The following is a 1,153,433-nucleotide window of genomic DNA, read 5'->3' as shown; positions in this document are numbered from 1 at the left end:
AAAGCACATTAAAGGACCATATTTGGCATGTCGTGATCGGTTATGAGACACACAAGAACTGATGACGTCTGTCTTCATTGTCATCAAACCTGGCATGACATGTCTTGACATGCCATATTTGAATATGCAAACATGAATGAGATTTGAAAAGTCCAATGGAGGAGAAGATTGCAATTCTATTTTATGCTTTAAGAAGACTTAACATAGCTCACTTGACAGGAGCTTGACAGCCCCTGGTTACCATTCATTTTCATTGTATGGAAAACAGCAGCATCAACATTCTGCTAAACTTCTCCTTTTGCATTTCAGACTGATCACACTGTGAATTTGGTGACAGGAGGTGGAAAGTTCTGCAGATGACATAAGTCTGTGCTTACATAAATTTGAAACCACTGCCCCTAGTCGCGGAAGCTGGAAGCGTTGTTGAGGTGAAATGTCCACAGGGTTGCACCCATAGCAAGTTCTATTTTTAGTTGTAAATAATGTAAAATATTACTCAAGAATGCAGATTGTATTAACCCTACACCCTAACCCAAGCCCCAACCCTAGACCTAAACGTCAGTGGAGTAAAATTTTTATTTTAGAGCGAAAAGAGCACCACTCACCCTTAATTATCTGATCATGATTACTTCCTGGTTTCCACCAGACCAGATCCCATGTCTCAGAGTGAATGCGATTACTTCCTGGTTTCAATGAGATTATGCTGCGTTCCATTCAAGTCAGATGTGGGGTATTCCTACTTGACATATCCAATCTCCAACAATAAAGGCATTCCATTGCCAGATGCTCGGAAGATGACGTGTAAGGAAACAAAACTGTAACACTCCCATTAGCTTATCAGGGGTTTGACTGTCACCAGAGACATCCCCAAGCAACCCCAATTGATAAACGTTGTTTTGAATTTAAACACTTGTCTCTGCAAACGTTTGTTAAACAAGCTTTAATATCATTTAATGTTAGAACTTTTATTTAATGTAAGACTCAATTATCGATATTATTTAATAAAAGTGAATGTTTATCACTTACTTTGTATATCTCCCAGGGTACCTACATGTTTGTGTGACATCCTGGACCTGCATCACGGTGAAATTTAGAGTTGAAAATTTCTTGGATTGGATTTCCGACTTTAAGTGGCATTCCACTGCACTTTTCCTAGTAGGCAGTTAGAAAATTTGACTTTCCAAGTTGAATGAAATGCATTATTAGAACCCATGTCTCATAGATTGTGTGTGCAATGCACTATCCGTAACGCCACAGGGAAAAGTACACTTGAATTGATGTAAAAAAAATACCTGATGGGGGATGGCGCTTGTCAGAAATTTGGCAGTATGTGGTCGATTTCAGGGTACATCAACATTCGAAAGCAGCATGTTGATTTTCCGTGTGATCATGTTGCATGTTCCACGAAGGAGAGTCATGCAGGTTTGGAACAACATTAGGGTGAGTAAATGATGACAGAATTTTCTTTTTCATTTTTTAACAAGGGAAAAATTAATAATCCAGTTCAGCATTGTTATTACATTTTTGGTGTTTAAATTAGCATAAATTCATTTATAATGCTAGAGAGAATAATTCCCCTGCACTGAAGTAAAAATTGTGTAACCAGTGAACACTACGTGCTAGGGATGTGGACATTGGGTTCTGCTGAGCTGGTAATTTTCAGAAAGCCTTTGTTATTGTGTTCAGTTATGCATCACTGTTGGTCTAGAGAATGTCTAACTGCAAGGATGAATAGGGAATTCCTATCAACTGTATCAGACAAATCCATGAGGACAAAAATGCCAACACAAGCAAGTTATGCACTGAGGTCTTGAGTTTTTGTTTGCTTATCAAATCAGGCTCAGGCCAGTAAGAGGCCCATCGAGACTACTGATGATGGCGGATAAAGGACAGGGAGAGATATATTGGATGCTTGATGTGTTTATTGTAGCCCAAGTCAACAAACAAAAGGCCCCTCTATGGGGTCCCAGCATAATGAGCACTGGTTCAGTTGTAAATATGTTTTTTTTCTCCATCCAGTCATTCCATCTCAATGCAGAACAAAAGAGACCAACCCATCCAAATCAGGTCACCCCTGAATTTGGCGATGTAGCTCACTGAGCTAAATCATTTGTGTGACAGTTGCTGTCTCAAGAGGATGCCAACCCACAAAGAGAATGGTGATAAAAATGGATGTATTTTGCAATGTAAATCTCTGTTATGTGTTTGTACTGTTTCTGTATGCAACTTTGGGTTCTGTGTCTTTCCATAATGGACCCCACTTCAAGATGGTCATTGAGTGCTTTTCAAGTGTGCGCTTGTGGTTGTATAATTGCCTGAGAGAGAGACAAAGAAAGAGGGATAAAGGGGCTGGATTTAGCTTGAGTAGCTTGGAGAATGTTCAAGTATTGTACAACTACATTGAAAAGCATGGCAGCACTCTATTTATCCCTGTCTTGGATGTGGGCAATAGTTTTGAATGAGAGTTTTCAAAAATAATTTCTCAATGTGCACTGTTGACATGTCGACAGTTTTCTGTTACATTTAGATACAAATGAGGGGGGAAAAAAAGAGTGAAAAGAGAAGCCTTTTCCACCCTAAATGCATTAGTCTCTAGGCAATGTGACATTTTAAATTAACAGTGAGAGTAAATAGCTGACAGAATGCAGCACAATTTGCCAAAGTGGGGTCCAAAGAAATCACAAAATTTCTATGTTCTCTTTCCAGCAATCTAGAATTATATGTTCAAGCATGAAGGGCTGGCGAATTTCACAACAAATCAGCAGTTTATGTTGAACTCGAGACATGCACGAAGTTTACATTAAAAATTTAATTGTGTGCATCCTCAACGTTTTACCGCCATAGACTGCCACAGATCCTGACAAATTTGTGTGGAAAAGAAGACTGATGCCTTGTGGATGGGGGACAGGAAAAAAAAATTACAATTCTATCAGGCACCTCATTCAGACTGTTTGAAAGATTCAGTGGTGTGTCTATGATGTTGACCACACAAACAGAGACATGTGGAGAAATGACGCAAAACTTCTGGAATTTGCAAGAGACAGACCTCACACACAGCTGAAATTTCCAGCTCGAGAGAAAGGATATTTTGTAAATCTTAACTGTTGATATGAGGAAATGTATTGGTGGGGAACACTGTGGCATAAGAGCATATTGGTTTTTGTCATGACTCCACAGATGAGCCACACAGGCAAACATACAGTTTGAGGCAGTTTAATTACGTGTAACTTGTAGTAGAGTGTGGTGGACTTTTTGGTTTTTCTTTGTCCAGTATAAATTCATGTCCCATTTACATTTGCTTACACAGTTTTCAGGTTAAAGGAATGTTCTGGATTCAATTGACAGCATCTGTGGCATAATATTGATTACCACAAAACTAATTTCGGAAAAATGAAAAATAAAAATGTCAGTGAGGCATTTAAAGGAATATTCCGGATTCAATTCAAGTTAAGCTCAATCTACAGTAATTGGAGCATTTAAAGGCAGAAATGTGAAGCTTATCATTTTATTAAAGCACTGATATTAATTATTCTGTTAAAACTCATGTATTATTTGAGCTGTAAAGTTTTTTAAATCATAATTTTTACAGTCATTTTAGGCTTTCAGGGGTTGTTGACATTACATCGTCATGGAAACAAAGCTGTAAAATTGACTATAACAGAAAGGTTAGTGAGCAATTTTATCACACAATTTTTGCCTCTTTATTTATATATATATATATATATAAATGAGGGATGAGTTGAAATTATTACTATAAGGCAGAGGCTGTTTACACTAAGTGCAAATAGAGATTGATGCTATTTGCACCCCGGTGCAAATTGTGGCAGATACTATTTAAACCCCTAGTTTATACTAAAATACAGTATCACTGCATTGTGTTTATTTTGTTTAATAAGAGTCCCACAGACATCTACACCCACCCCTACCCCTAAGCCTAATCCTAACCTTCCCTTACAAAAATTAACCATGGTTTTGGCGTAGTGGTGGTGTAGTGGACTAAAGCACTGAACTGGTAAGCAGAAGGTTGTTGGTTTAATCCCCACAGCCACCACCATTGTGTCCTTGAGCAAGGCAGGTTGCTCCAGGGGGATTGTCCCTGTAATAAGGGCACTGTAAGTCACTTTGGATAAAAAAGTCTGCCAAATGTGTAAATGTTTAACATAAATAACAATAGTATCACCATGGTATTTTGTGATAAAATCATAGTAATTACAAAATTAAATATTGTTACTGTATAAACACCATATTAGTGTAATAGCATGGTTAAATGCATTAAAAGTATGGCTTCTGCCAAAAAACATAGTTACCACAATATTTCTATAGTAAAACCATAGTTAATTTTACCTGGACCTTTACCTTGACCAAATCCCTGCAAGAAAATCAGCCTTTATATTCATTTTTATTTATTATTATAAGTAGTATTAAATTAAATATTAAGAATGGAGGTAGGAAACAGGATGGGAAAAAGTGGGACAAATGGTAGAATCAAACCTGGGTTGTCCCCACGTAAAAAAGCACATAATGTACATACCGTTGTTTTACCCCATGCCACTGCAATGACACTGAGGGTGGCAGTTTGTCATCAGTTTTTGTTTCAACTAGACTTTTGGAGTGTAAATAGCCACTCTATGTGGCAGGTGCTATTTACACCAAGAACAAAAACTCACTCTGTTATTTTATTATGTTTGTATTGAACCTGGAACATTCCTCTACAGGCTTATGGAACACCATTTACAATCAACTAATGCTATACTATTTTTGTATATTTATTTTAACATACTTTATATTAAACCAAGTTACATCAAAGTTTGTGCAGTTAAAAAAACATTTTTTTTTTATTTTCATCAGTATTTTCAGAAATGATAACTACAAATTGAGGGTGTATTGCAAACATAGAATTTCTTACAGTAACTCTGTTAAAAGTGGCATATTTCTCTTTAAACTCTCACTGCAGTAGCAGTGATAAAGCATTATAATGAGGTGTTGATTTAGTTAAGATGGCTAGAGGAAGACACATCCAGTGTCTATATGACAACAGAGATAGTATACATTCATCCAACATGAATGATTGCAAGCTAATACAGGAATAAAAACAATAACAACAGCAAAACCCATTCATATTTTTCATGTCCGTAATCAATGCTTGAAACTGTCATTTTTGGCTCGGTTGTAATTGGTTTTGGCTTTCGTAGCCTGAGTGACTCATGGGAGAAAGTCTGTGAAACACAGATGGAGCATTTCCTAAGCTCAGGAGAAGAGGACAAATCTCCTATTCAGCATCTGCAGTGATGGGGAACTGTGGCAGTCTCTCCTGCCTGCAATCTCACACTACTAAGGAAAAATGCCCTTCACACTATATGCTATGGGACGACATAATGTGCCTGGAGCTCAGAATTGCAACACTGTGGCCTATTGTAAGAAAGTCATCTAAGGGCATTAATTGCTCAGGAAAAGTCTCTTAGAATGAGCATGATGTGTCTCCATTTGAACATTATACTTCAGAAAAAGTTTTACATGAAAAACTTAATGATGAAGATTTTTGAAATATGAGAGACCGAGCCTAGTTATCATATGGGGAAGTTGTTACAAAGGCTATATATATCAATAACTACGTATATGGTTTTGAGTCAAATATGTGTTTTCTCTAGCACTGGTTTTGTATGTTGGTTTCAAATCTCTATTACAAAACCCTCTTAAAAAGATTCATCATTTCCTCACCCTCATGTTGATACAAACCCATATGACTTTTGTTTTCCTGTGAATAGCTAAGTACATGTCTTTGACATTCATGTTACGTGTACTGTAAACAGGAGTTGCTTATCAGCCATGTTTGCGCTTATAACTTCACAGAAATATCCATATATTAAAAAATATAACATACCATTACTTAGAGGAGGGTATTCCTGTTAAAACGAGCCCACAAACAACATAATCATATGCATAGATCATTAGATAATCCACACAAAGTACAATGTGCACACAGCACATAATGTGCTATCAGGCTTTCCTGGATCAGATGACTTCATCGGAAATTATGTAATACGTTGTTCAGCATCATGGTATGCTAAACCAATCGTATAAGAATTCAGGTTGCTGCAACCAGAGGTGAAAGTCATCCAAATATGGCCAGAGAGGATCGTTCACTCTATTTACATATGACCACATGGAGATGGTGCAAAGTACATGACACAGATTCAAAGATGGCTCAGATGACACAGAATGGAATTCAGTAAGTTCTCATTACTCATGCTTGCATGCTTTGGAGAGAGAGTATACTTTTAGTCTTTGTTGTATTTACATGTGTAATTAGTTCTTATGTACAATTATTATGTTTAAATTTTTTTGGTGAGGCTTTTGGACACTTGCAGATGTTTTTGGACACTAGGATAAATAATTTTTGTAATGCTATAAATTTTGATTGCTTTGTCGTATCAACACAAAATTGTAATCAGTTACAGGTGACATGATTGGGAACATAACAAAAGCAGCTACATTATTTGCACCCTGAGATATATAATGTTAAATCAGAATTTATTTTAACTTTTTGTCACAGTCCTGTCACTCTGTCAGTATGGGTTTTTGTCTGATAGGACCATGGCATCATGGTCCCATGTCTGTCCTGTGTTTCGTCATCTATCTTTGTGTGAGCGCACAGTTTCGGTTGTATTCCATGCCGTGTGCTCTTTGGTCTGTCTTGTTTCATGTGTGGAGCATGGTGTCTGGATCCTGACTTGCTGTCTGGTTCGGTTTCGGTCTGTGTCGGGATCCAGACACTCATGTCTGTTATTGACATGGGTGCATTGCGCTTATGTCATCTTGGCAGCATGCACTCGCTTCAATAGTTTATGTCTATCTCTCATGAACACGGGTGCGGCTCGCATTGCACTCGCGTTGCGCTGCATGCCCGGGTCACGGGCTGTCTTGTTTTTGTCACTTTTTGCATGCATCACATGACGCTTGCTTCACGATGAAAGCTCAGGTTTCATTTAGTGTGAGAATGCATGGCATCGCTTTGTTTGGTGTTGCTACGCATTCTCTCGTCTTGTTTGTCGGTTGGTATGGGCGTATATTGCCTTATTGTCTTGGCGATGTGCGCTCATGCCATTCGGGTGTTTTGTTGTCTTGTGAGAGCACGTGGCTTTGTTTTGTTTCTGTATTGCCACATGTCTCTCTGTCTTACTTCATACCCCACCTCCTTAGTTTATTAGTCACACCTGCCCTGTCTTGTTAACCTGTTGATTTCTCTCCCTGTTTTAGTCTCCTCGTGTGTGCTGTCCAGTGCCAGTTTGTCTTGTGTGTCTTGTGTGTTTCAGTCGGTCTAGTTGGTTGGTCACATTCCATGTTGGTTCTGTTCCCCTGCCCTTTTCTGTTTCGATCTGGTTGGTCCTGTCTCCAGTTTCCCTTGCCCCAGCCTGGATTATTTACTTTGTGTTTTTCCCCTTCGGGGTAGTTTGTTTATTGTTTCTTCCCCCTTGTGGGAGTTTTATATTGTATTTTGTGTTTTATTTTTTGTATTAAATAAACCATTATTTTGAGTACGTTGACGCCATGCGAAGAGCAGACATGTGAGAGACAGCTCTGCGCACTTTGCTAATTGTTTTAATTATTTTCATGATATAATCTGGTGAAATTCAATACACCCAGTTACACATTTACTGTTTGAGGTAAACTTGACAAAGAAGTCAAAATCCTCGGTCTCTGGAGACATTAAAAGACACATACGGGTTCAAGATGAAAGCCCAGACAGGCCTGTGTACCGGGGACTCAATTCGGATGGCGCGGCAGGAGAAGGAATCCAGCGTCAACTGTCCAACATGTCGGTGATGTTGACGAAGGTACTTGCGGACTTGGAGGAACTCGCTGTAATACGTTGATCGATTACAGCGATGGGAAAAAATTATCTGAGCTAGTCACAAGAGTGACAGATGTTGAAAAAAAAATCGATTATTTGGAGTCATCAGAGAGGGAATTAGCCGCTAATCCGCCCGTGACCAAAGTATATTTGGAACGTGTTCTTGAAAAGCTTGAAGATCTTGAGAATAGAAGCCACAGGAATTTCACAGGAACATTCGAATTGTTGGAATTCCTGAGCATGAGGAGGACAGGATATGGTGAAATTCCTAGAGGAGCTTTTCCCGAGTCTGCTCGACATAACAGGCCACAAGCTGGAAATCAAGCGAGCTCACAGAGTCCCAGCTCACAGATCTGCTGAGGGAGGAAGGCCCCGATTGATTCTGGACAAATTTTTGAAATCATCCGATAAAGATCTCGTGTTGCGCCAGGTGAGGAGCAAAGGGAAGCTTTCTTGGAAGAATTACAATATTTTCTTGTTCCCAGACTTTGCGAACTCGACAAGAGAGAAACGCGATCAGTTTAAAGAATGCAAGAAACTCTTACATCAGCGGAAGATCAGTTTTGCTCTGATGTTTCCAGCCAGACTGAGAATAAACACCAAGGATGGCAGCAAAGTATTTACATGTCCCAATCAGGCCTATTGAAACAATGGGTGAGTAACATTGGGTGTTTTTCTTGGGATTGACTCACTGTACATACTCTGGCTTTCGGAGGAAGCTGGGCGCCATTTTTGTTTCCTTTTGCATTGGCTCCGCCGAGTGGTTGGAGTTTGTTTTGTGGATTAACACTTTTTCTTAAAGAAACTTTTGCATTGACGGAAGATCACTTTTACAATGAATGGATGACCACAAAATATCTACATGCCCACACAAAGGATGTCTTTTATAAAGTTGGCGGTCTGCGTAAATCATGGGATAAACTTTTATGCGGCCTCCGAGTGAATTGACTCTTGACCATCCGAGGACCGGGATGCATGTTTCGTTTCCTTTTGTGCTGGTTCCGCCTAGCGGTTGGAGCTTGTTTTGTTACATAACATTACTTCGGGACAGTTATGGATGAATCTGTCAGTTCCTTGTGCTTCTGCCTCCTGTTGGCTGGAGTATGATTTGTGGAGTATTTTCGTGGGTCATTGGAATGATTATGTCATCTGCTGCACTCATCAGCTGGCTCACTGAAGAGTTGTTTGTCTGTCCGAGGAAACTGAACGGCTTTATATTGGTTGGAATTTGTTTTGTGAAGGAACACACCTTTGAGACAGTTCTGTGAATGAGTCTACACGTTCTTTGTGTTCATTCTTCCTATTGGCTGGGGTTTGTTTTACAAAATATTTGATGTTATGTAATTTTGCCTTACAAATTTGTGAGGCAAATTTGAGCAATCTGATGGCAAAATTGTCACGGGGGCTCTCGTAGGCGTATATGGACTCTTTGAGTTTAAAGGGATTGATGCCGGTTGGCGCTGTCATGCGTGGGGTTAATGCGCACGTGTTTCTTTTTTCTGTTTTTTTTTTTCGGGGGGAAGTTTGGGATTTTATTGATGCATTAATGTTGAAATATGTCATAATTTTGTTTTTGACACAATTTATTTTTTCAAAATGTCAAATGTTAATATGAGTATATTATCTCTCTCCATGTGGAATGTGAATGGGTTGGGGCACCCCATAGAAAGAAGGAAGGTTATTACTTTTCTTAAACGTAAGAAATATGATATAGTGTTTCTTCAAGAAACACATCTTTCCCCGCAGGAAGCTGAAAAATTTGGGAAGATATGGGGTGGACATGTTTTCTTTAGTGTTGGCTCAAGTAAGAGCAAGGGAGTCATTATATTGGTAAATAAACATTTACAATTGAAATCTCTCAAACAGATTAAAGATAAATTAGGGAGAATCATTATTGTTTTAGCAGAAATTCAGGGGCAAAGTCTGATTTTGGCTAATATTTACACACCTAACGCTGATGATCAGGGCTTTTTTATAGATCTTGAAGGGATGTTGCAAGTCGCTGGCACCACTCATGATATAATTTTGGGAGGAGACTTGAATCTATTGTTGGACTCAGTGTGTAAGCCCCCTAGAGCAACACTGACACTTCACAGGATGTGTACAAATCTTGATCTTACAGATATTTGGAGACTTTTGAACCCATCTGGTAGAGACTATAAATTTTTTTCATCAGTCCATAAGATTTATTCTAGAATAGATTTTTTTTTTATATCCAAATCCCTCATTTCATCTGTTGTTGATTGCTCAATTGGAAACATCTTAGTCTCAGATCATGCCCTGGTGAGTTTAGAGGTGTTGCCATATACAGAGAAAAAGAAATCATATAGTTGGCGCCTTAATGTATCCCTTTTGCAAAATCTTGATTTCCAACCAATGTTAAAGACTGAAATCAATGTTTATATGGAGACCAACTGGTCCTCGGTATCCTCTGTGGGCGTGGCTTGGGAGGCACTTAAGGCGGTTCTTAGGGGTCAGATCATACAGTATGCCTCATTCACCAAAAAATCCAAAGCACAAGAACTCGTGGAGTTGAAAGGAAATATTAAAAGTGCAGCAGCAGAGCTGAAGCGCTGTATGTCATCTGATGGCCTTAGAGAATTGACCTGATTGAAATATAGATATAATACTATTTTGTCGCAGAAAGTGGAGTTTTGGTTATTCAGGGCAAGACAGTCATACTTTGAGTCGAGGGACAAAGCAGGGAAGCTTTTGGCTAGATATATAAGCAGAGAGAGTCTTTTTCTACCATTCCCTCAGTGAAATCTGCTGGTGGTGAAATTTTTACCTCAGCCATTGATATTAATAATGCCTTTAAAGAATTCTATCTTGATCTTTATAGTTCCACGTCTTCGTCTACTAATGAAAATATTAGAAACTTTGTGGAACCATTAGATCTTCCTAAACTGACGATTGAGCAATAAAACTCTCTTGATTCTGAGATAACCTTGGAGGAGATTGACGAGGTAATTAAGTCCCTACCTACTGGCAAGGCTCTGGGGCCAGATGGTTTTGCCTCCGAATTTTTTAGATCCTATGCTACAGAACTGGCTCCAATTTTGTTAGAAGTTTATACTGAATCATGAAAGAATGGAAAGCTTCCTCCAACCATGACACAATGCTGGATCAGTTTGATTCTTAAAAATGACAAAGATCCAAGCGAGTGTAAAAGTTATCGTCCAATCTCCCTGATCCAACTAGATGTAAAAATTTTGTCAAACATATTGGCTAACCGATTAAGTAAGGTTATGATATCTCTTATACATATAGATCAGGTGGGGTTTATTCGGGGCTGCAGCTCTTCTGATAACATCAGGCTTTTCATCAATATCATGTGGTCAGTAGTGAATGATCAGTCTCCCGTTGCTGCCATCTCACTTGATGCCAAAAAGGCATTTGATAAGGTAGAATGGGTTTATCTTTTTAAGATTTTGGAAATGTATGGGTTCAGGAGTACATTTATTGGTTGGATTAAGTTACTTTATAAACACACTGTAGAAGCGGTATAAACAAATGGATTAATTTCAGATTATTTTACTCTGAATAGGGGCACTCGGCAGGGTTGCCCTCTTTCCCCATTATTGTTCTGTCTTGCCCTGGAACCATTAGACGCCATGATAAGAAAGGAGGATGATTTTCCAGGGGTGATTGTGGGAGGTGTGGCGCATAAGCTTCTGCTTTACGCAGGTTATATTTTATTATTCATCTCCAACCCCACTAGATCTATGCCTTGCCTCCACCGAATTATTAATTCCTTTTCCAAGTTCTCAGGATACAAAGTCAATTGGTCTAAATCCGAAGCTTTGGCTTTGACAGCGTACTGTCCAGTAACGGCCTTCCAGCCGGGTGCTTCCAGTGGCCCAAATAGGGCATTAAGTATTTGGGCATTTTATTCCCAGCAAATTTGTCTGATTTGGTTAGTGTTAATTTTGACCCTTTAATAAAAAGATTCTCGAGCAATGTGGGCAGGTGGGCTTCATTACATTTATCGATGATTGGGAAGGTTAATGTAATTAAAATGAATTGTATTCCAAAATTCAACTACCTGTTACAATCTCTCCCTATAGATGTACCCCTCTCTTATTTCAAGCAATTTGATAGCATAGCGAAGTCCTTCATTTGGAATGGTAAGCGTGCCAGGTTAAATTTCAATAAGTTACATAGGCCAATTGACAAAGGTGGGTTAGGCATACCCAAGATTTTATTTTATTATTATGCGTTCAGTCTCAGACATTTGGCTCATTGGTCGCTTCCACCTGAGAGAGCCCCTCCCTGGTTTTGTATTGAAAAGGAAGCTCTTGCCCCTATCTCACCTCTGCATAGCCTTTCGATCAAATTAATCGGAGAAGTTAAGTCACACCCTGTTATTTTGCATTTACACTCGATATACTGATAGATAGACTGATCCGGGCTTGTGTCATGGTTGGAGGAAGCTTTCCATTCTTTCATGATTCAGTATAAACTTCTAACAAAAGTGGAGCCAGTTCTGTAGCACAGGATCTAAAAAATTCGGAGGCAAAACCATCTGTCCCCGGAGCCTTGCCAGTAGGTAGGGACTTAATTACCTCGTCAATCTCCTCCAAGGTTATCTCAGAATCAAGAGAGTTTTATTGCTCAATCGTCAGTTTAGGAAGATCTAATGGTTCCACAAAGTTTCTAATATCTTCATCAGGAGACGAAGACGTGGAACTATAAAGATCAAGATAGAACTCTTTAAAGGCATTATTAATATCAATGGCTGAGGTAAAAATTTCACCACCAGCAGATTTCACTGAGGGAATGATAGAAAGAGACTCTCTCTGCTTTATATATCTAGCCAAAAGCTTCCCTGCTTTGTCACCCGAATCAAAGTTTGACTGTCTTGCCCTGAATAACCAAAACTCCACTTTCTGCGACAAAATAATATTATATCTATATTTCAATCGGGTCAATTCTCTGAGGCCATCAGCTGACATGCATGCCTCTGCACTTTTAATATTCTCTTCCAACTCCACGAGTTCTTGTGCTTTGGATTTTTTGATGAATGAGGCATACTGTATGATTCGACCCCTAAGAACCGCTTTAAGTGCCTCCCAAGCCACGCCCACGGAGGATACTGAGGACCAGATGGTCTCCATATAAACACTGATTTCAGTCTTTAACATTTGTTGGAAATCAGGATTTTGCAAAAGGGACACATTAAGGCGCCAACTACAGTATATGATTTCTTTTTCTCTGTATATGGCAACACCTCTAAACTCATGGGCATGATCTGAGACTAAGATATTTCCAATTGAGCAATCAACAACAGATGAAATGAGGGATTTGGATAAAAAAAAAAATCTATTCTAGAATAAATCTTATGGACTGATGAAAAAAATGTATAGTCCCTACCAGATGGGTTCAAAACTCTCCAAATATCCATAAGACCAAGATTTTTACACATCCTGTGTGCTCTAGGGGGCTTACACACTTTTGCTTCACTGTGATCAAGGACTGAGTCCATCAAAAGATTAAAGTCTCCTCCCAATATTATATCATGAGGGGTGCCAGCAGTTTGCAGCATCCCTTCAAGATCTATAAAAAAGCCCTGATCATCAGCGTTAGGTGCGTAAATATTAGCCAAAATCAACCTTTGTCCTTGAATTTCAGCTAAAACAATAATGACTCTCCCTAATTTATCTTTAGTCTGTTTGAGACATTTGAATTGTAAATGTTTATTAATCAAAATAATGACTCCCTTGCTCTTACAAAAAAAAAAAAACATGTCCACCCCATATCTTCCCAAATTTTTCAGCTTCCTGCGGGGAAAGATGTGTTTCTTGAAGAAACACTATATCATATTTCTTACGTTTAAGAAAAGTAATAACCTTCCTTCTTTTTATGGGGTGCCCCAGCCCATTTACATTCCATGTGGAGAGAGACAATCCACTCATATTAACATTTGACATTTTGAAATAGTAGAAAAAATTAATTGTGTGTCAAAAACAAAATTATACAGACCACATTCCACATTAGTGGAACAATCAAACCCCGAACTTCCCCCCGAACAAAACAAACAGAAAAAAGAAAAACGTGCGCACGAAAGCGCCAACTGGCGACAATCCCTCTAAACTCAAAAGGTCCATGAACGCCCACGAGCCCCCACGACAACTTTGCCATCGGATTGCTCAATTTTGCCTCACAAATTTGTGAGGCAAAATTACATAACAGAAAATACTTTGTAAAATAAACCCCAGCCAATAGGAAGAATGAACGCAGAGAATGTGTAGATTCATTCACAGAACTGTCTCAAAGGTGTGATCTTCCGCAAAACAAATTCCAGCTGATATAAAATCGTTCAGATTCCTCGGACAGACAAACGATTGTTCAGTGAGCCGGCTGTTATGAGTTCAGTGGATGACGTAATCATTCCAATGTCCCAAAAAAAAAATACTCAACAAAAAAAACTCCAGCCAGCAGGAGGAATAAGTACGAAGAACGAACAGATTAATCCACAGCTGTTCCAAAGGAGTGTTATTCAATAGAACAAGCTCCAGCCGCTAGGCGGAACCAATACAAAAAAGAAACAAAACCGGCATCCCAGTTCCTCGGATGGTCAAGTCAATTCACTCGGAGGCCGAATAAAAGTATATACCATGACTTACACAATCCGTCAACTTTATAAAAGACATCCTTTGTGTGAGCAGCATGTAGATATTTTGCGGTCATCCGTAGTGTCCACTCTCAAACTGGCCAGGAACTTCAATGCAAAAGTAATCTTTCGTCAGTGCAAAAGTTTCTTTAAGGAAAAGTGTTATTCACAAAACAAACTCCAGCCGCTCGGCAGAGCCAACGCAAAAAGAAAAAAGAAAACAAAATGACGCCCAGCTTCCTCAAAAGCCAGAGTAAGTACAGCGAGTTGACCCACTCACATGAGAAACACCCAATGGTTTACTCACCCATTGATTCAATAAAAGACATTGCTTGATTGGGACATATAAATACTTTGCGACAGTCCTTCGTTTCTATTCTCAGTTTGGCCGGAAACATCAGAGCAAAAGTGATCTTTCACTGATGTAAGAGTTTCTTACATTTCTTGAACCAATCGCGTTTCTCTCGTCGAACTCGCAAAGTCCGCGAACAAGAAAATATTATGGTTCTTCCAAGAAAGCTTCCCTTTGCTCCTCGCCTGGCGCAACACAAGATCTTTATCGGGTGATCTCAGAAATCTGGCCAGAATCGATCGGGGCCTATCTCCCTCAGCAAATCTATGAGCTGGGACTCTGTGAGCTCGCTCGATTTCCAGCTTGTGGCCTGTTATGTTGAGCAGACTCGGGAAAAGCTAGTCTAGGAATTTCACCATATCTCTGCCCTCCTCATGCTCAGGAATTCCAACAATTCGAACATTATTCCTGTGGCTTCTATTCTCAAGATCTTCAAGCTTTTCAAGGAGATGTTCCAAATCAACTTTGGTCGTGGGCGGATTAGAGGTTAATTCCCTCTCCGAAGATTCCAGACAATCGATTCGTCTATCAACATCAGTCACTCTTGTAACTAAATCAGAGAATTTTATTTCCATCGCCATAATCGGTCGACATATTACAGCGAGATCCTCCAAGTCAGCAAGAACCTTCATCAACATCACCGACATGTTGGACAACTGACGCTGGATCACCTCTCCCACCGCGGCATCCAAATCGAGTCCCCGGTCTGTAGGCCTGTCGAGGCTTTCATCCTGAACACGTAAGTGTCTTTTAATGTCTCCAGAGCCCGAGGATTTTGACTTCTTTGACATGTTTTGCCTCAGAGAGCAAATGTGTAACTGGGTGTATCAAATTTCACCAGATTGTAACATGAAAATAATAAAACATTTAGCAAAGTGTGCAGAGCTCGTCGCTCACACGTCTACTTCTTGCATGGCATCACGTGACCTCGTATTGAGACCTTTTGAAAATTTGGTTCAAAATTTTGGGATTCCCAGATCTCAATTTTATAAGTATTTACAGCTGCGCCACCTACTCTGCACTGTTTTTGGGAGTGACACGCACCCCCCTAGTGCGGCAGATACTCTGGGAGTGGTGATTACTGCTTTTAGAAAAGGTCATGAGGCATCAGTGTATTACTCCCTGCTAATTCAGAGTCTGGGGGACGGAGCTTTAAATTCCCTCAAAAGATTATGGGTGGAAGATTTAAATTTGGTTTTGGAGGAGGGAGTGTGGGCTAGGATTCTTAAAAACGTCAAGTCTGCATCTAGAGATGCAAGGGTGCACCTTATGCAATTTAAGATTCTACATAGATTTTATTGGACCCCTTCTAAATTGTATAGGCTTGGACTTAAGGACACACCCACCTGCTGGCGATGCCATTTAGAAGATGAGACACCACCCATGTTTTTTGGGGGTGTCGTAAGATACAGGAGTTCTGGTTGAGGGTCAAGAATTTTATGGCTGACATACTGGGTACTCGGATCTCCTTTTGCCCCAGGCTCTGCATTTTGGGTGACGGGGCGGTCATTGTTGTAGGAGATAAGTACATGAAGAATTGGATCCTGGCCGGTGTTATGGTGGGCAGACAGGTTATCCTTAGAGGATGGAAGTCAGCTGGAGCCCCCTCGTTTCGTGAGTGGTGCGAGGAGATGGGCAGGGTGGCAGCTTGGGAAGAGTTGTCATATAGAAGGCTAGGCAACATGGATATGTTCATCAGGAGGTGAGGCAGCTATTTGGCCTTTTTGGAGGGCTCTCAGAGAGGGGCAGTGGAGGGAGACGTGTTGTTTTAAATGTGTATGTTGTAGCCTTTTTGTTTTTTAACATATACTTTTTTTAAATGTATTTCTAAATATTTTCTTCTGTTTTATTGTTTGTTTGTGTGTCTTTGTCAATTGTATTTGACCACTGGGGTATCTGTTTGTGTTGGGTGGTGGGGTGGGGTGGTTAATGTTTGGGAGGAAGGGTTATAAATAATATAATGTGATTCCATATATTCTGTTATTTTATATATATATATATATATATATATATATATATATATATATATATATATATATATATATATATATATATATTATATGGAATCAATAAACTTTTAATAACAAATAAATAAATAAATAAATAAACCATTATTTTTCACTCTATTTTTGGGTCCTGAGCCTCTCAATCCGTGACAATTTTGTTTTTTTTGTGATTTTTCAGAGACTTTTCAGAGGTTTCTTAGGCTGAGAGTCTCATAACTTATCATAACCTATATCATTAAAAAAATTAAAAAGTTTTATTTAAAATGGTACCAAACAATTGACCCTCTTTGATTTTTTTTGGACATGACACTGAAACAGGAAATCTTTAAAAACACCTTCAGAGCTTAAAGGGTTAATATCTATTGGCCCATATTTACTAGTCAAAACAATGGTTTGATATTTTTGCATATATTAGCCTAGTGTAACAGTTAAAGGTGGGCAAGGAGGAGGCGGGAACCGGCTGAACAGTCATCGTAAAGTTTAATGATATAAATGAACTTAAAACAACATAAAATATAAGGACACACAGACACACATGCAGTGCGGCCGCGTGCGTCTCTCTCTCTCTCGAACTGGCATCTCTGGACCCCCTTTATTTCGCTCTCCCGCTGATTATCTGATTCAGCGCCGGCAGTGCACCCTCACATGCAAGTGTGTGTGTTTGTTTATGTTTGTTTTATGTTAAGTTTTACATTAAACTTTATGTTGACTGTTCATATGGTTCCCGCCTCCTCCTTGCCCATCCTTTACCTGTTACAGTGGTGCCGAAACCCGGGAGGGAGGAGGGATGTGCTGTCGCAGAGTCCTCGCCGCTGCCGTCCGCCAGAGGAGCAGCCGTGGCCATTTGCCTGGGGATGGAAGGGTCGCTGCCGGCCTCCGAGGCCAGAGGAACTGCTGCTGTCCGCCGAGAAGGGGGAGGAGCGAGCTGTCATCCGCCAGAGGGCGGAGGAGTTGTTGAGGATCAGGCGACACTGTGTCTGGGAACTGGCGAGCAAGTTTTTCTCTCTCTCTCCTCTCTCTCTCTCTCTCTCTCTCTCTCTCTCTCTCTCTCTCTGTGTCTCCCGCTCGCCCTTTCCCTCTCCCCTCGTCTCTCCCCCAGGTTCTCAGGAGGTGGGGTGGACCACCGGCTGACAGAATGGCCAGAAGGGCAGGGTCTCCCCTCCAGAGATGGGGAGGAGTGTGACGAGGAGGAGGGCGTGGCCGGGCCATGAGGGTACATGGCCAACGCTGAATCAGATGATCAGCAGGAGAGCGAGATAAAGGGGGGCCGGAGACGCCAGTTCGAGAGAGAGAGAGAGAGAGAGAGAAATGCGACCCCTGGTGGACAGAACTGTTCCTCCCCTTCTCGGTGGACGGCAGAGGTTCCTCCGGCTCTCGTTGGCTGGCAGCGACCCCTCCGTCCCTTGGCATCCCTCCTCCTTCCTGGGTTTCGGCACCAGTGTAACAGTAAAAGGTGGGCAAGGAGGAGGTGGGAACTGGCTGAACAGTCAACGTTAAGTTTAATGATATAAAGGAACTTTAAACAACATAAAACATAAGGACACACAGCGTGGCCGAATGCGTCTCTCTCTCTCTCGAACTGCTATCTCTGGACCCCCTTTATCTTGCTCTCCCACTGATCATCTGATTCAGCATCGGCCATACACCCTCACGGCCCAGCCTTCATAAGACTTCTGTATTTGTCTATATAGAAATTGACTTTCATAAATGAGAAATATTCAATACAGTATTCAATCTGATAGACTGTAACGGGGTTCATTTGTGGAGACAAGGAGGAAATGGGAAGTGTAACTTCAACTCAAACAGGTAATCTTTTATTTCCTTAACTCAAAAACATTCATTTAAATGGAACACAGTCAGGGCATGTGTGTGCTAGCTCTCTCTCTCTCAGTCTCTAGCATGGTTCCTCCTTATATAGCTCTCCCCATTGCTCACTGCAATCAGAAACAGGTGTTAGACATATTGTACTCAGGTGTGTGCACCCTTACCGCTTCTCTATCTCTGGACGAACGCTCCACCATGCCCCATATCTCCACATAGACATAATAAAGTGTGACTGCTAGCCCACGCCGCCCTTATTTGTGTTTGAAACAATTAAGAGGGTCTATGTGAATGAAAAAAATAAGGAAACAGATTGTCATTATTGTTATGCAAGCAAAAGATGACCTATATTGAAGTAATTTCAGGAGTTTTAAAGTCCCCAAAGGATGGAGCCGGGGATGGCCGGTGCTGTCTGCTCAGCCTCTGCTATGGTAGACTGCAAGAAAAAAATGGAACTTTCTGTTTTTGCTCTCTCAACACTGGGAATTTATAGGGCAGCTGCTGCAGATGTTCATATAAAGAAGCCCAAACAGTCATGACAGACAGTTTACATAGCACTGAGCACTGACAGAACCACATTGGTCCATTTTGCCCTCTATGAATAAAGGGCTGCCCAAGATGGGTGGTAATGGTGAGGTCAGTCAGAATGAATGTGTTATAGAGATATGGACCACCCATGCACTCAACAACCATTAACCTCTTTCTTTGACCTTAGGTAGCAGATTTGGTGGTTTCTCAGAAAAAAGGCTCACAATCTTGTAAGTTAGGAGCATGTCGAATTAATGACAGCAACTTTTCCAGTCATAGCCCATACTGTAGCTCCCAATGCAGGTCATGTTTTTGCTGTGGATGAAGTGCTAATTTGCACTGGTCTGGTCTTGCAACCAGATGCTAGGTTTAATTACAATTGAAAATATTTTCATTTGAAGATTTGGCTGTCACCATATGATTGATCAGGTGCTTAGGCATAACATGGATAGAACAATGCAGTCTCATTCCGCAAACTTTCATTCAACTTTTCTCATAACTTAACATACAGGCTTATTTCAACTTTTTTTTTCTGCCATGTAATCTACAAGAGCACCTTTTCAAGCAGAAAAATTATAAAACATTTAAATAATTTAAATAATCAACACAAACAGCACAAATATTAATTTGGTGATATGATCATAGTTCACTCATTTACTTTTTGTTAAACAATTAATAATAATAATATGTTCATTATACATTTTAATAATATACTATTCATATATTATTATATTCTAACTAAATATCAATTAGTTTGATTTTATAGTTCGCTAATAATTTTTTTGTCTTTAAAGTGTTAATTATATTATCTATCTATCTATCTATCTATCTATCTATCTATCTATATAAACTCAGCAAAAAAAGAAACATTTTTATATTATTATATATTCATTTTATATATTAAATACAAGTTTAATACAAGTTAAGATCAATCAACAGCATTTGTGGCATAATGTTGATTACCACAAAAAATCATTTCAACTCATCCCTTCTTTTCTTTAAAAAAGCAATAATCGAGGTTACAGTGAGGCACTTACAATGGAGGTGAATGGGCCAATTTTTTGAGGATTTAAAGGCAGAAATGTGAAGCTTATCATTTTATAAAAGCACTTACATTAATTCTTCTGTTAAAACTCCTGTATTATTTGAGCTGTAAAGTTAAATTCATCATTTTTATAGTCATTTAATGTTGGCATTACAGTGTCATGACAATGAAGTTGTAAAATTGGATATAACTTTACACAGAAAAGGTTTTTTATCGCACTAAAATCATGTTAACACGCATATTGTTTATGTCTTGTGGCTATCCTTTTGAAACAGTGAGTATTTGAACGTTTATGGATTGGCCCCATTCACTTCCATTGTAAATGCCTCACTGGAACCCAGGAGGGTAAAGTCAAATCAGTATTAATCTACAAATGCTGTCGACTGAGCTCAACTTGTATTGAACCCAGAATATTCCTTCAAACTAAATATCATAATTTTTAACTAAACAATAAATTATAGTAATGTCAATATCAACACATTTTCTTAATTAAATATCGATATTTTATTTTATTTTATTTTATTTTAACCTTCACATATTTCACTCTCTCTCCGGATGTATGGATTGTATGAAAAGTGCTGTTCTCACAACACAGATAGGTATATAAACGTGCTCCTCTGGAAGTGGGGGAAATGCCTTTAGATATCAGAAGACTCCAACTGAAAATGGTTTATTGGACATCGATAAAAGGTCATCATAATACTCATCCGGTAAAGAATGTTTTGAAAGAGTGCTGGGAGTATGAATATAAACAATTAAATAGCTTTGGATGGGAAACAAATAATCAGGCTCAAGACAGAGAAATATCAAATGTTGATATTAGCCCAACAGTGGCTGTACATGTAACACCCCCATGGCTCTTTCCTATGCCATTAGCTGACTTCCAGCTGCTGGATAAAATCAATGATAAACATAGGAGTGTTCCTAAAGATGTAGTTGATCATCAGTATTTGGATCAGAAATATTATTCAATTATGCAAATATACACAGACGGTTCGAAAGATACTGTTACTGGACGTACTCCTGATAATCTGCCCTCAAAGTAGCTACAGGTGCATCTCAATAAATTAGAATGTCGTGGAAAAGTTCATTTATTTCAGTAAATCAACTCAAATTGTGAAACTCGTGTATTAAATAAATTCAATGCACACAGACTGAAGTAGTTTAAGTCTTTGGTTCTTTTAATTGTGATGATTTTGGCTCACATTTAACAAAAACCCACCAATTCACTATCTCAAAAAATTAGAATATGGTGACATGCCAATCAGCTAATCAACTCAAAACACCTGCAAAGGTTTCCTGAGCCTTCAAAATGGTCTCTCAGTTTGGTTCACTAGGCTATACAATCATGGGGAAGACTGCTGATCTGACAGTTGTCCAGAAGACAATCACTGGCACCCTTCACAAGGAGGGTAAGCCACAAACATTCATTGCCAAAATAGCTGGCTGTTCACAGAGTGCTGTATCCAAGCATGTTAACAGAAAGTTGAGTGGAAGGAAAAAGTGTGGAAGAAAAAGATGCACAACCAACCGAGAGAACTGCAGCCTTATGATTGTCAAGCAAAATCGATTCAAGAATTTGGGTGAACTTCACAAGGAATGGACTGAGGCTGGGGTCAAGGCATCAAGAGCGACCACACACAGACATGTCAAGGAATTTGGCTACAGTTGTCGTATTCCTCTTGTTAAGCCACTCCTGAACCACAGACAACGTCAGAGGCGTCTTACCTGGGCTAAGGAGAAGAAGAACTGGACTGTTGTAACCAGTGGTCCAAAGTCCTCTTTTCAGATGAGAGCAAGTTTTGTATTTCATTTGGAAACCAAGGTCCTAGAGTCTGGAGGAAGGGTGGAGAAGCTCATAGCCCAAGTTGCTTGAAGTCCAGTGTTAAGTTTCCACAGTCCGTGATGATTTGGGGTGCAATGTCATCTGCTGGGGTTGGTCCATTGTGTTTTTTGAAAACCAAAGTCACTGCACCCGGTTACCAAGAAATTTGAGCAGTTCATGCTTCCTTCTGCTGACCAGCTTTTTAAAGTTGCTGATTTCATTTTCCAGCAGGATTTGGCACCTGCCCACACTGCCAAAAGCACCAAAAGTTGGTTAAATGACCATGGTGTTGGTGTGCTTGACTGGCCAGCAAACTCACCAGACCTGAACCCCATAGAGAATCTATGGGGTATTGTCAAGAGGAAAATGAGTAACAAGAGACCAAAAAATGCAGATGAGCTGAAGGCCACTGTCAAAGAAACCTGGGCTTCCATACCACCTCAGCAGTGCCACAAACTGATCACCTCCATGCCACGCCGAATTGAGGCAGTAATTAAAGCAATAGGAGCCCCTACCAAGTATTGAGTACATATACAGTAAATGAACATACTTTCCAGAAGGCCAACAATTCACTAAAAATGTTTTTTTTATTGGTCTTATGATGTATTCTAATTTTTTGAGATAGTGAATTGGTGGGTTTTTGTTAAATGTGAGCCAAAATCATCACAATTAAAAGAACCAAAGACTTCAACTACTTCAGTCTGTGTGCATTGAATTTATTTAATACCCGAGTTTCACAATTTGAGTTGAATTACTGAAATAAATGAACTTTTCCACAACATTCTAATTTATTGAGATGCACCTGTACAGTGCTAACAAGTTCAATAAGTGGGAAGTCCTCATCTAGGCAAGATATTCTATTTAAAATTCTTCAGGGTCTGTTTAGGATACGTCAGTCACAAATAATAGTTTCTTTCTTGTGGGTACCAGCTCATGTGAGTGTGGAGGGTAATGAGGAGGTGGATGGTATGGCTAAGCAGGCTCTGAAACATTCTAGAATAGAGGTTAATGTCCCATTGAGTAAGTCAGAAGTTAAAGGAGTGGTAAAAGGGATGTGGCAAGAGAAATGGAATAAGGAAGTTAAGGGACGACATCTGTACACTATTCAAAGTCAAGTTGGATATGAGAGGATTATATATGGAAATAGAAGAGATGACACATTATTAACAAGAATCTGAATTGGACACTTTGCTCTCAATCAATCATTGTATTACACTGGTAAACTTGAATCTGATTGCTGCAATAAATGTGGTTTTTCTGAAACAGTTGAACATGTGCTGTTAAATGTTGACAGAGAAAGATTTCAGCTAAGAGAAGAATTAAAGTAAATGGGTATTAAATGTGAGTCTGTTCAGAATCTGCTATATAAATCTTCAAAAGTGTATAATGCTCTTTTAATTTATCTTACAGTTTTTCTCAATTGCATTGGCTGATTTTTTTTTTAAACAGTCTTAACATTCTCTAAACTGTAAGTGCAATTGTCACAACTGATTTATGGGACATCACAACTCTATTGCATGTCTGAAAAATGTAGTAACTCACCCAAAACATTTAATTCATGCTTCAAAATGTTATTGTGTCAGTAAATTGGCCAATGCCACCAAAATGAAAAGTTGTTTTGTCATCGTGTGAGCCGTACTGGTGAAAATGTTTAGATGTTTTTTCCCCATGGCAGTCAACCCTGGAAATGTTTATTATATACAAATTTCATTTCTGTTCTACTTTTTTGATGACACTGACTGCTTACTGTACTATACAAGAATGTCAGTTTTGTCTAGCTGAATGCTGTTGTGTATCACACTGAGCTTTTTAGATACCGATTTCAACAGTAGGTAAAAGTTTACTGTTCTCAATACAGTACAATACTGCAGTACACAGAAAAAGGATATGCACATCTGTATGTATGCAGTAAATTTATATTTGTAGCAATGTGTTACATGTAAACAGAAAATTCACACTTGCATGTCCATTTTTACACATTTCTTACATGTAAAATCATATATAGTGAACAGAAAATTGCCACAAAATGATATCCATGCAAAAAAAAAAAAAAAAAAAAAAAAAAAACACAACAATGAAAAAACCTGCGGTAGTTCTGTAAAACTCCTCACAGTACGTAAAACTATAAGTTCCCATCTTCATGGTGGACATCCTGTCGCTCTTGTTGGTCTGGCCAGAGATTTAGCAGACATCACAAACATTCCATGTCATAGATATTTATGGAATATACATGTATGTCTGACATATTTTGATAATTGAATGAATCATTTTGCATGTGTTGGATCACACGATGAAAGATTGTTTAGAATTTGTGAAGAGTATGACAATTTCAGAGATCAGTTTTGATGATGAGTGCATTTAGTTATTGTGCAAATTGTAGACAATTGTACTTACTCTTTTGCACACATGTGCCAAAACACGTGCAGTTTGCTTAATTGAATAAGAAATTCAAATCTGGTGTGAACAAGAAACTAATTGTTCGCAGATTTGAACTTATTGTTTTGAAAATAATAATAATAATAATTCTCATTCGAGAAATGAGCCAAAGCGATTGAGAAAAACCTTAAGAAAACTAATTTGTATGGTAGGATTTAGTCGACAGGGTGTTTTTTACCCTTACAGCAATGCTCCACACTCCAACCCAGTAGGTGGCGGAAATGCACCAAAAGATGGTTTGCCAACCGCCATAAAATAATAATAAGAAGAAACTCTCTTCTGCGAAGAATAGCTGCATACAGCATGTAGCTAAGTTAATGTAAATAAAGTCAGATATATCAATAATGCAGAGAAATAAATATCTGTTTATTCCGCAGTCCAACAGACGACTCCGTAAGTTACATTAGAGCAATCAGAAATCCTCGATTACCCCAGAAACTGCATCAAGACAGAAATAACATGGTAATGGTAAGACAAAACTGACTTGCCAATGTGTAACTAACGCTTAAACTCGGGAAAAGCAGTTTCATATGATCGCAACAAGCAACATTTACGGTTGTTTTAAAATACTTCACGTTATACCTGTTTAAGGAACTTGTTGGTTTGATTCTGTGAGAGGAAACATTTGTTTTAATAGACAGTTAACTACTCTTCGAACAACCACACAGTGAGTTACATCCACTATCAGTAATAGATAATGAACTTTAGCATTTTGCTGAAATGTTACCTCTGTTATGCAAAAGTCTTGTAAGATTTAAAGGAACACTGAGGACTTCAGTCTAATTCAGTGATCAGAGGAAGTTTTGCCTGTGTTCAGAATTCCCTCAACCATGCTCTCCATGTCAAACTATTAAGATTTAAATCAAATTGATTTTGTCATCCCCTTTTTGCAGGTCTGACTTATAACTGCTCCCACTATGGCTACAAAAATGACTTATTCTTTTGTGCTGCTCCAAATGGGACTCCTGTCACAACTAAACAAGCCATTATTTCGATAGCCCCCTGTATTATCCCACTTGTGTTGGTGGAGATGGAAGAGGATGCAAGAACTTCTGTTCCCCAGTTTGAGGACGAAAGGCCTTTGTTTCACAGTAATCAGAGACCCCCGGGTCCCTCAGAGCCATTTGTGCTGTCAGGAAGTGATGTGAGGGTTCCATACACTATCAATCGATATTTGCGAGACTACCAGCGACAAGGCATTCAATTCATCTATCATAACTATGCTAAATCCAGAGGATGCATTTTGGGGGATGATATGGGCCTTGGAAAGACCATTCAGGTAAATGCACACAGATCATTGCATTATAGTGCATAGTGCAAACTCAGCTAAAAGTTAGGACCATTCATATTGTTCTCTGTTAGGTCATTGGCTTCCTGGCTGCAGTTTTGCGGAAAACAGGTACATGGAATGATGTAGAGAACAATAGGCCACAGTTTCTGCTGTCACAAAAATCATCAGAACAGTCCAAAATTCAGAAGGTATTCAACATTTTTGTTTTATTTGATATTGCATGTGAGGGCTGTTATTTTACTATTGCATGACTTCCTCATTCATAAGACTACATTAAAAGCTTTTTAATAGTGTTTTGTCCTTTAATAGGTTTTCCTCATTGTGGCTCCACTATCTGTCCTATACAACTGGAAAGATGAGTTGGATACCTGGGGTTATTTCAGAGTGGTGGTTGTGCACGGTGTGAGGAAGGATGAAGAACTGGCACGTGTGCAGAGAGGAAGATGTGAGGTTGCTCTTACCACTTATGAGACCATCAGAATCTGTCTTGAGCAGTTCAACAGGTACACTACTACAGAGTTTGCTATATAATGTTAAAGCAATGTTTACTGCCTGGTCATTAATTTGGCATTTTGAAATGATTAATTAAGACATATATGAACCATACTGAATTGGTCTAGACTAGAGTGTTCATCTGCAGTGGTTATGAAAATTGTATCCAGCTTTTCCTATTGTTATTTAGCAACATATAGCTTACTGTATATCATTATTTCACTTTTAATGTGTGGTATTTTTAAACCGAAACCATATATTAAAATAGTTGTTTCTGTTCATACTGTACATAAATATCCATAATATGAAGAACATGGTTGGTGTTGTTTTGGGGGGAATGTTTTCTTTTTCAACCTTACATTGGGATTGAATGCAGTTAAAGGGATAGTTCACCCTAAAATGAAAATTCTCTCATCATTTACTCACCCTCATGCCATTCCAGATGTGTATGACTTTCTTTCTTCTGCAGAACGCAAAGGTTTTTAGAAGAATATTTCAGCTCTGTAGGTCCTTACAATGCAAGTGAATGAGTAAAATTTGGAAGCCCCAAAAAGCACATAAAGACAGCATAAAAGTAATCCATAAGACTTCAGTGGTTTAGTTCGGTGTGGGTGAGAAACAGATCAATATTTAAGTAATTTTTTACTATCAATCAACACTTTCACATTCTTCTTTTGTTTTTGGCGATTTGCATTCTTCGTGCATATCGCCACCTAATGGGCAGGGAGGAGAATTTATGATAAAAACTTAAATATTAATCTGTTTCTTACCCACACTTATCATATCGCTTCTGAAGATATAGATTAAGGCGTTTAGAAGTACATTTAAATATGAGGATGCTCAGAAAACCTAAACAAATGTGACATTAAAATGTGTTATCAATGACCTTCTATTCCTCATTCTATGAGTAGAATTCAGTAAAAATCAGTAAAAGAAGTTGTCTTAACCACTCGATGATGAATTAATGTAATAAATATGCAGTAGAAAATGTTTCATTTGTCTTGATTACATTCTGAATTCATGACGTTAATGTGCTAACTAGTGGTCAACCGATATGGGTATTTTAATGGCTGATGCCGCTATCCAGAGAAAGGGTGGCTGATAGGCTGATACAGTGCCGATATATCAAAAAATTTAATGTAGTAAATAACATAAACATAAAATTGCTAAAAAATGTATAAGCTCTTATTTAGCACTATATTTACTGAATTTCACACAAAACTTTAACTTTGTAAAAAAGAATCTAAAAAACTAAATATTGTATTTTAAATGGTAGATAGCAGTTTCCTCAGATTTCTGTTTAGTCATCAAATTTTAGTAATTTATTTGCACAGGAAGAAATTGTTAATATATTAGGAAGAAGGAAATAACAGTACACACAGTAGTCCAGCAACCATGGATGGCATGTCCACGTTAAAAAAAATCGAATCAAACCAATTGCACATACGGTACACAGTGAATAAGACATTTACTCCTAGCACACGTGAAGCACTTTTACTTTGAAGTTGCACCCCCAGCGCATTGAACAAGCACTACATGGACGACTTTAACGGTTGCACACAGTCACCATGTCAACAAACACATCTCCCGCTGAAAACGTTTAAATGCGCTCCTCCCGTAGGGCCCCATGGGAGTTTTAGGCCCCTGGGCTTCAGCTCATAAAAGCCAGTGCGTTAATGCGCCCCTGGGTTTATGATAGTAGTTTTATTGATATTTGCCTTTTTATCATTAGACAAGACAGTTAAAAGTTACAGGGAACTGTTGAGGAGAGACTGTTAGAATACGTGCTTCAGAGGAAGATTTATGAGCGTTCCACAGGATGCTGGATCTGCTGAAGTTGTGTGAGGTTGGTTTATTACATCTGTTAAAACAAGATATGTGCATATTTGCAGACAGTATATGATATTAGTTTTATTGATATTTGCCTTTTTATCATTAGAATAGACAGTTAAAAGTTACAGAGAACTGTTGAGGAGAGAGAGGGAGAATGAAACAGGAGAGCACTTTAACATTATGAGCTCAAATGCGTCTGCCGCGGCTCTGATATGCGGATCATTTAAATGACACTGTGTTACACGTGGGCCTATTATTGTAGTAACATGATGGCATGTAACAACAAAACGAATCGTGGCTGGTCGTTTACATGTCTCAGTCGCTTCACATGCAAGCAGGCAATTCTTAGCACCCTCAAGAAACAAATTGGCCAAAGGGGAAAATGTATCGGCCAATGGGGATATATCGGTTGACCACTAGTGCTAACATGCTATACTCGGCCATAAAATGTGCCGGTTACACTGTTATTGTAATTTATGATGAATCTGATACTGTTGCAAAGATGAGTGTATAAAAGTGTTGATGTGCAGAATAAAGACAGTAGAATGATGATAAGAGAGGCATATCTTTGGGTAGTTGTGTGAATGGCTTTCGCTGCAGATGGCACATGAGTGAATGGGCACTTGAGAGTATCCGAGTAGATTTGATTCCTTTTGTAGACTAGTTAAACAACAAAAAAAATCATATAACATGGTCTTGGAAAATGTCTTTAAGTGAACGATCGTACAGATGCAGGTACATTTTTCACCAGCTCGCTAATAACTCTGCATGCTGGTATGTTCATGTTGGCTGAACTTGACTGACTGAACAATGTAGACAAAATTAGCTGTCGTCATTGGCCTCAAGGTAGGTGGAGCTCCAGGTCACACCTACTGATGACGTGGACCAATGGAAGTAAGAAGGTGTTTAGCAGCTGGTAAGAATTTTTCATCAAAGTTTTCCCAGACGAGCTGTTACAAGCCACCGAAGCGAATGCAAAAACGCCTTCTTTTTGGCCAGATTTTGTTCTAAATGATGTCATACCCATTCGTTCTTCGATTTCTCATGAAGTATACCGGGGCCTTAAGGCTACAATATCATTTTGTGTTCCACGGTGGAAAGAAAGTCATAGAGGTATGAAATGAGACTGGGTACATGATGACAGAATTTTTTTGGGGGGGGGGGGGGTCTGTCACTTTAAAGAGCACCCATCTAAATTCTTTCTTTTGTCATTGATTTGTACAGTATTGATTGGGATGCTGTCATTGTGGACGAAGCTCACAAAATAAAGAACCACAGGTCCCAGATCACTCAGGCCATGAAGGAAATGAGATGTAAAGTAAGGGTCGGGCTTACAGGAACTGTTCTTCAGAACAACCTGGAGGAGTTGTGGTGTGTTATGGACTGGTGAGACTTTTTTTGATTCTACACACACAGAGAGCACCCTTGATTTAAACCGTGAAGTGTATATAGTTCCCCTATTACATGACAAATATATATTTTTGCACAGACTTGACTATGCATCATGCATTCTGCATTGTGTCTCCATTCATTTGTTTGAAAAGCACATTTTCTGTTCATAGGGCCATTCCCAGATGTCTGGGGTCTCTGGCGAGTTTTAAAAACAGGTATTCAGACCCAATTGAGCACGGGCAGAAACACAGTGTTACAAAAAGAACTCTGGCAGAAGGTCGTAAGGCAGTTCAGGATCTGGCCAAAAGACTTTCACGCTGGTTCCTCAGGAGAACAAAGGCCATCATTAGTGACCAGCTACCTAAGAAAGATGACAGAGTGAGTTATCTGCTGGTTTAGTTGTGTTCTATTAATTTTAAAAGTGATTTCACAACTGATATCCCATATATACATGCTCTGATCTGAGCTCCTGTTGGTCCTGCCCTTCTGCAGGTGGTGTATTGCTCTCTCACAGACTTCCAGCAGACAGTGTACCGTGCTGTGCTGGACACAGATGATGTGACCCTGCTGTTGCAGAGCTCAAGAAATTGTCACTGTAGCAGTGGACGTCCACGGAAGAAGTGCTGCTACAAACTCAACGCAGATGGTGTGCCTGTCAGACACCTGTACTTCAGCTATCTAGCCATACTGAGGAAAGTGGCCAATCATGTTGCACTACTGCAGACCAAAGAAGGATCCAGCAAAAAACAGGTAAATGGACTTAAATGAGAAATAATGGATAGTGTATTACAATTCATTCAGTATTGCCAATGCAATTGGTCCTTTGTGTAAAATACATTTGATGTTGGACATTTTGTGTGTGGACTCAGACCATCAAATTTGAGGTTGTCTTTTTGTTCATTTTGTAATAAATTTTTATTAACCACAGGAGAAATATGTAACAGCCATTTGTGAGCAAGTTTTCAAGAAATTTCCAGACTTCACAGAGAGGTGCAAACAGGCAGCATTTGAAGCAATGTCAGACCCAATGTACAGTGGAAAAATGAAGGTGAGACATTTTTCCTCCTTATCAAGAACAAGAAATCAGGATATGTGTGATGCTCTCTAAGGGAAGCATCACTGGTACTTTTGCTCATACTTGGGGTAAGAGATTTTATCAAACCTCTAACCCAAAGTAATAAACCTATGTATCTCATCTTGTATCATTTGTGCTACAGAAATGAATGATTCCTGAAAACGTGCAGATTGTAGAAAAGAGGTGTGCTATTACATTTTTAAGTGATCATTTCGTGGGGTGGGAATCCCATAAACTTTGAATGAGGGACTCAAGCCATATCTAGGGACTGGAATATTATCAGCCCATTACCCACTTACAGTCCTGGTACTTTACACTTCGTAACTTCCTCGATGATAACTCTTAAGAGGAACTGCACACCTGAGGAGACTTTTCCCCTCTTGCATTCGCACGCAGAAAAGTAACCCCGTAGTGGCATCATCTAGTGTCGAACATTTTTCTTCTTACGTTGTTTGCACGTGCTATTCAATAGCAACAACAAAATCAGTAACATTGACGGAGGATGCCAGGATCGGAGCTACTCTTTTGTTAGGGCTGTTTTACACTGTGGCTGCATCCGAAAATGTAGGCTGCTGCCTAATCAGTTAATGGTTTAAATAACAGCGTTTTTTAATTAGTGGAATTCTTAAGGAAACTGGTCTCAGAACAATTTGAAAAGCACCTTATTTTCATCCTACCTCTTGATACAGCCTCCGAAGGCAGCATTTTCCAGTTATCATACGCTACCTTTGTCTTCAGGTTTTTACACTGGGAGCATGAGCCCTGAAGCCGGAGTGAGAGGACAGATGAGACGCTCTTTAACCACTCAGCGGAAAACATGTTGAAAATGCGGGGTCTGTGTAGCTCAGCGAGTATTGACGCTGACTACCACCCCTGGAGTCGCGAGTTCGAATCCAGTGCATGCTGAGTGACTTCAGCCAGGTCTCCTAAGCAACCAAATTGGCCCGGTTGTTAGGAAGGGTAGAGTCACATGGGGTAACGTCCTCGTGGTCGCTAAAAAGTGTGGTTCTCGCTCTCAGTGGGGCGTGTGGTGAGCTGTGCATGGATACCGCGGAGAATAGCGTGGGCCTCCACATTTGCTATGCCTCCGCGCTCAACAAGCCACGTGATAAGATGCAAGGATTGACTGTCTCAGACGCGGAGGCAACTGAGATTCGTCCTCCGCCACCTGGATTTATGTGAGTCACTATGCCACCACGAGGACTTAGAGCGCATTGGGCATTCCAGATTAAAAAAAAAAAAACACATTGAAAATGCACTATAAACCTATTTATCAACACGGTATTTTTAACAGTAAAGACTTTCTGATACAAGTTAACCACGCTGTTACAGGCACGCAGCACTTCCCTCATGTAAATTAGATTTCATGATGATTAAGTTTATGATAGATTTCATTTACCCACTCTTGTTAAACACCTTATTTTTTATGTACGTTATCCCAGGAAAAAACTCTGCTCACCCCTCGCACACACATAATATGTGAAACAGGTGATACTCTTTGGATACTTTGGTTTTATGTTATTTCTGTTAAGAAGATTGAAAAAATAATTAGCATATTTCTAAATAGCAGGCCAGCAGCTACAAGTTTGCTTACAAATGGTGGCTGCCGGGGGCCCGGGTAGCTCAGCGAGTAAAGGCGCTGACTACCACCCCTGGAGTCACGAGTTCGAATCCAGGGCATCCTGAGTGACTCTAGCCAGGTCTCCTAAGCAACCAAATTGGCCCTTTTGCTAGGGAGGGTAGAGTCACATGGGGTAACCTCCTCATGGTCGCTATAATGTGGTTCTCGGTGGGGTGCATGGTGAGTTGTGCGTGGATGCCGCGGAGAATAGCGCGAAGCCTCCAGATTGAGGCGAGTCACTACGCCACCACGAGGACTTAGAGCGCATTGAGAAATGGGCATTCCAAATTGGGGAGAAAAAAAAAAAAAGGTGGCTGCCAGCACCTTGCGTTTCTCATTGCTTTGTACGTCATACATTTTTGACCAATCAAAGGCTGCAGCACCTCCCACAGTCAGTCTTCTAGAGTAGAAGTACCTACCCCGGAGTAGGAGCTAAAATGTCCGTCTTAAGTCCCTCTAAACGGCTAAGAGGTACTATAGTTTCTCATGTGTGAAAACAACAAAAAGTACTAGTTCCTGGTAAAAGTACCTAAAACTGGCTTTAGTTCCTGCAGTGGGAAAGGGCCTATGGAGACTTGGGGGTAGGGCTGCAAATAATTATTATTTTGATAATTGACTAATCTAACGATTATAAGACCGATTATTTGACTATTCACAATTATTGCAACGATTAATCATTAGCTCTTAACTGATTATTCAGCTTGTGCCAGACTTAAAAGGTTGTATTAAACATGCTTGCTATCAATAAAGAGGACAAAATCATCTTTTAAAAATACCTCTAAATGACATTCACTGAATTAAAGGAAAAAAAAAAACTTTATTACGTTTAATTCAGTAAAAATTTCACTGCAAAAAATCCTATTGTTATCAAGTGTTTTTGTCTTGTTTTCCATTTAAAATTGTCTAAAAATCCTTAAAACAAGATACATTTACTTGAGAAGCAACTTGTGAAATTGTGAAATTTTGGCATTGATTTTGAAAATATGACTGATCATGACTGATATGACTGTCTTTTATTTAATGATAGTGATCACATAAAGCCATGTATTATCACATAGTTTTTTGGCTCCTTTTTAAATCATAAGATAACAGAAATCACCCAAATGGCCCTGATCAAAAGATTACATACCCTTGAATGTTTGGCCTTGTTACAGACACACAAGGTGACACACACAGGTTTAAATGGCAATTAAAGGTTAATTTCCCCACACCTATGGCTTTTTAAATTGCAATTAGTGTCTGTGTATAGCTAGACGCTGAGCCATGGGGAGCAGAAAAGAACTGTCAAAAGACCTGCGCAACAAGGTAATAGAACTTTATAAAGAAGGAAAAGGATATAAAAGATATCCAAAGCCTTGAAAATGCCAGCCAGTACTGTTCAATCACTTATTAAGAAGTGGAAAATTCAAGCCAAGGTCAGGTAGACCAAGAAAGATTTCAGCTACAACTGCCAGAAGAGTTGTTCAGGATACAAAGAAAAACCCACAGGTAACCTCAGGAGAAATACAGGCTGCTCTGGAAAAAGATGGTGAGGTTGTTTCAAGGAGCACAATACGACAATACTTGAACAAAAATGAGCTGCATGTTCGAGTTGCCAGAAAGAAGCCTTTACTGTGCCAATGCCACAAAAAAGCCCGGTTGCAATATGCCCGACAACACCTTGACACACCTCACAGCTTCTGGCACTCTGTAATTTGGAGTGACGAGACCAAAATAGAGCTTTATGGTCACAACCATAAACGCTATGTTTGGAGAGGGGTCAACAAGGCCTATAGTGAAAAGAATACCATCCCCACTGTGAAGCATGGTGGTGGCTCACTGATGTTTTGGGGGTGTGTGAGCTCTAAAGGCCCGGGGAATCTTGTGAAAATTGATGGCAAGGTGAATGCAGCATGTTATCAGAAAATACTGGCAGACAATTTGCTTTCTTCTGCACGAAAGCTGCGCATGGGACGCTCTTGGACTTTCCAGCACGACAATGACCCTAAGCACAAGGCCAAGTTGACCCTCCAGTGGTTACAGCAGAAAAAGGTGAAGGTTCTGGAGTGGCCATCACAGTGTCCTGACCTTAATATCATTGAGCCACTCTGGGGAGATCTCAAACGTGCGGTTCATGCGGGACGACCAAAGACTTTGTATGACCTGGAGGCATTTTGACAAGACAAATGGGCAGCTAAACCACCTGCAAGAATTTGGGGCCTCATAGACAACTATTACAAAAGACTGCACACTCTCATTGATGCTAAAGGGGGCAATACACAGTATTAAGAACTAAGGGTATGCAGACTTTTGAACAGGGGTCATTTCATTTTTTTCTTTGTTGCCATGTTTTGTATTATGATTGTGCCATTCTGTTATAACCTACAGTTGAATATGAATCCCATAAGAAATAAAAGAAATGTGTTTTGCTTGCTCACTCATGTTTTCTTTAAAAATGGTACATATATTACCAATTCTCCAAGGGTATGCAAACTTTTGCGCACAACTGTAAGTGTATTTTGTATATAAGTGTATTTTCTCACTTAGTTATACTTCTGCGAGTACAGTAAAGACTAAATATACTTATAGTCAAAATCTATTCTCTAAAAGCAAGTCTAAATATCTTATAAGCTGCTTAGGTGAATGCATTTTTTTTTTTTTTAAGGATTTTTAGATATTTTAAAATATTTGTATTTTTTATATTAAATTCAACATTCTCAGATAACTATTTTTTATTCTGCAGTATAGCTGCTAAAGAAAATGTACGTTGTTTTAAAGGAGTTTTAGATATTTATATTGGAAAACAAGCCAAAACAAAAACATATCAAAAACGTATTTTGTTGCAGTGTATAATAGGGTGAAGACTACCCTCTCTCACCTTTCTGTTCACTTCAATCCATCTTTAACTCACAAAAAAACAAACTCTGTCATTAATAAAGCTGCATATTGCCAATTTTCTTCACGATAAGAAATGCACAGTGATGTATATTATGATTCAATAAGTCGCAAACAATCACGTTATAATCTAGCTGCATTAAGCGTGTGCACTCGAGGGACGAGCATCCCCGTGACAGAGTGTGCCTCAGCTGGGTGCAGTTTCAATTTCTTCCCCTTAGATCGAGACACTTCGCACAACTCATAGAAGAGGCGCTGACTGCACAGAGAAATTACTGTTTCGGAGTTTGTAGTTATTTACCTGATCTGCTTCCATATTATTTGAACTTTAATAAAGCTGTAACGCATTAAATATAACTGCATTAAAGATGTAACGCTGGGGTGTTTCCTTTAAAGTTGCTTGACATGCAAGTTTTGCTTCAGCGGAGTGGCAGCTCTGCTTATTTCACAACGAGAGTGCTTCTGTATTTACTTATTTGGCATTTTTGCATTATAATTCCCTCATACTTTGTGATCTACATCACCTGAAGCTGTTTGGAAAGTTTAGAGTGCATCTGGACTGTGAGCTGTGTAATTTTTCCTCTCCTCAGTCAGGCGCGAACTGCAGTGCTGCTCTCGCATCATCATTAGAGTTTTACATTAAATGAGATCAAACAACTATTCGACAACGAAAATTGTTGTTGATAACGTTGACTAATCCTTTCAGCCCTACTGGGGGGGTTGGCTCTTTTTACTTAGGTCAGTAAGCAACCACCTAACAATAACCTAGAACACCCTAACAAACCCATGGCAACGGCATAACAATGCCCTGGCAACCAAGCACAACACCTTAGCATTGCTGTGGTAAGTTTTGCATGGGCAAGCACTAGAAAAAGTAAAAATCTAGTTTTGTACTTAAATTCTGGTATTCACGACAGTGTAACATTATGTTTAGTTACATGCCGAAGTTATTGAAATAAGCAAGTCCACATCATCAACAAACATGCAGTACAGCATAGAGTTGTTGCTCCTCTGAGATATCAGTTTGTTCACTCCGTATTTTTCCCTGGCAATATGGATGAATAAACCCTCCTGTGGCCAGCACTGGCCCTGAGCTGTCTTGCCCTGAAAACTGTGGATACACTTCCTTTGGAAGTAACAAGGACAGTATTTAAGATTTCTTCAAGCCTTCCTTTCAAAGGTTTTCAACCCTCCCGTTAGCTGGAGCATCTTGACGGTGCTGTTATTGGCAGATGCTGAGTTACTGGCGCTCTCACAAGAATGGATGCTGGTTTCTGAAACATCAGCAAAGAAAGAAAAGACACTGCCCGCTCTGTTTATCTCACCCCAGTGTCGACTGGTGCTGGGCTATTTAGCTATAATAAAAATTTCTTCTGCCTTTTGATGTAATGCAATTTATTTCTATATTTACTGTACATTTGCTCAGAAATGGCTTTAAAGGATGATTTTAATTTTTTTTAAATGAGGAACCATTATTTCAACTAAATAGCCTATTTAGCCAATTAGATTTAAAATGTTTAAAGCAAGAAGTAAAATTCAGTAAAATTCTAGGCATGATGCTTTCCACAATGTTTTCCACAAAATGAACAAAGGAAAGAATATTTCATATTTTTTTACTCATGTACACCAATACAATAATATGACATGTACTGTTAAACATTTAATAAATGCCACACTTTAACATTGTGAATTTTTTTTGAGTGCTGCAGACAAATTCTGGTCATGCCACACAGCTCCTTGTTCAGCCTCTTGTCAAATCTAGACTGGACTACTGTAATGCTCTTTTAGCTGGCTATCCAGTATGTACAATTAGGCCTCTGCAAATGTTCCAGAATGCAGCAGCACGGCTGGTCTTTAACCAAAGAGAGCACATGCTACACCCCTCCTTGTCTCTCTACACTGGCTGCCGGTTTCTGCACGTATCAAGTTTAAGGCTCTGAAATTCATCTTGTGGTACCAACATAAAGGAACCGTTTCCACCTGGTATTACGATGCGTCTCGGGTGATCGGATCACATCTGGTCATGTTAGACACATGGCTGTTTACACCTGGTCACTTAAATGCATCTCCTGTGACCACTTGTGTTCGGATTTTGGAGGATCTCTGTTTCATGATGACATATATCAACCACTATGTCAGTGTGTTACTGCATGATATTAAAATGCATCAAAGACAGAAAAGACATAAAAGGCGAGAAAAAAAAAAAAATGGCACACTGTTTCTCCCAGATACGGTTGAAATTTAATCTAAGCACAAATGCAACATGTCAAGCAGAATTATCCATTATTTTATTGGATTAACTGGATTAAAGGAGCTTCAGGTGTTCGTGCTTGTCATCTGTTTTGATATCAGACACACTGAAGAAGATCCGTGAAGCTCTCGTGATTGTCTATGTATCCGATTGTGTATGTAAAATTTTCTGATCGGATGGTTATTTCCTTTTAAAGCCACTCGTAACCGGCAAAGTTTAAACTCTTGTTTTAATGCAGCAGTTGATTGACAGGTGAGGGGTGGCACTTTACTGCTCCGGGGACGCACTGAGGACGGATTCGCGTTTACACCTCAAATGCAATGTGGTCACATGTGTTTTTGACCACATTCTCATTTGTTTTGTTTTTTTATCCGATCACAAAATGTTTTAGACCCCGTTTAGACCTGTATTTAGGGCTTGACCACATGTGATCGGAAACGCATTTTAATATCAGATGGTAACAGGTCCAAGAGGCACCAAATCATGTTCCTGTAATTTCGGCTACACCGTACCTCAATGCTGGAAAGACCTTCTCAATCCATGAAGCAGACTCCCTCTCTATCTTCTAAAAACCTTTAAAGACACAACTTTTTCATGAGCACTTGACCATATAAAAATAAATCTTTTTGCACTTTAATCTTGGCTAATACTTTTCTAATACAGTTAAATCTTTGTAGCACTTTTCGTATTACTGCCCCCTTAAGATGAATCGCTTATGTTATATCCTTCCTCATTTGGGTAAAGCTGTCTGCTAAATGAATAAATGTAAATTGTTGAATCAGAGTTTTGAATCAATTCATTCAAACTGACAGTTTGAAAGAATCCATGGAAATGAAGCAAACTTATGAACTATATAATTATAATGATTGTAATTATAATGGTATTTATTTATCACACATTATACATTTTGCACATATATAGTGAAATTCTTTTTTTCCACATATACCAGCTAAGCTGGGGTCAGAGTGCAGGGTCAGCTATGATAAAGCGCCCCTGGAGCGGATAGGGTCAAGGGCCTTGCTCAAGGGCCCAACAGTGGCATCTTGGCAATGCTGGGGCTTGAACCCCCAACCTTCTGATCAGTAACCCAGAGCATTAACCGCTGAGACACCACTGCCCCAAATTTGCTATGATATGAAAGATTGTTTCTGCTTTAAACATAATTTTGTGAGGCATGTCCTGTTTTTGTTTCTCTTTCAGGTTCTGCAAAAGCTTCTAAATCACTTTATCATAAAGAGAGACAAAGTTCTACTTTTCTCCCTCTCCACCAAGGTGAGGTGGTAATGCAAGCTTATATGTATTTTATAGCATGCCAAGTTAACGTGGTAGTTCATTCTGACTGGAAACCTTCATGCAGATTTGTAAAATCTTAATAGTCTTTTAAATCTAGTTTTAATAGTCTTTTTTTATTATTAAAATGAAGTAGATTGACATCTTTCTATACTGGATATTCTTTCACAGCTGCTAGATGTTCTGGAGAGCTATTGTAAGGCAGAGGGTCTGGAGTTCCACAGACTGGATGGAAACACCAAGTCTAAGGACAGAGTTAAGATAGTTAAAGAGTTCAACAGCTCTCGGGACATAAACCTGTGTCTGGTGTCTACCCTGTAAGTAGGGCTCAAAAAAGTTGTTTTGATTTACCATGTCTACATAAATTCATGACAGCATAAAAGTCTGATTCGCTAAAGCAAAGTGACTGACTTTGCTTTTCATGGTGGTTTAATCTGTAGGGCTGGTGGACTTGGTCTCAACTTCATAGGAGCGAATGTGGTTGTGTTATTTGATCCAACATGGAACCCTGCCAATGACCTTCAGGCTATTGACAGGTGAGCCTACATAGTTGAGGGAGGAAATATATTTACTAAAGGATTTAAAACAGCATGGTTAGGCTCACAAAGAGATGGAATGCTAAGTATTGAATATTGACAAATATTTTCAAAAGTCGTGGCGCTGAATTATTTGTTTGCAAGTTTTAAGGAATTGATCTTGCTTCCATTAAGGCATCTGTATAGTTGCTTCACTGTTAGTTGTTTATAACCTTTCTTTTTTCATTCACAGGGCATATCGTATAGGCCAATGCAGGGATGTGACAGTATTTAGACTCATCTCTCTGGGAACAGTAGAGGAGATTATATACCTGCGCCAGATTTACAAACAGGTACATTTATTGTAAAGGGACATAATGCAGTTCTTTTCTGCAAAAGTTTATGAAAATGGCATAATACCATGCCTGTAAATTTGACACTTTAACAGTTATTTGCTTTTGTATACATATAAATATGTAATACACACTTATAACAATGTAATTATCCATTAATGCAGTTCCTTTCAGCAAAAGTGTATGAATTTACATACTGTACCTATACAATTAGCACCTTAACATTTATTTGCAGTTTTGTGCATATAAATATGTAATACACATTTATAACAATGTAATTAACTAGTTATTTGATGTTCTTGTAGTAGGATCCACATACATTAGCGGCTTTAGCTTCCTTATCCTTACATTTAAATGTGTATTAATATGCTAATGCACTTGAAAATCTATTGAGACCTATTTGGTTTACCTGATTGTTTTGTACAGCAACTTCAGTTGTCAGTTATAGGCCAGGAGAATGCACGACGGTATTTTGAGGCTGTTCAGGGTACCGATGGCCAGGCAGGGGAGCTGTTTGGCATCCACAACCTATTCCGCCTGCAAACTGATGGCACCTGCCTAACCCACCGCATCCTGGAGGTCAGAAGGAAATTTAACTCTCAAACTCAGTGTTCCAGTCCTCCATATCCTGCTCTCTGTCATTAGTATTTTCACGTCAGTTGTCATTATCTAGTAATGCAGTTTTCTAGTAAACAACAGTAGGTCTGGAGTGGTTTGACTTAAAAGTTTTCTCTTGTATATCAGTGTGGATTTTTTGCACACATTGCTGGACTACTAGCAACACTAACCAAACAGAGAATGATTTCATGCTAGATTCATTACTGAAATCGAAATTATTTGGATTTGTAATTCTGTGGTTCTGACGGGCATACAGATGATACCTAAATGGGTCTAATGTCTGTAAAGTCATAGCAGATCTTACATGTCTCTAATGACATGCTTTTAATGGACTGTTTATATCAAATGAATTCCTTCTCATTAACATGATGGGAATCGCGTGTTTGGCCCATAGAGGGAGGGCAGAGTGGAGATGGGGAACATGATGGCCAGAACACAAGCTGTGGACGAGAGGATGCATGAGCCAGTGAGTATCCACCCTTTCTCAGACCTGTGTCTGAAACGGTTCTCTTTCCCACCCCTCTTCTTTCCCATAATCCATCTTTTCCCACGGTATGACGGCGAACACATGGTCATAATCAGCCCCTCTCAAGCCCAGTGGTGAAGACCACACAGAAACGTACTATCTATACCACATTTATTTACTCAGCAGAGGCCTTATCTAATTGTTCCTCTGGAAGGAACCTCACACATACCGTATGTTTTTCTGAAGAGGATGGGCACAGACTGCAATGTAGCAATCTGTTAAATTCAATATTTTGATGGATGCTGGACTAGGGATGGGCACGAGTACTCGGGTACTCGGACATGGCAGCAATGATCGATCATGAAAAAGATGATCGATAGTGATCACACATGATGTGACTTTTCACTTAATTCGAAATCCAGTGACAATTACCTGACAACTAAACAAACAAAGAGGGAGCTTATTTTTAATTTTGAGATTGATTACGTTGTGGTTTTGAGGGGTACATTGATTGCCAGAAACATCTCATAGCAACCAAACTGATACAACACTGCAATGCTATCGTTACAATAATCAAAAGAGAGTGTAATTAACCGTGTTTTGAACACCTGTCTCTGCAAAACGTTTGCTAAACACGTTTCAATGTCATTTCATGTAAGAACTTTGACTCGTTAACGGATATTATTTAATGAAAGTAAATGTTTGTCACTGACCGTAAACCTCCCTGCCCTGCGTGAAGTAACACGCACCTGCATCTCGACGAAATGAGAGTTGAATATTTCCACATGAGTTTCCAAGTTAGATGTCTGATATAAAGTGTCATTCCGTTGTACTTTCCCCAGTTGAAAGGTGGAAATTCAGAGTCTCTGAGTTGAATGGAACACTTCATGAATCACAGCAACAACAATACAGAGCATTGCGGCTTTCCTCATAAGAGCGAACATTTGGGGATATACACACACACACACACACACACACCAGGCGTGTGGCAGTGGACTCAGCGCGCTGAAGCAACGCATATACAGCAGGCGAGTGTTTCAAAGAGCTAGACAGAGCGCAGCTAAATGGAACACAATGCAGCATCTTCAAACTGAACTTCAGTTTAACACGCATATTAAAAATGCAATGGTTATGGCATCTCCTGTTATTTGAAAATAGACGGTTCAGACAGTCACTAATAAAACTGGTGCGTGCTTACTAAGATTACTACGGTAACCTGAAGGAAGAATAGACAGACATGCGTTGGGCACATTCTTTCATATTTGGACAGCGAATCTTCACATAATGATAAAGAATGATGCATTATATTTTGAATCTTTTGTACATTTTGTAACATTTTATAACAGCCTATAATACTGAATAGATGATACACTGGAACAACAAGACACAATGCAGCAGTCATAGATGTTTGTCAGACATGTTATTATATATACAGTTATGAACATGTCATTGCCCTTCGAGTACTCGAGTAATTAGTCCGAGTACTTGAGTAGTCAAAATGACCAAAATGCCTATCCCTATGCTGGATGTCATTTTTTATTGGATTTTGGTATTGAAATAATAGCTCCAGTCTTCAAATTACAAGCTAATTATTTTCTGTGTAAATTATTTACGGTTTAAATGGCTCTGTTTACAGAAATATTTCATTCAAAATTAGAATTCTGGTATCATTGGTGTCTCCATGTGCCTCATTTAAAAACCTATGACTTTCTCCTGGAGAAGACAAAGAGGATATTTTGAAGAAAACCCTGGCCACTCTTTTCCATAAAATGAAAGTGAATGGAAACTGGTACTGTCAAGATCCAAAATGAACAAAAATAAATAAATAAATGCACCATATAACTATAATAAAAGAGGTCCATATTGTATGCTATATTCCATGTCTTCTGAAGCTATAAGATAGCTTTATGATAAACAGATTGGGATTGAAGTCGCTATTCACCTATAAATAAAGCAACACTAGTTGTATGGACTATATTTATGTTTCTTTTTTTATTTTAGAGCTTGATAGCACCTTATATGAATATGCTGCACAGTGTTGATAGTTCACAAAATTGAGGTATACAACTAATCCATCTCGGTTTGCCACAGGATCCTCTGTCAGCAGATGCTTTTACTGCGCGAGCAGGTGGGTCAGCAGTCACTGGATTCAAACCTGCTGGAGTTTTGGATTTCAGTAGTGCAAGTGAGGATGAAGATCCCTGCTGCTCTAGGCCGCGGACCTCAGAACCACACACAGCAGAGGAAATGGGACCTGGTGCTTCCTGTATTGAAAATTCAAGCCTTTACAGTCTGCTCCAGAAACATATAGCTCAGAGAATACAGCAGGGAACAGACAGCAGTGAAGAAGAGTCAAGTAACCAGAGTCAGGATGAGGAGAACTGGGAAAAGCCCACCGAGATTAAGGGCGAAAGATCTAAGACAGGCTGGGATCTGTCCAGTAAATTACAGGAGATGATGGAGGGAGACTCTGCCTGTAAACCTCATGGATCCCGAGCACAGACAAAATCAGATCTCACTGTGAATCTAGTTAAACAAACACATATGGAAGAGTCTGCAGACCTTGTGGTTCTTCCACAAAGAGCTCATGAACATGGCAATGACTGGATAAATGGTGGCAAGAATCATTTTCACAAGTTTGCAGAAAAAAGGTCTGAAAATGATATTGAAAGTTTTTCTTCTTCTGAAGATGAAGTGCCCCAGGAAAGAGTAAAATTTGTGAAGGGTCCTTCTTTTCCACAGGAGAATAAACCATTCCACAAACTGCCTTTTGGGAGGGATAACACTGCCCAAAGATCTGTTAGGTTTACAGGCTTAAATAGCCGAAATACACTGCAAACACCTGGATCTGACAAGACCCAGTCCAGAAAAGGACACATTGGAACCATAGACTCATTATTAGGTACAGAATTTAATATCCATTTACTTATTGAAGGTGTGGACATTTTAAAATGTTTGTGCTAGTTTTTGTACACTGTGAAAAATTGTTTTGTTGAGCACAGTAAAAAAATCAAGGCAACATGATGAAGTACGATTTTTGAGTTCTCTTAACAACTGTCTTAATTTCCCTCAATAACATTGCTTTGTTTAGTCAATTTGAATTTGTTTGTTCACTAAATGCAAAAATTATTGTTGAGAAAACTACTAGTATCTTGTTCAGCCAAACTATCAATTCGCAATACTCAATGAAACGAAGACGCACACACATACAGTATCATCCTGCACTGATGCGCACATCACCGGAAACCCATAAAAATGCTGAAAGACGTCCATCTAATGCATGTTTACTAACAATTAAAAATAGCACAGTGGGGTGCAAGAATGTGTCCAGGATGCGTTTGTGCTCAAAACAGCAAGACCCAGAGGAGCTGAATGAAACAGAATGGGGTCTCCTTTTCAGAGTTGTAACTTCACACCGCATCTTTTAAAAGCGGCGCAAGATACATGACAATGGTCAAAGACATCTGTCTAGTGCATGTTTATATACAAACATGTGTTAATTCAAAATAGTCCATATGGTTCCCCTTTGGTGTTCAGGAATAGTTAGGCCACACTTGGCCTGTTTGTCCTGCTCTCTCTCTCTGTCGGCCAGTTGGCGGGGCCAAGGGTGTGATGATTTAAAGTAGGCGTTGATGTTGTTGCTGTAGAGGCGGTCAAGAATTAATGAGCCCCCTAGTGATGTAGGAAAGTCGCAGAAGTAGAGAACGAGGCTATTTACAGCTTGGTTTCAATAAATGCTTTTATTGCACTGGCGATTAAGTTTTGAGTTCTGAAATTTACAGTGTGTTTTTATAGTGAATGAGCTTGTATATCTCAAAATTTCAAGGAAAATGTGATTCCTCATGACATGACCCATATAAGATGATCTTTTTACATCACTCGCAAATCAGCAACTATCGTTCAATATGAAATTGTTAATTCAGGCAACTCTTTTAGGCTAGTTGGGACAACATTTGGGTGAATATTGTTGGTCTATGTGTGTTTATGTAGATGCAAAATAATCCAAATTTCGTAGTATCTGTGACTCAAAAAAAAAAACATAAGCTGGATAAAATATAATTTCATTTTTTACAGTGTAGTGATCAAAATATATTTCTTGGTCTTAAGTATGTTTCAGTGTTCTTGCATATCATTCAACATTTTTTGACTTCTCTGACAGGTGAACTTCAGCATGTGAGCTACACCCACTCTAATCAGAAGGTAGTGGGCTCAAGCAGAGCAGAAGACCACCTGAGCCGTGCTGCCGTAAGAGATGTGTTTGAACTCAACATGCACTCACAACTTCCAGCAAACCAGCTTCTGGATTTATCAGAGGTTTCTGCATTCATTATTATTTATTGCACAATGTATGTTTTAAGTCAGTCTTTAAAAATTATTGGTGCTTGCTAAGGCAAGCATCACTATTACTGTTGCTCATGTCTAGGGTTAAGTGAGCCGCGCACCGGATGAATCATTTGGATGATATAACCGCGTCTTAAAATTTGAAACAGTAGTTTTCTATGAATGTACGCACATTGCCGCCACCTTTGTGGCTGGCGAAAGAGCCCAGCTATGTCTTCGGGAGCTGCTCAAAATTCTGGTGTGCCACTTACATAGTTTTCCATTCAATTCTATAACATTCATTATCATTATCGTCGTTAATTTTTCTCAAGGGACATACATTATTGACTTTAGCCTACGACTTGTGCATAAATGTGAATAAATCCCATAGACTCCACATCAAGGGGCCAGGTTATTCAGAGACTTGGGGTTGAGCTCTTTTTACTTGTGCCAGTGAGCAGTCACCCAGAAAATCCTAGAAACGGCATTGCAAGGTTGTAAAAACTACTCCGAACACTTTTGCAACCTCATAGAAGCAATTTGGCAACAACCTTCAACATCCTAGCATTGTAGCGGCAAGTTTTACGCAGCCAAGCACCACCCACATTTTCCCCCAAAAAAGTGAACATCTAGTTTGGTATAATAATAATATTTTTTTTATTTTATTTTATTTTTATGTTCAATAGAACGATGATTAACAATGCTGAATCTTATTCTAGGACTGTGTATGTGTTTGTGTTATAGACTCCCACCCAGTTATCTGAGCCTATACTCGCAGATCACAGCCATGGAGGTCAGACACCACTGGCATATGACAGACCCCACATGGAGCATCCGGTCACACACTTCATCAAAACCTCTTACCGCCAGAAAAATGCGACTTTCATTGTAGGCGAGACACCCAGTAGTATCCGCAGGTAAAAATTATTGCACTGCAGAAAACTGAATGGATATTGTTTTATACTGTTCATTCTACTTTTCTCCCCTCGTGAGAATCTGAATCACCATCATCTTTACATTATAGCAAAAATTAGTGTCAATTAAGCAGATGAACAGCAAGTCAGTGAAAGGAAATTCCTGGTAGCGAAGGGCCGTGTGCCAGTTCTACCCACAGCTATGGTGTGCTGCCCCCGCCTGGCCCCTGGGCCTGCAAGAGTGAGGGAAGAGGGGAGACCACCCCAGAGCCCTCTCACCCACCCATTTCCCAAGCCTGGCCAAAGTCATGATCAAAACACCCTCTTTATACTACTTTTCTTCTCAGTGAAATATCCCAGATTGTACTGTTTGCTCATTTTATGGCGAAAACACACACACACACACACAAGTTTATATTCCCTTTCCCTTGATGAACTCGCAGTAACATAATTCAGCTCCACACAGACACTTACTTGAGGATCTTGCTTCGTACATACTCTAGTTTTTCCCTTTGAAACCACAAAGGGTGGCAACCTCTGTTAGAAGTTACACCACAAGCAACTTTTGAGGTATTTCAGTTTCAAGTTACTAAATGATTTTCCTTGAACACCCCGTTCACTGAATTTTCTGTGTTATTTTATGTTTTCAAATGGGGCTTCTTATACGTGTAATTTGGGAATTTCTTGTTGAATTCAGATCAAGAGTGCATATGGTTGTTTCATGTCACGTGTTTTATAGCTTTCAATATTAAGTGAAGCTTCTGGTTCTCATTATGTAGTAACTTATGGGTTGTGGTCTTATGAGATAATATACAGACTGCCATAAACTCCTTGCCTCTATTTTGCAATGCAAGGAGTATAAAAAGGTCCCATAGAAGAGTACAATGCACTCAGTTAGTCTCTATGTAAGTTTATATGTATACTAGCATAATAATTTATGAACCACAGATTATGGACTGCAGAAGTTTATTATTTAGTCAAATCGGTGCATTTATAAACTTGACTAAATCAGACCAGATTCAGTTTGAGTTCAGTTTTTTAATCAAAAATGGATTTTAATTATTATAGATTTTATTACATTTTAACCTGGTTTCCTCCAATGTTATTTCTTTCAGTTTTTTGTTTTAGTCATAGTTTTAGTCTTTTGATGAAAATTTCCTTTAAAATTAGTCAATATTTCGTCATCTCATATTCATTCGTTTTATTCAGTTTTAGTCTTGACGAAAATGACATGATTTTAGTCAACGAAAATAAAACCTTTTAGTTGACGTCTATGTGTAAAATGGACAAAAAAAGTGTGTCAAACTGTAACAGTCCAAACTTTAATCAAATATTCAAACATTTAGGTAATTTTTTTTTAAACATTTTCTAATTTAAAAATGTATCAAACATAATTATACATAGCCTACTGTCCTTGTGAAAAAAAATCTGAGCTCCTAAAATAATAATGAATAGACTGAAGTATTAGCTGCTTTTTAGAAGTTAGCCTACTGCACTCTGAATTCTTCATGCTTTAGAGACTTATTAATTTTCCATGAAAAGATATTACATTGCGTGTACAGTGTTTCTTACGGAAACAGTGTATTCACAATGCAAGTTACACATTCTAACTAGCGTGTCATTTAGTTCACGTTCATTCGCTTCACTGTGCAGATGTAAGTTGTTATATTACATATATGTTGTGGATATAGGCTACTGTAGTGATTATAATCATGTATAAATAGGATGCGTTTGAATGAAGCGTTTCATTTTGCTCAACTCACGCAGCTCAAGCAGAGAAATCCCTAATTATTAATGGGTTAGAAGAATATATATTTAATATCTTCTATATAAAGATTCTATAGATGTTTCTGTTTATATCTTGCACCGTTAATATCTTGCAGTATCGTTTTAATCTCGTCATATTTTCGTCAACAGTGCGCTTTAAAAAAAAAAGTTTAATTGACGAAATCAAAAAACCCTTCATCGACGAACGTTTTTGGCAGTGATTTTGTTGATGAGATTAACACTGGTTTCTGCCATGGAAGTTGACATGGCATTACAAACAAACATTTATAAACTTGAACAATGTTTCGTAGTTATTTGTACCACAATGTTCTGTAAAATTAGAAGACACAGAAGATATTTGTCGGCTCTTGCAGGCAGCAGCTGGAGGAGATGGCTCGGTTCTTTGGAGCTGACTCCGTGCAGGACTTCGCAGAAGAGATTCTGAAGAGTGATTCTGAGCAGAGACTTAACCGATTACGGAGCTTCTATGGCCAGAAGAGCCCTGAAATCAAGGACATCATCAAAAAGACTTTTTCTAAACCCAACGCTGAGCCAAAGCCACCCACATCACCGGCACCCGCTAAGTCCAGTCCAGCCAGACAAAGACATACTTCAAAAAGAGCCCACCCAAGCTCGCCTCTTAAACCTCAGGTTGAGATACCAACCACTAAAGTTAAGGATCAGAAAAGAACATTAAAGAAAAAGAGAATGTGTGGTACAAAAACCCCTGAGGTTCACCATCATTGCAGTACAGACCTCACAAACAACAAAATTAAGACCTTGTCCTCCACAAATGACTCAGACCAGAGTGTAAACAGAGTCTTTCTTTTCCAGTCAACAAGTTCTGGACATCTTCCTCAAAGGAGCCGTGCACCAACAGGAGAAAGTAAAATCAACAATGGAAGTTCCTCACCAGTCAGACAACCTTTTGAGGACCAGGAATACCCTTCAGGGTCATCTCCTTTCCCAAAAATGTATTGCGCACCATCAAGCTCAACCAAGAACAACAGTTCCCTCATCAGTGACCTTATTGGTGATACATCCATTCTGAATGACTTGTTCAAACCAAAGAAGAAGAGGGTAGGGCAGCCGAGAGAAGCAACAACATCCACATGTACAGAGAGAGCAAAGAGTAGAGGAAAGGACTTTTGGGATATTTTGAATGAAGGAAATGAGGAGAGCATTAATAAACTCACAGATCTGTCTGAGGTGGAGAAGATCTGTAAGAGTGTTAGTGTCTCTGCTAAGTCTAGGAATAATGAGAAAACTAAAGGCTCTCAACTCTGGAAGAAAAATGAGAAATTTCTCTGGAAACTCTAAAGAGTTCCTCCATTATTTTTATTTTATTGAAAATAAACTATGTTTTACTATGTTAAGTTTTATATCAAGGGTAGACATTTTTAAGTGCATTTTCATTCATTTATTTATTTTGATTTTGGAGGGTTCAGTTTGAATAATTAAAAGTGTACGCTATATTTGACTAGCAATATATGTAAAGTATTAGTGTCTTTTTCATTGATATGATTTTGAGTTCATGTTTTAATGAGGGCACAAGAGTTTCATTTTTATTGTCTCTTAAAAGGAAAATTCAGATCTCATTACTGACACTTCATTAAAACATTAAAAACACTTCAAATGAGTGAATATTACAATAAATCAACATTAACAAAGATGTGGGTTCATTGGTTCATTCAGCAGTACAGATTTTGGAAGAAGTGCTATTCTTGGAAAAACTGAGAATTTAATGTGTCGTAATTTGTATTTGATAATCTATGAGATAATGGAATATCCTTTTCAGTAAGGGCATGTGGGGTAGATGAATGTTGAAAGTGATTTGGCAATATTTACTAGGATACATATAAATTGGAAACAGCAATTTATTCACTGTTTTGTTTTACTTGAAACAACAAAAATCATCCCCCACATATCAGTGCTTTGTATTTGGTTTCAGGCAAGCTAAATGACTTAATAGTTGGTGGTCTTGAGGCTTCAGACCAGTAAGTGGCGTAAATAGTTTTGTAGTGGTGTAACTGCTTTGACGAAGTGGCGTGAATCTCTTTCTTTCTTGCCGCAGTCACTTTTCATGGAAACTTGAGACCACTGCTGCTCTTTTCATCTCAACGCCTATGACCCTGTGGCTGTCTCTCTCGGTGCTGCTGCATTTTCAGTCTTCAGTGCCTAAGTGGCACTATAAGAGCAATGATATGTGTGACCCGCAGCTGTTGTTTGACATTTCTCAGCTATTGTGCTGATGTAAACAGAGGGTCTTTAGAGGGATGGGTAGGATTTTCACCCTTACCCCCATCTTAAATGCTGCAATCAGGTTGTGCTGAAATGTGCCAATACACAGGAAGACAAGTTGGTGCTACAACAGGACACGTGAGACTTGCTCTGAATCCCACAGCTTGTGAGATCTCACCAAACTTAAAATACTCACAGTTTCAAAAGTATAGCCACAAGACATAAACAATATGCGTGTTAACATGATTTTACTGTGATAAAATCACTTACTAACCTTTTCTGTGTAAAGTTATATACAATTTTACAACTTCGTTGCCATCATGATGTAATGTCAACAAACCCTTAAACCCTAAAACAAATGTAAAAATTACAATTTAAACAACTTTAAAGCTCAAATAATACATGATTTTTAACAGAAGATTTAGTGTAAGTGCTTTTATAAAATTATAAGCTTCACATTTCTGCATTTAAACCCTCCAAATATTGGCCCCAATCACTTTCATTGTAAGTTCGATTTTTGCTTCTTTTATTTTTTTAAGAAAAGTAAAACAATTTTTTGTGGTAATCAACATTATGCCACAAATGATGTTGATTGAGCTGAACTTGTATTGAATCCAGAATATTGTTTTAATGTTTGCTGAGAACTGATTTTATGTTCAGATTTAAAGGGATAGTTCACCCAAAAATGAAAAGTATGTGATCCTTTTTTCACTTACATTGTTTTAAACCAATATGACTAACTTTTTTCCATGGAACACAAAAAGGAGATTTTAGGCAAAAGGACAGCTTCAGTCACTAATACTATTGACTTTAATTGAATAACAAAAAGGTGCAATGAAAGTGAATGGTGCCTGAGGCTAACATTCCGCCTAACATCTTTTGTGTTCTATGGAGGAAAGAAAGTAATTCAGTTTGGGACAACATGAGGGTGAGTAAATGATGACTGATGATTTGTCCCTATAACATTTTAGCTGTTCCACAGAAATCTACCACTTCATTTTATTAGGAAATTATAGCTGTGGTTATGAAAAAGACTTGTTTACCACCATTAAGGTGAGCCTGCATGCTTCAGCAACACTGATTTTTCTCCCATTAAGTGTAACATGAGTAACATCTTTAATACGACACTTCACAAAATTATTGGAAAATGCAGTATATCAAACTCTCACTTAAAACTGACTCACATAAATCTGACCCAAAACTGAGGTTTTGACCCCAAATGATTTCCCACATATTCAGATGTAACTCCTCCTTTCCTTGACCTAATTTGAAGTGTTTAACATGTACTAATGTGAGTGATTAAACACGGCTAATCCCACTTCCCAGAATCCATTTATTGATGGGTGTTTTCGTCTTTCAGTGTGTATTTTTCTCTGTTTTTCAGTTTTGCACAGTAAACAACTTATTTGACAAAAAAGGTAAATTACACAAATAGTCACCAAGAGGCTCTATTTGATTCCAAATTGCACATACTATGCCTTTGTCCCCAATCATGAGTGGAACTTCTTGATATATTAGGCTAAATATTTACTCATGGGGGAGCGAGGCAGATTCTTTGTTTGAATGCCAAAGTTCAGTGTTATTTGATCCATTATTTAGAGAATTGAGAGCTTGGTAAATAATCAATCCGCCTACATCTGCCTGCTATTTATGTAAGGACTCGAACCCCTTGAAGCTGAGCCATACAAGCAAAGCTTTTTGAGATTGCAGTGTGGTGACAAAGCAGTCTTCTCTTGCTTTCATGTTCTAATGCCTATTATAAACATGAAGCATTTCCCTCTTTAATTTCAGAAGAAATTAGAAAAAATAAAAGAAAATAAAACTGGAATTGTTTGCTTGTGGCTAAATGCAGCTAAAGTTAAAAAGTAGTAAACAAAATTTTGAAAAAATTAGAACATTAAATATTGCATAATAGAGGTTCCTCTTAAATTTTATTTATATTCCTCATTCCTTTTCTGCATTGTCCCAAAGGTACCTGTCTCACTTTTTTGAGTGGGCATAGTGTTGCATGTTCAGCTTGTTTCTGACAGACCCTATGCAGACAAGCCAAGTCAACTTTTAATAAGCAAAAGGTGAACTCAATAAAGTTTAACTGAGCCAACATAATTTAGTTGGATTAGATCAAATTAATGTAGGGTACAACGAGGCAAAAGTCTCCTTTGATTTAATTTTCTCCCAAAACAATAAATGGGGGGGAAATGAGAAGAAGAAGAAAAAAAACAGTACTTTCCTAAACACCCATTTGTCACTATGAATGGCATTTTTTCCTCTTTTATAAGATTGTAGAGCCGAGGAGGGCGGGGCCGGGCTGGAATGACGCACGCCCGGTCCCCAATCAGCTTGATGGGGCACGCGAGGGATAAAGGCGGCCGGGGACGACAGTTCGAGAGAGAGAGAATTACAGGCAGCTACCCTGTGTGTGTTTATGGTTGTGTGTTTTTGGTTAAGTTGTTCATTAAATTATTATTTAAGTTGTCAAGCCGGTTCTCGCCGCTTCCTTTCCCTCGAACTCCCCCTTACACTGGTGCCGAAACCCAGGAGGGAGGAGGGATTCCCTTCGCAGAGTGTTGAGGACTCTGCGACGCGGATCGCAGAGCGTCCCCCGGAAACGTGGAGGGGTTGAGAGAAGACCGCCGTCCACGGGGGGAGGAGGGAAGCAACTCCCCGACTGCCTGGAGTGGTAGGGCCGCTGCCAGGGGCGGAGGAGTGTCCCCATGGGATGCCGGGAACACGGTGGGGCGTTCTGTCTGCTGGGGGTCGGAGGTCTGACTCTGGTCCGCCCGGAGAGGAGCGGCTGCCGTCCGCCTGAGAGGGTGGAGGAGTGATCGAGGACCACGCGACGGCGCATCAGAGAACCGGTGAGTTTCTTTTTCTCTCTCTCCTCTCTCTCTCTCTGTCGGTCAGTGTTGGCCTTTCCCTTGCCTATTTTGTTTTTGTTGTTGTTTTTCCCCTCCTGTCTCCTCCCACGTCGAGGAAGGAGATCACTTCATGCAATGTCCAAAGGTTGATTTTGAGGCAATTTGATCTAATATTTACAGTCAGTATCTGGTGTGGCCACCAGCTGCATTAAGTACTGCAGTGCATCTCTTCCTCATGGACTGCACCAGATTTGCCAGTTCTTGCTGTGAGATGTTTCCCCACTCTTCCACCAAAGCACTTGCAAGTTCCTGGACATTTCTGGGGGGGAATGGCCCTAGCCCTCACCCTCCGATCCAACAGGTCCCAGACGTGCTCAATGGGATTGAGATCCGGGCTCTTTGCTGGCCATGGCAGGACACTGACATTCCTGTCTTGCAGGAAATCACGCACAGAACGAGCAGTATGGCTGGTGGCATTCTCATGCTGGAGGGTCATGTCAGGATGAGCCTGCAGGAAGGGTACCACATGAGGGAGGAGGATGTCTTCCCTGTAATGCACAGCATTGATATTGCCTGCAATGACAAAAAGCTCAGTCCGATGATGCTGTGACACACCGCCCCAGACCATGATGGACCCTCCACCTCCAAATTGATCCCTCTCCAGAGTACAGGCCTCGGTGTAACGCTCATTCCTTCAACGATAAACGCGAGTCTGACCATCACCTCTGGTGAGACTGTCTGTAAGTTGTTAGTGTCTTAACGACCGTTCCACAGGTGCATGTTCATTAATTGTTTATGGTTCATTGAACAAGCATGGAAAACATTGTTTAAACCCTTTACAATAAAGATCTGTAAAGTAATTTGTATTTTTACAAAATTATCTTTAAAATACAGTGTCCTGAAAAAGGGACGTTTCTTTTCGAGTTTAGTTTTATCTCGATTTACTAAGGTTTATTTAATACATTTTCATATGTTGGACCAACTTAATTTATTTTATTAATCATTAGTTTATGCCAGCAAGTGTAAAGATAGTGAGACTGTTGCACTTTCAATTTAATAGGAAGTGCTTACAAAGCTAAACAGCACTTAAATCAAGTATCACTAACAATGAACAATATTACTTGACAATACATGGACGTTTAGTTCTACAATATAAATTACACACAGTCATACCTCAAACATGAATTTTGAAGCAGTATTGAATTACATATTTTTTAAAAAACAGCTTCAAAATTCACATTTAATGTATGAAAGTGTTTAATTTATGCTGTAGAACAAAACGTCCATGTATCGTCAAGTAATGTTCACCACAGACCTTATTTTACTCATAAGTTCAAAAACCCCATTATAAAAACCCATAGGAAAATCCAGAGGGAACCCATGGCGAATTAGACTTCCGGTTTCACCTACGAATTGACGTCACAAATGCAATCAAAAATAATTGATTGCGATTATAATTTAAAATCTAGTCGGGTTGTGTGCGTTCATATGCGGTTTCGTCAGATATTATCTTGTAAGTTATTGAATACATCTTTAGAGTGCGCACCAGTGTGTCTCGTGCCACGTTTCTGCACCGCAGCAACAACAAACCCAGCGTGAGAGAGTCGTGAACAAATGACTCTTTTGAACCAGGTCTTTTTCATGAATTACCCGAAAAGAACTGAAGCCCCATTCACACCACCAGCGACAACATCCCATTCATTTTCAATGAGAGCACAGCGACTTCCGGCGACAAGAGCTGTGGAGAGCAAAAAGACAAGTTGAGAAAATTTCAACTTTATGCAAATGACGAGCGACATTCGCGAGCGACTACCAATGAGAGTGAAGACAGTGTAGCTCACGTCATTCTTCTCCAGGCAGGATGAGTGTGTGCACTATTTTTTTTTCTTCTGGTAATTATTGATTGGGATTGGAGTAGCACAATAAACTACATCTGGGATTTCATTCAATTTGCACTCTTGTAGTCTCTGTGTCTGGTCCATCGGTATCAGTAAAGAAGGACTAAGGCAATATTTTAAAACTATATATATATATATATATATATATATATATATATATATATATATACACACACACACACACACACACAGACATATATATATATATACAGGGTTTGGGAGTAACGGAATATATGTAACAGGATTACGTATTTAAAATACAAAATATAAGTAACTGTATTCCACTACAGTTACAATTTAAATAATTGGTATTTAGAATACAGTTACATTCAAAAAGTATTTTGATTACTGAAGAGATTACTTTGCATTTTATTGTCATTTGTTTCATTTAATATTTAGTCCTTTCAGATGGAAAAAATGTATACATATAAATGATGCGATCCAAAGTACATTTGAACAGCAGTGAAACACTTTCTTATGATGTGTTACATTCATACGAGCAGACAGAGAAGTAAGTTTGAAGTAAGTTTGGAGCAGAAGAAATAGAAATAAACCTTGTGTAAATTGTCAGCTTTACGCTAAGCTAAAATGTTATTTCAAGCCATTTTACATGCACATGTTACCAGGCACGATCATATTTTTTTATCAAGAAAATTCACGTTGGATCATAATTTATTTTTCTAGTAAGACCTTTGATATTAGGGCAAAAATTGTATTCTTGATAATAATTTTTGTATTGTTTTCAGGTAAAAATATCTAAAAATCCTTAAAACAAGATTATATGTATATATAAAACGGTATATTCCTTTAAAGAATGTCTTGTTTTGAAATAAACATTAAAGGCTTAGTTCAGCCAAAAAAAATTATCATTTACTCACCCTTATGTCATATGACCAAACTCATGTCACTTTTTTCTTCCCTTGACAACAAAATGGAGAAATTTTGAAGAATGTTGCAGCTGGTTTTTTTTAAGTGAATAGTGACTGAGGCTGTAATTCTGTCTACCATATTCCATGGATCAAAGAAAGTCATATGGATTTGGAACAACACGAGGGTGAGTGAATAATGATTTTTAGGTGAACTATCCTTTAAACACTTATTTTTAGAAATCACTGATATAAACATTCTTTTATTGAAAGCAAGCGTAGCTTACCTAGCTGGACAGTGAGATTATAAAACATAAAAATTTTACATTTCCCTGTTACATTTTAATCACTGCCTTAGTCTTATACCACATAATTCTCTTTTCTGTAAAGTTACAAGCAGTAGTATTATAAAATAACAGTGGGAATTCCCTGTAGTTAAAACACAAACCTCTTTGAATATGATTTGAAAACTGATAGTTATCGTCAACTGCATTTCAATCAAGCAATCTCGCTCAAGGGTGAACTGCTTCATTAAAAACTTCATCTTCAGTGGAAATCCCCTATCATAGTACACTTGTTTGTGATCTATACCAGTTCAGAATCTTTCAGAGATCTTTGAAATCAAACTCTACGCAGAGATTCATTACAGGAGAACTGTCTTTAGAGTTCTGGTTCTTTAATGTTACAGTTTAAAAATTCTGCCCTCTGGTGGCAGAATGTCATAATCAGGAACAAAACTAGCAGAAGTCAAGATTAAGAAATTCTGCACTTTGTACAACAGACCTTTTTAGGTAAATGAGATTAAATGTAATTAGTGCAATTACTTTGGTAGAGGGACTTTACACAAACATTTAAACATGTTCATAGTTTGAAGGAAACACAAAAAACAATGCAAAAACTTAACCTTTTAAATTATAAAAAGGGAAATTGTGCAAAAACAATTCCAACTTGGAAAATTGCCTCATGTGGAAGTTACATTTAACCACTGTGTGGCGCTAAATATTTGTTGAAATATTTTGTAGATCGGTTGCTGATGAAAACATGATTTTAAAATGTTTTTTTAAATAAGACCAAACATGTTCTAATCTGATAAAAAAATTTGAAATACAAGGTCACATATTTCTCTTTCTACATCTCTGTCATTTGACCTTTGGGAGACAGTCTGTCTGTTAATTTTATCAAGGTCTCTCCCAGTGTCTCTCCTGTCTACTGATATGATTATGATTATGATTATGAGACGACCTTATTAATGATAATAACATTCCATTATCAACTCTGATAATGTGTATTTTGAAGGACCATGAACAAACATAGGTATGTCTTCTTTTTTCTTTCTCTCCCTGTCATAATTAGTGCAAACCAACATGATCATTAATACACAAATTTAGGTATGTTTAAGCCTTGCAAATATATACATGAGAGAATGAAAACTCAGCTTCCGATCCTCTCCTTCACATATTCCTTAAAGTGATGCTGAAATGCTTCACTCTGTAGGATCCAGGTGGGAATGCCCTGCACAATCCAACCCTAAAGGTGAACAGGGTCATAGTCATTCAGCCACATTGCTGTAGCACAATACATACATTGCTGTGTCATTTAAACATTTCTGGTTATGTACAATTATTAAAAAATGTGTCATAACAATGTATAACTTTAGAGGTCTTTACCAGTATGGTATGAGTGGCGCTGCCATATGTTTGATCACCAGCCTTCAGATACATTAGTGAGCTCCTCACAAACTCCTCAGTTGTGAATGTGACCATGTCTGGCTTCTGGTATCCTGTCATTGATGTCGAAACCCCAAATGGAGCCACTGTCTGAGAAAAAAGTAATCCTGACTGAGGACATTGATATTTTACTATGTCCATTGAATTCGCTGCATGAAAAACCATCTCATGATTGAAAAGTTGTGTGTGGTTAGTTTGTGTCTTGTGAAGAACAAAACAACAAGCATTAATAAACATTACAGTATGGCACTGTACCTGAATGATTATTCCCTTGGATTTATATTCAGCTTGAAGACCCTCTGAAAATCTTTCGACAAAAACCTGTATGTGAAAAGACCAAAGAATCTGTTTTTATTCAGTCATGCATTTGTGCTCCATTTGTGCCCCCATGGCTTATTATTATAATTAACAGAATACTGAATGTAGTCACATTGTTAGATAGATTTAACTGTTTAGTGTGTAATGCAGAAAATAAAATAAATAACATTGAATTATTTCAGTTTTAAATGTTTGTTTTTCATCGAAATATCTGCCAATTTTCATTTATCATTTCCACCATTACATTTTAATGGAATATGTAGAATAATAAAAATAAAACAATCCAACACAACCTATTCTATTCTTCTTCTTCTTCTTTTTTTTTTTTTTCTTAAATGCTTAATGCATTTTCTGTGAAAACGCAGAATTGGCTTAGTCCCTCACTTTCTATTCAGCACTGGTATTCTGTGACATGAGGGAACATCCACTTATGGTGGTTCTTCAGTGTCTATTGTGATTATTGCTCTGGTACTTTGGGCCTGAGGTGGGAAAATATAATTTCTTAAAAATTCAGCAACAACCTCAGTCACAAATGGCACAGTTTTCTGAGAAAAACCTCTGGTTTTGATTTCTGTTGACAAAAGGCCATCAATAAAAAGACCATCAATATGATATACACTCACAGACCACTTTATTATGCAGTGGGCACAGGCTCACCAAAACTGGACAGTTAAAGACTGGAAAAACATAGTCTGGTCTGATGAATCTCAATTTCTGCTGAAGTACACAGATGGTAGGCCCACTGCAGCCTCAGCTTTCTGTTCTTGGCTGACAGAAGTGAAACCCGACGTGGTCTTGGGCTGTTGTAGCCCATCCGCCTCCAGGTTTGATGAGTTGTGCATTCTGAGATGCTATTCTGCTCTCTACAATTGTACAGAGTGGTTATCTGAGTTACTGTAGCCTTTCTGTCAGCTTGAACCAGTCTGGCCATTCTCCGTTGACCTCTCTCATCAACAAGGCGTTTCCGTCCACAAAACTGCCACTCACTGGATGTTTTTTGTTTTTGGCACCATTCTGAGTAAATTCTAGAGACTGTTGTACATGAGAATCCCAGGTGATCAGCAGCTACAGAAATACTCAAACCAGCCCGTCTGGCACCAAAAATCATGCCACAGTCCAAATCACTGAGATCACATTTTTTCCCCATTCTGATGGTTGATGTGAACATTAACTCAAGCTCCTGACCTGTACATGCATGATTTTATGCACTGCACTGCTGCCACACGATTGGCTGATTAGATAATCGCATGGATGATTTTTGGTGCCAGCTGGGCTGGTTTGAGTATTTCTGTAACTGCTGATCTCCTGGGATTTCCACACACAACAGTCTCTAGAATTTACTCAGAATGGTGCCAAAAACAAAAAAAAACATCCAGTGAGCAGCAGTTCTGTGGACAGAAATGCCTTGCTCTATACAATTGTGGTGAGAAGTGCATTGGCGCTGCTTTGGCGACACGAGGGGGACCTACACAATATTAGGCAGGTGGTTTTAATGTTGTGGCTGATCAGTGTGTGTGATATATATATATATATATATATATATATATATATATATATATATATATATATATATACACACACAGTTGAAGTCAGAAGTTTACATACACTTAGGTTGAAGTCATTAAAACAAATTTTTTAACCACTCCACAGATTTCATATCAGCAAACTATAGTTTTGGCAAGTCGTTTAGGACATCTACTTTGTGCATGACACAAGTAATTTTTCCAACAATTGTTTACAGACAGATTGTTTCACTTTTAATTGACTATATCACAATTCCAGTGGGTAAGAAGTTTACATACACTAAGTTAACTGTGCCTTTAAGCGGTTTGGAAAATCAAGTCAAGCCTTTAGACAAATGACGTCAAGCCTTTAGACAATTAGCCAATTAGCCTCTGATAGGCTAATTGGAGTCAATTGGAGGTGTACCTGTGGATGTATTTTAAGGTTTACCTTCAAACTCAGTGCCTCTTTGCTTGACATCATGGCAAAATCAAAAGAAATCAGCCAAGACCTCAGAAAAAAAAAATTGTGGACCTGGTTCATCTTTGGGAGCAATTTCCAAATGCCTGAAGGTACCATGTTCATCTGTACAAACAATAGTATGCAAGTATAAACATCATGGGACCACACAGCCATCATACCACTCAGGAAGGAGATGCATTCTGTCTCCTAGAGATGAACGTAGTTTGATGCAAAAAGTGCAAATCAATCCCAGATCAACATCAAAGGACCTTGTGAAGACAAGTATCTATATCCACAGTAAAATGAGTCCTATATCGACATAACCAGAAAGGCTGCTCAGCAAGGAAGAAGCCAATATCCAAAACCACCATAAAAAGCCAGACTACAGTTTGCAAGTGCACATGGGGACAAAAATCTTTTGGAGAAATGTCCTCTGGTCTGATCAAACAAAAACTGAACTGTTTGGCCATAATGACCATTGTTATGTTTGGAGGAAAAAGGGTGTGGCTTGCAAGCCAAAGAACACCATAACAACCGTAAAGCATGGGGGTGGCAGCATCATGTTGTGGGGGTGCTTTGCTGCTGGAGGGACTGGTGCACTTCACAAAATAGATGGCATCATCAGAAATTATGTGGATATACTGAAGCAACATCTGAAGACATCAGCCAGGAAGTTAAAGCTTGGTCACAAATGGGTCTTCCAAATGAACAATGACCCCAAGCATACCTCCAAAGTTTTGGCAAAATGGCTTAAGGACAACAAAGTCAAGATATTGGAGTGACCATCACAAAGCCCTGACCTCAATCCGATAGACAATTTGTGGGCAGAACTGAAAAGCATGTGTGATCAAGGAGGCCTACAAACCTGACTCATTTACACCAGTTCTGTCTGGAGGAATGGGCCAAAATTCCAGCAACTTATTGTGAGAAGCTTGTGGAAGGCTACCTAAAATATTTGACCCAAGTTAAACAATTTAAAGACAATGCTACCAAATACTAACAAAGTGTATGTAAACTTCTGACCCACTGGGAATGTGATGAAAGAAATAAAAACTGAAATAAATAATTCTCTCTACTATTATTCTGACATTTCACATTCTTAAAATAAAGTAGTGATCCTAACTGACCTAAGACAGGGAATGTTTTCCACGATTAAATGTCAGGAATTGTGAAAAACTGAGTTTAAATGTATTTGGCTAAGGTGTATGTAAACTACTGACTTCAACTGTATATATATATATATATATATGATTTTTTTTCAGTTGATGAACATTTCTTCATCCTGTGTTAATGTAATGAAACGAGTGTGTATCCCATCAACAGCATCAAAACACCCATTAAAACAGCATTCTTAGCCCCATGATCCAGGGGTGAATTATGACTAGCAAGGGCCCCGGGGCCAATTTTCTTTTAGGCCAGGACAGGTTTGTTCCTGTGGCTGTCAAATTCCACAGCGGCACAAGAGCGCCCTCAACTGACAAACCAAGGACACATATTTGTTTGCTCTTTATAAAGTCTACAGCTATCACAGAGACCTGTGAGATATCTCATAACACTTATTTCATTACTATCTTTAAGGGAGTAGGAACTTTTTTTGCATACTTTTTCCATAACAATATCGCTTACAGCACTTTAAATCGCTTAAACTGCTTTAAGATGCTCTCTTCTTTCTTTCTTTCTTTCTTTCTTTCTTACTTACTGTTAAACCTGTAAAAATGTCTAACTTCAAACATTTTAAACTTTCAGACAAGATTTTGTCAGACCAACATTATAGTTTGTCTCAACAAACTTTACGTATCTAGTTTAATCAATGCTTTTGAAACACACAAAGTAAAATATCAATATTATCTTTTTCCCAACCACCTAAGCCAAGTTATTTTTTGTAATGTAGGGCAAACATGCAGTTGTAGCAAAGAATAGAATAATGAAGTTTTTTTTTTTGTTCAACAGCCTTTTATACAAAGAATAAAGCTTAACCATATAAACCTAATGAAATAACAGTCAGAAAAATATATATTTTTAAACCTATTTTTCTATAAAATAATGAAATTTAAAGCACATGTTGCTTGAAATATAACAATATAAACATTTTTGTTAATTTTACTTTATCAAAATTAGCAAAGATTTCACATAAAAAAAGATGAGTGCATCAAAATATGAAGGTAGCTATTTTGGAAATTATTTGACAAGGTCTTCTACTTCTAGAAAAGCATGGAAACTTTCACCAGGTGGCATTATATGATTAAAGAGTGGCTCAAAAAATGTAATTAGAAACAGGAAGGCAAAAGGGTCCTATAAGAGGGCTGGGGGCCCTCATAGTCACAGGGCCCTGTTGAGGGGGCCTTGTATAAGCTGTAGAGCCCACATATTTAAGCATATACAAACATTTATTTTCAAATTGCAGCCCAAAATGGTTGGTCAAGATTACGATTACAGAACATATTTCAAATCAGCAATAAAATCTGACAACACTGGTATCATCAGTTGTGATACTTTACCTCAGATTACGCTAAAAAACAAAATTTTCCTGGCTTGTATAGCTTATGCGCATGCATGTTTTAGAGGTGATTGACAGATGATGTCTGTATCTAAAAGGTGATTGGCTCTTTTAACTGTAAGGCGGGACTTCCTTTCTACATCCTTTGACTGTTGGGCGAACAGAGCTCCTTGGTTGACCGTTCCAGTTTCTCCTATTAATTTGAATAGAAGTGGCCCATCTCTGCTAAATCATCTCTGTTTAGAAGTCCTCAGGATGACTTCTAAGCAGTCATGGGTTTAGGAGCTTCTTTTAGCATTAAAATGCTTCAGTAATTATCTGATGAAAAATTTACAAGTCCTAAATTTAGGAATGCTCCTAAATTTCCACTTTAGGAGCTACTTTTAGCCTTAAGATTTTTTGTGAATATGAGCTCAGATCTGTATATTGTGATGGAATGTGATAGAGAAAAAAATAATTTTTTTCTAGTGCTGGCTGCCATCTATGGAATTAAATAAGATGTTTCAAAGTCAGATAGAGTGAACAGAACCAGAATTACATGCTTACAAAGTTAGGACAACAACAAAAAAATATATTTTTTGTAACTTTCTATTTATCATAAGATTATAAACACATACAATATTATTTATGAATAATTGGAGTCTCTTTTAATTTGGGAATTTCTGAATTTTTTTGATTTTTTTGCAAATTGTTGAATTATGTACCACATGATATACAGAAGCCTTCCACAGGGACGCTTATTGCATGCTGTGTAGTCTATCAGACAACATTACCTTTTATTACTGGCAATGGAAACAAGACACAGAGCTATGCACGCAGATCTCAACAACTGGTGCACAAAACACGATGATGGCAACAATCAACAGATCATTTTTTTTTTATCATGAATGGTTAATTTTGAGTAGAACAAAACAAGAAATTATCAAATGTAACAACAAAAGCAACAATAAAAACAGTAAAACCATGCAAGCTCAACCATTCAAGCCTGGTGCATGCTGTGAACAACAGCTTCAGAAAGTTAAGTCAAATTTACTTATTTTATTTACCAGTGAAACTCAAATTATCGAATAAATATGACATGGTTTTCTACTTTAGGACTGATACATGATGACGCATTGTAAAGGTAACAATCGTAAATAATACTTACTTATAAGCCAGAACATTCATTTTTACATGCTTGAGGACAAATGTAGAATTTACTTAATTTCAAGTTCACGCTTAAACTAACTTATTCAATGTAGAATGTACTTAAATATTTTCTGCTATATTTTCTCCACCACAAAATCTTTTTTTGTTTTTCAGTGTAGTGATGTTAGCTGGTTACCAAATGTCTCCTGAAAGATAAAGTGATGGGGGATATTATGGCTCTTAAATAGCTATTTTAGTCACATTACAAGATCCATATACTGATATGTTTAAAAAAAAATGTTTATTTAGATAGTTACCAGATCTTGTAAACATACAGAAGTTGTGGAAGCTGTTTGCTTTTTATGAATATCTTTCTTATTATGACATTTTATGAAGTAAAGCAGATACGAACACCAGCAACATTGAGCAGGTATAATATAAGACTAATACAATTAAGGCACACTAATGTAATAATGACAGATAGAACTTTTGAACTCTCAACAAGATGACTAGTTCTTAACTAAATTTACCTTTGATGCTGCATACAAGGTATAAATGGGACAAGGTATTTTGGCTATACCAGAGGACACATTCAGAATGACTCCCCTTCTTCTAAAGAAATACATATAGTCAGTCATATTTAACAAACATTTATGTTCAAATTGATGTGGTCTTGAAGTTGTAGAAAACTATTAATAGAACATTTAGAGCAAACAATACAATAGAAAGAGCCAAACCTTTCCTGCATTCCTGGAAGCACAATTCTGCACATCTAAATAAGAAAGAAAAACACTATGTGCAATTAATGGAAACCTTTGGGATGTAGTTATTCAGATACCGTGAGGTATGGGCCTATTTTCTGTGGTTGTTTTCATGCTTTTACTCACCTTAACCATGGCTTTGACATTGCAGTTGATAACAGCATGTATTCTCTATGAGAGGCAACCACATGAAAAACATATAAATGACAATATTGGATAAACACTCCAAAATATCACATCTATAACTCTTGCTGGGTATAATTCAGAACTTATTAGTGACTTATAATAATAATTCATTACAATGTCTCTCCATGTAGATTTATGTTATTATTGGGTTTTTCTATCACTGAAAATGAGCATTGTAAAGGTTGTAAGAGCTTTACCCAGCCATCTGGGGAATGTATTGCATATCTAAAACATTCAAAGATTATTACATTACAATATACTGTAGTAATATAATGGGGTCTGGTAGAGGCATACAGTATTTACAATGATGCTTATATTAACAATGACATCAGGTGATCTCACCTCTTCCAAATCGGCTGTTTCAAGCAGCTTGCAGGGTATTTGATTGGGCAGAATCCCAACATTGTTCACTGTGTTTAAAGATAAGTAACATTAAGCAGCAATGCCAAACAGGTTAGAACTTAAAGTTAAGATAAACAGCTCTGAAATGTGTTCATCTTTTTCCAATTTGTTCATAGACTAGTTAACAATATTGCTGTTTGTAATTTGATACATTGAAAAATGCATCTGATGCCTACTGACCTAAAATACCAATATCCAAACCCTCAATGTTTTTCTTAATGTTTCCATATAAATCATCTTTGGTGAAGTCAGCAGCTATAACTTTGACTTCCCCTCCTGTATTGAGCTCTGTTAGACCAAAGAAGATAAAGCTGTTTAAACTGAGCCCAAAGACTACAGACATATTGAGAAATTGATTCCAACATAAAATGCTTTACCAATCTTCCTGGCTGCTCTGTCAAGCTTCTCTTGATTTCTGCTGATTATGACCACATTCATGCCATGTTTTGAAAACTGCAAAGAAAGACAGAACATACAAAGATGATCATTCTAGGTAGGGCCATTGACTGAATTAATGGGGCCTGGGACAAAATGACAAATTTAAGGTGGCTCTGATGCAGCATTTTGTTTACAGGTCCTTTTGACAGGTTTTTAAAAAGTCTGAAACAGAAGAAAATATTGAGCACACTTTTTTGCCGTTTTACCTACTAGTCAGAGCAGAAAACACAAAAAGATGTCCTCAGCAAGACAGCTGTTTTGAGAGATTTTGATAAGATAACAACAGAGGACTCCTCAAAACAATGGTATAATGGACTGACCAATAAAGTTTTTTGTTTTTAATTTATTCATTTGGAATATTTTTTAAAGGAATATTCTGGGTTCAATACAAATTAAGGTCAATCGACAGCATTTGTGGCATAATATTGATTACCACAAAAATATATTTTGACATTTTCATTAAAAAAAGCAAAAATCGAGGTTACAGTGAGACACTTACAATGAAAGTGAATGGTGCCAATTTTTGGAGGGTTTAAATGCAGAAATGTGAAACTTATAATTTTATAAAAGCACTTACATTAAATATTCTGTTAAAACTCATGTATTATTTGAGCTGTAAAGTTGTTTAAATCGTCATTTCTACAGTCATTTTAGGGTTTGTTGACATTACATGGTCATGGCAAAGAGGTTGTAAGATTGGCTATAACTTTACACAGAAAAGGTTCATAAGTGATTTTATCACAGTAAAATCATGTTAACACGCATATTGTTTATGTCTTGTGGCTTTACTTTTGAAACAGTGAGTATTTTAACATTAAAAAAGTGGCCCCATTCACTTCCATTGTAAGTGTCTCACTGTAATCCAGATTTAATTTAATTTTTTAAAGAAAAGGAGGGATGGGTCGAAATTCATTTTTGTGGTAATCAGTATTATGCCACAAATGCTGTCAATTGAGCTTAACTTGTAGAATATTTCTTATGGACAGAATTTAAAATCTTATCATTCTTGCTGATTGTTGAACTAATCTAATTCCAATATTGTCATTGACCATGGATGAAATTTACTTGTCATTTAAAGGAATATTCCGGGTTAAATACAAGTTAAGCTCAATCAGCAGCTTTTGTGGCATAATGTTAATTACCACAAAAAATAAATTTCGACTTTCGGTTACAGTGTGGCACTTACAATGGAAGTGAATGAGAGCCAATCCATAATATGCATGTTAACATTATTTTAGTGTAAACAAATCTAATAAAATCTACAAACCATTTCTGCCTTTAAACTCTCCAAAAATGGGCCCCATTGACTTCTATTGTAAGTGCCTCACTGTAACCTCGATTATTGCTTTTTTTTAAAGAAAAGATGGGACGAGTCTAAATTAATTTTTGTGCTAATCAACATTATGCACAAATGCTGTCAATTGATCTTAACTTGTATTGAACCCGGAATATTCCTTTAAGTGGTAGGTTTGTTACCTCTTGTGCGTATGCTCTGCCTATTCCATCTGAACCTCCAGTGACGACTGAAACGGAGGAAATTTTCATGATTATTCTTTACATCATAAAGGGGAATTTTTGAATAATAATATGATATTCAGCAGGTATATGTGAACAAATACAGAAAAAACAACAATAACTTAGGCCTAACAAGGCTGCATGGCTTGACAATTTTTTGTCTTGTGTAGATTTTTGAATCGTCAAATCTGAAAAGAATTAATTTGACTTAGCGTTATTGACAATGCTCTTCTAGATTAATCAGATACTATCTAAACAAACTCTTGTTAGTTTTTGTTATAAATTCCATGTATTCTATCTAAATAACTATTTATTGTAAATAATTTACCTCTTCTATTTCAGAAAATAAACTCAAAAAATCCATATCCAGAACATGACAGTCTCCTATCACCACTCCCTCTGATAATCTCACACACTTGTTTGGTTTGTTTTAACAGCATGTACTTGGACAGACTGTGTGTACTCAGTAATTCAATAAACAAACAGGGAGCAAGCCATGGGTGGTGCATTTGTGTGAAAAGTCATCTTCTCTGAGGCTGTTAGATCTGAATGGCTGGGCCTGTATCTTTTCTCCACTGCAAAGAACTATTACTCCATCTGAGAAGATCACACTGAAGGTGGTACAAGGGCGTGGGAGGAAAAAGGGGTCTGGAAAGACACTTGGTTGGCCAATGTAGGAATAATATCAAGGAAATGATGTAATATGTAATCACTGCTTATATTGCTTTTACAGACTACAAAGGCCAAAGATTTGAAGTAATGTCCGTGCTGTCTCCTGTGTGGGAAATTGGCTTTTTTTTTGTGTGTCTTTCCTTCTCATTTCCCATGCTTTCGTTCTTTCTTTGTGCCAATGTTCTTGATGCACAAGAAGTACATGTAGTACCCTGCTTTACAATCTAAAGCTCGGGGAAATCTCAGGATGAGGTATATATTTGGATCGTGTCTGGAACTCCATTTTCAGTTGGCTTGACGAAGAATGTTTACGTAATGACAAAAATTGGATAAATGTGACTTAATTATTCACCCTCATGTTGTTTCAAACCCATATGACTCTTTCTTCCATGGATCACAAAAGATGATGTTAGGCAGAATGTTAGTCTCAGTCACCATTCACTTTCATTGCAGTGAATGGTGACTGTGGCTGTCATTTGACCTAACATCATGGAAGAAAGAAAGTCATACAGGTTTGGAACAACATAAAATGAGTAAATGATGAAAGAATATTAATTTTCAGTTGAACTATCCCTTTAAGCATTCAGTCATGTCTGAACCTACTGTGATATTCTAGAATGTGCAAAGCATCCTACAAGACTCTCATGATTATTTATTCGAAGTGAAAGGAAAAACAGATGTACTATGTCTAAACATGCTAAAAAAACACCCCTTGGAAATACACACACACACAAACATACACATTGGTTTAGCTATCCTTATGTGGACCCTCCATAGACATAATGATTTTTATACTGTACAAACTATAGATTCTATCCCCTAACCCTAACCCTACCCCTAAACCTAACCCTCACAGAAACCTTTTTGCATTTTTACATTTTCAAAAAAACATCGTTTAATATGTTATTTCCCTTGTGAGGTCTGCTGGCTGGTCCTCACAACGTAGGTGATCTCAGGTTTTACTATCCACACACTCACACACACACACACGCACACACACACACACACACACACACACAAAAAAGGGCTTTTCAAAGCCTTAAAGTGAAAGAACACTTGCAGAATAAGAAAAAGTCATTTAGATTTTCAAATGAGCAGGAACCACTATTCAGACTCAGGAGAAATGAAAGGAGTAATAACATGTCCTGGAACATACTGTTCTAATTGCCTTTGTTCTCTGTCACTCTCTGTGCCGGAAAGAAATGGATGGAAAGCTTGGGAAAAAGTGGCTGGAATTGTTGTTGTTGGAAAAGTTGTACACCACAGTTTGATTTCAAGAAAGACACAAGAGAAGGGTCTCTTTTGCAAATAATAAAAGCTATTTAGGGAAGCAAAACACTTTGTGTGACTGAAATTTACAAAGCGAGATGAAAACTTGCGTGTTGCTATGTGTATATTGGGAGGCAAACAGTGGAACAGCAACAACATAGTGCTTATTGGTGGACGAGTGACATGAGTGGCTTTGTAAATGTAGGTCTGAACAGAATAGAATATGTATTGCCACATTGCAGGGCCAGTGGAAAATGTTGTAGGTAAAGCTATGCAATATACTGTATATGGGACATGGGACAGTGTGTGAATGAATTCATATATCAGTCAGAATCTGAATGAAATAGTCAACAAATTATAATATAGTTTATGAATTGCTTCGTTATTTTTGCATTAGAGGAAAGCATCTGCATCTTGTACCTTCTCTTTCTTTATCTTTCTTTCTTTCTTTCTTCCTTCCTTTTTTGTGTACTTTATTGTAAATCTGCGCAAGAGTTTCAACTGACAGACTGTGCCAAATCTGAAACTTTAAACTTGACAGCTAGTTTATCAAATTTCCATGACTGATACAAAAATACAGGAATTAAGTTTATGGCAAATGTCATGACAAATGAAAATTATTAAGAAGTGTTTTGTATCTCACCTGCCCATTTCCCCAGAGAGGTGAAAAAAGAGTTGGGAAGAGGATAGCAGAGCTTCGGTGTGAGTGTCATAAAAAGACATACTAGTTTCCCTCCAAAAAACAGGACAGCGCAAGTCCCGGTCAAGATAAAGATAATCTCAGTGAGAGTCATGGCAAAGTCTGAGGGCTGTTCTCAAGTTAGTCTTTCCTGCTATTCAAGTCCCTCTTTTCACTGCCACAGTTCTCCTATTCTCTCATCTAATCTTACCACAAGCTTCAAAACCAAATGCTGACAGCCCCCTCAGCCAATCAGAATCTTCTCTGCCCTGTGTGTTGTGGGACTTAGTATGAGTAAACTCACCTATTGTCATCCAAATCTCTTTTTAAGGGATATTTAAAGGGATAGTTCACCCAAAAATGAAAATTCCCTGATCATTTACTCACCCTCATGACATCCCAAATGTGTATGACTTTCTTTCTTTTGCAGAACACAAATGAAGATCTCAACTCTTTTGGTCCATACAATGCAAGTGAATGGTGACAAGACCTTTGAAGCTCAAAAAAATCACATAAAGGCAGCATAAAAATAAACTATTTGACTCCAGTGGTTAAATTCATATCTTCAAAAGCGATATGCTAGGTGTGGGTGAGAACAGATTAAAAAACCAATCCTTTTTACCATGAATCTCCACTTTTACTTTCGGATTACTTTTATGCAGAGGTGGAAAGTAATGAATTACAGCTACTCTCATTACAGAACTTGAGTACAGGTTTCAAATTTTTCTACTTTTTTTAAGTATAAATAAATAATAGTACTTTTACTTGAGTTGATTAAAAATGAAGTATTCAACTTTGCTACAGTTATTTTTCACCACAATTACAAAGTACAAAAAAATACATAATATTTCAGAATTTTTGGGAAGTAAATCGGCAAGCTATAAGCGCTAAATCTGTTTATAAATTAAAACCGTGCTGTGCGCAGCACGACGGAAGCTCGCACAGCATCATGAGCACAGCAGCTTGCATAAACTGCCATCGGTGTCCTCTCTTCTCTAGCTTTTTCAAAACTTTCTGCCCTGTCACTATACAACAACTGTAATACTGTGATTTTCTGCATATTTCATATTATTCTGGAAAGGAGCCATTCATTCAGGTACGAGAGTACCGTCTGAACACGTTTAACCACAGATCAACCTTCACTTGTTTTAGGCAATGTTTTAACTGTGTCAAACATTAACACAATGTAGTTTGACATATATGTGGGGATATCTTGTTTACTTACTAGTATATGTTTAAAACAAACTTTTAAATACCACAGAAAGATGCAATGCCAATAATGGCAGAAATTAATGGGTACTCGGAGCAAAAATGCCACTGGAATTGACAAAAATATCCCCAAAATTCAAAATATGGGGGCAAAAAATGCCTATGCAACGAGTTCCCATGCTTTATTAATAATATCTGATATAGTTACAATTACATACATTGCAAACTTCTTTTGACTTTTCACAGAAATAAATTTTCCCAGTCGTCTGGTTCCTCACACCATCGTGCGTACAGATGAGCTCTACGCTTCTATGAATCCACATCAGTTCGGTATTGTACGCATTAAATTCCATAACTGTTCACCCCTCTTGTTCAAAATAAACTGTCCTAGCAGGTAACACTCTCGCTCACAGTGCTGTCCTGTACTTCCCTGCCCTGTGCTGCTGTTTATCTGTCTGAAAAGCCTCACCCGTTAAAGGCCAAAAGTGCACAAGGGATGATGTTATATAAAGAAGGTATGAGAAATCATAAAACATAATGTAACCAAATGCTACAATTTACTTAATAATAATATCTCAATATGTTAAATAACGATGTTAATTAAGACTATATTATTACAACTGTAATACAAAAATACATATACAGAACAACCACTTTTAGCGTTTGAATCAATCATATCTCTCACAAAACACTGTGTGAAATTTTTATTTTTGCCTTATTTTATTCAGTTGGCATGTAGGAGTTGATAACAGTTTGCTTAATAATCTCATTCCATATCTGGATAATTGCTGCAGTACCATAGAGGATAAATCTCCTCCTCTATGATATTGCATTATATTAGTTTTGTACAGAATGTTAACTTAATAGCCAACTTGGACATCCGTGAATGAGAATAAACCTGAAATAGGAATGTTTCAGTCACAATGCACATTATGTAGTTTAGAGACGATTTAGAGACATTTAGAATGTTACAAATGGCTATTTCTATTTAAATAAATGTATTCTTAAAACTTTCTGTTTGTCTATGAATCCTCTTGCAGCAATGCAGGTCTTTGGCATTTAGGAGCTGCAAGTTTAGGACCAGTGAGGAGTCTGTTTCTCAGACTGTGATTTATCTTTTTGTTGTGCATCTGGCCATCCACTTCCCTCTCTATCCTGATTAGAGATTATTTTTTCAAAACAATAATGCATGAAATAGCCTTCATTTCTCTAAAACAATAGACTTTAGTAGAAAATAGAATTTCAGGAGAAACGTGTTTCTTTTTGCCTATTTTTAAAACCAAAATTTGACTCGTAAGTTTAAAGCAACTTGTAAGAACTCAATACTTCAGCAAATGAGGAAAAAACACACTGTACTGTGATTTCCGCATGGTAGCGCAACCATTTTCAATTATTCTAATAATAAGAACATTTTTTGAGTACCAGATTAGCACTTTAGAATGCTTTTGTAAGGAATATGTGACACAGTATATGTTTACCATCACGGGTAAAGAAACAATTTAATAAATACCACTTAAAACAATTATTTCAAACTGTAATAATAATTTGCAGTTAATGATTTTGACAGAACTTTTGATCAGTTGAATGCATCTTTGGTGAAAGGAAGCATCAATTTCTTTCAAGAACTAAAGTGTCTTTGTGTTCTAAAAATGGAAATGTATATACTATATATAATATAATTTTCATAAAGTAACTTGTAAAATAATTACTTGAGTAGTTTTTCGGCAAACTACTTATTTACTCTTACTTGAGTCATAATACTTCTCAGTACTTCTACTTGTACTCAAGTAAATTATTTCTTCAGTAGCAGTACTTTTACTTAAAAAAAAGTCTGCTTCGGGGGTCATGTGACGCCTTGCAAGAAGCAGACGTGTGAGCGACAAGCTCTGCACACTTTGCTAATTTTTAATTATTCTCATGTTATAATCTGGTGAAATTCGATACACCCAGTTACACATTTGCTCTTTGAGGTAAAACATGGCAAAGAAGTCAAAAGTCCTCGGGCTCTGGAGACATTAAAAGACACTTACGTGTTCAGGATGAAAGCCCCGACAGGCCTACAGACCGGGGACTTGGTTTAGATGGTGCGGCGGGAGAGGAGATCCAGCGTCAGTTGTCCAACATGTCGGTGATGCTGACGAAGGTTCTTGCTGACTTGGAGGATCTCGCTGTAATACGTCGATCGATTACGGCGATGGAAATAAGTTACAAGAGTGACTGATGTTGAGAGACGAATCGATTTGGAGTCTTCGGAGAGGGAATCATCCGCTAATCCGCCCGCGACCAAAGATGATTTGGAACGGGTTCTTGAAAAGCTTGAAGATCTTGAGAATAGAAGCCACAGGAATAATGTTCGAATAGTTGGAATTCCTGAGCATGAGGAGGGCAGAGATATGGTGAAATTCCTGGACGAGCTCTTCCCGAATCTGCTCGACATAACAGGCCACAAGCTGGAAATTGAGTGAGCTCACAGAGTCCCTGGTCGCAGATCTGCTGAGGGAGATCAGGCCCCGATCAATCCTGGTCAGACTTCTGAGATCATCCGATAAAGATCTTGTGTTGCGCCAGGCGAGGAGCAAAGGAAAGCTTTCTTGGAAGAATTTATAATATTTTCTTGTTCCCGGACTTTGCGAGTTCGACAAGAGAGAAACGCGATTGGTTCAGGGAATGCAAGAAACTCTTGCATCAACGTAAGATCACATTTGCATTGATGTTTCCGGCCAAGCTGAGAATAGAAGCGAAGGACGGTCGCAAAGTATTTACATGTCCCAATCAGGCAATGTCTTTTATAGAATCAATGGGTAAATGAGTAAATGAGTAAACCATCAGATGTTTCTCATGTGAGTGGGTCGACTCGCTGTACTTACTCTGGCTTTTGAGGAAGCTGGGTGTCATTTTGGTTTCTTTCTACGTTGGCTCTGCCTAGCGGCTGGAGTTTGTTTTGTGAATAACACTTTTCCTTAAAGAAACTTTTGCATTGACGGAAGATTACTTTTACATTGAAGTTCCCGGCCAGTTTGAGAGTGGACACTACGGATGACCGCAAAATATCTACATGCTGCTCACACAAAGGATGTCTTTTATAAAGTTGACGGATTGAGTAAGTCATGGTATATACTTTTATGCGGCCTCCGAGTGAATTGACTTGATCATCCGGGGAACCGGGATGCCGGATTTGTTTCTTTTTGCATTGGTTCCGCCTAGCGGCTGGAGTATGTTCTGTTGAATAACATTCCTTTGGAACAGCTGGGGATTAATCTTTCGTTCTTCATGCTTATGCCTCCTGCTGGCTGGGGTTTGTTTTGTTGAGTATTTTTACGGGACACTGGAATGATTACGTCATCTGCTGAACTCATAATAGCTGGCTCACTGATCATTCGTTTGTCTGTCCGAGGAATCTGAACAGTTTTATACCGGCTGGAATTTGTTTTGTGGAGGACCACACCTTTGAGACAGTTCTGTGAATGAATCTACATGTTCTTTGTGTTCATTCTGCCTATTGGCTGGGGTTTATTTTAAAAAGTATTTTATGTTATGTAATTTTGCCTCACAAATTTGTGAGGCAAAATTGTGCATTCTGATGGCAAAGTTTGACCTTTTCAGTTTAGAGGGATCGTCGCCGGTTGACGCTGTTGTGCGCGGGGTTAATGCGCACGTTTTTCTTTTTTCTGTTTGTTTTGTTCGGGGGGAAGTTCGGGGTTTTATTGTTTCACTAATGTGGTCTGTATTGTTTTATTTTTGACACAATTTATTTTTTCTACTATATCAAAATGCCCAATTGGAAACATCTTAGTCTCAGATCATGCCCTAGTGAGTTTAGAGGTGTTGCCACATATAGAGAAAAAGAAATCTTATAGTTGGCACTTTAATGTATCCCTTTTGCAAAATCCTGATTTCCAATAAATGTTAAAGACTGAAATCAGTGTTTATATGGAGACCAACTGGTCCTCAGTATCCTCTGTGGGCATGGCTTGGGAGGCACTTAAGGCGGTCCTTAGGGGTCGGATCATACAGTATGTCTCATTCATCAAAAAAATCCAAAGCAAGAGAATTCGTGGAGTTGGAAGGAAATATTAAAAGTGCAGAGGCAGAGCTGAAGCGCCGTATGCCATCTGATGGCCTCAGAGAATTGACCCGATTGAAATATAGATATAATACTATTTTGTCATGGAAAGTGGAGTTTTGGTTATTCAGGGCAAGACAGTCATACTTTGAGTCAGGGGACAAAACAGGAAAACTTTTGGCTAGATATATAAAGCAGAGAGAGTCTTTTTCTACCATTCCCTCAGTGAAATCTACTGGTGGTGAAATATTAACCTCAGCCATTGATATTAATAATGCTTTTAAAGAATTCTACCTTGATCTCTATAGTTCCACGTCTTTGTCTACTGATGACGATATTAGAAACTTTGTGGAACCGTTAGAACTCCCTAAATTAACGACTGAGCAAAAAAAATTATCTTGATTCTGAGATAACCTTGGAGGAGCTTGACGAGGTAATTAAGGCCCTGCAAGGCTCCAGGGCCTGACGGCTTTGCCGCTGAGTTTTTCAAATCTTATGCCACAGAACTGGCTCCACTTTTGTTAGAAGTTTATACGGAATCATTAAAGAATGGAAAGCTCCTGCCGACCATGACACAAGCCGGATCAGTCTGATTCTTAAAAAGGACAAAGATCCAAGCGAGTGTAAAAGTTACCGTCCAATTTCAATAAGCAGGAGGTTCGTTTAGTGATTATGACAGCGCTTTAGGGGATTTGTCTTTAATTAATATCTAATAATTTGTTTGGAAGAGGTCAAACGAGTCAGATCCTTTTAGTAGTCGAGACAGACTGCAGTGATTTGGGAGAGGTTATACACACATGAGTTCTGTAAGTAAAACGCTTATATTTACTATAAACTCTTTTTACACGACCCACAATGGTGAAAGCATGTGTGAAATCACTGTGCCTAGACTCCCAATCCCTGTGTATTGACATCGAATGTTAAATTTAAGGGGTTTATTACAGTAGTATTATTATTAATACTATATTCTAATCAAGAGCAGATTGTAAGAGAAGAATCAGGACAATAGGACTCTGTGACAAGGAATTATTTATTTATTCAAATTGAGTTCAAATACAATTGAAATGCAATGCAAGGCTTTTATGCTCCAGTCAGCCAATCATGTGGCAGTAGTGCAATACATAAAGTCATGCTGATACGGGTCAGGAGCTTCAGTTAATGTTCACATCAACCATCAGAATGGAGAAAAATGTGATTTCAGTGATTTTGACCATGGCATGATTGATGGTGCCAGACGGGCTGGTTTGAGTATTTCTGTAACTGCTGATCTCCTGGGATTTTCACGCACAACAGTCTCTAGAGTTTACTCAGAATGGTGCCAAAAACAAAAAACATTCAGTGAGTGGCAGTTCTGTGGACGGAAATGCCTTGTTGATGAGAGAGGTCAACGGACAATGGCCAGACTGGTTCGAGCTGACAGAAATGCTACGGTAACTCAGATAACTCTGTACAATTGTAGTGAGCAGAATACCATCTCAGAATGCACATCATGTCGAACCTTGAGGCGAATGGGCTACACCAGCAGAAGACCACATCTGGCACTTTATTAGGACCATTGTGTAAATTTTGCATAAAGAAAATGAAGCCTAGATTTAGGAGCATCAGTGTGTTTTGCATAATTGTAACCATATTTTCATGGCACTTACGCACATTTTACCCCCCAATTCTGATTACTGCATTGCAGTTACCGTCCAATTTCCCTGATCCAGTTAAATGTAAAAATGTGTCAAAAATTCTGGCTAACCGATTAAGTAAAGTTATGACATCACTTATACATATAGATCAGGTGGGGTTTATTCGGGGCCGTAACTCTTCTGATAACATTAGGCGTTTCATAAATATCATGTGGTCAGTAACGAATGATCAATCTCCGGTCGCTGCCATCTCACTTGACGCCGAAAAGGCATTTGATAAGGTAGAATGGGTTTATCTTTTTAAGATTTTGGAAATGTATGGGTTTGGGAGTACTTTTATTGGTTGGATTAAGTTACTTTATAGACACCCTGTAGCAGCGGTACTAACAAATGGACTAATTTCAGATTATTTTACTCTGAATAGGGGCACCCGGCAGGGTTGCCCTCTTTCCCCATTATTGTTCTGTCTTGCCCTGGAACCATTAGCAGCCGCGATAAGAAAGGAGGATAATTTTCCAGGGGTGACTGCGGGAGGTGTGGCGCATAAGCTTCTGCTTTACGCAGATGATATTTTATTATTTGTCTCTGACCCCACTAGATCTATACCTTGCCTCCACAGAATTATTAATTCCTTTTCCAAGTTCTCAGGATACAAAGTCAATTGGTCTAAATCCGAAGCTTTGGCTTTGACAGCATACTGTCCAGTAACGGCCTTCCAGCCGGGCGCCTTCCAGTGGCCCAGACAGGGCATTAAGTATTTGGGAATTTTATTCCCAGCAAATTTGTCTGATTTAGTCAGAGCTAATTTTGATCCCTTAATAAAAAGGTTTTCGAATGATGTGGACAGGTGGGCTTCGTTACACTTATCGATGATTGGGAAGGTTAATGTTATTAAAATGAATTGTATTCCAAAATTCAACTACCTGTTACAATCTCTCCCTGATAGATGTCCCCCTCTCTTATTTCAGGCAATTTGATAGCATAGCGAATTCCTTCATTTGGAATGGTAAGCGTGCCAGGTTAAATTTTAATAAATTACATAGGCTGATTGACAAAGGTGGGCTAGGCCTACCCAAGATTCTGTTTTATTATTATGCATTCGGTCTCAGACATTTGGCTCATTGGTCGCTTCCTCCCTGGTTTTGCATTGAACAAGAACTTCTTGCCCCTATTTTGCCATTGCAAAGCCTTTCCATCAATCTAACCAGAGAAGTTAAATCACACCCCGTTATTTCACATTTGCACAGTATGGACAAAAGTGTCCAGAGTGTTTAATTCAGATATTTATCTAAATGTTGCCTTGAGCCTATGGCTAAACACCAAACTATGCATTAATAAGTCCCCTTTTGTTGGTCTGAGTGGATTGCGAGGGGGGTTAATACACTCTGTGATCTTTATGAGAGTGGTGTGATGAGATCCTTTGAAAATTTGGTTCAATATTTTAGGATCCCCAGATCTATTTTTTAGGTATCTTCAGCTACGACACTTGCTCTGTACTATTTTTGGGAATAGCATACACCCCCCTAGAGTGGCAGATACTCTGGGAGAGGTGATTTCTGCTTTTGGAAAAGGCCATGAGGCATCAGTGTATTACTCCTTATTAATTCAGAGTCTGGGGGATGGAGTCTCAACCACTCTCAAAAGATTATGGGAGAGGGATTTAGACCTGGAATTGGAGGAGGGAGAATGGGCTAGGATTTTAAAAGACAGAGATGCAAGGGTGCACCTTATACAATTCAAGATTTTACATCGGTTCTATTGGACCCCCTCTAAATTGTATAGGCTTGGTCTTAAAGACTGCTGGAGATGCCAATCAGAGTATGCAGATTTAACCCATGTCTTTTGGGGGGGTGTTGAAATTCAAAAGTTTTGGTTAAAGGTGCAGAGTCTGGTATGCGAGGTGTTAGGTATTCAGGTATTATTCTGCCCCAGACTCTGTATCTGGGGTGATGGGGCGGTCATTGACATTGTAAGTAGACACCTAAAGAATTCGGTCTTAACCAGTGTCATGATCGCCAGGCAGTTCATTTTGAGGGGCTGGAGGTTGGCTGGAGCACCCTCTTTTCAGGAGTGGTGCTCGGAGATGGGAAGGGTGGCGGCCTTTGAGGAAGTTACATTCAGAGGAATGGGGAGGTATAAAGTGTTTGTGGAGAAATGGGGCAGGTATTTGTCATTTGTGGATGTGTGATTATTGTTGTTGTGTTTTTTTTTTTATGTATTTTTTTTTAATGTGTGTCACTATGGTCACAAGCCGTGGAACTCGAGCACTTGACTCACTTAGTATTTTTAAACAAATATCACAAAGAACACTTGCTTACTACAGATTTTTTTATGTGCAGATTTTTTTATTTAATTCTCTTCTCTTTTTACTTTGTTTTACCTTACATACAGTATATCCTACATACAGTATTTCCTTTGTAATGTACTTTGTAAACACAGTTAATCATAATATTTTTTTATTTATACAGCACCTTTAAAGGACCTAAGGATGCTTCACATAGCATAGGCAAAAGAAAACAATCACAAGTTAGGAAAAATATGGTTAACAGAGCAAAAGCATATAGACAGTATGATCAAGACACACACACACACACACACACACACACACACACACACACAAAGGGGAAAAGAAAGAAAATACAACATTACAGGAATCAGTAAAAAAAAAAATAATTAAAAAAAAATACTGCAAATAAGTGTTTTTAAAGACCTGGAGAAATGTCATTTCATACATACTTATGTAATTTTATATAACTGTACATATACAAATTATATACAGGTGCATCTCAATAAATTAGAATGTCGTGGAAAAGTTCATTTATTTCAGTAATTCAACTCAAATTGTGAAACTCGTGTATTAAATAAATTCAATGCATACAGACTGAAGTAGTTTAAGTCTTTGGTTCTTTTAATTGTGATGATTTTGGCTCACATTTAACAAAAACCCACCAATTCACTATCTCAAAAAATTAGAATACATCATAAGACCAATAAAAAAAACATTTTTAGTGAATTGTTGGCCTTCTGGAAAGTATGTTCATTTACTGTATATGTACTCAATACTTGGTAGGGGCTCCTTTTGCTTTAATTACTGCCTCAATTCGGCGTGGCATGGAGGTGATCAGTTTGTGGCACTGCTGAGGTGGTATGGAAGCCCAGGTTTCTTTGACAGTGGCCTTCAGCTCATCTGCATTTTTTGGTCTCTTGTTTCTCATTTTCCTCTTGACAATACCCCATAGATTCTCTATGGGGTTCAGGTCTGATGAGTTTGCTGGCCAGTCAAGCACACCAACACCATGGTCATTTAACCAACTTTTGGTGCTTTTGGCCATGTGGGCAGGTGCCAAATCCTGCTGGAAAATGAAATCAGCATCTTTAAAAAGCTGGTCAGCAGAAGGAAGCCTGAAGTGCTCCAAAATTTCTTGGTAAACAGGTGCAGTGACTTTGGTTTTCAAAAAACACAATGGACCAACACCAGCAGATGACATTGCACCCCAAATCATCACAGACTGTGGAAACTTAACACTGGACTTCAAGCAACTTGGGCTATGAGCTTCTCCACCCTTCCTCCAGACTCTAGGACCTTGGTTTCCAAATGAAATACAAAACTTGCTCTCATCTGAAAAGAGGACTTTGGAACACTGGGCAACAGTCCAGTTCTTCTTCTCCTTAGCCCAGGTAAGACGCCTCTGACGTTGTCTGTGGTTCAGGAGTGGCTTGACAAGAGGAATACGACAACTGTAGCCAAATTCCTTGACATGTCTGTGTGTGGTGGCTCTTGATGCCTTGACCCCAGCATCAGTCCATTCCTTGTGAAGTTCACCCAAATTCTTGAATCGATTTTGCTTGACAATCATAAGGCTGCGGTTCTCTCGGTTGGTTGTGCATCTTTTTCTTCCACACTTTTTCCTTCCACTCAACTTTCTGTTAACATGCTTGGATACAGCACTCTGTGAACAGCCAGCTTCTTTGGCAATGAATGTTTGTGGCTTACCCTCCTTGTGAAGGGTGTCAATGATTGTCTTCTGGACAACTGTCAGATCAGCAGTCTTCCCCATGATTGTGTAGCCTAGTGAACCAAACTGAGAGACCATTTTGAAGGCTCAGGAAACCTTTGCAGGTGTTTTGAGTTGATTAGCTGACTGGCATGTCACCATATTCTAATTTTTTGAGATAGTGAATTGGTGGGTTTTTGTTAAATGTGAGCCAAAATCATCACAATTAAAAGAACCAAAGACTTAAACTACTTCAGTCTGTGTGCATTGAATTTATTTAATACACGAGTTTCACAATTTGAGTTGAATTACTGAAATAAATGAACTTTTCCACGACATTCTAATTTATTGAGATGCACCTGTATGTAAAGTTAATTATTAGAAATGTTCAATCGAAATGCATATTGTAAATTGAAAATAAATCACAAATTAGTTGTTTTGGTTAACATTTAATCTGATGAGTAAGTAAAGAATCTATGGAAGCCAAGTGTTCTGTACAAAGAATGGGAAGACCAGTTTACATATAAATCCCATTTGAGAACACACTTTGCTTTTACAGTAAATATCAATAAAGCCTAAATAGAAATGTTGCATTTTAGCAAGGACTGTCACTAAATAAGTCTTCATTTGTTCTAATTGCTGCATAACACTGCTGAGCCTAGACCTGACCAATTGAAGCAACCCCAGATCATAACCATTATTTAAATCCAAATGGCAACTTTTTTTTTTTTTTTTTTTTTTTTGTCCAGGCAGTGTATCATAACTGACCTTATGGTGAGATTAAACATAATTAAATATAAATGTGCCACAGCTGATTTGCTTTTGCCTCCGTTCAACAGATGCTATTTATCTTAGTGACATTGTCGTGTACTGGATTGAACAGTCTGTCAACCATGTATTTGTGACTGGTGTGGACGTGCCACAGTGAGAAAACAGATGAGATTACTTTAATGTTTTTGCAAAAATACATGATGGTGTATTGTGTATCATATAGTCATTTTATTATAAGATACAGCCATTCCAGATGTTTTTTTGTGGTTCAGTACTAACTTGTATTGAACCACTTAATCAAAAACCACAAATGCTTAATCGACAGCATTTGTGGCATAATTCTGATAACCATAAAAATTTAGTTTAATTGTCCCTCCTTTTCTTAAAATAAAAAAACTAAAATCGAGGTTCCAGTGAGGCACTTACAATGGAAGTGAATGGGGCCAATTTGTAAACAGTTAAAATACTCACTGTTTCAAAAGTATAGCCACAAGACATAAACAATGTGTGTTAACATGATTTTACTGTGAAACAATTGCTTGCTAACCTTTTCTGTGTAAAGTTATATTCAATTTAAAAACTTTGTTGCAATGACGACCTAACCATGTAAACCCTAAAATTACCATAAAAACGCTGATTTAAACTAATTTACAGCTCACATAATACATGAGTTTTAACAGAAGAATTAATGTAAGTGCTTTTATAAAATTATAAGCTTCACATTTCTGCCTTTAAACCCTCCAAAAATTGGCCCCATTCACCTCCATTGTAAGTGCCTTATTGTAACTTAAATGTTTTTCTTTCTTTAAAGGAGAGACGAGTCAAAATTATTTTTGTGGTAATCAACATTATGCCACAAATGCTGTCAATTGAGCTGAACTTGTACTGAACCTGGAACATTCCTTTAATGTAACTAAAACTTGCTCACATTGATATTATATCAGTAATAATACACACACTCACTTTAACCATGGTAGCAGGACTGAAATAAAAAGGAGGCCTGTTTGACTAACAGCTTTTGTAACTTCATTTACCTTAAATGTGCACTGTCACCTCTATCCGTTTGACATTTTGCTATCACAACTTTTGATCATTACAGTCTCCCACAGTTTCAGTCATACTGACTGTCGTTTTCTTGCTCTCAGCGAGCCCTGTCTCTAGTGAACTTTTATGACATGAAACACGCCTATAGGTCCCACTTACTCCAGTAGGTTATTCACAGCAATATACAGAACGTGTCTATTATCCACTCCAAATTTCTATTTATTGCCAGGATACTCAGTGCTAATTGAAACAAGTAAACAAAACGTATTGCAGTGTTTACTAAAGAATGCCCAGCATTTATACAAGTCTCAGAGTTGTTTGGCTCTGCCAGCCACTGCCCACTCAAAAATGTCCTGAACCGAATGGTAACCAGTTTATTTTATGACTCAAGAGAGATGTTGCTGGAGAGATTTGTAAGCTTCACTGTGATGACCCCCCCTTATTTGCCCAAACATTCACGAGTTCTAGTTTCACTAAAGCAATATTTGCATGATCATGATCAAACAGTAGAGGGCGCTGTTTACCCATTTTGGCATTTGGGACACTTTGCCAAATAAAACTCAAACCAAGAATAATTAAATTACATTTACTAGCTATTTTAGACTTTGTGCACACGGCTCCAAAGATTAATTCAGTTTTTTTTTATTTATTTTTTTATACACCGTTAAAAAACGTATACATCGTAAATAATATCACATACGTTTACATTGCGGCGCTTAACCCTTTAAAGAAATTCTTCATTCGGACTGATACACCGTCCCTTGAACGGGAAAGCTTTAAAGAAACACCGTTCTAAACGTTCCGATGCTATAAAATAATGTAATATTAAACAATTTCGAGGATGATCTCGATGCCCTAGTATGTGTTCATCTCCTGCACGTGTCTCGTGTCGCGCGCATGTGGTGATAGAGCGCGCGACCGCGGTTACGTAACACTACGTATAATGAAAACGACCTGCTCACTTTTTGAAACGTACACAATAAAAGTAATAACCAAACAGTATTTTGAAATCCCAAGCATACCTATCATTATCGGGCTTAATCGCTGATGAAAACACAATCAGTCATGTAATGATAAACCTCGACGGAGGACTTCTTTAGAAAAGCAATGAGCTTGTGCTGCCAGCTGGATACATTTAAAACACAATTCCATAACGGTCACATCTGAAATAGCACAAAAGAAGCCTGCCGATTTACACATCTACTGCCATCTGACTGACACTTGAGGTGAATGCGGACAGGACATTACATCGAGCCGACGAGTTTGTCTTTGTCTCTAATGGTTTATTCCCTTGTTTCCCTCCCGTACACGCATAGCTCCTGCCCCCCTGATGACTCAAGCGCCCGGATGAACACTAGCAACAGTCAGCCAGTCAGGACAAACATGGTCGCCGGAGCTGAATGAGCGTTTAGGAATCTCAGCGCTGAATATTCGCTTAAAGAAACGAGGACTTTTTGACTCAACGCCTGAAGCACGTAAAGTCTCCACGGAGGACTGGATTCTCATCTTGGTGAGTAAGAGCTGTGCCACTGACTCCTGTCAAGTCGTCGATAATTCGTCTATTGATTAGATCCACGCGATCGGAAATATTGTCTGTAAGCACCATGTGCTCAAGTATGAAAAAAAGGCCCACTGTTTAGTGTTACTACTCGAGCGTGCATCATCTGATGGGGCATTTGGGACGCGAGGAGGACATTGTGTAAAGTGGTTGTATGTTGAGGAGGGATAACGTGATTTTTCTCAGGATCAGATTGGTATATGATGTTATTAACCGCTTTTCAATAAGCAGGAGGTTCGTTTAGTGATTATGACAGCGCTTTAGGGGATTTGTCTTTAATTAATATCTAATTATTTGTTTGGAAGAAGTCACACGAGTCAGATCCTTTAAGTAGTTGAGACAGACAGTAATGGACAGGCTGCAGTGAGATTTGGGAGAGGTTATACACACGTGAGTACTGTAAGTAAAACGCTTATATTTACTATAAACTCTTTTTACACGACCCACGATGGTGAAAGCATGTGTGAAATCACTGTGCATAGACTCTTAATCCCTGTGTATTGACAAATGTTAAATTTAAGTGGTTTATTACAATAGTATTATTATTAATACTATATTCTAATCAAGAGCAGATTGTAAGAGAAGAATCAGGACAATAGGACTCTGTGACAAGGAATTATTTATTTATTCAAATTGAGTTCAAATACAATTTACATGCAATGGAAGGCTTTTATGCTCCAGTCAGCCAATCATGTGGCAGTAGTACAATACATAAAGTCATGCTGATAGGAGCTTCAGTTAATGTTCACATCAACCATCAGAATGGAGAAAAATGTGATTTCAGTAATTTCGACCATGGCATGATTGATGGTGCCAGACGGGCTGGTTTGAGTATTTCTGTAACTGCTGATCTCCTGGGATTTTCACGCACAACAGTCTCTAGAGTTTACTCAGAATGGTGCCAAAAACAAAAAGCATTCAGTGAGTGGCAGTTCTGTGGACGGAAATGCCTTGTTGATGAGAGAGGTCAACTGAGAATGGCCAGACTGGTTCGAGCTGACAGAAATGCTACGGTAACTCAGATAACTCTGTACAATTGTAGTGAGCAGAATACCATCTCAGAATGCACATCACATCGAACCTTGAGGCGAATGGGCTACACCAGCAGAAGACCACATCTGGCACTTTATTAGGACCATTGTGTAAATTTTGCATAAAGAAAATGAAACCTAGATTTAGGAACATCAATGTGTTTTGCATAATTGTAACCATATTTTCATGGCACTTACGCACATTTTACCCTCCAATTCTAATTACTGCATTGCATCTGTCTCTGGATGTTTTACTTTTAATATTGTTTTCAGTGATGGTTCTCATTACCGTAACAGTAAAAAAAAAAAAAAAAATCAAACATTTTAATCGTGTAAATGAAAGGCAGTACTAAGGGAATACTGCTGTGCTGTTTACTTTACAATTTAGATTTTAAAAAATCATGTTCATAGGCTTCATTTTCCATATGCAACATTTGAGTTTGGAGTAAAATAGGACCAGGATATTTTCTTGACAGGTTTCGTGTTAATCACACTTTTATAGGCCTAAATAGGCAATGCACAAACACACTTAACCTTCTTGAGTTCACACATTTTCCCACAGACTTGAATGGGCAAAATGATATCACTGAATAATAGACCTTTCTCTGAATACCTAAAGTTCAGTTATTAGAATCTTTTGTTAAACGCATCAAACACTTTCTGTGCAAGCATGAGCATGATTCACTTCATTTACATGCATGAAAAGATGACATAGAAGAGTTGACATAAAATCCAGTATTTTAACATGGAGCAACATGTGCAGCAGCAAGTGTTGTGTGTGCATATTGTGATAGAATCAGACAGCAACAGCGTCTTAGTGTTTATGTAGCAGGGCTTACATCAGATAGGTGTTTGCTGAGATTTGCACTTGCTAAAAAAAGAAATGGTCAGGTTGAAATGAATTCGGCCATTTTTGGGTCTCAGGAATTGATTCAAAATGTATTCCATTTATTAACAAAACTTAAGTAAAAGAGCTAGCTCACCCAAAAAGGTCTATAAGGACATTTACTATCCCTCATGCCTTCAGTGGAACCCAAGAGGAGAAATTGCGAAAATTTTTTGATGCTGCTCTCCCTCAGTTTTAATTTTGTAGCTTTCTTACACATACACTGTTGATTATTGTGAACCTAACAAAGCTTCAAGTTAGGGCTGGGCGATAAAACGATAACAATAATTATCACAATATAATTTTCCTCTAGAATTATAACAAAAGTTCGATAAATGTTCGATATAATGTTTATGCATTGCGCATGATATGTGCATGTGCAAATAATGCTGCGCATGCGTGTTGCAGACCGGGTAGCTAACAAGGTATTGTTTACTGACACAGTGGCTGACAGGCTTGTAGTTGGAGTGGAATAAGAGAAATGAGCGACACTGAAGAAAATGCAGTGCCCATGACCAGCTCGAAGGACGAAGACATCGTCGACAAGAAAGGTCACTCAATTTCAGTAGTTTGGAGATATTTTGGCTATTTACAATCTGACAAAAAAACAGAGCAGGGTGCACTGCAAACTGTGACGAAGATACGTGCCAACAAAGGCAGGCAACACCACAAACCTGTTTCATCATTTAAAACAATATCACACGTTAGAATATACTGAATGTAAGAAATTACAGTCCAAAACGAATGTTGTTAGTGGACGTGGACCATCTACAAGCGCCAGGCCAGTACTCCGTGCGACTGCCCAGCAGCAAACTATCGTATCATTATTTTCCAGCACCGTGACTTACGACAAAAAGACACGAAGACATCACAAATGCAGTTGCACTTTGCATTGCAAAAGACGTGCTTCCCATTAGCACTGTTGACAATTAGGGATTCAAGAAACTTATCCGAGTCCTTGACCCCAGATACGAGCTACCTGGGAGGAAACATTTTTCACTGACTGCACTTCCCCGGCTGTATGCGGAGTGTAGGGAGATGGTAATAATGATAATAAAAATAAAATAATTTTAAAAGAATCAAATCAATTACTTTCTTTATTGTATTAGTCCTTTGTGATTAAAGGTTAGTGATTACAAGTATGATGAACCAATATTTGAAACTGAAATATATGCTGATTTAAATATTTAATATGATAGTTCATATGTCTGTTCAGATTCACATTGCAGTACTTAATTTTTCTATTAAGATATTAATTTTGTTGAGGAAAAAAGACTGAAAAATGATTTTACTTAATTTTACTCATATTGATGTAGAAAAAATATTTGATCATTATTAATGTTTTGAATATTCTACCTCAGATTTGTGAAATGTTCCGCTGTTTGGCAAGTGTTTGTCACGTTCTGACAATAAAGAGTATTTTAAAACCACAATTAACAGTCTGGTTTCTTCACTTTCACTCAGGAGCAAAAGTCTGCCTTTAAACTTGAAAGAAATAATGATTTGACATTTATCGTGATAATTATCGATATTGACTTATATGAAAATGTTTGTTGTGATAATGTTTTTGGCCATATCGCCCAGCCCTACTTCAAGTAAAAGACACAGTGCATCTAAGTTTAGTAATCTTTTGCTGGAATGGGTGTAGCCGAACTATTGTCGTCAGAGCTATGAACGGAGAACAGAGGCTTACTCTTGGTTGGACATTACCGGAGGTATTAGAGAGTTAGTGAGCAAGTTAGCCATGGACTACCGTGGATAGCAGCCGTAACATTACAGCTTGTAATTATGTAATTACATAAGACTCTTGAGATCGACCATTTTGTTACACAGTTTTAGGTAAAAGCCGGCCCACAGCTGAATAGTAAACCCTTACCAAAACAATAACGTTACATAGCAAGTTAGCCGAGCACTAGTGTGGATTGCAGTAAAAATAATTTTATAAAAATAAATCCATCTCCACTCTTGATCACTATTCATGATAGTAAGAATGACAAACAATCTGCATAATTCTACACAATTGTAGGTAAAAGTGAGCCCGCAGCTGATTAGCAAAACTATTTCAACACAATAACATTAGCTAGCAGGTTAGCAGAGGCCTACAGCTGTGCACTGGGTGTACACCGTAGCTACAACACAAAACTCCGCATTTGAACTCTCAGTAGCAGATAAATCCACAAATAATCAAGCATACTTACAGGTTGTGATCCTGAAGCACCAGATTGTCCTAACAAAGTGGGAACTGCCCCATCTTTCAGGAGTAACCATCTTGAAAATCCGTCATTTGTTGTGGTTGTACTGCTAAATAATTAAAATAAATTTTAACCACTGATTCTTCAATTTGTCTGGCTTTGGAAGTCCAAACAAAGAGGTTTTGCTTTCGCAGTGAAGAAAACAGTGTCTCCTCGACATGGCGACAACACTAACCCAACTCATCCTGGTGGGCGGGCAAAAGTAGCCCTTAGGCGGGCATTATACAAATGTTTAACATAGTGACGTAGATACTTTACGGAAGAAATGGCTGGACTACAATTCAGCCATTTCTTGTAGTTCTTGAGCTGTGTTGTCTGTGGGAGAGTATAGCTTCCTTTTGCTTGGACTTTGTGCTTTGTAACTTTGCAGACCTTTTACATGCACAAATAGCTATGTTACAAACTAAAGGAAAGGTAAAATACCAAAAAGCATAATAGAGCCTCTTTAAATATTTCCTCAAAAAAAAACCCCCCAAAAAAACAGCAGTTAAAACTGTAGGCTACCTTGCCGTTATGTAACCGTTCGGCTCTCAGGTTAGTGGAAAAGCATGGCTCCAGATTGCAATTAAGATAATATTGACTAATAATAACAATGTTACGGTAATGAGCATTGGGGAGTAAATGTGCTTGAGTGTCCTAAAAAAATATCACAATGCAAAAAATCATAATGCTCCTAAATGTAGGCTTTATTTTCTTTATGCCAAATTGTACACATGAACATTCATAAATGACCAGGTTATTTTTTTTTTACCTAGGTTTTGCTTTCTGCCATACCACTCTTTTTATTTCTAAGGGCGGTAAGGAAACTCCAAGGTTGGTACTGTACAGTAGTGAGTTATACGTTTAATTAAGGATGAGGCAGAGTTTTCCTCAATATGTGGAGTGAATTACCCATCTTCCATGCTCCCTGTTGGTGTTCTCACAATGCTTTCCATACGCTCCCTCTGAGCTGTGAATGGCTGTAAATACAACACAGCCTTGTGTGTATCCCTGACAACATTTGGCTCTCCGGTTGGCATTCTCAAAGGAAGGCAAGTTGCCCATTTGCCAAGCCCATTGCAGCACTAAAGTAACAATAAGTCATTGATATATCTGAGGAACTGCAGGGAGGTGCTCTTTTAAACACAATGGGTAATTCTTCTTTGTAAAGGGACAAGACGGTGTTTATGGAGATGTATGAACAGGTTATGGTACTGCTTGTAACAGAATGTTGTGGCTGTATTACACCCAATGGGGGATTAAAACAAACTGCGTCCTTTGTGACCCACCTCAAAAAACATTTACTGTAATGAAATGACATAACCAGGAGGAGAGGAGGTGACCGCATTACTTCTCCGTATAAAACAAGTTCTAAAATAGTTTCCAAACAAAAAAGTAGGATAATGTGACTTTTGCGTGCTAGAACAGGCTGAACTAACATTTTGCTTCTCGAAATGAAGTCTCTATCTCCAGTTAGCTATCATCAAGTTTAATAGGTTTTTAAATGAAATGCAGTGACAATTTATAACCAGGTTAAGTGGCACTAAGAGTTAGATTGTTTTTACAACAGCGTAAAATGAAATGCCTAGTCGCCTCTTGTTTAGATTTGAACTCTAATTACACACCCAAATAAATTTGGTGGTGGAATCCACAGGGCCTCAATCTGAACTGTTGTTTACCTAAGGGAACTGGAAGAAGAGCAGAACTTTGTGTTAAACACCCTTTGCATTCCCTTCTTGACATCAAACTAGGTTAGAGGGTTTGTTTTCGCTTTTGTCACGTGGAAATACATGTCTGCTTGTGGCTGTCTGGCTGTCAGGCTGACACTCCTCTGCAAATGGCACCAGTCCTGGATGACATTGTAACACTGCTCACACACACTAGGATTGTGGACAGAAATTTGACCCATCAGTAAATAGTCACAGGTCTATTGTGTATATCATCACTGAATCTGTCATCCACTTAATCTAAAGATTCCACACAATTTTAAATAAAAAAAAAAGTTGACTTTGCCACACTGGAAAAATTTTAGGTCTGTAACCAAAGATGACTTGCTTGTAGGGCTGTACGATTACGATTATTATCAGAATTGTCGATTATAGAGCTGTTCAGCTGTGACGTTAATTTGTAGGTGAAACCGGAAGTCTTAATTCGCCATGGGTTCCCTCTGGATTTTCCTATGGGTTTTTATAATAGGGTTTTGAACTTATGAATAAAATAAGGCCTGTGGTAAACATTACTTGACCATACGTGGACGTTTTGTTCTGCAACATAAATTACACATAGCCATACCTCAAATGTAAATTTTGAAGCCGCCGTACATTTAAAAAAAAGTATGTAATTCAGTACGGTTTCAAAATTCACGTTTGAGGTATGACTGTGTGTAATTTATGTTATAGAACAAAATGTCCACGTATCGTTTACCACTCACCTTATTTTCTCATAAGTTCAAAAACCCCATTATAAAAACCCATAGTAAAATCCAGAGGGAACCCATAGCAAATTCTTTTCTGGGTTTTTGGACTACAAGCTAAACAGCTCTGTTGCCTTTGATATTGTAATTGCGATTATTCATGTTGTTTAAAAGATTAAATTACTGTGATGTCACAAAGTAGGCATTCGTGTGGTTTTTCAGAGTAGCAGATTTTAATGGTGGATTTGAGCTGCGCTCCAGTTTTTTAAAGCATCTTTTAAGCAATAAATATTGTAATAATGTTTGTTAATGCTAGGCCTAATAAAAGTTATTTTAAAGGGATATCTATGGTATAGAAGAAATATATGTATGTTTTTTCTGAAGTATTGACAACCAGTTTTTACTTGATTCAAAATGCCTGTGTGACATGTAACAGGTTGATAAATACACATACTCAAACATTTAAAACACCTCTAAAGCCTGAGAAAGGTGGCATACAATCAAAAACGTCCATCAGACATGCAATATGTGTCTTTACAGCTTAAATAATTGGTCCACTTACAGTAAATAAAAGGACATATTGAATATTCAAATTTATTAAGAGCCCATTTAGTTTGACCATGTTAGTTACTACCTAAGTGCTGTGGTGGAGAGGCTGCCCATTCATCCCATTAGATCTTCAGTGGTGATCTTGTTCATGTAAGATCATCGTTAGATCATATTTGGCCTCAGTGATTGTTAAACACAGCAATTTGTGATTAAGTTTACCAATAGCAGCTGAGGGGAAAATGGGTCTGATTAGAGCAGATGCGGTAATAATGATGGTGATTAGTGTCAAGCTGAATTACTTTATTGCTATTTTATACAAATCAAATTCACATTGGCCTACTTGTTAACATGACAAAACGAAACTGTTATAAATGTTTTTATAAATTGTAGAAATCGAGCAACGAGATGAACTCTCCCATTACAATGACTAAAGCTGTCCCTCACTGTAGGTTTATACTGTTTGAGCCCTGCAGTTCATTGTGAGCTCAATGATTCTCCAAAAAGAGCTCAGTACTGTCGAATGGTCTCAACAAAGCTGATAGGATGAAGGACTAATTTAAGTGTCTCTGATTGGCTATTGCTGTTTCATTGCTCAATGGACATGTCTGTAATTGGTTAGAATACTCAACTGCTGCAAAAACACATAAATAGAAACCATTGATGCAACAGGAGCAGACTTAAACGAAAGGCTTTAATCATCACGATTACATAATCGTGGCAGCCGTAATCGTAATCACTAGTAGTTTTCGATTAATTGTGCAGCCCTACTTGCTTGTAATTCTTTTTTCTGCTGGCATGTTAGGATAATGTGTAAGGACATGTCAGAGAGCCACATGCCTCTAGTGCACAAGATGATGCTATAGGCAGGCTGCCACAAGACTGTTAAAACATAATTTTGCCAAACATGTCTTTAACAAAGGTTCGGGTTGGGCAGATAAAGGAGGAAGCGGGAACTTGTTTCCACAGTTCACGTGAGTCAGTTTTATTCACAAATAACAAGCAATCACTGTACAGCTTCACTCAAAACATAAGACGGCTTTTCAGCGTCACTCAAATAAACAGTCCACCTTTCAGCTTCACTCAAATTAACAGTCCGCTTTTCAGCTTCACACAACACAAGATTCTCTCTCAAGGGACAGACACGAAGACTCTGGTCTGTCTGTCTCTCTCCTCTCTCTGTGAACTGGCCGTCTTTTTATCTCCCCCGACTCTCACTGTGAACATAGAGATGGTAATTAGTCACAATTCATCTCAGATGGATGTCCTTACCGCTTTCTCCCTACCCAGACGGGAGCTCGACCACGCCCTCAACTCCACAATGTCAAAATATCACCAAAATAACCAACAGACTTGCAGAAGTTTTCAAAGGAAAACAAGCAAGCATGATACATAAGAAATAAAGCTCAAGCCAGAAGGAGCTGAAATAAGTCAAGGAAGAAGAAAAGCAGCTAAAGGAAATTTTATGGAATTAAAAGCACCATGAAATCAAAATGTAAGTTCTATGGCTTTTCATCTATCTGTTAGCTTTGATTCTGTCTATATGCTTATGTGCTCCAAAAATCTGATAGAATCACATTTAGTCTTCCTCTTCTGGGAAAACTGACCAAAGATAGCAATGAGTCATCTTGTATGCAGGGGCATATACACATTCACACAACCCTTCAATATGTCCCACCACTACTTCTGAATCAGTAGGAACTACTTCAGCACAAGGGGGAAAAATTGTGCTGTCAAGTAGTTTAATGAGTTCTTTAATGACAGAGTAGTTGGCAAATTAGTAGCACGAGGCCTCTTCGTTGGCTTTTCCCAACTATTTACAGGTCTTATTTGAACATTTATCCTGCTGCGAGCTGGGTGGTGCATTGACATTTAACAGTGTAACACCTAAGCTTTCCAAAGGTGTCAAGCTGGAAAACATGAACGGGAGCCTCTAAAAGAAAAATTTCCATAAACCATCCACCAAAACACTCATTACTCATGCTGACACCACACACACAGCAAAGTGCCCATCTAAAAATATGAAATTACTGCTTGGCACTAGAGCAGGAGTCACACTTTAACACAGGAGGGTGTCTGTGTACGATTGTTCTTGTTCGTATTCCTGTAAGTGTTTTGTATGTATTACAGTTGATGAGAGAATATGTACGTGGACAAGCTGGTTGCTCTCTTCTCTGTTTGGCCTCACGTGTTACGACTATTTCCAGCACCCTAGGGTCAAGCTACTGCTTAGAAAGTGAGCACCCTGCTATCAGTCCAAAAAGAGATATTAGCCGACATCTGAAACCATCAATGTCTATGCAGGTGATATAGTGGAAGTATAATATTGTGGAACTTCATTGTGGGTTTTGGGCTATTCATTATCACAGAAACATATACTTGGAATACAACAAAGAGTGCAAGACAAACAACAATCTGTAGACAACAAAGAGTGCAACACAAACACAGTCTGTATGTGAATGACCAGAGATGGGAGGGTTACTTTCAAAAACATATTCTAGTAAATTACTAACTACTTAGTAAAAAAATGTATCAGTATCCTAATCCAAACATCATAGCATGAAAGTAACATTATCAATCAATGAGCAACACAAACACTATATATATTTAGCTGTACCGTTTATACCCTGGTAGATATGTTTGCATGACTACTGGACAGGACTGCATTACATTATTTACATGTAAGAGTGGCGAAGAAACATGGAGTAATATGAAAGTACAGAGTTGGACGTGTCAAACAAGTCGAGACGAGGAGGATGTTTTTATAATGGGGTGTAGGCACAACGTGAAGTTAACATTGTTGACAGTTTCCAAGCAATGTTGCAACTTTACACATTAATATAGCCTAGATGTTATAAACTGATGTTTGCTCACAGATGTACTGTATGTATATCAGCTATACTTTACAACGTATTTGAATGTGGCTTCAGATAAGAATTTGGAGTCGAACCTAACCCTTCTCTAATATTAGATTTATCATTGTTTATTGCTGAATTTTGTGCTGTTTTTACTCTTCGAGTCTTTTGTTTTTAACTCAGGTGTTACATATTGTGAAGCTGTTTTGCATTGATGCCAGACTTATCATTCACTTGGTTTGTGTCAATCAAGTTTCAAGTACTCAAATAAAATAAAATACTAAAATTTAGGGAGTTTTGTATGGTTAGATTACCGGTTTTACAATTATTTGCACATTTTCTTATGCAACATCACTGAGGCAAAAAAAGTCATATCAAATCACAATTGAATGTGTTAGTGGAAGCATTTTTTTTAGGGATATATGGACGCTAAGCAAAGCCATACAATAGGAAAACTGATAAATACAACAAATGTGGTAAAAATGAGGTATATAATAAGAGACGCTCCGTTTTTTCTTCAATGTAACCAGAGTGCTTAGAGTGGCAGGGCGATCCTCGCTCTGCATTCAAAAGACATATTCAGAAAAGTTTTTTTCCATTGTCTGTCAGACACCCCACCATAAAAAATACATTAAAACACTGTACTTTAATCTGTCCACAATAGGGTTGCTCCGATACCAAAATTTTGGCTTCGGTATGATACCAGCCCTAGTACCTCGGTATTGGAACTAAATCGATACTTAAATCAACAAATAAAAAACCTCCAATTTTTTATGAAATTACACAGAAAATGACTTGATTAAAATAATTGCATAAAGTCTTACAGATGCAAATTATGCGTTTTCCGTTTAAATGTTTCTGGATTCCATGATAAATGTTTTAATTAAATGTTATGATCAAATTGATACATACAGTTTTAATAAAATATATATATATTTTTTTTTACAAAAAATGTCTTTTTTTTTTTTTTGGTAAAATAAAATACTGCACAACAGAGCTTCACAGTATTAATGAAAACATTAATGGAAAAAAAATCTGATTACCTGTGGCACAAGGCTGCTTGCGTTTGTGATATTGCTTACAGATAATAATAATAATAATGCAAAACTGCATAATTAAAACTGCATAATCGTTATTATGAGTATTATTGCTACTTTTTGAATATTCAATTTTTAAACAGTCTTAATATTTTTCTGTCTTCATTTTCACGCACCCATTTGAATGGAGCTATCATGTTAGCAGGACTTTTATTTTGACAGATCTTTGAGTTAGTTATATCAAGCTTTCCATTAATGCTGGGATACTCCCGTCAGGACTCTCGAGCTGAAATCTCCGAGCTGCACCCGAGGAGTTCATTTAAGTGTTAACACCCATTTATACTCTAAACACACTGCATGAAAATGAAGCACCAGCAGTGTGTGTTGAGTTTGTGTGAGTGTGTACGCATTAGGGATGCACCGATCCGATACCTGGATCGGTATCGTCTCCGATACTGATGTTTTTAGACGGATCGGGTATCGGACCGACATGCCGATCCAAATCCGATACTGTGTGTTAGTCATGTTCGTTACTGTCAAGCTCAAAAAATGACATAAAAGAACCATAAAAACACAATTTAAGTAGTTTATATTACTCGTGCATTTTATTCAAAGCCACTTGAAGACGTGCAGTAGCTCTGTGAATCACAAAAGGCTGTGTTTAACAAGTAAATATATAAAATGCACGCGCAACTTCAGCACATCAGTGAATGGCGCTACTCTATTTACACACGCTTGCGGCTATTTTTACCTTCACGCGGTGCGCAATATTTGACTCACGAACAACATCTCAGATGTAGATGCTCAATAGTTCGGTTCACTTATAATATGCATTTAGAACGGCACTGAAGGTGCTTTTTTTTTTTTTTTTTTTTTTTTTTTAACCAGAATTTGAATAAGAAATGAATTAAACTACTGTGAACTTGCCTACAAACAGACACACTTACAGGACTTCCTGGAGAGTTTAGAATGTCAAAATAAAAGCGTGAGGGTTTAAAAGTTAAAGGTGCACGATTGAGATATATTACTATTATAATATTATTATTATTATTATTATCATTTGTTTACAAATGATAATAATATTTAAGTTGAATGGGTTCCAAAAATAACTGTGTGAATGAAAAATTAGCTGATATCTTACAACTAAATTTAACAAAAAAGAGATACAAGTTGAATTTTTTTTGAAAAAATTGACTTCTGATGACATACTGGAATTACTGTTAATTTTGCTACTACATTATTCAGTATACTAGTTAACAATAAAGTTTTTCTTAATAAGCTATACATTTATATTGAAATAATGTGTATTTAGAAGTGTGTGTTTTTTTTACATATTAAAGAGCACACCCAATTAGTTCCACACAATAATGTAAAGATATTCTAAACTGATTATGCAAAAAAACAACACTGGTATCGGATCAGGATCGGTATCGGCCGATACTGAGATTTTCGATATCGGAATCGGATCGGAAGAGAAAAAGTGGTATCGGTGCATCCCTAGCACGCATGCGTGCGCCCGTGTGTCTGAGTGTGTGAATCATATGATCAGCAGAGTGGCACCTCTTGTTCATTCTGTTGCGTGCAGCGCATGTGACTGTATATTATTTCATTAAATTACATCCTTATGCTGTTTAATGATCACACTTGGCCATATCCAGAGGTTTTTTATTTTATTTTCAAATGGTCTTTGATTTCATCTCAAATTTGTCACATCTCATATAATTTTGCTAATGACAGCATACTGTAATATGATACTGAAATTAGCAACAAGATGATATTGTACCGTTTTAAGTTTTTTGGTGTTGCGATACTTCGTTAGTACCAGTAAACTGCGCAACCCTAGTCCACAACACCTCACAAATAAACCTGTGGACTATGCATATTAATGGGAACATTGCTTACAGTAGGCGATTTAAAGTCCTATAATGACTCAAATTAAAATGTATTGTTGAATATGGTGAATTTGTACACAAGCAATGCTTTAAATAAAGAGGATAAATTGAAACACAACTTCTCGAAGTTTGCCACGCTGATTGTAACTACACGCAAAATCACAGTGTACTGTCAGCGTGAGTATGGTAGTTTGAATTCCTCTGTTATATTTTGACGTTTGTGTGTAGCCCCAGTTTCACGTGGAATGAAAGTACAAGTTAAGTCCGTGATACCTGGCCAAGCATCACGTGGACACTGTCCACTGCACTAACCAGCCAGGCACAAGAGATTTTCACATTTAGGTTTACACCAAAAAACTCTCTTATTTTAAATATTTATATATTGTATATAAAGCCTGTCATGGCCAGCCCAATCTCCATACCTGAACCCCATTGAAAACATCTGGAATGTGATCAAGAGGAAGATGGATGGTCACAAGCCGTCAAACAAAGCCGAGCTGCTTGAATTTTTTGCGCCAGGAGTGGAATAATGTCACCCAACAGCAATGTGAAAGACTGGTGGAGAGCATGCAAGACACATGAAAGCTGTGATTGAAAATCAGGGTTACTCCACCAAATATTGATTTCTGAACTCTACATTAGTATTGTGTTGTTTAAAATTGTATATGAACTAGTTTTCTTTGCATTATTAGAGGTCTGAATACACTGCATCTTTTTTTGTTATATTTCTGCAAATAAATGCTCTAAATGACAATATTTTTATTTGGGTTTTGGGAGGAATGTTGTCAGTAGTTTATAGAATAAAACAAAAATGTTCATTTTACTCAAACACATACCTATAAATAGTAAATCCAGAGAAACTGATCATTTTGCAGTGGTCTTTTAATTTTTTCCAGAGCTGTATAATATTTTGCCACATGTAAATGAAGCATGTCACAATTTTTTTCACTGTAGATTCTAAATTCTTACAGTTAAATTAACCGTGACATTTTTAATTGCGGTTAATTGTGAAACATCCGTATTCAAATGCAATTGCAAAGTATTTTCACTGGATTACCCTAAAAAAGGCATTATATGGTTATTTGATATTGATATATAACCCCTTTTTTCATTTAATTTACAAGAAAAATAGCAGTATTGTGATATACACTCACTGGGCACATTATTAGGAACACTATGATCCTAATAAAATGCCCGATGTGGTCTTCTGCTGATGTAGCCAATCCGCCTCAAGGTTCAATGTGTTCTCTCTCATCAACAAGGCATTTCTGTCCACAGAACTGCCGCTCACTGGATGTTTTTTGTTTTTAGCACTCTTCTGAGTAAACTCTAGAGACTGTTGTGCATGAAAATCCAGGAGATCAGCAGTTACAGAAATACTCAAACCAGCCCATCTGGCACCAATAATCATGCTATGGTCCAAATCACTGAAATCACATTTTTTTCCTATTCTGATGGTTGATGTGAACATTAACTGAAGCTCCTGACCCGTATCTGATTGATATTATGCACTGCACTGCTGCCACACGATTGGCTGATTAGATAATCGCATTAATACATAGTTGTACAGGTTTTCCTAAAAAAGTGCTCAGTGAGTGTTTTATTGCGATATAGATGACAGAATATAGAGACATGTTACCGTGATTTTGGTCATACCACCTACTTTCTAAGAAAAATCAAACAGGCTACTCATTTGTAATCTCATCTTGAGAAGTTCTAAACAGACAGACAGTGGAGACTGTAAAACTTGTAAACACAATGCCTACAATGCAATTTATTGTGTGGTTTTTGTGTGGTATCTTCCTACACTGCTACATAAAAGTAGTCAGAGAAGTTAAATAGCATCCTTTGTGCTCTGTTTGTTTGTGTTTGTGGATTTATATTCACAACCACCCATATATTATCTCCCATGATGCCTGAGACCACACAGACTTGTTTTCAGTATCTTGGTGCCACAGGACGAGTTAATAAAAACGTTGAAACAGCGCATGACGTGCTGCTGGTAGTGCGTTTAGTCTGTGAGTCATGGCTGTGTAGATGTGAGCGAGATGAGTCCCAGAATTGCTTATGACACTTTCTGACAGGCTGTCATCCCCCTCTGAAAGCTCTTGTTGGGGAGTGTGTTACAATAACTGCAGCCATCACCTATAGCTACAGCCTCAGCAGTGGATGAATGATTGTTCCTGGAGGTTTGGCTATTTTAGACTGGAGAGATGTGTGACCTGAGGGTTGTTCGGTCAGCTGGGGGACCACAGACGTCCTTCAAGTGTCAGAGGTGTTGGGTAGGCTGTGATGTGCTGGAGAGGGTTAGTCACTCTTCATGTTTGAACTGTTGTTTTTTTGTTCGGAGAGGTGGACTGTGAAGGAGGGGGCACATGATAGTGATATCATCATGCTGAAAGCATTGATTGTTCCAAAAACTGAAAGAAAAAAGAGAAGAATGAAATAGAGGCACAGAAACAGAGAAAATGTGTATTACTGTAATGAGATTATGAAGTCAGATGCAATTTTATGGTTCTCTGTAGAGGAGATTAGTGTCAGGATACTAGTGTCAGATAGATTCATTCTTTAATGTTAATGTGATGCATTATTTTTTGGTTTGCTTTTATTTTGTTGGGTAATTACATTTCTTTTGTATTTTTTTTTATTGGCCGTTTTAAGTGTCCCTAAATGTGATTGGCCAAAATGTGGCTGATTAACAGGAATAGTTATTTTGCCCTGAGGTTAGAGTGGGCAAAGAAACACATACAGAGTGTTATGGATCTTAACCCCATTGAGGTTTTGTGGGATCAGCTAGACTGTAAGGTGCGTGAGAAGTGCCCGACAAGACAGCCGCATCTATGACAAGTGCTACAGGAAGTGTGGGGTGAAATGTCACCTGAGTATCTGGACAAACTGACAGCTAGAATGCCAAGGATCTGCAAAGCTGTCATTGGAGGATTTTTTTATGAGAACTTTTTGAAGTAGTTTAAGAAGTAAAAACAAAAATTGTAATAGTCATTTTTCACATTATTAATGTCCTAACTATACATCGTGATCAGTTGAATGCCACTTTGGTGAATAAAAGTACCAATTTCTTTCCATAAGAGCAAAATCTGTACATTATTCCAAACTTTTAGTGTTTGTGTGTGTGTATGTATGTATGTATGTATGTATGTATGTGTGTATATATATATATATATATATATATATATATATATATATATATATATATATATATATATATATATATATAGAGCCTGACAGATATTGGATTTTTTTATACAGATTTTAGAGAGGGAAAATTCACAGATTACCGATATGGTGACCGATATAGCAAATTTTTGAGCTGGAATGAAAACAGACCATTTTATATGTGGATTTTTCACTGATTTTGCACCGATATGACTATGCAAAGGTATTCAGAAGGCTGCTTTCTTAAACAGATATTTTTATCAAAGAACATTTGACATTATTATTATCATTGTCAACAAATTCTAGAAATGAACACTGAGAAAATAAAGAATAAATACAAATACAATAAATAGGTTAATAAACATCAGTACTGTTAGTATAAGTCAATTGCTGACCACTTAAAGAATAAATAAATAAAATAAAAATCAGTACTGTATGTTTAGTATCAGTCAATTGCTGACCACTTAAAGAATAAATACATAAAATAAAAATCAGTACTGTATGTTTAGTATCAGTCAATTGCTGACCATTTAAATAAAGAATAAATAAAATAAAAATCAGTACTGTATGTTTAGTTTCAGTCAGTAGTCCACCATTTAAATAAAGAATAAATTCAAATAAAATAAATAGCTAAATAAATATCAGGGGCCGGTTGCACCAGCTATACGTACGTTACAACTTAGCCTAGTTGTGGCGTAAATGGGCACTAAGTCACAATTTATGCTCTACTAAATATTTGACCAATGCACCATCAAACTTAGGTAGAACGTAACCCTACACCCTAAATATATACGGCAGCCTTCGACCAGGAGTAACTGATGGAATAAAAAAGCAGACTCATTTAATTACATCAATGAGCTCATGTTTTGGTTGACAGGCATCAGTCCGTTCAACATATATGATGTTGTTGGCATTTACACTCGTTTACATTTACGAGAGAGAAAAAAACGTACATTTAAGCGGCTCTTCTGCATGACACCGATCTAACGGTGCAGTTTTTAGGGTACGTCGCCCAGTGTCAAGTTTCAACACATTCAAAATATATATATAGGATATTAAAATGAATAAATGTCTATTTTTCCAGCCTGTTGAATTATTTATCACCCCTTATTTATTTTAGATACAGATCCAATATATTATTATTTACACAGGGCAAATATACTATTTATTAAATCTACTTTTATTAGGAATCCTATTTTAATGTCTGGAAAACCAGACTTTTAAATATTACATTTTGTAAATGCAACGACTGGAATTGTTCGGTTGAAGGGGTACCAAACTGTGAATCCTGAACAGAACAGTTTGGTGAATACGTTTACACATTAACTTCCACTCAGCTGACAAGGTATAAAAGTAGCTGTGTGGTTAGCTAGTTAGCTGTAAGCTCGTTGCTACGGAGAGTAAAAGATGGACTTTATTTACTTTCCAGCATTGTGTCTCACCAACTAGGTAAAAACGTAGTGTGAAATCAACACTCAGCAGACACAATCCACCACCGCACCGTTGTCTGCTGAGCTGCAAAAAGATGCTCTGATGTTTACCTTTCAACCTGCTACATTACTGACTGCACTGACAAAATATAGCTGGCTAACAGCAAACAGGTGTGATAAACATGAGTGACATGGTTGTCAGGGACAGGGTTAACATTATATTAGTTATCTAAAATTATGAGGTCATTTTTTATTAACATTCCAATATGTATTTCACAAACTAGATAGCAATTTAACGAGAAGAGATCTCCTCACATCCACACCGTTTAACTCCGCCCTCTCTGCAGAGCCACCGTCAGCTCAGCTCTGTAAACAATGGAGTCGGATCGCGCTCTGCTGGACAAACTGCGCTATGACTCGGCCAACCGATATATTGGTCGAGCACTAATATATATATATATATATATATATATATATAATATCTGCCATCTGCATTGGTCGGCCACTAATAAGAAGTTAAAATTTATGTTTTTCTGGCTTTGTTGATGTTATTTGCCAATAGAAATACCTGTATACCATTGATATCCTGTTTTCTTTTGTGCCATGGGAGTTTGCACATCCAATAATATTTGTGTTTTATGATTTATTGTATTTTCCTATTCCACTTGGAGGAGAAATTATTCTAATTTTCTGAGGTGCTTATTTGTTTTTCTTTCACACTAAATTCCTTCAGACATAATGCAGATATATTGGTGTCAGCAGTGTATTCACCATTGAATGTCCTTGGTGTGACTGCATGCCTTTTCCTGACTGTTAAGAGTGGAGTCACCCATCCTCCAGCCTTGTTCCTCGCTCTGATTGGCTTGGTCCCCTTCGTCACTCCTTCTTCCCATGCAGCGTTAGCCAATCGGAGCTACTGCTCCCATTCAGAGTGTGCATGATTAGCTGGCTCAGCCTGTGATGCTGCTGCCTCTCTCTAAGAAGAAATCTAGACTGCAGTGACAAGTTTTTCAATGAGAATTGAGCTGATGTCCTGCAACGCGCCTGACTCTCCATCTGACAATTCTTTCTACTTTCAGAATATCTTTTGCACAACGATCTCTTTTTTCCCCCATTAATTTTCATTGAGCAGTTTCATTGTCTTTGTGTCACAGTCATAAGTCAGCATATCAGTGTGTTTTCCCATCCTTTCATTCATGATTCCCTACATTTAATCTGTCCATCTCTCATTTTTCAAACCATTTTCCAACACCGTTTTCAAAAAAAAAGAAAAAAAGGGGATAAATTTGACCACTGCATAGCCCGAAGGTGAGTACTCTTCAAGTTTAGAGTGCTGCAGTCATTAACGTTGCATTTTTACTGCACTCTCTCCTTTTTTCTTGTGTCATGTCTCCTACCTAATGCAACAGGTTTTGTATGTACCTCATATATTGGACAGGGCATGTCAGTGTCAAGGGGATTGCATTATAAAAACTAGCCAGAATTTATTATGGGCTATCTATATTAAAAATGCACCTCTTTAACTTGGTTTGGAGGGTTCATGCCCCATATGTGGAATATATCTGTTGGAATTTAGGACTGTGTATATGTTTTTGTGTCTGCATATGTGTGACTTGTAGCTTACAGTTGAAGTCAGAAGTTTACATACACTTAGGTTGAAGTCATTAAAACACATTTTTTAACCACTTCACAGATTTCATATAAGTCGTTTAGGACATCTCCTTTGTGCATGACACAAGTAATTTTTCCAACAATTGTTTACAGACAGATTGTTTCACTTTGAATTGACTATATCACAATTCCAGTGGATCAGAATTTACATACCCCAAGTTAACTGTGCCTTTAAGCAGCTTGGAAAATTCCAGAAAATGATGTCAAGCCTTTGGACAGTTAGCCAATAAGCTTCTGATAGGAGGTGTACTGAATTGGAGGTGTACCTGTGGATGTATTTTAAGGCCTACCTTCAACCTCAGTGCCTCTTTGTTTGACATAATGGGAAGATCAAAAGAAATCAGCTAAGACCTCAGAAAAACAATTCTGGACCTCCACAAGTCTGGTTCATCCTTGGGAGCAATTTACAAATGCTTGAAGGTACCACGTTCATCTGTACAAACAATAGTACACAAGTATAAACACCATGGGACCACGCAGCCATCATACTGCTCAGGAAAGAGACACATTCTGTCTCCTAGAGATGAACGTAGTTTGGTGCGAAAAGTGCAAATCAATCCCATAACAACAGCAAAGGACCTTGTGAAGATGCTGGAGGAAACAGGTAGACAAGTATCTATATCCACAGTAAAACAAGTCCTATATTGACATAACTGAAACGCTGCTCAGCAAGGACGATTCTACTGCTCCAAAACCACCATAAAAAAGCCAGACTACAGTTTGCAAGTGCATATGGCGACAAAGACCTTACTTTTTCGAGAAATGTCCTCTGGTCTGATCAATCAAAAATTTAACTGTTTGGCCAAAATGACCATCGTTATGTTTGGAGGAAAAAGGGTGAGGCTTGCAAGCCGAAGAACACCATCCCAACTGTGAAGCATGGGGGTGGCAGTATCATGTTGTGGGGGTGCTTTGCTGCTGGAGGGACTGGTGCACTTCACAAAATAGATGGCATCATGAGAAAGGAAAATTATGTGGATATATTGAAGCAACATCTCAAGACATCAGCCAGGAAGTTAAAGCTCAGTCGAAAATGGGTCTTCCAAATGGACAGTGACCCCAAGCATACCTTCAAAGTTGTGGCAAAATGGCTTAAGGACAACAAAGTCAAGGCCATCACAAAGCCCTGACCTCAATGTGATAGAAAATTTGGGGGCAGAACTGAAAATTGGTGTGTGAGCAAGGAGGCCTACAAACCTGACTCAGACCAGTTCTGTCTGGAGGAACGGGCCAAAATTCCAGCAACTTATTGTAAGGAAGGAAGGCTACCCAAAACGTTTGACCCAAGTTAAACAATTTAAAGGCAATGCTACCTAATACTAACAAAGTGTATGTAAACTTCTGACACACTGGGAATGTGATGAAAGAAATAAAAGTTATTATTCTTAAAATAGAGTAGTGATCCTAACTGACCTAAGACAGGGAATGTTTTCTATGATTAAATGTCAGGAATTGTGAAAAACTGAGTGTAAATGTATTTAGCTAAGGTGTATGTAAACTTCTAACTTCAACTGTATGTATGCTAATTGTTGCCTTTGCTACACATAATAGGATATATCATCCAAAAAATTAAAACTCATCATTTGTTCAACCTCATGGTGTTCCAAACCTATGTGACTTTCTGTCTTCTGTGGAACACAAAAGAAGATTTTTGCCAGAATGTTAGTCTTGGGCAGAAGAATGTAATACTGGTTTGGAACAACATTATTAAGGGTGAGTAAATGATGGTAGAATTTTTTTTTTTCTTTTTTTTTTTTGCCCCCCTTTGGTGAATTAACCAAATTGCATTTAATTGCATATAATTGCATTTCTTACATTTTATACAAGTTCAAACATATACAAATGAATCTGTAAATAATATATGATTATTGTTAGAAGCTCATTAAATAAGGTTGATGTCTTCTCAATACGAAGCATTTCGTTAATATGTATGAAAATAGGCTTTGACAGGAGCTGTCAGTGGATGAATTGGCAATGCTGTTACCCAGATTGCAAGAGAGCTTAAGGGCCAAAAACCAGTTGACCTCATATTTCCAAGAAGGTAGAAGCATTCAGTTTCATCCAAATTATGTTGGCTTATCACCCTGTCCTGCCGTCACATCAGTGTTTTGGCTTTGCATCAATTTTTGGAAAATGTGAAGTAACGGTTATACCAGGCTATGCAAATTCAGTCTGTACTAAATACAGACCTGCTATTTAGTATACATGAGGCATTTATATTTCAAGTGGGCTTAAAATACCTGACATACATTGCATGGGTTTGTTTTTAAAATATTTCTATTGTCCCTCATTCTGTCTTGTTTTGGATGCATACTAAAAACCACAAAAGCACCTGAATAATAAGTAAGCTATTATATTTGTGTATGAGTGCATGTTTCGTTATTTGAGCATACAGTCTTTGCTGCTGCAGATTGATGAGCTGTCCTGAGGCTTTACGATGTACATGTCTCGCTCCTGACATTCAGGAACATCTAATGTTCTTTTCATTTAACTTTTGTGTTGACTATGCCCAAGGGTTACTTATACCTAATATACAGACCAACCTTTATGTCAGAAAGACAACAGTCATGTGATGTTGATACATGAGGTGTTGCTGAAAGCGAGACTCTTGAACACAATCAATAAATACCCTGAGAATGTATTAGTCTGGCTTTCCCACTGTTAACATTTAATTCCCTTTAAACCAAAGGCTTAGTGCTGTGGGAGAATGTACCGTTTTCCCCTCTTCGAGTTGACTGTGGTATCAGGTTTGAGAAGTGATATTATTCTTCTTTTTTTTTTTTTTTTTTTTTAAATATACAGTACTGCATTATAATGCAGTAATGCTCTGTGGTGAGGACGATCTGGTCGTCTTCAGCCCAAATATACATTGGTTTTGACATGAACACAAGCTTGTCAAAGGATGCGTAATTTTACTGTGCACGCATACACAGGTGGTTGGCGTATGTGTGCTACTATTGCTATGAGATACTGCGCAGTTTCTTCTTAGGAGTTTAGACACAAAAAGATGTCTTTATATTCTTCGGACTAGAGCTGTGCAAATGCAGCTCTCTCCAGACCTCCTCACACATGTGCTCTTAACTTTCACATCCACTGTTGTTGTTTCAGCATTCGTTTCCTGTTGTTTATCGGTGATTATATCTTCTAGTGCTTCTTCCTGACCGCAGCAGTTGAAATGGGAGTGTTGCCACCTTGTGGACCTACTAATTTGTGCAAATAATTCCATGCGCATTCTGTGCTTTCAAAGACTGTTGGTTAGAAAAATCGGTCTGCACGCCCAGTGCTCGAGCACTCTGCTGATGACTAGATTTGCGTCATGCGTCCTCAGTCTGATCGGAGTATACTTTTGGGCTTTACAGTTGATGCACTTAACCAGAAATGTCATGCCAAGCCTATATAAGCCTTAAAAAAAAAAATGATATCTTTTATAATAAGTTGCACTATTATTGTAGGTAAAAGTGTTTGTATATAAACCTGTGTCAGAAATCATGGATGCACATATCTAAATTTGGTTGGTCAGATCAAATCACACATTCCGCAGATCATCAAAAAGTCATAATAGGTTTTTGCTGGCTAGGTAAGATTGCTTATCGAACTACTAAGTATAAAAAAAATATATATATATATATTTTTTCAGCCTGATCTAATGAAAATTGTGACTGTGGTGAAATTTTTGCTTAATGTTATTACTTGATTCATTACACATCTTTACACATTTTCGCTGCATTTCCATGGTGAAAGTCTACTGTGCACCACTTAAAGTGAGTTAAATGTCCTCCTAAACAAAACCTACCTCCCCTAAACCTTAAATCTAAATCTAACCGATAATGTTATTGAAAGCAATAATGCAGTTGCTAAAGTAAGTCGGTTATTGTCCAAATAAGGGAATGAATGGTGTACTGAGTGCAACTCCTAAAGAGGGCATGGAGATTAACCACTTCTGAACAGGACTTGAAGTGCGGAGGTTCGCGCAAAACTCCCGCGAATATAGGCAATGAAGTAGAATTTTAGTGAATGCAAAGCGCTCTGGTTTCACATTGATTTAACGATCATGTAATGACAAATGTTATTTGTCGTTGTGGGTTCATACATGCAGTGTAAATGACATGCAGTGACACAGAGGAGCCCTAGACTGTGTCATGCCTGAGATGATAGAATGAAGAAACACAGAATCTCAAAACCAAAATGAGAACAGGTATTTTAAATAATTAGAAATACATTTTGATAATTAAAATATTATTTTTAATGTCATTCTTTTTTTTTGGGGTGGGGGGGGGGGGACGAACCTAGTGACTGGGTGGTGGAGGACGAATCTCAGTTGCCTCCGCGTTTGAGACAGTCAGTCTTATCACGTGACTTGTTGAGCACGTTACAGCGGAGACCTAGCGCATGTGGAGGCTTCGCTATTCTCCGCGGCATCCACGCACAACTCACCACGCACCCCACCGAGAGCGAACATGCGACTCCAGGTGTGGTAGTTTGTCATTCTTAAGTTTTTAAAGCCTTAAAGGAAATCATGTAAAAGTTAAATATGAATAAATGACTTCTTAATGTTTATGAAGCACACATACACCTAGGCCTGTTGCAATTATTAAATAACCGCTGACCGCGGTTGTTTGATCTAACCACGGTTATTTGAGAAAACCACAATTATTGGGCATTCCAATTCCAATCACATTTTAATGCCCAAATAAAGGAATTTAAGCTAATATACTGTATAAATACCATGAACAGTGCATTTGTGTCATTCAGTTGAACTCCGAGTCCGAGCGTCACTGATCCGCACTGCGGACGTCAACCAACTCCTGTCTGGAAGAGCTCTGGTTAGGGTTGCACCAGTTTTCCGTAAGCTCTCACATAAGTTGGGACTTAAAGTTCAACCTAAGGGCTTAGTAATTAGTCAGTGCCTAATTTGGTTGCACCACCTATTCTTAAGGCAAGACTTAGCCAGTAGGTCGTAAGCTCTCGTAAAGTGATGCGTAGTCGCATAAAATGTCGTTTACCTGTATTGATCCAATAAGCAGCCTTCAAATTTGTACACAGAAGTGTTAAAAATTCATGAATTTCAGTTTGATCTTGTTACGGTTGATGTTCAAACCTTGTTTGCTCACATAACTGTCAGCTGTAATAAATTATATTTCCATTGAAATATGGCACACAATAAAAGTAGATCTAATAAATAGTATATTTAACCTATGTAAATAACTATTCAGGAACTGTGTCTAAAATTAATAAGGGCAATAAATAAATAATACAACAGGCTGGAAAAATTGACATTTATTCATTTTAATATCATATACATTAGGGCTGCAACTAATGATTATTTTGATAATCGATTAATCTAACGATTATTAGAATGATTATTTGACTATTCGGCGAATATTGCAACGATTAATCATTAGCTCTTAACCAATTATTCAGCTTGTGCCCTACTTAAAAAGTTGTATTAAACGTGCTTACTAACAACAAAGAGGACAAAATCATCTTTTAAAAATACCTCTAAATGACATTCACTGAATTAAAGGGAAAAAAATACTTTTTATTAAGTTTAATTCAGTAAAGAAATTCACTGCCAAAATATCCTATTGTTATCAAGTGTTTTTGTCTTGTTTTCCATTTAAAATTGTCTATAAATCCTTAAAATAAGATACATTTACTTTAGAAGCAACATATAAGATATTTAGACTTGCTTCAAGAGAATGTATCTTAAATGTAAGTGTATTTTGTATATAAGTGTATTTTTTCACTTTGTTATACATCTGCGAGTGCAGTAAAGACTAAATATACTTATAGTCAAGTTTTATATTCAAGTTGTTATATCTATTCTCTAAAAGCAAGTTTAAATATCTTATATGCTGCTTCTCAGGTGAATGCATCTTTTTTATTAAGGAATTTTAGATATTTTAAAATATTTGTATTTTTAACATTATATTCAACATTCTCAGATAACAATTTTTTCTTCTGCAGTATAGCTGCTAAAGAAAATGTACGTTGTTTTAAAGGAGTTTTAGATATTTATACTGGAAAACAAGCCAAAACAAAAACAAATCAAAAACGTATTTTGTTGCAGTGTATAATGGGGTGAAGACTACCCTCTCTCACCTTTCTGTTCACTTCAGTCCATCTTTAACTCACAAAAAAACAAACTTTGTCATTAATAAAGCTGCATATTGCCAGTTTTCTTCACAGTATGAAATGCACAGTGACACATACAGTATATTATGATTCAATAAGTCGCAAACAATCATGTTATAATCTAGCTGCATTAAGCGTGCACGCTCGAGGGACAAGCGTCCCCGCGACAGTGTGTGCATCAGCCAGGTGCAGTTTCAATCTCTTCCCCCTTAGATCGGGACACTTCGCGCAACTCATAGAAGAGGCACTGACTGCACAGAGAAATGACTGTTTCGGAGTTTGTAGTTATTTACATGATCTGCTTCCATATTATTTGAACTTTAATAAAGCTATAACGCATTAAATATAACTGCATTAAAGATGTAACGCTGGGGTGTTTCCTTTAAAGACGCTTGATGTGCAAGTTTTGCTTCAGCGGAGTGGCAGCTCTGCTTATTTCACAATGAGAATGCTTCTGTATTTACTTATTTTGTATTTTTGCATTATAATTCCCTCATACTTTGCGATCTACATCACCTGAAGCTGTTTGGAAAGTTTAGAGCGCATCTGGACTGTAAGCTGTGTTTTCTTCCTCTCCTCAGTCAGGCGTGAACTGCAGTGCTGCTCTCGCATCATCATTAGAGTTTAATGTGATCTCATGTTACGTTAAATGAGATCAAATGACTATTCGACATTAACATTTTTGTCGACAATTTTTTATTGTCGACGTTGTCGATAATGTAAACAAGTGTAAATATCAACATCATATGTTTAAAGGATTATAGTCTGTCACGCAAAACAGAGTCTTCTGTAAATATTTAGTTCATACGTAGGGTTACGTCCTACCTAAGTTTAATGGTGCAACGCTCAAATATTTAGTAGTGTGTAAATTGTGACTTAGTGCCCATTTACGCCACAACTAGGCTAAGTGGTAACTTTCGTATGGCTGGTGCAACCGGCCCCTGATGTGCACGCTGTCGGCAGAGGCTCGCGCCAAACACCCATGAAAATGTAAACGTATAAACTGTGACAGTGAACACAAAGTGCTCCTGTTTCACTTTAAACTATCGTGTAATGGCAAATGTTCCTGGTTCATACATGCAGTGACACAGAGGAGGAAACGCACACTTCTGTGGAGTGATGAAATGATGAAATTAAATTTCAGAGGTTTTGCTTCATGTCAAATAAGGCCTTGTGGGCTTAATCAGAGCATTAAAATAACGTACGAAAGTGAAGAAATTAGGACAGAAATATTTGACTATTGCATAATATAATAAAATATTATATAAATATAATAAAATATATATAAAAATGATTTTTTTTATATAAAATGTAAAATATGAGTTCAAAAAAAAAGTGTAAATGTAAAATTGACCAAAACTAAAGATGACCACAAAAAAAGACATAAGTACATTCATAAGTTTTTAAAGCCTTAAAAGGAAATCACATATCCCTGTTTTATTATTTGATTTATATATTTCAAGTTAAATGTGTAAAAATGACTTCTTAAGGTGTATGAAGCACACGTGCAGAAAACAACACCATAAGAGATATGACAATTAAACGTGAAAGTCCTTAAAAAGACAATTAATCGTCATAGCCCTAAAACTGACAATTAATCATCATAATCGCAGTTATTTGTTTGATTATTAATCGTCAGCCAAATTTCATAATTGTGACAGCTCTACATACACCTTTGACAAAAGCATGACGATTTCTATGACAGTTAATCATCATAATCGTGAAAGCCCTTAAACGGACAATTAATCGTCTTAATTGCGAGAGCTCTAAACCCGACAATTAATTGTCATAATCGCAATTATTTGTTTGACAATTAATCATCAGCCAATTTCATAATCGTGACAGCTAGTGAATAAAAGTCATTATTGTTGAAGCCCCTCTAGTGTTTATTTCACCAGGAAAGTGGCGCAATATATAATTAGCATGTAAAAATTATATTGCAAAATGTAGATATAGTATCGTGATTCTATAAGACCAACAATATGTCCCAAATGACGGACTATACACTGTGCACTTACAATATACTACATGTACTCAGCTATGTAGTATTAGAATTTTTAAGAATAGCATCATCATTAAACCAAAGATGCTGGTGCCCCCTCAAGAAATAAAAAAAAAGGTATATGACGCACCTGCTTTTGATGTTGCTATGTGATTGTTTACTGTATCTTCATAACTCATTTATATCCATTCAGTCATCAGCAGTTGACTGATGCTCTAAATACCATCCTGTCCCCCCGTGGTGTGAGAACAGTTGTTCCGATAAACAGGACTGATCAGATTTCAGCAAGCACATAGTGGCCCATTTACAGACCTCCTGTTTTCCAACGAATTTGACCCACTAAGAATCTTAGACTGGGGCAAGTAGGAAGCAAGGAGGCTGTAAGTAGGTATTAGTGACTGTGACTCTGCAGTATTACACAGTGCAGTTGGAGCACAACTTGGTGTACTGCCTCATTTCGATAAGGGACTTGAAACTGAAATGAAGCCAAGAGGAGGTGTCAAGCAGGAGCGATTGTTTTCCAGTGCTGACCGGGCTGTTAGATTCTGATGTGGATGTACACTGTGTCCTGATCACACCTGAATGCATCAACTTTGCAGTTGTAGTTTCCTAACTGTAGGGGGGTCAGTTTCTTGTAAGAGTTTGAGTGATTTTGCACTCAAAAAAATAATTTTAAGGTTTATGCATTTCAATTTCATAAAAAAGTCCATCAAATTGAATTGAGTAATCTTTAATAAAAATGAAATAAAAACTATATATTTTAAGGTTTATTAAGTTAATTTTGTTAAACATTTCACAATTCAATTTGATCAAATTTGAGTGTGTGCCTGATTTATGTAATGCTATGTTTTAGAGATCTACAATGTTTTTTTTATGACTGTTATGATACTGATTATTTTTAATTTGTGTATATTATTTCGATAACACTAACATAGTTAATGCATTAGGGATCAGTGAACTAACAATGAACAATATCTATACTAAAGAACTGATGATCGGTTAAATGGAAAAGTGTTAATCTTTATAATAAATATTGGTTAAAATATCTCTACTGTTTAGTATATAATTTCAAACCGTAATAATAATAATTATTTTCTTGTCCTATCTCACATTTTCCTTTACCACCTGTCTATCCAGCTTTCATTTCCCATGGTTTTTTCAACTGCATTATGCAGTCTATAAGAGAACGTGCGAATACTGTGTAATTATTCCCTTGTCTCTCTTGTTTTGACAGCTGAAGGCTTCTCTGTGAACAGGACACTAAGAGGGCCAAACAATGGAATGCTCTCTCCTGCCTACACTGCTCAGCACTCCAGAGACTGAGGTTAAACAGCTTAGTTAGCAGTGTGCCTCTCCCCCAAGAACTCTTTTAGCCTGGGGAAGTTGGGAGAAAAAAAAAACAAGCAAAGGAAAATTTCCTGCATAGTACAGCACCTTACTTCGGTTCTTTGTAGTTTGTTTGGGATTCATTTGGAAGCTTTGCGTGAAGAAACGGCAAGATGGATTTGGAACCGTACCTATGGATGGTCGTGATCGGCTTCATTATAGCTTTCATCCTGGCATTTTCGGTTGGGGCCAATGATGTGGCAAACTCTTTTGGCACGGCGGTCGGGTCAGGAGTGGTGACACTGCGCCAGGCCTGTATCCTGGCTTCCATATTTGAGACCCTGGGTTCCATCCTTCTCGGTGCCAAGGTCGGGGAAACCATACGGACGGGAATTATAGATGTCCATCTGTACAATGAAACAGTGCCTGTGCTGATGGCAGGAGAGGTCAGCGCCATGGTTGGTAAGTAATGTATAATTTAAAGTTGAAACCTCAACCTATCATTGTGAAGGTGAATAATTGAAGCTTAGCAAGGCATTTGTTTATTCACTGTAGGCGGCCAGATTCTGGGAGTCTTGATCACATGTTGGTTTTGTAATAGAGTTGTAATAGATTATCTGAGTTGATGCCTGATTTTTGACATTTCAATTTAACTTAAGTTGCATTTAGGCTGAAGATTCAAAGTTAGAACATTGAATGAATGGTTGGAGAAAAGATCTATGATCAGACCAATCCTATTGTGGCCCAAAAAAGTATTTGCATAGTTCAAACACACTTTTTAAGCAAAACATTTAGAAAAAAAGATGTTTGTTTGGTTTAAAATGATAAAACAATAGATATACTTCTCAAAATGAAGACAAAGTATTTGGACACTTTCTGGAAATTGTCCATAGTTAATGTACTGAACTACACCTGTGGTTACTCTACTAGGACACCTGTGTTAACTTGAGGGAAATTGACTTCATAAATCCACTAAAGATTATCTTTGGATCAGTTAAATAGTAATTTAACAGTTAAAAAGTCAGTTAAAAATTCATTGCAAAATGGCTCTGAAATTGTTTGTGAATGCCACTTGGTTCGATAATTTGATATGTAATGCAATAAAATTCATACATACATGTGGCTTAAAAATTAAAATGATGTAATGATTTACTCACCCTCATGTTGTTTCAAACTTCAGTCACCATTCACTTACTTTGTAGGACAAAAAGATGTAACAAAAGTGAAAGGTGACTGAGATTAGCATAATGTCTTAATGTCATTCGTGTTTTGCGAGAAAAAAAAAAGAACTTTGGAACAACATGAGGGTGATTAAATGTTCACAGAATTTGCATTTTTGGGTGATTTATCCCTTAAAGTGTCCATATACTTTTTGGAGGAACACTATTTTTAAATGTTCATAGCTACGTTGAAATGCTTTTTGAATATTATCCAGTCCAAATAATAAAATGAAGACAGAAGTAAAAAGAACATGGTTGAAAGCCTTATTGTGTTGCTCCTCATCCCACTTATATTGCCTTCTCTTTCAGGGTCTGCGGTTTGGCAGCTCATTGCCTCTTTTCTGAGGTTACCCATTTCTGGAACTCATTGCATTGTGGGATCTACGATTGGCTTTTCCATGGTTGCTATTGGCACTAAGGGAGTGCAGTGGATGCAGTTGGTCAAAATTGGTAAAAGTTCCATTATGCAATGCATTACAAATCATAATGTGATATTTATTTGCATGCCAGAGAACAGGAAAACTAAACAGCCTTGTTTTGAATGCTTTGATGCAGTTGAGTGCCTAATATAACCCTTATATTGTTTGTTACTTTGGATTGATTCATCCGTCTCTTTATTGTTTAGTGGCAAGTTTTATTCTTAAAGGGTTAGTTCACCCAAAAAGGAAAATTTTCTCATCATTTACTCACCCTCATGCCATTCCAGATGTGTATGACTTTCTTCTGCAGAACACAAATGAAGATTTTTAGAAGAATATCTCAGCTCTGTAGGTCCAAATAATGCAAGTGAATGCTGATCAGGCCTTTGAAGCTCCAAAAAGTAGATAAAGTCAGCATAAAAGTAATCCATATGACTCCAGTGGTTTAATCAATGGTTGAGCACAGACCAAAATGTAACTCCTTTTTCACTGTACATCTTGACAGCAGTCTCTTTGGCGATCATGATTTCAAGCTCAATTACATTTCCTATAGTGCCATCTAGGGCTCTGCGCATGCGTCAACCACTAGGAAGTTGAACTAGTGAAATGTCCAGCAGGGGGCACCAAAAGCAAGTGAAATGATGTTGTAATCAGACGAGGTTTGAAAGGTACATTTTAGATGGATTTTTTTAATGAGTAAAACGTACCCCCAAACCTAAAACTTTAACCTCAACCTAACCAATAGTTTCTTAAAAGATGAATGAGAGGTGAACAAAACATACATCCTTACCCTTAACCAATGTTTAAACCTAACCGATAGTGTTGTAAAAGCAAAGTCGACATAAAAATTAGTGATGTACCGATACTGGTATCGGAATCGGGTCCGATACCACACTCATGTACTTGTGCTTGTAAAAATGACCCGATACCACATGACGTATGAATGTCATTACGTAAACATTCAGCACACAAATTAAAATCACGTCATGTCCTAGTGAGATTATTTAACAGCAAAAGCTGCGATTTAATGAGATAAATATATAGTTTGCATATGCTGCGCGCTTTAAATGTCAGTGCTTGTGAATGTGTGGAACCGGTGATGTGCTGACATAAAGAGACAAATTGCTCATACCTTTTAGAGCTCCTTGTCTCATACACGGAAAACACCATCATGAGCATCGCATGCTCTGTTTGTAGCAGATGACATCAAGCAGAGCACTAATTCACTTTTTAGCACAAGGCACATACAGACTACATATTTTTATTTAAGAAGCAGCCTTTTATGGTTTAATAATCACTTTGAGTCACGTAGCAACCGGCTTTTCCAGAGTGGGAAGCTATCGTCATAACGTCAGAGCTCCTTGGTCATAACAACACAAAATAAAAGCTCTGCCAAAATAAAAGCTCTATTTAATTAAGGGAAAAAAGACAGAAATAGTACTGTACTATAATACTACTGTATAGTTACACAACAAATTATAATAATAATTATAAATCAATAGTAATTTTATTATGTTTAAGCAATATCTCACATCTGTGATCTGTTATGCAGCACTTTATTTTACAAAAATATCTCCAGTTGTATTATGGATTGTGCTGTGAGGTTTTTGGGAATACTTTTGTGCCAATTGTGTCGAACGTGACTTCAAGAAATGAATAAAAATATAAACTGAGAATGAATAAAAACAATATGAAACTGAAAAAAATCAATTCAAAGGCAAAATGTATGCTTAGGCTTCAAATAAACTGCATACTTTGTTAACGAAATTCCCTGCTTGCGTTCGCTGATCAGGACTTACGAATGTGCTTCTCGCATTTTCAGTCATGCTTCCAAAGTTTTCTTTTATGCTCCTGGAGTTTTCATTCGCAGTTCTGGCACAATACTCTCGTGTGGACAGGGCAAACAAAGAGGAGTTCTCTTTGGCTTGTGAGATTTTGAGTTCTTTGACCTGGAAGTAGAGTTAACCTGGAAGGGGCCCTAGTTCAGGTTTTGCGTGTAAAAGTGCAAGAATCTGTTAGCAGCTTCATAATTAATTTGTGTGTAATGATATATTTTGGCTTTGGACAAATGCCTTAATCGTCATCAGTAGGACAATCGAGGCAGCCTGAGGTAAGTCAGTATACAGTTGTGCTCAAAAGTTTGCATACCCTGGCAGAAATTGTGAAATTTTGGCATTGATTTTAAAAATATGACTGGTCATGCAGAAAAAACGGTCTTTTATTTAAGGTTAGTGATCATATGAAGCCATTTATTATCACATAGTTGTTTGGCTCCCTAATGATAACAGAAATCACCCAAATGGCCCTGATCAAAAGTTGACATACCCTTGAATATTTGGCCTTGTTACAGACACACAAGGTGTCACACACAGGTTTAAACGGCAATTAAACGTTAATTTCCCACACCTGTGGCTTTTAAAATTGCAATTAGTGTCTGTGTATAAATAGTCAATGAGTTTGTTAGCGCTCATGTAGATGCACTGAGCAGTCTAGATACTGAGCCGTGGGGAGCAGAAAAGAACTGTCAAAAGACCTGCTTAACAAGGTAATGGAACTTTATAAAGATGGAAATGGATATAAAAAGATATCCAAAGCCTTGAAAATGCCAGTCAGTACTGTTCAGTCACTTATTAAGAAGTGGAAAATTCGGGGATCTCTTGAGACCAAGCCAAGGTCAGGTAGACCAAGAAAGATTTCAGCCAGAACTGCCAGAAGAATTGTTCGGGATACAAAGAAAAACCCACAGGTAACCTCAGGAGAAATACAGGCTGCTCTAGAAAAAGACGGTGTGGTTGTTTCAAGGAGCACAGTATGACGATACTTGAACAAAAATGAGCTGCATGGTCGAGTTGCCAGAAAGAAGCCTCTACTTTGCCAATGCCACAAATGACAACACCTTGACACGCCCTGTAATTTGGAGTGACGAGACCAAAATAGAGCTTTATGGTCACAACCATAAGTGCTATGTTTGGAGAGGGGTCAACAAGGCCTATAGTGAAAAGAATACCATCCCCACTGTGAAGCATGGTGGTGGCTCACTGATGTTTTGAGGGTGTGTGAGCTCTAAAGGCACGGAGAATCTTGTGAAAATTGATGGCAAGATGAATGCAGCATGTTATCAGAAAATACTGGCAGACAATTTGCATTCTTCTGCAAGAAAGCTGCGCATGGGACGTTCTTGGACTTTCCAGCACGACAATGACCCTAAGCACAAGACCAAGTTGACCCTCCAGTGGTTACAGCAGAAAAAGGTGAAGGTTGTGGAGTGGCCATCACAGTCTCCTGACCTTAATATCATCGAGCCACTCTGGGGAGATCTCAAACGTGCGGTTCATGCAACACGACCAAAGACTTTGCATGACCTGGAGGCGTTTTGCCAAGACGAATGGGCAGCTAAACCACCTGCAATAGACAACTATTACAAAAGACTGCACGCTGTCATTGATGCTAAAGGGGGCAATACACAGTATTAAGAACTAATATACGTATATATATATGTGTGTGTGTGTGTGTGTGTGTGTGTATGTGTGTATATATATATATATATATTATAAATTACTGATGATTGAGGTTAAGACATTTCAAATGATATATGGTTAGTCCCAATTAATTAAATTGTACTAAACAGTGAAATATACAGTACAGGAACAATGAATAAATGTTATTCTCCACGGCATCCATGCACAACTCACCGCGTGCCCCATCGAGAGCAAGAACCACATTATGGCGACCACGAGGAGGATAACCCAACGTGACTCTATCCACCCTAGCAACCAGGCCAATTGGTTGCTTAGGAAGCCTGACTGGAGTCACTCAGCATGCCCTGGATTTGAACTGGTCAGCGTCTTTTAGTCCCCCATACTTTCATTTGATTAAAGTTTTTAAGGAATTTGTCTAATGAGGGCAGTGGTAGCTCAGCGGTTAAGGCTCTGGGTTACTGATCAGAAGGTCAGGGGTTCAAGCCCCAGCACCGCCAAGATGCCACTGTTGGGCCCTTGAGCAAGGCCCTTGACCCTATCTGCTCCAGGGGCGCCGTATCATGGCTGACCCTGCACTCTGACCCCAGCCTAGCTGGGATATGTGAAAAAGAAGAATTTCACTGTATATGTGCAAACGTATAATGTGTGATAAATAAAGAAAATTTTATTAATTATATTAATAAACACCATTTTGATGATTAACTTGAAATAAATTGTTGATATGGAATTCAGAAAAAATAAAACGAAAAAACAAGTATTGGACTCAGTATCGGCGAGTACCAAAACGAAAGTATCGGTACTCTCGTTCTCAAAAAATTGTATCGGGACATCCCTACATAAAAAGCACATGTACTGAAGAAATCACGTCATTTCGCATTGCTGCTATGGCACTTTCGCTTCACTGTCGTTTTGAGCATCATTGGCTGCGCTCGAGCCTCAGCCTCCGAGTCCAAAGTCCAACAATCAATCAGGTGAGCTACCACGCAAGCTGATCATGTTGGAATAAGTGTGCAAATGTAGGTGGGTCTGTAATACAAGCATTAAAATGTATCGTTTTTCAAATGATTATTTAGAGTAAAAGTGTTCTGATATAATAACAGAGGTTTGTGAGTAGTTGTTGTAGCACCTCTAGTGTTAATTTTACCAGGAAACTGCAGTAAAACTCAGTTTGCAAAAATGTAGTCATAGTAACTTTCATTCTATGAGACTAGGTTGCATATTACTTTCTTCCATGGAACACATGAAGATGATAAACAGAATGTTAGCCTCAGTCCCCATTCACTTTTATTGCATCTTTTTTTCTTCCATACAATGGCAGTGAATGGCGAGGCCAACATTCTGCCTAACATCCTTTTTTGTGTTCCATGGAAGACAGAAAGTCATACGAGTTTGGAACAGCACGAGGGTGTGTAAATGATAACAGATCATTTTTATTATTATTTATTTTTTTATTTTTTGGGTTAACTATCCCTTTAATGCAATTTTTTTTATATGTAATTTCTCTGGGGTGACATTATCCCATTTTTGTTGTAAATTCCCTTGAAACTGATGTGTAATTTATTTAATATTTTATGATGGCCTTTTTGCCTCTAGCTACATAATGTGTCATCTATATTGGCACACTATTGATTTAGTAATTGCTGTTTATTTGATATAGTTGCCTCGTGGTTCATCTCCCCTCTGCTGTCTGGTCTCATGTCTGGTCTGCTGTTCTTCTTCATCAGATATTTTATTCTTAACAAGGTGAGTTCAGAGTCATCAACATGTATTACACCTGTCTTGCTTCACTGTACTTTAATGATAAGTAGTGTTGCTTTGAGAAATGTTGACATAAAAATTATTGAAGTGCTCAGACAGGCTTTAAGTGTTTTGTTCTTGTGGTTTATATATGTAATATAAACATTTTAAAAGTGCTTTAGAGGCTTTGCCCAGTCTTCACATTTATAGACTGGTCCATCACCAGTGAATGTAAGACCTCATATGTTTTTATTTAATTTAACATGCATTCAGCTATTTCCAAATAACTGTGCCTGTGTCTGTTTAGTTTGCTGTGACAGTAACTCTACAGCAGCATCTGTTATGGCACAGTGAATGTGTCTTGGTGTGACACTAGTTCAGTAAACACTTAAATGTTTAAGCCTTTTAGAGTAAGGAGCCTGGAAGTGAATTCTTGCCTGTGGCCACAGAAGCATTGTGATTTAAAGGAACATTTAAATGTATAGCATTCAAAAATGATTGCAAAGCACTGAACTGTTCTTGTAAATGCAAAATGTTCTGACCTTAAAATAACTTTCAAAGAATAGTTCACCCAAGAATGAAAATTCTGTAATCATTCACTCATGTATTTCCAAAACTATGAAAATTGTGAAAAAAGAGAATATTTGAAGAATGGACTGGTGTACAATGAATGTGGACTGGAGCTTTCAAGCTTCAAAAAGGATGCAAAAGTGCCATAAAAGCTCTCTCGCTCTCTTTAGCACATTCTTGAGAAATCATAAGAGAAGTAGCGACACCTGATGAAAAACTCCAGTCTCCATTCATTGTAATTGCATGGTCAAACATTCTTCCAACACTTAAAAAAAAAAAAAAAAAAAAAATTTCAAAGAAAGAAAGTCCTACAGGTTTGGAATGACATAAGGGTGAGTAAATGGTGCCAGAATTGTAATTTTTGGGTAAACTATTCCTTTTTAATGGACAAACAAGAGAAATAAAGGTAAAATTGGAAATGTTTCATCTTTATCTGTTAAATCTGTATGGTTTGTTTGGAGCTGAAGCTCTCTGTGCTCTGTCTATTAAAGGATGACCCTGTTCCCAATGGTCTCCGTGCTTTGCCCCTCTTCTATGCCTCAACCATTGGAATCAACACCTTCTCCATCATGTTCACGGGAGCTCCATGTAAGCCATTTCACTCTTAAAGTGATAGCACATTCCCCACAGAGACGTCCTTGAACTGACAAGTTTTTGTTTGTTGTTATTGAATGTGTCATTAAATCTCACCATAAGTATGCTACATCTATTACATTGATTTTATTAGAGCTTTTTTTATGAAATATTTATCTTTCTTTATTTTGTAGTACTGGGCTTGGAGATGCTCCCTATCTGGGCCATTGCCCTCATTACCTTGGCTGGTGCACTGGTATGTGCCGGTCTGGTCTGGATTTTTGTTTGCCCCTGGATGAGAAGGAAAATAGCAAGTACGTATTGTCCTCTTCTCTCCCGTGGACTCACGGCTTGAGTTGTTGTTGATGTCTGTGTTAGATGTCTTCACTATTGTCCTAAATTTTACTCTCTTTTCCTGAATTTTTTATTTTATTTTATTTTTTTTATTTTTTTTTGACTAATCGGAATCAATTCTGAGCATAATTATACAGGGTTTCCACACTCATAGAAAACCTGGAAATATCATGGAATTTTTAGGCCTGGACAAGTCATGCAAATTAATAAAATAAAATTACTAATAATTACAGAATAAAATTACTAATAATTATGTAATTACTAATTAATTACATATACCTGTTGTGTAATTATTTGGTAACACTTTGTTTTACTATGTCCTTGTTACAGTGTTATTACAAATGTAAGTACTGAGTAATATTAATTAACAACATGTACTTACTATAGTATTAGTGTTAGGGTTTGGTTTAGGGTTAGTTGCTTGTAATTATGCATAATTTACTGTTAATACTACAGTCAATACATGTAATATTTATAACAAGGACCCTGTAAAATAGTGTTACCAATTATTTTATGGAGCTGCTTGTGCTCATATATTATTACTATAGTGATTAATAATAGTAACATGTAATATGTGTAATTAGGACACAGTGTTTCCAAAATGTCTTTACTAAATATATTTTTTTCTAGTTATGCTCAGCAAAAATATTTAATTACCGTGAATATAGCTTTTTGTGAGTGCAATCTCTATAAAATGAGTTTTAAAAATCCTTATACAGTAATAAAAAATGCTTGGAAAAGTCATCGGGATTCATTGGTTAAAACGTGCTGGATCCCTGATTGTAATTAGTGACTTAATGTGCAGAGTCACTTTTTGTTTTTTTTGTTTTTTTCGTTTAGTGACAGCTGGCCATTAAATTAGGTGTTATTTCTAATCTAGCTTTGGAAAAAGTAAGAGATGTGACTCAGCATGAGGTATCTGCACCAGTTCAGGAGGGGAAGGATTTGTCTAACATCTGCTGCTCTGCTGGGGTTCTCTGCAATGAAAAGATAATCTTTTGCTGGCTCTGGCTTGCAGGCCCATGTTGAGTTTAACTGACGTTGAGAGAAACGAAAAGCAAATAAACTGAAGCTGTTTATTTGAGAACATCACTGTTTTAAAACGAGTCACAGTGACCTTGTACAGTCTCTGTACTTTTTTCAATGCAATATTGGTTGCACAAATGTTTTGGTTTGTTAAAAACAGCCAAATGAGGTGAAAATCTCGAATGTAATGAAAAGTTAAAGCAGTGCTTTCACACACAGATCATCATTTTCTTTATTGATATATGCACAAGGCCACTGCAAGCCTTATCATATTTGTCTTAATATTGAAGGCTTATTTATTAGTATGGTTTAGCTATCTAAGAGACATTAAATTGTGGAAATCTGTAAAATTGGTGATTTATACTCCTTAGATTTTGAGAAGAATCAATTCTTTGAGTGAAGTTCAAACTACCTCTAAAATATGAGAGGCACTAATTTAAAATGCTTGTGGTTGTTTGTTTTCTTGTATTTTATAGTCTCTGCTTGATTTAAAAGGTCTAGTTGTAATCTTCAGGATTCCCAAATTCATGAAAAACCTGGAAATATCAAGGAATTTTAAAATCTCGAAGCCATAGAAATGAAAATGTCTATAGTGAATATATATTTTTCTAGTAATGCTTAGCTCTAAAATATCTCATCAGCTAGAAACTGCTTTTTGTAAGGACAATCTCTATGAAGAATTTTTTAAAATCCTTATGCTGTAATCACGAATGGCTGAAAAAGTCTTGGAAATTCATCAGTCAAGAAAATCTGAATCTTATTTATGTCACAGTTTTTCATGCATGGATTAGCCATGTGATTATGGTTGTTTGATATTCTCATTGTAATGTACAGAAACCCTTGCTGATGTTTATTTTTTCACTTTGCACCACTTTCACAAAGTGTATGTCCTCTTCCTTATCTGCTCAGCAAATAACATCGCTTTTATTGATGCCCAAAATATGTCGTCCAGTGTTCTTTTTAATGATTCTCTGCCTTTGTTTTCCTCAAACAGGTCAGCTGAAGAAAGAGCATGCTCTGTCCCGCATCTCAGATGAGAGTTTAGATAAAATCCCTGAGGAGGAAGAGGAAGCCCCTGTGTTTAAAGAGCTTCCAGGTGCGAAAAGCATTAATGATGCTGTGCTGCCCCTGACAGAGGAGTCCACAGGAGAGCTCAACAGTCTGGCTAATGGAGGCACTGTCCTGCCCAACGGCAGGGTGTATGGTGAGTTAAAAGACATGATTTTCAATGTTAGTTTAAATGAAGTTTAATGGTTACCTTGGTACTGGATGACAAAAATGGTCATCTTTATCCTGCTTTCACCTTATGTACAGTGGTGACTCACAAGATGCTCTGTGAAACATTCTCAAATCATGCTGATATAATATGAATCATTAGGTTTTGCACAAAAACCTAATGATTCATTGCCTGGGGAGTCCACTTCCATCTCAAGTAGATGCCGTCATTAAGCCAAAGGGGGGCATATTAAATACTAAGAAATACTGAAAGACATGTACATTTTTTCAGTTAAAATGTTCACTCAAATTGTTATGCAGATAATATAATTTTTAAATTAGAAAAATGCAAGTGGACTCAACAGAACATTTTGTTGTGGATCAATTTTTCTGTCAGGTCGCACCAACTCCATGACCAATGGCTGCCTCAAGTCGCCTGTGTCTAATGGGGGCTTCAGCTTTGACGGGCATATGCGCAGTAATGGTCAGGTCTACCACACTGTTCACAAGGACTCGGGTCTCTACAAAGACCTCCTACACAAGATCCACTTGGGCCGACTGGAGGACGAGCGCAGTGCCTCGCGTCAGGACAACAACTACCGGCACCTCCGTCGCAACAACAGCTACACGTGCTACACAGCAGCCATCTGTGGCATTCCAGTCCAGCCCGTGATGCGTTCGGAGTCCAGCGCCCCTCCGCCAGAGGACAGCGAGAAGCTAGTGGGCGACAGTGTGTTTTATTCGAAGAAGCGGCTGCGCTACGACAGCTACTCCAGCTACTGTAACGCAGTGGCAGAGGCAGAGATCGAGGCAGAGGAAGGTGATGTGGATGTGAAGTTGGCGACAGATAAAATGGACCCCTTGGCCCCTGCAGAGGGTGTGCTGGAGGACTGCCCTGATGAAGATAAGGAGGAGAAGGACAAGCCTCAAGTCTTCCAGCTCTTCCACTTCCTGCAGATCCTCACCGCATGTTTCGGATCATTCGCACATGGTGGGAATGATGTCAGGTATGCCACTCAACATATTTTTTTATTATTATTAATGGATAGACCTTGTCTTGGATGCTTTGACACTAGGGCTGGATATTGATACAGATTTCCTGATTCGATTTCGATTCACAAGCTCTCGGTTCGATTCCGATCTCGATTTGCTATTTGGTAAATTTCTATTATAATGTCCATTTTGCTTACATATAAAAGAAATGATCTCTCAGCTAATGCTCTTAATTATAAACAAACCTTCTAGGCAACCCTTCTAGGTACAATTAGAAAATTGTACTTTTACAAATTTTATCATTCATTTTTAATCAAATTGGTCACATTTTAGCTTTTGAAAATGTAAAAAATTCAGTCTTTTCCATCAATTATTGTCTTGAAAATGCATATATTGTTGCATATCTATTTTTCTTACATTTTTATTGTTTACTTGCATAATTTGTACTGTTTACAAGTATTTATATTTGATATGCAGAACACGCGCTTAATCGGTACTGTCTCTTTATGACTAGTGGCATTCAGCCAGTAAGCGCATATAACAAGAGAAGACATGCGTAATTTTTATCAACAACTGACTGTAAAAAAAAATAGAAAAGGTATTAAAAGAGACATTATTCAATGACATATGAATCCATGGATCTAGTCTTTGGACACACAGAACGAGTTAAACCAAATTTTTACTCTCAACACGCAGTGAAAGCACCTCTGTGCTAATAACTTCACTATACTACTCAATCACTGGTGAGTAAAATCTGAACATTTACTTGCCAGTGGCTAATCATAGATATTTTGAGTCACAAAGCGTGAGATTTGGTTGCACATGCGAGTGATTTACTTGGATTATAGAGGGTTGCCACATAGAGTGAAAGATTGATTTTGGGATTTAAGAATTGATATAGAGATCGTTCAAACGAAGATTTCGATGCATCGGAAAATAGTTATTTTTACCCAGCCCTATTTGACACAAAGCACCTGTTTGCTATCGCAAATCGTTGTCTTGTCATCTACTCACCCTCATGTTGTTCCAAACTTGTATGACTTGGAACACAAAGGCAATGTTAGGCAGAATGTTAGCCTCAGTCACCATTCTCTTTCATTGCATCTTTTTATCTTACAGTGAAAGTGAATGGTGACTGAGGCGTTACGTTTCCTATTATCTGTCTCTTGTACCTTATTGTTTAAGAATAGATTGCATTCTATATCCTAAGACATGTTTTTCTTGTGAAATTTTCATGTCTTTTGCTTTCCTCTAAAACCTGTCTGTGTTGTAGTATGCTTTTGAGAAACAGCTTTGTGATTAGCTAGTTCAGAATAAGACCTAAAATGTCTTTACTGTAGGAGCAAAGAAAGGGCATATTTTCTTCACATTCTTTGGCATTAGTGAGTCCAAGGTTCTGTGCCTCAGATTTGGTTCATGGCTGATTTGGCTCATAACCAGCTGTTAAGAACAAGTCATACCTGGTCATTAGTTTAGGCTAATACACCATTGTCTTTCGTGGCAATCTGCACTACACATTATTCTTACATAATAAAATTATTTAATCTCACATCAGTATTTCGTAAGCATTTATGTATTTCTTTGGTAACCGTGTAATAAGCATGATCCGCTCTGCATTGTTTCATAATCATGGTTTAATTAAAAACAGCTAACTATACAATTCCTTAAATATAAAAAAATCACAGACAGAAACAGTAGTACTCACCGGCATTACTGTTGTGTCCAGTATAGTTGCCACTGCTCCATCTTTAAATACGTTTATTTGAAAAGTCTTATTCATAATAATTCTCAAAAGAATCCTTAGAGAAATGTGCCAAACAAAACATATAAGCCCACATTGATGCGTTCAGAAACTTAGTTTAAATAAGCCACTCATTCCTAACTTTGGGATCCTTCAGAAGGTAATGCAGAGATGCAGTTTTTCACCAACCAGGAACACAACGTCTGTGGACCTTTCTTGATATCTTTTCGTTGGTTAAAAGCAAACAACAGTAACAATAGTACCAGAGTGGAAGTACCTCAGCCGCACTATCTGTTCACCGCGACGATTACGTATGTTGAGGTGGGTCTGTTCAAATGACACTGCACTGTGACATCACAATGTAGCCAGTAGAATCCGTTGAAACAATGAATGCCCTTTTCGAACTGGAGAGGACGTTTTGAGTTCTTAAACTTACAGTATATTTTTATAGGACAATGACCTCTTATATGTCAAAATATCAAGGAAAGCTTGATTCCTCATGGCATAACCCCTTTAAATTCTGTATTATAGTGTTTAGACCACTAGAGGGCTGCGCTTGCTCACACAGCGCTGAATGCAGACTAGGTCTAGTAAGCGTGCAAGGCCGTATTGCGATTTCAATCTTAATTCAATCAATCATGCAGCATTAATGGATATCATACCGATGTCTCAGAAGTCAAAGTACGCTGGTTTCAAAGCATTTTGGATGGTTTTCCTCATCATGTAGCCTATAGGTAAGTGCTGCTTTCACAACTGTCACGTCCGTTATGGAGGTCCTCATGAACGTGAGAACGAATAAAAATGTAATATTACATGTTATTAGGAGTACCAACCCATCTACATGTTGTGGCTATTATTATTTCTGTATTGTGCATTTGAATTCAGAGTTTTCAAAGTGTGTTACTAATTAATTATAAAACACTTATCAATTTTTCATCTAAACATTTTCATGCTTATAACCAATATGCATATGATTTTAATTTGGTCAATAATTGGCCTATAAATACTGGCATCCGATACATCGGTGCATCCCTAGTTTGTATCCTAACTTTGGTGGGCTGGATGTTCACTCCCAATATTAATCATCTCAGTAGTCACTTTCCTGTGAATGATGTGCTTGATTTGTCTTTTCTTCAGTAATGCCATTGGTCCTTTGGTGGCCCTGTGGATGATCTACGAGCAGGGTGGGGTGATGATGGACGCAGCCACACCGGTCTGGCTGCTGTTCTATGGTGGAGTGGGTATCTGCACTGGATTATGGGTTTGGGGACGACGTGTCATTCAGACAATGGGCAAAGACCTCACTCCTATCACTCCCTCCAGGTGAGATCAGCATGTGGGCAGAATGCATGACTCATCTGTGCATGGGGATTGTAACGTGTGCTCCTGTTGCATGCAGATGTGCTGATCAATCTAACAGTGTTACAAGATAAATAGATAAATAGTTACATACTCAGTGGATCTCGTGTGTGGGAAATTGGGGTGCATTAGCAGCCAGACAATCAACACTATACAGTACACAGATTGTACCACAAAAAAAATCAACATGAAACAAAATACACAATTTACACAATATACACCATACAGGTATATATATTAGTGGTCGACCTTTATGGTTTTTCAGCAGTCGATACTGGTTTCAATATTTTGAAAACAGTGCAGCCGACGACCGATATAATGCACATATAAACATAATACAATGACAGTTAGGCGTAGGCAGAATTGCTTAAATTAACTTTTATTTCATATTTTACATAATATATACTCAAGTCCACAAAAAAGTTTTTAAAAGCTGTCTGTACATTTTGAACTTCTATAAGATTAAACAACCAAATCTGTTAACTGGCCATTTGCCAGGAGCTATTTGCCTATGTCGATAATCTAAAAATGACCCAATATATATATGCTAATTTATCGGTCTATCACTAATATACATAACTATAAATAGGCAAAATAAAAATTAAAAACAAACATTATAGACAAGAGTATGCCTTACACAACTAATTCTATAGGCTTTACACAATATGCACAGTATGAACCTATTGCACAGTGAATATTGTGAAATAAGAAATAATAGCAAAATTCTTTATATGTGAATGACCTCCTATGGTAAACCCATGTCGAAAACATACTATTTTTCCATGTTTTATTTCATAAACACAAAAGCCATCTTTCTGTTCTTTAGCATGTGGTAAAATAGCATAGTTAAAGGTTCAGATCTTGGTCATTTACTGTACAAGTAAAAAAATCAGAGAACTGAGACCAGACTGTCCTGACAGTGTAATAGTAGACTTCAGAAATGGAGCATGTGCTTTTGCCTACAGGGTCACAAAAGTTTATCTGCTATTGAAATCTTGCCTAGATTAGTTCTGGATTGAATTGGCTTTTCTCCTCTCATGTTTGAGTGCTTGCCCTCAATCCATCTTTTTTTTTTTTTTGGCACCACAAATTGGATTAAATATCACAGCAAAATGACCGTAATTTAAACTTTTAAGACATTTTAGAATAAAGGCAACCGGCAACTCTTTTGCACGCTCAACCCAGAACTGCCGGGGTATGCTAAATTTAGCAAGACACTTGTGTACATGGCCTTTTTTAACATTATGTTCTCTTAGTAACAAGACAAACCATCAAAAACAAATGAGCATGAGTTGATAGTTAGAACAGAAGCTTTCCATTTGCTTTATAAACAGATGTCTTGTAATAGCATTGCTCTGTGGAAGCAAAAGTAAATGATTTTAGGTACCTTATATTGTCTTTTTAGAGTATTGATTAGTGGTGGTTGCCAAGGCGTGCATCACTATTACTATTGCTCGTACTTAGTATAAGTCATGTATAAAATATGCTGTAAGCGATGTTTTTTTATTTTATTTTTTTTGAGGGGGAGGGGGTTTCTCCTCGTGGTGGCGTAGTGACTCGCCTCAATCCGGGTGGTGAAGGATGAATCTCAGCTGCCTCCGCATCTGAGACCGTCAACCCGCGCATCTTATCACGTGGCTCGTTGAGCGCGTTACCACGGAGACATAGCGCGTGTGGAGTCCCACACCATCCACCGCGGCATCCACGCACAACTCAACGCGCCCCACCGAGAGCGAACCACATTGTAGCAGTCACGAGAAGGTTACCCCATGTGACTCTACCCTCCCTAGCAACCTGGCCAATTTGATTGCTTAGGAGACCTGGCTGGAGTCACTCTGCATGCCCTAGGATTCGAACTCGCGAACTCCAGGGGTGGTAGCCAGCGTCTTTACCACTGAGCTACCCAGGCCCCGCTGTAAGCGATTTTAGCCATTCTGGAACTTCCATGAAACTGAGCTGTTAAATTAGACAAGCCCCCTCTTTCCAAAATACCGCCCTTCAAAGATAGCAATAAGACCAAACTGTAGAGCAGTTAATCTTCTCATGATTGTCAAACACAACAGTTGCAAAATAACACACCTTGGCTGACAACTGTTATGAATCTAACTATGACATTAAACTTGAACCGCTTGTTCCGCTTCAACTACTACACTATGAGAACGTGATTGACAGACAGAAAGCACATCAAAGTCTTCTAATTGGCTGATCAAAGAAGTGTAATTCGTCCCCTACCGTTTATGCTACAGACATGCATGATACCTAAAATCATCAGATTGTAAAATAGGCTTATAATCCCATAGACCAAGATTGAGGGAGGGGCCGAGCCATATTTAAGAACCGGAATATCATAGAGACATGGGCATGAGCTGGATTTTCACTTGGGCCAGTAAGCAACTATTTAGCAATCAACCATAATACCCTAGCAACTGCATAGCAACTGCATAGCAACATGCTAACATCCACCCAGAACACCTAAGCAACCACATAGCAACACCCTGACAATCACCCACACCAGCACCCTAGCATTGTGCACCACTTGCATGTTCTTCAGAAAATCTGAAACTCTTAATGTTTTTTTTAAGAGTTTCAACTCTTTAATGTATTTTTTTAAGAAAAAAAGTATTCACAAAAGTTACGGAGAATATAAAAAGCCCATTTGTAAACTGTAAAATTGGTTTTCGATCTGTCTAATTTATGTGAAAATATTCAGTTCTTCCAAATGTGTGTGTAACAGACATTGCTTTACCAGAGACGGGCACTCCAAAATCCAGCATGTTCTGACAAGCCTTTCCAAAGTAAAGCAGCATAGAGCTGGGGATCAGGTGGTCATGTTCACAGCTCCCTGCCCCCCACATAGTACACAAAAATAACAATTGTCATGACCTCAGCATCTGACAGGCTTTGATGTCTGTTGACAGGAAGGAGTGTTTTTTGTAACCCAAGGATAATTTAGAGAAATAGTGAACTTCACGTATTTGTTTAATTTCAAAAGTGCTGTTTAGTAGGGGTGTAACGATTTACTCATCTCACAGTTCGTTTTGGTTCACCATTCTTTAAACTAAGCCTGAATCAAGAAACGTTCAGATTAAAGTAAGAATAATAAAAACAAACTTTCAAAGACATATGCAAAACAGTTCATTTCCTTTAATATTTAGCTAAATGTACTGCTCTTAAAAACGCTAAGTGATTCATCAGAGATGTACTAAAAATCAGCCCAGAACAGGGCAATGGTATCACTAAATGGAAATATTAGCTAATAATTCTGATTACTGAAAATATGAAATTATATTAGATACAAATACTGCATACACACTGTCACTGATTACATATATTTAAGATATTTTAAATTAAAATGGTATTTTTCTAATAATAATGTTGCCTCTGATTACATCTAAATATTCAATAGAAGTGCATGTTTATTCAGTTAAATAATAATAATTTACTGATGAAATCAAATCAGACATGACATGTGACATCAGGATTAGATTCCCCCATAGCATTATTATACATAATATTCAGCATTATATAGAGTAGGGCTGTCAAAATGGCTGAAAAACTAAATTTGAATTTCTTACTTAATAGTAATATTCGAATTATATTCAAATTCTAAATACTACTTTATGTTAGAGGAAAAAAAGTACTGTATTGTCTCCTAAGCCCACAAGAGGGCGCAAGCGAGCGCAATGAGCAAATATAAACCAAATCAAGCATCGCATTTTTTATTGAAATGAAATGATATGACTTTGTTTAAAGTGCATAAGGTTTTAAACAATCGTTCATAAATCAAATATAATTTCCTAAATGTGCACGTAAGGAAATTGAGGTAACAAAAGTGCATATAAGTGGAAGTGCACTCTCATTAAACCTCTGTAATTTTCTCTCATGCAGTCAGTGCAGATTACTCTGGCGCTTCAAACGGACATTCGAGTTCTCTCCCGCTGTTGGTTTCGCTTTAAGTTTTCGCAGTTTTAGTCGAACACATTGAACTACGCCTGTGTGCAATCATATTTTAGAGCTCCTTGTGTGCAATAAAGAGATTTACATTTGTATCCTCTGTAGGTGTAGGATGTTGCGCATATTGGATAGAACAGACACAAAAAAACCTTCCCATCAATGTGCATCGTTACATTTTTGAACCGCGATGTATCGTGGAAAAGTCGGCACACTTGCTCTCAAATAAACTTAAATTTTAATCTCACGACAAACGATTCAAGTGGAAAGCACAGTATTAAATGAACTCCAGACTGCATACTGAAGAAGTTCTGTGAAGTGTGTATATATGTATATGGACTTTTCCAAATTCAGACCGGACAGATATTTTCTTTTAAAGCCGCACATAACTGGCAAATTTTAAAGCCCTTGTTTTAGTGCAATGGATAGTGAAATGTGCCCAATTTTCGCCCATATTTAGCACTGTCCACTTGTGAACAGATCGTCCCAAACAGTTATTAATACCACAGAGTTTATCAGTATCAGAAATTCAGCACAGCCATAATCCGCCACTGTTTCCACCTGCATGCATGCACACGTTTCTATTGCGATTACCTTCTCACTTCCAAAGTACAGACACACACATGTATTATAGGCAAAAATGTACAAAAAACCTGTCAACCCTGTTTTCCTGTCACTGAATCATCTGGATCTCCTCATGGAGTTTTTGCATGTTCAAACATTGCCTCCTCCAGACCTGCATGCTGTGGCCTCTCTCGACGGCATGCATTGTCATTACTGGTTTAACTGCAGGTGTATAAATTTGTTTTGTTGCCCTCCGCAGTGGATTCACTATTGAACTGGCCTCAGCGCTCACTGTTGTTTTGGCGTCCAATATTGGACTTCCAGTCAGTACCACACACTGCAAGGTAAAGATCGTGTCTGACACCAGCTGGCCCCCTTTAGGTTACTGTGTGCACGCCACTGGAGAGAGGAGGGAGTTGTCTGTTTTTATAGGGACTGAGAGGTGCTATCCATTTCAGCTTTTAGCATATGATAGAATTGCTCTTGACATAATGACATGGATATAGAGTAGTGGTCGACTGATATGGGTTTTTCAATGGCCGATATCGATATCTAGAGAGCAGATAAACATAATACAATTTAACAACAGCAAATTAGATGTACACACAAAATAATAATAATAATAATAATTTTATGCCACAATTACTCAAATTTGCATTAACTTGAAAAGAAAAAACCTTAAAAACAGAAAGTGTTGACCATCCATTGACTAATCTATTGGTAGATTTTGGAAATGACACAAGGGAATATTAACACTTCTGTCAATCGGCCAAGCAAACAGTTATTAGCCAATGTCGATAATCGCAAAATGGCCAAATATCGTCCGATTAATCGGCCTGGCCCGATATATATCAGTCTATCACTAATGTAGAGCAACACTTGACACTTTCCACAAACAGGGTACAATTTGTTGTTTTATATCTTTTTTTTTTTTTAAAGCAAAAAATGATGCTCTTCAGAGAGAGAAATATTACATAAAGTATTATCTAACATTAAATGATTGCATGAAAAGTAGCTATTTAAACACATCAAATTTCTGTATCCTCCTTAAAATGGTGATTTTGGCTCCTCCCATTTCAGTGGACTGTATCCAACAATTAAAATCATACAACACTGTCATACTTGTGACATATATTGAATTCATATTCAATTCACTGTTGAAACTTATTTTTATTACCAAAAATAATATCATTCATGAAATAAAAAATAATCTCTGTTTGTAGTGTTGACTGTGTTCGTCCAGCTCGACCATTCAACTCTCTTATCAAAGTTATTGTAACAAAATGGATTAAACAAATATATATTATCTTTAATTTATTGGAAATGTACGTTTATCAGTAACTAAAAACAAACAATTGATTCCTAACTAGCAAGCCCCTACTAGAAAATATCTTCATTTAGGCTAAATCTTCAACCCTGTTACTTGCCACCATTTTATTTTTAAAATTTTGTTTAATTGATTTAATGTTTATTGCTAAAAGCATAAACATATCACAAATTAGGGTTTTAAAATGACTTGTCTGTTCAGACTTTTCCCAAATGGTTATAAAATAAATGGAAAATAAATGGCTCATATAAAATGTAGTTTGAACTTTCGAAGGTTAGCTGACATTTAGTTAAAATTTGTAAAGTTTCAGGTGTATTTTGTACCCTATTTGTGAGAATTGTCTGGAAGGCACTCTGATCTCAGCCATCCACTGACTGATGTCATTGGCTCGGACTCTGACCGTTATAAATCAACTTTATTGCACACTGATGTCAAAGCTAGGACAATGATACCTCTCTTTAAGGTCAACACAGCCTTTCAAACCCTGTAAAAATGAAGACAAGTTTCCCTCCTCTTCTCTAAGACTTGAAAGATCGCAGTCTTCTCTTCACAGATATGTGTTTCAAGTGGTGCTTCACTACATCGTCTCTTTGTCCCCCTCCTCATCTCTCTCTCATGGCATGTTGCACTGTATTTGTCCATGTTTGCCCGGGTCACTGGTGTCTTGCTGCATGCTGTGTCTCATGTTTATCTGTTGTGTTTGTGTCTTGTCATTTGTTGTCTTTTCTACAGTGGATTTTGCATTGAAGTAATGAGTGCTCTAAGTGTGCTTATTGCCTCAAATGTGGGCATTCCTATAAGCTCCACCCACTGCAAGGTATTGGTATTGTAATGAAGCATTTGGTAGTGCTAAGCTCCACCCTCATGGCTTCACTAGAATAATCACAGTTCAACCAATCAGCTCATCTCTGCAAAAATGTGACTCCATGATTGCAGCTTTGATTCATTTGAATTTGATTCATTCTTTTTTTCAAGTGATTAGCTTTAACTAAAAGGCTAAAGAACATGCATTTACTGAAACAAAGTCTGTATATTTTTGGAAGGTACTGCATAGTACATACATTGTACAGGGTTTCCACAGGCCTGGAAAAGTAAAAAAAAAAAAAAAAAAGTTTTTTTTTTTTTTTTTTTTTAGTTATTCTTAGGTCTAAAATATTTAATTGGCTAGAAATTACTCTTTGTATGTGCAATATCTTTAAAATTATTTTAAAAATCCTTATTCAGTAATCACAGATGACTTGAAATGTTCTGGTCAAAAAGTGTGGGAACCCTGATTGTAGTCCAAATGCTGAACATGTTTTAACCACACCATGTAACTTGCAGTGATGCTATTAAAAGTCGTTCATTTCTCCTCATTACCATAGGTCAACAGCTTTGTTAATTTTTGTTAAATGGTTTGCATTAACATTTGACATGTGCAAATGTGAAATGAGATTAATTTAGACCATCAGTCTCTCCAAAAGTCACACAATCAATATAAAAGCCTAATTAATTTTTGTGGCCACAAATCTTGCTTCAGTGTATTCTCTGTTCTCCTGCTAGTGTTTTGTAATTGTTTTGTAGGGGTCTTGGGATGCTCTGGAGTACAAAGCCAATCAAGGGAATTAAAGCATGTCTGATACCTCATTCCACTCCACTCCACGACCTCTATTCTGTTTTATAAGTGCTTTTATTACATATTTACAGTATGTCATCAATATACCTTTATGATGCTTTAAAGTCTAGATTGAGGCTGAGAGGAGAGAGAATGAGGTTCAGTCTGGACGTTCATGTGTCATGCTTTTGTGCTGATAACATCCAAAATATGAATTCCAAATATGTGATTGAGAAGCAGTTCATGTCCAGATCAGCATTATCCAGATTTGTCACCTACAGTGCCCCCAAAAAGACACTTAAGTCACACTTTAAAATGTCTGAATGTCGTTGCATTAGATACAAAATATCAAACCAAGTGGCATCTGCAAACAAATGATGCCAGACTTTTCTCAGAACTAACTTCACTTTTCTTTGCCATTTTCAGTTACTGTTAACCTACTGGTGCTAAGATCATTTTTAGTGGATGTATGAAGTCAGTTCACACCTGGTTCTAGCAGAGTATCCACAGGTGTTCTCAAAATTTGACAGCCGAAAAGTGTTAATCTTTTTAAATTAATTTCGATCAATATACAGTAGGCTATTTATTGCTTAATTATTTTAAACAAATGTCATCTAGTGAAGTGCATTAATGTGCTTAAAGTGCATTTGTGCTATATTCCTTTCAAATAAATGCCACTTGGTTTGAAGTTTTGTTACAGTGCCAAGGCCTTCAAACAGTTTTAAGCGTGGCTTAAGTGTCCAAATACATTTGGGGCGTGTATTGCATTATTCTGAAACTAGAACAAAGATATTGCAGCAGTGGAGGAATCACATATCTGTCATGCTTCTGTTGATCACATTCTCATTAGTTCTATCTTCTGTGCTGAGCAAGTGATACCACTAAATTCATATAAAGGTCATCATGATGCTAGCCTGGAACACATGCGTTGGGCATGTGGCTTATAGGTCAACCATCTTACCTAAAGTCAAAAAGTATAAATCAAGGGGTTTCAATCTTGATGAAAATCAAGGGAGACTTTAAAGGTACAAAGTCTTTAATAGAGCAATTCTCTTCTCTGTTGTTGACTTTGGGTTGACTTTTGCTCCAAATTTAGCCCCCCCGTGATGAAGTCTTCGGTTACACTGACCGTATAAGAAGAGCCAGATCACTCTTGTATCTAGCACAACACCTGTCACCAGAACCCCTGAGTCACACAGCATGTATGGAAATGTTATTCCTCCCGCTGCCCTGTGTTATGCAGGACATGACTTTGCCTTTCAGGCACGATAGGAAAATGACTAATGCAGGGGAGTATAATGGCTCTGTTAAAAGTACTGGACACTGGGTCTTAAAGCTGAAGTATGTCATTTCTGCAACACTAGCGCCACCGAATGGAATTGAAATTAAAAAAAATTCAAAACGACTTAGAGAATACGTTTCTCGTCTACTGTCGTCCAAACCCCAACTCATGGCATTGGTTAAGTAACGTTGTTGGGGCGGGTCGTTGTCTCTGCATATTAAGCAGGGATAGGAGAAAGTATTTTAACACTGAAAAAGCTGCATACTTTAGCTTTGATTCTAAATGCCACTTATGTTGACATACTGTAACTTGGCAGAAAATGACGACCAACCCAACAAAGTAGGTTTCCTTCTGTTTACTGATTTCAGACCTTGTGGTACTCTTGTGTTCTAATTATTATCCAGGAATTTGCACAACTAATCAAATCCATGTATTTTGTTATTCTAAGGGAAAGAACAGATATTATGGCTATGTTCAGAATGGAATACTACCGTACTGCACACGGTGCACAGTATGAACTATATATTACCTACTATTTTTATTTGTATAATTTTTTTGTTGCAATTTTGCAAATGCAAATGAACTTTTGGCAGTCGGATAAAGTAATGGAACAAGATGTTAAACGTTTCCACTATCGAGCCATATGAGGGCATGCCAGGGCCAGTTGCGTTCCCACTGTCACTTCCTGGTATTCGTCATGCCTCATCTGGGCTTTCTCGGGGCCAGTGGCCAATGGCCTTTAACCCACCGATTACCCTTGGGCCAAAGAAGGCCAGCTGGGGATTGAGGCGGGGTCAGTATCAATGGCGGAGTTTCACAGAGTCAGATCAGAGGTTTCATGCACCAAGATACTCATTTCCCAATTTTCATTTCTAGCTACCAGCTTACCTCAGTAGATCAACGGAGAATGGAGAATCGTCAGTACTGGTCAGTAGATGAAATCAGGGCTCTTCTGAATATTTGGGCTGATGAAAATCTACAACGTCAGATCGACGGCGTCTGCCGAACAAAAACGTGATGAAGTGTATTGTTGCCGAACTTGCCAAATTGTGTATCCAGCGCACAAAGGTACAGGTTCGGAAAAAAGGAAGTACAAATCCGTGTTTATTTTGAGGGGTAGCCAGTCTTCTCCAAAGTCTGATACCTCAGCTTGAGTTTCCCTCTTGCTTGTGAAATGATGGGGTGTGTGACGTTGGCACCAGGGTGGCCCTAAATTTTTGTCTCTTGGCTCGAGGTCCGATTCTATTGGCCCTGGCTAACCAGTTGATAGCCCTGTCTCGCAATGGCCCGATGGTGGAAAAGTGGCTATTGTGAAGGATATTACTTTCATTCATTCGTCACACTTAAAGTAAGGTCAGTTGAGCGCACTGCATTGTGTGATATAATACAGATGATACTATTAATGGAGTAGTGGTAGGATACTATTCTGAACATAGCTTAAGTGTTTAAAGGTCTTTATTAGCATTAACATTGCCACTTTAACATATGGAATAAAAAAAATACAGTCCTACAAAACCTCTTTGCCCAAGAGCATCACAGGATATTTGAAAATGAACACTATAGTTATCAAATACATGTTATATTTTTTTAATAAACAGTGGCTTCAAAAGTATTTGGACCCTTAGAATTATATGAATGTCTTTGCATTATATATAAAAAATACCAAACCAAGTGGCATTTATTTTAAAGAAATTTAGCACAAAGAAGTTTAAGTTTCAAATGATGAAATAATACCTATTGTTCATAATGAAGATACAATGTGGAGGGGTATTTGGTCACCTTGATACCTGTTGGTAATTAAAAGTAATTCCAGAAATTGGTTGTGAAAAGAGAAGTTAGTTCTGAGAAAAGCTCATCAGTAGCATTTACATTTGTTTGCAGATGCCACTTGGTTCCAAATGTTTTGTCTAGTGCAATGACATTCAGACATTTATGTGAATTAATTGTCCAAAAGTGTCCAAATACTTTATGGGTCCAAACGTATTTTGCTGCTGCTGCTGATTTGCCCTTTTCCATGGGTGCAGGTGGGCTCAGTGGTGGCAGTTGGCTGGATCCGCTCCAAGAAGGCTGTAGACTGGCGGCTCTTCCGGAACATCTTCCTGGCCTGGTTCGTCACTGTCCCTGTAGCAGGCCTCTTTAGCGCCGCTGTTATGGCCCTGTTTGTCTACGGCATACTGCCTTACGTTTGAGATGAAGAATGGGGAAGACAGGGAGGTATAGGATGGTAATGAAGAAAAAAAAAGAGAGAGAGAAGGACCGAAAAAAAATAAAATATCAAGATATAAGGGGACAGCCATAGGGAGAGGGAGTGTCTTCAAATGCTGCCTGGAAAAGCATCCAGAATCCTTTTACTTAAATATCCTTAATCTTGTCAAAAGTATTTATTTCCGTTTCATTTTTCTTTTGTTTTGTTGAAATGTTACCATAAACATTAAGATCTTTTGCGCTCAGTGATATGAAGTGGTACATTTCAAAGTTCCATAAATGGTTCTCATTTATCTGTGGTCCTACAAGTACAGTTTGCACGTTTAAGAGAGTAAACGGATGGAGAACTGGATGGATGTGCACATACAAGTACACACATCAAATATATCAATGCATTCTTGCCCGTCTCGCACAAAGAATGGGATTAGAGAATCAGTTTGAAGGCACAATTTATATTGGCACAAAGTAGTTATCCAACTACTTTTTGGATCGCTAAATGTTTAAACCACTATTTGTTTTCAAATATGCTGCACCTTGACTCCCATTCACAAAAAGGTCAAACTGTAAATGTCAAAAGTAAAACTGTAAATAATTTGTTCGCAATGACACTGAAAACATCCTGCTGTTACGTTAAGTACTTTAGCACTGCATCGCTAAAATCAGCTCAGCTGGTAACATACCTCAGCCAACCGTCTATGCCACATAAAGACAAGCTAAGTAACAAAATAGAACTGTGCTATCTCATGATACATAAAATATTATACGATTTTTGTAGCGGGTAATGTGTAAGAATTCCCTATTCTTTAATTATCATATTTATTTTTTAGATATGTTACCATTCAAACCTTTTAAAAACAACAGGTGTGAAGAAAGACAAAATCATATTTTGAATTATGTATGCTACTATAATTTCTACTGTGTATATATATATATATTCCACTTATATTATTTTTGTTTATTTTTTTCCTTATTTCAAGGTTTTATACTGTTACAATTAAGGAGATTTTAGACCAGTTTTGGTAGTTGCGGGAAATATATGCTCTACCAAGCATATAAAAATGATCAAATATTCAAAAATGATTTCACTATGACAAGACACTACATCCATAATCATGTCAAGGTATATCATGTATGTTATATATAAAAAAAAAAGTCATTTTCAAAAATATCTTTCATGCTCCCATTTGTTTATCCTGAAAAATCAGTGAATAAATTAGGATTTCAATCTTTTACATCTTTTTATGAGGGGAAATGGGAGCAGATTTGTATCATAAACGGCACTGTATCCTAAATAAGTAATATCTAAAGTATTGAATTTTGAGCCCTCTTTCAGTAATTTTTTTTTATTTTTATTATTCATACATATCCATAGATGATTTAGACCCGTTTAATTTTTTTCTCTTTTTGTAAAATTAATAGCCAAAGATTCTGATTATCTTCAAGTTTAATTGCAATATTCTTTGACAGTGTTCACTAATTACATTATGTAACAGAATATGCCAGTCTCTTCAGTCGAGTCATAGACGTAAGTAGAGCTCTATGGATGATGCCAATAATAATAACTTTATGTGCCAGAACAGCCAAAATCCCCAAATGGGCACACATAAAAACACAAACATAGACTAACCAACTTCGCCCACATTCACATACATGATCTCTGGAGAGGCAGTGTTGGAAGCCCTATGATGGGCCTGGATTTTGGTGAATCTCATATCAGAATCCAGCTACTTGATTCAGCCTCACTGATAAAGCCGAGGCATATCGGAAGAAAAATATGTTTTATTATCAGAATATCAGGTCAATATATGATTCAGTGGCACAATTGTGCTATATAGAGAGAGGTGAACATGTAAGGATGATATTTTTTTGGTCCCCGAACTGTAAAGAAGCCAAAAAGAGTTTCATGACTTTAGTTCAAAATATGGCCAGGCTCACATAAAATGATATTACTAGGCCTAGAATGAAAGTGGTTTGACAGATACCTAAATTTGCCTGATTTGGAAACTGTATACAAATGTGTGGCTTTGAACCAATGCAAAGTGTTGCTGTTTCTTTTTTCGTGTATTCCTGTTTTTATTTTTTATCAAGAACAAATCTATGCTTAAATGACCATTTGCCTTGTAATGTTGTGCTTTACTGTTTGTTGGATACAGTAACTTCAGTACTGTGGTGTTTACATAGTAATCATATTGTAGAATAACTCATTGCAGTTGCCTAAAAATGCCAATCAAAGACTAACTATTAATCACAAATTAAATATGAAATAACCAGGCATAGTGGAAGGTGTTTCATGTCATTTTGTGTTACGGCAGTGTAAATCGTCATGATACTGTTACCTTACACTGCTACATGTAGTACACAACTTTACATGGTGGATATGATTAAAATAATAATACAAATAATAGATATATAAATTTCATTAAACTATATTTTTCTACATATATGAGTTCTACCTGGGTTGTGACTTCTCAAATGGAGAGTGAACTGGGCTTAAAACAGTCCTGAGCAACGAATATGCTGTAAAAGTCATTATTACAAGAATGCTCAGTGCTAAATGCCACCAACCATTTTCTTGAGGATGATGATTTTATTGTAAAAAAAAAAAAAAAAAAAAGACATTATGTAAGAACAGTTCAGGCAGGGGTTGGTTCCATATATCCACTGTTATTTCTTGCCCAGGGATGTCTCTCTCTTGTGTTAGAGTGAGAGTGGTTGTGAGTTGTTCAGTTTCAACAACTTTTCATGATTATGTTTGAAAAGGATAAATAACTTTGTAATTTAGTTTCCCTGAAATGCAATATTGAGCTGTGGTCAATCAGACCTGCACCAGCAATGGAGATACCAATTTTTAGACAGATAGGGGCACAGCTAGAATCAATAAAGGTTTTTACTAACCGGCATCTAGTGTTTTGCATCAAGCTGGCAATTATAATCTGCCTTCCTGCAATGACTTCGTTTGTTTTATGGCAGCGCATCACTAAGTATATAGCGAAATCCTTCACATATGCAGTATAACATTGGGCTGCAGTAGTTTGGCCGCAGGGTTAGTAATGAGCTAAACGTATTCAAAAGAATGGCTAATTGACTGCTAATGTGCTGTATATATGAAAAAAGTGGCAAATGTGCCATGTTATGTCTGTTTTTGACAGACATGTGAGAAAAAGATGATTCAAAAAATCCAAATTGAATAAAACACGTCACTATGTAAGATTTGGAAACGTGAAAGCATCCATTATAGCTTGTTGTGTTGATAAGAGGTTTCGTAACTGTTCTTGGCAACCTTGTTACATTCTCCCGTAGTGTACTAATATCATTTCTGAGATGTTCTTATCTGCTCTCGAAAATAGAATGTAGCCCAATCCTTTGCTGGCCTGCTGATTGCCTGCTGTGTGTTGTCTCTATTGCCATGATGTGAATGCTATGTTGTTAACTGTCTGGTACCATCTTTAAAGACAGGGCTTTAGACCTAACAAACCCCCTTTATCTGCATATGTACTGTAGTGCTGTTTTCTCTCTGTTTGGAACGTCGTCTTTTTTTTATTTTTTTTAAAAGTTGTCTGCATTAAATTATGGGAATTAAAATTACAAAGAATAACAACCTGCCTATCTCCTGTTTAAATTTTTGATTGTTGTTTTAAATGTGTGCCTACTCATTTCTGGTTTGTTTTGCTGGCTTCAGCAATGGTTTTAAACTTACACTTGCACCTATCTGCATAAATGCAACTTTATTAGGTTAGTCAAACTCAATATTTAATTTAATACATTTTCTTATGTTGGTCCAACTTATTTGATTTATCATTAGGATATGCCAGGTGAGCAAGGGAATGTTCAGTGAAACTGTTGCACTGTTAAGTTGATAACAACTGCTTCTGGAACTAAACAGCTCTCAAATCAAACATCACTTGAAAGTGAAAGTCCATCCTCAACATAAGTGCCAATCTTCACTACAAAGGTAACCCCCAAATCTCCAGCCTAACAGACACTTTTAAAATACCAATATAACAGAACATTAAACATTAACAAATCACCTCCTATTCTCATTTTGTTCAAAAATACATTAAATAACACACAATTCTAACATTTGTTCACTCAATCCAGTCCCTTGCAACACATGCTGGGAAGTGGACATCCCCTACTCAGTTTCATCAATGCTACAAGTATTTATGTAGTCCCAACTCAAATGGATTAAGTCAACTTAATTTTAACAAATTAAACAAAAAGAAAGTTATGACAGTGTTTTAGAATTGTTGCTTTAGTTCATTTTAATTAAAAGGATAGTTCACCCAAAAAGAGTAATTGTTTACTCATCCCTGTGTTGTTATAACCCTATATGACTGTCTATTTCTTAACACAAATGGAGAAAATGGCAGTATATGGTGACTACCTCTTCAAGCTTCTAAAGAACACAAAATTATAATTCAGAAGTCTAAGAAATTATTCCATGAGTCTCATGATTGTTATGAAAGCATACAATAAGGTTTGGTGAGAAACAAACCAAAATCTAATGTATTATTTAGTGAAACTGTTAACCGACTGTTGATCTCGTGTGTGTGTTCATGATAGGGCACAGCAAAAGTGACAAAAGAACACAACACAGCTGCAGAAATGTTTTTAAGAACATGTCTGAATAGTTTGTATTCAAAGAATTGATGCATTTCTATGCCAAGCCTTATTATTTTTTTTTAAACTGAGTCCTCAATCAAACAGAAAAATAGATGAGGCTACTGGCAGCCACACTGCCACAGTCACAACATGACCTAACCTGACAGCAAATGACACATGATATAAGGTATCTTTCCTATGTTAATCAGAGGTTTTATCCTAACCAGCTGTGATGAGCGACGGTACATTCTATGTTTAGTTTGTTCTGTTCTCTGGTTTTTGTGCAGCTGTGTTGTGTTCTTTTGTCACGATCGCTGTGGTGGACCAGTTTTTAGATAAATCGAACTAATTTTTGCTTGAACGCTCCCTGCGTGAACTGTTGCTCTCGTGCCCTTTCATGAACGTGTGTGCACAGGAGATCAACGGTCGCTCCAGTTTCACTAAATAATACATTCGATTTTGTTTTGTTTCTCACCAAACATTATCGTATGCTTTCAAAAAATCTCATGGAATAATTTTTTAGACTTCTGAATTATACTTTTGCATTCTTTTAAATCTTGAAGAGTTAGTCACCATAAACTACCATTGTATGACATCATTGAGCACAAGTTTTTTCACAATTTGTCCCTTTGTGTTAAGAAAAAGTAAGTAAGTCATATAGGGTTATAACAACACAAGGGTGAGTAAACAATGACTGAATTTTCATTTTTGGGTGAACTAATCCTATAAGTAAACTGAACAACCTGCAAAAAAAGTGCAGTTCACAGATGCATTTGTCACTCATGATCAATAAATTCCTCAACCAAAAGATTCCAATAATAATGAGATTACTGAAATGAAGTGGGTCATATTTGGCTGGTCTCTACTGATATCAATATGTTGGTCACTTTAAGGAGAACCACCCTTATGTCAAATAACATGGCTTTGTCTAAGCTAATGATATGACTTTATTCTCAAAATATTGCTACTTTAATTTTTTTTCTTTTTTTTTTTCTTTTTTTTTGCACTAAAATGCCATCGTAATGACTGGAATCTCATGTGTGTACATCATTTTAAACATTTGTCAAAAGTCCTTAAACTTTCTTTAGATGTAAAACGTTATGTGGGAAAAAAAAAAAAAACTAACACCTTTACACACCTCTAAATTATTTAATGAATTCTTACTTGAAAAGTTACACAGACTAAAGTTTGTGCTAAAAAGAATAAATGTATTACACAACATTGATTTAAAACATCTGAAATCACCACCAAACAGACAAAGCCTCTCTGGTGTTGCACAAGAAACACAATTTCATAAAATACTTTAAGAAACATTCAATAAAACAGCCGCTTAATTACATTATTTGCTTCAAAATCTGAAATCTCAGATGTCTTTCCCAGGTAATCCTCATTCTAGAGTCACATCAGAAATATGGAATTTATACTTCCAATAGAATACAGAATTTCAGATTTGGGTGATAAAACATTCTCAAAGCTCTCTGGTCCTCAAAAATAGTCACATTTATTCATGCCACTTTAAATAAGCTACTTTTCCACCATGTGGCCGATGGGAAACATGCCGTTCCGTACCAATCCTAGCTTGTCTGTTCTCTTACGGTATCTTTTTTCATTGTGGTGCTGTGAAATCAGGATTAGAATGGACTGACTAAGCAACTGGCCAATCGCAAGTCACCACATCACTAAACCCGTTCCACAAGCACAGTTCTCTCTTGAATTTGGTTAGCTAACCATGCTGAGAAATCTGGGGCTGGGATCAGTTTGTAATCATACCGTTTCGAACCATGTTCGAGTGAAAATGCTATGGGAACCGTTGCTCCCCATGCTCGGAACTGTTCAGCCAGATGGTGGAAAAGTGCTTAAAGATGCAGATTCATTCAAAACCAGTGCTTGTTATGACACCCTTGAGCTTTAACCATCTCAGGGGTTGGAGTTTGTGTTCTGGACGCTCTGTTGTCTGAGATGTTATGAATGTGGCTTTTATTGCTCTGTTTGGGAACATCAGAGTTCTCACCCAGTACCTCACTCTGACTACAAATTCTAAGAGCTTGAGAGATGAAGACATCCAGGTCAAAATGTTCATGTTCCTTTCTAGAGGGGCCCGTCTGTGAAGGCTCCTCATCATTTTTACAACAAACAGAGGAAGACGGACAATCGGATGAACCGTGATGAGGAGAGGAAGGGGAGGAGGGCAAAAGAGTTGGAGGAGAGGAGAAGAAAGGGATAGGACTTCTGCTGTCCTCATGTAGATGGTCTGGGGTGGACAGTAGTAAAGGTGCTTGGATTTGCATGTGAGGATGAGGCAGCATTGTAGGGGAGAGGGGTTGAGGAGGAGAACATGGTGAGGTAAGAGAGTCATGAGGAGAACCAGGAGAGTAGAGCCCTGACTGTGTGCTCTCCACCCAACGGGAGATCTCCTGGAATAAATCTGCAGGCTTAGTGACAAGCTTTTCCATACTTCCCCTTCTTGGAGCCGACATGGTGTTATGTCTCCAGTGTGACAAGTCCAGTATTAGCTTCGGTTCAGAGTAGTGCTGTGGCTTCCCCTCCCGCCATGCGATCTTATCCAAGTAGGAGGGAGAGCCCACCTTGTAATCGCAGGAACGACCACAGTCTAGCTCCGTGAAGTTACCGCAGACCCGGTCCAGAGAGGAGTGGGACTGCTCCAGGAAGCGCTCGGCGGAGCTGCTGTGGGAGTATTTGCGAGGGTCTACCTGGGCCTCCTCGATGATTGACACAGAGCCACTTGCGCGTGGATCTCTTTGAACCTCATTCTCTTCTGCCTCTCCAAGCTCTGAGATGCTTTGCATGCACCCACACTGCTCCTGTGGCTGCCAACACATGTCTGATGAAACACTCCCATCAAACCTGGAAAAAGTGTATAGAAAAGTTTTAAAATACACAAGATCATTGGTACAGCAAAAGGTATAAAACAGTGCATATTAACATTTAGCCACTGTGTTATAAAAAAAAAAAAAGAATGTTCCATGTTCAATAATATATTCTATAGAGTGCAACAGTCGTGTTCCGGAAGTACAAAATCCCATACATTTTTTTTCCTTAGGCGAATACTTTTTTAACGATATCTTTTAAACCTTTAAAGATGGACCTACAGTGAGATCCGAGGTTGTTAATCGATGTTATATGCCTCTTCTGATGCCATCGCTCTGCTTTATTTCAACTTAATTTATTAGAAATAGTGTATAATAGTGGAATTTCTGGTTAAGAAATTACTACCCATGATCCTGAAGAGAAACACTTTACCAATCAGAGAACTGCGGTGAACAAAGCGTGCCAAACAAGTGCAAAAGCAACAGCCCACTCCCATGACGAACTGAGAAAAACGCAATCGAGTCGGTCTCCCTACACTCACAAACTACTATATATATTTGTAGATATCTGAATATTTTGCAATACCATTAAAATATATTGCTTCTGTACTTATAAACAACTTTAAATAAATAGTTTTATTTTTTTCCGTTGTGTCATTCACAATGCATTATGAGATTGCAGTTCATGCCCTCATGAAAGGCGTTAAAGGGATAGTTCACCCAAAAATGAAAATTCTCTCATCATTTACTCATACTCATGCCATCCCAGATGTGTATGACTTTCTTTCTTCTGCTGAACACAAACGAAGATTTTTAGAAGAATATCTCAGCTTTGTTGGTCCTTACAATTCAAGTGAATGGTGAGAGAATTTTCATTTTTGGGTGAACTATCCCTTTAAGCACAGTCTTGAACCTTTGTCTTTTTATCAGATTTTCAAATAATTTTTTGTTTCAAATGTAAGTTTTTTTTAATGGTATAATTTACCTCGGAGCTGGTTGGTTCTCTTATGAAATATTTTATAAAATCCCTATGGAAGACATTAATAGGAAAAATACTTCTGGAACCAAGATGGCTGAAAAGTGGACGGGCACTGTTGGCAGCATCTGTGACATAATGTTGATTACCACAGACAGTAATTTAGACTCATCCCTCAGTTTGCAAAAACAAGTAAACATTTACTGTAATGCACTAACAATGGAAGTCTATGGGTCAAGGCATTGCATCGGGATAAACATTAAAATACACTGTTTCGACTGTGAAAAAGCGCTTACTAACCTTGTCTATGCAAAGTTATATCCAACTTCTGTTATGACTATGTAAGACGGAAGACCCGGTTACCTTGTCTATACTGGATGCATAGAAGTGAACATTCTAAGATTTTGTGTATGGACAATCAGCTGCAATGACGCATCCAATGTAGACAGCATCATTAATTAAAATGGGAGCAATTTTCTTTTCACGTGACGTGTCCTGCAGCTCGTTTCCAGTGTGGACAGGGTGTCAAACTTTCTCATGATATGCACAAGGATCCCAGAAAGGGACTGTTAACATAGAAAAATTCACCCACAGGATTTACATTGGAGCTTCTGCATAGAAGCTCATCTGCCTAGAATAGCAGTCCAACTGCAAAAACAGCAACTGCTCAAATAATACACATTTTAGTTTGGAAAAATCAATATAGGCTAAGTGCTTAGTAAAATAAAATAAGAGCTTTACATGACTGCTTTTAAATCCTCCAGAATGCCCCACTGACGTCCAATGTAAAATAATTACTATAGATCTGTTGTTTGTTTTACAAATTGAGGGATGGGTCAAAATTACTGTCGAACAAAAAATTGAGTGTGTTGTGTCAAAAACCATTTTTTAACCTTTAAAATGTCATTCATCAGTTTCTCTAGTCTTGAGCTAAAAGGCTAGTTCACCTCCCATTGCTTGTTCTGATCAGAAAAGGAAGACCTGTCAGATCTGCCATATGGCCACACAGAGGACAACAGTGACATTCTTATTAAATTGTCAAAGTGTCAACAGATTTTATTATGCAGGGATTTAATAAGTTTCTATATTTAAGCAGCATTCTACATCATTAGTAGGCCCTCAGACATTTCAGTTTCTGTCTGTGTAAATAGACTTTTGTGTTTCATTTTCCCAGAGTGCATATACCCACAAACTTTGAATGATCAAACTTTCATTGTTACAGATCCTACTAAGAATATCAAAAACAAATAGCGATCAATTATATATATTAAAAAAAGGCTTTCATTTAGTCCCCATAAATTTAAATTCTCTCATTCTAGTGATCACAAATAATGCATTTTATTGGGTCCACGAAACCCCGCTCAAATTACAATATTCCAATTCTGAGGGTCAAAAAGAGTAATTGGTATTTGACATATGACTGTTGTACCTGTCCCAGTGGGAGCTGAGCACATGAGTGTGCTCAGTGACCAGACTGTCCTCTAGCTCATCCTCTATGTGGAATGGCTGCAGTGAGACGGGCTCGTCCTGAGGGCACGAGTATCTCTGCAGGTATAGATGAGACAGAGCCGCTTCTGCCGTCAGCCGGTCCATAGGATTAAAAGTGAGGATACACTCCAGGAAATCAATGCCTGAAATTTTGATTTAAAGGGATAGTTCACCCAAAAATGAAAATTCTCTCATCATTTACTCACCCTCATGCTAACCCAGATGTGTATGGATTTCTGTCTTCTGCAGAACACAAACGAAGATTTTTAGAAGAATATCTCAGCTCTGTCCTTTCAATGCAAGTGAATGGTGATCAGATCTGTCAAGCTCCAAAGGTAGCATAAAAGTCATCCATATAACTCCTGTGGTTTAATACATGTCTTCAGAAGCGATATGATAAGTGTATTATATTTTAGTCCTTTTTTACTTTTCATAGTAAAAAGGATTGAAATATTGATCTGTTTCTCACACAAAGTGATTGCATTGCTTCAGAAGAAATATATTGGAGCTTGAAAGGTCTTGTCGCCATTCACTTGCATTATAAGGACCATCAGAGCTGAGATATTCTTCAGAAAATCTTGGTTTGTGATCTGCAGAAGAAAAAAAGTCATGCACATCTGAGATGGTATGAAAGTGATTAAATGATGAGAGAATTTTCATTTTTGGGTGAACTATTTCTTTAACGAATGGCACCAAGACATTTCAGTGTCATAGATGTAAAAGTGTCATATTGATGTATCAGCACACACTTAAATTAACAATACATTTTTTTAACAATTAGTGTCTTGTCACTCCAGTATTTCACAGTCTGCACCAAACCACACTTGTAAAAGCTATTTCAAATTCTAGTGTATAAACTTTAGTCTGCCTCTCTGTCATCTCACCTTTCTCCTCCACCTCTGGCAGCAGATCTCTGAGTGACCTCCTGACCTCCCAGCCTTGGCCGACAAAAGAGGGCATGACTCGTAGCAGTTCATGTCTGTCTTCCTCCCTAGTCACAGGTACAGTGTCCAAAATCAGCTGCATCTGCTCCAGCTCATGGGTACCTTTAAGAAAACAAAGAGAGAAGTGTTAGGTACCAAAAGAAAAAAAAGATGCTAAAAATAAAAACATATGCTTAGAAAAACGTGCTTAGGAAAAGCTTTTTTGTTTGATAATAAAAAGGAGAAAATAAAGCATAACAGAGAGTCTAATACAAGAGGAGTAAGGTAGTGAGATTTTAAGGTCTAATTTTTACATTGCAGAGCAGAGCCACAAGAGGACACTCTAGGACTGTGGCTTGATAATGAAGACTGACATTGATGCACAAAATCTATATGAAACCAAATGAGCAAAAGGACTCAATTGACAGTCCCTTGCTCAATAGGAGTGTTTTTTCTAAAGTTACCTGCGAACAGCAGGCGTCCTGTGAGCATCTCAGCCAGAATGCAGCCTGCAGCCCACATGTCAATTGCTTTTGTGTAGTTATTTGGAGAGAGCAACAGTCGTGGAGAACGATACCATTTAGTTACCATTCCCTCTGACAGGTATCCCTGTGCAGAAAAAGATAAAACTTAAACATTACATACACACAACTAACAACTCATATATGCAACAATTAAATTAATGAAATAAAAAATAAAAGGAAACCTGTTCATTTATAAACAGTCGTATTTTTTTCAATTCTGTTTGGTGATGCTAGTGGCACAGAAATTACACACTTAAAGATATATAGTGGTGAATATAGTGACAGTTTATACAGTGGTGAAACACTTTCTTAAGATGTGTTACATTCATACGAGCAGACAGAGTAAGTGTGAAGTTTGGAGCAGCAGAAATAGAAATAAACCTTGTGTAAATTGTCATGAGAACATGTAGCTTTATGCTAAGCTAAAATTCTATTTCTAGCCATTTTATATGAACCTGTTACTTGGCACGATCATATTTTATTACCAAGAAAATCAGCGTTGTAACTATAACTATATACTTTATATAACAGGTAAAAACTACAATTTTACAAAACAATCTGTAACTACCCAAGTAATTACCTAACCTCACTTTCCTTCTCAACTTTTTCCAGAGACAAGTGACCCAGCATCAGTGTAATGGCTGATGAGAAATAGCTGATGAAATCCTATGGCTTCCAATACCCCCTTCCTGCGTTCTTCATTTCATCCTTCCTGCCTCCCTTCATCCTCTCCTCTTCTTAAGTTCTTATTCACCTCCTACTCTCCCCCTGAGCCCAGGTGATGAATTATGTGTGTGCTTTTAGCAGACTGCCTCAGTAGGGCGGATCTGAAGAGTGATAGTGATACAAACACAAACTGTATTTATATATCCTGCTTACATGGTGTGCCTTTGTGTTCATACTGGAGCTGATTCACTCAGGCCTTTGAAACTGCTCACAAAAAAGTGGGACCCACAAAGACTGAGAATGAGTAAAGCCAAAATTACAAAACAAATTATGGCATGAATAAGGTATCTTGACCTATCAGTGGCTGTGATGCTGGTTTTGCACTGTCAAGGACTATTAGTGCAACCTACATGCTGGGACAAATTTAACCTTAAAAGGAATATTCTGGGTTCTATACAAGTTAAGCTCAATCAACTTTGTGGCATAATGTTGATTACCACAAAAATAAATAAATAAATAAATAATAATAAAAAAAAGCAACAATATATATATATATATATATATATATATATATATATATATATATTATATATATATATATATATATATATATATATATATATATATATATATATATATATATATATATATATATATTGTTGCTTTTTTTAAAGAAAAGGCAGTCTAAATTAATTTTTGTGCTAATCAATATTATGCCATATATGCTGTCTATTGAGCTTAATTTGTATATAACCTAGATATTCCTTTAAGGGATTAAAAGTGATAGTTCACCCAAAAATTAAAATTCTCTCATCATTTACTCACCCTCATGCCATCTCAGATGTGTATGACTTTCTTTCTTCTGCTGAACACAAGCAAAACATTTTAGAAGAATATTTCAGCTCTGAAGGGCCTCACAATGCAAGTGAATGGTGACCAAACTTTTAAAGCTCCAAAAGGACATAAAGGCAGCAGAAATAATCAATTCGACTCCAGTGGTATGATAGTGATATGATAGGTGTGGGTGAGAAACAGATACATATTTAAGTCCCTTTTTACTATCAATCTCCACTTACATATTTCTTCTTTTGTTTTTGGCGACTTGCATTCTTCGTGCATACTGGCCACTTACAGACAGGGAGGAGATTTTATAGTAAAAAAAGGACTCAAATTTGTATGTTTCCCACTCACACCTATTATATCACTTCTTAAGACATGGAAGAAACCACTGGAGTCTTATGGATTACTTTTATGCTGCCTTTATGTGAATTTTGAAGCTTCAAAATTTTGGTACCCATTCACTTGCATTGTATGGACCTACAGAGCTGAAATATTCTTCTAAAAATCTTCGTTTGAGTTCTGCTGAAGAAAGAAAATCATACACATCTGGGATGGCATGAGGATGAGTAAATGAGAGAATTTTCATTTGTGGGTGAACTAATTCTTTAAAGGAGCTTAGAGTACAATCTTGAGCAGTAATTCCCAACCAGGGGTACACGTACCCCAGAGGGTTATTCACCAGGTTCCAGGGGGTACTTGGAAAGATTTACATTTTGCTTTGTTAAACCTATAAAACAGAATTTACAACTTAATTTTTTTTTTGAGTAACTTAACCCTGAAACACATTTTGAGTTGAAAGCCTAAGCTTTCAAATCATATACTTATGTTTTAACTCTAAACCATTGCCAAGCTATAATCATTTTAATGTTGGCTAATATAATCGAATATACACTCACTGAGCACTTTATTAGGAACACCTGTACACCTACGTATTCATGTGATTATCTAATCAGCCATTTGTGTGGCAGCAGTGCAATGCATACAATCATGCAGATAGGGGTCAGGAGCTTCAGTTAATGTTCATATCAACCATCAGAATGGGGAAAATGTGATTTCGACCGTGATATGATTGCCAGCTAACAAAGGACAATGCATCTATGTAAACTTCTACAGTTAATCCAGAATGGACATCAAAGACATTAGTCATTAATATTAAAGTTCATTAAAAATATATATATATTTTTTTATTTTTAAAACACTGGACCTTAATGCTTACTTAATTTACAAATTTAAAACCATGACTTGCACTGCACACAAATAACTAATATTGGCATTATAGTCATGCTGTTTAGCCAGAGGGGTTCTGGCACCCACAGTGAGCCTGGTTTCTCCCAAGGATATTTTTCTCCATTAACCAACATCTTATGGAATTTTGTGTTCCTTGCTACAGCTGCCTTCAGCTTGCATCACAGGGGTTCTAAATACAATTATTATTTATTTAATTTCTATACACAATTTACATTCATATTTAATCAAACTACACAATGATCACTCTAAGACTTTATAGATATTACAGTTTCATTTTTTTATTTTGTTAATGCATGATTTCCTGTAAAGCTGCTTTGAAATGATGTGTTTTGTGAAAAGCGCTATACAAATAAAAATTACTTGACTTGACTTGACTTGACATGATTGTTGGTGCCAGACGGGCTGGTATGAGTAGTTCTGTAACTGCTGATCTCCTGGGATTTTCACGCACAACAGTCTCTAGAGTTTACTCAGAATGGTGTTAAAACAAAAATACATCCAGTGATCAGGAGTTCTGCGGACGGAAATGCCTTGTTGATAAGAGAGAGTAACGGAGAATGGCCAGACTGGTTTGAGCTGACAGAATGGCTACGGTAACTCAGATAGTGCTCATAATAAAGTGCTAAGTGAGTGTATAATAATATAATTGCTTTTTACATTAGTGCATAAAACTCAAAATGTGTCTCTGGATGGGGCCTGGGTAGCTCAGTAAGTGTTGACACTGACTACCACCCCTGGAGTCGCGAGTTCTTGTGCTGAGTGACTCCAGCCAGGTCTCCTAAGCAACCAAATTGGCCCAGTTGCAAGGGAGGGTAGAGTCACAAGGGGTAACCTCCTCATGGTCGTGATTAAGTGGTTCTCGCTCTCAGTGGGGCACGTGGTAAGTTGTACATGGATCGCGGAGAGTAGCATTACCCTCCACATGCTGTGAGTCTCTGCGGTGTCATACACAACGAGCCACGTGATAAGATGCGCGGATTGACGGTCTTAGAAGCGAGGCAACTGAGACTTGTCCTCCACCACCCGGATTGAGGTGAGTAACCGCGCTACCACAAGGACCTAGTAAGTAGTAAGAATTTGGCATTCCAAAATTGGGGAGAAAAGGGGAGAAAAAATAATAAAAATAATAATAATAAAAAAAAAAATTGTGTCTCTGGGACAAAGTGGCTCAAAATTATGGAGCAGGTCACAAATGTGCAACTTGGCGAGTTTGGATTTGACACCCACATTTTTGATTGTTGTTTGTTTAAAAGATATTTTAACAATGTTTATGATAACATCAAATGATATCCAGTATAATATGAGTTAATATAAACACATTGTTGGCTTGGTGTTGATGAAAGTGTACTTGAACCTTACTGATGGGCCTGTGAGGGTACTTGAGACACAAAAAGGTTGGGAAACACTGATATATATTGTATCTCTTTTAAATTGCTGCTTACAATGTAGAGCTATTATAAATTAGTTAGAGAACAGGTGAATAGGCACATAGCTTCCTTATTAAATTATAGATGAGGTTCAGTGTCCACATCATCCTTATTATATAGAGTCCTTATTCTTCATGTCAGATTGAAGCAGTAGTATCTGGAGCCTTCTCAGCCTTCTGCCTGTGTAACTAGCATATTTGGATCCAGATGCTACTGTGAATCCATAGTCCACTTATCAGTGTTCCTCTAGATTTGGGAACTGAATGTTCCCTCCATGCTGAGAGGGGAACAAACGCTCCCTGCAGTAGCAGAGTTGCAGGCACTTGCTTAGTGAATGTGTCAAAGGAACTACTGCTCTTAATTTACTGAAGCAAATGCACCGACTACTGCAATACACAATTACAGACAGAAAATACAATGAGGTCTGAGACCATATTCAAAATCTGGGAACTTTATTTTTTTTTTTTCATTTAAACTTGGAAATAAGCAGAATGTTTTAGAAAAAAATGAAAAACAAAGAACATTTTCTTTAAGATTATGCACTTTTTTTTTTTTTTTTTAGGTCCTAATAAAATGAAAGCAAATTTGTGACATTGACCTTTGGAAAAAAAAAAAAAAAAAAAATCTCTTTAGAATATTTTCAAATCATGCTGGGATAACATGGATCATCAAATTTTGTCAATGCCAATTTGACTTTATGCTGACATTAGGCCAAAAGTGAGACTGAAATTCATATATATTTTTTTAATTTAACTACTTATTTTCTTATGCTGAAAATAGACTTTTGTAAAAAAAAGAAAATTAAGCAAAACAGATGCATTTCCACATGGTCTCAGACTAGTGGGCCCAGCTGTGAGAGCACAGAAATATTGTTCTTACAGAGTCAGCAATCTCAGTTTTATTTTCTGTGCATGGCATTTTAAACAACAAGATTTCTTCTTATTTAATTTCTTGGGTAAGACTGTTTTTTGTCGAGCTGTTCCTTCCAATTCCAAACTGTGTCATCCCCCTCTTCTCTAATCATTCACTCCACCTTGTCCTGTTCCACACAATACTCTCCATTCATGTTGTCCTCACAGAGTGCTAGTGTTACACAGTGTGCTCTACTAAATAATAGACAAGTACAATGAGACAGTTAAGTTCCACATTAATCTTTTAGATCCTATAACATTAAGATAATTGTTCATAATTATTACATAACTCTGCAGGCCATATTGTCCAAGTTATAAGACTTCTACATGCAATCCATGGAAAATTGAGGTATGGGCACAGATTATAATTGTTATTTTATTAGTTGGGTTAATGTAGGGTCACCTGGATCAAACAGGCCTTAATACTTGTACAGTTTAGAAAATGCTTTACTAAACTCTTCTGACTCCAAACAAACTATATAATAGGTTTGAATGCAGCATTTTATGTAAAAACAGAACTTGCAAATTAGCTGGACTTTCAAGTATTGAGAGAATATTTTATGCTGAGACTGCAGGGCAGAAAGAAAACAAACAGTACAGTGCAACAGTAATAGGCCAGCCAACAAAGTATTCTCTAAAAAATGAACCATATGCCTTTTGCACAATGTGAAATAGTATAAAGAATTTTGACCAACCATTTTAAGACTTGCTTAATTATAATAATAATTTACATTTAGTTTATTTAATTTAGTAAAAAAAAAAGAAAAGAAAAAAGCTAATAACAATGAGAAATATTGAGGCCAAAAAGATGGACTGAAAGCAGAAAATCATATATACTAACTAGGTTATGTTGATAAGGAACAGTAAACTGAAATATAAAAATGTCATTAACTGTCATTAACAGCCTGCAGCACTTGCTAATTGACAGAAAATGCTTCTCTACTAATCAAGGCCAGACTGTTACTGCAGGGTGAACCACAACGAAAGCTTGTAATTACAGTAAGGCAGTACATACTAACATCTAATAGTTCCCAGAAATTAACCAACCAGTTCTTCCCAGTTTTATTCAGAATGAACCACACTCCTAAAAAAAGTATAGATCGAGCGATCATCAATCCATCCATCCATCCATCCATCCATCCATCCAGCTATTACTCTTTCTGTCCTTTCTATCTATCACCATGGAACCATGTCCAAAAACCTTGGTCTCCATACTTGTTCACCAATACTTTTCCATGACCTTTCTATTCGTTTGTGAGTCATTCATAAACTAATAATTCAGATGATATGTGAACTGACTTGACCTATTTAGCAGTTTCAAATGATTGATTTACTCTCAAATCAAACATCACAGCTCTCTAGCAAGTTCTACTCTACACACAAGAGCAATATTAAGCTGATAGTCAATATTTAGCAGAGCATAACTACAATGACCTTTTATTATAGCAATTTCTGTGACTTTTCCAAGTCACAATTTTAAAATTCCATGATATTTCCAGGTTTTCCATGACTGTGAGAACACTGAAAAACATGTAGTGTAATCTAATGGAGTATTCACAATAGGTAAACCTCTTTTAAATAAATAAATAACAAATTATTTATGGGCTTTGTTAGGAACCATTTTATCTACTAACAAAGACCTACATCTAGATAAGCATTTTCAAACCTGGTCCCAACACTACACAAATTGGAGATCTCCCCAATCTCACACACCTGATTCAACCTATCAGAAATAAGGGAAATAAACATCCAAAATATGCAGTGTTGGGGTACTTCACAACCAGGATTCACACCCTAATAAATTAGCAGATCTTAGAAAATTTTAGTCGATCAGTACATTCATTTTTTTTTTTTTATTTTATTTTTTTTTATTGAATAAACTCTGAAGTTTAAGTTAATAGAACTTTCAGATTTTGATTTTGTGCAACACATTGTTAATTGCTCTTAACTTGAAATACTGAGTGAGCTAACATACATTTTGATGGCACTTAAATAATTAAAACTCTGGCTAAACTTAAAATTACCATGTAAGCTCAACTTGAATACTTCAAGTAGAGGGAACCTACCTAGCTTGTACTAGCTAGATCTAGCTAACAGTGAATGCTAGCTTGATGAATACACGCTAATTGGTAATGCTATGCTTTGATTAGCATAACAATTGATCAATGAGTAAAGCAATGCACTGTTGTTGAATCTAAAATTATACCTGTCCTTAACCTAAGCACAAGCTCCACTATTCTTAATACTCATCAAGGTTAATTTATTGCTATTCTTTCCAATAAGTGAAACAACATGTAAAGTAGTCAATTCTGCCATGTTGCAAAGACCCCTACCTTGTGTGAGTAATGTGGGTCGACAATGCGAGCTAGGCCGAAGTCTCCGATCTTCAGCAGCAGTTGCTCAGTGTTGATGAAGATGTTCGCTGGCTTCAGATCACGGTGCAGCACATTGGCCGAGTGGATGAACTTGATCCCGCGAAGAAGCTGATAAAAGAGCAGCGTGGCGTGTTCGGCTGGCAGCGGCCCTTGCTCTAGTAACTGCGCCAAGTCGGTTTCCATACACTCTTGCACAATGTATATTGCTGGCACATGGGTGAGGTCATGCGGTAAGGGGTGACCTGACGGCCCCAACACATCATATACTCTGACCACATTCTCATGCTGGAGGCGGCGGGTGATCTTCACCTCCCTCAGAGCATGTTTTACACTCACTGCATCTCGTACGACCAGCTTCTTCACCGCCACACGCAGGCCGCTGCGCCTGTCTACCGCAGAGAGGACGAGGCCGGATGCACCTGTGCCCAGAGGACGGAGATCCTGGTAATGTCCTTCCAGGTCAAAGCCGTATCTGAACGGGGAAGTGTTCTGCCAGGCCATTGCTTACAGCGGAGTGACTGGGCATTGCCTGTGAGAGGCTGCAGAGAGTGAAGAGAGTGACAAATAACGTAATAATGTACTGATCAGTGATGTAATGTTCTATTAAAGAGCTATAAATAAACTTATTTTGGAAAAAGTACTAGATAATTCCCAATTAACATCATCTAAAATAACAGACAGAGACATCTTAAAGGGATTGTTCACTCAAAAATAAACATTCTGTCATCATTTAATCATTCTCATGTTGTTCCAAACCTGGATGACTTTCTTCCATGGAACTCAAAAAGAGATGTTTGGCAGAATGTTTGCCTCAGTCACCATTCACGTTCATTGCATCTTTTCTCATACAATGAAAGTGAATGGTGACTGAGGCAAACATTCTGCCTAACATCTTAGGTGTTCCACAAAGAAAATCATATGGGTTTGAAACAACATGAGGGTGAGTGAATGATGATAAGATTTGAGGTGAACCCATGTCCATCAAATTTCTTCATGAAAAGAGATCTTAAATTACAGTTGAATATACTGTATAGCCTATCAAAGCAATGGGGGCACAGCACTTGGTGGAATACAGCTCAACACCCAAGTACAGGGCAAGTGTTTCCATAGCAACATCCCAGTCAGCCAGTGCCTGCTTCACAGACAGTAGATAAAACACAGTCTTCCATCTCTGCCCCCAAAACACTGCACCTTATATTCACATTGAATTATACTCCAAAGGGCTAGACTGGACTTGGCTGTGTTCTGTAGTGTTTGATTTTTACATTAGTACTAAAAAAGTTACTGCAAATGTGGGTGTGCTTCTTCTACGGTATAATCTAAGAGCTTCCACTTGCCATCTCCAGCTCCAGGCTGTCCTGTACCCTCCATGTTCCTGACACAGTTATCTGTCATGCTCCTTATGCATTCCTTCCAGCAGAGAAAGAAAAGCGAAAGAACGAGAGCAAGAGAGAGAGAGAGAGAGAGAGAGAGAGAAATATAATTAGATAAGCACATCCACAATAAAGCTATATGGGAAAGGCAATGCATGAAAACAAATATACATACATTATATATTAGAAATACTGCAAAATTGAGATTTTCGCAAACTCAAATTAGTTTTCAGAATGCTTTCTATATTATTTTATACAACAGTTAGTTCCATTTCTCTAATCTGATTGGCAAGCTGTGTTGCACTCAAACAATTAAGTCATTACCCTTACTTTATTGAATTTAAGAACGTTTTTTCAAGCAATTAAATTCTGTTACTTCAGATTAAGTCATTTTCATTAAGCCAACATAATTTAAATTAGGTCAAATCAATGTACTATAGTAGTTTTAACTCAACTTCATTAGGTTAATCAAACTCAATTGAATCATTTTCAATTTAATTAAATTTCTTATGTTGATCCAACTATATTTATTTTATTTATCATTAGTATTTGCCAGGTGAGCAAGTGTAAGGACAGTGAAACTGTTGCACTGTCAATCTGAGGAAAACTGCTTATAGAGTTAAGCAGCACTCGAATCAAACATCACTTGAAAGTGAAAGTGCCAATCTTCACCACAATGGTAAAAGACACTCTTTTAAAATACCAATATAACAGAACATAAAACATTAAAAAATTTCCTCCTATTCTCAACTTGCTAAAAAAAATTATAAAATAACACATCATTTCAACATTTGTTCACCCCATCCAGACCCATGCAAAGCATGCTGGGAAATGGAAATCCCCTGCCCAGTTTCATCAATGCTACAAGTTTTATGTAGTCCCAACTCAAATGGATTAAGTAAACTTAAATTTTTAAAATGTCATTGGATAGAACCCAGTTAAATCAAGTTGTGACAAAATGTTGTGTACAGTTGTGCTGCTTTCATTTTAATTAAGTAAACGGAACAACCTGCAAAAATACTTTTTTTTAGTGTGTATTACTCCACTTCTTGGTGTTCGTGACTTTCCAAATCATTAATTTTGATTTCATTCACTGATTCGTTCAGTCACCATTTCTGGAGATTGCATATTTACTCCTGTAGGTAGCGACAAATGGCCGTCTTTTTTATTTTATTTTTTTTATTTTTTTTATGAGCAATCACTGACTCAACTGATTCATTTAACAACACAGAGTCGTTCACCAACAAAACAATGTAAGTGAACGAGAACTATTTGTTCACTTAAAAGATTTGTTCAAAAACACTTTGTTTTAAAGTAGTGTGGTGTTTTGTTCTTAAAACAGAGTATTGAGAGCAGTGCAGAGAGCAGAGCTGTGCTTGATGCTTTGGGCTATTTTGGAGCTATTTTCTCTGGTGGAGAAGAAATGCACAAACTAACTGGCACATTTTTATCTGAAACGCAAGTATAAAATTCAGTGTTATACTTGTTTAATTTTCTCGCAAACTCTAAACACAGAGTCTCTGTGGTGCTATAAAAATTCCTTTGTTTTTTTCAGCAGCCTGACTAGCCCGACACAACAACATTGACTCAACCAATGGCGTGAGTTGGGGGCGGGATTATCTATTTGTTCGATCAACAGCAAAGGGGTGGCGTATTTGGAAAGTTGTTTAATTTTACTTAAAAACGATATTTATTTTTGCAATTCCGTATGGTGGCGTAGAAATGACAAACTTCATCTCTGAATACCAATTGAGCAAGAGTGCATCTGTCATTTTAAGACTGAATACAGTCTTACATAAAATCCCATAACTAAAGTGCCGTTTCAAGGTTTCCACTTCGCTTAGAGAGTTTACTTGTACATCAAGCCATTATCGTTTTATTATCTAAAACTTTTCATCTTTTCCAACTCAGGTATGGGCATTACACTTCCAGCTTTCAAAATCACAATGGGTTTCTATCAAGCGCGAGAATCTAGTCTTAAACCCATGGACCACCAGTGGGTGAGCCAAACTTTATAAATAATGCATGCGACTATGGCGCTGACCGTGCAAGATGATGCAATTTACCGCTGAACGATCCTGCAAAATATAGCTTAAGGGGTTTATGTACATAGATCCGTTACGCTGATTGATTATATATAATATATAATATTTACGCACAAGCAAATAAGCTGTTTGGTAACGTGATAATTAAATATAATAAAAATTGGAGAACTTGTTAATCATGCGAATGAAGGTAAAGAAAGCACACATAAGGCTGTCGGTCCAGTCGCAAACACACACAAAAGGCAGCAGCGATGCATTCATTCGCCTTTGTGTGGCAACACGGCACGTCTGTATTTGATCCTCCTGACGCTGAACGGATAGAGATATAAACCTGTGAGCAGTATTTATAGAATAAGAACAGTTTTACTCGCAAGTATATTCAGAAGTGACACAAGTGTCTGGAAAGGCCATGAAATTGAGTATAAAATCAGATTCTGAGAACACTCTTCTTATCTTCCGGCCCATCCGCGGAAAGAACTACAAAGGCAGCGATGCTCCTGGAGCTCTAACCGTCGGCTTTCATTGTCAGCTGCTCCACTGGTTTTCTATGTTTGGGGGACAAAAAAAGAGATGAGCGTATAGTTTTCATAGTTCAGAGTTTGTTATTAAACCCTAGACTGATGTAGACCGTTTAACGGAGATTATACTGTATCAGTTTGCTGCTGCTGCGCGGTGAAGATTTTTCCGGATAGCGCATCTTATCATAGAATAATATTATAGATCTTACCCGCGATAGTGTCACTGGGAAACACCGCCGAGAAGACCTTCACATGATGTTCAGCGTTCAACAGAATTCATTTTGTACGTCTTCTCCACTGTGGACCTCCACTTTTCTTTGGCAAAACTCGTTGGTGCCCCCTCTATGACGTCACGCCCGTGCCCGTCAATCAAACGGTGATCCTGACACCTGCGCGCGCCTGTGCTCAGATGAATGGACCGTGGCATCGGGTTTGCTGGTGGTCGTGAGGGCATAAAGTGCTTCTTAAAGTGGATATATCTGGCAACAACAAATAATCTGAGAGAAAGCTGTAGGCCTATTATTTACAGTGTACTACTTGCTATTTTACTAAGCTGATTTTATTGGTTATAAAAAAAATAAAAATAAAAAAATAATAATTAAATGCAGACAGGTTATTTTTGTGGTGATAATACATAGCCTATGTACATATAAGTTTGTCCTTTTTCCTTTTTATTTATTAAAACATTTGTAGAAAATCAATACAGCTGATTGAAAGAAAGGTTTGTATTGTATTCATTCATATTCACATAAGTATGAATTCACATAGCCTTATAATTTCAATAGATTACTGAGTAAATTCTGTTATCACTCTGTTTTGGTGTGCCTTGTATAAATCACAAATTATAATATAAAATATATTTGATACAAAAAATATTGTATAGAGCACTCTACCCTGTACATTCAAAAATGTTTTAGGGTTGAATGTTACGGGGTTGATATTCAGTACAAAAATGGCTAATGATATTTTCCTTAACTAGGAAATATCACTGCACCACACCACATTAATCATCCTTAGTCATTTTGTTATTTGTGCTGGAAAAAAAGTTGTTAAAAAAACCAAAAAACACATATTCCCCCATCACGAAACATTTGACAAGGCAAATATATGTAAACATGGCAACAGACTGTAAAATAAACTTTTTTTCAGTATGAACCATCTGGTCAGAAAGACTTTGTCTGTGCAGTGAGGCACTTACAATGGAGGTTAATGGGGCCAATATTTGAAAGGTTTAAAGGCAGTTGTTTTTATAGTTGTTTTCAGGTATACAGCGTTATGTTGTCATGGCAACAAGGTTGTAAAATTGGATATGAATGGGTTTTTTTATCACTAATTTCATGTTAACTTTACTTTTGAAACAGTAAGTATTTTAACATTTACAGATTGGCCCCATTTACTTCCATTGTAAGCGCCTCACTCTAACCCAGATATTTGCTTTTTTTGTTTTTTTTTCCTCCCCTTTTCTCCCCAATCTGGAATGCCCAATTTCCAATGCACTCTAAATCCTCGTGGTGGCGTAGTGACCTCAATCTGGATGGCGGAGGACGAATCTCAGTTGCCTCCGCATCTGAGACCGTCAGTCCGCGCATCTTATCACGTGGCTTGTTGAGCTTCATGCTATTCTCCACGGCATCCACGCACAACTCACCATGTGCCCCACCGAGAGCGAACCACATTATAGTGACCACGAGGAGGTTACCCCATGTGACACTACCATCCCTAGCAACTGGGCCAATTTGATTGCTTAGGAGACCTGGCTGGAGTCACTCAGCACACCCTGGATTCAAACTCACGACTCCAGGGGTGGTAGTCGCTGAGCTACCCAGATTTTTGCTGGGGAAAGTCGAAGCAAATTTTTGTCAATATTATGTTGCAAATGCTATTGATTGAACTTAACTTGCACTGAACCTGGAATATTCCTTTCAATCAAGTGTAGAAATGTAAAAGTTTAACAGGGTTGAAACAGAAGTGAGAAACAAAGACAAATTCTGCGTTTTCTCATAAAATGGCAAAACAATTTAAAACCTTCATAGTGAAAGCATATTATCATTTTAATAAATACAAAATTTAGGTTGAATTATGTAAATGTATTTAGAATTTAGGTAGAATTTTTTTGTATTCTTTATAAACTATTAAAATAAAATGGTGATGATTGGGGACATGCAAGTTGTCTACAATGAAAAACAAATGATTTAAAAAAATCTTTACACACTAATCAGCGTTAAATAGATAAAATAATGTGATTAAAGGGATGGTTCACCCAAAAAAATTATAATTCTCTCAAACTCGTATATGTTTCGTTCTTCTGCAGAACACAAAGATACTTTGTTCATGTGTCAGTAGGGAGGCATGTGTGAATGAGCTTCTCTCATGAACGTGCCATGGAGACTGCAGATGTCAAAACTTCTAGTGAAAAATTTTTTCATTTTGGTCTGATTCTCACACAAAACTGATCATATCCCTCACTGATTCTTGAGATAAGGGACAAAACATGCTTTAAATTTAAAGAGTTTTTATTTTTTTTAATAATAAATTAATTTTAAATCGATATATTTGTAGAAAAATGTTTCAGCTAACAAACCATGTAAGGGAACAGGTTTCTATAAAATGCTTTTTTTCTGAAAATTGACATTTATTAGCTTTATGACTGACATCTTACTGTAATTTCTGTCAACTCTGTCAGACACACTAAAAGCATGCTATTTTAATTTGATCCATCCAACAAGAGTGTCAAGTCTTTAATTATCTAATAATGCTGTTCAGTGAAGGAGTTAAGTGATAAAATACATTCTATATCTACATTTTTTCACTTTCCATTTTAATATCCCAAAAACATTAATGAATAAATCAACCTATTTATGTAATAATTTATCAAACACACAGCAAGTGTAGTTCATTTTATTTATACAAAATATACATTTACAAATCCATAAAACTCTTTAGAGTAAACGTTTTTCTGCAATACATACAGCTCAAAGTCAGAAGTTTACATACATCTTAGCCAAATACATTTCACAATTCCTGACATTTAATCGTAGAAAACATTCCCTGTCTTAGGTCAGTTAGGATCACTACTTTATTTTAAGAATGTGAAATGTCAGAATAATAGTAGAGAGAATGCTTTAGTTCAGCTTTTATTTCTTTCATCACATCCCCAGTCGGTCAGAAGTTTACATACACGTTGTTAGTATTTGGTAGCATTGCCTTTAAATTGTTTAACTTGGGTCAAACGTTTTGGGTAGCCTTCCACAAGCTTCTCGCAATAAGTTCCTGGAATTTTGGCCCATTCCTCCAGACAGAACTGGTGTAACTGAGTCAGGTTTGTAGGCCTCCTTGCTCACACACGCTTTTTCAGTTCTGCCCACACATTTTCTATTGGACTGAGGTCAGGGCTTTGTGATGGCCACTCCAATACCTTGACCAATACCCCCATGCTTCACAGTTGGGATGGTGTTCTTCAGCTTGCAAGCCTCACCCTTTTTCCTCCAAACATAACGATGGTCATTATGGTCAGACAGTTCAATATTTGTTTCATCAGACCAAAGGACATTTCTCCAAAAAGTAAGATCTTTGTCCCCATGTGCACTTGCAAAATGTATTCTAGCTTTATGGTGGTTTTGGAGCAGTGGAATCTTCCTTGCTGAGCAGCCTTTCAGGTTATGTCGATATAGGACTTGTTTTTCTGTGGCTATAGATACTTGTCTACCTGTTTCCTTCAGCATCTTCACAAGGTAGTTTGCTGTTGTTCTGGGATTGATTTGCACTTTTCGCACCAAACTACGTTCATCTCTAAGAGACAGAATGCGTCTCCTTCCTGAGTGGTATGATGGCTGTGTGGTCCCATGGTGTTTATACTCGCATACTATTGTTTGTACGGATGAACGTGGTACCTTCAGGCATTTGGAAATTGCTCCCAAGGATGAACCAGACCACAATTGTTTTTCTGAGGTCTTGGCTGATTTCTTTTGATTTTCCCCATGAATGTCAAACAAAGAGGCACTGAGTTTGAAGATAGGCCTTAAAATACATCCACAGGTACACCTCAATTGACTCCAATTAGCCTATCAGAAGCTAATTGCCTAAAGGCTTGGCATAATTTTCTGGAATTTTCCAAGCTGCTTATAGGCACAGTTAACTTAGTGTATGTAAACTTCTGACCCACTGAAATTGTGATATAGTCAATTAAACGTGAAAGAATCTGTCTGTAAACAATTGTTGGAAAAATTACTCATGTCATGCACAAAGTAGATGTCCTAAACGACTTGCCAAAACTAAACTATAGTTTGCTAATATTAAATCTGTGGAGTGGTTAAAAAATGAGTTTTAATAACTTCAACCTAAGTGTATGTAAACTTCTGACTTCAACTGTAAATCTTAAGTCTACTGTAAACAGCCAAATCACACTGGTGCAATCACAGATGAATGTACTGTATATAAATAAACAAATAACATGCTAATTTAACAAGTCTCAAAGTTACAGATTTAAAGACACCATAACCACAAGATTAACCATGGTTACTACAATATTACTAAATTAAAACCATGGTCAATTTATTGCAAGGAAAAGGAAAACGTATTGCAAGGGCATGCAAAACTATTTTAGAAAGGGCTCCATAGGAAGAACATAAATGTGAGAAGATGACAGGAATTTTTAATTATCCCTCACACAGTAAGCACTTTATAATATTACTCTTGACAATAGAGGACCGGAAAAAACTATGGATAAATTATTTCCCTTTGCAATTAACAATTATTTCTGAAGGCAAGTTCTTTGCTCTTATGATATTCAGTTCTTTATGTCCCTGAGTTATATTTTGCATACATCTATTTCTAAAGAGATCTTCCTTGTAGACAGCCATCCATATAAAAGCAAAGAGAAGTTTGGTGTGGTGTTGGTAGGACTGGAGTAGACGTCTATCCAGGTTGACACAGGTTAAGGCCAACATTTGTTAGTTCTCTGTGTCTTCAGCTGGGGCTCACAGCAAACCTGCAATAAAAACAATACAATTCAAACATAGCCACGCTCATTTCAAAGTATCAAACCATATCTGGTCACAGGAGTATTCCAATAACTGTAACAACTCCTCTGATACCTTTAATATCCCAACAATGCTTTTTTTATCCTGGGGACACAAGCATTTAAGACGCTGGGGAGAAGAGCATTGAGTAAGTTGGCCAAATTTCTGTAAAAATTATTGAAAATGGAGACCCTGCAAATACTGAGGCCACGTGACTTTGTATTAAAACTCTGGCATCAATTCACAATCTTAATTTGAAAGAAACATGGCAGCATTGTTTAAGGGTTAGTTCACCCCCAAATGAAAATCCTCTCATGATTTACTTACCTTTAAGCCTTCCCAGATGTGCAGACCTGAAATGAAGATTTTTATAAGCAGATTTCAGCTCAGTTTATCCATTCAGTGCATGTAAATTGGTGCCATCAGGCTGCTGGCTGTTTGATGGTCCAAAAGGCATATTTAGGCAGCATACAAGTAATCCACAAGACTTCAGTTGATCAGTTAATATCTTCTAAAGCAAATTGATAATTAAAACATTATTAACTTACGTTCTGATTAGCTTCCTGCCAGCAGTCGACGCATCAGTGACATAAGCACAATAGTTTGTTTTTGTTTTGCTTTGTTTACAACAGAGGAACAAACGTCACGTGAGAGTTAGGTCATTTTCAACAGAAATACAGCGCTGGCCGGAAGCAAAGGCTTAAAGTTAAAAACATTTTATCGATTTATTTCTTACACCAACCTATCGATTTGCTTCAGAAGACATTAATTGATCGACTGGAATTGTGTGGATTACTTGTATGCTGCCTAAATATGCCTTTTGGACCATCAAACAGCCAGCAGACTGATGGCACCCCTTAACATGCACTGTATGGATAAACTAAGCTGAAATCTGCTTATAAAAATCTTCATTTTGGTTCTGCTGTAGAAGGAAAGTCATACACATCTGGAATGGCTTAAATGTAAGTAAATCATGAGAGAATTTTAATTTTTGGGTGAACTATTCCTTTAAGCCAAAAGTATACTTCGGTCAGACGCGGACACTCACAGGACACCAGGCAAATCTCTTTGAATGCGCATGGGCCTGGAATTATTTGCATGAATTAGTGGATCCACAAGGTGGCAATACTCACATTTGAGTTGTTACTGTCATGAAGAAAGACTAGAAGATGTAATCACTGGTAAATAACAGGTAACCTGTGTATGTGTGAACCATCAAATGGAGCATACTATGACAATCTCGCATTCGACTGTATGCAGACGCTGAGAGTTCGTGTTAAAATCAAAGTATACTTTGGGCTTTAGAAGTCCACTGACCTTGTGGTCAATGTTCCTACCTTTTACATGTTTTGTTCATGAAAGATACATGCTGTAAAATTGACAATAAAATCAGTATTTGAAGAACAAATACATGTTTTTTATAAATTAATTTAGGCATTGAGGTATTTTATGTTCATGTCCTTTTAAAGGAATATTCCAGGTTCACTATAAATTAAGCTCAATCCACAGCGTTTGTGGCATAATGTTGATTACCACAAAAAATTATTTTGAATCATCCCTTTTCTACAAAAAAAAAAAAAAAAAGCAAAAATCTGGGTTACAGTGAGGCACTTACAGTGGAAGTGAATAGGGGCCAATTTTTTTGGTTAAAATACTCACTGTTTCAAAAGTATAGTCACAAGACCGATATGGGTTTTTTAATGGCCGATGCCGATATCCAGAGAGCAGGGTGGCCGATAGAATGCTGATATATCAAACAATTTAAAATAGTAAATAACAGAAACATAAAAAACAAAAATCTCTTTATTTAGCACTATATTTACTGAATTTCACACAAAACTTTAACTTTGTAAAAAAGAATCTAATAAAATAACATTGTATTTTAAATGGTAGATAGCAGTTTCTTCTGATTTCTGTTTATTCATCAAATTTTAGTAATTTTTTAAGCATGAAGAAATTGTTAATATATTAGGAAAAAAGAAATAACAGCAACCATGGATGGCATGTCCACGTTAGCAATCACATTTACTCAAAAAATACAGAATCAAACCAACTGTACATACAATGCATAGTGAATAAGACATTTACTTAAGCACACGTGAAGCGCTTTTACTTTGAAGCTGCACCAGAGATAATTTAGCAGAGACGGGCCACTTCTATTAAAATGAATGGGAGAAATTAGAATGCCCAACTGCAGCCAACAGCTGACAGTGGACTGACTTGCTAGAAAGACTTTGGCTGCACTCGTGCGGATCCAGCGAGCAGCAGCAATCTCGAGAATTTAAACAGCCTGGATCGCCTGCATGGATTGTCACGGACTGACCATCATGATTTGTGAATCAGAGGAACTTTTGATCCTAATCCTGAAGTTTTGATTCTGTCTGAAAGAATATGTGCTTCAGAGGAGGGTTGGCCTTAACCCTAACCCTAACCTAACTCAAGAAAATCAAAATTTATAGGCCGATTCCGATAATTAAAAAACTCAGAATATTGGCCGATATATCAGCCTCTGCGATATATCGGTCGACCACTACACAAGACAGAAAGGATATGCGTGTAAACTTGATTTTAGTTTGATAAAATAGCTTACTAACCTTTTCTGTGTAAAGTTATGGCCAATTTTACAACTTGGTTACCATGACAAAGTAGTCAACAAACCCTAAAACCCTATAATGACTGTAAAAGTAATGATCTAAACAACTTTACAGCTCGTGCTCACACACGCACTGGAACCAATTATCTAATGTTAACGATATTACCAGTGGCTCTGACAACATAACTATTTTCAGCATCTGAGGAGCAAGTTCAACACAGGTAACCACTTTTGCCTCATTTTATTTATGACTCAAAGGGCTCGACATTAACACTTGTCTGCTTGTCCGGGGGATTTTTGAAGGGGCAAGTGAAAGAGAATTTTACTTGCCCAACCAGACAAGCAGACTGATTAAAACATGACATCAATAACAAAAAAATAACCAGCTATATTAGTGATAGCCTAGGCCTGTGTCACTTATTAGAAAGTTCATATTCTGCTGTTGAAAGTAATCCAGAGCATGTAATTTTATAATTCGCTAGTGATCTAGTAACAGCTGTGCCCTGTTTAACTGATAGGTGGTGTATGTGTGTGTGTGCTGAACATGCACGTGTTCTGAAAATGCCTGAACGGTCAAATACATTTCAAAATTACGCCAAAATGCCCGTCTTGGTAAGGCATTCATGTAAACACAGAGAGTGATGTCTAAAGTGAACGTAAACGGTGGAGAAAAAGAGGATTTGTATTAAAATGTCAGACTTGTAAGTATAAATGTAATAGACCTGCTGCTGTCTAGGGTGTCATTATAATAATCAAACAATCATAACAAGAAAACGAGAAAACACTCACTTCTCTTGACTGAGTAACTTTAGTAGCTTTAAAATTTTAATAAATTATAAGTATTTAATACATATTAATGTATTATAAGCAGGATTTTATTTTATTTATAGTGTTGAACTTTTAACTTTAAAAGGCACTTTAACTTTTAAATACACCGGGGACTCTAATTTTGAAATGTTTGCGCTTCACTATTTCCAGCTGCTCATTCAAACAAATAAGGGATATAAAACGTGCATTCCTACAATAATCTACGTATTACAATATAAACAATTAAAAGTAAACATTATCATATTTCATCAACACTACATCATCATCAACAGTTGATCTTTAGTGATAGCTTGTCATAAATTTCCAATACGATTGCAAACTGCTCTGCAACAGCTGGAAACACTCACAAGCCTCCGCATGCTTGGACAAAATACAACAGTGCCGCGTTTTCACTTTGAAGGACACAGCACTTGCACTTATACATATAATAAATCGTATTCTTTTGAAGTTTGATACTCACATTAGGTCATATCACGATTCCTGTCTTTCCGCCCCAAAATTTAAGACCTCTTTAAATAAAAATTAAGACTTTTGTTGAATCATTTAAGATATTTAAGAGTTTTTATGACCTTAAATTTTGGAAAACTGAATTTAAGACATTTTAAGGATCCATGGGAACCCTTAAGTAAATATACGTAAGGCGTTGTAGATATTTATAATGGAAAACAAACCAAAAAAGACAAATCTAAAACCAATTTTTTTGCATTGTATAATGGGCTAAGGGTACACTCTCTCACCTTTTTGGTCACTTCAATTAATCTTTAACTCTAAACAAAAAAACTAAACTCTCTTAATAGAGCTTGAATCACCAATTTTCTTCACGATAAGTTACACACCGTGACACATACATTATGACTCACTACGTTGCGAGCCATCACGTTATAATCTAGATGCAGCAAGAGCACGCCAGTGATGAGTGTCTCCGCGTGAGACAGTGTATTAGCCGGGAGAAGTTTGAAACTCTCTTGCGCTGTTTTTCACGTGACTCATACAAGCGGCTCTGACCGCAAAGGGAAATGCCAGTTTTGTAGTTTGTGCTTATTTATTAAACCTGCTTCCTTAGTATTTGAACTTTAATACAGGATGCATTAAAGATATAATGCCGGGGTGTTTCCTTTTTAGACGCTCTGACAGGCAAGTTTTGCTCAAGTGGAACGTCAGGTATGGCTCGGTTTTATTTCACGATGACACTGCTTTTGTATTTAATTATTTTGTATTTTTGTATTTTATGTTTACCTCATACTTTGCGATCTGCATCACCTTAATCTGTTTGGAAAGTTGGGAGGGCGCCTGGACTGTAAGCGGTTTTCTTCCTCTCCTCAATCAAGCGCGAGCTGAAGTGCTGCTCTCCCGCGTCATCTAGCATTTCAAATGATCTCATGTTGCATTAAATTAAATCAAATGACTATTCGTCAATGAAAATTTTTGTAGACAATTTTTTATTGTCGACATTGTTGATAACGTCGACTAATCGTTTCAGCCCTACTACTAATTATCAAGATAATACAGTTGTGGCCAAAAACATTGGTACCCTTGGTAAATATGAGCAAAGAAGGCTGTGAAAAATATGCCTTTGTTTATCCTTTTGATCTTTCATTCAAAATATTCACAAAAATATAACCTTTAATTGAAGTAAAGTAATTGAAAGTTGGGAAAAATCTATTGTCAGATAAAACAAAAATAAAGCTTTTTGGCAGTAAACACCAGAAATGAATTTGGCACACACAGAGAGGTAGCCATATGGAAAAGTACCTCATGCCCACGGTTAAATTTGGAGGTGGATCTTTAATGTTGTGGGGCTGTTTTTATGCCAGAGGTCCTGAAAATCTTGTTCGGATACATGGCATCATGGACTCTATCAAATACTAACTGATAAAAAATCAAAACCTGATTGCCTCTGCCATAAAGCTTAAAATGGGCTGTGGTTGGATCTTCCAGCAGGGCAATGATCCAAAACACACATAAAAATCAACACAAAAATAGTTCACTGACCATAAAATCAAGGTTCTGCCATGGCCATCCTAGTCCCCTGGTCTGAACCCCATAGAAAACCTGTGGGGTGAACTGAAGAGGAGAGACCACCAGTTTTGACCTCTGAATTTGAAGGATCTAGAGAAATTCTGTATGGAGGAGTGGTCTCAGATCACTTGCCATGTGTTCTCCAACCTCATTAGGCATTATAGGGTGGTTTCACATATAGTACGTTTTAAGTGAACCAAACCCAGTTTGGTTAGTGAACCAGCCGCAAATGACCTCAGTGCTTTTGGTGTTCACAATGAAAGTGGACTTAAAAGAGGACCCAGTTTCTTTTTTGGTCCTCTTCACATTATTGTGGTCTCAGACCCCTTGTTGTTCACACCACTGCTCTTTAAGAACTAAGACCCCATTGCAGCTAGGGCTGTCATGATTATGAAATTTGGCTGACAATAATTTTTCATAAATAATTGTGATTATTAAGATAAGCAATTGTCATACAAATTGTCATTCTTCTTAAGGTGTACGTATGCTTATGACAGATAGGCCTACACCTTAAGTAGTAATTTATTAATATTTAACTTGAAATCATATAATAAAATGGGGCTATATGATTACTTTTAAGGCTTTAAACAATATTGAATTTTTCATAAAAATGTATTGCACAGCGATAGAATTACATAAAAAGTCATATTTTATATGTTATATCATTTATGAAACCCAGACAACACTGCCAATCATATTACATTATGCAATAGTAATAATGTATACTGCATTTCTGTCCTAAATTCTTCACTCTCTCACGTTATGTTAAGGCTCTCCGATAAAACCAGGCAAGACTTTTTATTTTTCTGCCTCAGGTTCTGAACACAGTCTGTTCACGTAGATTCAAACACTCAATCAGATAACAAAAGAAAATATTTTTTAAACACACAGTTCATGGAAACACTCAGCAAACGTCGAGTTCATGCTCTCTCTCTCTCTCTACTGGTGAGCTGGTGAGGCTTTTGAGTCTCCCTCCGTCATTACTACAACAAGAGACAGGTGTTAGAGATAATTACAACCCAGGTGAAGAGCCTTACCGCTCTCTCTCTCCCACAGACAGACACACAACCACGCCCCCATTCCACATATCCTCACTGCCCACTCAGTCCAGGGCAACATCCGGCCTGCCAACTCCCCGCCTATTTCTGGAGAGGAAGTCAGCCACAGCCATCTGCGCTCCTGGTCTGTGGATCACCTCAAATTTGAACGGCTGAAGTGCCAGGTACCAACGGGTGATCCGCGCGTTGGTATCTTTCATGCGGTGGAGCCATTGGAGTGGGGTGTGATCTGAACAGAGGGTGAAGGCCCACCCTAGTAGGTAGTAGCAGAGAGTGAGGATGGCCCACTTGATCGCCAGACACTCCTTTTCCACGGTGCTGTACTTAGTCTCTCTCAGCGAGAACTTACAACTAATGTACAGCACTGGTCGCTCCTCCTCCTCCTGTGAGAGCATGGATGCATCCGTTTGCAAAATAAAGGGGCGAGAGAAATTGGGAGCATATAAAAGACTTTTTAGAAAAGTCTGTTGGCACGACTCCGTCCAATGGACCGAATCGGGGGCCCCCTTTCTAGTAAGATCAGTCAGCAGGCTAGTGATGTCAGAGTAACTAGGCACAAACCTTCAGTAGTAGCCAGCCAGCCCAAGAAACTGTCTCACATCCTTTTTGGTCTTGAGCTTTGGACAGGCCACAATCGCTGCCGTTTTGTAAACCTGGGAACGCACCTGCCCTAGGCCCAAGTGGAGCCCCAGATACCAAACTTCTTCGGGTTGGCCATGAGCCCTGCCCATCGCAGCGATCTCAGGACAGCTCTCAGATGTTGCATATGCCACTGCCAGTCATTACTATATATAATAATATCATCTAAATATGCAGCGGCATATGCTGTATGGGGTCTGAGGATTTTTTCCATGAGACGCTGAAACGTGGCTGGGGCCCCGAACAAACCAAATGGAAGGGTCACGAATTGGTGTAAGCGTAACGGTGTGAAAAAGCAGTTTTTTCTCGGGAGATTGGAGTTAAAGGGATCTGCAAATAACCCTTTGTTAAATCCAGTGTCGAATAAAATTTAGCCGCACCCAACCGATCGAGCAATTCGACAATCCGAGGCATTGGATACGCGTCAAATTTGGACACCACGTTCACTTTGCGATAGTTTACACAGAACCAGACCGACCCGTCGTTCTTAGGCACCAGAACCACCGGGCTGGCCCAATCGCTGTGCGACTCTTCTATTATGCCCATATCAAGCATAGCCTCTAATTCTTCCTTAACAACCTTTTTTTTTGTGTTCAGGAAGGCGATAGGGGCGGCTACGAATCACCACCCCCGGGGTGGTCTCGATATGGTGTTCTATGAGGTTTGTGTGACCGGGGAGAGGCAAGAACACATCTGCAAATTCTGTTTGAAACTTGGCCACATCTGTGAGCTGCGACGGTGAGAGGTGGTCTCCACAAGGGACTGGGGTGAATGAATTTGGTTGGAGAGTCACCTCTGGCTCGAGCTCCGCCCTCTCGGGGACTACCGTCACTAGAGCCACAGGGACCGCCTCCCTCCATGCTTTTATGAGGTTGAGATGGTAAACTTGACGTGCCCCGCCCCTATCCGTTCGCTTAACCTCATAATCGAGATCTCCAACTCGCCGTGTGACCTCAAAGGGCCCTTGCCACTTGGCAAGTAATTTAGAGCTTGAGGTGGGCAGTAATACAAGCACTTTATCTCCCAGTGAGAATTCCCGTTCAAGTGCCCCTGTCATACAGTCAGCTTTGACATCCCTGAGCTCAGAGTATATTCTCCTGTGTTAATCGACCCAAGGTGTGGAGCTTTGTTCTAAGATCAAGAACGTACTGAATTTCATTTTTACTGTTTGAAGTTCCCTCCTCCCAAGCTTCTTGTATGACATCGAGCACGCCGCACGGCCGATGCCCATACAGTAGCTCGAATGGGGAAAACCCTGTGGAGGCTTGCGGGACCTCTCGCACTGCAAATAACAGGGGATCGAGCCACTTATCCCAATTTCTAGCATCCTCGTGTACGAATTTGCGAATCATATTTTTTTAAGGTTTTATTAAATCGTTCCACCAACCCATCTGTTTGTCGGTGGTAAACACTGGTGCGAATCGATTTAATACCTAACAATTTGTATAGTTCGTGTAGTGTTCATGACATAAAGGTAGTGCCTTGATCAGTGAGGATTTTTTTTTGGAATCCCCACTCAGGAGATTACTCTGAAGAGTGCCTCCGCAACACTACGTGCTGAGATGTTGCACAGGGGCACTGCTTTTGGATATCGCATTGCATAGTCTACCAGAACTAATGCAAAGCGATGCCCGCATGCGGTCCATTCTAATGGCCCGATGAGGTCAATGGCAATTCTTTCGAAGGGGACCTCGATTAGCAGTAGAAGGCGCAATGGCGCTTTTGGGGGGCTGGTGGACACCACTTGTGAATGTCCCAGTGAATGCCCGGCCAAAAAACGGGCCATTATTCGGTTAAGTCGCAGCGCCAGCCCCCTCTTTGTCGATTAGGCTCCGGAACACCTGCCGGTCCTCCGCTTGGGCCTGGAGCAAAAGTTGGAACCGCTGTTCGTGCTCCAAGTGTAACTCTAGGAGGGCTTGATTCAGGGTTTGCTGGATGGTGGCGAGGGATTTGATGACTTCACCCAGTGGTGAAGATTCCATGATGGCGTCATCCTCCCAGGTTTTGGCACCAGTGTAACAAGTTCTGTTCTCCTGGTCAATGGAGGAGTCAGGAGGCAACGAAACAGTGCAGGCAAGACTTTTTATTTTTCTGCCTCAGGTTCTGAACACAGTCTGTTCACATAGATTCAAATACTCAATCAGATAACAAAAGAAAATATTTTTAAACACTCAGTCAGTTCATGTAAACACTCAGTAAATGTCGAGTTCGTGCGCTTTCTCTCTCTCTCCCTCTACTGGTGAGCTGATGCAGCTTTTGAGTCTCCCTCCTTCATTACTACAACAAGAGACAGGTGTTAAAGATAATTACAACCTAGGTGACGAGTTACCACTCTCTCTCCTGCAGACAGACAAATGACCAGTTTTTTGATAAAACTTGTGTTGTGTTTGGAATCGTTTGATATCTATTTGAGGATAGATTTTTGTGAATAATTTCTTTGAATGAAAGACCAAAAGGATAAACAATAAGGAGATATTTTTCACAGCCTTCTTTTCACATATTTAACAAGGCTGCCAATATTTTTGGCCACAACTGTATTTAAGCATTTAGATAAAACACAAAAGACACTGTTTCTCAGCACAATTTATAGGTACAACAGATGACAATGTATTTTAATGCATGTTATATTGTTGTGAGACATACAATTGTAATATTAAAATGATAACTTTAGACTTCTACCTTTGCCATTCTCATTTGGTCCTCTATAAACATTAGAGCAGAAAATGCCACAGGGTTTGCCCCTGAATTTAAAACACGTCTTTTTGAGAAAGTAATGACAGTTTTAACAGTAAGTTCTCACGTAAAGCCGGGTTCACACATCCTCCGTAAGCGTGGCGTAAGCGGGGTGGTCGCGTTGGACATTCACATTGGACGCGTCTCTTCCGTGAGAAACAGCAGCACCTCTGTGCAGGAAATAAAGTTATCTATGGGGTCCTATGCCAATTTTTTTCTTTAATAAGGTCATAATAAGCTGAGGTTATTGCTGCTTCAAAGACAACAGCAGGCAGTCACTTGCATTTCATATTTATCAGCACACTTGGTTGTGATTGGTTAATGTTGTGTCTAAAGTGTACACCTATATACACAGAATGGCAAAAGGTTCGGCAGTTTATTAATTCTTTATTTATTTAATTGAGTTTACTTGCATGCAGACAAATAAATTGTAGTATACTATAGTTTGGTTTGAATAATTTAATTTGCTTTTGTGTCTTTTCAATAATCTCCTGATTATTTTAGTGTTGTACTGCACCCAGATCCACTGAGCTCAAATAGGCTCAACGCCGAAACTATCCACTCACTGCCGCATCTGGGACGCTTCACCTCATGACTCACGCTCTTGCAGTGTAAATGGTGTCATCTGTTAATATGGGCGCCAAAACAAAAATGCGCCACTCAAGGAGGATATGTGAACCCGGCATAAGTTGGGAAGTAAAGTTCACACTTAAGCCGCCTTTTCACTGTCTGTGATATTCGCATTCGACTTTCATAATTCTCCCCCTGGTGGCAATCGTGATGAACTGTCAGTTTGCTCGCAATGGATTTTGTTAATTGAAGAACTACCAAAGGTTTACCTCAGAATGACATTTCTGTGTGTGATTTTGTTGAGCAGATGAATGAATTCAATAACATTCAGGATTAATATTCACTCAGTATTTGTTATTAATAGTATCATTTATCCTTATTACTGTTTTTATAGTTAATATTATGATAAATAACAGCAACAACAATCCTAATTCAGCAAATATGAATCAGAAATTCATAGATGTGATTTTAAATAAGTAGGTTTTGTGTGTGCAGAAATAAATGACACATGTACACATTTAATCACATGTTTCCTGTAATTCCAAAAGCTTTTTGTGATATTTTCAATGTAAACAATCATTTCTGACTTCTACATTATTAACTGTCCAAAATACAGAAGTAGCAGGCGTTTAGAAAAAAGTTTAGGAAAAAAAATCTATTGATATTTCCCACTTTTTTATTGATATTTCTCACTTTGGGTTGATAGTTTTGCATGAATACATTACTTCCGTTCAGGCGGTCACATATGGTCTAGTCGCACAAGTTTAAATATTTTAACACAGCAGAGGCTCAAATCGGATCCGAAAATGTCGCATCCGGAGACGGCCGGAACCTCACGCAGCCCCTGTGTGACTCTCCATTGGAAATGAATGACTTCTGATCTGTCTGATGCAGTGAAAAGGGCTTAATGCTGCCTTCATGTGCTATCAGAATTATCATAAATACGAGTTTCCCACTCGGAAGTTGCACATGAATGACCCCTCAAGTCGTAATTACGACTGGTAAACTCAGAGATAATTTTAATACCCGAGTTTCTGAGATGGGAGCAGTCCTAAACTTCCAACATGGTGAAGGAGAGTACATTTTCTGTTGTGAGTTTTCTGTTGTTCATTTTTCTAAATGCAGCTAATTGTTAATGCTTGCCGTTTTGGTCAAATTCATTTATGTACATCAGCAACCATTCTATGAATGTTGTACATTTTTACACTGTGAAAATAGCTTGTATTTAACCAAAATTCCATTATCGTCAGCAAGCTAACAGTGATATGTATTATGGTGTCAAAATAAAAGTTCCTCAAGAAATATGTATGAATGAACCTGCCGTCGTTCATGTTTCCTGTTCTTTCCGACAACAAAGCACATGAACACGACATACTCGTAATTACCACTTCAGAAGTGGGAAGTAGGATAATTCCGATAGAACATGAAGGCAGCACAAGGGCTTAGTAACTAGTTAGTTTGTAACTAAGTGCTTAATATAGTTGCATCACCAAATCTGGTTGTTCTTAAGATAAGACTTAACTAGTAGGTCATAAGCTCTCCATAAAGTAATGTATAGTTGCATAATATGACGTTTATTTTGATTCAATAAGCAGCCTTCAAATTTGTACACAGAACTGTTAAAAAGCCGTCAATTTCAGTTTGATCTTGTTACAGTTGATGTTCAAACCTTGTTTGCTCACGTAACTGTCAGCTGTAATAAATTATATCCCCATTAAAATACGATATGTAATAAAAGTAGATTTGATAAATAGTATGTAAATAACAATATATAGGAACTGTATCTAAAATAAATAAGGGGTGATAAATACTAATACAACAGGCTGGAAAAATAGACATATATTCATTTTAAAATCGTATATATATTTGAATGTGTTGAAACATGATACTGGGTGACGCACCCTGAAAACGGCACCGTTAGATCGGTTTCATGCTGAAGAGCTGCTTAAACGTTTTTTTTTTCTCTCTCTCGTAAATGTAAACAAGTGTAAATGTCAACATCATACTATATGTCGAAAGGATTGAAGCCTGTCACGCAAAACATGAGCTCATTGATGACATAAAATATCAGTCTGCATTTTATTTCAACCGTTACTCCTGGTCGGAGTCTTCCTTAATTATTTAGGGTATGTTTACACGATAATGATCCTTTGCGTTTTTGAAAAGTTTCACGTACAGACAACAACGCTGTCAAAACGATCCCCGTTCACACAGATCCGCGAAAACGACTAAAAACGCTGTATTATGCATGCCAGGCCAGTAGTTGGCGATGTCACTTTGTAAAGAAACACTATGCGCTTGCGCACATAAGCATTCTTCCACAGAGCAGTGAATACAAACAATGAAGATGGCGAAAGCATCGAGCAATTTTGTCTGGACGGACGATGAGGTTGCATTATTACTACAATTATTTTGCTGGAGAAGTGTCAATAAACTCAAAATCTTGAGCAGCACAAACACAGTCCTGTAGTCCGCCATTGTACTTTTCAATATCTCGCGTGTTGTTTTGAAGTACTCGCGCACATGCCTATAGACTGAACACGTAATACGTGTGCACATGACCTCATCGTTTTCACAAATTCGCATTTTTGTATGTTTACACGGAGACGATAATGGCAGCATTTTCAAAAACTTGCACTTTGAAAGTTTGCGTTTTCAGGCTCCAAAACGCCGTTGTTATGTATACGAACAGCCAAAATGCATAAAAAGTTTTCCGTTTTTAGTTGAAAACGTTGCTGTGTAAACGACCCCTTAGTTCATACGTAGGGTTACGTTCTACCTAAGTTTAATGGTGCAACACTCAAATATTTTGTAGTGCGTAAATTCTGACTTAGTGCCCATTTACGCCACAACTAGGCTAAGTTGTAACTTACGTATAGCTGGTGCATCCGGCCCCTTTTGTGTTATTGACTCACTATGCAGGCTTGCCAGGGGTGGCTGGGGGGGCTGGGGAGGGGGGATTAGGGACCCCCCATTAGAGGTCAAAAATAGACTTCCTAAATATATGTATTTTATTAAAGATAATAATGGCAAATACCATTTCATTTACACAGTTAAGATACTGTAAATTTCGTGAATTATTTACAATAATCAGGGCTCTACAGTGCGAGTGTTTTATTCGCAATTGCGAGTGAAAATTACTGCTTGTAAATGCAAAAAATTATTTGGACGCACCGGCCCGAGTAACAGCTGATCTACGCCCAAAGTTATGAACTTATTATTGCAGTCACGGACAGTGTTTTGAATAATGACGGATTAATCTCGTACTCACGCAAGATTCTGAGAGAAAAAAATTCAAATTCAAATAGTCAAATTAAAATGTGCGAATCCACAATATACACAATAACAGTAAACGGCATGTCAGCGTCTTCGTCTAACTCAATGTGATAAGCAAAATCTCAAACATATATTTATTTTTTTTTAAATCATGAAATGTCACTACCAATAACAGCCTCTTTGCACAACTGCGTGAGGATGACGCACACCAAAGTATTACAGTATACAGTATTCTGCTTCTAACGCAGGTGCGCTGGCTGTCGCGTGGACAAGTGCTTGTGGGTTTCTTTTTCTTGGATCTTCAATGGTCATGAAAATTCTATAACATCATAACCACGCACTGCAAGATTGTAAAAACCTCTTAAAATGGCATAACTTGTTGATGCTTTATAACGAGACCATCAAGCAGCTGCATGGCTTTGCTTCAGTGTGTAATAGACCAGTAGAAATGTCAACCACTACAAATGTATCAAGTATCATGTCTATTGCGGTTATGCAAAATCTGTGGCAATGCACATTCCCAAAAATCATTGTATTATAATCATAATTTTGCATTTCTCACGGCCATCGATGATTGTGCTCTCTCGCACGCACACATGAGCAAACACTTAGCATAGCATCCATGGCAGTGAAATACTGTATGTGTAGACTTATACATAAGTAGAGGGGGCTTCAAGGTATAAATGTTGGAAAACACTGGTCTGGCGCATATTTTCATCGAAAAACAAGCATTTTCAGATGCAGAATTGCTTCTTTGTGGTAGTTTATGTTATATAAAATATATTAACATTGTATAACTTTTATGAATAACCCATTAAAGGTGCTCCAAGTTATTTTTTTCTCATTAAAAAAGACAGTCATATCAGTAACCTTATAAAAGCTGTTTTATTCTACATGGAGAGGGTCCGCACATGGGGCCTGCCATGTTAAATTTGCATGAGTAGCCAAATACTACTTGCTTAATCTCAGTAACCATCCTGTTATTAGACACTTTCACTCATTGATTAAAGTAATCATGGCTGACTGTGAATTGTGAATTTTGACATTGGCATCAGTAACTGAAAACTATTGCGTTTGAATGATGCTGCATCCAGGCCACTAGGTGTCAGTATAAGTCTAAGATGACATGAACAAGAACTTGGTGCACCTTTAAGCATTATTGCATTATACAACACTTAATAGACCTTTTTCACACTCCAGGTTTTGGAACGCGCAAGTAAACAATTGCAGGGTAAACTTCGACAGCGGTGAATGAGAGACCACAGAAAATATTATTTTCACTTACCCATTTGCTCCAAGAACAAAAGAAAAAATCCACTATTACATTTAAATGACTTTCCAGAAGAAGAAAAAAAATAGAGAGCGGTAGATTAAGACAGTCAGATGGAAGAAGATGACAAATTTACTGTCTTTCTCTCAGCAGCTGTAATAGAAACCCACGCGCAGCTGTGGTAATTAATTTTTTTAAACCACTGTATTTCCAAGGTAATATAACATTAAGCATAATGTTATAAACCTACACTCAATATTTAAAAAAATTATCATATAACATTTTTTGCTAGATTTACGCTGCTAAATAAGGCAAAAACACGTCATCACAGTCTGTGAATAGGTCTATAGACAGGTAAAATTGAAAAAATATATTAATGTAGTTATGAGTGTCATGAAAGTTTGATTTAATAGATTTAAATGTTGATGAACTAGCTACTAATTTGTTAAGTATTAGGCCTACCTTCAGTATATGTTTGTAAATGGCAAATGGAAGTATCCAACTTTTTCCTATGTCCCGTGATTCTTAGCGAGAAATATGGGCATTACTTCCGTTGTCAAGTTCTCATCTTTGGGTATGTAATCGCTTTTTCAAGTTTTCCGATCAGACAGTTATTTACTTTTAAATCCACACGCAAGTTTAAACATTTGTTCAGCGGGTGATTGACAGGTGAGAGGTGGTGCTTTGCTGCTGTCCAGGACATCAGGGTGCCGTTTTAAACCTGAAATGCGATGTGGTTTTTGACTACCCCTGTATGTGTTTTTTGTGATCCAATCACAAAACACTTTGCAACCCGTTTACAACTATATTTAGCGCTGACCATTTGTGATCGGATCATCCGAAACTCGTCTTATTTCCAGCTGTAAACAGGGCCTGCAATAATTGCAGCCAGAGCTAGGGAATGCTATAGAACTACTTCCGGTGGAAGTCCCACCCACATTCGTTTCCCCAGTAAGACCCCCAGGAAAAAGGTAGTTTATTAGTGGCTTAAGGATATCTGTCAGGACTGATGTAGTTTGGTGCTGCCTGTAAGGTTCATTTAAGAAATAATCATTTGAAAAAGGTTTATCAGAGACGGTGTGCTTTGTCATTTATGAAGAATCTTTTGTTAATCAATTCTGTATTCATTTTTAATGCATACATGCTCTGTTGTGATGCATTACCAGTTGTATCAACCTGAACACCAACTGTTTAGATGTTAATGTTTAGAAAACATGAAAATTCTAAGTGTGAAACTGATCATGTTGACATTGCCAATCTCTAGTAACTGAAATGAGTCCAACATGGTGAATTATCAATTATAAATTTACCTCAGTAACCTGCTACCTCACAGAAGACGGAAGCTGTGCGCAAACAGGCCATTAAAAATTACAAAATGTCAAAGCAGGAATGTTTTTAAAACACTGAGGGATAAAACATTTAAACTATAAAATGATACTCAATGATATATGTACAAACCATTAATACGTGTCGACTGACAGTTGAGCGGAGATTTTGAAGGAGCACTGAAGGGAGGGGTGTGTTTGTTTGGCTGTTGTGGTTAAATATCAGAAGTCTTTTATTATTTTCTAGTTCTGAGCCAGAAATTCTTGCTGGTATTGATGGTTGTGATGAAACATCAGAGCTGTTTTCCATTGATTCTGATTGCTGATTAATTTCAGTTTATTTTGCAGTGAAGTTAACAGCAATATCAACCTGTGATTAGATATCCCACAGCTTTGCTTCTCTCTCTGTCTTGTTCTTGCATGTTTGCACACTCACTTCGCTCACCCTCATTCTGTTTAGGTGCTTCAACTCCAAGCTGATAATGTTCAATGACCTAACCACCTCAAACAGAAAGTACAGCAGTTCCTGGAAATAAAATGAGCTCTTCTGTTCCAACAGTGCTATGATGCATAGATGCAGTATCTTTGGATTCCCCAGCAGACGAGGCAGTGAGCTTGGCTGCCCTCCAAATGCTTCATCCTTACTGGAGTCAGTGGCAAAAGGAGGAAATTAAATAAATGAAGAGCTGAGATACATTTCTGAGTCAGCTCTTAGTGGGAGAGGCCTGTCAAGAGTTTAAATGTTAAGACTGCAGAAAAAGCAGGAAGAATGAACAGAATCCATATTATTTTCTCTCATACACATATATTTGTATTCATTTCCGTGTTATGTACAGTAGATATTTAAAATTAATGAACATTTCTCTCTTTCTCTCTAGTACGTTTCTAAAAATCAGTTACTAAAGAAGTGTCTTTGGTCGCTGCAAGACTCAACCCAAGACACCAAGATAGATGTACAGAATGTGCAGATGATTTTAAACAGTAATACTTATTATTGATAATGTAGATCCCAGATTGTTCTGATCCTTTAATGCCAGGTGATGCAGGGAGATGATAGTAAACTCTACTTGTCGACTTAAAAATGTAAGTTTAGGCTTGTAGCGACATCTAGTGGATAAAACTGCAATGGCGTATAGTCAAACTGAGAAATAACAAGAGGACTAAATAACGAGAGGATTTAGTATGAGTCTTGAATTTAAAATGATTTACATAAAGCATGGCTTTAAAAAAACCATATTGATTGTGGCAGAAGTAAAATCTTCCTTTAATAATCACAATTAACACTCATAATACAGAACTTTGATTTCTTTAATAGTTTTCAATAGAATGTTCAAAACACTACAAAACCTTGCTTGGTTCCTCTGTATATCAACTGAAGTAAACCTGACAACGAGGATGAAGTTTACATTGAAACTAGTGCTTTAATTTAGATATTTGGTTTTAACTGAATACTTCCATCTATTTACATATTCTCCTAGAATATTTCATGTTAGGGTAAATATTTCATTGGGTTCTAAAGTTCAATATGTAAATGTTTTTTGACTACATTCAACAAAGTCTTGATGAATATTTGAAAGCACACTGTAATTCAAGTGGACATTACTGATACTAATCAGTGAAGGGCAGTTAATACATCTAATTTATCCAATGATTTGAGTTCTCTTGAAACATTTCAGAACATTTTATGTGTTGAATGCATTAAAAGGTGAGGCAATAGGACATTTCTGATAATGACAGTCCACACCACACTTTCATAAATGATATCTTCACAGATAACTAAAGTCAACACCTACACAAATTAACTAAATTCAAATGTATTTCCTCAGAAAGTAACGTACTGAAATGGTGTTGATAAACAACAGTCACTTGAGGAATTCTAACATGCATTTTTGTAATCTTCAAAAATGGTATCAGAAATACACTCACCAGACACAATATAATTCCATAATTTAATATTCCTCTGTTGAAGTAAGTAATTTTAATGGGTATAACAAACATACATGATTGCATCACAGATGACAGTTTAACATTTAAAGTAAATAGCAATAAAGAATTTGAAAGGCAGAAAAAAGAAAAACACTGAACGTAACATGGTGTACATACTAAAGCACAGAGAAACAACAAAATCCTTAAGTGATGTGCATTTATCAACTTTTAATTTTGACCTAAAGAAGATTCCAACACATTTGGTAAAGCTCTGTTGTGCTAATCTTTACTTAAACTTTGTGGGGTTGGGTAGATTGGGGGTATACAGTATTTGTTAGGGGTATTATCGACCTATTTGGCACGAAAACATTAACCATCAAAATTATGGAGGAAATATGAGATGCACTTAAGTGTGCAAAATGGATTTTAGACCCTCCTTAATTTGAAAAAGATAGATAAAAATAAAAATTCTTGACAACATGCCTCTGTGGTTTTCTGTCAGCATTTCTTGATGCTTACCAGTTGAACAACAACTTTGCAAACAAAACCAAAGGCATTCAAATATGTGGAATATTGGCATACTTCCAAAATATGCATTTTGAAAACCTATTTTCTTCATGGTGCTAATGAGGCTGTCTTTAGCTGCACAGTAAAGAGAGTGTAGAGACAGTTCCACGAGGGGATTGAGGAGACTTCATTTTACTGTCATGCATACAGAGGTTGGTAATCATTCTTTTTGCTTCTGCAGGTGATGACACAGATGCTGAGCATCCCAAACAGCTGAGAAAGGGAGAGAAACACAAAACAATTAGTTTAAAATTCATTGTCTGATAAATAAGGCAAACCTTAATAATGACTATGTTGGAATGAACATGCAAAACAGAAGATGAGGTGAAAAATTAAAAGTAGATATACCTTTATGATGGCAAATCCCAGGATGACCAACATTGCATAACTAAGAACATCCTGCAGCATCTGCTCCAGTTCAGATTCACATCCCTGTTGGAAGAGTACAGTGAACGTTTATCCATAAAGAAAATGTGCTTTAAAAAAAGATATATATATAAATTATTATTATTATTTTTACATAATAAAAAAAAAAATGTTGAACCTACTAGCATGGATGCAGCATCATGCAAAAGCATTAGTTTTTCGTTACTGACGCCAATGTAAAAATGCGCTATTCACAGTAAGCCATCATTACTTTATTCCGTGAGTAAAAGTGTATGATAATAGGTGGGTTACAGTGATTATGTGATCTCAACAAATCGGCGCCCATGAGGTGACCCGCTCCATGTAAAATAAAATAGCTTTAGGCCTATCGATATGACTGGAGTCTTAATTTCATGTGAGTGTACATGATTTTACTATTCATTTCATAAGGAGTTAAACTTTTTGTTTAATTAGGAAAAAGTTATTGAGTGCACTTTTAAAGACAGTTGCTTTGGTGATGCTGATCTGAATAACGTCATTCACAGAAACAGAAATTGGAGAGTGTTGTTACTCATACCTGTGTGTTCAGAAGTTCTGGTTGGTTGAATAGCCCACTGCATTGTGTAGTGTTGGCTTTACAGCAGGAGTGTGGCACGGAGTTGTTATGTTGGCCATACCATGGTGTTGCTGTCCAGTCGGTGTAGTTCTGCACCCCACAGCACTGCAACTTGAAATGCAAAAGTGGAAAGCAATGTAAAAAGATACAACAGTGGAAGAATAAAGAGAATGAGAAGCCATTTGCAGAAATCTTTCTAGCCTTACCTGAGATTGCAAGTAATCCACTGCATGGGATTCAGTGTTGAGACCATCATACTTCTGGAAGACATCACTCATTGACTTTTCTAAGTCACCCTTAATCTGTAAACATAAAGAAGAATGGATTTCTTCCTACAGACAAAAATTTTATGATAGTTAATCATCAACTAAATGGACTACAAAAAAAAAAGAACTTACTCTGCCCCTGTAGATGAATCCAAACACAAAGGCAGTCACCTCAGCAGCGAAGATTACCATGATGATAAGAAGGAACTAAATGCAAATTTAGAAAATATGATGAATGTGGGAAGCATTTAAAACATCAAAACTGAAAACATTTTCAAAAGTACAGAATGCAGAATCCAGTAAAACCCCAGAGAAAAAAAATGGAAACTACCATGAGCCCTTCATTCCATTTGCTAAAATACACTGAAACAAAGGCATTGCTATAAAATGTTGGAAGATACATTCCAGAGATGTATAGTAACAAAGTACAAATACTTTGTTACTGTACTTAAGTACAGTTTTTTTAAAATAACTTTTACTTTACTCAAGAATAAATAATTGTAATAACTCACTTTTACTACACTACATTTTGAAGAAAAATGCAACGCTTTAACTGCGATACATTTCTCTAGACCCTTTCGTCACTTTTGCGACTGAACACCACAAAAACACACATCTGCAAATGCAAACTGCAAGCAGATCGGTGATCATGATGTCTGATTTGCAAACTAATCGTTTGACTTTAATATTTTGACCGATTTGATTTGTTTGAACCAGTCAAATTGATTCAAAAAGCTTTCAACAACAATTTGTGTAGCGAATCGATTCACAAATCTGAATGAAAATTTGTATAGGAACCCCTGGTCATAATGACCATTGTTATGTTTGGAGGAAAAAGGGTGAGGCTTGCAAGCCGAAGAACACCACCCAACCGTGAAGCATGGAGGTAGCAGCATCATGTTGTGGGGGTGCTTTGATGCAGGAGGGACTGGTGCACTTCACAAAATAGATGGCATCATGAGGAAGGAAAATTATGTGGATATATTGAAGCAGCATCTCAAGACATCAGCCAGGAAGCAAATGGGTCTTCCAAATGGACAATGACCCCAAGCATACCTCCAAAGTTGTGGCAAAATGGCTTAAGGACAACAAAGTCAAGGTATTGGAGTGGCCATCACAAAGCCTTGACTTCAATCCGTTAGAACATTTGTGGGCAGAACTGAAAAAGTGTGTGCGAGCAAGGAGGCCTACAAACCTGACTCAGTTACACCAGTTCTGTCTGGAGGAATGGGCCAAAATTCCAGCAACTTGTGAGAAGTTTGTGGAAGGCTACTCAAAACATTTGACCCAAGTTAAACAATTTAAAGGCAATGCTACCAAATACTAACAGTGTATGTAAACTTCTGACCCACTGGGAATGTGATGAAAGAAATAAAAGCTGAAATAAATCACTCTCTCTACTATTATTCTGACATTTCAAATTCTTAAAATAAAGTAGTGATACTAACTGACCTAAGATGGAATATTTTCTACGATTAAATGTCAGGAATTGTGAAAAGTTTAAATGTATTTGGCTAAGGTGTATGTAAACTTCTGACTTCAGCGGTAAGTTTTAATCAGTGTTTTTGGCTATAAATTAATTTGACATGTTTTTGGCTTAAACATTAAGAACGTTGTGAAATACTGATACAGGATTGGGGAGTAACGGAATACATGTAACAGGATTACATATTTAAAATACAAAATATTAGTAACTGTATTCCACTACAGTTACAATTTACAGTGCATCTGGAAAGTATTCACAGCGCTTCACTTTTTCCACATTTTGTTATGTTACAGCCTTATTCCAGAATGACTTAAATTCATTATTTTCCTCAAAATTCTACAAACAATACCCCATAATGACAATGTGCAAGAAGTTTGTTTGAAATCTTTGCAAATTTATTACAAATAAAAAACGAAAAAAAAAAAAAAAAATCACAATGTACATAAGTATTCACAGCCTTTGCTCAATACTTTGTTGAAGCACCTTTGGCACCAATTACAGCCTCAGGTCTTTTTGAGTATGACGCTATAAGCTTGGCACACCCATTTTTGGGCAGTTTCTCCCATTCTTCTTTGCAGGACCTCTCAAGCTCCATCAGGTTGTATGGGGAGCGTCGGTGCCCAGCCATTTTCAGATCTCTCCAGAGATGTTCAATCGGGTTCAAGTCTGGGCTCTGTCCCGGAGCCACTCCTTTGTTATCTTGGCTGTGTGCTTAGGGTCGTTGTCCTGTTGGAAGATGAACCTTCGCCCCAATCTGCGGTCCAGAGCGCTCTGGAGCAGGTTTTCATCAAGGATGTCTCTGTACATTGCTGCATTCATCTTTCCCTCGATCCTGACTAGTCTCCCAGTTCCTGCCGCTAAAAAACATCCCCACAGCATGATGCTGCCACCACCATGCTTCACTGTAGGGATGGTATTGGCCAGGTGATGAGCGGTGCCTGGTTTCCTCCAGACATGACGCTTGCCATTCAGGCCAAAGAGTTCAATCTTTGTTTCTCATGGTCTGAGAGTCCTTCAGGTGCCTTTTGGCAAACTCTAGGTGGGCTGTCATGTGCCTTTTACTGAGGAGTGGCTTCCGTCTGGCCACTCAACCATACAGGCCTGATTGGTGGAGTGCTGCAGAGATGGTTGTTCTTCTGGAAGGTTCTCCTCTCTCCACAGAGAAATGCTGGCGCTCTGTCAGAGTGACCATCGGGTTCTTGGTCACCTCCCTGACTAAGGCCCTTCTCCCCCGATCGCTCAGTTTGGCCAGGTGGCCAGCTCTAGGAAGAGTGCTGGTGGTTCCAAACTTCTTCCATTTACGGATGATGGAGGCCACTGTGCTCATTGGGATCTTCAATGCTGCAGAAATTTTTCTGTACCCTTCCCCAGATCTGTGCCTCGATACAATCCTGTCTCAGAGGTCTACAGACAATTCCTTGGACTTCATGGCTTGGTTTGTGCTCTGACATGTGCTGATTACTGTGGGACCTTATATAGACAGGTGTGTGCCTTTCCAAATCATGTCCAATCAACTGAATTTACCACAGGTGGACTCCAATCAAGTTGTAGAAACATCTCAAGGATGATCAGTGGAAACAGGATGCACCTGAGCTCAATTTTAAGTGTCATGGCAAAGGCTGTGAATACTTATGTACATGTGATTTTTTTCATTTTTTATTTTTAATAAATTTGCAAAGATTTCAAACAAACTTCTTTCACATTGACATTATGGGGTATTGTTTGTAGAATTTTGAGGAAAATAATGAATTTAATCCATTTTGGAATAAGGCTGTAACTTAACAAAATGTGGAAAAAGTGAAGCGTTGTGAATACTTTCTGGATGCACTGTATATAGTTAATCAGAATAGTCAGTATCAAATTATTTTGATTACTGAAGGGATTACTTTGCAGTTTACTGTCATTTGTTTCATTTAATATTTAGTCTTTTCAGTTGGAAAAAATGTATCTACATTAATAATACCATCCAAAGAGTGTTTGAACAGCCGTGAAACAGGGGCGTGTCCAGGATTTTGGGGGTGGGGTGGAGGGGGGTTTGTCTACTGAGGCGGAACGCTGTGTCCTTCCAGACACGAGCGGAACGTTGTTATGGACCATACGCCACATGGACGGGTTAAGCTGTTGCGCACTGTCTCCGGGACATGAGCGGGGTCCAAGTTGGGGTGGCAAAGCTCATTTTTAGGGTATTGTTTTCCTTTAAAAATATCAAAAAATCATTAAAACAAGATTTGCTTTATCTTGTTTTAAAAGCAACACTGCATAGTACATTTAGGTTTTTCAGAGAGTGTATTTTTAACATGTATTTTGTCTTACAGAAATGACAGATGTTTTTAGTCAAAACAAGTGAAAAACCTACCAATGCTGAAGCAATCCAATGTATTTAGATTACTTTACTGATCTTGAGTAATCTAACAGAATACATTACAAATTAAGAGTATGTATTCTGTACTCTGTAGTGGAATACATTTTAAAATGAACCCACCCAACCCTGTACTGATGAAGCTATGAGTGATAAGATTTGTTTAAGTCTCCGTTATATTTAGCTAGTTATAAGTCAATAAAATGCATTTACTATTTACATTCAACCAAGGTACAATGTGTATGAATCAACAATGACTCGATGCGTTCATGAAAATCATAACATTTGCAAAACTCATACAACCTGAAATAATTAAATTAATTAACGTTAGGCCCATACTTACAAAGCCTAAACCAACTTTGGACTCCCTCAGAGTTGCACAGCAGCCAACAGTCCCGATGACAAACATGACCACAGCCACTCCGATTATAATGGCTGCAGGGACGAGGGAGTACTTATCGGCCACAAAGTCTTCAAAGTTGTTGTAGCTTCTGATCACATAAGAACCAACATAGGCAATGGCCACTCCAGCAGCCTAGAAAAAACCACAAAACATTAGGATAGACTACTTATACCAAACTGAACTGTTGAACTGAGATAGTGATATTAAACTCCCCTGTATTTACATAGTTCTGTTCCATAATAAAAATATTTTTTATCTCCTACATGATGACATAAGGTGGTATTTTATAACAAGAATGCATTGGACTTCTGGGTTCAGTCTAACTCGCTAAATCAGTTTTAGCTCAGTATCACATGATCTGCTTTTTCAGCCATCAGTCACAATGTACAGTCACGAGACCATTAGAACCTTCCCCTGCTCCCTAATCTTTCCTGGAACTCTGGTCTTGTGCCTCAGCTTGAGTAGAAGCAATAGAGAAAAACAGAAACCCTTGAGGTATGAAAGTGCACATGATAATCGTTATTAATAAGCTTTTTGAAAGGCAATGTTTGAGAGAGAGGCGATGCTGCAATAAGAGCTTTCAATACCCACATTTTAAAGTTGTATTATTTTTTACATTTTCACAGTTTTATGTTTGCTTATGCCATGGTCTGTATGAGTACTCAATGCTGATTGGCTGGAATGCATGCAGTTCAAACCGTTGAATGCACAGGTATTTCCAGTCAGTTTTAATCACCATTCTATATTAAAGCGCCTACTCTGCTGTCCTCCGTAATGAGACATTGCAAGAGTTTTATGCCTCGGTTCAAACAACCTCCAGACACGAATATAGTCTCAGAGCTGGGATTAACCATCACATCAAAAAAACAAAATCAAGCCATGCATTGTAGTCTTAAATTCAACTGTGAAGTGCTACAGGAAACACGGAAAAGTCAATAGTGTTCATCGATCAGCCCTGTATTTATCACCCATAGTGCTTGTGAGGAAAGTATGGTTTGACATTCAGCTGTTTTGCACAGAGAAGAGAAGGTAACCAGGATCCATCAAATGCGTCTTTCATTGTCCAGCAAGACGATTTATATATTAATATGAAAACATAATCTGCACTGCTCAACATGTGTTGATAGAGCTAACAGCTAGAGGGTGCCCCGCTACCACCCATCGCTTCCTGAAGCACTGAATGGATGGAAACTTTTTCATAACACAGTGTAGTAATAGTGCAAGGCCACATGGCTATTTCATTCATTCAATCAATTTTGCAGCCTTAATATATACCATATAGACATCTCAGAGCTCAAAGTCTACAGTTTTGGAGCATTTTTGATTATTTTTCTCCTCATCATGAACAGTAAGTGCTACTTTTACAACCGTCATGTCAGCAATGCTGTTTTTTCCTCAATTAAAAAATAGGAATGAAATATAACATGTTCTGAGGAGTGCCAATCCTTCTACATTATGTAGCTATTATTATTTCTGGATTGAGTATTGAAATTCAGTTTTTAAATAGTGTTTGGTCTCCAAAAAAACTGTAAAATTATTGCACTAGGCTACTTTATCTCTGTGTCTGATTTAGAACAGGCAGAACTCTAGATCTAATGACCTGTAGATCAAGTTAACCATTATTGTTATTCTTGCAGTCAAAATCTGCACTGTAAAAATGCACAGCTGTAACTAATCAATGCAGTAATGTGACCATGGTATAAGAGGGATAATCCACGGCTAGGTGTGCATTAAACGATTTTAAATGCACGACGTGGCCTCGTGTCGGGTGGAAATGCATTTAAAATTGTTTAACACACACCTAGCCATGGATTATCCCTTACTTGACAAAGCCGACATTATGTTAATCTATGGACATAAAAAAAAAAAAAAACTAAAAAACTAAAAACAAGACCAACATTTATGACTGTAACTTGTAGAGCTTTCAAGCTACATCCACCAAACTTGAGACAGACCTTCAGGCTATTCTGACTGGGTTTCCTATGATTTTTGTAACTGATCAGACAGTTTTCACACAGCTGGCAATCAAAAATCCACAAAGCCCCATAAACTTACATTAATGGTATGTTCAAATGGACAAAGACTGTTCAAACTACAACTTTCAAAAAATTCAAATGTAAACAAGGCATTTAATCTGCTTTAAATCTCTCTCTTTCTTGCTTTGTTTTTTTTTTTTCTATCTGTACTCTATCTGTATTTGTTTATTTTTTATTAGTGTTCAACTTTTAGACAAGGCTTTGTCAAGACAACGCCAAAGTTTGTCTGGACAAACTCTAACTAACTAACTAACTAACTAACTAACTACCTCTCTCTCTCTCTCTCTCTCTCTCTATATATATATATTTTTATATATTATCCATAGGTGCACCATATGCAGGAAGAAGTGGTTTTCTACAGAACTCCCCATTGTGCCCACTGAACCCAGAAATGAGCAAGAGGCAGTAAGCCATATCAGATGATGACTAGGCTTAAGGCACAGACAATGTAGGCATCAACAGTCTTTGATTCAATTACATTTATGAGTTCTAACAACTGCATCTAGCCTAGCTGTGTTACTAAAAATGTTAGTGTACACTGCTACTAAGTGCTTGGCATGGATTTTGAGGCTGCACTGAAAAAGACACTGAAGGCCTTTCATGTGTTTTTCTTAAGCATGTAAACAAAGAGCAAACAAATTTCTCATGCTAAATTAAATTACATTCTGGATGAGATAATCTCTCAAAGGCAACTAACACAGCCTAAACATTCACTTGGTGTCTGGAGGGGAGAGAAAGAATGTCTGGCTGAATACAATCTAGTTTTATCTTGTTTTACTAAAGCTCCTCCTTTCTACAAATATAGTCGTCTAAAATCAACATTTAAAGACTCATGGCAAGATAGATGTGTGACATGATAGAAAAATAATAAAGTTTAATAATTAAAAATATTAATGTTCAATCACACCACTTTCCAGCTGATAGTGGGGGCTACACTTATGCAACAAGAAAAACAACAGACTACGTTTAAAGTTGATAAAAAATAAAATAAAATAAAATAAGAACAAACTCACCCAAAATATTAAACTGAGAAGTAAAAGGACGGTTTTCGATGTTATGATTCCACAATCCATGTCTGCGGCGTAGAGATGTGAGAGTTGAGCCTTTGGATATTTCTAGCAATCTGTGACGTTCACTTTCCTCGTGTTCTTTCAAGGGGATCAGTTCAGTCAGACAGCTGACTAAACATCACATGCTTGCGAAGTTCAACAGCTGAAACCCCAGGCCCTAACGCCGTCCAACTGTAAAGATTCCCCGCAGGTGTTCATTGGTTCATTGAGGAAATTCGTCGTTTAGTTACAAAGACGTGACGTATGATTAACATGTTTTGCGTTTACAATGTAACTGTTTCGCAAAGCTGTCAAGCATTTCTGCTAAGTTTTTTTCTTCTTCTTTTTTGTCTTTTTTATTGCAAAAATTCAAATAATACAACAAACAAGGCACCAAAACATTATGACATACATTTTAACTAAGCTGAGTAGACATCAGCATAATAACAAGGATGAGAGGGGAAATAAATCAATAAATAGTAAAATAAGTAAATAAAATACATAATTTGTAAACCAAAGTTAGGTCATTCCAAGGCTTTCTACTAAATTAAATAATTTAATGGCATTCTTCTTTTTCATGCATCTCAATGAACTGAAAAACAACATTTTTTAATTTAGCTTTGTGAATAAAACATTTAGCTAGTATAATTATGCAATGAATAATATACTCCTTATCTTTATTAAATATGATGATCCCAAACAGTTTTATTCGAGTACAGGCATCTCCATATAATTCTTGACCCACTCCAAAACACTCTTTATAAAATCCTGAACATTTGGACATGAAAAAATATGATCTGTTGTTTCAGTGTCATTAGTACAGAAAAAAACATCTGTTTTGCTCAAAATTAAAACGTAGACGTAGAAAATCAGCAGATGGGTAAATGTCAGTTATAATCTTAAAATGAATTTCTTTTGCTTTTGGTGTAATTGGATACTATAGATATTCTGTTCTCAATTTGTTGACTTCACTTTTCTTATATATATATATCTTCTATGAATATGCAGGGTATAAAGTTCTAGAGTTAAGGTGTTTCTTATATAACGGTTGTTACATTTGGTTGAAATGGTTGTGGATGTTTGGTTGAAAAATCAAATGTTTCTCATTCACAATTAACTGTAAAAGGAGGGTTTACTGGTGAATACATACTGGTGAAATGTCTTCAATTTGCCAGTTGAAGAAACTGAACTGTAGTGGCTTTAATTAGGGAACTGTATTCCCTTCTATTACAATGAAGATCCATAAGATTAAAGGCAGACCATGTGTCTTTATCAAACCACTCCTTGTAGAAAAAAGATCTGTTACAGGGGAATTATGGGGAGTACAATTATGCTTGTAAATCAATTTCCAATAGAGAAGTACTTGTTTGTGAACATTTGAAAGCTTCACCGGCAGTTTATTATATCACATTTTATGACAAATTCAATGCCACCAATTTTAATGAACATTAAGCGGGGGAATATAAACCAAATCGTATTTTTATTTAGAATAAAGGATTTTAAGTATTTTAGTTTAAGAGTCCCATTCATGCAGTCAAAGTCAGTTGTTTTAAAACCACCATCAGCATAATCCTTAACAGTACTTGCTCTTGCAATATAATGTGTTATATGTTTTCCAAATGAAATGAAAATTATTTGATTTGTTGTTTTTATATTATGGGGAGAAACTGGAATGGAATAGGCAGGATGTTATACATCGTGATAAGGATTCTGTTTTAGTTAAAAGATTTCGATCAAAAATAGACAGATCTCTTTGTAACCACATATTCAATTTGTTCTACAAAACCCTAAGCTATTTGAAAAGTTCAACATTTCTCATTCTTTCCAATCTTTTGTAATATGTAGACCAAAATTTGACTGTAGTCTTAACTGGGATGTCACAAATACTCTGCAGCTGTGAATCATGAATTGGTAAATGTTCACACTTATTTCAATTTAGATGCAACCCTGATGTTTTTGAAAAGACTTTTTTTATGGTAGTTATTGGAACTTCATTGCTAAAAAGAGTTTCGAGTCATCAGCAAACTGGCTAATAATGATCTGCTCTTCTATTATACCCAGTCCACCCAAACTGTCACAATTTTTAATCAAGATGGCTAACATCTCTGCCGCCATAATAAAAAGCGATGGACTGAGAGGACAGTCTTGTCTTATTCCTCTTTGATATGACGAAAGGTAATGAAACTGAACTATTGATACCATCATATATCATCTTTACCACATTCCTGAAGTTTTCTCCAAATCCAAAGTTTCACAAAGTCTCAGAAATAAAAGTGATTCGATTCGAGTGTATCAAATGCTTTCTTGAAATACAAAAATAAAACCAAACCTTCAATTTCAATTAATTCATTATAATCCAAAATATCCAGTACTAATCTAATGTTATTATGAACAACCCTTCCCTTCATAAATTCATGAACAATTAGTTTACAATCATTGTTTGATAATGTAGCAGGCTCATTTCTTCTAAGTGTAAGAAATGCTGAAGACACTTTAAATTATTGGCTGCAGAATGTGTTCACAGGTGAATTGAGAGTTAAATTTAATTATGGATTTGACATATTTTGTATTTGATTGCTTTTGTAATTTAATATTGGAAATGAAACTCTTATTTTCACAACTCACGCTTTTTTGTCGATTTAGTCCGATTTCGGTTCGATTTTATTAAGTTCAGTCTACTGATATTTTATTTTTATTTTTTATTTTTATTTATTTATTTATTTATTTATTTATTTTTTGGAAGATGTTTTTCAATGTTTCGTCAGCGGACCTATCAACAGCTATTTAAACAACAATATAGCCAATAAAAAAAACTATCCAGTTTAAATCCCTCACAGCCTCGTTTTCATTCATAAAATTAAATATGGCGCTACTGTGAATGATCCCACAACACTAAGCGGCAACAAAAACTGCCACAGTACTTTCCTAATTTAATGTAATATTTAATCATATTTAAAATGTTGCAAATGTATGTAGCTAATGCGAATCCCTGAAATGATCACACTTATTTTTAGACAAAATACTAATTTATAATTTTCAGTTTTGTTCAAGGTGATTAAAATCACGTTTTTTAAAATAACTGTCCAATAAGTGAAAGGATAGTATTTGGGGTAAAAAGCCCCCCTGTTGCAGTGGCTTAATGCCCACATAAAACACACTGTTTTTCTTGGGGCAAATAGATTTTTGAAAAATGTTCAAAGTGGACCCACATTGACGGATCCAATCACAATGGAGATTATTCTGTTCAGTACTTGAGAAGTTATAAAATGCCAAATGTGATTGAAGATTACAGAAAACGGTTAACCCTTCTCTGAAGTGGTTATTTTGAATAAGCTGCTTAGCCTAAACCTTTTTTTTTTTTTTTTTTTTAAATGGCCAGATCTTTGGAAAACATGTCATTTTATCATCTTTCAGCAAAGTGACGTGGCATCAAAGATAAGGTTTTAGCGGTCTGGAAGCCATCGTTCAAGTCCTGACAAAATGAGGTGTAAATGTTATTTTATGAATTAAACAAATGTGATTTTTAGGACGATTACTTTTTTTTTTTACTTGTCCACCACATAATCGCTGTGGATGTAATGGATGACTAGCCCACCATCTCCGACTCCGACTTTGACACATTTGAAAGTGTTCTAGTAGCAACTAAAAAAAAAAAAAAAAAAAAAAAAAAAAAAAAGATGTTACATATAAATGTTACAAATCATAGTAATTGCAATTTTATTAACATATGCAATGTGTCACTGTTATTTGCGGGGATATAATTTAATAAACCTGAGAAAAAAATAAATGTGTTTTAGTACACTGAAAATGCCATTATTTGTTTAAAAGTTCTGTGAGATATTCTATTTTTTATTCCTGATAATATTACATATGATCCAGTAAGTAAATAATCGTTTTAAAAGAATGTTATTATAAATTACTCATAAAACAGCATGCCCCCCCCCCCCCCCATTTCAGCTTGTAAAACTGCGCTGAAATCATGAATGCATGAGTCTACACGGTTCTCATAATGACTATGTTTGCATGCGTCAGCCCGCTGTACTCACTCTGTCAGACAACTTCTTTCAGCTGATCGTCCAGAGCAAATACTAAATTCTCATTCATGTCCACAGGCGTCACATCAGTATCATCTTCTGCTACTAAAACGCCAAGGCGAAAGTCCAAGGCCAAGAAGTCAGGACCCACCGTCTCTGATTTGATCCTCAAGGTTTTGTCAGACTTCAAGGAGCGCGGTGGTGTTTCTCTGGTTGCTTTAAAGAAAGCACTTGCTGCTAGTGGTTATGATGCTGCAAAAAACATCCCTCGCATCAAACTGGCTGTGAAGCGGTTGTTGGCCAAAGGTGGCCTGACTCAGACCAAAGGCACTGGCGCGTCTGGATCATTTAAGATCAGCACGATAGCTGTAACAAAATCAAAGAAGCCGAAGGCGAAAAAGGCAAAGAGGAAGACTACTAAGAAACCTGCAGGGACGAAGAAAACAACAAAGAAGAGCAGGAAAAGTTGAAAAGGTTTTGAAAAAGCCAGCGAGACAACTGCGGACAAGAGCCAAACGTAGAGCTGCCAAAACAAACAAAGCAAAAACGGCGAAGAAATAAGATGACTGTTATTCCTACTCTTTTTAATGGATTCTCAACTTTGATGTTTTGTAAAAATGAAATAAAAATAGCTAAACGAATTAAAATGTATATTGTAGTCTTTTGTTTTATCGATCTCAGATGATGTTTTGATTATTTCAGTTAATATATTATTATTATTATTATTATTATTATTAAGATTTATTTTTCTTTGACCAAAATGCTTTGTATAGTTACCTTAGTACCAGTACCTCTATAGAGCAACCTGAGGTTAAGTGGCTAATGATCTCATGGTAATGTTGTAGGCTATTGTCATTTTTGCATGTGGTCCAATATTTCTCTTTTAAATAATAATAACAATAGTATATATATATATATATATATATATATATATATATATATATATACACACACACACACACAGAGAGAGAGAGAGAGAGATTTTGAATATAAAAGGGCAAATAATAACAACGGACTGGTGTTAAATTATTGAAATGTCCGTATAGTGCCTAACGTAACTGATTGTAACTGACAACTGGAAACGTTTTAGGCTAGCTACATTTGATTTACATGCGCTGAAAAGAAAATTCACGCACTGGATTTCTTTCTGTAGGCAGAGAACACCGCCTAGTGGAGTAACGTGTATAAAGCTCGTGTTTTTGTTGTGTGTACTTTACAACACTGCACCCACTTCGCCGGAGAAGCATTTTGCCTGGGCAATAAGAGTGGGAATGTTCTGTATCTTTTTTTGTAGCCAAGATTTTAAACAAAGTGCCTATGCTGTACAGAGTAAAAAGGTAAAAGAAAAATATCCCATTCCTCCCCTGTATATGAACATTTCACTGGGTGTTTTTGGTCTCAAAAGCGTGACAGGAAATAAAAAAAAGTTGGTGTAGGTGTTGGTTCTTTTGCAGTTCAGTAACTCACTGGTGCACACAACACCATACTTTCTCATACTTTCTCAACTTATGATTAAACAAAATGTGGTTAAAAAAGTTTAAGATTTTTTTCATCTTGGAGAGGATTTGAAAGTGTCTGATGGGACACCATAGGTTTCTAAAACAAGAAGCAGCAAAGAATCTCATTTCCTCTTATCAGAAACAAATGGAAAACATACACTCACCTACATCATAGAAAAAAATAGAGGAAATAATGATGTGCCACAAAAATATAGAGGAACCACATGTAAAAGATCCTAAAAATAATAATAAAAATAAAAATAAAAATTGGCCACAACCCAAGATATCAATCATCAATATCAGATTTGTTTTCTTCCAGTCCTTAAAATCACCCTTCCAATTAACTTTTTAAAAACATGTCAAATTTTTTGGGGGTTTGTCTGTATCTCCAAGGTATGCTCACTATAAAGAGGAACTAGGTTATGGTCTCATGACTGGTGGATGGATGTGAAATTGAAAAATGGTCTCATTGAGGAACTTACTAAATTACAGATATCATTTTTTGAAGGTCATACATTCTGTGCTGAAGCAAAAGGAGAACACTTAGTGAGAAGCACACAGCTGGCAATCATGGAGTCAAGAACATTCTGTCTGCTGATGCTCTGCTGGTTTATTAATGTCTGCAATCTTCATCCAATAATCCGTCCCAGTAATGGACTTCGTGAGTGTCGCAGAAACTCAAGTTTAACAGCTCTGGAGGTGCTACCAGGTGGAGGCTGGGATAACCTGCGCAACTTAGACATGGGACGGGTGATGAACCTGAGCTATTCTCAGTGCCAGACCACAGAGGATGGTGTTTATCTCATTCCAGATGAAATCTTTGTCATTCCACAGAAAGTGAGTGGAGTAGAAACAAACTCTGAGATCATCATGTCATGGTTGGAACAGAAAAGCTCCACTTCAAGCTCCATTAACGCTGATGCTTCCTTCTTTTCCACGGTCAATGCAAAATTCTCCACAGAAAACCAACGTATGAAAACCCACCAAGTGAAAGAGAATTCGGTAACAGCAAGGGTTCAAGTGAGTAAAAAGTAAAAAACTTGTTTCAATATGAGAGTTAAAATGAGCGTATGAGTTTGTATGGACTGTGTGCAGAAATAGCATGCACATGCAATATATTTTCAAGTCATTTTTAAGTAGGATAAATCATAAGGTTAATTTAAGTAATAAAAAAGTAGGCCATTACAAAATACTACTGTTACTGTTACACAAACTGATAAAAATGTTTACCCTAAATGCACTGTAAGTCACTTTGGATAAGAGTGTCTGCCAAATGCATTACATGTAAATGTAAACATTTGTCCTACAACCTTTTGTTTATCAGACTTTGAGTATATTTAAGGCTCTTTTCAATATCTATATAAAAAAATGAATAAGCACTACCTTATTTATTTAATTGAAGAACTGTTATCCAATTGAAGGAACGTTGTACATTGCAGTCCTTTCAGTCCTTGACTCAATGTCTCGCATGATCTTTTTTCAGGTACGTAACCATCTGTACACAGTAAAGGCATATCCTGATTTCACACTGGACTCCCGCTTTGCTCGCCAGGCAGAGGAAATTGCAGATGCTATTGAGAATAATCAAACTCGTCAAGCAACTTATCTGTCAGAGAAACTCATACTTGATTATGGTACCCATGTCATCACAAGTGTTGATGCTGGTGCCACTTTGGTGCAGGAGGACTATATAAAAATGTCTTTTGTCTCTAACAGTCAGTCAGACACGTCTTCGGTATCTGCATCAGCAGGTGCTAACTTTTTTGACAAAGTTAAATTTGATATTAGTGGCAAAGAATCCAAAGGAACCTCTGAAACCAGCACTTATCAGGGTAACATCACATATTCTATGATTTTGAGCCACGGAGGGGCTCTATTCTACCCAGGCATCACACTGCAGAAGTGGCAAGAGAGCACGCTCAATAATCTGGTGGCTATTGACCGCTCTGGGCTGCCACTGCACTATTTTCTTAATCCATCAATATTTCCAGACCTACCAGTACCAACAGTACGTAAATTGGGTTTATCAGTCCGTCAGGCAGCAGAGCGTTACTACAAAGTAAATATCATTCCAGGGTGTGTAAATCCAGATTCCAAAAATTTTAATTTCCAGGCAAATGTGGATGATGCATCCTGTGAGGGTCCAGTCACCAATCTTAGCTTTGGTGGCATTTACCAAAAATGTGATGCGTTGACATTAGATGGAAATGCCATCTGTGACGAGTTAGCAAAGAAAAATCCAGACACTGGTGATTATTCATGCCGTCAGCCATACATTGCCACTCTGTTACGTTCTGAGACAGTAGAAAGAGGTTACAATCATTATGAGTGCCACAGACACTGTCATTCATGTGGTTTCTTATGGTTGTCTACTTGTTGTGACCAAACGTGCGGTGATGCTTACCGTGTCCGTCGTGCAAAAATGGATACTTACTGGTGTTCCACAACAGAGAAATCCTCTGAATACTCTGGGTATCTTTTTGGAGGTTTATTTGGATCATCTTTGCAAAACCCATTGACCAAATCTCATGGTTGTCCTCCAAATTTCTTTGCCCAAATGTTTTTGTCTAATGGTATGATGGTTTGTTTGAGCAATGATTATGAGACAGGAACAAGATTCTCTGTGCCATTTGGGGGTTTCTTTAGCTGTCAATCTGGAAACCCTCTCGCAAAGGGCCAATCTCGCTGTCCACCTCAATTCAGCCAACATCTTGCTGCCATTAGCGACGGCTGTCAGGTATTATACTGTGTCCAGTCAGGTGTGTTCACTGGTGGTCAGTTAACACCTGTCCGCCTACCACCATTCACAAAACCAGCACTGGTCAGCATGATTGCGACAAACACTGTAGCTGTAATGACTGAAGGCGATCACTCCTGGGTGAGAGTTGGAGAAACTAAAATGTGGCGACTGGCAAAGCCTGGTGAGATTAGTCAAATGGTATTATTGTTTGACAGCACTTCTTCTCAGATGTCTGGAGGAGAAAAGACTGGTGTAGCTGTTGGTGTAATTGTTTTGATTGCGCTTGTGGTGGCTGGAACAGTGTTGGTAGTGAAAAGAAGGAGATTTTCTGCCATCAAGATAAACAGGGGGTATGAAGAGCTTCAGATTGACGGCCAAATTGAAAGTGTTGTAGAGATTCAGAGAGAACAACAGAAAGAGAATACAAATGAAAACCCCTCTCAACCTCTTTTAGCATAATAATCTCTTTACTATTCAGGGATTTACAGTTAAGATGCATTTTAATAGTACAATAATTATGATAAATAGTAGTAGCAACAGTAGCAATTACAATAGTTACAGTATATAGTGACCTCTTTCAGTAAATATTCTCTAAAGAAAAATAATCACATTTGTTTTACAAAAATCTAAGCATCTGAATAATAATTATAAAAAAATCAAGCTGTTGCAATGTAATAAATTAGGGGTACTGGCGTTATATTTTAGTGTTTTATGTTAGATTAGGAGATTGTACGTTATAGCATTTGTTATTGTTCTCAAGTGTGAATGTTTCAAGCAAGTGTTTTATTTTTATATAGAGATTATTGTAGAAAAGGAATGCTGATTGTAAATTAGTATTAGAAACAGGAATGCTTGATTATGAATTTTAAATGTTTTGATAAAGGCTCTTTGTGTATGCTGTATATTTGTGTGTCTATGTCTGTATGGAAGTGTGGTTTTAAAGAAGTGCCAGGTACATAGTTTTGAATAACCTGCAATGTAAAAGCAGTAGCATTTAGATTAAACCTAAAAAAGGTTGAGTGTGTTTATCAGTTAGGCTAGTTGGAACAGTATCTTCTCTGTGCTATATAAGGATAAAGAACAAGTGTTAGATTGAATGATATAAAAGGATCTCAAAGGTCTTAATTCCTCAGATGAGTCTGCTGATTTTCCAAGCACTTTGTTTTCAAAGTAAAACTGCTACAAAGCCTCATGTCTCCCAAGTCTCACTTTATTTAACCCACACACCACAATCATCAAATCCAGCATTCTAAACAAACATGTATAGGAAAGGAAGCAGGAAATTTCGTCAATGTAATTTATACCTTGTGTGTTACTGATATTTCAGCAATCATGTGTGTCCAGAAGCTTGGGTATTTCTGTCGGCTGTCAGAAATTTATATATTTATTTCACAGCTCTATGGAATACTCTATTCTGATTGGTCAATGACACCATCTAGTGGTCTGATATGTTTGAGAACAACTGCACATCCGGCGATTAAGTCATATCAGACCGGTCATCCGGGTATTGTGAGTCATCTTTCCTTCTTCTCTTATCACTCTGCGATCACTACAAGTAATCTAATAAAATAATTTAAACTCATAATAATGTTTCATGCCCATTTATTTATTTATTTGGCAAGTAGTCTTGTAATAAGATGGATAATGAGCAGTCAGATGGATTTTTTTTCACAAAATAAACACTAACAGAATTCCAGAGGTGGAATTCAGATGTTCAGCTATTTCTTTCTTCTCACAAAATAACATAATATCAACACAAATCAATATTTCATGTGCATTTATTCATTTATTTGGTTAGTAACTGTGTAATAAGTGGATAATGTACAGTCAGCCTGTTGTTTTAGCAAAATAAGCCACTTCAGGGTGATACAAGATATATTTATATATAATATATTGCGAAAACAACCGGCTGACTGTACATTATCCCTTACATACAAAAGTCTGGGTTTCTCGTTAGAGGTAGTGATGTTTCATTCATAAATGAATTGGTCTTTTTGAACGAATCTTTAAGTAAATAAATCATTCTCATTCACCTCCATACACTGACTCATATTTCTCTATATCACTAACATCTCTCCCTTTCGAAGCCAATGAGCTCTAATGCTTTTCATACCTATAAAGACTGACTATAGCATGAGCCAACAGCATTCAAGTGAGGGCTGTGAAGCAACATATTATTGGTTTCACCCGCTGAATGAATACGCCCCTGTACTGAACAAGTCGAGCCGCTCATCGGGGTCTGAGCAAGATGAGACGTCTCGCTCATGAACGAACCGAATATTCTTGAAAGTCGACAACGAACAAAATAAATGGCTCAGTCATCTCGTTCGTGAACACGATCTGCTGAACGACTGAATGAGAGGAGGCACATCGTTCGTTCAGTTCAGCATGAGTCAGTTGTGTTCAACAAGGAGAGAAAGTGATGAAATGCAAGAGAAAGACATGTTTATGGATATTCACAAAACATAACCCCCAATTTATGAATGTGTAAAAATAACTAAAGGGAATACAGTTAAAAGGACATGAATTACAAATGTAAATGTTGTGGTTTGGTGCACAGTGTCATTTATTTTGGGTTTTCTCGAACTTTTTCTGTCTTAGTCAAAGTTAAAGAAATAGTTCACCCAAATATGAAAATTCTCTCATCTTTTACTTACCCTTATGCCATCCCAGATGTGTATGACTTTCTTTCTTCAGCAGAACACAAATTAAGATTTTTAGAAGATTTTCTCAGCTCTTCTGGTCCATACAATGCAAGTGAATGGGTGCCAATATTTTAAAGCTCCAAAAATCACATAGTAGGTCAGCATAAAAGTAATCCATATGACTCCAGTGGTTAAATCAATGTCTTCAGAAGCGATTTGATAGGTGTGGTTGAGAAACAGATCAAAATTTAACTTGGAAAGTCTCCAATTTAACTTTCACTTTCACATTCTTCTTCTTGTGTTTTTGGTGATTCCCATTCTTTATGCATATGCCCCCTACTGCGCAGGGAGAAGAATTTCTAGCAAAAATGGATTTAAATATTGATATCTCTCTCATCCACACCTATCATATCACTTCTGAAGATATGGATTTAACCACTGGAGTCTTATGGATTACATTTATGCTGACTTTATGTGCTTTTTGCATTGCATTGTATGGACCTACAGAGCTGAAATATTCTTCTAAAAATCTAAATTTGTGTTCCGCAGAAGAAAGAAAGTCATGCACATCTGGAATGATGAGAATTGTCATTTTTGGGTGAACTATCCCTTTAAGCCCATCATTTGACATAACATAGGAAAATAAGACCTGCCATTTATGTGAAAATGGTTATTGTTTCTTCAAACTCAAAATGTGTTTCTTTGTACATTTGTAGACATGCAAATTCCATTTGTGTTGCTTTTAAAGACTGACTTAAGCGCAAGCCAATAGTATTTGCGTACTGGCCATGAAGGAGCATGTCATTGGTTTGACCCACTGAACGAATACACCCCTGAACCAGTCGGTCATCTTGTTCATGAATGAACTGAATGTACTGGTGCACTCGTTCGCGAACGAGATGAATGAATCGGTCATCATGATCGAGGATCTGCTGAGCTGCATGTCGTTCGTTCAGTTCATCAATCTCATTCAACTAGAGAAGGGGCCAGATGAATTATGAATAAAAGTGGGTGATGACCACACATTACAATGACATACGGACATTATTGAAACTCATAATTATTTTGTAGCTTAGTATTGTTGTCTTTTTTGTATAGCTTGATAAAAAGATGTGCTCAGCTGTACACAGTATGATATATATGCTTTGTTGTCATATGTGGGGAAACACTTATGATGCTTAAACACCCTGCAGTGCTAAAGTCTGTTAGTGGAATTGTAGAAACACAAATTTTATTCAAGGATAATTAGTGTTCTGGTCGTGAATGACTGCTTTTGGTTAAATGCAATTACTTAAAGACGGTCATATGGTACCATCTACAGGCGCAAAGGCGTCACTTGCAGAAATGGTCAAGAATGAATCTAAATGAATCTTTTGGTGAATGGAATAAAAAAATTAATAAAAAAATAAAAAATCGAGCCACTGAAATTAATCAAAATCACCACCACTAGTTAGAGGCCTATATGTACCCCCCCCCCCCCCCACACACACACACACACTTTTTTAAAAATTTGTTTAAAAATTAATGGTTTATTATTTGCAATTATTATAAAACAGATAATTCTGGCTTGTTGGAAGAATTGTTTATTCTGATTATTTTTTTGTTATTAACATTTTGTATTGATTCCATTCATAAGACAAACAAACACAACATAAAATACAGAATCAATTATATACATTAAACCCCTCCCCCTAAACACCCCCCCCCCCCCCCCAACACAAACACGCACTACAGTGGTCTCCAACAATTAGAACACAAATAAATAAATAAATAAATAAATTAATTAATTAAAAAAAGGATACTTTCAAAAAACAACAAGAAAGCACATACACATCTAAACTAGAAATCCCTCTCCACTGCCTCTCCCCGAGAACCCCTCAAAAAAGCCAAATACCCACCCCACTTCCTATCGAACAAATCCCATTTTCCCAGCCTTCTAAAAATCACCTCCTAGAATGACACCACTGAGACTCACAGCAAGGGAGGCTCATGCTACTCTCTGGGATCCACGCACAACTTACCACGTGCCCCATTGAGAGCGAGAACCCCTAATCGCGATCACAAAGAGGTTACCCCATATGACTCTACCCCCCAGCAACCGGGCCAATTTGGTTGCTAAGGAGACCTGGCTGGAGTCACTCAGCACGCCCTGGATTCGACCTCGCGACTCCAGGGGTGGTAGTCAACGTCAATACTCGCTGAGCTACCCAGGCCTCCCCAAAATTCTTGGATCTTAACACATCCCCAAAAAACATGACTTGTGTCCCCGTCTTCTGATTGGCATCACCAGCAGGTGGGTGTGTCTTTAAGACCAAGCCTATACAATCTAGAGGGGGTCCAATAGACTCAATGTAAAATCTTAAATTGCATCAGACGCACCCTTGCATCTCGAGATGTAGACTTTATGTTTTTTAGAATCCTAGCCCACACTCCCTCCTCCTATACAAAGTTTAAATCTTTCTCCCATAATCTCATTAGAGAAGTTGAAGCTCCGTCCCCCAGACTCTGAACAGGGAGTAAATACACTGATGCCTCATGACCTTTTTCAAAAGCAGTAATCAACACTTCCAGAGTATCTGCCACTTTAAGGGGGTGTAAACTACTCCCAAAAATAGTACAGAGCAGGTGGTGCAGCTGTAAATACCTAAAGAACTGAGATCTGGGAATCTGAAAATGCTAAACCATATTTTCAAAGGATCTCAACACTCCACTCTCATATAGGTCACAGAGTGTCTTAACCTTCCTCACAATCCACTCTGAGCAGCAGAAAGGGGACTTATTAATTCATAATTTTAGGTTCAGCCATATGCTCAAGGTATCATTTAAATAAATGTCAGAATTAAACATTTTGGACACTTTTGTCCATACTGTGTGCAAATGCAAGATAACGGAGTGTAACTTAACTTCTCTGGTTAGTTTAATAGAAAGGTTTTGCAATGGCAAAAAATAGGGGCAAGAACTTCCTGTTCAATACAAAACCGGGGTGGGGGGGTTGGACTCTCTCAGGTGGAAGCGACCAATGAGCCAAATGTCTGAGACTGAATGCATAATAATAAAACAAAATCTTGGGTAGGCCTAGCCCACCTATGTCAATCGGCCTATGTAACTTATTGAAATGTAATCTGGGACGCTTACCATTCCAAATTAAGGACTTTGCTATGCTATCAAATAGCTTGAAATAAGAGAGGGGGACATCTACAGGGAGAGATTGTAGCAGGTAGTTGAATTTTGGAATACAATTCATTTTAATAACATTAACCTTCCCAATCATAGATAAATGTAATGAAGCCCACCTGCCCACATCACTTGAAAATCTTTTTATTAAGGGGTCAAAAGTAGCTCTAACTAAATCACACAAATTTGCTGGGAATAAAATGCCCAAATACTTAATGCCCTGTTTGGGCCACTGGAAGGTGCCCAGCTGAAAAGCCATTACTGGGCAGTACGCTGTCAGAGCCAAAGCTTCGGATTTACACCAATTCACTCTGTATCCTGAGAACTTAGAAAAGGAATGAATAATTCTGTAGAGGCAAGACATAGATCTAGTAGGGTCGGAGACGAATAATAAAATATCATCTACGTAAAAGCTTATGCACCATACCTCCCGCCACCACCCCTGGAAAATCATCTTCCTTTCTTATCGCAGCTGCTAATGGTTCCAGGGCAAGATAGAGGAGACTTGCCTGTAGGCAAGGCCTTAATTACCTCGCCAAGCTCCTCCAAGGTTTTCAAGAGAATTTGTTTGCTCAGTCTTCAGTTTAGGGATTTGTAATGATTCCACAAATTTTCTAATATCTTCATCAGTAGACGAAGATGTGGAACTATAGAGATCAAGATAGAATTCTTTAAAAGCATTATTAATATCAATGGCTGTGGTAAATATTTCACTTAAAATATTTGACTCCCGACTCAAAGTATGACTGTCTTGCCCTGAATAGCCAAAACTCCACCTTCCGCGACAAAATAGTATTATATCTGTATTTCAATTGGGTCAATTCTCTGAGGCCATCAGACGACATTCGGCACTTCAGCTCTGCCTCGGCACTTTTAATATTCCCTTCCAACTCCACGAGTTCTCGTGCTTTGGATTTTTTGATGAATGAGGCATAACTGTATGATCCGACCCCTAAGAACTGCCTTAAGTGCTTCCCAAGCCACACCCACAGAGGATAATGAGGACCAGTTGGTCTCCATATAAACACTGATTTCAGCCTTTAACATTTGTTGGAATTCAGGATTTTGCAAAAGGGATACATTAAAGTGCCATCAATATGATTTCTTTTTCTCCATATGTGGCAACACCTCTAAACTCACCAGGGCGTGATCTGAGACTAGGATGTTTCCAATTGAGCAATCAACAACAGATGAAATGAGGGACTTTATATATATATATATAAATCTATTCTAGAATAAATCTTATGGACTGATGAAAAAAATTATAATCCCTACTGGATGGGTTCAAAAGTCTCCAAATATCTGTAAGATTTTTACACATCCTGTGAAGCATCAATATTGCTCTAGGGGGCTTACACACTTTTGCTTCACTATGATCAAGGACTGAGTCCATCAATAGATGAATGTCTCCTCCCAATATTATATCATGAGGGGTTCCAACGGCTTGCAACATCCCTTCAAGATCTATAAAAAAGCCCTGATCATCAGCGGTAGGTGCATAAATATTAGCCAAAATCAAACTGCCACTGAATTTCTGTTAAAACAATTACTCTTCCTAATTTATCTTTAATCTGTTTGAGACATTTGAATTGTAAATGCTTACTTATCATTGTAATGACTCCCCTGCTCACTTGAGCCAGCACTAAAGAAAACATGTCCACCCCATATCTTCCCACATTTTTCAGCTTCCTGTGGGGAAAGATGCGTTTCTTGATGAAACACTATATCATATTACTTACGTTTAAGAAGAGAAATAACTTTCCTTCTTTTTATGGGGTGCCCCAACCCATTCATATTCCATGGGGAGAGAGACAATCCACTCATACAAACATTTGATATTTTGACCTATTAGAAAAAATAGATTGTGTGTCAAAAATAAAATTATAAAAGACCACATTCCACATTAGTGCAACAATCAAACCCTGAACTAAACAAACAGAAAAAGAAAAACATGCGCATTAACCCTGCGCACGACAGTGCCAACCGGCGTCCATCCCTCTAAACTCAAACAGTCCATGTACGCCTACGAGAGCCCCTGTGACAACTTTGCCATCGGATTGCTCAAGTCAGGTTTTTCTATACAAATTTTGTATAGAATTGACAGAATTACACAACAGAAGATAATCTATAAAACAAACTCCAGCCAATAGGCGGAATAAACACAAAGAATGTGCAGATTCATCCACATCACTGTCCTGATGGTGTATTCCTCCACAAAACAAACTCCAGTCTCTAGCGGAACCAGCACAAAAAAAAAAAAAAAGTCTGTTCAGTTTCCTCAGACAGTCAAACGAATGTTCAGTGAGCCGGCCCTTTCAACTGCTACATGCATGCAACAAATGACCCAATCACTCCATTGTCCTGCAAGAAATACTCCACAAAACAAACTCCAACCAATAGAAGGCATAAGCACAAAGAATGTGCAGATTAATCCATAACACTGTCCCAAAGGAGTGCTGCTACACAAAACAAACTCCAGCCGCTAGGCAGAACCAGCATAAAAAGAAACAAAAAAGGCGCTCAGCTTCCTTGGACGATCAAGTGGATTTTCAGTGAGTCGGTTCACTTGGCTGCAACATGAGAACCACAAAATAACTTCCTCAGTCCACTGACTTTATGGAGGACATTGCTTACTGGGGACATGTAAATACTTTACGGCCATCCTTAGTATTGATTCTCAATTTGGCCGGGAACATCAGTGCAAAAGCGACCTTCAGTTGATGTAAGAGTTTCTTGCATTCCTTGAAACGATCACGTTTCTCTCGTCGAATTCACAGAGTCTGGGAACAAGAAAATGCTGTGGTTCTTCCAAGAAAGCCTTCTTTTACTCCTTGCCCTGCGTAACAAGAGATCTTTATCAGATAATCTCAGAAATTTGGCCAGAATTGATCGGGGCCTGTCTCCCTCAGTGGATCGCCAAGCCGGGACCCTGTGTGCTCGCTCAAAGCTTATGGCATTATGTCGAGCAGACTCGGAAAGAGCCCGTCCAGGAATTTCAACATATCCTGACCTTTTTCGTCCACAGGAATTCCAACAATTCTGACATTATTCCACCAGTTACGATTCTCCAAACCCTCCAACTTCTCCCAGATGCGCTCCAAATCCACCTTGGTCACTGGCGGATTAGCAGCTAATTCCCTCTACGATGACTCCAGATAATCTATCCGTTTCTTGACATCCCCCACTCTTGTAACCACCTCAGTGAATTTCATCTCCATGGCCGTAATCGATCTACGTATTGCAAGATCCTCCAAGTCAGCAACGACCTTTGTCAGCATTGCTGAAACGTTCAACAATTCTCGCCGAATTTCCTTCACTTCTCCGACCAAATTGACACCCTGGCTCGAGGCTTGAGGCTTGAGCAAGTGTCTTGTAATGTCTCCAGAGCACGATGATTTTTAATTCTTTGACATATTTTCTCCCTAGAACAGTTATGGATCAGGATGTATCGAATCTCACTGGTTTATGACACAAAAAGTATAAAAACTAGCCAAGTATGCAGAGCTCGCTGTTCACACGTCTGAACCTCGCATGGCGTCACGTGACTCCATTAATAATTTTTTTGTAAAATGTTAAATACTTAAAATTAAGTGCTTAATTTTATAACATACAATGTACAGATTCCTTTTAATCAGAAATGACTGAAGGTCAGAGGGTCAAGTGAGCATATGTGTGTTAAGATGTCTGCCAGGGTCGGATTAGTCATCAGGAGATTTGGAACTTTTCCTGCTGGGCTGGCGAGCCAGTGGGCCACTAGCAGGCTGATGCACATTATGATTATATATATATATATATACACACACACACACACACACACACACACAGTTGAAGTCAGAAATTTACATATACCTTAGCCAAATACACTTAAACTCAGTTTTTCACAATTCCTGACATTTAATCGTAGAAAACATTCCCTGTCATAGGTCAGTTAGGACCACTACTTTATTTTAAGAATGTGAAATGTCAGAATAATAGTTAAGAGAATGATTTATTTCAGCTTTTATTTCTTTCATCACATTCCCAGTGGGTCAGAAGTTGTTAAAATGTTTTTTATTTGGAGTTACTGCAGAAAATCGTTTGCAATTACACATTTGTGTGCCAACACAAAGAACTTACACTATAACAAATATGCTTGAAAAAATTCACATACAGAAATAATAATTACCCCGAAAGGTAAAAAAACCAAAAAAAAAACACCCAACTCCCCCCCATGAACTCAGCCCACAGTGCTATGCAATACTAGAAGCAGAAAATGAAGATATAAGAGAAACATATTAATCACCAGTTTGAAGAAAATAAATACAAGGGGACCAGATTTGATCAGATAACACTATTTTGTCCTTTAAGATGTACCTAATTCTTTCTAAATGTAATGTATCAGTTAATTCAGTCAGCCACATTTTAAGAGTTGGAATTTCCTTTTTCTTCCAAAACAAAATAATGAGTTTTTTAGCAGCAATTAGCCCATATGAAACAAACTGTTTTTGTACCGGTGTAAGTCTCAAAGATTCTCCCAAAACGGCAAATATAATTAATATAGGATCTGGTTCAAAGCGTATGTCCAACGTATCTGAAAAGATCTGAAAAATTTGTTCCAGAAACTTTGTAATTTAGGACACGATACATAACAATGAAACAGGGTGGAATTTAAGAATTGACTTTTGTCGCATAACGGTGACACTTCTGTCAGTTTACACTTTGAATAATGAAGCCTGTGAAGCACTTTAAACTGAATAAGACAATGTCTTGCATTAATGGAACATCTGTGGACAAGTTCAAGACTGTATTCCCATATTTCCATAGGAATTTCCACAGCAAGGTCCTCTTCCCAGGCAGATGTAATTTTCTCCATAGACAGCTTTTCCGCCTGTTCCAAAGCCTTATATAGAAAGGAGATTGTACCGTCGCCTCTGTGGCCTCTATCCAAAAATAAATCCAGATATGCAGGAGTAGCCATGACATAATTCGGAATATTAGACATCATGAAGTCTCTAATCTGAAGGTATTGGAAGAAATTATTAGAAGGAATACTATATTTCTCACACAATTGCTGAAAAGAAGCAAATTTACCCTCCACATATAGATCCCCTATGTTACGTAACCCTACATTTTTCCAAATCTCAAATGTGCCGTCTATCATGGATTGGCAAAAGGCAGAGTTAGCTGAAATAGAGAGCAAAAAAGACATTTGGATAAATTTAAATTGTGACTTTAATTGTTTCCAAATCCGAATAGAATTATGAATAACCGGATTATAATTATAAAGTGAACTAGTTAAACCTGTGGGTGATAAAAGAATTGCGTTAATGGTGTATGGAAGACAATCCTCCTGCTCCAGTTCCAGCCAATTCTTCCCTACTTGTGGTGAATCAATCCATAGATTCATAGCTCTCAGATTTGCAGCCCAATAGTAATAAAGAAAATTAAGTAAAGCGAGCCCTCCTTGCGTTTTGGGTTTACAGAGCTGCAGTTTGGAAATCGTATGAGCTTTATAATCCCAGATAAAAGGGACCAAGATAGAATCCAGTTTTTTAAAAAAGGATTTGGGCAGAAAAACAGGAATGCTCTGTACCAAGTACAGAAACTGTGGGAGAAATATCATCTTAATTGCATTCACCCTTCCCAGAAGAGAGATCAGAAGCGTTCTCCAGAACATGATCATGGATTCAAGCTTAGGCAGCAGAGGTTGAATATTAGCTTTGATTAAGTTGGAAAACTTTGTCACCTCAATTCCTAAATACGTAAATTGTTCCAAAGCAATCTTAAATGGCAAGTGAAAAAACACACTCTTGTCCCAGTTAATTTTATACCCTGCAAATGTACCATAGAAATTAAATCAAACTGAGGATATTTGGAATACTGATATTGGGCTCAGAAATAGATACCTCAAATAGATAAGGCCATTCAATTTGGTCAAATGCCTTCTCCGCGTCCAACGACAGAATGGCTAGATCCTGCGCCAGACCTCTGGAAGAGTACATGATGTTGAAAAGGCGCCAGAAATTGTAAGAAGAAATCCGCTTAGGTATAAAGCTGGTTTGATCTGGTTTCACTAGGTTTCCAATTACAGCGTTTAATCTACGTGCCAAAGTTTTTGTCAGAATGTTTTGATCTGTATTTAGGAGTGAAATCGGCCTGTAAGAACCCACCTCCTCCAGATTTCTTCCTTTTTTCAGAAACACAATAATAATTGCTTCATCTTAAGAGGGTGGCAGAGACTGATCTGTAAATGCCTGATTATAAACCCTATTTAAATATGGTGACAGTAGCTCATTATATACCTTATAGAATTCATTATAAAATCCATCCGGACCAGGAGTTTTGCAGCCTTTTAGAGATTTTATAATATCTGAAATTTTTTAGAAGTAATTTCTGCACCTAGCTCGTCAACTTGTTCTTGATTTAACAAGGAAAGATTCTGTTGGACTAGAAACTGAGCCATAATTGTAGGATCTATACTTCCCTTAGACGCGTACAGTGATTCATAAAATGTCCGGAACCTATTATTTATATCCCCAGAGGGAGTGAGAACCTCTCCATCGTCCAATCTAATTTTACATATTGTACATTCAGATGCTGTTTTCCGAAGTTGTCGAGCTAAAAGTTTATGAGGTTTATCACCGAATTCAAAATATCGCTTTACATATTGAAAGGATTTTGGAGTAGAGAATTTGGTTCAATTTGTATTTAAATGCAGAGATTTTGTTGTTAATACATGGCTGTTTGGTATTTTCCATATCCATTTCTCGAATTTGAACTTCTAATACCTCTGCTTCAGTTCTATTTTTTTCCTTTGAGACGCCCGATAGGAGATAATACACTCCCTAATGTAAGCCTTAAACGCATCCCATGGTACCCCCATGGCTATGTCAGGTTTGTCGTTGAACTCAAAAAAGGTCTTCATATTCTGTTTTAAGTGATTGATAAAGACTTTATCTGCAAGTAAATAGGAATTAAGCCTCCAAGTTCTTTGTGGCTTCTCCATATTACCTATTTTAATCAAAAAGGTCACTGGGCCATGAACAGAGATAATTATGTTATGATATTTAGCTGCACAGACCTGGGACATAAGCTTACCATCCAGAATGAAATAGTCTATTCGGGTATAGATATTATGGACTTGAGAATTAAATGAATATTCCCTAGCAGTCAGATGTAGCAGTCTCCACACATCAAACAAATTAGAGTTATTTATATACGTATTCAAAAATTTACTGGAGTTGGAGCTAACTATTTTTGTGGAGGAGGATTTGTCCAAATACAGATCTAGGACACAATTAAAATCACCCCCAATTATGAGATTTGTGTCTGAAATACTGTATCAGTGATTAAGTTAAACAGTTTTTTAAAAAACTCAGGGTTGTCATAATTTGGCCCATAAACGTTGACTTATGTCAAAGACACAGAAAATACTTCAACAACTGTTACGTATCTACCTTCTTTGTCTGGAATAATCAAATTATATATAAATGGAACTCCTTTATGGATAAGGATAGCTGTTCCTCTAGATTTTGCAGAGAAATTGGAGTGATATGTTTGTCCAAACCAATTGGTCCTCAGCCTAGTATGTGCAGAATGTTTCAGATGAGTCTCTTGCAGGAACATAATATCCGAAGACAGCAATTTTAAATACGATAATATTTCCCTCTCTTAACTGGTTCATTCAGACCTTTAACATTCCAAGATGAAAAATGTAGAGAAACCCCTTCGTATTTAGATTCGTCTCATTGTACATTGACAGTGATTATAACAGACATGTTACTCTGCTTCAAGTTGTTACAATGAATATTGTTAGCACTTACCCACCCTCCCAACCAAACACTAAATAACAAAACATGACCAGCTGTTACAAGAACAAGTGTACAGCATGACTTACCACGAAGTTGATGGCAAAAGAAACATATAATAAAGAGTCAAAAAGAATAAATGAACAGCCAACCTTCGCATATTTCTTCTCCGAGACTTCAGAAAAGTCCAAGATTGAGTCCGCTAAATAAGAGGCATTTATGCAAAACAACATACATTCCTTTCGGCGTTATTAAACATCATCTAGCTCTTTGCGGCAAACTGTTCAATTGCGAATTTCCATGCTTCATTCGAATCGGTGAAGATCTTCTCTCCCTCTCTGTAAGTCACTCGCAGCTTCGCTGGATATAGGATGCCAAACTTCACACTGGGTTTGTCATGAAGAATCTGCCTTACTTTAGCAAACGCTGTCCTACGTTTGACCACAGCTGAAGGGTAATCTCTGAAGATCTGAATGGAACGGCCGTTAACGGTTAGCTTTCTTTGTGATGACACCTTACACATGATGTTTTCCATGACATGGCCTTGATGCACCAGAACAATAAGCTGTCGCGGAGGGTCACTGTCCTTTGGACGGGAGCGGAGCGCTCGGTAAGCATGGTCCAGAACAGGGAGCTAGTCTAGTTCAAGCACCTCCATGAGCAACTTCGCTATAAATTCTCTAGTACATTGACCATGTTCCAGTCCCTCACGGACTCCCGCAATTCTAATATTCTAATATTTTGTCTCTTAGAACGGCCTTCCAGATCTATGAATTTCTCCATTAATTCTGAGACCTCCGCGGACAGATTTTTGACTTGAGCTTGCACAGTGACTTTTGACAGTGACGCAACAGCATCCGACGAGGCCATAGCGGCCTGTTCAAGATGTTCGAGAGTTGTACGGTGGTCATTCACAATTAATTGCATTGCATCAAACTTCGCGTCGATTTTCTTTTCCAGCATCGCCAACTCTCTTCTCAAGCTTTCTTTAATTTCCGTTTCAACTTTGGACAGATCAACTTGGAGAGACTCAATCGCAATCGTTGGGATAACCTCTTCAGGTGTGCCCACGGTCTCAGCCGGGCCTTCTCCCTCCGCGCCATATTTTTTTGCTTGTTTCTATGGAGGCATTAAAACGAGCAAAGTGAAATTAAAGTTGAACGTATACAACCCTGTATAAGTTTTAAATCACCAACGAGCTTTACGTATTCTTGTTTTAATGAAATTTAAGTGAAAATCAGCAGAGCTGCACAAAACACGTCTTACTCCATCGGAAGTCCCTTCGGGTCACAAGTTTACATACAATTTGTTAGTATTGGGTAGCATTGTCTTTAAATTGTTTAACATGTGTCAAACATTTTGGGTAGCCTTCTACAAGCTTCTCACAATAAGTTGCTGGAATTTTGGCCCATTCCTCCAGATAGAACTGGTGTAATTGAGTCAGGTTTGTAAGCCTCCTTGCTCCCACACACTTTTTCAGTTCTGCCCACAGATTTTCAGATTGAGGTCAGGGCTTTGTGATGGCCACTCCAATACCTTGACTTTGTTGTCATTAAGCCATTTTGCCACAACTTTGGAGGTATGCTTGAGGTCATTGTCCATTTGGAAGACCCATTTGTGACCGAGCTTTAACTTCATGGCTGATGTCTTGAGATGTTGCTTCAATATATCCACATAATTTTCCTTCCTCATGATGCCATCTATTTTGTGAAGTACACCAGTCCCTCCTGCAGCAAAGCAACCCCACAACATGATGCTGCCACCTCCATGCTTCACGGTTGGGATGGTGTTCTTCAGCTTGCAAGCCTCACCCTTTTTTCTCCAAACATAATGATGGTCATTATGGCCAAAAAGTTAAATTTTGGTTCATCAGACCAGAGGAAATTTCTCCAAAATGACTTCCTTGCTGAGCAGCCTTTCAGGTTATGTCGATATAGGACTCGTTTTACTGTGGATATAGATAATTGTCCACCCGTTTCCTACAGCATCTTCACAAGGTCCTTTGCTGTTGTTCTGGGACTGATTTGCACTTTTCGCACCAAACTACGTTCATCTCTAGGAGACAGAATGCGTCTCCTTCCTGAGCGGTATGATGGCTGTGTGGTGGTGTTTATACTTGTGTACTATTATTTGTAGATGAACGTGGTACCTTCAGGCGGTTGGAAATTGCTCCCAAGATGAACCAGACTTGTGGAGGTCCACAATTTTTTTCTGAGGTCTTGGCTCATTCCTTTTGATTTTCCCTTGATGTCAAGCAAAGAAGCACTGAGTTTGAAGGTAGGCCTTAAAATACATCTACAGGTACAACTCCAATTGACTCCAATTAGCAAATTAGTCTAACAGAAGCTAATTGGCTAAAGGCTTTACATAATTTTCTGGAATTTTCCAAGCTGTTTAAAGTTACAGTTAACTTAGTGAATGTAAACTTCTGACCCACTGGAATTGTGATATAGTCCATTAAAAGTGACATAATCTGTCTGTAAACAATTGTTGGAAAAATGACTTGTGTCATGCACAAAGTAGATGTCCTAAACGACTTGCCAAAACTATAGTTTGCTAAAATTAAATCTGTGGTGTGGTTAAAGTTTTAATGACTTCAGCCTAAGTGTATGTAAACTTCTGACTTGAACTGATATATATATATATATATATATAATTGATGGTAAATGCTTCTGTTGAAGGCAGGTGCCATTCTAAGGTCAGTGGATATGCGGGGCTTTGACCAGAATCTTTAAATATTACTAAAACTGAAACCCACTTTTGTCTCCACTTCAGATAAGCTCAAAGATCAGATGTTGCATGGTTTTTAACACTGTGTACTTTAAAATGTGATAAAACATTTTTTTTGTCGCTTTCGTCTTTCTGTGGTTCGTCGCATATTGTGTACAATTGACAGTTTTATAGCTTATAGAGCACAACGCTCTTGTTCCGGAAGAAAAAGTCCCATTCATTTCTTCCATAGATTGATTGATCTTCAACGGTAACTTATAAACCTTTAATGACAGAGCTACCTTGAGCTCCGAGGTTGTTCATCAATGGTATATGCTTCCACTGAAGCCATCCATCCACGTTATTTGAACTTCATTGTTTAAAAAAAAATCCTGTTTTATAGAGGAATTCATGGTAAACAACTACATTACCCATGGTCCAGCAGAGAAAGATCCACCAATCAGGGAACCACGGCCAGCCAAGCCTGCGAAACATGCCTCGGAGCGACCGCTCACTCCCATGATACACTTTGAATGACGTTATTGAGTCAATATCTTTTCACCCTTAAAATCCTTATTTTATGAAAAGTCTATGGGAAAAATACATTTGGAACACAGACGGCATAATAAATGGGCAGGCTCTATTGCACTCTATTATGGATTCACAGTGTGTTTTAAGTTAGTTTAGAAGACAGCAGACTCTAAATATGTGCTTATGAGAAAAAAACTTTTAGATTTTTATTTTTTTTTGCGGTTGGACACTAGGGGTGTTTATTCCACAAAGAAACCCTGATTCAGCGTCAATGCAGGCTAACTGATCTAGACTGAGGTTAAATATCAGGCTGATTAAAACAAGTGCTGCTGATTTGGATTCAGTCATTTTAAATTCCCTGTCGACCAACTTTTTGCTTATGACTTGAGTCTTCTCATTGCATTTACACGCCTGTGATCAGCAGATGTCTTCAGCGTGTGCCTAGTGTTGCTCATGGTTAAAGTTGTCAGTCTGCGTTGTTTCAGCTTTGCTTTTACAAAATTAAATACAAAATTTAATAACAGAATTCCTGGTGAAGAACTACAAAAACCATGATCTAGCAGAGAAATATCCACCAATCAGAGAATCACAGCCAACAAAGCATGCCAAACAAGCCCACTCTCACCACAACTGTGAATGACACAATCAAGTGAACTTTACACTCTCAAACCACTCATATATTCGTATATGAATATTTTGCAATATACTTTAAAATGTATTGATGCTCATAATCAACTTTAAATCAATTGTTTTATATATTTCCATCATTTTTAATTATTTCATTCGCAATGCTTCACGGGGTTGATGGGCATTCTCTCATGCTTAGCTATTAATACTAACTTGTAGTGTAGTTGTTAGGTTCGGTTCAGTACACATACGTGGAATTTATAAAAATGCATTTGTCACTACCTGAATTTTTTAATAGTTAATTTGGTTGTTAAATGTGGTTATCACTCTCATAAATTACAGAACTGTGTTTGTACAATCAGGATTAAACCAAAATAGTGGAGTGACAACTGTATTTAGCTGCAGTGTATGTGGCATTTGAATATTTCTGATTTCTAAGAAAACTGTAAAACCTGAAAGGAGAACTCAAAACAAGAGGAAACAAGAATCTCAGTTCCTCTAAACAAACTGCAAATAAAATAAAAAATAAATAAAAACACACCATCATCAAAAAGGAAATTCTGAAGCCTTGGAAATTGAGAGAAACTGCATATAAACATGTATAATAAACCGTAACCCATAATGAAAAAAAAAGTATGATTAAAATCATGTCATTCAGTCCACAAAGTTGTTCTCCCAATTAACTTTTTAAACACAGGTTAAAGTTGTTGTTTTTTTCTGTCTGGATCTCCAGTGTAGCCAAAAGCATATAGAGGAACTAGTTAATGTTCTCAGGACTTTATTTCTTGGCTGCTGGAGGAGTGTTTTTGAGGAACTCACTAAATTGTAAACGTTTCCAAATATAATTTACTGAAGGTCATACATTTTATGAATGAAGCAAAGGGAGAGCTCATTACTGCAAATTAGTGAGAAGCAGGTAGCTGGCCATCATGAAATCAGGAACATTCTGTCTGCTGATACTCTGCTGGTTTATTAATGTCTGCAATCTTCATCCACTAATCTGCCCAGTAATGGACTTCGTGAGTGTCGCAGAAACTCAAGTTTAACAGCTCTGGAGGTGCTACCAGGTGGAGGCTGGGATAACCTGCGCAACTTAGACATGGGACAGGTGATGAACCTGAGCTATTCTCAGTGCCAGACCACAGAGGATGGTGTTTATCTCATTCCAGATGAAATCTTTGTCATTCCACAGAAAGTGAGTGGAGTAGAAACAAACTCTGAGATCATCATTTCATGGTTGGAAAAGTAAAGCTCCACTTCAAGCTCCATTAATGCTGATGCTTCCTTCTTTTCGATGGTCAACACAAAATTTTCCACAGGAAACAAACATATGAAAATCCACCAAGTGAATGAGAATTAGGTAACAGCACGAGTTCAAGTAAATAAAGTAAAAAAACTTTTGATTTCAGACTGAGCTGTACAGTTAGTCTGATAAGACCAATTTCTCGAGACTTGTGTCTCTGCAAAACAAAAATGGGAGTTTCCCAGTCAGTGGGTGATTTCAAATAGAAATGGGCGTTTTTCAACAACTTTACATGATTTGCCTACTATTCCCTTCTTTCATTTGATAGTTAAGGAACACCCATCCTGGAGTGGAAATGCCCACTAATTACTACATTGAGATTCCCTACTACGGTTTGAAAACGCCCAAGATTGGGAAACGCCTATTATTGTTCCACAGAGACCTATACTTCAATTTCTCTCCCTCAAGATCTATGCTAGCTAAATTTTGGAATATTGTACATTGCAATCCTGATTATTTCAATACTTGGTTCAGTGTCTCACATTATCTTTTTGCAGGTACGTAACCATCTGTACACAGTAAAAGCGTATCCCGATTTCACACTGGACTCCCGCTTTGCTCGCAAAGCAGAGGAAATTGCAGATGCAGTTGAAAACAATCAAACTCGTTAAGCAACTTATCTGTCAGAGAAACTCATACTTGATTATGATACCCATGTCATCACAAGTGTTGATGCTGGTGCCACTTTGGTGCAGGAGGACTATATAAAAATGTCTTTTGTCTCTAACAGTCAGTCAGACACGTCTTCTGTATCTGCATCAGCAGGTGCTAACTTTTTTGACAAAGTTAAATTTGATATTGGTGGCAAAGAATCCAAAGGAACCTCTGAAACCAGCACTTATCAGGGTAACATCACATATTCTATGATTTTGAGCCACAGAGAGGCTCTATCATACCCAGGCATCACACTGCAGAAGTGGCAAGAGAGCACGCTCAATAATCTGGTGGCTGTTGGCTGCTATGGGCAGCCGCTGCACTATTTCCTTAATCCATCAACATTTCCAGACCTACCAGTACCAACAGTAGATAAACTTGCTCTATCAGTCTATCAGTTTGGGGGTTTCTTTAGCTGTCAATCTGGTAACCCTCTTGCAAAGGGCCAATCTCGCTGTCCACCTCAGTTCAGCAAACATCTTGCTGCCATTAGTGATGGCTGTTAAGTGTTGTACTTTGTCCAGTCATGTGTGTTCACCAGTGGTCAGTTAACACCTGTCCTCCTCCCACCATTCACAAGACCAGCACTGGTCAGCACAATTGCAGTGAACACTGTAGCTGTAAAGACTGAATGTATTCGCTCCTGGATGAGATTTGGAAAAACTAAAATGTGGCGACTGGCAAAGCCTGGTGAGATTAATCAATGGCATTAACGTTTGACAGCACTTCTCAGATGTCTGGAGGAGAAAAGGCTGGTGTAGCTGTTGGTGTAATGGTTTTGATTGTGCTTGTGGTGGCTGGAACAGTGTTGGTAGTGAAAAGGAGATGCCTTTTGTGTATTAACTGCTGTGTGTGTGTGGGTGGTTTACGAGGACATTTTTTTAGGTTACAAACTGGTAATTACAAGTATATTATGCTATAAATGTGGTTTGAGGACATTTCTAGTGTCCCTATAATTCAAATCGGTAAAAAAAAAATAAAAAAACTTAAACAATGTTTTTCTTAAATGTAAAAATGCAGAAAGTTTTTTTGTGAGGGCTATGTTTAGGGGTAGGGTTAGAATCTATAGTTTGTACAGTATAAAAATCATTGTGTCTATGGAGAGTCCTCACAAGGATAGCCGCACCAACATGTGTGTGTGTGTGTGTGTGTGTGTGTGTGAGTCAATGTCTCTATTTTGTTAACAAAATAAAGTGTTCTTAAAAAGTTGAGTAATTGCAAATAACTTCAGTTGAAACATGAATTTTTGAAGGTTGCGTGTGTTAAAGGGCACAGAGAGGAGAACAGGTGGCCATGTACCCTTAAGTTTGGGTAAATATCAAATTTTCAATATTATTTGACAATTGAAATTATATATGGTCCTGAGTGTGTTAGAAACATCAAGTTCCAAACGTGCTATAAGTTCAGGAGGAGCTTGTTCATCTAACTCTGCCAATCATACAGTATCTCAAGGATACATAAGTGACTGTTGACAATTATTTCGGTATCCATCCACCCTCCCCATAGCCACATTTATATTTTGTAATGCCTAATAATATATTATTTTATTTTTTTTAGTTGTGCTCAAGTTTGCATACCCTGGCAGAAATTGTGAAATTTCGACATTGATTTTGAAAATATGACTGATCATGCAAAAAAAAAAAAAAAAAAAAAAAAAACATCTTTTATTTAAGGATAGTGATCATATGAAGCCATTTATTATCACATAGTTGTTGGCTCCTTTTTAAATCATAATGATAACAGAAATCACCCAAATGGCCCTGATCAAAAGTTTACATAACCTTGAATGTTTGGCCTTGTTACAGACACACAAAGTGACACACACAGGTTTAAAAACAATTACAGACCATTATGATTTTTCGTACAGTTTTTTTTTTGCATGATCAGTCATATTTTCAAAATCAATGCCAAAATGTCACAATTCCTGCCAGGGTATGCAAACTTTTGAGCACAACTGTATATAAAGCAGAGAGAGACTTTTTCTACAATTCCCTAAGTAAAATATGCTTGTGGTGAAACATTTACCTCGGCCATTGATATTAATAATGCTTTTAAAGAATTCTATCTTGATCTCTATAGTTCCACATCTTCATCTACTGATGAAGATATTAGAAACTTTGTGGAATCATTAGAACTTCCTAAACCGATGACTGAGCAAAAAATGATCTTGATTCTGAGATAACTATGGAGGAGCTTGGCGAGGTAATTAAGGCCTTGCCTATAGGCAAGGCTCCGGGGCCAGACGGTTGCAGAACTGGCTCCACTTTTGCTAGAAATTTATATCATTAAAAAAATGGAAAGCTTCCGCCAACCACGACACAAGCCCGGATCAGTCTGATTCTTAAAAAGGACAAAGATCCAAACGAGTGTAAGAGTTACTGTCCAATTTCCCTGATCCAGCTAGATGTTAAAATATTGTCAAATTTTGGCTAACCGATTAAGTTATGACATCTCTTATACATATAGACAGGGTTGGGGAGTAACGAAATACATGTAACAGGAATACGCATTTAAAATACGGAATATAAGTAACTGTATTCCACTACAGTTACAATTTAAATCATTGGTATTTAGAATACAGTTACATTCAAAAAGTATTTTAATTACTGAAGAGATTACTTTGCATTTTATTGTCATTTGTTTCATTTAATATTTAATGCTTTCAGATGGAAAACATTTATACATATAAGTTATGTGATCCAATGTGCATTTGAACAACGGTGAAACACTTTCTTGTGATGTGTTACATTCATACGAGCAGACAGAGAAGTAAGTTTGAAATAAGTTTGGAGCAAAAGAAATAAACCTTGTGTAAATTGTTAGCTTTATGCTAAGCTAAAATGCTATTTCAAGCCATTTTACATGCACGTTACCAGGCACGATCATATTTTTTTATCAAGAAAATTCACGTTGGATCATCATTTCTTTTTTTCTAGGAAGACATTTGATATTAGGGCAAAAATCGTATTCTTGAAGAATTTTTGTATTGTTTTTCTGTAAAAATATAAAAAAATCCTTAAAACAAGATCAGTTAGATTTATCTTGTTTTAGAAACAACACTGCATAAGATATTTAGGTTTTTCAGAGAATGTATTTTTAACATGTGTATTTTGTCTTACTGTACTGGCAGAGTTTTTATAGTCAAAACAAATGAAAAAAAAAAAAAAAAAAAAAAAAAAAAAACCTACCAGTGCTGAAGTAGTAATCAAAAGTATTTATAATACGTTACTGACCTTGATTAATAGAATATGTTACAAATTACTTTTTACAGCATGTATTCTGTAATCTGTAGTGGAATACATTTCAAAAGTAACCCTCCCAACCCTGCATATAGATCAGGTGGGGTTTATTTGGGGCCATAGCTCTTCTGATAACATTAGTCGTTTCATCAATATCATGTGGTCAGTGGCGAATGATCAGACTCTGGTCGCTGCCATCTCACTTGACACCGAAAAGGCATTTGATATGGTAGAATGGGATTATCTTTTTAAGATTTTGGAAATATATGCATTCGGGAATACTTTTATTCGATGGATTAATTTACTTTATAGACACCCGGTAGCGGTGGTACAAACAAATGGATTCATTTTAAATTATTTTACTCTGGATAGGGGCACCCGGCAGGGTTGCCCTCTTTCCCCATTATTGTTCTGTCTTGCCCTGGAACCATTAGCAGCCACGATAAGAAAAGAGGATGATTTTCCAGGGGTGGTGGTGGGAGGTATGGCACATAAGCTTTTGCACAGATTATATTTTATTATTTGCCTCCGACACTACTAGATCTATGCCTTGCCTCCACAGAATTATATTATATATATAAAAAATGTCTCTCCCCTTTTCTCCACAATTTGGAATGCCAAATTCCCAATGCACTCCAAGTCCTTGTGGTGGTGTAGTGACTCAGAGTGCCTCAATCCGGGTGGTGGAGGACTAATCTCAGTTGCCTCCGCGTCGGAGACCATCAATCTGTGCATCTCATCACGTGACTTGAGCGCGTTACCACGGAGACCTAGCGCGTGTGGAGGCTTCACGCTATTCTCCACGGCATCCACACACAACTCACCACGCACCCCACCGAGAACCACATTATAGCAACCATGAGGAGGTTAACCTAAAGTGACTCTACCCACCCTAGCAACCGGGCCAACTGGTTGCTTAGGAAGCCTGACTGGAGTCACTCAGAATGCCCTGGATGCGAACTTGAGACTCTAGGTGTGGTAGTCAGCATCTTTACTTGCTGAGCTACCCCGGCCCCCATTAAATTCCTTTTCCAAGTTCTCAGGATACAGAGTCAATTGATCTAAATCCAAAGCTTTGGCTTTGACAGTGTACTGTCCAGTAACAGCTTTTCAGCCAGGTGCCTTCCAGTGGCCCAAACAGGGCATTAAGTATTTGGTTATTTTATTCCCAACAAATTTGTGTGATTTAGTTAATTTTGACCCTTTAATAAAAATGTTTGAGCGATGTGAGCAGTTGGGCTTCATTACATTTATCTGTGACTGGGAAGGTTAATGCTATTAAAATGAATTGTATTCCAAAATTCAGCTACCTGCTATAATCTCTCCATATAGATGTCCCCCTCTCCTATTTCAAGCAATTTGATGGCATAGTGAAGTCTTTCATTTGGAATGGTAAATGTCCCAGATTACACTTCAATAAGTTACATAGGCCGATTGACAAAAGGTGGGCTAGGCCTACCAAAGATTTTGTTTTATTATTATGGAGTGTGGGCTAGGATTCTGAAAAACATCAAGTCTACATCTAGAGATGCAAGGGTGTGCCTTATGCAACTTAAGATTTCACATCGATTCTATTGGACCCCCTCTAGATTGTATAGGCTTGGTCTTAAAGGCACACCCACCTGCTGGCGATGCCAATCAGAAGATGGGGACACAATCCATATTTTTTGGTGGTGTTGTAATGACACACTAACACGGGAGCTGAGATGAAGCCAGATGTGGGAGTTTATTGCAAAGAACACAGGAGACAGGCAAGTAGCGGGAGGTGAGTGTTCAGGCAGGCATGTAGTCTTTAGAACACAGTCTTAAGCAAAACAGAGAACAAAGGCAGAAGGCGATCAACTGATTGCCACACAGATCGCTATTTCTGGACCAATCCTTGCCAAAACAGGAAACAAACTTCAAACAGGGTTTAAGATTCTTAACTTCCATAAACTGAGGAGCAGGTCAGTATTTCTTGGCATAATGTAAATTCAGAGTTCTCAAAGTCACTTATCTTGCACATCCAGAGCAGATAGTTGATAAACAGGTAAGTCACACGCTGTTAAGTAGTTTTCTACTGCAGCAGAGCGAAAGGTGAGTCCAAGGAACCTTCAACAAGACTGGATGCTGACTGAGTGTGAGGTTTAAGTGCAAGTCCAAACGAGATGATGATGAGCTGCAGGTGTGCGTGATTAAACCTCAGGTGAGTGAGAGTGGGTGACTGACGGTGAGGGAGAGCCCGGTGCACTTGTGACATGTGTGTTAAGATCCAAGAATTTTGGTCGAGGGTTCAGAGTTTTATGGACACTCAAATTTCATTTTGCCCCAGACTCTGTGTTTTAGGCGATGGGGCGGTCATTAATATAGGGGATAATGGCATAAAAAATTGGGTCCTAGCCAGTGTTATGATGGGTAGACAGATCATTCTTAGGGGATGGAAGTAATTATGAATAATCACACTTCACTTCAGTGAAACGTTTAGCAGTAGTGAATTATTCAATAATAATTAGGCTACTAAAGATGAGAATATTCCTTTTTTTCAGTGTGCCTCTCTGGTGCTTGGGAGACTGTGATGTCCAGTTCTGAGACTGTTTGTGCATATAATTGAATTAATGAAGTAATGAAGTGTATTATCATTATCATCATCATAAAACTCCAACAACTGCCAATTTCTATCATGGACCCTAGGATAAACCAGACTTGTTGAGGTCCACAATGTTTTTGGCTGATTTCTTTTGATTTTCCCATGATGTCAAGCAAAGAGACACTGAGTTTGAAGGTAGGCCTTAAAATATATCCACAGGTACACCTCCAATTCAGTACACCTCCTATCAGAAGCTAATTGTCTAAAGGCTTAGACAATTATTTTTATTAGACAACGAGTAATTTTTCCAACAATTGTTTACAGACAGATTGTTTTACTTTTAATTGACTATATCACAATTCCAGTGGGTCAGAAGTTTACATACACTAAGTAAACTGAACCTTTAAGCAGCTTGGATAAATTACTCGTGTCATGCACAAAGTAGATGTCCTAAACGACTTGCCAAAATTATAGTTTGATAATATTAAATCTGTGGAGTGGTTAAAAAATGAGTTTTAATGACTTCAACCAAAGTGTATGTAAACTTCTGACTTCAACTTTAAATGTACGTATATATATATATATATATATATATATATATATATATATATACTGGTGGCCAAAAGTTTAGAATAATGTACAGATTTTGCTCTTATGGAAAGAAATGTGTACTTTTATTCACTGAAGTGATCTGATCACAATGTATAGTCAGGACATTAATAATGTGAAAAATTACTATTACAATTTTAATTTTGTTTTCAGAATTTCTTAAACTACTTCAAAGAGTTCTCATCAAAAAATGTGCAGCAATGACAGCTTTGCAGATCCTTGGCATTCTAGCTGTCAGTTTGTCCAGATCCTCAGGTGACATTTCACCCCACGCTTCCTGTAGCACTTGCCATAGATGTGGCTGTCTTGTCGGGCACTTCTCACACACCTTACAGTCTAGCTGATCCCACAAAAGCTCAATGGGGTTAAGATCCATAACACTCTTTTCCAATTATCTATTGTCCAATGTCTGTTTCTTTCCCAATCTAACATTTTCTTTTTTTTTTTTCTGTTTCAAAAGTGGCTTTTTCTTTGCAATTCTTCCCATAAGGCCTGCACCCCTGAGTCTTCTCTTTACTGTTGTACATGAAACTGGTGTTGAGCAGGTAGAATTCAATGAATTCTATTGTTTCCTCTTGTTTAGTTGTACATCTGGCCTTCTACATCTCTTTCTGTCCTTGTTAGAGACAGTTGTCCTTTGTCTTTGAAGACTGTAGTGTACATCTTTGTATGAAATCTTCATTGTTTTTTTTTTTTGTTGTTGTTGTTGTTTTTGGCAATTTCAAGCATTGTATAGTCTTCATTCCTCAAAACAATGATTGACTGACGGGTTCCTAGAGAAAGCTCTTTCTTTTTTTGCCATTTTTGACCTAATATTGACCTTAAGACATGCCATTCTATTGCATACTGAGGCATCTCAAAAACAAACACAAAGACAATGTTAAGCTTCATTTATCGAACCAAATAGCTTTCAAATGTTTCTGATATAATGGCAAGTGATTTAGTAGTACCAAATTAGCAATTTTGCATGATTACTTAAGGATAAGGTGTTGGAGTGATGGCTGCTAGAAATGGGGTCTGCTTAGATTTGATCAAAAATGACTTTTTTCAAATAGTGATGGTGCTGGTTTTTTTTTTTTTCAAAAAAAAGTACACATTTACTAGTGATTATTCATGCCGTCAGCCATACATCACCACTCTGTTACGTTCTGAGACAGTAGAAAGAGGTTACAATCATTATGAGTGCCACAGACGCTGTCATTCATGTGGTTTCTTATGGTTGTCTACTTGTTGTGATGACATATGTGGTGATGCATACTATGTCCGTCGTGCAAAAATGGACACTTACTGGTGTTCCACAACAGAGAAAACCTCTGAATACTCTGGGTATCTTTTTGGAGGTCTGTTTGAACCATTCTTAAAAAACCCATTGACAAAATCTCATGACTGTCCTCCAAATTTCTTTGCCCAAACCTTTTTGCCTAATGGCATGATGGTTTGCCTGAGCAATGATTATGAGACAGGAACAAGATTCTCTGTGCCGTTGGGGTTACTTTAGCTGTCAGTCTGGTAACCCTCTTGCAAAGGGCCAATCTCGCTGTCCACCTCAGTTCAGCCAACAACTTGCTGCCATTAATGATGGCTGTCAGGTGTTGTACTGTGTCCAGTCAGGTGTGTTCACTGATATTCAGTTGAAACCTGTAAACCTCCCACCATTCACAAGACCACCACTGGTCAGCATGATTGCAACAAACACTGTAGTTGTAATGACTGAAGGTGATCAGTCATGGGTGCGAGTTGGAGCAACTAATATGTGGCGACTGGCAAAGCCTGGTGAGATTAGTCAAATGTCATTAACGCTTGACAGCTCTTCTTCTCAGATGTCTGGAGGAGAAAGGGCTGGTGTAGCTGTTAATGTAATGGCTTGGATTGCTCTTGTGGTGGCTGGAATAATGTTTTAGTGAGAAAAAAGAATTTTCTCAAAACCTCACTCATATACAATATATATGCAATCAGCTGAACTCTAGAAATTACATTTCAAATGACATAGATTGATATGTGGTAGTGGAAGCAGTGATGTGGCTGAAGGGTTTAAGGGCTGTTTTTAAAATCAAAAGCTATTTTAACTTTTTCTTCCTCACATTATTACTCCTCTTTATTAATAGAAGTGGTAGGAGTAGTAGCATGTAATTGCCTTAAAATTAATCATATTTATATACAGTACATTGACAATTGTTTTTCACAGAACAAGTTTTTGATACATTCACAGCAATGTTATAGGATAGGTTTTTCATCAAATGATTGAAGGAATTTGAATTAAACATGCAAAACAGTAGTCTCAACAATCAGCACTAATCAATAAATTTCTGAAGCATTTGAATGACTTCCTGTCTCCATTTCTGTTTCAGAGTGTCCTTTAAGTGCTTTTACAGTCTTAGTTAAACCTTTCTAACAATTCTTTGAATATGTTGTAATTTGATTGTTCTTTGATGTCTTCATAATTATGTAAATAACAATAAGAAAATGTCTTAATGCACACATATTTACCTGATTGCTTGTAAATGTACTGCAAGAAAATATTTTGGTGAGTAACTCAAAGCATAAACATCCCTTGAACAGGAAGTTATGCATACTGCTCCCAGAAAGAGGAAAATGAGGTATATTTATGTGACGAATTTCAAATGTAAAAACAAACAAACAAACAAACAAACAAAACAAATACAAATAAAATAAAAAAATAAGGAGATTTACAATACAACGTTGATTTACAAACAAATAAAATTAGACCCACAATTAAATTTAAGGAGTTTACCAAAAATGAATTAGATTCACAAATAAATGTAAGTTTCACAAAACTTTAATGAATTCACATAAATAATTTATGAGATTTGCAACTGATTTTCATATTTGTGGAATAGCACACATTTATACAGTTGTGCTCAAAAGTTTGCATACCCTGGCAGAAATTGTGAAATTTTGGCATTGATTTTGAAAATAGGACTGATCATGCAAAAAAAACCCTGTCTTTTATTTAAGGATAGTGATTATATAAAGCCATTTATTATCACATAGTTGTTTGGCACCTTTTTAATCATAATGGTAACAGAAATCACCCAAATGGCCCTGATCAAAAGTTTACATACCCTTGAATGTTTGGCCTTGTTACAGACACAAGGTGTCACACACAGGTTTAAATGGCAATTAAAGGTTAATTTCCCACACCTGTGGCTTTTTAAATTGCAATTAGTGTCTGTGTATAAATAGTCAATGAGTTTATTAGCTCTCATGTGGATGCACTGAGCAGGCCTGATACTGAGCCATGGGGAGCAGAAAAGAACTGTCAAAAGACATGTGTAACAAGGTAATGGAACTTTATAAAGATGGAAAAGGATATAAAAAGATATCCAAAGCCTTGAAAATGCCAGTCAGTACTGTTCAATCACTTATAAGTAGTAAATTCGGGGATCTCTTGATACCAAGCCAAGGTCAGGTAGACCAAGAAAGATTTCAGCCACAACTGCCAGAAGAATTGTTCAGGATACAACGAAAAACCCACAGGTAACCTCAGGAGAAATACAGGCTGCTCTGGAAAAAGATGGTGTGGTTGTTTCAAGGAGCACAATACGACGATACTTGAACAAAAATGAGCTGCATGGTCGAGTTGCCAGAAAGAAGCCAATGCCACAAAGCCCGATTACAATATGCCCGACAACAACTTGACACTCCTCACAGCTTCTGGCACACTGTAATTTGGAGTGACGACACCAAAATAGAGCTTTATGGTCACAACCATAAGCACTATGTTTGGAGAGGGGTCAACAAGTATTGTGCTCCTAGAAACAACCACACCGTCTTTTTCCAGAGCAGCCTGTATTTCTCCTGAGGTTACCTGTGGGTTTTTTTTTGTATCCCAAACAATTCTGGCAGTTGTGGCTGAAATCTTTCTTGGTCTACCTGACCTTGGCTTGGTATCAAGAGATCCCCAAATTTTCCACTTCTTAATAAGTGATTGAACAGTACTGACTGGCATTTTCAAGGCTTTGGATATCTTTTTATATCCTTTTCCATCTTTATAAAGTTCCATTACCTTGTTACGCAGGTCTTTTGACAGTTCTTTTCTGCTCCCCATGGCTCAGTATCTAGCCTGCTCAGTGCATCCACGTGAGAGCTAACAAACTCATTGACTATTTATACACAGACATTAATTGCAATTTAAAAAGCCACAGGTGTGGGAAATTAACCTTTAATTGCCATTTAAACCTGTGTGTGTCACCTTGTGTGTCTGTAACAAGGCAAAACATTCAAGGATATGTAAACTTTTGATCAGGGCCATTTGGGTGATTTCTGTTATCATTATGATTTGAAAAGGAGCCAAACAACTATGTGATAATAAATGGTTTCATATGATCACTATCCTTAAATAAAAGACAGGGTTTTTGCATGATCAGTCCTATTTTCAAAATCAATGCCAAAATTTCACAATTTTGGCAAGGTATGCAAACTTTTGAGCACAACTGTATGTGGATCAGCAAACTCAAAATTAGCTTTTTTTTCTTTTATGCTGCCTCTTGAGGAGAAAAATGATTAAATTAAAAAAATATGGAGGACAGAAAACTGCACAATTTTATACTTTCATGAAGAGATTATTTGGCACATTGTACAACTATACATATGTGGTGTACCATAAATGTTTTTGTTTTTTTAGGCCCAAACATACTCCACACAATGAAAAAAACATGAAAAGCAGATGCTTCTAGCTACAAAAGCTTGTTTTTGTGCATTGTTGTGTTTTGAAACGTCAGACCTTAATTTACAACACAACTGAAGAACGCGTTTTATTCTCAGCATTGCCGCAAGGTGCTCTTTTTAGTGTGATCTGTCCACTTCTCCCTTCTACAGTAAGTTTTCTTTCAAGTCAACTGCTGTAATGGCAAGCAACATTTTGAAGATAATCTTGTTGAACAAGTTAGTCAATATATATTTGTAGCAATTTACCTGAATAAAAACGTATCTGATTTAATAAAATAGACTTTTTAAAGGCTCTCTATGCAAACATGCAAGAAATTAAGCACATTTATTTTTTTTCTCTCCTGGTAATTACCATATCACCTAAACCTAATCATCTGTTTCCATGCATCCCTTTTGAAAATCTGCCAAATTGTTTCCTATGATACAATATATGCAAATATCTAAAAAGGTTTAAACAAATGCATTAGTTTGATGGTTATGACAATGACTTTCATTCACATTTTCTGATTTGCTTAAGGCCCATCGCCAATGTCTGATCAATGTCAGATTGTTTGTAACATCTTTCACTGGGAGCAAGTCTATTTTGAATTGAGTATCAAGAAGAACTATCATCTCCGAAAGGTGCTTAGACTGGCATTTAATCCTCCTCTGACCAAATCTGACCAAGAACACTCGAAAAGTCAGCTTAATCATTGTTTTATTTAAAAATAAACCCAGGGAATGCTTTTATAAGCTTTCTCACAAAATGATTTGGTCAAGTGGAGGAAAAAAACACTGGAAAACTGTCAGTCAAATAATTTTTATTTAGTAACACCACTAAAGAGTATGCTATTTTTGTGTGTTTGCAGTTACAGATTTACAGAACTCAGCACTGGATTTTGACACCATATGATGACATAGCAAAACCTTTGTATCAAAGGACAATAGATATATACGGCAAGTCTTGACGGGTCAAAGTTTTTCGAACTTGTCTTTCAACACTGAAAGGCTCCTCTGAAACTGATATAAAAAAATTCCTGAATATTGAGTTAAAAACGGCTTTGAGATTCTTACTAGTTAATGTCTCTGTTCACATTTTCTGATTTGCTTAAGGCCCATCAGCAATGTCTGCAGCAGCAGAGAAAATGAAAATATATGGTCCATATTGTTATTCATGTGTCCTACATTCATCTGATGAATCATGACCTTGCACTTCATCCTCATTTCCTCATGCAGGAAAAGTCTCATGAGAACCCTCCCCCATTGCACAGCTGGTATTCAAAAATCAAAACAAAACCAGTGAGCGGATCAAATCTGTCTGACGTGGAAGAAAAGGCCTGTAAGACACTTCCTGCAACAAATGCTACAGACTCCAGCTTAGCGCAGCATGCCTTTTCAGCATTAGTATTTCAAAAATGCGACTCTACAGCAAAAACATTTCATGAAGAAACAGTGGTTTTGAGAGGAGGACAGAGAAAAGGACTTTTCTGAAGTAGGTCAATATGGAGGTTTAACACAGCTGGACTGTTGATAAAAGACTTTTGCATGCTATTTGGTGGGTGATATTGAACTTCAAGTAATATTTTTATACAGTGCTGATTCTAAATTCTGATATTTAGTGAAGAGTACTTTACATTTCCAAAAACAACAAAAGAGGGACTCTCTGTCCGTGTGAAGCATGAATTATAAAAACAATTCATTCAGACTGTCAGTATGTACATTTTCAGTAATATTCAAAAATTGTAGCAACACCTTTCCACTTATTCTGTATGTGTTAAAATAATACTCATATCTTTCTGGCTGCAAAAATATGGACATTTGAATTCTGCATAAATATTGCTTCCTTAATTATGGTTTTCCTTCTAAATGGAAATGAAAAATTAAACCTGAATCTTCTGTAATTTCCCAGACATCATCATGGATACAAAACACTGCAGTGTTTGCTACCTGTTTCTCTGTATTTCTATGATGTTGACACCCTGGGACATGAGTTCAGCTTGCCACTCAGGTTCTCCTGTAGAATGTGAGAAAGCTCCCTTTGTGCCCGGCTACAATCTGGCAGGAGAAGGCTTTGATTTTGTAACAATGCGCCGTAAAGGTGCCTTTTTGATCAATGTCAAGTCACACTTGCAGGACAATGCCACTTGTACAGTCTGCAAGAACCGCTTTCATGGAGGGCAGATGCAGAAACTTCCCTCAGCCATCCTGGACTGGCGTCCCTTTAGCCGCTGCAGCAAACAGCTTTCTAGTGCTCTTCATCATTCTGTTGACTCCCTGATGAAGAGCTCGACTTCACTCATTAATAACAACTGGGCAATGGACCTTAGCCTGGATGGTCTAGGCAAGGCAATTTTGGGAGGGAGCCGTTCAGATATTGCTAAATTTGCCCAGTCTCAGAATACAATGGATAAAGCAACATTTGCTCTACATGAGTTCAGCTGCACATATTACAGGTAAGTCCAGATGACTTTCTTCAAATCTCGCTCACTCTATGAATCTGGTAATGGCCTAAATATTGGCATTGCAACATGACAGTCGCACTGGGTACCACAGTATAAGGGGGCCCATATCGATCAGGCTCTCTCAATCTTTGAACATGCCAACAACCCTGTTCAAAACTGTCTCATACACTATGGATCTTATCCACAGTGGTCAGTACTTCAAATTCAAAGAACTCCTAAATGACATCTAAATTTGTCTATTACATGCTTCTTAAACCTCCTGAGACCCGAGCTTGACTGCTGTGTGCATTTTCAAATTCCCTTTTTGAGTTGTAACTAATAGCCCCAAAGAAACATGCAAAAATAAAAAATAAAAATAAAATAAAAAAAATAATAATTCTAGAGCATTCTTTTCCTAAAAATTTGTTCACATACTGTATGTGGACAGCGAGACTTAGTTGTGAAATTTTAAATAATATCAAGCTATAGAAAGTCAGATTTTCTTAATCAAATTGTTTATCTTTTCCAAGAGTGGTTATTCATGTTTTTGAGACTTTACAGACATTTAATCAGAAATTAGCATAATTAATTCTGATTAGAAGTAATGGCCAGCATCATCCAATCACTGCCAACCATGTAAAAATAAAATGATACATTATAAATTCTGAATCTTTGTACTGATTACCATTGTCCCATGTCTGCCAAAAATGTTGAGTGGTCCAAACATCATCTGCAGTCTGAAACTAAACTTTTGGTCAGATTTTAGGAGTGAATGCACATAGCTGCAAAAGGAGCTTTGATGCTCCCTATTTAGTGAATGACTTAACCTCCAGTGTGCTGTCTGTCTGCACTGGACAGTATGAAATGCACTTTATTTTCATCCTAACTCCATATAAAGCCTCTGAAAGCAATATTTTTCAGCTTTTGGATGAACTCGTTGATTCTCAGTGTGAAAATGCACAGAAAATAGGAATGCATTTACTAATGTTAATAAATAGAACAGTTTTGTACAGTGATAACAAAATAAAATATAACAAATGTATAATAAAATGAAGTGAAATAGTTTACCCTACATCATTTTCTCATAATTCATGGAAAAGTGTCTTGAGAGTACCAGTTTGGTTGAGATATATTAAGCGGCAATATAATGTTCTAGTTACATATATTTAAGTTAATTCTTGAAGGCTGTGAGAGGGTGAGCAATGAGCACCCATTAAGTAATTTTGCAGTGGTGCCCACAAGATCCCTGTCACACCGCTGTGCAGCCTTATTGTACCCTAACCCTTATTGTACACCTAACTCTAATCCTAAACATTTCATGAGCAAGCTTCTATGAAAATGACACTATCGTTCAAACGTTTTAAAACACAAAGACACTTTTTTTTAGAGACATGGATGCAATAAATTGATTAAAAAAAAAAACAAAAAAAAAAACATTCTTGTGGAGGTGAGGGCGTGGTCGAGCGCCCGTCTGGAGAGAGAGAAAGCAGTAAGAAGTTCCACCTGAGATGAATTGCTACCAATTACTGTTTCTATGTTTGCAGTGAGAGATGGGGGAGATAAAAAATGACCCAGTCCACAGAGAGAGAGCGGGAGGGAGGGGGAGAGGTGGGAGAGGGAGGGGGAGAGGGAGGGAGGGGGAGAGGGAGAGACTGTGTGTCCATTTACAGAGAATGTGTTTAGGCTGAAAAGCAGTATTTTGTTTAGTTTATGCTGAAAAGTGACTTCTGCTTTGTTTGTAATAAAAGTGACTCACATGGACTGTTGAAACCGGCTCCCGCTTCCTCCTTTACCAGTCACACAACGAACCTTGTCATAATTATATATTAAAATTATTATAAATTATTATTACTATTTGAAATAAGTGTTTTATATTATTTTAAAATTCCATTTTTACCCATGTTGGCAAAGCCCCATTTTAGACAGTAATTACTCCAGTCTAAAAAAATACTGTCACCTAATGTGCTAATTTTGTTCTCAAGTAACTTCTCTTGGAACTGTTGAAAACTGTTGTGCTACGTAATGAAGTGTGGAAATCACAATACAGTATATTTTCCAATTGCTGAGGTACAGATTACTTGCATTTCTTACAAGTTTCTTTAGACTTACAAGACATATTTTGGTGTAAACATGGCCAAGGAACACATTTCTCCTGAAATTCACCAGTCTGTTTTTTGAGAGATGAAAGCTACACATGCACTATTGTTTTAAAAGAAGCAAACTGGACAGAGGGAGATGTGGACGGCCCAGAGGCACAACAAAAAGAGGACAAATCCATCAGTCTCTAGTTTGAGAAACAGACTGCTCAAGGGTTCTAAACTAGCAGCTTCAGTGAGCAGTACATAACACTTGCATTGCTGCAAGTAGAGGATTCATGGATGAACAAAGTTTGAAGAATAAAGCATTTATTTAAATAGAAAAAGTCCTTTGAAACATTATAAATATCCTTATGCTAATTCCTGATCAATTTATTGCATCCTTAGAGAACATAAGCATAAGATTCTTTGAAAAACAAACGTCTTATTAGTGTTCTAAAACTTTTGAATGATAGTGTATGTGGACATCAGTAAAAACAAATTGTAAGATCTTTCATTGGGAGAAATTCTGGTGACTTCTTTAGAATTGTGTATCAAGAAGAACCATTATCTCTTAAAGGTGCTTAGACTGGCATTTAATCCTCTGACCCAATCATTTAGCAAGATAACACTAGAAAAGTCAGCTAAATCATTATTTTATTTAAAAATAAACCCAGGGAAAGATTAATAAGTAATTTCTCACAAAATTATTTGGTCAAGGGGAGGAAAACTATGCTGGAAAACTGTCAGGCAAATCGATTTTATTTACAGTGCATCCGGAAAGTATTCACAGCGCTTCGCTTTTTCCACATTTTGTTATGTTACAGCCTTATTCCAAAATGGATTAAATTCATTATTTTCCTCAAAATTCTACAAACAATACCCTATAATGACAACGTGAAAGAAATTTGTTTGAAATCTTTGCAAATTTATTAAAAATACAAAATGAAAAAGAAAAAAAAAAATCACATGTACATAAGTATTCACAGCCTTTGCTCAATACTTTGTTGAAGCACCTTTGGCACCAATTACAGCCTCAAGTCTTTTTGAGTATGATGCTACAAGCTTGGCACACCTATTTTTGGGCAGTTTCTCCCATTCTTCTTTGCAGGACCTCTCAAGCTCCATCAGGTTGGATGGGGAGCGTCAGTGCACAGCCATTTTCAGATCTCTCCAGAGATGTTCAATCGGGTTCAAGTCTGGACTCTGGCTGGGCCACACAAGGACATTCACACAGTTGTCCCGTAGCCACTTCTTTGTTAACTTGGCTGTGTGCTTAGGGTCGTTGTCCTGTTGGAAGATGAACCTTCGCCTCAGTCTGAGGTCCAGAGCGCTCTGGAGCAGGTTTTCATCAAGGATGTCTCTGTACATTGCTGTATTCATCTTTCCCTCGATCCTGACTAGTCTCCCAGTTCCTGCTGCTGAAAAACATCCCCACAGCATGATGCTGCAACCACCATGCTTCACTGTAGGGATGGTATTGGCCAGGTGATGAGGGGTGCCTGGTTTCCTCCAGACATGACACTTGCCATTCAGGCCAAAGAGTTCAATCTTTGTTTCTCATGGTCTGAGAGTCCTTCAGGCAGGCTGTCATGTGCCTTTTACTGAGGAGTGGCTTCCGTCTGGCCACTCTACCATACAGGCCTGATTGGTGGAGTGCTGCAGAGATGGTTGTTCTTCTGAAAGGTTCTCCTCTCTCCACAGAGAAACGCTGGAGCTCTGTCAGAGTGACCATCGGATTCTTAGTCACCTCCCTGATGTTGGGCCTCATGTATTCAGATAGAAGACAAAGGCAGGCCTAACACAGTCGTAAAAACCTAACTCAAGCCCCTACATTCCAAGTCGTAAATTATACTGATAAAAATCGCGCCAAAATCAAACAAAGGGAGTTCAAAACAGACTACAAATCCCATGAAGCCTTGCTCACTAAAGGATCGAACTCTCAACTCCTATTGGATGAGGCACACAACAGAACGTCCCTCAAACATGACATCATCAGGAGTTGAAATACCTCTGAAATGCTTCCGGGATTTGCTTCCAGCAACTTTGTTCACCAAGTATAGACACAGCTCATCGCTGCTCTCAGGTGCAACCTCGTGGCACAAGGAAGTAACGTCCGACTTGAAACTGTGGCCATACAATCTCCATCTCGCTGGACGAGTTGAGATTACTCTGTGTTCAACCGAACACTCTAACGGATTCGAAGGAGACCGCCGAGCAATCCACAGTTTCATCCGTTTGCCTGCAGAAGTGAAGAGATTAAAGATTTCTCTTCCATCTTCAATCAAGTCGACATTTCTGAGTTCTCCACCAGCCCGCCGAGAATCAACAGCCGTGCCCGCCAACAGAGCGAGGAAACGGCCTCCCGTCATCACCCGAGCCTCAAGGAACCGGGTCGGAATTAAAGGACGGATGAACACACATTCTGTCCTCATGCGATTCAAGTAAGAGGTTTACATCTGGGCAGAGATAGAATATTATAGTGTGTTATTCTTGTGTTTCAAGGTTTTTTGCTTGTACAGTTTACGGACCGCCATGTCCGCTCATTATTAATACTCAGGGTATTAATTATCACAAATTTGTTTTTGCTGTATTGTGGTCCAACCAAATTGGACTGTTGTACAATTTCACCATCGCGGGTGAGACAGATAAACTAACAGCTGCTTTCTCTCCCATGATCGCGAAATCGGCTTTAGGCTGTCACTTCTCTCTCTCTCTCGTACTAACCACACACACACACACACACACACACACACACGCACGCGACCCCTCACAAACATTCTGGCACACATTTTTGGCTCGTAGATAGCTTAATGCTAAAGTCCAGCTTTGTCCCTAAGCTATCGTACAAGCGGATACACGCGGTAACTGGTAGACGCCATTGACTGGTTTCTCTCCGCACCCATTCACGGTCATATTCCCTGGCCGGAAGTCTCACGTGACATACTCTCCATGAGAGTCACGTCTGCCATTTTGTGCGCGTCCCTCCTTACACACACACACACACACACTGTCACACACACACTTTATGTGTTATAGGATTATTTTTATTTCCATATCTAATCATATCACTGTTTAGTTTGTAGTTGTAAGTCGGAAGTTTATTGACTACATTGTATTAATTATTAATTGATATTACTGCATAAATAAACTTTGTTTATATTACAAAGAGAAGTGTTTTGGTTTGTTTTGCATACGCCTGTGTCATGCTGATGGGATGTCAGTGTTCGGATTCAAACCTTCATTCATTGTTTTTTCCTGAAAATCGATATTCTTCAGATGTCGATTTTCATAAGAAAACAATCTAATATTGAGACTGTTTTACTATCTGGTTATTAGTCCCTGATTCCAGGGTGGTGCCCCGTCAATGTTAATCCTTATTAATATTCTATTGATTTTTGATAATTGATAATTATCTTTGATGATTGTTGAATTTGAATGATCAATAAGCTAGTGTTAATTTTAATTAATGTTTCATCGATGTTAACAATTAACAATTATCTTTGATAATTGTTGATTTAAAGGATTAAAAAAAAGCTAACATTGATTCTCATCAATGTTCTATTGATTTTAATAATTATCTTTGATAATTATTAATTATTGCTAATAACCAAACCCGCTCCTAAATGTAGCGCACTACATTTACTGGAGCCCCATATGAGGTTTTAATGTGTTAGATTCAATTAATTAAATATTAATTAATAACTAAAGAAATAATTATTAATTATTTCTGATAGTAACACTGATCTAAACAACCAGTAAAGCCCTACACTGACTAAGGCCCTTCTCCCCCGATCGCTCAGTTTGGCTGGGCGGCCAGCTCTAGGAAGAGTCCTGGTGGTTCCAAACTTCTTCCATTTATGGATGATGGAGGCCACTTTGCTCATTGGGACCTTCAATTTTGCAGAACTTTTTCTGTACCCTTCCCCAGATCTGTGCCTCGATACAATCCTGTCTCGGAGGTCTACAGACAATTTCTTGGACTTCATGGCTTGGTTTGTGCTCTGACATGCACTGTTAACTGTGGGACCTTATATAGGCAGGTGTGTGCCTTTCCAAATCATGTCCAATCAACTGAATTTACCACAGGTTGACTCCAATCAAGTTGTAGAAACATCTCAAGGATGATCAGTGGAATCAGGATGCACCTGAGCTCAATTTTGAGTGTCATGGCAAAGGCTGTGAATACTTATGTACATGTGATTTTTTTCATTTTTTATTTTTAATAAATTTGCAAAGATTTCAAACAAACTTTTTTCACATTGTCATTATGGGGTATTGTTTGTAGAATTTTGAGGAAAATAATGAATTTAATCCATTTTGGAATAAGGCTGTAACATAACAAAATGTGGAAAAAGTGAAGCGCTGTGAATACTTTCCGGATGCACTGTAGAAACCACACTAGAGTTTGCTGACAAATTATTTTTGTGTATTTGCAGCTACAGACTTAAAGACCACCCAGAACTCAGCACAGAGTTCTCAAAACATCTCCAGCGACTTCCGACACAATATAATGACAAAGCAAGATCCCTGTATCGAAGGACTATAGATACATACGGCACTCACTACATACGCCAAGTACATCTGGGAGGACGAGTGAGACGGGTCACAGCTTTTCGAACTTGTCTTGCAACTCTGAAAGGCTTCTCTGAAACCGATATCAAAAACTGCCTGTACATGGAGTTAAAAATAGCTTTGGGATTCTTACCAGCCAATGTCTCTCTCTCCAACAAATGCTCTGGAATCCTTAAAGATAACATGAGCATGGGATTCTACCAGGGTTTCATGACACACAAGATCGAAGTGTTGGGAGGTGAGAAATACTTTCCAGACCTTGTTTTCAACCAAAGCCCAGCTGAAGCATACTCGAGCTGGATGATTAGCTTGCATGACAACCCTGATGTCATATCATATGCAATTTTTCCTCTCCATCACCTGGTGGCGGATCCTGAGGTCAGCGCCAATATGAGAAGAGCAGTAATCGAGTACATTGAAGAGAACATGCTTTTCGTAGATCACAAAAAGAACCAAGAATGCTATCAGGCACCAAATCTGGACCACAACTGCTGCCCCCTGCGAGCCGGCCATGGCACGTTAGCCGTTTTTGTGCAAAAAGCTGTAGGCTTGAATGCAGACCATTTCACACCCACTGACGGTTATGTGAAAGTTTGGTACAATCTTATGTACAAGGAGACTGAGGTGGTTATGGACAATAATAATCCAAAATGGAACATCATCTATGATTTTGGATCAATTGAGTTTGGTCACGAGCTTGTATTTGAGGTGTGGGACAGTGATGTATTTTTTGATGACTTATTGGGAAGATGTGTGGTCAGCCCTGAACCTGGAACTCACTCACACAGCTGTAAATTAAAGAGAGGCATCTTTTACTTTATCTATAGCGCTTCATGTGATGCCCACCTCACAGGCCCAAGGTGTATCAGATATTCTCCAAAACCATAAGACCATGCCATTGTACAAAGTATATGTCTGTAATCTGTATTACATTCTCTATAAGAGTGGGACATCAACGCTTGACAGCTCTTCTTCTCAGATGTCTGGAGGAGAAAGGGCTGGTGTAGCTGTTAATGTAATGGCTTGGATTGCTCTTGTGGTGGCTGGAATAATGTTTTAGTGAGAAAAAAGTATTTTCTCAAAACCTCACTCATATACAATATATATGCAATCAGCTGAACTTTAGAAGTTACATTTCAAATGACATAGATTGATATGTGGTAGTGGAAGCAGTGATGTGGCTGAAGGGTTTAAGGGCTGTTTTTAAAATCAAAAGCTATTTTAACTTTTTCTTCCTCACATTATTACTCCTCTTTATTAATAGAAGTGGTAGGAGTAGTAGCATGTAATTGCCTTAAAATTAATCATATTTATATACAGTACATTGACAATTGTTTTTCACAGAACAAGTTCTTGATACATCCACAGCAATGTTATAGGATAGGTTTTTCATCAAATGATTGAACGAATTTGAATTAAACATGCAAAACAGTAGTCTCAACAATCAGCACTAATCAATAAATTTCTGAAGCATTTGAATGACTTCCTGTCTCCATTTCTGTTTCAGAGTGTCCTTTAAGTGCTTTTACAGTCTTAGTTAAACCTTTCTAACAATTCTTTGAATATGTTGTAATTTGATTGTTCTTTGATGTCTTCATAATTATGTAAATAACAATAAGAAAATGTCTTAATGCACACATATTTACCTGATTGCTTGTAAATGTACTGCAAGAAAATATTTTGGTGAGTAACTCAAAGCATAAACATCCCTTGAACAGGAAGTTATGCATACTGCTCCCAGAAAGAGGATAATGAGGTATTTTTATGCGACGAATTTCAAATTTCACAAATAAATAAATTAATATTAAGGAGATTTACAATACAATGTTGATTTACTAATAAATAAAATTAGACCCACAATTAAATTTAAGGAGTTTAACAAAAATGAATTAAATTCACAAATAAATGTAAGTTTCACAAAACTAAATAATTTATGAGATTTGCAACTGATTTTCATATTTGTGGAATAGCACACATTTATATGTGGATCAGCAAACTCAAAATTAGCTTTTCTTTCTTTTATGCTGCCTCTTGAGGAGAAAAAAAAGATGAAAATTGCACAATTTTATATTTTTCATGAAGAGATTATTTGGCACATTGCACATCTATACATACTGTATGTGGTGTTAGGGCTGGGCGATATGGCAAAAAAACAAAATCTCGATTTTTATCAAACTTATGGATGATTCACAATTTAATTTTTTCAACATTTAAATGTACTTCAACATGATTCAAACTGTATGTTCTTTAGTAGAATGCAAGGAAACCTGGTTAGAGAAATCCAAGTTCTTTTCATTATAGGAAACAAAGGTCTGCATGAAAAATGTACAAATGCACCACAGGGGGAAGTTGTCAACAGAGTGTAAATGTAAAATAAATTAAAATCTAATAAACCCAGATGTTAAGAAATGATAGAATAAGAAAACTGCAAAATATTTCTTAGCCAGTGTAGGTATTATTTTTTTCAAAACCAAACCTCTCTAGAAAGTTATCTAGAAATCAATGTCTATAATGATCAAGTTTATCTAGTAAGTACTCATTGTATATCAAACAATTTGTGTGTATATTCATAAACCCCTGCAGACAGAGACGCGGAGCAGTGCAGCAATATGAATTAATTTATCATTACAATTCAACTAGCAAAGTGTGTCAAAATGATCGCTTGCCAAATGTTGGCTGTAGATGCAGTACACATGAAACACATCACAGAACAAAGCAATAATTAGCGATCTATCTGAATCATCATGACAAAAGGAGCGGCAGATGTTTGATTCTCCCTTATATAGCCTCTCCATGATTTGAAATGAAGCACAATAACTGTCACGTAACTAACACTTTTTTATGGGTAAAAAGAAAAGAAAGGAGACTGTTCATCAACATCACGCCGAGGCCAGTTATGGTTTTAAGCCGGTACTGCATGATGGATGAAGCTCATTTCATTTGGAGTGCGCTACACACGTGCAGCTGGTAAGATCGGGAGTGGCATTAAGACAAGCGCTGTGAATTATTTTTCTCTTCCTTATTCAGCCTTTGGTGGATTTACAACGTATCTAACTATAGCGTGTGCAATATTTCTTCGCAAAATCTCTATTTCTCGCTTTGAAAAAAACCCAAAAAACATGTCAGTACACAAATTCAAATTAATCAGAAAAACCACCCAGCCCTACCATATATTTTTTTTTTAAAGCATTAGGCCCAAACATACTCAAAACAATGAGAAAAAAAAAACAAAACAAAAAAAAAAACATGAAAAGCAGATGCTTCTAGCTACAAAAGCTTGATTTTGTGCATTGTTGTGTTTCGAAACGTCAGACCGTAATTTATAACACAACTGAAAAGTCAGCTGCTGTAATGGCAAGCAACATTTTGAAGAGAATCATGTTGAACAAGTTAGTCAATATATTTGTGGCAATTTACCAGAATAAATACTTCTCTGGTTTAATAACATAGACTTTTTAAAGGCTTTCTATCCCCCCCATGTTGGAATGACATGAGGGTGAGTAAATTATGACAAAATGCTCAGTTTTGGGTGAACTATCCCTTTAAGAGGACGAGAAATACAAGGCATGCCTCATTCAAAAACGTTGGTTCTCCCTCTACCTATTGTTTGCATGATATTAAAGTGACACAGCTATGCCCAAAAGATGTAACCATGTAAGAAATTAAGCACATTTATTTTTTTCTCTCCTGGTAATTACCATGTAACCTAAACCTAATCATCTGTTTCCATGCATCGCTTTTGAAAATCTACCAATTTTTTTCCCATGGTACATACAAATATCTAAAAAGGTTTAAACAAATGCATTAGTTTGATGGTTATGACAATGACTTTCATTCACTTTTTCTGATTTGCTTAAGGCCCATCGCCAATGTCTGATCAATGTCAGATTGTTTGTAACATCTTTCACTGGGAGCAAGTCTATTTTGAATTGAGTATCAAGAAGAACTATCATCTCCGAAAGGTGCTTAGACTGGCGTTTAATCCTCCTCTGACCAAATCTGACCAAGAACACTCGAAAAGTCAGCTTAATCATTGTTTTATTTAAAAATAAACCCAGGGAATGCTTTTATAAGCTTTCTCACAAAATGATTTGGTCAAGTGGAGGAAAAAAACACTGGAAAACTGTCAGTCAAATAATTTTTATTTAGTAACACCACTAAAGAGTATGCTATTTTTGTGTGTTTGCAGTTACAGATTTACAGAACTCAGCACTGGATTTTGACACCATATGATGACATAGCAAAACCTTTGTATCAAAGGACAATAGATATATACGGCAAGTCTTGACGGGTCAAAGTTTTTCGAACTTGTCTTTCAACACTGAAAGGCTCCTCTGAAACTGGTATCAAACATTTCCTGAATATTGAGTTAAAAACGGCTTTGAGATTCTTACTAGTTAATGTCTCTGTTCACATTTTCTGATTTGCTTAAGGCCCATCAGCAATGTCTGCAGCAGAGGAGAAAATGAAAATATATGGTCCATATTGTTATTCATGTGTCCTACATTCATCTGATGAATCATGACCTTGCACTTCATCCTCATTTCCTCATGCAGGAAAAGTCTCATGAGAACCCTCCCCCACTGCACAGCTGGTATTCAAAAATCAAAACAAAACCAGTGAGCGGATCAAATCTGTCTGACGTGGAAGAAAAGGCCTGTAAGACACTTCCTGCAACAAATGCTACAGACTCCAGCTTAGCGCAGCATGCCTTTTCAGCATTAGTATTTCAAAAATGCGACTCTACAGCAAAAACATTTCATGAAGAAACAGTGGTTTTGAGAGGAGGACAGAGAAAAGGACTTTTCTGAAGTAGGTCAATATGGAGGTTTAACACAGCTGGACTGTTGATAAAAGACTTTTGCATGCTATTTGGTGGGTGATATTGAACTTCAAGTAATATTTTTATACAGTGCTGATTCTAAATTCTGATATTTAGTGAAGAGTACTTTAAATTTCCAAAAACAACAAAAGAGGGACTCTCTGTCCGTGTGAAGCATGAATTATAAAAACAATTCATTCAGACTGTCAGTATGTACATTTTCAGTAATATTCAAAAATTGTAGCAACACCTTTCCACTTATTCTGTATGTGTTAAAATAATACTCATATCTTTCTGGCTGCAAAAATATGGACATTTGAATTCTTCATAAATATTGCTTCCTTAATTATGGTTTTCCTTCTAAATGGAAATGAAAAATTAAACCTGAATCTTCTGTAATTTCCCAGACATCATCATGGATACAAAACACTGCAGTGTTTGCTACCTGTTTCTCTGTATTTCTATGATGTTGACACCCTGGGACATGAGTTCAGCTTGCCACTCAGGTTCTCCTGTAGAATGTGAGAAAGCTCCCTTTGTGCCCGACTACAATCTGGCAGGAGAAGACTTTGATTTTGTAACAATGTGCCATAAAGGTGCCTTTTTGATCAATGTTAAGTTACACTTGCAGGACAATGCCACTTGTACAGTCTGTAAGAACCGCTTTCATGGAGGGCAGATGCAGAAACTTCCCTCAGCCGTCCTGGACTGGCGTCCCTTTAGCCACAGCAGCAAATAGCTTTCTAGTGCTCTTCATCATTCTATTGACTCCCTGATGAAGAGCTCGACTTCATTCATTAATAACAACTGGGCAATGGACCTTAGCCTGGATGGTCTAGGCAAGGCAATTTTGGGAGGGAGCCGTTCAGATATTGCTAAATTTGCCCAGTCTCAGAATACAATGGATAAAGCAACATTTGCTCTACATGAGTTCAGCTGCACATATTACAGGTAAGTCCAGATGACTTTCTTCAAATCTCGCTCACTCTATGAATCTGGTAATGGCCTAAATATTGGCATTGCAACAGGACAGTCGCACTGGGTACCACAGTATAAGGGGGCCCATATCAACCAGGCTCTGTCAATCTTTGAACATGCCCACAACCCTGATAAACCCATACACTTAGGTTGAAGTCATTAAAAATCTTTTTTTTTTTTAACCACTCCACAGATTTAATATTAGCAAACTATAGTTTTGGCAAGTCGTTTAGACATCTACTTTGTGCATGACACAAGCCATTTTTCCAACAATTGTTTACAGGCAGATTGTTTCACTATTAATTGACTATATCACAATTCCAGTGGGTCAGAAGTTTACATACAATAAGTTAACTGTGCCTTTAAGCAGCTTGGAAAATTCCAGAAAATGATGTCAAGCCTTTAGACAATTAGCTTCTGATAGGAGGTGTACTGAATTGGAGGTGTACCTGTGGATGTATTTTAAGGCCTACCTTCAAACTCAGTGCCTCTTTGCTTGACATCATGGGAAAACCAAAAGAAATCACCTAAGACCTCAGAAAAAAAATTGTGGACCTCAACAAGTCTGGTTCATCCTTGGTAGCAATTTCCAAATGCCTGAAGGTACCACATTCATCTGTACAAACAATAGTATGCAAGTATAAACACCATGGGACCACGCAGCCATCATACCACTCAGGAAGGAGACGCATTATGTCCCCAAGAGATGAACATTGTTTAGTGCAAAAAGTGCAAATCAATCCCAGAACAACAGCAAACTACCTTGTGAAGATGCTGGAGGAAACAGGTAGACAAGTATCTATATCCACAGTAAAACGAGTCCTATATCGACATAACCTGAGAGGCTGCTCAGCAAGGAAGACACTGCTCCAAAACCACCATAAAAAAGCCAGACTACAGTTTACAAGTGCACATGGGGACAAAGATCTTACTTTTTGGAGAAATTTCCTCTGGTCTGATGAAACAAAAATTTTAACTTTTTGGCCATAATGACCATCGTTATGTTTGGAGGATAAAGGGTGAGGTTTGCAAGCCGAAGAACACCATCCCAACCGTGAAGCATGGGGGTGGCAGCATCATGTTGTGGGGGTGCTTTGCTGCAGGAGGGACTGGTGCACTTCACAAAATAGATGGCATCATGAGGAAGGAAAATTATGTGGATATATTGAAGCAACATCTCAAAACATCAGCCAGGAAGTTAAAGCTCGGTCGCAAATGGGTCTTCCAAATGGACAATGACCCCAAGCATACCTCCAAAGTTGTGGCAAAATGGCTTAAGGATGACAAAGTCAAGGTATTGGAGTGGCCATCACAAAGCCCTGACCTCAATCTGAAAGAAAATTTGTGGGCAGAACTGAAAAAGCATGTGCGAGCAAGGAGGCCTACAAACCTGACTCCATTACACCAGTTCTGTCTGGAGGAATGGGCCAAAATTCCAGCAACTTATTGTGAGAAGCTTGTGGAAGGCAACTCAAAACATTTGACCCAAGTTAAACAATTTAAAGGCAATGCTACCAAATACTAAAAGTGTATGTAAACTTCTGACCCACTGGGAATGTGATGAAAGAAATAAAAGCTGAAATAAATAATTCTCTCTATTATTATTCTGACATTTCACATTCTTAAAATAAAGTAGTGATCCTAACTGACCTAAGACAGGGAATGTTTTCTACGATTAAATGTCAGGAATTGTAAAAAACTGAGTTTAAATGTATTTGGCTAAGATGTATGTAAACTTCTGACTTAAAATGTAGCTGCATAGAAAGCTATAGAATGCTCCCTTATTTAGTGAATGACAACCTCCAGTGTGCTGTCTGTCTGCACTGGACTGAAATGCACCTTATTATCATCCTAACTCCATATAAAGCCTGAGGCCAACATTTTTCAGCTTTTGGATGAACCCATTGATTCTCAGTGTGAAAATGCACAGAAAATAGGAATGCATTTACTAATGTTAATGAATAGAACCATATTGTACAGTGATAAAATAAAATATAAATGTACTGTATATTAAAATGAAGCGAAATAGTTTACCCAACTTCGTTTTCTCATAATTCATGAAAAAGTGTCTTGAGAGTACCAATTTGTTTGAGATATACACCGATCAGCCACAACATTAAAACCTCCTGCCTACTATTGTGTAGGTCCCCCTCGTGCCACCAAAACACGCATGCTATTCTTCTCACCACAGTTGTACAGAGCGGTTATCTGAGTTACCATAGACTTTGTCAGTTCGAACCAGTCTGGCCATTCTCTGTTGACTTCTCTCATCAACAAGACATTTCCGTCCACAGAAATGCCGCTCACTGGACGTTTTTTTGTTTATGGCACCATTCTGAGTAAATTCTAGAGACTGTTGTGTGTGAAAATCCCAGGAGATCAGCAGTTACAGAAATACTCAAACCAGCCAGTCTGGCACCAACAATCATGCCACGGTCCAAATCACTGAGATCACATTTTTTTTCCCCATTCTGATGGTTGATGTGAACATTAACTGAAGCTCCTGACCCGTATTTGCAAGATTTTATGCACTGCTGCCACATAGTGGCTGATTAGATAATCACATTGATGGTTGTTGGTACCAAACGGGCTGGTTCGAGTATTTCTGTAACTGCTGATCTCCTGGGAGTTTCATGCACAACAGTCTCTAGAATTTACTCAGAATGGTGCCAAAAACAAAATATATCCAGTGAGCAGCAGTTCTGCAGATGGAAAGGCCTTGTTGATGAGAGAGGTCAACAGAGGATGGCCAGACTGGTTCAAATGGACAATGTCTACGGTAACTCAGATAACCACTCTGTAAAATTTTGGTAAGAAGAATAGCATCTCAGAATGCTATTCTGAGATGCGGGTTGGCACTGTTTTGGTGCCACGAGGGGGACCAACACAATATTAGGCAGGTGGTTTTAATGTTGCGGCTGATCGGTGTATTAAGCGGTAATACAATGTTCTAGTTACATATATTTAAGTTAATTCTTGAAGGCTGTGAGAGGGTGAGCAATGAGCACCCATTAAGTGATTTTGCAGTGGTGCCCACAAGATCCCTGTCACACCGCTGTGCAGCCTTATTGTACCCTAACCCTTATTGTACACCTAACTCTAATCCTAAACATTTCATGAGCAAGCTTCTATGAAAATGACACTATTGTTCAAAAGTTTTAAAACAAAGACTTTTTTTTTTTTTTAAGAAATTGATTAAAAAAAAAAATGCCAAAAACATTATATTAAAATTACTACAAAATTATTATTACCATTTGAAATAAGTGTTTTATGTTATTTTAAAATTCCATTTTTACCCATGATGGCAAAGCCCCATTTTAGACAGTAATTACTCCAGTCTAAAAAAATACTGTCACCTAATGTGCTAATTTTGTTCTCAAGTAACTTCTCTTGGAACTGTTGAAAACTGTTGTGCTACGTAATGAAATGTGGAAATCACAATACAGTATATTTTTCCCAATTGCTGAGGTACAGATTACTTGCATTTCTTACAAGTTTCTTTAGACTTACAAGACATATTTTGGTGTAAACATGGCCAAGGAACACATTTCTCCTGAAATTCACCAGTCTGTTTTTTGAGAGATGAAAGCTACACCTGCACTATTGTTTTAAAAGAAGCAAACTGGACAGAGGGAGAAGTGGACGGCCCAGAGGCACAACAAAAAGAGGACAAATCCATCAGTCTCTAGTTTGAGAAACAGACTGCTCAAGGGTTCTAAACTAGCAGCTTCAGTGAGCAGTACATAACACTTGCATTGCTGCAAGTAGAGGATTCATGGATGAACAAAGTTTGAAGAATAAAGCATTTATTTAAATAGAAAAAGTCCTTTGAAACATTATAAATATCCTTATGCTAATTCCTGATCAATTTATTGCATCCTTAGAGAACATAAGCATAAGATTCTTTGAAAAACAAACGTCTTCTTATTAGTGTTCTAAAACTTTTGAATGATAGTGTATGTGGACATCAGTTAAAAAAAAAATTGTAAGATCTTTCATTGGGAGAAATTCTGGTGACTTCTTTAGAATTGTGTATCAAGAAGAACCATTATCTCTTAAAGGTGCTTAGACTGGCATTTAATCCTTCAGCAAAATAACACTAGAAAATCAGCCAAATCATTTTATTTAAAAATGAACCCAGGGAATGCGTTAAGTAATTTCTCACAAAATTATTTGGTCAAGGGGAGAAAAACCACACTGGAAAACTGTCAGGCAAATCAATTTTATTTAGAAACCACACTAGAGTTTGCTGACAAATTATTTTTGTGTATTTGCAGCTACAGACTTAAAGACCACCCAGAACTCAGCACAGAGTTCTCAAAACATCTCCAGCGACTTCCGACACAATATAATGACAAAGCAAGATCCCTGTATCGAAGGACTATAGATACATACGGCACTCAATACATACGCCAAGTACATCTGGGAGGACGAGTGAGACGGGTCACAGCTTTTTGAACTTGTCTTGCAACTCTGAAAGGCTTCTCTGAAACCGATATCAAAAACTGCCTGTACATGGAGTTAAAAATAGCTTTGGGATTCTTACCAGCCAATGTCTCTCTCTCCAACAAATGCTCTGGAATCCTTAAAGATAACATGAGCATGGGATTCTACCAGGGTTTCATGACACACAAGATCGAAGTGTTGGGAGGTGAGAAATACTTTCCAGACCTTGTTTTCAACCAAAGCCCAGCTGAAGCATACTCGAGCTGGATGATTAGCTTGCATGACAACCCTGATGTCATATCATATGCAATTTTTCCTCTCCATCACCTGGTGGCGGATCCTGAGGTCAGCGCCAATATGAGAAGAGCAGTAATCGAGTACATTGAAGAGAACATGCTTTTCGTAGATCACAAAAAGAACCAAGAATGCTATCAGGCACCAAATCTGGACCACAACTGCTGCCCCCTGCGAGCCGGCCATGGCACGTTAGCAGTTTTTGTGCAAAAAGCTGTAGGCTTGAATGCAGACCATTTCACACCCACTGACGGTTATGTGAAAGTTTGGTACAATCTTATGTACAAGGAGACTGAGGTGGTTATGGACAATAATAATCCAAAATGGAACATCATCTATGATTTTGGATCAATTGAGTTTGGTCACGAGCTTGTATTTGAGGTGTGGGACAGTGATGTATTTTTTGATGACTTATTGGGGAGATGTGTGGTCAGCCCTGAACCTGGAACTCACTCACACAGCTGTAAATTAAAGAGAGACATCTTTCAGGGGCAGTGGTAGCTCAGCGGTTAAGGCTCTGGGTTACTGATCAGAAGGTCAGGGGTTCAAGCCCCAGTGCTGCCAAGATGCCACTGTTGGGCCCTTGAGCAAGGCCCTTAACCCTATCTGCTCCAGGGGTGCCGTATCATGGCTGACCCTGCACTCTGACCCCAGCCTAGCTGGGATATGTGAAAAAGAAGAATTTCACTGTATATGTGCATAATGTGTGATGAATAAAGAAATTATTATAATTAATTATAATTTACCTATAGCACTTCATGTGATGCCCACCTCACAGGCCCAAGGTGTAGCAGATATCTCCAAAACCATAAGACCATGCCATTGTACAAAAGTATATGTCTGTAATCTGTATTACATTCAATGTAAGCGTGGGACGTCAAGTACAGAAATTGAACAAAAACTAAGGCATACTCTTTAACATTGTCACAATTTTCATAATTTCTGCATTAAGCCATCTTGCACAGAAGCTACATCTGTAGTGGCATTTAGGTGCATTTACATGGTTCAATGCTGCTCAGAGGTGGCATAAATGCATTTACACAGCAATTTTCAATTAATAATGTTATGAAATTAATGTTTTAAATATAAAATTATGAATATAGCAATATAAAATGTAAGATTTAAAAGTATAAGTTAATGTTTTCAAACTAAATTATATGCTCCATCATGACAACAACACAGTTTAAGGCTGCATTTAATTTACACAGAACCAAAGCAGCATCAGATCTGCCTTTAATACTAGGGGCTGAGGTGGGTCAGAGCAGGCATAATTTAATCTGGCTTTTATACACCATAGTTCCTTAATCTTTACACAGTATTTTGAGCAAGCACAGACAAGCCTCAACTTAGCTATGTAAAGATGCATATTTCTGAAGATTTGTAGCCCATTAAATGTATATGTTAAAGAAAGATTATTTCTGTAAGGGCTGTCTTCATGAAAAAACATTAATGGACCTGCTCAAATTACTTTTCAATTAAAATATGAGCTGCAAATTCTTCAAATAAATGGATGTATTAATTTCTTTATTTAGAAAAACAATTCAAGGACATACACGTTTAAACTCGGTCACTACAACCAGCTCAAAATAAATTCATACATGTTAGCATATTTATTTACAGCAGTGCCTTCAGTCTATGGTCCCAAATATGTAACCAATCCCCCAATCAATTATGTGCAATTTGGACTAAAGAGTTGGTAACTGAAGTACAGCACACATTTTGCAGATGGCACATCTGAAATATATGGACCTATAGTGTGGAATATATATTATTTCAGGTGATCCCTGAGCAATAGAACCATTTAGTAAACCCCCAACAGTATGTCCAGTTCATCTGATTATGTCCAGGTCAGATTAAGGTTCCAAGTTGCTTCGTTTCAACATGATGAGTGAATGGTACCATACAGGCAACTACCACTCTCAAATCCATGTTCTTCAGATTTCAAAGGCCCAGTGAGACTTTGAGCAACTCTGCCATTTGTTCAGTCATAGCACCATCCTCACCTGAGCAGAGCAACAAAAGATTAAATAAACTGAACCTTTACTATATACTGAAAAGAAATACTCTATACCACAGTTGGTAGCATAATACCACTGAGATGTGGGATATAAGAGGGAATTTGGTGGTTATATTGTGACCCATGGGTCTACAAGTGGTTGTTTGCTGACACTCACCCCCATCAGTGGTCATATCCTGTTCCAGTTTCAGCTTCTCCTGTCCCACCCTGAGCATGCAGGCTTCAATCGAGTCCTTGCAGATGAGCTTCAACACCTGGACGGTTCTGCAGAGCAAAAAGAAAATCAAAAAACATTTGCTTTTGTTCATGCAAATTTCTTTCATTTCCAGGGTTCCCACAACTTTTTCCCAATGATTTTCCATGACTTCAGGTTGTTCATGATTAAATAACGATTTTTAAAAATCAAAAAGCAGCAATATCAAGATGATTATATATAACTGAGCAGAACTACAAAATTTTAGTCACTACAGAAATTAATAACTTAATGGGATAGTTCCCCCAAAAAGGAATCATCATTTACTGATCCTAATGTTCTAAACCTGTATTATTTTCTTCAACCTCAGTCACCGTTCACTTTCATTGCATCTTTTTTCCCCATTCAATTAAAAGTAATAGTGACTGAGGCTAACATTCTGCCAAACAACTTTTGTGTTCCACAGAAGAAAGCCATGTGTTTGGAACCACATGAGGGTGAGTAAATGACAATTTTCATTTTTGGGTGAACTATCCCTAGGCCTTTCACGATAACTACTTTAATTGGACGATACATTTTCCCAGAAATAATTGCGATAAACAATATTATTGTCATTTTAAGACAATTTTATGCCACGGATATAATATAATAGCATAATAATGCAAGTACACTTTCAAAGAGCAATGGACTTAAAATAAAACCACACAACCAAAACAATAAATAAAATGGACTCTCAGGCTCCTTTAACAAAAATTGTACTATATATTAAACATTTAACACAGGAGTATAGAGAGTCATTCATTCCTTAATAGGCAATATACTGCCAATCCAGTTTCTCGATGGTTAGGACCTTTGTTAACAAAAAGTGCAAAGTAACAACATATTAGCTATAAGGTAGATATAAGTAACAAGTAGAACAGGATGGGATGGTTATGTTTTAGATGAGCTTTTAGGTTAGTTGCAGGGCTCGACATTAAGCATTGCGATGTGCTTGTCCTTTGGACAAGTAAATTGGTCATTCACTTGTCCGAGTAAAAAAAAGTTACTTTTCTTTTCCGAAAAGAAATATATATACACACTATATTGCCAAAAGTATTTGCTCACCCATCCAAATAATTGAATTCAGGTGTTCCAATCACTTCCATGGCCACAGGTGTATAAAATGAAGCACCTAGGCATGCAGACTGCTTCTACAAACATTTGTGAAAGAATGGGCCACTCTCAGGAGCTCAGTGAATTCCAGCGTGATACTGTGGTAGGATGCCACCTGTGCAACAAGTCCAGTCGTGAAATTTCCTCGCTACTAAATATTCCACAGTCAACTGTCAGTGGTATTATAACAAAGTGGAAGCGATTGGGAATGACAGCAACTCAGCCACGAAGTGGTAGGCCACGTAAAATGACAGAGCGGGGTCAGCGGATGCTGAGGCGCATAGTGTGCAGAGGTCGCCAACTTTCTGCAGAGTCAAACGCTACAGACCTCCAAAGTTCATGTGGCCTTCAGATTAGCTCAAGAACAGTGCGTAGAGAGCTTCATGGAATGGGTTTCCATGGCCGAACAGCTGCATCCAAGCCATACATCAAGTGCAATGCAAGGCTTCGGATGCAGTGGTGTAAAGCAAGTTGCCACTGGACTCTAGAGCAGTGGAGACGCGTTCTCTGGAGTGACGAATCACGCTTCTCCATCTGGCAATCTGATGGACGAGTCTGGGTTTGGCGGTTGCCAGGAGAACGGTACTTGTCTGATTGCATTGTGCCAACTATGAAGTTTGGCGGAGGGGGGATTATGGTGTGGGGTTGTTTTTCAGGAGCTGGGCTTGGCCCCTTAGTTCCAGTGAAAGGAACTCTGAATGCTTCAGCATACCAAGAGATTTTGGACAATTCCATGCTCCCAACTTTGTGGGAACAGTTTGGGGATGGCCCCTTCCTGTTCCAACATGACTGCGCACCAGTGCACAAAGCAAGGTCCATAAAGACATGGATGAGCGAGTTTGGTGTGGAAGAACTTGACTGGCCTCTACAGAGTCCTGACCTCAACCCGATAGAGCACCTTTGGGATGAATTAAAGCGAAGACTGCGAGCCAGGCCTTCTCGTCCAACATCAGTGTCTGACCTCACAAATGCGCTTCTGGAAGAATGGTCAAAAATTCCCATAAGCACACTCCTAAACCTTGTGGAAAGCCTTCCCAGAAGAGTTGAAGCTGTTATAGCTGCAAAGGGTGGGCCGACGTCATATTAAACCCTATGGATTAAGAATGGGATGTCACTTAAGTTCATATGCGTCTAAAGGCAGATGAGCGAATACTTTTGGCAATATAGTGTGTGTATATATATATATATATATATATATATATATATATATTTTTTTTTTTTGCTGTTGTGTTTTCTAAAATTAGCAGTAAAAATGGCTGTTTAATGTTAACAAAATGCATTAAAATTCCAATAAATCCTGAGAAAGTACCCTGTTTATTTAATACTCTGTGGATCGTTGACAAATAACATAACTGAACTTTTATCAAGATTGAAGATATCAACATATAGAAATGTCTTTCATCCCTGAAAAAAAAAAAAAAAAAAAAAAAAGACATTTGGCATGTCCCAAATGTCATATGGAACAACCCACCAAAAAAATCAATATTCATGATATAAAATTTAATAGTATTTGTTAAAATTACTTTTACCTCAAATTATTATTATTATTTTTTTTTATATATTTAAATAATAAAATATATTTTTAAAAAAATGAATCAGGTGCAAAATATGATATTACTTTTTACTTGATGGTTGTACGACCTAACATTTTAGTTATTAAATAAAAAATGTGGATGTGTTCAAAATGTTTGACATGTTCAAAACCACTTGAAACCAATATAAATAGTATTACTTACAGATCTAAGATTTTTTTTTTTTTTAGATTGTCGATTTTCCATTTTAATTATGGAGAACCTTATTTTTGACTGACCCATGTATTTTAAAGACAGAAAATATATTTTCATTTTATGTATATTGTTAATATTATAGTGTTTATATAATCATTTTATTTTTATGTTTGTATATTACATATTAGAATTAACTGATTCACATGGCAGAGAATACCTGTATAGGTCAAAAAGAGCTCCAGAGAGATGGAGGTGAGAGATGTAACAGGTGTTTAAATGTTTCTCTTCATCCTGCAGCAGGTGGCATTCCACAAACATTTTTGCTATTTCTGCAGTTCTTGTCAAAGGTGTTGTATTATGACGGAGCGCCACAATATGAAAGGCAAACCTGGATCTCTCCGACGTTATGCGCTTGCAACGTTGACAGCTATGTTGTTTATAAATAGGTGAGATAGTTTTAATCGCATTGCTCTCTTAACACATGCGCAGTACAATGACATTCACATGTCGAAAAAAAGTGTCCACTTCGCGCTCACACCAAATTCAACAAGTGCTGCTGCACGAGAGAGGGAGGAGGATGCACAAAAGCTGATGTCCTGTATTCACACAGATTCTGGAATTAATACTAAGACAATACTCAGAATCCCGTGCAGAATTTCAGGCACTGTAGATTATTTTCAACAGCAGGATATAATATATTTTAATAAGTGATACAGGCATATGCTAAATCACAAATAAACACAGTATTTATTTCATTTTTAAGGTTTCAGTCAATGACTTGCCCTTGCAAAAATCCATTTGTCCCGGACAAGCATTTATGTTAGGGATGTGCGCTAGGACTAATTTGACTATCGTTTAAACGGAAGTTTTGTAACCGACTAGTCTAAAGTGAAACCAAACTTCAGAAAACAGTAAAAAAACAAATTGTTTATGCGACGCATTTATAATACTTAATCTATTCCAAATCTGACGCTAAATTCCACTGAAGAGGGGCATTTATCTGCAATGTGCTCGCCTTGAATTCTGATCATTGTACATTAAATATAGAACATGACACGCATTCATTGAATCAATGTTAGTGAATATTTAACAGGCTTATTTATTGAAAACAATTGAATGAATAGTGCAGGATCAATGGAACAACCATTAAAAGCCTGTTCTAAACGGAAATCACCAAGTAAAAGTTACTAAACATATTAAAACAGTCAGGACGTTGTTGAAAATAATTAACAGGTAGACTAAGCCAAATCTACGAGAGAGAAAAAAATGTGCTGAAAAGTTGCGCGCATTTCACGACTTGCAGTCATGCATTAACCATTGATCTAATATGACAGCTGTTCGGTAAAGAACGTTAAACAATAACAATTATGATGTAAAAAAAAATAAAATAAAATAGTAGCTATAGGATAGAAAAAAATAGGCCTGTGATGTAGCCTGCAATAAACCTAATGTATTCTAAACATGATGTGCACACAAAATAAAAGATAGTTTAACACGTTAAGCAGTCCGCACCTTATTGAAAATAGCCTTCTTAATCAGCAGATAAAAAAAAAAATGGCATACCTAGTCTAAAACAGTTATTTTCTAGGCTACTTACTCAAAAGCATACATTTTTTGATGAGCAAAATTAACCCGTCGACATGGTCCGGTGAAAGATGGGACTTGACTCACCTGAGGCATCTATCCTATGCTTGAAAAAGCCTGAACAGCAGAAAAATAACGTACAAGCATGCACAGATTTAAAGAAGACTCAAATGTGAAAACATCCATAGGGACTTTCAAACGTTTGGAAAGCTGATTCCCGTACCACCGAAGTGTTTTCATAACTACTTTGCTGAGTTTACTTGTCTAGTGAGAGGACATTTTCCTGCGCGAGCCGCGAGTGAGAGAGGGAAGAAGCACGCGCAGCCTGAGGTGAAATTAAACTCTGTATCTGCTCCAGAAATCCTCTTTTTTAAATAATATTTGTATTCATTCTATTTAAAATATGTAACATTAATATGACAGTAATTTAAGTGCAGCCTCTGTAAAAATATAAAGCCAAACGTAAAAGTTTAAAAATTATGATCAGTTTAATTGGGGGGGGGGATATTAACCGACTAGTAATTCCAGTGTCGACTAGCAGCATCAGAACAGTTTAGTCGACTAGTCTCGCACATCCCTAGTTTATGTCGAGCCCTGAGTTGTATTGCCACTTTTCTTTGCCACTGTTTTTAAACAAAGTCGACAAACCGGCTCGTTCACGTTATTGAGCTCTCCTCTCATTCGGTTTTAAAGACAAAATGTTCCCACACTGGAGGTGTGGAATGTAGCTTTGAAACCAAGTCCATTTGGACTTATTCTTCCAAACTTTCTGGCTGGAATTATGCAGTCATCAGGAAAAACACCCATTTGCCTCAAGTAACATGTAATTTTCACCTGTTGCTGTCCACTCTATGTGTGTGTGGAGGAACTGCCTGAGCCCCGCCTCCAACACAGAGCAGACGAGAGGACAGAAGCAGCGCGACTGGCTAAAATGTTGGTGACATTCACTCTTATATAATGAAACACATGTAAACACAATAGGCAATATCAAGGTCAGCAAAAATTATCGAGGTCAAGTCTATATATATCGTTCAGTAAGTCGATAACATAATTATCATGACAGGCCTAACTATTCCTTCAAGATTTTATTAATTTCCATGACTTTTCCAGGACTGGAAATCACTACAAAAACATTTCCTGATATTTGCAGGTTTTCCATGACTGGGAATCCTGAGGTTCATTCCTGTATTCATATGGCTACTAACCTGATTTGACCCATTCGATGACAGCGGTCCTCTGCTTGTTTGTCATTGAAAGGATTGCAATCAATGTCATGCAGTATCACTGTGTTAGCAGAGGCGAGATTGATGCCCAGGCCACCAGCACGGGTCGACAGAAGGAACACAAAGATTTCAGAATTTGTGTTAAACTGGTCGATAAGACCAATCCTAGAAAAGCCAAGAGGATTGAGTTAGACTTGGTGATATGAAGTACTCAAGATGGTAATAATAAAATTATTCACCAGTTTACCTCTCTGCCATGGGAGTAGACCCATCCAGTCGAACAAACTGATGACCAAGGTGTTCCAGCAGAATCTCCACAATGTCCAGCATCATGGTGAACTGACTGAACAGTACAACTCTATCACCCTTAGGGAAAAAACAAACAACTGTTTAAATGCATTAAAAATTCAAACATATGACACTAAATTCATTAGGATAATCAGAGATTACAATAACTAGGCTCTTGTTACCTTTTCTTTTAGCTTGGCGAGTAGCTTGGTTAGCAGTGCAAATTTTCCAGAGTCTAAGATGAGTTCCTTCTCCAGCTGAAAGCTGCTGATAGAGCTGTACTCCTTGCATAAATTATGTAGTTCAAAGTCAGACATCACCTCCATGTCCTCTTGGATCAGCACAGGGTCTGAATCAAAATGGGTTGGCTCCTAATGGAAGTCATAGAATACATCATCTTGCTACATATATGGGTTTTGAGGACACAGAAGGCTCCATCACCACATTTCAACATAATATTCATTGCCACACAGTGATGTCATCACATAAAACATGACATCTAAATTTACATAAGTGTCTGTAAAACTCACAAAACTGTGAAGATGTGTGAAGACCATAAAGAATTGTTTACATGCTGACAGAGCATGTAGGTTATGTTCATTTTTAGATGCATATTTCAATATTTAAGAATCCATCAGAGAGCACATTAGTCAGCCTCCCCCATTCATAAATTTCCCTGTCCTCACCTTAAGCATGGCCTTACTCATGGCAGCCAATTTGTCACTGGTATAGTACTGGCGATGTAGCAATGGATGATTTGCCATCTTCCTCAGCTGCATCATCACATTGCAAAGCTCCCGCTCTGAGGCAAAAAAGCAATGGAAAATGGAATTGCTGAACGATGCTCCGAGACTGTAAAGGCACCATTCATTTGTTTGATAGGGAACTATGGTTAATTTAATGGAAGCAGCTTGATTTTTCCCCACAAAGGTTTGAGAAAACCTCAAGCTGGGAAGGAACTAGTGATACATACACAGTAGACATTTTCAAAGTAACAAAATCATATAGTCAAATAATAAAGTATGAACAGAATGCTAGTATGAGATTTGAGCACATACTATCTCCATTCGTAGTCTTCTTGAGCCTTTTGAAAAGGTTGTCATAGAGCTTCTGCTGGGCATCACTCATAGGACACATTTCAATCTTCTCCACTTTTGGTGGAAGTTGTTTCAACACCTTGCATGACAATCAGAAAGTCAAACAACCAGGGTGGGTAACACTGTTAAAAGTACAAACTAATGGGAATGGTAGCATCAATATATATATTTTTTATACAAGTGATAGACCAATATATTAAAAGAAGTGTTAGCTGTGTGAGTTCCCAGATCTATCGACAGCCCTGTCATTGAAAAACCTAAATTGGTCAACCGGTGACCACTCATTTTCAATACAGAGAACAGGAGGTAGATGCACTTTAGTTTGAACATTTTTGTGAGCCCCTCTTAGTGATCGATCAGTGCTGCAATACAGTTCTGTGTGTGCCAAGTGCTTCAGTTGTTAAGTGATCTCTGACAATGAAAGATTAAGTAGCTACCTCAATCTTGACTCGTCTCAGGATGAATGGCTTCATAATAAGCTTGGCCTGTGCTATTCTTTCCTTATGAAAACTGCTTTCTTCCTCTGATGACCTCTGAAACAAAACCAACACGGCAGAAAGTGAGAGAACATTTCCTCTTGGTAAATAATGATAATTGCGTCCTTAAGCTGGGGAACATTTAGATTTATTTTTGAAAAGCATTTGGTGCATGTAAGCAAAAGCATGTTGGGGCGTGCTGAGTGACTCCAGCCAGGTCTCCTAAGCAACCAAATTGGCCCGGTTGCTAGGGAGGGTAGAGTCACATGGGGTAACCTCCTCGTGGTTGCTATAATGTGGTTCGCTCTCGGTGGGGCACTTGGCGAGTTGTGCGTGGATGCCACGGAGAATAGCGTGAAGCCTCCACACGCACTATGTATCTGCGGTAACGCGCTCAACAAGCCACGTGATGAGATGCGTGGATTGACGGTCTCAGACGCGAAAGCAACTGAGATTTGTCCTCCACCACCCGGATTGAGGCGAGTCACAATGCCACCACAAGGACTTAGTCCATTGGGAATTGGGCATTCCAAATAAAAAAATAAAATAAAAAAAGATTGTTGGGTTCCATATGAAACTGTACCGTGGAGAACATCTTGGAGATCTGCGAGGTGCTGCTGGAGAACATGGAGGGCATGATGAAGTTCAGCAGGGACATGAGCTCCAGCAGGTTGTTCTGTAAAGGTGTTCCTGTCAGCAGCAATCTGTGCTCAGCCTGTAGAACACAGACACAAATGACCATGTACATCCAAGACATACAGTATTTTGAAACACAAATTCAGATTTCAACGCTTCTCTCCATTTAATAAATTATGTACTTATGTAAAAAAAAAAAGCATTAGAAAAATGGGAACAGCATTTATTTCAATTGTGTTTGTGGCACAAGAGACAACTTGCACATACATTGATGGCCATAAGGTGGCGGTAGCGTAGAGTGTTCATATTTTTCAGCATGTGACCCTCGTCAAATATCGCATACTTCAGCCTCAGCTTACGGAAAAGACTGCGGTCATGGACATTCCCTATTGTAAGGTTGTAACTAATACAGGTGAGAGAAGGAACACAAAATGACAGACAAAAATGTTAGTACCACTGAATAGAATTAACCATTTATAAATGTTAAGTCCAGTGTTTTCTACAACATTAAGAGCAACAATTCATAAGAATTGGTTCAAAATACAGTCAAGCATCCTATACTTACGTGGATACTATAATGTTAAAATCAATAAGGTTGCTGAGAATTTCTTGGCGTAAGTATTTCCGGTCCTCCACAGAGCCTTTAAGTACAAAAATGACAGACGATAAAAAAACTAAATAACAATTGGCTATATATTAATGAGCATACAGGTATATACTCTATTGTCATGAAGTTAATCAGAATGAGTACATTTGTAAAATTTTGATATGACCCTATGCAAAGAAAGAATAGAAAAGCATGCTGCAGATACAAAACGTCCTAACCCAAAACAGGGCTGTAAAAGTGGAAATGGAAATTGATTCACCATAGTAAACAAGGACTTTAAGACTCGGGCACCAAAGACCCAGCTCACGAACCCAGTTATCTGCAAAGAGAGAGTGTGAATTTTATCATCTTAAACAGTACTACAAAGCATAGTTGTAATGTATTATCTTTTTTATTTATTTTTTGCAGGGCAGAGAGATAAACGAAATGTTTAATGGAAAACTTAGTACAAAAATTCAGTGTTTAGAAACACATTATTTCGTACACTTTCCTTCAAAAAAAGGGTCTCTTACCCAATGTGGATGAGGGCACAGTAATAAGATGAGGGCCCATGATGCCTTTTTCATACAAATGAGCCAGGAAAGCAATGGCCTGAATTGTTTTCCCCAGTCCCTGTGGAAATACATTTTTTCCATAGTAGTATAGCACCACTAGAGGATTATAAAAAACTACAAGAAAGAAATAAAGTCCTTTAATAAATTTGGACTTCCATTGGATTTGTGAAATTGTTGGATGTCACGCGACCTTATGAGTTAGTTGAAAAGTGACTCACCATTTCATCTGCTAGGATCCCACTGAGCTTATGCTGATGCAGCAGTATCAGCCACTTCAAGCCAATTAGCTGATATGGTTGCAATTTGAAACTACAAGTACCAAAAAAACAAAAAAACAAAAAAAAAAAACAAAAAACAAACAAAAAGACATATGAGAGAGAGAGAGAGAGAGAGAAAGAAATAGTCCAATTATTTGTGACTTTTCCACAATAAAAAAAGACTGCTTAACTTGAGATCTTATGTTTGAATAGATAATCAGCTCACTTGCTATTCAGGACTTTGGGTTGCTTCATAGAGCCCATGCCCAATTCTATGACCTGGGTGACATCTTTAGTCATTTTTTGTGCAATCTTCTCACATCTGCCCATGAGGTCTCTAACCACCTGTCTCTCCTTAAGCACCACCTTGCAGCCATGTACCAGGCCCATGGACAGGCCATTTTCCTTATAGAACTGCTCTTTCTTGAAGTAAGAGAGAAACACATACAGCAAAAATAATAATAATAATAATTAAAAAAAAATAAATAAAAATCATAATTGAATGTGGCAGAGCAGACATTGTTTAGCTTCTTACCACATCCTTCCAAGTGTTGAAGGGCCTCAGGGAAATTATCTTCTGGGCTTTTTTGTTTGAGCAGCCAGATATCAAAGCAAGTTCATCTAGGGAAGCCTCCTGGAAGAACAGAAAAACCTGGTCTTGGAGATGACCAGAGATGCTGTACTCATCCTCTGATTCCAGATCATCAGAGACACTCTCAACCTCACTGTCAAGCTCCTCTTCATCCTCAGAGCCACTGACGTCATTTAATGGGTTTTCATCGTCCCTCTCCCGTTTAAAGGATGAATTTTTGGTTGAGTTTTTGCTGCTGGTTGATTTTTGCATTTCAGGAGCAGACAGAATGGAGGATTTTCTCACTGGTGAGGGGGCTGCTGTCAGCCACCTTGACAGACTTTCAGGCTTCTGCAAGCGCTTGCCAGTTTTTTCCTTAGAGTGAGATGATTTTGGCTTTTGTTTTCTCTGCTCTTCAGGGGAACTGGCATCTGCATTAGCAACAAGCACATATGGATTTTGGTTCTTTTGATTGTCCTATAAAAATTTATATACTGGCAAAGTGTAGATGAAATAATAAATCTAAAGCTATTGCAAATACTGTCCGTCATTTTGACAGCTAAAAAACAAGGACCAGACTTGCACTTGTCAGTAGGGCTGCAACTAACGATTATTTTGATAATCGACTAAAGATTATTAGAAGGATTATTCTACTATTCGGGCGATTATTGTAAAGATTATTCATTAGCTCTTAACTGACTATTCAGCTTGTTCCTTGACTTAAAAGGTTGTAATAAATGTGCTTACTAATAATAAAGAGGACAAAATCATCTTTTAAAAATACCTCTAAATGACATTCACTGAAAGGAAAAAAAATGACTTTTTATTGTTTAATTCAGTAAAGAAATTCACTGCAAAAAATCCTATTGTAATCAAGTGTTTTGTCTTTTCCATTTAACAATATCTAAAAATCCTTAAAACAAGATACATTTACCTGATAAACAACATATAATATATTTAGACTTGCTTTAAGAGAATGCATCTTAAATAAATGTATTTTGTATATACAGTTGTGCTCAAAAGTTTGCATACCCTTGGAGAATTGGTAATATATGCACCATTTTTAAAGAAAACATGAGTGAGCAGGCAAAACACATTTCTTTTATTTCTTATGGGATTCATATTCAACTGTAGGTTATAACAGAATGGCACAATCATAAAACAAAACATGGCAACAAAGAAAAAAAATTAAATGACCCCTGTTCAAATGTCTGCATACCCTTAGTTCTTAATACTGTGTATTGCCCCCTTTAGCATCAATGACAGCGTGCAGTCTTTTGTAATAGTTGTCTATGATGCCCCAAATTCTTGCAGGTGGTATAGCTGCCCATTCGTCTTGGCAAAACACCTCCAGGTCATGCAAAGTCTTTGGTCGTCTTGCATGAACCGCATGTTTGAGATCTCCCCAGAGTGGCTCGATGATATTAAGGTCAGGAGACTGTGATGGCCACTCCAGAACCTTCACCTTTTTCTGCTGTAACCACTGGAAGGTCAACTTGGCCTTGTGCTTAGGGTCATTGTAGTGCTGGAAAGTCCAAGAGCGTCCCATGCGCAGCTTTCATGCAGAAGAATGCAAATTGTCTGCCAGTATTTTCTGTTAACATGCTGCATTCATCTTGCCATTTTCACAAGATTCCCCGGGCCTTTAGAGCTCACACACCCCCAAAACATCAGTGAGCCACCACTATGCTTCACAGTGGGGATGGTATTCTTTTCACTATAGGCCTTGTTGACCCCTCTCCAAACATAGTGCTTATGGTTGTGACCATAAAGCTCCATTTTGGTCTCGTCACTCCAAATTACAGTGTGCCAGAAGCTGTGAGGCGTGTCAAGGTGTTGTCAGGCATATTGTAACTGGGTTTTTTTGTGGCATTGGTGCAATAAAGGCTTCTTTCTGGCAACTTGACCATGCAGCTCATTTTTGTTCAAGTATCGTCGTATTGTGCTCCTTGAAACAACCACACCGTCTTTTTCCAGAGCAGCCTGTATTTCTCCTGAGGTTACCCATGGGTTTTTCTTTGTATCCTGAACAATTCTTCTGGCAGTTGTGGCTGAAATCTTTCTTGGTCTACCTGACCTTGGCTTGGTATCAAGAGATCCCCGAATTTTCCACTTCTTAATAAGTGAATGAACAGTACTGACTGGCATTTTCAAGGCTTTGGATATCTTTTTATATCCTTTTCCATCTTTATAAAGTTCCATTACCTTGTTACGCAGGTCTTTTGACAGATCTCTTCTGCTCCCCATGGCTCAGTATCTAGCCTGCTCAGTGCATCCACGTGAGAGCTAACAAATTCATTGACTATTTATACACAGGCACTAATTGCAATTTAAAAAGCCACAGGTGTGGGAAATGAACCTTTAATTGCCATTTAAACCTGTGTGTGTCACCTTGTGTGTCTGTAACAAGGCAAAACATTCAAGGGTATGTAAACTTTTGATCAGGGCCATTTGGGTGATTTCTGTTATCATTATGATTTAAAAAGGAGGCAAACAACTGTGATAATAAATAGCTTCATATGATCACTATCCTTAAATAAAAGACAGATTTTTTGCATGATCAGTCACATTTTCAAAATCAATGCCAAAATTTCACAATTTCTGCCAGGGTATGCAAACTTTTGAGCACAACAAGTGTATTTTTCACCCGTTTATTCTTCTGCCAGTGCAGTAAATTCAAAATATAATTATATTCAAGATACATTCTCTGAAAGCAAGTCTAAATATCTTATATGTTGCTTCAGGTAAATGTATCTTGTTTTAAGGATTTTTAGATAATTTAATATATTCAACATTCTCAGACAACACATTTTTTTTTCTGCAGTATAGCTCCTAAAGTAAATGTACTTTATTTTAAAGGAGTTTTAGATATTCATATTGGAAAACAAGCCAATACAACAGCTTTGAATCTATCTTTAACTCTCAAAAAAAAAAAAAATATATATTTTCTTGGAGCTGCATATGGCAGATTTTCTTCACGATAAGATGCACATAGCAACACATGTATTATGATTCACTTCGTGGTGGGCCATTACGTTATAATCTAACTGGAGCGTGGGACCCCGCGAGGGATGAGCGTGCCCACGCCAAAGTGTACATCAGCCGGGTGCAGTTTCAATCTCTCCCCCAAGATCAGGTCACTTCACGTGACTCATAGAAGCGGCACTGACTGCACAGACATATGCCAGTTTCGGAGTTTGTACTTATTTACATGACCTGCTTCCCTATTATTTGAACTTTAATAAAGGGTGCATTGAAGATATAACGTCGGGGTGTTTCCTTTAAAGAAGCTCTGAAATGGCAGCTCCGGCTCTGCTTATTCCACAACGAGAGTGCTTCTGTATTTAGTTATTTTGTATTTTTGTATAATTTCCTCATACTTTGCAATCTACATCCCCTGAAGTTGTTTGGAAAGTTGAGTGCGTCTGGACTGTAAACTTTTCTCTCCTCAATCTGGCGCGAGTTGCAGTGCTCCTCTCGCGCGCCATCATTAGTTTCATATCTGATCTCATGTTACGTTAAATTAGATCAAACGACTATTCAACAATGGAAATTTTTGTAGACAATTTTTTTGTCAACGTTGTCGATAACGTTGACTAATCGTTTCAGCCCTACTTGTCAGCTGCACATGATTTTAGTTTCATAAACCTTTGTTAGCTTGTAGCCTATGTCATGTATTCCTAAACATGGTTTATGACTTAAAATGAATACATGCATAACTTAGCGCCATTAAAGCATAAACCCACCACCCCATGTGTTAGCTAGGTTACTTCTTGAGGTAAGCTACTATCTGGTAAAATGGTCTTTGCCCATGAATTTTAATTAACTAAAATGTTAAAAGGTAGGGCTGCCCCCTAATAGTCAACCAAACGTTAGTTGATGAGAAGTCTTAGACGCAGAAAAAAAGAAAACTCCACAGGAAACCGACGAACATCGGTATTACCGCTTGTTGGACGCTAGGTGGTAGTATGGGGTAATTTTGTTAAGCAGGGTTAGGGTTAAGCCTACACAAGCAAGACACCTTGATTTCAAACTTTGAACTTTATTTTTTAACTAAAAATTCAAATGAAACTGGAAAAAAAATTAAGTGCAATTAAAATGTGTGTTGTTCAACTTTTTGAAAATTGGCTTTACAACAGTTGTAAAGGACAACATCTCTGGCAAAGAACCCACTTTATCAGTACATTCTCTACTGGTCGGGTATTTCGTTGTACACTATCAAAACATTTAAGTTTATATTTTGAGCGGCCCGCTCAGCTCCACCCATCCCTTTCTAGCTCAACCTATAGCACGAGTTTGGGTCGTGGCTACTTGTTCAGCCGAGGGAATATGAACAACCATGGCAGACGTGTACAGAGGAAATTCCCTTGCCACGCTTCCTGTCCAGTGTGTATGTGCTATAGCGGTCTTGTTCATTACAACGGTAAACATTTATCACCTTTTATTTAGTATGGCCTATTTGCTCATAGGGAATCAGAGTGTGCGAAAGGGCGTGATGAGTCTAAGGGGTCTTGGCAAAGGTTGTTTGAAAACACACTTTATTTTTGTGATTCCGACTGGTGCCACTAGTAGCGCAGAAATTACATACTTCACCTTTAAATGTTGGCTATATCAATTCGGTCCCTCAGAGTGATGGATAACAATGTACCAGAACTATTTGCACCATTTACAATTGTAGGACTTCTAGGACCTTGATGGGCTTGTGTCCATCTCACCTGTTGTTGAAAACACAAGCAGCGATCCCAAAGCATTTTCATAGTCCCAGTCGTGCTCTCTAAGGACATCTCTTAAGACCTGTTAGAAAAATTAATGCATAAACCCTCCAGAACCTTCCAGTGCATCATTAACTCAACATGGCTTCATTATCAGAACTCTGACAGACCTCCTTTTCTAAATCAGGCAGTTTCTTCATCAGCTTCCTCAAAAGAGCCTCCTGCCTCTCTCTGCTTGGGTCCTGACTCTCCTTATCTTCAGAATCTTCTTCCTCCAAATCGGAGCGCTAAATCATATTTAATAGTAAAGTTATTTAAAGAAAAGTACTCTATATGACATGTTTTACATCGCAAGCTACAGCGTAACTGCAGCATAAATACAGCAGCAGACTTGCAGGGGCTTTCACACGGGAAGCGTTTTTGTTTTACAGCATTACAGCTGTGGCTCTATACAGAAAATAAAGTGATTCAATGTAACTACGTAGAGTAATTATTTTACAAATGACCATAACTTATTGGTTATCTCCTGCCATGCTCTGACGCGCTGCTTCAGCTTCCAATGTAAATGCTCTAACCTGCCAAAAAAACAAAAACAAACAAACAAAACAAAACACGCTCTGCTCATGCTTGCGATGTGAAACAGGCATCAAGGCAGTGATGGCAGACTGTAACAACACTTGGTCTCAATGAAACGAGCAGAAGGAATGCAAGTGTAATTTTACTTTTACATAAATAGTCATTGTAATTGTGACAGTTAAAGAGCACATATTATGGTTTTTCAAATATTACCTTTCATGTAGTGTTATATAGCTGTTTGTGAATGTAAAAAATTCTGCAAAGTTTCAAAAATCAAAGTGCTCGACAAATGGAGTTATTGACTCCCAAAAGAACGAACCGATTCTGAACACCTGAAACGAGTCATTAGTAATTCCAGACTTACTTCTTGTACTAACCTACCTAATTTGGTAACAAAAAAACCTCTAGTCTTCATTGGCTGCTCAAACACTACACTAAGCGGTAGACCAATCACAACAGACTGGGACATCTGACCAATCAGAGCAGAGTAGGCTCTCTGAAAAGAGTTTAGAATGAATCCTTTAGAACAGATCATTTAACGAGTCGTTTTTGACACTGGGAAAAAAAGGTAATGCTGCAATTTAAATTATGAGCAAATTAAAGTGTTTTTTGACCTTGGATGCATGTAAATCTACTGTATGAGACCTTTAAAACAAAATTAGGCACATTTAAAAACCTTAATAGGTGCTCTTTAATGTTAGAATGGTTTCAGTCAATTTACACAAATCTGCTCTACTCGTGTTAAATTAATAACAGGATTCGTACAGATGCTTAAAAGTTAAATTCAAGGACTTAAGGATAAATTCTTTATTTGTTCATTTTAAATACAAATATTTTATTCATTCAGTTTTTATAAAACACCACTTATTACAAGTACAACATATCTCAATGTGCATCTTTAACTACACATTCTCACAGTAACAACTCTTGGTTCATTCATGATGAAATTGATGCGCAGTTGTAGTGTGCTCCCTTAAAACATACTTCACTTTTTAACAAAAGTGAATAACTGGTCCAATAACAGTAGCTCATATGACTCATGTGCTGTGTTCCATGTTTTCTAGAGTCACACAACAGATTTATGTGAGGAACTGACCGAAACTGCAAATGGGTCATTATCAAAAATGTTGACTTACAAAATATTGAAATTTTCTGTTCAGTTCAGTTTTTGCCTATAAACGCTGAGGGTAAACATTTTATAACATGTTGACATTATTTTTATTCATAAGACAACTTGGCTGTTGTTCTTTCATTATTTAATTTTGTTTCACAAACGAAGCAAGTTAACACTAAGTTAACACAAATGAGGGTTCAATGGGGTACAACACCAGATATTTTGACTAGGATTTTGACAATTTCAAATATATTTTCAAAATAATTTGCACAACAGAGTTAAGCCATTTCATATCATTAAAGGTTAGGTTATAGAATGGTACCTTACCATTAATTTGGCAATATTAGTTAATTCCCCACCCCCCTGCTATCTGAAAGCTTTTTCATGACTAAAAAAGTCAAGGGACATGTTTGTGACCCAAATGTTGTCAGAAATAACCTATTTTGTGAGACATAAAGCTGTCTTTACAGAAGGGGGTACTAGACAGCTCACAAAACTGAATCCTCCATTGATCTGCATTCAAATCATTCAAAATGTTTTACATCTCATCTAATTTTTTCACTCTGGACAGTAATTTTTAATTAAAACTGATAGTTGCAAGGATTCATACTTGTTAATTCCACCACAGCAGTATCCATAAAAAACAATTTTTTAATCCTCCAGTAACAGTTGATTGCGATTGGCCCATTCTGAACAGCGCTGCCAAAAGTAACAGGTGCCACATGACAGCGCCGTCTATGCGCTGCCTGCTTCAGCAGTGGTCTAGCTGCCTGTCGTTGTGTTTTTCCGAAAATAAATAAATATTTAATTTATTAAATTATTTAAGCAACGTATTTTATGATTTTCTATAATTCAAGAACATTTTAAGCACCTCTTGGTAAAAATAGCTATTTTAAAGGGTTTTCCAGGACTTAAATTTGAAAACGTCAAATTCAAGTACTTAAAGCACCTTCTACGAACCCTGGAATAAGGCCCATTGGTTTTAAAACACTGGATTCAAAGTGAATTCTCACCACAATTTTTCTCCTCTTTATTGGTCGAGTGTCAACATCATCTTCACTATGACCCGCCTTGCATTTCCGTCTGCCTGAATCTGCATATATAAAACACATGGAAGTAGAAGCTTTGATAAGAAAAATTAAGGCATATTGCACATTTTCACAAAATAAAACCTGACAGAGATACCTTGATGCAAAAGGACATTAAAGATTAGAAATTAAATACACAATCAAGTTTAAATTATTATGTGAGAAGACTAAGTAGTATTGTGAGACACAAGAAACTAGCACAACTAGTAAGGAAATCTGTTGCCTGGGATAACGATCAATTCTCATGTTCAGTGGTCACTAAAGAGATGTTTGACCCCAGAATGCTGCAATTGACCAATCAGAATTAAGTATTCCAGAAAGCAGTGTAATATAGGGCAACAGTCTGGTTCCGGAAGTAAAAAAATATGAATGGGATTTCCATAGATGCATTGAATTTCAACAAGACTGCTCACGCCCATGATGCACTGTGAATGACGAAATAGAGTCAGTGTCTCTTCAACTTTAAACTACTAATATACAGTGCATCCGGAAAATATTCACAGCGCTTCACTTTTTCCACATTTTGTTATGTTATAGCCTTATTCCAAAATGGATTAAATTCATTATTTTCCTCAAAATTCTACAAACAATACCCCATAATGACAATGTGAAAGAAGTTTGTTTGAAATCTTTGCAAATTTATTAAAAAAAAAAAAAAAATTTAAAAAAAAATTAAAAACAAAAAAAACAAATCACATGTACATAAGTATTCACAGCCTTTGCCATGACACTCAAAATTGAGCTCAGGTGCATCCTTGAGGTGTTTCTACAACTTGATTGGAGTCCACCTGTGGTAAATTCAGTTGATTGGATATGATTTGGAAAGGCACACACCTGCCTATATAAGGTCCCACAGTTAACAGTGCATGTCAGAGCACAAACCAAGCCATGAAGTCCAAGGAATTGTCTGTAGACCTCCGAGACAGGATTGTATCGAGGCACAGATCTGGGGAAGGGTACAGAAAAATTTCTGCAGCATTGAAGATCCCAATGAGCACAGTGGCCTCCATCATCCGTAAATGGAAGAAGTTTGGAACCACAAGGACTCTTCCTAGTGCTGGCCGCCTGGCCAAACTGAGCAATCGGGGGAGAAGGGCCTTAGTCAGGGAGGTGACCAAGAACCCGATGGTCACTCAGACAGAGCTCCAGCATTTCTCTGTGGAGAGAGGAGAACCTTCCAGAAGAACAACCATCTCTGCAGCACTCCACTAATCAGGCCTGTATGGTAGAGTGGCCAGACGGTAGCCACTCCTCAGTAAAAGGCACATGACAGCCCGCCTGGTGGACTCTCAGACCATGAGAAACAAAGATTGAACTCTTTGGCCTGAATGGCAAGCGTCATGTCTGGAGGAAACCAGGCACCGCTCATCAACTGGCCAATACCATCCCTACAGTGAAACATGGTGGTGGCAGCATCATGCTGTGGGGATGTTTTTTAGCGGCAGGAACTGAGAAACTAGTCAGGATCGAGGGAAAGATGAATGCAGCAATGTACAGAGACATCCTTGATGAAAACCTGCTCCAGAGCGCTCTGGACCTCAGACTGAGGCTAAGGTTAATCTTCCAACAGGACAACGACCCTAAGCACACAGCCAAGACAACAAAGGAGTGGCTCCGGGACAACTCTGTGAATGTCCTTGAGTGGCCCAGCCAGAGCCCAGATTGAACCCGATTGAACATCTCTGGAGAGATCTGAAAATGGCTGTGCATCAACGCTCCCCATCCAACCTGATGGAGCTCGAGAGGTCCTGCAAAGAAGAATGGGAGAAACTGCCCAAAAATAGGTGTGCCAAGCTTGTAGCATCATACTCAAAAAGACTTGAGGCTGTAATTGGCGCCAAAGGTGCTTCAACAAATTGAGCAAAGGCTCTGAATATTTATGTACATGTGATATTTTTTTTTCTTCGTTTTTTATTTTTAATAAATTTGTAAAGATTTCAAACAAACTTCTTTCACGTTGTCATTATGGGGTATTGTTTGTAGAATTTTGAGGAAAATAATGAATTTAAGTCATTCTGGAATAAGGCTGTAACATAACAAAATGTTGAAAAAGTGAAGCGCTGTGAATACTTTCCGGATGCACTGTATTAGTACATATCGGAATATTTTGCAATAAACTTAAAATATATTGTTTCTATACTTATAATAAACAACCTAAAATCAATAGTTTTACATATTCCCATCATCTTTTATTCAATAAATAATTTGCAGTGCCTCATGGGATTGTAGTTCGTGACCACATGAAAGACGTCAAGTACACAGTCTTGTCCCTTTGTCTGATTTTCAAATACTTTTTTGCCTCAAAACAAAGTTTGTGATGTGATTTACCTCAGAGCTGGTTGGTTTGGTTCATGGCTTACTTCATTTATGAAGGATTTTATGAAAAGTCTATGGGGAAAGTGAATAGGAAAAATACTTCCGGAACCCACAAGGCTGTTGCGCTCTACCACTTAAGAACTGCTTTTAAATGCTAGACAAATTCTAAAGGTAGAGCAAGGGTTGAAAGTTTTAAATATGCAGGTCAGATATTGATAACATTAAAATAACAAAAATTAAATCATTGTTACCTTTATCCCCATATACTATTAAACATTGTGCCACAGCTCCCTCCAGTGTGCTGGTACTCTCAACCACCTGTCACAACATAAAACATTTAATTACAGAGTATAAAACAACTACATTCACCTAGTTTATTAAGTATTGATGTTGCATCAAAGACAGATGTTTTACCTCCAGCAGATCACTCTTGCTCTTCTGAGGAAACATCTCCATTAGTTTGGTCACTCTATCTTCCAGTTCTTTGTTTATCTGGTGCTTAGTCTCTGCTGTCTTTGATGGAGAATCCCTGCAAAGTAATAGCATGTTATCACTTATTTTTGAATGGATTGGATGTAAACTGAAATTTCAGACAGTTAACTTGTGCGACCTTCTGGACAATTTTGTCTTTTTCATTTTTGTTTTTTTTTATCATTTTGGCTGTGTTAATGCCAACGCCATAAATGTTGCCAAAGGTGTGTTTTTTTTAGGGAATTTTGATATTTCAAACTTAGTTCCTATAATACACCGTGTACACAAAATAGTTACTCAAGACCTTAAGGACAAAAATGTCCCCATTGAAACCCATTAAAACAGCAATATTTGATCCCATTGCCATTAAAGCATCCATCCTTGATTTCTATTATATTATGCTTTCATTCTGGAGCCCTGGCTTCAAAATTGTAATATTTTCCACCAGATGGTGCCATTTTTCCTCATGTTTAGCCTATGGAGTAAATACATGCTTTTTTCCTATTTTCTGTATTATTGAGCACTGCAGGCCAATTGAATAAATGATGCAGCTAAAATTGTGTGGGTGTGTTGGTATGAATGTCAGAGTGTGTTTTGTATGCGTGTATTGAGAAATGTGTGTGTGTGTATAAAACAACAGTGGCATTAACAAACTAGCATTTAAAGGGTTAAAATCCTGAAAATGAATGAATATTTGGTAGTTATAATCAGGACTGATGCTGGTTAAAAAATATAAGTCAGTGAAATTGGCAAATAATATGAATATATCATTTTTATGGCAGTATTTTGACAGACATTTTTGTCCTCAAAGGACCCCTCAGTAACTTTTTTTGAAATAGACGCACAAGGGTTAAGAACCCTAGTAAAGGGGTCAATAAGCATGCAGAAGCAGCTCAGTGAAGCCATGCAACAGTTTTACCTCTGACAAACTCGTGGTCTCACTTACTTGTCCATCCTGACAACTTTGTCATCAGCGAAAACATCCTCCAGTGCTTGTCTCGATGTCTTGACTGTAGCACATCGGCCATCCATCTTCCTTTGGTGGGCTGGGAACAAAGAAAATTCAAGACTGAACCAAGAAATCTAACAACTTTACATACTCCATTCTGTTACAATACAAATACAGTCTGATATACAGCTGGTAGACAAAAAGAATGGGTAAATAATAGGCAAGTGAAAATCTTATTGACCACCACAGATGAAAACATACATGGAGAATCAAGCCTTCAAAGTGGCAGAGCATTATAGCTGCTCTCCACAATAATATAAACCAAAATTACATCTCTAAACCAGTCGCACATTTGAAAATAACGAAATTCACGAACATCAAGAACGTACTTATGTCCACGTGGGCAGATTATCAGACACGTCCATTATTAAAGATGTAGAACAAAGCGTCGGTTGTAGAATGGTATTTTCTGCTCACCCATGTGATTCTCTTTATCCGAGCTGGACCCGTCCACAGATTTACTTCGGCTGTCGATCCCTCTGTCATTTTGGAATCGGAACCGTTCCAGGTTGAAGAAGCTCATGATGATATAATTTTTATTATTATTTTTAATACGAACCGTTATGAGAATCTTCTGTCTTGCGAGGACTGATATCCGCCGGTGATGCTCGTGCACTTGATTGTGTCCGATAATAAAAGCCTCCGGACAGCTTTATAGTCTATAGACCTCTGATCTGTATATAACATAACATTACATTAGTGACACGTTTGTTCATTTTCTAAAGTATCTAAAGCGTAAATTATTTGTCTATCGATTTTTAACAACGCGGTAAGCAATGAACACAGCACATAAGAAGTTCGGTTCCCGCCACCAGCTGGCCTGCGTCATTTCCGTTTTAAAATCAAAGGAAGCACATCAGTATATTTTCCCCTTTAAATTCTCAGTCAGTGGGGGTTTGAATATTCGACGACTTTAGGGAGAAAACATGGGAGATAAAATAACTTTATATAAATACTGTTTCGGGATACTTTTATTTAGCAACAATTTTTTCATATAGTAACCATTTTAACATAAGGGTAAAATTATTCATCGTATTCGCATCACATTTTTCATCTTACCCGTAGAATTATTCAATTTCGACGTGTTTCATGATAAAAGTTTCCAACCAGACGCTATCATAATATATATATATATATATATATATATATATATATATATATATATATATATATATATATATATATATATATATATATATATATATATAGGGTATTCTAAATACTTTTTTATTACTTCAGCACTGGTAGATTTTTTCACTTGTTTTGATTATAAAAACTCTGCCAGTACAGTAAGACAAAATACACATGTTAAAAATACATTCTCTGAAAAACCTAAATATCTTATACAGTGTTGTTTCTAAAACAAGATAAATCTAATTGATCTTGTTTTAAGGATTTTTAGATATTTTTACAGGAAAACAATAAAAAAATTATCAAGAATACGGTTTATGCCCTAATATCAAAGGTCTTACTAGAAAAAAAGAAATTATGATCCAACGTGAATTTGCTTGATAAAAAAATATGATTGTGCCTGGTAACGTGCATGTAAAATGGCTAGAAATAGCATTTTAGATTAGCGTAAAGCTGACAATTTACACAAGGTTTATTTCTATTTCTTCTGCTCCAAACTTACTTCAAACTTACTTGAATGTAACACATCATAAGAAATTGTTTCACCGCTGTTCAAATGCACTTTGGATCGCATCATTTATATGTATAAATGTTTTCCATCTGAAAGGACTAAATATTGAATAATGAAACAAATGACAATAAAATGCAAAGTAATCTCTTCAGTAATCAAAATACTTTTTGAATGTAACTGTATTCTAATTATCAATTATTTAAATTGTAACTGTAGTGGAATACAGTTACTTATATTTTGTATTTTAAATACGTAATCCCGTTACATGTATTCTGTTACTCCCAAACCCTGTATATATATATATATATATATATATATATATATATATATATATATATATATATATATATTTTTTTTTTTTTTTTTTTTTTTTAATTTATTTTTTTATTTCACATTTTAGAATAATCAAAACTATGGAATAACATAAATGGAACTATGGGAATTATGTTGTGTCTAAACAAAATCTAAAATAAATCAGAACTGTGTTATATTTTAGCATCTTCAAAGTAGTCACCGTTTGCCTAGAATTTGCAGACATGTACTCATGACATTTTCTCAACCAACTTCTTGAGGTATCACCCTGGGATGCTTTTTAAACTGTGGCTGTGTCTCGTTTGGAAGGATGCGTCCTCCAGAGGTCGCAATTGTCGGCCGCTTACGTCAACGAGGCTGTCTCGTTTCATTTTTATTTAATTTTTTATTGGGAATGCAAAAAAGGTTAACAATTGTATAAATGTAAGTGCATATACATAAAAGGCATTGACAATAGATACAAAATAAGAAAAAGAAAGACAAAAAAAAAAAAAAAACGTATACGAAACGTATGCGGCCGACAATTGCGACCTCTGGAGGACGCATCCTTCCAAACGAGACAGCAAGTATTGAAGGAGTTCCCATCTATGTTGGGCACTTATTGGCTGCTTTTCTTAATTATTCGGTCCAAGTCATCAATTTCAAAAACTTTTTTTTATTTTTTATTAAATTTTAGTTTTATAATGAAATAAATTAATATTGTGACACAATTATATTTTTGTCTACAAAACTAATTTCAAACATTTAAGCATACGCCTTCAGATCAAAAGATTTTTAAGTTCATGAGAAACATTTCAGTCAAGTGTTTCAAAAGTTTTGACAGGTAGTATATATATATATATATACACACACCATGTCTTTAACTTTACATTAAATCCCTCCACCCATCCACTAGGTGCCACACTTTGATTATAAAGCTGCAGTTGCATGTCCTGCCTGTCCCTAAGGGGGCCATTGAGTCGGTTTTCCGACTGAATGAGCGTAATTATGCCTGGACAGAGACTGGCAAAGATCCTCTAGACCCCGTTTTATATTTTTATATACACAACTTGCAGAATGAATGAGAGATCAGGCGCTGACAGGACAGTCCTCCTCGCCATCTGACATGCCTCCACAAACTTTACACAACCAACAGAGAGGAGAAAGCTGCCGGGAAATGCTGCTTTAACTTTCTTTGCACCAAAACTGCATCTTGTTTCATCTTGGCAAAATAATAAACGCATTTAAGTCTCCGTTCTTGTCAGAGAGTATTCTCAATTTCTTAGCGGTGCATAGTAAACAGACACGCAGATCTCATATTCAGCATGGCTTATGAAACATCGCCTTTGGAAATAAATAAATAAAGGCATCATTGGAGATTATGCAGGTACATATGCAACAGTGTGTGATGAAACGATAGCAAAATGCAACAAACGGTAAAACTATATGTGTTCAAAACCGATGAGTTTATGAAAATCATAATGAATGAAAATAATATGATGACATATAATGCCAGCCTGTAATTTAAAGCAGCATGATGTAGTATTTTTGTATCACTAAAATAGCTGGAAGTGGCTGATACCAGAAGTGGTCCACATTCAAGGTTGATAATGGCGGCGCCCTAGTTTCGCTGAAAAAGAAGGTGGTTGTGTAGGAAATCATGACCACTTACATTAAAATGAAGACACCAGTCATAACAGTAACCTTAGAAAAGCTGTTTTATTCTACATGGAGAGGGACACATGGGGGCTGCCATTTTAGAATCACATGACCAGCTGAATACTACTGCTTAAACTCAGTAACCTTCCTGTTATTTGACACTTTCACTCATTGATTAAAGTAATCATGGCTGATTGTTAATACTACATTTCTACAATGGCATCTGAAACTGAAAACTGATTTTAAATGATGCTGCATTCAAGCCGCTAAGTGTCAGTGTAAGTCCAAGATAACACAAAGACAAAAGTTACTGAGTGCACCTTTAAAGGAATAATTCACCCAAAAATGAAAATTCTTTCATCATTTACTCACCCTTATGCCATGCAGGATGTGTATGACTTTCACAAATGAAGATTTTTAGAAGAAAATCTCAGCTCCGTATGTTCATACAATGCAAATTAATGGGTGCCACAATTTTGAAGCACCAAAAATCACATATGTCCGTCTATTTTTACTATAAATTCTCCTCCCTGCTCAGGCAATCTCCACTTTAACTTTTACTTCACATTCTTCTTCTTGTGTTTTTGGTGATTCATATTGTTCATGCCAACTACTGGGCAGGGAGAAGAATTCTTTGTAAAAATTGACTTAAATATTGATCTGTTTCTCACACACACCTATCATATCACTTCTTAAGATATGGATTTAACCACTGGAATCGTATGGATTGCTTTTCTGCTGCCTTTTTGTAATTTTTGGAGCATCAACATTTTGGCACCCATTCACTTGCATTATATGGACCTACAGAGCTGAGATATTCTTCTAAAAATCTTCATTTGTGTTCTGCCGAAAAAAGTAAGTCATACACATCTGGATATGCATGAGGGTGAATAAATGATGAGAGAATTTAAATTTTTGGGTGAACTATTCCTTTAAGTCCTTTTTAGGATAAATATTCACTTTCACTTTCACATCTGAAAGTTATATATGGTGCCTGTTTAGTTTCACTTTCACATCTGAAAGGGAAAGTGACTTAGGTTTTATAGCAACAAATGACTTAAATATTGATCTGTTTCTTACCCACGCTTATCGTATCACTTTTAAAGATATGTATCTAACCACTGGACTCTTATGGATTATTTTTATGATCCTTTATGTGCTTTTTGGACCTTCAGATTTCTGGCCACCATTCACTTGCATTGAAAAGACCAACAGAGCTGAGATATTCTTCTAAAAATCTTTGTTTGTGTTCTGCAGAAGAAAGAAATACATACACATCTGGGATAGCACGAGGGTTAGTAAATTATGTGATTTTTTTCATTTTTGGGTGAACTACTTTAAACATTGTAAATTTGATTGTAAAAAGGTGTATAAAAGTATTTTAAATAAACTATAAAATAACAAATTCGTGTAACTGGATTAAAGGACGATACTCTTACCTCAAAATTATCCATATTATGAACTCATATGTTTCGAAATAACTGTTAATTATGCTCATTAAGTTACTAATACATGTTTATTCCAAATCTCATTATACTGTATATCATATTGCATGTCATATCAAGATCAAATTTCATTATGCAAACATTTTAACAATGTAGGAACTTTTATTGGGTTGCATACGCTGGTTGCTGTAAAGTTTCATAAAAGCAAACAAGCAAAACTTTTATAGAACTTTTATTCAACTATTGAAAAAAAAAAGATCTGGACAAATGTTTCAAAGTTGTATTCAGCAATACATGCACATACTATCTGGTCATGCACATTAAATTGCACTTTTTTAGATGCACACTTTTAAAAAGCTTGATGGTTAATACACAGGGAGGGATATTATTTACCTTGTTAAAGAGTGGTAACAGTAATAATAATCATCTTGGTAATCATCCACACACTGCTGTAAAACCAATGTCAAAAGTACATGTATGCAGTACGTGGTCTTGAATTGTGCCGAGTATACCATGCCGCCACTCTGTCTCCCTTTCCTTGTCACTATGGAGATTCCTATAACTTACACTAGTGCCATGTACACAGTGGGCACACTGACATTGAGTTTGATCTGAATCCTGACCCTAAACAGCAGGGAACTGAATCATGGACCCCAGTTAGTTTTACTGCAGTCTCACTATGCACTCACTCCATCGCTGTGCTTATCACTGTTTAAATTCAACTTGAATTTAGCAGGTGAACAATGTAGAGACAGCTTTAGCTTTCACCAATTCATTAATGTCACTGTGATTTTAGGATTGTGATATAGTGTGTGCCACAGTCCTGGTTATGCAAACTTGGATATTATTTCACAGAATGGTTTACCAGAATATATCAGCACCTCTCTGAAATTGAAGTAGAATATGCAGGCAATTCATTTTGACCAGACAATAAATTGCTCCTTCTCATCTGTTTATTGTATAGATGGTTTACATAGAGTGTACGATGCTCTTTTGGAAGCTTAAGTGATCCAGCTTAAGGTTGACCCACCATCCTTGTGGACTTGTCACTTTGTCTGTCACTATCCAGTCGCCATGGCTCCCTGCTTGTCCTAGACCCGATGGCGGCAGGGAGTACCTTATCACCGTGGCAACATGTCTGCGATTTGGCTCCTTCCCACCCCCTTAAACAAAATACCCGCCCCTTTCCAAATGATGGCAAGATCATCACAAAATTAACTGCCATTGTCTCATTTCTCATTCATTAGGTATTATCTAAGAGCTGTCACACTAGGCTGGAGATTCTAGATTGGAGGACACTTGCAGATTATTTGATGTTGATAACTCAACATGAACATACAGTTGACATGATAGTGGTTGCATTAGATAAAATACAGGTTGCCACCTCAATCAATGGACAGGCACTTAAATATTAGTATATCAAAGTGGTTCACATTGCACTGATCAAGTAAGAAAGTAAGAAAATTATTGTATGTTGGCAATTGTTTTTTTATTTATTTATTTTATTTTTTTTCAAGATTTAAAAAAATAATTCTGGAAGAAAAATTACACTTAGAAAGTATTTTATTGAGTATAATTATGACCACCCTACTGTACATATGAGTGGGCTCTCTAAAGATCAAATGCTGATTTACAACACTGGTAGACTCCAAATCAATAGTGATCGAGTGACAAAATTTAAACTGTCATTCTGTCAGGCCAATGCATCATATTTGTCAGGAATGAATTACCTTCTACTATGGGAAACCTTTGGCTATAAATATTTGAGTGTGTGTGCATTAATGTGTGTGTGTGTGTGTAAGAAGTTAATGACAATGTCTCCCTGTGCCACAGCTAGAGGTCCCACCCTGGCAGGCAAGGCTCAGGGTGGTGCTGCTGGGTATTTTTTAATTAAATCAGCCTACAATGAGGAAGATGGAAGTGGAGGGGAGGGGTCTGGGTTTAGTGAGGGGGATCTGACCATCTCCAGGGTAAAGGCAGTGTGGGAAGAGAATGTGCACCTCCTTGCTGTGTCTTCTCTTTGTATCCCGCCACTTCTTATATACTGTGGGAATTCCCATGGAGTGAGAGGTGAGAGAGGCACTCTTGATTTGAATCAAAAGTTTGATGCCCTTAGCGAGATATGATTGATATTATGATAATAATAATTATCAGCTAAGAATAAAATCAACTTTCATTTGAATGTGCAGATGAGGTGACCGACACACAACTTAAAGATCATTTGTACGTATTAGCTTAATGACTTGCATAGATTCCCCTACTATATGTAATGGAATTATGATAATGATGATGATTTTTATTGTTGTTCATAAAAATTATTAATATTATTATTATTCATTTTAGTGGGTACAGCTGTGCCAACATGTTCCTTATTAATTTGATTCCCTATGAACAGTAGTATAATAATAAAATATAAAGAAATTGTATTTTTCATGATTAATATTAAATTATTAATTTATGTTGTAATTAATGATATTGTAATTAATTATTATAATTAATAATTATTCTTAATGAAAATGGATTGTTTTTATTATTTAATTTTAATAAATTATTAATAATAATATTGTTGTTGTTAATAATAATTATTCATTTATATTATTATTGATATTAGTGGGCACAGCTGTGCAAAGACTGTGCCAGAGATTCAGCATGTTAAAGTGTTCCCCGTTAATAATATATTACATTATAATGGTCAATAAATATATTGTATTTTTCATCATTCATTTTTAATTATTAATTTTAAGTAATAATTATAAAAAATGAATTTTAAATAAAATTGATTGGTCTTATTATTTAATGTTTAATGAATATGTATTGTTATTATTATTATTATTATTATTATTATTATTATTACTGTGTTTGATTAATGAAAATAATTGATTGCTTCTACATCATCACAGTATCTACTGAATGCCCAACCTTTAAAACAGTTTGAATTGGACATGTACAACATATACTGCAATGAGAAGAAGCAGAAAAACATTGGTATGAAAAATAACACCCACTTCTGTCTCAAAATCCTCAGATATCAACCATAAATTTAAAATAGCCCAAACAGTATACATGCACCAACATTTCTTGGACAAATAGTGGACAAATATAAGCAACAAGGCTCTTGCTGTCATTATTTACCACTAAAGAGAGACTGTGATGGCTCGCCTGCGACTGTGAAGCAGGGGACACACCCCTGCTGGTTCGGACTGGTGGGGTGAGTCTGAGCTGGGACGGTCCCAGTGGGGAGGTGGTGACAGTCACAGTGGAAGAAGGGCCCCTCCATGGGAGTCGATGTCTGACATGACCTGTCACAGCATGGCCCCAGCAAGGTCTCAGGAGGCCATCATCAGGCTCTGTAGTTGCCATCATTCTCCGTTCTTTTGGCATGAGGTCTCTCTATGTTCCACCACTGTGCTAGTGGATCTCATTCAGACACAAATCTACAACATTTCTGAGGTAGTTTTAAATTTAACAGGCACAAAGCCAATTTTAGCAGTGTCCAGTCTTTGCATCTAGACCACCATTCCACTTTTTAGTGATTATGTAACAACACAGCTGCTGCAATTATTAGTATTACTATTTATAGAATGGCAGTTAAGTGAATTCAAAGAGGGATAGATTTACCCCAAAATGTACACACCCTAATGATGATTCAAAGCTGGATGATTTTCTTGGCACGTCAAAATCAATTATGAGATACACGACAACCAATGGTGTTTGGCCTTGTTGATGTCAAACCTGGTGCAACGCATCTTCAAGCACAATGCTTCAGTAAGTTCCTTTTTGAAACTTGACAGCTCCTGGTCACTGTATGCTTTAATTTTTTTAAACATCTTGTTTTGTGTTCCACAGAAGAAAGAAAACCATAAAGGTTTGGAACAATATGAGGTCGATAAATGGCAAACTATTTCTCTTCCATTGAAGCATATCATTTCTGTGCCACTAATGCACCAAACAGAATTGCAAAAACATGACTATTTTCTAACAGATTTCAAACAGACAGTCTTGTCCTAATGTTGCTAAATCGGGGTGTTTGGGCTGCTCCAGAGCAATGTTTTTGATAGCACCACAGAGCCACAGTGTTAATACTTTTCAGAAGAATCAACCTACATATGACTTAGATGTCTCTGCATATTAAACTGGGAGAGGAGAAAGTATTTTAACCATTACACACTCCACTTTTAATAAGATATTGATCCAATTAATGTACAAATCTACAATCTTGATGGTCCTGGTGTGTTTGTGTGATAGCTATGGGATGTTTTGGGGTGTGATATTCTGTCCTACCCACAAACCTGGGAGAGGAAGTAGTCTAGACCCATTCTGTCTTTTATCTCAAGTTGAAAAAAACATTGATGGACATGACAGCCATGCTCTTGTGTAACCTAAGTTTTAACCCCACCCCCTGTACCTTCATCCCCTTAACCCTCCGCTCTGTTAGTGATCTGGTCAATGACACCAATCTTAAGGTGTGTTATGATTCTCCACAAGCAGGTGCACCTATCATGTTCAGATTACTTAATGTTCTTCTCTCTTTCTCTCCATCTTCCTCTTGGTCTTTCTAAGTGACTTTCACTTTCTCCATACCTTATGGTCTCTCTACCTCTCTCTTTCCCACTCGATCTCACACACTCTCTCTATAGCAGGGGGTCGTCTGGGCTGCTCCCACAAAGCATTCACTGTGTCCGGCAGCCTCTCTCCCCGTGTCCCCATCAGCTACTGTGGGAGTAGCAGAGCGTGAATCAGAAAGGAGGAGCCACTTATCTCCAGCCTGCCCCCCTCTGACTCACCTCCCGGTCCCCCTGCCTCTCAGGCACAAAGACTGTGCCTCTTAACAGGGCACAATGATGCTGATCTAAAAGGTTACTTTGCTCCCCCCCCCCACCATCATCCTCCCCCCAGCCTCCCCTCCAGTTGCTGGCCCCTTCCAGCGGCATGCATGAAAAGAAAGTCTAGTGGCCGCTTGTTAGCCACTCCAGTGGCTGCACTGATCTGGCTTATCTGCCCCATCGGTTGTACCTGAGATGTCTGCATGAATGTCGGTGAGATTCAGGCCAGGGTCATGTTTTCATTCGCCCAATCGGCCTCAGGACTGATAAGACAATTTGTCAGAAAGTAATCAGAGAAGGGCACTTCGGCCATTAAAGTTCACTGTGAGATGAAGGAGACCTCGGAAAGGAGAAGAAGCACACCTCGTATTTCTCGCTCACTCATTGGAGTGGTTTGCTTTTCAGTTTTGCATTTTGAGTACTTTGGGTCACAGTGTTCACAGGTTCTTTTGGCTGCTTAGACATACTGGCTTGAATTTTTTCTACTTTAGCTGATTTGTTTTTTAATGATGTTGTTGCATTTATGATAGAAGCAAAAAGCATTATCTAGTCATATTTATATGCCATTTTTCCTATACTATAAATGTTTACACCATTATGTTATAACAGCATCTTTGTTTCCATCCATTTAACTTATCACAATAATTTCTAATTTAAAAAGTGCAATGAACTTGTCATGTTGTTCCAAACCCACATGACTTCAGTAATACCTCAGCCTCAGTCACCATTCACAGTATAGAATAAAAGATGCAATGAAAGTAAATGGTGACTGAAACTAACAAGTCATGTCAAGTCCTTTTTATTTGTGTAGTGCTTTTAAACAATGCATAGTTTCAAAGCAGCTTTTTCAGAAAATCCTACTGTAATGTATTTAACGTCTAAATGTCTTAAAGTTAACAACTCCATTCAAAAACTTCATTGAAAATCCTGCCTTAACCTCATGCGACCCCGCAAACACATGTGTGGACGTTGTATTTTGGCTTTGCTATACGCAACGCATAATTTAATTTAATTTAAACTGACTGATTTCAGATCTGGAGATTTTGGGCTGTCAGTAAAATGTTAAACTTTCAACGTGCGGAGTCATGTGACAAAACAACATGACGCCGATCACAGCGGAATTTGTCTTTGGGAGAAACGCAAGCAAAACTACATCTGGTAAGAAACCTAATTAAGTTTTACATTGAAACCTGTTTTGAGTTAAAAGATTACAGCCTCAAATTTCATCCGATATGCCAATTTTTAAATTTGAGCGATTTATCACAATGTACACAATAGCAAAAGATTAGAGATCCAATAATTACTGTGCATTTCTACATTGAGAGGCTTTATATGGCTTTATATGGAGTTAGAATGAAAATACAGTGCATTTAGAACTTTTCTGAGACCAGTGCAGACAGACAGCACACTGGAGGTTAAGTCATTCACTAAATAGGGAGCAAGGGAGCATCCTATTGCTTTCCTATGCAGCCAAGTGCATTCAATCCAAACCTCCTATCAAAAGTTCAGTTTCAGGCTGCAGATGATGTTTGAACCACTCAACATGTTTGGCAGACATGGAACAATGGTAATCAGTACTTAGATTCATAACTTATAATGCATAATTTTATTTTGACTGGATGATGCTGGCCATTACTTCTACCAGAATTAATTATGCTAATTTCTGATTGGTAAAATGCTTCAGCACTGGCTATCACTTGTTTGTTTGACAGTGCAAAGAGAGAACATTGAGATTTTGTTGCCAAAGTATAAAAAAACATTGTAACATAAATGTAAAATCAAGCCAAATAATATTTATTCGTATCGTTTTTTTATTTGTGCTTTTCCAAATACACGTTGTTCCAGAACAGCTTCACAGAAAATCAGCTGTAATTTCTATAATGTCAAACATATCATAATAAACAATTTAATAAATTAAAAAAAATCTGACTTTCTATAGTTTGATATTATTTATAATTTCACAACTTAGTCCCATTGTCCACATATTTGGACATCAATTTCTAGGAAAACTATTTGCTCTGGAAAAATGTATTTTTTTTCTTTGCATGTCTATTATGTGCTACTAGTTACAAATCAAAAAGGGGAATAGAAAATGCATACAGCAGTCACGTTCGTGTTTCAGGAGGTTAATGTTTGATGTGATGTGATTTTGGGCACCCTAACCCAATCTGCTTCCAAAGCCTTACTTTTACACTCTCCTTTTAATCTTGCCACAAAGTGATGGCATTTTAATTTTCATTCTTGTATTACACTTTATTTATTTAACTGGCTTCTTTTTTCTCACCTTCCACACAGGTTGGTATTGCTCACTAGAAATAACATTCTTTTTCTCAAAGGAATTGTGGAGAGTATGTTTTTCTTGATTCTTTTAAGGCAGACATGTCTCTGGTTAATCTGTGCTGCTGTGAAGAAAAGACAAGCTGGTAATAACTGTTTATGGATGTGAAAATGCTTCAATATGTGATAATGACTTTGTGCAATGTTATTTCATGAGTGGTTGTGATGTACAATAATTTTAAAAAGGAAAAGTGGAATTCGTCTCTGATATTTTCTGTGCAAACCAGTTTTTTTTTCTTTTTTTTTCTGTGATGTACAATAATTTTAAAAAGGAAAAGTGGAATTTGTCTCTGATATTTTCTGTGTGCAAACCAGTTGTTTTTTCTTTACTGGATCCAAAAGTACTTCACTGTAAAATGTGGTAACCTGCAACTGTTACCTCAACCATCTATTTCTACCTGATCTAACCCTTAAAATGTGTTTTTTGAGATGTTACCTAATGTATTCAGATTGATTCAGAAATTTTCAAAATATATTTGATTTGAATGAAACCATTTAATTTAGATGTTACAGTACCACATGAAGCAAATTTTTTTTTTTGTGCACACTGGTGACTTCATACAATTTTTATTTGAGCTAAACAGTACTGCTTGTTTAATCAAGGACTGTCAATTTCCCAGTTTCATACAGCTACATTTAATGAAGCTACAAGGAAAATTACACATTTACTATACTATAAGTAGAAAAAGATTAAAACATGATTCATGAGAAAATGTGCCTGCGATCTTTAGGTTCTTCTCCATGACTTACAAAGAAAGCAATCCAGAAGAAAGAAAGCCACACAAAGTAAAAACGCTGTTATATACTATTGGGAGTTCTAAAAGAGTGCTAAAAACTGATGTTCCTTTTAAAGAGCTTTGCATGCTTTTTCATGCATGTCCCCTTTAAAAGGCATTCTTAAGTTAATGTTTTGCTCAGAAAAAAAGAAACATTACCACCAGTTAAGTCATCATTCTCATGCCATTCAGATTAATAACTCAGTTTTAGGTAAACAGTGATTGATCAAACCTTCCTTCAAACCGCATTCCCGAACATGGATGCCTGGTGTATAGCCTGTTGGATCTGGGAGGAGAGACAGGAGTAGAGACGGCATTAACAAGCTTAATGAAACATGTCAGTGTGTTATTTTCCGCCTCCTGCCTTAGTCACAGCGAGTCAAAGCCCTCCTGCCAGGAAAGCCCATTGTTAGGATGCTGGATTAGTTTTTAGTCCCAGGAGTCCTGCTCCTCTTCATCCCCATCCGTCACTGTCAACACCGAAAGGGTTTTCACACACAGACACACACAATCATACATTTATCTCTTGACCTTGCTGACAAGTATTGCCTCTGCTTGCATAAAATATTCTCAAATACACATGTAGGTGGACGTTTCCCCATTAAAGGGATGGCTCATACCCCTTTATGACTTTCTTTCTTCTGTGGAACACAAAAGGCAATGTTAGGCAGAATGTTAGCTTCAGTCAACATTCACTTCATCTTTTTTCCATACAATGAAAGTGAATGGTGAGTGAAGCTGTCATTCTGCATAACATCTCCTTTTTTGTGTTTGGCTGAACTATCCCTTTAAGCCCACTATAGATTGGGGTAGAAATGGAGGATAGGGTGTTCTGTCAGGTGGTCAGTGAGTGTTTGTTCTCTGGCAGCACCTCTCCATCCATTGCTCTGTAGACAGGAATAGAGGGGGCTACAACCCATGGGGTCAAAGTTCCTGACACAGGTTTTCACACAGTGGGCAAAGGAGGTAATTAACTTGCTGATTGACAGGGCTATGACGGCAACAGGGTAAGGAGAATAAGCTGTCGCACCACTGCCAAACTCAACAGGACAGACAAGGCATTATTCCATTTTTGGATTTTAACCTATGATATGACGGCAACGGAGAATAAGTTGTCGCACCGCTGCCAAACTCAACAGAACAGACAAGGCGTTATTACATTTTTGGATTTTGACCTCTGATAAATCAAAACATATTTAAATTAATCAGCATAGTTTAATCAGTTTAATGTCTGTACTTTTATGTGGCTCCTCTCTTTTCATAAAATTAAGAAATAAGTCATGTTTAATAGGACGATATATCCCCTTAATGCCTTGAACTTCAGATGTGACACAATTTTGTCAGTCAGGGGTATAGATTCTGGTAGTAACCCCACCCAAAAAAAATGTTTTTTTAAACAAGCAAGTACAGGGGGGCCTTGGTAACTCAGCGAGTAAATTCGCCGACTACCACCCCTGGAGTCGCGAGTTCGAATCCAGGGCGTGCTGAGTGACTCTAGCCAGGTCTCCTAAGCAACCAAATTGGCCCGGTTGCTAGGGAGGGTAGAGTCACATGGGGTAACCTCCTCGTGGTCGCTATAATGTGGTTCTCGATCTCGGTGGGGCGCATGGTGAGTTGTGTGTGGATGCCGCAGAGAATAGCGTGAAGCCTCCACATGCGCTATATCTCTGCGGTAACACGCTCAACAAGCCACATGATAAGACGTGCGGATTGACGATCTCAGACGCGGAGGCAACTGAGATTCGTCCTCTGACACCTGTATTGAGGCGAGTCACTACGTCACCATGAGGACCTAGAGCACATTGGGAATTGGGCATTCCAAATTGGGAAAAAAAAAGGGGAAGAAAAAAAGCAAGCAAGTACAACCCCCACATCATTTATACCATGATCAAAGGAAACATGGGTAAATGCTTCACGCTGCCCAATGTTCAAGCCAAATCTATGACCTTGCTGTCACTACATGACAAAAAATTCTTGTCATAAACATTAAATTAAAAGTTTGGAACAATTAGCAAATTCTCTGAAATAACATGAAAATATCATAAAATACTTCTAAGCATTACTTTTCCATTTAATGGTACACTCAGTAATTTTTTATGCATCATATTTTTAGCATCTTGGACTTACACTGACACCTAGGGGCGTGGATGCGGCAACATTCAAATGCAATAGTTTTAAGTTACCAATGCCATTGTATAAATTCACTATTCACAGTCAGCCATGATAAATTGCATTCTTTAGTGAAAGTATCCAATAACAGGGCAGTTACTGTAATTAAGTAGTTTTTGGTTGGTCATGTGATCCTAACATGGCAGCCCCCAAGAGGGGACCCTCTCCATGTAGAATAAAACAGCTTTTATATGGTTACTGATATGACTGGAGTCTACATTGCGTGTGAGCTGTCATGATTTTATCCATCCATCCATCCATCTTCTAAAGCTGTTTGTTCTACATAGGTCATGTGTAGTGCTGGAGCCTATCCCAGCTATCTTGGGCCGAAGGCAGGGAAACACCCTGAACAGGTGGCCTGTCCATCACAGGGCTAACACACACATACATACTCAGTTACACTATCACCTACGGGCAATTTAGAATTTCCACTTCACTTAACCTGCATGTTTTTGGATTGTTGGGGAAACTGGAGTACCGGAGGAAACCCACACAAACACGGGGAGAACATGCAAACTTTAACCCTCCTGTTATGTTTGGGACATTTTGACCCATTTAAGAGTTAAAAAAAAAAAACGTTTGTATTTGGTCAAAATGCGTTTGGATTCTTCACAACAATGAATACGTGAATAATAATAAATATATATATATATATATATAACATTTTAAAGATACTTGTATATATTTATGCAATGTCAGGGTGCTGCTAGGGCATTACTAAATGGTTGCTAGATTTCTAGCATAGTTGCTTTCTGGCCCAAGTCAAAAGAGACCATTCCCCACATGCTCCCTAGATAGCATGATTGAGTGGACCTTTTCATTGGAAGTCTAAGGGATTTTTTGCTCATTTTTCGTCCACCAGGCAGGCATTTATATACAGAAAAAAATGTTTTTGAATAAAAACTATGATTCTTACATCACATAAATATGAATGGTTTACTGTAACTACTGTAAAGGAATAGTACCACAATTCATGTATAGGTGGCTGTGGCAGCGGGGGCGTGGTCGAGCATCCGTCCAGGGAAAGAGAAAGCGGTAAGGGCGCTGACACCTGAGCTAAATTATGTCTAACACCTGTCTCTAATTCCAGTGAGCATGGAGAGAGCAGCATATAAGCGGCCACGCTACCAGCAGACAAGGAGAGAGAGTCTGGCACAAGGAAGCCCACAGTGCTCGAGAAGCTGTTGCGTTTAACATATTGTGTTTGTGAAGCTAATGTGTTTAAATGACTACGTGCCTGTGAAGCTGATGAGTTTTTGAAGTTGTAAAGCTTTGAAGTGGCTGATTAAAAAGTCTTACCTGAACCTGGAACCCACTTCCCTGTGTCCTCCTTCCCTTCTGCTGTGAAGTCATGTTACACTGGTGCCAAAACCCGGGACTGAAGTATGCCCCATGGAGTCCTCGCAATTGGCAGATATCCTCAAGTCCCTCGCCGGCCTACACTAGACACACCAACAATCCCTGCTTGAGCTCCGCCAAGACCAAGATCGCCGGTTCTTTGAGATTCTATGAGCTCAAGCAGAGGACCGGCATGCGATCCGGAGCCTCCTCAGCCTGGAGAGCCCCGGCCACGTCCCCGGACAACCACAGCCCCCTGCCCCCACCCACGCTGTTGAAGATGGGGGCGGAAGACGACCTCGAAGCCTCCCTCGACCTGTTTGAGGAACCGCCGAGATCTGGGGCTGGCCGCGTGACCAATGGGCGGCCAGACTGCTCCCGTTGTTGTCCAGGGAAGCCCAGCTTGCCACTCAACAACTGCCGGTGGCTAACCTCCTGGCTTATGAAGACCTGAAGAAGTCAATCCTGCAGCGGGTTGGCTGCAGTCCAGAGCAGTTCTGCCAGCTCCTCCAGTCCATGAAGCTGGAGAAGACAGGCCGCCCGTATGCCTTCACCCAAAAGCTCCAAGACGCCTGCTGGAGAGTGATCGATGGTCAACAACTCCAGCTGAATGTCGCACTTTCATAACCCTATTTCGCAACTATAAACAATCGGTTGTATAGAGTGATGCAGGACACTCAAACTAAGGAAGATACAACCCAGCTCTTAATACCGCGGAGCCGCTGGGAAATGGTGTTCCAGGCGGCTCATTATAATCCCATGGCAGGGCATCTAGGGGAAAGAAAATCACTGAACCGTCTAATAGCCCGTTTCTATTGGCCGGGCATTGGCGGCGATGTTCGCAGGTGGTGTGCAGCTTGCTGTGAATGTCAGCTGGTGAATCCACCGGCCACCCCAAAAGCACCTTTGCGCCCTCTTCCACTGATCGAGGTCCCCTTTGAGAGAATTGGCATGGACCTCGTCGGGCCATTAGAGCGGTCAGCACCCAGACATCGCTTTGTATTGGTCCTAGTGGACTATGCAACGCGATATCCGGAAGCGGTGCCCCTGCATAAAATCTCAGCATGCAGTGTTGCGGAGGCACTCTTCAAAATAATCTCCCAGGTGGGGATTCCGAAAGAAATCCTCACCGATCAGGGCACAACCTTTATGTCACGGACACTACGTGAGCTTTACGAATTATTGGGCATTAAGTCAATTCGCACCAGCGTTTACCATCCACAAACAGATGTCCTGGTGGAGCGATTTAATAAAACCCTTAAAAATATGATTAATAAGTTTGTGCACGAGGATGCTAGAAATTGGGACAAATGGTTCGATCCCCTGTTATTCGTAGTACGAGAGGTCCCGCAAGCCTCCATTTGGTTTTCCCCATTCGAGCTGCTTTATGGGCGGCGCCCGTGTGGCGTGCTTGACGTCATACGCAAAGCTTGAGAGGAGGGACCTTCAACCAGTAAGAATGAAATTCAATACGTTCTTGATCTTAGAGCAAAACTCCACACCTTGGGGCAACTAACACTGGAGAATTTGCTCCAAGCTCAAGAACGACTGAGGGGGCATGCATCAAATTCATCACCTCAACCTCCTGAAACTGTGGAGGGGGGTGGCCCCTGTGACGTTGGCTATGGTAGTTCCGGAGAGGGCGAAGCTCAGGCCAGAGGTAGACACAAAACACAATCATGTCACCCTTGTGGAGACCACCTCTCACCGTACCAACTTGCAGAGGTTGCCAAATTACAACAAGAATTTGCAGATATGTTTTCCCCTCTATTGGGTCGCACAAACCTCATCCAGCACCACATCGAGACAGAGCCGGGGGTCGTGATACGTACCCATCCCTACCGATTGCCCAAACATAAAAAAAATTGTCTGGGAAGAATTGGATGCAATGCTCGATATGGGAGTAACAGAGGAATCCTACAGCGACTGGTCCAGCCTGGTTGTTCTGGTGCCTAAGAGCGACGGGTCTGTACGGTTCTGTGTGGATTATAGAAAAGTCAACGCGGTGTCTAAATTTGATGCCTACCCAATGCCTTGTATTGATGAGTTGCTCTATTGGTTAGACACTGCTTGTTTTTACTCGACACTGGATTTGACAAAGGGTTATTGGCAGATCCCCTTGACACCAATTTCCTGTGAAAAAACTGCTTTCTCCACACCGTTCGGATAACACCAATTTGTGACACTTCCGTTCGGTTTGTTTGGGGCTCCGTCCACGTTTCAGCACCTCATGCATTTGGCTTACACCGCTGCCTATTTGGATGACATCATCATTAATATCAATGATTGGCAGTGGCATATGCAGCATCAGAGGGCGTTTCTGAGGTCGCTGCGATGGGCGGGGCTCACAGCAAACTCTAAGAAGTGCGCGATTGGGCGGGTGGAGGTGCGGTATCTGGGGTTCCACTTGGGCCACGGGCAGGTGCATCCCTAAATTGACAAGACGCCGGCGATCGCGACCTGCCCGACACACAAGACCAAACTGGGGGTGAGACAGTTCCTGGGGCTGACTGGCTATTATAGGAGATTTGTGCCTAACTATTCGGACGTCACCAGTCCGCTGACTGATCTCACTAAAAAGGGAGCTCCAGACCTGGTCCAGTGGCCGGAGCAGTGCCAACAGGCGTTTACGCAGGTTAAAGCCGCACTTTGCTTTTACATCCACCTAATTTCTCTCTCCCTTTTGTATTGCAGACGGACACTTCAGACAGGGGGCTGGGGGCCGTACTCTCGCAGGTGGTGGAGGGGGAGGAGTGCCCAGTGCTGTACATCAGCCGCAAGCTCTCCTTGAGGGAAACAAAGTACAGTACCGTGGAAAAGGAGTGTCTGGCCATCAAGTGGAAGCCACAAGGAAGCCCACGGTGCTCAAGAAGCTGTTGTGTTTAACATGTTGTATTTGTGAAGCAAATGTGTTTAAGTGACTACGTGCCTGTGAAGCTGATGAGTTTGTGAAGTTGTAAAGCATTGAAGTGGCCGATTAGAAAGTCTTACCTGAGCCTGGAACCCGCTTCCCTGTGTCCTCCTTCCCTTGTGCTGTGAAGTCGTGTTACAGTGGCCTTCCAGATGAAATGTTATTTTAAAAAGCTTGTGTTCTGTGTAAAAACCAAACATATGCCAATGCTCATGTTTATAATCAAAAGGGAGGTGCTGAATATCTACTGTTCTCTACCTGGTCTTTTTTGACCCAAACAAAACATTGTTTGAAATATTTTCCCAAAACAGAAGGGTTAAGAAATCATTAATTCCCACTTTAATTAACATGTTTTGGCTTTTATGTACTGTTTTAAAAAGCAGTGCCATAGACAGACACCACCATTGACAGTATTCAGATTAGTGGTTGATCAACATGGGTTTTTCAGTGACTGATTCTTAAAATTTTACCTCTGGTCCCCTAAACATGAAATGCTTGGTAACATCCTTGTTATAAAAGTTTCTTCTCTGGTTGATGTTAAAACATATGCCTTAACAAGATAAGAAAATCAATAAAAACTTTATTTTCATGGTTAGATTTTTGAATGATTTTTCTGATTCAAAAGATTCCATTGATTACTTGTGGTCTGACTGTGGCACAACCTGTCTATCATCTTTACATCAAAAAACTAAGGGAGGGTTTGCCTCTGCCCAAGAGGTAACATAGCTCTTTTATAGTTAACATGTTCACCTTTGAACAATACACTTAAAAGGAGAAAATCAGAAGAATTAAATGCTGTGTCTCCCCTTGATTCTGAGGGGACATTTTCTTCTATGGCACAAAGGGACTGGGATCACATTGCAGCGCTGCATTCAGTGGGCCACTTTGTTTTCAAATGGTTTTGTTAGTTGTGACACTGCAGACATCCAACACCTTCCAAGAATCTGAACCGCAAAAAGCTCTTGTTGTCTGGCGGCTAACCCAGAAACAGACACGGAGGGGGCCAAAGGCTGTGCTGGGCTGTGTCACAGTAATAAGCTTCCTTCCCCTGTAGCTGCTTCCAGGGGTTCTGAGGCATTTAAGCTGATTAACACAGCCACACCACTTAACACCACCATCTAAACTGAAGAGCATCTTAACACCTTCATCCGATTTGAAAAGCAGCTTACTTGCTGTTTCACATGTCCCACCTTAAGGGTGCTTCTTGACCTCTGACATATCTGAACACACACCAAACCTGAGATATTCCCAATGAGATTGTAAAAGCCGGTTTAAGTCAATGGGTCCTAAAGGAATAGTTCACCCAAAACTGAAAATTTTGTCATTATTTACTCATCCTCAAATTTTCCAAACCTGTATAAAATTCTTGTTTCTGTGGAAAATATAAGGAGATTTTGATGCTGCTCTTTCCCATAGAATGAAAATGAATGGTGACTGAGGTTGTCATACAGGTTTGGAACAGCATGAGGTTAATGAATTCATTTTTGGGTGAACTTTCCCTTTAAAACATCGTTTCACATTTATCAATGGAAAGGTCTGGATGATAAAGACTGTTTTTGGTGACATAATAGAGGTTTGGGATGTTGAAAACCTCTAGTGAGCTCAGAAGGCTTCCAATTAGATCTTTCAAGTGGGCAGCGAAGGAATCTTTCCAGACAAACACACAGATAGAAAGACAGACAGACAGAGATTTAAGTGTGGGCTGTGGAAGTAAGCAACAGAAAGACTATCCACTGCATTAACTTTCCCTGGTCCTGCCAGAACTCTTTCTGAACTCTTCTTTCAGCGGGACCCAAGGGAGGGTAACTCTGAGCCCGGCCCATTCTCCCTGAGAACTTTGATTTCCTATTAGGTTCCTGCAGTGGAGGGGGGACCCACTCGTCTCACATTCGACGGCAGGCTCTGCATAGGACAATGGCTGGCCTCGGCCTGGATACAGGCCCTTTTGTTAGCCGTGGCATTTTGTTTTCGCCCCTGTCTCCCTGGCATGGCAGAACCTTCACATCTAATGCTCTTCCCTAAAGTACACAATTTTAGACTGGGGGAGGCTGGGAGGGGGAAGAGCTAGACTGGTTGTCTATGCATCAAGAAAAGGAAAGGCAGAAGTAAGAGCAATGCTGCTGCATTAAGGCAGTTTTCATGCACTGCTCATCACCCAATCAAGGAGGCTTCAATGGTCAGTCGATACAAAATCTAGAGAAAATGATTTAGATCTTAGATACTGCCTGCATGGATACTGCATTTGTGGTTTATCTTGAAATTTATTTTGTTAAATGTGCACTCAGTATTTTTTTAATGTTGCAGTATATACTTTAGTTAGGGTAGATGCCATATTTATTTTTTTCCAACTTTAAACAAGGCTGTGAGGATTACAGTCTGTATAATGGGTGGTATTGTTTAATACCTTGGTGTCAGTCAGCAGAATAAACATTGAATTATACATAATTAAAAAATAAAATAAAAATAAAAAAGTCAGTGTGGACAAAAAACTGTAGATAACATAGGTTACGATAATTCGATGTAATCTTGGAAATGAATATGGTACAACTCATTGAAAGGACTTTACATCTATCCCTCATAGCCTTGTTTTCAATCGCAAAAAATTATAGCTGTATCTCATTTCGAAGGCTATGTGCTCAGAAGGTCACATTTGTCGGCCGCATACGTCATCGAGGATACCTCGTTTCAGAAAAGCAAGTAGGACACTCTTTCACTCTTTTGACCTTCTTTCACATAAATTCAGAGTATGCAAGATGTGTATCCTTTGTTGGCACTCACAACCCACAATTCTTTGCATCAACGTAAACAATCATAATTTCTTTGAAAAAATGGTGCAGATTTACCCGAAAATATGATGTTTAAATGCAAGTAATGTTCATTCTCAAATTGAAGCACCTCAGGAGATGGGTGTAAAATATGTAATATGTAAATTATAATAATATAAAATGTAAAATAAAGCATTATAAAGTAAATTTGAAAGTACAGCCGCAAAATCTATTTTCTTTTCTCTCTAAATTATTACAACTCTCCTAAATTTTAACTCAGAGATTCCCTTTTCACCCAGAAAACAGTTTGAAAGCAAATCATGCTGTCATAGCAACCAAGATATGTTCTTTTTCCATTTCTCCTACAAAGGCCGTCTCCTTTAAACAAAGTTATTCTAAGTTAAGGGTGCTTGGTATAGACCAATCCCATTGTTTACAAAAATTGCAGCGCATGTGCAGTAAGTGGTGGCAGAAAGCCGGTAGACTTTTGTGTTAGATTTGACAGATTAGCATTTAAAAAGATAATATATAATAACATTAGCCTTTAGGCTCAAAGCTAGCTAGGATTAGGAACACTATTGCTTGTAACACAGCTAGTTATAGTAATAAATTAATGAAAGTATGACACTGAGCCATCATAACTACAGAAATATTCTTAGCTATATCATTATAATAATAGTATTAATAATAAGTAAATATCATACCTTTAACAAAATTTTAGCTGCACCCTACCCTATTTCAGTTTTCTGCACGATATATGTGAGGCTCTGAAGAACTGTGAATTGGAAATGATCTCCTCAGTCCAGTCAGCTCTGATAACGGAATCCAATATTTTTTGCCATTGCAATTTTGCAAGCCAACAGGGCAGCATGTCTTCATTTAGCTTATCCAGACAATTTAAAGGGAATAGCTAACTTTCTGAGGACTGTTCGGTCAGCTATCTCTATGTTGAGTTTAATGTTGGCGCCAGTGTTTTTGCCACCACTTCCTTATGTGACCAGCCACATCTCTACATTAGGGGCAAGTGCAGCTAAGCCCCACCAGAGGTGGCACTGTTGTGCAAATTGATCATCAAACATTTATTTTAAGAAATAATATATTTTCCGCTGCTTAAATGTGTTTTATGTCCATTATACAAGAACAAAGTATATATTCTTTTGAGAAATTCTATTATTATTAAGGTATGTTGGATAAAAGCCATTTAATCTTTCTCATTTGCTATGTGAGGGGCTAGCCCTTCATCCTCAATGTTAATCAACGGAGAACGTCATACGCATGTGCAACGAGCATTCAGTGATGGCCTGAAGGGCTAGTTTGCCTTTGCCCCTGAGCCAGTCAAAAGCTTTGATCATATTTATGTCAACTGTTGACATGAGCATCGGAAGTTACCGTTCTTGACTGCAGACCTGCGTAGTGAACTTCATTGGTAAGCAACGTTCATCATTTCATTGAATTGTATGTCATTGCGTTGAGGTATTGTGTTGTTGATGCATTGGTTTATATTAGATATCAATGACTGCTTAATATTAGGAGTCTGTCGTTTTGATTAGTTTTGTTATGCTGTTCATTCGAGTGAGATAATATGCACACCCTTTGAAGATTTGCCTGTTTGTGGTTTACTTGCACGGTCACTTGAGCTTTTTGACGTGGATGTGCACGTCTTAGTGAGATTAAATTATTAGGGATGTTTGTGTGGCATCATGTTCAGAGGTCACCCAAAAAAAAAAAAATTTAAATGTCTTTATTCATCACTTTCTGTAAAATTTCTGTCATGGTCTATTTTTTATCAGTCATACTTGTTTTCATTTTATAAGTACTAGGGTATTGAGGGGCGTACCTGATGTGAACAAAGTGTAACATGAGAAGCACATCTGTGAAGCTCAGTTAACACAGTTACTCCACTAAAATAATGGACAATTCTGCTCTAAATGTGATGTTTGCGCTTATTAAATGCATGCATAATTGGCTGAAATGATGCGCTGCTTTTTTGTGTTTTCTTTTTGTTATTATGCAGTTATCATACATGAACTCACTGAAGTAATGATTGATGTATACAGTCATGAAATCAGATACCCTCTGCTCAAAATCTAAACACAAAAGTGATGCACAATACAAGGTGTAAATGATGATGGTGCCATTAATACCAGGGAATAAACATGGGACATGCACAGAGGGAATGTGAGGGACAAAAAGTGAAGTGAAAACTGATGTACTAAGTTAAAATTACAACAAATTACTAGGTAACAAATTAATGAGCGCCCCTTAAAACACTAGATTTGTGGCAGTACTGACAAGAATATGTTTTCTACATAACATTCTTTTTATGTGCTGTTTTCCTAGAATTTACAATCAAATCAATTTCAAGACTTTGTACTTCACGTCAAAATATCTAGTTTATTAATGTTTTAGCCTTCATTCAGAGGCATCATTTACTAGTGGGATGGGTGGGACATGTCCCTACCACTTTTTATCTTTGCCAGTTTTGCCCCCAATGCTTTTTGAAAAGTTTTCATCAGGTAAGTGTCTAAAGCAGTAGAATCATCTCCAGTTCACGAGCAAGAGTTTCAATTTCGTTCGTGTGTGTTATAATGAGTGGCGATCCAGCGGTGGAGTTTATTTTTTATGTTATGATGAGTGCTTGTGATAGCAGGCGGCGATGTTTGTGCATCCAGACATGCGGTCTACTCGCTCCACTGTTGCACAGCTCGCACTACTTCTCAGTTAAATCACAAAGTAAAATGCAAAAAGCTGTGTGCCCACTAATGATATACATCCTCTAACGCACAGATGCAATCTTCCTTTACTAAATTAAAAAAATATTTTTAACACCCCTCCCCCAACTGTCCCCCGCCACTTTTTAAAACAAAATAAATATTAGGACAATTGTTACAAATCAAACTTTCCATTGCAACATCTTCAGAGCCTCACATATCTCCGAAATAAGAAATAGGGTGGGAGGGGGGAAGAGATGGAGAGGGAGAGACTGATTAATAGGTGCAGTGCAGCAGCACTGATCTGCAGAGAGGGCAAGGACCCCTCAGGGAAGAGCACGAGGATGTGAATTGAGTCTGATGATGTAAAAACACTATGGATGCACAGCTAATCTGCGGTTCTCTCTGTTTTCCACCTTTCCTGTTGCTCCTACCACTCTCCTCTAACAGGTAGGTTACTGATAGTTACCACCTGTTTCCAATTGTCATTCTGGAGTCCATGCCTGTTGTGATTGGCCAGTGAGAGGATGATGCCAGGATAAAGAGTCAACAGGCAAAATACACACTGAGAGACTTGCCTCACCTAAAATTGAGAGTTCATGGCAAATTTGCCTCTGATTATTTTTACATGCAAATGAGCTTTGTGACAAATTGTCCATTATTACCAAAGGTTTTCTGCAGGTTCACAGATATCGTTGAAGAGCTGCAAACATTTGCGGCGAATCACAAGCTCATTTGCATGTAAAAACTAATGAGTGCCAAATTTGCGGCACATTTGTGGCTAGTTTGACAGAACTCTTGATATTTATGTAAAGGGCCAAGGAAGCATTCCTTTTTTTTGCCCCAGACTTGCTTTTGTAGCTCTCTAATGGCATTGCTGTGTTTGCCACATATACTTTTTTGTAGCTTTATTTTGTCCTTTGAAAGTTAACCTTAGTTATATTAAAGTGGAAAGATCCGGATGGAGGTGGGTGCCAGTTCATTTTGTAATTAGTGGTGCTTGCGTAGCAAGGCATCACTATTATTATCTCACATACTTACAGTATTATTATTCTTCCGGCCAAAACTTTGGCACCTAACTCGTCCTCACCATTTGACCGGCTTATTGAAGAGAGGTGTGCTCTTTTCTAAGCGATCGGGGGTATGATGTACCCCTGGGAGGCAAAAAACTGCCCCCAAAAATCCCTTTGACATAACATTGGCAAGAAATTTGTCTGATCATATCTCCAGAGACTTCAGGGTTGGCTTGTTTTACTTTGGTTAGCAAGCAGTCTTTGAATATCCCCTTGGAAACTACTTAGCCATGCCCTAGCAACCATTTATAGCACCATAGCAAACAACCCCATTGACTTCCATTCAAAATGATTTGAGGGATATCTCTGGAACTGAATGTCATAGAGATTTCACTGTTGGCTCATATGACTCAGGCCAGCGAGCAGCCTTGTTAGTATCACCCTGGCAACTGCCTAGCAACCAAATGAGCTCACCCTAGCAACCAAGTAGCAAAAGACATATGTCTGCACCAGAACATCGTAGAAACTTCCGGGTTGGCACATTTGACTCAGGCTGTCACGTATACTTTTGAGTGTCACCCTGGTAACTGGCTGCCTAGCAACCAAATGAGCTCACCCTAGCAACCAAGTAGCAAAACACATATGTCTGCACCAGAACATGGTAGAGACTTCCGGATTGGCTCATTTAATTAAGGATAGCAAGGAGCCTTGTTAGTATAACCCTGGAAACTGCCTAGAAACCAGATGGAACACCCTAGCAACCAAAGAACAATACCAAAATCACTGCACCAGAACATCCTACAGTTGTGGGGGTGGCCTCTTTCATCTTGGGGCAGTTGGTAGGACATTGTGGTGACGAATTTTTCCACGGCAAGCACCACCCACATTTTCTTCAGGAAATGTACCTATCTAGTTGTTTTTTGTAATTCTGTTTTTTGGTTAGAAAGGGAGTGTTTTGTTTTTTTGTTTTTTTTTTCAGGTGATTTACTCTGTTTAGTATATTTTGGCCTAGCCAAAATATGAAGTTTTTTTTTTTTTTAAGTGTTCCTGAAGTGTGTTTTTTTTTTCTTTACTTGTTTAATAGTCATTGTAGTGCTGGGGCTGGAAATGGAAAACTTCCTAGTCTCTCCACTTTTTCTCTTAACTCCTAGACTGGGAATGATGTAACAAACAATAAAGGAGATTATTTCCATTTAATGACAGTTCATATAGTGACCACAAATTTCAAACTCCAAGAAGTACAAAAACACTATTAAAATATAATAAAAGTAGTTAATATGACAATACAATTACAAAACAATAGCTTTGTGTGAGTAACAGTCCAAAATGTAGGTCATCATTCACTAAAAAATATTTTTCTCCTCTGCAGCTCTCAAATATTAATCTCCATTCCACACATTTAAACAGGCATGCAGCATTCAGTTATAACACTTCCAAGTACCAATGGCTTTGGTGTCAATTACATCAAACCTGGCTTGCCACATCAACACACCAGTTTTTGATCTGAATGCAGACATGAATTAGATTTCAGTGAAGATTATCAGTGAATAACATAAATTTCAGTCTGTGCCTCACACAAAGTAATCGTGTCTTTAGAAGATTTGGAATATAGCACTCGAGTCATATGGACTACTTATTTGGTTATTTTAGGGGGAGGGGGGTTACTGTCATTATATAAAAAAGAACTGAAGACATCAAAATCCCTAAAAAAAAAAAAAAAGTGTTGTGTTGCACAGAAAACAACCAGAATACAGGTTTAGAACAACGTGCATTTTTTATTTTTGGGTGAACTACTCCTTCTCAGTCTGTCAATCTTTGCTTCACAGTGGCTAAAAATAAAACTTTGGCTTGCTGAGTAATGTTTTAGGAGGAGGAGGTGTGGGTGTGGGGTGAGAGGTATTAATTGCTGAGAAGCCTGCTGGCTGGTTAACTTACTCAGCTCCTTTTGTATTTTGAGTGAATCTAGGCTGTTAATGCAAAAAGGATGTTGCTCTATGTAAGTGTTGGGCACCTACTGTTTAGAAAGGGGTCACATAGTCTAAAAGAACAACCTCCAGGCACTGACTCCCTCCCATCCACTCTCATGTCTCAGACTCATGCTACAGGTATGCTCACAAATTATTTTCACTCTCATAAAACACAGTGTAATGATGGCAATTGACGAAATAGTAAAAATCAGTACACACTGTATTCCAGTTTAGTGTCTATCTATCTATGTCTGATTTTATGTGCTGATCAAGGGCCAGCTTACCTCGCTAGTTTCCAAGTTGTAACCATTGCAGGCATGACTTCAGAACTGATCCCACTGCAGTTAAAAATATAATCTGTCTACCTTTTCCTTCTCCCTGCCTTGCCTGACACTTTTGATTTGCAAAGTTGATTTCCACAACTCTCCATTGTCAGAGACTCCTCTCCAAGTGCTGAATAGATGAATGGAAATAGGGAGAAAAAAAAAGGGAAAAGGGGTCGGACATGTATCCCTAATTGGTAGTGGGAGGGAAAAAAGGTGGGCGGGGGGCACGGTTTTCTCTGCATACAGCTGAAAGTGATATCCTTGTCTCCCCTAGCTTGCCCCACTCCCCTCTGCTCCACCCACAGGATACCTGAGAGTGAGGGTCTCTGGGGAACTGGATCAGGGGAGGCTTTCAGTGGCCATGAAAGGAGAGTGGAATAAAGCACAAGAAAACTCCTGACAATATACAGTATCCCTCCCTAGAGCATGGCTCACAGCTGAAACATTATCTGTGCAACCACTGTACAATGGGAGCAAGAGTCCCTTAATAGATGCGTGGCCTTCACAGGTGAGTGGGTGGGACAGCCAGTGCTTTCCAAGCCTGGTAGAGTTAAATGAGTTCAGTGCATTGAGAGAGATGTGAGGGGCAAGAGAGGTCCTGAATATACTTTCTTTTAGAAGAGAGAAAAATATTCAAGATGCCATGGACATTTAAAGGTATTATGTCATTTGTTTATGATAACTGCAATAATTTAGATCTTCAGTCACACATACAGTGAGCTTTGGTGGATAACAGAGAACAATCAAAGGTATCCAACACCTGACATCAGCAAGTATTTGAGACGTTAAAGTGTAAATAATAAAGCTGGCATAATTATGGACATGTGGGCTTTCAATACATAAAAAATCCTTTTATAAGATCCCTACAATATGATGTTTATTTATGTTGGCTTGATACCAACATACTGTTATTCTACAAACTTTAAATGTTTTCAAAATCTCAAAACCGAGACCAAACTTTCTTATAATAACTCCTCCTAGAGCTTTCAAGCTATATCCGTCAAACTCTGCACAGACCTTCAGACTGTTCTTTAATAGTGTGCTATGTCTTTTCTAACTGATCAGATTGGACAATAACATTTCAGAAAAATTCCATAGATTTACACTGGCAGAATGTTCAAATGGTCCAACGGATGCTCATTAATTTAAACTCCAACTGTCAAATATTTAAATGTAAACAAACAAAAAAAAATCTGCTTTAATTTGCTCTCTCTCTCTCTCTCTTTCTCTCTCTCTCTATATATATACACACAGTACTGTGCAAAAGTTTTAGGCACTTGTGAAACATGTTGCATAGTGAGGATATCTTCAAAAATAATGCAATGAATAGTTTTCATTTATCAATTAATGTCATACAAAGTCCAGTAAACATAAAAAAAAAAAAAAAAAGCTAAATCAATATTAAGTGTGACCACATTTGCCTTCAAAACAGCACCAATTCTCCTAAGTACACCTGGACACAGTTTTTCTTGGTTGTTGGCAGATAGGATGTTCCAAGCTTCTTGGAGAATTCACCACAGTCCTTCTATCTATTTTGTTTGTCTTAATTGCTTCTGTCTCTTCATGTAATGTTCTTCTATTCTAATCTTTTCTATTTGCAAAAGGAACGTTTGGGAGTCTAAAATTTATATTTCCTATTGACACACTAAAGCTGAAGATATAAAAAAACATCTTATGACAAATGTTTGTGTGAAACATCTTATGTGCCTAAGACTTTTGCACAGTACTGTATATACTATATATATATATCTCACCACAGTTGAACAGAGCGGTTATCTGAGTTCCCGTAGACTTTGTCAGTTCAAACCAGTCCGGCCATTCTCTGTTGACCTCTCTCATCAACAACGCATTTCCATCCACAGAAATGCCGCTCACTGGATGTTTTTTGTTTTTGGCACAATTCTGAGTAAATTCTAGAGACTGTTGTGTGAAAATCCCAGGAGTTCAGCACTTACAGTAAAACTCAAACCAGCCCGTCTGGCACCAACAATCATGCCACGGTCAAAATCACTGAAATCACATGTTTTCCACATTCTGATGGTTGATGTGAACATTAACTGAAGCTCCTGACCCGTATCTCATATGATTTTATGCACTGCACTGTTGCTTCACGATTGGCTGATTAGATAATCACATGGATGGCTAAACAGGCCCTGAAACAACCACAAATTGAAATTAAGGTGACATTGAGTAAAGCAGAAGTTAAAGGGTTAATTATGATTGACATTAAAAAGAAATGGCAGAAGTTCTGGGATAGTGAAACTAGAGGTAGACATTTGCATCGTATTCAGGAATATGTTGGTGCAGAGAGAGTTAATTACGGCAATAGGAAAAAAGATGTTATTATTTCCCGACTACGTATTATACATTCAGCATTAAATCAGAGTCTGCACATAATAGGGAAACATGAGACTGGTAACTATGAAAAATGTGGACATCCCGAAATGGTACAGTATATACTCCTAAACTGTGTTGCATATGAAAGAGAAAGATTTCATCTAATCCTAGCGTTAAGATCGTTGGGAACCTACAATATTTCACTCCAGGTTCTGTTAAGTAATGGCCCAAAGTAATCAAGAATTTATTTAATTTTGAAAGAGACAGGATTGATCAATAGGATTTAGGATGTATTCATTATTATTGTTATTACTATTATTCTGCCATTATCCAACCATTTTACGCTCCACACTCCTGTCCAGTACAGTAGGTGGCGGAAAAGCACCTTTTACGTTGGTTTGTCAACGGCCATAAAAGATCACCAGAAGAAGAAGACGCCTGCTGTTGGTCAGCCTGCGAAGAGAGAGAAAAAAAGGCAAACACAAGAACACACACAAGGAGGCAGAACTCCACAACTGTAATAAAATGTCATACATCAATGGATGTAATTAAACAAGAGGACAAAAATAAGACCAAACAAATCAGTCCAGAGACGTATGGTTGTTTATACATGGTGCAATGTTGTACTTTTTGTTTCTCTCCCTGTTTTGTTCTCTCCCACTCTCTTTCACCTGTCTCCACTTTCCACAGGATTGGACCAGCCTGGATTGATCTCCAGCTTTTATTGGTGTGGCCCAAGAAACAGGAGTATATAAGAGACCACCACACCTACAGGGGGAGCACTGTTGAATTTGTGATTTCCTGTTGATACTATTACTGTTGAAAACCTGTTGTGCTAAGAGTGTTTGTTGTGTTGTGTGTGCTGTTGTTTGCTTGATGGATTGTTTGTTGTTGCTCGACTGTGTGACTGTTAAAAATAACATTGTGATTTTTGTGTTGATAGTTGATCAACATTATTTATTTTTGTATATATTTGTGTAAATTTCAATTTCAATTTCTCCCATTCATTTCAATAGAAGTAGCGCGTCTCGGCTAAATAGACTCTGGTTTATCTGTCTATCTGCAAAGTCTTTCTAGCAAGTCTGTCCACTGGCGGCCATCTTTGGAATGCTCCCGGGAAGCTATTCCCAGTCATGATAGTGCAACTCCTATGTACTTGAATGGAGTACATAGGACTGCTCATATTTCAAATCAGCAGTAAAATCTGACAACACTGGTATTATAAATTGGCTTTTTAACCTCAGATTATAAAAAAAATACAAATAAAAAAATTCTCAGTTTGTATAGCTAATACGCATGCGTGTTCTCGAGTTGATTGACAGGCAATGTCTGTATCTAAAAGGTGATTGGCTCTTTTACCTATAAGGCGGGACATCCTTTCTACATTCGTTGACTGTTGGGCATTCCAGTTTTAACCATTCAATTTAATAGAAATAGCCCGTCTCTGCCAAAACGTCTGTGCTATCTTTGACAGTCTGTCTGACATATATTAAGCTAGCTGGATGTTTGTCTTACTGTAATGTCTGTATATCCAACAAACTTCCATAATGTAAAACTAGTTCAAACTTTCAGACAAGGCTTTGTCAAACCAACATCAAATTTTGTCTTGACAAACTTTACCAATCTAGTTGCTTTCTGATGAACATAACTGCATATTCTGCAACCATTTCAGAAGAGATATTAAGAAGAAAAACCCATTGAGTTTATAGGGGTCATGGACATGGATGGTGTGAGTGGGCCATTTTCTGGGTTTACAAAACAAATTCAATCAATCTCTGTGCCTCTCCTTGTAATCCATATAAGCCAAACCATTCACCTCTTGCTTTAAATAAAGAATCGCCTTTATGTTCTGAGGTGTAACTGGAAAAGTGACTCCAGCACAAGGAGCGCAACATTTTTCTACCTCTACCATTCACTTCCACAGCCACTCGCTCGTCGGAAGCGGAACAGCACACTGGACGTAACCCAACCCAAGAGGAAGTTGACAAAAAGAATAAATGTCCTTACAGTTTAGGTGTTTCCTATACATATGGACACACATCCAAATCCTCACAATGAATGTAACTGATGCTCAAAGGGCATTGAACGTCAATATAACTGGCCTCACCATTGTGTACCTTTGAATGGGGCAGTTACCCAAGAAGCCTCATGCTGATGTAGGTACGTTCACTTTGAACATTGTGCAGACACAAAAGGGCAGCCAGAGGAGGAACAAAGATGTGAAGATTCAACACTGCTCTTTCGGTTTTCGTTTTACGGTGTGCTGAAAGACATGGGGATGAGATGGACAATGTGTGCTAAAAATGGCTCATACATTTTTTATTTTTTTTTGCAGAGGTTAATTATTTGTACTAAAATCCTTATCAGGATTGAAATATTTCAATATAATTATCTGTATGAGATAATCATATTGTGTAAAGTGTGTAGATGCTTTAATTGCAATACATGTCAAATCTGTTGCATTATCATCAGATGATCAAATCTTTTTAAGACTTCCACAAATGTTCCTAAAAACATTTTTCAAAACTCTTTGAACAGCATTTTAACTGAACTATTAAATCCAAATTGGTCTTTTGCAAGTTGAGAGTGTTAGATAATGGATAATATTATCTATGACTCCACAAGATTATTCCTGGCTATCTGGGTAACACTGATATGCATCATCAGAGACTGCAGACTAGTGTTCACAAGAAGCCTATGCATTATTCATCCCTCTTATTCAGCGGCTCATGTGACATTTTCTATTATTTTCTTTAGATAACAATCTTTTTAAAAAAGGCCACAAAGTTTTTATTTTTATTTTATTATTATTTTTTTTACCATCTGTCAACAAAGACCTTTACCTCACATTAATATTTTATAGCATCTCTATAAGCTGACATCCAAATGTTACTTTTGATGAATGATTAACAGTTACCTGGAACAAACTTACAGCTAGTCTTTCAGATCAGTGCGTACATTGTGGAGAATAATATTTTCTCTGCACAAGAAGAGATGTTGATGGAAATCATCTGAGCCAAAATGTTACTGTGATTTTTTCTCATTCATTTTATGCACATGCATCAAAAGGTTTCTTTTTTTCTGGTGCCTTGCACACCTCACCCCCACATGCCCTCTCTCTCTTTTTCTATCTTGCTCTGTGGTTGTTGCTACAGTCTCTAAGCAGATGGAAAGTATGGCCCAGTTTTGTCTTTTGTTCCAATGTCCCCAGAGAGTCCGAGCCGTTTTCTTGGCTCCTCCCACTCTCCTTATCTACAGTGAAATTGAGGGACCTCACTTTTCAAGGAAGCATAGGAATGAGCATGTGTTCTGGTCAAAGTTTTGAATTCCTGTATTCAGTTTATAACACTTGTTCAGAGCATATATGATATACAGAAATATGTCTGTACACCTTGCGCTGATCTTCACGGTGGAGGTTCTTCATCACCTGGCGTTCATTTTGAAAAATGAGGAACTGAAGATAGTAAAGCAAACAATTAACCAACACCACACCCCTACACAAACACAAAAGGGACTCAGATTATATATATATATATATATATATATATATATATATATATATATATATATATATATATATATATATATATATATATATATATATATATATATATATATATATATATATATATATATATATATATATATATATATAAATAAAATAAAAAATAGTGCAATCTTTTATTCAAACATAGCATTAAGAAAGTAAGTCACTTATCTTATTCCTAACTTTTTGGTCTTTGTCAAACAAAAACAGTCAAATGTGCATGCATGCTAGTTAAAGCCTACAGAGCTTGACAGGAGCTGTTAGAAAAGTTGCAGACTTTTCTGTTTGTATTACATATCATTAAACGACAAGAATTATAATTATATTCCATTTATATATATAAAATATTAATATTATATATTATTTTGTTTGTTGCTGTCTGACAATGGTGAATTTAAACCTGTTAGAATGTACCTGAAAAGCAGTATGATCCCACCATTGTGCACGAGCCTCTCAGATTCTACGCGCTCGCGCATTGCGTAAGATCTGGAGGGGGTTTTTGTTTTTGTTTTTCCTCAAAGCTCTACGTTAATATTTAATGAGATGCGAAACCTCAACTCATGCAGTCTCCCAGCTGTTATCAGGAATGCTTAACGAGTAAAACGAAATAATAATAATAATACAAATGAAGACTAATTAAATAAATATATAACATCTAAACAAATGTGTTACTATGCAAATATGTGCAAAAATTGAAACTATATATTAATTGTATTTTTTTCTGATGTCTCTGTAACATAACCTATCTTCTTTCTGTTTTTTTATTTTTTTATTTTTATTTAAAAAATAATAAATTAAACGATTTAGGCTGGGTTTCCCGATAACGTTGCAACTTCAGCTTTAAAGATCATCTTAACTTATTTCGCTCGTTATTTTACGATGGAGTAACGCCTGTTTCCCAAACCAGCAGGTAGATCCCTTGACGCTCGTTATAAAGGTAAACTTAAGTGCCTCGTTACGGGAGCTGTCCAGTCCATAGGTGCTGATCACTTTGGCCAGTATGTCCAGGTGTTTGTCTTCTCAAAATGAAAATATGGTGGAAATACTAACAAACATGGAAGTTGTTTGTAACCTTGTCGAGGCGCCGAAATGTATTTCCTAACTAATACAGAATTTAATTAAAGAAATAATGATGGCTTAAGTAAGATGGAGTTTCAGATGTATTGATGCTCAATCATAGAGATTAATGAAAGTAACGCATTAAATGCATGCAAGGGGCTCTCACGTAGCCAAACGTTTTTTGGCTGGAAATTGAACAAATGCACTCATAACATGATTAAAATGACGGGCGTCAGTATTGAACTACTCATAGACCTGTCTAAATATTAACAGATCATCTGGTTAGAGTTCAAGACAACCGTGTACTTGTAGCCTTACTGCCATTGTGCATCATGCAATTTGGCTTGTAAAAAGACTATAGGCGAGCCGATTTGAACCAGCCATTGAAGGAAGAAAGAAGAGGAGGATAAAGAGAGAGAGAGAGAGAGAGAGAGAGAGAGAGAGAGAGAGAGAGAGAGAGAGAGAGAGAGAGAGAGAGAGAGCGGGAATCTCTCATTGCACACTCTCGTTCTGATCTCCTCTGTTAAGCACATTTTAATTATTTATTAAGGCATACTTAAGTTTTAAACTGCGTGGTCACATTACTCACATAGCCTATGTCTTAAATAATCTGTTTAATAAGAACATGTCTTTCTATTGCCATTACAATTATGCTTATCAATTAAGTCTAATAAACTCAGCAAAAAAAGAAACGTCCTCTCAATTTCAACTGCCTTAATTTTCAGCAAACTTAACATGTGTAAATATTTGTATGAACATAAAAAGATTCAACAACTAAGACATAAACTGTACAAGTTTCACAGACATGTGACTAACAGAAAAGGAATAATGTGTCCCTGAACACCAGCTGCATTAAGTACTGCAGTGCATCTCCTCCTCATGGACTGCACCAGATTTGACAGTTCTTGCTGTGAGATGTTTCCCCACTCTTCCACCAAGGCACTTGCAAGTTCCCGGACATTTCTGGGGGGAATGGCCCTAGCCCTCACCCTCCGATCCAACAGGTCCCAGTCGTGCTCAATGGGATTGAGATCCGGGCTCTCCGCTGGCAATGGCAGAACACTGACATTCCTGTCTTGCAGGAAATCACGCACAGAACGAGCAGTATGGCTGGTGGCATTCTCATGCTGGAGGGTCATATCAGGATGAGCCTGCAGGAAGGGTACCACATGAGGGAGGAGGATGTCTTCCCTGTAACGCACAGCGTTGAGATTGCCTGCAATGACGACAAGCTCAGTCCGATGATGCTGTGACACACCGCCCCAGACCATGACGGACCCTCCACCTCCAAATCGATCCAGCTCCAGAGTACAGGCCTCGGTGTAACGCTCATTCCTTTAACGATAAACGTGAGTCCGACCATCACACCTGGTGAGACAAAACCGCGACTCATCAGTGAAGAGCACTTTTTGCCAGTCCTGTCTGGTCCAGGGAAGGTGGGTTTGTGCCCATAGGCGACATTGTTACCGGTGATGTCTGTTAAGGACTTGCCTTACAACAGGCCTACAAGCCCTCAGTCCAGCCTCTCTCAGCCTATTACGGACAGTCTGAGCACTGATGAAGGGATTGTGCATTCCTGGTGTAACTCAGGCAGTTCTTATTGCCATACTGTACCTGTCCCGCAGGTGTGATATTCGGATGTACCGATCCTGTGCAGGTGTTGCTACACGTGGTCTGCTACTGCCAGGATGATCAGCTGTCCTTCCTGTCTCCCTGTAACACTGTCTTAGGCGTCTCACAGTATGGACATTGCAATTTATTGCCCTGGCCACATCTGCAGTCCTCATGCCTTCATGCAGCATGCCTAAGGCACGTTCACGCAGATGAGCAGGGACCCTGGGCATTTTTCTTTTGGTGTTTTTCAGAGTCAGTAGAAAGATCTCTTTAGTGTCCTAAGTTTTAATAACTGTGACCTTAATTGCCTACCGTCTGTAAGCTGTTAGTGTCTTAACGACCGTTCCACAGGTGCATGTTCATTAATTGTTTATGGTTCACTGAACAAGCATGGAAAACATTGTTTAAAGCTTAACAATAATCACATCAAATGTACCAACAAAATACAGGTGATAAACTTTTCACTAGTTTACAGTTCGGTATAGGCGCCAGTATTCCCTATTTACAGCGGAGTGGTCGCGAAATTTTTTTAAGGGGCGCATGATGTAACAGGACAGCACAGATGGTCGCGCAATTCACTGTCTAGAAGATAAAGGTATTATGGATAAGGCTGTAAATAATTTAGCGCACTGAGCGTGTGCATGATGTTGCCTATTATTCTCGATGTTAATCTGGAGAGGGATCGCAGAGACACGGCTCGAGTGATTGGTTAAAACCAGGGGTGGAGGCACAAAAAAGCAGGTACACAGCGCGCTTTCATTAATAATTCCTGAGCAATTCCAGTGAAGTCTTGGAAGGTGGGAGCGGACAAAAAAGGTTTGGAAAATTACGTATTTCTTCTGTTGTCCAATTATTCGGTGGATCACGGCAGGGCGAAGGGTTTTGGTATAATGTTGAAAGAATAAACAAATATAAATAATCTTTTGCGTAATGAATGAAAATCTTGAAGAAATTATCCCTTTAGAAATGAACGATGAGTAAAAACGATGTTAATGTTCTAAACTAACCATGCAGTGAGAGTATCTAAAACATGTCCCCAAATGTTCTAAATTTGCCAAAACCTTTAGGCACGTAACTTAATGAAAACCGATTTTGTTGTCGCTGCAAATGTATACATTTTAGCTATATTTTAGGGGTATGGTTCGTCCGTTGCAATTGTTTTAAGAAGCAATTACAAAACAATAGCAGTCGACGTTAAGTCCGCTTTTAGATAGTAAACGTGTGACTGAGCATGTGTACCTTGGTGCGTGTGTGTGGCAGACTCACTGCGCGAGCGTATAGAGCCTTGACTCAGGTCCTGCGGGACTCCACTCACTGCGCTCACCAGCTGACAGCGCGTGCTTCCAGAAGGACACCCAACACCCCTGGCCACGGGTCGACCAACCATTTTCAAAAATGTAAACGCTTCAATTACAGTTACTTTGAAAAACACTGTCTTCAATAAATACCGGGTTACTCATAGATAAGAAGTTGATTAAAACTCATTCATAGGTCAAATAAAGATAATGCATGATGTTTGCCATGGCTCGAGGGTAGAGAAGCTGACAGTTGGCACGGAGGTTGAATGTGACGCAACATACCAGCATATGGACTGCGCATCGAAAGGAAAAAACCATAGGAAATGAGCAAAATGAAATGTCATCACAGAAGTGTTTACAAATCTTCTCCAAAATAAAAGGTTATTTATTTATGTATTTATTTATTTTTGTCTGAATACAAGTTCAATTAAAAGCCTTTTAGATAGCTTCGACAACACTAAATATATGATGGTTTAGAGAGCAAACAAAAGTAAAACACTCAACTATTATTAAAATAAAGAGGACGTTTACACACACACACACACACACACACACACACACACACACACACACACACATGTTGGTGCAGCTATCATTATGAGGACCCTCCATAACATAATGATTTTTATACTGTACAAACTATAGATTCTATCCCCTAACCCTAAACCTAAACCTCACAAAATACTTTCTGCATTTTTACATTTTCAATAAAACATCGTTTAGTATGTTTTTTAAGCGATTTAAATTATGGGGACACTAGAAATGTCCTCATAAACCACATTTATAGCAAAATACCCTTGTAATTACCAGTTTACAAATCAATAAAGTGATGTGATTTGATTTGATTTGATTTGAGTTTGTAACCTAAAACAAAGTCCTCGTAAACCACTTCAACCTGCAATATATATATATATATATATATATATATATATATATATATATATATTTATATAAACTTTAAAGGCCTATCGATTTTGGAAGCCCTTAGTCGTTTCAGTTATAACCCTGGAGCATTTTAAATAAGCCTCAAGAAATAACAAGATGCACCTGGCATTATTTATCTAGGTGATCCGTTAGTTAAAATGAATTTGCTCTTTAATTAACAGTGCGGGGAATGTGTCACATGCTAATGCTTTATGTGAACAGTACATGGAACTAATGATCATATAGTGTATTTTGGCAAGTTCATCCTATTTTGATTTAAAAAAAATTATATATATATATATATATATATATATAATAGTAACATTACAATTGTAATGACAATTTTCGATCAAGATCACTGTTGCACATCATTACCAACGGCACCTCAATAGTAATTTTTTGATATTTAAGTCTAATTCACTTTAAATGAGTAAATAATCCTTTGTCATTACTTTTTGTGGTAACATACCAATTCAATTTCCATTATTAAAGAACTTTAATTTTTTTAATAGGTTAGATCTACAGAATGAAATCTAAAGTTATGTAATTAAAAAATGATTATGAAAATGCGAACTGACAGGCGTCACAATAAATGTTAGAGGTTCGGCAAAGAAATGAGACATAATCGTGTTAGGTTTTCCTTTTTTTATTTCTACAATTAAACAAAACATATACGAGTACCAAAACTGCTCATTTTCAATTTAACGCAAAAAAAAAAAAAAAAAAAAAAAAATGACAAGGTAAACGGAAATAAATAGCTTACTTACTACACCTATCGTCTCCAAGCAGAGGCAGACAACAAAATCTTTGCAATGAGACCAAATATTAAAAATCAACGAATATACAAAATCTAATGGCTATATTAAATATATTCATCAAATTGGCATTACTTCTACATTAAAACACAACATTTCTTCTTTCATGACAAAAGAATTCGTCTCAAGCCTATGGCCCGTTTTAAAGTGCACGTGAACTTTAGAAGTTGCAAAATTCTTACATTGTTCAAATCAAGATCATCATCAATCGTGTCTATGAAATCAGCCCATGACAATCATGTATGAATCAACAGTGTCAATATATTTCACGGAAGACTTGAAAGGTTTTTATGCATGACATTTGAGCCCATGGCACTGCTGCACGCTGCAGTTGACATGGCATAGGGGTCTGGTCAATGCCACGAAAAGGCAACTAATTCTATTGGCGGACAGTTGTCGGACACAACAACGTAATAAAACAAACAAAGTTATGAAACCAATCAGTTGGATTAATAAAGCAACCCACTACACTGGACATACTGGGCAAAGGCAAATTATGACACGATTGATGGACAGTTCGGCGGTGCGTTTCTAAAAAGCGCGGTGGTTGGGCAGTTTCAGTTCAGAGAGCTCGTCTTCGCTCTGCAGCTCCAAGTGCGTTTCGTCCGAGTCACTGAAGTGCGAGTGAGGGGAGAACTCTCCGTCGCTTCGGTTCGACCGGGGCGAATTTTTGTTACCCTCCGAACCGGACTTGCTCGTTCCAGAGGGAGACTGAATGTCCTGCTCCACGAAAGAGGCGAATGTTCCGTCCTCGTATTGATAGTGGATACCGGACAGCTGGACAGGTAGACCTGCACCTGCGCCTCTCCGGCAGATGCTCGGTGATCCTCTAGGAGAGTGCTCCTCCTCGAACACATTGGCAGAGAGCATGTTGCAGTTTGGCGGATCAGCCTCAGCATCGGGACCCTGGAGCAAGTCGGACAGGGCGTTGATGTAGATCTGAGCCATCTGTAGGGTTTCATATTTAGAGAGCTTCTTGTCATTATCCATGGCTGGGATTACACTGCGCAGCTCGTCGAAAGCGTGGTTTAATCCGTGCATCCTCCTTCTCTCGCGAGCATTAGCAGCCACTCGCCTCTGTTTCTGCACAACATTGGTCGCTTTGCTGGACGGGGCACGCTGCCTGCCCTCGTCTGCTCCCACAGCTCCCTTTAGTCGGCACAGCTCGCGCACTTTGCTGCTCTTCCTGAAGTTTGAGCTGTGACTCGAGGCAGAGGACACGCCTTCCGCGCTCGAGACGGGCGAGTGCTGCAGGTATTCGGCGTGTGCCGCGCAGGTGCCAGCCTGCACAGGAGCCAGCCAGGCGCGTGGGTCACTGCTGGCCATGAGTGCCAAAGCTGGTGGGTACTCGCGCTGTTCCCCCCGCCCCAAGTTCGGATGTTGGACGTCCAGTTCAACCACCTCCCTTGCACCCTTGCTTACGCCGTCCACGTTCGTTCCATCCATTTGTTTGGGAAAAGTTTGTGGCTATGGATATGAGAACGGAATTTGCCGTGGAGTGTTTTTTTTTTTTTTTCTTCTTCGTGCACCTGTTGCTCTCGTACAGCGGTGAAGTGGATTTCTTTGCTGATGTCTCTGGGAGACTCGTCGGTTTTAAAAGCGGCGCGTGCCGGGGAGCCCCCCTTCTCAAGCTGGTCGCGTGGCGCTTTGACCAATAAGAGTACGCGGGGCAGGCGCGTGTAGGCGACCAATGAGAAGTCGCAGTGAACCCGAGAGAGGCTATTATACCCAAACTGTTTTTTTTTTTTTTTAATGTCGTGCTCCAAATCTGTTTAACTAGAGAATTATTATCACAACAGGTCGTCCCACTGGACGCACACAGAAACTTAGGACAGAATAAAAGTACGTGGCATGCCTCCAAACACGCTATGTCTAGGATATTAGTCACAAAGCGCAGGAAAAAATACTTCTCTTCTTGACAGTCTGAAATGGGTTCTGAAAAATGGAATGTATTGAAAATCTTTACTTGAGGACACTGTTCGTTGATGCTTTCATTTTTCATATTGTCATAAAAATATTTATAAAGACCACGAACTGGTTTTCACAGTCAAATTTAGCTCCGTAGTCCGTTTTTATAATTTTCGGCTATGTAGCTAGCTACAACCTAACTTTAATTAGGCCTATGTTAACTTAAAGGCTTATAAACTTTCCAGCAAAACAAAACAGGAATGCATTGCCTCACAGGCTCTGTCTTTTTTGAAAGAAACCCGCGTTTTGTATTTGATTATTAGGATTCTTTTTGTTTATCGAAATTAAAGAATTACAGACGGATTGTCGACCAATTTTAAACATTGCTCTGTCAAAGTTGGACGTTTTCTTTATGTATTTGTTCATAATTTATTATTAGATATTATACTAATCGTATATAATGTACGTGTCTGTTGAGCGCACTAAATGAAATAGATCCATATAAAATGAAATCTTCAGGTTTGCAGCAGTTCGGACAAACATTGCAAACAAAATGTGATCATTCTTTCTTCTACTGGTGCACATTTAAACACATTCTCAAACAATGAATGTTGATACCAGATAGAGTTTCGTTTTCTTTTTGAACAAGTTCAAAACCTTTTGATCCGATTTAAGGAACGCCCTTTCACTAAAAGAGCTTCCCAAAGATCTGAAACTTGATCTGGAGGCGCGACAGTCCTTTACTGTCACGAGCTTTGGAAAAAGAGCAAGTGCAAAAGAAGCAGTTATACAACAACAACAACAACAATAATAATAATTTTGATTATTTGTTTTAATTTATATTTATTATTATTATTATTATAAGCTGTAACAACAACAGCAACAACAACATAATAATCATATTATAAGCATTATTATTATTTTTAAAAGTGTTTATAATAGACACATTAAATATTCGTACTTCAAAACGAATAATGTTTTTTATTTTTATTTTTATTTTTTTTTTAAGTCATCGCGTGGCTTATGCAAGTACTGTGAAACCAAGAAAAGTCTAGTAAAATGTAGTTCTCATAAATGATGTGTAGACAGCAAATTGTGCTTTATCATAAGGATGCACTCAAGTTCTGCATAAATTCTACTTTGTGAAACAGATTACAGTTGTATGCCCTATAGTTTGTCACTGAAACAAAATATTTCAGGCAAAACTGTGGTGCACCGGACCTTAATTCCGGTTTTCTGGCATTAAAAACTCCACATTAATCTTTTTACATTTATTCATGAATTCATAGAGTGCGGAGGCTTGCGGACTGGCGCCTGAGTCCACCCTAACTGGAGCCTCATCCAGGCGGCTTGTGTGTCTTGGAATAGGTCCTAAAGCAAACAACAGGTTGGGATTGCTGCCGTCGATTATTAAAGTGTCTCAGGGACAATGGATACTCTATGTTCCATTCGACACGCCTGAAGAACTCTTTGGAAAAATGGCACAACATGTGTCTCGATGGGGGCTTCTACTGTGATCAAGTCTGCATGCTACTTTCTTCATTCCTGTCTCCTAGGAGACCAAGAGATATCGCGTTGTTGATAAAACACATAGGGTTACTCCAACATGTGCAATAATAATAATAATAATAATAATAATAATAATAATAATAATAATAATAATAATAATAATGCTTTTATTATTAAATCACATTTACAGGCAACTGTTATATTCATATAATATAAAATAAACAAATAAAAAATAAACATCTCCACAAATTTAGTAAATAAAGTAGATAAAATGTAATAATTTAGACTAATTTAGAACCTTAGTCTCAAATAAATTTGAAGTGGTACTGTGCATCTACCGATTTTATGTAGGCCTAATGTGTCTGAAAATATATTCAAACCTGAAACAGATGAAGCCTCTGTATCCTTAAACATCAGAACAGGTGCTACATTTATTATGCATCTCTGTACAATTCAGGGACAATAAACTGAAAGGCAACTAAGGCGACATCTAGTGGATATTCTGTGCATTTACTGTAGACCAAGTGGTAATTTTAAAACTTGAGGATTTCACCATATCAAAAGAAAAAAAAGCAGTTTTACTTCAAACATGGCACATTTGATTTCAGTGGAAGATTAAGTCAGCTGTGCATTTTTCAAGGTTGTAACGGCATGATTCATACACTTCAGTAAGGTACTTTTTCTATGTCATCTTTATACAATATTACATTTTACCTTACCTTAAGGAAAATTAGATTTTTTTTCTGGTCACAAAGTGTATCAATATTGAAAAAATACATTTACTTTTTATTGAATATTGATGGAGCAACACAATTTGTGTGAAAAGTAACAATAATGGAAGGCTGTTTTGATTAAAATTAGTTAAAAATAATAATAATAAAAAAAGGTGTCGAGAGAACCTTTTAACCCACACTTGGGGTAAAAGGCTCCCACATATTGGAGTCCCCATGGGGGTTAAAGTGATATCATGTAAATATAGGTGCAATAGCGTTAGGGCAACATTTTCCAACTTACTCAAATACTTTTGAGACAGCAAGATGCATAAATGAAGATATTACTTATTCAAATTAACCACTTCAGAAAAGGGTAAACATTTTCTGTTAATTCAATCACATTTGGCATTTTATAACATATCAAGTATTTTATAAACAAATTAATCTCCATTGTGATTGGATCAGTCAATCTGAGCCCACATTGAACATACCAAATCTATTCACACCTCTAAAGAAAAACAATATGTTTTAAAGGGGGTTTTAGTCCCTGCAACAGGGGTGCTTTACCCCAAATACGATCCTTTCACTTATTGGGCAGTTATTAAAAAACTTTTGATTGAATCCCCTTGAACAAAACTGAAAGTTATAATTATGATGTCCAAAAATAAATGTGATAATTTCAGGGATTCTCATTGGCTACATACATTTGGAACATTTTAAAAATGATTAAATATTAGATCAAATTACATCAAAATCAAACTGTAGACATTGCACACAATTATTTCATGGTTCAGGAAAATTCTGCAGTGTAAAGTGACAAACAGGTGTTAAGGAAAGTACTGTGGAAGTTTATGTTGCTTTTTAGTGTTTTGGGAGAAAATCAAATCAAATGTGACTTTTACCCCGGGGGCCCTTTAGCACCGTTGTACCCTATAGCATAAAAAAAAATTCACATACAAGAAGTTGGCCTAATACATTTGGAACATGACCGGTTCAGGGTCAGACTGTGGTGACTTTGGCTTACAACCTCTCTAAGCACTAGAGCATGACTTGAAATGCTGTGGTGCCATTCACTTTGACCTGCAGTGCATGAAGTCTGGCTCACAAAGTCAACAGCCAGCCAAAATCCAGCAGTGGGTAACCTTTGACCATAACCCTTACTGTGTTGTGCATCAAAACACTGCACTTCATCAGCTCATCCTGAGATTGTAAAGACAAACTAGTTTAGTTTACTTACATGTATAGCATTTCAGGACACTATTATGTCTGTTGGTGGAATTTCATTTATATTGATGACATTATTAGGATGATAACATACAAAAAAGACAACAAAAGCCACTGTAGAAAACATGTTTATTAGACAAATTATACACAGAAAGCTTTGCCACTTGTAACAGAGGCCTCAGTTTGTTCCATTTGAATAATATGCAACACATACAACAAAATAGGCCTATATTAAATACTGTACATTATAATCAGTTGAAAATGAAGTAATCCTGTACAATTCTATGTATGAAATTAAAACGGTTACAGGCATAGTTTTGCATGCTTTTTTACGGAAAAACCCTTGCCTCCTTTTTGATAAATTAAGAAATCAAAATGAAATGAAGTCAAATGACAATACCTTACCATCAGAGAGACTGTGGAGAACTTCATGTAATGTGATAGTGGCTAACTGAGCTTTACAGGCTCAGATATTACAGTATACTCTATATCTTCTTTAATCCAACAAAAATTATCTGCATGTAAAATATACATTTTAATGTATCTTCATTTATCCTAAATAAAAATCTTTAAACTGATACTCAATAAAAATTGCTCCTATAGTCTTTCAGTAATCATATCTTAAGAAAAGTACATCTAGAAGGCTTGCGTCAAAACACTTGCTGTTCTCTACACACAACATTTGCGAATTAGTCAGAGAATAACAAACTGAAAGCTCATTCTAAATGACTAACATTAGTAAATATTAATACAGTTTATGTTAGTGAAAAGGATTTGTTTTTTTTTGCTTTTGTTCTCAAAATGTTTAATTTTTTTTTTTAACTGTTACCACATATCGATGGCCTTGTTTAAACAATTAGCACTTTAAAAAAAAAGTTAGATAAATATTACCCCTTAACATTTATGAAATGAAATAAAAAGATATTTCAAATAACCCCTCAAAAGTGGCCACTGTATCAGCTTTTTCAGATGGCGTTGCATTCAGTTGAGGACTGACTTTTCACAAGTAAAAAAAGCCCCATCTTCTAAGGCTTGTGTAAAGAATTCATTTAAAAACTCTTTCGATCTTTGATCTCCAAAATCTATGATACACAGCTGCAAGCTTATGTCATATACAATAAAGCTGTTCTACAGAATGTTGTTTTTTTGCCAAATCCTGGAGTACAGCTACAGAAGTGAATACAAACATTTGATGATTTAATGGTGCAAACCAATATAAGATGATGGCACTGAAGAAATGTTAAAACTAATAATAATAATAATAATAATAAAAAAAAGATAACTAAAACTACAGACAGCTTTGAACTTTTTTTTGTTGTTAAAACTCTCTGACCAGACACATTCCACGCATTTAAGATTTGTTATACTTAAAAGTCAGTAGGAGACATTTAGTAGCATTTGTTTTATCTTCCCTCCTGTCTAATAACTTTTTTATTTTCAAGTTCAGTTATTATTTCCCACAGATAATCCTTTAAAGACTGAATGTAAATCTCATCCTTAGGGAGATGGCAGAGAGGATGAGAAGTCATTAGAAACACAGTCCCATGCTGTGGGCCCTGGTACATTGCCGGGGAATCAGAGAAAAGCTGCAGTCCTGATTTTCACAGGTTACCTGTTGCTTTCTTTGATGTTAGCAGCGCAGTCTTGGCTGCCTTGTTTAACACCTCCACTAGAGGGAGTACTGAACATTTACTGAGCACTGAGACGAGCGAGAAGCAAGATTTAGTAGACAAGTTGACACGATTTTTTGAAACTGAGTTATTGCAGATTTGTGGAACACTTGGCACAGTTTCTTTTTTTTTTTCTTTTTTTTTTTTTTTAAACAAAACAAAAAGGTCACCATCATTGAAACATCTGATGCAGTCTTTTTTGTTCTCCCCACAAAAGAAAAATTTATCGTGGCAAAAAAGGCATTTTGTTCACAGATGAAATCTCCTGACAACCACAAAGACAATAATGATCATTTTATTCCAAACTCATCTCGTTGTTGAGTACTCTGCATTCCGCCGCAAAGAGCAAAAGCCAAGAGAAAACGACAACCAAAAATTAACATTTGTATTTACATATATTTCTTTTGTGTGTTTGTTTCCAATTCACAGGCCCAGGACCCCTGCAGTTTATATGGAGGTGCCCCTGTCCGGGTCATTGCCATAGCTGAAACTGGGGGCTGGGGTGGGCTGATATGGGATGCTGGACATTGTCTTGACGGGGCTGCGAAAGAAGCCGCCATTGGGGGCTCGCTGCCGGAAGGGCCCCCCAGTCCGGTGGTCCTGTACGGCCCCGAAAGCGAAGCCGGCCGCCGCCTTGGCGGAAAGGCTGCGGCTGAGAGTCTGGATCTGCTCTGGGATGAATGTGGTGGTGGTGATGTGCGTGTTACGGAAGTCGCTGATCTGCTCCAGGGCCTGCCGCGCAGCCGGGAGGGAGTCCATATCCAGGGGCGTCAGGTCAATGGAGGAGGTGGAGAACTGTTTGTGGGGGCTCTCATCCTCCGTGCACAAGCTGTTAACCCGGTGATGAAGGTGCTCCAGGTCGATCTCCTTATCATCCTAAAAGAGGAAAAACAAGGAGGGAAGTGGAGTGGGGAGGGAAGGGAAAGTCCAAAGGAAGAAAATAAGGAGGGAAAGAAAAGGAGGGGCAAAGGTTGTTACAGGATCAGAGGAGAAAAGAGGTAAAGAAGAGTAAAGTGAGGATAAGGGGGAGGTGTAGTCATAAAAGAAGATACAGAGCAGGATGGGTTAGTTAAGCAGGACGGCCGTGATGTGGTTAATAGGGAAATAGGGTGAAACATTGAAGAGGAGATGGGAAAGTAGGCAAAGAAAGACATCAAGTGAGTAAGGAAGGGAGTACAAATGAGTGAGCGATACAGGAAGGAAGTGTTTTGATGGAGTTGGGAATGGAGGGAAAAAGACAGACAAGTTGGAGGAAGTTTATAAAGGTGAGGTGAGGTGGAGGAAGGTATTAAAGGTGCAGGCCAGATGATGTTTTATTGTATATACAATTAGCAGACAGAAAAGAAAGAGGGAAGGTACAAAAAGGGAAACAGACTGAGCTATGGTAATGAAAACATATCAGTCTTAGCTATTACTGTCCTTGAATTTATCCTATAGACAATTACGGTATTTATTTACATCACCACATTAATGTTGTGTGTCTCAGACACATTGAATGTGTATATAGATCCTGCCTCAAAACCTTTCCACTTTCAAGCCATTTGAAACCATTTTCAGTAGGGTTCAAAATTGGTTTGCTCTTTTAATTATGTCAAAACTGTATTATATATGCTTTATAGTACGTATTACTGCAACATAACTACAATATAATTTACTATATGTTGTAGTATAATACTATAATATTATTGGATTGTTTAAAAAAAACACTCACAGGTTGATGTGGGCTGACTTTGTAGTTGCTGTGAGAGAATAAATTGGCCTCTCGTTTTTGGGAAGCATAAAGCACTTTGTGGGTTCCAGCCACCACCATCAGGCAGCACCGCCCTGAGTAAAGAGGGGTCAGGGGGAAACCTGGCTGGGCCAAGGTGGGGCGGGGAGTTGAGGGTTCTGTTTGTAGGTACCTGTCCTACCACCACAGTGGAGGAAGGCGGTAAATGAGAGGAGTAGGAGTGAAGGAAAGAGTGATTGTGGAAAGGCCGTTACATGAAAGGAGCCATTTGTTGTTTTCTTTAGCAAGGGACCTGGTAAAATTGTTCAGTGTGAGGGACAGCTGGCTGAAAATTGCTCTTGCTGGTCCGGTTTACTGATTAATCAGTGGCGACAGGTGCTTTTTGGAGCTATCCGTTACTAGCCAAAATCTATGCCAATAGTTTATTTTTTTATTCCACCATGTTCCTCTGTGGCTGGTGCCAGAGGATTCTAGTGTTAGAAAGACTTGCTTCTACTGTATAATAGCAGCCTCTATAGGTGAAATAAACATATTCAGTGACACCTCCAGGGGATTTGCTATATCTACATCTGTCATCACTGACAATATTCATCCATCTTTTTATCCTCACTTCAGTGCATATTTTGATTAGATAATCAAGTGTTCTAAATTGAAAGGAAAGCATGTAGAAAAATGCGACTATATAGAAACATGCCCTGTCAGCACAACTTCATATCTTGTGAATACTAATAAACCTTATAACTCATTAAAATGTATCTGGTGAAATAAATAAATATGCAAAACTCTTCAGCTTGTGAATATATAGGCTATAAAAAGCTTTTTAAATTGGTTAAATAGCCTACTTAACTATAGAGCACTGTAACAGAGACAAGTCTCCGTCCCTTTAAAATAATGGTAATTATTGGAATTTTAGTTGAACGATAAACTGCATCTGGGATTTTATTCATTTTGGCCTTGTGTAGCCTGTGTCTGTGCTCATCATAATAAGGAAAGACTAAGATTATTTTTTTTTAATTCTATAAATCGTTATTAAAAACAATTGGCCTATTAATCGGTTATAGGCTTTTTCCACCACCTTAGTTATCGGCAGTGCTGGGTACATTACTTCTGAATAGTAATGTGGTACCGATTACAAATTACATGATGATTTTTTTGAATTTTAGTCAGTTACGTAATCTCTTGGATTACATTTTAAGGTAATCTAATCGGACTGCTTTTGGATTACTTCTGACCTAATTTTTGTTTATTTGATGTCACATTCATTTAGGTAGGATAAGCTTGCACATTTTGACAATGTTGCTTAAATGCATTTAAGAAAACGTACTTAATGAATCAAAATATGATAATTTATATACTTTTTTTGTGTGTGGTTTACTCGCTGCTTGTCTGTTTCTGAGTGAAATATAAAAAAAGACACCTAAAACGTCCTTACTCCAGCAATTTTGACAAACACCATCCATGAAAAATCTGAAAAGTCTGAAAAGTCACATTCATGTAAATTTTGAAGCCGAGTACAAAAGCAATTTGCAAAACTAAAACTAGCTTTAGCGCACTAATGCAGTCTGTTTGGCATTTATGTGTAGATTACCACTCCATCTTTAGTGTAATTAGTGTCTACTCAAAAAACACTCAAACACTTACCAAACATTTATCAGACGTTGGCTGATTAAGAATAAAAAATTACAAAATTTAAAAAGACGACAAAATAAAGGGATCAAAAATGTATGAACAATTTACTCTTTGCCTCATTAATATGTAATCATGTAATCCATAAAAATAACTTTAATTTGATTACGAGTATTTTAAAACATAATTAAATCTAATTACAAGTACTTTATTTTTGTAATCTGATTAACTAATCCAGATTACATGTAATCTGTTACTACCCAGCACTGGTTATCGGTATCGGCAAAATCCACTGTCGGTCGACCTCTAGTCCGGATGTCACAAAATACTTTCATAAAATTCTAAAGATTTTTAGGTGTTTTGTAGATTAAAAAAGCACCACTGCTTACTTCATGGGCAGGGTGAGATTGCTCAAAGCTCCATTTGTGAAATGAATTTGAGCCAAAGCACTTTATCTTAGAATTCATAGATATGGATTTCGCACTAGAGTGGAATCTTTAAACAACATTCTACCTGTTGTAGTTACTCTGTTGGGTGTGAATACTGAATTAGGCACTTAGTATTGCTGTGTAGCAGCAGTCTAAATATTTAGCAATTGTGCAAATGCCAGCTCTATATTCAGATGAAATCCTCTCATGCTTTTTTCTGTGTTCTTTAAGCACAAATTTTAGTCCATGCAGCTTGGCACTAATGAATAGATCTCTGTGCACTTCAGGTTAAAGAAAATGTGAAAATGGGTATTGGAAATAGAACATATTGCATTCCTGAGCAAATAATTTATAGTGAAGCTTTCTCAAGGTTTGTGGAAATAATGATGACCTTCCTTGTAGTTCAAATGTATTGTAGTACCCCAGTGGAATCTCTCTCAGCAGCCATTGAGTAATTACTTAAGACGTGTATACAGTGTATGCCTACGGCTGATGAGTCAATTAAGTCAAGTATTAAGTCAATTGTGCTGTATTTGGTGCTGGGATGATTTCTTAACCTACTTGGGCTTGAGGCTTGCAGAGTGTGGAAAGAGTGTAGCTCAGTGTTGGCAGAAGACAGTTCGCGAGGGAATCGCAAACGTGTGCCTCAGCTTGGAGTCGAGGGGTGTGGTGCAGCATGCAGGTGACAGGTGATTGGAGGAAGGCCTGAGCGTGAGCATGATGTCAGTCTGTGGCTCATGACATGGCTCATCTTGCCTCAATGACGGACCATCTGCTTGTGTCTGTGTGTATGTGCGAGCGTGTGTGGAAGCGTACAAAGAAGGACATTGGTATGAATGAGCGGATGAGGCAGGCAAATGAGAGGATGGGGAAGAAGTTTATTTCCAGGGAGGTGGGGGAATGAGTAGAAAAAGAAAACAAACAAACAGTCAGCACACAGACATTTTTGGTTTTCTTTTTTTTATGTCCATGGAGCCAGATACCTGTAAGTGTGAGATGGTAAAAATGGCATTTTGCATTTCTCTCCCATGCCCGCTTAACCCCTCAACACAGAGTACTTATCTATAAAACAAAATGAAACAAAAGTTGTTTCAGGCTTTGACAGCAGATTAACATGATTTGTTTTTCTTTGCGAGAAATCAAACATTTTCTGAAGTCAAGAGTAATAACTGACATAGAGCACTGTTTGGCGTTCGACGGTCTCTGTTAAATATGCCACCTCGTTAGGTCCAACTTTCAAATACCCACTACAGCAAAAAATAAAGCCACTATGAATATAATATCAATCATTGTTTTGTGTCTAGGATTTATAAAAAAAAGCAAAAAATATATTTTTTTTTCTTACTTTGGATGTTCTAGACTAAACAGTTAAGTGTTTGAATGTGGACCTCATACTGTGGCCAAGAAAATTAGAGACACCGTGGGACGCCAGACAACCACAGTATCAATGACACAGCAGACATCTGATGTGAAAACTTTCATCATCTGTTTTTTTCAGAAATGATCAGGACACAAAGCTTGGCGTGTGGAATGGCTTATTCACACAGCAAACCTCCGGTTCTCTGGACCACAGATCCACATGCTCGTCCTCTCTGGATTCAGAGGCAAAAAGTAATTCATCACCATGAGGTGGAACTCGTTTTGACGACTTATCATATCAAATCATTTCAGAGCAAATTGCGACACCACAAAAGGAGTCGTGACGGCGAGATCACAGAGAAGCAGAGAGAGGAAACAGGGACAAACTAACACCATGGCATATGCAACGTGTGTGTTGGCATGTGTATGTGTGTGTGCCAGACACAGAGACACAAGCACAAAGTCATTCTATTGTTGTGATATGCAACGAACTCAGTGTTAGGCAGGTGTCAAGAGATATCACAAAGAAAAGAGGAAGCAGTCAAGAAGAATTACGAATACATCGAGACACTGGAAAACACCAACCAGAAATGAAGAAGTTGCATCATTCTGAAAGATGGAAAACTGCTTTTAGGATGTGCCAAATTGAAAATTAGGATAGAAAAAACCCAATCAAACTGAAGAGTTTTCACTGTAAACCAAAAACATTTGTGACATGAGTGCGGTGCTATTTTGTGCTATTTTTATCAGCGTGGCTGTGTAAATATTTGTGCTAAGCTCTGCCAAGCTTCTAGTCTGATGGAACCGTCTGGAAGAGTGCTCCGAGGAATGAGCCCAACTCAGCATGATCCGACCACTGGGCCAGAAATGAGTGTGGTTCAAGTGTGAGCTCCACCTTACTTCAAAAATCCTCAGAGAGAATCATCTCTGTAGTCGTTAGTATACAGCGGCCCTAAAAGGTGTTTGGACACTTAAACCACACTTACAAATATATTAATATCATTGTATTAGATAACAATTTATCAAAGCAAGTGAACGATGCAAAATAATAATAATAATAATAATAATAATAATAATAAAAATGCTAGACCTTTTCTCAGAATTAACTTTACTTTTGTGAGATTTGTTTTGCAATTTTAACCAAATGGTCCCAAAGTAATTTTTAGGGATGTATGAAGTCAGTTCCCCTTAAAGGAATAGTTCACCCAAAAATGAAAATGGTCTCATCATTTCCACCCCATCCCTCACCCTCATGCCATCCCAGATGTGTAAGACTTTTTTTCTTCTGCTGAACACAAATGAAGATTTAAAGAAGAATATTTCCTCACAATGCAAGTGAATGGTGACCAATATTTTGAAGCTCCAAAAGGACATAAATGCAGCATAAAAGTAATCCATACGACTCCAATGGTTAAATCCATATTTTCAGAAGTGATGTGATAGGTGTGGGTGAGAAACAGATCAGTATTTAAGTCCTTTTTTACACTCAATCTCCACTTTCACATTCTTCTTTTGTCTTTTCCACTTCACATTTTTCGTGCATATCGCCACCTACTGGGCAGGGAGGAGAATTTATAGTAAAAGAGGACTTAAACATTGCTCTGTTTCTCCCCCACACCTATCATATCACTTCTGAAAATATGGATTTAACAACTTATGGAGTCTTATAGATTACTTTTATGCTGCCTTTATGTGAATTTTGGAGCTTCAAAGTTTTGGTCACCATTCACATGGATTGTGAGGACCTACAGAGCTGAAATATTCTTCTAAAAATCTATGTGTTCTGCAAAAGAAAGTCATCCAATCTGGGATGGAATGTGGGAGATTAAACGATGAGAGAATTTAAATTTTTGGGTGAACTATCCCTTTAAGTTCACACAGGTGCCCTTGCAGAGTAACCACAGGTGTAATAAAGTATATCAAAATACTTTTTGCTAACATTTAATTACATTTAATTTTGAACAATACATCTAATGTCTTAAATTTTAAAATCAAACAAATTTATTTGTGTAAAATGTTTTGCTTGAAAAGTATGCTTGTGCTATCGTTCTTTAAGCAAATGCTCTTGGTTTGATATTTTGTTATTTAATGCAAAGGCATTCATACATTTTAAAGTGTCCCAATATGTTTTGGGGGCACTGTATTTTCAACTACACTATACTAGCTGTAAATAAACATGCTTACAGTTTATGTGAAGTAAAAATTGGTGAAACTGAATCTTTCAACTCACTATATGAAAAAAAAAACCCCTGCCATTTGTGCTATGCTTGACTAAAACATCAAAAGGATTAAAAAACTATTATTTCAACAGGGTTCCAAACAGATGCATTATACTAATTTCTAGACACAAATCATCTCTGAACATTACGGTAACCAGCTGGCTGCCCACACAGTGTTCAGCACACTTTAAGTCCTGGTCTTCTCTGGAACAGGGATGAAAAAGAGCCACTCTGTAGGGTCATAAGTAGACTGCTGCTGCCCCTGACAGATAAAAGCTGCTTCATGGTGGGGTTTGCTTGGGAGGAGGCAGGAGAGGAGAACCCTGACCATTGATCAAAAGCACAACAGAGTTGTTTTTGCTTTGTTTATCAGGTGGAACGCTGCAGATGAAATGCTGTGGGGTTTTTTTTTGCCTGTGGAGAGCTTGATGACACATACCAGAGGGGTGTGAGGAGAGGTCAGGTATGTATGTTGGGGTGAATGGCACTTGATTAGAATAATGAGGGAGATTGTGGCACAGTGGGGATGGGGATGTTATATCAGGAAAGGAAAACGCACAATGTGACAGTTGCAGAAGATAACAGGGAGCCATAAGGAATAACAAAATCTTTAAATAATAATAATAATAATAATAAAAAGAGTAAACGCCAACATCTAAAAGTTAATTAACAGCAATATGAATGTGCTGTCACTGCTACATCTGAGTTGCATTTCAGTCACTGCAGTGTTATTAATGTGAAATACAAACATTCAGCGAGTGTGCAATCGTTTGTTAATTAACTTTAACTGAATGCCAAAGAATCATATGCAAACTGCTGTAAACTCAACAGAGCAAAAACAGGAAAAGCTAACAAAAGCAATACATGCAAAGACATTAATCTAAATTCTTCTCCAAGAAATGAAGGATGGGATATTAAAAAGCACATTTATGAGCCTGATATTATGGCTTTGCATTTAGTCCAACTGCTTTGAGGCTTGCCTTACAGTTATATGCCGCTTATATCAGCACATTTATTTTCTAGTAGGCCTACCTGTTTATGCCTTTTTCCTCAACAGAGCTCTATTACAGCTAATGTGCTTGGCAGGTAATTTAACAGCCTAGTGTTCTTTTTGGAGAGGTGGGTTTGGTTTATTTATGTCTCTATCAGAAAAATTAGAGTGAGGAAAAAGTGCTTTGTCTGCTGTTTGTTTTGCTGCATAATGCTCCCTCTTTCTGTTAATATTACTTACATCCTTCTAGGACTGGGTGGTATAACGGTAAAAAATAATGATGAAAAAAAAAACATGGACAAATGTGAAAATACTCTGGTGTTATGTGGGACATATTATGAATTGTTTTATGAATAATCATCTTTTGGTTTGCATCCAAACGAAATAATCAAAAATAATCAAATGAGATGAAGCCTTTAATTTATAAAGTATTTAATTCACTGGATTATATATAATATATATATATAAAAAAATCAGAATTACAACCTGATTATTTAATATATACCAGTTTTCCATTGAATTTCCAGAAAGAAATATATATATATATATATATTCCAGAAATGTGAAATATACCGTGATATAAAATTACTGAGATATTAGATTTTGGTCGTCCCGCCCATTCCTTATTTCCATTTATTTTGCTGTTTTACCTTAAGGGAAAATTGAACCGTGATGTTGCTGTCACATAAAACTTCTTGATTTTTAATAACAAATGGAACACATCCAACTTGGATAAGAGGTTGGAAAATCTCCATAGTTATTGCATTTAAGCTTTTTATGCATAGGTTTTCATCAGACTTCTGCATCCCCTGGAGGATCAATCCTCTCCCACCTCCACACCCAAGACTCTCACCTCCTTGGAGGGCACTCTGGAGCCCTTCCTCCGCGTCCACCAGGTCTCCACCGTGGCAATCAGACAGGACAGCACTACACCGGCCGCTAGTACAAAGAAGACCCCTGCAAAGCTGTGGATGTCCAAAGCGCTGCCAGTCTTCCGAGTGCCCACAGGAGAGTACAGGTCACACGGACTGTCCTGTGGCCACCACTTCAGCTTTAGGATGTCCATGTCCCCATTCTGCTGAAGCTCCAAGATCCTACACAGAGAGACACAGAGAGATAATAGACACACAATCAGTGGGGTTTAAAAGTCTGAATGGGAAAAAAAGGCTTCCTTTCTAATTTTTCCTTTTCTAAGTTTTGTTCCCCCTTACAAATTATATTATCAGCATAACAATTTCGGTAACACTTTATTTGGATGGTCCCAAGTAGATATTTAACTGACTATAAGTGACTTTTCAACTGGCATGCTATAGCTAGTAAACAGTGTTTCAACAAACATTCAGTAGACTATCAATAGCCTGTATAACGGCAGCAAATTAACAGCTTATCGACTGACTTGCTATAGCTAGTAAACAGTGTTTCAACAAACATTCAGTAGACTTTCAGTAGCCTGTATATATATCTCTATTAATGACCTACTTACGTTATTGTTGAGAACATCAGTTCATTAAAAGGTCATTAATAAAGATATATATACAGGCTACTGAAAGTCTACTGAATGTTTGTTAAAACACTGTTTACTAGCTATAGCAAGTCAGTCGATAAGCTGTTATTTTGCTGCTGTTATACAGGCTATTGATAGTCTACTGAATGTTTTTTGAAACATTGTTGAAACACTGTTTACTAGCTATAGCAAGCCAGATGATAAGTCACTTATAGTCAGTTAAATATCTACTTGGGACCATCCAAATAAAGTGTTACCACAATTTCCGTTAAAAGTTAAACGGAAAAACTGACATGAATTTAATTATTTCTTAGTATTTGGGGGGCCTGGGTAGCTCAGCGAGTAAAAACGCGAGCGAGTTCGAATCCAGGGCTTGCTGAGTGACTCCAGCCAGGTCTCCTAAGCAACCAAATTGGCCCGGTTGCTAGGGAGGGTACAGTCACATGGGGTAACCTCCTCATGGATGCTATAATGTGGTTCGCTCTCGGTGGAGCGCATGGTGCGTGGATGCCACAGAGAATAGCCTGAGACTGATAGTCTCAGACGCGGATGCGACTGAGATTCATCCTCCGCCACCCGGATTGAGGAGAGTCACTATGCCAACATCCCCCCCCCCCCATTCTTTAGGGACAAGCACTAAAAACCTGATAATCAGTTTTATCAAAGCATGATTTGAGAATGTTCAAGTGAGTATCCTGTGTGTTTCAATGGAATCAAGGAAATCTGAGCTTTTGTACAAAGGAGTTAACATGGTCAGTGTCAAATTTGTGTTATGATGTTTCTTAGTTTAAAATTTCAGAATCCTAAACCTTTGTTTTTTAAGGGTTTAAATTAGATTCTGAATCCAAAATTTACTATGTGAACTTTTAAACCCCACTGTATATGCTCATAAACATTTATTAAATTGCTTAAATAAGAAGCATAGGAAACGTCATTAAATAACTGAAGTTTATGCACATTTTTATTGTGTGTCCCATTATGGAAATTGACTGTGTTATGGATGCAAGTTTAATATCGGATTGCTCTGTTTTTCCACATTAACTGTGCCACTGAGATCTTTGTATCACCCTATAAACAACTCTCAATGGTCCCAGTCTGTTCAGTGGCATCTGTTGCTACAGTGGTTATTTTTTTATTCCCAACACCAGGGGGCAGTATTTCCTCAGAATTACTAGCAGGCACCATAATCTTCCCACCCGCTTGAAACCGCAAAAAATAGTGTTCTTATGTAGAGATGGCAGTTTGTACTAATGCCAGTTCAGCTCTTGCAAATGAATCATAATGAATACAGGACACCAAGGTTTAGAAGAATTTGCCTCATTGATTGGCTGTTCTGTATTGCATAGTGGTCTCTCTCTAGCCTGACTGTCTGCAGTTAGGAAAGCCACCAGCACGAAGTGAAGACTAGCAAGCTTCCAAGTGTCTATATTCCAAAGTGCTGCTGCTGTGAACATGCACATGTAAATGTTTAATGTTCACTGTGACACTAGACGCTAGATTATCCCTGTCTCAGATTAATATAATGCAGGAGTAAATAAAAACATCTTTTGAATGTTCTACTTTACAATCAACAGATGGAGAATGATTCATCCACACACTGCTATTGAACACAGCACACAGGACTCAAAACAAAGTGGAGCAATGTAGAAAAAATTACTTTATAGATCGTTTATGAAAGGAGCCCACAACGTTTAGCCATGCAATACTACTTACATACAGTATGTGGCTTAAAATATTTGCAACAGCAATGAGGACAATTTTAGTCAGCAGTCCAAACCATGCCTGGGCTGCAGTGGTCTAGCGCTATAACAATGCAAAGTACTGTGAATGAGTAAGCAAAGATGTAATCTATGTCCCAACGATATAAACAGCACTGGGAAGGTGATGAAAGAAATAAAAGCTGAAATAAATAATTCTCTCTACTATTACTCTGACATTTCACATTCTTACAATAAAGCAGTGATCCTAACTGACATAAGACAGGGAATGTTTTCTACGATTAAATGTCAGGAATTGTGAAAAACTGAGTTTAAATGTATTTGGCTAAGGTGTATGTAAACTTCTGACTTCAACTGTATATCTAAATCTTAATTTGATATAATCCATCCACACAGTATATGATAAGATAATATTCAACTTAATTTGTTGTTCAATGGCTATAATGAGCTGATAAAATCCATGAGTTTCATCAGACACTGGTAATGGCTGATGTTGGATGAATGCTTTCCCATTATGGTGATAGATCTGAACATTTAGCTATTTGAAAAAGTAGTCTGTGACTTTTATGAGTGTTGCCATGATGGACATGTCAACACACTTGTTGGGTCAACACGTTGTGTGTTGCTTCAGGGGTGTGACAATAGCTTACGTCTGACAATACTGATGGGATTACAAGGAGGCAAGCATGAATTAGAATTTTGAACTGAAATGTCCTGAAATGGGTTTTTGCAGACTATGTTCATTATGTTCTTTAGAGGAATATTCTGGGTTCAATAAAAGTTAACCTTAATCGACAGCATTAGTGGCATAATGTTGATTACCACAAAATAATTTTTTTACTCATCCCTTGTTTATTAAAAATATTAAAAAAGCAAACAATGCGGTTACATTAAGGCACTTACAATGGATGTGAAAGGGGCCAGTCCATAAACATTAAAATACACACTGTTTCAAAAGTATAGCCACAACACATAAACATTATAATGTGTATACATGATTTTAGGGTAATAAAATCGTTTATTAACCCTATCTGTGTAAAGTTATATCCAATATTACTACTTTGTTGTCATGACGATGTAACATTATAAACCCTGAAATCTGGTAAATGCTGTAGTGGCGATAAATATCACACTAAAATCATGTCTATACATTTGAAACAGTGTGTATTTTAATGTTTGTGGACTGGCCCATACACTTACATTGTAAGTGCTTTGCTTACTTAACCACATACTTTGCTTTTTTTTTATTTTATTTTTTTAAATAAATGAGTGATGAGTCGAAATCTTTTAACCTTTCTACTCAACAAGTCTAAAACAAATGTCAACCTTCAAGGACGTGTGTTTGAAAGCTTATTTTTGACCTTGTGGTTTCCAGCAGAGAGTACTAGGCAAATTAACAGCCTTGGTACTTAATGAATTAAAACCCTGGTGTTTTTTAACAAATTAGAGCGGTGTGATCCACAGTCATTAACACCAGGCGTTTTTTCTTCGAGAATCAACTGTCCAGTTTTGCCCTTGAGGATTCACCACATATTTGTCTTCGAGAGACTCTAGAGAAAGTGATGACAGTAGACATCTCAGAGGGGACCAGATTTTACCTTGTTTGTTAAGATAAGCCTATTGATGGCCATATGCTGAAAGAAAGTTGCTGTAGAGTTAGTGAAATTAACAACTTTTTGGTGTGCTCACTTTTGCTAAACTTTCGGAAACACTTTACAATAAAGTTGTAAATGTTAACATTAGTTAATGCACTTACAATGAACAAAAATGATTTACAGCATTATTAATTATGGTTAATTGGTAACAGCTTACAATATGGTTCTATTTGTTTACACTAGTTAATGCAATTGGAAATCAAAAATGAACAATGAACAATGACTTTTCACAGCATTTATTAATCTTGGTTTATGTTAAGATATCAAAATACAATCTTTTTTGTTTATGTTAGTTCACATTGAATTCAATAATGTAAATGTATAACCTATTGTAAATTTAGAGTAAATGTATTGTTCACTGTTAGTCATGTTAACTAATGTAGTTAACAAATACAGTAACATTTTACAGTAAGGTTAATGCATTAATAATAATTAAAATAATTCGTTAATTAATTAAGTATCATGAACTAAAAATGAACAATATATTCCTTTACACCATTTATTAATCTTTATTAATGTTAGTTAATAAAAAATACAATTGTTCATTGTTAGTTCATGGTGCATTAACTAATATTAACTAATACAACTTTTGAAAATGTAAAAAAAAAAAAAATGTATTACTATATACTGAAATGAACATGATGTATTGTTTATTGTTAGTCCATGTTAACTAATGTTGTTAACTAATGTTAATGTCTATAAAGTTATAACATTATAATGTACAGTTGAAGTCAGAAGTTTACATACACCTTAGACAAATACTTTTTAACTCAGTTTTTCACAATTCCTGACATTTAATCGTAGAAAACATTCCCTGTCTTAGGTCAGTTAGGATCACTACTTTATTTTAAGAATGTGAAATGTCAGAATAATAGTAGAGAGAATTATTTATTTCAGCTTTTATTTCTTTCATAACATTTGCAGCAGGTCAGATGTTTACATACAGTTTGTTAGCATTTGGTAACATTGCCTTTAAATTGTTTAATTTGGGTCAAATGTTTTGGGTAGCCTTCAACAAGCTTCTCACAATAAGTTGCTGAAATTTTGGCCCATTCCTCCAGACAGAACTGGTGTAAGGCCTCTTTGCTCACACATGCTTTTTCAGTTCTGCCCACAAATTTTCTTTCGGATTGAGGTCAGGGCTTTGTGATGGCCACTCCAATACCTTGACTTTGTTGTCCTTAAGCCATTTTGCCACAACTTAGGAGGTATGCTTGGGGTCACTGTCCATTTGGAAGACCCATTTGCGACCGAGCTTTAACTTCTTGGCTGATGTCTTGAGATGTTGCTTCAATATATCCACAAAATTTTCCTTCCTCATGATGCCACCTATTCTGTGAAATGCACCAGTCCCTCCCACAGCAAAGCACCCCCACAACATGATGCTGCTAACCCCATGCTTCACGGTTGGGATGGTGTTCTTTGGCTCGCAAGCCTCACCCTTTTTCTTTGTCCCCATGTGCACTTTCAAACTGTAGTCTAGCTTTTTTATGGCTGTTTTGGAGCAGTGGCTTCTTCCTTGCTGAGCAGCCTTTCAGGTTATGTCGATATAGGGCTCGTTTTACTGTGGATATAGATACTTGTCTACCTGTTTCCTCCAGCATCTTCACAAGGTCCTTTGTGGTTGTTCTGGGATTGATTTTCACTTTTAGCACCAAACTACGTTCATCTCTCGGAGACAGAATGCATCTCCTTCTTGAGTGGTATGATGGCTGTGTGGTCCCATGGTGTTTATACTTGCATACTATTGTTTGTACAGATGAACGTGGTACCTTCAGGCATTTGGAAATTGCTCCCAAGGATGAACCATATTTTAAGAAGTCCACATTTTTTTTTCTGAGATCTTGACTGATTTCTTTTGATTTTCCCATGATGTCAAGCAAATAGGCACTGAGTTTGAAGGTAGGCCTTAAAATACATCCACAGGTACACCTCCAGTTCAGTACACCTCCTATCAGAAGCTAACTGGCTAATTGCCTAAAGGCTAGACATAATTTTCCAGAATTTTCCAAGCTGCCTAAAGGCACGGTTAACTAAGTGTATGTAACTTCTGACCCACTGGAATTGTGATAGTCAATTAAAAGTGAAACAATCTGTCTGTAAATCATTGTTGGAAAAAATTATCATGTCATGCACAAAGTAGATGCCCTAAACGACTTGCCAAAACTAAACTATAGTTTGCTAATATTAAATCTGTGGAGTGGTTAAAAAATGAGTTTTGATGACTTCAGCCTAAGTGTATGTAAACCTCTGACTTCAACTATAAGAGTACATAACTTTAAATGTTAAAAATTAATATGTAGAAATTACCATTAACCATGACTAATAAATGCTGTAAAAGTATTGTTCATTGTAAGTGTATGGTAGCTCTTGCTTTGAGTAATGTTTACATAAACAGCCTTATAAGTGTTACAAAGTTTTGGTAATTTGACAAATGTTCTCAAATACCCTCTTTAACTGTTCTTAGTTAATAACTTTGCAATTTTTCTCTTAATAACTGAACCGACCCTATTGTTCTCTTCATGCTCTCGCAGAGAAACAACAGCTTCATAACATCAGATGTTTAATTTGTCATTTATTTCCTCTCCTCCCAAAACAGAGAGTGAAAAATGAAGAAAAAAGTGATGGAGGTCGACAAGGGGAAGATAAGTAGCGCACATGCTGAAAAAGTTGTGCTTGACTGACTTGCTATGGCAAAAAGCAAGCAACATATTTACCTGCCATGCTTTATTTCTCTGAAATGTGCTGCCACTGACCAAGCCCAGTGAAGGGAGTTCAGTTGGCCATTGTCCACACTCAAGATCAGGGGCTAAACACAAACACTTAGCCCTGTTAATTGCAGAAGTGCAGACCAACCTGATTCTCCATGACAACTGGGTGTTTCAGTTTATCTGCAACACGTTTTCATTCAAGACCCTGTATGACACTGAGATTGATTCTCTGTCTCTCAGTGTACTGGGTTGTGTGTTTGCTCTTCAAACAAATTTTTCTGTTCTTTGGGGATAATGCGAGTGGGGATTTGCAGTTCTCTTCTCAGTTCTGTCTGTCATGTAGTCTCCCTGCTCGCCTCTCGGGCCCTGCACACTGATTTGAGTGTGGACTGCCAGAGCTGTTGCTATGGCAACCAGCTGCAGAAATGATCACGTTATTAGATGTCTCTGACTGTGAGCAGACAAACTACTTGATAAGAGCTAGGAAAACACTAAGAGATAAGGAAAGAAAAGACAAATGCAAACACTTTTTTTGCGCTTCAAATATACAGAGGGAATTTCTTTACAGTTTACAATATAAATTAGAAAAACAGAGGGCTGCAACACACTTTAAATGATGGAGAAAGACAATTGTTTCTCAGTCTAATACCGCTCTTTATATTTCAATCTCTCTCTCTCTCTGTAGACTCCATTGATACACTGTATATACACTCACTGAGCACTTTATTAGGAACACTATGGTCCTAATAAAGTGCCTGGCATGGTCTTCTACTGTTGAAGCCCATCCACCTCAATGTCTGATGAGCTGTGCATTCTGAGATGCTATTCTGCTCGCTACAATTGTACATCGTGTGTGAGTGGTTATCTGAGTTACCGTAGCCTTTGTCAGCTCAAACCAGTCTGGCCATTCTCCGTTGACCTCTCTCATCAACACGGCATTTCCGTCCGCAGAAATGCTGCTCACTGGATGTTTTTGGCACCATTCTGAGTAAACTCTAGAGACTGTTATGCGTAAAAATCCCAGGAGATCAGCAGTTACAGGAATACTCAAACCAACCTGTCTGGCACCAACAATCATGCCATAGTCGAAATCACTGAGATCACATTTTTTTTCCCCATTCTGAAAATTAACTAAAGCTCCTGACCCATAACTGCATGATTTTATGTACTGCACTGCTGCCACACGATTGGCTGATTAGATAATTGCATAAATAAGTAGATGTACAGGTGTTCCTAATAAAGTGCTCAGTGAGTGTACATCTCTCTCTGTTACTGGTCATCCTTAAACCTAGGGAATATTCACTACAATTAGTAATAATATATAATTAGAGTTTTAAAAATATGGGATATTTTCCATTCTTCAGGCTCTGTACAGGTTGAACCGGCCAGGGGTCTCATGCAAAAGAAATCTGCAGTGTTAACACAGTATTTATTTATCAAGCTCAGCGCTTTCAGTGACACAACAATAGTGTGGTTCGATTCTAATGATTTCTATCAGCTCGACAACGAGTCCAAAATGTCATGTGTTCCCAGCACCATTTGCTAAGGGACTGACTTTTTGTAAACAGGTGACATGTGGCCACAAGTAGCCTGACATGGGTATCTGCCCTGAGTATAAGCAAACTCACATCTGTCCTGGAAATTGACTGGTACTGTGGGCTGCAAAATGTCAGGTTTAAGAGTTGTGTGCCATTTTAAATAGGGTAATTGGTCTTCACTTTTGGTCATCACTCCTCTAATAACCTTTTGATAAAAAACCAAAAAACAGAACAAGAACTAGATTTTCACATTTTCACAATAAAATGTGAGTGGTGGTTGCCATTCAGAATTGCCATGATGCTAGGGTGTTGTTATGTGGTTGCTAAGGTATCTGGATTGTTTTTTGGCATTATGAGTGTTGTCATAGAAATGAATAACTTCCCAGGTCCCAAGATGTAAACAACTCCCTGTAGAATCTCTGTGTTGCCATCTCGTAATTACAATAATTCCAACAGGACGTGAACGCAGCATGAGGTGCATAACATACATACGGTAGTTAGCTGGTACGTTTGGGCACTTATCAGTTGTTCGGCTCAGAGACCACAAGCTTAACACCAGTTTGACCAGGCTGGGAGACAAGCTAAATCAGTATAAATCTGTTAAGATCAGAAAATCACATTAGCCAGGTTTATGTTGTTTTTTCCCCAGCCAAATCAAAACAGCTTCCCTTTCTTAAGTCTCTATAAAACTGAGTTCCCAAAATATGGCTCAGGTTTGTCCTTGGGAGCACCACTAAAATTGCTTGGGCACCAATGAAATCTAGGAAACTGATCTACTATCCAATTCAAACTCCCAGCAGTGTTTAGCAGGTGCAGGTTTAAAGTTAAACACATCAGCTGTTTGTTTCACTCTCTAAAGATACACGGCTCTATATATCACATACAAATGAGAGCACTCTCCTGACTCCTTCTCCTTTGCTCTTTATTTTACACTTTATCTACCTTTCTTTCTCTCTGACACACCACCTGTGTAAACTAGCACACCAGTCAATAATGTGTAATTTAGATCACAACCTAAAATAAAGACATTGATTTTGCAATTGCCCATACATGCTATATACAAACTACATATACTCAATAAACAATAAATCTCAAATATATTTGGATTGGTAGCAGATTACATCAGTCTATAGATTTGCATATAGAAAGATCTGAGAACACTTGGACACCTCTGCTACTGTTCTTTAAGGAATATTCTGGGTTCGGTACAAGTTAAGCTCAGTCAACAGCATTTATGGCATAATGTTGAATGGGGACAATTTCTGGAGGGTTTAAAGGCAAAAAAGTTTCTTTAAATTTGTTTTAGAGTTTGTTGACATTACATTGTCATGGCAACAAAGTTGTAAAATTGGCAATAACATTACACAGAAAAGGTTAGTAAGTGATTTTATTACACAAAAATTACGTTTACCTGCATATTGTTTACTTCTTGTGGCTTTACTTTTGAAACAGTGAGTATTTTAACGTTTATGGATGGGCCCCATTCACATCCACTGTAAGTGCCTCACTGTAACCAAGCTTTTAGAATCTCTTTCCCGAATATTTTATTTTACTTTTGAACCAGACTCCTGATATAGAGTGTTAAATTGAATACTAAATTACCATTGCATTGAAGTATGGTAAAATAATCAATTAATAATTTTAATCAGCCTTTATTCAGTTTTGCTAACACATGATAGAAAGTATAGCAGCAAAACTTCAAGCATTCGCAGAATGGTCCCATCAGTATACATGTCAGAAAATTGTGCATCATTCATTGAGTGCATGTCTGGGTTTAAAACATATAACTATGCAGAACTTTTTATCTTCTCTGTTCCATGTTCTACTTAACAGCTGATGTGGCCCCAGTACCAAAATAATTGCACACCCCTGCTCAATTGAATATGTATGACTAATACTGTAAATTGGCAAGCAGATTTTCTTGAATACCAGCAAACACACAAAAATCCTTGCATTTTGTGAATGCACAAAACTTATAAAGGTGTATGATTTTGCAAATCAGTATGTCCTAATCTGGAGGTGCAGAATTTTGCTGTCATTTTCAGTGACAGATCATGGGGGGGGGGGGGGGGGGGGGGCTGGGGGGAACCCAGAAGCAATAAATGTTTTGTACATTAAAAAAAAAAAAATAAAAGTTACAACAATAATGGAAAAAGATGATATCTACCTGTCAATTAATAGCATGTTTACTTTAATAAGGACCACACACCACCAGTGTGTTTCAGGCCACCACTGCTCAGCACAAAATATATATACATATTTTTAAAATCCCAGATACAAAACCTATTAATAATTAAAGTAATGGAGTAATCCCAGATAAAATCTGAGCCTAATATGGTGTTGTTTCTGCCTTTCTAACTCCTAAAGGGATAGTTCACCCAAAAATACCATTCTGTATTTATATGTCTTGCTTTCTTTAGCAGAACACATTTGAAGAAAAATAGAAAAATATTTCAGCTCAGAAGGTCCTTATAATGGATGTGGATGGTAACAAAATTTTTGATGCTCCAAAAAGCACAGACAATCAGCATTAACGTCATCCATACGCAGGGTTTGGGAGTAACAGAATACATGTAACAGGATTACGTATATAAAATACAAAATATAAGTAACTGTATTCCACTACAGTTACAATTTAAATCATTGGTAATTAGAATACAGTTACATTCAAAAAGTATTTTGATTACTGAAGAGATTACTTTGCAATTTATTGTCATTTGTTTCATTTAATATTTAGTCCTTTCAGATGGCAAACATTTATACATATAAATGATGCGATCCGAAGTGCATTTGAACAGAGGTGAAACACTTTCTTATGATGTGTTACATTCATATGAGCAGACAGAGAAGTATACCAGGCACAATCATATTCTTTTATCAAGAAAATTCACGTTGGATCGTAATTTCTATTTTTCTAGTAAGACCTTTGTTATTAGGGCAAAAATCATATTCTTGATAATAATTTTTGTATTGTTTTCCTGTAAAAATATCTAAAAATTATTAAAACAAGATCAATTAGATTTATCTTGTTTTAGAAACAACACTGTATAAGATATTTAGGTTTTTCAGAGAATGTATTTTTAACATGTGTATTTTGTCTTACTGTTCTGGCAGAGTTTTTATAGTCAAAACAAGTGAAAAAATCTACCAGTGCTGAAGAAGTAATCCAAAGTATTTAGAATATGTTACTGACCTTGAGTAATCTAATGGAATACATTACTGACCTTGAGTAATCTAATGGAATACGTTACAAATGACATTTTACAGCATGTATTCTGTTATCTGTAGTGGAATAAATTTCAAAAGTAACCCTCCCAACACTGTCCATACGACTCCAGTGGTTATATTAATGTCTTATAAAGCGATACTATCACTTTTGGTGTGAAAAATATAAATATTTAAGTACTTTTTAACTATAAATAATTGCTTCCTTTAAGCAGTGATATGCTTATTCACGAGAGGGCTGAGGAATATATAATATATTTGTAACGTTTTATTGTTTAAATGTATTTAATATAATATTAAAAAACAATTCAATTGAATTACCATAAATTTATTTAATAACTGTGTTGCAAATGTTTACTACAATAAGAACTCACAGAAATACATTAAACAGAAATAGATTAAAAAATTCATATTTATAGCATGGTCAGTCGATATTTTTTTTTAATCGCGATTAATCACAGATTTTAAAAGTGCAGAAATTTGACATTATATATGACTTTTCTTGTCAAATTTAATTTATTTCCATCTTAGGAAAGAAAACAAAACAATATATAGCAATATAATGCTTTAATAACATTTACCAAACAAAGCCCTCCACAGTATAAAGACAATGCTATAAAATAGAACCAATTCAAGTAACATTAAACGTTTCCCAAAGTCTAACTGAGAGTTTGACTAAATGAAAAACTAGTCCCCACATAGGTTGAATATTCATTGCAATGGGCATTAAATTCCTTAAACTATCATCCTCCACAATATTAATTTGCCAGTAGACTGTGGCTATCCGCTTTGTTACAACAATCGTAAAGCTGCGTCAGGGTTGCAATGCCAGCATCGAGCGCCACTTTGAACTCACCATGAAAAGCGATTGCAAACAAAAATGTCTCATTCTTTGTTTTGGTAATAGTTAAGATTTGTTGTACTTCTGTGGTAATTAAAACATGCCTTACATAGTCTGAAAAATACTTGATTTCTATCACAAGTCCCAACTGGGTTTCTTTTGTACATCAAATAGTGTTAAGAGGTCCTTTCTCCATAATTGTATCACTGACAGGGAAGCGCTGTCAGAGGTACTTTTATTTAGAGATAACCTCCACGGTTCTATCATAGGAGAGAGTGTAACAGTCAACTTGCGTGTTACGACAGCACCGCACATAAAATGTCTATGGGACCGCCGCGTTATGCTATTTTATGCTAAGCTTGTAGGCTTGCCTTGGTTGAAGGGCTCTGGCACTGTGCATTACAAAAGTTCTGCCCTTCACACCTGTGTTTATGCTGTATTAACGGTAAATGCGTTAATCGCGATTAAGAAAAATTAACACGTTAAACTTTTTAAATTAATCGCATGTGTTAAAGCATTAATTCTGACAGCGCTAATTATTTATTATTAAATAAACTTGTCACATACAAGTTACGAATCTTTACAGAAATATTACTTTTGCTATGGGGTCTGGCTAAAACCTCTTTTGGCGTAAAACTGCAGGAACTATCTGTGTGGTTGCGTTAACAATAGCTTTTGAATGAGCGCCTTATTCCAAATATGGTGAAATGCTCTCATCTCCTCTTCTGTCAACAAAAACCTAGTGTCACAGGGTTGTTTCAACTTGTAGGGGCCAATTAAAGTGAATTTGGTGTGCCATAAATATAACGCGTTCAGTGAAAAAAAAAAAAAAACGAATTGAACACAGTGCACCTGCTATTCTGTGCATGAAATTAAATTTGTGAAGCGAGCACACAACCACTGTGAAATTATTGTATCATGAGCTTGGTGTGCTCAGAACAGAGCTGCACATGAGCAGCGCATGCAGCCTGTTTAATTAAATCACATCGGTTTAATAATTGCACATGGTCATATCTTGATTTAGATTTTATTACAATTGATCGTTCAACCCTGCACAAGGCAAAGGATGGACATGTTGTTTTTGTGTTATTTCGCAGCACACGCTTTTTTTACCTTTTTTTTTTTTTTTATCACATATTGCATGTTAAATGCATACAAATTTGAGTTGAACAAGTTTGTGTCTTATCTAATATTTGAGAATGTTCAAAAGAGCATCTTGTATGTTTCAGTTGAAGCAAGGAAATCTGTTTTGTACAAAAGAGTTAACATGGCCAGTGTCATAAATGTGCTTATTTGATTAGTGACCTAGAAACAATGCAGAGTCGTTAACATTTCCTATTAATTTTATGTTGTAACGTTTCTTGTTTTACATTTTTTCAAATTTCTAAAACTTTAAGATTATTTACAGGTTTAAATTAGATTTTGAATGTGGAATTTTGAATGTGGTTGCAGACTTTCAGACCCCCAAAGCTCTAATTAAAATTCTGTGAATCAATTCCTGTAAATTAACAAAAAGCAGTTTTGGTTTCACAGAAAACCTGCAGCTTCCACTTGTGCCATAGTAACCTGCACACAGCAAACCGATTGAACATTCCTCTCAGTAATCATCACTGGTGGACCAGCAGGACCCCTGAGATGGACAGCTACATATGGATAATAAAAGTGTTTAATATACAGTACCTTTGTGAGAAGATGTCCCTATAGGGACTGCCATGCTGCATCGCGATGCCATAGCCCCTGTCTGCCACATTGTTGCTCACAGTGTAAAGCGAGCAGTCCTCATCATTAATGGCCATATACTCCAGCACAGCTGCATCCCACACAAATGCAAAACGCCCGTACTTCACCTAAGAGGGTGAGAAAAACACACACAAACACACACACGAATTTACACAAAAGAACAGGAGTATTTAAAGAGAGAGAATGGTTCTCATGTTCAAAGAAAAACAGGCTGGCAGAGAGGCATATGAGGACCATGAATTCAAAACCAAATCAGGCAAGAACCAACTGTCCTTAAATAATGTGACCAGGTGCTGAGCATATTGGTAAAAATGGCTAGTCTACATAAAACTGTGCTGTAAAAAAACAAAAAACAAGTATGCATCAATTTAATATTACAGCAGGGCCCTAAACCCTTTTACCGTTAATTGTTTATCAGGTAAGGATGAGAAGCAACAGTATGAACAAACACTTTTTGCATCTTCTTTCTACGTAGTTTGCAGTTTCATTGTACTGCACCTCAAATTTACTACTGGCGAAACTGCAGAAAAGCCTATTGCATTCAGCCTACAAGACAGACCACTAAATACAATCTCTCCTCCTATTTTAGTGAAAAGAAACACTCCAATGTCTCCAGACTTTTATCTTTAGCTCTACGAAAGAATTAAATTCTATGAAAGGCCCAAGTTTATTAACACTGAGTGTACACCTACATAGTCAAAAAAAAAAAAAAATGTGTAAGTGTATAAAAAAAGAAAAAAAAAAAAAAAGAAAAGAAAAGGGCATTCATTTCCAATATCCAAGAACAAGTCAAGTGAAAGATGGCCTATACCCTCTGAGTGAACATTTCAAGGCTAAGAAAGTCTTATGTAAAAATCAATGGGCTTTTAATGGAAACCAGAGAGATTTCATTTTAATTTGAGCTGCACTAAAGTGAAGTCACTCTGCAGTCCACCATTTGAAGAACACATTTTTAAATGACTTCATACCAAGATACGGTTATTTGTTGTTACAAAAATATGCACATTCATGTTTATTTGGTAGTCGACATTTATTAGTCTGCCCATTAAATTTTCAGGCATCTCAAAATGGTCTGCACCAGGACAGAGCGAGATCAGAGAGACGGCTTCAGAGAAATTCGCTATTAAATGTAAACAGCTTATTTACGCCAAACAGCTTACCAGACATAGTGTATAACTACAGATCAGTCTGCTAATGTACAAAGATAAATGAACGAATGAATGAATGTTACATTTATATAGCGCTTTTCTGACACTACACTCAAAGCACTTTACATGGTGAACAGCAGGGATGGGCACGAGTACTCGGGTACTTGGACGTGGCAGCAATGATCGATAGTGATCATGCATGATGTGACTTTTCACTTAATTCGAAATCCAGTGACAATTACCTGACAACTAAACACAAACATATCAAAGAGGAAGCTTATTTTTAATTTTGAGATTGATCACGTTGTGATTTTGAGGGGTACACTGATTACCAGAGACCTCTCATAGCAACCAAACTGATATACGACGCTGCAATGCTATTGTTACGATAATCAAAAGAGAGTGTAATTAACCGTGTTTTGAACACCTGTCTCTGCAAAACGTTTGCTAAACATGTTTTATTATCATTTAATGTAAGAACTTTGGCTCGTTAATGGACATTATTTAATAAAAGTGAACTTTTGTCACTGACCGTAAACCTCCCTGCCCTGGGTGGCGTCATGTTTGCGTGATGTTACACGCCCCTGCATCTCGACGAAATGAATGAAGATTTCCACACGAGTTTCTAAGTTAGATGTCTGATATAAAGTGTCATTCCATTGTATGAAAGGTGGAAATTCCGACTCTCCGAGTTGAATGGAATGCTTCATGAATCACAGCAAACACAATACGGAGAATCGAGGCTTTCCCCACAAGAGCGAACACTTGGACGCACGCATGCACACACACACACGCACACACGCACACACACACCAGGCAGTACGGCAGTGGACTCAATGCGCTGAAGCAATGCATATACAGCAGGCGAGTGTTTCAAACACTTTGACAGCGCAGCTAAATGGAACAGAATGCAACCTCTTCAAAACTGAACTTCAACTTAACACGCAAATTAAAAACGCAATGGTTATGGCGTCTCCTGATAAGCCAAATGCAATTTGAAAATAGACGGTTCAGACAGTCACTAAAAAAACTGATGCGTGCTAACAAAGATTACTACGGTAACCTGAAGGAAGAACAGACAGATGTGCATTGTGCACATTCTTTCTGAGCTGGGCAGTGAATCTTCACATAATGACAAAATATGATGCATTACATTTTGATTATGCAATCTTTTGTACATTTTGTAACATTTTATTTTATAACAGCCTATAATGATGAATAGATAATACACTGGAACAACAAGACACAATGCAGCAGCTATAGACGTTTGTTAGACATGTTATTATATATAAAGTTATGAACATGTCATTTCCCCTCAAGTACTCGACGAGTACTCAAGTAATTAGTCCAAGTACTTGAGTAGACAAAATGACCAAAATGCTCAACCCTAGTGAACAGCCACCACCACCAGTGTGCAGCATCTACATGAATAATGCAACAGCAGCCATAGTGCACCAGTATGGTCACCACACACCAGCTATTGGTGGAGAGGAGAGAACAGAGTTATAGAGCCAATTAATGGAAGGGGATTAATAGGAGGCCATGATTGAAAAGGGCTAATGGGGGGAATTTAGCCAGGACACCAGGGTTACACTCCTACTCTTTACAAAAAGTGCCGTAAGATTTTTAGTGACCACAGAGTGTCAGGACCTCGGTTTAACATCTCATCCTAAGGACAGTGCCTTTTTACAGTATAGTGTCCCCATCACTACACTGGGGCATTGGGACCCACACATATCACAGGGTGAGCACCCCCTGCTGGCCTCCCTAATACCACTTCCAGCAGCAACATTTGTTTCCCCAGGAGGTCTCCCATTTAGGTACTGACCAGGCTCAACCCTGCTTAGCTTCAGTGGGCAACCGTCTTGAGCTACAGGGTGATATGGCTGATATAGGTTGGGAGTGGCTCCAGGCCTTTAAAAACACTGAGAATATTAAACAAACTCTCATTAGGAGTTTATTTTGATAAGGAGAGCAAGTCATTCCACTGCAACGAATGCAGATGCAACTTCACAGCTTACAGATGTAAAGCAAACCGACATCTGCACCGCAGGCTGCAACTGATTATTTAATTTACTAGGGTGCTTGTTTGCAACTACATTGCATGCTCATGGTGCTTTATAAATGTGTCTATAACACACCTCATAGGGTGCTCTCTCAATTACTGATTACTGAATTTAAGGGGTAATTCACCCAAAAATTTAATTATGTCCTCATTAGCTCACTCTCATGTTGCATAACATGTCCTTTTGTGTTCCACAACAGAAATATAGTTATTCAGGTTTGGAACAACATTAGGGTGAGCAAATGATGATGTTTTTTTTATTTTTTTTAACTATACCTTTAATTTTTTTTATGTTGATTGGTGATTATATCAATAATGGATTTTGTGTAATTCAAGTTGGTTAAACTTTCTTGGAGGTATTTTATACTTTATCTTCACTAAATCTCAATTGGGAAGCTCAAACACCTACCTACACACACGCACACACACACACACACACACACACACACACACACACACACACACACACGCAAACAACATCATGTATGCGTTTTGACAGGCACACAAAACAAATCACAGTAGATCTTGCCACAGCACAAGAACACTAAATTGAGAAGGAAAAACAGAATGGAGCGTGTTTTTCCACACCGGAGGCCTGTTTTATTGATTCTAATTCAACTGAACTCAGAGAGCCGAGCAGACAGAAATATTAAGGTGGTACAGTTGCCACAACTGTATGATAATGGGAATGTGACAGACGATGAGGCCTGCATACAGGGAAGAAATATAGCACAAAGTGGAGGCGTCATAAAGGATGAGAGAGAAAGTGTGTGAGAGAGAGATGCTTCTTGACCCAGGGCACATAACAGAAAGTAAAGCATGTCTCAGAGTGTTGCATCCCCCTAGTCATTGCAATCGAGGCTGTGAGCTTAATTGTGCCAAGGTAATTATTTCAAGCCATTTTCCATATAATAAATAATGCTCAGTGCATCCTAATCAGTACATTGTTTCTAGGAGTTATCAAGCATATGCCCTCATGAAATTCATATTCACAACACCAAAGCTGTGAAGACAACAGGGCATCAAGTGCAAACGCCGAATTCAAGCATGCTTTAATGCAGTGTTTGCAACGCTCTCATGGTTCCATTGCCTAAGGAAAATGGCATTACTCTATAAAAACAGCAGGATTCCTCTGATAAGTGTGAGAAGTACGCCCTATAGTCTGGAATGAATCAAAGCTTTTATGAAATCAATAACTTTCAAAAGGACACAGCTGCATAATTTTGACAAGGAAATGAGCTTATTTTATCTCACTCAGTTATCGGAGAGAATTATGAACACACGGATATTGCTATGCCTTCTTAATGTAAACACATATTTAATTTTAAAAGAACAGAAGATAAAGAAATACTATGTCAACAATGTCCTTAGAACAGCAGTAAAGCAGCTATTTGAATTTATCCTGTCAAATGTTCATGTACCCTGAAATTAAACCCATTCTGCTGAATTACTTACAAGCACTATCCACCATCAGACATTTTTGCATTAGTTCAAATGCAATCATCTTCTCCCCAGGTGCTACCAATAGCGCGTTGCTCAAACAACTTTCGAGTCACGAGTTCTGGTCCCATGGAAACCAGGAAGTAATTGCATTCACATTAACAATGATGAATCCAATTCAGAGGTTGTATTTTTGCTCTAAAATGATTTTTTCCCCTCCACTGACAGTTAGGTTTAGGGTTGGGGATTGGGTATTGGTGTATGGTTAATAGAATACGCATTGCTGTTGACTGTATTACTTAATTTACAACTAAATATACAACTCTGTTTTGGTGACACTGTGGACATTTCACCTCAAAACTGGAGCTTACATGCCTGTATGTTTAACAACACTTCCAGCTTTGGCCACTGGGGTCAGTGGATTAAATTTCAGAAGTATTCTGCAAGCCAAATTCACAGTGCGATCAGTCTGCTCCATCATTGTCTAAGGCAGGGGTCGGCAACCTATGGCACAAAGGGGTAATCACTGGCACACCAGCAACAGCATGAGAGGAGTAGACTATTTTATTTAGATGAAATTCCGCACCTGCATTCCACTCTACATTTTGATGTAATCCTTCCTCATGATCACACAAAATGTTTTCATGAGCTGAATGGGAGACTAAACAAAAGTTAAAATGTGATGAGACTGCAGTATACCCAACAAACTCATGTAGTGTGTGCAAGCCATTAGCACATCACGAGCTGGCAGTGTTAATCACGCGAGTAAATGCGCCCACTTCGCTTTGGTCAGGCTGTGCGGATGACAGCCTACATTCCGTGTTTCATTAGTTTCTTAATGCTTTCAGAACAACACATGATGTAATAAGGAAAACACTACTATGAATCCTTGAGATTTCCAACCCAGCAACATTTACACCCTCCTTTAACCAGTCACACTCAAAATTACATTAAAAGATTAAAAGAGAAAACATAAAAATCTGAGTCTAATCAAAATATAAATTAAACCTGGAAATAAAGTTTTAGGATTTTGTAGGTATGATTCACCGAAAATGGCTAAATAGTTGATCAGCTTGTGATGTGCGAATGGCTTGCACGCAGCGCAAGCCTCCTCGCACTTTAATAATGTTTAGTCTCCGATTCAGCTGATGAAAACATGCTGCGTGATCATGAGGAAGGATTACATCAAGATGTAGATTGGAAAACAGGTGCAAAAAAACTTCATACAAGTAAAATAGCCTGCTCCACTCTCGCTGTTGCTTGCGCGCTAGTAATTACCCCTCTGTGTGATTTTGAAAATGTAGTGTGACATAATATAAGAAATATTTAAGGTTGCACAAAATTTCGTGATCAGTAATCAAATAAGCAAATTTGTGACATTAACTGTAACTCATTTAGTAGCCTACAGAAGGACAGGTTTTCTTTCATTAAAGCATTTAAGATGCTCTGTGAAAATTCACATGCAGGATTATATCATAATCATCGGGTTTTCACTCAAACTGTTATGCTCATAATATCATTTGTAATAAAAAAATAAATGATTAAATTAGAAAAATGCAAAATAGAAACATTTTCACAAGTGGACTCAAACTTCGGAAAAAATCACATACATGCACATATATATACAGCTCTGGAAAAAATTAAGAGACCACTCCAAATGCTTCTTAAATCAGTATCTCTACACAGGTCTCTATACTGGACTTTAAAATAAATAACACAAACCAACGCATTTCAGCACGTAGGCCTTCATCAGGGTTAAGATAAAAATACAAGACAAACACATTTAAAACAACTTTGACCAATGAAAGCACACTTAAACTACCAATCATATTGGGCTCTGGAATTGAATCCAGCTGAAGCATACCTACTAATTTTAAAGTTAATTAGGGACGTGCATTACCACAATCATTCAATCAGACAGACACTCAACTAATTAAAGTATCAGAATGGTGTTTCAAATAGACCACACTTCACAAGCACACCTCACAAATGACAATATTATATATATATATATATATATATATATATATATATATATATATAAATCTTTACACAATTTTTCAACAAACATAAAAACATCAAAAATCATCAACACAAGAACCATCATAATTATAAAAATTATTACAAAAATGTTCTTATTACAAAAAAAGAAAATCCTCATTCACCCCCTTTGGAAATACACTTTTAAACTTTTTAAATTCACTCCGATAAACACTTTTTCCTCACAAGGTCAATATCCCTACCTCTCGTACTAGTTTTATATGTTCAATATCCAAAAAGAAAAAGGATGATTGAATTCATAAGTACCTTGCAATGGGACTGTTTTTATCATTCCTTTTTATTGTGCTTCTATGTTCTGTCATTCGGTCCTAATGGGCGAGTTGAATGACACTGAATAATGTAGATCACATTTCTAGTTTTGCATGTTATTAAACTTTTTATGTCTATACAATTATCATTTATAGGATGATTGAAGAATTTCAGATTTTTGGTAAATTTACAGTTAGTACAATTGCCACATTTAAAGTTACCTGTTGGAATTTGTCCTGTAAGAGTATTTAATCAAGCTTCTTTTAATGGACAGGCTTTAACGATTCTATTTTTTATGTTTTTGGCCCTTTTGTAAGTAACCAGTGGTATATTTTTGAATGTATCCTTCAAAGTCAAATCACTTTGAAGGACATACCAGTGTTTTTGTATCACATCTCTAAAATTAATAGTTTGGTAACACTTTAGAATAATGGTCCATCATTAATAGGTAATTATGCAGGACTTAATACAGGATTAATGAGTAGTACTACATTAACACTTAAGTTACTACTATTTACTAATATGGAAACATGATTAACCAATCAGTAAGTAATAGTGAACTGATGACTGGGGTAGTTCACTGTTAGGTAATCACTAATTACTGAATTTGATTTTCCTCACTGAGAATAAAATAACTACTTATTAATTACTAATCAAAACATGAACAGTGTCTAAAATGTGAATGATTATGTTTTTATTGTGAACTTGATCATGAAATGCGCCTTCAGAGAAACATGTGCCTCACATTTGTTCTTTGTGGGAATTAATTTATGAATGTAACATCTCTTTAAATCATGGCTACTGTTCTGGTAGAGTATCATAGTCAGCTTACAGATGTATGTGCCCAACATGTGTATTCCTTGGATATCTCTGTTCATTACAAATTATTAACTTCAGCAGGTTTGATATTGCTTAAGGTCTTTTTCAAATAATTCTGGTAACCCATAAATAATGAGTAAAGTGTTACCACATAAACACGAAAGGAATTACTAATTATTTTAAAGCAAGGGTCATGGTAACGCATTATTAATTAAGGAATACACACTTGAATAAACACAAAAGTTTACAAAACATTTTTAAAATGAATTTTTTATTCATAGATACTGTAGGTTAATCTTACAAGAAGTGTTTAATTTGATGTAAATTGCCTTTTTTTTCCTTCTGAGTAACTTAAAGGAATAGTTCACCCAAAAAATGAAAATTTGCTGATAATTTACTCACCCTCAGGCCATCCAAGAAGTATCTGAATTTCTTTCTTCATCGAAACAGAATTTAAGATTTTTAGGATTTCATTTCAGGCCTCCTCTTTTAAACAATGCAAGTGAATGTACTCCATTTTTTGACAGTCCAAAATGCATATTTAGGGTGCATCAAAATAATCCACATGACTCCAGTTGACAAATAAAATTCTTCTGAACCCAAACGATTGATTATTTTTAGAAACAAAAAAATACTTATATACTTTTTAACTACAAATGTTCACTTCCGCACATCTCTGTGACGCGTGCTCATGGGAGGGATGTCATAAGCATGGTAAGTTCACGCGTCACATGGAGGAGGAGGCAGGAAGCACGTCATTGTTTACAAAAGAAACTTGCACAGATCACAGACCAATTGCCGTTCACAAACCAAAACAGTCCAAAACAATTTCAAAAAAATATAAAATAATAAAAAAATAATTTCCAAATAATAATTAAAAAAACATTACTGCAGTAAATAACAATCCTTGATCTATTATTTTAATGGATCCAATGAAAAAAAGTGTCACGTCCATTAAACTTCTAATCCAATCAGGGTTCGCCATATTCAATGCTCGCATTGAAACAGAAAGAAGAGCGAGTGCGATTTTGCTCTGCCCTCCCGTCGATCCGCCTGCACGTGGTAAACATTAACATACTTTCTGTTCTGTTCATATTGAACATAGGCAAAGGAGGAAACATGTCAAATTAATTTGATAAAAACTGTACGCATTTACAGAGTGGGCTATCTAGGGTGGAAGTACACACGTGGAATCGGCCTCGTGCTGCACGCTGTTTTTCTCTCCGTTTTCTGTTGAAGTCTTGTGGAGATCAACACACTTGTCCTATAGACACATCATTTTATTATTTTACTTTATGTTAAGATATAAGACTTTTAAAACATGTAGTAACCGTGAGCACCAGCAATTAAAAGCATTATCCTGCTAAAGGTTTGTAGCCTATGCAATTATGTTCAGTTTTTTCAATGATTCATAATTCAATTATTCATAATTCAATGCAAGAATTTTTTTTTTTTTTTTAATGTCTGTGAATGTTTGTTTGTCCTGTTTTATTAAATGAATAAAATGTAGGAGCAAACACTTCAGTATTCATTACTAACTGACAAGTAACACCTCAGTTTCTATTAATGGTTTATGTGTTTTCACTTTAGAATAATGGTCCAGATAATCTTTAACTCCCAAGGAAGGAAACAGTAAGATCTGATTAATTAATAATGTGTTACCATGTCCCTCACTTCAGAATAATGGTCCAGATCATTAGTAATTCCTTCATACTTATGTGGTAACACTTGATTAATTATGGGTTACCAGGATTATTTAAAAAAAGACCTTCAGCAATATCAAACATGCAGAATTTAATTATTTTTTAATGAACAGAAGAAACATCCCAAGGAATACACAGGTTGGGCACATACATCCCTGTATTTCTGTAAGGTAAGCTAACTGTGATCATGGCCATAACCACCATAGACATTGAGGGGGACATGTTTTGATTAGTAATTAATTAGTAGTTATTTTAAATTAGCCATAGTTAGTAGATAGTTCTCAATGAGGCAGATCAAATTTAGTAATTATTGATTACCTAACAGTGAACTACCTCAGTCGTCAGTTCACTATTACATACTGAATGGTTAATCATGTTTCCATATTAGTTAATATTAGTAACTAAAGTGTTAATGTAGTACTACTCATTAATCCTGTATTAATTCCTGCATAATTACCTATTAATGATGGACCATTATTCTAAAGTGTTACCAATAGTTTTTGGAGTATAAGTAGTACAAAAAAATCAAGTCCGTGTTGGGTCTAGATGTTTTTTAGGAGCTAAATACATTTCCCAACTTTATGATTCTGTTTTGTTTTTAACAACATTATGTGAACAATCTACCTTATAATTTTGTTCTTTAAATTTGGATAACATGTTCTTTTTTTCTTTCTCAAAGTCACCTTTGTCCTCACAGATTCTCTTCAGTCTAGTTAATTGACTGATTGGTAGGCTTTTCTTTAAAGAGATGGGATGAAAACTATCTGCATGTAACAGTGTATTCGTATCTGCAGGTTTAGTATATAATGAAGAGGTTAGTCCTAAATCTTTCCTTTTAACATTTATATCTAGAAAATATATTTTATCAGTGCTGTAATTCAAGGAAAATGTCAGTCCAGAAAAATTCACATTTAAGAGCTGAATAAAATCCAAAAGAGTAATAAATGGACCTTCCCATAATAAGAAAACGGCATCAATATAACGCTTCCAAGAGATGATATGTGAAAAGAAAGTATTTATTTGTGCATCATATAGTACCATCTCTTCTAGTTTCCCTACAAAAAGATGTGCAAATGTGGGGCTATTTTAGTGCCCACTGCAGTCCCAGAGACCTGAAGGTATGGAGTGTCATCAAAAAAGAAGTTCTTTTTTTAAGACAAAAGTGGCCAGATTGACTAGAAATATAGTAGAAGGTTTTTGTATTGTTCTACTATTCAAATAATATTCCAATGTATCAAGGCCACGTTGATGGTCAATGTTGGTGTATAATGATTCAGTGTTAAGGGTACATAACAGAACCTCTTGATTAAGGGTTGGAAGACTTTTGAGAAACAGTAAAAAATGGGTACTATCTTTAATATATGATCATAAATTAGAAACAAAATATTTTATGTGATGATCCAGAAAACTAGATATTCTTTCTGTAAGGCTTCCCACACCAGAAACAATAGGTCTGCCTGGAGAGTTGTCAAAAAAAAAAAAAAAAAAAATTTTAGGAAGGAAATATAAAAAAGGAAATCCATTACGTAGAACTTGTGATTATTTTTGTGATATATTACCATTGTAGACACCTTCCTCAAGAAGACATCTTAACTCATTAGTGAACTTTTTGGTAAGATCAAATTTTTGTTTATCAAAAAAACAAACAAACAAAAACAAAAAACAATTGTTAATACAAATACTTCAAAATCATATTTAACTTTGTCCATAACAACAATAACACCCCCTTTATCTGCTGCTTTAATGACAGTTTCACTATTATGCTCAAGTTCAGACAATGCATTCTGTTGTTCTGCTGATTTGTTCTTAATGTAGACAAATCTACGTTTCTTTAAAAATAGATCAAATTCCAATTCTGTTAGTCTGAATTGAATGACTTCTAATTTTTGGTGGAATGAAAGTACTTTTTATATAAAATCTATTTGACATTTATCAGTCTTTGAGTCCATAGAAAATTCTTTCCTACGAATATTTCTAAAAAATCTCTGTAAATCTAAAAATAGTTCAAAATTACTTACAGATGGGGTAGGAACAAAAGAAAGTCCCAATTCCAACACAGAAGTCTGTTCAGGTGTCATCTCTACCTGACTTAGGTTGATGACAGATGATGTCTTTGAGGAAGTTCTTTTTGGGTACTGAACATATAAAACTAGTACGAGAGGTGGGGATATTGACCTTGTGAAGAAAAAAAGAGAAGCATTTTTGATTTTTTACTTTAAAAGTGTATTTCCAAGGGGGGTGAATGAGGATTTTTCTTTGGAGTTTTTGTAATTATTATGGTTCTTATGTTTATGATTTTCGATGTTTTTATGTTTGTTGAAAAATTGTGTTAAGATTTATATATATATATATATATATATATATATATATATATATATATATATATATATATATATATATATATATATATATATAATATTGTCATTTGTGAGGTGTGCTTGTGAAGTGTGATCTATTTGAAACACCATTCTGATACTTTAATTAGTTGAGTGTCTGTCTGATTGAATGATTGTGGTAATGCACGTCCCTAATTAACTTTAAAATTAGTAGGTATGCTTCAGCTGGATTCAATTCCAGAGCCCATTATGATTGGTTGTTTAAGTGTGCTTTCACTGGTCAAAGTTGTTTTAAATGTGTTTATCTTGTATTTTATCTTAACCCTGATGAAGGTCTACATGCTAAAATGTGTTGGTTTGTGTTATTTATTTTAAAGTCAAGTCATTTTTATTTGTATAGCGCTTTTCACAACACACATTGTTTCAAAGCTACTTTACAGCTAATCATGCATTAACAAAAAAACGAAACTGTAATAGCTATAAAGTCTTAGAGTGATCATTGTGTAGTTTGATTAAATATGATTGTAAATTGTGTAAAATCAATAAATAATAATTGTATTTAGAACCCCTGTGAGCAAGCTGAAGGCGACTGTGGCAAGGAACACAAAACTCCATAAGATGTTGGTTAATGGAGAAAAACAACCTTGGGAGAAACCAGGCTCACTGTGGGTGCCAGTTCCCCTCTGGCCAAACAACATGAATATAATGCCAATAATAGTTATTTGTGTGCAGTGCAAGTCATGGTTTAAAATTTGTAAACTAAGTAAGTGTTAAGGTCCAATGTTAAATATAAAGACTGTTATGAACTGTAAGATTAATAACTAATGTCTTTGAAGTCCATCCTGGATTAACTGCAGAAGTTCACATAGATGCATTGTCCTTTGTTAGTTGGCTGATGAAGGCTTTTGTTAGCAATTAATTGATTGCCTATGTATTCCATTTCAAGAGTGTAGTCCATCAATAGGCAAAGGTGATGCAGGCAGATATCAATGTGGTGCATCGCAGTTCAACCGGCAGGTCATTTCGGTGAGGTTCTGTGGGGTCCATCCTAAAACCAAGGTTCAGGCAGTGGCATATGAAGTATCTGATGTCTTACAGTTGGAGTTGGCATCAGTTCATCCTCTCAAGTCCATCGTACAAGACTGAATTGATATCTGGCTAGCACCAGCTGCATTTAGTCATCATCACTCAGAGACCCATAGCAGTGGAGTCCGACACCAAGCAGGAATGGAGCTTGATCTGGCCAGCTCTGGTAACCTCGGGATATGAATCCCAAGGTTGAGACATGGAAACAAATAGAATAATATTATTGTAGATGCTATTAAATTTTATGCAGAGTTACAGATCATGATAGATGTTTCTGGTTCTGGCTGACCTATCTAAAACAGCCTAATTGTGAGTTGAAGGATAAATTAGGTGTATGCCTGGGTAAATAGATGAGTCTTTAGTCTAGACTTAAACTGAGTGAGTGTGTCTGCGTCCCGAACAGTTTTAGGGAGACCATTCCATAGTTTAGGAGCCAAATAGAAAAAGGATCTACCTCCTTTTATGGATTTTGATATTCTAGGAACTATTAACAAGCTAGAATTTTGTGATCATAATAAACGTGATGGAATGTAGCATGTCAGAAGGTCACTTAAGTACTGTGGAGCTAGACCATTCAAAACTTTGTATGTAGTTATTTTAAAATTAATGCGAAATTTAACAGTTAGCCAATGTAACGATGATAAAATGGGACTAATATGATCATATTTCTTGGTTCTAGTCAGCACTCTGGCAGCTGAATTTTGAACCAATTTAAGTTTATTTATTGATCTTGCTGGACATCCTCCCAGTAATGCATTACAATCATATAGTCTTGAGGTCATGAATGCATTAATTAGTTTTTCGGCATCAGCAACAGAGAGCATGTGTCATAACTTAGCAATATACCTGAGGTGGAAGAATGCTGTTCTACAAACATTGGAAATGTGTTTTTCAAAGGAAAGATTGGTATTGAATATAACACCCAAGTTCTTCGCTGTAGAAGACGACGTAACAGTACATCCATTGAGAGTTAAATTATATTTTAGCGGCTTATTTTTAGAGGATTTTGGTCCAATAATTAGTACCTCTGTTTTGTCGGAATCGAGTAGAAGGAAATTTCTGGCCATCCAATCTTTGATTTCATTGATACACTCTGCTAATTTGGAGAATTGTGAATGTTCTTTGGGTTTAGAAGAAATATAAAGTTGGGTATCATTGGCATAACAGTGGAAATTTCCATGATTCCAGATAATATCTCCCAGGGGAAGCATGTATAAGGAGAAAAGCAAAGGCCCTAAAACTGATCCCTGTGGCACTCCATACTTAACTTTTGTTTGATTTGACAATTCCTCGTTTACACATACAAAGTGGTAGTGGTCTGATAAATTGGACCTAAACCATGCTAATGCAAGTCTACTAATGCCAACATAATTTTCCAGCCTATTCAAGAGAATGTCGTGACCTATTGTGTCGAAGGCAGCACTAAGATCTAAAAGCACTAAAGGAGAAATGCAGCCATGATCAGATGATAAGAGCAAGTCATTGTAACTCTGATAAGTGCAGTCTCTGTACTGTTATGGGGCCTAAATCCTGACTGAAATTGTTCATATATACTATTTCTCTGTAGAAATGAACATAGTTGGAAGACACTAGCTTTTCTAGTATTTTCAACATAAATGGTAGATTTTAAATCGGTCTGTAATTAGCCAATTCTTCAGGATCAAGCGATGGCTTCATAATAAGCGATTTGATAACTGCCATTTTAAAGTTTCTTGGGACATGTACTAAGAATATTGAGGAGATAATAATAGAAGAGATTCTGAGAATACAAGGACCTCTTTTAAGAGCTTAGTTGGTATTGGATCTAACATACATGTTGTGGCTTTTGATTTTTTTTATAAGTTTTGTTAACTCTTCATGACCTATGACAGTGAAGGATTGAAGTTGCTCATGAAGAAAATTATGAGACACTGTTTTCTGAGGTGCTGTGACAGTTGATTGCATATTTCCAATTTTATTTCTGATGATTTCAATTTTATCAGTAAAGAAATTCATTACTATTGTGCTGTGACGGAATATCTGGTTCAGTTGATGATTTATTCCTAACTAATTTAGCCACAGTACTGAATAAACACCTAGGATCGTTGTGTTTATTTTCTATGAGTTTTTTATTTATTTATATCTGGCGGTCCATTAAGCATTATTAGTTCAAAAGACTTAAACTGATATCCTGTCCTCTGAGTAACACCAAATACTTCACTGTAAACTGTAGCAACACCTCCTCCTCGACCCTTCAGACGAGGCTCATGCTTATAACAATAACCTGGGGGAGTAGATTTATTTAAACTAATATATCCATCCGGTTTAAGCTAGGTTTCAGTCAAACAGAGCACATCCAAACTAAGATCTATAATAATTTCCTTTACAAACAGTGTTTTGGTAGAAAGAGATCTAATGTTTTGTAGCCTTACCTTTATATGATTTACATTTATTTGCTTTTTTCAAGTTTGACCTTAATCCAATTTTTTCTAAATGATCTAGTGAGGGATTTGTGTTTGGTAGTTCGGGGAACAGACAGTCTCTATATGATATCTAGGTGATACAGTCCCTATGTGTTGTATTTTATGTGACCTGTGTGATGTCTCAAGGCAGCTAGCAGATGTTCGGATTAACCAGTTTGTCTGCTTCCTGACCTGGGCCCCAGTTAGTCAAATATATCACTATTAAGACTATGAGCCAAATTACTAGAGAGGAGAGCGGCACCTTCCCAAGAGGGATGGAGTCCGTCTCTATTTAGCAGGTCAGGTCTACCCCAAAAACTCTTCCAATTGTCTAAACAATATGCTATTCTCCGGACACCACTCAGACATCCAGCCATTCAGTGACACCAATCTACTATAAACCTCATCACCACGATAAGCAGGGAGGGGGCCAGAGCATATTATAGTGTCTCACATCGTTTTTGCAAGTTCACACACATCTTTAACATTATCTTTAGTGATCACCGACTGGCAAAGCCGGACATTGTTTGTGCTGACATGAATAACAATTTTAGAAAATCTACGTTTAGCATTAGCCAGCACTTGTAAATTTGATCTGATGTCAGATGCTCGAGCCCCGGAAATAAACAATAGTGGCTGGAGTCTCTATTTCCACGTTCCTTACAATAGAATCACCAATTATTAAGGCTCTTTCAACATGATTCTTAGTTGGTGCATCACTGAGTGGGGAGAATCGATTGGAAATCCTAACAGGAGTGGGAGAGTAGTGTCGCTTTGCCCTACGAGTATGCTGCCGAGATGTCACCCAAATGCCCTGCTGTGGGGGATCTTCAGCCAGAACCAAAGAGTGTGTGTTTCTCGCTGTACTACCCACATACGTATCTATCGGCTTCTCTTTCTCACTGACCTCCACTAGCGTTTGGATGCATATCTCTAACTCATCAAGCTTCTCCATCAGCCTTACTAATTCCTTACATTTATCACATGTGAATTCTTCACTGCTGACGGAAGAAGCTATAGTAAGCATGTGGCTTGCAATGCAGGAAGAAATAACATGAGTGGATGACATGACTTACCGCAATTGTTTGTTGTTGTTGTTGTTATGGTTGTTCTTGAGCGGCGAGGGTTTCAGATCGATGTGGTTCGATGTGGTTCTTGATCAGCAGATGTTTGAGATTGATGCAATAATCCATGTAAAACACAGTGGAGAAAACAATTGCACGCAGACGAGATGTGAAATGTAGACAAGCGAAAAAAGAAGAAAAGAGAGAAAACGGGTGTGCGCGGTAAAATACACACTGTTGAAACAGTAGAAAAGCTGAAAAACCCGAAGCACATGGTAAAATGGCAAAGGATCAAATTATGAACATATATGATTAAGAATAAGCAATGCTAAGCAAGCTAGCAAGCTAGAAACTCTCGTACAGCGTGCCGGCTGCAACTGGAACAGGAAGTGTGTCCAATAGTCCAATAAAGTTTATCACTGCAAGTGCTGCTGGATTCCTCTGCTCCATTCCTGTTGTTTCTATCCATGCACCTTGTGAGTGAGTAAAGTAGCACCAGATCTACGTCTACAAGACAGAGAATGTCACATGAGTTGGAGATGAATGACATTAAAAGTTATGCTCCACTTTGAGGGCTTGTTCACCATCTCCATTTCTTCATGGTCTAGTTTCATGGCCTCCCACAATAAATTTCCATTGACCACTCACCCTATGTCTTTAGATTTGAGTTATGGAGCAACATACACTGTGAGGTTTCCTCAATAGCTGGCTTTAAAATATCAAACATGTTTGATATCTTCCGACTAGTCATTTTACTATCTGCCCAATTTGATGACATTTTTTTTTTACTTTTCAGGTAATGTTCCAACTTCTCATACAGGGAAATTGCCAGGTGGATTTACTGGTATTTTCTAAATGGGGTGAGTTCACAAATGACTCCTAAAAAGAAAATTCCAGTTAATTTTCTTTAAAGGTTGTATGTGTAAAAGTGACTAGATTGCTCTTGCATATTTCATAAGACTTAATTGAGTTCTTTGTTCTGTTTCATTTTAGTTAGATTTTTTTCTCACATGTTTCTCCTATAACATCTGGGGAGGAATAAAAATGGATACAAATGAGACAAATGTTCACATAAAGTATGAATACAGAGCAATAAAATGAATGTGGATAGAAAAACTTTAAGATTTAAAGATTTAATTGCAGACTTTGATAGTGATCGACCAATATGTGTTTTTTTTAAATTGCCGATGCCAATATCCACAGAGCAGGATGGCCGATAGGCAAACATAATGCCGATATATACAGTACATGATATCACAAATAAAATTGCTAAAAATGTAATTAAAGTTTATTCAATATAATATTTACTCAGAACCTTTAAGTAAACCTTTTTCATTTTACAAACAAAACTTTAACTTTATATTAAAATGTATGGATATGTAACGTTTTTTTTTAAATGGATAGTAACATTTAGTGGCCAACACATTTGGAATAACACAAATGTGCAATTATTGAATCTAGAGCATTGTATTTATAATGTGCTCAGCGCATGTTGGCACACCAAACTGAACTCGAGCACATCTGTTAACTCTGAACATGAGAAGAAATTTAAAACAGGCAAGAGAGGAAAATGATTAGCAAAAAATCATTTCATGTCACTTTTTATATCATTTAGACTTAAGTAATATATCTAAAGGAATTTTTGATATACAGGTGCATCTCAATAAATTAGAATGTCGTGGAAAAGTTCATTTATTTCAGTAATTCAACTCAAATTGTGAAACTTGTGTATTAAATAAATTCAGTGCACACAGACTGAAGTAGTTTAAGTCTTTGGTTCTTTTAATTGTGATGATTTTGGCTCACATTTAACAAAAACCCACCAATTCACTATCTCAAAAAATTAGAATATGGTGACATGCCAATCAGCTAATCAACTCAAAACACCTGCAAAGGTTTCCTGAGCCTTCAAAATGGTCTCTCAGTTTGGTTCACTAGGCTACACAGTCATGGGGAAGACTGCTGATCTGACAGTTGTCCAGAAGACAATCATTGACACCCTTCACAAGGAGGGTAAGCCACAAACATTCATTGCCAAAGAAGCTGGCTGTTCACAGAGTGCTGTATCCAAGCATGTTAACAGAAAGTTGAGTGGAAGGAAAAAGTGTGGAAGAGAAAGATGCACGACCAACCAAGAGAACCGCAGCCTTATGAGGATTGTCAAGCAAAATCGATTCAAGAATTTGGGTGAACTTCACAAGGAATGGACTGAGGCTGGGGTCAAGGCATCAAGAGCCACCACACACAGACATGTCAAGGAATTTGGCTACAGTTGTCGTATTCCTCTTGTTAAGCCACTCCTGAACCACAGACAACGTCAGGGGCGTCTTACCTGAGCTAAGGAGAAGAAGAACTGGACTGTTGCCCAGTGGTCAAGTCCTCTTTTCAGATGAGAGCAAGTTTTGTATTTCATTTGGAAACCAAGGTCCTAGAGTCTGGAGGAAGGGTGGAGAAGCTCATAGCCCAAGTTGCTTGAAGTCCAGTGTTAAGTTTCCACAGTCTGTGATGATTTGGGGTGCAATGTCATCTGCTGGTGTTGGTCCATTGTGTTTTTTGAAAACCAAAGTCACTGCACCCGTTTACCAAGAAATTTTGGAGCACTTCATGCTTCCTTCTGCTGACCAGCTTTTTAAAGATGCTGATTTCAATTTCCAGCAGGATTTGGCACCTGCCCACACTGCCAAAAGCACCAAAAGTTGGTTAAATGACCATGGTGTTGGTGTGCTTGACTGGCCAGCAAACTCACCAGACCTGAACCCCACAGAGAATCTATGGGGTATTGTCAAGAGGAAAATGAGAAACAAGAGACCAAAAAATGCAGATGAGCTGAAGGCCACTGTCAAAGAAACCTGGGCTTCCATACCACCTCGGCAGTGCCACAAACTGATCACCTCCATGCCACGCCGAATTGAGGCAGTAATTAAAGCAAAAGGAGCCCCTACCAAGTATTGAGTACATATACAGTAAATTAACATACTTTCCAGAAGGCCAACAATTCACTAAAATGTTTTTTTTATTGGTCCTATGTTGTATTCTAATTTTTTGAGATAGTGAATTGGTGGGTTTTTGTTAAATGTGAGCCAAAATCATCACAATTAAAAGAACCAAAGACTTAAACTACTTCAGTCTGTGTGCACTGAATTTATTTAATACACGAGTTTCACAATTTGAGTTGAATTACTGAAATAAATGAACTTTTCCACGGCATTCTAATTTATTGAGATGCACCTGTATTTGATATATTTTGGATTTTACGAGTTGTATCTCCCAGGATACGTTGCATATTAAGGTACAAAAAAGTCAAAGTCATCAATATTTCTGTTTTATTTGATGCAAAATATGTGGAGTTTCTGACTACCCCTCTTATTTTAAAACATATCATATATGTGTATGTGTTTCTGTGTATGTGTGTGAGAGAGGCAGAGAGAGAGAGAGTGTGTGTGTGTGTGTGAAAGAGAGAGAGAGAGAGAGAGAGAGACAGAGGGAGTGTGTGTGTTTGTGTGTGTGTGTGTAGGTGTATGTATGTGAGAGAGTGTGCCTGTGTGAGAGAGCGTGCATGTGTTTGTGTGTGTGCCTGTGTGAGTGAGAGAAAGAGTGTGTGTGTGTGTGAGAGTGTGCGTGTGCGTGAGTGAGAGAGTGTGTGTGTGTGTATATGAGTGTGTGTGAGAGAGTTTTGTGTGTGTGAGTGTGTGTGTGAGAGAGAGAGAGAGAGAGAGAGAGAGAGAGGGAGAGTGTGTGTGTGTGTGAGAGAGTGTGTTTGCATGTGTGAGTGTGTTTGTGTGTGTGTGTAACAAAACAGTTTAGCTTTAAGGTTGCATGTATGACATGTGAAAGTGTAATAAATGTGTATGTGTAATATTGTGGATTAACCCTTTTTTCTTCCCTTAATCTGGCAATGTATCTCAGGGGATATGCACACTTTAAAATGTACTAAATAACAGCATGAACAACATATGACTTAATTTTCTTCTTCTGCATTTAATGTTCACAAATAATATTAGCATTTGTTTTGTTTTTTTTTCTGAATAAAAGTAAAGTCATCACAAAGTCAGCATGTCCTGCACCATGGGCGGCCATGTTGGTTTTAGGTGAGACTGACTTAACGATCACAGAAAATTTGAGCCAAGTCATGTGACCCACATACTCAAAACAGACCCAACTATGATAAATGATAACAAGATTGGGTTAGAAACTCTTTCTCATACCCACTATAAGATACTAAACATTGGTTGAATGGTATTGTTGGGGCTACTCTAAGCGGGTCATTTAAAACTAATACAGGAATTTTTATAGTGCCACAGAGAAACAGTGTTTACAGTTCTTGAGAAGATTAACCTATGAATGGCTTACTTATAGTTGGCTTTGCATATTATCCTGGGATAGAAGTATTTTAACACTGAAAAATACATACTTAAGCTTTAATAATAACATAATAATTTAAGTCATATCACAATTTCGATTTTATTTTGATTAGTTGTTCAGCCCAAAATATGTCAATAATAGCAGGCATTTAGCACACTTGAAGCACTCTCTCGCTCTCTCGTGCAGATCCAGCAACAGCAACTGACCGCTTCCAGATTGGTTGTTTACATGCCTCAGACAGCTCCTTCACATTCAAACGAGTGAATTGCGGTGCCGTCGTGGCTTGCTAACCTAATCAGCCAAATTGGAAAATTTATCGGATGATACTGATAATTTAAAAATACCAAATATCGGACGATTTATCGGCCATGGAGATATATCAGTCGACCACTAGACATTGGTATCTTGCATAATATGAGCACAGATTGGGCGTTTTTACACCTAGTTCGTTTGAGCACTCCAAGCGCTCTCAGAGCGGTATAATGTGTATATGTGAACAACCCAAGTGGTCTCAGACCCCCCCTAAAAGGACCCAAAATGAACCGTACTCAGACTACCTCAGGAGTGATTTTTCAAAATCAGTGAAAATAATTTTAAAAAGCTACAGAGAGCAGTGAGGAGTATCATTAATTAGCTGTTTTAAGAGATGGACAGCTGAGCAATGGTCTTCGAAGACTCTCACGCAGGGTACACTGAAACCGCACACCCAGGTGGCCTGAGCCTGAATATGCACTCGATGGAGACAACACACAGAGACACCAATATGACAACTTCCTCTCCTGTGTTCCCTCTACTCTCTAATTGGCTTTGAGCTGCCATTTGTACTCTCTATTCTACAGTAAAAATGAAGGAAAAGCAATTAATTGTCTATCACAGACCATATGCAAAAGGACACACCTCTTCCCAAAGATAGGATCTATAAGTGAGAGAGGAATAATTAGGGACAGATGTTTGAGAAACAGTCCAGGACAGCTCACTGAGCTAGAACTGAGATATGGTTGCTAATGGGATATGGCATAAATCTGATTTTTTTTACTCTCGTTTTTCAATCTGTTGTTTTAAAATATTACAAATATGGTCCTTAACTGATTTGAGACTGTTCCAATGTGAAAAATAATGAGAAGAAAAAAAAAAGATCTCTTTTTACAAACATGGAACAAACGCTTTCAAAAATGTATGGCTTCAAATAAAAGAGACCTTGCTACCTAACTCTGTGAATAGATCTTGCTATGTAAAATTAGAAAAACACTATTTTTCATGTTATTAAGAACACTTGTGTGTCTTATATAACAGCTATTATTTTCTAAAACATCAAATTCTAGGAATTAACACCCTAAATATAATAGGTGGTAATATAAGAAGTCACACAGTTCTTTTTTTTTTTTTTTTTTTTTTTTTTTAAATGAAAATACAGTAACATCCATCAAAGTGGCAAAATCCCAGTTGTAACATATTGGATTCATAAACCTGTCAGTTTTCCACGACACTTCAGCGTGAAAATGGCTAACAGCAGTGCGCTCAGCAGGAAGTGAAAAAACCTTCAAGGGAGAAATCCGACGTGTAGGCTATTGATTGCTAAAACAGATGAATTATGCCTCTGACATTTAGTGGGAGTGGTGAGCCACAGAATTATTATTATTATTTTTTTTTAAAGAGAAGCATTCAATGTCATACAGAATTGCTCCCCTTTGAAAAAAAAAAAAAGAAAAAAAAAATCCATATCAATAAAAAGTTTAAAGACCTATTTTTTTTACTTGGCTTGATAGGAGCTTTCATTCCTTGACAGGTGACAATGCTCTGTCATCCATGCTGGATCCAACAGGTGTCCTTTGCCAAAACCTCATCATCACTGTCACCTAATTCTCCATCTATTTTACAAGCTACAATCTGCTTTCTCCCTAATTGACAATCAGCTGGCTTTTACCTTTCAAAGGGCTCTGCATGCTTGCAAATATAGGTCGAAAATTAAATGGTTAATTTAGCATTGAATTTGAGGCTACCTATAAGCCAAATTGTTCTTTTGATCATTTACTCAAACACACAAGGGTTAGACATAGCCTTTAAAAGAAAAAAGAAGAGGGCCTGTTCGTATCCTTTTGAGCTTCCCACACAAAGGGCGAAAGATAAAGAGGCTAAGACAGCCATGAGACTTCAAGTTTAGCCTCAGAGAATGTAGAGATTGATTGCAAAGAAAGTTGTCTAAACCTCTCAACAACAGCACTTCTCGTCATGATAAAAATATTTAACAGATTATATTAGCTTGCATTTGGTTTTTGAGGATGGTACTTTGCACAACTTTGTGACATTGTGAGCCATTACTTTACTTTAAAACTGGTGTCTAATACCAAACCATTATTTATTGCACTTCAAATCATTATTTGTTATCATTATTTATTTAATAAGCCTTCTCCTCTGTGTAAAGATTTCCATAGCTTTTTGCCTTTAAAAGGATAGGACAGTCATATACAAGACAGGAAACATTGTCTTTTTGATAGCTTTTGTTTACTCTAGAACACACATGCATATTAGCTGGACCAGCCTTAATAATACAGTTTTTTTTAGTTTGATGTGTGCTAAAGAAAAACAATTTATGATAGCATTGTTGTCAGATTTCATTGCTTATTTGAAATCAGGGCTGTAGCAATAAAATCATGCATTTATACATCGTGATACTTTTGTCACATTATATTGTTTCAATACTTTAGAAAAGATCCATGTAGATCCATCTAGTGAAGCGCACTTTCGGCATGTTAAAGAGATGATTTAGGCGTTTGAATCACAGTAGTGGGTAATGCTGTTCAGTCCCAGCACCGGAATGTTTTTGTATTAATCAGTGTGCTGTCAGCTGTGCACCAGAATCAATATAGACACATTTTTACACAAATATTACATTTGAGCACGATACACAAAAAAAATCTAAAATTGACAATTAAAATCAAAGGAGTAAAAGAATTAAAAGCACCCAAAAAAATAAAATTGTCAGTAATAAAAGAACAAATAGGCCTAAATATGGAAGCAAGCCTAGTTAAAATCATTCATATACTATATTGTTGTCACAGGACCTGACTATGCTGCATGTTCAATTTCTGCAAGTGGCACCCAGTTATCATCTTGAAAAAATGGTTCATTTGCATTTCGTATCCAATTTTTTATTTTAATACAACGAATAGTTAAAAAACATGAAAAATGCCATTCTGAACATTCACAACCCTGCTTGGTAGCTACAATGTCATGTCTACAGTAGCGGCTTCTGGGTCTTGGAGGTACAGGAAGCATTTTTCTTGTTTGAAAAGTGGACGAGATATTGTAGTTGACCACAAACTGCCTTCTGCCTTCCATAAAGAAAAACATCAGCGTCCAACTCCACATCTAATTTAAAGAAATCAAGGTAGTGCCAAGTTCATGAAATGTACTGACAAATAGCTAGCTCTCACTTAGATGATAATAGTGTAGCAGTTCAGATAAGATATTAATCACTTTTCACACATAATTTTTTTCAGTTGTGCCTTGCCTTTACAAATATATATATATATATATATATATATATATATATATATTATAAAAGTATTCTTGTATTCTGAATACCTTTCTTTTTTGTATGATGTATTGGAATACATTACTGAACACATTTAATAGAGAGTATTTAGTATTCAGCCCAGAATATTTTCTTTAAGTATTCTGCTGTACCCTGCCTATTCCCTACATAAAAAAAGCTCCCCAGGGGCATTACCAAGGGGGCTGCTGGATGAAATTACTTGCTTTAAAGGGACTTTGGTTATACCAAGTCACATCTCCAGCCATTTCATCTGGTCATTTTTCTTTTCTGTGAGGTTGAAGGGGACTATACTAGTCCAGAAATCAATTGTTCGCCTCCTCTTCCTCAGTTTCTCGCAGTCTATCTGCGATAACAGCATGGATCAGTGGCTGCATCTTTTCCATGGAAAAGCAAAATACAGGCTTCACCAAATTCGAGCAATGACAGAGAGAAAAAGCTGCCAAGTGCCCAGAGGACACAAACATCCTGACATTCTTAGCACTCACTCATATGAGTGCACACATGCACATCCCGGCACGCATGCATGCCCACACACCCTGCTGTATAATCAGAGTGCTCCTCATCACTCATGCAGCTGTCATCCGCAGCACACCCTCTCTGGTCCTCCTCACAGTTGCAAGCTGGGGCAACATACACACTTAACGAAGCCCCTGTCCTCTGTATCACGCGCTTCTGTGATGTTGACATTTTATGCTTTTTACTCACGCTGAGATGACAAAGATATAGAGCTCCAGCAAGCCTTTCTTCACGACTGACAGCACACTTTTTTCTAGCTTAAGAATAATTTAAGGCCGTCGCTCTTGAGATTCGCAAAGGAACTTCTCCTGTTTGAGACATCTGACCCCGTGATCTCATAAAAGTTGAATTAAACAAGTCTGAATTTGAAAAAAATCATGAGGTGCTTGATCGTGTTGTGCAGGTATGTCAAGTCATAGATATTAGACTGGGGAAAATGTGATCAGGCACTTAAATTGACAGGAAAGCAATAATGTGTGTAACAAAACAGCATTCACAATATGAGACTGTGGAGATTCAAGCCATGATGTTATTGTCATTTTTTCATAACGGGAACACATAGCAATGGTCACACACAAGTATGCCCACATTTTCTTGGTAATGACAGATGGTTGGTGTGAATTTGTGTGCGTTTGAGTCTAGTTCAGGGCCCAGTAACTTTTCTTTTTCTCACATCAGATCTGAAAAGCCAAGGGTATTTTCTCAGATATGTGCTGGCAAGATAAAAATATTTAGGACCACCAATACCTTGCCTTTCCAGACCTATGATGTATTATTTTCTTTGCTTTCCAAAAGTCCATTAAGGCTTGGCAGTGGGCCATCTTGTCTCCCGCAGACAGAGATAAAGATGTGGCGGAGGGGTGCAGGGACAAACAGAATGAGAATGAGCAGGGCATCACTGCAGTTACCTGAAGAAAATACCCAGTTCACCTAGAGAAAAAACACACTCCAACACACGCATACAATACACACTTGTACCTCCTGCTCTGCAAACACACACCTGCTGCAAAACGTATGCCACAGCTGACTCTTTGAAACAGCCACCCCTTTAATTAATTTACAGTTCAATAATTGAACTCTGTCTCCAAAACAAAACCCGAAAAAAAAAAAGTGGGGGTGGTGGGGTTCATTCTCCTCCTCTGCTACTCCATGGGAATACAGAAGTAAAATTTAATGATCCAATTTGGTTCATCCTGCTGGCAGAATGGAGCTTGAGATTAAACTCATCCTTTAGAGGCTTTTCTTTTCTTTTGCCTTTTCTCACATTGATGTTTCTCCCTGCAAATGTATGCCCTCTGCATTAGCAATGTTTCCCCATTTTTTATTCTTTTTTTTTTCTTTTCACATTTGTAATATTTGTCATCAAGATTCACCAGAGTGGCTTGTTAAGAGTTTGATTGAGAATGTTTACCTACCTAAAGGGGAAATATCACTCAGAAAACAGAAATAACCACATTTACATGCACTATGAAAACGGTTAATTCCAGGGTTTTTGTGGAAAGCGGTATTCTGAAACGTCAATTTCCTTACACAGTTTAAGGGATTGAGAGAAAATGGTTTAAAACACCTGGGTTTCTCCCAGAGAACGCGGCTTATGTGGCCATGTAAAACGCATAAGCAATGTTCTTAAAAGTTTTTCCAGAGTATGCTTGTGCGTGAACAGATGGAAAATTAAATAGTGATGTCTTTCTCGTATACCATGTTTGTTATTTACACAAGCATTACAGGGAATTTACATTGCTGTGGAGAAAGTTGCTTACTGACTAAGCTGCATGTATATGGAAGTAAAGAGTATGCCGCTTATACAGTTCATGTAAACGGGTGTGCCACTTTCACGCAGTAAGCCGCTTTCTTGTGTCCATGTAAACATAGTCAGTTTGAGGTCTGGATTTACTTATAATTTAGTAAATTCCTTCAGTTTAAAAGAGATTTTAATCCCTTGCAACAATTCAACTCACTACTAACAATTACATACTTCTTTGGAGCATCACACTAAGTATAAGTCATCAGATCTCAGATCTAATGCTGCCTTCAAGTTCTCCTGGGAAGTTGCTTTGCACATAATTACGGTTGGGATATAATGGAAGTGTTGGGGAATAATTCTCCTTTTCACTTCCCAACAAAAGGTAGCTCTTGAACATTACAAAAAAACAACAAAATGTTCAAAAGATGCTCATTAGGTGTGAAGTGTTTCTTGCAGGATTTTGTTTTTTGTAGAGGGTGGGTTATCAGAAATTGGGCCTAACAACATGCTTAACAATAACACCACTTTTTTCAAATTTAAAATAAGGTCCTGTGACCAAAGTGAATAATAGCTACATTTAAAAATAATAAAAATGCACAAATAAGATGGAAGAAAACCCAGAATGGCTTTATAGATAAAAACATGCCAGTGACTAAGCCTATGGGTACCTAGAGAAGGCCAGCCAACCCTTTCATATAAAGTGCAATGATGAGTAACAGTTTTGCAGTTTAGAATAAATCTCAATGCTCCATGGTAAAGGGTGTCAATTGATTTCAAACACTGGGCAGAAGCATTCATATATAAAATATTGCCACAGTCCAGCATAGGCAAAAAGGTGGCTAACACCAGCCTCCTTTTAGCCTCAAAAGAAAAACAAGCCTTATTTCTGAAATAAAATCCCAGTTTCAGCTTCCGTTTTTTTGTAAGTTGCTGAATATGTGGCTGAAAAGAAAGACTATCATCAACATAATCCCAAGATATTTATATGAAGTAACAGAATCAGTTGCATCACCCTGAAAAGTAGTAATTGGTGGAAGCTTCTGGGGCCTTTGTTTTAGAAAATACCATTAGTTTGGTTTTGTCAGTGTTAAGTACAGGCTTCAACTGAGACAGAGAAGTTTGAACCGAATTAAAAGCAGTTTACAGTGCACATAGACAGAAGTAACTGAATCAAATAACTTACCAGAAGGTATGAAGTGTTTATTAAAACAATTCAGCATTTCAGCTTTGTCATATACAGCAACTAAGTCTTTCATTATACATGCTGGTAACTTACTGGCATTTGTATTGCCTGAAATAGACTTAACAGCCTTGCAAAACTTTCTGGGGTCATTCAGATTTTTTGTAGTGATAGACCAAAAATATTCAGACTTAGCCTTCCTGAGAAGAGAAGAACACTTATTTCAAAGCTGCCTAAAGAGAAGCCAGTCAATATTAGAACATGATTTCCTTGCTTTAGCCCAGGCCAGATTGCGCTCTTGAATAAGACAGGACAGTTCAGAAGAGAACCATGGATTATCGCGGCCTTTAACTTGGAACTTGCGGAAGGGGCATGTTTGTTCATAATCTGTAAGAAGTTATCCTGAAAAAAATTCCAGGCAGTTTCCACATCAGGAATAAGCTCAGTCCTGTTCCAGTTAAAATAAAATAAGTCATGTAAAAAAGCCTGCTCATTAAAACTCTTTAGATTTCTCTTGTGAATAAAATGCGATTTTGTCTTAGGGACCATTTCTAACAGCAACAACAGCACAATGGTCACTTAAATCATTACAGAATACACCAACAGCAGAGAACTTATGTGGCACATTAGTCAATATCAAATCAATTAGAGTAGATTTCTCTGGACATCTAATAATTGGGTGGGTGGGTGAATTAATGAGATGAATAAGATTCATAGAATCACAATATATTTTAAAATTCTCAGAGGCTGGATTTAGCCAAAACCAGTTAAGATCCCCAATCAAAATAATTTCAGTGTAGAGAAGTTTAGACATCAGGTGCATGAAAGAAGAAAGTGCATCACTGAGGGCTGAGGGGGGTCTATAACAGCCGACCACCATTATAGAGAATCCTTTAGAAACTTCAAGATTCAAAGCTAGAAATTCTAACTGTTTACAGATGGATTCAGATATAACCCCTCCTGTCCACCAAGACCATACCTCGCCCAGAGAGAGGGGGGTATTTAAGTGGAAATACATCACATGGTCTTGCCGAGCTATGTCGGAAGTATGCCATGTGGAGAAGTCCCATGGTAGGTCCTACCCTACAGGGGAGGAGTTACTACAAGCATGGAGACTGGAGACGAGGAAACGAATTAGCGGAAGATATACGTCACATGGGGTTACCTACGGGGAACCGCCACATGCAGAGCACCTACCCCAGTACAGGGCTTTAGTTAGCACGCGTACTGGGCCGGCAGCGAGTCTCTCCGAAAACTCGACTGTCACACGGCTCGGAGGAAGTCAACCAGGGAACACAGTTTGTGAACACTACTGGGAGTTAACGGCGTACGTCTTCAGCTCAGGGGAGGTGAAAGGTGCTATGTGCAAGCGACACATCCGGCCGGCTGTCCCGGACTTACCTGCTTGTGTGTGCCACTACACGGGACAAAACCGGTTCCACCCGGAGGTTGTAGAACCTCGCAAAGGTGTTGGGAGTTGCCCAGCCCGCTGCAAATGTCTGTTAGAGAGGTGCCCCTGGTAAAGGCCCAGGAGGCCGCTACACCCCTGGTAGAATGGGCTCGTAGCCCTACTGGGGGCGGCACATCCTGGGCGTGATATGCCATAGTTATGGCATCAATGAGCCAGTGGGCAATCCTCTGCTTGGAGACAGCGCTTCCTTTCTGCTGTCCACCAAAGCAGACAAAAAGCTGCTCAGAGACTCTAAAGCTCTGAGTACGATCCAAATAGATGTGTAAAGCGTGCACCGGACACAGCAACGTCAGGGCTGGGTCTGCCTCCTCCTGGGGCAGCGCTTGCAGGTTCACCACCTGATCCCTAAAAGGGGTCGTGGGAACCTTGTGAATCGCATAGCCGAGTCAGACGGTCCAGACCAACCATCGCGACGGATTGGAAAGTGCAAGCTACGCATCCAAGCACCGAGCGAGGGGGGACCAAAGGGACAATCTCGTCGGACGTAATGGCAGGTGGGGCCTCGCGGCGGGGTGGAACCTAAGGTGCCACACCATGTTGTGGCCGTGCTGAGTCCAGGGACATCGAAGCACTTACCTGGTTCCTTGTGACCACCCCTGGAGCGCCAACCCTGCAAGGATAAAAAGGTGGACGGTGGTCATGATGACGGCCGTGCACACCAGTTATGTGACCAGGGAACGAGGAAACCGCTCTTTTGCTGAACTGTTGGGCACCGCAGCCACTTGGGCATGCGGCGAAATTAAATGAAAAAGCAACAAAAGATTCTCCTCCCGGCCCTCCACTGGGGGATGGAGTGGTCTATTTACCAGCTCCAAGGTGAGTTTCGTCGTCGCTGGGTCGCCCGTCTCAGGGGTGCTTCGAAGCCTTCCGTGGGTTCTTGGCAGCCGGCCGTGAGACGGGTGACGTCTGCTTCCTGTGGTGGGCTCCACGCCGGGGCCAGGCCGAAGGGGTGGCAGAGCCGGTGCAGTCACCACAGGGGGACGCCCTTGGCGACGAGCAGGCGGGGTGCGGGATCTTGAGCCGCGCCGGGGCAGGATGTGCCGGATTGCCTCCGTCTGCTGCTTCACCGTTGAGAACTGCTGGGCAAAGTGCTTGACGGTGTCTCCAAATAGGCCAACCTGAGAGATAGGGGCAGCAAGGAACCGTGCCTTGTCAACCTCACCCATCTCGACCAGGTTGAGCCAAAGGTGGCACATCGCCTGCCCGAGAGACCGCGCCGTGACCTTCGTCGCCCGGAGAGTGAAGTTGGTCCCAAGCGCAGCTCCTGCATCAAATCTGGGGTGGAACAACCCTCGTGCAGTTCTTTTAGTGCCTTGGCTTGGTGGACCTGCAGGAGAGCCATGGCGTGCAGGGCAGAGGCGGCTTGTCCAGCGGCACTGTAGGCTTTGGCCGTCAGGGATGACGTGAACCTACAGGCCTTGGATGGGAGCTTTGGGTGTCCACGCCAGGTGGCAGCGCTCTGCGGGCATAGGAGCACCACGAGCGCCTTATCCACTGGGGGAATCGCCGAATAGCCCCTGGCTGCCCCGCCATCGAGGGTAGTGAGGGCAGGGGAGCTGAAAGTTTGGGACCGGGCAGTAAAAGGTGCCTCCCACGATTTTGTCAGCTCCTCGTGCACTTCCGGGAAGAAAGGGACTGGAGCAGGGCGTGGCTGCTTTGAGCAGCGCCGCGAGCCCAGGAACCAATCATTAAGCCACGAGGGTTCAGGGGAGAGCGGAGGGTTTCACTCTAGCCCGACGCTCGAGGCCGCCCGGGAAAGCATGTCCGTCATTTCCGCATCAGCCTGTGACTGGGTAATCGTCCCTGAGGGGGGGGAGCCCAGCTGAGGCTTCTGCGTCAGACTGGACGAGCCCGCTCTCCAGTGCTGCACTCAAGAGCTCATCAGCTTTGCGGGCTCCGAACAAGAGGTCGAACTAGCCGTGAGACGAGCCGGCGGACTCATCCGGAAGCCCGATCGGGGCAGACGAGCGTGCTGGGGAATGGGAGGTCTGTGGGGGGATACCCGGCGGAGGTGGTCCCGCAACATTGCCATGGTCATGTTCTCACAGTGAGTACATGATCTATCCACGAACACTGTCTCTGCATGGGTCGCGCCCAGACACGAAAGACAGCGATCGTGACGTCCGAAGTTGAGAGGAAACGACCGCAACCAGGAATAACACACAAACGGAAAGGCATCTTTAAAAAGACGTTCCGTGTGTGCCGCTCTTTTAGAGAAATATACTCTTTTAGAAAAATATACTCTCTTTTTTCTGCCGAAGCGCCCAGGGGCGTTCTCTGCAGTGCACCAGTGCAGAGGAGGGAGAAGCCACTGAAATGCGCCGTCAGATCCAGCAGAGGTGAATGAACAGTCAGCTCAGTAAACATCGACCGTTCGGCTCCGAAGAGAAAATCTGAATGAGTGGTTGCATACCAGCTCCTTTTTATTTAACTAAAATATGTGAAGAAACTAGAAACAGAATGAAAACCAAAGAGTCAGAAAAGTATGCAAAATTGTATATTTATTATTAATACTTGCAAATATATGTAAAACATATTGCAGATAAACTTGACCAATAAGAGTCTGGATCAGCACTGCAAATGTGATTTATCCAATCAGCCAATCTTGCTGTAGCCGCTGACTCCACCCTAGAGTTAACGCAGACAGACACAGAACCGACAAATAAGCGAAGAGCAACGAGATGCCGATCAACTGCGCTGTTAGGAATCTATAGCAGCAAAAATCTGAAAAATATAAAAGATTAGTTTAATCTTAAACTAAAGCTCTAGAAAAAGAGAAAAAAATACTTACCTGAGAGTGAATCTTGATGTCCAGTTAAGATAAAGCTGAGTGATAAAGTCATTTATTTCAATGTTCATCCGGATAAAACCTGGAAGAATAAAACAAGTTTAGTGAATTATCAAGGAAATCGGTAAGTTTAATCTTTTATTCTAAATATAAATGAGAATCAGAAATTTAAACTTGTTTGAGTAAACTTAGTTGAGAAACTGTGTTGTGTAAATGCTACCACGAGGCATAGCATTTAGAGCTAAAGCTAATGCATGTATTGTAAGTTAAGAAAGTTAAAATAATTGTCTGAAATGTTAGGAAAGTGTTTCTGAGAATGTTTCCCTTCTTTGTGCATGCCAGTTTTTGTATATATGTGTTTTGTTCGAATTGGACCACGTTTTCAACGAGGATAGTGAACATTTCATTGTGGATGTTTCTGCACGAACTTTCTGGAAAGTTTGATGGCGAGCCAAAAACCCAAGAGTCTTATCTGAACTGTGAATATCTTCTGTTCGTGGATTTCCGAATAATCATCAATTCATCTCTACTCTCGACAACGAAAAGGTCGAGGTATTTGTGAATCTGGACATTAATTGAATGTTTATTCTTGAAGAACTCTAATTATACTTAATTGTATAATTGTTTATTTGAATTGTATAGGTAATTAATAGGTAAATGTAATTTTATTTTGAGTTTATTTGGAAAAAGAGTTACAAAAGAGTTACATTTGATAATAGATAGGAACTAAAATCGATAAACCATTTTATTAGCTTACGCTAAACTAAATAGGCATGATTAGATTAACAGAATTTGAAGAGAAAGAACATTGATTTGAAATAACTAAAGGGAAGATAAATTTGTGAAAAGGAAACAGAACTAAGTCTACTGGTGAATTTAAATATCGACTTGTTTATTGTATTATTTTATTTAAGATCCATTTGTTGGATTGTCTAGTGATTTTATCTGTGATGTTAATTTTATTCAAATTATTCAATACAAATCAGTTATTTCACTTAAGTCAGTTGTTGAGTGTGTATGTGTGCATTTTGCCTCCTTCACGTACCCTTGTTATCTTCTGATTGGCCCAAGTCTTGCCGGTTCGGTGCACCTGCTGGTGTTCCCATTTGAGGTGTGCTGGAAAGTAATTGAATTAGACACCCCTAGCGGGATGTCGGTGGAATAGTAATCATTCGTACTGCCCCAGGTGCCATCACACATGCCACACGCTACATCAGCATTGCTAAAAAAAAACCTAGAATCATGTTTTCCTCAGAAGGACAGACACACAGGAAGCGAAGAGAGACTGAATTATGAAGGAGTCAGGAGTAAAAAGAGTTTTGTGAAGGATGAAGACAGATGTCCTGCCATGTAGCTTCAACACTCTGAGCTCAATTCCCTTCCACATGTTCAAGCAGATAATGTGGCCGGAATCTAATTCCATGTCCTATTAGATCAACCCATGGGATCAAGGTTTGACTGTTAGCGTGGTCCAATTAGCCCCTGCTGGTACTGTAGATGACATAACTACACTTAATGGAGGGAATGAGCATTTGTCTCCATTGACAGCCATTCACAAGTAAAAAAAAATTATTTCCCTCCATCTGCTGTCTTTGATGTCATGCCTTAGGATAGTCACTAGTCAAGGGCTTGAGACTGTGTTTGTTCTCGTGGTGCCATTAATTTTCCTGTGGCTCCAGAATAATTAGTAGCATATATGGCTCAATGCTCATGACCAAAGATGGCAGAATTCAAATCGCAATTTCCAAGGGGGTATGCGTCTGCCGAGCAACTGTCATTGAGATGAATGCTGGAAATGCTAATGGGCAAATGTCTCCAGGTATTAAATACAGTACATCCTTGGAGCAAGCCTTCTCAATTTATTCTTCACTCTCTTTTTTTCTATTTAAATTTTGCTCAATAGATTGCTGTACATGGGTAAGAGTGTACAGAGATGTAATATATCCTTCAGGGTCTTTAAATACAGTTTCACAGTAGTGCCAGTGCTACTCTTTTTCCACAGTCCTCTTATCTTTTCTGAAAAACACTTATCATCTCTCTTTTGGTCCTTCTCTGTGTCTCTATGCAGTCCACCCCTTCTCTTGAAGCTGAAACACCAGCTTATTCTGTCAGATGCCTAGCAACAATCCTCAGCTAAATCAATCAGCAGGAAGAAGATAAGTCTTGGCTAATTTTCCGTTAAAGTTGCACTTCCATTCTTCCTCTCCTCCTCCTATATTTGTATCTTTCCTGTGATGTCCAGTCTCAATTATCCTCCCTGCCACATATTCAACACTAAATGTATTTCTCTTTATTTCTCTCTCCTTTGGTTGTACAAAACTCTCTTTTATTTCTTCTTTTTTTTTTTTTTTTTCTATAGTCTGCACTCTTTTATATTTCTTTCTCTCTAGTATGGAGTAAGTGGAGTGAGGTTCACCAGAGAATATTTAGCCAGAGACGGAGCGCTTGTATTAAAAAGAATGGGAGAAATTGGAACACCCAATATGGCGGATGTAGAAAAGTAAGTCCCACTTTCCAGGTAAAAAATCCAACTACCTTTTAAATACAGACATCAAGCCCTATTTTAAGAGTGATATGCCTTAAGCATAGTGCTATGCCATACATCATACATGTAAAGTCAATGGACATGACCGTAAAGTTTTCATATTTTCATGCAAGCATGCGCTAAGTCTGTGCTAAGCATGTGGCTTGGTGAAATTGCATGCGCAAAGCGCTAATGGGCTGGGTCAAGTGCAATTTAATTCTAAGGTTCTTCTCTCCTTACTGCACCATCTGTGTCCTATTATATATTTAATTTCCTGTCAAGCAACATCAATATAAATACAGACATATGAATTTGGTAGTGTAAAGGGGCTGTATGCAATGCATCTCCTGCTCTGTAACTGTATTGTTGGCTGCGCTCCAGACCACAATGCATGTGTTGTATATGTTATCAGCCTCTCTGGGACTGCTGGCTCTCGTCCTGCTCACCCTTGTTTCACCTGCTTTGCTTCTCTACCAATGTTCATTGTTATTATTATTATTATCAGTCATATTGATCTACTGACACACAAATCATGTCTAGTATTTAAAAGTGATCTATAGCTGTTTAAAAACATTTGCTGGTGGAATCCTCAAACTGCAAATGCAGGAACTGAGTTAAGACTTGCGTCGAGAATAGACGTGGTTCTCAGACGTCTTGGCACAATTACCTATTTTTCAGGAAAATAGCAAACAGTGCTTTGCACCAATTTATTAATATACAATATACCCACAGTCTGCAGAGTTGCTGTAGAAATAAGAAATTATGTATAAATATATATATATATATATATATATATATATATATATATATATATATATATATATATATATATATATATATATATATATATAAATAAAAAAATTACACAAAAGTGTTTTTGAGCAATGAAAACTTTGAACAATCATGTTTAGGCCATACTTTTTGTTTATATGACAAAGTTTAGTTATCAATACACATATGAAATACATATACATTCTTGGCTTTAATAAATGTTATTTTGATAAAAAAAAAAAATCGTGTGTAGAGTATGTGTACATATGCAGTGTACCATGCGCTCTGCGCATGAGTCAAGTGCAGGGAAGTGTAATCGAGCTTCAAATCATGATCTTGCCAAGGAGACTGCAGATGGCAAGATTTATAGGAAAAAAGAGTTAATACTTTTGGTCTGATCTTACCCAAAACCAATCGGATCGCTTCAGAGGACATGGATTAAACCACAAAGGATTACTTTATGATGCCATTTTTTTGGAGCTTGGAATTATTGGATCGCATTGACTTGCATTTTATGGATATATTCATATCATATCTATTGCATATATTCACATCGAAATATCTTTGTTTGTGTTCCGCAGAAGAATGAAAGTCATACGAGTTTGAGACGGCATAAGGGTGAGAAAATGATAAAAGACTGATAATTTTTGGGTGAGCTATTCATTGCAATGCTAGAAATGCAAATGCATTTAAAAGACTCAATTCCCTGATCAAAACTTTGATTCACTGACCAATGAAATCCATTCAGCCTGTTTAACCAATGAATAACTGATGAGTTTGATTCAGACCTATTTACCGATTTGCAAGTCGGTAAATTAATGAATGAATTAGTCTATCAGTCTATAATGTTGTCCTAAACATTCAGAAGGTCATCCATTTTTAGTTTCTTTAGCCACAAGAACAAAAGCTCCAAAGATTGTGCTTGTGATTAAAATACTTAACAAATAATTGCTAAACATTCTCCTACCAGTCTTTCACATTATTGTCTCTTGGATCTAATTGAGTCTTTAATGTAGCTAATAAAAAAACTGTCTGTTTCTTATAAAGATAAAGAGTAGCACTAACACATTCACACACACACTGCTTATATCAAAACACTCTAAATATCTACCAATCAACAACAGCAATGTTTCCTGATTAGTGGTGAACAGGTGCATACAACAAGTGGTATGACTCTAAACACAGTTACACGCACACACTGCATCTCGCTGATCTTCACAGAAATTTCTCAAGCACACCAAGCAGGTGTTATAGAGTTATAATCTTTCCCATTGAGCAAGCCTCCTCAAGCGTTCATTTTGCCCCAGCTGGTGATGACTCAAATCTCGTCATTATGCATTCTAAACAATCATGGTCCGACTTCCCACATGCGCTTCGCTGTTTTCTGCTGTTCGGTGTGACAACAAACTAATGAGCAAGCTGAGAATGAAATGATAAATAAGTGTTTGTACAATGAGAGGAACTTAGCTCTTTGTGTGGCGTATTTGTGTGAATCTGGGGAATGAAGAAAGAATGAGGGAAGGATCATTAGTTCCCCTCTATGATGAGAAATCACTTCATCTGTCTATCTTCCAATCTCCCCGTCTTCCTCCCCACCTCCCTCTGAGCTAGCCATGTCTTGTCTTTCTCACTCTTTAAACTGTGCCGAAGTCAGTTAAGTTCAGTCTAAAGCAAGTCAGCTCACTCGGTGGACATATTGGAAACGCCCAAGGGCTACTTTCAATCATGCAAGTATGGCTTCTATCAAATTTAATAAAAAAATATACAAATCTCCAAAACTGTTGGTCAACAGCACATTTCAAATCAAGAACAAAATCTGACACCAATACTATCATAAATTGTGCCTCTTTATCTCAATTTAAAGTTAATATCAATTGAAAATCACTGAAAAAAACCCCCTGCATTTTTCAAGCTGGTCCAGCAAATGTGCATGCTTGTTCTAGATGATGCCTCTATCAAAAAGGCCTTCCATAGGCTCTAACAAAATTACTTCCATTCCAGTTGCCATATTAAATTGAGTCGCTTCCAGAGTTGCTTCCATTCCAAGAATCGCCATATTGACTCTGGAATCGCTTCCAGAGTTGCTTCCATTCCAAGAGTTTCTTTCAAAAATGCCTTCCATAGGCTCTATCAAAGGGGCTTCCATTCCTAGAGTCACCATATTAAGGGTTGTGATGCCTCTATCAAAAAGCTGACTGGCTTTTTGAACTGTAAAGGGGATACATTTCACTGTTACCCAGTACAATAAACTCTGTGGAGTGAAGCGTCAACATTGGCCCAGTGATTTTTACACATGGTTTTACCTCACTAATGATGTCTTTAGAGTACAAAGCAACAATAAATATTTGGAAATTGTCAAACTTGAAGTCATATTGAATGTTTTGCCTTATTCTTTCCGAGCATCCAGAGACCTCAGTTCTTTCATTTAAAAAGAACCCCCCCCCCCCCCCCCACACACACCCTCTTCTTTTTCATCTGTCCATCATGTTATAATGTCAACTTATGGTCTTTCTACAAAATTCTCCTCTGTTGGGTACTGAGCTGGACATAATGGGCATATCTGAGCTTATGACCTGAAAAATGTCTTGCCAAGATGCATACCTACTCTTGTCCTTCTGTGAGTGCTACGCTTTCCAGACGGAAGCCTCCTCCATATATCTAGATTTGCTGTAGGGGATTTAGTGGACACAAAAACACAGACCATTCTTGTAGCGTGATGCAGCCTATGATTAATTGTTTAAGGAAATAGGATGTGATGTTTAGAAAATATTCAGTAAGGCTACAGTATAAGACCTACAACAACTCATGAAACACATTCATCTTGAGCAAAACTATTAATGTTTTTGCAATGCAAAAATCATGTGTGCTTTGCTCATGAATTATGAAAGCACATCTCCCTTAGCACTGAAATGAAATTCCCAGTCTGCTCCTATTATTGAAAAATGAGTTCACAAACAGATGCTGCTCTCAGCATTAGACCATGGCTAGCTCAGAGAAGAGGTGGAATGCAATAGAGAATTAGCATCTTAAATATTTGCTGAGGAAATCAAAGGAGCTGTTTGTCCACTGTACCAGCCACTCCCTATATTATGGATGATTTCACATGATGCAAAAATCCCGCTGTCATTCTGTCTTAAGAATTCTTCGATTCCTTAAAGAGTTCTTTATTTGTAAGCTTTCGTAGACAGTCTTCACCCCAAAATGATGGAATCAACTACATGTATGAACAGCAGAATCCCTCCCAATGTACAGACGCAGACTCAAGACTCACCTTTTTCACTTTCGCTTAATTATTTATATTATGGCTTTCATGACTCATTTTAACTTATCGACTATTCATCCGGAAAAGTTGTTGACTAGTCAGTGCTTACCTTATGCTGGTTATGGCTATGAAAGCCAAAGCATCAAATAGTGGTAGAACTTATATTAGGTGTATTTGTATCAGGCCCAGCTCCAGAGAGGGGCCTGGGTGGGCCTGGCCCACCCAGTCATAATCTTGGCCCACCTTGGCAAACACACTCCTACCTACCCTTCCAACTGTCCACCAGAGGGTCCTATGGCCCACCATACATCTTAGAGCTGGAGCCGGGCCTGTTTTGTATTAGATACTGTACTTACATATTTGTATGTGTATAGACAGGACTTTTTTGCTAGCAGGTATCGTACTGAATTGCATGTTTGCCATTTGGTAAGCCCAATAGTCTCATAAGTAAAGCTCACTTTGGGTCAAAGCATCTGCTAAATGCCTTAAATTTCAATCCTGCCGTGGTCAAAATTTTAAGGGAAGAGAACTTTACTTCTTTTTGTTAAGGAAGCAATCACTAGGGGGCACTCCATATACTACATCCAACAGAAGGAGAAGGGCTGGTGAAATAGAGGAGAAGCAAAGGAATAAGAGGGTGAAAGAGGGTGATGCCTCTGGCAAGACTCTGGCAAGTGTCATACAATATTTATCTGAACACCTGTGAGATGACATCACATTAACTCATTAACACTCTAGTCAGCCATTTACTCTTTAGTATTCACACAAGATCTGATAAGGCGTAGACTCTAGCATTCATACTTTACTCGTTTACCAGCCTTTTTAATTGCAGCATTTGTGCTTGTTTAAAATTCCAAAATGAAAACAACCTTGGAAGGGAGAAATAAAAAAATTGTGGGCTAACAAATAAGCCATTAACCCGCAACTAATTAGTATGGGAAATCAGAGAGGGAATTTTCTGAGCTAAATCACTCATAACTCAAGCACCATTAAGCCATATTAGTGTACTTTCACTTTGATATCTCTATTCAGAGAACATTAGTGCTATCTTTACAAACCGTTGCTTAGTTAAGCATCATAATTGGACAAACGGTGGCATATTCCGGGCTTGGTAGTCATAGCGACAGATAAGCCTACCTTGCGAATGCCTTCTTTTGATTCTTCCACATTGTTTTCGGCTCCTCCTGTCCGGTTAATCATCCTCCACATCTGCGAGTACATTGGGTCTCTCTCGAAAGGGTTCATGCCTTTGCTGCGAACCTGGTCGTAAACGGCAGAGTCTAGAACTGTGCCGTATGGCAGGTCTGTCTGCTTTGCCAAGTCCTGCAGAGACCTGAAGGGGGACAATTAAATATTTATCATAGAAAATACTGAAAAATTTAACTCTTGGGTTGATACCTGGGGGTGTAATAATTCAACAATTAAAACATTATTCACAAAGTCTACAATGTGAACGCATGAATATCCACACTTGATTGAGCTTAACTGTGCCAGCGTAACAGTGTATAAATCCATTCAAAAGCTCCATCGCACAGATACTCTCCCACTCATGTAATATCAAATACTGTTAATTCAGCAATTTGTGCTAATACCTTACATCTAATTAAAAGTTAGTCAAGCAAGAAACACTAATTCACTGCAGTAATATTTGCATTAACCAAATATTTGAGAAACACAATACAAATAAAGCCCTCTCAGTTTCACTCAAAATACTGCTCTCATTAAAGCATATCAACAAAGTCTCACTTAGTTTAGAAAACTGATAATGATACAAATTAGTACTATGCCACCCCTGCTGGTAAATCCAGTTTAAGCTGGAAGCTGTGTTTTGGAACATAGTAGCGGGTCCAAGCTGGTCCTTAGCTGGTCAATGTTGGTCATGAGCTGGTCCAAGCTGGTCCTCAGCTGGTTGACCAGCTACCATGTTCCAAAAACCAGCTTGACCACCTTGTGCTGGTATGGCAAGCTGGTAGCTGGTCTAAGCTGGTCTAGCAGCTTGGACCAGCTAACGACCAGCTTGGACCATCTCATGACCAGCTTGGACCAGATAGAAACCAGCTACCATGTTCCAAAACACAGCTACCGGCTAAAGCTGGATTTTCCAAATAGGGACTATATTAAAACAACATAGTGGTATCTATGATTAACTTTATGCACACAAGAGCACATTTGAGTAACTATGTGATCTTATAAATATGTGGGTTGATGCCATTGAGATTCCCGTAGATAGCTGGCCTGACCTCTAATTTATCAAATATTATAACATCAGCCAGCTGTCATCTTCATACCAGCCTCCTCTAGTACTTAACTCTGCTAGCACTCTTTGAAGATTTAATGAACTTGGACACAAATGTTAATCTTTTATTGCTCCCAATTAATCTCGGCACTTAATCCCCACCCCTCCCTAAGAATTGTGGTCATATGTAGGGTGTCATTTGCATAGAGACTTGCCATAAAAATGGCCACTGAGTACCCTGTAGTACTAAAAAACACCTCCGAGAGCTACTGTGCAAGGCAGGGCCAGTCTGTGACATTAAGTTTTCAATGCTAATGCAAGTTCTTTGTCTTTGTACTGTTATCTACTCTGTGGCTCATTGTGCACCTGAAAGCACATAAGTAGGGTCAATGTTGAACGTAATTGCGTCTGTATAGCAAACCTGCACAGATTTGTGTGAACTATGCAAGCCAACAATGTGTATTTTGATCCAGCAAAATTCAATTAGCCACAAGAACAGCAATCTATCTGTGTATACACTTTTTCACACCCTTTAAAGGTGACCATCTGGCGTCTATCAGTTGCAATGGCCGCTTAGCTGATCTCTTTACTTGCCCAGGAAAAGTGTAATCTGTGGCATGGTGTGACTGCGACTATCCAGACTGCAGGCAAATGGGCATGTTTGTGAAGACAAAACAATCTCGAGAAGCCTGGAGCATGGCCCTCATTCACCTTCACCAGATGGACGTGTCTCACAGCCATGTTGAAAGCCGATACATATGAAGCGGAATCATACACTATGTTTTCTAAACCCCATTTTTTTATGTCTAAACCTGCTCATCTCAAACTGTTTTACCATTTAACAATACGCATGAATATTCAAGGACACATTGTAAAGCTGACTGAAACATTAAGGCTTTAGTACAGTATTTAATTATTGTCTTTGTTTATAAAAAGAAAATTAGATGCAATTTTCTTGTTTTTGTTTTGCTTATGTCAGGACAAAAGTGAACATCAGTAATGTGTTTCTTATTTGCAAAGTTGCATTACAGCCAGCAAATCAGTAGTAAAGTGTAGCAAATCATTCAACACAATGGCAATCAGCATAAACGAGACACATCTGAAGTGTTTTCCTTACTTACAAGTAAATAAATTCTAGCTGAACACATCTACAGCTGTATACCAGCTATCCATGCGACATCAGGTACATACTATTATATATATATATTCATTTTTCAAAGTTCAGTTTTCACTCTTTAAGGATTGATCCACGATTTGATTGAGCTTTCAAAAAACCTCAGCTGTGCTGGAAAAGTTTCCAAGATTATGCATTATATACGTATATGAAAAAGTTAAAAGGCTGTTTAAACTCCTGACAGAAAAAGCCTGATGAAACGAGCGAATGCATAGATTTTGTGTTTAACTTTTAAGAGCTATGTGGGGTAAGTGAGAATTGTCGATAAGTTGATGTTGCCTGATTTAATTAACACTGAGTTAAGATCAGTTAAGTCGATATAAAGAGACAGATGAACAATAAAATTCTAATCAGTTTAGTCTTGAATGTGTCTGGCTTAAAATTTACACCGCAAATAAAGAATATAATATTAAACAGACTGCACCAACAGCTACACTTTTATAATCTATTAGGTAATGAAACTTCTTTATCAAGACAAAACTGTGTAATTGTGTTCAAAACCCCCTCCCACCTTCACCCAGCTCATCTCATAAATCTTTCAGCTCCTCCTGACTGAAGAGCTACATCATCTGCTTTTAAATACAACAGACCCCTGGGTTTGGAGTTTAGACTGTAATTATTTCTGTAATGACCCTGCCATCGTCTACACATTAAAAGATAATACATTTAAATTTATGGAAATCCTAATTAGGTGCATAGAACTAGAATCAAGCGATCTAAGCACAAGCTCATTAATGATAATCTAATGCAAAGAAAAAATAAACAAACTGAGATCTTGAAAAAAGATCGCCTACATGGTTATATGATGAAGGAGAAGAGGATCGTACAAGCACAATTAACTCTATCGCTGCTAGTCATCGTTGAATTTGATTAGCTCAATAACCACTTGTGAGGGATAAGAACTCACAGAGAGTAAGCTGAACAACTGGAGTAAATGTTATTGTAAACGCAGTTAACGGTGATGTGCATATTTTTTGTGGATAGACAATTATTAGTAAGCCATTAGTAGGTTGATTCCCTCGAAAAATGAAAACACTGTGGCGCTGTCAAAACATCGCTCTGATTTTTTGAGTATCTTGACCAGCCCGAAATAGCAACATTAGCTAAACCAGTGGTGTGAGTTTGGGCAGAGACTATTTAGCAGAGACGGGCCACTTCTTTTAAAATGAATGGGAACACCCAAAAAGCCAATCACCTTTTAGATACAAACATTGCCTGTCAACTCGAGAAAGCGCATGCGCATTAGCTATACAAGCCGGGAAAATTTCGTTTTTTAGCGTAATCTGAGGTAAAGAAATAAAATGCATGATACCAGTGCTGTCAGATTTTACTGCTGATTTGAAATATGTTCTTTGATCGTAATTTTGACCAACTGTTTTTGAGATTTCAGCCTTTTCCCTTTCAAGTAGATATGAGCTGCACTTTCATGACTGGAAATAGCTTCCCAAGATTGTTTCATAGATGGCAGCCATTGGACTGACTTCCTTAAAAGACTTTGGTTTGGAGCGGGACTATCTATTTCCAGAAGATGGAGGGAGTGTTTGGGAAACCTGTTTGAAAACAGTAAATATTTTTGCGATTCCACTTGGTGACACCAGTGACACAGAAATTACACACTTCACCTTTAAATCTATGACTGCTAGGCATTGCTAAATCTAATTAGAAAAATAACCCCAGATAGCACACGTATATCTCCAAGATGCCTTTTTATCTTTTCATCTGGGAAGCATCACAATCTAATTAACAATGAGCAAACAACATTAAAAATACATCTTCCAGATGTAAACACACACATCAAATAGATGTCTGGGTGATGTACGTGTGCTATCAGGGACCACACTGGATTGGTGAGGTCTCACAGTGGGCAGAGAGTAGGGAGTGACATGGTCCACTGTAAACAAACAGGGTTTGGAGTGGGTTTGCATTTGGATATCTATGTTGGGCTCCTCTGGTCTCCGTGAGCTCATCCAGGCAGTTTAAATGAATCGCCGGTGCATAGATATCTGATGATATCTCAGTGGAATGACAGATCTAATTTGTGCCTCAGGAAATTAAAACAGTGATTTTGCATGCCCCCAAGAGAAGTCCTAAACGTACACGTACACAGTGTTAACTGATTTGTGAAGCAGCAGTCTCAGTGCCATGAAACTTGTGTTGGGTTCTCATGCGTATTTATTTACACACAGCCTGTCAGCGGAATTGAGCGCATGTTTACTTGCCTGTGAGGAGAAAAACTGTGTTTGAGTTTTGTGGCAAGGGTATAACTGATTTAATCAACTAATTCTTTCTTTTCAACTTAATTTATGTAAAGCTTGGGAGAAGGAGAGACCTTTCGTTTTGTTTGATGAATGGTACTCAATTAATACACTTCCTCTCCGAACTTAATCAATGCTGCCTGAAAATCATAACTTTTTTTTTTTTGTTGTAATGTTTAAACAAAACTAATACCTACTACCACAACAAAATTTTTACATCATAAATGTTGTTTCATTTTTGTAAGGATGATTACTGTATTTGAAGCAAAATGAGAGAAATTTGGAATACATTTGTAACACTCACTGAATAGAGTTCTCTATGCGGGAGATGGTGAGGAAGGCAGCCAGATTTGCTGTGTAGGAGGAGATGACTATCAGAGCAAACAGCCACCAAACCCCCATCATCATCCTTGTGGCCAGAGTTGTGTAGGGCACATCGCCACCTACAGAGGCAACAGGAGAAAAGAGTGAGTAAACAAAAAAGTTGTTTCATTTTTTATTGACTTTTTTGGGCTAGGTTTAACACTGAGGACTGTTTGGTCCAATTGAGGTATGGCATTCAAAAGCTTAGCTCATCAATTGATACACTCAGGCTGGGCATACACGGTGCGAGTTCTGACACTCAGGAGGTCGTGAGCCCCTGCACATGTTACGAGTCAAGTTTATCTGAAAATCATACAGGTGCAATCGTACATGACACAAATTTACGACCTGGTGAATTCTGGAGCAATCGCATGAATTTCCACGCTATTTATCATTATAAGACATAAAGCCAGAGGAGGGCATTGCTTTAATTCCTCATTGCTTGCGATTTAGAAATAAAAAGGAAGACTGGCATGGGTGCTGCATTAGCTGAAAACTTATCTGCCGATAAATAATAAATAATAATAAAAAATAATAATATAATAATAAATAATAAAAAAGGGTTACTTATTACAAATGCTGTCTAACATTTGACAGATTCAGATTTCGAAGGGAGGCTGTGTGATTTTATGGCTGCATACATCAATCATAATGTCAGTGTGTTGCTGCCAGTTACTGCATGATAATAAAGTGCACAAAATGTACAAGATTAAAAAGAAAGTGCAGAAAATTGACGCACCATTTCTGTCCGTTATACTTGGATTTAATTTAAGTGCAAACATGACATTTAGTGCAGAATTCTGAGTTATTCTAGTGGAGTAGGCTACCTGTATTATTCAGCTTTAGATGTAGACTACGTCCTTCTCATCTGTGTCACTGCATGCTAATAGCAGACATTCTGAAGGAGATCCGTGTGGTCTTGTCCATGTGAATGCGCTTTAAAGCCGCACACAACAAAGTTTAAAAATCTTGTTTTAGCACAGCGGTTGATTGACATGTAGAACTTTCAACCTAGAAGTCCTTTGTTTCACTAGACACGTGCTTGGAGAGTTAAAAAATCTTCTATCACAAATCCTTCTATCACTGTTGTGTGCATATACAATTATGACAGATGCTATATCCCCCTAAATGTCTCCCTAGAACTGAAACGAATGCAAGTATGATGAATAAAAATAGACTATGACGGAAATTTGAAAACTCTGTCCATCAGAGTGATAAAGATTGTTTTCTAGCGTAACCCATTTGGCAAATGATTTGTTTGAAGAGCAGTGAACAGCATGGCAATTCTGTAGAATCATTCCCAGTGATGTAGTCGGCTCCGCTCATAATTCCTCTCACACGATGCGAGCCGCGACCACACGAGCATCCATGATTTCCACGTGATCTCTCCCGGCTGGAAAGAATTGGAAATTGCACCATGTACGCCTGCCTTCACTGAGCACTTTATTATGAATACCTGAAATATTATTATTAATTGTTGGTGCCAGATGGGCTGGTTTGAGTATTTCTGTAACAGCTAAGTACTCAACGGTGCCAAAAACCCAAAACATCCAGTGAGCTGCAGTTCTGCGGTCGGAAAAGCCTTGTTGATGAGAGAGATCAACGGAGAATAGCCAGACTGGTTCAAGCTGACAGAAAGGCTTCGGTAACTCAGATAACCTCTCTGTACAACTGTAGTGAGCAGAATAGCATCTCAGAATGCACAACATGTTGAACCTTGAGAATGATGGGCTACAGCAGCAGAAGACCACACTGGGCACCTTATTAGGACCATAGTGTTCCTAATAAAGTGCTCAGTGAGTGTGTGTGTATATATATATATATATATATATATATATATATATATATATATATATATATATATATATATATTAATCAGGACATGTGTTGCCTGGGAATTTGGGCAGAATAAAAATGGCTTAATCTCTAGTAGTGTAGTGTAGTGGAGTGTAGTGTTCTAAACGAATTAGAAGGAATGGAAGCATGCAGCACACAAAAGGGTGGGGAAGTAGGGGTATGCGAGACCCAAACCACTGTGACTTTAGTGGAGGAAAATCTCACTTTGAGACTCAGAAAAAGGCCCTTCAGTTGCAATGTCAAATCTATATTTCTCCCGTCACCACTCTCGGAGCAAAAACACGTCTGTTTATTTTGCGTTTCAGATCCCTCTAATTCCACAGCCCCATGACAGCGCCTTCCCTAAGAAGTACTGCACACCACAATAATGATGAATCTACACAATTCAAGGCTTGCAGCTACACTGAGAACCGTTAAAAATTAGTCCCATCTATCCTCGTGGCTTCCCGTATCATTGGAGACTTGCGTGGTAAGTGCCAAGCATTTCAGCAATCAAAAAGGGTATCTGACAACTCTATATCTGCAGGGGTGCACAGAGATGAGCTGTCTTATTAAAGAAAGTTCTTAGATGACTCACGCACATACGTCCCGCAGGCTGTGTACTCTCTGCTTCACACAAACTTGGTGCGGTTTTAATTTAAGCAAACAAATCCATGAAAGTGAGTTAGCCCACACATTTCTTCTAATCATCTTTCTTGGGTTCTCATACTAAAAAGACCCTATAGACTTTAAGCTAAGGGAGTGTCCTCTTTAAAGGGCAATTCTTCCTTCATCTGCTATTTAAACCACAGAAATTTTGGACTTTAATTTGAGCAAATGTCAGAGGAACCCTAAGAAGCTCCTTCTTCAGCTGGATGTGTTCTGGTGTGATACAGCATCTCTCAAATCATGGTGGTATTCTTCAGATTTCCTTTTTAAAGGCGATGGTGGCCCGGTACCGGACAGCTCCGAGCAGATTTTAAAAGTCAAAAGTCCACCACATATTTGCTGTTCTTTTTGATTAAATAAATGCAAATGCCCTGAAGCAGTACAATATCTGAATATCTTTCTGATGACTACAAACCCTAGTTGTTTAGTTTCACACAAAAAAAAGCTGAAATATAAAAATACAATTTTTTACCAAAGCAAATTGGTGAGATGAAAATTATCATACAAACAAAAACAATATCAGTGAGAGTTCTCTTTGAACACAATTAACAAAATAAAGCCAACTGACACTTCCATACCCACCAGTGCTTGAAAGACAGGAAGATAGTTTTCTATAAAAATAAAAAATACAGCAGTAGCTATGATTTGAGTATGGTAGTGCAATGAGATAAAAATGATAATGTGGAAAGACTTAGGAGGTATGACTGGTTTTGGTTTGTAACTTTCTTCTGATGTTTTGAAGCAAAGATGTTACAAGAAGAAACAGAATGAAAGATGACATTGTTAAATTTTATAGTTAATTTAATTCCATTAAAAAGTTTGGAACGACCAGGACTCTTCCGAGAGCTGGCCGCCCAGCCAAACTGAGCAATCGGGGGAGAAGGGCCTTGGTAAGAGAGGTGACCAAGAACCTGATGGTCACTTTGGTTGAGCTCCAGAGATCATGTGTGGAGATGGGAGAAGCTTGCAGAAGGACAACCATTACTGCAGCAATCCACTGATCTGGGCTTTATGGCAGAGTGGCCAGACAGAAGTCTCTCCTCAATGCAAGACACATAAAAAATCACCTAAAGGACTCTCAGACTGTGAGAAACAAGATTCTCTGGTCTGATGAAACAAAGATTGAACTGTTTGGCCTCAATTCCAAGTGTCATGTCTGGAGGAAACCAGGCACTGCTAATCACCTGCGCAATACCATCCCAACCGTGAAGCATGGTGGTGCTAACATCATTCTGTGGGGGTGTTTTTCAGTGGCAGGGACTGGTCAGGTTTGAAGGAAAGCTGAACACAGCAAAATACAGAGATATCCTTAATGAAAACCTGGTCCAGAGCACTCAAGACATCAGACTGAGCCTAAGGTTCACCTTCCAACAGGAAAATGACCCTAAGCACACAGCCAAGACAATGCAAGAGTGGCTTAGGGACAACTCTGTGAATGTCCTTGAGTGGCCCAGCCAGAGCCCGGACTTGAACCCAATCAAACATCTCTGGAAAGACCTGAAAATGGCTGTGCACTGACGGTCCCCATCCAAGCTGACAGAGCTTGAGAGGATCGGCAGAGAAGAATGGCAGAAAATCCCCAAATCCTGGTGTGCAAAGCTTGTCGCATCATACCCAAAAAGACTTGAGGCTGTAATTGCTGCCAAATGTGATTCAACTAAGTACTGAGTTAAGGGTCTGAATACTTATACCAATGTGATATTTAAGTTTTTTCTTTTTAATAAATTTGCAAAGTTATCGAAAATATGGTTTTTGCTTTGTCATTCTGGGGTATGGTGTAGATTGATGTGGAAAAAAAATAAAATAACATAAAGCATTTTAGCACAAGGCTGCAACATAACAAAATGTGAAAAAAACCAAAAACCAAAGGGGTCTGAATACTTTCTTGCGATATGATAGGTGTGGATGAGAAAAAGTTCAATATTTAATTGATTTTTTTTTTTTTTTTTTACTATAAATCTCCACCAACTTTCACATTCTTTTTGTTTTTGGTGATTTGCATTCTTTGTGCATTTCACCACCTACTGGGCAAGGAGGGTAATTTATAGAAGAAAAAAATATTTTAATATTGATCAGTTTCTCACCCATAACTATCATATCACTACTGAAGATATAGATTTTGTCACTGTATCTGAGAGAGGACCCAAATGCAGGAGGCAATTCAAAAGGCTTTATTCAAAAGAAACTAAATATAAACCAAAAACTCTCACTTGGGAGAGAAAAGACTAAACAGAGCAAGGGATCAACAAAAGATAAATACAGATAGGACCGACTGAGGTTCAGGAACCGACTGGAGAACAAGACTTGACTCACGAAGTTAACAAACATCACAAAACAATTAGGCAAAGACATGAGGGAAGAGGGCACAATATATAGGGAGGAAAGCACATGAGGAGCAGGTGAACCCAATAAACACAACAAGGACTAACGAGGGAAAGTGACAAGGGTAACAAGAGGTGGGGTCGGGGAAGCACATGGCAGACAAACACAAAGCCATGTGCAAACACAAAAGACTAAAACAGACAGGAGTGCACATGGCGATGAAGAACCAAACACAGCCATGTGAACTCACACAACACACAAGACTGACAGGAGAGTGCATGGCAAGAGAACCGAACTCGAAGCAATGTGCACTAACAAAGACGAGACATGGAGCATGAGTGTCTGGATCCTGACTTAGACCTGAAACCGAACTAGACCAAAGAGTCAGGACCCAGACACCCTGCTCCAAACATAAAAACACAAACACAGAACAAGGGCATCATGATCTTGTCACCACACCATAAACTTGACTGACCAAAGTGACAGTATCCTGACAGATTTAACCACTGGAGTCTGATGGCTTACTTTTATGCTGCCTTTATATGATTTTTGGACCTTCAAAGTTCACTTGCATTATATGGACCTACAGAGCTGAGATATTCTTAGTTTGTTTTCAGCAGAAGAAAGTCATACACATCTAGGGTGGCATGAGGGTGAGTAAATAATGAGAGAGTTTTGGGTGAACTATCCCTTTAATGGTATCATGAAAGCTGCAGAAAAATGTTCTTTTGGTTGGATGGTTCCTTGATCAAATCATTACAAATTCTAAATTAAGTCTATATACAGCTGTGTTCGAAATGTCACAACTGTGTACTTGGAAGACAGAGATACAACCCCAGAAATGTGTCTCTGTGCACATTTACACACTGAGGTGTAGGAGAGGTTGTGTATATCCATTAAAAAAAAAAAAGAAAAAGAAAAAGAAAAATTGGTTCTCTTTTTTTGTACCCTGAGCAAATAATTGTTCAATCATCAAAGATGATACAATTGTGGTATTTAAAAGGCCAGAAAATATAGAAAAAAGAAAAATTCAATAAAACCTTGAGGCATCGCAGTGATTGCATGCATGGGGAAAGAGATTCATTTGCATATGTACACATTTTTAATGTTTTTTAATCAATGATTGAAAGATGTTCATGTGCTTGAAAGAAAGAATAAGAAGAAAGAATGAGAAGAAAAGAAAGAAAAGACACAAAAAGACAGGGAAATTTAAAGAATGAATGAAAAGAAAGAAAAAAGACAGAAAGAAAAAAGAACTAAAAGAAAGGGAAAGAAAGGAAAGAGCTAATTAAAAGAAAGGAGGAATAGAATGAAAAGAAAAAACTAAAGAATGAAAGAAAAATCTCTTAATACTAGCTGAAAAATGATCATACCCTTGTCATATGTCATATTTTTGTACTATTGTACTATTGCATTAAAATAAAATTAACAGCCCTTGTGCATTAGCAGGGTAGATGTTTAAGGTGTCAAAAATATTTGGTGTAGAGGCTTCTGTCCAAACATCATGACTGATGGGATCTGCAACACTTGCTTTAAAGAGGTCATGTCATGAGGAATCAAATTTCCCTTGATATTTTGACATATAACAGGTCATTCTACTATAAAAACATCCTGCAAATTTTAGACCTCAAACTTAATCCCCAATGCAATAAAAACATTTCTTGAAATCAAGCTGCAAAAATGCCTCGTTCTCTACTTCTGCAACTTCCCTATACATCACTAGGGGGCCCATTAATTCATGACCACCTCTACAGTGAAAAAACATCAACATCTACTTTACATCATCTCATCCTTGGCCCCGCCCACTGGCGCTCCGTTCGTATTCAGAGAGAGAGCAGGACAAACAGGTGTGGCCTAACTGTTCCTGAACACTAAAGGGGCCCCATCTTGACTATTATTTTTGTATATAAACAGAAACTAGACAGACATCTTTGACCATTGTCATGTATCTTGTGCTGCTTTTAAAAGACACAGTGTCAAGTTACCATTCTGAAAACGGCATTCTGTTTCATTTAGCTGCGTCTTGCTGTTTTGAGCACAGACGCATCTTGGATGCCTTCTTTTGCCCATCAGCACAATTTTAAATTGTTGGTGTATGTAAACGAAGTAGATGGACGTCTTTGACATTTTGATGCGTTTCCGGCGATGTGTGCCTCAGTGCAGGATGATACTACATGTGTGCGCTTCTTGATTCAACATGCTTTGGACTATGTATGTGCATTTGTTTTTGGCTCATACTATCATGGATTGCTTGTGAACTAATCATTCTCATTCTCTTCCGATTGAGTTTCAAATATGGTTGTATTTGAGGGGCAGCACAATGTTAGCCAATCATAACAGTGGAACATTAAAGTTTTAAGGAGGCGCTTAGGTCAAAACCGAGTATTTCAGACAGGGTCAGAGACAGTGTGGAAAATTATCATATATTACTAAATTATGACTGTTTTGGTGCAAAAACACTTTACAAACATTATCAGTGGAAGATAATAAAATGATAAAAAAAAAAAAAAAAAAAGAGTATGACCCCTTTAATATTGTGCCGACTTTCACTTCTTAACTGGACAATGAATGAATCCTGGTACAAGGACATCATGATGAAAATAAATGTTAATTATTGAATATTATTTGAATTGAGAATCATTGCATGATGGCTGTAGGATTAAAGCAACTGCCCTGACTGAATATATCGCCGAATAGTTCGCCGAAAACAGAAAAGTTTTGTCATTATTTACTCATTCTCATGATGTTACAAACTTTGAGAAATTTGTTGAATGTTGATTAAAGAATGTAGACGCTGCTCTTTTTTCCAAACAATGAAAGTGAATGGTAACTGAGGATAACATTCTGCCAAACGTCTCTCTTTGTTTTCCATGGAAAAAGAAAGTAAAACTGGTTTGAAACAACATGAGGGTGAGTAAATGCTGACTGATTTTTTATTGTTTTTTGGGTGAACTATTCCTTTAAAGAGAAGAGAAAAGGTTTCTTTTTTTTTTTTTTTTTAATTAGGCAGAAAGAATTTGAGCACACACCCAAAACACAGCCATTGATTTATGTTGTTGTTGACAATGTAAAATTCTCTCATCTTTTTGTGGTTTATATATATATATATATATATAAACAGTTCAAAGACAAATATGCATTTGGTATGTTTAAATAAGGCTGTTTTTTTTTTTGTGTTTTTTGTTTTTTTGTTTTGAAAACTATACTCAGGTTCAGAGCCGTCTAGAAATTTACTTCTCAAATTTGCCGTCTCTCAGCAGTTAAAGCAACTTCAAATAAGCCCTTTGAAACTACTGGCGCTGAACATTCAAAGGTTTATACATTGCTAACTTGTAAAGCCTTAAATCTCTGCAGCACCTTGAGAGCTGGAGATTGTAGCTTCTGATGAGTGCTGTTAGTTTTATTTATTTATTTCCTATATTTCCACGAGCACTCTGATGATAAATAACTTAAGAAAAAACATGTTACTCGTTTCGCTGGAGCGGGGCTCCCTGCAACATGTCACCTTTATTTTCTTTTCACCACACTAGGCCTGCCAAGCTTGGGTGTGTAAATATGTGTGTGTGTGTATGTATGTGTATATAGCTGCCATTTATTTAAGCCATCAAGTATCCTATTATGAGGCTTGCTGGCAAATATTGCCATCAATTTGCATACAGTTTAATGCTCTGAAGCACGACCCCGACTCCTGAACTGCTATCGCACCATGCAGCCTCTCCGGAACTTTCAACGCTGTAAATTATCAAAATAAAAGTAAATAAACCGAGGGGTGCACCTCCGAACACATCTTTTTTTAGCTACAACTTGCAAGATGGAAAAGCTATCATGCTGGGTTCAGGCATATGGTGCGAGAAACATATTCACAGGGGAAGATGATGAAAAGGAAAAGGATTAAGAGTTTAGGTGTAGAGTAGGCATTCCAAAGGGACAATAGATTAAGAGGGAACTGACCAACGTGTACTTTCTCTTAACGCCATCTTACCTAAGATGGTACTCCCTTGTCAAGTAGGATTCACTCATTTTTTAAATGAGCGAACAACGTTTTGGCAATAATGCACCATACAAATAAAGACCACTCCACTTTCAGTAATGCAAGCACAACACAAAAGCAAACAAGCTTTCCTATTCAAAATACATTTTACTGTAGCTAACCGTGTGATAACATCTGATGCTTATACTTTCTCTTTGATATGAATAAATGGCAATGTGCAAAGCGAAGCACAGGGAACTGTGAAGTGACGAACATGCTCAGAATGCATGTCAGGCTGAGAGAACATGCTGCTGCCTGATAAATGTGTCAGAAGAGCTGCACAGAAACTGCTCGCCATGCTTCCCACTGTCCACCAAACCTTCTCAGGAGGTGGCCCAAAAAACTTTTATCTTGTCATATCTGCCTGGCATTTATTACACCTCAGTGGTGTGAGGACACATCATTTTCATCCCTTTCGGATGACTGCATTTTGAGATGATTCAAGGTAATATTTTGAGGATAGCCTGTTTCTCAAAGATCATAACTACAAATCAGACATATTCAATGGCATTGACAATGCTCATGTAAAATTCTGATAACATTGCAACGCTAAACCCCGACTCATCACAACGAGTAAGCTTTTGCTTCTCGTTAGAAATGGCAAGACCTTCCACCTCACTTCTTCAAGATAAATGCTGTCTGGAGGCCATATACAGGTGCATCTCAATAAATTAGAATGTCATGGAAAAGTTCATTTATTTCAGTAATTCAACTCAAATTGTGAAACTTGTGTATTGAATAAATTCAATGCACACAGACTGAAGTAGTTTAAGTCTTTGGTTCTTTTAATTGTGATGATTTTGGCTCACATTTAACAAAAACCCACCAATTCACTATCTCAAAAAATTAGAATATGGTGACATGCCAATCAGCTAATCAACTCAAAACACCTGCAAAGGTTTCCTGAGCCTTCAAAATGGTCTCTCAGTTTGGTTCACTAGGCTACACAATCATGGGGAAGACTGCTGATCTGACAGTTGTCCAGAAGACAATCATTGACACCCTTCACAAGGAGGGTAAGCCACAAACATTCATTGCCAAATAAGCTGGCTGTTCACAGAGTGCTGTATCCAAGCATGTTAACAGAAAGTTGAGTGGAAGGAAAAAGTGTGGAAGAAAAAGATGCACAACCAACCGAGAGAACCGCAGCCTTATGATTGTCAAGCAAAATCGATTCAAGAATTTGGGTGAACTTCACAAGGAATGGACTGAGGCTGGGGTCAAGGCATCAAGAGCCACCACACACAGACACTACAGCTGTCGTATTCCTCTTGTTAAGCCACTCCTGAACCACAGACAACGTCAGAGGCGTCTTACCTGGGCTAAGGAGAAGAAGAACTGAACTGTTGCCCAGTGTTCCAAAGTCCTCTTTTCAGATGAGAGCAAGTTTTGTATTTCATTTGGAAACCAAGGTCCTAGAGTCTGGAGGAAGGGTGGAGAAGCTCATAGCCCAAGTTGCTTGAAGTCCAGTGTTAAGTTTCCAAAGTCTGTGATGATTTGAGGTGCAATGTCATCTGCTGGTGTTGGTCCATTGTGTTTTTTGAAAACCAAAGTCACTGCACCCGTTTACCAAGAAATTTTGGAGCACTTCATGCTTCCTTCTGCTGACCAGCTTTTTAAAGATGCTGATTTCATTTTCCAGCAGGATTTGGCACCTGCCCACACTGCCAAAAGCACCAAAAGTTGGTTAAATGACCATGGTGTTGGTGTGCTTGACCGGCCAGCAAACTCACCAGACCTGAACCCCATAGAGAATCTATGGGGTATTGTCAAGAGGAAAATGAGAAACAAGAGACCAAAAAATGCAGATGAGCTGAAGGCCACTGTCAAAGAAACCTGGGCTTCCATACCACCTCAGCAGTGCCACAAACTGATCACCTCCATGCCACGCCGAATTGAGGCAGTAATTAAAGCAAAAGGAGCCCCTACCAAGTATTGAGTACATATACAGTAAATGAACATACTTTCCAGAAGGCCAACAATTCACTAAAAATGTTTTTTTATTGGTCTTATGATGTATTCTAATTTTTTGAGATAGTGAATTGGTGGGTTTTTGTTAAATGTGAGCCAAAATCATCACAATTAAAAGAACCAAAGACTTAAACTACTTCAGTCTGTGTGCACTGAATGTATTTAATACACGAGTTTCACAATTTGAGTTGAATTACTGAAATAAATCAACTTTTCCACGACATTCTAATTTATTGAGATGCACCTGTATGCGTACGCACACACACACACACACACACACACACACACACACACACACACACACGTACGTTGGTGCGGCTATCCTTATGAGGACTCTCCATAGACATAATGATTTTTATACTGTACAAACTATAGATTCTATCCACTAACCCTAACCCTACCCCTCACTTTCTGCATTTTTACATTTTCAAAAAAACATCATTTAGTATGTTTTCTTTTAAGCGATTTGAATTATGGGGACACTAGAAATGTCATCATAAACCGCATTTATATCATAATACCCTTGTAATTACCAGTTTGTAACCTAAAATTGTCCTCATAAACCACCCAAACCTGCCCACACACACACACAAACACACACACAATTGCAATGTTTGCTTAAAGCAGTTAAATAGTATGTCATTTTCATTAAATACGGGTAAACTACACAACAATCTAAAAATGAATGTAAAGTCTAAAAAAAAAAACAACAAAAAAAGGTGAAATTTCCAACTCTAAATGCCCAGCATTGCAATTTATCTATCTATCTATCTATATATATATATATATATATATATATATATATATATATATATATATATATATATATATATCTTAATCGCGATTAACGCATTTACCGTTAATACACCAGCATAAACACTGGTTAGAAGGGCGGAACCTTTGTAATGTGTCTGCCCAGAGTCATTACACTGATGGACACACCACAAACACACACACACACACACACACACACACACACACACACACACACACACACACACACCAGAGTCCTTCTACCATGGTCAGCCTCAAATAGCAGCCAGGGGGGACGTGGGCTACACAACCCCCGCACTCTTTAAAAAAGGTGATTTGGTCCCCCACACTTTTCCAAGCTAAACCCATACCGAGTCCAAATTGTGGATTTGTATACAGAATTCTTTGTGTTTTGTTACTTTGGGCTGATTGAGCAACCATCCAGCCAATCACAGGTGAGTTTCATGAGCCGAAACAACTCTTACATAATAGATGTCAGTCGGAGAGTCTAATCAACACTGCTCCGTTCATTTCTACAAAGTTGCTTTCAACAATGCTCATTTATCCATGTTTTTTTTTGCCACTGATGTTGATCTAAATTAATAATCTAGAGATGAAGAACACACAAACGAGAGTTATTTATATCTTGATTGGCAGCATTATGTGAAATGCACTGCAGAAAAACAAAACAAAGGACAATCCTTCTTTTAAGCACTCATTGTAAGTGGAGTTTATATCAGCGCATGAGTCTTCATTACGTTATGCTTTTTACATTATGTTTGTGAGGTAAAATTTGATCGGTTCTTTTTGCCAATTTAAGCAACTGCTGTTTTTTTTAACTCTACAAACTGTAGGAAAAAAGATAGATCTGCTCTGTTCTTAGAACACTTAGGCATTTTACTGAAGTGAACAGATATGTAGACACGCTTTTTTATACATGAAAACGTACAGACGTTATTGAAACTCATAATTATTATAAGACTATTACTGTTGTCTATTGATAAAAGTCATTCTCAGCAGCTCACAAACTGTAGGGAAATTATAGATTTGCTTGGTTCTTATAATGCTTAAAACCTCAACTAAAGTCTCTTTGTAGGTCTGTAGACACACACATTTTAAAGGATACAAATTTTCTTTTGATTCAATGCTTTTGATCATTGTTTCAGCGACTAATTAATTTCACACAAGACATCACCAGGTGGCATCACCAGAAATGGTCACTGAACGAATCATTAAATGGATCTGAACGAATTTTGGTGAACGTAGGCAAAACACTCAAGTCGCTTGGATAAATTTAAATCCCACAATGCACAAGCACAGAATAAAAAATAAAATTGTGCACATGTACATTTGGCATTATCGTAATTGAATAATTAATTTATTCAAGGACCAGCTTATGCTCAGTCTTTTATTTTATTTAATTTTTTTTTATTTTCTCCCCTTTTGTCCCCAATTTGGAATGCCCAATTCCCAATGCTCTCTAAGTCCTCGTGGTGGCGTAGTGACTCACCTCAATCCAGGTGGCGGAGGATGAATCTCAGTTGCCTCCACGTCTGAGACCGTCACTCCGTGCATCTTATCACGTGGCTTGTTGAGCGCACTACCGCGGAGACCTAGCGCATGTGGAGGCTTCACGCTATTCTCCGCGGCATCCACGCACAACTCACCACGCACCCCACCGAGAGCGAGAACCACATTATAGTGACCACGAGGAGGTTAACCCAACGTGACTCTACCCACCCTAGCAACCAGGCCAATTGGTTGCTTAGGAAGCCTGACTGGAGTCACTCAGCACGCCCTGGATTCAGACTTGCGACTCCAAGTGTGGCAGTTAGCGTCTTTACTTGCTGCGCTACCCAGGCCCCAAGTCTTTTATTTTCATGTGTGAAACAGAAGCAAATGCTCCACAAGATGCCCTTTATTTTTGCAGCTAATTTAGCTAAATTTTGCACTGAATTTCCAATACTTGAATCTTTAAAATACTACAAGTATATTATATACTATATATAGTGTTGGGTTCGAGTCCACCTTAGTTGAGTCCGAGTCAAGTCAGAGTCTTTAAACAATCGAGTCCGAGTTGAGTCGGAGTACAAAAGGGGCCGAGTCTGACTCAAGACAGAGTCAATAACAGGCCGAGTCGAGTCCGAATGAATCTGTTCATGAATCTGAATTCAAATTGTAACCATAAACTCAACATCAATATTTTAAGATTATTTTAACTAAGAAAAACAATTGTCAATATAAATGTAACAAAAACACCTCTGTTGCCTTTCATATATACATTTTATAATTAGTATCCTGCTGAACAAATTTCGAAGTGGTTTCAGAATGAAAGCATATGCTTTAGGTGTATGAAGACAAAACTGTCCTTCAACACAATTCTTATTGTGTTCTGTTGACATTTCAATTATTTGTTGTTTTTTCCCCTCCCCTCAAACATAGACTGAATAAAGTGAAAGCTTCAATTTCAATTTGTCCTTTCAATTTAGTTTAGTTTTATCTAAAATGATCCCTATCTAAAGAAATAATATATACAGGGATTCCTTTTTTGTCTCTATCTGCCAACTGGTTTGGGAAAATAATGAGTCAACACAGTAGTAATTAGCACTCACTGAGAAGTTACATCTCACTACTTGACTGCAAATGCTACATCCGAAAACACTGGTAAAGCTCACTGCTAATATTAGGGCCATTTAACACGGACATGATTGTTAATTTGCAGAAAACATGGGGCAGTTCTACGCACTGCTTGTGCACCTAAAACCCTGATGCGTCCATGTGTTATCCTTAAAATAAGAGGTATCATAAAAATGTATTTAGTACTACTTTGAAAAAGTTATTTGACAACAGATACTCACATATATTCCACAAGACAAAATGGCAACTGAATTTAAACAAATTATCCAGTTCAAAGGTTAAAATTCCCTTGGTTCTAAAAGGATTAGTTCACCAAAAGATGAAAATTCAGTCATTGTTTACTCACACCCGTGTTATAACTCCATATGAATTTCCTTCTTTTTTCTTAACACAACGGGAGAAATTGTGAAAAAAAAAACTTTGTGCTCATTGATGTCACAAAATGGCAGTTTATGGTGACCACTTCAAAAGCTTCAAAAGGACACAAAAGTATAATTCAGAAGTCTAACGAATTATTGTATACAACTCATGTCTTGTTCTGAAGGAATACGATAAGGTTTGGTGAGAAACAAACCGAAATCTGATGTATTATTAAGTGAAACTCTTCACTGACCGTTGATCTCCTGTGAGCATTCATGAGACAGACTGCACGCAAGCTTTGAGCTACTGGCACGAGAGCAAACCCTTTAATATGGTGTGTTGCTTTTTCTATGATTAATGACTATTTGTGTAATAATTGTTCATGAGTCCCTGCTTTGTCCTGAGCTGTGAAGCTGCCCACTTTTCTTAAGAAAAATACGGTACATTCTTTGGTTTCCCAGCATCTTCTGCACATCTGAGTTCTTTTTGGCTAAATGATACAGACATCCAGCTTTTTGACAATTGATGGACACATACACAACTATTACAAAAGGTGCAAATATTCATTGATGCTCAAGAAGGCAACACAAGAACCAAGAACCAAGGGGATGCAAACTTTTGAACAGGATGATTTGTATAAATTACAGTGCATTTTGTGTAAAGCAGCTTTTTTTTTTTTTTTTTTTTACTATTTAACCACATTTTAGCTTTTTTAATTTTCAAATTAATCTATTCTATCCATATAATTTCATATTGCATGTGTAATTATGAGTAGACTTGTCATGTCAGGTACACATTTTAACACAAAATTCACAACATTGGAACCTAAAATTCAAAATACAATCCCCACATCTCAACATTTAAAGGAATGTTCCAGGTCCAATACAAGTTAAGCTCAATCAACAGCATTTGTGGCATAATATTGATTATCACAAAAATGAATTTCGATTTGTCCCTCCTTTTCTTTAAAAAAGCTCTAACTTTACACAGAAAAGGTTAGTAAGTGATTTTAACACACTAAAATCATGTTTACACAGATATATCCTTTATGTCTTGTGTCAATACTTTTGAAACAGAGTATTTTAACGTAAAAAAACTTGGCCCCCATTTACATCCATTGTAAGTGCCTCACTGTAACCTCGATTTTTGCTTTTCTTTTCTTTTTTTTTTTTTTTTTTTTTTTAAGAAAAGGAGGGCGAGTGAAAATGTATTTTTGTAATCCACATTATGTCGCAAATGCTGTCAATTGATCTTAATGTGTACTTAACCCGGAATATTCCTTTAAGTGCTTGTACTATGTAAATAGTGCAGTTCAGCTGTCTGAATGTGACACTTGTCTGATTTACCTCAGTGCTCACACCCCGCTTACATACATGGATCGGCTTCTTTCAGCTCGTTGTCGAAAACACATTTTTGCATTATTTTGGGCATTTGAGCCGCCTGACAGGATGACATAGAGTGCATGACGTCATTGCCATGGTAACCAGATACATTTCAGCTGATTTGCTGAAGACTAGAATTAATGTACCGTCAAATCAACGTGTGACGCAATAACATTTATTTTCTTCTCTGCAAAGGATACCAGAGACAATAGCGAGAAAGACAATGAGATTATTTAATTTAAGAAGAAGAAAATCAGTGACCCTACCAAAAACCAGAACTGTCCTGTGTAATAAACCGGGAGGTCTGGTCACCCAATCTATAATTAAATTATAAACGAAACATTTTGCTGCCCAAAATAACTTCATATTTCATTGTGCATTTTATTGTGGAAAAAACTGTAAAAGGACACATTTTAAGCAGCTCGTCAATGCTTTTAAAATAGAAAAACAATAAATAGGTGCTGTTTATCTGTTTTTCAGAGTTGCAGTCTGCTTTAGCAGTGGGCGATCCTCTGCTTGGAGACAGCGCTTCCTTTCCGCTGTGCACCAAAGCAGGCAAAGAGCTGCTCAGAGATTCTAAAGCTCTGCGTGCGATCCAAATAGATGCGTAAAGCGCACACCGGACACAGCGACGACAGGGCTGGGTCTGCCTCCTCCTGGGGCAGCACTTGCAGGTTCACCACCTGGTCCCTAAAGGGGTGGTGGGAACCTTGGGCACATAGCTCAGTCGGGGTCTCAGTATCACGTGAGAGTAACCTGGACCGAAATCCAGGCACGTTTCGCTGACAGAGAACGCTTGCAGGTCACCTACCTTCTTGATGAAAGTGAGTGCAGTCAGGAGGGCAGTCTTCAAGGAGAGTACCTTAAGCTCAGCTGACTGCAAAGGCTCAAAGGGGGCTCTCTGTAGACCCTGAAGAACTACAGAAAGGTCCGATGAGGGAACGAGGCACGGTCTGGAGGGATTCAGCCTCCTGGCACCTCTTAGGAACCTGATGATCAGGACTTGCTTCCCTAAGGACTTACCGTCGACTGCGTCGTGGTGTGCTGCTATGGTGGCAACGTACACCTTCAAGGTGGAAGGGGACAGCCTCCCTTCCAACCTCTCCTGCAGGAAGGAAAGCACTGATCTGACTGCGCATCTCTGGGGGTCTTCCCGACGGGAAGAACACCACTTAGCGAACAGATGCCACTTAAAGGCATACAGGCGCCTCGTAGAGGGGGCCCTAGACTGAGTGATCGTGTCTACCACCACAGGTTGTAGACCGCTTAGGTCTTCCACATCCCGTCCAAGGGCCAGACATGGAGATTCTAGATGTCTGGGCGTGGGTGCCAGATGGTGCCCCGTCCCGGAGAAAGAAGGTCCTTCCTCAGGGGAATTCGCCAGGGCACCTGCTATCACCTATCTGGACCTTCCTTCATCCATCGCCCCGGTGCCACACTGCCATGAGCTCCCCGTACCCACTCCTCCGGAGAGAGAGCAGCCATCTTTGAAAGAGAGCAGCAAGTCAGAGAGCGAGGAAGACGTTGTAGATCCAGATGACAATTTCAGAGGTGGAGTTAAGGAGAGAAGCCCATACTACCCCAACCAAAAAGACCTCAACGACTTGATTAGAGATCTTGGTCTCACCAAGTCCAATGCTGAGCTTTTGACATCTAGGCTCAAGCAGTGGAACTTGTTGGATGAAAGTGTGCAACTCGCAGATCAGAGGACGCGTCACCAACCTTTTTCCAGCTTCTTCACCCGTCAAGATGGGCTCTGCTTCTGCCACAATGTGACCAGTCTGTTCGAGGCAATCGGAATCGCCTGTAACCAGAATGAGTAGCGCCTCTTCATTCACAGCTCATCCAGGAGCCTCAAAGCCGTGCTGCTCCATAATGGTAACAAGTACCCTGTCTCTTCCCCTGGCTCACTCGGTGCACCTCAAAGAGGATTACAACAGCATCAAGACCTTGCTGGATGCCTTGAAGTATGATGAGTACATTTGGGGGCTGATTCGTGAAAGTGATTTACAGTATAATCGTAAATCTCGATTACTCACTTCTAAATCTTTTGTTGTCATTTTTGTATTACTTTAGTATAAATACATGTTAATTTGGATTCATATGTTGTTTTTTTCGGACTTTATGTGAACGGAAAGACAAATTCGCCCGTTTTCTCATTGGAAATAGTAGGTAAATATCACTGTCCTGGTCACAAAAGCAAAGTTTGTGGGGAATAATAGCCATTTTCTATACTTTTGAGGCATAAGCAATTAAGAAATAACACTTACTACCCAGGAACAAAAATTGTGTTACATAGTGTAAGAGGTCAACTGAGAATGGCCAGACTGGTTCGAGCTGACAGAAAGGCTACCATAACTCAGATAACAAATCTGTACAATTGCAGTGAGCAGAATAGCATCTCACAATGCACAACACATCAAACCTTGAGAATGATGGGCTACAACAGCAGAAGACCACATTGGGCACTTTATAAGGACCATAGTGTTCCTAATAAAGTGCTCAATGAGTGTACATGTCTACAGTATATGTATAAATAAGAGGTATTTGTCATGTTTCACTATACTAGTGAGGAAAAATGTAAAAATTTTGCCCTCACAAGTACAGCCGAACCTGTACTTACATGATTGTGAAATATTTATGTATGTCTACAAACCCAGTGATTTTGGATGAGTTGAAAAAGGTATGGTAATTATCATGGTGCTTCATGGAAAGTAAAATGCAGTTGCGGCCTGTGCCAGCAAACTAAATGGATCAGTAAGATTCTGCTGGCCTGTTTTCCATTGCTATCAGCAAACTTGTGACGTGACTGTGGTTGGTATTAATGGTATGCAGGATAAAAGGTGCCTAAGTGTTTTTCGGTCCAGCACTTCCATCGCATTGGATGCACATAATTTAGTACAGCATTTACTCTCAGACTTTTCAAAAGATAGCAACAAGACATAGAAAATGTATTAGCTCTGCCTTTTCAGAGGTAAGACTAGTTTAATATTACAGTCAATGTCCACTAGATTTAAATTTATACTCACCAATAATTGCTTTTAGCCGTGATATTTCAAGATATTGGAATTGCCAGACAGAGATAAAATTCATTTTACACACACAAAAATTCATCCCCTCCACACTCTTTACCATGTCTCCTAAAATATATGAGGTAAATTGGCATATTAAGCTTTTAAACAGATTCTCCAGCATGACACTTCTTCAAACTTCCTCCCTCACATTCTTCAAGGACTCTTATTTTGAAGTTTTCCATTTGCTCCTCCTCCTCCTGGTCTGCCGGCTCCTCCCAAGTCACCGGCTAGACCTTCGCTCCCTGCGAAACCATGGTCAAGGGGAACCTCAAACCCTCCAACTCTGCCTAGACCCTCCGAGCCCTGGGCTCCGCCTTGGCCCTTCCTTCCCTCTGTCCCACCTCGGCTCTATGTCCCTTTGGCTTTACCGTGGTCCTTCAGCCAATCGGCTTCTCCGGGGTCCCTCGTCCCTCCAGCTCCGCCTTGGTCAATCGGTCACCTGGCTCCGCCTCAGCTCTCCGATCCTCCAGCTACGCTTCGTCACTCCGAGCCTCCAGCTTTACCAAGGACCTCCTTCCCTACGGCTCCTCCTCAGTCCCACCAGCTCCGCCTCTGTCCTCAGATCCCCCAGCTCCGCTTTGGTCCTCCGATCCATAGGCGCTACCTCGATCCTCCAAACCTTTAGCTCCACCCTGTCCCTTCGAGCCGTCGGCTACTCTCCAGGCACCAAGTTCCCTGGCTCTGCCCCTCGGGTCTCTCACGGCTCCGCCTTCCATGGCTACATCCCTCGAGCCTCTCACGGCTCCGCCTGCCTTTGTTGAGCCTCTCCCAGCTCCACCCTCAGATTCTTCCATGGCTCCACCCACTTCCCCAGAGTCTCCTCCTCTGGCGGTTCTGCCTCCTGACCCAGTCCCTGCCCTGTGGCCGCCTCCCAGGCCTCCTGATCCAGTCTCTGCTCTGTGGCCACCTGCCAGGCCCCCGGATCCATTCCCAGCCCCCGAAGCTGCCCCCAGGCCTCCTGATTGTCCTCCTTGGATCCTTCACCTTCTGCATCACCCTACCCTCCTCATCCGGGTGGGGGGGGGGGTAGGTAGGTAGTAATGTCACAGTCTGTCTCCCTCCCTCACGACTCTTATTTTGAAGCTTTCCTCTGGACTACATCTCCCATAATGTCCTGCCCTCATCACTTCCATCTGTTCCCAATCCTCCTCACCTGTCCTCCATTCCATCATCAGTCATTGTTTGTATATATACCCTCCTGTTTTGTAAATTCCTTTATCAGTCCTTGAAGTGTTACATTGTGTTGTTAGTTTAAGATGTATCTGTGATCACTACTTTGTTCAATTCAACATGACTCTCCCATCTACATTAAAACAGACTCCACCTTTGGTTTCCTTTCGCCGTAACCTCTGTTCTCTTTCACCCTCACGTCTTTCCACTGCTGTCTCTACCTTAAATGTATTTTCCACGCTTGATGTAAACACTAAGCTCTACTTTAACAACCTGTCTAGACAACATCTGCCCTCTCTCTTCAAGGCCAGCACGTACTACACCACCCAGCCCCTGGCTGTCTGACATCCTTGGTGAACATCGGACTGACCTCAGGGCAGCTGAGAGGAGATGGCAGAAATCTAAAGATCCAGCAGATCTAGGTAAATATCAGTCTCTGCTTGCAACTTTTTCAGATAACATTAAATCTGCAAAAACCTCCTATTACCAGAATAAGATCAACAGCACCACAGACACTCACAGCTTGTTTAGAACATTCAACACACTTCTCTAACTGACACATCACTGACAGCAGATGTCTTCGCCACATTTTTTACTAATAAGGTTACAACCATCAGCAATACATTCTCAGCACCACACCCTGTCAAACACCTGTCCCCTGTATGCAACTCTTCTGTCTCTATGTTCTCTCCTCTGACTGACACTGAGGTCTCTAAACTCCTCCTCTCCAACCACCCCACCACCTGTTCCCTTGACCCCATTCCTTCTCACCTTCTCTAGGCCATCTCTCCGTCCATCCTACCTGCACTCACACACATAATTAACACATCTCTACTTACAGGCACTTTTCCCACTACATTTAAGCAGGCTCAAGTAACCCCACTGCTGAAGAAACCCGCACTTAACCCCACACAAATAGAACACTACAAACCAGTCTCTCTCATCCCATTCATGGCAAAAACACTTGAAAGGGCAGTTTTAAATCAAATCTCTGCCTATCTCTCACAGAACAAGTTGCTGGATGACAATCAGTCAGGCTTCAAAAGTGGACACTCCACCGAGACTGCCCTGCTGTCTGTCACTGAGTTGCTGATACAGGCGAAAGCTGAATCGAGATCATCCATCCTGATTCTGCTGGACCTTTCTGCAGCCTTTGACACAGTCAACCATCAGATCTTACTCTCTACCCTCTCCTCACTGGGCATCACAGGAACTGTGCTTGACTGGTTTAATTCCTATCTCTCAGGTAGGTCTTTCAAGGTAGCCTGGAGAGGTGAGGTATCCAAGCCACATCAACTACTTACTGGGGTACCTCAGGGATCAGTGCTTGGGCCACTTCTCTTCTCTATATACACAACATCACTGGGACCCATCATTCAGGCACATGGTTTCTCTTACCACTGCTACGCTGATGACACACAACTCTACTTGTCTTTCCAGCCCAACGACACCACAGTGACTGATCGAATTTCAGCCTACCTGGCAGACATCTCAGCCTGGATGAAGGAACACCACCCGCAACTCAACCCACCCAAGACTGAACTCCTTGTCTTTCCAGCCAACCCTGCTGTTGAACACAACATCACTGTGCAGCTGGGTGCAACTACAGTAACGCCTTTCAAAAAGGTCAGAAATCTAGGGGTAACCATCGACAACAGACTAAATTTCACAGACCACATCTCAAAGACCATAAGATCATGTAGATTTACACTCCACAATATCAGGAAGATAAGACCCTTCCTCTCTGAACATGGCACACAATTGCTTGTCCAGTCACTTGTCATAACTAGACTGGACTACTGTAATGCTCTCATTGCAGACCCCCCTGCATGTGCAATTAGACCCCTGCAAATGATCCATTTGCATCATCACGTCTGGTCTTTAATGAACCAAAGAGAGCGCATGTTACACCATTCCTTGTCTCTCTCCACTGGCTGCCAGTTGATGCACGTATAAAATTCAAGGCTTTGATGCTGGCATACAGACCAGTCACTGGGTCTGCTCCAGCATACCTAAAATCATTTATGCAGAGCTACGTGCCCAATAGAAGCCTGTGGTCAGCTAAGGAACATCGCCTTGTTGTACCAACACAAAGAGGCACCAAAACACTTTCACGGACTTTCAGCTTCATTATACCACGATGGTGGAATGACCTTCCCAACTCCATCCGTGAAGCTGACTCTGTCTTCAAAAAATGACTAAAAACACATCTTTTCCATGAGCACTTAACCAGTCATTAATAAAAAAAAAAATCTGTTTTTAATCTGTTTTGAATACTATTCTGATGCTAGTGAAACTTTGTAGTATGGCACTTTTCATACCACTGTCTCAAGATGATTCGCTTTTGTTTTCCTCTTTTGTAAGTCGCTCTGGATAAAAGCGTCTGCCAAATGAATAAATGTAAATATAATGTAAATGTATAGCTTAATAGTTAGTTCTACTCCAGTGTTTGCTCTACTCCAACGATTGTTATTAAAGGATTTAAAGGATTTGCTCCTGTGTCTCCCCACTTCCACTCCAAGAACCAACATTACAAAACTGGAACTATGCTAATTAAACTTCCCACAGAGACGCATGTCTATAAATTGACTATTTGAATCCACTTTAAGGCTGCAACTAATGATTATTTTGATAATCGATTAATCTAATGATTATAAGAACGATTATTCGACTATTTGGCGATTATTGCTTACACCGATTATTCAGCTTGTGCCCTGACTTAACAGGTATAGGCAAGATTTAGTTACATTTAAATGTTGTTTCGGCTAAAGCAGGTATTTAAATTTTATGCTGTCATTTTCACAATATCACTGTTTTTGCTGTATTTTGGATCAAATAAATGCATCCTTGGTGAGCAGAAAAGACTTCTTTTAAAAACATTTTTAAAATCTTACAGATCTAAAACTTTTAAATGGTAGTGTAGGTCTAAAGTTTTTAAGTAAAGTCTTTATGTAAAGAAAATGTATAGTCAGATTACTTCTTTTAACTTAAACTTGACTTTGTCTACAATACATGTATAAACAATACATTCAATCATTAAGTCTCCTCACATTCATTCTTTCTCAGGGGAGGGGTCTTTGTCTCCTCAGGTGTGAATCGCATTAATATTCATGATCATCCACACCTCCTAACATGTGGCCTTTCTAACACAAAAAGTGATTTACAAAAGTTAAATGACTATATTGTTTTGTGTGAATGAGTGATCAGGATGGTTTTCACATAATTTTGTAGCAAAAACTGTAGGCTACAAGATCCAGTTCTCAAAAGTCTTGTGAACAAATGTTTAGTATGTGTTATATGGCCTTATTTTGGTGACTTAAAATTTTTGTTTTTTTTCAAAAACCACGCATAAACATTATTTTCTCAAAAATACAAACATGTACATACATGTTGTTCACATATTATTGTAGCCTAGTTTGTGCTGAATACAGTGTTATCAGACTTTAGCCATTAATATGTTTTTAAGCAACTGAAAAAAGCACAAATGTCAAGGCATGTCAAAACTTCTCCAGGGCCCAAAACACCCTGACCCTTTTATTCCTGTGATCAAAGCTGAATTTTCAGCATCATTACTCCATTACTCCATATTATTTTTATATCATATTACATATCATATTTATATCATACAGCATACAATTTAAATACCTGCTTTAGCCGAAACAACATTTAAATGTAACTAAAACCTGCCTATTAGGACGTATTTCAAATTTCAGTACTCTGAATCCTGGCTGGCATGTCTGGAAATAGTCCAACTAGTAAAATATGTACATGTTTATATAAAATAGAATGTCCACTAATATGTAAGTAAAACTATACGACTTACTCATCCGAAATTGTATCCTCGGCTGGACAAAGTCGCTCTTCAAACGTTCATCGTCGGATTCCTGATCTTCTTCTGAGGAAAATGTGAACTTTTAACACTATCCAGGAGCCTCCTCACCTATGTAGCGTGACATCTTCCTCCATGCTCGTGGAGACAGAGACGGCTGAAAGCGCACCGTGTTTATTTTCTTTATTTTAAGAAAACCCCAGGGGGTTAAAGGAGTTGTAGATATTTATATTGGAAAACAATCCAAAACATATATTATGATTCAATAAATTGCGAGCCATCACGTTATAATCTAGCTGCATTAAGCATGCACGCTCGAGGGATGAGCGTCCCCGGGACAGAGTGTGCATCAGCTGGATGCAGCTTCAAACTCTCCTCCTCAGATCGGTACACTTCGTGCAACTCATAGAAGAGGCGCTGACCACACAGAGAAATGCCAGTTTTGGAGTCTGTAGTTATTTACATGACCTGCTTCTGTATTATTTTAAATTTAATAAAGATATAACGCATTAAATATAATAGCATTTAAGATATAATGCAAGGGTGTTTCCTTTAAAGACGCTTGACGTGCAAGTTTTGCTTCAGCGGAGCGACAGCTCCGGCTCCGCTTATTCCACAACAAGAGTGCTTCAGTATTTCCTTATTTTGTATTTTTGCATTATAATTCCCTCATACTTTGCGATCTACATCACCTGAAGCTGTTTGGAAAGTTTACAGTGCATCTGGACTGTGACCTGTTTTCTTCCTCTCCTCAGTCAGGCGCGAGCTGCAGTGATGCTCTCGCGCATCATCATTAGTTTTTAATGTGATCTCAAGTTATGTTAAATGAGAACAAACGACAACTAAAATTTTTGTCGATAATTTTTTATTGTTGATAACATTGACTAATCGTTTTAGACCTAATCCACTTCACATACTCTTGCATAATCTATATGTAATCCTATTTGCAACACTGTTATCCGTGAGCGTGCATAATGTGATTTAATTTCATTAAATGTAGGAGTATACTATGATGTACTTCACTCAGTAGAAGCAGGAAACTTGTGGGTCTTGTCCTCTTGATACATTTTTTTTTTTTTTTTACAATGCAAATACAAGTGTCCTATCATACCCTGTTTTACATAATTCATCATAATTTGGTTACTGTTTTTTCATAATTATTGAGACTAAAGTGTGAGGCCACAACTCTGTGCTGTATTTTCATTAAAATTGTCCCAATCTGAATTCCTTCACGTCGGTTTAGGTTACATTATTCTCATCTAAACATTGCTGTTTACAAAATACATGGCTGACCTGCTCACCCATGCAAGCTACAATACCAGGCTATAACCTTGGAGCATATGAATTTTATATTTCATGATGTTGTACGTTCTTTCAGTTGTTTCTGATTTAGTAGACTCTAATACCTGTATATAGCAATGACAGGAAATACTGTCATTACTTTTGATGCTCCTCATTATATGTAGAACCCACACCTGCCAATGGCAGGTGAATTAAGAAAATGTAATGGCCATAAATATGTCTTTCCAGCCTTGAATCTGTATTTATTAGAAAATATATGTTTGTCCCTACGACAGTGGGATTGCCACAGGTCACAGAACATACAATGTGTCAGTCTCAATGTCTCTCATATGCCACAAAAACGTGAACACACATTGTGATTTCAATAATCATATATTAGTTTTGGTGGCTTAATGTGAAGAATAGTGCACATTTGTGTTGCACATATGGCGTTCGGGATTAAAAAAAAAAAAAAAAACTTTAGGCATCCTAGATAAACATATGATGTTAATTACCATGAGGAAAAATCATTTAGAAAACTTGCAAGTCGCAGCAGACATTAAGCATGTTTCTGCCTTTAAATTTGAACCCAATGTAACACATGTACACACTACTCACTCATTCATGCTTTTCATAAAAGTGTTCTTATATTTAAAACTCTTTAAAAGTACTGGCTGATAGTGTGATCAATTAAAATACAGCTTAACAGTTATGCAAAAAATTATCAAAATTGTAATGGGACCTCTATAGATACTTCTAAGACTCTGCGATGCTATGCAGGTGCACATCTTACCCACAATTTCCTGCAACCGAGAATGGGCATCCAAAATATACACTTGAGTTGATATTGAAATGCATTGAAAACAAGTGAGTTTTGCACATAGAGAGATCTCTTTCAATCCATGTAGTGGGCATTTAGGAAGGAGATGCAATACATTATGCATGCCTACAACAGAACAGATGATCTAGAATGATAAAATGCACATATCTGACATGATGATGTGAGAATGTCATCTGGAGCCTAGATAACATTGATTTTAGATTGCATTATAGTCACATTGTTTTTCCATCAACAGTCATTAAAATTGTATGGAAAATAAAGATTTGTCTCCAAGGAAAACAAGTGGAGGACTTCAGTTTTCACGTTTGTTAACTTAGACTCTGCATACAAACATTATACTATAAAAAAAACACAATATGAATTTTAGAGGGAAACAAAAAAGAAATAAAATCTTTCTTTAAAAATATTATGACTTATACTACGGAGCCCCTTAGAGGACAGGTCGGGAATTTTTCTTTCTGAAATTGTTTTGTGTGCCCTCGCAATAAGTTTTGCGTTCCCTCGCAATACGTTTTTCGTGCCATCACAATATATTAACCATGGTTTTACTATAGTAACCATATTTTATCCTTAATATTCGTAGTGAAACCATCATAATAATACAGGAAAATTAAAATAACATATACCATGGTAATCAAAATCATAATTTTGTGGTTATTATACAAACCACAGTAATCATAAGAATTACCATGGTTAATAAAAGGATACAGTATACTGTTTTAAAACCATGGCTCCCTTGATCCTGTTCCTTCCCACCTTCTCCAAGCCATCTCTCCACCCATCCTACTTGCACTCACACACATAATTGACACATCTCTACTTACAGGCACTTTTCCCACCACATTTAAGCAGGCTCGAGTAACCCTGCTGCTTAAAAAACCTGCACTTAACCCCACACAAGTAGAACACTACGGACCAGTTTCTCTCATCCCATTCATGGCAAAAACACTTGAAAGGGTAGTTTCCAGTCAGATCTCTGCCTATCTCTTGCAGAACAAGCTGCTGGATGACAATTGGTCAGGCTTCAAAAGTGGACATTCCACCGAGACTGCCCTGCTGTCTGTCACCGAGACAGGCGAAAGCTGGATCCAGATCATCCGTCCTGATTCTACTGGACCTTTCTGCAGCCTTTGAGACAATCAACCATCAGATCCTACTGTCCGCCTTCTCTACTCTGGGCATCACAGGAACTGTGCTTGGCTGGTTTAAGTCTTATCTCTCAGGTAGGTCTTTCAAGGTAGCCTGGAGAGGTGAGGTGTCCAAGTCACATCAGCTACTTACTGGGGTACCTCAGGGCTCAGTGCTTGGGCCACTTCTCTTCTCTATATACACACAACATCATTGGGACCCATTATTCAAGCAAATGGGTTCTCTTACCATTGCTTCACCAATGACACACAGCTCTGCTTGTCTTTCCAGCCCAACGACACCACAATGACTGCTCGAATCTCTGCCTGTTTGGCAGACATCTCGGCCTGGATGAAGGAACACCACCTGCAACTTAACCTAGTGAAGACTGAGCTCCCCTACTTTCCAGCCAACCTTGTTGTTGAACACAACATCACCGTTCAGCTGGGTTCAACTACAATTATGCCTTCCAAAAAGGTCAGAAATCTTAGGTTAACCATCAATAACCAACTCAATTTCACAGAGCACATCTCAAAGACAGCACCATCATGTAGATTTACACTCTACAATATCAGGAATATAAGATCCTTCCTCACTGAACATGCCACACAACTACTTGTTCAGTCACTTGTCATAATTAGACTGGATTACTGTAACACTCTCATTGCAGGCCTCCCTGCATGTGCAATTAGGCCCCCATGATCCATGTCTGGTCTTCAATGAACCAAAGAGAGTGCATGTTAAACCACTCCTTGTGTCCCTTCATTGGCTGCCGGTTGATGCACGTATCAAATTCAAGGCTCTGATGCTGGCATACAGAACAGTCATTGGGTCTGCTCCAGCATACTTAAAATCATTCCTGTTGAGCTACGTTCCCACCAGAAGCCTGCGGCCTAATGAGTGGCGCCTTGTTGTACAAACGCAAAAGGGCACTAAATCACTTTCCCGGACTTTCAGTTTCACTGTACCTCGTTGCTGGAATGACCTTCCTGACTCCCAACTTCAAAAAACGGTTAAAGTCACATGAGCACTTAACCATGCTAATATATATATATATATATATATATATATATATATATATATATATATATATATATATATAAATTCCTGTTGCACTGTAATCTGTCTTGGATACTACTATTCTGATGCAAGTGAAACTTTGTAATGCAGCACTTTTTGTACTTCTGTCTCCTTAGATGAATTGCTTATGATGTATTATTCCTCTTTTGTAAGTTGTAAGTTGCTTTGGATAATAGTGTCTGCCAAATGAATAAATGTAAATGTAAATTTTAAAATATGGTGACTGTAATACAACCATGGTAAATTGATTGCAGGGTAATGCAAAACTATTGCGAGAGCAAGCAAAAACTATTGTGAGGCAACTCAAAACTTATTGCGAGGGAACACTAAACTTATTGAGAGAACATCCAAAACTACTTCAGAAAAATAAAATTCCCACCCTGTCCTCTAAGGGGCTCCATACTTATGCAAAACAATAATAAAGAAGGAAAAAAAACATTTAAGGAGGGGAGAATAACTGATTCAGCAGATATTCAACTTCCACTAATTTGTTTCTCATTTTCAGAATCAATAAACGTGATATAATTTGAGGGTTTGTAACAACAAGAAAAATTACTTTCTTTTTCCACTTGAGAGGAAACATTGGTTATTGTTCTTAATAAAGATGGGAAAGGTGTTAATTTATGCAGAGAAAGCCACAAAACTGCCTGATTGTTTTCCTTTCAACTTTTTTTACATTTTTATTTTATTTCTTTATTTTGAGGGGCATTTTCTCTACAACAGCATACAGGGACCATTATAAAAGCCCAGCTTCAACTCTTCATAGCCTGTGATTTATATACACACTCTAAATAAACACAACATGTGTGCTCTTCCATCATATTGCTTAGAGACTGCCAAAATGGCATATATTGACTCTGGGTTTGCCTATGCTCCTCTTACCAAACATTTTACAATTCTTTGCTTGAGTGTACCTTTGGCAAATGATGCTGCACTTTCTTCAGCTGAGAATGGCATAAAAATTACCACCTGTCAAATAAAACACCTGGTGTAAGGGCTGGCCATAAATATAAACTAGGAAAAAGTCCTTTGAAAAGTTTTTTTTAAAGGTGATGCATTTTTTTCTGATGTTAAAATACTTTCTCCTATCACAGTTTAATGTGCAGACACCTATAAGTAAGCTATTCAAGTTGATTTCCCTGAAACATTGTGGCTCTGTGGCACCATCAGTAGTGCTATTTGTTTGAGAGGCCTGACATGTCAACATTGGCTCAACCAATGGAGTGAGTTTGGGACGGGATTACCTGTTTGGTTAAACCTTGACAGACAGAGTGTTTGGAAACAGTTAAAATTTTTGCTATTTTTGTGAGGAAACAGTCATTCATTTTACAATTCTGTTTGGTGCGACCAGTGACAGAAAATGCACACAGTACTGCGGCTTTAACCTAATGAGACCCAAGTGTTACTGTGTGCATTTTCCATTTCCCTTTTTGATTTGTAACTAGTAGCACCTAATAAACATGCAAAAAAATTATAAATAAATAAATACATTTCTAGAGCAAATACTTTTCCAAAAAATTTATGTCCACATATGTGGACAGCAGGACTACTTTGTGAAATTTTAAATAATACCAAGCTATAGAAAGTCCATAGGAAAGCTTTCCTTGCTCCCTATTTAGTGAATGACTTAACCTTCAGTGTGCTGTCAGTCTCAGAATCCTTCGAAATGCACCTTATTTTCATCCCAACTCCATATAAAGCCTCTGAATGCAACATTTTTCAGCTTTTGGATGAACCCATTGTTCCCTATCTGTCACTCACTCAACGTTGTGTTGATGTAGTGACACTAGGGGTCACTCTTGGGAGCCCGAGACACCTCTGGTCTTTGATAAAAGGCCAGTGAAAATTGGTGAGTGGTATTTGCATGCCACTCCCCCGGACATACAGGTAAAAAAGGAGCTGGTATGCAACCACTCATTCAGATTTTCTCTTCGGAGCTGAACGGTCATGCTCATTGAGCTGAATACTACTGTTCATTCACCTCTGCTGGATCTGACGGCGCATTTCAGTGGCTTCTCCCTCCTCTGCACTGGTGCACTGCAGAGAATGCCCCTGGGAGATTCGGCAGAAAAACAATAGAGTATATTTTCTGAAAGAGCTTTTTTCCCCTCTAAAAGAGTATATATTTCTATAAAAGAGCACACACACGGAACGTCTTTTTAAAGACGCCTTTCCGATTGTGTGTTATTCCTGGTTGCGGTCATTATCTCCCAACTTCGGATGGTCATGATCGCTGTCTTTCGTGTCTGGGCGCGACCCACACGGAGGCAGCGTTTGTGAATTGTTCATGTTCTCACTGCGAGAACATGACCATGGCAACGTTGCGGTCGTGGCTTGCTTTCGCTCCCCGCCTCGGTCTTTCTACCTACGGGTGTGAGGCCAGTGTGGCTAGCACTGGGGGCGATTTGGGGACCCCAATGTGATCGTCTCTGCCGGGTATCCCACCGCGGACATCCCATTCCCCAGCACGCTCGTCTGCCCCAATCGTGTGCATGAGGCGCTGACGAAGTCATGGAAGGCACTTTTTACTGTCCAGCCCCAACTCCGCAGTTCCCCCGCTCTCACTACCCTTGATGACGGGGCGGCCAAGAGCTATATGCCGATTCCCCAGGTGGATAAGGCGCTCGCGGTGCACCTATGCCCGCAGAGCACCGCCACCTGGCGTGGATGCCCTAAGCACCCGTCCAAGCCCTGTAGGCTCATGTTGTCCCTAACGGCTAAAGCCTACAGTGCTGCTGGACAAGCCGCCTCTGCTCTGCACGCCATGGCTCTCCTGCAGGTCCACCAAGCCAAGGCGCTGAAAGAACTGCACGAGGGTAGTTCTGCCCCAGATTTGATGCAGAAACCTCGCTCTCCGGGCAATGAAGGTCACGGCGCGGTCTCTCGGGCGGATGATGGCCACACTAGTGGTCCAGGAGCACCACCTTTGGCTCAACCTGGTTGAGATGGGTGAGGCTGACAAGACACGGTTCCTTGCTGCCCCCATTTCCCAGGCGGGCCTATTCGGCGACACCATCAAGGACTTTGCCCAGCAGTTCTCGACGGTGAAGCAGCAGATGGAGGCAATCTGGCACATCCTGCCCCGGCGCGGCTCAAGATCCCGCACCCTGTCTGCTCGTCACCAAGGGCGTTCCCCTGCGGTGACTGCACCGGCTCCGCTGCAGCCCGCCCCTTCGGCCTGGCCCCGGCTTGGAGCCCACCACAGGAAGCTGACGCCACCCGTCTCACAGCCGGCACCGAAAAACCCATGGAGGTCCTCGAAGCGCCCCTGAGATGGGCGACCCAGGGACGAGGGAACCCACTCATGTGGAGCTGGTAAGAAGACCACTCCATCCCCCGGTGGAGGGCCGGGTGGAAAATCGTTTGTTGCCTTTTTGTTTGATTTCGGTGCATGCCCAAGTGGCTGTGGTACCAAACAGTTCAGCAAAAGAGCGGCTTCCTTCCTCCTTGGGTCACATACCCGGTGTGTACGGTCGTCACCACAACTACCGTCCACTGCCTTTTTCTTGCAGGATTGACCCTCCAGCGGTGGCCTTTCCGCCCATGAGCGCCCAGCTGTGGCACACAGCCGCCCCCGATGTGGCAGTCTCCACGGGTTACGAGGACAGGCCTCTTCCTCCCCTGTCCCAGGCTGTTCCGAGGGTGGTCACAAGGAGCCAGGTAAGTGCTTCGATGTCCCTAGACTCAGCATGGCCATGACGTGCTGTGGCACCTCGCGCTCCACCCCGCCGCTCCGTCCCCACCTGCCGGTACGTCCGACGACATTGTCCCCTTGGTCCCCCTCGCGCGGAATTTGGACGCGTGGCTCGCACTTTCCAATCCGTCGCAATGGCTGATCCGGACCGTCCGACTCAGCTATGCGATTCAGTTTGCCAGGCGCCCACGCGGAGATCGCTACCCTCCTACGGAAGGACATGATAGAACCTGGCCCTCCAGCCGAGATGAAGAAAGGGTTTTACAGCCCCTACTTCATCATACAGAAAAAAGGTGGTGGGTTGCGGCCAATCTTGGACCTGCGAGTACTGAACCGGGCTTTACACAGACTCCCGTTCAAGATGCTGATGCAAATACGCATTCTGGCGAGTGTCCGGCGTCAAGATTGGTTCATGGCGGTAGACCTGAAGGATGCATACTTCCACGTCTCGATCGTTCCTCGACACAGACCCTTCCTGTGGTTTGCGTTCGAGGGTCAGACGTATCAGTGCAAAGTCCTCCCTTTCAGCCTGTCCATCTCCTCGCGTCTTTATGAAGATCGCAGAGGCTGCCCTTGCCCCAGTAAGGGAGTTGGGCATTCACATTCTCAACTATCTCGACGACTGGCTAATCCTAGCTCACTCTCGAGACATGTTTTGCGCACACAGGGACCTGGTGCTCTCACACCTCAGCCGACTAGGGCTTTGGGTCAACTGGGAAAAGAGCAAGCTCTTCCCAGTTCAGAGCATCTCTTTTCTCAGATTGGAGTAGGACTCAGTCTCCTTGACGGCGCGCCTAACGAACGAGCGCTCCCAGTTGGTGCTGACCTGTTTGAAGGCGTTCAAACAGGGAACAGCAGTTCCACTGAAATTTTTCAGAGGCTCCTGGGGCACATGGCATCCTCGGCGGTGGCCACCCTGCTCGGGTTGATGCATATGAGGCTGCTTCATTACTGGCTCCAGACTCGAGTCCCGAGATGGGCATGGCGCCACGGGACACATCGCATGGCCATCAAGTCGGTCTGTCACCGTTTTTTCAGCCCTTGGACCGACCTCTCATTTCTACGAGCAGGTGTTCCTCTAGAACTGGTCTCCAGGCGCGTCGTGGTCATGACAGACGCCTCCAAAATGGGCTGGGGCACTGTTTGCAACGGGCACGCAGCTGCCGGCCTCTGGACAGGCACGCGACTGCAATGGCACATCAACTGCCTCGAGTTGTTGACAATTCTGCTCGCCCTGCAGAGGTTCCGGCTGTTGATCCAGGGCAAGCACGTGTTAGTTCGGACAGACAGCACAGCAACGGTAGCATATGTCAACCGCCAAGGTGGTCTGCGCTCTCGTTGTATGTCACAACTGCCTGCCGTCTCCTCCTCTGGAGTCAGCAGCACTTCAAGTTGCTGCGAGCCACTCACATCCCGGGCAACCTCAACACTACAGTGGACGTGCTGTCACAGCAGGTTACCCTCAGGGGAGAGTGGAGACTCCACCCTCAGGTGGTCAAGCTCATTTGGAGTCTATTCGGACGGGCACAGTTGGACCTGTTCGCCTCCCAAGAATCCTCCCACTGCCCGCTCTGGTACGCCCTCACCGAGGCTCCCCTTGGCATAGACACGCTGGCACACAGCTGGCCCCCTGGCCTACGCAGTGAGCCTGCTTGCACAGACTCTGTGCAAGGTCAGGGAGGACAAGAAGCAGGTCATCCTGGTAGCACCTTACAGGCCCACCCAGACGTGGTTCTCAGACCTCATGCTCCTCGCGACAGCTCCCCCCTGGCGAATTCCCCTGAGGAAGGACCTTCTTTCTCAGGGACGGGGCACCCTCTGGCACCCGCGCCCAGACCTCTGGAATCTCCATGTCTGGCCCCTGGACGGGACGCGGAAGACCTAAGCGGTCTATCACCTGCGGTGGTAGACACGATCACTCAGGCTAGGGCCCCCTCTAGGAGGCCCCTGTATGCCTTTAAGTGGCGTCTGTTCGCTAAGTGGTGTTCTTCCTGACGCGAAGACCCCCAGAGATGCACAGTTGGATCAGTGCTTTCCTTCCTGCAGGAGAGGCTGGAAGGGAGGCTGTCCCCTTCCACCTTGAAGGTGTACGTTGCCGCCATAGCAGCACACCACGACGCAGTCGACGGTAAGTCCTTAGGGAAGCACAACCTGATTATCAGGTTCCTAAGAGGCGCCAGGAGGCTGAATCCCTCCAGACCGTGCCTCATTCCCTCATGGGATCTCTCCATTCGTTCTTCAGGGTCTACAGAGAGTCCCCTTTGAGCCTTTGCAGTCAGTCGAGCTTAAGGCACTCTCCTTGAAGACTGCCCTCCTGACTGCGCTCATTTCCATCAAGAGGGTAGGTGACCTGCAAGCTTTCTCTGTCAGCGAAATGTGCCTGGAGTTCGGTCCGGGTTACTCTCACGTGATCCTGAGACCCCGACTGGGCTATGTGCCCAAGGTTCCCACCACCCCTTTTAGGGACCAGGTGGTGAACCTGTCGTTGCTGTGTCCGGTGCATGCTTTACGCATCTATTTGGATCGCACACAGAACTTTAGAATCTCTGAGCAGCTCTTTGTCTGCTTTGGTGCACAGCGGAAAGGAAGCACTGTCTCCAAGCAGAGGATCGCCCACTGGCTCATTGACGCCATAACTATGGCATTATCTCGCCCAGAACATGCCGCCCCCGGTAGGGCTACGAGCCCATTCTACCAGAGGTGTAGCGGCTTCCTGGGCCCTGGCCAGAGGTGCCTCTCTAACAGACATTTGCAGAGCAGCAGGCTGGGCAACACCCAACACCTTTGCAAGGTTCTACAACCTCCAGGTGGAACCGGTTTCGTCCCAGGTAGTGGCACGCAACACAAGCGGATAAGCCCGGGATAGCTGGCCGGGTGTATCGCTTGCACGTAGTGCCTTCCACCTCCCTTGGAGCTGAAGACGTGCGCAATTAATTCCCAGTAGTGTTCACAAGTTTGTTCCCTGGTTGACTTCCTCCGAGCCCTGTGGTAGTCGAGTTTTCGGAGAGAATCGCTGCCGGCCCAGTACACGTGCTAATTAAGAGTCCTGTTCTGGGGTAGGTGCTCCGCATGTGGCGGTTCCCTGTAAGGCTAACCCCATGCGATATATATCTTCCACTAGTTCGTTTCCCTGTTGGCAAACTGCGTCTTCCTTGGGCAAAGCCCCTCTGCCCCAGTCTCCATGTTTGTAGTAACTCCTCCCCCATTGGGCAGGATCTACCTTGAAGAATCCCCACATTGTTGGAAAGACCATGTGATGTATTCTTCCACTTAAATATCCCCCCTCTCTTTGGGCAAGGTGTGGTCTCCGCTGTGTCTTCCCCTTGGGAGGGACACCCCCTGACTAGACCTGGCGGCCCAGTCAGATAATCCCCCTTCTTTTTTAGGGAGTGGAAAAAAAGAAGGGGAAAAGAGGCCACGACTGGGTTAAGCCTGTCTCTATCTTTTGGGTAGTCGACTTGTCCCCAAAAAGGGCCATTCGACACTCATTAACTATGTTGGGGGAGGTTACGTGTTGACCTGGTGTGCTGGCTATGAGGCACACAGTAGTCTGCCCACCACACACCGCCAGTTCACGTAACACAGTTCAGCCAGTTGTGGCGTTTCATATAGGGACCCCTAGTGTCACTACATCGACACAATGTTGAGTGAGTGACAGATAGGGAACGACATGGTTACTTGTGTAACCTCCGTTCCCTGATGGAGGGAACAAGACGTTGTGTCCCTCCTGCCACAACGCTGAACTACCCGCTGAAATGGCCGGACCTTATATCGGCTCCTCGGCATAAAACCTGAATGAGTGGTTGCATACCAGCTCCTTTTATACCCATATGTCCAGGGGAGTGGCATGCAAATACCACTCGCCAATTTTCATTGGCCTTTTATCAAAGACCAGAGGTGTCTCGGGCTCCCAAGAGTGACCTCTAGTGTCACTACATCGACACAACGTCTCGTTCCCTCCATCAGGGAACAGAGGTTACACAAGTAACCATGACGATTCTCAATATGATAATGCACAGTAAATATAGGATTTTTAAGGAAAAATAGCATTCAAGTACACAACAGTCTACATAGTGTTTAGCAGCATAGTGTTTTGCAATTAAATTGCTCATATTTAAAAAAATGGCACATCAGATGAAACTAGAGACTCTAATCTTTTGACTCAAACAGGTTTCAAAGTAAAAACCTAATTAGGTTTCACACCAGATGTAGTTTTGTTGACGTTTCTCCCAAAGACAAATTCTGCTGTGATCGGCGGCATGTTATTTTGTCACATGACTCGTGTCAAAAGTTTAACCCTTTACTGACAATCCAGAGTCTTATGAACTGAGATCGGTTTAAATGAATTTAAATTATTCGTTGCATATAGCGAAGCCCAAATACAATGTTCACACGTGTAACTGGGGTGGCACAAGTTTAAGCAGTAAAATGGTAGATAAAACACTGTCATACTAACAAAGTTTATTAGTTAACCTGCAAAAAATATATATTTTACATTATGTATACATTGTAGGCAATTGTTTGAGAGTCCAACATCAAAGTCTTAGAGACCATAAGTGATCTGGTTAAGAGTACTGTTGAGGTTGTCATGCTATAAAACTTCAGCAACATTCTTATTAGGGATTATCTCACTAGGAGGTCAGTGTAAATCAACGTCCTCACTGAAACTCAAGCAGTCATTCGGTGTGTAGTTAATATTTAATCCCCTCGTTGTCACTGTCAATTTTTCTCATTTTATTTAATCAGAAACCGGAGGGCAGAGGATGCAAGGCCTCATGAATTAATTCCAAAAGGGTTTTCATTTAGAGTGTCTGATTATTTTATCATGATGAGTCATTTGTGTCATTCATGTTCTGGCTGTGCAGAATGAAATATGAACTCAAAGGCCAAGGTTACAGCAAACCCACCCAGTTCCTCATTCAAGCGACGGGCCCAAGAGAAGTAGTGTGCAGTGAAGTGTGAATGAAACAAAGGCTCCTGTCCTCCCTGAGTAGAGGTGGGTTTACAATCTTTTCAGAAGAAGGTGCAGAGGCATAAGCACGAAATGTGGGGAGGCCAGGGGCCTGGACCCCCCAGCGGCAGATATGTTACTAAACTAAAATCCTTTCAACAAATAAATACGCATAAAAGCTACATACTATGTAGGTATATTAAGTCAGCCAATCTTTACTGCAACTTGTATCACCCTGATGAGGTTTATTTTGTGATACTAACCGGCTGATTGTAGATTATCCTGCTTATTACACAGCTTCATACCACATATTGTAAATAATTAAAATTACATGAAATAATGATATTAGTTGAAATTGTTATTATGTGAGAAGAGAGAAACCGTGGAGTCTCAAAAGACAGTTGAATTTAACCGCCGTTTTGCATCGAGTTCTGTTGGTGTTTATATTATGAAAATGACCCCTTATTTAGAAACTACTTGCCAAATAAATGAATAAATGGACATTAAATATTGAGTTTTAACCTTTTCGCATGTGAGTTTCTCGTGTACTGACAGATCCCCAAGCATGAGTTCTTTAATGTGCGCTGTAATTAAAAAAAAAAAGTCTTACCTTAGACTTCACAGCAGATGCACTGAAGAACAGATTATATTACAGCAGGTGCACTGAAGGTCAGATTACATATTATCAAGCATATAATGAGGTTTTTAGATGTTTATAATTATTGATTATGACAGATAAGATGCAATCACGTGTATGCACTTGCCGGCTATGCATGCCGCCACGTTGTTTACATGCAATGCAACATGGGATTTTGAGTTTCTGACAGAAGCATAAAAGGTTCTAAAAACCTAGACCTTCCACTTTCTCAGTACCAGAAGAGGTTAGAATGAGTGATGGACGGAAAGGGAGAAGGCTCGTTTGGACTTACTACTTTGTATATTCTTTGTTTGACTTCGGAAAACATGGCTGCATCAAAATAGTGTGCTCCGACAGTAACGGCTTTAAACTTTTATTTAGTGATTGTTTGAATGTTTGTAACATATAAAAATAAAGATATTGTGATGATGAAAAGACTATTTGATCAGCTGGTTCATTATGACAACCGCTTCTGTCCTTCTTTTGCTGGTAAACAGCAGCACAAATTCAGATCACACCAGTTTGATCGTATGCATCTGAGCCCAGCCTAGCATAATCACACTGGTTTGATCAAACATGCGAAAGGGTTTATTCTTTTATTAGCTTACTTTGCAGAGTGACACAAGAAGCAATAATAGATGACTGGATGGCACAGTTGACCAATCAGAATTGAGTATCAAAGAGCTGCATAATAATATAGGTTAAAATGGCTTTGAACAACTGACTACACAACAATGACCCAATAAAAATGTCCAGCTCTTGGAATAGAGCACAACAGTGGCCATCCATTTTTCCAGTAGCTATCAAGAGTATTTTCCCACTCATTTTCTTCATAAAGAACCTTGAAACAAATAGCTCCAAGATTAATCACATTACACTTGATTCAAAGCATTACAAAGCATTACAAAGTACTTCACAAAGTACTTCAATTAAAAACAATTTTCTTAAAGTGAAGTTGGAATTACCAAGATTTTCAACTTGTATATTAACTACCTCAGAGCTCATAGTAGGTCTGTTAGCAAACTAAGCTGTCTCTCTTTTTCTCTGTCCATGCCCTTGCACATGGGTTTCCTGCAGATTGATACATGTTTTTTAAAAGGCTGCTGAGGTAGCATTATAATGTTGGTGGACCTTTACATGATCAAGATTTTGTTGATTATGATATAATTGTTGCATTTATCACAAAAAGTACTGCAGCTGTGTGTGTGTGTGTGTGTGGAGGGCCCCACAGGCTTAAATGTCAAGCTTTGCAAAGGTACCGTCAAGTTGGCTCAAGTTAGCCTGACTTTCTTTGCTCCCACATCTGAATGAATGCTGTTATAATTGCATAGATGATTGACAGAAAAATTATCTATCCAGAAAGGCAAGCTGTCACTGACCATTTTCAATCTTTCTGGATGGTGTTTGGATCTAATTCACTTAGTCACACTGTGCTGATTTGACAGAATTCATCAAGAGCAAGTTTATGCCACTGGCGTTTGCTTTCAGCTAAAATAAAGTACAGTCAATAATTCATAGCTTGTGACAGTAACACTTGAACACATAAATTTGAGGTTTGAACTTTCAAAGGGTCAGGCTGACAACACATATAAAATTATGTATCAATACTATGAACAGCTGTGGCCAGTTGGACTCTTTCCATGTGAACACAGGGTCCTGTAAGGTCCCTGGGTGCATGCTTTGGACCTGCCGTCCTCAGTGGAAGATCCCTTATCCTACTATCAGCGACATGGCGATTTTGCTAAAATTAGGAAAAGTTTTTTTGATAGGCTATCATTAGACAACTAAAAATGTAACTGGGGGCCCTAGTGGTCAGCATGTATTGTATGCACTGAAGACCCTGGTTTAGCTGCCTTTGGTAGTCTTAGGATGCAATGCCTAAGGCTTTGCTGGCCCTTGACAGTCTAAGGTCCAGAGGAACTGGCCCAGTCTTAAATCCAGCCCTGTGTGTAAAAATAGAATTCAAAAGTTTGGACACACCAACTCATTCTTAATTTTTATTCTTAATAGTTTACTCATTTTAGAATAATAGTAAAATGATCAAAACTATGAAATACCAAAAAATAAATAAATAAATAAAAAGAAAAAAAGAAAACAAATCTAAATATTACAACTTATTCTTCAAAGCCATTCTTTGCCTTGATAAAAGCTTGCACTCTCTTGGTATTCTCTCAACCAGCTTCTAGGTAGCCAACTGGGATGCTTTTCCAACAGTCCTGAAAGAGTTCCTATGTATACTGGACACTTGTTGGCTGTTTTTCCTTCACTTTGCAGTCTAAAATAAGGTGCATTTCATTCAGTCAAGTGTGTCTAAACTATTGACTGGTAATGTATGTGAAGGGCATAAATATATAATTTGCACACTTTTCACAAGAGATGTGAAAGAATATTTCAGGTCAGCATCAGACAGAAAAACAAAACAAAAACTAAGCATCTCTGTCCATCAGTGAGCATAATCTCTCTCTTCCTTTAAATAACAGTACTGACACTGAGTATTCACATATGTGCATATCCAGGGTTGGGGAGTAACGGAATACATGTAACGGGATTACGTATTTAAATTAAAAAATATAAGAATGTCCTGGTTACTTTCATAACCTCCGTTCCCTGATGGAGGGAACGAGACATTGTGTCGATGTAGTGACACTAGGGGTCGCCCTTGGGAGCCCCAAACACCTCTGATCTTTGAGATAAGGCCAATGGAAATTGGCGAGTGGAATTTGCATGCAACTCCCCTGGACATACGGGTATAAAAGGAGCTGGCTCGCAACCACTCATTCAGGTTTTGTGCTGAGGAGCCGAGTCAGGGTCCCGGCCATTTCAGTGGGTAGTTCAGTGTTGTGGCAGGAGGGACACAACGTCTCGTTCCCTCCATCAGGGAATGGAGGTTACAAAAGTAACCAGGACGTTCCCTATCTGTCACTCACTCAATGTTGTGTCGATGTAGTGACACTAGGAGTCCCTATACGAAACACCACAACTAGCTGAACTGTGTTACGTGGACTGGTGGTGCGAGACGGGCAAACGATTGTTTGCCTCGTAGCCAGCGCACCTGGCCGTCGCTTAACCTCCCCCAACGCTCCTACAAGCGTCATACGGTCCCCTGCACCTCGGGGACAAGTCGACTGCCCAAAATGGGGACAGGCCGCCCCAGCTGTGGCCTCTTCTCTTCTATTTTTCTCCCCAAAAAAAGAGCGGAAATCGTTCAGCTGGGGGCCATAAGTGTCCGCGTTGGGGGGGTGTCCTTTCCCAAGGGGAAGACACCGCGGAGATCACACCCTGCCCGAAGGGGAGGCAAGTGTGTGGAAATACATCACATGGTCTTACCGAGTCTTGTCGGCAGTGTCACATTTGGAGAAGTCCCCGTGGTAGGTCCTACCCAGAGGGAATGGAGCTCTACAAACACGGCAACCGGTGGCAGAGGGGGACTCTGCCCAAGGAAGATGCGGGTTTACCAATGGGGAAACCGTCTCACAGAAGATACATTACATGGGGTTACATACAGACAACCAGGGCATGTGGAGCACCTATCCCAGTATAGGGCCTAATAGCACACGTACTGGGCCAGCATCGAATTTCTCTGCAAACTCGCCTGCCACAGGGCTAAGAAGGAAGGACATCCAGGGTCCACAACCTCGTGAACACGGCTAGGGGGTAAAAAGCTCACATATCCCCCTCAACGAGGGGAAAGGCACTGTACGCAAGTGGTACACCCGGCCAGTTGTCCCGCAAACGTACCTGTTCGTACCTGACAACACACTGGATGAAACCGGCTCAACCTGGAGACTGTAGAACCTTGCGAAGGTATTGGATGTTGACCAGCCTGCTGCTCAACAGATGTCTGCTAAAGAGGTGCCACTGGTCATGGCCCAGGAGGCCGCCACACTCCTAGTAGAGTGTGTTCGTTGCCCCAAGGGGGGTGGCACGCCCTGGGCGTGATATGCCAAAGCGATGGCATCAATGACCCAGTGGGCAACCCTCTGTTTAGAGACAGTGCTCCCTTTCCACTGTCCTCCAAAGCAGACAAAGAGCTGCTCAGAGCGTCTAAAGCTCTGCGAGCAATCCAAATAGATGCGCAAAGCACGCACCAGACACAGCAATGACACAGCTGGGTCTGTCTCCTCCTAGGGCAGCGCTTGCAGGTTCACCACCTGATCCCGGAACGGGGTCATGGGAACCTTGGGCACATAGCCCGGTCGGGGCCTCAAGACCACGTGAGAATATTCCGGACCGAACTCCAGTAACGTGTCGCTGACAGAGAATGCCTACAGGTCCCCTACCCTCTTGATGGACGTGAACGCAGTCAGGAGGGCAGTCTTCAAAGAGACCGCCTTTAGCTCAACTGACTCCAGGGGCTCAAACGGGGCTCCCTGCAGGCCCCGCAGGACCATGGAGAGATCCCATGAGGGAATGAGGCACGGACTGGGAGGATTCAGCCTCCTCGTGCCTCTAAGGAACCTGATGTTCAGGTCGTGCTTCCCAAGAGACCTACCATCATCTGCATCATGGTGCACCTCAATAGCAGCCAATAGCAGCCCATACACCTTCAAGGTGGAGGGGGACAGCGCCTCTCCTGCAGGAAGGAAAGCACCGACCTGACTGCGCTTCTCTGGGGGTCTTCACGTCAGGAAGAACACCACTTAGCGAACAGACGGCACTTTAAGGCATACAGGCACCTCGTAGTGGGAGCTCTAGCCTGAATGATCGTGTCTACCACTGCGGGCGGTAGGCCACTTAGGTCTTCCACGTTCCATCAAAGGGCCAGACATGGAGATTCCAGAGGAACCACGACGCGCCTGGACACATGCAGGGGACCTCTGCCCACAGAAATGCAAGGTCCGTCCAAGGGCTGAACAAGCGGCAGTAGATCGGTGTGATGACCACACGATGTGTGCTGCTGCGCCAAGCCCATCTCGGGACTCCAGTCTGAAGCCAGTGAGTCATATTCATCAACCCAAGCGGCGTGAGCCTGAACAAAATTGCTTCAATGGGACCGCCGTTCTCCACCTGAATGACTTCAGACAGTTCAGCACCAACTGCACGTGCTCGCTCGTGAGGTGCACCATTATAGAGTCTAACTCCAGCCCGATAAAAGAGATGCTCTGTACCGGGGAGAGCTTGCTCTTTTCCCAGTTGACCCGAAGCCACAACCTACTGAGGTGCCTGAGCACCAGGTACCTGTGCGCACACAACAAGTCTTGAGAGTGAGTTAGAATCAGCCAGTCGTCGAGATAGTTGAGGATGCAGATGCCCACTTCTCTTAGCGGGGCAAGGGCTGCCTCTGCGACTTTCGTGAAGATGCAAGGTGACAGGGACAGGCCGAAGGGGAGGACCTTATACTGGTACGCCCAGCCCTCGAAGGCGAACCGCAGAAAGGGCCTGTGCTGAGGTAAAACCGAGACGTGGAAGTACGCATCCTTCAGATCTACCGCTGCGAACCAATCTTGATGCCGGACGCTCACTAAAATTAGTTTCTGCATCAGCATCTTTAACGGGAGTCTGTGCAAGGCTCGGTTCAGTACTCGCAGGTCCAAGATTGGCCGCAACCCACTGCCTTTCTTGGGCACGATGAAGGCGCTTGGTGAACTGAATCGCATTGCCGAGTTGGACGGTCCTGGTCAGCCATCGCGACGGGTTGGGGAGCGCAAGCCACGCCTCCAAGCTCCGGGTGAGGGGGACCAAGGGGACAATCACGTCGGACGTAATGGCGGGTGGGGCCTCGCAGCAGGGCAGAGCCGGAGGTGTCACGTTGAGGGGGCTCGAACCCCGAGCCGTGGCCATGCTGAGTCTGGGGACATCGAAGCACTTACCTGGCTCTGGGTACTCATCATAGGACCGGTCAGCAACGGGGGAGGAGGGGAACCGTCCTTGTAATCCATCACAACTGCCCAGGCAGGGGCGTGGGGCCCGTCTCAGCAGCGCCGTGCCTGCGATCGTGATAACGATGGCCATAAACACCGGGTGTGTGACCCAGGGAATGAGGAATCCACTCTTTTTCAGAAAATGTGGGTACCGTAGCCCCTCGGGCATGCAGCAAAATCCACCGGGGGATGGAGTGGTCTGCTTACCACCTCCAGGCCTGTAGTGGGTTTCCACGTCCCTGGGTCGCCCATCTCAGGGGCACTTAGAAGCCTTCCTCGGATTCTTGCTGGCGGACCGTGAGACGGGGGCAACTGCTTCCTGCGGGGGGCTCTACGCTGGGGCCGGGCCATACATGATCTTGATCCGCGCAAGGCCAAGATATGCTGGATGGCCTCCGTCGGCTTCTTAACTGCCGAGAACTGCCGAATAGGCCAACTTGGGAGACGGGGGCGTCAAGGAACTGTACCTTGTCAGCCTCCCTCATCTTGACCAAGTTGAGCCATAGGTGGCGCTCCTGGACCACCATGGTCCACGCCCTGACCTTCGTGACACAGATAGGTCGTTGAGCACAGCTCGTGCAGTTCTTTCAACGCCTTGGCTTGGTGCACCTGCAGGAGAGCCATGGCATGTAGGGTGGAGGTGACCTGTCCAGCGGCACTGTAAGCCTTAGTCACCAGTGACGACGTAAACCTACAGGCCCTGGAAGGGAGTCTCGGATGGTTCTACCAGGTGGTGATGTTTTGCTGGCACAGGTGCACCACAACCGCCTTATCCACCTGGGGAATTTCCGAGTACCCCCTGGCAGCCCCACCATCAAGGGTAGTGAGAGCGGAGGAGCTCAGAGATCGGGTCTGGGCAGTGGAAGGTGCCCGCCACGACCTCGTGAGCTTCTCATGCATCTCCGGGAAGGGACCGGGGTGCAGCACGGCCGTGAGCGGTGCTCCAAGCCCAGGAACCAATCGTCAAGCCGTGAGGGTTTAGGGCGGGGCAGAGGGATAGCTCATTCTCTTCGCGAGCCCTGAATGAGACTGCAAACTCGCCTTGAGACGAGCTGGCGGTCTCATCCCAGAACTCGACCAGGGTGAATGAGCTTGCTGGGGAATGGGAGGTCCGTGGGGGTTTACCCGGCGGAGCGGCTCCCATTGGGGTCCCCAAATCACCCCCAGTGCTAAACGATGTGGCCTAATACCCGTAGGTAGAAGGACCAAGGTGGGGAGCCGCTGGGGTGGCTTTCAATCTGACAAAGGAAAGCTGCAACTGCAACGTTGCAATGGTCATGTTCTCGCAGTGAGGACATGACCCATCCACGAACACTGCCTCCGTGTGGGCAATGCCCAAGCACGTGAGACAGCGAATGTGGCCATCGGAAGCAGTGAGGTAACGACTGCAACCAGGAATTAAACAGACAAAAAGGCATTTTTAAAAAGACGCTCTCCATCAGTGCCACTCTTTTAGTAGGAAAATATACTCTTTTATTGGAAGAATATAATCTCTTAGACTGCTGAAGTGCACAGGGGCGTTCTCTGCACTCAACCAGTGCATGAGGGGTTGAAACCGCTGTGATGCGCCATAAATCCAACAGCTTTCTATCAGAGATGAATGGAATGACAGAGGGATTCAGCTCGCTGAACACAACCGCTCGGCTCTGAAGAAAATATCTGAATGAGTGGTTGTGAGCCAGCTGCTTTTATACCCGTATGTCCAGGGCTGTGGCATGCAAATTCCACTCGCCTTTTCTCAAAGATCAGAGGTGTTTGGGGCTCCCAAGGGCGACCCCTAGTGTCACTACATCGACACAACGTTGAGTGAGTGACAGACAGGGAACTGTATTCCACTAGAGTTACAATTTAAATCATTGGTATTTAGAATACAGTTACATTCAAAAAGTATTTTGATTACTGAAGAGATTACTTTGCATTTTATTGTCATTTGTTTAATTCAATATTTAGTCCTTTCAGATGGAAAAATGTATACATATAATTGATGCAATCCAAAGTGCATTTGAACAGCAGTGAAACACTTTTTTATGATGTGTTACATTCATAATATCACATATATTCTGTATCACATATATTCTAAATATTCATTCCAAACGTCCTCAGCCATCTCAGGAAGAAGAGGCACTGATGAGCCTTCTTCACAACGACTTCAGTGTGGATGGACCATGTGAGTTCCTCAGTGATGTGGACACTCAGGAACTTGAAGCTGCTGACTCTCTCCACTGGTGCTCCATTGATGGTGATGGGACTGTGTTCTCTGTCTTTTCTTCTGAAGTCCACCACAAGCTCCTTTGTCTTACTGACGCTGAGGGAGAGGTTGTGCTCCTGACACCAGTGTGTCAGAGTGTGCACCTCCTCTCTGTAGGCTGTTTCATCATTGTCAGTGATCAGACCTACCACCATCATGTCATCAGCAAACTTAATGATGGCATTGGAGCTATGTGTTGCCACACAGTCATGTGTGTACAAGGAATACAAGAGTGGGCTGAGAACACAGCCCTGTGGGGCTCCAGTGTTGTGGGTCAGTGATGCGGAGATGTTGCTGCCTATTCTAACCACCTGGCGTCTGCTTGACAGGAAGTCCAGGATCCAGCTGCACAGCGAGCTGTTTAAGCCCAGAGCCCGGAGTTTCTCATCAAGCTTGGAGGGCACTATGGTGTTGAATGCTAAGCTATAGTCTACAAACAACATTCTCACATAAATGTTCTTTTTTTCCAGGTGGGAGAGAGCAGAGTGTATTGTAGATGCAATGGCATCATCAGTGGAGCGGTTGTTGCGGTAAGCAAACTGCAATGGGTCTAGAGAGAGAGGCAGCACAGAGCAGATGTAATCTCTGATTAGTCTCTCAAAGCATTTGCTGATGATGGGGGTCAGATCAACAGGATGCCAGTCATTTAAGCAAGTGATTTTTGATTGCTTTCGAACAGGCACAATGGTGGACATTTTAAAGCATGTGGGGACTACAGATAAAGAGAGGGAAAGGTTGAGAATGTCCGTAAAAACACCAGCCAGCTGGTTCGTGCACGCTCTGATGACGCGGCCCGGAATGCCGTCTGGACCCACGGCTTTGCGGATATTCACCCGTTGGAAGGATCAGGTTACATCCGCTACAGAGACGGAGAGTGAACTAACCTCTGTAGCTTCGGCTGCGAGAGCTCTCTCCGCGAGGGCGGGGTTATTTCCCTCAAAACGAGCATAAAAATATTTAGCTCAGCCAGGAGAGAGGCAGCGGTGTTCATGGCGGAGTTTTTATTCCCTTTAAAGGCCGTGATGATGTTAATTCCCTGCCACATGCTTCTAGAGTTGGTGGTGTTAAACTGTCCTTCAATCTTGTTCCTGTACTGACGTTTTGCTGTTCTGATAGTTTTTCGGAGGGCATAACTGGCTTGTTTATGCTCCTCTGCGTTCCTGGATTTAAAAGCGGTGGTCCGCACATTAAGTGCCGCGCGAACATTGCTATGAATCCATGGCTTCTGGTCCAGATAGATCCGTATTGTTTTGGTCGGAACGACATCCTCTACGCACTTTCTGATGAAACACATTACGCTATCAGCGTAAAGCTCGATGTCACCATCAGAGGCCGACCGGAACATCTCCCAGTCCATGTGATCAAAACACACGGACATGGTCTTGTAGCATAGAGTCTGATTGGTCCGACCAGCACTAGATCTTTCTGAGGGTGGGTGCTTCCTGTTTCAATTTCTGCCTGTAAGCGGGCAGAAGCAGAATGGAAGAGTGGTCCGATTTACCAAATGGTGGGCGGGCGAGGGATTTGTAGCCATCCCGGAAGGCAGAGTAGCAATGGTCCAAAACCCGGTCCCCTCGTGTGTTGAAACTGATGTGTTGGAAGTATTTTGGTGCGACTGACTTGAAGTTGGCTTTGTTAAAGTCCCCGGTCACAATGAACGCGGCTTCAGGGTGCGCGGTTTCCTGTTTGCTTATAATTCCATACAGATCCTTGAGTACCCTGTCTGTGTCGGCTTGTGGCGGGATGTACACAGCAGTGATAAGGACCGCTGTGAATTCCCTCGGTAGCCAGAATGGTCGACACAGAAGCATGAGAAATTCCAGATCAGGAGAGCAGAAAGACTTGATAGAATGTACGTTCCTCTGATCACACCAGGATTTGTTGATCATAAAACATACACCACCACCTCTGCTTTTACCTGAGAGGTCTTTCGCTCTGTCCGCTCGGTGCATGGAGAACACCGTGGGAGTTTGGAATCTCCGCAGACATCCAAGTTTCCGTAAGGCAGATAATGCAGCAGTCACTTGTCTCTCGTTGGAAAGAGATCCGTGCTTTCAGCTCGCAGAGCTTGTTATCCAGAAACTGAACATTTGCCAGTAGAATACTGGGTAGCGGGGGTCGATTTGCACGGCGTCTTACTCTGATGAGAACGCCGGCTCTGTTTCCCCTTTTCCTCCTGCGTTTCCGCAGCTGGGCAGCACAGACAAAGGGCTCCGCGTGCGTGTTTGTAAACAGTGGGTCGACATTGAAGAATTTGAAGTCCGGTTTACGGTGTGTAATTGCTGAACCAATGTCCAAAAGTGTTTGTCTGTCGTAGACAATAAGGCAAACAACATCAAAGACAAAAAACATAAGAATTGTAAACAAAACAACAAAACACTACCATGTTGTGTCGGAGCTCGCAACGCAGCAGCCATACTCGGCGCCATCTTGAGTCCAATTTGTTTCTTATTATCCTCACCTGTATTCCATTCCCTCATTAGTTCCTTTTGTATAAATATCCTCTAATTTTGCCCATTCCTTTGTTAGTCCTTGAAGTGTTACGTTGTGTTGACGAAGTGTTTCCTTGTTTTGTTATTTTGTGATGTTTAGCTTTATCGTTTGTTCCACTCCAGTGTTTATAATTAAAAGATTGAAAGAATCTACTCCTGCGTCTCCCCTCTTCCACTCCACGTACCCAACGTTACACATATGAGCAGACAGAGAAGTAAGTTTGAAGTAAGTCTGGAGCAGAAGAAATAGAAATAAACCTTGTGTAAAGTGTCAGCTTTACGCTAAGCTAAAATGCTATTTCTAGCCATTTTACATGCACGTTACCAGGCCCTATCCTATTTTTTTTTTAATCAAGAAAATTCATGTCATAATTTAATTTTTTCTAGTAAGACCTTTGATATTAGGGCAAAAATCAAATTCATGATGATAATTTTTGTATTGTTTTCCTGCACTATGTGGCTTCTTGCAAAACTACCTGGCATGACTTGATATTAAAAGTGCAATTGATATTTCAAACTGCAGTACAAAAATAAATACATATAATTATATCTCACCAATTATATTTAAAAGAGGAATTACCCTAAAGTTTGTCTGAGATTCAAATATTACATTAAGAGAAACTATATGGTTCTAATGTATACAGTATATGGGAAATATTATTAAGAGTGTGTAGACCTTTTAGAAGGGATATTAAAGGAATATTCTGGGTTCAATACATGTTGAGCTCAATTGACAGCATTTGTGGCATAATGATGATAATGTCCCTCCTTTTCATAAAAAAAAAAAAAAAAAAAAAAAAAAAGCAAAAACTCAAGTTACAGTGAGGCACTTACAGTACAATGGAAGTGTATGGGGCCAAATGTTTGAGGCTTTAAAGGCAGAAGTGTGAAACTTATAATTATAAATAGCACTTACATTCATTCTTCTGTTAAAACTCATGTATTACTTGAGATGTAAAGTTGTTTAAATTGTCATCTTTACAGTCATTTTAGGGTTTGTTGACATTACATCGTCTTGGCAACGAAGTTGTAAAACTGGCTTTAACTTTACACAGAAAAGGTTAGTAAGCAATTTTATTTTCACACTAAAATCATGTTAACACGCATATTGTTTATGTCTTGTGGCTATACTTTTGAAACAGTATTTTAATGTTTACAGATTAAACCCATTCACTTCCACTGTAAGTGTCACTGTAACCCAGATTTATTTATTTTTTAAGAAAAGGAGAAACATTTCAAAACAATATTTTGTGGTAATCAATACTATGCCAAAAATGCTGTCAATTGAGCTTAACTTGTATTGAACCTGAAATATCCCTTTAAGAGCTTGGAGACAGGCCTTTGATAAAAGACAGAATAAATGAAAAGAACAGTTTTGAATTCATAAATCTTGAATCTGAATGAGAATGTGATTTCAGAACATCGTCAGAAAAAGAAGAACATTAGTGAAAAATGACTTAAATTTCAATCTACACAACACACAAACATATCGTATTGTTTCAGAAGTCTTGGAATATAGTGCACGTGTCATATGGACTAGCTTTATAGTGCCTTTATGGTGATTAGTGTCTTTTTTGGAGCTTGACACCTGTGGTCACTATGAACCGTAATTGTATGAAAAAGAGCTGCATAATGATTCTTCCAAATTTCTCATTTGTGTTCCATTCACCAAGGGAAATGCTTTTGAGGACAGAAAGGAACAAAACAATTTGTAGAGTTTTGAACCTAAACACAAATTGGAAATGACCCTCCAACCTGAGAAAAGTCTCCTTTATTTGGAGGGGAAGACAATAATTATGCCCCCTTTTTTCTCTATGCCACCTTTTGTGATGTACCGCCTACTCTCTGATTGGGTGAAACAAATAAGACGTCAGGACTGAGATCGGCTTAGAGTCATACGGTGTGACTGGTGGAGCACTCTTCTGGATTAGGTCAGAAGGGAGGTGGGACAGTCTGAGCGTGTCAGTAATAATTATGATTCTAGGCAGCTGAGGGGCTCAGTACTTCTCTGGCTGTCTAAACAGGCCAGCCTAATGAAAGTAGAAAAGTGAGGCGATGCTGGAAATGAGTAATCTTTTGCATGGGCTGCGTTGGGCTCCCTGCGAGGGGAGGGAAAGAGTGAGGATGAATCTAGCCCAGATGTGCCCACGCTTTTCTTTACAAAGGGCCAAAAATCAAACTTTATTGAGGGTCGAATGTAAACGCCTCTGTATTATAAAAGTTAAGCTGGTTTCCCTCCTTTATGCACTTCAATGCACATACAGCACGGTTTAAGACAGCACGTAGATCAAATATTCCCCTCTTGTAATAAAGGGCAAGGCTGGCCAAATCAAAGGTCATCATGGGCCAACTTTGCCCATGGGCCCTGGTTTGAGTATCTCTGGTCTAGCCCCTCTCAAAAAGCTTCACTCAAATGCTCTCCACTTTTCATCTTTGTTCTCTCCACTGTATTCTCTTAGAGCTGTGTAACAGTATCCACTTGAAACAGATCTGCCCCAATTATATAAGGAACATAGTCCTGACAAGACACTCTACTGGGAGGGAAGATAACTGTGGGTTTGTGTGTGGTGTTGGTGTATGTGCATTGAATTTGTGTCCTCATGCCTGTAATACCAGCTGCATGTTTCTGTGTGCAACATGTTTATTTATATGCTCTGTTACTATGTGTCTCATGTGTGCTCTTTATGATGCTGTCTGATTTTATGTGTGTGCAGAGTATCTGTTTGTGTGAAAGTGTATTTATACTTATAACGCTTTGGACTGTGTACTGTGGAAGCACTGCTGTGATGTGGCTGCTTACATCTCCACTTTGATTTGCTCGGCTGGATTCCAGTGGCGATTCTCAGCAAGGTCTGAAATTATACACTAATCTCCCTTACACACTCACATTATGTCTGATGGATCATATAGTGCTGAGTTATACTCCAATAATGCATGCATTACATTTCCTCTGAGCACAGTAGGGTTGGAGCATGATGAAACCATTCGAACATTCCATGCACAGGATAGAGGAACGGTCAGTACAGGCAATCTGTTGCTCTATGACAGGGTTTTCAACAGGGGTCAGAAGATCTGCAGGAGGTCTTCCAATTATTGTTTGATCTCAAATTAATTTTTGTGAAATGATGAAAATATATGTTAAATGAAAATTACATTACCAACCAAAGCTAAATGTTTTATTGTCCCTCCCACATTAACCTCGTGCAACCCCGCATCCACATGCGTGGATGTTGTATTTTGGCTTCACTATATGCAACACATAATTTAAATTAGTTTACACAGACTGAATACTGTTCACAAGACTCTAGACTGTCGTTTAAGGGTTAAACTTCTGCCACACCATGTCACGTGTCACAACAATATGAAGTTGATTTCCGTGAAGTAATTATATGGTCGCAGAGCCAACAACAGTGCCTCTGGTAAGTAACCTCTAAGTTTTTCACTGAAACCTGTTTGGTTGGAGAGAGTAGCGTCTCTAGTTTCGTTTGATATGGTGCTTTAAAAAATTATTCATTTTTCACGCGTCAGCGCTCTGATAAACATGTTGATGTCCACATACGTGGATTTTGGGACATTATTCCCACAAAAGTTTAAACATGTTAGTTATTTTTACTATTTATAACTTTCAACATTAACACATTTGTGGGTAATTTTGTATTTCTAAATATAATACAATATTATAACTCTGTAAACAGATACTTCTGAAATGTAATACAGTACTGATCACAAATTTCACTACTAAAATTTTTTAATCAGTAATGCAATCTTTTAGATTACACTTTTTTATTAATATTTTCAATGGATATAATTTATGTTAGGCAAAGATTGTTTTTCCTAGATATTTTTCCTCTGTGTCTCTTTGAAAATGAAGTTTTTTTATTTGGTGAAATGAGGAACAGGACCTCACTGTCTTAAATGTATGTAGTTCTATTGCATGTATTTCAGGCTTTGGCTCAGACTGATCTTTCGGAGCATAATCAGTAAATTACGCACAAGTTATTGCTGTTGGTTGATTGGTAATGTATTAATAAAAATCTAATAATTTAATCCATAAAAAGTAACTGTAATCTGGATCACCACACATTTTAAAATGTAATGTAATCTAACTAAAGTACTAGGTTATTGTAATCTGATGTAAATACTTTTAATATGGCACTATTGGACAGTTTAAATTCTGCTCAAAGCCAAAACACAGTAACTATGCCAACATTGAAAATGGGAATAATGGCTTGAAAATGTTTTAATTGTCCAGCCAAATTACAAAATAATTATACAATAGTCTCTGTTTATTTATTCAGAATAGGTACATAGTTGAGCCAAATCCACCTGTCAAAGGACAGTTCATAGCCTATGAGGCCAGATTCCAGAATCATAACTCAATTTTGAAAATGTTATGCAATATGTAACAGGAGATCCCTGTTCCATCTCTCTATGGGTTGTTGGCCTACAAAAGGTTGAAGACCCCTGCTCTGTGATTGTTAAAACTTTCCACCCACCCAAATTACAGAGGGCAAAGCACCCCACTGAAAACCTTCAGAGATAGCAACCCTGCAACAATTGCAACAGGATTTTGTTGCAGTTCTTCCAGCATATGTCTTCTCAGTTTGTACATTTTTGACTGGAGGGTCATCTGGAGCTTGACTTTGCCTGTCTATTTCTGCTTCCTTTAGTGGCTGTCTGCGAGCTCTAATGTTGGGAAGGCGAAGACCCGCAAACCGTTGAGGGTGTGTGTGCTGGTTTGTCTTGCTCGTGGCTGAACAGATTAAAGCTACCGGTAGTCAGAGTTAATCCTGTGTCGACTGGGTCTCTGTGTGTCAGCAATAAGGCAAAGGGTATATGGTAAAAAAAAAAAAAAAACCCTGAAAGAAACAGAAAAAAATAGCTTGTTCTGCTCTCCTCTCTGTACCGATCTTAGTGTCAGACAAAAAAAAAGGGCTCTTCAAAGAATTATAATGTCTCTCTTCAGACTTACGTATCACGCAGCTGGAAAAAAGAGTGAAATCAACAATGTTGGCATACTGTGCTTTTCATATTTCAGACTTAATGGAGGAGGAGAGAATTGAGGGGGAGCTCAGTCAGAATAAAGATGAAAGGAATAAGAGAGGAGAGTTGAGATGAAAGCATTGATAGGGGCCCGTGGCCCTTACATTCATTGTGATGCCACACGTTTGAGTGTGTGTGTGTGTGTGTGTGTATAAGGGGGGCAAAGTTAAGCAGAGATGTGTGAATGGCAATGGAGAGAAGGAAAAGCAGCATAACATTAACTGGATGTCTGTGTGTTGGTATGTGTGTATGCGCAATCTACAGTATGTGTCAATATACAAATATAATTGTAGTAAAATATTTTGCACCTGTTCTGTAGACTTTTCTGTGCACCACAGAAACTGATTAAATAGCAAGACACTTAGTAGGGCGATTAATCAAAATAAAATCGCAATATGATGTGGTGTGATTATCAAACAGCAAAGGATGTGACATAATTAAATAAATAAATAGTCTGCTTACTGTATGTGTGCAACGCTGTTCTATGTAGCATTACACATACTCAAAGCTGTTAAATTTACCTCGCTCTAGATTCACTAATTGCACATTTGTGAAATTTCAAATATGCTTGGCCACTAAACGTTACCATCCAAATCTATAGAAACTTCATAACAGCAGGTTAAGAAAATATTATATAAATATGGTACTGTTTTATAATAATAAAATTAATTATAATAGTTGTTGTTTTTGTTTTCAATATTCTACAAAAATATATTTCCATAATTTCTTAACTTATTAACTTATTATTGGGCTCCAAAAAATAATGATGAAAAGTGGGCTGAGACCCTATCACAAAGTTGACAGTAACACTTTACAATAAGTTTATACTGTATTTGTTAACATTAATTAACAAACTAATAATGAACAATACTTTTATAGCATTTATTATTCTTGGTTAACGTTAATTTTAACATATAGTAATACATTTTTAAAAATTAAAGTGTTATTTGTTTACATTAGTTAATGCACTAACATGAACTAATAATGAACAATTGTATTTTTATTTACTTACATTAACAAAGATTAATAAATGTTGTAAAAAAAAGATACATTTCATTGTTAGTTCATGATACATAATGCATTAATTAATGTTAATGAATGGAACCTTATTGTAAAGTGCTACTAAGTCGACAAAAACAGGTACAGAGTGAACATCCTTAATTTTGGTCAAAAGGAAACTAAGTAATATATAATATATATTTTTTAATCATACCATAGTTCAAATTGCAATCATGTTATTTTTCAAACTAATCGCAATTAGATTTTTTTTTTGTCTGAATTGTTCAGCCCTACTCAGAAGGCAAGATGACAACCTGTAACCTCTCTCGCTTCCTATTTTTTTCACCTCCCTGTCGTCTGTTTCACTCCATTGTCTTCTGTTGCCACAGCACTATCAATTAACCAAAATTACACTGTGTTCTCACTGGCATTGTGATTAACTTACAACTTGTAAACCTTATCTTTGACACCTCCATAATCATGACTTCCCTGCTTCAGTGGACAAACCCTATGGAAAAACTTTGTGGACAAAAATAGCAGGAAATTATTTAAAAATTAGACTTTTATATTTTCTGAAGAAATGATGTGGTGCTTGCCAGTACAAAGGTGCTGCCAGAATGCTAAGAAGTTGTGGATGACTGCCAGGCCATTGGTACAGTGCGTGGTTGCCAAGGTATTCTGGGTGGATGCTTGGGCTTTGTTAGGTGCTAGTTAGGGGGTCCTGGGTGGTTGCTCACTGGCTCAAGTCAAAAGAGGTATCGATTATGACTAAAGTGTAAACAGTGGGGAACGAACTATATGCCAAAGTGTAATACTTAATGTTAGGGGTACATGTTTGTTCAAGTTTATGCAACAGTAATAGTGATGCTTGCCACAGCAAAAGCACTACTAATTAGTCCTACCTAACTTTTGTCTTTATAAAGTTAAATATGGTGGCACATAGAAAATATTCTATGCAAATTTATCAAAGCCATTTCACAAAGAAAAACAACTAATTACACAATTTTATTTTAGTTGCTATACCCTCAGGCACTAACACTAACTTCTACCCTTTGCCTTTTCAACACAATCTTTTGTATTGTGTTGCATTATGGTGATGCATTACAGTACAAAAGTGCTGTCAGTGAAAAAGCTTATCAGGATTATAGGGCATTATAGAGGGAAATAGTGCATTTTAGTGCTTTACAAAGCTACAGTACATGCAAGAAAGGTTCCTGAGTGATTAGAAGTCTTTACAGATCTTCATAGCACAAATGTCTTTCTCACCTAATTAAAGTAGTTCCTTAGTAAGCTTAAGACATCAGGGAACATGGCATTAATTACAAATCAACACATTTTACTTACAAATGCACAGAGAAAAAAATAAACATTTCCAGAAAATCCTCAAGGATTTAGAAGGCATGAAAAAGCTCCTCTACCTCAAACAAAAGTAACAGAGTGGAGGTATTTAGATTATATAAACTACAAACAAAATAGTGTGTGAAATGTTTGTTGAAGAAGTGTTCTCTGATGTAGCCTATGACCCTGTTTACATGCACATGAATTTCTAATTAACGGAATATTCCGGGTTCAATTCAAGTTAAGCTCAGTCAACAGCATTGTGGCATAAGGTTGATTCCCACAAAAAACTATTTTGACTCGTCTATATTTTTCTTTAAAAAAACAAAAAGCAAAAATTGAGGTTACAGTGACTACAATAACATGGAAACCAGAAAGCGGGTTATTGCGAGAAAGCAGCGTTCCCGTATACATGCCCTGTATAAGCGGCATACTCTTTACTCCTGTATACATGTGGCTCGATCAGTAAGCAGCTTTCTCCACAGAAACGTAATATTCCTGCGCCACTTGTGTAAATAACAAACATGGTATCCGAGGAAGACTTTACAATTTTATTCTCTGTTGCTTCGCTTTATTTCCAGATATTCCAGAGTTCTTGCTGTGTTTGTTTCCTCACCTACCTATTGCGACCTGCAGCAGAATTGCGATTCAATAGTGGGGTTTCCCTTTATGTAAAACTCCGGGATTCCCTCAATGTACCAATGTAAATACCCGAACTTGAGGGGCCATCGATATTTTACAGTGGTGTTTATAAATGGATATAGTTTATAATGCTTGTGCTTTTCCCACTGTACTCCCAAAAATATTTTGTTGACTTGTTGGGCTCCACCCTATGACTTGTTATACGGTCTGTTCCACGCACATGCACACTCTTCAAAAATCTGAGAATGCCACCTCTGTGTTTACATAGCCACATAAGCAGCTTTCTCTGGTAGAAACCTAGGTGTGTTAAACCACTTTCTCTTAATGCCTTAAACGGTGTACAGAAATCTGCATTCTCGTTTACATGATATTTCAGAATGCCGCTTTCTGCAAAAAACCTGGAATAACCCGCTTTCTTAAGTGCATATAAATGTGGTCAGTGAGGCACTTACAATGGAAGTGAATGGGGCCAATTTTTGGAGGGATTAAAGGCAGACATGTGAAGCTTATAATTTTTCTAAAAAGCACTTATTCTGTTAAAACTCATATATTATTAAAACTGTAAAGTTGTGTAAATCGTCGTTTTTACTGTCGTTATAGGGTTTGTTGACATTATATCATCATTGCAACGAAGTTATAAAATTGGCTATAACTTTAGAGAAAAGTTTGGTACGTGATTTATCACACTAAAATCATGATAAAACACATACTGTTTATGTCTTGTGGCATTACTGTACTTTTGAAACAGTGAGTGTTTTAATGTTAACGCATTGGCCTCATTCACTTCCAATGTAAGTGCTTCAATGTAACCTCGATTTTTGCATTTTTTTTTTTTTTTTTGAGAAAAGGAGGGATGAGTCAAAATAATTTTTTGTGGGAATCAACAATATGCGACAAATGCTGATGACTGAGCTTAACTTGAACTGAACCCGGAATATTCCTTTAAAATCTACATTATATTGTAGTCAAGCGTTTATTCTGAAAAAAATACAAATAAAAAAGGCTAACATGCTTTACAGATACTAGAATATTCTGAATAAACAAAGAAAAGCTCATTCTTTTATCGATATTCTTTACTGGAAGTATTGAAGACAATGTTCACTCTGGCCTTTTATCACACTAATTCTGCTCAGTAATGCAGTCAAATTGTTAATTCTCATTCATGTCATTGACAACAGAACACAAGATAATAAGAAATAGGCTGTGTCTCGTTTGGAAGGATGCGTCCTCCAGAGGTCGCATTTGTCGGCCACATACGTCATCGAGGCTGTCTCGCTTCATAAAAGCGAATAGGACACTTCGAATGCAGCCTTCGAATGCGACCTTCTTTCATGGGAATTCGGAGGATGCATGAGATGTATCCATCGTGGGCACTCCCAACCCACAATTCTTTGCTTCAACGGAAATGTCTAAAAAAAAAATAACACCAATTTGCCCGTAAATATGATGTTCAAACGCAAGTAATGTTAATTCCCAAGTTGAAGTACCTCAGTAGATGGGTGCAGAGTATATCATATGTATAATTATATTAATATATAATTAAAATGAAGTATTAGACTAAAAGTACACCTGTAAAATATATTGTCTCTTTACAACATTATAACTATCCTAAAATTTACCTCATACATTCCCTTCCAAATGGACTTTGTTCCCTTCTCACTCAAAGCGCTCCCGCTTGTTAATCAATGGTGTGCTGTCATAGCAACCATGTTACGTTCCGTTTCTGTTTGTCCTACGAAGGCCGTCTCGTATAAACAAGACTTGTTTAAAGGAGGATGCTCGGTATACTACAGCCTTCAAAGGACGCATCCTACCTAGCACACAGCCTTCGAAACGAGACAGCTATAAATAGCAAAATGTAGGCCATAAGACTGTTACAGTGCTTTCATCTATCTATATACTAATTTAAATGTTAATTTAAATTATTTTATGTTGTGAAAACAATCAGTCTCTTTTTAGCTCCAAACATGTGTTTCTCTGTGTTTCAACACAAACATGTGTTGTTTGTATGTAGCATAACTTTCATTTGGACATGCATGTTCCATTACAGTGGATTTTCTGAATTAGATGTTTACATGACAAAGAATTCTGATTTAAAGGGCATATGCCAGCTGTATTATCTGGATGTCTAGAAACTTGAATATTTAATCCAGTTTAATCAGGGTACTGCAATAATATTAACTTGTTTGAATAATGCATATATAATCAGAATATGACCAAAATTCCAATTAATATAAGAACATTTTTGTGCTCAAAAATGCAGCCAAAATAGTATTTAATTATTTCTGTATGAAACTCTTTTACAGGAAGACATTGTAAAGAAAGGAATCTAAAAGAAAGGTATTTGTTTAAGGGTCTACAGTATATAACACAAAAACTTGAGATATATCAGAGGAGAGGAAAGGTTTTTGTAAGGCAGATGAAAGTGACTCATCAAAGAGAGAGACTCCAGCTATCCCGTCACAGCTATGTACCTTCTCTCCCCAGTCTCTTGTTTTAGAGGAAGGGTGTATTTGTACAATCATCTCTTCACAAAATATAAAACAAAAACTACAAGACAAAAGGATGATAGTGATGTTTTAAGTGTTGAAGGAATGCAACAATGCATTTGTGAACAGATCTTTCTGTCTCTGTTAGGTTTTTGTAAGGTAGCAGTAATCAGCTCCATTTATAAAATGTTTTGCTAAAAAGACACAAGAACATGGTTCATTGGTCTGATCAAAGTGCATTTATAAACTGATTTTTTTTTTTTTTTTTACCATAATGACTGTGTTTCAAAGAAGCATAGATTGCAATTAGAACAGCAATGAACCCAGATACAAGGAAGCAGGTTATAATATCATTTTAACCAGTTCATGTAGATTTACTGATTTATGGTTAGGGGCAATTTCATGGAAATGTCAATGTTACCATGGACAAAATTTTGTGTTACAAAGGAACAAAATATAATATATTTTACTAAAGTAATGCATTGTAATATATACATACACATACACTACCGGTCAAATGTTTTGAAACACTTACTCATTCTTTATTATTATTATTTTTCACATTTTAGAATAATAGTAAAGTCAGCACAACTATGGAATAACATAAATGGAACTATGGGAATTATGTTGTGACTAATCAAAATCCAAAATAAATCAGAACTGTGTTATATTTTAGCATCTTCAAAGTAGTCACCGTTTGCCTAGAATTTGCAGACATGTACTCTTGACATTTTCTCAACCAACTTCTTGAGGTATCACCCTGGGATGCTTTTTAAACAGTATTGAAGGAGTTCCCATCTATGTTGGGTACTTATTGGCTGCTTTTCTTTATTATTTGGTCCAAGTCATCCATTTCAAAAACTTGTTTTTATTTTTATTACATTTTATTTTTATAGTGAACGAAATTAATATGTTGGCACAATTATATTTTTGTCTACAAAACTAATTTCAAACATTTAAGCATACGCCTTCAGATCAAAAGATTTTTAAGATCATGAGAAACATTTCAGTCGTGTTTCAAAACTTTTGACCGGTAGTGTAAGTCAATGTTTTAATGTCTGTCAATGTCTGGTTTTTGCTGCTTACATTTAAGGCTTCTATGTATCCGCCCTCTTCAAATGTCTTGTTTCTAAAACTGTGATCCTTTGGAAGGATATGCAGGATATGCTTATTACATTTTATTTTTATAATGAAATAAATTAATATGGTGGCACAATTATATTTTTGTCTACAAAACTAATTTCAAACATTTAAGCATACGCCATTAGATAAAAAAAAAAAAAAATTAAGATCATGAGAAACATTTCAGTCAAATGTTTCGAAACTTTTGACCGGTAGTGTATATATACACTGAACAAAAATATAAAAACAACATGTAAAGTGTTGGTCCCATGTTTCATGAGCTGAAATAAAAGATCCCAGAAATGTTCCATACGCATTGATTAGATTAGATTAGGGCCTAATGAATTTCAATTGACTGATTTCCTTAAATGAACTGTAACTCAGTAAAATCTTTGAAATTGTTGCATGTTGCTTTTATATTTTTGTTCAGTATATATATATATATATATATATATATATATATATATATATATATATATATATATATATATTAGTTGTGCTCAAAAGTTTGCATACCCTTGGAGAATTGGTAATATATGTACCATTTTTAAAGAAAACATGAGTGAGCAGGCAAAACACATTTATTTTATTTCTTATGGGATTCATATTCAACTGTAGGTTATAACAGAATGGCACAATCATAAAACAAAACATGGCAACAAAGAAAAAATGAAATGACCCCTGTTCAAAAGTCTGCATACCCTTAGTTCTTAATATTGTGTATTGCCCCCTTTAGCATCAATGACAGTGTGCAGTCTTTTGTAATAGTTGTCTATGAGGCCCCAAATTCTTGTAGGTGGTATAGCTGCCCATTCATCTTGGCAAAATGCCTCCAGGTCATGCAAAATCTTTGGTCATCTTGCATGAACCGCACGTTTGAGATCTCCCCAGAGTGGCTCGATGATATTAAGGTCAGGAGACTGTGATGGCCACTCCAGAACCTTCAACTTTTTCTGCTGTAACAGCTGGAGGGTCAACTTGGCCTTGTGCTTAGGGTCATTGTCGTGCTGGAAAGTCCAAGAGCGTCCCATGCGCAGCTTTCGTGCAGAAGAATGCAAATTGTCTGCCAGTATTTTCTGATAACATGCTGCATTCCTCTTGCCATCAATTTTCACAAGATTCCCCAGGCCTTTAGAGCTCACACACCCCCAAACCATCAGTGAGCCACCACCATGCTTCACAGTGGGGATGGTATTCTTTTCACAATAGGCCTTGTTGACCCCTCTCCAAACATAGCGCTTATGGTTGTGACCATAAAGCTCTATTTTGGTCTTGTCACTCCAAGTTAGTGTGCCAGAAGCTGTAAGGCATGTCAAGTTGTTGTCGGGCATATTGTAACCGGGCTTTTTTGTGGCATTGGATTCTTTCTCGACGATGCAGCTCATTTTTGTTCAAGTATCGTCGTATTGTGCTCCTTGAAACAAGCTCACCGTCTTTTTCTAGAGCAGCCTGTATTTCTCCTGAGGTTACCTGTGGGTTTTTTTTTTTGTATCCCGGACAATTCTTCTGGCAGTTGTGGCTGAAATCTTTCTTGGTCTACCTGACCTTGGCTTGGTATCAAGAGATCCCCGAATTTTCCACTTCTTAATAAGTGATTGAACAGTACTGACTGGCATTTTCAAGGCTTTGGATATATTTTTATATCTTTTTCCATCTTTATAAAGTTCCATTACCTTGTTACGCAGGTCTTTTGACAGTTCTTTTCTGCTCCCCATGGCTCAGTATCTAGCCTGCTCAGTGCATCCAAGTGAGAGCTAACAAACTCATTGACTATTTATACACAGACACTAATTGCAATTTAAAAAGCCACAGGTGTGGGAAATTAACCTTTAATTGCCATTTAAACCTGTGTGTGTCACCTTGTGTGTCTGTAACAAGGCCAAAGATACAAGGGTATGTAAACTTTTGATCAGGGCAATTTGGGTGATTTCTGTTATCATTATGATTTAAAAAGGAGCCAAACAACTGTTATAATAAATGGTTTCATAAGATCACTATCCTTAAATAAAAGACAGGTTTTTTGCATGATCAGTCATATTTTCAAAATCAATGCCAAAATGTTCACAATTTCTGCCAGGGTATGCAAACTTTTGAGCACAACTGTGTGTGTGTGCGTGTGTGTGTGTGTATATATATATATATATATATATATATATATATATATATATATATATATATATATATATATATATACAGGTGCATCTCAATAAATTAGAATGTCGTGGAAAAGTTCATTTATTTCAGTAATTCAACTCAAATTGTGAAACTCGTGTATTAAATAAATTCAATGCACACAGACTGAAGTAGTTTAAGTCTTTGGTTCTTTTAATTGTGATGATTTTGGCTCACATTTAACAAAAACCCACCAATTCACTATCTCAACAAATTAGAATACATCATAAGAAACAAAAAAAAACATTTTTAGTGAATTGTTGGCCTTCTGGAAAGTATGTTCATTTACTGTATATGTACTCAATACTTGGTAGGGGCTCCTTTTGCTTTAATTACTGCCTCAATTCGGCGTGGCATGGAGGTGATCAGTTTGTGGCACTGCTGAGGTGGTATGGAAGCCCAGGTTTCTTTGACAGTGGCCTTCAGCTCATCTGCATTTTTTGGTCTCTTGTTTCTCATTTTCCTCTTGACAATACCCCATAGATTCTCTATGGGGTTCAGGTCTGGTGAGTTTGCTGGCCAGTCAAGCACACCAACACCATGGTCATTTAACCAACTTTTGGTGCTTTTGGCAGTGTGGGCAGGTGCCAAATCCTGCTGGAAAATGAAATCAGCATCTTTAAAAAGCTGGTCAGCAGAAGGAAGCATGAAGTGCTCCAAAATGTCTTGGTAAACGGGTGCAGTGACTTTGGTTTTCAAAAAACACAATGGACCAACATCAGCAGATGACATTGCACCTCAAATCACCACAGACTGTGGAAACTTAACACTGGACTTCAAGCAACTTGGGCTATGAGCTTCTCCACCCTTCCTCCAGACTCTAGGACCTTGGTTTCCAAATGAAATACAAAACTTGCTCTCATCTGAAAAGAGGACTTTGGACCACTGGGCAACAGTTCAGTTCTTCTTCTCCTTAGCCCAGGTAAGACGCCTCTGACGTTGTCTGTGGTTCAGGAGTGGCTTAACAAGAGGAATACGACAACTGTAGCCAAATTCCTTGACATGTCTGTGTGTGGTGGCTCTTGATGCCTTGACCCCAGCCTCAGTCCATTCCTTGTGAAGTTCACCCAAATTCTTGAATCGATTTTGCTTGACAATCATAAGGCTGCGGTTCTCTTGGTTGGTTGTGCATCTTTTTCTTCCACACTTTTTCCTTCCACTCAACTTTCTGTTAACATGCTTGGATACAGCACTCTGTGAACAGCCAGCTTCTTTGGCAATGAATGTTTGTGGCTTACCCTCCTTGTGAAGGGTGTCAATGATTGTCTTCTGGACAACTGTCAGATCAGCAGTCTTCCCCATGATTGTGTAGCCTAGTGAACCAAACTGAGAGACCATTTTGAAGGCTCAGGAAACCTTTGCAGGTGTTTTGAGCTGATTAGCTGATTGGCATGTCACCATATTCTAATTTTTTGAGATAGTGAATTGGTGGGTTTTTGTTAAATGTGAGCCAAAATCATCACAATTAAAAGAACCAAAGACTTAAACTACTTCAGTCTGTGTGCATTGAATTTATTTAATACACGAGTTTCACAATTTGAGTTGAATTACTGAAATAAATCAACTTTTCCACGACATTCTAATTTATTGAGATGCACCTGTATATATATATATATATATATATATATATATATATATATATATATATATAAACGATAAAGAAAATTGCATTGTTTATCCACAACACTGATTTTCAATCAGCCATATTTCATGGTTTCAAAAGAGAGACCAAACGACTCTTTATTTTTACTTTATCTTAATATGAAGTTTACAGAAAGACAAGAAGTCTGAGAAATATATAGGCTAACTTTGTCATAATACAGAATTTTAAATTTATGAGGGCTACATCTATGAAGTCACTGCATTCCAGTCCTATATCATGCCCATACATTTTAGAGGTTAAATTTATTCATATTAATAAGTTAACTTCATTAATAAATATTCATAGATTATATTAATACATGTACAAAGCTAACTTATGTTCATATTTAGTATAATCTGATGACAAATTAATATAATTGACGTACTGTAACAGGGTCTCTATTTACTTTTATCAACTACAGTAGCCTTTAACTGTTACACACGTGACCATTACGAACGCTTTATATCAAATCATATTGATATATTGAATGTAAGAATCACAAACCTGAAATGCACATTTGATTACCATGATGACTAAAAGTAGATGACATGCTTCAAATGTACTGCATTTTGGAAAGGAAAATTAGTTTAATAAGGAACTAATTCAGTACTGGGTTTTTTTTTTTTTTTCTGCTAAGTTATATGTTGCCATACAGATTCTGGTTGATTCAGTTCAAAATGTGAATCATTTCAACCAATTATTTAAAACGAAGAATGATTAGATTTTGAAAAGCCATTGCAATTTAAATTTGATTAGCTGTTAGGCATGTCATAAAATACTGATATATCGATTTTTGATCAGCACATTATTTTATAGATATATTTTTGAGGCATCAATATATTAACATTTGCCAATATTTATATTAGAAGCCTAATCTGCGTGCTTTCCAATTCACTTATTTGGGCTTCTGTTGAATGTCTGGCATAATAGCGTTGAGAAACCACAAGGGGTTGGTATAACATTTACTGAAGCTGGTCGCAAGGCACAGTTATCACAACATAGGACGGGTATTTTAGAGCTCCTTGCATAGGACGCATACACACAAAACTTACGAAGGTTTTTGTACTTCAAGAATGACAGTGACATTGATGAGTTTGCAGGTTAGTGTATGAAACTGGTTTATCAGTGAAAACTGAAAGATTACAAAATGATTATACTATATCTATATGTATCTTTGAAGAGGTTTCATTCAAGCTGCCAAACCACAAAAAACACACTTGTAACGGAAAATACATTAAGTAGGCTATATGAAAGATACTGTATATATACACAATATATCATCCACTGATGGCTAGGCGTTGAAAACTTTTGAGCAGCCTCGAGACACGGTGAGCCTGCGTTGTATGCGTATATACCCATATAAAAAAAATTATTGTTTTGAATTTTAGAAAGCGTCATCCATCAGAAACATCCGGTGTGTGACCCCCTTTAATTTACTCTGCTGCTCATGCTTAACCAAATATATATTGACTAAATATATTGATATATATTAAATATATAGCAAGATATTCATACCGATAATCATTGGAAAAATCTTCCTATTATTGATGCGTGAAAAAGGCATCGATCCCAAGTCTATTAGTTGTGCAGTCTTAATGTATATCATACCAATGTCTCAAAGGTCATATTTTTTATCATCTCCCATACTTATGTTACCTATCATCTACCATTTAAAATGTTTTTGCAAACGTTGCTTACAGCATGTAAAAGATGCTTTCAGAACTTTGATGTACGTAATAATGATGTCACATCCATAACACTGTTTTTTTCTTTTCCTCAATAATGTTAAAACAGTAAAAAAAAATTATATGTTCTATGGAGAGCCAACCCTTCTCCACTGCTCTGGTATTATTGTTTTTGGATTGTGTATTTCAATTAACAGATTTCCTACAAAGTGTGTTGTTGTATCCAAAAAAGTAATGTGCATTTTTGTTACATCCATAACACAAGTTCATTTCACTAACTTAAAAAAAAAAAAAAAAGAAAAAAAAAGAAAACCTGTCTAGACTGAGATTTTTTTCATAAGATACAGTACATACAAATGGTTCAATATAATGGTTCCCCCTCCTGTCTTTATAAATGGAGACTGTGTGGAAAGAGTTCGCAGTTTTAAATTCCTGAGAATCCATATATATGACAGTCTCTCCTGGTCCACAAACACGACAGCTGCTGTTAAAAAGACACAGCAGTGCCTGCACTTCCTGCTGGTCCTAAAGAAAAACCTTCTGTGTCCAAAGCTACTGGTGGCCTTCTACCGCTCTGCTATAGAGAGTGTTTTAACATACTGCCTCACAGTGTGGTATGGGGGCTGCTCAGAAGCTGAAAAAAAGCTCTACAGAGGGTCATAAACACAGCGCAGAACATCATTGGCTGCCCTCTCTCCTTACTACAGGACATTGCAAACACCCGCTACTTATCCAGAGCAAAAAAAAAAAAATGTGTTAAGGACTCTTCTCACCCCGGCCACTACCTGTTTGCCCTCCTGCCCTCAAGAAGGCGAAACAGGGCAATTAAAACATGCACTGCTAGATTCTTGAACAGTTTCTATCCAAAAGCCATCCAGTCCCTAAACTAAGGGCTATCTTGCACTATTTATATATGACACTTACTGTGGACTGTGCAATAACTGTTTGAAACCCTTAACTTGCATTTTCTTGTTTTACCTGCTGCATTTAGGTTTATGAATGGAATGTGATTGTGTGGATTACATGTGTGTATGTATTGTAGCAATGCTGAGCAGTTTCTGAAATTTTGTTGTATTTCGATGCAATGACAATAAAGGCTTCTAAATTCTAAATTCAGCTACCAATAGTTATTAGATTTTTCGAAGAAGTTAAATTTCGTGGTTTGACTGCAAATGTCAGATCTGTAAAGCTGGAAATGGCCTTAAATCTTTCACATGCTGTTTTTAAGAATTTTGCAGTCTATCGCTAAACATGCCAAAATATTACTGGTTATTAACAATGTCAACACTGTAGTTAATTAGTAGTATGCTCAACATCTTGTGAAAAAAAAAAACAAAAAACAAAAAAAAAAAAACTTAGACATCTTACTGATGCTGTTTTCCTATTTTCCTTGTTCTGAAAGACATAAAATCATTTTATTTTCTAAAGGTTACCCCTCCCTTTCCCTCACATCATTTTTGTCATCTTTTGTCCAAAGAACAGTTTTAACCTGTTAAGAATTTGAAAGAAACCAGAAAGTGCAGATTTGATCTGCGTATAATTAACATTTTCCCTTGACTCCCTCTATCTCTGTCTTTTTCCTCTTTTTGTCATGTATAATCTTTTGTCTACACAACTTACCTGTACACACTCACACACTTCTACTATTACACATAGACACTTTAAACACTAAGTGGTTACTTACAATTATCTTTCTGCCCCACTGTTATCTTTATCTTCATTGTTACTATTCACCTTGAATTTTCCTTTCTTCTCCCAGACCAATTTGAACACATACCATACACTCTCACACACACACAAACACACTTACCCTGCTGAACGAAGGAGCCATAGACGAACCACATGGAGTTGTAGAGAGTGGTGGAGGAGAGAGATCCCATTGGCAGTCTGGGTGGGTTGAGCCAGTTAAGGAGATACACCAGAGTCCCCACCAGCAGCACTGTACCGGCTATACAAGCCCACAGAGAGAGGTCGAAGGGGGCTAGGCATGCAAACATATCCACCGTCCTCTCTGCTTTCTTTATCAACACACCCACAGAGTAGTCCAGGTAGCGAGTGGTGAAGTCTACCACGCTCTCTCGCTCAGGAGTGATGGTCAGGGCTGAGAGACCCACATCTGCTCTCTGCCAAACAAACAGACACACAGAGAACACACAAATTAAACCCAGATTCATATGCACATCATGCTCACAGCCTAAGGCAAGAAACATTGTGGACATGTGAGAGCAATTCAAACTAACTGCAAACTAGTGCAGCATTTCACAGTACATTAAAGGAATAGTTCATCCAATAATGATAATGCTCTCATCATTTTCCTTAACACCGTCTCAAATTGTATAACTTTCTTTCTTCTGCAGAACACAAAGACAGGATTTATTTTATTTTTGTAAAATTTAATGGGGTCTAACACTTTCAAGCTCCAAAAAGGACATAAAGTCAGCATAAAGGTAATCCATACAACTCAAGTGGTTTAATCCAGTCTTCTGAAGTGATACAATCGGTTTTGGTTGAGAACAGTCCAAAATTTAAGTCTTTTTTCACTATAAATCTTGACATCTGTTGTCTTCTTGGTGCATCATGATTTGAAGCTCGATTACACTTCCATGCGCTTGACGCATGCACAGATCGCGTGTGCATTGCATATATTTGCCCAGAGTGCCAGTTTCTCACCCAAAACTGATCGTATTGCTCCAGAAGACATGGATTAAACCACTCGATATGCTACCTTTATGTCCTTTTTGAAACTTGAAAGTGTTGGACCCCACTGACTTGCATTGTATGGACAAAAACACCTCTTAATTTGTGTTCCATTGAGGAAAAAAGTCAGATGAGTTTGAGATGGCATAAAGGTAAGTAAATTATGAGAGAGGTATAAGTTTTGGGTGAACTATCCCTTTAATAACCATAATCAATTTTAAAATATTAAGGCAAATGATAGTGATCCCTTGATATCTTGCGACTTGCAAGCATGAGAGAGTTAAGACAGATGCTTTAAATGAGTCATATATATATATATATATATATATATATATATATATATATATATATATATATATATATTTTTTTTTTTTTTTTTTTTTTTTTTTTTATTTAAATTATTTTATCCACTTTATCCACAAAAGTAATCCATTAGACTCGGATAAATCCATATATGTGTGGGTGAAAAACAGATAAATATTTAAGTCCTTTTTTAATATAAATTCTCCTCCCTGCCCAATAGGTGGCGATGTGCAGGAAGAATGTGAATTGCCAAAAACAAAAGAAGAATGCAAAAATGAAAGTGAAAGTGGGGATTTACCATAAAAAGGACTTAAATATTGATCTGTTTCTCCCCCACATCTATCATATAGCTTCTGAAGACCGACTTAATCACTGGAATCATATGGTTTCTTCTGTGCTGCCTTTATATGCATTTTGGATATTTGGATATTCTTCTAAAACTCTTCGACTGTGTTCAGCAGAAGAAAGAAAGTCATACGCATCTGGGATGGCATGAGGGTGAGTAAAGGATGAGATAATTTTTATTTTTGGGTGAACTATCCCTTTAAGTTTCTTTCTTTTTTTTTCTTTTTTTTTTTTTTTGCAAAAACAACCAGAATTTAGTTTTTTCATGATCATTGTCCACCCTCTCTTTGACCCTTAGAATTAGACAGGCTGTTTATTGCTCCTGTGCCATTAAGACTACTACATAAACACACTCTTTGCATGTGAAACAAGAACTTTGTTGCACTCACTCACAAGTTGAGGGTTTGCCGAGTCCAATGTAGTTTTTAAATGCTTTATCCTTCAATCCCAGCGTATTTGCAAAGCCAGTGTTGCAAACTCTATGCATTGTGAAAGGTTCCCAAAACAATTTGCATTGGGATGCAGAGTGCAGGTGCTACACACAGCCAAAGCACAAGGTTTGACAGACTTCTCAAATATTACTCATCATTCTTCTGGTGTTTTGGAATAATGCTATTTATTGTACTTCCTACATGTTACCTCACCGTGACTTGGCAGGCCAAGTTTCTGATTACGGACATTGCTGACGTGTAAATGTGGGTAGTTATGAGTTCAAATGTATTCATCTGACAGACTTCAGAAAGTTGCAGTAGTTTTTGCAGCTTAGCACATTTCAATCACTTTTTTAAAATTCCCTAAATATGTTCATGTTTTCTATGACCATGTAAATAATAATGCAAAAAAAAAAAAAAAAAAAAAAAAAAAAAAAAACTTGATAGAAAACAAAATAGCCCTGTGATGGACTAGCCATCTGTCCAGGGTGTTTCCTTGCCTTCAGCCCGAGAAAGCTGGGATAGGCTCCAGCGCTACCCGTTACTCCATAAGACAAGTGACTATAGAAAATGGATGGATGGATGGAGGAAACAAAATATCCTCATATTCCTTCAGTTTAGCTTGGGGGCAATAATATATCTGCTGCCAAAATAGGCTTTTAGGCTAATGGCTTTTAAATGCTAAACATCATCTAATTTTTATTATTTTTCTGACTATTCTTTTTTTTACATTCTGACTATGTGCGCACAGCGGCAGTGAAATTAGATGAGACCTAAGGAACCTGAGAGAGTTCCTGTCAAGAGACATTATCATCCGCAGAACAAAGGCATGCCATTATCAGAGGGCGAGTGCCACAGTTACCTGTCTGACTCCCATTAACCTTCCTGGCCACCTTCAGAGAACAGGGACCACCACAAGACCTCATTGTTTGAGAAGGGTTACAGAAGCATCCGGCTACCCAGGTATTCCACAAATGCTAATCCAGACAACAAGTGCTCCTCTGATTGTCTTGCCCTAGAAACTTTACTGTACAAGAATACTTGCTTCATTGCACACTTTAAGAGTGGAGAGAATATAAAATGAGAGAAAAAAATTTATTTAGGGAGCAGAGGGTAGATGTAGTGTCAGTATGCTAGTGGTAAACTTAATGCAAGGCTAATGAACATCTATCTTTCTGATGAGTTATAGCCAAGTTAAAGGGGAGTCATATCATGAGGAATCAAATTTTCATTGATGTTTTGAGATAAAAGAGTTAGATGTAGTATGAAAACATACTGTAACTTCAGAACTCAAAACTCCCCAATCCAAAAATATATTGTTTTGAAACTAAGCTGGAAAAAAATGGCTCGTTCTGACTTCTGCAACTAACTGACATCAGACATTTACATATCAGTGATGACTATTCAGTATTCAGAAACTTGGCCTGCCTAGTTCTGGCACTTTTAATTCTAAACACCAGAAGAACAAAAACAGTAAAATATGAGAAACGTCCACCAATCCTTGTGTTATTCCTGGCAGTGTGTAGCACCCGCTGCTCTGCATATCCTTCCAAAGGATCACAGTTTTAGAAACAAGACATTTGAAGAGGGCGGATACATAGAAGCCTTAAATGTAAGCAGCAAAAACCAGACATTGACAGACATTAAAACATTGACTTACACTACCGGTCAAAAGTTTTGAAACACGACTGAAATGTTTCTCATGATCTTAAAAATCTTTTGATCTGAAGGCGTATGCTTAAATGTTTGAAATTAGTTTTGTAGACAAAAATATAATTGTGCCAACATATTAATTTCTTTCATTATAAAACTAAAATTTAATAAAAAAAAAACAAGTTTTTGAAATGGATGACTTGGACCAAATAATTAAGAAAAGCAGCCAATAAGTACCCAACATAGATGGGAACTCCTTCAGTACTGTTTAAAAAGCATCCCCAGGTGATACCTCAAGAAGTTGGTTGAGAAAATGTCAAGAGTACATGTCTGCAAATTCTAGGCAAAGGGTGACTACTTTGAAGATGCTAAAATATAACACAGTTTTGATTCATTTGGGATTTTGTTTAGTCACAACATAATTCTCATAGTTCCATTTATGTTATTCCATAGTTGTGCTGACTTTACTATTATTCTAAAATGTGAAGAAAAAAAAATAAAATAATAATAATAATAATTATAAAAGTTTTGAAACACTCATTCTTTATATATATATATGTATATAAAATAAAGAATGAGTGTTTCAAAATTTTTGACCGGTAGTGTACATTATAGATGGACCTCAGGGAAAAAATGACCCCTCTAAACAAAGCTTATTGTGCTGGCTTTATAAAACTCTTGTGAAAGGGTTCAATATTTTCATAAATTTGCACTGGCCATGTACATATTTGTGTGCATCTTTTTTTTTTTTTTTTCATAAGCTTAGCTTGCAGGACTCTAGGCAACTGGCCTTAGCTGCAAAAACATAATAATGACTTTGTAAATTGGTGCATTTACAAATGACAAATCTCCCAGGCTTGTGTAAGAGAAAAGAAGACATGGACATAATGTAGGCAATATGTCCTGATGTCATCTTAGTCACCCCACACAATTCACAGCTGACTAAATCTGCTAATTTCATGGCCTGCTATGGAAACAAAATGCTTAAATGAGCAGAAATGTTAATTCATGCTTCACTAGTACTACTGTATATTGGCATGTAGATTGGCAATGTAAGGTATTCCTAGTACGAAGGCCTCGGACGAGGAAATACTGTGTTGTGTGTGTGAGAGTGCATGTTTGTTTAGGTGTAAATAATGTACTTGTACATGTACAGTACTTGTGACAGTTGCTTTTGCTGTAATGACCTGGCCTGTTATATCCTGTCATAATAGCCTTTTTTCAACTACTTTATAAGACTAAACACAATCCAAAACCAGACAAAAATCAAATAAGTTTTTACTAAAATACATAATTTCAATAAAACATCAAAGGTCTGGTGTATCAAGAAAATGCACAGATTTGAAGTCGCCTGAAAACAATGTGTCAACAGAGACAGCAATAATAGGATTAGAGCTCTTTTATTTTTTCCTTGTGTTTTGGTCTATCTCTCTAGAAATGAAGATAAGAGGTAGTGTGCTGTAACTCCAGTTTCTATTCCCCTGACCGAACAGTGGTGAGGAATATTCACAGGAGAGAGAGCAGTAGGGATGGAGGCGTGTCGTGGAACTGTAAAGAACTGTGGAATGGAAAGCAGCAGGAGCTTGTGAGTAATGACCCTGAAAATATGTCTGACCTCTGCTGCGAGATTTGCCTTTTGTTTATCTGCCAGTGGACAGCATTTTGGTATGAGGTTTTTCTCATTCACATGTAAGAAATCAGTACTCCTATTTATCAAACTAGTGCAGACTGTTTGGGGATACCAGGGAAATAGAAAAGCCCAAGATAGTTTGAGGGAAGCAATGAAAAGCTCAGTTTGTAGCATTCAGCCATAATCTATTATGCTACTCATATCAAAGGCAGTGCTGACTGCACTAAAAATAATTCTGCAACATCAAATTGTTCGAAATGCATTCAGATTTGAATTGTGTATTAAAATTTTACATATTGCTTCTACACACACACACACACACACACACACACACACACACAAACACACACATATATATATATATATATATATGAAGTATTTGTATATGTAAATCCCACTTAAAATTAATTTAAATGGATTACATATAAAGTATCAAAACAAGTGGCATCTGCAAACAAATAAAGCAAGGATTTTTAAAAAAATTTTTTATCAAAAGTAACCTTACATTTCTAGGGATATTTTCCACTATTTTTGACAACCAGAAAGTGTCCAAACACTCGTCATAATTATGAACAGAATATCTATTGTTTTATAATTTGAAACCTAACACAGTTCTTTTCAACGTAGTCTCATAGAATTAATGTTACTATAACTACATTTTTGCAAACTGACTTTTACATGCTGCTTTCTATGTTTTGCTGCAGTTTCCTGGTGAAATAAACACAAGAGGCACTACAATAACTGTACATTTTATTCACTTTCATACAAATCAGGACTAAAACGTCTGATTACGAATTTATAAATACCTCTTTTTTTTTCCCCCTCACTATTACTCACACACTGCTATGATATTATATCAAAACACTTTTACCCGAACGCATCATTTGAAAAACGACACATTTTAACGCTTGTATTCAGGACTTGACATTAACTTTCTTGGCTCACCGGCCAGTGTGGCTAGTGGTATTCCAAAGTAACTAGCCACTCAGCATTTCCACTAGACAAAATCCCCCGCCCCACAAAAAGTGATGAAACTAACTGGAGACTGTAACCGCATGCATTTGTTTTGGACATTTTATTTGAACAAGAATGATATGAGTTCAGCAGAATACAAGCCTAATGATTTAAGTCATCTCTTAGAATATCTGAAGGCAAACATGGCCAGTTAGAACAGGAGGAAAACTTTGTCAATAATGTGTCCATTTGTCCATGGAAATCCAGATTTTAACCCCTTTTACCATTCTAAATTATACTTGCCTATGTGAAATTTTGACATTGTTCTTTCATTTTTTTTTTTTTTTTTTACAGTGGCATTTGTAATAATAAGGCCATAAGCACAAGTCAGACCATTGATGGCTCAACATTACTGTGGTAAGGCTAATGTAGTAGATAGTCTTTCTAAAAAAAATAAACACTTTGTGCTATGAAAAACTAATAAACTTAACACGTTTAGAAAACTGTAACTACTTAGTAAAGTTAATATTTCCAAGAAGTACAAAAGGAGATGTTAGGTAGATTAAACTCAGTCACCATTCACTTTCATTGCAACTTTTTACATAAATAGAAAAATTCATGAATCTATTTCCCAATCATGAAAGTCCTATGGGTTTGGATCAAGATAAAGGTGAATGATGACAAATAATTATTAATAATAAAAACAGGTTCACCCTAATCAATTTATAATATATCTATACTAGTTTGGATGATGAGGTGTATTTTAAAAACCTTGTAATCGATGTTGATGCAAGGCACACTGTTTTTGTCTTTACCTCGTGAATTTGTGAAGTTTGACATCCTCAATATAGTGCATTAAAGGAGAAGATTCTCAGTAGAATTCAAATGGGTCACATAAGTTTTGTGGTCTCCATTGGACACCGAGATAAAGCCTTAATGAATCATGCAAAATTCACTCTGCGTTGTCCCAGATCTCTGGCTATCTCTGAAGCACGCTGGTGTGTGCTGCAGCAGTTCGCGCGAAACCACGCTTTGTGTGAGTTATGAGAGGCATATTTAGTGCTTATAAGGTGCTGAATGTGGGACGAATACAATAAAATTTGATTCAGTTGCGGCCACCCGCCAAAGTGGCTAGTAAGGGTGACGGAGTTACCCGCCACTGCCGATTTCTACCCACATTTGGCAAGTGGGCGTGTGTTAATGTCAAGCCCTGCTTGTATTACAGACCCAGCTACATTTACACACTTATTCCAATGTGATTAGCCTCCGCGGTAGCTCACTAGATAGAGTGTTTGACTTTGGACACAGAAACCGAGCCTCTAGCCCAGCCAAGGGTGCTTGAAACTAAAGTGAAAGTGCCATGTGTTTTATATCGAATTTTCTTTTAAAACAGTATTGGTTAGGTTTAGGTGTTGGTTAAGAGTAAGGATTTCTCATTTTTTATCTCTCATTTATCTTTTAAGAAATTATTGATTAGGTTTAGGTTACAATTTTAGGTTATGGAAGTATATTTTACTCATTAAAACATCTAATATTCACCTTAAAAACCTCATCTGATTATAACATAATTTCACTCAATTTTGGTGCCCCCCTAACATAATTTCACTCGATTTGGGCGCCCCCCACTGGACATTCTGGGAAACTGCAACCACACATGTCATGAAGCACGTCATTTTGGTTTCCAACAATTTTGCAATTGTCACATACATTTCATGAGACCTTCTTTTTGTGAAATGTTTTGCTTTATAAGTTTTCTATCTTTAAAATAAACGCCACTTGGTTTGATATTTTGTTATGTAATGCAAAGATTTCATACATTCATTAATTTTAAGTGAAGCTTAAGTGTTGAAACACTTTGTGGTGCCACTGTATACAGTAAATAAAATAAAAAATATCTTACCTTAAAAACCAGTTCTCCGATAAGACCATTCCAAGTCCCATCTGCATGCTGGCTGCCATATTTGTGATCAGGAGCAACGTAGATCTCATATTTAAAGCCAAGGTAGTTTGCCAGAGCATCAAGCACATCAATTGAGAAGCCCTGGTACTTCTTAGGCTTCCCAAGCACATTTTCAGAAACCATCACAAAAGGTTCTTCCTGGAAAGAGCCACAGCACAGAAATCATTCAATCATCTATTGTGACTAAGTCTTCTAGCTCAAAGCAACAAAAACAGTTGCAGGGGATTAACACATTCATAATAAACAGTCCCTACAATAATGCCTATGGACACAGAGGTAGGTTAAAGTCAGCGGGGAATTATAAATACTCTCCTGAGAACACAGCTTGATGCTAATGTGAGGGTGGCAGATCCATTCCTGGAGCTGACACAAGTGTTTACCTGAAGCGGAAGTATAAGCTCCAATAGCGCCTTACTTAATGCTCATAATTTTATTTTAAGCAGGAGGCAATGCTGTTGTATATGGGCTAAAGCTTAATGTCACTTCTCTTTAACCTGCCCTTATGAGCTGTGGCATAATTCTGAGAAAAGTCAGGCGGGAATTAATGCCACATCATATCCAATCAAGAGTAATGTGAGAAAAGTAAATATGCATAGTTTTTTTAGGGTAGCTAAGTGAAATTTTACAGGATATAAGTGTGCTTAAGGACCTGGGCAGGCCTCACAAACATGTTTGAACTCAGTTAGGAGTGAAACATAACTGAAGAGAACCTGAGAGGACCCCAAAGAAAGGAATAGTACATAATGTGGCTGTGTCCGAAGTCATTCACTCATTCACTCTTTTACTCATTCACTATTTACTATATAGTGAATGACAGTGAGTGCTCTATATCAGCAAGGAGCAAATGAAATGAGTGAGTGAATTCAGATACTGACGGATCCACCGAGCGTCGGAGAGAGTCGCAGAAACTACTTTGTCACATACAATATGTACATTTATATTACATGTACATTACTTTGAATAATACTTTTACCACTAATAACAATAACAACAACAATAATAATAATAATAATAATAATAATAATACTTGTTCTTAAATAAGATAGTATATTAATGAATAATAAATCTTCATTCTGTTTGTCATTTTTAGATATGTTCATTATGATTTAATTAAAATTACATAAGTTTAATAACATACATAATGCGTACATTATTGTATTTATTTATTATGTTTTAGTATCTTTTAACTCGATCCAACATGGGTAGCGTTTCTGGGCACAGATATGAGAAAACTTGCGCCATCATGCAACCATAAAGCAGTTATCATAACCTATACGTGAAAACCAAATATATGAATCATCCACTAAATTATCATTGCCACTGTGTGCAGTCTCCTGATTTACAACAATATCACCTCAGTTAATTATTTAGTGAAGAAAGAATTATTTAGCTTTATGGCAAAATAAAACTCTATATAAACAAATTACACATTTTAAAATGTGTCTGTATGGTTTTGGCTCACTACATTTTATTATGTTATTTTAATCGTCATATTTTTCAAAAAGTAAAAATTCAGTCAGCATGAAATAAAACATTGCAGGAATGAAGGGAAAAAAAATCATATTTAATAGAAAAGGGGACTGAACAAACCATTTTCTCTCAGATTATATTTCTATTAAGATTCACACTTATCAAAACATAACTTAACTTGATGGTACTTTTCAGCAATACATTATTCATAGAGGGTTCTGACTGACTCTTGAGATCCCTAATGCTCAATTAGGAATTTAAGGTTTTACTCTGCTCATATCAAAGAAATGAAGTCCTTACGTTAAATGAAAAAATATATACCCGGTTTCAAGCTGATCATACAAGCATTAGCTATGCCTATGGCTGAAGAAACTTATGTGAAGTTCTACAGAAATGAGACAACATTTGCAACATTTGAATGTGCAACATTTAAACATTCATATCGATTAGTCTTTCTTCATGAATAAAGATGAGCACCGTCTCCATGGTTCCAAAAAAGCTTGGCAGACTACTGTGGAGGTGGATATGATGCGATTTGGATTTAGTTTGAGCCTTGGGCTTACTCGTGTCCCATAAAAGGTCTACAAACATTATCATACACTGCCAAACTGGCTATAGAGAATTTCTGAAGGTCAAACAGAGAAAATACTTTTTATACGGAGAAAGTTTAGAGAGGCACTCTGTGTAAGCTGTGGAAATGTCCTCAGGAACACTGACAACTGCATTTTTCATTGAATTGTGATTTACTCAAGAGCAAGCAGGTTCACACAATTATAGAAGAGATATCCAGAGGCTTACATATCTAGAATGCATTTAATATTCTATTTTTTATTAAAGGAACAGTTTTAACAAAAACAGTATCATGCAGTCAGCCCCTTCAAACCCTTCAGAGATGGAGTGACATAAATGGAGACAGAAAAGATATTAAAATTATGAAATTAATTTGAAAATGTTTAGGCATTTAATAAATAATGCATTAAAATACAGTATATACAACAGCAAAAACAACTTGAAATCACTGTAGACCAAGGCTGGATTGGTAATCTGGCATACCAATTTTTCCCAGTGGGCCGACGCACTTTGGGGCCGATCAGGGAAGACTGGCCATCGGGAGAACTGGACCAGCTGCGAAACGGGCCGAACGGGCCGCGATAAGCTGAAATGAGCCACCGCGTTATGCAGAACGGGCCACAAAAGGGCGCCGCGATATGCTGAAGGGGGCAATAATATGCAGAAAAGGACAGCGACACTTTCTCGTGCTGTATGCAATCGTAATTAATGCCAAGTTAAAGAAACTTTGTTCTCTAGATCGCCGTGCCAATGGCCTCTGTTGAGTGCCGCAAGGAGTGGTTAAGATTTTCGAGGCCCCAAGCAACCGTCCATCAAGGGGCACCCTTTCGGCATACATCCAGGGGAAATTACATGAAAACGATTTTATACAATAGCTTAAAAAATATTTTTAACAGCCATTGTGGTGAAGGCATTTTCTCAACCATACTTTTTAAACAGTATTGAAGGAGTTCCCATCTATATGCTGGGCACTTAGTGGCTGCTTTTCTTAATTATTCGGTCCAAGTCATCTTTGGCAGCGGGGGCGTGGTCAAGCATCTCTCCAGAGAGAGAAAGCGGTAAGGGCACTTACACCTGAGCTAAATTATGTCTAACACCTGTCTCTAATTTCAGTGAGCACGGGGAGAGCGGCATAAATAGAGTGACACAACACTCAGTCAAGAGAGAGACTGGATACGACAGAGCCGAGCCAGAGCAAGGATTTTCTAATAGTGAGAGTTTATTTGTGGAAGCAGTGTGTGTTAGTGTTTAGTTAGTGCATAAAGGTAAACTGTAAAGTGGTGTCGAGGAAGATGGGGAAATAAAGCCTCACCTGAAGAAGGAAAACTGCTTCTCGCGTCATCTTTTACATCATCCATTTCAAAAACTTTTTTAAATAAAATTTTAGTTTTGTAATTAAATAAATTAATATGTTGGCACAATAATTTTTTTGTCTACAAAACTAATTTCAAACATTTAAGCATACACCTTCAGATCAAAAGGTTTTTAAGATCATGTGAAACATTTCAGGCAATTGACCCCAAACTATACACATACAAGTCAGAAGTTTACATACACATTAGCCAAATACATTTAAACATCTCCATGCTTATGGGAAAAATTCCTTTTCTCCGATTTCTGAATTCCTATTGGATCACGCCAATTCAGATGCAACTGAATTGAGCCAATGGCGTTTGCATCCGCTCAGCCAATGACATTGAGTGCTCAGCTTTCTATACAAGCGGGCAGCATAATGCCATCAGTCAGAATTTATCGACCGAAAGCAGCAGCTGAGCCACCTGATAGTGACATCCAGTAGCGCGGCTAGCTACGTGATGTCTCGTTCCCTACATCTCAGGAAACCGAGGTTACATACGTAACCGGAGACGTTCCCTTTCGATTTCGGTCACTTACATCACGTCGCTGACGCTTATGGGAATATGAATGATCACACTACGGTACTGGACAAAGGACACATAACACTCAAGAGTGAATCTCGTTGTAACTACCCAGAGTGTATAAAGGGGCAGGACATGAGATTAGCTTATAGGAAGCATATAAGAAATCAACCTCGCCCTGACAGTTCAGTTTAAGAGGGCTCCAAGTGGACCTAGTAGTGCACAACCAGGTGCACAGTCCGGTAGTGAAACAGCTGAGTTCCACTAAGGGAAACACAGCGCATATCTATCATTTAACCAGAGAATGAGTGTCTAAGGCATGACCGAGACGTATATTAATGTATTTGTGTGGGAAACATAGTAAATATATATTCAAGCGGTATGGCCCGAGTGTGGCACTGCTTTACATTCGAATGTCTAAAGCACAGCCGAGACATAAGAGATAATGCTTGTAGTGTAATTAGGCAGTATAAACGAATAATGATGGCACTTAACATGAAGGGCTGAGCCTTGCATTGTTGCACAAGCACGTGCGGTCCAGGAGCGAAGTGAATTCATCAAGTTCTCGAAGCGGACCTTAGAACACAATGAATTAATGCTGCTGCACAGACAATATCTGTGAAGCCACTGAATGCATGTCAAGGTTGTAAAATTGTGCAAAAGTTCTGGGCGAAGCCCAACCTACCGCCAGGCAGATTTTTTGTATGGAAACACCATTTTCCCACGCCCAAGAGGCGGCCATACCTCTCGTTGAGTGGGCCTTAATGCCAATAGGGCATTGGGTTCCCTGAGATTTGTACGCCAATGTTATAGCGTCAACAATCCAATGTGACAGTCTCTGCTTTGAGACTGGCATGCCTTTCGAGCGTCCTCCGAAACAGGCAAAAAGCTGGTCCATTTGTCTGAACTGGCTTGTGCAGGACACATAGGTGTGTAGCGCTCTGACTGTACAGAGTGTATGGAGGGAGCTTTGCTCTTCCGTCTGGAAGGGAGGGGGTTAAAAGGCTTGTAAAATGACTACCAGCGCCTTAAAGGGGGGTAGAGAGCACTTTGGGAATATAACATTTTTTGGTCTCAGCGTGGCTCTAGATTCGCTCTGACCGAATTCCAAACAGGAGCTGTGTGTTGAGAATGCCTGCAGATCACTCACCCTCTTAACAGATGCCAGGGCGAGTAAGAGAGCTGTTTTAAAGGAAAGAGAACACAGATCGATAGCCTTGATTGGTTCAAAGGGGGCTTTAGTCAGCACATTCAGCACCAAGGCCAGGTCGCATGTAGGGATTGTAGCTGGGTGGGGAGGATTCAATCGCCTCACACCTCTAAGAAAGCTGACCACAAAACAGTGTCTACCTACTGGCATGTCCCCTACAGCTGCACGATTTGCCGAAATAGTGGCTATATATACTTTTAGCATAGACGGAGTAAGACCTGCGTCTAAGCGTTCCTGTAAAAATTCCAAAATGACAGAAATAGGACAATTAATGGGATCGTCACGTTGCATTTTGCACCATTTCACAAAGACATTCCATTTGTAGGCATAGAGCCATCTTGTAGATGGGGCTCTAGCATGCAAAATTGTATTCTTTATTGCCTGTCAGAGGTCTTCATCATCCGACATGACCCGCTCAACAGCCACACATGTAGGTTCCATAACTCCGGCCATGGATGGCAAATCGAGCCACAAGCCTGAGAAAGAAGGTCTCATCTTAGTGGGAATTCCCACGGATGCGCATAAAGGAGCTCCACTATTTCTGGAAACCATGGTTGATTCGGTCACCTCGGCGTGATCAGTAGTACTGTTTCCATTTCCTTCCTGATTTTGGAGAGGAGTGGAGGAATGAGGTGCAGCGGGGGAAATGCATACTTTCGACCCACTGGCCATTTGTGAGCTAACGCATCCACCCCCAACGGGGCCTGTGCTGTCATGGAATACCACAGGGAACAATGAGAGGTCTCCTTGGAGGTGAATAGATCTATCGTCGCCCTCCCAAACCTGTTCCAGATCTCCGTGACCGTCAGGGGGTGGAGTTTCCACTCCCCTGCGATCACTCCCTGTCGAGAGAGCATGTCCGCGCCGAAATTCAGGGCTCCGTGCACATGGGTTGCCCGTAATGACAGGAGACGGTCGTCACTCCATTTCAAGAGCAGTCGCGCGAGTGTCATCATTTCTGGAGATCGCACACTGCTCTGGTGATTGATGTATGCCACTACCGGCTTGTTATCGGTGCGAATCAGAATATGATGCCCCGTCACCTCTGACTCTAATGCTTTTAGGGCTAAAATAACTGGCAACATCTCCAAGCGGTTGATATGCCAGGTCTGTTTTACATTCGTCCGTTCCCTGAATGTCGGACGGCTGTCGCATAATGTGCCCCGGCACGTGTTGGATGCACATGTAGTAACTAATTTGCATCTGGAAACCTGACCTAAGGTGACCCCAGGCCGGTAAAACTCCGGAGATGTCCATGGTGCTATCGCAGATAGACAGTGGTTGGTGACTACAACGCGATGGTGCCTGTAGCGCCATGCCTGTTGAGGAACTTGGCAATTAAGCCAGCATTGCAGAGGTCTCATGTGTAACAGACCAAGGGGAGTGACCACCGCTGCGGCTGCCATAAGCCTGAGGAGTTTCTGAAAGCATTTCAGAGGCAGAGCCCTGCCCAATTTGAAACTCGTTGCAATGCTGCATATCGAGTATATTTTCTTGGCCGAGAGCAAAGCGTGCATTGTTACAGAGTTAAAAAACAACCCCAGGAAGTATATTTCCTGACTGGGAATTAATGAGCTCTTCCTCGCATTGACCCGTAGGCCAAGTGTATTAAAATGTGCGAGCAGCCTGTCCCTGTGCGCAGTCTCTGACTGTGCTAAAATGAGCCAGTCATTTTGGTAATTGAGTATGTGCAGCCCTTCCGCTTTCAGGGGGGCTAAAGCTGCATCCACACATTTCGTGAATGTGCGCAGAGCGAGGGAAAGGCCGAACAGCAGGACTGTGAATTTATATGCCGTCTCCTTGAATGCGAACCTCAAGAAGCGTCTGTGATGAGGAACGATCGGGATATGAAAATAGGCATCTTTCAGATCTATTGAGACAAACCAGTCGTTCTGATGGATGTATGCTATGATCTGCATTTGTGTCAACATTTTGAACAGGCGCTTTGACGGTGCGCGATGGACGCATCCCACCGTCTTTCTTCGGGACAAGAAAATAATGTCTGTAAAGGCCTTTTTGACGCTCGCACAGCTCGAGTAGGCTGTCGATTTCTGCACGCAGAATGTGAGCATTTTGAGATGACATTGTGGACGGCATCACGCCATTGAAGCGCGGCAGCCGTCTCGCAAATTGAAGTGTGTAACCGTGCTTTAGAGTTGTTAACACCCAATTTGATATGCCGGGAAGGGATTTCCACGCTTTTATTCGCTTGGACAGCGGGGATAGCGAGATCACTGAAGAGCTTAACGCGGCGCCTGGCCCAGGGGCAGTGCTGACGGTTTATGGGATGTGTGTGGGTGCGTGAAGAGGAACATAGCTCTTTTCGTGAGTGTTTGTGTATTTTTCTTTTTTCATGCTGTCGGCAAGGTGGTCAGAGTGCAAATTTTTCATACACATTATTGGCACAGATAAACAATTGTGAACAATCTGAAAAACGATGGGAGGAGAGAACAGGGATTCTGTGTGAGTCTGCATGGGGGCGGGGCTTCCCCGCAGTGAACAACGCGGACTCCTCTTCACGCTGCTGAAGCCGTCAGGAATGCTGAGGCTGATCACATCATTTTGTAGCAAAAATTCTAGACTACAAGATCCAGTTCTCAAAAGTTTTGTGAACAAATGTTTAGTATGTGTTACATGGCCTTATTTCAGTGACTTACAATTTTTGTTTTTTCAAAAACCATGCATAAACGTTATTTTCTCAAAAATACAAACATGTACATACATGTTGCTCACATATTATTGTAGCCCAGTTTGTGCTGAATACAGTGTTATCAGACTTTAGCCATTAATATGTTTTTAAGCAACTGAATAAACACAAATGTCAAGGCATGTCAAAATTTCTCCAAGGCCCACAACACCCTCAGACCCCAGAGGGTTAAATAGCGCTATCCGAGCACGGAGCGTTTTGAGGCACATTGCCACGCAGTGTGGGCATTCAGCCTCAACCAGCGCTGTTTCTGCATGGGTGTGGCCCAGACAGAACCCACAGCTCTTGTGGCTGTCAGACGTGGGAACAGGTTTCCCACATCTGCACTTACGCGATGGCATCTTGAAAAAGACGGTCCAGTCAGCGCAAGCGTGGAAATATTCTACTCATTTAGCTCACCGGAGCGGTCGTCTTCAGGAAGGGAAGTGCCATCCACTGCAGATAAGTGCGATTCAACTGTGAAATCCAGAGTGAAGGAGATCAATTCTGACTGATGGCGTTATGCCGCCCACTTGTATAGAAAGCTGAGTGCCACGCGCTCAATGTTATTGGCTGATCGGACGCCAACACCACTGGCTCAATTCAGTCGCATCTGAATTGGCGTGATCCAATAGGAGTTCAGAAATCAGAGAAAAAGAGTTTTTCCCATAAGCGTCAGCGACGCGATGTAAGTGACCGAAATCGAAAGGGAACTTAGTTTTTCACAATTCCTGACATTTAATCGCGGAAAACATTCCCTGTCTTAGGTCAGATGGATCACTACTTTATTTTAAGAATGTGAAATATCAGAATAATGTAGAGAAAATTATTTATTTCAGCATTTCTTTCTTTCATCACATTCCCAGTGGGTCAGAAGTTTACATACACTTTGTTAGTATTTGGTAGCATTGCCTTTAAATTGTTTAACTTGGGTCAAACATTTTGAGTGGCCTTCCACAAGCTTCTCACAATAAGTTGCTGGAATTTTGGCCCATTCCTCCAGACAGAACTGGTGTTACTGAGTCAGGTTTGTAGGCCTCCTTGCTCGCACACGCTTTTTCAGTTCTGCCCACAAATTTTCAGATTGAGGTCAGGGCTTTGTGATGGCCACTCCAATACCTTGATTTTGTTGTCCTTAAGCCATTTTGCCACAACGTTGGAGGTATGCTTAGGGTCATTGTCCATTTGGAAGACCCATTTGCGAATGAGCTTTAACTTCATGGCTGATGTCTTGAGATGTTGCTTCAATATATCCACATCATTTTCCTTCCTCAAGATGCCATCTATTTTGTGAAGTGTTCCAAACCTTCCTGCAGCAAGGCACCCCCACAACAGTATGCTGCCACCCCCAGGCTTCACGGTTGGGATGGTGTTCTTTGGCTTGCAAGCCTCACCCTTTTCCCTCCAAACATAATGATGGCCATTATGACCAAAAAGTTCATTTTTTGTTTCATCAGACCAGAAGAAATTTCTCCAAAAAGTAAGATCTTTGTCCCCATGTGCATTTGCAAACTGTAGTCTGGCTTTTTTATAGCGGTTTTGGAGAATTGGCTTCTTCCTTGCTGAGCAAGGAAATAGGACTCGTTTTACTGTGGATATAGATACTTGTCTACCTGTTTCCTCCAGCATCTTCACAAGGTCCTTTGCTGTTGTTTTGGGATTGATTTGCACTTTTCACACCAAACTACATTCATCTCTAGGAGACAGAATGCATCTCCTTCCTGAGCGGTATGATGGCTGCATGGTACCATGGTGTTTATACTTGCGTACTATTGTTTGTACAGATGATCATGGTACCTTCAGGCATTTGCAAATTGCTCCCAAGGATGAACCAGACTTGTTGAGGTCCACAAATTTTTTTCTGAGGTCTTGGTTGATTTCTTTTGATTTTCCCATGATGTCAAGCAAAGAGGCACTGATTTTAAGGGTAGGCCTTAAAATACATCCACAGGTACACCACCAATTCAGTTCACCTCCTATCAGAAGCTAATTGGCTAATTGTCTAAAGGCTTGACATCATTTTCTGGAATTTTCCAAGCTGCTTAATGGCACAGTTAACTAAGTGTATGTAAACTTCTGACCCACTGGATTTGGGATATAGTCAGTTAAAAGTGAAACAATCTGTCTGTAAACAACTGTTGAAAAAAATTACCCATGTCATGCAAAGTAGATGTCCTAAATGACTTGCCAAAACTATAGTTTGCTAATATTAAATCTGTGGAGTGGTTAAAAAAAAAAAAGAGTTTTAATGACTTCAACCTAAGTGTATGTAAACTTATGACTTCAACTCTGTACATATATATATATATATATATATATATATATATATATATATATATATATATATATATATATATATATATTGATAGGGGTCCCATTTTATGTACTGCACACCACTTGCCAAAAATGAAAAGTGTGTCATCATTTTCTCACACTCATGTCTCCCCCACATGCAACACAAATGAAGAAATTTGTAATAATGTACATGCTTCACTCTTCCATTCGACTGTTCATAGTGACCACGGCTGTCCAGAAAAGCTCAGAAAAGTACAAAATATGAACCAAACAAGTGGTCACTAAAAAGGGCTCACTTACAGATAATTCAAGTTTATTTCGATTCGGACATGCCTGAAAGTGATGATGTATGAGTGGGTGAGTTGTTTACTTCGTAATAAGTCCACCTTAATTATTCCATGTCATGAGGGGTGTGTACACTATTTTATCTCATATTTCATAATATTTGTTTTGTTTCATTTTTGTCCTGTAAATTATTTTCTCTTCCAAATTAGCTGCTCGGAGAAAACACGCCTTGCTTCTTTAAATGAACATCAGCAATAGAGTATTGATAAAACCTTCATTTATAGTTGCCATTCTTGAGCTTCTTAGATACCCATGTTTATCTGTACGAAAAGATTTCTAAACTCAGCTCACAAGGGCACAAGTGTACACAATTATTTTTTTTTTTTTTAAATTGGAGGAACTGAGCTTTCACAGGCCTGAATAGCTTTATTCAACACACAGCTTCTAGCTGAAGGCCAATGACCAACCATCATGTAACCGGCCCACTCATATCTCTCTCCAGAGTCTCCGATAGCTCCGCTTGCATACCACCGTGATGCAATAACAAACTTGCGTGGCACCGGCGGCCCACTGAAAATAATAACCCGTCGTTTATTTTTCATATTCTCTTAAACAAATCCCTATTGATGGCTGAAGTGTTTCTGGGAATATGTTAGGAAGATTTATCACAGAAGGGGTGTTATTGACTGCATGCTGCCTGCACATTAAGCCAGACCTTTCTAATCCTCACCAGACCCCCCTCGCTCAATAAGCTATTAGAGGAAGTGAGGTTATGCATGCCAACTCGCACTATAGCCAAGAGCTGCCATCTATCAGACCTCCCTTTGAGGGGCCAATGGAGTCTCCTGGCCCAATCTGTCATCAGCACGATCGGAATAATATTGGAAGCACTTTGAGTGGGGGCCAAGTACAGCAACAACAACCCTTTTAACTGGCTTCTTTCACTCTCTTTTTTATCTATGTTGAGATGTAGACTTGTTCTTATTGAGCCATCCCAAAAGTGGTACAGCACCCCCACCCCCTTTTCTACCCATGTTACATTGATTCCCGTCTCATTACATGGCCATGTCTTCCACCTAACTACACACGCAGTAATTCAAATTCACACAGATCTTGTGAACAATCTCTGCCACTACTAAGGAAATCAGTAGTAATCATGGAACAACACAAGCTGTGAGCCCCAGTGATGCATGTTCCTAAAATCTGTACTATCCTGTTTACAGTGTCAGTTGCTGCATGCACACATGTACCACTGTTGGAGTGTTTGTACAACACACTCTCATAACGATACATCCCTATAGCTACTTTTTGCTTGCACCACCAGTACGTCACCCATGGTCCATTGCCGTCTTTCCTGTTAAAAAAAAAATCAACATTGCCAGTCACCAGCATACACCGATCAGCCACAACATTAAAACCACCTGCCTAATATTGTGTAGGTCCTCCTCGTGCCACCAAAACAGTGCCAACCCGCATCTCAGAATAGCATTCTGAGATTATATTCTTCTCACCACAATTATACAGAGCGGTTATATGAGTTACCATAGACTTTGTCTGTTCAATCCAGTCTGGCCATTCTCTGTTGACCTCTCTCATCAACAAGACATTTCCATCCACAGAACTGCTGCTCACTGGATGTTTTTTGTTTTTGGCACCATTCTGAGTAAATTCTAGAGACTTGTGTGTGAAAATCCCAGGAGATCAGCAGTTACAGAAATACTCAAACCAGCCGTACTGGCACCAACAATCATGCCATGGTCCAAATCACTGAAATCAAATTTTTTTCCCCATTCTGATAGTTGATGTGAACATTAACTGAAGCTCCTGACCTGTATCTGCTTGATTTTATGCACTGCACTGCTACCACACGATTGGCTGATTAGATAATCGCATGGATGATTGTTGGTGCCAGATGGGCTGGTTTGAGTATTTCTGTAACTGCTTATCTCCTGGGATTTTCATGCACAACAGTCTCTAGAATTTATTCCGAATGGTGCCAAAAACAAAAAACATCCAGTGAGCGGCAGTTTTGTGGATGGAAATGCCTTGTTGATGAGAGAGGTCAACAGAGAATGGCCAGACTGGTTTGAACTGACAAAGTCTACGGTAACTCAGATAACTGCTTTGTACAACTGTGGTGAGAAGATTAGCATCTCAGAATGCTATTCTGAGATGCGGGTTGGCGCTGTTTTGGCTGCACGTAAGGGACCTACACAATATTAGGTAGGTGGTTTTAATGTTGTGGCTGATTGGTGTATGTTGTGTTTTAAATTGGTAGCATGCTGCTGTTTAATTCGATTATTTTAGATACTTAACAGGTATGCCATCCATGGTCAACCAGTTTCATCAGAAAGACCATGCTGGTTAAATTATTTTTATTTTTTTTTTGCTGGTGAACAAAATGGCTACTGTGATCAAACAGCAAAACTTGCACTAAACCAGCATTAACCATCATGGAAATTCACTTTGGTTGGAAATTGTCTCAGATGTGTTGATATTTTTTGAGCCCTGTTAATGCAAAACTCTCTTTCAAGCATGCAGCCATGATCTGTCGGTGAGTGAATCAAGAACAGGTGTCATGGTGCATTGAGACTGCATGGTTTCCTGGCAGATGTGTGTTCTCCCAGTCAGTGCTTGTGTTTGGAAGAGCACCAGGTTTTCTCAGACCGGTGAAGAGCTGTCAGAGCTGGCACGCCATGTATACAGACACTCCTGCCACTGGGGCAGGTGGGAGCAGTAGGGAGTCTAAGATACAGGGAGCCAGTAAAACGCAACCAGCTCTCAGTAAGACCTAAGGGAGCTCTCTATAAGCCACCAGCAGGGAGCATGCACCTTTTCCCTTCCACCTGAAGGTTTACTTTACAAACGACAACATATCCTATGCTTTCAAGCTCCCCTTATCCCTAACCATCTGTTTCACCACAAGGCTCTATGGAACTCCGTTGGCACAAGAAAGATAAAACACTTTCTTCACACTTTTCACTCAGTTTTTGAAAGATTTATCCTAATGTTAATACAGTGTTTAAACTAGAAAAGACAATTTTGCACTCAAATACATCACAACCCCAATGGGTCGCTGTGGAAAGGCAATAAATCAATGACCGTCTGGAACCACTGTGAGCTGCAAATAATAGTTGTCATATCTTAAGTTAACACTTAAGATAGGAAGATTCTGTAATACGGCTCCTGGTGTTATGGTGTTCTAACAACTTTTCTTTACTGGCATCACCAGAAAAACTATGCTGGTCAACTAGATTAGTTTTGCTGTTAGTTTTCCACCAGCTAGATCAGCATCAAACCAGCTTGGACCAGCATGGGAATTCACCCTCATGTTGTTCCAAACCAATAAATTAGGCTGCATGTTAGTCTCAGTCTCCAATCACTTTCATTGCATCTCACTTTCTACAAAAATGAATGGTAATTTAGGTTGTCGTTCGACATAGCATCTCATTTTGTGTTCCACCGAAGAAAGTCATACAGGTTTGGAACAACACAAGGGTGAGTAAATGATGACAAAATTTTAATTTTTTTGGGTGAACTTTCCATTTAACTGTATAGATAAATGAAACTTATGAAGAATTTATAAGAAATTAGCTATGCCACATACCATGTTTTAGCTCCCATAGCAGTATGAACTGATGATACCCTTCAGGTAGACATTCATCCTATTCTCCAGTATCAAATACAGTATATGAGTTGGCCAATATATTTGTGAGCATATATTCAGTTCTAGACCCCTGTCTCCTCCTTCCACTAGGGGGAGTGCATTAACATGGCAGCCTCCGCCATCATTATTGATTGCTCAGTGTTAGTGGTTGTGTACTTAAGGTATTCACAGAGCATTCTGTCAGGCCGAGAAATCACAGAAAAAAGGAAAAAGAGGGGGAGACTGAGAGAGAGAAGCAGAGTAGCAGCATCACCTCTTTCTTCTCCGGCTGACTTCAAAGAAGGGATATGAAGAATTTAAACCTCTGAATCTTTAAAGAACTCCTGGGACTCACTCAAATCAGTGCTGGAGGCGAGATAGCAAAACTCAAATCTCAATATAACCCAGCTCCCCTGGTCTGTGTTGATCACACCCCAAAATTCACTCTTAATGAACTTAGAGACCCATGACTTCATGTGAACAGAGCTCATTGGAATGAATAAGGATTACTCAATGGTTACTTAAACCTTATGATGTCCAGTCAAACAGAGGAACTGAGAGACTGCAGGAGTCCTAATTAAATCAGTTTGGTGTCATTTATATTATAGAGGTAAAGGAAGAGAGAAATCACAAGACAACAGTGAATTTTAGAAGACTTACATCCTGTAAAACTTTGTAGTTATAAGGACTATTGTATCACTGTGATGAGTTGTATAGCCCTGAAGCTATGGAAAAGTTTTAAAGGAGGAACATACCAGTACTGTGACCACCCGTAGGACAACCCCACGCATGTTGTTCTCCAGCTTCCGATCTGTCAGAGTTCCATTCAGTCCATGGACTGGGTCCCACGTTGCGAGCTGGACAAATGGAGAAAGTTCACTATAAGTTCATGTCATGCACAGCAAAAGTATTGATTACACTAACAGCCTATAGATTTTTTTTTACATGAACTGCAGTGCAGTTACACAAATGACTGCTTTTCATGACATACATTTTATGGAGTTTTCTTTTTTCTTTTCCCTTTTTCGTTATTTATTACTGAAATGATCTTTGGAGTTTCAAATTAAGGGGTCTGACAACCTTGCATTAAACCCATCCAACCCAATCTGTGTAAAAATAGCAGTTTTATTTATTTATTTATTTATTTTTATATATAATATTCATATTATTCTATTCATTGACAAAGATCTCTGATGAGTTTGGTGTGCTCTCTGATGGCTGGTTAAGTTTGTGGCCCATATATTGTTCCCTCAGATTTTAATTTCCCCTGATTCAATGCAAAGATGCAGCCATTTCCCAATTCAACTCCATCTGAATTTTTACGAGACAAGCTCCTCGATTGGAATATGGTCAATGAGTCATAATAGATTTATCCATTGGCCTTTCCATGTGTTGATATTGTTACTGTTCATTCTGAAAAGCCACTACACATTATGGCTTAACAATGCATGGCTTTTGGAAAGCAGCTTGTGCAGTCTGATACAATAAATCACACCCAGCTCAGGATCTACGGCTCTGCTTGCGTGTAAACTGCAGCAAGCTGCAATCAGAGGCAGGCCATATATGCCGAATTGCTCATATTTCGATGTTAAGTAAACAGAAACTAGCCTTGCTAAAGAAAACAGTGTGAAAATCAAGTACTAATGCGATGTAATAGTAATGCTAAATAAAACAAGCAACAAAAACTAGCTTTAATATGGACACTCCAGCAAGGAGCAAACAATCATGATTTAGACAAGTAATTATGCTCTATTACCCAAACACAAATCTGTTCACCAACTTCTAATTAGACTTAGCTAATATGTGTGCCGCATAAACAAACTAATTTGTTGCCTTACTGTGTTCATTTTTTCTCTTGAGTCAGATAACAACCAAAAACAACTATTGATTAATTTGCCCAAAACAAAAAAATGTGTTGAGAAGAAAGCAAAAGTTCCTGAAGTGTGTTGAGATACCTGTGAAAAATGCTTACCATAGAGATCAAAATTTACCAACCCCCTGCAAGAGTGTTGGGAAATGATTTCCCTGCTCTATCAAATATGATATGCAGGGGCTTCAGGGGGCAGGAATGTGAATTTGATGCTTTTGAAGTCTCTCATGAAACTACTTTTATGACAGAGTACAAATTGTACCAAAAAATGTATGTGAAATAAGTGGCAACAAACACCCACACCTTTATTTGAGGATGTCATTGTATGGCTGGCTTTTTTACTATGTGTAATACAAATGCAAGCCTTTTTTGTAAACATGACACCAAAACAGCCTTACTGTAGAAAACATATTGCACAAGTCTGAATCATTGGATCTGGGAGCTCAGATTCATACACAAGAGAAAAATTTGTCTGAAACTTGTCAACTCACAAAATAACACTTCACACTATGATTTACATTGTTCTGGGCTCCTGTTTGTCATTTGCATAATATTTATACTGGGATTAGACAGGGTACACTCCATCCCATGGCGGCTAGGATGAAACAGCCTTTGCATACTGTAACTTTTCACTTCAGAGGCACCCTGAGAGTTTTTACCCATGGCAGTAATTTCAAGTTCATTCTTTTCAAATCAATCAGAAGTACAGTACCAGCTTACTAGGGGTGTAAATCGCAAGTTTCATCACAGTACAATCTTATGTCAATTCTCTTAGCCAGCAATCCAATGTTCACCGATACACCAAAGTCTGCCATGATGTGATTTCGATTTGGTTCAATTAAAGGGCCTGAAATTGCTATTACAATACTATGTATTGTGTATTCACACGATCAATTCAATTTATCATCTCACAAATGCAACTAAAATATACTTTGAATATTTTATTGAGCTCTCTGAAAAGTGCAAATCCAGTAACCTTTGAGACTATTTATTCATTCTTATCATACACACTTTGCCTTTAGCGGTTTATCATCAATTCAGCCAGGTATTCATGGTGCCGTATGGTCCAAAATACAAATTTGACAATTTAATACACCCACAGATCTTATTCTAATGTTTCTTTTTTCAAGTAGCTCACCAGACAGACACTTCACTTTCAATAGGTCCCAAGTATAGAATGTGAACTTTCTATCCATACAATGCAAAGAGATATGCACATGTGATTGAAAGTGAGAAAGGATGAGCCTGAATCATGATCATAAATTCAAGCTGAAACAAGAGATATTGATTCGTTTGAACTGGACGGTGTTTCGATACTGCTATAAAATGACACTTCTGGTGTAATTGCTGATAGAGTTGCTCTGATAGGATGGCGGCTCCATATAGATCACTGTCTGGTGCACAGAAATGAGAACCTGTCCCTGTATCTTTTACTCCAATACATTTTTAAAACGACAGAACTCAATAGTCCATCAACCTTCATTTTCAGCCATTAAACATGTATTATCAGTCCATTTCCTATTTAACGAGTACAAGTGGAATGTTTTGAATGAACATTTTGTGGTTAAAGACACTGCTGTGCTTTAAGTGTCTCCTTATTGATCTCTAGGTTTAGACTGGGTTTGAGGAGCAACCCTGGAAAGCAGATTCAAAGCAAATATGAGTCACATCCACTTCTAAAATGAGTAATTATGGTTTGATTGTGGGACAATATAATATAAAACTTTGGCACTGTGCATGGGGGCTGAATCCGCAATATCCAATAAAGATCTTCTTGAGTATGACTACATAAACTCATAAAAGCTATATTTACAACAAGCAGGGAATGCTAAGTGCTGGTGAGGAATTTCAAACCTTGTCTAATCGATAAAATTGTATCCAGCATGGGAATACATGTAGCAGCATGGCTGAAATTCTGCTGTGGACTGCATCAGCATACATCGACACATCTATCGACCTCTGGATACGTCACTCTTCATGTTGACTTCTGGGGACACTGAGCAATACCACAGACCTACTTGCAAACACTCAAACTCGAGAACACTATGAGGTACCCTCTTCACAATCACTGAAGCAGAACTGTCATTCTTGAGCTGCATGTATATTCAACAGCTTCAGCAGGGGTGTTTTTGAGGCCATGGTGTGACAGGAAATGCCTCTGTCATCTGAAATTTGTTTTTGCATGCTGAATCTTAAACCAGCAGCACAATGTTTGTCATCTCCTTACAGTTAGGTAGAGTTGACATCATCTCGAGAGACAGTACAGTAAATTTCAAGACCGCAAAAGAGATGGAAAAAAGAGAGAGGCATTGCTCTTATCTTCAGAGGGACAGATAAGAGCTCATTTGCTACTGTGGAATCGGAAAAAGGTAGGCTTCTCTGGGTTCTCCGGCAAGAAAATGATACCATTAGCATCCCATAATGCCTCGCTCTTTTCTGCACATTTCCATTTGTGTGCGGGCACCTCGCCGACTGCTCTCGACATTTCTGCATTTCATGCAATGGCTTTCTTCACTATAATCAGATATACATGCTGCCACTCTGCAGAGCGAGAGCAAGCAGACAGTTTAAAAGGTGATGCGTTGAAATGAGCGACTTAGACAATGGTAATGGGAGCGTATCAATAACCTCTTACGCTGTTGATGGGACACTTTTCTGTTGTGCAGAGATGAGACAAGGAAGGTCAAAGTGAAGACCACGAGCAAGAAGGTGTCTTGATAATATCGCTCTACTCTCTCCTCAACTCTACATAACTACCCAGAGAAAAATTGTATTGCTCAGAGTTTTCTCTTTTATAGCACAGGAGCCATAATGTAGTTCTTAATTATGTTGCTTTTTGTCTCAGATGTTTCTCCTAAAATTCATTTGGAGAAACAAAAATAGAGACAAACACATACAAATTGCCATTAGCTCGATTTCTAAGTGACTTATTCAATGGGCCCTATTTTAGGAGTGATAGCATTACACGCAAAGTCAGTGGGAATGGCCAGGAAGTTTTGGTATTTTCGTACAAATATGCTCTAAGTCTAGGTGCAAGTGGGTTTGGCGAAATTCATGTACAAAGCGCTGATGGGCTGGGTCATGTACAATTTAATTCTGAGGTTCTTCTCTGGCACCATCTGCGTCCTATTATATAGTCCATTCCCAGGATGGGCATTTCTAAACTATCCAATAAAAGTAGGGAATCTCAATGGTTTGAAAATGCCGACGGATTAGGAAAAGCCCATTTTTGTTCTGCAGAGACACAAGTCTCACATAATTTGATGTTCTACTATATTGTCAGAGTTTGGAAATGAACTTTATTACCACCTGCTGGATTAGCAAATTGCGCTTTGCACCACTTCATTTACATACAACACACCTCCAGTTTGCAAGCATACACCCCCACCCACACCCACTTGTGCTTTGCACTTTGCACTTAGAATTAGCGCTCTCACGAAAATTGGATAAGATGTAGCGCACGGTCGTAGGCATGGCGCTGCGATTTGTGCACTCACGATGCACGTTAAAATTTGACATACTGTAAAAAGTAGAGAATATTCCGATGATTTCAAGTCTCATATAAATGTGGTTTTCCTGTGCCATCAGTTTTTTTATTTTTTTATTTGCTGATTTTCTTTATCAGTGTATTGGTGTACATGTAAACAATCTCATTACTAAGATCCGTTCTGAAACATTTAAGGAGACATATGTCAGATTACTGGGGCCTTTTTCTCAAGAGAAACATCTGAGAAGCAGGAGACTTAAGCAAATGTCTCCATTTGTTCTTCGTGAATTCTCATTAATGTCTATAGTAAACATCTGAAACCTGGGAGGCAACTGTGCCTTGTTTTTTAAACAATTACCATCTGTGGCCTGCCGACTGCTCTGATGTGGCCCATGAGAGATTTTAGAAATAGAACAGAATTTTGCCTGCTATTGAGAAATTATTTTCAATTCATACTCTGAACACTGGATGTCACTATCATGACCCACCATATTTCACAGTGTTTAATTTCCACTAGCTTCATCCACTCGAAGAGTTCAACAGGAAGTTGGAAAACGTCTAGGTTACTGTTGTAACCCCCATTCCCTGATGGAGGGAACGAGACGTTGTGTCGATGTAGTGACACTAGGGGTCACCCTTGGGAGTCCCAAACACCTCTAATGTTTGAGAAAAGGCCAATGAAAACTGGCGAGTGGAATCTGCATGTCACTCCCCCAGACATACGGGTATAAAAGGAGCTGGTGTGCAACCACTCATTCAGGTTTATGCTGAGGAGCCGAGACAGAGTCCTGGCGATCACAGCGGGTAGTTCAGTGTTGTGGCAGGAGGGACACAATGTCTTGTTCCCTCCATCAGGGAATGGGGGTTACAACAGTAACCTAGACGTTCCCTATATGTCACTCACTCAACGTGTCAATGTAGTGACACTAGGGGTCCCTATATGAAATGCCACAACCAGCTGAACTGTGTTACATGGATCGGTGGTGCAGGTGCAGGCAGGCCACTGCGTGCCAAATAACAAGTGCACTGGCCCCATCATAACCTTCCCAACACCCCGTGCACGTCGTATGGACCCGCGCCCCCCGAAAGCATAAAGGGGGGGGGGGGTCAGACATGCCCACAATGGGAACAGGCCACACCAGCTGGTTCGGCCTTTTCTCTTCTTTCTTCTCCCGGAGAAAGAACTCGCTTGATTCCAGCTGGGGCCAAAACCTATTCGCGTCGGGGTAGGTGTCCTTGGAAAAAGACACCATGGAGAACACACCCTGCCTGATGGGGAGGTAATTGTGTGGAAATGGCTCAGGCCACGGTGGAGCCGATATTGCTGCCGCAGGAGGATCGCTGCGGCGACAGGCTGACGGGGTGCGCAATCTTGATCCACACTGGGGCAAGATGTGCTGAATGGCCTCGGTCTGCTGCTTTACCGTCAAAAACTGCTGCGTGAAGTCTTCGACGGTGTCGGGCCAGCCTGGGAAATGGGGGCGTCAAGGAAGCGAACCTTGTCGGCATCCCTTATCTCAACCAGGTTGAGCCAAAGGTGGCGCTCCTGGACCACCAACGTGGATATCGCCTGCCCGAGAGCCCGCGCTGTGACATTTGTCGCTCGGCGCCAGCCTCAGACTGGGCGACCACACCCGAAGGCAGAAGCCCAGCCGAGTCCTCCGCATCGGAGTGAAGCAGCCTGCTCTCTGATACTGCTATTGAGATCTCATCCTCCTCCTGAGTGCCGAATGAGAGGTTGAACATGCTCTGAGGCAACCATGAACTGCACATAACCGGAAAGGCATCTTTAAAAATACGCTTTCCGTCAGTGCCCACTCTTTTAGGGAATATATATTCTTTTAGGGAGAAATATACTCTTTTAGTGCTCAACGTGTGCTGTCGAAGCACCCAGGGGCATTCTCCACACTTATCTGTGCTAGAGGGGGAGAAACCACTGTGATGCAGCGTGAAATTCAACAGCCGCGGAGGTCGCTTGCTTTCTATAGAGGCGAATGGATTGGCAGTGGAATACATCAACACTGCTCGGCTCCGAAGAAAAAATCTGAATGAGTGGTTGCACACCAACTCCTTTTATACCTGTATGTCCGGGGGAGTGGCATGCAAATTCCACTCACCAATTTTCATTGGCCTTTTCTCAAACATCAGAGGTGTTTGGGGCTCCCAAGGGCGACCCCTAGTGTCACTACATTGACACATCAAGTGAGTGACAGATAGGGAACTGCAGATTTGTGTTTATTTTTTTGTTTTTTTCCTTTTTCTCCCAATTTGGAATGCCCAATTTCCAATGTGCTTTTAAGTCCTTGTGGTCACGTAGTGATTTGCCTCAGTCCGGGTGGCGGAGGACGAATCCCAGTTGCCTCTGCGTCTGAGACCATCAACCCATGCATCTTATCATGTGGCTTGTTGAGCACGTTGCCACGGAGACATAGCGTGTGTGGAGGCTTCACGCCATCTACCGCGGCAACCACGCTCAACTCACCAAGAACGAACCACATTATGGCGACCACGAGTAGGTTACCCCGTGTGACTCTACCCTCCCTAGCAAACGGGCCAATTTGGTTGCTTAGGAGACCTGGCTGGAGTCATTCAGCACGCCCTGGGATTCGAACTAGTGAACTCCAGGGGTGGTAGCCCAGCGTATTTTACCACTGAGCTACCCAGGCCCCAGATTTGTGTTTGTTAAAGGACTGGTACCAGGTTAAGACTAATTTACCACGCATAAAATAATGAAGCACAGCTGCTGCTGTGTGGGCAGTCCTGTGAGTGTGCACAGAGAGCCAACATACTCTCCTAGAATGTCCCTGTAGTGCTAGGAAGTTTATTTAATTGTAGTGAATTTTGTTTTGTTTTGATATTTCATTGAAACAAGAAAGAATTATATGCAGGCTTCCCACCGCCACTTGAGAGATGACATGGGAGAGGGCTTAATACACTTGCGCATATGAGCCTGTACTGCATGCACTCAGCTTGCACACTGACTGGCTGAATTAGGGCTGGGAGATTACAGGGTTGTGACACAGTACACTAGGGAGTGCTGAAAGGACTCATGAGCTTGAGGCTGTACATCAAAGTTCAGTCTGCACTTTTGGCTGGGCAGTTCCTTTATCAATAGAAAAAGTTACACCTTAAATGAAAAGAAACTACTGAGTTCAGTTCCTCTGGATGCCAGGCTAATGACGCATCCTTATGCAGAACAACAATGCTTAGCTTGAATGCAGAAGGAAATGGCATATCGATATCATTAAGTCCCATAACTTAAATCTCATTGCACAGATGACTGCTTCTTAAGTTTACATTAAACCCCAATTTTGTCTTTGCTTTTGATTAAAGGTAAATATGTTGCAAACATAAATAAAAACTGTATTGCTGGAATAATAAATTATTTAAACAACCATCTCTTAACAGTAAGTTGTTCACTGACAAAGATTTCAGTGCTGATCATTTCTGCTCCAAACATCCGGCCACTGAATGCTCGCTTGGATGGATCACTTTTGCATGATGACTTAATAGAATCAATTAATTGGATTTTTTTACTTATTCATTGTCACAAACAGTTCAAATGAACTGATTTTCCAAACACTACAAGGAACTGAGAACTGTGTTTCACATATGTCTTTCAAAATATACAAAATAACAACTCTCAGATTGCCCACTACCGCTCACAATTCTTAAAAATACCATCCAATCCTGCGTACATCTACAGAAATTTGGTCCCACACTGCAACAAATCTAATTGGGTCCTGCGAGAAAATAGACCTTTAAACTAGGGTATAGATTCAACTTTATGTGTTTGTTTTGCTACTGTGAAGGCCAAATTACTGAAAATGTCCGCACTAATATAATGACTAATATACCTCTTAAAATTGACTCCTCACTTCTAAGTCTTCTCAAGTTCATAAAATTATGTCTTAATTAAACTTAAAAAATTGCAAAAGGTTGTCTTCAATGGACAATGTTAAGGTGTGGTAACTATAACTAGCTTAATTTATGAACAGTATTTAATTGGAACACATAAATGAGAGGTCATCACAAGTATATATATGCACGTGTGTGTGTGTGTGTGTGTCCAGGTATTCCCTACGTTGTGTGGACCAAATGTCACCACAAGGATAGTAAATAAAATGTTGACGTTGTGGGGACAATCAGTAATCCCTATGAGGATAGCTTATAAATCATACTAAATTATGTTTTTTGACAATGTAAAAATGCAGAAAGTTTTCTGTGAGGGTTAGGTTTAGGGGTAGGGTTAGGGTTAGTTGATAGAATATAAAGTTTGTACAGTTTAAAAACCATTATGTCTATGGAGAGTCCTTATAAAACATGAAAACCCAACATTTGTGTGTGTGTGTGTGTGTGTGTGTGTGTGTGTGTGTGTGTGTGTGTGTGTGTGTGTGTGCGTGCACAGTTTTGATAAAGTACAAAGGAGCTGATGCATACATTATTTCTAATTTGAGTAAGTTTTCATCTGACTGAAAATGTAGTTTTCCTCAGCACGGCTAACAGACATTCTCTTTTTAATTGAAGTAGGATATGATTATGTCAGAGGTTATTGTGCTTTACCTAAGATAAATTATAATTACACTTTGTAGAGTAAAAGAGTTTTAAGTAAATTCAGATTGACAATTATAGATGCAACAAACACATTTTTAAAATAATTACAAAGTGAGTAAATTAATGAAAATATGTTTCGTAAACACAATTATCATTCAAAATGAAATATTCTTTTGAACTAATGATTGAATAAACAATATTATATTTAACAATAACATTGGACTAAAGCCAATCTATTTAATATTTCATCTTCCAACACAGCAAAGAGCTTCAGAGAGGTGAATGCTTGTGCCATTTTAATAAAACTTTGTGAACAAAGTCAATTAGTTCATTAATAAATGATTAAAAACAATAATAATAATAAAAAAATATTAGACTGGAAAATTATGAGCACATAAAGACCCCAATGTTTTTCAGAAATATAACTGCACAATTTTTCATCTGTTCTTCTCATGTATCAAACAGGTACACCAGCACTCGCTCGAAAAACTGCACAATTCCAAGGAAAGTTTTAGCATGCAAATGCACGATCACATACTGTAGTGGATATTCTAGTTATTCATGTTATTGAAGTAACACTGCATCTACACTAAAAGCTGCATGCCATCTCAGAACATGAGGCTAAACTTCAGACAGTATAAAGTTTCCTACTTTATTTTCTATTGAAATCGATTGGTAGTTCTATTAAAACAGAATTTGCATGGGCCATTTAAAAATATTTTAGAATAATAATAGTATTGGTACAACTGTGTATGCATTTAAAAAAATAAAAGATGACATAAAATAATAGGCCAGAGACCTGAAACATCATGAGATGGCTTTGATGTAACGGTCAGAAGCTAATTAAATAGATAACGAAACAAACTGTCAATCAATTGTCTTGAAATTAGTAAATACAATTATTTTATTTTATAAAAGCAGGGGAAACAAAGTGGCTATGCAAGAAAAGGCTAATTGACAATACGATTTTGAAATGAATTGACACCTACTATTAATTTAATATAAAAGTTATTAATGTTTTTGATAGTAAATACAAGTAAAGCTATTTTGGTTTGTGTCTGGTTTTTATTTTTGGGACTTTAAATATAAGTCAAGAAATCCAATTCCAATATCAATAATTAGCTACCTGTATGCAGCCAATTATGTTTAGGTAAAATGTCTGTGATGGTGGGATGGGGAGAGGGTCTTTGAGAATGGTTAGAAATATGATTGGGGTCTAGAGCTTAAAACCCTTTTATCCGTATTTGGAATGTGGAAGTAAACTACTGCAGGGTAAACTTGTATAGCGGTGAATGGGAGACCACAGCAAAATGTTTTGCTGACCCGTTTACCCCAAAAGCAAGAGAGAAAATCCACTATTACATTTTCACAACTTACCACAAGAGGAAAAAAAAAAGTAGAGAGCGGTGGATTATGATAGTCAGAAGAGAGAAAGAGGCCACATTTCCTGTCACTCCCTCAGTAGCTGTATTAGAAACCCCATCACATCTGGGGTAACTAATATTTTTTAATCTAATTCCAGGGTAATATAACACAAAGCATAAAGCCCAAAGTATGATTCGGTCAGACCAGGACGCTTGACGCAAATTTAGTCATCAGCAAAGTGCGCGAGCACTAAACGCATGCAGCCCGATTTTTCTAACCGCACATCTTTGAAAGCGCAGAATGCGCATGTGCCTGGAGTTATTTGCACTAATTAGTGGGTCCACAAGGTGGCAACACTCATGTTTGAGCCATTGCTGTCACAAAGAATTGCTAAGAAGAAGATGTAATCGCTGCTAAACATCAGGAGTTGAAGGTGAAAACAACAACAGTGGATGTGCAGGTCAATAGCGCATGTGTGAGGAGGTTTGGAGATACCTGCATTTGTATAACTCGAGTCTGAAGGAACATAAAGACATCTTTATGCGTCTAAGCTCCTGAAGAGAAATAGTCCTGTGTCTCATCGCATTCGTAGCGTGCAAGCGTCAACCGCCTGTGAATGAGTGCACAGTTATATGGAGTATACTTTGACAGGCTCACGTTCGACTGTACACAGACGCTGAAAACGGAAGTATACCTAGGGCTTAATGTTATAAATTAACACTAAATAATTAAAAAGATTAAAAAGTTTGCTAGATTTATGCTCACAGTCTGTGAAAAGGGTCCATTCGTTTTTGAAGTTCCCAGAAAGACCATGTTTCTGCTAACATCTAGAATGACCATTATTAATAATTAATAATAGGAAGATAATTTTTAGAAACAAAACAACAAAAATTACTCCCTAATAAAGGCTATTCTGTATTCACTGTCCTGCTGTTTTTAGATCCAGCAGATATTATGAATGGAAATCTGATCCAAAATTAAATGGAAAGCACATGAGCCGAAATTTAGAGTGATATTGAAAGGACATTCTGTTTATAGACACACATGAACATGCATGTACTTGTTTGCGTGAAAAATCATGTGCACTTCAAGCAAAATTGGAATTCACATTTGGCAAACGCAAAGACTTTTAATGGAGTGTACTTCCCTCCTTACGACTGCATTAAAATTAGAGCTGGGTACAAACTATCACCCCCTAAAGCACTATCTAGGGCAACTGTGAAAGACTTCCTCTTCATCCTATTAAAACATTGACAGAGTGTGGACTGACTCAGCCTTCTCCAACAACATGCCTTCCAGCGAGAACGAGGAAGTGAGTGAGAGACTGACAAACATGGAGAGAAGAGAGAAGACTGCAAATGTGTCTTTCTTTTATATTTAAAGAAGCTTTAAAGTTTATGCAGCCCTTAAGTCCCAGCATTATAAGGTGGCTGAACAGGAGAGTCGAAAAGACTGGCGGCATCCTGACTCTGCATCTCCTCTTTTTCCACTGTGTGAGGCCAAAGACAGTGGGCCTCGAGGACATACTAATGCAGTCATGAGAAAACGTTCTGTATATGGGATTAGCCCACATCATAAAGCCAGTATGATGTTGAAAACAGGGAGCAGGCCTTATTTCCTGCCAGCAGATAATGATGCAGTCCTGTTGAATATTTTATTTCTGTGGATTAAGTGCTTTTTCACAGAGTAAGCCGTCATGTGCTTTTGCTGTCTAACTGCGTGCTGATGCTCCATCTCTACCCTAAGGGAGCACCTGAAAAGAGCACTGACCCTGATACCAAGAAGCACTTTAATTAGCCTTACTACTAGCGTGATGGTAGAGGAGTGAGACAATTATTGGATTTTGGGTTATTGTGGATGCCTTTCTCTCTCTTTTTCATTTTCTTCCCCTCTACTCATGAATAACAGATTAAAACCATGAGGTGTATTAGAATGTAATGATTAAAGGCGTGTGTGTATTAACGAGTCAGGGCTGGAGGGGAAAGTAGTGGAGGACATGCGATTCATGCTTTTTTTGTCCTGTGCAGACGATAGCCCTGGGCATTACATTGAAGAACGGGAAAGCAAACAGCACATGCCTCTCATTTATGAGCCTTTCTGACATATTACACCTTTCACGTCCATGTCTCAGAGTCGGCATTGAATCAACAGTACAGTTATTACAGGCGTTTTCTTAGCTGATGCCTGATGAAAACACTTGTCACTTTCACACCTTTGCTTGACCTTTAGAAAACTAGACATCGCGCTTGTGGAACACACTAGCTTTTTCCGATGGCTTCATCAGCACCTGGCAATTACCATCAGGCAGCAGAGGAGCCTGCGGTGATCAAAGCCTCAGATACGTGAAAGAACAAAAATGAGAAAGAGAGAGAGTGAGCGAGACATCTGGCAAGTCCAGGAACTAAGGAAGAAGGAGAGAAGGGAAACTAAACTCGCAGAGGTTGTGTTAATCCGACTGGAGCGGGAACATGGGAATGTGCTGTCCTGATCCACAGAGGCATACAAAGGCTAAACAGCACTGTCTGCCATAATCCCCCTGGTTTACATGCTGTAATTCTACTGGAGGACTACAGGAGGGCTTGACCTGGAACACTCACCTACTGTATGACTAGAGATAAACTTCAATAAGATACAGCATCACTGTGAATGCATCTGTCACATAAAACATCTAAACATTGTTAACAGTATTACGCAACATATGCCATATTTCTATAGCAATCAGACAAGTAAAGATCGTTCCATGTTGCTTGAGTGAATTCAGGGCATATCATTAATACATATCATTCATTCATCAGATGTAAATGGTTACACTAAATCATAACACACTCTGAAAGGACGCAACACACAGGCAGCAACCTGGCCAACGCACAGTCTTGTACATACTTAACGTGCATTCTTGGTGACAAAGCTCAGTACCCAAGGGGGCAATAAGGCTAACTGATTTGGTGAACAGGCTTCTTATAGTTTGCCTAAAAATTATGACAAAATGCATTGATGTTTTTTTTCTGCTAAGGTATTCATTTGGTGCTATTTCTCCTGTTTGCGCAAATCCCTGAAATTCTTGACCTCGGAGAACTCAGCTAGTCAAATAGCGTTGATGATTGGCTTACTGTACCTACTGTACCAAACACTAACCTTCCTTGACATCACCCTCAATGAATTATAAACAACGCTGTGCAAAGAATAAACAAAGGATTCGTTCACCTATGGATCTTTATGAAAATTCTTTATGTTCTTTATGGTTAAAGAGAAACAAGTGGCTTTTTATTAATTAAGATTTACACTCACTGAGCACTTTGTTAGGAACACCTGTACACCTATTATTCAAGCGATTATCTAATCAAATATCTAATAAAAAATTGTGGCAGAATTGCAATGCATAAAATCATGCAGATATGGCTCAGGAGCTTCATTTAATGTTCAAATCAACCATCAGAATGGGGAAAAAATGTGATCTCAGTGATTTTGACCGTGGCATGATTGTTGGTGCAAGATGGGCTGGTCTGTGTATTTCTGTAACTGCTGATCTCCTGGGATTTTCACGCACAACAGTCTCGAGAGTTTTCTCAAAATGGTGCCAAGAACAAAAAACATCCAGTGAGTGGCAGTTCTGCGGACGGAAACACCTTGTTGATGAGAGAGGTCAACGGAGAATGGCCAGACTGGTTCGAGCTGACATAAAGGCTACCGTACATCAGATAACTACTCTGTACAATTGTAATGAGCAGAATAGCATCTCAGAATGCACAAAATGTCGAACCTTGAGGTGGATGGGCTACAACAGCATAAGACCATGTAGAGCACTTTATTAGGACCATAGTGTTCCTAATAAAGTGCTCAGTGAGTGTAGATTTACCATTAAATGTCTATGTAATTTAACCGGATGTGTTAATATTCAGGGTCCGGTTGCACCAGCTATACGTAAGTTACAACTTAGCCTAGTTGTGCCGTAAATGGACACTAAGTCACAATTTACGCACGACTAAATATTTGAGCATTGCACCATTAAACTTAGGTAGCAAGTAACCCTACGTATGAACTAAATATTTACGGCAGCCTCCAACCAGGAGTAACAGATGGAATAAAAAAGCAGACTGATATTTTATGACATAAATGAGCTCATGTTTTGCGTGACAGGCTTCAATCCTTTCGACATGTTGATATTTACACTCGTTTACATTTACGAGAGAGAAAAAAATTACTTTTATGCGGCTCTTCAGCATGAAACCGTTTTAACAGTGCAGTTTTCAAGGTGCGTCACCTGGTGTCAAGTTTCAACACATTCAAAATACATGATATTAAAATGAATAAATGTCTTTTTCCAGCCTGTTTTATTTATTTATTTATTTATCACCCGTTATTTATTTTAGATACCAATTCCTATATATTGTTATTTACATAAGGCAAATATACTATTTATCAAATCTACTTTTATTACGTATCATATTTTAATGGGGATATAATTTATTACAGCTGACAGTTACATGAGCAAACAAGGTTTGAACATCAACCGTAACAAGATCAACTTGAAGTTCACGGCTTTTTAACAGTTTAGTGTACAAATTTGAAGGTTGCTTATTGGATCAGTACAAATAAACTTCATATTATGCGACTTCACATTACTTTACAGAGAGCTTACGACCTACTAGTTAAGTCTTGCATTAAGAACAGGTGGTGCTACCAAATTAAGCACTGACTTAGTTACAAACTAACTAGTATTTACTAAGCCCTTAGTGTGAACTTTACATCCCAACTTATGTGAGACCTTATGCACAGCTGGTGCAACACTACCCAGGTAACTAGCTACAACATTTTTTTACAAATCTAATTCGCTCAGCATGATTCTCTTCAAACTGTAGCTGCACCATCACAGTAGTTGACCTGAAAAAGAAAACTGAGGATAGAAGACAATTTATGTTAATGCCCGCTATAATGCCATTTGCAGCAACACTGACAATGCAACGCTTTGCGTTATGCAAAAATGACACTGTATACCTGTATACCATTGCACTCTGACACATTTTGGAATACAACAACAGATAAACATGCATACCTAGTATGTTTCGGGCCTAAGTCCCCAGAGATGCATTGGGTTTGCTCATATCAGTGGAACTTGATCAGTTGAAAATCACATGCCCAAATCCCAGAGGCACAAGTAAGATGCTCAAGCATCCAAGAGGCTTTAAGTAAAACAGTATGTGTTCCTGTGTTGGGGAGAAGCTAATTACAAGTAGCGATGCTACCAACTTAACTACATTTTTCAGTAGCTTGAAAGTAGCTCAGCTGCGTTAAAAACAGCATAGCTTTTCCAGAAGCAAAATACTTTTTCAAGCAAGTAGCATTTTAGAGCGATCAAACGCTACATCATGTTTTGGTCAGATTATAACTAGTAGCCTTTTTATTGCGTAGAAGCCAAACTTCTACTGGCAAAACGTCTGACGAACTTGCAGCATATTCTGGCTGCTGCTCAGAATCAGGCAGCATATTTTTTCTTCTTCCTTTGTAACGGCAGATCACAAACTAAGACAGTGCATTACCGCCATCCAGGGGCATCGCTAGGTAGAGCCCCAAATGATTTGAGAAGGATATAGCTGCAGGCAGAGCTCCAAAAAGTGGTGGGAGCTCCAAACTGCCAGCAAAGATATAAAGAGCCCCTAACCTAAGTCTTTCCCTAACCCTAACCATGAGGGGAAGCGACGCCCCCTTCTGGAGTAACCCCGCCCTCTTTTGGAGATTCTGTCCCCATTTGGAGATCTCTGGCCAGCACCTATACCTCCCTGAATGTTTGTTTGGAATTGCAGGTGTTTGAGTGGGACTGAAGCGGGAGTTAAGTAAATGTTGGTTATTACAGCGGTTTTCCTGCAAATTTTGTGATATTCATCTAGCATTTGGAGCTTTATAAGCGATAAATATGCTTCCTCATCTGAAACACGAGTGATTCAAGCCTGGTTTTCACGCGAATTTTGCGCGAGCCATCACAAAACCACTCGCATGATTCGCTCTGCTCAATCCTACCGTATCTCTGAAGCGCGAGCATTGTCAGTGCTTCCCTTGATATCTTGATGCTTACCACAAAACTATTGCGACCCATTAGAATTCTACTCAGAATTGTCTACTTAAAAATGCTATGGAGGAAATCAAACATCTCAAATGGCTAAACAACATTGATGAGGTAAAGTCTAAAGACTAGCTACATTGATGTAACCACAGTAATAAGTAGTTATCTTACCTGCTTATGGTATTACACTGCAAATATAAGGGCAAGTAAATAAAGGGCTTTAAAGTCTGGACCTCCAAGATGTATGGAAAAATTATGGACAAAGTTTTCCTCCTGTTTAATGTTCTGTATGGATGATGTTCAATAAATAAACTGGCCTTGTTTGACTTCAAATATTCGTAAAGATTACGTAAATCATTAAAAGCCTAATGGAAATCAAACAATATCTGTTATGGAGTAGAAAAAAAAAATAAAAAAAGTTTCACTAGCAGAGTCCCAACTCAGTAAAGTGGTCTACTCATGGGTACAGTCATAAAATTATTAGTCTCACAACGAATCTCATAGAAATAAGGTATTAATTAAATTGTTTGATTTCATATAGCACCTTAAAGTAATAGATATAGCTAAAAATACTTCTGATACCTTAGTGTATCATTTAACATAGTAACATAACTTAAATAAAAAATACCATGGTACTGTCACAGCAAGCTACTTTTTTTTTTTTAAAGGCCAATGTGAGAAACTTCAACTAGTGAGGTCATGTAAATACTTAAAGTCTAGAGATGCATTGGATCCCATATTTACATTCAAGCTACACAAGAAAATGTAGAAATGCTGCTTCAAGCATTGAGTAATGCTAGTTGTCATTTTAAATTGATTAACTAGTCTGTAATATAGCACACTATATCTAATGTCTATTTCTGTTTTAATTATAACGATGATGATTAATTTTGTTATTATTATTGGTTTGATAGTAACATTGTAAAAATATTACCTCATTAAGTAGCTTCAATGTAGCTAGATACTTTTTGATAGTAACTTGGAGTGTAGCTAACTACTTTTTCAAAAGGGAAGCTTGACTGTAGCTTAACTACTTTAAATTATGATTAGCTTGTAGCTTGTCAAACTACAGTTTCAAAGTAGCTTCCACAACACTGATGTGCTCACAACACATTGAAAGTAACAGTATTGTGTTTTGTGGAGTGAGGAGCATTCATTAGAAGTGCATTAACAGGAGAGGGCCTATTGAGTGAGTGTGTGTGAATTTGTAACATCCCTCTATAGACAAACAGCAATGTTTAACCTTGTATTCTCTCTCAAAGTTTCACTTTCTCTTGGTAAAATAACATCATAAATAAACAATGATCACAGGGGTTTGGCACTCTGTAATTCCACCTCTAAATACGAATGTTTCGTTCAGTACAGGTCTAAGATGTTTTCCATTGTCACAACAGATATTTGTTCCAGAGGAGCAGAGACGCTGACAAACACCTCGGCTTTGAGGACTACAGTTCTCTATATTACGGGGACATTCATCCTGTGGGAGAGCAAGAGATGTTTATCTCTGCAACTATACAGTGCAGAAACAATGCCAATGCTATATACACAGCCATAAATTAATAATGAACAAAAATGAAAGATTTCAGATTTATCTTTATAACAAGAATATGCGATCACATTATGGAGAAATGTGTGTGAAAAAAAAAAACTTGTTTCGATTTCTCTGTAAATGTTACACAAAGTTGTGCAAACTATGTAAAATATAAAAATAACAACTAAAAAAAGTCTTGCAAAATCAAGTCTTTTTTCTGTAAAGTATCCTTGAGTTGATTCACTTGATGACCTCGCAGCTGTTTTTGAAGACAGCCTTGGGGGCCGTTCACACTGGATGCGTTCTTGCATTCCATCTGTGCTTTTTTTAATTGCTGGTCTATGTACAGATGCGCCAGACAGACGTATTTAATCATTGTGCTGTGCCTCGCTGTTGTTTTAGTGTCTCGCATCATGAGTGCCATGTTTTTAAAAGCAAGCTGTTTCAGTTTGAAAAACAATGTACCAATCAGCAAGACAACCATGTTGAATGTATTGACTGTGTACATTTGCACAGTATATGGGAGTAAATGCACCTATAAACTAACAATGCTGTTCAGTTTCATTGCACTTTGTGACTTTGTGAAACATCTATGAATCACATTTATTATTTTGTAGTAGTTATCACAAAAACAATAAACTATGAGGCCTTCAATGCAAGAAAATTATAACTTAAATAATAGACAAACACTGCACTGATAACACTTGGAAGGATATTTTTCTCTGCTCTGACCTTAGTACACCGTGCACCCAGTAGATAATGTATGTGCAATAACTGAGAGCTTCATGTGCACTTTTTTTTCCATGAAGAACTACTATACTAAGCTGGCGGTTCAAACTGTGCAAAGCAAAAGTGTAACTTTAAGTCATTCACTTTTTACCTCAAAAGAGGCGCAACCTGACATTGCATTTATATTATAACCTGATTTCATAAATACGAATGGGATTGTGATCTAAAATTTGTATAATGTTAGATTTGAGAGACATTCAAAAACCCATTGTGGGGGTGAGGGCATGGCCGAGCATTCATCTGGGGAGAGGAAGCGGTAAGGGTTTTCACCTGAGATGAATTGCTGCTAATTGTGATTTCTACGTTCACAGTGAGAGGCGGGGAGATAAAAGGCTGCCCAAAACCTCAGAGAGAGAGAGAGAACCCAGCTGACAAGCTGTGTGTGTGTGTGTGTGTGTGTTGGCTGCTGTCGGCTGTTATGAAGCTTTGCTGTCACGCTTGAGGCAGACGTGACAATTTATAAATAAAAGTGACGCACCCGAGTTGGAATCACTGTTCCCCGCTTCCTCATTTCATTGAACCATTACACCCATCTAGCCAAATACTATGTCTGGACAAGAGAGAATTGAGCCCAAAAGAAAGAATACACATTTGGCTGTGGAAAAAAGTAATAGATCTCTGTAAGAGTTGAAAAAGTGAAAGTGAGGACTGGTGTGGAACAAAGAAGTAAATATGGGACTCCAGTGAACAAAAGCTCAGCTATGCCCAGCTGTTCTCCCATACCTATTGAATCTCTTCCTCCTTTAACAATTTGATAATACAAAATATATTTTCTAGTCATAGAAAATTGAAGAGGGGCTGCAGCTGAAAAGAGAGACCCAGGACATTTAACACATTGGCAATCTACTGGGAGTTGTCCAGACAAAATGTGCAAAAAAGTGTGGCTCTAAAGCAGGACAAATCAATAATAGTCTTGCTTTCTCTCTCGCGCTCTCGCTCTCTCAACCCCTACATGCCAAGACAGCTCCTCTCAAAGAACATCTGAATCTACCTAATGGAATGGAAAATTGGGGGAAATGGGGATTCGGACCCGGGGGATATCTTTCCCACTGTACAGTTTTCACATATTTAACACAGGCACTTCTACAACCTTCACTTGCATCGGCGAACACATTAATACACATAGCCCATTTAAAAACGTGCCAGGGCCATTTCCGAATACTCGTATAACACACTTAAAGTTGTGCTGTACAACTGTGGCCATAACCACCCGGCTAAAAAAAGCTGCTTACAAACCAGCTCAGGCTAGATTAAGATGTTTTATTTTATTTGTTTTGTTTATTTTACAGTGAGCTACATAAGCTACATCTACTGTAGAAACAGTGTGCATAAGGTTTAACTAACTTGGTACTTGCTGAAGGCATTACATAGTTAATGAGTAGCTGAAGTTAAGCGCTGGATGTTAACCTCCACTGTGACAGGTAACAGCCTTTCATATCTCTCCCACTGTTCCCAGTGATGTCTGTCTCTGCTTTAAGCGACATGCCCTTTTCTTCTGCTCCGCACATTTTCCAACCTCTTCTGGCTCAGTGGGCTCTTTCATTACTGTGAACCCAATCACATCTTCCTCCTGACTGCCCGAATGCTCTCTAATACATTTTCAATGAAGGTCCAAAACAACAGAAAATGTTGTACCTCAGCAGGGATGATTAGACAAAATGTCTAATCGAGCAATTACTCTGTAAAGCCCAGCACTCTGTACAGCAGAGTAAAGCTTTTAGATGTGTTCATATATAGAGAGGTGAGCTGAATGTAGCCAATGGATTTAATGATGTGGAAAACTAATTCTTGCATGTTGGTAAAAGTAATTATAACAAATTGCTTTGAACCACTATAATCAACATGGAGAGAGTGTACGTCTCTGTGTATGTAAGTGTGTATCTTAACATGTGGGCAGTTGAATGAGAATTAGACTACAGAGGAGAGTGTAGGAGAGTGGTCATTAGAATTACTGAATTTAAGGTTATGTGTGTAATTTCTATGTTAAAATACTCCTGTTCTCACCTTATAAACAACTATAAGTAAGCCATCGTAGGTTGATGAAAAGTGTAAACACTGTGGTTCTGTTGCGCTATCAAAAACATGGACCTTATTTACAGTAGTGCCATCTTTAATTTTTTGCCTAGAATGACAATGAGGCTGTGCAGAATAGACTTACAGGGCTCTATTTTCATAAGCAGGCAAAATGCAGTGTTACACGCTACAAAAGTGCGCTACGTCTTATCCATTTTTCGAAAGAGCGCTAACTCTAAGCGCAATTTTCGTGCCAGTGCAAAGCACAAGTGGGTGTGGGTCGGAGTGTTTGCAATAACTGTGGGTGTATACGCACACACTGTGGGTGTAATTGTATGGTAATGAAGTGGCGCAAAGTGCAATTTGCATTCTTGAAAAACAGGTCATTGCGCTAAGATGTTTATACCACATTTGTTTTCAGCGCCAAGTCCAAATTCAGTTACTGCATTTGCAGTGTGGAGATTTCACCAGCAGGTGGTAATAAAGTTCATAACCAAACTCTGAAAATATGTTGGAACATCAAACTTTGTCCCTGACAATAGCCTTTAAATTAAAAAAAAAATATGAAATTTGTTTTGCACTATCTATAGGTCATGGTTTATTTTTCAGTTATTATTATTATTATTATTATTATTATTATTATTATTATTATGTTTATATTTACACAATTGTGTTTATGGTCTAATTTTGTATTGGTATTTTTCCACTTGTTGTCTAGAGTGATTTTTAAGTCACTGAAAATGGGGCCAGTGGAAGAATCTGGAGAATGTAAAATGTTTAACGCTTCTTTATTTTGATTATACTTTTTTGTTTGAAGTGTGATTTGAATTCAGAATTATATATTTTTGGTTTATTTTTTGTCGTGTTTCAATAAATTAATGAAATATTTAAAAATCTAAATCGACCGATAGAAGTGATGTTAATGCTGATACAATCACTGTTAATACTAGCCATGATTTCTGTGTCAGTATATGAAAATTATTAACCATACTTACATTCTATTTAATTTAATGGAGCATACATCCATATCCTGAACCACACTTTACATGCAATTAAAAGATGTGTGTCCCATTTAACAAGGATGCAGTTAATGCACAAAATAATGTAAGTTCATTTTTCTATTCTTCTAATTCATTGCATACAGTCCATTTACACTACCAGCTTCTAATGAATGTGCTTTCTTTGGCTAAACCAATGGTGCGAGTATGGGGTGGGGCTATCTGTTTGCCGATCAATGGAACGACTGGGTTCATGAAATCTGTTTGAAAAGTCATTATTTTTTAAATAATGTTTGGTGACACTAGGGCTGCAGAAATTACACACTTCACCTTTAAAAATTATATCCGGTGACAGAATATAAAGCAGGATGTTCAAGTATGGGCAGCTCTCATTACCCCGGGGGTCGCCTTAACACCAGTTACCCCAGCAACAAGTCTATGTTAAGAAACAAAAGCTATTAGAAAGCCAGGTCTGAAGGGACTGAGAAATGTTCTGGACAACCGACCAGATGACAAGAGTGCCGTGATTATGCTATCCCTTGTGACACAGTAAAAATGTGGATTGCAATATCATAATGTTCTCTCAAAAAAGACACTGTTTTCTGAGCTTTTGAGCTGGCTGGAAGAACATCCCCCACAGATAGCTAAGATAAATACTGCTAATGTGTTAGCAGGGAGACATATTAGACAGGTTTTAATTTTCTGGTCAGCTTCAATTGTGAAAAGTTGTGTATGTTGGGAAACACAGCAGATAACTGGAGAGCTGTTTTAAACATAAGTGGCTTCACTGGAGCTTTAACATATAGACAATAATTGTTAGGTAAAGAACTGTCTTTCTCTGTATACCATTTTGTTTGCATATAATCAAGCCCATATAAATAGAGGTTTTTTACAACAAAAGAAACACACAAGACTTCATAAAGAGCATTAAGAAGAACTAAAACAGTGAAGAATACATTAATTATTGTGATGGGGAGGGCATCGGGTACCTTTTATACTAAACATAGCTTGCTCAACATGATAAAACCAAGGCAACAAAAAGACATGTGGAGAGGTGGCATCTTGTTATCACCATCTCAAAACCAACCACTGCTTTATACGATTCCAAAGGAGATGTGAGCAGTACCCGTTATAACACGAATTTGACTCCTTCAGAAGCAATTTTCCTCTCCAATTAAAAAGAAAACTTGTTTAAAGGTGCACTCAATAATATTTTCCTTATTCAAAAAGTTTTAGACATAAAAAATGAATAGCACTTCTGACAAATATGCTTAAAATTATGTACTCTCACATAAGATAAAAGGCCCCATGAAATTGCTTGATGAGTGTAATAAGTCTTGTGTTGACGTATTTTCTGTTGAAACAGAAAGTTTAGCTGGGACATATTTGCAGCATTTCTACTATCAGGCCAAATAAGGGCGTGATAGTGCGTGCCAGGGCCAGTTGCATTCCCACTGTTAATTCCGGGGCTTCATTGTGCCACATCAGGGCTTCTTCAGTACTCTTGGGCCAAACAAGGCCAGTTGGGGATTGAGGCGGGGTCAATGTCAAAGTCTGAGTTTTGTTGAGTCAGGTCAGAGGTTTCAGCACCAAGATTGCCGAACTTGCAGGTAGACTTGCACATATTCTAGATAACATGATATCTCAGCTTAAGCTTTCCTCTGTCGTTGGCACCAGGGTGGCGTATTGATGGTGGGTTTTAGGGCAATGCTGCAGGGCTATTGGCCCCAAGGTGGGAATGCATATCAATTTTGTTCTTGTGGGTCGAGGTCCGAGGCTACTGGCCCCGGATGGCCAGTTGATAGCTCTGGCCCGATAGTGGAAAAGCGGCTATTGAAGTGTTTGTCTTTTTTTAAATAGCCAATAGACTTTAGTTACATCAAAGTCATATGAACCATGATTTGACACTTTCTCTTCAGTTGCAGGGGAAGTGACATTCTCAGTGGACAATTCTGTGCAGTGCAACACGAGTCAATATTTTTGGTCCGTTTTCCAATAAGTGAAAGACTATACATTTTAAATGCATATATTAGCTAAAAGTATATTTTGTCAACATTTAGGAGTACACTAGAATACTGATGGACTAAAACCCTAATTTTGATTTCCTTAGGTCTTTAAAAAACTCTTTTATTCTGCATGGAGCAGGTCTAGGGGGTCGCCATGGTGGGATTACCGGTCTCTAATGATAAGTAACAATAATAATAATTATAATTGTCACAAGTAGATGCTGAGATGAGACGGGAGACGCTGGATCTAATTGCAGGCTTTTAATGATGACAGTGAAACAAACAAACATGAACTCGTACAGCAAAAACAAGAACTGACAAAGAAATGCAAAATTAGAGGATATATAGATATACAAGGGCTAATGAGGGAATGGAAAACAGGTGAGAATGATGGGGAACAGATGGCAGTGATGAGGGCAGTGCATTATGGGAAATGTAGTCTGGCAAACACTTCAAAATAAGAGTCCTAGGAAACATTAGGGAGACAGACTGTGACAATAATAATAAAAATAATAATACGTTTGTTATATAGCACTTTTCCAGTACTCAATGCACTTTCCAAACTTCAACGTACATATAAACTAAACAGGCAAACCAAACAATTCAACAACATACACATTATAGACTACATATTAAAGACAAAACACAACAATGGAGCCTGAGTCAACAGCACAGACCAGAGTGATGGTAACAGTCTAAAAAGAATGACTGAAAGTGGAGAAATATGATGAAGACAAATGGTAAGACACGATGGCCACAACCCATATACAACAAAATTGCCTTTGTGCAAAACACTGCATTGTCCTCAGCCTGCATGGCGCAAACAGTTAGAAAGCTTGCGACAAACCGCTGGCATAGAGAAGCCAACTGCAAAGCACAAGCAGGAAACACCAATCACTTGCAAAAATGTGTTGGGGTTGAACACAAGAATGCTAGTTTTATTGATATGTATATTATGAGACAGATATAAACAGTCAAAAAACAAAAACAAAACAAAAGATAAACAGCTCTGGTTTGGAGCAGCAGCAGATAATAAACAAACTTCATGCATCTAAGCCCAGGTGTCAGAATCTGGCCCACTGGGATGAATCCAGCGAAACACTAATAAAAACATACTGAGTGCACCTTTAATGTAATTACTTTTACTTAAAAGATTCATTTCATCTATTGGAAGTGCACATATCTTGTTTATGTCAGAGACCATTATCTCAAATGAGATCAGACAATGTAACTTGTGCATGGTGGCAGTGAGGTTTCAGTGGATACGGAGGCAGTGGGATCATTAAAGCGGTGTAGCCTGTTGTCTGACAGATCTGGTTAGATGGCACATCGGAGCCCTCAAGGACAATCAATGACCCTCAGATTACATCTCACTCAGATCATGCCACTTCAGACCCATGATCTGCACTATGATAGCAGATTTTGTTGTCAGATCTCTCAAATCATTATTCTAATAGCTTGACTGATAATTAAAGCGAGTCAAACTACTAGTCAAACATCTACTAAAATAGTTAATAGTAAAGTTTCATGAGGTATGAGGTATCCACATGAGATGCTTTTTAAACAGTATTGAAGGAGTTCTCATGTATGCTGGGCGATTTTCCTTCAACATCTGGTTCAACTAATGCAAAAACATTTAAAGAGCATAAATTCAGTAAAGTATGTCCCAGCTTTTGATTGGTTATGTACATCGGCCAAAACAATCACTCAGTTTACACCAATTAGCCTCTGCTCTGATGCTCTTGCAAAAACATTTAATAACAGTGCTTTCAAACTAGTGTACCAGAAAGTAGTTTTGAATTTAATTTGTGTATTTCAATACTACATAATAAATGACTGTTTAAGTGATCATTTCACAGTGTTATAGGGGTAAAACATGAAAGCACCGATGTTTGAAAACTAAAAGTGTAAGTTTTAGTTATCAAAACAAGGTGCTTTTTTGTAACTATGCGGAATTTATAAGCAGCTTTTTCAAATGACTTCCTGATTAGCAACTGACACAAATCAATTATTTGATTTATTCCAACTAAATGAGCAGGCCCAAAATATTTCTCCAGATGGGATCATTTGGAATATTCCTATCCAAAAGCGTAGCTTGACACCAAGCAATTCTTGGTCTGTGCATCATTCGGTTTCCAAGCAGCGTTTCTGTCATGAGCAAATGATCCACATTTGTTGGGGAAGACAGAGACAGATTTGGATTAATATTTGGATGAGCAAAAACACATAAATATGACTAAAGTAATTAACAACAATCAAATGGAAAGAACAGATTAATTATGTTGTGGATCATTGGGGGACGATTCTTATGCTACCGCCTCACTCCACCAAAGACGAGATGAACAGACAAACAAACAACAGACAAACTGATAAACAATCTTTACTGATGCACTGAGCCTCTCTTAGGGAGGCTGATGGAATGTATTAGGCTTCTGCGATTATCAATTAAAATCCTTTTGCTCTTTGAATGAATACAATTGTCTCGTGAAGCTTTGATGTTTTGGAGAGAAAGGGATATGAAGAGATGGAACTGAATTTGAAACAGATGTTGCAAGCCTGAATGGGCTGTCTCTCACCCTGCTGACACCCCGGCCGCGATCCTCTCCGTAATTGGTGCCCAGGATCTCAAAGAAGATGTTGGGGTTGGTGCCGTTGTCATTAAACTCCAGCAAGCTTGTGAGACCACTCACTCCTCCCTGAAGAGAACATATAGTGATATATTAAAAGATTCAATTTGTCATGTTTGACAACCATCATCATCTAATGAGAACAGTAAACTCAATGGATACAATTTTGCCTCATCAAGGTGTCTAAAATGTGTTTTGACTGAACAAGCTTCAAATTCTTCCCTTGTGCTCCATTGTTTGACAGACAGATAGTTCTGCCCCAAACTCACACCACTGGTTGAGATAATGTTGTTATTTTGATTGCAATTATATTTGGTGCCACAAATGGTAGAGAATAGGGATGGGCATTTCGAGTAATTTTTTAGTCAAATACTCTAACACAAGAAAACGAATAATCGATTTCTTGACATTTTGAATTTAAGTTCAACCTTCAACCTTGGCACCTGTTTTTATAATTTAAAAATGAGTACTGTGCAAAACATCAATACTAGATTTAAAAATGGCAAAAAAACTGTCTTCTGAAGCAATATAATCACTTAAAATAATGATAGAATTTTTGGGTGAACTATTCCTTTAACAGTGTCATGCATCCATAGTGCCAACCAATGCATTAAGTTGTAAAAGCAAGATTTAGGTGAGAGAAGCAGTTTCATTGCTGCCCACAGCAGGTAAAGGCACATAGAAAATTCAAATTGCAATATTCGAGAAGTGTTTATACAAGTCGAATATTTAAAGCTGAACGAGTACTCGATTAATCGATTACTCATGCAGATCCCTAGTACAGAAATCACACACTTCACTTTTAAGTCTTCATTTTTATTATATCAACATACAATATATCATGAGCAAATTTGACATAATCTAAGGCAAAACAATACCTGTTCTTTCTCTACTATAAAAATGTCCCAAAAGACTCTCTTGTCCTCCCTGTATACCTCATCTCTTCTTCTGCATTTATCATGTGGAGTCCATAATAAAGCCCCCAAAACTACACAGTATCATTCCAGTCTATAGAAAACTCACACCTTTATAAATCCAATCAAAAATATGTCCCACCCAGCGAAGGTCTACATGAACAGATAGATAACTGTTATGAATTCGCTCCACCAATACCAGTGCTGACAGAATGAATAAGACAGCCAATTATAAAAGCTGATGAGCGCTTTCCAAATGAGTTCACCAACTGCTGCTTTGTAAAGCCAATGCACACAATCTTCTCCTAATTAAGCTGTAAAGCAATGTTCCAGTGCAAACAGTCCCCTGGGAACTGAATACAAGGCCATTATACAGCTGATGTAGAGTAAAATAAATGTGCAGCACTCTGTACTATTTCAACATACAGTATAATATGTGTTTGCAAACATACCATAGAAAAGAGGTCTTTAAAATGTATGCAGATTCAAAAGCTGTAAAAACCCTGCCACACTTTGTGTGTTTTCACTGTCTCCTAGTGCCTGTATATATCACTCTCTCTGCTTTAATACGACTGTCACATACGCAGCTGTGTGGAGGTGAGAGCTGGGTGAGAGGTGATATCTCTACTGCGAGACGGCAGGCAGGACCAGATACATGTGGATACAGGAGGAACAGTACATCCCTCAGGGGGTAAAGCCGTTCCCCACCAAGAACGGTGTTAACCCAGCACTCAGACACTAGCACTGTAACATAGACTGTCATCTCACCCCAGGCAGTATGCCATTTCTGCAGGCCTGCTGTACACCAGAATGGAGAGAAGGAGGAGACTCTATCACAACACACCCCTCCCACAGTGGGACCCAGAGACAGGGAGAAGAAGAGACAGTACGTTTACATACGCAGTAATATTCAAGCTATAGTCTTCGTCTGTCGGTCCAAGTATACATGACACAATGCGCAATTAAATATTTACATGGAGGACGTCAAATACGGGTTAAATATACGTCGCACATCACCTCTGTCCTTCTATGTATGCGTGCAACTCCAGGCCAGTTGTGATCCGATTAACGTGCATACATGGGGGATGAAGCTGAGCTACATTTGCATTATCTAGGTCTGTTAGTCCGACTTTGCGTTAGGGTTTACATGACATTTTAAAAAGATGAATTATTATTCTATTGAACTGAAATCAAACTTTTAAAGTGCATGTACTGTAAACATACTGACAATTGACTGTACGACTCAGTGGCCACGTTCACACTGCAAAGTTTTAGGAGTGCCAAATGCACTTACATGGAATTCCCTTAAATTATAATTCTGTGTACAAGGAATACAGGAGTCACTCCCAAAATTGCAGACATCTTTTAGTAATTTAGCAGACACCTTTAAAGCAAATAATCTGTGCCACTGCATACGGTATAATAAAGATATTCTGAAATCTGTATATGCACGTATGGGTTTTTCTAGAAGTTTAAAACTCTTGTTTTAGTGTTATGGATGATTGACAGGTGACATTTCCGAATACCTTCAAATGATAGGCATGGTTTGAGTGATCGGATAACAAAACATTTTAGACTCCTTTTTTAGACACTGTTTTAAACTCTTGTAATCGGATCAACTAAAAAAAGAATGTTTAAAGGATAGTTCACACAAAATGAAAATTCTCTCATCATTTACAGTCTCATTCCATCTTAGATGTGTATGACTTTCTTCTGCAGAACACAAATGAAGATTTTTAGAAGAATATCTCATTTCTGTTGGTCCTTTCAATGCATGTGAAAGGTGGCCATACATCTGAAGGTCCAAAAATCACAAAGGCAGCATAAATGTAATCCATAAGACTCCAGTGGTTAAATACATATCTTCAAAAGTGATATAAGTGTGGGTGAGATACAGATCAATATTTAAGTCCTTTTTTACTATAAATCAGCACTTTTATTTTCACATCTGAAAGTGACATGTGGCGCCTGTTTAGTATCACATCAAAAAGTGAAAGTGAAAGTAGAGGTTTATAATACAAAAGGACTTAAATATTGATCTGTTTCTCACCCACACCTATTACATTACTTCGGAAGATATTATTTTAACCACTGGAGTCACATGGATTACTTTTATGCTGCCTTTATCTGACCTTCAGATTTCTGGCCACCATTACCTTACATTGCAAGGAACAACAATGTGTTCTGCAGAAGAACGAAAGTCATACACATATAAGATGGCATGATGGTAAGTAAATGATAAGAGAATTTGTATTTTTGGGTGAACTATCCCTTTAATACCAGGTGTAAATAGGTCACAGTCATGTGGTTTCTTGCATAAGTGCATATAAGGTCAAACTCTTACATTCACACATCTTATTGCTCACAGTCCTACCTTCTTCACTGTTTCCAGCATGGATTTGCCACCCTGCCATGGTTTGGAGCCCTTGCGGATACACGAAAGACTCGCCATGCTGTGCCATTTCCTGTCTTCCAGCTTCCTGTGGAAGGTGTTGGCCAGAAGCAGAACTGTGTCATAGATGTAGCGGTTGGTGATCTGACAAAACAGCAAAAAAACAGCCATGAGCATAGAGAGCCAGAGACACTAGATTAATATTCTCTTACAAGAAAAAGTGGATAGAGCTGAGAAGAAAAACATATTTTTGTCTCTACAGTGGAAAGGACAGCAGGTGGTCACAAGTGATCATATTGAACTAGATGTGGCACTGGAAGGCAGTGTAATTTAAGAAACAATAGAAAAGTCACAATTAATAACTGCCATTTGTACCGTGATTTCGGTCTATAAAATCAAAACAATGCCTGCTCACGACATTTTGAACAAAAGTTTCAGCTCCCTGCCAGGCATGGCATCAAACTGTATTATTATGTCATACTAGTGGTTGTTGCACTCTTTGTTGTTGTTCTCTCTAGCACATTTTCCCCTCTCCTCTCTCTATCCAGATTGACAACCCTGTTGATAAGACCAGCACTGCTGGTAACCAAAATATGTTGTGATTTGGATGCTGGTCTCCTGCTTGGCATCAGGCTACCGTGCCCCAACCAGGGATAGTTCATCCAAAAAATTTAAATTCTGTCATAATTTACTCATGCCATGTTAACTGAAATCTTTATGACTTTCTTACTAATGTTGAACACAACAAGAGTTGTTAAGGAGAATGTTAGCCTCAGTAACCATTCACTTTCATTGTATGGAAAAAAATAAAAAATGCAACGAAAGTGAATTGTGACTAAGGCTAAGATTCTGTCTAACATCACCGTTTTTTCCACGGAAGAGAGAAAGTCATAAAGGTTTGAAACAACATGAGGGTGAGTAAATGATGACCACATTTTTATTTTTGGATGAACTATCCCTTTAACTAGCTTAACCAGCAAGCCTCCCTTGGTCAACCAGCAGACCAAACTGGTCAAACTCAAAGACCATGCTGGGTTTCAAGCATGTTTTGCTTGTGAACAACATGGTTATGTTGGTCCAACAGCCAGACCAGCGCACCAATAATCAACATAAACCAGTTTGGACCAGCATGGAAATTCATGCTGGTCTGAGCTGTTTTTTTCAGCACAGAACAGATATAGTACCTAACCATTTCTTTGTTGGGGGATATAAGAGAGTGTAAAAATGCTCCTCGCTCAAACACAGAATATAACATCACACAGTGTGGTGTCGGCACAAAGAAGGGAAGTTAATTCCGCTCTGATTGATTGCAAGGCTCTGATATAGCCTAAGTGTTGTCTACATTTTAATGAGAAGGTAATAAATAGAGTGGAGAGGTCATTAGGTTTCCCATGTTGTTTATGAACCCGCACTTCTCCTGCCCACTTGACACATTGAGTGCCTGTGCAATGTGAAGTCATACCATGGTGACAAATGGCTGGGAAAACCTCTAACCATCAGCTTTGGTTTCCCATAATTGCCATGAATGCAATTCATGTGGTAAACGGTTCACATAAGGCATCGACCTTGAGAATGTTCAAAAGCAAATAGAGAAGCAAAAAGAAAAAGCTATTTTAATTATGTTTGGAGTCATGCTCGGTAGGCTCAATGAACAGCAATGAACAGGTATGCCCTGCTCTGAGGCTTTAATGATTTGAATGAACTGGTAGACTAACTGCCAATTACAGCATATATACATCAGCTTCAAAGCAGATTGTGGAATAAAATGACGGTGTTGACTGGGCTGATGTTCTCAGCTTATGTACCTTGTGCTTTGAACACAGCAGTGAGTGTAAGTGAGATCTATTACAACATCATTCACCAGGTTTCAAAGGAACAGGGTTCACCATCCCAACACAGCGGGAAAAAACCCGAGCTGCTTGAATTTACAAATGCTGACTCCCACAAAAAACTCCCACCGTCTAACCGGCCCTTAGAGAACAGAGAGAATGGGATAACAAAAAGAGCAATGACCCAGACAAAGAGACTTGACAGTGAATCCTCACGACTACCCAAGCAACAGCATTTTATGATATGGTATTTGGAGCAGGAGTTGAGACCACTGAAGCAACAAAGCAGGTCCAAGTGCCAAAGAAGTAAATAGACTAAGGCAGGGTTAAATTCAGAGGGGAGAAGATCTACTGACCAGGAAAGTCCACTAAGTCTGTTTAAAGTACAGGATTTACTATAAGTCATTCTCTCCAGGGAAGATGAGTAATCAGTGGTCTATAGGGAACAGGAGGTGAAGAGGTATTCCAGAGGGAGGGTGGAATGTATATCAAGAGAGAGGGTCAGAGAGAGAGAGAGAGAGAGAGAGAGAGGGGAGAGAGACAGATGTGTACACTGTAAAAAATGTCTGTAATTTGAATGGTAAAAGACTGTAAAAATGCTACAGAAAAAAAAAAACATTAATTGATTAACGAGTATTAACTGTAAAATATACAGTATTTTTAAAAAAAACGTATTTTAAAAGACAATACAGTAATTTTCACAGTAAAATGATGTAAAAAGTATTATTTTTATGGTAAAATTTTTAATGGTAAAAAATTACATTGTTTAACTGGAGAGTACATGTACTTTTTACAGTAAATTATTGTTAAAATTACAGTAAAAAACAATAATCAGTTGTTCCCACAATTCCCTGCATGACCCATCATATTTCATTATATTTTATGGGAATAGTTATGATTCTTCTTATTTTTAATATCAGTTACGCACATTGGGGTGTTCTCTTTTATATCTAATGTAGTTGAATTAATGTTTACTGCATTATTTAAATTTCACATGTGTTACCCTGATGGTGTTTAGTGTTTGTGTGAGACACTGAGCACTGTCTCTACATGTTTATTGGTCATTGCTCTTGGAAGAGCCACAATGAGTGAACTTCATGTCATCATGTGCTCTTCTGTAATTTTACGGTGATTAACAATACCTTATAAAGTAAAAAGCAGATTTGTACAGTTTTAGAAGTTTAATATAACGTTTTTGAAGTTTTATTACTGTAAATTTAACAGATTGTTTTTTTTTTTTACAGTGCCAGCTTGGTCATGTAAATTACAATAGTTTTAAACTGTAAAATGTACAGGTTGTTCTGTAAAGTTGTTTACATGTTCACTGTATTTTTTTCCATAATTATTCTGGCAACCACAGCTGCCATTTTTTTTTTTTTTTTTTTTTTTTTGTAAAAACAACAGGATTTTTTTTACAGTGTACGCTTCAGCGCAGTGTACAGTTGGTCTCCTCCGGATTGGGCTGCTGACCACTGAGCAGTGCTGAATCCTTGCTGTCAAACATGACCTGCCTATATGCATTATTCACCGCTACACAGAGAAGAACCCCTGTCCCCCCCATATCTCTCTCTTACACATACTGAAAATACATACAGTATTTGCCCATGCCCGTACCATACAAATATATTGAAAAAGTGATATACTGTGTAATGTTTAACATTATTGAGTGCTCAGTACATTTCACATCTGTCAATGTCTGTTGTTATCTGTGTAAATTAAATGTGTGAGAAATGTACAGCCATTGGATAAATATTAGAAAACAGAAATGGCACCCATGGGCGTATTGTAAAGAAATATAAAAGCAGTAAATCAAGGTAGCTAATTTGCGCATTGACATTTTCATGTTTTCTAATAATGTTAGCTCAAAGGCTAATGACTGGCTAATGGCAACAGTTAATGGACACAATCAGAAAAGGAAATAAAAGGCAGATGATCAAGTTGAAGGGGTATGCACAAATGGGAGTATTGCACCTCTAACAGCTGTGCCTTTGGGTTTTTGGGGTCGCAGAGGGAGGTGTTGATGCGGTGGTTGTTCCTGACGCAGCGTTGGCTGGAGTTCTGTGGGAGAAGGAAGGTCTGTCTCACCAGGGTCAGTCGACCTATTGACTTCATCACCAGCTCCTGCACATCCTGGTCTGAAATCTCCTGCAGCATGTGAATGGGAAAGATGGGGGAAAGAGAGAGCAGAGTGACAAAAAAAGAATGTTAAAAAAAACAAAGCTGGAAAAGGTGAGGCAATCACAGGTGGTCTAGGGTCATGTTTCCCCTGAATATTTATATTTTTGTTTATTTAGAAAGTAAGAAAGAAATAATAAACCTCAAGTGCACAAGCAATTAATTTTTAATTATTAAAATGTTGAGAAAAAAAGCTACATTTTGGAAATGTGAAAAAGAGCGGAAAAAGGTTTTTCCATTTTTATTTGTTTACTTATTTAGAAAGAAAGCCTGAAGTGTCCAAATAAGTAATTGTTTAATTATTAAAATGCAGAAAAATAACCACATATTGCAGACAAACTGGCTACAAAAATAAAGGGCTGATGAGAAAAATCTTGCTGAGGAGAACTTGCCTCTGTTTTACACCTGAACACAAGAGACTAAGCAGAAGTATGTCCAAGAAACATCTTAATTACAATTAGGATTTGTTTTTCACTTAAATGTCAATACACTTTATGTTGAGAGAAAGTAAAAGGGGTAGAAATTAAATTAGAAAAATAATATTATCTTTCTTGTGAGGGACTCGACATGGAGGCGAAGGTAGAATCCATATGCAGGAAGTTTATTAAACACAGCAAACAAATCCAAAAAACAGGGCAGAGACTTAATCGTTGAAGCAGGCAAAGTAGTCATTATCAAATAATCAGTCCAACCAGGCAAACAGAGCAAAACAGTAATCCAAAAATCAGTAATCCAATAAAACATAACAATAAGTCATAACAATAAGGTTATTGTCATAACAATAAGGCAATAAAACAGGCAATGGGAAAAACATTTGGTAAGGCAGTGAAACTGGCAATACTTCGCAAAGTAACAGTGGAGAGTTATGGCTAATTATACAGTGAAAACAGGAAGTCACCATAAAAGAAACAGTTCAATGTTAGTATTCAGGAGAGGGCTCCCTCTGGTGGTCGGCTGAATGAATACCAGCCTCATTCATTACAGAACGCCCCCCCCCCTCCATGAACAACTCCCGGTGTTCTCCTTCGGGGTCGTCCCCTTGGTCGTGGTGCTGGACGATTCGGGTGCCCTTGGTGAAAGTCATGAATCAAGGATTGATCCAGTATGTCGTTGGCGGCTACCCACGATCTCTCCTCTGGTCCATAACCTTCCCAGTCCACCAGGTACTGCATCTAGCTCCCTCTACGACGAGAGTCCATGATCTCTCTGACCATGTAAGCAGGTGATCTCCAATGGAGGAGGCAGCTCAGGATCCGTGGTTCCGGGGCCAGATGCCGGGTGGACCGGTTTCAAGAATGACACATGAAAGGAAGGAGAGATGCGTTAGTTAGCAGGAAGCTCCAATCGGTATGTTACATTATTGATCTGTTTGAGAATTCTGAATGGACCAACATACCTGGGGTTGAGCTTTCTGCAGGGTAGCCGCAACTTGAGATCACGTGTAGATAACCAGACCCTCTAACCAGGCTGGTAGTCGGGGTGGGGACGCCTCTGTTGATCAGCTTGGATGCGTTGGGCCCGGAATCTGACATGCGCACCGTCCCACACCTGCTCGCTCTGCCTGATCCAATCATCCACCGCTGGCACCGTAGAGTGTTCACCTGACCAAGAGAACATAGGAGGTTGGTAGCCCAGCACACATTGGAAGGGAGTGAGTCCAGTAGTGGAGTGAGTGAGGGAGTTCTGAGCATATTCCACCCATGTGAGGAAGTCGCTCCACTTTTGTTGTTCATGACTGCAATACGACCTGAGATATCTGCCTATCTCCTGGTTCAGCCTCTCCACCAGTCTGTTTGCTTGAGGATGATAACCAGATGTGAAGCTGACATTGATGTCTAGCTGCTTGCAGAAGGCCTGCCACACTCTGGAGGTATACTGCGGTCCCCGATCAGACACTATGTCTTCTGGCAAACCATAGATCCTGAAAACTTGGTGGAAGAGAGTGTTAGCGGTCTCCACGGCAGTGGGTAGACCTTTCAATTAGTCTTCATGACTTAGAGAAATGATCAATGATAAAGATGGTAGTATACCCATTGGAGTTTGGCAGATCTGTGATGAAGTCAATGGACAGGTGGGACCAGGGTCTCTGAGGGATAGGCAGTGGTTTTAACAGGCCGGCTGGCAGTTCTCTGGGGGGTTTTGACTGTGCACAAACTTGACATGCCTTAATATATGCAGTGACATCATTGAGTGAAGGCCACCAGAATGAGTTACGTACCAGGCTTATCGTCCTCTGGATGCCAGAGTGTCCAGTGCTGAGGGAGGTATGGATCCATTGGATCGTTCTCTGGCGTAGAGCGCGTGGTACATATTGTTTTGTTGGGGGGCATTCTGGTGGTGCAGGGTCTGTCTGTTGGGCTCTTTGGATTTCTTCCATGATGTCCCAGCTTATAGGTGTGATAATGACTGAAGGTGGTAACATGGATACATTTTGAAGTATGTTGTGAGGAGGATCATAAAGATGGGAACGAGCATTAGCCTTGCAGTTCTTACTGCCAGGGTGGTAGATGACTGTGAATTTAAATCTTGTGAAGAAGAGTGACCATCAGGCTTGTCGTGGATTGATTCGTTTTGCTCCCTTGATGTATTCAAGGTTTTTATGGTCGGTGATTACTTGGAATGGATGGACAGATCCTTCAAACCAGTGGCACTACTCTTCTAATGCAGCCTTCATGGAGAGTAGTTCTTTGTTTCCAACATCATAGTTCCTTTCAGCTGAGTTTAGTTTACGTGAAAAGAAAGCACATGGATAAAGCTTTCCAGGGTTACCATGGCATTGAGAGAGAACCACCCCGATGCCGCAGTCTGATGCATCCACTTCAACAATGAACAGTTGGTTAGGATCGGGGTGCTTGAGAATGGGGGCGGTCGTGAAACTTGTCTTAAGGGTTTCGAAGGCTTTTTGAGCAGAGTCACTCCATGGTAGTTTGGATGGTTTTGCCATCAGAGATGATACTGTAGTTGCGGATAAACCTCCTGTAGAAGTTTGCAAAGCCCAGAAAATGTTGTAGCTCCTTAACATTATTGGGTCTTGGCCATTCCGTGACTGCCTGGATCTTGGAGTTATCCATCTCGACACCCCTATGACTGATTATATACCCCAAGAATGTTGTATGGGTAGTGTGGAACTCACATTTTTCTGCTTTCACATAGAGTTGGTGCTTCTGTAAGCGTGAGAGGACCATCTTGACATCTTTAATGTGTTGTGCTTTATCTTGGGAGTAGATGAGTATGTCGTCAATGTAGGTGATGACACACTTGTTGAGGAGGTCACTGAAAATCTCATTAATGAACGATTGGAACACTGCTGGTGCGTTGGCCAGGCAATAAGGCATCACCTGGTACTCATAGTGCCCCTTAGTGGTGATGAATGCGGTTTTCCACTCGTCTCCTTCTCTGATACGAATTAGATTGTAAGCACTTCTCAAATCAAGCTTAGTGTAGATACAAGCTTCACGAAGTTGTTCTAGGGCAGATGGAAAAAGAGGGAGTGTGTACCTGTATTTGATTGTTAGTGTTTAGCCCTCAGTAGTCAATACATGGACAGAGCCCTCCATCTTTTTTCTCAATGAAGAAAAAGCCTGCTGCAGCTTGAGAGGTGGAAGGACGAATGAACCCTGAAGCTAGAGCCTCCTCGATGTAGGTTTCCATGGCCATGGTTTCAGGTCTTGACAACGGATAGGCTTTGCTCCTGGGAAGTGCCATGTTGGACAGTAACTCAATAGCGCAGACCCATGGACGATGAGGGGGTAGTTGTGTTGCATTGATCTTGCTGAAAACTTCGGAAAACTCAGAATATTCCTTGGGGATCTTGATTTGAGCTTGAATCTCAGGACTTTTGATGCTAGTGGTTAAACATGGCATGGTGACTGTGACATGAAGACAATTTGACCGGCAATAATCTGACCATTGTTTTAGCTCACCCTGGTCCAGGAGATGATGGGATCGTGGATAGCCAGCCATGGATGACCCAGGATGAGATTACGCTTGGGTGAGTTGATGACAAACAGAGATATGGTCTCTGTGTGAAATAATCCAATACATAGTGTCACTGGAACAGTTTGGTGAGTGATGCCTGTGCCTATGGGTGCATTATTCACAGCAGTGATGTTAATGGTGAGTATGCAAGGTACTGTTGAGATATAGAGTTCTTGTGCAAGATCTTGATGAATCAAATTGACAGCAGCTCCTGAGTCGACGAGTGCAGAAACACATTTAAATTTATCATCAAAGGAGAGTTGGTGGAAACTGTGGTGTATGGGAGAGGAAATATTCTTGGGACTTTTGTTCTTGAGTTTGATATTTCTTGCCTTTGTGAGGGCATACAGAGTTCTGATGACTCCTTTCACCACAGAAGTAACACAGTGACGATGATCGTGTTCTTCAACAGAAACTCTAGTATAGGCGATTTGCATAGGTTCAATAGCTTAGGAGCATGCCTGGACTTGACTAAGGACTGATAGTTGTGACTTGGGGCTAATCTTTGAACGTGGTGAATTTTGCAGCAAATTATCAATCTTTACAGCCAACAAAATGAATTCAGTGTGCATTGAATCCTCACCCTTGCATGCAAGTTCGGCCTGCAGATTGTGGTTCAGTCCCTCTCTGAACACAGTCTTGAGTGCGATATTCCATCCACTTTGAGCTGCTAGTGTCCTGAAGTGTGTAGCAAAGTCAGCTGCGGAACGTGAACCCTGGCGTACATGAAGCAGCTGTACAGAGACATCTTTTCCTCCCTCAGGATATTCAAACACTTCATGGATCTGGGAAGCAAAGTAACTGAATGATGTTTGAAGTTGTTTATCATTCTCCCAAACAGCTGAGGCCCAGTCTAATGCTTTTCCAGTAAGTAAAGTCATCATGAATATACATTTCTTAGAATCCTGGCTGAATGACTCTTGTTGATTGGAGAAATAGATTTTACATTGACGTAAAAATCCCTTACATTTCTCGGGTGAGCAATCAAACTTATCAGGCAGAGCAAATCTTACCGGTGTAGCTTGTGGGGATGGAAGAGAGCGGATGTAGTGGGTGAGGTTCTCATTTGCAGCTCTCAGGTTGTTCAGTTGCTCTTAGTAACTTTTGAGAAGTTCAACCTGGTAAGCGTAGGCAGCTTGGAGCTGAGTAACTTCCACTGGATTCATTGGTGGCAAAGTATTCTATGAGGTACTTGACATGGAGGCGAAGGTAGAATCCATAAGCAGGAAGTTTATTAAACACAGCAAACAAATCCAGAACACAGGGCAGAGACGTAATCGTTGAAGCAGGCAAAGTAGTCGTTATCAAATAATCAGTCCAACCAGGCAAACAGAGCAAAACAGTAATCCAAAAATCAGCAATCCAATAAAGCAGGCACAATGGTCATAACAACAAGGCAATGGGAAAAACGCTTGGTAAAGCAGTGAAACTGGCAATACTTCGCAAAGTAACAATGGAGAGGTATGGCTATTTATACAGTGAAAACAGAAAGTCACCATAGAAGAAATGGTTCAATGTTAGTATTCAGGAGACGGCTCCCTCTGGCGGTCGGCTGAATGAATACCAGCCTCATTCTTTACATTTCTATGTTCCGTTTTGTCGTCTTGAAACCAAAAGAGCTATCTATGTGATACAGAACTGCAAACATTATTATCTCTTTAAACCTATTTTCTCTATGTCATGATATATTTACTCTTGTTATTTTCATACCTTTTCAAAAGTAATTGATATAATTTGGCATGAGGTAACAGCATCTTGCATCACCAATGCGCCACTCCGGTCAAACATGCAGGCTATCCCTGTGCATGCGCTGTTGTAAATAAACGCGTGGTTGGCACTTTATGAATCATGTAAATGACGTTTTCGCAGGTTCAAGATTTCAACCCTGGTAAAGATTCAACTTGCATCAGCATTTACTGATATTTTAATGTCATCCTTAAAAAAAAGCAAAGAAAATAATAATAAACAGTTAAATAATAAAACAACAAATTACTGTAACTTCTCTAAACATTGTAGGCCTCAAAATATGAGGCTATATCTGCACTAACCACGATCAGAAATGAACCAGGGCTTGGGGCAAAAATGCCACCAAAAGTCACAAACAGGGCCGGCCCATGGTTTTGTGAAAATGGGCCCCCGGTGTGAAAAGTCTTTTTTGCAATGTTTTCGAACATGTGCTTGATTGTAACGTCATTCGTCTGCAGGACTGGTGAAGGCGCACTTTGGTCAGAGTAGAAGAAATGCGATTAAAGCATTTACATGCCAGTATAAAGCAATGATTAAAATAGGAGTACTCCACATATCTTACTGTGATTATCCTTACTCTGATTATTAGCATAATCTCAATATCATAATCACAATATTTTGTTTACATGAGCTACAGTTTATTCACAGTATTGCCTTAATCGCAATATGAGGGTGCATGTAAACGTAGCCAATGAAAACAAAAGTTGGCCAGAATGTGTTCAATAGTAAATAAAAGTTAAAACATCAGTAAAAATCAGGTAACTACAGCAATGTGTGTGTGTGTGTGTGTGGGGGGGGGGGGGGGGGGGGGGGTGGATTATGTATAAATAAAATTACATATGTTAAATAGGGCCTTTAAGCACAACACATCAAAATATATATTTGTAAACAAATGTAAAGAATAAACACACACCACTTAGAGAGCAGATATCTTTGCAGACAGGATGCTAGGATGATAGGATGGTTTGGTTATTTTCTAGATAAATTGCTCATATTTTCACTCTATGCGAGTTTTTTTAACTTCCCCAGCAGATTATTCTTGAGTAAACGTGAAAAGCCCTAATAATTTGTCAAGCGCTGTTTCTGTTATCCTTTACACAAAATAAGCCTCAAAGATTCAAATAGCCACAAAGCAATATTTTTTATAACTTATTTCCTGCGTTTCTGTCAGGCGTGCACATTATTCAGCAAGATATGTGATCGGTGTCTAATAATACTGTGATAAGTAGCCGTGCTCCAGTTCCCAGTAATGCTTTGCGTTCTGAATAAATTATGCATACTTCTTTTTAGATACAGTATACTGCTGTTATTGTATTTGTTGAAACTTTCAGTTATTTGTCTTTTTGTGATTATTCAGAGCTCATTTTATATTTAATATGTTGTTTTTAGTTTTCACCATCATTGTGATTTGTATGGTAAATGATCAGGTCCACGCAATCTTCTGAGTACGGATGGGTAATACCATTCCTTTTCTTCTCAATCTGATACCAGTAATTTCAAGTCCAGTATCATTGATACAAACACTAATACTTATATGAAATTGATTTTTAAATTTATTTTATTTTATTTTTTAAATGTAACTTGAGATAAAATGTGTTTGGGATGAGGAGGAGGGCTGGGCCATGACTACACACGCCTGGCCTCGCCCTCCTCCTCATCACAGTGTAATTACAAATATTATTTTTAGTCATAATTCGTAATTTCTTTCACATTTGTGAGCCTAAACAGAAAATTATTACACTTCTGTTTTATTTACCCTTACAAAAATTAACCATGGTTTCACAACAGTAATTATAGTTTAACCATGAGATTTAGTTAAACCATAGTTACCACACAAATAACCATGGTTACTAATACAATATGACTGTAGTAAAACCATCGTTTCAGCAAAAAAACAAAAACAAAACATGGTTACTACAATATTACTTTAGTAAAACCATGGTTAACCATTTTATTTAATTAACAATGACACACAAACTCATAAGAAATGTCACCTTTAGGTACAGTTGTGCTCAAAAGTTTGCATACCCTTGGAGAATTGGTAATACATGTACCATTTTTAAAGAAAACATGAGTGAGCAGGCAAAACACATTTATTTTTTTTCTTATGGGATTCATATTCAACTGTAGGTTATAACAGAATGGCACAATCATTAAACAAAACATGGCAACAAAGAAAAAAATGAAATGACCCCTGTTCAAAAGTCTGCATACCCTTAGTTCTTAATACTGTATATTGCCCCCTTTAGCATCAATGACAGCGTGCAGTCTTTTGTTTATAGTTGTCTATGATGCTCCAAATTCTTGCAGGTGGTATAGCTGCCCATTCGTCTTGGCAAAATGCTTCCAGGTCATGCAAAGTCTTTGGTCGTCTTGCATGAACCGCACGTTTGAGATCTCCCCAGAGTGGCTTGATGATATTAAGGTCAGGAGACTGTGATGGCCACTCCAGAACCTTCAACTTTTTCTGCTGTAACAGCTGGAGGGTCAACTTGGCCTTGTGCTTAGGGTCATTGTCGTGCTGGAATGTCCAAGAGCGTCCCATGCGCAGCTTTCGTGCAGAAGAATGCAAATTGTCTGCCAGTATTTTCTGATAACATGCTGCAATCATCTTGCCATCAATTTTCACAAGATTCCCCGTGTCTTTAGAGCACAAACACCCCCAAAACATCAGTGAGCCACCACCATGCTTCACAGTGGGGATGGTATTCTTTTCACTATAGGCCTTGTTGACCCCTCTCCAAACATTGTGCTTATGGTTGTGACCATAAAGCTCTATTTTGGTCTCGTCACTCCAAATTACAGTGTGCCAGAAGCTGTGAGGCGTGTCAAGGTGTTGTCGGGCATATTGTAACCAGGCTTTTTTGTGGCATTGGTGCAGTAAAGGCTTCTTTCTGGCAACTCGACCATGCAGCTCATTTTTGTTCAAGTATCGTTGTATTGTGCTCCTTGATACAACCACACCATCTTTTTCCAGAGCAGCCTGTATTTCTCCTGAGGTTACCTGTGGGTTTTTCTTTGTATCCCAAACAGTTCTTCTGGCAGTTGTGGCTGAAGTCTTTCTTAGTCTACCTGACCCTGGCTTGGTATCAAGAGATCCCCGAATTTACCACTTCTTAATAAGTGATTGAACAGTACTGACTGGCATTTTCAAGGCTTTGGATATCTTTTTATATCCTTTTTTATCTTTATAAAGTTCCATTACCTTGTACACAGGTCTTTTGATAGTTCTTTTCTGCTCTCCATGGCTCAGTATCTAGCCTGCTCAGTGCATCTACGTGAGAGCTAACAAACTCACTAACTATTTATACACAGACACTAATTGCAATTTAAAAAGCCACAGGTGTGGGAAATTAACCTTTAATTGCCATTTAAAACTGTGTGTGTCACCTTGTGTGTCTGTAACAAGGCCAAACATTCAAGGGTATGTAAACATTTGATCAGGACCATTTGGGTGATTTCTGTTATCATTATGATTTAAAAAGGAACCATAAAACTATGTGATAATAAATGGCTTCATATGATCACTATCCTTTAATAAAAGACCATTTTATTGCATGATCAGTCATATTTTCAAAATCAATGCCAAAATTTCACAATTTCTGCCAGGGTATGCAAACTTTTGAGCACAACTGTATGTTGTAATTTAAATGTGAATTTACTCCAGAAGTTGTTTCTCTGATTTTCTATCATTACCTCTACAAGGCACTGATCCCTCTTGTTTGAACGAGCCTTGTGATGGCACAAACCCTTGTCTGCATGTGTCTTTCAGCATGCATGTTAAGATGAGCGGAAGAAGAAATAGTTCCCATCCTGCACAAGTATTTGCTAATACAGCCTAATCCTTTTATTTCACTTTGAAGCTTATGTTTTTTATTAATGTTCATGGTAACCAAATAATAATATCCCTAGATTAAAAAATAAATAAAAATGTTAGAATTAATATTTTTGTGTGAGGATCGATATTTTTGATACAACATGAGTATCAGAAGCATCAGTACTTTAGGATCGATCCGCCCATCCCTACTACTTTGCCCAGAGTGTATGTGCAATAGAAACCACTGGACAGGAGAGAATTTCAAATCAAAAGCCATCAATGTTTCACACTCTTTTGACTTGTTCATTTATTTTGCATATGTTTGCAACAACTGCGGGGGAAGCAAAGCGAAACTCCTCTGTCTTTGATGTTAATAAGATAAACTGCCAAATTATCACATGACTGATAAGTTGAGGGACTGTTCTATGACCGCCATGGAAACCTCAATACAACCAACTCTCTACACTTAAAATTTTTATCCTAATCATGATGCATGTTTCTGGTTCACCAGCTCACATAAAGCATTAATTCTTGAACATTTGGCATGGACTTTGGACTTGCTTATTTTACTACTATCAAAATACACAGCCATGTGTAGGATTATACTTAAAAATTGACAAATGCATCCTATGCAGATAATAACCCTGACAATTATGTTTCTCATAACGTGTAATGTATTATCCATATTTAAAACTAACAAACTAAATATTAGGATGTTTTATCATGCATTATAACTCAATTATAACTGTAATTTAATAAGAAAGTGTTTGGTGTGTAATTTATAGTCTTTTAAATTCCAGAGTGATGGTGTGAAGTATGTTTGGGTTATTTGCAGTTATAGTTCTCTTATGAAATTCGTAATTAAAATGTTTACTTTTTGAGCCAGAAACTCACGAACCTTAGAACAGTAGGTTGTAAATTAATTATATTGAGAGGAAGACAGAAATGACCATGTGACCTAGCAAAAGACAATTCTGATTGGCTCAAGACACCTTTGGGGTGCAGCCAACCTCAAATCAACAAAATCTCCTCACCTAGGACGAACACTCTCTCTTCTTCATTCTTCTTGCACACATGTGACGGGGAGTCGCGAGTCTCCCCTGCGGGAAGACTCACTTCCGGGGCTCCGCCTCGTTATTCCATCCATGCAACAAAGGTTTTCTACTGACCCAGCCAAAGAACCAAGGCAGTGCAATGCAAAGCAATTTACGCAAGTACAAAACTCCAAACTTTCACTGAAAGTGCTGGTGTTTCATTATATATCTGGGTAACCTGATCTAAATCGAGGCATACTAAATTAAGTAATGTTGGTTCTCAAGGCATGGTCTGTAGACTCCATAAAGTAAATTTTTCTGTTTCAGATTATTTCCAATTCATCTTCTGTCAAAGCTCACTTTCCAACCCATGTTTATGTTTGTCTGTGTGTAAGTTTAGATGATTGTTAGTTTAGTTATATGTTGTAGATTAGTTAATAAAGTCTTCTTTGTATTCAAAGAGAATTTGACTGTGTATTTGATCAAATTATATCGGTCCCTAGAAATCTGTCAACCCTAAAAATCTATCTATTTGTGATATTATTTTCAATGGCCATGATAGTAGTATTACTGTAAGAATTAATTTTACGTGCCGATCAACTCATCGCTAGCTGAAGACTTTGGTCGGACATAAACATTAATTATTTTAATGTTCACCAAATCAATCATTAATCCCCTTATTAAGCTAAATTTCTTGCATTAATTGTTGGAAAATTACGCAGGCATAAGCTTAAAACCATAAGCTAACCATTATGCAAATTCCCTACATTTAATGGGTGGAGGAACTCAATTCCAAAACTAATTACATATAGCAAGTCACTACATATATTGGTGGATTGGATACTGGTAGATTCCGAAAATAAATAATTTATTTGTTTTATCCTACATATAATTGGTGATGAGTGCTGGAAGTTGTAAATATACCATCACAAAGTCACTAATTCCCTACAATATCATGACTTCAGTGGCTGATTATGACTTTATAAACACTTATTTCCCTATTACTCAGACCCTGCTATGATATAATATCGAGACACTTTTACTGTAATGCATCTTTTGAAAAATTATACATTTTAACACTTGTATTACAGGCTCACCAACATATATAAACTTACTGCAATACAATTATCTTGCACGGTAGTGCACCTCACAGAGCGTTGGAGTTTGGACTCAGAGGACCGCGGTTCAAAACCAACCAAGAACTCATGCTGACGTGACACATAGAAGGGACACGAATTGACGTGGTTGTTTCAGAAAATGTGCTTTTCATTTTGCTTCTGCATTTTAAAACACTATCGGTTAAGGTTAGGTGTTGTTAAGGGTAAGGATGTCTGTTTTGTTAAACTCTCATTTCTCATTTCAAGACACTATTGGTTAAATTTAGGGTAAAATTTTAGGTTAGGGAGGTACATTTTTATTAAAAACTCCATCTAATGCTGCCTTCATGTGCTATCGGAATTATCCTACTTCCCACTTCTGAAGTGGTAATTACGAGTATGTCGTGTTCAATGTGCTTTGTTGTCGGAAAGAACAGGAAACATGAACGACGGCAGGTTCATTCATACATATTTCTTGAGGAACTTTTATTTTGACACCATAATACATATCACTCAGTTCCCTATCTGTCACTCACTCAACGTTGTGTCGATGTAGTGACACTAGGGGTCACTCTTGGGAGCCCAAGACACCTCTGGTCTTTGATAAAAGGCCAATGAAAATTGGCGAGTGGTATTTGCATGCCACTCCCCCGGACATACGGGTATAAAAGGAGCTGGTATGCTCCAGTGCCATTCTTCCCAGAAGTGCATGAGGAGCTGACGAAGTCGTGGGAGGCACCTTTCACTGCCCGGCCCCGACTCCGCAGTTCCCCCGCTCTCACTACCCTCGATGGCGGGGCGGCCAAGGGCTATATGGCGATTCCCCCAGTGGATAAGGCGCTCGCGGTGCACTTATGCCCGCAGAGCGCCGCCACCTGGCGTGGACGCCCTAAGCTCCCGTCCAAGCCCTGTAGGCTCACGTCATCCCTGACGGCTAAAGCCTACAGTGCTGCTAGACAAGCCGCCTCTGCCCTGCATGCCATGGCTCTCCTGCAGGTCCACCAAGCCAAGGCGCTGAAAGAACTGCACGAGGGTAGTTCCGCCCCAGATTTGATGCAGGAACTGTGCTCGGCGACCGACCTCGCCCTCCAGGCAACGAAGGTCATGGCGCGGTCTCTCGGGCGGACGATGGCCACACTAGTGGTCCACCTTTGGCTCAACCTGGTCGAGATGGGCGAGGCCGACAAGACACAGTTCCTTGCTGCCCCCATTTCCCAGGCGGGCCTATTCGGTGACACCGTCGAGGACTTTGCCCAGCAGTTCTCGACGGTGAAGCAGCAGACGGAGGCAATCCGGCACATCCTGCCCCGGCGCGGCTCAAGATCCCGCACCCCATCTGCTCGTCGCCAAGGGCATCCCCCTGAGGTGACTGCACCAGCTCCGCCACAGCCCGCCCCTTCGGCCCGGCCCCGGCGTGGAGCCCACCGCAGGAAGCCGACGCCACCCGTCTCACAGCCGGCGCCGAAGAACCCATGGAGGTCCTAGAAGCACCCCTGAGACGGGCAACCCAGGGACAAGGGAACCCACTCATGTGGAGCTGGTAGGAAGACCACTCCATCCCCCGGTGGAGGGCCGGGTGGAAAATCTTTTGTTGCCTTTTTGTTTGATTTCACCGCACGCTCAAGTGGCTGCGGTACCCAACAGTTCAGCAAAAGAGCGGCTTCCTTCCTCCCTGGATCACATACCTGGTGCGTACGGTCGTCACCACGACTACCGTCCATGGGCTTTTTCTTGCAGGATTGGCGCTCCAGCGGTGCCCTTTCCGCCCCTGAGCGCCCAGCTGTGGCACACAGCCGCCCCGATGTGGCAGCCTCCACGGGTTACGAGGACAGGCCTCTTCCTCCCCCATCCCAGGCTGTTCCAGGGGTGGTCACAAGGAGCCAGGTAAGTGCTTCGATGTCCTGAAACTCATCTCCACCCTGCCGCGAGGCCCCACCTGCCGGTATGTCCGACGACATTGTCCCCTTGGTCCCCCTCGGGCGGAATTTGGACACTTGGCTTGCGCTTTCCAATCCGTCGCGGTGGCTGATCCGGACCATCCGTCTCGGCTACACGATTCAGTTCACCAGGCGCCCGCCCAGGTTCAGCGGTATTCACTTCACCTTGGTTAAGGGCGAAAACGCTGCCACCCTGCGCGCGGAGATCGCTACCCTCCTACGGAAGGACGCGATAGAACCTGTCTCTCCAGCCGAGATGAAGAAAGGGTTTTACAGCCCCTACTTCATCGTACCGAAAAAAGGCGGTGGGTTGCGGCCAATCTTGGACCTGCGAGCACTGAACCGGGCTTTACACAGACTCCCGTTCAAGATGCTGACGCAAAGACGCATTCTGGTGAGCGTCTGGCATCAAGATTGTTCGCGGCGGTAGACCTGAAGGATGCGTCCTTCCTTGACACAGACCCTCCTGTGGTTTGTGTTCGAGGGTCAGGCGTATCAGTACAAAGTCCTCCCTTTCGGCCTGTCCCTGTCTCCTCGCGTCTTTACGAAGATCGCATAGGCTGCCCTTGCCCCGTTAAGGGAGGTGGGCATTCGCATTCTCAATTATCTCAATGACTGGCTAAACCTAGCTCACTCTCGAGATGTGTTGTGCGCACACAGGGACCTGGTGCTTTCACACCTCAGCCGACTAGGGCTTCGGGTCAACTGGGAAAAGAGCAAGCTCCTCCCGGTACAGAGCATCTCTTTTCTTGGTTTGGAGTTGGACTCAGTCTCCTTGACGGCGCGCCTTACGAACGAGCACATCCAGGTGGTGCTGGCCTGTTTGAAGGTGTTCAAACAGGGAACAGCGGTTCCACTGAAACTTTTTCAGAGGCTCCTGGGGCATATGGCATCCTCGGCGGTGGCCACCCCGCTCGGGTTGATGCATATGAGACTGCTTCAGCACTGGCTCCAGACTCGAGTCCTGAGGCGGGCGTGGCACCACGGGACATCCCTCCAGGTGGGTTTTTGTTAAATGTGAGCCAAAATCATCACAATTAAAAGAACCAAAGACTTAAACTACTTCAGTCTGTGTGCATTGAATTTATTTAATACACGAGTTTCACAATTTGAGTTGAATTACTGAAATAAATGAACTTTTCCACGACATTCTAATTTATTGAGATGTACCTGTATATCTTCCGATAGTTCGTTTCCCTGCTGGCAAACTGCGTCTTCCTTGGGCAGAGCCCCTCTGCCCCAGTCTCCATGTTTGTAGTAACTCCTCCCCCATTGGGCAGGATCTACCTTGAAGGCTCTCCACATGGTTGGAAAGACCATGTGATGTATTCTTCCACTTAAATATCCCCCCACTCTTTGGGCGAGGTGTGGTCTCCGCGGTGTCTTCCCCTTGGGAGGGACACCCCCCGACTAGACCTGGCGGCCCAGTTGGATAATCCCCCTTCTTTTTTAGGGAGTGGAAAAAGAGAAGGGGAAAAGAGGCCATGACTGGGATAAGCCTGTCTCTATCTTTGGGTAGTCGACTTGTCCCCAGAAAGGGCCGTTCAACACTCATAACTATGTTGGGGGAGGTTACGTGTCGACCTGGTGTTCTGGCTATGAGGCACACAGCAAGTCTGCCCACCACACACCGCCAGTTCATGTAACAGTTCAGCCAGTTGTGGCATTCCGTATAGGGACCCCTAGTGTCACTACATCGACACAGTGTCGAGTGAGTGACAGATAGGGAACATCATGGTTACTGGTGTAACCTCCGTTCCCTGATGGAGGGAACGAGACATTGTGTCCCTCCTGCCACAACGCTGAACTACCTGCTGAAATGGCCGGACCTTACATCGGCTCCTCAGCATAAAACCTGAATGAGTGGTTGCATACCAGCTCCTTTTATACCCGTATGTTCGGGGGAGTGTCATGCTAATACCACTCGCCAATTTTCATTGGCCTTTTATCAAAGGCCAGAGGTGTCTTGGGCTCCCAAGTGTGACCCCTAGTGTCACTACATCGACACAACGTCTCGTTCCCTCCATCAGGGAACGGAGGCTACACCAGTAACCATGATGTTAGCTTGCTGACGATAATGGAATTTTGGCCAAATACAAGCTATTTTCACAGTGTAAAAATGAACAACATTCATAGAATGGTTGCTGATATACATAAATGAATTTGACCAAAACGGCAAGCACTAACAATTAGCTGTATTTAGAAAAATGAACAAAACCTGTCATTCACAACAGAAACTGTACTCTCCTCCGCCATGTTGAAAGTTTAGGACTGCGCCCATCTCTGAAACTCGGGTATCAAAATTTTCTCAGAGTTTCCCAGTCGTAATTGACTTGAGGGGTCATTCATGTGTAACATGAGTGGGAAACTCGTATTTACGATAATTACGATAGCACGTGAAGGCAGCATAAAATTAACTTAAAAACCTCATTTTGCTTGGTTTTGGCACCCCCTGCTGGACATTTCACTTGAAAAATGCAGCCAAATTTCTGTTTTGCAAAATGTTCCAATGCTCAGGTAAATTTCATGAGACCGGACTGGAAATAACAATGAACATTGTTAATTGTTTGTTCATGATACCTAATGCATTAACTTATGTCAACAAATGGAACCTTAGTGTAATGTGTTACCAAATTAACCCTTTCGAGTTATTTAATTAAATAAAATGTTGACAATTTCACCATACAATTTGGGCAAATTAGCTTCAGAAAAGTATACAACACAAAAAATAACTATTTCAAATTATCATTAGTGTTATCATGGTTATTCTCATGAATGCGTATTCTGAGTGCAAGCAAAAGGCAGAAAAACATTGCGTCCTTGCGCAGCCTTGGGAGGAATGACTGCTAATTTTAGCCTGAAGCCATTTTTCAAAAGGCAGGCAGAGTGAAGCGAGCGAGTCGGGAAAAGATGTGATGAGAATGGACAGGGAACGTCCCCAGTGAAGGTAGACTTCAGAGCGGCCAAGCTGTTCCATCTGACAGCCTTCACTTTTGAGTTTCATTCTCACCTGCAAAACTGTGATTGCTGGTGACTGGCTCTCATGAAGTTCGTCATTAAATTTGAACTTGTGGCACTATTGACATGCTGGGGAACTTACTTGGAATGTCGAAGCTGTTTAGGCCTTAATAGGATTAAAATGTATATTGTCCAACATGCAACCTGTTCTCTAAAAGGTAATTTTATTGTTTCTGATTGGAGGAATCGAAGTCTTATTAGATGCACATGAGAACAATGTTAAACAGTATTTGGGCAGATGATAATTAATCTTGTAAGAATGACAGAGGATAAATTAGGATAAAAGATTAAATAAAACATCAAGAGAGGGCATATGAGGCCTTAATAATGTGTAGCCCAACCTTCAAGAACACAGAGGACATCACTTTTTCACAGACCTGAAAATACCAACACTGAGTGGCTTATTCTACCTCCAGATGGCAAACGCAAAAGGCCCTTGATGCTTAATTAGGAGCACTAAATTAGAATGACACAAATATAAGCCTTCAGGGTTATGGCCCAATTTTAGTGTTCAGGTTTTGGCAGTGGCTGGCTTTTCCCCTAAGAGTGCTGTCAAGTAAGGCCAACTATGAGCAATGTGTGTCCATAAAGGAACATGTAGAGGCAGGGCCGGTGCTTCTATTTCTGTGACCTTAGGCAATCATCCGCCTGGGGTGGGGGGTTCCAACCGACGACATTTTTTGCAGTCAGTCCAGAGAATGCGGAGGCCCTTGGCAACTGCCTACTCTGCCTATAGCTAGCCCCTTGTCCAGGTAATGTCATATGCCTTTGTGTTTAAAATCTGAGAATATAAATCTTTCCTCTCACGCACTCAGTCCTCCACCTGCCTAAACTCGGAAGCCCTAGTAAGCTGATGGCATTAGAAGGTTATCAGAAATACAGACAGTCTGTAATGTTCTTTCAGAATTATATGATGAGAAAATGCTTCCAAAGAAACTGAGGAAAGTACTCAAGGTGATCTTTAAGCAACTAAAAAATTTATTTGATATTTCAATATTCTTTAAATTCACCAATCTTGAAGGGGCCATATCATACATTCATTTTATAATTTTCAGGTCAACTTACAGTAAAATGTTAATCAATGTATTTTGTTATTGTTTTAGCAGAAATTCAGGGGCAAAGTCTGATTTTGGCTAATATTTATGCACCTAACGCTGATGATGGGCTTTTTTATAGATCTTGAAGGGATGTTGCAAGCTGCTGGCACCACTCATGATATAATTTTGGGAGGAGACTTTAATCTTTTGATGGACTCAGTCCTTGATCATAGTGAAGCAAAAGTGTGTAAGCCCCCTAGAGCAACATTGACGCTTCACAGGATGTGTAAAAATCTTGGTTTTACAGATATTTGGAGACTTTTGAACCCATCTGGTAGAGACTATAAATTTTTTTCATCAGTCCATAAGATTTATTCTAGAATAGATTTTTTTTTATTTTTATATCCAAATCCCTCATTTCATCTGTTGTTGATTGCTCAATTGGAAATATTTTAGTATCGGATCACGCCCTGGTGAGTTTAGAGGTGTTGCCACATATAGAGAAAAAGAAATCATATAGTTGGCACCTTAATGAATCCCTTTTGCAAAATCCTGATTTCCAACAAATGTTAAAGTCTGAAATCAGTGTTTATATGGAGACCAACTGGTCCTCGGTATCCTCTGTGGGTGTGGCTTGGGAGGCACTTAGGGGTCGGATCATTCAGTATGCCTCATTCATCAAAAAATCCAAAGCACGAGAACTCGTGGAGTTGGAAGGAAATATTAAAAGTGCAGAGGCAGAGCCGAAGCGCCGTATGCCATCTGATGGCCTCAGAGAATTGACCTGATTGAAATATAGATATAATACTATTTTGTCGCAGAAAGTGGAGTTTTGGTTATTCAGGGCATGACAGTCATACTTTGAGTCGGGAGACAAAGCAGGGAAGCTTTTGGCTAGATATATAAAGCAGAGGGTCATTTTCTACCATTCCCTCAGTGAAATCTGCTGGTGGTGAAATTTTTACCTCAGCCATTGATATTAATAATGCCTTTAAAGGAATTCTATCTTGATCTTTATAGTTCCACGTCTTCATCTATTGATGACTGAAATGGACGGGTTGATGCATATGAGGCTGCTTCAGCACTGGCTCCAGACTCGAGTCCTGAGACGGGCATGGCACCACGGGACACACCGCGTGGCCATTACGTCAGTCTGTCACCGTCTTTTCAGTCCTTGGACCGACCTCTCGTTTCTACGAGCAGGTGTTCCTCTAGAACTGGTCTCTCAAGGACTGAAAAGACGGTGACAGACTGACGTAATGGCCACGCGGTGTGTCCTGTGGTGCCATGCCCGTCTCAGGACTCGAGTCTGGAGCCAGTGCTGAAGCAGCCTCATATGCATCAACCCGAGCGGGGTGGCCACCGCCGAGGATGCCATATGCCCCAGGAGCCTCTGAAAAAGTTTCAGTGGAACCGCTGTTCCCTGTTTGACTTTGTGGAACCATTTGATCTTCCTAAACTGAAGACTGAGCAAAAAAATGCTCTTGATTCTGAGATAACCTTGGAGGAGCTTGACGAGGTAATTAAGTCCCTACGTACTGACAAGGCTCCGGGGCCAGATGGTTTTGCCGCAGAATTTTTTAGATCCTATGCTGGCTCCACTGGCTCCACTTTTGTTAGAAGTTTATACTGAATCATTAAAGAATGGAAAGCTTCCTCCAACCATGACATAAGCCCGGATCAGTCTGATTCTTAAAAAGGACAAAGATCCAAGTAAGTGTAAAAGTTACCATCCAATCTTCATGATCCAACTAGATGTAAAATTTTTGTCAAAAAATTTGGCTAACCGATTAAGTAAGGTTATGACATCTCTTATACATATAGATCAGGTGGGGTTTATTCGGGGCTGCAGATCTTCTGATAACATCAGGCGTCTCATCAATATCATGTGGTCAGTAGCGAATGATCAGTCTCCGGTCGCTGCCATCTCACTTGAAGCCGAAAAGGCGTTTGATATGGTAGAATGGGATTATTTTATTAAGATTTTGGAAATGTATAGGTTTGGGAGTACATTTATTGGTTGGATTAATTTACTTTATAGACACCCTCTAGCAGCGGTACAAACAAATGGATTAATTTCTGATTATTTTACTCTGAATAGGGGCACTCGGCAGGGTTGCCCTCTTTCCCCATTATTGTTCTGTCTTGCCCTGGAACCATTGTCAGCCGCGATAAGAAAGGAGGATGATTTTCCAGGGGTGATTGCGGGAGGTGTGGTGCATAAGCTTTTGTTTTACGCAGATGATATTTTATTATTCGTCTCCGACCCCACTAGATCTACGCCTTGCCTCCACAGAATTATTAATTCCTTTTCCAAGTTCTCAGGATACAAAGTCAATTGGTCTAAATCCGAAGCTTTGGCTTTGACAGCGTACTGTCCAGTAACGGCCTTCCAACCAGGCGCCTTCCAGTGGTTTAAACAGGGCATTAAGTATTTGGAAATTTTATTCCCAGAAAATTTGTCTGATTTAGTCAGAGTTCATTTGATCCCTTAATAAAAAGGTTTTCGAATGATGTGGACAGGAGGGCTTCATTACACTTATCGATGATTGGGAAGGTTAATGTAATTAAAATGAATTGTATTCCAAAATTCAACTACCTGTTACAATCTCTCCCTATAGATGTCCCCCTCTCTTATTTCAAGGAATTTGATAGCATAGCGAAGTCCTTCATTTGGAATGGTAAGCGTGCCAGGTTAAATTTCAATAAGTTACATGGGCCGATTGACAAAGGTAGGTTAGGCCTACCCAAGATTTTGTTTTATTATTATGCATTCGGTCTCAGACATTTGGTTCTTTGGTCACTTCCACCTGAGAGAGCCCCTCTCTGGTTTCTTATTGAACAAGAAGTTCTTGCCTCTATTTCACCATGGCAAAGCCTTTTGATCAAACTAACCGGAGAAGTTAAGTCACATCCCGTTATTTCACATTTGCACGTGGTTTGGACTAAAGTGTCCAGAGTGTTTAATTCAGACATTTATTTAAATGTTGCCTCAAGCATATGGCTGAACCCTAAATTACATATTAATAAGTCCCCTTTCTGTTGGTCAGAGTGGATTGGGAGGGGGGTTACTACACTCAGTGACCTATATGAGAGTGGAGTACTGAGATCTTTTGATAATTTGGTTCAACATTTTAAGATTCCTAGATCCCAGTTCTTTAGGTTTTTACAGCTGCACCACCTGCTCTGTACTGTTTTTGGGAGTGGTGTACACCCCCCTAAAGTGGCAGATACTTTGGAAATGGTGATTACTGTTTATGGGAAAGGTCATGAAGCTTCTGTGTATTATTCCCTGTTAATTCAGAGTCTGGGGGATGGAGCTTCATCTTCTCTCAAGAGATTATGGGAGAAAGATTTAAACTTGGTATTGGAGGAGGGAGAGTGGGCTAGGATCCTAAAAAGCATCAGGTCTGCATCTAGAGATGCAAGGATCCATCCGTTGCAATTTAAGATTTTGCATCGGTTCTACTGGACCCCCTCTAGATTGTACAGGCTTGGTCTTAGGTGGTCTATAGGTGGACTCACCCACCTGCTGGCGATGCCAGTCAGAAGACGGGGACACAACCCATGTTTTTTGGGGTTGTATTAAGATTAAGGAATTTTGGTTGAGGATCCAGCGTTTTGTGAGTGACGTACTGGACACTCAGTTTTCATTTTGCCCCAGACTTTGTATTTTGGGTGATGAGGGTTCCTGAATATAGGAGATAAATATATGAAAAGCTGGGTCCTAACCAGCGTGATGATTGGCAGACAGCTAATCCTTAGGGGTTGGAAATCAACTGATGCACCCTCATTTTGTGAGTGGTGCACCGAGTTGGGTAAAGTGGCAGCTTTCGAGGAGATGACTTCCAGACAGCTGGGGAACCTGTCGAGTTGTGGCAGAAAATGGGGCAGTTATTTGTCTCATTTGTAGAGGTCCTAGTGTGGGGCAGTGGATGGAGACAACTTGTATTTTTTAAATTTCATTTTTTTCCCTATATGTTGAAATTTGTCTTTTTTTTATGTACTTATGTATTTCTATTTGTGTGTCTGTTTATATGTGGGTATTTAGTTATTTTATATTTGTGCAGGGGGGCGGGGGGGGGTGTTATAAAGGGTTATAAGTTGATTCCTAATGCATAATTTTGTGGTTACATTTATTTTTGTCTGTCTTGGAATCAATAAAAAAATGTTAATAAAAAAAAAAAATAATAATAATTAAAAAAAAAAAAAAAAAAAAAAAATCAGTGTATTTTGGGGTATTTTCATGACCATTTTCCACCCGAATTCTGATCCTTAAAATAAAATGGGCTGTGCCTTTAAGACTTCAACCACCTTTAAAGGTACTATATGTAAGATTGACAACAAGCATTTGAAATGGGTACTGCAGTCCAAATTCAAAATATTGGAGAGTAGTCTGCCCTGCCCCAGACTCAAAGCTCAAGCGGGTTGCCAGATTGCTGACACGCAAATTAGCCAACTCAGCATCCGTTTTAAAGGATTTCTAGGCTTTAAGCTGTCTCCGTCTTCCAAAGGCATCTCCAATATTTATCCTTGTTTTACTACACCTCTGGTCATGTTGGTTTTTAGATGGATGGCGAGGCTTTCTAGGTCGGGTGGAATCTGTTATTTCTGATCCAATTCGTTTGCTGGCTTCCATGGCTGCAGCACGCAGTGTTGTTTGCCTGCAAACTTGTTCAAATCTGCCAACCCGGCCGTGTCGAAATACTATGGGTGAGTGGGCAGTGGGCGGGATCACACAGGCCAAAACATAAACAGAAATTCCGTCCGGAATGGAAACTTCAAAGTAGAATATACTGGCTGTAGCATTGTTATCGGAGAAGCCAGTATTTCAACTTAGCATGTTTCCTAATTCTCTAATGACATATTATGGTCATTTTATGATTTAGTACAGTACAAATATTACATATAGCACCTTTAAAGCTAGTGTGTGTTATTTCTGCACCACTAGCACCACCAAATGACATTGCAAAAATAAACATTGTTTTCAAACAACTTTCCCCCAAAATCCCCCATCTGCTGCTGAGCGAAGAAACGGATAGTCCTGACCCAAACTCACGCCACTGGTTAATTAGGGCCCTATGATTTCTGCGTTGCGGAAAACACGGATGGACGAATAAACTGTAAATTTGACATATTTGGGATTAAATGAATTATTTAAACTATAAATCATCGCTTCTGGCCAGCAGCATTATGCACGTCTAACGTAATCGTGTTGTCATGTTCATGTGAGAACAGATGCACATGCCACACACCTGGAAGAGCAGGGGTGTTTACAACTAAGAGGAACGCTGTACAGAAGCTTCGTTGGTTTTATCTGTTTGTTTACTCACAATGGGGCGTTTGTGTGCTCATCCTGGATGTCTCAACCGAGAGAAAAACGTGAGATTAGATCCATAACATGCCAACGTGGATACGTCACACGAGACCGTGTGATCTCCGCCCTCTCGTGAATGCACATAGGGCTGCTGACCAGAAGCAATGGTTTATAGATAAAAAGTATTTAAATACATTTATTTATCTTTTTGCTGCAAAAGCGATCATTTCGCTTAAGAAGACATTAACCAGTGGAATCGTATGGATGATGTTTATGCAGACTATCTGTTCTTTTTGGAGCTTCAAAGGTTGCATAACCATCCACTTGCATTTGAAGGACCTACTGAGCTAAGATATTTTTCTTCAAATGTGTTCTGATGAAGAAAGAAAGTTAGACACACCTGGGATGGCAGGAGGGTGAGTAAATGATGAGATAATTTTAATTTTTGGGTGAACTATCCCTTTAATGACAAAGAGCAGAGCATTTTATTCACTTATTCATGGTTTTCCGTCAAAACTGCTAAATAAAACCTCCATTTAACTAGACTCGTGGAAATAAAAAATAAAAATAAAAAAATAAAAATGTGTCAGAAATATATTACTTCTGTATAGTAAAATGTAATATTCAATGTAGTAGTAGTAGTAATAACAAAAAACTACAATTTTAGGTTTTGGATTGTGTGAGGATCAGCATAGACACTCTTCATTTAATAAAATGCAATGGTATGTTGAAAAGTAATTGTTCTGTTTTAATTTTATAAAAATATATTAATTAATTTGATTATAGAGTTTTTTTTTTTTAATGATATTATGTACTTAAACTTTAAAACCTGGAATTCAGATAAAATAAAACAGAAAACACGGGTCCTAGTTAAGACAATGCAGCTATGCTGGATGGTCAGGAGGCTCAAACAAACAGCAAATTTTTTTATAGTGCCACAGAGTCAAAATGTTTACAGTTTTACGAAAATCAGCCGACGAATGGCTTATAGTTATATCTGCATATTAAGCTGGGACAGGAGTATTTTAACATCAGAAAAGTTAAACACTTCAGCTTTAAGTGACAGGTGTCAATGCCCTCTTTGCATGTGAAATGAGATGCAGTGCTTATGCACGGGCTCAGTTGTGCTGTCAGGTCCAATATAGTTGGCATTGCCCCATTCTTCAATAACAGCCCCTTTGCATTGGAGACCTTGTTAAAAGTAAACTTCAGCCACTGTTTCCTACCGTCGAGATTCTTTGATATGCAGAGCAGCTGATGCTGCACACAGCCAAAAACAGCAAAGGTTTGGTGGACTTTGCTGCATTTTACTCTTATAGTTCTTCTGGTCTTAGGAATCATGGGCCAAGTTGCTGATTACCAAAAAGGCATTATTGACCTGTAAATGTGGTCAGCCATGTGTTTATGTATTTAGTTGTTGGATGTCAGAAAGTTGCAGAAGTTCGGAACGCTGTGTTTTTGCTTCTTTGTTTCAAACGATACTCTTTTTGTACTGGGGAGAAAGTTTTACATTCTGGAGTTACAGTATGATTTTATATTATGTAACCCTTTATCTCTAAAGATCAAGACAAAAAAAAAAAAAAAAAAAAAGATTTTTCATTATATGACCCCTTTAAATTAGTCCAGAGTGTTTAAAAGAGGATACTATAAAAAGTGCCTTTTCAGTTGTTGAAACAGCTACAGTATAATTCAACCAGCAGTCCTCGCTGTTCTCCTTCCTTATCAGGGAAACATTTAGCAAAATGCTATATTCTTTAAGGACCACTGCTTTATTTTGGAACATTATTCCCACACTTGCCAGGTCCAGTTTAAATCATTGAGCTGTAATTTGTCCTTATCTGGTTGCCTGGATCAGGCTATTAAGAATGAGCCCTTGTGTGCCTCTCACTTAAACAGATACATATGTAAAGTTGTCCAGTGCAGGGTTAGCCTGTTAAATATGTTAAAATATTTTTGCTAGAATAATAAACTGTATTCTAACAGAATTACTTGAAAGAACTCACCTCATTTATAATGATCCAATGACAATCGAAAGCCACAAGATTAGTTTCCACCACCTGGAGAGAAAGAAAGAAAGAAAGAAAAGAAAAGAAAAGAAAAGAAAAGAAAAGAAAAGAAAAGAAAAGAAAGAGAAAGATTAGGCCAGTTAGAAACGGGATGAAATATTGTCAGAAGCTAAAACAGTAACACTTCCGAAGCCAATTGAAGCTTCCTGCAGTTTAATTCAGGCCCCATGTGCTCACTTGGCATACACGACAGAACACGAGAGAACAGTATGATATAAATATAAATCTGCATATGTATTTGCATATGTACTGCATTTGAGGGCATAAAAGAGCTAAATGTGTGCAAACAGTGTAAAAATAGCCATTTCACAGCTGTGCAACAGGTATCATCTCTGGCTCTCTCTCTCCACACCTAACCTTCATCATTATGTCTCCTGCCTAGTGTACCAATACTGAATTTCATTAACCATAATTAAGTAGGTGACTAAATATGGGTGTCATAAAACATTTTGGTCATAAACAAAAGGAACAGCTGGAGAATCTGATGGCTGGAGCAGCACTAATAGTGTTTTAATCTCCCACAAACACCTAATAAAACTTTATAATTACAAAGGCGACAAGAGTCATAAAATATCCCATTGAATGGTATGACTGAGATAACATTTGACAAACAGAGCTCGGGGGGCTTTAAGCTGAGGGTCGTTATGAATGGTTTTTAGATATACAGAATGTCATTTTTGTAATCATTACATTTAAACTGCTATAAGAAATTGTGTACGTTTGTTTGACATCCTTCATATAGTACAATGTGCTTCTTGACACCCAAACAAATTTTTTTTTTTGCCTAGTCATTTTGATGTCTGACGCTTGGTGACATTATGAGAGTGGCTTTTCAGCCTAGAGTTGTGGGTGGAAAAATAACAATTGTGTGTGGCTCATCAGAGCAGTATATGGATCCATCGTCTGTATACAGTTAAAGGTTTTTCGCACCATCTGATTCAGAGGCAGATGTTTCTGCTTAATTAAAGCATTGGCTAAACTTTTGCTAGAATAAGATGAACCTCTTGGGGCATTTCTTAGTGTCAAGAAAAAGTTTCAAGGTTGTTACGCAGTGTGGTAGACCGGATCAATTATGTCTCTACATTAGACATCATAAAAGGCAAAATATTTAAATGGCTAATTTTGGATTTCTTTAAATATGCTAATAAAGTTGATGCTACTGACAGGGAAGGCTGTTCCAAAACGTAGGTTTCTAAATTATGCTGCCTCATAAGATACCTCGTTTGGACAAATTTTAAGGTAGCATCGTATGTATCCTTCCCCATAGGCAAATTCCGAAATGCACCATGATGAGCTTGCAGGAAAAATAAATCCAAGATGGCAGACGAAGCAAGAGAAATTTGGATTAAAAATATAATTCTGATACATTCAATACTGAAAAGTATAGAATTTTTTTATTATTATCATAGAAAACTGACTATTTTACTAAATGTGTGTGTACTATGCGTATTTATGTTCATTAGAGTATCGCGTTGTTCCTCTTGTGTCACCTATATTAAAATCAGTTGCAAGTCAAGTCTAAGGAGCGCTATTTGAATGACGCGAGGAGCTGTTGCCTATGTAGAGTGTTCCGAATCACTCTATTATGAGGCATCATTTCAGTAAGGACGCTGCCATAGATAACAGTTGCCTATGTAGGCAGGAGACAGCAAGGCAGCTCATTAAGTTTTGGAACAGACCAAAAGTCAGCATAAAAGTATCCATGAGACTCAAGTGGTTTAATCAATGTCTTCTGAAGCGATCCAGTTCGTTTTGGTTGAGAACAGACCAAAATGTAACTCAATTACACTTCTTAGGTAATTAGTATAGGAAGTGTAATCGAGCTTGAAATCATGATTGCCAAGGAGACTGCTGTAAAGATGTACAGTGAAAAATGAGTTATATTTTGGTCTGTTCTAACCCAAAACCAACTGGATTGCTTCAGAAGACATTGATTAAATCACTGGAGTATAGGGATTACTTTTATGCTGACCTTATCTCCTTTTTGGAACTTGTAGAGTTCTGGTCACCATTCACTTAAACCTAAAGAGTTGAGATATTCTTCTAAATATCTTCATTTGTGTTCAGCATAAGAAAGTAAGCCATACACATCTGGGATGGCATGAGGGCAAGTAAATAATGAGAGAATTTTCATTTTTGGTTGAACTATGCCATTAAGAATCTCAAAATAGGACAATCACAGTAGTTGGCAGTGGTCCAGTTAGTCTCTGCTGGTAGATGATGTAACTACATCCAGAGGCAGACTGGCCATCTGGAGAACCAGGACTTTTCCCAGTGGGCCGGCCGCGAAACGGGGCCGAACGGGCAGCGATAAGCTGAAATGGGCCACCGCATTATGCCGAACGGGCTGCAACTGGCTGAAGAGAGCCACAAAACTGTGCCACGATATACCGAAGGGGGACCATGCTATGCAGAAAAGGACAGCGACACCCCACCGCACTCAATAACTTTTAGGCCGGTTTCTATGTAAAATCTAGGGACAATTTCTCTTCCTAGTCCGCCCCTAACTACATCATCAGGTTCCAAAAAGCATCTTTTTTCATTGATGGCCATGCTGAAAAGACCAGCATTGCTGTGTTGTCTCCAGCATGGAATGCTGATGTGGTGGTTTTCCCCACCAGACTTACTATCTTAAGCAGCAGGAGTTACTTGATCAATCAGATTACCCAGAAAGACCACCTGCACCAGTTAATAGCTATGTTGGTCAATCAGCTAGACCAGCATCAAATTAGCATGCTGATCTAAGCTGGTCTAAACAAGGTTCCAATGAGCAAAGATGGCTGATTTCTAATCACATAGTCCCAAGCAACTGCCATTCCGATGAACGGTAATGCTAACAAATGCCTTTCTCCAAGTATTACAAACCTCTGTGGGCACAGTTATCACATATCAATGAACCAAGCTGAACTTTTAAAATGGCAGTGTGATTACGAATGTCTTGGAATCCGGTCTGACTCGACGACATGTTGACAGCATGTACCCCTGAATGACAGTGGGTTGACGTAAAGTCTTATGCCTGCAAGATCAAAGCCTGAAATCACACAGAGACTCTCACTCATTGCTATTGCTGTCACCTGCGAAACTACCCTTGTCTTAAGGAAAGGGTGTGGTAATCCACATCCAGGTTGGGGTTCTTGAGTTCAGGGAGCCGTCACCTCAGTGCTTCAAGGTATAAGTAGGTATAGCTAACGACAGTCATACATCACTTTCATTTCCTTGCTGTTATACCTTTTCCTTGCATTCTAATGAGCCAGAGTGCTCACAGTCTGCCTTTAACAATTTGTAAATAAGAAAAAACATCTCCTCAAGGAGAGACATTCAAGCTCAAACCCCTTTAAAATACAACCAGTTGTTTAAATTATATGGTGAAAGCAATGTCCTTCAACCAGGTGAGTTTGTAGGATGATGATTATTGTTATTATCTCATCTTATCTGTCTGAGCCCTGGAAGTGAAAGGTTAGATGGCGTGTATTCATTAAAGAGAGCCAGACGCAGAGATGACCGGAATTAGACGTGAACTATGACATCCGCCAAGCGCAAAAAGATGCCTCTGCACTACCTCTCCTTACCTCATAACCGAATCATCTGATCCAGATGAGAGCTTAAAACTTTCCATCAAGAACTTTCAGAAGAAGTTTCGGATTGCATTGTGACTTACTGTTTCTTACTGAATAATGCCATGCTACTTTAAAATTCATATTACATATTGTGAATTTATTTGCAAAGGAAATTGAAATAGTTTTCAGTTAGAGATGAACATGAGAGAACTGTTACTGGATAGAGATAATCATTAATGTTATGTTAGGTAAGGCTAGATAACCCTGCTAAAAAGACCAGGCAAGATTTCCTTACACCGGGTTCACACATACTCCGTAAGCGAGGCGTGAGCGGCGCGTTTTTGTTTCAGTGCCCATATTAACAGATGACACCATTTACATTGCAAGCGTGAGTCGTGAGGTGATGCGTCCCAGAAGCGTCCCTGACGGAGAGTTTCATGTTGAGCCTATTTTTGCAGCGCAGCTCACGCTGGCTCTGGGTGCAGTACAACACTAAAATAATCAGGAGATTATTGAACAATTATTCACACCAAACTATAGTACACTACAATTTTATATCTGCATGCAAGTAAACTGAATAAAATAACTTAATAAAGGACAGAATTAATAAACTGCCGGACCTTTTGCCATTCTGTGTATACAGGTGCACATTATAGACACAACATTAACCAATCACAACCAAGTGTGCTGATAAATATGAAGTGCACGTGACTGCCCGCTGTTGTCCTTGAAGCAGCAATAACCTCAGCTTATTATGAGCTTATTAAAGAAAAAATTTGGCGTAGGACCCTATAGATAACTTTATTTCGTTTCAGAGGTGCTGCTGTTTCTCGCGGAAGAGACGCGGCCAATGTGAACGTCCAATGCGACCGCCCTGCTCGTGAGGATGTGTGAACCCACCATTATTAGTCTAGTGGGTCCACCAGCTAGACTAGCACCAAACCAACACTCACCAGCATAAACCCACCTTGATCAGCATTGAAATTCACACTAGTGTAATTTAGTCTTTTTAGTAGAGAAGACCCTTATACACCATATTAGCATGTATTAATACATTATTATTTTGAGCTGTTAAATGTTTTTTTTTTTTTTTTCTGCTCCAGGCAAAGTTCCCAATACGAGGTCTCATTGAAAAAGCTCCAGTCTGTGCCCTCACAGCCACTAAATGCATAAAGCCATATGTGACTGCAAAAAACACTCCAATGCTGGTAATATTGTGATGATTAATTCCTCAAATGGCACGAGTAAATTGATGCATGTTACGTATTTAGCTCACACTTGCTCGAGCATGAACGCTTTAAATACATCAAAACAGTTATGTGTCACAATTGCCATTTTGCTTTAATGTCAGCCAGCCTCACCGTGAGCTGCGGCTTTCGTCATGTATAATTCATCCATTGCGTGGAGTCTGTCAGAAGGGTGGCCTATCTCACTGCTTTAGAGTGACTTTCCACAGCGTGCTCATACAGCACACACTGCCACCGACACACACTTATCAAGCCATTAGCTGCACTATGCCTCCTGTGATTGAGATTTGGTTGATGAATGCACATTGCAACACACAAATACACAAGTGTTTGTGTACACACTCATAGACACTAATGTGACGGTCCATACTGAAATGCACTCAAACTAATTCACGGTTTGTAATTGTGTCACTTGTGTCTCTGATAACACTGGGAGGGTCTAAATTGGACGTGGGTATGCTGTGAAATCATAATTACATGCAGCGGCCCAAAAAATATTTGGACACTTAAACCACACTTTAAAATGTATGAATTTCATTGTATTAGATAACAAAATATCAAACCAAGTGGTTTATGCAAACAAATTATGTTAGACCTATTCTCAGAACTAACTTTTTTCGATAACTTTTAACCAACAGGTCCCAAAGTAATTTTTAGTGGATGTATCAGATCCTTTAAGTTCACACTGGTGTCCTGGCAGAGTAACCGCAGGTGTAGTTCATCACATTAAATATGAACATGTTCAAAATAATTGTTGTCTTCATTTGGAACAATGTATCTATTGTTTTATCATTTAAAAGCTTTTTGCTTAACCTTCATGTGTTCGGGATATTTTTTGGTTGCACTTTATTTTACAGTACGTATACTTTCAGTGTACTTACCCAAGAAAGTACTGCGTAATATTAGGTAACCATATGTACTTAATATGGGTTGGGTTAGGTATAGTGTTAGTACCTAGTAATTACTATAGTTGTTGTAATTATATAGTACATGAATGTAGAACAGTACTGTAAAGTAAAGTGCTACCCATTTTTTTATTTTTTATTTTTTTTACCCATTTATCATTTTGTTTCTTTAATAAAAAGGGTACCCTTCATCTGAGTGGTCCAAGACTTTGTTACTTTTACTACATTTGCCATCTGAACATACAACAAAAGATTTGACGAGTTGAGGCTTTGTGACTAAAAAAATAACACTTGTTCTGTATTTGGGTCAAAAATGACCCATCATAGGAAATTAATGGGACAGAGCATTTTTTTTTTATTTATTTGTCAATAAATAAATAAATCAGACACAGTGCAGAAAACAATCACACATAAATAAAGGGTGAGAGTATTAAACATCCACAATGCATGGAGCACTGAAGCCAGCTACTGGACTTAGATGTCATTTCATGTCATTGTTATTTTTATTCCAGCAGAAGTCACCATGCACCATTACATGACATGTTTTGATGTTTTGATACTCTTTCAATTTACTGAAATAAAGGTTTTTATTGAAGTAAAGATTACATAAAATGTGCTTATTTTATATGGAAATTAATGATGTAATTTAGAGTTAAATAAGGTCTAAATGCCATAAAATCTTCCTCAAACCCACCAAGCCCGCGGGCACGCCGTTGCATGTTAAGTACAAAACTATGCGATGTACACAACTGCAGTGTGTACCTTGGTACACATGCCACATATTTTTGGAAAGCTAAGATTCTTGTGATTCTATTGATGTAAACCATTTCAAGATACAATCACAACAGCAGCTACAATCAACGTCTTTGTCAGAACACCAACATATAAACAAACAATAACAAAATTGAGGCAACTCACCTATGAAGCCTCATAATAGTCCACTGATCCATAACATCCCAACAAAAATGGTCTTGTTACATTGGCAAAGGTCCAAATGATCCAATCAAGTAAAAAATTTAGTCCAAAACACATTATTACATCAATAAATACCTATGAATCTTGTTGCATCATTTCAAAGTATCCGATAGATGTGCATAATCTTTCACGTATTATCCTTCATAACTTCAGTTCACATGTAAACATTTCTGATATCTTGGTATCAAAATGGCTGCTGTACGCTGACCTTTCGATTAACAGCTCATTTGACCCAATAGGAGCTTCCATGTCCTGTCCATAGCTTTCAATAGCCAATGAGAGTCCGCATCAAAAGGAAGTTCTTGCCCCTTTTCCTTGGTGTAAAGATCGAGCCAATTGCAACCGATTGTGTGTATGACTGGCACATCGTATAGCCAATGAAATTCTGAAAACAATGATATGCAGCTTTAGTGGGAAGTTTCAAAGCTACAACTAAGAAATCTGTGCGTAAAGCTGGATAACCATTGCCAAGTGTTTTGTGCGTCCGTGCGCAAAAGGCGAAAAGTGTAGTTTTGTGACTGTTGAAGCTTCTGGAAGGTGAATTATGGTGAAACGAACGAGGAAAACAAAATATTCGGATAAACCTGTAAAAGGTATAATTGTATGTAAATATGTTGGGTAAAAAGGTACACTATATTGCCAAAAGTATTCGCTCATCTGCCTTTAGACGCATATGAACTTAAGTGACATCCCATTCTTAATCCACAGGGTTTAATATGACGTCGGCCCACCCTTTGCAGCTATAACAGCTTCAACTCTTCTGGGAAGGCTTTCCACAAGGTTTAGGAGTGTGTTTATGGGAATTTTTGACCATTCTTCCAGAAGCGCATTTGTGAGGTCAGACACTGATGTTGGATGAGAAGGCCTGGCTCGCAGTCTTCGCTCTAATTCATCCCAAAGGTGCTCTATCAGGTTGAGGTCAGAACTCTGTGCAGGCCAGTCAAGTTCTTCCACACCAAACTCGCTCATCCATGTCTTTATGGACCTTGCTTTGTGCACTGGTGCGCAGTCATGTTGGAACAGGAAGGGGCCATCCCCAAACTGTTCCCACAAAGTTGGGAGCATGGAATTGTCCAAAATCTCTTGGTATGCTGAAGCATTCAGAGTTCCTTTCACTGGAACTAAGGGGCCAAGCCCAGCTCCTGAAAAACAACCCCACACCATAATCCCCCCTCCACCAAACTTCACAGTTGGCACAATGCAGTCAGACAAGTACCGTTCTCCTGGCAACCGCCAAACCCAGACTCATCCATCAGATTGCCAGATAGAGAAGCGTGATTCGTCACTCCAGAGAACGCGTCTCCACTGCTCTAGAGTCCAGTGGCGGCGTGCTTTACACCACTGCATCCGACGCTTTGCATTGCACTTGGTGATGTATGGCTTGGATGCAGCTGCTCGGCCATGGAAACCCATTCCATGAAGCTCTCTACGCACTGTTCTTGAGCTAATCTGAAGGCCACATGAACTTTGGAGGTCTGTAGCGATTGACTCTGCAGAAAGTTGGCGACCTCTGCACACCATGCGCCTCAGCATCCGCTGACCCCGCTCTGTCATTTTACGTGGCCTACCACTTCGTGGCTGAGTTGCTGTCATTCCCAATCGCTTCCACTTTGTTATAATACCACTGACAGTTGACTATGGAATATTTAGTAGCGAGGAAATTTCACGACTGGACTTGTTGCACAGGTGGCATCCTATCAAAGTACCACGCTGGAATTCACTGAGCTCTTGAGAGCGGCCCATTCTTTCACAAATGTTTGTAGAAGCAGTCTGCATGCCTAGGTGCTTCATTTTATACACCTGTGGCCATGGAAGTGATTGGAACACCTGAATTCAATTATTTGGATGGGTGAGTGAATACTTTTGGCAATATAGTGTATGTAATAGTTTGGTGTGTATTTCTTATATAAACTGCTTTTCCACCATAGCACTCTTTTTGACTCTTTTATATGAGTTTAGTTTCAAGAAGGGTAAAAAAGCACTCTAATGTGTTTATGCTTCAGTTCTAACAGCAATACTAATAGTGGATCTGGATATGGGATATGATAGCTCTAAGTGTCACCTTTCATTAGAGCCCAAAATTATGACTGTACATTAAAGCATTCCAAAGTAGTAGCCTTTTTATCCTAGGTATGTGGCCATGGTTACCAAGGGTCCTTTGGAGTATCCAAAAGTCACTTTTGGAAAATGCCTGGACATACCCTTAGAAAAAAGTGTAAAATATTAATTTTCTGTAGTATTGTTATAAAATTTGAACTTGGACTAGGTAAGGCTTCATGCTGTGGTCCCATTATGTTTTCCAGCTAATAGTCATCTGCAGGCATCTGTATGCAAAAAAAACAAAAAACAACAACAACTTCTATTTCAGTGTGTTCAAACTTCTATTACTCAAAACCAGTAGCACTTACAGTGGTTCTGACGACTGGGGAAAAAGGTGACACGTCAAAGGAGACAATGCATGTACTCCAAATTGTTCAAGAACAGCTTTAAATTTACTTTGAGTATGCCTTGAATGGGCGTTTTAGGCTAATTTTACAGGATTGGGAAGAGGGTTTACACATGTATGTTTGGGCAATTTTTGACCTGCAAAGAACTTAAATGTGACTCACAAGCAAACAATGCACAAGGGTTAAAAGTGTGAAAAGGTGCTGAAAAATCAAGTAATTTTTATTTGTATAGCACTTTTCACAACACATTGTTTTGAAGCAACTTTGCAGAAAATTATGCTTTAACAGAAAATGAATCTGTGATATCTGTAATGTCTTAGAGTCATCATTGTGTGGTTTGATAAAAACCTGATTGGGAAAATAAAAAGTGTGCCTTTGCAAACTTTCTTTAAAATAAATTCCACATGGTTGGATATTATGTTGGTTTCTATGTAATGCAATAACATTTATAATTTTTTTTAAGTGTGGCTTATACCGTATAAAATGATAAAATATAAAAGGAGCCAAGCTTTATACAATTGTAATCCCACTGTGATCCTGTTTATACCTCTTAAAGGTAAAATGTGTCATTTCTGAGCCATTAGTGGCATTTAACAAAATTGCAAAAATAATGCTTGTTTTGAAACATAAGGAAGCCCACAGAGGCCATAAAATAAGTTATAGTTAGTAAAAAATAATAATAAAGCATGGCCTCTTTGAACTTCCTTTTGTTTGGAAACAATCATTGTCAATCATTTTGGTGATGCTAGTGGTGCATAAATTACACACTTCGCAAGATCTTAAATGGTCTTTTTAACACAAACAAATTACATCATATACATGAGCGCAATGTGTTCTAAGTGAGAGTCAGAATAGAAGCCTCATACAATGGCTTTACCCTTCTTGCATCCCCCTTTCATCTTAATTACCCAGAATTGCCCATTTATTCAGGCCTAATCTCACCATAATACACTGCTGATTTACTGTGACAATAAACTGGGCTCCAGCCTCAAGGGCAAACCAGAGCAAACACATGACAGGCTTCAGGGTGCACACAGAGCAAGAAACCTATCAAGAAGCATAGATCACCTGTGCTCTGATCGATTAATACAGTGAAATCAAGGTTCTACACTCCCCACAGACCTGCTGAAACAGCAAACCTGTCTTTGTTGAGTCTTGCTTAGTTGAAGTGACAAGATTTCCTGTGTTTTCTACCAAGCAGTCATCTCTGCAGCTTTAGCTTCTAACATCAAATAATTATAAAGTAGTGAAATAATTGCCTTGTAGACTCTTGTGTTGACAGCAGAGGCAAGAAGCTGTAACATGGAAGTAAATTCTCTCCATTACAATGTCTGATCCACACTGATAGTTTTTTTTTTTTTTTTTTTTTTCTCCTGTTACAGCCACATAGCATATATAAAAAGGTCAGAGTTGGTTACAATATATAGTGTACAGGTCATCAGCATGCCATGCCCCTGAAGAGATGTACCTGAGTACGTCCTCAAACAAAAATGCTATCAACATAGAAGACATATTTTCTTTTCCTCTGCACCAGATTTGCAAAGCAGGACCCTAATGGAGGTGCTATGGTTGCAATTTCACTTTTTGGGGTGAAGTGTCTTAAAATCTCTGAACACTGATGCATTTTCCATGTAAAACTGGAAAGTGCTTTCTTGTCTGGCAAGGTCTAATCGGATTGGCTGGCTTTATGCAACTTCCTGCAAAAAAGACACACAGGCTTTTTATTAGTCGTCCAGGAAACAAGGTTGTGATTACAAGTTACCAAATAATCACTGGATTTGACAATGTCTGACAGGTTAGTGACATTAAATCTTTGAACGTTATTTTTAAATATTTTAGAGAGTTTTATTTTAGACACTTAGTAGCAAGTTATTAAGATATTGGTGGGTCTGTATATTCTTTGTTTTGAAAGTTATGTCTGTGAAATAATCAGTAATTATTACTTATATCACTGAGTTCATGTACATTTTCCCAAAATATTTCCAATGTTTTTTGAACATCTTTAATTAGGAAGTGCTTTTGAACATAAGGGCACGTGTGAGATCCTGTTTCTGTATGAGGGGTGCCAAAAGCGATTTGTAAAGCAAGATGTTTTTAGCTGTAAAGGATGAAGTCTTGCATAGCCAGACCTTTGACTACGACATAGGTCTGGACTCTGTAGCAGCTTCAGTTGGCCATGAACCGCCCATTTAGACAGGAAAAGCCATCTACCTGACATGTTAAGCTACCAGTCACAGTCGGTTTTGTCATTACAGGGTGTTTAGGGCCAGGCTTATCGGAGATGTATCATTCCATAACAAAAGGCCAACATGGGGGAAAAAGTTATTTGAATAATGATGCACGAGTCTCCGCAACGGATTGCATTGAAAACACACAGGAAAATAGTAGAAAATGTGTAGAGAGTCTAAGTACAGCACAGAAAACCTCATTATAGAGAATTTCACAGACATAACAAAGTAAACAAAGCAGAAAATGTAGCTCTGCTCATGGATATCCACTTTACTTTCTGCTATGTGCAGACGAAACTCTGATGTCACTTACCTGGCAAACTTAGGCAAATTCTGTGTCTATTTTGTCCTTAAAAGCACTCATTCTATCAACACGGAACCCTGTGAACACACCTTGGCTTCCAGGCAGACTGATAAAATGTCCTATGTGTGTCTACTCGCGGAAGATCCATAGAACCAGTCAACCATATTTGCGCTCAGTTGATCGAGTAAGCATTTTCCAGTTTTGCGTGCTTTGTGCATCAGATGGTTAGAGAACGGATTGAGGGCTGTCTGAGGCTGAGACTATAAATGATGTAATACAGTGAAGAGGAATGCATATTTCCTATATATTGTATATGCAATACCCCCAAAACCCCAACCCTAAACCTAACCGTCAGTGGAGCAATAATGGTAATATACTGTATATTGTTAACTTTTTGTATTAAAATGCATTTGCACATGTAGCAATTAACATTAACCAAGACTAATAAATACTGCGTTGTTAATTGTTAATTTATGTTAACTACTGCGTTAAATAGTGTTAACATACGTACATAACCTTACCTTAAAGTGTTTCCAACTACCAGTTCCATTCAAACCAACAGAAAATGTAGGATTTCACAATGCACTTCTCCTCTCCCCCACAGCAGACATTTTGCTAGCAAGCTTCCCATTTAAATTAAAGTGCATGAATTGAAGAGGACACAAAAACATTTTAAGGAAGTACTAGCGTGAGTAATTTCATTCTTCATCCTTCATTCCACTTTAATTGAAAAAGCCAGCACTAGCTGTGTTATCTATTTTCCAAAGACTGCTTTATGTCAGCCTGTTTGCCCTTTCAACAGGACTCCCAGGGTGATATATTGTCTTTACAGACCCATGTAAAAAAAAATGTCTGAGTCTGAAATTAAACACAATGTAGAGATAATTTGATTGAGATGAGAAAATGCCCAGAAGAGTGTAATTGGCCATGCATTGTACGGGCCTAGCTCAGAGGAAGTGCATGGCGAGTGATGGCAGAGATGTAAATAATCTATTATGTGGGCTGAAATGCTTGCCAACTGACAGCCGTGGTCATTCACCCCAGTAAAAAAGCTGACATGTCAATCAGTGCCTCCACCCATCTCCAAAGAATCATTGCAGCTTAGAACATTCCAACCAGCCACTGCTCTGGGACACCGAAACACAGGGATGAGGCTGCCAAGTCTTTGCTCACACAGTGATGGCTGGTTCATGTTTGCATGACTTGCAGGAGGTTTTGCATTATGGGATAGGATGTTTTTTTTTTTGTTCTGGAAATATCACAAGAGGAGTTCATGCTGTGAAGACTTGATTTAATGCAATAAATAACAACAAATTACAGGCACTATTAAAGCAATACGCCAAGAGATTGTACTTTACAGTGATTTGGCCACAGTTAAAGGGGGTTTCGTGTTGTGCCTAAAGAACACCTTTTATTCATGGTAAAATCACTGTAAGGCATGGACTCGAATGGTTAATTGCTTATATGAAATGCTGGCAAAAACAATTTGATAAAAAGACACTAATGTTCATTAACAGTTACATTTATTATTAATAATAACTGCAATTCTTTCGACAATTAATATAGTTCTTTAGTCTAGCTGTGGGCCCTTTACAGTTGTTTGGCATGTTACAATAGAATGTATAGTCACAGCTGTATGTTTGCAATCATTTTACAATGATTTTGAGAGTCAGAACTATGCGATTTATCACACAGTGATGATGACAACCCAGAGGAATATTATATTGCACAGAGGCTGCTTTTTTATGGTTCAGTATAGGCCTACTTAATGGAAATCTCAATTATGTTTCATTAAATTATACTAAAATTCCTTAGAAATAAAATAGATATCAATGAGGCAATAGTTGGCATACAAGTATACAGCCTTTAAATGTGGATAACATGGCTATGGAATTGAACTGATTAGAAATGTTTGCGTTTATATTGAAATTTTTGACTGCAGACTTTGGAATTTTGGCCAATCTGAGCACAGCTTAGCATTCTCTTCTAAAACTCAAGAGGAGACACATGTAAGATTACTGGTGTTGTTCTCAAGTGAAAAATATGAGAAGCAGTAGACAAAAAAAGTGGAGAAGTCTCTATTATCTTATTGCCCTCTAGGCGAAGAGATTTTTTTTCCCTTTGGGAATTCTCTTTGGGAATTATATTGTTGCATATAAATTTATGGTGCACAGGCACCAATGATGTCAGACTGGGCATAAAACATCCCCAAAAATTGAGCAGTTATCATCTCCTGTCCTCCATTTTAAATAATGTATTTCAAAAGGCCTCTCTGTATCCTGATGCCATGGAAAAGGATTTGTCTGAGCAGCAGAAAAGTTTCTCATCTGTCAATCAGCATAAGAGCTCAGCAGAGTGCTGACTTCAAAATTGTCACCTTGAAATAACATTTTAAATATAAACTCTCATGTAAATGAAAAAAACAAAAAAAAAAAACAAAAAAAAAAACCAAACCTCTATCTGGAGGCAGTTTAACGACATAACTACCTTGCAAATTCTGCTTATTTGAACTTTATCATCGGCGACACTGTTTTAGTGGATGCAATTATCGCCTTATCCCTGTTTAACCTTCAAAAAAGATATACACCTCCCTGCTTTGAGTCAAGTGTCATCTTGGCACAGTTCTGTAATGTCTTTATCATTTATATTTGTACTTTTTTGTTGTGCGGCTCATATTTGTGGCAATTTCCCATTTGCCATTGTTTGCCTCTATTCCAATCAGAGCTCTTAAGGCCACAGTGAGTGCTAGTTGAGTTCACCTGCTGTGTTTGTCTGCTTCTATGAGCATGACCTTGGGTGGTGGTTAGAGAGGCCTGTCTAAACACATCTGTGTGTGTGTTTGTGTGAGTCCATGCATGTGAGTGAGCAGACAGTGCAATCAGTCAGCACTGTTACCTTGAGCCGAAGTGACCACAGACGCTGACAAGTTAGTGAGGCCTGTGAATCACACACAAACCATCAGCTGATGGGAAACAGCAGCTGCCTTGTCCTGACAGCTTTGAGTGTAAATAAGGGCTGTGAAACGCTTCAGAATTTTAAACTAATTAATCACACAGTTTTCTGTGATTAATCGTGATTAACCATGTTACATTAAAACAAACATTAAAATATAATCATAAATATATTTTCTTTATACTTTGTCACAAAAAACTCGTAAGAAATTGGTTAGACATTATTTAATTTAATTATTTTAATATGCACATGTTAAAATGTTTTTTACATACCCTTTTTTTCAGATAGTTAATTTGACAAGTTTTTACAGGTATAAATATTTGATACAAGTTTATGTTTACATGCCATAAAACCAGTGGGCATGCTGTAAAAAGTTGGGCAAAACCTTCTGCCATTTTCCAGTGGACTTTAATAAAAGGATCAAATTGGCAGATTCCTTTTATATCAAGCTTTATTGGCAAGATACATTTAAGTGTACATTGCCAATCCATTTTAAGACACTACAGAGATATAAAACAAATGAAGTTTAATTTGATAAAGTTTCACTTCACAATTTTCTCTGCCTGCCATTCAATCTCTATCGGGCACATGTTGGGCCTCTCTTGCATGGTTTTGTTTTTGACACTGGTTCAGATGACAGTGAGTGAGCCTTTTCAAGTGATGTGAAGAGATGCAGTAGGGCAGCTTGCCCGTTTCTTTCCCACACCTGGCTTAAAACTTGTGGGTGAAGTCTCTATTCTCCATACAGTGTTTATAGTGTTTATCCGCTCTGGTGTTTATAATCAAGACTAGCAAGCACATACCCCCCAATCCCCACCCCACCCCCCACTTCACAACACAACCCCTCCCCCAATGTTCAAACTAAATCTACGCCCTTGCTGAAAGGTGAGATATAGATAGACATAGTCACCACAAACACTCACAAAAAATTTATATTTCAAAGTATCGTAATGTTTTACCCTCACAAAACTCTAATTGACTAAGATCTCAAATAACGGGTGCTAATTTGCTTGTGAAATCTATGATATTGCATGTGCGCGTCATGGCCATTTTGCGGGTGATTTACAAAAAAAAAATAAAAATCGTGCAAATAACTGCACATGCAAATATGTTGGACACACCCTCCAAAAGGAGGCTTTTGCATATGGTACTTGTACAAATGCAATTACAGTGCAGCTCTTACTAAATACCATTTTATTTTTATTCAATATGGCAATATATGTTTCTTTACAGGATTGTATGATATCATCATAAAATCTGTGCTATTGGCACTCTTCACTTGAAATATTCATAATTCACAAAGAAAATACAATATTATGTACACGTTAAGCCATCGCACCACTGATGTATACTTAAATGAAATCTGAATTTCAAATCACTATTATTTTGACCATGGCATAGTTAGCTGCGCACAAGAGAGAAAAGGGTAGCTGCATGGTACAGAAGTTGTACTCCCTGTTCCTTTCACGGGATCAAGACGAAACCTGTTTGGCATACAGGTGCGTATCGGCCTGCCTACTGAAAAGAGCCACCACTTAAAATATTTAGCAATATTTCGGCATTTAAAAACAATGTTTAAAACATTAAATTCCAACATAATTTGGGCATAAATTGTTAGTAGGCTTATGATGTTATCAGTTATGATATCGAGTTTTAAAATAATCGAATAAAACAGTTTTTTCATGAGTATTAATTTAATTTCACATTAATGCGTGTCAATAAATGGTGTTCTACGTATTATCTGTTCTCAAAATCTCCTTTATGTCACAATGACAGCATGATGCACAGTGCAAATCAGATTAATACCTGCCTTTCATTTGTATTAATTTGCTCTCGTAGTTTCCGATTCTGAAATGACTTTCAGGCAGTATAAATCACTTTGCGGGTTTGATTCATTTGCATCTAGACCGCCCTTTATTATGTGCATTTTGAGGCCCGCCTCAATTGTAGTCAAATCATGTGCAACATTTCCATAATGAAGAAGCAGGTCGTATAAATAAGCACAAACTCTTAGTCCACCATTCTCAGTGCATGTTATCATGATGCACCGTGAGATATTGAATCGTGACATACAGTATGTATCGCGATACGTATTGTATCATGGGGTGGTTGCCGATACCCAGCCTACTCCGATATCAATATAATACTGTGTCACAAGATTCCCACTACTTCTGATAATGATTTAGTATTGGTCTGCAATGAAGAACTAGCACTTTGCAGTGACATTGACAGACAAGGCCACACAAATCTGTCATGTTTTCTTCGAACAATTTACATTAATTGTCCATTGTGCTGGACAGTTTCACTCCATAGTTTGACAGTCTGTCAGCACAAGTGTGATGGACATCTGTCTCTGACACATTTACCATAAACACATCACACAGACAGGCGCCTGGTAGAGCCATGTCCCCATCCATCCTCTCACCACTCGCCACTGACATACCCCATCATGTCCTCTGTCTGTCCACAATGTGGCTGACCTTTTCCTGTTAAATGCTCAAGACCCTTCACCCCTAGAACACCATTCACCGTCTCACTTCATCACTTCACTCCCGCTGCCCAGTCTTCCTCTGACAGACTCCCTTTGTTAGTGCTGGATAGGATCCATGAAATGAATTGTTACGTTTGCTAGAGTAGCACTACCTACCTGCTGAATGGATTAAATGCAGTACACAAACAATGCTGAAGAAAAAGCAAGTGTTGAAAGTATAGGCAATAACAAAATAGATTTTATGACCGCTTTCAAGGTAAAGCTTTTGAAGGTGAAGTGTGTCATTTCTGCCTCATTAGTATTACTAGGGATGTAGCCTACCAATGTATCAGCTAGAGGTCGACCAATATATTGGTTTTGCCGATTAATCTGTACCAATAACAGATTTCTGGAACTATCGGTTATCTGCAAAAATCCACACCAATAGTTCTTCCCCGTTGCATCTGGTGCTGGAGCAGTTGGGAAGGGTCCGCTGTCATTATACAGTATGAGAGTGGCCTCTAGAGGCGAAATAAAAACTTCACTGATGCCTTGTGGTGTTTGTTTTGACACGTGAGGCTACACTCTGCATGGGGCGGACTTCAGATGCGGATTTAAAACATCAACAACGAAAAGGTATGTATACAGTACACTACAGTACACGCCGTCATATCATATTTGTTGACTAGATGCTGAATTAGTAGAGAACAGCAGTATGTTTGCCGATAAGGCTGAGAGGATGCTAACATTAAAGCTAACCTAAAGCGGTTAGAACAATGTGACAAAAATACACGCAAGTCCTACCCAAATGTTTAAATGTCACGATTGTTACCATCTATTTGCATTAGTTTATATCCAGGTGGTCACGTTTATGCATTTGTTAGCCAGCTAAGTTGCATATTTAAAGCTAGTAATGTGAGAAAGCAAATTAATATCTTCATGCAGCCGAGAGAATCGTATAAACAAATCAGAAATGCATCTGATTTAAATTAAATTTTTTTATCCTCACTGTAGTACAGTGACTTCAGATTGATCACATTCTTGGGCTAAAAAAAGGCTAGACACAGCACAACAAATACAGTTTAACAGAAAGCAGGTGTCTCAATATGCTTTTAAAGTTCTTTGTAATTAGACACATCATCTAAAAAAACAACACTCCTGCTGAATAAACAAAAACGAAGGGAAACAAAGACGTTCGTCTAGCACGCGTTTACATAGAAAAACAAATGGATGGTTGCAAAAGCGCTTGGTGTGAACAGCCTCTTACAGTTGGTGGAGGTATTTGGCTGTTGCATCTCTTATAAGTGTTTCTCAGATTAAGCAATGAGTTGTTTAAATGCTTTGTCAGGAAAGATGTTCAACTTGGAAATGTGTGTCTTGAGATCCTCACATTCAGTTCCAGTCTGTTGTGTTCCATCTGATTGAACAGCCCCTGGCCTGGGCTCATAGTCTGAGCCGCTTCACCACCGAGTTCACCCGAATACCACTGCTATCTGTGAATATTGCTACTCTGCATAAAATGTGGTATTTTGCTGTTATTATGAAGCATGAGTCTGGAGTAGTAGGAATCAGTGTAAGTGTGACACCATGTGAACTGTCTATTGAAGTGTCCCCCCCCCATTTTACTTTTGAATTAACATTTGAGAATATGGACCGACTAAAACTTTTTATTTATTTATTTTATGCACATTAGCTGTAATGAAATTCTCTTTTTTAACAGCCAGGATAGGAATGTTCTATGTAATAATATAATGGTGCTGAAAGATTTATGTATTTATTTCGCCCTCTTGTGGACTAAGGAACAACGTCAATTTAAAAATCAGCTGACTTTAAAATTTGAATATTAGTTCATATTTATTAATATTTATATATTTATTTCATTAAAAAAGTACATTTTCATGGTTCAGTCAGTACTGTTTATTTGTGTAATACATTTCAGCACTATTTTACTTTGAGTGTTATTTTTTTATTCAGTATCAATTTTAAAAACTAATCGGTCGATTAATCGGTTATCGGCAGGTACTGCCCAACTTAGTTACTGGTATCGGTAAAATCCACTATCGGTTGACCTCTATCAGCCCTTGATATTTATAATTATCGGCCAATATGGACCAAATTTAAACCATTGGCAAACATAATAGCCACAATATGTAGAAGGGTTGGCAGTGGCACTCCTAAGAACATGTAATTTTTTAATTATTCTATAATCCTGTTTTAAAGTGAATGGCATCTATGGTAATATATTCTATTTGTTTCCCTGTCTTAACCTCGGGATACATATCCTGAGGTTACCAGAGCTTGCCAAGATCCAGCTCTGGTCCTGCCTGATGTCTGACTCCCACTACTATGTGTTGCTGAGTGATGATGACTAACTACAGCTTGTGCCAGCCAGATATCACTTCAGTCTACAATGATGGACTTCTCAGAGGATGAACTGATGCCAGCACCAACCGTCAGACATGGGATACTTCACTGGACGCTGCCTGAAACTTGAACTTAAGATGGACTCCACATGAAATTAATCTACCACAAGCTTACAGTCAAACTGCAGTGCACCTTACTGACCTCTGCCTGCATCACCTTGGTCAAAGGATGGACTACACTCTTAAAATAGAATATATAGATAATAAATTAATTGCAGCCTTCATCAGCCAAATAATAAAGGATAATGCATCTGTTTGCATTTCTATAGTTAAATAAGAATGTAAATTCTAAGACTTTAGTCATTATTCTTACAGTTAATACAAAATCTTTTTGTTTAAACATTGGCCCCTGTATCGTGTGCTGGCTGCTGGCAATGACGAAGACGAAGAACCCAAGTGCAGTTTTATTTACAGAAGGTGAAATCCAAAAACCCCAACTAAATATAAACATGAACATGACTTGACTTGACAAAAATATGGCCTGACATTAACATCTACACTCACATTCAATACTTGACAAAGGACAATGGAAAACATGAGGGCTTAAATACAAGACATGGGAGAACATAAACCAATGAACAAACAGAACTCTAACAAGATAATTAAACAATAAACCAATGAAAACATGACACATGAACACGGAGGGAAAACATGAAATCACATGACAAGGGAACAGGAACTAAACTTTTCAAAATAAAAGACATGAATCAACAAAATACACATGACATATCCGCCCCCTCACTAAGGGGCGGCTCCCGACGCCCCAACACATAAACAAAACACGTAAAACATGACATAAAGTTCTGTAGGAAACTGGGGGGGGGGTGTCTTGAGGTGTGGGGTGTGTGACCAGGGCAGAGTCCGTGGGGGGTGGAGCCATGAGAGGCTCGAGGGGCGGAGCCATGGAAGGCAGAGCCGTGAGAGGCTCGAGGGGCGGAGCCATGGAACTTGGTGCCCGGAGAGTAGCCAAAGAGTCGAAGGGCCAGGGTGGAGCCGATGGCAGGGAGGACCAAGGCGGTGCTGGAGGCTCGGAGGAGCAAGGCGGAGCTGGGGGATCGGAAGACTGAGGTGGAGCCGGTGGGACTGAGGACCAAGGTGGAGCCATAGGGAAGGAGGTCCCCGGTGGAGCTGACAGATCGGAGGGACGAGGCGCAGCCAGAGGATCGGAGAGCCAAAGTGGAGCCAGGTGACCGACAGACCAAGGAGGAGCTGGAGGGACGAGGGACCCCGGCAAAGCCGACAGGCTGAAGGACTGCAGTGGAGCCGAGGGAACGCAGAGCTGAGGCAATGTCAAGGGACCGACAGGCCAAGGCGAAGCCCAGGGCTCGGAGGGTCCAGGTGGGGTCGGAGGGCTGAAAGTCCCCCTTGCCTGCTCAGGAGAACTAAGGGTGGGTATAAGGGTGGGAACCATCTCCAGGTCCAACTGCTCAGGTGTGGCTGTGACGTGGCATGGAGCAGGCTGAGGCGTTGCTGTGACGTGGCATGGAGCAGGCTGATGATTCGGGGCAAAAGATGGCGCTAGCTCAGTGACCATGACTAGGAACTCTGGTTTGGCGGCCATGTCGTGGAACTCTGGCTCGGCGGCGGCCATGTCGTGGAACTCGGCATCCGCCTCCCACATAGTGAACGTGGAACCAATGATCTGTAGGGTGAGGTCGATAAATTGAGCCAGGCTGAGGGAACTGCGACCACCAGGCATCAAGGAGGAGATCGGCTCACTTAACCCCACCCTAAAAATTTCCTTGAGGGCGACCACATTAAAATCCACCTGGCTGGCCAGAGCGCAAAAGTCCTCTACATACTCCAGGGGACGATTCCCCTGACGTAGCCGTAGGAGTCGAACTGCTGGATTCATAGTTCAGTCAAGTATTTTGTAACGTGCTGGCTGCTGGCAATGAAGAAGACGAAGACGTGAAGATGAAGAACCCAAGTGCAGTTTTATTTACAGAACGTGAAATCCAAAAACCCTAACTAAATATAAACATGCACATGACTTGACTAAAAACTTGACTTGACTTGACTTGGCTTGGCTTGGCTTGGCTTGACAAAAACACGGCTTGACAAAAACATCTACACTCACATTCAATACTTGACAAAGGACAATGGAAAACAAGAGGGCTTAAATACAAGATATGGGAGAACATAAACCAATGAACAAACAGAACTCTATCACGATAATTAAACAATAAACCAATGAAAACATGACACATGAACATGGAGGGAAAATATGAAATCACATGACAAGGGAACAGGAGCTAAACTTTTCAAAATAAAAGACATGAATCAACAAAATACACATGACAGCCCCTAACACTTACTTAGTTTACTAATTTTAAATCTTGACTTGTACTACACATAAATAAATAATATTGGCATTATATTCATGATTTTTAGCCAGAGGGTAACTGGCCCCCACAATGAGCCTGGTTTCCCCCAAGGTTATTTTTTTTTAACATCTTATGGAGTTTTGTGTTCCTTGCCACAATCGCCGTAAGCTTGCTCACTGGGGGTCTAAATATAAATATAATAATTTTCTATTATTTATTTTGTCACAATTTACAATCATGTTTATATATATATATATATATATATATATATATATATATATATATATATATATATATATATATATATATTAAACTGCACTATATTACAGCTTTTTTCTGTTAAAGCATAATTGCATAATTAAAAATAATTTAAAAGCTGCTTTGAAATTTTGTGTGTGTTGTGAAAAGTGCTATACAAATAAAAATGACTTGATTTAATTTAGAATCATTCTCGTTCTAACATTAATCAGGAAAAAAACATTGTTACAGATGTGACAGTTGTGAAAGCAGCACTTACCTATACATAATGAGGTAAAACCATCCAAAATGCTTTGAAACCAGCAAACTTTGACGTCTTAGACATTAGTATGGTATCCATTAAGGCTACACGATTGATTGAGTTAAGATTGAAATCACAATATGGTCTTATGCAATTACTAATCCTTGAAAGCTTACAAATAGACTGCATTTAGTAATTCAGTCAGTGCTTCAGTCAGCATCGTGCATGCAAGCGGCGCCCTCTAGCGGTGTGTATGTCATTATCCATTTCACCACAGTAGAACTTAAAAGGGCGTTTTGCTCCTTTGGTAACTTTCTATTTTTCCATGATGTGGTTGACATTTCTATGGAATTGCCCAGCATATGCATAATATGAATTTGCGATGTTCTGTTACATACAGTACAAACATGTAAAATGTTAGTTCTGTTGCTTTGAACTGCAACAACAGAACTCCAAAAAAAAAAAAAAAAAAAAAAAAAACATGCTTTGATATTTAGTTATTTTTCTATATTTTTTTTTTATTATCTTCTTATCTTCTATTTATCTTTCATTGTGGCTCATTTTAAAATTTTGGCCTATCATGTGTTCAACAGATCCAATCTATGTTCAATGGAAATTATATATTTTTAGAACAATAAAAAGCTTTTGTACCTCTTTGTGCATATTTAAAACATAGTATCTGAGCAACATTGATCAGTGATTTGATCTGATGACAAAATAAGGGAATTGGCAAAATATCAGTATCGTTATCGGCCAATGGTTTTGTGTTAAAATCGATATCGGTATGGGCCAAACAAATGTATAACAGTGCATCCCTAAGTATTACCAAATGGAATTGAGAACTTTTAGCTAATTTTCAGTCTCTGAAAATTCAACAAAGCAAAAAGACAAAGAAATATATATATATATATATATATATATATATATATATATATATATATATATATATATATATATATATATATATATATTTAAATACATTTCTATTAAAAACTTTGAAGCCTGTTTGTGTTTTTAATTCTCGTGGTAAATTATTCTATAACTATATGCCTTTAAATGAGAAATATGACTGGCTGAATGTTGTTTTTTGTATTGCTGCTCTGTAATTGTAACTTGTTGCACCCCTGGTAGTGATTCCATTGCTGATTTGTTTTGTAATTTATTGGGGAATGGTTCTGTAGCAACATTCTGCACATTATTAAAAATCAGTTAAATAAATGAGAAATGTATGAAATTATCAACACAGAGTAAATTTGTTTTTTGTTCAATTTTACAGTGGTATAATTTTATTGATTTCTGATCCACACTGTAAATTGTTTTTTGTAATTTTAACGGTAAAAGACTGTAAAAATGCTACAGTAAAAAAAAACTTTAATTGTTTAACGGGTAGTTACCTTATAATATACGGTAAGAAATTTGTATATATTTAAACAGACAATAAATGTAGTTTTACGGTAACATTTTGTACAATTATATATATTTTTTAATGTAAAAAGTTTTATTTTCTGTATAATTAACAGTAAAAATGCATATTATGTTTAACAAGAGAGTACATGTATTAACCTTTTTATGGTTAGTTATTGTTAAAATTACGGTAAAAAACAATTATCGGGTGTTTCCAGAATTCCCTGTGTGACCCAGTTCATTTCATTATATTTTATGGTAATAGTTATGTTTCTTCTTATATTTAATACCAGTTACGTTCATTGGGGTGTTCTGTGTTATATTTGATGTAGTTTAGTCAATGTTTATTACATTATTTTAATTGCACATGTGTTACCCTGATGGTGTTTAGTGTTTGTGTAAGTGACGCTGAGCACTGTCTCTATATGTTTATTGGTCATTGCTCCAGGAAGGGCCTCTGTTGATGAGCTTCATGTCATCATGTGCCCTTTTGTAATTACTACGGCGATTAACAGTACATTATAAAGTGAAACGCAGATTTTTACGGTTTCAGAAGGTAAATATATCAAGTTTATTATTTAATAATATAAAGGACGGTAATGCACCGTAAAATATACAGGCATCAAAATTACATAAAGGCTGAAACGTTGTTACTGTATTTCTTACGGTGAATTTCTGACAACCACAGCTGCCAGTTTTTTACCGTAAATTTAACAGGATTTTTTTTTACAGTGCATTAGTTGCTAAATGGGTTTGATAGTTGAATAAGTTAAATGTGATAAAATCATTACTTGCATGTGTAACTTGGCTGCCCCAGTCGGCATATAAGGCTGGATCATATAAAAACAGTTACTTTTTTTCTTATGGTCTTACACAGTTTCTTTACCTGTTATGTACATAAAATGTAATTAAGAATAAAAAGATAACATTACCTTAAAAAACACACTGAATTATACTGAATTATATTAATAATTATATTTTGTACATACCATTCATACTGTGCATGACAGCATTGTCATGTGTGTATGGTCTGTGGTCTATGTATGGTGTAGCCTATAAAGAGACTTAAGTAAATTAATTTTCTTAGAAAATATGCAAGGGAAATATCATTAATAAATGTATGCTTTGAAAACCAACATAAGTGAGTTATTCTCTGTAGTGGGCTGGTTATGGAAGGTCTCATTAAGATTTAAGCAGTGTGCTTCAAACCCTTCCAACTTCCACTGCTCATATGAGCTGAGATCAGACTGTAGTAACATTTCCTTGACTTCCAAGTTTAACTAAGGCTCATTTGTCTCAGCTTGCAAACTACTCTTTAAGACTTCTACAATAAATAAATAAATAAATGTAATATCTATACCCCATCTAGCTCCAGTATTGCAAATAAAGACTTTTTTTAAATAAATGTTTAAAACTTTTTTTTTATTTTGAAGAAGTTCTATGAAAATCTGAAAGTTTTTTTTAAATGCTGTGGAGAAATGTCATGCAACTGAAGCAATTTTGTCATCATTAAAATACCAGCCCAGGTAAAATGTGTTCACAATTGACCATAAAACACTTGAGAGGCAGTTTACCAGCTGCATGCTGAAACATGGCTTCTAATAGGAACGATTTGTCTCTAACTATACACCGAATGTCTCTTGTCCAATGAACCGGCCTTTAAATCTGCTTTATAGTGCAGACAAAAGGCTCAGATAAGCCAGATACACTGGCTTTATGTGACAGTTCCTGAACAAACCAGAATGCTGGAGCCACAGCTCCAAGACCCTGTAATGAACGCTCACAACAGATGTTTAATAGCTTTCCCCACTGTGGTGCTGGGAAACATTAGCGTACTCACTGCACACAGCCAAATGCCAGGAATAAGACTACAACTGTCTAACTTGCATTTATAAAATTCATAGAGCAGTGTTTACAAACAATCCATGGTGCCCCTGTTTTTATGCTCAATCTGCCTGAGTAACACAAGACCATAAGCAGGCCCAGACAGAATTAGCAGACTTTTTCATAATTTCTGCACTGATTTTAGGGGGCAATCTGTGGGATTTCATAGAATAGATTTAAATTATATATATATATATATATATATATATATATATATATATATATATATATATATATATATATATATATATAAGTATATTACATTTCCATTCACTGTCATATTATGGAAAAAGATACATTGATAATTTATCTAATTTTGTTTTCCAGCGAAAAGAAAGAATGGGTAAATTATGACAGAATTGTAATTTCTGTGTGAACTATTCCTTTTATAAATGATCATGCAAGGAGCACAGGATGTGTTGAACATTTTGAATAATGGGCATTTTGGATCTTTCTGTAGAATTATGCAGATGCAGATTCTGTGTGGGCCTGCACATAAGATGTTTCCCAAAGTATGACTATGAAATGCTTTGTGGCAAAGTACCTGGCATACCCAGGTAGAATAAAGATTTAGTCAAATCCAATAACAAAAACAGTAAGCTGCATTTTAAATTTCCTATGATGAATCCCTGGCTCAAGTGAGTATCTTTAAGACTCTGAGCTCCCCCTGATCAACTTATCATCCCTGGGCCCAAGAGTCATTACAGCTGCCTGCAGTCTCAACCACTACTGATGGTTCCTGTCCTATTCCACGTTCCACCAAAATTGGATTTTGATTGCTTTTCACAGGATATTTTTAATTAAAGGCGAATGAGAATAGCATGTGAGATTAAGCAATACTTCATGGATTCATTCCCAGACAGAGTTATCAGAGGGAGCAAAGCCATTTAATGGCTTTTTTTTTTAACAAATATTGGCAATTAAAACAAGTGACATTTTTCAGTCAGAATGAATTATTTCACCCAAGTGAAAAAAGAAACTGAAACTCAGGCAAAAATGGAAAATGCTAAAGCTTCACATTATAAAATAAAAGTAAAGGCGCTAAAGTAAATGTATTGACACATACTGTATTTAAAATACTGCACTGAAAATACTCATTTTATCATGACATCATATGCTAAGCCTGGAGCTGTGAGCCTTGCAGATCAACATAATGTGGACTAGCTAATTGGTGGTTGGTCTGACATATTGAAGGCCTTGCCTTGAAATGCGTGCTGGCTGAATTCAAGGGCCATATTTACGTTTACATTTATGCATTTGGCAGATGCTTTTATCCAAAGTATATATATATATATATATATATATATATATATATATATATATATATATATATATATATATATATATACAGTGGCATGCAAAAGTTTGGGCACCCCTGACCAAAATTTCTGTTGCTGTGAATAGTTAAATGAGTAGAAGATGAATTGATCTCCAAAAGGCATAAAGTTAAAGATGAAACATTCTTTTCAACATTTTAAGCAAGATAAGTGTATTATTTGTGTTTTGCACAATTTTAGAGTGAAAAAAAGGGAAAGGAGCACCATGCAAAATTTGGGCACCCCAAGAGATTTTAGCTCTCAGATAACTTTTTACCAAGGTCTCAGACCTTAATTAGCTTGTTAGGGCTATGGCTTGTTCACAATCATTGTTTGGAAAGGCCAGGTGATGCAAATTTCAAAGCTTTACAAATACTCTGACTCCTCAAACCTTGTCCCAACAGTCAGCAGCCATGGGCTCCTCTAAGCAGCTGCCTAGTACTCTGAAAATTAAAATAATTGATACCCACAAAGCAGGAGAATGCTATAAGAAGATAGCAAAGCGTTTTCAGGTAGCCGTTTCCTCAGTTCGTAATGTAATTAAGAAATGGTAGTTAACAGGAATGGTGGAAGTGAAGTTGAGGTCTGGAAAACCAAGAAAACTTTCAGAGAGAATTGCTCGTAGGATTTCTAGAAAGGCAAATCAAAACCCCTGTTTGACTGAAGTAGACCTTAAGGAAGAGTTAGCAGACTCTGGAGTAGTGGTGCACTGTTCTACTGTGCAGCGACACCTGCACAAATATGACCTTCATGGAAGAGTCATTAGAGAAAACATTTCCTGCATCCTCGCCACAAAATTCAGCATCAGAAGTTTGCAAATGAACATCTAAACAAGGCTGATGCATTCTGGAAACAAGTCCTGTGGATTGATGAAGTTAAAATCAAATTTTTTGGCTGCAATGAGCAAAGGTATGCTTGGAGAAAAAAGGGTGCAGAATTTCATGAAAAGAACACCTCTCCAACTGTTAAGCACAGGGGTGGATTGATCATGCTTTGGGCTTGTGTTGATGCCAGTGGAACATTTCACTGGTAGAAGAAAGAATGGATTCAATTAAATACCAGCAAATTCTGGAAGCAAACATCACACCATCTGTAAAAAAGCTGAAGATGAAAAGAGGATGGCTTCTACTACAGTATAACAATCCTAAACACACCTCAAAATCCACAATGGACGACCTCAAGAGGCGCAAGCTGAAGGTTTTGCCATGGCCCTCACAGTCCCCTGACCTAAACATTGAAAATCTGTGGATAGACCTCAAAAGAGCAGTGCATGCAAGGCGGCCCAAGAATCACAGAACTAGAAGCCTTTTGCAAGGAAGATTGGGAGAAAATCCCCCAAACAAGAATTGAAAGACTCTTAGCTGGCCACGAAAAGCGTTTACAAGCTGTGATACTTGCCATAGGAGGTGTTAATAAATACTGACCATGCAGGGTGTAAATGTATTCTGCATTAAATTAATACCCATGTTAAATTTATAAACTTTTACATGTATCCTTACCCTTCCTCTTTATAAATATATATATATATATATATATATATATATATATATATATATATATCCAGTGCATGTGTTTTCTGCTGTGGCTGGCATGTGAAAATGCACAAAGCATTAATTAATTATAAAGTGTTGCTTAAGGGTAGATTGTATTGCACTGATATTATGCATTTAAATTGTTTCATTGGGGTGTAAAGTCTATAAAAACACATAATTTTCATATCAACTTGTTTACCTTGCATGCTTTGTGTTTACATACAGTCTGAAGCCTGTGCTTCATAATTTGAAATTGTGTCTAGAGTATGAGTATGTGTTATGTATTCTTTAATAATAGTACGCACACATATAATATACAATATATACAGTACATTCATATTATAAAGCTTTTTCCCATATACTGTTACAATTATCACATACCTCTGTTATAATTATACAGCATAAGTGTTATGAATTTAACATCGTCCATCACATACCTGTACCTCTACTTTAACTGTTTTTGATGCAATTAAGTTAATTTGACACAGGTAATGAGAATAGATGTGTAAAAGATGTTTGAGGCAAAATTTCAAAGCTTTAGGCTGAATATGTTTTTGAGTAAATGAGCAAAAAGCGATACAATTATCCATGCACTCCCATAGATACTCTGTGTATGACTGTGTGGCTATGAGTGTTTGAATGTACCTCGGAAATGAAGGCCTTGGCAGTGGCGGGGCTCATGAAGAGCACAGCACGTCGCAATGTGTCCCTGTAGCGGTGCAGCTCCTCCACCCTCATGGTGCGGAACATTCCTGTGATCATCATGTTAATATTGGATTCCACCTTCTGGAGAGACACGTCCATGCCTTGCTGAGATGTCTGGTCCAGGAAGTTCTGTATCCCCCGGATATCTATTACAACAAGAGACAATATCAGTCAAACTACATTCATTTTCTATGGGACCCTTTCACAGTCTGTCTCAAAAGAGCCAGTCTGCATTAAAATAAATATGTATTTTACTTAAAGCTGCATGCAGTAGTTTTTTTCTATATGCTGGCAGAAACAACAGTCATCTTATACTGACACCTAGCAGCTTGGATGCAGCATCACACAAAACATTTTTCAGTTTACAATGACATTATAGAAATATGCTATTTAGAAATTCACTTTCCGCCATCATTAATTTATCCTGCGAGCACGATTTTCGGCTGCAATCTCAACATTTCAGCTCCCATGTGGCGACCCGCTCCATGTAAAATAAACAGCTTTTATTAGGCTACTAATATAACTAGAGCTTTCATCTCATGTGAGCATGCACCATTTTAAACATATTTTTCAAAAATACTACTCATTTGTGTGGGTGTAAAATACTGAATGAACCTTTAAATCTATGGACCATGAATGTGTCCCCTATTTATGATGAAAAAAATAAATAAAAATGGGTAGGACAAAGTGCATATCATCACATTTGTGATATCAACCATTTTATTTTCACTTGCTAAATTACTCAGATGACAGTGTGTAGTGCAGGAATGCATTAGCATGTGTGCTAACCGCGCATGGGAGTGGGTGGCAACAGAAACCTGTGTGGAACATTTATCACTGCAGTGTGGTGAGGCAGAAGTGTTGTCTCAGGACTGAGCTAAATAAAAGATGTATTTCAAACAGGAAGAGTTGGTGCACACTCATCTCACACCTCTGTGCCCGCTCCCACATCAAACCATTTCCACAAGAGCGGGGAGGCATTCAGAACGCAAAATAAATGCGTCTCTGAAAGATGGGACTGGGATGAGAGAACAGGGGGGAATTAAGGTGGTGATGGCGGGGGGCGTTGAAGGTAAGACTTTCTGAGTGACAGAGATATGAGGAAAAAATCTCTTTCAAGAAAAGCATCAGATGCTAGCATCTTTAAGGTAGCCCTTCAGTCATGAGTTGCTAAAAGATTTTAGATGTCCTACTGAAATATATGCAGCAGGAAATGCCTCAAGATAGACTGCAGTGTCACAACATATGTCTGTAAAAACAACATTACGTACACTGATGAGGCAGAATTACGGTCGAATTCACTAAACAGTGAATGTCAATTTTATGCACAGTATCTCATCGCAAAAACCTGCATCTTATTCACTAACCACCTGCAATCCAGTTCAGCCAGGAGCTAAATAAGCTGAAATAGTGCTGCACCATGAATATTTTATAATTATGCCCTTTATATGTAATTTAGGTTTACTAAAGATTGCGTCTTATACACAAAACTCTGCCGGACCATTCAGTGCTGTTCAGCACACTTTTAGCAGTTTAAAGAGCAGATTTATATGCCTGGATTACAATAGAGTCATTGCGATGCTGTATAGTCCCGGTAAAGCCCTGCTGCATCCTCGACAACCTAGCACTTAGAACCGACTTGATAGCTTGGGAATTGCGCAGTGCAAATTGCATTTGTGCCGTTACCTGGTTTTACTTGATTAGATTTTCTTAAGTGAATCAGGCTCTAAAACAATGCAGACAGCATATGCAAATAAATAGTGCTATCAGCGGGTGCAATTCATTCTTGGTGAATTCCTCCTTAATGTCAGGCTGGCGAACTTGACATTTACTTAATTGAAATATAAACTGCTTAAACAAACTGAGCAATTTTCTTTTAAAGCTTGAGCTTGAACAAAATCCATTGTTTTAACTTTCAGGAAAACAGAAAAACAGTCGTTTGGCTCTTGGGTTAATTAGCGGGGACTTTGGCCCCTGCACCTCCACTGAAACGCTGTCACTTGATGCAGCTAAAAAGGGAAGACGAGGACAACTTTCACCGCATGCTGGAGGAGGGTCAAAACCACTGACGGCTCCATCTGTGCGCTGGATCCAATTTAAAGTAAATCTACAGCTGCAGTTCTGCTGGAAATCTCTAATCGGGTTCCCCTTCTAGCTCGGAAGGCAGGGCTCCAGCAGACAGCAGCTTGTGTTTTTAGCAGAGGACACATAGAGGGACCTGATACAGTCCCTTTGCTGGGGTCGCATCTGTGTCACCGCTGTTTACAAAGATGTTAGAAGGCTATGTTATTGCAGGATGGGGTAAATGCACATTGCAGGAGGCAATGGTCTGTTAATGTGCACTGCATGTTCTTTCATATTTACAACTCTATGAAATCATGATATTACAGAACTACTGTGAAGGAATAGTTCACCCAAAAATTAAAATTATGTCAAACCCTCATGTTGTTCCAAACCTGTATGTCTTTGTGGAACACAACAGGACACATTTGAATGAATATCCCAGTATGGTTATTTAATACAGTGGCAGTTGATAGTGACTGATGTTTGAAAAAGTGACTGAAAAGCACTCAATAGTATGGTAAAAGTAGTCCATGTGTTTCATGCGTCATATTCCAAGTCTGCTGAAGGCATAAAATAAGTTTGGGCAAAAAACAACCCAAAATGTAAGTCATTTTTTTCAGTGAAAATCTTGACGATTGTTGCGCAAATTTAAGAGTGCATGAGAGAAGTTTGTGTACAGTGGCATGCGTGTTCATGTGAGAACTTGCGTTGTTTTGCAGTAAAAACAACATGAGGAAAAGTAAACGGACCAAAAAACAAACAAACAAAAAACACAGAATTTAAATTTTTGGGTGAGCTATCCTTCAACTTTATTACATCTGTCTTAACAGTAGAGGTTAAAGGGAAGGAAGATTAATTCAAAAAGAGAGAAAACACAGTACTTATACACAGATGAGGCTCTTTTCATCTGTCTGAAAATACACATGTAATTATAATCAGCATTAGTGTCTCCATTATCATTAGAGACTGTCTCTTCACTTTTCCTGTCAGAGATTCCCAGCTGTGACCAAACTTTGAAGCAAACTTCTCACAAAACACGCTGATAAATAACTCTGCATTGCCTTGTTTGGAAACTACTGATGTAATCATATAAAATGTGTGCAAATATAAAGTTGCACGAAGAAATATTTTGGCAATGTTTGGATGTTTGGTTAGCCAATGATTACACGGGAAGTAGGCGGGCTGTTTCCGAAAGTTTCGGTACCCTACAATAGGCAACAGTATGCCAACTCACTGACAGACCCTATCTCCCATCGGACATATTTGGAATGCCTCAAAATTCCCTCGTGGCATGACTGTTTGCATGTTGTGTTAGTTGCATGGTAGACCACAGTTCAATCCCCATTCAAACAATGAAGTAATCACGTTTGTATAAACAATCACGAGTGTGATAAGGAGGTTGCATTTTTATCCCTAACATTGCATTTTGTCTCTGCTAATGGTTAGGTTTAGATTTGGGTTTTGGTTGGAGGGTAGATTAAATAAAATAAACATTTCTCTTCACTGTTTTACACCCTGTTCAGCTGAAAACAATTATTTTTTACAACTGGCTTCTGGCAACCTCTCCTGGATATAAATGGATGTCACACTTGGCATTGTTTTCAAATTCGGTCAAAGTATACCGATTTCGGCTAAAGAAAAATCGGCACACACTTGCCGAATTTTATGTGAGATCAGGCCGGAATAGCATACTTCCATAGTATTGTTACTACATAGCACAGTGACTTCCAACCAGGGGTGCATGGAAGGAATTGGATTTTGATATGTTAAACCTAACAAAATGTATGGCTTCAAATAAAAATAATAAGGATTAGGAATGGGTAAAACTTTTCATTTGAACAATCCCGATGTCGAACTTTTACTCTTGGCACCCAGATCTTTTCACTGCTTGTTGAGAGTAAAAGTTTGGTTCGACTTGTTCCGTGTAATGTGTCCAAAGATGAGAGTCACACAATACATTTGTCACTAAATAATGTCTCTTTTAATACCCTTTCATCCTTTCAACAAAAAAGAAACATTAATTCTAATCACACATTGCACGGATGTAGCAAAGAATCTGTGCGCATCCTCTCTTGTTTATTTGCACACACTTGCTGTACTGCCAGTAGTGTTAAAGAGACAGTACTGTTTTAGCTCTTGTTCTACAGACTACATACAGTATATTTGTAATTGTAAATACTTTTAAATAGTACAAATTATGCATGTAAACAATAAATGTGACAAAACGTATTTTTGAAATATAATATGTGCAATTTCAAGACATTATATTTATTGATGAAATACATGAAATTTGTACATTTTCAAAAAGCTAAAATGGGACTAAAATTATGAAAAACTAAGGATAAAATTTAATTTGTAAAATTGTTATTTCATAGTGTACCAAGTTAGAATGTCCCCTGTATATTATAAAGTATTGTCTGAGAGATAATTGTTTTTATCACATGGAACCAAAATGGATATTATAATTGAAATTTACCCAGATTATTTGGAATTGAATGAGAATCGAATCAAATCGGGAAACCCGCCCAAATGGGTATTGATAAAGGCATGTCACTAGATCAAACCAGTACTTATTGATCATAATCGATAATAATCAATATAAATAATAATGTTAAATGATATTAAGTCTTTGGTACACATCTTAGGTTTTGTGTTGATGAAGGGGTACTTCAGCCATACTGACGGTGCTTACGGCAAAAAATCATAAAGAACATCCATCCATCCATCCATCCTATCAGTCTATCTGTTGACTGGTTTCCTTTTGAGATGTAGCAACTTTGTAATATGACTATCTGTACATAAAAATAAGCACCAGTATGGCCTCTCTAATTTAGGAAGTACAAGAACATCCTACATCCTTAATCCAGAATCATGAACAAAGGTAAAAAAAAAAAAGATACTGGTTAAAACTCTCAAATCTTTCCTTCTACTTCTTCCACCCAATCATAGTGAGAAATCAATTGTGCTGGGCCTGATTAGCGTACGTCCACCCCCTGCCTGGGCCTTAAGTCACTCAAAAGCTTAACATTAGTCAATACATGCCAGTTTCCTGTTTTGTCTACTAATTACTGATTAGAGGGAACTGTCACTATTTTTGGCCGATGTGAGCTCTCTAAATCAAATTCCAGAGCTATATAGAGTTACACAGTCATATGTGGCTTGGCGGGAACTGTGAGCTGAATCCAAAGGGCTGGATGTGAGGTCTGCAGCTGAGTGCTGATTGAGTGAGCTCTCATGCTGTGAATTTCCCACTAGCTGTATCCTCTATACTGTTTAATGTTTTTGGCTTTACAACACCAGCAAGCAACAATGGGGGTTAAAAAACAAATCTTCATGTCACAGTACATCTTGCTTGGAAAAAGAGAGTGAGAGCAAGTACAATTAAATATATTCTCACTCTTGACCCACCACACGATACAGAGGGCGACTGGTTATCAGAAGAGGATAATAGGGTCATTGGCCTAGATCGTTATTAATTATCTCCACAAAAGAGGGATTCAATTTCCTTTATCGTTCTCATCCACTTGTCTGTTAACCATGAAATCATCTCAATTGGACTTGCTGCACATTAAATTAACCTTATCCTGGTTTGCCAAATGTCTCTACAAGTTACTCAAATATTAAAGTGCTATGCCACTGCTATTCAAACTGAATTTATAGAAGGTGGTATTCGTATTAGAGGTCAGTGACTTCACCTTAAGCAATGAGACATACATTATGTTTAACATGTGTCTTTGTTATCTATTATCTACATGTAGAACAGGAAATCAAATGAACTTTATAAAAAATCACATCATATTCATCTATAGATGAATTCTTTACATTTTCTCCAAGCTTGATCAAAAATATATTTTGTCTTCGGAGCCTTGTTTGCATCCCCTTGGTGAAATTTAGTCACTACTTTGTTTCTTAGCAAATAACTATGGCAATGGCAAAGCTAATTAGGGAAACTACATCACTCTGCAGATAAGAGCCAAACAGTTCCTTAGCGAGAAGCTAGCATTTTCAAATACCTCCTAGGAAAATGTGTCATGTATGATTGCACAGAATTAGTCTGTATATCTGAAATATACATATCAAATCAGAGCCTTTAGAAGTCGCAAGTTAAATAACAAAGCAATGAGGTATGAGAGGCTTTGCTATATCATGCTCATGGCAGAAGGTAAGTCATTGTGTTCAGCCAAACCATGTTTATCTTTATCTGATGTAGACTGGGTCATATTTTTTTTAACTTGCATAGTTTTGTTCATGGTTTGCAAAGATGAGGGCATGTCACGCAACCTGTCTATGTTGCCTATACATAATTTGGCTAAGGTGACAGAGTAATTTGAACCAAAATACTGTATAGTATGATTGAATGCACAGTGTTTGATGTCAACAACAAAAGATACGGTATGGGAAGCATTTTCTCCTACATTTTAAAGTTGATCATTTGCTATCCGAACTATGCATACAAGAATTATACACTCACCGGCCACTTTATAAGGTACACCTACTTATTCATGCGATTATCTAATCAGCCAATCATGTGGCAGCAGTGTAATGTATAAAATCACGCAGATATAGATCAGGAGCTTCAGCAGATGTTCACATCAACCATCAGAATGGGGAAAAATGTGATCTCAGTGATTTAGATCATGGCATGATTGTTGGTGCTAGACGGGCTGGTTTGAGTATTTCTGTAACTGCTGATCTCCTGGGATTTTCATGCATAACAGTCTCTAGAGTATAAAGAGAATGGTGTGAAAAACAAAAATCATCCAGCGAGCGGCAGTTCTGTGGGCGAAAACGGCTTGTTAATGACAGAGGTCAGAGGCCAAACTAGGGTTACACTTTATACCGATACTAACGAAATATTGCGATACCAAAAAATAAAAATGGTACGATATCATGTTGTTGTTAACTTCGGTACCATATTAAAGTATGCTGCCATTATCAAAATGTAATGTAATGTGAGAGTTTTGAGATGAAATCAAAGACCATTTGAAAATAATAATAAAAAAAGTCTCGATATGGCCAAATGTGATCATTAAACAGCAGAAGGGTGTAATTTAATGAAACAATATACAGTCACATGCGCACCACATAATGAATGAGAGGCTCTGCTCTGTCATCTCCACACAAACAGGCACACAGGCACGCACACAAACATGCACACACACACACACACACGCGCGCACACACACACACGTGCTGGTGCAGCTATCCTTATGAGGACTCTCCATAGACATAATTATTTTTATACTGTACGAACTATAGATTCTATCCCCTAACCCTAACCCTACCCCTAAACCTAACCCTCACAAAAAACTTCTTGCATTTTTACATTTAAAAAAAAAAAAAAACATTGTTTTGTATGTTTTTTTAAGTGATTTGAATTATGGGGACACTAGAAATGTCCTCATAAACCACATTTATAGCATAATACACCTGTAATTACCAGTTTGTAACCTACATTTTTTTCCCTCGTAAATCACCCAAACCTGCCCCCCTCTCCACACACACACAAATGCAACACACACTACTAATGCTTGATTTCCATGCAGTGTGTCCAATAGTATCCATCTGCAGAGCAGTGTGTTTAATGTATAAACGGCTGTGAACTCTCAAATGACCCTTTTCATCACTGCAGCTCGAAGATTTCAGCTCGCGAGTTGCGGGAAGCTTGATATAACGAACCCTTCAAAAACAGGAAGGACTTCAAAGGTCTTTCAAAATAAACATCCAGTTGAAATCAGAACTTTATTCAACTGGATTCATGAAATTGGAGACATTTCGACAGAAAAATATTACTACTGTATAAAAGTGTAATATTCAAAGTAGTCGCAATAATACTCATAATAACAATAATATAATTTTAAATAGTTATATTATTAGTATTATTATCTGTAAGCAATATCACAAAAGCAAGTGTACTGAATATCAGCAAGCTTTGTTGTGCATCTATATATATTTTTTGTTGTTAAAATTATTATATTTTCATTTCATTAAAGCTGTATAGTATGTGTTTTATTAAACACAATTTGACCATAACATTTAATTAAAACATTTAACATGGAACCCATAAAAATTAAAGTGAATATAGTTGGTATCTATAAGACTTTATGCAGTTCTTTAGTCAAGTCATTTTCTTTGTAAGTTCATCAAAAATCAGATTTCTTTTTTTTTTTTTTTTTTTTTTGCCAAAGTTAGTATCGATACAGAGGTACCAGGGCTGGTATCGTACTGAAGCCAAAATGTTGGTATCGGAGCAACCCTAGGCCAGACTGGTCCAAGCTGATAGGAAGGTGACAGTAACCCTAATAAACACGCGCTAAAACAGTGCTGTGCAGAAAAGCATTTCTGAATACACAACACGTCGAACATTGAGGCGGATGGGCTACAGCAGCAGAACACCCCTCCGGGTACCACTACTGTCAGCTTAGAATAGGAAACTGAGGCTGCAGTGGGCACAGGCTCACAAAAACTGGACAGTAGACGATTGAAAAAACATCGCCTGGTCTGACAAATCTGGATTTCTTCTGAGGTACGCAAATGGTAGCCTGAGGTTTCTGTTCTTGGCTGACAGAAGTGGAACCCAACGTGGTCTTCTGCTGTTGTAGCCCATCCGCCTCAAGGTTCAACATGTTGTGCATTCTGAGATGCTGTTCTGCTCATTACAATTGTACAGAGCTTTTATCTGAGTTATCGTAGCCTTTCTTCAGCTCGAACCAGTCTGGCCATTCTCCGTTGGCCTCTCTCATCAACAAAAGGTGTTTTCGTCCACAGAACTGCCACTCACTGGTTGTTTTTTTTTGTTTTTCGCACTATTCTCTATACACTCTAGAGACTGTTTCACATGAAAATCCCAGGAGATCAGCAGTTACAGAAATAGTCAAACCAGCCCGTCTGGCACCAACAATCATGCCATGGTCTGAATCACTGAGATCACATTTTTCCCCCATTCTGATGGTTGATGTGAACATTAACTGAACCTCCTGACCCTTATTCGCATAATTTTATACATTACACTGCTGCCACACGATTGGCTGATTAGATAATCGCATGCATAAGTAGAAGTACAGGTGTCCCTAATAAAGTGGCCAGTCAGTGTATATACTATATTATTTACATTTAGCATTTTTCCCCTGCTTCCCATCCAAACAGACCTGTGACCAATCAGTAGAGAACCACTGTGCTAGAGGATATTGACCTGTCTCATGTGACATCATTGTATGACCGCGCCGCCATGTTTGTAATCAAAATTCCATATACCTTCAATATGCTGCGTTGTGGGGTGTGGCAAAAGCCAGCGAAAATTTTGTTTCTATTTATAAATTTTGAAAAAGTGATACTGATGTTTAATTAGTCAAAATGTATTTTTTCTTTCAATAAAGTTTTATCTTTTAAGTGACACAGATTCATTTTGCCAAAGTCAAGCGGCGATAAAGGTGGAGAGCACCACCAGACTACAATGTAAAACACTAATATCCCTCGAGTGCATTCTGTGTATTCTTCATGAGTTAAAAGCAGCTCTTACATTCATACAGATGGGATCATCACAGACGTTTTGTAATATTTTGACCAAATCAGAGCAGAAAACAACACAGACATTTGTAACTTCTGGATGAAAGATGTTAACGGTGATTTACCGGTAGCCGTGTGTGTTCTCCAACTCATTAGACTCGCCAGCATACAGAGGTAAATCGTGGATAAAATATATTTAAATATCTGCAAAAGTCAAATTTGGCAATATTTGTGCTGACCTCAGACCTGTATACATCTTTCCTCGCATGGATCAAAAGTATTTTATGATGTTTTTCTTGAGATCGTTTTACGGGTGTTTTTCCATTCACCGCCATTATTTTCACCCGCTAATGGTCACAAATATGGCGGCTCCGGGGAAAAAGTGACATCACTGAAACTGGTCAATAGTCCCTTTTAATAGTTAAACGTTGGGTTAATAGTCTAATAGTTGACCTCAATGGGTGCTGCACAGTGATTTAAACAGACTTTGTGCCATAGCTTTTACTATACTGTGTATTTTAATATGGCTGGAACACAGTTTTGACCAATCAGCATCCAGGACCGGATTTTAGAATCATCCGCTATTGCAGGATATATTTGACACAGAGAGGAGGAACCCTTAGTCTTCAAACACATAGGTAATTTTTAGAGTTTGTTTCGAGGCTTCTGCCTGCAACACTAGTCCTAGGGTTGCCAACCGTCCCATATAATATGGAATCGTCTCGTATTTGATGGGAAAAAATTGCATATGAATCCCATACGGGATGCTTTTTGTCTCGTATTTTAGCGTCTCACATCTAAACTGCTAAAAATGTTTCACAAATTGAGAGAACTGAACCTGAAACACCTAAAATATTAAACGTTACACAGGTGCCACACTTGACAGAAGTGGCTAGGGGAAAGATAAATGAAAATCAGCACATATTTTCTGACATTTTGTGATGGACCTCTTTAACCATTGCGCTGTGTCTCATATCGGAGTTCTGATGAAAAAAAAAAGTTGGCAACCCTAACTAGACCTGAAAAATGGGAACACACAGAAAAACAAAATCAATTCACCAATGAACTCTCTATTGTCCAAGAAACCATCTTAAAAGGCCAAAGCAATTTAGGCATACATTGTTGTCTCTTAAAGGCCTCTTGCTCAGAGGGCACTCATCGAGTGTCTGAGAAATCTGTATTCTGAGTCAGTAGTCAAGCCCTCTGCAAGCTTAAGGAGAGAGATTGGGTGAGAATCTCTAAGGCTTCATTATGATATAGCTGCACCAGGCGCATGGCCCCTAGGACATGGCCAAAACCACATCCGTTTTTCTTTAGGGACAGGTACTTATTCATCTGGACCTTAACCTGCTGCAGCAGAGCATGCCCTCCAGTGGGACCATCACTATGGAGTTCTTTTCACACACAACTACACTTGATTTCTCAATCTCACTGGTTCTCTCACTCAATTTCTTTGGTGCCTTGTTACTCTCTCTCTCTCCCTCTCTCTCTCACCCTCCCTCTCTCTTTAACACACTCAAAAACAGGCTCTTTTCAAACAGGTACTCAGAGTTTGTTTTGTCAAAGTATTTTTGACATAAGCTTTGCTCCAAAACCTATGAGCTGTCTCACTGACTGCCTACAAAGGCAGCTGCTCGACTAAAAATAATTGTTTTCAATAGAATGTGACATTAACATGTGGCTAAGCTAACAGCGTGATCCTGTAATTTGCATAAATAAACACAACATGGACAAAATTGGGTAAAATAACATAATTTTTCATTACATTGCACAATGAAATGTAGTTTTTTTTTTCTCTCTTTTTTTTTCTTTTTTTCTAATCAACAACTTTCGCCTCATCTGCCGTTTTGGAATTTTAGAATATTGCTAAAACAAGGTATCTTAAGAGGCAGCATAATTAAAGAGATAATTCACCCAAAAATTTAAATTCTGTTTTCTATTTAAATTACAGTAATAGGTTTGATTAACTGCACTTTTTATAACTAGTAAAATGGTTGGATCAATTCCGAAAGAGCTCCTTGTAGCTCTGTTTAATAGCACCCTATAATATCATCTTTAAATCTAAATACTCACCATAGTCAGTGTCATAGAAGATAAAGAACTTCTGCCAGGTGTACTCCATCACAACTTGGAAAATGACATCATTTAGGTAGACAGGCGGTCGTACAAAAAGAGTGTAGTCATCTGGCTGGGCGCGACTGGTGGGCGGGCAGCTAGAGCGAGGCGTGCCCGTGGGTGCCCTCTGGATGAAGAGGTGAGGGATGTGCATGGCGTCAGCCAAAGACTGCAGCGAGCCTGCGGACATACAGCCGATAGAGCTGACCAGGGCTAGGATACCTCTGTTCATCAACTCACAAGCTATAGAGAAGAGAGATAAGGGGGGAGGAGAGAGGTTCATAATGACTTAATCTTCCTTTCAATTAACATAGCTGCAGTTTTATTAAAGCTTGTGCAAACATAATAGGTAAAACTCTTCAAGGAACACTTCATTCAAACAAGAAAATTCTATCATTATTTATTTTCAAAACCTATATGACTTCTGTGGAGCACAACATAATTTATTTAAAGCAAAACGTCTGCTCTTTTCCACACAATGAAAGTGAATGGTGGCCGGCTGTCAAACAAGATTATCAGTGAATATCAGTCTGTTCCTCACACAAAGCTATCGTACGGCTACAGAAGTGTTGGAATACAGTGCATGGGTCATATGGAGTTCTTTTACGATGCTTTTTTGGTGTTTTTTTGTCCTTTTGGAGCTTGACAGCCCACTGTCTACATCCACTTTCAATGTATGGAAGAGAACAGTGTAAGCATTCTTCAAAACTTTGTGTTCCATGGAAGAAAGAAAATCATACAGCTTGGAACAGCATTAAGGTGAGCAAATAATGGCAGAATATTCATTTCAGGGTGAGCTATCCCTTTAATACCACAATCATATGCAAGTAAATGTTTTATGCTTTAACAGTATTTGACAAAGCAACATTGTGACAAGGAGGAGGACGTGGCCGGGCCGTGAGGGTGCACCGCCGGCACTAAATCAGATGATCAGTGGGAGAGCAAGATAAAGGGGGGCCAGAGACGCCAGCTCAAGAGAGAGAGAGAGAGAGAGAGATGCACGTGACCGCGCTGCATGTGTGTGTTTGTTTATGTTTGTTTTATGTTGAGTTTCTCATTAACCTTTATGCTGACTATTCAGCCGGTTCCCGCCTCCTCCTTGCCTAACCTTTATCTGTTACAGTGGTGCCGAAACCTGGGAGGGAGGAGGGATGCGCTGTCATGGAGTCCTCGCCGCTACCATCCGCCATGCGACAGCGTGCAAGCAAGTTTCTCTCTCTCTCTCTCTCCCCGTGTGTCTCCTGCTCGCCCTTTCCCTCTCCTCACGCCTCCCCTCATCTCTCCCTCAGGTTCCCAGGAGGTGGGGTGGACCACCGGCTGACAGAACGGCCAGAAAGGCAGTATCTTCCCTCCAGAGATGGGGGGTGGGGGGGGGGGGTCAGTTCTGTGGCACTCCGGCCTGAATTGGGTGGGGGAGAAGTGTGAAGAGGAGGAGGGTGTTGCCAGGCCATGAGGGTGCATGGCCGGCGCCGAATCAGATTCAGCACAGTTCTTTAGTTCAGGAAATGGAGATGGAATTTCTATGACAACCACTGAGAATAAATTAAGTTCCCTTTTGTTCAAAGTAACCATGTTGCTTGCCAACTTGAAATTTAGACTGTATAACCAAATCCCTGAGTGTAAACAGAGACTGGTAGCCAAAGCTGGTGGTGATCAATATGTCTTCCCCATGGCCTTAATTACAACTGTGGAACAGTGCAAATATGATTATTTCCTCTCCACTTAGAGGTTCATTAACAATTCAGCACTTTTTGAGACTCTCCCATTTGAATACTGTCTTTCAAAAGCCATTGCGGAGCCTTTTAGATACTAAGTATATAGTCTATGGCAGTGGTTCTAAACAGTGCTTGCTCTAGGACAATATTTTACATTGGACAAGTGTTGTACAAAGGTAACAAAATGTTCTTAAAATTAAACAACTGAAATGTATTATTATCAATCCATCCATCTTTTATAGCTGCTTGTCCTATGTAGTGGGTAGTGCTGGAGCCTATACCAGCTGTCTCAGGACAAAGGCAGGGAAACACCCAGGACAGGAGGCCATCACAGGGCTAACACACACACACACACTCACCTATGCATGTTTTTGGACTGTGGGGGAAACCAGAGCACCTGGAGGAAACCCAAGCAAACACGGGGAGAACATGCACAGAAAGGCCCTGGGTGAGCTGGGACTCGAACTGGGGACCTTCTTGCTGTGAGGCACTGCGACAGTGCTACCCATTAAGCCACAATGCCACCCAGTATTATTATTTATTATTATATTTAATAGGCGAATCATTTCATGTACAAAACCTACTGTGATCTTCACAAACCACTGTAAAAAAATGTCAGTAATTTAAAACAGAAAACAATGTCAAAATGCTACAGTAAAAAACTGTAAATTGGATAGCCGGTAGCTGCTTTATACAGTGAAAAAAAAAAAAAAAAAAAAAAAAAAAAAAAATATATATATATATATATATATATATATATATATATATATATATATATATATATATATATATATATATATTTAATTATATGGTAAAATACTATAAAATATATGTTTTCTAGATGTAAAAGGTATTATTTTACCTTATAGTTTTACAGTGCATGTCCTTTTGTAACCCTTTTTAAAAATGTCAATAGAAAATAGAATATATTCTGAAATATTTTTATGTTTTATTTTTCATATATTAAAGAGATGATGCAAAAAAAAAAAAAAAAAAAAAAAATTCTAGAACAGGATTCATTACTTCCACACTGAAATTTCATATATATATATCCTGTGATAGTAAACTTTTATAGATATTAAATAATCATAAAAATATTATTTATGGAAGCAAAAAAAAATAATAATAATTATTATATATATATATATATATATATATATATATATATATATATATATATATATATATATATATATATATTTGATAATTATTAATTATTATTATTATTTTTTTTTTGCAATTTTGCATAACAAAAATGGATGAGGTACAGAGGGTGGAATGAGGCCCCGGGACACTAAAGACCCGAGGTATGTATTAAAGGGTTAAGATGAACCCATATTTCATAGTTTTCAAAGATGAGGGCATGTCTTGCAACCTGCCCATGTTGACATCTAATTTGACTAGCTTCTACTAAGTGACTAAGTGATGAATTTGCATTTAAAAATAAATAAAATAAAACTAAAAAACAATTCCGATTGCAGAGTTTGACTGGACCTTTGAAATAAAAATAAAAGATATGGGAGGTGTTTTGCATCTACTGTATGTATTATTTTTGCTATTATAACAATGCATTAAATGGTTATATGCATTTAAGTTACATCAGAAGAGACCTCCAATCTATTTTTGGGTTGCGACCCATCAGTTGAGAACCACTGGGCTATGCAGTGTTTATGGAGAAACAAATGGGGTTGACCAGTTTTTGCGTTGTCATTTTATAATCATTCCATTCATAAGCTACCTTTATCATTCATACTGTTTGCATAAACAGTGCCTACTCATCATTAAAGGTCATTGATGCAGCTTTTCAAAGCTCTTATTGGCTTCTCCATTTTTCAAAGCTTAAAAGCTTTAGTGCTTGACTATTTTGATACTGTAGATTTACAGCAAGGATTTAAATATCACCACAGCAGGTATCTCTCTCTCTCTCTCTGTGTGTGTGTGTGTGTGTGTGTGTGTGTGTGTGTGCTCTTATTAGAGTGTTTTACCAAATGAGCCTCACACCCCACTGTAAAACTCCTATTTCCTAAGAACTGACCGTGTGCCTCCCACCTCTAACCTCACAATTTTTGCCCTTGTTTACTCTGTGACTCCCAGATGCTCAGTAACGCTGATGTCAGACATGAACATTTATCTCTTTTGACTCATTTTATTTGGTGGTACTGAAGTTGGGGAAGGTGAACCGCTGTATGTTGAGCTGGGCTGTGAAGCAGTGTAATTTGCCAACTCTGGCAAAAAAAAAAAAACAAAAAAAAAAATTGGAAGTGTCATCTAGGGGAAGAATGAGAGGAAGGGAAGATGCAAACAATAGTGCTGAAAAAGCAAACTGCGAGATGAAATGCAGGCATGTGGATGTGCAAACTAGGCCTTTTTATGCTGCTTCATATGGAAGTCACTCTACTGAGTTAAGTGAACATTGTAAATGGGCACAGGATATTTTGTTTTCAGATCAAAGTCTGGTATACTCATTCAGCATTTGGGGGAGATTTGAAGCTTTAACGATGACCAAAATTGGTTCCAAAGTGTAAAATTCCAATATTTCAGCATTTTTGCTCTGCAAAAAGCTACTTAATTTGTCTTAAAGGAATATTCTGGGTTCAATACAAGTTAAGCTCAATCGACAGCATCTGTGGCATAATATTGATTACCACAAAAAAAAAAAAAAAAAAAAAAAAATTCTTGCCCCTCCTTTTCTTTTTAAAAATAAATAAATAAATAAATAAATAAAAAAGCAAAGATCTGGGTTACAGTGAGGCACTTACAATGGAAGTGAAAGGGGCCAATCTGTAAACGTTAAAATACTCACTATTTCAAAAGTAAAGCCACAAGACATCAACAACATGATTTTACTGTGATAAAATAGCTTAATAACATTTACTGTGTGAAGTTATAGCTAATTTTACAACATTGTGGCCATGACTATGTAATGTCAATAAACCCTAAAACCCTAAAATGTAAAAATTACAATTTAAACAACTTTACAGCCCAAATAATACACAAGTTTTAACAGAATAATTAATGTAAGTTCTTTTATAAAATTATAAGCTTCGCATTTCTACCTTTAAACCCTCCAAAAACTGGGTCATTCACTTACATTGTAAGTACCTCAATGTAACTTTGATTTTTTCTTCTTTTTTTTTTTTTTTTTTTTTAAAGAAAAGTACGGATGAGTCTAAATCATTTTTTATGGTAATCAATATTATGCCACAAATGCTATCGATTGAGCTTAACTTGTATTTAAGCTGGAACATTACTTTAAGTCTTCAACACAAATGCTAGCAACCTTTGAGTGACAGTTATAGGTTTTTATGCTAAATGTCAAAAGCATGTTAGCAATCAGCTGTTTATCTACGACACTCTCAGGTTTGGCATTATTAAAAGCTTATGCCATTTGAAAAATGTCTTTAAGTACAGATCATTTTAATTCAGTAGTAATACATTAACTGCCACTCAGCCTAACAATAAGCCATTACGGAACCTTGACATTTGATCCCAAGAAATGTGTAGAATTATGACGATTAACTTAAAGCATGCAACTTAATTGATTAAATGCACAAGTTTTTAAGCTGAATAAGCTGAGCTCGAGTTAACAAGATCTTGTTTAATGAGGTAGAGTGTTTTGCGCAAACCCCTTTATGGATTGGACTGACTGAAAATGGAAAGGCTGACTAATCCTTACTTATTAAAGCACTACTGTGAATTAGTACTGTGATCCTGTCTGTGATCCACTTTCCTCTTAGGTCTTGCTGTACTATATTAGGGAAAGGCAGCATGAATCAATAATTACAAATGAAGTCTAATAATTTAGAAAAAAATAAATACAATTAAAATAAAAACTCGACAATCATTCACATTTGCACTGACTTCTCTTTCATGTTATCTCTTCCAAAGCATGGGGGAATAATGTTGCTGTAAATGTAATAATCTCTAGTTTTATTTTGAAGGTAAAAAGTAATATATGTTTGGACAGTTGGATTGGAATGGTTCCAAAAAGAGATTTAGCAATTAGTTAAAATAGTTCACACAAAGTACCAGTGTGACATTATAGTCTACATGTTTTTAGTTAAAAAGAATGTACTTAAATAGTGCTTCTTTGTTTTTGATTTAGGTGATTAAATTAGGGTCATGTAATTAGTAGAAATTAGTATAAATAGTTCCAGTTAATTTTGTTACTCCCACACTAATTGTTATTGTGTTTGTGCTAAATTAGTGACCCAATATTTCTTATAACACTTTGTTAAAAATACACCTGTGACAAATATAGTTCAGGGGCCGGTTGCACCAGCTATACGTAAGTTAAAACTTAGCCTAGTTGTGGCGTAAATGGGCACTAAGTCACAATTTACACACTACTAAATATTTGAGCGTTGCACCATTAAACTTAGGTAGAACGTAACGCTACATTTGAACTAAATATTTACGGAAGACTCCAACCAGGAGTAAAGGTTGGAATAAAAAAGCAGACTCATTTAATGTCATCAATGAGCTCATGTTTTGCGTGACAGGCATCAATAATTTCGACATACAGTATGATGCTGACATTTACACCCATTTACATTTACGAGAAAGAGAAAAAAATGACATTGAAGCGGCTTTTCAGCATGAAACCATTCAAACGGTGCAGTTTTCAGGGTGTGTCACCCGGTGTCAAGTTTCAACACATTCAAAATATATTTAGGATATTAAAATGAAAAAAGATATATTTTTCCAGCCTGTTGTATTAGTATTTATTTATCACCCCTTATTTATTTTAGATACAATTCCTATATATTGTTATTTACATAGGGCAAATACACTATTTATTAAATCTACTTTTATTACGTATCATATTTTAATGGGGATATAATTTATTACAGCTGACAGTTACATGAGGAAACAAGATTTGAACATCAACCGTAACCAGATCAAATTGAAGTTCACGCTTTTTAACAATTCTGTGGACAAATTTGAAGGCTGTTTATTGGATCAATACAAATAAACGTCATATTATGCGACTACGCATTACTTTACAGAGAGCTTACGACCTACTAGTTAAGTCTTGCCTTAAGAAAAGGTGGTGCAACCAAATTAATCACTGACTTAGTTACAAACTAACTAGTAGTTACTAAGCCCTTAGTGTGAACTTTACGTCCTAACTTACGTGAGAACTTACGCACAGCTGGTGCAACACTACCCTGATGTTTAAGATGTCACCTACACTACAGTTTTGCACCTAAAGTACCCCGCTCAAACAACAAGGCAGTTTTCATTGTTTTGTTTTTTTAAATTGCCTTGCACAACTACATAAAATATCTAAACTTTGTGTCTCTAACAACTTCTAGTTTTCATTTAAAACTTTCAGATATGAAACTATTTCTTTTTGGAATATTTTGGTATGTTTTTTGTGAACAAGCTTCTGACATAGTGTTCATGAGTGTGCAACGGATATCAAGATTTTCATTGAAAAATTATTTAAATTTCAGGTTGTTTCTCACCAAAACTATTGTATGTCTTCAGAAGACCTGCAATATGATGCACAGACTGTTTTTATGATACTTTTGGGTCCTTTTAAAGCTTTATAGTGAATCACCAGCAACTGCCACTGTATTGAAAATACAACACAGGATTTCATTAATATTTTCCTGTTGTGTTTCTCATAAGAAAAAAGTCATACAGGCTTGGAACGACACAAGGGTGAATACATGATAAAATAATTTTCATTTTTGGGTGAACTATCCCTTTAAATCAGACTGATAACTCACATGTTTAATTCAAACCACTAATAGAATCAGTTCAACCAATTCAGAACAAAAACTTAAAATAATAATTTGTTTGTAAATCAGACATCACCACTGTATCAAAACATTGTCTCTCTGGACCTCAAATGGAGTTCTGAGTCCCCCACCCCACAGCAATGTGCAAATCCCAACAAGTCCAGAATGCAATACACAAATCCCAGCTGAATACAAAGTGTTTCTGCAAAAGGGTCAATGATACCTGTGGGTGTATTTGTTCACTTCTATTTTGAATAAACAGACCTTTCCTGATTTATGAATACTTGGGGAAAAAAGCAGGAGAGATACAGCTAAGGATGAAGAAACAGAAAAAAAAAAAAAAAAAAAAAAAAAGTTGAGAAATGTGTCTTTGCGTTTAGCTTCTAGCCTCTCTCACAGACGTACACTACCGTTCAAAAGTTTAGGGTCACTTACTCATTCATTATTTTTTTATTTTTTTCACATTTTAGAATAATAGTAAAGTCATCACAACTATGGAATAATAGAAATGGAAATATGGAAATTATGTTGTGACTAAAAAAATCCAAAATAAATCAAAACTGTGTTATATTTTAGCATCTTCAAAGTGGCAACACTTTGCCTAGATTTTGCAAACATGTACTCTTGACATTTTCTCAACCAACTTCTTGAGGTATCACCCTGGGATGCTTTTTTTTTTTTTTAATACAATTTTAGTTTATAATGAAATAAATTAATATGGTGGCACAATTATATTTTTGTCTACAAAACTCATTTCAAACATTTAAGCATACGCCTTCAGATCAAAAGGTTTTTAAGATCATCAGAAACATTTCAGGCAAGTGACCCCAAACTTTTGAACGGTAGTGTATATTTCAGTCCTTAGCATATATTTCAGTTCCCTATCACCACTTACAAACAAAGAGACCCCACTCTTCCTTGAAAACCTACCACTGTTGAGCACTCTAGACAAATTTGTCCCTGGAGAACACTGGGCTTTTTCTTTTTATAGTGGAGGCTTTGGCTGTTGCCATTTTTATGAGGAAGACACGCAACTCATCCGACTCTCTCTCTCTCTTTCTCTCTCTCTTAAGCCTGGCCTTGCCATTGCAAGTTGTTTCACTCATATAATCATAAGGAATTCAGCACACAGCCAGCTCAGGACAAACATAGATTAGATATCAGCAGATTTGTCTTTAGCCCTTTTTGTATTGTTTGCAGTTGCTTCTTTGGGAATTGGATACTTATCAGTTGTTTAATTAGAGGTAGAAGTGCTGGACATTATTCTCTAATTACCCAGAGAGTGTGAAACCATTCTGGAAAGAATTGAGCCATTGTCAGTGATATCTCCTTCGTAGTGGAATAATTATGTTGCTAATCTTAAAGATCCCAGCACACTATATACTGTATGACTTCTTTAAAAAAAAATATATATATATATATATTTGTGGTGATTCAAAAAAGTTATAACCTCAAATATTGTGTCATACTACTAGGGATGGGCAATACCACTTATTTTCTTTTCGATCCAATACGAAGTACTTTTAGGCCAATGTCGCCGATATCGATACCAATACCGATACCTCTATTAAATTGAATTTTTATGAATTCTTTGGATAAAATTAGCAACTTTATTATTACTTTTTTTATATATTTATGGGCCTAAACAAAAAAATTATTAGGCTGCTTTGTTTACCCTTTAAAAATTAGTTAGTATATGCCACATATAAAACCTCAAAATGAACCATAGATATTATTATATGGTTACTATTACTAAAACCAAGTTACCATATGGATACTACAGTAATGCTGTAGTAAAACCATGGTTAATTGTATCAAAACCTTGGTTACTGCCAAAAAGAAAAAGAAAAAAAAAAAAAAACATGGTTACTATAGTCGTGGTTACTAGTCATGGTTAATACAATATTACTACAGTAAATCCATGGTAAGTTTTCATAAGGGTATCATTTATTAACCAGGATTAAAGATCATCTTCAATGTTTTAACAACTCTGAATTTAAATGAACCTGTAAAAAATTGTCAAACAAGCCCATTATAATACATGTCATGTCTAGGTTTGTCATTATTTAGTGTGAATAACTCCAGATACTGTTTTTCTGTGATTACCTCAAGAAAGAACTGCTCCCTCTTTGAACGAGCGCTATGAATGAAAGAGTGAGCACTGTCAAGATGAGCGGAAGACAAAATAGTTCTGGTGCCATGCAACAATTCACTCATATAATTCTTTTTTTTCCACTTCGAAGCTTATGAGATGCATTACTATTCATGTAATCTAAATAATAAGATCACTAGTTTTTTAAAACAAACTTCAGAATCAATATTTTTATGTGAGGATCGATATTCTTGATACCACACCAGTATCAGAAGTATCGATACTTTGGTATCGATCCGCCCATCCCTACACACTACACTACATTTTTCAGTAACGTGACAGTAATTCAGCTGTTTTCAAAATAGTTATGGTCTTCCAATATCAAGATACTTTTTCCAACAAGCAGAGGTGTAGTGTGACAAAACATTATATCACTTTTTTTTTTTTTTTTATGTAGAAAAATGTCTTGAGAAAACAGAAACAGAAAAAGTTTTTTGCATCCATCCGCACTGTTTTTCAGGTGTTTTCCTATATAAAACATTGTGCAAAATAGTGTCTTGCTGTTTTTTTTTTTTCAGTGTCTCGTGCAGGAGAGGTAAGTTTTTTGTTTTTTTTAGACGCTGTTTCAAGTTAAAAAGAACTCTTAAAAATGCTCCTCCAGTGTCCATAGCCACGTCTAGCTTTTTTAGCACAAGGACAAATTCCATGTGAATGGCCCCTTACTGCCAAGCAAGCTGAGGCAATAATCAAACTTACTTTCCTAATCTGTCCTGCCTCTCATATGTTGCATTGGATAGTCCGATTCTTTCTGGTGAATAAGTTCATTCGGATGGTTTATGTAAATGAAGCAATTCAGAACAAAGATTTACCAATTTGAGTGCAAGCACAGCATTTTAGGTCTTCTTCTTCTTCTTCTTTTAAATAGCCAAATGGGTAAAAACTTTCATTACTAAATCATTCACAAACATTATATAATAGTTAACAGATCATTAGTTAATGTATATTCAAATAGTTAGAAATATGAGATAATGCACTTGTTAATGTTTACTCATGAAATTAACTAACATTAACTAATTATCTGTTAAGCATTATGCAGTGTTAATTAAAATGCTTAAAAATGTTATTAAACTTTCATCCCTGATTTTTATTTGATCATATCTGTTATTGAGGCAATAAACAGTTTTTCTCTCACTGTAAGCTGTTCTTGTTATTGTGTCTTGATTTTGATGTCTGAACCAAGCAACTAAATTTAACAAACCACCACTTACACAAACTGTTACAGTAGCTTAAAATCAAATGCCCAGAAAAGTACTAAATAATTATTTGTAAACCTTTATAAACATTTACAATGGATGAATAGTTTCAGCTTTAGATTGGGTACTGCCAAAATATGAACAAATAATTAATAAATGATTTGTAAAGATATGTACATAGTAAAAGTATGCTTTCATACCACAACAAACAAACAGCAAATTAGTTGCTTTTAAAAGATGTTGGTTACTAATTAAATGGATATTAATCAATAATTTGTAAACATGAATAGTGTTTTAAGTGGTGAAATATATGAATAATTTCTGAATTAAATGAAAAAAGTGCATGAGCTTATTTATGAATTATTTATGAAAAAGTTGGTAACACTTTACAATAAGGTTCCATTTGTTTGGTAACAACATTAGTTACCATTAACTTACAATGAACAATACTTTTACAGCATTTATTAATCTTGGCTAACGTTAATTTCAACAAATACACATTTTTAAAATCAAAAGTTGTATATGTTAACATTAGTTAATGCACTATGAACTAACATTAACAATGAACAATTGCATTTTTATAAACTAACATTAACAAACATTAATAAATGCTGAAAAAATATATATTGTTCATTGTTTGTTCAAAATTCCTAATGCGTTAACTAAAGTTAATGAATGAAATGTTATTGTAAAGTGTTACCAACATGTTTAATGACATTTATAAGCCTTTAAAAATTTGTAATACAAATGTAATAACATTTGTATGTATTTGAATTTTAATTAGCTAATGATCTGTTAAGTAATGTTAGTTAAATTCATTTCATATTTCTTACTATTTTAATATACATTAACTAATGATCTGTTAAGCATTATATAATGTTTGTTAATGATTGATTGATAAAAGACATCATAAAGTGTTACCGCAAAAGGTTATTTCACATGTTTTGTACTCCTTTGTGTTATATAAATTAGGGTGCATTTTAGTTTTTTGTGTAAATGTATCTGTTCAAGTTTAATGCTGTCACCCTAATTCACTTGTCCATTCATACAAAAATCCTCATTGCCAGTAAATAAATAAACAGCTCTGATTAAATGGTAAATTATATAATTGAATATAATTTATAAAACATTGTATAACTTTACTATCAATATCCTTTGTGGTAATTTAAGAAAGGTATGACCTCCACTGAGCTGTCCCAGTCCTACAATGCTGTAACCACTCTGAAAAGACTTAACAAATGTTACGCTTTCTGTTGTGCCTAAAGAAATGGGGCATCTCCTCAAAAACTTTTACTGAGGCACCATAGAATGTTTTCTCACTGGTGGCATCACTGTGTGGTACAGCACCACCACCATACAATACAAAAATGCTCTACAACATGTTGTTTTCTACAGTGCAGAGATTCATAGAATATGATCTGCCGTGACTTGGAGATATTCACATCATCCGTTGCCAAAACAAAGCTCAATCGATCATTCAGGATCCTAATCACCCTGAGCATAAACTGTTCTGACCCCAGCCTTCAGACATGTGATATTGTGCCATCATGGCATAGACTAGCAGACAGAAAAACAGCTTCTACCAGACTGCAGTTCACATATTAAATACCATTGGTAATAGCTAGCCATGTCTTTTTCCACTGCACACCTGAACTTTGTACCTTAAATAGTTATATTGTAATTTATTTGAATAACAATTATGTGAAAATATATGTCAATTGTGTGTTAAATTCATAGTACATTGTATAGCCACCTTCACAACACTCCACTTAGTTGAATTACATCTGTTCTGCCATATTTCTCCACACAAAGAAAACAGAGAGAAATGCCAATCATGTCTTTACTACTACTTCAGCACCTTTCCTGCATGGCAGATGTTTGCCAGCGTGCTACGCGGGAGCTGTGGTGAAATGTGCCACGCAATGAGGGAAAACGAGTCAAACAGTCCCAAGTGGAAGAGTCTCCAAATGTCAAGATGTAAGTGTTTGATGAAGGGACGGTCTCGCGGCATTGAAGGGATCTGTTTCAGTGTGCCTGTCTGTGTAATGAAGATGCGTGTGCGGGTTAGCACGCCAGCTGGCTGCATACGAGAGGATCCAAATCAATGCAGTGCTGCAGGCACACTTGGTGCTGCACACTTACAAAAGAGATGCATTAGAAGAGATGCCACTGCCAAAGAAAGAGTGAAGGAGGGAAACATAGAGAGTGAGAGTGAGAACAGAGCTGGAGGAAACTACTCTAACTCCCAAAATCCCTGTGGCTAAACAGAGTGTAGTGCTGGGGAGTAACCAACTAAAAGCAGCAATGCAACAGCGGCCAAAAAGCCAAAATGCAGAAGTTATGCAAACACATAAACCTGGAAAAATGGCTTAAAAGTTTTTGTATTGTCCAGCCAAATGTGCATTATAATAGTCTCACTAGTTTGTTTCTCTGAATCTGAGCATAGTTGAGCCAAATCCATCTGTCACAGGACCCAAGAGTTTCAGTCATAACTCATTTTTGACAAAATGTGTATTTACTACAGTTTGTCTTTGCAGGGCAGACAAAAATATCTAAATTTTTTAGTTATGTGTCAGTAATTCAGCTGTTTTTAAAATAGTGTAGCTTTTCAAGAACAAGCTATTTATTTCAGCAAGTATCAGTGTAGCATGACAAAATACAACACTGCCATTGTTAATGTCACATTCCTTGCATAAGCCTTACAGTCAGAAAGCTTAGGCAATAATCGAACACACTTCGTTCAGATGGATGTAAATGGAACGATACAAAACAATGATTCACTGATTCTTAGCCCCTTCATAATTTTAGGTCTTCTTTGTTATAGTGAAATGTTTACTCAGTTATATAAATAAGCAGTGGTGATTTCTCAGGGCCAGCAAAGCCTTCTCTGCTGGCCTAACATGCCAAATAAATAAATATTTTTCATCCTTTCATTTTCCATCACCTTTTTGCCTATGTATTTTTAATCGCTTTCCACTCTTAATTAATCTACAAACAAATAGAGAAAATGTTTATCCAGTCAGAATTTATTCCTTGATGCTTACAACAAAGTGTGACAACTGATTCACAAATTGCATGCCCGAAGCAGCAAGTGAGTCTGAACTCCACCCCCTCAGGCCTTCAGAATTTCTTCAGAATCCCTCAACAGTGCAAATGAATGGGCAACTAAAGTCAGATTGTCAGATTCATCAGCCAATCAGATTGATTTATTTTTTCTTGGTGGGTGTGATCTTTAGGATATGTCCCGGTCGAGGCCCTCTAGCTGGACTTGAGTGACGCAGTCACGCTTTAAGTGATGCACGTAATTTGAAAGCGAAGAGCGCGAGATCTTGCTGATGAGTTGGCTGTCACATCACCACTGAGAAATCCTTATGGATTTAAAAACAGGAGATGTCCTGCATGACCGTGTGATTGCTTAAGAGGAAAGGAGGACTGATTTTCACTTCAAGCAAATTGGTAAGTGCTTTTTGATTTGTTATAGCAACATCAGGAGTTTTCTAAGTATAAATTAGACTGCTTGAGCATTCAGTGTCGGATCAAGTTTTGAAAAGTATTGCAGCGTTCCATTCAACTCGGAAAGTCAGATTTTACAACTTCCTACTAGGGAAAGTCGGTGTTTCCCAATCTGTGGGTGTTTTCAAACCAGATGGGCATTTTTCAACTATCTAATGAAAGTAGGGAAACTCAATGTAGTAATCAGTGGGTGTTTTAAACCAGGATGGGCGTTTCTCAACTATCCAATGAAAGCAGGAATCTCAATGTAGTACAAGTAGGTATAGCTGCAGGCTAGAGACCTTCAAATGGGGGCAGAATCTACAAAAGAGGGTGGGGTTACTCCAAAAGGGGGTTGCACCAACTCCAAAAGGGGGCGTCACTTCCACTCATGGTTAAGGTTAGGAAAAGGGATATGTTAGGGGCTAACCTAACCAAATTGCTGGTGATTTGGAGCTTCCAACCCTTTTTGGAGCACTCTCTGCAGCTAAATCCTTCTCATGTTATCTCAACAGTTGCGCCACTTTTGCTCATGGTATTTCAGCACAAAAACAAGCGTCTTATTTACTAACCACCTGCAATCTGGTTTAAACTGGTACAATCAATGCTGAAATTGTCTTGAGTATTTAAATTAGGTAATTCCTTTCCGTGCAAACGTGCCTCCTTTCTATGTAAATTAGGTTGCGCTTCATTCACAAAAATTGCCCGGCGCTATTTACATCGCGCTATTACCACCAGATGAAAGTTAAAATGAATTTTTTTCAAAAGAGATGTTTGTTTACATTTTCTATCAATCATATCAGCAATAATGATGGATTATATGATGGAGAAGAGAGTTATAACCTGGCACATATCCAGATGTGCAGTGTAGTCAAGCACTCTTTGTCATGTTAAATAGATGATCCAGCAGTCTTGTAGTGAGTGAGTGTGCATGCAAATTGCGTTCAGTACAGGTTTTGTGAGCGCGTTTGTGTCGTTGCCTGATCTGCAAAATTTTGTGAATCGGCGCTAAACCAGGGCTGATAGTGTGTGTAAATAACTGCCGCTTTTGATGGGGTCAATTAATTCTTAGATGATTATCCCCTTAAACTCCATTCACTTTGTCAGTGACCTTGTTGCTGGATGTTGCTAGTGGGTGTTCCTACTGCTGTCAACCTAACGTTATTGGTCAGCAGCAAAACTGGCCATAGCTTTAGAAAATCTGATTACAGATGAGATACATTGACGGGAGAACTAAGAAGTCATTCTTATTTGACAAGGAATCATCTGTTTTGTCTCCAAAAATGAACATTTTGCAGGGGAGAGTTTTTTTAATATTAACTGCAGCAGTGCTCAATGCATCATATCATAAACAAGATGAACAATCTATCAATTTATGAATCAAACTTATAATTTTATTATATCCATGTATGTGGTGACAGACAAATGATTTAAGATGTAAAATTGATGACAAAATTCACTTTTCACCTATCTTGCCTGCACTTTACTCCAGTCTCTCACAGACGACGGTTGACACGAGGTTTATCGTCTTCACTCCTATTGGTTGTCACTGCACGAAATCACCCTGCATTTGCATAAAGTTAAACTTTCCCAAACTTTGTTGCATCTCTCGACGTATCCACATCCTGCTGCAAGCGGTCACTGTCGCTCATGTCGCCGGAAGTCCGCAGCTCTCATTGAAAATTAATGGTCTCCTGTCACATCCAGCAACAAATCGCTGACAATGTGAACGGGGCTTTAAATGATTTTAAATTGGTAGATTAACTAGTTTTACTACTTTAAATAATGAGTAGCTTGTAGTTTGACAATCTACAGTTTCAAAGTAGCTTTCCCAACACTGACAAAGTGCATGCCGCTTATTGCAAGGGTGCATTTGTGTTCAAACGTGTGGGTGTTTGTATGTGTCTTCATGCACCTGTGTGTGTTCTCCAGTATCACTAGCAATAACTGAAAAGTTTCCTCCCTAATTGAAGCAGTTAGAATTGAATCATTCATCACGAGTGAATCTCCACATTCTAACGTGGATGGAATCAACCTGTGACTCATTAGAAATCTCCTCGGCATCCATCCTCCCTCTCATCCTCTGCCGCCTCCACCTCTTTCATCTAACTCCTTCATTCATCTTCTTCAGCTCTCTTTCTCTCCTTTCCTTACCTGCTCTTATCTCCTAAAAGGGCTAGCATCTGAACAATGCCCCTTTGTGGTGATTGAAAGGGTGATATAAAACAAAGCAAGGAATGAAACGTGGGATTTTGAAATGAAATCAAAGCATCTCATAAAGTGCCATGGATCGGGTACCTAACATTTGAATGTAATAAAAATATGCAAATCCATGCTCCTTTGAGAGATGTCAAATGGAAAGTTGACATGATGTAATTTTATGGCAATCTATGAAAAAGTCTTTTTAATTATTTATTTATTGTATAAAAAGAACAAATATCTATTCAAATTGTGTTTTAAGTTGTTAGCAATTGAGAAGCCATAAAAAAAAATAAAATAAAATAAAAAAAAAAAAAAAACAAGCCAAGCATTTGACCTGTATTTTGATTCAATGCCAAAACGAGAGTTACATCAGTGTTGTCTCTGAGAAAAGGAAGTGGACCAGTGACATTTGCTTTGTGGTCAGTGAAATTTTAGAAGTGAAATTTGATGTAAACAGTTTCAAAACAAACTTTCATTATGTATTTTAGCATTCACAAACTTAATTTCATTATTATTAACAGCTGGAGAACCTAATCAGAAAAAAACATAAATGAAAAAATATTGCTGCTCATGATAGGTCAACTTCTCATCCATTACAATGTCATTGACACACTTACCCTGTCATGAATAAGAAGAAAGCAATAATGCACCTCTTTACTTTTCTTTCGTTCTGAGCCAATTTGTGGCAGAAGTTATTGCTATGTTGCATTATACCTTGCATATGTATTAACTGCAATCAGCTGATATGGAATATCAGTGTGGGTGAATCATTTATTGTGCCGAAGACTTTGACTTTACCAGAATGTGGATGTGCACCTTTGCTGGAAAAGTGAGAAAAGAGATGCTTTGAAGAGATTTGGCTGAGGGCTAAACTGCAAGAGAAAATACAATTCTCTTCAAACAGAGCAACAGGTCCAAGGGACATACTTGCTTGCTGATTTTAAACATAGAAAGGGCAGACTGCATGTGTGTGTGTGTGTGTGCGTGTGTCTGTCTGTGTTTGACTCTTTTAATCTAAACCATAGGGGTGTTTGGGTTTGTGTGTATGGGGATCGGAATTTTTCATAAATATGGATGTAGAGTTGAATCTTCTCTCTTGGCAGCTTGCCATCCCTGGGGCTCAGTGCTGATTCATCAGAAACCTTTACAGCGTGTTCATCGCCAGCATGAAACAGGAGGTGACATCACCACTCTGTCCACCACATCACTCATCAAAGCACCATCTGATCTAAGTCTATTAGTCCATTACTCACACATGGGTCAAAACCCCACAAGGTGAGAGCAACTCGCAGCGGTCAGCTTCAAAACTCTATCACTCTACCTCCTGAAAGAGTGTTTCAATAGCCATAACAAAGGAACTCAACAGAGAATATGGTTTGAAAATAGTGCAGGTCTGCAGACCAACCCTATTGTATATTTCTGGTTCTTTGGCAGAGATTGCATGTGAAGTTACGAAAGATTGATTGTACATGTGAGCTTAAAAATGCAGGTCTGCATCAAGACTCTACTAGCGTACTTGACACCCCTGCAGCCCTCGCAGTACTTACCCCATTATTAGCCATTTATATTATGTTAAATCTGCTCATGTATAATTATTTTCCTCCACATTGAAGCTGCATCCAATAGAAAAATGTGCCGTGTGTTTACATACATTTCAATGTCGCATAAAGGCGGCTTAAGTTTACAGGAATCACAATCGCGGGATACACACATGCAAATCACATGCCCAAATGATGACCATTAATTCTCGTGTGCAAGATGCGTGTGCATAAAAATATTTCACCACAGAATAGGCCAAATATACAGAAAAGTAAGAGAGGACTAAATTGCCCAATAAAACATTACTGCTGTCTCCAGTGATACTATTTTAGGAGTTCCAAGCCAAAACCAAGCAGCTCTGAGATTAATCACAACAAACAAACTGTGATTATAAATAAAGTATAAAGTGACTTTCTGTCTGATTGGTGGATCTCTATTTAGGATTATGGGTAGTGCAGTTCTTCACTGGGAACTCGGCTATTAAACACATTTTGTTTTTATGACATGTTGCTTAAAAACCATTGGAGCTCATGGTTGGTCATTGTACGTCAGGATTGCAAATTTAATTCTGCACGAAGAATATGAATGAGATTTTTACTTCCAATACACCACTGTTGCATTCTGATATCTTTTTTTGTTGTTGTTGTTGTTTTTTTTTTTTTGGTTCTTTGGCAGAGAGTGCATGGGTGATTCTCACGAAACCTGTCAGAAAAATGTCCTGGGCTGCATTTCCCAAAAGTCTATTGTAGAGACCATTTCCACCAATGGTTTTTATGACCTGCTTAGGCTTTCAATGATTTTGGGAAATGCAGCCCTGATCATATTTAACCCCTAGTCCACAGAAAAAAAATTATAAATAAATAAAATATAAATAAGCCAACATTTATGACCACTGAGATTTTTTGAATTGTTACATTATTTTTTAGGAAACTTGAGCATTTAGTCCCCAATTCTCATCACTGTAACACATCTAGACATTTAACTTTTCCTATTTACATTGTTTTCAGTTATGATTCTTATTACTGTAACAGTCATTTTGTTCCGTAAAAATATACTGTTGTACAAATGAGAATCACCTGCATGCTGAGAAGACAACTACAATATGGAAAACCCTTGAAAGAAGGATGAACAAAAAATAGAATGCAAACAATAAAAGAGAGGTAGATAATGTTAGCAAGGGCAGAAGGGAAGGAGAAATGAGAAGGAAGAAAGCACATTTTGATAGAGCTTAAATTTTGACCAATTGCTTAAGAACTTGAAACTATGTTTACTTAATTTAGAAAATGTTTGCAATGGTATCAACGAATTTGACGAGCAATGGTATCGAAATGTGAAATTTAGAGATCATGACAACCCTAGTGTATGATGGTTATCGCCCTGGAAAGAGAGTTGAGAAAGAGTGGAAAAAAAGAGGAAGAGAGACAGACTGCACAACGGCATGTCCATGACAGATGGTTGGGCACTAAGGAATGAAAGAAAAAGAACCGGTTAGGACTGATGTCTCCCTCTCACCATTTCAAGCTGAAAGCTACAATCAAAACTCTGTTTCATCTTCTGGAGAAAGCAACTGTTGTTGTGTTTACTCTCTAATAAACACCGCAATGCTGTGATCATGCGCAATCAAATCATGTTTCCATTACTATGATCATTAGCACAGGGTAACTGTGATTCTAGATCTCTTGTATGGGTTGTTGTTTGTGAGGACAGCGTCTCTTGCATTTTCTGCTTTGGCTGCCTCTATCTCTCTCTCACACTTTCACAAAATGCAATGTTCTCTGGAGGAGAAAAAGATGTAGCTTATTGTGCACCTCAGTGGCACTGAGCATTCAGCCCACACCTTCAACACAACAGAGCATTCCTGAGTTGCTCAAGGAGCATGGGTGCAGATGATTCGTCTCTGTGTGTATGTGTGTTGAGTGTGTTCATCAGGAAAAAGAAAGTGTTTGCACTGGAGTTGGAATGCAACAGAGGTATGTTTTTGTTACAAAATTACATTGACACATTGCTTTTCTTAGTTGTGAAGGTTATAATAATCTTAAAATATTTATTTAATGGCTGTTTTAAGTTTACAGTTACAGTTTTAATTCAGATTCATGACCAGATTCCCTTGGACTTGGACACGGCCTTGAGACTCAGCCCCCTTTGGACTCAATTGGCTCAACTGGTTAAAGATTCGGACTTGACTCAGACTCCACAAAGGTGGACTTGAACCCAACACTAGTTTCACATTGGTTTCATAAATCTAATTCAAACTTCTGTGAATGATGTCAATTTCAGCATATTTTTGCTATAGCTGTTGGATAAACAAGTGTACACAATACACAATGAAGGTCGACTTTAACTGAAAGGTTGAACTGTGTTCTTAGGACAAGAGAATTTTTCATAAATCTCAGGTAAGAGCAAAGTAATACTCAAATCCTCTCTCACACACATGCACTCATGCACATGCACAAATATGCACACTTTAACATGCTCACGCATGCAAACAAAAATTTCACTTGGACACGCAATGGCCTCACTAGCCACTGGGTTTGAGAGTACACACAAACAAAATAAAGGACAACTGAAAGAGGCAAAGAAGGATAGTCATTGGCATGTTCACATGTTCACAGGTTTGACCCTTGAATCGTTCTGTTCATACAACAGTTTACAATAGTCATGACCCTTTTCTATTTTTGTGAATAGCCATGAATAACGCCTGTTACTAAAACCTGTAACCATAGTGACAGCACCTATAGTATATATTTAATATGGTAACTTCATTAAAACCTGAAATTCTTGTCATATTTTACACAACATTATTTAATAAACAAGTCCAATTTGAGGTGTGAATCAATCTGTCAAATCTTAATAAACCAACAATGGTATCAGATGCTATTTTATTTTCAACTGAGTGTAGAGTACAGTATTTTGGTTGAGCAGCTCCAATGGAAGATAGTATTTAAAACTGTTCGATTTACATGCTACCACAATGTATAAGACAACAGTGACAGACAACTAGCTGTTGTCCACTGAAGTTCTGTTCATAGCATAGCATAGGCTAACTGATCTCCCATTCAAAATTCTGTTGTGAGGGTTGAAATTTGAAGGAGTGACGGTTATAGAATGCAGTTGTCATGCTGGTTTATAACTGAACTGTGTATATGAAAAGAACTGTATTTACAGTAGCACTCTAAAACAAGATCAGTCTGTATTCTGCTACTTTGTGAACATAGTTAATGCCTGCACCTACTGCATGATGTTGCTGTTTAGCTCGAGCCAGGCATTGATTTGCACTATAGCGTTCACCCTACAGATCTGTTACCTAAACCCTTCATTCCACCAAAATGCATCAATAGTTTACCCTTCACGTCTCAATCCAGCATTTCATTCCGATAAACACCTAAGTGTGGAAAAGAGCTGTCTATAATGGCACTGTATTTTTCCTCCCTTTTCACCACTTTAAGGTTGTTAAAGGTGGCTTTGCCACATCTCCTGTAGTCGGATCGATGCTTTAGATTGCTTTGTCTTCTTTTTTTTTTTTTCAAACTGAAGAGCATTCAGGGCAGTGATTCGGGTACAGTGTGCACAGAATGCTTCCTACTGATTGATTGATTCTCAATAATTGTCTAAGCCATAGGTAATTAACCACAGCACACACCACTGCATCCAAGACAATTCCTTCTATTTTGAATGAGAATCAGGTCCTGCATCCTTTGCCCTCATGTTTCTTTTCTCACTTTTCCTGCACATTTCTTTTTTCTCTCTCTCCCTCTCTATTCAGCTTGTTCGCACTCACTTTCAGCCATAGTTTTAACAATTTTTTTCGTGTCTCTCTTGAGCTATTTGATCGCGGTTTGTGATCACAAAGTGACTAAAGATGAGCAGACAGGGTTTACTCCCAGTGGAGGATGGAAAGGGTGATCCAGCTCTACACTAACAACTAATCTAAGTCTCAGAAAAGGGCTCTTAAATCCTCTAGTACACTGTAATCACCACACACACATAGTCTGTGCAGTCTCTGAAGCCCCTAAATCCATGTGATGAGAGTACAAGAGATTTAATATGTAAGAATAAGAAACTTCTTCTACTTGAAAACTTGGATTTCAGCTTCTCATTGACAAGTTTTACCAGCATAGACAAACAGTAAATGTTGCCGTGCACTGATAGTAGCTCTCTCAAACAACTGAATATTTGCACAAGCAGCCCTCTACATAACCCTGTTCAAACATGTAATATCCATTGTGCTGAAAAAAGACTAACAAGGCATTCTGAAGTCTGTGACTTGTGGAGAGTCTTCCATGTCAGAATAGCGTCAACCCTAGCTACCAAAATCACCTGCACCTGGAAACGCCGAAACCTCTGGAATTGGGAACAGCTAGCACCAATTCCTCACATCAACGGAGCACTACATAAACCACCTCAAAACACTCACATGGAGAGCACCAACGAGAAGACTGATACTAATGTTTCTCTATGTCTCTATTTTCAGACTCGGACAAAAAAAGCCACGAGAACCACAAGCCACTCAAAAACAACTTCCCTCTACACCCTCACGCTCTCGAGGACTCAGCCTCTTACACCCAGAGAAAATGCCCAAGCACTTCAAGCCTTCCACAGCACTTCTTGTATAAAGACACCCGATTTGTAATAAACACCCCTCCGGGAACGTTGAAGCATTTCCCTTTGTCTGTGCCTCATTCCCAACACCGCTACAGACTTTATCAAAAAATAACCCTCTCTGAAATCACATAGTGTTCTTTTGAACATAACTGTCCCTTAACCATACTTGAAATCAGCATGAAATCAAAAATTACCCTATTCATGTTTCTACACAGTAAAAAGTTAAACGGTGCAATTGTTTTCTGATTAATTTCATTTATGTAACCTAATGAAGTCAGATTGATTCAGTAATATTAAATCATATATTTTTGCTTAAATAAATCCAATTAATTTAGATGTTACCACACAAAGAACACTTTTTCTTAGGTTACCTGTTAAAATATTTGTTACAAGTGTGGACTTACTGTGAATAATTCATCATACGTTTTGCCAAGGGGTCAGGGATTAGCTTGTTGTCAGGCTGGACCTACACCCTATGATGGCAAAAAGCATGTTTCTCCATTGACAGCAATTCAAAAGTAGCCATGTATTTAGACTTAATAAAAAATAAAAATAAATAAATAAAAAAAAACATTTAAATCGAAATTGTTTCTTTATTTTATAGTACATCTTTTTCCGGTGACAGATTGTTTTTGAAGGACTCTTAAAAACCTGAAATAGACTTATATTTTATCTTATAGATTTATATCTGTTCATCTTGATGAATGGTCAGTCATGTGACACTCAATCCCGTAACCCTTGCCCATGAAAAAAGATGGCAGCCTCCATTCCACGTACTTCTAAGGAATTCTGCACTAGCTGAGCACTGCCATAGAGATGAATGGGGATGATAATTGACAGCTCTCTCTAGATATTTGTGAGCTCCTACCATAATGCAGATGAAAAAAAAAAGTGTATTTCTTTGTAAAATTTCATCAAAATGTAAGAACTTGGTCCACCTCTGAACGACTTTCCTTTTCCGCTGACATCACCTAGGCTGGAAGACCCACTTGCATGGAAGGTCTACATAATAATATTTGGTCAGAGGAGATATTAGAAGTCTATTACAGTTCTACTACCTTCAGAAAAGGCCATGGTGGGTCTCCCAGGCACTATAAAAGTCCTACATGGTTTAATAGAAGATAAAGGTCCACATTGTTTAATCTCAAGCCCACATTGCCCCTCACAACCATTTTATCATGCTCCTCTAATCTCACAAAGGGGCTGATCAGAGACAACACTTTATGCCACAACACATCTTAACCCCATAAGGTTCTTAATGATTATGTAAGACGGAAATAATCATTTTAGCGAAAGTGGGATGTATTTGGCTGGCTTTAGACTCCATGAGTCATATCGGTGGATTCCAGTGGATTCCTGGTTTGCTGCAGAGGGGATTGTTATGTGTTGTTTACTGCATTATTATCTAAGGCTATGCTATTCATATAACTTTATTTCTATGTACAGATTAAATAAACATGGGACTTGTTGATCAGATATGATAAAACATTTTATAATGACTTGTTGAGCTTCAGTTGACCAGATGACAAGCTGATTAGTGCTCTTCTAATTATTTCTATTTTTTATTATATATTATTTATTATATAACTATTGATCATAATTAATGTTAATTTGATATACTATAGTTTGTTATTAGTTAATGTTAGGTCATAATGTAAATGTATACAATGTTTAATGTAAAAAATGCATTAGTATATGTAGATTGATGTCCTGAATGTGTTTTACTGTAGATTTTAAATGCCCAGTCTTACACCCCACACCCTCTCTGACCTTCGCTTTACATAAACACCAACACCTCCTGCAATCCCCCTCCTCCCCCCTCCTGCTACTCAACCTGCACTAAAGATCTGTGAAGAGGATGTGTGCCGGGTCTTCCAGAAACAGAAGACAAGGAAAGCACAGGACCCAGACGGTGTTTCACCCACTTGTCTAAACGCCTGTGCTAACCAGCTGGCCCCCCATCTTCACACAGACCTTCAACACATCACTAAAGCACTGAGAAGTTCCCAGCTAATCCAAACGCTCCACCTTCATCCCTGTCCAAAAGAAACCCAAGACTGCAGGACTTAATGACTACAGACCTGTCACCCTGACATCTGTGGTCATGAAGTAATTTGAGAGACTGGTGTTGGCTCACCTGAAGGACATCATTGGACCCTTTCTGGATCCCCTGCTCTTTGCCTATTGAGCCAACAGGTCGGTGGATGATGCAGTCAATATGGGACATTACATACTGCAACATCTAGACAGACCAGGGACTTATGCAAGGATCCTATTTGTGGACTTCAGTTTGGCTTTCAACCCCATAATCCCTGCTCTCCTATGGAATAAATTAACCTAGCTCAAGTAACCCAGTTAAAGTGATTTTCCTGAAAAGACTACAGTACCAAGTCAGACATTAGAAGACTTCAAAGGATAGTCCAGATTGCTGAACGGATTATTGGTTCTCACCTTCCTATCCTCCAAGAACTGTCCACCTCCAGAGTAAGGAAAAGAGCTGGAAAAATTGCTTTGGACCCCATTCACCCAGCACACTACCTTTTTGAACTGTTGCCCAATGGCCATCACTACAGAGCACTGAACACCAGAATAGTCAGGCACAAGAACAGTTTCTTCCCTCAGGCCATTCACATTATGAACAGTAAAAACTGCCCCCCAATTCTCTCCATTGTGGCAATAAAATCATGTGCATGTTCAACTATTCATTCATATTTATATTCCATTTATATTTATTTGACATATCCTACCTCATCTGCATAATACATTAAATCACCTTGCACATAACTGTATATCTGTATATAACATACCTGAACAACATTATTGCCCTTCTGTAGTTTCCTTTATTTACTGATCTTTTGTATCTTATTTTTATTCTTATTTCACTGTTTATATATATGTGGTTGTATGTATATTTCAAATGTTTGTATGTATATGTTGTATATGTAAATGTTTTGTATTCTCTTTGCACTTGAAACTTCTGTCACCATGACAAATTCCTTGTGTGTAATACTTGGCAATAAAGCTACTTTTGATTCTGATTCTGATTCTGACAAGAACCAACTAATAAATGCTGTAAAATTATTGTTTATTGTTAGTTCATGTTATCTATTGCACTAATTCAACGTACAACCTTGTTGTAAAGTGTTATCATACAAATAAAAAATGCATGGTATGTACATTCCAAATATCAGACACAAACAGACTGCTTTGATAGATCAAATAATTTTTTAACCATTCTAACATAAATTGACATATTGAATTGAACATAAAATGTTTTTTTGTTTGTTTTTTAAGATTTACATAAAAATCCATTCTAATTGTGTTTCATGAATGAGGCCCTTGGTCTGTTAATTATTGAAAACTGAATATGTATTTATTAGAAATCTACTGGTGGTCTCTGTCAGTAAGACAATATATGCACTAAGCTTGCTCTGGAGGACACACGTGAACACAACAATAAGAGCTTTAAACCTGACAATATCTGCCACCAGGGGCTGACTGGCCATAGGGAGAACAAGGCAAAATGGGGCCGAACAGGCACCGATAAGTTGAAAAGGGCTGGTGCGTTATGCCGAACGGAGAGGGCCGCAAAACTGCGCCGCCATATGCCGAAGGGGGCCGCGATATACAAAAAAGGACAGCGACCACCCCACCCCCACACCACTTAGCCCATTCTCACTCACTACTTAAGGGACAGCCCTCCCTTTTGTGTCCCATCCTGAACCTGGACATATGCTATGTTTAATATCTTAATTCTGCTCGCTGTCAACAATCCAATCTCTTTGATACTTGAACACTGATTCCAATTTAAAAAGAGCCTGTGATCTAATTTGATGACTGGCAGCTTCCCAGTGCCTGTGTATGGAAAGCTGTTTGTACAAGCTAGCCTACAGCTAAGGGTTCTCATGCACATGAGTGCAAGTATTTAATTAAGTAGCAGTTAGGATGAAAAAGAGACTACAGTGCTCCTATTTACATTCAAAGCAGCAGAGTAAGGCTCTAGAATATATGATATACTATATATACATACTGTACATACTGTTCATATATATATATATATATATATATATATATATATATATATATATTTATAGATATATAATATGCAAGTCTATGGAGTCTCAGGATTATGTAGGGAGGCTGCTTGTGCAAATATTCAATTGTTTGAGAGAGCTACTATCAGTGCATGGAAATTTAATAGAAATTTCAGTTCTGTGCTTTTTAGACTATTTCTGTTAGCGTTGAAGCCACCTATATGTTAGTGTATTTCTAAAACATGACTAAAATTTACTTTTTACAGATATATGCATTTAAAGTTCACAGTCTTTATCTTCTGGGAAAATGGACCAAAAATATTGATGAATCATCTTGCATGACACAGACCTTTGTCCAATCAAATGCATAAAATCACCCCAAATTTTTCGCTTTCCTTTTGTTCTTATGCTTTTTTATACTTTATTAGCATGCAGTAATACAGTACACTGAGGAAGTGATTGATGTACAGTATGTCATCATGAAATTTAGAGACCCTTCACTCCGATCACAAGCGGTGCATGGTTTTCTTGTTTCTTTTGTATCTGTCATAATGACAGAAAGCATTTAGAATAATCAGTCAATGTTTAAACACAAATCTGTAAGTGACACCAACCCCTGGGCCCTCATTTATAAAGACGTCTGTAAAATTATCTTGAATGTGAATGTACGACAATTTCCTAAATGTTCCTACAATTTATAAAACGTCCATATGCACAATTTTTTTTCCCTAAATGCATCCCACTTTATAAATCGCAATTCATCTTAAAAACATGTGCACGTGAATGAGTGCATGGACTCCACCAACAGAATTCCCACAAATATCCTAATATGGTTAGACAGAATACAATAGAAATGCATGCATTGCCATTCATTGACCGCATTTATTGTAAATCCACACCATTCCACAACCAATGTCCATATTCTTGTTAAACCTTAATTCCAAAAAGAGGTTTACATGCTCTTTTACATATAATGAAATGTGCATAGTCTATATGGTAATCGTTTTCTCTATAAACTACATGCACGTTCTTTTCCCACCGTTTCCTTCTGCTCACTCTTGCCACTGATTACACTACATTGTAGTCAAACCATTTGTTTTATTTATGTCCTCATGAACAGCAGACAAAAATGTAGGCGAGTTTTAAATACAAGACTGTTGCAGTGCTTTTTAACCATCTGTTTATTGATACAGTATGTTTAACTATAATCTCTCCTCCTCCTCACTCTAAAATTGTGCTTGACATATTACATATTGTATATTATATCAACATATTATATCTTGTAGGTCTCAAAATTAATTTATTTTGGAAACATGCAGTCAGATTGGGCTAAACAAATATTCTGTTACAGCAGATTTCCAAAATAAATCATTTACATGATGCATACATAATCTAAATAAGACTACATTATTACTCATTTAGGAATATTCATTTTCTATAAATATGCTCACTCATTTATTAATAAATTCAGCCAGTCACTGACTCATATTTGCATTACTAAAAATAAAAAAATAAAGTTAGCACACACTGACACATGAGCATAAGCACAAAAAAAAAAAAAAAAACTTTCACACACATGACTTTTCTGATTTGGATCAAATCCAAGTTATTTAGGATCAAATCTGAAAACGTGAGTTTTATAAATGAGGCCCCTGGTCCCACCCAAACTCCCTGTTTCATCAGAAAGTTCATCAGCACAGGAAAGAAAACTGTGCTCATCACAGGATTTCATGGAGTCTTTTAGGAATATAGTCATAAAATGGAAGCAAGTCTGGCTTTTGTAGCTCTGAAATGCAAGCATCCAAGCCGAACCAGCTTTCTGGTGTCAAATTGAGTGTTTCCCTCTGAAAAAGTCTGTTTGACCGCTGAAACAAGAGACAACGTCAATTTAAAGGGAAAAGACTGAATTATTGATGAGAAAATGGATGTCCCACTGTTACCAAAATGGAATCTCTACAATGACAAACAGGAGAACAACAATGCAATCAGAACAGACAGCAAAACAAAGCCTGGACACATTTCTGTGGATTTATGCGAGCTGCCTCGTGCATTATGCTAAAGTGACTCAAAATCATTTTCCTGAAAAGACTACAGTAGCCTCAGTGATGGGGTGGTAATCAAGAATGGAAAAAGTGTGTCGTTGTTGCTTATTTGCTTATTTTTGGCACTGTGAGGCGAAATTTCAGCCAGTAAAATCTGTCCCTGTCTGTCCCATCTACTCTGCATCAACTGCACCCGTTTGGGCAGCTCTGAGAGGCGCTTACATTATTGCTGAAATGAACAGCAGATCGCTCCCTCACAATATTCTGATGAACTCACAGCTAGGGCTTATTTACATGCTTGTCCAAAGAAGAGAGATGGAAGAGAGGGAGTGAGACTTTTTCTTCTAGAAATAATTTAACCGAACAGCAACACTAAAAAGGATCTTGTGCAAGAAAACATACATCAAAGTAAATCAAACATTGCAATGTACTTTTAGCCAGTGTGCAGTTGCTACAGATTATACCCTACTAACAAAAGTATGTGAATACAAATTTATGACAATACGTGGTGTTATGAATAATCAAAACATATTGGGCATTTTCAGGACTTGGAAGAATGGGAACCAGATGTTGTTTTTTCCTTTCGCTGTTTTTTCAATAATAAAATGGTCAGAACTATATGACATGGCCTCAAGGCAGCACAGAAAATATATAATTCTGGACTCTGCTTGAAGGCTACCCCACTATATAGTGATCATAGGGAATGTATATGTCTTTTTTCACATCATGAAGAATGTCACCCTTTGCTCTCAGTGGTGACATATGGCAGCCTAATTCTGTCTGTGTAAGAGCAGCACTCGTGCCCTTCAACTCATTATTCTTCAGCGAACGTCCCCCAACACTTTAGCCTATCTCTCCAATGCCCCTCCTTTACCCTGCCTGGTTGTTAGCATGCTAAAGCATCAGGACAAAACTTAAAAGCGCTTTTTGTAGAACAAAAAGAGGGTCCAAATAGTAAAAGGAGAAGGGAAAATGGAAGGAATTTACACTGGAGAAAGAAGACCATAAAGGAGGGAGAAAAAGAGAGTGTAGTTGCCATGGAAATGTTAATTCAATTCCAAGGCTAGAGGTTGGAAAATAAGACAACTCATTATCACTATGACTTCTCTCTTTCTCACAGGCACAAAACAAATGGGTTGATGCTGCTGTGCTGATGGGCATCTCTTCTAAATGTTCTTGACTCTGATGTTAACTCCTTTTTCTTGTGCTGCTCATTTATTTAAGCATCAGTTGTAATATTTGCACATAAAAGAGCAGACAAATTGGAGTCCTCACTATGCAGAGAAGAGTAATTAAGAAGTGCCCTAACTGGTTCACTAAATAGGCTGAAAAAAGTTTGCTGAAAAATGCTATTACAATCTAATTCTTAAAGGAATAGTTCACCCAAAAATGAAAATTTGCTGATAACTTACTCACCCTCAGGACATCCAAGATTTGGAGATTCTTTCTTCATCTAAACAGAATTTAAGATTTTTAGGATTTCATTTCAGGCCTCCTCCTTTAAACAATGCAAGTGAATGTACTCCATTTTTTGCATATATAGTGTGCATCAAAATAATCCTCACGACTCCAGTCGACAAATAAAGTTCTTCTGAATGCAAACAATTGATTATTTTTAGAAACAAAACAATACTTATATACTTTTTAACTACAAATGTTCACTTCCGTACATCTCTGTGACGCGCGCTCATGAGAGGCATAATGTAAGCTTGTTGGTAAGGTCACGCGTCACGTGGAGGAGGAGGCAGGAAGCGTGTCATTGTTTACAAGAGGTGCAGCGCTGTACAAAAGTTTAATTGTCTTTGCTGTAGATTTGTATTTGTATAAGTGTATTGTTCAAAATGGTCGTTTGGCGTGTGCATCCTGGATGCTTCAACCTTCAGAAACCCCAAAGATAATGCACGGCAGGAAAAATATAAACTTTTCATCGATTGCCTATACATGATCATGAGCGATTGAAGCTCTGGCTTATCACGCTGAACCTGGATATCAGTACACCCCTACATTCTCTCAAATATTGGAGGGTGTGCAGTGAACACTTTACCCCTGAGGATTTCAGACCATCGAAAGAAACAAAGGGTCAATATCTGAATTCATCTGCTGTGCCCGTGCTGTTTTTCCAAAGAACTCAGGAATATGTGAAAACTTTGTCATTGTCACGCCTCCCTCGGGCTCTGCACCTCCCTCAGCGCTCCGCTCCTCATCACCCGATTTCTAATTCACCGCACCTGCACTCAATTCACTCGCTCATCACTGCCTGCATAAATAACTAATCTTCACACCACTTCACTGTCTCACTGTGTAAATCCTGTGAATCTCAGTAAATGCTCTCGCACTTGGTTTCACTAGCTACAACTTATGTGGCTTGAATTCCTGACAGTCATATAGCCTATATATTTCTGCTAAAGAAAAAGCACAAGTAGATAACGCAACAGCATCGCTCCTCCTCCACGTGATGCGTGACCTTACCAACGAGCTTACATCATCCCTCTCATGAGCACGCGTCACAGAGATGTACGGAAGCGAACATTTGTAGTTAAAAAGTATATAAGTATTTTTTTGTTTCTAAAAATAATCAATCGTTTGGATTCAGAAGAACTTTATTTGTCGACTGGAGTCATGTGGATTATTTTGATGCACCCTAAATATGCATTTTGGACCGTCAAAAAATGGAGTACATTCACTTGCATTGTTTAAAGGAGGAGGCCTGAAATGAAATCCTAAAAATCTTAAATTCTGTTTTGATGAAGAAAGAAAGGATAAAAAGCCTGAGGGTGAGTAAATTATCAGCAAACTTTCATTTTTGGGTGAACTATTCCTTTAAAGGGATAGTTCACCCAAAATTGAAAATTCAGTCATTGTTTACTCGCCCCCGTGTTTTTCTTACCCCATATGATTTTATTTCATTTTCTTAACACAAAGGGAGAAATTGTGAAATATTTTTGTGCAAAGTGATATCATACAATTGCTGTTTATGGTGACCACCTCTTCAAGCTTATAAAGGATGCAAACGTGTAATTCAGAAGTCTTATAAATTATTGTATGCACCACATGCCTTGTTCAGAAGGAATACGTGGGTTTGGTGAGAAACAAACTGAAATCGAATGTAATATTTATTGAACTGGTGTTCAAGCGAAAACTCATAACAGTATATTGAAGCCAGCATCTCATGAGCCGGTTAAAAACTACTTGATTTTAGCCGAGAATGTTACACCTACTGACTGTTTTGCAGAGGTCTCGCTCTCTTCAGGTAGAGGTCTGTCACACACACACACACACACACACACACACATTGGTTTAGCATGGAGAAGATCTGACAATTTTTATGAAGATATGGTACTTTTTTAGGACCATAGTGTTTCTATTAAAGTGCTCAGTGAGTGTATATCAGTAGATCAATATGATGAAATAAACGTACATTCTTTATAATTTAACAAAGTCTACATAAAATTAATCCAACGAGCACCAACTTCATCATGCGTGTAAAGAGCATGTCATAGTAGGCCTATACCTGACACAGTTACTGTTTCTGATTTCAGCAGGACAGTCAGTAATTTTTTCCATAGTCTAATATACAGTATGTCTATGCTTTGTGTTTGATCAGTTGCTGTTCATTCCCATCTTGATGATTTACTGCATGTTTACTCTCTCCTTTCTTCGTGTTTGCTAAAAACTGCAGTTGCAGTAAGCGTTTTAATCTTAAATTTTGAAGCAATCTTATAGAAGTAATCTTTTAATTTCAGTCTGATTCCTCCTCTTACCAGCTGTAAAAACTTTAAACTTTGCTACATTATTAAGTATCATTCTTCACTAGTTACTACATTTCACATCCTGGATCCTCTTGATTGTTTAGGGCACCCAGCTGCAACATAAATTGCCGCTTATCCATAAAGCCCATTTACACGAGCTATCTGCTTCTTATTGATGTGCTGTCTTTATTTTGCCAACCCACTTACGCCTAGACTTAGGGCATGCTTGCAAGAAAATACCAAACCTCTGTTTCATACTTTTAAGTTCATAATCATAAGTTTTGCGAAAAAGCTTTAAAAAGATTGTATAATAGCCAGGGTCCATTGTGACAGTAGGCCTGTAAAAATAAACCTACCCTGAGAAATATTCACTGCAGTAAAAAGTGTGAGAACTAGCCCCGGTTTTCTCTATGTAACATGCCTAAATAGTATGGACACATCCTTCACTCTAATTCTCTTACTATCTCTCTTTTTCTTCCTCCATTTTACTCTCCCTATTTTCCTCTCTGACGGATCGTTGCATCAAGCCAATGGAAATATGAGCAGCGAGTCTCTCCTGTCTTTTCATCTGGAACAAAAAAACCATCTGTTCTCTGTGGAGGCAAATATTAAGACAAGGTAAATGAGAAATAATAGACATCAAAGGCAGAGTGGAGAGAAAGAGAGGAGTAAATGGGATGTAATGACTGAAGCACAAAGACAGTTGCTGAGAGACCTGTAGAGAAAAAGAGAAAGAGGTAGAGAGATATGGAGAGAGTCAGAAGAACAGGGAGTTACAGAGATCTCATGCAGATATAGTTGATGGTGAGACTACTTTCTCTCTCTCTCTTCTCACTTTGAATGTGAGAATTTTTGTTTCCTGTGAAGTGTCTAGGTTGTGGCTAGACTGTTGAGTGGTTCCTTGTCACTAAGACGGGCCCCTCGAAAGGTCTCATTGACCAATTATAACTCAATCTGTTGCAACATAAAAGGTCAGGTGGGAAGAGGGTTTATCTAATGTTTACACACATTAGAGATAAGTCACTGTGGTAAACTAACAACTGACAAGCTCAATAGTGAGGCCCACTGGTTTATCTAGATTTATATTCTTTATTTATTTATTTTAGTTTTGGTGTTTTTAGCGGTGGTGCTTTAATTAGTGCACTGACAGACTGACTGGGTCTTTGAATTCATCCCCTTTAAAGCACTTCGTCTACAGCCTGCCAACACAGCCACCATGCAGACAGCTGTCTTGGGATAATTTGTCTCACACAATTTTTTGAATGTCTTGCACCATAAGTGTTGCATATTTAAGATGGCGTGTTAAAGTTATCGTAAGTTAAAGTTAGTCGAACTGCTACAAATGCATCTTGTGAACCCTGCATTTTGTTCCATTCTATTCCATTCCATTACTCTCCGTGTCCAGCTGTTTTTTTTCACATAAGAAAGTTTATCTAAGAAAAGGTCTTATGTAGCTGCTCCCTAAGAAACTTACCTGATCAGGGTCAGGTGAACCTGAAATTAGTCTAATTATACAGGGCTTTCTTATTTTGAATTCAATTTTTTCAATGTTAAAATATTTTAATACCACTTTAATGTTCAGGGACAACTATAAGTAAGCCATTTGTAGGTTGATAACTTCAAAAAGCTAAACACTGTGGCCAGGTAGCGCAATTAAAACATTGCTCTGTTTGTTTGAGCATCCCAACCAGCCAAACATAGCAAAATTGTCTTTGGAATATTGTAAGTTTGGAGCAGGCCTATATGTTTTCTCGACAAATGGAAGACAATGGAATTTTTTTATATGAGTTCCAAAAACAACAGTGTAAATGTAAAATTGACCAAAACTAAAGTTGACCAAAAAGAGAGATATATTTTAAATATTTAGAAATATTTTGATATTGAAAATGTTTTTAAAGCCTTAAAAGAAAAACCTTAAATCTTTTTTTTTATGATTTGGTTTATATATTTGAAATTAAATATGTAAAAATTACTTCTTAAGGTGAATGAAGCACACATGTACCTTAAGAAATATGACAATTTATATGACAATTAATCGTGAAAGCCCTAAAACAGACAATTAAACTTCATAATCACAATTATTTGTTTGACAATTAACAGTCAGCCAAATTTTATAATTGGAAATTTCAAAAATGTTAAATATTCCTCCCAATGTTTAAATTAATTTGCCCAATCTAGCAACCATGTATGCAAGCTCTCTCTCTCTCTCTCTCTCTCTCTCTCTCTCTCTCTCTCTCTCTCTCTATCTGTCTCTCTTTATTTCCACTTCAAAAAAGCTTAGCGATCTTTAGTGTGATATTCTGCTCAAGGAAAAGTGTGATACAGCTAATCTGTGTCCGTTTATGAAGCTGCCTGTGCTGTTTGGTGCTACTAAGTCTGTGAGCAAACCTTCTCAGTGATGAACGTTCATGAAATCCAAACATAGATCTAGGCATCATTGATGCAGAGATGTAATAATTGAAATGCAAGCAAAAGCAAGCAAAAGAGGAATATGCTTTTTTAATTCTTATTATTTGACTATTCTATTTTCTATTCGATACAACTATTTCTGGGCCTAAAATATGTAAGAACCAATCAATGCGGAACATTGTATATAAAAAGGAATACAATGTGGCCCCCCATGTACTCCTTAAAGCCTGATGTGGCCCGTGTACCAAAATCTTTGCTCACCCCTGCACTATTGGCAAAGAAATTGTACACAACTCACCCTTAAAGGAATGTTCTGGGTTCAATAAAGTTAAGGACATTCAACAGCATTTGTGGCATAATATTGGATACCACACAAAATGTATTTTGACTTCATCCCTTGTTTGTTTAAAAAAAAGGCAAAAATCATGGTTACAGTAAAGCACTTACAATGGAAGTGAATGGTGCCAGTCCATAACCATTAAAATACTGAATGTTTCAAAGGTGTAGCCACACCACGTAAACATTATATGTGTTAACATAATTTAGTGTGATAAATTGCTTACTAATATTATTTGTGTAAGGTTATTTCCAATATTACAACTATGTTGTCATGATGACGTGACACAGGTAAACCCTTTAATCTGGAAAATGTTGTAATGTCTGTCCTTGATTTTATCACACAAAAATCATGTTAATATGCTAAATCCTTACGTCTTGTGGCTATACTTTTAAAACAGTGTGTATCTTAACATTTATGGACTTTACAACTTTCCAATGTTAGTGCTTTACTGTAGCCACATTTAAAAAAAAAAAAAAAAAAAATATTAACAAGATTCAAAATATCTTTTGTTGTAATCAACATTATGCCACAAATACTATCAACTGAGCTTAACTTGTATTGAAACTGGAACATTCCTTTAAGGTCAATTAGTCGACTAGATTTTCAAGCAACACGCTGACTACTAGATTTTGAAGATATGCCTTTTGCTTCACATTCCAAGCACTCTCTGAATCATAATTACACTAAACTCATCACCCTCACAAACGCAACCTAGATTTAATATGAAATTAGCTCTTTGAGAATGGCAATAGAATGCAATAACTAATTGTGTGTGTGCGACGGTTGGAAGTCAATAAGCAGAAAGGACCATTTATCTGTCTAATCACTAATCTCAAGAGCAGAACGATCCTCCCGCACACTGGCCATTTCTAAAAGCAGAGAACATAAATTGGCCAGCAAAATTACTTCTCCAAGACGAACACATGCTGCCATCAACGGATGCCCTCTAGGCTGTTTTGCGAGGTGTGTGGAAATTCTCTATAACAATGAAACATTGACCTTGATCCTTTTATTCAACTGGATGAAAATAAAAATCTTCTCTCAGAGGCTGAGGAAGAGAAGGGAGACAGGCTGGTGTAAGTGAATGTATTGGATTAGGAGAGAGCTTGAGAGAGGGCCACAACTTTCTATTAGCACTTACTGTCCATGTATTCATTTATTTAGAAACTGGTTAAGTGGTACTCTGCACACTAAAGTGCTAATGAAAGCAAATAGGAAATGATGACTGTAAATTTCCTATCTTGGGAAAGCCATGTGGCAGGTAATGCAACCAATGATAGGTTACAGGAGGATATGTGCGCTGCAGAGACATGTTGCCACAAGTTGCACTCTGGAAGATTTTAATCCAGGACTAATTACAGTCCTAAAAGGCTTTGAATCATTAGTGGGTACATGAGGGAAGAAGGCGGTTGGAAATGTTTCTTGTATCGGGAAAGAGCTAATTCATCAAATTAAATAAAATGGTTTTCTCATCCTGCTAAACTAGCTATGTTGTTAAAAACCTTGCTTGTTTAGCTATTCTTTATTTACATTCCATGTCCAGTTGGTGTGATCCATGTAAACACTTGCATTTCATGCAAGCATTTCACTTGTGAAAAATTTAGCAAATTGAGGATTTCTTCAAAACTAATGCCATACATAATTTTCATTTATCAATTTACGTAATACAAAGTCCAGTTAACATAATAAAGTTGAGCTGTCAGAATTAACGCATTAACGCATGCGATTAATACAAAAAAAAAAGCCTACAAGCTTAGCATAAAATAGCCTAACGCAGCAGTCTCATAGAAATTCTATGGCTGGTACTGTCGTAACATGCCAGTTGAACGTTACGCTCTCTCCTATGAGGAAGTTGTTATTTAAGTAAATAAAAGAATGTCTGCACACACACACACACACACACACACACAACAGCGCATCTTGATAAAATGATTGAGAAAGGACCTCTTAATGCTATCTGAAGTACAAAACAAGCCAGGATGGGACTTTTCAACGATGTAAGATGCATTTTAATTAATTATTAAGCACGTCAAGTCTTAACTATCACCAAAATGCAGAATGAGACATTTTTGTCGGCAAGCGCTCTTCATGTGGAGTTCAAAGCACCACTGGTGTTGATGCCCTGATGTGAATCATGAACACGGCTTCACGATTGCTGTAGGAAAGTGGATAGCCACAGTCTACCGGCAGATTAATATTGTGGAGGATTTGAGTTTAGGAGATTTAATGCCCATTGCAATGAAAATGCAACCAATGTGTGGACTAGTTCTTTCAATTAGTAAACCTCCCAGTTAGACTTTGGGAAATGTTACTTGAATTGGTGCTATTTTACTGCATTTCTGTCTTTATACTGTGGACGGTTTTGTTTGGAAAATGTTAATAAAGCATTATATTGTTACATTTGTTTTGTTGTCTTTCCTAAGATGGAAATAAATAAAACAATTTGACAGGAAAAAAATATATAACGTATATAGTGTAAAATTTAAACACTTTCAAAATCTGCGATTAATCTTAATTAACTACAAAATGTTATGTGATTAATTGCGATAAAAAAAAAATTAATCGACTGACAGCACTAAAAAAAAAAATGCTAAATCAATATTTGGTATGACCACCTTTGCCTTCAAAACAACACCAGTTCTCCTAGGTACACCTGGACACCTTGGGTTTTATTGGTTGTTGGCAGATAGGATGTTCCAAGTGTCTCAATTGCTTCTGTCTCTTCATAACTCGATGTTCAGTGGGGGGCTCTGTGGGAGCCATGCCATCTGTTGCAGGGCTCCCTTTTCTTCTTTTCTATTCTATTTTATTTGCAAAAGGACTGTTTGGGAGTCTACAATTTACATTTCCTATTGACACACTAAAGCTGAAGATAAAAAAAACCAAAAAAAAAACACATCTTTAAGGAACGTTCCGGGTTCAATACAAGTTAAGCTAAATCGACAGCATTTGTAGCATAATGTTGATTACAACAAAAGTGTATTTCGACTCGTACCTCCTTTTCTTTTTTTAAAAAAAAAAGCAAAAATGGAGGTTACAGTGAGACACTTACAATGAAAGTGAATGTGGCCAATTTTTGGAGGGTTTAAACAGAAATGTGAAGCTTATAATTTTATAAAAGCACTTGCATTAATTCTTCTGTTAAAACTTGTGTATTATTTGAGCTGTAAATTTGTTTAAATTGTCATTTTTACAGTAATTTTAGGGTTATAGGATTTGTTGACATTACATCATCATGGTAACAAAATTGTAAAATTGGCTATAACTTTACACAGAAAAGGTTTGTAAGTGATTTTATCACATTCAAATCATGTTTACACACATATCCTTTATGTCTTGTGGCTATACTTTTGAAAAAGTGAGTATTTTAACGTTAAAAAATTGGTCCCCATTCACTTATGTGTGTATGTGTATATGATTGATGATATCTCACACTGCAGCTGTGTATTCCGTCACCTCACCTAACCTGTTTCAGACCGATTTACAAATGGTGCTTTCTCCGCCCGCTGGGGCAAATATTTATTTTTTCTCATTTCTATCTGTAAGATGATCGATCAAAGCTGCTTGTTTGAAGATAAGGCTAGTGATGGCAAATCCGCTTGAGTAATTGTGCAGTTAAGGATTGCAACAGCGCAAACTCTCCATCACTCTCCACAATCAAGCTGATAAATCTTTCCCTCTTCCCCACATCCGCCAGCATCTGACTGTGCACCTATCCTTCATTTCAGCTGAGAGGATGCAGCGTGGAAAACTCCAGAGCTGAACTTTGCCTGCATGCAGAGGAAGTGGTTCTGCTGCTTCAATTCAATGTTTTTCAAAGGACACCATGACTTTGCCACACTTTCCCTCTAACAACCAAAACGTCACACAGAAATAAGAACTGTGAGATTTTGTCCACTTTCACAAGTGACCTTTCTTGGCCCTAACTTTCTTTTCCCCAGTATTATACCATGTGTGATTTTCTCTCCCTCTCTCGCTTGCAGTTATTTTTTTCACCTGTCAGGTACAAGCAGTGGTGCAGTGTTAAAGCAGTAGATCATGGTGAAACCTTCTCAGTAATGGCTTTCAAATGGTCGCTCTATATACAGAGGCTGAGTGTGAATTTACCGTATTTTAATAGTATGTACTGAATTCCATGAAGAACTTCTCCACTGTTGATGAAGCATGTTCTGTAGGTATGCAGGTATGTAGATTAAATACGTTTCTAGACATATTACATATTCCTAGCCTTATTACGGGTTGTATTAACCAAAAATTCTCCATCATTTACCAATTTTTTGAAACATTGACGCATAATTCTAAATGCTATCTGTCATTTTGACAGATAAAAAAAGAAACAAGAAATCCATTTAAACCTAGTGCAGGGGTATTAAATTCAATTTCCAAGAGGTCCTAGTCCTAGATTTCCTTCCCAGCAAAGGTCCGGACAATAACTTACATGCTGTTAGTAGTCAGTATAGCTACGAAATGACATTAGGAATGCAATTTTTTTGAAATAGTAGGCCTAATTGTACATTTTCAAATTGGCAGTAATAGTTCTTTGTAAAAGTCAAAGTCAAAACAGTCTCTTTAAAACTAGGCATGGATTAGTACATTAGGGCTCCAGAGACAAAACCAAAGTAGTGGGGTTTGGGGGATCTTCTACCAAAAGATTAAAATATATTTTAATGAGTTCATCAATCGAGAGCACTGTTATAAATATTAAAAGATAAAATTAACTGTATATTTTGAAGCTGAATGACAACAGTCCATTATTTTTGTTTGAATATTTTTAGATATTCAAGCGCCATAGGAGGCCTTGTGACTATTAAGGAAATATATTGTTTGGGGGTTCAGGGGTGTCCCCTGAGAGACATTTTTTACAAATGTAAAAGTCTGAATGGACCGTTTTGATATTTTCCTTAAAATGAAAATCTACCAATAACAAACAATGTACAGCGTAATAGTGAAGCTTAAAAATACTGTTAGTTAAAGTTAAGTAGGCCTATAAATGGTCAGACTATTAAATAATGGAAAGTTTCTCATGAGAACTCCACTATTCTACCAGTAAAATCAAATCTTTGGTTGTTTTTCCTTGACATTTATGTTAGAGACAATCTTTGATTAATTTTCACAAAAATAATCTGTTTGTGAAAGGCTCGAAACATGCTGATTAATAAAGCTAATTTTAGATGAAAAAAAAAAAAAAAACTTTATAGTTTAATGGCACTCTGGAAGCACATTGTCCTGTCACAAACCTAGTTTAGCTGAACAGTCGGATTCATTTCAGACACATTAAGTTTAATTCACTTCGCTTCATTCTTGTTTTCTGCAGTGTGTTTTACGAAAGATGCCAGTATCCATCTATATTGCTGCTCACTGTATTTCTCCGCTACGGTCTACTGTCGTTAAAATAACCGTGTCTGCAACTCTGTGCGCAGCTCACGAAAGGTTATAAATGAAGCGTGTTCTGTAAAAGAGAAAAGTATTCAAGGATACAGCACTGAATGATCAGTTCTATCGGCGCCCAAGCGCTTGCGCTGTACACAGCTCCGTTGTTTTGTCGTGCTGATCACTTGAAGTATAGAAATGGTGAGATGGGGCAGCAAATGTCAAGATGTCTCACGGTCCGGATGGAACCAAGCTGAGGTCCAGACCTATCATATCGTTTCTGCAAGTGCAAACATTACGTTTAGAGTCTAATTCTCCGAAATATTGGTGAAGTAGCTGTAACTGAGCTTCAGATGTGTGTGCTTCTCATCTGTGCCACTTTATGTTGATATCAGATACACTGAAAAGGTTTAGTGAAATTGTGTAAGTAATATACAGTATATGTATGCACTTTTTTCAAATTTGCAGACCGGACGGTTATTTCCTTTTAAAGACGAATGTAACAGACAAAGTAAAAAATCTTGTTTTAAGCGCAGCAGTTGATTGACAGGTAGATAGGTATTGCTTGGAGAGTCAAAAATCTATTATATATCCACTGTAATGTATAGACTATACCATTATAATGGATACTACACCCCCTGAATGCAGCCCTAGTACTTATTAAGTGAAAACAAGTATGACAGATAAAAAAAAAGAACATGATGGAAATTTTATAACTCAGTCCGTCAGAGTGAACAATAAAGATTTTTTGGTAACACTTTACAATAAATAAGGTTCCATTTGGTTAACATGAACTAACAATGAACAATACTTTTACAGCATGTATTAATCTTGGTTAAAGTTAATTTCAACATATAGAGACACATTTTTTAAATCAAAAGTTGTATATGTTAACATTAGTTATTGCTCTATGAACTAACATGAACTAATAAATGTTGTAAAAAATATATAATTCATTAGTTCATTATACCTAATGCATTAACTTATGTTAACTAATAGAACCTTATTGTAAAGTGTAAAGATTTTTTGTTGCACAACCTCTGATTACTCCATGTTGGCACTGCCCTTGAACCAGTATGTTCTTTGACTTATGACGTACTAACAACAACTGTGAAAACAATTCACTTAGGTGTTGTTAAACAAGTACATTTAACCATTAGGGACAGCTTTCTTGGGACCTATAGCAATTACACTTGAAAAGAGCCACCTGACTCACATTTGGTGTCACTTGTTGTCATTGTTGTATTGTATACCTACTGTATCATAACTACTGAGTATTCAGACATAACCATTTGCTATGCTAATTTTTGGTTACTGTACAGCGGGGAAGTACGCATATTTGGACATGGAAAATGCAGCAACTCCACTGAAATGTTAAACACAAATATCTTCTGAGCATAATTAGGGCCTAATTCTGCATCCTGACTAAATGTGAAAGACTAATCATGCAAAAATCTAGCAATAGTCCAATTTATGTCATAGTGAAATTGAAGATGAACTGTGTAATTTCTGTGACACTTGCAGCACCAAACATATTTGCAAAAATAATCACTATTTTCAAACACTCATTCCAACTTCTGTTGGTCAGACAATATGGTTGAACCAATGTTGCTGTGTCTAGCTGGTTGGGATGTTTAAAGACTTCAAATAGCTTACTGTACTGTATAGTTGTGTATATTGTATAGTTGTGAGATATTAGAAAGTATTTTATCATCAAAAAATCTCTTTTAATCACGTATTGCACTGCGACAACAGCAAAAAGTTTGAATGTTACCTGTTATTCTTCAATTTAAGCATGTATAAAAGAGAGGTTTGACAGTTCTAACAAAATAATGCTTGAATTGTAACATAGAACAAAGGATTTGTGACTATACAGCCGATTTTGCTAATGTGACTTTTTTGAAGTCCATAATTAGGTTTGTCCTTAAGTCTTGATAACACTTCTATGAATTTTTACATTCAGAGGATACATTATGAGATTCAGATGGCAGGTGCACAGGAATTTGCTTTATTCTCAAAGGAGTGATGGACAGAGTATGTCAGAGGCTAATGAGATCTGATGATGTATACTCTATCTATGTTTATCCTCTTTATATATAGCTGCCTCTAGGCATTTAGAAAACATTATAATTAAGGCCTTTGACAGCTGTTCCATCATACTCCCATTATTACACCAACATTATGCACTAACAAAAGCTTACAAATGGTAATGCGGCACAAGATGAAATCTTATTCTATTTTCGCAGAACACTGGATTGTACATACAATGGGTCTTGTTCACGTATAATTGCGTGCAAGTAGCATACTTATGTGTACAGACAAAGGTTCTAAGACAATATTTTTGCCGGATTCACAACAGGTGTGTAAACATGTACATTTGTTTTTACCTACATTCTAATATTGACGAATCTAGGAAGGTCGAGTCGATTTTTTAAAAACGAATTCATCGCATATTTTTCTGTAATTAATCGTGATTAATTGTGATTAATCTTTGTACATGACACATTACAACAAACATAAAAAAAATGTAATCATATATATATTTACATTATACATTGTCTCAAAGAACTTGCAAGAAATTGTTTAGTCATCACTTATTTTAATTATTTAAATATGTAAATCTGTGCCAACAGAGTTAATTACACACATTTTTACAGGTATAAGTCTTTTGATACAAGTATATGTATACATGCCATACAATCAGTGGACATGCTGTAATTAAAAGTTGGGCAAAATCTTCTGGTGTTTTACAGTGGACTTTTTTAATAATAGGATCAAATGGGCAGATTTAATTCATATCAAGCTTTACTGGCAAGATAAACATAAGTGTACATTGCCAATGCATTATTAGACACTATACATGCAGATATAAAACAAACTGAGTGCTGAAGTTTAAATTTCTAAAGTTTAAAATCTTAAAACTATATATTTTTTTCTGGCTGCCATTCAGTCTCTACAAGTATACCTGGCTGCTAACTGAATGGCCAGGTCCTTCTCAGTCTCTATGGCACACATGCTGGGTCTCTCTCATGCAGTTTAGTTTTTGACACTAGTTCAGAGAAGTGAGTGAGCTTTTTTGTGCGATGCAAAGAGATACGGCAGCTTCCCCGTATCCCTCCCACACCTGGCTCAACACTTGCTGGTGAAGACTCAATTCTCCGTAAAGTAAATTAGCTGTTTATTATGTTTCTGTGCTAGGATGTGCAGTTGAGTCAAGTGCGTACCTCCTGGAAATTTATTTATACCAATTTTAGCCACAGAAAGTGGGGAAAAAACATTAGTGAAGTTTCAGGAGGTGAAAAAAGGAATACTGTATTAATTGCATTTTTTTTTAACATCCTAAACAATCAACTATTAATCGCAGAAATTAACATGTTAAATTTCCTAGCTTAATTTTAATTTCCCATCGTTCATAAACATTTACCATTAACATTTCAGCTTAACACATTCCATGTTTCAAAGGTGATTGGGAGTCTGTGTTTTTTGTGTAAATGTGGTTTCAGTTGGTTCTAAATTCTATCCTAATTTTATCCTTTAATTTATTGATGAATTATTTTTTTCTATGTGAAAACATTCAAACATGGGATTTATGAACAAATAGTGAATGAGACCCAATGTACAATATGATATTGTATTTGTGCAATACAGTATGTACAGGTGCATCTCAATAAATTAGAATGTTGTGGAAAAGTTCATTTATTTCAGTAATTCAACTCAAATTGTGAAACTCGGGTATTAAATAAATTCAATGCACACAGACTGAAGTAGTTTAAGTCTTTGGTTCTTTTGATTGTGATGATTTTGGCTCACATTTAACAAAAACCCACCAATTCACTATCTCAAAAAATTAGAATACATCATAAGACCAATAAAAAAAACATTTTTAGTGAATTGTTGGCCTTCTGGAAAGTATGTTCATTTACTGTATATGTACTCAATACTTGGTAGGGGCTCCTATTGCTTTAATTACTGCCTCAATTCGGCGTGGCATGGAGGTGATCAGTTTGTGACACTGCTGAGGTGGTATGGAAGCCCAGGTTTCTTTGACAGTGGCCTTCAGCTCATCTGCATTTTTTGGTCTCTTGTTTCTCATTTTCCTCTTGACAATACCCCATAGATTCTCTATGGGGTTCAGGTCTGGTGAGTTTGCTGGCCAGTCAAGCACACCAACACCATGGTCATTTAACCAACTTTTGGTGCTTTTGGCAGTGTGGGCAGGTGCCAAATCCTGCTGGAAAATGAAATCAGCAACTTTAAAAAGCTGGTCAGCAGAAGGAAGCATGAAGTGCTCAAATTTCTTGGTAAACGGGTGCAGTGACTTTGGTTTTCAAAAAACACAATGGACCAACACCAGCAGATGACATTGCACCCCAAATCATCACAGACTGTGGAAACTTAACACTGGACTTCAAGCAACTTGGGCTATGAGCTTCTCCACCCTTCCTCCAGACTCTAGGACCTTGGTTTCCAAATGAAATACAAAACTTGCTCTCATCTGAAAAGAGGACTTTGGACCACTGGGCAACAGTCCAGTTCTTCTTCTCCTTAGCCCAGGTAAGACGCCTCTGACGTTGTTTGTGGTTCAGGAGTGGCTTAACAAGAGGAATACGACAACTGTAGCCAAATTCCTTGACATGTCTGTGTGTGGTCGCTCTTGATGCCTTGACTCCAGCCTCAGTCCATTCCTTGTGAAGTTCACCCAAATTCTTGAATCGATGTTGCTTGACAATCCTCATAAGGCTGCGGTTCTCTCGGTTGGTTGTGCATCTTTTTCTTCCACACTTTTTCCTTCCACTCAACTTTCTGTTAACATGCTTGGATATAGCACTCTGTGAACAGCCAGCTATTTTGGCAATGAATGTTTGTGGCTTACCCTCCTTGTGAAGGGTGTCAGTGATTGTCTTCTGGACAACTGTCAGATCAGCAGTCTTCCCCATGACTGTGTAGCCTAGTGAACCAAACTGAGAGACCATTTTGAAGGCTCAGGAAAACTTTGCAGGTGTTTTGAGTTGATTAGCTGATTGGCATGTCACCATATTCTAATTTTTTGAGATAGTGAATTGGTGGGTTTTTGTTAAATGTGAGCCAAAATCATCACAATTAAAAGAACCAAAGACTTAAACTACTTCAGTCTGTGTGCATTGAATTTATTTAATACACAAGTTTCACAATTTGAGTTGATTTACTGAAATAAATTAACTTTTCCACGACATTCTAATTTATTGAGATGCACCTGTAAGCCCTTCCCAGTGCCTTGTGCATCATCTCACACCCCTCTCTGATCCTGGAAGGTGAATTAGAACACATCTTGGTGTCTGGCAGCCAAGGCTTGACATATTCCTGCACCCTCTCACAAACTACCTTTGTTTGACTTCAATGTCACACTCAGATCAGATTTGCAGACCTTGATTCTTGCTTCTCTTCCCTTCTTTAAAGAGATTCTTTTTTCCAGGCAGAGCAAACTTTGCCCTCCTTCTGTCAGACAAAAGCAGGGTGCGATACTTCATCTGAGTTTTAAAAAAGCTTGCAATACACCAGGTCTTTCATCATTGTCTTGCTGGTTTTGTGCTAGATTCTATCCCTCCACACAATCCTATCCACCTTGGACCACACAGCAATTATTTTTTCCAGCTAAAATAACTATTAATAGCGAAATTAATTTGTTCATAGTTTTTTTATTTTATTTTATTTTATTTTTTTTGTTGTTGTTGTTGTTTTCCTCCAGTTCGCTTATGGCTTGCAAGCTAACCAGTTAGCATACTGGCTTAGCATAACGCTAGCCGATTATAGTGTAGCATACTACTAACTGACTAGCCAGCAATAACAGAGTACTGCTACAACAAATTACTACTGCTACAAACAGATAATAAGAAAGGCTAATGGATTACAATTTTGCTTAGCTAGAACAATTAGAATATTTTGATAACATGATGCGTTTTTAAACAGGCATAACAAATGGCAAAATTTTGGGGTCCAAGAATTCTGTGGGTGGACAGAATTTTTCATGACAATGGCATACAGAAATGTGTTCTTTGCGTAAAGAGGACACCTAGGTGATAAGGGTCTATCTATTCAAAACATGTCTTTGAAATATTACCCTTCACATTTCCAAGATGTATTATTTGCTTTACTGCAAGCTTGTTTTGAGATCCCCAGCCAACCCTTATACTCCACAGGGACCATTTTCTACTTCAAGTAGCCTAAGCTTCTATTCCTCATCGATTAAGGCACAGCTGCTGATAGTAATACCTGGCTGCTCTTCCAATAACTGCAGGCTTGACGTACACACACAAAAAGTGAAGAAACAGGCCCTCCCACACTGAGCCTATTCACTGTAAATGTACATATTAAACCATTTCAACAAGACAGGGATTTATTCTGTGTTCAATATAATCTCTATCCATACTAGTTTAAACTGAAGTTAAAGCTTCTTTAAGGCAGCTCCTCCTTTCCACAGCCTTCATCACACAAAATGCTCTCTGGGTAAAAATGCCTGTGCAGAAGAGAACAGTATGGGTCTAATGTCATTAGAAAGATGTCTAAAGTAGTACTCTGCAATATATTGAATATTCACGATACATTCGTGATGATTTCGGTGGCACTATAAAATTATGCAACATTGTGAACATCACAATAATTTTAAAGCACTTTTTATTGGGCTATTAAGTTTCCCGAAGAGCATGACATTAGACAAATTTTGTGTTAATCTTTATTTGGGTTAAGAGAGAGATATGTTTTAATAGCATCTCTGATTTAAATTGCCATAGCTGGTAAGTTTGATCTATATCTTTAATTTAGTTAAAACTGTCCACTTTAATACATCGATTCATACTTGATTTGATGATTTGTTTGCATCGTCACGAATGCTCACTGAAGTCCCTGCTTGGGTTATGTTAATGTTTAATCATTTTCATGCAGCCATATGGAAGAAATACATTGTAACAGACTGCAATAGTTAATTTAGTGAAACAGGGTCGAAAGCATGTCTTGATAGTTTTTAATGCTATATTTCTTGTATTTTTTTTCTTCAGTAATTATCTACTTGACAACAATGGATATGGTTGAAATGATGGTTTATGGTTAAAAAAAAGAAGAAAAAAAAGAATAGCATTTCAGGGCAAAGACATACATACTGAGATATATAAATATATTGTTATTATCAAAAAGCTGAATTTATTTATTTATTTATTTATATATTCTCTAAAGTTTCCAGAGATGACGAGAGTATGAAATGCAGCAAACGGACAGTGGAATTTATTAACTAAACTCATCATCTCTGTCCGGCTCTATTCCTCAGTGATTTATATTCAACCCTCAGATCATCTGCAACCGCCGCCATGCTGAACGCACCCACAGAAGGAATAATGTGATATTTTGAATGGACTTCAAAGACAAATGCAAGAGTGATGGTACAGAGACAACAGAAGTGTTGCTGTTTTTTTTTTTTTTTTTCACGAACGCTTTATGGCAATTTAAACAAGTCAATTTCATGCAAATGTGACCACTGCTTGCCATGGCAAAATTTACAAACAGCAGGCGAGGGGTAGGGCCAGATGAACACAGTGGAGCGGTTTAGTGTTGCTTGATTATTACAATTGCAAATGGCTCAGCGTGTTGTGTTGCATGACACTCGTATGTGACATATTCACCCTGCAATCTGGATGGACTACAGAGTGGGTTTTGAAGAGCTACATTTTACACTTCTCAATCATTTCAGTTGTACCTCTCCACAAATTTCCTCTCTAAACAAAATGGATGTTTTTCTTAGCCATCCGCAAAGCAGTCTGGAGCACACTTCGTCTACACACACAGAAAAACAATTGATTTTTTTCTCACTGTCTTTTTCTCTTTTGTGTGTACTGAAAATGTAAGTAGAGTTCTAGTGTGGGAGGTGGTCAGAGAGAGAGAGAGAGAGAGAGAGAGAGAGAGAGAGAGAGAGAGAGAGAGAGAGAGAGCCAAAGACAAGACAATTAAACGATTATAATTTTCACATAAACAAGATTAATGGGATAATTAATAGAACATGCATGGTCAATACCCTGAATCATTGGTCACTAATATTAATGATGTCTGAGGAAATCGAACAACACATGCTTGATATGAATATAAAATTGAGAAGTACTCTTGTTTATCTCAAATGGAAAGACTCTGTTTTCAAGCAGCAATACTCTGGAAGTCCCATTCATCAACACATTCTGCACCACAGACTGTTGAACTGGAATTTAAATTGGAATGACAGGAAGAAGAATTAACTAGAATATGATTTAAAGAAATTCATAACATTTTGTTTGTTTCACAAAATGGGCAAGAACAGATAACTTCTTATTCTGTTCTTCTTAAGGTTGCCATCTTGTAAGCCTGCTTCATGTAGCTCGGCTCCATTTTGACAACTGGGAAATGAAGTGTTCAACCAAAGTAAAACAAAAGTTGATTTATTACATAGATATAATATACACTCACTGAGCACTGTATTAGGAACACCTGTACAGCTACTTATTCATGTGATTATCTAATCAGCCAATCATGTTGCAGCAGTGCAATGCATAAAATCACACAGATAAGGGTCAGGAGCTTCAGTTAATGTTCACATCAACCATCAGAATGGAGAAAAATGTGATCTCAGTGATTTTGACTGTGCCATGATTGTTGGTGCCAGATGGGCTGGTTTGAGTATTTCTGTAACTGCTGATCTCCTGGGATTTTCACACACAACAGTCTCTAGAGTTTACTCAGAATGGTGCCAAAAACAAAACAAAACAAAACAAAACAAAAAAACATCCAGTGAGCGGCAGTTCACTGAAACACCTTTTTGATGAGAGAGGTCAACGGAGAATGGCCAGACAGGTTCAAGCCGACAGAAAGGCAACAGTAACTCAGATATCCAATTGTAGTGAGCAGAATAGCATCTCAGAATGCACAACATGTCGAACCTTGAGGCGGATGGGCTACAACAGCAGAAGACCACGTTGGGCACTTTATTAGGACAATAGTGTTTCTAATAAAGTGCTCAGTGAGTGTATATGAATTACATAAATTTTTTTAGGTGTCATTTCAAACATCAATTATTATTAATACTATCGACTATTTCTGTAAATACCCCATATGTTGTGTGCAAGATAATGTTTTTTGGATAATTCATACTGAAAAAATAAATGTTTTAAAGGTTTATATTAAATACTACACTTACAGCAGTTGTATGGATTTCTTTGAGTTTAATTACATTTTAATTATACGTCCTTAAATTCAAATTATGCATCCTGTTTCTCCAAATTCAATACAAATTCAGGAATTGAATTTAAAAGTTAATTTACAGTAATTCTGAATGGTACATAACCCTATTCTCAACAACATTGCATGTCACCTCCCTTATCATTGAAGTCCTTTCAACAAAACTGCATATATTCTGCTCATATCAATGTTTTTGTTATTCTAAAAAGGGTTTCAGTGTGTCATAATCAAGCATGCTCAGTCTGTTTTATGGGGGGAATGAGGAGAGAGAGAGTGCAGTAGAAAGATGTTGGGATGGGTGGCATTTTTATGGGGCCATGGGTGAAAGATGGTCTCCTAAACCATTAAATGGCAGTGTACCAGTTAGGACTCTGAGTCAGAAGATCAGGAAGATGAGGATAGTACAGATATAAAGATAATGAAGGATAAAATTAAAGAATGTTGGAGAAATAAAAAAGGAAAAAAGGGCCAGTCCAGGCCTCCACTGACACAAAACAGTATTAATTTGCATAACAGATAGGAAAATTATAGCCCATTTGATCTCTCTGGCTTGGCCAATTTGTTGGTGTCATGCTGTTTTTTTTTTTTTTTTTCTTGTTTTCTTGTTTTCTTTTTTCAATGGCGTATTTTCATATCGTTGTGGTTGTGCATCTGTTAGACACGTGCTAAGGTAATTTCATATAAGCACAACATGAAAAACTATTCATAGACATTAGAGCTCAATGGCAGAAAAAATAAATAAAATATAATCATTTGTATGGCATTTAAAGGACAACACTACTAAGTCAACAATACGGATGCAATTGGAATAACCACCCTACAATTACTTTCATCTCTTCTTATAGCAATATCTAATGATGCAATTCATATCTAAGACACTGTAATTCTCAATCAGCTAGTTTGATTGGATCTACAGTTACTTTATTGCAAGAACAAAGGGACAAATCTGTAAAAGTTTACAAGCTATTTATTTAAATTTCTATGGAAAAGCATGCAGAAAATGTCCCTTCTACAGTGTGAAAAGTTGCAATGATCAGTTACTAGCTTAAAGATATATTTCATTACATATGTATCCAGTTTGATTCTGTCATAATAAATAATATATTTTGACTTGAATAAAACCAGTTATTTTAGATGTTACCACAAGAAGCACTTTTTGAAGGTTACCTGACTAAATATTTTTACTGTGTACCACACTGTTAGGCCTTTCATTGAAATAGGTGTCCTGAGAAATCATTCCTGTCTCTGTGACAGCCTCACCACGGGATGCTATTTTTTTTTAGCCAATCAGAAGACTTTAAGATGTTCTTTGATTGTCAGTCATTTTGAATGTTCAAGTTAGCTGACGTTGGGTGTGCTGACATGTCTTCGGAGGTTGGTATTTTGGAGAGCAGTCTAATTCAGTGGCAAAGTCTGGCAACAGCTTACAGCACCTTTAATATCCCTGATATCACATCACATTATTTATTTGTCACAGAAATGAAAAATTGTCAAGTTTCATGGTCCTTCGAGGGTGCTCATATTAAAATTTACTGGTGCCATTGATCCATAAACTTTGCTGATTCTGAACATGGAAACATCACAAAATAAACATCGCAACCATAACTTGCTTGGAATAAAACCTGCAAACTGCTAGTTCAGTAGCCTGCCACTTTATTCCTATTGCCATATAAGTAATATTGATTGAGAATAGATTGTACTCTGGAACTGCATATTCGTAATTGTCCCTTTCTTGCCTTGTACACCACAGTTCAGAGAGACAGAAACAGGATGCCCCTTAATTGCATCAAACATTTTAAAACAAGATGAATGATGGAGAAAGAGTGAGTTTATAAACGCTTGAACAGAACTGAATGCAGATAGACTGTAATGAGTTACAGCATGTGAAAATAAGTGTTCCTTGTTCCCGTTTCATGTCTTGTGTTGATTATTTTTATAATTTCACAGGTTAAGCATTTTAGTGTAAAATTGTTGATCACAAATGTAGAGGTGGTTGTGTAGAGATCAAAGGTGAAGTGTGTATAATTTATGTGCAGTGTGTAGCACATGTCTTGGCATGCCAAGTTTGAATATATGCAGGTAAGAATGAGATTTGAGAGCTAAGGTGAATGTTTTCAGTGAATACAATATTTGTTTTCCATATACTTAGACAAAGCTATCATATGTCTTCAGAAGACTTGGAATATAGTGCACCAGTCATATGGAATACTTTTATGGTTTTCCATATGACTGGTGCTTTTTGGCCCTTTTTGGAGATTGACAGCTTGTGGTCACTATGCTTTTGTTGTATGGATGCAGCATTAATATTCTTCAAAACTTCTTATTTTGGATTCAACACAAGAAATAAAATCATATGGGTTTGGAACAACACGAGGATGAGTAAATGCTGATAGAATACATATTTTCTGAGTGAACTATTCCTTTAGAATTGAAAACACAATTCACCTTTAAGGTTCTGTGCGTAAAGGTTGTGGCTTCAATTCTAGGTACACACTTACCACTGTGCCCTTGAGCATGGCAATTAATACCAGGTTGCTCCAGGGGAGGTGTCCTTTTAGGAAAAAAATTTACAGCAAGTTGATTCAGCTACAAGATAAACAAAAAACACCATGGATTCTAGTGAAAATAAACAAGGTAAATCTAATGAGACTTCTCTGAAAGGGATCATTCACACACACACACACACACAAAATAAAATGCTGTCATCGTTCTGTCATGTTGTACCAAACTCATATGACTTTCTTTCTTCCATGGAACACAAAAGGAGATGTTAGGCCGAATGTTAGCCTCAGTCACCATTCACTTTTCCATTCTCTGTTCCAAACAATGAAAGTGAATGGTGACAAATGAAATGAATGAATGAATGTTGCATTTATAAAGCACTTTTTCGGACACTACACTCGGCAGCTATAGTGTGCCAGTATGCTCACCACACACTAGCTATTGGTGGTGAGGAGAGAGTAGAGTTATAGAGCCAATTTATGGATGGGCATTATTAGGAGGCCATGATTGAAAAGGGCCAATGGGAGGATAACATTCTGTCATACATATCCTTTTGTGATGCACAGAAGAATGACAGGTTCGGAAGAACATGAGTGAACGGTACTCTGGATAAAGGTGAACTACAGCATATCTTTAACTGCTCTCTCTGGATTATCAGAATCCATCGTCATGTGAAATGTCTCTGGATGTAATTGATCATTCGTCTGTTGTTGAATGCTGAGTAGTGTCACAGTAAAGTGTTTGCAGTGCTCTCTTAGCAGGCTTAATGGTCTCCAGCCATATAAATCTCTCTGTTTCAGGCCACATCATTCAGAGCAGCTGACAGCACGACTCTCATCTCCCCTTTCAGGGGCCTCCCACAGTGGAATTTGAGACACCCTCTCAGAGATTTAATCCCATATTGTGCTCGATAAGTCAAGCCAAATCAAGTGGGTTCTATTTGTACTCAGTCACAAATGTCAGGGCCTCGCATAGTGCTTTATGGAAATTGCAGGTGCCAAAGTGATGTGGGGATTATTATCTAAAACAATAAGCTTTATGACTGGATTATGAGCCACCAAGACAGATTCTCATTTTTCTGTCTCCTACAGACTGCCAGTGCAGAGAGAAATGTTGCTGAGTCAGATGCTCAATATTAAAGGATTAAATAAAGTAATAAAAATGAATTGTACAGTAATTGCATGGAAAAGAGAGACTAGTACATTCTTCAAAATTTCTCCTTTTGTGTTTTACGGGAGAAAGTCTTTGTTATGGCCAAATTGTTATGGCCAGATGACTGGGTCAGAGCATCTCTGAAATGGCAAGGCTTGTGATGTGCTCCCAGTCACTAGGGTGACCTACCTACAGTGGTCCGAGGTGGAACAAACAACAAAACCACAACAGGGTGTTGGGGCTATCCCATCTGGTCTGAACCAACAGAAGGTCTACTGTGGCACAAGTCACAGAAAATTTTAATAATGGTTATGGGAGGAATGTGTCACAACACACAGTGCATCGTACCATGCTGCGTTTGGGGCTGCATAGCTGCAGACCGGTCAGAGAGCCCATGATGACCCCTGTCTACCATTGAAAGCACCTACAATAGGCACGCGAGTGTCGGAACTGGACTTTGGAGCAGTGGAAGAAGATCTTCTGGTCCAATGAGTCCCATTTGTTTTACATCACGTGGCCGGCCATGTATATGTGTGCCGTTTACCTGGGGATGTAATAGCACCAGGATGCACTGTGGGAAGATGACAGGCCAGTGGAGAGAGTGTTATGCTCTGGGAAATGTTCAGCTGGGAAACCCTGGGTCCGGCCATTCATGTGGACATAATTTTGACACGTGCCACCTATCTAAACATAATTGCAGACCAGGTATACCCCTTCGTGGCAATGATATTCCCTAATGGCAGTGGTCTCTTTCAGCAGGATAATGCGCCCTACCACACTGCACACATTTTTTTGGGAATGGTTTAAGGAACATGAAGAAGAGTTTAAGGTGTTGCCCTGGCCTCAAAATTCCCCAGATCTCAATCCAATTGTGCATCTGTGGAATGTGCTTGACCAACAAGTCCGATCCACGGCAGCTCCACCTCGCAACTTACAGGACTTGAAGGATCAGCTGCTTATGTCTTGGTGCCAGATACCACAGGACACCTTCAGGAGTGTTGTAGAGTCCATGCCTCGGCGAGTCGGCGCTGTTTTGGCAGCACGTGGAGGACCAACATTATATTAGGCAGGCGGTCATAATGTTTTGGCTCATAGGTGTATCAAATATTCTTTGCATTTAGCCACCAAATTGAAAATATGAGTTACAAAATCACAAACTGTCATCACATTTGAGCAGTTTCACAGAGAGATGTAGACTAGCTCGTATATGATGTTGCAAGTTACGTAATGACCTGCACTGTTTGTCACCAATGTAACTAATATATTAAGGAATAATTCCATTGTCATAGGAACAAAAATATATACATTTTGAATAAAACTGATACAAAATACAAATTAATACAACATATTTCTGGCCAGTAATTTTGTCAACTCCCCTGCCTTTGTTTGACAAGTGGCAAAAAGTTTATTTTGGACCCTGCTCAAAGCTTTAGCCACCAATGCATCTGAACAGTGATTTCTTCATTATTGGATCATCTGTTGGCAAACATTGATCACCTGCCTGTGGGTAATTACATGGTACCACTCTCATTTGTCTGTGAACAGTAATTTTCATACTGTAAATTAGTCCATGACTTTCCTGAATTTATTTCATTAAATATTCTGCCTCTATGCAGAATGGCAACACATTTGTTATCCTAAATTGTCCATAACCAAAATCACAACAACTCATATTTACAAAAAAAAAAAAAAAACAAACAAAAAAAAAAATCCTCATATTTTTTGCCACCTCCAAAGATGGAATTGTCAATTAACAAGTGCCGGTATAAAAAATCAACAGTATGAAATACCTGAAATTCCACAAATAGCACTAAATTGAGAAGCTGCAGGGACTCATATGGTCACCTGGGTATATGGAGGATCATTAACCTTGAGTATGAGTACCAAAGCTTTAGCTTCCCTTCTATTGTGCAAGTGTCATGCACCCTGCAGAGAGTGAGAGTGAGACAAAGAGACCCAAGAGCAGAGGAACAGTTCAAAGGATTTATTCAAAATAATTATTAATTATCACTGTGCTGGCAATGGCTGAGTATCCCGGCACTGGCTGCAGTAGCGGGAAGGGGTTTTAGAGATGTGTATGCACCATGGCCGCGCAATGGGCAATCCGTGAAGAGTGTGCTCGGAGATGAGTGTCTGCGTTGTGTAAGTCAGGAATAGATCTGTAGGAATCCTCCGTTGAAGCGTAGTGAGGTGCAGAGAACAACGGCCAGCAGACTAAGGCAATCTTTTTTCCGACATGCAGAGACGAGGTATCCTCCATTGAAGATCAGCTGACATGCAGCAAACTGGAAGGCAACCACACTCCTGACACATGGGCAGAGACGTGCAACCACGTAGCGGGGGGCGCACTGGGCACGTAGCGGGGGTGCAGTGTTTCGTAGCGCAGCACGGGTTTTAGCCTCCACCTCCCAGGATACCATGCCCACCACACGAGTGGTGGGTAGAATGGTATCCGGTGGGATGGTGGAGGTCTCGAACTCAAAACATCGAGACAGAATAGGGCTTGATGTTTTTTGAGTCCAGGCGATACGAAAGGACAAAATTAAAAAGAGTGAAAAATAGCGAGCCTGTCTAGAGTTGAGGCATTTAGCACTACGAATGTACTCTAGGTTCTTATGATCAGTCCAGACCATGAAAGGTACCCTCTAACCCTCTAACCAGTGATGCCAATCAACCAAGGACAACCGGACAGCCAGCAATTCTTGGTTACCGACGTCGTAATTCCATTCTGCTGGTGTTAGGCAGTATGAAAAAAGGCACACTGATGAATCTTTCTGTCCGAGGAAGAGCGCTGCGACAGGACCGCTCCAACACCAACCTCAGATTCATCCACCTTCACCATGAACTGACTTGCAGGGTCGGGAGTTACGACGATGGGTGCAGTAGAAAACCACTCCTTTAATTTAGAAAACGCAGCCTCAGCTCGCAGGGACCAACAAAAGTCCGTGCGGGTGGAGGTGAGATCCGTCAGAGGCACGGCGAGTTGGCTGTTTTTCCTAATGAATCACCAATAAAAATTAGTGAACCCCAGAATCCTCTGCAAAGCCTTGCAAGAATCTGGGGTTGGCCAATCGGAGACGGCTCTGACCATAGCAGGGTCCATGTGCACTCCCTCGGATGAAACAATGAACCCCAGAACGGAACAGGCTGTGCATGAAAAGCACACTTCTCCGCCTTGACGAACAGACAATTCTCTAGCAGTCGCTGAAGCACCTGCCTGACGTGCTGAACGTGGTCCTGGATATTCTGGGAGAAGATCAGAATATCATCAATATAGGCAAACACAAAATGATCAACCATGTCTCTAAGCACATAGTTAACGAGCCCCTGGAAGATGGCAGGGGCGTTGACCAATCTGAAAGGCATGACCAAATATTGAAAGTGCCCCCTATGAGTGCTAATAGCCGTATTCCACGCATCCCCCTTCCTAATCCGGATAAGGTAATAAGCATTGCGTAAGTCCAACTTCATAAAGACAGACACTCCCTGCAAGAGTTTGAAAGCTGAGGACATCAACAGCAAAGGAAAGCGATTCTTCACCATGATGTCATTCAGCCCCCGATAATTTATACAGGGTCTAAGCGAGCCATCCTTCTTCTCAATGAAGAAGAATCACTGCCTCAGCCGGCGAAAAGGAAGGGTGGATGAGACCAGCTGCCAGAGAATCATTGATATACCTGTTCATGGCCTCCCTCTCAGGAGCCGAGAGCAAATACAGCCATCCCCAAGGAGGCGAGGTGCCAGGAAGCAATTCAATCGCACAGTCATATGGGTAATGAAGAGGAAGGGTCGAGGCACAGGACCGGCTGAACACTGTCCTCAAGTCATGGTATGTCAACGGTACTCTGGATAAATCCGCCGGTTCATCCTGCAACAAAACACAAGACTGAACAGGGTAGACAGCAGAATTAAGACTCCAAGCAAGAACAGTGTTGGTTGACCAGTCTATGTGTGGGTTGTGCATTACCAACCAAGGATGCCCTAACACTACCGGTGCCGATGGAGATTGGATAAGGTAAAAGGACAAATACTCTGTATGATTTCCAGAGATGAGGTGACTGGCATGGTGGACTGGGTGATGACAGACAGGGACGTGCCCCGAGGGTGTGGGTGGTGATATGTTCATCAAACTGGACCATAGGAAGCCGCCATTTAAAAGCCAAGTTGAAATCCATAAAGTTCACTTCAGCTCCTGAATCCACCAGGGCTGAGACCATGTGACAGGCAGATCCATAATGCAGCCAGGCCAGGAGAAGTGTCTGAAGTCCAGAGATTTTGTGCAGTGGTGTTGCGCTTGCCAGTAACCCCCTTCTTACTGATGAGCGGTGTCTTTTACCTGACAGGAAGCAGAGAGATGACCAGACCGAGCACAATGAAAGCATAGTCCATTAACGAGGCATCGCTGTTTCTCCCTGTGTGAGATCTGAGTTCTACTGACTTGCATGGGCTCGGTGTCGGGCCGTGATTCTGGTGACCTGGCCACCCCGGTAGGTGGAGAGCGGAGCCGAAGGCGATGATGGCGTAGGGTCAGGCATTGATAGACTCGGATAGCCAGATCCACCAAATCATCAAAGCGTGTAGGCAGATCCAAAGGGTAAATTTTGTCCTGGATGTCGTCGGAAAGCCCATGCAGAAACCGATCCCTCATGATGTGGTCATTCCTCTCACAAGAAGCAGCCAGGGTACGAAACTCGATAGCATGATCTGAGACTCGTCAATCTCCTTGAGACAGTCTGGATAAGACCCTTGCCGCCTCCCGCCCTTGAGCTGAGCGCAACAGATACACGAGACAGGACCAACTTGGCAGAGAGAATGAGGTAAGTTACTTGATATCAAACAACAATCTAGCAAAGATTCTGAGGACATGAAGGGCTTAAGAAGGGAGTGAATTAGAGGAGAACCAGGTGCTGCCAGCACGCTAATCAGTTGCATGATCACTGTTCCCCCGGGAACAATCAGTGTTCCCATGGCAACACTGATTATGCATGCCAACAGTGCCTGCGAGACATGAGGGAGAGAAAATAACAAAACACACAAAACAAACCGACAAACTCATTGGAGACGTGACATAGGGTTTCAAGGCTGGGTTTCGACCAGCACAATTTAGCAAGGGTGCACAGCCCCAGGAAGGTCCCAAAGCCGTCGACAGCTAAGAAGTGCTTTTTATGATTTGCATGTGCATTTTAAAGACATCTATTTTTAATAGATAGTTCACCAAAAAAAAAAAAAAAAATTCTTCCATTAATTTCTCACTCTTACAAACCCATATGCTGTTATTTTTTTTATTTTTTTCCATTGAGGATTTTCTTTATGACACCAAAACACTTTTTCTATAGCACATGACTTGTAAAGTGATACATTTTAACATTTGCCTTAAATAACCACCTACATTTTAAACTTGTTCACAGTAGATTGCACTCGTGATGCAAAGAACCAAGAAACGAGTCCTAAAGATCATGCAAGTCAACACATGAGTTGAAAGTGTCAAAGAAGCATCACAACATGATATGGTTGATTCGGCAATTGTGTTTTTCATCTCACATTTTCTTTTTCTGAGACTGCTGGTTAGGTTTAGGGTAAGGAGGTCGGATTTTTTATTTAAAGGGATAGTTCACCCAAAAATGAAAATCCTCTTGTGGCACTCACCCTTATGCCATCCCAGATGTGTATGATTTTCTTTCATCAGCAGAACACAAACAAAGATTTTTAGAAGAATATCTCAGCTCTGTAAGTCCTTACAATGCAAGTGAATGGTGGCCAGACCTTTGTAGCTCCAAAAATTACGTAAAGGAAACATAAAAGTAATCCACGTGACTCCAGTTGTTAAATATATGTCTTCAGAAGCGATATGATAGGTGTGGGTGAGAAACCGAACAATTTTTCAGTCCTTTTTTACTTTAAAGGCCTGTTCACATCAAACCTGTTTTTTCAGTGTGAATGTTCGTTCCGAACAAGCTTTTGAACGGTAACAATGGATACCTATGGCGCTATTCACAGCGGATCTGACAAATCGTCAGCCAACAATCCGAAGGTTTTTTTTAAGGAGAGTGGTCCGAGTGGTCCGGTTTCTTCGATCTGCGATGAAAACTAACTGACCAATAAGAAAAGAGCTTTTTGTCATTTTTCCAGAGTCGCTGCAGCTGCTCAATCCAGCACGTTGGTGGCACTAATCAACTGACAAACACCAGCATTGATGTGAAGCTGATACACACTGTGAAAATTATTCACTTAAAAATAAATAGTTAATGAACAGTTCTTTGAACTGAAGTTCATGAACCCTTTGAACTGGAAACATAAACCCAGTCTGTTTATGATGTTTTGTCTTAATGTACATTATTTAAATGGTCTTAAATATAGCTTTTTTTTTTTTTTTTTTTTTTTAAACTTAGTGGTTCTCTAAAGCACTTTACACTGTGTCTTATTTATCCATTCACATACACACACACACACCAATGACAGCAGAGCTGCCATGCAAGGCAGCTAGCCTGCCATTGGGAGCAACTTGGGATTCAGTGTCTTGCCCAAGGACACTTCAGCATGTGGAGTCATGTGAGCTGGGAATCAAACCACTAACCCTGTGATTAGTGGACAACCCGCACTACCGCCTGAGCCACAGCCACCACCTGTATATCAATGTCCCTGTATAGTCTCATGGCATTAAAAATAGCAGAGAGGTTAAGCTCGTAGTAAAATATCCCATAAAAAGTTTGTTACATGCAATGTTTTAGACAAATGAATTGAAGAACCACACTGCTATTGTATTAGCAAGGACAATATAACAAAGTATTGCAATAATTTAAATAAACAAAAGACCGTGAGCAGGGTTTTATTCTATATTATTTTTTATATATGCATCATATTTTATACTTTACCTGTTATTCTCAGTGTACATTATTCCACATGTTTATTTCTTTATAAATTAGAAACTACCGTTTTCTTCTTAAATTCTAACTTAAGAAAAAAGTTAAGAATATTTTGTATCCCCATAAAAACTTCTTAAGAAAGTTCTTATCTTTTTTCTTAAGATTGTTCTTAGTTAGAAAGTTCTCAGTTAGAAAGCTGAAACTTTCTTTTTCACCCCCCATCCACATCCCTATCGGAGTTGGGCACATCGGAGACAGCCTCCGCCACCCTTTCCCATTTACCTGCCTCTTACTTTCTGGTGTGATATTATTATTAAGCTTCCCAAGGAGAAATTTTTCCTTGCAATAATTTCCTCAACAAGAACATCCAGCTTTTGTCTACTTAAGTTTTCATTTATTTTATTTTCCTCAATGTCAAATTAAAAGTTATCAAATGGTTAGCAGCAGTAAATTCTCCAATGACAGGTAGTGTCATTAAACTAACACATCTCACACACTTTACATTCAAAAAAATTATCGCGAGGTGCTTGCTACTTAAAAAATAAATAAATGTTATTGTTACGATTTACTAGTGTTGAAGTATTGAATTTGTTGTAGGCAGGAAGGGCACCTGGCATAAAAACTGTGCCAAGTCAAATATGCGGATCACGGATGGTCCACTGTGGTGACCCATAACTGGAGAAGCCGATAGAAGAAGGCAACTCCATGAGTAGGCTGATCAGACAATGTCAAAGCCCATCTTTTTTTTTTCCTAAGAAAAAATTAAGATGTTCTTAAGAAAATATTTGAGAACTTCTTAAGAATTTTTCAAGAATTGCACTTAGGAACATTCTTACGAACTTATAATTTATCCTAAGAATTTTCTTAATTTTTTTCTTAAGAACATTTTCTTGAATCCGGCCCCAGCAGTTTGGAATATAGACCTACTTGTAACAAAATACATGTGCAAATAAATATGAAACAGCACTCTTTACTTATCTCACTCGCATCAAAAAACTGATTATATACCCCTCAATATGTATAAAAAAAAAATGGAAAGAACATAATGAAACAGTTATGTCAAAGCAGGTAAACAAATGCTTTAACAGCGTTAATTATATTTATCTCTAACAGCTGAAGGGTATGGACAAGAGACTGCATAACAACAGCACCGCACCAGCGACGCCAACTGTACAGAAGTGAAATGCTTTTTAGTTACATTTTTTTTATGTGAATAGACCTTCCATCAGACGTTCGCCTCGCAAAATCGGAAATGGATTTGGTGTAAACAGGCCTTAAATCTCCACTCCACGTCAAAATTTAGGTTGTTATTTCCTGTAAATATTCCATCCGCCGGACCTCTTAAAATTCATCATCCATTCCGCATATTCAGTGACACACATGTCCGCATTTGGCTATGACACACAAAAGAATGAATGCCATTTTGGTATTTCTGAATCTAAACATGCATGCACATAACATTTTAGAGCTTCAGGCCAGTGGAGGGGAAGATTATCGACTTCGATTTATGTCTATCATGTAGATTCAGAAGACTTGGAATATATCGCAGAAGTCGTTCAGAATTATGACAGAATTGTCATTTTTGGGCTAATTATTCCTTTTAGCCTTACAAGCTTCTTCAGTGTACTGTATGTTGAAACAACATAAAATATTTTTGTTTTTAATCATAACCAAGCTGCTGATGCATAAGACTTTCAGAGCAAGAGAGGCATAAAAAGAAGCAGAGAGTGAAAGCTTCAGTTAGGACCTGGTCACGGGGCCCTGTTTCAGTCCCTCCAGAGAGAGCCAGAGAGCAGAGCAGCAGAAAATCGATGGCTAAAAGACATCCATGTTTGACTGAATCCAGCTTGCCTGTTCCTCTCATGCCGGGGGGTCGCTGCTTCATCAGTGTTGTAGTTATTATGGTTTTTGAGATAAAAAAAAGCATCGATAAGATCTTCTTACAGTCGAATGAATGGCAGCAGCATAGAGTCCGGAGATTATTAGAATGTCCCTGTCGGACGGTGGAGCATGCAGCACCTAAAGCTCCGATGGATCCTGCCTTTTTACACTGGGATGAGCGATTATATAAAACCTCAATATAGTCACATAAAAAAAAGCACATGCTTGGTGTGAAAACCTGCTCAGACTTTACAGGTACTGTAAAGGCAACAGCATCTCAGTGTGGGGGAAGATCCCTTGGAGGGCGTCCAAAGACACTGCATCAGAGAGATAAAGCAGAGAACAGTCTGTTGTGGTAGATAGGGTAATGAACACAGCCACGTTTAAGGAAGGGCTTGAAATAGTTTTAGATAGTTTGAGGGATGGGGTTATGTATAAATAAATTACATATTTTAAATAGGGCCTATAGCACAACACTTCGAAATATATATTTGTAAACAAGTGTAAAGAATTAACACCTTAATACCTCTTAGTGAGCAGAGATCTTTGAAGATAGGATGGTTTGGTTATTTTCCAGATTAATTACTCACATGTGAGTTTGTTTTTTTTGTTTTTTTTTGCATCTTTATATAGATAGTGTCAGAATTACTTCCCCAGCAGATTAATCTTGAGAAAATGTGAAAATCCCTAATGATTTGTCAAGCACTGTTTCTGCTATTTACACAAAATAAGCCTCAAAGACTCAAATAGCCACAAAGCAATATTTTTCATAACTTATTTCCTGTGTTTCAGTCAGGCGTGCACATTATTTAGCAAGATGTGTGATCTGTATCTAATAATACTGTAAAGAGAAGACACGCTCAGTTCCCAGTAATGCTTTACATTATGAATAAATTATGCAGATTAGTGTGTACTGTTTAGCTTTAATTCTTGCCGATTTTAGATACACTGCTGTTATTTTCTTTGTTGTAACTTTCAGTTATTTGTCTTTTCATGACTATTTAGAGCTCATTTTATACTTAATATGTTGTTTATAGTTTTCACCGTCATTGTGATTTGGATGTTAAATGATCAGGTCCATGCACATTGCATGCTTTCTTATGTGTGTGTGCAATAGAAGCCATTGGACTGCGAGAATTTCAAAATAAAAGTCATCAATGTTTCTTAATCTTATGACTTGATCATTTACTTTGCATATGTTCGTGTCTGTGCAGGGCTCCCCCCCAAGCACATCAGGGCTCTAGGCGGCCACCTGTTTCGCCTTTAGTATGAGCTGGCCCTGTCTGTGAGTCAAATAATCACAAAGAGGAATAGTCTGAAGTTTGTACACATCAAGTTCTGTAACCAGGCCAATCAGAGCGTATGCCACCTTCTGCCAGATTAGTTCCTCGCTCAAAGTCATAGGAAGAGCATTTGCATCTGCTTAAGCCAATCAATATGCAGGGTCAGGATGATATGCAACACAGGGCTAATGTAAAGCAGGCCAATACATGCTCCAGACGATACACACGACCCTAATGGATTTCATTGCCACACTGCTCTTTATAATCGCTTAAACAAACACATCTGTAATTACATCTGATCTTATTTGAACATGAGCCAAATTACTCTTCAATTACAAAATCAATGAGCTCCTTGTGTCATTTGGGAGCAGTACCTTGAGTTGTTTGGACTAAACTCCTAGGTTGGCGTGTTTGGAGGCAAGCGGATTTATAAAAGGGTGTCAACAAATGTCAAGATAGATATTTATCAGGAGGGGAGGACTGAAAGGTAACGCTACAAATATAAATACTGGAAATTTAAAGATGAATAAAACATTGGATTGCTTTCCAGAATGAAGATGAAAAAAAATAAACAGCCATCAATCATAACATCAGCTTCATTTCGAACCTTGCCAGCAGCTGCCCCAGAGGAGCATCTCTTTGATTATTATGAGGATGTTTCAGAGCAGATTGTCCAATGGGAGCAGGTTATTTCAAGTGATGTGCCAGACAACAACTAACCTTCTTTCCTCTTGTGTATAGCACTTTCCACAGAACTCTTCTCTCATTAAGCTCAAGAGCTTTTAATTTATTTATAATATACATTTGAATGCATCAGTGCTAACTGTAGTCTTGACACATTCTTCAGGATAATTTGATCAAGAAAAGAAGAATAACAACACATAAAAAGGTGTGAAAATAAATCTCAGCACAGATGGCATAAAGCTGTATGACAAAAAAAAAAAAAAAAAAAAAAAACGAGTTAAAAAATGCCACTGTGGGTTATGAAATTAAGCATTAGCACCTCCAAAGGTCATGTAATGCCAAGTGCACACTACAAGACAGAAGCTCTTCACCTAGCACGTAATTAAAAGGAATAATTCACCCAAAAATGAAAATCCTGACACCGTTTACTCACTCTAATATTGTTTCAAACCATTTGACTTTCTTTCGTGGAATACAAAAAGCGAATGTTAGCCTCAGTCACCATTCACATACACTGCACCTTTTTTCATACAATGAAAATGAATAGTGACTGAGACTAATCATTCTGCCTAACATATACTTTTGTGTTCAATGGAAGAATAAAATTCACGACTGTAGCTAAGATTTTTTTAATTTATGCCAAAACACAACATGAAGGAAGGGCTTGTGTGTTTTTTTTGTTTTTTTTTTTGTTTTTTTTTCTCATTGATTTGCACAGAACTGAACTGAACTGAACTGAAAAAAAGAAAGAAAGAGCTGACAAATATGGATGAGACAGTGATTGGAGAAACATGGGAAGCAGGTTGGAGCTTACCCTGGTCTTGCAGTTTCATTGGCTGTTGCTAGTCACAGTGTCACATAAGTGCGCACACAAGAAGAGCACATGCTGCAATTTGGCAACTATCTGCCGCTTTTAGTTGAAGACTAGTCACATATTTAAAACATCAAAGGCAAACAAGCTCCAGTCTTGTACTGTGCAGTTTGCTTAAATAGAAATGGTGTTTGGGATTAAACGAAAGTCACACATAAAACAGTTACTGCATGTGTCGGATAATTACACACATTAGAAAAGGCAGTAACTGTTAAACATACAGTTAAATTAGTTACATTCAATAAAACACTACACATTATATACAGTCCATGGGGGGGGGGGGGGGGATTACTGGAAAATAGCCTCCGCACAGGTTTAGCACAGATTAATTGTGTAAAAGCATCTTCTTCGAAAATATAGTGTATAGATTAGAGAGATTTACACAGATTAAACAGTGCAAAACAAACTGTAAACAGATGGCGAAGGCAGGAAGTTCGGCAGGGTGCTCTTCATTACAGTGTGAAAAATCCTGTTGCTTGGAATCATGTTCTTACATTTACAAACATCTAACAGATGCCAACTGAGAATAAGCTTCATCAAACCCAAGGTGTCTGCGCAGTGCGCACAATAGCGAACACCATTGCCAGTTTGAACACAAATCCAAGCACATCGAAATAATGTGTACAGTCATGTTGTGGCAGGAAAATGGAGGATTGTTCCAACAGCTGGCAATGCTGGCAGACCAAGTGCTTTCAGCGAGTTCAGATTTGCTCAGACATACTTTCATGGCCATGAGGCTTGCTACCTGCAGGTGACTAATTACATAGCCAGCAGTGTAAACAGGGCCAGTACATCGGAAGGTGTGCGAGAAATCGGAGGTGAGACTCATGATCAGACAAAACCAAATAAGCATTTGTATCTAAACAACATCTGACAGACTCTATAGACGTTCCCTTACAATAAATAAATAAATAATAATAATAATAATAATAATAATAATAATAATAATGTGTTGAAGACTATAGGAAAGGACAAGGTATTGTTTCTTTGTTCTTCTTAAGTGCAAGGATTTAAATGCCTTTACAGTCTACTGGAAATCAACTGCACCCCTGAGTTAGACATATCTATATTATTGATTTATCATTATCTTATTATTTACAGCTATTTGATCCATATTGGACTGTGAAGATCACCTTCTAATTGGAATTTACTTACACTGACCTTTGCTAAATGATAATTAAGAGGCTAAATGTATTCATTATTGCAGTGTGCCTGAGGTGGTTTGCTTTGAAATGATATCAATGGTGATCAGTTGATAGTCTATTTAAGGGTTGTTTATATTGTTTACAAGGTATTAAATGATGCTATAAAGTTGGAATTGTTAATCTATTTCCTTTTTACTTACTTATAGTTATTGTAGAGTACACATTTATTAAACTTCTTTCATTTACCAAACCTAAAATATATTTTACATATAAAATATATTGAAATTTTTCTAAAATATAGACTAAGGAGGTCTACTGTACCTGGATGGCAATGGCAGTTGCTCGAAAATGTTATTGAGTCAGAATACACAGCTTCTTCTAAATGGCCGTCAATGTCAATGGAGAGAGATGCTTTTTTTTTTTTTTTTAATACCTAGATGGTGTAGTTACAGCATCTACCAGCAGGGGCAAACTTGACCATTCTAACCAGCCAACCTGTAGACCTACAGATATAGACTTTTACTATATACAATATATGTAATAAATTACTGTCTTCTTAAAAGGATCAGATGATGGGGGAACATATCGGTGTAGGTATTTTTGCATGTAACAAATCATAATTATGTTCATCAGTATAATTATACTGTGCTTTCTCAACGTTGGTGGCCTGCAGTACCCCAATTTACAGCTAATCTTCACCAGCTGGCGAGAAAATGGCCATGTGGGAAGAAGTATTGTTATAAGAGAACAAAGGATGTGTACTGAGAGGTAGAACTGAATCCTTTCTGCTAATACAGTACCAGCTGAAGGAGAGGATGGTGATACCTTGTGGATTCTCGGACAAAAGCAAGGACTGCACAGTTTGATTTGATGATGCAGTCAAATGGCATGTGGATCAGTGACTTTCAAGGGTTTCCTGTCAATAACTGGGATTTACAGGGGTGCTGGAGGAGGTAAAATGCAGAAAAAAATACAACAGGGAATATTCTGTTGTCCTGAAACCTAAACAAAAGCGTGCAACACTCAGGTATTAGCAGTACGACTTGACTTCTCTACTCAGGAGGAAATAACATTAAAATCACAATTGCCTTCTATATTCTGAACTCCTCCTATAACATGCTAAAATGGTATTTTGCAGATGTTTTATCTGTCTGTGGTACAGAATTCATCTTTTAAGAGGAATACTAAGTGTATTTTTAACCCTTATGTTCTGTTAAAGGGAAAGATTAATCAAAAAATGAAAATTGTAATTATTTGCTCACCTTCATGTTGTTCCAAACCTGTTTGACTTTCTTCCATTCGGCAGAATGTCAGGGACAGAAAGCCTCAGTTACCATTCACTTTCATTGCATCTTTCTTCCCTACAATCAGTGGTGCTGTGACAGGGGAAATGTTAGGATGACTCTAAGGGCCCTGGACAGACAGGGGGCCCAGCAGAAACCCCAAGTCTTTTCCTGCATGATTTTGTGATAAATGGCCACTTCACACTTGTTAGCTAAAATGAAGACTGCTCTTACTTGATAATACAAAATGATCTAGTGTGTGGGATCCCCCTTAAGACGTTCAGTGGTTTATCCTAAAAGCGCTTTTTAAGTGCTGAATGCGCTGCTGATTTGAACAGCATGGTACAACACATGGACACATAAAAAAACAGGCTTGACAGACCACAAAACCTGAATTAAACTGAGAACTTTTTTTTACTTTAAAAAGAAGGCATAATGTGTGCCATTACTGTAGCATCACCAACTTAGTATCAGGTATGATTTGAAAGAAATGGTATAGATTTATATTAAAACTATAAAAAGGAAGGAGAAGTCTACTTAATTTTTATTATAACAAAGCAGTTTTAATTACTGATTTAAAATGTTTTGGCTAACATTTTTTTTTTTTTTTTTTCCCATAACAAAATGCTATTGTTTGTTTTATATAGAATATATAGTTATATAGTTACATTGACCTACTCAATGATTAGACATCCACGGTAAAACCTGTGGTAATTCTTACAAATGACAAAAAATAAAATCAAGGGCTTTAAAGCCTGGATCTCTTTGAAATATGGGCCAAGCTTTCAGTTTTTCACCTGTATAACATTTTCTAATCTAATGCTCTTGTAGGGCTCAAACTCAAATTTATTTTAGCGTCTCTTATTAAATGTGCAATCATGATTATGTTTATTGTTTTTTTGATAATGGTCAATTTCAATGAAAACAAAAATGTTGTACGGGTTGCGATAAGGGGTGCAGAGTGCAAAGTTGTCAGAGAGCCCAAAACTCCTAACGGTGCCCCTGCCTACAATGAAAGTGAATGGTGACTGAGGCTAACATTCTGCTGAACATCTTTTGTGTCATTTAACAAAATGATGACAAGTAAATGATGACCAAATGTTCATTTATGAGTTGGTAGGCTATCCCAGTGGTTCCCAATCCTTTTCCTGGAGGACCCCCAACACTGCACATTTTGTATATCTCCCTTTTATGACACACCTAATTCAGGTCTTGGAGTCTCCACTAACGAGCTGATGAGTTGAATCAAGTGTGTTTGATTAGGGAGATATCCAAAATGTGTAATGTTGGGGGACCTCAAGGAACAGGGTTGGGAACCACTGGGTCTTTACTAAAGTGATGTTACTGTCATTATGTATGTATCCTTTTGTATGAATAAAATACTAATAGTGATTACAAAATTAACCTTTTAATTTGCCTTCATATTCTTCAAATATTCCTTTGACCAAAACCAAGTTAACAGATACTATTGAAGCTTTAACCCTCTGTTGTATCACAAAGTTGGCATGCACTTTTCAGAAAAAAAAGAAAAAAAAGAAAAGAAAATAAAACTTGTCAACAAACAAATTGCAGAAAAATAAAACAAATCCAAATAGACAACAATCAGATAATCTTAGCATGTAAAAACGTTAAATTGCATAAGTTTAGTCACAATTTATTTCTGGGGTCTCAAACATAAGTAATGTAACAATTTTCATAAAGGATGTTTGATGCACGTAATCATGTTTGTTTATAATAATTTCTCATAAGATTAGGAAAAATCATTAAGTATCAACTTGATACATGCCATTCAAAATTAAATTCAATACTAAGTATGTTAATATATTAAAAAATATTGAAATATCAAAAGATGGTCTCTCAGACCACAAAACAGAATATGAGGGTATTCAAAAAGGCTTGATTAAAAAGGGTTGTGTCCTATAAATGCGGAAGACTGAGCCCTGGCTTGCAGTAAAATCGAGTGAATCGCTGCAGTTATTATTTCTACAGTAAGATTCTTCATTATGGGTCCTCTGAACGGTTCGTAGGACAACACTTATATATTCTAATGCGTATTTGTCTCATAAAACAAAGATCTGGCATTATGATAATAACTTATGGCAGGCTGAGTTTAATATTCTAATTATTGTAAATGATTATTGGAAGAACCGCTAGGGCCTAATTGCTCAAAAGCAATTAATTTAAATGTGTGTGTGTGTGTGGGCAGGTTTGGGTGGTTTACGAGGACTTTTTTTAGGTTACAAACTGGTAATTACAAGGGTATTATGCAATAAATGTGGTTTATGAGAACATTTCTAGTGTCCCCATAATTAAAATCACTTAAAAAACATACAAACAATGTTTTTTTTTTTTTTTTTTTTTTTGAAAATGTAAAAATGCAGAAAGTTTTTTGTGAGGGTTAGGTTTAGGGGTAGGGTTAGGGGATAGAATCTATAGTTCATACAGTATAAAAATCGTTATGTCTATGGAGAGTCCTCATAAGGATAGCCGCACCAACATGCGTGTGTGTGTGTGTGTGTGTGTGTGTGTGTGTTTGGGCAGGTTTAAGTGGTTTACGAGGACATTTTGGTTACAACCTGGTAATTACAAAGGCATTATGCTATAAATGCGGTTTATAAGGACATTTCTAGTGTCCCCATAAATCAAATTGTTTAAAAAACATACTAAACTATGTTTTATTGAAAATGTAAAAATGCAGAAAGTTTTTGGTGACGGTTAGGTTTAGGGGTAGGGGTAGGGTTAGGGGATAGAATCTATAGTTTGTACAGTATAAAAATCATTATGTCTATGGAAAGTCCTCATAATCATAGCTGCACCAACATGTTTGTGTGTGTGTGTGTGTGTGTGTGTGTGTGTGTGTGTGTGTGTGTGTCTATGAAACATGCAGGTTCTTTTTCTGCTTCCTCCTGTGCTGTAGGATTCATAAATCAGTGCAGTGACATGAAACTGCACTTTTCTTCTTCTTCTTCTTCTTCTTCTTATGGCTGTCATCATTACCATTCTAAGCTAAGGCACACTGTTCCCACTCCTACATCGTTTATCACCAGTCTGCTTTTCTCTCTATTGCTTTCTGTCTCTCTATCTCCTCCCTTCCTTTTCTCCACAGTAATGTCATACTTAGAATTTTCCTATGAAAAGCCTTAATGGTGTTAGTTGCATTAAATGTATCTTTAAGCACCCGATTTATATTGTCCACTATGACATTCACATTGACTTAGAATGGGCACCTTATGAAACTATACAAGTAATGGTAAGATGGAAACTGGAGTCTAAGACAGAGACATAAATTGCACTTAAAGGGATTTAACTCATGACAAAAGACTTGAGACAAGACTTTGACTTGTAATAAAAGACTTGATACTGTACTTGACTTGGACTCATGACAGATGACTTGAGAATTGACTTGGATTCATATCAAAAGATTTGAGACTTGACTTGGAGATGTGCCAAAAGTCTAGAGACTTGACATCGACTTGTAACAAAAGACTTGAGACTTGACATAGACTTGTAACAAAATACTTGAGACTTGACTTGGACTCGTGACAGATGAATTGAGAGTTGACTTTTGAAATTTTGAAATTTTAAACTGCATTTTTTAAATATGCTGTCCAATATATAGTCAGGGGGCCCAAATTACCTTGCTATGGCCCTGGTCACAATGCTCCAGACTTGACTTGGACTTGTCAAAAGACTTGAGACTGGACCTGGACTTTTGTCACATGGTTCAGACTTAACTTGGAATTGTGTCGAAAGACTTGACTTGGACTCATGTCAAAAGACTAGAGACTTGACTTTGACTCATGACAAAAGTCTTGAGACTGGACTTGGACTTGTCAAAAGACTTGACTTGGACTCCAAACTAGAGTTGCAGCGGTATACCGGTTTCACGGTATAGCATGGTATGAAAATGGATGGTTATCATACCATATACATTTGCTTATCTACGGTATTGAAAAAAAAATGCAACCAGATGGAGAATCTCACCTATGCGTGTGCATCTCCTTTCCTCCTCGACTGCCTGTCAGACCAGTCAACTTGCGCCACACACACACACATGCAGCAGAGAAAATGTCAGAGAGAAGCGAGGCGAGGGGGTCTGACATAAGTGAGTGTGTGTATGAGTTAAAGGTACAGACAGGAGCAGTCTGGCTGCGCTGTCATGCACCTACAGAATATGTTATTTGTTAATAATCATAGGACATTATTTTAAAAGCTCACACAGCTGATGTTATTTTTCATTTAGTAGTTAATTTAACATAATATGCTAAAATGTAAACTAACATGCTTTAGTTATATAACATGTTATAGTTACATGATATTTTGTATCATATTTATAATTCGGTTTATTGTTATAATTCTGTTAGCTTTCTTATTTATTCTATTTATTTTATACTTTTTTTTTTTTTTACATATATTTCATGATATTTTCTGAGATAGTTATCGTATTGTGAAAATCTCATACAGTTGCAACCCTAGTCCAAACCCATATAACTTTCTTCTTGTATGAAAAATAAATGCTATGGTAATTAGAGTCTATCTTACAAATATACTTCAGTGTCACAAATGCTTCCATTTACAGCTGCAGTAGATAAGGACATAATAGACTTTAATAACAGTCGATGATAATAAACAACATCTGACTTTGTGTTGATGGTACATTCAAAGAGTTTTTATTCTTACGCATACTGTAATTACTCAACTAATAGCAGCATATAATTTTTAAAGCATCTTTGATCTTTTCAAAGAGCGTTTCATCCACAGAAGATGCCAGCTCGGGGAAGTTCTGTTTTAGGTATGAATAATTTTGGTTTCAGTGCAATGCCTCTCTTTATCTGCCAGATCTGGTAACTGGCTTCATAACGCCCATGCCAGGCCCAAGAGATGGAATAACACAACAATAAGCCCTTTGAGAATTCGCCAGCTAACACAACACCTCACTTGTTAATTACTTAATTAAACTAATGATTTGGCGAGAAGTGAAAGAGCTTCAAAACAGAGTGTCATCTCAGCACCGGCAATAGACATTTTGGATACTATAGCTAATCTCTGTGGACCACTCTGTGCATCAGAAAGACTAAAAAGAACGGGATTCATCAGAAAGATGCTTTGCGCTGTGAACGATCATGCGTGTGCCAAAACAAAAGCAAGGCGAGAAATAATTTGTGCACAATATTGTTGAGTTCATTTATTATTACATGTCTTTTTGAAGCAGGCATTTCGCTTTGGGTTCAATTTACTCTAACTGTGACTAATCCCCATTTGCTGTCTTGCTGGAGAAAGGATCTAAGCTTTACTGTAACATCATAGACACAAAGAGAATACCATACTTAATGACAACTGACTTCTGATGTGAATGTTTACATATTGATTGAAATATGCTATAGGAGTCGGAATCACATGTTTAATGTATTCAGATTTCCATACAGCAGGTTCTGTGATTGGGCCCCTCCTCTTCTCCATATACATGACATCACTGGGATCTGTCATTCAGGCACATGGCTTTTCCTATCATTGCTATGCCGATGACACAGCTCTCCCTCTCATTCCAGCCTGACAATCCTACGGTAGCTGCATGGATCTCATGCTTCCTGGTAGACATCTCGTGCTGGATGAAAAACACCACCTCTAATCTGACCATGCGAAGATGGATTGCAGCAAGCCCAGTTATACAATATACTGTAACTTCACCATTCAGCCAAACTCATCAACGATTACACCATACAGGACAGACAGATATCTTGGGGTCAAGTTTGATAAGTTGAACTTCAAGGACCACATCGCAAAGACAGCCCATTCATGCAGATTTGCACTGTATATCATTAGGAAGATCAGACCTTTCCAGTCTGAGCATGCTACACAACATATTTTTCAAGCTCTTGTCATATCTAGAATGGACTACTGCAATGCTCTTCTGGCAGGACTTCCTGCATGTACAGTCAAACCTCTGCAATTGATCCAGAACATGGTGGCACGTTTGGTTTTCAACGAACCTAAGAGAATGTATGCCACGCCTGTCTTTATTGAACTGCACTGGCTGCCAATGTTTGCTTGCGTCAAGTTTCAGGCATTGATACTCACTTACAAAACAGCTACTTGTTCCATGCCTCCCTATCTACACCCACTACTTCAAGTCTATGTGCCCTCCTGAAGCTTGCGATCAAGTGAACAGCGCCTTGTGATGCCATCTCACAGAGGCATAAAATCACTTTCTCTGACTTTCTCTTCCACCGTTCCTCATTGGTTATCTAACCACTTTCAAGAAACATCTAAAGATGCATCTCTTTTGTGAGCACTTGACCCAATCCTACTAACGTATTGTTTCTTCCCAAAAAAAAAAAAAAAATTAGAAAAGAAAAGAAAAGAATAATAATAAAAAGAATAAAAAAACTCACTCTATTCTTCCACCACCATCTCTCACCTTCCTCCCTACTTGTATTTCTCTGAGCAATTTAAAACTTTGTATTGCAGCACTTCCCATGTTAGTGCCTCCTTATGACAAATCACTTTTGCTGTTTTCCTCATTTATAAGTCACTTTGGATAAAAGCGTCTGCTAAATGAAAAAAATGTAAATGTAAATAATACAGGGGATTTCAAGTGAGTCCGTTAAGTGGTCTTTGATGTCTACCTGTTGTGGCAAGAGCACAGAACACTGTCAAAATATTTTACTAAGGATTAAGTCCGAGGTAGCATTTCGAAACTACAAAGAAAACAGTATAATTTCTCAAACAGTTTATATACACACATCATTTGCAGCAGGCTAAAAAATCCTTTAGGAAACAAAGCAGTATCAGTTGGAGACGGTGGGTGTTTTTCCATCCTGTCAAAGGAATTGATCATCCCAAAATGAAAAAGGTTTGTCATCCTGCTGCAGCACATCCAAATACGCCATTTTTTAAATTTAACACAAGAGTGAATGAGATTTGTGAGTTCTGGCAGAGGGAAAGATTATAAGTGAATAACAGCTTACATTTTGGTCTGTTCCTCACATGAACCTAACTTATGGCTTCAGAAAACTTGAATACAACAAACAATTCCAATAGAATACTTTTATAATACTTTTATTATTTTTTTGCCATATAAATCACTTTGTGAGATGTCCTCTCAAAACAAGAATGTCATGCTGGTTTGGAACAACATGATGGTTAGTAAATGATGACATAATTTAAAATTTTGGGTGAACTATTGCTTTAAGGTTCCATCTATTTTTGCCTCAGTTGTGTTTGTCCTTTAGTTTTTGACCAGTTCGTCTGATACCACCTTTTCTGGAATGCAATTTCGGCTTCACAGTGAATGCACACAAGCAGAATAAAGCTACATCTCCCTCTCGCCCCAGTCTCCACCCTCTGGCCTAGCAGTCCATGTCATTAATAATGGGAATGATTATACATCGCCCAGGGGGTCTTAGCTCACACAGATATGCACACAAGCAGACGCACACAGACCCCACTGCGGGCTCCTTAACGAACACCTCACTCTCAGCCTCATCACACCAACATTAGTCGGCCCCTGGCCACAACACATGCAAAACAGGATTTAAAAAACGACGGAAAAGATTATGAAAAATTTGGAGCTACTTTTGACAGTGAAAAACAAACTTTTAAATTTCTTCAGTCCTCTATTTATAGCTTTTCTATGCCAGACTGCCGAACAGTCACTAATGATCAAACAAACAAACAAACAAATATTTACAAGGGTCGAAGGCTTCCTTGAGCACCTTCAGCCTCTAGAGTACTGGTACGTGTCCAATGTTGTGGCAAAAATCAGCTCAATGACACTCATAAAAGCTGCCACTTTGGGGCATGTTTATAATATGTAAAGTGAAAGTATTGTCTATAATTGTTTTCAGTACGCAAGCAATAACATAATCTTAAAAATGTGTGATTACAGTTGGAAAGATGCCACCTTTTTTTCTGAATGCCAAAAGTATATAAAGAGTGTTGATTTATTACACTTTTGCTTACCCAGCCACATTATTGCCACAATAAATGTGTGCAATCATCATTTTAAGTCTGCTTGAAGTCAGAAATAAACATAATAGTGTGATTAAAGTACTGAATCCAGCAGAAACTTCAGCATTATAGTCAGATTTTGAAGCGCTTATGACAGACGTCACTGCTTTCAGCTTACAGTGATTGTCTTCTGCCCGGTATTTTCTGCTTTTCATTTGCATTACATTGAGCATTTCTCAACTTTTTGACACTCTCGACCGCTATCAACACTTTCTCCGCACCACTGTCAATCCCCCATCCAACTCGTGAGTGTGGCGCTCGACTCCCATAGGAATTAATTGAAAACAGCAGCTCAGCTCCTCTCAAAACGTGGCAGTCGACACATACAGTTAGTCTCATCAAAATCACATTAGCCACTTTTCCACTATCGGGCCAGTGCGAGCCAGAGCTATCAACTGGCCAGCCGGAGCCAATAGCCTTGGACCTCCAGCCGCAAGACCAAAATCGATCTGCGTTCCCACCATCGGGCCAATAACTCTGCAGCGTTGCCCAAAAACCCACCCTTGCTACGGCGCGGCAGTGCCAACATCACACCCCGCCCATTTCACAAGCAAGAGGGAAGATCACCTGAGGAATCATGTTATCTAGTTATCTAGAATATCGAGTTTATATCAAATGTAAACAGCTAAATATGTTAGAGTTGACAACTCACTGACTGTAACTGCCATTGTGTCCCGAGTGGTTTCTCCACTAACTGCAGGACGATGTCCCGACACACCATCTATGAAAGTTCACTGAACCATGGAAAGTTCTTCCTTTGGGCACCACTTTGTTCATTGGCCATTTTAACATATTTGTACTGTGCCAGTATGTTTCTTATTTATTTTTTTACCAAACCTGTGCTGTGAAATCTCATAATTAAATAAATATTTTTCTCCAAAACATGTTTGCCACAATTATTGGCATCCCTAGAAATTCTTATGAGTAAAATGTATCTGAAATATATTCCAATTCATATTTAAAAAATTTTAGTACACCTGGGTGACTAGGAACATGAAATTGTTCAGCCATGACTTCCTTTTTCACATGGGTATAAATATGAGGAAACACACAAGCCAAATTCCCATCACAATGGGTAAGACCAAAGAATATAGTTATGATGCACGGCAAAATGTTGCCTGTTGTTTAGTTTCACAAAGTGGTAAGTGGCTACAAGAAAATAGATAAAGCATTGAAAAATGAATTTCCACCATCAGGGCAATAATTAAGAAGTTCCAATCAACTAGAGATTTTACGAATCAGCCTGTAAGAGGACGTGTGTTTATATTGTCTCCACGTATGGTAAGGAGGATGGTTCGAGTAGCCAAGGATCAAAACTGGAGAATTGCAGAAATTAGTTGGGTCTTGAGGTCAGAAAGTCTCCAAAACTACAATCAGACGTCACCTACATCACCACAAGTTGTTTGGGAGGGTTTCAAGAAAAAAGACTCTGCTCTTATCCAACAACAAACTCAGGCATCTTCAGTTTGCCAGACACCACTGGAACATCAAATGGGACCAGGTTGAATGGTCAGATAAAACAAAAATAGAGATTTTTGGCAGCAAACACCAGAGATGGGTTTGGTGCACACAGAGAGGTAGCCATATGGAAAAGTACCCCATGCCCACGGTTAAAAATGGTGGTGTATTTTTTATGTTGTGGTGCTGTTTTTATGCCAGAGGTCCTGGTCATCTTGTTCAGATACATGGCATCATGGACTCTATCAAATACCAACAGATACAAAAATTTAAAACCTGACTGCCTCTGCCAGAAAGCTCTGTGGCCATGGCTGGATCTTCCAGCAGGACAATGATCCAAAACAAACATCAAAATCAACACAAAAAATGGTTCACTGACCACAAAATCAAGGTTCTGCCATGGCCATCCCAGTCCCCTGACCTGAACCTGATAGAACAACTGTGGGTGAACTGAAGAGAAGAGTCCACCAGACATCAGACCTCAGAATTTGAAGGATCTGGAGGGATTCTGTTTGAAGAAATGGTCTCAGATCACTTGCCATGTGTTCTCCAACCTCATTAGGCATTATAAGAAAAGACTCAGAGCTGTTATCTTGGCAAAGGGAGGTTGCACAAAGTATTGAATAGAAGGGTGCCAATAATTGTGCCACACATACATTTGACAAACACATTTTTTTGATAAAACTTGTGTTGTTTTTGCAATTGTTTGATATTCATTAGAGGATAGATTTTTGTGAAAATTTTGAATGAAATATCAAAAGGATAAACAATAAAGACATATTTTTCACAGCCTCCTTTGCTCACATTTACCAAGGTTGCCAACATTTTTGGCCACAACTGTATTTTATTTTATTGTTTTCTAATTGCCTTGAATATATATATATATATATATATATATATAAAATAGATTTTTTATTTGTATTTTTATTTATTTTTATTTCACACAATCTGGGCATTTTATACATCCATTTTTTTTTTTTTTTTTGGTTATTACAATTTTTATTGATTCCAGTGACATATTAAATAAACATGACAGAAAATACGGAATCAAATTATATGAACTTAAACCTTTCCCTCCGAACATTCCCGACCCCCCTAAATACAAGAAAGTATTTAGATTTTTTTTAAATAAAAAAAAATAAAAAAAATAAAATAAGAATGCACACACATATTTAACACTGACTATCTCCCTCCACTGTCTCCCCCCGAGAGCCCTCCAAAAAATCCAAATAACTACCCCTTTTTTTATCAAATTAACCCATATTGCCCAGCCTTCGATATATCATCCCCTCAAATGCCACTACCCTGCCCAACTCCGTGCACCACTCCCGAAACGAGGGCGCTCCAGATGACCTGTCTTCCGATCATGACACCAGCCAGGGCCCAATTCTTTATGATCCCATCCCCTATATTAATAAACGTCCCATCGCCTAGAATACAGAGTCTGGGGCAAAATGAAATTTGAATACCCAATACATCACACATAAAATTTTAAACCCTCTACCAAAATTCTTGGATCTTAACACACCACCAAAAAATATGGGTTGTGTCCCCGTCTTCTGATTGGCATCACCAGCAGGTGGGTGTGTCTTTGAGACCAAGTCTATACAATCTAGAGGGGGTCCAATAGAATTGATGTAAAATCTTAAACTGCATCAGATGCACCCTTGCATCTCTCGATGTAGACTTGATGTTTTTTTGGAATCCTAGCCCACACTCCCTCCTCCAATACCAAGTTTAAATCTTTTTCCCATAATCTCTTGAGAGAAGTTGAAGCTCTGTCCCCCAGACTCTGAATTAACAGGGAATAATACACTGCCTCATGACCTTTTCCACAGACAGTAATCACCATTTTCAGAGTATCTGTTGCTTTAGGGGGGTGTATGCTACCCCAACAAAATAGTACAGAGCAGATGGTGCAGCTGTAAATACCTAAAGAACTGAGATCTGGGAATCCTAAAATGTTGAATCATATTTTCAAAGGTTCTCAACACTCCACCCTCATATAGGCACTGAGCATATTAACCTCTCTCACAATCCATTCTGACCAGCAGAAAGGGGACTTATTCATACGTCATTTTGGGTTCATCCATATGCTTGAGGCAACATTTAAATAAATGTCAGAATTAAACACTCTGGACACTTTTGTTCATACCGCGTGCAAATGTAAGGTAACGGGGTGTGACTTAACTTCTCCAGTTAGTTTAATAGAAAGGCTTTGCAATGGCAAAATAGGGGCAAGAACTTCCTGTTCAATACAAAACCAGGGAGGGGCTCACTCAGGTGGAAGCAAACAATGAGCCAAATGTCTGAAACCGAATGCATAATAATAAATCAAAATCTTGGGTAGGCCTAGCCCACCATTGTCAATCGGCCTATGTAACTTACTGAAGTGTAATCTGGGATGCTTACCATTCCAAATGAAGGACTTCACTGTGCTATCAAATTGCCTGAAATAAGAGAGGGCGACATCTACAGGGAGAGACTGTAGCAGGTAGTTGAATTCTGGAATACAATTCATTTTAATAACATTAACCTTCTCAATCATAGATAAATGTAATGAAGCCCACCTGCCCACATCGCTCGAAAACCTTTTTATTAAGGGTTCAAAATTAACCCTAACTAAATCACACAAATTTGCTGGGAATAAAATACCCAAATACTTAATGCCCTGTTTAGGCCACTGGATGTCGGTGCGCAGTATGCTGTAAAAGCCAAAGCTTCAGATTTAGACCAAGTGACTCTTTCAGAATTAAAAATTTTGTGGAGGCAAGGCATAGATCTAGTGGGGTCGGAGACGAATAATAAAATATCATCTGCGTAAAGCAAAAGCTTATGCTCCATACCTCCCGCCACCACCCCTGGAAAATCATCTTCCTTTCTTATTGCGGCTGCTAATGATTCCAGGGCAGGGCAGGACAGAACAATAATGGGGAAAGAGGGCAACCCTGCTGGGTGCCCCTGTCCAGAGTAAAATAATCTGAAATTAATCCATTTGTATGTACTGCCACTACCGGGCATCTATAAAGTAACTTAATCCATCAAATAAAAGTGTTCCCGAACCTGTATATTTCCAAAATCTTAAAGAGATAATCCCATTCTACCATATCAAATGCCTTTTCGGTGTCAAGTGAGATGGCAGCGACCGGAGTCTGATCATTCGCCACTGACCATAAAATATTGATAAGATACCTGATGTTATCAGAAGAGCTGTGGCTCTGAATAAACCCCACCTGATCTACATGCATAAGAGATGTCATAACAATACTTAACCGATTAGCCAAAATTTTTGACAATATTTTTACGTCTAGCTGGATCAGGGAAATTGGATGGTAACTCTTACACTCACTTGGATCTTTGTCCTTTTTAAGAATCAGACTGATCCAGGCTTGTGTCATGATTGGTGAAAGCTTTCCATTCTTTAATACTTCCATATAAACTTCTAACAAAAGTGGAGCCAGTTCTGTAGCATAAGATCTAAAAAATTCAGCGGCAAAGCCATCTGGCCCCAGAGACTTGCCTGTAGGCAGGGCCTTAATTACCTCGCCAAGCTCCTCCAAGTTTATCTCAGAATCAAGAGAATTGTTTTGCTCAGTCGTCAGTTTAGGGAGTTCTAATGGTTCCATAAAGTTTCTAATATCTTCATCAGTAGACAAAGACGTGGAACTATAGAGATCAAAATAGAATTCTTTAAAAGCATTATTAATATCAATGGCCGAGGTAAATATTTCACCACCAGCAGATTTCACTGAGGGAATGGTAGAAAAAGGCTCTCTCTGCTTTATATATCTAGCCAAAAGCTTCCCTACCTTGTCCCCTGACTCAAAAGTATGACTGGCTTGCCCTGAATAGCCAAAACTCCACCTTCTGTGACAAAATAGTATTATTTCAATCGTGTCAATTCTCTGAGGCCATCAGACGACATTTGACACTTCAGCTCTTCCTCGGCATCTTTAATATTCCCTTCCAGTTCCATGAATTCTCGTACTTTGGATTTTTGGGTGAATGAGGCATACTGTATGATCCAATCCCTAAGAAATGCCTTAAGTGCCTCCAAAACCACGCCCACAGAGGATACTGAGGACCAGTTGGTCTCCATATAAACACTGATTTCAGCCTTTAACATTTGTTGAAATTCAGGATTTTGCAAAAGGGATACATTAAAATGCCAACTATATGATTTCTTTTTCTCCGTATATGGCAGCACCTCTAAACTCACCAGGGCGTGATCTGAGACTAAGATGTTTCCAATTGAGCAATCAACAACAGATGAAATGAGGGACTTATAACCCCAGATGGGTTCAAAATCTCCAAATATCTGTAAGACCAAGATTTTTACACATCCTGTGAAGTGTCAATGTTGCTCTAGGGGGCTTGCACATTTTTGCTTCACTTTGTTCAAGGACTGAGTCTATCAAAAAAGTCTCCTCCCAATATTATATCATGAGGGGTGCCAGTGGCTTGCAACTTCCCTTCAAGATCTATAAAAAAGTCCTGATCATCAGCATTAGGTGTGTAAATATTAGCCAAAATCAACCTTTGCCCCTGAATTTCTGCTAAAACAATAGTGACTTTTAATAATCTATCATTAATCAGTTTGAGACATTTGAATTGTAGATGTTTACTTATCACTGTAATGACTCCCCTACTTTTACTTGAGCCAGAACTAAAGAAAACATGTACACCCCATATCTTTCCAAATTTTTCAGCTTCCTGCATGGAAAGTGTGGTTCTTGAAGAAACACAATATCATATTTCTTACGTTTAAGAAAATAAATAACCTTCCTTCTTTTTATGGGGTGCCCCAACCCATTCACATTCCACGTGGAGAGAGACAATCCATTCATATTAACAGCTGACATTTTAACATATTAGAAAAAAATAAATTGTGTGTCAAAATTAAAATTATACAGACCACCTTCCATTATTAGTGCAACAATCAAACCCCGAACTTCCCCCCAAACCAAACAAACAGAAAAAAGAAAAATGAGTGCATTAACCCCGCGCACAACAGTGCCAAATGGCATCCATCCCTCTAAACTCAAACAGTCCATGTACGTCTACGAGAGCCCCCGCGACAAATTTGCCATTGGATTGCTCAAGTCTGGTGCTTCTATACAAATTTTGTGAGACAGAAATACACAACAGAAAATAATCTATAAAACACAACCTCCTATACATCAATTTTTCATAGATATAAGTGCTGGGTCTCTAAAGTGTTTGGGAAAAAACCTAACCCAACCCAACCCATCCCTAAACCTAACCCCAACCATAACAGTGCTGAGACCAAAACAGCGTTCTTTCACTTACTTCTTTTCAAATATAGTATCTGGGATGTGACGTCAAAGGTACAGGGCGGGTGATTTTCTAAGCATGCACATTTGTCGCTTGTTTGTGCCGCTTGTCTGAAGTTTATTACATAGGGTCCAAATATGATTTCCAAAATGTTTAGAACATGCCGATTTTCCATGTGACCATGTTGCACTGTGTCCATGTTTGCTTCTTAAGAAAACGTATTATTATCAAGTAAACATTTCTGATTTTACTTGATAAGATGATGCTTGCCAATAATTATTCTTTTACATTTAGAACAAAAAATAATTAACATGGAATGCTATTACTAAACAAAAAACAGTGAATTGCTCTGGCTTCATAAGTCACAACCTCATAACTTTGACAACCCACAGCAGAATCACTAAGTTTTGGCACATGCTGCCAATAGAACAAAATAGAGGAATAAAATAAACCAAAGTCAAACACCAAACAGAATCAGAACACATGGGGAACATAACAACTCAGCAGTTCGTCAGTGAACAATTTACATTTTTGTCTTTATGTTTTGTTTTCCTCCATCTTCCTGACCTAGGGCATTGTTTAAAATCACACTTGAAAACACTGCAGGCTTTTACAGCCCTGCACCCAGAGCCATTGGAGAGATGCAGAAATGGGGATGGCTGGTGAATGTGGCTATAACACCGAGGGATACACACTAATGCATCATATAAATAATATGAATAATGAAATATGATAAAAGCCACAGTTGGGCAAGCAGTACAGCAGTAGTCTCTCAGTGCCTGCTGCACATTTATTCTGGACTCTTCCTGAAAACGCGTGCGCACACACACAAACACACTCACACTCACATTTGCACACAGACACAGCCGTCCAAGGACTAAAAAGGTGTTTCATTTGGATGAATCTACTAAGGCCTACAGTCAGTCAAAAGGGTGTGGTTTTTCCAGAGGAAGTGTGGAAAAAAAGGGGAGGGGGGGGATAAAAATGTATATCAATTTCTTCTGTCCTACAGTAAAGCCACAACTACCCATGACCAATTCAGCTAGTTTCTGTCAGCTCTGGAAGATTAACACAGTACATTTTAAATCAACCTAATTGAAATGAATATAATGGAGATTTTATTATACTTTCTGTCATTAAATCATATTTCACCAAGCATAAAAACAGTTGGGTGGGCTGAGTGCGAGAGCTGAGTGCTATATACACCTGCAAATAACCGTGTGCCATCGCTTCAGGCAATAAAGCCTTGTGCTAAACTCCCTGCGGTTTCTTCATTGCTTATATATAGACTTGGACCACACGGGATTGTTTCTTAACCTGTTTCCATCTGTACTCTATGGACACAGGTAGCATATGCTCAAAATAACCAGACCACACAGAGTGACCATAATACATCATGCTCCAGGCATTGAATTCCATGGATTGGCTTGCAAATAGATCCTTTAAGAATATTTTAAAGGTGCTGTAAGCAATTTTTTTAATGGAATTATATGTAAAAACAATTTCCTCCCCCCTGAAAGATATCACTGAAATAAATGTCCTGAGATATCTCACCGGTCTCTGTGACAGCATTGTGTAAACAGCAAACAAAAATGTGACCACGGGCCACGGACACATTCTTTGATCAGCCAATCAGAAGACTTTGATGTGCCTTCTGCATATCAATCATTTTGCACATTCTCCAAGTGTAGGATTAAAGCGGAAAATTAACAGTTGTCAGCTCAGTGTGCTATTTGCTACTGTTGTGTTTGACACCAATGAGAAGATTTACTGTTCTTTGATGGTCTTAACGGTATCTTTGGAAAGCTGTGTTTTCCAAAGAGAGGGTGTGTCTCATTTAACAGCTCAGTGTTGTGGAAGTTTCAGAACGGATAAAATTGCTTTCAGCACCCTTAAGCACTAAGATAGTGTGTATATGCTATGGGCTGTTCACCAGATCACATCTCTGGTGTCCACCATCTGTTACAGTGTTTATATATGTTGTAATCAACAACTGCATAAGACAAGCTATATTCACTCCAGTTTCTCTAACCACAAGTGCTTTCATCCCTGTTTCCATCACATCATGGAGATCTTCTGGGAAGACAGCGTTCGCTCACATGCTACCCTGTAAGTTATATACACATCGCTAGGACAAGACAGGGTGCAATGGATGGGCAATTTCCACAGGATGGAGGACTGGTGCATAACCAAAGATCTCCCTTGAAATTGAAGAATGACGGAAAGCATCACAAGAGATCATTGGATACCAACCCAGAGAGCTGGAAGACCCATCTGAAAAGACCAGCTTACAATTTCCATGCTGCTCTAAGCTGGTTTATCCTGATTAGTGTGGGCCTAGCTGGTGGACCAGCATAGCCATGCTGTTCACCAGCAAAAAAATGTAGGTCAACCAGCAAAGTGTTAAGCTTAATCTAGTAAACCAGAAGCGCTTTTCCACCATCGGGCTGAATAAATGTACTCAGCCATGCTGGTGGAATGGCTTTATGGCCACTGTGTCTGTCTCTTGCTCACCTCAATACAATATCAATATAGTAAAATATTACTAATACATTTAAATTTTTAGCTAATGTGGGAACTTTTACCTTTCTATATGTTTGTGTCCGGTGGTATACACAACCTATCAGAAAATTACATTAAACCTCGCCTTCACTTTGCTTTCCTTTTTGCGACATGGGCTGTGTCTTTCCTGTGCTTTAGCAGAGTAAAAACCAGGGGAGGAAAGCAGTCCTAAAAAACTGGAATATGGGATCATCCTTCATAGCGCACTCACTCCAATGTTTACATACCTTCTAATAATGATTTCGTATCACTGCAGTGGAAAAACAAACCACACCCATACCAACTGCCATGAATCTGAGCAGTGCAGCAATGGTAAAAAGCAAATAATCAGCATACCAGCATCCAAAATCAAGCCCATAGCAATGTAAGAGCTGATTCCTGACTGCAAGTCAACAAACAACATGGAGGAATGGCTTATGGATTTTCTATTTTATTTTTTACAAATTGTTTAATATATTTGACACTAAATGGAAAAATAAGAAAAAGAGCCAATAAGTATGGATGAGATTGGTTGGGGAGACGTGGGTAGGAGTTTGATATTTTATTTAATTTTATAATTTTTTGGCTCCTGCTTCTAAGTATCTCACCCACCTCTTGCGCTCTTTCACTGTCTTGCCAATTTATTGGCTGTTGTTAATTGATTTACTGTTTCTCTCATTTTTCAGGACACATTGATGACTGGTTGGCCATATTTCAAACCAGTTTGAGACCAGATGAAATCTGTCGAAGAATCTGTGACTAGTTGGCTATTATCTACATTTTTGTCACAGACTAGTTTCAGACTTAAAACATAAAAATGACAAGCTTCAATCTTGTACTGTGCACTTGGCTTCAAGGAGGCCATGCCACTCCCAAGAAACAATGCACAGATGTAGACACTGACAAAGACTGCTACTTCTGTATCAGTCACTGTCAACCCAGAGACTATCTAGAGCGCACAACATGGATTGACATTCGCTCCAGGGAGACTAAGTAGTAGTTGCAGTGCGTGTCTATGCCTGTATGTTTGCCCAAGTGCATGATGGGAGATGCTAATTTGAGTGTTTGCTTATGCATATGATGCATACGTGTGAGTTGTAGCATGCCAGTAGAGGGCTGTAGAACTCCAGAAATTTAATGTTACAGTACACTGAGTCCAGACTAAGTGCTCTGTTTAAACCCTACTTCTCCAACGAGATCAGCACTGGGAGACTGCAATCTTTGTCAAGACTCTGTACCACTGTTTCCCCAACTTTGTGAAGCTATGGTAGTTTCTTTAAATTAAAATGTTGAGCAAAAGTTCTTCTTGATCATTATCTTTAAATGGTGAGTTTATCTTTGTCAGCACTCCCTCAGATTATTTAAATCTGACCAGACTTGGAGAGTCGCGTGTCGCCATGTGAGGGTCGGTCATGTGAACGACGAGCTCTGCGCACTTTGCTAGTTTTTAATTCTTTTTGTATCATAAACCAGTGAGATTCGATACACCCTGCTACATAACTGTTCTAAGAAGTCAACGTCAAAGAATTCAAAATCCTCAGGCTCTGGAGATATTAAAAGACACTTACGTGCTCAAGCTGATACCTCAGACAGGCCCGCAGACCAGGGACCAGGGAGAAATCCAGCGGCAACTGGCGAGCATGTCTGTAATGCTGATGAAAGTCATAGCAGACCTGGAGGATCTTGCAGTAATACATCGATCGATTACTGCGATGGAGGCCAAATTCTCTGAATTGGATACAAGAATCGGGGATGTCGAGAGACAGATCGATTATCTGGAGTCATCGGAGAGGGAATTAGCTGCTAGTCCGCTAGCGACCAAGATAGACTTGGAACACATTTGGGAAAAACTGGAGGATTTGGAGAATCATAGTCGGCAAAACAATGTCCAATTTGTTGGAATTCCTGAGCATGAGGAAGGCCGAGATATGGTGAAATTCCTAGACAAGCACTTCCCGAGTCTGCTCGACATAACAGGCCATAAGCTGGAAATCTCACAGAGTCCCGGCTCACAGATCCGCGGAGGCCTCGATCAATTCTGGCCAAATTTCTGAAATCATCCGATAAAGATCTTGTGTTACGCAAGGCGAAGAGTAAAGCATTTTCTTATTCCCAGACTTTGTGAATTCGACAAGAGAGAAACGTGATTGATTCAAGGAATGCAAGAAACTCTTACATCAACGGAAGATCACTTTGCACTGATGTTTCTGGCCAAACTGAGAATAGATACTAAGGATGGTGGCAAAATTTTTACATGCCCACAGCAAGCATTGTCTTTCATAGAGTCAATGGGGTGAGTAAGATATTTGGTGTTTCTTACGTGGCCTTCAATTTTAGCTTGTCTCGCTAATCATACACTTGACTGTCCGAGGAAGCTGGGTGCCTTTCTTGTTTCTTTTTGTGCTGGTTTCGCCTAGCGGCTGGAGATTGTTTTGTGGAATAACACTCCTTCAGGACAATTGTGGATGAATCTACTCGTTCTTTGTGCTTATGCCTCCTATTGGCTGGAGTTTGTTTTGTGGCGTATTTTTTGCAGGACATTGGAAGGATTAAGTCATCTGCAGCACTCATGAACAGCCGGCTCACTGAACATTCTTTTGACTGTCCAAGGAAACTGAATGGTTTTTTGTGTGTGTGTGTGTATGTGTGTGTGTGTGTGTGTGTGCTGGTTCAGCTTGCGGCTGGAGTTTGTTTTGTGGAGGAACACACCTTCAATACAGTTTTGTGGATGAATCTACATATTCTTTGTGTTTATTCTGCCTATTGGCTGGAGTTTGTTTTATAGATTATTTTCTATTATGTAATTCTGTCTCACAAAATTTGTATTGAAGCACTGGACTTGAGCAATCCGACAGCAAAGTTGCCGCGGGGACTCTCATAGGCGTACATGGACTGTTTGAGTTTAGAAGGATGGATGCTGGTTGGCGCTGTCGTGTGCGGGTTTAATGCACACGTTTTTCTTTTTTCTGTTTGTTTGGTTCGCGGGGAAGTTCGAGATTTGACTGTTGCACTAATGTTAGAATGTGGTCTTTATAATTTTATTTTTGACACACAATCTATTTTTTCTAATATGTCAAAATGTCAAATGTTAATATGAGTGGATTGTCTCTCTCCACATGGAATGTGAATGGGTTATTTATTTTCTTAAACAAAAGAAATATGATATATTGTTTCTTTAAGAAACGCATTTTTCCCCTCAGGAAGCTGAAAAATTTGGGAATATGGGGTGTACATGTTTTCTTTAGTGCTGGCTCAAGTAAGAACAGAGGAGTCATTACATTGATAAGTAAGCATCTACAATTAAAATGTCTCAAACAGATTAAAGATAAATTAGGAAGAGTCATTATAGTTTTAGCAGAAATACAGGGGCAAATGTTGATTTTGGCTAATGTTTACGCACCTAACGCTGATGATCAGGGCTTTTTTATAGATATTGAAGGGATGTTGCAAGTCGCTGGCACCCCTCATGATATAATATTGAGAGGAGACTTTAATCTGTTGATGGATTCAGTCCTTGATCACAGTTAAGCAAAAGTGTGCAAGCCCCCTACAGCAACACTGACACTTCACAGGATGTGTAAAAATCTTTGTCTTACAGATATTTGGAGACTTTTGAACCCATCTGGTAGGAACTATACATTTTTTTCATCAGTCCATAAGATTTATTCTATAATAGATTTTTTTTAAATATATACAGGTGCATCTCAATAAATTAGAATGGCGTGGAAAAGTTCATTTATTTCAGTAATTCAACTCAAATTGTGAAACTCGTGTATTAAATAAATTCAATGCACACAGACTGAAGTAGTTTAAGTCTTTGGTTCTTTTAATTGTGATGATTTTGGCTCACATTTAACAAAAACCCACCAAAAAATTAGAATATGGTGACATGCCAATCAGCTAATCAACTCAAAACACCTGCAAAGGTTTCCTGAGCCTTCAAAATGGTCTCTCAGTTTGGTTCACTAGGCTACACAATCATGGGAAAGACTGCTGATCTGACAGTTGTCCAGAAGACAATCATTGACACCCTTCACAAGGAGTGTAAGCCACAAACATTTATTGCCAAAGAAGCTGGCTGTTCACAGAGTGCTGTATCCAAGCATGTTAACAGAAAGTTGAGTGGAAGGAAAAAGTGTGGAAGAAAAAGATGCACAACCAACCGAGAGAACCGCAGCCTTATGAGGATTGTCAAGCAAAATCGATTCAAGAATTTGGGTGAACTTCACAAGGAATGGACTGAGAATGGGGTCAAGGCATCAAGAGCCACCACACACAGACGTGTCAAGGAATTTGGCTACAGTTGTCGTATTCCTCTTGTTAAGCCGCTCCTGAACCACAGACAACGTCAGAGGCATCTTACCTGGGCTAAGGAGAAGAACTGGACTGTTGCCCAGTGGTCCAAAGTCCTCTTTTCAGATGAGAGCAAGTTTTGTATTTCATTTGGAAACCAAGGTCCTAGAGTCTGGAGGAAGGGTGGAGAAGCTCATAGCCCAAGTTGCTTGAAGTCCAGTGTTAAGTTTCAACAGTCTGTGATGATTTGGGGTGCAATGTCATCTGCTGGTGTTGGTCCATTGTGTTTTTTGAAAACCAAAGTCACTGCACCCGTTTACCAAGAAATTTTGGAGCACTTCATGCTTCCTTCTGCTGACCAGCTTTTTAAAGATGCTGATTTCATTTTCCAGCAGGATTTGGCACCTGCCCACACTGCCAAAAGCACCAAAAGTTGGTTAAATGACCATGGTGTTGGTGTGCTTGACTGACCAGCAAACTCACCAGACCTGAACCCCATAGAGAATCTATGGGGTATTGTCAAGAGGAAAATGAGAAACAAGAGACCAAAAAATGCAGATGAGCTGAAGGCCACTGTCAAAGAAACCTGGGCTTCCATACCACCTCAGCAGTGCCACAAACTGATCACCTCCATTCCACGCTGAATTGAGGCAGTAATTAAAGCAAAAGCAGCCCCTACCAAGTATTGAGTACATATACAGTAAATGAACATACTTTCCAGAAGGCCAACAATTCACTAAAAATGTTTTTTTTATTGGTCTTATGATGTATTCTAATTTGTTGAGATGGTGAATTGGTGGGTTTTTGTTAAATGTGAGCCAAAATCATCACAATTAAAAGAACCAAAGACTTAAACTACTTCAGTCTGTGTGCATTGAATTTATTTAATACACGAGTTTCACAATTTGAGTTGAATTACTGAAATAAATGAACTTTTCCACGACATTCTAATTTATTGAGATGCACCTGTATATCTAAGTCCCTCATTTCATCTGAAGGAATGCACCTCGATAGTGACAAAGAGTTCACGTTTTCCCCAGAAGAAGAGTGGGAATCCGAAGAAGAACGTTTGCATTTTGAGCGACTTGATCCAGCCGAGGATACAATTTTGGATGAGTAAATAATTTAGTTTTACTTACATATTAGTTGACATGCTATTTTATATAAATATTTTACTAGCTGGACTATTTCCAGACTTGCCAGCCAGGATTCAGAGTATTGAAATTTGAAATATGTCATAATAGGCAAGTTTTAGTTACATTTAAATGTTATTTCGGCTAAAGCAGGTATTTAAATTGTATGCTGTATGATATAAATATGATATGTAATATGATATAAAAATAATATGAATGTTTAGATTATATTTTAACTAGTGTTTATGCTGCCTCATTATCATCAACGAAGCTTGTGCTTGCAAATATCTGTTCGGGTGTAAATGTGTAAAATGTGCTGTAAATATGCCCATATTAGAAAATCAGCATATTAGAATGATTTCTGAAGGACCATGTGACACTGAAGACTGCAGTAATGATGCTGAAAATTCAGCTTTGATCACAGGAATAAATAGCATTTTACAATATATTCAAATAGAAAGGTTATTTTAAATTGTAAAAATATTTCATAATATCACTGTTTTTGCTGTATTTTGGATCAAATAAATGCAGCCTTGGTGAGCAGAAGAGACCTTTTAAAAACATTAAAAAATCTTACAGATCTAAAACTTTTAAATGGTAGTGTAGGTCTAAAGTTTTTAAGTAAAGTCTTTATGTAAAGAAAATGTATAGTCAGATTACTTCTTTTAACTTAAACTTGATTTTGTGAATAAGCTACAAACAATACATTCAATCTTTTAGTCTCCTCACGTTCATTCTCTCTCAGGGGAGGGGTCTTTGTCTCCTCAGGTGTGAATCACATCAATATTCATGATCATCCACGCCTCCTCGCATATGGCCTTTCTAACACTAAAAGTGTCTTACAAAAGTTAAATGACTATATTGTTTTGTATGAATGAGTGATCAGGATGGTTTACACATCATTTTTGTAGCAAAAACTCTACGCTACAAGATCCAGTTCTCAAAAGTCTTGTGAACAAATGTTTAGTATGTGTTATATGGCCTTATTAACCATGCATAAACGTTATTTTCTCAAAAATACAAACATGTACATACATGTTGTTCACATATTATTGTAGCCCAGTTTGTGCTGAATACAGTGTTATTATACTTTAGCCATTAATGTTTTTAAGCAACTGAAAAAAGCACAAATGTCAAGGCATGTCAAAACCTCTCCAGGTCCCAAAACACCCTCAGAACCCAGAGGGTTAAGGCAGTTCTTAGGGGTTGGATCATACAGTATGCTTCATTCATCCAAAAAAACCAAAGCACGAGAACTCATGGAGTTGGAAAAGAATATTAAAAGTACTGAGACAGAACTGAAGTGTCGAATGTCGTCTGGTGGCCTCACAGAATTGACACAGTTGAAATACAGATATAATACTATTTTGTCACGGAAGGTGGAGTTTTGGTTATTTAGGCCAAGACAGTCATATTTTGAGTCAGGGGACAAATCAGGGAAGCTTTTGGCTATAAAGCAGAGAGAGTATTTTTCTACCATTCCCTCAGTGAAATCTGCTGGTTGTGAAATTTTTACCTCGGCCATTGATATTAATAATGTTTTTAAATAATTCTATCTTGATCTTTATAGTTCCACGTCTTCATCTACTGATGAAGATATTAGAAACTTTGTGGAACAATTAGATCTCCTTAAACTGACGACTGAGCAAACAAATTATCTTGATTCTGAGATAACCTTGGAGGAGATTGACGAGGTAATTAAGGCCCTGCCTACAGGCAAGGCTCTGGGACCAGATGGCTTTGCTGCTGTATTTTTTAGATCTTATGATACAGAACTGGCTACACTTTTGTTCGAAGTTTATACGGAATCATTAAAGAATGGAAAGCTTGACACAAACCCGGATCAATCTGATTCTTAAAAAGAATAAAGATCCAAGGGAGTGTAAGAGTTACCGTCCAATTTCCCTGATCCAGTTAGATGTTAAAATTTTGGCAAAAATTTTGGCTAACTGATTAAGTAAAGTTATGACATCTCTTATACATACAGATCAGGTGGGGTTCATTTGGGGCTGCAGCTCTTCTGATAACATTAGGCGTTTCATCAATATCATGTGGTTAGTGGCAAATGATCAGACTCCAGTCGCATCTTACTTGACACCGAAAAGGCATTTGATATGGTAGAATGGGATTATCTTTTTAAGATTTTGGAAATATACGGGTTAGGGAATACTTTTATTGGATGGATTAAGTTACTTTATAGACACCTGGTACTGGCGGTACAAACAAATGGATTAATTTCAGATTATGTTACTCTGGACAGGGGCACCCGGTAGGGTTGCCCTCTTTCCCCATTATTGTTCTGTCCTGCCCTGGAACCATTAGCAGCCATGATAAGAAAGGAAGTTTTTCCAGGGGTGGTGGTGGGAGGTATGTGGACTAGGATTCTAAAAAATGTCAAGTCTACATCTAGAGATGCAAGGGTGCATCTGATGCAATTTAAGATTTTGCATCGATTATATTGGACCCCCTCCAGATTGTATAGGCTTGGTTTAAAAGACACACCCACCTGCTGGCGATGCCAGTTAGAGGATGGAGTTTTAACACATGCTTTCTGGTCTTGTTCGAGGATTCAGGAGTTTTGGTTGAGAGTCCAGAATTTTGTTTGCCAGGTCCTGGGCACTCAAGTTCTGTTCTGTCCCAGACTTTGTGTGTTGGGATGATTGATATAGCCGATGGGTATGTAAAGAGGTGGATCCTCAGCGGCGTGATGACTGGGAGACGGATAATTCTGAGGGGATGGGAATCAATGAGCACTCCCTCTTTTTATGAATGGTGCACCAAATTGGGCAAGGTAGCATCATTTGAAGAGATGTCGTATTGACGGCTTGGCAGTTCGGTTGCATATGACAGGAAATGGGGCAGGTTTTTGGCCTTTTTTGAGGGTGCTCAGTGACAGGCTGTGGAGAGAGACATTTTGTTTTGTTTGGGTATATATTTGTTGAATTAGATTTTGTTTTTTTGTATATATATATATATATATATATATATATATATATATATATATATATATATATAAACAAAAAAACAAAACAAATCAGAAAAAAAATCTCCTGCTAAGGCAATGTGCAGTAACTACACATTTTGACAAAATCTCTCTTAGATTATGATCTGTCCTGTGACCGAGAGGTTTGGCTCAACTATTTAGAAAAAATATGTAGTGAGACTTTTGACTTTGAATACTGAATATTATCCATAACAAGCAAATTAAAAGTGAATCAAGACTGTCACTAGAGAGCGAAATATGACTGTCATATCCAGAGGTCGGAGATGCTGAAATGGCAGCGTTATCGCCTGTCAGTCATTTAGGCTCTATGGCAGTTGGGGCACACCAAGATGGCTGCTCGAACTCTTCCGGTGGTTTCACTGCTGGCAGTTTACCGTTGCATCACAGATCCAGTTATATATATATATATATATACAGCATATCAGTGGCAACATGACAAAAATTGTGCAGCTTCCTAGAAAAGAGGGCAACACATCTTACCTACTGACACATCTTACCCCAGTTTCTCTTAAAGCAGCCCTCCCTAATCTGCCTTGAAATACACAGATGCTTTACAGTGAGAACACTGTGAGGCCAGGTGTGTTCATGAGGAAAATCCATGGGAGAAGAGGAGAGAGTGGGCTTGTATGAAGAAAATGATACCCATATATTGCAGGTGCAGATGAGAGCACTATCTCATGTTCAGTGCATGTAATTTGCAGATGTACATGTGCAGAGATGCTGGGGCCATTGTGGATAAGGAGCTCAATATGTGAGCATGTTGATTTGACAATAATATCCTTGAGTTAGCATGCATGTATGCAGTACTGGGTAGTAACAGATACATGTAATATGGATTACTTGATCAGATCACAAAAATCAAGTATTTGTAATTGGATTAAATTACATTTTAAAACACTTAATCAGATTACGTTTACTTTATTATGATGGGGGGGGGGGTATTGGAGCAAGAGACAAACACAGTGTGTGTGGCGTCAGGCCTCGGAGAAGCATTTATTTTAATTAATAAAACAACATAAACTGTTCAAAAAGAGCAAATAAAGTGTCTATGGGCAAAAGTGTCCAAAACAAAGGTTGAATTTGTCCAGGTTTAGGGGTGCTCCCCAACTTGATCTGGGGCGCGAGGGGCTGCGGCTTCTTTGGAAAACTATATTCCCTGGGCTGGGGCCCGGCTTCCTGACCCTTCGGCCGCATTGCATACTCTCCTCCCGAGCGACACATCTAACCTGCACCGGGGAGCGGTTCCCGCGGCGTACCTTACACGGCTGGAACCCTAGCCGTTCTATACCTGGAACTGTGGGGACGCCAGTGTGCATGCACTTGGAGATAGAGGTCGGCCTCCCGAGGAGAGGTACACTCTATGTTTTATTGGCAGCATGTAATGCTGTATTCACATCAGGTGCACCTCATCATCCACTGCCAAACAAGGCGTATTAAATTGTGCCTCTCCTCTCTCACTCAGCTTCAAAATGTACATGAATACACTTTTGCAACAACTTTTGAGATTCGTTTTTGTGATGTTGATTCACAAATATAACTGGTCTGATCTGTTACCACACATGGGTGGAGTTTGTATTGCCAAAATTGCCAGAGTAAGAACATTTAATGTGCCCTTTTTAATTTAATTTAGAAACAGACGGATAGTGAGTAAAACACACACACACAAATCATATCAATTCTCATTTTGTGATCCATGAAGTACGTTTTCTTTAAAGGGGTCATGAGGAATCACATTTTCCTTGATCTTTTGATATATAAGAGGCCATTGTACTATAAAAACATACTATAGGTTCCAGAACTGAAAACTTCCTCCTTAAAAGAAAAAGAGCATTTATTTAAACCAAGCTGAAAAAAACTTGTGACCAAATACATCTGCAAATGCAATGCCTATTTTTCGTCATTGTACACTTGGCCCTGACCATTGGTGCTCAGTCAGTCACACAGCAGGTAAATAGGAGAGATGGGGCTTGTCATGGGAGATTCATCCTTAGTGGACTTACACAGGACACCTTCATTAACATTAGACAGTGTTAACAGTTGTGCTTGAGATGAACAGTAAAATATATACGGATGCAATGTGTTGTATGTGCGTTATGTGTAAACCCTGACATTTAGATTTATGTTTTGGTGCTTGTTTATTTTCATCTGATTGAGTTTAAAAAACGGCTCTATTCGAGGGGCTGCATGATGTTAGCCAATCAGAACAGTGGGCATTTACTTTGAAGATTTAAGGAGGTGCTTTGCCCAAAACTGAGCGGTTCAGACAGAGGGCCAGAGATGGGGTGAAAAATTATCATATATTACTAAATTATGACTGTTTTGATGCTAAAAAAACTTTACTAACATTATCAGTGGACCTCAGGGAAGATAATACAACTATAAAAAAGAACATTTCATGACCCCTTTAATGTATTTAAGCAACATTATGTCAAAATGAAACAAGCTTATCCTACACAAAAGCATGTGACATCAAATAAACAAGAATTAAATCAGAAGTAATCCAGAAGTAGTCCAAAAGCTATCAGACTGGATTACCTTAAAATGGAATCCAAAAGATTGCATTACTGACTACAATTTTAGTCATGTACTTCGTAATCAGTACCAGATTAAATTCAGATGTAATCTACCCAGCACTGCATGTATGTCTGTGTAAATGTGTATAAGTGAGTGGACGGTCTGCCCCACTGGCTCCTCTCCTCCGAGTTTCCAGCCCATCCATTATCAAATGCAGAAGAAAATTGTCTTATTAATTATTTCATGGTCAATTAATTATTTATGTAAGCTCTTTTAAAATCTGGAGGAACTGCAGAAACAGCTGTTGATATTGCGCAGAGTAAAAGTGTAGTGGGGAGTACATAAAATAAATAAATGAAATGCAGACACTGATGGTCGATTCCAGGACTCAAATAGGATTGATGCCAAAATCTGAGCCCTTACGCGAGCTAGCAGACTGGAAGCAGACTGCTCCCTACACACTCTCTCACACACAGTTGAACCCAATGCTGGGTTGACATCTTAAAGATCCCATAAAATCAAAATTGGAGTTTTGTGGCTTTTAGTCTATGTCTGTTAGTTTTGAGAATTGGCTTGAACATTGGGGAGGTTGCAGCATGAAGCATTTACATGTTTCCATTGATCATGGTATAAATAATGGTGGGGTTGTACACCCCTGCTTTTGAGGCCATATGCAAGTGTTCTCCTAAAATTTGACAAAATTTACTTTTAGCAGATAAAGGCATTTACAATTTGCAGTCTTTCTCTTCCAGGAAAATGGATCAATAATACTGATGACTCATCTTGCACAATTTCAGTCCAGTTAAATGCTCTCTAGAAAAAGAATGTTGCCTCCATCAAGTAGCACCTGCTTCTGACTAGAGGTGTCTTTACACAGTCGAGTTAAGTCTACTCTGTACCTCCTCAAAATGCTGTGTAAAGATGCAATGCAGCATAAAAGCCAAACAAAATTATGCCTGCTCTGACCCACCTGAGCCCCTAGTTTTAAAAGCAGTTTTAATACTGATTTTGGTTCTGTGTAAATGAAAGGCAGCATCAGAGCAGCCTTAACCCTTTAAGCTCTGAGGGTGTTTTTAAAGATTTCCTAATTCAGTGGCATAATTTAATAAATTATCAAATGAAACACTTCTGATTTGTCTGCAAATTTCAAAGCACTTGTTCAGTTTTGGTCATAATGCCTACATGCATAAAGGGTTAAACATTGTTGGTGTCATATATTTAATAATTTATAGTTTCATAATTAAAAGTATAATTTCATATGTTCACTCATTTCAGATTTCTATATTCATAATTTTATATTTAAAACATTAATCTCATAACATTATTTATGTAATTACTGTGTTAATGCATTTATGCCACCTCTGAGCAACATTAAAAAGTCTTGGAAAATGCAAATGTTCTTGGTATATATGCCTCTTCAAATGTAGCTTCTGTGTGACCTTTGCAGTGTAAAGATTGTTTAGCAGTAGGGAACAGTAAATTATGTTCATGGCTGTGACATAAACTAAAAATTACTGGTTATTATTTATTTATTTTTATTTATCTATTTATTTATTTATTTATTTTTATTTTTTGTATAGGTCCTGCATTAACTTCCTGTTTCAATTGAAAAAACAACAACACAGGAACGAAAAATCAACAAATTATTTCATGGGGTCTATAATGACGATGGACAGTTTAACAAGCACAGTTACATTATGTGTATGATGTGGTGCTGTACAATGCATTCTCTAAAGTGCTTTTCATGTTCCCTTGTATAAATCAACAATCTTTTTGACATCACCTGTTTACAACATAGTCCAAACAGCAGGTGTCTCAATCTGTCATGTGGATAACTTTTGGCCTCTCTCTACCTCTCTTGCTCCATACCATCCTTCCTGACTGTTGTCAGTGGTGATTTATCAAGCAAGTTGAGGGCTCTTATGGGCTGGCCCCGTGGGCCCCCTCCTCTCTGTGCACATCAGTGCTAAATAACAGACGCAGGCTTTCCACCCACGCTGACTGGTCCTGACAGAAGCACAGGGCTCTTTGCCAGCCTCTGCCCCCCAAGTCCCTTGGCAGGTGCGGGCAAGTGTCTTTCTCTAACTCTCACTCTTAGTCTCTCACCAGACGTGTGATTACACTCTGCCAACATCAGAGCCTATGGTCATTGTAGGCATCTAAGCTGTATACTGCTGATCATTTTGGCTCGATCAAAACATTTGTTGTGTGAGCATCTGAAATAGAGGATGATCCGATCACAAGTGGTCAGTGCTAAATACAAATCTAAAGGGGTCTAAGTGATCAGATCACAAAAAACACATTCAAATGTGGTGAAAACCGCATGTGACAGATGAGAAGCATGAACACCTGAAGCTCTTTTAATGCAGGTAATCCAAGGTAACAGGTGACATGTTGCCGCAATTTGGCGCGTTCTTCATTGAATTTGTTGAAACGCCATTCAAAAACGGTTTGGTCTATCAAAATTCTTTTAACAACTTTTTGTCCTGAGTGTCTCCAGGTGACACACGGCAATTTTTTTATTTTATTTTTTTTTCCCCAATTTGGAATGCCCAATTCCCAATGTGCTTTTAAGTCCTCGTGGTCACGTAGTGATCCGCCTCAATCCGTGGCGGAGGATGAATCCCAGCTGCCTCCACGTCCGAGACCGTCCACCCGCACATCTTATCACGTGGCTTGTTGAGGTTCGCTGCCACGGAGACATGGCGTGAAGCCTCCGCGCGCTATCCACCGCGGCATCAACGCTCAACTCACCACGTGCCCCACCGAGAATGAATCACATTATAGTGACCACGAGGAGGTTACCCCATGTGACTCAACCCTCCCTAGCAACCGGGCCAATTTGGTTGCTTAGGAGATCTGGCTGGAGTCACTCAGCACACCCTGGGATTCGAACTCACGATTCCAGCGGTGGTAGCCAGTGTCTTTACCACTGAGCATGTATATGAGGCTGTATCTCCAAAATGCTTTTATGGATTGTGACTAATCTTGGTATGCATCATAGCCATCATGGCCTGAGGTGACCTGCAGCATTTTGGCACAGTGCCCTCTATGGGTCAGGAGATATAAAAAATGACCTGCATTAAACAGGTAACGTGATCGGATCACCTGAAACGCATCATAATACCAGGTGTAAACGGGGACTATGTCATCAGTTTTGCCTTAATTTTTCACTTTTATTTTCATGCAGTACATGTATAACAGCACATCACAATCATTTCATTAAGTTTTAAATAAGGTAAAATTTGTTAAATGGAGCTGAGAGTACTGCACTCTTGTTTGTAGATGAAAGTTATCATATAAGCTTTATTAATAATTTATTTAAATATATTAGTTTATTAAAATATTTAATACATAAACATGCAAAGAGTGTGGAGGATATTTATGTAACTTTGTGAAAGGCACTGGAATTCAAAGGAAATTAGCAAATGTTTGTAGAATTCTGAGGGATCAAAATCCGGGCAGGGCTACCCATAGGTGCACAGGTTATAAGTGCAGAATATTCTTCCTCACCACTTATTCATGCATCAGTGCTGCTTGAAGGGCAAATGCAATTCCTCTGCTCATCTAGTCAAAGCTCAGTGAGTGGAGCTCTCTCTCTCTCTCTATTCATGTCAGCAGACACAAGAGATCTGAATTTGTAAGGTCTGTCTTTTGTATTAAGAACCTCTAGGACCAGTGAAAACGCTAAACTAAAGATTGTAATGTTGTTGGAGCCTAAGCTTAGCAGTTACTTCACATGCCCTGACGCATTATGCCATGGTGCTCATGAAGGCAATGTGGGTTCTAGTCTGGCTTGATCCAATTTTCCAGTCAAATGATCCGATTTACATTTTAATAAATATTATGAAGAAGAACAGTATGGTTACACTTTACAATAAGGTTGTATACTTCAGCATCATTTAACACAATAGTTAACATAAACTAATGAACAATACTTTTACAGCACATATTAATCAGGGTTAATGTTAAGTTGTACACTCAATGAGCACTTTATTAAGAACACTATGGCCCTAATAAAGTGCCCGACGTGGTCTTCTGCTGCTGTAGCTCATCCGTCTCAAGGTTCGACATGCATTCTGAGATGCTATTCTGCTCACTACAATTGTACAGAGTGGGTATCAGAGTTACCGTAGCCTTTCTGTCAGCTCCAACCAGTTTGGCCATTCTCCGTTGACCCCTCTCATCAACAAGGCATTTCCATCCACAGAAGTACCACTCACTGGAGTTTTTGTTTTTTGACACCATTCTGAGACAGTTGTTTGTGAAAATCCCAGGAGATCAGCAGTTACATAAATACTCAAACCAGCCTGTATGGCACCAACGGTCATTCCACAATCTAAATCACTGAGGTCACATTTTTCCCCATTCTGATGGTTGATGTGAACATAACCTGAAGCTCCTGACCTGCATATGCATGATTTTATGCATTGCACTGCTGCCACACGATTGGCTGATTAGATAATCGCATGAATAAGTAGGCATACAGGTGTTCCTATTAAAGTGCTTAGTGAGAGTATATATACAATACATGTATATTTGTTTTACTTTAAAATTTGTATATATTAACATTACTTGATGCATTATGAACTTATATTAACTTAAATAGAACAATAATATATCTATAAACTAAAATTAACCAAGATTGATGAATGCTGCAATAAATATTATTCATTGTTAGTTTCTGATCCCTAGATCCCTAGTTAATGTATAGAATCTTATTGTAGTACATGTAAACCATTTACCTAGAATAACATGCATTGATGAAATGTGCCCAGTAGGACCAGGAATGTGGATTTAAATAGGTTTAATTTTGCTTTCTTGTTGACTTCAAATCAACTGGAGCTCTATCTAACTAACATACCAGGACAGCAAACATCCCTCTCACTGCCTTTTCTTATTTTAAACTGGCTCACATGACTGCTGCCATTCAGTGTGCTGCAAGGGAACTTATCTCTGGTCTGTATTTAAAATGATCGCTTTAGCCAGTTCACCACGCAATCTGCAGTCATGTAAAAAGCTCTGCTCATGTTCCGTTCCATACATTTCATGTTTGCCCCACTGCCTTTCATCTCCCTCACATGCAGAACAGGGAGGGACACATTTTCACTACTTTCCACCAAGCCTGTGGCCAGTCCAGGGGCATCTTCCTGGAAAGTGCCAGACAGGGATGAGCTCAATCCACACAAGGCTGAGCCAGGCTAAATGCACTGTGGCAGAGAGCCCTGTCCTCAGCTTAGATAGCTTGCTCCATTAACACCACATGAGAGCACTGTAAAGGCCCCTCACTCTCACTGTCTCTCACTGCAGAATGCTCTTGGATGATTGTTGCCAGGAAACCACATCTTTCAGTCTGCATGGCACCCAGCTGGGGAATCAGCACACATAGCCGCAACATATCTGGATGCACCTGACAAGCAGCGGTAGAGCTGGGGACAGCTAGTCTGCATCCCATAGGGGTGGTCACACTAGGCTTTGACATTTTTTTTTTTTCTGACAACGCAACGGACCAGGGTAGGATGTCATTTACAGTAGGAGGGCTTCTATTGTAAGTAAAGAATACATCAGAGTTCACCAAACTTGACCTTTCGTCCGCAGCCAAATGTAAAATGTATTCACATGAGCTTGCGTTTCCAGTCCCCCACGTTACGATGTGTTTCAATGGGAGTGCATGGAGTGCAAAGTGTAGTGTGACCGCCCCTAAACTCTAGAATCCTATTTGTTAGTTACTATGGCAATTTCAGTTACACCCTGTCTACACCAGGCCACACCACAACGGCTGTCTACCCTGGATGTGTCTAAGTGAACATTCTAAATGTTGTGCAGATGGCATGGACCAATCAGCTGTAAGCTCAGGTAGACTTCAGCAACGGTTAAGTAGGAAAACATCCAGAATCCTACTTTATTTTCAATGGAAATCTAATAGTATAAACGTTTACTTATTATATAATTATTTTTTTTAAAGTTATTGTTGCTACAATAGCATATAAATGTGGTTAGAAAAAAAAAAAAAGATTATTTAAATCAGTAGACCTCAGACCAGAAACATCACAAGCTGGCTTTAATCTGGCAGTCATAAGTTATTTAAATATGTAACAAACAAAATTCATGGCAAAAAAAATTTGAACGTATGATATTCGGTACGTAAATGCATTTTATTTTATTAGGACAGGATAATAAAGTGGCTGGAGTAGCTCTGGAGTAGGACTTAAATATTAATCTGTTTCTAAACTACAGTGCATCCAGAAAGTATTCACAGTGCTTCACTTTTTCCACATTTTGTTATGTTACAGCCTTATTCCAAAATGGATTAAATTCATTATTTTCCTCAAAATTCTACAAACAATACCCCATAATGACAATGTGAAATAAGTTTGTTTGAAATCTTTGAAAATTTATTAAAAATAAAAAACGAAAAAAAAAAAAAAAAAAAATCACATGTACATAAGTATTCACAGCCTTTGCTCAATAATTTGTTGAAGCACTTTTGGCACCAATAACAGCCTCAAGTCTTTTTTAGTATGATGCTACAAGCTTGGAACACCTATTTTTGGGCAGTTTCTCCCATTCTTCTTTGCAGGACCTCTAAAGCTCCATCAGGTTGTATGGGGAGCGTCGGTGCACAGCCATTTTCAGATCTCTCCAGAGATGTTCAATCGGGTTCAAGTCTGGGCTCTGGCTGGGCCACTCAAGGACATTCACAGAGTTGTCCCGTAGCCACTCCTTTGTTATCTTGGCTGTGTGCTTAGGGTCGTTGTCCTGTTGGAAGATGAACCTTCGCCCCAATCTGCGGTCCAGAGTGCTCTGGAGCAGGTTTTCATCAAGAATGTCTCTGTACATTGCTGCATTCATATTTCCCTCGATCCTGACTAGTCTCTCAGTTCCTGCCACTGAAAAACATCCCCACAGCATGATGCTGCCACCACCATGCTTCACTGCAGAGATGGTATTGGCCAGATGATGAGCGGTGCCTGGTTTCCTCCAGACATGACGCTTGCCATTCAGGCCAAAGAGTTCAATCTTTGTTTCATCAGATCAGAGAATTTTGTTTCTCATGGTCTGAGAGTCCTTCAGGTGCCTTTTGGCAAACTCCAGGCGGGCTGTCATGTGCCTTTTACTGAGGAGTGGCTTCCGTCTGGCCACTCTACCATACAGGCCTGATTGGTGGAGTGCTGCAGAGATCGTTGTTCTTCTGGAAGTTTCTCCTCTCCACAGAGATATGCTGGAGCTCTGTCAGAGTGACCATCGGGTTCTTAGTCACCTCCCTGACTAAGGCCCTTCTCCCCCGATCGCTCAGTTTGGCTGGGCGGCCAGCTCTAGGAAGAGTCCTGGTGGTTCCAAACTTATTCCATTTATGGATGATGGAGGCCACTGTGCTCATTGGGACCTTCAATGCTGCAGAAATCTTTCTGTACCCTTCCCCAGATCTGTGCCTCGATATAATCCTGTCTCGGAGGTCTACAGACAATTCCTTGGACTTCATGGCTTGGTTTGTGCTCTGACATGCACTGTTAACTGTGGGACCTTATATAGACAGGTGTGTGCCTTTCCAAATCATGTCCAATCAACTGAATTTACCACAGGTGGACTCCAGTCAAGTTGTAGAAACATCTCAAGGATGATCAGTGGAAACAGGATGCACCTGAGCTCAATTTTGAGTGTCATGGCAAAGGCTGTGAATACTTATGTACATGTGATTTTTTTTTTCCGGTTTTATTTTTAAGAAATTTGCAAAGATTTCAAACAAACTTCTTTCACGTTGTCTTTATGGGTATTGTTTGTTGAATTTTGAGGAAAATAATGAATTTAATCCATTTTGGAATAAGGCTGAAACATAACAAAATGTGGAAAAAGTGAAGTGCTGTGAATACTTTCCAGATGCACTGTACACTTATCATATTGCTTGGATTTAACCATTGGAGTGGTATGGACTATGGACTTTATGTGCTTTTGGAGCATCAGCATTTTGGCACCCATTCACTTGCATTGTGCGGACCTTCTAAAAATCTTCATTTGTGTTCTATTGAAAATAGAAAGTCATTTACATCTGGGATGGCATGAGGGTGTGTAAATTAGAGAATTTTAATTTTTGGATGAACTATTTCTTTAATATTGATCTTCACCAGAGTTAATGGAAAAGCCACACTATTTATTTTTCTGTATTTGTTCCAGTTAAAAAATAAAATAAAATATAAAATAAATCTAAACCTCTTTCAAACAAGATTAATGTACTTTATAGCCAAAAATGCATTAGATGAGATAAAGGATTGTTTTCAAAGAATACTGTATATCCTGAATTATGTTCCTCCATTGGCAAATTGTGCTTTCTTATTTTAAGCATAAATCTAACAAAACAATTTGTCAGTGGGGTAAGAAAAATAAGCTTAATTCAGTATATTTTCATTGAAAACAATTCTTATTATAGTAAACAATTTAGCTTTTTAAGTACATTTATCTTGTTTAGATATTTTGGCTAGAAAAAAAAAAAAGAAAAAAAAAGAAAGAAATACTGATTAAGAAAATACTTTTTTTTCTGTTTTGACTGATAGCATAGCAATATTTTATTCCAGCTCACAGTCTTCACTGAGAATGCATACATCTCTCTCTCTCTCTCTCTCTCTCTCTCTCTCTCTCTCATATATATATATATATATATATATATACTGCATATTGTTCATTGTCTTTCTTTCTCTCTCTCACTATGTCCTTGGCAGTGAGCTCAGTGTAGTGGGATTTATACTTGAGACTATACTTCTTATTAGCAATACCATTCTTGGTGCTCAAAACTTCATAAGCATTTAATCACAAAGGAGTCTGGGGGACAAAAAGGTTTGATGAGGGAAACAAATGTCTGTGGGTATTCAAAGTGTGCATTGTTCATTCTGACAATATCCTTGGGACACACTATGCTAGCATTTCTTTACAATTTAACATTAGGCATCCAACTGAGAGGAGCTGCTAAACAATTAGTATTGTTGGAGTTTGCAAGAGCTAAAGCCATGGGGGCACAAAGTAGCCAGTGATTATGCAGATCACAGGAAAAAACAACAACACTTTATTTCAAACGCAGGATTGGTGGTGTCTTGGAGCTGTCTTAGGTTAGTCACATGAATGAAAGAAAAAAAAATATTTTTGTGTGTGAAAATGGACAGCTTTTCCAGGTGTAGTTTTCTGACTCAAACATAAGTTTTAACACAAGTTGACAAACGTCTGGGTTACTAGTGTAACCTCTGTTTCCTGATGGAGGGAACAAGACGTTGTGTCGATGTAGTGACACTAGGGGTTCGATCTTGAGAGCCCCAATCACCTTTGCTTAAAATAGAAAAGGCCAATGAGAATTGGCAAGTGGAATTTGCATGCCACTCTCTGCCCTGGACATACGGCTATAAAAGGAGATGGTGTGCACCACTCATTCAGATTTATGCTAAGGAGCCGATAGAGACTCCCGGCCATGTTAGCGGCAGGTTCAGCGCCGTGTCAGGAGGGACACAACGACGTGTTCCCTGTCTCTCACTCACTCAATGTTGTGTCGATGCAGTGACACTAGGGGTTCCTATAGGAAACACCGCAGGTGCTGAACCGTGTCACAAGGTACAGAAGAGTGGATATGGGCAAGCTGCTGCGTGCCTCGCGAGCGCTCGACCACGTCATGACCTTCCAGCGAGTTAGGTAAGGTGTCTCCCTAGTCCCGTTAAGGGGGGGAGGAGGCACTTACCCAAGGAGGCTACAGGCTGTGGCCTGATATTTGCTGTTAAGCAATTTCCTGCCGAGCACCTTCTGGAATAATGCTGGGAAGTGCTCTTCCCTCTCCAGGAGGGAGGGCACTACGGAGACCACATCCTAATGGAGGGAGGTTAATGTGGAGAATACCTCACATGGACTTACCAACGGGGAAGTTCACATATGGAATGATGCCACCGGGAGGACTCTATCTATGGAGAGGGTACACAGCAACAGTGGCCAAAGCAGAGCAAAGCTCTGATGTGAGGAAACACAGGGTTCACCTGAGGGGAAACCGAACAGTGGAAACATGTCACACGGGATTACCCAGAGGGGAATCACCACGTATGGAGCACTGAGCCCGAGTACACGCGCTCACCTGAAAAGGGGCATACCATGAGTACTGGGCCTCATGGCATCACTCCTCTGCCAAGTTCGTCACCGAACAGTGCTTAAGACATAAAGAGGCATCCAGGGTTCACAAGGGAATGCCCGCCCGTAGGAATGCCAGGTCCGACCAAGGGCTGAAAGTCTGCTGGCACTGTGGCGTGATAGTCACACGCTGGGTGCCATGGCACCATGCCCACCTCGGGACTCAAGTCTGTAGCCAGTGCTGAAGTGCTCTCATACGCATCAACCTGAGGAGGAGAACCGCCACCGAGGATGTCATATGCCCCAGGAGCCTCTAAAATTGTTTCAATGGCGCTGCTACCTTCTACCTGAAGCTTTTCAGGCAGGTCAGCACTGACTGTGCTCGCTCGATTGTAAGACGTGCCATGAGAGTGACCGAGTCCAACTCCATACTGAGAAAAGTGATGCTCTGCGCAGGGGAGAGATTGCTCTTCTCCCAGTTGATCTGCAGCCCGAGTCGGTCGAGGTGCTGAAGCACAAGGTCCCTGTGCATACACAATAGATCTTGCAAGTGAGCTAGGATTAGCCAGTCATCGAGATAATTGAGAATGCGTATGCCCTTCTCCCTTAGCGGGGCCAGGACAGCCTCTGTGACCTTGGTAAAGACATGAGGGGACAGGGACAGACTGAAGGGGAGGACCTTGTACTGGTATGCTCATCCCTTGAAGGCAACCTGAAGAAAGGGTCTGTGTCGAGGAAGGATCGATACGTGAAAGTACGCGTTCTTCAGGTCAATGGCCGCGAACCAATCCTGATGTCATACTGAATGGAAGCCTGTATAAGGCCTTGTTCAAGGCACGCAGGTCCAAAACTGGGTGCGACCCCCCCCCCCGGGCACAATAAAATAAGGGCCCTTGTGTGACCGGCTATGGGGACGGGTTCTATTGCTCCCTTCACCGAAGTGGAGAGGATGCCACTGAACCTGGGTGGGCATCTGGCAAACTGGATCACGTAGCCGAGACGAATTGTCCTGATGAGCCACCGCGAGGGGCTGGAGAGTGCTAACCAGGCCTCCAGGCTCCATGCCAGAGGCAACCAAGGGGACGACTGAATTTATCGCGCCCGTGGAGGGTGGTTCTCAGCAAAGCAGAGCAGGTGCCCTGCCGGAAAGGCAGCTCAGGGGGGACGTACTGCTCCGCAAGCCCACAACGGTGGCCGGTGGCTGGGGCGGGCAAGCAGCCCCAGAGACCAGTATACTTCCCTGTTCGCCGGTCGTCTCTCGACGGAGAAGAAGGGCACGCCACGGCAAGATGTGTTTGTTCGCCTCTGTCTGCTTCCTCACCGTTGAAAACTGATGGGCGAAGTCCTCGACGGTGTCGCCAAAAAGCCCCCCTTGGGAGATTGGCGCATCGAGAAAGCGAACCTTCTCAGCATCACGCATCTCCGCAAGGTTGAGCCACAGGTGCCACTCTTGGACCACCAGAGGCGTAGGTGATGGGGCAAACACAATACATGCATTTGGTTGCAAAGAAAAAATCTGAATGAGTGGTGCACGCCATCTCCTTTTATACCCGTATGTCTGGGGCGGAGAGTGGCATGCAAATTCCACTCGCCAATTCTCACTGGATTTTTCTATTTTAAGCAAAGGTGATTGGGGCTCTCAAGATTGAACCCCTAGTGTCACTACATCGACACAACATTGAGTGAATGACAGACAGGGAACAGTCATTTCTATAGTTACAGTTTTTTTGTTTTTTTTTTTGTAAACAAAACTATAAAATAAGTTTCAAGTGTTCTGTGGAATTGACATATATTTTTGTTGTTGTTGTTGTTGTTGTTGTTTTTGGACATAGTATGGAAAAACCATGGAGAGTTTGTTTGATATGAACCATGGCAAATATCATTACATTAATACCATTACCATACATCAATATGGTAACGTATGGTAAATATTAAAGTACCATGGTATTACCAACTGAAACGCTCACTGTATTCATTATTGAACAACTCCCTAAAATATCCAGGATTTTCACAACATTGGGAACCCTGAAAACCCTGACATGACTACAGTAGGGTTATATTTAGCCAAGAACGATTTGAACGAGATTTGAAAGATATTCCTTTGGAAAAAAAATTCCAGCAGATCTCCAGCCAAATTAATTCCATTTGGCTAGAGAAAGCATTTTGAATGACAGCCTTTACACCACAAAGCAAAGGAATGACTACAGCTATGGTGCATAATACTGAGCTCTCTGAACTGCAAGGGGATCTGAGAGCCAAGGCCACCAGGAATGACTGATGTAAAGCCGAAAAAGTTGTCAAGTCCTTTCTCCACACTCTCGGTTGATGAGACCCAGCTGATGACTCACCCACCCCCATATCCTGTATTTATCCATCTGCTTTCACTCTATGACTGCATAACACCAGACGCCGACTAATATGGTGGAGCAGAATGCTCCACTGAACGCGGCAGGAGTTTTTCACTTCCACTTACATTCGGTGGAAAATATTGTGTGTGGCAGCATCGGCAATTTAACCTCGTGAGTGTTTTTATAGGGGCGCTCCTGTGGTGCCAATGGCCAAAATAACAGTAGCCCATAAAGTTCCCCCTCCATTTCACTGATGTAAATGAAATGTGAAAATCTTATGGCTGTTGTATAGCTCGGCAAGCTGACGTGGCAAGTTTGGGTGCCCAGAATGAACCAGCAGTCTGTGGCTCTCCAGAACACACTGACAGGATCTGTTACTTTTTTCTCTCTGGCATACAGAAGAAAACTGCTTAAACATCATCAAGTAGGTTGCTATTCTGTGATACATAGAACAGATTTAATCTAAACTGGGTGTGGGATGAACAGCAAGCAAGTAAATTGGTTTCTTACCTGAGTTTTCAGAAGTTGGCAGCACAGCAACATCAGATTGAGAGAGCAAAAGATTGAGAGAGAGAAAGAGAAAGAAAGAGTTAGGGTTTAAACTTCAAGAATTCTAAATAAAATATAAGAAAAGTTCCTCTGCACATATACACCATGTTAAAACCCAGCTCTAAATCTGTAACAAAAAGGCAGACCAAACATGCAAAATTGCTAAATTATATTCATTAATATAAGCAAACAAACCTTGAAATGCAATGTATGACAGTTTAAATGTTAGTCAGTCATGTATGCAAGAGCATGAGGCTGATGTAGTGTGCATGTCCGAATGTGTACAAACGAATAAATAAATAAAGAACAACAAAGCAAAAATGTGCACTAGACCAGAGCTCTCAGATCAGTTCACGAGGCAGCTCCATGCCATGTGAGATGCCACCGCTGCCAACAATGATGGCTCCTAAACACCTCCAGCTGTATTTAAAGTAATATACTGGGTTCAATACAAGTTATCCAATCCATAGCATTTGTGGCATAAAGTTGATTACCACAAAAATAATTTTGACTTGTCCCTCCTTTTCTTAAAAAAAAAAAAAAAAAAAATCGAATTTACAGTGAGACACTTGCAATGAAAGTGAATGGGGACAATTTTTAGAGAGTTTAAAGGTAGAAAATAAGCTTTTTTTTTTTTTTTTTTTTTTAAAGCACTTTCATTCATTCTTCTGTTAAAACCTATGAATTATTTGAGCTGTAAAGTTGTTTAATTCGTCATTTTACAGTCATGTTAGGGTTTGTTGGCCACAAATGCTGTCGATTGAGCTTAACTTGTTTTGAACCCGGAATATTCCTTTAAAGGTGCATTCAGTAATTTTCAGTAAAATTTACAAGGACATTTTTTTTAGGTTACAAACTGGTATTTACAAGGGTATTATGCTATAAATGTGGTTCATGAGGACATTTCTAGTGTCCCCATAATTCAGATCGCTTAAAAAACATACTAAACAATGTTTTTGGTTTTTTTTTATGTAAAAATGCTGACGTTTTCTGTGAGGGTTAGGTTTAGGGGTAGGGTTAGGGTTAGGGGACAGAATCTACAGTATAGAAATCATTATGTCTATGGAGAGTACTCATAAGGATAGCTGCACCAACATGTGTGTGTGTGTGTGTGTGTGTGTGTGTGTCAAGCTCTAATGTAAACAGACTTGGCTACATGAATGGGTAATTGTCCTCGATCAGCATCTGTGAGTATACAAGTTTTAAACTGTTATTGTGGTGCTTTTGTGAAAGTTTGGCTGTCTTTTACATAAAATAAACATATTATGTGCTTGAAAAGACTTTGAGTAGCTGTTTGTTTGACGAATGACAACAAACATTTCAGCACGCATCGGAGGAAGATCACGTTTGATGTATTGACTGTGCGTATAAGAGCTGTACATTTCTTATTGTGGTACTTTGGTGAAGAGTTGGATGTACACTACCGGTCAAAAGTTTTGAAACACTTACTCATTCTTTATTATTTTTATTTATTTTAGAATAATAGTAAAGTCATCAAAATTATGGAATAACATAAATGGAACTATGGGAATTATGTTGTGACTAAACAAAATCCAAAATAAATCAAAACTGTGTTATATTTTAGCATCTTCAAAGTAGTCACCCTTTTTCTAGAATTTGCAGACATGTACTCTTGACATTTTCTCAACCAACTTCTTGAGGTATCACCCTGGGATGCTTTTTAAACAGTATTGAAGGAGTTCCCATCTATGCACTTATTGGCTGCTTTTCTTTATTATTTGGTCCAAGTCATCAATTTCAACAACTTTTTTTTTTTCAAATAAAATTTTAGTTTTATATTGAAATAAATTAATATGGTGGCACAATTATATTTTTGTCTACAAAACTAATTTCAAACATTTAAGCATACGCCTTCAGACCAAAAGATTTTTAAGATCATGAGAAACATTTCAGTCAGGTGTTTCAAAACTTTTGACCGGTATGTATATAAAATAAACTTATTCTGTGGTTTAAAAGACTGTATGAGTAACTGTTTGAGTGAATATTAATAACAGATGGTTGACCAGTGCAGCCAGCCACGAAAGCTGATTTGAATCTGGCAGCTTGTAACGTAACTGGCTATTGTATAAACACATATGTGTGACATTACTCTGCGGGGCCCAGTTATTAACCATCACATATGTGTGACGCTATGTATGAAAGGGTTAAAAAGGTTTAACTCCTAAAGACATGAATTGTAATTTTTCAATATATGTAGGAAATCATGACCACTCACATTATAATGAAAACACCAGTCATAACAGTAACCTTATAAAAGCTTTTTTATTCTACATGGAGAGGGTCCGCACATTGGGGCTGCCAAGTTAGAATCACATAAGCAGCTGAATACTAATACTTAATCTCAGTAACCATCCTGTTATTTGACATTTTACTCAGTGATTAAAGTAATCATGGCTGACTGTGAATACTAAATTTCTACAATGACATCTGAAACTGAAAACTATTGATTTTAAATGATATTACATCCAAGCCGCTAGGTGTCAGTGTAAGTTAAAGATGACACAAAGACAAAAGTTACTGAATGCACCTTTAAGCTGTCAACCCAACAAGCATCAAGTGTGTCAGCCATGCCCCCACAGCAAACACACACACACACACACACACACACTCACACACACAGGCACAGCCTAGACTGGGATGTCACAACTAGTTTTCACAATAACGTAAAAGATAACGCTTGTGAGATCTTCTTGTATTTGGTTGATCAGTTGGTGTGTGGTTCGCCAATGTATTAGACGTCTTCTAAAGCCTACTTTATACAATGGAAGAGCCCTAACTTTTTTCAGCAGTCCAAAGTTCTGAAGGTTTTTGTACTTCTTCAAGAATGAACAGTGACATTGATGAAACTGCAGGTTTGTGTATGAAACTGGTGTAAATCTTTAAATTGACTGATTAGAAATGGCAACATTTATTATGCATTTTCTCTGTATCTAGCCTTGAAAAGACCTTCCATTCCAGCTGTCAAACCACAAAATGACATACTTGTAACTGCAGATACATTGTGTAGGCTATATGAAAGATGCATATACACAATATGTCATCCAGTGATGGCAAGAGTAAATAATCTTTGACCTTTGATAAAGATTATGGTCTTTTAATGGAAATTGAATGGAAAACTACACAAGTTGCACTCCGTGGCACTGCAGAATATGTATCTTATCCCCTGAAATCCTTAACCCAAGATACTGCCTGTGAGACAGACCTTTATATCTGATGACAAATGTACTAACTAAACATGAAGGAGATCTTGCTGGGACCTCCTGAGAGGAACAAAGCAAGTGGGATATACTTCCTGAGAAGAACCCAGGAAATGGGATCCCACAGAAACCTCCAGAGGATAACCCAGCCAATTTGATTAATTTGTCCCATCTTCACAAACACAGATGCAATGGACTTGCATCTCATGCACTGTCACAGTGTTAAATGCATCTGACTAGAGACAATTAAAAAATACACATAATCCAGTAACACTTTACAATAAGGTTCCATCTGTTAACATTAAATAATGCATTAGGTATCATGAATTAACAATGAGCAATATATTTTTTTTTTACAGTATTTTATTAATAGATGTTTATTCAAATTAACCTTGATGACAGTACACATGGATGTAGTCTGAATAGGTCAGATGATCTGGTTTTTGTTTTGAAAACACTCATCTAAAAAGCTGGCACTTTGTAGAGCCACATCATGTGGAAGTGTCAGATAAGGACTGACTTTACTGGAAGATGGCACTTCAAACAAAACAGCCCAATTACAAAGCATGTTCTTGAAAGTCCTTCAGTGAAAAGGTGTGTCTTCTTAAAAGACTGCGTGTGATGATTGACTAAATAAAAGGGAGGCGTGTCCTTGCAGGTGTTTCTAAATGACTAATCAAAAACATTCCAGTCAGTCTTTGTTTAGAGTAAAATTCATATTCATGCTCTTCTACAGCCCTGTTGCTCAGTCTGGCGGTATCTGTCCTGCCTTACACCCCCAAAAAGTACCTTGTTTGTGCATGATACACTACAGAGATGTTTTATCCATTATCTAAGTACTGTTTTGAGGAAAATGCCACAGTATGATGATTCTCCCATTTGGAGGAGCAAATAAAATGCACAACCTAGATTATTTCCAGAATTTGCAATACCCAAAGGAATGCTGCATGAAATTAAATTGTCTGTGTAGATTTCTCACAGAGGAAAGGGATACATAAACTTTTGTTTTATTTTATACAGAGGTGGAAAGTAACATATTACTGTAATGTACTGTACTCTACTCTCGTTGCAGTACTTCAGTAAATGTTTCAAATTTTTCTTCTTTTTTAAGTATAAATACATAATAGTACTTTTACGAGAGTAGATTAAAAATGAAGTATTCAACTTTGCTACAGTTATTTTTCACCACAATTACAAAGTACAAAAAAATACATACAATTTCTGAATTTTTGGGAAGAAGAAAGTTATAAGCCATAAATCTGTTTATCAACTAAAACGTGCTGTGTGTGGCATGACGGAAACCCGCAGGGCACAGTTGTAACAAATGAGGCTGGTATCCCTTCAGCCCACCGCCAGAGGGAGCCCTCTCCCGAATACTGACACTAACCGTTTTCTTCTATGGTGACTTCCTGTTTGAACCATATAAATAGCCATGCTTTTCCATTGTGACTTTGTGAAGTATTGCCAGTTTCAGTGTCTTACCAAGTGTTATTCTCATTGCCTGTTTCATTGCCTACTTGTTATGACCATTGTGCTTTACTGGATTACTGATTTTGGATTACTGTTTTGCTCTGTTTGCCTGGTTGGACTGATTACCTGTTAACAACTACTTTGCCTGCTTTAACGCGTATGTCTCTGCCTTGTGTTTTGGATTTGTATGCTGATTGTAAATAAACTTCCTGTATTTGGATTCTACCTTCGCCTCCATGTCGAGTCCCTCACAACAGCATCATGTATAAACTGCCACAAGTGTCCTCTCTTCTCTAGCTTCTCCAAGACTGTGATTTTCTGCATATTTCATTTTATTCTGGTTCATTCAGGGACGAGGGAACCATTTGAACACGTTTAATCACTGATCGAACTTCACTTGTTTTTAAGGTAGGCAATGTATTAACTGTCAAACATTAACACAATGTAGTTTGACATATATGTAGGGATATCTTGTTTACTTACTATTATATGTCTAAAACAAACTTTTAAATACCACAGAAAGATGCAAAGCCAATAGTGGCAGAAATTATTGGGGACTCTGGGCAAAAATGCTACTGAAATGAACAAAAATATCCCCAAAATTCCAAATATGGAGGCAAAAAATGCCCAGACAACGAGTTCCCATGCTTTATTAATAATATCTCATATAGTTACAAGTACATACATTGCGATCTTATTTGAACATTTTTTTTTCCCCACCATCCGGTTCCTCACACCATCGCGCACACAGACAGGCTATCCGCATCTATCAATCCACATCAGTTCGGTATTGTACTCTCATGTTAAATTTCGTAACTGTTCATCCCTTTTGTTCAAAATAAACTGACCTAGCAGGTAACACTCTCGCTCACGGTGCTTTACTGTACTTCCCTGCCCTGTGCTGCTGTTTATCTGTCTGAAAAACCTCACCCACTAGTGCCAAAAAGTGCGCAAGGGTTGGATGTTATATAAGAAGGTATGAGGAAATCAAAACATAATGTAACCAAATGTTACAATTTAATATGTCAATATGTTAAATAACCATGATGTTAATTAAGACTTTATTTTCAACTGTAATACAAAAATACATATACAGAACAACCACTTTTAGTGTTTGAATCAATCATATCTTTCACTAAACACTGTAAAATTTTTATTTTTGCTTTATTTTATTCACTTGGCATGTAGGAGTTGATAACAGTTAGCTTAATAAATTTCCTCCTCTATGATACTGCTTTATATTAGTTTTGTACAGAATGTTAACTTAATAGCCAACTTGGACATCCATGAATGAGAATAAACCTGAAATAGGAATGTTTCAGTCACAATGCACATTATGTAGTTTAGAGACGATTTAGAGACATTTAGAATGTTACAAATGGCTATTTCTATTTAAATACATGTATTCTTAAAATTTTCTGTTTGTCCAAGAATCCTCTTGCAGCAATGCAGGTCTTTGGCATTTAGAAGCTGCTAGTTTAGGACCAGTGAGGAGTCTGTTTCTCAGACTGTGATTTACTTGTCTTTTTGTTGTGCATCTGGCCATCCACTTCCCTCTCTATCCTGGTTAGAGTATCTTTGTTTCAAAAAAGTAATGCAGAGGGGTGCACCGATCGAAATCGGCCGATATTCATCTTAAATCCACGATCGGCTGATTTACAGATTTTTTTTTTTTTTTTTTTGCAGCACGCAGTGAATCTCATATTCACTGCTCCTCTAATGAATGAGCATTTGCTCAGCCCTTGATGCATGACAGAATGGCCTCTGGAGGGTGAGATGTTGGCATTCTAAGCATTCACAAATTTTAAACTTTCAGACATGTAATTCAGATGAATATCCCAGTTTGTTTTTAAAAATGTTTAAGAATTACATGTGTATTAATATTAAGTTACCCATTTTCTAGAGTCATTACGGTAATTCTGACTCTTTGCACAGTGAGCAGGGAGAGGATAAAGAGGCTGCTAACGGGTATAAAAACGAATTAAACAACAAATAAATATGCAAATACATGATACATGACATGAGTCGTGACAATCGGACGTTGTGTTGAGCTATAGAGACTGTTTAAGCAATCATGAGTGCTTTTAGCTTTACTCTCTTTAATATGAGCGCTCTCGGTGTCAATCAAACACGCGCTCTCCAGGTGCTCTCAATATCTCATCAGTCACTCATCCCAGTGCTATTCTCTGAGGATCCCAATTTAAATCAGATTAATGTTAGTCACATTACCACTACTCATTTTAACGGCACCACGTCTTCACGCGTTTGCTTAATAATTAGTGATTTGTGTTATAGCAAAATGCCAAAGACAGTAAACATATCATAGATATGAATGTTTTCTAACTGGAGCAGTTTTAAAGCTTGTAATGGATATATTTTTCTTATTTTTGAACATATCTCTGCTGTGTGTGATGCTCTCATGGTTTTTACTGGTTGCCAGTATGTCACAATGACCTTTTCATATTGACAACAGAACTATTCATAACTGTTTTCAATACAAAGAAATGTTAGCAATTTACAATTAATGTAATTTTGGTAACCCTTAATAAAAAGGTTTAATTTCTTTAACATTGGTTAATTCATTAGGAATCATGAACAAACAATGAACAATATATTTTTACAGCATTTATTAATCAATGCTAGTTAATAAAAATACAATTGTTCATTGTTAGTTCATATTAGTTCATAGTGCATTCATGTTACTAATACAACTTTTGATTTAAAAAATGTATTAGTATATGTTGTAACTAACATTTAAGTTCATTAGTTCACGTTAACTACAGTAATGCTGTTAAATAATATTAACAAACTGAACCTTTTTGTGAAGTGTTACTGTAATTTTACTGTGGGGCATAAACATAACTGCAGCATATAACTTGCAAAAGTGTGGCAAAGGGCACTTTTGAAAAATCTGTATCGGCTGATCTTAGTGTTAAAAAATTTGGAGATCGTGTCGGCCTCAAATTTCCTGATCAGTGCACCACTAGTGCTTAATATGCAGTTGCCTCTAATTTCACATAGCTACAGATATTTTAAGGCCAATTTGGCCTATAAAAGAGCAAATAAACATCTTTTTGATGAACTCGTCATTCTTTCTTGTCTGTTGTTTAAAGAAAAACAATCGGCAATCGGAATCGGCCCGTTTGCTTGTAAAATCGGCAAACGGAATCGGCCATGAAAAATCATGATCGGTGCATCCCTAGCAATGCATGAAATAGCCCTCAACTCTCTAAAACAATAGACTTTAGGAGAAAATAGGATTTCAGGTGAAATGTTTCTTTTTGCTTATTTTTAAAACCAAAATTTGACTTGCAAGTTTAAAGCAACTTGTAAGAACTCAATACCTCAGCAAATGAGGAAAAAACACAGTATTGTGAATTCCGCATGGAAGCGCAATCATTTTCAATTGTTCTAATAATAAGAAAATTGTATTGAGTACCAAATTAGCACTTTAAAATGCTTTTGTAAGGGATAGATGACACAATATATGTTTACCATCACGGGGAAAGAAAAATGAAAAATATGTCACTTAAAACAATTATTTCAAACCGTAATAATAATTTGCAATTAATGATTTTGGCAGTATTTTTGATCAATTTAATGCATCCTTGGTGAAAGGCATTATTATTTTATTTATTTTTTTAAGAAAAAATTTAGCATATATGCTAGATATAATATAATTTGTATAAAGTAACTTAATTGTAGTTTTTCGGCAAAGTATTATGTACTCTTACTTTAGTCATATTTCTCAGTATTTCTACTTGTACTCAGGTGAATTATTTCTTCAGTAGCTGTACTTAAGTAAAAAAAAAAAAAATCAGTACTCTTTCCACCACTGCTTTTATATACCAAAAAAAAAAAAAAAACACTTTGTATAATCTAGATGAAAATACTAAACCTTGAACTTCTGTACAGTGAGTCATACCATTGTGTGGATTAATGCCATACTACTATCTACACAGTCAAAATACTGTACCAGGCAGTGTCTTACTTTAAATTTGCTATTATTGTGAAATAAATACAGAACCACATTACTAACTCCTATTTTTGCAGTGCTGCATGGCAAATTTCTATGGTATTACACACATTACATTCATTGACATTTATTTAATTACATTGGGTAATTGAACACGGCTAAATCTCGTGCAAATAAGTAAAACATGTTAATCAATCAGTTTTCATGCTTAGATTGTGGATCGCCTTAAAACTGAAAGCTCTGGGTAGTGAAGATAATAAAGGACATGAGCTCCACCATAGAATGGTGTGTCAGACTAATTGTCTTGCTTTCTGAATAGGATATTCAGAGGTTGTAGAAAGTGCAATAGTCTCAAAGAAACAAGCAATTGAAATTTTAATCTTCTTTTCTAGAGCATAAATGCCAATAAGCTATTGTCACAGTAACAACCGCCACAGATTTTCTTCAGCAGTAAGTTGCCTGTAAGTGGAGCATTTAGAAACTGTCAGAAGAATCATATATTTGTTGAACCATATTTGACACACTGTCTCTCACCTCATTAAAGGATAGCCAACTCGGCCAGCTATCTTTGGGTGTGAGATAAGCTTGAGGGAATCAATATTCTTGAGGGTAATTACAGCTATCCCAGATCTTACTATGTTAAACGACAGATGCAATAAAGTTTCAGCTCATACCTCAGAGATAGACACAGGATACCACCATCCTATGGAGTGTGAGTGTTTGTTTTGGGGAGGGGGGGGGGTCGTGTAAAACACATGCTGAAGCATGCTGAAAGTGACCAACAGTGAAATGTGTTACATGTTATTAAAGATAGTATAAGGGAAAGGAGACAGACCACTCATACTGTAGGAACATGAATGGAAAAAATATATAACACATATTCTAAAACCGATAGTTTGGACTCTAAATTCTGATGGATAAGCCGCATTCTAAGCTGTTGTTAAATGACTACAAAGGCATACCTGTGATTGCATATTTTATATTCATGCACAAAGTTGCTACATTGCTTGGTAACCGACAACAGCCTAGAGTTAGGCTTATAAACTATAATACATGGTAAAAGAATTATTTATTCCAATAATAATTTAAAATGTAACTATTTATGGAATGGTTTCTTTTATCAAAGTGATGTTATTGCTGTTTGATAAAAGCATAGTCCACCACGGCCTTTCAATTAAAAGAGCCAATCACCTTTTTGATAGAGGCATTGCCTGTTTATTTAGACTAGAATGTGCATGCACATTAACTGGACCAACCTGATTATTATTATTATTATTATTTTATTTTATATATATATTTTTTTATTTTAGCTAAATAAGCAAAATCTTAGTGCTGATTTGAAACAGATTATTGAAAACTAATCTTGACAAGCCGTTTTGGATATATTAGTCTTTGCCCATTTCAAGTAGATACAGTAGGAGCTGTACTTTTGTGCCAATTACCTACATTGCAAAAAGCTGCTCAGGGCCATTACGAACGTGGCTACCGAGTCAACTGACTAGCTTCAAAGGAACTTTGACATTATGCACTCATAACATATGCAAAAAAAAGAGAAAAAAAAGGAATGAGAGTGACAGATTTCTAAAATGAATCAAGCAGTGCTAGAGAACCAATTTGCTATTGTGTAAACACATATAGAGGATAAACTAGATGAAAAATAATTAATTTTTGGATGGAAACTGTATGATTGTGAGTATAATGAGCTAGTGTGAAAAACAGTAGGTTTTCTCACTTCAGCCAGACAGTGACACATTGTTGCACATTTACTATGGGAAAAACAAACAAAAAACCATCGTCAGCAAGAAGGCAATCACTGTAAATGGAATGTATTTACATGACAGATTAATAAAAGGTTAACTTAGCAGGTGTCATTCAAATAATGAGAACTGGCTGCAATCAATCTCTGGACTGTCACTTAGACAATAGGGGATGGCTTCTTGCCAAACAGCCAGTAAAAATTGTGGTAAACCTATTTTGTTCCTGGCAAAGCAAAAACGTCTAATTGATTGGCTAAATGTTGCCTGCAACCATGAAACAAGAAAATTGAAAAACCTGCAGTAGACTCTATCGAAAACAAGATTGACATTTTGATGTTATGTTTTAAAAAGGAGGAGGAGAAGCAGAGGTCTCTGTGAAGAAGAGACATTTACTTACCATCATGTCGTTCCAAACCCACGTGACTTTCCTCCTTTCGTGGAACACAACAGGAGTTAAAAGAATGTCAAGCTGCTTTTTCCATATTATTTAAGTCATTACTTTCATTGCATGGACAAGGGCAGCTTAAACATTATACTAGATAACGGAAAGATGGAAAGTCACACGAGTTTCGAACGAAATTACGTTGAAAAAAATGACAGAATTTATTTTTGGGTGAACTATCCCTTTAACATTGATATGGAGGACAAGGAAAGTGTTGCTGAACTCTTAACTCACCCTCTATCTATTTCCTTCTCTTTTTCACACCTTTCTTCTTTTCTGGCAAAATTCTAGATGACAGAATCTAAAAGTGTTCCTACAAAACAACTTAAATGCTGAAAGTTTAATAAGGACTTTAAGGTCAAGTTTAGATCACTGTAAATTTCACCAAGGGCACACTTCCATGTTCTACCAGGGAAAATGTTAATATTACTACATGAACGATTACATAATGTTTTATTTGCAATACACATTTACTGTTGGAAAAAACACAGACACTTCAAGTAAAGACAGGGCATTGTTTAATTACACTACTTAGTCTAATATTTACCCTAATAACTTATTAGGAAATTCTAGTGAGCAAAACATACAGTTGGAGGGCAAAGGAATGGAACAAAATGCAAGGCCCTTTTTTAATTATTTAAAGTTTAACACCTCTTGACTTAACACATCTTAAAAAATGCAATGCTTATGGCACAAGACACTGAAATAAACAGTGAGGCTTGATTCAAAGGCCAAAAATGTGTACATAACTGTAAACTAACACATTTAAAAAAAAAAACGCAGACAGAAAACATGAACATGGCCCGTGTGAACGGCCCTTAAATGGTGAAGCATGCAAAAGTGTGCCACTTGTGGCACCTAAAGCAAATGCAAAATTAATGTTCCCCTTCTGTCACTCACTCGACGTTGTGTCGATGTAGTGACACTAGGGGTCGCCCCTGGGAGCCCCAAACACCTCAGATCTTTGAGGAAGGGCCAATGAGAATTGGTGAGTGGAATTTGCATGCCACTCCCCCGGACATACGGGTATAAAAGGAGCTGGCTCGCAACCACTCATTCAGATTTTTTCTTCGGAGCCGAGCGGTTGTGTGTCAGCAAGCTGTCTTCCACTACCAGTCCATTCACCTCCCAAGAAGCGTTTGCTGTTGGATATACGGCGCATTCCAGTGGCTTTTCTCTCCTACTGCACAGATCTGTGCAGATTACGCCCCTGGATGCTTCGACAGTGCTAAAAGGGTTTATATTCCAAAGAGTATATTTTCTCTATTAGAGCAAACACATTGACGTGAACCGTCTTTTTCAAGATGCCTTTCCGTCTTTGTGTGATTCCTGGATGTGGTGGCTCTCCGCTTCCGACGGCCACAGGCGCTGCCTCATGTGTCTGGGTCATAATCACACTGAGGCAGCGTTCGTGGATGGTTCATGTTCTCATTGCGAGAATATGACCATGGCAACGTTGCGGTCACGGATTTCCTTCTTCCGGGGGAAAGCCACTCTAGCCACACCCAGCCCCCCCCCGCGCTGTGCCTTCTACCTCCGGGTACGAGGCCAGCCCGGCTGTCGCTGGAGGCGATTTGGGGGCTTCAATGGGCGCGGCTCCGCCGGGTAAATCCCCGCGGACCTCCCGTTCCCCAGCACGCTAATTTGGCCCCAGTGAATTCCGAGAGGAGACCAGGGCAAGCTTAGTGTCCCTTTCGGAGCTCCGGAGTGGGATGCGTGCTTGATCGCTGCATCGGAGAGCGTACTGGCGATGTCAGATGCCGAGAACTCGACTGGGCTGCCACCTTCATGTCGGCCCGCCCAGTCTGAAGTTGATGGTGAGATGACCGCCATTGCTTGCCCGGGCCGCCGCATGTGTCGGATTGGAGTGGAACCTTCCACCCTCCCCTGAGCCCTTGTGGCTAGATGATTGGTTCATGGGTTCGGGGTGCCACTCACAGCCACGTCCCCCCCGGTTCCTTTCTTCCCGGAAGTGCACGACGAGCTGACGAGGTTGTGGAGGGCACCTTTTTCTGCCTGAAACCGACCTCTCAGCTCGTCCGCTCTCACTAACCTTGATGGCGGGGTGGCCCACGAGTATACGGAGGTCCCTCAGGTGGATAAGGTGGTTGTGGTGCACCTGTGCCTGCAAAGTGCAGCCACATGGCAGGATCGCCCGGCACTCCCTTCCAAGGCCTGTAGGACAACATCGTCTCTAATGGCCAAAGCCTACAGCACCGCTGGTCAGGCCGCCTCTGCCCTGCATGCCATGGCCCTCCTGAAAGTACACCAGGCCAAGGAACTAAAGGAACTGCACGTGGGTAGTCCTGATCCCGATGTGATGCAGGAGCTGCGCTCAGCGGCTGACCTCGCCCTCCGGGTGACGAAGGTCATAGCGAGAGCACTCAGGCAGGCGATGTCCACCCTCGTGGTCCAGGAACACCACCTGTGGCTGAATCTGGTCGAGATGAGGGACGTGGACAAGGTTCGCTTACTCAATGCCTCCATCTCCCAGATCGGCCTATTCGGCGACACCGTCGAGGATTTCGCCCAGCAGTTCTCGGTGGTGAGGAAGCAGATGGAGTCTATACAACACATTTTGGCCTGGCGTGGCTCAAGATCCCGTATCCTGTCTGCTCGCCAAGGGCATCCTCCTGTGGCAACGAAAGCCCAGGCGGCTCCGCCTCAGCCTGAGCCCAGTTCTCAGCCCCAGCATAGAGCCCCCGGCAGGAAGCTGACGCCCCCCACCTCACGAGCTGGCACGAGGACCCAGAAGGCTCCTAAGCGCCCCTGAGACAGACAATCCAGGGAGCGAGATGTCTGCTCAAACCTGTAGCTGGTATCCAGACCACGCCATCCCCAGGTGGAGGGCTGGGAGGTGAATCCTTGGTTTCCTTTTCTATTATGTTTGCCGCATCTCGAACGTGCACATTCTCAATAAAAGAGCAGTTTCCTCACTCCCTGGGTCACATAGCCAGTGTTTACGACTTCCGTTATCACGGCAACCGGGCACTGAGCACCTGCGACTTAGAGGCTGTGACCCTCCTCCCCCGTCGCCGACCCCCCCCGACGCCGGGTACATGGAGCAAGGTAAGCGCTTCGAGGGTCCCCTCAGCGCAGCCACGAGTTCGAGATGAAGCAAGGCTCCTCGACATGGCATCCCCTTCTCCCTCCCACCGCGAGGCCCCACCCAGAGGGTTAAACACGATCGTCCCCTTAGTGCCCCTTGCCCGGAGCTTGGACGTGTGGATAGCACATTCCAACCCGTCGCGGTGTTTGGCCAGGACCATCCGACTCGGCTACGTGATTCAGTTCACATTTTGGCGTGTGTCTGGCATCAAGATTGGTTTGCAGCGGTAGACCTGAAGGACGTGTATTTTCACATCTTGGTTCTACCTCGACACAGACCCTTCCTACGGTTTGCTTTCGACGACCGGGCGTATCAGTACAAGGTCCTCCCCTTCGACCTGTCCCTGTCCCCTCGCGTCTTCATGAAAATTGCTGAGGCAGCTCTTGCCCCGTTAAGGGAAGTGGGCATCCGCATACTCAACTACCTCGATGAATGGCTGATTCTTGCTCACTCTTGAGAGTTGCTGTGCGCACACAGGGACCTCGTGCTCAGGCACCTCAGCCGGCTAGGGCTTCGGGTCAACTCGGAAAAGAGCAAGCTCTCCCTGGTTCAGAGCATCTCTTTTCTCGGCATGGAGTTACACTCCGTCTCGATGATAGCGCATCTCACGAGCGAGCACACTCGATCGTTCAATCAGAGAACAGCGGTTCCACTGAAATACTTTGAGAGGCTCCTGGGGCATATGGTATCCTCTGCGCCGTATACGCCACTATGGTTGATGCATATGAGACCGCTTCAGCACTGGCTTCAGACTCCCGAGATGGGCATGGCACTGCGGCACACATTGCATGGCCATTACGCCGATCTGCCGCCACTTGTTCAGCCCTTGGACAGACCTTGCATTTCTACGGGCAGGAGTTCCCCTACAGCAAGTGTCCAGGTGCGTCGTCATTACAACAGATGCCTCCAAGCGAGGCTGGGGCACCGTGTGCAACGGGCATGCAGCCGCTGGCTCCTGGACAGGACCGCAACTGTGTTGGCACATCAACTGCCTCGAGTTGCTGGCAGTATTGCTCACCCTGCGGAGGCTTTTGCCGTTGATTCGGGCAAGCATGTGTTGGTCCGGATGGACAACACAGCGACAGTAGCTTATATAAATCACCAAGGAGGCTTACGTTCATGTCGCATGTCGCAACTCGCCCGCCGTCTCCTCCTATGGAGTCAGCGGCGACTGAGGTCACTGCGGGCCACTCACATCCCAGGCAACCTCAACGCCACAGCGGACACGCTGTCGCTCAGGGGAGAGTGGAGACTCCACCCCCAGGTGGTCCAGCTGATTTGGAGTCCTTTTGGCAAAGCACAAGAAGACCTATTTGCCTCCCGAGAAACCTCCCACTGCCCGCTCTTGTATTCTCCGATGGGGGCCCCCCTCGGCCCAGACATGCTGGCACACAGCTGGCCCCGGGGGCTGTGCAAGTCTGTGCAAGGTCAGGGGGACGAAGAGCAGGTCACCCTCATGGCCCCGTATTGGCCCACCCAGATTTGGTTCTCAAACCTCACGCTCCTTGCGACAGCCCCTCCCTGGCGAATTCCCCTGAGGAAGGACCTTCTTTCTCAGGGACGGGGCACCATCTGGCACCCGCACCCAGACCTCTGGAACCTCCACATCTGGCCCTTGGACAGGAAGTGGAAGACCTAAGTGGCCTACTACCAGCAGTGGTAGACACGATCACTCAGGCCAGAGCTCCCTCCACGAGGCAAATCAAATCAAAATCAAATCAAATCACTTTTATTGTCACACAACCATATACCCAAGTGCAATAGTGTGTGAAATTCTTGGGTGCAGTTCCGATCAACATAGTAGTCATGACAGTGATGGGACATATACCAATTTACAATAAACATCAGATTTACAACACAATTTAAAATCTAATATACACATAATTACACATAACACAATATACAAATAATAACATACAATGTGCAGTATACAATACACACAATATAGAATACACATTATACAATAAAAAAGTATATATAGTATATATAAAATGTACAGTAGGTTGGATTGTACTGTATTGACATTCAGGCTGTCAGTTGATAGTAAGTTGCCAGTGTGTTGTTAAGAGAGAATATAATATAATAATAATATCATTTATGACAGTCCGGTGTGAGATATAAGAGTAAGAGTAATAAAGTGCAGTGCTGATGTATTTTGATCGTGGGAGATCAAAAGTTCAAAAGTCTGATTGCTTGGGGGAAGAAGCTATCATGAAGTCGGCTGGTGCGGGTCCTGATGCTGCGATACCGCCTGCCTGATGGTAGCAGTGAGAACAGCCCATGGCCCGGGTGGCTGGAGTCTCTGATGATCCTCCGAGCTTTTTTCACACACCGCCTGGTATATATGTCCTGGAGGGAGGGAAGCTCACCTCCGATGATGTGTCTGGCAGTTCGCACCACCCTTTGCAATGCTTTGCGGTTGTGGGTGGTGCTATTGCCGTACCAGGAGGAGATGCAGCCAGTCAGGATGCTCTCTACAATGCAGGTGTAGAACCGTGTGAGGATGTGGCGGTTCATTCCAAACTTCCTCAGCTGTCTCAGGGAGAAGAGGCACTGATGAGCCTTCTTCACAACGGCTTCAGTGTGGATGGACCATGTGAGTTCCTCAGTGATGTGGACACCCAGGAACTTGAAGCTGCTGACTCTCTCCACTGGTGCTCCATTGATGGTGATGGGACTGTGTTCTCTATCTCTTCTCCTGAAGTCCACCACAAGCTCCTTTGTCTTACTGACATTGAGGGAGAGGTTGTGCTCCTGACACCAGTGTGTCAGAGTGTGCAACTCCTCTCTGTAGGCTGTTTCATCATTGTCAGTGATCAGACCTACCACCGTCATATCATCAGCAAACTTAATGATGGCATTGGAGCTGTGTGTTGCCACACAGTCATGTGTGTACAGGGAATACAGGAGTGGGCTGAGAACACAGCCCTGCGGGGCTCCAGTGTTGAGGGTCAGTGATGAGATGTTGCTGCCCATTCTAACCACCTGGCATCTGCTTGACAAGAAGTCCAGGATCCAGCTGCACAGCGAGCTGTTTAAGCCCAGAGCCCGGAGTTTCTCATCAAGCTTGGAGGGCACTATGGTGTTGAATGCTGAGCTGTAGTCTACAAACAACATTCTCACATAAGTGTTCTTTTTTCCAGGTGGGAGAGAGCAGTGTGTATTGTAGATGCAATGGCATCATCAGTGGAGCGGTTGTTGCGGTAAGCAAACTGCAGTGGGTCTAGTGATGGAGGCAGCACAGAGCAGATGTAATCTCTGATTAGTCTCTCAAAGCATTTGCTGATGATGGGGGTCAGATCAACAGGATGCCAGTCATTTAAGCAAGTGATTTTGGATTGGTTTGGAACAGGCACAATGGTGGATGTTTTAAAGCATGTGGGGACTACAGACAAAGAGAAGGAAAGGTTGAAAATGTCCATAAAAACACCAGCCAGTTGGTTCACGCACGCTCTGATGACGCGGCCCGGAATGCCGTCTGAACCCACGGCTTTGCGGATATTCACCCATCGGAAGGATCGGGTTACATCCGCTACAGAGACGGAAAGTGAACTAACCTCTGTAGCTTTGGCCGCGAGAGCTCTCTCTGCGAGAGCAGTGTTATTTCCCTCGAAACGAGCATAAAAATTATTTAGCTCATCCGGGAGAGAGGCAGCGGTGTTCACGGCGGAGTTTTTATTCCCTTTAATGTCCGTGATGATATTAATTCCCTGCCACATGCTTCTAGAGTTGGTGGTGTTGAACTGTCCTTAAATTTTGTTCTGATAACGTCATAAACGTTTGGCTTGTTTATGCTCTTCCGCGTTTTCGGAATTAAAAGCAGAGGTACGCGCATCAAGTGTCGTGCGAACATCGCTATTAATACAAGGTTTCTGGTTCGGGTAGATCCATATTGTTCTGGTCGGAACAACATCCTCTACGCACTTTCTGATGAAACACGTTACACTATCAGCATAAAGCTCGATGTCGTCATCAGAGGCGGACCGGAACATCTCCCAGTCCGCATGATCAAAACAGTCTTGTAGCGTAGATTCTGATTGGTCCGACCAGCACTGGATCATTCTGAGGGTGGGTGCTTCCTGTTTCAGTTTCTGCCTGTAAGCGGGCAGAAGCAGAATGGAAGAGTGGTCCGATTTGCCAAATGGTGGGCGGGGGAGGGATTTGTAGCCGTCCCAGAAGGGAGAGTAGCAATGGTCCAAAACCCAGTCCCCTCGTGTGTTAAAACTAATGTGTTGGTGGTATTTTGGTGCGACTGATTTGAAACTGGCTTTATTAAAGTCCCCTGTCACAATGAACGCAGCTTCAGGGTGCGCGGTTTCCTGCTTGCTTATAATCCCATACAGTTCCTTGAGTGCCCGGTCTGTGGCGGCTTGTGGCGGGATGTACACAGCAGTGATAATGAGGGTCAGTGCTTTCCTTCCTGCAGGAGAGGCTGGAGGAATGGCTGTCCCCCTCCACCTTGAAGGTGTATGTGGCCACCTTGAAGGTGTATGTGGCCACATAGGATGGACGATACAATGGACGGTAAGTCCTTAGGGAAGCACGACCTGATTATCAGGTTACTGAGAGGTGCCCGGAGGCTGAATCCTCCTAGGCCACACCTGTTCCCCTCATGGGATCTCTCCGTGGTCCTCCTGGGCCTTTGTGGAGCCCCCTTTGAGCTGCTATAGTCAGTCAAGTTGAAAGCCCTCTCCTTGAAGATGGCTCTCCTGATTGCGCTCACCTCCATCAAGAGGGTCGGGTACCTGCAAACGTTCTGTCAGCGATACCTGCCTGGAGTTTGGTCCGGGTGACTCACGTAATCCTGAGACCCCGGTCGGGCTATGTGCCCAAGGTTCCCACAACCCCCTTCAGGGATCAGGTGGTGAACCTGCAAGTGCTGCCCCAGGAGGAGGCAGACCCAGCCCTGTCATTGCTGTGTCCGGTGCGTACTTTGCGCATCTACTTGGATCACACGCAGAGCTTTAGATGCTCTGAGCAGCTCTTTGTCTGCTTTGGCGGACAGCGGAAAGGGAACGCTGTCTCCAAACAGAGGCTTGCACACTAGATCGTGGATGCCATCGCTATGGCATACCAGGACCAGGCCGTGCCCGCCCCTTTGGGAATACGAGCACACTCCACAAGGAGTCTGGCATCCTCGTGGGCACTGGCCCATGGCACCTCTCTAGCAGACATCTGCAGGGCAGCGGGCTGGGCGACACCCAATACCGTCGAGATTTTACAATTTCCAGGTTGAGCCGGTTTCGTCCCATGTTCTGTCAGGTACGAACAGGTGAGTTCGGGATTATGGACAGCTGGCCGGGTGTATCGCTTGCATATAGCGCCTTTCCCCTCCAAAGAGGCGAAGATGTGCTTTTCTTTTCACATGCGAGTTCACGAACCCGTGAACCCTGGATGTCCTTCCTCCCTAGCCCTGTGGCTCACGAATTCAGCGGAGGAATTCACAGCCGGAACCAGTACATGTGCTAATATGCCCTTACTGAGGTAGGTGCTCCACAGGTGCCGGTTACTCCAGTAACCCCCTGTGATGTATTTTCCGCAGTACAGTCTCCCTGTCGGCAGACCTGCGTCTACCTTCGACAGAGCCCTCTCTGTTCCAGTCGCCATGTTTGTAGAGCTCCTCCACTTTCAGGCAGGACCTACCACCGCGCCTCTTCCATGTGCGGCTCTGAGCCCACATGACATGCTTGCCACGTTACCTCCCCTCCGGGCAGGATGTGGTCTCCGCAGGGTCTTTTCCCCTGAAAGAATAGAATAGGAAAAGAACACCTTCCCCGGCATATATATTGAGCATTAAAATGGCCCCAGCCGAATAACTGAATACTCTGTGGAGAGAAAACATAGAGGGAAAAGGCCGCGGTTGGCACGGCCTGCTCCCAAACTAGATATGTCTCTCCCCCCCCAGGGATGTGGGGAACTATACGACATTTTTTGGGGTGTTGGGGAGGCTACATGCAGACCGGTGCACCTGCTACTACGCACGCAGCAGCTTGCTTGCACCTGCACCACCTGATCCCTAAAAGAGGTCGTGGGAACCTTGGGCACATAGCCCAGTCGGGGTCTCAGGATCATGTGAGAGTAGCCCGGACCGAACTCCAGGCACGTTTCACTGACAGAGAATGCTTGCAGGTCCCCTACCCTCTTGGAGAATATAATATGTCACTCTGAAATGAAGAGTGACATTGTAATGCATTTTTATTTGCTGTTTTTTGTAAAATAAATTGTTAAATTATACAGTAATTTGAAAACCGTGGAGACTGTGAATCAGAATCGATACAAATGATTATCACAGTCATTTGAAAAGAGAAAAATGTCATTTGATGGCGATACACATTTACATTTATGCATTTGGCAGATGCTTTTATGCAAAGCGACTTACAGTGCACTTATTACAGGGACAATCCCCCTGGAGCAACCTGGAGTTAAGTGTCTTGCTCAAGGACACAATGGTGATGGCTGTGGGGATTAAACCAGCAACCTTCATGATTACCAGTTATGTGCTTTAGCCCACTACGCCACCACCACTCCTACACACCTGATAACATTAGTGTAAGTGAACAGAACTGCTTATAACATCTCATAACACACTCACTATGATGTTGTGAACTCTTTATTTACTATCACCTTTATCAATACATAAATGAATTAATGTTAAGTTACAGTATTAGCTTTAATTTACCCTGGAGCAAATGGAGCGGTAACACTTTATAATAACAGTATATGAATAATCATGAATTAATACCTGTTAAGGAACAGACTAATCAGGAACTAATGAAGAGCTAACATTAACTACAATATGATTCATATGAATTCATGCATTAATAACGGTCAGCTTAATTACATGTTAGTGCATGTTTGATGGTTAATGCATTAATTAACATTAATAAAGTAAATCAAACAGGCTTAATCAGAAATAATGTGAAGTACTTCAACCTTGAATTAAATGTGCATAATTTAATATGGACATAAAAAAAAAAAAAAAAAAAAAAAAAAAAATATATATATATATATATATATATATATATATATATATATAACTTTTGATGTCTTCAGTTTCACCACAAACATCACTGGATGATGCAGGATTATTCTGCATAATTTACTTGGATCGTCCTTATTAAATGTTGAACATAAAGGAATAGTTCTCCCATCCTTAACTGACCCTCATGCCATTCCAGATGTGTATGACTTTATTTCGTCTGCAGAACACAAATGAAGATTTTTAGAAGAATATTTCAGCTCTGTAGGCCCATACAATGCATGATGCAAGTGAATGGGGACCACATTTTTTAAGTTCCAAAAAACACATAAGCAGCATAAAAGTAATCTGTATGACTCTGTATAATCTGGTTTAATACAGTGGTTCTCAACCCTGTTGTGGAGGCCCCCTAACACTGCACATTTTGTATATCTCCCTTTTCTGACACACCCAATTCAGGTCTTGGAGTCTCCACTAATGAGCTGATGAGTTGAATCAGGTGCATTTGATTAGGGAGATATCCAAAATGTGTAGTGTTGGGGGGCCTCCAGGAACAGGGTTGAGAACCACTGGTTTAATGCATGTCTTCTGAAGTGATGCAATCGGTTTTGGGTGAGAATATACCAAAATGTAACAAATTTTTCACTGTACATCTTGCCATTGCAGTCTCTAGGCAAAATCGTGATTTCAAGCTCGGTTACACTTTCTATTGCTTGACGCATGCGCAGAGTGCTAGATGGTGCAAGAAAGTGTAATTGAGTTTGAAATCATGATGGCCAAGGAACTTTATTGTGAAAAAGGAGTTATATTTTGGTCTGATCTCACTGAAAAGCGATGGGACAACTTCAGAATACGTGAATTAAACCACTGGAGTCGTATGGATTACTTTTCTGCTGCATTTATGTGCTTTTTGGAGCTTCAAAGTTTTGGTCACCATTCACCATTTAATGGACCTAAATGGGAGATATTCTAAAAATATTTGTTTGTGTTCTGCAGAAGAGATTCATACACATCTGGAATTGCATGAGGGTGAGTAAATGATAAGAGAAGTTTCAGTTTTGGGTGAACTTTTCCTTTAATGATGGCCACAAATAATTATGCTTAATAATAGACCTCAACCCATTCAGTCTGATTCTCCATTCCTTTCCCTTCATATTCACCCTACCACTGTGGGTCCTACCACTCAGTTCACTTGTCATCCAAATGCAGGCCATGTCAACATCTCAGCTTTTACATCATGACAAACAATCCAAATTTAACTGGGATGAGTACTTGTGTAGTACATGTGTAGTTGATAATAAGTTTATAATGATGTTCCCCACCAAGTAAAGTCATGACATGATGCTACATTAACACGTCATCAGTTGATGATAGTTCATGAGTAGTTAACAATGAGTTAATAATGATGTGCCCCACCAAGTAAAGTCATGACATGATGCTGCATTAACAAAGCATTTAATACACATCCACCAGTGAAATAAAGACCCATATTTTTTTTTAAGATCTGCTTATTTGAAAATCCAAATCCACCAGCATATATGACATTAAAAAACACAACATTTTAAGGGAAAACACCTTTAATGAGGAAAAAATAAAAAATAAAACCAAGTGTCAATATTCCACCAATATGGAATCTCTTTTAAAACATATACCAACTCAAAAGAAATCCAAACATACCTGTTAAAACATACAAGACACTTTTAAATGATTAATAAGGTGTTTTTCGTCTCTATATCTCCTGAATGCTAAAAATGCTAATGTTAGCACTAAATACGTTCAAATAGCAAAATGAGTCCAAATATTCCCCATAACGTCATCAAAATGTATATTATGAACACTCTGACTTCAATCCTTAATTCAGTCCAACATAACAGCCAATAATTTTAGATTAAAAATGTCAGCATTACCATAGGAAATAGTGGCAAACAGCCAGCCAACACCTAGAGGCTGTGTCTCGTTTAAAAGGATGCGTCCTCCGGAGGTCGCATTTCTCGGCCGCATTCGTCATCGAGGCTGTCTTGTTTCAGAAAAGCGAGTAGGTCACTTCGAATGCAGCCTTCAAATGTGACCTTCTTTCATGGGAATTCGGAGGATGCATGAGGTGTATCCTTCGTTGGCACTCACAACCTACAATTCTTTGCTTCAACGAAATGTCTAAAAAAATTACGCCAATTAGCCCGTAATTATGATGTTCAAACGCAAGGAATGTTAATTCCCAAGTTGAAGTACCTCAGTAGATGGGTGCAGAGTATATAATATGTATAATTATATTAATATATAATTAAAATAAAGTATTGGACTAAAAGTACACCTGTAAAATATATTTTATTTTCTCATTACATCATTATAACTCTCCTAAAATTTACCTCATATATTCCCTTCTAAAGGGACTTTGTTCCCTTCTCACTCAAAGCGCTCGTGCATGTTAAAGAGTGGCGTGCCATCATAGCAACCACGTTACGTTCCTTTTCCGTTTGTCCTATGAAGGCCATCTCGTTTAAACAAGATTTGTTTAAAGGAGGACACTCGGTATGCTGCAGCCTTCAAAGGACGCGTCCTACCTAGCATGCAGCCTTCCAAACGAGACACAGCCAGAGAGCGCTGCTTATAAGTGCCCCATCAGAACAAACTCTCCACATACTGTAGTTCCGGGCAGAAATGTGGCGAACTATCTGCACTTGAAATGGATGGGAAATGGATAAGTTCACACATTAAATGACTGAAAGTTTACATGCACAAATGTCCACGAAAAAAAAAAAAAACGTCCTGGTTACATGCGTAACCTCCATTCCCTGATGGAGGGAACGAGACGTTGTGTCGATGTAGTGAAACTAGGGGTCACTCTTAGGAGCCCAAAACACCTCTGGTCTTTGATAAAAGGCCAATGAAAATTGGCGAGTGGTATTTGCATACCTCTACCTCTAGCTGGTATGCAACTACTCATTCAGGTTTCATGCTGAGAAGCCGAGACAAGGTCCCGGCCATTTCAGCGGGTAGTCCAGCTTTGTGGCAGGAGGGACACAATGTCTCATTCCCTCCATCAGGGAACAGAGGTTACGCAAGTAACCAGGACATTCCCTATCTGTCACTCGACATTGTGTCGATGTAGTGACACTAGGGATCCCTATACGAAATGCCACAAATGGCTGAACTGTGTTACGTGCACTGGCGGTGTGTGACGGGCAGACTACTATGTGCCTTGTAGCCAGCACACCAGGCCAACACGTAATGTTGTTATGAGTGTCGAACGGGGGCAAGTCGACTGCCCAAAAGATAGAGATGGGCTAGCCCAGTCGTGGCCTCTTATCCTCTCTTTTTTTTCCTCTCCCCAAAAAAAGAGTTAACCGACTGGGGCCACCAGGTCTACGTCGGGGTGGGGGGGGGAAGACATCGCGGAGACCACACCCGCCTGGGGGGGGGGGGGGGTATTTTGAGTGGAAATATGTCACATGGTCTTGCCGAGCTTTGTTGGAAGTATGTCATGTGGAGAAGTCCCATGCTAGGTCCTACCCTATGGGGAGGAGTTTCTACAAACATGGTGACTGGGGCAGAGGGGCCTCTGCCCAAGGAAGATGCAGTTTCCCAACACGGAAACGAATTAGCGGAAGATATACGTCACATGGGGTTACCTATGGGGAACCAACACATGTGGAGCACCTACCCCAGTACAGGGCTTAGTTAGCACATGTACTGAGCCAGCAGCAAGTTTTTCCGCAAACTCGTTCGCCACAGGGCTCGGAGGAAATCATCCAGGGAGCACAGTTTGTGAACACTACTGGGAGTCAACAGCGCACGTCTTCAGCTCAGGGGAGGTGAAAGGCGCTATGCACAAGCGATACACCCGGCCAGCTGTCCCGGACTTACCTGCTTGTGACTGCCACTACACGGGATGAAACCGGTTCCACCCGGAGATTGTAGAACCTCGCAAAGGTTGTTGGGTGTTGCCCAGCCCGCTGCTCTGCAAATGTCTGTTAGAGAGGCGCCACTAGTCAAGGCCCAGGAGGCCGCCACACTCCTGGTAGAATGGGCTCGTAGCCCTGCCGTGGTTGGCACGTCCTAGGCGTGATATACCATTGTTATGGCGTCAATGACCCAGTGGGCGATCCTCTGCTTGGAGACAGCGCTTCTTTTCCACTGTCCACTAAAGCAGACAAATAGCTGCTCAGAGACTCTAAAGCTCCGCGTGCGATCCAAATAGATGCGTAAAGCACGCATCGGACACAGCAACGTCAGGGCTGGGTCTGCCTCCTCCTGGGACAGCGCTTGCAGGTTCACCACCTGATCCCTAAAAGGGGTCGTGGGAACCTTGGGCATATAGCCTGGTCAGGGTCTCAGGATCATGTGAGAGTAGCCCGGACCGAACTCCAGGCACATTTCGCTGACAGACAACGCTTTCAGGTCTCCTACCCTCTTGATGGAAGTGACTGCAGTCAGGAGGGCAATCTTTAAAGAGAGTGCTTTAAGCTCAGCTGACTGCATGGGCTCAAAGGGGGCTCTCCGTAGACCCTGAAGAACTACAGAGAGGTCCCATGAGGGAATGAGACGTGGTCTGAAGGGATTCAACCTCCTGGCGCCTCTCAGAAACATGATGATCAGGTCGTGCTTCCCTAAGGATTTACCGTCCACTGTGTCGTGGTGTGCCACTATAGCGGCTACATACACCTTCAAGGTGGAGGGGGACAGCTGCCCTTCCAACCTCTCCTGCAGGAAGGAAAGCACCGATCCAACTGCACATCTCTGGGGGTCTTCCCGTCGGAAAGAACACCACTTAGCGAACAGACGCCACTTCAAGGCATACAGGCGCCTCGTAGAGGGGGCCCTAGCCTGAGTGATTGTGTCTACCACCGTGGGTGTCTTAAGTTTTCCGCGTTCCATCCAGGGGCCAGACATGGAGATTCCAGAGGTCTGGTCATGGGTGCCAGATGGAGCCCTGAGAAAGAAGGTCCTTCCTCAGAGGAATTCGCTGGGGGGGGGGGGGCTGTTGCGAGGAGCGTGAGGTCCGAGAACTATGTCTGGGTGGGCCAGTAGGGTGCTACCAGGACGACCTGCTCCTCGTCCTCCCTGACCTTGCATCAGGGATGACGTAAACCTACAGGCCTCGGACGGGAGCCTTATCCACTAGGGGGATCGCCGAATAGCCCTTTGCCACCCTACCATCGATGGTAGTGAGGGCGGGGGAGCTGAAAGATCGGAACCAGGCAGTAAAAGGTGCCTCCCACGACCTTGTCAGCTCCTCGTGCACTTCCGGGAATAAAGGAACTGGGGCGGGACGTGGCTGTGAGCGACGACGTGAACCCAGGAACCAATCATCGAGCCGCAAGGGAGGGTTCCACTCTAGCCCGACGCTCGTGGTTGCCCGGGAAAGCATGTCCGTCATCTCCGCGTCAGCCTGTGACTGAGCGACCATACCCGAGGAGGGGAGCCCAGCTGAGGCTTCCGCGTCCGACTGGATGAGCCCGCTCTCCAATGCTGCGCTCGAGAGCTCATCACCTTTGTGGGCTCCAAACAAGAGGTCGAACTCGCCATGAGACGAGCTGGCGGACCCATCCGGAAGCCCAATCAGGGCAGACGAGCATGCTGGGGAATGGGAGGTCCGTGGGGGCATACCCGGCGGAGGTGGTCCTATTGGGGTCCCCAAATCGCCCCCAGTGCTAGCCGTGCTGGCCTCATAACCGTGGGTAGAAGAACCAAGGCAGGGAGCCACTGGGGTGGCTAGCTTTCTTACGAAGGCAAGCCGCGACCGCATCGTTGCCATGGACATGTTCTCGCAATGAGTACATGACCCATCTACGAATGCTGTCTCCGTGTGGGCAGCGCCCAGACACGAAAGACAGCGATCGTGACCGTCAGAAGGCGAGAGATAACGACCGCAACCAGGAATAACACACAAATGGAAAGGCATCTTTAAAAAGATGCATCTTTAAAAAGACGTTCCGTGTGTGCTGCTCTTTTAGAGAGATATACTCTTTTTTTAGAATATACTCTTTTATTTCTGCCGAAGTGCCCAGGGGCATTCTCTGCAGTGCACCAGTGCAGAGGGGGGAGAAGCCGCTGAAATGCGCCATCAGATCCAGCAGAGGTGAATGAACAGCCATGGGAATTCAGCTCAGTGAGCATCGACCGTTCGGCTCCGAAGAGAAAATCTGAATGAGTGGTTGCATACCAGCTCTTTTTATACCTGTATGTTCGGGGGAGTGGTATGCAAATACCACTCGCCAATTTTCATTGGCCTTTTATCAAAGACCAGAGTTGTTTCAGGCTCCCAAGAGTGACCCCTGGTGTCACTACATCGACAAAACGTCGAGTGAGTGACAGATAGGGAACTATTATTAACAGCGATGTTGTTGATGATGATGATGATCCAATCAATATCATCATTTTGAATTTTTTATTATTGATCCAGCAAAATAAAGACAACCTTCCTATGGTATGGATGACAAGTGAATTGAGTGGTCGGTTGAGTATGAAATGAAAGGGATGGAGAATTACATAAAATGGGTTGAGATCAAATTATTGGTGATCATTATTGTTTGTGTTTTTCTAAAAAAAAAAAATGCCCATTTAAAAAATAGCGGAATTATACTGCATCATTCAATGATGTTTGTGGCAAAACTGCAGACAGCTGAATGCATGAAAATATGATGAGATAAATATTATACTGCAAGATATTAACAGTGCAAGATCTAAAAAGAAGAAACATTTAGATAATATGTATAGCAGAAGATATTAGATATGGGTTCATCTAATCCATTAATCCAGTATGTTGGGTATTTCTCAGATTGAGCTGCGTGAGTTGAACAGGCTAACACAGACAAAATTAACCGCTTTAAAACGGGGTAAAAACCTAATTCAAATGCATCCTATGTACATACAAGTTTAATCACTATATCCACAACATATATGTAATATAACAACTTACATCTGCACAGTGAAGCAAATGAACACTTGAACTTGAACTAAATGATGCACTAGTCAGAATATGCGTAATTTACGTTGGGTAACTTGCATTGTGAATACACTGTTTCCATAAGAAACACGTTACACGCAATGTAATATCTTTTCACGGAAAAGTCCCTAAAGCATGAAGAATTCAGAGTGCAGTAGGCTAACTTCTAAGAAGTAGCTAATACTTCAGTCTATTCATTATTATTTTAAGAGCTCAGATTTTTTCACAACAAGGACAGTATGTATAGTTATATGTCTGATACATGTTTACATTAGAAAATGTTTATTTTTTTTCTAAATGTTTGAATATTTGAATTAAGTTTGGCCTGTTACAGTTTGACAAATGTTTTGTCCATTTTACACATTATCATCAACTAAAAGATATTATTTTCGTTGACTAACATTATGTAATTTTTGCCATAGTAAAAATAAAATTAATGAATATGATTTTAAAGGACATTTTTGTCAAAAGACTAAAACTATGACTAAAAAAATGGTGAAAAAATTAACACTGTCTCTATATGTACCTTGTGTCACTATTACAAGTGGCCCAGCAAGAAAGTTTTACGCTTGTCAGAGAAATTGCGCACGACAACAGTTGCTAAGATAGGATTGGTCTGAATCTCTTAAGGTGTGAATTAGCAAAGGGACAACTGGCTTTTCTTATAGTAGTCTCTGAACATTAATCTGAAATAAGAGAAAGTACTGTAACACACACACACACACACACACACACACAATACAAACTACACAATTCACATTTAAGTTGTAAATTAATGCCTGTCTGCTGACAATCAGATAAGAGAAAATGCCACACAAGGAATATCTTATCTTATCAATACTGTGTTAGCAAGCAGGCAACTATGTTTTTGTATCTTAATCTTCATAATTGGAGATAAATAAAAATTGGAGCAAAGCTCGACAACGTGACCAGGTTCTAATTTTGCATGCATAAGCAACCCAAATTGCATCTGCAGGCATTCAACACCCTCCTTTAATCAAAATTCAATCTCTCCATGCCCCTTCTAAGGGAGATGTAAACCAGAACAAGGTACGTGAGGGTGGGAATCCATCACAGTTGGGGCTTATTTATGCTGTTGTTTCATTTATCCATTTAATTAAGTAATTCTATATATACACATATATTCTATATGTGTGTGTGTGTCTATATATATATATATATATATATATATATATATATATATATATATATATATATATATTGAAGATAAAGTGAAGCACTCCATTATCAAACCTCCAGAGCATGTCTACCATTGAAGCATATGAGGTTGACTCATTTTTAGACATCACAGGTTTCCCATCATCCCAGTAGTGAACAAGCATCGTCCCCCCCACCCCTGAAGCTCATTACTAACAATCCAAAAAGCCTTTAGCTAACAAGGACAATAGCGCCAACAGCACATGTTCAGGGGGCTAGCTATGACCATTACTTTGTTTGCTGTCAGCCACTCTTAAGGGTTCATTATGGGAAGGGCAACATGCTTTTTTGTGGCCTTTTTGAAAGTTAATAAATCCCATTGATCTTTGAGGTTTCAGGTTTCATTTGTGTGGTACGCAAAAATGCAGTCCACTGCATAATTTATTTTCTTAAAATTTCAACTAGTTTTGTGTTAATGAAAAAAAAAAGGCTTATTATTAACATACATGTACATGTTATACATTTGTTTTAATTAATAATGGCTGTGTGGTAAATTGATGTTTTAGTGAGAAGGATATAGCTGCAGGCAGTGCTCCAAAAAGGGGCGGGAGCCATTAAACCACCATTAAAGATATAGGGAGCCCTTTACCATAACCATAAGTGGAAGTGACGCCTCCTTTTGGAGTAACCCTATCCTCTTTTGGAGATTCCAACCCCATTTGGAGGTCTACAGCCTGCAGCTATCTACTTGGTTTTAGTGGCACTTTCACTCACTTTCCTTGTAGTAGCTTGTGTTGTTGCATATGTGACTTCATTAAATCTTTGGCTCTCTGGCACCATTTAAACAATCCTCTGTTAGTTTAAACCGCCTAACCAGCCCGACATAGCAACATTGAATCAACCAGTTTTATGTGTTTGGGGCAGGATGAGGGATGTATTCTGGAATCCGTTTAAAATTCTTGAAATTTTTTCATTTCCGTTTGGTGATGCTAATGGCACATAAATTTTACATGTCAGCTTTAAATGCCACAGCATAATTTATTCTCTTCAAATCTGAACTATTTCGTTTTAAGGGAAGGAACGGCTACTTATATACAATACATGTACATGATATGGATTGGTCCTGAAAAATAAGGGCTTTGTGGCTATGTGCTAAAAACAAAAGCAGTTTTAGTGGCACTTTCACTTACTTCCTTCATAGCGGCTTGGGTTACTGCATGTGTGACTGCATTAATACCACAGCACCAGCACCACGCTAGGGCTTTTACTGCCCTTAAGTCTAAGATATGGGCTGTACGTTTAAAGAGAGCACATCAAAGAAAACTACCCAGGCTCTTTCTCACTCTCTGTTTGTACATTTAGTGGCAGGCGGTACACTTTGGTAAATCCATTTTTAGTCCACATTCATGACCTGTCTTTTCATAATGCCTTCTCTAACACGGTTCTGTTATAAAGTCATCAGCAGGCTATGAAGTATGGACTCTGTTTAAATAGGAAATTCATGCATTGCGGTGGAGCAGTGGAATCCTACCTCAGGTATAATGAATTAAAATGGGAAGGGTGAAATACATTTTAATGATATTAATAGAAGCATTAAATTCGGGAGTGAGCTTTTATATCATGGCCTTAATGCACTAAGTAATGACATGACTGCAACTAATCAGAAAGGTAATGCTGGAAATTGGCAAGGAGAGTCGTCCTAATATCTGCATCACAAAATGCATCATGTACTGAACATGTTATGTGAATCATTAATATGTCATGTGACAAAGACATTTTAACATTGCGTAAAGGTCACCAGTGTGAAACCAAATCAGCTTAATTGTGATCAGATGCATCATTAGTGTTGAGCACATTAAAAGCAATTTAATATACACTGATTTGTTACAGTAGTTGTTAATTGGATGTTTCAAAACTTATGCTCATTTTAATTGCCATCAAAATAAAATGGAAACGTCATGATATAAAAAAGCACACAAAAAACTATTATTTCTTCTTTATTGTTTTAATATATACTAATTAGTGGTGCTTGCTAAAGTAAGAGTCACTTTTATTATTATTCATATTTAGATGCTTTTGTGCTACGAACATGAATGATACCACAACTCATGTGGCTTGCTGTGGAGAGGTACATTTGACATTTTAACGCTTGAATTACAGAACCACCTACGTTTACACACTTACTGTATTCCAATGTGATTGACTTCTGTGGTATAGCTCAATTGACAGAGGGTTGGACTTTGAACTCGAAAGACCGCAGTTCAGGACCAGCCAAGGATGCTTGAAAGTGAAAGTAAAATGAAAGTGTCATAGAAGGGACATGAAATGCTGTGGTTGCTTTAGAAAAAATTTGCTTTTTATGTCAAATTTACTTTTAAAACACTATTGGGTAGGTATAGGCGATGGTTAAGGGTAAGGATTTCTCTTTTGTTTACCTCTCATTTATCTTTTAGGACACTATTGGTTAGGTTTAGGCAAAAGTTTTAGGTTAGGGAAGTATGTTTTACTCATTAAAACGTCCATCTAAAATTCACCTTACAAACCTTGTCTGATTACAAAATCATTTCACTTGTTTTTGGCGCCTCCCACTGGAAATCTCAATGGGAAACTGCAGCCAAACATGTAATACAGCATGTAATTTTGGTTCACAAATATTTTGTCATGGTCATGTTAATTTCATGCGATCAGGCTACACTTAGCAACCACCCAGAACACCCAAGCAATGCCCTGGCAACCACCCACAACAACCTAGCATCATGGTGGTGAGTTTTGAACAGGTAAGAACCACTCACATTTTCTTTAGAAAATGTAAAAATCTAGTTTTGCTTTTTAATCAAGAGTTTCTGTTGAAGTTCCAGATGGTAGGTGTTGTGACACTAAGGAGAACATGAACAAAATGTGTCACCTCGCTCAGTGTAGCACACATGCACAAAAGGGAGCCATTCCTGAAAACTAATGGCGTGCATGCCACCAGAGCCGGCCCTGCAGGTCACACTTTATATTAGGTGGCCTTAACTACTATGTACTAACATTAATAACATACAAGATTATGTATTTACTGAGTAACTACATGCTGTTCTGCAAAATGCCCACATTTGCTGCTACTGAGTTTGAGGTATGGGTAGGGTTAGGATTAGGGGTTAGAGTTAGGCTTTGGGGTAAGGGTTGGGTAAGGGTTAGGGGTAAAGTAAACAGTGTAACTACAAATTCTAATTAAATGAAAGTACTTTAAATATAATAAAAATGCAACAACATGTATGTACAGTACATAAGTACATTGTATCAAATGGTTAAGTACATAGTAGTTAAGGCCACCTAATATAAGCTGGGTCCGCCCTGCCAAATAAGTGACCTAAGTGGCTGCATAGGGCCCCCGCGGCCACCAGGAACCCCACAACCACGGGTTCAGTATAGCCAAATAATTATTTGCAATAAATGTAAATAGCACTGGGCACACAGCCTGGCTATATTTATGCCAATACTTCAATGGAACCTATCAAATCTATTACAAATATTCCAGAAGCTGTGAAGAAAAGACATGGAGAGATAAGAATGTGAATTTGACTATCCTCATTCTGAGATCTGAAGTGGTGACATTGGTAAGACAGATGTACAGTTGCATGTGCAATCTGGGTTCAAGTTCTCTTGCCACTTTCACTATTTTCACCTTATCGATCTATGTAAGCGAATAAAGACAGTGGCTGTAAATGCCATCGGAAAGTAATTTATTTTAAAATTAAAATAAACACAAATGGTGTAAATAAAGTGTATAAGGGGAGTGTTATATCACTGAAATGTGGTGTTCTCTTCATGATCGGAAGGCTCACTAAAGGGAAGCGGACGGGTGCACACACGCCTTTCCCGGTCTGGGACGCGTGGTTGTCAGCTTTTCTCAGCAGCTCGTCATCTCACGCTTGGACTGAAAGCAAGGGTTTGCATTTAAAGACAGCAGTGACGAGGTACCATTACGTGACACATCAGGGGCCGGTTGAACCAGCTATACGTAAGTTACAACTTAGCCTAGTTGTGGCATAAATGGGCACTGAGTAACAATTTACACATTACTAAATATTTAAGCGGTGCACCATTAAACGAAGGTAGGACGCAACCCTAAATTTGAACTAAATATTTACGGAAGACTCCGACCAGGAATAATGGCTGGAATAAAAAAGCAGACTGATATTTTATGACATCAATGAGCTCATGTTTTGCATGACAGGCTTCAGTCCTTTCGACATACAATATGATGTTGACAGTTACACTCATTTACATTTATGAGAGAGGAAAATGAAACATACTTTTAAGTGGCTCTTCAGCATGAAACCGATCTAACGGTTCAGTTTTCAGGGTGCGTCTCATGGTGTCAAGTTTCAACACATTCAAAATATATCTACGATACTAAAATGAATAAATGTCTATTTTTCCAGCCTGTTGTATCAGTATTTATTTATCACCCCTTATTTATTTTAGATACAGTTCCTATATATTGTTATTTACATAGGGTAATATACTATTTATCAAATCTACTTTGATTACGTATCGTGTTTTAGGGTGTGTTCACACTTGTAGTTCAGTTCTCTTGGTCCTCTTGGTCCGGACCAAAAAAGAAAATTATACATTTAGTCCTGGTTCGCTTAGCGTTCACACTGGCATTTTTAACACTGAACCTAAAGATACAAAACAAAAGGCATCAGGAAAAAGTCACAACCTGATTGGACAGTTTTTATGACGTATATTTTGCAACGGAACTTGCCGAACATCCAAAACAATGCTGGCTGCTGGGCTAAATGCACTCGTTAGATTTATATATGTATATATGGTGGTATTTTTACCAGCTGAGAACAAACGAAGAGCTAATAAAATGTGTAAAGGAGTCAAAACAGCGCCAGGAATTCCTCCGTTGCACACACAAACGAAGATATGCTGCATGGACGGCTGACGGTGGTTCCGATGCCTGTACCGAACTGTAATGGGCAACATAGCTCCTATGATGAGAAGAACCAGGTATGCTTAAGGTCAGTATTAGGCAAATTACTTCCTGTTTTTGGTCCATTTAGACATCTTTGGTCCATGTTGCGTTCATATCAATCGAACCGCACCAGAGTTTGTTTGGAAGCGGACCGAGACCCACTATTCAGGCGGTCTCGGTCTGCTTGTTTGGTGTGCACCAAGGTTCGGATGGCAGCGTTCATACTTGTTCAAATGAACCGCACTAACAGAGCAATCCCACCAGAGATCGTTTACTCAAACCAAACCTGCCAAGTGTGAACACACCCTTATTGAGGATATAATTTATTACAGCTGACAGTTACATGAGCAAACAAGGTTTGAACATCAACCGTAACAAGATCAAATTGAAGTTCACGGCTTTTTAACACTTCTGTATTCAAATATGAAGGCTGTTTATTGGATCAATACAGGTCAACATCATATGACACTACGCATTACTTTACGGAGAGCTTACAACCTACTAGTTAAGTCTTGCGTTAAGAACAGGTGGTGCAACCAAATTAAGCACTGATGTAGTTACAAACTAACTAGTAGTTACTTAGCCCTTAGTGTGAAATTTACATCCCAACTAATGTGAGACCTTACGCACAGCTGGTGCAACACTACCCTGGTACGTTTCTTCCCATTTCTTCCCACTGCCAGTGATATAGTTATGTTCAGTCACAATACTTATACTACATACACTCAGTATGTTGTTAGATTTATATACTGTTTTATCATACACCAGGGTGCAAATAGGATATGCTACTATTTACAAGAAGTGTAAATATCATCTGCTGTACTATACCTTAATTTGATTAGTTATTTCTTTATTATTGATTTGCACAGTAGGGTAAGTTGATTATTTTTTATTGATTTGCACAGAATTTCATTAAATATATTTATTAATTTGTGATGTGTGTTCAGTTTAAAAAAAGATGTTCTTTCTTTTTTGTACTTCTGAAGTAGATATACCTGTGCAGATAAACTACAGTTAATAGTTATGCATTTTTAAACTTTATGCTTTTGGATAAATAGACCTGTATATTTGCACAATTTAAACTTGCTTAGTTGTTGATGTTAAGTGTGTTTAGATAGGTGTGCCCCTTTTTGAAAATCTGCTTAGGGCACCCAAAATGCAACGGCCGGCCCTGCATGCCACAGCCAAAATATGAATACATTGCAGACAGTCTTTCCCCTCTGTTTTTCATGGCATGTCTTCACACAAGAAGTTGCGTGGTTAAGCGTGTCAGCCTTAGAGCACTTTCCCTCCTAAAAGTATCACATATACCGCACAAAAAAAAAAAACTTCATTATCATTCCATCCTCCCACAGGGACTTTTGTACATCCTAAATGGCCAAGAAAACTATTGTTTTCGTCCACAATTATGTTACGCCGTATAAAACAATTTTCAAGGCTGGTTGCGTTTGTCATTTTCAAAACAACATTATCTGATCAAAAATATGTGGCCCTGCTCTGATAAAACAGTAAGGGAAGAAACCCAGACAGTGATAAAGAAAACTGTTTAGAACTTTGGCTTTGCTCTGGGCTTTCAGTGAACCGATTCGGTCTGGTGAAGAGCTGTACTACTGCCAGGTCTTCATGAAATGCTTCTGACCTGAGCTAAATGCATGTTTAATGTGGAGGTGGATGCTTACATGCCTTCTGGCAACTCATCTGATAGAAACTGCCCACATAGACTAAGTCTACTGTCCAGACAGAGATTGGGGATTGTGTGGGGGCATGGACCCTCAATTTGGTTCTATTTCAGTGGTGATATTATCCATGTGTCAAAAGAGATCTGTGGGTATTAGGAGAGTTGAGATGTAATGAGGGAAATATAATCCTTTTACTGGTAAGGGAGAACTCTGGCCCAGATTGCACACAATAGCTTCTCGCCACCAGAATTATCTTGGGAAGAGAACAAATTCCATCATGCTAGGGAGAAACTATGTTATTCTTGTGTCACATCAATTTATTCTCAATATGAAACACCTATTAAACAAATTTGATGTCTTTAGACTCCAAAAAGCACCATTAAATTCACTTGAGAAGGGTCTAATGAGTCACAGCCTGTTTATAAACCACTGTAGGCTGTGAGGGTGCATGATTGCTGAGAGAAAATCATACACAATTTGCTGTTATTACATGGAGGGAGTCAAAGTTATATAATTAGGCTAACTGTGGTAAGCACCTGTTTCAATGATGCCTAAAAGGAAAAAAATATAAAACTTCATGGACCACACATATTTCTTTGGTCATTTATCCATATATTTCTGGATATTGAGCCTATAGGTGCAGTTAACTTCAACATGAAAATTCAGTATGTAGCCTGGGGAAAATATGGAGCCTGAGTGGGGGTCTTATGAATTGCGCCTGGTAAAAGCATTGTTTATTTTCATTTACTATCCACACTGGTTTAGTGGCTGATTCACTGAAGTAATTATGCAGATCAGGCAAAATTTGTGCTGAAACCAATTTGCATTGCGCAGTTACGATTTTATGGAGTTCCGACCACCACAATCATGGCACACTCTACCGGGACTGTACAGCACCACTACACTACTGTGATCCAGACACCTGAATCATCTCTTTAACATGCCGAAAGTGCGCTTGACTACACTGCACATCGTAAGTGTACCAATCTTATAATGAGATTAATTTACATAGAAAGGAGGCATGTTTGTATGGAAAAAATTATGACAATTACTTAATTACTCAAGACAGGGGGCTATTTCATCCCTGATTGTACCTGCTTAAAGGGTTAGTTGATCCAAAAATGTACATTTTCTTATCATTATCTCAGCTCAGAATGCAAGTTGATGGTGATCAACAGTTTAAAGCCCCAAAAAGCAAAGACAGTCGTTGTGAAAGTAATCCATACAACTCCAGTCTTCTAAAGTGAAACGATCACTTTGGGTTAGAAACTCATGGACATGCATCGGAGAGCAACCAGAAGTAAACAATTATAGTGAAATTAAATATTGACTAAAATATTGATCTGATTCTCAACCAAAGCAATCGTATCGCTTTAGAAGACATTAATTTAACCACTGGAGTCGTATGGATTACTGTTACAATGATTGTCTGTGCTTTTTGGAGCTATAAAGTGTTGATCACCATCCACTTGCACTTTATGGACCTACAGAGCTGAGATATTATTTTAAAAATCTTCATTTGTGTTCTGCTGAAGAAGTCATACACATCTGGGATGGCATGAGGGTGAGTAAATGATGAGACAATTTTCATTTTTAGGTGAACTATCCCTTTAAACTAGAGTATGGGTAATTAGTGAATAAGAGGTTTTTATGCTGAAATACCATGCGCAAATGTGGCGCAACTGTTTTGTGAATTTGCAACCCATAGTGTATTTTAATTCAAATTTTACCAACATTCCCAACTTTTCTCGTCTTCTACTGGACAGATGCAGAACTATGCAGCAAAATCACATTTGACAACTCAATCCAAATGATTTGCACAGTCAGTACCAGCTCTATTTATGGACACTGCCACAGCACCTCATTTTTATATTTAGAGGGGCTGCCATCCAATAGGGAGGCACCCGCTTATGCCTTGACTGAATTTTGACAATGTTGACTTAAACATATGAACTATGATCAGGTAAAAGTAGCCCAATGCCAAGCTTCTATCCATGATAAATTAACTGTGAAATGAACATGAATGAAGTTTTTAACCTGACATTGTGAGGCCCTGTGCTAAGTTACGACTTATTCATAAAAAGCGAAAAGCATCCAAAGCCTTTCATGAATTTTAGAACGGAAAATGCAGCTAGAAAAATGTTAACAGAACTGTCACATGCTTATAGGGCCAGTGCGGCATTGTCACTATCTTACATTCGTTAATGTATTTTTATGCCTTAAAATATAACTTTTTTTTTTTTTCAGTGATGTACTGAACATTGTTGTTGCAAATCCTGCTAAATTAAACTTGTCACCAAGGTAAACATTATCTAGCTAACAAACTTTTTATGGAAACTTGAGAGTTTTGGCACTTGGCTCAGTGGGTAGTAGTGTCACCTCACAGCAAGAAGGTCCCTGGTTTGAGTTCTGGCTCACCCGAGGCCTTTCTGTGTGGAGTTTGTACAGGTGCATCTCAATAAATTAGAATGTCGTGGAAAAGTTCATTTATTTCAGTAATTCACCTCAAATTGTGAAACTCGTGTATTAAATAAATTCAATGCACACAGACTGAAGTAGTTTAAGTCTTTGGTTCTTTTAATTGTGATGATTTTGGCTCACATTTAACAAAAACCCACCAATTCACTCTCTCAAAAAATTAGAATATGGTGACATGCCAATCAGCTAATCAACTCAAAACACCTGCAAAGGTTTCCTGAGCCTTCAAAATGGTCTCTCAGTTTGGTTCACTAGGCTACACAATCATGGGGAAGACTGCTGATCTGACAGTTGTCCAGAAGACAATCATTGACACCCTTCACAAGGAGGGTAAGCCACAAACATTCATTGCCAAAGAAGCTGGCTGTTCACAGAGTGCTGTATCCAAGCATGTTAACAGAAAGTTGAGTGGAAGGAAAAAGTGTGGAAGAAAAAGATGCACAACCAACCGAGAGAACCGCAGCCTTACGATTGTCAAGCAAAATCGATTCAAGAATTTGGGTGAACTTCACAAGGAATGGACTGAGGCTGGGGTCAAGGCATCAAGAGCCACCACACACAGACATGTCAAGGAATTTGGCTACAGTTGTCGTATTCCTCTTGTTAAGCCACTCCTGAACCACAGACAACATCAGAGGCATCTTACCTGGGCTAAGGAGAAGAAGAACTGGACTGTTGCCCAGTGGTCCAAAGTCCTCTTTTCAGATGAGAGCAAGTTTTGTATTTCATTTGGAAACCAAGGTCCTAGAGTCTGGAGGAAGGGTGGAGAAGCTCATAGCCCAAGTTGCTTGAAGTCCAGTGTTAAGTTTCCACAGTCTGTGATGATTTGGGGTGCAATGTCATCTGCTGGTGTTGGTCCACTGTGTTTTTTGAAAACCAAAGTCACTGCACCCATTTACCAAGAAATTGTGGAGCACTTCATGCTTCCTTCTGCTGACCAGCTTTTTAAAGATGCTGATTTCATTTTCCAGCAGGATTTGGCACCTGCCCACACTGCCAAAACACCAAAAGTTGGTTAAATGACCATGGTGTTGGTGTGCTTGACTGGCCAGCAAACTCACCAGACCTGAACCCCATAGAGAATATATATATATATATATATATATATGGGGTATTGTCAAGAGGAAAATGAGAAACAAGAGACCAAAAAATGCAGATGAGCTGAAGGCCACTGTCAAAGAAACCTGGGCTTCCATACCACCTCAGCAGTGCCACAAACTGATCACCTCCATGCCACGCCGAATTGAGGCAGTAATTAAAGCAATAGGAGCCCCTACCAAGTATTGAGTACATATACAGTAAATGAACATACTTTCCAGAAGGCCAACAATTCACTAAAAATGTTTTTTTTATTGGTCTTATGATGTATTCTAATTTTTTGAGATAGTGAATTGTTGGGTTTTTGTTAAATGTGAGCCAAAATCATCACAATTAAAAGAACCAAAGACTTAAACTACTTCAGTCTGTGTGCATTGAATTTATTTAATACCCGAGTTTCACAATTTGAGTTGAATTACTGAAATAAATGAACTTTTCCATGACATTCTAATTTATTGAGATGCACCTGTATGTTCTCACTGGGTGCTCTGGCTACTGTTTTCTCGTTTTAACATGCAGGTTAAGTGAACTGAAAACTCTAAATTCCCCATATGTGTGAGTGATAGTGTAAATTAGTTTGTCTGTGTGTGTTAGCCCTGTGATGGACTGGCCACCTGTCCAAGGTGTTTCCCTGCTTTCGGGAAAGGCTCCAGCACTACCCGTGACCTTATGTAGGACAAGTGGCAATGGATGGATGGGTATTCTTAGGAATCAGTAAGAAAGTGTTAAACATAATAAACTAAATTGTTACATTTTGCATTGTATGCTGTTATGGAGTTACATTATAGCTGTATAATGTCCAGCTATTATTGCAAAATAAAAATCTTGTAACACTTTTGAATATGTATGTTAACATTAAATTAATGCTAAAAAATAAAAAATATAATTTTTTTGTGGTGGATTCAGTGAAAATGTTGGAAGGGCAAGTGCAAATCTAAACTACTGGCCCAAGTAGGTCAGTGAAAAAAAAAAAAAAATCTTACTGTTGAGCTCTGTTCACCATTTTATAGACTTATGAAATAAAAACTGGCCTTTATCTGTCCCTTAATTGAGGAAAGACTATAAGATATTACCTTCAGAAAAGAATAACGAGTGTATGGAGCCCTCTGGGAGCAGAAAGTACAGCCTATTTTGGGAAATATAATACAATTATTCTAAGGGTTATTACAGCTAAACAATATTTACTGAAAAACTGAAGAAAGAGAATATCTGTCCTGCTTTCCTTTCTCGGATGTACACACTGCACACCAAGAGCACTGCACACATAAAACCACCAGGAAACTAGAAAGCTTGAGTAAACAAATACAGTATATATTTACACATTTGAAAACAGTTTCCAGCCAACCTACACCAATAAACCAACAAAAAAAAAACAAATATACAAATATATTATCTTGTGTAAAAGTCCAAAATATTTACAGTTATCTTAGTCTCCTTTATTCCTGTCTATTGTCAACACTGCCTCAATAGATGCACAATTGCTTGCTTTCACCTATCCAGCCCTACCAAGATAAAGTCTCAAGGTGGATAAGAAACACAGTTAGGATGATTTCAAGATTTGGAACAAGGTTGAATAACGATCCTTATTGACAAACAAAGCTCTTTACAAATTAGCTAAATCTAAATAAACCTGCAGGCAGAATACTAAAGCCAGTCAGTCCAGTTAGGGGCCATTCACACAGAATGTGTTCTTGTGTCCGTCTGCATTCATTTGAAATAGCTTTCTATGTAAACATACTAGATGAACGTTGTTGATTATGTTTTCATTCCACTGTGTTGCTTCTAGCTGTTCTAGATGTTCAACCTTTAAAACACATGTGTTTAGCTGTTTTTGAATGGCAGACCAGGGGCTTTTCACACTGCATTGTTTTAACACTAAAACAAGTTATTCCGTGATTTCAACACTACATAAAAGAGATTGCTCCTAAAAATTGAGGTGACAGCTACATTTGAAGGTGTTACTTCACCTGGGTTGGCCAAAATTAATGGCCGTTCGGAGGGCTTCAGCTGCTCCTGTGTCTTTGTGCTGACTCAATCCCTCTGAAATGGCTGATAAGAGGGGTCATGAATGGTGCACTGTTTGAAGTATGTTTTACTGGGTATGACATTAAATCATTTGGAATTAAAATCTCTGAGTTTTTTTTTTTTCCTCTAGTTTTCAAAATTAGGACATTAATGTTATTAATACAGAGTTTCATATTGAAAATCATTTAAAATAGAATTCATGCACGATTCTAATGAAAAAAAAAGCCTTTTCTTGAAATATGTAATGGACTATATATATGTTAAGTAAGGAAAAATCTAAATGTTAATGTCTATTGCAGAGATGCCCAACATGACCCAATCAAGTAAACACAGCAGTGCATCACTTAAGTCAAAACATTTTTATTGCCTTGAAAAGCTTTTTCATAGTCAAATAAATCAATAACTCTGTCATTCCTATTTCACAAAAACATATTTCTCCCAATAAAACATGCATTGCAGGTGCAAATATATCTATCCATTAGTCGCCAGGTAAATGTCATATTTCATGTGCCATTTTCTCACCTCTAGATGGATTTGTTAAATCATGTGTCAGTGGTACGTCGTTCATCGCTCAAACAAAATGGTTCGACCAATCACAAAATCAATAACTGTAGACGTGCCTCTCTGCAGACATTTCAAAATATAGCAATAGGTAGTCCTTATCTAAAACAAAAGACGCTATTTCTATACTGATTCAATTGGTGTGATAGTGTCTTGACTAATAATATTTGCAATCTTATTCAATGATGTCATCCACCTATTCTTTCTTTCGTTTAATTAATTAAGACACTTGGGTCAGTCCTGTCTTGGTGCCCTATGCAAGATAAGAAGGTAAAAAAAAAAAAAAAAAAGTTTTGTTTTATGAACATGTTAGATGTGTTAATTTTAGTTTGTTTGGTGTGTGAGGGGGCTTGGGTTTATATCTTCACATTATACAGTACATACTATATAAGCTATATTTTAAAATACATCAAGCAAAATTGCAAATCAGCTTGACAGCCAGTGATCACCATAATTTTTGCTGTATTAAAAAAGCAGCTTTAACATTTTGACAATAACTCCTTTTGTCTTCCACTGAGAAAATGTAGACGTTTTGAGCAACATGGGGGTAGGTAGAAGATATCATTTTCAGTTTAAAGCAAATGATCTGTGGACAGTCAGACTCGATTGGATGGACCAAATGTAGACTTGTGAATGTATGATTTCTGCCACATTGTTTTAGACAAGCACTTTTGTTTTTAAAATCAGTTTTTGTAAGTTTCATTCAAAATCTACTTAGCTCAAAAATGCCCCTTCAGTTTGAATGGCCATAAAGCTTCTGATATCATTAGAAATTGGCAGTGTAAAAAACATGTTAGTAGTACAACAGTAGTAGAAATAGGGAACAAAATTTTTTTTCTGACATTTACCAGCTCTGTACAGATGTGTTTGTTCTGAGAAGCGTTCATCACTTCAAATCTCTGCGTGCCCTTGCATTTTAAAATGGCAAAAAACTAAAAAAACAAACAAAACAGCTGCTTTAGCCAAGTCTAAGCTTGGCAGTCTCATCCCCATGGTAACACTACATCTGCAGGCAAGGAAGCTTTCCATTCAGACAGCTCATCGGTAATGTTAGTCACACAGCATTAGACCATCAGCAGTGGTTTCAGTCCTTCTGACAAGGTGAGGTTCAAACAGTTTATGGATAAGGCTTGTTTGGTGAAAAAAAAAAAAAAAAAAAAAAAAGAATTATATGTACTCCTTAACAAACAGACCACACTTAGGTATGCAACTGACAGTGTAAAAACATCATTCAAAGACTGAGATGAGACATGGCCAGGGGCATGGATGCTGGTTCAATCAGCCCACCCAATAGAACGAAGCTGTTTTTTCCCCCAAATGCAAGTGACTGGAAGAATTTCTCTTTCATTGCTAGTGTGCTCTATCTGTGCTTTGTGCAAAGATGATGGAATGTGCGATGGCTGCCTCCACTCCAGCTGATGACATATTTTAGCTTTTTATGCAAGCTGATTTTGTGCTGTTTTCAATGCATGCAATGTCTACAAAGCAACTGGCCCCCAGACAAAACAAAGACTGAAAAGTCTATTCTGAAAATGTTGAGAGTACAGTTTTAAAGCAAACGAGTAATGCTGTATATTGACATTGATTCATGATTTACATTCATAGTCATGTTTTTGCTGCATGCAAATTAGAGGCACTGTCTTTTGTTGATTTTGAAAATAAAGTTGTCTATACATAAAGTCTGAATAAGTATGATACACACACAAGGGGTTAAAGAGATTTTCAGAAGATATAAGCATTTAAAATCTGCAGTCTCTTCCAGCCAAAAAGACTCATGACTCACATAGAGGGTCAGAATCTTTGTCCAATCAAATGCTTTCTAGACCAAGAACACACTATCCCCTACAACTCTTGAGTGTGTCTGTATGTGTTCTAACTGGCCCTGATCATGCATTGGCAGGGCACTTAGGAGGGAACACAATCCATGCTGTAGGGTAGTTTCTAAAAGATTTTCCAAAAAGATCGCTTAAAAAGTGAGTTCTGACTGACCGTTATTGCCTTTCAGGCATCTAAAGCTCTCACAGTGGAAGGTAATTGAAGGGATGATCACTTCTGAATGGGATGCACCAAAGCAGGAGCTGGTCACAAACTGAGGTTTACTGGTATGTTCAGCTCGAGTAAGTGTTCTTTATTCTGATTTCAAAACATGTATATAATAAGTCATTTTAATTTGTATAGCGCTTTTCACAAACACATTGTTTTAAAGCAGCTTTACAAAAATTATGCTTTAACAGAAAAAGAAGCTGTAATATAGTAATGTCTTTGAGCAATAAAAGAGCGGTTTAATAAAAAACATGATTGTAAATTGTGCCTTAAAATAAATAATAAAAATATAGCTGCAAGCAGCGATGACGAGCCCAAGCACAACTGGTCCATTTCCACCCGGTGGCTTTCGGAAAACAATGCAAGGTGGACACATGCATTTGGCAGTTGACATTATTCTAAACAATTTTGAAGCAATTTGGGTAAATATAAGAGGACTATTTTAAGTCTGTTGTAAGAGCCACACTTCCTGCTGCCAGGTGGTGGCGCTAGGACTAAATGTAGTGACAGTCTCATGAATCACCTAGCAGTATTTAAAAGTTCAGTGACTGCAATATTCAAGAAATCAAAAATGGCTGACTTCCTGTTGGGCAGACCTTATGACTATAATTATGAAAGTTGTCCGGCTTGATGAGAACTATATATGTACCAAGATTGGTGACTGTAGGTGAAAATGGGAGTGCTACAGAGGCCGTCTTACAAACCGATTTTCAAGAGGGCGCTACAGAGCCCCCCCTACATGCATGAACTTTTGTCCAGACATAATCGCCAACATGTTCAAAATTTCATGAAATTTTAAACATGCCAAGTGCCTCAAAAACACCCAAATATAGGCAAATATAGCCACCCATGGCAACAGTATTTAAGATATCAAATATCCTTTTACAAATTTACATCAACAGTGTCTTGACATTATTCTAAAGAATTTTGAAGCAATTCATGTAAACATAAGAGGGCTATTTCAAAGTCTGTTAAAAGTGCCATACTTCCTGCTGCCAGTTGGTGGCGCTATGACCATGACCCATAATAGCTGCATAAATGTGATCAGCACCCATTACCAAACATACAGCTGAATTTTCATCAAAATCATACAATATACACAGAAGATATAAGGAACATCTTGTTTCACATTTCTAGCCATAAATTTATTGCTACACCATGGCAACACTGTTCAAAATATCAAAAATCCTTCGCAATTTAGTATATATAGTGTCTTGGCATGATGTTGCACAAATTTGGTGCCAGTCACATGAATCCCCTAGGAGGAGTATTTAAAAGTTCAGAGCTTAATTTAACATCACACTCAGGTTTAGGCTATAAATAAATACACAAGAATCACGTGTGAATCGTGTGGTACATTAACATATACATTTCAAGAAGTGGAAAGTGTATATGATGTCGTATCTTAATGTTACAATTGATAAGCTCCAGACGCACACAATTAGACCGCAAACGGAGTCGAGACCGTGCCCATCCGATCTGAAATCACACCATGCACAATTTCATTCATAAAGTTTACACTTTAGAAATACTGGCTGCACAGATCCATAAATTCATTGTAATTTTGGATATATAAAATGTCGCATCATCCTTGTGCTTTTTGGATAATCAGTACAAATATTTTTTTATATTATTTGGATGAATCCTTTATATAGGTTCAGAACAGGTGATTATATGTGCTTCAGTTTACTGGGGATCATGCACGGGGAATCCTCACAATACTCTCTCTACGAGTTCAGCTGTTCAAGTTCCGTTGTGTGTTTGCTTCATTGCAGATGTAAGTTGTAATATTATTTTTATGCTGTTGATGGCTTGTTTATCTCATATATTTATATGATACGCATTTTAGATGCAAAAAAAAATAAAAAACAAAAACAAATCCATACAATACTAAGAGTGAATCATTTGAATAAACAAGGTTTTATTCAACAAGGTTTTTTATTCATCTAAAACATTGTCAATGCATTGGTAATATCTTGCAGTGTTGTTTAGGCCTATTTTTCATATCTCATATTTTCATCAACAATGTTTGAATTAAAATGGTTAACATTATCCTCATAATCCCATCTTTGTTAACGGAATCAAATAATACCTCAAACATTTGTGTGTAATTTCGTTGATGAGATTAACATCACATTCAGGACGTGTATTCAGTGCAGCTGGAAACATAATAACTTGCAAAAAATTAAAAGTATCTGACTATTGAAAAGCATCTGGCAAAGGTAGGACTGAACTATTTAATTATTGTCTAGCTGTTTAGTGATATTTAGTTGTGTTGAATATTGGAGTTTCACAATATTATCAGAATCTGACCTTTGGAAAATAATCCTTCTGACAAATGCCTATAAAATCATCTGAATAGTCCAATAACAGACAGAAATGTTAAACCAATGCAAAAAGTTTTGTATATATGTTATTTGGGGTATTTTGTGATATTTTACAAAGGGTTTAATTTTTATCTTGTGTTCAATGATGCACTTTTTAAATTATGATGCACAATAAACAGGTAATTTGCACGCACTCCCTTCCCCGCCCTTCAACCTCCATATGACACCATTCAACGGCGGTGATTGGCCCCTAACCACCGCAGTGGTAAAATACTGCCACCATAACAGCCCTAGCTCTGACATGAGCAGCACGATGGAAAGGTGTATGTGTGTGTGTGTGTGTGTGTGTGTGTGTGTGTGGCTGTAAACTAAAGCCTAATGGCTATTTCTAAAAATGGGACGAGTCGTTTGACATATCCCAACCCCTTTTCCTGTTTCAGTAGGAAATACGTCAAAACACCAAAACGAATCGCACACGTCAAAGCAATTCACAGGGAAAGTTTAACTGGTTAGCATGGCCCAGTTAGCCCCTGCTGGTGGAAGCCGTAACTATATGATCTGGACCCCAAAAGCATCTTTTCCCAAAAGTTCTGTATTCCCACAAAAATATTTTACAAGCAACATATAAGTTGCAAATAATTCATTAAATTATAGATGGTTTACTAGTGTGTCCAAATGTGGATCCTCTTAAAGAAATGGGCTTATATTTTCCCTATTTGCTACTTTTCATGTCACAGCACACAGAACAGTCACATTTGAAGGGATTAGGACTGTGTACATTCATGTGGTGCCATCAAACAATCAGCGTTGTAATAATATAATTTGTCTGTGGCTCAAGAATCGTAAGTCATATGGCATTTAAGGCTCAAAAAACGCTGTATCCGGAACGAACTGCCGATGAGCAGAGATGGCAGAATTCATATCGCGTATTTCTGGTGAGGTCTGCGCCAGCAAAGCAACTGTCATTTTGATGAATGAGAATTCTAATGGAAAGCTTTCTCCAGGTATTATAGAGTTGCTTGGATACAAGGCTCGAGCTGAGGGGGAGTTCAGGGGGATGCCATCCCCCTTGTTGAAAGAAATGGCAAAAAGCATACCCCTGGTAAAACCACCATCCCCCCTTACCATCCCCTTTAGATTAGTTGTGTCATGTATCACTTAGTAAAATGCAAGTAAAATATTTGAACTCTCTATGTAAATAATAAATAACAGACATTAAATAACAGCTATTAGCCGAGCCGCATAGGTTTTAGACATGTTTGGGGTTGTCAGATATCAAGACATGCATCCTCCAATCAGATCTTTACATCTGCACATTTTGGAAATATTCTGGCAGTGTCATGCTTTATTTGTGCAATCTGGCAACCATGAGGACGCAAGCTCTCTCTCCACTGTGAAAATGTGTAGGTGTTACCTTTTGGAGTTTAGTAATAGTTTGTCCTGTCCTTTTCAGTGTTCACATGAAACCTAGGCCACTGAAGGTAATGCAAGTTTTCGTCAGCTTCGTTAACCGTAAAATATGGCTAAGAGAACAGTTCAAGAAAACATTTTTACCTTCTTTAAAAAGAAGAGAATGGAATATAAGATATTGCAATGACTAGTGTTTTAGGTCATTTCCAGTGACTAAAACATTAGAATATACTACAGTTACAACATATCACCTTTTTGCCTATGTATTTTTAATTGCTTTCCACTCTTAATTAATCTACAAACAAATAAAGAAAAACGAAAAGTTTATCCAGTCAGAATTTATTCCTTGATGCTTACAAGCAAAGTGTGACAGCTGTTTCACATATCACATGACCGAAGCAGCGCATGAGTTTGAGCTCCACCCTGTCAGGCCTTCAGAATTTCCACAGAATCCCTCAACAGTGCAAATGAATGAGCAACTAAAGTCAGACTGTCAGATTCATCAGTCAATCAGATTGATTTATTTGTTCTAGGTGGGTGTGATCTTTAGGATATGTCCCAGTCGAGGCCTTCTAGCTGGCCTTGAGTAACGCAATCACGCTTTAAGTGATGTATGTAATTCAAAAGCGAAGAACGTGAGATCGTCATCACTGCACCATTGAGAAAGAGATCCTTATGGATTTAAAAACACGAGATGTTCTGCATGACCGTGTGATTGCTTAATTTATTAAACAGGAAAGGAGGACTGATTTTCACTTCATAATTGTAAATTGGTAAATTGGTAAGTGCTTTTTGCATTGTTATAGCAACATCAGGAGTTTTCTAAGTGTAAATTAGGCTGCTAGAGCATTCAGTGTCGGATTAAGTTTTGAAAAGTAGTGCTGTGTTTCATTCAACTCGGAAAGTCTAATTTTACAACTTCATACTAGGAAAAGTGAATGCATCTTGAAGTCAGAATTACAACTTGTAGGCTCGTGCAGAAATTCTCCGATTTCGGCGAGATGCAGGGGCATGATGTCACATAAACATGTCGACACTCAGGGAGATATAAAAAGTAAGTGATAAACATTCACTTTATTAAGTACTATTGATAAATGAGTTCGTTTCCACATTACATGATATTAAAGCTTGTTTAACAAACGCCTGCAGAAACAGGTGTATAAAACATGGTAAATTATAATCTCTTTTGATAATTGTATACCTGAAGCATAAATACTAGTGCTGCAGCATTGTTTATCAGTTGGGTTACTAGGAGACATCTCTAATGAGAGTCAAATAAAAAGATCCAAGATGGTGGCACGGTAGCATGCAGCGGCCACTCCGGATCCAAAAAGGTGCTATTTTTTGTTTCTTAGCCCGACTTTTACGGCACATGGACATCAGAGCAGCCGGTGTTCGTGTTTACCATTGCCAGACACTGCACAAATACAAGAATCATGCAACAACCAAGCTGCATGATGATCTGCAGGAGAAGCTACGTGACCTCGGCTTGCTGTAGAGACCAGGCCTCCAAGTCCTCGGCGTCGCCTGATGCCGGTGGCCGGGGGAGGGGACGTCGTAAGCGGTGTGCGAGGAAGCGGAAGCACGGCAAGAGGGCGGGGGTCCATGCTAGGCTAAAATCAAACCCTAGCCGGCCGGCTCTCCCATCTATCTTGCTCTCAAATGTTTGCTCCCTGGACAATAAACTGGACTACATCCGACTCCAGCAGACTACGCGGCGTGAGTTTAGAGACTGCTGTGTCTTTGTTTTCATGGAGACATGGCTCAGCGACAGAGTTCCGGTCGCCGCCATTCAGCTAGATGGGCTCGCCTCGTTTCGTGCTGACAGAAATGCATCTCTGTGTAGTAAGACTCGCGGTGGTGGCTTGTGTGTTTACATCAACATGGAATGGTGCAAGAACTCTATGCTAGTCTCTAGCTACTGCTCATCGTTGGTGGAGTTTGTGACTGTTAGATGCAGACTTTTTCATTTACCACGGGAATTCAGTCAGTCCGGATCGGGAACAGCATCTCCACCGCCACCACACCGAGCACTGGGGCCCCCCAGGACTGTGTGCTCAGTCCACTGCTGTTCACTTTGCTGACTCATGACTGTGTGGCAATGCACAGCTCAAACCACATCATCAAGTTCGCCGATGACATGACCGTGGTTGGTCTCATCAGCAAGATCGATGAGTCAGCATACAGAGAGGAATTGCAGTGACTGATGGACTGGTGCAGAGCCAACAACCTGTCTCTGAATGTGGACAAAACAAAAGAGATGGTTGTTGACTTCAGAAGAGCACAGAGTGACCACTCTCCACTGAACATCGATGGCTCCTCTGTGGAGATCGTCAAGAGCACCAAATACCTTGGTGTTCACCTGGCGGAGAACCTCACCTGGTCCCTCAACACCAGCTTCATTACCAAGAAAGCCCAGCAGAGTCTCTACTTTCTTCGAAGGCTGAGAAAAGCACATCTCCCACCCCCGATCCTCACCACATTCTATAGAGGGACTATTGAGAGCATCCTGAGCAGCTGCATCGCTGCCTGGTTTGGGACTTGCACCATTTCGGACCGCGAAGCCCTGCTGAGGATAGTGAGGACAGCTGAGAAGATCATCGGGGTCTCTCTTCCCTCCATCAAAGACATTTACACCACACGCTGCATCCGCAAAGCAACCAGCATTGTGGATGACCCCACACACCCCTCACAAAAACTCTTCACCCTCCTGCCGTCTGGCAAGAGGTACCGAAGCATTCGGGCCCTCACGGCCAGACTGTGTAACAGCTTCTTCCCCCAAGCCATCAGACTCCTCAATACTCAGAGACTGGACTGACACACACACACACACACACACACACACCTGCACACCATCCAACTTTTGTACATGTCCAGAGTTGCACTTAATTCATAGTCACTTTAGACCTGGCTGCTACCTCAATAACTGCTATGTCCAAAGAACACTATTTCATAGTATGTTATGTTTACATTCAGCATTTTTTAGAAAATGTCATCTTTTTGCACTACTCTGATTAGAAATGTGTACTGGTCGGCTCTGCACTGTCTCTCACTGTCTCTTACTGTGCCTATTGTCCTGTTTCCTTTTTAGTAATTATTGTACTGTCCTGTACTTTTTGCACATGTTTGCATGTGCACTTTATGTAGGAATGTGTAGGTCTTATTCAGTCTGTGTAGTCTCATGTGGTTCTGTGTTTGTCCTGTGTTGTTTTATGTAGCACCATGGTCCTGGAGGAACGTTGTCTCATTTCACTGTGTACTGTACTAACTGTATATTGTTGAACGAAAATAATAAACCACTTAAACTTGAACTTGAAACCCCTGCTAAGCTAACGGGAGCGTTGCAGTTCTGAATATCGGGGAATGGAATGCATTTATGGTCAGAGATATCAAGTAGGAATATCCCACATCCAACCTGAATGGAACGCAGCATAACCATGTACCCTGACGAAATGAAATTTATTGCAAGCAACATTTAAATCGCAAATATTATTAGATAGATTTTTTTATAGACCTCCTTGGTAGATTCTTATGAAAAATTATGATTTTTGAATATCTGTTCAGGGGACGTTAATTTCACTCACAGTCATGCTGCAGTTAAAATTAGGCTAGCTTGAGCATTAAGTGTCGTTTCAAGTTCTGGCTTTCGTGCGTGGTCGTGTTTTTAAAATGTCAATTGGTATTACTAGTTAGCTGCGACATAATGTATGATGCCCAAAGGCATAGAGTGTCTTATTCATTGTGAAACTGTGTTTTCTTAATGGCATGAATCACACTGAAGGCCTAGACTTTATTTGCACGGCCCGCCACTGTTAATACGCTTTTGTGTGTAAAACTACTTTCTTACGCGACTGTTTAAGCAGTATGCATAGAATCAGCCCAAGCCACTGTTACAAGTTTGATTATCAGAGCAGAACGGACTGTGTGTGACTGTGCGTGCGCACGAGAGAGCGAGTGAGTGAGTGAGTGAGTGAGAGAGAGAGAGAGAGAGAGAGAGAGAGAGAGAGAGAGAGAGAGAATAGTTTATATTATGATTATATTATGAGAGAGAGAAATAATATTTTATATGATCTTAACGCAGATTCTTTTCACAAAATGTATCACAAAATACAAAAGAGTGTAACAGGTGCATGAGCACGTATAGCTTTTGCATCATGAATTAAAATGACAAATTACACATTATCTACTGCTTCCAATGTGGGTGGAATGAGCTAGGAAGGATATTATTTATAGAATATGCAGCATGGAGCAAATGACAGCTGCAGTGCCAGTGACAGCTTTGTCTTTTCTATAATGTACATAATAAACCAAAAAATATAAGATATTGGAAAACATAGGCAAACCATATATGGCCATAATAATTTCTATTTAGTACATGTTCAATCAATCAAAACAATATTTTATGCTCACGAAAGGTATTAGGAAAATATTTTAATGGATTGTTTTGTTATGCTGAAATCTCTGTCATGTGGCCTGTGAGGTATGCATGAAGTAATAAATTATTCTTCTAGTGTCCATATTTGGCCAGACAAATTATAACAGAGGCCTTCCCTTTCTGGATGCATGTAACTTACACAGTGTGAGAGTCAATTCTTTCTTTCTATTTATTTCTTTCTTAAATATAAAATGAGAATCCATCAATATTTTTCTAAATGTGCACACTTTCGGGTTAAATACTCTATTGGATGTTGTTCACTGAAGCCTGCAAGAGATCAGTCATTGGGAGTTTAGACTACTGAATGGGTATGTGCATCATTATTACAATTTAATTTACATAACTGTGAAATGTAAACAATACCGATCAGGAGGCCGCCACATAATTTACAATTTAATTACCAGGAGCAGCCCCCCCCCCCCCCCCCCCCAGTGTTTTCCTAAGAGACAAGAGAAACAAAATAGATCAGATCGGACTGATGTGAGTGATTCTATCTTTGGCTCCTAGCGTGATGTAAGGTCAATCTGCTTGGCCACAACTCAGCACAGAGTGAGAGTCCGGATGATATACAGAAGTAGAGAGAGAAAGAGACTTGGTTGCCTCACAAATTACTCTCACCAACACTCTAGAGAGAAGCAGCAAACTTCTTTCCCATCTCCAGTCCAAACAATGTTGCGTCTCCCTGAGTCGAGGATTTCAGTGGGGAAGAACTGATGAAATGATAGTAGCGAGAGGGAAAAAGAAAATGAAAATACCCCTTAAAAAAGTTGAAAGCTTTCTAGAATTGTGATGTCCCTTGGCACAAATGGTTTACACAGCTTTCTGTGAGGGATTACCTATAACCTCGTGCTTATCTGTCCCTTCTTTGCAGTGAAGTTAATCCTTTAAAATCTATATGCTCAACCTATAACCAGCAATTACAGTCCTTTGAGATAAACTTGTTAAGCTGTTTTCAACAGCATATAAAATACAGAGTTAAAGGTGAAGTGTGTAATTTCTGCACCACTAGCATCACCAAACAGAACTGTGAAATAATGACTGTTTTCAAACAGTACATTCCCATCATTATGTACACTAGGGGTGTGCAGCGAAGCTATTATCTGTATTTGTATCTGTATCTGTTCAATCTTTCTCTGTATTCGGATAGAACCGGGTGTGGGCGGGTCTTAAACCGGAATGTGTCAAAACTAAATGAATTGCCCATTTTTAAATGTTACTCTTACATTTATAGTTTATGTGAATAAAATATGTATTGTATATGCCTTTTCACAATAATAGCCTTTTATATTTAATTATTATTATTATTATTATTATTATTATTATTATTATTATCATTATTATAATACAACTAGTATTTAAAAAAATTGCTGATGTGGACATAAATGTGGTCAACTTTAAAAGATGGATAGACGGGCTCCGACGTGAAATCATCACTTCAGGTCAGGAATGTAACATCGCGCTCAGGTTTAGGCTATAAATGAATACATGGGAATCATGTGTGAATCGTGTGATACATTAACAAAGACATTTCAAGAAGTGGAAAGTCTATATGATTTTGTATCTTAATGTTACACTTGATAAGCTCCAGACACGCACAATTAGACCACAAACGGAGTCGAGACTGCGCCCATCCATTTTGAAATCACACTGTGCACATTTTCATTCATAAGGTTTACACTTTAGAAATATTGACTGCACAGATTCATAAATTCTTTGTAATTTTGTATATGTTTATTGAAAAAATGTCACTTTATCCTTGTGCCTCTTGGATAATCAGTCATACAAATATTTTTTATATTACTCGGATGAATCCGTTATTCATTTTGAAGTCATTATTCGTGCCTTTCCGAATAAGGTATTCGGCTTCGGGCACATCCCTAATGTACACAATGAACAAAATTAAAACCTTTGCCTTTAAGCATTTCTACTGTAAATTTTAAAGGTGCTGTGTGTCATTGTTATGCCTCTAGTGAAACCAAACGGAATAGCAAAAATAATGACTGTTTCAAACATGGTCAACAAACAGAAAGTTCAGCCCCAAACTCCCAGCACTGGTTGAGCCAATGTTGCAGTGTTTGGCTAGTCATGATGCTCAAACAAACAGAGCAATGTGTTGATAGTGAAACAGAGCCTCAGTATTTACACTTGGGGAAAGCAACATTTAAAAGTATTAACATATAAACCTGGGATAAAGAAAGTATTTAAATAAAGAAAACATACACACATCCCCTTTAAATATATAAATAATATTATTACATATCAACAGCATTATAACTGCTTCACATTACAAGGAAACAAATGCACAAATGAGGAGTTAGCCTTTGTGCCTTAAGGACAGAACTGCACAGCAATGGCTTTGTGTTTCAAACATTACAGAGATTTCTGTGAAAAGACAAGTCCCCATTGCAAAGAGATTTCAGCAGGCTCCGCTTGCTGTTTTATTTATTGGGTTTTACATTTTGTCTGCAGATGCATATGCCTGTTTGTGCCATTATTTGTTTTCTATGTCAGATTCAGCTAAGATATTTACAAAGACATCCAGTGCAAACAGGCTCACATGAAAAGTACACATGCAAGACCGCACATGTGAAGCACAGCACACACAGTGCATTGAAAGTAGCTCCACAATTCCACTTGACATTTTATAGACACTACATCACATGTAATGCAATTTTCTTTCAGTAATCCATGGCTATGTACCTACATAATCATATTTCTAAACAACTGCATCAGATTGCCATCTGATGACCTCACCTCCTAGCAGACAGCAAACGCTGAACCCATCAGGTCACATTAATCAGGATGAATTCACTCAAGTTTCCATCCATAACTCCTTTGATCTCTCATAAAAATTATATTCTGGCATGAGCACTAAGTGAGATGAGAATGGGGGAAAAAAGAAGCAGAAAGCTCATTTTGAGCTTTCATTTCAATCAGAGACTGACATTTTGTTTTATAAGCTACACAGTACATTACACCCACGGCAATGCATTACACTCCCCATTGCATGTTGCAGGACACTCAAGTTGGCTGCCTTGAATTATGTTGCTCCATTAAGAGCATATATCTGTGGAGTAATGTCTTAAGAGGCTGTGTTCCATTCTTCATTTATGCATCCTCAGGCCTTTATGCATCCACAGGCCAACCGTCTTCCAAGCCGTCTCTGGCGTGGAAGATGATAAAGAAGGTCATGCGAGGCAATAGCAGGTCTGCTGTTTAACCGGATGAATGCTACAAAATAATAAATTATTCAAATGCTAAGACTGATATGAATATAGCATAAGTGGAGCTTGGGAAAATAGAGAGAGACATGGCAGTTTTAAACATGAACAGCGTATGAGGATGCATGCCACAGAGACAGAATTAAAGTGAGCATAGGGGGACAGTGAATTTTTTTTTTTTTGGAGAAAATTACAATCTTTGCCTTTAACATGCTCTGCTTTAAACCTTAAAAAATTATTTTATGCAAAAAAATTTAAATTTGGTAATCATTTGCCCACCCTAATGTAATTCCAAACTCATATGGCTTTCTTTCTTCTTTGAAACACAAAAGGAGAAATTAAGAATAAATTACAGGTCGCTATTCTCCATGCAGTTACAATGAATTGGGCCTTTAGTTTTTTAAGCTTCAAAAAGGACACAAAAGCCCCATAACAGTATCATAAAAGTAGTCCATATTTTAATGAGTCTAAAATATTATTACATCAAGAGCTTTATTAAGCCTTCTGAGGCCATACAAAGAGTGGTTTTGTGTAACAGACTAAAATTTTAGTTGTTATTCTATGAAAAAAATAAAAATCCCACACACTATCTTAGCTTACAAAGAGTATTACAAAATTTATTTTGGCAACGTTTCGGTCACACAACCTTCGTCAGGCATTTACTGGTCATGTGACCGAAATGTTGCTAAAATAATTGTTGTAATACTCTTTGCAAGCTAAGATAGTGTGCGGGATTTTTTCTTTTTTATTGACTGCTGCAGCTTGTGTCCTACGCAACTATCTATTATGTTTCAGGTGTGTGATGTTAGTTGTTTATTAGATGTTATTCTTTGACAATCTTGACATCCACCCTAGGTGTCCTTGGCCTGCTCATGAGAGTTCAAGAGAGAAGTTGTGATGTCTCATTCAGGCATGATTTAAGGTGGATCTTTTCATTTGATTAATTTCACAAAAAAGTTCTAAATCATTCATTCACAAATTAGACTGTCCGCTAAACTCACTGACACATCATTTTAATTTTTGTGTGATTTCTTTATTTAAAGGTGAAGTGTGTAATTAGTGCGCAAGTGTCAGAAGATATTCCAGCCTCAAAATCTAAGCCAATGTTGTTGTGTCAGCTGGTCAGGGAATTTTGGGGGAAATCAAACCACCAAAGAAGAATTAATATTTGTCTTTGCATAGGAACTATAAGTTCTGGGACAGGAGAATATACAGTATTTTAATACAGTGCATATATATATATATATATATATATATATATATATATATATATATATATATATATATATATATATATATATATATATATCACCTTTAAATATTTTCATTTATGTGCATAAATCTCAGAAGTAAATAGAAGATTTTATTTACAGTCAAAGAAATGCACCTGCATGTCTATTACCAGGTCCGCAAACAAAGACGAACTCACATCCCTGCCATTGAATACTGAAGAAGGAAAAAAAATATTTCAGAAATATTGTAAACTATATGCTGCCTCAGATCTGATGCGATTAGTCTGCTACCATATGTCCTTACTCACTCATAAGAGTAACGTCTTGTCTCTTATGTGAGAGCACATACTGAAATGGGTAATTACATGAGCTGGTAAACAAATCTGTGAGCTGCTTTTGTGCCTAAAGAAGCATTATAATGGTTTTAAAAAAATTCAGCTTAAAAAAACAAAAACAAAAAAAAAAGTAGTTGTGAATGACTGAGGGAGAGAAAATAAAGATAAAATACATGCATTAAAAGAAACATAACAAAAAGGCTACTTTTATTTAAAAAGGATGAGGAGACTTTTTCAGCCCACATAGAAACATAAAAAACGTTTCTACTTTCACATCACACCAAAAAAGCTTAAAGTTTAAAGTTTATGCCAAGGGGGGCCGGGGTAGCTCAGCGAGCAAAGACACTGACTACCACCCCTGGAGTCACAAGTTCGAATCCAGGGCGTGCTGAGTGACTCCAGCCAGGTCTCCTAAGCAACCAAATTGGCCCAGTTGCTAGGGAGGGTAGAGTCACATGGGGTAACCTCCTCGTGGTAGCTATAATGTGGTTCGCTCTCGGTGGGGCGCGTGGTGAGTTGTGCATGGATGCTGCGGAGAATAGTGTGAAGCCTCCACACGTGCTATGTCTCCGCGGTAACGCGCTCAACAAGCCATGTGATAAGAGGCGTGGATTGACGGTCTCAGACGCGGAGGCAACTGAGATTCATCCTCCGGCACCCGGATTGAGGCGAGTCACTACGCCACTATGAGCGCATTGGGAATTGGGCATTCCAAATTGGGGAGAGAGAAAAAAAAAGTTTATGCCAAGAACATAATCTAGCAGCCAATAATAATTAGTGGAGAGATGTTAGGAGGTGAACTGTGCTAACATAGTAAACTTTGTCCTAATGACTCATCAAAGACCAAATTCTGAACAGATGTCATTTAGAATAACATGAATAGTTAAATCAATGTTATCCAGAGTTGAAGAATGTTACTTTTAAAAGTAATGTATTACATTATTGTGTAACACTTTAAAAGTAACTAATTATGTGCATTCTTACTTTCTAAAGAAGTACTTATATGTCACTTTTCTGCATGTCATTTGGCTGAGGCCTTCTCCCTTCAAGAACAGAAGTACTATTATCGGCTTGTGTTTTTTTATTGTTATTATTCAAAGGGGCATACCACTGTATAGACATCATGGCGCTTGCAACACAGACAGTTTCATTGATTATAATGGGTGTGATCTAGTTTGTCATATCGCAAACACTGCATAAACCTATGTTACTATATTTTGTAGAAGGGAGAGTGTTAAAGTAAATAAATAAATAGAATGTGTAATGATTGTTACTAGGGATGTACATTTTAGCAAATTTTGTATAACCAATTAACCATCAGCATTAACCAGTTATTATCCGGTTAACCGATAAGCCACGAATCAAACAAGTGACCAAACAGGCATGAGAAAGGTCTATACTGGTTGAAACAAAACAGGCTCACATGACAGATGTGCATATTTAGCAATAGATATTACATAAATATTTGAATGAACAACCGTATATGTCCTTATACTTCGTAACAAACAAATTTTGCCAAATTAACCTATGAGGAGATAACATTTGGCAGTTTAACAATGGAAGAATAAAAACAGCCAGCCTACCCACAAATTGTGCTGCTGGATAATTCTAATCATTTTTGTTTAGAAGTATCAACATATATATACTCACTGAGCACTTTGGTCAGGAACACTATGCTCCTAATAAAGTACACAACGTGGTCTTCTGCTGTTGTAACCCATCAGCCCATCCGCCTCAAGGTTTGATGTGTTGTGCATTCTGAGATGTTGTCCTGCTCACTACAATTGTATAGAGTGGTTCCCTATCGATTCAGTTCATGGGACATTGCTGAACGCTTTGGGGAATTTCCTTTCCACTACCTAGTTAAAGCCTTTGTATCATAACGGCAATCTTATGATTGGCAATAGTGCCTTTTAGGCGTGCATTTGCCCTATATAAGCGGGCGCTCACACACCAATTGTATTCTTTCAAGACCAGCATCATCTCGTCTTGACTACGCACCTGGATCAGCCCTCTCTTCACCATCGACGGACACCCATCAGCGGACGGGATTCCCTGCAGCCACATCAGGACATTCTTCACCTGACTCTCAGTGCCTACAGCGAGGATCACCCACCCCCTCTAGTGTTCCGGCAAAGAACACTACCTCCACTATCTCCACCTCGCACAGCGAGACATCTTCCCACTTCCCGCAGCATCCAGGCAGGAGTTGTATCCTTTTATATGTATATATATATATATATATATATATATATATATATATATATATATATATATATATATATATATATACATACAATTGTGCTCAAACGTTTGCATACCCTGACAGAAATTGTGAAATTTTGGCATTGATTTTGAAAATATGACTGATCATGCAAAAAAAGTGTCTTTTATTTAAGGATAGTGATCATAAGAAGCCATTTTTCATCACATAGTTGTTTGGCTCCTTTTAAAATCATAATGATAACAGAAATCACCCAAATGGCCCTGATCAAAAGTTTACATACCCTTGAATGTTTGGCCTTGTTACAGACACACAAGGTGACACACACAGGTTTAAATGGCAATTAAAGGTTAATTTCCCACACCTGTGGCTTTTTAAATTGCAATTAGTGTCTGTGTATAAATAGTCAATGAGTTTATTAGCTCTCATGTGGATGCACTGAGCAGGGAAAAAGATGGTGTGGTTGTTTCAAGGAGCACAATACTTGTTGACCCCTCTCCAAACATAGCGCTTATGGTTGTGACCATAAAGCTCTATTTTGGTCTCGTCAGTCCCAAATTATAGTGTGCCAGTAGCTGTGAGGCATGTCAAGGTGTTGTCGGGCATATTGTAACCGGACTGTTTTATGGCATTGGCTTCTTTCTGGCAACTCGACCATGCAGCTCATTTTTGTTCAAGTATTGAGCTCCTTGAAACAACCACACCGTCTTTTTCCAGAGCAGCCTGTAGTTCTCCTGAGGTTACCTGTGGGTTTTTCTTTGTATCCTGAACAATTCTTCTGGCAGTTGTGGCTGAAATCTTTCTTGGTCTACCTGAACTTGGCTTGGTATCAAGAGATCCTGAATTTTCCACTTCTCAATAAGTGATTGAACAGTACTGACTGGCATTTTCAAGGCTTTGGATATCTTTTTATATCCTTTTCCATCTTTATAAAGTCCCATTACCTTGTTACACAGGTCTTTTGACAGTTCTTTTCTGCTCCCCATGGCTCAGTATCTAGCCTGCTCAGTGCATCCATGTGAGAGCTAACAAACTCATTGACTATTTATACACAGACACTAATTGCAATTTAAAAAGCCACAGGTGTGGGAAATTTACCTTTAATTGCCATTTAAACCTGTGTGTGTCACCTTGTGTGTCTGTAACAAGGCCAAACATTCAAGGGTATGTAAACTTTTGATCAGGGCCATTTGGGTGATTTCTGTTACCATTATGATTTAAAAAGGAGCCAAACAACTGTGTGATAATAAATGGCTTCATATGATCACTATCCTTAAATAAAAGACAGTTTTTTGCATGATCAGTCATATTTTCAAAATCAATGCCAAAATTTCACAATTTCTGCCAGGGTATGCAATCTTTTGAGCACAAATGTATATATATATATATATATATATATATATATATATATATATATATATATATATATATATATCATAAATCTATCCAAGTGACGTATAACATACATAAAAGAGCCGCTTGTGTGTACGTGTCTTTTTAAAGATGTCATACCACAAGTGTTCCTGTGAGCGACACATCTCTCCATCGGACCTCCATGAGAGCTGTGTTCGCTGCATGGGCCACACCCATGCTGAAGCAGCTCGCATGGAGAGAGACTGCCCTCACTGCGAGGACGTGAGTCTCAGGATGCTCCGTTCTATAGCGTAATGTGTTTCATCAGAATGTGCGTAGAGGACGTGGTTCCGACCAGAATAATACGGATCTATCCGAATCAGAAACCTTGGATTAATAGCGATGTTCGCGAGGCACTTAATGTGCGGACCTCTGCTTTTAATTCCGGGAATGCGGAGCAGCATAAACAAGCCAGTTATGCCCTCCGAAAAACTATCAGAACCGCAAAACGCCAGTACAGGAGCAAGATTGAAGGACAGTTTAACACCACCAACTCTAGAAGCATGTGGCAGGGAATTAACATCATCACGGACTTTAAAGGGAATAAAAACTTTGCCATGAACACCGCTGCCTCTCTCCCAGATGAGCTAAACACATTTTATGCTCGTTTCGAGGGAAATAACACCGCCCTCGCGGAGAGAGCTCTCGCGGCTGAAGCTACAGAGGTTAGTTCACTCTCTGTCTCTGTAGCGGATGTAACCCGTTCCTTCCGACGGGTGAATATCCGCAAAGCCGCGGGCCCAGATGGCATTCCGGGCTGTGTCATCAGAGCGTGCGCGAACCAGCTGGCTGGTGTTTTTACGGACATTTTCAACCTTTCCCTCTCTTTGTCTGTAGTCCCCACATGCTTTAAAACATCCACCATTGTGCCTGTTCCAAAACAATCAAAAATAACTTGCTTAAATGACTGCTGTCCTATTGCTCTGACCCTCATCATCAGCAAATGCTTTGAGAGACTAATCAGAGATTACATCTGCTCTGTGCTGCCTCTCTCTCTTGAACCGCTGCAGTTTGCTTACCGCAACAACCGCTCCACTGATGATGCCATTGCATCTACAATACACACTGCTCTCTCCCACCTGGAAATAAAGAACACTTATGTGAGAATGCTGTTTGTAGACTACAGCTCAGCATTCAACACCATAGTGCCCTCCAAGCTAGATGAGAAACTCCGGGCTCTGGGCTTAAACAGCTCGCTGTGCAGCTGGATCCTGAACTTACTGCCAAGCAGACGCCAGGTGGTTAGAATAGGCAGCAACATCTCCTCCTCACTGACCCTCAACACTGGAGCCCCGCAGGGCTGTTTTCTCAGCCCACTCCTGTATTCCCTGTACACACATGACTGTGTGGCAACACACAGCTCCAATGCCATCATTAAGTTTGCTGATGACACGCCGGTGGTAGGTCTGATCACTGACAATGATGAAACAGCCTACAGAGATGAGGTGCACACTCTGACACACTGGTGTCAGGAGCACAACCTCTCCCTCAATGTCAGTAAGACAAAGGAGCTTGTGGTAGACTTCAGAAGAAAAGACAGAGAACACAGTCCCATCACCATCAATGGAGCACCAGTGGAGAGAGTCAGCAGCTTCAAGTTCCTGGGTGTCCACATCACTGAGGAACTCACATGGTCCATCCACACTGAAGCCGTTGTGAAGAAGGCTCATCAGCGCCTCTTCTTCCTGAGACGGCTGAGGAAGTTTGGAATGAACCGCCACATCCTCACACGGTTCTACACCTGCACTGTAGAGAGCATCCTGACTGGCTGCATCTCTGCCTGGTACGGCAATAGCACCACCCACAACTGTAAAGCACTGCAAAGGGTGGTGCGAACTGCCAGACACATCATCGGAGGTGAGCTTCCCTCCCTCCAGGAAATATATACAAGGCGGTGTGTGAAAAAAGCTCGGAGGATCATCAGAGACTCCAGCCACCCGAGCCATGGGCTGTTCTCACTGCTACCATCAGGTAGGCGGTATCGCAGCATCAGGACCCGCACCAGCCAACTCCATGATAGCTTCTTCCCCTAAGCAATCAGACTTCTGAACTCTTGATCTCCCATGATCAAATACATCAGCACTGCACGTTATTACCCTTACTCTTATATCTCACACCGGACTGTCATAAATTATATTATTATTATATTATATTCTTTCTTAACAACTGACTATCAACCGACAGCCTGAATGTCAATACAGTACAATACTGTACATTCTATATATACTATATATACTTTTTTATATATTTTTTTTTATTTTTATTGAATAATGTGTATCTATATAGTGCGTATTGTATACTGTACAGTGTATGTTATTATTTGTATATTGTTGAGTGTAATTATGTGTATATCAGATGTTTAAATTGTGCTCTGTTAATTTGATGTTATTGTAAATTGGTACTGATCACTGTCACGACTGCTATTTTGATCGGAACTGCACCCAAGAATTTCACACACCATTGCACTTGTGTATATGGCTGTGTGACAATAAAGTTATTTGATTTGATTTGATTGATTTCTAGGGTCACCCTCGTTCTGAAGGACAATTCCACCTCCACGCCCTCCCGAACGCTTATTCTGTGTCTTGAGGGACCACATGAGGAAGCATGGCGGGGCCGTGAGTTAGAACTGGAAAAAACCGAGGAGGATCTCATGCCAGCGCAAGCCCCACGAACCCCTCGATCTTCCCACGCAGCGTGACGACCTCCGGCCCTCTATGAATGAGTGTGGTGTGGTCGTCTTTGGCGGATCTGATAATGATAATGATTCCGTGTCACTCGCAGCATCAGATATGGGAGAATGGTCCATGGAGGATGCTGTAGCCCCTTCCCCCAGCGAGGGTGAGGAGCGCGCACTGGCCACTGACAGAGAGCTTCTTCGTGTCCTCACACTGGCAGTTGAGGAGATCAGTCTCGAGTGGTCTCCTCCAGAGGAGCTGGCAAAGTCTCACCTAGACGAGTGGTTCTTGCATTCCGGCTGCTGCCAGAAGGCTGCGGTCCTTAAAACTGCACCATCACAGATCTGGTGCTGCAAGCTTCTAAAGTTACCGCACAGGTCATCGGAAAGGTGATGTGTAATTTGGTGGTTTTAGACTGGCATATCTGGTTAACACTCACGGAGATGCGTGACACTGAAAACGCTGCTCTACTCGACACCCCTGTCTCCCCTGATGGCCTTTTCGGAAATGCCATGGAAGGCTTTTCTGAACGATTCATCGCGGCGCAAAAGCAGTCGCAAGCAAGGAAGCACTTTTAGAAAAGTGTCCCTCCACCCTGCTCACACTATGCGCACGCTATGCTCACGCTATGCTACCTGTTATATTTTAATACAGTTGCTTGTGTAAGCCGCTACCAAGTTTACTCCCACTAGAAGTCACAAGCACTTCCAATAAAAATAATAAAACCTCCCTCCCTACCTCTAGTACGAAGGGGTTCAATTATACTGTATGTATTATATGACTCATATACCTCCTTAGACTAATATTAACTTCCTGTCTGGTTTTCACCATGTGGGGTTATTCATTTTCATACATACTAAAGAGATATTATACTAAGTCACCGCCCAATGGGACTGTGACCTTATATACATATTCTTCTAAGTGTTTTATACCCTGGTACATCTAAGGGTATTACGTTACGTTGCGTGGCGTGATGGGACTCCATTCCCCAAAGTGTTCAGCAATATCTTGTGAACTGAATCGATAGGGAACATCTCCGGTTACTCTTGTAACCTCAGTTCCCTGAGACGAAGGGAACGAGACATTGCAAACTTGGCTGCACTACTACTTCAGAGTTTCGAGGTAAGAGTGATGTGTTCTTGTCCTCAGTCAGAAAATTCTGAAGAAATGGTGTGTGAGTGCCCGCTTATATAGGGCAAATGCGCACCTAAAATGACGTGGCTCAAACACCATTGCCAATCATAAGATTGCCGTTATGATACAAAGGCTTCAACTAGGTAGTGGAAAAGGAATTTCCCCAAAGCGTTCAGGAATGTCTCGTTCCCTTCATCTCAGGGAACCGAGGTTACAAGTGTAACCGGAGACGTTATCCGGTTACATTTATTATTATTATTATTATTAGAACTTTATTAATCCCCACGGGGCAATTAATATAGGGCTACAGCAGTACAACACAATAACTATATATATCTATATATATATATATATATATATATATATATATATATATATATATATATATATATATATATATATATATATATATATATATATATATATATATATATATATATATATATATGGCACCACATTGTACTCGTGCTACTACTAAACTTTAGGTCCTTTTTTAGAATTTGCATTTGAACATGCCTTCTTTACGGACGAAATGGTCCCACAGTGCATGTTTCATTCCTTGTCATTCATATTGACAGTGGTTTACATGACCTACATGTTAAACCAATCAAATTATCTCTCAGTTTTTTATTTTTTATTTGTAACCGTTAGTAAGTCAAACAAATTGTTAATGCCAGATAATCGTTTAACCGTCTAAATCCCTAATTGTTACTTATTTGAAGATTCATTTGTTTAATTTCAAGAAGTAACACATTAGACTTAATAGATAATCTGATTATGTCACACATTACACCAACACTTGCCATGTCCCGATCCAATTCCCCTTCTCTCAAACACCATTTTCGTACATCTTTCTTGAGACTTTCCAGTAAATTAAAAGTAAATGGCCTATGAATAAAAAACAGAAAAAATGTACTTAAGGTACGTTTCCCATAGAGAAAATGGTCATGACAGAATGATTTTAAAGGCATCTAAGAAGACAGCCAGAAAACTGACAAATCAATGCATAAAAAGTAAAATTTTTGGTGTCAACTGCTTTGAAATCCCTGCTATCGACAAATTAAGCAGCCTGTGACTGATGCTCATGGATATGTAGTGGCAAGAAAATTGTGTGGTCAATAGCTTCAACATTCATTTGAAGTGACAGTGCCAAAGGCTTCAATTCCCAACCATGCCTGAAGGTCCTTAAAAATAGAAACTGTGAGCTTTATGTGGGATGAGACAGTTTCACTGTTACAAGTTCAAAGCTTAAGGGCCAACAAAGTGTCCCTCTGGGCAGTGTGTGTGGGAGTGTGTATCTGTGTGTATGTTGCCATGAATATGTGCATGTATTCCATTTACTACCATTCCCCCATTCACAGCCCTATCGATTTTTCTGTCACAGTTATAACAAAATAGTGACTCGCCATCTTGGCAGAAGCCTCTGTGGTGAATAACAAGTTGTGGCGGAATGATCCACCCCTCCGGCTCGTCATCGTCACCCCGCCTCTTAGGGCCGCCCTTCAGCCAGGCTCACGACGGGAGTTGGGCAGGAGAGTGAGAATAGGTGCATAATTAATAAGCCTTGTTTGGTCAATGGTGAATGAAGCACACCTGATGGGGATAATACTTCATCACCACTGTCTTTAAAATGCAGAGCACACCTCTTCTCAGGCAGCCAGCTTCAAATCTCCAAGTGTGCACACACTGGCATCCTCGCATGCCCAGGACCAGAGCTGGGAGGGTTCGGAGCTGGACGAGATGGACGCGCTGACTGACCCAGCCCTTCACGGAGCCCCGTTTCACCGCGAGGATGCCAGATTCCCCCTTGGACACTATATTACCCCTTTTGGACATTTTACATTTATTATTGTTTCCAATAAATGCCTCTCCGAGGCTTGATGCCACACCCACTGTGTCTGTCTCTTGCTCACCCTGCCACACAAGTTTAGAAATAAATATGCTGAATAATGAAGCAGATAGTGGATGGAGTTTGAGGTTTAGGCCTGGAACATGAGTTGCCTGGGGTTACAGCTCACTGGCTGGTAAGACAGCAAAGATGGGTAATGAGTGGCTGACAGGGTTGGAGCATGACAGATAAGTCTCATGTGAATCTCAAGATTATAAGGAATAAGGTCAGAAGGGTTAATGCTACAATGAGGGGAAAACACACATTCTTACCCTTCCATCTACTCTCATAAGCTCTGTTCCAAAACCTAATGAGGCAGCATTTTAATGTGTGAGTGGAGCACCATTATTTTCGATATCGATAATAAACTTTTGAGTAATTTTCTATAAATAAGCTTAGCAACATGCTAACATCAGTGTGGTGAAGGGGCGTGGTTGAGCAACGTTTGCAGAAAGCGAGGCCGGGAGAGACAGAACGGTAAGGATTGACACCTGTGGAAAATCACCTGTAACAGCTGTTTTGTGTTTGCAGTGAGAGTGGAGAGGGGTAAAAAGGGCAATCCAGAACGCCGGAGGGGGAGAGAGAGATGCACGCAGCAGTGATCATGTGCGCATTTAATGTTATACTGAAAAACAGGTCTTTGTGTGTGCAATAAAGTATTTATGTTGGACATTTTACCCGGCCCTTGCATCCTCCTTCAAAAGAAAGCTAGAGACATATCACAATCAGACTCTATTGGAATAAATTGAGTCTCATGTTGGGCGATAAAACGATATCAATATTTATTGAAAAAAAAAATTCCGATATCGATGATAAACTTTTGAGTAATTTTCTATATTTAGTCTATGTTCTATAACTAGACGATCAGATCAAGTATGTCTCGCTAAAAACGCATGCAGTTTGTCAAAGTTATACACTCAACTAGCTAACTAACACAAGTCTGTTAGGAAGTATTATCAGGCTAGCGGCTACATAGCCCTACTGTCATGGTAACCTGTAATGAGGCTCGGTAGCCGCTAGCTAGCTATCCGGCTAATATGATAGCGTTGTGTACTGAATAAGACAAGACTGACAATGCAATACAGCTATCGACTGAACACAGCAGCAACTCTGACATCAACACTGTTGCTGTTTATTTCTGTATTTAGTTAAACAGTTTTTCATGATCCATGGCACTGTCACAGGCAAGAAAGTGTTTCTTCTTCTTGTAATTTGTATTGCCGTTTGGCAATGCAGCTTATTACCGCCACCTACTGAGCTGGAGTGTGGAGTTTCACAAGAAAGTCTTTCAGTGGAGCCAAATTTCAGCTGAAGATAATGAAATTGGCAAAATTTCATTGAAAAGATGAAAACCTTTTGTAGGATTAAACCCTAAACTGAGTATACTTTAAAGGTACTGTAGCTTACCCTCTGGGGTTTACTTGAAAACAAACAAGTTATGTTTACATTCATTCTTGAGGTCTAACAAACATGTGTATTGCATTTCCTCCCATTAAATGTATGAAATGTATATCGTGAAAAATATCGATATCAAACGATATGAAAAAAAAATGTGATAATATTTTTGGCTATATCGCCCAGCCCTAACTCATGTGCAGAGTGCTATTTGTGTTGTGCAGTGAGTTGCTGCCTATGTAGAGTATTCCAGATCAGTCACTTACAATATAAGGTTCCATCTCTGTTGGGATGCTGAAGGCAGATGCCGAAAGCCAGGCAGCTTAACTAGGTTTTGAAACAAACCTATTTACACACACACCGGGTCTGCCTCAATCAATTGCTCACCTTTCTATTGACTGTTTATGTACTTCCAGGGTATATTATTGATTTTTCTTAATCAGATTTAAATGAACAATTATTACACCGTGCTCTAGACAACAAGTAAATGTCACGGTCTGAGGCATGCAGATCTGTATTAATTATTTAATTTATTAATGTACTACCTAGGGCCATACCTTAAACACTCTGCCTTTCCCCTCTTATTTCCTGCTTCTCTTCTCCTCACCATGTAAGAGAGAGGTGCCTGCCTCCCACCCCCACCTCCCCTCGACTCAACGGAGGCATCTATTCTCTGCAACACCCCCTGCCAGTGAGCCATTCTCTGTGTGAGATCATCAATCTGACAGTGACTTAATTAGCTATTAATTTTCCATGTACACAATTATTAATTTATATCATAACTGAACCCCTGATACAAGGCAACAAAAAAGAATCCTGCGAAAAAAAGTAAGGGAAAAGGGAGGTAGCTGGCAGATGCATTGCCACTGCTAAAACCTAAAAATAAGCCATTCTTTGCTCTAACCCGAGGCATGGAGTACAGAACGTTTCTATTTCAGCACCATGGAGAGCTCCAATTTCCAATCAGGCCTCAGTAGACCAAGCTGGGGGAGATTGAGTGTGATTGGGCCTTGTTTTTCCTTTTCCACTGCATTACAGTTACACGGTGAAGCACACATAACCTGATATGAACCTCTATGGGGAAACAAACAGGAAACAGCTGAGTGAAGAAGTGCTATTAGACAGATTGAGAAAGAGTCCACTGGGAGGTTGATTGCAAGGCATGGGTTTGGAACAGACAATAAGAGAAGTGTCAGTCCAAAACACTGTTGGGACAAATGGTTTGAATTCTATTTGTAAAAGGGTGTGAGAGGAATATACTATGGTAGTGGCGTAGAGGGCAAAAGCATAGAACTGGTAAGCAGAATGTTGCTGGTTTGATCCCCACAGCCACCACCATTGTGTCCTTGAGCAAGGCACTTAACTCCAGGTTGCACTGGGTGGATTGTCCCTGTAATAAGTGCACTGTAAGTTGCTTTGGATAAAAGCATCTGCCAAATGCATAAATGTAAATATGTCATTACTATTTAGAGAAAAAAAATGTCAAAACAAATGGAAAATATGTGCTGCATATGGTACACGTCAGATAGATACATTGTGGACTCTTCCATGATGTTAACATGGTATAACAATATTAACATGTTTTTGGGCATGGTGATGGTACCAATGTAATACCATGTTTTATATATAGATATATATATATAAAAATTATATACTTTGAAGTATCTTAGAGTACCATATAAATATCATGGTGAAATCATTGAGTCCCATGGTACAGTATATACACTACATGGCAAAAAGTTGTTCTAATTAACAATATTTTTGATATTTCAGCTATAGCTTTTACTGACAGATGCATAAAAGCAAGCAAATAACCATGTAATCTTCTTTTACAAACATTTTCAGTACAATGAACTGCACCAAAGATCTCAGTTACATTTAACGTGGCACAGTCATTGAATGGTTCAATGGTTCACTCAGTCTGGTGTGGAAGAACTTGACTGGCCTGCATTCCCATCACCCAACATAATTGATTGGGTGAATCACTCTTGTGTCTGAATGGGAGCAAATGCCAAGAGCCATGTTCCAACATCTAGTGGAAAACCTTTGCAGAAGAGTGGAAGCAGTCATGACAGCAAATGAAGAACAAACTCCCTGTTAATCCCCATGGTTTTGCATTTAAATGTACAATAACTACATATGGGTGTGCTGTTCAGGTGTTCATATCCTTTTGGCCACGTATTATATATCAAAGTACCACCATCTACTACCCTCACTCTTCCATGGTACCGTTATAGTTCATTTTGTAAGGCAAAGACAAACACTTTTATGAATATAAAATTTCTAAGAAATGATAATCATTAGAGGAGTAAAAGCTAATATATCTGTTTCCCTGCCGATGTTGGTTGGTGGTCTGGGACCATTTATGTGTTGTGAATATTTCACGTAATGGTGTAATTTTTCTCAGTAATGTTCAAACTCATGTACAGTATCATGTACTGTAGCTATTAGGTAGTATGAGTAATGCTGGCCCCCTGCTGCACAGGAGCACAAGCCCATTAATTGCACATAAATGTCTGGCAACATATGAGAAGCTCCAGTCACTGCGGTGCCCACCAATGAAAAACAGCTCAAAGTCTCAGAGAGGTTATTAAAGCCATTTGTAATTCATGCTATCAATGGAAAGCATATTGGAAAGATCCTTGACTGTTTTTCATTTCCAAATAGAATAGAATGAATCTTTTTTTCACCGTTTATTCCCATGCATGATATTATGGACAGATGCTTGACATAAAAAAAGCACAAGTCATTTTTCACTATTAAAGCACTCCTTATGAATATGACATACCACATATGACGGCGTTAATTCAATGAATTTAGATGCTAATGACTTTACAAGACATCTCAAATTAGGACAAGAGTATTATCAAGCAAGTTTCCGGATAAAACCCTAATCTTCCACAAATCTAATCTCAAAATAACTGCTGTTTAATTATCCTGGTTAAGTCAGGCAGAATTAGTACCCATTTCTTCACTGCAGCAACAGAGCACTAACTACATCCCTCTGCTACTGCTGTGTGCATGTAAGTTGAGTCATCTCTATGTAGGAGACGGCTAGCCTACATGTATGTAGCCTCTTTGAATTTAGTTAGCCTGAGACAATACGAAGTGCCCATTGTTTCTTCAATGAAAGGTTCAATACACTGTAAGAGCAATCCATCACCATTAGATGCTTCACAAAAAGGCTCAGGGCAAAGTGGTTGCATTATTGTTTTCTAAACAGTCATCATTCCTGAAGCCCAGTGTGCTATGACAAACACTACTATCCATTAGAGGTACAGGCCTATTCTTGGGATTCAACAACCTAGGAGACTGTATGCCCATAATTGTACTTGGTGAAGCCAGGCTGGACTGGACCGAACTTGTCTTTTGAGCAAAAAATCAAAAGGACACAAGTACAAGTTCAAGCACAACTTATAAAAGAGTTTGTTTTCTTGCACAGTCGCCTTTGGCTTGCTTACTGGGGGCATTACAGCATGATTTTCTGTGAAGCATTAGGGTGTTGGTCCTCCCATTGCTGCTTAAACTATAGCTATAGCTTCCACTTTTCTGGGAAGGCTTTCAACTCGATGTTGAAACATAGCTGCATGGATTTGCTCCTGTTCAGAAACAAGAGCATCAGTAAAGTCAGGCACTGATGTTAGGCGATGCAGTCTGGCTTGCAGTCTGCATTCAAATTCATCCCAAGCATTTTTAGTTAAATAAAATTGGGTGTCCACATGCTTTTGGCCTTTTAGAGTAATTTCTATATCACCATGTGATAAACATAACATAAGAAACGCCATTATCCATAATAAGGATGATCATCCTTATAAATACAGCTTATATTTGAGTTCCCCATATTATGCGTCATATACTTCAGTTGCACATTCACATGCTAACCATGCATGAGCAGTCTCAGACAAATTTTTTTACATTTTATTTGGATATAAACAATCCTACAGATAAAGAAACAATGAAGAATTGTTCAGCACTGTGGGGCTCACTTTGACTGCTAATATTGTCATCTCATTTGAATAATCTCTCTGTCTTCCCTATAAATATATGATGCTGTCATATTGTTTTGCCTACTTGACAATGGATCTTCTCCCAACATATAAAAACCCAACAAATATAAAGAATAACAGAACAATGTTCTCTTATTAGACCATGCGGGCACATCATACTGATGTCTCTACAAGTTCTGTCAAGAAGAGCTGAAAATAGAACTGAAAACTGTTGTTGTCTACACACTGACCACAACATCTGAGAGAAACAGTTCTAAGATACAGATTAAATGTTAAAAGTAATCAGCTAAATGAGATGGTAGACGATAAAAGAAGAGTGGGAGGTAATAGGAATAAAACAAATTCAGGTGGAAGAAATGAGGAGTTGAGGATTACAAGGCAAATAGAGAAAAGAAGCTAGCGATGAGGGGCCATTGACTTGTCAGGCAGGATTGTGGAGCATTTGATGGAGAACCTGTATTGTGCATTAATGGATCTCTGTGGAGCCATGGAACAAAAATACCTCTCGGAAAACAGACAGAGGAAATGAAAAAGTCTAATTTGCTATTGAAATGAAGAGCAAGGAGGATTGCCTCCTGTCTTGCTTTGGAATATTAGCAATCACATTTCAGACTGGTGCTTTTAGCACCCAACGAGTGCCGGATGAGTAATGCAAAACCACTATAAATATTTGCTACCATGCACGACAAAAAATTTATATAACATTTCCAGATGAATAAATGCATTTCCCCTTAAATTGATGGCTTTAAAATCCTGGGTGCATATCTTCCCCTATACTTACTGAATTATTTAACTCCTTTCTTTTTTACAGCTGTTGTTTTTTCACCTTCTGTCGCTATGAGAATTTCCTTGAATCTGTGTTTATTTTTCATTTTTTCTTCATGCAGTTTTTGGAGTGTGTACTGCTTGTAACACTCTTTAATAAAATCATAGTACATAGTACAATAGTGCATTTTAAACCTGTAAACCTACTATCTGAAATCATAACTCTTATATTTGCTATTCAAATACAAAATCACAAAGCAAAACGTCTTGCAGCACAGCATTCCAGTTGGTTCCTGCGATCTACTTTCCATTTTCATTGTTTTGTGTATGTACCATCTTGGAAAAGTGGCATCAATACCAACAATCAATTAAAGGCATTTAGTGGAGCTATGCACTTAGCTATTCCTGTATGATGTGTGCCATACAAGCTTACATTAGACCTGCATAATATCTTTTCATGTTAGCCAACTCAAGTAATAGCACAGCAAGTGCACTGCTTTCATTGTGTACTAACTCTGAGTTATGAGAACAATATATTTTAATTCTGTGCTTCGATCATTATATTGTGATCTCATCAGTCATAGCCCTTTGATTTTATGCCTTATTGGCTTAACAATTCAGAGACTTGGGGAGCAATGAGCTGTTCACAGTGTGGCTAGAAGGGAGCTGGTGACCTGGTAAAGGCATGCGATCACAAGCCAATCAGTCACCCGGACAAGCCCCGAAAACACACATGAGTACCTTAGTGCTAGTGCAGAAAAAAGCATGGCTTAAGCTAATATCTGGCTGCCTACCAGACCTTCCTACCTAAGGTCCTCATCTGCTTTCCACCCCCTCCCACCGCCTACTGCTAAACAAAAACCATACCTGAGAAACTCCTGAAAATTATTCCCCACAATGCCTCGGCACATGCTATGATTCCGGCGCTCACACGAGAACACCCCCTGCTTCATCTGCATAACCAATATTATATCTCCCCTGCTTTCTTTCCCCTCTGCTTTCATTTAGAGTGCATGCAAAGTGATTCATGCCATCGCTGGCTGCTTTAGAGTCTCAGCTCTCTACTGAGACTCAGTTCAGTAAACTGACAATTCCTCCCTCTAAAGGCTTTAGACAAGGCAGGCCCTTTACTGCTGACCAACACACATATAACCTTACAAGACAGAAAAGTTGGTCTGCAATGAGTAATTTAAGTGAAAATCCTCTTAAAGGGATAGTACAGGCACAAAAACAAATCTGTCAACATTTAGTCATACTTATGTTGTTCTAAACCCATATGACCCATTTGTTGTTCCAAATGCTTTCTGTCTTCTGTAGATTAAAAAAAAAATGAGATGTTACAGTGGGCAGCATGAAAGGCACAGTCACCATTAACTTTCATTGTATATTTTTTAATAGTTTGAGAGAGAATAGTGATTGAGGTTAACATTCTGAATAACATCTCCTTTTATGTTCCATTGAAGATAGAAAACATCATGGGTACTTGCGTAACCTCCGTTCCCTGATGGAGGGAACAAGAGGTTGTGTCGATGTAGTGACACTAGGGGTCACTCTTGGGAGCCCGAGACACCTCTGGTCTTTGATAAAAGGCCAATGAAAATTGGCGAGTGGTATTTGCATGCCACTCCACCGGACATATGGGTATAAAAGGAGCTGATATGCAACCACTCATTCAGGTTTTATGCTGAGGAGCCGAGACAAGGTCCGGCCATTTCAGCGGGTAGTTCAGCGTTGTGGCAGGAGGGACACAACGTCTCATTCCCTCCATCAGGGAACGGAGGTTACACAAGTAAACATGACATTCCCTATCTGTCACTCACTCGACGTTGTGTCGATGTAGTGACACTAGGGGTCCCTATACGAAACGCCACAACTGGCTGAACTGTGTTACGTGAACTGGCGGTGTGTGGTGGGCAGACCACTGTGTGCCTCGTAGCCAGCACACCAGGTTGACATGTAACCTCCCCCAACATAGTTATGAGTGTCGAATGGCCCTCTGGGGACAAGTTGACTACCCAAAAGATAGAGACAGGCTAACCCAGTCGTGGCCTCTTTTCCCCTTCTTTTTTTCTACTCCCTAAAAAAGAAGGGGGATTATCTGACTGGGCCGCCAGGTCTAGTCAGGGGGTGTCCCTCCCAAGGGGAAGACACCGTGGAGATCACACCTCACCCAAAGAGAGGGGGGGTTATTTAAGTGGAAGAATACGTCACATGGTCTTTCCGACCATGTGGAGAGTCTTCAAGGTAGATCCTACCCAATGGGGGAGGAGTTACTACAAACATGGAGACTGGGGCAGAGGGGCTCTGCCCAAGGAATATGCAGTTTGCCAACAGGGAAACGAATTAGCGGAAGATATACATCGCATGGGGTTAGTCTTACAGGGAACCGCCACATGCGGAGCACCTACCCCAGAACAGGACTCTTAGTTAGTGTACTGGGCCGGCAGCGAGTCTCTCCGAAAACTTTACTGCCGCAGGGCTCGGAGGAAGTCAACCAGGGAACAAAGTTTGTGAACACTACTAGGACTTAATGGCGAACGTCTTCAGCTCAAAAGGAGGTGGAAGGCGCTATGTGCAAGCGATACACCTGGCCGGCTATCCCGGGCTTATCCGCTTGTATTGCGTGCCACTACCTGGGATGAAACCGGTTCCACCAGGAGGTTGTAGATCCTTGCAAAGATGTTGGGTGTTGCCCAGCCTGCTGCTCTGCAAATGTCTTTTAGAGAGGCACCCCTGGCCAGGTCCCAGGAGGCCGCTACACCCCTGGTAGAATGGGCTCATAGCCCTACTAGGGGCAGCATGTCCTGGGCGTGATATGCCATAGTTATGGCGTCAATGAGCCAGTGGGTGATCCTCTGCTTGGAGACAGCGCTTCCTTTCCGCTGTGCACCAAAGCAGACAAAGAGCTGCTCAGAGATCCTAAAGCTCTGCGTGTGATCCAAATAGATGCGTAAAGCACGCACCGGACACAGCAACGACAGGGCTGGGTCTGCCTCCTCCTGGGGCAGCGCTTGCAGGTTCACCACCTAGTCCCTAAAAGGGGTCGTGGGAACCTTGGGCATATAACCCAGTCGGGGTCTCAGGATCACGTGAGAGTAGCCCGGACCGAACTCCAGGCACATTTCGCTGACAGAGAACGCTTGCAGTTCTCCTACCCTCTTGATGGAAGTGAGCGCAGTCAGGAGGGCAGTCTTCAAGGAGAGTGCCTTAAGCTCAGCTGACTGCAAAGGCTCAAAGGGGGCTCTCTGTAGACCCTGAAGAACTACAGAGAGGTCCCATGAGGGAACGAGGCACAGTCTGGAGGGATTCAGCCTCCTAGCGCCTCTTTGGAACCTGATGATCAGATTGTGCTTCCCTAAGGACTTACCTTCGACTGCATCATGGTGTGCTGCTATAGCGGCAACGTACACCTTCAAGGTGGAAGGGGAGAGCCTCCCTTCCAACCTCTCCTGCAGGAAGAACACCACTTAGCGAACAGACGCCATTTAAAGGTATACAGGCACCTCGTAGAGGGGACCCTAGCCTGAGTGATCGTGTCTACCACCACAGGTTGTAGACACGAGTAGACAGGGACAGGCCGAAAGGGAGGACTTTGTACTGATACGCCTGACCCTCGAATGCAAACCGCAGGAAGGGTCTGTGTCAAGGAAGGATCGAGACGTGGAAGTACGCGTCCTTCAGGTCTACCACCGCGAACCAATCTTGATGCCGGACGCTCGCCAGAATGCGTTTTTGCGTCAACATCTTGAATGGGAGTCTGTGTGAGGCCTGGTTCAGTACTCGCAGGTCTAAGATTGACCGCAACCCACCGCCTTTTTTTGGTATGATGAAGTAGGGGCAGTAAAACCCCTTCTTCATCTCGGCCGGAGGGACAGGTTCTATCGCGCCCTTCCGTAGGAGGGTAGCGATCTCCGCATGCAAAGTAGCAGCGTTTTCGTCCTTGACCAAGGTTTAGTGGATACTGCTGAACCTGGGCGGGCGCCTGGCGAACTGAATCGCATAGCCGAGTTGGACTGTCCGGATCAGCCATCGCGACGGATTGGAAAGAGCAAGCCACGCATCCAAGTGCCGCTCAAGGGGAACCAAGGGGACAATGTCGTTGGATGTACCGGCAGGTGGGGCCTCGTGGCGGGGCAGAGCTCGAGGTGCCACACCACGTTGTGGCCGTGCTGAGTCTAGGGACAAAGAAGCACTTACCTGGCTCCTTGTGACCACCCCCGGAACAGCCTGGGATGGGGGAGGAAGAGGCCTGTCCTCGTAACCCATGGAGACCGCCACATCAGGGGTGGCTGTGTGCCACAGCTGGGCGCTCAGGGGCGGGAAGACCACCGCTGGAGCGCCAATCCTGCAAGGAAAAACCCGTGGACGGTAGTCGTGTTGACAACCTTGCACACCGGGTATGTGACCCAGGGAGGAATGAAACCGCTCTTTTGCTGAACTGTTGGGTACCGCAGCCACTTGGGCATGCGGTGAAAACCAAAAAAAAGGCAACAAAAGATTTTCCACCGGGCCCTCCACCGGGGGATGGAGTGGTCTTCTTACCAGCTCCAGGTGAGTGGGTTTCATCGTCCATGGGTCGCCCGTCTCAGGGGAGCTTTGACGAACTCCAAGGTTTCTTAGCAGCTGACTGTGAGACGGGTGGCGTCTGCTTCCTGTGGTGGGCTCCATGCCGGGGCCTGGCTGAAGGGGTGGGCTGTGGTGGAGCCATTGCGGTCACAGCAAGGGGAAGCCCTTGGCGATGAGCAGGATGTGAAAAACGAGCAGGATGTGCCAGATAGCCTCCATCTGCTGTCGCCGAATAGGCCAGCCTGGGAAATGGGGGCAGCAAGAAACCGTGTCTTGTCGGCCTCACCCATCTCGACCAGGCTGAGCCAAAGGTGGCGCTCCTGGACCACTAATGTGGCCATCATCCGCCCGAGAGACCGCGCTGTGACCTTCGTCGCTCGGAGAGTGAGATCGGTCGCTGAGCGCAGTTCCTGCATCAAATCTGGGACGGAACTACCCTCGTGCAGTTCTTTCAACGCCTTGGCTTGGTGCACCTGCAGGAGAGCCATGGCGTGCAGGGCAGAGGCGGCTTGTCCAGCAGCGCTGTAGGATTTAGCCGTCAGGGACAACATGAATCTACAGGGCTTGGACGGGAGCTTAGGGCATCCACGCCAGGTGGCGGCACTCTGCGGGCATAGATGCACAGCGAGCACCTTATCCACCGGGGGAATCGCCGTATAGCCCCTGGCTGCCCCGCCATCGAGGGTAGTGAGGGCGGGGGAACTGCGGAATCAGGGCCTGGCAGTAAAAGGTGCCTCCCACAATTTCGTCAGCTCCTCGTGCACTTCTGGGAAGAAAGGCACTGGAGCGGGGCATGGCTACTTTGAGCGGCCGCCCGTTAAAGCATGTCCGTCATTTCAGCATCAGCCTGTGACTGGGCAATCGTCCCCAAGGGGGGTAGTCCAGCTGAGGCTTCTGCATCTGACTGGACAAGCCCGCTCTCCGATGCTGCGCTCGAGAGCTCATCATCTTCGCGGGCTCCGAACAAGAGGCCAGACTCGCCGTGAGATGAGCCGGCGGACTCATCCGGAAGCCCGACTGGGGCAGACGAGCGTGCTGGTGAATGGGAGGTCTGCGGGGGGATACCCGGCGGAGGCGATCCCATTGGGGTCCCCAAATCGCCCCCAGTTCTAGCCGCGCTGGCCTCATACCCGTAGGTAGAAGGACCGAGGCGGGGAGCCGCTGGGGTGGCTTGCTTTCTTATGAAAGCAAGCCACGACCGCAACGTTACCATGGTCATGTTCTCGCAGTGAGAACATGAACCATCCACAAACGCTGCCTCCGTGTGGGTCGCGCCAGACACGAAAGACAGCGATCATGACCATCCGAAGTTGAGAGATAACGACCGCAACCAGGAATAACACACAATCGGAAAGGCATCTTTAAAAAGACATTCCGTGTGTGCTGCTCTTTTAGAGAAATATACTCTTTTAGAGGAAAAAGCTCTTTCAGAAAATATACTCTCTTTTTTCTGCCGAAGCATCCAGGGGCGTTCACTGCAGTGCACCAGTGCAGAGGAGGGAGAAGCCGCTGAAATGCGCCATCAGATCCAGCAGAGGTGAATGAACAGTAGAAATTCAGCTCAGTGAGCATGACCGTTCAGCTCTGAAGAGAAAATCTGAATGAGAGGTTGCATACCAGCTTCTTTTATACCCGTATGTCCGTGGGAGTGGCATGCAAATACCACTCGCCAATTTTTATTGGCCTTTTATCAAAGACCAGAGGTGTCTCGGGCTCCCAAGAGTGACCCCTATTGTCACTACATCGACACAACGTCAAGTGAGTGACAGATAGGGAACTCTGCATTAATCCCCCTCTACACATCAGATATTCTCATATAGTTGGGACTTTTAATTTTCTACCTTTTTATGCTTGGCTTTTAATGCAGAGGACAATGGTGTTAATATGTCTTGTTGAATGTATAATGTTTGCTAGTATTAATGCTTTTTGCTACTATTTTGGTCAACTTTGGATGATTTTAAATGTGCTGTAGAAATCAATTTGTATTTTAATATATTATAAGTGGGCACAACCCATCCATCTTTTGTACACTAAACAACACCTTTAGATGATTTATCACTAAAATCATTTATTAAAGACCCACCAGTAATAGAGTTGACAATAGGATTGCAGGAATAAGCCATCAGCAGCTGTCGTGTGTATGCAGCTTCAGCCCCATCATTTCCCTTTGACTTTATGTGTGTCATTTAAATGTCAGCAGATAAAGCTGGAATTCAGTACCCAACAGGAGTGAATAAAGGTTAATTAACTGTGAGAGAGAAAGACATGTCAAGGGTTCATAATAAAATGGCAAATGGAGGTTTGGCCTTCATATAAAACTATCTTCCTTATAACTTCCCCCAGGTCAACAGTATGTTGAACTTTCAATAATGTCCAACACTGATGAACAAGGGAAGTGAATGAATGAGCAAGTGCAATGTATATCTTAATACCCCATTATAATAATAATAAATTCCAATAACCAAGCCCAATAACCAAATAAAGGATGTCTTGTTTCATTTTAACAACATCTGTCTCCATAAACACTAATCTACTGTTCCTTTAGTTTAAATGGTAGAACATGGCGCTAGCAACAGTCAGGAAACAAACTAGTATAAATGTACCTTGAAAGCACTGTAATTCATTTTTTATATAAAATTGATGAATACAAATAGATTGAATACATTAAAGAAGTAATATAAGAAACTGGCTTTCTGCGAGCTTCAGAGTCAAAGTCGGTTAATAGGTGATCATTTGTTGAATCACTGTAATTAAGCTAAAGGGAAAGTTCACCCAAAAATATATATATATTTTTTTCATCATTTACCCTCATGCCATTCCATATGTGTGACTTTCTTTCTTCTGCAGAACACAAACACATATTCTTAGAAGAATACCTCAACTCTGTTGGTCCATACAATGCAAGTGAATGGAGGCCAGAACTTTGAAGCTCCAAATCACATAAAGGCAGCATAAAAGTAATCCATATGACTCCAGTGGTTTAATACATGTCTTCTGAAGCAATGCAGTCACTTTAGGTGAGAAACCAATATAATTTAACATATTGTTTTACTATAAATCTTTTACTTTCAGAATGTGATGACATTTCAAAATTTATAACATCAAACCTGCATCACAGGTGCCATATTTGATTTGAGAGTGGCATAATTATTTTCATGAATGATGTGAGAGTGAATAATGACTTAAATTTTGGTCTGTTTCTGACACAAAGCTATTACATGGCTTCAGAAGACTTGGACTAGTTCACCAGTCATATGGAATACTTTTTATGGTGTTTTTACAGTCTGTTTTTGTGTTGTGAGAGGTATGGATGCACAGTGGGAAGTTGCAACCAACACCACGGACAGCAGGTGTCCATCAGCAATAGGATTAGTTACATTGCACAGGACTTGACATGATCGCCCCAGCAGGGGGGATGAGGGGGACAAATTCCCTATCACTTTGGACATGCTTAATTCTCCTTCAACTCTTATTGAATTCCCCAACAAGTGTGAAGTGACATAAGTAAAAGGTTTGAAGAGGGTTTACCTGTTTAAAAGACCCATTAGAACCCTGTATGTTAACGCAAGTGCAGGACATGCAAAAGTCTTAATCTACATTTACATGCAGCCTAATAATACATAAAAAACTGGTAAATAAAATAATAATTGCCATGTAAACAATTCAGTCTGACTATATTATGCACAGTGCAGTGCAAGACAGCTCTCTCCCACCAATCTTTGCTACAGTATGTACTCTCATCCAGAGATTTCTAGTTATTGGAGAGGAGATTAAAATGTTTATAGAAGACAATTTTGGGATGCTGCTTCTAGTTCTCATCTTGTTTGTTAAGTAAAGATAGCAACATAAGAAGCAAGTTTTCCTAGCATATTTTTAGATATGTTTGAAAGGCAAACATGGCAATTACGCACTGGGATGTCATGCTGAGTTGCCTAACTTCTTTAGTCAGCAGACTCCTTTACTTTCGCTTACAAGACCACTGATAGCACTCAAAAGGTTTTTGCTGTTATGGTAACATTCACATGCTCTCTTACACAGAAATTATTTTCGGAGTACGTGTAATACACATGTAAATAAATAAACACAATACACTATTCATTACAATTCATTAGACAGCAGTGTTTAGGCTAATACACAATTCTGAATCTTCAATTTGGCAAAATGGGTGCATGTAAACATAATCAATGACAGCTCATGGTTGGTGTGAAATGTGCTCACTTTAGACTTGGCCACTTAAAATTCAGACCATGTGAGCATTTGCTTGCTGTAAAATTACTTAGTCATTAATGTAGCCTGCCTGTCATGTTGAGTGTTTAAAATGTTTACTTCAGTAAAACACCTGTAGATCTTTCCCATCTCTAGGATCTTTTCCATGTGTTACAGCCTCATTAGGAGGATTGTGGTGGAGTACTTGTTTGAATCACAGGTTTGAAAAGTCCTTTCATGTCACTATGGAAAAAGACGCAAGGAATTGGAGTTAATTGGATGCTATTCGGGTGCAGAAGCAGGTAACTATGGTGTTCTCTGGGAGCAGGATTTAAGAGTGCTCTAAGAATAATGAGGTAAAAGAGTGTATCATCAAAGAGACAAACACAAAGAAAAGTCAGATGAGTACCACAAAAAACAAGCCAAATAAGCACTGGTAAACATCTAACTATGACAGTGCAGCATCCTGACATCATATACAAATATAAATCTTCCTTCACAGTTTGAGTCATCACCCTACTGGAAAGACTTGCTTAGACCAGCATGAATTTCCACACTGGTCCAAGCTGGTTTAGGTCAGTTACTGCTGGTTTGTTGCTATTTGAGCCGGAGGACCAGCTTAGCCATGCTATGACCAGCATCCAAATCACAACATACTGGTGACCGGCAGACTATACACAGCTATATTTTTCATTGAACACAGAAGAAATGCGGAGCAAAAATAAATAAAATAGATAAAAGAAACTCAGACTATAGAGACTTTTACATGAGCAGGCAAGTGGCCCCAGGTCTTGGTACACTGAATCGGAACCAGAGGTTTGTATATCTTTGTTCCAGATCCAGTGTTCTTCATTCAAAACAGTATGAATACATTTTCCCATGCTCTGGGGGTATCTGACAACACATCCCTGGACACTTTCCACTCCTTGGGTTGTCTGACCCAAATCTATGTTCAAATTATTCATATTTCCCATGAGATTCTCCCCGGCACTCTAACATTGGCTGTTCATCACTATGCGATAGTCCCCACCCTATGTGTGTGTGTGTGTGTGTGTGTGTGTGTGTGTGTGTGAGTGTGTGTTCATAAGGCTGCACGCTTCATGCTGAACACAACTTGTGATCAGATTAAGTATGCATATTGCGTCTCCAAAAGAGGACGAGGATCAATACCCGTTATCTTTTCTCTCTCCGTTTTGTACGTCCCTCCCTTTACCCATTACTCCTTAAAGGGATAGTTCACCCAAAAATTAAAACACTAAATAAATAAATCTAGCATCATTTACTCACCCTCATTTTGTTCCAAACCTTTCTTCAATGGAACATAACAGATATGTAAGGCATCAGTCACCATTCACTTCCATTGCATCTTTTTTCCACACTTTGAAAGTGAATATTGACTGAAGCAGTCAACACTTAATATTCTGCAAAACATCTCCTTTTGTGTCCCCCAGAAGAAAGTCATACTTGTTGGGAGCAACATGAGGATGCTAAGATTCATTTTTGAAAGAACTATCCTTTTAAACACACCTGACACATACATCATGACAAGGAGCTGTCACTTTGAGAGAGCTTTGTTCATTCTTAATTCATCACAGCATGTTCAAAAGCATGAATCTGATAAAACAGGGCCTGATTGTTGGTTCCAGTTGACTTTTAACAAAGGCTGACTCATCTCAGTTTCCGTACCCTGATAATCATGGGTAGGCCATTAGAGCGGACAAGATGAGAGCAGCCTCCGGACTGAGAAAACATCATTACTGCTCAGCGCGCATCACACAGATGTGCTGGCCCACTGATCTCCTTCACTGGCTCCTCTGATAGCTGAACTATTTTCACCCTTTAATGTTGCTGAGGGTCACAAGGCTGCCAACAATAAGCTTACTGGAGAACAAAACACTCTGTCTTTCTCTCCGCATGCTTGTTTGGAGTTCTTTCTAGCTGACTGGTTATTCGTACACACAGCACCAACTGCCAATTGTGTTTTAATCATATTGTGTACAAGGAAGGATTTTTTCATATGTAAAGCTAAAATGTGGTATATGCAGTATACTGTATAATAAAATGCCCTTGTGAAAAATTATATGTTGAAGAAACGTGATTTTATCACCGAACACAGCAGCACAATTAAAGGTGCATTCAGTAATGTTTTACGCATTAATGAATGAATTGTGTTTTTTGAAGAGTGATCTGAATGGTGTACACTCACATGAGATGAAGACTGTACTCATAATATTTTTCTATAGAAAAGTGTTTTTGTTATACATGGTGCGGGTCACCCCCTTCAATGTGTTTTGCCATGTTGAAACACCCGTGGTGTTTCACTAAATGTCGAAGAAGATAATCCTTGCACTAATTGGCTTCTGCCTATGTAGATATGCTTGGCTATGCTTAGTGCATTGTTGTTTGGTGATGCGAAGAGCGAAAAGAACACAATGGAACATACAGTACTTCTTATCGTGCTTTAGAAGCGTAGACAAAAAGAGATTCAGTAGCTGTACTGCCGAAGAAGCGAAAAAGGTCTGAAGACAGAAAGACGGGAGGCAGCAGAGACGATCATGCTGATCCATGTCGATAGATGGCAGTACAGCATCTAATATCATTGTCGTATTGGTACTAAAAGTACATGAAGAAGAGCAATACTAACGCTAGCTAGAGAACTACTGAATGCTCCTTTAACAAAGGTGACTTGACAAATCTCTAGCAAAACATTTTAAGGGACTTTAGAATCCTTTGTCTCTTTCATGTTCCTAAAGCCGCGATCACACATACCTTTGCACTGCGAAATTCTGCAGACAGATACAGTCATCTCAATGGGAATGCGTGCGATGGACTTCCGGTGGTGAAGAATTTTCCCTCGTGGATTTCATGTTGAACTTTGTCAGGCGAATTTCGCCACATTGATTCTTAGTACACAGCTGCACTGAATATTCACAATGGACATGGATATCATTTTAGCGGTGAGTTTCTTTTTAACTTAACACTCACAGAGTATAAAGTGTAGCATTTTTTATATATTGCTGGTTTCACACATGCTCAACGTCCACCCACGCCATCTTCGCCCGTGGAAATTCACCTTGCGAAGGTATAACTGCACCATACAACACACACAACCTTCTGCAGGAGGAGAAACATTGAACAAATGTGGAAGAGAGGGAGGCTTTTTTTGGAAAGGTTTATCCCCTGAGGGTTGAATGAAGAGTCTTTGCATGTTTTTTTTTTTTGTGTTTTTTTTTTTATTTTTCCCTTTTTTCTCCCAATTTGGAATGCCCAATTCCTAATGTGCTTTTTTTTTTTTAAGTCCTCATGGTCATGTAGTGATTCACCTCAGTCCGGGTGGCAGTGGACAAATCCCAGTTGCCTACCTTCGTCTCAAGAACCCTTTCCCTCTCCTTTACCCACCTCCATTAAATGTTTGCAAATACTCCCTGATCTGAAGAGACATACCAACGAATGTATAACAACAGACACTGATTCATTAATGTGGGACAGATTGGCTCTTCGGGTTTGGAAATAGGAGATCAAAACATCCTTTGAAAATCCCTGAGTCTGCACTTGAAAAAAAAAAAAAAAAAGCAAAGAAACAAACGAGACTATGCAGCCATCTACCTTTGTATTATTAAAGCTGATAATGAAATGACATGGCATTGTGGCTGTAGAGCAGAGGCATTTAAAGAGCACTACTACTTGACATGCTGTATCACCCTTATTTGGACTTAAAAAGGGCGGTAATGATTGACACACGATAGGAGGGTTGATCGCAGCACTAGAACAGCTCTTTTTCACAGACAGATAATTAGGATTTATACCCCGTCAGGCCTCTGCCATGGATGATAATGGCTTGAACTGTGCGGAGCCATGAATGTTTGCCACATTCATCACCGCTGCCTTGCCGTTGCCAGATCAGCCTGATATATTAGACAGTGACACCTATGGGCTCTGATAAGGAAGTGCATGACCAAAAACAAACTAATGGGTACACAGAGTCTCCTTAGCACACAGAACCGAAAGCCCCTTAACATATGGGCTCCCACTGCTGATATGGACCAATAACCTTCGTCCACCGGCAAGCATTGCAGTCAGGGTGTAGTTGAGGTGTTTTTATGATGGCCGTGGGTGTTTTTTAATGAGCTACTTTCAGCTGCTGGCCCCTCAAATGCAGTATATGTAGCATCTGACACTTGAGCCCAACCACATCCGCACACGGAATTAGGAGTAGAGCTGTGTTTGAAGCATGGCCAGAAATCACAGGCATCCATGTGCACAAAGCATTTTCAAGAGAATCCCAAGACAACTGCAGTTGCTTCAGATGCCCATATTTCAGTGCGGGCCAACTCCGAGGAATTGTGTCTGTGTGTTAAGAGAACGAAATGCTTTTAAAAATTCAGCCCTTTTGTTGGAGGTGCCATCTCATGCTTTAAAGATGCTTAATCTTATATGGTGTATGATGATTTATTCATTTTGTCTATTACAGGGCCTTCTTTTTGAAATACAAAATGTTTTCATGTAGCTCATTTGACACGAGTTTAAAAGCTTATGAAGCAACAAAGAGAAAATCTTTTTTTTTTTTTTTCTTCAGTTCACTTAATTTCATTGCCATATATAGCAAGTGTGGAACTGAATGACTTACAACTGAAAGGAGGTTTTAGAGCAAGCTTTGCAGATGCAACTCTTTGCGGTCAATGGAGGCCTACACATCCAATCAACCTGCTGCTTATCTGCCCACATACAACACAGACATTTAAACCTCTGCAAAAGAGTGATACCATTATGGGGAACTTACGTGCACTAAAAGCTCTGCTTTATTGGGAAGAGCTGGATAATATTTGTTCCTTTTTACCCCAAAGAAGTAATTATAGATTATTATCGTATCTTATAGAGTGCTCTCTATACTCTCTTAGAAAGTGGCCTTGCTACTCATGTCTGAGAACAGCATTAAATGCTGAACTTGAACAGCCGACAATGGGGCATTTCTTTTTAACAAAATAAATAATGACTGTTCGATTGCAACAAGAAGCACACTGCCATACAAAGTGTTGCACATCACATGATAATATATAGGATGAAAGTTAAAGAAAGCACGCATACTTGTAAAATGAAACTAGACTTACAGCCAAACCATGTATGCCCTTTTGATCAAACAACGAGTGATTCAGAATGACATTAACCACATCAGAATTAATCACATTCAATACAGAACGTCAAATCTTCCACACAGTATTCTATCTTTATCTTAGTGCTAAGTATATTTCACACGCTAACAATGTTAATGTTCACCCTCTAGCTTATTGTCAGTTCTTGGAAGAATTCTTGCCAACGCTTTAATGACACAGAAGGCTCTACACAAGCGTACAGCTGTTGCCACTCACCTCTGGCTCATAGATATTTATAATCACAAACATTCATAATGAAATCAAATGGACACATGACCTAGTTCTTAGACCTCAAGCACTTCATCCTTTATGACTTTCAGAACAGATGATTGCTATAGCTGCCAAGATCCACAGTCGCAGGCCCTGACATATCTGTGAGGATTATAGAAATTCTCTTTACAAACAATAATGTTTGATACCACATCTTTGCACTAGGCTTTCTATTCACAAAACACTTGTGTTAAAACCCTCATGTTTTGTCTTTTTCCAAGGGCATTTTAATAGCCCGAAAAATTTACTTAACATTGAAGTAAATAGTCACGACTTGTCCTAATCATGAGAACTGATTAAACACAGAGGGGAAATTTACTGAGAATGTATTGCACCTAGCAAAGGCACTGTATATTTGCATGTGCTGTCTGTGGTTGTTTAGCGCCGATTCACAAAATGGATATGCAGATAGGATATGCAACAGCATATGCAATGGCTGATAGGCAACGACGCAAACACACTTACAAAATCTGTGCTGAATGCAATTTGCACAGCACAATTCCGATCTTGTGTGCTGGTTCTGAGAGTTATATAGCAAGTGATGTAGTAGACCACAGCGATCTGGCTCAGTCAGTCAGGACTGTACAGTGTCATTTCGCTACAGTGATCCAGACACCCGAATCATCTCTATAAGATGCACTCGACTAGACCTTGCATATGGATATATGCCAGGTTATAATGCTTCTCTATCATTTGATCATTATTTAATGGATTACATCTTTGATGGAACATCTTTGTAAAATATAATTCAGTTTACCACCTGTTTTCCTAATTTCCTCATTCTTGTTTTGCAAATTGCGGCAGGCAAATAGCACATAAAGCGCAGTCTATAATGAGCCTTATTTATACAGAAAGGAGGTTTGTTTGGCTGGTAAGGAATGACAGTTACTTAAATTAATTTCTCAAGATTTTGCCTGCTTTAACTAGATTGCAGAAGGTTAGTGAGTAAGATGCAAGTTTTTACTTGTTTGAGGCATTCACCCCAAAATGTCAACTTCATAACACGCTTCAACCTTGAATTCTTACATTTGAAACCTTTACTTAATTTCAAGATTTGGAGACATATTAATTGAATCTCGCCTGGATTTTTGCAACTTTATTCTGGAATATGTAAGCGGCATTTATCCCGTCTGCAGCTTGTGCAGAATGCTGCAGCCAGGCTACTGACTGGCACCAATAAGAGGGAAAATATAACTTTTTTGTCTTCCCTTCACTGTTTAACAGTTTATTTTAGAATTAATTTTAAGATTATATTATTTGTTTTTAAAGCATAGCACAATCAGTCTCCTCACTTCACTGCAATCTCATAAACCTCTATATCTCTTTAAAGCCTTTGAAATCTACTAACCAAATGCTGTTGGCTGCCCCTCGGTCCAGGTTAAAATCCAAGGGTGATAGGGCATTTTCTGTAGTTGCCCCAAAATTATCAAATAATCTTCCTCTCCAAATTGGCCTGTCTCCTTCAGTAGAGATCTTTAAATTACGTCCAAAATCTCATCTCTTTACATTGCCCTTAGAGTTTAAGAAATGAAAGTGAGGACATAGTATGCTCTAACATATTTGTAGTGTGTGTATCTTGTGTTTTTTCATTAGTGTTATGCGTGTTTGTGGTAATATTACAGTTTTGGTGTTTTAAGTTTTATTTTTGTGAAGCACTTTGGCTAACTCTGTCCAACTCTGTTGTGCTATATAAAAATGAGTTAAGTTCAGTTGTCCTCTAAATGTCTTTTTTACATTATTTTGAACATCGCTTCTAATGTATTATTATTATTATTTTACATCAGAAATGAGCAGACCTGTAAGTGTTAGGCCAGACAAAATGGTCTTGACACCAGTTACACTCAATGCACAAAAGTCTTTGGCCTGCGGGGTATTGCACCCTCTGAGACCCCTGAGGCTGTTAAAAAAGCAAAACTTTCCCTTCTGAATTCAAACATTTCTTGCAGAGCCAAGATGCTAAGCTGGGACCACAGAGCATTTCATGAGTGCTTGCTGGGCATGCTAACCTATAAATCATAAATGAAAACTTAGCATTTGCTTCCTCCAAAAATAGACGGATTCCTCCAAAACGGACAGAAACCAATTCTTGGCCTACAGCAAAGGGAAAGCGCTAACCCAGACGACCTATACAACACAATGCCTGTCTATGTTGACAGCTGGCAGTAATGTGTATATTTAGAGCTGTGCCTCGGGCTAGCGTTTAGACTCTGAATATATGTCAGAGGCGATGAGAAACTCAAGCTATGATTCCTTGTGATTGATCCCTTCTTGAACATGCCCCACACACTCAGCTGCTGACATGTGTGGGTGTGCAGTAACATCCCTGTTGAAAAGACCAGCTTAGACCAGCATGAATTTCCATGCTGGTTTGATGCAGGTCTTGTTGGTGAGCCAGCATAAAATAAAAAAATAAAAATGCTGGTCAACCAGTATGGTCTTTCAGATGAAGCTAATTCACAAAGGGATGCTTGCTAATTAAGAAGCCTGGTAGGGACCAGCATCCAAAACACAACATATGCCTTTTCAACAGGGATTTTCAACCATCGTGCCACAGTAGGTGCCGTTTATGCATGTATAAATAAATCCATCCACACAGACCAATTAGCAAGCTTAATGTGCGTGAGGCTTTGCAGCGGTGTTAAAATGTGAGATTTGGCAGGAATTATATCCATTTCAGGGCTCTGTGTTGTATTGAGCATTCGGAATGCTGTATGCGGTCATGGCCATCAGCTGATGCAGTTTCTCAACAAGATGACATGATGCATTACCTTTTAAGCAGATACAGAGGTGTTATGTCAGTGTTAACTGCAGCAGGGTGCCAAACGTGGAAAGTGTTTCTAAGCTGACGTGATTTTCTCACAAATCTTTGGCCTTGCAGAATTTATAGAGATGTTAATGTTAATGACATGGAAGGAAAATCTATGGCATACACCAACACAGCTCATTAGTGCCTAGTTGAAAATTAAGTGTGTAGTTTGAGTCCAACTAGTGTCACACTTACAGAATTGCAAAAATAATGACTGCTTTCAAACAGGTTTCCTGAACACTTGCCCCAAACTCACGCTATGTTGCTCTACTGGGATGCTCAAACAACAATGCAGCATTTTGATAGTGCCACAGAGCCACAGTGTTTACACTTTCGGGGAAATCAACCAATGAATGTCTTACTTAGATGTCTTTGCATTACAGCTGTCAGAATTAACATGTTAACGCATGTGAATAATTAAAAAAGTTAAACAGGGCGAAACCTTTGTAATGTGTCCACCCAGAGTCATTACACTTACGCACATTTCACAACACACACACACACACAACAACAACGCTTACGTGTCAGTGATAAAACAATGGAGAAAGGACCTCTTAATGGTATTTGATGTACAAAAAAAAAAAAAAAAAAAAAAAGCCCAGATGGGACTTGTGATAGAAATCAATTATTTTTCAGCCTATGTTAGGTGAATTTTAATTACCACAGAAGGACATCAAGTCTTAACTATCACCAAAACACAGAATGAGACATTTTTGTCAGCAAGCGCTTTTCATTTGAAGTTCAAAGAAGCACTTGGCGCTGGCATTGACGCCCTGATGCGAATCATGAACACGGCTTCATGGTTGCTATAAAAAAGTGGATAGCCACAGTCTACCAGCTGATTAATATTGTGGAGGAAGAGAGTTTAAGAGATTTCATGTACATTGCAATGAAAATGCAAACCATGGGGAGACTAGTTTTATCAATTAGTCAAAATTCCAATTAGACTTTGGGAAACGTTTACTGTTACTTGAATTGGTGCTATTTTAGTGCACTTCTATCTTTTTACTCTGGAAGTTTGGAAAATGTTAATAAAGCATAATATTGTTACATAGTTTTTTGTTTTCTTTCCTAAGATGGAAATAAATGCATTTTGACAGGAAAAGATGTATATAATGTATAGTGTCAAAATTCAGTACTTTTAAAATCTGTGATTAGTCACGATTAATTACAAACAATTATGTGATTAATCACAATTAAAAAAAAGTATTGACTAACAGCACTACTTTGTATACTAAGCTGGGATCCTAGAAAGTATTTTAACCCTACTCCTTAAAAATTCAGTATGGTAAGTACCACTTCTGCCAAAATATTATAGTTACTGCAGTTATTGTTACTTCTGGAAAAGGTAGTAACAATACTGGAATTACTGTTTAAAATAAATCAAGAAAATGACTATGATTATGAGATTATGAGTGCTTTCACATGCACATATGCTGATAACAACCAAAATCAGCTAATTCATAAATTCCAAACAACACAGGAAAACTGTGTTTACATGAGATTTGAAATCATCAGATTATCCTCTGCTATTGATCTCAAATCGTTAACAGGCATGTGCACAGCCCTAGTGTAACTGTAGCCAGTTGGTAGGTAGCTCCCCTGGCCTCAAGAGGCGCACTAGCAACTAATGCTAGGGGCTGTAGCCTTTAGCCTCCTTGTTAGCATGGAGACTCTGGTTTGAATCCCGCTTGGAGCAGGTCGAGCAGGACCGGTTACATTGGTGCCATGACCCGGATTGGAGTGAGGTTTAGGGGGATGAGTGTAACAGTGGCCAGCTGGTAAGAAGCTATGCAGTGTGTAAACCTCACTCCCCTGGCCTCAAGAGGTGCACTAGCGACTGGCGCTAGGCGCTTGTTAGTGTAGCATGGCGTTTGTTAGGGTGCCTGCCTCCCATGCCAGCAACGCTGGTTCAAATCCCGCTCTGAGCGGGTTGAGCAGGACACTAGCAGACATTGGACAAGCTGATGAGAATGCAAAATCGGAGGAAATTGGCAAAAATCTATGTGTGCCAATCAGTCTCTGCTTAAACCATTTATGACCATACTCCGACCAAATCATTGAAAAGGTTAACATGACCACACACATTTTCGGCTTATTAAGAATAATCAATTAAGATTGTGCATGTAAACATGCTCAATTTTTGAAAGAGATCCCTTATTAATTTATTATGAATTTACAGTATTAACAATAACTGTAGTAACTATGTTTTTTTGTAGTAACTATGGTATTTTACAATGCTAAAGTTTTGTAAAGGGTGAAACATTCAACATAATTCTGCTGCAAAGAATAGGCATCCCTCATTTCATGCAAGAACTGGAATCGTTAGTCTTTGCACTGTCACTACTGGTTTACATATCAACAGGCAAAAGCAAATGACTCTGTACCAGGGTGCTGAAATGTTGGTCAAGCCCTGACCTAAGGCTAAGCTCAATATCAGAATACTTATCTGAGGGATAGAGTGAGTTGCACTTGTCTCACTTGTTCCTAGTATTGCCATCACTGCAGCAAAATAAATATAGTTCCCCAGGCCATTCACTGTAGGAGAGGAGTGAGACCACAGCCCTAAAGGCTCAAGAGATCAGCTGAGATCTGCAACTCTGATACTCTACCTTTACTCCTCTTCTGCCTCACGGATAAAGATTGTGACACTTGGCATGATTGTGTGTGCTGAGGGAAAGGGGAGCTCTAGGAGCACTGCAGTCTTTCCACAAAAACTCCAAGGATCATTAATAATGCTCTGATGCTTTTAACCACGCTAAAGCCAAACATTTCTATCATGCAGGAAATTTATATTATGCAAAATGAATAGTTCGGTCCAGAATGCTGATTGGTCAATGCAGCATCCTTGCTGAGCTAAAATCCACAATGTAGTAACAGCTATGGCATGAACCACTTGTTTACCTAGCTGCTGTGTATATCATCCATACATTTAAATGCAAGCCATGCACTTCTTTTTAACTTTTTCACAAAGACTGCACTTATCAGAGTTACAAATTACTTGCTCTTATCATCTGATCGTGGCTGCATTTCTCTTCTAGTGCTTTTAGATCTTAGTGCTGCCTTCGACACCTAGATCACAACATTCTCTTGAATAGGCTTGAGAATTCTGTTGGCATTTGTGGACTTGCATTAACTTGGTTTAGGTCGTATTTAGCAGAATGATACCACTTTGTCTGTGTAAATGAGGAATTGTACTGGTATTGGATGTATGCAGTAATTCTGTATTGGATGTACTGTTACATCTTCTTCTACAGTGAAGAACTTAGGTGTTATATTTGATACCAATTTGTCCTTTGAAAATCAAATTTCCAATGTTTGTAGAACAGCATTCTTCCACTTCAAAAATATTGCTAAGTTACGACACATGCTCTCTGTTGCTGATGCCGAAAAACTAATTAATGCGTTCATGACCTCAAGACTAGATTATTGTAATGCATTACTCGGAGGATATCCAGCAAGTTCAATAAATAAACTTAAATTGGTTCAAAATGCAGCAGCCAGAGTGCTGACTAGAACCAAGAAATATGATCATATTAGCCCCATTGTATTATCATTACATTGGCTACCTGTTAAATTTCGTATTAATCTTAAAATTTTGTTAATTACGTACAAAGCTTTGAATGGTCTAGCTCCGCAGTACTTAAGTGACCCTCTACCATGCTATATTCCATCACGATCGCAAAATTCTGGCATGTTAATAGTTCCTAGAATATCAAAATCCACAAAAGAAGTAGATCCTTTTCATATTTTTAGTTTTTTCAAAAAATAAATTCATCCACCTCATGAACAGTTAAAACTGCCCCCAAATACACTATATGGCCAAAGGTTTGTGGACACCCCCTTCTAATTAACGGATTTGGTTACTCCATTAAATCCAGTAAAGAAAAATCTTAATGTTTCTTTATGTAATGGCTTGGGCTTTGTGTGCTTCCAAATTTGTGGCAACTGTTTGGTGATAACCCTTTTCTGTTCCAGCATGACAATGCCCCTGTGAACAAAGTGAGGTCCATAAAGAAATGGTTTACTGTGTCTGGCGTGGAAGTAATTGACTGGCCTGCACAAAGCCCAGACCTGAACCCCACTGATCACTTTTGGGGTGAACTGGAACAGCAACTGTAAGTCAGGCCCCATCGCCCAACATCAGTTCCTGACCTCACTGATAGCCTTGTGTCTGAATGAGAGCAAATTCCTGCAGCCATGTCACTACATACAGTATTGTGGAAAGCCTTCCCAAAAGAGTGGAAGTTGTTATTGCAACAAAGGGGGAAATTGATGCCTAAGGTTTTGAAATCAAATGTTCATCAAGCACATATGGTGTCCACAACCTTTTGGCCATATAATGTACTTTCATTTTGTCAGTACAACCATGTGCAATATTCAGTCCATCGGTTCCTATTTATATCCATATTTCATTTATATTCTTTAACATATCCTACCTCTTCTTCACTACACTACATCACCTGCACATAACTGTATATAAAATATTCGAACAACATTATTGCTCTATTGTATATTTCTCTTTTTTTCATCTGTTATATCTTATTTTTTAATTTTTATGTCACTATATTTATATACACTGGCGGTCAAAAGTTTGGAATAATGTACAGATTTTGCTCGTATGGAAAGAAATACTTTTATTCACCAAAGTGCCATTCAACTGATCACAATGTACAGTCAGGACATTACTAACATGAAAAATTACTATTACAATTTGAAAAAAATAATAAAAATAAATCAGAAATTCTTGAACTACTTCAAAGAGTTCTCATCAAAACATCCTCCACATGCAGCAAGACAGCTTTGCAGATCCTTGGCATTCTAGCTGTCAGTTTGTCCAGATATTCAGGTGATATTTCACCCCACGCTTCTTGTAGCACTTGCCATAGATGTGGCTGTCTTGTCGGGTACTTCATACGCACCTTAGTCCAGCTGATCCCACAAAAATTCAATGGGATTAAGATCCATAACACTCTTTTCCAATTATCTGTTGTCCAAAAGGTTAAAAGTGTTTCTTTGCCCACTCTAACCTTTTCTTTTTTTTTTTTCTTTGCAATTCTTTCCATAAGGCCTGTGCATTATTCCAAACTTTTGGCCGCCAGTGTATGTTTAAATGTATATGTTTGTATGTACTGTATGAATATATGGTTGCATTTGCAACAGAAACATTTATCATGATCTATAACTCTGCAAAAAAATGAATGGCATCTATGCTAATATTATTCTATTTGTTTCCTTGTCTCAACCTCAGGATTCATATCCTGAGGTTACCAGAGCCGGCCAGATCCAGCTCCAATCTTGCTTGGTGTTGGACTCCACTGCTACGTGTCTCTGAGTGATGACGACTTAATGCAGCTGGTGCCGGCCAGACCTCACATCAGTCTATTATGATGGACTTCAATGGATGAACTGATGCAATCTCCAACCATAAGACATGGGATGCTTCACTGGCCCTTAACACTTAGTTACTAATTTTAAACCATGTCTTGCACTGCACACAAATAACTAATATTGGCATTATATTCATGCTGTTTAGCCAGAGGGGAACTGGCCCCCACAGTGAGCCTGGTTTCTCCCAAGGATATTTTTCTCCATTAACCAACATCTTATGGAGTTTTGTGTTCCTTGCCACAGTCGCCTTCGGCTTGCTCACTGGGTTTCTAAATATAATAATAATTATTTAATTATTTATTTTTATACACAATTTACAATCATATTTAATCAAACTACACAATGATCACTGTAAGACTTTATAGATATTACAGTTTCATTTTCTGTTAATGCATGATTTTCTGTACAGCTGCTTTGAAAGGATGTGTGTTGTGAAAAGCGCTATACAAATAAAAATGACTTGACTTTAATTTATAAAGAACATTATCAAAAAGAAAAGAGAAACAGCAGCAGCTGTAGCACTAGAACCCCAGGGCTGGTGGCTCCTTCTAATGGATTTTCATTGTTCCAGCCTGCCACGGGAGAGGGCAGCCTGGGCGAGACCCATCACATGGCCACACTAATGAGGACAAGGTGTAAATTACAGCTATTGTCCTTACAGGGGTGCCCTCCCCACGCACACACATACAGCCAAGATGATTAATCTGTGTATTAATTATTGTTGCTGACAACATTACATCCACTTTTGACAAGCGGTTTAAAGGTCACTGTGTATGTTTGTGTGTTCCTGTGTTTTTATGTTCGAGACTAAGGAAGAGGGGTGGAAATAGAGAGGAGAGAATTTTGCAAGAAGAAAAGTGAATCAGTGCCCAAGTGCTGGTATGATACTATTTCTCTTCAGTAACCATGTCTTAACCAGTGACATGATCACAAGGGAAATCGACATGCTGCTTCCGATTGTTCATGTACCCCGAAATTGATCCCATTTCGCCATATTACTGACAAGCGGCATTTACCCTCAGACATTTTCACATCGGTTCAAACATGTTCACCTTTTCATATGGAGCAACTGATCTCTAAGTCACAGGTTCTGGTCCCATGGAAACCAGGAAGTAATTGTGTTCACAATGCTGAGCGCAATTCGGAAGTTGAATTTTCACTCAAAAATAAATTTTTACTCCACTGACGGTTAGGTTTAGGATCACAGTGTGATGAGTGTTTAACCAGACCCAATCCGATAACGCGGTTGATGATATTTAACAAAAGCATGTTCATCTTATTTTGTGTTTTTGTCCTAACGAGTCACAACTAGCAACACAGCATTTTGTCGATCACTTGGTTTCTATTTCTGTGGCATTGTCCTTGGAAGCCCCACCTACAGTTAAATCTCACTGGTCCAAATTCCTGCTCCTGCTGTACTATATTAAAAATCAAATATACTCTGATCTGGTTTAAAGGGATAGTTTACCCAAAAATTTAAATTCTCTCATCATTTACTCACCCTCATGCCATCCCAGATGTGTATGACTTTCTTTCTTCAGCAAGACAAACAAAGATTTTTTTAAAGAATATCTCAGCTCTGTAGGGCCTTACAAGTTAAGTGAATGGTGGCCAGAACTTTGAAGCCCCAAACATCACATAAAGACAGCATTAAAGTAATCCATATGACACCAGTGGTTAAATCCATATCTTTAAAAGTGATATGATAAGTGTGGGTGAAAAATAGAACAATATTTAAGTCCTGAAAATGATGAGAGAATTTTCATTTTTGGTTGAACTATCCCTTTAACTGTATTGTGTTGTACAGCATTTTCGCTGTCTCTTTTAGGTAAGTCAGTTTACAGTGGCCAGTTTATTTCAGATCTTGAATAAAATATAACAGAAATTGTATCATTAATGGTATCATTGTGATTATTTAGCACAAATCACACACACACAAACTGTATATTTCAGGCTGGTCCAGTCAATTTGGATGTGTGTTCTAGAGGAATCATATTGCATCACATATGGTTAGGAAATTGTTTGGATTTTATTACACAAAATGCCTTCTTGAGTCATACAACCTCTCCTTTGAACACATAATTTTATATTCCTCTTTGAAGAAAGATTTGAAGCTTTGTTTTGTTGAATTATGAGTTGGCTTTACAGCGTTTGAAAGGATTATCCAGATTTCCCAGGTCAGGGATTAGTACCAAACCGTATTACTTTGCTCTAAAAATAACTGTCTGCAAATAATACTTGAAACAGACAACTATCTTCAAACTTAAAAACATGAGCATCATTGGATGTTTATTGGTTCACCTGTAACCATTCAATTTCAACAGCAAATTAGATATAAATAGCTGGGGCGCCCTCTGGACCTCTGCACAGCCTGCATTTCATGCACCATTGAACACTTTATTTCACCCTCTTTAAGTGTATTAAGCCTGATTTTATTCAAAAATGATCACAAAGTAAATTTGGTATATTGCTACAGATTTTTCCAGTATCCTGACATCAGCCCCATTCTGCCAAGTTACTGACAAGCCACATGTCCCATTTGATATTTTTCATTAGTTCACATTTGTTAACTTCTCCTGTTGCACAACCAACAGCACATTGCGTCAGCAGTGTGGGAGACTCAGGTTCTTGTCCTGCATTGAAAACAGGAAATAAACGTGTTTGCATAATCAGTGACGAGTGTGATTTGTACATTCCATTTTCCCTCTAAGATTATATTTCTTTGATTAGGTTAAGAGTTGGGGTTTGGAGGTAGAGTTTATAAAATATGCATTCCTCTTCACTGTATTATATAATTTAAAGCTAAAATAACTCGCTTTTTGAAGACCCTATGTGGGCATTTTACCTGTAAACTGTCCTTGCTTTCAAAAACACTTCCCACTTCGGCCACTGGGGGCAGCGTTTTAAATTCCGGTTAGTACAGACAAAGTTTAGCTCAAGAAATTATGAAAGAAGAAACCTACTGTTTCCGAATTCACACTGAGATCAGTCTGAACTTTTAATGTATCCAGTGTTTTAGGATAGTAATCAGATATTAAGTTATCAGCGGAATGTGGCCCAAAATTATATTTTCTGTTCAAATCAGATTTTTTTTATTTATTTATTTATTTTTTGGTAAGGTTTTTCACATGGCATTTTAAATGTATCACATATCAGATATTGGTCTGATTAGCTGACACTCAAAAATTGACTTGCATGCATATAACACTACCAGAGCATGCGTATAAAAAAACTCTAACTTAACTGCATAATTTAATGTTAATTAAAATTTTAATTAACCATAATTTTTATTTTTAACACGGATAGTAAAATTAATGCCTATATATATATATATATATATATATATATAAAATACCATAGCCTATATCAGCAAGTGATGGAGAAAGCCCGTCTTGATAAATAATGTAGGCTATTTCTATTATTTGAGTCTTTGGAATTTGATTACCATCAAAGCTCATGAATGTATAAAAATTATGAAGCAAAAGGTAAGAAGGCATGTCATCTATAATTATTTCAGATCTGACTGGCTTGCATTTGCATTTTGAAACAGTTTGAGAAATATACTCTAGAAACTGTGCACTGTTACAAAAATCTACCTCTGTATCTTTTCAAGCGCATATTTTTACCACGTGAAATTCAAATGAATCACTAAACCCAACAGTTATATAATAATTTTATTTTCCTTCCTTAAAAACAAACTGAATGAGTTAACTAGAAAGGTAATGACTCACACCTAAAAGTTTTACACCATAACAGGCCTATATACACATGGAAAAACAAGAGCATAAATTATGCTGAGTTGGATTGAAGTAAAAAAAAAAAAAAAAAAAAAAAAAAATCACACTAAATCAGACGTGGCTGTTCACACTGAAGGCACATTGGGGGGGGGGGGGCAAATCAGATCCGATTTATTTCCATATATGAAAGTGGCCCAGACCAGATTTGAAAATGTCAGATTCAAAGCGCTTTCGGCTGTCCACAATGTCATCCAATTAACAGATCTGTCACATGTGAGTGGAAAATTCCACATTCAGCTGCGGTATAAACATAGTCAGTGTTTTGTTCATTTATTTTATTACGATTGACATGAAATACTTTTGGGAATTTTGCATGTCCTGTGGTGAGTCTGTTATGCCCAAACAATGGTTTGAACCCAGATGCTGAACACAGAGACATACAGAGAGAGAGATAAAGTAGTATTTATTTACAGACTGGGAATGAGATGAAAGATGAGTAGATAGATGGTTAATCTGCCGCTGAGGCTGAGGACTGGGCAGGCAGGCTTGATGGAGAGCAGATCTGAAGATGACTGAAGAGGTAAGTGGTGAATACAGGTTGGCGGGTTGGATGGTGGATCTGAAGCACAGGAAAACACACGAGCACAAAAAAACAAATACTGAACAAGGTAGCAAAGAAACAAAAAATCTAAGTTGGCCTTAGCATTAGTATAAATCTAGTAGACTGAACAAGCAGGCAATGAATGACCGAGAACTCCGGGTTTAAGTAAAGCAGGCTGGTGATGAGATGGTGACTTGCAGGTGAGATGTAATCAGTGGGAAGTGCTGCCATGCCACCGGAACAGACCAACTCACAGACAAACAGAAAACACAGATGGCAAAAGCCAACATCCTGAGAGAGACATGCTATACTTCATCTAAAACTATTTAAAACAGCATATGGCATTATGCATGCCACTTTTATGACCTCATATTAACTGAAAGACTACATGGAGTATCTGTATTAATTAATTTGTCACACCGCAGGATCATTTAAGATTAACCAAAGTCAGCAAAAATGGTGAGAGAAAAATATGACTAGTTCCAGGACCTAAGATATACACTTTCCCTTTTATATTTATATACATTTGAACAAAATCTTGATAAAAAAAAAAAAAAAAAAGTCCACGGGCCTGTTATGCTTAAACTACCCATGTAATGTTAGAATGCTGTATGCTAAGTTCCTCTGGCATTTTTAGGGTAACAAGGGTACTTTCCTTTTTTAAGCAATCTCCATCCAAGCTATGCTTGGGCATCATATGGCATTGTTTTTTTTGTTGTTGTTGTTGTTGTTTTTTTTTTTCTGCATCATTGACCCCATCAGTGAATAAAGCAGCTATGGTTTGAAGGGAGTTCAGTGGAGCTGAGCTGAGCTGCTCTTCTCTGGCCTAAGAACAACCAACCATACCGAGATACCTATCACACACACAGACATACACACTTACGCTACACTCTTACGCTACACACCTGTGCTGCTGACACCCACAAACACACAAATGCTCAGAGCATGTCATATTTTAAGTGACCCAGATCACCTGTAATCCTATTCTAATTCCTGCACTGACACACCAGGCATATTTTACATGCCATGCTCAGATATATTCTCACATAAACACACGTTTGTTTTTCTATCATGGTGGGGACTTTTCATAGACTTATTTTGTATTTGTACTATGCTAGTGATTTTTATATCTCTTTAACCTAACCTTCAAATAAACTTTTGTGCATTTTAACACTTTCTTCAAGTCATTATTTTGAATATAAGCTGGTTTACTCATGTGGACTGATGACTGGTCCCCACAATGGTCCCTGCAAACCTTAGGTTTTGACCTTCAACATGACAAAGTCAATAGCATTAGCCAAAAATGATAACTGAGACCTGTAAAAAGTATTTATATATGCCAAAAGTCAATCAATTCTAAAATTAAAATGGCTGCATTTTAATTCAAGGTCAACTTCTTGGCAGAGTAAACAGTTCTTACGTTACAGTGATAAAAAAGGAGGGATAAAAATAATGACAACAATTTACTGTGTGTTTAATATGTAATTTGCATAGAATTCCACTTCCTCATCTGCACAGAATGCAAATGCCGAGCTGTTTCTTATTCTTACAAGAGGCTTTTTCTGTTGTGTAAGGCTTTACAGTGTCAATTCTTGGTGTGATCAGTATTCATGCAGACCTCTGGGTTATGATGTGGTGCAGCTCAATAACAAGAGCTGGAGAAGCAAAAGTGTCAGGCTGGCTGAGGAAACTATATTGTACCTTTGTGATGCTAATAGAAACAGTAGATTTAAAGAGCAATGTCCGAAGTTCAGTGGCAAGATACAATATGTCGAATTTGAGAGTGATTCACTATGGGTCAAGTAAGAAGGAGAGACATAGAAGAAAGGAAGGAAGAATATGGTGATGTAGTGTAAAGGCATATGTAGGAGAAAGATGAAAAGTGTGCATTATATATATATATATATATATATATATATATATATATATATATATAAACAAGAGCAAATCTCAAAGATAGAGAGAGTGTGAGAGCTGGAGAGAGGGTCAGAGCAAGTGAGACAAATACCATAAGTGCAAGCATGAGATTTTATTGTAAAACTTCAAATTTAAATAACTCTAGCACCCTCTTCTAACCCTTCACCATACTGTAAATGTCCAAACTGGGCCAGGCTGGATATGGTTGGTACTGGTCTAGCTGGTGGTTAGCAAAATCTGTGCACTGCAAAAAATCTTTTTATTTAGCCCTATTCGGATGGCAATTGTTTCTCAGGATGATGTCTGTAAAAGGAAATTTGCATGGCTCCTCTGTTGTAAAACTTGTGTTCGGATAACACTTAAATCAAGGGAAAGTTTTTCATCCTACTACCCAGAAAATCCACTTCTCACGTGGTCAGTCACATGCTTGAGTCACATGTTCAACATGGCCACGAGGAAGCGACACTGAACACATGAAGAACCGCTGACTTTAATTTCAGTTTCGGGTGACACAAAATTTCAGAAATAATTAGACAAACTATTCACAACCAAAAAGTATCCTCACAATCCTCCATTGTTCACAACTGTACATTACCGCCAGAGCTGTTTCCATGCAGTACTTTGCAGTGGTCAAAAAGGATTTCCAAAACAACTTTTGGATTATAAACTCAGAGATGTGGATTTGGACGGTAATTAAATAACCACACGACCTTGGTGTTTGTAAAAAAACAGTATGTAATTCGGCTGGGAGGTGGGAGAAAAACACAGACATTTCGAATTTGGACGGCAATAAAATCACTGACTACCTACCTGTAAATGCTGGAATTACCTTACGTCCCCATGTAAAATAACTGCCATCCAAAAAGGGCTTTTATCTGTATTTGTCTCTTGTTATCTACTAATCTTATCTAAACATCATTAAAACAACATGCATTTACAGTATTTGAGAAGCAAAATGTTATAAAATTACCTAATCAGATTACTTTTTCGAGTAACGAGTAAAGTAACGCAATATTTTTTATTTTAGACCATAATATCTGAGTTACTTTATAAATAAAGTAACTTGTTGCTTTTTTACACCTCTACTGTCTCTGTATTGTGAGAAATAAGGAGTAAAAGTGTGCAAACTTCGGGGAGGAGACATAGTGCGTGACGGGCATTGTATTTCTATAGTGTGTGCGGCCAGAGACTATTTAGCAGAGAGAGACGAGTCACGTCTATTTAAACGAATGGGAGAAACTGGAACGCCCAACCAAGAAGCTCTAGCATCCAACAGTCAATGGATGTAGAAAGGAAGTCCCACCTTGCAGGTAAAAGTGCCAATCACCTTTAAGATACAGACATCACCTCTCAATCAACTCACTAAAGCGCATGCGCATTTCGTGTTTTAAAGTAATATGAGGTCAACATTCAGTTGAGTGAACGCGGTTGATTCATGTGTTAATACACACTGCATTAAAAAATCAGTAAATGCATTTAGGCAGAGGGATTATAAGACTAGTCTTCCACTGGCCATGACATGATACACAGGGTGAAATACTTGTTCAATTCACTGACTTATGCAGCCGAACTGCTCTGTTTTAGAGCTCCACTTAACTGGGAGAATAGGATGAGAAAAGACTCTGGATCAGTGGCTCCGAGCAATGTTCTACATCGATTGTGTATGCAGAGAAAATGTCTTAGTTTCTAAAAATATTCTACATTTTTGTTTTATAATAAACAAGTAGTTTGATTCACGAAACAAACTGTTTTTATGACATTTTGGTAGCATTAAAAACAATTCCACTCAAGTTGTATCAAAATGCGCCTTTGAAGTTGTGGCATCTGTACGCACCGTGGATCAACTCAAAACAAGCGTGCACTGAGTGAAAAATATTTATTTATTCATCAGACTTATTCCTTGAACATGTTAGACTGGCATTCCCCACTGAATCTTATCCTGACTTTTGAAAAACATCTTAAGTTGACTCTGACATTGTCGATGGGCACATATGACATATACGATGCAGGTTCAAGTGTTGGACTTTGCTGCTTTAGGTAAGACAGTGATTATTCTTCATTATTCATATTGGCTGCCATGTTGATGGAAAAACAAATCATGCATATTCATGATTTTGATATTCATCTAAATATGCTTACTATGTTGTTTTGACATGAGTGTTGTACAGCAGCTAGCATGACCTGTAATGTCTCTTGTATGCAATGCATGGCTTATTTGTATTGAATGCATAGCACTGCAGAAGAGAATGTGGCTGTGTTAAAATAGTAATGCAAAGTAAAACAAAAGTAAAGTAATGCTTTACTTTCCATAAAAAATAACTTTTTTATTAACTAAGTTAATTTTTAAGGAGTAACGCAATATTCTAACGAGTTACTTTTAAAAGTAACATTACCCAACACTGTTTATTAGGACCATAGTGTTCCTAAAAAAGTGCTACGTGAGTGTATATTTATTTAAACTTGAAAGCAACACAAAAAATATATAATTTTGCAGTGTGAAAGTGATCATCCAGCATAGTCTTTCTGGTGATGATGGCTGGTTCAGCTAGTTAAGAAGTCTAGTGGAGACACCAGCACACTACTGCCCCATGCTGAGGACTAGCATCTAAACACAATACATATGCAAGTCTTTTCAGCAGGGTTCTGTCAGTTTAAGATTATTTTAACATCAGAGGACACAAGAAATTAGTCAGATTTCTAAACACTCTTGAATCATGTTAACATGCTAAATATGATGAAAAGCAGGGGGACAGCCAGCCGAATCACAAAATTGGCAAAGCAAAATCAAAACAAACTGATCTTTGGAATCTGTGACTTGCAGCTAACACAGATATTAAAGACTGCTTTAAATGGGTGCCAAATAGCTGTGTTATTCTCCCGTGGTATGCTTGGAAATAGCAATAACAGCAAAATGTGAGCCTACAGATTACAGTTGAGGTGCATCATCCAAGACACTTTTCACTCTGCCTCCCACTAACTGCTTAAAGAAAGGAGATGCTCTCTGCATGACTCTCACATGTCCCAGCAAACAGAGTTTAATCAGTCAACACCAGAGCACTAGTCTCAATCATGTCCTGATCATTTATAATAAACTAGCTGCAGCCTCTGGTGACTATAAAAATAACTTACTTTGATGTTATGACCTTGTGGCTAGCCAGTGGCCAGATGTTAAAAAATAAATAAATGTGGATTTGAAATATCTCATAGTCCAGCACTAACAGAAAGAAGGGAATTTTTCAAATGGTAAATCATCGACATTGCCTCAAAAACCTCATGGGAGTGCTTCCCAGCGCTGACGCTTTAACAGTGCTTGGGAAACTGATGGTTAATATTACTTCAAAGGAATATTATGGCTTAAATACAGCTTAAACTCTATCAACAGTACCTGTGCATGATTTTGCCACAGGGATGCCAAGAAGGGATGTAATTTAACTATCTGTAAAGCAATTGCTAATGGTGCAAACTCCACCCACAGAAATTACATCAGTAGAACATAATCTGAAGTTCATCCACCCAGTAAACTAGTCCCTCAAAAGGACTATTTAGACAACTTTACAGATCAAATAATAAACAGTTTTTGCTGAATAATTAATGTAAATGTTTTATCAAAGATACAATCTTCACATTTATGCTTTAAAACACACCAGTGCACTAACATCACTGACTTTAAAGGGAATAAAAAGTCCGCCATGAACACCACTGCTTCTCTCCCGGATGAGCTAAATATTTTTATGCTCGTTTTGAGGGAAATAACACCGCCCTTGTGGAGAGAGCTCTCACGGCCGAAGCTACAGAGGTTAGTTCACTCTCCGTCTCTGTAGCGGATGTAACCCGATCCTTCCGACGGGTGAATATCCGCAAAGCCGTGGGTCCAGACGCAGAGCGTGCGCGAACCAACTGGCTGGTGTTTTTACGGACATTTTCAACCTTTCCCTCTCTTTGTCTGTAGTCCCCACATGCTTCAAAACATTCACCATTGTGCCTGTTCCAAAGCAATCCAAAATCACTTGCTTAAATGACTGGCGTCCTGTTGATCTGACCCCCATCATCAGCAAATGCTTTGAGAGACTAATCAGAGATTACATCTGCTCTGTGCTGCCTCTTTCACTTGACCCATTGCAGTTTGCTTACCGCAACAACCGCTCCACTGATGATGCCATTGCATCTACACTACACACTGCTCTCCCACCTGGAAAAAAAGAACACTTATGTGAGAATGTTGTTTGTAGACTACAGCTCAGCATTCAACACCATAGTGCCCTCCAAGCTTGATGAGAAACTCCGGGCTCTGGGCTTAAACAGCTCGCTGTACAGCTGGATCCTGGAATTCCTGTCAAGCAGACGCCAGGTGGTTAGAAAGGGCAGCAACATCTCATCACTGACCCTCAACACTGGAGCCCTGCAGGGCTGTGTTCTCAGCCCACTCTTGTATTCTCTGTACACACATGACTGTGTGGCAACACATAGCTCCAATGCCATCAAGTCTGCTGATGATGACGGTGGTAGGTTTGATCACTGACAATGATGAAACAGCCTACAGAGAGGAGGTGCACACTCTGACACACTGGTGTCAGGAGCACAACCTCTCCCTCAACGTCAGAAAGACAAAGGAGCTTGTGGTGGACTTCAGAAGAAAAGACAGAGAACACAGTCCCATAACCATCAATGGAGCACCAGTGGAGAAAGTCAGCAGCTTCAAGTTCCTGGGTGTCCACATCACTGAGGAACTCACATGGTCCATCCACACTGAAGCCGTTGTGAAGAAGGCTCATCAGCGCCTCTTCTTCCTGAGACGGCTGAGGAAGTTTGGAATGAACCGCCACATCCTCACACGGTTCTACACCTGCACTGTAGAGAGCATCCTGACTGGCTGCATCTCTGCCTCGTACGGCAATAGCACCTCCCACAACCGCAAAGCACTGCAAAGGGTGGTGCAAACTGCCAGACACATCATCGGAGGTGAGCTTCCCTCCCTCCAGGACATATATACTAGGCGGTGTGTGAAAAAAGCTCGGAGGATCATCAGAGACTTCAGCCAACCAAGCCATGGGCTGTTCTCACTGCTACCATCAGGCAGGCGGTATCACAGCATCACGACCCGCACCAGCCGACTTCATGATAGCTTCTTCCCCCAAGCAATCAGACTTTTGAACTCTTGATCTCCCACGATCAAAATACATCAGCACTGCACTTTATTACTCTTACTCTTATATCTCACACCGGACTGTCATAAATTATATTATTATTATATTATATTCTCTCTTAACAACTTACTATCAACCGACAGCCTGAATGTCAATACAGTACAATACAACCTACTGTACATTCTATATATATATATACTATATATACTTTTTTATTGTATTGTGTGTATTGTATACTGTACAGTGTATGTTATTATTTGTATATTGTGTTGTGTGTAATTATGTGTATATTAGACTTTAATTGTGTTGTGTTAATCTGATGTTTATTGTAAATTGGTATATGTCTCATCACTTTCACGACTGCTATGTTGCTCAGAACTGCACCCAAGAATTTCACACACTATTGCACTTGTGTATATGGTTGTGTGACAATAAAAGTGATTTGATTTGATTTGACAATCTTCACATTTATGCTTTTAAACACACCAGTGCACTGACCCGAAACACTTCTATTGTTAAGAGTTTTACAAACTGAGGGATGAGCCAAAATTTTAACCCAGAACCTTCCTTGAAAAAGGCTGTGTGTTTGTGTTAAAAGAAATGGTATAGATAAACATTGAGCTTCTCAAATAATGAGCCATTAATTAATTAACCATGTAATAAAAACACATGGCTATGTGTGACTCTACAACTGCATATTCCAGTCATATCTGTACTTTACAGTACCTACCAGGCTCATTGTATCCCATGACAAATTTGAGACATTCAAATAATCTAACAAAAACTGGGGCTTTCGAGAGGCTGAGCATTCAGACATATCTAATGCTTGGCATGAGGAATCCATTTAGGAAACAGATAAAAAGAAAATTTCTGCTATGGAATTTGAAGCCACTCTTTATGAATGTAACCTGACAAGAGAGTAATTATGCTTTCTGACTCAGACATTAAAAGGTTGTGCTGTGAATTCCAACCCTGGTCGGTGACCACCTCTGACTTTACATTAAGATAATGTAGCTACAGGGAAAATGTCCCATCCTTACCTCCATGACACCACACTAGCTGTTGTGACTCAGCTGTAAATATAAGACTGGTGACATTTTTGGAGACATTCTTGGTTATTTCAAAGCATGCATAATCTTAAGTGACTTGTAGAGGAGACGCACGTCAGCATCATACTGCCGGATATTTCCACAACCCAAAGTTGAATCTTGCTGCATCATTCCAACATCTCTGCACCTCACTGATTAGAAATGTCCCATTATATCCAACCAGAGCCAGTATACTAAGAGCTTTAGCTGATGCATTGCTGCAGACTCAAGTTAAGCCACAGTCTACTGTATTTGTGTGGGTCACGTTTTGCGTGCATTGTGACCAAATGTCTTTTGGTCAAATGTCAAGCTTTGTGGGGACCCACCAGTAAAAATGCATTTTTACATTTGTAGGGCACAGAAAAAAAGGTTTCTGTGAGGGTTAGGTTTTAGGGTAGGGTAAGGGGATATATCAAATGCTCAGTATAAATACAGTAGGAGTCAATGGAATCACTACCGTTATAGATAAACAAACATGTGTGCAGAGGTTATGTTAACCAAAAATTTGGTTAACCATTAACCGAATTTTAAAGACATTGACGGATATTTCAAAAATGCTTTTAGCCATTTTGCGATTCCCTACTTTAGAAACATTACCACAGTAAAGGATGCTAGTAGGGATTTCAGTAGTTTGTATGTTAATGTAATCTTGCATAGAAGAGGTAAACGTTTTTGGCTTGCTGCCATATACTGGAGGGCTCGGAGCTTGAAACTCGACTTGAGTCCTGATTACCTGATTACTTATTTAGATAAATGATGAATCTAGAGAACAAGTGGAGATGGGGTGGAGGAGGGATGTCAGGAGAATTGTCATGGGAAGCAGGTAAGCAGCAGCTTATTTACTCCTACTCACGGGCCGTGATTTGTCAGATTAAAATTTACATACTCCTCCCAAACCTCTATTAATTAACTCCATTACAAGTGAAGAAAAGGGGATAAAAAATAAAAAAAAAGACAGAGAAAGAGACGTGAGTTTGGGGCAATTAGGGAGAGATATGAGAGATTCCAAGTGTAGATCAGTGGAATAATTCATAAGATGTTGTTCATTAAATCAAGTGACCAGATTGCAAAATTGTTGTGTCTGTCATCTATTTCTTGTGTAAGAGCAGAATAAAAAAATAAATAAAAAAAATGCCAAAAACCTGTAAGACTAAACTAGCTCTTTCCTTACAAAAATCGAGATTTAATGGCAAATTTGCCGCAAATTGCAGAAAATTTATATTTTCACATATAAATTAGCTTTGCAGAAAACTTGTGGCAAATTGTCCATTGTGGCCAAAGTTTTGCTTCAGGTTCACCACTACCGTTGAAGAGTTGGAAACTTTTGGCAAAAATTTGCAGCAAATCACAAGCTCATTTGCATGTGAAAATAATGAGTCGCAAGTTTGCGGCTAGTTTACCAGAACTCTAGATTTTTTGTAAGGGTTTCCACAGAAGTTCTTTTGAAATCAATGTCACAACAAAAATACAAAGCATTACAATATTTTATTGATATATAAAAATGCCGGAAAATTTACAGATAATGATAATATGCACCCTTTGCATGTGTGTGTGGTACTTTGCCAGGTGGCTTAAAATGTATATGAGTAGTCTAGGATTGATGTTCTTCTTAGTCTTTATTTAAAGCAAAGATAACTATTTCAGCAGAGATTTAGCCATTGACTTCTCTATTGACCTCACCCTACCTGAACAGTAATCCTATTTAAACAGCTAAATGTTTTTATACAATGTAAGAGAAGTTTATTCAACCCCCAAAAAACAAATAAATAAATAAATAATACAGACTACAAAACAAACATGATCACATGTAATCATCCACTCATCATTTTCTAAATAGCCTACAGGTAATCCTGTTGCATGTCAATACAGCCAGTGTATCTCTGCCAGATTAATGACAAGTGTGGCTCATTCAGCTAACCCTCCAACTGGAGCCCTTTCAAGAATGTGATGGGGCCTAGTGTTTGATTGATGACTTTAATTATCATGTGATGTAAAAATGGGAAGATTACACTCACATTTCAGGACTTTAAACATTGCCTCTGTCAAACCGACATTAGTCACCACTCCCTCATTACTTCCGGCACTCTATTAAACTGTTAATAAAATCTACTGTTTTCAGACTGAACATATGTACTGAGGTACGGATGAGAGGATAGTAAGCATTGCTCGAGTTAGTTAGCTAGAACTGCCACAGCTACAGCAAGAAAGCCTGTGCTAATATAGCCTGTTGGGAAACAAGATGGCAATTAGCATCCTGTGGAAGCTAGTGGCATCAACAAAGACATTAAATACTATAGTCTCACCATATATTTACCTATTGTGACGATTGTAATTATATTATGTTAGCTGCTATGGGACATTTTTTCTGTGTAGTTTGTCTTTGTAGTCAAACTGTTCATTAGTATCAGACAGTCGTGTAATCACTGGTTTAATTTTTCCATATTTCATTCCAAAAGGCTTGAGTTTGAACCCTGCAAGAACAAAACTAGGGGAAATATTAAATGGCCTTGACTACAGTGCAGTGGGGAACAGCTTGACTGTTCAACTGGGAAATCTTTGCTTCAAAGCTAAGGGTTTTATCAAATAGCATTAACTAATAAAGCTGAAATGGCATCTTTACAATGTCACAGGGGTTATAAAGCCTTTCCATGCAGCCCCAGGCCAATAAATCTATAGAATATGTGACCATAAGGAGCTTGCTGTACCATTCTCAATTAGATGCAAGTATTTGTGGAAACCAGCTGAACATGACTGCAGTAGGACTTCTGAGGTGAAACTATTTTCACAAAACACGAACACAGTTTTAAATGTGTTTAATGACAGTTCAACAGCTTGTTTAAAATGTCTGGCAAATTTTGAATTGGACCCAACATCCCATAGGTAATCAGGACACAATAATAGACAGCGATTTTGGGAATTATACTAATCCCTACAGTATTCATAGCAAGAAAATGAGATTATATCCAATGAATATGATTTAGTAGATTGATGTCTCCATGTGTCTGTAAATATATAAGATTGGAATAAACATTAAAAAAGTCAAAAACTTTGAATAACTCATTTTAATTGTACAGCTGTTTATATTAATAGATGTATCATTAATCACACACATGCAAAAAGAAAAATGTACATGCATTTAGCCTGATGAGAATTCTTTGATATATTTTAAAATCTTATGGATTATGCATGCTTTTCTGCACAGGACCAATTTGAGGGGGGCTGGCTGAATGTTTATTTATGGCCTCATGAAATCAATGGTTGCATGCAAATGTTGGCTTGCTAGACAAGTACAAATTGATTTTCATTTATCAAAAAGTGTTTTTTATGTCTAAACGCTGGTGTATAAATTGACAGTTCCTCTTTGCACAGCTCGAGCTGACTGAGTAGAAGTGATTTATCAACCTCATTCATCTATATCATAAGCAAATGCACACATAAATATAAAAGACACTAAGATGAAATCTGCAGTAATTAAGAGATTAATACAGACATCAGTCAGAAAGGGAACAGCAAAAATACCCCGAGCAACTGCTTGCTGTATAACAGAAATCAAATGTACCATTTATATTGTTGAGTGACTTGTATGTTATTATAGACTTTAATGTTGAGTGATGGGAAGCATTTACAAAACTGTGACATGGCAAACTGATTGAGCCAGCCCTTGTCACTCTCTTTGATTTATGTTTGCCATTTTATGTAGCTAATCTTTCTTTTGCATTGCCCCAATGTGCACCAAAACTGCCAGCTCTGAATAATACATGTTCAATTTACAATCTCCAGAAATATGGATGAATATTAAACAGTACCTCCATTTTCATGAGCCTTTGTGCATCTATGCTTCTGAAATATAGATTCATACTCTTGAAGGAGCTGGAGAGTGATTTCTTAGCCCTGCCCTCTGCATCTCCACCCAGAGCTCCAACACAACTGAGCAGCCAAACACTGGTGCTATATTATGTCATTGATCAAAGCAATCATCAGGTCCAGCCGGAGTCACCAACTCTAATATAATGTTGTCACATGGATGTGAATAAACCATTATTATGATGATTCACAAAGAGTGGAGCTATAGTTGGGTTGACTTTCATTACAGAGAATCTTCAAAGTAAGACAATCAAACATTAATTGCTGCACAAGTCTGTAATTACGGCACAACTCATGTTACCAAAAAGAACTGCAAAATTAATGACTGTTTTTAAACAGATTTTCCAATATTCTGCAATTGGTTGAGCCAGTGTTGCTGCGTTGGGATGCTCAAACAATGCTGTGTACCATTTTAAGTCGGAAGTGAGATATTCCGACTTGATACTGCAGATCTCTGACAATAAAGGCATTCTATTGATGACATATAAAGAAACAAAACTGCAACACTCCCATTAGCTAGCCAGTGTACGATTATCAAAATGCGTACGATAATAACGTCTGCTAAACAAGTTTTATTACCATGTAATGTTGGAACTTTGACTTATTGATGCATATTACTTAAAAGTGAATGTTTATCATTAACTTTGTAAATCTCCCTAGGTGCTGACATGTTTGTGTAATGTCAAGCACCTCAAGTTCAGCGAAATCGGAGCAGTGGATTTCCGCACAAGTTTCCAAGTTGGAAGTCCAACTTCAAGTAGTGTTCCATTGCACTATTTCAAGTAGGGAGTTGGAAATTTAGACTTTCTGAGTGGAATTGAATGCAGCACTAGATTAGTATATTGAAAGCATCACAATGTTAGGAGAAAAATTAATTACTTACTGTCCTCTGTAATGTTACTTACAGTACAGTAGTTGTCTCTTGCCTTTTTCTATCTGATGAAAGCCTGGCAACATAAAACATTGTTAATCTAGAATTTTTTCAAACAAGAACTTATTTAACCTTCAGCTTTGTTACAGCAGGTGGGCCCAGCTTTAGCTCCTCAGCCTCACTTCTGTTTAATAAAAGTAACCAGATTGCATTATGTTTGGTCGAAGACACAGATAAATACTTTTAAATATCAGTGTTTTAACAATGTTCTTCTAAATATGCAACAGTCTGGAAAATCTCTGTTGCAACTTTCACTACCAATCAAATGCTAGGCAGAAATTGTTTAGCATCATAAGATGGTTTCTGTGCAGCCAGTGGAATGAAAATGAGCATGCACTAGAGGTTTCCCACTCAAAGTCTTTATCACACTTTGAAAATTTATTTGCAAGTGATGAGGCTGGGAGACTGAAACCCCTGCCTTCAGCCAAGGAAATAAGGAGAGCAAGAGGGTGCCTGCTAATGAAGAAATTACCAGTGGGATTGTGGAGGTGAGGGCGTGGTCGAGCACCCATCTGGGGAGAGAGCGGTAAGGAGTTCCACCTGAGATTAATTGCTACTAATGACTGTTTCCATGTTCGCAGTGAGAGAACCCTGGCAGCAGCAAACCCCCATGTGATGTTGGCAAAGATGGGAGCGCAAGATGACCCGGAGGTCTTTCTGGAGTTCTTCGAGCACACGGGCCAAGCTCTGGAATGGCCATGAGGAGCATCGCCAGAGGTTCCGTTCCCTGACACTGAGCGAAGTCGGCCACCCGTTTGCCTTCGCTCAACAGCTCCGTGCTGGCTGAGGAGCCCAGCAACATCGGGGGTGTCATCGATCTTGTGGTACTGGAACAATTCGTCTCCCAACTACCGAATGGAACAGCAGAGTGGGTCCATTGCCACCGACCGGCATCGCTGGATGAAGAAGTACAGTTGGCGGAGGACCATTTAGCGGCGTACCCGGGGGCCAGCGTGCCCCACTCTCTCTCTCTCTGGCCCCGCCCCCTCCCCTCCTTCTTTCCGCCTTATCCCGTTCCCCTGGAAATGGTTACCCGGCCTCGGGGGTGTACTAACACCCCTGTTTCTCTCTCCCCAGCTCTACCCATTCTTCCTCTCAGGTGGGGGAAGCTGCTGCCACTGGTGTGAGCGTGAGGTTTGGGCTGGTCTGTTGGGAGTTGCGGGGAACCGGGACACGTCCGCGAACAGTGCCTGGTGATGGAGGTGGGTACATTGATCTGGGCCGGGATGTACCAAATATCCATGAGAATTGGGGGGGTACATACCAAGCCTTGGTGGATTCAGGTTGTAACCAAACCTCCATTCATCAATGCTTGGTTCAAAATGGGGCATTGGATGCAAATAATTGAGTGAGGGTGAGTTGTATGCACGGGGATATTTATGATTATCCTGTAGTGACCGTCACTATTCTATTTCAGGTCAAAAGCATAATACTGAGGCTGTGGTTAGTTCCCGCCTCACCTATCCACTAATTTTGGGTACTAATTGGCTGGCTTTTCCAGAATTGTTAAAGGGGTGGTGTGTGGATGGGTCCTGTAATACAGTGGGACGGTGTGGGGTGTGCAATGCGCTGACTGGCGAGGCGGAACCGGGGCTGTCTATGTCAGTTCCGCATCAGAATGACGTAAGGGATGGGGAAGTCTTGGCTTCCCCAGCCCTTAGGGGAATTCCCACTGGGGATTTCCCTCTGGAGCAGACACGAGACGAGACTCTTAAGCATGCGTTTGACCAAGTGAAAGTAATTGATGGTCAATGCCTTCAGCCGTGCATTACACTCACATATCTGTATTGTTCAATTATAAATGAATGGTTATATTGAGTGACACAGGACGCTCAGACAAAAGAAGATACAACCCAGTTGTCGGGAAATGTTGTTCCAGGCAGCTCATCATAGTCCAATGGTAGGTAATTTGGAACAGTGGAAAACACTAAGCCATCTCATGGCCCGTTTCTATTCTATTCTTTTGAATATCAGCTGGTGAATATGCTGGTCACTCCAAATGCGCTCTTGTGCCCCCTTCTGTTGATTGAGGTTCCCTTTGACAGAGTTGGCATGGACCTCGTCAGGCCATTAGAATGGTCAGCACGCAGGCATCACTTTGTTTTGGTTCTGGTGGAATACGCAACTCAATACCTGGAAGCAGTGCTTCTTCGCAGCATCTCAGCACGTAGTGTTGCGAAGGCACTCTTCAGAAAAATCTTCCAAGTGGGGATTCTGAAAGAAATCGTCACTGATCAGGGTACTACTTTCATGTCATGTACACTACATGAGCTGTACGAATTATTGGGTATTAAATCGATTCGGACAAGCGTGTACCATCCACAAACGGATTATTTGGTCAAACAATTTAATACAACCTTAAAAAATATGATTCGTAAGTCCGTGCATCGAAGATGCTCAGAATTGGGATAAGTGGCTCGAACCCCTGTTATTTGCAGTGCGAGAGGTCCCGCAAGCCTCCACAGGGTTTTCCCCATTTTAATTGTTATAAGGGTGTAAGCCCCGTGGCGTGTTAGATGTCATGAAGGTAAATTGGGAGGAGGGACCTACACAAAGCAAAAATGAAACTGAATACGTTATTGACCTGAGAGCAAAACTCCACACACTGGGGCATCTATCACAGGATAATTTGCTACAGGTGCAAGAACGTCAGTCCCGGCTGTATAACAGGGGAACTCGGCTTCGGGAGTTTGCACAGGGAGATAAAGTACTTGTATTACTGCCCACATCGAGCTCAAAATTACTCACCAAGTGGCAAGGGCCCTTTAAAGTCACACGGGGTGTTGGGGAAGTCGACTATGAAGTAATGCGTACGGATAGGGATAATTTACCACCTCAGCCTACTAAAACTCTGGAGAGAGGCGGTTCCCGTATCCTTGGCAACGGTAGTTTCGGAGAGGTTGGAGCTCGCTCCAGAGTTGAGTCTAAAAGCCAATCAGTTCACTCCGGTCCCTTGTGAAGATGACCTCTCATGTCACAACGTACGGAGGTTGCCAGATAGCAAAATAATTTCTCTGATTTTTTCTCAACTCTCCCCGGCCACACTAATCTCACAGAACACCACATCGAGACAACCCCAGGGGTAGTGGTACGTAGTCGGCCCTACCAGTTACCCGAACACAAAAAACAGGTAGTGCGGGAAGAATTAAAGGCCATGCTCGATATAGAGGTAATAGAAGAATCCCACAGCGATTGGGCCAGCCCGGTGGATCGCGTGATCATGAGGAAGGATTACATCAAGATGTAGATTGTAATGCAAGTGCAAAAAACGTAATATAAATAAAATAGCCTGCTCCTCTCTCGCTGTTACTTGCGTAGTAGTGATTATCCCTTTGCGTGATTTTGAAAAATGTATGACATAATATAAGAAATATTTAAGATTCCACACAATTTCATGATCAGTAATCAAATAAACAAATTTGTGACATTAACTGTGTTAACACATTTTGTGCAAAAAGACAGATTTTCTTTCATTAAAGCACTTCCACAAAATGCTCTGTGAAAATTCACATGCAGGCTCATGATCATCGGGTTGTGCACAAATTATTCACTCAAACTGTTATGCTGATAATATCATTTGTAATGAAAAATAAACTATTAAATTACAAAAATTCAATAGTAACATTTTCACAAGTGGACTCAAACTTCGGAAAATCACATACATGTGCACAGCTGTTGACAAGGAATATAAAAAATGCCACTCCATGTCAAAAAGGTTGCCAACCCCTGCTCTACATGATAGTCTGACATATTGACCTTTCTCATCACCACAGCTATGGTCTTCACTCTCAACTGTGAAACCATAAATCATCCAGCAAGAAAAAAATCTATCAGCAGAGGAGAGATCTGGTCTCAGTAATATAAGGGTTTACAACTTGCCCACACGCAATAATGCAGTCCTCAAACCATCACTCTTTTTGCACCCTGTTGAAAAGACCGGGCAAGCATGGCTGTTCACTAGTATATGTTGTGGTTTGGGTGCTGGTCTGTTTCATGGGATGCTGGAGTGCTGGTGTCTCCACCATGTTTCTTAACTAACTTGGATGAAACTAAGGATGAAAATTCTGTCATTATTCACACACACATTCACTTATGTGTGAAACCGGTTATGAAATTATGAAACCAGTATGACTTATTTTCTACAATGAAAAACTAATTGAGATGTTATGGTAGAATGTTAGTCTCAGTCACCATTCACTTTCATTGGAACAAAGATGCAATGAAACTTAATGGTGACTAATGGGGCATTTACACCAAACACATTTTTGTGACCATCTGCACTGTTTTCAATAGTTTTTCTACGCAAACATGTGCAAGATGGACGCTTTTGACCACTGTGTCATGTATTGCTGTTTTTTCAGCTTCTTGCGCAGGAGCATCGAGTTTTTAGACTCACTGTTTTATAATTGTGGTGTTTTTATTGCAAGAATGTGTTCAGTCTGAACATCGCGTAAGGCTTACATTCTGCCAAACATAATCTTCTGTGTTACACAGATGAAAGAAAGTCATACAGGTTTGGAACAACATAAGGTTGAGATGAATGGTGACAGAATTAAAATTTTTTGGCTTTAACTAGCAATATCTCCATGATGAACCATCTTAACCAGAAACAATACACTTGTTGAACAGCTTCACAAGCTATGTTTTGCTGGTGAACAGAATGGCTATGCTGGTACACCAACTAGACCAGCATGAGACCTGCATCAGTATTAAAAAAAATAAAAAAATTCAGCAGGGCAATCAAGTGAAATCATTTTAACATTCACAGGTAGTATAATATAATTTCATTTGGTTGCTCTTTGATCACGTGTAGTTGGCAGTTCTCTGGAGCCAGCTGAGGGAGCATACCAGCAGTTACTTTCAGTTCCCTTTAGTTAAAACTTCAAGCCCAGAGTATACAGGCACCTGAACTGTGAGTCTGCATTTGTAGTGGAAAGGGAGAGGGAAGTGCTGGAAGGGGTAGACGGCATATCATCCCATGAGAGCTTACGTGGGATCTTTTATTCAGTGAAAGTGAGTGAACTCAGCTCGCTCCATTCATCAGAAAGCAATACAGAGGAAGGACTCAATTCAGGAGGGAATCCTTCCTATAGGTTCATAACCCCAAAACAAAACCATTCCATTGTGGAGCCATGCCGGTGAACCAGCTCTAACATACGCGGGGTTAAAATAGTGATTTGTTGATGTTGTTGCTCTGAGGACCTAATGAGCTGTTGGACTAAACGGATTGCACACTTGAAGCAAATCAATATCTCTTTCGCCAGACCAGCCGAGGCAGGGTTTTCCTTCGGGAAGCAGAGGTGGGTATGTTGACCACATATATTTCAAAATCATTGCTATCGGCCAAGTTAGATGGATCACAAAAGTATCATCCATGACTACCACCCTTGGAGATCAATATCATGGTACAGATGTTAAAATCTGGGAGAATTGTACCTTTTGGGATGGCAAAGAGTGGGCTGGCTTGTTTCCACTACAAATGAGAGTTTGTTTATATTCTTTCCCATTGCTGGTTGGACCAGAAATCTTCCAAGTGGGGATTCTGAAAGAAATCGTCACTGATCAGGGCACTACTTTCATGTCATGTACATTACACGAACTGTACGAATTATTGGGTATTAAATTGAATATTGGAGAGAGGAAAGACACTGTGAAATTGATGTTCTTGTAGACAGTGCTGACTTCATCTCTTGCCTCCGATCATCCAGTGCAGTTTTTTTACTACTCCTTAACATGTTCATTTTTACTACTCCTTAACATAACTAAGCCCTATTATTTTCATTTTTTTGTGCTAATCTGATAAGTGTGACAAGTTTCTGTGATTTACTTGCTCAAAACATTTATTAGAGCATTCAAAGAGCCTGGCTGACAGAAAAATACTCTCCTGTCTTTTTGACCCTGTTTCCACCAGGTACTAAGATGCATTTTTGGTGATTTGATCACAAGTGGCCCTGTGATCGGATTTAGAGTGCAGGGAAGGGCTGGTCAATAAAATTATCTCAAAATATATTGTGATATAAAAATCCACAATATCAATGATAAGCTTTTGAGTAATTTTTGATATTTAGCCTGTGTTCTACATCTAGACAATCAGGTGCATGTCGCTAAAAATGCAAGCAGTTCGGCTTTCTCAAACTGTATGAAGTTGCTAACATTTTAGCTGCCATGCTAACGATTAGGCTACGCCAGTCACCATGGTCCAGATCAGGACCCCGGATTGATTGCATCCAGACCGCAAGACATCATGCTGACGGCTGCGCACTCTGATCGTCTCTAGTGAGCAGCGCGACAAAACAACAGTGCTGTGTACAGCAGATCTGATCTTTCTGCATTGTATTCATGAATATTTTTCTCTAGCACTGAACACGCTTTATTTATGCCTTGTCCCGCTCTGCATGCATTGCCTCTTTTCCCCGCATATGAGTAGACATGAGGCGCCGCATAAGTTAACGTGGTTCCAGAGCGTCTTTAGACCATGGATGACAAGGAAAGTCAATATAATTACTAGTTTTCATTCATCATATAACTCTAAGACTCCGTTTCCACCTGGTATTAAGATGCGTTTTTGGCGATCCAAACACAAGTGGTTAGCACTTAATACAGGTGGAAACAGGGTCCAAAATGTTTTGGGATCTGATCACTGAAACCACATGCGGAGAAAGTCAACATCGCCTCTGAGGTGTGAAATGCTAATCCGTCCTGAATGCGTCTTGGACAGCAGCAAAGCTCCACCCCTCACCTGTCAATCCACCGCTGCACTAAAACAAGAGTTTAAACTTTGCCTGTTACCTGCGGCTTTAAATGGAAAAAGCAAATAAATATACAAGCACATCATGAGAACTTTAATGATCTTTTTAGTGTGTCTGATATCAACATGCAGAGACACAGATGACAAGCACACACATCTGAAGCTCAGCTCAGGTCAACTAAAATAACTGACAGTTCTACTGGAAAGTTGTGTTTATACGTAGATTAAATTTCAGCTGTGTCTTGGAGAAATAGCACACCAGGATTTTTCACGCTCTCTTAGTCTTTTATGACTTTTATGCAGTTTATCACAATATTCTTTTTCATATCGTTCGATATCGATATTTATCATAATGTACATTCATATTTGCACATTTATTTTATTTTATTTCCAAGTTGGCAGAAGAAAATTCCTAAACAGTCAAAATAGTCTTTACAAAACTGCACTGGGGGCCAGAGTCAGCCAAAGCAGTGGTGTCTGAGGGATCTTCTACCAAAATATTAAAATATTTTATAGAGTTTATCAATCGAGTGCAGTTGGATATGAATGTTAAAAGATCATCTGTTCATTCTGAAGCATAATGACAGCATATAATTGTTTACATTCAAATTATATTTAAATTTCTTTACATTCAGTACATTCATGTTCAAGTGTGGGGGCATAGAAGTCCTTGTTACTGAGGAATGATATTGAAGGGGGGTTCAGGGGTATCCCCTGAGAGAAAATTTAGAAAATGTAAAAATCTGAATGGACCATTTTTATGTTTTCATTAAACTGAAAAAAACTAGGCTACAAACTGAAAGTTCTAATTCCACTCAAAGGAAAAGTTTATTTCAGAGACAATATTTGTTTCATGGTCCATTGGTGATTTGAAGACGCCATGACATCGCTTGACAAGCACAGTTTTCTGTCCTGTGTTGACATATTTCTTATTTCTTATATAAAAATAAAATAAAAAAAATCCTTCATTAAAATGTTCTAAGCCGTGAACCAAACCAACCAGCTCCTAGGTGAATTACAACATTGCAAACATTGATTTCAAGCAAAAAAGTATTTAGAGCTTATGGTAGGTCTGTCTTTAAAGGTTTACAAGTAATCGTTAAAAATGAATTCACTTTGAAAAAAAAAAAATGGATGGGATTTTTACTTCTGGAACCAGACTATTGTGCTCTATAGCCTTTACTTAAGTCAGAGCTGTGAACCATGATTTCCAACTGGCTAGTGGATTTCAGGTGGTTTTAGGGGGAGGGACATTCTCATTCTGGAGAGCATTTAAATGGAAAAAAATCTGTGTAGTGCAACATGGTTCGTTTAGAGAGAAAGACTGTACATTTTAACTGTGTACAGTATATCTACCAACTGTCGATTTTGTCAACATAAATTTTTATTTCACTGGATTTTTAAGAAATGTTCATCTAAGCTTAGCCTGGCTATTGTTGTTGTTGTTGTTGTTGTTTTCTTCTTTTTTAATTAATTAATGTTCAGGCAATATGTCATTGGCTGAGCATGTAGGTAAGTAGTTAGAAATACCGTGGACACTGGCACTTCTCCTCTGTGGGACCTGAACAAGCTTCTTTATTTGATCATGGTGAATGGTTTACTGTCCTCTCTATACAAACAATGCATTTACACCAATCTGTTTCCATCATATTCTGATGTGAACTTGAAGTTGTGTGTTATGCATAATGTTTTAATCAGTCAACTATTTCTAATAGCTGACTTGCCCACATTATGCAATGAGTCTATATTTTAGAGCATGTTTCCAGCAAATCTCTGCCTTCCAGCAAGCCACTCTATCTTTAAAATACACAAGGGGCTTTTTTTTTTGTATATGGAACAAGAATGATATCAGTAGCAGGCGAGGTGCCTGACTAGCTAGCCCTCTCAGTTCTCTTTAGGATGAATAAAAAAAATCACTCAGTTTTTGAATTGTTTTGAGAACAATTCTGAGAAGGACAGTGAAGTGCACTGGACAAGGACTGCAAGATGTGGAGTCTGTAGATATGTAATCTCCTCCATGAAAACTCTCTTCTCTACAAAAAAAAAAAACTTTAGTCACATAAATCATTTCAGCACAATGTCAGTGTCAGTTTGTCGGATGCTTTGAAACACAGAACATGACTTTTCCTACACAAAGCTCAAAGGAAACCCTGGATGCAGTACAGGCTCTCTAGAATACAAATTTAAACTGTCTTTTTGGCGAGAATTGGAAATGTCCACAGCTCATCCTGCTCTCCCGAGGATCCTGCTATGAATTCACATATCACAGTGTACGGCCAACATAAAATACTGGTAGAATACTTTTGAACAACATACACGTTCTTGCAGAGAATTTATGAAAATTGTCTTTTGGTATAAGAAACACACACATGTGCCAAAAAGCACTGTTAAGTAAATCACAGTCTCTCAAATCAGAGCACCCCTCAAAGCAACATCATTGCTTTAATGCTTATTATTGTAACTGAATAGTTTTTGCTTTATGGTACATATTCTTTTAGCTGTCAGGAACAATATGTGATTAACCCTCTGGGGTCTGAGGGTGTTATTGGGCCCTGGAGAAGTTTTGACATGCCTTGACATTTGTGCTTTTTTCAGTTGCTTAAAAACATATTAATGGCTAAAGTCTGATAATACTGTATTCAGCACAAACTAGGCTACAATAATATGTGAGCAACATGTATGTACTTGTTTGTATTTTTGAGAAAATAACGTTTATGTGTGGTTTTTGAAAAAAAATAAGTCACTGAAATAAGGCAATATAACACATACTAAATATTTGTTCACAAGGCTTTTGAGAACTGGATCTTGTAGCGTAGAGTTTTTGCTACAAAATGATGTGAAAACCATCCTGATCACTCATTCATACAAAACAATATAGTCATTTAACTTTTGTACGACACTTTTAATGTTAGAAAGGCCATATGCGAGGTGGCGTGAATGATCATGAATATTGATGTGATTCACACCTGAGAAGAAAAAGACCACTCCCCTGGGAACAGAATAAAATGTAATATCTGATATAGGGCATATACACAACATATAAAAAAATTTTCAGGATTCTTTGATGAATAGAAAGTTCAAAATAACAGTATTTATCTGAAATAGAAAGCTTTTGTAACATCGGGGGCATTTACCATTTGCATTGAATGCCTCAGCACATTACCGTACGAATAGCGCCCACTGCGCGTGGGTGTGATCACATTAGGGATAATTAGCTGAGCCAGGAGAAACTGTACATCGCTCTGTTTCATACAGATTACATTGCAGCAGAATATTTGTTTTAGATTTGAATTGCTTTATTTAAAAGTAGACATTTTAAGCTTTCTTTAGACATATGTTTCATGATTGTCTGATAAGTATTCACGGAGTTTCAGTTCATTTTTGTGATGTGTTTCAGAAAGATGCTCGCGGAGACAGAGACGGCTGAAAATGCACCTTTATTTTCATTATTTTACAAAAGCACAAGGTTTTGTTGTTATTGTGAGTGTACACAAATAAAAGTAGACCCTTAATAGTTTCTAATGTTTGTTTCTGATGTTTTACACTTATCTGTATGCCCAAAAATGACGGTGTATTTTAAGTTGTTTCTGCTGTTCTGAGGAAAAAATCCAGCAGGATACGCCGGCGCGTCCGTCGACCCCTGAGGGTTAAAGGGATAGTTCACCCAAAATTAAAATTCTCTCATAACTGACTTACCCTCATGCCATCCCAGATGGGTATGACTTTCATTCTTCTTCTGAACACAAATTTTTAGAGGAATATTTCAGCTTTGTTTCACTTTCAGATGTGAAAGTGAAATTAAACAGGCACCACATGTGACTTTCAGATGTGAAAGTGAAAGTGCAGATTTAGAGTAAAAAAAGGACTTAAATATTTATCTGTTTCTCACCCACACCTATCATATCGCTTCTGAAGATATGGATTTAACCACTGGAGTGATATGGATTACTTTTATGCTCCCTTTATGTGCTTTTTGGACCTTCAAATTTCTGGCCACCACTTGGATTATGAAGAACTACAGAGCTGAGATATTCTTCTAAAAATCTGTGTTTGTTTTCTGCTGAATAAAGAAAGTAATACACATCTCAGATGGCATGACGGTGAGTAAATGATTAGAGAACTGTACATTTTGGATGAACTATCCCTTTAAAGCAGACTGAGGGGCCGTTCATACTTATCACAACATGTCCTTGCGCTAAAAAAGCTAGACTCAGCAGAGTAGAATAATTTTTAACCTGACACTGTGTCAAAAACACAGGGTTCCTGTGCAAGACGCTGAAAAAAACGGCGGGACATGGCGCAACAGTTAAAGGCGTCTGGCCCTAAGTCTTAGTGGAACCTACATTATAATAATTTGAAATTAAATCCATGAAAAATATATTGATGAGCTGATAAGTCATTAACAACTAAATACAAATTTAAATACAAAAGTTTTAAAATGTTTATTTCATAACTAGTGTTACAATTGCCCTCAACCTCACAGACATGATAAACTCTTGAAAAATGGTAGCTACCAGCGACAATGTTAGCATCTGTCATTCACATTAACTTTTAACCAACAATCTAGAGATGAAATACTATAGATATCAGTTTAAATTCAAAGACAAAAGATTGGACAGCAGATGAAAAATATTGGACATCTAAAGAAAATCACCTTTTTAATATAATCACACTTTTTTTTCTCGGGCAGATAAAGACTTTACTGATCATGTTCTAAATAAATCTCATCACTCTTACTGATTTGTGATTGTAGAAATTGCCGCCTGTTACAATTGCCCTTGGTCTCCCCTAAGTAAGGCAACTAAGAGGGGAGAGTGTGTCTGCAGATGAACATTTATTATTGAATATCTGTATATAGGCCTAAGTGTATCAGGTCAGCTTTAGGTCAGCTAACCTAAAACATTTAGGCTACTTCAGTAACATCTAAATTAACTTGTTTTAATCTTGGAATCTTGGTGTCTTGGAATCTTGGTGTCATTATAGATTCTGACTTGGGCTTAGTCAGACAGATAAATTCAGTAGTGAAAAATAGATTTATCAGTTACGAATGATTGCTAAATTTAAATCAGCTTTATCTTTTCATTACCTGGAGACTGTTATTCATGCCTTTATCACCACTTGATTGTATTATTGCAATTCCCAATTGGTCTTCCTCAATCCTCTCTTTTCTGTCTTCAATTGGTTCAAAATGCTGCAGCCAGATTTTTGACATCAACTAGAAAATTTGATCATATTACCCCAATCCTGGCCTCTCTGCACTGGCTTCCTGTTTATTTCAGGATACAATTTGACCAATAATGACCAGGCTCCATCATATATTAGGGATTTAATACAGCCATACTTACCTACTAGGTCTTTATGATCTGCTGACAAACTATTATTGAATATTCCCCGGTCACGTTTTATCCATAAGGGTGATAAAGCCTTTGCAGTTGCTGCCCCTAGGCTATGGAATCAGCTACCACTTGACATTAGACAAGCTTCATCACTGTCTATTTTTAAATGCAGGTTTAAAACGCACTTGTATTCTCTAGCATTTTGCAGTATCAACTGAGATTGGCTTGTATGTATTTTAATGTATTTGTTTTATTTTACTGTATTGTAGATTTTTCTGTTCAGCACTTCGGTCAGCTTTGCTTTGTTTGAGTGTGCTTTAGAAATACATTTTACTTACTTACTATTAAAAGTTGATTTAAGAAATTTAGTATGACTGAATCAACCTGGCTTCATTAGGTTACACCAACAAAGTTAATTTTTAAGGTTCAGATCAGGTTGATATACTAGATTCTTAAATGGTTAGTTCACCCAAAAATGAAAAGTCTCTCATCATTTACTCACCCTCATGTCATCCCAGATATGACTTTCTTTCTTCTGCTGAATACAAACTAAGATTTTTAGAAGAATATCTCAGCACTGTAGGTCCATACAATGTAAGTGAATGGAGAACAGAACTCCAAAAGCCCCATAAAGGCAGCATAAACAGAATCCATCGGATTTCAATGGTTTAATCAACAAACATGAGTCATTTTTATCCAAGAGAAGAAAAAAAGAAGAAGATTGGCCTCCATGATTTGTGAGAGAGCAAAATGAGAGAAAATGATAAAATATGGGAAAATAATACTTTATGAGAAAGAGTTTACATCAGTGTACTGAACTGGGCAATGTGTGGTTAAATTCCTTTCACACAGCAGTTATATTTATCCTGCAGCTTTCCTGTTTTGATGTTGCAGAGAAGACAGTAATTACTGCAAATAGGATCTGTAAATCCATACTATGAAGACAGCAATGTTTTCTTACTTTGTATTGAAGCTCAAGCCTATGTAATCATCAAAAGGCAATTTCAAAGTCACAGTCAATAGCAGACACACAGCGTAGAGCAGGACCCAACACAACAGTACAGTATTATGACGAAGATGGCAACATGGTCCGATTTCCCAAACGGTGGGAAACTGTGCTTTGTAGCCTTCTTTAAATGGGGTGTAACAATGATCTAGAGTCCTGTTGCCTCTAGTAGGGCAGGTAATGTTTTGGTGGATGTTTTAGGTTGGCGCTGTTAAAGTCCCCCATCACAATGAGCGCAGCGTCCCGGTGATGAGTCTGATGCACAATGAGAGCCTCATGTAGTTCACCTAAGGCAGTGTCCTTGTCCGCCTGAGGTGGTATATATAAACGGCATTTACTATGATCGAGGTAAATTCTTGAGGAAGGTAGAAAGGGCGACATTTGATGGTCAGAAGCTCCAGGCTGGGTATGCAGGAACATGTGAGAGGAACAATGCTCGCGCTGTCGCACCAGCTGTTGTTAACCATCAGACATACACCACCTCCCCTTGACTTCCCTGACTCCATTGTTCTGTCCATGTGAAAAACCGAAAAGAACTCGTCTGGCTGGATGGCGTGGTCCGTAATTGATGGTTACAGCCATGTCTCAGTGAAGCAGAGGAGGTTGCAGTCTCTAAGGTCCCTTTGGAACTTAACCCTGGCCCTGAGGTCATCCAGCTTGTTCTCCAGTGACTGAACATTGGCTAGCAGAATACTAGGCAGAGGAGCACGGTGGGCGTGAGTCCTCAGTCTGTTCCTGATGCCGGCTTGTTTCCCTCGGGGCCGCCATTTCGGGTTGCGTCCTTTGTTCTTCCTTAGAATCTCGCTTGGCCAGCACGAGTCCGGTGTTAAAAACGACAATAGGTGAGTAAGTTGTAGACCAATAGAGATAAGAGTATGTCTGTCGTAATTGATAGTAACCATGGTGAGAAGTAAGAACGATTAAAGTAACTTAAAGTGCAAGAGAAAAAAAGCAAAAAAAGCAACTGTGGTCAGAGCAGTCGAGACGGCAGCCGACCTCACCGGCGCCATCAGTGAAGACTTAAAGACTTAAAGACTTCACTTTAAAGTGAAGATGAAGTTTGTGACTTCATCACCTCCTCACTACCTGACAACCTGGATCCCTTACAGTTTGCTTACCTTCCAAATCGCTCAACGGACGATGCCATCACACATCTCCTCCACACAGTCCTAGATCATCTGGACAAGAGGAAGGGGAATTATGTTAAAATGCTGTTTGTTGATTACAGTTCAGCTTTTAATACTATAAATCCCTCTAAACTCACCACCAAGTTGGAGGACCTAGGATTTAGCCCATCTCTGCACCAGTGGATCTCCAACTTCCTGACTGACACGCCACAAGCAGTAAGGGTGAGCAGACATGTCTCACCCCCCACTCACCCTCAGCACTGGAATCCCCCAGGGTCGTGTTCTAAGCCCCCTGCTGTACTCATTGTACACTTATGACTGTGTGGCCACTTCTAACTCCACCACCATTGTCAAGTTATTTGGCATACACATCTCACACGATCTGTCATGGACCTGCCACATTTACACCATGGTGAAGAAGGCCTGTCAGCATCTTTACCACCTCAGGCACTTAAAGGACTTTATACTGCCCTCTATGGTGCTAAAAAACTATTACACCTGCACCACTGAGAGCGTCCTGACAGGAAACATCACATCCTGGTTTGGAAACTGCACAAAACAAGATAGACTGGCTCTACAAAGAGTGGTGCGATCAGCTGAGCGCATCACCCACATCAAACTCCCTGACCTGCAGTCCATCTACAGCAAGCGATGCTGGACCAAAGCCAGAAAGATCATGAAAGACCTCAGCCATCCTAATAATGGACTCTTCTCTTTGTTGTGGTCAGGGAAACGCTTCCGCTCCCTGATGGCCAAAACAGAGAGAATGAGAAGGAGCTTCTTTCCCCAGGCCATCCGTGTCCTGAACCAAGGTCAACACCAGGACTAGGTTCACTATTCAACACCACACACTTGAAGCAATATTACACTCTGCATTATCATATTATTATATTATCATTATTATACATCTACAACAACACCTCTATAACATAAGCCTGTTGCAGGTCAACATTATTGTGCAATTGCACTTTACCTTGCACAATGTACATATTGCCAGTCAAACTGTTGCTGCTACCACCTCTACATCTGTCATTATGCACTATTTCATATTCATATGCATACTTTGTACATACAGTATATTTCTTCTTCTATTTTATTGTGTATTTTATTGTGTTGTAAATTGTTTTTTTTTTTTTTACTTAAATTTCTACTCCTTATCTATCTATCTATCTATCTATCTATCTATATATATATATATATAATTTTATCGTAAACTGTGGGGAGAAAAGGCGTACAAAGAATTTCACTACATGTCATACTGTGTATGGTTATGTATGTGACCAATAAAACTTAAAACTTGAAACTTATGCAGGACAGGACTAGTGTCAGAACATTTGCCCCTGCAGTTGTTTCTAAGTGGAAAATTTAGCATATCTCTAATCATATAAAAATATACTGTATGATGTCCAAATACTTGAATTTAATAACTTAAATTCTTAAACTGAATAATTAGATAGAATGTTGCCTTTAAATTTAAATAACTAATTTTATCTGATAATGTGTGTAATGAGGCCTAAAATAGCATACTAAAACATTTTTTAATTTGTTAAAAGTCATGTTTCAGGTAATTCACCATTCGAAAAGTGTTTGGGCAGCTATTTATAATATATTAATATTATTCTCTAAACTATGCAAGAGCACACAAAATAGAAGGATGAGTCATTAAACTAAATAGAAAAAGGTGTTGTGCTTGGCTACACATTCATAAAAGAAACATAGCATTGATATGCACTTGTGGTCAGGTATTTTGAGAGGGGTAAAATGCAAAAGTATTTAATCAATGTAATAACTGTCCAGAAGCAAATATATATATATATATATATATATATATATATATATATATATATATATATATATATATATATTTTTTTTTTTTTTTTTTTTTTTTTTTGGGCACAAATTAATCTGAATCTATATGGTTGATTATCATCACTGAGGAACAAATGTGATGTGTTTAATAAAACATATTCAGTGGCGTTTTGTTGTGGTATTTGAGAAAACAGTAATTTTACCTTTTATGTATTGTAGCTCTGATCTTGCACCCACTATATTAATTTCACAGCACACATTGCATCTGACTGAGAAATAACTGCTTCACTGATTTTTACAACTTCATAAAAATTACACGGCCATTTCTTTAATAAAATTTACTAACCCTTGCAACTGTAAATGGTACTTTGGCACTCCTAGTGATCGCCTTCCAGATCCTAAAGCCAGTAAAATTATTTTTAATCCTATAGTTTCTCAGTTGGATATGGGCAAAGTCAGAATCAAGAAAGAATGGTAGAAGTGAGTGAGAGAGAGAGCGCGCTTGAGTGTGAGAAAGAGAGAGGGAGAAGCAAGTGAGTAAAACCTCATGCCAGTAAGAAACACCTCAACACTTCATTACAGAGTGGAAGGGGTCACTACAAGCCAATAACACACAAACAAGGGGGGAATTATAAATAGCACAGTCATCAGACAACCTCATTGATTTTTTTTTTTTTTTTTTTTTTTTTTTTTTTTGTTCTTAACCAAGCCCTGTAATGGTCCTTTATCTGCATCACTGCAGTAGTTTAGGCTAAGTAATATCAGAGACAGTAGAGGAAGTTTGATCTTTAGAAGCAACATTTTTAATTTTATTGCTGATTTGAAATTTGTTATTTAAGCATAATCTTGACAAACACTTCTGGAGATTTTGGTCTTCCCCCATTAAAGTAGATAGGAGCTGTCCTGGTATGCCTGTTACCTACCTAGAAAATTAGCTGCCCAAGGGAGTTACCAAGACGGCCCCTGTGTGAACCTAAAAGGGATAGTTCACACAAAAATTACAATTCTCTCATCACTTACTCACCCTCATGCCATCCCAGATGTGTATGACTTTCTTTCTGCTGGAGAACACAAATGATTTTTAGAAGAATATCTCAGCTCTGTTGGTCCTTACAATGCAAGTGAATGGTGACCAGACCTTTCAAGCTCCAGAAATGTCATAAAAGCAGCAAATAAGTAATCCATATGACTCCAGTGGTTAATTCTACGTCTTCAGAAGCGATATATGTGTGGGTGAGAAACAGATAAATATTTAAGTCCTTTTTTGCCATAAATCTCCACTTTCACTTCCACATTCTGAAAGTGAAAGTGGAGATTTATGGTAAAAAAAAAAAAAAAGGATTATAATATTGATCTGTTTCTCACTCAAAGTGATTGCATCTCTACAGAAGACATATTGTATATTTAACCACTGGATTACTTGGAATGGAAGTATGGATTTCTTTTATGCTGCCTTTACTGTATGTGATTTTAGGACCTTCAAAGTTCTGGCCACCATTCCCTTGTACTGTAAAGAACAACAGAGCTTAGATATTCTTCTAAATATCTTCAGCAGAAGAAAGGAAGTCATATAAAACTGGAATGGCATGAATGTGAGTAAATGATGAGAGAATATTCATTTTTTGGGTGAACAATCCCTTTAAATGAACTTTGGTAATATGAAGCTGTTGTTAAGGGGGTTGCTGGTATAAAAGTTTTTTAATTTATTATTATTATTATTATTATTATTATTATTATTATTATTATTATTATCAGAGGTGGGTAGTAAAATGCTACATTTACTCTGTTACATTGAGTAGGTTTAAAATTGGGTACTTTTTACTCTCACTCAAGTACATTTCTAATGAAATTCTTTTACTTTTACTTTGTTACAATGGGCGGCGTTCCTGTTGTTACATTATTGGGTTTAATTTTAGTTAATGTGTAATTTATTGAGAGATTACTGAATGGGACTTTTATGACAGATGTTCACACAGCTGTGCGCGCTGTCACAGACTGTCACTCAAGTCGTCACTGCTGCAGCATCAAACTCTTCAAAGTGAAACACTTTCTTCGCTCTGCACAGTGAAAAAAAGAATAGTTTCGTCATGCAATGCCTTCATTTAACACGAAGACAAGCAGATATTTCGAAGCTCCAATTTAAGGCAGCACGCTGAGCTAAGTTGTGGCTCTATAACACTGGCTTTTCTGTGTAATGTGATGGTCATTTTCAGGGTGATTCTGTAAACATGGGCTCTTGTGACATCTTGTGTACATTTTTTAATCAGTGAAGCAATATATCAGTAGGCTTTGTCCAGCATGTCATGAGCAGTATTTACGCATTTACTCCACGCCCTCGTGGGGGATCTGGAAACTATCACAGCTACTTCGGCTGATTAACTGTATAAATCCATGTAAACATCCAAGTTAAGTGTAAATGCCTTTTGCTCTGCCGTTCGTGTGATTGACAACTGGAGCACGAACATACAACATTTCTGCCTGTGCAAAGCGAGGGCTGTGAGCCGCGTGTGAGAGATGTGTGGGCGCGAGGCGATCGTATGGCGAAGAGAGTGGCTGTGTCCGAAATCGTTCACTCATTCACTATTTCCTATATAGTGAATGGCATTGAGAGAACTATATCTCAGCAGTGAGTGAATTCGGATGCTGACGAATACACAGAGTGTCCGAGCTCTGGGGCTGTCGCAGAAACAACGTCACATATGAACTTTTAAAATAGTTGGGCCTTACTTGTTATTCTTATTAAATAATATATTAATGCAATACATCTTCATTTGTCATTTTTAATATATATGTTAATATAAAGAGTAAACACAATTTATCAAACGTACATTTTTGTATTTATGTGTTATACTTTAGTATCTTTAAACTCCAATACAAGCTGGGTAGCGTTTCTGGGCACATAGCGCCCTCATCCGACTAAATTATCATAACCTACATGTTATAACCGAATATTTAAATCATCCACAGAATTATCATTTCCATTGTGTGCAGAGTTAAAAATCATATCACCTCAGTGGATTATTTAGTAAATAAAGAATTCTTCAGCTTAATGGCAAAATTTTGTATAAATATAAATAAAGTGTACATTTTAAAAAGTATCTGTATGTTTTGCCTCTCTATATGTTATTATGTTATTTTAATCAAGTAGTGATTTGTCAATAAGTAATTTAATACATTCAGCATGAAATAAAACATTGCAGGAGTGAAGGAAGCAGTAAACTCCCAGCTCGTAAATCCCTGCGGTGGATCATGGGCAATCGTCGTCGACATCAAATATACACTCAAAATTAGAGTGCATTGTGGGTAAGAATGAGTGAACAAAAGTAGGGGAATGAGTGGATCACTCAGAATTCAGACACTCCTATAAAATGGCGGACACCTGAAATAGTGCAATATATAGTGGATCGGGGGCGGTTTCAGACACAGCGAGTGTTCAGCGACCGGGGTCAGTGCCCTACACAGGCTGTGTACTCTGCATTTAGAGAGCAGCAGTACTGCTGTACAGAACTAATGATCTAAATTCTTTTGACACTGAAAACTGTAACTACACTGAAATAAGAATCCACGCAGGACTTTAAAAGCTATGAAATAGCGAAAGTAGGCATTAATAAAACATGATCTTGCTTTGGTTTATATTTCAGCATTATATATAATGTCCTTGTGGGACATCTTCAAGTTTATACCGTAATAATTACTAGAAAGGTTTCCAAACATCTCTTCTTACTGACAAATTCATCCAGATCTGACAAGAGCCCTTAAAGAGATAGTTCACCCAAAAATTAAAATTCTCTCATCATTTACTTACCCGCATGCCATCACAGATCTGTGTGACTTTCTTTCATCTTTTGAACTCAAATTAAGATTTTTAGAAGAATTTCTCAGCTCTGTTGGTCCATACAATGCAAGTGAATGGGTGCCAACATTTTAAAGCTAAACAAAATCACGTCAGCATAAAAGTAATACATAAGACTCCAGTGGTTAAATCAATATCTTCAGAAGCGATGTGATATGAGAAACATAAAAATTCACATTCTTCTTCTTGTGTTTTTGGTGATTCACATTCTTCTTTGCATATAACCCCCTGCTGGGCAGGGAGAAGAATGTCTAGCAAAAAATGACAAATATTGATCTGTGTTTCTCACCCACAACTATCTTATCACTTCTTAAGATGTGTATTTAACTACTGGACTCTTATGGATTACTTTTATGTTGCTTTTATGTGCTTTTTGGAGCATCAGAATCTTGGCCTACAGAGCTAAAATATTCTTCTAAAAATCTTAATTTGTGTTCTGCAGAAGAAAGGAAGTCATATAACCCCTTGCTGGGCAGGGAGAAGAATGTCTAGCAAAAAATGACAAATATTGATCTGTGTTTCTCACCCACAACTATTTTATCACCTCTTAAGATATGTATTTAATTACTGGAGTCATATAGATTACTTTTAGGATGCCTTTATATGCTTTTTGGAGCATCAAAATTTTGGCACCAATTCACTTGCATTGTACTGACCTACAGAGCTTAAATATTTTCTAAAAATCTTAATTTGTGTTCTGCAGTAGAAAGGAAGTCATACATATCTGGGATGGTATGAGGGTGAGTAAATGATGAGAGAGTTCTCATTTTTGGGTGAACTATCCCTTTAAAGTGATAGCTCAGCCATAATTTAATATTCTGTCATCATTTCCCTACCCTCATGTTGTTCCAAACCCATGTGGAACACAAAAGATGTTAGACAGAATGTTACAGACTGACAGTCTCATTCACCATTCAATTTCAATATATATATATATATATATATATATATATATATATATATATATATATATATAAACATTCACTGAAAGTAAATAGTGACTCAGGCAAACATTCTGTCTAATATCTCCTTATTGTGTTGCATGGAAGAAAGAAAGTCATATGGGTTTGGAACAACATGATGGTGGATGATAATAGAATTTCCATTAATAATAAAAATAATTCTGTAATACATGTTAAATGTGTATTATGTAATGGAATATAGGGGAGTTAACGTCTATAATGTCATTTGTGAAAGTAACGAGTTACTACCGGAGTAATCTTTTAATTAGATACTTTCTTACTCTTACTCAAGTAATTATTTATGTTAGTACTTTTACTTCTACTTGAGTAATTATTTTTTAAGTAATTTTACTTTTACTTGAGTACAGTTTTTGGCTACTCTACCCACCTCTGATTATTATTATTCCTTAAGCTATGTGAAATGGCTCCTGTGCGAAAAAGCTTTGAGGTCATCATGAATATGCAATAATGAATTTCCACTTTTTCCATTCAATTTCTTTGCAAATAAAACTGACTTTCACTGGGAACGTAATGAAACCTGCACATGGCTGCAGTATGAACTTATGCACTCTTGTCACACTGACAGCCAATCATTATCCAGTAATTCATCATCACTTAATAATACAGGAAAAAAAAAAAGGTTACCTTGTTGGTTACCTTGGCTACCTTGTCCTTTATGGCCAGTTAAGGGGTGGGTGGGGATTACGATAAAAGAAGATTGACGATAAAAAATAAAAAAAAACCAAGCATCCAGACCAATATGTGAATGGGATAAGTTTAAACAGAAAATCTAGGTAGGCTTAACAGTAAGAAGCATGGCTCAGGAACCAATTCTTGTCCTTGACTTTGGCTGACTCTCACTGTATGAATTAGTTTGGCCATTCGCCGCAGAAGAGAGGGTGTGCTTGATCCTTAGCAAATAAAAACATGAGCCAAAATGACACGTTGCAGTGTCCATATGTGCTGTACACAGACAGTTGATTTTTTTAACAACCCAAAGCATAAAATAATTTCATAATACAATAAAGGACTGAGAAAATTAACACTTTAACAACTGTTTAATACAGTTAACAAATTTACCTTACAATTTTAGATTAACTGTGTTAACTTCAAGAACTCATGGGATTAATCACAATTAATTATTTTAATCAATTGACAGTGCTATAATAAAACAATACATTCTTTATTTTTATGTTTATGTTAATGTTAATAAGGTAGATGTGAGTCATGTGACCAGTGAAAGGAGTGGCTATGCAGCCACATCTATAAACATATTAAAAGATGTATTAACAGTGTCATAGAAAATAAATTGAACATAGGGTAGAAAACAGAGCTACTGATGTCAAACTATTAGATTCTATCTAATTCTAGATTCTTTTCTCTAAATTTTGAGATGCACATTGTGATATGGGAATGGCAAATAGGCTTAAATTTCACATTTTACATAACTACAAAATATTCTCAACCATATGGGGGACAAACATTATTTGGTAAATAATACTCTCAGGATTCCTCAGTTTACTATACCGACTGAAGTGACAGAGGCACTAGAGAGCAAGTCTACTGCACAGTCCAATCCAATAAAAGAGCTAAGTATTATGGTCTGCTATCCTCCCCACCCAGCCCTCCAGTGCATCCACACCATAAGGAGAAATCAAATAAAGGAAGTTGAGTCAGAGCGAGTGGAATTTAAAGCTGCCAAACAATAATTTGCTGTTGCCTTGGCAGACAGCAGGCCAATATACTGAGCTCATATGCTGACTGACTCTCTCCAACCCATGGCTGTGTTCTGCTATGAGATGCATGGCTGCCTGACTTAATGGGCTACATAAGCACTGATGCCTCTACGCCTGGTGGATGTTTACTCTGATGCAGGTCTGACAGCGCATGCCTGTTCATCATTCTGACACTTCATAAACACAATGCTGCCTTTAATTGACAAACGAATGGATCTGGGTGTGTCAGATGCTTGGACAGCATGGATGGGAGGGGGTGATGTGAGTATGTAGTGAGTATGTTTCTGTGTATGCATGAATCAGAGTCTGTGGGAGTGTGTGCATGTTGCCAAAGCAATTTAGCAGCCAAGCCATCATTCATTTAAGGTTAATTTACGGATGCTGCCATTCAGATAACCTATTAACCCCGTTCCTTCATTGTGAGTACTACCCATGACAGGAGGCCATCATGTACTGCATTACGACTTCAGAATATCGCTGTGCCGGGCCGAAGATTAACTTCAGGAAGATTACCAAAAAACACAACAGAGATGGCATTTGAGCAAGACAAAAATGTTTTCTGTGGTGAAGTGTGCCGTGCAAACCTTTAAGTCAGACTGAAATTCAGCTGCTCGCTTCTAACATTGGGATCCTTCAGAAGAATATCCAGAGGGGCAGGTGCTACACACAGCCAAGAACAGCACAAGGATTAGTGGACTTTCCCACATTATACTGTTTTTGTTAGCTCTGGTGTTTAGGAAAATGATCCTGATTTTCCTTAATAAAGGCAGGCCAAGTCTCTGAATACTGAACAGGCATCTGTGACATGTAAATATGGGTGGTCAAGTGTTCATACAGTATGTATTCACTTGTCTCACATTGGAAAATTGTAATAGTATGAATAGAGCCAATTTAGCAGCTTTGTTTCAATAAATTGTCTTTTTTAACTGCAAAGGAAGTTTTCAGTTCTTCAGCAGTATGCAAAAATAACTATTTTATCTCAAAAGATTAAGGAACATTAGCTATTTCAAAGCATTCTAAAAGGCGTAAAAACCCTCAAAACATTAATTCAAAATGCCTGACATTTTAGATATGTATCTGTGCATACACACCTGGGGAATGCAATTATAGGACAAAATGATTTAAAATTTAGAGAACGCACCCCTGTTAAAAAAATAACAGAAGTAAAAAACCAAAGAATTGGTAGATTAATTTTTGTTCCAAGGCCAGTCATTTTTCAAGACACTTTTCATTGTGAAATTTCTGTCTCTTTCTTTTCGTCTTTGTGTGAAAGGGAAGAGGCAAAGAGAAAAGGAGACAGGATGAATGGTGTGAGTCATAAGACATGTGTTCTCTGTATTCCTTTGCTCATCTCCTGTCTGATTGTATGGAGCTGGGCCACAGTGACAAAGGCCTGCTGAATGCTGAGTCTGAGAGAGGAAGTAGCTGTAACATACTGGTATGAGGCTGCTGGGCCTGAATGAACCTCCAAGTTTCTGTTGGATGCTGCTCTATAGGGCCCGTTCCCCTGGAAACCTGAGTGTCACAATCATAGTCTGGAGTTAGGGTTGACGTGCACCACGACACTCTTCTCTGTGCCGAAGAGAGTCGCTAGTTTAAGTCAGCTATAACATTATCATCACGCTACAGCAAGCACTGAGGCCACAGAGCATGGTAAAGCAATACTAGAAACATGTGAAGGCATGCACTTACACGATAGAGTAAACTACTTTGCTAATTCGAATCTCCAGTGAGCACGTTCATTGATCAGCATTAGCATTATAGGCGATAAGCAACCTTGTCTTGTCACTAGTTACAGTATCAGGGTGGGCTCTTCTCTTCACTATCCATTCCATCGCATCTGCTGGTTGATTACATAACTATATCATTATGCTGTCAAAAATGTTTCTCTATTGATGGCCGTTCAAAAGTAGCTGTGAATTCTGATTAAATAAAATGTTTTGCAAGCAAAATATAAATTGCAAATATTTCATTCGGATCCTTCAGAAGGAAATGCAGAGCAGCAGATACTACACACAGCCAGAAGCAGCACAATGACTGGTAGACTTTCTCTCATTTTACAGTTTTTTGATAGTTTGTTATTATAGTAGTTATTTTACTAGTGTCCAGTTTATTTGAAGGGCTCTTAAAAGTGTGAAATAGACTTATATTTTTTTGCCTGTCTGCTACCTTTGCAGTATCAGCTCATGCAATGGCTTGGGACTGTGCGCGTTCTTGCGGTGCCATTAGCCAATCAACATTGTCAGGATGTAATTTTCTTGGCTTTTTTACTCCAAAGAAATGAGTCACATGCAATTTAGGCTTCAGCTCAGGTGATGGGTCAAAACAAATGTTTTTGAAGTGCCCTTGAGCAAAAATGGCAGCATGCAGCTCACAAACTTCCGGGGCGGCATGCACCAGCCGAGCAACTGTCATTGAGATTAATAGGAATGTTGATCGAAAACACCTTGAAGGCTACTGGATGTTTATTGTAAAACCCAACATTTTATCTCACCTTTAGATGCTGATTAACTAGCACTAAGTGAGTGTGTATACATATTTGTAGGTCCTTGTAGAGTGTAGCTCAGGGCATTGCTCTCTACAAATGCACCAGAGGCTCTGGTTGGGTGCGTAGCTAATGGTCAGTGAGCCTCACTGCTTTCTTTAACTGCTCTAAATGAGATAAATGTTTAGTTTCTTTAAAAGGCATAATCCAAGACTGCTCCAGTGACTCCAACTAATTAAGCCTCTGTTTAAAAAGGGAATTAAACACAGGGGGAATATGTATATGGTGGTGGGGGTGGAATGACAAATCAACCCAAAAGGACTGCATATGTCAGATGTTTCATGAAATAAGATAATCAATATTCAGACTCTTTTCTAAAATACTTACAAATAAAATCCAGTGGGTGAACATGAGCAGTGGCTTGAGAATAGTCTTGTTGCCACTGATTCTGGAATTACTTAATAGCTGTCATAAGTTTGCAAGAATTAATCTGAGAGACCATGCAGTCATTTCACATGCATATCTATCAACCAAGAGAAAGGCAGCTAACTGAGCTAATAAGACAATGCTATATGACCCATGACGGATGAAGAGAGAGAGAGAGAGAGAGAGAGAGAGAGAGAGAGAGAGAGAGAGAAGAAGAAGATTATACCTATGGTTTTCCTCATTAACTGCATTGGTACTGTCATTTCAAGTCTCTCTCATGTTTGGCTTCTCTCATGATCAAAATACATCAGCACTGCACTTTATTAATCTTAATCTTACACTGGACTGTCATAAATTATATTCTCTCTTAACAACACACTGGCAACTGACTATCAACCAACAGTCTGAATGTCAATACAGCACAATACAGCCTACTGTATATTTTAAATATACTATTTTTATTATATACCATGTATTCTATATTGTGTGTATGTGTATTCTATATTGTGTGTATTGTATACTGTACATTGTATATTATTATTTGTATATTGTGTTGTGTGTAATTATGTGTATATTAGATATGCAAATTGTGTTGTGTAAATCTGATGTTTATTGTAAATTGGTATATGTTTCATCACTGTCATGACTGCTATGTTGCTCAGAACTGCACCCAAGACTTTCACCCACTGTTGCACTTGTGTATATGGTTGAGTGACAATCAAAGGATTTGATTTGATTTTTTACTGTACAATTAGTTCATAAAGTCATAAAGGGACAAAAAAGGTCTGTATAAGCCCGATTTTGAGGCCAGTGTATTTCTATAGGTGATCCATAAAAATTTGTCATCCACGGAAAGTGCTTCTCTTATAATTCAACTGATTGATAGCAATCTGATGAATCAAGAGTCAATGTAAAATCAAATGATAATTTATGTATGCATGTATATTCGAGATGTAGTCTGAATTTTTTTAACAGAATGCACAAAATACACAGATGTAAGAGAAAAGAGGTATCAAAAAATCAAACATATACACAACTCGTTTGATAATTTAGCAAGTAATGAACTTCCATTCACATTAAGGGAATGTAAAGACTGCTGAGTTCTAGCAGCACATTATGTGTCTGCCTGCTAAAATAGAAGAGATAGTGAGTGATCTGCCCTGCCCACTAGTTTCTATTGTCCATTGTATTGCTCTTCTTATTATTTTCCTTTCTTGACCTTTTTTTTTCCAATTCATGTTTTATTCTGTATTCTGTTATTCATTTTGTTTTTCCATTTCAATTATTCTGTATATTTTTTTTTTATATTTCTTTTGTAAAAATGTACAATCATTAGACATGCCAATAAAGCACCTTAAGACTGAAACTGAAAACTGAGAGAGACCACCAACCATAATGATATGCATGTCACAAAAATATGCCTAAGCTCAAGTGGGAAGTTACTGTTGTTGATGATCATTAATGAGACATTAAAACTCTTCGTCAGTTATTACAACGGTTTCTACAGCGATAGGCCACAAATGACAAAGCTAAAGGCAACATATTGTGTTTTAGCATAGATATTACTCACACTGTTTTTGTTTTAGATCACAAAATGTCACACAATACATTGTTATATGTCATCTGATCTAACCACTTGGACAGGAGGTGAATCATCAAGCTCAAAATTGGAAGGAAAGCACTGATATTTTTCCTCTGTTTGTTCCCCCACACCCACAGTTTATCTGCTCTTTACTGGAGGTTAAGGTTTATGGTCTTAGCTGGGAGAGTTTTAAGAGGACACTTGGGTCTGGGGAGACTGACTTTGTATTACTGATTCACTTCCTTGTCCAATTTCGCTCTAGGCAAGCAAGTGATCCAATTGAACAAGCCATAATGGAAAACAAACAAAAATTTTTTTTTTCTTTCCTTTTTATCAAAAAAGGTCTGTCTTGTCAAAGCTCATCTCTCTCCCGTAACATGGAAATGACATTGGAAAAGCCCAGTATGAAATGCTATCATTTCTGCATCTAGAAAGTCTTTCAGGCAGATAATCCTATCTTAAATGCACAATATGTTCAAAATCGAAAGAAAGTCAGACTGTGAGAACTGAAATTTCCCTCTATCCCATAGTAAACTAACCTATTTATTTACTTTGCAAATGTTTTGAAGATGGAGAAATTGACAGATAACCATGTTCTTAAGTGTTTGATTTTGAATGGGAGATGTTCCAGGCTTCTTGACATTACAGCATCGAATAAACTGTGTGTTTTAGCTGATTTTTAGAGGATGTCTCTAAAGCATGGCATCCCACACTCATGAACACAGAACTTTAATTTGATATTGACTGATTTTTGAGAGAAATATGAAACCTCTCAGTTGTATGTAGGATGCATTTGGATGTGGTTCAAGTATATTTACAATGTTGTAACTGCTTAGACTGGTTTGTCTCTAATTGTATTTCCATAACCTCTGTTTTAAGTGAAGACAGAAACATTTTGTGTGTCTGTCTGTCTATCCATCCATCCATCCATCCATCCATCACATTTTAAACTTGTACTTATGTCCTAATATCTGTAATCTTTGGTATAGCAGTTGTTATTTCACTGGAAATTCAGAGTGGGGTGTGGTTTGGGCAGGTAACCAAAAAAGCCATGAACTATCAAAACTGTGACCTTGAGCAAGGCAATTAACCACAGGTTGCTCCAGGTTTATTGTTTGGATAGAAGCATCTGCTAAATGACTTTTTTAATGATGGTTTTTATGTCTTATTACTTATGCACCATGCCTCTGTTAAAATATCAGAACACAGTATCAGGGCTTGGTTAAAGCAGAACAAAGGTTTTCACAATAAAGCAGTCTTTTTTCTATTTTACTCACTTAATTTTTCATGCAATTTTACTTAGTCTGCAACATGAACTACTATTGTACTAAAGTTTGCTTTTTGGCCCAGACACAGAAGAAGAAAGTCAAAACCCAACAGAGACTTGAACAAAAAACTGACAGTATGTTAGCTAAAAAAAAAAAAAAAAAAGTGCAGATGTTTAGACATTTCAGCTAAGACGATTTGTAGCTTAGTGACCTGAGAGATCTGTCCCACTGGGCATAATAAAGTGGAAGATGTTGTGCTGCACTGACCTGCATTGCTTGGCCTGGTAGAGTGAGGGTGATGCTGGCCAGCATTTTGTTTACTGGTGAACAACATGTCTATGCTGGTCCACCAGCTAAACAAGCATAAACCAGCTTAGACCAGTATGGAAATTCATGCTGGTCTAAGCTTGTCTTTTCAGCAGGGATAAATATTGAGGATTTTAAAGATCCTCCTTATCAACAGACATTCAAGCACCTACTACACATACACTCACAAAATCTAACAACCACTGGACTTGACAGTTTCAGTGTCATCATTCACTACAGGGGTGCCAAGAATGAGACGGAAGTGTTTTCTCGTCCCTTTGGCTGGGTGACAGACAAGAGGCAGAGGGTGCAGGCTAACTGATAAAGTTAAACACATCTATTCTTACAAAACTGTAAATAATTAGAAACCCAAATGGAAGATGCCTGTGGATGTCAAACTAATTGAACACTGCTGCATGACTTGACCCTGATCAAGTAGTTTTTTTTTCTTTTTTTTTAAATCAGATCTAATTGTAGTCTGGTAGTACATTAAAGCAATATCCTCTAAACCCTTTCCTTCTCCATAGAACATCCCCTAGGACAGGGATAAACATTATCTGTATCTCTTGGCTCTCCAGGCTATGGTGTCTCCACTTTCCCTGGGGTTGAGACAAGAAACGACAGGGAAAGCAGGTGTATCTCCATCTGCTGTGGAGAATTTCAGAATTTCATTTTGCCATGAATCCATCCTGCTTTAGCTTCATCTGGTGACATCTCTACCCTTGTTTTTCCATTTCCAACCTAGGTGTTCCAACCAGGTGCATTTGCCAGTGTCTTCTTGTTTTTGTTGCTCTGGAAACAATACGTCAAAGAGTGTTGCCTAATTGTCGAACTCCAGAGAACATTTTCAGTAATTAGTACAAAATTCATTTGCACACATCTCTTTAATTCTGATCCAATTGCATCGGTTTTACACTCCATGGTAATTGCAAATCATCTATTTACATACAAATTGATATTTAATGTATGCTATTACCAGGCAGAGATAATGTGTAAAAGCAGTGATGAACAATGTGAAGACAACTGTTTATTAAAACACACTCTGATGTCCTATTGCAGGAACAGAACTATATTATACATATTTTGAAAGAGGGCACAAAAGAACTTAGAATATAAAACAACTTGAGACACAACATAACAAGAGTAGCACAAAGGGCCTTTCACACCAAACACATTTTTGTGTCCATCTGTGCTATTTGTCCATAGTTTTTAACATGCTCTAGATGGACGTCTTTGATCACTGCACCATGTCTAGCTGTTTTTCAGAATCTTGTGCTTTGTTTTAGACGGCATGTCAAGAAGAATGTCAACTTTTATAAGTGCACTTTAAAAAACACCTGTGTTCTGTTTTATGTGTTGCGCTGCTTGAAGATTTTTATTATTTGGGCTTTCAGCACTTTTTTATTGATAGAGACAAGAGAAAGGAAGACAGGAAATATTTGGTGTGAGAGGATGGAATAGCATAAGGAAAAAAGACGTGCCAGAAACTCCTGGATGAGCACCACAACTCATTGCACACATGTGCTAACCAGTACACCATAGCTCTTTTCTTTTTTTGCTGTGAGAACACCCCAGCACTATTTCCAAGAGGGGCAATACTGACTTCTAAAATATAAGGCCAACTTATGGCCTTTAAAGAACTTATAATTTTGGGACCATCTTAAAAGCTGAGCTCCTACTTATGAGTGAATAACAATGCCATTTTAACATTTCCAGAATTCACAAGCCATCCATGATTACTGCCAGCAGCCATGAAGAGGAAGAAGAAAATATTTCCCATACCCTGAGTTGTTCAGGTCAAAGGTAGTTTGTCAAATCAAACTCTATGTATGTTGGTGCAATGCTGTATCTGTCATTTGGTAAAAACTAGCCTAACTTATCAGATGCCAACATGGACAGTTTCATGATATGCCTTGAACAAAACTACACAAGGTGAATATGAGCTAGACTACATTAAATACGGGTTTACTTGCAATGAGGATAACAATGGTTTGTGTGGACCACAATGTGCTTTTCAGTATCTGGTGCCAAGAGAATGAAATCATATGGTGAAAAAATATGCTGAACAATAAATAATTTTGGTAATGTGATGGGTCACCATTTGTTCAAAGACAAATCTTTGTCCTGAAGCAAAACCAGTTGAGGAACTGCTGGTGTGCAGTACAAATAGATTCTTGCAGAATCTCTCAACATCTGAAAAGCTATGCAGCACAAATTGCTTTTCCTATGATAACCTTCACTTCCATTTTCTGCTTTGAGGTTAAAATTAAACAGCCATTAGCAGTTACTGATGGGAGCTCATGTTGTCAGCATGTGTTGGATGCCTTTTGACTCAGGGGCGGTTGATAATGAGCTCAATTCTGGTGCTTTCACCTCAGGTGGGGCAAAGGTGAGAAATGTGATGGTTATGCTAATTCAAGTCAAGATCCTGAGTCTGGTGCTCAGTCAGGATTAAGAGGGCAGGCACCTTCAGGGCCTGCCATCTCCACCCCTGCGTGTAAAACTGTCAGAATTGTCCATGCGCCCAGACAGAGACAAGATGGAGCATCTGGGTCTTCAATGGGCATGTGGGGCAATCAACAGCCTTGCATTGGTGTACCAAGATCAGTAGATCAGCCTACATTCTGTCAGTTTGACAGAAATCATGTTCATCTCAAGTGTCATTAGGGACCTCGCTTAAATAAACAATCAGTAGTCATTCTGGAGGCAGTAAAATTAATAGACTCAAGACCAGCATGGAGGGATGTGCTCCAACCAAGCCTTCAACATCAGTCGGCTGTCTAAAACATTCATACCAACCACTGTAATGTGCTTTAAAAGAGACAAAGATTGAAAACAACAAAATATCGTCTTTAATCCACACCACTTTTTTTTTCTTTTTTTTTTCACTTAAAACAAACAATTTATCTCCTATTAAGTGTGCATCCATATGTGGAAGTTTGCATGAAGCAGTAGTAATTAAGACTAGAATATTTACTTGAGGTGGGGGATTAGAATCGCTATTTTGAATACACTCACTGAGCACTTTATTAGGAACACCTGAATACCTACATATTCATTTGATTATCTAATCAGCCAATCATGTGGCAGCAGTGCAATACATAAAATCATTCAGATACAGGTCAGGAGCTTCAGTTATAGTCCACATCAACCATTAGAATGGGGAAAAAATTTGATCTCAGTGATTTCAACCGTTGCATGATTGACTTTCTTCCATGCAACACAATAAGGAGATATTAGACAGAATGTTTGCCTGAGTCACTATTTACTTTCAGTGAATGTGTTTTTTTTTTAATATATATATATTATGAAAGTGAATGGTGACTAAGACTGTCGGTCTGTAACATTCTGTCACATTTTGTGTTCCACAGAATACAGAAGGTCACACAGGTTTGGAACAACATGAGGGTAGGGAAATGATGACAGAATATTAAATTATTGCTGAGCTATCACTTTAAAGGGATAGTTCACCCAAAAATTTAAATTCTCTCATCATTTACTCACCCCCATGCCATCCCAGATATGTATGACTTCCTTTCTTCTGCAGAACACAAATTAAGATTTTTAGAAAATATTTAAGCTCTGTAGGTCAGTACAATGCAAGTGAATTGGTGCCAAAATTTTTATGCTCCAAAAAGCATATAAAGGCATCCTAAAAGTAAAACATATGACTCCAGTAGTTAAATACATATCTTCAGAAGTGATATGATAGGTGTGGGTGAGAAACAGATCAATATTTGTAATTATTTGCTAGACATTCTTCTCCCTGCCCAGCAGTGAGAATCACCAAAAACACAAGAAGAATGTGAAAGTGATCTGTTTCTCTGTTTCTCATCCACAAATTCTCATATCACATCGCTTATGAAGATATTGATTTAACCACTGGAGTCTTATGGATTACTTTTATGCTGACTTTTTTTTTTTTTTTTTTTTAGCTTTAAATGTTGCCACCCATTCAAAAGAGTTGAGAAATTCTACTAAAAACCTACACATCTGTAAAAATATAAAGAAAGTCTTACACATCTGTGATGGCATGAGGGTAAGTAAATGATGGGAGAATTTAATTTTTGGGTGAACTATTCCTTTAAGGGCTCTTGTCAGATCTGGATGAATTTGTCAATAAGAAGAGAGGTTTGGAAACCTTTATATTACGGTGAAAACGTGAAAATGTCCCACAGGGACATTATATATAATGCTGAAATATAAACCAAAGCAAGACAATGCTTTATTAATGCCTACTTTTCGCTATTTCATAGCCTTTAAAGTCCTGCATGGATTCTTATTTCAGTACAGTTACAATTTTCATTGTCAAAAGAATTTAGATCATTAGTTCTGTACAGCAGTACTGCTGCTCTCTAAACGCAGAGTACACAGCCTATTTCTGTACAGCATTTCTAAATGCAGAGTACGCAACCTGCGTAAGGCACCAACCCCGGTTGCGGAACACTCGCTGTGTCTGAAACTGCCCACTATCCACTATATAGTGCATTATTTCGGGTGTCCACCATTTTGTAGGAGTGTTTGAATTCTGAGTGAGCCACTCGCTCCCTACATTTGTTCACTCATTCTTCCCCCAATGCACTCTACATTTGATGTACACTCGACGACGGTTAATTGCCCATAATCCTCTGCGGGTAAAACATACGATCTGGGAGTTTACTGCTATGAGGTGATATTATTTTTAACTCAGGAGACTGCACACAGTAGAAATGATAATTCTGTAGATGATTTAAATATTCGGTTATAACATGTAGGTTATTATAATTTGGTCGGATGAGGGCGCTATGCGCCCAGAAACGCTACCCAGCTTGTATTGGAGCTAAAAGATACTAAAGTATAACAAATAAATACAATAATGTATATTTGATAAAATATGTTTACTCTTTATATTAACATATATATTAAAAATGACAAACAGAATGAAGATTTATTGTATTAATATATTATTTAATAAGAATAACAAGTAAGGCCAAAGTATTTTAAAAGGTCATATGTGACATTGTTTCTGTGACATCCCCAGAGCTTCGACGCCCTGTGTATACGTCAGCATCCGAATTCACTCACTCATTTCGTTGACTCACTGCCAACACATAGTGCACTCATTGTCATTCACTATATAGGAAATGGTGAACGAGTGAACGATTTCAAACACTCTCTTCGCCATACTATTGCCTCGTGCCCGCACATCTCTCATGCGCATGCCTCACGCCCCTCGCTTTGCACACGCAGAAATGTTGTCTGTTCGCGCTCCAGTTGTCAATCACGCCAACGGCAGAGCAAAAGGCATTTACACTTAACTTGGATGTTTACATGAATTTATACAGTTAATCAGCCGAAGTATCTGCGATATAGGGCGTGGAGTAAATGCGTAAATACTGCTCATGACATGTGGGATGCGGGACAAAGCACACTGATATATTGCTGCACTGATTTAAAAATGTACACTTAAAAACTGATGTCATAAGAGCTCAGTTACAGAATCACCCTTAAAATGATTACCACATAACACAGAAAAGCCCGCGTTAGCATTAGAGCCACAACTTATCTCAATATGCTGCCTTATGTTGAAGCTGAGATTTTAATCTTAAAATATCAGCTCGTCTTGGTGTGAAATGAAGGCACTGTATGACAAAACTATTCTTTTTTCACTGTGCAGTGCAAAGAAAGTGTTTCACTTTGTTTGAAGAGCATGATGCTGCAGCAGTGATGGACTCAGCTTGAGTTACAGTCTGTGACAGTGCACGCAGCTGAACTTCCACTGTCATAAAAGTCCCATACAAATCTCTCAATAAATTACACATTAATTAAAATTAAACCCAGTAATGTAATGACAGGAACGCCGCCCATTGTAACGAAGTAAAAGTACAAAAATTTCATTAGAAATTTACTTGAGTGAGAGTAAAAAGTACCCACTTTTAAACCTACTCTAAAAGTAAATAAATAAATAAATAAATAAATGTAGCGTGTTACTACCCACCTCTGGTGTTAGCACACCGAACCAAACTCAAACCACATCTGTTACTCAGGGCAAAAGATAAAATGTGTGTGTATGGCGCACAGAACCACTCTGAAACCACTGAAAACACTGTATCAACTTTGCATGCTCAGAGTATGTGTAATACAATGACCCCTTTTATTGTATATGCAATTAAGAAAACACTCCACACTACAGACAGAACAGAGCTGCGCAAATAAGCATAGCACAGTGGGCAGCACGTTCAGACTATTTAATTGCAGCCCACATGGTTTGATAATTGCACTAGGTCATATGTTTTATTTCGATTAATCGTTCAGCCCTAGTTTTCATGTAATTATACACTGGAACAAAGGCACAATGTTCCTTCACATAGTTTTTTGATGTGTCTATGCTCTACGTTACTTCTATGGCAATACAATGAAGTAAAGCAGGAAGTTTAATGAAGATGAATGAGAAACAATTGGATAAAAGATAGCAATTTATCAGTTTTGAACTGCAATACACTAAACATCGTAATACTATCATACCGCAACCCAGATATTAATATAACATCATATAGCCAGATCCCTCCTGATTCCCACTTGCAATATCTACTGTTCCTTTATCTCTTTGGGTTGAATTTTGTGCGCATCCATTTAAGCTAACAGTCTCTTCTATGCTTAACATGTTGGCTTGGCTAAAGTAGTGGGATTTTAATTACACATGCCAATAAAGGTCACTCTTATTATTGTAGCACTGAGAGCAAAAGCATCCATAGAGTATTGTTTATTACTCTGTGTTAGAGTGCTCCCTGTGGAGCTGAAGGTCAGATTTCTGCCTTCCAGTCTGGATGTCACCTAGCTCACATCGACCGACTGCTGCTCCATCAGGTCTGCTCAGAGGAGCTGAAGCTACTACCACAATCTTAAAACCAATTTTTGCTAACACCCCCCTGTTTCTGCTAGAATTTGTTGCTATATGAAGTTGAACAACGCCCAAGGCATGATGCCTTGAGGAAAGTCTCTAGTGAGAGGCACGCATGAAAGAAGGGAAAAATAAAGTTGTAAATGTTGTGTGGAAAACAGGCCAAGAATTTTTTTCTAAGAATGTAGGCAGGTTGTTAAGTCTCAACAGGGGATCAGGGAGTAAAAAGACCCAGGTGCTCTCAGTATTGGTATTCCGTTGAAGACTTTGACGCACATTATCATTCACTGAGCCAATTATAAATACGAATGCCTGACTGTAATGTTCTACTGCTTTTTTTACCGGGCTTATAGTCAATTGCTTTACAGAGACGTCAGCTTCCTATTTCCGATAAAAGGGGTAGATACACGGACTGCATTTTATAGAGGACCAGGTGGACCCTTGTATTAGCCAAAACTCTGGCAGTAGGCAGACATTTTCACTCTCTCACAAAGAGAAAAAGGATCTTTTGTGCTTTAATGCACTTTAATGGCTGCATTTGTGCCGGGTCTGAGAGAAAAAGAGAGAGAGAGAGTGACTCTTTCATTACAATGTAGAGAAGCAGTGCTCCAGAGTCGAGGCGAGCAGGACTCCATCAACAACATGTGGAGGGAGGAGTAGGGAGAGAAGAAAGACACAGAGGGAGATATGAGGAGATTGAAGAGAGCGTGACATTGCTATGTAATGCAGTCAGAAACAGTTCTTTTATAGCCCCTCGTCACTAACATTGCATCAAACTCAAATTCATTTTGGTTTTATTTATTTGTCTGCTGCTGTTTTCTCCCACACTGTGGATGGATGTAATATTTATACCTGTCATGGACACAAGGGCCAGAAAAATTAGAATCTCTCCCAAGCAGAGGAGATGCAATGGGGCTAAAATATTTGGTGGCTGCTGTCAGCAAAACCTCAGTGTGCAATGTGATACTTGACCCTCTCCAAATCTCATCACATCTTCATACCGACATTCAAGAATGAATGCTGGCAGATAACAATCTCATAACTGACCTCTGTGCTGTGTGTAACAGCACACACACATACACATTCATGTTTTCATGCATAAATAGCTTTCCATAAACACACACACTGCAGCTCACACAAGCATGTTCACCCACACACAATCACCACATGCAGAAACCAAGCCAAAGTCAGCGCCTAGCGACAGTGACACAATGATGATGACATTGCCATGGCAACCTTCTCCTCGGGTCTCTTGCCGCACTGGAGTGAGAGCACTGAATACCCTGGACAGTATGTTCAAGTGATGGAGACCTTACAAAAAACAAAGTACCAGTTGGGTCACAGTCCACTTACTACTGCTCAGACAAGTCAAACAGGGGACTGACAATAACTCTACGAAATCTTAAAGTCAAACAAAATGCAATCATATTCCCTGCTGACCAAAAAAACATCCTAAACCATTCTAAGCTTGTTTGCTGGTCTCTCTGCTGGTGTCCCAGCCTGGTCTGACTAGTATGTTAGCTGGTTTTAGGGAGACCAATTAGACCAGTTTGGCCCAGATGGGAGAACAGATTAAACCATCTAAGACCAGCAAACCAGCCAAGGCTGGTTGAAGCTTTTTCAGCAGAATGGCCCATATAAAGATCTCAGTTTTTAGGACAAAACTCAATCCATGTCAAGTCTTAACAAGACCTCAGACAGTGTCATCCAGTTTCTTTTACTGCCACCCTTGCCTTGCTCCATCACAGTCACTTCATTGTGGCAACATCCCTCTCCTGGCTGTCACATAGAGAGAAGTTAATTCAATTAAGAGATGTGAAAGGGTTTTTTTTATGGTCCAAGCCCAGGGAGCTGTTTATCGCATCTAACAAAAGCCAAGGAAGCTTCTGGACTGCATTTCCTATAATATATATATATATATATATATATATATATATATATATATATATATATATATATATATATATATATATATATATATATATATATATATATATATATATATATATATATATATATATATATATATATATACATATATATATATATATGTGTGTGTATATATAAAACAGTTAGTTCTGGTCCTCAAATCTGATTGGACGAGAGACGTTCTATGAGTACTGATGGTCTCATACCATCAACACTCCAATGCTTCACTGTTTGTATCACTCCGCTTGTGTTTGTGCGGTTCTAAACTAAAGAGTAAGAGCAGTGCAGATGTGTTAAGAGATATATGTGTCTTTTTACATTTAGTTTTGTGACATTACTGATTTTAGACAGCAGGTGGTGGCAAAAGACCATTTTTGTGTGTAATATAAGCCAGTTCAGGTGATTTGAAGCGAGTCAGCACTCAGTGTTTTCATTCATCAGCACTACATGATCGCTCAGATTACTGCTATACTACTAAAACTAGGAAATAGCTTTAAACAGCTTTAAACTAACAACTTCAGCATTAAGGCTCATAACAGGTGAGGGACACAACAGACTGATTAAATACATAAACTCAAGGCACTTACCTCTTACCGGAGTTTACACATCGGAGAGGACATACTGTTCAAAATGGAGGAGGACATTGCGGTTTCTATAGTAGTGAATGACCCTTGCACACTGGCTACCGCAAAATAGGGAGGAATGCCGCTGCTTGGACAGCTATTTTTCCACTGCGAAAATAGGATGCAATTGACCAAAATTACATTGTCTTCAGAAAGCTGACTAACACACTACAGCATCTCTGCTTGGGAGTGGCAACAGGTGATCGCACATGCTCAATCTCAATCTCTCTCTCTCTCTCTCTCTCTCTCTCTCTCTCTCTCTCTCTCCACACACACACACACACACATCTTATTTCTCCAATAACTTGTTAGAAACAGCCCAAGCCATGATACTAGTTCTAAAGTGACATTTTTAATTACTAACGGAGGCTTGGATGCATCATTTGGTTTGAACTAGCAATGGCAGATTCTGATCCGTCACGTAAGAAAGCAGTTCCATGCACAAATGCGTTTTTTTATGACGTACTCAGTTTTTCCTATTTTTAAATTTTTGTACAGTACTGTGCAAAAGTTTTAGGCACTTGTGAAAACTGTTGCATGGTGTGGATGTCTTCAAAAATAATGCCATAAAGAGTTTTCATATATCAATTAATGTCATACTAGGTGCAGTAAACATAAAAAAAAGCTAAATCAATATTTGGTGTGACCACCTTTGCCTTCAAAACAGCACCAATTATCATAGGTACACCTGGACACAGTTTTTCATGGTTGTTGGCAGATAGGATGTTCCAAGCATCTTGGAGAATTTGCCACATCTGTTTAGGCTGTCTCCATTTCTTCCATCTCTTCATGTAATCCCAGACTGACTCAATGTTCATTGGGGGGCTCTGTTGGGTTCATGCCATTTGTTGCAGGGTTCCCTGTTCTTCTTTTCTGTTCTATTATATTTGCAAAAGGAATGTTTGGGAGTCTAAAATGTACACTATATTGCCAAAAGTATTCGCTCACCCATCCAAATAATTGAATTCAGGTGTTCCAATCAATTCCATGGCCACAGGTGTATAAAATGAAGCACCTAGGCATGCAGACTGCTTCTACAAACATTTGTGAAAGAATGGGCCGCTCTCAGGAGCTCAGTGAATTCCAGCGTGGTACTGTGATAGGATGCCACCTGTGCAACAAGTCCAGTCGTGAAATTTCCTCGCTACTAAATATTCCACAGTCAACTGTCAGTGGTATTATAACAAAGTGGAAGCGATTGGGAATGACAGCAACTCAGCCACGAAGTGGTAGGCCACGTAAAATGACAGAGCGGGGTCAGCGGATGCTGAGGCGCATAGTGCGCAGAGGTCACCAACTTTCTGCAGAGTCAATCGCTACAGACCTCCAAAGTTCATGTGGCCTTCAGATTAGCTCAAGAACAGTGCGTAGAGAGCTTCATGGAATGGGTTTCCATGGCCGAGCAGCTGCATCCAAGCCATACATCACCAAGTGCAATGCAAAGCGTCGGATGCAGTGGTGTAAAGCACACTGCCACTGGACTCTAGAGCAGTGGAGACGCGTTTTCTGGAGTGACGAATCACGCTTCTCCATCTGGCAATCTGATGGATGAGTCTGGGTTTAGCAGTTGCCAGGAGAACGGTACTTGTCTGACTGCATTGTGCCAACTGTGAAGTTTGGTGGAGGGGGGATTATGGTGTGGGGTTGTTTTTCAGGAGCTGGGCTTGGCCCCTTAGTTCCAGTGAAAGGAACTCTGAATGCTTCAGCATACCAAGAGATTTTGGACAATTCCATGCTCCCAACTTTGTGGGAACAGTTTGGGGATGGCCCCTTCCTGTTCCAACATGACTGCGCACCAGTGCACAAAGCAAGGTCCATAAAGACATGGATGAGTGAGTTTGGTGTGGAAGAACTTGACTGGCCTGCACAGAGTCCTGACCTCAACCCGATAGAGCACCTTTGGGATGAATTAGAGCAAAGACTGCGAGCCAGGCCTTCTCATCCAACATCAGTGTCTGACCTCACAAATGCGCTTCTGGAAGAATGGTCAAAAATTCCCATAAACACACTCCTAAACCTTGTGGAAAGCCTTCCCAGGAGAGTTGAAGCTGTTATAGCAGCAAAGGGTGGGCTGACGTCATATTAAACCCTATGGATTAAGAATGGGATGTCACTTAAGTTCATATGTGTCTAAAGGCAGATGAGCGAATACTTTTGGCAATATAGTGTATATTTCCTATTGAAACACTAAAGCTGAAGATATAAAATACCATCACAAATGTTTTTGAAAACATCTTATGTTTTGTGAAACACACTTTTGCACAGTACTGTATATATATATATATATATATATATATATATATAAACATCCTGACATTAAAACTCAACAAAGCAATCATCCCTATCCAGAGACGCTCTCCTGAGAAGCAGAGAGCCAGCAACACGGGCTCTGGCATTTAGAGTTTTCCAGTGCTGCTTTGGTATGAGGAGTGCTCCAGCATTTTTAATTAAATAAACTCAGACTGGGTTGAAATGCTCTGTTTTGAAAAGTCGCCTCATTAATTTTAGCAGGAAGAGGCAGTACTGAGGTAGAGCCTGATTATAAACACTTTACGCAGCTTGGAATCAATTGACATAAGACGGAAGAGAAGTCGTCTGAGGTATTTTTTTACATTTACCACACCTGTGTTCTCTGACATTCTCTATTCAGATGTGAAGGCCCCAATTGTGAGGGCTTTAAATACTGTTGCCAGATTACTGAGTTCACTTTGATTAGTCAGAGAAATGACGCACTTCTATGAACGAGAAGAACAAAGATCAGCCTAGTGGTGTTTAGTCTGTGACTGACAATGATTGTGTCAGAAGGATGGCAACAGAGAAAAAAATGGTCAGAGATCAATGGCTTTGTGTTATAGTAGAAAGAAATGACAGAAAGAAGTGTAATAAAAAAAAATCAAACTATTGTAAAGGCATGTCATTAAGCAGGAAGTGACAGGCCAAAACAATGAGTAACATTTGTTCATAGCCCAAGGAGAACATACTGTATCTGATTCGAACATGACATATGCAGATTACAGACCACCTAAAGCACCAGCGCATTCCAGTGTTGTATTTTGTACGCACCTGCGATGTGTTTATTTATGGGTTTAACGGCATTAGCATTGACCATACATTATCCACTGACTGTAATTTACTGATGACTATCCTAAATTATGAAACATATATAACAGAGCACATATCAAATAAATAAATAAAAACTGCCCAACCACATTAAAGGGCATTAAAATCAAGCACTTCTGCTGGAAAAATGGTAAGCAGAGTTGGGAAAAAGTATACTTTGAAAAAAAAAAAAAAAGAAAATTCAAGCAGTAAAAGAAAAGTTTCTAAATAAGTATAGGCTATTGTTTAAAAATTAAAAAAGCTTTTATTTATTAGTTATTTTTATTTTTGTACTAATTTATGTTATTGTTAAGGTTAATTTCACTAATTTAATTATTACAAATTTTTTTAATTACTTATTTAAATTCACTTATGTCAAAACATTGTCATGACAGTTTGCCTGAAAGAACACAACATGTTCGGTTGTCTTACACACAATTTACACGTATTTTTTCAGGTATTTTTTTTTTTTTACACAAAAATTCGTTCTGCTCGTGTTTCATTAATGAGGCCCACTGTGTGCAGGGGCTCCTGTGCTACCCAACATTACAGCTAGGTAAATACCTATTTCACATTTGCCAGGGTCCGAAACTGACTTCACTGTGATAAGTAGTAACCTGCAATTATCTTAAGGAACTATTTTTACTTATTCTTACCCTTAAACATTTTTTTGTTGGTGTAACCTAATGTATTCAGGTTGATTCAGTGATGTTAAATTATATTTATTTTGATTTAGATTTTTATATTGAATATTGATTTTTAGATTAATGTTTTTTTTTTTTTTAAGTGTAGAGGGATGGATAAAACATTATATAATCAACTTTAAAGTTTTATAAAGGATTGGCAAGGGGGCGTGTTCTAAAATAGCTGACTGCAGCTGCTGTTTTCAGTTAACCTAAAGACAGATCACAAAGTCAACGATTCTGAGGGGACCTGAAAAGAAATACAGTCTAGAATAACCTGTGCATGTGGCACTGCGCTCTTTTTTTAGTGTCATCACATATCAGATTCACATAAAGCCTAACAATCAAAATCAAAACGAGTAAGGTCCTACCAAGGCGCAGAATGACCACAGTAAAAGGCACAAGAAAGCATATATCAGTAATGTGCTTAACCGCGCCTTTTTTCCTAGCTCAGACCCTTGGCAACCTCCAATTTCATTTCTCTTGACATTACACTCTGTGCTAAAAGCTTATTCCATGACTTCCTATGCCTTCACTGCTATAAAGACCTCTCAGGTCCAACAACTTCAAAAAGCCTTTTAAAGACTGTTGTGGTATACTCCGATCAGCCACAACATTAAAACCACCTGCCTAATATTGTGTACGTCCCCCTCGTGGTGCCAAAACAGCTCTAACCCGTTGAGGCATGGACTCTACAAGACCTCTGAAGGTGTCCTGTGGTATCTGGCACCAAGATGTTAGCAGCAGATCCTTCAGTTCCTGTAAGTTGTGAGGTGGGGCCTCCATGGATCGGACTTGTTGGTCCAGTACATCCCATAGATCAGGGGTGTCAAACTCGGTTCCTGGAGGGCCACAGTCCAGCAGAGTTTAGCTCCAACCCTAATTAAACACACCTGAAGCAGCTAATCAAGGTCTTCAGGAGTGCTTGAAGATTACAAGGAGGCATTTTGGAGCAGGGCTGGAACTAAACTCTGCAGGGATGCAGCCCTCCAGGAACTGAGTTTGACACCCCTGCCATAGATGCTCAATCAGATTGAGATCTGGGGAATTTGGAGGCCAAGTCAACACCTTGAACTCTTTGTCATGTTCCTCAAACCATTCCTGAACAATTTTTTGCAGTGTGGCAGGGCACATTATCCTGCGGAAAGAGGCCACTACCATCAGGGAATACTGCTGCCATGAAGGGGTGTATGTGGTCTGCAACAATCTTAAGTTAGGTGGTGCGTGTCTAAGTAACATCTACATGAAAGCCAGGACCCAAGGTTTTCCAGCAGAACATTGCCCAGAGCATCACACTGCCTCCGCCGGCCTGCCTTCTTCCCATGGTGCATCCTGCTTCCATCTCTTCCTAAGGTAAACAACGCACACGTACCCAGCCATCCACGTGATCTAAAAGAAAACGTGATTCATCAGACCAGGCCACCTTCTTCCATTGCCCCATGGTACAGATCTGATGCTCATGTGCCCATTGTAGGTGCTTTCGGCGGTGGACAGGGGTCAGCATGGTCACTCTGACTGGTCTATGGCTATGCAGCCCCATACACAGCAAGCTGCAATGAACTGTGTGTTCTGACACCTTTCTATCATGGTCAGCATTAAGTTTTTCAGCAATTTGTGCTACAGTAGCTCTTCTGTGGGATCGGACCAGACGGGCTAGCCTTCGCTCCCCGTGCACATCAATGAGCCTTGGGCACCCTTCACCGGTTGTCCTTCCTTGGGCCACTTTTGGTAGGTAGTAACCACTGCATACCGGAACACCCCACAAGACCTGCCGTTTTGGAGATGCTTGTCTAGCCATCACAATTTGGCCCTTGTCAAAGTTGCTCAGATCCTTACGCTTGCCCATTTTTCCTGCTTTCAACACATGAAATTCAATAACTGACTGTTCACTTGCTGCCTAATATATCCCATCCCTTGACAGGTGCCATTGTAACGAGATAATCAATGTTATTCACTTCGCCTGTCAGTGCTTTTAATGTTGTGGCTGATCAGTGTACATTCTTTAAGTTTTCTGAAAGAAAACCAAAAACCAAGACACTGTATGACAGACCTATTCAACTTGTTAAATATTCTGTGGCCCACGTGAGGTTATCAGTCTTAGGGGCACACGTTTTGTGTCTGTTCGCACTGTTTTTCAAATGTTTTCCTGTGTAAACTTGTAATTGACTAATGTTGCACCACGTCTGGCTGTTTTTACAGTGTCTAGTACAGGAGCAAGGCATTTCTAGATGCTATCAGAGGTTGGGAAAAAACATTATTATTATCCATCACTTTGACACTTTGAAAAAAAATAAAGTTCTATTCATTAATTTGGTCAAGAAAAGTACTTTGAAAAGTAAAAAGTTTAAATAATTGCATCTATAACAAACTTCACTGTTATTGTTTGATACAATTTTAAATATTAGTCTGAATTACTCTCTCTGTTATGGACCAATTTTGAAAGGACTTTTTAGTTGTTGTTTTTTAGTTTTTGTCTCAAGTTACCTGCATTTATTAATTTTTTTAGAATTCCCTGCTAGGTGGAAATAATTCTCATTATAAAAAATGTAAGCTATAAACAGATGTTTTATTTATATAGTGAACAAATATTATAGGCCTACTATAACACGATATCTGCAAGTAGAAGCTTTTCATTGACAAAAATCTTTGGCTTGGCGCACATGCCCCGAAGATTTTTTTCTATCTATCTCACTTGTCGATAAAGGTAAATAGCCCTGCTATATGACATTATATTTCATTTGAACAATCCATTTAAACTGCATTAAATTCTATCCACCACTTTAAGGCATACATTTTTGGTTTTGACCAAAAGAGTAAATTATTTTGAAAGACAGTAATAATTATCTGGATATAATACTGTCAAATGCGGTGTGTATGATTTATTTATTTTTATTTTTTTTACTTAATGGCAAATATCTTGACGCCCATTTTAAAAGTGTCTTAAGACTTATCTATATAAGAAACCGCATAGTTTTGACTCTAAATTCTGATTTGATGAGCCGCATTCGAAGCAGCTGAAAAATGACTATAAACATGCATATGTGACTGTACATTTTACATAATATGTCAAGTTGCGATTGTACATTGCTTGGCAAATCACAAATTCCACAGTTAGGATACTTAACTATATTACTTGGAATAAAAAACATTTATTCCGATTATTATTAATAATATATTTAACTGTTTTTATTATTATTATTATTATTATTATTATTATTATTTATCATATCGCTCTTGCTAACATTTTATAAAAGCAATGAGCCACTCGAGGCCATGTGTTACAGCTGTACCATGAGTAAGTGGGCTTTAGAACATCATATTAGGGTAAGGTATATAACATGTACTTCCTCTTCTATAAACACATCTGACAGACAAGTTAATCTTTAGCTCCACATTTACAATCATATCTCATTGAATTAGTTTCTGCTGACCGAAGACTCCTGACTTATCCCTTTGCCTTCCTGGTGTGCGGAAAGTATAAAGATTAAGACTGAAACTGCACAGAAGTTTTTTTCTGATTAATTATTCAGGTCCTAATTTATACCACCAGTGTCGGGAGAATTCAGATCACTAACTCAGTCAGCTGACTGACAGCCTATCCCAGATACCAACAGCTGGGGATACTAATCACTGGCAGAGTGATGGACGACATTGGTGTGTTGGCAAACAGGCCTTACATCTCCTAAAAGAGGTGGGGAAGGAGAGACGAGAAGATTACATGAGGGACAGTGAAGGGATAAGAGTATGTCTTCCTCCAGGATCTACAAAAATAGCTGTTGGTGACAACACACAGTGTCACATCTCAGTACAAAACCCAGATCATCCCAGGATCATCCACTGACATCCAAATGCTCAAATGAGGCTTAAATCCAGGCCTTTGAGAATGGAGCTGTAGAATTCTTGACTACAGTGCATACTCCTAGGGATTTTAAGAGGATCTAGGCTATGGTAGAAATCGTATAGCTTGTCTGAGGTCCTTTTGACAATGGAGATCAGTTGAAAGGGCAAGAAAGAAATATAATTAAGGTCAGTCATGACTTCTGGAGACACAATGTCTGACCTCAAAAGGTGGACGAATCAATGGAAGATTTGATTGATGGCTTAACCTTGTAATAATGCAGTACAATCTGAGGTTAGCTGTAATTTTGTTTGTGGAACCTTTGACCAATTCAAAGGAATGTCCACAATTGTAGTGTGCAGAATAGCATCTCAGAATGCACAGCATGTTGAATCTTGAGGCGGATGGGCTACAACAGCAAGACACCACGTCGGGTACTTTATTAGGACCACAGTGTTCCTAATAAAGTGCTCAGTGAGTGTATTTTAACACTGAAACACACTGAAACACTATAATCACCTTTAAAGAATAAAGAAAATATGTCCATCATTGCAACTTTGATGGGAAGCCATAGCTTCTTAACAATTCTCCAGAAATTATTGTTTACTTAACACTTATGTTGTTCCAAACCCATATGACTTTCTTTTCTCCATAGAACACAACACAAGGTGTTATGTTCAGATGTTAGATGTTAGTATCAATCACCATTCAGTTTCATTGCATCTTTTTTCTATACAATGAAAGTGAATGGTGACTGGAGGCTGAAATTCTGTCTAACATCTACTTTTGTCTTTTTATTTATTTATTTATTTATTTATTTATTGGCTGAATTATCCGTACAAATGAATTCAACCAGTCAAAAAAAAAAAAAAAGATTTCTTTGAAATCTGGTCTTGTCTAAGGAATAAGAACTTGTGCCTGAAAGCCAAGACATGCGAAGAGATAGTAGACAGATATTAATGAATCAATACTACCTTTCAAAATTCCAAATCATTATAATTCCTCTGAGTGATTCAAATCACTTTGAAGGGAGCTGCAGGCTGATTTGTATTCTGTTTTTGTGCTGGAGGGGAAAGGAAGGCCAGTCTGCAGTTTGCACAATCAGGTTCCCAGCAGAGGGGAGGTGGTCTGATCAGGAGAACCTAATTCTCTCTCTCACAACGGCTCTGGGGGATCAGGCATGAAAAGTGTCATTACTGTGACAGGATCCAATGGAATGATTTGAAAAGAGTGCGATTGAGGTTGAGGAGGAAATCTGTGAAATAAATGAGAGTTATTATTTCTGATCTCACTGTGTATGGAAAGAAGGAGAAAAAGAGGGGGGGGGGGGGAGGCAGGCTGGAAGGGAGGCAGGCTGCTTAGTGAGAGCAAGAGGCAACCACTTTAGCCCCAGGGTGACTGGACCTCTTTTTTCAGACAACTGAAAGCTATGTCTATGCTTTGGAAATCGCAGCATGGGAGAGATAACACACCCACACAAGCAGACATTCATGACCGGGAAAAAGAGGCAGAATGACAGCAAAAATATGAACAACATCAATGTTAATATGCTGCAAAAAACATGTATCATAGAAATATCAAATGCACTTTCGGCCATGTCATCTTGTTTTATTGAATTAGTTATTGTAATGTTTAAAACAAGAAAAGTAGCTACTCTTTATGTAGTCTATAAATTCATGATACTGGAAAGAAACCATTTTGCTTCACTAAGTCTTTGCCACAGTGATTTCAATTCATTTTATTACATTTATGCATTTGGCAGAAGCTATCATCCAAAGCGATTTACAATGCATTCAAGCTACACATTTTATCAGTATGTGTTTCCTGGGAATCAGACCCATAACCTTGGTGTTGCTAGTGCCATGCTTAGTTTCGTGGAAGACAGAAAGTCATACAGGTTTGGAACAACATAATGGTGAGTGAATGCCAAAACAATGTTTATTTTTGGGTTGAACTATCCCTTAAATGATTGAGAACTGGAGACAGGTTTGAATGTATATTTTTAATTTTGAAAGAAAACACATTTAACGCTTTGATGTTACACCAGTAGATGAGGTTATAATGTATTATTTTCTCAAACATATTTTGAGTCTTCTCTAAAATGTCATAATTTTTCCAATTATATCTAAAAACAAATTATAATTTGTAACCCTGGTGCTTGAAAAAAATCAAGGGCTTGACTCTTCTCACAATAATCAGTTCCATCATTTGAGCCAAATTCAGACTCACAGCTGAAGCAGGCAGCTCTCTGCAGGAGTAGGAAGCCGCTTGTCCCTCCTGTGTTGTCCAAAAGAGACGTTCTGCCAGCTGCTGTTTTCCCATTTTCAAAAACCGCAAAGAAATGTCCCTCCAACATTCATGGGAAACTTCGAAAGTGCCAGTTTCCCCATTAAAGAAGTGCCAAACACACATTGGGAAGGCCAAGTTCCTCCGAGATGCCACCAAAACACAGCAACAGGGTTTTTTCCCCAGCTGTCAGCTGCAGAATGCCATCATACCATCTCTTTATTACAAATGTCAGCCTCACTGCTGGAAACACCCCCCATTGATTAGAGACTGGATAATTGGATTGTGGCTCTACCTCAGAAAGACTGGTTGGGGGCATTCAGAGGGGGAAGACCATGAAAGGTAATATGAGTGTGAGAATGTGCATACAAAACAGGACGTGTGGAGCAGTAAGTTAAGTAAATGGTGTTTACTTCAGCAATCGAGAATGCTCTAGTTAATACTGCATTCATATCAGGGCTTTATGTGTGGGAAAAAAAGCTTAATGTAGTAAAATTATACTTAATGTTAACACAATCACAAGAATACTCTGGCTTAATTCACAAACAATCATTGCATTGAATAGGGAGAATGTCCCAAGTATGTTTACTGCCATTCTCTTAGGATAAAAGGGCCTGCTAAATGACTACTTACATTTGTTTTTCAGTTGTTTGGTATGAAATAGTAACAAAGATACTTGAGGCTTAGAGTTTTGTTTTTTTTTTGTTTTTTTTTGAGAACCTGCCAAAGCCAGACTTTATCCCTTGTAGTTTAAGATATTACGTGTCTTTCAAAACTAGATACTTTTTGTAAAAGTCATTGGAAATAGCCTAAGGCACTGTTTAACAGTTGTAACTCCTACAAGCGTTATTGGCCCCTTATTCTGCAGGTAAAATCCAAAAAGGTCAAACAAACTGTTGCTAAATTTCAATAAGTTTGCAGTGGTTCTCATTGTCAGAGGATGACCAGTCATAAAGTGTGCTTATCTTGCAATCCCTTATTAATAATGAACAGCATCCATTCAAGAAGTATTTGTGATCAAATCCATGTAATGAATAATTGAAAAGCTGCTCTTCAAAATGTGAATCAGCTAAATTTAACTAACCAAAGCAAACAAAAACAATGATTATGAACAGAGCAGCCTGAATAATACACAACAACTTTATCAACCTCTGAAATATTCATCACAATAGATATTGCCGTTTCAGGTTGTTACATTTTTCCATTCTGCTTCAGAATTACCCTTATTAAACTAAACTTCAGGGTAGATTTCCTATACAAAAACTAGAAGTGATGCAATTATCATACATATTTATGCATTACGTATTTTAAAATGTGAAATGCCTGAAATTCGTGAAATGTACATTCTGTTGTGTTTAAATAGTTTCACAGATTCATATCTTCACTAATCCATAAAACCAGCCCTTTTCTTAAATCTATATTTCTATGTACAAAATGACCCATTGTTATTCACTGAATAATATCCCCCAAAATGCACTACTCTTTTTGTCACATTGTCAAACACTTTACGGACTATAATAAGTATCCAGTGGAAATAAAAATGTGTATGACAAAGTAACAAATAACCAGAATGCATTTTGGCAGTAATGTCATCATGCTAGGAAGCTTCAGTAAACAGTTCGGTGAAACCATATGAAGTATGTGCATCTCACACTTTGTAATGCTTCCAGTGAAGGTATTTTCAGAAACAATAATGTCCATAGTGACAGGCAGTCTTTGAAGATCTTTAAATAATACAAATGTACACAACAATAGCACATACAGCACAGAACTTTACATAGTGGTGTCGGAGTGGGTCAGATTTTGCTTTCTTTGGAAGGCCTTCCAACAGTCCCGACAATGAAAACGTAAAAAGTTTAAAGGGATAGTACACCCAAATTCATTCATTGTTTACTCACTCTCGTGTTGTTCCAAAGCAATATGACTTTCTCTGTTTTTTGGTACACAAAGGGAGAAATTTTGAAGATTTGTTTTTCTTCTGCTCAGTAATGTCATTCAGTGGCAGTGGATAGTGACCACCTCTTCAAGCCTCATAAAGGATGTACAATTTTAATTCAGAAGACCAATAAATTATTTAGTGTGACTCATGCCTTGTTCTGAAGGCAAAGTATAATCTAATTTAGATTATATAATCTAATTGATTATTTAGTGAAAATCTTGACCGACCGTTTCTCTCCTGTGCGCATTTATGAGAGTGCACAAGAGCAGCTGTTATGCTGTTTAAGCGAAAACTAGTGTAACTGGACCACCACAGAGATATAAACCACAGAAAACACAACACAACTGCCCAAAAACCAGAGAACCGAACTTACAAAACATGTCTGAAGATTTTGAAGTCGACGAATAGATGCATTTCTGTGCCCAGCCTTATTTGTATGAACCGGAGTACTCAGAATCTAAATCAGCTTTATATAAAAAACAACAGAAGTCAATGGTATGTCCCTATTTAGATAGCTGTGCAAACATGTTTATGTATATGTGCGTGTGTGTGTGTGTGTGTGTGTGAGTGAGAGAGAGAGAGAGAGAGAGAGAGAGAGAGAGAGAGAGAGAGAGAGAGAGAGAGAGAGAGAATCAATTAAGTCAAGGACATACCCAAATATTCTGATTTTAAAAAGGGAAACAACATATTTATTGAACACTAATCTGAATCCTGGGGACATGTCCCCCTCAATGTCTATGTGATTATGGCCTTGGTGTGTCTACTTCCAAGTACAGCATCAAAGTATGTCCACAGAACATAGTAGTAGGGGTTTATGGTGCTAGGCCTTCAATAAATAAATAAAGCAAATCTATATTACTTTGAACACAAGGCCGTTTTCTCAAAATCTAAATGCATGTGAAGGGCTTGACAATTCAACAGCCATCCTTCAGTGCATCTGACCTTTCAAGCAGACACTCCCCAGTGAGCTGGATGATGCTTCCTTGAAAAGGACAAAACAAGATACATCTATGTAAGAGCATATTGTAATTACTGATGTGAGTTCAAAGGGAATCTGTCAGTCCCTGTTTGCAGATCAGACAAGCCGCTGATGGGTAAGAAACTCACAACACCCAGAATGCTAGCAGAACAAAAGGTGCCACATGCACAAACACACACACACACACACACACACACACACACACACGCAAAGAGTTGAAAACACAGGGTCCAATCTGGCCAGGAGGAGTTGCTGTGGAAAATGACAAAAAAAGAAAAAAGAAAAAAGAAAAAAGGTTCCTGGCACCCCTTCGCGACTCTCTTTTAACCCTAAGGGCAGGATGAAGCCTGACAGGGCAGTCCTGAGAATTGGAAGACAACATTTTTTCACTCTGCTACTCAGGCGAAAAACTGCACAGCCTCATAACACAGACAAGTTTAGAGACATGAGACGCAATGGGATGGGCTAAAGGGAATTTTCTGTGTCTAAAATAATGCATTTTGATGTTTAAATCAATGGCTTTAATCTTTTTTTTTTTTTTTTTTTTTTTTTTTTACAATAAACAAGTCACTAAGATGCACGCGCCTTTAAAGATAACATTAAATATGAACAAGTAGACTCCACAGGGGTCCATGTGAAACTTGCAACAATCTGTAGTAGGCTAATCTCCATTAATGTAAAGTCTGGGGATTATGCCTTATTTTCATTTGATAAACAACAGAGCTAAAGAGCTTATCCACACAACGAGTCTACTACGTTTTGTCAGATCTCCGGTTTTCTAGTCTTAAATGGTTTAAACTGGTCTGGCCTGGACCAGCTAGTGTTCAGCTGGTTAGCGCAAGCCTGACTAGCTCACAAGTAGGCATGTGACAGTATTCGGTAATACGGTATATCATGTAATTAACATGCACGATATTCTTTGGCTGGTTTAGGTTGTCTTCATTTTCAGCAGTGCTGGGCTTATTCTATGAGAATAGTTGGTGTTATCCTGGCTTGTTGAAAAGTTCCAATGACGAACAGATTTTAAATGTGACAAGCTTTGAACGCTTTTTATAGAGGAAAAAAATACACTATTCACATAGCAAGCTGACTTTGAGGAGATAAACAGATGTTTAAACAAATGAGCTATACATAACAAGGTCCAGAATCATACATCCATAAGAAGCAGAATCATTAGCGCTCATGCTGAACCATAACACATGTGCACCTGTAATTAGGCTCCCTCACTGAGGATCTTTAAACAAATAAAAGAAAGGATAAAAGGAAAAGACATACACACACAGCCAAGGAGCCTTCAATGTGAGAGAAGACCCCTCAAGAGCAGAGAGTGTAGTTAGCCAAAGCAGGCCTCTCCATTAGATAATATGGGTCAACTACAACATGCCACACGCTCCCTTTGACCTCTATAACTCCATGCGGCCAAAAGGATAACTTGCTGAATTCATCCACATTCAGACACTAAAAGCTGAGCCACCCAGCATAACAGTATCAGAGACTATTAAATGGAAGTCATAAAAATGTCAGCCATGTTTACATTACCATACCTTAACAGAGTTAACGGGGGATGTTAACTAATACGCATGTGTCAAGAAACATCACATGTAATTTGATGTTATATCTGTGTAGATGTATTTGTATGCAAACTTAAAATTAAAAAAAGTTCAGAGATGGCATAACAAAGCCCCATTTAATGTGACGGCATGTAAAGACGACATTTTTTAACATAGTAGTTAAGTAGGATACTTACACTTTCTTTGCCTAATAGTAAATTAATAGACAGAATTATCCTTAAAATATAGTGGGTAACATGAGCCAAAATCATCACCTCTGTGAGGGGCGAATATCATCATGGCTATCAATAGAAAAATTATAGAGATTAATCTCATCATTTTCAACCTGTCTTAAAGTGATAGTTCACCCAAAAATGAAAATTTCATCATTTACTCACCCTCATGCCATCCCAGATGTGTATGACTTTCTTTATTCTCCAGAATACAAACGAAGAGGTTTAGAAGAATACCTCAGCACTGTAAGTCCATACAATCCAAGTAAATGGTGACCAGACCTTTGAAGCTCCAAGAATCACATTATTGCCACATAAAAGTAATCCATAAGACTCCAGTGGTTTAATCCATGTCTTCAGAAGCGATATGATAGGTGTGGGTGAGAAAAAGTTCAATATTTAAGACTCTTTTTTACTATAAATCTCCACTTTCACTTTTCTATTCTTTCACATTTTGAAAGTGAAAGTGGAGATTTATGATAAAAAGGGACTTTAATATTGATCTGTTTCTCACCCACACCTATCATATCGCTTCTGAAGACATGGATTAAACCACTGGAGTTTTATGGATTAATTTTCTGTGATTTTTGGAGCTTCATAAGTCTGGTCACCATTCACTTGCATTGTATGGATCTACAGAGCTGAGATGTTCTTCTAAAAATCTTTGTTTATGTTCTTTAGAATAAAGAAAGGCATACACATCTGGGATGGCATGAGGGTGAGTAAATTAATAATAATAAAAAAAAGAGTAATAATGCATTTTTTTCTTTGAAATTTTCCACTGACCCCTTAGTGGCCCCTGGGGGACCACTGACCCATGTTAAAAAAAACCTGCTCTAGCTTATCAAATTAAAAACCCTCTTTTTTCCTATTTGTCAGGCCTTGTCCTTTTTGGATGAAGGGTTTGGTGAGGTTTTGTTCCTTGTGCTACTTGTTTTACATTATTGTACTTTGCCTTCCCCTTATAAAGCTGTGTTGGGAGCCTACATTATACTGAGTATGCTTAAGATCATCCACTTATCTGAATTTCTATTTATAAGAATCCTTTAATTTAGCAGATCGCTCCAATCCAGCACCGCTCCCTTGTGAAATAGGTTGTCAAAACGTTTGGTGCAAAATACTTTAAAGCAAATAAAGACAAACATACTAAACATTTTTGTGTAAGAGAAGGAGAGGAGGATGCCAAAGTGAGAATATTGTAAGTGCTAGTTAACTGAACTCTGCAGTTGCATAGAGAACAGTGAACTTGCTGATGTTTGAATGGCAAAGTTCCAAGGGCCTTGTACCTGTCTTATTTGTTTGCAGGATAACACAAAGTGGACCTGCTCCAAAATCTAACAGCACTAATTTGAGGAAACCACAGCATCAAGGCATTATTGGATCATTCTGCTGATCTAAAATCGAATAGTAGAGGTTGAGATAAAGCTGACGTCAATCTCAATCTCAGAAGCTATAAAAGTGTTGGGACCAGACAGTTGCATAATTACAGGCCGTGTGAGCATTTAAAATGATTTAAAAGATTTTATTCTAATGATTAAAACAGGCACCTAAATTGGCTGTACTTACCCTTTAATCTTAATAATTCAGGAATTTCAGGTTAAATTGTAATGTAAATAAAGACTTAATAGGCGCAACCAAGTTATTTACATCCCATGCATATCTTTAACAGTTAGTAAACAAATGCAGGCTATTCATGTCTTTTGTCTTATGCAAACATTATTCGACTCTCAGGAGGTAATGGCTCAGAGGAGAATGGTGTCCAAATTAATGAACATCATGAGCAATGTCTCCCACCCTCTCCAAGGCATGTTTGCTGAAATGAGGATTGCGTTCAGTAACAGGGTGATCCATCCACAGTGTAACAGAGGGTGCCATTGAAGGTCATTCCTGCCTACTGCCATAAGACTCTACAATGTTTCTGCTGTGTTCATGATCAAAGAAAACATTGACTTGTTTTGACTCCTCAGCCTACAACTGTTTCTCTCAACAAATGCTTCACATTGCTCTGTTTACAACCTTTAGTAAACTCCAGTTCATATGTATTATCTTTTTTATTTATTTTGTTGCACTGCAATATCTATCTATCTATCTATCTATCTATCTATCTATCTATCTATCTATCTATCTATCTATCTATCTATCTATCTATCTATCATCCACCCACCCACTCACCCAATCAATCAACCAACATACCTACCTACCTACCTACCAATCTATCTATCTATCTATCTATCTATCTATCTATCTATTTTGTATTGTGATATTTTGCCCCTGATGTAGAATTTGATTTTCAATTCTATTAACTCTTGTTCAACTGATGTTCAGCTTGTTATGATTTTTGTAACAGTCTGTGTTCTGATTTTCTTTGCCAACATTTGTTTGCACTTAATTAGTCATAAGATTTATTCCATCTGCAAACACTCCTTTCCAGACCACAGCCAGTCTCAGTCACATCAGCCATGCAAGTCTGTGTCTGTCTGTCTGTATCTATAAAATGCGAAGAACATTTTGTTTGTCTTGTTCTCTTCTAATTTGTGTAAACTGAATTGACGAGGAACCTATCAGATACCCAACATTTATAAATGCAAACCCGTCTGTTGAGATGATTTGAAAGTGCACTGAGAGAGCAAAAACTGAAAGCAATCACAGCTAATGAACAAGTCACAATTCACTGCATTGTGATTGCCTCTCTTATGGCTCTGACTGTTACAGAGTATGAGTGTGGAAAGGTGCAGGCCACTGTTTTGAAGTCAGATCATTGAAATACTCTGTGATCAGATGGCATACCTTCCTGCACTGCCTGGAATGGGTTGTTCCCATCTACAAACTCCACAGATATGGTGATCTTCTCTGTCTCCAGGATCTCATTGTTGAGATTGAGATCTGCCACCGCCAGGCGAAACACCTCATCGTCCTTTTTTGCAGACTCATCGAAAATGGCCCCTAAAAAAGATGATTAAGATTAGTCATTGTGCTGCAGTGTTGCACAGTATCCCATGCCACAGTACTACCATGGAATTCAAGCTTCAAAACACTGGTGTTACTACAATGTTTCTTAAATGTCAGTATAAGAATTCATCGTCTTCAGTTTTCTGTGAAACTCATGTGTTTACCCAATTGCTGCGTGAAAGTAAAGAAATTAAGACAGAACTATATTATTTTTGGAAAATTTTATTCTAATATATTAGAATATGGTTAGGAAATGCTTAGTAAGCTTAAAATGGAGTGGTGGTGGCGTTGTGGGATAAAGCACAGAACTGGTAAGCAGAAGTTTGTTGGTTTGATCCCCACAGCCACCACCATTGTGTCTTTGAGCAAGGCACTTAACTCCAGGTTGCTTCGGGGGATTGTCCCTCTAATAAGTGCACTGTAAGTCGCTTTGGATAGAAGCATCTACCAAATGCATAAATGTAAATGCAATCACAATAGTTCCTTTATGAAACCATAAATAATTAATACAAAAACAGAATAGCTAGCCTACATCATTCAGCCTGCTATTCAAACAACAGTGGAGTCATACCGTAAGAGATAATTGAGGTGTTGTGATAACTCTGTTATGCTGTGTATTCAAAATAGTTCCTTATTAATGACTTCTATACTCGTATGTTTGACAACTGGACACTGACACAGACAATGAAATTAACCTAAACTGAATCCAAATGAACATTTACCCCATCCTGTCACATACAAACCCTTCTGCGACACAACCTCTCATTTTTTTACAGTAGCATTTGCTGTAACAGCTACAATCTCTTCATTATTCATTATTCATTTGTACTGTTTCAGAAACTGAGGCAATATTAAATGTATCCAGCTAAGTAGCAAACATAACTGATATGGTAGCACATTGCAGAAATTAGGATATTTTTTTAAATAAATTTATTTCTGATTAAATCAATAATTTCTTTGCAGCTAGAAATTACAAATATTTATGAACATGCAAATATAAAAAGTTAGGAAGCACTTTTTACAACAACACAAACAACTCATTACTATATACAACCTAAAATGAGTTCCAGACAGCATCGCTGAGCCAAAAACCAATGTTTTATTTTTTTTACTCTGTCTGGCTTTATTCAGCACCATAGTTAGTATTTAATTAATAAATTCTACACTAGGCAAAATAATACACCAGCTTTTAAGTAAAGATAGTTTTTGCATGTAGACTGCCAACTATTCAAAGTTAATACAATGTAATCATATATAAAAATACACATAAACACAATGTTCTCCACATATGTGCACGTCAGGTTTATATAAGTGCAGGCAGAGTGCAAATGCTTCTGTAAACAATTTAATCTACACTTATTGGAGTTTACAGATCTAGCTGTAACAGAAAATAGTATTTCAGAGCCTAAAATGTAATCTTGTATATCTATGTATAAGGAAATGTAATCTTGTCGACCTGTATGCATGAAAGTTATGTCAAAAAATTGTCAACTCCTTGTGGTCCATGAGAAGTAGGCTGAATCCAAGTATTTTCACAGTGTGTGTCTTTCGTATAGGGCGAACTGGTGCCCTTACATGAGTGGCACACAGGAGACAGTTGGTATTCACATTAAAATCTGTGGTCAGTTGTGAACAGGCCAAGTCAAGACAATACCTGCAGGGCAGTATAAAACTGTCAGGCCTTTAACAAGACAAATCACAGGAAAACACACACAGTCTCCAGTCCTCTGCAAAACATAATAATGGGTCTTTTATCTGAGGATAGAACTGAGTTGCCATAGAAACAAAACTCAAGGTGGAAGTTTCTTTAAAGCTGCAAATCTCTTCTGTAGCAGTAGGGAATGCAGCAGAGGGGGTATTATTCTCTATGGCTATTCTCCCTTGGTTTGTTTAGCCACCTTAACCAAAATTTCCATAATTCAAGTAAAAGAATCTGTTGTAACTTTTCCACTTGCATGTCAATGATGAGCACCTTGCCACCTAGCTTCATTATGAATGGGGCTGGGGGGGAGGGGGGGGGGGGGGAGAGACAGTTTGATTTTGAAGTGTCCATCAGGCTCAGCAGGGGCATCATGCACCCATTTTTTAGGGGGCACCAATGGGAATCCTGGCTCACTTGGTGCCCTAGGCAAGATAACACATGGTCAAAGAAAAAAAAAATGCTTAGTAGTTAGTAGTAATTCATTAGCTATGACTATGTGAAAGAACTGTTGGTCTAGTGGTAGAGTTTTTGATTAGCTATCAAGGTGACATGACTTTTGACAAGCTAAAATTGCAACTGAACTTTATGGACAGTGATCACAATGCATTTCCATTTTATAGGAAAGAACAGCTTTAACCTTTTGATAAAAACTCCTTTTGTGTTCCAATTTTGGTTTAAAGTAGAGCTTTCGAAATTAACTTGTTAACGCCTGAGATTAATTTACAATATTTAATGCTCTAGTTCTCCTTTAACATGATTAACGCATTTACCAATTTGACATTTGACTATGACATTTCATTCAGCTCCGCGTGAGTTCTAAACACTGGTTGGAACAGGGCGGAACCTTTGTGTCAGGGGACATTACAGTGACGTGCACACCACAACCATGTCAGATTCCATGTCACTGAGCGTGTTTACATGCACGTTGATAAGCTGACAACGTGTGTGGTCATGTAAACGCAATAAACAGCGTTCCTTTATCGGTGTAAGGTCATAAACGGTGTAAATAAACCGGTCGACACGGGTAGATTTTTGCCCATTATGCCGATTTTGCATGGCATGTTCTCACCAGCTTATCCAATGTGCACAGGTGTTGAGCACGTGTCTCTTCACGGTTTGACGTCAAAAGCAGAGAATAACGCGATTATTTCAAATCTCATGTAAACATGGTTTTCTTGCTTTGTCAGATTTTTTAAATAAGCTACTTTTTGGGGGAAATCAGCATATTGGTGTGCATGTGAATGTGCTCACTGATCAAGTGATGGAGAAAAAACCAAACCCAGATGGTGCTTTTGATATACTGCATTCAGATGACACGCTGCATTGAAGCAGCAGAATTTCCCTGGCGCCACATTAAGCTTCTGTCTAACCGGACAAGATGAAGAATCATAGTGTCAGTGCTAAAAGCAAAACAAGACATTCTCTGCAAGCGCTTTCCATGTGGAGTTCAAAGTTGCGTGAATCATGTAAATGCGGCTTCACGATTGCTGTAGCAAAGTGGATAGCCAAGATAAACATTGTGGAGAATTAGGGTTTAAGAGATGAGGGTTTAACTGTCATTGCCATTGAGGATGAGGGTTTAACTCTCATGACCCATAGCAATGAATGCACCCTATGTGGACTAGTTCTTTCAATTAGTCAACCTCCCACTCACATTTAATGTTACTTGAATTGGTGCTATTTTAGTCAGTTTCTGTCTTTATACTGCGGAATGCTTTGTTTGATAAATGTTAATAAAACATTATTATTACAAACATAATTTTGTTTTCTTTCTTAAAAAGGAAATTAATGCATTTTGACAGGAAAAATGTACATAGAGAGTAAAATTTTAGCACTTTCAAAATATGCAATTTATCAGGATTAACTATAAAAAAAATAATAATGCGATTAATCACGATTAAATATTTTAATCGACTGACAGGATAAGTTTAAAGCAAAAGATCTGCGGAGGGTGTGACTCGTTTGGGTTAATTTGAATGTGGGTTTCAACAAACACTTTTTTTTTTTTAAATCTACAATAATCATGTAACTTAATTATTACAGCTGCATTCAAAATGCACTTGGCACAAGCCTACTCAGTTTGAATGAGCATGGCACTTCTGAGGCTCAGGATGGCAAAAAAAAAAAAGAAAAAAATAAATTTGTATCTTTACGAAAGGACACAGGCACTTGTTTAAACTGCAGCACAGACTTCCTCAAGCACCTATGCAGCATTATTGAGAACAAAACAGATTCCACAATAAGGTCCAATCAGGATTAATATCCTGCAGCCACTCTCAAGAAGAAAAAAAACAACTGGAATCAAATTTTTCCGCCTTAATCAGTCCTACTCACTATCCCATGGGGGCTTCTCCTCTTCGGATGACTGAGAGAGTGCAAGTGTGCACGTGTGTGTGTGACTATGAGAGGGCAGTTGCTATTACTGATTTACAAGCTGCTGGATTGCAGCTCTAAACAGGCAGAGTGGCTGCAGCTCTTGAGCAATTGAGTTGTGAGGAAAAAGACTTCATTAAATAAATCAAAGAGGAAAGAAATAACACTGAGGCTGGCTCAAGCAGACATATCAAGGGCAACTAGTTTCATACAGCCATATTGTTCTCTGTTACTATCATAATTTCATATGATAACATCAGGTCACAATATCACCAAGTAACAGGGGGGTGTCCAGATAGGTAGCCTTAAAATTTGATTGGCCACCACAGGTGCCACCTCAAAATTCTAAAATTTGAACGGCAAATTCTCTAGCCAGAGGTGGGACCGTCAAATTCCATATAACTTGCTTGGTCCAACCAGGTCTCATAAAATCACGTAACTGTAACAAAATTTTAGCAAAATGATTTTAACGTGACTCGTTCTACGAATCGCTACAGTTTTCTGGTTAAATAAACACAACACTACACTAGGGCTGGGCGATATGCAAGAAATATGTTCACAATATTTTTTTTATAAAAGAAATTTTACGATATCCAATTACATCGTCCACTGCCGAGGGTGTATGTAATATTTTTGCTTTAAAAATTACATTTATTTACTGAAACATGAAAAACTTAAACCAAAGATATTTCTAAATTCAAATGTACTACAAATGAAATGAAAAAGCAAATAAAATAATGAAGTGTTAAAAAAAGACATATATAACCACCTCCCATTTGCCGTCACACAAGTAGCTACACATCTACGACAACAGGTGCAAAATTTATTTTCTAAAATTACTTAGATCTAAAGTAATTTTAAATGTAAACATAATAATAATGATACTTTAAATATAAATACATTTTAGGTGAACATGCCTTTGTACTATTTTATGATTTAAATCACACACATATACATATAAAGTGAACCTGTAGAGTTGCGTTCACAATGCATGTTAAGCACGAAAAATAAAGCAAACCAAACTTTGAGCACCTCCTGAGATGGTCTAAGGTCATTTGCAGCATTCTCACAGACGACACTATTCTTGAAAACTGTTTTCACAAGACTGAAAAAGAGAAGAAACAGTGAGAAATCTTTACATGCACGTGTTACACGAGACATGGTTGTGCTGCACGCCTCTGAACAAACAGCGAATCAGACATGCGCTTTGACAGCTTTTCTGTAGTCTTTTCTTAAAAAAATATAATAAAGTGAATGTCTTCAAGAGCGCAACTTTGTGTTTAACAGCATTTCTTGTCATGTGTCATTCCGAGATGTTTTGCAGGTAACCGCCATAGTGGCGGGAAGATGAGCAAAGTTACCCATCACACCGCATAAAATAACCCACATTTGGTGGATCGTGGTTGCTAATTTCAAACCCTGACTACTATTGAATATATTTGGTGACTCCCAAGCTCCATGGTTTTGTCATTTCCCGGTACATCATAGCCTAAATAAAATGTATTATTATTATGATTATTATTATCATTATCATCAGGATCAGAAGCAGAAGTGTCATGTCCATTCAAACTGAGGGGGCATGTGCCAAAATGACAAATGTCAAAATGTAAAGCTACTCTTTTTCATACAATGGTTATCACTGGCTGTTAAGTTCAGGTACAAATATGCTTGGTTGATTAAAATAATCTACATAATTAGGTCAGGTTTTGAACATGGGTCTCCTTGCTCAGTAATAAAAATTGTACTGACTAACACACCTTTCATATATACTGTATTAAAAATTATCTATTTATCTGCCAGTGACTAACACAGGTGGCCCCCATAATACCCTTATTTATTAGGGAAGTATGTTAACGCATTGACTGGCCTCCCTGGGCAAAGAAGTTTGGACACGCCACTGATCAAATCATTTTTTTTATTGTTTTTCTTTAATTACTACTTTCCAATTAGAGGCATAGGACAATCGCAGTGCAACTAAATTCTTACATTTTGTCTATGAAAATCATTTCATAATTTAAAAAGATCAGGAACATGGAACAATGCCACAATAATTCTGTGTCACACCGATGACAAAAATGTACTGATCTTCTCAAACAATGTCAATTAATTGGAGGAAGAGCTCGGATAATTGGTCTTAAGCGGGTTTAACAGTGCGTTCTCTCTCAGTGAACTGTCTTGGCCTGAAGAAAACAAAAGACGACTTTTTCCCTCCTATATGTCAGTCAGAGCAGCCAGAGGCTCTATATTAGAACACACTGTCAGGCCTGTCACTGTTAGACAGTTTGAGAGGACCACAGCTGGGTGAAAAGTCTCTGTAGTTCACTCTGTCGTACAACCATATTAAGTGATCCTCAGCATGCTGCAGTTTGTTCCCAGGTCCCGTCTAAAACTCATGGGTGACTGTGCCTTCTCAGTAAGAGCCCCTTGTTTGTGGAATAATTTACCCATTCATATCAGATCATGTCCCACTATTGATGTTTTTAAATCATCTCTTAAGACTCATCTTTTCTCTGTAGCATATGGATTTGAGTAGGTGGATATGTGTTTAAGTTATATTTTGTGTGTTTATGATTGTGTTTTTCTTACTGTTGATGTTTTTAAATAATCTTTTAGATCTGTTTAGGTGGATATGTGTTTGTGTTATAATTTTGTGTGAACTTGTGTGCAATTTTCTTACTGTCATATTAATCTTATTGTACAACACTTTGTCCAGCACTTGCTGTTTTTAAATGTGCTTCAGAAATAAATGATTGATTAATTGATTGATTGATTCTTTACATGCTTAAATACAGTTGAAGTCAGAAGTTTACATGCACTTACATTGAGGTCATTAAAACACATTTTTTAACCACTCCACAGATTTCATATTAGCACACTATAGTTTTGGCAAGTCGTTTAAGACATCTACTTTGTGCATAACATGAGTAATTTTTCCAACAATTGTTTACCGACAGATTGTTTCACTTTTAATTGACTATATCACAATTCCAGTGGGTCAGAAGTTTACATACACTAAGTTAACTGTGCCTTTAAGCAGCTTGTAAAATTCCAGAAAATGATGTCAACCTTTAGACAATATGCCAATTAGCATCTGATATTAGGTGTACTGAATTGGAGGTGTACCTGTGGATGTATTTTAAGGCCTACCTTCAAACTCAGTGCCTATTTGCTTGACATCATGGGAAAATCAAAAGAAATCAGCCAAGACCTTAAAAAAAAATTATGGACCTTCACAAGTCTGGTTCATCCTTGGGAGCAATTTCCAAATGCCTGAAGGTACCACTTTTATCTGTACAAACAATAGTACGCAAGTATAACACCATGTGGTCATGCAGCCATCATACTGCTCAGGAAGGAGACGCATTCTGTCCCTTAGAGATGAATGTAGTTTGGTGCGAAAAGTGCAAATCAATTCCAGAACAACAGCAAAGGGCCTTATGAAGATGCTGGAGGAAACAGGTAGACAAGTATCTATATCCACAGTAAAACGAGTCCTATATCGACATAACCTGAAAGGCTGCTCAGCAAGGAAGAAGCCAGTGCTCCAAAACCACCATAAAAAAGCCAGACTACAGTTTGCAAGTGCACATGGGGACAAAGATCTTACTTTTTGGAGACATTTTCTATGGTCTGATGAAACAAAAATGGAACTTTTTGTCCATATTGACCATAGTTATGTTTAGAGGAAAAAGGGTGAGGCTTGCAGGCCAAAGAACACCATCCCAACCATGAAGCATGGGGGTGGCAGCATCATGTTGTGGAGGTGCTTTGCTGCAGGAGGGACTGTTGCACTTCACAAAATAGATGGCATCATGAGGAAGGAAAATTATGTGGATATATTGAAGAAACATCTCAAGACATCAGCCATGAAGTTAAAGCTTGGTCACAAATGGGTCTTCCAAATGGACAATGACCCCTAGCATACCTTCAAAGTTGTGGCAAAATCGCTTAAGGACAACAAAGTCATGCTATTGGAGTCGCCATCACAAAGCCCTGACCTAAATCTGATAGAAAATTTGTGAGCAGAACTGAAAAAGCGTGTGCGAGCAAGGAGGCCTACAAACCTGACTCAGTTACACCAGTTCTGTCTGGAGGAATGGGCCAAAATTCCAGAAACTTATTGTGAGAAGCTTGTGGAAGGCTACCCAAAATGTTTGACCCAAGTTAAACAATTTAAAGGCAATGCTACCAAATACTAACAAAGTGTATGTAAACTTCTAACCCACTGGGAATGTGATAAAATTACTCATGTTATCCACAAAGTAGATGTCTTAAACGACTTGCCAAAACTATAGTTTGCTAATATGAAATCTGTGGAGTGGTTAAAAAATTTGTTTTAATGACTTCAACATAAGTGTATGTAAATTTCTGACTTCAACTGTACGTTGAAGTTTTAAGGAGGTGCTTAGGCCAAAACTGAGCGTTTCAGACAGAGGGCCAAAAACAGGAGGAAAATTATCATATATTACTAAATTATGACTGTTTTGGTGTAAAAAAAAAAAAAAAAAAAAAACCTTTATAATATTATCAGTGGACCTCAGGGAAGATATTATAATTATGAAAAATAGCACTTCGTGAACCCTTTTTTGCAGTTTATTGGCAAAGCAGTAATACACTGACGAAGTGCTGTTTGTTATTCTTTAATCAGAGACCCTTCCCCCAAAATTCGATCACAAGTGGTCACAAGAGACACATTTCAGACGCATGTCTGTCTAAAATACTACCAGGTGTAAACAAGGGCCGCTATCACACCATTCAAAATGACTTAACACCCTAAAGGGCGTTATGCTGATACTGAACAAATGCGCACACAGTTCCAAAGGTCAGATGGGCCAGCTGAACAATCAGACGAAGAAGAGGACTGATAATGTACAGTAAAGCAGTCAGGATAAAGTATAAAAGCATAAAGTAAATACAACTCTGATCTACTCATGTGGCCCTTGGTGATGATAAAGGCAACTCAGTTGTTAGCGTGGCCTGATGATGATGTATTAGTTTGCGATGGCACGGGAGCATCTGAGTCTCAGGCATAGATTTACGGCAACAGGGGCGCATCTCTAAAAAGGATGGCCAGTTTGCAGTGACACCTCTGAGACAAGGCGGATTAATGAGCTTTGCAGACCACTGAGAACAGTAATGGCTTGACATAATATGTGATATAAAAACAGCAACACGAGCACTGTTTATCATACTGGCAGCAGCCCGCCATGCACTGTCAGCCATTAATAACTCTAAATTTTTGCTTAGCAGCCATGCGGCCCTCACGTTGTCTACCAGCATGCAAACAAACGGTGCTGTTCTGGCTTTTGTTTGAGGATGTATGGTAGTCTACCCTCATACCCATGCCTGCATTTATTGGTCCATGGGTGTAATTTAATTAAACTGTCAAGAATGACTTGCAACCTGATGTGGTTATTTGCAGTTATTTTTAACAAAGCCCATCATCACCATATTAAAACAGCAATGACACCCTGCTGAAAACACCAGCATTGATATGTATTGATATGTTTGTGTGTTAACTGTGTTATGGGCACATGGGATGCTGGTATGCTGGTGTCCCCACCAGCCTGCTAATCTAGAATAACTAGAGACCCCTTTTACACCTGGTTTTAGCATAAAACCTCATGCATCCCGGACAGCATAGTGCATACTTACAATCAACCTCTGTGAAAAAAACATGGGCTTTAAACTTTTCCAGCTATAAATGGCTTTAAAAGACAACAACCATCCGATCAATAAAAAAAATTGGAAAAGCCATTAAGCAGTCACATAAAAGACTTAACAGAATATCTTCAATATGCTTGACCATCAACATGAAATTACACTGATCATGTGAAGCAAGCACATCTAAAGTTCATTCAATGCATGTTCTCGGGTAAAATTAATTGCAAATTAAAACATCACATTTGTTGTTATATTAAAATTCAAGCAATTTTGGAGAAACAGTTTTTTGTGCTTTCTTCTTTTCTTTTTTTGGACTTTTTAGGGCTTTATCACCATGTAATAATGATGGAGGAAAAGAGACATTGTGTCGATGTAGTGACACTAGGGGTTCGCTCTTGAGAGCCCCAATCACCTTTGCTTTATTCAGAAAAGGCCAATGAAAATTGGCATGTGGAATTTGCATGCCACTCTCCGCCCTGGACATACAGGTATAAAAGGAGATAGCGTGCACCACTCATTCAGATTTGTGCTGAGGAGCCGAGAGAGAGTCCCGGCCATGTCAGCGGTCGGTTCAGCGCTGCGGTAGGAGGGACACAACGTCTCGTTCCCTCCATCAGGGAACAGAGGTTACATCAGTAACCAAGACGTTCTCTGTCTGTCACTCACTCAATGTCGTGTCGATGTAGTGACACTAAGGGTTCCTATATGAAACGCCGCAGGTGCTGAACCATGTCATGAGGTACGGAGGAGCAGACATGGGCAGGCTGCTGCGTGCCTCGCATCATGCGCTCGACCACGTCGTGACCTTCCAGCGAGTTAGGTAAGGCGTCTCCCTGGTCCCGATAAGGGTGAGAGTAGGCACTTACCTGAGGAGGCTACAGGCTGTGGCCTTTCCTGATTTTTGTATTAAGCAATTTCCCACAGAGCACCTGCTAGAATAGTGCTGGGGAAGTGCTCTTTCCTCTCCAGGATTGAGAGCACTATGGAGACCACATCCTACCAGAGGGAGGTTAACATGTGGAGAATACCTCACATGGACTTACCGACGGGGAAGTTCACATATGGAATGATGCCACTGGGGAGGATCCTATCTACGGAAAGGGTACACAGCAACAGTGGCCGAGGCAGAGCAGAGCTCTGTCGAGGGGAAACACAGGGTTCACCTGAGGGGAAACCGAACAGTGGAAACGCATCATACGGGATTACAGAGGGGGGAATCACCACGGATGGAGCACTGAGCCCAAGTACGCGGGCTCAGCTCAAAAGGGGCATACCACGAGTACTGGGCCTGGTGGCATTATTTCTCCGGCGATTTCGTCACCGAATAGTGCTTAAGAAATTAAAGAGGCGTCCAGAGTTCAACAGTTGCGGGGCACTGTTGTGGACAAGATAGTGCACATTATCACCTTATGGGGAAAGGTGCAAATGCAAGCGATACACCCGACCAGCTGCTCTGCCTACCTGTTGTTACCCTGTAACACTCGGGTCGAAACCGGTTCTATGTGCAGGTTGTAGAACCTCGCAAAGGTATTGGGTGTAGCCCAACCCGGTGTTCTGCATATGTCCATTAGAGAGGTGCCCCTCACCAGTGCCAAGGAGAACGCAACACCTCTAGTGGAGTGTGCCCAGACTGCCAATGGGTACGGCAAGTCTTGTGATTGGTAAGCTAGAGAAATGGCATCCACAATCCAATGGGCCAGCCTCTGTATGGAGACAGCTTTCCCCTTCTGCTGCAGGAACAGCAACACTGGCAGCAATTCTAGGCAGTTGATGTGCCATTGCAGGTGGGGCCCTGTCCAGAGCCCCGATACTGCCTGCCCGTTGCACACAGTGCCCCAGCCCGAATTTGAGGCATCTGTCGTGACCACGACGTGCCTTGAGACCTGCTCTAAGGGAACCCCTGCCCGTAGAAATGCCAGCTATGACCAAGGGCTGAAAGTATGGTGGCACTGTGGCATGATAGTCACATGCTGGGTACCGTGGTGCCATGCCCACCTCGGGACTCAAGTCTGTAGCCAGTGCTGGAGTGGTCTTATATGCATCAACCCGAGGGGGAGTACCGCCGCCGAGGATGCCATATGCCCCAGTCTCTGAAATTGTTTCAATGGCACCGCTGTCCTCTGCTTGAAGGTTTTCAGGCAGGCCAGCACCGACTGTGTACGCTCGTTTGTAAGGCGTGCCATCATGGTGACCGAGTCCAACTCCATACCGAGAAAAGAGGTGCTCTGCGCAGGGGAGAGCTTGCTCCTTCCCCAGTTGACCTGAAGCCCCAGTCGTTCGAGGTGCTGAAGCACAAGTTCCCTGTGCGCACACCATATATCTTGCGATAGTTGAGTCATCGAGATAGATGAGGATGCAAATGCCCTTCTGCCTTAGCGGGGCCAGGGCAGCCTCTGCGACTTTGGTAAAGATGCGAGGAGACAGGGACAGACCAAAAGGGAGGGCCTTGTACTGGTATGCTCGTCCCTCGAAGGCAAATCAGAGAAAGGGTCTGTGTCAAAGAAGGATCGATACGTGAAAGTACGCATCCTTCAGGTCAGGATGCGCTTCTGCGTCAACATCTTGAACGGAAGCCTGTGTAAGGCCTTGTTCAAGGCACGCAGATCCAGAATTGGGTGCAACCCCCCTCACCCTCTTGGGCACGATAAAATAAGTGCTGTAAAAGCCCTTATGTGTCTCGGCTAAGGGGACGGGCTCTATTGCTCCCTTCAGGTGGCGACCTCCACCTGAAGGACCGAGGCATCCTCACCTCGCACCGCGGTGAAGAGGACGCTGCTGAACCTGGGCAGCCATCTGGCGAACTGGATCGTATAGCTGGAAAGCACATATCAGGCTTCCAGCCTCTGCGCTAATGGCACCAGGGGGACAATTGGTTTTATCATGACCGGGGTGGGTGGTTCGAAGCGAAGACTTTGTGAAGCAGAGCAGACACCCCATCGGGAAGACCGTCCGGGGGAGGCATGCTGCCCTGTGAGCCAGTAATGGTGGCCGGTGGCTGGGGCGGGCGAGCGGCCCCAAGAACCACCCCACTTACCTGTTTTACGAGATACTCACGTCCCGCTCGTTGACCGGAAAGACTTTCAGCACCTAGCCATCGCGAATGCGAGGGCTGGAAGGGCTGAGAATTGGAGAATGACCTAGGGAATGAGGAAACTGCTCTTTTACTGACAAACTGGGTGCCGGGGCCCAGAAGGCACCCGGTGATATTGTGAGGGTACTCACCTCGTGCTGGCCCAGGGGTGGGATTGGAGCCTGTACGCTTACCTGGGTCAGACCAGTCAGAGTCAGCAACCTCGTCCCTGGGTCGCCTGTCCCAGGGCCGCTTCGAAGCCCGTACGGGGTTCTTAGCGGCTGGCTGACAGGAGGATTTTCTTCTCAGAGGGCTCCGATGTTGGGGGAGCCAGGGCCAACACCGCAGGAGGATGGCCTTGGCGAGAGGTAGACAAGGTGCAGGACTTCAGAGGCCATTAGGCAGCTGAGTCGCGCTGTGGCAGGATGTGTTTAATGGCCTCCATCTGCTTCTTCACCGTCAAGAACGATAGCCGAAGTCCTCGACAGTGTCGCCAAAGAGTCCCTCTTGGGAGACGGGCGCATCGAGAAAGTGGACCGTCTTGGCATCACGCATCTCCACAAGGTTGAGCCACAGGTGTCTCACTTGGACCACCAAAGTGGACATCGTCCAACCAAGTGTGTGCACCGTTTGGATTTTCATTTACACAAACGTACAAAGTCTGCCAAATTTCAACTGGAAAAGCAAAGTCCATTTGCAATTGCATTTCCTATGTCTTACAAGTTATGACCCTGTCATATTGAAAAAGCAGTATTAATTACCCCGCAAGGTTGAGCCACAGGTATCTCTCTTGGACCACCAAAGTGGACATCGTCCAACCCAGGGTGTGCACCGTGACTTTCGTCGCCTGTAGAGCGAGGTCAGTTGCGGTGCACAGTTTCTGCATGAGCACTGGGTCAGTCCTACCCTCGTGCAGATCTTTTAGCGTCTTGGCCTGGTGAAGCTGCAGGATGGCCATGGCGTGCAGGGCGGAGGCGGCCTGACCCACGGCATTGTAAGCCTTCGCCACTAATGATGAAGAAAACGTACACACCTGGGAAGGGAGCCTCGGCCGGTTCCTCCAGGTTGCTGCGGCCTGCGGGCACAGGTGCACCACCACAGCACACTCGACATATCCCTGCACCGCAATCGAGGGTAGTTAGGGTGGACGAGCTCACAAAGCGTGTACGGGCGGAGAAAGGTGCCTTCCACGACTTCACGAGCTCCTCGAGCACTTCCAGGAAGAAAGCCCAGAAACCAATAATCCAGCCGCGAACACTCAGGGCGGGGTGGAGGGTTCCACTCAAGCCCGATGTTCACAGCCGCCCGGGCAAGCACAGCTGCCAACTCAGCGAACGAGACATTAAAATCCGCCCTGAGACGGACCGCCTGCCTCACTCATGAACTCTACCGGGCAGAACGAGCGTGCTGGGGGATAGGAGGGCCACGGGAACTGAGCCAGCGGAGAAGCTCCCATATCCACATCCAAATCACCCACTGTGCTCGCTGACCCAGCCGCCTGAGTTTCAACGCAGGATGGACCGGGTCGGGAAGCAGCCACGGTGGCTCTCTGCTTCACGAAGAAGGAAGAGAGCCACAACCGCAACATTCTCATGGGCAAGTTCTCACAGTGAAAACATGAGCCATCCACAAAAGCTGCCTCGGCGTGTTGGCGACCCAAGCACTCGAGACAGATTTCGTGACCATCCGGTGGGAAGAGATAACAGCCACACCCAGTAGCACAAAGGCGAAAGGACATCTTTAAAAAGACACTAATCGTTTGTGCGAGCTCTTTTAGAGAAAATATACTCGACCGTGTGAGGGTGACCGCTGATACGTGCTGTAATTCCAGCAGCAATAGCATGGTGACGGGACAAACACACACATACGTTCGGCTCCGAAGAACAAGTCTGAATGAGTGGCGCACGCATGTTCTTTTATACCCGTATGTCCGGGGAGGAGAGTGGCATGCAAATTCCACTCGGCAATTTTCATTGGCCTTTTCTGAATAAAGCAAAGGTGATTGGGGCTCTCAAGAGTTAACCCCTAGTGTCACTACATCGACACAACATTGAGTGAGTGACAGACAGGGAACACTGACATAGTAAATTACTTATATAGTCACACACTTTTAGAAACACCCTCAAAATTTGATCAAAAGTGGCCACAGGAGATGCATTTGAGACACACTTGTAATCAGATAGTAATCACATAATCAGTTAGTACCAGGTGTAAACAGGGCAAGAGATATCTTAAGATGGCAACCCACTAGCAGTCTCAAAACAACTTAATTTTGGTAGAGGATGTCACACCTACCAACTGTTTTTGAAATCTAGCCTTCTGTCACACTCAGTGATTAAGAATGGAAGAGGAGTGTCAGACTAAACAACTCCCTATGACATTTCCCTCCCATTGTCTTTAACATATTACAATGCCCCATTCTGGTGGCAAATCAATTCTGAAATTTGCCAAAATAAGAACAGCAGACTTAGACTGTAAAAGACAACAACCGTTTTTGACTTAATTAGGATACATTTCATATATTAACATTAACGTGTGAATGTGTGTGATTGTATTTGTTCTATCGGGGCTGGCCGTAGAAAGTAAATGGTCTTGTGAAGCTTCAGTGAGAAAAAAATATATGTACTTTCAATAAATAAGAAATCCTCCAAGTGTAATAGGACCCTTAGAAAAAAACTTGATTAGACAATTACCAATCACATTTGTGATATGTGGCTTTGCATTTGCTGTGGAAAAAGGTCTGGATCCAAGCAGGACAGTAGCAGTTATTTAATGTGAGAAGCTCATTGGTCCCTGGCAAGGCTACAAGTGTCTGCTTCAACAACTGAGTCATAGTATCACACATGTTGGAAGTTATTGGAAGGTCAGCATGGCATTTAACTCAATAGAGAGTTGAGCCACTGAGACTGTTAATGCCCATCCGCTTAGTGACATGGTCTTGCACACCTGCCCTGCATCTGAATATGCATACTTCTCTACTATACAGAATGCCAAAAGCTGTATGTCAACTGAGTAGTATGTCCAAGTCCTCAGTATTCATAAAACAGTAAGTGAGAAATATCAGGATGACCACTGCACACTTTACAGTCCCATAATCTCACGGAGCTGAGAAGACATCATATTAAAAACTGAATTTTCTTATATATATAAAGTTATTCCTTGTGAGTAGGTACTTGTTTAACAAAACCAGAGCAAATACATTTTGCCATTGTTGTCACTACAGTATGGCATACTTCCGGGTTACGGGATAATGCCCACATATGTCCAGCAATATGTTCATACTATTAACTTTCCTACTTAAAGAACGTACTTTATTAACGGACGAGAAGCAAATTCTTCATCAAATACAATACATACAAGTATGCAAATTCAGACGCAGCTCAACTCTAATTCTTGAAAAAGTATTTCAAAGAAGTTTGCAACTGAAAGTTTCATCAGCCAAGTTATGCTAGTGAACAGCATGGTTAGGCAGCCAAACAAGCCCTAAACCAGGAGGAAACCAGGAAAAAACAGCCTGAAGAAGCACAGAAATAGCATGGAAATGTTGATCTGTTTTTTTTTCAGCAAGGACAATTGTACCATATGAAAACAATGTCTAAATTAAGGAGTCTCCTCTTCGTGAGCAGATTCAGTAACTACCTTTGGTGCAACATAAGACACTGTGGGTTAATTGACTGTAACTTAGTACAAACAAGACTACATTCATTGTTAATTTGTACATTTGTTACAATACAGATGTTTCCAGACAAGGTGCTGTGATTGTCTAAAAGGTGGTTAAGCCTGTTGTGTATTCTGCTTTATGCCAGGGCCCATTCTTATTCAGGTGAAGGAGAATGGCCATATTAAAAGAATTTGGCAGAAAAATATCAGCAAAAGCTTTCCCCATTGGCAGCGTGACATGACCTGTGTGTGCAATAAGACACCTGCTGTGCATTATCCTCTTTGAGAATGATTTGAAAAAATATTACCAAAGACGGCATTTCTTTAGAGAAAGCTGCTGTGTGCCTCACTCCACAATCCATCCAGCTCCCAAGCACTTTCATTATTCCAATGTAAATTAATTTCCCTTCATCATTAATGCATTGAGCTGCCATCCTCCCCTGCCCCTCAAAAGCAATTTCCATCCGGCATTGCTGTCCTTCACCTTTTCCTTTTGCACACATCTTTGCTTCTGACATTTAATCAAACCTGGCTTAAATGGGGCTGCTGAGTCCTCAGACAGATAAGCACATGAAGGCATGACTCCTGTTAGAGAAGGACCCTTTGACATCATTAAGAGAGTGACAATCCAACAATGAGTCACGCTGTCCTGCAGATGGAGAGGCGCAGAAGAAATGAGAGGAGATGCCGGGGAAAGTGGGGCAGGCGAAGAGTTATTTTCACCTCTCAGTACAGCATGAGGATTGTTGCTAAGACTCCCTGCAGTGCCCCCACTGTCTGTGTTTTTCGCAATGAGAGAAGCAGGTCTCAGGTGAAACCTCTCCAAGGGGCTAGATAATCAGAAAAGTGAGCATTGATTTATTCACTTACAGCTATGAGGGTCTCTCAGATTGTGTGTCAGATTAACACTTAAAATCACAGATTATTTTTGTACTGAGATCTGAAATTTTGCTTTTTAACTGTGGAAAGTAATGATGTCTTTAAATCAGAGACAGAAATTCAAGTCTGTGACTCAGACACAAGCCACACATAAGTCGCAAACAAATTTACTTGAGGCTCAATTTAGGACCTATTTAGGACCTAAATCACTTCATGCCACTTGATTGATCGGGCTTATCCATCCACCTCTTTAAAATTATTACAACTCGATGGCAACAGATGGTTTAATATGGGAGGATTTTCAGGACTATTTTCAAACCAAATTGCAAATTGTATTTGCAGTTGCATTTTCTATTTGTGGACGCATAAATTGTGACATAATCCAAATGCAATTGCAAATTGCATATTACCGTTTGGATTTTCATTTACACAAACGTACAAAGTCTGCCAAATTTCAACTGGAAAAGCAAAGTCCATTTGCAATTGCATTTCCTATGTCTTACAAGTTATGACCCTGTCATATTGAAAAAGCAGTATTAATTACCCCGTTTGCTATTTCACTTCCTCGGCATCACATATGGTGTCTGCCAGAATTCAAATAGAATCGCAATTCCCTTTTGCATTTGCATTTCTGATGCCTTACACAGATACCTGTGCTGGGTGGGAGTTTATACTGTGGGGCGTGTTTGTAATTGGAAGTGACGTCAGTCACAATCGACCGCATTTTAGAGCACCTGCCACCAGGGCAACAAGGAGATGTGCGTTTGTGTACATTATTTAAACTGTCCACTAGGGATGGGAAATGAAGCTGAGTGAAGATTCTCTGAAAACAATACACGCTAGTGTTGTTACATAAGACAGTTTCAAGGCATGTATAGAATATGCAGCGCAATTTCCAATGAAGCCCCATATCGAAGCGTGGATTGGATTAAGTGATTAGCTGTTTACTTACAAAAGTAGTGTATTCAGAATCCACAACATTAAAACCAACTGCCAAATATCGTGTAGGTCCCCCTCGTGCCACCAAAACAGCTCTGACCCATTGAGGCATGGACTCCACAAGACCTCTGAAGGTGTCCTGTAGTATCTGGCACCAAGATGTTAGCAACACATCTTTTAAGTCCTGTAAGTTGCAAGGTGAGGCCTCCATGGATCAGACTTGTTGGTCCAGCATAACCCATAGATGCTCAATCGGATTGAGATCTGGGGAATTTGGAGGCCAAGTCAACACCTTGAACTCATTGTCCTCAAACCATTCCTGAACTATTTTTGCAGTGTAGCAGGGCGCATTATCCTGCTGAATGATGCCACTGCCATCAAGGAACACCGTTGCCATGAAGGGGTGTATGTGGTCTGCAACAATTTTTAGGTAGGTGGTACATGTCAAAGTAACATCCACATGAATGCCAGGACCCAAGGTTTCCCAGCAGAACATTGCCCAGAGCATCACACTGCCTCCGCCAGCCTGCCTTCTTCCCATGGTTCATCCTGCTGTCATCTCTTCCCTAGGTAAACGATGCACATGCACCCATGTCTCCACATGATCTAAAATAAAACATGATTCATCAGACCTGGCCACCTTCTTCTGTTGCTCCATGGTCCAGTTCTGATGCTCACATGCCCATTGTAGGCGCTTTTGGCGGTGGACAGGGGTCAGCTTGGGCACTCTGACTGGTCTGTGGCTACGCAGCCCCATACGCAGCAAGCTGCGATGCACTGTGTGTTCTGGAACCTTTCTATCATAGCCAGCATTAAGTTTTACAGCAATTTGTGCTATAGTAGCTCTTCTGTGGGATTGGATCAGACGGGCAAGCCTTCGCTCCCCAAGTGCATCAATGAGCCTTGGGCACCCATGACCCTGTCACCGCTTCACATATAAACACATACATACACAGTATATACTGTACAGTGTTTCCCCTAGGATTTTTTCAGCAGCGGTGCTGTTGTGCGCACATCCACATGCCTGCAATGCAGGACCCGTATTAACACGTTTTGGTCGAAGAATAGCATAAAACATGGGTTTCAAACTCAGTTTCAGCCTGGGCCACATCAGGGTTTATCTGTGCCCTCAAAGGGCCTGTTGAAAATGTGGCACCAGCACCTGCTTTGGTAGCACCCATGCAATTACTAATAATATCACATGTTATGTGCTTTGAAATGCACATTTGATAGTACAGCATTAATTTTGAGGTTGGTATGCTGAAAATGATTACAGCTGTGGGAAAAAATTAACACCTCATTTGTATATGGCTTAACTGAAATATTCTGACAGTGTGACTAAGTTGGGTCTTCCAGAATTATGAAAATGTTCCATAATATCCATAGTTTTAACAATGATCTTTGTAATAGTTCATGGTAACCATAGGTAAAACCATACATGTCTCCTCACTACCATGATAAGTAACTATGGTTTCTATAAAAAGAACTATGACATTTTTTGTAATGAAAAAAAAAAAAAAAAAAAAAAAAAGACAGCAATCTAAATACATTTAGAAACTTTTTCTGCCACAACTACCATAGTTAATACAGTACAGTTAGTGTTACTACAGTATAATCATGCTACATTTTTGTAAGTCTTGTGATCTGTGAATTGAAAAGCCTTCTAATTTATGTTTTCACCTGTTTTCTTTGTCAGTGCCATTTAGAATGTTTTAAACTAGTTTCATCACCAAGACATAAGAGTTTTGCAACAAACAATTTTGTACCGCATTCAAAAGGGTTTGGCAATCCCTGCAGCGCATCTTATTGGTTCACATCACAAGCGCATTTAAAATAGTCTGTGCGCTTGAGGCCAGTCTGCGAATTACTGGCTACCGGTCAAAAGTTTTGAAACACTTATTCATTCTTTATTATAATTTTATTTTATTTTTTTCTCACATTTTAGAATAATAGTAAAGTCATCAAAACTATGGAATAACATAAATGGAACTATGGGAATTATGTTGTGACTAAACAAAATCCAAAATAAATCAAAACTGTGTTATATTTTAGCATCTTCAAAGTAGTCAGCCTTTGCCTAGAATTTGCAGACATGTACTCTTGACATTTTCTCAACCAACTTCTTGAGGTATCACCCTGGGATGCTTTTTAAACCGTATTGAAGGAGTTCCCATCTATGCACTTATTGGTTGCTTTTCTTTATTATTTGGTCCAAGTCATCAATTACAAAAACTTTTTTTTTTTATTTATTAAATTTTAGTTTTATAATTAAATAAATTTATATGGTGGCACAATTATATTTTTGTCTACAAAACTAATTTCAAACATTGAATCATAAGCCTTCGGATCAAAAGATTTTTAAGATCATGAGAAACATTTCAGTCAAGTGTTTCAAAACTTTTGGTAGTGGTAGTGTGTATATATACAAAGGCTGACTACTTTGAAGATGCTAAAATATAACACAGTTTTGATTTATTTTGGATTTTGTTTAGTCACAACATAATTCCCATAGTTCCATTTATGTTATTCCATAGTTTTAATGACTCTACTATTATTCTAAAATGTGAAAAAAAGAAAAAAATTATAATAAAGAATGAGTAAGTGTTTCAAAACTTTTGACCAGTAGTGTGTGTGTGTGTGTATATATATATATATATATATATATATATATATATATATATATATATATATATATATATATATATAGTGGAGACGGAGTCCCGTTCCTTCGGTTAGATCTTTCATGAGTTTTGTACATACAAGATCATTGTTACATTATATTTGGCCTCATATCAGTCACAGTGATTGCATTTTGTTAATCGAAAACAGCGTGTGTTTGGAGTTTGTGTGATTTCTTTGTGAACAGTTCAAATACACCAACAGCAGCTGCAGTGTAAGTGAGTTTTATTAAAACATACGCAATAACAATGACAGTTATGTGTGAAATATAATTTATGTCAAGTCCTTAGTTTGTCCTCATCCACTGATCCTTATGGAAATTTAAAGAAGCCCAAATCTCCAATAATATGTAGGAAACGGGCTGTTTCAACCCCACAAACAAAATTTTGGGGGAATTTTCAGCTCAATTTGTGTGAATGCAGCTCTTTTCTGCATTTGGTTGTAGACAGTGGAACCAATCCATAAACATTAAAATACTAACTGTTTCAAAAGTATAGCCACAAGACATAAACAACATGCGTGACAACAATAACATGATTTTTGTGTGATGAAATTGCTTGCTAACATTTTTTCTGTGTAAAGTTCTGTGTAAACTTCATTGCCATGAAGACGTAACGTTGTAAACCCGAAAACAGCTGAAGAAATTATGATATAAACAAATTAACAGCTCATGTAAGACACAAATTTTACCAGAAGAATGAATGTAAGTGCTTTTATAAAATTATAAGCTTCACATATCTGCCTTTAACCCCTTCAAAAACTGGCCCTATTCACTTCCATTTTAAGTGCCTCAATCTTACCTTGATTTTTGCTTTTTTTAAGGAAAAGGAGGAATGAGTCAAAAATATTTTTGTGGTAATCAACATTGTGCCACAAATGCTGTTGATTGAGCTTAAATGGTAATGAACCTGGAATATTCCTTTAACTCACATGTTTATTCACTAAAAGCCATAAAGCCTATGTGGTAAAAAAAAAAAAAAAAAGATAGAATGTTTCTATTTAGTTGATGTGAGAGAAAATGTACAAGAATTACAGGTTAGAAGACTGCCTTGACTCTGTCATACTCTGTAAACCAAGATACCTCAGTTATTTTCAAATTGATTTACTAAGTACAAGCTTTCACCGAGGAAGTGCATTTAGCATGTTGTGACATTTCCAAATAGCTAGCCACACTTTTTGAAAGTTAAGCAGATGATAAACAAAGATCATGACACTTTAAGTAGGTGGCTGTGTTCAGCTAGGCATCTTTAACCGTTCCTGAGGCTATTTTGAATATGGTAGCGTTACAGACTGGCACTATTCCCTTATTTATAATGCAAATTCATCTAGTCTGAGAGGTAAATTATCTGGAAGTGTTCGCCTGCTTGACACTGATGTAATTCAGTGAAAAATTCTGCATGAGATGACACAGCCTACTCACTCTGGGGTGTTAGAGAACGAAAGATGAAGAGAGAGAGGGAGAAAGAGATGGGATGGATTAATTTAAAAGCAGACTGGTCAGCTCCTGACAAGCTTGGCTGAAGATATGCAAGATCTAACACAATGTGCTCAGGCCCATAATACATCACCACAGAGCACATCAGCCATGAGGAGAAATGAGGCAAAGAATGGGATCAGACTTAAAAAGTCCACTGACAGCATCCGCCGCCCAAGGGACTTCTCTTTCCCCTGGCCACGTACATCAGCTCAAGGGCCGGGTTACCTTCTTTATCTAGTACCAAAGGTTTCATTACCCTAGTTTCCATCCACTTTTCACGCTGTTTTGTTATCGACAAAGTGGAAATGTGTAAAACAAATCTTGCAAAATTTGCCATCTTCTGCCTGTTTCCATTCAAATGGCTTTTTATCGATAAAAAATGGTGTGCATGATGACGTCATGCTTAAAAAAACACTTTGTTGCATAAGTTTTGGTTTATCGCACAAGAAATCTGTCCTTAAGCCGTTTCCATACAGAAATGTGTGTTTATCGCTAATTCGCCTCCCAGATGTCCCTCATTTTTTTCCTCCAAAGTTTTGGTAAAATGGGGACAGTATTGTAGGGCTTTACTGGTTGTTTAGATCAGTGTTACTATCAGAAATAATTAATAATTATTTCTTTAGTTATTAATTAATATTTAAATTAATTAATTGAATCTAACTCATTAAAACCTCATATGGGGCTCCAGTAAATGTAGTGTGCTACGTTTAGGAGCGGGTTTGGTTATTAGCAATAATTAATAATTATCAAAGGTAATTATTAATTATTAAAATCAATAGAACATTGATGAGAATCAATGTTAGCTTTTTTAATCCTTTAAATCAACAATTATCAAAGATAACCATTAATTGTTAACATCGATGAAACATTCATTAAAATTAACACTAGCTTATTGATCATTCAAATTCAACAATCATCAAAGATAATTATCAGTTATCAAAAATCAATAGAATATTAATAAGGATTAACATTGATGGGGCACCACCCTGGAATCAGGGACTAATAACCAGATAGTAAAACAGTCCCAATATTAGATTGTTTTCTTAGGAAAATTGACATCCGAAGAATATCGATTTTCGGGAAAAAAAACGATGAATGAAGGTTTGAATCCGAGCACTGACATCCCATCAGCATGACACAGGCGTATGCAAAACAAACCAAAACACTTCTCTTTGTAATATAAACAAAGTTTATTTATGCAGTAATATCAATTAATAATTAATACAATGTAGTCAATAAACTTCCGACTTACAACTACAAACTAAACAGTGATATGATTAGATATGGAAATAAAAATAATCCTATAACACATAAGCTGTGTGTGTGTGTGTGTGTGTGTGTGTGTGTGTTTGTAAGGAGGGATGCGCACAAAATGGCGGACGTGACTCTCGTGGAGAGTATGTCACGCGAGACTTCCGGCCAGGGAATATGACCACGAATGGGGGCGGCGAGAAACAAGTCAATGGCGTCTACCAGTTACCGCGTGTATCCGCTTGTACGATAGCTTAGGGACAAAGCTGGGCTTTAACATTAAGCTATCTAGGAGCCAAAAATGTGTGCCAGAATGTTTGTGAGGGGTCGCGTGCGTGTGTGTGTGTGTGTGGTTAATACGAGAGAGAGAGAGAGAAGTGACGGCCCTAAAGCCGATTTCGCGATCGTGGGAGAGAAAGCAGCTGTTAGTTCATCACTCAGAGACGCGGTGGACGGCTCGTAAACAGTCCAGCGTACTTTGACTCTTTAATGGATGAACTCAGTTTATCTGTCTCACCCGCGATGGCAAAATTGCACAACAGTCTAATTTGGTTGGACCACAATACAGCAAAACAAATTCGTGATAATTAATACCCTGAGTATTAATAATGAGCGGACATGGCGGTCCGTAAACTGTACAAGCAAAAACCTTGAAACACAAGAATAACACACTATAATATTCTATCTCTGCCCAGACGTAAACCTCTTACTTGAATCGCATGAGGACACAGTGTTTTCCTCCGTCCTTTAACTCCGACCCGGTTCCTTGAGGCTCGCTCTGTTGGCGGGCACGGCTGTTGATTCTCAGCGGGCTGACGGAGAACTCAGAAATGTCGACTTGATTGAAGATGGAAGAGAAATCTTTAATCTCTTCACTTCTGCAGGCAAACGGTTGAAGTTGCGGATTGCTCGGCAGTCTCTTCAGATCCGTTAGAGTGTCCGGTTGAACACAGAGTAATCTCAACTCGTCCAGCGAGATGAAGATTGTATGGCCACAGTTTCAAGTCGGACGTTACTTCCTTGTGCCACGAGGTTGCACCTGAGAGCAGCGATGAGCTGCGTCTATACCCGGTGAACAAAGTTGCTGGAAGCAAATCCCGGAAGCATTTCAGAGGTATTTCAACTCCTGATGATGTCATGTTTGAGGGACGTTCTCTTGTGTGCCTCATCCACTAGGAGTTGAGAGTTCGAGCCTTTAGTGAGCAAGGCTTCATGGGATTTGTAGTCTGTTTTGGACTCCCTTTGTTTGATTTTGGTGCGATTTTTATCAGTATAATTTACAACTTGGAATGTGGGGGCTTGAGGTAGGTTTTTACGACTGTGTTAGGCCTGCCTTTGTCTTCTATCTGAATACATGAGGCCCAACAGTATTGAGACAATTCATTGAAATTAGACAGCTTACTGTCATTTTAATTTCACAAATAAAAGCAATCAGAATAGGAGGAATTGCAATCAAAAGGGAACAGTTGCCCTTCTGATAGGACTGTAATATTGATCCGGATGTTGCGCCTATCGCAGGTTGCCACTAGTTCCGACCTGAAAGCAAATCGCCATGGCCCTTTTCAAGCTGGCAACCTGCACCAAGTAGTGGGGGAATCTTTCGGTCTTAGTATAAGAACCATCCATTGATGTGTATATGCTGTGTGCACAACTATTAAAGAATAACTGATGCAGTGTAATATCATGGTTTACATAATATACATTCCTGATATTCAATAGGCCATTTTGAACAATCATCTAATCTAAAGCATTGTCATCACAACTGCATTATGTTCCACATATTTGTCCAGCAACTTTTAACGACCAACTGAACTTGATTGTCATAATGCAATTTACATTTTCTGAAGAAGCTCAGCAAATGTGATCCGAGGTAAAGAGGGTTAGAATGAAAATATTTAAATGTTTTGAAATGTTCAAAAGCTCGTTTTCTGAAAGTGAACTCAGCAATGGACAAATAGTTCTGATAGTTTATAGTTTGATAGTTATCGTTTGGTAATTTATTTAATTTAATACAGGGAAATGTGCTGGAATTTTTTCAAATGTAAGCTAAACAATAATTTTATATAATTGGGCTATATGTTAGTGTTCCAAAAAAAGCACACTGATGTTTTTCTACTAGTATTGTCTACCGCAATTAAATTAATCACAAACAGTGGCCATGAATTTGTTCTCCGTGCATTTGTCGATGTGCATGATACGAGATATTTGTGTTGGCACTCCTGGAAGTGTCATGTTTGCAGCATCGGATCTATATTCTGTTAAGATAAATCCATAATCACGTACAATAAATTGGCTTTCAAGGATGTATACCTTGTCGTCATGATTAACACAGGCTAATGATTGGGGTTTCCTTGGATGGAAACGTAATTATTGATGACATGGTATTTTTTCAATGAAGTGAAATATTCAGGAGCTATTTGACCTCCCCCTGTTGACCTGTGCATGAGTATGTGTGTTTCGAAGCAAGGCACAACTTGGAAACGTGTTCGTGCTTGTCTGCTGCTTCATTTAAAACACAGGGAGTCGGCACAAATGTAACAAACCCACGTCTGTTGTTTTATTCATCACTGCAGCAGAAATGGGTGGCCTGGAGGACAAGAAAGTGGGGGAGCGAAGGAGATGAAAAAAGCAAGTGCTCCCAGCCAACAAACTGTGTGCAGCCCCAACTTTTCATACAGTATTAAAGTCCCCATGAAATCAAAATTGGAGTATTAGGGCTTTTAGTTGATGTCTAAGGTCATCTATATGCTAGTGTGATCCTAAGGCTAGAGACATGTGTCACGCAAATACGCTTTTGCAGATGCGAGTGTTTGCAGTCTGACACATTTTGTAACGCAAGTACTCACAGAAATGAGCTTGCTTTGCTAGAAGCCTCTGTGCTTACGTACTTGTGTGGAGTATGTTTCGGCCATAACTCTGGTATAATAAATGTTTCTTTTCAGAAAAACTGAAAAAAAAAATGTGTGACTCATTTTGCACTGAAGGGCATACACAAATGTTTGTCTAATAACATCATAAATAGAATGTAGTGCTGTCATTCAATTAAAATATTAAAATTTTTCATAGGTAATCGCGATTATTTGCAGATTTTGAAAATGCTGAAATTTGTCTAAATATACTGTATATATTTGGCTTGGGATCCCTTATTATCTTCCAATCATTTTGAGCCTCGTCTTAAGCATTTCAATGAAGAACTTTTACGAAATTCTTCAATGTGTCTGATATCAACATGCAGGGACACAGATATGAGGAGCACACACATCAGAAGTTCAATTTTATACAAGTTTGAATATTATACGTTTCATTTAAGAGAATATTTAGCCAAAAACCGGGTCATTCACAGATATCTCCCATTCATTCAAATGGGAAGCTCTGCAAAGCTTGTCAGAGTGAGCAGCAGTAACCAAGGGGGGCGGAGCTTAGCAAAGGGTCAATCAAGAAAAACTGTGCACCGGCTTTTAGCGTGTTCTTTTTCTTCTTTTTCCTTTAGAAGCTCAGTTAATGTATTCAAATAAAATAACTCAGAACTCACTTATATCAAATGCAAAACTAATTAAGAAAAATCTTAATAAAAAGTCTTAATTTTACCGGTATTAGGTCTCATCCGTGATCAGATTTTCAAAAGCTATGGCCAGATGTGCAGTCCTCCAATAATATTACAGTGACAAACAGTAGGAACACCCACTAGCGACACAGATCGCAGAGTCTAGTGACACCAACCAGAATGACGCTGGTGGTGTGAACGGGGCTTTACTGTACTTACTACTGCTTGCTTGTTTAGTTGATCTTTTCAACCTTCCATACGCCACTTGGTGGATATTGTGTAAAGCATAACAAATGTATTTAAATTCCAAGAGGCCTGTATGACAGATCCTGCGTGAGATCGCATGAAAGGTTGCATGAATCCGCATGAAAAAGCACACATTTTTAAAGGCCACATCTGTACCAATATTAATCTTACAGCTTCGGACATATCTATGTATGGCAGAAATTGTAAGAGTACAGTAGTATGTTAGTATGCAACTCTGTACACAGCCAATGTCTTGCTCTGCTTTCATCAACAAAACACCAATGCAAATTTTTTTTTTAAAAAAATGCATTAATAATTCATCCCATTTCAGATTGCATATTTCAAAAGCAATCATCATGTATTAGTGGTTTAAATTGCATGTGAAATTGTCATCTTGTGAATTAATCGCTTATTCGTCCACAGATTCTTCCTAAATAAGCTATTTTGTGACCTATATACAGTGCATCCGGAAAGTATTCACAGCGCTTCACTTTTTCCACATTTTGTTATGTTACAGCCTTATTCCAAAATGGATTAAATTCATTATTTTCCTCAAAATTCAACAAACAATACCCATAATGACAACGTGAAAGAAGTTTGTTTGAAATCTTTGCAAATGTATTAAAAATAAAAAACGAGAAAAAAATCACATGTACATAAGTATTCACAGCCTTTGCCATGACACTCAAAATTGAGCTCAGGTGCATCCTGTTTCCAATGATCATCCTTGAGATGTTTCTACAACTTGATTGGAGTCCACCTGTGGTAAATTCAGTTGATTGGACATGATTTGGAAAGGCACACACCTGTCTATAAAAGGTCCCACAGTTAACAGTGCATGTCAGAGCACAAACCAAGCCATGAAGTCCAAGGAATTGTCGTTTGACCTCCGAGACAGGATTGTATCGAGGCACAGATCTGGGGAAGGGTACAGAAAGATTTCTGCAGCATTGAAGCTCCCAATGAGCACAGTGGCCTCCATCATCCGTAAATGGAAGAAGTTTGGAAGCACCAGGACTCTTCCTAGAGCTGGCCGCCCGGCCAAACTGAGCGATCGGGGGAGAAGGGCCTTAGTCAGGGAGGTGACCAAGAACCAGATGGTCACTCTGACAGAGCTCCAGCATTTCTCTGTGGAGAGGAGAAACTTCCAGAAGAACAACCATCTCTGCAGCATTCCACCAATCAGGCCTGTATGGTAGAGTGGCCAGACAGAAGCCACTCCTCAGTAAAAGGCACATGACAGCCCGTCCGGTGTTTGCCAAAAGGCACCTGAAGGACTCTCAGACCATGAGAAACAAAATTCTCTGGTCTGATGAAACAAAGATTGAACTCTTTGGCCTGAATGGCAAGCGTCATGTCTGGAGGAAACCAGGCACCGCTCATCACCTGGCCAATACCATCCCTACAGTGAAGCATGGTGGTGGCAGCATCATGCTGTGGGGATGTTTTTCAGTGGCAGGAACTGGGAAACTAGTCAGGATCGAGGGAAAGATGAATGCAGCAATGTACAGAGACATCCTTGATGAAAACCTGCTCCAGAGCGCTCTGGACCGCAGATTGGGGCGAAGGTTCATCTTCCAACAGGACAACGACCCTAAGCACACAGCCAAGATAACAAAGGAGTGGCTACGGGACAACTCTGTGAATGTCCTTGAGTGGCCCAGCCAGAGCCCAGACTTGAACCCGATTGAACATCTCTGGAGAGATCTGAAAATGGCTGTGCACCGACGCTCCCCATCCAACCTGATGGAGCTTGAGAGGTCCTGCAAAGAAGAATGGGAGAAACTACCCAAAAATAGGTGTGCCAAGCTTGTAGCATCATACTAAAAAAGACTTGAGGCTGTAATTGGTGCCAAAGGTGCTTCAACAAAGTATTGAGCAAAGGCTGTGAATACTTATGTACGTGATTTTTAAAAAAAAAAAATTATTTTTTTTATACATTTGCAAAGATTTCAAACAAACTTCTTCCACGTTGTCATTACGGGGTATTGTTTATAGAATTTTGAGGAAAATAATGAATTTAAACCATTTTGGAATAAGGCTGTAACATAAAATGTGGAAAAAGTGAAGCGCTGTGAATACTTTACGGATGCACTGAATCTTAGCTAAATTATAACGTAAATGAGGTAAAGGGGGTGGGGAAGCGGTGGATCAAAATCTTCCAAGAGATGCTTTACATGCATTTTGTTCCAACAGTTAACCTAGTGAAATTAGGCCAAATCACAATCAAATTGTAGTCAAGTAATTAATTAGATAATGGCAAATTTGCAAAACTCTACATGTTATTAAACATCAGTGATACATGTAATGCCCAATTTAATACTCACATTTAAAAAGCATGCAAAGCATAAAATTAGCTATTTCCTTAGGATGAAGATCTTCAGACAAACACTTCAGCTCCTAAATACAGAAAGAATCAAATAAAGTGAAACTGAAAAGCAAACATTTAATGAAAGGATCAAACAGATATGTAGTATTTTTGCTCAGCCTATTGCCTTTTAGTGAGCACTTTCAAATGTCCTTTTCCCCATTTGTTTAAAGGCAATTTAAAAATGTTCTTTTATCCAAAATAATTAAAACCATGCCTGCTGAAGTTCGCCACACTGCAGAAACAATTCTTTCCAAACGCAGAAGTAAAATTCAAGTAATATAGAATATGTATCATCCTGGTAACACCGACGACATTCAGGTAAGGTTGCTTTAAAGCCAGCCAACAGCTGGAAAAATTATGAAAGGGAGAGAGTGTTTAGCATAACAAAAGTCAAGCATTTACATAAGCACACAGTATATCTGTACGGGATTATTTCTATGTAAACAAGGAACAAAAACATCTTTGTGATGAGAGATGGCCTTGTCGGCTTGAAGGAAAATAGATGAATCCCTCCCAGTGCAACATTGTTTTTGAGTGAGCCATGCTGAAAGTATAGTTCTGATACAAGAGATTAAATAATTGTTCAAAAGTTTTCAAACACCAAAGATTTTGATCATGAAAATATTTGCTTCTGCATAAGCATGCCGTTGCGCCTTTGTACTGTAAAGTGAATAATATTGAAGAATTTAAATTGTGACGTGAATATTGATAGTTTTTTATGCAACATCACACAAGCAAGAGTGTTGCTGTACTGAATATCAGCTTGGCTGTGATTTGGCCATAAACACAAGGCTGCAGGTATTGTTCCCTGTCTGTCACTCACTCGACGTTGTGTTGATGTAGTGACACTAGGGGTCACTCTTGGGAGCCCCAAACTCCTCTGCTTTTTTTAAAAAAGGCCAATGAAAATTGGCGAGTGGAATTTGCATGCCACTCCCCCGGACATCCGGGTATAAAAGAAGCTGGTATGCAACCACTCATTCAGATTTTCTCTTCGGAGCCGAGCGGTTGTATTCAGTGCACTGAATTCAATTCCCTCCAAAGACGCACCTCAAAACTGCTGGATTTACGGCGCATTTCAGCGGCTTCTCCCCCTCTGCACCCGTGGAGTGCGGAGAACGCCCCTGGGCGCTTCGGCAGAGCGAAAATAAGAGAGTATATTCTAAAAGAGTATATTTTCATTCACAAAAAGAGCGGCACACACGGAACGTCTTTTTAAAGATGATTTTCCGTTTGTGTGTTATTCCTGGTTACGGTCGTTATCTCTCCGCTTCTGACGGCCACGATCGCTGTCTTACGTGTCTGGGCACTGCCCACGTGGAGACATGGTTCATGAATGAGTCATGTCCTCATTGTGAGAACATGACCATGGCAACGTTGCAGTCGCGGCTTTCTTCCGTAAGAAAGCAAGCCACCCCAGCAGCTCCCCGCACCGGTCCTTCTACCTACGGGTTTGAGGCCGCGTCGGTTAGCACTGGGGGCGATTTGGGGATATCAATGGAACCACCTCCGCCGGGTATCCCTCCACGGACCTCCCATTCCCCAGCACGCTCGCTTGCCCCGATCGGGCTCTCGCACGAGTCCGCCGGCTCGTCTCAGCGCGAGTTCGACTTCTCGTTCGGAGCTCTGGAAGACGATGAGTTATCGAGCGCAGCATCGAAGAGCGGGCTCATCCAGTCTGACGCAGAGGCTTCGGCTGGGCTTCCTCCTTCGGGAACGGTCGCCCAGTCTCACGCCGACGCGGAAATGATGGACATGCTTTCCCGGGAGGCCACGAGCGTCGAACCCTCCACTCTCCCCGCCCCTGTTCCTTTCTTTCCGGAAGTGCATGAGGAGCTGACAAGATCGTGGGAGGCACCTTTTACTTCCCGGTCCTGGTCTTTCAGCTCCCCCGCTCTCACTACCCTTGATGGTGGAGCGGCCAGGGGGTATTCGGTGATCCCCCAGGTGGATAAGGCGCTTGCGGTGCACTTGTGTCCGCAGAGTGCCGCCACCTGGTGCGGGTGCCTGAAGCTCCCGTCCAGGGCCTGTAGGTTTACATCGTCCCTTAAGACTGTGGCCTGCAGTTCCACTGGACAAGCCACCTCCACCCTGCACGCCATGGCTCTCCTGCAAGTACACCAAGCCAAGGCGCTAAAAGAACTGCACGAGGGTAGTTCTGACCCTGGATTGATGCAGGAACTGTGCTTGGCGACCGACCTCGCTCTCCGGGCGATGAAGGTCACGGCGCGGTCTCTCGGGCAGGCGATGTCCACCCTGCTGGTCCTTGACACCCTCATTTCCCAGGTTGGCCTGTTTAGCGACGCCGTTGAGGACTTTGCCCAGCAGTTCTCGGCGGTGAAGAAGCAGATGGAGGCCGTACAACATATCCTGCCACGGCGCGGCTTAAGACCCCACACCCTGTCTGGTCATCGCCAAGGGCGTCCTCCTGCAGCAACAACACCGGCTCTGCCTCAGCCCGCCCCCGTGGCCCTGCTCCAGCATGGAGCCCTCCTCAGGAAGTAGATGCCACCCATCTCGAGGCCGGCCGCTAAGAACCCGGGGAAGGCTTCGAAGTGCCCCAGGGGCGAGGAGACCCACTTCTCTGGGGCTGGTCGACAGACCACTCCATCCCCCGGTGGAGGGCCAGGAGGAGAATCTTTTGTCACCGCATGCCCACGGCTGCATTGCCACATCAACAGCCTAGAGTTGTTGGCAGTACTACTCATCCTGTGGAGGTTCCGGCCGCTGATCCAGGGCAAGAACGTGTTGGTCTGGATGGACAACACAGCGACGGTAGTGTACATCAACCGTCAAGGCGGTCTACACTTCCGTTGCATGTCACAACTCACCCGCCGTCTCCTCCTCTGGAGTCAGCAGCGCCTCAAGTCGCTACGAGCCACTCACATCAAGTCGACTGTATCGGCCTATCGGCCACCCTTTCTCTGGATATCGGCATCAGCAAATAAAAAACCCATATTGGTTGATCACTAAAAATTATGATGTGTTTTGACCATTTGTGCACGTGTTATGAGTGTGTGACTTTGGCACACAATTTTTTGAATGTAGCCCTTGACATTCGTAAGTGTTTAACACCTTACAATCTGCCGGGACAGTTTTGAGTGCGGGCAATCCCAGGTATGCGGAAGTTGGTGGCGTATGGGCATCACATCCATGATAGCCCTAATTATATTAAATATTCTGATATCAAATTCTGATTTGACGATATTATTATAAAATTTTTATAAATGTACTTAAAAATGCTAAACATTTTGATGGAAACCCAGCTAGTGTGTTGTACTGTTGTACCGTTTTCCCTGAACATTCAGGAAACCTTAATCTGGGCTTGTCTGAGAGGCTTCACAGTTTTCCGATGCTATTACAGGATAAACAGTGGCATCTGTTTTAATTGTTTGTTTGTTGTTGTTTGGAATACACATAAACGTATAAGAAATTAATTTATTAATTAATCTACGGCAGTAGTTCTCAAATAGTGGGTCACAGGTCTGTTCTGATAGGGTTACAGACAGCAGGAAATAAACAATGCTAAATGCAAATAATACAATCAAATAAATAATAACATGAAAAAAAAATTTAAATGATAAAACTTTGACACAATGAGCAAAATAAAGCCACATCCACAAATGCTCCACTGATTTGTACCAGATATGATGTTAGCTTCCTGTTGTTTTTTCAAAACCAACACTTTTCCTATGTCATGGTAATGATGCATGTTAAGTATTTACATATTGCAACAGGATCACACAGAAGATTAACATGTTGCTTCTGAAAGTTCCCTGAAATGTACACTTAAATCAACCCCACACTGTTGAGTTACTGACATTACACATTTTAGCATCAGTTCAACTGTGATGACCTTTTCCTCTCATGCTACTCTGACAGGTTTGGGAGGGTTACTTTTGAAATATATTTCACTACAGAATACAGAATACATGCTGTAAAATGTAATTTGTAACATATTCCATTAGATTACTCAAGGTCAGTAACGTATTCTAAATAATTTGAATTACTTCTTCAGCATTGGTAGATTTTTTCACTTGTTTTGACTATAAAAACTCTGCCAGTACAGTAAGACAAAATACACATGTTAGAAATACATTCTCTGAAAAACCTAAATATCTTATACAGTGTTGTTTCTAAAATAAGATAAATCTAATTGATCTTGTTTTAAGGATTTTTAGATATTTTTACAGGAAAACAATAAAAAAAAATATTATCAAGAATAAAATTTTTGCCCTAATATCAAAGGTCTTACAAGAAAAAAAGAAATTATGATCCAACGTGAATTTTCTTGATAAAAAAATATGATCGTGCCTGGTAACGTGCATGTAAAATGGCTAGAAATAGCATTTTAGCTTAGCGTAAAGCTGACAATTTACACAAGGTTTATTTCTATTTCTTTTGCTCTAAACTTCAAACTTCTCTGTCTGCTCGTATGAATGTAACACATCATAAGAAAGTGTTTCACCGCTGTTCAAACGCTCTTTGTATCACATCATTTATATGTGTAAATGTTTTCCATCTGAAAGGACTAAATATTAAATGAAACAAATGACAATAAAATGCAAAGTAATCTCTTCATTCTTTTTGAATGTAACTGTATTCTAAATACCAATTATTCAAATTGTAACTGTAGTGGAATACAGTTATTCATATTTGTATTTTAAATACGTAATCCCGTTACATGCATTCCGTTACTCCCCAACACTGTACTCTGATACATGGGTTCTGGTCCCATGGAAACCAGGAAAAAATTGCGTTCACATAAACAATGGTTCCGGTACCACCGTTACCAATATTGCGACTTTGTCGCAAGATTTAGCAACTTTTTGACCCCATTAGCGAGTAAAAAAGCCATCAAGCAACTAGTGACAATTTTAGCAACTTTTGTAGTCTGCTTTAGAGACATTCTTCAACAACTGGTGAAAAAAAACAAAAAAACATCAGCTCTTTCGTGAATGATGTCTCATTTTTCTCTGTGTTCTAGCATCCCCCTACGTTTTAAGTAAATTTATTGACCTGCATGCCATCAGCAGTTGGACTTACATGCAAACGGATGTTCTATAAATCGAAAGACTGATGAGCTTTCGTGTTGTTGGTATTTATTGCAAGAATTTCAACCTCAATTCACATGCATGTTCTCCGTTTAGAGGAGAAAAGTCAACCTACAATGATAATAGAGCACTGAGAAATGATCTAGCAGGGCGAGAAAGATAATGGAAATGAACCCCTCATCTATAATAAAGTATAGAGATAAGTGATATGAACAGATGAGGTGTGTCACTGTCAAAAATCATTGTGACACATTAACACTGGCACAAGTAATAAACACTGATGGTTCAGCATCACACACCAGATATGATAAAAAAAATAAGACATTTTATATATTATCTCCAAAGCAGCTCCATGTGAGGCATTAGGCATATGGGTCTATGTTTTAAATTAAATAATAATAATAATAATAAAAACATCCCCAACACTACACTGCTGCCTACCCCTGGTTGATTTTGCTAGGATAATTTTGGCCTTGTTGTTGTTCAATAATGCAGTTAAATTACAAAAGCAAAAAAGAAAGAAAGAAAAATAGAAATCCCCCACTGTCTTCCCCTGCTTGCTGTGCTAATTTTGGCCAGCTTGCTCATGAATGTTCATTAAAATAGTTTTAATACAAAACACAAAATAAAAAAAAATAAATAAAAAAACACACATCTATGCCACTGCCCACCACAACTTGCTGAATGTTTGACAAGTTCAATAGTGATAGCTAAAGGATTAGTAGTTAAATACTAATTGTTAAATGATTAGTTCAATAAAAAAAAAAAAAAAAAAGATATGATGGTTCCCTATCTGTCACTCACTCGACGTTGGTGTCGATGTAGTGACACTAGGGGTCACTCTTGGGAGCCCGAGACACCTCTGGTCTTTGATAAAAGGCCAATGAACATTGGCGAGTGGTATTTGCATGCCACTCCCCCGGACATACGGGTATAAAAGGAGCTGGTATGCAACCACTCATTCAGATTTTCTCTTCAGAGCCGAACGGTCATGCTCATTGAGCTGAATACTACTGTTCATTCACCTCTGCTGGATCTGACGGCGCATTTCAGCAGCTTCTCCCTCCTCTGCACTGGTGCACTGCAGAGAACGCCCCTGGGCGCTTCGGCAGAAAAACTAGAGAGTATATTTTCTGAAAGAGCATTTTTCCCCTCTAAAAGAGTATATATTTCTCTAAAAGAGAGCACATGGAACGTCTTTTTAAAGACGCGTCTTTTTAAAGATGCTTTTCCGATTGTGTGTTATTCCTGGTTGTGCTCGTTATCTCTCGCCTTCTAACGGTCACGATCACTGTCTTTCGTGTCTGGGCACTGCTCACGTGGAGACAGTGTTCGTGGATGGTCATGTTCTCATTGCGAGAATATGTCCATGGCAACGTTGCGGTCGCGGCTCTCCTTCGTAAGAAAGCGAGCCACCCCAGAGGCTCCCACCTCGGTCCTTTTACCCACGGATTTGAGGCCAGCGCGGCTAGCACTGGGACGATTTGGGGACCCCAATGGGACCGCCTCCGCCGGGTATCCCCCCGCGGACCTCCCATTCCCCAGCACGCTCGTCTGCCCCGATCGGGCTTCCGGGTGAGTCCGCCGGCTCGTCTCACGGCGAGTTCGACCTCTTATTCGGAGTCCGCGAAAGTGATGAGCTCTCGAGCGCAGCATCAGAGAGCGGGCTCGTCCAGTCGGAAGCCTCAGCTGGGCTCCTCCCTTCGGGGTCGATTGCCCAGTCACAGGCTGACGTGGAGATGACGACATGCTTTCCCGGGCAGCTGCAAGCGTCGGTTAGAGTGGATTTCACCGCTCTTCCCTGAACCCTCACGGCTCGGTGATTGGTTCCTGGGCTCGCGGCGCCGCTCAAAGCCACGCCCCGCCCCCGTTCCTTTCTTCCCGGAAGCGCATGAAGAGCTGACAAGGTCACGGGAGGCACTTTTTACTGCCCGGTCCCGATCTTTTCAGCTTCCCCGCCCTCACTACCCTCGATGGTGGGGCAGCCAAGGGCTATTCAGCAATCCCCCGGTGGATAAAGGCGCTCGCGGTGCACCTATGCCCGCAGAGCGCCGCCACCTGGCGCGGGTGCCCAATGCCCCCGTCCAAGGCCTGTAGGTTTACGTCGTCTCTGACGGCCAAGGCCTACAGTGCCGCTGGACAAGCCGCCTCCGCCCTGCATGCCATGGCTCTCTTTGGCTCTCTTGCAAGTCCACCAAGGTGCTAAAGGAACTGCACGATGGTAGTTCCACCCCGGAGGTCACGGCGCAGTCTCTCGGGAAGACGATGGCCACACTAGTGGTCCAGGAGCACCACCTTTGGCTCAACCTGGTCGAGATGGGTGAGGCCGACAAGACACGAATCCTTGCTGCCCCCATTTCCCAGGCGGGCCTATTCGGCGACACCGTCGAGGACTTTGCCCAGCAGTTCTCGATGGTAGAGCAGTAGATGGATACTAGCCGGCATATCCTGCCCCGGCGCGGCTCAAGATCCTGCAGCCCGTCTACTCATCGCCAAGGGTGTCCCCCTGCGGTGACTGCACCGGCTCCGCCGCAGCCCGCCCCTTTGGCCTGGCCCCTGTAGCAAATTAGCTTAAAAAGGGAATTATTTATAATTAATTATAACTGGTTATAATTAATAATAAATATTTAGATTAGATCTTAGAATTAACTGTAGCAGAATCGATATTACAATTATTTGATCTGTCCGTCCACCGAGCAGACAATATAATTATTTATCAATTCTAGGAAGATTACTTTCCTGGCCAAGGAACAATAGCCTTCCTACTTATACAGTGCTAGCAGTAGTTTAGCATGTAGCAAGGAGCAACATTCAGTGACTTTGAATTGTGAGCGGAACACAGAGACAATCAATTGTGAATATAAGGGATTTAATAAATGAAACTATAACTAACATACAAACAAACTAAGCAACACATACATATATAGAATGAAGGAATGTAAGGAAAGGAGAGAGAAGAGCAAAGAATGGCAGTATTTCACATCAATTAACCACAACCTAAATGAGAATCATCAGAGGCACAATTCACCTTAAAAGGGGTTCAAACTTAAACACACATCTAATCAGTTGTAAATGGTTACTTGCATTGGTTTGTTGCTGAATAAGAGTCTTGATGCGGTAGACGAGGTTCTCGACGATTTCTTTAGGAGTGAGTTGAAGAAGTCCACAGCAAATCCACAAAGTTACTTGAAGGTAAACACTGCCAGAAGGTTAAACTCAAGAGGAGAGTTTTGGAGTGTGTTGGTCTCAAGAAGAAGAGTTTTGAGCGATGATTAGTCTGCGTTCTGGAGTTTTAATAGTTCATTGCCGCACCCACTTTGTGGGTGGAGTGGCCAATCAGAGGCATGCATTTTGAGTGGGAGAGACATCCTTTGTCTCCGTTTATGGCCCATTCGCATTTTATTGCTGATCTGGACCGCTAGTGCAGCTTTTAATTCAAAACATAGAAAGAACTGTTCGATGCATTTCACGATCACATGGTGTACATTATTGTGTGAGAAATAAAGAGAAGATCATTTTGATACCAAGAAGGTAACCTCCAGACGATATTAAAGCAGAGATACACTCATACACTTGAATATAGGCATTTAATGTCTAACTAATACAAGTAAAGGGTTTTAACTAAGTTAATATAATAGGGGAATATACATACGACACATGCATATAGCAGATACATTTATAACTGCTTACTATGGCCTAAATAGAGAAAATGTCTTTAGGTGTGTGTGTGACGTGTATTGGAATTACTGAAGACAGACAACTGCTCTGGTGCCTGGCACGGGGGTCACCCTTTCTGTGGAATGTGTTTGAAGCTTGATGGAGACACTCCAGAGGCGACCTGTTTTAGCATCCTTTTGATAGTGATAAAGACCATCTGCAATTTAGCACCCATATAAATGTAAACGCGGAGGCCAGGTCAGTAATTTATATGCAAATGTCAAAAGGCTAAAAGGGTTTTTTTTTAAACAAAGTGTAATTAGCCATCACTGATCTTACACAGACGTTACACCCCGGTGTGGAGCCCACCGCAGGAAGCAGACGCCACCCGTCTCACGGCCGCCCAGAACCCGTGAAAGGCTTCAAAGCGCCCTTGAGACGGGCAACCCAGGGACAATGAAACCCGCTGCTCTGGAGCTGGTAAGCAGATCTTCATCTTTTTGTTACCTTTTGCATTTAATTGCGCTGCATGCCCAAGTGGCTGCAGTACTCAAGAGCTCAGCAAGAGCGGTTTCCTTGTTCCCTGGGTCACGTATCCGGTGTGTACAGCTGTCATCACGACCACCGTCCACCACTCCATTTGGCAGGTTGGCACTCCAGCGGCGGTCTCCCGCCCCTGAGCGCCCAGCTGTGGCACAAATCCACCCCCGATGTGACAATCTCCACAGGTCACGAGGACAGGCCTCTTCCTCCCCCGTCCCAGGCTGTTCCGGGGGTGGTCACAAGGAGCCAGGTAAGTGCTTCGATGTCCTTAGACTCAGCACGGCCACGACGTTGTGTGGCACCTCGAGCTCCGCCCCGCCGCGAGGCCCCAATTGCCGGTACATCCGATGACGTTGTCCCTTTGGTCCCCCTTGCGTGGAACTTGGACGCATGGCTTGCGCTTTCCAATCCGTCACGAGGGTGGGTCCGGACCGTCCGACTCGGCTGCGCGATTCACTTCGCCGGGCATCCGCCCAGGTTCAGCGGTGTCCACTTCACCTTGGTGAAAGACAAAACCGCTGCTACCTTGCGCGGAGATCGCTACCCTCCTACGGAAGGACGCGATAGAAACTGTCCCTCCAGCCGAGATGAAGAAAGGGTTTTACAGCCTCTACTTCATCGTACCGAAAAAAGGCGGTGGGTTGCGGCCAATCTTGGACCTGCAAGTACTGAACCGGGCTTTACACAGACTTCTGTTCAAGATGCTGACGCAAAGACGCATTCTAGTGAGCGTACAGCATCAAGATTGGTTCGCGGCGGTAGACCTGAAGGATGCGTACTACAAAGTCCTCCCTTTCGGCCTGTCCCTGTCTCCTCGCGTCTTTACGAAGATCGCAGAGGCTGCCCTTGCCCCGTTAAGGGAGGTGGGCATTCGCATTCTCAACTATCTTGACGACTGGCTAATCTTAGCTCACTCTCGAGACGTGTTATGCGCACACAGGGACCTGGTACTCTCACACCTCAGCCGACTAGGGCTTCGGGTCAACTGGGAAAAGAGCAAGCTCCTCCCAGTTCAGAGCATCTCTTTTCTCGGTTTGGAGTTGGATTCAGTCTCCTTGACGGCGCGCCTTATGAACGAGCGTGCCCAGTCTCAGGTGCTGGCCTGTTTGAAGGCGTTCAAACAGAAAACAGCAGTTCCACTGAAACTTTTTCAGAGGCTCCTGGGGCATATGGCATCCTCGGCGGTGGCCACCCCGCTCGGGTTGATGCATATGAGGCCGCTTCAGCACTGGCTCCAGACTCGAATCCCGAGACGGGCACGGTGCCACGGGACACACCGCGTGGCCATTACGTCAGTCTGTCACCGTCTTTTCAGCCCTTGGACCGACCTCTCATTTCTACGAGCAGGTGTTCCCCTAGAACTGGTCTCCAGGCATGTCGTGGTCACGACAGACGCCTCCAAAATGGGCTGGAGTGCTGTTTTCAATGGGCACGCAGCCGCCGGCCTCTGGACGGGTCCACGACTGCATTGGCACATCATCTGCCTCGAGTTACTGGCAATTCTGCTTACCCTGTGGAGGTTTCAGCCGCTGATCCAGGGCAAGCACGTGTTAGTTCAGACAGACAACATGACAATGGTAGCATATGTCAACCGCCAAGGTGGTTTGCACTGTCGTTGTATGTCACAACTCGCCCGCCGTCTCCTCCTCTGGAGTCAGCAGCACCTCAAGTCGATGCAAGCCACTCACACCCCGGGCAACCTCAACACTACGGCGGACGCACCATCACAACTGGTTACCCTCAGGGGAGAGTGGAGACTCCACCTTCAGGTGGTCCAGCTGATTTGGAGTCGATTCGACAGGCACAGGTGCACCTCTTCGCCTCCCAAGAATCCTCCCCACTACCCGCTCTGGTACGCCCTCACTGAGGCCTTCCTCAGCATAGATGTGCTGGCACACAGCTGGTCCCCTGGCATTTGCAAATATGCGTTTCCTCCAGCAAGCCTGCTTGCACAGACCCTGTGCAAGGTCAGGGAGGACAAGGAGCAGGTCGTCCTGGTAAGCACCCTACTAGCCCGCCCAGACGTGGTGCTCGGACCTCACGCTCCTCGCGACAGCTCCCCCCTGGCAAATTCCCCTGAGGAAGGACCTTCTTTCTCAGGGAAGGGGCACCATTCGGCACCCACGCCCAGACCTCTGGAATCTCCATGTCTGGCCCCTGGATGGGATGCGGAAGACCTAAGCTGTCTCCCACCTGCGATGGTAGATATGTTCACTCAGGCTAGGGCTCCCTCTACGAGGCACCTGTATGCCTTTAAGTGCCGTCTGTTCGCTAAGTGGTGTTCTTCCCATCGGGAAGACCCCCAGAGATGCGCAGTCAGATCAGTGCTTTCCTTCCTGCAAGAGAGGTTGGAAGGGAGGCTGTCCCCTTCCACCTTGAAGGCGTACGTTGCTGCCATAGCAGCACACCACGACGCAGTCGACGGTAAGTCCTTAGGGAAGCATGACCTGATCATCAGGTTCCTAAGAGGCGCCAGGAGGCTGAATCCCTCCAGGCCACGCCTCGTTCCCTCATCGGACCTCTGTAGTTCTTCAGGGTCTACAGAGAGCCCCCTTTGAGCCTTTGCAGTCAGCCGAGCTTAAGGCACTCTCCTTGAAGACTGCCCTCCTGACTGCGCTCACTTCCATCAAGAGGGTAGGTGACCTGCAAGCGTTCTCTGTCAGCGAAACGTGCCTGGAGTTCGGTCCAGGTTACTCTCACGTGATCCTGAGACCCTGACCGGGCTATGTGCCCAAGGTTCCCACCACCCCTTTAGGGACTAAAGTGCTGCCCCAGGAGGAGGCAGACCCAGCCCTGTCATCGCTGTGTCCGGTGTGCGCTTTACGCATCTATTTGGATCGCACGCAGTGCTTTAGAATCTCTAAGCAGCTCTCTGTCTGCTTTTGGTGCACAGCGGAAAGGAAGTGCTGTCTCCAAGCAGAGGATCGCCAACTGGCTCGTTGACGCCATAACTATGGCATATCTCGCCCAAAACATGCCACCCCCGGTAGGGCTACAAGCCCATTCTACCCGTGGTGTAGCGGCTTCTTGGGCCCTGGCCAGAGGTGCACCTCTAACAGACATTTGCAGAGCAGCGGGCTGGGCAACACCCAACACCTTTGCAAGGTTCTACAACCTCCGGGTGGAACCGGTTTCGTCCCAGGTAGTGGCACGCAACACAAGCGGATAAGCCCGGGATAGCCGGCCGGGTGTATCGCTTGCACATAGCGCCTTCCACCTCCTTTTGAGCTGAAGACGTGCGCCGTTAATTCCCAGTAGTGTTCATAAAAGTTGTTCCCTGGTTGACTTCCTCCGAGCCCTGTGGCAGTCGAGTTTTTGGAGAGACTCGCTGCCAGCCCAGTACACGCGCTAACTAAGAGCCCTGTTCTGGGGTATGTGCTCTGCATGTGGTGGTTCCCTGTAAGGCTAACCATGCAATCTATATCTTCCGCTAATTCGTTTCCCTGCTGGCAAACTGCGTCTTCCTTGGGCAGAGCCCCTCTGCCCCAGTCTCCATGTTTGTAGTAACTCCTCCCCCATTGGGCAGGATCTACCTTGAAGGCTTTCCACATGGTTGGAAAGACCATGTGATGTATTCCTCCACTTAAATATCCCCCCCTCTCTTTGGGCGAGGTTTGGTCTCCGCGGTGTCCTCCCCTTGGGAGGGACACCCCCCGACTAGACCTGGCGGCCCAGTCGGATAATCCCCCTTCTTTTTTAGGGAGTGGAAAAAGAGAAGGGAAAAGAGGCCACGACTGGGTTAAGCCTGTCTCTATCTTTGGGTAGTCAACTTGTCCCCAAAAAGGGCCGTTCGACACTCATAACTGTGTTGGGGGAGGTTACGTGTCGACCTGGTGTGCTGACTATGCAAGTCTGCCCACCACACACCGCCAGTTCATGTAACACAGTTCAGCCTTGTGGCATTTTGCATAGGGACCCCTAGTGTCACTACATCGACTCCAACGTCGAGTGAGTGACAGATAGGGAATGTCATGGTTACTGGTGTAACCTCCGTTCCCTGATGGAGGGAACGAGATGTTGGTCCCTCCTGCCACAACGCTGAACTACTTGCTGAAATGGCCGGACCTTATATCGGCTCCTCTGCGTAAAACCTGAATGAGTGGTTGCATACCAGCTCCTTTTATACCCGTATGTCCGGGGGAGTGGCATGCAAATACCACTCGCCAATTTTCATTGGCCTTTTATCAAAGACCAGAGGTGTCTCGGGCTCCCAAGAGTGACCCCTAGTGTCACTACATCGACACCAACGTCTCGTTCCCTCCATCAAGGAACGGAGGTTACACCAGTAACCATGACGTTCTTCAACACTACGCCTTTAAGGAATTGCCATAGCTCTTTACGCCAATTCATTTACATATGTAAATCCTATGTAAAAAATGACATCATAACGTGATTTCACGACATTTCAGTGATCCTTTGGTGACTTCCCATGAGAAACAGTTGGCAATACTGTCCGGTACGTCTTACACACAGTAAGCCTATGCGTGATGCAAATGTATCCGTCAGCACAGGACAGTCCTCGTCTGTGTGATTCGGCACATGCGCCTGCCATTGACTGTACTAAAAAGTATCACAGAGCAGTTGCAGTGAAAATGTGTCAAACGCGTCCATATGCGCTGGCGAGTATACTTTGAAAGGCTGAGCACTTGACCGTTTAGACCAAGCGGCACTCGGAATAACAAAGTATAAACGAGCTTTAAGGGATAGAGTTAATAAAATATGCATTCTTGTTAGATAGATGTATTACATCATTAACAAGTAAAAATACAACTCACTTCTGGTACCATTCTGTGAACATTTCACCTGGAAACTGGACCTCACTCATGCCCATACGTTGAACAACACTTCCAGCTTCAGCCATTTGGGGGCAATGATAACATTTTAGAAACTAAACTTTCAACCTACAGTCGCCGAACTGTGTTCAGTGTGCCCATCCTTAAAAAAATACTGATATATAAATTACACTCTGTATGTATAGCAACTCTTACACTACAGTATATTTTAGATTTGGTTTTCGCTCTCTTTTTTCCAGTGAATCATCAGTCGTACAAAAAGGTACACAAGAGAAAGATTACAGCCCACTAACCACAAAACACATAGTTTGCAGTTAGAGCTTCAGGTATCAGACCTTGAATGCACACAAAATGCTTAAAGCACTGACTTTGCCCAAGGCATCTAAGGCTGTTTCTGCTGAAGTGAACTATCAGGGCAGAGTTCATCCTTTCACGGAAATGCCTGAAAGGCGTACGCCAGAAGTGTTTAATAATGAACACACTGTGGGTTGTAACAACATGTTTTACGTTTTTACCACTCCCTACATTTGTCTCAACAAACCATTAACAAAAGTCAGAACGCTTGTAGATGGGGCATTTTTGATGCATATCTAAGAATAAACACATAAAAATGTGATCATGAAACTGCTGGTCTCCCACCTACTTTCAAACAAATTTTTTTTATGGCTTTGAATAACCAGATGACGTATTCTGCAGTTAGGCACATTGTGCATATCTCTGGTGCAATCCATCTGTGATATGGGAAATGTCATGTTGTTCTTATAGTCGAGGGAAGATAAAAGGAAGTTGGAGTGTTTTGTGTTCCTCTGAAAACAGAACCCACCACAGCAGGTTTGCGCTCGGCTCAGGTGGGAGTGAACTGCCAAACCTCTGAATAAAGATCCTGTCAGTCCTGATAGAATACTCCTGAGGGTGCCTCACCTCCAAATGGTGTCAGCTTGCCCCTTTTATCCAACACCGCTATCAGGGTGAGATTTACACATACTGTGCAGTGCTCCTTTAAGATTCTCTATGAAACAGATGGAGACACACTGCCCTTGGTCTCTCTCAGCATTCCTCTTTGAGGTTTCCCTTATCTCTTTAATCATATCCAGCCGAAGATCAAATGGCGCACATGGAGAAACACTGCGACAACTAAGCCTTGCTATAAAGCATTGGTAGAGCGTCAATACCAGACATTATCCTCATTACTGTAACTAAAACAGAGTTGATTCCTAACTCTCCCTGGCACTAGATGTGTTTTCATTGCATTGTAAAGAACAAACATGTTCTGTGTGTTGCATAAGCCTAGTAAATGGCACATGTAATATGTAGAATGTGTAATGCCAGGTTCAGAAAACAGGCATACTGGAGCGAACACATCCATCGTTACTAGAGGGAATCACACATGCTTTGGCCCTGGAGGAGTGGAGGAAATCTGTGTTTAGGAGACCATTGAGAGAGAGAGACCTTTTGGAAGAGAAAGAGCAGAAATCTTGTGGGTGTTTCAACTTAATTTCTGCGTGAGAAATACACCACATTTTGCCCACAAAGGAATTTTACAATCAAGCCTACTTTCCCACATTCTAAATAGCTCTTAAGATCTGTTAGGGCATCTATCAACTTAATATGAGGTTAATGAGGTTCCTGTATCACAAAGACATGAGAAATTATCTGCCTCATCTCATTCAAAGCAAGTTAGCGTGTAGGGGAATGAGTTGCATTCTGATATCCACACAAACCTATTCAAGTTAGTGACTTTGGAGAAATGAGGGAGAATCTGCTGTGTTTTAACAAACTTAAACCTAATGATATAAAGAAGGCAATTCATTTTATCCCATCATGCTATAGAGACCGTGACCCAGTTTTGGAATTTAAAGGGGTATTTGATATGAAGGGGCATTTTAATTGGAACAGATGCCTTCTCAATTATTAACATCTTGCACAGCGTGCTTGTATGAGCTAAATCCACCCACTATATGTCTCTTTCTATGCACAAGATGAGGTCTTAATCAAAAGTTCAAATGGACCATGTGCTGTAAAATGGTAATACAGCACAGAAATGAATTCCATTGAACATTCTATTAAAAGGTCCCTCTGGCTACAGAAGATCTTGAAGCCTACAGCAATGCAGTTTTAAACAAACACTACTACACAGAGGAGTGGGGAATATATCGGCAGATTGTACAAGCTAAAAATGTATGTGTTTGACTTCAAAATACCAGAGATTCAATATTTCTCTCTGTGTCAAGCTGAAGAGAGATATAACAAAAAGTGAAATATTTCCAACAACAATAAACTTTGTAATATGTTATTGTAGGTTGGCAGAGTGCTTTCAAGCAACAAAACAATTGCAATTGCACTAGAAAATCAAATATCAAACCAAGTGATTTCTGCAAACAAATGATGCTAGAGCTTTTCTCGAAACTAACTTTTCTTTTCTGAGCCGTTTTTGCAATGACTCCTAACCAATCGATCCCAATATTATTTTTAATGGTGTATGATATCAGTTCCCCTCATATTCGCATGTATCCTTGCAGAGTAACCAGAGGTGTAGTTCAAGTGAATTATTGACACATTCCACTAATACTTGACAACCAGAAAGTAATACGATAATGTATGCGTTGTCTTTATTTTAAGAGTATATTTATTGTTTAAGCATTTTAAACCTAACAAACTTACTTTGGTGAAATGTTTTGCTTGAAAAGTGTGCCTATGGTGTCTTTGTTTTAAAATAAATGCCATTTGTTTTGATATTTTGTTATCTACTGCAATAACATTCCAAAAGTGTCCAAATCCATTTTGGGGCCAGTGTATATATAAAGCAGGGTCAAAGAGAATACCTGATCATGGAGGATCTTTGCAAAAAGTGAAGAACCCAAAACTCTCTAGCTGAGCTCAATTTTTATGTCCATATAATTGACATTTAGCCACATACTGGATGTGCTCCTGATAGCAATGCAAAATAGCATATGGACCTCTGAGCCCAAGACCACTGTTTCTTACCCAAATCAAACTACCCTCCTCCTCCAACCCCACTGTTTCACTATGATTCACGAGCATGTTCCTGTGATCTTGGACGAATTATTAACTCTCGCATTTGGACGGGCAAGCACCAGGGTATTGTCCGTATATCAGAGACCTACTCCAGGGCTGAGTGGCAGGGTGGTAAATTTCCTTGATGTTGACATTACTTATGGTGAAGAGCTCCTCGTATCAGCCAGACCAGCTGCATATGAGTTACTGTCATAGATCAAACTCCATGACTTCTTCTCGAGAGTGAAATAGGCAGCATAATAACATGGTAAAGCAAAGCAGGACCGATCAACAAAGAGTACTCCAACTATTCACTATTACTTATTGTCTCAAATGTCGGTGTCCTTGAGACAGAGAGTTTATCACCTATCCTTGGGTACAGCTACAATAAAAAAATATGGCCAACACATTAGGGTGTCACTGAAAATGTACCTAAAGTGGTCTAGGCTTTAAAGAGGGTCACTGCCAAATCAACAAGCATCCAGTACTGTTATTGTTTTTAGAAGCAACAAGGGCTGTGTGATATATTGAATTCACAATAATTTCACTGTCAAAATAAAATTAGGCAACAACATAAATATTGCTGTGGAACGGGATGTGGTCGTGTGTCTGTCATTGTGGAGAGAGGAAGCGGTAAGGGCCATCACCTGGTGATTGTTAATACAAAACACCTGTGTCTCATTTCAGTGACAATGGAAACGGGCTATAAAAGGCCACCAGAGCGACAGACCAGGAGAGAGATGCATGAAGCTGTTTGTGATTGTGAAGCTGAAAAGCCAATATTTCGGGCTGTAATCAAATCTCGATCCACCACGGCTTGGTTTGTGACGGGGCTTTGGGTACAAACCACAAGGTGATGGTGAGGTGCGTGCAGGGGGATGTTCACAAATATCCAGTAGTGAATACCATTATTCCATTTCGGGGAGTAAAGCAGAGAGTGGAGGCCACGGTTAATTCCTGCCTCACCCATCCACTGATTCTTGGAACCAATTGGCCAGGGTTTAAGAGATTATTAAAAGCATTATGTGTGGATTGGTCCTGAAAACCAAAATCTCGGTGTGTGTCGTGCAATGCGATGGCTGGGGAGGAGGAGCCGGGGCCGTCCACGTCTGCTCAGCGTCAGAGTGACGCAGGAGGGGAATCATCTGGCATTCCTGTCCTTAGGGATTTCCTGGAGGGGGATTTCCCTCTAGAGCAGTCGTGTGATGAAACCATTAGGCACGCCTTTGACCAAGTGAGAGTAATCGATGGCCAGCAGCTCCAGCCTGATGTCGCCCTCACATATCCGTACTTTTCAATTATTAGGGACCAGTTGTGTCGAGTGACGCAGGACACTCAAACCCATGAAAACACAACCCAGTTATTAGTCCCAAGGAGCTGTCGGGAATCACTTTTCCAGGCGTCTCACCACAATCCTATGGCAGGTCACTTAGGACAAGAAAGAACACTGCACCGTCTAATGGCCCACTTTTATTGGCAGGGCATTCGCGGGGATGTACGCAGATGGTGTGCGGCATGCCATGAATGTCATTTGGTGAATCCACCGGCCACCCCAAGAGCGCCATTACGCCCGTTACCATTAATCAAAGCCTCCTTCGAAAGAATTGGTATGGACCTCGTCAGGCCATTAGAAAAGTCAGCACGCGGATATCACTTTGTATTAGTCCTGGTTGATTATGCAACATGATATCCAGAAGCAGTGCCTTTACGCAACATCTCAGCACGCAGTGTTACGGAGGCACTCTTCAAAATGATCTCCTGGGTGGGGATTCCGAAAGAAATCCTCACCGACCAAGGCACAACATTTATGTCACATACACTACGCAAACTTTATGAATTGCTGGGGATTAAGTTGATTCGCACCAGCGTTTATCACCCGCAAACTGACGGGCTGGTGGAACGATTTAATCGAACCCTGAAAAACATGATTCGTAAGTTCGTACACGAGGACGCTAGAAACTGGGACAAATGGCTGAAAACCCCTATTATTTGCAGTCAGGAAGGTCCCGCAAGCCTCCACGGGGTTTCCCCACTTCGAGCTCCTGTATGGACGTCGACCCCGCGGGGTGCTTGACGTCATACAGGAGGCATGGGAGGAAGGAACTTTCCAAAGCAAGAATAAAATTTAATATGTCCTTGCTCTTCGAGCAAAGCTACACACTCTGGGTCAGTTGTCACAGCAGAATTTGCTCCAAGCTCAAGAGACACAAAGCCGGCTCTATAATAGGGGTGCCCAGCTATGGGAATTTGCACCGGTAGACAAAGTACTTATATTACTCCCCACATCGAGCTCAAAATCACTCACCAAGCGGCAAGGACCCTTTGAGGTTACACGGCGAGTCTGGGATCTCAATTATGAGGTTAGACGAACGGATAGAGGCAGAACACGTCAAATTTACCACCTCAACTTCTTTAAATTATGGAGAGAGGCGGTCCCCGTGTCTATGGTGACGGTAGTTCCAGAGAGGGCGGAGCTTGGGCTGGAGGTGAAGTTCAAAGTCGATCCATTCACCCCGGTCCCTTGTGGAGACAATCTCTCACCGTCCCAGCTCACAGAGGTGGCCAAGTTGCAAAAGGAGTTTGCGGATGTGTTCTCTCCTCTTCCCGGTCGTACTAACCTCATACAACACCATATTGAGACCCCACTGGGAGTTGTTGTGCATAGTCGGCTATACCGCGTACCCGAACATAAGGAAAAAGTGATTCGGGACGAATTAGAGGCAATGCTTGAAATGGGGGTAATAGAAGAATTGCACAGTGATTGGGCCAGCCCGGTTGTTCTTGTACCTAAGAGTGACAACTGAAGTCCGCTTCTGTACCGGAAGGTCAATGCGGTGTCTAAATTTGACACGTACCCAATGCCCGAATTGACGAACTGCTCGATCGGTTGGGTGTGGCTCAATTTTACTCAACACTAGATTTAACAAAGGGATATTGGCAGATCCCCTTAACTCCATTATCCCGAGAGAAAACGGCTTTTCTACACCGTTCGAATTACACCAATTCATCACTCTTCCGTTCAGTTTGTTCGGGGCTCCCGCCACGTTCCAGCACCTAATGGATAAGGTCCTCCGGCCACATGCCACATATGCCGCTGCCTACTTGGATGACATTATCATATACAGTAATGATTGGCAGAGGCATATGCAGCATCTAAGAGCCATACTGAGGTCACTGAGGCGGGCAGGACTCACGGCAAACCCGAAAAATTGCGCAGTTGGACAGGTGGAAGTATGGTATCTGGGCTTCCAATTGTGTCAGGGGCAGGTATGACCCCAAATTGATAAGACCACAGCGATAGCGGCCTGCCCACGTCCCAAGTCCAAAAAGGAGGTGAGACAGTTCATGGGGCTGGCTTGCTATTACAGAAGGTTTGTGCCTAATTTCTCTGATGTCACCAGCCCCTTGACTGATCTCACTAAAAAGAGGGCACCAGATCTGGTCCAGTAGACGGAGGCGTGCCAACAGGCTTTTACGAGGGTGAAATCTGCACTCTGTGGCGGCCCGCCCCTACATGCTCCTAGCTTCTCTCTCCCCTTCATTTTACAGACAGATGCATCAGAGAGGGAGTTGGGGGCTGTGCTCTCGCAGGAGGTGGAGGGGGTGGAGTGCCCCGTGCTGTACATTAGTCGTAAGCTCTCTTTGAGGGAGTACAGCATGATTGAAAAAGAGTGACTTGCCATCAAGTGGGTGGTCCTAACACTCCACTACTACCTGCTGGGGCGGGCCTTCATCCTCCACTTGGATCACGCCCCGCTTCATTGGCTCTACCACATGAAGGATACCAATGCTCGGATCACTCGTTGGTACCTGGCACTTCAGCCCTTCAAATTTAAGGTGGTCCACAGGCTGGGGCCACAGATGGTTGTGGCTAATTTCCTCTCCAGAAATGGGGGGGGGGGGGGGTTTAGCAGGCCGGACGTTGCCCGGGCATGAGTGGGGGTATGTGGAGTGGGACGTGGTCGAGTGTCTGTCATTGGGGAAAGAGGAAGTGGTAAGGGCCATCAAGCATCCAGTACTGTTATTGTTTTTAGAAGCAACAAGGGCTGTGTGATATATTGAATTCACAATAATTTCGCTGTCAAAATAAAATTAGGCAACAACTTAAATATTGCTGTGGAACGGGACGTGGTCGTGTGTCTGTCATTGTGGAGAGAGGAAGCGGTAAGGGCCATCACCTGGTGATTGTTAATACTAAACACCTGTGTCTCGTTTCAGTGACGACGGAGACGGGCTATAAAAGGCCACCAGAGCGACAGACCAGGAGAGAGATGCATGAAGCTGTTTGTGATTGTGAAGCTGAAAAGCCAATACTTTGATTGTGAAGCTGAAAAGCCAATACTCTGATTGTGAAGCTGAATAGCCAACACTCTGATTGTGAAGCTGAAAAGCCAATACTCTGATTGTGAAGCTGAAAACATTTGAATAAAAAGCTGACTTACCTGGACTGCCACCCTGCTTCCCGCTTCCTTCTTGCTGGAACTTTTACAATTGTATTGATTTTAATGTGCTTTTATTTGGCTATTAAGTCCTCCTAAGTTGAGAAGTAAAATTTTGACTCGATGAACTCTGATTCAATGATGCGTCACTAAATAAATGTTAATGGAAGTTGCCATGTGTTACATTATTAAAATGTTATAGTGAAAATATACCATATGTATACGGGTAAATATTGCTGTTTATTACCATATATTGTTTGGTGCATATAAATGAAAATGCTTAAATATAATTTTTTTATTTTGTTCATTTATTGAAAAACTATTTGTTGTTTATTATTTAGATTTTTTACTATATTTTACTTCTTGTTTTAAAAATTTTGAATCTAATGGCGATAAATGATGGTTATTCAGGGGTAAAGAATCACCCTTGCAGGAGAAAATATAAAACATTCAAGATATTGAATATCCAAGGCTGAAAAATATTGAGATATAATTATTTAAAAATTGTTGGCTATATATTCCAGCCCTATTAGCAACCCAAAAAGATTTTGTTGCTAGTTCTTATTCACTAGGAATTCAAGAATGGCCATTGTACTTTTGAAAATTTACAAGGTTGTCCTTTCTAATATTCTAACAAAAAACACATTCTTATAGGCATAGATTTTGTGGCAAAGGTTCCTTCTAGACTCAGTAGCCCCCTACCATTAATCCCCCCTACCAACACTCAACCTTCCATCTACCACCTATCATAACCGGGGGATAAATTGGGGTGTAGCTCTCTGGAATGGCATTCTGGCACCTCTGCATTTCCCCCCCAAAAATTAATAAAATTAAAATAAAATAAAACTTTTCACTCTTTTCTGCATACGTGCATTGCTCCGTTGTGAAATTAAAAACCCAACCACTCTTACTGTTCAGGTGCCATTCACTCATACAATATCCAAATACTGCAAAACTGAATTACTGCATAACAAGACAAATCTTCATCTACCAGTACATATGTCAAGACAAAGCCGGTGATATGCGCTTCTTTACTCTCAACCAGTGTATGAAATGAACCAAAACGTGGGTACTTTTTGAACAGTGGCAGGTATTTAAAGTCGGCATGAAGTTGCGATCGACTTTACTTCCGTAGTGTGACGCATTTCCAAGCGAAACGGCTTATTGAACAAGAAATATTTTTTAGGGTGGGGACTTGATTTTATCCATCGGTTTTTGATTGGATTGTGAAAAGTGGGTGTTCCATACCAGAATGGAGGCAGATCTGAATGTCTGAAGTTGACAAACCCTAACACCATGCTGCTCGAGCCATAGCCAGTTAATGGTTAAATTGGGCAGTGATCTCAACACACTGATGAAGAACTAACAACACATACACACAAGCACATCGAGGTCTTTTTCACAACGAGGCTGTAGCCATTGAGAAACACAGAGTAAATGATATTTCAACATTTTGAAACACAATACACTAAATATAAAGGGAAAAAACACTTACTCGTGCTGTACATCCCAAGATATCTGAATTTAAAAATATGAATAAACTCCAGATGCATTTGAGTCGTGTTGTATTAAGTAGTGATCACCTCAGCAATTCAGTTGTGAAATATATCGAACACATCCGTAAATTTGCCACTATTCCTCATACTTCGAAATGTAAATTCAAGCCAGCTGGCCCATAATCAAGGAAGGCTGGGTTAAGGAACGGGAGGAAAACAGTTTTGGAGGAAAACAGCCAAAAATACATCTTTTCATCTCTCCATTAGTTGCATTGACGGCAGGTTTGTGTACATGACTCTTAAAGGGGTGGGGTTAAAATTGACTTACCTTGAATACGTCAGCATAGAAGAGTCAGTCATTTCACTGGAAGAGCAAGTTATGACATTTTGATTAAAGTCACTTTTTTTTTTTTTTTATAAAATAGCAAATACGCTTGGATGAATCGTTAATAATAAGACCAGTAAAATGCATTAATACAATAATTAGGGTCCATTTTGATTTCATGCCAACTTTAAGCTCATCTTCCTGCTGACCTGTATGTTTCAGACCCCGTTACCACCTGTATTTAGTGCTGTCCACATGTGATCGGACTTTCTGAGATAATACCACATCTGAACAGGGAAAGAGTGACATTTGACAAGAGATGCTGTTGCTTAGACACAAAGACCATGCTTGAAGAAACAAATTTGATACTATTTTGAAGAACAGTCAAAAGAAAAGCGTCCAGAGCACATGTCTGATTTGCTGTTTGTTGAGATATTCAATGGTGCTATGTCGTTAATAAACACAGCGCAAGCTCACATTATTAAACATAAGCCTACAGTAGACAGCAATCAATTTTGCAACAGAGTTACTCAATCTGTCCTGTTCTCAGGTTTTACATTCCTTCTGCGCTATATTTAACTATATTGTCGGTCTATGTACATATGCATCAGACAGATGCTTTTGAAATGTCTCATGGGTTTTCAGCATTATAAACACAGCGTTTTAAAGGAATTGAAACTTTGAAAATCAGGTCTCGAGACCCTGCCCCTGCTGCTCTCTGTTGATGTGGCTCGTAAAAACACTAAGTACTCACTGTAAGCTTGAAATGCTCTGATGGTAGTAAAATATAGAAGGACTTACATGACTTCCATTCATTAAATATTTGACATTAATTTTGACAGCAGGAATGAGTATGTTTCATGTGTATGTAATGGTATGAAGGGACATGAGGTATCTACTGGTACTTGATGTAGTGGATAATGTGTTGTCAGGTAAAAAAAAAAAAATATCTCTACAAAAAGTGTTGACTGCCTAGATGAGAAGTAATAAATGGATGATAAATGGATGATTGCTGATATGGAACATCAAGAAACAAAAGCCTAACAATGCAAGTATAAGCAATAAAAATAATCTGTTAAGCAACAAGTTCATCATATAAATAAAATGATTTTAAATTAAGCTCAGACACGCAAATACATCTTTTAGGGATTAGTGTCAAAGGACAAGTACTTAATGTGGCAATGATAGATTCAAATGAGGAGAGATCATACTCACTTCAATCTTAAACTCATTTAAAGTGCAGCAGACACACTCAGTTCCAAAGGCATGTTTTTTATTTTTTTTTATTTTCCTTTTTGAAAACAATCACTTGAGCTGTAAATGCCATGTTACGAGCAGACATGTTCACAAGTCCCTGAGGTCCAAGTCCAAGTCAAGTCTCAAGTCTTTGAGGTGGAGTCCAAGTCAAGTCTCAAGTCTTTCAAGGCCAAGTCTAAGGGCATTTTCACACCTGGCTCGTTTAGAGCATTTGTTTTGTAACCTGGCGTGTTTTCTCCCTTGTTTCGGTTATTTTAGGCATATATGAACGTGGCAATTGCACACGGATCCACACCAAACAATTGGTCCGAGACCGCCTGAACGAGGTGGTCTCGGACCGATTGCAAATGAACTCTAGAGCGGTTCGCTTGTGGTGAGAATGCAAGCCGACCCAATGGACCAACGAACCAAACAATATCCCTATAAAAACCATGAACATAACTGAGGGATCTTTGGAGAAGACATCTGTAGATCAGCACTTCCTGTAATTCATCATCAAAATGTGGATATAGCCTTTTGGCAACTATATTAGATATAATTGCACATTTAAAATAGGAGCTGTTTTATAATTCCTGAGGTAATTTTAGTACGATCGTTTCTCTCTTTTGGATAGCAGCAGAACACAGGTAGGACAGCGTTAGCAAATTTTTGACGAATAATTTTTTTTTTTTTTACGTGGCTTTACTCTGCTGTTTGTGTGTGTGTGCGTGTGTACATGCAAGAGAGGGAGAGAGATCTGTGAGAACAGGTACGTTTCAATGGAGAAATAATGCAAAAGCAACTAATGACGGATAAAAATAACCATGACAGAAACTTTACAACTCATATCCATCCAAGTGACGGACAATTTGTATTTGGAGCACAACCTCTAACTGGCGGCGCTCGAAAATTCTCTAAAATTTGTAATGGTTGACACATTTTTTTACAGTCATATAATTTAAACGTTATATCAATGGATGAGCTTAATCCTGGAACAGCGAACAAACATAGTGACCAATAAGGGGACAGCTTGCTCACATGTGACTTTTATTGACATAGTGAAAGTGAACCGAACCAAGAAGAAAATGCAACATTGTAACAATTTAGTCCCTGTTTCGGAACAAAGGTCAAGTCTCAAGTCTTTGGTTTTTTGCCAATAGTTCTTTATCTGCAGCTTGTTAGTTTAATAAACCCTGAATAAGGCTAATTCAATTCTGAAATATTAAAAGTTTTTATAGTTTAAACGGTGGTATTTATTTGTAACAAGACCATGGTAACCTAAGGTAAAATCAAGCATGGATCGTCACTACCATGGTAAAATGTAACATGATTTCTATAAAACAAACTTTGGCATTTTTGTATAACACATTTAAAACTATAAATACAAAATTATAAACTGCCATAGTAACAAAAATGTATAATATTCCCTCACTTCCCTAATGTAGCCTATTATAAATTTAATAGAGCTATAGTAGTAATATAATATTTATTATGAGTATATTTCTGCCTAAAATACTACAGTTAGTGTTACTATAGTAAATTCAAAATTAAGGTGGTGATGTGTGAAAAGTCTGCTAATATATGTCTGTGCATGTCATGGTGTTTTCTCAGCATCAATGCTGCTTTGTCAGGCCGTTTAATGTTTGCTCACCGAGAGGTTAGCACCAGAGAATTCTGTGCTGAATTCAAATGTTTCCGTGACTCACGCCGTGCTTCTTAATGGTCCTCGCAGTGCTGTAATGTGAGCTGTGAGGTTGAGAGCTCGAGACTGGTCCACGAGACGCTAAGTGCAGCTGCTCTGTGCTCAAGCTGCTTTGTCCATTGATCCGGGCAGGGAATAGCACTGTTTTATTCTACTACTGATGCATATGACATTTGATATCGCTTAACAGAAAATGGCAGCGCATAAACGGAGAGACGGAGAGTTGGCCAACTCTGTAGTCGCACCGTTGGGAAAAACAGTCACAAAATGACTTGTGTTTTCACAAGTCTATGATTTCGAGTCCAAGTCAAGTCTCAAGTCAATTGTTTACAAGTTCGAGTCGAGTCGCAAGTCTTTTTTTTTTTGCGACTTAAGTGCGACTCGAGTCCGAGTTTTAGCTCTGGCAACTAGTCACCTTGGAGTCACAGAAAAATTATGTTCTGACCTGCTGACAACACTGATAAACAGACTGCACCACAAGAATGCACAAAATCCCAAGTCTGTTTTAAAGACATATACCTCGGATTTAAAACAAATGGTTTTCATTCCGAAAGTGGTTGGAATCCATGGTGTGGGATTACTTTGGGTGTGTTAAAGACCCAGAAGGCACCATCAGTGTTTCTCAGTTACCCAGTTTGTAAGATTTGTCGCAAAAAAAAGTTTCGGCTCAGGCAGGAAATAATTTAAACCTGAAACACCACCATCTCCGTGAGCACTATCACAGAATTTATGGAGATGATTATAAGTGAAAAGTAGGCAGTAGGCCTATATGTGATAATAAATTATAGACCCCCTTTCATGAAAAAAAACCCCACCATATTCAATACAGTTTTACATGTTTGTAATAATACATTAGGTCTTTAGGGAAAGAATTTTACCGATGTTCCGGACCTTTTACACACCAGCTTAACCCCTGTTAATAGGTAACCTAACATTATGTTTGTGCTTTCTGTCACACTCACAAATGCAGCAAACTGATTTAAGTGCTTATATGCAACATTAATAATGGGCCTACTGTTTGTTCACACATTTATTTGCATAAGTTCCTGCACAGCAATAGGTCTACAATGTGTTTAATACTGATAATAATAATATATTAATATTTTATTTGTAAAGTACTATGCTTTAGGCATACAGGAAATGGACAGTGATACTGTAGCAGAAAATAGATAGTACTGGAAAAAACGTCATGGTTACTTGTGTAACCTCCGTTCCCTGATGGAGGGAACGAGACGTTGTGTCGATGTAGTGACACTAGGGGTCACTCTTGTGAGCCCAAGACACCTCTGGTCTTTGATAAAAGGCCAATGAAAATTGGCAAGTGGTATTTGCATGCCACACCCCCGGACATACGGGTATAAAAGGAGGTGGTATGCAACCACTCATTCAGGTTTTATGCTGAGGAGCCGATATATGGTCCGGCCATTTCAGCGGGTAGTGCAGTGTTGTGGCAGGAGGGACACAACGTCTCATTCCCTCCATCAGGGAACGGAGGTTACACAAGTAACCATGACGTTCCCTGTCTGTCACTCACTCGACGTTGTGTCGATGTAGTGACACTAGGGGTCCCTATACGAAACGCCACAATTGGCTGAACTGTGTTACGTGAACTGGCGATGTGTGGTGGGCAGACTACTGTGTGCCTCATAGCCAGCATACCAGGTCGACATGTAACCACCCCCAACATAGTTATGAGTGTCGAATGGCCCTTTGGGGACAAGTCGACTACCCAAGAGATAGAGACAGGGTTAACCCAGTCGTGGCCTCTTTTCCCCTTCTCTTTTTTCCACTCCCTAAAAAAGAAGGGGAATTATCCGACTGGGCCGCCAGGTTTAGTCGGGGGGTGTCCCTCCCAAGGGGAAGACACTGCGGAGACCACACCTCACCCAAAGAGAGGGGGGGATATTTAAGTGGAAGAATACATCACATGGTCTTTCCAACCATATGGAGATTCTTCAAGGTAGATCCTACCCAACAGGGGAGGAGTTACTACAAACATGGAGACTGGGGCAGAGGGGCTCTGCCCAAGGAAGATGCAGTTTGCCAACAGGGAATCGAATTAACGGAAGATATACATCGCATGGGGTTAGCCTTACAGGGAACCGCCACAAACGGAGCACCTACCCCAGAACAGGATTCTTAGTTAGCACGTGTACTGGGCCGGCAGCGAGTCTCTCCGAAAACTTGACTGCCACAGGGCTCGGAGGAAGTCATCCAGGGAACAAAACTTGTGAACACTACTGGGAATTAATGGCGCATGTCTTCAGCTCAAAAGGAGGTGGAAGGCGCTATGTGTAAGTGATACACCCAGCCGGCTATCCCGGGCTTATCCGCTTGTATTGCGTGCCACTACCTGGGACGAAACTGGTTCCACCCGGAGGTTGTAGAACCTTGCAAAGATGTTGGGTGTTGCCCAGCCTGCTGCTCTGCAAATGTCTGTTAGAGAGGCACCCCTGGCCAGGGCCCAGGAAGCCGCTACACCCCTGGTAGAATGGGCTCGTAGCCCTACCGGGGGTGGCATGTCCTGGGCGTGATATGCATAGTTATGGCGTCAATGAGCCAGTGGGCGATCCTCTGCTTGGAGACAGCGCTTCCTTTCCGCTGTGCACCAAAGCAGACAAAGAGCTGCTCAGAGATTCTAAAGCTCTGCGTGCGATCCAAATAGATGTGTAAAGCGCACACCGGACACAGCAATGACAGGGCTGGGTCTGCCTCCTCCTAGGGCAGTGCTTGCAGGTTCACCACCTGCTCCCTAAAAGGGGTCGTGGGAACCTTGGGCACTTAGCCCAGTCGGGGTCTCAGGATCATGTGAGAGTAACCCGGACTGAACGCCAGGCACGTTTCGCTGACAGAGAACGTTTGCAGGTCTCCTACAATCTTGATGGAAGTGAGCGCAGTCAGGAGGGCAGTCTTCAAGGAGAATGCCTTAAGCTCGGCTGACTGCAAAGGCTCAAAGGGGGCTCTCTGTAGACCCTGAAGAACTACAGAGAGGTCCCATGAGGGAACGAGGTGCGGTCTGGAGGGATTCAGCCTCCTGATGCCTCTTAGGAAACTAATGATCAGGTCGTGCTTCCCTAAGGACTTACCGTCGACTGCGTCATGGTGTGCTGCTATGGTGGCAATGTACACCTTCAAGGTGGAAGGGGACAGCCTCCCTTCCAACCTCTCCTGCAGGAAGGAAAGCACTGATGCGACTGCGCATCTCTGGGGGTCTTCCCATCAGGAAGAACACCACTTAGCGAACAGACGCCACTTAAAGGCATACAGGCGCCTCGTAGAGGGGGCCCTAGCCTGAGTGATCGTGTCTACCACCACGGGTGGTAGACCGCTTAGGTCTTCCGCATCCCGTCCAGGGGCCAGACATGGAGATTCCAGAGGTCTGGTCATGTGTGCCAGAGGGTGCCCCGTCCCTGAGAAAGAAGGTCCTTCCTCAGGGGAATTTGCCATGGGGGGGGCTGTCGCGAGGAGCGTGAGGTCTGAGAACCACATCTGGGTGGGCCAGTAGGGTGCTACCAGGACGACCTGCTCCTCGTCCTCCATGACCTTGCACAGGGTCTGTGCAAGTAGGCTCACTGGGGGAAATGCATATTTGCGTAGGCCAGGGGGCCAGCTATGTGCCAGCGCATCTATGCTGAGGGGAGCCTCAGTGAGGGCGTACCAGAGCGGGCAGTGGGAGGATTCTTGGGAGGCGAACAGGTCCACCTGTGCCCGTCCAAATCGACTCCAAATCAGCTGGACCACCTGAGGGTGGAGTCTCCATTCTCCCCTGAGGGTAACCTGCTGTGACAGCACGTCCACTGTAGTGTTGAGGTTGCCCGGGATGTGAGTGGCTCGCAGCAACTTGAGACAGCGGGCGAGTTGTGACATACAACGAGAAACGCCTTGGCGCTTGACATATGCTGTCTGTCTGAACTAACACATGCTTGCCCTGGATCAACGGCCGAAACCTCCGCAGGGTGAGCAGAATTGCCAACAATTCGAAGCAGTTGATGTGCCAATGCAGTCGCGGGCCCGTCCAGAGGCCCATTGCAAACAGTGCCCCTGCCCATTGTGGAGTCGTCTGTTGTGACCACGATGTGCCTGGAGACCAGTTCTAGGGGAACACCTGCCCATAGAAATGAGAGGTCGGTCCAAGGGCTGAAAAGACGGTGAGAGACCGGTGTAATGACCATGCGATGTGTCCCGTGGCACAATGCCCATCTCGGGACTCGAGTCTTCATCTCGGCTGGAGGGACAGGTTCTATTGCGCCCTTCCATAGGAAGGTAGCGATCTCCACGCGCAAGGTAGCAGCGTTTTCACTCTTGACCAAGGTGAAGTGAATACCGCTGAACCTGGGCAGGCGCCTGGCAAACTGATTCGCGTAGCCGAGTCGGACGGTCTGGATCAGCCATCGTGACGGATTGGAAAGTGTAAGCCACGCGTCCAAGTTCCACGGAAGGGGGGCCAAGGGGACAACGTCGTTGGATGTACCGGCAGGTGGGGCCTCGCGGTGGGGCGGGGCGGAGCTCGAGGTGCCACACCATGTCGTGGCCATACTGAGTCTAGGGACATCGAAGTACTTACCTGGCTCCTTGTGACCACCCCCGGAACAGCCTGGGATGGGGGAGGAAGAGGCCTGTCCTCGTAACCCGTGGAGACTACCACATCGGGGGTGGCTGTGTGCCACAGCTGGGCACTCAGGGGCGGAAAGACCACCGCTGGAGCGCCAATCCTGCAAGAAAAAACCCGTGGACGGTAGTCGTGATGACGACCATGCACACTGGGTATGTGACCCAGGGAGGAAGGAAACCGCTCTTTTACTGAACTGTTGGATACCGCAGCCACTTGGGCATGCGGCGAAATCAAACAAAAAGGCAACAAAAGATTTTCCGCCCGGCCCTCCACCGGGGGATGGAGTGGTCTTCTTACCAGCTCCAGGTGAGGGGGTTCCTTCGTCCCTGGGTCGCCTGTCTCAGGGGCGCTTTGACGACCTCCGTGGGTTCTTAGGCGCCGACTGTGAGATGGGTGGTGTCTGCTTCCTACGGTGGGCTCCACCGCTTTAGCCTACAGGGCTTGAACGGGAGCTTAGGACGTCCGTGCCAGGTGGTGGCACTCTGCAGGCATAGGTGCACCGCGAGCGCCTTATCCACCGGGGGAATCGCCGTATAGCCCCTGGCCGCCCCGCCATCGAGGGTAGTGAGAGCGGGGGAACTGCGGAATCGGGGCCGGGGCCGGGCAGTAAAAGGATCCTCCCACGATTTCGTCAGCTCCTTGTGCACTTCCGGGAAGAATGGCACTGGAGCGGGGTGTGGCTGCTTTGAGCGGGAAAGCATGTCCGTCATTTCGGCATCGGCCTGTGACTGGGCAATCGTCCCCGAGGGGGGAAGCCCAGCTGAGGCTTCTGCGTCCGACTGGACAAGCCCGCTCTCCGATGCTGCGCTCGAGAGCTCATCATCTTTGCGGGCTCCGAACAAGAAGCCAGACTCACCGTGAGATGAGCTGGCGAACTCATCCAGAAGCCCGATTGGGGCAGACGAGCGTGCTGGGGAATAGGAGGTCCACGGGGGGAGACCCGGCGGAGGCGATCCCATTGGGGTCCCCAAATCGCCCCAGTGCTAGCCACACTGCCCTCATACCCGTAGGTAGAAGGACCGAGGAGGGGAGCCACTGGGGTGGCTTGCTTTCTTACGAAAGCAAGCCGCGACCACAACATTGCCATGGTCATGTTCTCGCAATAAGAACATGAACCATCCACAAATGCTGCCTCCGTGGGGGTCGTGCCCAGACACGAAAGACAGCGATCATGACCATCCGAAGTTGAGAGATAACGACCGCAACCAGGAATAACACACAATCGGAAAGGCATCTTTAAAAAGACGCATCTTTACAAGACGTTCCGTGTGCCGCTCTTTTAGAGAAATATATACTCTTTTAGAGGAAAAAAGCTCTTTCAGAAAATATAATCTCTTGTTTTCTGAAGTGCCCAGGGGCGTTCTCTGCAGTGCACCAGTGCAGAGGAGGGAGGAGCCACTGAAATGCGCCGTCAGATCCAGCAGAGGTGAATGAACAGTAGAATTCAGCTCAATGAGCATGACCGTTTGGCTCTGAAAAGAAAATCTGAAAGTGGTTGCATACCAGCTCCTTTTATACCCGTATGTCCGGGGGAGTGGCATGCAAATACCACTCGCCAATTTTCATTGGCCTTTTATCAAAGACCAGAGGTGTCTCGGGCTCCCAAGAGTGACCCCTAGTGTCACTACATCGACACAACGTCGAGTGAGTGACAAATAGGGAACACCAATTAATAAACTGCAAACGAATAATAATTTATTTTTATCATTTTATTTATTAAGTAGGTATATGTAGAAAAACAACCAATTACTGAATCAAATGTATTGATTGGTATTACCAGGTAGTACAAATATAAGGTAGGATATAATCCTTTCACTTGTTTTTGGTACAATGTACGCTTTTTTATTTGATAACATATGAAACAAAAGTATATTTAAATTATTTTTTAAAAGTCCCAGTAATTGCATTAGGTAATAGAGATATCCAAAATACACAGAGATATTAAAAAAATATCAGTGCCTTTCACAGATTGGATCTCCCCATACGACTGCCTAATCTTTCCCCTATCTGGACATGTGTCAATACAGAACGGTTTCACAGCTAGACATTGAGAGCAAACCCTTTTTCAATTATGCAACAACCTCTGGAGCTTCAGGACCCTCAATACATAGAGCTTATCCTTAAGCCTCTTTCGTCACTTGACCAACGTTTGTTCCTTTAGGAAGAGAGAGGCTGTTCAGATTTGTCTACGATATGAAAAATTCACTACCGGTTTACTCGAAAAAAAACTCTCATCAAGCATTATGTAGGACAGTGAGATTCCCATGCCTGGAGCTCTCTCTCCATGTCGCCAAGCCCGAGAAGAGAGCACCAAATGCTGGAAACTGTTGGCTGCAGCCGCTGGAAAACTCTTTGCCCCAATGCTGCTCATTAACCTTCAACGCCTCTCATTCACTCTGAGGAGGAAGATCAGATGAATTCTGGGGAAACTGCCCAAAATGGACTACTTTTTTCTTTGAAGCAGCTAAAAAAAATGTGTCATACAGATGAGGCATAGACCAAAGTCTTAGTGTGAAGAGCACTGGCGATCACATGGAACATAGGTGTTACAAGCCATGACACACATGATAAATAAATAAGAAGAACATTTTGAGTGGAACATGAATATCCTTTTCCCAAGGAGAGGCGAAAAGACCAATGAGATCACGTAGAAGTGCTCAAACATGAATTTCCATCTAAGCAAGCATGTCTTGAGGGTGGGAACATGTTTTCAGCTTGGCTGAATTGAAGTTCTCTCATGAGTGTGACCCAGGTGTCTGCCAGCCCCCTCCTGTTTGTCATTGCAGAACCCCATGTTGTAACCTCTGGCAGAGAGTTCCATTTGGCCAAAAAGCAAAATGAAAAAAATGGAAAACTCCAACATCTCTAACACGAAGACATATAAAAACCCCACTGCTGATGTGCAGGTATTACATGTTTTCTCATTTTTCATTTATGAAAGTCTCCAGGCCAACGAGATACTGTACGAGGGAGGAATGGGGGAGGACAACAGGCAATAGCAAATTATTCCTCAGGGAAGAAAAAGTATGAGCCAAGATTTACAGCCGTTCATAGTATTGTGAGACCTGTTAATTGCAAGAATAGAAGTCAACCACAAAAGGATGAAAACCCCTTGGATAGTATACGATGCAAAAAAAAAAATAAAAATAAATAAATAAATAAATAAATTATTTCTTGATAATTATCTTTGATCTTTGAGCATTCTTAAAACAAATATTTATATAGATATTAAAGGCACTGTTCTCCGAAAAATGAAAAGTCTGTCATTATGTATTCACCCTAATATCATTCCAAACAAGTATGACTTTCCTTGCCCAAGCTGCTCTTTTACATACAATGAAAGTGAATGATAATCATGTCTGTAAAGCAGGATTTTCAAGGCAAGATTTGCAGTGAGGGTGAGTAAATGATGACAGAATTTTCATTTTTTGGTTGAACTATACCTTTAAGACTGTTTTTCAGACAATGTATCTGTAATATTCATGTATTTTATCTTGTTCCCCTGGCAGATTATTTTGACTTGTTTTAAGCATGAACCTCAATAATTTTAGTATGGCTTAGTAAAGATATTTTCTACTGGAAAAACAAGACACTGATTAAGAAAAGGATTGTATTTGTGTATTCTTGCTTTTCACAATACTTGGACAAGAATGAGATGCAATAAGAACAATTCATGTAAAGAGCCAGAGTCTCACAATATTAAAAGCTAACCATTTTCATGGCTGTATTTAGAATTTACTCCTCTCTTCTGTGATCATTCAATAAGGTAAGATCTTGAATACAGTTTGCCTGAATGCATGGATAACATAACATATATCAATATGCACTGCCACTGTAGCAAACCTAAAAATAAAACACTGTGCACAATCAAATGTCTCTCCTATCTCACCCTATAAAATATCTACATAAACATTATGTCTATTCCTTTGCAAGGCATATAGCTCTATATTCACTGACATCTTGGGAGGAAGTCAAGAATATCCACTGCGATTCAGCTACTCCACTGAAATAGCCTTTTACGACGTGGCAGGCAGTGAATCTTTTTTATGTTTTCTATAAGATATGTAAATGAAGTAGAAGGACAGAGGGATGGTGCTACTGTGTCTTAAAGCAAGTGTGGGGGATGTCCTCGGCCACAGCACAGTAATTTCACACCTGTCATTTATAACACAGCTGCTGTAGAGAACCACAAGGCCCCCAGGTCTTCATCTGGAGAAACTCTTCAAAGGGACTCCTTCTACCTCTACTTAGGGTGACCATATGTCCTCTTTTTCCCGGACATGTCCTCTTTTTCGGACCTTAAAAAAGTGTCCGGCCGGGATTTCTACATTTGAGAAAATGTCCGGGTTTCGGCTTTAGTTGCATTATGATGTGCATCTGGTCTAATACTTCATTGTGTGTGCGTGCATGTTTGCATTGCTTTAACCCCTCTTTGTAAGTCCTGCCTTCTCACACACCAATTGGTCGATTATAAGAGGCTTGCAGCAACTATTGGCCAAATTCCTGCTTGTCAATCTGTCTGCGAACACGCGAAGCGCTGTTGTGTTCGGCATCAAACAGTTGCTTGAGAGTAGCAGCTAATGACAGCTGAGTGGAAACAATGCCCAAACGAAAGTGCAAATTTACAGAAGATTTGCACAAAAAATTCCCATGCTTTCGTCCAGGTCGAGATCCATGGGAAGCAGAATGTATGACATGTAAAGCTGGCACTTATGTGTCAGTTGCTAATAAAGGTGCAAGTGATTTAGAAGCACACATTAGCTCTGCGAAGCATAAAGGGTCAGTAAAAGGTGAAAGTTCATCAGGTAAATTAACGGACTACTTTTTGCGAACAGTTAAAATTGTTATCACATTGCTTCATTTTCCATGGCCATTCAAAATAGTAGTAATAGTAAATGAAGGTACACTCATGGCATCAAATATTTTATTTTAGTACATGGACATTCAAAAGAATGTTAGAAATTTTAATTTATTTATACATATTTATGTTATGCTAATAGAGTGTCTTTTTCACTGTTTTAAAGTTTGCATTCATAGTAATACTGTCTGTTTAATGGCAAGCTCAATGTGAGCTTGCCATTAAAGCCACACAGATGTGTGTCTCTCCGCCCTGCAAACACAATCTGAAACAGGCTTACCTGAGGGAGTAATGGCTAGTGTTTGCAAGTGAAATTCTCAACAGTGTTAAATCAAGAAGGAACCGAATTTACAGATGCTTAAGGGCATTTTACATGGTACATGGCAAGTGACAATCTTTTGCGATCTGTGCAGTCTGTAGCACAAGCGCAACAATGCTCGCAACTGCTGCAGCTCAACACAAGAGAGTAAAAACATGATACGATTACTGTTAATAGCCTATTGTATTCCGTGTTTTAAGTGATAGTTACAAAAAAAAACAAGAACAACCAAATAAAATGGTTTTATATCTCCATAATATAGTTTAACCATGAATATTACTCATCCTCCATAAACAAGACTGGGCAGACATTGTTTTCGAAAAGATAACATATTTTATTTCCATGGCCTGTTTTCCCATATTTGAGTTTTAAACTGAAATGGGTAGATCGTGTTGAACTAGTTAATGAAAAAAAGATAAAAGAAAAAAAAAAAGAAAGTTGGTCACAACTGGAGTAGCCAATGTCTGTCTGGTTGAATTATATAAATGTTTTATATTATAGATCTGTTTTGGGTGTCTTTTGGATTTAGATAATGTTTGCCAAATCATTTTGTAGTTGTTATTCAATCTTAGAGTAGATCAAAACTTTTAGCCAAGTGCATTTTAGCCAAACGTGACTTCATCTTACCTCAATGACATTATGCAATCAATTAAGAGGTATTAATTTTTTTCCAATTACTCGATTAATTGACAGAATAATCGTAAGATTACTTGACTGCAAAAATAATGTACTGTATAGTGATTGCCCTAGAAATGTGCAATAGGTTTTTAGCCAATACTTTAAAGTATGTGCCTATACAGAAATTGACTTTAAAAAGTTGAATAAACCTACCATAATAAATATTCACTGGACTAAAAAGTGTGACAACTAGCCAGGGGTCTATCCTATTCATAATAGTGTATTAAGGAAATACATGTGCAAATACCTATAAAGAGATCAAGAATAGATGTACGATTACATTCAACATCATGACACATTCTGTATTTTCTCTACTTATCTTCTATATGAATATTCTATTTAACCCCTTAAAACATGTTAAATGTATGATCACTTGACCTTCACCAGCTCTCCAAGAGAATTCCATTATTCATGCAACAGTAGTGAATAAAACAATCTGAATATGGGGACTACATGTGCTGGTGATGCAAGTACACTGAAACATGCGGGCAATTAAGGACTATACGGCCTTAAATTAACAAATTAAAATTCCACTGTGACAAACCAATAAGAGACTGATATAAAGACAACCGTTTATGTTATTAGATTTGCAACCCACCACAGATAACTGCTCTTTTACAACTGCACTAAATAAAGAACTAAATGCAAAAATATACAAGCATAAATGCCATCGAGACCAAGTGTGCCAAGATGGCTGCTGCCTTAGTTGTTCATGGCTGCAGTGAAGTAATCTTTTAAGAATCAATTTTAGCATTAATCATACACTGAAGTTTTGTTTTTAAATTATCTTAGAGTATTATTTGACTGTATCTTTTACGATTGGAGTTTGTTTTTTGTTTTTTTGAAGACTGTTTGTTTGTACCAATCTGGAATGGAAACTACAAAGAAAGTTACATATACAACTGACTTTCTACGAACACTCAGCAAATGTGTTACTCATTTGCCACCTCAAACTAACAAACTGCGGGAGAACTCGGATCTCGCATAAGGAGAAGCAGCGATGTCTCGTTCAAGGATTATGCTTTCATTGTGCCCGGTCTGGTCATTTCTCTGCTCATTTCTACACTTCATGTCCAGTAAAAGACACTGCTCATCAATAGGAAGGGGGTTACTGGCAAACGCAACACCCTTGGACAATGCCCTCAGATTACGTACATTTCTCCCGGTCCGGCTGCAGTATGGATCTACCAATCACATGGTCTCAGCCCTGGTGGATTCCAGAACCGAAGGGAACTTTATGGACATCGACTTGGCTTCCGAATGGCAGGTTCCTATGGTCCAGTTGGATGAACCTATCACCGCCCACACCCTCAGTGGCACGCCCCTGACCAGCATCTCCCATTCCACCAAACCGAGCAGTTGTCCTTTTACCAGATCCAATCTCCATCGGCATCGGTAGTGTTGGGGCATCCTTGGTTGGTAACGCACAACTCACACATAGACTGGTCAACCAATACTGTTCTTGCTTGGAGTCCTTACTGTTTGTCACACTGTCTTAACTCTGCTGTCTCCCCTGTCCACTTTTGTGTTTCATTACAGGATGAACCAGCGGATTTATCCAGAGTACCGTTGACATACCATGACTTGAGGGTGGTGTTCAGCCGGTCCCTTCCTCCTCATCACCCGTATGACTGTACGATTGATTTGCTTCCAGGCACTTCACCTACTCGGGGATGGCTATATTCACTCTCGGCTCCCGAGAAGGAGGCCATGAACATGTATAACAGTGATTCTCTGGCAGTCGGTCTCATCTGCCCTTCCTCATTGCCAGCAGGGGTGGGGTTCTTATGTAGTCTTCATGGAGAGGAAGGACGGCTCGCTTAGACCCTGTACGGTTACGGTTACGGTTAAGAATCGGTGTCCTTTGCTTTTGATGTCCTCAGCTTTCAAACTTTTGCCGAGAGCATCCGTTTTTACGAAGTTGGACCTACGCAATGCTTATCACCTTGTTCGGATCAGGAATGGGGATGAGTCGAAGATGGCTTTTAACACCCATAGGGGGCACTTTGAATATTTGGTCATGCCTTTCAAATTGGTCAGTGCCCCCGCCGTCTTCCAGGGGCTCGTAAATAACGTGCTCACAGGCATGGTTGATCAGTTTATGTTTGATTATCTTGATTACCCAGAATATCCAGGATCATGTTCAGCATGTCAGGCAGGTGCTTCAGCGACTGTTAGAGAATCGTCTGTTTGTCAAGTCAGAGAAGTGCACTTTTCATGCACAGTCAGTTCCGTTCCTGGGGTTCATCGTTTTGTCTGAGGGAGTGCGCATGGACCCTGCCAAGGTCAGAGCTGTCTCCGATTGGCCAACACCAGATTCTTGCAAGGGTTTTCAGAGGTTTCTGGGGTTCGCTAATTTCTATTGGAGGTTTATTCGGAATTACAGCCAACTCGCCGCGCCTCTGACGCATGTCTCCTCCACCCGCACTGATTTTTGTTGGTCCCAGTGGGCCAAGGCCACGTTTTCTAAATTAAAGAAGTGGTTTTATACCGCACCTATCCTAGTAACTCCTGACCTGCCACTCGAGTGGTAGGCATGGTATCATGGGAGGTGGAGGCTAAGGTCCGTGCTGTGCTACGAAACACCGCGTCCCCCGCTACGTGGCCAGCAGGTCTGCTCTTTGTTTTCCGCGCTCAGTTTGGATGCACGTCCTACAGTGGGGTCACTCATCCAACATCGCTTGTCATCCAGGGGCAACTCGCACCCAGCCGCTGATTAGACAGCGATATTTGCGCAGGACGTACACCGGTTCCTAGCCGCTTGCCCCATTTGCGCAACAAATAAGACCTCCTGTAACCCCCAGCAGTTCCGTTCATTGTTTTGCCCAAGGGACTGCACATGGACCCTGCCAAGGCTCCTCCAACCGCTGTCTGTCCCTTCTAGACCCTGGTCGCACATAGCCATGGATTTTGTAACTGGTCTCCCCCCTCCCATGGCAAAACTCCCAGTCATTTTGACTGTTGTGGACCAGTTCTCGAATTACTCACAGCAAGGGAGACAGCGGTAGCAGTCATAAACCACGTCTGTCATTCATAGCCTCCAGGTCGATGTGGTTTCTGACAGAGGCCCCCAATTTGTGTCTCATTCTGTTCAGGCAAAATTCTGTTGACATTTAGGGGCTATGGTGAGTTTTTCCTCTGTGTTCTACCCCAGACAAATGTGTAAGTGGAGTGAGTGAATCAGGAGCTTGAAAAAACCCTGCATTGTGTGGCCTCCCATAATCCATCTTCTTGGATTGATCATTTAGTCTGGGTTGAGTATGCCCACAACTCCTTGCAGTCATTGTCTATGGGGTTATCACCCTTCCAGTGCAGCCTCAGTTATCAGCCCCCTCTGTTCCCCACACAAGAGCCCGACTTTCAGGTCCCATCCGCGTGCATTCAGAGGTGCACCTGGAAAGCCGCCAGATAAGCCCTCACACGGACTGGCACTCATGTCAAGAGGTCGGCGGACTGGCACTGGTCTAAGCCCCCAGCTTACATGTGCAGACAGAAGGTCTGGTTGTCCGATAAGGACATTTCACTCCGACTCCCCTAACTGAAGCTGGGTCACAAGTTTATCGGGCCATTTCCCATCACCAAGGTCATTAGTCCGGTGACGGTCTGTCTTAAACTACCTCCTTACCTCAAATGCATTCACCCTGTTTTTCACGTATCCAAAATTAAACCCGTTTTACGTTCTAATTTACATCCCACCACACCCGTCCCACCTCCTCCGCGTGCTTGGTTCTCCGCTGATTCACTCCTTACTTAATGCCTTCGTGTTATTGGTATCTTTGCTTTGCTGTTTGGTGTGAAGTAACATTCATTTACATTTACATTTATTCATTTGGCAGATGCTTTTATCCAAAGCGACTTACAAAAGAGGAAAACATAAGCGAATCATCTTAGGAGACAGTGGTATGAAAAGTGCTGTATTACAAAGTATCACTAGCATCATAATAGCATTCAAAACAGAATAAATTGCAACAGGAATTTTTGTTTTTTTGTTTTTTGTTTTTTTAATGACTGGTTAAGTGCTCATGAAAAAGATGTGTTTTTAGTTGTTTTTTGAAGACAAAGAGTGAGTCAGCTTCACGGATGGAGTTGGTAAAGTTGTTCCACCAACGTGGTACGATGAAGCTGAAAGTCTGGGAAGATGTTTTGGTGCCTCTTTGTGTTGGTACAACAAGGTGACGTTCCTTAGCCGACCGCAGACTTCTAGTGGGCGTGTAGCTCTGCATAAATGATTTTAGGTATGCTGGAGCAGACCCAGTGACTGTTCTGTATGCCAGCATCAGAGCCTTGAATTTGATAAACTGGAGTGGTGGTGGTGTAGTGGACTAAAGCACTGAACTGGTAAGTGGAAGGTTGTTGGTTCAATCCCCACAGCCACCACAATTGTGTCCTTGAGTAAGGCACTTAACTCCAGGTTGCTCTGGGGGGATTGTCCCTGTAATCAGGGCACTGTAAGTTGCTTTGGATAAAAGAGTCAGCCAAATGCATAAAATGTAAAAGAAAAAAAAAAAAAATGTAAAATGATATGTGCATCAACTGGTAGCCAGTGGAGAGAGACAAGGAGTGGTGTAACATGTGTTCTCTTTGGTTCATTAAAGACCAGATGTGCTGCTGCATTCTGGATCATTTGCAGGAGTCTAATTGCACATGTAGGGAGGCCTGCAATGAGAGTGTTACAGTAGTCCAGTCTTGTTATGACAAGTGACTGGACAAGCAGTTGTGTGGCATGTTCAGAGAGGAAGGGTCTTATCTTCCTGATATTGTAGAGTGTAAATCTACATGATCTTGCGGTCTTTGAGATGTGGTCTGTGAAATTTAGTCTGTTGTCGATGGTTACTCCTAGATTTCTGACCGATTTGGAAGGCGTTACTGTAGTTGCACCCGGCTGCACGGTGATGTTGTGTTCAACAGCAGGGTTGGCTGGAAAGACAAGGAGTTCAGTCTTGGCTTACCTCTCTCTGCCTAGTTGGTCCTGTCTCATTTATCTGTTTGGTTGCCTGTCTCTGCCTGCATGTCAGGAGTGTGGTTGCCTTCCAGTTTGCTGTACACTTGTTCTCTGAGCTCACGAATCTTCAATGTAGGATTCCTCGTCCCAGAGTGATTGCCTTCTAGTCTGCTGTGTGCTGGTTCTCTGCACCTCACTACACTTAGGATCCAACAGAGGATTCCTCATGAATTTGCTCCTGACTACCATGACACACACACTCGCCTACGAACACACTATTCACAGAGTCCTCACGGATCTGCCCACTGCGCGGCCACAGCACTCATGCATCCACAAGCTCCTCCCCTACTACTGCAGTCTGTGCCAGGTTCTCCATTCTTCGCCAGCACAGTTTAAATCCTTTGAACTGTTCCTCTGCTCTTGGGTCTCTTTGTCTTGCTCTCACCTTGTGACAATGTGTCACAGAGACATGGGCCCATGAAAATATTCCAGATGAGTTTTTGTACATAGAAGGATATGAAATATTTAGAAAAGACAGAGTTTCAAGCACAAAGTCAAGAGGTGGTGGTGTAGCCATGCATGCTACCAATAATATCTATAAAAGAAGATAAAAGACTGAATTGGAAAGAGAAAACCCTGAATGCAATTACACCCTAGGCGACTTCCTAGAACAGTTTAATCTGTCGTTATTGGAGTTTTTTTATCAGCCTCCTTGGGCAAATGAGAAAGAATTGCAGCTAGTAGCTGTGGACTATCTTATTAGCCCTATAGTTGCTGTGAAGATGAAGTCATCTGAAACTGGCATAATTCTTTGTGGGTATTTTAACCAGTTACCCATCAAGTCTATTGTCAGCAGTCATCCAGATTTTAAACAGATTGTTAAGGAAAACACTCGAGGAAATGCTATCTTAGACTTGATCATAACGAATCTTGATACCAACTACAATATTCCAAGCGTACTTGCCCCCTAAGGCACAAGTGATCACAGTACTCTGTTAATGGTCCCTTTGGAAAACAGTTCTAAGGAGGAGTACGGAGTGTGCTGATGTGTTACACAGGAAAGGAGAGAAGCCCTTAGTAACTGCATAGCCATAACAGATTGGTCACCTGTGTATGAAAGAGTATTGAAAACAAGGTAGATATTTTTAATACCCACATCCAGACAGCTCTGCGATCAAAATCGCAATAAAAAGACGACAGGAAAGTTTTCAAAATCAAGGGAAAACTGAAAAATGGAAAAAGGCATGAATTACTGTCCAGTGGCATATTAAGCAAGTAAAGAAGACATATTATACAAATAAAATCCAAAGCTTGAAAAACAGGAATCCAAAACAGTGGTGGGATCACATCAACAATGAACTTGGATGATCAAAAACCAAAAGAGCTGGGATTAAACTTGCTCATGTGGATGATGATCATGTGGCAGAAGTTTTAAATAATTTCTTTGTGGAGGTCTGGACAAGCGACAACACATGTACAATCCTTCCTTTACCTAAATCAATAAAAATGGATGAATTATGCAATATTGGACAGATTAAACAAGCCCTTTTAAGACTAGAGGCATGAAAAGCAAGTGGTCCTGATGACATACCCCTCTGGCTCCTCAAGAACTCAAGAAGACTTCCTATCAAGTAGGCATCATATCAACATCATGGAAAGAGGCCAAAGTGTGTCCAGTTCCTAAGGTTCCCCGTTCGAGTGTAAAATCAGATTGGTGACCAATTTCTTTAAATTCCTGCACTGGAAAGATTCAGAGGAGATTTGTATTGAAGAAACTTATGCCAACAGCTTTGAAAGAATGCAAAAACCAGTAGCATATCTGCCTAAACATAGTACAACAAATGCTCTGATTAAAAACACACACACGTGGCTAAGGGAAACAGATTCACATCAGCCAATTATGATCTGAGAGCTATTGGCAGACATGTCAAAAGCATTTGATCGAGTTGAACATGCAAAGCTATTTCAGCATTTTTCAGCAAAATATGTCTGATGAAAACCTGGTCACAAAAACCAATGACAAATGTTGTTATGAAACCATTCTATTGCATCTGTGCATGAATCTGAATCCTTACTCTCAGAGAGTTGACAGCATTTAAGGATTTGTGATTTTCATTAATATCAAGGCTGTGCTCCAAAGCAATTCCTTCATAAAAGATCTTCCATAGCTGAGGAGCTGTGGTGAAAGACACTATGAACAAAACTGCCTTTGCATCATAAAAGGAGAGGATCTAAGTGCTGTCCTCCTCCTGAGGAGTGAAAGCATAAAAAAAATGGTGTCCCTGTGGCTGGTGATGTGACTGTGTGTGTGCTCAGTCAATACACTGCCACCTACACGCAAACACTCAATCCACAGCAGAATTGCTCATGCCGCAACAATGTCCTTGCATTCCTCTGACCAGAATAGAATTCAATATGCAATTCCACTGAATATCTGGGACCCAAATAACACCAAACAAAAAAGAAAAGGAGAGAAATTTGGGAAGGTTAAATGAGCAATATATGTAGCCAGCCGTGAATCTTTATATTAAGTATTAAGTACTACATGTCATTCTTAAATGACTCTTCTCATAATGGATTTGCCATTACACATAAGTGAATACAAAATATATGTATAAGTTTTGTATTTAAACTAAGCTATTTGTCGCAAAGCAGTTGAGCTTCTCGTTAGAGTAATCTGCTCTCCTTTGTTGGTATGCCAAGACTTTAATCAAATGAAGCAGAGCTAGACTGGCACAGCGGTGGTGTAAATCTGCAGTCCTGCTGTAGCCTCGCTATAGGGCAACAGTAAGCGACAGAGAGGGCATCAGAGGTCACATCTCTCCGTCGTCTCGAGTAAATCAAAATACACAAAGCTGAGAGAGCTAGACCTGGCCACATGCATGCGTGTCATGATGGGATGGGGGGGCTAAGGTGAGCCCTCTGGGCGACAGCTGCGAGATAATCACTAGATTTTTGTTTCTCTCCGAATCAGCTCAGCTCAGTACAAGTACACACAAACACAAACACAAACTCTGCCATGACGTTTGATTGTTGAAATCTCTTCTGATGATGTGGCAACTGTCCTTGCTAAATCTTATTTATCACATCAGTCTGTAAAGGATATACAGTATGTACAGTAAATTACTCGCTATTGTGTTTGTGTTTTGATATGTGTCAAGTTGTGTATGTGTAATTAAAAACATAAAATTATTGGATAGGGCATGAAGTCTCTATGGTTAAATACTGCAGCCCTTTTCTAGTAGCAAATACACTGTATACTTAAGTAAAATCCCACAAGAAACAAACACACATACACAGCATGACTGTTTGATACAACAGTTCTATAAACAAGACGTTTTAGACACTATGGCATTTGTCTATTTTTGTTCCTCTAATGAAAGAAATTCCAAATAGGGGCCCAATGATCGATCGATCCATCGATCTAAATCGGCCGATCTTTGTCTTAAATCTGTTCAGGGCTGATCTTTTTTTTAATTGCTTCATGGATGACATCACACATGCACTGCTACCCTAATGAATGAGCACATGGTCAGCCATCAAAGCATGAAATTGTGGCTAGTGAAGGGAATGTTTTTAGCAATTCTAAGGTTTCGCGAATGTAAACATTCAGACATGCTTTAATTCAGCTAATATGCTGGTTTGTTTTAAAAATATATATAAATTACATGTGTATGAATTGTAAGGTGCCCATTTTCAAGAGTCATTACAGTAGTAATTCTTACTTGCTGTACAGTTAGACACGTGCAGGAAAAAGATACTGCAAAAAACTAATTAAAAAACAAATAAACATGCAAATACAAATGTATACATGATGTAATGTGAGTTGTGACAATCAGATGGTGGGTGGAGCATTAGAGACAGTTTGAGCAATCAGGCACGCCCTTTTGTTTCACTCCCTCCAACACTCGGTATAAAGTTGGTCACAATACCACTAATAACAGCAATTAGAGTTTAACCTAAACGGCACTGTGTCTTATGCATTTGCTTAATAATTAGTGATTTGTGTTAATGCAAAAATGCCAAAGGCGGTAATCAAATCATAGATTCTAATGATTTCTCACTGGAGCCGTTTAGAGTTTGTAATGGATATATCTTTCTTACTTTTGAACGTATCTCTTCTGTGTGTGGTGTTCTCTTTGTTTTTACTGATTTCCAGTTGTCACAATGACCTTTGTTAGTGACAACAGAACTATTCAGAACTGTTTTCAATACAAATAAATGTTAGCAATTTACAATTAATGTAATTGTAATGTAATTTTACTATGTGGGGCACAAACATACACTATATTGCCAAAAGTATTCGCTCACCCATCCAAATAATTGAATTCAGGTGTTCCAATCACTTCCATGGCCACAGGTGTATAAAATGAAGCACCTAGGCATGCAGACTGCTTCTACAAACATTTGTGAAAGAATGGGTCGCTCTCAGGAGCTCAGTGAATTCCAGTGTGGTGCTGTGATAGGATGCCACCTGTGCAACAAGTCCAGTCGTGAAATTTCCTCGCTACTAAATATTCCACAGTCAACTGTCAGTGGTATTATAACAAAGTGGAAGCGATTGGGAATGACAGCAACTCAGCCACGAAGTGGTAGGCCACGTAAAATGACAGAGCGGGGTCAGCGGATGCTGAGGCGCATAGTGCGCAGAGGTCGCCAACTTTCTGCAGAGTCAATCACTACAGACCTCCAAAGTTCATGTGGCCTTCAGATTAGCTCAAGAACAGTGTGTAGAGAGCTTCATGGAATTGGTTTCCATGGCCGAGCAGCTGCATCCAAGCCATACATCACCAAGTGCAATGCAAAGCGTCGGATGCAGTGGTGTAAAGCATGCCGCCACTGGACTCTAGAGCAGTGGAGACGCGTTCTCTGGAGTGACGAATCACGCTTCTCCATCTGGCAATCTGATGGACGAGTCTGGGTTTGGCAGTTGCCAGGAGAACGGTACTTGTCTGACTGCATTGTGCCAACTGTGAAGTTTGGTGGAGGGGGATTATGGTGTGGGGTTGTTTTTCAGGAGCTGGGCTTGGCCCCTTAGTTCCAGTGAAAGGAACTCTGAATGCTTCAGCATACCAAGAGATTTTGGACAATTACATGCTCCCAACTTTGTGGGAACAGTTTGGGGATGGCCCCTTCCTGTTCCAACATGACTGCGCACCAGTGCACAAAGCAAGGTCCATAAAGACATGGATGAGCGAGTTTGGTGTGGAAGAACTTGACTGGCCTGCACAGAGTCCTGACCTCAACCCGATAGAGCACCTTTGGGATGAATTAGAGTGAAGACTACGAGCCAGGCCTTCTCATCCAACATCAGTGTCTGACCTCACAAATGCGCTTCTGGAAGAATGGTCAAAAATTCCCATAAACACACTCCTAAACCTTGTGGAAAGCCTTCCCAGAAGAGTTGAAGCTGTTATAGCTGCAAAGGGTGGGCCGACGTCATATTAAACGCTATGGATTAAGAATGGGATGTCACTTAAGTTCATATGCGTCTAAAGGCAGATGAGCGAATACTTTTGGCAATATAGTGTATAACTTGCAAAAGTTTGGCAAAGTGCACTTAAAAAAAATAAAATTGGGAGCAGTATCGGCCGATCTTAGTGTTAAAAAAATCAGTGATCTTATCGGCTTCAAATTTCCCGATTGGTGCACCACTATTTAATAATTAGTGATTTGCATTACAACAAAACGGCAAAGGCGATAAACAAACCATAAATACTAATGATTTCTCACTGGAGCGCTTTTGGAACTTGTAATGGATTTATCACTCTTATTTTTGAACATATCTCTGCTGTGTGTGATGTTCTCATTGTGTTTACTGGTTGCCAGTCAATCAATGATCTTTGACAGTGACAGCAGAACTATTCATAACTGTTTTCAATTCAAATAAATGTTAGCATTTCACAATTAATGTAAACTGAATGTAATTTAACAGTGTGGGGCATTAACATATAACTGCAGCATATAACATTCAAACGTGTGGCAAAGGGCAATTTAAAAAAGAAAAATTGGTGATCGGTATCGGCCGATCACAGTTTTATAATATTGGTGATCGGTAACAGCCTCAGATTTTCTGATCGATGCACAACTAGTTTCAAATGAACTATGCATCACCTGTCTGGAACAACGCAAACACAGGGTGTGTCTCATTTTGAAGGCTGTTGCTAAGTAGGATGCATCCACTGTGGGCAGAGGTATACCGTGTGTCTTCAACTTAGAATTAGCTTCGTTTAAACGAGATGTCCTTCGTAGGACAAACGAAAACAGAATGTTTCATGGTTGCTATGACAGCACACATCCATCTAAACCTGCACAAGCGCTCTGAGTGAGAAGGGAATCTCTGAGGTAAACTTTAGGAGAGTTATAATGATGTAGAGTGTAAAGAAAATTAATTTTGCGTATTAAATTATAATACTTTATTTTAGATTATATATTATTATAATTTTACATATTATACTATATTATACATGTTATACTATATATCAGCAATATTGCTTGTCTGATCAGATCACAGGACCAGAACTAACTGTTGTATAATTTCCAATAAATGTTGTGTTTATTTGGATAATGACAACTAGTAGCCTAGGTTTTACATATTTTAAATTGTGGAGACTGTTTTCTTTCTTCTTCATGAAAAGTTCTTGCCCTTCACGAATATCAAAGACAATCTCACTTTGTTTACGAATAACATTAGTAATTCAAGCATTCACTCCCGTGCAAGCTAGATCATGCAAATGAACAAAGATTGTGTTTGATTGTAAACTAAATCTGATGGCAAAGACCTGCATCTCAGGCCAGTTACTTGTAATATGATGGCACTGATCTGTCACTAAGATTGTTATGCTTTCATCTGCAACGCATGTATTCCATTTGTCTTATTTTCTGCAAATGTGAGATAAATATCAGCATACAATGATAAGAAAACAGTCATGCATTTTACTTTTTCTTGACAGCAAAGAGACCAGGTTGCACAAAGTCTCCAAGTGTTAAACTCACTTCTAACTTTCATGAACTACATTTTGAGCTCCAAGAATAAAGAAATTGACTAAATTAATTTAGTGCTTGTTAGTGAAACAAAATAACAATCAAATACATTTTATTGTACTAAATCCCTTCTTAAAAAAATGTACATTGAAAAAAGCTCAAAATACCAATTGTTGAGCTGAGTTGCTGCCTCTGTTAAACATAACTGTAAATGTGTGATGAGTACATCACTGTATACAAATATGCTGCCTGTGAAAAATATTATTACTTTAGCCACTGATGGTGTATAAATTGCATTAGACCAAGCATGGAAAATTTTTTGAAAAATGTTCATGGAAAATTCAAGACACAGACAGGATATTTAAACTTAGTCACTTTATGCATTTTCACTGATCAGATAGTTATCCAGTCATGAAAAGTGTAAATTCCATCAAAGATGCATTCGAGATGAACAGAAATACGATCACTTTTAACCTGAACTGTTGACATTGCTGATGTTTCACGCTGGTATAATTTCTGCTTAGCTTCTATAAAACAGTGTTAGACCACTGAGCACACTAAAAAAAAACTTTGCGTAATGGACTGCATCAAAACAGCAACAATACTATCAGTTATTGTGGGGACAAGTGTAAACAGGCCCTGAAACCCAACCACAGCAGATACAGAAAAGCCACACACACTGTCTACAGTAGATGTTGTTCTCTCTGGTGGATTCTTGTGGCAATCTCATCAGATGACATCTCATTAATCTGAGCGCTGCTTACCGTAGATCATCACCTCAGTGGGGAAAAAAGATAAACAAACAAGTCCCAGATTACACGTTGTGTGAGGCCGGGCTGAGCCATTAGTGCTCGCCATCCCTCAGATACCACAGGCAATGTCATAATTAAATCAGTCTGTTTGCTTTTTCTCGGTGCTCCATCAGAATGTATTGCTTTCATTTTTTGAAATGTGTCTCTGAGCTTGGCCTGCTAAAGCTGCACATTTGGCATTTCTGAAATTGATCTGGGGAGAAAAACAAATGGCTCGACTTGTGTTTACGTTCTAGCACACTCCATTTGTCAAACCCTGCCATTGTCCAACTGATTAACTTTGTTTTTGAAGTAAGGGTAAAGCATTTCATAACTTGTGTATAATTTTAAAGTAAACAGACTTTATTCCATGAGTTTTGCCAAGAAAACTTAAAGAGCCAGAAACCAGAGTAGTTTAGCAACATTGGCCACAAAACGATTTACATGATGGTTATGGTTTTTGTCAAGTGTATTGACACAGAGAAGTATGCATATTCAGGCTATGTCTCTTTAAAATCTTTCCTAGTATCCATTTTCAAAAATAGTCCACATGCAGTGTTATCCACTTATCCAACCCCATCTCATGTTGAACTCATAATAATTTGTATGATTTAATCAGATGGCAGAATCTAAAGATAACGTATGTGTTGGCTTGTACAAAAAGGTCAAATTTGTATTTCCATAGAAAAATCAACCAACCAACAAACACAGCTTCAAACCAATAAATTTTTAAGTCTGTCCCTTACCCAAACTTAAACTTAACCATAAATTCTAATCCCTTACCCAAACTTAACTTAAACCTAACCAGGATTTTAATATGAATCTGTCAAGAAGAGTTCCAAGCATTTCTGAGCTTTTCAAGTAAGTGAAGTGAATAGGAACTGGGGCTGTCATTCTCCAAAAATGTACAATAAAAGTCCTTTGATGACATACGACAACTTTAAAATCTGGTGTATTCATATGTTGGGCCTCATGTATTCAGATAGAAGCCAAAGGCAGGCCTAACACAGTCATAAAACCTAACTCAGGCCCCCACATGCCAGGTCATAAATTATACTGATAAAAATCGTGCCAAAATCAAACAAAGGGAGTCCAAAACAGACTACAAATCCCATTCCGACAGAGTGAGGAAACGGCCTCCCGTCATCACCCGAGCCTCGAGGAACCGAGTCTGAGTTAAAGGATGGATGAACACACATTCTGCATCCTCCATGCGATTCAAGTAAGAGGTTTACATCTGGGCAGAGATAGAATATTATAGTGTGTTATTCTTGTGTACCAAGGTTATTGCTTGTACAGTTTACGGACCGCCATGTCCGCTCATTATTAATACTCAGGGTATTAATTATCACAAATTTGATTTGCTGTATTGTGGTCCAACCACATTGGACTGTTGTGCATTTCTGCCATCGCGGGTGAGACCGGCAAACTTGAGTTTATCCATTAAAGAATCAAAGACCGGGACGGTTTACGAGCCGTCCACCGCATCTCTGAGTGATAAACTAACAGCTGCTTCCTCTCCCACGATCGCGAAACCGGCTTTGGGGGCCGTCACTTTCAAGCATGGGTTGAAAGTGTCGTACTAACCACACACACACGCGCGCACGCGATCCCTCACAAACATTCTCGGACAAATTTTGGCTAGTAGATAGCTTCGTGATAAAGCTCAGCTTTGTCCCTAAGCTATCGTACAAGCGGATACACGCGGTAACTGGTAGACGCCATTCACTGGTTTCTCTCCGCCCACATTCGCGGCCATATTCTCTGGCCGGAAGTCTCGCGTGACATACTCTCCACGAGAGTCACGTGCGTGTCCCTCCTTACACACACACTCGCTCTCACACACACACACGCACACACTCATGTGTTATAGGATTATTTTGATTTCCATATCTAATCATATCACTGTTTATTTTGTAGTTGTAAGTCGGACGTTTATTGACTGCATTGTATTAATTATTAATTGATATTACTGCATAAATAAACTTTGTTATATTACAAAGAGAAGTGTTTTGGTTTGTTTTGCATACACCTGTGTCATGCTGACGGGATGTCAGTGCTCGGATTCAAGCCTTCATTCATTGTTTTTTTTCCCGAAAATCGATATTCTTCGGATGTCGATTTTCCTAAGAAAACAATCTAATATTGAGACTGTTTTACTATCTGGTTATTAGTCCCTGATTCCAGGGTGGTGCCCCATCAATGTTAATCCTTATTAATATTCTATAGATTTTTGATAATTGATAATTATCTTTGATAATTATTAATTATTGCTAATAACCAAACCCGCTCCTAAACGTAGCACACTACATTTACTGGAGCCCCATATGAGGTTTTAATGAGTTAGATTCAATTAATTAATTTACATATCAATTAATAACTAAAGAAATAATTATTAATTATTTCTGATAGTAACACTGATCTAAACAACCAGTAAAGCCCTACACATATCTGCCTACTTCGGTTTCATACACAAATATGTCAGATTCCTTTCATTGGAGAAGAAATTGAGGTTCAACTTTCTTAGTTGTGTATAAGGCCATCACAATAAATTTGAAAGTGGGAGATTTTAATGCTATCATGTGGCTTCAGACAGAGGACTTGAAATATAGTGCACAGCATGCATTATACTTTTTTTGTCTGTTTTTGGGCTTGACACTCCCTGTTCTATTTAACTTATGTGAAAATAATAGCAAAATTACATTTGTGTTCAAAGGGAGGGAAGAAAACATTTTGGAAAGACACGAAGGAACTGTATTACCTACCAATATTAACTTACACCCTGTCTACTCTGGACATGTTGACATGAAATGATGCATCGGAACGGCTTGAGGCCGTCTACACTGGATGCGTCTGTTGACGCGAATTGACGCAGCACAACAGCTTGAGGCTGTCTACACAGAAAGCATCGAATTGAACATTTTAAATGATGCATGGACAGCACGGACCAATCAACTGTTAGCTCGAGTAATAAAGTGGCTGGAGTAGCACTGAAGCATGGCAGCAATAGAACGGGGCATTAATATGCCATCTTATTATGCCATCATTACCTGGAGCATTTTCTTTGTTCTTAAACATTTTGCAACAACATATCAATGTGAATTGACGAATTACTGTAGTGATAAATATTTTGCTGTTATCAACAACAAAGCCGTTTTGGTGTTATGAGTGTTGTCATAGAAACTGGTAACTTCCAAGTTCCCAGGACATGAACGGATCCGAGTAGAGAGTTCCCATCTCGTAATTACAGTAATTCTGACATGACATGAATGCAGCATTTATGTTGTACATTTTCATATGAGCTAACTTGTATTTTGCCATCTTTGTTAACTCATACAAATTATTACGAGTTTGTAATGACATTAGGTTAACTTAAATTTATTAGAAAATGGAGGGAGTGATTTATACTCCGGCAGAATGTTTTTTTGCTTTGTTATTTATTTAATTTCTCTTTATTTTTAAAAAGACAAATCCAAGTAATGTATTGCAAATATACCACAGTTAAGCAAAGGTGATTTGCAACAGCATTACTGCCATTCCTGTAGGAAGCCATTTTAATTAAGACGTGTTACAACCATAAAGGTTAATAACTATTCTACCCAGACACTCAGTCACCTTTGAATGTTCAGGTAGTTAGTAAAGGATGGCATAAATGACTGGGCCATATTTACTTGGTCAACAGTAACACTGTTGCTGAAAAAAGAATGGTGGGCACTGCAGGCCAAGCTGTGCTTGCAAACAATCATTTTTATTGGTGCTCTATTGTAAAATGCTCAACCTACTGTGCTCTCCATCTATCATATTTTATTACATATACACAGACCAACCAACTCTCTATGAAAATCAAACAGTGTACTGTAAGCTCTGCATTAACATTGAAATGCACAGCAGCACATCACAGCAGGAGAGAAGACAACCCACCGAAGCGTCTCTTGTGACATATTTCCTTTGGAACTCACTGACTTTGAAAGCATCAAAATCACTGCTAGACACTCATTTTAATTGTATTTTGATTTGTGTGAAATTCTCACCCCATGAAGTCTGTGGAGACCAGGAGAGGAGCACGATGTAGTAGGCTGGCAAAACTAATTATTCCTTAGTTTGATTTGCTACTGTCAGCATGGTCTTAAAAATTAAAGTTCCAAATAGAATCAAAAAAGACTTTAAAGCCTGATGCCATGAGAAAAAGGTATACAAAGAACTTAATATCCTCTAGTTACTTAGAAAAGCATCTCTGCATTAAAGAACCCAGAAACCAATATTTGAAGAACCTATAAATGTAACATTAAGAACTCTTTCACTCTCCTAATAACCATAAAGTCAACTCAAAATCCCCAAAATAGCACAAATAACTATTGATAGGAAGAAGGTTCTTTGCTGAACCAAAGAATCATTGAAGAACCTTTATTTTTAAGAGTCTACCTCTAGTGAAAGGGCCTTCAAAATACTTCAGTTATGGAGAACATGGATAAGAGTACAGAACCAGAACAACTTAATCTTTTAAGAAAATTCCAAGTCTCCATTTCCTTTACTAAAGGATTAGTAGGCATTCCGACAAAGCTAGAATTTAATCTTATTAGTGTCCACTTCATGTCAATTTATAGACAGATAAAAATATAGTCCATAACTGTCAAGATATACTATAAAATAAACTTTCTGTTGAAAAATTTTTCAGAAAAACAAAATGTAAGTTGTTTTTTTTTGTTCACTGATATTTGGCCCCTACACCATATCACTCAAATCTCACACTCATTTGAACATTCAAAAGTTGCCACCTCAAGAAGCGTTATGATAGGTTGGTCATCAGTGATGTCAGTTGCCATTGGCTCTTGTGTGTATTGTGAACAACTGTGACATTCCAATGTTTGGATGTAGCCTTTTTAATAAAACGCATTTTTCTTAAACAATTTTCAGCTATTAAAACCTTATGTTTCACTCTGTTCCTCACACAAAATGATTGTATGCCTTCAAAGCACTTGGAATGAGTTTTATAGACTACTTTTATGATGCTTTTTTGTCATTGTCAGGAATAAATTATTGTGACTGTACATTTATTGTGTTTATATTGATTTGCATTGCTTAGAGCTCCCTTTAGTTATGTTAATTATGAGTTTTGTTCCCTTTATGTGACTTCTCTGGTTTTATTTAACTATAGGACTAGGTCCATACAGCTTAAGATCTAAACTTAGAAATAGTTCATGTCAGATTCAGCTCACATATCAGTAAGATTAACAGATTCATTGTAATGCCATTACATATGAAACGAACAGCAATAGATAGGTTGGATTCAGCTCACACACTTCTGGAAAGTTTCCCATATTAAAGACATTTTTCTGTATAAATATTTCATCCACTCACACAGGGTCGAAATGTAATATTGAAGAGCACTGGAATCTCATGTTCTGATGTAGAAAGCTATGTAAAGTAGTTTCTCACTGAGCTTTTCCAGGATCCAATCATCAGTGGAAAAATGGGTGGCCAGAGAGCATGGCAAGAGGAATGGAGCATCAAGAAGAGTAAAAAGTATATTTCAAGGTTTTGCATCAGCTCATGGGTTTCCCTGTTTAATCCAAAGCTTTTGATAAAATGGCTAAAATGCTGCATTCAGCAATCAATACAAATTATCTAATATCCAAATTCCCATTAGCTATTGACTCTACAAGCCATTGTGGGAAGAGGTGAGACCGCAAACTTTGACTACCCAATACAGGGGAAAGGCTGGTGGTGCATTTTGCTATGAGGAAGCAGCCCTATCTTATTTCTCTAAAACAATTTTAAGGTCTGTGATCAGACTCTCTCAGGGAAAGTCCAAGTAGCACAATTTAAACTGGCCAGAGGACAAAAGGGACAAATTGGCCAATGAAAATGCCACAACTTTGCAAAGGGCAACAACTGCTAACAGTGACAATCTCCAATCTGTTTTTTCCCCCTGTGCAATTCCATATGGAAATTCCATTACACCCACATCATCCCTCAGGCATCGGTGTGCAACAGTTGTTCAAGCCAAGGATTCAAGATTTCTGTTGTCAAAATCTCGTTTTTATCATTGCTGGTTTACTGTAAATAGTCCTATCGACAGAAATGCTTGGAGTATATTACTCAAACAGCTTTTACATAATTTCAGTTGCCACAAAAAGAATCAAATAGTCATGATATAATCTCATATGCCCACAATCATAAATACTGCCCTAAAAAGGCAAAATGCAGTAATTTTACTGTGGATGTACTGAAGTTACTGACATTTTTACACTCTGATTCTCTGATTTTGAGCAAGCCAAACCAATCTGTCACATGACAGATCGTTGTCCAAGAGACACGATTTCGGTCAAAAATCAGTTTTGATGCCTTTTGCAGTTGCTTGGCAGTAAACTCTGATAACAAAACGTCATGGTTACTTGTGATGGTGGGAACGAGACATTGTGTCGATGTAGTGACACTAGGGGTCACACTTGGGAGTCCAAGACACCTCTGGTCTTTGATAAAAGGCCAATGAAAATTGGCGAGTGGTATTTGCATGCCACTCCCCCGGACATATGGGTATAAAAGGAGCTGGTATGCAACCACTCATTCAGATTTTATGCTGAGGAGCTGAGACAAGGTCCAGCCATTTCAGCAGGTAGTTCAGCGTTGTGGCAGGAGGGACACAATGTCTCATTCCCTCCATCAGGGAACGGAGGTTACACAAGTAACCATGACATTCCCTATCTGTCACTCACTCGACGTTGTGTCAATGTAGTGACACTAGGGGTCCCTATACGAAACGCCACAACTGGCTGAACTGTGTTACGTGAACTGGCGGTGTGTGGCGGGCAGACCACTGTGTGCCTCGCAGCCAGCACACCAGGTTGACACGTAACCTCCCCCAACATAGTTATGAGTGTCAAACGGCCCTTTGGGGACAAGTCGACTACCCAAAAGATAGAGACAGGCTAACCCAGTCGTGGCCTCTTTTCCCCTTCTTTTTTTCCACTCCCTAAAAAAGAAGGGGGATTATCTGACTGGGCCGCCAGGTCTAGTCGGGGGGTGTCCCTCCCAAGGGGAAGACACCTTCCGCTGTGCACCAAAGCAGACAAAGAGCTGCTCAGAGATCCTAAAGCTCTGCATGCGATCCAAATGGATGCGTAAAGCGCACACTGGACACAGCAACGACAGGGCTGGGTCTGCCTCCTCCTGGGGCAGCGCTTGCAGGTTCACCACCTGGTCCCTAAAAGGGGTCGTGGGAACCTTGGGCACATAGCCCGGTAGGGGTCTCAGGATCACGTGAGAGTAGCCCGGACTGAACTCCAGGCACGTTTCGCTGACAGAAAATGCTTGCAGGTCTCCTACCCTCTTGATGGAAGTGAGCGCAGTCAGGAGGGCAGTCTTCAAGGAGAGTGCCTTAAGCTCGGCTGACTGCAAGGCTCAAAGGGGGCTCTCTGTAGACCCTGAAGAACTACAGAGAGGTCCCATGAGGGAACGAGGTGCGGTCTGGAGGGATTCAGCCTCCTGGCACCTCTTAGGAACCTGATGTCCAGGTCGTGCTTCCCTAAGGACTTACCGTCAACTGCGTCCTGGTGTGCTGCTATGGCGGCAACGTACACCTTCAAGGTGGAAGGGGACAGCCTCCCTTCCAACCTCTCCTGCAGGAAGGAAAGCACTGATCCGACTGCGCATCTCTGGGGGTCTTCCCATCGGGAAGAACACCACTTAGTGAACAGACGCCACTTAAAGGCATACAGGCACCTCATAGAAGGGGCCCTAGCCTGAGTGATCGTGTCTACCACCACAGGTGGTCTTCTTACCAGCTCCAGGTGAGTGGGTTTCGTCATCCCTGGTACCCTCGTCATACGGGGTGTGGGATCTTGAGCCGTGCCGGGGCAGGATGTGCCGGATAGCCTCCGTCTGCTGTTTCACTGTCGAGAGACTTTGCCCAGCAGTCACCGAATAGGCCAGCCTGGGAGATGGGGGCAGTAAGAAACCGTGTCTTGTCGGCCTCACCCATCTTGACCAGGTTGAGCCAAATGTGGCGCTCCTGGACCACTAATGTGGCCATCGTCCACCCAAGAGACTGCGCCGTGACCTTCATCGCTCGGAGAGCAAGGTCAGTCGCCGAGCGCAGTTCCTGCATCAAATCTGGGGCGGAACTACCCTCGTGCAGTTCTTTCAACGCCTTGGCTCGGTGGACCTGCAGGAGAGCCATGGCGTGCAGGGCAGAGGTGACTTGTCCAGCAGCGCTGTAGGCTTTAGCCGTCAGGGACGACATGAACCTACAGGGCTTGGACGGGAGCTTAGGGCATCCACGCCAAGTGGCTGTGCTCTGCGGGCATAGATGCACCACGAGCGCCTTTTCCACTGGGGGAATCGCCTTATAGCCCCTGGCCGCCCCGCCATCGAGGGTAGTGAGGGCGGGGGAACTGTGGAATCGGGGCCGGGCAGTAAAAGGTGCCTCCTACGATTTCATCAGCTCCTCGTGCACTTCCGGGAAGAAAGGCACTGGAGCGGGCATGGCTGCTTTGAGCGGCGCCATGAGCCCAGGAACCAATCATCGAGCCGCGAGGGTTCAGGGGAGAGTGGAGGGTTCCATTCTAACCCGACGCTCACGGCCGCCCGGGAAAGCATGTCCGTCATTTCTGCATCAGCCTGTGACTGGGCAAACGTCCCCGAGGGGGGGAGCCCAGCTGAGGCTTCTGCATCCGACTGGACAAGCCCGCTCTCTGATGCTGCGCTCGAGAGCTCATCATCTTCGCGGGCTCCAAACAAGAGGCCAGACTCGCCGTGAGACGAGCCGGCGGACTCATCCGGAAGCCCGACTGGGGCAGACGAGCGTGCTGGGGAATGGGAGGTCCGCGGGGGGATACCCGGTGGAGGCGATCCCATTGGGGTCCCCAAATCGCCCCCAGTGCTAGCCGTGCTGGCCTCATACCCATAGGTAGAAGGACCGAGGTGGGGAGCTGCTGGGGTGGCTTGCTTTCTGAAGAAAGCAAGCCGCGACCGCAACATTGCCATGGTCATTTTCTCGCAGTGAGAACATGAACCATCCACAAATGCTGCCTCCGTGTGGGTCGTGCCCAGACATGAAAGACAGCGATCATGACCATCCGAAGTTGAGAGATAACGACCGCAACCAGGAATAACATACAATCAGAAAGGCATCTTTAAAAAGACACGTCTTTAAAAAGACGTTCCGTGTGTGCCGCTCTTTTAGAGAAATATACTCTTTTAGAGGAAAAAGCTCTTTCAGAAAATAAACTCTCTTTTTTCTGCTGAAGCGCCCAGGGGCGTTCTCTGCAGTGCACCAGTGCAGAGGAGGGAGAAACCGCTGAAATGTGCCATCAGATCCAGCAGAGGTGAATGAACAGTAGGAATTCAGCTCAGTGAGAATGACCGTTCGGCTCCGAAGAGAAAATCTGAATAAGTGGTTGCATACCAGCTCCTTTTATACCCTTATGTCCAAGGGAGTGGCATGCAAATACCACTCGCCAATTTTCGTTGGCCTTTTATCAAAGACCAGAGGTGTCTCAGGCTCCCGAGAGTGACCCCTAGTGTCACTACATCGACACAACTTCGAGTGAGTGACAGATAGGTAACCTCTAATTGTTTCACCTCTAGGCACTATTATTGTAACATACAGGTCTAATAAAGCCAGTTTAATCCCTGCATTATTCTCTTATCGCGATTCATCTGCGAGCACCCGTTTTTCTCCTCTGTGTTACACGGATTATTGCATCGATCTCAAAGCACCACTTATCAAGAACAACCATAACAACAAACAATTGTGTGAGGGATTCACATCGATCTCAAACCCTCACTGCTCAGGAACAACCAACAATAACAAAAAACTGCGGTTAGTCATGGCATCCGCTCATGTTATTTCTTCCTACATTGCATGTCACATGTTTACAATAGCCTCTTCCATCAGCAGTGAGGGATTCAAGTGATAAATGTAAGGAATTAGTCAGGCTGACGGAGAAGGTTAATGAGTTAGCGACACGCATCTGAATGCTAGTGGAGGTCAGTGAGAAATAGAAGCTGGTATATACTGTTTAGGATGCGGGCAGTACAGAGAGCAACATACACACTTTGGTTCCGGCTGTAGAGCCCCCGCAGCAGGACGTTTGGGTGACGTCTCGTCGACATACTCGCTCAGCAAAGCGACACCACTCTCCCGTTCTTGTTAGGGTTTCCAATCGATTCTCCCCACTCAGTGATGCACCAACTGAGAATCATGTTGAAAAAGCCCTTGTTATTGGTGATTCTTTTGTAAGGAACGTGGAAATAGAGACTCCAGCCACTATTGTTAAATGCATTTCGGGTGCCAGAGTGTCTGACATCAAATTTACAAGTGCTGGCTAATGCTAAATGTAGATTTTCTAAAATTGTTATTCATGTTGGCACTAATGATGTCCGGCTTCGCCAGATGGAAATCACTAGAGATAATGTTAAAGAGGTGTGTGACTTTGCAAAAATGATGTCAGACACTGTAATATGCTCTGGCCCCCTCCCTGCTCGTCGTGGTAACGAGGTTTATAGTAGATTAGTGTCACTGAATGGCTGGATGTCTGAGTTGTGTCTGGAGAATAGAATAGGATTTATAGACAATTGGAAGAGTTTTTGGGGTGGACCTGACCTGCTAAAGAGAGACGGACTCCATCCCACCAGGGAAGGTTCTGCTCTTCTCTCTAGTAATTTGGCTCATAGTCTTAATAATGATAGTATATGATTAACTGGGGCCCAGATCAAGAAGCAGACACAATGGTTAATCTGAACATCTGCTAGCTGCCTTTAGATGTCACACAGGTCACGTAAACTACAACACATAGAGACTGTTTCATCTAGATATTATATAGAGACTGTGTCTGTTCCCCGAACTACCAAACACAAATCCCTCACTAAATCATTTAGAAAAAATTTGATTATGGTTAAACATGAATAAAACAAAAAAATGTAAGATAAACATCATATGAAGGTAGGGCTACTAAACATTAGATCTCTTTCCACCAAAGCACTAATTGTAAATGTAATTATTACAGATCATAGTTTGGATGTGCTCTGTTTGACTGAAACCTGGCTTAAACCGGATGAATATATTAGTTTAAATGAATCTACTCCCCCAGGTTATTGTTATAAATATGAGCCTCGTCTGAAGGGTTGAGGAGGATGTGTTGTACAATTTACAGTGAAGTTTTTGGTGTTACTCAGAGAACAGAATATAAATGTAAGTCTTTAAGTCTTTTGAACTAATAATGCTTAATGTGACACCATCAGATATAAATAAAAAAACTCTGTCATCTTTTACCCTTGCTACAGTATATATATATCACCTGGGCCTTATTCTGATTTCCTTGGTGAATTTGCTAATTTGTAATCAGATCTTGTAGTTAGTGTAGATAGAGCTTTAATTGTTGGTGACTTCAACAAACATAGATAATGAAAATGACACACTGGGATCAGCATTTATCGATATTCTCAACTCTCTTTGAGCCAGACAAAATGTAACAGGACCAACTCATCGCCATAATCATACGCTAGATTTAATTTTGTAATTAAATATGGAGTTGATGTTGATACTATAGAAATTCTGCTGCAGAGCGATGACATCTCGGATCATTACCTCATCTCTTTTATGCTGCAATCATCTAATGTTACTCAATCTACACCATGCTATCGTTCAGGTAGAACTATTTTTCAACCACTAAAGATAGCTTCACTAATAAGATTCCAGATCTATCTCATACATTCAGTGAACTCCAAAGCCAAGAAGAACTTGATGAAATAACAGAAAATATAAATACAGTCATCTTTAGCACTCTTGATAGTGTCGCCCCCCTTCGATTAAAGAAAATTAAAGAAAAAAGCCTTGCACCATGGTACAATGATCGCACTCATGCTCTCATGAGAGCAGCTCGGAAAATGGAGCGCAAGTGGAAGAATACAAAATTAGAGGTATTTCGCGGTGCATGGAAGGATAGTGTCTGTAACTACAGACAGGCACTAAAAGCTGCCAGGTCAGCATATTTTAGCAAACTCATAGAAAATAACTACAACATTCCTAGCTGTTTATTCAGTACTGTGGCTAAATTGGTTAGGAATAAAGTCTCAACTGAACCAGATATTCCATTACAGCACAAGAGTAATGACTTCATGAATTTCTTTTCTGATAAAATTGAAATAATCAGAAATAAAATTGGAATTATGCAATCGTCTGTCTCAGTACCTCAGAAAACAGTGTCTCATAATTTTCCTCACGTGCAACTTCAATCCTTTGCTGTCATAGTTCATGATGAGCTAACAAAACTTATCGAAACATCAAAAGCCACAACATGTATGTTAGATCCAATACCAACCAAGCTCTTAAAAGAGGTATTCCCTGTAATCTCAGAACCTCTTCTTAATATTATTAACTCACTATCCTTAGGACATGTCCCAAGAAACTTTAAAATGGCAGTTATCAAACTGCTTATTAAGAAGCCACAACTTGATCCTGGAGAACTGGCTAATTATAGACCGATTTCACATCTCCTGTATATGTCAAAAATACAAGAAAAGGTAGTATCCTCCCTTTATATGTTCATTTCTACAGAGAAATAGTATATATGAACAATTTCAGTCAGGATTTAGGCCTCATCACAGTACAGAGACTGCACTTATCAGAGTTACAAATGACTTGCTCTTATCATCTGATCGCGGCTGCATTTCACTTCTAGTGCTTTTAGATCTTAGTGCTGCATTCGACACGATAGATCACGACATTCTCTTGAATAGGCTAGAGAATTGTGTTGGCATTTGTGGAGTTGCATTAGCATGGTTTAGGTACTATTTAGCAGACCGCTACCACTTTGTCTATGTAAATAAGGAATTGTCAAACCAAACAAAAGTAAAGTATGGAGTGCCACAGGGATCAATTTTAGGGCCTCTGCTTTTCTCCATGTATATGCTTCCCCTGGGAAAAATTATCAGGAATCATGGAATAAGTTTCCACTGTGGTGCTGACGATACCCAACTTTATATTTCTTCAAAACCCAATGAGATTTCACAATTCCCAAATTAGCAGAGTGTATCAATGAAATAAAAGATTGGATGGCCAGAAATTTCCTTCTACTCAGTTCCGACAAAACAGAGGTACTAATTATTGGACCAAATATCTCTAAAAATAAGCCACTAAAATATAATTTGACTCTCAATGGATGTACTGTTACATCATCTTCAGCAGCGAAGAATTTAGGTGTTATATTTTATACCAATCTGTCCTTTGAAAATCAAATTACCAATGTTTGTAGATCAGCATTCTTCCACCAAATAAATATTGCAAAATTACGACACATGCTCTCTGTTGCTGATGCCGAAAAACTAATTTATTTATTTATTTTTTTTATTTTGTTTGTTTATTTAACAGGGACAATACACTAGGCATTGTTACACACAGACAACCGATGCCATGTACATAGGGCATATTGCATAAAGCTAGTTTGCATCCCTCGTCCCTGGTTAGGCTTTTACATAAAATAAAAACATTGAAATAAAAAAAATTAAAATAAAAAACAAACACAATCATCACAAGAAACAAAACAAATACAAATACACATATGTATATACAGATAACTATGTGTGTATATGTTGTACCTAAACAATCAAACAATGGCATATTGACATACCTAAGTAACTTTATACAAAGAATGCAGCACTAAGATCTAAAAGCACTAGAAGTGAAATGCAGCCGCGATCAGATGATAAGAGCAAGTCATTTGTAACTCTGATAAGTGCAGTCTCTGTACTGTGATGAGGCCTTAATCCTGACTGAAATTGTTCATATATACTATTTCTCTGTAGAAATGAACATATAAAGGGAGGATACTACCTTTTCTAGTATTTTCGACATAAACGGGAGATGTGAAATCGGTGCAATCATGACCACAAGACTAGATTAATGTAATGCATTACTGGGAGGATGTCCAGCAAGATCAATAAATAAACTTCAGTTGGTTTAAAATGCAGCAGCCAGAGTGCTGACTAGAACCAAGAAATATGATCATATTAGCCCCATTTTATCGTCGTTACATTGGCAACCTGTTAAATTTCATATTAATTTGAAAATTCTGTTAACTACGTACAAAGCTTTGAATGGTCTAGCTCCGCAGTACTTAAGTGACCTTCTACCACACTATATTCCATCACGTTCATTACGATCGCAAAATTTTGGCCTGTTAATAGTTCCTAGAATATCAAAATCCACAAAAGGAGGTAGATCCTTTTCATATTTGGCTCCTAAAGTATTTGAATAGTCTCCCTAACACTGTTCGAGATGCAGACACACTCACTCAGTTTAAGTCTAGACTAAAGACATACAGGCATACACCTAATTTATCCTTCAACTCACAGTTAGGCTGATTTGGTAAGGTCTGCCGGAAACAGAAACCAGAAACATTGATCGTGATCTATAACTCTGCAATAAATTGAATGGCATCTATGCTAATATTACTTTATTTGTTTCCCTGTCTCAACCTCAGGACTCCTATCCTGAGATCACTAGAACTGGCTGGATCCAGCTCCATTCCTGCTTCGTGTTGGACTCCACTGCTACGTGTCACTGAGTGATGATGACTAATAGCAGCTGGTGCCAGCCCAACATCATTTTAGTCAATTACAATGAACTTCAGAGGATGAACTGATACCACCTCCAACCATAAGACATGGGATACTTCATATGCCATTGACTGAACCTTGGACTTAGGATAGACCTCACCGAAATTACTGGCCAGGTTGAACTGCGATGCACCTAACTGATCTCTGCCTGCATCACCTTGGTCTAATGATGGACTACACTCTTGAAATGGAATGCATAGACTATCAATTAATTGCCAACTTTTCATCAGCCAACTAACTAAGACGATTGCATCTATGTGAACTTCTGCAGTTAATCCAGGATGAACTTCAAAGACATTAGTCATTAATCTTACAGTTCATACAAAATCTTTGTTTAAACACTGACCCTTAACACTTACTTAGTTTAATAATTTTAAACCATGAACTGCACTATACATAAATAATTTTGGCATAATATTCATCATGTTAGCCAGAGGGGAACTGGCCCCCACAGTAAGCCTGGTTTCTCCCAAGGTTACTTTTCTCCATTAACCAACACCTTATGGAGTTTTGTGCTCCTTGCCACAGTCACCTACGGCTTGCTCACTGGGGTTATAAATACAATTATTATTTAATTACTTATTTTTAAACACAATTCACAATCGTATTTTATCTACACAATTTATTTAACTACACAATGATGACTCTAAGACATTATAGATATTACAGTTTCATTTTCTGTTAATGCATGATCTTCTGTAAAGCTGCTTTGAAATGATGTGTGTTGTGAAAGGCGCTATACAAATAAAAATGACTTGATTGACTCCAAACCTTTTGTGATAAACAAATTTTTTTCCTCAAAATGTTTATTTCTTTAAGCATGATGTGCTTATGCCAAGCTTTGTGTGAAGAGCGATATCCGATAACAAGAAAGGCAATTTCCCCGTCAGATGACATGAGTGTGAGCAGAATGGGGGAACTCACTAAATGAGAGCTGAGTAGATGGTGGCAAATTGCACAACGGACTGGCTGTGTTACAGACTGACAGGCCATTGCCAGCAGCTCAAACAATCCACAAAATATTGCTAATTTCACTCCAAGAGACAAGCACTGTGTCATTCTGTCACCGCTCACCCATTTTCAGGCAATGTCTCCTCACACTACCTTCAATTAGGCTGGCCAACCCAGTTCCCAAATCGCCCTTATAACAGCACCAGTTTGGTGGCACAAACCAATTATCAAACTGTAACACAGTGGGAAAAATAAGGTTTATAGACCTGAACTCTTAAAATATGCTTTCCTTTTCCTTAGTACTAGCACAACAATTTACTTGGAATCTTTTTTAGCCAAGGTGAAAAATTTTATTTTTGAAAAATGTTTGAGCAGCTAAAATATTCAGTATGGACACAGATTAATATTGCAAGTGTATTTAGATCATTACGCTTCATTGACCATGGTGTTGTCAACGCCACGTCATTAGAGTAATCCACAAGTGATGCTTTGCATGTGTGAATAACATAAACACAGCAGTGCTCAGCCACAACACAACTGCGTGTAGGTTGTCGGCCAAGGAAAACATCTAAGGACATTGCATTCCCACACATCTAAGGACACTACATTTTCACACAAGTCAAAGTTCTTGGATGAATGACAGGGATTTGAGATGCACAAAGATGAGGGTGCATCCATTGAGATATCACTCAAGTTATAAAGGAAACCAATGGGAAATAAAGATAAGATCAAATCGCTGATGGCCTGACTGGGTGGTCACACAATATTAAACAGTGAACAAAAGTGATACTCAAGTCTTCAAGAGGATGAGTAGGGGATGATGAAGTAGGTCAAGGGAGCCGTTTGTAGCTGTAAAACTGGGGCAAGAGCAGTGGTTAAAACAGAGATCTCCTATACTGTTGGGCTGGGGCATTTGGAAATAGCTGAGACTTATGAGGTTATCAAACCAAGTGCAGGAGAGGAGAGTGAGATGAGCTAGAGTGCTGATGTGGCAGTCACTGATGGTAACATAGTGTGAGATAGCAATAATGTACAATTATCCACTTACTGAAAGAATACACTCGAGTTAAAGAGCAAGTCTGGCTTAAAGCAAAGGTGGTGTATTTTGTTCAATATTAAAATACATTTTCCTATCCCTGTTTAATATGCAGAGATTACTGTAAGTTATTTGTGGATTAATTTCCCCAGAAAAGTGAAACATTGTGTAACCCTCTATGGACACATTGGAGGAAGAATCGCCACTGGGTAGTACATTATTGTTTTTACTCGCCAGACTTTTGGCAACATGCAAGCGTAATGAAACTGAAAAAATATTAAGCAAACCGGGAAGGTACATTGTCACATATACAGGTGCATCTCAATAAATTAGAATGTCGTGGAAAAGTTCGTTTATTTCAGTAATTCAACTCAAATTGTGAAACTCATGTATTAAATAAATTCAATGCACACAGACTGAAGTAGTTTAAGTCTTTGGTTCTTTTAATTGTGATGATTTTGGCTCACATTTAACAAAAACCCACCAATTCACTATCTCAAAAAATTAGAATACATCATAAGACCAATAAAAAAAACATTTTTAGTGAATTGTTGGCCTTCTGGAAAGTATGTTCATTTACTGTATATGTACTCAATACTTGGTAGGGGCTCCTTTTGCTTTAATTACTGCCTCAATTCGGCGTGGCATGGAGGTGATCAGTTTGTGGCACTGCTGAGGTGGTGTGGAAGCCCAGGTTTCTTAGACAGTGGCCTTCAGCTCATCTGCATTTTTTGGTCTCTTGTTTCTCATTGTCCTCTTGACAATACCCCATAGATTCTCTATGGGGTTCAGGTCTGGTGAGTTTGCTGGCCAGTCAAGCACACCAACACCATGGTCATTTAACCAACTTTTGGTGCTTTTGGCAGTGTGGGCAGGTGCCAAATCCTGCTGGAAAATGAAATCAGCATCTTTAAAAAGCTGGTCAGCAGAAGGAAGCATGAAGTGCTCCAAAATTTCTTGGTAAACGAGTGCAGTGACTTTGGTTTTCAAAGAACACAATGGACCAACACCAGCAGATGACATTGCACCCCAAATCATCACAGACTATGGAAACTTAACACTGGACTTCAAGCAACTTGGGCTATGAGCTTCTCCACCCTTCCTCCAGACTCTAGGACCTTGGTTTCCAAATGAAATACGAAACTTGCTCTCATCTGAAAAGAGGACTTTGGACCACTGGGCAACTGTCCAGTTCTTCTTCTCCTTAGCCCAGGTAAGACGCCTCTGACGTTGTCTGTGTTTCAGGAGTGGCTTAACAAGAGGAATACGACAACTGTAGCCAAATTCCTTGACACGTCTGTGTGTGGTGGCTCTTGATGCCTTGACCCCAGCCTCAGTCCATTCCTTGTGAAGTTCACCCAAATTCTTGAATCGATTTTGCTTGACAATCATAAGGCTGCGGTTCTCTCGGTTGGTTGTGCATCTTTTTCTTCCACACTTTTTCCTTCCACTCAACTTTCTGTTAACATGCTTGGATACAGCACTCTGTGAACAGCCAGCTTATTTGGCAATGAATGTTTGTGGCTTACCCTCCTTGTGAAGGGTGTCAATGATTGTCTTCTGGACAACTGTCAGATCAGCAGTCTTCCCCATGATTGTGTAGCCTAGTGAACCAAACTGAGAGACCATTTTGAAGGCTCAGGAAACCTTTGCAGGTGTTTTGAGTTGATTAGCTGATTGGCATGTCACCATATTCTAATTTTTTGAGATAGTGAATTGGTGGGTTTTTGTTAAATGTGAGCCAAAATCATCACAATTAAAAGAACAAAAGACTTAAACTACTTCAGTCTGTGTGCATTGAATTTATTTAATACATGAGTTTCACAATTTGAGTTGAATTATTGAAATAAATGAACTTTTCCACGACATTCTAATTTATTGAGATGCACCTGTATATGGTATTCATATACAGTATATGACTTTATGTGCTATAGTATGTGAGAATGTATATTTTATATTTCACTTTTCATCATTTTAATCACATTTTACTTTTTTAAAATTTGCAAACTTCACATTCTATCAATATATATGATGCTATGAAGTTGCATTTATAATAATGACACAAGCTGTTTTTATTTACATTTTAACATTAAATATCCACAAGTTTGGAACTTAATAATAAAAATAGAATTCCAAACATAACATTTAATTGCTACTATGGTAAATGGTCTGCACTTATATAGCACCTTTTTTAACCTTAGTGGTTCTACATAGTGCTTTACATTGTGTCTCATTCACCCATTCACACACACACACACACACCTAAGACAGCAGAACTGCCATGCAAGGCACTAGCCTGCCATTGGGAGCAACTCTGGGGTTCAGTGTCTTGCCCAAGGACACTTCGACATGTGGGCTGGGAATCAAACTGCTAACCCTGCGATTAGTGGACAACCCACTCTACCACCTGAGCCACAGCCGCCCACTATATCAAATGTACTATGTAAAGAAAAAAAACATTAAGTTTATGGGGCAGGGCTTTTCATAGATGTTTACCAAACCTCTGCATAGATGCAAGGAGTTTATTTGTAAAAATTCTCAATATGTTTGTATGTGTGTTCATGTTTTCTGCCTGCTTCTCACTTACTTACATATTTACAGTGTTTGTTGAATTGAAAATATTTTGTAATGTATTTACAGTGGCAGCCAAAAGTTTGGAATAATGTACAGATTTGTTTGCTGTTATGGTACAGTTTTCTCTTGTGGAAAGAAATTAGTACTTTTATTCACCAAATCTCGAACAAGCTTGTAAATGTAGTTGGAGTTTTGATTTATTTTGTTGCATCTCTCAATTCATCCCTTTAAATGCACCACAGCTAAAAATATTAACTAGTTTGTTGTTTCACGACTAGTGGAACTTCCTGTCCCATTTGTAGGATGTGTATCTTTATATCTGTCTGCATGTTTTACATCCGTCATCATTAAAATGCTCCCAAACAGCCAATTTAAGTTGCTTTTTTGGTTGATATAAGTATAGTAGATTGAATTCCACTGTTATATTTTGACATTTGTGTGTAGCCCCAGTTTCACGTGAATGAAAAGTTCACATTCAATCCACCATACCTGGCCAAACACACATGGACACTATCCATAAGTATATAGTAACATCTGCACTAACTACCCAGGCACAAGCACAAGACCTTTTCACATTTAGGCTTACACTGAAAAACTCTTTTATATTATATATTTATATATTATATTCATATAATATTTTTGTCATGTGTAAATAAAACATTTCACAGATTCTTGCGGTTAAATTAACCGTGACATTTTAAATCGCAGTTAACAGTGAAACCATATAATCGTGACACCCCTAATGTAAATGTTATAATGTATCATGTGGTATAGTAAAAGTGTTTGATGTCATAAAATAGCATTTTGTGAGAAACTGGATGAAATGGTAATCTGCCGTTTTAATCACGATTTGTGTAAAAGGGGATAAAAGCCATTGTTTTAGGTCTTCTATTATTTATTTCACCAGGAAATTGCTGCAATGGTGTACATACAACAAGCCACACAAAAATAATTTTGCAAAACTTTTGGTATGGTAATGTGTTTCTACGAGACCACGTTGGATGTTTCTGAATTCTTAAAAACCCCTTTAGACATTAAATGTTTGCGACTGACATCCACAATTGTTATGATAAGGCTAAATTAGTTCAATCACAGTCACAATGGGACAGCACATTTTGTTTTGATTCAGTTCATTCATTGGTCTAACAGTAATAGAGATATCACAGATATAGCCCATTTCTAACCAAATGCGAAATGTACCTACAGTAATCTGAATGGTTGCTATAAAATGTTAGTGCGACGGCCCTAAATCCCATCTACAGTTTGGCTTTCCCAGATGGCAATATCTCCAACATGCTCCTTTAGCCAGCAGATGATGAGGAACAATGTTTGACACTTACAAGTTGCAGGAAGCTTAAACTCGCCAATACGGATATTCAAGAAGATGCAGTTAGGGACTGAGTTTGAGTCTTCGAATCACGTTTCCATTCGGTCGCCTTTCTTTCTCCTCTCTCCTATCCTAAAGGGATGGGTTTGTCCTCTTTTCATGGTGCATTAAATCGAAATGGAGGTTGTCCCAAGAGCAACATTACAAACCAATGCCTGAGCTCAGTGTTTTAGCCCTGCACTTCCCTGGTTGGGTTCCGAGCCTTGAAGCTGATGCAGTCTTGCCTATTGGAACAAAGCCCTATTAACCAGCAGCAGTGTCTAGAAGCAATGTCCCACTGACTTCCATTTTCTCAGAATGAACATACAACAGTTTCATTGCTTTCAGTACTTTAGAGGCTAACTTTTTAAAACTCTGTTGTTGCTCCACTACATCCTGGTTTTCATTTTCTGTTTTCTTCAGATAAACACACCTAATTTAATACTGTAAAGAAAATCACATCCTCACAACTAAATTGTGTTTCTCTTTCTTATTTGCACAGTTCATCCGGAGCTGCTATTGTTTTCAATCATTAGCCTTTCTGACAAAACTGGCATGTTTGTGCATGTAGGTGTGTTCAAGTTTTCTGCCTGTTTCTCACTTACTGACCTAAGTGGAGGTCTCATTAAATGAGACAAGGGTCTTAAGTGACAGAAATTACACATTTCACCTTTAAGAACATCTATGTTGGAAGATGTGAAGGTTTTTGAAATTTCTATAGAGTCACTATTGAAAGGTTCTTCTATAACCCTCTAGAAAGCCCTATAGAAAATAACAGACCTAAAGCACTAGTATACTCACCTGAGTTTGAGATTGCTTTAAACACACACAAGATTATCAGAATATAGAGGCTATTACCAAGTGGGTCCATAGAGGTTGCACCAGAGACTGGTGCTAGTTTTTGCAAGATTACTATAAAATGAGCTGCATTTTGCCTAGCTGTTATTGTTTCCAATCATTAGAATTTATGAGAAAAACTGGCACATTTGCATGTGCGTGCCTGTTTTCATTTTGATACTGTGTTTTTTCTGTCTTTTTTTCACTTATTGAACTAAGTGTGGGTCTCGAGAAGGTCCCGGGTTCGAGTCCCGGCTCAACTGGGCCTTTCTGTGTGGAGTTTGCATGTTCTCCCCGTGTTTGCTTGGGTGTCCTCCGGGTGCTCTGGTTTTCCCCAACAAGTCCAAAAACATGCAGGTTAAATGAATTGGAGACTCTAAATTGCCCAGTGGGTGTGAGTGAGAGTCCCCCAGCCACTGCGGTTGCATCAGGAAGGGCATCCGGCGTAAAACCTGTGCCAAGTCAAATATGCGGATCATAGATGGTCCGCTGTGGCGACCCCTAATGGGAGCAGCCGAAAGAAGAAGAACTAAGTGTGGGTCTCGAAAATAATGAGACAAGGGTCTATTGTAACATAAATTGGGATTTGACTTTTACTAACTACAAAGGCATTAGTGAGACCAAACAACAATATCCACATGATTTAGAGCAGGATTCTTCTGAAGAGGATTTAAAGCTTACATTTTTTTAAGACTTATGCTTAGAACAGAATAATTGAATAAATCATTTGCATTAGTATTGCTGCACAATTCATAATTTGTTTTATTTAACGAGTTCAAAACTATCTACAATATATTTGTCACATGATATCATCAGAACACAGATTTGCAGAGAGAAATTGGGCAACAATCTTCTATGGAAATGAGAAGACAGCATCCTTTCAAACACAAGGAGAAAAGCACCAGACTTAGGAAGAGAGAGAGAGAGAGAGAGAGAGAGAGAGAGAGAGAGAGAGAATGTGAGTGTCTACCTGAAAATCAGAATCAGAATGAGCTTTATTGGCAAGTGTGCTCATGTATACAATTTCATTTGGTGATAGGAGAAACAAGCAAGTGCACACAGAACATTACAGTGAGGCACAGAATATAAAACAAGGCAAGAGTATAAAGAGACATACAAAAAAATAGGACATATAACATAGCGTATGTACATGTGCAAGTGGTAATATATGTGCAAGGTAGGGGTATGTCCAGTTATTGAATTAAATATGAGTGAATTTACATATGTACATGACATATTTATACATTATTGCACTATGGGAGTCCTGAAGGCAGTTAATTCTTCATGTGGTAAATGGCCTGAGGGTAAAAACTGTTCTTGTGCCTGGTTGTCCTGGCGCTGAGTGATCTGTAGTGTCGGCCAGAGGGCAGCAGTTCAAAAAGTGAGTGGGCAGGGTGTGTGGGGTCCAGAGTGAGGCACAAATAATACTCTCAGCAGTCCTGACTGTCTGTTGTAGTTTCCTTCTGTCTGATTTGGTGGCTGGACCAAACCAGACAGTTATAGATGTACACAGGATATACTCGATGGCTGAGTAGAACTGAGTTAGCAGCTCCACTGACAGGTTGAACTTCCTAAGCTGGCGAAGGAAGTACAACCTCTTCTGAGCCTTCTACACAATGGAGTTTATGTGGGTGTCTCACTTCAGGTCCTGAGAGATGGTAGAGCCCAGGAACCTGAATGACTCCACTGCTGCCACAGTGCTGTTCAGGATGGTGTAAACAATACATCTCAAGAAAGCAACAGAAACAAACATGTAATAAAAGACAAAGATGTTCTCTGCAGTACAGGCTGAGAGATTTCTTCCTTCTACAAAAAGGCTATCTGCAAATAACTGTGATTTATAATGTGATGAGAAAGAACAAGCAAGTGACAACACTGCATTTCACAGATCCAGCCTCTATACTGCCTCCTACAGGGGAGTGACTGTAATGATGGTAAGAAATACACCCCACAAACTAAACTAATCTGCTTTCGAAGAAGATCAGAGCACAAAGCTCCTGAAGAGGACCAAGCAGGTGGGAAGAAAGAGAGAAAGAAAAAGATACAGAGAGAGAGACAGAACAAAAGTCAAAGGAGGAGGCCCAAGGCTCCCTGTGCGAGAGCAAGCAATGATCAGAGACACAACTTCTCAAAGGGGACTCGCTCCCTTTAGAGCAGTGCTTGGAAGGTGACTACACAGAGTATTACAGTATGCGATGGGTACTTGTTTATAGAAAGACTGATGGATGACTTAATCTGCATGGATCCTAGGTATTTATAAATCTTAAAGGGTTAGTGCATTAAAATTTATATATATATATATATATATATATAAAACAGTTAGTTCCGGTCCTCGAATCTGATTGGACGAGAGACGTTCCATGAGTACTGATGGTCTCACACCATCAGCACTCGGACGCTTCACTGTTTGTATCACTCCGCTTGTGTTCGTGCGGTTCTAAACTAAAGTGTAAGTGCAGTGCAGATGTGTTAAGAGTTATGGTATATGTGTCTCTTTACATGTTTTTTTTTTTTTTTTTACATTACATATGTTAGCCAGCAGGTGGTGGCAAAAGATAATTTTTGTGTGTAATATGAGCCATTTGATGAAGTGAAGTGAATCCGCGTCAGTCAGTGTTTACATACAACAGCTCTACGTGATTGCTTGTATTACTACTACACTACTAAAGCTAGGAAATAGCTTTAAACGGCTTTAAACGAACAACTTCAGCATTACGGCTAATCACAACTGAGAGACACAACAGACTGATTAATTACAGAACTCAATGCGCTTACCTCTTACCGGACTTTCCACATTGGAGAGGACATGCTGTTTAAAATGGCAGAGGAGATTGCGGTGAATAGTGAATGACTCTTGCGCACCGACTACCACAAAATAGGGAGGAATACCCCCGCTTGGATGCCTATTTTTCCACTAAGAATGCTGACCTTCAGAAAGCTGACAGCATCTCTGCTTGGGAGTGGCAACAGGTGATGACACATGCTCCATATCTCTCTCTCTCTCTCTCTCTCTCTCTCTCACACACACACACACACACACACACACACACACATACATACTTGTTTATCCAATAACTTGTTAGAAACAGCACAAGCCATGATACTATTTCTGAAGTGACATTTTTGAATTACTAACAAAGGCTTGGATGCATCATTTTGTTTGAACCAGCAACGGCAGATTCTGATCCATCACGTAAAATTTTTATGACTGTACTCAGTTTTTTCTAATTTGTAAAAATGTACTTGTTCATTGAACAGTTGTATATAAGCAATATCACACTTGCAATCATGCTATATGGCCCTAAATCAGCACTGCTGTGATTCAGCCGCTGTAGGTAATCACAGCAGGGCTGATGTAGGGCCATATCGCACTCTTGCTCGTGTGATATTGCTTATATATATATATATATATATATATATATATATATATATATATATATATATATATATATATTATTTATTTTTTTCGTCATTTCCTCAACCTCATGCTGTTCCAAACTCATATGAATTTCTTAATACAAAACGTACTGACAGCCTCAGTCACCATTCACTTTCAATGCATCTTTTTTCCATACTATCAATAACATCTACTTCTGTGATCCAAGAAAGAAAGAAAGTCAAGTGGGTTTGAAACAACATGAGGGTGAGTAAATGTTTCATTTATGGGTGAACTATCCCTTTAAGATGGATCAAAAGTCTTTTCTGGAGTATCAGCATTTGTTAATCCAGAACCATCCACACTTTTTGTGTTTCCATGTTCAGCTGATATTATTACAATAAAAGCCTTGAATTTGCATGGGGATATTATGGATGACAGCGTAGCAGTAAGTGGAGCAAAACAAGCTAATGTATTGTGTTGCAATGCAGTAACAAACCATAATGCCTGCAGCCAGGCTTGACTGACGTGTTCAGCGTAACACTGCGTTGCAGTCAACTGTTTACTATTAAACACATAGGAAATTACTCAGCGTCTCAGTATTATATGAATTCAAAGAGACAATAGAGAACATCCCTTATGTTTTCAGAATCTTACGACAAAACTTCAAAGAAATATGGTAGATTTAAATAAATGAGAACACTTAAAAACAGACAATAGCATTTAACCAAACTCCCCATTCAATCGTTATTGGTAAATTTGCCACAGTTAATTGACTCAATTTTTGCCTCGCAATGTTATAAAATGAGGACTAACTCTAAAAAAGGATTTTCAGCACACCATTGGCAAATATTTCTTTTTTTATACACATGGCCAACTAAAGTGACTGCCCTTGCAAATCTATAATTACTGGAGATTAAACATTTAGTAGAAATAAATAAAAGTCAAATGATTCTTATAGAATATGACATGGTTATCCTTCAGGGGTTCTTCCATTGAGAAAACATTGTTGACGATCATAAATGCATAACATGTTAACATTTTCTTATATAGAAATACATTTTAGATTGTGCTTGATTTTCATGATGCACATGACAATCTTTGACACAATGCACATTTTTTCAACAAAAAAAATGTACATGATGTGAGAGGGAAACTGAATTCATTTTCAGGGACAAATGATCTTTGTAGGTTTCCTCTAACCACAGATTAGTTTTAGAAGCATAAATGATCAAGATTTCCCTAATGGGCCTGGGACAAATTCCAGAGTAAGAAATGCAAATGTTCCCAGTGGCACCCCTACAGGAAAACCTTTATTTTGTCACACCTTTGATGGCCTCTCAATATAATCACTATTTCACCAACTTAAAGAAAACTTAGTCATGCAATTCTACATTTGGGCCTTAATTGCTCATGCCCTTCTGTAAAATGATTTCCTTATGTTGAGAATAACAATATAATCACAAATTGCATATGAATGTGCGGCTGCAAATACTAAAGTGAACATTTATTTCAAGGTGCATTTCTGCCTATACATACATTTAAATGTTAAATTGATAGCCTAACTGATTTACAATAGCAGGGTTTCTGATATCTTGAAGATTCCCTTTACAGAAATTATGCTTGGTTTGACTAAACTCTTAACCTTGTGCGACCCTGCATCCACATGAGTAGATGCAGTATTTTGGCTTTGTTCTGTGCAATGCACAATTTTATTTCATTTAAACTGACTGATCTCAGTTCAGGAGATTCTGGGCTGTCAGTAAAAGGTTCAACTTTCGACGTATAGAGTCATATGACCAAACAACATGGAGGCGATCACAGCGAAGTTTGTCTTTGGGAGAAACACCAACAAAACTACATCTGGTAAGAAACCTAATCAAGTTTTTACATTGAAACCTGTTTGAGTCAAAAGACTGGAATCTCTAGTTTCATCTGATATGCCATTTTTAAAATTATTATTATTTATTTATTTTTTTCCCCTTTTTCACCCAATTTGGAATGCCCAATTCCCAATGTGCTTTTTAAGTCCTTGTGGTCGCGTAGTGATTTGCCTCGATCCGGGTGGCGGAGGATGAATCCCAGTTGCCTCTGCATCTGAGACCATCAACCTGCACATCTTATCACGTGGCTTGTTGAGCGCATTGCCACGGAGACATAGTGCGTGTGGAGGCTTCATGCCATCCACTGCGGCATCTGCGCTCAACTTACCATGCGCGCCACCGAGAATGAACCACATTATAGCGACCATGAGGAAGTTACCCCATGTGACTCTACCCTCCCTAGCAACCAGGCCAATTTGGTTGCTTAGGAGACCTGGCTGGAGTTCTTTTTACCACTGAGCTACCCAGGCCCCCTCCATTTTTAAAATTTGAGCAGGCTGTAGATGATGTTTGGACCACTCAACATGTTTGGCAGACATGGGACAATGGTAATCAGTACGTGGATTCATCAGTACATTGGATGATGTGGCCATCACTTTGAAAAATAAGTATTTATGCTAATTTCTGATGTAATGTCTGTAACGTCTCAAAAACATGAATAACCAACACTCCTGGAAACATAATAAACAATTTGAACAGCTTTGTATTATTTAAAATGTCACAAAATAGTCCCGCTGTCCACATATGTGGACATATATTTTTTTGGTAAACTTCTTGTTCTAAAAAAATAAAAAAATTTAAATGTTTCTTAGGGGCTACTAATAACAGATCAGAAAGGGAGATGGAAAATGCACGCAGCAGTCATGATCGGGTCTCAAGAGGTTCATGTTGCACAACATGCCAGTTAAGTGAGAACATTTTCTGTCAAATGCTGCTATAACGAAAAGAATGCTTCTTCTAATGCCCAAATAATAACCTGAAGTCCAAAAACCTTATCATCTTTGGAAAAGCCTTCCATCTCTAGTGTTTCAACTTTTCATTATCTGTTACAACACATGAGCAAACACAATACAGCCATCCAATCAAAACAAACACATCTTACTGCACTGTTTGTAATTACAAGACCTTACAAGCACAGTCCCTCATTAACTCCAAGTTATATTGTATGACTACAAAGAAGGAAAGACAGAGAGATTATCCAACACTATGAAGGATAGTCTCCATGCTACCACGTCTCATTATCAGCATGTTCTTTGGATGGAGGCCATAGCAGATCTGTCCAAAAATAGACTGAAGAAATGGCACTACCGATCTGGCTCACATACCATGCAGTGCTCAGGATTATATTCTACAATTTCCTCTGGCTTTAGAGTTTAACATGTAACTCACCATGACTGTGCGAAGGACAGGGAGAATGATTTGATTCCCCGCCAGATTTGATTCCTTTTCTACATGTATTCTATCATTTGCAGTTGTGTAATTATTATTGTCATGCATGTAACCTACATTACAAGGAGGCTTCAGCCAAACTGAAAACGCATACTGTCATTGGATAGTGTTGTGATATCCCCCTAAGAGTCCCAGACATGCTCTCAATATGTCAAATCTTTGAGAATGAGGTCGATACACCATTAAAACTGTCACAGACAAAATCTAGCCCACACTCGACATCTATACAAAGCGGTGAGTAGAATTTAGACTTCATTTAGTTGAATCAGGCACTATATGTGATTACAGATTAATGCATTAACTCCCAACAAATTTGGCAAGCACATTAGAAATGTGCAAATTTCTCAGGAGAAAATCTTAATATTACAGTCAGTTAAAATGTCTGGCATTGCAGTACTTTTGAAAAACATGATGAATGTTAAAATCCCCCAAAATAGTTGCTTAGAAGAGCATATAGGATCCTATAACTTGTTAAAAACCCATAGGAGCATTTTCAGTTTGGAGATAGCATGGCAGCCACTAGGTGGAGATAGAGCTAACTTGTTCAAAATTCATCATGGACCAGTTGCCAAACCAAACGTTTGCACTTGTTTTGTAAACAGAGTTTAGAAGAGCTTCAGCAATAATTACCTAATCATGAATCTCTAGGCTGGAACCAACTTCAAAGCTTAACTATACAGCCTCTTGGCACTTCTTTTTTGGTACCAAAGGGTGCATTTGGAGGTGCACCCTTCGAAGTGTGCAAACCGTACACACACATAGGCTACTGCTGGAAACTCTGGACTTTCCACAGACATAAATCACTGTGATTTACTCAATGGGCTCCTAAAGGAGCTGCGGAATTGCTATGCAGCGCACTGCGCGCGAGACACTTCTCTTGGTGTACAGATCATTAGGACGCTCCTCTACAATCAAGTAAAGCGCGTATGATAAAATGCCTTCATCAGACGTCTCGCCTAATAGAAAACGATGTCGTTTTCTCTTTTAAATGGCGTCACTTTTTCGTGGAGAGCTATTACAGAAGAAAAGATTAAAAGGGGATTATTAAAGACAGTCAAAACTATCCCTAATGCAGAGTAAGTCAAGCGTCCCTCTGAAACACGCAATGGCATTTTTTTTTTTTTTTTTTTGCACTGCAGTATAAGAAAGCATAAATATATAATCTGATTTTGTATGCGTTTTAATCGTATGTCAGATTACATTAATGGTGCATCCATCAAGTGGTGCCGAAGACGCAGGTAGGCTACCGTGCACAACAGTTTTCGTTGTGGCATACTCAACTCCATAATCTAATTTTTAAGACACCTCGGCCATCTCGATTGTCATATGAGAATGAATCATTTTTGGATTTTTTATTTTTTATTTTTTTCTTCTTCTTCTTCTTCTTCGTATAATGCATTGTATAAAGCATTATTGTCATTTTACCAACCTTTAGGCATGCACCACATCACACTGCCAGGAATACAGGCACATCGCATATGTATTTGTTTAGTGCATCAATCAAGCTTTAATTAAATTAAGCACGCGCATGCTCCTATGCCAAATTCACTCCTGCCAAATCCCCAACGCCCTGGCCTCCACCTCCACACAGTGGCCCTTCGGAGGAACCAAGTCTTAAACAGCACCTCTGATTTAAATTCTCTTGGATCTTATCCGATCTCGCGCATGCCAATCCTCGTACCCGTCACTGAAACATGCACGCGCATACACCCCCTTTGCGGTCCTTTTATCAAGAGTATCTCTAACAATCTTAGTCTTTGCAAACCCAAGTTTCTGTTTGTCAAACGATGTAGCCTACAATGCGGCGTCACGAGAGATCGTTTCTTCTCAAACCACCTGTTCTCAGCCTGTGTATATATACATAATGGACGTATTGATGGGGACAAATGGAGATATTCATCTCATTACCTAATATAATGGCCACAACCTTTTAAATCCCCAACTGGATTTATGCAGTAAAATATGACGTGCGAAGCTGCATTAATTCATTTCCCGTGAAGCTAAATGTCTGATGGAAATTAAATTGATCGTCTCAGAAAAATTGATTTTACAATGCATTGTTTTTCTCAGTGTGGAAATAGCATATGTGAAAATCAATAGGAGAGAATATAATGAGCAATAGGCGATGTATCAGAGATCTGAACTTACCGATGTGAATAATTGAATCTGGAAGCACAGGCTCCCACTCCAGACTCCAAAATGTGATAAGAAACAATACTGCAGGAAAAACTTTCATCTCGGTTAAAATCTATTCTCCTTGAAGGTGCAGAAAGATGCCTAAGCGAGGATAGTTTCAAATCCTGTGATGAGAGGCTGGTTATGCTCCTTTCAGACTGCTCTCTGTCGATTGATTTTTATTTTATTTATTTATTTTGGCTTGGATGTGGTTTACTTGAAGGCGAAATCTTTAGTAACCCATTTGGAGATTTCCCGCACCGTCAAAACATCATGATGCTCCAAGCAAATGCTCTCCAGCCAATCCAAATCAATATCAAACAAAGTAAAAAAAATAAAAAAAATGTCTCATACACTGGTCTTTTAATTTCTCCCGTCTAGCCGAATAAATCTGGGTTCCGTGCGCTAAACTCGACGCATCTCACCATCACAGCGCGCGACTGGAATGAACATAACTTCATTTGGCGCTAATGCAGAAAACCACAGGTTTCACCTCTCACAGCCACCAAAGTCGGCGATATTTCAGTTAAAAATCAGCTGAAGTACATTTTCTTCACTGAGCCCTTATTCCGATGCAGTGCGGCGGAGAAACAGGACTTTTCTGCGACATAGAAAGAACGGCTCGAGATGCGGCTTCTCGAGCTAGTGATGAGTGGGAGGAGGCCCCAGGATAGATGCGACTACACGGGCAGCAGCATCAGTACCCGGCGCTGTCCAGAACTGAATTAACACAGAGGAAAGAGAGCGAGAGAGATAGAGACGGAAGGGGGGACGACGACAGAGAATCCAAAGAGAATGGGCGGAGGAAGTTTATGATAATAGAGAAGGCTCATCTGTGAGAGTTTGGCTCCTCCCTTGTCCGGCAACTGTCAATCTTTCAGTCGGCAACTAGCCTACTGACAGATTATTTTTTAAACAAACTGTTTTTGTTGACGAAATCGTGCGCTAGTTGTGTCTGAAAGATGAAAAGTATTGTCTGCTCCTGTGCATGCACTTCTTTCATCTTCGAGGATAGGAAGATTTTCAATGGCATCACGTGTTTTCAAATGATGTTCAAAAGTAATTTTAATGACAGACACAAATTGGATTTGCACTGCTCAGTGAGCACAGTGTACAGTCTACCCACTATATTCATCAAATGCACCCTGCTCTGTTTGGATCATTTGTGTCTGCTTAATGGCACTGTGTCATTGGACATCTACAAAAATGTAATTTACGATGAGGCAGATAAAAACAAAGTAGTTCACGGTTCTGTTTGTACTGGTACTCGTCATTTAAATTCTCTTTATTTTTCTGTGACCTTCAGGAGATGTGCTGACTCTTCTACCTCAAAGAAACTTCAATGAGCCATCAGTTCAGAAGATAAAATAAAGATCACTCACATTTAGGCATGTGATGGTATCAAATTTTCACATCACAATAATTGCTGAAGCTTTTATCACGGTATACGGTATTATCGCGGTATTATCGCGAATACTGAATTACATTACAAAAACGGGTTGAAAGATAAACAAACTTTATTTTTGTTCTCTTAAAAACAGTTGATTTTTCAATACCAAACTGCCCATTTAAAGTGACAGATAACAAAGAACTCTGAACATTAATAAAAAACTACCATAAACACCATAGATACAGTACATAGCCAAATATAACATTAAGTTGATGTCTTGATATTTAAATGGTCATTATGGCACAGGGCCACTGATCATTACAGATTCAGACCTACAATTTGTCTTGTAGTGGTTAATATTAAAGTAAGGCTAGACAAATTTTATCGAGCCAGCTACTAGGCTTCAACAAAAGTATGCATGTTTATTTATTTATTTATTTTTTTCTGGATAGCAAGCCAAATTTAATAACTTCAAGTTCACTCACACTGTAATAAGTTCAGTCACACTGTATGGCAAAGTATGACTGTGTTGCATTCTAACTTGAACTTAATTTTGAAATCACCTATGTGCCACATTGCCATTATTAATTACAGGACTTAATATTAGCTGATTACAACTGTATTTTAGTTGTTTAGCGAACAACTCTTCAGCCACTTGAAAGCAAGCTACACACTATCTGCAAATGGTAACAGTTCATTTTATTTGTTGTCTTAGCTGTCACTTAGAGTGTTGTCTCTCAGTTTTCAAATACAGTTTGGAAAGAACTGTCACAGCTTATCTTGCTGAATTGCATGGGATGATTGTCCCGCAGATGAGTGAACATGTTGGAGGTGTTCCCATGACTTGCTGCCACTTTTACACAAAGGGGAAACCATCTTTGTCCAACAATCCATCTGCATTTTAATGGAACCCAAAATACTTCCGAAACTTCTGACTTTTAGAAGGCGGTTAAAGGGTCGGCTCCGTTTCTCCTTCAACCATACTTCTCATCCATATTGGTCTGTTTACATCAGAGTGTCATTTGTGCTGGACACACACAGTGTTGTGAATCTTGATTTGTTGATAGAAAAAAAACTATTGTGCTATCATAAAAAATAAAAAAAAAATAATAAAAAATTAACTAAAGTTTATCTAGAATTATTTATGGTATTTTGAAGTGCCCACAGTAACAATATCTTGCATGTTAATCACTGTAATATACATTTTACTGAATTTTGTCACATGCCTAATCGCATCTAGAGTTAACAAACAACGCTGCATAATATCAAGTCAACAGTGTTAGAAAAACAGGTCTTGTAATATTGTTTTATCAGTTGACATTCTAGCCTTGTTTAACTGTCACAACGTACGACCTTTTAATATACACTCACTGAGCACTTTATTAAGAACACCTGTACAACTACTTAATCATTTGATTATCTAATCAGCCAATCATGTGGCAGCAGTGCAATGCATAACATCTTGCAGATACAGGTCAGAAGCTTCAGTTAATGTTCACATCAACCATCAGAATGGGGGAAAAAATGTGATTGTTGGTGCCATACGGGCTGGTTTGAGTATTTCTGTAACGGTTGATCTCCTGGGATTTTCACGCTCAACATTGTGCCAAATTAAAAAAACATCCAGTGAGTGGCAGTTCTGTGGATGGAAAAGCCTTGTTGATTAGAGAGGTCCACGGAGAATAGCCAGATTGGTTCGAGCTGACAGAAAAGCTAGGGTAACTCAGATAACCACTATGTACAATTGTGGTGAGCAGAATAGCATCTCAGAATGCAAAACACGTGAACCTTGAGGCAGATGAGCTACAACAGCAGAAGCCAAGAACAGAAAGCTGAGGCTGGTCTGATGAATCTCGATTTCTGCTGAGGCACACACATGGTAGGGTCAGAATTTAGTGCCAACAGCATGAATCCATTAACCCAACCTGCCTTGTGTCAACAGTCTAGGCTGGTGGCTTGAATTCCACAGCCTATTTGAGTATTGTTGCTGACCATGTGCATCCCTTCATGGCCAAAATGTATTCATCTTCTAATGGCAACTTCCAGCATGATAATGCACCATGTTACAAAGAAAAAGTCGTTTCAAACAGGTTTCATGTGCATGACAATGAGTTCAGTGTTCTTCAGTGGCCTTACCAGTCATTGAATCTGAATCCAATAGATCATCTTTGGGATGTGGTAGAACGGGAGATTCACTGCATGAAATAAATTTGCAGAAATTCCTTGATGCAATCATGTCAGCATGGACCAGAATCTCAAATAAATGTTTCCAACATCTTGTGGAAGTCATGGAAAGATGAATTGAGGCTGTTTTGAAAGCAAAGGGAGGCCCTACCCAGTATTAGTATAGTGTTCCTAATAAAGTGCTCAGTGAATGTAAGTTTGTGTGGCTTGACTTTAATGGCCTATTTATCCATTCAATGACATTGTTGATTACAATGTGACCCAGCGAACCCAAAGGATTATAGGAGATGGGAATATGTAGATGACGTTGTCTCAGCATCTAGATCAAATCCACACAGAGAGAGAGAGAGTGATGTCTCATTAAACAGTGTGATTGGATCTTGCGTGAGACAAAAGGGGAGGAGCCGAATATCAATGCATCCCAGGAGAAAAATACAGAGGTCAATAATGGCAAAGCTTCATTCTGAAACTTCACAACATATATAAGCTATTGCAGTCATGCCATTACTAGTGTACCATAGCTGGCCATATATTGAAGATGCATGTAAAGGCACGTGGGATTCTACTGGATGGGTTTCAATTCATCTTTGACTCTGATTCTATCCTCCTGTCTTTTAAGAAGCATAAATATTGATAAGCCACTTAATGGATGCCATGTAAACATGTAGTGCATGGGAATTAAACTGTTGTAAGGATGTTGTCATGCAAGCTGTCACATGAAGTCTGCACTGTCACTCAAGATAAGCTCCAGTGTTTTGCTGAAGAACACAGTCCTTTGTGTCATTCTTCAGCACCTCAAAATATATGCAGCTTCTGGTAACCCTTTCAAACTCTTTGAAATCCACTATGAAATTTGTCTTTTACACAAAAACCTCAGTAACCATGTTTCAATCTCGTAGAAGTTCCACCTAGGTTCATTTCCAGCCTGATCTCATAAAAATTACATGAATGTGTCGACATTTATGTAAACTGATATTATGTGGTTCCGTACACATATCACAGCAGTTTCGAGCTGAATTAAGTCTTAAATCTTTTACCAAATAGGTGAGGTTATGGTTAATGCTCTATCGAGTTTTAAATCAACATAACCTACCACCCTACCCTAAACCTAACCGATAGTGTCATAAAAAAAAAAAAAAATGTCAAAAATGCAATTGCTGAAGCAATTTTGTGATGTTTCTATAACAGTTTTGGCTCATGTATCAACTTGTGCGCTCTTCAGGAATCGCACCTCTGTCCTTTGCATCGCAAGTGCTATCATCTATCAGTTGAGCTACTGTTCAATGTGATCGTTATGTAATGCAAATTTTAAAATGTATCGACTTACAAGACACAAGCTATAGTAAAAGTAGTGTGAAGAACAGAGTAAAAAGTGTTTATGAACTGATAATGTTTTACTCGTGATTTGTGAGAAAGTAAATAAAATTAATTGTTGTTGTAGCGCTTCTAGTGTTCATTTCACCAGTAAACTTCTGCGATAAGTACAACAAGCCACATAAAAATCATTTTGTGAAAATTTAGGTATAGTAACGTGATTTTACGAGACCAGGCTGCTTATTTCTCACCTAGAACACTCCACACCAACCTATTGAACACATTCATTCATAGCTCACCAACAGAGGTATTTCTGAAAATGAATAATTTATCAGCAAGCAAACAGAATTAATATGGGGTTTTGTCCTCGCAAAGTCATGCTCTAAGATTGACTGAGCAAAGTTGGGGTTGAGAATGGGATAAGGAGCGCTTTAGAAGATGCTGTGGAGCTTGTTTAGGCAACAGCAGCATTCCTGATATCCTCACCAAAATATTTAAAGGTCTCCCAAAATCAAAGGCATCATTTTTGGATATTTGCTTAAGAGAAAGTTTCCAAAGTTTCATTAATAATGAAGTATCTTGTAACTTGAAAATAAAATTCAGAGCTTTTGGAGACTTCCTAAATAAATGCAAACAACAGTGTGAATGAATAGGCAGGTACTATTTAAATAGCGGGTGTGATTAAATTAATTCGTAATTTAAAAAATATTGCTTTTAGTTATATCATGCATAGTTATTGATATTATAACATCAAGTTAAAGTTGGTTGATTTACTTTCCCTAAAGATTGTTCATAATAAGTGAAATAGACTTTAATATTTGAACTGAAACCCAGACAGAGCTGCCTATAGCACAAGGTGTGAATACTAATTTAGATCCAGATTATTGGAAAACTCGGTTGAAACCTTCAAGTCTGATAGATTGCATAAGTATCAGTTTTAAAAGCCACTGTGTCAAAATGAAGAAAGAGCACTTAAACTTCTATATGTTACAGTCTATGCATTATTTATAGCACCACCTGTGAGCGATATCCAGTTATCTGTTAGGCCACTTAATAGTTGACACTGGCTCAAATAAAGGCCAAGAAATAAAACACACAATTGCAACTTTTTTTCCTGTACACTTGGCTGATATTCAGCCCCATTACTAAATAGCATTAACTGCTCATAAATGGAGTGAAATAGCTTTGTGATTTGTGGCTGTTATGTGTAATTTGCTGCCTGTGTATAAAAGTTGGTGGATCAATTTTTAGCTATTCGCTCCCTCCAGAAAATGTGATTCCACTGACAAAACCTACATGCCAGAGCCCGGTCTTTGCTGGACTAAGATGACAAGTGTTTCAGAGGACATCATAAAATAGTTATGAACTATAAATAAGAGCATATTCATTCTCAGTGGCAAAGGAGCTGTACACTGGAAAAGGGGGAGGGGAACTAAAACTGTGTCCTGTTCTTTCGAGTGCTGCTCTGCTTCTCTGTTACAGGACTCGGGAGCTGTTCACCTTATGCTGGTGCTGAATTCCAGCAAAGCAGTTCGATATTACAGCACTTGTCCAAGATGTGCATCTATTGACTGATAGATTGCTAAATATTGACTGCATGCACTACTGTGCTGACTAAATAAAGCTGACCAACTGTCCTTTGTGCAACAGACAACTCTAGCAGTACCTCTTCACAAACAGCAGAGGTCTCCCTTCTATTTGAGCTGCCTGACATTTCACTTCAATAAAGGAATACTTTGAAATAACTGAAGATTTGATGGGAGAGAAGAAAAGTAATGAGACTTTAAGGATGCAACGCTTTGACTGACTGGAGAAAAAAACAGTAGACTCAAAGTATTTTGCAAACACAAGTGAGTTTAAACATAAAAGTGTTGCATCTAAACTGATATAAGTTTATGGTAACTGACTTGCCCTATGGGAAGAGAGGTCACATTTTAGATAATAATGTCATTTCTAAAATATTGACAGGTCTAGTTGTATGTGGACTCCATAAAGAGATGATGTTGCAGCATGTGGTTTTGTGCCAAGTGTTTGGGTCAATACGTAGGTGGAAAGGTCTGAATAAAAATGAGTTTCGGGACAGGTTATTTATAGTTGCTGCACTAGGACTCAGACACTCTTTAGATCAATCACTATCTGTCCTCAGAGGATGAGAGAGAAAGAGAGACCCCAATCACACAATGCCACGGCAGCTTCAACTTCATCATGTCTCTCTCTTCTTCCCACAGGTCAAAAAAATAATCTGTGACAAGCCAATGATAAGATATGGCCTCTGACACAAGAGCAAAGAAGTTTGTTTCATTGGATCCAATAGCGTCAGTTTGGTCACATCATCAATCTGAGCTCTGAAATTTGCTAAGAATACCATTCCTCCATATATTAAACTAATTTCCTCCTGTCATGAAGTTGGATTGCATTTTTCAAGGACACGAAGAAGTGTGGTTAAGTGCTGAGCTAGAACAGAATGTGCCCCTTTGTGACAGACTTTTCTCCCCCTGGGGTTCACCAACCAAAGGGCCGAAGGGGGCAAAAAGACGCAATCCACCTCCTTGGCACTGCCCTTCAGAGGAGTTCGCCTCGCATGATTAATGGGACACCTTGCATGTGGTTGACTCTGGCACTCTCTGTGCATGTTGCCTGGAGTCATGCCTTTACAGGCATGAATGACTTAAACCTATGGTAGATAACTGAGAACTGGTTCTTTTTCACTTTTTAAAAAATACCGGAAATTGTTCATTAACATAAACTATACCACTTTTTGAAGAATCTGTTCTCATCATTAGGAACTGGCTGCTAAAAGTAGGGCCCTATGAAATCCGTTTTATTTTTTCCCATATTCCGTGTTTTCCAATTTATTTTCTCTGAATTCCAGTTTAAAAGTTTAATTACATTTTATCATTATAAAAACTGTCAAATTAAACTAAATTACTTAAAAGAATTTTAATCAAATGAAAACAGAACAATTATTTTTTATTAAACAAAAAGTGTCTATACTGATTCTCACAGCACAATCCAAAACTTTTTTTTATTTATTAATTTTATTATTATTATTATTATTATTATTATTATTAATATTGTCAAATACAGTGCTGCACAGTAGCGCATCACAGATTTAATGAAAGCAGTGATGGAACTTTTGCTTGAGATATTGCTTAAATTTAATATAATGTAATTATTATTGATATATTATTATCATTATTACTGCAACAACTACATTTAATACATAAAATTATAATATAATAACATCATACTATACAGAAGTAATATATTTCTGTTGCATTTTTTCCAATTTCAGGTGTCTAAGTAAATTTTATTTTGCCGTTTTTGCGGAAAACCGGATGTTTTTGACGGTTTCAATCCTCACCTCCGGTAAAGCAGTTCACTAAATGGGCTAATGTGTTTATTAAACTGTAAAGGGCTCTGATTTAATTACTGTATATAAACATATGGTCTGCATGTTGTATGCACTTCAGAGTGAATAAAGTGCTCTGCTCTTTGTCATTAATATACACACATGATGTTAATGATGCAGTTAGTTTATAAGCAGTAGCTTCTCACATTCACTTACTGTGGAAGCACACAGCTTGTTTAATTAAACCTCAGCCTTTTGTAGGTAAATCATCACACTAGGACATATCAAGATTTTAATTTTATTAATTGTGCATTTATACATTAATTTCATTCCAAATATGTCAAATTCCGTGACATTCTGCGCTTTATAGTTAATTCCGTTTTTATGACTGGATTCTGCGATTCAGTCCGTGTTTTCCACAGCACAGAAATCATAGGGCCCTTACTAAAGGCAGTACAATTTTTTCAAATATTTCTTCTTCAAATGCAGACCTCCTGAGAGAATCAGTTATGGAATCATTAAGGAACAGGAATCATTTAGAAGAATCAGAATCGGAAACACAAAATTACTTACAATTCCCTACCCTACTCGAACCAAACCGAGACTCAGTGCAAAAGATCCAACTAATCTCACACATGTTACAGAAGCCCAGCATAACTGGCAACACTCTCACACCCTAAAGAAATTCTGCTAGTAAACTATTAACAAGCTAAGACCTTTCCTTTCATGCTGAATATACAGGAGGAAAAGTCACGTGTCTAACGTCTGATTTCCATTTCATTTGTGAGAATAAATTACTATTCCACTTCTGAGTGTGTAAATCCATCAATCCCCCCATGATCTCAATGCAGAGGCAGGTGTTTTCGCTGAGCTGTTTTCTCCGAATTTGTTTGTGAATTGTGTCTTGCCGCTCTGTCTCTCACAGTCAAACTGTTTCTCCCTCCCCTTCAGCGGGGTAACAGAGAACTTGGAGATAATGGGTCACACATTCATGTATCTAAAAATTGCAGAATTTTGGGAGATAAAGTGTAAGTGCCATGATAATTTTGTTTGCCTCTTCAACAAGCAGTTGAAACACAATGGTTCCTATTTAATGCCCCATTGGAGGAAGTGAACTCTGATGCAGTGTTACGTAGAGAAAAGACTCTAAGGTTGCTGTAGTAAGACTTGTGTGAGTCTATAGTATCACTGCAGACCTTAACCCCTCTCAATTTCATTCAGGTGATAAAGGGAGGCTGAATAATTGCTTTTCTGGCTGACTGAACCTGAAAACTGTAAAAAAAAAAAAAAAAAAAAAAAAAGTTAAAACATGTCTGGGGGCGGATGGATTGAAATGCTGAGTACTAGAGAGTTGATAAGAGGCATTTGCATGGACAAAATGTCCATGGCGGCTTCAAGTAAGACAGCTGAGAAAGAAAGAGATAAGAAAGCTATCTGTTCAAGGATTTCTATTTGTCACAAAGGCAGTTGCCCTGGAAATGCACAATATGAATTCTGCATGTTTCGGATACGGTTATTTTATTTATTTATTTATTTTGAGCCAATCACCTGAGCTGTAAATGGAAAAATGACATGGTGACAATGCTGACTGGATGATGGCATCACAATACAGTCCCAAGCCCTTCACTAGCAACTATCCTGAGCTGCAACATCAAGGCAACATACTGGGAAAATATCATGTCAATTTTAATGCTTTTCCCACTGGCCAAAAATCTACTATAATATAATTATTTTTGAATGGAATTATAGAATAATATTGTCGTTTTTTTTTTTTTTTTTTATTAAGAAAACACAACTACTTTTAAATAGCTGTTACTGGAGAAAGATGCTCTTTGCCCCATAATGGTGTAGTTAGTCATGACATATACCTGCATGGGCTAATGGGACTGTGCTAACCAGCCAATCCTTGACCCTTTGGGATGGAGAACAGGGTGAGACAAAAGGGAGGGAGAGAGAGGGTTATTTCTGTTTGTATGACTACTAGAGGTAAGTATAAAAGGAGAGGCTGAGGGACCAAGGGCTACTCTGGGAGATGATTAGCGGTAGGGGCTTAGTTGAAGCAGGTAGGAACAAGTGGGCACCAGCATGATGCCATCTCTGATGCACTGTCAGAGTGACAAAGATTAAAAGTGAATACAAGAGTCCATGGGTCATCACTATCACCAAAGTGCACAGGTGATCTTGCTGCAATGCCTCCTCACAGGAAACCAGTGCAACTGTCTGGCTCCTGAGAGAAACTGCATTGCACTTGTATTGTCTTTTACAGACAGAGCTTCTGTGCCCAGTCCAGAAAAAAAAAACACACTGCTTTCTTATATGGATACCCAAACACACACCCATATATGTGCTTGTTTTAAAGAAATGTTCCCAGTTTAATAAAAGTTAAAGCAATAGTTCTCCCAAGAATGAAAATTTTGTTATCAAAGGGACCTATCCCTTTAAGCTCAGTAGGAGGTAGCAATGTTGAATAATGATGGTTTACACAAAAATATTTTTTTCCCTCGTTTTTACGTGTACAGGCACTTACAATGGAAGTATGCAGGACCAATTCAATACAAACTGTGTCAACAGTATAGCCACAAGACTTAAACATAATTTGTAGTGTGATAAAATCATTTACTAACCATGTCTGTGTAAAGTTCCAATATTTCAACTTGAAATAGTTGACGTCACATCAGTAATCCCAGTCATTTTAGCACAATGTGAATAAAATAACATAAACTTGTCTCCTTCTGGTTGTCTGCATACATTTATGATGTCCGATGAAAAAAAAAAAAAAAGCAAGAAACAGTCAAAATAAAAGATGTCTGATACGTATTTACTTGCCATTGTCTACAGGTATGTGGTACCACCCACAGGAATTATGAATAATGAAGCTATACTTAGAACAGTAGTCCCATCAAATGCATGTTTGGACAAAAGTACAGGTCAAATTATATTGATGACTTGGACCAAATAATAAAGAAAAGCAGCCAATAAGTGCCCAACATAGATGGGAACTCCTTCAATACTGTTTAAAAAGCATCCCAGGGTGATACCTCAAGAAGTTGGTTGAGAAAATGTCAAGAGTACATTTCTGCAAATTCTAGGCAAAGGGTGACTACTTTGAAGATGCTAAAATATAACACAGTTTTTTTTTTTTTTTTTTTTTTTTTAGTCACAACATAATTCCCATAGTTCCATTTATGTTATTCCATAGTTTTGATGACTTTACTATTATTCTAAAATGTGAAGAAAAAATTATAATAAAGAATGAGTAAGTGTTTCAAAACTTTTGACTGGTAGTGTATATATTTTGACCTTAAACCCTTAAATATAATACTTATTATTATTATTATTATTAATATTAATATTATTATTATTTTCAATAATAAAACAACAAGTGACGACTGAAAATATATATTGTAGTACTCAACATCATGTAATAAATAGTCAATTGAGCATTTCATTGTACCTTTTATTTCAAACTATAGACACTGATGCCTTCTTTTGGTGTTTCAACATCTTCAACTCTTACAAGAAGGCTTTCCACCAGATGTTGGAACATAGACCTTATTCATGCTAGCGGCATCTTTGATTTTTAATGGGAATGACAACAAGGCTGTGAGGGATAGACTTACAGTCTCTTCAATGGCACGCATGGTATAAAGCTGTAAAAAGCTCCTAGATCACATTTGATTTTCTGCAACTCATGTTGTCTGGAGTTTTTTTGTCTACTGAATGTTCTTGGAAAGATGTTTTTTCAAAGTTTTGTCTGTGGAATGATCCAAAAACACTTTAAACTGCAGTACACCCCATTGAAGAGACTGTACATCTATCTCTCACAGCCTTGTTGTCATTCCCGTCAAAAATCAAAGATGGTGTCTACAATTAGGTCTATGGCTAAGGCTGCTGGGATTTGCTTCCATTCAGACACAAGAGCATCAGGCACTGATGATGGGTGAGGGGGTGTATTTAATTTAATTCAAAAGGTGTTGATGGGGTTTCAGGTGTGGGCTTATTTGTGCTGGCCAATCAAGTTTTTTCACACCTGACCCAATTTCCATGTCTTTAAAGGAATGTTCTGAGTTCAGTTAGAAAGTATTTAGCAGAGACAGGCCAGTTGTATTAAAATTAATGGAAAAAATTGGAACGCCCAACGGTCAATGGATGTAGAAAAGAAGACCCGTCTTACATGTAAAAGAGCAAATCACCTTTTAGATACAGACATTGCCTGTCAATGAACTCGAGAATGTGCATGTACATTAGCTATACAAGCTTAGAAAATTTTGGTTTTTAATTTTGGATAATTTTGGTTTTTTTAGGTAAAGAACCTTTATGATACTAGTGTTGTCCGATTTTACTGCTGATTTGAAAAATGTGCTTTGATCGTAATCTTGACTAATTGTTTTGGAGATTTCCCCATTCAAGTAGATAGGAGCTGCTCTTGCATGCCGCTTGTTTACATTGAAAAATAGCTGCCCGAGAGCATTCCAAAAATGGTTGCCAGTGGACTGACTTGCCAAAAGACTTAATCGACAGCATTTGTTGATTACAAAAATGTATTTCAACATGTCCCTCACTTACTAAACTTTTCTGAGAAAAGATGTAACATTTTACAACTTTAACTGACCAAAAACAGCTATTTAGACTTAACACCTCAAATAATACACTAGCTTTGACAGTGTTTTTATAAAATTATAAGTTGCACATTTTTGCCTTACCCCTTCAGAAATTGGCCCCATTCACTTCACTGTAAGTGCCACACTGTAACAATTTTTTGCTTTAAAGAAAAGTAGGGACGAGTCAAAAATATTTTTTTGTGGTAATCAACATTATGTCACAAATGCTGTCGATTGAGCATAACTTGTACTGAACCCGGAATATTCCTTTAGAGACCTCACTTCATGCACAGGGGCATTGTCATTTAAAAAATGGCCCTTCCCAAACTGTTGCCAGAGAGTTGAAAGCAAAGAATCCTCGACAATGTCACTGCATGCCAAACATTTTATTATTTATTTATTTTATTGGAAAAAAAAATATTTAAAATGATTACAGGGCCTAGACAAACCCATTATGTCTACTTGATTTGGCCAAATACTGTCTCTTCTTGTTACAAACATACACACTACTTCTATCCCCTGTCCAGACAAATATGTTACTTTCATAGCAGTCAAAAATTATGAGCAGGTTTGGTAACAGCTGTTGAAGATAAAAAAGGTTGAACAGCTTCATCAAAGACTCAGGACCTTGAGAACAGTCGAAGGTATTAGCCTGGATTGATGCGGAAAGGGGAGACCTGATATTGAGCTAAGCCTGCTGAGGCATTTATCGGCCTAAATCTATAGCAACAACAACAAACTGACCTGAGGTCTGCAATTTTTGGTAATACTGTATGTAATGCAGCTTTGCAGGTGTTAGGGAGGTTTCAGACTCATTGCTGTGGTTTTGCTGCAGGCAATGGTTTATGAGTCCTGAAAGTGAGCAAAACTGAGATAGACGTAGGCTATTCACAGCTGAAAAGATGTTGCTGCTCTCTGATGGAAGATGCAAATGAATGTGACCTCTCACATAAGTATGCTTATAGTTTCATTGTTTAAAAAAGAAATCACTGTTCAATATGGTCTGGTAGTGCTGTTATCTGATATGAAGATGCTTCAGTATCTCAGTAAGACAAGGCCCATGGACCACAAAATTGATAAACATGAAGCAAATTAATGGGGGCGAGTGGATGAAAAATAACTGCAGCTGCACATCGCTATGAGAAACCAGCTGATAATCACTGAGAGCAAATGAGCCCCGAGTCCCTACTGTCCTCCCATGACGGAACAGTGATGGCAGAGCCGGTGCTTCAGTTCTGATTATTTCTCATCTCGCTGGGTCATTTCCAATTTAAGACACATGCTATCAAAGCAAGCCGATATTATATACCGTTCCTCCATGAGCATCACTGAATTCCTGCTAGAGGAAGCAGCTGATAGTAGAAAGGAATCTTCCTTCGCTCTCTTTCTCTCATCCAGGAAAGAAATGATAACTGAATTTATCTGCTTTTACTGACACCCTTCATTTGTTTAGCTGGTGCAGAGGGCTATTTGAATATGAAGTGGAGAGATAAAGATTATAGACCAGTAGAGGAGTATTAAACCTTGTTTCATTCAGGGAAAGAAAAGAGAGATGCTCAATCCTGGTGCCGTTTGATCAACAAGCCAGATTTTTTCACTATTATGTGTCATAGCAGATGATGTTAATAATGATCGAGAAGCTGCTTGCCAATCATGGCAAGTATATACAATATTCCCTTCGCTACCTAGGAGCTGTGTGGGATACTCTCTGTTGTATCCCATTGCTTTTTTTCATTCCTTGGTTGTCGGAGAGAAAGCATCACTCTATGGCGAAAGTACGCTGGCAAGCCTGCCTCTTCTTGGTTCCAGGAATGCCTCAGCATGTCAGTGTATCTGGGCAGGGTGAGAGTAGAGGGCACTCTGGGTACCATAGGGAGACGGGCATGCCAGTGGGGTGTAGTGAGCAGCTGGCAGAGTTGTTGGCCCACTACGACCTTCTCTGAGTTTGGGGGGCATCAACTCAGCGTGTTTACTCTCAATGGCAAGCTACAAGTCCCCATGTGTTTTGGACACAGACAGAAATTCAGTGTAATCAGGAGTAGCAGATATTAAAATGGCTTAATGGGCACATTTACAATTACAGATGTTATTATTTTCCTTACGGCCATTCTTTCGATATATTCCCAAGATACATTTCTACCATGCTAGAAAAAAAGCTTATGATTTGGTGGTCTCCCAGCCTGGTGTGTTGGCAGGTTTTGGGTACTTTTCAGGCTGGAAGACTAGCTAGGCTGGTTTGGCCATGCTAAGACTAGCTTAAATCATAAGTCTGTATTCAGCAGGGATGCCTAAGAAATTTACAGTTGGGTTATGATTACACTGTGTTCAGTCTATTAAAGGGCCTGTGGCAAGACCACAATTTCTAAAACAGACTTCTTTCAAACCTACAGTGGCAAGAAAAAGTATGTGAATCCTTTGGAATTACCTGCATTTATGTATAAATTTGTCTTAAAATCTGGTTTGATCTTCATCTAAGTTACAATAATGAACAAACACAATCTGTTTTAACTAACAACACACAAATGATAGTATTGTTCTTGTACATATTGATTACATCATTCAAACATTCACAGTGTGTGAGCCCATAGGCTAATGAAGTCAACAAAAGCTAATTAGAGTCAAGAGTTGGCAAACCTGGAATCCAATTAATGAAACGAGATTGGAGGTGTGGGTAAAACCTACTTTGACTAATAAAAAGCACTCAAACATTTTGAGTTTGATATTCACAAGAAGCATCTGCTGACATGGACCATGCCTCACAAAAAAGAGATCTCAGAAGACATATGATCAAGAATTGTTGCTTTGCATAGACCTGGAAATGGTTATAAAGTTATCTCAAAGAGCTTAGATATTCATCTGTCCACAGTAAGACACATTTTCTATAAATATAGATGATTTATTATTGTGGATACTCTCCCTAGAAGTGGCCGTTCAGCCAAGATGACTCAAAGGGCACACCGCAGAATGCTCAATGAGGTAAAAAAAAAAAAAAAAAAAAAAAAAAACCTAGAGTGACAGCTAAAGACTTGAAGGAATCATTGGAACTGTTTAACATCTCTGTTCATGAGTCTACAATATGGAAAAACATCAAACAGGCATGGTGTCCATTGCAGGACACCACGAAGGAAGCCGCTGCTTTCCAACAAAACCATTGCTGCGCGCCTAAGTTTGCCAAAGACCACCTTGACACTCCACAACACTACTGGGAAAATGTTTTGTGGAATGACGAAACTAAGATTGAATTGTTTATGAAGAAGACGCAGCACTATGTATGGCTTAAAAAATGGAACCGCATACCAACATGATAACATTATCCCAACGGTGAAGTACGGTGGAGGGAGCATCATGATTTGGGGCTGCTTCGGGACCTAGACCGCTTGACATCATCGAGGCCAAGGGAAAAATGAATTCCCAAGTTTATCAAGATATCCTACAGGATAATGTCAGGGTGGCTGTGCACCAGCTGAAGCCCAGTAGAAGTTGGGTGATGCAGCTGGACAATGACCATAAACATATAAGTAAATCCACTACAGAATGGCTTTAAAAAAAAATGAAGCACATTTTGGAGTAGACCTTAACCCAACAGAGATGCTGTGGAATGACCTCAAGAGATTCGTTCACACCAGACATAATAAGAATATGGCTGAGCTGAAGCAGTTCTGTAAGGAAGAATGGTCCAAAATTCCATCTGAACATTGTGCAAGTCTAATTTGTAGCGACTGGAAACATTGGTTGAGGTTACTGCTGCCAAAGGAGGATCAACCAGTTTTTAAATCCAAGGGTTCACTTACTTTTTTCCACATGAATGTGAATGTTTAATGGGATGTGTTCAGTAAAGACATGAAAGATTATAATTGTTTGTGAGTTGTTAACTCGCGACCCTGCATAGGATAAGCGGCTGTAGAGAATGGATGTATGTATGTATGTATGTATGTATGTATGTGTGCTGTTATCATAATCACATTGTGCTTGTCTATACGTGTGACTTTGATGAAGATGAGTTCACATTCAATTCCAAAGGGTTCACATACTTTTTCTTGCTACTGTATTTAGTTGTGTGTAGCCTATCAGTGACTTCTGCCTCTAAGTATTTTCTCTGTGACTCTTATATCACAAATTAGCAGTATTGTTGAAAACATCGTTGTTTATGGACCAATGCATGATGCATGAAAACCATAGGCTGGTTAATCAGTTATTGGCTTTTCTCACCACCTCAGTTATCTTTATCTGAAAAATCCAATACCGGTCCACCTCAATCTTCAATGGCATGCACTGGTAAAAGGTCCTAGATCACATCTAGTTTTCACAGTTAGTACAACCCATTGACAAGACCTATCCCTCACAGCCTCGTTTTCATTCACAGCAAAAATCTAATATGGCACTACTCTGAATAAGTTCCAAGACCACTAAAAATGAAAGCTTCAAGAAACAGTATGAAAAAAGAACACTCAAAAAGAACCGTAGAAAATCACTTCGGAAACAGTGGAAGCACTTTTTTTTTTTTTTTTAAGAAGATGATTGAGATTTTCACACAGGTGTCATATATAACCACATCACTTTCAGGAAAACAGATGAGCAGTGACAAAGAAACACACCTCTGTGCATAGATTTAACCACTGGAGTCATATGGATTACTTTTATGCTGCCTTTGTGATTTTCTCAGAGCTTAAACATTTTGGTCACCATTCACTTGCACTGTATGGAACTACAGAGCTGAAATATTCTTCTAAAAATCTTCGTTTGTGTTCTGCTGAAAAAAGAAAGTCATACACATCTGGGATGACATGAGCGTCAGTAAATTGTGAAAGAATATTTATTTTGGGTGAACTATCCCTTTAATGTAAAAAAATAAAGACTAACAACTAACAACAAAAAAACAAGGCCTTACATGTCACTTTACTAGTCAATTCTTTCTTTAAATATCTCTTTAATGAGAGTGAATATATTACATTCAATGAAAATCATAACATTATCAAGAAAACCACCAGTGAGAGAAAAGATAAAGGTTATTTAAAATCTTATGGTTTAAATCTCTTAAAAGTGCCACTTTTATGCAAACCCTGTAGATTTTAAGAAAAACAAGAATTTCAACATTTCAAAGTGATGTACAGTGAGACAATTGTGACATGTCACCAGTCTCCGTAATGTAGACAATTGTATGTTGATACAAAGAGCCCAGACAGACAAAATAATAGCCTCAGATGATAGTCATTTCACAATATCACATAATAAATAAGGCCAAATAAATATCTATTCAACATTGAAGGGTTCAGTTTAGAAATGTGACGGCACATACAGTCATGTTTATGAGTCACTTATTGACACTTGTAGATATTCATGAGTTCTTTTCTTGCATGTACCCATGATCTCCCATATTCAAGTCAATTTAACATCCTTTAAGCATCATGTCTCAAATGTGCAGTCAAGAATAAGAAATCAGTTCTTCCCTCTCGAAATAAATAAATAAAAAATAAAGGAACAGTTCACCTCAAACACAAAATTCTGTAATCATTTGCTCAACCCTCATGTTTTACCAAATGTGATGACGGTGTCTTTCTTGGAACACAAAACAGATGTAAAGATGTAATTTTTCTATACACTGAAAGTGAATGATGACTGGGGCTTTCAGTTCCTAACATTCTGCCTTGCATCTTTTGTGTTTCACGTAAAAAGGAAAGTCATACGAGTTTAGGGTGACATGAGGGTGAGTAAATCAAGACTGTGAACTGACCCTTTAACATTCAACAGTCACAGACTGGCGCCCATACAGAATTTAAACAGGACTGCTGACAGCAGTGATCGAGGGTTGAATTGTCTCAAAGACTGAACAGCAGTGTCTGCTTTCATAAGGTCATTCTGAAATAACTCAAGACAAACACGTTCCAGTCTGGGGGGTGTGATATCAATAACCGAGTGTGTAATGGCGAGAATGCGCTAAAGCCTTTCTTTCCCTGGGCCTGATCACAAAGAGCTGGAAGTAGGTCTGGGAGGAAGATATAGAGAGAGAGAGACAGAAAGTGATGGTGCTCCCAACAGATTGCTGAAATTGGAGCATTGGACCTCGGGGAGCAGACCTGCTGGATGAATGGGACTGTGTTTCTTCAGGGTTTCCTTCTCCTCCATGCGTCCTTGCACAAGCTCCTGATCCGCAAAGCCGGGTCAACACTGTCCCAACGTTAAACCAATGTTGTCCCAATGCTGCGAAAATGAGGCCATTCCTTCTTTCAACCACCTCTCATCGGAGTACACATGATCTCCATAAAAGCTTGTCTATGGCTGTTTTACATTTGTAGAAGTTATCAACATGTATAATTAAATTGTATTTGCCTTCTATTTTTAAACTAAAATTAAAACCTATATGCTTTTTCAAATGTAAATGTAACAACGTAGTTAATTCACTGCAGGGAGTTTTCCATTTAGCTGTCATTAAAGGGACAGTTCATCCAAAAATGACAATTCTGCCATCAATTACTCACCCTCATTGTGTTCTAAAACACTACATTTTCTTTCTTCCTTGGAACACAAGGGAAATTTGTAAGAATGTTGACACTGCTATTTTTTTCCTAAATTTAAACGATCAAGATTTAAATGAACAAAACCTACCTTCCTACCCTAAAGCTTAAACCTAAACCTAACCAATAGTGTCACAAAAAGCAAATGTGATGCTTCTCTGACACTTTCGGCTAAAGTGCTGACTCTCGTGCTCTTCGGGACTCGTACCCCGGTCCTTTGCATCGCAAGTTGAGCTACTGTGCAATTGAATTGGACCCGAACAAGCTTGTTACAAGTCATGTGCTACAGTAAAAGTGTTTTGATGTAATCACTGTAACTACTAATAGTTATCTCAAATTGTAAAATAATAGTTTACTCAACTTAAGCTTATTTTTTTACTATTCTTACTAGTTTTAATTAAGTAACTGTTACTCTCTAAACCCTAAAGCTGTCATTAATAAAAACATTTAAGTGGCCCTAATTAAACAGTACTTGAAATGTCACATTTTGGAATCATAACTACAATATAAATGTTCTTTTTTTTTTTTTTTCTCCCAATTTGGAATGCCCAATTCCCAATGCGCTCCAAGTCCTCGTGGTCGCATAGTGATTCGCCTCAGTCCGGGTGGTGGTGGACGAATCCCAGTTGCCTCTGCGTCTAAGACAGTCAACCCGTGCATCTTATCACTTGGCTTGTTGAGCGCGTTGCCACGGAGACATGGCGTGTGTGGAGGCTTCATGCCATCCACTGCGGCAACCACGCTCAACTCACCACTTGCCCCACCAAGAACGAACCACATTATAGCGACCACAAGGAGGTTACCCCATGTGACTCTACCCTCCCTAGCAACTGGGCCAATTTGGTTGCTTAGGAGACCTGGCTGGAGTCACTCAGCACACCCTGGGATTCGAACTAGTGAACTCCAGGGGTGGTAGCCAGCATATTTTTACCACTGAGCTACCCAGGCCCCCTAATATAAACATTCTTTAAACATTTGCTTTGAATACTACTAACTAAAGATTATCAAGTACAAAATTGTGGCAGTGTGGAATACCCATTAGCCCTTGCACTTGAATAAATTATGTATGTTTGGTCAAAAAAAGGGAACTGATGTAGAAAAAGAATAATTATTTAAAAATGTATATAGTTTTAATTCATATGACTACTGTTGTTTTGTTGTAGCTGGTTGATAGTTGTAATTTGTGTGAAGTCACCATGAGGGTAATTGATGTTAACTCTGGTGAAGTTGGAGGCTGTTAAATTTAAGCCATTCTTTTTTCTCGACTGTACTTTACAAAAGTGCAGATTTGTGCACTAAGAAGTACTGAGTAGAACCCAATGTGCCGTATGGCTAACCTAGAGTCCAGTCATAATTTCCCTTATACTGTATAAGACATGCTATTTGTGTGAACCACGTGTGTGGGCCATGTAACGATTTTGCTGCAAAAATTTAGGTATAGTAATGTAATTCTATGAGATTGGGCAGTGTCAGTCTTTAACATTTTGCCTAACATCTCTTTTTGTGTTCCATGGAAGAAAAAAAAAAAGAGATATGGGTTTGGAATAACATGAGGGTGAGTAAATAATGACAGAATTCACTTTCTGGTAAACTATCCCTTTCAGATCCGTCTGTCTTGAACTAGTGTCCAACTCCAGCAAAGACGGTAGTGTTTAGTACTTGAGGCTCTATCGCTGAATCCTTCCACAAGGGCTGTCTTTTCTTTTTTTTTTTTTTTAAGCTTACAATCGGTTTAAAAACATTTTTCTCAGCATCTTTTTTCTTCCATTTTTGTTTGCAGCAAAAAGAAACAGAAAAAAGCAGCAGCATGCAATTAGAAGAGGCTAATAGTGTTAAACTCCCTAAAAGGGCTCTGAGAACACATGGGCAATTCTTACTGGCAGCAAGAGTTTTAAAGCACTCTCTCCGACAGAGGATTGATTTGGCAATATATGCATGGGTCTTCAGTGTCATGTTTGCTGGTGCAAAGTAATGTGGAGGGCTAGTTGTGTTACCTACTATTATAAACTTTACTACTAATTAGGCTAAATCTAACAAGCGAGTCTATAATTGTGAATCTAGAGGAAAATGTATTGTAAAGGACAAATGTTGACATCCCTGCTTGCACATACCTTGGAACTCAGCAGAAGTGTGAGATGTTTTGAGTGAAACTGTCACATTAGTGGATGGACTTTCTAACGTACCTATTAGAGCAGCATGTACTATTTCTTCAAAAAATGCTCAAGTAGTGCAGACGATGGGTTGATTTTGGTTTAAAAGAATAGTTCATCCAAAAATGAAAATTCTGCTATAATTTACTCACCCTCGTGTTGTTCCAAACCATATGACTTACTTTCCTGTTGAACACAACAGATGATGTTAGGCAGAATGTTAGCCTCAGTCACCATTTACTTATATTGCATCTTTTTGGATGAAAGTGAATGTTGACTGAGATCGTCATTTTGCCTAACATCTCCTTAAAGGAATAGTTCAACCAAAAATTAAAATTCTATCATCATTTACTCATTCTTCATGCCATCCTAGATGTGTATGACTTTCTTCTGCTGAACACGAACAAAGATGTTTAGGTAGGTCCATACAATGCAAGTGAATGGTGGCTAGAACTTTGAAGGTCCAAAAAGAACTGAAAGGCAGCATAAAAGTAATTAATACGACTCGTAGAAGCGATATGATAGGTGTGGGTGAAAAACACATATTTATGTCTTGTTTTACTATAAAATCTCCACTTTCACATTCTTCTTCTTTTGTTTTTGGCGATTCACATTATTTGTGCATATCGCCACCTACTAGGCAGGGAAGAGAATTTATTGTAAAATAGGACTTAAATACTGATCTGTTTCTCACCCTAACCTATCAATTCGCTTTTGAAGACATAGATTTAACCACTGGAGTTGTATGGATTACTTTTATGCTGCCTTTATGTGCTTTTAGGACCTTCTAAGTTCTGGTCACCATTCACCTGCATTGTATCGACCTACAGAGCTGAGATATTTTTCTAAACATCTGTTGTGTTCAGCAGAAGAAAAAAGTCATACACATCTGTGATGGTATGAGGGTGAGTAAATGATGAGAGAATAAATTTTTTTTGGGTGAACTATCCCTTTAAGTGTTCCATGGAAGAAAGTCAGTCATATGGGTTTTGAACAACACAAAAGTGAGTTAATAAAAGACATTTCATTTTTGGGTGAACTGTCCCTTTAAGAGGAAAAATAGTTTTTACTGTGCAGGAAAAATAATAATGGAGTACAAGTGGGTCTGAAGGTACTTGTGGTCACCAAGAAACTGCACCAAGGTTGAGTTCATGTTGAATCCATATCCATCTGAGACATGTTTTACTTTTCAGTATGCATGTGTGTATATAAGTGCGTTTCAAGTGTGTATTCTCAGCCATCCTGCTGAGCAAGAGCCTGTAGTTCGGCTGTATGGATTGAGTGCTGTAGGAAGACGTTCTTTCGGCTGTACATGTGTAAAGATAGAGGCCCACGGGGCGGCTGGCCCAGGCGGCCAGTGAAGGACGACTGAAGCCTGGGCAGAGCACCTCGCTCACTGCGGGGCCCCCTCTCACTGTCTGAGGACAGGCTGCGCGAGGGACTGGCCTTGCTGGGGAGGCTCATACTACTGCCGGCCAATGCTCGAGGGATCAGTGATGGCCCCAGGTGCTCCATCTTTCGAGGTCCAGGTATCTCCGATGTCAGCGGCCCACCTTCAGCAGCTCTTGGCACTGGCTCTCTCAGCCCTCCTCCACCATGGCACATGGACGGATTGCAGCAAGCCTGGTCCTCACAAACCGCTGCCAGCTCTGGCGTGGGTCGACTGTGCTGGTCTGTAGCGAGCGGTCGCACCGGCCTTCGCTCCCTTGTGAGGCTGCTGTTGCTGCTGGGAATGTTGCCATTTTGGCCGTTGGGTTGACTTGGATGACTGGCCTGTTGAAACAAAAGATTGTAAAGTTAGGAAACTAAGAGAAATATGCTGCCCTTAGTCAGAGAAGCGCTGTATTGAATTTTTGTGGGGAATAAAAACAAGGCTGTGAGGAATAGATGTACAGTCAGTTCAAATGGGTTATATTGTTGTTTACATTTTTCAAGAGTTGATCAATCAGCTGACGAAACACTGAAAATATATTTTTCCAGAAAAACTATTCAGACTGCAAGTTTATCCTCCCACAGCCTCGTTTTCATCTACAGTTGTGCTCAAAAGTTTGCATACCCTTGGAGAATTGGTAATATATGTACCATTTTTAAAGAAAACATGAGTGAGCAGGCAAAACACATTTCTTTTATTTCTTATGGGATTCATATTCAACTGTAGGTTATAACAGAATGGCACAATCATAAAACAAATCATGGCAACAAAGAAAAAAATGAAATGACCCCTGTTCAAAAGTCTGCATACCCTTAGTTCTTAATACTGTGTATTGCCCCCTTTAGCATCAATGACAGCGTGCAGTCTTTTGTAATAGCTGTCTATGAGGCCCCAAATTCTTGCAAACATTCAAGGGTATGTAAACTTTTGATCAGGGCCATTTGGGTGATTTCTGTTATCATTATGATTTAAAAAGGAACCAGATAACTATGTGATAATAAATGGCTTCATATGATCACTACCCTTAAATAAAAAGACAGTTTTTTTGATGATCATTCATATTTTCAAAATGTAAAAATTTCTGCCAGGGTATGCAAACTTTTGAGCACAACTCTACATAAAAATCAATATGGCTACACTGACTAGGGTTTTTTTTTAAACATTATAATGCCAAGGACCCCAATTATGATAATTCTCTCACAAAGAAATATAAAGGCAGCATATTATCTGAGGACAATAATAAGATTGATATTATAAAGACAACATGTTTGCAAAATTATTCACTTTTATACTGCCATTTTACAAAAGCAAAAACTAATTTTTATTATTAAAATATTATCTAGAAAATATTTACTTAATATTAAGTTGACATCATGTCTTTTTTCAATCCGCTATTAGAGTAATGTTAGATGTATAAACATAAAGAGATACATTTTCAATTCCGTTCCAATTTGTTTGTAAAGTGCTTTACACAAGGCGACAGTGGTAAGGAAAAATTCCCTAGAAAAGTACAACACAACTATATGCAGATTTATTTCTAACCATTAAAAACTATGGCTGACAGCTGAATAAAAACAATTTACCAGTCTGAATGAAACAAAAATAAATGTCAAATTTGGTAAATGTAACATTTCTGACTTTCCGCGGACCCCCTAGCACCCGCTTAACCCTTATGCACTGTTCATCATTAAATCATGTTCCAGCTGTTCCCAGTCAACAATAAATGTGTAATTCTTTTAACTGTTATGAAAGAAATGTAACAACTCTAAATTAAATAATGTAAAAGCACTAAAGTTTTGGTGGGGGATATTTGGAGGTATTTAGACCTTTTTTGTTTTATTTACTAATTTATTTACCTATATGACCTTGAGCTTGAAAATTGACTTTTTTTTCATTTCTTTTCTCAAATACTGAACCAATCCTCAAATTATATACCATTTGAAATGATCTCTAGAATCAAACTGTGTTGTCCCTTTAAAAAAAAAAAAAAAAAATGAAATTACAAGTATAAACACTAGATGGCTGCAGAGAGCTACTTATTCATCCCTGGTCAAAGAGGAGATGATTTCTAGATTTTGTCAAGTTCTGCATTTAGATATATATTTAAACATCAAAGACTACTTATGTCAAAGTTTAGCATTTTGTTTGATTTGTTTGAGGTTATCTTTGTCAGTTTTTGCATACCTGAAATGAGTAGAATAACAAGTAATAACCTAATCTATCCCTGATTGTAACAAAATGAATGTTGTGTGTGTTCAGCATTGTAGATGTGTTATGATCGCACCAATTCATTTTGATGTGCGTGTTCTATTTTGTGGCTGATTTATTGTTTGTTTGATTTTTGACAAATGTAAAAAAAAAAAATTCCAGTTCAGTTTTGTGTGTGTGTTATGTGTTTTGCACTCTTGATGTTTGGTAGTCTCACCCCTTCATGTCTATGTTTTTTTCTGCGTTGTGGCTGCTTGTTTTTTTTTTTTTTTTTTTTTATATAATAAATAATTAAACAAATCTGTGATTTTTTGTGTTTCCCATTCATTTCCTATGGCGGTCACTTTTGACTGGGAACAGTACATGTGTAACTTATTTTTTTTCTACCACTTAGACTGATCGAATCAACTCCAATTTCTTTTTGTGTGTTCAGATATCAAATGGACAAAAAGTCACGAAGTCTTGTACCCATCAGTTTTACTGAAGAAACAAAATTGATTTTGGTCAAAAATGACCGAACAGGACATGAGGGTTAAGGCCCCCTGGGATTCCACACTCTCCAGTCTGAAAAGACTCCTGAATTAAGACATTTAATTCGTTGACATTTTGACAAAGCTTGCTTGGCTTTTAGAAACCTATTCTAATTGTTTCCAGACCAACTGGAAAATTGCCTTTTTTAGGAAAAGGAGGCCAAAAGGCACACATTGTGGGGAGGTGGCACAAGAAACAAAGCCTGCGCTGAGAAGCTTGAGCCACCTGTTCATTTACCACACATCACTGCCTCCTCTTTACATAACAGACTCTCTATTACTCACAGTGCTAAATGAGTGCAGTACAAATATTGAACACAAAAAAGAAATAAGTTGAAAACTCGTGACTGATTGTTTGATACATACACTACCGGTCAAAACTTTTGAAACACTTGACTGAAATGTTTCTCATGATCTTAAAAATCGTTTGATCTTAAGGCGTATGCTTAAATGTTTGAAATTAGTTTTGTAGACAAAAATATACTTGTGCCACCATATAAATTTATTTCATTATAAACAAAATTTTATAATAAAAAAAAAGGTTTTTGAAATTGATGACTTGGACCAAATAATAAAGAAAAGCAGCCAATAAGTGCCCAACATAGATGGGAACTCCTTCAATATGGTTTAAAAATCATCCCAGGGTGATACCTCAAGAAGTTGGTTGAAAAATGTCAAGAGTACATGTCTGCAAATTCTAGGCAAAGGGTGACTACTTTGAAGATGCTAAAATATAACACAGTTTTGATTTATTTTGGATTTTGTTTAGTCACAATATAATTCTCATAGTTCCATTTATGTTATTCTAAAGTTTTGATTACTATTATTCTTAAATGTGAATAAATAAATAAATAAATATTATACATATATATATATATATATATATATATATATATATATATATATATATATATATATATATATATATAAAAAATAAAGAATGAGTAAGTGTTTCAAAACTTTTGACCGGTAGTGTAACTCAACCTGTCACTCAGAGCTGGCAGCCAGAAAGTAATACTCTGTTACTTGATTTAAATCTGCACTTCACAAAGTGAGGAAAAGCTGATTAATTGTGACGTGCCTAATGTAAGAATTTCAGCTGTGACGTGAAATTGAATAATAAAAAAAAAATTAAAAAAAAAGATGCATTTAATTCTTACACTATGGAGCAGACTCCATGCGAGGCATTGAGAGATGCACATGCTAATGCAGGTGAAATGCTCAACTCAGATCATGTGCGGCTTTGAAGCCAATCACATAATGGATCTAACAGCACTGAATTGCTTTCAGAGTTTTACGACAATCAGTCACCGTTTTCTGATACCACAGAAATGAATGATGAGTTTTGTAAAAATGAGTCCTACTTATAGCCTACTATACACTCACTGAGCACTTAATTAGGAACACCTTAATTATGGGATTATCTAATCAGCCAATCATGTGGCAGCAGTGCAATAAAATCGTTCAGATACAGGTCAGGAGCTTCAGTTAATGTTCTCATCAACCATCAGAATGGAGAAAAGAAATAATTCTCTCAGTGATTTCGACCGTGGCATGATTGTTGGTGTCAGACAGGCTGGTTTGAGTATTTCTGAAACTGCTGATCTCCTGAGATTTTCACACACAACAGTCTCTAGAGTTCACTCAGAATGGTGCCAAAAACAAAAAACATCCAGTGAGCGGCAGTTCTGTGGATGGAAGCGCTTTGTTGATGAGAGAGGTCAAATGAAGAATGGCCAGACTGATTTGAGTTAACAAAAAGGCTACGGTAACTCAGATAACCACTCTGTACAATTGTAGTGAGCAGAATAGCATCTCAGAATGCACAACACGTCGAACCTTGAGGTGGATGGCTACACCAGCAGATCATGTCGGGCACTTTATTAGGTCAATAATGCTAGGACCCAATAAAATGCTCAGCGAGTGTACACTCGTGAGCCAAAACATTACGGCCACTCACAGGTGAAGCAAATAATGTTGATCATCACCTAACAAGGCCACATGTCAACGTCTGGGTAGATTAGATGGTAAGCGAACAATCAGTTCTCGTAGTCAACTTGTTCAATGCAGGAGAAATGGGCAGGAGTTAAAGACTTAAGCGACTTTGACAAGGGCCAAATTGTTATGGCCAGAAAACTGGGTCAGAGAATCTCTGAAACGGCAAGGCTTGTGAGGTGCTCCCGGTCAGCAGTGGTGAGTACCTACGGACAGTGGTCCGAGGAGGGACAAACTATCAACAGGGTGTTGGGCACCCAAGGCACATCGATGTGCGAGGGCAACAAAGGTTATCCTGACTGGTCCGAATCAACAGAAGGTCTACTGTGCCACAAGTCACAGAAAATGTTAATGATGGTTACGGGAGGAATGTGTTGCACATTGCATTGTGTTGCACATTGCATTGCACCCTGCTGCATATGGGGCTGCGTAGCTGCAGACTGGTCAGAGTGCCCATGATGACCCCTATCCACCGGCGAAAGCGCCTTCAATGGGCATGCAAGCGTCAGAACTTGACCTTGGAGCAGTGGAAGAAGGTCATCTGGTCCAATGAGTCTGGGTTCTTTTATATCATGTGGACGGCCGTGTACATTTGCACCATTTACCTGGGGAAGTGACTGCACCAGGATGCACTGTGGGAAGACAACAATCTGGTGGGAGTGTGATGCTCTGGCCAATGTTCTGCTGGGAAACTCTTGGTCCGGCCATTCATGTGGACGTCAATCTGACACACGCCACCTACCTAAACATCGTTGCAGACCAGATACACCCCTTCATGGCAATGGCATTCCCTGATGGCAGTGGCCTCTTTTAGCAGGATAATGCGTCGTGCCACACATTGTTCGGGAATGGTTTGAGGAACATGTTGAAGAGTTCAAGGTGTTGCCCTGCCCTCCAAATTCCCCAGATCTCAATCCGATTGAGCATCTGTGGGATGTGCTGGACCTACAAGTCTGATCAATGGTGGCTCCACCTTGCAACTTACAGGACTTGAAGGATCTGCTGCTAATGTCTTGGTGCCAGATACCACAGGACACCTTCAAGGGTCTTGTTGAGTCCATGCCTTGGTGGGTCAGCGCTGTTTGTGGCACACAGATGACCAACATCATATTAGGCAGGTGGTCATAATGTTTTGGCTCATCTATGTATATTCTCTTTTGCCTATGTTATTTTTTTCATAGTTAATTCCAAATATACAACCGCTTATTCCAAAATTAATGTGTCATACCAAACATGTTGAAGATTAGCAGAGAAGCAGTCAATCTATTAACTGAGAAGCTATTTCCACACAAAATTAGTTTATTTGGCATATTGAGGCATCTCCTCCACTAACTTCCATTGAAACAGAATGGCCTCTCATTGCCCGATCGGAATTTGCGGTACACATTTTTAATCTAACCTTGCATGCATCTCTTGTTAACAAAAACCATGAAAGTTTGACTGTTGTGATTTTCAGGTGAGGGATACCATGTGAAGAGGTGGGTGCTTTTGGAACTGGAGTTTGGATTTACAATGGTTATGTCCTTTCAAAAACGCGCTCTGCATCATTCAGTCTTTGGATGCACATGCTAACAGGGGTAAATGCATCAGATGGTGACAGAGAGAGTTTGGTACCTGCTCTGGATAGAGGCCAGAGACACACATGCAGGCACACACCCATGCACGCACATGCGCACGCATGCACACGCACTCACACACAACTAGAGTCATCCAGTGGAAAAACAGCAACTGGAGTAAATCGGAATGATTTAACAGTCATAATCTATTTGGGTCTTTATTAGCTTGTGAAGAAGCAGGTCCTGCACTAATGACATGCTTTTGTTAAAAGCCCCCCGGCTGATTATATGCAGTAGGCTCGAAGTAGCAAGATGCAGCCAACTCATTTTCCACACTTCAGCACACCTACAAACACACTTACACACGCTCACGCACAAACATGCAACAAGCAACTGTTGCAAAGAACCACGCTGTCTAAGCCCTAGGCAGTGGACAGTAATTATTTTGTATGATGTATAGTCCTGGACTGAAGACTGAGCCCAGTCTACAGATGTCTGGTTATGTATTACTTTCAAAAAAATATTTTCAAGCAAGCACAGCACATTTTCATATCTAAAAATATATTTGGGGAGAAAAAAAAATAAAAAAATAAATAAATAAATAAATAAAAATCAGCGGCACTTCTCGTCAGTGTCTCGACAGACAAGAAGAATGGATTTATTTGCCATTTATTTTTTCCCAGGATCATGTAAAATAAATAGACAATACGAATCTTTCACCTCACACAGATGGAGGTTTTCTCAAATAAACACCATGAAAGAGCGCCACAGTTTCCTCTTTGAATTTGTGTGGCAGCACCATATTTATTGTCGACTATGCTGAGTACACAAAGTACAATTTATTCAATTCAACTTTCCGAGACATGCTTGCATTAAATAAGAAATCCAACTTTGCAATAACTTTCAATCAGATGACAACAGAAAGAGGGTAAACCATAAATGCATTTTGGACTACAGAGAGCCAGTATCTTTTGTCACTGTGTCCCAAATACCAGGCTCCATAATCAGCCAATGTGGGGCAGATAGAGGCATGTCATCTGCCCACTCTTCCTGAAACTCATCTGTCTGAGTCTAAGTTGAGATGATGAAGAGATGCTTTAGAGAGTGAGAAAGGAGGATAGGAAGACAAAGTGGATGAAGTGCCACATTTTGAGGGGTCTTAAAAACAAATGGCTGTCCTCCTCGCCAGTGCCTGATCAGAGTGATGATTACAAATTGCCTCTAAATGCTTTTAATTGGCTCATTGGATACCATGGCTGCTACACTGCCTCAGTAGTTGGGAAGCCAGTTGGGAAGTAACTAAATAAAAGTAGCGACACTACTAACAGGAATAGTTCAACCAAAAATCATATTTACTCAGCCTCACACCTTCTGAAACTTGTACGATTTTCTTCTGCGGAACACAAATGAAGATTTTTTGTTTATTTCCAAGTCTACAGGTCCAAATCTTTCAAAAAGTACATAAAAGGCAGCATAAAACAGCATAAAAGTAATCCAAAGGACTCAAGCGGTTTAATTTATGCCTTCTAGATGCATGTCACATGCATGCTTGCATGTTCACGGCAAGAACTGACACATGTGCAATACAACCGAAAGTTCTGTGTGAACATGTGAGTGTGCATGCATCAAGCATGAGGACAAGTGAATGAGCTTCTCTCATGAACGTGCACAGGAGAGCTGGTCAGAAGTGAAGCATTTTGGTTAATAAGGATTTAATTTTTGCTTTGTTTCTTAACCAAAGTTATCATATTACTTTAGAAGAAATGGATCAAACCACCCGAGTGTGGATTACAATTATGCTGCCTTCATGTGCTTTTCGGAGCTTGAAAGTTTAGCACCCAGTTGACTTACATAGTATGGACAAAAACATCTTTCTTTGTGTTCCTCAGGAAGAAAAAAAGGTCAGACTAGTTTAAGACAGTATGAGGGTGAAGAATTATAATTTTTGGGTGAACTACTCCTTAAAAATTTTCAGTAGCATGAAGGTACTTGAGGTTGTCTTTTTTTTACTTTTTCTGAGATGCAGTGTAATGTGACAAAATCAGTATTTTTTTTTTTTCATCGTTTTGCACATGCAACTGTACAGCCCAGCAAGCAGATGTACAAATTTAATCTGCTCTCCTAAAATATACTCTTTTTCTCTTTCTGATTTAATTTAATGAATCTTTTTGTTTGGGAAGTTCATTTAAGTCCATGCACAGATTTATTTATTTATTTATTTATTTTTGCAGTGATATACAAAACAATATTATATTTATAATGTTATAAAAATACATTATTTAGTTAAATGCTGCTGTTCATCACTATGTTTTCGACGTTATGTAAATATGGTCATTTGTAATTATGGTGATTTCCATTTCTATTAGTAGTACAGTATTTAGTGTAAATTGATTGTTTTATGCTGTCAACCTAATTGAGATCATTGTTTTATTGCTAGATAAATACTGCCCAATTGAAAAAAAAAAAAGAAAGAAAGAAAATGTATTCATATATTATCTGATAGTTACATATTAAGAAAGATATAGCTCACCCTTAAATAGCCCACAATTTTCTAAGTAGCTTCCCCCAAAATCGTTTATATGAGCACTACTCAACTGCAGGTGGATTAAAGGAAAGAAATGTCAGCTACAAAAAAAGACTGCACATTTAGGTGTGCTGAAACATTGACTGATGAGGAAAGATTGATAGAAATTTGAGAGCTGAAAAAGAGGCTCCCAAAATACAAAGACAAAATAGAGGCAAAAAGAAAAACACAGACAGAGATAACGTGCAAAAAAGAAACACAATGAGTTGAAATGGGATGGGTCGCTCTGCAGAGTTTAAGTGAAAGAAGCGAGCCTTGTTCCTAGATGATGAGAAATGATGGAGGCTGGATTTGATATGTGGAGTAACTGAGCATACTTCAAAGACTTTCCCCCCTATTGAGCCCCTTCAACAGCTGTCAGCTTTAGGGAAGATAAGATTCTTTACAGTCCTTGTCTTGTTCTCTCTGACAGCAGAGGACCTGGATAAACAATAATGGAAAATATATATCAAAATGGGAGGAAAAATCCAAGTGAGAGCAAAAAAGCATTCATAAATTGAGTTTCAATCAGATAAGGTGGCAGATGTCTTCTGAAGCTGATGAGATTGTTGCAGCTGCCTGGGTGTCGTCAAAAAGCAGCAGATGCTTGTTTAAAGACCATCCGCTGGAACCGCATATGTTCCACGTGTGTGTTACACTGGGCGAGTAGCTTCACGTAACAATGTGTCACGCAATTTACTGCACAACATTAAGTGTCACGAGCTGACTTTGAATCAATATGATGAAACACACAAAGCAATGAAAGAAACCTACTGGCTCCTTACACTCCAGCTGGTATCTGCTCAACAAACCCCTCCAAGCAGAAAACAGCTAAAACAATGACAGAGATTTGCAGTCCTTGAGCGCTGTAGACAAAAATAACACTCTTCTGTATGGCTCTCTGAGCTGATATTTAGCATCACAGCACTGTGACGTTTCAGTGACTGCATTACTCCGACTGTCTGTGTTTGTGCCATTTCAGACTCGAGTATGTAAGCAGTGCAGAGTGGAAGCGGAGCTGTGTGATTTTGCCTAGACTGAGGAGTTTTTCTTTAAAGCTGAAGTGTGAAAAAATGGAATTGCAAACAGAAACAGCATTTCCGAATACTTCCCCTTTCTGCTGTTAATCAAACAAACAGACAGTCCAGACCCAAACTTTTGCCATTGGGATGCTCAAACAAACAGAACAATATTTTTATAGCACCACAGAGACAGTGATCACAGTTTTCATGGAAAACAATCTACAGTGCATCCGGAAAGTATTCACAGCGCTTCACTTTTTCCACTTTTTTTATGTTACAGCCTTATTCCAAAATAGATTAAATTCATTATTTTCCTCAAAATTCTACAAACAATACCCCATAATGACAACGTGAAAGAAGTTTGTTTGAAATCTTTGTAAATTTATAAAAATAAATAAATAATAATAATTAAAAAAAAAAAAAATCACATGTACATAAGTATTCACAGCCTTTGCTCAATACCTTGTTGAAGCACCTTTGACACCAATTACAGCCTCAAGTCTTTTTGAGTATGATGCTACAAACTTGGCACACCTATTTTTGGGCAGTTTCTCCCATTCTTCTTTGCAGGACCTCTAAAGCTCCATCAGGTTGGATGGGGAGCGTCGGTGCACAGCCATTTTCAGATCTCTCCAGAGTTGTTCAATCGGGTTAAAGTCTGGGCTCTGGCTGGGCCACTCAAGGACATTCACAGACTTGTCCCGGAGCCACTGCTTTGTTATCTTGGCTGTGTGCTTAGGGTCGTTGTCCTGTTGGAAGATGAACCTCCACCCCAGTCTGAGGTCCAGAGCGCTCTGGAGCAGGTTTTCATCAAGGATGTCTCTGTACATTGCTGCATTCATCTTACCCTCGATCCTGACTAGTCTCCCAGTTCCTGCCGCTAAAAAACATCCCCACAGCATGATGCTGCCTCCACCATGCTTCACTGCAGGGATGGTATTGGCCGGGTAATGAGCGGTGCCTGGTTTCCTCCAGACATGATGCTTGCCATTCTGGCCAAAGAGTTCAATCTTTGTTTCTCATGGTCTGAGAGTCCTTCAGGTGCCTTTTGGCAAACTCCAGGCAGGCTGTCATGTGCCTTTTACTGAGGAGTGGCTTCTGTCTGGCCACTCTACCATACAGGCCTGATTAGTGGAGTGCTGCAGAGATGGTTGTTCTTCTGGAAGTTTCTCCTCTCTCCACAGAGAAATGCTGGAGCTCTGTCAGAGTGACCATCGGGTTCTTGGTCACCTCCCTGACTAAGGCCCTTCTCCCCCGATCGCTCAGTTTGGCCAGGCAGCCAGCTCTGGGAAGAGTCCTGGTGGATCCAACCTTCTTCCATTTACGGATGATGGAGGCCACTGTGCTCATTGGGACCTTCAATGCTGCAGAAATGTTTCTGTACCCTTCCCCAGATCTGTGCCTCGATACAATCCTGTCTTGGAGGTCTACAGACAATTCCTTGGACTTCATGGCTTGGTTTGTGCTCTGACATGCACTGTTAACTGTGGGACCTTATATAGACAGGTGTGTGCCTTTCCAAATCATGTCCAATCAACTGAATTTACCACAGGTGGACTCCAATCAAGTTGTAGAAACATCTCAAGGATGATCAGTGGAAACAGGATGCACCTGAGCTCAATTTTGAGTGTTATGGCAAAGGCTGTGAATACTTATGTACATGTGATTTTTTTCGTTTTTAATTTTTAATAAATTTGCAAAGATTTCAAACAAACTTCTTTCACGTTGTCATTATGGGGTATTGGGAATTTAATCCATTTTGGAATAAGGCTGTAACATAACAAAATGTGGAAAAAGTGAAGCGCTGTGAATACTTTCCAGATGCACTGTACAAATGGCTCTCTTATCATTGCCTCTGCGTATTAACTGGGAGTATTTTAACATCATAAAAGTTACATACTTAATCTTTAAAGTTAGTGTGTCTGTATTTTCTCTTGCTACAGGATCAGTTTGGGTTTCTCTCACCAATGAGTGAGGAGCAGGAAATGGAAAACCCGGAGTGTAACTTCAGCGGACTGATTACAGAACACTTAAATCTAGGAGGTGAATTTGCTGACACTCCATTCCACTCATATACGATATTCCATACTTTCCAAACAGAAACAGCCAGAACAAATGGCATAGATTTTCAGCACTGTAGACAAAAATAACGCTCTTTTGTATCCGAGTTGAGCATCCCATAAGCAACCTGGCATGATGGGGGTGGCATGGAGGTACAACATGATTCACGAAGCCAAAGGTCTGAGAGCCCTCGGGCTGTGTTGTTTAGTGCATCTCCTCTGCCGGCATCCATTTGCTTTGGTGTCACTCTGCAGAGAGGTGAACTGTCATCCTCTCGTGGCTGTTAATGCTGAACCTGGCTGAGGGCTTGAGCAAAAATCGATGTGATGACCTGTCCTGCGGAGCCCAGTCCCAGACTTTAACCTCAGGTGTGAAAGTATATGAGGACACACATCCTCAAGCCAAATGAGTCTCCATAAGACACGCAAGAGGAAGTCCTACCAGACTAACAGCCCAAAATCCATGTGAATGGAACATCTGGCCCATAGTATTCGCTGACATGGTTTTCTTGTTTCGAATAATTTTACATTCATGTATACTCGCTGAGCACTTTATTAGGAACACCTGTTCACCTACATATTTATGCAATTATCTAATCAGCCAATCGAATGGCATCAGTGCAGTGCATAAAATCATGCAGATACGGGTCAGGAGCTTCAGTTAATGTTCACATCAACCATCAGAATGGAGCAACTGCATCTCAGTGATTTAGACCGTGGCATGATTGTTGGTGCCAGACGGGCTGGTTTGAGTATTTCTGTAACTGCTGATCTTCTAGGATTTTCACAAACAACAGTGTCTAGTGTTTACTCAGAATGGTGCCAAAAACCAAAAAACATCCAGTGAGCGGCAGTTCTGCGGACGGAAACGTCTTGTTGATGAGAGAGGTCAACGGAGATTGGCCAGACAGGTTCGAGCTGGCAGAAAGGCTATGGTAACTCAGATAACCACTCAGTACAATTGTAGTGAGCAGAAATAGTATCTCCAAAAAAGTTTAAGAAGATTTTTGAAAGATTTAAAACAAAGAAACATTGTGATGTAAAAGCAATAAGAAAAATTTACGATTCTGCACATTTCTAAATAACTAATCAAATAAGCAAATTGGTCACATTGACCTTGTACGAAAGGTCAGAATTACTTGCATCCACTGAAGCACAAAAGATGTTCTTTGGAACATTTTCAAATCAAATCTACTTCTTTCTCAAAGTGGAAGGTTTTGCAAGCTTGCCAAAGCAGATACTGTGATTATTTTTTAATGAGTCAATTCCAGTTTGAATTAATTAATATTTCATGAACAAATATAAATGTTCTCAGTTTCATTAGGCTGTACCATCTCTGTTTACCAATGTTTTTTGTATGAGTATTGTATTTGCATCTAGGATTGAATAAAAGGCTCTTCATGCTGAGCATTACTGGACTGTGGGTGCATGCTTTTCACCCTAAAACACCTGTGAGAAACGCCACTGATGTCTGACCCGCTACATTTCCCAGAGGCCCTCATCTCTTATCAGTAGTACAAGGACTGCTGGAGGGCTTGCCTACTTCACAGCACCTCATTTCTCACACCAGTACATCCTACATCCACGTCTCTCTCTCTCTCTCTCTCTCTCTCTCACACACACACACCATCTCTCTCTCTAAAAGCCTTTGAGCCATTGCAAAGTCTACACTAGGGGTCGGCAACCTTTTTGACTCAGAGTGCCATTTTTTTTTTCTGGTCAATGGCCATGCCGACAAAAATATTTTGTGGAATCTTAAATATTTCTTATATTATGTCATACTACATTGTACTAAATCACACAGAGCTGGGTAATCACTAGCACGCAAGCAACAGTGAGAGGGAAGCAGGCTAATTATAAGTTTTTCGCACCTGCATTCCAGTCTACATCTTGATGTAATCCTTCCTCATGATCACGCTGCATGTTTTTATCAGCTGAATGGGGGGCTAAACACTATTAAAGTGTGATGAGACTCACAGTGCGTGTGCAAGCCATTCGCGCGTTACAAGCCAATCAACTATTTTGCCCTTTTCTGTGAATCGCAGACTTTATTTCCAGGTTTAATTTATATTTTTAATAGACTAAGATTTTTGAACCCCACGATGTGGGTTTATGTTTTCTCTTTTAATTGTTTAATTTAATTTTGAGTGTGACCATGGTTTAAAGAGTGTGTACCTGTATGCTGGGTTGGAAATCTCAAGGATTAATAGTGGTGTTTTCCTAATTACAACACGTGTTGTTCTGAAAGCAAATACAAACAAATGAAACTATTACTATAAATGTAGGCTGTCATCCGCACAGCCTGACCAAAGCAAAGTGGGTGTGTTTACTAGCGCGATTTAACGAAAGTGAAGGGCTGCCGGCTCGTGATGCGCGAATGGCTTGCACACGCTGCACAAGTTGGGTATACTGCAGTCTCGTCACATTTTAACTTTTTGTTTAGCCTCCCATTCAGCTCATGAAAACACGCTGCATGATCATGGGATTACATCAAGATGTAGATTGGAATGCAGGTGTGGAATTTATATAAATAAAACAGTCTACACCTCTCTCGCCATTGCTGCCGTGCCACTGATTACCCATCCGCATGCCAGCACTGTGCCATAGGTTGCCGACCCCTGGCCTACACTGACTGGATGAAAAAGCATCTTTTAAATCCACCCTAAACTCAGACTCTCTGATATTGTTTACTCTTCCTGCGGAAATCTTGAAATAAGTTAACCTTCCTGTGAAGCTGCAAACAGGGGGAACATGAACTTGCTACAGGAAAAATTTCAGAAACCATTCCAGATTTCTTTCTGTAATCTTATTCATCATTATACAACAGTAAGTTCTAATTCCATTAATTTGATCGGCCAATTGGCATTCCAAAAGAGCTGATATTTAGTATAACAGAAATGGGACGATTCACGATTTGTATCACTCCGCTTGTATGTGTTTGCGGCGTTCCAGACCAATATACATGAACAGTGCAGAGTGCAAGCAGAGTTGTGTAATTTTGCATAGGACAAGGAGTGGGTTTCCAAGTGATCTGGGGTCGCTTGAAGCAGGATTTCTCTCACCAGCGAGTGGGGAGCGATGAAATGGAAAACCCGGAGCAGAGTTATTACAGAATACTTTGAGGAGAGATGGAAATTGCACTCGCTCCATTCTACTCACAAACTCCTTTCCAGACAGGCTGTCAGATTTGCATGTCAATGTTGCTTGCCGCAATGCATATCTTGACTCTTTGGCTTCTTTTCAAATAATTTTGTTGGCAGAGAAAACATTTACGAACTGGCCAAAATTTGTCTGAAAGGTAAGTTACTCAATATTAACTTTTTGTTTATAGAACTGCTGTATGACAGCGATATGGCATTCGTGCTCATATACTGAATATCGGTACGGCTGTAACAGCACTCGTTGCTCATGTGATACTGCTCCATTATGTTACTTCGTAAGCTCAAACTACTACATCAGCCACAGATTTCACAGAAAAATTACTTGGAATACAAAAAACTGGCATTCATTTCAACTGAAAGTATAAGAGGCTGACTAGATTAGTCAGAATTTTTGGCTTTAGAGGAACTCATAGAAAATTCTCATGCACTGTTGGTACAGAAGAGGGAGGGCAGTGTGCCGGGGGTCATCGGCGAAGCAAAGCAAAGACGAGAACACACTGTCCTTCATGGCTCTCCTGAGCAGAGCTGTCAAATGTCACTCACCATCGGGTGATTGTGTGAGTGAAGGGAAGTTTCGACCTTTGGACGCTCATCTCATATCTAACTCACCTTGAGGGTTCTACAGTCAGGGCCTCTGCCGTCAGCTCCTCACACAAACATGCCAGTCCGGCTCAACACATGGCCCATATTAATTACCACTATTGTACCTACTGACAGACCATGAAGAGGTGCAGGAGGGAGAAAAGAAAAAGAGGACAGCAAGATGGGACAAAGGGAGACAAATCTGGACAGTGATCCTTGTACAGCTGCACCCTGATGAATGCCAGCATAGGCATGCACTTGGTCTCATCTTTGGTCAGTGTAAACCATGAAAATCATACATGAATGTGGTGTGAAATTTCTGCACCACAAGCGTCACTGAACGGAATTAGAAAAATAATGACTATTTCCCAAACAATCCCTCCTCTGTCTACCATTGTTTGGACAAACAGATAGTCCCGCCCCAAACAAACTGCCATTGGTAGAGCCAATGTTGTTGTGCATTGTTTAAGTTATCTAGTTGATACTGATTTTCTTTAATTGCACATGTGGCCTTGAGGTTACCCAGAAGTAACTAAAAGTAATCAGATTATGTGGTATTTGGATTATGCTTTTAATAAAAAAAATATTTTAGTAAATAATTAGTAATTGTGCTTGAATACACTTTTAAAGTACACTTTTTACTGTAAAAGTGAATTGTTTTGTAGCTTTCCAAGCAGCCTATGTGATCTTGAAATGTATGCAATGCTTTTCCAATCAAGTTACTTTTAGTGCAATAAACAATCTGAAGTAGTTTTTCTATTCAGTGTATGCAATCAAATTAAATAATTCAGAATGTAGAAAAAAAACAAAAAACAAAAAAACAACTGAAAACCAATTCATCTAATTCGCTATCAACCCAAAGATTCACACCCCTACTATTCAGTGTATGGAGCACAGTTTGCACTTAAAAGGAATATTTAGAGTTCACTACAAGTTAAGCTCAATCAACAGCATTTTTGGTATGTGGTGATGGAAGCGTTGCTGAGCGAAGTCTGTAGAGAGCAAGGCCAGGAGAGGAAGAGTGGTAAGGATTGATACCTTTGGGAAATTATCTCTAACAGCTGTTTTGTGTTGCAGTGAGAGCTTGAGAGGGATAAAAGGGCAGTAAAGACCGCCGCAGGGGAGAGAGAGAGAGACGCACAAAGCTGTGTGTGTGTGTGTTCAGTGTACTGTTGAAAAGCATTATTTTGTGTTTATTCACTGGAAAGTGTTGACAATAAACGACCCACGTGTACTTTTAACCTGGCCCCCAAGAGTGCAAGAGATCTTTCACATGGTATAATATTTATTACCACAAATTTGAAATTCGACTTGTCCCTCCTTTTCTTAAAAATATGCTAAAATTTGGGTTCCAGTGAGGCACTTACAATGGAATTGAACGGGGCCAATCCGTAAACATTAAAATACTCACCGTTTCAAAAGTGTGCCACTATATATAACCATTATGTGTGTTAACATGATTTTTGTGTGATAAAATCGCTTACTAACCTTTTCTGTGTAAAGTTATATTTGACAACTATATTGTCATGACAACAAAACGCCATAAACCCTTAAACGACCATAAAAATGACAATTTAACATCACAGCTCAAATAATTCACAGTATTAACAGAAGAATTAATGCAAGTGCTTTTATAAAATTATAAGCTTCACATTTCTGCCTTTAAACCCTCTAAAATTAGCCCTATTCATTTCCATTGTAAATGCCTCCGTGTAACCTTGATTTTTGCTTTTTTTTTAATGGTTATCAACATTATGACACAAATGCTGTCGATTAAGCATAACTTAAGTTGAACATAGAATATTCCTTTAACATAAAAATGTGTGGGTGGCTTGCCTTATTGAAGACACTCCACATAAAAAACAAAGGCAATTCATTCTTATCAGATTTTCTTGTTCTGCATATTAATTTTCCATATTTGTCGGCAAAACACTTCAATGACGAACCTCAAGGCATTTCCGAATTTGCAGATTGCAAAGGAATTGTTCATTAATATTTATGCTTTAGCTCTGTTCATTAATGTTGCAATAAATTGTTAAGATTCAAAGGGCTGTGGCCCTCAGTATCTGAGAGATGAAATATTCAAAGCACATGGCAGAGGAACCCCCAACGCTTATTAGCCGGGGGGTCCCATCATCTGAAACGTTGAATGGGCCCATTTAGCAAAGAGCAGGAAAGACCCTGGCCTATGCAGAAGTGGCCCTTGTGGTGTATGAGTGAGTCACCCCTGTCAAACCCTGAGCCTTGCATAGTAGATACAGGAGAGGGAGTTGGGTACTCACACTGCACCTGCCCTACTTTCGTGAGACTAATGAACCTGAGGTGTCCTGAATCTGTCCACTGGGGGGGGGGGAGTGCGGAGCTGGTCCCTCAGCTGGCCCTACTTGCTCAGTGCAGAGTAGTGATGGATTTGCAGCCTCACCCCTGGGCTGAGATCCAGGCCAAGCCTGTCCACATGCTAGAACACACACATAACAGTCAGCAGGATGCAGCATCAATTAGCAATGCTGATTGGGAAATAACCACGCACTGGAAGCCACATCTAACACATCTAACTATAGGCTGGCATATGCACACAAGGGCAGAGTATCGACTACCCCCTACTGATATTGCGATACATATGTCAAGAATATATCACAATATCAGCAGCTATGAACCACACAGAAATGCCCCTCTCAGAGTTCCTGCTTATTTTGATGATATGCTTCTTCATTATGGAAATTTTGGACATGATATGAATACACAAAAAGATGAAATATCAAAACAGGGATCTAAAGTATCAATACAATATCATAAGAAAAAGTATTGCAATATATCGATATATGATGGTATCAGCACAACCCTAATGGACACCTTTTCAACACAAGAGCATTCCCAAAAACATACTGACAGCTTCTTTTCCCAGAATCATGTAGTTTCAAAGGAAAATTGAAAAATGGGCTACAATATGAAGATAATATAGAGAAAAGGCAATGTATCAACTGTAATAACAGATCTATTATTGCAACAGACCTAAAATATTGTGTAAGCTGTCTTTAAAATGTGGTTTCAAATGGGTCTGTGCTTATTTATTCAAAATCCCATCCAGCTTACAAAGCAAATCATGATTGAAGAATAGGACGCAGATGTTAATCTCCATTTTTAAACATGCCTACTCAGCAGTGGTGTAACAATTCATTCTTTTTTTTAACACATTAAAAATAAAAAATCTTGCCAACAACTTTATTCATCTTAAAATATGAATTTTTTAATTACTGATCTTTTATAGTTCAATAGTCCATTGATACAGTTGCCAGTTATACAGTGGTGTGAAAAAGTGTTTGCCCCCTTCCTGATTTCTTATTTTTTTGCATGTTTGTCACACTTAAATGTTTCAGATCATCAAACAAGTTTAATTATTAGTCAAAGATAACACAAGTAAACACAAAATGCAGTTTTTAAATGAAGGTTGTTATTATTAAGGGAAAACAAAATCCAAACCTACATGGCCCTGTGTGAAAAAGTGTTTGCCCCACCTGTTAAAACATAACTTAACTGTGGTTTATCACACCTGAGTTCAATTTCTCTAGCCACACCCAGGCCTGATTACTGCCACACCTGTTCTCAATCAAGAAATCACTTAAATAGGACCTGCCTGACAAAGTGAAGTAGACCAAAAGATCTTCAAAAGCTAGACATCATGCCGAGATCCAAAGAAATTCAGGAACAAATGAGAAAGAAAGTAATTGAGATCTATCAGTCTGGAAAAGGTTATAAAGCCATTTCTAAAGCTTTGGGACTCCAGAGAATCACAGTGAGAGCCATTATCCACAAATGGCGAAAACATGGAACAGTGGTGAACCTTCCCAGGAGTGGCCGGCTGACCAAAATTACCCCAAGAGCGCAGCGACGACTCATCCAAAAGGTCACAAAAGACCCCACAACAACATCCAAAGAACTGCAGGCCTCACTTGCCTCAGTTAAGGTCAGTGTTCATGACTCCACCATAAGAAAGAGACTGGGTAAAAATGGCCTGCATGGCAGAGTTCCAAGACGAAAACCACTGCTGAGCAAAAAGAACATTAAGGCTCATCTCATTTTTGCCAGAAAACATCTTGATGATCCCCAAGACTTTTGGAAAAATACTCTGTGGACTGACGAGACAAAAGTTGAACTTTTTGGAAGGTGTGTGTCCCATTACATCTGGCGTAAAAGTAACACCGCATTTCAGAAAAAGAACATCATACCAACAGTAAAATATGGTGGTGGTAGTGTGATGGTCTGGGGCTGTTTTGCTGCTTCAGGACCTGGAAGACTTGCTGTGATAAATGGAACCATGAATTCTGCTGTCTACCAAAAAATCCTGAAGGAGAATGTCCGGCCATCTGTTCGTGACCTCAAGCTGAAGCGAACTTGGGTTCTGCAGCAGGACAATGATCCAAAACACACCAGCAAGTCCACCTCTGAATGGCTGAAGAAAAACAAAATGAAGACTTTGGAGTGGCCTAGTCAAAGTCCTGACCTGAATCCTATTGAGATGCTGTGGCATGACCTTAAAAAGGCAGTTCATGCTCGAAAACCCTCCAATGTGGCTGAATTGCAACAATTCTGCAAAGATGAGTGGGCCAAAATTCCTCCACAGCGCTGTAAAAGATTCATCGCAAGTTATCACAAACGCTTGATTGCAGTTGTTGCTGCTAAGGGTAGCCCAACCAGTTATTAGGTTTAGGGGGCAATCACTTTTTCACACAGGGCCAAGTAGGTTTGGATTTTGTTTTCCCTTAATAATAACAACCTTCATTTAAAAACTGCATTTTGCGTTTACTTGTGTTATCTTTGACTAATATTTAAACTTGTTTGATGATCTGAAACATTTAAGTGTGACAAACATGCAAAAAAATAAGAAATCAAGAACGGGGCAAACACTTTTTCACACCACTGTATATATATATATATATATATATATATATATATATATATATATATATATATATATATATATATATATATATACACACACACACACACACACACACACACACACACACACACACACACACACACACAAGTACACCTACTTATTCATGCGCTTATCTAATCAGCCAATCGTGTGGCAGCAGTGCAATGCATAAAATCATGCAGATACGGTTCAGGAGCTTCAGTTAATTAACATAAGCCATCAGAAAGTGGGCAAAATGTGATCTTGCACAAAATGTGGTAGAACCTGGAGGAGGATGGGCTACAACAGTAGAAGACCACGTTGGGTTCCACTTCTGTCAGCCAAGAACAGAAAGCTGAGGCTGCAGTGGGCCTACCCATCTGTGATCAGAAATCAAGACTCATCATACCAGGCTATGTTTTTCCAGTCTTTAACTGTCCTTTTTGGTGAGCCTGTGACCACTGCAACCTCAACTTTCTGTTCTTGGCTAACAGAAGAGGAACCCGACGTGGTCTTCTGCTGTTGTAGCCCATTCACCTCATGGTTCGACATGTTTTACATTCCGAGATGCTATTCTGCTCACTACAATTGTACAGAGTGGTTATCTGAGTTACTGTAGCCTTTCTGTCAGCTCTAATCAGTCTGGCCATTTTCCATTGACCTCTCTCATCAAGGTGTTTGCATCCGCAGCAGACTTGCCATGATATCATCATTTTCACACCGGTACGGTGTTCACGTTCAAACTGACTAACACTGGTATTACTGCTGGTTGGACACCAAGTGGTACTATGGGGTAATTTTCGTTAAGCAATAGCCTACACAATAATGCATGGCAGCTTGATTTCAAACTTTGAACTTAATTTTATTTATTTATATTAACTCAATATTCTAATGAAACTGAAAAAAGTGAAGTGCAATTAAAATGCGTGATGTTCAACTTGAAAGATGGCTTTTCAACAGTTGTGAAGCAACATCTCTTTGGCAACGAACCTAATTCATCCGTACATTTTCTCCATCATGGGCTACCGGTCGGGTTTTTCGTTGTCCAGGCAATAAATCACTTATTGTGGGTTGTTGCAGGTTTAATGCTGGTGTTTTATTACCTTTCATCCCAGGACCCAGTTTAGCTGCTATGGAAGCGTAATGACTTTGAATGTGTGCGAATAAATTCATTTTGTTCCCTCCTAGGGCTGAGTGATATGCACGAAAAATGTTCACGATATTCTTATATATAAAAAAAATAATAATAAAAAAATAAAAAAATCACATTATCCAATTACATTGTCAACCCCCCGGCTGAGGGATCGGTGAATATTCTTGCTTTAGTGATTTCCATTGAAAATTATGTTCATTTATTTAAAAAACGAAAAACTTAAACCAAACCCATTTCTAAATTCAAATGGCACTTTAAACGAAATGAAAAAGCAATTAAAATAATGAAGTGGTAAAAAAAAAAAAAAAACACCTTTCCATTTACCTTCATGCAAGTATCCGTCTATGACAACAGGTGGAAAATTACTAACACAAATTAAGATCTAAAAACAATTATAAATGTAAACATAATAATTATAATGATGATAATAATCACTGAAATATAAATCATGTTTTTTTTCTCCCCTTTTTCTCCCCAATTTGGAATTCCCAATGCGCTCTAAGTCCTCGTGGTGGTGTAGTGACTCGCCTCAATCCGGGTAGCGGAGGACGAATCTCAGTTGCCTCCGCATCTGAGACGTCAATCTCATCTTATCATGTGGCATGTTGAGTGCGTTACTGCAGAGACATAGCGCATGTGGAGGCTTCATGCTATTCTCCGCAGCACCCACGCACAACTCACCATGCGCCCCACATTATAGCGACCATGAGGAGGTTACCCCATGTCACTCTACCTAGCAACCGGGCCAATTTGGTTGCTTAGGAGACCTGGCTGGAGTCACTCAGCACACCCTGGATTCGAACTCGTGACTCCAAGGGTGGTAGTCAGCATCTTTACTCGCTGAGCTACACAGGCCCCCCCATTTAAATCATGGTTTGAGGTGAACGTGTTTTTGTATTATTTTATGATTTAATAAAAGATGTATAGGCTATTTATAAAGTGACCCTGCAGAGTTGCGCTCACAACGAACTGCTCTGTGGAAATAAATCGAACTGAACTCAGAGCACCACCTGAGCTGAGATGGTCTGAGGTAATTTGCAGCATTGTCATAGATGAAAAAATTCAGAAGACTGAAACAAAAAAAAAGTGAGAACCCTTTACATGCGTGTGTTCCACGAGACCGCATGCCTTTGAAAAAACAGCGCGTCAGACATGCACATAGACAGCTTTTCTGTCATCTGTTCTTAAAAATATAATAGTGTGTTTCTTCAAGCACGTGTCTGTGTTGAACAGCATTTTTTGTATCATTCCGAATCTGAGATGTCTTACAGTTATCCACCATACACATTATATTCGCTACCTGCAATTAAACGTCTTCTGTCAGTGCGCGTACTTCGCTACCTGTGTAACTTGGTATGTTGGTAAGAACATCTGGCTTTCAATGCGTTATTTAGGTTAATTTATCATAGGTCGCAAACTCTTCATTGGGCAACTATTCTTTATTTAAGTCTATTCTATTGTATTGATATTGGAAGTTCCATTCATAATGTTTCCCCCTTTTACCCAGTATAAAATTTCACACCGGTGTTGTCCCTTGTACAGAGTAAAACCGGTAACACCTTACACCGTGGCAACCCTAATCCACAGAACTGCTGCTCACTGGATGTTTCTTGTTTTTGGCAACTTTCTGAGTAAACTCTAGAGACTGTTGTGTGTGAAAATCCCAGGAGATCAGCAGTTACAGGAATATTCAAACCAGCCCATCTGACACTAACAATCATGCCACGGTCAAAATCACTGAGATCACATTTTTCCCCCATTCTGATGGTTGATGTGAACATTAATAGAAGCTCCTGACCCGTATCTGCTTGATTTTATGGATTGCACTGCTGCCACACGATTGGCTCAGAATCACAAAGTGCTCAGTTAGTGTGTGTGTGGGTATATACATTGTGTGTGTGTATATATATATATATATATATATATATATATATATATATATATATATATATATGCATATATACATACATATTGAAATTATATAATTCTTTGATATAATATTATGTAATATTATAATTTAATCATAATAACAATACATATAATTTTATACATTAAATTATTAGCGATACTGAGTGGGGGATGACCATGCATAGGGAGCACATCTAACATATATACGATAGAAGTACATGGACGCCCTGTACAACACAAGAGGAGCATTCTTGTGACTGGTATTGGAACTGCATTTCCCTGCTTCTCTCAAAGTCCATCGGCTTATTCTACACAGTGAAAATCTTCTGTCAATTTCTACAGTAAGAAATAGATGAATCCTGGAGGTAATTAACTCTCAGCAGCTCTACCCACTTCAACAAACACAGCATTCTAAGGTAATATATTGTGCTAATGATGTGCTCGAGGACAGAATAAAATACTGATGCAATAAAACCTCACACATGTGAGAACTAAATAAGCAACACAGTATGTAACAAAATAAATCCAAATCTGTGTGTTACTTTTTAAACTTAAAACATAATTAGAAGAAGAATGTATCTAATATAGTCCAAATGAAAACAGACCCTGAACAGTTGGAGAACAGTGCTGGAAGGAAATGTGCAAACATTTGTGCTATAATGAGTGCTGAGAAATCTACTTCTAATCCAAAGTGATTAAACATGCTTTAGGACGATACAGATATAATCTATTTGTCTTCTCGTACCCCCGACATAATCTTACGTGACCATACACAGAATTAAATTATGATCAAGAATCTGATCTTACATCTATGTTGGCATTTTCTTCAATGATCCTTTACCTGTTCTTATCAAGTATCTAACATAACTTCAGTGATGTCTCCAAGATACTGCATTTACATTACTTTGATTTAAGCCCAAAAACATTTGAATTGCTTTTTAGATTACTTTAGATTGTGCTTTATTGGATACAAGCATAATATGTTTTCAGACAATACAGTTCTATATTCACCTATAAAAAAAAAGATGTTATGAGGCTTTGGACATGACTGGTTCCTGAGTAGACTTAATAATACATTTCTAATCTAATTTAATTTCCAATTAAATGTACAACTTTTGGCAAAATGTATATTTCATTTAAAAGGTAAATTCCGGGTTCAATACAAGTTAAACTCAATCAACAGCATTTGTGGCATAACGTTGAATACTACAAAAATAAATCTAGACACGCCCCTCCTTTTCTTTAAAAAAAAAAAATAAAAAAATGAATGAATATTTTAACATTTACGGAATGGCCCCTTTCACTTCAATTGTAAGTGCCTCCCTGGAACCCAGATTTTATTTTTTTATTTTTCAATTTGGAATGGCCAATTCCCACTACTTAGTAGGTCCTCGTGGTGGTGTAGTGACTCGCCTCAATCCGGGTGGCGGAGGACGAATCTCAGTTGCCTCCGCATCTGAGACAGTCAACCTGCACATTTTATCACGTGGTTTGTTGAGAGCGTTACCGTGGAGACATAGCGTGTGTGGAGCTTCACGCCATCCACCGTGGCATCCATGCACAACTCACCACGTGCCACACCGAGAGCGCACCACATTATAGCGACCATGAGGAGGTTACCACATGTGACTCTACACGCTCTAGCATCCGGACCAATTTGGTTGCTTAGGAGACCTAGTTGGAGTCACTCAGCACGCCCTGGGATTCGAACTTGTGAACTCCAGGGGTGGTAGTCAGCGTCTTTAGATTTTTGCTTTTTTTTTTTTTTTTTTTTTAAGAAAAGGAGAGGCAAGTCAAAACTCATTTTTGTGGTAATCAAAATTATACCACAAATGCTGTTGACAGAGCCTTGTATTGAGCCATTGATACCTTTAATATTCATGTTTATGTTACTTTAAAGAAAAATGAAAGAACCATTCCAAATTACATTACATGATATGACTGAATGTTCTTAACACTCAACAAGTGCCTAAGTAGACTTAATGAAACATTTCTAATCTATCTGAATTTCCAATTAACGTATAACTTTTGACAAAATATATATTTCATGCAATATGCATGTTTAGTTACTTCAAATATAGAGAACTGATATAGAACAAATGATGTTAAATTAAAACTTTCATAAAAGCCACCAATAATGTTTACCACCTGGATTCATTTAAAAGCTAAATACCTTTACAGTCGAATTCTCTGCACAGTTTGTGCCATATTATCTAAGCCAAACTCAAAAAGGTAACTAGGCCAGGTGCAAAGAAAACCAGAAAATGCTCAAGGTGCTATGCGCAGCTGCAAATCTTTTTCTCTAGCCCAAAGTGTTCTGAGGGCTACAGGTACCTAAAGAAAAAGCATACTGCAATGGCTAGGACAGGCCAGTAAAAGCAGATTTCTCTCAGAAAGACACAACTCGGCCACAATACCACTCTGCTTCGAGCCCTCAACTGCCCCAGTCTCACTTTCTTTCATGTGCATACAGTATGAGATTCAGTCACAGAGCTTATTCCTTGCTCTAGTTTCACTGCAGTCTGCAGTCCACAGAATAATAGAACACTAATTAATTTCCAAATCCAGCCTATTCTCAGAGATGAACAAACCGAAAATCTTGGTTTTGATGAATATGTCGACTGCAACGGTTTTCAATTATGATGCTTAAAAAACCCCATCATCAATGCATTGTCATCAGTTAATCATCACTCAAGTACTGTATGACAACTTTGTTCCACATTTCTGACTTAAAATAATGAGTTCTATAAATAGCAGTCATTAATTGAATATTTAATAGGAAACAACAAGTTTTCATATTTCATTCTAACATTTTCAGTGTTATGGCGCAAATAAATGAAAATAAAAAATAAAAAAAATTAATCTACGATAGACAACATGTTTCTAAGGAAACCAACAAACTGGTTTTCTATGAACACCATGCAAACAAGATTTTTTTTTTTTTAAAGGCCCATAAAAAACAAACAAACAAACAAACAAACAAACAAACAAAAAAAAAAACAATCACACTAGCATATTTTTCATAGACACATCTGGGGATAACAATAAACTTCATGTCATGCAACAAACAGTTAGTTCATCCAAAAAGGAAAATTCTGTCATTATCATTTACATTTTACCCTCATGTTGTTCCAAACCTGTATGACTTTCCTCTATGGAATACAAAAGGAGATGTTAGGCAGAATGTTAGCCTCAGTCACCATTCACTTTCACTGAGCCTCATTCATGACGTTTTCGTAAATGTAAGAGATAAATTCTCAGTAATGTGTGCATAAAAATGGACCTTCCCGAAAACTTTCCGCTGGATTCACAAACACTTCGTACTCCTCAGATTTGTTAGTAAAACGTGCGTATGTTAGTGAATTCCAAGCATTCGTAAAGAGTGTGCATGATCAAACACAATTATCATAATCCACGCCCATGAAAACGCCTTATAAGGAAGGCACCAGACTCGCTAGTACTGCTGTTAACATCTATGCGGAACAGAAATGAAATCGTTTTTATGAATGAAGTGCATTCACATCATAAAATTTTGATTTTGCAAGCACAACAGCGTCTCAAAGAAAGTGGGGACTTACTGTCATTGCGTGCAAGTCAATAAAAATGGTTTGACATAGTAAAAAAATTCAGTTTATGCCAGGAGAGGATGTCTACCACCATTGAACTTCTCTGGTTCAGTTCGCAGCGCCAGCATCATTTGTGAAAATGCTCAGGTAAATCATGATAACAGTGATATACTTGCAACTGTACTAATCTTCAGATAAATTAATAGAATGTCTGAAGAAGATATTTGACCAAACTATGCAAGATATTACAGATTTATAAGCTATACGACAATATGCAGGCTTTTTCTATTTTTTTCCCCGTTGTACTGTGTACGCACCTGCCCGCGATGTATGGATTTAACAGCATTAGCACTGACCATATGCTATTAACTGAACGTGATTTACCGATGCCTATGCTAACCAAATATATAAAATAAAAATAAAAAAACTGTCCAAAGTCACTTTAGAGGGCTTTAATTTTGTTTTTAGAAAAATCCAAGCACTTCTGCTGGAAAAAAAAGATAAGCAGAGTTGGGAAAAAATTATACTTTGAAAAAATTAATTCAAACAGTAAAGAAACATTTCTAAATAAGTATCAGCTATGGTTTAAAAAAAAAAAACAAAGCTTTTTTATTCTTCCTTCTTTTCTTCATTCATTATTTGATTTCACTTCTATTAAAACATAGTTATGACAGTTTCGGATGTCTTACGCACTATTTACATGTGTTCGGGAGAAGGTGTAAATTTTGTTAATACCAACTAACATTTAGAAAATACGAAAACTTTCATGAATCCGAGAATTTACTTCAGAATGGCTTTACGAACGATTTACACAAAAGTTCATTCTGCTCGTGTTTCATGAATGAGGCCCAATGTACGGAAACAAGACACAATGTGAATGCTGATGCTGTCAGTCTCTAAGATTTTGCCTAACATCTCCTTTTGTGTTCCACGGAAGAAAGAAAATCATACAGGTTTGGAACATGGACATGACAATGAGTAAATATTGACAGAATTTTAATTTTTGGGTAAACTATCCCATTAATTTTAACAAATAACTCCACCATCAGGGGGCACCCTGTCTTGCACTGCAATCAATCAAGCTTTACTACACCTTAACATGTATGGGTCTATAAGAGAAAAAGTGAAACATCGATGCAGTGTAATACATGTCCATATCAGCAGTGTTTCATACATGACTGGTCTTGTAAGATACTGGCACACAAAAAGAGCAGTATGGAGTGAGCAGCATGTTGTGTTCTATAAATGGCAAGACTAGGTTGTGGTTCAAGGCGGGAACCAAGCACTCGCCATAATCCTTTAAACCTAACATATAAATGTACAGTTACTTGAGCTAACCTTCCCAGACTAATCAAAATTCATATGGGACACGGAAGTGTTGTGATAGAGACAGGCTGCACCTCTCTGCATACAATCTAAATTGCAAGAGGATCATGGAAGACTCCAGACCTTGGCTGCCAAACTAGAGCAGAACTGAGGGAAGCGGTTTTGAGATATCACAGCATGGTTAGGCTACAGATGGCTGCGTGAGGTTTTAATAGGATCCATATGGAGACAGGTATCCAGCACAGCCGTTTGTTTAAAGCTCGCACTGCATTTCTGGGCAAGAATACACTTGGGTGAGATTTGAAGGACTAGTGAAGGAAGAAGAGATTAAAAAGTTGGAGCTGGTGTAAAAGCTTGGTTTTCCTTGAGACAGTCTTAAAGGGATAGTTCACCCAAAAATGAAAATTCTGTCATCATTTACTCACCCTCATGATGTTCCAAACCGGTATGATGTACTTTCTTCCATAAAAGGTGATGTTAGGCAGAATGCCTCAGTCCCCCTTTACTTTCATTGTATGGAAAAAAAATCAACATATCTCAATTATTCCTACTCTTTTGTTCCATGGAAGAAAGTCATATAGGTTTGGAACAATGTGAGGCCGAGTAAATGATGACAGAATTTTTGGGTGAACTATCCCTTTGATATGGTCCAGGAAGTTAGAATGATGAATTAACAACAACAACTGCCTAAGACCGTGTAATTTGGACCTTAACCTTACTAAGAAATAAATTAGATACACAAGGAATCTACAAGGTGATCTTGGCAATTTAAAAGTAATGATAAAATGTATAAAAAATGTTGAATTCATAAATAAGCAGCACTGAAAAGTTTTGCATTAGGATTGCATTAGGACAGAGGTTACTAACTCAGTGCCGGTTTTGATCCTAAAGCATACGCATGTGATTGCGCAAGCAATTTCAGGGATCATCAGTGAGGAACTTCCATACTTGATAAGTCAAGTAAAGTTAAGCTCGCTTTTCAGCAGTTCTCCATCCAGACAATTGGGTAAGGCAGTAAGATTATTATACTGTGTGCATACATGAGAAAAATGCCCTGGGCAAAAAGGCTTGTTGCACATTGTCCATCTTATTAGATAGTTATGGACTAAAACCCACACGAAACCATTACTTACAGGGCCATCCTTTGAATGATTTATGTGGGGGCTTTCATTTTCTCCTCTTAAAAGGAACCACTTTGTATTTAAAAAAAAAATAAATAAATCACTATATCACTACATCAGTACAGGCCCTCGACAGTTCAGTTGAGGGTGATTAAAAGTAACATCCCTGGAAAGAGGCAATGTTCCCAAATTATAGTACGGACACTTTGGAAACCCATCTGTTACTTAAGTTTTAATTTAATGATTACAACATCAACTTAAATATATCCAATAGCATTTGTCCAATAAAATTTGAGGACGAGTAATAGTGGTGATTATTATTACTGAATATTTTTTTTTTTTTACATTCACTACCAGTCAAAAGTTTAGACACACCTACTCATTCTTCATTTTTATTATTTTCCACATTTTATAATAATAATGAAGTCATCAAAACTATGCAATAATGCAAATGAAAGTAAGGGAATTATATAGTGACCAAAATAATGTTAAATAAATCAAAATAATCTAATATTTTAGTTTCTTGAAAAGTAGCCACAGTTTGCCTAAATTGGAGCGCTGCACACTCTTGGCATTCTCTCAGTTAACTTTATGAGGTGCCACCTGGGATGATTTTTAAACTGTATTAAAGGAGTTCCCATGTATGCTGGCCACTTGTTGGCTGATTTTCCTTCAATATTCGGTCCAACTTAACCATTTCAAATTTCCTCCATTTCATTTAAAATGTGTGTTTTACAGAAACTGATATAAGCACAATTTATTTGTCTACAAAACTAATTTCAAACATTTAAGCAGAAGTCTATATCAAAATGTGTCCAAACATGTGACTGGCAATGTTCTATTACTGACTTGATATTTGTGAGTTAAACAATTGTGTCAAAAGTGAAATTCATCAATAGGATCATAATGATTTTAAGAGTTAGCTATTACAATGGGGGTAAACCGGAAAAGGACAGTGTTACATTCTATCATTTTAATTTTTATATGAAGGTTTTTGGTTATGGAAACTTAAACAGCAAAATACACAACTTTGAAACAATTATTTGACATACCATATTACAATGTTTCCTGTAGAATTTAGGTCTTGCAGTTTTATGTTTTTTTTTTTTTTTACACATTTATAACAGAGATATTACTTGCTTTGAGGAAGATAAACAACACTCCTATTTACATATTTTAACATGGCCGATATGAGTTTATTTTTATATTACAATCTACAGCCTTAGTCGAAAATGCAAGTGAACCGTAATAATAAAATAGAAGGTCTATGCACTGCAAACAATAAGACAGTAAAACACAAAGTGGATTCGATAATGATGGGGATGAAATATACATTATTAAATATTAAAATAATATGCAGAAATATGCAATAAAACAATTACAATAATAAATATAAAAAAAAATCTCCTCTTTCACTTGCAGAATGTGAAAGTGGAGATTTATAGTAAAAAATGACTTGCATATTGATCTGTTTCTCGCCCACACCTATAACATCGCTTTTGAATATTTGGATTTAACCACTGGAGTATTAAGGATTACTTTTATGTTGCCTTTGTGATTTTTGGAGATTCAAAGGTCTGGTCACCATTCACTTGCATGTACTTACAGAGCTGAGATATTCTTCTAAACATCTTCGTTTGTGTTCTGCAGATGAAAGTCATACACATCTGGGATGGCATGAAAGTGAGTAAATGATGAGAGAATTTAAGTTTTTGGGTGAACTATCCCTTTAAGTACTGGGTGCATTTTATTTTGTGATTTTATTAACTTGACCTGTACTGTATGCCGCTATCATCATCCCTTTCAAAATGTTTGGCTTTCAGCAGGTAAAGACATTTTATCCTATTTCTGGAATGCAAACGGATAGCAGCCGAAGTGAGATCGGGTGGCAAAATAAAGCACATGGAGCCACTCAAAAATGTCACTCACAAGATCAGAAGAGCAGAACGGAGAAATAAACTGTCCCGAAAATGCTGACATATTCACTGTAAATGGTTAGGTCACCTAAGAATCAGATGCTGAAAAATGTTACATTAATTCATAGCCATTTGAAAATGCACACATGAACCATGTACATATGAGTATATGGGCCTCCAACAGTCAGACAGTAAATTACTGTACAGTGTATTACTGGTAATTTATAACATTTCTATGCAGCATAACACCAATATTTCATAATATACAACCACACACAGAAAAATAAGTTATCATCTAAGATGACTGATACATGATATTTGATATAATGGTATTTGATACCATTTGACTTGACAAACAAGGTATCACAATCACTTCTGTACAAACTCTTTAAAATATTCATTTAAATGCATGACTGCAAGTCACTTTGCTCCCTTTCAGTAAGCTATTACATCAAGGCCACATTCATATTTGTCAGGCTTTCACTAGGATTGACAAACTCTGCCAGTCATCCTTACCAGAGCAAATCTCTTAAACTGCATACAGCATTAGTGCATTACAGCAAGATCATTGCTTATATTATTTTGTCTCTTAGTACAGTACACAAACTTATCTACCCAATTTCTAATACCAAAGGCCAAGTTTCGGATATCCTAAATGTAATTTCATTACATGTGCCCTTGAGCTTTGACAGTGGGAGTATCGTAAATGTCTGAAGACTGTAAAGTATTTTAAGCAGCACTTATTTCTGTGGTTTGGTGTTTTACCTGTGGAGGGGAGTACATACAGCTGATCAATAGAGACCAAATCTGGGCATCTCTCCATAACAGACTGCCAGCTAGCAGGACTCACAAGCAACTTCCTGAATTTATGGAACAGGTGTCCCTGTATACCTCTACGCAATCTTCTAAAAGACAACATTAATTCAATACATTCTTCCATCCAGTGACAGACCAAATATCACTAACAGAGGATTTGTGCACTTTAATGGTTTGGTCAAGACCATATAGTACTAGAGGTGGGGGGAACAAATATCTCGATATTTTACCTCACAATACTTTATTGATATTCTAAGGCCAAGACTCATGCCACTTGCGCTACTTTAGTACATGGCATCTTGTTCACTAACCACCCACAATCTAGTTTAACCAAGAGCAATATTGAGTGTATAAGTAAAGTCACTGTCATTCCTTTCCACGCAAACACACCTCCTTTCGATGTAAATTAGGCTTTTTATAGATTTATAATAACCTTTGCGCAATTTACATCACGCGATTACCGCCAGATGAAAGCAGGCGGTATAATTTATTTTATTTAAAAGAGATGTTTGTGTACATTTTCTATCGTTCATATCAGTAGTAATTCATCAAATAATGATCAAATGATAGAGAAGAGTGTTATAACCTGCAAAGGGCCTATATCCAGATACGTCAAGATGTAGTCAAGCATATTTTTGGCATGTTAAAGAGATGATTCAGGTGTCTGGATAGCAGTAGTCAGTTATGCTGCTCAGTCCTGCCAAAGTGTGTCAGACCACAGTGGTCTGTTGCATCCTCAGCTATACAGCACTCAGAATTGGTGGTCAAAAGTTATGAAACCAATGTATGCTTTTTCAACTAAATATTATCAAAACAACTGTACAACTCAAGTATACAACATTAACACTAATAGCAAAATCTATTCTTTTTACTGGCATGAACTGCCGAATGTTGATGCGCGAGTATACTGCAAGGTGGTTCCGCATGAGAAGGCTGCAGAGTAAAATGTGGACAATTTCCTCTTTCAAGCCCTATTTAGACTAATGAGTGCATGAACTTTTGCTCTCGCCACACCCCATTTAGGCCGTAGTATCTGATTTAGTACATTGATCTAGTTTATTTGTTATGTTCGTTACATCTATCATATCTCAATCCCAGGAGATCAGCAGTTACAGAACTACTCAAACCAGCCCATCTGGCACCAACAATCATCCATGTGATTATCTAATCAGCCAATCGTGTGGCAGCAGTGCATAAAATTATGCAGATACGGGTCAAGAGCTTCAGTTAATGTTCACATCAACCATCAGAATGGGGAAAAAAGTGTGATCTCAGTGATTTGGACCGTGGCATGATTGTTGGTGCCAGACGGGCTGGTTTGAGTATTTCTGTAACTGCTGATCTCTTGGGAACTTCACAAACAACAGTCTCTAGAATTTACTCCGAATGTTGCCAAAAACAAAAAACATCCAGTGAGCGGCAGTTCTGCAGATGGAAATGCCTTGATGAGAGAGGTCAACAGAGAATGGCCAGACTGGTTCGAACTGACAAAGACTACGGTAACTCAGATAACCGCTCAAAACAACTGAATGCTATTCTGAGATGCGGGATGGCGCTATTTTGGCGGCACGAGGGGGACCTACACAATATTAGGCAGGTGGTTTTAATGCTGTGGCTGATCGGTGTATATAATGTATATTATGTGTATTTTGATAGTCTTGACAAAGTTACAATGTTTGGTTCCCGTACTAAAACTATGTGGTATTTAAAAATCATCTACCTCTCCTGGGTCAAAAATGACCCGAACGAGGATGTCTGTTCAGATCCTCCGTACAGCTAGACTGCAAAGGTTTGTGCAATTTAAAACAGACTGAAACCAAGGTACACTACTCCATGATATTTTTTTTTTTTACTGATGAGCCTAAGCTCTTTGCTACTTCTACGGCTCTACAATGTAGTAAAGCAGGAAATTCAGCACTTGTTATGCACCAAAGACCAATGAAGAAGAAGAAACAAGTGAGTAAAATATTGCAATATATCACAGTTTTAAATCACAATACACTAAACATAAAGGATCACAATATTATCATATCACAACCCAGATATTGATATAGTATTGTAACACCAGGTGCTGATTTCCACCTCCATACAGAACACTATGCCATTAGCTCCATAATTTTATTACAAGCAAAGAATGTTCATATTTTCTATGCTCGCCATTAAAAGCTAAAATCACATTACAAAAATGCAAAAAGCAAAGCAGCTAGGTTTGATATTTCCTGCACCTACAGTACCATGCACCCACTGCATAAAGCAAGTACAGCAGGCAGAAATAAATATTGGTGTGATTCGAAACTTAATGACATTTTATTTTCTGTAACAGCAGTAGAGGCTAGCTCTTTAAATATGTATGTATATCCAAATCTGGGTTTTAAATGACTGTCCAAAGTTTCATCTGTTGCATTTTCTGCCTGTCATGTTTTACCGCAATACTCAATGTTATGTTTACAGTTCAGGTTCTGATTTGCATTTTTTGTGACAACCTGAACAAGACTGTTTGCAGCAAAAGCCTTACGGGAATAATTTCCAAAGTACATTGCAAAGCATTTTGCTGTAAAAATAAAAAATAAAAAAAATATTTGAGGACGAGTCAAATACAAGTATATAGGTACACACAGCGGTTCTGGTGGACAAGCTGAATTATTATTAATATTGCAGAATATTTTTTTTAATACACTGCCAGTCAAAACTGTGGACACACCTACTCATTCTTTATTATTAAGGCTGTCAAATTTATTTTAACACATTAGTGTAAATAATTACTGTGCGTAAAATTTAACTTAATTATGCCCCCTGACCCGAAAGTAAATTCAGTAATAAGACATTTCCAGAGCAATTTTCTGAGCAATTAAAGCTTACCAAGAACAGGCGGAGTCATTCACTCAGTATGTGTTCTTGCTTTCCAAAGAGTTAGACAGAGCAGCAGAATGAAACAAAAATCAGGCGTATTGAGACGTTTTCCGACTTGACATGGCGTCAAAATGCAACTATTGAAATGTGATTAACTGCAATTAATTTGAATATTTTATGTCAATTATAAAGTCTAAAATTATGAATATTATTCATACCATAAACAACTAACAGCCCTCTTTATTAGAACTATTTTCCACAAATTAGAATGATATCAAGTCATCAAACCTATAGAAATCACAAATGGAAGTATGATAATGTAGTGACCGAAAAAAAAAAAGTTAAACAAATCAAAACGCTTATATTTTAGCTTCATCAAAATAGACACTTTTTGTCTAGGTTACAGCTCTAGTCTACGCAATTGCGTGCATACAGTGCCGGTTCTGATTAGCATTTTCTGTGAAACAAGAGTGTCCGCACAATCATGGTCTTATAGCAAAATGGCCAAAATACACTGAAAAGCATTTTGCCAAAAAATGCCACCTAATTTTGGAAAAGCACAGCCAGCAATGAATCTGCATGTGGATTAAACTAAAGCAAGCACTCAACATGTCCCCAACAGAGACGATTAGGACAGCTGATAAAATTACCACGCAACAATCAACGTGATTTCATATACAGCTCCACAGCAATTAAGACATTTGCGTGTGATTATTTGTTGATGCAATTTAAAAGCTCTGTGGTTTCCCTTAATTAGCAAAGGTGAGGATTGGTGGGGAAAAGCTGTCTGCCTTTGATTAGAGACAGATCTGCTTTATACGGTGAAACACCTACCTGCAATGTGCTTCCAGCACAGGCTGCTGCTTACTGCACCCATGGGAGGAAAAAAAGGGGAGAGGTGAGAACAAAACAACACAAAGACAAATGAACATGATGTGTACAAATGACAAAGGAAATTCAGTGAAGTGGAAAGAAAATCGAAAGGTTTATACTAACAAAAAACATGGCAGTTTGCAGATATGATGGTGCATTAGCTTGTGTATGTATAAACAAGATAAAAACATTAGATGGTTATAAATTAGGCTGTGATGGCGGGCAGCAGGGGGGAAATGAGGCTGTAATGCCTGTGTCGTACACAGTATTTCACAGACAAAATTTCAGGTACAGGATTTCAAAAAAAATAGGTTTAAGCATTTTTTTCAACAACCAAGCACTAATTTGTGATAGCATCTGTAAAACTAAAAGATATTGCATTTTAGAATTAAATTATGATAATATGGAATGGCAAAATATTTTAAAAGGGGCACCAGCAGCACTAATCTTCAAACAAAGGCAAATGCAATTTACCAGTTTTCATAGAACTAATTACAGTACATGCCACAGGGAGCAAATTATATATAAAGTGGGTGAGAGATAGAGAGAAATCAAATTTGTAATTCCCACATTTGTTCATCCTGTTATCTAGATTGTTTTACAGGCAAATAAAATAGTAATGAGCAAAGTAGGAGATGGAGAACATGTTTGAAAATGTGTTTGAGAAGGAACAGGCTTCTGTTCTGGAGTATGACAAGGAGATGAAGAGGCTGGGAAGTGAAGCAGGAGATGCTAGAAAAGGCTGTGGGTGGGTGACTACGTCACACTGTGGTGTGGACGGAGAGAGAGAAACCTGAGGAAATTTTATAGCCAAGAATAACGACAAAATGGTATTCTGACCCAAGCTTTAATAAAAGAACGCAGAGATGAGGCTGGTCCATAAATTATTTCCCCTCCCATGGCATGAAATCCAGATGAAGACAGTGTGAACCCTACTACTCTGGTAAATTTATATTCATTGAATACTGCAGTTGCTGTCTATGTAGGCAATGGTAAGGACAGTTTAAAGCAATGTCCTTCCTTAAACAATTTAATATGCTGACCCAGGGTTTATAAATTTTTCCTTTTAATTTACAGTAGTTTACTTTTCATTCCATGACTGTTAGTTTTATCTATGTATATATATATATATATATATATATATATATATATATATATATATAAAAACTAAGATGAAAGTAGAAAACACAGATAAAACTAACAGTCATGGAATGAAAAGTAAACTACTGTGTGTGTGGTCCACACACACACACACACACACACACACACACACACACACACACACACACACACACTGCATCCGGAAAGTATTCACAGCGCTTCACTTTTTCCACATTTTGTTATGTTACAGCCTTATTCCAAAATGGATTAAATTCATTATTTTCCTCAAAATTCTACAAACAATACCCTATAATGACAACGTGAAAGAAGTTTGTTTGAAATCTTTGCAAATGTATTAAAAAAAAAAAATAAATAAATAAATAAATAAAATAAAATCACATGTACATAAGTATTCACAGCCTTTGCCATGACACTCAAAATTGAGCTCAGGTGCATCCTGTTTCCACTGATCATCCTTGAGATGTTTCTACAACTTGATTGGAGTCCACCTGTGGTAAATTCAGTTAATTGGACATGATTTGGAAAGGCACACACCCATCTATATAAGGTACCACAGTTAACAGTGCATGTCAGAGCACAAACCAAGCCATGAAGTCCAAGGAATTGTCTATAGACCTCCGAGACAGGATTATATCGAGGCACAGATCTGGGCAAGGGTACAAAAAAATTTCTGCAGCATTGAAGGTCCCAATGAGCACAGTGGCCTCCATCATCCGTAAATGGAAGAAGTTTGGAACCACCAGGACTCTTCCTAGAGCTGGCCGCCCGGCCAAACTGAGCGATTGGGGGAGAAAGGCCTTAGTCAGGGAGGTGACCAAGAACCCGATGGTCACTCTGACAGAGCTCCAGCGTTTCTCTGTGGAGAGAGGAGAACCTTCCAGAAGAACAACCATCTCTGCAGCACTCCACTAATCAGGCCTGTATGGTAGAGTGGCCAGACGGAAGCCACTCCTCAGTAAAAGGCACATGACAGCCCGCCTGGAGTTTGCCAAAAGGCACCTGAAGGACTCTCAGACCATGAGAAACAAAGATTGAACTCCTTGGCCTGAATGGCAAGCATCATGCCTGGAGGAAACCAGGTACCGCTCATCACCTGGCCAATACCATCCCTACAGTGAAGCATGGTGGTGGCAGCATCATGCTGTGGGGATGTTTTTCAGCGGCAGGAACTGGGAGACTAGTCAGGATCGAGGAAAAGATGAATGCAGCAATGTACAGAGACATCCTTGATGAAAACCTGCTCCAGAGCACTCTGGACCTCAGACTGGGGCGAAGGTTCATCTTCCAACAGGACAATGACCTTAAGCACACTGCCAAGATAACAAAGCAGTGGCTCCGGGACAGCTCTGTGAATGTCCTTGAGTGGCCCAGCCAGAGTCCAGACTTGAACCCGATTGAACATCTCTGGAGAGATCTGAAAATGGCTGTGCACCGACGCTCCCCCATCCAACCTGATGGAGCTTGAGAGGTCCTGCAAAGAAGAATGGGAGAAACTGCCCAAAAATAGATGTGCCAAGCTTGTAGCATCATACTCAAAAAGACTTGAGGCTGTAATTGGTGCCAAAGGTGTTTCAACAAAGTATTGAGCAAAGGCTGTGAATACTTATGTACATGTGATTTTTTTAGGTTTTTATTTTTAATAAATTAGCAAAGATTTCAAACAAACTTCTTTCACGTTGTCATTATGGGGTATTGTTTGTAGAATTTTAAGGAAAATAATGAATTTGATCCATTTTGGAATAAGGCTGTAACATAACAAAATGTGGAAAAAGTGAAGCACTGTGAATACTTTCCGGATACACTGTATATATATATATATATATATATATGTTTTTTTTTATTTTATTTTTTTATTTTAGGGCATGTGCCTTAACTAACACACTAACTTTCTAAGGGTTATCTTAGAATTGTTATCTTCATGTTTAAAGGAAAATTCTTTCATTATTTACTCACTTTCATGCCTGGAGTCGCAAGTTCGAACCAATTGGCCCGGTTGCTAGGGTGGGTACAGTCACATTGGTTTAACCTCCTCGTGGTCGCTATAATGTGGTTCACTCTTGTGGGTGCATGGTGAGTTGCGCATGGATGCCGTGGAGAATAGCGTGAGCCTCCACACCCGCTAGGTCTCCACGGTAATGCGCTCAACAAGCCACGCGATAAGATGCGCAGACTGACTGTCTCAGACAGTCACTACATCACCACGAGGACCTAGAGCGCATTGGGAATTGGGCATACCAAATTGGGGAGAAAAGGGGAGAATTTTTTTTTGCATATTATATGTTTACATTAATATTGATCCATTTCTCACCCACATTTATCGTATCGCTTTACAAGACATAGATTTAACCTTTAGAGTCTTATGGATTATTTTTATGCTGCCTTTATGTCCTTTTTGTACCTTCTGAGTTCTGGTCACCATTAACTTGCATTAAGAGGACCAACAGGGCTTAGGAATAGGTCTATAGGTTTAGGTTAGGTCTATAGATATAGGTTGTAAAGATCTTCGTTTAGTTTTGGAGTCATGAAAATTTATTTTAGTTTAATTTCAGTTTTTTCAATGTTCGTTTTTTTATTTTAAAATGTTTTAAGTTAACAAATCATAACACTGTTCTGAACTCAAATTGCGTGAAGAAGAATGCATTGAGGGTATCACTAATCAAATGGATCCTCAAATCAACTGTCATATTTACCGTTGCCATGGGTTGCACATGTAACCATGGACTCTGAAACTAAATACACATTATGAAGGGGAGTTGTGCAAAATATTTTTTTTCCCAGGCAGCCTGAGCTGAGGAATGTGGATTTTCTTCCTCTTACATTACACATACATATCACAGGCATCGAGAGCAACTAAAAATAAATGCCCGTTTCTGATCCCCATTACTGCTGAATGTCACCGTTTATATTATTCTTTATTAACTTCTTTATCGTGGCACAACGTTCCTGCCTCTCCTGGCCATCTGTCCACAGTGAGGTGTTGCTTGTGCATTTCATTATAGTGGCCCAGGAGGGGGCCGAATAGGCTGGACCAGCACTCCCCTTCTGCTAATGGTTGAGAACACCCTGCGGGCAGTCTTCAGTCGGCCTTGTCCACAAGGACTCGGACCTTCTGTCAGGGCTTAGGATCACAGTTTTTACCTTGACAAAGTTATCATGGACATGTTTATAAAAACTAGGAGCTAAAAAAAAATAAAAATACAGAAAAAATGATTATGTATGTTAAAGTGACTGGTGTACCACATCAGACTGATGTATAAAAACCCCTCCGTCAAACATTATTTTCATTCTTTCGTTCAACCACTGAATCGCACTCACAGGATAGTGTGTGTGGTGTATGCAGTGCTGGGTAGTAATTGATTACGTAATTGAATTACAAAAATCAAGCACTTGTAATTAGATTACATTTTAAAATACTCATCAAATCAAAATCACTTTTATTGTCACACAACCATATACACAAGTGCAATAGTGTGTGAAATTCTTGGGTGCAGTTCCGAGCAACATAGCAGTCGTGACAGTGATGAGACATATACCAATTTACAATAAACTTCGGATTTACACAACACAATTTAAAATCTAATATACACATAATTACACAATTATACAATATACAAATAATAACATACGATGTACATTATACAATACACACAATATAGAATACACAATATAAAAATATTATATATATATAGTATATATAAAATGTACAGTAGGTTGTATTGTACTGTACTGACATTCAGGCTGTCGATTGATAGTCAGTTGTCAGTGTGTTGTTAAGAGAGATATAATTATGACAGTCCAGTGTGAGATAATAAGATTAATAAAGTGCAGTGCTGATGTATATTGATCGTGAGAGATCAAGAGTTCAAAAGTCTGATTGCTTGGGGGAAGAAGCTGTCATGAAGTCGGCTGGTGCGGGTCCTGATGCTGCGATACCGCCTGCCTGATGGTAGCAGTGAGAGCAGCCCATGACTCGGGTGGCTGGAGTCTCCGATGATCCTCCGAGCTTTCTTCACACACCGCCTGGTATATATGTCCTGGAGAGAGGGAAGCTCACCTCCGATAATGTGTCTGGCAGTTCGCACCACACTTTGCAGGGCTTTGCGGTTGTGGGAGGTGCTATTGCCGTACCAGACGGAGATGCATCCAGTCAGGATGCTCTCTACAGTGCAGGTGTAGAACTGTGTGAGGATGTGGCGGTTCATTCCAAACTTCCTCAGCCGTCTCAGGAAGAGGTGCTGATAAGCCTTCTTCACAACGGCCTCAGTGTGGACAGACCATGCGAGTTCCTCAGTGATGTGGACACCCAGGAACTTGAAGCTGCTGACTCTCTCCACTGGTGCTCCATTGACGGTGCTGGGGCTGTGTTCTCTTTCTCTTCTCCTGAAGTCCACCACAAGCTCCTTTGTCTTACTGACGTTGAGGGAGAGGTTGTGCTCCTGACACTAGCGTGTCAGATTGTGCACCTCCTCTCTGTAGGCGGTTTCATCATTGTCAGTGATCAGACCTACCACCGACGTATCATCAGCAAAATCAATGATGGCATTGGAGCTGTGAGTTGCCATGCAGTCATGTGTGTACAGGGAGTACAGGAGTGGGCTGAGAACACAGCCCTGTGGGGCTCCAGTGTTGAGGGTCAGTGATGAGGAGATGTTACTGCCCATTCTAACCACCTGGCATCTGCTTGACAGGAAGTCCAGGATCCAGCTGCACAGCGAGCTGTTTAAGCCCAGAGCCCGAAGTTTCTCATCAAGCTTGGAGGGCACTCTGGTGTTGAATGCTGAGCTCAAGTCTACAAACAGCATTCTCACATAAGTGTTCCTTTTCCCAGGTGGGAGAGAGCAGTGTGTATTGTAGATGCAATGGCATCATCAGTGGAGCGGTTGTTGCGGTAAGCAAACTGCAATGGGTCCAGTGATGGAGGCAGCAAAGAGCAGATGTAATCTCTGATTAGTCTCTCAAAGCATTTGCTGATAATGGGGGTCAGAGCAACAGGATGCCAGTCATTTAAGCAAGTGATTTTGGATTGCTTTGGTACAGGCACAATGGTGGATGTTTTAAAGCATGTGGGGACTACAGACAAAGAGAGGGAAAAGTTGAAAATGTCCGTTAAAACACCAGCCAGTTGGATCACGCACGCTCTGACGCGGCCCGGAATGCCGTCTAGACCCGCGGCTTTACGGATATTCACCCATCGGAAGGTCAGGTTACATCCGCTAGACAGACGGAGAGTGAACTAACCTCTGTAGCTTCGGCTGCGAGAGCTCTCTCTGCAAGGGCGGTGTTATTTCCCTCGAAACGTGCATAAAAAGTATTTAGCTCATCCGGGAGAGAGGCAGTGGTGTTCACGGCGGAGTTTTTATTCCCTTTAAAGTCCGTGATGATATTAATTCCCTGCCACATGCTTCTAGAGTTGGTGGTGTTAAACTGTCCTTCAATCTTGTTCCTGTACTGGTGTTTTGCTGCTCTGATAGTTTTTCGGAGGGCATAACTGCTTGTTTATGCTCCTCCGCGTTCCCGGAATTAAAAGCGGAGGTCCGTGCATTAAGTGCCACGTGGACATCGCTATTAATCCAAGGTTTCTGGTTCGGGTAGATCCGTATTGTTTTGGATGAAACAACATCCTCTATGCACTTTCTGATGAAACACGTGACGCTATCAGCGTAAAGCTCGATGTCGTCATCGGAGGCGGACCGTAACATCTCCCAGTCCGCATAATCAAAACAGTCTTTTAGCGTAGAGTCTGACTGGTCCGACCAGCACTGGATCTTTCTGAGGGTGGGTGCTTCCTCTTTCAGTTTCTGCCTGTAAGCGGGCAGAAGCAGAACGGAAGAGTGGTCCGATTTGCCAAATGGTGGGTGGGGGAGGGATTTGTAGCCATACCAGAAGAGAGAGTAGCAATGGTCCAAAACCCAGTCCCCTCGTGTGTTAAAACTGATGTGTTGGTGGTATTTTGTTGCGATTGATTTGAGATTGGCTTTGTTAAAGTCCCCGGTCACAATGAACGTGCCCTCAGGGTGCGCGGTTTCCTGCTTGCTTATAATCCCATACAGTTCCTTGAGTGCCCGGTCTGTGTCGGCTTGTGGCGGGATGTACACAGCTGTGATAATGACCGCTGTGAATTCTCTCGGTAGCCAGAATGGTCGACACAGAAGCATGAGAAATTCCAGATCAGGAGAGCAGAAAGACTTGATAGAAAGTACGTTCCTCTGATCACACCAGGATTTGTTGATCATGAAACATACACCACCACCTCTGCTTTTACCTGAGAGGTCTTCCGCTCTGTCCGCTTGGTGCACGGAGAACCCTGATGGCTGAGTCTGGAATCTCCGCAGACATCCAAGTTTCTGTTAGGCAGATAATGCAGCAGTCCCTCATCTCTCGTTGGAAAGAGATCCACGCTCTCAGCTCGCAGAGCATGCTGTCCAGAGACTGAACATTTGCCAGTAGAATACTGGGTAGCAGGGTCGATTTGCTCTGATGAGAATGCCGGATCTGTTTCCCTTTTTCCTTCTGCTTTTCTGTGGCCGGGCTGCCCAGACAAAGGGCTCTGCTGGCGTGTTTGTAAACAGTGGGTTGGCATTGAGGAATTTGTAGTCCGGTTTATGGTGTGTAATTGCAGAACCAATGTCCAAAAGTGTTTGTCTGTCATATACAATAAGGCAGACAACATACAAGACAAAAAACATAAGAATTGTAAACAAAACAAACAAAAAACTACAATGTTGTGTCAGAGCTCGCAACGCAGCAGCCATACTCGGCGCAATCTTGAGTCAATCATAGTCAGATTTAAGTTACTTTTTATGGATTACATGATTACATATTAATCAGGCAAAGGCAAGAAACTGTTAATAATTTATTGATCCTTCTAATTCTTTTTAAATATTTATAATTTTACATTCTAAAATCAGCCTACAGCTGATATATGTATTAAAAAAAAAAAATTAAAAAAAAAATTCAAATGGAGGGGGCTGGGGTGGAATTGCACATACAGACCCGATACTTGTCTCTAGCCATAATTACACTGAAAATGAAGTGGTAATCTACAAATATATGTAGAACCGATTGCATTAGTGCTGCAAAGTTTAGTTTTGCAAATTACTTTGTATTCGGCTTCAAAAAGGTACATGAATGCACTTTTGCATTAACTTTTGAGACTTTTTTTGTGACACTGATTCACAAATATAACCACATGTTAACAGATGTGATGCTGTTTGAAATGCCAAAATAAGAGTAAGAACATTTTAATTGCCTTTTTTACTTCCTTCAAAAACAGAAAATTGCAAGTAAAACCAAACCAAAACAAAAAAACACACCCAAAATCAGAAATTCTCATATTTTGACCCATTAAGCTGTTTTTACTTTTTTACTTTACATTTAAGAAACATTGTGTCAAAATGGTATAAGCTTATCCTAGTCAAATGCATGTGACATCATATAAATAAGAATCAGTTCAGCTGTAATCCAAAAGCAATCAAATTAGATTACTTAAAAAATATATTCCAAGAGATTATGTTATTTACAAAAATTTTGTCATGTAATTTGTAGTAATCTACCCTGCACTGGGTGTATGTATCCTACACTACTGGCCTTTCAAAAATCGACCAAATGGTGGCATCTTAGTAGACAGGATATTATGGAAACATATGATTTTCACTTGCCTTGATTAGTGGTTGACCGATATAAATCACAGAGGCCGAAAATTTTCCCCGTTTTAATTGAGGATGCCAAAAATTGCCTGCTTGCATGTGAAGTGACTGAGACATGCAAATGACCAGTCACGGTTCGTTTTGTTGTTACATGCCATCATGTTACTACAATAATAGACAGGTGTGCAACACAGTGTCATTTAAACGGTCCGCATGGCAGACGCGTTTGAGCTCATAATGTTAAAGTGTTCACCTGTTTCATTCTCCATCTCTCTCCTCAACAGTTCCCTGTAACTTTTAACTGTCTTGTCTAATGATAAAAAGGCAAATATCAACAATACTTCTATTATATACCATCTGCAAATATGCAGACATCTCGTTTAAACAGATGTAATTGGCGAACCTCACGAAAATCCAGTGTTTTCTTCCCATCGAGCACTCACCTAATATCTTCCTCTGATTCTATCAGCCAGAGTCAAAACTTCAAAAAGTTCCTTTCATTCACAAATCATGACGGTCTGACCTGTGACCATCCAAACAGGTAATCCAGGCCGTTTAAACTGTCAGGAGATTGCTGCTGCTCACGAAACCTCCGCACGAGCGCGTGAGTGCAACTTCAAGAAAACTGCATCTGAAAACAGTAAAATACTGCCTCCAGAGGCTGTATACGGAGGTACGATGAATAAAAGGTGCTTTTCAAACTGATCGGAGACCAGTTTCCATTCATTCAAAACAGCTGTCAGTTAAGCCATTAACTGATTAGGCAGCATGGTAGCAAGTGAGCTGCCTTTGTTTTTGGATGCAGCCCAAGGTAAAAGCACTTCACGTGTGCTATAAGTAAATGTCTTATTCACCATCACTGTATGGACAATTGGTATGATTCTATATTTATTGAATAAATGGGATTGCTAATGTGGACATGCCATCTATGGTTGCTGGACTACTGTGTGTACTGTTATTTCCTTCTTTCTTACAGTTGAAGAGTGAAGTTAACATACACTTATGTTGAAATCATTAAAAAAAAAATTTTAACCACTCCACAGATTTCATATTAGCACACTATAGTTTTGGCAAGTCATTTAGGACATCTACTTTGTGCCTGACAGGAGTCATTTTTCCAACAATTGTTTACAGACAGATTGTTTCACTTTTAATTGACTATATCACAATTTCAGTGGGTCAGAAGTTTACATACACTAAGTTAACTGTGCTTTTAAGCAGCTTGAAAAATTCCAAAAAATGATGTCAAGCCTTTAGGCAATTAGCTTCTGATAGGAGGTGTACTGAATTGGAGGTGTACCTGTGGATGTATTTTAAGGCCTACCTTCAAACTCAGTGCCTCTTTGCTTGACATCATGTGGAAATAAAAAAAAAAAATAAATCAGCCAAGACCTCAGAAAAAAAATTGTGGACCTCTACAAGTCTGGTTCATCCTTGGGAGCAATTTCCAAATGCCTGAAGGTACCACGTTCATCTGTACAAACAATAGTATGCAAGTATAAAAACCATGGGACCACGCAGCCTTCATACTGCTCAGGAAGGAGATGCATTCTGTCTCCAAGAGATGAACGTAGTTTGGTGAGAAAAGTGCAAATCAATCCCAGAACAACAGCAAAGGACCTTATGAAGATGCTGGAGGAAACAGGTAGACATGTATCTATTTCCACAGTAAAGCGAGTCCTATATCGATATAACCTGAAAGGCTGCTCAGCAAGGAAGAAGCCAATACTCCAAAACCGCAATAAAAAGCCAGACAACAGTTTGCAAGTGCACATTGGGACAAAGATCTTACTTTTTTAAGAAATCTACTCTGGTTTGTTGAAACAAAAATGTAACTGTTTGGCCATAATGACCATTGTTATGTTTGGAGGATAAAGGGTGAGGGTTGCAAGCCGAAGAACACCATCCCAATTGTGAAGCATGGGGGTGGCAGCATCATGTTGTGGGGGTGTTTTGCTGCAGGAGGGACTGGTACACTTCACAAAATAGATGGCATCATGAGGAAGGAAATTTATGTGGATATATTGAAGGAACATCTCAAGACATCAGCCATGAAGTTAAAGCTCAGTTGCAAATGGGTCTTCCAAATGGACAATGACCCCAAGCATACCTCCAGAATTGTGGCAAAATGGCTTAAGGACAACAAAGTCAAGGTTTTGGAGTCACCATCACAAAGCCTCGACCTCAGTCTGATAGAAAATTTGTGGGCAGAACTGAAATAGCGTGTGTGAGCTAGGAGGCCTACAAACCTGTTTCAGTTACACCAGTTCTGTCTGGAGGAATGGGCCAAAATTCCAGCAACTTATTGTGAGAAGCTTGTGGAAGGCTACCCAAAACATTTGACCCAAGTTAAACAATTTAAAGGCAATGCTACCAAATACTAACCAAGTGTATGTAAACTTCTTACCCCCTGGGAATGTGATGAAAGAAATAAAAGCTGAAATAAAAAATTCTCTACTATTATCCTGACATTCCACATTTTTACAATAATGTAGTGATCCTAACTGACCCAAGACAGGCAATGTTTTCTACGATTAAATGTCAGGACTTGTGAAAAACTGAGTTTAAATGTAATTAGCCAAGGTGTATGTAAACTTCAAATGTATATATTAAAATACAATATTATTTTTTAGTTTTGTGTGAAATTGAGTAAATATATTGCTAAATAAGAGTTTATTAATTTTTCTAGCAATTTTATGTTTGTTATTTACTATATTAAATTGTGTGATATATCGCAATTGTATGGGCCACCCTGCTTTCTGGATATTGGCATCTGCAATTATAAACCCAAATCAGTGGACCACTAGCCTTGATGCTTTCCTACCTCCAGATACTGTACTTGCAATATCATGCAAGCAAGAACGCCGTTTCGAATAAAAGCACAGATTAGTTTTATAAACAAGAAGTTAATATCAAGCAAATCACATTTTTGATACAATATGGTCTTCGATTTTGTTTAAAAAAAAAAAAAAAAAAAAAGGCAAAGGAGATTCAACTGTTGCATGTTGACAAATACATTGAACTTTACGGAATCATCTGCAATGAATGTAATGCAATGTATCAAAGCAACTGCCAGGATGTTTTTTCACTTCTCCAAATACATTTTCAATGTTTACTGCACACACACCTCACAGTTTCTTGCCTGGCAAACTCATAAAATCGCCCTCTGTGGCACTTTCCACAACACTTGTCACAAGGAGGGCAAAGTGCTGCTTGTCCGAAGCATTGAGCAGAACGTTGACACCCTGACGCGAGTCATGTGGAAGCCATTTAACTAATTCCTGTTGGTGAATGTTCTCACGCCACTGCAGAACCCAAACACACACTCACCTGATGCTTCTTTAACAGAAAGCCCAGATGGAGAGCCACTCTAATGACTGGCCTCATGTGTTGCTGTCTCTCTATTATCCTCAAAAGCATTCTAAATCTATATCCCTCTTGTGTTGAACCTAATCTATTCTCTTTTTTGGCTGACTTTCATATATTCTCTCTCTCTTGCTCTACCCACCATCCCTTCCCCATCACTCACCTCTATTTCACACAATCCCTCTGTGACTGGTCTTCTCCTTCCTGACTCTCTATCTCTCTACTGTTCTCCCAGCTGGCAAGTTGAACCTGGATATAGCTGCGAGGCTAAGGCAGCAGGACACGACCAGTAACAAAACAGCTTATTAGTCTAAATGTGAGCCAGCAGAAGGAGATATGTGGGAGCTCTGACCACCTGACTATATTCTGGCCCCTGTCCAGCTCGCTTATCTCAATCTCATCGTGCACATAATGGCACAGAGGGCCATTTAATTATGAAGAGAGTCATACTTCAAATTCTCGCTTGCTATCACAGGCACGCAACTCCCAGAGGTGGTGATCACTAGGAGGGGGCGGAACTAACGAGGAAACTCAAAACGCATCTGTCTAGACACAATACACTTTTGATGCTGGTAGGGGGATAATGAATAACAGGGAAGAGGGAGAGAAAAAAAAAAAAAATCGAAATACAGATTCTTAAACAATTCGATCGATTCAAAAATTTGAGCTTTTAAATTCATTATTAATAATTCTGGTTATTGAACATTTAATATACATCGAACAACAGCAGCTCTGATATTAGTTTATTGTATCTGCTTATTTTGGTATTGCAGGTCAAAGCACAATTTGTCAACAAGCCACATTAACTCGATTTGGTCTCAGATTTTTGCCCCACTGCTATTGCCGAAACAATTGTGATGCAACGAGAACTGTTTTGGAATCAGATTTTGACTCCTTGAATCTAAATGGAATCAAATCGTGAGGAACCTGAAGATTCACAACACTAATGGCTAATGCAAGCAAAAATGGACCACTGGAGTCTAGAATGCCAAACTTATAAATAAAAGAAATGAACAAACACAGAAGGGTTCTGGCAAAAACATAAAAGACAAAAACTGGTAAGGGACAGTATTCTGCTAATTAAACACAAACGGCAGAACAAAAGAATGGAACACAACTCATTCCATGGCCTGCGGTTCTTACACAGCCCGCATTAGCTAGAACAGTGTCAGTTATATCCCAAGAGTTCATATTTCTATTAACAAAAAGGTCATTATTGGCAATATAAGACAGAAACAGATCCTCTATTTTTTTTTATTTTATTTTTTTTGCTTTTTTTTTTCCACTTTGCTGTACAGCAGACACAATTGTAAACATCAATATAAACAGACAAAGAGGATCAAAGCATCAGAGGCTCCCTGCTTCTCTGCAGAAAGCTCCTCCACCTGAGTAAACAAGGGGCTTTCATCTTCCCATTCCAGTCGCCCTGGGCACACAGAATGCTGGGTACCACTCTTTTCACTGTCTGTGTGGATTACAACGCTACACACACACACACACACACACACACACACACACACACACACACACAGTCCATGTACATATATGGCTCAGTGTGATCTCTCAAACTGTAATTTTAAAGCAGTATTGCTTTGGAATTTAAGAGAATGGTTCAACCAAAAATGGTTATTTACTAACCCTCATCTCATTCCAAATTTGTATGAGTTTCCTTCTTCCATGGAATGCAAAAGCTGAATTTTTAAAGAATATCCTGGCCACTCTTTTCCATTTAGTGAAAGTAAATGAGGACTGGGGCTCCACATTGACAATAAAGCACCATAAGTGTTCCATATGACTTATGTACTATAAGGTAGTGTTCAATTAGCTTGCGCAGTCAGGGCACATGCCAGAGAGTCAGCCATTTCTAGGGCTGTCCCCCATTCACAAAATTGTTCCAGTGCACTGAAATGGTTACTCCCTGAAAATTCCCAGAATACACCATAAAAACCAGAGAGCATCGTTGCTTACTATGCTTACTATGTTCCCTTACTGGAAACATTGTCATGTCTTTTTGAAGTCTTTCAAATCATCAGAAGATGAGCAAGTGTAAAATTTTGAAGTCAGAGCCTTATTTTCTCTTGAAAAGAGAATCATCTTTCATCCATAATATGCATGAAAGGGAAACAATCTTGTAAATATTAGCTTTTAGAAGAAGATTAATATACACTCCTTTGTATTTTTCTTTCTTCATGTCATTTATCTTTCATAATAACACTGTACGTCTTAATTAGTGCCCAATCGATATATCGGTATCGGCGTATATGTTTACCGATATGTGCAGATAAGACAACAATATCAGAACATATAATGCAGAAAACAATGCTTTAGAATTGATCTCATAACGCAGTTTGTCCAGCAGAGCGCTTCGACTCCACTGTTTACTGAGCTGACTCTGAGCTGACGGTGGCTCTGCAGACAGGGCCTTGAGTTAAGCGGTGTGGAGTTAAGCGGTGTCTTCTCGGTAAGTTGCTAACTAGTTTGTGAAATACATACGGGAAAGTTAATACACAATGACCCCATAATTTTCCCTTTTCAATATAACTAATATAATGTTAACCCTGTCCCTGCCTACCACGTCACTCCAATTTATCACAACTATTTGCTGCTAGCCAGCTATAGTTCGTCAGTGCAATCAGTAATGTAGCAGATTGAAAGGTAAACATCAGAGCATCTTTTTGCAGCTCAGCCGACAACGGTGCGGTGGTGGATTGTGTCTGTTGTGTGTTGATTTCACGCTACGTTGTTACCTAGTTGGTGAGATGCAATGCTGGTCCATTTTTTACTCTCCGTGACAATAAGCTTATAGCTAACTAGCTAACCACATAGCTACTTTCATTGCTTGTCAGCTGAGTGGAAGCTAATGTGTAAACATGTATTCACCAAACTGTTTTGTTCAGTATTCACAGTTTGGTACCCCCTTCATCCGTACAATTCCAGTCGTTGCATTTATAAAATGTAATATTTAAAAGTCTGGTTTTCCACCGTTGAAAGTTTCACATGAACTTGTATAACAGAATACGATGTAACACTGCTGCCGCTGTTTATCTCTTGTCTTGGCAGGTGTAAATGCTTATTGTTTTACAACCTGCCATTAATTGACTGGAAGTATTACTAAATATACAGTACTGATGTTTATTTAGCTATTTATTTTATTTTTATTTATTCTTTATTTTAATGGTCAGCATTTGACTGAAACTAAACAGTACTGATGTTTATTTAGCTATTTATTTTATTTTTATTTATTCTTTATTTTAATGGTCAGCATTTGACTGATACTAAATATAGAGTACTGATGTTTATTTAGCTATTTATTTTATTTTTATTTATTCTTTATTTTAATGGTCAGCGTTTGACTGATACTAAACAGTGCTGATGTTTATTTAGCTATTTATTTTATTTTTATTTATTCTTTATTTTCTCAGTATTCATTTCTAGTATTCAGGATGTTCTTCAGAAGTTACCTTTTGTGTTGCACAGAAGATAGAGCATCATTTGGGTTTGGAACAACATTAGGGTAAGTTGATAATGACAGAATTTTCATTTTTTGGTTAACTATAGACAAAACACTATTCATCAGACAAAGGCTGTATTTGAAGTACTGGCACTAACTGAAGCTGGAAATGAGTAATACATGATGGACATTTAGAGAGCTCAAACTAAAAAACAAAGAAATAATATGCAAAAAAAAAAAAAAAAAGTGTCTGTCGTACAGATGGTATTTCAAAGCAATCTACAAGTGGCATTTGTGAGTGTGGCCATCCAAACAAAATGGCTGGTGTACATCCAACTGCAGAGTATCCACCAGTGCACAGTGATAACCTGCAGGGGCAGCAGGCACTTATATTTTGAGGGGCCAAAGAAAAAAAAAAAGTTTTAAATCTAAAAACAACCTTAGTAGTTAATTAAATAAGAGTAAAAAAAAAAAAAAAAATGATAGTCCAGTGGTAGCGTTTTTGTTTAGTGTGCAAGAAGACCTGAGTTCAAATTTCAACCAAAGCCTTTTTTTAATTATAAAAAAATAAATAAAAAAATACAAAAATTTAAAAAAATTATTTATTTTTTATTTTATTTTTTTGCATTTTGAAAACAACTCTTTTTCTCAAACAAAATTTTAAAGGAAAAGGAAGATCAACGTCTTATAAGAAGATAAGAAAGACACCAACAGGGGGACAAAAACAAAAAAATAAAGTGGCAGAGAGTGGCAGGCATGAGTATAGGTTTGTGGACTTTGAGACAAAGGGGCCTTACAGAGAGAAAGAGGGTGGAGTTGACCAGTTGCTCATCCCTGGGTGGCACAACAGCCTGCCATTACGAAACACCACGAGTGACCACAACACAAAGTGATCAAACACAACTCACATGGCCTCCTAAAAGAGGAATTGGCAGGCACGCTGACTCGAGCATGGTCCTGAAAGCAAAGCATATATTTTTGGAGCACAGTTTGTCGACAACCACACAAAACACAAACACAGGGACATCAGACATCTTGGCCAGCAAGGCAGGCTTCAAACTTCAATCTAAAATCGAATACACATAATTCACCTCACCTACTTGCCATGTATCATTAATGCACTGGCCCAAGTTTATCTGTTTATCTAACTCCTCCCTAGGTCACTAAATACACTGGTTTTACAATGCTGCCAAATTCAGAGACAGATAAGGCAGTAAAAGTTGATGGGTCAAGGTAAAACCATCATGAAGGATGACTTCCCTATTCAGAAGCCTAATCACTCTGGGCCATTTCTGCCCAGGAGCAAAAGTACTTGGGGATTGCAGCGTGCCAAGGGCAGGCCCAGACTGCAGTGTTCCCACAGCTTGAATTACATAACACTGTAGTGTCCAGTGCCACTACATCAGGCAGAGTTATGGTTAAGAGCTGGAGGCTGGATGTGGAAGATCATTCAAAAGGCCTTCACTGAATGAGAAAACAAACCCTAAAAAGGACAATGATTCAAGAAGAGCGTTGCATCAGAAGGTGAACTGGAAGCTAAATATTTACCTACCATAAAGCTGAATCATGTAATTTCTCTGCCACTAACACCACCACCACCAAATGGAATTGCAAAAAAAAATTTTTTTAAACAGTTTTCCAAATAACGCTGTTGATCGAACAAACAGACAGTCCCAGCCCAAACTCAAGCCATTGGTTGAGTCAATGTTGTTGTGTCAGGCTGTAAAATGTTCGAGAAAATTAACCTACAAATGGCTAACTTCTAGTTGTCTCTGCATATTACAGGGATAGTTCACCCAAATATGACAATTCTCTCATTATTTACTCATCTTCATGCCATCCCAGATGTGTATGACTTACTTTCTTCTGCTGAACACAAACAACGATTTTTAGAAGAATATCTCAGCTCTGTAGGTCCTCACAATGCAAGTGAATAGTGTCCAGAATTTTGAAGCTCTAAAAAGCACATACAGGCAGCATAAAAGTAATTAATACAACTCCAGTGGTTAAATCCATGTCTATCAAAGCGATATAATAGGTGTGGGTGAGAAACAGATCAATACTGAAGTTCTATTTGGACTGTGTGTGCTTTTTGGACCTTCAGATTTCTGGCCACCATTCACTTGCAGTGTATGGACCTACTGTGCCGAGAAGAAAAAATCTTAATTTGTGCTCAGCAGAAGAAAGTTCTACACATCTGGATGGCATGAGTATAAGTAAATGAAGGTGAACTATCCATTTAAGCTGGGATAACAAATAATTTTAACTAGAGCTGTCGGTTCTTAATCGCGATTAACGCATTTACTGTTAATACAACTGTAGCAGGTTCGTAATTTGAGCAATGTAGGAGTCAGGAGGCAGCGAACTGTCAACGTATTTTATTACTCTTCAGCATCACTCAAACACTTAAACCAGAAGGGCTCTCAGTAACCACATAAAACACACAAACGCGTCATATTGCTGCAGATGCAGGAACAGTCTCTCTGGTTTCACTCTCTCTCTCTGATGCCTTGTGCGCCTTTTTATGTCTCCCTCCACCATCACTACAACAAGAAACAGGTGTTAGAGATAATGATTACCCAGGTGACGAGCCTTACCGCTCTCTCCCGCTGACAGATACACATCCACATCCCCATCACCAAATATCCCCACCACCTGACTCAGGCCAGGGCAACATCCGGCCTGCCAACTCCTCCCACCCATTTCTGGAGAGAAAGTAAGCCACAGCCATCTGCACCCCTGGTCTGTGGATCACCTCAAATTTGAATGGCTGAAGTGCCAGGTACCAAGGGGTGATCCGCGCATTGGTGTCCTTCATGCAGTTGAGCCACTGGAGTGGGGTGTGATCTGAACAGAGGGTGAAGGCCCGCCCCAGCAGGTAGTAGTGGAGAGTGAGGATGGCCCACTTGATCACTAGACACTCCTCCTCCACGGTGCTGTACTTAGTCTCTAGAGTAATTTAGAGCTTGAGGTGGGTAGTAATACAAGCACTTTATCTCCCGGTGCAAATTCCCGTAGTCGAGTGCCCCTGTCATACAGCCAGCTTTGACGTTCCTGAGCTTGGAGTAAATTCTCCTGTGTTAATCGATCCAAAGTGTGGAGATTTGCTCTAAGATCAAGAATGTACTGAATCTCATTTTCACTGTTTGAAGGTCCCCCTCCCAAGCTTCCCGTATGACATTGAGCACGCTGCACGGCCGACACCCATACAGCAGCTCGAATGGGGAAAACCCTGTGGAGGCTTGTGGGACCTCTCGCACTGCAAATAACAGGGGTTCGAGCTACTTATCCCAAGTCCTAATGCCTTGTGTACAAACTTATGAATCATATTTTTAAGGTTTTATTAAATCCTTCCACCAACCCATCTGTTTGTGGGTGATAAACGCTAGTGCGAATCTATTTAATACCTAACAATTCGTATAGTTTGCGTAGTGTTTGTGTCATAAAGGTAGGGCCTTGATTAGTGAGGATTTCTTTTGGAATCACAATTCAAGAGACTATTCTGAAGAGTGCCTCTGCAACACTATGTGCCAAGATGTTGCATTGTGGCACTGCTTCCAGATATCACATTGCATAGTCCACCAGAACTAAAACAAAGTGATGCCCGCGTGCGGTCCATTCTAATGGCCCGACAAGGTCCATGGTAATTCTCTCGAAGTGGACCTTGATTAGCGGTAGAGGGTGCAAAAGCACTTTTGGGGTGACCGGTGGATTCACCAACTGACATTCACGCCGCTTACGAATGCCCCCATGAATGCCAGGCCAAAAAAAAAAAAAAATGGGGCATAATTCAGTTCAGCATTTTCTCTCGTGACCAAAATGGCCAGCCATTGGATTATAGTGAGCTGCCTGGAAGAGGGTTTCCCAACGGCTCTTTGGTACCAATAACTGGGTTGTATTTTCTTTTGTTTGAGTGTTCTGCATAAAAAATATGGGTATGTGATTGCGAAGCCAGGCTGGAGCTGTTGACCATCGATGACTCTCACTTGGTCAAACACGTGTTTGAGGGACTTGTCACTTGACTGCTCCAGAGGGAAATCCCCCCCAGGGAACTCCCTGAGGACAGGAACTCGCTCTCTTGCATCATCTTGATGCGGAGCAGATGTAGACGGCCCTGGCACCGCCTCTCCAGCTATAGCTTCGCACATCACACACCAAGACAACATTTTAAAGGACCTATCCACGCATATTTCCCTTAATAAAAGGCCAATTTGTTCCTAAAATCAGTGGATGAGTGAGGCAGGAATTAACCGCGGCCTCTACTCTATGCCTTTAGTATCTCAATGGTAACCACCGGATACATGTGAATATCCCCATGCACACACCGTACCCTCACCCATTTATCTGTGCCCAATGCCCCATCTTGCACCAAGCATTGGTGAATTGAGGTTTGAGAACAGCTTGAATCCACCATAGCATGGTATGCAACCCCTTTTAGACACACCAGTATACGATATGTCCCTGCCCGATTGGGGGCGGCCTGCAGGGAGTCAGGGAGGTGGGGACGCTTATCCGGATCCATCACTGGACACCGATCCTGGCAGTGCCTGGCTTCCCCTCAGCTTCAACAGACCGGCCCAGGCTTCCCTACCATTCCCATGGGGGTGGTCTCATCAACCTGGGGGGGAGAGCGGAGGGAGACAGGGGAAGTGGGGGACAAAGACAAAGGGAAAGAGCCTCTAGGTTGGGGAAGGGGTCTGGGCGGGGTTCCGGAACAGGACAGAAAGGGGCGAGGGGGAGGTTGAAATGCAGGGGAGAGAGAGAGGAGAGAGAAGGAAGAGTCTCTGGATCGCTACCTCCTGGAAATGCCATCATTTAGTCCTCGGGCAGCTGGACGTCCTCCTCCTGCGACACCGGGTGGTGGCACTGGACCCACTCTGCCATCCCCCAAGGAAGCTGGGAGATTAACTGCTCCAGTGTCACCAGGTCGATGATATCCACGGCGCCTCGAGTTCCCTCAGCCAGCAACCATTTCCTGCAGGCATCCCTGGGCTGTTGTGCAAAAGCAAATGGGCGGCCATGTTTCCTGAACTTCAGGGACCTGAATCGCTGGTGGTTCTGTTCAGGACTACGGCCAACGCTGCATGTTGTCCTTTTTCAGATGTTGATAATCGAGGAGGCTGGCACCAGGAAGTTGTTGGGCCACTAGTTGTGCTTCCCCGTAGAGGAGCAGTAACAGGCGGGCTGCCCACTGGTTGGGTGGCTACTTCCACACCTCAGCGGTCTTCTCAAAAAGGTCGAGGTAGGCCTCAGGATTATCACTCCGCCCCATTTTGATGAGGGTCACCGATGCTGAGGTCTCCGGGGTCGCAGCGGCAGCCCCCTCTCTGTCAATCAGGCTCCGGAATACCTGCCAGTCCTCCACTTGAGCCTGGAGCAAGAGTTGGAAATGCTGTTCCTGCTCCAGGTGTAACTCCATGAGGTCCTGATGTTGACATTGTTGGATGCCGGCGAGGGACTTGACGACTTAGCCCAGGCGACGTTTCCTCCGATCGCTCCTGGGTTTCAGCACCACTGTAGCAGGTTCGCAATTTGAGCAATGGTGGAGTCTGGAGATAGCGAACTGTCAACGTGAGTATTTTATTACTTTTCAGCATCACTCAAAAATGTAAACAAAAAGGGCTCTCAGTAACCAAATAAAACACAAACACATTGTATTGCTGTAGATGCAGGAACAGTCTCTCTGATTTCACTCTCTCTTCACTCGGATGCCTCGTGCACCTTTTTATGTCTCCCTCCGTTATCACTACAACAAAAATAAGGTGTTGATATAAGATAATGATAACCCAGATGACAAGCCTTACCGATCTCTCTTTCCTGCAGACAGATACATGACCACGCTCCCATCACCACAACAGCATAAACACATTACTCTGCCACACACACACTGGAGAACGGACCTTTAGTGCTATTATTTGATGTACAAAACAAGCCCAGATGGGACTTGTGATAGAAATCAAGTATTTTCAGCGCATTTTAATTACCACTGAAGCATGGCAAGTCTTAACTATCACTCCGCTTTTCCCGTGGAGTTCAAAGCGACACTGGACGCTGGCGTTGATGCTCTGACACGAATCATGAACGCAGCTTTACGATTACTATAACAAAGCAGATAGTCACAGACTACCGGCAGATTAATATTATGTAGGATGAGAGTTGCATCTCATTCTCTCGAACTGGCGTCTCCGGCTTGTCTCTATCCCCCTCCAGGCTGATTAGCCCAATCCAGGGCCAGCAATGTGTCCTCAATACCTGGCCCCACCCTCCTACTCGTCACACTCCTCCATCGCCTGACTCAGTTTCCCCGGCATGACGCACTCCCCTCTCCTTCCTTCCATGGAGGCATTGCCGACAGGTCTTCCCCGCCTTTAGGTGAGGGAAAGAGCGAGGAGCGAGGCAGGGCGACAGAGAGAGAGAGAGAGAGAGAGAGAGAGAGAGAGAGAGAGAAAGACGCATGTGGCCGCGTTGCATGTGCATCTATTTTTGTTTGTTTTAGGAGTTTGTTATTAAACTTAATGTTTACTGTTCAGCTGGTTCCCGCCGCCTCCTTGCCCATCCTTATACTGTTACAGAAATGTTTAATGTTACTTGAATAGGTGACATTTTAGTGCATTTCTATCTTTACATTGTGGAAGGCTTTGTTTGGAAAATGTTAATAAAGCATTATATTGTTACATATTGTTTTGTTTTTTACTAAGATAGAAATAAATGCATTTTGACAGGAAAATATACATGTTGTCAAATTTCAGCATTTTCAAAATCACAATTAACTACAAAAGAGATTTTATTTGATCGACCGACAGCCCTAATTTTAATACTAAAATTGTTTTATACACTTCAGCTTTAAAGCTTTTTACATTTCTGCACCACTAGCACCACCAAATGGACTTAAAAATTAATGATCGTTTTCAAACACTCCCCCATCATTGGTTGGTCAATGAAGATGGTTAAGCTAATTTTGCTGTGCTGGGCTGCTCAGGATGCTCTATCAAACAACAATTTTTGGATAGGACCACAGAACCACAGTGTTTAAGGAAATTAACCTAAAATGGCTTGGTTGTCTCTGCATAAATTATACCCACAACTTTAAATGGTTTTCACAAAGACGGCCACAGGGTTCCATTTCACCATTTCTGCTGCCCTTTCTAGATCAAATGTCTAAAAGGATTTAAATGAAATGAAACAAACACCAGCAACAAATGCCAAACAAAAATATCTAACTTTTTTGTCACAGTTCAAAAGAACAGGAAACGATTATCTCCCAGCAAGCGTGTCATTCTGTGCAGCTCTGCACTCACACTCTGACCCATGCAGAGAGCAAAGAACACAGGCTTGAGCAATGAAGTTGAGAGTTTAGCATAACAGGTCTCCCACACAGAGTGATCAGATGGGCCGCAGCATGACTCTGTGAGACAGGGCGACCCCCTCATGTGCAAATGATTCTAAATAAATAAGCAAGCCAAAATGAACTGAAAAAAAATAAAGAAAGAAATGCCTGATATGATTTAGGTCCTCATGAAACAGGCTAAAAGCGCAAAAAGCCTCTCAGCAGTCCTGGCAAGGAGAGCTGAAAAACAGAGCAGTGGGAGATGTCCAGTGTGTTCCATTAACAGGTGTCCTCTAGCTATATGGAGCTGACCACTGATCAATCTCGCTCACTGGTATAGATCCAACCGTTTGGGCATCAAGCATCAAAAACGGCTTATTCTGGCTGGAAGGGGTTTCCATTTGGCTAAATATTCAAGCATTTTAATAAGAAGTGTCACTTCTATAAAAAAGATTTATGACTGAAAGGGAAATAAAAAAAAAAAAAACAGAAGCTAATCCATAAAACTTCCTATCTCTGCTACGGAAGAGAGGAATGCCAGAGCAAATGAGCTCTTAAGTGCTTTTTCATTTAAATAGCCGAGTAGCAGTGAGCAGGGCAGAGCTTAATATTAACTGGCTTAGACTGGCATAATAAAGCAATGTAAACAGACATAACATTGCAATCAGGCTCCTTATGGAATAAAAAGAAAAGGCCTTTCATCAAGTTGAGGCGACCATGACACTGGCTTTTAAAACACAAAAAAGTATAATTTCTCCAAGGCCACATTCACACAGTCAGTATTCGACAACCATATTTACTAAAATATGTGACTCTCAAATTGTCCTGCTCATAAAACAGCTTACAGGAGGGGCTTGACTACTATCTGTTTTATTCTTGCAATAGCCACGAATAATGTCTGTAACCATAGTAACAGTGACTTAACAGTGACTTAAGTAAATGCAAAAGAAGGCGACTTCCAGAAAACCAGAAACTCTTTCCACAACTGACGCAACATTATTTAATAAACAAGTGCAATCAAGGCACTAGTTCATCCATCAAAATAACCTACAGTGGCTTTGAATGCTTTATATTTATTTACAGCAGAGTGTAGAGTGCAGCATTTGGGTCGTGTACAGACCACAAAACTGATGGGAGCTCCTCATCAGATCCGTAAAGACAGCGGCTGGGTTTAAAACCTTCGGATGGCACACAGCTCAGTGAGTTACCGGAACAAGACAAGTATGTGTGCAGTGCAGAGTACAGGTCGACTGATAGTGGATTTTGCTGATACCAATAACTAAGGTGGTGGAAAAGGCAGATAACCAATTAATCAGCCGATACTTTTTTTTAAAATCGATTTTTAGAATGTTAACATTTTCTTAGCCTTTCCTTACAATGATGGCCACAGACACAGTGGCCGCAAGAGTCCAAAATGAATAAAATCCCAGATACAGTTTACTGTGCAACCAAAATCCCCACAATAATCTGAAAAAACTAAATGAAGATTTGGAGCCAATCACGGAACAAGCCCAAAATACACATACTTATTTTGGGACTACATTACAATGCTCTATATTTAAGTATTTACCAAATTAAGCTTTTTATAGCCTATTTATTCATCAGATTAAGGGTAAAGTATATATAGATGTGTTTTTTTTAAATTTTTATTATTATTATTATTATTATTATTATTCACAAGATATGAAGTTTGAAACATGATGATGACGGGGCACGTTTCCATAGTCACATATCTCTTTTCGTGTCCTGATTTCAATTTAGAACACTTGATTTATCTAAATCAAAATAACCAAACTGCATTGAAATGAGGCTAAAAATATAGATGAATATTGTTAGTCAGTGATTGTTTTTATTTCAAATCTAAAGGCAGCTGTAATACTGTAGAACCAAGTTGTTCGAACTGCAGAATCCTGGAGGTATATATATATATAAAACTAAACTATCAGCAAATATTGGCATAGATTTTTGCCGATAACGATAGTTAGAAAAAGCAACTATCGGCACCGATTAATCGGTAAAACAGAAATATCTGTCTACCTCTAGTGCAGAGTGGCTCTTGCACTGTATGATGTGAAAGAACAACTGGTTGTCCAGTGCGATTTCATTAACACGTAACAAGATTCACCCAACTCAACATGAAAATTTAAAAAAGTCAGTTTGTTACAAAACGTGGTTGTCACTCTTGCTGATAACCGAACTGTGTGAGAACATTACTGTTTTTGGCACTCTAAAACAGGACATAAAACAATATTCTGCTGGTGTGTTAATGTAGCTAATGTGCTGAACTCTATATGAATCTATTGCTCAGCTAACAGAAGTTATAAATTTTAACTGTGCGCTTCACCAGAGCATTATGCATCACTCTTCCATACACCTGCATCATTTCTCATTCTCTTGGACAGATGAGCAGGCTGGCCCCTGTCCATCTAGCCATGTCTCTTTGTCCTAACAGGAACCCCTCCTCATGAACCTGCTCCTGCCTGCTGTGCATCAGGCCGGCAGAGACAGAGAGGACTTTGAGAAGTTTTTGCGAGAGATCGTGGCTTTAAAAATCGTTGAGGATCAGTGTCTGCTGTTTCCAAAAGAGGCCAGTCTGGCCCCCTGGTGCACTGTGACTCAACAGAGGGCACCAAAGCCTCTTCCTCTCCCTTTCAGCTAATTAGCTCAGCTGCAGAGAGAAGCAGGGTGCTCCAGAAAAAAAAAAAAAAAGACGAAAGAGAGAAAGAACGGGGAGAAAAAAAGGAAACAGATGACCTCCTACAGTTGAAGCAGCCTTCAAAATAGCTGACCCACTTGTAGACACACTTTTGGATATTTGCGTGTCCTCAATGCAGTAACCCATATAGCGGCATAGTCTACATAGGGCGGAAATGCAAAACTCATCTCTTGCTGAGCGGGGGGGAAAGAATGATGGTGTGTGTTGCGTTCAGAAAGCCTTAGGGTCTTATGCGTGTGCAGTTCCTCTCCGTGCTCATTCTTTGCCGCCACATCTGAGGTAGACAGGAAGAATATCCACCCACATCCTCCCACGCGATTATTTCTACGCAGGCTGTTTTTGACATCGCAGCAAAAAAGACGCTGGCTTACTGCGAAAATGACGCTTATCTAATGCAACAGCTATATAATGAGCACTCTTTCTAATATTTCAGCTTTTTAGAGCACTTTTCATCAACAGCACTCAACGCTGAGGTCTGATGAAACGGCGACACATTAGTGGCGTGAGAGCCTCAGAATGGATTGTCAAGCAATTTGAAAAAAGCCATCTGGATTCACATCACATACACATATTAGCTGTAATACAAAGCACAACGTCTGGAGAGATGTTAAATGCCAGAGGGAAAAATGGGCTCTGTCTCCACAGGAGCCACCTGAAAGCCATTTCAGAGAAAAAGGGACTAAAGGCATATTGATGTGGTCACTGTCAAGCCACTCTTCCCTAAGGACGTAATATGTGACATATATATCTAAAGAAATCGTGCTTCTTAACCATCAGTGAGTGAACAAACTCAATTTATTAAAAAGCGTGCTCATCACAAATCACACAAATGCTGAAAGAACTTTAAAAATTCCAAAATACATTTAAGAGTAAGTGTGTGAAAATAGCTTTTCTTCAAACCATCAAATGCCATTTAGTCTTGTGTTTCAAAATGTTCCTTGTGAAAAGACAGCTTACTGGCTGGGTTTTGTCTCAATGCAATCTCTAAGTTGTATTAATCTGTTAATAAGTCATTTAAAGTTTGATGCACTTAAATGAACACAGCTTGCTGACTCACTGGAATATAGTATCATCATTTGTTGTGTGTGCGCGCCATTAAGAGGCACCTGTGGGAACAAGCAAGCACCTATCTTTCATCAAAAATTAAAAATAAAACGAGGATATAAATCATCGGATGGGGGTAAGAAGTGAGATCAAACTATCAAAAAGGTCTGTAGACAACTTGTTAAGCAGAAGAGTTGTTAAAATATGTCTACATCAGTGTTTCCTAAACTTTTTTGTCCTAAAAGTGCTCCGGTACACCTTTATCACCACCAAACCAGAAATGGGTCAATTTTAACTCATATTACACTGGATATGATTTAGCATTATCTTGAATATAATCAATAATAGAGTGAAGAGTTGCAGAAATCTATGACATGTAGGAAATCATGACCACTCACATTAAAATGAAGACTCCAGTCATATCATTAACCTTAGAAAAGCTGTTTTATTCTACATGGAGAGGGACACATGGGGGCTGCCATTTTAGAATCACATGACCAGCTGAATACTACTCGCTTAAACTCAGTAACCTTCCTGTTATTTGACAATTAAAGTAATCATGGCTGACTGTGAATACTAAATTTCTACTATGGCATCTGAAACTGAAAACTGTTGACTTTAAATGATGCTGCATCCAAGCCGCTAGGTTTCAGTGTGAGTCCAAGATGACACAAAGACAAAAGTTACTGAATGCACCATTAAAAAGAGATGGTATTTTAAGAATTTTTTTTTTTTTTTTTTTTTTTTAAGAGAAATCTAAAAAACTTAGTAAGGTATATGCTTAAAACAAGAAAAAATGATTTGCCAATGGGGTAAGAAAAATAAACGGTTTCCCTTTGAGTTTATATATATATTTTTTTACCCTATTGGCTAGTAAAATTATCTTGTTTTAAATGTACATCCATATAGCATATAAAGACTTGGGACAGAGGTACATACACACACAAAAAAAAAAAAAAAAAAAAAAAATAGAATAATAGAGTAAAAAAATACATAAACTCAAAGGGAAACCAAGTTTATTTTTCTTACCCCATTGACAAATAGTTTTTTTTTTTTTTTTGTTTTAAACATATACCTTACTAAATTTTGTTTGATTTCTCTATAAAAAAAATAAATAAATAAATAAATAAAAAACATCTTAAAATACCATCTCTTTTTAAAGGTGCATTCAGTAACTTTTTCTTTGTGTCATCTTGGACTTACACTGACACCTAGCGGCTTGGATGCAACATCATTTAAAGTCAACAGTTTTCAGTTTCAGATGCCATTATAGAAATGTAGTATTCACAGTCAGCCATGATTACTTTATTCCGCTACAAGTGTCAGACACACAAATTGACACAACTTACGTAGAGTGTGCTTTGCTTTCTTGCCTTAAAAAGGAACTGAATGTGTTAATGCATTAACTACCAAAAAATCTTGACATAAATCGAGTGGAATTATTTTAATGTATTGACAGCCGTGATTTTTTTTCTTTGTAATTTCCATTTTATGGGTACCCCCTATAACCGGCTGTAGTACCCCTGGGGAATAGTCTATACCAAATGATACCACAATCTCCAATTTAAGGGCTCCTCTTAAAATTGAAAATCAACTTCCAGTGCCCTTTACCATTAAAAGTCAGTGAAATAAAAAAGACAGATGTGGGGATCTGTATTCAATTAGAAAAACTAGACACAGCTCAGTGACTTCAGAACATTAGCAGTGTCGTCGGGAGCTCTTGTGCTGTGCTTTAATGGGGACTCACCTCTGAAAATAAGAAATCTGTCTGAGTGGTTTTGTCAGCTTTTTGGCAAAGAGATTTCTGAGTAGCACGGGTGGTGTCCTGTTAAAAAGAAAATGTATTGATCAGATAAAACCAAAGTATAGCATTAAAACATTAGAGTTAAGACATATCAAAGTTATAGCATAGCTAAATAGCTAACTCATAATATTTTGGATAACATTCATATCAGCTATATCATCAGAAAATGTTGAGTCTCGACTCTGAATATCAAACAGCCTTAATCTCCCTTTTGAACGTGGTGGAATGGCAGACTAATAAAACTAAGAAATATGCTGCAGCAAAATTTAGGGCAGCCATACTTCATGACATTCAATAAAGACAGCCTAGCCAGCAGGTTGCCAGTTTCTCCAGTGAGTATTATTTTATTACTTTTTCTTTCATTTATTAGGCTATTGTGGCTGCTATTTTTTTTTCACACCTAAAAATAAAGCAGGGGTCATTGGATGTCAGAGTCTGTAAAGTGATTATGTCAATGGCTACGTTTACATGCACCCTCATAATGCGATAATGCGATTAAGGCAATACTGCGATTAAACTGTTGCTCATGTAAACAGAATATTGTGATTGTGATATTGCGATTATGCTAATAATCAGAGTAATGATAATCGCAGTAATATATGTGGAGTACTCCTATTTGAATCGCTTTATACTGGCATGTAAACGCGTTAATCGCATTTCTTCCACACTGACCAAAGTGTGTCTGCGCCAGTGCTGCAGATGAATGACGTTACACTCAAGCAGAGGTTCAAAAACATCACGGAACAAAAGCTGCACTTACTTCTCGGCTTCCAGCAGTGGTGCTCCCCAACTGCAGAATCTACAGCCCCACGGCAAAAGAAAACATATTTTCCCGAGTTGTAAATGTCCGTTTGCAGTCTAAATTGAATGCTGATGAGATAAAAAGACTGTATAATCGCAAAAAAATGGCAAGTACATCTTTCAAATTAGTTTGTCCTCGCGAGCGGAACACAACTACATCCAGCACGTGTATTCCGATTCAAACAAGTGACTCATGAACCAATTCTTTTTAGTGTATCAAAAGCGCATCCAGTGTAGTCGAAAATTACTGACCGGTTCTTTTAATAAATCATTCAAAAAGACTGTATTTATGCCAAGCTGTATTTAAAGATACATTTTTGCAACAAGATGTTTTTTTGAAATATTAATTTATAAAAAAGCATTAAAACATCACATATCTCAGCGAATAAATCAGAGTATTGGCAAGTAGCATGTAAACTGGATTGAAGAGTTTGCCAAAATCATGTAATCATCTTAATCTAATTATTCCTTATACTCTGATTATTGCAATAATCAAGAGTATTAGTATACATGTATATGTAGCCAATGACCAAATACCCTGTTGATTACAACGTCATTTACCAGATGCCACATTACGCATATGTTTAAACTTATGTTTTTAATGTTTAAATGTTTTTCTTTTAACACAATGATTTAAGTTTAATGAATCTCAAGTACACACAAAACAATTACAGTAACTGTAGGTTCGCCTCAAATTCTTAGTTCAATTCTGCATCCAGTTCATTGAATAAATCAAGATCCACTCTGACCAATTAAGTGAGTCTTCAGATTCAAACAGATATCTTATGAGACTGCAACAGATTTGGGAGTCTCTATGACTGATTCATTCAAAAAAACCAGCTCACTAACAGAAATTTGTTTGCAAACTGGACTACACTGGTCGAGCTGTATGTTTGTTGTTGTGTGCAACAAATAAATGTTTGTATTGTCTATTTTTTGCAATATAACTTTTTTTTGCCATGGTGCTGTGGATTCAGTGCCGCCACTAAACAGCAGTGTCAAGAGTATTTTAGTACAGTGGTCCGTCCACATAGGTGTAAGAATATACAATTTATGTTCAAAAATAGTGCCCGACCGATATATCGGTCAGCCGATATTATCAGCCGATATTAGTCTTTCACCGATATATCGTTTCAGCGTTTATGTTTACCGATATGCGCAGATATGAAAACTTTTTTCAGAACATATAATGCAGAAAACAATGCTTTAGAATTGGTGTTATAACGTAGTTTGTCCAGCAGAGCGCGCTCCGACTCCACTGTTTACAGAGCTGAACTGAAGGTGGCTCTGCAGACAGGGCGGAGTTCAGCAGTGTCTTCTCGGTAAGTTGCTAACTAGTTTGTGAAATACATACTGGAAAGTTAATAAACAATGACCCCATCATTTTCCCTTTTCAATATTACTAATATAACGTTAACCCTGTCCCTGACAACCATGTCACTCATGTTTATCACAACTGTTTGCTGTTAGCCAGCTATAGTTTGTCAGTACAGTAAGTAATGTAGCAGATTGGAGGTAAACATCAGAGCATCTTTTTGCAGCTCAGCAGACAACGTTGCGGTGGTGGATTGTGTCTGTTGAGTGTTGATTTCACACAACGCTGTTACCTAGTTGGGGAGACACAATGCTGGAAATTAAATAAAGTCCATCTTTTGCTCTCCGTGGTAACGAGCTTATAGCTAACCACGTAGCTACTTTCATACCTTGTCAGCGTGTAAACATATATGCACCAAACTGTTTTGTTCAGGATTCACAGTTCGGTATCCCCTTCAACCGGACAATTCCAGTTGTTGCATTTATAAAATGTAATATTTAAAAGTCTGGTTTTCCAGACATTAAAATAGGTTACGTAATAAAAGTAGATTTAATAAATAGTATATTTGCCCTGTGTAAATAATAATATATAGGAACTGTATCTAAAATAAATTAGGGGTGATAAACAAATAATAATACAACAGGCTGGAAAAATAGACATTTATTCATTTTAATATCCTATATATATATTTTGAATGTGTTGAAACTTGACACCAGGCGACACACCCTAAAAACTGCACCGTTAGATCGGTTTCAAACTGCTTAAAAGTACATTTTTTTTCTCTCTCTCGTAAATGTAAACGAGTGTAAATGCCAACACCATCATATATGTCGAACGGACTGATGCCTGTCAACCAAAACATGAGCTCATTGATGTCATTAAGTGAGTCTGATTTTTTATTCCATCAGTTGCTCCTGGTCAGAGGCTTCCGTAAATATTTAGTTTATATGTAGGGTTACATCCTACATAAATTTGATGGTGCAATGCTTAAATATTTAGTAGTGCATACATTTTGACTTAGTGCCCATTTATTTAGCTATTTATTTTATTCTTTATTTTAATGGTCAGCATTTTACTGATACTAAACTGTACCGATGTTTATTTAGCTATTTATTGTACTTTTATTTAAACGGTCAGCATTTGACTGAAACTAAACATACAGTACTGATGTTTATTAAGCTATTTATCTGAATTTATTCTTTATTTAAATGGTCAGCAATTGACTTATACTAAACATACAGTACTGATGTTTATTAAGCTATTTATTGTATTTTTATTTATTCTTTATTTTCTCAGTGTTCATTTCTAGAATTTGTTGACAATGTATAATAATAATGTCAAATATTCTTTGATAAAAATATTTGTTTAAGAAAGCAGCCTTCTGAATACCTTTGCATAGTCATATCGGTGCAAAATCAGTGAAAAATCCACATAGAAAAGGTCTGTTTTCATTCCAGCTCAAAAATTAGCTATATCGGTCACCTTATCGGTAATCGGTGAATTTTCCCTCTCTAAAATCGGTAACGGTCTCAGAAATCCCATATGGGTCGGGCTCTATTCAAAAACATCATAAAATCATTCAGTTCTGTTTTTTTTAAACAGTGGAACCAGATTTGAATACGAATCAATTCTCGCTTCCCAACCCTAGTGTTTAACCCCCATTCCTCTGGTTTAGCCAGAAGATAGTAGTGTTAAAAGCTATACAAGGCATACTGTACATATCATAAATAATATTAATGGCTTGTTTGAACCATTGAGATTTTTGCTTTGTTTGTCCTTTTGTTTTACTGCCTCTTTTGTGCCCTCTGTCGTTTTTATTCGTCCTACCTTATCCTCCATGCACTATCCCAGCCCTCTCTCCAAGACCACTAGTCTATAAATCTGAGGAGTTGTTGTCATATTTCTCCTTCACATGTCTTTCCTCTTGGTGCTAGGACTGGGAACGTTATGTGTCTCGCAGTGCATGTAAAACTTGTGACAAGCTGTTTACTGCACGTTAAGTGAGTCTATCAAATATAATTAGAGTTTGAAAGGAAACTGCTGAGTGGCATCTCCAGTGGGAGAGGGGAGGGGTATGAAACTAAAAAAAATGTTAATCAAGCAATATTGCCCAAGCAAGTGCTGATATTCAGTACAACAAGTATAATTCAGTATAATGAATTTATTTCCTATGCGGAAAAAAAAAAAAAAAAAGATTTTTTTAATGAAGATCCCAGAATATGTCAAGTTTCTCATGGGTTGTTTCTCACCAAAACCTATTGTATGCGGAATATGATGTACAAATCGAATAGAAAACTTTTATGATAACTCTGGATCCAGGCTCTGAAATTAACACCCATCAAGTGCCAAATGCGGGTAAATATTCTATTTGGCTGGTGAATTTTGCGGTGTCATACGCCACTCTGGCACTTTGCATTTGCTGTGTGTTCTTCAAATGTGAGCACCTGTGTGGAGCCGGTGTTGTGCTGACATCGGCTACTTTTACGAGATCCTTGGCTCACACTTGCGCACTCTGTTTGTAGCAGATGACTGCAAGTGGAGCACTAATTCACTTCATACAGACTATTTATTTAATTAAATAGCAGCCGTTTGCAGTTTAATAATCACATTGAGTCACGTAGCGACCGGCTTTTCCGGAGGTAATAGTAATTGTATAATATTTAAGCAATATCTCACACCTGTGATGCTCTGTTATGCAGCACTTTATTTGACAAAAAATAGCTCCAATGTTGTATTTTGGATTGTGTTGTAAGGTTCTGAATAAATCCACCTCATTTGATAAAAATAATACAATATTATGTTGAACATTAATTGGTCTATTTTCATTTGATTAAAGTTTTAATTATATTTGTTTATTTAGACACAACTTTGATGACAAAATTGAAATAAACTGTTGATATGTATTTTAGAGAGAAAAAAAAAAACAGGTTTCAGTATCGGGAGTACTGAAAAGGAAGTATCGGTACTCGTTTTCCAAAAAAAATGGTATGAGAACATCCGTAGTGAGCAGGACATTTATGAGCCGGCTCTTTTTAGTGAATCGAAAAGACTTATGAATCAGTTGGAGCTGACTGAATTAATGGACTCATTCCAAATAAACCAAGAACTGTTACTGTACATGTACTTATGAGACCACTGAGACTAATGAGTTACTTACTGGTCGATCATATGACAACATTTTGTGTAAAATACAAATTTAGTTTTGTTGTAATAAGTGAATAATCTGAAAAATAATTCTAAGACTATCTGGCAATTAAACATTTAATAAATAATAAAACAATATAATTTAAAAAAGCAGTTTACTTTTAAACATGCTTACAATATTGTTTGTCTCTCATGCTGGTAAAATCCACTTGTAAAATGCAATATAAAAAAATAAAAATAAATAAATAATAAAAAACAAAATGGCCAGTAAGAAATATGACTGTCTGGTAAATTTTTTAATCTACAAGCCACCTCGGCTGGTGGGCTAAAAAGTTAATTTCGGACCCTGTTTGTGTCCATTTTAAGCTTTAAACTCATCTGCCACTGTACTGAAAAGATGAACCAGGGTATTTATTAAAACATCTCCTTTTATGTTCTGTATAAAATAGTAAGTCATAAAAGTTTTGAAAGACATGAAGGTGAGTAAATTATGACTTTTAAAACATATGACTATAAACTATTCTTTTAAATCAAGTAACTTGCATTTTAGACACAACATGGCCAGTTATTTTGTCTTAGTTTTTCTCTGCTAATGAAAATGTTTTTTGCAACAAACCCAAAGTAGTGAAGAGTCCCAGTGCTGTTATACTAATTATCAGCTATCTTGGAACGCCGCTTGTCCAATTAGATTAGAGGACCAGAACTAAATGTTGTATAATGCAAACTATCCTTGTGTAACAGAAAAATGCATAAAATTATGATATCCCAATGACAATGGAGCTTGTTCTGTGATTGTAAAACTTCCTGAGAGCTCTTATAATCTCTCAAAAGGCCAGAGCTGCTTTGGTTATAAAATCTGAGGAGGTGTTATCTTGAGAATATGAGATTTTTTAGTTTCCTCACCAGCTCTGCCTGCAGTCGAAGAATCAGTTCATCTTTCTCCTTCAGTTGCTGATGCAGGAACTGGTTTTCTTCTCTCCCAAGATCCTTTACACAAAGCACACACAAACACTTTATAAAAAAAAAAAAAAAAAAAAAAAGTCAGTCTGTGTTATTCAAGTCATCGCCCCCAGTTTGAATCTGTAGCTCTCTGTGTGGGTGTAAAACTGCTGCCGTGGAGAGGTGGAGGTGTGCTTTTTGTACCGTGGTTTCACTCTCCTCCATAAACTTCCCCTGAACTAGCAGGCACTTTCCCACGGCCTTGTGCTGTCAGCATCCATTATGTGAGACTGGGGGAGGGGAGGCAGGGACCACAGCTTCAAGGGCAGCAGAGGAGGACTGCAAGGCCCAGTAGCACAATATGGCCTCAACGAACAACCGAAAAGAATCTCAGCCCCCCGAAAATGAGAGCTTTCCTCTAACAGAAATGCTTGGCAGAGAGTAGAAAGCATTGGCATGAAGGAAGCTGGAAACAATATGCGGGAGTTCAGAGCCCTTCATGAGAGATCAGTGGAGGGGATTATGAGCTTCAATGTCACATACTTTGAGACCTCGTTGTTCAAAGCTCTGTGGCTTTGGTTTGAATGTGCTTCTTTTGTTGATATTACATAAATCTCAAGGGAGCTGTTGTCAATGTTTGATGCTTTTGTGTAAAGGAAGCTCATGTCTGCCTAGTGATGAAAGCATAAATAAAGTGACTAACTAGAATCTTTGTCTTTGTGTATGTAGCATCTTAACGCTATGCTGGGGTCAGTAAGCTTTTTTGACATTAAAGGGACCCACAAATGTAAATTCTGTCAACATTTACCCATCCTAATGTTGCTCTAAAACCATACAAATTTCTTTCTTCCATGGAACACAAAAGGCAGAATGATTGGGACTGAGAGCCTCAGTCACCATTCACTTTCATGGCATTACTTTTCCATTCAATGAAAGTGAATGAAGACAGACTAAGATTCTGCCTAACCTCTCCTTTTGTTTTCCACGGAGTAGTAAAGCCCCGCTCACACCGCAAACGACATTGTTGCTTGGTATCGCTAGACTCTGTGATGTGTGTCGCTGGTGGGAGTTCCTACTGCCGTCGCTTTAAATGTTATTGGTGGAATGCATGTCTGCACGTGGACAGTTTTGGAAATTCTGATTACAGATTATACTGCAGGTAAAACTAAGCTATCATTCTAATTTGAAAAGGAATCAGTTCTTTTACTTCTAAAAAAAAATAAATAAAATAAAAAAAATAAAAAAACTTTTCAGGGGAGTGTTATATGACTTGCAGCAGTACTACTTTGTCTTGTCGCTCGCCACAGCGATCTCTGTCACCAACGGTCACTGCAGCTCATGTCGCTGGAAGTAGCTCTGCTCTCAATGAAAATGAATGAGATTGTGTCTCTTTGTTGTGCGATGTTGCAAGCGGTGATGACAATAAATGATGACAGAATTTTTCTTTTAATAAACAGTCACTTTTATTGCCAATTTTATTTTTTCTTGTCAATCACTGTCATGTTTAATTTTGAGACCATCATCGTCACAGTGTTTTGTGTGTGGAATGTTAAGGATCATGTAAGCAGAGGTGAAATCTTGATACATTTTCAAATGCGTTTCCAAAGTTACCAATGTCTTATTCTGCAGAATTCCTCTTTTTAAAATGTTATTCGCAGTAACATCTCATTTATACAAAAGAATAGGCTAATTCTGAGAGCAAAAAAAACAACAACAAAAAATTAGACCTAACTACATACCTGATGTGTGCATGGGTGAATAGGCATATTACTGGTGTGACAAACTGGACAAGTGCTCTATGGTTCATTTGGACAGTTTGGCTTCTATATAACGCTTGCAACCAAATAAAACATTGTGACAATGAGGAAGGATCACTGTAAGATGAAGGTCAACAACTAAATGTTTAATATTAATTTGATCACAATTTTTATGCTCGTGTCCCAGTGGTTACCCCTTTCGCCTATGGTGCCATACCGAGCTCTTACTATCAACATATTAAAAAAAAAAAAAATGTGTCTGTCCAGTCTGTATCTACTTTTGCATTACTTCTAACTATTAAATATGATTCTAATTTACGCCATCAAAAAGGTCATATCCTGAGAAATGCATGCAGTAAACAGGCACGATGTAGCCTCCTCCAAATCCCTGCCTGTGGGGAATATTTAATTATATCTTAATTATAGAGGTTTAACAAGAGGCACTTTATCTGTGTAGTGCCATGGAGGACCTCTAGAGAGGTTTTGGTCACAATTTCATACACGCACACAACACACAGGACAGAGAGCTGGGTCTTTAGCCCGAGCTATAAAGCTGCATATGAGTGACTTCTCCATCTGTCTGTCCTAGATTAAACACTTGACGAAAAGGATGTAGGAATGTCCTACTATCACAGATCCCTGATCATAAAAGACAACACCGAACATTGCAGAAATTGATGCAGTCAATTAAAATATCTCTTCATCACAAAGCATATTTTTTTTTGTTTACCAGTCTTGTTTAAAGGAATAGTTTACCCGAAAATTGAATCACCTTCATGTCGTTCCAAACCTGAATGACTTTCTTTCATGGAACAAAAAAGGAGTCATTTAAAGCAGAAAGTTGAACTTTTCCATAGAATGAAAATAAATGGTGACCACTGCTGTCAAACAAAATTTCCAGTACATAACCAGTATATATTTAAGCTGTTCCTCAAACAACGCTACACAATGGGTTCAGAAGACTTGAAATAAAGCCCACAAGTCATATGGACTATATTTATGGTGTTTTATTATTTTATTTTTTCACACTCCTTTTTGGAGCGAACAACCCTCAGTCCCCTCTCCTTCACTGTATGGAAGAGAACAGCTTGGACATTCTGCTAAAGTTCTCCAGTGGTGTTTCTCAAAAGTAAAAAACTGGTTTGGAACAAAATGAGGGCAAGAAAACTGTTGAAATGTTCTTTTTTTGGGTGAACTACCCCTTTAACACAGTAAGTATCTTCCAGGCATTTTTTTTTTTTTTTTGTATCTCTCTCTCATTACCAAGAATTGTGCAATTAGAGATGCACAAGGTATTCCACAGGGTATTTACCATGATTTACTATGAAGGGGGTGTTGGAAGAGTAACCAGGATAGATGTCCTCAGTTATTCCTGTATTGGGAGGTTTGTGATGTTACAAACTTCAAACAGTACACCCTCAAAACGGAGGGCGCAGCTACACTCACTTAACAAGATGTTATTAATACGCAGGTGACAGGGACACTAGGACAAAGTGTCCCTGTTTGGTACCACAGTCCGCTCACATTCTCCCAGGTGTGCAGAGCAACTAGCTCCTCCATTCTCCAAACCGATGCCGCGCTCTCGCCGCAAGAGAACGCTGTCCACAGGCTCTAATTATTAAGAAGTTGGGGATAACAAATGTTTGGTGAGAGAAGTTTTCTGTTAAAAGTAGGACGAGAAGTGACGGTTCCATATCAGGTGGATTCTAGGGCTTTATTTTTAAAATCTAGAATTTTTCCTTTTTCTCCCCAGAATGAATCAGGACAAGTCCCACCCCTCTCCTGTCAGCTGAACACAATGTCAGAATGCATGAGCTCCTATTCTAAGCATCTCACTCTCCCGCTGTGTGGCGCTAGGCTACGGATGAGCCGAAAAGCCACATGATTCACTGCCGCAACTGTTACTTCTGTTAGCACACCATGTAGGTCAGTAAGGAGGACAGAGAAAGACGCAGACCTTGTTTCACTTCACTCAACTCGACAGGATTTTTGAGCCATGCAAAAAACGTCCTGATGAAAAATCAAATCCTCTTCTACCAACAAAAAGCTCCTTATACAAAAATACAAAATCATATTTCCCAATGAGAGTCCAAGTCCATCTCCAAAAGATTAGGGGACGTAATATAATAATCTCATCAAGATAGTGGGAACATTTTATTGATGGTGGAGTAACTAAAATTCTATCAAAGAGAGAAGCCAGCATGAGAAGAATAGGGTGTGATTTGGAGAGGCATAATGGAGAAGGAAAATTACGTTTAGAAATGCAGAGAACTATGTCTCAATACAGTCTCTTAGCACCATTGTTACTTTTAAACTATGGACTTGGAAATCTTCAGAGAAGTAAAAGGGAATCTGTGTTTTTAATCAAAGTGTGACCCAGTATTGGCTACTGAGGTATCATTGTGGGGTCACTCTTTGATTAAAAAGTGCCATTTCAAGCTATTAAAGACCCCCATGAAATTAAAATTAAGAGTTTTGTGGCTCTAAGGCCATGTGTGTTAGCTTTGAAGCCATCTATATGCTAGGGTACTCCTAAACATTGACTTATAGCACATTCACTTATAGCAGATATATAAATATAATATTTACAGTTTCCTCTTCCAGGACTACAGACTGAAAATACTGATTACTCGTCTTGCACTACACAGAGTTTTGTCCAGTCAGAAGTTCTCTAGAATGAATATGCTTCTCCCCTGGTAACTGGTCAGCGAGTAGCAAATCATGGTTCATGACAGTGATGTAACTAAAGCTCATTGGGTAAAGAAAAAAGTCCTTCAAAATACACTGGCAAGAAAAAGTATGTGAACCCTTTGGAATTCCCAGCATGTATGTATAAATTTGTCTTCAAATCTGTTTGATCATCTAAGTAACAATAATGAACAAACACAATCTAATAACACACAAATTATTGTATTGTTCTTGCACATATTAAATACATAATTCAAACATTCAGTGTAGATTGGAAAAATTCTGTGAACCCTAGGCTAATGACGTTGGCAAACCTGGCATCCAATTAATTAAATGACACTGGAGGTGTGGGTTGGAGCTACTTTGACTTACAAAAAGCACTCAAACGTTTTGAGTTTGCGATTCACAAGAAGCATCTGCTGACATGGATTATGCCTGGCAAAGAATAGATCTCAGAAGACCTACAATTAAGAATTGTTGCTTTGCATTAAGCTGGAATTGCCCAGTCAGAGCCAAGACCTTAATCCAACAGAGATGCTGTGGAATGACCTCAAGAGAGCCGTTCACACCAGACATCCTAAGAATTTGGCTGAGCTGAAGCAGTTCTGTAAGGAAGAATGGTCTAAAAATCTAATCCGCAGCTACCGGAAATGCTTGGTTGAGGTTAATGCTGCCAAAGTGGGATCAACCAGTTATTAAATCCAAAGGGTTCACTTACTTTTTCCACAACACTGTGAATGTTTAATGTGTTCAGTGATAGAATTATAATTGTTTGTGTGTTGTTAGCTTAAGCACATTGTGTTTGTCTATACTTTGCTGAAGATATGATCTCATTTATGACCAATTAATGCAGAAAACCAGCTAATTCCAAAGGGTTCCCATAATTTTTCTTGCCACTGTATCTCGCCCAAATTTCCTGTTTCAATAAGAAATACGTCAAAACAAGACATTCTGTACATTTTGACAAAATACTGAATGCAGGCAATTACCTTAATGGGAAGTGACTTCTCACTGCAGGGGCTTATGGGGAGAGAATAAAGGCTGCTGGCAGGGCTGGTTTCAGTACTCTGAAAGACAAAGATCACACTAATCTTAATACATAATAAGCACATGAAAGGAAAATAAGTGATAAAAAATTATTACTTATTGTAATAATTATGTATGTTTTACTCTGAACTGGTTGACTCGGAGGTCTAGGTTACCAGCATTATAATGCTCGATTTCAGCTCTGACCCAGACATATCCAAAGGCTACGAGAACATGTTTTCCAAAGAGAATACCATTTGCATGCATACATTTTATTTATTTATTTATTTTTTAACTGGACAACAATAACATATTGCAATAACAGATACAGATTGCATTGCTTTACCAACAACATGCACAAACTCTAGTTGTGACAAAATACTACAACAGAATGATGACAATCCCATTGATATGGTGTTTAATTATGCTTTGAACCAATGATGGCAAATATTCTGCATCACTTTCACAAACAGGAAAAGATTTCTTCTATCAATGTTTCCTAAAGAAATTATAAAGGAATGAAGGAGTGAGCATACTGTAAATACTAATAGTTATCTCAAATAAAAAAGTTGACTCAAGCTTAATTTTTTACTGTTCTTACTAATTTTAATCAAGTTAACGCTACTCTCTAAGCCCTAATCAAAACATGTAAGTGGTCCTAATTAAACAGTTCTTGAAATGTCACATCTTGGAATCATAACTCAAAAATATATGCTTTAAACTTTGGCTTAGAGTACTTAAAATTATCAAGTACAAAATTCCGGCTGTGTGGAATACCCATAAGCCCTTGTGCTTGAATAAATGATGCATGTTTAGACAAAACAATGGAACTTGTGTAGAAAAATAATTCTTGTTATTTAAAAATGTATACAGTTTTAATTCTTATGACTATTGTTGGACTATTGTAAGGAGTTCCCATCTATGTTGGGCACTTATTGGTTGCTTTTCTTTATTATTTGGTCAAAGTCATCAATTTCAAAAACTTTTTTTTTAAATTAAATTTTAGTTTTATAATGAAATAAATTAATATTGTTGCACAATTATATTTTTGTCTAAAAAACTAATTTCAAACTTTTAAGCATACGCCTTCAGATCAAAAGATTTTTAAGATCATGATAAATGCTCGTGATCAGTCGTGTTTCAAAAATTTTGACCGGTAGAGTGTGTGTGTATATATATATATATATATCTATCTCAGTCTATCTTTTAAGCCTAGTACCTTACTCATTACATTTTCACGATATATCCCATATCAAATTATTCTAAGCATTTTGGTACTATGGTCTACCGCAGGGATTTTTGGAACATTTTATTTAGTCTGTAAATTACTTTTTAGCCTAGATATTTATTCAATTCAACCAATGTAGATGCCTCTGTTTTCTGGGCTATAGGTTGAACCCTTTTCTCCCTCACTGCACTATACTGTCACCTATATAATACATTCATATGTGAAAAGAGAGAGTGACGTGATCAGAAACATTGAACATTTTAAAGTAGAGTGGAGCGGAGACACACACAGTAAGTGATATGTAAATCAGACATTTTGAGACATATATAAAAAAAAGAAATAAAAAAAAAAAAGGCAGAAAATTTTGCTGAGAAATAGAATGAAGCAACACAGAAACAATCTTCATGCTTTGGGCAGCCCTAGCACTATATTCATCTAATTCAGGCAAATTAGCAGGTGGTGGTGCCCTAATGTTTTGTTAAAGAAAGACAACGGCATGAGGTGAGAGGATAATAGAGAGACTGACAGTAAATTATCTGTAGTTAAAGAAATAACCATGTTCAGCTGGATTAATAGTACTGTATAATTACTTTATTAAGCTAAATGTAACCAGCCTTTCTGAATAAACAAACAGAACAAACACTACTATTTTGTATACCACTAATGACTACTCCATTTAGAATAGTATTTTTAAGGAGAGACAGTAAAGACTTTTAAATGACCAATTCTCAGTGCTGTTAATAACATGAACAGATGTTCACAATTTCATTATTTGACAGGCAGCCCATTTTTCCTTCCTGATGCTAAGAAGTGCTTTCATATTTATTTTTTATTTTTATTTTTTTTATAGCAGCACTATTTTGGGGTAAATTGTTTTGTTTGTAATATTTTGTTCGTCAAAAAAAAAAAAAAAAAAAAAGTAAAAATAGAGTTTTTGAAATTTTCTCACGGGGGAGGATGACCCCACAATATTTGTGCTTTTATTTTAAGTTCTTGTATATCTTGTAGACAGTGCAAGTGTCAGGGAGGAGAGAGGCCCATCAAGTATGTATTGGGGCCCATAAGGTCACAGTAACCCACAGGTGGGAAGTGAAAAAAGAAGAAGAAGAATAAAAAAAGGAGATTATTCAAGTGGTGAAGGGAAGACTCAAGACTTTCAAATACGGTATAATATCACCAGCATTAAAAAGTAATTTTTGGTCAACTTTCCACAGCAAATTAAATTTGATAGTCTTTCAGACTCTATAGATATGACAGGATTAAAGACATGATGCGAAATGTGCTGCTTTTGATTAATGTGCTTTCTGCATTTGTGTTTTAACTACAAGGAGAGGACATGGAAACTGTAATGAAAAGTGCAAATTTATCGAGGCAATCAAGAAGGTATAAAAGCAAAACAAAGACAAATGTTTCAATGCAACTTTATCCCAGTGCACTCATCGTTGTGTGAAGCATAAACTGTTAAAATGACAAAATAACAACAGAAACGGACAATTAAATCCTTAATTATTTCCTGAAAAATGTGACTGTCATCTTTGTAACATATTACCCGGCTCTGAATATGAAGTAATTGTTAAAACGGTTACATATAAAATTCTGAAAAGATTTTGCATGTGTACAACAGTATATTTATACAGATGAACCAGGCAGCACCACAAAAAGCCAGTTTAAATCTATGGGCATAACACATGTTTACTATTTACCAATAAGTTTTGTGAGCCCTAATCATTTTGAACTGGCATCCTGAGAGCATTGCCCATAATTAGTCAGAAATGAGGTATCAAATGAACCAAACCAAAAAGACCACACACACAACAACACAAAAAAATAAAATAAAATAAAAAGAAAGAAAGAAAAGAAATTAAGAAAGACCAGGTTATGCTTAAAATTACTGGTCAAGTGCAATAAATGCACAGCTGAAATGTGTAAGTCATTGTGATTCTTGTTGCATAGTGGTTAACAAATGCTAAAGGAAGATGACTAATTTGCATCTTAATGAGAAGAGTCAGTCGAGAGGCCAAAGAACTTCCGCTTTAATATTCATGTTCCTCTGTTGTGTGCTGCTCTCTGGACCTTCACTAAGGAAAATGATTGTTATTGTGGCGGATTGTAAAAACTGAGCTACTACTTGGAGGAATGTGGAACGGAAATGCGGTCGTTATTATTAACAGTCAATTAAAAAATGTTGGGTAAGTGTTACTATAATCAGTGAGGGTTGAAGCCAAGGGTTTTTTTTCTTGTCACTTTAGGGTGCATTCAATTAAATTATATACTGCTTTTGCAACATCTAACACCTAAAACTCTTCATTACTGCATCCCTATAGTAATTAGGGATGTCAAATATACTGGTACTAAAATAAAAATATAAAATAAAAAATGATAGACAAAAAAACAAGAAATGTGTCAAAATATCTGTGCATTATCCCTTGCAGTACACATGCAGCCTAACAGATCTACTGCTGTCCTTTATGTAATTAATATTAATCAATCAACATTATTAACCAGAAAAAGAGAAAACAACTCACTTCTTTTGATTTATTTCTTAGCTCTTTATTACTAAGTGTTTACATGAATATTTCCTTGGAAAACTATGTGAATGTTTATTAATTAAAAAATACTTGAAAGCTACAAGCCATTTTTTATTTATTTAATTATTTCATATTTATGTTAGGGCTGTGAATCGATAAAAAAATGTTAGCTGGGGCCTGGGTAGCTCAGCGAGTAAAGACGCTGACTACCACCCCTGGAGTTCACAAGGTCGAATCCCGTGGTGTGCTGAGTGACTCCAGCCAGGTCTCCTAAGCAACCAAATTGGCCCGGTTGCTAGGGAGGGTAGAGTCTCCTCGTGGTCACTATAATGTGTGGTTCCCGCTCTAGGTGGGGCGCGTGGTGACTTGTGCGTGGATGCCATGGTGGATGGCGTGAAGCCTTTACATGCGCTATGTCTCCATGGTAACGTGCTCAACAAGCCACGTGATAAGACACGCAGGTTGACGGTAAGTATGCGGAGGCAACTGAGATTCGTCCTCCGCCACCCGGATTGAGGCGAGTCACTATGCCACCATGAGGGTTTAGAGCGCATTGGGAATTGGGCATTCCAAATTGGGGAGAAAATCTGCTCATAAATCACACTGTTTTCTGTGATTAATCGCAATTAATCATTGTACATTAAAACAAAAATTAAAATATGATCATAAATATATTTATATTTTTACTTTGTCTTAAAGAACTTGCAAGGAATTGGTTAGTCAATTTATTTTAATATGTTAAAATGTTCAGTTTCATGTGGATGGAGTTAATTAGACACATTTTTACCGGTAAAAATATTTGATGCAAGTATATATATATACATATACCATGAAATAAGTGGACATGCTGTCATTTAAAGTTGTTTTTTTTTCTTCAGTGGAATCTTAATTAAAGGATCAATTTGGCAGATTTAATTAATATTAAGCTTTACTGGCAAGATAAACTTAAGTGTACATTGCCAATGCATTATTAGACACTATACATATAGATATAAAACAAAATGAAATGCTGAAGTTTATTTTGGTGACATTTAAAATCTTAAAACTCTATGTTCTCTGGCTACTGTTCAGTCTCTGTCGCACACACTCTAGGTCTCTCTCATGTGGTTTTGCTTTTGGCACTGGTTCAGATGACAGTGAGTGAGCGTTTTCGGGCAATGCAAAGAGATAGGGCAGCTTGTCCGTATCTCTCCCACACCTGGCTAACCGCTTTCAGTTGAAGTCTCCATTCTCTGTGCAGTAAATCCGCTCCAGTGTTTATTATTCCCGGGACACGTGTCGTGCATAATGAATAAGCCTGTACCTCCTGGAAATGAATATATATGCCAATTTTAGCCATGGAAAGTGGGGATAAACATTAGTGAAGTTAAAGAAACAAAAAAAACTGATACTGCATTATTTGCTGTATTTATTTATTTTAACGTGTTAAACAGTCAACTTTAAAATCGCTGAAATTAACGCATTAAATTTACCAGCCCTAATTTATATCAATATTTCACTTTTAAAATAAAATAGTAGTATTAGTTTTTGCTGTGGTATCAAAAATGGTATAGAGAATTTTGAAATTTCATAGGTATTTTTCATGATCATTTCAAAACTACTCAAATTTTGGTATTGTGACAACTCTATACAGGAATCAATAACAATTGCATTTCTAAAGTCTTTAGCAAGTATAGCAAAAAAACCTTAGTCAAGGTAGATGCCTTATTTAATTAGATAATAGCAAAAATGTGGCTAAGAGGAACACAAGTCCAGTCCTTTCAATATGTCATAGGGTCTACAGTAGGTCTAATTTTTACAACCCATATTGTCTGGAGTTGTGTCCAAAGGAAATAAAATGAAAAACACATGTTCAATGTTTTGTCGGCTTAATGACCCCAGGTACACAACAAAAAAAACATTATATTAAATGGACTGTATTTTCTACTCCTCAAAGCCTTTCTTGTTCGTGTCACATTAAATATGTCGTTTACTCCATTCAAGGTCTATATTATCTGAATTAGTCTCTTTTAAATGTTTATATCCTCTTGGTGTTTCTTGGTGCATGATGAGGCATGAAGCTGGTAGGGCATATACTGTAGCTCTTATACCTGTACTATAGCAGCTTCCTGAATCAAGTGTTAGGAACATTACCTCCTGCAGAGTCCTGCGTAACCGCAGCAGAAGAGTCTTTACTGCTGTGCAGTCCTGCTGCATCAGCCTGAATGGTAACGCTTCCAGCCCAGCCAACGGCTCATCGTCACGAGACAGACAGAGGGACATCGGCCGCTGCTCCCTGGAAGGACCAAAAGTATATTGAGAATATACATACACTACACTCATGATGTAAAAAAACTTTTTATGTTCATGCCTTTAGATCAATGGATGCTATTAGTTTTCTTTACAAATATAAATTGTGCCTACATTCTTTCTTTACAAACAAAAATTGTAATTTTGCTTTGTTTTTGTATTGTTTTTAATGGATGAGTTGTTTGGATATTGAAGGAAAAGCAACCAACTAGTGCCCAGCACACATGGGAACTCCTTCGAATACTGTTTCAAAAGCATCCCAAGTGGGACCTCATAAAGTTGGTTGAGAGAATGTAAAGAGTGTGAGCTGTGCAGAGCTGTAATAAATGGATACTTTAAAGAAGCTAATATACTGTAAGATAGTTTTGATTTAACATTTTTGGTCACTACATAATTCCCATTCTTCCATTTGTTTTATTACATAGCTTTGATTACTTTAACATTCTAAAACATGGAAAATAGTAATAATTAAGAATGAGTAGTTGTGTCCAAATTTACAGCAAAACAGGTACAGAAGAAGAATCGCAGACAGTGAAACTGTATCAGTTCCAAAAACCAGTTTGAGTTCTGGGGTCATAATACCAGAAGGTCCACAGAAAAATGGATGGCCAACACACTGTATATTGAAGTAATTTCAATACAATGCAATTTAATTGCATTTACTGTAATAAAATTCAATAAATTAAATCATGTCTTCTATTTAAACTCAATCTTGATTCCAACTAGAATTAAATTAATTAATAACTACATTCTATTCATTACATGCAGATATCTGGGTAATGATAGGATAAAATCATTAATGTAGAGAATGAGATCAAATTAAAATTGATTAGGAGTGCTTCTTGAAAGAGACGGAAGGTAAAGTATTACTGACAAGGAAAGACAAATGAGAGACAATTGAAAGGCTAGACATACACTCTTCATCAAGCTTTTCATTTGGTGTAAGTGGATACTAAATAACTAATATAATATATATATATATATATATATATATATATATATATATATATATATATATATATATACACACATACACACACACACACACATACATACATACACACACTCACACGGACAATATGACAGTTAAGAGGTTACAAAACATGACTTCCAACCTGCTAAGATAATCATGGAATAATATGATGTTCATATACGAGATCTATATCAGTATATGGGGAGAAAAACATCCTCCATCCATTCTGTGGATGACGAACACAATACCAAAGACTTAACACCCAAGGCAATATCTTTTTCGAGACGGAATCTCTCTTTTGTTCTTCATTTTTGAAAGAACAAAAACCCACAATCTATACCTTATATAAAAGATAATCTTCAAAGGAAACACAGAGTATTTGGAATGATAATAATCTTTTATTGAGAGTCCCACACAAAACACACAGGGAGACTTCTCATTAATTACAATACTTTGATTCAGCTCAAAAGAAGGATCACATTTTTTTGCTCCAGACTTGTCTATGCTTCAGATTGAATTTAATTCCAGTTCTTCAACAATAATTAAGTATTTATGCTTTTTAAAAAGCACAGTGTTAAAAGGAGATCAAAAGGAACCTCTGAGTTCTCCATTACAATTAGGCATTTGATTCTTGCAAACCACTGGGAAAACTGCAGTCAAGACAAGTCAGTACATAAACACAGCCTCTGTCTTTCAAACAAACTTCTGACATTTTTGCTGTTGTTTTACATTACCACAATGTTTATTTCAGGGCTTGTGTGAAGAGTGTCCTTGGAGCTGCAAGAGGAAAGTGAAATTTCCCTTTGCTGCATTGTGGCAGGTAACAAGCTTTCCATCTCACACTTGTCAATTAATATCACACATGCATACCTTCTGCAACATCTAAAAAATGGGGATACGTTCTCTTGTAACTCAACCTATCCCAACGACTGGTAAAAATGTACTATCTATCCTGAAGGACACAGTCAATTGTTTCGCCTTTGAAATTTTACAAATGACTTCATAAATGGCTTGTGTTGGCAAATGCCTCAGAAATCATAGACAGGATCCTGACTTATTCATGATATACTCTGAGACATGGCATAAGGAAATACATGCTCATTCAATGTACTCATTAAAGTATTAGAAGCTGTATAACTAAATCTTTGAACAGAAAGCCAGCATTCTCAGACTACGGTACAGATGTCTATTTTTTTTATTTTTTATCTTTTTGCATGACACGGAGTAAACTGTTGTGTAAAATGTAGGGATGCACCAGTCTGATACATGGATTGGTATCGGCTCCAATACTGACGTTTTCAACTGGATCGGGTATTGGGCCGATGAGTCCAATCCAAATTCGAAACTGTGCGTCACAGTCGTAAGTGTCAAGCACCAAAAATGACATAAAAGAACAAAGCACCATTAAAGTAGTCCATCTGACTCATGTATTTCATGAAAATGTGTCTTGAAGAAAAATTATAGCTTTGTAAATCTCAAAAGTATACATTTTAAAAAGTTAATATATAGTATGCATGCACAGCACGTTTCAATGAATGTTGCGCTGCTCTGTTGACACACACTCATAGCACGCGCTGGGCTTGTGATGATGCAATATGTGAGCACTCCACACAAACAACTATGCACCGGAGAAGCATTTCACCAGATTTTTAATAAGAAGTGTGTGTGAACTAGACTACATACATACACTAAGACTTCCTGGAGTGTTCCGGCTAAATAAAAGCCAGAGGGTTTTAAAGTTAAGGCACGAATGAAAATATATTACTTTTGTATAATACAATTTGAAAAGTTAATACATAATAATATTTTTATTTGTATTATTTGTTTACAAATGACAACAGTATTTGAGTTGACTGGGTTCCAAAAAATTAAAAAAGGGGACTTTATTACAAATAAAGTGTAAAAAAAAAAAAAAAAAAAAGAGATCTGAATCCTTAAGTCCTGATACAAAAAAAAAAATAAATAATAATAATTATTGCAAAGAGAACTGACTTCTTTTCCACTGAAGACTTTCACTGGAATTACTGGTAATTTTGCAAGATGTGAAGCAATGACCATAGACAATAGTTTAAATGTGCACATAGACCAACAATTATAAATAAATCACAGATGGAATACAAGAATGCACTCGGTGTGTACGGCTCTTAAGAGTACCACTGACACATTAAAGTCGATTACAAAATGGATTGCAGGCAAGTGATGGGATCAATAATAAGGAAATAAACAATATTGACTTCACAACCCACATTTTCCAACATTTATATAACAATTTACTCCTCTACCATAATAACATAGGCTATTGTCTTGGAATTGTTTTCATTTGGGAGTTTTTCGAAGCAAATATTGGTATGGAATTAATTGTGAATAATCAGAATAGCATACAATTCATTTTAATAAAATTTTTAGCGATTGACAGCCCTAATGTAAACAATATTTATTACTTAAAAAGAAATCAGAGTGAGCAATACAGCAGTGATTGTATATTGTTGCTTAACAACTCTAGCGACTAGGCAATTCCTTTAGCTTAGTTATCTGAGGCATTCAACACCATTCAGAAACATTATCCACAAAAAAAAGAACACAATTTTGCCACTCTCTGGCAATTCTCAGGCACATTAAAAACACAGACACTGGTGTTAAAAGCCATCTCCTATAAACAGATCTATCAATATTATTGTTGTGTATGGAAGGGTATGGGGATGTTATTTACTCAACGGAGGCTCCATATATCTGGTAATTATCTAGATTCAAACATCAAATACAATTTTATGTGTGAGTGCATCTTTGATTCGGTTTAACAGGCCTTGCAATTGGCCTCTATAACAATAATACTTAACACAGTCAAAGACTTTTTTGGGAATAACAGCAGTCAACCAAGGCATTCAGTCATGTAGCTAAAGCCCACATAGTTATTCACTTTGCCAAAACATATACACAAGCACCTGTATTATATACAAATACAAAGACTTCAGCGTGACATACAAAGAAGTCAGGGACTTCAGCATCAAATACAAAGTCAGCGAATGACAAAACCTAGTGAATTGATATTTAAAGTCGCTAATCACCCAGTGACTTAAGACTTAATAGTTATTTCAGTAGAGTTTGTTGTTAGCATATTGCCAGGCCAATACAAGACCTAATACTCATAAAATAAAATAAGTATAAAAATACATGCCCACCTTTAGGAAACAGCCTTCATGTTGAGAGTATGCCTATAATGCCTTACAACAACAATGCCCACATCAGCAGCTCAGTAGGTTTTGGGACATCTATTATTCATAATATCACACTGTTCATTTACACTTAGTAGAAGCAAAGGTGTTTTTTATCAGTCTTTGTAAACGCTCTTGCCCCAACATACCCCCGAAAAGCTGCTGACCTCAGGGCCTTTGCATTATGCTGCTGTTGCAGCTTTGTCTCAATATTCACAACAAATGTAACACCTACATATTCCACTTTAATCGTCAAGTCCCCTGCATCATTCTACTACAGAATATCCATTATCACATTGCATCTGGCCATTATCTGATTATGGCACTGCTAACATGGTCATCAAGTTGTTGTCTTTTTTGCATATGACCCCTAATTAGCAGGTTGATATCCCCACTGCGTGAGCTCTCATTTGGAGGCAGTGAGTTATTCAAGGTTACTGAGAGCCAGAATACCGGCATTCCATACCGTCATCTGACAGATGTAAAAGACTCCCTCAGATGAGCTGACATTCTGTAATACATCTAGAGTATTAGCACCATTTTTCCATCAGGCTAATAGCATCATCATTAGTATTAATGATGCTAAAGGGACCCTGGCCCTTTTTCTTTAATTGCATATTAACTCTGCACTAAAGGAGCAGAGTTCCACCCATGTTTACGTGTTCCCCATCACTGCTGGACACTTGTGTATTGGAAATGTAACAAGTGATTCAAAAGCTTGGATTCCAGGAGCAAGTATTCAGATTAGAAAAACACTCACTTTTCTTGTTAGTACCATTATTATTGTAATGGAGATTTCATAAACTTCTGCCCTTTTCTGTGGAGACATTTATAAGCTATTTCCCCTGTAAATATGCTTCCGTAGGCGTGTGTTTTGTGCACGAGTGGAGAACCAGCTTTAAACAAAAACAAATTTAACAGAAGAGTTGATCCTGTTAGAAATTACCCACGGATGTGTGTGAGAGAGGCATAAAGTTTTAAAAGGTGCGCTCAATAATTTTCCCTTCATTAAAAATGTTTTACACAATAAGAAATTAATAGTACTTTATAGTACTTTAATAGTACAAGACGACATTTTGGTAGTGCTTCTGGGCATATGTTTTCTTCAGCTCCTATTGCCTTCGATCGGAAATTACTTAATCTCCTAAACTGTTTGTCAAGATTACGTTTCAAAACAGCCAATGCCTATCAAAAAGGTGATTGGCTCTTTTAACTGAAAGGTGGGACATCCATTCCTACAGCCGTATTTCTACCATTCACTTTCCCAGAAGTGGCCCATCTCCTTCCCCTTATACTGTCTCTAATCACAATATTATCATCATCTTTAAACTAAGCAGCAACAGAGGCTAATGCTGCCACATAATATTCCTTACCAAGAAAAGCACCAGTATAAAAGACATGGTTGACACTCAGGTTGAGTGCCTTTGATATCATGCAAATTCAATAAACACATTACCCAACTAGAACCTTGAGTTGAGTATTTAAAGGCCATTGGCCCTTATGCTCATATTTCTTGGTGAAGGCTACTGGCCATTTTGTTTATCCAAGCAATCAATTTTGACATAACCCTAAGAGACTACAACAAATTGCTCAAGACCCATGAATGCAAGCATTTCTGGCAGCAATGGTAGTGTTTAAAAGTCAACAGTTTTCACAGTGCCATTAACCATCTTCCTCAAAACCTTTTTTACATTTTGACTCATTTTATTACATTGAATAGCTTCAGGCCAAGATCAGCAACCTCTGCAGTGACATCATCGGTGTTTGCTTTAAACTCTTCAACCCCAAACATCTGAAAATGTTTAAATGTGTTGATTCTGCTCATTATGTGTCATCCCTTGCAGCATATTTCACCAATTTTTTAGTAGTAGTGAATGAGTGATGATGTCAGTGCATACGTAGGAGTGGTTTCAGGCGGTTCGTTGGCATTAATGCAATCTTTCTGGTTGATCAAATATTTATGTGTTTGGATAAGCTCAATCTCAGGGCTCCTACAGATAAAGAAAGCTTTGACGGAGCATTTGACGGGTAGGAATGCATAAGATTCATTTTGAGGGAGTGGAAAGAGCCAAGTCCGTTTGAAATCAGGCAAGAAAACAGCAAGTTGGAATGGATTCTCTGAAATTCTCATTGGTCGATGGCCGCCTACGTCGGAGCGTGTTGCAGCAAAAGTTAAAGCAATCGTTCACAGAGCTCATCCAAAAATGAAAATTCTGTCATTATGTACCCTATTGCTCCAAACTAGAATTTTAAAAAGTCTTCACATGGTTTATTTACCATAATGCAAGTGAATAATGAATTTGGTCTATCATGCTCAAAAAAACAAAAACAAACACCATAAAACCACAGTTAATCAATCAATACGACTCTTCTGAAGTGATACGATAACTTTGAGTGATACATTTCTCATTTCATCACATGACCAAATGTCCATCATGACGTTTGATTAGATGCAAACTATTCCTTTAAAAAAAGTATCTCAATTTAGTTTTTCTACATTCTTTTCTACTTTCCTGTAATGCACAATCTCCATTGAATCCATTGCATTTTCTGATGCAGTGTACATTGTAGTGTGCAGGCAATGTTAGTTTAAAAGTTAGAAATTTAATATACATCTTTGTTTACATCAATCTTTTACAGCACATAATGCATGATTAATGGCTTATTACACAAGAGCTTTCTCCTCTAGGTGATGACTTCTATTAGACGGTAATCATTCTTACTGTAGAAGAAAAATATTTTAATAGACTTTTTCGCAAGTTGTCAACATGTTATATAACAAAAACCTTGAAAGAATCCATTTGCCATGCACCGATCAGCCACCACCTGCCTAATATTGTGTTGGTCCCCCTCGTGCCGCCAAAATAGCACCAACCCGCTTCTCAGAATAGCATTTTGAGATGCTATTCTTCTCACCACAATTGTACAGAGCGGTTATCTGAGTTACTGTAGATTTTGTCAGTTCGAACCATTCTGGCCATTCCCTGTTGACCTCTCTCATCAGCAAGGCATTTCCATCCACAGAACTGCCAGTCACTGGATGTTTTTTGTTTTTGGCACCATTCTGAGTAAATTCTAGAGACTTGGAGATCCCAGGAGATCAGCAGTTATAGAAGTACTCAGACCAGCCCGTCTGGCACCAACAATCATCCATACGATTATCTAATCAGCCAATCATGTGGCAGAAGTGCAGTGTATAAAATAATGCAGATACAGGTCAGGAGTTTCAGTTAATGTTCACATCAACCATCAGAATGGGGAAAAATGTGATCAATGATTTGGACCGTGGCATGATTGTTGGTGCCAGATGGGCTGGTTTGAGTATTTATGTAACTGCTGATCTCCTGGGATTTTCACACACAACAGTCTCTAGAATTGACTCCGAATGGTGCCAAAAACAAAAAACATCCAGTGAGTGGCAGTTCTGTGGATGAAAATGCCTTGTTGATGAGAGAGGTCAACAGAGAATGGCCAGACTGATTCGAACTGACAAAGTCTAACTCAGGTAACCGCTCTGTACAACTGTGGTGAGAAGAATATAATCTCAGAATTCTATTCTGAGATGCGGGTTGACGCTGTTTTGGCAGCACGAGGGGGACTTACCAAATATTAGGCAGGTGGTTTTAATGTTGTGGCTGATCGGTGTACAGTTAAAGTCAGAAATGTACAAACATCTTAGCCAAATACATTTAAACTCAGTTTTTCACAATTCCTGACATTTAATCATAGAAAACATTCCCTGTCTTAGGATCACTATTTTAAGAATGTGAAATATCAGAATAATAGTAGAGAGAATGATTTATTTCACCTTTTATATCTTTCAGAAGATGTAAAAGTGGGTCAGAAGCTTTCATACACTTTGTTAGTATTTGGTAGCATTGCCTTTAAATTGTTTAACTTGGGTCAAACATTTTGGGTAGCCTTCCACAAACTTCTCACCATAAGTTGCTGGAATTTTGGCCCATTCCTCCAGACAGAACTGGTGTAACAGAGTCAGGTTTGTAGGCTCGCACATGCTTTTTCAGTTCTGCCCACAAATTTTCTATCGGACTGAGGTCAGGGCTTTGGGATGGCCACTCCAATACCTTGACTTTGTTGACCTTAAGCTATTTTGCCACAACTTTGTAGGTATGCTTTGGGTCATTGTCCATTTGGAAGACCCATTTGCGACCAAGCTTTAACATCCTGGCTGATGTCTTGAGATGTTGTTCAATATATCCCATAATTTTCTTCCTCATGATGCCATCTATTTTGTGAAGTGCACCAGTCCCTCCTGCAGCAAAGCACCCCCAAAACATGATGCTGCCACCCCCATGCTTCACAGTTGGGATGGTGTTCTCCGGCTTGCAAGCCTCACCCTTTTTCCTCCAAGCATAACGATGGTCATTATGGCCAAACAGTTAAATTTTTGTTTCATTAGTCCAGAGGACATTTCTCCAAAAAATAAGATCTTTGTCCCAATGTGCACTTGTAGATTACAAACTGTAATCTGACTTTTTTATGGTGGTTTTGGAGCAGTGGCTTCTTCCTTGCTGAGCAGCCTTTCAGGTTATGTCGATATAGGACTTGTTTTACTCTGTGGATATAGACCTTTTCTACCTGTTTCCTCCAGCATCTTCACAAGGTCCTTTGCTGTTGTTCTGGGATTGATTTGCACTTTTCGCACCAAACTACGTTCATCTCTAAGAGACAGAATGCGTCTCCTCGAGTGGTATGTTGGCTACGTGGTCCCATGGTGTTTATGCTTGTGTACTATTGTCTGTACAGATAAATGTGGTACCTTCAGGCGTTTAGAAATTGCTCCCAAGGATGAACCAGACTTGTGGGGGTCCACAAATTGTTTTATTTATTTTTTTCTGAGGTCTTGGCTGATTTCTTTTGATTTTCCCATAATGTCAAGCAAAGAGGCACCGAGTTTGAAGGTAGGCCTTAAAATACATCCACAGGTACACCTCAAATTCAGTACACCTCCAATCAGAAGCTAATTGGCTAACTGTCTAAAGGCTTGACATAATTTTCTGGAATTTTCCAAGCTGCTTAAAGGCACAGTTAACTTAGTGTATGTAAACTTTTGACCCACTGGAATTGTGATAGTCAATTAAAAGTGAAACAATCTGTCTGTAAACAACTGTTGGAAAAATGACTTGTGTCATGCACAAAGTAGATGTCCTAAACGACTTGCCAAAACTATAGTTTGCTAATATGAAATCTGTGGAGTGGTTACAAAATGAGTTAATGACTTCAACCGAAGTGTCTGTAAACGTCTGACTTCAACTGTATATGACTAAGAACCACTTAGGTTTCAATTCTTCATCCATGTGGATGCCTCCAAGATGACCACTCTGTATCCAGTCAGTGATGTCACAGGCTTCCCCGCTATGCGTGACAATAATGGATTCTGGCACTGTGACTCAGCTAGACACCCAGGAGACTTTCCCTGAACCAGATTTCACACACATGCACTGACTGCTGAAAAATCAACATGACGCCACACAGAGTGTGATCAAAGGTTATGAATAATCACACCCCAAAGCCACGCTCCTAACACTCCTAAAAAATTAAAAAATAAATTAAAAAAAAAAAAATCCACATCTGACTGATTTGCTGTTATTAGTTCTGCTCAGACTTGAACTCTTTCCGTCACACCTGAGTTTCTTGAAAGTCCTCTCTCTCCCTCTCCCTCTTTGAATCACCTTGAGAGATTTGGGTAAGGAGACTGTGGAAAGTAGCACAAGGCCAGACATGCAGCCTTCTGTTGTGGAGGACCACAGCTTGCAGAGAGCCGGAGTCTGCCCCCTACTGCAGCAAACCTGCTCCTGAAGGTCACGAGCGAGAGAGAGAGAGAGAGAGAGCGAGAGAGCGAGCGCGAGAGAGAGAGAGAGAGAGAGTGCGAGCGAGCTACAATGATGAGACTCCACGCTCACCACCAGCTGGGCTTTCGAAGTTAAAGGTGCACTCAGTAAGTTCTTGTTTGTGTTTTTCAGGCTCTATTTGTCTTAGTAATCTTCGACTTTAGAATATATTAACACCTATAAAGCTGTTCAACATTGGCCAACAGGAAGGCTAATTTGCCATGGGTTCCCTCTGGAATTTCCTGTAGGTTTTTAAATTGGCAGTTTTGGATTTATGAGTTCAATAAGGTCTATGGTTAAAATTACTTGAAGAGAATTTCACAGTTTCTTTCTACAATAAATTACATTCATATATTAAATATGAAATTTGAAGCCACTGTGTTTTGAAAAACATTCACACACTTCCTGTAGTCCTTATTTCATCTATATTTATATGCACTGTATATTGTGTTTGTTGTTATATTGTTTGTTTTGCTCTTTTTGTTCAGATTGACTTATGTTTTGTAAAGTGCCTAGAGCACTGATAAAAAACTTTATACAAAAACATTTTTATTACTGTTGTTGTTATTTCTATATTATTAAATGAATGTCGGTGCAAGACATGGCAGGTCATCCCTGGCAACCCTGTCCATGTAGAATAAAACAGCTTTTTCTAGACCACTGATACAACTGGAGTTTTCATGCCATGTCCTGTAAGTGTACATAGTTGTACTAATATTTTTCAAAAGTATTATTAATTCCTGTATAAAACTTTGAGGAAAAAATAAATAAAATACTGACTGCACCTTTAAATAAAATGAGGGAAAACAAGCAACAAAATTGTATTTTATATTGTTTTACAATTTGATTCTTCCCCTCAGACGACCGTGCTATAATAGTGCAACTAAATCAGATCAAACTGTAGTAGTCATTTCTTTCTTCAAAAAGGTTAAAGGAAAAATAGCAAATTGATATTGTCCAGGATTTCAGTTTCCTTCAATTTAAACTGTGCACTCTGTGTGAAAACTGTCTAAGATAAGATCAATCAAGACCTCTATGCTGTTTCAGTCTTTAAGCAGCTCTCCTAAGATGGACTGAGGCTCTTTCTTCAGCTCTTCCCTATAGCTTTATCTTTCTGCCTCTTAAGAGAGCAAAACACTTTCTTTTGTCTTTCTTCAGAGCTGTAAAATGGGCGAAGGGCTGCGTGGCTGAGTGAGAAAAACACAACACGAGCTGCTGTGCATCAGTCTCGCTGACGGTTGATGCACTTTCCACACCAACAGCCCAGATTTTGCCTTGGGATAATATATCTTGTCACTTAGTCAGGGTGTAGGATTATAGCCCATCAAACAGTGCATCCTCAACTCTAGCTGAGCTGACTCACAGCAGAAAACAGGCCTCCCAGCCACTGCCCATTAAAGACATCTATACTAGCAGACACCTCCCCACCATAATGACACTATACCACAATCCCATGTATCTTTCAAGCCACTACTGCCCAGCCCCTTTGAGTGATGAATTTCACAATTATGAGAAAAAGCCAATTACTTCACTTTTCTCCATTTCATTAATTTGTAACACAGGCTGAATTATTATTCCTGCTATGAACAGCATTTTTTATTTAAGGGAAAAGTTCGAAGAAAAATTTTAATTCCCTCTTATTATTTACCTCCTCATGTCGTTCTAAACCTGTTTGCGGTTGTATATTCTGTTAAACACAAAATTAGAATTTTTATGCAGCTCTTTTCCATACAATTTGTTAACTGTGACCACATATAGCAAGCTCTAAAAAAAAAAAAAAAAAATTGTTCAGATCCCTGCATAAAAGACCAGCTTAACCAGCATGCAATTCCCATGCTAGACCAGGCTTCTTTATTATGGTTAGTGCTGGTTTGTTGCTGGTCTAACATAGGAGTTGCATCTTTTAAAAGCGGCCTGAGATATGTATCAAGTGATCAAAGCGATCTGTCTGTGCATGTTCATGTAGAAAAACATTTAAATCCAGACAGGCACATGAAGGTGTCCTGTGTAAGTCCACTGAGGTTGAATCGGTTTAAACAAATGCTCTTTTTCTATTAAGGAGGAAGTTTTCAGTTCTGAAACTTACAGCATGTCTTTATAATACAATGACCTCTTATATGTCAAAAGATCAAGGAAAATTTGATTCCTCATGTCATGAACCCTTTAAAAGGAATGATTGGTCCTTTTTGGAGTTTGACAGCTATGGTAGCAATGAACTGTTGTTAAACAGAAAACAGCTAAATAAAAAGACAAAAATTCTTCTTTTGTGTTCCACTGAAAAAATAACAGCAAACAGGGTGAGTAAATAATTTTTTAAAAAAAATCACTTTTGGATTGAATGTTCTCACTACTAATGCACCATGCCATGTGACAAATAATTAATAATGAAATAAATTACAGCAGAATAAATAGCATCAGCAAGGGTGACAATGAAAAAGAATAAACCTTGTCAGTCAATCACAAGGTCGTATCATAGTACAACATGTGAGAACATTAGTATTGATGAGAACAGAACACAGTTCTCAAGGTGCCATAAATTCAGAAAATGCATAGAGAGAATCGTCAGATGCAACATAAAAAAAAAAATAATAATACTGATTTGCGGGGCTACAGAGTAGAAATCCCATTCAAAACTAAGTCAAAGACATCAAGACAAGGTCATTCAATCACCACCTGCTGACAAGGCGAAAATAAGTTTTCTGGAAGCAGCACGGCTTTTATGAGGCATTCGGTAGCTCAAATTTAAAATTAAATATCATATCCCAATATAGTTCTTGAAATGTAATTCTCATAACCTTTCTGCAATTCAAGGTAATATTTTCTTTGGCACTGAGCTGCTGCCTTTAAACATTAAACCCTCTACTTGTGTAGAAAAACATTTAATCACTTATAACATGTAGTGAACATGCAGTTTTAGAGTACATTTTGTAATAATTTCTAAATAAACCCAGTGTATTTTGGAGCATGCTCTAAAATGACAAAATGCCATATCCCAATACAGGTACGGAAATGTAATTCTCATAAACTTTCTGCAATTCAAGTTAATACTTTCTACTTTTGCACTGCAGCGTTGCTTTAAAACCTTCGACTTGGGTAGAAAAAGTAACAATTAATCACATATTCTATGCAGTTAAAGGAACAGTTCACCCCAAAAAAATTTTAATTCTGTCATAATTTACTCACCCTTATTTCGTTGCAAACCCATATGACTTACTTTCTTAAGAGGAACACAAAAGGAGATGTTTTAATGAATAAACCAGTCCATCTTTCCACTACACTGGCTATTGAGAGCGCTTAATTTAAAGCCTTTAAGACCAAAAGGATCATGAAAGCATTAAATGTGTCTTGCACGTCACATTCCAAGTCTTTTGAAGGCATATAATGGGTTTTGGGGAGAAACAACCCACAATTAAAGTAATTTTTTCAATGTAAATCTGGACATCCATTGCCTGTTCATGAACGCTATGAAAGAAGCTCATTCACAGAGTTCACATGAGAACTTTTGTTATGCACTAAAAACACCACAAGTTATGATGTTTTGTTTAAACTATTCCTTTAACATGTAGCAGTTCGAGTTATTTATTCTAGGTCATGCTCTAAACATACAATAAAATGTCTTATTCCAATACAGGTTTATGTAATTCTCCTAACCTGGCTGGAATTCAAGGTAATATTTACAGTGTTGCTTTTAAACTTTAAACCTTCTACTTGTGAAGAAAAAGTGACAGTCAATCAATTATTACATGTAGGTAACATGCAGCAGTTGTAGAGTACATTCTGTAATCATTTCAAAATGAACCTGGTCTATTTTGGGGCATGCTCTAAAAACTATACAAAAAAATTATAAGGTCAGGAAATGTATTCAATTTTCTAGGCTAATTTCCATGCTAATATAATTTGCTCTGCATCCACATGGGATTCATTCGGTTTTGAAATTACTGTGCTGTCATTATACAAGAGGATGAAACTGCAAGTCAGAGTAGACTTTCCACTTGTAAGAGAACGTTATCTAACTGCACAAACCACTGGCTAAATGAATGCTTATTTCACTCCATCCAATGAAAGTTTAGAAAAAAGATGCAAACAGTGGAGGAAATAGGATTTCTTATATGCTGTATAACAGTATATATAACTATTAATCCAGTTAATCTCACGTCGACATCATTTTGATGTTATTTCTTAGCAAACTAGTCAGCATCTAAATGCTGTAGGTTACTTGCTACATCAGAAATGTCTCAAAAAAGTCTGGTCTATTCATAAATTTGGTCTATTCCCCTCAGAGTTGCGAGGCTATGTGCTTCTGTTTCACAGAATACTACAACCCCACAAATCAGTTATTTATAAAGACTCAATAGCATTTTGTTATTTCAATATAAGTGGTTCTCAATTGGTGGGTTGTGAATCACAAATGGGTTCCAGATTTGTTCTGATAGGGTCGTCAACATAATGCAAATAATAAAATACAACCAACCATTCGGTATAATCGCCCATAGTTAGGAGGTACCAATACAAGTTCACTTGTAATGAGGATAAACATGGTTTGTATAAACCACAATGTGAATTACTGGCTGCCAAGGTTAATATCAATAATTAACGTTTTACAAATTACTAGTATTAAGTAGTATTAATAGTTTACATATTAACTACCCGACTTTCAAGTTGATCCGATCCAGTCACAAACTCCCAGGGAAACACACCCTCCCATTCAAGAAGCTGCATGACATATGTAAGCAAACATGGATACAGGAACTTGGTGCTGATGTTGTTGCTGCTGCTGCTGCTACTCTGTTCCGAATCATGAAAGACATGGGACAAACACATATGAGTGCTGTCTTGGGCGGAAGACACGGCCAGTATGGCATCTAGATACTGTAATACGAGGTGAATGGTGTTAAAAGTTAAACTCTACTTGAGTGCTTGTTCGCAATCTTCATTTAATTCATAGCCCCTGCGTGCTTCATTTCCATTGGCTTCTCACCTTATGACTTGACAAATCGGAGCTAAAATGGCATTAAAGTTGTGTAGTGTAATCCAGCCTTAGTATCTCCTTTTCCGTTCCATGGAAGAAAGAAAGTTATATGGGTTTGGGATAACATGAGGGTGAGTAAATGATGACAGAGTTTTCATTTTTGGGGGAACTATCCCTTTAAGGACATCTTGTTTACTATTCTATGATCAACTGGGTTGAGTCACCACTCAATGTCCAATACAAAATAGGGATTCCTGAAGCAAAACCAGTTTAGAACAACTACAACAAGCATAGATGACCTTTCTAATACACTCAACTTCACTGGCAGATTTAGAAGGCAAGTAACGTTCATGAGCTTCATATCAGTGAAAGATTTAACCTTAGGGGAACCGCAGGGATGCCCATTGTGAAGAAACAGGAAAGGCATTTGATGTGTGAACGTACCCAACAGTGATACCTATTTCTCCCATTACAAGGAACTAATTGAAAATTACAGAAGCATTTACATTAGAGATCTAACCATAGGAAGTGCAAAATGTTTCCTAACTCACAACAGACATGAGTGAGGACAAATATAAATTAAATACATTTCCTACCCTGCAGTTATGACAACTTCTTTCCTGTTATTTTTTGACAGTTAACAATAGTTTGTGTAAAACTCCCTTTATAACGTCAAAGTTTCAAATCATACTTTTAATTCAATTCTGAAATGTGTATCTTTTCCTGTGTTAAAACACTTTCTCCTATCCCAGCATAATATGCAGAGACAACAATAAGTTATTTTTTTCTCAAAAACTTCACACAACAACGATGCAACCAATGCTGTGAGTTGGGGGCAGAACAGTTAATTTCTTTCAATTCCATTCGATGGCGCCAGTGTCACAGAAATTACACACTTAATTTTTATTTGTTAAAGTCAACATTGATCCTACTGTATTTACTTTATGCATATTCTTTATTGTGCACTTTGCACGATATTCCAAATTAAAAAAAATTAGAAGTCTATGTAATTTTTTATAAAAATTTAATAACTCGTTCCACCTCTAAAGCATCTTTTCTTTTCAGCTGACATCACAAATCCCACTTACTTTTCAACCCTTCTCCATCAGTCACCAGGCTTCATTCAAGTATGTAATGCCCACTTTTCACAATCAAATCTATTCCAGAGGATAAAATCAAGTTCAAGTTCTTCCCTACATTTTCTCATTATACCTGTGGGGGGGCTCTCTTCCAGGGGTTCGCTCCATGGGGGCCTCCAGGGGTGAGGGCAGCAAGTTTAGACATGACACAAGGGATTGACTGGAATTCTCCCGTGAAGCTGCAATAGTGAAAAAAAGTCACAGTGACCACAAAATAACAGCTTTTGAGTGAAGACAAGCTGCAGCTTCCATATTTCCTTTTAAATAAGATTTCAATGTTTCCACAGAAACAGGAATTTCATTAATGACGTGCTGAGGTTTCATTTGCGATATCTGGAGAAAAAAAATTATTTAAAATCATTTTGATTCTGACTGATTCGTTAACTAATCATTCAGACCGATTTGTGAACCATTTCAACCAAACAGCTGAAAAAGAACACACTCAAAAGATGGATTTGCTTACGAAACTAACATCACAATGGCTTGCAAGCAAGTTCTACTCTACACAAGCTCTAAGCAAAGGCAATATAAAGTTGATGAAATATTTTAGAGCAGAGCCAAGTAGAAAAAAAAAATCTATATTCACTATAAAAATGTACATGACTTTTATAGGCCTGAAAAACACAGTTCTACAATCCCTTGATACACTGCCTGAGTTGCATTAATTTTTGGCCGAGATCTTGATGACGGGAGACTCTAACCACTCCTCAGAGACTTTCAGTGGGGTTAAGGTCAGGACTCTGTGGGGGCCAATTCATGAGTGAAAATGATTCCTCATGCTCCCTGAACCACTCTTTCACAATTTGAGCCTGATGAATCTTGGCATTGTCGTCCTGGAATATGCCCAGGCCGTAAGGGAAGAAAAAAAATCCATTGATGGGATAACCTGGTCATTCAGTGCATTCAGGTAGTCAGTTGACTTCATTTTATTGCCGAGCCTAGACCTGACCAATTGAAGCAACCCCAGATTATAACACTGCCTCCAGAGGCTTGTACAGTGGGCACTAAGCATGACGGGTGCATCACTTCATGCGCTTCCCTTCTTACCCTGACTTGCCCATCGCTTTGGAATAGGGTAAATCTGGACTCATCGGACCACATGACCTTTTTCCGATTAGCCTCACTAACATGTGTCTTTCTTGTAGCCACACAGCTGTTTAGTCCCAATTCTGTAAGTTCTTGTCGCATTGTGCATATGGAAATGCTCTTAGACTATTAAACATAGCCGTGAGTTCTACTGTAAATTTTTTACGATGTTACTTCACAAAACGTTTAAGTGATCTCCGATCACGATCATTCAAGATTTTTTCCTACCACATTTATTCCACGAAGCTGACGGTTCACCACTATCTTTCAAGGTTTTAATAATGCGTTGAACAGTTCTTAACCCAATTCCAGTGATTTCAGAAATCTTCTTAGTTGTGGTCTTTGCTTGATGCAGGCCAATAATTTGCCCCTTCTGAAACACAGTAACATCTTTTCCACGACCACGGGATACATTTTCCGACATGGTTGTTTAAGAAATGAGAAGCAACACATTGAATCAGTTAGGGTTAAAATAATTGTTTTCAGCTGAAACATATTAATCACTGTAATAATGATCCAATCATAGGCTCTTATAGTTTTTCTCAATCACTTTGGCTCAATTCTCGAATGAGAATAATTTTCTCTTCAAAACATTGTTCAAATCTCTGAACAATTAGTTTCTTGTTCACACCAGATTTGAATTTCTTATTCGTATAAGCAAACTGCACTTGTTTTGGCACATGTGTGCAAAAGAGAAAGTACAATTGTCTACAATTTGCACAATAACTAAACGCACATGGCTTGCTGATCAAAACTGATGAGTTGATTCTCAATGAAACTGTCATAGGCTACTCTTCACAACTTCTAAACATTCTTTCGTCTTGTGAGCCATCACATGCAAAATGATCCATTCAGTTATCAAAATCTGTCAGACATACATGTATATTCCATAAATATCTATGATATGGAATGTTTTTTCATTGCTGCAGGGTTTTTTTTTTTCACTATATATGACTTTACATGTAAGAAATGTGTAAAAATGGACATGCAAGTGTGAATTTTCTGTTTACATGTAACACATTGCTACAAAAATGAATTTACTGTATACATACAAATATGCATATCCTTTTTCTGTGTACTACGGTATTGTACAGTATTGACTTTTCCCAGTAAACTTTTACCTACTGTTGAAATCGGTATCTAAAAAGCTCAGTGTGATACACAACAGCATTCAGCTAGACAAAACTGACATTCTTGTATAATACAGTAAGCAGTCAGTGTCAACAAAAAAGTAGAACAGAAATGAAATTTGTATATAATAAACATTTCCAAGGTTGACTGCCATGGTGAAAAAACATCTAAACATTTTGACAGGTACGGCTCACAAGATTAAAAAAAAAAAAAAAAAAAAAAAGAAATTACATTGTGGTGGCTTTGGCCAATTTACTGACACAATAACTAGGTTTTGAAGCATGAATTAGATGTTTTGGGTGAGTTACTACATTTTACAGACATGCATTGTGACAATTGCACTTACAGTTTAGAGAATATTAAGACTATTTCAAAAAATTAGCCAAAGCAATTGAGAAAAACTAAGTATTTTAATATAAATATTTATATTAAAACAATTTCCAATCTCATATGCCTTTATAGTATTAAATCCAACCACCTCCAGGGGAAGTTCATGCCAAAGTCTTTGAATAACATCATGCACAGGCACTACACTATATATTACTCATGCAATAGAAATGCTTTAGCAAATATCAGCAATGACATCTGCAGTGTTTGTGTCTAGAGCGTTTGCCTTCAGTGCATGTGCTGATGTAACTCCTCCCGAAAGATCAAAACATTAGAAAAATTAACATGACTACATGTCTAATCTACACAACTGCACGCATGCTTGCATAACATAATAGGGTAATATTTTACAAGGTACTACAATTTACGAGGTAGTTTACGTCCTTTTTGGCTAAAGAGTAGGGAAGCAAATTAGGCTTAATCTTTTTTATCAATTGAAAAAATTATTTCTTCAAGCGATCCAGCCATTTAAAGACTGTGTAATTACTATAACAAGATATTCAGAGACTAAACAGCATAAATATGAGTGAGAGACAGACAGCATAAACTATGCTCGAGAGTCTGAAGTGAAAGGAGAGAGCAGCTGGAATCTACTAAATACAGACCACGGTGAGGTCGCTGGTCATCCGAGAGGTCAAGATCCAGCATCAGGTCATCTTCATCCAGCTCTGATGAGCCAAGATTATTCAAAACATCCTGTAAAGGAAAAAAAAAAAAATGATCATGCAAGGGTCAAAGTCAAACACAAAGTAAGGTTCAAAAGTCCACACTGAAAATCTGGGATTCAAAATATAATATTTAGAAAAATGTAAAACAAAGAAATGTTATGACGTTAAACAACTAAGAACCATTTATGATTCTGCCCTGATTCTCGAATAAGCAAATTTGTGACAATGTTAACTCCTTTGTATGAGTGGTCAGATTTTTTGGCTTTCATTGTAGAACACAAGATGACGCTCTTTGGAACATTCTCCGATCACGCTGGAATACATGGATCATCAGGTTTGCACAAACCCAATTTAATGCCATGCATTAAAGCTAAAAGGGGACAAACCAAATACTAAAAAATTTGGAAATTCATGTCAAACTGAAAAATATACTTTACAATCAAATTGTTATGCTGTTAATATAATTCGTAATGAAAAAAAAATGCAAATGCAACGCATTTTCACAAGCGGTCCCAAACATTTTCATCCCACAGTTATTTGCTAGGTATTAATATTGTATAAGATACCTATTTGCTCATTTAGGTTCCACTTAAAAGCATTTATTTGACAGGTACCAATGACTTTCTTAAATTCAGCCCAAACCTCCAGTTGCGTTTCACAGGCAGCCTGTTACACCGAGATGACAAGAGGATTTAATTTGATTCAAAGTGACCGCCTCCACAGCAACCTTTTTTCACATCCAACTTAAATGGTGTTAAAAATCCCACAATGTATTCAAGAAGCAGGATATGTGGATATCGCTCAAACCAAATGTCTTTTGCAAGGCTTTTGGCCGATGCATTTCAAAGTGTCACACTGCCATCTTGTGCGCAGTATGAAAAAACAGCTTTTATGATTTGAAGGAACAATTCACCTAAAAATTACAATTCTGTGATAATTTACTCACCACCATGTTGTTCCAATCCCAGCATATCTTTCTTTCCTCCATGGTACACAAAAGGAGATGTCAGGTCAAATGTTATCCTTAGTCACCATTCATTTTCATTGCATCATTTTGAAATGAAAGTGAATGGTGACTGAGGCTGATGTTCTACAAAACATCTTTTGTATTTAACAGAAGAAATAAATTCATTTGCAATTGGAACACTATAAGGGTGAGTAAATAGTGACAGAATTAGCATTTTTGGGTGAACTATCACTTTATAAGATCGTAAGAAATTATAATATAACAAGTTAGCTCATTTATGCACACAAGCTGGAAAAAACTAATAAAGACTCAGCCGAGCGCAAATATGAGTTTTTGAGGAAAATCTCATTTAAAAGTGCATATAAAAGACAAAAAGGCAAAAGTGCAGCTATTATGTCCCATTAAAGTGGAGAAGTGCAGCTCTGTGGCTAATTAAGCAGGACAGAGTACAGGACTGGATAGTGTATCTGAACAGAAGTGCCTTGACTTTGACTTTGCTAGAAATTAAAGGGTCACTGGGCACCAAATTAAGACATACAGGATATTAAATGGTGTGGCCTTTTCCTCTGTGAAATATCACAATGCAAAATTACAAAATGAACATAATGCATCACTACTGTAATGATCTTATTAATATTGATGAAGTGCAAGAGACCCGTTTAGACACCTTATTTAGATATATTAAAAGAGGAAAAATATAAGTAATAATTCAAAAATGTCCTTGTAAAAATAAATGTCCAAAAAAAGGTAGTGTTTGTGCATAACGCTAATGGTCTCAATCAATCTGGTAACTATTCATAGACACCAAAGTTATTATCGTTAACAGTTCCCCTTTTGTATGTGACATTTAGGAAACGGTACATCTGAAATCAATGACACCATAATAATTAACTAGCGTGTAGCAACAAATAATGCGTTAGCAATAAATAATGGAGCTTATTGGAGCTGCGGCCTCTGTGAAATGTTGTAAAGACAACATATTTGGAATCAATCATCTTTAGTTGATATAAACATCCTCAAACAAATCTCTTAAATATATTTCAACGATCCTATTTCACAAACTTTGCAAACAACAATGCAGGCAAGTCTACCAACTAGTTTTCTTTGGTGCTGGCCATCTGACAAAAGATCTGTGCTGATCAAGTCCATGCTGCTGAATCATAAATGCCCTGGAGATGGTAGATTCAATATACTGCTAAATGTAGCAGCAAGGGCATATAGCACATTTCATTGTCCACAACTACTGTAGCTGTGTTATAGCTGTGTTATGAATTTGACAAATAAAACTTAGAACTTAAACTTTGATTATATTTTGCGTGAGTATAGTGCCATTTCTGATAAAGTGAAGTATATGCCACCAGAGGCAGATGGAACAATTTATGCTGCCAAGAGAAAACTTGTACTACAAAGCTGTTTACTGGTAGGCTTTAAAACATTTAAGACATGAAACGATTTGTATTGTGAAAAGTGCTATACAAATAAAAATGACTTGACAGAACTATAATCAAAACTAAACATTAGGCACCAATGTGTTACCAAATTAAAACCATCAGAATATTGGTTATAAGCATGAAAACACCAATATGAAAAACCAATGGTCGAGTTATAATGAATTAGTAACAAACTTTGACTAACGAGACATTGTATCCATTAATGTTACATAATTTAATTAAGATTGAAATCTCAAAAAAGCAGTGTTTCTGCATTCAGTGCTTCAGTCAGCGCAGTGTAAGCAAGTGGCGCCCTCTAGCGGTCTGGAAGGCATTATCCATTGTCCATTATTCCCCTAAACTACAGAATTTAAAAGAGGGTTTTGTTCATTTGCTTTAAACTTTTTATTTTTCCATGATGTGGTTGACATTTCCATGGAAATGCCCAACATATGCATAGTATGAATTTGTAATGCTCTTTCATATACAGCACATACATGTAAAATGTGAGTTCTGTTGTTTTGAACTGCATACACAGAAGTGTAAAAAAGTACAAAATAACCTTTTTTTATATCTATCATCGTGTTATCATATTTATTTTTTATTTCATTCTTAACATTTTTGGCCTTTCATATGTTCAACAGATCCAATCCATGTTCATTGAAAATTATTTATCATTAGAAAAAGCTTTTGTACCTCTTTGTAAATTTTTAAAGCATATTTCCAAAATAAAACGAAATAACAGACAAAATAACGTATGTGGAAAGTAAGTTGGTTCTTTCTTTTTTGTTAATCGGTATCGGACAAAAATTTTCATATCAGTGCATCCCCAATAAACACTTTAAAAAATACTTATTTTCAAAAAGAACAAACAAAATAAAAACTAAATGGAAATTTAAAACCAAAATATAAAACGAAAAAGATGAAAACCTAGTGACATTTTCAAAACTATAGATCGCTCTTGACGACAAAACCACGAAGAAAATATAACTGCCAGAGATGAGATGACTGTCTTTTTTTCTCAAACGTTTACTTCTGAGGAATTGAGGAAGTGACAGAGAGCTGACATTTGGTGTAACACATTCTCCATCTCTCCACTTTCCAATTGATTTTTCTGATCTTTTCATATCAGTGTCGAGAGAAAACATGCTTTACTCATTAATGCAGTATCCCGATGCCCTTGTCAAAAAGGTCAAAATAGTTCAATCACAATGTAAACAACTTTTCCTCTCTTGGTATTTCAGTAATTGCTTAAAACACACATCCCTGTGAGAAAATAAACATATAGAAGCACTATTTCAGGAGAACATCTAACAGGTTAACACATAAACAGGTTATGTAAGGATACACCCTCAGACATGACATTCAGAAGCTATCTGTGCTGCTTACAGAGGCCAAATAAGGTTGTGAGAAAACAAGTTTCCACAATTCTACCCTGCAAAGGCAAAATGCAGAAACTACAAATTCTCTGCCAAAACTTTGGGTTTTAAAATCAAATTGGGTCTCACAGACTATGATCTGTCCTGTGAAAGACATGATGGACTCAACTGTGCTCAGATTCAGAGAAAACAGTGTGAGACTATTTTACAAATCCATATTTGGCTGGATAACCAAATATCTTTGAAAGTCATTTTCTCAGTATCAGCACTGGCTTTGTATTTCAAATGCTTTTTATTTTATTTATTTTTTTATGTAAAATTAAATTGGGATGGGGTAGACTTCCACTTTGTCACATTTCTAAAGAGAACAAGACAAATATGCATATAAAAAGAAATTATACCACATAGTTACTGTACATTTTTACCCTACAGCCATGAACAAAGCTGCTGGTTTTACAGATAGTGCACTTACATTAGTCTTAAAGCTGAATTGGGCAGGTTTTAAACCAATGAAGCTAACAATGAAATAACATTAATGCCTCGTTCAAATAATGCCTCATTTGAAGTAGGGCTGCAACTAACGATTATTTTGATAATCAACTAATTGTACGATTATTCGACTATTCGTCGATTATTGCAACAATTAATCATTAGCTCTTAACAGACTATTCAGCTTGTGCCAAGTTAAAAGGTTGTATTAAACGTGCTTAATAACAATAAAGATGACAAAATCATCTTTTAAAAATACCTCTAAATGACATTCACTGAATTACAAGGAAAACAAATAATTGGATTTTTATTGTTTAATTCATTTTTTTTTTAAATCACTGCAAAAAAAATCCTTTTGTTATCAAGTGTTTTTGTCTTGTTTTCCAATTTAAAATTATCTAAAAATCATAAGACATGATAGAAACATATAAGGTATTTAGAATTGCAGATAATGTTTCTTGAGTATTAGTGTATTTTGTATAGAAGTGTATTTTTTCACTTGTTCATATTTCTACCAGTGCAGTAAAGACAAAATATACTTATATTCAATATATATTCTTTGAAAGCAAGTCAAATATCTTACATGTTGCTTTTCAGATAAATGTATCTTGTTTTACAGATTTTTTATAGGATTAAATATATATTAAATATTATATTCAACATTCTCTGACATTTTTTTCTTCTGCAGTACATCTGCTAAAGTAAACATGTAAGGAGTAAAGATATACACAGTGACACATATATTATGATTCACTACATCGTGAGCCATCATGTTATAATCTAGCTGCAGCAAGCGCATACGAGGGACGATCGTCCCCACGCAAGAGGGTTTATCAGCCAAGAGAAGTTTGAAAATCTCTTGCGCTTTTTTTGACACAACTCATGTAAGTGGCTCTGACTACACAGACAAATGCCAGTTTTGGAGTTTGTGCTTATTTACACAACCCGCTTCCTTATTAATAAATAGTAATTTAATAAAAGGATGCATTAAACGTATAACGCCAGGCTGTTTCATTTTTAGACACTTTGTCAAGCTAGTTTTGATAAAGCAGAAAGGCAGATCCGGCCTCGATTTATTTCATGTCAAGAAGACACTTCATCTGTAGTTATTTTGTATTTTTGTAGTATTATTCCCTCAAACTTTGTGATCTACATCACCTGAAGCTGATTGGAAAGTTTGGAGTGCATCTGGACTGTGAGCTGTGTAATTCTTCCTCTCCTCAGTCAGGCGCAAGCTGCAGTGCTCCTCTAGCATGTCATCATTAGAATTTCATGATCTAGTGTTACGTTAAATGAGATCAAACGACTATTCAACAATGAAAATTTTTGTAGACAATGTTTTTATTGTCGACATTTTCAATAACGTCGACTTATCGTTTCAGCCTTAATTTTGAAGTCTAGGCTAAACAATGGGCCACCCCAACTTATTGAGCAAAATAAAACCTAATTCAATACGAAGGCCCTCTCATAATTGAAACGTAAGGGCTTTAGGCACATTCAAACAACACTGGTTACTGCCAAATGTTTCATTCATCAGTCATCATGTTTCAAAGCCTCCAGCTCAAAGAATATGAAGGTTGATTGCAAGCTAAAAACAATTAGGGCTGTATTCAAACCAATAACATCTTGATGCAAATTGAACTACAGAAAGCAAAGCCAATTTCCGATCCGCGGTTATGTGATTCACAAGCGTGTTGACAAAGATTACAAAAATGGGAAATTACTGTAGTTCCTCAAACGTTAATGTCTGAAGAATACCCAAACCAGCAAATGGCATGCTTCCCTTGAGAGTAGTGAACACGACTACAAATCCTCACTTCCACATTGGAACACTTCCCTTTTCCAGCCTGTCTTTGTGTTTACACAAATCTAACAGCAGCAGAGAAGTAATGCAAAGTATCTACATAGCAACAGTGTGTTAAATTAAGAGCAAGGTTCTTTTACAGTCACAGATTAAGATGACAAAATCTGGTAACAGTTATCAATAAGGTTCTATTTGTTAGCATTGGTAAATGTATTGGGTATCATGAACAATGCACAATATATACATTTTTCACCATTTATATATCTTTGTTAATGTTGATGTATGAAAATACAATTGTTCATTGCAAGTTTATAATGCATTAACTTATGTTAATCAGAGCATGTGAGCATACCGGGAGCAAAGCGATCAGAATTTCTCTGGAGCGACGAGCGTGTTTCACAAGACTGCGTTCAGCCCCGCTCCGGCCGCTCACAAGGTGCTCACTTTCCGCTCCTACCAGAATGCGCTACATTTCTCGTGAGGCCACATCAATATGTGTGTGCTTCTACACTGACAAATATCTGGTGTTGGTGGCTGTATTAGGTCCAAGATTTTAAACAGAATGGATTATCAAAGGCAGCATTTAAACTCGGTGTAATTCACGAGCTGATGGTGACAGGGGTTGATTTCAACAACAGACTACGGTGAGGTAAGAGCACAGAGGCAGTTCAAAACAGATTATTTTCCCGGACATACGTCTGTAAAGTAAAATAATTTTATTATGCAACCGTGGACGTCTGTAAGGTTTACCATTGATTTGCACAGGATAAGCGATGTCTGTATAAATCCCATTGATGAGAGTGTCGACTGCATTTAGACTGCTGTCACGCGTAACTGACCCATCAGAAGCTGCGCTGATTAAGTCTGAAGAATTAAACATGTGCATATATGTTATATCTGGGATTATTAGAAGAAATTGACTTGAATATCTGGCAAAATACAACAGTACTGGTTACATTAGCAAGCCAGTAATCCTACAGTATACTCTTAAATTAAAACAAATACAATCTTTTCACATTATGTAATTTTATTTGCCCCTCCGGAAAATATTTTGCTAAACGTGGGGCTCAACATATTTTTCCTATTCAATCTGCTCAAATCTAGGGATGGCACCGCTCCAATACCCATTGACGTTACTGTCAAGCTCAAATAATGACATAAATAACCTTCAAATCACCATTAAAGAAGTCCATATAACTCGTGCATTTTATTCAGGTTCTTACAGTCCTCCAAAAGCTTTGTGAATTGCAAACGGCTGTGTTTAATAATAAATATACACTACCGGTCAAAAGTTTTTCTTTATTATTTGGTCCAAGTCCATTATTTGGTTTATTTAAAAATAAATTTTAGTTTTATAAAGAAATAAATTAATATGGTGGCACAATTATATTTTTGTCTACAAAACTAATTTCAAACATTTAAGCATACGCCTTCAGATCAAAAGATTTTTAAGATCATGAGAAACATTTCAGTCAAATGTTTCAAAACTTTTGACCGGTAGTGTACATTCAGCATGCACAGCTAAGTAGTCTCCGGCACCACGCTTTACTGCCAACACACACATATAAACATGCGCAGAGGCTCATGATGCGCTACACAAACTCCATCTCAGATGTAGATGATAAATAGTTCGGTCCGCCTATAACATGCACTGAGAACGGCACCAGACAAATATTTTACCAGATGTTGAAGGAGAAGCGTATTATGCTACTGTGAATTAGCCTACAAACAAACACTCAAACACAGACTTCCTGGAGCGCTCAGCGCCAGACTTTCAAAATAAAAGCCTTAAGCAACTCCAACTGAAATGCATCACCAATGTATAGTAACATTATTATTATTAGAAATTACAATAAAAAAAACAAATTGGGTTCTAAAAATTACTGTGTGATTGAAAAGTGGATTGATATACTAATAAAACTAAAATGAAATAAATAACAGAGAGAGAGGAGATCTGAAACCATTTACAAGTCCATATACACGTTAAAATGCGTAAAGAGAATTGGCTTCTTTCTACTGAAGTTTTCACTGGAATTATTTATATTTTTGCTGCTGCATCCTGCAGACTAGTTAACAATAAAATTTTGCACATGCTTTTATGTAATTGTTTTTTGTTTTCCAATTTTATAATGAAATAATGTACTGTTAGAGGTATTTGTTTCTTTACACAAAGAGTACTCCCAATCAGTTCAACACAGTGAATTATAGACGTTCTAAGCTCAAAAAAAAAAAAAAAACAACAACACTGGTATCACATCGGAATCGGCCGATACTGTTAGTTCAGGAATCTGAAGAGAAAAAAATTGTATCATTCCATCCCTACTCAAATCACAAAATTAGCACTTGTGTCTTTTTCTAATTTTCCTAATAAAAAGAAATCATGCTCGTCTGTTTCTCATGCATCATTCCAAACGCAACAGCCAGCGTTAGATAAAGTTTTGAAGCGTGTCTTACATTTTCTGGAGTATTCTCAATGACCAACATCCACTTCAGACTCTTGGTGAACTTTAGAATAGAAGAGTTAAAGCAGTGGTTCTCAACCTTTTTTTAGGAATGCCCCCCTACTTCATTCCCTTACACCCTTGCCTCTTTGCTTGACATCATGGGAAAAATCTAAAGAAAAAAAAAATTGTGGTTCATCCTTGGGAGCAATTTTCAAATTGCCTAAAGGTACCACGTTCATCTGTAAAAACAATAGTACGCAAGTATAAACACCATGGGACCAAGTAGACATCTTACTGCTCAGGAAGATGCAGCATACTGTCTCCGAGAGATGAACGTACTTTGGTGCGAAGTGCAAATCAATCCCAGAACAACAGCAAAGGACATTGTGAAGATGCTGGAGGAAAGAGGTAGATGAGTATCTATATCCACAGTAAAACGAGTCCTATATCGACATAGCCTGAAAGGCTGCTCAGCAAGAAGAAGCCACTGCTCCAAAACTGCCATTAAAAAGCCAGACTACAGTTTGCAAGTGCACATGGGGACAAAGATCTTACTTTTTGGAGAAATGTCCTCTGGTCTATTGAAACAAAAACGTAACTGTTTGGCCATTGGCAGTTGTTATGTAACAATAACAATGACCATTGTTATGTTTGGAGGAAAAAGGGTGAGGTTTGTGAGCCGAAGAACACCATCCCAACCATGGAGCATGGGGGTGGCAGCATCATGTTTTGGGGGTGCTTTGCTGCAGGAGGGACTGGTGCACTTCACAAAATAGATGGCATCATGAAGGAAAATTATGTGGATATACTGAAGCAACATCTCAAGACATCAGCCAGGAAGTTAAAGCTCGGTCGCAAATGGGTCTTCCAAATGGACAATGACCCCAAGCATACCTCCAAAGTTGTGGCAAAATGGCTTAAGAAACAAAGTATTGGAGTGGCCATCACAAAGCCCTGACCTCAATCCGATACAAAATTTGTGGGCAGAACTGAAAAAGTACGTGCGAGCTAGGAGGCCTATAAACCTGACTCAGTTACGCCAGTTCTGCCAGTTCCAAATACTAACAAAGTGTATGTAAACTTCTGACCCACTGGGAAGTGATGAAAGAAATAAAAGCTGAAATAAATCATTCTCTCTACTATTATTCTGACATTTCACATTCTTAAAATAAAGTTGTGATCCTAACTGACATAAGACAGGGAATGTTTTCTATGTCAGGAATTGTGAAAAACTGAGTTTAAATGTATTTGGCTATGGTGTATGTAAACTTCTGACTTCAACTGTATATTCCCTCACTCCCCTAATGTAGCCTATGACAAATGTAACAGATTGATAATATATATATTATCATATCACTAATTCAGCTCTATTTCTGCCTATAGTACAGTTTGTGTTACTATAGTAAATTCAAGGGTGGTAATGTAGAATTCTGTGCCGAATTCAAATGGTTTCCGCTTATCACGCCTTGCTTCTCACTGATTCTCGCAAAGATGCGAGTTTAAGAGCGAACTTTAACAGCTTTGCGCTCGTGCTGCTCTGTCCATTGAGCCGTATCCATCTACAGAGCCATACAGTTGCATTAGCTGAGGTTGTGCCTCCGCCTATGCATTTGACGCTGCTAAACCAGATACTTCAGATGCGTCACTAGACTTCAAAATCAGATGAACTGCGGTACAAATGCATAACAACCCGTATAATTGAGAACCAACTGATATACTCCAAGTCTAGACAAACGTTTTAATGCAAAGAGGAACTTGATGATAGTTTTGATTATTATGAGTGATAAATGCCCCCCATTTGTAACCTAACGCCCCCCTCTCTACTAATTTGCTCTCAGCACCCCCTGGTATTCTTTGAATGCCTCCTGGGTGGGGGGGCGGTACCATCCCCGTTGAGAACCCCGAGTTAGAGGGTTCAGAGGCTGGACAGTGCAGATTCACTGGCTTTTTACATACATGTCAATGCGCACGGGATAAGTATAACAGGGCAATAGGTAAAATACGCTATTATCTTTACTGCTGCGAGAACGCGTAGCCCACAAAAAGTCCAGAAAAATTACTGACATGAACGATTAGCATGGGATTAAAATAAATGAGTAGCTCTGGTAATTAGGCTGTTACATTACCCCCTTTCCCCATATAAATTAACTACGTCCAAATAGGGCAGAGAGAACAAGGCTATTTATTTATTTTTTACGTTGCCTAAAAGAAGCATGAATAATTTCTAAAAATTAAAATCAACCAAAATCTATAAGCTCTGTAAAAGTACTTTTCATTGTTAGTTCATGCCAAAGTGATTGTTCACTCAAAAATGAAAATTCTCTCATCATTTACTCACCCTTATGCCATCCCAGATGTGTATGACTTTCTTACTTATGTTGAAAGATTTTTAGAAGAATATTTCAGCTCTGTTGGTCCTCACAATGCAAGTGAATAGGTACCAAATTTTGAAGCTCCAAAAGCACATAAAGGCAACATAAATGTAATGCATATGACTCCAGTGGTTAAATCCATATCTTCAGAAGCAATATGATAAGTGTGGGTGAGAAACAGATAAATTCTTCAGTCCTTTTCTACTTATCAATCTTCACTTTCACATTGTTGTTCTTTTGTTTTTGCCAATTTGCATTCTTCGTGGATATTGCCACCAACTGGGAGGGGAGGATTTATTATTTTAAAAAAGTTTAATATTGATATGTTTCTCATCCACACCTATATTATAGCTTCTGAAGATATGGATTAAAACACTGGAGTCATATGAATTACCTTTAACCTGCCTTTATGTGCTTTGGAGCTTTAAAATTTTGGTACCATTCACTTGCATTGTATAGACCTACAGAACTGAGATATTCTTCTAAAAACCTTAATTTGTGTTCAGCAGAACAAAGAAAATCATACACATCTGTGATGGTTGCAGGGTGAATGAGTAAATGAGAGAATTTTCTTTTTTGGGTGTTTCATTCTGCAATTAGAATGTGGGCTCAAATATCTCATCCATATCTGGTACGGTATCAAACATACCAACAACTAGATCCTCACAAAGATACAACAGGCTAAGTGTCACCCAAAATATTCTACAGCATGGGTTCCTTATAATTTCCGATTCCTGTTGACAAACCCTCAATCAGACATGCTACCTTCAGGAAATAGGCTCTAAGAACAACTGCCAAACAGGATAATGAATGTGGAATGCCCTGATCAGCCTACAGTTACGGTAAACCTCACTCACAAATTTTGCACGGCATATGATTGGATTTTAAATTAGCAATGTCACCTTTGCAAGCATTAAAAGAACAATAACACAGGATGTGGAGGTTTCATTCGCTTTTGGAAAACAAGAGCAATTAGTTTGGCCTCAAGCTGCGCAGGTGCAGGCTACATTATTCAGAAACAAAAGAAATGCTTTATATCTCTGTAGTAACAAGCCAAAGTATTGGAATTTTGTTTTACATTATAGGTTGAACCCAAAAGAAATGTTTTCCTTTATAGTCAACATGAAATCATAATCTTAATAAACATTCCTCCTCTTAATGTGAATTATTAATTTGTGCACGTTAAAAGAATAGTTTACCCGATGTTGAAAATTCTGTCATTATTTACTCTCATGATGTTCACCAACATGCATGACTTTGTCTTCTGGGGAACACAAAAGGAAGAATTTTTGGATGTCCTGTCTGCCGATTTCAACACAATGCTAGTTAATAGTGACTCACTTAATTTAAAAAATGACTTAGAAGTGTTATAAAAGTAATCCATGTTGCTTGTGCTTCATATTTCAAGCCTTCTGAAGGCATACGGCTTTTATGAAATTTAAGTTGTTTAACTATAAACATCTTTAGTGAAAAGAGAAAGCAAAAAGCCCCATTTTGGCCTTTGTTTTCACTCATGAACATACGTACTGTATGCCTTCAGAAGACTTGGAATATGATGTGTCACATGGACTATATTTATTACACTTATGGGTCCTTTTTTAAGCTTTAAAGTGAGTCACTATCGACTGCCATTGTATTGAAATTAACGAATGAGACATTCTTTAAAATTCCTCCTTTTATATTTCGCAGAAAAAAAAAAACATTCACACAGGTTAACAAAACGAGGGTGAGTAAATAATGAGATAATTTTCATTTTTGGATAAATTATTCCTTTATGAAAAAAATATTTAGTCTCTGTGATCTTTCATCAAAATGTAATTACTATCTCCGCCTCCATTACGACTTTCCTGTTCAGCGGATGTCACCAAGCCCTCTTATTTTTCAGCCCCCTCAACCACCTGGTTTCATTCTGGTATGTAACGCACACTTTTGCTTATCTAATCAATTCCCAATGTATAAAATAAATTCCCACCCCACATTTTTTTTTTTTCTTATTGAGTATCTGGTTTCACTTGGAAATACAATCACATTACAGCAGTAAAATGAGTAGTGAATGTGGTTTCATGCTGAATTTAAAGGGACAGTTCACCCAAAAAAAATTCATTATTTACTCACCCTCATGCCATCCCAGATCTGTATGACTTTCTTCTGCTGAACACAACATTTTGAAGGTCCAAAAAGCATATAAAGGCAGCATAAAAGTTATCAATATGACTCCAGTGATTAAATCCATGTCTTCAGAAGCGATATAAGTGTGAGTGAGAAACAGATCAATATTTAAGTCCTTTTTTACTATAAATGTCCACTTTCAAATTATTCTTCTTTTGTTTTTGGTGATTCACATTCTTTGTGCATATCCCCACTTGCTGGGCAGGGAGGAGAATTTATAGTAAAAAGGATAAAAAATATTGATCTATTTCTCACCTTCAATGTGACCTTCAATGTTCTGGCCACTATTCAGTTGCATTGCATGGACCTACAGAGCTGATATATTCTTCTAAAAATTTTGTTTGTGTTCAGCAGAAGAACGTCATACAAATCTGGTGTGGCATGAGGGTAAGGAAATGATGAGAGAATTTTCATTTAGGGGTGAACTATCCTTTTAAGGTTTTGGAACATACATCTTAATTTCATTCAAGCTAAATTTATTCTGATTCATCTCCGAGCCCTACATTACCAATGATACTGCATTGAAATGATAACACAATAACTTCCTACATGTCTTCTGGAGTTTACCAAGTGTGTTTTAGTATGAGAGAGAGCTATACTCAAGTTCAGGCAATGGAAACTTTTGCAGACTGAAAGTGACCAATAACCAAAGGGCCCTGCTGACCTGGTAAAATGGTGTGAGAGGATTTGTCTTTTTAATTACGCACTGGTTTTCCAAGACAGCTGCTTACGTAGATCAAGCAGACCAACGCAATCACAACTGATTTATTTAAATGTGAACTTGATGAGCATATAATCTAAAATGTCTTTCGGATTAAATTTTTATAAAAATATTGTGTCGTGTGAGGTTATAAGCTCATTTTACTGTCACAGCTCATTGCCTCTGCAGACATGCTGGAACCCAGCAAGATTTCACATTTCATTTTTGACCAGATCCACCTTAAATACAGCAAGTTGAACTACTGATCAAATACCAAATGATAAAAGCTTTTATGACTCAACATAAAACTGTACTGAACTACTCACCCACTGATTGAAAAAAAAAAGACATCTTGATGCAAGTTAATCACGCAGTAACAGGCATGCTACACTTTCCTCATGTAAATTAGTTTATAATAAGTTTATAATATAATTTTAATAACCCACTCTCAATAAACATCTTAATATTTATGTCCATTATCCCAGGAAAAATTCAATGTAGTAATCCAGATATCACTTTATTTTCTGTATAGTCACATAGTACAAACAGTAACAAAGATGTGATGAAAAATCAAATCGCGTCTCCCGTAAAAGTTAGGCAGCAGCTCTGTTCACCCCTCGCACGCACATAATATGTAAAACAGGCAATATTCTTTGGATACTTTGGTTTTATGTTATTTCTGTTAACAGGATTGGAAACTTAGCGCAATCCTCTGAGTAGAAGGCTAACAGCAACAAGTTTGTTTAGACATGGTGGCTGCCGACTCTTCATGTTTCTCATTGCTTTGTGCATCATAGGTGTTTGACCAATCACAGGCTGCAGCACTTCCACAGTGCCTCTTCTCCTAAAAAGTACCTATCTCGGAGTAGAAGCTAAAAAAGTCAGTCTAAATGGCTAAGGGGAACTATAGTTCCTCATGTGCAAAAGCAACAAAAGTTACTAGTTCCGAGTAAGAGTACCTAAAAAGGGCTTTAGCTCCCGCAGAGGGAAAGGGTCTAATGATTCACCCAAAAATGAAAAATTTCATCATTTACTCACCCTAATGTTGCTTCAAACCCAAATTATTTTCTTCTGTGGAACACAAAAGGAGATGCTTGGGACTGACAGCTTCAGTCACCATTCACTTTTATAGTATAGATAAAAGATGCAATGAAAGTGAATGGCGACTGATGCTGTTAGTCCCTAACATTCTTTCTAGGATGTCCCTTCTATGTTCCATGGAAGAAAGAAGGTCATATGGGTTTTGAACAAGAGGTTGAGTAAATGATGATATAATTTACATTTTTAGGTGAAGTATTTAAGAAGCCATTAAATACAGTACACGAGTACAGTACACCCCCCCCCCCCGAGTGACTAGAATTAGGGCTGCGCAATTAATCGAATAAAGAATCGAAATTACAGTTACAGCTACCACAATTAACTATTATCGTGAAAAGTGACAATTATAGCAGTCCATGTACGTCTACTCGTGTAGTGTCAAAATTTTCCATTTAATTTTCTATTTAATGTATATTTTTGTAGTGGTTGATCATTTTAACCAATCAGAGGTGTGTCCAATGCTGCTTCTGTGTATGATTTATTCAAAATTTGAATAACAGCTTTGTTTTTATGCTTTTGAGAGGGCCAATGTAAAGTTGACTGTTTAGGTAACTAGTCTTGAATTACTATGTATAAAACAGCAATAAAGTCATTCAGGAACACAGTTCTCAGCTTGTTTTGGAAGTGTAGCCAACATCAAGAATACGGCATGCAGTTGATACACCCCAAATAAGTATTTTAATGTAAATTCTATTAATCGAAATTAATCGCAATAACAATATCAAGGGAAATAATTGTGCAGCCCTAACTAGAATATTATTCAGAAATTCACTTTTTGTGTTCCTCCGAAGAAAATAAAACATTCAGGTTTGGTACAACACGAGAGTGAGCAAATAATGACAACATTTTACATTTTTTTTTTGGTGAACTATTCTTTTAAATTGAGTCTATATGCTCAACACTCACACTTACCAGACTACCCAGTTTGGAAGATGAGGAACTGGTTCTCTGTTTGGATAAAGTGTTGCCCTCCATGCAGAGAGGATCCCTGAGGTTGAGGTGAAGTCTGGGTCCTCCTGCACCTTCAGAGGCCGACCGTAGACGTCTCTCCATACGCATAACCTCATGGTATGGGCTCATGCTGCTGCACATGGACACTGTAAAGGATAAAGCACAGGTTGGTGATGGACTCGCTAAGAGTTTACCAACAGAAACTATGTTAAACATTACCATAACATAAACCTTATCAGAATGGCTCGTAAATGTAAATTAGGTGATTCAGAATCCACTATTATGTAAATGCATTGACTTACTGTATTAAGCCCAATTTATTCTTTGTAATTTACTGTAGTAGCTGTTGTAATTTACTGCCATACAGATATAGCTATTTGCCTGCTTTGATGCAGGTTAAATGCACTGTAGTTTCCCCAAAGGAACCTCATTTCCTTTTGCTCATTGCTCTATAATGTGTAAAAATGACAATAAACCTAACCGCTTACCTAGATTACTACTTGCGCATTAGTTCAGTTCACTGCTGATCGGTCGGCATACTGTAGAGCAGGGGTGTCAAACTCAGTTCCTGGAGGGCCACAGTCCAGCAGAGTTTAGCTCCAACCCTAATTAAACACACCTGAAGCAGCTAATCAAGGTCTTCAGGAGTGCTTGAAGATTACAAGGAGGCATTTTGGAGCAGGGCTGGAACTAAACTCTGCAGGGCTGCAGCCCTCCAGGAACTGAGTTTGACACCCCTGCTGTAGAGGCTACTGCTGTCTCTTAAAGCCACCGTTTTAATGCGGCTGACTACAAGTTTTGCATGCCGGCCAAAACTCTTAAAACATAATGTAAAATTTCACAAAAAGTGGGGGGACAGGGGGCCTGGGTAGCTCAGCTTGTAAAGTCGCTGACTACCACCCCTGGAGTCGCAAGTTCGAATCCAGGGCATGCTGAGTGACTCCAGGTCTCCTAAGCAACCAAATTGGCCCGGTTGCTAGGGAGGGTAGAGTCACCTCGTGGTCACTATAATGTGGTTTGCTCTCAGTGGGGCACGTGGGGAGTTATGCGTGGATGCCGTGGAGAATAGCGTGAAGCCTCCACACGCGCCATGTCTCCGCGGTAACGCGCTCAACAAGCCACATGATAAGATGCACGGATTGATGGCCTCAGACGTGGAAGCAACTGAGATTCTTCCTCCGCCACCTGGATTGAGGCGAGTCACTACACCACCACGAGGACTTAGAGTGCATTGGCAATTGGGCATTCCAAATTGGGGAGAAGAGAAAGAAAAAAAAAGTGGGGGGACAAACTATAATTGCACAAGGAGCTCCACCCAAGTTAAGAAAGACAGATGAATTATGAAGCAGTTCTACAAAGTATGCAACAACCACACCATAAAAAGAGGATGATACTTTATTAAAGCATTCATTAATAAGTTATTAACCAACATTACATAATATTTAACAGATCAGTAGTTAATGTGCCATCAAATATAGCCTTCAAATATATGAAAATATATGAACCCAAGTTTCATGAGATTTCATTCACATGTACATTTATGCATTTGGCAGATGCTTTTATCCAAAGCAACTTACTGTGCATTCAAGGTACTGTATACATTTTTATCAGTTTTTGTGTTCCCTGGGAATAAATTGGCAGCTATCTGAATGTACATTAACTAATGATCAGCAATAGCTTGCAGTCTGAACTGGACTTTAAATTAGGTTGAAAGTCAAAAGCTGAAATAATGTAGCAAAGATGCTATTTACACAAAGACGGTATCCTAGAAATGTTAAGCCTGGGGCATGACCTAAAAATCCTCCAGTGCATGATATTTAAATAAAATTAATTTGTCCTGTCTCTTATATTAGATCTCACATGCTTAATAACATGGGCAGGTGAAACAATCTAACAACGCTTCAATGGTTGCCTCATAGGCCTACTTTGGTTCCAGTTCAGTGCTAACATCATAAATACTTGGAAGCCAAGACCCTGCTAACACGACTTTTAATAAACAGTGCAAAGATTACACTGATTTTCCATGAAAGTCCAAAACCTACAGTCACAAGAAATACTGCTCAGAAGGACACAAAATTCTGATCACTGGAAAAATATTCAAAAGAGAACATCATGCAAAACCAACAAGCAAAAGATTCCAGCAAATCTAAACTAGACCAGAAGATGGTCTGGCCTATGGCCTCTGCTTGTAAAATCCAATTTGTTTAATGATACAAATCTGCTGCCAAAATGAATAATAAGAAAAAGAAATCTGACTAGAATCTTAAAAGCTATTTTAAATGAGCATTCAGACACACTTCCTCCTCTTTTTCGAAATAACCATGCATTTATGAATAATAAAAAAAATCTTAATGACCTTAAACAAAGTGTCCTCTTTGATATGAATATTCAAATATGAATTAATTAATCACCCCGAGCCTATAATTGTAAATTAATACCCACAGATGAGACTAGAATTCACTCTCTTCTGCAAGAGGATCCATGGGAGAGAGTAAGACAGAGAAGCCAATCAGGTCACAACGAGAGGAAATTCAATACAGCGGAGCATGGTTCGTTTCCCATAAACCACTAAGCCACAGGCATGCCGGAGTGAAAGCTCTAGCAATTTAACAGCATAATTTAAACAGGTAAATCACAGATCATAAGAAAAATGCAGCCAAAGTGGAGCATAAGATCACCGTTTCATCGTGGGGAAAATCTGCAATAAAATTGTTTTAAAACAAATTCCCAGCTTTTGTTTGTATAAAAGTAACAGTAGTTTTTGTTCATTCAATTAACAACAATATTTAAAAAAAAAAAAAAAAAAAAAGAATTCCTTGGAGTTGTGAAGATAATCAGTTACACTCAGTTTAAAATCAGGGTTCGGGTTACATGTTAGGGTACATGTTATGCAAACATTTCATAGCACACAGGAATACTCAAATGTTGCTTTTATCAAAAATACGATAATGTGATATATTTGTTACACATATAACAAATGTAATGTATTAATGTGGCATTAATCATCCTGGTCTCATGGCAAGTCATAATAATAGTACAAGATGACAAAATTGTAGAAGTTGACTCATACAAAAATGTATGACTTTTACTCTCATAAAGAAAAGTAAACAAACCAAGGAACAGTGTTATTACTATTTTTCTTAAGTGTAACCCAAACCTAAAATCACTGTTGTGTACCAAGAAAGAAAGAGAAACAGCAGGGTTTTGAATGAGCATTTCTTATGATTTTTTCTAAATATAACCCCTAACTCAAACCGCAAATCTAAATCTAGCCATGAAGTCTAACTCCTTACCTGAACCTAAAACCATGATTTTAACAGGAAAATAACTTATGTACAATGGAAGGAAGAAAATATTGCGGTTTGGAATGAGACAAGTATTACTGGCTATTGACATATGTGTATTGCATAAAAAAAAATAAAAAAAAATGAATGATTATAAACAACAATGAATGACCAAATGAATGACGTCTCTTTTCTTAAAATAAAGTGTTTAGCTAGGAGACTATCTAAAATGTAATACCTGCATGATATCGATTTAAAATTCTGCTTCTTGATTGGTATGTATGTGAATAAAAGGCACAAGGTACCTTTTGGTACGAGCCAAGTGGTACAATATCTTACGATTTGAAAATATCTTATGAATTATTACAAGTTGTCATGAGACTATGTTGGTATTAATGTTATCAGAAATTTGGGTTGGGTATCTCTTCAGCAGTCTTACTATTCAATCAACATTCCTTATAACACAGTTCTTTGAATACTTGATTATGATCGTTTTTTTGATTAAACTCTTTATGACCTTACTTTAGTAAGGTTTATGCTAAAAAATATCTAATATACTAAATATCTTATGCCATTTTGCTTGTCAAGCAGATATATTTTGTTGGGTTAACAGCCAAATATAACATCAAACCGCAATATTTACAGAATCAGCAACTACATTGTATTAATGAATTGTGGCTATTCCCAGCCCTATTTTAAGTGTCACCTTTGACACACCTGATTTAATTACCTTTACAGTAGTACTCTATTTATGAGCTGATGAGTTGAATCAGTTGTGTTGGATAAGGAAGACATCCAAAATTAATAGTGTTGGGGGAGGTGATGGTCATGTCTAGAAGATATGCCTCAATCTGGGAAAGTCTGGAATGATGTGGATTTGCTCTAACTTACTAAATTTTGTTTATTGTTTTAGACTTCTCTCAAAATAAAATGTAATATCTAATGGCATTTTGCTTGTCAAGTAAATATATATATTGTTTCAAGAATGTTTACATATTTCTACTGGAAAACAAGACAAAATACTAATTAAGAAAATTAGTGATGCACCAAAATGAAAAAACAGCACAATCTAAAATACAACACTGGAGTCAAATAAAGTGCTGCATTACAGAGCATCATAGATGTAAAATATTGCTTAAATATAATAAAATAAGTCAAGGAGCTCTAAAAGGTATGCCCAACAGTGGCATTTAAAGCACTGCAAATGCAAGCTATATATTTATCTCATTAAATTGCAGCTTTTGCTGTTAAATAATGTCACTAGGACATGACGTGATTTTAATTTGTGCACTGAATGTTTACGTAATGACATTCATACATCGGATTCATACAGTATCGGGACATCCCCAATGTAGTTCATGGCATCCAACAGTTTGAGAAGCCTTTTGTACTGCTAAACTATTTATTAAGGTAGTGTCAGACAGAATCTGCAGAACGACTCCTGAAAAATACTCTACACACCTCCTCTCAAAAAAACCTGTGGATTATGCATACAGGAACATTACCCACAGCAGAGGATTTGATGTCAAACAGCGAACAAGCGGCACTTTGATGGCTGTGGTAGCGGTGCATTAAAGGATTAAACAAAGATCTGGAGAGACAAAACTTCTCTGAGAGAAAAACTTTGTGAGGAACTCTGCACAAATATAGCTTCCTAATCGGTCTACAATATGTTAGATTAGCATATAAAGCTAAACGTGTAATTTTTTTAATTAAATTTACAATTTATTTTTCATCAGGGAGACGATTTTAAAATCGTTTGTCTCAAGAATCCCAATTTGTAACAAAATCGATTCCCCCCCTCCCCCACACCTAAAATGCACAGAATTAAGACAGTAGTTTACTAATGCCATTTGGCTCTTCACATATTATGGTAAATCTTCACTAGAGATCTTGTAGTTTTGTAATTATGGAACTTGTTTAAAGATTAGAGATAAGAACCTCATCATTGTTTCTGTCTAGTGAACTGGCAAGTGAACAATTTTATACAAAACTTGTTCCTCTAAAAGCAGTAAATAGCCTGCATATGCACCAAGCTGTAACTGGGTTCACTGACATTACCTGTGTGCGGCTTTCTCAGGTGACTTGGCCTCATCTCAAGTTTGCTGTGGCCAGATGGTTTTCCAGCCTGCTGTATAAGAACAGCATACCTAGACCTCCTCTCACAGGCCTCTAGATTGGAGTTGCTGTCCTCACTAAGTTCTGGAGCGTGTTCATTCTCACTGGCCTCTGATTGATCAGGGTTGGGGTTCAGCTCTTTAACTGTCGTCAGTGTTACCGGCTCTATTTGGGCAGTGGTGCTCTCGCACTGTGTGTTGGCTAAGTGGCTGGTATCTGGCAGTACAGGCTTCTCTGTGGTGACCTGGGCTGTGTTAATGGATACCTGTGAGGTAGAAACAGCTTGGCTGAAGTTTTCCAGAGGAGCAGCTGGACTAGGTGCTGGTAAAGCATCCACTTCCGAGACAGAGTCTTCAGTGACGGGAACAAAATCAGAGGGTGTGATTGCTGTGGTGCGATCCTCAGTCATAGGTGACTGTAGAGAACTCTCAGCCAACTCTCCAGGCCAGAAACCTGGGGTTCCAGTTTTAGGAGGCTCTTCCACATCATCCTGACCTTTACCCTGTTCTGTGATATTGGTTGAGGTCTTAGAAAACCGTTGATGGGCTGAGAAGGACTTGGGCAGCAACTGCTTCTTATGCCGGGAAGACTTCTTGCTGCTCACGTCATCAAGGAAACCTGAATCGTCTCCCTCATTTGTCCGTGAGCTGATGCAGTTCATGAACACACTGCGATTGGCGGAGGCCTTCTCAAGGTCTTCTGTCTGAGACCGGGTGATCTTCTTCTTGTGTCCTCCAAATCCGAATGAATGTCGCATCTTTGAATTGTGGTCTCGGAAGACCACCTCAGACCCCTGGCTGCGATTTTCCAGGCTGAGTTGGGTGGGATCGCTGTTCCGCTTGCTGTGGAAGCTGAGGGACGGTGTGCGGAACAGGCTGCGCCGTTTGCTTGTGCTGCTGGAGCTGGAGTTGGTGCTGGATGGAGAGGAAGTATGGACGCCATTGCCGATACCACCGGAGGAGGGTGAGGAAGGGAGTGAGTCCTGCCTCTTGCTCACACTACGTCTGAAGATGGGAAGCCTGGAGACTAGGGTGGAGCGGCGTGTCCCTGATTCGCCCATTAAGACTGAGCACCAAAGCAGACACTCTGTAAACAGGAAAAAAAGGCATGTTCAGTATGTATTAACACAATGACTGAAACAAATCCAGAAGGGCAGCATTATACAATTACACACCTCACACGTGTTTAGTGTATACACTGTACTGTATATTATATTGTAATGTGTATACACCGATCAGCCACATTAAAACCACCTGCCTAATATCGTGTAGGTACCCCTCGTGCCGCAAAAACAGCTCTGACCTGTCGAGGCATGGACTCCACAAGACCTCTGAAGGTGTCCTGTGGTATCTGGCACCAAAACGTTAGCAACAGATCCTTTAAGTCCTGCTGTCATCTCTTCCCCAGGTAAACGATGCACACGCAACCGGCCGTCCACATAATCTAAAAGAAAATGTGATTCATCAGACCAGGCCACCTTTTTCCATTGCTCCATGGTCCAGTTCTGAGGCTCACATGCCCATTGTAGGCGCTTTCGGCGATGGACAGGTCAGCATGGGCACTCTGCGGCTACGCAGCCCCATACACAGCAAGCTGCAATGCACTGTGTGTTCTAACACCTTTCTATCATGGCCAGCATTAAGTTTTTCAGCAATATGTGCTACAGTAGCTCTTCTGTGGGATCGGACCATACGGGCTAGCCTTCGCTACCCACGCACATCAATGAGCCTTGGGCGCCCATGACCCTGTCGCTGGTTCAATAGTTGTCCTTCCTTGGACCAATTTTGGTAGGTACCAACCACTGCATACTGGGAACACCGCGCAAGACCTGCCTTTTTGAAGATGCTCTGACCCAGTCGTCTAGCCATCACAATTTGGAACTAGTCAAAGTCACTCAGATCCTTACGCTTTCCCATTTTTCCTGCTTCCAATACATGAAATTCAAGAACTGACTGTTCACTTGCTGCCTAATATATCCCACCCCTTGACAGGTGCCATTGTAATGAGATAATAAATGTTATTCACTTCACCTGTCAGTGGTTTTAATGTTGTGGCTGATCAGTGTATTGTATTGTAGTGTGTATCGCATATGCTGGCTTGTATACCATGTATTGTATTTTTTATTTTATTTTTTGCACATTATGTGTGTAAACTGTATGTTGCATTTTGTATGTGTATATTCTGTTTTATTGTATGTGTATAGTTTAGGTAACTTTGTGTTCATGGAGCAAACCAAGTCACCAAGACCAAGTTAAATTCCTCGTAACATATTTGGCCAGTTAATATGAATTCTGATTCAGTTTCTGATTCTGAATTAGTACAATTACAGCACATTATGCACCCTGTGCTGACATACTGCCAATATTGTTTCATAATGAAATCACAATGTACCAGTAAAAGTAATATGAATGTGTTCTCACTGACACAGAGACAAAACACGCACACACCTCATAATAATAATAATAATGTGACATTTGAAGATACACCCTTGACAGCACGTTATTTACCTTACTTGACATGACATGTTTTAATTGGTTGTGGCAAAGAGTATACTTAATTGAACTTTAATTACTTCTATTTCTGCCCAGGGATACTTTTAACAATAAAGTCATTCTAATACACAACATACCAATTTTTTCAACTTTTAAGCACGTTAAATAAATAAATTATGCCACAACCTAAATGTATCTGTGCTAGACAGGTGTACCACAATGGACATTTTTAGAGGTGTTTTAAGTTAGTCAGACATTCACACAAATAGAAACCTAAGTAATTTCACTGGCATTAAATCTGTGGGGGGAAAAGTGTGCCAATTAAGTAAGAATACCACTACAGTAAGACACTATCAAGTGCTATCATCGGGGAATCAAAGCGAAAGGGGCACATAAAACGCAGAGCATTAGGCTACTCAGTGTTCATGAGAAAACAACACACTGTCTGTGAATCAAAATGTAGTGAGCTGCCTCCCTAGACGGTATTTTTGGGCATTGCAGGCGCGCGCGCATCATTTTTGGGCATCGTAACGCTCCTATGACGCTCAAAAATGAGACACAGCCACTATAAAACACATGTCTATTATCCTATGTGACCCTCATATAATCCGCATTGCTGCTCTGACAGGCAAACGGCATCCGTAAACACAGAATTGACAGTGAAAGCAGTGACAGACAGCCGCCTGCAGCACGCGCGCTGCCAGCAATACATAAACATTACCTAGAGCCGAAATTTCCAATCACAAACCGCTGCGATTCCGTTCACTGTCAGCTTGAGCGTGAAGCCAAAATTATCGTAGCATCACACCGGACGAGTTTCGCAATAAAGCGTTAAGTTCTCATGTCAGATTCCTGGATGGCTCGCGCAAATCCACCTCAAGTGACGTGGAATGTGCTCACGGTTCTCTTCCGCGTTTCCGCCTCTTCTGCGTTACTGCGCGTGACGCAAGGCACCTGCGTGAGCATCACTCAAAGACTGCAGACAGGTGCAGGTGGCTCTGGGATTGACACAGGTGAGGCGACTGGTGTTTACGGATGCTTTTATGTTTTTGTCATTACTGATACATGTAACACTAGCGGGAATTTGCCCATTAGTGTGGTTTGGTTCATCAGTTGTTGTTTTTAATTATATGAGGCGAATCAAATGCGCACAATGAATAAATCGGTGATGTGAAAAGTGTTTTTTTTGGGGGGGGGTTGTTTTGTTTTGTTTTGTTTTGTTTGTTTGTTTGTTTTGTCAGGTGATATCTCGGTAAGCAAGGTGGCAAAACCAGGTCAATGGGCGGGCTTTAATACAATGAAAATGGTCCACTCTCAATCAATGTACTGTAAGTCAATGAGCACAGTATCTAATTCATTAATTGAGTGTGCCTCAGCAATGCAGAAGTTAATTAATTCACACTTTTTAAACGTAACGTTTTACAGTGTATGGCAACAACAACTCATGACTCACTGTGCTAAAAAATTCCATTCACTTCATCCTGTAATTCTTTTAAACTCCACGTGATGTCCCTGTTGCCTTAAAATTTAGCGGTTTGGAGCGTGTGTTTTTGGAAAGGTAGCCTACTTTTGATAGAGTTTCAGAAGCTGTTAATGTTTGTGATATTTGAGGCTTCACTGGTGGTTAAGGTCACACAGTCATTGTTCATATCAAAGGATCTACTCATTGTTTGTTCTGTGTATAAGGTAAGCCGGCCTGTGCACATTAATATGTGGAATGTCTGTGTGTAATGTGCACAGGAGAGTGGATGTATTTGCATGCACATGAATGCTTGTGAGTGTCACATATACTGTATAACATTTTACTGCACCCCCGTGGCACGCTTGTAGATATTTTATCATATGTCACAGCCCAGACCAATAGGCTACTTTAGATTGCCATTTGAGTTAAATTACACTAAGGAATTAGCCCATTTTAATTTTAACTTCTGTAGATCCTTTTAAGGACGTAAACAATGACAAAGGAAATAGAAAGCTACTGCGCATGTCTGGCCCTTAAGCATTTCCGGTAGCTGCAACCCAGATTTGTCAAGTAAAATGTCTAGCACATCCTTTTAGAGTCCAGCTAAAACAGAACAAATGAGATATTTGCAAAAACTGAAAATAAACAATGAGATGTCATCAGCGGATCCTTTAAATAAAAGACAAATTTTCTCACATCAAAGAACATCAAAGGATTACCTGAAGTGACTTATCCAGATGCATTGTTGATACTGATCACGTTTACAGGAGAGAGGCATTGAAAGTGTATTGTAATTTAGATACTCACAGTTATTTCCTCAGCGGGGAGATCTGGAATATTGGATTGCTCCTGTTAAAAACAATGAAGCCGTTAAATAAAACAATGAAACCGTTTAATACCGAACAACAATAATGGCATTTTATGACAATTGTGTTAACATTAGTAACGTTAATCGTGTTGAAGTCACTATGAATGAAGCGCCTCCCGCTGTTGTTTTGAATGAGGGTGCGTGATGATCATGAGGGAGTGATGATCCCTATACCCCATTCCCTTCAAAGATTTTACCATCCACTGTGAGAGCTTTGAAAGGCTAAAAGGTGTGAGGCTCAAAACTAAGGGTCATTTAGAACTCACTTTTTAAGTCATTTTTATTGGAAATTCAGTCTGAAGCGATCTTACAGCATCACTATCAAGATTCAAAGTGCCCTTCAGAGGGTGAATTATCTCATTTGGAATGCAGTCCGAGTTCAACAACTAGCAGGAAATGTTCAAGGAACAAAAAGATGTCGCTTCCTTAAACAGTCTTGAAATGGTCTGAGGACAAGTTTAATGTACAATATTGACAAAGTGTCCAAAATGCTGGTCATATGAATAAATGTGGTATATGAACATCTAGAAAAGTATATAATTTAAAAAAAATGTTTTATGATGAGTTCAAAGTGATCTGAATTAATAGTGTATTTAAAAATTTTTTTTTTAAAAATTGTATCACTACCTGTGTCACAGCAGCACTGATGAACTCAAACTGAATAAAGATTTAGAGAAAGTTTGTGTGGGTCTAGGGCCAGTGTTGGGGAGTAACGGAATACATGTAACGGGATTACGTATTTAAAATACAAAATATAAGTAACTGTATTCCACTACAGTTACAATTTAAATCATTGGTAATTAGAATACAGTTACATTCAAAAAGTATTTTGATTACTGAAGAGATTACTGTGCATTTTATTGTCATTTGTTAACACAAAGTGCATTTGAACAGAGGTGAAACACTTTCTTATGATGTGTTACATTCATACGAGCAGACAGAGAAGTAAGTCTGAAGTAAGTTTGGAGCAGAAGAAATAGAAATAAACCTTGTGTAAATTGTCAGCTTTATGCTAAGCTAAAATGCTGTTTCTAGCCATTTTACATGCACATGTTACCAGGCACGATCATATTTTTTTATCAAGAAAATTCACGTTGGATCATAATTTCTATTTTTCTAGTAAGACCTTTGATATTAGGGCATAAATCGTATTCTTGATAATAATTTTTGTATTGTTTTCCTGTAAAAATATCTAAAAATCCTTAAAACTAGATCAGATTGATTGATCTTGTTTTAGAAACAACACTGCATAAGATATTTAGGTTTTTCAGAGAATGTATTTTTAACGTGTATTTTGTATTACTGTACTGGCAGAGTTTTTATAGTCAAAACAAGTAAAAAAATCTACCAGTGCTTAAGAAGTAATCCAAAGTAGAATACATTACTGACCTTGAGTAATCTAATGGAATACGTTACAAATGACATTTTACAGCATGTATTCTGTAATCTGTAGTGGAATACATTTCAAAAGTAACCCTCCCAACCCTGTCTGGGGCATATGATCTTATACAAGCTCTCCCCTCTCAATTTAGAGTGTTTCAATGCTGTCATCATACATGTGAAACTCTCATGCAGTTGCAATAATCCTCTTGTTTGTATGTAATGCATTTCTAACATATGTATGAGTCAAATGTACCTAAACACAATATTTACAGTATTTAGAGGAAATAGATATGTAATTTATATTAGCCATGAAAACTGGGTTAGTAAAAGCTCTCAGAGGCAATAAAATCGGAGAAACCATCAGCACGTATTCTCTATTAGTTTTAACAGGAAAAAAAACAGTGCTGATGTCACTTTGGTCGAGTACAATTTATTCAACATAATCAGATAAAAGCTATTCCAAATATAACATTCTATGTATAACAGTTAATTTTACTCAGAGTCTACAGTTTGTGACTGTAGCAACATGAAAGAAACATCAGTGGTTAAATTAGTTCTAATGTTTTGTAAGACATGTTTGTGACAAGCAAAATGTAGGCTAACTTAAACATAATTTGAAAATCTCTGTCCATTATTTGTTTCTGCACTGCAGAGACAGCAGATTTGTTATTAATTTTGTATATTCACTTTGCCTGAGTGTGTAGTGTTCAGCTTTGGCTCAATTAATCTCCATTCCTCATCATCATCATCATCATAATCACCATCATTTATGGAGTATTATTTTTGTTTTGTTCTGCTCTGCCTTTGATGTACTTGTTTTTAGTCTGCACTGGTTTTCTCCACTGTATTTTCCATTATCATCCATTATGCTTTCAATACCTGTCCTCACTGTATTTTCTCTTAAACATTTTAATGCTAATAATTACCTTTGCAAGAACGTTTTTTTTTTGTTTTTTTTTTTGGACTAATGCTTGCTGTTTTCGTCCCTGAAAAGGATTCTAACAGTGTTTATTTAAAGAGGCAGTCGTTATGAGACAGATGATAATGTTGCTTGCAGCATTATAAGTCTGCTGTGGCAGAGGCAGTCATAACGTTAGGGTTCGAGAAAGTGACTCTTTTAACAAAAGATTTGTTCTTGAAAGTCCAGTTAGTGTTTGAAAAGACATCCAGTGTACACTGAACATGTTTTTAACCTTCAGGTGTTATCTCAAGGAACCATTTCTGCTTGATCTAAACCAAAAAAAAAAAAAAAAAAAAAAGACTTTTGTTGTTGTGATCTAATTTGCTTAGTTGATTTAGTAAGATTAAATAACATTTTTGACTTGAATAAAACCAGTTAATTTAGATAATAGTTCATTTAGAAACACATTTTTTAGGTTACGTTATAAACATATTTCCTAATAAAAAGTAAAAAGATTAATCAGAAGGTAAAAAGATTCAAGATAATCAAGATAATTTTATTTCATGAAAACATCGAGTGAATCTTCCTGCTGATCTCAGGTTGTGTACACTCTCCACAATGCAGCTCCATACTGAGGCTTGTGTTTGATCCGTGTCTTAGATTGCTGTGCTTTAAGACCCTTTGATTTCCTTTCCATTAGTGTCGTGTTCACAGAAGCCATTCCAACTAGACCAAGGACTGTGATGCATGTCACAAACATGGTCTCTTAATGGATTGTTGCCTGTTAGGTAAAAACAAAAAGCTGTTTTCACCCTCTTAAACACTGAGATCTTTTTATCCATTAATGTGAGGTCTGAAGACACAGGCCATATGGCCATTTTATTACAGTACAAATAAACAAGAATAAAAACAAATATTAATTATTATAATTATTAAAAGCCAAAAAATACATAAATAAATGTCAGAATAGTTGGAAGACGGACTGTCATGTTGACAGATAAGTTGGAACCTAATTTCTGACTAGTGTTACAGCTGATCACCAGATTTGATCTGAAGTGTAATACTGTAGGTTATTTATTTTACTGATTGATTTGATCTTAAAGAAAGAGTCAAGAAACCAAAAATCAATTATTAAATACATAAATATTTAACACATTAATTTCTGTACCTTGAGGGTTGAATACTTTTGTTAATAAGAATTGCAAGTACTTTATTCTAGACAAATGAATGTTTCAGTGTGTATTTGAAAATGTACCCAGCCAATTGAAGAAGTTCAAGAGGTTGACATTTTTCTAAAGGTGTTGAAATTTTGTTTTTCCTCTTAAATCCCTAATGAAAGAATATTCTGTCTTCCAGTGGAGAAAGCTGACAGCTGTGCAATGCCCTAAAGTAACTGAACTGACAAAATCAGGTTCTGCTGTCTGTTATTGAGCTTTAGAAGTCTCACAAATATTTCTAAATAAATGCAATTCACATTTACACTGTTTCAAGGTTTTGTTTTATGTTTGATGTCAGGTTCTATTCTAAGTTCTGTTGCTTTGTAGCAAACACACAGATTAAGCCAATGATGAATACAGCCCCACCGCTCCCCCTTACCAAATGAAAATATTTATATCAATGCAGATATGTACATATAAAGTACACAAAAATACTGAGATTTTATACTTAAGTGAAAGGATGGATACTGAGTGAACATTTTACTCAATTACAGTATTTAGCCAAAAACATAAGTAAAACATGAGTGAAAGTAAAAAAAAAGTATTCACATTATATTGTACTTAAGTATTAAAAAAGTAAAAAGTAACTTTCCTTGCTAGAGTAAAATCAAGAGAGAAGATAGTGTGAGAGAGGATGTTGTTAAATTCGATTGGTTTGAAAGTCGCATTTTTACTGTCTCCGACGACATAGTTCTCCCCGAGTGGCATTTGCAAACTGGTCAAAGAATCATATTACAATAACTACATTTTGCAAAATGATTTTTATGTAACACGGCAATTTCCTGGTGGAATGAACACTAGAGGTGCTTAAGCAACAAAGACTTTATCCCCTTTCACTCAAATCACGTGTAAAACGGCAGATTATCAGTTCATAATCGCTTACTTTTTGCCCTGTTCCTCACATAATGCAATCTTATGACATATAAACACTTTTACTATAGCGCATGACTCATTTTAACCTTTGCCTTACATAACCAACTACTTTAACAAGCTTGTTTAAGTGTGATCAAATTGCATGGAAGCTCAACTGATAAAGTGTTGGATATGCGATACAAAGGACCAGGTTCTGAAGAGCACGTGAGTCGACACATGAGTCCAAAGTGTCATAGAAGCACCACAAAATTACGTGGTTGCTTCAGAAATTGTGTTTTTCATCTCACATTTGCTTTTTCTGACACTATCGGTTAGGTTTAAGGTTTAGGGTAGAGAGGTTGATTTTGTTTATTTAAATCTCAATAGAACATTAACCTTACATGTAATGAACCACATTTATTTATTTTTTTTTATTTTTTATTTTTTTTCAAAAACGTTGTCACTGTCACGCAATGTTCGTTGCATGGGAGAAGGCACTCACAAATTGCGATGTCAGAGCACCCAGCCCCTTGAAACATAGAGAAAAATAAGCTTTGAAGAAAGTTAGTAATGTTGTTGGTTTTGTGAATTGTTTTCTGAGGTTTGCTACCAAACTTTGCTGTTGAGTAGAGTTATGAATTCAATCAAATTCATGATTAATATTTACTCGGATTCCATTATTTTTATTATCATTATTATTATTATTATCATTATCATTGCTGGTTTTATAGTTATTATTAGAATTAATAGTTGCCTAACAACAACAATAATAATTCAGCAAATAGGAAGTACAAAATCATAGATATGATTTAAATATGAAGGCAAGTGTAGAAATTAATTAAATGTGCACATTTAATTACAAAAGCCTTTTGTGGCCAAGTGTGCTCAAACACAAGGAATTTATTTCAGTTTAAAGGTGCTCTGAGCACTGAGCACATATAAATTATATATTTATATGAAAAAACATCACAAGAATAAACAACTAGATAAACAGACCAAAACCTTATACTGTATAGGTATATGCAAATTGCTTACCTAATGCAACGGTATACACTGTTGGCCAAAAGTTTGGAATAATGTACAGATTTTGCTCTTATGGAAATAAATTGGTACTTTTATACACCAAAGTGGCATTCAGCTGATCACAATGTATAGTCAGGACATTAATAACATGAAAAATTACTATTACAATTAGAAAAAAATGTTCAGAACTTCAAAGAGTTCTCATCAAACAATCCTCCACGTGCAGCAATGACAGCTTTGCCTTTCCTTGGCATTCTAGCTGTCAGTTTGTCCAGATACTCAGGTGACATTTCACCCCACGCTTCCTGTAGCACTTGCCATAGATGTGGCTGTCTTGTCGGGCACTTCTCACACACCTTACAGTCTAGCTGATCCCACAAAAGCTTAATGGGTTTAAGATCCATAACATAATTATCTGTTGTCCAATGTCTGTGTTTTTTTGCCCACTCTAACCTTTTCTTTTTGTTTTTCTGTTTCAAAAGTGGCTTTTTCTTTTAAATCCTTCCCATAAAGCCTGCACCCCTGAGTCTTCTCTTTACTGTTGTACATGAGACTGGTGTTGAGAGGGTAGAATTCAATGACGCTGTCAGCTGAGGACATGTGAGGCATCTATTTCTCAAACTAGAGACTCTGATGTACTTATCCTCTTGTTTAGTTGTACATCTGGCCTTCCACATCTCTTTCTGTTCTTGTTAGAGCCAGTTGTTTTGTCTTTGAAGACTGTAGTGTACACCTTTGTATGAAATATTTTTTGAAATTGTCAATTTCAAGCATTTTATAGCCTTTATTCCTCAAAACAATGATTGAGTTTCTAGAGTTTCTTTTTTGCCATTTTTGACCTAATACTGATCTAAAGACATGCCAGTCTATTGCATACTGTGGCAACTCAAAAACAAACACAAAGACCATTTTAAGCTTTATTTAATGAACCAAATAGCTTTCACTTGTGTTTGATATAATAGCAAGTGATTTTCTAGTACCAAATTAGCAATTTAGCATGATTACTCAAGGATAAGGTGTTGGAGTGATGGCTGCTGGAAATGGGGCCTGTCTAGATTTGATCAAAAATGAATTTTTTCAAATAGTGTTGGTGCTGTTTTTACATCAGTAATGTCCTGACTATACTTTGTGATCAGTTGAATGCCACTTTGGTGAATTAAAGTACCAATTTCCTTCTGAAACAGGAAAATCTGTACATTATTCCAAACTTTTGGTGCCAGTGTAAATATATATTTATATATAGTAATACATCTTTATTGCATAATGCCTAAGAGAATATTGCACAGTATAAAAGACCACAATAGCTGTGCTGTTATAGATTGAGATGGCCATTGGGAATAAATGAATGTTTTGGTTCGCAGTGATTTGTAACACTTGCCACATGGCAGAAGTACAAAGGTTGTGGCCTGTGGGGTCTGTGATTGTTTTATGCCCTTTCCTCCAGATGGATCACACTGTGAAATCGACAACAGGAGGTCAAAAGTTCTGCCGCTGAAATCAGTTGTTGCTTATTAAAATTCTAAACCACTAAACCAGTGGCCAAAACTGGATGTTTTTTTTTTAGGTGAAATGTCTGCAGCGTCAGTTGTGTTTTTAGTTAACATTAGGCATGTATTGATATATCAGCACATTATTTTATGAATATATTTTTGAGGCATCGATATATTTACATTAGCCGACATTTAAATTAGAAGCCTAATTTGCGTGCTTTCCAACTCACTCAGCTGGGCTTCTGTTGAATGTCTGGCATAATAGCATTGGGAGACCACAGGGGGGTGATATAACATTTACTGAAGCAGGTCGCAAGGCACAGGTATCACAACATAAGATGCGATTTTAGAGCTCCTTGCACAGGACACATACATACAGAAGTTATGAAGGTTTTTGTACTTCAAGAATGAAAGTGACATTGATGAGTTTGCAGGAGCCCCCGACCCCCAAAATGCACAATTTGGATATCTCCCTAATCAAACACACCTTATTCAACTCATCAGCTACATTAGTGAAGACTCCAAGACCTAAATTTGGTTGTGTCAGAAAAGGAGATATACAAAATGTGCAGTGTTGGGGAGGCTCTAGGAACAGGCTTGAGAACCACTGGTGTGGACCATATGAAATATACATATACACAGTATCATCCACTGAAGGCTAGAGTAAAAAGTCATTGTCCTTTGATAATGATTTGGGTCAACTTTAATGGAAAACTATGCGAGTTACGCTCTGTGGCGCTGCAGATTTTTGAGCAGCCTCGAGAGATGGCGTGCCAGTGCTGTGTATGTACCTTCACAGAAAATAATTGTTGGAATTTTAGAACGTGTCATGTCATCCATCAGACACATCCGGTGTGTGACCCCCTTTAATTTACCCTGCCACTCACGCTTTACCAAAGGTTGCTGAAAGTTTGAAAACACAGACTATTGTGCAACGGGTAGCCCTATTTATATCTGAAAAAATCACGATATATATATGGATAATCATCGGGAAATGTTCTGATTATCGATGCATGAAAACGGCATTGATCCCAAGCTTAGTTAACATGAATGCATATTTTATTAACCCATACCGGAAAGTGCAACCTCTACATCATGCTCTTCATTATTTATGTGACCTATATTAGCCTAGTTCCTGGTTTCCATGGGATCCAAACCAGTGTCTCGGATTGAACGTGATTACTTCCTGCTTTCCATGAGTCTAAGAAATTGCGCGCACAATGCACAGTACACCACAGTAAAAGGTGAACACATTTGAATTGATCCAAAAATGTCTGACGGGAAATGCCGCTTGCCGGTAACTCTGCAAAATGGGGTCAATTTCAGGGTACAAGAGCATTCTGGAGCAGCATGTCCAGTTCTCGTGTGATCACGTCACTCTAGATTTGTATTTGTAAGTACTGTGGGGAGGGCAGGGGTGCACCAGTTATCCTTTTAGCAGTCCTGACTTTAGCAACTTTTTTAAGTTGAACTTCCACAGCTGGCAAAAGAAGTTCAACCTCTGGAGTCTCAAAAGGTCTTCACCTTCAGGTTCTGGGGGATTGTCGTGACCAGGAATCTCAAAGACTCTATGATCCAGGACTGTACAGATATGTCAGTGACATATACTCTATAGGATGAATTTAGGATGAATTTCGACATCACTGATATGATCAGTTTATTCCCCTTGTCATGCCAGAGATCTGTTTCTTGGTATCTTCATCCTGGTGTTTGGTTTCTATAAAGAAAACTTGATTGTGGCTGGGCAGAGGGCGGGGCCGGACCGTGATTCCGCACACCCGGCCCCTAATTAGGCTGATTAAGCCTGAGAGGGATAAACGCGACCAGAGACAGCAGCTGCCAGTAAATCTCTCTCTGTCGCACTGCCGTCTCTGGTCACCTTTATCCCTCTCGGCTTAATCAGCCTAATTAGGGGCCGGGTGTGCAGAATCATGGCCCGGCCCCGCCCTCTGCCCTGCCACATTGATTTTGTCTTGTTTTTTGCTTTGCTTGAATTTTCTTAATAAGAAATTCGATCCTTCTTTCCTCTTGCTGCTGGAAGAAAGAAGCTGCAACTTTCCTTCAAAGGCATTGTACATAGACCTCCAGAAGCAACATGGTGTAGCTGAACAGATACAGGAACACCAGCGCCATCACTGCACTTAGGTTCAGCTTACTGGGCTGGACATGACACACATTTAGATCTGAGTGAATAAGGGCTGTGTAAGATCTATTGAAGTTAAACAATTCTATCAGACAGTCTGTGTTAACAATCTGACAGATGTACAGCATAGTTCCAACCTGTGACAAAACAGAATATGGAAGAGAAAATCGACATTCGTTGTCATCATGTGTATCACAATTGTCAGAAAGCTGGTGGAATTAATTACCATGAAGTGGACAATGATGCTGACGTTGGTGAATGGTATGTTGGAAATCCAAGGGCCACCTGATTTCACTAAGGAGTACAAGAAGTGGTCCAGAACTATCAGAAAGATTGTCATTAGAAGATACAGAGTTATCACCAGCAAGGGAGTCAGACATCTGCAAAGTTCCCTTTTAGTTATTCTAAAACTGATGGAGTTCACCACATTTTTCACATCCTTTGCTTCAACAGTGATCCCTTTACTAGCTGCTTTGCTCCTAAGCCCACCTGTGATATATGTGTTGTCAAATCTCACAGATGTCAAATATGAGAGGAGGTAGATGATAGACTCCATAAACAAATACCAAACAAAAGCCGCTCCAAAGACTTTGCTCATTAGCAACTTCAGATCCTGTACGTGACTTTTAACTTCAGAGAAATCCTCCTGCACTCGTTTACTCAAGAAATTCAACCGTTCCTTCACTTCTGAAACACTAATATTTGCAGTGTTTGTACTAAAGTCCCTTCCACACTCTCCTCTGCTCTTTTGACTGTATCGTCCTTTATGGTGTTGATGAGCTCTGAGCTGCTCGGGAGACTTTGCGAAAGCTTTTCTGATGCACATTTCACCACATGTGTTAGAGTTGCAATGTTGGTAGCCATGTTGGGTAAGATGTAAAGCACTACAATCATCACAGATGTGGACATGAGGAGTTTACGGCCCTGTCTTGTGCCCAACATTGAGAAGATCAGTATGAAGGCACATAAGAACAGATGGATGAGAAATGACAGTATCAACACCACTGTAGCATAGATACCAGCTGCAACCCCTGCTCTCTGAACATCATATTTTAGAAAGTCTGTAAGCCAGTGGAGTAGGGCAGCAGTGGCCCCAGCCATGAATAAACAGAGAGTAAATAAAGCAAGCAGTTGACCTGCACTCTGAGTCATCGGAGAAGAGTAACACAACCAGAGCATCTTCATACTGCTCCTCACTGACGCTGTATCACACACACACACACACACACACACATCAATAGTGAAGATATGGTAGAGACCAGAAGATGGAAAATCCTCTATGTCTGTTTTTAAAGGCTCGGTTACATTTCCTTTGCACTACCGAATTCTGCAGGTGAAGAAGGTGGCGGATGTTAAACCCGCAAAAAAGTACTTGTCAAGCAGCCTATTTAACACCAGTTAAATTATTTCCTTGTCCATTGTGAATATTCAGTGTAGCTATGTATGAAGCACTGCACACACAGAGGTCACTGCCAAACCAAGCAACTTCCTCTTGGTCAACGCTGCCAATTTGTATATGAAAGTTCACCAAACTTGAATCCTTTCACATAAATAACAGCCCCTCCCCCGGGAGGGGGGTAAAAAAAAAAAGCTCAACGCGGGGACACCGGTAAGTGTGCCATACACTAAATAAGCTGCTTTTGTGAGGAAACAGCTTATCACTTTATGAATTGACTGCCTGTCCTCTAATCTTCAAAATGTTTGAAGTTTACAATGAAAAAAATTGCTGTTTTTTAAGAAAAGTCACAAACAGATAGGGTTAACTTTACGGCTTTACTCATGCATTTGTATTAGGGCTGCACAATTATTATAATTTCCCTTGATAATCTAATTGCGATTAATTTAGACAAATAAAATCTGTCTAGGGTATCTGCATCCTATATTCTTTATGTAGGCCACACATCCAAAACAAGCTGAGAACTGTTTCTTTTCATGAACAGCTTTATGGCCGTTTTATATTAGTAAATCAAGACAGTGCCTAAACAGTTAACTTCCCGTTGGCCCTCTCTGCAGGTTTAAAACTGTTATTTACATTTTGACAAAATAATACATAAAAATCGAGCAATGGACATGTCTGTCATTGGTTAATGAAGAAAAAACATTGGGAGTAGACCTCAATGTAATGCTATAACTGACACTTTTTGCGTTTAATTGTTTGTGATAGCATTAATTGTAATCTCATTTTTTTTATTTGATTAATTGTGCATCCCTAATTTGAATGGTATCTGCACTGTGATTTACAGTCATTAAACTCAGTTGACTGTTGCACTTTTCTCTAATGTTAGAGCTTCAAAATTTGCTATATCCTGATTTACAAGCAGGGGCGTAGAACAAAATGCATTTCTTTATGAACAAAATTGAAAATTTCAATATGCACTCAGTAAATAATTTTAAGATTTATGCATTTCAATTTCATAACATTTCATCAAATTGAATCGAGTTATCTTTAATAAAATCAAATCAAATTTAATTTAATTTGATGGATTTTTGGTATGAAATTTAAAAGTGTAAATCTTAGGCTAAAATATATGTAAAACATATGAAAACGAATCCATTAACACTATTTTATAGTGTCCGTGCTACAAATATAACATGTTACTAACAGCAATTACACTGTAGGTCATACTACTGTAACTACAGAGTAACATGAATACTGCAATAGTTATGTACATATAATTGCAAGAAATGTGTGAAAGTGCATACTAAATGCGGGTAGTTCTCAGAGTACTCTGAGTATTACTCAGTACTTGGAGTAACATATACACTGTGATATTAAGTGTGACACTAAACCAATAAATGCTTCTATTTAGATATCTTAATTTGCTTCTCAGTAATGATGCTGTAACATCAAAATTCAGTTCATAATAATTTACTAGAAGTCATATATCAGAAAATATTGACAGAGCATACCTGAGAGAAAACAGAGAGACATTTTCTTAAGTACATCATCATCATACTGTAAGTTAATGGAGTCTTGAATATGATTATAGATTCATCTCAACACTAAAATATGGATACTGAATTGAATACTTGAATTTAGTAGAACTTGTCAGCTTCATATTGAGCTGGGCACTGAACACACACACACACACACACACACGTAAACAATCCTGTGACTATGAGCTGGGCACTGAACACATGCAAACGGACCCATTAAGTTGCTCAGATTTACATGAGACCTAAACACAGATCACACTGCACAACTATACGTACTTACTCACACCACATGACATGGTATATAAAACACAAATTAGATTAATGACCCTTAAAAGGAAGATACCAAAAATCATGTGTGAGAAAGGGAAGTGTGCAAGTCTGAAACCATTAAACATCATCAGCCTGTTATGAAAGCTTATGTGAGTGCTATGATTGCTGGTTTCAAATAAAATGGTTTTCAAAGAACTTGGACACACATATACTTCTTTTTCTAAAAAAGTAATTTTGGCTGGTTTTGGTCCTCTGTACATTTACATTTCCGCTTTCCCATAGTCCTTTCTAATACATTTCTACTTTTCTGTTCAATGAACTACAACATTCATATCTCCTTTAAAACTGCCTGTTAAATCTGTCACTTGGTCCGATTAGGGGCTTTGCCAATAACGCTACATAGTTTTGTTGGATCAAAGCTTTAATTAGGTTTCATGGATAATAAACACAAGATGATAACAATTTAACATTGAAATGTTGCATATTAACAACTGGAAGAAAACAACTATTTATACAAATTACATTAATAGAACAAATTTACAACCTACAAAATGATGCTTAGGATTCTTTTAAGATTTAAAGTCCACCTTTAAACTACATTTATAAACATTATATACACTATGTGGCCAAAAGTTTGTGGACACCATATGTGCTTGATGAACCTTCAATTTCAAAACCACAGGCATCAATTTCCCCCTTTGTTGACCAATAACAACTTCCACTCTTCTGGGAAGGCTTTCCACTATACTGTATGTAGTGACATGGCTGCAGGGACTTGCTCCCATTCAGACACAAGTGCATCACTGAGGTCCGGCACTGATGTTGGGCGATGGGGTCTGGCTTTCAGTTGGTGTTCCAATTCACCCCAAAGGTGTTCAGTGGGGTTCAGGTATGGGCTTTGTGCAGGCCAGTCAATTTCTTCAACATCAGACACAGTAAACCATTTCCTTATGGACTTTGCTTTGTGCACAGGGGCATTGTCATGCTGGAATAGAAAAGGGCTCTCCCCAAACTGTTGCCATAAAGTTGGAAGCACCGAATGCCCTAGAATGGCATTGTTTGGAGTAGAATTATGATTTATCTTCACTGGTATTAACGGAGTAACCAAACTCTTTAATTAGAAGGGGGTGTCCACATATTTTTGGCCATTTAGTGTACTTCTTCAAAGTCTCCCAAACTGTTAAAGTTTTCTTCAAGGCACAATAGGCCAGTGCTGAGCAGGAAGTGAGGTCATGGTAATGTGTTGATCCATCCACTGAGGGAAATTCCTTAGTTCAGCAAATTAAGAGTTCAGTTTCCATTTCTTTTCAGTCTTATATCTACAGTATATACAGAATCCAAACTGAATGTGTAATTTTGATTGTTAAATCTTTCACTTGGTCTTATATACATGGATTTAAATCACATCATAAGAATACGTTGTGTGCATGTACACATATGTCCTAGTTCGAGTCTGTTCTCTAGCCTGTCATATTCATAGCTGGTATGGTATGTGTAGGCACAGTTACTGAGGTAATGTTTAAAGGTCTTGCCCAATCAGGGTACATGTGTAGATTAAACATTTGAAGACCCCATGTGTTCATGGCTAGAGACACACACACAATGCCCAGGATGTTCATCACAAACCCAGTCTTCACCTGTTAAAAACCCAACATCACACAAACACATCATATTAACACAGTCTTTCACCTGCAAACCCCAACACCACGCTTAAAGGTGCACTCAGGAATTTTTTAAAACACAAAGAAATTGTAGTTGGGGTGGATGGAACCCGGGGAAGCAATTTAGAGGGGGGATGCAGTTCCAATTCAAAACAACATGATCACACCGGAAGTCGACATGTAGTCCTTCCAATGAATCCCGGCCATTTCCACCACTGCCTATAATTGGATGCTTCTACTCGCAGAATATATAAATTTTGGCTGACTGCGAAATAGCGCATTGTTACAATGACGGTAACTGAGAACTTCTGTTTTTGCGTATTGCTGCATCTACGCCACTAGGTGTCAGTGAATATAAATTTATATTACTGAGTGCACCTTTTACTCATTTGAAAGTAATAACATCTGTGTGCTCTGATATAACAATTTTTCATGTGTTTTATGGTTGGCTGCTCTTCTCACCATATCTTTGACCATCAGGTGTCCAGAGGCAAAGGCGATTGAGTTGGGAGGTGTCGACACAGGAAGCATGAAAGCGTAAGAGCAACCTGTTGTTGCTGGGATCATGAAGTACAGTGGATTGACTTTCACACGGATGGCCTAAAAATATACACAAATCAGAAGACTTTAAACAGGCACAGGATTTAATGCTTTAAATTCAAAGTAAAATTCAATGCTTTAAAAGACTAGATTATTTAGTTTCCTCTTGAGAATCTATTTCTAATGTTTGGTGGATCTATTATTTTAAAGTCAGTTAACACTAAATTAACTGGTTTTATTTAAGTCAAAAATATGACTTAATATGACTGAATCAACCTCTCTTTAGGTCACCAACAGAAGTCATTTTCAAGGCTAAAATCAATAAAAAATAGAATCTCAAGGTAACAATTGCACTGTTTGTTTACCACTTTTTACAGTGTAACGTTACAATTTATTTTTATTTTTCATATTATAAAACATAAATCATAGCATACAGTGCATTCAGAAAGGATTCAGACCCCTTCCTGTTTTTTTTCCACATTGTTATGTTGCAGCCTTTCGCTAAAATGCTTTACATTATTATTTTTTTTCACATCAATCTACACTCCATACCCCATAATGACAAAGCAATAACCAGATTTTTGATCACTTTCAAATTTATTAAAAAGAAAAAACTGAAATATCACATTGACATAAGTATTCAGACCCATTGCTTTGACACTTGAAATTTAGCTCAGGTGCATCCCATTTCTCTGAATCTTCTTTGAGATGTTTCTACACTTTGACTGGAGTCCACCTGTGGCAAATTCAATTGATTGGACATGATATGGAAAGGCACACACCTGCCTATACAAGGTCTCACAGCTGAAAATGCATATCAGAGCAAAAACCAAGCCATGAGGTCAAAGGAACTGCCTGCAGAGCTTAGAGGCAGAATTGTGTCAAGGCACAGATCTGGGGAAGGCTACAAAAAAATATCGGCTGCATTGAAGGTTAACAAGAGCACAGTGGCCTCCATAATTCTTAAATGGAAGAGGTTTGGAACAACCAGGACTCTTCCTAGAGCTGGCCACCAGGCCAAACTGAGCAATCGGGGGAGAAGGGCCTTGGTAAGAGAGGTGACCAAGAATCCGTTGGTCACTCTGGTTGAGCTCCAGAGATCATGTGTGGAGATGGGAGAAACTTGCAGAAGGATGACCATCACTGCAACACTCCACCGATCTGGGCTTTATGGCAGAGTGGCCAGACGGAAGCCTCTCCTCAATGCAAGACACATAAAAAATGCACCTAAAGGACTCTCAGACTGTTAGAAACAGGATTCTCTGGTCTGATGAAACGAAGATTGAACTGTTTGGCCTGAATTCCAAGCGTCATGTCTGGAGGAAACTAGGCACCGCTCATCACCTGTGCAATACTATCCCAGCAGTGAAGTATTGTGATGGTAGCATCATGCTGTGCAGGTGTTTTTCAGCAGCAGGGACTGGGGGACTGGTCAGAGTTGAAGGAAAGCTGAACACAGCGAAAAATACAGAGATATCTTTAATGAAAACCTGGTCCAGAGTGCTCAGGACCTCAGACAGGGCCGAAGGTTCATCTTCCAACAGGACAATGACCCTAAGCACACAGATAAGACAATGCAAGAGTGGCTTAGAGACAATTCTGTGAATGTCCTTGATTGGCTCAGACTTGAACCCAATCAAACATCTCTGGAGAGACCTGAAAATGGCCACTGATGGTCCACTGATGGTCCCCATCCAACCTGACAGAGGTTAAGAGGATCTGCAGAGAAGAATGGCAGAAAAACCCCAAATCCTGGTGTGCAAAACTTGTCGCATCATACCCAAAAACTTGAGGCTGTAATCACTGCCAAAGGTGCTTCAACTAAGTACTGGGTTACGGGTCTGAATACTTATGTCAATGTGATATTTCACTTTTTTTAATCTGATTTTTGCTTTGTCATTATGGGGTATGGAGTGTAGATTTATGTAAAAAAAAAAATTATAATAATTTGAAGCATTTCAGCATAACGCAGCAACATAAAAAAATGCGACAAAAATGAAGGGGTCTGAATACTTTCTGAAAGCATTGTATATATGACTCTGAGCTCATATATATCATAAATAACACAAGCTTTGATTTTGCTGTACGTGTGTCCATACAGTACCAGTTCAGCGATGACAGGGAGAAAGATGATAATGGTGGCAGTGTTACTGGCAAACTCAGTGAAGCAGGCAATGAAGGCTGTGATGAGGATGACCGCGACAGCAGGAGGAACCTGGGCAAGAGGCTCCAAGTGGCTTCCTATCCATACTGCTAACCCTGACTCCTATTCCAAAACAAAAACACATGAATAGGTTTAAAGCTAAAGTGTGTCATTTCTGTGCCTCTAGCATCACCAAATGGAACTGCAAAAATGATAACTGTTTTTAAACGTTTCCTAAACACTTGTTCCGGCTTTGGTCGAATAAGCAGATAGTCCCAACCCAAAATCACTTCAATGTTGCTGTGTTAGGCTAGTCAAGATGGGTGTATAGGGATAAGGTGACGGTAAGGTAGAAGCTCTTAATGCTTAATGCTAAAAGTATTGTATCATTTAGATGAGTATATAGACTCCCAGATTCATGGGATGAATTGTTTTATTTTATTTTTTTAATATTTCCAATTTCTTTATATTTTAACATTGAATTATCAACAGATTTAATGCATCAGAACTTCAGTAAGAAGTTTCAACTTGTATTTCAGTCCAGATGGGGAAAAGCAGATAATGAGGTACCTCGCAGCCTTTAGCCATTGCAAATCCACCACCTAGCAGCAAAATGATATTCCATGGCACACACTCCTGAGCCTTTCTCCATGACAACAGGGGTACATATGGAGTATTTGAAGCTAGAGAGGCAGAGAAAGAAATGAAAATGAATTATAACCCTGAGAACCACTAAGAGGACTGTCTGGCTGTTTCTGGAAATCTTAAGTGTTAAATGTCTTAGGATTTGGAAAAATGTAAAACAAATATTATGACTTAAAATGAATAAGAAATATTTAAGATTCTGCACTATTTCTAGGTCACTAATCAAATTTGTGACATTGATCATGTAGTACAAAATGTCGGATTTCCTTGCTTCCATTGAAGCATACAAGATTTACTTTGGAACATTTTCAAATCATGGTGGATAACACAAATCATCAGGTTTTGTACAAACGAGTGGAGTCTATACCAGCTTGAGTGCATGCTGTCATTCCAGCAAAATTGAGGCATACCAAATACTTTAGAAAGTCTGAAATTCATTTTATAACTAAATTTTCAATCATTGTTATGCTGATTATATATTTGTAATAAAAAAATTATTATATTTTAAAATTGCATTATAGAAACATTTTCAAAAGTGGACTCAGACTTTTGAACCACATAGTAGGTAGATGTTCATTAATATGCAACACTGTGCTAAGTTAAAGTTGATTCTATTCTCAAGCCTGCTCCAGATGTACACTTTGTTTTGTTGCATGAAAAGTCTGATTTTGATTGCATATTTTGAATTGCACTAGGAAAGAAAATTGATTTGGAACTGGTGGTAAAATACTGCATCTGGCAGCAGAGGAAATGAAGTCTGACTTTTGATTCATTTGAAGGATTCCAGAAAGGCTGATGTTTTTATGCTGGTGCTGACACATTTTGTGACCAACAGAGGGCTTTAGAAATTACTGGCAGGATTTAGATGCCAACATAACCCAAGGCATATTTAACCCTTTACACACAGGGAATACTGCTATCACAATATTTTTGTGATGTAAAACTACTAACTTGCACCAGATAAAATTAGAATAAAGAAGCTTAAAAAATAAAGAATTGAAAATGAATGAGTAGACAGTGAGTGGTTGTAAGATTTCTTTGAGATTATTATAATCTCAACACAGTGGCTCCACAGTTAGTGTTCACTGCTGGATCACTCTCAGACACACTAATCAGAATCATTAACATTCCTCGTCTTTTTCAACATAAACCCGATTCACACATGATCTAGAAACCTATTCGGCTGCCAGAATAAACTGTATTAGAAAGTTAATAATGTAACAGTGTGTACTGACACCGATGGTGTCTGCCAAAAAAAATAAAAAAATAAAATAAAACTTCCCCATTTTACAATATTTGATATTTCAATATTTAGAGCTCACAGAAAGGCTAGGGTAACTCAGATAACCACTCTGTACAATTGTAGTGAGCAGAATAGCATCTCAGAATGCACAACACATCAAATCTTGAGGCGGATGGGCTACAATAGCAGAAGACCACACTGGGCACTTTATTAGGACCACAGTGTTCCTAATAAAGTGCTCTGTGAGTGTATATTGATTATTTTGAATCAATATACACACTTCAGTCTTTGCACAATTTAAAGTTTATGAGCTGATTTCATACTCCACGGCTCATTCAAGTCATAAAACCACAAAACAGGAGATCAATCAACTGTTTACTCACCTCTCGGATCAAACCACCAGCATATAGATGGACGCTGGGATGGAAAGAAAAAGAGTATGGAGATGATAATGACTCCAGTAACAGCATCAGATACATAACTGGAGAAAGACCAAAGCAGAGAGAGAGGTAAACATACATTTAGAGATGCACAGAGAAACAGATATAAACCAAGTCACATTGCTAATTCAAGCTCTAATTAGCAAAGTGGACAACAGTACATGATATTTCATGTGACCCTCAACTCAAAAATAGAACTAGCTGTTCTGTTGTGTTGAAACTGTTTTGCTGAGAATTCATGCAGTAAGTTAAGCCCCTGAGAACACAGCAAGATTGAATTATTCATGCTAGCTTCATGTGTGGTTGAATTGTTGAAACCTAGTAGTCAGATCTGGTAAGCAAGTTGACTGCTTTTCAACCATTTTTCAGTCAAAGGTATAATTCACCCAAAAATGAAAAGTCTCTCATCATTTACTCACCCTCATGCCATCTAAGATGTTTATGACTTTCTTTCTTATGCAGAACACAAACAAAGATTTTCAGAAGAACATTTCAGCTCTGTAGGTCCAAAACATGCAAGTGAACAGTGGCCAGAACTTTCAAGGTCTTGCTACTGCAGTCTCTAGGCACAATCATGATTTCAAGCTCGATTACACTTCCTATGCTTGAGGCATGTGCAGAGTGCTAGATGGCGATATAGGAAGTGTAATAGTGCTTGAAATCATGATCACCAAAACCAACTGAATTGCTTCCGAAGACATTGATTAAACCACTAGAGGATTGTGCATAATCCAATCTGTTGGATTGTGTTTATGCTGACTTTATCTGCTTTTTGGAGCTTCAAAGGCCTGATCACCATTCACTTGCATTGTGAGGACATACAGAGCTGAACTGTTCTTCTAAAAATCTTTTTTTCTATATATACACATCTGGGATGGCATGAGGGTGAGTAAATGATGAGAGAATTTTCATTTTTGGGTAAACTATCCTAATTTACTATCGGAAATAATCGTTTGAAGGTGAAGTGCGTATTTTTTATGCCACTAGCATCACCAAACACTAATGCTAAAATAAGTTTTCAAGCAGGTTTTCTCATGAAAATTTCCCACCAGCCATGGCTCATCTAGATGGGCAGGTAGGGCAGAGCCCTGCCTAAATATTCATCCACTTGAAAACATAGATCCAAACTATACACTGCCATTAATGTAATTCGTTTTCCAGTAAATGTGTTCAAAATGCTGACATATGCATTTAAAAGCAGGCCTAGTATAAGATTTATTCCTATTTCTAAGTCGTAAAGTAGCTGAAAGCTCCGTTACACAGTGTTTGATATAGTTATATTTGGGGGGCAGAGTGTCTGCTGCCCCCCAAACTCCACAGCACCCCTCAGTTTTCCCAGTGGAAATCTGTGGTCAAATATGGTATGGCAACAAGCCCTCAATTGAGACACATTGGGTCAGAAATTAATCTACCCATACATAGCACCAAACCAAAGGTAAATTTAGTATTAGTGCATGCCAACAGTGTGACAGATTGTGAGCATGACGAGTACTATTGATAAACGTGTGTGTAACAGCGTGTTGTTTCTACAGCAAATTCAAGACAAACTGACTATCAAACAACTTGGTTCTGCAGGTTTGGCAATCAAAAGATAAGTAAAATTTACTGTGATTTAAAACATTATTTTCATTATAAAGCATTTCTTCAACAACACTTAACACTATAAAATAATATTTGATTTAGATTTTGATCTATAACAAGTCAACATTTTAAGATAAAGCATTCTTATTTAGAATATTAAAAACAACATTATATTGATTATGTGCCGCCTTGTGGTGAATTAATGCAAGGACAACACATATTATGTCAGTGCCTTTGTGTTTGAATGATGAGTTGAACGAGTAGAATAATGTAAAAAAAATTTTTTTATATAAAGCAAGATCTGTCCCACCTATATCTGTGGTCACGAGCCGCAACTTCCACCCCGCCATTGATTTTACAAAAAGATAGTACTGCCTGAAAATTGGTTGAACCAATGTTGCTATAGCGGGCTGGTTGCAATGTTTAGATAGCACAACATTGTTTACACTTTTCATTAAGGCTCACATATTTAAATTGCTTACTTATAGTTTAATCTGCATATTAAAGGGATAGTTCACCCAACCATTTAAATTGTTATCATTTACTCTACTCTCATGTTTCAATTCATCTTTTTCCATACAATAAAAGATAATGGTGACTAACACTCCGCTTAACATCATATGGGTTTGGAACAACATGAGACTGAGTAAATGATAACAGAATTTTCATTTTTGGGTAAACTATTCCTTATAAAGACATCACCTTTATTTATAAACTGTATTAAATAATATGCAACAGGAAAAACGTTGATGACATTTTGCAGATTCGAAAAACATTCAACATTAATGCAACAAGCAATCTTGATTTAGCATCTCAGCACATTAATATGTACCACTGAATCAATGTATTAGCCACAACCCTGCAAACCAATTTATTATCTCTTATTGTTCCAAGACAGTGTGCTTTTAAACATGTTCCTCTCATCTAGAGATGCTGAATCACCCTCACATCTTGTGGAGCACAAATTAATCATGTTCTCTTTCTCTCTGTTTCTTTTCTATAAATTGTGGGTTTATCTGGGTAACTCAGACAAGACCTGAGGTAAACCGACATCCTGCAGATAGAGAAAGGTCAGCTCTATGGAGAGAGCAGGTCAACTGGTCCATATTCTTGAACTCTCTGTCTGTGTGCATTAGTGTGATGGGCCACAGAAAAAGAAAGTTAAAAGAGGAGAGGATGCTTAGTGCTGGACTCTCTTATTTGCATATGTAAATATATAAAACTACTTTTCTTCCTTGTAAGTGAAATCCTGTATAAATATTGATACACTAATGTACTGACATTGTATATTTACTAATTTTCAAACCTTTCAAAAATGAGACAATTAATAGACACTGGAATGGGCCTTTGAAATAAATGGGATTATTTTAATATTTTCTGAAAGATAATAATTAATCTAAACACTCCTAATTGCATATATTTTTGCATGAAGAATAGACCAATTCCTAATGCCACAGATTTATTTTTTATATTTGTTTGAAAATGTATTGCACGTTAGACCTTCAACTATAATGTGAATTAATGAGAAAGTGTCACTTTGTATAATATAGGCCTACTTTACGAAATACAATATTTTACTATTAATAATAGATACTGAAAAAATGGCAATATTTAACATGGCAACCAGCATTCAAATTTGAATTAAGAATACAATGTCACCTAAAGTTAGACAGACAAATTATACCGATAGGCAAATTATGTTTTCAAAAAGGAAGAAGCTTTATACTTATAAAAAGATTGAAAAGTGCTTGGTTTATTTTATATAAATGTATGACTGTAACAAAATATTCAAATTCTGTTTATTCAGATTTTTTTCAGTATGACAGTTTTTGTATTGGATTTATCTTTCATTACCCAAAACATAAATCTTTCAGTTAAAATGTGACAGGAAATTCATGTGTTTTTGATATCTCTAACATTGCTCAATACCCGTCTGTCACTGAGATGTGTCTTACCCTTTGGTGAAGAAAATGGACCATCCTGTCACAAACTTTGGATCTCGGGTGAACAGAAGGACAGCAAAAAGAATGAAGAAGAAAGCAATAGATCCTTCTGCAAATCTATAAAGAATAGATGAGAGCAATTCAATCTTTTTTTACTGAATTGCTGATGGAAAGGAACAATAGAACATTGTTGAAAATGTTTTGCTGGGTAACTTAAAAAATGTAGTAAAAAAAAGGTAATTTTTAATAGTGCCCCTCTGATATATCGGTCGGCCGATTACATTAGCCTTTCACCGATATATCGGTATCGGCGTATATGTTTACCGATATGCGCAGATATGAAAACTTTTTTTCAGAACATATAATGCAGAAAACAATGCTTTAGAATTGGTGTCATAGCGTAGTTTGTCCAGCAACTCCAACTCCACTGTTTACAGAGCTGACTCTGAGCTGACGGTGGTTCTGCTGACAGGGCGGAGTTCAGCGGTGTCTTCACGGTAAGTTGTTAACTAGTTTGTGAAATACATAATGGAAACTTAATAAACAATGACCCCATCATTTTCCCTTTTCAATATTACTAATATAACTTTAACCCTGTCCCTGACAACCATGTCACTCATGTTTATCTTTGCTATTGTTTGCTATGTTAGCCAGCTATAGTTTGTCAGTGCAGTCAGTAATTTAGCAGATTGAAAGGTAAACATCAGGGCATCTTTTTGCAGCTCAGCAGACAATGGTGCGGTGGTGGATTGTGTCTGCTGAGTGTTGATTTCACACTATGTTATTACATAGTTGGTGAAACACAATGCTGGAAAGTAAAATAAACAACGTCCGTCTTTTACTCTCTGTGACAACGAGCTTATAGATAACTAGCTAATCACGTAGCTACTTTCAATGTTGTCAGCTTAGTGGAAGCTAATGTGTAAACATGTATTCACCAAACTGTTTTGTTCAAGATTCACAGTTTGGTACCCCCTTCAACCGAACAATTCCAGTCACTGCATTTATAAAATGTAATATTTAAAAGTCTGGTTTTCCACCGTTGAAAGTTTCCCCTGAACTTGCATTGTAGAATACGGTGTAAAACCACTGTCACTGTTTAACTTGACTCAGCAGTATTAATTTATTCAGCATTTGACTGATACTAAACAGTAATACAGATGTTTATTATGCTATTTATTTCATTTTTATTTATTCTTTATTTTAATGGTCAGCATTTGACTGATACTAAACAGTCCTGATGTTTATTTAGCTATTTCTTTTATTTTTATTTATTCTTTATTTTAATAGTCAGCATTTGACTGATAGTAAACAATAATGCTGATGTTTATTTAGCTATTTCATTTTTTTATTTATTCATTATTTTAATGGTCAGCACTTGACTGATACTAAACAGTACTGATGTTTATTTAGCTATATATTTTATTTTTATTTATTCTTTATTTTAATGGTCAGCATTTGACTGATACTAAAAAGTACTGATGTTTATTTAGCTATTTATTTTATTTTTATTTATTCTTTATTTTAATGGTCAGCATCTGACTGATACTAAATGGTACTGATGTTTATTTAGCTATTTCTTTTATTTTTATTTCTTCTTTATTTAAATGGTCAGCAACTGACTGATACTAAACATACAGTACTGATGTTTATTTAGCTATTTATTGTATTTTTTTATTTTTTTTATTTTCTCAGTGTTCATTTCTAGAATTTGTTGACAATGTATAATAATAATGTCAAATATTCTTTGATAAAAATATTTGTTTAAGAAAGCAGCCTTCTGAGTACCTTTGCATGTTCATATCGGTGCAAAATCGGTGCAAAATCCCCATAGAAAAGGTCTGTTTTAATTCCAGCTCAAAAATTTAATATATCAGCCACCAGATCGGTAACCGGTGAATTTTCCCTCTCTAAAATAGGTAGCAGTCTCAAAAATCCCATATTGGTCGGGCTTTAATTTTTAAGGGTCAGATCAGGTACTGTGGAAACATATAATTTTCACACTTTATATTGAGGGAAGGTGAAAAATTTAGTGTGTATGTCGATAAACAGGATAAAGTACTCCATGACTTACTTTATTGGGCCCAGTTTTTTGTAGTCTTCATCAATAACAGTTTTGGCTTTAGCTTCTGCAGCTGCACGTTCATCATGTTTGCTAATACACAGTCTGTGTACAAATAAACACACATTTGAGAGATGTATGCATGAGTATGCATGTACAGTATCTTCTAGAGCATGTGTGTTTACTGTAGATGGGGGTGTGTACCGTGTATTGAGCCCCCCATAAAGGAAGGCAATCCAAATCCAGCCCAAGATGAGGAAGAGGAGCATGAGCGGGAAGGCAAAGACAAACCATGAGCCGAAATTTATGAGGTCACATTCAGGGAAGTAGCTATAGACACACACATGCACATACATGTCATTGCATTTAAATAACTTTTTTGTCTATCACAGCTTTAACCTCGTGTGACCCCGCAGCCTCATGCGAGGCTATTTTGGATTCGCTATACACAACGCATAATTTAAATTAATTTAAACCCATTCCATACTGTTCAAGAACTCTGAGTCATTTAAGAGTTAACATTCTGACACACAGAGTCACGTGACCAAACACCATGGCGTTGATTTCCGTGAACTGCTTCTATGGGCGCAGTGCCAACAAATGTACCTCTGGTAAGAAACCTTTTCAAAAAAATTTACTGAAACCTGTTTGGTTGTAAAGAATAGCGTCTCTGGTTTCATTTGATATGCCGCTTTAAATAATTTGTTCATTTTTCACACACTGGCGCGCTGACCTCAGCTCAACTTTTGCCATTTTTGTCAAGTCATTATGAGACGAGATGTCCTCGCAGTACATTGTAGATTAGACATCAGTGAGGAGTTCTGGTAAATGATTTGAGCGTGTAGCCAAATGAGTTACTGAAGGAAATGTTTCCATAAACTGACAGCACCTACAGAGCTGTGTATCCTCAGTGACTGAAACACGAATACTGTATAGTACACAATCAGCCCAAAGTTAAGACAAACCTTCTCATTCTTTATTATTACTATTTTCCAGATTGTAGAATAATGAAGTGATCAAATTTATGAAATAACACAAATGACATCCTGGGATGCTTTTTAAAAAGTATTGGAGAAGGACTTGCTGCTTTTCCTTCACTATATGGTCCAACTCATCCATGAAGTAAGAAACAAGAAAATAATAAAGATATACTGCTAAATATGACCACTTAATCTCGTGCGACCCCGCGTCCACATGCATGGACATTGTATTTTGGCTTCACAATACACAACACATAATTTAAATTATGTTACACAGACTGAATACTGTTCACAAGACTCTAGACTGTCATTTAAGGGTTAAACTTCTGCCACACCATGTCACGTGTCACATCAGCATGACGTTGATTTCCATGAAGTGCTTCCAGGGGCGCAGAGCCAAAAAAGTGCCTCTGGTAAGAAACCTCTCTGTTTTTTCATTGAAACCTGTTTGGGTGTAAAGAATAGCATCTCTAGTTTTGTTTGATATGCCACTTTAAAAAATCCATTCATTTTCCCGCATCAGCACGCTGATAAACTTGATGGCCACATAAGTGGATTTTGAGACATTATTCCTTCAAAAGTTGAAAACTTTCAACATTAACACATCTGTGGGTAATTTTGCTTCATTGTAATATAACTTTTGTTATATTTTATCACTGTACATTATGGTTCTATTCATTAAAATTAGTAAATGCAGCCCTACAGTATTTGTATTTTTAAAAATGCACACATCAGTCGCACTCGGGTCTCAGGAGGTTAAACAGGGATCTCTTAGTAAATAAGGTTAAATATGAGAAGTCCAGCTCAACATATTGCTTTTACACAGAGAATTGACCTCTAAAAGATCGTGTCTAGTACTGGCTACACAAGTTATCCATGACACTGTTTTGATTAAATGAAAGCAACGCAAAGGCTACAGACTGTACCATTGACCTTTCACGTTATGGTATATTGAATTATGTGTGCAACCTAAACATAAGGACATCCATCCAGTTCAATCTGAGGTCTTCAGTAGGGTTCATACTTATCCAACCACTGGATTAAAGCAAGAATTTTTAATTAAGAAAGCAAGCAAGTAAAAAGAATTCAATGAGTTTAAAAAATTTATAAAAAATAAATAAATAAATAAATAAACATCTCTTTTAACATGTTTCTTCAAGAACATGTCAGACCCTATCCTGCAACTGAAAAAAATAAATAATGAAAGTTAGCCAACTATTTGCTTCATATACACATCAGTATGGCCCTCTCTTTCTATCTGATATAACCTGTTACTTGACATAACTGTAAGCTAATTTTTGTAAATCACAATGGTATGAAAGTGTGTGCCAAGAACAAAAATTTAAATAATATTCTAATTGATGCATTGCAGTTCTCATGTTCCCAAGTGCCATGATTTCGAGGTTTGTGGTCTTGTACAGCATCTCATTAAATGTTTCTGCTTCTTATTTTACAATTACTAAAAAAACAGAATTCCAGCAACCAAAATTACTCAGCTTGCTTGTTGTAATTCAGGTGGGCTCTCAGCCATCTAAAACTCAGAGGTAATCCTGGGTAGAATGCAAACTACATTCCTTTGTGGCCAGTTGATATATAGGTGACCTAATTTCTTGACTAAACAACTTCTTTTGCCCCCAATGCCCTAGTTTTTTCTCTAAAAAGAACTGCTTTGGAGTTCACACAGACTATGCACAGTCCCTCTCTTAAAAACATTGTGACCAAATGTCCCCACAAGGACAGTAAAATCAAATACAGCTTATAAATGTCTTAATGATCATTTAAAAATGTAAAAATATTTCTGAGAGGGATAGGCTTAGGGGTAAGGGTTGGGTTGGGTTAGTAGGGGATACACATTTCCATGATCTCTGAATTAAAAACTAAAGAAGTTAAGAAAGAAGTACAGATATAAAAAGTACCCTTTGTGGTAAACCATTTAAAAGTCCCCAAAGTAGATACACTGTCTACAGTTTTAATGACTGACAAATGAACTTCATCCAGTGTTACTGATAAATTAAATGTTATTCTTATAAGCATTTAATTAAAGCAAAGTCACTAGTATGGAAAGCACTGTTTTAGTTCTTTGAACCAAAGCCTGATCTGAATACAGATTCCAACCTTTTGCAATTGTTTTCATTAAGAAGATGATTAAAGCCATCTGCATGTGGGAAGATGCTGCACAACTGTCACCTAGCACTGACATGAATAACTGGTATCACTCAATCCTACAGGGACTGTAATCAGGCTGCAAACTATGAAACTGATGAGAAAAGTATGGACTTTTTAGAGTTATTTAAGAGTCACACCCATTGACCAAGATGTTAAAAACGGTCATGAAAACAATTTTGCAATGTAAAAATCTGATGCTGCTGTCCCATGAATAGGTCTCATCCTCCCAAGCTAGAGAATGTTTTTCTTCCTTTACCAATGTCATAAAAAAGAAATAAAACAAAATGACAGAAAGCCTCTTACACTGTTTGAAGAAGATTCCATATTAATGTGTTATGGTTTTACAGTAGCAACAATAACTAATACGGTATGGTATTTTGGTGGAAAATTTTACATTTTTGTAATTTTGGAGCATAAAAGCAGAGAGTGTGAGATGCCTAGGAGATTAGTTGATCAAGAAAATAGCTTGGCAGGTCTCAAAAATGTACTGCGTAATAGACTTTGGGCAAAATTAAGCCTTAAAGATTATACTGCTTGTTTTTCACAGAGGAACAAAATTAACCAAGACATATAAATGAGTTTGTGCATTGTCTGGGGTGAATACCTCTTCAGCTGACCCACCAGGATCAGGTTAGGGGCAGTGCCAGTGAGAGTTGCTGTTCCTCCGATGCTTGCAGCGTAAGGTATACAGATAAGAAATCCTTTCCACACTTTAATCTGGTATTCTGCCTCTCTTCTGATCTCTTCCATATTCTTTGGCTCTGATCTGTTTGTCCAGTCAGCCCTGTGAGGTTACAGAAGAGAGAGAATCTCTGAGTAATGACTCAGACTTTATCATTTAGGAGTATGTAAGGATGACACCATAAGATGGAACAATTTCAAGTTTACTTAAGTGTTTAGAGAACACGCCTGGCTGTCTCAAAATGACATCTTTTGCAAATTAATCCAAAAAGTGTTACAGTCCAGATATTGCAATGATGAATTCTGGATAATCTATAAGATTACTACAGTATGTTGACTACAAAATGTGTATACATGTGTATAAGTTAAGTGCTTCAGATAATTAAATTATTACACTATAATGATGATGTCTGACTTTTAACAGTAGATTCTAACTTGCATCATTTGAGTTTTGTATTTGCTTATTCAAATAATCATTCACAGTTGAAGTCTTCATGCTCACTTGTCATCTGTTGTCAGTATCTGTTTTTCAGAAGGCAGTACGTGCATCTTCACCTGAGAATCACCTGCAGGGTAAATTTTGATTATAAATACCTCTTATAATAATAATATTTATCTGAATCTCACATTTCACATCAAGCATGACTTTTAACAGATGTGTGTCTGAGTTTTTAATAAGAAAAAGAAACGCTTTTCCGTCTCTTTTTATACATTAAAGGAATCTTGACTGACAACAAAAGTGCTGTTTTGGAAAAAGTTATAGTTCAAAGTTCTCTGTTCAGGTTGTATATTATGTTTTTCATGTGTGCAGGTTTATTCCACAAACAAATACTAAATCAAATATTTTCAGACCAAATTAGTCATTCATAGTGTGCAAATTTCATGGTAGCATTTGATAAATGAAATGGGATTAAAAAAATATCTAAAAACTTAAAAGCTCTTTCATTTCCTTACTGTACCCACCCTCTGGGTCACTCTTGACCTTGCAGTTCTCTTTTAGAGTCTCCAGATTTCCAAACAGACTTTCCAGTATGGCATTAGCAATGGGAAGCATCATGGCTGTTGTGGCTGTATTACTCAACCACATTGACAGGAAAGAGGAAGTGACCATCATCCCTAAAATCAGCCTGAAGAAGAAACAACGACGAGAGTTACAACCACCAAAACTAGGAAACCATTTAACCATTGTTAAATATGTAAACACTGATTACTGATTACAAATTACATGACTAAAATTGTAGTCAGTAACATACTCTCTTGGATTACATTTTAAAGTAATTTAATCTGATTGTTTTTGGATTACTTGTGACCTAATTCTTGTTTATTTGATTTCACATGCATCTGAGTAGGATAAGCTTGACAATGTAAAAACTGTTCTAAATGGATCAAAATATGAGAATTTATATTATTTTAGTTTGTGTGTTTTACCTGCTATTTGCCTGTTTACGAGCAAATTTAAATTAAAATGTTACTCTGGCAATTTCGGCATTACCAATGTCATCCATGTGTGGTAACAGATCAGACCAGTTATATTTGTGAATCAACGTTAAAAAAAAGTCTCGAAAGTTGTCGCAAAAGCAAAAGGGTGTCTATGTACGTTTTTGAAACCGAGTACCAAAGCAATTTGCAAAACTAAAACTAACTTCACAGTACTAATGCAGCTGGTTTGGCATTTATGTGTGGATTACAGCTCCACCTTCAGTGTAATTATGACCGGTGACTAGAATCAGGTCCCCACCCCCCCCCACCTCCCATTTGAAAACCAAATTTACCAAATGTTAATCAACTGTAGACTGATTTAGAATGACATTTTTTTAATATTTCCAAATTAGAGGGTCAATAAATTCTGAACAATGTATTGCCTTTGCCTGATTAATATGTAATCATGTAGTCCATAAAAAGTAACTATAATCTGATTCATGTATTTTAATCTAATTACAAGTACTTGATTTTTGTAATCTGATCACATAATCCAGATTACATGTAATCCATTACTACCCAGCACTGCCAACTGTACATGGTAATTCAGGGCACACAGAAATCAGTGGCATACAGTATCTTTGTTAAGTATCTATTTCAAATTATGTAGTTTAAACTAGGGTTGATAGGTAGGGTGTAATTTTACTGTCTGTCAAGACGGAAATCAAGACCATTTCTGACCATTTTAGGCCATAGGCAAGTGGAGCCTGTTGGGTTGTTGTGGCAACCTCCTCATTGGCACTAGGAGCCTTCACTCCCGCTGGACCCGACACACCAGAGTGCGGCGTGAGACAAGTTTTCATTGCTGAGTATGGGTGCGAGCGGGAAGACACTGATGTGAGCGTGAGAAGCAGGAGAATGAAATTAATCGCGGTTCTCACGCAAAATATAAATATCTAAACATAAAATAAAAATTACTCAAATTTATTTTATGTTTTTAAGGTACCGAATAATATTTGTGTTATTCTTCTATTGTGCAAGAGCAACAAAAATAAAAGATTTACAAGCAGGGGCGGTGGCTCATTCATACAAATTGTTTCTCGTGCTCCATGCGGCGGAAAGTACCACTCTGACGCAAAATGTCTGAGCATGAAGGCAGATCGCTTAGTGCTATAGATGTTACTGCTTTATTAAAGAAAGGAACAAACAAAATGTTGAAACCAACCACAGGTAAATCAGATAATTGGCAATGTGTTAACAAAATGGGTGTTTTTTATGGGTGGGAATTGGCAAAATAGCCTATGACACCGGAGTGGGCAGGAGCGGGAAAGTACTTTAAGAAAATTCAAGTAGACCTCTGCCTGCAGCTTTAGCAGGTGGGAGCGGGACAAAACATGAAAGCTGTGTGTGGGAATGGGACAAAATATGACATTTTTTGCAGGAGCAGGATAGAATCTCACGGGAGCAGGTCAGAAAAATCCATCCCGCACAGACCCCTAAATGCTATGAAAATAAACTTTTCAGAATAACAAACATTTTTGCAGAGTAAGAGAAAAAGTTGTCAAATGTAGAAAGCTGACTTTATAGTGACTAACAGAATCGATGACTGAATCATGCAGACATGCAGGTAAATGACCAATCAGATCCATTGTTTTCCTCCCAATTTTACCACAAGCCCACGCACACCCCCAGTCACCTGCCGTAGCCTAATGTTTAAAATAGGTCATGTATGCACAGACTGCCCTAAATTGCCATCTACAATTGATAACACCTGAAATTGGAGATAAAGATGATTGTGTGAATCATAAAATCATAATCGTTATCATAAAAGAACAATTAAAACACAGAGCCTCTTAATTTAAACCTTCTCACCAGGCCGGTTTCACTCCCACAATCTTCAGCACCTTGAGGGCAATGCGGCGATGGAGACCCCACTCCTCTATAGCAGATGCCATCACTAAGCCACTCAGGAACAAGAAGTTAGTCTCGAGGAAGTACTGCGGACATACCTTCTTAGAAGGCAGGATTCCCATAGTGGGGAAGAGGCACACAGGGAGCATGGCAGTCACTGCCAGTGGGAGCGCTTCAGTGCACCAGTACAATGCCATCAGCAACACCACATACAAACATTTTCCCTCCTGAAAGCAACAGACATGAAGTTGCAAAAAATGACAATTCTATTATCATTTACTCACCCTCATGTAACACAAAAGAAGAAGTCTGACAGAATGACAGCCTCAGTCACCATTAACTTTCATTGTATTCAGGCTAGCATACTTCCTAACTTCTCAATTTCTGTTCTACAGAAGAAAGTCATACAAGATTGAAACACCGTTTGAGTGAATAAATGAAGCCAGAATTTTCACTTTTGGGTGAACTATCCCTTTAAGGGCTAAATTAATGTGGATTATGACTGACTGAATTTTCTGTGGGCAAGCAATATACCAGTAAAATTTGTTTCAGCAAATTATTTATTGGAGACACACTAGCAGCACATGTATTCATGAAGACGGCAAGTGGAATTACATATTTCATTTCATATACTGTACTGTATTATCATACTCCGTGTATATAACAAGACTAATGAAACAAATCTTATTACTGTAGTATAAACATTTGCACATTTCTCTTAGGAGGACTCTGACGGTATGATCAGACAGATTATTTTACTCACGTGGCAAAATATTTTGGTTTAAAGCATATTTGCCCATATGAAACTTCTTCAAAAGTTCAAGGAGTTCAGAAGGCCATAGCAGCTCGTGAGTGATATTAACAGCTTCATTTATTAATTTATTTTTTACCTTTGGTGGCACAACGAAGAGCACAGGGAGCAACAGCAGCGGCGCGAGAATCAGAATGAGCTGTTGGCGCACGCACCAGAGCTTCCTGGAAAATTTTGCAGGATCCATAGCGGCATAAAACGCGTTTCTTTGTGGCTTCCTTGTCTTTGCACCGTAGCCCGCTGCGGCTCTGAAGACCGGCGGTTGGTCTCCAACTTTATCACTTTTGCTTTATTATTTTTTAGCACAGTGAGAGAAGATTAACTATTGGCTTACTTGTTAACTCCCTGTGCGTAACTCTACAGACCCCTCGACTTAAGTCTACAACATCGTGGGTAGGTCTTTAGCGACAGGATTGATGAAGAGCAAAGTTTCTGGCTCACAAAGGGGGTAAGCATTAAAAACATTAAAGGCATATTCTCTTAACTAATGAAGTGTCTGTAAAGCGTGATCATATTGGAACCGAGTGACAGGTCAACAAATTTTGACATGATGCATTATGAGGCCATGACCTCTGATGTTTCAATGTTTTACCAATTACACAACGATTAACTTTTAGGATGTTACATACATTATATATATATATATATATATATATATATATATATATATATATATATATATATATATATATATATGTGTGTGTGTGTGTGTGTGTGTGTGTGTGTGTGTGTGTGTTTTTAAAGGAGCAATATGTAACATTGACATCAAGCGTTTAAAATGGGTACTGCAGTCCAAATTCTAAATACCCCCCAACACGTCTACTTACGCAAACTTTGATTATAGTCCCAAACAGGACAAATTATGAGAAACAGAAATGATTAGTTCACCTCTGAAATGTTCTTGTATTCGGCTGTCACGTGACAAAAGAACGAACGACTCGGACCAAAAGAGTTGAAAGGTGAACTAATCACTTCTGTTTCCTGTACAGTACCTATGCAGTTTTCACGTAACAAACGAACCGAGGCGGCCAACACAAAATGAACGAATCACTCTCTGAGACTACTCATTCTTCTGAGTCACATAAAAGATTAGTTCAAAATGAACGAATCGTTCATGAACGACCCATCACTACTTTCAAAGTAGAATATACTGGCTGTAGCATTGTTTTCGGAGAAGCCAGTATTTCAACTTAGCATGTTTCCTAAATCTCTGATAACATATTATGATAATTTTATGCTTTAGTACAGTAAATATATTATATATTGCACCTTTAAGCTTTTGGTTTTGTTTCAATTTTACTGTTATAATAGGCTATAGTTTTAACTTTTTTTCAGTCTCTTGAAAATGACTACATTTTGGTTTTGCTTTTATCAGAAAGTGCATTGTAGGGGGGACCAGGGCTAGTTGTCACAATTTTTACTCCAGCAAATATTCCTCAGGGTAATTTTCTTTATATTCTTGCCAACAAAAAAATGTATTGAAGTTCTACAGCCGGGGCGGACTGGCCATCGGGAGCACCAGGCGTTTTCCCTGTGGGCCGCTGGGTAATTTGGGCCAGCCCGTCCTGCATGTGATATAGGTGGCCACCTGGGCTCCAACATGGCTGCGCGGACCCGTAACAGAGCGAGAATTCAATAAACTTAGTAAGGTCAAAACAGTACAATGGCTTTTATTTTTAAATCATATAATGACTTTTATTTTGAAATCCCTTAAACAGTGGCGCGGTTTCTCTGTGTGCGTGCTGCATTATTTTTCCCCCCACCCGAATTCCAGCAACTCCCGCTATTGATATAATTAGACGTCAAATGATTGGACGAAAGTTGTCTATACGTCACCAGCTTGACGACGCCTTCTGATTGGATGTTATCTTATCCACCTTCAAGATAAGGCATTAGGGTGATTCTAACTTCTGACACTTTACCATTCCGACAGTAGAAAAACTATTTGTGTTTTCTTTTTATTAATAGTAAAAGGCTGAATAAAGTGTAGGTCCCCCTCATGCCGCTAAAACAGCGCCAACCCGCATCTCAGAATAGCATTCTGAGATGATATTCTTCTCACCACAATTGTACAGAGCAGTTATCTGAGTTACCATAGACTTTGTTAGTTCGAACCAGTCTGGCCAGTCTCTGTTGACCTCTCTCATCAACAAGGCGTTTCCATCCACAGAACTGCCACTCACTGGATGTTTTTTGATTTGGCACCATTCTGGGTAAATTCTAAAATCTGTTGTGTGTGAAAATCCCAGGAGATCAGCAGTTACAAAAATACTCAAACCAGCCCATCTGGCACCAGCAATCATGCCATGGCCAAATCACTGAGATCACATTTTTTCCCCCATTCTGATGGTTGATGTGAACATTAACTGAAGCTCCTGACCCGTATCTGCTGATTTTATGCATTGCATTGCTGTCACACGATTGGCTGATTAGGTAATCGCATGGATGATTGGGCTGGTTTGAGTATTTCTGTAACTGCTGATCTCCTGGGATTTTCACACACAACAGTCTCTAGAATTTACTCAGAATGGTGCCAAAAACTAAAACAAAAAAACATCTGGTGAGCGGCAGTTTTGTGGATGGAAATGTCTTGTTGATGAGAGAGGTCAACAGAGAATGGCCAAACTGGTTCGAACTGACAAAGTCTACGATAACTCAGATAACCGCTCTGTACAATTGTGATGAGAAGAATATCATCTCAGAATGCTATTCTGAGATACAGGTTGACGCTGTTTTGGCAGCATGGGACCTACAAAATATTAGGTATGTGGTTTTAATGTTATGGCTGATCGGTGTATACATACAGTTGTGCTCAAAAGTTTGCATACCCTGGCAGAAATTGTGAAATTTTGGCATTGATTTAGAAAATATGACTGATCATGCAAAAAATTATTTTAAGGATAGTGATCATATGAAGCCATTTATTATCACGTAGTTGTTTGGCTCCTTTTTTAAATCATAATGATAACAGAAATCACCCAAATGGCCCTGATCAAAAGTTTACATACCCTTGAATGTTTGGCCTTGTTACAGACACACAGGTTTAAATGGCAATTAAAGGTTAATTTCCCACACCTGTGACTTTTTAAATTGCAATTAATGTCTGTGTATAAATAGTCAAGGAGTTTGTTAGCTCTCACGTGGATGCACTGAGCAGGCTAGATACTGAGCCATGGGGAGCAGAAAAGAACTGCCAAAAGACCTATTCCAAGGTAATGGAACTTTATAAAGATGGAAAAGGATACAACCACACCGTCTTTTTCCAGAGCAGCCTGTATTCCTCCTGAGGTTACCTGTGGGTTTTTCTTTGTATCCTGAACAAGTCTTCTGGCAGTTGTGGCTGAAATCTTTCTTGGTCTACCTGACCTTGGGTTGGTATCAAGAGATCCCTGAATTTTCCACTTCTTAATAAGTGATTGAACAGCACTGACTGGCATTTTAAAGGCTTTGGATATCTTTTTATATCCTTTTCCATCTTTATAAAGTTCCATTACCTTGTTACGCAGGTCTTTTGACAGTTCTTTTCTGCTCCCCATAGCTCAGTATCTAGCCTGCTCAGTGCATCCAGCACTAACAAACTCATTGACTATTTATACACAGACACTAATTGCAATTTAAAAAGCCACAGGTGTGGGAAATTAACCTTTAATTGCCATTTAAACCTGTGTGTGTTACCTTGTGTGTCTGTAACAAGGCCAAACATTCAAAGGTATGTAAACTTTTGATCAGGGCCATTTGGGTGATTTCTGTTATCATTATGATTTAAAAAGGAGCCAAACAACGATGTGATAATAAATGGCTTTATATGATCACTATCCTTAAATAAAAGACAGTTTTTTTGCATGATCAGTCATATTTTCAAAATCAATGCCAAAATTTCACCATTTCTGCCAGGGTATGCAAATTTTTGAGCACAACTATATATAATATTTTATTAATATTGTTATTATTATTATACTTGTTGTTTCCACAACCTCATATTAACTAAGACAATGGTTTATTTGCACTTCTAGTTTAAAGGTGAATAAGATCTTTAAAAACTTCTAGTTTAAAGGTAATTAAGATCTTTAAAAACTTTGAAGAAATGCTGACTTGTCACAGCACCTAAAATACACACTTTCCCTTGTACTTTCATGTACATTTTAACCTAACACCTGTATGTTGGGAAAAAAACATTTTCAGACTTGTTATTTGTCTGAACTATTAAAGTGCTTATTTTTTAGTGCTTTCTCTACAAAATCCACTCATCACATTTACAATGGTTTTATATGCTTTAAAGTTATGACAATTTTTGCACTGTGGAGCCCGTTGTCATGTCTAGCAGTCAATAGAAATCAGAAATTGAGCCGGAAACAGAAAGAATTGAGCCGGTGTGTTACGGTGTGGAGGGTTGCGGGCAGGGTTTTGTGGGCCACTCTGGTCCAGCAAGTCCAGGGCCACCTTTTAGTCCTAGTCTTCCCCTGTCTACAGCCAAAGACATCAAACGAATGAAGATATTCATTAAACAAAACTTTGTTTCCCTACGGACTGTTTGATTAAAATCTATGCACACCTGACTTCTGGAATTGGATAGCCATCTAAGTGTACCATATACTGTACATCAGACAGTCCGTGGCTGATCTATCAGAGGCTGTGACTGTATCCACAAAAGACAGACCGCCCAGTATTTATTTGTGTGCGAAAAACTAAAAAAAATCTAGAATTCTGACAAACTTTTAGCAAATTTCCCACTCATTATTTCCACATGCAAATGAGATTGGGATTCTCCACAATTGTTTGGCTGAACTTTGCAGCTCTTCACTGGTAGTGGTAAACCTGCAGCAAACCTTTGGCGACAATGAAGAGTTTTCCGCAAAGCTCATATGCATGTGAAAATAATGAGAGGTGAATTTGCTGCAAGTTTGTCAGAATTCTAGATTTGTTGCAAGACAGGCTTTAGTTTGCAGCAAGTTTGTGATAACTATTGATTATTGTAAGGGCTTTTATGTTATTGGTGAGGTTGCAGTTTAGTAATTGTTTTTGTAACCTCATG

General features: G+C 38.9%; 13 protein-coding genes, 2 long non-coding RNA genes and 3 pseudogenes across 28 annotated transcripts; 9 read left to right on the top strand and 9 right to left on the bottom strand.

Annotated features, from left to right (window-relative positions):
* Positions 1-24,749: 24,749 nt before the first annotated feature.
* On the top strand, positions 24,750-51,130 carry ercc6l2 (excision repair cross-complementation group 6-like 2). Of its 3 annotated transcripts, none has more exons than XM_051653312.1 (18): positions 24,750-24,940; positions 25,372-25,757; positions 25,841-25,957; positions 26,079-26,272; positions 29,319-29,480; positions 29,657-29,864; positions 29,979-30,236; positions 30,415-30,534; positions 38,508-38,579; positions 38,769-38,914; positions 39,038-39,133; positions 39,366-39,465; positions 39,892-40,044; positions 40,478-40,549; positions 42,641-43,451; positions 44,709-44,863; positions 45,614-45,786; positions 47,925-51,130. In XM_051653312.1, exons 2-18 carry the CDS (start codon positions 25,509-25,511, stop codon positions 48,868-48,870), a joined length of 4,032 nt encoding a protein of 1,343 aa, XP_051509272.1. In that variant the 5' UTR covers positions 24,750-24,940; positions 25,372-25,508; the 3' UTR covers positions 48,871-51,130. The 3 variants fall into 3 exon arrangements, with proteins under 3 accessions (XP_051509272.1, XP_051509271.1, XP_051509273.1); XM_051653311.1 differs by having other exon boundaries at positions 24,750-24,946; XM_051653313.1 differs by having other exon boundaries at positions 24,750-25,145.
* A 3,683-nt stretch (positions 51,131-54,813) lies between these two features.
* hsd17b3 (hydroxysteroid (17-beta) dehydrogenase 3) lies at positions 54,814-69,146 on the bottom strand. 4 transcript variants are annotated; one of them, XM_051653340.1, is made up of 11 exons: positions 68,935-69,146; positions 66,312-66,358; positions 64,775-64,850; positions 64,578-64,685; positions 64,338-64,405; positions 63,936-63,980; positions 63,786-63,820; positions 63,579-63,660; positions 57,396-57,461; positions 57,081-57,230; positions 54,814-56,940 (listed from the first exon to the last, which is right to left on the bottom strand). In XM_051653340.1, exons 1-11 carry the CDS (start codon positions 69,083-69,085, stop codon positions 56,845-56,847), a joined length of 924 nt encoding a protein of 307 aa, XP_051509300.1. In that variant the 5' UTR covers positions 69,086-69,146; the 3' UTR covers positions 54,814-56,844. The 4 variants fall into 4 exon arrangements, with proteins under 4 accessions (XP_051509300.1, XP_051509297.1, XP_051509298.1 ...); XM_051653337.1 differs by having other exon boundaries at positions 57,081-57,461; XM_051653338.1 differs by having other exon boundaries at positions 57,081-57,461; positions 63,579-63,657.
* Positions 69,147-82,665: 13,519 nt separating this feature from the next.
* Positions 82,666-140,382, top strand: LOC127414922 (sodium-dependent phosphate transporter 2-like). 3 transcript variants are annotated; one of them, XM_051653323.1, is made up of 12 exons: positions 82,671-82,912; positions 83,003-83,196; positions 111,782-112,335; positions 113,403-113,543; positions 118,649-118,734; positions 119,790-119,886; positions 120,066-120,185; positions 122,246-122,455; positions 122,864-123,473; positions 126,338-126,523; positions 131,334-131,418; positions 137,302-140,382. In XM_051653323.1, exons 3-12 carry the CDS (start codon positions 112,047-112,049, stop codon positions 137,464-137,466), a joined length of 1,989 nt encoding a protein of 662 aa, XP_051509283.1. In that variant the 5' UTR covers positions 82,671-82,912; positions 83,003-83,196; positions 111,782-112,046; the 3' UTR covers positions 137,467-140,382. The 3 variants fall into 3 exon arrangements, with proteins under 3 accessions (XP_051509282.1, XP_051509283.1, XP_051509284.1); XM_051653322.1 differs by lacking the exon at positions 131,334-131,418 and adding an exon at positions 133,134-133,218 and having other exon boundaries at positions 82,666-83,196; XM_051653324.1 differs by lacking the exons at positions 82,671-82,912; positions 83,003-83,196 and adding an exon at positions 101,788-102,047.
* A 1,572-nt stretch (positions 140,383-141,954) lies between these two features.
* On the bottom strand, positions 141,955-160,716 carry LOC127414921 (mitogen-activated protein kinase 4-like). The gene is made up of 7 exons (XM_051653321.1): positions 160,436-160,716; positions 157,628-157,700; positions 156,249-156,829; positions 148,764-148,908; positions 148,261-148,422; positions 147,318-147,519; positions 141,955-144,949 (listed from the first exon to the last, which is right to left on the bottom strand). Exons 3-7 carry the CDS (start codon positions 156,789-156,791, stop codon positions 143,959-143,961), a joined length of 2,043 nt encoding a protein of 680 aa, XP_051509281.1. The 5' UTR covers positions 156,792-156,829; positions 157,628-157,700; positions 160,436-160,716; the 3' UTR covers positions 141,955-143,958.
* A 22,774-nt stretch (positions 160,717-183,490) lies between these two features.
* On the bottom strand, positions 183,491-192,756 carry tspan36 (tetraspanin 36). The gene is made up of 7 exons (XM_051653347.1): positions 192,594-192,756; positions 189,485-189,676; positions 185,429-185,503; positions 185,237-185,332; positions 184,992-185,141; positions 184,397-184,480; positions 183,491-184,261 (listed from the first exon to the last, which is right to left on the bottom strand). Exons 1-7 carry the CDS (start codon positions 192,651-192,653, stop codon positions 184,187-184,189), a joined length of 732 nt encoding a protein of 243 aa, XP_051509307.1. The 5' UTR covers positions 192,654-192,756; the 3' UTR covers positions 183,491-184,186.
* A 3,892-nt stretch (positions 192,757-196,648) lies between these two features.
* On the top strand, positions 196,649-197,233 carry LOC127414941 (histone H1.3-like). The gene has a single exon (XM_051653354.1). It carries the CDS (start codon positions 196,732-196,734, stop codon positions 197,131-197,133), a length of 402 nt encoding a protein of 133 aa, XP_051509314.1. The 5' UTR covers positions 196,649-196,731; the 3' UTR covers positions 197,134-197,233.
* A 1,450-nt stretch (positions 197,234-198,683) lies between these two features.
* Positions 198,684-202,091, top strand: LOC127414920 (macrophage-expressed gene 1 protein-like). The gene is made up of 2 exons (XM_051653320.1): positions 198,684-199,182; positions 199,646-202,091. The coding sequence occupies exons 1-2, from the start codon at positions 198,733-198,735 to the stop codon at positions 201,359-201,361; spliced, it is 2,166 nt and encodes a 721-aa protein (XP_051509280.1). The 5' UTR covers positions 198,684-198,732; the 3' UTR covers positions 201,362-202,091.
* Positions 202,092-219,304: 17,213 nt separating this feature from the next.
* Positions 219,305-228,931, top strand: LOC127415397 (macrophage-expressed gene 1 protein-like; annotated as a pseudogene).
* A 3,765-nt stretch (positions 228,932-232,696) lies between these two features.
* Positions 232,697-241,980, top strand: prf1.5 (perforin 1.5). 2 transcript variants are annotated; one of them, XM_051653331.1, is made up of 3 exons: positions 232,697-232,906; positions 233,324-233,867; positions 240,370-241,980. In XM_051653331.1, exons 2-3 carry the CDS (start codon positions 233,332-233,334, stop codon positions 241,391-241,393), a joined length of 1,560 nt encoding a protein of 519 aa, XP_051509291.1. In that variant the 5' UTR covers positions 232,697-232,906; positions 233,324-233,331; the 3' UTR covers positions 241,394-241,980. The 2 variants fall into 2 exon arrangements, with proteins under 2 accessions (XP_051509291.1, XP_051509290.1); XM_051653330.1 differs by having other exon boundaries at positions 232,697-232,969.
* A 3,131-nt stretch (positions 241,981-245,111) lies between these two features.
* Positions 245,112-251,705, top strand: LOC127414926 (perforin-1-like; annotated as a pseudogene).
* Positions 251,706-252,544: 839 nt separating this feature from the next.
* LOC127414917 (SWI/SNF-related matrix-associated actin-dependent regulator of chromatin subfamily A containing DEAD/H box 1A-like) lies at positions 252,545-275,536 on the bottom strand. 2 transcript variants are annotated; one of them, XM_051653316.1, is made up of 23 exons: positions 275,131-275,536; positions 274,651-274,750; positions 273,648-273,762; positions 273,485-273,551; positions 270,843-270,922; positions 268,310-268,426; positions 268,143-268,221; positions 263,392-263,858; positions 263,083-263,279; positions 262,818-262,908; positions 262,558-262,657; positions 262,305-262,364; positions 262,004-262,079; positions 261,706-261,841; positions 261,386-261,517; positions 260,764-260,859; positions 260,288-260,405; positions 259,916-260,031; positions 259,412-259,600; positions 259,189-259,307; positions 258,924-259,106; positions 253,220-253,326; positions 252,545-253,048 (listed from the first exon to the last, which is right to left on the bottom strand). In XM_051653316.1, the coding sequence occupies exons 1-23, from the start codon at positions 275,234-275,236 to the stop codon at positions 252,987-252,989; spliced, it is 2,913 nt and encodes a 970-aa protein (XP_051509276.1). In that variant the 5' UTR covers positions 275,237-275,536; the 3' UTR covers positions 252,545-252,986. The 2 variants fall into 2 exon arrangements, with proteins under 2 accessions (XP_051509276.1, XP_051509277.1); XM_051653317.1 differs by having other exon boundaries at positions 275,043-275,178.
* A 38,893-nt stretch (positions 275,537-314,429) lies between these two features.
* LOC127414934 (transcription factor ATOH1-like) lies at positions 314,430-316,212 on the bottom strand. Its single transcript, XM_051653345.1, has one exon. It carries the CDS (start codon positions 315,924-315,926, stop codon positions 315,012-315,014), a length of 915 nt encoding a protein of 304 aa, XP_051509305.1. The 5' UTR covers positions 315,927-316,212; the 3' UTR covers positions 314,430-315,011.
* Positions 316,213-319,949: 3,737 nt separating this feature from the next.
* Positions 319,950-966,017, bottom strand: grid2 (glutamate receptor, ionotropic, delta 2). 4 transcript variants are annotated; one of them, XR_007892870.1, is made up of 18 exons: positions 965,239-966,017; positions 855,539-855,694; positions 579,266-579,550; positions 567,563-567,768; positions 538,385-538,438; positions 513,197-513,370; positions 509,379-509,540; positions 506,040-506,159; positions 479,548-479,649; positions 464,694-464,891; positions 456,591-456,903; positions 389,344-389,482; positions 384,512-384,707; positions 344,729-344,895; positions 330,710-330,950; positions 325,849-326,069; positions 323,216-323,410; positions 322,244-322,380 (listed from the first exon to the last, which is right to left on the bottom strand). XR_007892870.1 is itself a non-coding variant. In XM_051653315.1 (17 exons), exons 1-16 carry the CDS (start codon positions 965,324-965,326, stop codon positions 325,887-325,889), a joined length of 2,784 nt encoding a protein of 927 aa, XP_051509275.1. In that variant the 5' UTR covers positions 965,327-966,017; the 3' UTR covers positions 322,300-322,380; positions 325,849-325,886. The 4 variants fall into 4 exon arrangements, 2 of the variants coding, with proteins under 2 accessions (XP_051509274.1, XP_051509275.1); XR_007892871.1 differs by lacking the exons at positions 323,216-323,410; positions 325,849-326,069 and adding an exon at positions 326,271-326,349 and having other exon boundaries at positions 322,239-322,380; XM_051653315.1 differs by lacking the exon at positions 323,216-323,410 and having other exon boundaries at positions 322,300-322,380.
* LOC127414945 (uncharacterized) lies at positions 440,417-468,111 on the top strand. Of its 2 annotated transcripts, none has more exons than XR_007892876.1 (3): positions 440,417-440,498; positions 461,645-461,794; positions 467,907-468,111. It is a non-coding gene; the product is annotated as an uncharacterized LOC127414945 (long non-coding RNA). The 2 variants fall into 2 exon arrangements; XR_007892877.1 differs by lacking the exon at positions 440,417-440,498 and adding an exon at positions 457,975-458,278.
* A 16,587-nt stretch (positions 966,018-982,604) lies between the features above and the next one.
* On the bottom strand, positions 982,605-1,114,521 carry LOC127414919 (serine-rich coiled-coil domain-containing protein 1-like). The gene is made up of 10 exons (XM_051653319.1): positions 1,114,351-1,114,521; positions 1,111,081-1,112,223; positions 1,105,697-1,105,881; positions 1,089,870-1,089,960; positions 1,086,734-1,086,839; positions 1,070,360-1,070,501; positions 1,064,434-1,064,511; positions 1,058,964-1,059,047; positions 1,052,744-1,052,821; positions 982,605-988,541 (listed from the first exon to the last, which is right to left on the bottom strand). The coding sequence occupies exons 2-10, from the start codon at positions 1,112,195-1,112,197 to the stop codon at positions 988,002-988,004; spliced, it is 2,421 nt and encodes an 806-aa protein (XP_051509279.1). The 5' UTR covers positions 1,112,198-1,112,223; positions 1,114,351-1,114,521; the 3' UTR covers positions 982,605-988,001.
* A 9,956-nt stretch (positions 1,114,522-1,124,477) lies between these two features.
* On the bottom strand, positions 1,124,478-1,128,201 carry LOC127415396 (osteoclast stimulatory transmembrane protein-like; annotated as a pseudogene).
* A 176-nt stretch (positions 1,128,202-1,128,377) lies between these two features.
* On the bottom strand, positions 1,128,378-1,148,763 carry slc13a3 (solute carrier family 13 member 3). The gene is made up of 13 exons (XM_051653325.1): positions 1,148,481-1,148,763; positions 1,147,552-1,147,817; positions 1,145,224-1,145,387; positions 1,144,763-1,144,826; positions 1,144,184-1,144,363; positions 1,140,638-1,140,763; positions 1,140,446-1,140,538; positions 1,138,384-1,138,488; positions 1,134,791-1,134,888; positions 1,133,090-1,133,202; positions 1,132,481-1,132,642; positions 1,130,299-1,130,436; positions 1,128,378-1,129,812 (listed from the first exon to the last, which is right to left on the bottom strand). The coding sequence occupies exons 1-13, from the start codon at positions 1,148,586-1,148,588 to the stop codon at positions 1,129,636-1,129,638; spliced, it is 1,794 nt and encodes a 597-aa protein (XP_051509285.1). The 5' UTR covers positions 1,148,589-1,148,763; the 3' UTR covers positions 1,128,378-1,129,635.
* Positions 1,140,801-1,146,083, top strand: LOC127414942 (uncharacterized). Its single transcript, XR_007892872.1, has 5 exons — positions 1,140,801-1,141,044; positions 1,144,127-1,144,262; positions 1,144,780-1,144,833; positions 1,144,979-1,145,042; positions 1,145,250-1,146,083. It is a non-coding gene; the product is annotated as an uncharacterized LOC127414942 (long non-coding RNA).
* Positions 1,148,764-1,153,433: the final 4,670 nt, after the last annotated feature.

The sequence above is a fragment of the Myxocyprinus asiaticus genome, chromosome 24 (genome assembly GCF_019703515.2).
Source record: "Myxocyprinus asiaticus isolate MX2 ecotype Aquarium Trade chromosome 24, UBuf_Myxa_2, whole genome shotgun sequence".
Lineage (NCBI taxonomy): Eukaryota > Metazoa > Chordata > Actinopteri > Cypriniformes > Catostomidae > Myxocyprinus > Myxocyprinus asiaticus.
This window is presented reverse-complemented; position numbering and strand designations above follow the sequence as displayed.

Bases quoted from the DNA above. Each gene is read 5' to 3' on its own strand.
- ercc6l2 (XM_051653312.1), top strand. From the start codon at position 25,509: ATGGAAGAGGATGCAAGAACTTCTGTTCCCCAGTTTGAGGACGAAAGG. The intron at 30,237-30,414 runs GTAAATGGACTT...TATTAACCACAG, and splicing joins AAGGATCCAGCAAAAAACAG to GAGAAATATGTAACAGCCAT. The intron at 38,580-38,768 runs GTGAGGTGGTAA...ATTCTTTCACAG, and splicing joins TTTTCTCCCTCTCCACCAAG to CTGCTAGATGTTCTGGAGAG.
- hsd17b3 (XM_051653337.1), bottom strand. From the start codon at position 69,085: ATGACTCTCACTGAGATTATCTTTATCTTGACCGGGACTTGCGCTGTC. The intron at 63,981-64,337 runs GTGAGATCACCT...TGCCTCTCATAG, and splicing joins AAACAGCCGATTTGGAAGAG to AGAATACATGCTGTTATCAA. The intron at 63,661-63,785 runs GTTTGGCTCTTT...GTATTTCTTTAG, and splicing joins CTTCCAGGAATGCAGGAAAG to AAGAAGGGGAGTCATTCTGA.
- LOC127414922 (XM_051653322.1), top strand. From the start codon at position 112,047: ATGGATTTGGAACCGTACCTATGGATGGTCGTGATCGGCTTCATTATA. The intron at 126,524-133,133 runs GTGAGATCAGCA...TCTTTTCTACAG, and splicing joins ACTCCTATCACTCCCTCCAG to TGGATTTTGCATTGAAGTAA. The intron at 133,219-137,301 runs GTATTGGTATTG...CCATGGGTGCAG, and splicing joins TAAGCTCCACCCACTGCAAG to GTGGGCTCAGTGGTGGCAGT.
- LOC127414921 (XM_051653321.1), bottom strand. From the start codon at position 156,791: ATGGCCTGGCAGAACACTTCCCCGTTCAGATACGGCTTTGACCTGGAA. The intron at 147,520-148,260 runs GTGAGATGACAG...TCAAAATTTCAG, and splicing joins GCCAGAGGTGGAGGAGAAAG to GCATTGATTTCCTGGAGTGT. The intron at 144,950-147,317 runs GTACAACAGTCA...CACTTTTTCCAG, and splicing joins CTCAGCTCCCACTGGGACAG to GTTTGATGGGAGTGTTTCAT.
- tspan36 (XM_051653347.1), bottom strand. From the start codon at position 192,653: ATGGATTGTGGAATCATAACATCGAAAACCGTCCTTTTACTTCTCAGT. The intron at 185,333-185,428 runs GTAAGTTCTTTT...TTATGTTTACAG, and splicing joins GATTCATCTACAGGGGCAGA to ATTAAGGGTGACTTAGAAAA. The intron at 184,481-184,991 runs GTATGAGTAACA...CTCTTCCAACAG, and splicing joins CAGAACTTCTGAACACACAG to GGATGTGAATCTGAACTGGA.
- LOC127414941 (XM_051653354.1), top strand. From the start codon at position 196,732: ATGTCCACAGGCGTCACATCAGTATCATCTTCTGCTACTAAAACGCCA.
- LOC127414920 (XM_051653320.1), top strand. From the start codon at position 198,733: ATGGAGTCAAGAACATTCTGTCTGCTGATGCTCTGCTGGTTTATTAAT. The intron at 199,183-199,645 runs GTGAGTAAAAAG...ATCTTTTTTCAG, and splicing joins CGGTAACAGCAAGGGTTCAA to GTACGTAACCATCTGTACAC.
- prf1.5 (XM_051653330.1), top strand. The intron at 233,868-240,369 runs GTAAGTCCAGAT...GTGTATTTGCAG, and splicing joins TTCAGCTGCACATATTACAG to CTACAGACTTAAAGACCACC.
- LOC127414917 (XM_051653316.1), bottom strand. From the start codon at position 275,236: ATGAGCTTCTTCAACCTGGAACGGTTCCGATTCCAAAATGACAGAGGG. The intron at 262,080-262,304 runs GTGAATCAATTT...TTGTACTTAAAG, and splicing joins TAAAGTCCTTGTTTACTATG to GCTCTGTGGAGGACCGGAAA. The intron at 260,860-261,385 runs GTACAGTTTCAT...GTTTTGTTTCAG, and splicing joins TCTCCAAGATGTTCTCCACG to AGGTCATCAGAGGAAGAAAG.
- LOC127414934 (XM_051653345.1), bottom strand. From the start codon at position 315,926: ATGGATGGAACGAACGTGGACGGCGTAAGCAAGGGTGCAAGGGAGGTG.
- grid2 (XM_051653314.1), bottom strand. From the start codon at position 965,326: ATGAAAGTTTTTCCTGCAGTATTGTTTCTTATCACATTTTGGAGTCTG. The intron at 567,769-579,265 runs GTGAGTATTTAG...TTGTTGTAATAG, and splicing joins CTTCTATGACACTGACTATG to ATATCCGGGGGATACAGAAC. The intron at 513,371-538,384 runs GTGAGTTCTTTC...CACATGCTGCAG, and splicing joins ATTGGATCATTATAAATGAG to GAGATTTCAGACCAGGATGT.
- LOC127414919 (XM_051653319.1), bottom strand. From the start codon at position 1,112,197: ATGGGCGAATCAGGGACACGCCGCTCCACCCTAGTCTCCAGGCTTCCC. The intron at 1,089,961-1,105,696 runs GTAAGTGTGAGT...TTTCCTTTACAG, and splicing joins CTTCCAAACTGGGTAGTCTG to GATGTTTTGAATAATCTTGG. The intron at 1,086,840-1,089,869 runs GTCTGTATTTAG...TCACTATTGCAG, and splicing joins TGACCAGCGACCTCACCGTG to CTTCACGGGAGAATTCCAGT.
- slc13a3 (XM_051653325.1), bottom strand. From the start codon at position 1,148,588: ATGGATCCTGCAAAATTTTCCAGGAAGCTCTGGTGCGTGCGCCAACAG. The intron at 1,132,643-1,133,089 runs GTACCTCATTAT...GTTTTGGAATAG, and splicing joins CAATGGCTAAAGGCTGCGAG to GAGTCAGGGTTAGCAGTATG. The intron at 1,130,437-1,132,480 runs GTACTGTATGGA...GTATATTTTTAG, and splicing joins TCCCTGTCATCGCTGAACTG to GCCATCCGTGTGAAAGTCAA.